The sequence below is a fragment of the Macaca nemestrina genome, chromosome 11 (assembly GCF_043159975.1).
Source record: "Macaca nemestrina isolate mMacNem1 chromosome 11, mMacNem.hap1, whole genome shotgun sequence".
Classification (NCBI taxonomy): Eukaryota; Metazoa; Chordata; class Mammalia; order Primates; family Cercopithecidae; genus Macaca; species Macaca nemestrina.
The window spans coordinates 59,217,510-60,370,942 of NC_092135.1; the positions used below are offsets into that span (position 1 = coordinate 59,217,510).

Consider the following 1,153,433-nt stretch of genomic DNA (forward strand, 5'->3'; position numbering starts at 1 on the left):
TGATTCCTATGGTACAGTAAAAAACTACGGGCACAAGTAAGAGGCTTTTTTTTTTTTAATGATTTCCACTATCCTTATTTGTAAAATGAAATTATAATTAATCTTTCAAATACCTTCCAGACTTAAACGCCATGGGTTTTGTGGACTTCTGACTGCCTATGCAGTTTGAGTTCAAATGTTCTGAGCTAGGGTAGAACTACCTCTAGAGCAGTGGCTTTCAAAATTTTTAAACTGGGACTCACAGTAATAAACGTACGTACATGCCCACAAACAAAAGTTTCACAAAATAATGTTTACCCTGTGTCACATTTATACTCTGATATTTTTCTTTTGTGTTTAATTTCCTTGAAAAGAAAATTCTGGTTATGACCTAGTAAATTTATTTCATGATTTTCTAATATATAGAGACTTGAAGTTTGAAAAACATTGCTGTAATGATACTGTTAATTTAACTAGCCTAGAATGTTCTGTTGCCTTGTAGGTCTCTACACACACATTTTGATATTGCATTTCTAGAATGGTAAACTATACATGTTAGCAACCGTGGGAATCACTTTTTATGTAATAACACACTTAAGTGTATGGCATACAGTGTGATTGGGAGTAAAGATGGAGAAACTGTTCTTTACAATATTCCATGATGATCTGCAGGGGTTTTTTGCTTGTTTTTTAAAATCATTAAGGCATTTCTCTTTAAGATTGCTTTATTTTATTTAGGACTTTATCTTATCTTTATGTTTCTTTTTTTCGCATTTCATATTTTTCTCCCCTTTCTCTTTCTCTCCCTGCCTCCCACCATGCGCACGCGCACACACACACACACATACACACACATACTTCCTCCAAACATACTGATTTATTGAAAATCAAGGTGACTTCTGGTCTTGGAGATAAGCAAGCCCACACTTGTTGGTGTGGTTCTTTGCATGAACTACCTCCTTCCCTTTCCTGACACTAAGGCACAGCTGAGTGGAGGGAAGACAATAGCAGTGAATTCTCCTATCCTCTAGGTCATTGGCTTCACATTAGAAGCACCAGGGGAGTTTTAAAAATTATCATTCCCAGATTCACACCCCATCCCAAATAAATCAGTATGTGAATATCTTGTGTTGAAATACACGTATCTGTATTTTTTAAAGATTCTTAAGTGATTCCAGTGTGCTGCAAAGTCTGCGATGCAAAGTCTGGGAGACACTCTAGGTTTTTTGTTTGTTTTTATAATGAAACAGTAGTGTGTGTGTGTGTGTGTGTGTGTGTGTGTTTAAAGTTTAACAGCTATTAATGGTGGCATAGTACCCTGCAGGTAGTTTTTCAATCCTCACCCTCCTTCTAACCTCTCCCCTCAAGTAGGCCCCTGTGTCTATTGTTCCCCTTCTTCTATCCATGTGTACTCAATGTTTACTTCCCAGTTATTAGTGGAAACGTGATATTTGATTTTCTGTTCCTGCATTAATTTGCTTAGGATAATTGCGTCCAGCTGCATCCATGTTGTGCAATGGACATGATTTTTTTTAATGGCTATATAGAATCCCATGATGTGTATGTACTGCATTTACTTTATCCAGTCTACCATTGGTGGGTATATAGGTTGATTCCATGTCTTTGCTAATATGAATGGTGCTGTGATGAACATACAAATACATGTGTCTTTTTGGTAGAACGATTTACATTCCTGTGGGTGTATACCCAGTAGTGGGATTGCTGGGTTGAATAGTAGTTCTGTTTTAAGTTCCTTGAGAAATCTCCAAATTGATTTCCACAGTGGCTGAACTAATTTACATTCCCACCAGCGGCGTATAAGTTTTTCTCTGTAACCTTGCCAACAGGTTATTTTCTGACTTTTTAATAATAGCCATCCTGACTGGTGTGAGATGGTATCTCATTGTGGTTTTGATTTGTATTCCTCTAATAATTTGTCATGCTGAGCATTTTTTAATATGCTTGTTGGCTACTTGTGTGTCTTCTTTTGAGAAGTGTCTGTTCATGTCCTTTGCTCATTTTTTAATGGGGTTGTTTGCTTTTTGTTGTTGAGTTTTGTTTAAATTCTTTATAGATTTTGGATATTAGAATTTTGTCAGATGAATAGTTTGCAAATATTTTCACCCATTCTGTAGGTTGTTTGTTTACTCTGTTGATAGTTTATTTTGCTGTGCAGGAGCTCTTTAGTTTCATTAGGTCCCATTTGTGTATTTTTGGTTTTGTTGCATTTGCTTTTGGAGACGTTGTCATGAACTCTTTGCCAAGGTCTATGTCCAGAATGGTATTTCCTAGGTTTTCTTCTAGGGTTGTTGTAGTTTTAGGTCTTACATTGAAGTTTTTAAACCGTATTGAGTTGGTTTTTGTATATGGTATAAGAAAGGGTCCAGCTTCAATCTTCTGCATATGGCTAGCCAGTTATCCCAGCACCATTTATTGAACAGGGAGTCCTTTCTGTGCTGCTTGTTATTGTCGACTTTGTCAAGTATCAGATGGCTGTAGGTGTGCAGCTTTATTTTTGGGTTCTGTAACCTGTACCATTGGTTTATGTGTCTGTTTTTTTATTAGTACCCTGCTGTTTTGGCTACTGTAGCCTTGTAGTATAGTTTGAAGTCAGGTAGCCTGATGCCTCTGGCTTTATTCTTTTTGCTTAGGATTGCACTGGCTTTGGGGGCTTTTTTTGATTCCATATGAATTTTAGAATATTTTTTCTAATTCTGTGAAAAAATGATGTTGGTAGTTTGATAGGAGTAGCATGGTCACCTTTTAGAACTGGCAGTTTATCTCCTTGACTATAAGAGAAAAGTGACCTGAAGTACATTGTCTTCTCACTTTCTGTATAGAAGAAGCATTTGCACTTTTGCAATGATGTGATGATGATTAAACATGATGATTGCTGCTGTATCTGGAAACTCTGCAATCATCCATAAAGTAGCCTTTATCTAGATAGACTGAAATTGGAAGGTTGTCTGTAAATAATGTGTGTTTGACATCTGATGTCATTCTTAAAAGAATAAATGCCAGAGCATCAAGAATGGTCCCAATCCATGGAACAATACAGAATTCTAATGGTGGGAAGTCTGTACAAGCAATGCCATCCATATACCATATTTTAATTCTGTTACAGAGGGATTACCTCTAAATATGTCAGATGGAAAAATTTCTTCCTCTCAATATAGGCCAGATACAAGCAGCTTACTTACTCACATAGCTTCATAGTCTGTGGCAGCCTCCCAAGTCATTCATTTTTAAGTAGTTGCATCTATTTGAGTCATGATGTGAACATTACCCAGCAAACTGAGTCACAAATTAATTTACATATTTGAGAAGTTGTTGTATTTGGTATATTGCAATAGAAATATCATAGAAGCTTTTTATTCTTGTTTCATTCAGATTCAGAATTCACTAAAGTATGAAGAGTTATTATTGCTATTATTATCCCTAGGAATAAGTGAATATTAATTGATTGCATTTGTGTTTTACGTGATATTTATATGTGGGAACATTATACCATAACTAGAAGATAGAATGCAATGAGAAACATAATTGTATAATGTGAAAATTCACCAGTTGTAGGATTCAAAATCGTTAAAATTCAAAAAGATAAAAGGAAAATGCTTGGTTAAATATACTGGGATTTTCTAAGCTTGCAGTATTAGAAAAGCCATATAGTTTTTGTTATGTACAAATAATTCAGCTTATACAATCTTTAGAAAGCTTCGGGTTCTGGTATTTAAAAACAAAAGGGAACCAACCAGAAGAAAAGTTAAAGTTATTGATTCTACTTAGTTTTTATACCACATAGTACCCACCTCTCCAAATGTAATATTTCACGTAAGCTGGAATTAAGTATTTATTAATGTTCAAGAAACTAGGCAGTCATATGATCGTGGCTTATTATAGCTTACTCCTAAATTTAGAAGTGTTCCCAGATTGAAAAATGGTAAAATGATTAGAGAACAAATGCACAGTTTGTAGTTTATTCTTTGTTTTAGATTTAATGTATTTTTTGAAACTAGGTTTTATTTTCCTAATCATACCGTATTGAACCTTTTAAGAGAATAAAATAAGATTGTGTTAGAATTTTTTGAGATCCCCAAGATTTATTTGTATAATTATGCTTCTTTTGTTTGTTCAATTGACATTCTTTCTATAAATGAAATGTCAAAGTTTTATTATTTAGGCATTTCCTGTTTCTGAATTATCTGTGTACATTACTTCTCACTTGTCTCCATCTGTGAAGCTTTTGGTTACTTTTACTTCTTATTTTTACTAGACAACAAAAAGATAAGTGTATGGTAAAAATGAAATCTGTATATCAGTAAATGCAATTTGGCAAGAAGGAGGATACAAATATTTCTAAACTGAAATCTTTGGACTAATACATTTTATTTATTCTTGCTTTTTTTGCTGGTTTGAACTATGATTAAACAAAAAGGTCCTAGTTTATTTATTTGCAAACTCCAAGCAACATTACAATAGTTCATTTCATAGAAATCCTAGTGAATATGTACTTACCAAGGTGAACTAAGATAGAAATACCTGAACAAAAGCTCAGGACTTCTCTGCTGTTAGTTCAATAGACCTCCAAGCTAATATCTGACCATTCCTCTTTTTTCCTGTGGCTTGCCAATTGAGAGAAGAGCAATAATGGACAGTGTTACACTCCCATTTCATGTTTTTGTTTAGGGTTATTGTGGTTTAGATTAATTTCCTTTCTCTCTTTCTACCTCCTTTGCTCTCACAACTTTGAGAAATGAAAGTAGCTTCCCTTCATAGAAAGATTTGGGATCCTTTATCTGATCATATAAACTGATATAATAAATACTTTTTATATGGATTTGATTATTTTGATTAGCAAGCCTCTGTTAATTGCTGACTATGATTGAGGCATTATATAAGGCATCTTGGGGATTGTAAGATGAATTAAATATGGATTCGCTATAATTTGTGAAAACACTATTACAAGATAAAAAGTGGTGAGAGTAGTGGGTTCTAGAATAGAAGCATAGGAAAAATCCTTTAGAAGCACAAGGGAGGGTGTGGTTATGTCTACCTGAGAGAACTATGAAAACCTTTATGGCTGTGATACTTGTTGAGGTTGTACTTGCAGATTTCCTGGGGTGGAAAGGCATTCTGGACAGAAAAAAGGTCATAAGCAAAGTCTATGAGGTAGGGAAGCAGAGACCTATTTCAGAAACAGGTTTTCATGCCTGGGAAACAGAGTGAGTAGAAGAGATAAAAGGAAGGTAAGACTAGAAAAGCTGGGTGCCGGACCGGGCGCGGTGGCTCACGCCTGTAATCACAGCACTTTGGGAGGCCAAGGCGGGCGGATCACGAGGTCAGGAGATCGAGACCATCCTGGCAAACACGGTGAAACCCCGTCTCTATTAAAAATACAAAAAATTAGCTGGGCGTGGTGGCGGGCGCCTGTAGTCTGAGTTACTGGGGAGGCTGAGGCAGGAGAATGGCGTGAACCCGGGAGGCGGACCTTGCAGTGAGCCGGGATTATGTCACTGCACTCTAGCCTGGGAGAAAGAGTGAGACTCCGTCTCAAAAAAAAAAAAAAAAAAAAAAAGAAAAGCTGGGTGCCATATAATGGAACACTTTGAGTGTTAGGTTAAGACAAATTGGGCCTCTGATCAAATGGAAATAAGAGTTTGATTAAACTTAATTCACTTTTATTATGAATTCCAGTAGAAGGAACCATGTGAACTGTTGTGCAACTTATATTTGATCACATTGATAAGATTAAAAACTGGCATCTAAAATAGGAAGACATTCATTAACTAGGGAACATATAATGCTGAGAGATGTGTAGTCTTGGAATGGGATGATATAAGAGAAAACGCACAGGAATAATATGACATACCTTTCTAGATTGTTAATTCGACTTAAGGATTTGGGAGGAGTGCATGTTAATTTCATTTTAAAACAAGTTGAAAAATACAAAGGTAAACTTTATGTTATTTCTTTTTTTATTAATAAAAGGAACATTTATTCTATTTCACTATTAAATAATATATCTGACAGCACTTTGCATATTGGGAACTACTATAAAAATCTCTTTCACTACTGAACCAAACCGTCAATATATAAGAAAAAGGAATGACAAATTGTTTATTTATTTAAATGTTTCGATAGAGTTGCCACATATGCAAATCAATGACAAATTGTTTATTTATTTAAATGTTTCGATAGAGTTGCCACATATGCAAATCAGAAGGTATCATAGGGTAGTTAACACCTGCTTCTCTTTTTTCTTTTCACGTTGTAAACTTTTACATTGCTTTAAATAACTTCATTGTAATATGTGTTTGTTAACATGTTTTGCTTTTAATGAAAAAGCCATTTCTTACAGTTGCAGGCATTAGTTTTTTTTCTGTCACCATATAGTTTACAACTCTCTTAACTGGCAGATGAACTGAAGGAAACAGGCTAAAAGTACTTAGCAGAATCCCAGAAAACAGGACTCTAATTTCTCAGCAAAATTCCATCAACATCAATAAAATATTTTTTGTCTATTATTTTTGCCATAATTACTTACACATTTCTCATATACTCAGTTCTAATTCAAACTTATTTAAATTCAAGTTTAAGATAACACATTAGGGCGAGGTGCAGTGGCTCACACCTGTAATCCCAGCACTTTAGGAAGCTGAGGCTGGTGGATTGCTTGAGCCCAAGAGTCTGAGACCAGCCTTAGCTGGGCGGGGCGCCTGTAGTCCCAGCTACTTGGGAGGCTGAGGTGGGATGACCACTTGAGCCAGGGAGGCTGAGGTTGCAGTGAGCTCAGATTGTGCCACTGCACTCCAGCCTGGGCGACAGAGAACCTGTCTTAAACAAAACAAAAACAAAACAAAACAAAAAGAGATAACGCATTCAAAATAAAGAAGCACTAAAAAAAGATTTTGAATTTTCTGTCTATGTTTACCAGGGAGGATGGTGGTCAACAGAACTGTTTATCAAAATGCGTTGATATGCATAATATAAAACATGTAAATGTAGAGCTGTTCTGTTGAAGCAAGGTGAGGTCCCTGGACTTCTGGTCACTGGGCCTTTCTTGCTCAATTCATCCAGTGACTCCTAACATGCCTCCAACAATATCTAGGTTATTGGGAACACAGTGCAGGAAAAATGCTCTTCTAAGCGATTCTGATGCCCCTGCTTTTCAGGAGACACTAGAGAAAAGCCCTAGTTGCTCAATGGATTAATCCGTAGTCTATTCTAGGAAGACAATAAGTCCTGAATTTAATATATGAAAAGCTAAAAGCCCAAGGTTTTAGCTTCCAGGTTTCTTGGTGAAAGCAGACAGGTCTTTGAACTTCACTTTGTTTATTGATTTCCATGAGCTGAGCAAACATAATAATAAGTTACCTCTGTGACCCTTGAGGAACTTTTCTATTGTGATTCATTGATCCTTTCTTTATGGATTTATTTTAAAACGTGAGACTTGAAGGGAATTTTACAGCTGGACTAGATGCTTTGGGCTGTGCTCCTGATTTATAGGATCTCCTAAGCCAAAATAGTAACTCTGGTGGAAAAGCTAAAAAAGAACTCATTTTAAAAATAATGATCATGTGTTTCTGAGATAAGTTAAGCTTTGGTGATTGGCTTATTGATTCATTTTAAAGGTAGCTTTATTCCAGGAATTCTGCCTTAAATATTCTGTTATAAGAATACCGCTTTTTAATGATCATGTTACAGATAAATCTGGCCACATAGACAGAGAGCAATGAAATGTGACAGATAGACTAAGCCACTAATGCCAACTCTGTGCATTGAAACTTGTGATTAAATCCAAAAGGAGACTAGAAGTGCCATAAAGTGCTCCTACTGATCTTCAAAAATTATGAACCGAGATCAAATTGAAAAGGCTTTATAAATTTAAACTTTACAGAGCTTTAATGTTTTTGTTTTTTGGTCAACATTCTTTAGGACTTTAAATTATTGTAGTAGTTGTTAATAAGCAGAGGACTCTAACCTGGAATGTTCTGGATAATCCTCAATATAAAAGTGCGCATGTCCATCAAATTAGTGTCCTTGTTTAATGCCACATCTTACAAAGGTATTAAGTAAACTATATTTACTTATGGATTTAATTAGAATTTTTACAATGTTCTTTTTACCTTCAACTAATGAATGGATGAGAGAATTGGTTACTCTGCATTTTCTAAAGTTCATAGCTTCTTCTTTCTTTATTTATTTAATATGAGACAGAGTCTTACTCTGTAGCCCAGGCTGGAGTGCAGTGGCAGATCTTGGCTCACTACAACCTCAGCCTTCCAGGTTCAAGCGATTCTCCTGCCTCAGTCTCCCAAGTAGCTGGGATTATAGGCCCCTGCCACAATGCCCAGCTAATTTTTTGTATTTTTAGTAGAGATGGGGTTTTACCATGTTGGCCAGGCTGGTCTTGAACTCCTGGCTTCAAGTGATCCACCCACCTCATCTCCCAAAGTGATGGGATTACAGGTGTGAGCCACTGCGCCTGGCCCTCATAGCTTCTTTAGTTCTGGTCAGCAGTATATGAATTCTCTGACCATTTAAGTAATTTTCTTAAAGAAAATATTTATGAAACGCTGATAAACTATTAAGTGAACAAGTAATACAATATGTGATAATTTTTACACCCTACAGTGTGTAAAATTTTAATACAAACTTGGTGTATACTTGATAACAATTTACATGTTTATTTTACCATCTGGTAAATGTGTGTAAACGATATTTTGAGAAGCACATTTCATATTCACTTTGACAACTTATCCTTGACAATATGTGCCCTATCTTATGTATCAACTGGAAGAATCTTGGAAATTTTTGAAAAAGATGAATCCAGGAAAAAAAAATTCATGTCCTAGTTTGTTTGTTTTAAAAATATTATGGAGATTTGAGGCTTAGATTTTTTGTACTTAACTGAGGAATTTTGTTGTTTGCTGACTTTTACCAGACATCCTGCTAATTAGGGTAGAATAATCAGAGCAGCTTCCAAACATTATATCATGTACATCAAATCAAGTTTCCTGCTAACACTATAGGCCACATAGGTAGTAATAATAAAATGAATATGGTTCTGTGTGTTGTTGTATAACAGTATCACATCTTTTACAGAGTATTTGGTTTGCTATCACTTATGTCTAAATTCGGGATGATCATTTTTTCCAATGTGTTGTAGTGAACCTCAAGTGAATAGCTTCTATCGAATAACAGCATTTATGACACTTTGGCCTTCTGCCTTTTTTCTTTCATTCTCTCTGCTTATTGGTCTCACTGGAATAAATCTCAGGAACTTACACAAAATAAGCAAGCAGATAATTTCCATATTTAGTTTTAATGCACTATTTCTTAGCTGGTAATGATGTAAGAACCTTTGTAGGATATCATGAACTACATCTACGTACTAATTACTCTCTTTTCTAAAGTAAAGTGGTTTGATAAGCAAATTACAAATTTTGGCTTGACAAATTTATCTCTTATTACAAAGTATTTAAATTGAAGTAAAAATAAAAACTCAAAGCTACATTTTAATCTCTTAGATTTAGAAATCAAAGTACAGTGGTATCTTAAAAATATTTGTTTAAATGAATCATACCATCAATTACTTTTGTATTCTAGATAGCCATTTGAAACTTTTCAGTGTAGTTATTATCATTTGCTTCCTCATAGAATAAACATCTTACTGTTGAAATGATCATATAGTATAATTTTGAGAAATATTTTCTGTTTATATCTTTATCTGCAGGTATGGTATTGAACTACATTATTCCTGATGCTGTATAAAGCTTATAACCTACTCTCTGCAACAACCTTGCAGGATGAACACCAACTTCATTTTATAGATAAGGAGATTGAGGCACAGAAAGTTTAGGCTATGTAAACTTTCCCATGGTTTATACAAGGAGCAAATGTTAAAGCAAGAATTTAACTCCAGATTTGTTTTGCCCGAAACCATGTTCTCTTCACTATACTATTGTCTCAAATATTTAGTCAGGCGGACATGAAACCTTAAGTATTTAAAAGCTCAACATCATGTCATTTAGTCTTGGAAGCATGAAGCTGCTTGATATAGGTGTGAGATGGTAAAGGTGAAGTTCGGGCTGAAAGAGAAGAAATAGGGCTGACCTACTAGAATCCCTGTAGCATTTTGATTTTATGTCTTTTTTTGTTGTTCTGGTTGAGACGGTCCCGCTCATGGTCACCCAGGCTGGAGTGCAGTGGCATGATCTTGGCTCACTGCAATCTCTGCCTCCTGCCTGAGTAGCTGAAACTACAGGTGTGTGCTGCCATGCCCGGCTAATTTTTGTATTTTTAGTAGAGATGGGGTTTCACTATGTTGACCAGGTTGGTCTCAAACTCCTGACCTCAAGTGATCCATCCGCCTCAGCCTTCCAAAGTGCTGGGATTATACAAGCTGATTTTACAATTTAAAAATCTGCCTCTGTTCAAACTCTTATCATGTATCCAACTCATCTCAGACCAATGCACAGGGTTTAGTTTGTCATAAAATGGATTTGAAATTCAAACCAAGCATCTAAGAATCAACTACTCAGATTTTTTTAAAAACCAAGCAAACATAGTATCTCAGACACCATGGCAACTAAAAATTTTTTTTTGAAATACCTAAAGTATTATAGTGATAATATTTTTTTTTTTTTTTTGAGACGGAGTCTCGCTCTGTCCCCCAGGCTGGAGTGCAGTGGCCGGATCTCAGCTCACTGCAAGCTCCACCTCCCGGGTTCACGCCATTCTCCTGCCTCAGCCTCCCGAGTAGCTGGGACTACAGGTGCCCGCCACCGCTCCCGGCTAATTTTTGTATTTTTTTAGTAGAGACGGGGTTTCACGTGTTAGCCAGGATGGTCTCGATCTCCTGACCTCGTGATCCACCCACCTCGGCCTCCCAAAGTGCTGGGATTACAGGCTTGAGCCACCGCGCCCGGCCTATAGTGATAATATTAATGATACTTAGTGAATGCGTCCTTCGTGACACTGTTCTTCTACATATATAACCAATCCTCACAACAATTATATGAGATCAATGCAATTATTATTTCCATTTTGCAGTTGAAGAAATTGAAGTATAGAAAGGTTAAGTGATTTGCCTAAGGGCACAGTAAATAATAATTGAGCCAGAATTCGAACTCTGGCAATCTGGTATTAGAGTTGTGACTATTAGTAGCAGTAGTATTAAGATCAATGGGATGGTAGATGATTTCTCTTTCAGGGTGATTACTACAAGAAGTATGAAGAAAAATAATGGATCGAATGGAAGCTAAGAACTTGAAGAAGAAAGCTAATCTGCAATATTTTACATTTGTGCGAAAGCAATTGCGATTTTTGCCATTAAAAACAACAGCAAAATCAATTGCAAAAACTCGCAATTACTTTTGCACCAATGTAATATTATTTAGAACCTTAGTTTATTTAATGATGTAAATATGAACAAAACAAATGGATAATTTGCTTTTCATTTTACTTTTCTTTCTTTCTTTTTTTTTTTTTGAGTCTCACTCTGTTGCCCAGGCTGGAGTGCAATGGCATGATCTCCGCTCACTGCAAACTCTGCCTCCCAGGTTCAAGTGATTCTCCCTGCCTCAGCCTCCCCAGTAGCTGGGATTATAGGCGCCTGTGACCAAGCCCGGCTATTTTTTGTATTTTTAGTAGAGACCGGGTTTCGCCATGTTAGCCAAGCTGATTTCAAACTCCTGACCTCAGGTGATCCACCTGCCTTGGCCTTCAAAGTGCTGGAATTACAGGTGTGAGCCACCGTGCCCGACCTGCTTTTTATTTTTCAAAAAAGAATTAGGTTTTTATTTTAGTTATACAGTATTTATTGTTTCTTCCAAATGGAATAATGATTCCTCTTTATTGGTCTCTCATGGTTCTTTATAGTTTACAATAAGTGGGACTATTTAAGAATTTTTAAAAGTTTAAGCTATGTAACCTTTTTTTAAAAAAAATAAATAATGAAGAGAAACTTTTCAACTTTTGCTCAAAATTATCAGTGCCTCAGTGATATTTTTGTTGTACAACTTCCTTTGTACAAAAAAATAAAATATACCTTGGTAAAATAGTTATAATTTTGAATTAGAAAAGTTATTTTTACCAGTAGCATTGCACATTTTAAAAGAGTTAATCAGAATCTTGTAAAATTCATGTGGAATAATCTAGTTCCTTATTTGGCCAATAACGATGGTCAGAACCTCTGAAAGAGATTGCTAAAAGGAAAAGTTTTAATAGTGTTTTGAATGTTTTATTGAACACAAGGTCAGTTAAAATGCTTATGTGGAACATATGGTAGGCTGGTAGGCCTAATCATCAGGTATTTAAGCTTAGAGATCAAGCTTTTTTGCAACAGTTTTCATTCTAAAGTTGACTATTTTATGCACTTTATGATTTTTCTGTTTGTTTGTTTGAGATGGAGTTTCCCCCTCCTGGGATTTTCCAGCCTCAGCTTCCCGAGTAGCTGGGATTACAGGCATGCGCCACCATGCCTGTAATTTTTGTAGTTTCAGTAGAGACGGGGTTTCACCATGTTGGCCAGGCTAGTCTCAAACTCCCGACCTCAGGGGATCTGTCCGCTGGCCTCGCAAGTACTTGGGATTACAGGTGTGAGCCATCGCACCCAGCCATTTCATGCGCTTTATATTTATTGTTAATTTCAAAATGTAAATATGCGTTTCTTTTTCTTAAAAAGAGGAGCAATTGCAACAAAAAGGAAAGCAAATAGGACATGTGAAAAAAGAAATAGTAAGAATTTATTTTTTATTTATGTGGCTTATTTTACAGATTCAATAAAATATATATGTCAAATTGAGAAAAATTTCCTCCCATATTTTAAAAATGTTTATGTTTTATGAACAGTGTTTTACTTTGTGGTTTCAGCTTTCAAATAAGGCTGTAAAAGAGAGTAAATACTTCTGCGCTAGTAACTATCTTTTTTTTTTTTTTTTTGAGGCGGAGTCTCGCTCTGTCCCCCAGGCTGGAGTGCAGTGGCCAGATCTCAGCTCACTGCAAGCTTCGCCTCCCGGGTTTATGCCATTCTCCTGCCTCAGCCTCCCAAGTAGCTGGGACTACAGGCGCCCGCCACCTCGCCCGGCTAGTTTTTTGTATTTTTTAGTAGAGACGGGGTTTCACCGTGTTAGCCAGGATGGTCTCGATCTCCTGACCTCGTGATCCGCCCGTCTCGGCCTCCCAAAGTGCTGGGATTACAGGCTTGAGCCACCGCGCCCGGCCAGTAACTATCTTTAATAGTTTATTTTTACACTTTTCTTTTGGCAGTAGCACTGCCCTATGCCTCCCATTCCAATACTGTCCCAAGGAGCAAGTTGTAGGTTTACATTGTTGGCCAAGGCAAAATTAAAACTCTTGCTTTTGACTGCCCTAGCCTCCTGTGTCTGTCTGTCTCTATTTTGTATACTGACTGTTTCTCCAGTCTTTTTTCAGTGACTACATATCCTTTTGCTTTCTCTTGTACTTATTCAAATTTGCTTGAATATCTTACTGGTAGTTCTTAACGATGGCTGCTCATTATAATCACCTATCATGCTACAAAAGAAAACAAACAAAAATAAAACAAAACAAAAAACCAAATGCCCAGGCTAAATAAGAATCTTTGGGACTGAAGCTAGGGCATTGATATTTTTAAGAAATGCCTGATAATTACAATATTTAGCCAGGGTTGAGGACCACTGAGCTAAAAGGATGAAATGCGAATTCTTGCTTCGGGAATCAGCAGATAGGATAGAAAGAAGATATTTTGGGCCTGAAGGCTTTCTGATATCCTAGGCTCACATTACATAGTGCCTCCTTAGTTTATGGTTAGCCATGGTGTTGCCAGTAACCCAGTGAGGAGTGGCTGTGTAGCAGTTTGTAACGATAGTCTATGGAATTCGCTTCATTTGTGTTTATTATCCCCAAGAAGCTGACATTAAGAAAACAAGAGGTCAGATTTATCTGTTCCCACCTCCGACAGCCTACATTGTCAGTTCTCCTAATATTTGGTATTTGGGATAAGACAAATTATTCTGACTGAGTCTATTCCTACTTTGTGTTTGCAAAAATTTCAATACATTATATAATGGGAATTGATGCTGGTCTTGGCAGCTCATCCATTATTCAAATACCTTTGTTGAAAAAAATAAAAACAACCCCCTTTTTTTGGGTAAGTCAATAAATAATAGCCAGAGCTTGATTACATCTGGTCACAAGCCCTGGCATTTAGATTAGGTGTTATCTGAAACTTACATGGATTAATCTATTATTTTCTTTTAAAGATCTTACACTGAGATGCACCAGAGTGGATCAAATACTTTTAATTAACTCAAATGAAAGCAATATCCAGCACCTACCTATAGTTTCAGAAAATGTTTTGCTGTTTGGTTGAACTAAGATTGTTCAGACTACTTGATAGAACTTGTTCAAACCGGCTCAAAAAATTAAGCTTATTTGAGGAGACTTTAAAGCCTAAATTACTTTGGAGTAAGTAGCATTTCTGTAGAAAATTTTTAAAGAAATAAAATATGGCACTGGGAGTGACTTTTGAGTTCTGTAAGTCATTTAATTTTGTTGAGCCACTATTTCTCCACCAACGATTTGGGTATAATGATGCTTGCCCTGCACATATTAATATTTTAGAGGGATTTGGAGAAGGAAGATCTTCCTATAAATAAAATATTGTTGAGCCTTCGGTAAAGCTTGGTTGACATCTTTTAATGTCAACCTTATAAAGATAGTAGAGCAATAAAAATTGCTAATATTATTGAGAAACTAAGAGTCACAAGTGGCATAATGTGATGTTTCCCTATAGTGCTTTGTGTTACCTTTCCTGTATCATGTAGACAATGTTAAAATATTTGTTTTTTTAGAGACTGGGTCTCCCTGTTTCCCAGGCTGGTCTCAAACTCCTGGGCTCAAGCAATCCTCCCACCTTCCAAGTAGCTGGGACTACACTGTGTGCAGCTTGAGACTTTTAATGAATTGCTTATATCTATTTCTTCTACTAGTGAGCAGACTTTCTTACTAGACTTTCATCTTACTGGGCTGTTCTTGAAAGCAGGGTGTCTATTTGTCTTCGTATAGAGTCTGGTGTAGGCCTTGGTACACAATAGATTGAATAAATATTTTCTCAGTGAATGCCTTTTTTGCATTTTGGATAAAAATATTAGCCATTTACAAAAACTATTATATCACTTTTTTTCTTTTTGGGGGAGGTATACTGTTAGAAAATATAATTATACTGTGTTGTAGGTATGTACGCATAAATTTATGAAGAGATTCAGTGCTTTTGAAAATGCACATTGGATTGGAAAGTGCATAACATTAAGTCAAAGTGACCTGGTGGAGGATGGAGTTTGCTATTTTACAGTAGTAGGTAAGGTGTCAAGGCAAGATCATGGACTTTGGAGCTATGCTGACCTGGATTTGAATTAACAACTTTGAAGTGTGTGATCCTGAGCAAATTTCTTAATGTCTTAGTTTCAATTTCTTTATCTGTGAAATAGGGATAATACTATTTATTTCATAGATAGTTGTAATGATTAAGTAGAGAGCTTGGTAAAACATCTGATACAATGTCTGGACATATTAGAGACTATGATAGCTGTTGTTATTAAATTAAATTATTGAATTAGGAAAAGGATTATTTTTAGGTAGAAAATGATTTAAAGTGTACTTCTATTTTCCAAAGACAGTCTTTTCAATTGGATAGCAATCTCTGTCTTTTGTCTTCTTCTTTTACTTTAGTTAGCTGGAAGTTAATTTCCAAATGTTTCCAAATTAGACGTTATAAGATTGTATAGAGTTTATTTTGCTCTTTGCTGATAAGGGATCTTGTACTACCAGAGGATTACAAGGTGAAGCTAAGCTGGTGGTTTTCATTCTAGCCCCTGTTAGTCCCTGTCACCAAACTACCACACAATTTGGAGCATTTGCCAGAGTTGGCTCAAGAGAGGCCAATCGAGACACTAATAGATGCATTTTCTCCATGAATACACCCTTGGATCACACATAGAATTCCTATTAACAGCAATGAGAGTTAAACTTGTAAATCCCTTATGCATTGATGGGAGAATAGACCTTTTAGTTTACTTAGCCATCTTCCAGTTATTTGGCACTTTCCCCATCCCTTGTGAGTTCTCCAACATTTTCATTAAAGGCTTTTCTATTTTCTATTCTGCTTCATTCAGTTTGGGTAGTAATTCATGTTGGCCTGATGCCTTGGCAGCAATGAATGATTCTAATTGCCTCACTATCTATCTAGTCTGGCCTACCCATAAAGCCTTTCAACTTTTCATTCAAGCTTCCTGCAGTATCAACTTCATGGGTCACGAACTTCCCACTCATGTCCTTTCATTGCATTTTAGCTGCTTACCTCTTGTGTATTTAAGAAACTTGAGAGAGTTTATCATTATCTCACTGCTTTTCTGTTACACCACCTTATCCTTTTTGTAAAATTAAAGCAGCATTGCAGAAACCTAAGGATGCAAGGAGGACTTTTCTCTAGACATTGTATCAGAAGAGCTAGATACCCGAGTTCACATTTACTTAAGTTAGCTAATAGTAAATGGTTAGAAAATAGAAAATTTTAAGTATCCTTCTATATCTACTCTGTTATCCCTTTCATTATTGTCCATTCTACTTTCTTGCTCACTCACTGAAATACACATTTTTCTCTTCTGATTCTGAGTATGGATGTAGCATGTGGATCATAACAATAAATGGAAAACAAAGGTCTTGCTTTGAACTTGTGATTTTCTGGCAGACAGGGAGGCTGCTTCTGTACTTTGTATAGTATGGGTGTTCTGCTTTGATTCTATGTGGCAGTGCTTATTTTGGAGGTTTTACAGGAAGCTTTCTCATATGATAAAAAAAAGTAGAGTAAATAAACAGCCCTAGAATATTTAAAAGGAAAGAATTACATGCTAATAGATTATGAGATATTTTATTCTTTGCCTGCTTTTTAAATAAAATAGTCTCTTTTTTTGACAGAGTCTTGCTCTGTTGCCAGGCTGGAGTACAGTGGTGCGATCTTGGCTCACAGCAAACTCTGCCTCTCGCGTTCAAGTGATTCTTCTGCTTCAGCCTCCCAAGTAGCTGGGACTACAGGCATGTGCCACCACACCTGGCCAATTTTTGTATTTTTTAGTAGAGGTGGGATTTCGCCATATTGGCCAGGTTGGTCTCGAACTCTTGACCTGGTATTCCACCTGCCTCGGCCTCCCAAAGTGCTGGGATTACAGGTGTGAGCCACTGTGCCCGGCCTAAAGTATTCTTAAATTTAAAAAAGGTTTTTAATTTAGAAAATTTTAAGTATTGCATAATAATATAAGAAACTCTCATTTATCCATCGATAGATCTATGAGCCTTATCAGAATCAGGTTGGATTTTTGTGGCAAAACTACTTCATACATGATATTTTGTACTTCTGTAATGTCTGATTGTCTTTTTTTTTTTTTTACAGCCAAAATGGATGTCTTTTTTGTCTATCAGCTGAGATGATTATTGTCAAAACCAATAATTCATTTGATTTTTGCATAATGAGCTTTAAAAATTCTATCATTTCTTCATTTATTACCTAGAATACTTATAAAAAGTACTACCCTCTCTATTTGGTTACAACAAAGTAAATTAATTCATTCTCTTTGTCAGTTTTCAAAATAATTACTTGGCTTCTAATATTTTCCAAAGGTGAACAATGAGGTATTTTCTTCTATCATCATGAATTCATGAATTTAAACATATTTGATGTGTTTGCATCCATCGTAGTAATCATCAGATCATTGCGTCTTTGGCCTGTGATGGCCTACTCATTGTAACTCTTGACTCCTTTTGACAGGACTCCACTAATCATTGATAGCATCTTTTCCTTTCTTGTATAGCAAGATTTTAGCTTCATCTTGAATTCTAAATAGTTCATCTAGATTTAGTTTCTTTAAAAAAAAAAAAAAAACAGGATCTCCCTCCTTCCCTCTGGCTTGAGTGCAGTGGCATGATCTTGGCTCACTGCAACCTCCACCTCCCAGGCTCAAGAGAGCCTCCTGCCTCAGCCTCCTAAGTAGCTAGGACTACAGGCGTGAGCCACCACACCCAACTAATTTTTGTAGTTTTGTAGAGACAGGGTTTTCCATGTTGCCCAGACTGGTTTTGAACTCCTGAGCTCAAGTGATCTGCCCACCTTGGCCTCCCAAAGTGCTGGGATTACATGTATGAGCCCCTGTGCCAGTCTCGTTTCTCACCTTTAACATATTCTCTAGGGAGCTCTACTTAATTTTTGTGGAAATAGAAATGAAAAACAATCTGGATGCTACAGGTGCTCATTGCTACTGGATTGATCCTTTCAGGGGATTGTGCTAGGGAATTTTACGCACACATATAAGATTATAAAATAAAATACATCCTGGGTTGAACATACCAATATTTCTACTCCCAATGTAGGACTCTAGAGTTTTTATTTAACCATCTCTATAATCTTAAATTTTTATCTCTTTCCTCTCATGCTGAAATTCCTATTCCCTACCTTAGTGATCTAATTACTTATTTGCATTTTGACCACAGTACACTCACAATAACAATACCAACAGTACTACCAATAACATGACCACGGAAAACAGTTTAAGATTTTTTGTTTTTGTTTTTGTTTTTTAGATGGAGTCTCGCTCTGTTGCCCAGGCTGGAGGGCAGTGGCACAATATTGGCTCACTGCAACCTCCACCTCCTGGGTTCAAGCAATTCTCTTGCTTCAGCATCCAGAGTAGCTGAGACCACAGGTGTGCGCCACCATGCCTGGCTAATTTTTGTATTTTTAGTAGAGATGGGGTTTTACCATGTTGGCCAGGCTGGTCTCAAACTCCTGGCCTCAAGCGATCTGCCTGTCTCAGCCTCCCAAAGTTCTGAGATTACAGGCTTGAGCTACTGCCCCTGGCCTGATTTCTTTATAGTTCTTTTCATGCCTAGGATATATCCCATTAAGTAGGTATAGTCAAATCACTGTCTTTTAAAGGAATGTGGGATATTCCTTTCTTTGGGGTTGTGCCATCAACTGATGGGGTAGGCAGAATAATGGCTTCCTTAAAATGTCCATGTCTTAATCCCCGAATCCTGTGAATATGTTTCCTTACATGAAAAAAGAGATTTCCTGCACTAAATGATTAAGTTAAGGACTGGAGATGGAGAATTTCCTGGATTATCCAGGTAGGCCCAATGTGATCACAAGGATCCTTAAAAGTACAAGAAGGAGGCAGAGTAGAATAATGTGATGTGAGGATTAAACCCACCATTGCTGGCTTTGAAGATAGAAGGGGACCATTGACAATGTATGGTACTGTATTTCCATCACTAGATTACCCAGGCCTGGTAATGAAAGCAAGGTGAGCCTTGTGCTTATTGCAATTACACATAATAATCTATCTGCAAAATTTTTACTAACAGTGCTTATAATCCTAGGTAGTTTGGTAGTAAGGGAATTGTTCATCAGAAGCAGGAATATAGCTCTTCACTTTTAGCAAGGTTAATTGGGCATTAAAAAATATTGATAATTTTGAGTAGTAACTAATGGGCACTGAATCTTCCCCTTAGTTTTATGTTTCCATCAGACTAGCATCAGGTTCCATGTGTGGCTTCAAACATTTTTCTCCTCTATTCCTCAGATATTTCCACTGTGTGAGCTGTAGGACACATTCATCATGCAATGTGACCTCTGCTTCTGCGCCTTCATTGGGTGAGTCAGTACAGTGCGGGGTAGAAGTATTTCTGAAAGCCATTTCTATAGTGGGATGGCTAGAAATAACTTGTGGAGATGACCACATATATATCCAACAAAACCAAAACTGAGTATGTCCCTGACTCAACTTTCCTGTGGCAGAATCCCCAAAATGCCTGAAGCCACTTCAGCACCACCCAACGTGAGGAAAGTGGTGAAGAAGCTGGAGTGAAAAGAGACAATGGTTTTAACTGATGGTGGCTAAAATATATTACTTTTGTGAATGTTACAAAATATTACCATGGGAGCCCATTGCAGAAACCCTTTCCAGGAGTTTGGAAGGGTATTAATTTCCTACTGCTGTGGTAATAAATCATCACAAACTTGGTTGCTTAAACTAACACAAATTTATTACCTTACACAGTTCTGGAGGTCAGAAGTCTGAAATGTATTTTGCTAGGCTAGAATCAAGGTGTCAACAGCATTGTGATTCTTCCGCAGGTATGGGAGAATCCATTTCTTTCCCCTTTTCAGTTTCTAGGGGCTGTTTGTGGTCCTTGCTTCGTGGTTCTCACCTCGTGGTCCTCCTCTCTCTTCAAAGCCACCAGATAGCGTCTTCAAATCATTCTCTCTGACTCTGATCCTCCTGTGTCCCTTCTATTAAAGGTCTTTGTGATTACAGATAGGCCACAGGCTAATCCCTCATCTCAGGATCCTTAAATTATATTTGTAAATTTGCAAGCCCCTTTTACCATGTAAGGTAACATATCCACCGGTTCTGGATACTAGAACATGGACATCTTTGGGGGGCCATTATTCAGCCTACCACAGGACAAATGCAGGACCCTGAAACTAATGAAGCTTTTTTTTTAAGTTTCACAGTAAATCTGCCTCTGCCCTTCAGTAAGATTTAAAAAGTTTAAAAATATAGGTACTATATGGTCCTTGTTAAATATGCTTTTAAATACTTGGTTTATATTGTTCCAGTTATGAAAAGCCTTTCCCATTTCCATTTCTAGATGGTTATGGTGATAAAGAGAAGTTACTACTTTTTATATGTTCCTTCTGTATTAAAAAGACATAGTACATTTCATTATTAATTCTAGTGTTTTTTACTAGAATCAAACATTTTCTGGCTATATAATTATATCATTAACAAAAATATTGTTCTATTTTCCCTTACCAATTGTTTTATTTATTTTTTCTTATTGCATTCACAGTCTGCACTCAATGCCCAGGTTTTACTGAAATATTTTATTACTTTAGTTCCAGATTATTATTAGATTTTTAAATAGCAGCATGTCTCATCTATTTCAAGAATTCTTATTTAGCACTTACATTACAAACTTTTGTCAATCTGTTATTATCTAAATGAATAATTATAAACTATTTCAGTGGTTCTTAACTTGGGTTGATTTTGTCCCCTAGGGAACATCTGGCAATATCTGGAGACATTTCAGATTTTCACAACTGGGAAGGGGAGATGCCACTGGAATCTAGTGAATAGAAGGCAGAGATGCGGCTAAACACCCCACAATAGACAGCCCACTCCTCCTCTTCCCTAAGAAGTAATTATCTGATCCATTATGCCAAGGTTAAGAAACACCTAAGTGTATTACGAGGCTTATTGCTTACCTGTGTCCCTCTCCTCATCATTTTCTCATATCTTCAGGTTGTCATTCTGATGTATGTGCTGTTTTTTTAAGTGTACTATCTTTAATATTTTTCCTTATGTGTCTTATGTTGATAATATGTTCTCTGTATTCTTATATCTATGCAAACCATCTTTATTATAGTTGACAAGTGAATGATACAATTTTTCCATTGTAAATAACTAGAGATTTGAAGATATCTTGGCTAAGTATAGGACTTTTGAATTATATTACTTCTCAGTATTCTGTCAATGTTGTATTCTTTCTGTTTTCCAGTGTTGCTGGTATCAATCTGACTTTTTCCTTTTCTTTATTAAAAATTTGCTTTTTAGCTCCTTAGTTGATTATATATTTCCTTTTATCCTTGAAACTTGAGACTTTTATTAGCATATGCTTAGCTATATTTCTTTCCTTCCTTCCTTCAATTCTTTCCTTCTTCCCTCCATCCCTCCCATTCTTTCTATCAGTGAAGTCTTTTAAGTGCAGACTTGAATGTTTTCTTGTTTCAGGGAGAGTTTCTTCTTTTATTTCTTGAATTATCGCCCCTCTTCTATACTTCAGTTTTTTGATTATTCACATTTTAGGCCTCCTCAATCTCTTCTCCAAGTTTCTAAACTTTCCCCTCATGATTTCTTTTTATATTTTTTCCTTGGAGCCAAACAAACCCTTTGAACTTTAAAACATTGAGATATTATTTACATATAGTGAAATGTACAGATTTTAAGTGTACAGATTTGTAAGTTTTGACAAATGGATACACTCAATGTAACCCACACTCTGAGACGATACAGAACATTCTTATCATACCAGAAAGATTCCTCATGTTTCTTCCCAGACATTTTAAAGCCACCCACCAGACAACCACTCTTCTGATTTCCTTCACCTTAGATTAGTTTTACCTGTACTAGAATTACATATAAATAGAATCACATTTAATTTAATTTAATCACATATAATTTAATCACATAACTCTTTTCTATCTTTTTTTTCTGGGTGTTATATTTGTTGAAGTTTATTCATGGATGTTGCATGTATCAGGAGATTGTTCCTTTCTATTGTTGAATAGTTCCATTGTTTGGATATATCATGATTTATCATTTCTCCCTATGTGGAATATGAGTTTTTTTCCATTTACGTACTATCACAAATTTTCTATGATCGTCATTGTGCAAGACTTTTTGTGTACATATGCTTTTATTACTCTTGAGTAAATATATGGAAGTAGAATTGTTAGGTCACAGGTTAAGCACATATTTAACTTTATAAAAAAACAGCTAGACCAATTTCCGAAGCGGTTAGGGAGAATATCAGATGTACAACCATTAATCTATTTCTCTATTTTTACATCAGTTTCATACTGTTGTGATTACTGTAGCTTTATAATAAGTCTCTAAAACAGGAATATTCTTTTTCAAGGTTGTTTAGCTATTCTAGGTTTTTTACATTTCTATATGAATTTTAGAACCAGGTTGTCAATTTCTATAGAAAAACTTGCTGTAAATCTGTAGATTAATATAATAATATTGAGCCTGTTAATCCATGATTGATTATCGTATATCATATTTATTGGCCTCTTGTAATTTTTATTACCAGTGTTTTATAGGTTTCAAAGAAATCTTATACATATTTAGTTAAATTTGGCCTTATGCAAATTTTCTTTTGTAAATAGTCTTGATTTTAAAATTTTATTTTCTGATCATTTATTTCTAGTAGATTAAAAAAACTATGGCCACTGACCTTCTACTTTGCAGTCTTGCTAAATTCACTTATTAGGTTTAGTAGATTTTTTTTAAAATAATGACTTAGGATTTTCTATGTACATGATAATTTAAATGGCAAAAACCATATTTTTACTTCTTGTTTTATAATCTGTATATCTTTTACTTCTTTTTCTTGTCTTATTGCACTTGCAAGGATCTCAGTAGTATACCCTCCCCACTCCACCAACCAAGAAAAAGAAGTAGTGAGAGCAGATGCCTTGCTTTATGCTTGATCTTAGGGGGAAAACATCTAGTATTTCACCATTAAATATGATGTAAGCCATAGACTTTTGTAGATGCTCTTTATTAGACAGATGAGGAAGTTTTCTTCTCCTAGCTTACTGAGATTAAAAAAATCATGATTGGGTGCTGAAATTCAACAAATACTTTTTCTGCATCTATTGAGGTTGTCATGTAATACCTTCTGCTAATGTGATGGATTCATTTATTTATTTTCAAGTATTGAACTAATCTTGCATCTCGGGATAAACTCTACGTAATCATGCCATATTATCCTTACTTCATATTCCTGAGTTCGATTTTCAAATATTTTGCTAAGGTATTCTTGTGTCTAGTAAATGATATTCATTTGTAGTTTTCTTTCCTTGTTAAGGTTTTTTTTTATCATGGATTAAAAAACATAACATTATATTTTATGTATGCAATATAATACATAATATGTATTGTATTTATTTACTTATTATACTTTAAGTTCTAGGATACATATTTTGAAAAGTGTCTGTTCATAGCCTTCACCCACTTTTTGATGGAGTTGGTTTTTTTTTGTAAATTTGTTGAAGTTCCTTGTAGATTCTAGATATTAGCCATTTGTCAGATGGATAGATTACAAAAATTTTCTCCCATTCTGTAGGTTGCCTCTTCACTCTGATGATGCTTTCTTTGCTGTGCAGAAGCTCTTTAGTTTAATTAGATCCCATTTGACAATTTTGGGTATTGTTGCAGTTGCTTTTGGTGTTTTAATCATGAAGTCTTTGCCCATGCCTATGTCCTGAATGGTATTTTCTAGGTTTTCTTTTAGGGTTTATATATATATAGTTTTAGGTCTTATGTTCAAATCTTTAATCCACCTTGAGTTAATTTTTATGTAAGGTATAAGGAAGTGGTCCAGTTTCAGTTTTCTGCATATGGCTAGCCAGTTTTCCCAACACTGTTTATTAAATAGGGAATCATTTCCCCATTGCTTGTTTTTGTCTGATTTGTCAAAGATCAGATGGTTGTAGATGTGTGATGTTATTTCTGAGGCCTCTGTTCTGTTCCATTGGTCTATATATCTGTTTTGGTACCAGTACCATGCTGTTTTGGTTACTGTAGCCTTGTAGTATAATTTGAAGTCAGGTAGCATGATGCCTCCAGCTTTGTTCTTTTTGTTTATGATTGTCTTGGCTACATGGGATCTTTTTGGCTTCCATATGAAATTTAATGTAGTTTTTTTTTTTTAATTCTGTGAAGAAAGTCAATGGTAGCTTGATAAGAAGAGCATTGAATCTATAAATTACTTTGGGCAGTATGGCCATTTTCACGATATTGTTTCTTCCTATCCATGAGCGTGGAATGTTTTTCCATTTCTTTGTGTCCTCTCTTATTTCACTGAGCAGTGGTTTCTAGTTCTCCTTGAAGAGGTCCTTCACATCCCTTGTAAGTTGTATTCCTAGGTATTTTATTCTCTTTGTAGCAATTGTGAATGGGAGTTCACTCATGATTTGGCTCTCTGTTTGTCTATTATTGGTGTATACGAATGCTTGTGATTTTTGCACATTGATTTTGTATCCTGAGACTTTGCTGAAGTTGCTTATCAGCTTAAGGAGATTTTGGACTGAGATGATGGGGTTTTCTAAATATACAAGCATGTCATATGCAGAGATAATTTGACTTCCTCCCTTCCTATTTGAATACTTTCTTTCTCTTGCCTGATTGCCCTGGCCAGAACTTCCAACACTATGTTCCATAGGAGTGCTGAGAGAGGGCATCCTTGTCTTGTGCCAGTTTTCAAAGGGAATGCTTCTAGCTTTTGCCCATTCAGTATGATATTGACTGTGGGTTTGTCATAAAAAGCTCTTATTATTTTGAGATATGTTCCATCACTACCTAGTTTATTGAGTGTTTTTAGCATGAAGGGGTGTTGAATTTTATCAAAGGCCTTTTCTGCATCTATTGAGATAATCATATGGTTTTTGTCACTGGTTCAATTTATGTGATAGATTACGTTTATTGATTTGCATATGTTGTGCCAGCTTTGTGTCCTAAGGATGAAGCTGACTTGATTGTGGTGAATAAGATTTTAAATGTGCTGCTGGGTTTGGTTTGCTGGTATTTTATTGAGGATTTTCACATCGATGTTTATCAGGGATATTGGCCTGAAATTTTCTTCTTTTGTTGTGTCTCTGCTAGGTTTTGTTATCAGGATGATGTTGGCCTCATAAAATGAGTTAGGGAGGATTCCCTCTTTTTCTATTGTTTGGAATGGTTTTAGAAGGAATGGTACCAGCTCCTCTTTGTACCTCTGGTAGAATTTAGCTGTGAGTCTGTCTGGTCCTTGGGCTTTTTTTGGTTGGTAGGCTAGTAATTACTGCCTCAATTTCAGAACTTGTTATTGGCCTATTCAGGGCTTTGGCTTCTTCCCGGTTTAGTCTTGGGAGCGTGTATGTGTCCAGGAATTTATCTGCTTCTAGATTTTCTAGTTTATTTGCACAGAGGTGTTTATAGTATTCTCTGATGGTAGTTTGTATTTCTGTGGGTTCAATGGTGATATCCCCTTTATCATTTTTTATTGTGTATATTTGATTCTTCTCTCTTTTCTTCTTTATTAGTTTGGTTAGCAGTCTATCTATTTTGTTAATCTCTTCAAAAAACCACCTCCTGGATTTTTTGATTTATTGAAGGGTTTTTTGTGTCTCTATGTCCTTCAGTTTTGCTCTGATCCTAGTTATTTCTTGTCTTCTGCTAGCTTTTGAATTTGTTTGCTCTTGCTTCTCTTGTTCTTTAATTGTGATGTTAGGGTGTCATTTTTAGATATTTCCTGCTTTCTCCTGTGGGCATTTAGTGCAATAAATTTCCCTCTAAACACTGCTTTAGTTGTGTCCCAGAGAATCTGGTATGTTGTGTCTTTGTTCTCATTGGTTTCAAAAACTTATTTATTTCTGCCTTCATTTTGTTATTGACCCAGTAGTCATTCAGGAACAAGGTGTTCCATTTCCATGTAGTTGTGCAATTTTGAGGGAGTTTTTAAATCCTGAGTTCTAATTTGATTGGACTGTGGTCTGAGAAACTGTTAGTTATGATTTCCACTCTTTTGCATGTGCTGAGGAATGTTTTACTTCCAATTATGTGTTCAATTTCAGAACAAGTGCAACCTGGTGCTGAGAAGAATGTATATTCTATTGATTTGGGGTGGAGAAGTTCTGTAGATATCTATCAGTTCCACTTGGTCCCACTATTATTGTGTGGGAGTCTAAGTCTCTTTGTAGGTCTCTAAGAACTTGCTTTACGAATCTGGGTGCTCCTGTATTATGTGCATATACATTTAGGATAGTTAACTCTTCTTGTTGCATCAATCCCTTTACCATTATGTAATGCCCTTCTTTGTCTTTTTTGATCTTTGTTGGTTTAAAGTCTGTTTTATCAGAGACTAGGATTGCAACCCCTGCTTTATTTTGCTTTATTTGCTTTGTAAATGTTCCTCCATCCCTTTATTTTGAGCCTATATGTGTCTTTTCACATGAGATGGGTCTCTTGAATACAGCACACCAATGGGTCTTGACTCTTTATTCAATTTGCCAGTCTGTGTCTTTTAATTGGGCATTAGCCCATTTACATTTAAGGTTAATATTGTTATGTGTGAATTTGATCTTGTCATTATGATGCTAGCATATTAGTTGATAATATTTTGCATATTAATTGACACAGTTTATTCATAGTGTTGAGAACATTTACATTTTGGTATGTTTTTGCAGTGGCTGGTACCAGTTTTTCTTTTCCATATTTAGTGCTTCCTCCAGGAGCTCTTGTATGGCAGGCCTGGTGGTGACAAAATCTCTCAGCATTCGCTTGTCTGTAAAGGGTTTTATTTCTCCTTAACTTATGGAGCTTAGCATGGCTGAATATGAAATTCTGGGTTGAAAATTCTTTTCTGTAAGAATGTTGAATATTGGCCTCCACCCTCTTCTGGCTTGTAGGGTTTCTGCAGATAGATTAGCTATTAGTCTCGTGGACTTCCCTTTGTGGGTAACCTGACCTTTCTCTCTGGCTGCCCTTAACATTTTTTTCCTTCATTTGAACCTTGGTCAATCTGATGATTATGTATCTTGGGGTTGAGTTTCTTGAGGAGCATCTTTGTGGTGTTCTCTGTATTTCCTGAATTTGAATGTTGGCCTGTCTTGCTAGGTTGGGGAAGTTCTCCTGGGTAATTCCCTGAAGTGTATTTTCCAACTTGATACCATTCTCCCCATCACTTTCAGATACACCAATCAAACATAGGTTTGGTCTTTTCACATAGCCCCATATTTCTTTCTTTCTTTTTGTTAAAAAATACTTTAAGTTCTAGGGTACATGTGCACAATGTGCTGGTTTGTTACATATGTATACATGTGCCATGTTGGTGTGCTGTACCCATTAACTCGTCATTTACATTAGGTATATCTCCTAATGCTATCCCTCCCTTCTCCCCCCACCTCCACAACAGGTTTCGGTGTGTGATGTTCCCCTTCCTATGTCCAAGTGTTCTCATTATTCAATTCCCACCTATAAGTGAGAACATGCCTTGTTTGTTTTTTTGTCCTTGCATTAGTTTGCTGAGAATGATGGTTTCCAGCTGCATCCATGTCCCTACAAAAGACGTGAACTCATCCTTTTTTATGGCTGCATAGTATTCCATGGTGTATATGTGCCACATTTTCTTAATCTAGTCTATCATTGATAGACATTTGGGTTGGTTCCAAGTCTTTGCTATTGTGGATAGTGCTGCAATAACCATACGTGTACATGTGTCTTTATAGCAGCATGATTTATAATCCTTTGGGTATACACCCAGTAATGGGATGGCTGGGTCGAATGGTATTTCTAGTTCTAGATCCTTGAGGAATCGCCACACTGTCTTCCACAATGGTTGAACTACTTTACAGTCCCACCAACAGTATAAAAGTGTTCCTATTTCTCCATATCCTCTCCAGCACCTGTTGTTTCCTGACTTTTTAATGATCGCCATTCTAACTGGTATGAGATGGTATCTTGTTGTGGTTTTGATTTGCATTTCTCTGATGGCTAGTGATGATGAGCATTTTTTTCATGTGTCTGTTGGCTGCATAAATGTCTTCTTTTGAGAAATGTCTGTTCATATCTTTTGTCCACTTTTTGATGGGGTCGTTTGATTTTTTCTTGTAAATTTGTTTGATACTGGATATTAGCCCTTTGTCAGATGAGTAGATTGCAAAAATTTTCTCCCATTCTGTGGGTTGCCCGTTCACTCTGATGGTAGTTTCTTTTGCTGTGCCGAAGCTCTTTTGTTTAAGTAGATTCCATTTGTCAATTTTGGCTTTTGTTGCCATTGCTTTTGGTGTTTTTGACATGAAGTCCTTGCCCATGCCTGTGTCTTGAATGACATAGTCCCTTATTTCTTGGAGGCTTTGTTCATTCCTTTTCGTTCTGCTTTTGCTAATCTTGTCTTCATGTTTTATTTCATTAAGCTGATCTTCAATCTCTGATATCTTTTCTTCCAATTGATTGATTCAGCTATTGATACTTTTGTATGCTTCATGAAGTTCTTGTGCTGTGTTTTTTAGCTCCATCACATCAGTTATATTCTTCTCTAAACTGGTTATTCTAGTTATCAGTTCCTGTAACCTTTTATCAAGGTTCTTGACTTCTTTGCTTGGGTTAGAACATGCTCCTTTAGCTCGGAGGAGTTTGTTATTACTCACCTTTTGAAGCCTACTTCTATCAGTTCATCAAACTCATTCTCCGTCCAGTTTTGTTCCCTTGCTGGCGAGGAGTTGTAATTCTTTGTAGAAGAAGAGGCATTCTGGTTTTTGGAATGTTCAGACTTTTTGCATGGGTTTTTCCTCATCTTCGTGGATTTATCTACCTTTAGTCTTTGATGTTGATGGCCTTGGGATAGGTTTTTGCATGGTTGTCCTTTTTGTTAATATTGATGCTATTCCTTTCTGTTTGTTAGTTTTCCTTATAATGGTCAGGCATCTCTTCTGCAGGTCTGCTGGAGTTTGCTGGAGGTGCACTCCAGACACTGCTTGCCTGGGTATCACCAGTAGAGGCTGCAGAACAGCAAAGATAGCCGCCTGCTGCTTCTTGTGGAAGCTTTGTCCCAGAGGGTACCCACCAGATGCCAGCCCAACCTCTCCCGTATGAGGTGTCCGTTGACCACTGCTGGGAGGTGTCTCCCAGTCAGGAGGCATGGGTTTCAGGGACCCACTTGAGGAGGCAGTCTGTCCCTTAGCAGAGCTTGAGCACTGTGATGGGAGATCCGCTGCTCTATTCAGAGTTGGCAGGTAAGAATGTTTAAGTCTGCTGAAGCTGCTCCCATAGCCTCTCCTTCCCCCAGGTGCTCTGTCCCAGGGAGATGGGAGTTTTATCTATAAGTCCCTGACTGGGGCTGATACTTTCTCTCAGAGATGCCCTGCCCAGAGAGGAGGAATCTGGAGAGGCAGTCTGGCTACCATGGCTTCAAGGTGCTGCAGTGGGCTCAGCCCAGTCCGAACTTCCCGGCAGCTTTGTTTACACTGTGAGGGGAAAACCACTCACTCAAGCCTCAGTAATGGCAGTTGCCTCTCCCTCCACCAAGCTCAAGCGTCCCAGATCGACTTTAGATGGCTGTGCTGGCAGCCAGAATTTCAAGCCTTTCAAGCCAGTGGAGCTTAGCTTGCTGGCCTTCTTGGGAGTGGGATCTGCTGAGCAAGACCACTTGACTCCCTGGCTTCAGCCCCCTTTCCAGGGGTGTGAAAAGTGCTGTCTTGCTGGCATTCCAGACAACACTGGGGTAGGAAAAAAATCTGCAGCTAGCTTGGTATATGCCCAAACGGCCGCTCAGTTTTGTGTTTGAAACCCAGGTGTAGGCACTCAAGGGAATCTCTTGGTCTGGGGGTTGCGAAGACTGTAGGAAAAGTGTAGTATCTGGGCAAGATAGCACCATCCCTCATGGCACAATCCCTCACAGCTTTCCTTGGCTAAGGGAGGGGGTTCCCCAACCCCTTGTACTTCTCGGGTGAGGCGATGCCCCACCCTGCTTCTGCTAGCCCTCTGTGGGCTGCACTCGCTGTTTAATCAGTCCCAGTGAGATGAACTGGGTACCTCAGTTGGAAATGCAGAAATCGCCTGCCTTCTGCATTGGTCTTGCTGGGAGCTGCAGACCTGAGCTGTCCCTGTTCGGCCGTCTTGCCCAGGAATTTGTTTTATTTTTAATCTGGTTTGGTATTGGTGGAATGCTGACCTCATAAAATGACTTGAAAATGGTTTTTTCTCTAATTTCTGGCTGAGTTTGTGTACAATTGGTATATTTTTTCTCTCAAATGGTTCATAGCATTTATTGATGAAGCCACATGGACCTGGAATTATCTTCGAGGGGAAGTGTTTAGTAATAAATTTCTTAAGAGTACAGGGCTTTTCAGAGTTTTAAATTTACTCTTGTGTCAGTTTTAGTAATTTCTACCTTTCAAAGGATATGTCCTTTTCAATTAATTTTTGAATTTACTATCATAAAATTATTTGTGATATTTCATTATTATTCTTTTAATGTCTGTAGTATTTATAGTAACGTCCCTATTTTATTTATAATATTGGTAATTTGGGTTTTTTCCTTCTCTCTTTTTGTCTTGCCACTGATTTATTAATTTTGTTGCTCTTTCAAAATACCAGCATTTGGTTTAATTATATTTTATATTATTTGTTTTCTATTTCACTACACTATTATTTCCTTTTTTATACTGAAAGTTTTATTTTCTAGGTACTGAGTTCTTGGTTGACCCTTTTAAAAAAGCACATACAAAATATAATTCCATTGTTTTTTAGCCAAAGTTTCTGACAAGAGGTCTCTTTTCCTTATCTTGGTATCTCTGTAAGCAATGTATTTTTTTTATGGATGTTTTTAAGCTTTTATTATTATTAATATTATTAATTAATTAATTTTTTTGAGGTAGGGTCTCACCCTGTTGCCTAGGCTGGAGTGCAGTTGTGCAGTCTCAGCTCACTGCAGCCTCAATCTCCTGGGCTTAAGCAATCCTCCCACCTCGACCTTCCAAGTAGCTGGGATCATAGACATGTGTCACCATGCGTGTTAGTTTTTGTTTATTTTTTTGTAGAGATGAGGTCTTACTGTATTGCCCAGCTTGTCTTGAACTCCTGTGCTCAAGCCATCCTCCCTCCTCAGCCTCCCAAAGTGCTGGGATTACAGGCATGAACCACTGCACCTGGCTTAAGGGTTTTTTTCTCTCTTTATCACTGGTTTTCAACAATTTGATCATGATGTACTCAGTGGTTTTCTTTGTGTTTATTCTGCTTAGGGTTCACTAAGCTTCTGGGGTCTCAATGAGTTTATATTTTTCATAATTAAGAAACATTTTGGCCGTATTTCCTTAATTTAATATTTATTTATTTATTTATGTATTTATTTTGCCAGAGTCTTTTCTGTTGCTCAGGCTGGGAGGCTGGATTGGAGTGGCATGATCCTAGCTCATTGCAACCTTGAACTTCTGGGCTCAAGTGATCTTCTCCCTCAACCTTCTATGTAGCTGGGACCACTGGCATGCATCACTACGCCCAGCTAATTTTTTCATTTTTTGTGGAGATGAGGTCTTGCCATATTTCCCAAGCTGGTCTCAGTCTTCTGGACTCAAGTGATCCTCCTCCCTCAGCTTCCCAAAGTGTTGGGATTATAGGCATGAGGCACTGCACTTGTCCCCTTAATTTATTTTTCTTTACGTCTCTCTTCCTTGGACTTTAATTACGTATGTTTTAGACATTGACATACTGCTTGACATTGTCTCACAGGTTATTGCATTATTTTACAATCTTTTTTCTTTATGAGCTTCATTTCTGGATAATTTCTGTCCATATATCTTCAAGTTTATTGGTCATTTATTTTCCCATTATCTGATCTGCTATTAATCCTTTCCAGTGAATTCATTATTTTTAATAATATATTTTTAATCCCTAAAAATTATATTTTGTTCTTTTTTACTTCTTTTTTTTTCTCTTCTCATGATATTGATGTCTTTCTTCTCTCTCTCTCTCTCTCTCTCTCTTTCTTCTGTCTTTGAGTTGTGCTCTGTCGCCTAGGCTGGAGTGCAGTGGTGTGATCTTGGCTCATTGCAAGCTCTGTCTCCTGGGTTCCCGCCATTCTCTTGCCTCAGCCTCCTGACTAGCTAGGACTACAGGCGCCTGCCACCATGCCCGGCTAATTTTTTGTATTTTCAGTAGAGACAGGGTTTCACCGTGTTAGGCAGGATGGTCTGGATCTCCTGACCTCATGATCCACCCACCTCAGCCTCCCAAAGTGCAGGGATTACAGGCGTGAGCCACCCCGCCCGGCCGATGTTTTTCTTTAAATATTTGAGCAAGTTATAATAGCTGTTTTAACATTCATGTCTACAATTCTATTACCTCTGTTATTTCTGTGTCTGTATTATTTTTCTCTAGTTATGAGTCACATTTTCTTATTTGAAGGCCTAATTTATTTTCTTCTGATTTGTTGGGTTTTATTTGCTCTTCTTTGATTTATAGTTCTTAGTGTGTATACTAATGTCATTGATTTAGGACATTTAAATTTGTCTCCAAGTACTTCTTAGCTGCATCCGCAAATTTTGATATGTTGACATGTTTCACTTTATTCAATTCAAAATATTTTATAATTTCCCTTGTGGCTTCTTTTTTTACATAATAATTTGGGGTGTGTTTTTTAATTTGCAAATATTTAGGAATTTCCTATTTGTCTTTCATTATTGACCTCTAGGTTAATACTGTTATGGTTAGAGATCATATTTTGTATGATTCTAATTATTTAAATTTTTTTGAAGAGGGTTTGTTTTCTGATTCAGAATATGATCTATATTGGCAAATGTTCCATTTACACTTTTGAAAGGAATGTGTGTCTGCGTTTGTTGAGTAGAGTTTTGTGAATTTCAGTTAGGGTAAGTTAGTTGATAATGTTGCTCAGGTCTTCTAACTGTTATTTTCTGTCTACTTTTTCTATGATTTTGGATTTGTTTATTTTTCTTTTGAGTTCTGTCAGTTTTTGCTTCATATATCTTGAAGTTCTGTTGTTGGTACATACACATTTAGGATTGTTATGCCTTGATGAATTGATGCTTTTAACATTATATTTGACGCTATTTGTTCTTGCTAATATTTCTTCTTTTGAAGTCTACTTTGTATGATTTTAAATGGCCACTCTATTTTTTGATTAGTGTTAGCACTGTACATCTTTTTCTGCCATTTTACTTTTAATCTATCTACATTTAAAGTGGATTTATTTTCAATAGCATATAGCTGGGTCTTGTTTTTTTCAGTATAATATGATGATCTGCATCTTTTAAATGATGTTTCTATTATTTATATTTAATGAAACTATTGGTATTTTTGGATTTAGGCTTACCATTTTATTATGTGTTTTCAGTTTGCTTCCTCTTTTTTGTTCCTCTGTTCCCTTTCTCTATCATCCTTTCAATTATTTAAATATTTTTTAGTTTTTTATTTTAATTCATCTGTTGACTTTTTCATTATATTTGTTTTGTTAATATTTTAGTGCTTCTTTGGATCACAGTATACATATATAATATTTTATAGTCTATTTAGTATTGTACCATTTCATGCAAAATGTACATGTCTTTTAGATTTTCCCAGATATTTATCATTTTATTATTTATCCCTTATTCCTGAAATTCAGATTTCCTGCTGGAATCATTTCCCTTCAGTCAGAAGAACTTTTCCTTCATCTCAGAATGTCTTTACTTGACCTTCAGTCCTGAAGGGTATTTTTGCTGGCTATAGAATTTTGAGTTAACAGTAATTTTGTTTCATCACTTTAAATACATGATTCTACTGTCTCCTGACTTTTGTGGTTTCTGATGAGAAATTTAGGTAATTCAATTATTGTTCTCCTATATGTGCAGCCCTGTACAACTTCTGTGGACCATAGTTCCAATCCAAGTTCAATTTTCAAAGGTCTTGATGTGTTGATTTAGTCTGTCTTGCATATGAACCATTATGGGTGATATTTAAAGCTTAGAACAGTTTCTAAAGCCTTTGCTACACTACCTTTGGTTCTCTTCCATACACACACATCCTCAAAAGTGAGCCCATGATTTTGTGGGTTTGTATACAGAATGTGAGAATCCCTTTATCCAGCTCTATCTTATCTGAAATCTCCTCACAGTTTCTGGCCTAGAGGGATTTCTGTTCCTTGTATTTCTGGTCAGAAAGATAGGACTTATTTTGGAATTGTAAGTAGGAAGCTTACCCTCTTGCAGGTTGCTTGTCCCAGTTTGAATCACTTTTTATAATCAGTCATTTTCTAAAAAATTATTTAACAGTAGAAAATTTTTAATTGTGGTAAAATATGTATTACATAAAATTTATCATTTTAACCACTTCGAAACATACAGTTCAGTGGTATTAAGTATGCTCACATTCTTGTGCAACCTATCACCAGACAGACACCAGAGCCTTTTCTTTTTCTTTCTTTTTTTTTTTTTTTTTTCAGATAGAGTTTCACTCTTGTTGCCCAGGCTGGAGTGCAATGGCGTGATCTCACCTCACTGCAACCTCTGCCTCCCGGGTTCAAGTGATTCTCCTGCCTCAGCTTCCCGAGTATCTGGGATTACAGGTGCCCACCACCATGTCCTGCTAATTTTTTGTATTGTTAGCAGAGACGGGGTTTCACCTTGTTGGTTAGGCTGGTCTCAAACTCCTGACCTCAGGTGATCCACCCACCTCGGCCTCCCAAAGTGCTGGGACTACAGGCGTGAATCACCATGCCTGCCCAACACCAGAGCCTTTTCATCTTGCACAATTCTATACCCATTAAGCAACAATTTTCCATTTTTCCCTCCCCAACCCCTTGGCAACCACCATTCTGCTTTTGCTATGAATTTGACTGCTCTAGCTACCTCATAGAAGTGAAATCATACAGTATTTGTCTTATTTTGTGACTGGATTATTTGACTTAGATGAATGTCTTCAACATTCATCCATGTTGTACCATGTGTCAGAATTTCATGCCTTTTTAAAAGCTGAATAATATTCCTTTGTATATATATGTGATGTATGTGCCACATTTTGTTTATTCATTCGTCAGTTGATAGACACTTGGATTGCTTCTACATCTTGGATATTGTGAATAGTGCTTCTGTGAACGTGGGTGTGCAAATGTCTCTTCAAGATCCTGCTTTTAATTATTTTGGATATATAGCCAGAAGTGGAAATTGCTGGATCATATGTTAATTCTATTTTAAAATTTTTGAGGAGCCACTATACTATTTTCTATAGCAGCTACCACCATTTTTCATTTTCACAATAGTGCACAAGAATTCCAGTTTCTTCATGGCCTCACAAACACTTGTTATTTTCTGTTTTCTATTTTTTTTTGTAATAGTCATCCTAATGAGTGTGAGGTAAAATCTCACTGTGGTTTTGATTTGCATTGCCCTAATGACAACCTAATTACTTTTGTTCACTTATCATGGTTAACAGATTTTTGCCTTTTTTTTTTTTTTTTTGGTATTTTGCCTAGTTTTAAAAAATTGTAATCAGTGGGAGAGATAAGCTTTGGGAAGCTAATCTTGCCATAACAGTACCAGAACTCTAGTAATTTTTAATTGACTGTCTGACATTGTGAATTTTATGTTTTAAGTGATAGGTCTTTGTGTGTGTGTGTGTGTGTGTGTGTGTGTGTGTGTGTTGGACTTTGTTCCAGAAGGCAGTTAGATGTTTTGGGTAGTAGCTTGATGTTAGAGGACTTGTTTTTAAATCATTATAGGGTTACTATTGAGTAGCCTTTACTCTAGGGCTAGTTTATTTAGCCTTAGTACTAAAGAATACCCATCCAGCATCTCTACTGACTACCTCATATTTTCAGCAAGATCTCTTCAATCTGGTTGGTGGGAACTTGAAAAGTTCCCAGTCCTAAGTGAACTTGGAAATTATTCAGTGTGCAGTTTCCTGGAAATTGTTCTTTTCTTGGCAGCTTTTTACCTGGCATTGTGGAATTTCACACTCTGGGCACACAAATTAGTATTCAGTCAGAAACTCAAAGACCTTATATAAGTTTTTAGAGCTCTTTGTGCAGCTTCCTCCTATGTGGTATTACCCCGTAACTTCTATTCTTCTTAGTTTACTTGAATTCCAATTTCTGCCTCCAACTCAGTGGCACTGATGGACTCTGTTTTGGTTCTACTCCTTGCACCACAGGCATTCCTGTAGGGATTTTCTTGTTTGTTTCCCTTCTCTTAGGGATCATGGTCCTGCACTGCCTGTTGTCTATTTGAAATTAGCTGTTTTACATATTTTGTCCTTTCTTACAGTTGTTTATAGCAGAAAGATAAGTCCCAGAGCAGTTACATTTTTGTGGATAGAAGCAGAATTCCATCTCTTTGTAGTTTTGCTTTGTGTTTTGAGCTGTTTCTTCCACTTACGCTTCTTATTTGATTTTCATCAGTGATAATACTTCTTTTCAATTCAGCTATGGAATTTTGGAATCAGAAAATCATACTTAATTCTAAAAAGTTATTTTTGTGTTATAGTTGAATCTCATGTATTCTTTTTATCTTTGTGTTAAAGTTTTTTAGTTGTTTATCCTTTTTTTTTTGTTTGTTTTTAGCATTTCTCTTTCATTAGTGGCTTCTTGATCTTTTTCTTGAGTTGTTTGGATTACATTAAGCACACTGTTAGTTTTTAAAAATCTTACTTATATTCACTCTCGGGGTATACAGCTTTTGGAGGTACCTGGAGTATTAGTAGCAAACTCCTGAATAGAAGGAAGGAAAATGGTTTCCTCCTATGGGTTGTTGATGTGTCAGTTAAAAATCTGTAAGACTTTTGTTCTGTCAAAATAAAGTCCAACATTTTTAGCATGGTAGATAATGTCCCTGTCATTCCACTGACATCTCTTGCCATCTTTTTAAATGCATCCTGTGTTAAGATATTCTAATTGGGATTCCACATACAACCCATTTTCTTATCCTTTTGTACTTTTGTAACCACAATATCTTCTGCCTGGTATACTTTTCTCCACTCTTGTCCTTCCAGGATATTCTTTCTTATTGATACTTTTAGATTCAGTTGGGCAGGACTTTCGCTTCAAGAGTGGCAGGGCATGGCTCAACAGGCTGATCAGTGATGAGGGAGGATCAGAGAAAAGAACACCCACTGGGCAGGTTATTCTGAAGTAGAGAGCCAAATAGTTTCTGTGCTATGTACGTGCAGTACATTAATCATATTCAGAAGAGAAGTAGGTACCATAGGGTATAAGTCTTCTATCATATTTCCAGAAAATCATTAAGGAGAGGTGGTGAAATGACAGAATCTTATTCCCCAATACTTCTGAGAGGCTAGGGGCTTCATTTCATGGGCCAAGGCAGGAACACTGAAGAGAAAGAGAAAATGGTTCTTCTTACAGTCCTGATTTTCCTCCTCACACACAACTCATGATTTTGTCACTGGGCTCAGAGTCTTCTCTGTATTCCAATTCTTGTGATCCTGGAAACTGCAGTTTCAAAGACCCATTCAAACATTCTCAACTTCAGTGATGTTCATCTGCCCTCCAGACAAAAAAACATTTCCTTTGTCCATACCTGAGATTTGAACTGCCCAGATTTGAAATTTTAATCTTCAAATTTTATTTTTTACTAACTTAAAAAAATTAGACTAGTTCTTACACATCTATACACAGTATACTTTTTTTTGGGTACATGTTGATACTTTGAGTCCTTGAAGCTCTATCTCCTTTCAAAGTATCAGCACCCTTCTAGTTGTATTATTATCCAGCATAGACACCAGGGTACATAAATTCAATTACTCTCTGGTCAGTATTCTCAACGTTCCTACAGTTTGTCATTTCACTGTATATAGCTTCACAATCACAAATAAAAAACAATGCAATCTTGGGATTTCCCCCATATAGGAAGGGTATTTGGAAGCTGTGCTGCCAAAAATAGCAAGGGGAGTAGGGATTGTCTTCTTTATTTCAACATATGGGTTTCTGGAAAAAAATAACAACCACAAATATTAGTATTAAACATAATAGAAATGTGTTATCGTTAATAATACATATATATTTACATATAAAATGTAAAGCCAACCAATTCCTTATGGAAATCCAAGTCTTCATGGTACTATGCCTAGACAAAGATTGGTCCCAAAGTTCACATAGAGAGAATAACATGTTGTTTTGAAAATATAAAAAAAAATAATGAGAATGTTAGAGTTGTATCACAACATACCATCGTGGTATCACGTGAAAGTTTACCTGACTAAAGACAATTTTAGGAGGTCTGCATTATATGATTAGGGTAGTTAATTTACCTAATTTAATCCATGAAAAAATATCTTAAACACTCAGTATTCTCAATTGCAAACAAAATAAAACCAACTCTGTCTAAATTAGAAGCAAAAAGAGATTTTTTTTTGAAAGATATCACACAGAATAGTTCATAAAAAGTTTGGAGAACAAACCTTGAAAAATGGGCGGGAATCAAGGGAGGAAAGGCAGAGAAAAGATCCTATCATAAAAATAATCTACAAAGGACATTTATTGTACTGTTGCAGATAAACTTACTCCCATTCTGTTGATTCTTCCTTCTGTTGCCACTACTAAAGAAAATCATGATACAAAGCCCCAATTATGTTTCCTACCAGGAGCCAAAAAGAAACAAAACAAAACAACAGAGTCCCAGTAGATTAAGCCTCCATCCAACCTATCAAGCCTTGATCACATGTATACCTCTAGCTTCTAGGGAATGGGGAGAGGGAATATTTGTTCTTTGGTGTTTGCAGAGGGAAGCAAGGTCCTGCTTCTCCATATCTTGGGATTCTCCCAATACAGGAAGGATATTTAGATGTTTAGCTGCCAAAAACAGCAAGTGTCCACTCTATCCTTCAAATAACCCTTTCTAAGTATTATTTATCTCAGCCAAGATTTTGATCTATATCGGACAGTATGAGTTCAAGATTGTATTTACTGACAACTACCTGGAGTGCTGCCAGTCAGTGTTGCCAATTAAATAACAGACAGTTGAATTGCTTTAACAGAGAGTTGAATTGGGTGTAGGATTAATAGCCTATTGTAAAAGTTAAGTTTTCTGAAGTAGACACAGGCCTGACTAGAAGGCCACCACTGGTGCAAAGCAAGTTGTGGGGGCATCCATTGGCATGGCCAAGAGTCCATTTTAAAAATGTTTATGAACTTCAAAAAATGATCATGAGGCTGGGCGCAGTGGCTCACGCCTGAATCCCAGCACTTTGGGAGGCTTAGGTGGGTGGACCATGAAGTCAGGAGATTGAGACCATCCTGGCTATCACGATGAAACCCCGTTTCTACTAAAAATACAAACAACTAGCTGGGCATGGTGGTGGGCACCTGGAGTTCCAGGTACTTGGGAGGCTGAGGCAGGTGAATGGCGTGAACCCGGGAGGCAGAGCTTGCAGTGAGCCAAGATCATGCCACTGCACTCCAGCCTGGGCGACAGAGCAAGACTCTGTCTCAAAAAAAAAAGAAAGTTCATGAATTTGCTCTAATATACAGACAGAGGAACATTTATGTCTCATTTATCAAAACCATAATAATATTAGCCTAGAAAAATTCAAGACAGGGATAATTGATGCCTCCTTAGCCATCAAAAAAAATCAGTAAAGGTCCCATAGAACAGCAGTCCCCAAGCTTTTTTGGTATCAGGAGGGTCCAGTTTCATGGAAGATAGTTTTTCCATAGATGGGAGTGGTGGGGTAGAGGTTGAGGGGGTGATGGTTTCAGAATGAAACTGTTTCACCTCAGATCATCAGATTTAGATCATCAGATTTAGATCATTAGGTTTTCATAGGGAATATGCAACCTAGACCCCTCACATGTGCAGTTTACAATAGGGCTTACACTCTTATGAGAATCTAATGACATTGATGATCTGACAGGAGGCGGAGCTCAACTGGTAATGCTTGCTCACCTGCCTGCTGCTAACCTCCTGCTGTGTGGCTCGGTTCCTAAAAGGCCATGGACCAGTACTAGTCCATGGCCCAGGAGTTGGGGACCCCTGCCATAGAATACAATGCCTAGCTTTGAAAGTTGCTACTGAGTATTGCTACTATTTGGTATATTTTTTAAAAAGGTGATTGAGAAACATACTCCAAAGCAACTGAAAGATGAAAGTTTCATGAGATTTTTTCTTTTGATAAAAATGGATGTGGAAAAAAATTTATGTTAAAATTGTATTTTGTATAGATAATGTGGTTACATGGCTAAAATAGTACTGAGTGCAAAATTTCCTCACATCCCACCTGCCCAGTGCTTTCCCCACCATAGTTAACTACTTATTGATTTTTATAATCCTTCCAGTCACTTTTATGCAAATTTAAGGAAATATATACATATAGTTTTGTTTACCCAGTTTATTTATTCATTTATTTTATATACTTATTTTAAATTTATTTATTTTTAATTTTCATGGTTACATAGTAGGTGCATATGACACCTTTAGAAAAACACAAAAGTATCATACCATATTCACTTCTTTCCACCTTGCTATTTTTTAAAACTTACATATTAGAGGAACGTGCAAATTTTCTCACTCTTTTTCCTTTAAATAACAAGCCATTGCATGCACATACCATAATATTAAAAAATTGAGTCCTCTATTGAAGGAGATTTGAGTTGATTCCTCCCATACAAGAACACAGTTTGTTTTAGCATTTGACATCAAGTGTTCTTTGGTGTCTTTGAGTAGTGTGTTCAAGTTTTCTTTTTATTGGTCTTGACCACTTCTTGTCAAGTTTATTACGCATATTTTGGGAAAGGGTATTGAAAATGAAACCCTCCCACAATTTATATTTTCTACCAGTTGTTTTTATATATAAACCATAGTGATTTATAGATAATGATTTTGCATTATACTAATGTATTGAATTATTTTGCTATTTTTGGTAGTTTTGCAGTTAATTCTTTTGGGTTTTCCAAATATTTCATTACCTGCATTTTTGTGATTGTATTGGCTAGCACTTTCAGTCCATGTTAAACAACAGTGATGACAATGACCCATTTTACTGTATTAAAGAAGTATCTTTCTATTTCTATTTTATTCCGTTTATTTTTGTTTTAAATAAAAAATGGTTGTTGGATTCTTTCCTTTTTATTTTCCTTTCCTTTCCTTTTCGTTCTCTCTCTCTCTCTCTCTTTTTTTTTTTTTTTTTTTTAGATACAGTCTGACTTCCATTGCCCAGGCTGGAGTGCAGTGGCACAATCTTGGCTCTATGCAGCCATGACTCCCCAGGCTGAGGTGAGTGTCCCATCTCAGACTCCAGAGTAGCTGGGACTACAGTTGTGCACCACCATGCCTGGCTAATTGTTGTATTTTTTTGTAGAGACGGGGTTTTGCCATGTTGCCTAGGTTGGTCTCCAGCTCCTGGACTCAAGTGATCCACCTGCCTCAGCCTCCCAAAGTGCTGGGATTACAGGCATGCGCCTGGCCAAATATGCTTATGTTTAAATTGTGATGTGTTATCCTAAAAAGTTATCCTTTGAATCTCAATTGTTATAGGTGAGGTAATCAGTGAACATACTGTTTCTGCCAACTTCCTATACTTCTCCGTGGAACTTAATTCCTTTTGGAATTATTTTTAGTGTCTTTCATTTTATCTCAAAAAGCTGTTCATTTTTTCCCTCTGTGCTTTGAATCCATGCTTCTTACCTTCTTACTGAGATCCTAATTCATCATCTTCTATTCTTTACCTTCAGTATTTTCTTTTCTATAGGCATTTTTCTTTCATTGTATGCACATTCTTAAGTCTTTATCATCTTACAAAATAACTGGGGGCTGTGTGCAGTGGCTCATGCCTGTAAATCCCAGCATTTTGGGAAGCTAATGTGAGAGGACTTTTTTTTTTTTTACAAAATGTAAAAAATATTAGCCGAGCATGGTGGTGTGCACCTCTAGTCCCAGCTACTTCAGAGGCCCAGATGGGAGGATCACTTGAGCCTAAGAGTCTGAGGCTGCAGTGAACTTTGATCATGCCACTTCACTCCAGCTGGGGTGACAGACTGAGATCCTGTCTCTAAAAAAACCAAACAAATAAATAAGCAACTGTCAACAAAGTCTCAGGATACAAAATCAATGTGCAAAAATCACAAGCATTCCTCTATACCAAGAACAGACAAGCAGAGAGCCAAATCATGAATGAACTTCCAATCACAGTTGCTACAAAGAGAATAAAATACCTAGGAATACAGCTAACAAGGGAAGTGAAGGACCTCTTCAAGGAGAACTGCAAACTACTGCTCAAACAAATGGAAAAACATTCCAGGGTCATGCATAGGAAGAATCAATATCATGAAAATGTCCATACTGCCCAAAGTAATTTATAGGTTCAATGCTATTCCCATCAAACTACCATGGACATTCTTCACAGAATTAGAAAAATCTACTTGAAATTTCATATGGAACAAAAAAAAATTGCCCGTGTAGCCCAGACTAAGCAAAAAGAACAAAGCTGGAGGCATCACACTCCCTTACTTCAAACTATACTACAAGGCTACAGTAACCAAAACAGCATGGTATGAGTACAAAAACAGACACATAGACCAATGGAACAGAATAGAGAACTCAGAAATAAAAGCACACACCTATGACCATCTGATCTTTGACAAACTGACAAAAGTAAGCAGTGGAGAAAGGATTCCCTATTTAATAAATGGTGCTGGAAGAACTGCCTAGCCATATGCAGAAAATTGAAACTGAACCCCTTCCTTACGTGTTATACAAAAGTTAACTCACGATTGATTAAAGACTGAAATGTACAACCCAAAGCCATAAAAACCCTAGAAGAAAACCCAGGCAATACCTTTCAGGACATAGGCATGGGCAAAGATTTTATGACGAAAACATCAAAAACAATTGCAACAAAAGCAAAAATTGACAGATGGGATCTAATTAAACTAAAGAACTTCTGCACAACAAAATAAACTATCACTAGAGTCAACAGACAACCTACAGAATGGAAGAAAATTTTTGCAACCTATCCATCTGACAAAAGTCTAACTTTGAGAGTCTACAAGGAACATAAATTTACAAGAACAAAACAAATAACCCCATTAAAAAGTGGGCAAAGGACATGAACAGACACTTCTCAAAAGAAGACATTTATGAGGCCAACAAACATAAGAAAAAAATTTCAGCATCACTGATCATTAGAGAAATGTAAATTAAAACCACAATGAGATACCATCTCATGTCAGTCAGAATGGTGATTATTAAAAAGTCAAGAAACAGCAGATGTTGGCAAGGCTGCGGAGAGATAGGAACAGTTTCACACTGTTGGTGGGAATGCAAATTAGTTCAACCACTGTGGAAGACAGTGTGGTAATTCCTCAAAGACCTAGAACCAGAAATACCATTTGATCCAGCAATCCCAATGGGAACGAACTCATTTACATTCCCACCAACAGAGTAAAATTGTTCCTATCTCTCCGCAGCCTCACCAGCATCTGTTGTTTCTTCATTTTTTACCTAAAGGAACATAAATTATTATATTGTAAAGATACATGCATGCGTATGTTAATTGCAGCACTATTCACAATAGCAAAGACATGGAATCAACCCAAATGCCCATCAGTGATAGACTGGATAAAGAAAATGTGGTACATACACACCATGGAACACTGTGCAGCCATAAAAAGGAATGAGATCATATCCTTTGCAGGGATATGGATGGAGCTGGAAGCCATCATCCTGAGCAAACTAACACAGGAACAGAAAATCAAACATTGCCTATTCTCACTCTTAAGTGGGAGCTGAACAATGAGAACAACAGGGACACTGGGCGGGGAGCAACACAGACTGGGTCCTGTCGGTAGGGGTTGCTGGCAGAGGGAGAGTGTCGGGAAAAATAACTAATGCATGCTAGGCTTAATACTTAGGTGATAGGTTGATAGGTGCAGCAAACCACCGTGGCACACGTTTACCTATGTAACAATCCTGCACATTCTGCACATACACCCTGGAACTTAAAATAAAATAAAAGAAAATAATTGAAAAAATTCTCTCTTAATCAGCATATACTATTAATTTGATAAGGAGGAAATTTCTTATCAAATGAGTGGTATATGCTTCCACATCAGTTATTCACTCATGAACCACTACAATGTGGCTGTCACCTCAGTCATGCTATTGAGAGCATTCTTATCATGACCATTAGTAAATTCTTGCTTATGATTTTCAGCTAATCTTTCATGACCTCTCTGTACCATTTGGCAATATTGACCACTGTTTCCTTCTTGACTGTCAAGATAGTGTATCTTCTCACTACTATGACTTCTGAATTTTCTTCATGGATTTCTATCTCTTTGTACCTGTTCTGCAGGAATAAAAAATTATGTATTTAGTTATCTTCTTTCCTTTTGTAATCTTGGAAGAGCTCACCTATTCTTACAACTTTCAGTTCCACCTTAAAATAGTTCAAGACCTGGCTGGGGACAGTGGCTCACACCTGTAATCCCAGCACTTTGGGAGGCCGAGGCTGGTGGATAACCTGAGGTCAGGAGTTTGAGACAAGCCTGGCCAACATGGCAAAACCCCGTCTCTACTAAAAATATAAAAATTAGCTGGGCGTGAGGCTTACGTCTGTAATCCCAGCTACTTGGGAGGCTGAGGCAGGAGAATGGCTTGAACCTGGAAGGTGAAGGTTGCAGTGAGCCGAGATCGTGCCATTGCACTGCAGCCTGGGCAACAAGAGTGAAGCTCCGTCTCAAAAAAAAAAAAAAAAAAAAAAAGTTCAAGACCTTTGGTCTTCACAGATTTATGAAAAATCTATAGTTTTAGCATAGCATAAAATATTTGAAATCTCTTGTCTGTGTTTTCTTTCATTATTGCTTTTGAAAAATTATATATATTCACTGTAAATAATTCAAAAAATGTAGAAAGGTACAAAAATTAAAGAAAATAGTCTAAGTTCCACTATTCAGAAATTACCATTACTAACATTAGGTAAATATTCCGTATATCTTTTAATGCTAATGTGTAAAGTTGGCCCTTCATATTCTGTGTTCTGCATTTGTGTGTTCAGCCAAGTGCAGATCAAAAATACCGTATTTGTGGGATGTGGAACCTGTGGACACAGAGAATCCCCTTTTCCTATTTCAAATTCTGTAGGGCCTACTGCGGGACTTTACCATCAGCAGATTTTAGAATGCTTGGGGGTCCTGGAACCAATAGCCTGTGGACACCAAGGGATGACTGTGTCTATATCTATATATATGTGTGTGTGTGTGTGTGTGTGTGTGTGTGCATGCATGTGTGTATAGGCAGAAATGTGACATTAAAAATAGTTTAGGTTGGAAGATATAAAAATAATTTTTTAAAAGTGGATCATATTATTCTATTTTAAATAAAATAATAAATTTAATTTTATGTAAATTTCATAGATGGAAAAGAGACTGCAGTTAATAAAGCAATGTTGACCTTTAAGCCTATTCACCAAATTATTTATTTATTTTGAAATTATTTTTATGGTTAAATAGTATTATTAAAAAACCCAAGAAGTTGAAGCATGATGTTTTATTTAATGAATGTTCAATTTCAGACAGTATTGCTTGATACGCTGGTATGGAAAATAAGAATATTAGCACTCTTATACATCCTCTTGGCTTAACACCTTCAGCTTGTATAAGTTACATTGTTTTATTGTCTATGTTTATGATATTTACAGTCTATTTATTACTGTAATTCTTGCAGTTGTTTCATTGTTCTTTATTTGTAGTATATGTGAATTTACTGTTTACCATCAATCTTATTATTTTTTCACTATGGCTTCTTTATTCCTGAATTTTTTAGTTTGATTCATCTTTTAATTGTCTGATTCATTGGTAAGAAGGAGTTATGGTTTTGTAATCTCTGTGTTTTTTAATATTTTGTGATGTCTGCCTCTTGTCTTTGTATATGAATAACATCTTGACTCTTAACATGTTCCCTGGTGAAAGTGTACCCACTTTAGGGAGCAGGACCCCTAGCTTTACCCAGCCCAGAGCTGCAATGATGAGAAATGAAGTCCTCCAATAGGTCATTGGTAGTAACAGTGAGGCCACTCCTGCTTCTACCTTTTAGTTCCAGACCACATATTCTTTCTGTTGTGACACTGCTTCATATAAAAGTCTTCGATACAGGAAGTGTTGTACTTGGGGTTCACACTCCATTCTTGAAAAGTATTGTTGAAGAGACTTGGAGCAAGATGGCTGATTACAGACACCTGATGCTTGTCTCGCCAACAAAAAAGGACCAAGACAATGAATAAACAGATAAAATTTGATTGAAGCTTCAAAGGGAGAGTGCTGAAGTGCAGTTGGGGAGTAGAGATAACACCTGTGGTGATTAGGAGTCCAAGAGGGCAGAGTGGAGGCAGCTGGCCTCGGCAGCCCCATCTTTCCTGCTTGGATTGAATCTGCCTGGAGTCAGGAGAGACTTCCCATTTCAGGGAAAAGGTAAGCAGAAGATAAGCCCCAATTTCCATCACAAACACCTACAATTCTTACTACAGGAGAACCCCCACAGTCCTCGCAAACCCTGAGTCCAGTTTGGAGAGCTGCTGGGAATTTACATAGCTGTATTGCCCTGATTAGGAGCACAAGGTGGGCACTCCCCACCCTCCACTTACCTGCTGTAAGCCAAGATACTTGGCAGCTTGGTACAGGCATGGGATTATCTTGAGATCAGAGCAACCTCTGGAGTGTGCCCTCTTCGAGGGTTAGTAGCCACTGCACTTCTCCAGCACTGTGGCTACATCTTCATTCCACCAAACCCACATTGGTGGCTGAACACTGCAACCCCAGCAGTGGGGAGCATGGGCCTAGACTGGCTTATCCTGCACAGCAGGGAAACTAACTCCCACTGCCTTCACTTCCAGCTGAAGGAAAAGCCTGGCAGTCCCACCCAAGATGAACCCACTCTACAGCTGCCCAAGCTGTTGCATGCCTCCCCCAGGTAGGAGAGGCCCTCAAACCTTTGAGTAGTTGACATGGTCCTAACTGGCAGGACAGTTATGTACCCATACCCAGGGTCTGATGAAGAGCCCTGTGGTGCTTCACCCCCTGCAGACAAGCCCTTGGCCAGCCCAATGGCCTTGCGCCTGTAGTCAGAGACTTAGAAACAGCTTTGGGAGCTGCTCCTGGCAGAGGTGCCCCAGGTTCAGCTGAGCAGCTATGTGCCTGCCGCCTAGGCCTGAGAAGCAGCCCCACAGGCTGCCACTGGCAGACACATCCCCAGGCCAGCCAGCTGAGCAGCCATGTAGCTGCATCTTGGGCCTAAGAAATAGCCTCCTGGGCCATGTGCATGCCCCTAGGCCAGCTGAGCAGCCATGGGCCTGTGTCTGGGACCTGAGAAAGAGCCCTGTGGGATCCCCCAGCAGACGTTCCCCCAGGTTGGTCAAATAGCCTTGTGCTTACATCCCAGGTCTAAGAAACAGTCCTGTGGGCTGCTCCTGGCAGGCACACTCCCAGGCTGGCCAAGCAGCTTTGCATTCTAGGCCTGAGAGAGAGCCTTATGGGGCACCCACCCTCAGAAGACACACATGCAGGCCAGCTGAGAAGCTGTGTGACCACATCCTGGAAATGAGAAACAGCCCTACATCCTGTCCCTGGAAAATACACCTCTAGGCTGACAGAGTGACTCTGTGCACATGCTCCTGACCAGAATAACAGCCCCATATCCCCAAGTTGGCTTACCCACTGTGGCATGCCTGTTCTCCTAACCTGAGAAACAGCCCAGTGTATCCACTCCCAACAAAGCTGTGCCACTGCTGCCACAAACTCTCTCAGCCTAGGCCACTGAGACACTTGCAAACATTACTATTATAGCAGGGAGTAGTTGAAGAAATACTACACTATTGCATCCACTTACAGCCAAAACCAATGCACTCCACTGAATTGACACTTTAAGACCCATTAATATGAATAAATCTTTCCATATGAAACCTACTCCATAAAATTGGAAGAGATGACTTTTCCACCAGATATGTAGAAATCAATGTAGGAACACAAACATGGAAAAGTAAGAAAATATAACACTTCCAAAGGGACAGACTAATTCTCCAGTAACAGACGCCAACCATAATGAATATATTAAATGCCAGAAGAAGAATTCAAATAAAAAATCTGAAGGAAACTCAGTAAAATATAAGAGAATACAGACAGACAATTCAATGAAATCAGGTAAACAATTCATGATTGAGAAATTCAGTGAAGAGATAGATGTTACAAAAAAGAACCAAACAGAAAGTGTACACCTGAAGAATTCACTGAATGAAATAAAAAAAGTCATTGAGAGCTTTAATAGCAAACCAGACATACTTAAAGACTTGACATTTGAAGTAACACAGATAAAAATTTTTAAAAAAAATAACAGAAAAGAAGATGGCTGAATAGGAACAGCTCCAGGCTACAACTCCCAGTGTGAGCAACACAGAAGACGTGTGATTTCTGCATTTCCAACTGAGGTACCGAGTTCACCTCACTGAGGTGTGTCGGACAGTGGGTGCAGAACAGTGGGTGCAGCCCACCGAGCAAGAGCTGAAGCAGGGCAAGGCATTGCCTCAACCAGGAAGCACAAGAGGTAAGGGAATTCCCTTTCCTAGCCAAGGGAAACCGAGACACACAGCACCTGGAAAATTGGGTCACTCCCACCCTAATAGTGCACTTTTCCAAGGGTCTTAGCAAACGGCACACCAGGAGATTATATCCTGCATCTGGCTTGCAGGGTCCCATGCCCATGGGGCCTCCCTCATTGCTAGCACAGCAGTCTGAGATCTAACTGCAAGGCGGCAGCGAGGCTGGGGGAGGGGCACCCACCATTGCTGAGGCTTGAGTAGGTAAACAAGGTGGCTGTGAAGCTTGAACTGGCTGGAGCCCACTGCAGCTCAAGGAGGCCTGCATGCCTCTGTAGACTCCACCTCTGGGGACAGGGCATAGCCAAACAAAAGGCAGCAGAAACCTCTGCAGATTCAAATGTCCCTGTCTGACAGCATTGAAGAGAGTAGTGGTTCTCCCAAAACGGAGTTTGAGATCTGAGAACAGACAGACTGCTTCCTCAAGTGGGTCCCTGAACCCTGAGTAGCCTAACCAGGAGGCACCCCCCAGTAGAGGCAGACTGACACCTCACACGGCCGGGTACCCCTCTGAAATGAAGCTTCCAGAGGAACGATCAAGCAGCAACATTTACTGTTCAGCAATATTCACTCTTCTGCAGCCTCTGCTGCTGATACCCAGGCAAACAGGGTCTGGAGTGGACATCAAGCAAACTCCAACCGACCTGCAGCTGAGGGTCCTGACTGTTAGAAGGAAAACTAACAAAGAGAAAGGACATCCACACCAAAACCCCATCTGTACGTCACCATCATCAAAGACCACATGTAGATAGAACCACAAAGATGGGGAAAAAACAGAGCAGAAAAGCTGAAAATTCTAAAACTCAGAGCACCTCTCCCCCTCCAAAGGGACGCAGCTCCTTGCCAGCAATGGAACAAAGCTGGACGGAGAATGACTTTGACGAGTTGAGAGAAGAAGGCTTCAGATGATCAAACTTCTCCGAGCTAAAGGAGGAAGTTTTAACCCATCGCAAAGAAGCTAAAAACCTTGAGAAAAGATTAGACGAATGGCTAACTAGAATAACCAATATAGAGAAGTCCTTAAATGACCTGACAGAGCGGAAAACCATGGCATGAGAACTGCATGACAAATGCACAAGCATCAGTAACCTATTCGATCAACTGGAAGAAAGGGTATCAGTGATTGAAGATCAAATGAATGAAATGAAGTGAGAAGAGAAGTTTAGAGAAAAAAGAATAAAAAGAAACGAACAAAATCTCCAAGAAATATGGGACGACATGAAAAGACCAAATCTACGTCTGATTGGTGTATCTGAAAGTGATGGGGAAAATGGAACCAAGTTGGAAAACACTCTGCAGGATATCATCCAGGAGAACTTCCCCAACATAGCAAGGCAGACCAACATTCAAATAGAAATATAGAGAGTGCCACAAAGACACTCCTCGAGAAGAGCAACTCCAAGACACATAATTGTCAGATTCACCAAAGCTGAAATGAAGGAAAAACTGTTAAGGGCAGCCAGAGAGAAAAGTCAGGTTACCCACAAAGGGAAGCGCATCAGACTAACAGCAGATCTCTTGGCAGAAACTCTACAAGCCAGAAGAGAGTGGGGGCCAATATTCAACATTCTTAAAGAAAAGAATTTTCAACCCAGAATTTCATATCCAGCCATGCTAAGCTCCATAAGTTAAGGAGAAATAAAGCCCTTTACAGACAAGCAAATGCTGAGAGATTTTGTCACTACCAGGCCTGCCCTACAAGAGCTCCTGAAGGAAGCACTAAACATGGAAAGGAACAACTGGTACCAGCCACTGCAAAAACATGCCAAAATGTAAAGACCATTGATGCTAGGAAGAAACTGCATCAACTAACGAGCAAAATAACCAGCTAACATCATAATGACAGGATCAAATTCACACATAATAATATTAACCTTAAATGTAAATGGGCTAATGCCCAATTAAAAGACACAGACTGGCAAATTGAAAAATGAGTCAAGACCCATTGGTGTGCTATACTCAGGAGACCCATCTCACATGCAGAGACACACATAGGTTCAAAATAAAGGGATGGAGGAAGATCTAACAAGCAAATGGAAAACAAAAAAAGGCAGGGGTTGCAATCCTAGTCTCTGATAAAACAGATTTTAAACCAACAAAGATCAAAAGAGACAAAGAAGGTCATTACATAATGGTAAAGGGATCAATTCAACAAGAAGAGCTAACTATCCTAAATATATATGCACCCAATACAGGAGAACCCAGACTCATAAAGCAAGTCCTTAGAGACCTACAAAGAGACTTAGACTCCCACACAATAATAGTGGGAAACTTTAACACCCTACTATCAACATTAGACAGATCAACGACACAGAAAATTAACAAAGATATCCAGGAATTGAACTCAGTTCTGCACCAAGTGGACCTAACAGATATCTACAGAACTCTCCACCCCAAATCAACAGAATATACATTCTTCTCAGCACCACATCACGCTTATTCCAAAATTGACCACATAGTTGGAAGTAAAGCACTCCTCAGCAAATGTACAAGAACGGAAATTGTAACAAACTGTCTCTCAGACCACAGTGCAATCAAACTAGAACTCAGGACTAAGAAACTCAATCAAAACCACTCAACTACATGGAAACTGAACAACCTGCTCCTGAATGACTACTGGGTACATAACGAAATGAAGGCAGAAATAAGATGTTCTTTGAAACCAGTGAGAACAAAGATACAACATACCAGAATCTCTGGGACACATTTAAAGCAGTGTGTAGAGGGAAATTTATAGCACTAAATGCCCACAAGAGAAAGCAGGAAAGATCTAAAACTGACACTCTAACATCACAATTAAAAGAACTAGAGAAGCAAGAGCAAACATATTCAAAAGCTAGCAGAAGGCAAGAAATAACAGATCAGAGCAGAACTGAAGGGAATAGAGACACAAAAAACCCTTCAAAAAAGCAATGAATCCAGGAGCTGTTTTTTGAAAAGATCAGCACAATTGATAGACTGCTAGCAAGACTAATAAAGAAGAAAAGAGAGAAGAATCAAATAGATGCAATAAAAAATGATAAAGGGGATATCACCACCGACCCCACAGAAATACAAACTACCATCAGAGAATACTATACACACCTCTACCCAAATAAACTAGAAAACCTAGAGGAAATGGATAAATTCCTGGACACATACAATCTCCCAAGACTAAACCAGGAAGAAGTTGAATCCCTGAATAGACCAAAAACAAGCTCTGAAATTGAGGCAATAATTAATAGCCTACCAACCAAAAAAAGTCCAGGACCAGACGGATTCACAGCCGATTTCTACCAGAGGTACAAGGAGGAGCTGGTACCATTCCTTCTGAAACTATTCCAATTAACAGAAAAAGAGGGAATCCTCTCTAACTCATTTTATGAGGCCAACATCATCCTGATACCAAAGCCTGGCAGAGACACAACAAAAAAAGAGAATTTTAGACCAATATCCCTGATGAACATCGGTGCAAAAATCCTTGGTAAAATACTGGCAAACTGAATCCAGCAGCATATTAAAAAGCTTATCCATCATGATCAACAACCATCTGATCTTCGAGAAACGTGACAAAAACAAGAATTGAGGAAGGGATTCACTATTTAATAAATGGTGCTGGGAAAACTGGCTAGCCATATGTAGAAAGCTGAAACTGGATCCCTTCCTTACACCTTATATGAAAATTAATTCAAGATGGATTAGAGACTTAAATGTTAGACCTACTACCATAAAAACCCTAGAAGAAAACCAAGGCAATGCCATTCAGGACATAGGCTTGGACAAAGATTTCATGTCTAAATCACCAAAAGCAATGACAATAAAAGCCAAAATTGACAATGGGATCTAATTTAACTAAGGAACTTCTGCACAGCAAAAGAAACTACCATCAGAGTGAAGAGGCAATCCACAGAATGGGAGAAAATTTTTGCAATCTACTCATCTGACAAAGAGCTAATATCCAGAACCTACAAAGAACTCAAACAAATTTTCAAGAAAAAAACAACCCCATCAAAAAGTGGGCAAAGGATATGAACAGACCCTTCTCAAAAGAAGACATTTATGCAGCCAACAGACACATGAAAAAATGCTCATCATCACTCACCATCAGAGACATGCAAATCAAAACCACAATGAGATACCATCTCACACCAGTTAGAATGGCGATCATTGAAAAGACAGGAAACAACAGGTGCTGGAGAGGATGTGGAGAAATAGGAACACTTTTACACAACTTGGTGGGATTGTAAACTAGTTCAAACATTGTGGAAGACAGTGTGGTGATTCCTCAAGGATCTAGAACTAGAAATACCATTCGAGCTAGCCATCCCATTACTGGGTATATACCCAAAGGATTATAAATCATGCTGCTATAAAGACACATGCACACGCATGTTTATTGCGGCACTATTCACAATAGCAAAGACTGGTAACCAACCCAAATGTCTATCCGTGACAGACTGGATTAAGAAAATTTGGCACATATACACCATGGAATACTATGCAGCCATTAAAAAAGGATGAGTTCATGTCCTTTGTAGGGACATGGATGCAGCTGGAAACCATCATTCTCAGCAAACTATTGCAAGAACAGAAAACCAAACACCACATGTTCTCACTCATAGGTGGGAACTGAATAATGAGAACACTTGGACACAGGAAGGGGAACATCACACACCGGAGCCTGTTGTGGAGTTGGGGGAGAGGAGAGGGATAGCATTAGGAGATATACCTAATGTAAATGACGAGTTAATGGGTGCAGCACACCAACATGGCACATGTATACAGATGTAACACACCTGCACATTGTGCACATGTACCCTGGAAATTAAAGTATAATAAAAAATTTAAAAAAAAAGAATTACTCTCCCAGGAACCATTTAGATGAACTTTGCAAAAGGTATAAAAATATATTTAGGTTCGATCTCTTTGTGCTTTGTTAAAATTTTTAATAATATGAAAATTTGCTCTTTTTAAATAATAACTGGTTTATAAATAAAGATGGATGGAGAAGCAGTTTATGTAGTGGGGGGTTGTAAGCTGGTATTTCTTTCTGAATTATGTTTTAATATTCTATTAAGCTTTCACTTATTATGTATATGAAAAGAAAATGGGTTGTGAGTTATTGCATGATATCCAGGTTTTAGAAATCCTTACTTAATACTTTTACATATATACCATCGATACGTGTAAGATCTAGCTCAAATACAAAAAGGCAATAAAAATGTACAATGAATAGCTGAAGAAAAATAAGAGAAAAGAATAAAAAAATGTAGAACAAAACCTACAGGATATATTGGACACCATTAAGTGAACATTATGAGCATTCCAGAAGGAGAAGAGAAGAGAAAAGGTGAGGAAAACATATTGAATGAAATCATAGCAGAAAAGTTCCAAAGTCTTGGGAGATAAATGGACATTCAGGTTTAGGAAACTTGAAGAATGCCAAATAGATTCAACCCAAACAGGTCTTCTTGGAGGTACATTATAGTCAAGTTGCCAATGTCAAAGATAATGAATTCTAAAAGAGAAAGAGAAAAGCATCAGGTCACATATAAAGGAATCCTTATTAGACTACAGTGGATTTTTCAGCAGAAAGCTTATGAGCCAGGAGAATGGAATGATATAGTCAAAGTGCTGAAAGAAAAAAAAAAGAATATTATATCCAGATAAACTATCCCTCAGAAATGAAAGAGAAATAAAATCTTTCACAGACAAGCAAAAACTAAGGGCGCTAATTACCACTAGACTGGCCTTACAAAAAGATGCTCAAAGGAGCTTTACATCTGTAAGTGAAAAGACTACAATCATCATCATGAAAATATTTGAAACTGTAAAACTCACTGATGGCTGGGTGTGATGGCACATGTCTGTAATCCCAGCACTTTGGGAGGCCAAGGCAGACAGACTGCTTGGGCCCAGGAGTTCGAGACCAGCCTGGGCAACATGGCAAAACCCCATCTCTACAAAAAAATGCAAAAATTAGCCAGATGTGGTGGTGCATGCCTGTAGTCCCAGCTACTTGGGAGGCTGAGGTGGGAGTATCACTTGAGCCCAGGAGGTCAAGGCTGCAGTGAGCCAAGATTATGCCGCTGCACTCCAGCCTGGGTGACAGAGTAAGATCCTGCCTCAAAAAACAAAAAACAACCAAAACCCAACCAAAAAAACCTCAACAGCAACAGAAAGCAACTCATTCATAGAGCTGATACACAAAGGAGAAAGAGAAAGGAATCAAACTGTATCAGTGCAGAAAGCTACCCAACCCACGAAAATAAGCGAGTAGAGAGGAAGCAAGGAGGAAAGGATATACAAAACCACCAGAAAACAATAAATAAGATGACAGGAGTAAATCCTCACCTATCAACAATAACCCTGAATGTAAATTGATTAAATTTCCTATTTAAAAGATATAGTCTAGACCAGGTTCAGTGACTCATGCCTGTAATCCCAGTGCTTTGGTAGGCTGAAGTGAGAGGATTGCCTGAGCCCAGGAATTTGACACCAACCTGAGCAACATAGTGAGATCTTGTTGCTACAAAAAATAAAAATAAAATAAAAAATTAGTGTTTGGTGACATGTGCTGTGGTCCCAGTTACTTGGGAGGCTGAAGTGGGAGGACTGCTTGAACTCAGGAGATTGAGGCTGCAGTATAGACTGGCTGAATAGATTAAAAAACCCAACAAAACCTAACTATGTGCTGCCCATGAGAAACTCACCTCTAATGACACACATAGGCTGAAAGTGAAAGGATGGAAAAGGATGTTTTATGCAAGTGGAAAACAAAAGCAAGCACGAGTAGCTTTGTTTATATCAACAAAATAGGCTTCAAGTCAAAAGCTGTAAAGGGAGGCAAAGGACATTATATGATAAAAAAGGGAATAATTCAGCAAGAGACTATAACAATTGTTAACATATATGCATCCAATACTGGGACACCCAGATATATAAAGTAAATATTTTTAGGTTTTAAAAGAGAGATAGAGCCCAATACAATAATAGTTGGGGACTTTAACAAAACTCGAGTATCAGCATTGGACAGTTCACATAGACAGAAAATCAATAAAATTGGATTTAAACTGCACCATAAACCAAATGGACTAACATACATTTGTAGAACATTTCACTCAATAGCTGCAGAATACAATTCTTTTCATTAACACATGGAACATTCTCTAGGACTGATTGTATGTTAGGACACAAAACTAATCTCAACAAATTTTTAAAAACTGAAATCATACCAAATATCTAACCACGATGGAATAAAATGGAAATCAACAGTAGAGACATTTGAAAGTATATAAATAGGTGAAAATTAAACAACATGTTCCTGAACAAACTCATGGGTGAAGTAGCAAATTAAGAAAAAATTTAAAAATTCCTTGTAACAAATGAAAACAAACACAACATACAAAAACCTATGAAACACAGCAAAGCAGTATCAAGAAGCAAATTTATAGTAATAAATTCCTACATCAAAAAAACAAGAAAGATTTCAAATAAATAAGTTAACAATGCATCTCAAAGAGCTAGAAAAGAAAGACAAGACATACCCCAAATTAGTAGAAGGAAAGAAATAATAAAGATCAAAGCGGAAATAAATGAAATTGAGACAAAAATATAAAAGATCAACAAAAGTTATTTAAAAAGATAAATAAAACAGACAAAACATTAGCTAGACTAAGAAAAAAAGAATCTAAATAAATAAAATCATACACGAAAAAGGAGACATAACAAGGTACCACAGAAAGGAAATGATCTTTTTTGGTTAGTTATTGTTATTATTATTTTTTTAGACAGGGTCTTGCTCTGTCACCCAGGCTTGAGTGCAGCGACCTGAACATGGCTCACTGCAGCCTTGATTTCTTGGGCTTAAGTGATTCTCCTGCCTGAGCTTTCCATGTAGCTGGGATCACAGGTGCATGTCACTGTGCCTGGCTATTTTTTTTTTTTTGAGTTTTTATAGAGATGGTGATTCACTGTGTTGCCCAGGTTGACCTTGAACTCCTGGGCTCAAGTGATCTTCCCATCTCAGCCTCCTAAAATGTTGACATTATGGGCATGAGCCATTGTGTGTGACTAATGATATTTAAGACTACTATGAATAGCTATCTGCCAATAAACTCGTAAACCTAGAGGAAATGGATGGACACATACACCTACCAACATTGAACCAAGGAGAAACAGCAAACCTGAACAGAAAATAGCAAGTAGTATGATTTAATCGGTAATAAAAAGCCCTCCAACAAAGAGAAGTCCAGGACCAGATGGCTTTACTACTGAATTCTACCAAATCTTTTAAAGAGAAATTAATACCTACTTTTCTCAAACTATTCCAAAAAATCAAAGCAGAGGAAATTTTTCCTAACTTACTTTATGAGTCTAGCATAACCCTGATATCAAAACCAGACAATGACACAGTAAAAAAAGAAAACTACAGGCAAATATCCCTTATGCACATAGATGCACAAATCTTCAATAATACTAGCAAACCTATCCAGCAACACATCAATAAGATAATACCACCATGATCAAATGGGATTTATCCAAGGAATGCAAGGATGTTTCAACATATGCAAATCAATAAATGTGATACATTACATTGACAGGATGAAGGACAAAAACGATATCATCATCTCAATAGATGCAGAAAAAGCATTTCATAAAATTCAACATTTGATGAAAACTCTCAATAAATCAGTTATAGAAGGAAGGCACCGCGACACAACGAAGGCCATATCTGACAAACTGCATCATACTAAATGGGGAAAAGCTGGAAAGTTGTCCTGTAAGAACTGGAAAAAGGCAAGGATGCCCACACTTACCACTCTTATTCAACATAGTACTGGAAGTCCTAGCCAGAGGAACTAGTCAAGAGAAATAAAGGATATTTGAATTGCAAAGGAGAAAGTAAAATTGACTCTGTGTGCAAATGACATGATATTACATAGAAAAACCTGAAGATCCTATCAAAAATACTTAGAACTGATAAATTCAGTAAAGTTGCAGGGTACAAAATCAACATACCAAAATAAATAGCATTTCTATACATAGACAACAAACTAGCTGAAAAAGAATTCACAAAGATAATCCCATTAACAATAGCTACACACACATAAAAGAAAACTCTAGGAATAAATTTAACTGAGAAGGTTAAAGACCTCTACAAGGAAAACTACAAAATGCTGATGAAAGAAATGGAAGATAATTGAATGCAAACAAATGGAAAAACATCCTATGCTTAGGCTCATCAGTTGGAAGAATTAATATTGTTAAAATGGCCATACTGCCCAAAGCAATCTACAGATTCAATGTAATCCCCATAAAAATACGAATGACATTCTTTACAGAAATAGAAAAAAATCTTAAAATTTGTACAGAACCACGAAAGACTCCAAATAGCCAAAGGAAACCTAAGCAAAATAACAAAGCTGGAGGCATCATACTACCACACTTTAAAATATACTACAAATTTATACAAACCAAAATAGATGGTACTGGCATAAAAACAAACACAGAACAATTGAACAGAATAGAGAATCCAGAAATCAATTCATATCCAAAGCCAACTGATTTTTGACAAAAGTGCCAAGAACATACACTGGGGAAAGGGCAGTCTATTCAATAAATGGTGCTGGGAAAACTGGTTATTCCTATGCAGAAGAAGAAACTAGACTCCCACCTCTCACCCTATACAAAAATCATTCAAAATAGATCAAAGACCTAAATGTAAGACCTGAAACGATGAAACTACTGGAATCAAACACAGGGGAAAATGCTTCAGGACTGGGAAAATGCTTAGTCTGGGAAAAGATTTTATGAATAGGACCTCAAAATCATAGGCAACAAAAGCAGAAACTAATAAATATGATAATATCAAACTAAAAAGCTTCCACACAGTAAAGGAAACAGTCAACAGAGGGAAACAACAGCATGCAGAATGGGAGAAAATATTGGCAAACTATTTATCTGGCAGGGGATTAATATCTAGAATATAAAAGGAACTCAAATATCTCAATATCAAACCCCCAGATAATCCTATTTTAAAAAGGGCAAATGATGTGAATAGTCATTTCTCTATTCAGAAGTCATACAAATGGCCAAAAATATATTTTAAAATGCCAACATCACTAGTCATCAGGGAAATGTAAATAGCAACCACAGTTAGGTATCATTTCACCCTAGTTAGGATGGGTACCAAAAAGACAAAAAATAACTCATGTTGACAAGGATGCAGAGAAAAGGGAACTCTTACACACTGTTGGTGGGAATATTAACTAGTACAACCACTATGGAAAACAATATGGAGATTCCTTGAAAAACTCCAATAGAACCACCATATGATCCAGCAATCCAACTACTGGACATTCATCCAAAGGAAAGAAAATCAGTGTATCAAAGAGATATCTGCACCCTCTTGCTTATTGCAGCACTATTCACAATAGCCAAGATAAAGAATGAACCTAAGTATCCAACAACAGATCAATGGATGAAGAAAATGTGGTTTATATACATTGCAGAATACTATTCATCCATAAAAAAAGATGAGATCCTGTCATTCATGACAACATAGATGAAACTGGAGGACATTTTGGTAAGTGTAATAAACCAGGAAGAGACAACACTGCATGTTCTCACTCATATGTAGAAGCTAAAAAGGTTTTGATCTCATTGAAGTAGAAAGTAGAACAGACCATACTAGAAGCTGGGAAGGGTCTTCCTCACTAGTTCTTAAACCAAGGACCAATATGGAGGTTAGAGCAACAGCCAAATATATCAATCTTAATTATACATTTGAAGACCAGGGACATATATACTGGCTGGGTCTGCAGATCTAGTGGATCCACTGTATGCTGGATCTTGCTCAGGATTGCATTTATTACTTAATTCATATTTTTCTAATGAGAAAAACACGATGATGTTTCAGGTCTTTAGGTATTTATGAAGTTCGCACTCTGTGTCCACTAGTCCTCAAAGTGTTTGAGTATGCCTCTTTTCTCAGTGTGTAGTTTCCCAAGTAAATGTCCCTAGGCCCTTACGGAGAAGGACTGAGGAAGTTATTACCATGTATAACTTCTCGTGTTGTTACAGGGTCCTTTCTTCTGCAGACCTAGCCACTTTTTCAATCATTGGGGTTTAGCTCTGAAAATTGGTTCAGATCCCAAAACCAGGTTAGGAGTTGTTAATTTTTGTGTGTGTGCATGATCATTCTCAGTCTCTATCTACATTTAATTGATTCTGGTACAATATGAGTCATACCCTTCCCCCGCCCCCCAACCCTGTTACCCAGTCTGGAGTGCGGTGGTGCGATCTCGGCTCACTGCAAGCTCCGACTCCCAGGTTCACGCCATTCTCCTGCCTCAGCCTCGCAAGTAGCTGGGGCTACAGGTGCCCACCACCACGCCCAGCTAATTGTTTGTATTTTTAGTAGAGACGGGGTTTCACCGTGTTAGCCAGGGTGGTCTTGATCCACTGACCTCGTGATCCGCCCGCCTCTGCCTCCCAAAGTGCTGGGATTACAGGCGAAAGCCACCGTGCCTGGCCGAGTAGTACCCTACTTAATTGCCCATCTAATTTTCCTCTAGATAAATGTTCTATTAACCATCTCCATAACCCTCTACACATCAGGACCCCCTTGGCTGCCATTCTTGCCCTTTTGGTCGTTACGACAATTACGACTCCCCTGGCTTCTGGCCGTAAAGTGTCATCACCTGACTCTTAACTTTCCCATTGCTATTTCTGAAGCAAGTTCTCCTACTGCCGTCCCTGGCCAACAGAGGAGAGTCATCACTACATATTTTAGTAATGCTGGTGCTCCTCTTACCAGTATATTTCGTATGGCCTTGGTAAGTTAAATGGTGTGTCTTCTTGGCCTTCCAGTGGAACATAATCAGCTGGTGGTCTTTTAGCTATACATCAGTTTCAGTGTGCATACTTCTCTGAGCCGTTTAATCCTATCTTCCACTGTTTTCTATGGCCGTTATGGCATTTCAACTTCACTTAGTGTGTACCATCACTTTTTAAAATGTTTCTAAGAGCCATCCTAGTAATGAGTTTACATTATCTCCTAGGAGTCCTAGCCAGGGTGTTAAATTCTGCATCTTGGGAGAATTTTCCTAGGTGACTAAACTATTCCTGATACAATTTATGTTCTGGTGCCTTAATTAAACACCTTCAGAATCGGGTCCCACATGTACTCCTGAGGTTCTTGTTGGTATATACCGCCTAGATTTTGCACTTGTTTCAAGTATAATTTCCTTCCCTCCTTCCCTCCTTCCCTCCCTCCCTCCCTCCCTCCCTCCCTCCCTCCTTCCCTCCTTCTTTCCTTCCTTCCTTCCTTCCTTCCTTCCTTCCTTCCTTCCTTCCTTCCTTCCTTCCTTCCTTCCTTCCTTCCTTCCTTCCTTCCTTCCTTCCTTCCTTCTTTTCTCCTTCTTTTTTTTTTTTTGACAGAGTTTTGTTCTGTAGCCCAGGCTGGATTCTTTTTCTTTTATAGGGCTACAATTTCCTCGGTTGGATTGGGCTGGAACTTAATTCTAATTATGGGTCTCATAGCTCAGAGGAGAGCCAGGGCTAGGTACTAAAGAGGCATATATTGTCTTGCAGGGCAGAGGCCTCTGAATTATCTTCTACCACATGGGGTGGTGGTGGGTGGGGAGGTATGGCGATGCATGGGAGCTGGATGGAGGATGGAGGTCAGCTGTACTAGCTCTCAATGAGGAGAAGTCTATTTTTAAAGTCTCAGTAGGTTAAGAGGAGTCTAAGGAGTCAAAATCTTTGGGAATATCCACCAAGATGTCCACATTTCATGTGCTCCAGGTACGTTTTTTCAACCAAGTTCTTGGCCTTTCTACACAGACCTGATTTGGTTGCATATATAATTGTCTTTGAAGTTCAGCCACTCTGACAATTAAGTCCTGAGCTTAGTTCTTGCTTTCTGTGCCCTCCCACTGTGGGAAATGATAGTATACAATTGAAGAGGTCTGCTGGCTTTCACATCTGGCTTTCAATTGCCTGTTACTCTTATTCGTTTGGTATCTACTATTGGGCATCAATGGGGCTTGGAAATAGTAATCTAAATTTATTACCCTTGTAGTTACTGTTTCCTCCATGCTAGTGTATTGCCTTCTATCAGTACATGCTCCCAATTTGTTACCAGGGAATGTTTCAATAACTGGATGCCACTTGACTGTCTGTGCTCTACCTACCAATCACTGATGGAATCTTCATTGTCATTTCATGCTCCATAGTTTCACCTTACTGCTCATTTTGAGACCCAGGGCCAATTTTCATAGGCTGGGTTCTCTGGAAGTCAGCATTGAGATGGAATTTGGGGTGCAAGATGTCTGTTAGGGATCAACTCCTATTAAAGGCAAGGGCAGGGGAAAGTGGTATTGTGAAGAAGAAGAAACTGAACTGTGAAGTGGGCCTGACAAAGTCTTATCCAACTCAACAGGGAGCTCTAGAGTTGCAACATGTCAGGCCAAAATTGCTCTCATATTAGGTGATTCATTAGACCTAAAGTAATTGTAAAGAGTAAAACCAACATAGGTACTGAAATTACATGGTAGTATATAATGTATTCTTTGAGATAGTCTTGCTCTGTCACCCAGGCTGGAGTGCAGTGGCCTGATCACAGCTTACTGTAGCCTTGAACTCCTGGGCTCAAGCGATTTTTCTCACCTCAGCCTCCCTATAGCTAGGACTACAGGGACGTGCCACCACCCCTGGTTAATTTTTTTATTTTTATTTTTTGTAGAGATGAGGTTTCCCTGTGTTGTCCAGGCTGGTCTTGAACACCTGGACTCAAGCAATCCTCCCACCTCAGCCTCCCAAAGTGCTGGGACCATGCCCGACAAATTATATGGTAATATTATTGGAAGGCAAGCATTCAAATGATAAGTAAAGTGGTGATAATAATTTCTAAAAATTAACATGTAAATTAGAATATACAAAACAAAATCACGGTCCGGTGCAGTGGCTCACGCCTGTCATCCCAGCACTTTGGGAGGCCCAGGCCGCAGATCGCTTGAGCCCGGGAGTTCCAGATCAGCCTGGGCAACATGGCAAAACCCCATCTCTACTAAAAAATACAAAAATTAGCCAGCCATGTTGGCTCACACCTGTAGTCCTAGCTATTTGGGAGGCTGAGGTGGGAAGTTCGCTTGAGCCCAGGAGGCAGAGATTGCAGTAAGCCATGATCACACCACAGCACTCCAGTCTGGGTGACAGAGTGAGACCCTCTCTCTCTCTCTCTCTCTCTCTCTCAGTCTCTCTCTCTCTCTCTCTCTCTCACACACACACACACACACACACACACACACACACACACACAGAGAGAGAAAATCCCACAGAAAATACATGTTGAGACTCCCTGGGACCATAAACCCATTGTGAGACACATTCATTTCCATAGCTTCAGCCTGGCATAATATCTAAATCATAGTCAATGCTCTGTAGATATGAAGGAATATATTCCTTCATGGTGCCCTTTATTAACACTGACTGCTGAATTCCTTGGCAAACTGCTTATTTTCTGTCAGTTGATTTTGGACTCTGAGGGTTTTCAAGTGTTCCTTCTTTTCACTATTTAGACATAGCAGATATTTACCCCTCAAGTGAAGAATTTTAGAGAATTTTTCACCTTCAAGCCTTTTCCACCCTCTGGAACAAATGTGGATTTAATTGTTACCAGGTGGAATGGAAAGAAGCATCAGGAAAAAGATTCAGTCTCATAATTTCCAACCCATTGGTCTTTCCACTAGACTATGCTACAGATCTATTCTATGAAGCTAGATTTGTCCCATCACCTTAAACAAGGATCTATGGATAGGAATGCTATGCAAACTAATTATACTTATATCGTTAATATTGCATAAGAATTATATGCACATGATATACTGTCCTAAGCATGTGGAGTTGATACTACTGATTTACTATCACTAGGACATGCCTGTGAATGAACTGCTTTTCAAATATAGTGTGATACTATTTGGTAATCTATATACTTTGATGACCTCCTCTAATACTGGTGAAATGGTGGGCCTTTTACCAACCCTTGAGATATAGTCTGGGATCCTGAAGAATAATTTTGCGTTTTTTTTCCTAGCTAATTGGTTATTATAGCCCTTGAGCTCACACCCTTGGCTTAATTAGTATAAGGTTTCACAACTGAGTAAAGTGGCTTAGATATTTGATCTTTGAAATGTCATTGCAGAAGATAAAAATGTGGATATAATGTCTGTGAACATGAGGATATTAGAATGTTATAAATGTGTTCAATATGTCTAAGAGTCAAACAACACATAGAAATCATTTTTTAGGATAGTAGAGATACAGAGTTTATCAATGTCATCCCACTGATGGCAGGAGAAGAAAGGTCATATATACAGTCTGCTCGTTGAAATTAAAGGCATCACCAGGATGGGAAAATTCGTTGAAAATGATGGTGTGCGAGATGAAATAATCATTTCCTTTTGACAATTATGAAGTTAGGATAGAGAGTGTGGGAGGTGTAAGGGTTACAAAGAGGATTAGGTGTAAGAATAAGAAGGCAGAGTGGGAGGATAGCATTTAGTGCAGATGGTAATTAATGTATTGTGGCTATATTGTTGGGCTTACTAAAACTGGTTAAAGAGACGATGTTAAAGCTGGTGAAGATGAACATTTTTCAAATTTTTACAAAGAACAGGTGTTAACTTTTTATCAAAATTAGGAATGGTTGATCCATTTATGAAATGAAACATATTTTGATCATATTAACAATAAAATGGGTGTCATGGGGGTTTATGGAAGTCTCAGTGAAGTGTTTGTACCTATTCTGATGAAATCTCTATAAATGATATATGCTGGGCCGGGCGCGGTGGCTCAAGCCTGTAATCCCAGCACTTTGGGAGGCCGAGACGGGCGGATCACGAGGTCAGGAGATCGAGACCATCCTGGCTAACACAGTGAAACCCCGTCTTTACTAAAAAATACAAAAAACTAGCCGGGCGAGGTGGGGCGCCTGTAGTCCCAGCTACTCGGGAGGCTGAGGCAGGAGAATGGCGTAAACCTGGGAGGCGGAGCTTGCAGTGAGCTGAGATTCAGCCACTGCACTCCAGCCCGGGCGACAGAGCAAGACTCCGTCTCAAAAAAAAAAAAAAAAAAAAAAAAAAAAAAAAAAAAAAAAAAGGTATATGCTGAAGCATGGTACTACTCTCTTTTAGTAAATATTGCTTTGGACAGTTGTGGCCTAAAAATGGTGTAAAATAGCTTGTTGAACAAGTTGGGTGGAGTATACCGTGAATTTAACTTTCTTAACTAAACTCGCAGTGACACTATAGCTCATAGATTTATACATTAGAAAAGTTCCCTTATAAATTTTATAATTTCATAACATCTGTACTGCCTACAGTAAATCTGCAAACAAGTGTTCCATAGTAAAGAAGTCTGAGTAATCCACAATGGTTGTTGCTCATAAAAAATGCTTCAGAAATGTATTTATTCTCAGAAACACCTAATAACACAATATTAGGAGGGATAACTTTCTGTTGAAATGAAAGCCTGCTCTTCTGTGGGCAATATATTTGTGATCCAAGAACACTTCATGGTCCCTTGCTGATAGTAGGCACTCAATGATGTTTATTGAATGGCTGTTAATGAATGACAGTTGCATGCAGTAGGGGTAGTATCATAAATAGTCTGGCAATAGTCATTAAGTGATGTCATTTGAGGGATTTTAGAAAGGCTGTCCTGCTCCAATTCATAATCCCTAAGATCATATTGCCTAAAATGGAATATCAGAGGTTTTTGCTGTTGAATTAAGGTATTGCTTTCTACAGGATTCCTTATAAAATGAGAAAAAATGTTTAGAAAAAGGTAACAAATTACCTACAGCACAGCATAGCATATGGATTTATAGGTTAGAAAATTTCTCCCATAAAACTGAGAAGTAATGAATCTGAGGTTAGGAGTTTGATTAGAGGTAGACAGAAAGCATGACCATTGTGATGAGGAGAAGAAGGGAATTTCTTAGGATCTCTGGCCTTATTTGTTGCCTTATGTAACTGGTTTGAAAATCTGTAGCCCTTAATGGGAAGAGGAGTGAAAGAAAATAATCAAAGAGGAAGATCTACTTTGTTATTTTTATATTGGAGAAGAGTTCAAGAATCTAAGTGCCTATTATGTTATTATACAAACTCTACCTGAGGAAAATAGCCACAGGTGACTCACTGAATATAAGATTTCATGATTTATGCCATGTGACTCTGGTATTCTGCTAATAGAGACTGAAGACAAGATACTGCTGCTGTAGCCAAGCCACCTATCTGGCTACTTGTTGGGTGACCTGACCTGAATAGACACTCACGATTAGATGGTAATTAACTCATGAAACGAGCGTCTGTCTTGAGAGTTTTGAGTTCAAGATAAATGGAGGCAGACTAGTAGAGAGAAAGGCAGAGAGACATAGGAAATAATTAGTTTTTTAAACAAATATTGAATGTCTGCTATGTGCTGGGTTCTATGATGCTCAAGATGCAATAGTAAACAAAAGTTTGCCTTCATGGGCTTAATTCTAGCTGGGGAGACTGACTACTATATAAAGAACAATTATAGGCCTGGTGTGGTGGCTTATGCTTGTAATCCCAGCACTTTGGGAAGCTGAGGTGGGAGGATCACTTAAGCCCTGTTCAAGAGCAGTCTGGCCAACATGTTGAGACCCTGTCTCTACAAAAAAAAAATAAAAAATGCCAAGTGTGGTGGCATGTACCTGTGGTCCCACTTACTGGGGAGGCTGAGACAGGAGGATCACTTGAGGCTGGGAGGTCGAGGCTGCAGTGAGCTGTGATCACTGCCACTGCACTCCAGTCTGGGTGACAGAATGAGATTGTGTCCTCCCCCCAAAAAAGAACAATTTTATAATATTATTTCAGGTAGTGATAAGTCCTGGAAGAATGATAAATTGGAGAAGGGACTAGAGTCATTTTTTAGTTTAGGTGGCCAGGGAAGGCCCCTTTTAGAAGTTAGAGAGACACTTGGATAACATAAGGAGGAAGCCATGAGACTATCTGGGAAAAGAGTATTTCTAGGTAGAGAAAATAGTATGTGGAAAAGCCTCGAGGCAAGAGTATGCTTGTCATATTTGAGGAACAGCCAGAAGAAGGCTACTATTAGAAGAAGAAGGCTTATTCTAATGGGATTGACAGCTAATGAGACTGGGTTGTTTCTAGGGATCAGATTATATACAGCTTTACAAACCATAGCAAGAAACTTTTGTTTTATTTTAATGTAATGATAAGTCACTGGAGGGTTTTGAACAGGAAAGTGACATGGTATGATATGCATTTTAACAAGATTATTTGAGCTACTGTGGGGAGAGCTGACTGAGTTACAGTGGAAATAGAAAGATGGGCTAGTAGGGAATTGTGGTAGTCCAGGAAAGATGATGGTGGTTTGGAATAGGGTATTAGCTGTGGGTCATGAAAGTGGTTGAATTCAGAATATATTTTGAAGCTAGAACAGACAGGATTTCTTTCTTTCTTTCTTTCTTTCTTTCTTTCTTTCTTTCTTTCTTTCTTTCTTTCTTTCTTTCTTTCTTTCTTTCTTTCTTTCTTTCTTTCTTTTTCTTTTCTTTCTTTCTTTTTTTTTTGTGGTGTGTGAGGGAAAGAGAGGGCTGAATTCCAAAAATGGCAGAATTACCGTAAGACAGGCAACATATACTTGAGACAGAGGAGATCAGTATATAAGCAAGTTTTCAGGGCTCCTAGTTGGTTCCTAGAGTTGGGCTTTAAAACCACCGTTGTATCCAGAACAACAAGGAGCTGATTTTATACTTCTCCATGTTGTTTGAGTGTTGTTTGCTGATTCAGTTTCCTGAGTTTTCTTTCTTCCTCGTGTATTTGTATAGTAAATCTGTTTCACTTCAGCGTACCTATATTCCCTGCAGTGCAAAAGACCCTAATTAATATAGTTTTGCTGAGTACTTCCCAAGTTTGCATAAATATTTTTGATGTTATAATGTTAATCCAAAGTCTTGGCAGAATTGTCAAGCATTAGGCTTTAATCTCTAAAATCTCTGGTAGCTCTGTTTAATCTTAATGTCTCAGGTCTTAATAATACTTTTACAAAGCAAATTTAAAAACGTTTGGAATTAAAAAAAATACCTTAATGGAGGCATGTCATGACCCTTTAAAATTATTTAGTTATTTGAATAGTAATATGATTTAATACCCTGACAACAGGATAACCTCCTTCAGAATAGGAAATGTGTTTGTTCTCAGATGTATCATTAGTGCCTTGCTTGTTATCTGACAAGCAGTAGATTTTTAATAGATCTTAAGGAATGAATAAATTGATGCATGCTAACACTTTATATATACTTTTTATATAGAAAGCCTATCACCTTTTTTCCTTGGGTACCCTGACAGGTTTAGTGGCCTGGCACAGAACTCCTTACATTTAATGTAGTCATTGAATTAAAGGAGATATAACCACAGAAGGTAGATTTCAACTTGTAGGAATTGAGCCAGAAATTTATTTGGGTTTAAAATGTAGATGTCATTTGTTTACTTAAAAAAAGTCCCAATTTTGTGTGTTACATAAAAATAAGCACAACTAGAATAACAAGAGGTTAGGTTTTATAACATCTTTGTACAAATTATTATTAGCATTGCTAATCCAGGGTCTTAATCACTGGCATGATACCTGTATCACCACCAGATGCAAGCTTTCTGAACCTAATGGTAAATCAATGATTTAGAATAACTTTAGTATAATTTTTAAATGAAACAAAAATGTAAACGTTTTTTCCCCAAAGCTAGCTCAGTGATCCAAAGCTAGCCCATTTATAAATGAATATTTTAAAAATGTTCCATTGTGTTTCTGAATTTCAGTTTTCCTTTCATATAAAACAAAAATAGACATCCATGAATAGTAGTTGTTATGAAAACAGAATTTTAGTGGCTGTACTAACATAATTAGAAAAAAATACAGAAAGATTTTCAAACAAACTCATTCCTCAAGACAAGGAATTAACTTTTGTTAAAAATGGAAACCTACCACCAGCCACATCTGTCAATGAAATGTTTTGTAGACAGGCTTGGAATAAAATATTTTAGTGGCAAAAACCATAATTTACTTTTGCAGCAACCTAATAGGTCTGAAGACTCAAATGGACTTATATACATATAGTGAATTAAGAATAAAGAAACTACTATGTGGAGTTGGTCCACAGTTTTTCTGACCCAATATTTAGTCTACTAGTTAGAACCAAGGAGCATATTGAAGGAGGCAAACATTTCTCTCCCTCATATCAATCAAACTAAATCATTGTAAATTTCCTTAAGACTTTATGATTCTATCATATTTCACTTTAAATAATTTTGAAGATATTTGTATAATTAGTTTGTACATTCTTCTAAGTAATGAATCCCATGTATTCACTACTTCTTACTATTGTAATTCTCTTTCTTTAAAAAAATTATTCATTGTTGCCATGAAAGACAGGGTCCAGACTGTCTTATACTTTGCCCTCTCTTCAAGTCTTGGCAGTAAGTTTATTTTAATTTTTAATTTTTTAATAGACAGGGTCTTGGTCTGCTGCCCAGGCTGGAGTGCAGTAGCACAGTCATGCTCACTGCAGCCTGGAACTCCTGGGCTCAAGTGATCCTCCTGCCTCGGCCTCCTGGCTAAGTAAAAAAAATTAAAAACATTTTTTTTTAGAAATGGGGTCTTACTATGTTGACCAGGCTAGTCTTGAAGTCCTGATTTCAAGCAATCCTCTCACCTCAACCTCCCAAAGTGTTGGGATTACAGGTGTGAGCTACCACATCAAGCCTTGACAATAAGTTTAATACTTTGTATTAACTTTGAAAACCTTTGTAAAACTGATTACCAATTTCCTTACTTACTTATGAGGAAAGTTGGTATTACTAATTTGTTACCATTTGAACATGATCATTGAATGAATATATATATAGTGGCCAAATACGTATAACATAAAAGTCACCATTTTAATAATTTTAAAGTACCCAATTCAGTTACATTTAGTACATTCACAATGTTGTGCAACCATCTCTAAGGTCCAGAACATTTTCATTACTCCCAAAGGAAACCCCAGACCTGTTAAGTATTAACTCCTCATTTCCCTCTCTCCACAAACCCTGGCAACCATTAGCCTGCTCTCTGTATCTGTGGATTTGCCTATTCTGGATCTTTCATGTAAATGATATTATATAATACATGGCCTTTTGTGTCTGGCTTCTTTCATTTAGCAAATTGTTTTCAGGTTCATTCATGTTGTAGCATGTGTCAGCATTTCATTCCTTTTTATGGCTGAGTAATATTGCATTGTATGGATGTATCACATTTTATTTATCCATTCTTTTGTTGATGGACATTTGGGTTGTTGCCACCTTTTGGCTATTGTGAATACTGCTGCTACAAACATTTGTGTATGAGATTTTTTTTGAACACCTGTTTCGGTTTATTTGGGCATATATCTAGGAGTGAAATTATGGAGTTCATATGGTAATTCTATGTTTAACTTTTTGAGGAACCACACGGAATTGTTTTCCACAGTGTGGACACCACTTTACATTTTTACAGCAATGCAGGAGGTTTCCACTTTCACCACATCCTTGTCAACACTTATATTCTTTTTCTTTAAAATCTTTTTTGTAGCCATCCTAACGTATTTGAAGTATTATCTCACTGCAGCTTTGATTTACATTTCTCTAATGACTAAGGGGGTTGAGCATCTTCTCATGTGTTTGCCAGTCATTTGTATATCTTCCTTGAAGAAATGTCTATACAAGTCCTTTGCCCATTTTGTAACTGAGTTTTGTGTCTTATTGTTGTTAGGTTGTAAGAGTTCTTTAAATATTCTGGGTGTTAGACCCTTATCGGATATATGATTTTCAAATATTTTCTCCCATTCTGTGAGTTGTCTTTCCACTCTGTTGATAATGTCCTTTAATATACACACATTTAAAATTTTTATAAAGTCCAATTTATCTATTATTTCTTTAGTTTCTTGTGTTTTTGGTGTCATATCTAAGAATCTATTGCCAAATTCAAGACCATGAAGATTTGTCCTTATGTTTTTTTCTAAGAGTTTGTAGTTTTAGCTCCTGTATTTAGGTCTTTGATCCATTTTGAGTTAATTTTTGTATATGGTGTGAGGTTAGGGTCCAACGTTGTTCTTTTGCACATGGGTATCTAATTGTCCCAGCACCATTTGTTGAAGACACTACACTTTCCCCATTGAGTGGTTCTGGTACCCTTGTCAAAAATAAGTTGACCATAGATACATGGGTTTATCTACGTACCCATCAATTCAATTCCATTAATGTGTATGTCTGTTTTCCTACCTGTACCACTGTTTTGATTATGGCAATTTCATGGTTTTGAAATCAGGAAACTTGAGTCCTCCAACTTTGTTTTTCTTTTTCAAGATTGTTTTGGCTGTTTGGGGTTCCTTGGGATTTCATATAAATTTGGGAAGAGCTTTTCCATTTCTGCAGAAAATGTTGTTGGGATTTTGATAGGGATCACATTGAATCTGTAGATTGTTTTAGGGGAGTATTGTCATCTTAATAATATTAAATCTTCCAATTCACAAACACAGAATGCCTTTTCTTTTCTTTCTTTCTTTTTTTTTTTTTTTGAGATGGAGTTTTGCACTTGTCACCCAGGCTGGAGTGCAATGGTGCGATCTTGGCTCACTGCAACCTCCGCTTCCTGGGTTCAAGTGATTTTCCTGCCTCAGCCTCCCGAGTAGCTGGGATTACAGATGCCCGCCACCACACTCAGCTAATTTTTGTATTTTTAGTAGAGATGGGGTTTCACCATGTTGGCCAGGCTGGTCTCGAACTCCTGACCTCAGGTGATCCACTCAGCTTGGCCTCCCAAAGTGCTGGGATTGCAGGTGTGAGCACAGAATGCCTTTTATTCTGCTTTATGGATGTATAATTAACAAATAAAAATAGTATATATCCAAGATGTACAGTGTGATGTTTTGGTGTGGGTATACATTGTGAAATGTTTACCACAATTAAACTAATTAACATCTTTATTTCACATAGTTGTCCTCTTTTTTTGTGAGACTAAAGGTCTACTTTCTTAGCAAACTTCAAGTGTGCAATACATGATTTTTTTTTTTATTATACTTTAAGTTCTAGGGTACATGTGCACAACGTGCAGGTTTGTTACATATGTATACATGTGCCATGTTGGTGTGCTGCACCCATTAACTCATCATTTACATTAGGTATATCTCCTAATGCTATCCCTCTCCCCTACCCCCTCCCCACAATAGGACCCAGTGTGTGATGCTCCCCTTCCTGTGTCCAAGTGATCCCATTGTTCAATTCCCACCTATGAGTGAGAACATGCGGTATTTGGTTTTCTGTTCCTGCGATAGTTTGCTGAAAATGATGGTTTCCAGTTGCATCCATGTCCAAACAAAGGACACGAACTCATCCCTTTTTATGGCTGCATAGTATTCCATGGTGTATATGTGCTGCATTTTCTTAATCCAGTCTGTCACTGATGGACATTTGGGTTGATTCCAAGTCTTTGCTATTGTGAATAGTGCTGCAATAAACATACGTGTGCATGTGTCTTTATAGCAGTTTGATTTATAATCCTTTGGATATATCCCCAATAGTGGGATGGCTGGGTCAAATGGTATTTCTAGTTCTAGATCCTTGAGGAATCGCCACACTGTTTTCCATAATGGTTGAATTAGTTTACAGTCCCACCAAGAGTGTAAAAGTGTTCCTATTTCTCCACATCCTCTCCAGCACCTGTTGTTTCCTGACTTTTTAATGATTGCCATTCTAACTGGTGTGAGATGGTATCTCATTGTGGTTTTGATTTGCATTTCTCTGATGGCCAGTGATGATGAGCATTTTTTCATGTGTCTGTTGGCTGTATGAATGTCTTCTTTTGAGAAATGTCTGTTCATATCCTTTGCCCACTTTTTGATGGGGTTGTTTGTTTTTTTCTTGTAAATTTGATTGAGTTCTTTATAGGTTCTGGATATTAGCCCTTTGTCAGATGAGTAGATTGCAAAAATTTTCTCCCATTCTGTAGGTTATCTGTTCACTCTGATGGTAGTTTCTTTTGCTGTGCAGAAGCTCTTTAGTTTAATTAGATCCCATTTGTCAATTTTGGCTTTAGTTACCATTGCTTTTGGTGTTTTAGACATGAAGTCCTTGCCCATGCCTATGTCCTGAATGGTATTAACTAGATTTTTTTCTAGGGTTTTTATGGTAGTAGGTCTAACATTTAAGTCTCTAATCCATCTTGAATTAATTTTCATATAAAGAGTAAGGAAAGGATCCAGTTTCAGCTTTCTACTTGTGGCTAGCCAATTTTCCCAGCACCATTTATTGAATAGTGAATCCTTTCCCCATTTCTTGTTTTTGTCAGGTTTGTCAAAAGATCAGATGCTGTAGATGTGTGGTATTATTTCTGAGGACTCTGTTCTGTTTCATTGGTCTATATCTCTGTTTTGGTACCAGGACCATGCTGTTTTGGTTACTGTAGCCTTATAGTATAGTTTGAAGTCAGGTAACATGATGCCTCCAGCTTTGTTCTTTTGGCTTAGGATTGTCTTGGCAATGCGGGGTCTTTTTTGGTTCCATATGAACTTTAAAGTAGTTTTTTCCAATTCTGTGAGGAAAGTCATTGGTAGCTTGATGGGGATGGCATTGAATCTATAAATTACTTTGGTCAGTATGACCATTTTCACAATATTGATTCTTCCTATGCATGAGCATGGTATGTTCTTCCATTTGTTTGTGTCCTCTTTTATTTCACTGAGCAGTGGTTTGTAGTTTTCCTTGAAGAGGTCCTTTACATCCCTTGTAAGTTGGATTCCTAGGTATTTTGTTCTCTTTGAAGCGATTGTGAATGGGAGTTCATTCATGATTTGGCTCTCTGTTTGTCTGTTTCTAGTGTATAAGAATGCTTGTGATTTTTGCACATTGATTTTGTATCCTGAGACTTTGCTGAAGTTGCTTATCAGCTTAAGGAGATTTTGGGCTGAGACAATGGGGATTATTAACCATGGTCAGCATGCCATACATTAGATTCTAGAACTTATTCATCCTGTCTAACTGAAACTTAGTACCCCTTGACCAACATCTTCCCATTTCTCCCACCCTTCATGGCAACCACAATTCCACTCTCTGCTTCCATAAGTTTGACATTTTTAGATTCCACATATATGTGAGCTCATGCAGTGTCTGTTTTTCTGTACTTAGCTTATTTTATTTAGCATAATATCCTACAGGTTCATGATACAAATGACAGAATTCCCTTCTTTTCAAAGGCTGAATGATATTCCATTAAATATCTGTGTATCACATTTTCTTTATTTTATTTTATTTTTTGAGACAGTGTCTTGCTCTGTCACCCAGACTGGAGTGCAGTGGTGTGATTTTGTCTGTCTGCAACCACCACCTCCCAGGTTCAAAACAATTCTTCTGCCTTTGCCACCTGAGTAGCTGGAATTACAGGCATGCACCACCATGCCCAGCTAATTTTTAAAATTTTTAGTAGAGACAGGGTTTTGCCACATTGGCCAGGCTGGTCTCAAACTCCTGGCCTCAAGGGACCTACCTGCCTTGGCCTCCGAAAGTGCTGGGATTACAGGCATGAGCCACCACTCCCAGCCTACATTTTCTTTATTCATTCATTCAGCAACACTTTGTTTCTATGTCTTGGCTATTGCGAATAATGTTACAATGAACATGGGAGTGCAAATATCTCTTTGGGATACTGATTTAATTCTTTTGGATATATACCCAGAAGTAGGATTGCTTGATTGTGTGATAGTTCTTTTTTATTTTTTATCTTTGTGAGAAACCTCCATACTGTTTTCCATACTGGTTGTATTAGTCTATATTTCCACCAACAATATATATGGGTTCTTTTTTTATTTTTTTCTCCACATTCTGGACAGTACTTATTTTTTGACTTTTTGATACATAAATAGTTATTCTAACCCTTGTGAGGTGATATATTATTATGGTTTTGATTTGCATTTCTCTGATGACTAGTGATGCTGGGCACCTTTTCATATACCTATTGGCCATTTATGTCTTCTTTGAAACAATGTCTATTCAAGTTCTTTGTCTATTCAAAATATTGAGTTATTTGTTTTCTTGCAATTGAGTTGTATGAGTTCCTTACATATTTTGGATATTAACCCCTTATCAGATATTTGGTTTGTGAATAGTTTCTCTTATTATGTAGGTTACCTTTTCATTTTGTTGATTATTTCCTTTGCTGTGGAAAAACTTTTTCTTTTGATGTAGCTGCACTTGCTTATTTTTGCTTTCATTACCTGTGTTTTTGGTGCGATATCCAAAAACTCATTGCCAATACCAATGTCGTGGAGCTTCCCACCATATTTTCTCCTAGTAGTTTTACAGTTTCAGGTCTTACAGTTAAATCTGTAATCTATTTTGGGTTGATTTTTGTGTATGGTGTAAGATAAAGATCCAATTTCTTTCTTTCTTTTTTTTTTTTTTTTTTTGCATGTGAATAACCAATTTTCCAAACATAATGAATTGAACAGATTATCCTTTTCCCATTGTTTATTATTGCTGCCTCTATAGAAGAATATTTGAGTGTATATGCATGGGTTTATTTCTGGGCTTTCTATTCTGTTCCATTAGTGTATGTGTCTGCTTTTATACCAAGACCACACATAGTGTTTTCATTACTATAGCTTTGTAATGTAATTTGAAATCAGCAAGTGCGATGCCTTCAGCTTTGTTCTTTTTGCTCAAGATTGCTTTGACTGTTGGAGTGTTTTATGTTTCTATATGAATTCCAGGTTTGTTTTTATATTTCTGTGAAAAATTACATTGGAATTTTGATTAAATCTGTAGATTATTTTGGGTAGTACGGACTTTTTGATGGTATTGGTTCTTATGGTCATAGATATTTTTCCTTATTTGTGTCTTCAATTTCTTTCATCAATGTTTTGTAGTTTTCAGTGTATCAGTCTTTGACTTCTTTTGTAGAATTTTGTTCTCAGTATTTTATTCTTTTTAATGCTATTGTAAATGAGATGGCTTTCTTAATTTATTCTTCAGATATTTTGTTGTTAATATTAGAAACACAACTAATTTTTGTATGTTGATTTTGTATTCTGAAACTTTATTGTATTTGTTTGTTAGTTCCAGCAGTTTTTTGGTGGAGTCCTTAAAATCTACTGTCTATGCAATTATGTCATTTGCAAAAAGAGGCAATTTTACCTCATCCTTTCCAATTTTGATTTTTATTTTCTTTTTCTTTTTTTTTCTTTCTTTTTTTTTTTTTTTGACAAATTGCTCTGCCTAACACTTCCAGTACTATGTTAAGTAGAAGTGGCAAGAATAGGTATCCTTGTCTTGTTCCTGATCTTTGAGAAAAATCTTTCAACTATTCACTGCTTAGTACATATGATGTTAGCTGTGGGTATGTGATATATGGCCTTTATTGTGTTGAGGTACATTTTTTATATCTAATTGTTGACGTTTTATCATAAAATGATGTTGAATTTTGTCAAGTGCCTTTCTGCATCTATTGAGATGACAATACGATTTTTATCCTTCATTCTGATAATGTAGTGTAACACATTTATTGATTTACGTATGTTCAACCATCCTTTCACTTCAGGGGACTTATCCAATTTGTTGGTGTTCATTGTAGTCTCTTATGATGCTTTGTATTTATGTGGTGTTGGCTGTAATGTCTCATCTTTATTTCTGATTTTATTTATTTGCATCTTCTCTCTTTCGCTCTTGGATAGTCTAGCTAAAGATTTTTCAATTTTGTTCATCTTTTAAAAAATCAACTCTCAGTGTTCTTTTCTATTTTTTGGGGGGGAGTCTTTATTTCATTTTTTTTCTCTTATTTTTGTTATTTCTTTCCTTCTTCTAACTTTGGGCTTAGTTTATTCTTATTTTTCTGCTTCACTGAGGTGTAATATTAGGATAGTTTTTCTGATATCTTTGTTCTTTTTAAATGTAGATGTTTATTTCTACAGACTTTCTGTTTAGAACGGCTTTTCATGCATTGCACATGAACATAAACAAGAACTATCTTTTCTATTAATTTAGGGGTTCTTTAATTTAATTCAGCACTGTTTTGTAGTTATCAAAGTCTTGCACCTTCTTGGTGGGCTTTATTTCTAAATATTTTGTTCTTTTTGCTGCTATTGTCTATGAAATTATTTCTTAATTTTCTTTTTGGATTGTTTCCTGCTAGTGTACAGAAGTACAATTGAGTTTTGAGTGTTGGTTTTGTATCAGGCAATTTTGCTGAAATTGTGTATTAGCTTTTTGTGCATTCTTTAGGATTTTATATGCAAAATCATATTGTCTACAAATAAGGGTTTTTTTAAACTTCTTTTCTATTTGGATAATTTCTTTCATTTATTTGCCTAATTACTCTGGCTAGAACTTCCAATATAATGTTGAATAGAAATGGTGAAATTGGGCCAATGTCCTTCATTAACATAGATGCAAAAGTCCTCAACACAATACTAGCCAAGCAAATCCAGTAGCACATCAAAAAGCTAATCCACCATGATCAAATAGCCTTCATCCCTGGGATGTAAGGTTGGTTCAACATACAAAAATCAATAAATGTGATTTATCACATACACAGAACTAAAACCAAAATCCACATGATTATCTTAACAGATGCAGAAATGGCTTTTGATAAAATTTAATATCCATTCATGTTAAAAACTCTCAATAAACTAGGCAGTGAAGGAACATACTTCAAAATAAGAGCCGTCTATGACAGACCCACAGCGAACATCATATTGAATGGGCAAAAGCTGGAAACATTCCCCTTGAAAACTGGACTAAGACAAGGAAGCCCTCTCTTTCCACTCCTATTTGACATAGTACTGGTAGTCCTAGCCAGAGCAATCAGGCAAGAGAGAAATAAAAGGCATAGAAATAGGAAGAGAGGAAGTCAAACTATCCCTGTTTGTGGATGATATGATTCTGTACCTAGAAAACACCATAGTCTGTGTCTAAAAGCTCCTTGATGTGATAAACAACTGCAGCAAAGTTTCAGGATACAAAATCATGTACAAAAATTAGTAGCATTCCTAAACATTAAGAACATCCAAGCTGAGAGCGAAAGCACAAATGCAATCCCATTCTCAGTAGCCACAAAGAGAATAACATACCTAGGAATGAAGTGAACCAGGTAGGTGAAACATCTCTAAAATGAGAGTTACAAAACACTGCTCAAAGAAATCAGAGATGATACAAGCAAATGAAAAAACATTCCATGCTCATGTATTGGAAGAATCAGTATCATTAAAATGGCCATACTGACCAAAGCAATTTACAGATTCAATCATATTCCTATCAAACTACCAAGCACACTATTCGTAGAACTAGAAAAAACTATTTTAAAATCATATGGAAGCAAAGAAAGAGCCTGAATAGCCAAGACAATCCTTAACAAAAGAACAAAGATGGGGGCATCATGCTACCTGACTTCAAACTATACTATAAGGCTACAGTAACCAAAACAGTTAAAAAAACAGACATAGACAAATGGAACAGAATAGAGGGTCCAGACATAATGCCACATATCTACAACCATTTGATTATTGACAAAGTTGACATAAACAAGCAATGGGGAGAGGACTCCCTATTCAATAAATGGTGCTGGGATAGCTGGCTAGCCATATACAGAAGATTGAAACTGGACCCCTTTCTTACACCATATACAAAAAATAACTCAAGCTGGATTAAAGACTTAAATGTAAAACCTAAAACTATGAGAACTCTGAAAGATAACCTAGAAAATACCATTCTGGACATAGGACCTGGCACAGATTTCATGACAAAGACATCAAAAGCAATTGCAACAAAAACAAAAATTGACAAATGGGAACTAAATAAACTGAAGAGCTTCTGCACAGCAAAAGAAACTATCAACAGAGTGAACAGACAACCTACAGATTGGCAGAAAATATTTGCAAACTATATAACTGACAAAGGTCTAATATCCAGAATCTATAAGGTATTAAACAAATTTGCAAGCAAAACCAAACAACCCTGTTAAAAAAATGGGCAAAGGACATGAACATGCACATTTCAAAAGAAGACATATTTATGGCTGATGGCTGGCAAGATGGCCGAATAGAAACAGCTCCGGTCTGCAGCTCCCAGTGAGATCAATGGAGAAGGTGGGTGATTTTTGCATTTCCAACTGAGGTACCCATCTCATCTCACTGGGACTGGTTAGACAGTGCCTCACCCAGGAAGAGCAAGGTGTCAGGGAACTCTCTCCCCTAGCCAAGGGAAGCCATGAGGAACTGTGCCATGAGGAATGATGCATCCCAGCCCAGGTACTATGCTTTTCCCATAGTCTTTGAAACCCACAGACCAGAAGATTCCCTCAAATGCCTATACCACCAGGGCCCTGGGTTTTAAGCACAAAACTGGGCGACTGTTTGGGCAGACACTGAGCTAGCGGCAGGAGTTTTTTTTTGTATTCCAGTGACACCTGGAAAGCCAGCGAGACAGAGTCGTTCACTCCCCTGGAAAAAGGGCTGAAGCCAGGGGACCAAGTGGTCTAGCTCAGCAGATCCTACCCCGGGGAGCCCAGCAAGCTAAGATCTACTGGTTTGAAATTCTTGCTGCCAGCACAGCAGTCTGAAGTCAACCTGGGACACTCAAGCTCGGTGTGGGGAGAGGCATCGGCCATTACTAAGGCTTGAGTAGGAGTAACACTGTGAGTTTACACTGTGAGTTTCCCCTCACAGTGTAAACAAAGCTCCTGGGAAGTTTGAACTGGGCAGAGAACACCACAGTGCCACAAAACCACTGTAGCCAGACTGCCTCTCTAGATTCCTCCTCTCTGAGCAGGGCATCTCTGAAAGAAAGGCATCAGCCTCAGTCAGGGGATTATAGATAAAACTCCCATCTCCCTGGGACAGAGCACCTGGGGGTAGCAGCAGCTGTGGGTGCAGCTTCAGCAGACTTAAACATTCCTGCCTGCTGGCTCTGAGAAGAGCAGTGGATCTCCCAGCACAGTGCCTGAGCTCTGCTAAGGGACAGACTGCCCCCTCAAGGAGGATCAGGGACCCCTGATCTCATACAGGAGAGCTCTCTCATACAGGAGCGCTTCAGCTGGTATCTGGTGGGTGCCCCTCTGGGATGAAGCTTCCAGAGGAGGGAACAGGCAGCAATCTTTGCTGTTTTGTAGTCTCCGCTGGTGATACCCAGGCAAACAGGATCTGGAGTGTACCTCCAGCAAACTCCAGCAGACTTGCAGAAGAAGAACCTGACTGTTAGAAGGAAAACTAACAAATAGAAAGGAATAGCATCAACATCAACAAAAAGGACATCCTCACAAACACCCCATCCGAAGGACACCAACATCAAAGGCCAAAGGTAGATAAATCCATGAAGATGAGGAAAAACCCATGCAAAAAGGCTGAACATTCCAAAAACCAGAACGCCTCTTCTCCTCCAAAGGATCACAACTCCTCACCAGCACGGGAACAAAACTGGATGGAGAGTGAGTTTGAGGAATTGACAGAAGTAGGCTTCAGAAGGTGGGGTAATAACAAACTCCTCCAAGCTAAAGGAGCATGTTCTAACACAATACGAGGAAACTAAGAACCTTGATAAAAGGTTACAGGGACTGCTAACTAGAATAACCATTTTGAAGAAGAATATAAATGACCTGATGAAGCTGAAAAACAGAGCACAAGAACTTCGTGAAGCATACACAACTATCAATAGCCGAATTAATCAAGTGAAAGAAAAGATATCAGAGATTGAAGATCAACTTAATAAAATAAAGCATGAAGACAAGATTAGATAAAAAAGAGTGAAAAGGAATGAACAAAGCCTCCAAGAAATGTGGTACTATATGAAAAGACCAAACTTACATTTGATTGGGGTACCTGAAAGTGACAGGGAGAACGGAACCAAGTTGGAAAACACTCTTCAGGATATTTTCCAGGAGAACTTCCCCAACCTCGCAGGACAGGCTGACATTCAAATACTGGAAATACAGAGAACATCACAAAGGTAAGAGCACAAAGAGAAGAGCAACCCCAAGACACATAATCGTCAGATTCAGCAAGGTTGAAATGAAGGTAAAATTGTTAAGGGCAGGCAGAGAAAAAGGTCGGGTTACCCACAAAGGGAAGCCCTTCAGACTCACAGCAGATCTCTCTGCAAAAACCCTGAAAGCTAGAAGAGAGTGGGGGCCAATATTCAACATTCTTAAAGAAAAGAATTTTCAACCCAGAATTTCATATCCAGTCAAACTAAGCTTCATAAGAAAAGGAGAAATAAAATCCTTTACAGACAAGTAAAAGCTGAGAGATTTGGTTACCACCAGGCCTGCTGTACAAGAGCTCCTGAAGGAAGCACTAAACGTGGAAAGGAAAAATTGGTACCAGCCACTGTAAAAACATACCAAATTGTAAAGGCTATTGACACTATGAAGAAACTGCATCAATGAGCAAAATAACTAGCTAGCATCATAATGACAGGATCAAATTCACACATAACAATATTAACCTTAAATGTAAATGGGCTAATGCCCCAATTAAAAGACAAAGACTGGCAAATTGGGTAGAGTCAAGATCCATTGGTGTGCTGTGTTCAGGAGATTCATCTCACATGCAAAGAGACACATAGGCTCAAAATAAAGGGATGGGGAAATATTTGCCAAGCAAATGGAAAGCAAAATAAAGCAGGGGTTGCAATCCTAGTCCCCAATAAAACAGGCTTTAAGCCAACAAAAATTAAAAAAAGACAAAGGGCATTACATAATGAATAGTAAAGGAATCAATGCAACAAGAAGGGCTACCTATTCTAAATCTGTATGCATCCAATACAGGATCACCCAGATTCATAAAGCAAGTTCTTAGAGATGTACAAAGAGACTTAGACTCCCACACAATAATAGTGGGAAACTATAACACTGCACTGTCAATATTAGACAGATAAATGAGACAGAAAATTAACAAGGAAATTCAGGACTTGAACTCAGCTCTGGACCAAGCAGACCTAATAGACATCTACAGAACTATCCACACCAAATCAACAGAATATACATTCTTTTCAGCACTACACCACACTTCTTCTAAAATTGACCATGTACTGGGAAGTAAAACACTCCTCAGCAAATGCAAAAAAATGGAAATCATAAAAACAGTCTCTCAGACCACAGTGAACTCAAATTAGAACTCAGGATTAAGAAACTCACTCAAAACCACACAACTACATGGAAACTGAACAACTTGCTCCTGAATGGCTACTGGGTAAATAACAAAATTAAGGCAGAAATAAATAAGTTATTTGAAACCAATGAGAACAAAGATACAACATACCAGAATCTCTGGGACACAGCTAAACCAGTGTTTAGAGGGAAATTTATAGCACTAAATGCCCACAGGAGAAAGAGGGAAATATCTAAAACTGACACCCTAACATAACAATTAGAAGAACTAGAGAAGCAAGAGCAAACAAATTCAAAAGCTAGCAGAAGACAAGGAATAACTAAGATCAGAGAAGATCTGAAGGAGCTAGAGACAAGAAAAAAACCTTCAAAAAATCTGTGTATTCAGAAGCTGTTTTTTTGAAAAGATTAAAAACTAGATAGATTGCTAGCCAAACTAATAAAGAAGAAAAGAGAGAAGAATCAAATAGACACAATAAAAAATGATAAAGGGGATGTCTCCACTGATCCCACAGAAATACAAACTCCCATCAGAGAATGCTGTAAACACCTCTGTGCAAATAAACTAGAAAGTCTAGAAGAAATGGATAAATTCCTGGACACATACACGCCCCAAAACTAAAGCAGGAAGAAGTTGAATCCCTGGAAAGACAAATAAAAAGTTCTGAAATTAAGGCAGTAATTACTAGCCTACCAACCAATAAAAGCCCAGGACCAGACGGACTCACAGCTAAATTCTACCAGAGGTACAAAGAGGAGCTGGTACTATTCCTTCTGTACCTATTTCAAACAATAGAAAAAGAGGGACTCCTCCCTAACTCATTTTATGAGGCCAGCATCATCCTCATACCAAAACTTGCAGAGACACAGCAAAAGAAGAAAATTTCAGGCCAGTATCCCTGATGAACATCAATGTGAAAATCCTGAATAAAATACTGGCAAACAGAATCCAGAAGCACATCAAAAAGCTTATCCACCATCATCAAGTCCGCTTCATCCCTGGGATACAAGGCTGGTTCAACATTCGCAAGTCAATAAACGTAATCCATCACATAAACAGAACCAATGACAAAAACCACATGATTATCTCAATAGATGCAGAAAGGCCTGTGATAAAATTCACCAACGCTTCATGCTAAAGGCTCTCAGTAAACTAGGTATTGATGGAACATGTCTCAAAATATTAAGAGCTATTTATTATCAGGTTCCAAGATGGCCAAATAGGAACAGCTCCAGGCTACAGCTCCCAGCATGAGCGACACAGAAGACAGGTGATTTCTGCTTTCCAGCTGAGGTACCAGGTTCATCTCACTGGGGCATGTCAGACAGTGGGTGCAGGACAGTGGGTGCAGCCCACCGAACGAGAGCTGAAGCAGGGCGAGGAATCGCCTCACCTGGGAAGTGCAAGGGGTAAGGGAATTCCCTTTCCTAGCCAAGAGAAACCATGACACGGAGCACCTGGAAAATAGGGTAACTCCTACACCAATACTGCACTTTTCCAAGGATCTTAGCAAATGGCACACCAGGAGATTATATCCCATGCCTGGCTCAGAGGGTCCCACGCCCACGGGGCCTCACTCATTTCTAGCACAGCAGTCTGAGATCTAACTGCAAGGCAGTAGCAAGGCTTGTGGAGGGGCGCCCACCATTGCTGAGGCTTGAGTAGGTAAACAAGACAGCCAGGAAGCTCAAACTGGGTGGAGCCCACCACAGCTCAAGGAGGCCTACCTGCCTCTGTGGACTCCACCTCTGGGGACAGGGCATAGCCAAATGAAAGGCAACAGAAACCTCTGCAGATTTAAATGTCCCTGTCTGACAGATTTGAAAAGAGTAGTGGTTCTCCCAGCACAGAGTTTGAGATCTGAGAACGGACAGACTGCCTCTTCAAGTGGGTCCCTGAACCCTGAGTAGCCTAACCGGGAGGCACCCCTCCAGTAGGGGTAGACTGACACTTCACATGGCCGGGTACCCCTCTGAGATGAAGCTTCCAGAGGAATGATCAGGCAGCAACATTTGCTGTTCAGCAATATTCACTCTTCTGCAGCCTCTGCTGCTGATACCCAGGCAAACAGGGTCTGGAGTGGACCTCGAGCAAACTCCAACAGACCTGCAGCTGAGAGTCCTGACGGTTAGAAGGAAAAGTAACAAACAGAAAAGACATCCACACCAAAACACATCTGTACGTCACCATCATCAAAGACCAAAGGTAGATATAACCACAAAGATGGGGCAAAAACAGAGCAGAAAAGCTGAAAATTCTATAACTCAGAGTGCCTCTCCCCTTCCAAAGGAACGCAGCTCCTCATCAGCAATGGAACAAAGCTGGACGGAGAATGACTTTGATGAGCTGAGAGAAGAAGGCTTCAGACAAACTTCTCCGAGCTAAAGGAGGAAGTTCGAACCCATCGCAAAGAAGCTAAAAACCTTGAAAAAAGATTAAACGAATGGCTAAATAGAATAACCAATGTAGAGAAGTCCTTAAATGACCTGATAGAGCTGAAAACCATGGCACGAGAACTGTGTGACAAATGCAAATGCTTCAGTAACCGATTCGATCAACTGGAAGAAAGGGTATCAATGATTGAAGATCAAATGAATGAAATGAAGCAAGAAGAGAAGTTTAGAGAAAGAAGAGTAAAAAGAAATGAACAAAGCCTCCAAGAAATATGGGACTATGTGAAAAGACCAAATCTACATCTGATTGGCGTACCTGAAAGTGACGGGGAAAATGGAACCAAGTTGGAAAACACTCTGCAGGATATTATCCAGGAGAACTTCCCCAACCTAGCAAGGGAGACCAACATGCAAACTCAGGAAATACAGAGAACACCACAAAGATACTCCTTGAGAAGAGCAACTCCAAGACACATAATTGTCAGATTCACTAAAGTTGAAATGAAGGAAAAACTGTTAATGGCAGCCAGAGAGGAAGGTTGGATTACCCACAAAGGGAAACCCAGGACCAGACGGACTCACAGCTAAATTCTACCAGAGGTACAAAGAGGAGCTGGTACTATTCCTTCTGTAACTATTTCAAACAATAGAAAAAGAGGGCCTCCTCCCTAACTCATTTTATGAGGCCAGCATCATCCTCATACCAAAACTTGCAGAGACATAACGAAAGAAGATTTCAGGCCAGTATCCCTGATGAACATCAATGTGAAAATCCTGAATAAAATACTGGCAAACCGAATCCAGAAGCACATCAAAAAGCTTATCCACCATCATCAAGTCCGCTTCATCCCTGGGATGCAAGCTGGTTCAACATTCACAAATCATTAAATGTAATCCATCACATAAACAGCAGATCTCTCGACAGAAGCTCTACAAGCCGGAGGAGAGTGGGGCCAAAATTCAACATTCTTAAAGAAAAGAATTTTCAAGCCAGAATTTCATATCCAGCCAAACTAAGTTTCATAAGTGATGGAGAAATAAAATCCTTTACAGACAAGCAAATGTTGAGAGATTTTGTCACCACCAGGCCTGCCTTACAAGAACTCCGGAAGGAAGCACTAAATATGGAAAGGAACAACCGGTACAACCACTGCAAAAACATACCAAAATGTAAAGACCATCGATGCTAGGAAGAAACTGCATCAACTAACGAGCAAAATAACCAGCTAACGTCATCATGACAGGATCAAATTCACACATAACAATATTAACCTTAAATGCAAATCAGGTAAATTCTCCAATTAAAAGACACAGACTGGCAAATTGGATAGAGTCAAGACCCATTGGTGTGCTGTATTTAGGAGACCCATCTCACATGCAGAGACACACATACGCTTAAAATAAAGGGATGGAGGAGGATCTACGAAGCAAATGGAAAACAAAAAAAGGCAGGGGTTGCAATCCTAGTCTCTGATAAAACAGACTTTAAACCAACAAAGATCAAAAGAGACAAAGAAGGCCATTACATAATGGTAAAGGGATGAATTCAACAAGAAGAGCTAACTATCCTAAATATATATGCACCCAGATTCATAAAGCAAGTCCTTAGACACTTACAAAGAGACTTAGACTCCCACACAATAATAATGGGAGACTTTAACACCCCACTGTCAACATTAGACAGATCAGTGAGACACAAAGTTAACAATGATATCCAGGAATTGAACTCAGCTCTGCACCAAGCGGACCTAATAGACATCTACAGAACTCTCCACCCCAAATCAACAGAATATACATTCTTCTCAGCACCACACTGCAGTTATTCAAAAATTGACCACATAGTTGGAAGTAAAGCACTCCTCAGCAAATGTAAAAGAATGGAAATTATAACAAACTGTCTCTCAGACCACAGTGCAATCAAACTAGAACTCAGGATTAAGAAACTCACTCAAAATCACTCAGCTACGTGGAAACTGAACAACCTGTTCCTGAATGACCACTGAGTATATAACGAAATGAAGGTAGAAATAAAGATGTTCTTTGAAACCAATGAGAACAAGGATACACCATACCAGAATCTCAGGGACACATTTAAAGCAGTGTGTAGAGGGAAATTTATAGCACTAAATGCCCACAAGAGAAAGCAGGAAACATCTAAAATTGACACCCTAACATCACAATTAAAAGAACTAGAGAAGCAAGAGCAAACACATTCAAAAGCTAGCAGAAGGCAAGAAATAACAGATCAGAGCAGAACTGAAGGGGATAGAGACACAAAAAACCCTTCAAAAAAGCAATGAATCCAGGAGCTGTTTTTTTGAAAAGATCAGCACAATTGATAGACTGCTAGCAAGACTAATAACGAAGAAAAGAGAGAAGAATCAAATAGATGCAATAAAAAATGATAAAGGGGATATCACCACCGACCCCACAGAAATACAAACTACCATCAGAGAATACTATACACACCTCTACCCAAATAAACTAGAAAACCTAGAAGAAATGGATAAATTCCTGGACACATACACTCTCCCAAGACTAAACCAGGAAGAAGTTGAATCCCTGAATAGACCAATAACAAGCTCTGAAATTGAGGCAATAATTAATAGCCTACCAACCAAAAAAAGTCCAGGACCAGACGGATTCACAGCCGATTTCTACCAAAGGTACAAGGAGGAGCTGGTACCATTCCTTCTGAAACTATTCCAACTATAGAAAAAGAGGGAATCCTCCCTAACTCATTTTATAACATTTTCCTGATACCAAAGCCTGGGAGAGACACAACAAAAAAACCAGAATTTTGCAATAACATCCCTGATGAACATCAGTACAAAAATCCTTGGTAAAATACTGGCAAACCGAATCCAGCAGCATATTAAAAAGCTTATCCATCATGATCAAGTTGGCTTCATCCCTGGGATGCAAGGCTGGTTCAACATACACAAATCAATAAACATAATCCAGCATATAAACAGAACCAAAGAGAAAAACCACGTGATTATCTCAATAGATGCAGAAAAGGCCTTTGACACAATTCAACAGCCCTTCATGCTAAAAACTCTCAATAAATTCAATATTGATAGAACATATCTCAAAATAATAAGAGCTATTTATGACAAAGCCACAGCCAATATCGTACTGAATGGGCAAAAACTGGAAAAATTCCCTTTGAAAACTGGCAAAAGACAGGGATGCCCTCTCTCACCACTCCTATTCAACATAGTGTTGGAAGTTCTGGCCAGGGCAATCAGGCAGAACAAAGAAATAAAGGGTATTTGATTAGGAAAAGAGGAAGTCAAATTGTCCCTGTTTGCAGGTGACATGATTGTAGATTTAGAAAATCCCATCGTCTCAGCCCAAAATCTCCTTAAGCTGATAGGCAACTTCAGCAAAGTCTCAGGATACAAAATCAATGTGCAAAAATCACAGGCATTCTTATACACCAATAACAGACAAACAGAGAGCCAAATCATGAGTGAACTCCCATTCACAATTGCTTCAAAGAGAATAAAATAGGAATCCAACTTACAAGAGATGTGAAGGACCTCTTCAAGGAGAACTACAAACCACTGCTCAATGAAATAAAAGAGGACACAAACAAATGGAAGAACATTCCATGCTCATGGATAGGAAGAATCAATATCGTGAAAATGGCCAAACTACCCAAGGTAATTTATAGATTCAATGCCATCCCCATCAAGCTACCAATGACTTTCTTCACAGAATTGGAAAAAACTATTTTAAAGTTCATATGGAACCAAAAAGAGCCCTCGTTGCCAAGACAATCCTAAGCCAAAAGAACAAAGCTGGAGGCATCATGCTACCTGACTTCAAACTACACTATAAGGCTACAGTAACCAAAACAGCATGGTCCTGGTACCAAAACAGAGATATAGACCAATGGAACAGAATGGAGCCCTCAGAAATAATACCACACATCTACAACCATCTGATCTTTGACAAACCTGACAAAAACAAGAAATGGGGAAAGGATTCGCTATTTCATAAATGGTGCTGGGAAAACTGGCTAGCCATATGTAGAAAGCTGAAACTGGATCCCTTCCTTACACCTTATATGCAAATTAACTCAAGATGATTTAGAGTCTTGAATGTTAGACCTAAACCCATAAAAACCCTAGAAGAAAACCAAGGCAATACCATTCAGGACATAGGCATGGGCAAGGACTTCATGTCTAAAACACCAAAAGAAATGGCAACAAAAGCCAAAATTGACAAATGGGATCTAATTAAGCTGGTAGCAAAAGAAACTACCATCAGAGTGAGCAGGCAACCCACAGAATGGGAGAAAATTTTTGCAATCTACTCATCTGACAAAGGGCTAATATCTAGAACCTAGAAAGAACTCAAATAAATTTACAAGAAAAAATAACCCCATCAAAAAATGGGCGAAGGATATGAACAGACCCTTCTCAAAAGAAGACATTTATGCAGCTAATAGACACATGAAGAAATGTTCATCATCACTCACCATCAGAGAAATGCAAATCAAAACTACAATGAGATACCATCTCACACCAGTTAGAATGGCGATCATTAAAAAGTCAGGAAACAACAGGTGCTGGATAGGATGTGGAGAAATAGGAACACTTTTACACTGTTGGTGGGACTGTAAATTAGTTCAACCATTGTGGAAGACAGTGTGGTGATTCCTCAAGGATCTAGAACTAGAAATACCATTCGACCCAGCCATCCCATTACTGGATATATACCCAAAGGATTATATATCATGCTGCTATAAAGACACATGCACATGTATGTTTATTGTGGCACTATTCACTATAGCAGAGACTTGGAACCAACCCAATTGTTCGTCAATGACAGACTGGATTAAGAAAATGTGGCACATATACACCATGGAATACTATGCATCCATAAAAAAGGATGAGTTGTAGGGACATGGATGCAGGTGGAAACCATCATTCTCAGCAAACTATCACAAGAACAGAAAACCCAACACCACATGTTCTCACTCATTGCTGGGAATTGAACCTTGAGAACACTTGGACACAAGAAAGGGAACATCACACACTGGGGCCTGTTGTGGGGTGTGGGAGCGGGAGCAAGCCTACAGTAACCAAAACAGCACAGTAGTGGTACCAAAACAGATATATAGACCAATGGAACTGATCAGAGTCCTCAGAAATAATGTGACACCTCTATCACCATCTGATCTTTGACAAACCTGACAAAAACAAGCAATGGGAAAAGGATTCCCTATTTAATAAATGGTGTTGGAAAACTGGCTAACCATATGTGGAAAACTGAAACTGGACCCCTTCCTTACACTTTATACAAAAATTAACTCATGTTGGATTAAATACTTAAACATAAGACCTAAAATCGTGAAAACCCTAGAAGAAAACCTAGGCAGTACCATTCAGGACGTAGACATCGGCAAAGACTTTATGACAAAAACACCAAAAGCAATGGCAACACAAGCCAAAATTGAGAAATAAGATCGAATTAAACTAAAGAGCTTCTGCACAGCAAAAGAAACTATCTTCAGAGTGAAGAGGCAAGCTACAGAATGGGAGAAAAAATTGCAATCTATCCATCTGACAAAGGGCTAATATCCAGAATCTACAAGAAACTTCAACAAATTTACCAGAAGAAAACGAACAACCCCAGCAAAAAGTGGGCAAAGGATATGAACAGAAACTTCTCAAAAGAAGACATTCATGAGGTCAACAAGTATGAAAAAAAGCTCATCATCACTGATCACAACCACTAAAATGTAAGATCTAAAACCATAAAAACTCTGGAAGAAAACCCAGGCAATACCATTCAAGACATAGGCAAGGGCAAAGACCTCATGACTAAAACAACAAAAGCAATGGCAACAAAAGCCAACATTGACAAATGGGATCTGATTAAACTAAAGAGCTTCTCCACAGCAAAAGAAACTATCATCAGAGTGAACAGGTAACCTACAGAATAGGAGAAAATTTTTGCAATCTGTCCATCTGACAAACGGCTAATATCCAGAATCTACAAATAAACAAATTTACAAGAAAAAAAACCAACCCCATTAAAAAGAGGGTGAAGGATATGAACAGACACTTCTCAAAAGAAGACATGTATGCAGCCAACAAACATAAGAAAAAAAAGCTCATCATCGCAGGTCATCAGAGAAATGCAAATCAAAACTACAATGAGATACCACCTCATGCCAGTTAGAATGGCAATCGTGAAAAAGTCAGGAAACAACAGATGCTGGAGAGTATGTGGAGAAATAGGAACACTTTTGCAAGATATTGTGGTGATTCCTCAAGGATCTAGAACTAGAAATACCATTTGACCCAGCAATCCCATTATTGGGTTTATACCCAAAGGATTATAAATCATTCCACTATAAAGACACATGCACATGTATGTTTATTGCAGCACTATTCACAATAGCAAAGACTTGGAACCAACCCAAATGCCCATCAATGATATACTGGATAAATAAAATATGGCACATATACATCATGGAATACTATGAGGCAATGAAAAGGATGAGTTCATGTCCTTGGCAGGGACATAGATGAAGCTGGAAACCATCATTCTCAGCAAACTAACACAGGATTAGAAAAACAAACACATCACATGTTGTCACTCATAGGTGGGTGTTGAACAATGAGAACACATGGACACGGGGAGGGGAACATCACACATGGGGGCCTGTAGTGGAGCGGGGGACTAGGGGAAGGATAGCATTAGGAGAAATACCTAATGTAGATGATGGGTTGATGGGTGCAACAAACCACTATGGTACGTGTATACCTATGTAACAAACCTGCACATTCTGCACATGTATCCCAGAACTTAAAGTATAAAAAACAAACAAACAAATAAATGAAATGTTTCCAAAAAAAAAAAAAAAAAGAAGACATGCATACGGCCAACAATCATATGAAAAAATGCTCAACATCACTTATTATTAGAGAAATGCAAATCAAAACAACAATGAGATACCATCTCACACCAGTCAGAATGGCTATTACTAAAAACGTGAATAAATAACATGTTGCTGAGGTTGCGGAGAAAAGGGAGTGCTTATTCACTGCTGGTGGGAATGTAAATTTGTTCAGCCATTGTGGAAAGCCGTGTGACGATTCCTGAAAGAACTTAAAACAGAAATACCATTCAACCCATCAATCCCATTTCACTTAGCATAATGTCCTCAAGGTTCTTCCATGTTGTAGCATATGCCAGAATTTTCTTCCTTTTTAGGTTAAATAATACTCCATTATTACTTGTTACATTTACTCCATTATTACATTATTATTGCCTTCCTTTTTAAGGCAAATAATACTCCAGGCGTATCTTGCATTTTGCCTATCCATTCAGCTGTTGATGGACACTTAGCCTGCTTCCGCATTTTGGCTATTGTGAATAATGCTGATATGAACATGAGTGTACAAATATTTCTAAGAAACCCTGCCTTTAGGCTGGGCATGGTGGCTCATGCCTGTAATCCCAGCATTTTGGGAGGCCAAGGCGTCCCTTTGGATCATGAGGTCAGGAGTTCAAGACCAGCCTGGCCAAGATGGTGAAACCCCGTCTGTACTAAAAATACAAAAATTAGCTGGGCACGGTGGCGGGCACCTGTAATCCCAGCTACTTGGGAGGCTGAGGCAGGATAATCACTTGAATCCATGAGACAGAGGTTGCAGTGAGCTGAGATCATGCTACCTCACTCTAACCTGGGGTGACAGAGTGAAACTCCATCTCAAAAAATAATAATAAATTAGCCAGGCATGGTGGCATATGCCTGTAATCCCAGCTACTTGGGAGGCTGAGACCTGAGAATTGTTTGAACCCGGGAGGTGGAGGTTGAGGTGAGCTGAGATCGCACCATTGTACTCCAGTCTGGGCAACAAGAGCAAAACTCTGTCCTCCGCCGCCCAAAAAAAAAATTAAAAAGAAAAAAAAATAAACCTTGCTTTTAATTCTTTTGGATACATACCCAAAAGTAGAATTACTGGTTGATATGGTAATACTATTTACAATTTTTGAGGCTGTACTAAACTGTGTTCTATAGTGGCTGTTGCAGTTTACATATCCACCATTAGTGCACAAAGCTCTAATTTCTCCACATCATGTCTTTGCCATCAATAGTATCACTTGTTATTTTCTGTTTGTTTTTTAAGAAAATAGTAACTATCTTAATGGCTGTGAGATGGTATCTCATTGTAGTTTTGATTTGCATGTTTATAATGATTAATGATGTTGAGCATCTTTCCATGTGGTTATTGGTCATTTGTCTATCTTCTTTAAATAAATGTCTGTTCAAGTCAAATTCCCAATTTTACACCAGGTTTTTTTGTTGTTGTTGAGGTTTAGAAGTTCACTATATAGTGTGTATATTAATTACTTAAAAGATATATAATTTGCAAACATTTTATCCTATTTCCTGGGTTGCCTTTTTACTTTGTTAATATTGTCTCATTTGGTGCTCAAAATTTAATTTTTTTCACTTTTTCTTGTCGACATTCATTTATTTATTTTATTTAAATAGGTTTTTGGTGGGGAACAGGTGGTGTTTGGTTACATGAATAAGTTCTTTAGTGGTAATTTCTGAGATTTTGGTACACCCATCACCTGAGCAGTGAACACTGTATCCAATGTGTAGTCTTTTATCCCTCACCCCCTCCCAGTCTTTTCTCCGAATCTCCAAAGTCTATTGTATCATTCTTATGCCTTTGTGTCCTTAGAGCTTAGCTCCCACTTATGACACTTATGAGCGAGAACATTAAACTTTATTAAGTCCAATTTATTTTTTCTTTTGTTCCTTGTGACATATTCTCTTTTTTTCTTAGCATATCATTTGTTCTTTTCAACTTTTTTAGTGTTTGCCCTAAAGTTTTCAATATACATTTACAACAAATTCAAGTCCACATTATTTATTTATTTATTTAGTTAGTTATAGACAGGGTCTTGCTTTATCACCCAAGCTGGAGTGTAGTGGTGCAAACATGACACACTGCAGCCTTGACCTCCTGAGCTCAGGTAATCCTCCCGCTTCAGGCCCCCGCCAAGTACCTGGGCTACAGGCCCATGCCACCATGCTTGGCTAATTTTTGTATTTTTTTCTAGAGATGGAGTTTCGCCACATTGCCCAGGCTGGTCTAGAACTCCCAAGCTCAGGCAATCCGCTCACCTCAGCCTCCCAGTGGGCTGGAATAACAGGTGTGAGCCATTGCTCCTGGCCCCAAGTGCACTCTTAAATAACACTATACCACTTGATGGGTAGTATGAATTATTATAGTAACAAAATAATCCTAATACTTCCCTTCCATCCTTTGTGTCATTGCTGTCAGTTATACATAAACATGTATGTATACATATATCCCCATATATATATATTCATAACATACACAACCAAAAACATTATTACCATTATTATTTTGAACAAACTGTTATTTGTTAGATCAATACAAATAAAAAATTTTTTATTTTATCATCACTGGTCCCTTTTCTCATGCTCCTCTTACGTATATTTGGGTTTCTGATGTATGTCATTTTTCTTCTCTCTAAAGAATTTCTTCTAACATTTCTTGCAAGGCAAGTTTACTGGCAACAAATTCCCTCATTTGTTTATCTTTCACTTTTGAAGCATAATTTCACAGTGTACAGAATTCTACATTAGTGTTTTTCCCTATTAACACTTCAAATATTTTACTTTACACTCTTCTTGCTTGCATGGTTTCTGAAAAGAAGTCTGGTATAATTCTTTTCTTTACTTCCCTATAGGTAAGGTATCTTTTTTCCTGCCTTTTTTGAAGACTTTTTTTTTAATCTTTGATTTTTTTTTGTAGTTTGAAAATGATATGCCTAGGTATCATTTTATTTTTTTATTTTTAAAAAAGTTTGTCTTTCTTGATGTCCTTTTAGCTTCCTGAGTCTGTTATTAGGTTTCTGACATTAATTTGGGAGAAATTGTCAGTCATTGTTTCAGATATTTCTTCTGCTCTTTTTGCTTTTTCTTCTCCTTCTGGTATTTCCATTATGTGTATGTTACACCCTTTGTAGTTGTCCCCACAGTTTTTGAATATTATGTTCTTGTATTCTTTTCAATTTAAAAATATTTACTTTTTAATTTTGGAGGTTCTTATCAATACATCCTCAAGCTCTGAGATTCTTTCCTCAGCAGTGTCTACTCTACTAATAAGCCTATAAAAGGCATTTTTAATTTCATTAACAGAATTTTTAATCTCTAGCATTTTTTCATTTTTTCTTATAATTTTCATCTCTCTGCTTATATTCTGCTCATTATCAGTACAATGTTAAATAGCAGTGGTACAAATATGCATTCTTGTCTTGTTCCTGATCTTAGGAGAACAGCCTTCAGTTTTTTTTTTTACCATTGAGTATGATGTTAGTTGAGGGTTTTTCATAAATGCTGTTTATCATATTGAGATAGTTCTCTTCTATCCCTAGTTTGCTGATAATTTTTGTTATGAAAGTGTGTTAAATTTTGTCCGATGCTTTTTTCTGTGTTGATTGAAATGAACATGTGTTCTTTTTTCTATGTTTTATTAATGTTGCATTACATTGGTTAACTTTCTTATTTTGAGCTACTTTTGCATTCCTGGGACAAATCTTAGTTGGTTACAATGTATAATTTTTTAATGTGCTGCTGAATTTGGTTTGCTAGTATTTTGTCAAGGATTTTTCATTTATATTCATAAAGGGTATTGTTCTATACTTTTCTTTTCTCATGATATATTCTTCTGGCTTTGGTAATGCTGGCATCCCAGAATGTGTTGGAAAGTGTTGCTATCTCTTCTGTTTTTTGTTTCAATAGTATTGGTGTTAATTCTTTAAATGTTTAGTAGAGTTCCCCAGAGAAGCCATCTGGTCCAGGTTCTCATTTGGGGATTTTTAATTATTCATTCAATCTCTTTATTTATTATACGTCTGTTCAGATTTTTCTCTTTCTTCTTGAGATACTTTTGGTAGTTTGTGTTTTTAAGATAATTTGTCCCTTCCCTTCAGGTTACCTAATTTGTTGATACACAATTGTTCATATAATTCTTTTGTAATTCTTTAATTTATGTAATCCTGTAGTGAAGTCTACACTTTTATGTCTGATTGTAGTTATTTGTGTCTTCTTTCTCTTGATCTTAGTTAAGAGAACCAACTTCGGTTCCATCGATTCTTTGTACTACTTTTCTATTTCTGCCCTTTTATTGCTTCTTCCTTCTACTAGTTTGGAGTTTGGTTTGCCATTTTTACTAGTTTTTTAAGTTAAGTTAGGTTGTTAATTTGAAATCTTTTCTTTTTAAAAAAAATATATGCTATAAATATACCCCTGAACACTGCTTTCACTGTGTTCTGTAAGTTTTTGTACATTGGGTTTTTGTTTTTATTAATCTTATTTTCTTATTTCCCTAGTGAGTTATTTGACCCATTGGTTGTTTAAATGTGTTGTTTAATTTCCATGCATTTGCAGATTTTTCAGGTTTGCTTCTGTTATTGACTTCTAGTTTTGTTCCATTATGGCCTGAGAAGATACTTTATATGATTTAAATCTTTTTAAATTTATTGAGGATCTAAAAGAGTGCATCCTGGAGAATGTTTCATGTGTACTTGAGAAGAATGCATATTGTGTTGTTGGAAGGAGTGTTCTGTATCTCTTTTTGAGGTATAGTTTATGGTGTTCAAATTCTCTATTTCCATATTGATCTTCTCTTTAGATGTTACATTCAATACTGAAAGTAGGGTATTGAAGTTTCCAAGTAATATTGTAGAACTGCCCATTTCTCCCTTCATTTCTGACAGTTTTTGCTTGCATATATTTTGAGGCTGTATGCAATGTGTGTATGTTTATAATTGTAATACCTCCTTGATGAATTGATTTTTTAAATCAAGATAAAATGTCTTTGTTTTTCAAATAATTTTTATCTTAAATTATATTTTGTCAGATATTGGCATAGCCATTTCAGTTTACTTTTGGTATTATTTGCATGGAATATCTTTTTTCATCCCTCCACTTTCAGTCTGTTTAAATTGTGTCTCTTTTAGGTAGCATAGACTTCGGTCATATTTTATAAAAATTCAACCTATTTGTGCCTTTAGATTTAAATTGTGTTTCATTTAGGTAGCATAGAGTTGGATCATATTTTATAAAAATTCATTCTGCCAATCTCTGCCTTTTAATTGTAATTGAATTAATTTACATTTGAAGTAATAATGATAAAGGAAGGTCTTGACTCTGACATTTTGCTATTTGCTTTCTATGTGTCATATCTTTTTTGTTTCTCAATTCCTCTATTACTGCCTTCTTTTGTGTTTAATCAATCTTTTTCTAGTATACTGTTTTGATTGCCTTTCCTCCTGCTCCTCCTCTTCTTTTTCGTGGAGTATTTTTTAGTTATTTTCTTAGCTGTACTTGAGGATTACAGTCAACATTTAAAATTCATCACAGTCTAGTTTGAATTAATAGCAACTTCTTTTCTTTCCTTTTTTTTTTTTTTTTGAGACAGGGTCTTACTCTGTCGTATGAACTGGAGTGCAGTGGCATGATCTTGGCTTACCGCAACCTCAGCTTCCTGGGCTCCAGCGGTTCTCCCACCTCAGCCTCCCAAGTAGCTGGGACTAAAGGTGCACACCACCATGCTCAGCTGACTTTTATAATTTTTTGTAAAGATGGTGTTTCGCCAAGTTGCCCAGGCTAGTCTTGAACTCCTGAGCTCCAGCAATCCACCTTGCCTATAAGTGCTGAGATTACAGACATGAGCCACCATGCCTGGCCCTTATTTTTAATGGTACACAAAAACTCTTCTATTAATAATTTCATTTCCTTTTATATTTGCATTGTCACAAATTACCACGTTATATATTATGTGCTTATTAACATAGATTTATAATTATATTTATGTATTTGCATTTTAAATTACACAGAAAACAAAAAGAAGAGTTACCAACCAAAAGTACAATAATACTAGCTTTTATATTTACTTACTTAGCTACTTTTACCAGTTTTAAATTTCTTCATATGGCTTTGAGTTACTATCTCATGTCCTTTTTTTTTTTTTTTTTTCTGAGACAAAGTCTCGCCCTGTCACCCAGGCTGGAGTTCAATGGCATGATCTTGGCTCAGTGCAACCTCTGCCTCCTGGGTTCAAGTGATTCTTCTGCTTCAGCCTCCTGAGTAGCTGGGAATACAGGTGCACGCCACCACACCCAGTTAATTTTTGTATTTTTAGTAGAGATAGGGGTTTGCCATGTTGGCCAGGCTGGTCTCAGACTCCTGACCTCAGGTGATCCACCTGCCTTGGCCTCCCAAAGTGGTGGGATTACAGGTGTGAACCACTGTGCCCAGCCACCCCCCTCTTTTTTTTTAATTTTAAGGACTGCCTTTTGTCATTTCCAGAGAAGGCCTAGTGGTAATGAAGTTCCACAGTTTTGGTTTATCTGGGAATGTGTTAATTTCTCCTTCATTTTTTAAAGGATATTTTGCTGGATATAGAATTCATTATTAACAGTTATTTTTTTCCCTTGCAGCACTTTAATTAGATTATTTCACTGCTTCCTGGCCTCCACAGTTTTTGATGAGAAATTGGTTGTTAACCTTGTTGAGATTCCCTTGTGTATAACAAGTTGCTTGGTTTTGCTGTTTTCAAGATTCTGTTTTTGTCATTTGACAGTTTGCTCATAATGTGTCTCAGTATGGATCCCTTTGTGTTTTTCTTATTTAGCATTTTTTTAGCTTCTTGGATATGCAGGTTCAGTATCATCTGGTTTGTCATGTTATTGACATTATTACTTAAAATATTCTTTATCTCTCATCTTCTTCTGGCATCCTATCTTGCAATTTTTTTTTGTTTATGAGACATGGTCTCACTGCATCACACAGACTGGAGGGCAGTGGTGTGATCATGGCTCACTGTGGCCTCAACCTTTTGGGCTAAAGTGATCTTCCCACCTCAGCTTCCTGAAGCTGAGACTAAAGGCACACACCAGCACACCCAGCTAATTTTTGTATTTTTTGTAGAGACAGGGTCTCACTATGTTGCCTGTGCTGGCCTTGAACTTCTGGGCTCAGCCAGTCCTCCTGCCTCAGCCTCCCAAAGTGCTGGGATTAAAGGTATGAGCAACCATGCCCTGCCTTGCATATGTTGTTATGCTTGTTGGTACCCCACAGGTCCCTTATGCTCTGTTTTTTTTTTTTTTTTTTTTTGAGATAAGAGTTTCACTCTGTTGCCCAGGCTGGAGTGCAGTGGCAGGATCTTGGCTCACTGCAACCTCCCCCTCCTGGGTTCAAGCGATTCTCCTGCGTCAACCTCCTGAGTAGCTGGGATTATAGGTGCCCACCACCACGTCTGGCTAATTTTGGTTGTTTTTTTCTTTTTTAGTAGAGAAGGAGTTTCATCATGTTGGCCAGGCTGGTCTCAATCTCCTAACCTCAAGTGATCCACCCACATTGGCCTCCCAAAGCATTGGGATTACAGGCGTGAGCCACAACGCCTGGCCTGCCCTGTTCATTTTTCTTTACTTTTTACATCTTTGCCCCTCAGATTGTACAATTTCCATTGGACCATTTTCAAGTTCTTTAAGTCTTCCTTTTACCTACTCAAATTTGCTGTTGAATGCCTCTAGTGAATTTTTTACTGTAGTTAGTGTACTTTTCAGCTCCAGAATTTTTATTTGTTTTCTGTTTATAACTTCTATTTTTAAAAAACTGATATTCACTACTTGATCATATATCATTCTTTTGATATCCTTTAGTTTTTTATACAGAGTTCCTTAGCTCTTCAACATATTTAAGACAATTTAAAGCTTTTTTTCTAGCAAGCACCATGCCATGTCACTGTTTCCTCAAGGATTTTTTTCTTTAAATTTTATTTTATTTTTTCTGTGAGTGAGCCATGTGTTCCTATTTATTTATATGCTTTGCAAAGAGGACACTGTAAATATTGTAATGTGTCTACTCTGGAAGCTGGAAGTTCCCCCTTCCCAGAGAATGCTGTTGTTGTCTTGTGAGGCTGCAGTTATTTGTTTATTTAGTGAATTTTCCATATTATTTTTACAAAGCTATATTCTTTGTCCTGTATGATCTGGAAGTCGGTGTTCTGGTAACTTCATGGTCAGCCAATGATCAAGCAGAGATGTCTTTAGATGTCTGATCTAGTAAGAAAATAAAAGAAATAAAAAGGTTTTCTGTCCTTAAATTTTTTTGACAGAGACTTCCTGGGAAACTGCTTCAGATTAATGAGGTTTAAACAATGTCCAGCCCCTGTACCAGTCCCTCAGTGTGTTGCCAGGCAGATAAAAACACATACCCTGATTTTTGGAGGGTAATGTTATTATTGCCCATTTTGGCAACATTCAGTTGCACCAAGAAAACAGGCTGCGGTCCCCATGGCTGCCTGCTGTGTGCTTGGAAGATGGGGAATAGTGGGTGATGGTAGGTGCTATGCAAAACACTGAAATTTATCAAAGTTTACCAGCCTTTCTTCACGAAGCACTCACTTGGATGCTGCCATTGTGTGACTAGACTGCAGTTTTGAAATAGTGGAATTTGAGGTTTTTAGCTCCATAGGGAGATTCCTATTGTGCTATTCTCTGTAACTTCACTCCGAGCTATGTTTTCAAATGCATTATGCTAATTGTATTTTTAAATTTGTGTATTTATGTCATTTACCTGTAATTTAATTATTGATGGGTCTTTTATTTTATTATTTGTTCTTCTGCTTTTCATTTCTTTATTTCACTTTTCTTGTCGTCCTGTTGGTTACTTGAAATTATTTAGCATTCCATTTTGGCTTATCTTTTGAGTTTATAAATGTATTTCTTTTTACTAGTGGTTTTCTATGTATTAAATTATATATACATAACTTATCATAGTCTTTACTGATGTCAGTGTTTTACCAGTTCATGTACAGTGTAGATACCTTACTTCCACTTGAGACCTTTTTTATGCCCCCTTTATGATATAGTTGTTCTAAATACTTAGTATATATACATTGAGAACTATATCAAACATTATAATTTTTACTTTAATTAACTAACATAATTTAGAAAACTCAAGAGGAGAAGGGTAATCTATTTTATCTATCCATATTTTTTACTCTTTCCATCATTCTTTATTCATTCTCAGTATTCCAAATTTTCTTCTTTCATCATTTCTTTTCTGTTTGGACAGCTTCTTTTAGCCCTTTTTTGTTGTTGTTGTTGTTGTTGTTGTTGAGTAGGTCTGCTAGTAACAAGTTCTTTTGTTATTTTTTTTTTAGTCTAAGGATGTCTTGATTTTTCCTCTATTACTGAAGAATAGTCTTACTATGTCTATAATTCTTAGTTGACAGTTTTTTTGTTCTCTTTATCCCCCAGCACTTGAAAAATGTGCCATTTCCTTTTGGCTCTCATGGCTTCTGATTTAAAAAAAAAATTCATTTCAATCATTCTTCTTCTATAGTTATTATATTATTTCTCCCTTAATTGCTTTCAATATTTTTTCTTTGTCTTTAGATTTTTAAAATTTGAATATGATGTGTCCTTGCACAAATGTGTATGGGTTTAGTCACTTGTGATTGCCTTAGCTTCTTGAATATGTAAGGTTGCATATATATATATATATATATATATTTTTTTTTTATTTTTTATTTTTGCTAGATTTGGGAATTTTTTAAGCCACTATTTTTTTTTATTATTATTATACTTTAAATTCTAGGGTACATGTGCATAACGTGCAGGTTTGTTACATATGTATACTTGTGCCATGTTGGTGTGCTGCACCCATCAACTCGTCAGCACCCATCAACTCGTCATTTACATCAGGTATAACTCCCAATGCAATCCCTCCCCTGCCCCCTCCCCATGATAGGCCCCGGTGTGTGATGTTCCCCTTCCCGAGTCCAAGTGATCTCATTGTTCAGTTCCCACCTATGAGTGAGAACATGCGGTGTTTGGTTTTCTGTTCTTGTGATAGTTTGCTAAGAATGATGGTTTCCAGCTGCATCCATGTCCCTACAAAGGACACAAACTCATCCTTTTTTATGGCTGCATAGTATTCCATAGTGTATATGTGCCACATTTTCTTAATCCAGTCTGTCACTGATGGACATTTGGGTTGATTCCAAGTCTTTGCTATTGTGAATAGTGCCGCAATAAACATACATGTGCATGTGTCTTTATAGCAGCATGATTTATAATCCTTTGGGTATATACCCAGTAATGGGATGGCTGGGTCAAATGGTACATCTAGTTCTAGATCTTTGAGGAATCGCCATACTGTTTTCCATAATGGTTGAACTAGTTTACAATCCCACCAATAGTGTAAAAGTGTTTCTATTTCTCCACATCCTCTCCAGCACCTGTTGTTTCCTGACTTTTTAATGATCGCCATTCTAACTGGTGTGAGATGGTATCTCATTGTGATTTTGATTTGCATTTCTCTGATGGCCAGTGATGATGAGCATTTTTTCATGTGTCTGTTGGCTGTATGAATGTCTTCTTTTGAGAAATGTCTGTTCATATCCTTTGCCCACTTTTTGATGGGGTTGTTTGTTTTTTTCTTGTAAATGTGTTTGAGTTCTTTGTAGGTTCTGGATATTAGCCCTTTGTCAGATGAGTAGATTGCAAAAATTTTCTCCCATTCTGTAGGTTGCCTGTTCACTCTGATGGTAGTTTCTTTTGCTGTGCAGAAGCTCTTTAGTTTAATTAGATCCCATTTGTCAATTTTGCCTTTGCTGCCATTGCTTTTGGTGTTTTAGACATGAAGTCTTTGCCCATGCCTATGTCCTGAATGGTACTACCTAGGTTTTCCTCTAGGATTTTTATGGTATTAGGTCTAACATTTAAGTCTCTAATCCATCTTGAATTAATTTTCGTATAAGGAGTAAGGAAAGGATCCAGTTTCAGCTTTCTACTTATGGCTAGCCAATTTTCCCAGCACCATTTATTAAATAGGGAATCCTTTCCCCATTTCTTGTTTCTCTCAGGTTTGTCAAAGATCAGATGGCTGTAGATGTGTGGTATTATTTCTGAGGACTCTGTTCTGTTCCATTGGTCTATATCTCTGTTTTGGTACCAGTACCATGCTGTTTTGGTTACTGTAGCCTTATAGTATAATTTGAAGTCAGGTAGCGTGATGCCTCCAGCTTTGTTCTTTTGACTTAGGATTGTCTTGGCAATGCGGGCTCTTTTTTGGTTCCATATGAACTTTAAAGCAGTTTTTTCCAATTCTATGAAGAAACTCATTGGTAGCTTGATGGGGATGGCATTGAATCTATAAATAACCTTGGGCAGTATGGCCGTTTTCACGATATTGATTCTTCCTATCCATGAGCATGGTATATTCTTCCATTTGTTTGTGTCCTCTTTTATTTCACTGAGCAGTGGTTTGTAGTTCTCCTTGAAGAGGTCCTTCACATCCCTTGTACGTTGGATTCCTAGGTATTTTATTCTCTTTAAAGCGATTGTGAATGGAAGTTCATTCATGATTTGGCTCTCTGTTTGTCTGTTACTGGTGTGTAAGAATGCTTGTGATTTTTGCACATTAATTTTGTATCGTGAGACTTTGCTGAAGTTTCTTATCAGCTTAAGGAGATTTTGGACTGAGACAATGGGGTTTTCTAAATATACAATCATGTCATCTGCAAAGAGGGACAATTTGACTTCTTCTTTTCCTAACTGAATACCCTTGATTTCTTTCTCTTGCCTGATTGCCCTAGCCAGAACTTCCAACACTATGTTGAATAGGAGTGGTGAGAGAGGGCATCTCTGTCTTGTGCCAGTTTTCAAAGGGAATTTTTCCAGTTTTTGCCCATTCAGTATGATATTGGCTGTAGGTTTATCATAAATAGCTCTTATTATTTTGAGGTACATTCCATCAATACCGAATTTATTGAGCGTTTTTAGCATGAAGGGCTGTTGAATTTTTTCTAAAGCCTTTTCTGCGTCTATTGAGATAATCATGTGGTTCTTGTCTTTGGTTCTGTTTATATGCTGGATTATGTTTATTGATTTGTGTATGTTGAACCAGCCTTGCATCCCAGGGATGAAGCCCACTTGATCATGGTGGATAAGCTTTTCGATGTGCTCCTGAATCTGGTTTGCCAGTATTTTATTGAGGACTTTTGCATCGATGTTCATCAGGGATATTGGTCTAAAATTCTCTTTTTTTCGTTGTGTCTCTGCCAGCCTTTGGTATCAGGATGATGTTGGCCTCATAAAATGAGTTAGGGAGGATTCCCTCTTTTTCTATTGATTGGAATAGTTTCAGAAGGAATGGTAAGAGCTCCTCCTTGTACCTCTGGTGAATTCAGCTGTGAATCCCTCTGGTCCTGAACTTTTTTTGGTTGGTAGGCTATTAATTATTGCCTCAATTTCAGAGCCTGCTATTGGTCTATTCAGGGATTCAACTTCTTCCTGGTTTAGTCTTGGGAGAGTGTAAGTGTCCAGGAAATTATCCATTTCTTCTAGATTTCCTTGTTTATTTGCATAGAGATGATTATAGTATTCTCTGATGGTAGTTTGTATTTCTGTGGGGTCGGTGGTGATATCCCCTTTATCATTTTGTATTGTGTCTATTTGATTCTTCTCTCTTTTCTTCGTTATTAGTCTTGCTAGCGGTCTGTCAATTTTGTTGATCTTTTCAAAAAACCAACTCCTGGATTCATTGATTTTTTTGGAGAGTTTTTTGTGTCTCTATCTCCTTCAGTTCTGCTCTGATCTTAGTTATTTCTTGCCTTCTGCTAGCTTTTGAATGTGTTTGCTCTTGCTTCTCTAGTTCTTTTAATTGTGATGTTAGAGTGTCAATTTTAGATGTTTCCTGCTTTCTCTTGTGGGCATTTAGTGCTATAAATTTCCCTCTACACACTGCTTTAAATGTGTCCCAGAGATTCTGGTATGTTGTATCTTTGTTCTCATTGGTTTCAAAGAACATCTTTATTTCTGCCTTCCTTTCGTTATGTACCCAGTAGTCATTCAGGAGCCGGTTGTTCAGTTTCCATGTAGTTGAGCGGTTTTGATTGAGTTTCTTAGTCCTGAGTTCTAGTTTGATTGCACTGTGGTCTGAGAGACAGTTTGTTATAATTTCTGTTCTTGTACATTTGCTGAGGAGTGCTTTACTTCCAATTATGTGGTCAATTTTGGAATAAGTGCGATGTGGTGCTGAGAAGAATGTATATTCTGTTGATTTGGGGTGGAGAGTTCTATAGATGTCTATTAGGTCTGCTTGCTGCAGAGATGAGTTCAATTCCTGGATATCCTTGTTAACTTTCTGTCTCGTTGATGTGTCTAATGTTGACAGTGGAATGTTGAAGTCTCCCATTATTATTGTATGGCAGTCTAAGTCTCTTTGTAAGTCTCTAAGGACTTGCTTTATGAATCTGGGTGCTCCTGTATTGGGTGCATATATATTTAGGATAGTTAGCTCTTCCTGTTGAATTGATCCCTTTACCATTATGTAATGGCCTTCTTTGTCTCTTTTGATCTTTGATGGTTTAAAGTCTGTTTTATCAGAGACTAGTATTGCAACCCCTGCTTTTTTTTGTTCTCCATTTGTTTGTTAGATCTTCCTCCATCCTTTATTTCGAACCTATGTATGTCTCTGCATGTGAGATGGGTCTCCTGAATACAGCAGACTGATGGGTCTTGACTCTTTATCCAGTTTGCCAGTCTGTGTCTTTTAATTGGAGCATTCAGTCCATTTACATTTAAGGTTAATATTGTTATGTGTGAACTTGATCCTGCCATTATGATATTAACTGGTTATTTTGCTCGTTAGTTGATGCAGTTTCTTCCTAGCCTCGATGGTCTTTACATTTTGGCATGTTTTTGCAATGGCTGGTATCGGTTGTTCCTTTCCATGTTTAGTGCTTCCTTCAGGGTCTCTTGTTAGGCAGGCCTAGTGGTGACAAAATCTCCAGGCATTGCTTATCTGTAAAGGATTTTATTTCTCCTTCACTTATAAAACTTAGTTTGGCTGGATATGAAATTCTGGGTTGAAAATTCTTTTCTTTAAGAATGTTGAATATTGGCCCCCACTCTCTTCTGGCTTGTAGAGTTTCTGCTGAGAGATCTGCTGTTAGTCTGATGGCTTCCCTTTGTGGGTAACCCGACCTTTCTCTCTGGCTGCCCTTAAGATTTTTTCCTTCATTTCAACTTTGGTGAATCTGGCAATTATGTGTCTTGGACTTGCTCTTCTCGAGGAGTATCTTTGTGGCGTTCTCTGTGTTTCCTGGATTTGAATGTTGGCCTGCCCTATTAGGTTGGGGAAGTTCTCCTGGATGATATCCTGAAGAGTGTTTTCCAATTTGGTTCCATTTTCCCCCTCACTTTCAGGCACCCCAATCAGACGTTGATTTGTCCTTTTTACATAATCCCATACTTCTTGCAGGCTTTGTTCATTTCTTTTTCTTCTTTTTTCTTTTGGTTTCTCTTCTCGCTTCATTTCATTCATTTGATCCTCAATCGCTGATACTCTTTCTTCCAGTTGATCAAGTCGGTTACTGAAGCTTGTGCATTTGTCACGTATTTCTCGTGTCATGGTTTTCATCTCTTTCATTTCGTTTATGACCTTCTCTGCATTAATTACTCTAGCTATCAATTCTTCTACCTTTTTTTCAAGATTTTTAGTTTCTTTGCGCTGGGTACATAATTCCTCCTTTAGCTCTGAGAAGTTTGATTGACTGAAGCCTTCTTCTCTCATCTCATCAAAGTGATTCTCCGTCCAGCTTTGATCTGTTGCTGGCGATGAGGTGAGTTCCTTTGGAGGGGGAGATGTGCTCTTATTTTTTGAATTTCCAGCTTTTCTGCCCTGCTTTTTCCCCATCTTTGTGGTTTTATCTGCCTCTGGTCTTTGATGATGGTGACATACTGATGGGGTTTTGGTGTAGGTGTCCTTCCTGTTTGATAGTTTTCCTTCTAACAGTCAGGACCCTCAGCTGTAGGTCTGTTGGAGATTGCTTGAGGTCCACTCCAGACCCTGTTTGCCTGGGTATCAACAGCAGAGGCTGCAGACGATAGAATATTGCTGAACAGCTAGTGTACCTGTCTGATTCTTGCTTTGGAAGCTTCCTCTCAGGGGTGTACTCCACCCTGTGAGGTGTGGAGTGTCAGACTGCCCCTAGTGGGGGATGTCTCCCAGTTAGGCTACTCAGGGGTCAGGGACTCACTTGAGCAGGCAGTCTGTCCCTTCTCAGATCTCAACCTCCGTGTTGGGAGATCCACTGCTCTCTTCAAAGCTGTCAGACAGAGTCGTTTGCGTCTGCAGAGGTTTCTGCTGCTTTTGTTATTGTTTAGTTGTGCCCTGTCCCCAGAGGTGGAGTCTACAGAGACAGGCAGGTTTCCTTGAGCTGCTGTGAGCTCCACCCAGTTCGAGCTTCCCAGCGGCTTTGTTTACCTACTTAAGCCCCAGCAATGGCGGGCGCCCTTCCCCCAGCCTTGCTGCTGCCTTGCGGTTACATTGCAGACTGCTGTGCTAGCAATGAGGGAGGCTCCGTGGGCGTGGGACCCTCCGGGCCAGGTGTGGGATACAATTTCCTGGTGTGCCCGTTTGCTTAAAGTGCAGTATTGGGGTGGGAGTTACCCGATTTTCCAGGTGTTGTGTGTCTCAGTTCCCTTGGCTAGGAAAAGGGATTCCCTTCCCCCTTGCGCTTCCCAGGTGAGGCGATGCCTTGCCCTGCTTCAGCTCTTGCTGGTCGGGCTGCAGCAGCTGACCAGCACCAATTGTCCGGCACTCCCTAGTGAGATGAACCCAGTACCTCCGTTGAAAATGCGGAAATCACCGGTCTTCTGTGTCGCTCGCGCTGGGAGTTGGAGACTGGAGCTGTTCCTATTCAGCCATCTTGCTCCGCCTTAAGCCACTATTTTTAGGAATACCTTTTCAGTTTCAAACACTTTATCTTCTGTTTTTGAGACTCTGATGATATGAATAATAGATCTTTTATTATTTTCCTGCAAATCCTTTAAAGTCTGTTCAATTTTTCCTGATTTTTTCATTGTTCAGATTAGACAGGTTGTTTTTGTTCTTTTTATTTATTTCTTTTTTTGAGATGGGAGTCTCACTCTGCTGCCCAAGCTGGAGTACAGTGGCATCATCATAGCTCACTGCAGCTTTCAACTCCTAGGCTCAACCAATCCTCCCACTTCAGCTTTCCAAGGAGCTGGGATTACAGGTGCATGTGACTGTGCCCAGATAATTTTTAAATTTTTTTTTTTTTGTAGAGACAGGGTCTTGTTTTGTTGCCCAGGCTGGTCTCAAACTCATGGCTTTAAGTGATCCTCCCGCCTTGGCCTCCCAAAGTGTTGGGATTACAGGCATGAGCCACTGTAGCTAGCCAGTTTTTTGTCCTATCTTAAAGCTGACTAATTCTTTCCTCTGTCATATTTATTCTGCTATTGAGCCCACTCAATGAGACTTTTAGTTATTATATTTTTAGTTATTGTATTTTTTATTTCTAAAATTTGCATTTGGTTTTTTTCTTATATCTTCTATTATTTTTTCCTGAGGCTTTCTGTTTTTTTTAATTATTTGTTTCCAGCATGTCTGTAATTAGTTGTTGAAGTGTTTTTATGATGGCTACTTCAAAATCCTTGTCAGGTAATTCTAACATCTGCATTATCTCTGTTTTGATGATCTTTTCTCATTTAAGCTAAGATTTCCCTCGTTTATGGTATAATGAATTGTTGTTTTAGTGTATCCTGGATGATTTTGGGCATTATTTTGTAAGACTCAGCATCCTATTTTACAGACAGTCTTCATGTTTAGATGTAGTGTGTAGGTCCAGGGGCAAGTAGATATTCAGCTCCTCACTGAGTTCTGCTGACACAATCCTGGCAAAAGAAGAAAACTGCCTCACACTATCTTATTGCTGATAGGTGAGGGTGGAAGTTCGGTTTTCCACTTACCCCTGCTGACATCTCCCCAGCATAAGTGAAGTACCAGCTTTGAAAGTGTATCATGAAGCAGAAACAAAGAACTCAGAGAAGGGATTGCCACACAAGAAATGAAGTGTATTAGTTTTCTATTCCTACCGTGACAAATCACGACAAATTTAGTGGCTTAAAGCAACACAAAATTTTATTTTACATTTCTGTATGTCAGAAATCTAATTCAGATACCAAAAGGACTGAAACCAAGATGTTGTCAGGCTACATTCCTTTTTGGAGGCTGATATGGTTTGGCTATGTCCCCACCCAAATCTCCTCCTGAATTGTAAAAATCTCTATGAGTCAAGGGTAGGGCCAGGTAGAGATAATTGAATCATGGAGGTAGTTTCCCCCATAATGTTTTCGCGGTAGTGAATAAGTCTCATGAGATCTGATGGTTTTATAAATGGGAGTTCCCCTGCACAAGCTCACAAGCTGTCTTTCCTGCTGCCATCTAAGATGGGTCTCACTTCTCCTTTGCCTTCTACCATGATTGTGAGGCCTCCCCAGCCATGTGGAGCTGTGAGTCAATTAAACCTCTTTCCTTTATAAATTACTGAGTCTCAGTATGTCTTTATTAGCAGCGTGAGAACAGACTAATACAGAGACTGTAGGGGAGATTTCATTTCCTGCTTATTTGGATTATTAGAAGAATTCAAGATTATAGGATTGAGGTTCCCATTTTCTTACTATAAACTGAAGGCTGTTTCCACTTTCCAGGGGCTACTGCTTTGCTTGGTCTGTGGTTCCTATCCTTCGTTTTTAAAGGTTGGAACAACAGATCAAATTCTTCTTACATAGCATCTCTCTGACCCGCCCTTCTTCTGTATCCTATTTGTAAAGATTCATGCAGTTATATTGGGTCTATCAAGAAAATTCAAGATATCTCCATTTCAAGGTCTCTAACATTATTCACACCTGAAAAGTCCCTTTTGTCATGTAATGTGACATAGTCGCAGTTTCCAGTAGTTGGGATGTAGACATCTTTGGAGGGCCACCACTTTGTCTACTACAAGAAGTCTGAAGAAAGAAAGATGGGTCTTATTTTATAAAGGCATTAATTAGAGATAACTAGACAAAAATTACTAACCTTCCTAAATATCAGGAAAAGTGCAAAAATAAAAGAACAAAGAAAATTTTGCAATGTTTTTAAAAATATGATATTGGATTGAATCAAATAAGCCATAAATACATACATCCTAATTTCAGAGAAGTTCAAAGGGGAAAAAATGAACAAAAGTGATTGTAAAACATTAGTTGTAGTACACAAATCAAAATCAGGGATCTCAAAATGTGGAAAAAAACACATGTTTTTAAGAATAGATATACAATATACATAAATTAAGTCCAGACAAATTACAACAATAAATGTAAAATAGCTTACCTCAACTATAAAAAGAAAAATTGCAGATCTTACAAAGAAAAAAACCACCCCATGCTATGCATAAGATACACTTAAAGTGATTAAGAAAGGAGGAAAATTAAAAGTTGGGCATTAACATTAAAATTTTTAAATAAGTAAAAAATTAATATTAGCATTAACAAAGAAAACAGAAGTCAGAATTTTGATACCACAGAAAAATATTTCAAACCAAAAAATTATTAAATAAGACAGAGATGGACCCTCATAATGTTAAAGATTACAATTCACAATGAAGATATAACAGTTGTGAACATCTATGTGCCAAAAACCCAACAACAGATTACAGCATATACAAGAAAAAGCAGATAGAAGTACATTAAAAATAGGAGTGATTATCACACTTTCTCTTGTCTCAGGACTGATCTAGCAGTTAAAAATTAAAGACAGAAAACAAAAACAATATAACAAGAAAGTTATGTTTTACAGATATGTATGGAGCTTTCTGTCATGGCAATAGGAAATACATCTTTATTTTCAATGAAAGTTAATTATTAATATATGATAAGCCACAAATGAAACCTTAATAAAATACAAATATAGAAAGTTTACCAACATTATCTGATTATAGTACAATGATATTAGAAATTAATAACAAAATTAGAAAACCTAAAGGAACTTAACTGAAAAAATAAAACCAAGGTATAGAATAGAATATATAATGCTACACTTTTTGAAAGAAGATTAGAAGCATACACATTATTTGGGGCATGATGGCAGAATAGGAGGTCCCAGACTTTATTACCCCTCACAGAAAGTTTAACTAGCAACTATCCACAGATGAAAAGGCCTGAGTCATCTGCATGGCTAACAGAATGTAATAAAAACTGCATGGAAAGGGTAGTTTGACCACATCGCCCTTTCCCTCTCCCAAATTGGCAGAATGAGGAAAGAGATAGAGGAAAAAGAGAGCAAGAGATGGATATTCAGCCTTCCTAGCATTCCAAGACATTTCCCAGGAAGCCCACTTCAGTCTCACCTCATAGAGAATACAGGAGGAAATGTCATGGCTAGACCACCTGAAGTCAGGTAGAAACAAAGCAAGGCGGTAGAGTTCACAGCCCCAAACACACCTTAGACTCTGCCCAGGTTGGGAGACAACTGCTGCAGTGAATTACCACAAAGAATAAGGGGTAGATCTGCCCCTGCTGAGTTCAAGCAGTGCTCAGTTCAACCTCAAAGTCATCCCAAGGCCCCACCTAGGCAGGGAGGCAAACCTCAACTATATATTTCTACAGATCATAACAGCTGGTCTCATCCACTCAGTCAGCACTCCACTTAATCTCTGTGGCTCACTGTAACCCTGTCCAATTGCTGAACTCAAATAGTAGTACCATTTGACCAGGGAATACACCTTGTGGCTCAGCCTGATCAGAGGTGATTGTAGTGTCCATCCAGCACCTCAGCCTGATTGTACTGTTCAGCCAGTGCTTTTAATGAATAGCAGAGCCCAGCCAGCAGCCCCATCCAAAGTCAGAGCAAAGGCAGCTGCCCAGCCATCTAGAGAACCCAAAGCAAGCTCTGCCTGCCCAGAATTGTTACCAGTTGGCTCATCCAGAATCACAGACTAAACTAAACAGTGAAGATATAGCTATGACAGCCAGAAAAGGTGGCTGTCTCCTGAAGTTCACGGATACCAATGTGAAAAACACAGATATTACAAAGACTCAAGAAATCGTGATACAGTCAAAAGAAACTAACAAAGCCCCATCAATGGACCCTAATGAAAGAGAGATCTATGAAATGACAAGGAATTCAGGATAATCCTCTTAAAGAAGTTTAGTGAACTACGAGAATATGGTAGTTCACTCTTATCTGCAGAGGATATGTTTCAAGATACTCAGTGGATGCGTGAAACTGTGGCTAGTATTGCACCTTATATATCCTATGTTTTCTTTTATATGTACATACATACCTATGTAAAGTTTAATTTATAAATTGGGAACAGTGAGAGATTAACACAAACAACAAAATGAAATAAAACAATTATAACAATATAGTGGCATCTCTACTCTTGCACTTTGGGTCATTATTAAGTAAAATGAGAGTTAGTTGAACACAAGCACTGCAATACTGCCACAGTCAAGCTGATAATTGGGATAGCTACTGAGGGACTAATGAGCAGATAGCATATAGAGTATACTGCATTGGACAAAGGGATAATTCAGGTCCCAGGAAAGATGGAGTCATACCGTGCAAGATTTTATTATGCTACTCAGAATGGTGAATAATTTAAAACTTATGAGGTATTTATTCTGGAATTTTTTATTGAATATTTTTAGACCATAGTTGACCATTGGTAACTGAAACCATGAAAAGTGAAACTGCAGATAAGAGAGAAGTACTGTATATAAATAAAATATTAAATGAAATTTGGAAAACAATGCAGAAACAAAATGAATGGTTTAACAAAACATAGAAACAATTCAAAATAAACAAATATAACTACTAGAGATAAACCAAACTGAAAAATGTAATAGAAAGATTCAAAAGTAGGCTTGATCAAGTTGAAGAAATAATCAGTGAGCTCAAAGACAGAATATTTGAAGTTATCCAATCAGAGGAGTAGAAAGAATAAACGAATGAAAAAGACTGAAAAAGGCCTATGACAATTATGGGATAACATCATATAGAAGTTAAAAATGGAGAAGGAAGAGAAAAAGACCAGAAAGCATATTTAAAGAACAATGGCAGAATTATTCACAATAGCATAAACATGAAATCAACTTAGGTATCCATCAAATAACATAATTTCATTCTTTTTTTATGGCTAGGTACAAATTAAAGAAAAATGTGGTGCATATAAAACATGGAATACTACACAGCCATAAAAAGAACGAACTCACATTCTTTGCAGCAACACAGATGCAACTGGAGGCCATTATGCTAAGTGAATTAGCACAGGAACAGAAAACCCAATACTACATGTTCTTACTAGTGGGAGGTAAACATTGGGTACACATGGACATAAAGATGTGAAAAATAAACACTGGGGACTACTAGAGCAGGGAGGATGGAAGTGGGGCAAGGCTGAGGAAACTACCTATTGGATACTATGCTCACTACCTGGGTGACAGAATCATTCATACTCCAAACCTCAGTGTCACACAATCTACCTGTGTAACAAACCTGCACATGTACCCTTTGAATCTAAAATAAAAGTTGAAATTATTTAAAAAAAAAGGCTGAAAACTTCACTAATCTGCAAAAAGATACTAGCATCCAGGTATGGAAAGCAGAAAGATCTCAATGAAACTTAACTCAAAGGGAATTCACTAAGAGACATAATAATCAAACTATCAAACATCAAAAACAAAATATTCTAAGAGCCTCCAGGGATAAGAAACAGATCACATACAAAGGAGACCCAATACAGTCATTGATGAATTTCTCAGCAGAAACTCTGGAAGCCAGGAGACAGTGGGGTTATATAGTCAAAGTGCTGAAGGAGGAAGAAAAAAACCTCCTGCTAACTGAGAATATTTTACTCCGTACAGCTGTCTTTCTGAAGTGAGGGGGAAATAAAAACTTGCTCAGATGAAAAAAATGAAGGGAGCTTATCACCACCAGGCCTGCCTTATAGAAACTGCTAAAGGAAATTCTTTAAGCTTAAACAAGAGACCACTTATTAATAAAGTAAAACTTACAAAAGCACGTAACGCAATGGCAATACACGGACATATTCAGAATAGTCCAGGAAATGTAATGGTGGTGGGTGTTTAAAGCAATTTTATCCTTAGTATGAGGGTTAAAAGACAAAACTATTAATAATAATCATAGTTAAAATTAATTTCCAAGAAAACCATATTATGGAATGATATAAATTCTGATATCAAAAACATAAAATGTGGAAGGGGGAATAAAAGTGTCCAGTTATTTTATACTACCAAAGTTAAGTTGTTATTAGCTTGAAGTAGACTATTGTATTCTATTTAAGCCTTATGGTAACCACAAATCAAAAATCTACAGTAGCTGTGCAAGACAAAAATAGAAGGATTCAAAGCACATCACTACAGAAAACCATCAAACCATAGAGGAAGGCAGCAAGAGAGGAAGAAAGAAACAAAGTATCTATAAAACAACCGGAAAATGATTTAAAATGTCAGTAATAAGTGTTTTCTATCGATAATTGCCTTGAATCTAAATGGATTAAATTCTTTAATAAAAAGAATGCCTGAATGGAGAGAAAACAAGATCCAACTATATGCAGCCTATAAGAGACCCACTTTACTAGTAAGGACAGAGAGAAAGTGAAGGGGTAGAAGAAGATATTCCATGCAAATGGAAACAAAAGAGACTATACTTACATTAGACAAAACATACTTTAAGTCAAAAATGATTTTAAAAGACATTATATAATGATAAATGGGTCAATTTATTAAAAGGATATAAAATTGTAAATATATATGCACCCAACTTTGGAGCACTGAAATATGGAAAGTAAATATTAAGAGATCTGAAGAGACAGATTGAAGTACAATAATATTAAGGGATTTTAATACCTCACTTTCAATGATAGATTATCCAGACAGAAGATTAATAAGGAAACACTGGACTTAAATGGACCTAAAAGATGTATGCCAACAGAATACACATTCTTCTGAAGTGTATACAGAACATTCTGCAGAATAAGTCGTATTAGGCCCCAAGACAGAATGAACCCAAGTATAAACCATGGACTCCTGTTAATACTAATGTATCAATATTTATTCATCAATTATAACAAATACACTACACTAATGCAGTATGTTAACAGGCCGGGTGTAGTGGCTCATGCCTGTAATCCCAGCACTTTGAGAGGCTAGGGTGGGAGGATTACTTGAGGCCAGGAGTTCAAGACTGACCTGGGCAATATGGCAAGATCATCTCTACAAAAAAATAAAAAAATTAGCTGGGCCTTGTGGCACACATGTAGTTGTAGTTACTCTGGAAGATTATATGGTAAGATCCTTTGAACCTAGGAGTTTGAGGCTGCACTGAGCTATGATTGCACCACTGCACTCTAGGCTAGGTGACAGAGTAAGACCCTGTTCCTAAACAAAGAAACAAAAAGATGTTTATAACAGGGGACTGTGGGGCAGGGGAAGGAGTCGAGGTGGTAGTGTATGGGAGCTCCCTGTACTTTCTGTTCACTTTTTCTATAAAACTAAAACTGCACTAAAAGTGAAGTCTATTAATTTATTTTTTTAAAAAAGGACACAGGAGCCAGGTTGGAAGGACTCTATTGGCCAAAGTTGTGATGATTTGAACATCTAAAAGATTGTTATTCAGTCCCTGGCCAATCGTTCATTGTCTTTCCTCCCTGCTCTATTCTCATCCCTTGGAAACTGCTGAATGGCTTCATATTACTATAGATAACTTGCACTTTATAGAATTTATAAAAAAGGGAATCAAATTATAAGTATTCTGTTTTGTCTGGCTTACTTCATTCAGCTAGTTATTTTCAGATTAATCCATGTTTGTTGTGTGCAGCAATAGTTTGTTCTTTTTGAGTAATATTCCATCGTGTGGATATACCACAATTTGTTTATTCACCTCTTAATGACATTTAGACTGTTTTCATTTCTTGACTATTACAAATAAAGCTGCTATGAACACTCTTATAAAAATTATTATTTAATAATTATTGAGGCATTTTGAATCTGCAAAAAATCCATACATCCTTAATGATAAAATGATAATGCCATAAAACCAATTTATCTCTATGGGAGGCTATTATTAAGCCAAATAATTAATTTGAAAATTATTAACTTGAGGGAAATAATTAAGCATTTATATGTCTTTCCAATAGGAACTATATTTCAAGGTAACCAAATGAAAAGGGAAACTGTATGTTACACAGTGATGCCCCAGTTAAAGAAGAAAGCTACGGTTTTACAAAACAGTGGCATAGGTGTAGGGAAAAAGGCTAGAACCAGAAAATTACCATTTCACAATACCTATCAAAATTATTATAGTAGAACATGAGTATTCATTGGTGTTAAAACAAATAGGTGAATGGTTGAAAGTAAACTGGACATTTGATGCTAAAGTAATAACATGCAGATTCCTCACTGAACAAAAAAGAAACTGTATAATGGAGGTGTTGTGCTGTCACCACTAGCACAGTGATTAATGGTAGGAAACAATATTATGTATCTTCAGCCATGATGCAGTATGAACCATGTAACCTCACTTATGATGTATTTTAGCCAAAAAAAATTTTAATTTGAATCCAGGCAAATCTTTAAATCTAACTTCTAGTTGATTTTTTTCAGGAAATTCAAGGGATAGTTACTGAACTAACTAAACCACAAGGAAGCAACCAGATAAATCTGGAAAGGTGAGATTTTATGGGACAAATGCCCCTATAGCTTCAACCAGTTGGTGTCATGAAAAAGTGAAGGATTTAAAAGAGACTTAATGGCTGAACAACCAAATGCAATGTGTGGTTCTATTTTGGATGCAGTTTTGGAACACCAGCTGTAAGATATTTTGATAGAAATTGCAGAGGGGGGTGGGATTTTAATGAACTGGCTATTAGATGATACTAAGGAGTTTCTGTTATATTGGTGAAAATGTTGTCTTAGCTGTACAGAAATGTCTAATTGCATGAAGATAATGTGGCACAGAGATAGACAAATTGACTGATGGACTACAGAATCCAGAAACAGTTTGAGGCTTGATATAGTACTAACATGGCACTGCAGATCATTAACAGAAAAGTGGTCTATTTAATTAATGGTACTGAAATAAACTGATTCACCATAAAGAAAAAAATGAAATTGAATTTCTACTTTACACCATATATAAAAATCAATTACAGGTGCACAAAAGACATAAATGTGAAAGACATAAATTTAAGACTTATAAAATAGAACACAATCTCTTCATGATTTTGGTGTAAGAGATAATTTCCTAAATGTAACTAAAAATTTTTAACCATTTAAAGAGTAAAAGATCAATAAATTTGATTTCATTATAATCAAGAGCATGTAAAGAAAATAAAAACAAAAAAACAAATCATATACTGGGAGAAGATATTCACAAGACATAAAATTGGCATAATGTTGTTATCCAGAATATGTAAAGAATTTTTATAATTCCATAAGAACAAATAAGCAATTTGAAAATATAGACAGTGAGCATTTTAGTGGAATTATGGTTGCAAGTAAATCAATGAAAAGGATTCTAAACCTCACTAGTAATAGATGATTTATCATAATGAGATATTATTTTACACTCATTAGTTTGGTTAAATTAAGTCTGGCAATCAAAAATCTTGATATGTATATGGAGGAACAGGAACATTTATATATAGCTAGTAGGAGTGTAAGGTACATTCCTTGTGGAAAAAACTTTTAAATTCAAATTGTACACGTGGTCTATACCTAGCTATTTTGTGTAGGTATAGGTTTTAGATAAACTCTTAAGTACATCAGCATACATGAACAAAAATACTTGTAGTAACATTGTGATAGCAAAAAAACTGAAAATAAGTCAATCGTCATTTGACCGGAGAATGGATTAAGAAACTACATTGTCACACAGCAAGAATGAATATAACAGCTTCACATAATAATATAGATGGATCTTAGAAATAATGTTGAGTAAAGAAATCAAAACAGTTTGATATTTTTATAATGCTTTTAAAAAAGGGAAAACTAAAGATTACATGGCTTAGTGATCCATATATATGTGGAAAAAACTTTTTTTTGTAAGCAAGGGAATGGTACTATTCAGGATAGTTGTCACTGAGGGAGGCAGGGATGTGATCAAAGAGGTAACACAGTGTTAATGCTACGGGTAATGTTCTCATTCATAAAATAACCGGTGGGTTAGTATATTTTGGGTATGTATTAATTATTTTAAAATTGAAATTAAAATAGAATTTATGAAGGATTTCTGGCAAATGCTGGATTGCATTCTTCTGTATGAATATTTATTCACCAGTAAGGATGAAAAATAATATTCTTACCTTTAGAATATTTTGTTTGATGTTGAAAATAGTTTAATAGCTAAATAGTTGAGATGGTGCTTTTTTTTTTTTTTTTTTTTTTTTTTTTTTTTTTGAGATGGAGTCTTGTTCTGTCACACAGGCTGGAGTACAGTGAGGTGATCTCCACTCACTGCAATCTCCGCCCCGGGGTTCAAGCGATTCTCCTGCCTCAGCCACCCTAGTAGCTGGAATTACAGGGCCCGCTACCGTGCCTGGCTAATTCCCATGTTTAGTGGAGACAGGGGTTTCACAGTGTTGGCTAGGCTGGTGTCGATTTCCTGACCTCAAGTGATATGCCCGCCTGGGCCTCCCAAAGTGCTAGGATTACAGGAGTTAGTCACCGCACCCTGCCAAGATCGTGCTATTTTTACTAGATCTTTCCTAGGAGAAAAAATGGTGTTAACTCTGTTTCTTCATTTGGATAGCCTAATGTACATTTCCTAATTCCTTTTCCCCATGGCATCTAAAATGGCATAATCTCTGAGAGGATACACCTAATTGAAATATCTCAATGGTGTTGAAGTAAGCCTTGGTATAGATTTTATTTCATTTGATATAGTACCTTAGAATTCATTAGTATGAAATTTATTCTGGAAGTAAAGTGAGAGTAACTATATATTTTAGTGTTTTATTACTATTTTAAAATATTTACTAGTCTGTTTTCACATTACTATAACGAAACACCTGAGACTGGGTCATTTAAAAAGAAATACCTGAGACTAGGTAATTTATAAAGAAAAGAGGTTTAATTGGCTCACCATTCCCCAGGCTGTACAGGAAGCACGGCGGCTTCTGGGGAAGCCTCAGAAAACTTTTACTCATGACAGAAGGCAAAGCAGGAGCAGGCATCTTACATGGCAGGAACAGGACTGAAAGAGAGCGAGGTGGTGCCACACACTTTAAACCAACCAGATCTTGTGAGAACTCACTCACTATTGCGTCACAATACCAAGGGGGAAAATCTGCCCCCATGATCCAATTGCCTCCCACCAGGCCCCACCTCTAACAATGGGGACTATAATTCTTCAAGATATTTGGGTGGGGATACACATCCAAACCACATTGTTAGACTCAGCTGATCTTTTAGAAATGTGTAGTTTTACCAACTGTATGGAAATAATTCCAAGATAATGTGATGAATTTTGTTTCTTTTTCTATAGTACACGTTCTCAGCGGCATTACAAAAATATTCTTCAGAAACGACTTAGGCACTATATACAAGCTTTTAAAATCCTATTTGTCGATTTCATATAAGGCACAGTTCAGGGAAGCAGCCACCAAATTTTCGTATGGTGCTAGTTAATAACTAGATGTGGATAAAATACTATCACAAAATATGAGCCAAAACTGTTCCTAAGGATCTCTACCAGAGATAGTTTAGATTTCACAGTGGCTGCCAATTTATAACTGGGTGAGGGTACTGCCTTTAGGCAAAATTGCTAAGCAAGCAAAATATGTCTTCAGTGTTTCATGAGTCTTACCCCCACCCATCCATCTTTAAACTTTATTTACAATTTGTATTAGTTTCTTTTTTCTTTTCTTTCTTCTTCTTATTTTTCTTTCTTTCTTTTTTTTTTCTTTTTCTTTCTTCTTTTCTTTTTTTGAGACAGTGCCTCGCTCTGTTGCCCAGGCTGGAGTGCAGTGGTGTGATGTCAGCTCACTGCAGCCTCCTCCTCCTGGCTTCAAGCAATTCTCCTGCCTCAGCCTCTCAAGTAGCTGGGATTACAGGTGCAAGCCAGTGCACCTGGCTAATTTTTGTATTTTTAGTAAAGATGGGGTTTCACTATATTGGCCAGGCTGGTCTTGAACTCCTGACCTCAAGTGAAACACCCGCCTTAACCTCCCAAAGTGCTAGGATTACAGTCATGAGCCACAGGGCACGGCTGAGTTTCTGACTTTTCCTTCCAGGCTTTTTTTTTTTTTTTTCCAAGCTAGGCAAACACACATGTACACACAGACACATTCTTGCATCTCCTTTTTCACAAAAAGGGTAGCATGTTTTCTGTCTTGCTTTTTTCATAAAATAGATCCTGGAGTTCATCCCATGTTAGTATATAGAGGTCTTCCTCATTCTTTTCTGTAATTGGGTGTTATCTATACATTTTGTGGAAGTATCATAGTTCAGCTAACCTATCCCTATTAAATGATATATTTGAATTGTTTTCAGTTGTTCGGTATGACAATGCAACGGTGAATAACCTTGTTCATATGGTGTCTTGTATTTCTTGAAGTGGTTCTTCAGGGAAGGTTGCTAGAAGTAGGATTGCTGGTTCAAAGGTAAATATATATATCTGTATTTTTTTTTTTTTAAATATTACCAACTTCTCAGTAGGAATCACACAATTTTGTACTTCAGCCACAAATGTTTGAGAGTGCCTGTTACCCTACAGCCTTGACGATGGAGTGTGTTGTCAAACTTTTGGATTTTTGTTGATATGATTGGTTAAAAAAATGAATCTCAGTATAGTTTAATTTGCATTTCTGAGATAGGTAGAGTATATTTTAATTTGTTGATGGGTCATTAGCATTTCTTTTTGTGTAAACTGTTATTTTCCTATTATTCTGTTAGATTTTTGGTCATTTTCTTCTTAGGTTTTTAGATCTCTTGGTATATATCTGTGGCTACACACATAATACAGATGTATATACTTTTGTCATGCAAATTTATTTTGTATTTATAAAATCAAACATCATATTTGTTTTATGCCTTCTGGATTTTAAGTCATAGTTAGAAAGGCCTTCCCACTCCCAGGTTGAAAGGTATTCAGCCATTTTTTTCTTTGAGTACTTGCATAGTCATAATGTTCTCTGTTAAGCATTAATTAGAACAAGGGAATTAGATTAATTGAATCCAAGAATGTTATTTTCAGTGGGTTTGGTTTTGGCCCAAACAGATTCTCCTGTGTACAAGTGCTTGGATGAGCATTGCCAAAATACTGCTTCCTAAGCCTTGTTTTTCCATTTGCATTTGATTGGCCAATTCCCCTTTTGATTGACACATTTAATAAAGCATGGTAATATAATTAATCAAATAGCAGCCAAGGCTTTCAGGCCTGTCTTTCATTCATCTTTAAAGGTGACTTTGCTCTCTACTCTCATCCATTAGGCATTTAAAGTTTTACACTTATGAGGCATTCTTAACTTTCTAATTTCCAGGTTCTTGTGAGAAGCCTTACTGCTTACAAGTACTTAGAATACGTTGTATTAAATAATTGTGTTTAGGCATAATTTTAATGAGTTACTCAAGAACTATTTAGCTATCTCAATTGTTTAAAATACAGATAATATAGAGTGAGGGAGGGGAGAGATGGAGAAAGGTTATGAGATGTGTTCAATACAAAGAAAGCTTTTAATGGGTGTTAATATTCAGTAAAGTATTTCAGAAGTACACTGCTTTTCGTACATTTTTTGCTGCATGCTCTAGCTTTAGCCCTCAGACCTCCCATGCAGACAGCACATATGTTCAATGGGGCTGTGCTGTTACAGTTAGTATCTAATGATGTGTGCTCTTAGTCTGTGGTAATGTTCTCAGGGAAGCTGAATTAGGCTCAGGATGTTACCTAAAAAGGACTTCATTGCTTACTAAAGATGTATTTTTGTTTCTTTTCCCCACTTTATTTGATACTATGTTTCTAAGATTTTTCTTTCTATAAACCACCACATTTCTTAAATTCTATTCTACTCCACCCTGAAAATCAAAAGCTGACCCAATCACCACAATTTTATATAAATGCATACTGTTAAGCAACACTCAGTCTTCTGAAGCAATCTCTAGTTGAGGAGCTCTAAGCATTTATTAAGTACAGCTTTCTAGTCTTTTCATTTAATCAGAATTAGGGCTAAGGGGGCAGGGAAGATGGCAGATTTTGAATTTTCTTCAATTCTGTGATTCCTACATATGCAATAGGGGGCACATCATGAAGTGATTTTGTATAACTGGTTGTGGTGACAACTTTTTCAAAAGGAAAATTATTCCTTTGTATGAAACTGTTACAACTGGGGCAAATTCACATATATGGCTTTGGGACTTACTACTTCTTCCTTATAGAACTGGGGAGATTGACAAATCTTTTTTGTGACTAGAAAAATACCTTATATGGTTAGTAAGATAAAACCAAAAAGTTCTATTTAAAAAATTATTAATAGTTATTTCTGAGTTTTGGGGTGGGAGGTGATCAAGTGAAGGCGGTTGTATTTAAGAAGACTGTACTGGACTCGGATCATTTTTGTTATGTAGCAGAAGACTTGGTAATATTTCAAGAGGGAGATGAGAAAAAGAGATCCCAAAGTTATTCCTTGTGATTTGAAGTTAGAGAAAGCTTCCAGGAATGAACAAGGCATCTCTGAGAAGGGCAAGTTAGAAAGGGAATGGGCCTGGTTGACAGAATGAGACAGATGTGAGAGTGGGAGTGGGTGGTAACGGAGGTAGTTCTGAATCTTTGAGGCAGTGGATTCTAAAACTAATTCCAACATTTTTGGGGTCAGTTTTAATAATGGGAAGAGGTTGTATGTGTGAACCTGGATCTGGGCCCTAAGAACTGAAATATTTGGCACTTGGGCTTGTTAAAAATGATTTTGCCTTTATTGAGCATAACATGAGGGGTCACATTCAACTTTCAGAGAAGAGGACGCAGGCTCCAATTCTACATTCTGTTTCTATCCTTCAGGGGTAGTTTTTCAACCTCAGAAAACATTTTCTGAGTTTAGGATGTATTTTGCTTCCATGAAATTTGTTTTAGTTCAGGCATTTCTTAGAGAATTTTTGTTGTAACAGGATAGAGTTGGACTTTTCCTGCTAAGATCCTAATGATAAGGTTGAGCGTACAGGCAACCTTTTATGTTTTAAGGCATAAACGGGGGGCTAGACTCTGCACCTGCTTGGGGCTTATTAAGAAATAAAGAGACTCTGCTGTTCCTAATCATCCCATCAGCACCAACCTTGTCATTCTCTCTCCTCTCCTCCCTCTCAGAAGCAGATCAGAAGACTAGGGTGAAAAAAGCATTGGAGCTATGAGTCGTTAGCCTAGAGAGAAAGGGCTGTGGTTTTTATTTTCTTTTCTCGAGGGGAAGAAGAGGGATACTCAGCACCCCAAAGCCAAGCAAGGGGACAGTTATGTGTAATGGTTTTTGTGTTCTCCTGGTTTGAAGTTTGCTTATGCTGCTGACTTGGTGATCTGCCCGGTTCCCATTTGAACAGGAGGATAGATAATTGTAAAGAGAGTGCATAATGGGGTGAAGGGCAGTGGGGAGCAGCCTGCAGTCTCATGTTAGGCTTAGAAAGGATGTGTGAGTTTCTTGAGTCAAGTGGAAAGGTAGCTGGGCCTTAGCCATCTTGACAGAAGCCTACCCAAGACAGCTTGCCACCAGGCAAGTATATCTGGCAGGAAGAGGATGTAAAGTGAATTGTTCTCCAGGGTACACACTGAGGGAGCATTGGAAGAGGATAAACTGGAGACAGATTTACCACCTTATGAAACCACATTTGCCTAATGAAAGAACCAGCATTTTAATGCCTGCCACACAGAGTTCATAAATACCCAGCTTTGGCCAAGAAAGGATAACAACAGGGATCCAATAAGAAAAAGCCACTTGTCTCTTTTCAACTTCTTCCTCCTTACCACAACAAGCCAGGACCAAGGGGCCTGTAAATGGGGCTGGGGGAGGAAGAATGAAAGATCAGATTACTTTCTTTCTTACTCTTAAGTCTTTCAGGCTAAGGATTGGACAACACTTCAGGGGAAGGGATGAAGTGAGCTCTTAAGTTGGAAATTTCAAACTGGACTGGGCTGTTTTATATCTGAAAAATGATCCAGAAAGGTCTTCAGTCCTTCCAAGATGTCAGTTAGGAAATGACAGGGATGGGAAAAGGTAGAATGGAGCTAGTACAGCTGAAGGCAGCAATGGGAGAAATATGAAATCCTTCAATGCCTTGTATCCTGTCTCAACCTACAGCTGCCTAGCCCTTCATGTTCCATTAAAGGCCCTGTTTCATAAAACCCAAAACTTATCTTGATTCATGCCTATATGTTGACTGTCACCCGAACCTGACCCATGTTCACTTGTAGGACTGTGCAAAAGTGACTGAGGGAAGGAATGAAAGGAATTACAGGACCTAGTAGTCCCTGTTCAACTTGACTGCAAGTCCTCTTCCATGAGTAGAATAATAGGATGATATTCTGGAAGACTTACTACCACCAGTCCAAGGTATTGTCCAAGCACTCAGATTGTTATGGAAGTAGGAGTTCCTGCCTTAGATTCTGGGTTCAGTTTCTTCCTGCCAAGGCCAGCTTTTACCTAACAGTAATACTTTTTACAGCTTACAGTGGGGATAGACTGTTTCCTCAACTACCTTATTACTAATGGCCTAGACAAACAAACATTGCCCCTGGGATGATTTTTGCGCTCCAAATTATGGTTAAGTAATATTCTGTTTATGTATCATAACTTTTTTAATTTTTCCACATAATTTACATAGTCCACTTAAAATTCTGTTAGGAATATGTGTCATACTTTTCCCAATTTTGGACATTGAGGTGTTTTTTTCCTTTAGAGTTGTTGCTATAATTTTTGTGTACCTATTATTTTCTTTTTGTGAATTTTGAATTTCTTTATTTTAATTTTTGTGGATTATTTGTTCAACAGAAGAATTTACTGGTTGTAAACATTTAAACATTTTTAATACTCTTGAAATATGTCAACAATATATCTTTTTTTTTTTTTTTTGAGACGGAGTCTCGCTCTGCTGCCCAGGCTGGAGTGCAGTGGCGTGATCTCAGCTCACTGCAAGCCCCGCCTCCCAGGTTCACACCATTCTCCTGCCTCAGCCTCCCGAGTAACTGGGACTACAGGCGCCCGCCACTATGCCCGGCTAATTTTTTTTTTTGTAATTTTAGTAGAGACGGGGTTTCACTGTGTTAGCCAGGATGGTCTCGATCTCCTGACCTTGTGATCCACCCGCCTCGGCCTCCCAAAGTGCTGGGATTACAGGCGTGAGCCACCGCGCCCGGCCTCTACAATATATCTTTAAAAATATTTTAAAATTTTCATTTGCTGTTTTCAAACTTTCCTATACACCCCTATTAATCTTTTGAACACACTTTAAAAAAGTCATTCTTGTGTTAAAAAGTTTTAATGGTTCCCATCATCTCTTAGTTTGGATGAGTTAAAACGAATATTAATTTTTTATTCTGGTCTGGTTCCAAAAGTTCTTTTAATCCTTGTACCTACTACTTTCTAATGTGAAATCCTTGCTCGCTATCTTAAAATATACTACTTCAACATCTTTGCTATACTATTTCATCTACATAGAATGCCCTCTCTCCACTTTTAGGTCTCAGGAAATTCTATCTACTTATTAAGGTGTACTTTTCAGGAACATACTATTTTTATAAAGTTTTACTTGCCCATTCCTGCCCTGTACAAACACTTCTCTCAGCTGTGAACATTTAAAGTACTTACTTTTTTATGTTAACTTTTACCATCATTTCTTTTGCTGTCTTGTATTGTAACTATAAAAGATTGCCTGAGATAAAATGCTCCAGATTGGACAAACAGAACAAAAAACAAACCAAACCAAAAAGACCCCCAAACACACCCACTTTGATGAGAACAGTAGAAGCTACAAAAACTGTTATTTCAAAACGGATGCGCTCTGTCTTGCAAGAAGAGATAGAGATTTGAGCAATTCTAGGTGTAGGTTCTTTATTTTGGGGAAAAAATGGAAAGGGTTCTTTAGCTGAAGTGGAACTCCGGCAACAACATACATTTTAATCCTGTAATAGTATAGCGGCATAACCAGAAAAATATATGATGATATTGCTGTCTTGAGAAAACAAGACCATTACATATGGTGAGTAGAACGGCTAAAAATCTTACTCTCTAAAACTCTGAGTATGTATCTCTTGAATTATTTAACTAGAACCTGCAAGGGGTGGAGCATTATGCTGTTGTCTAAAATTTATGCATGTCTAGGAAATGTCTGTATCTTGTGAGCACCAGGGATATTCTTACATTAACCTAAATTTTTGTATGCAGGGTAGAGGGAAGCCTGCCTTACTTCCTCCCTCAAATGTTCAAGCCTGAATGGAACCTCTCTGGCACTGGCATTTCATGCAGTATCAGCTCAGCTTGAAACAATGAAAGTAGCATATCCGATCACAAGCAGTTGATCCCCAGACATGTTTATTGATGGCACTATGAAAGAAAACAGCATACTGACATACAATACAAAGATACTTGGCAGACTTTATAGTGGCAATTCAGTTTTGGCATTTATATTGGTAAAAACAGATTACAAGGCTTAGTGTAGCTCAAACCTTATTTAAGCTTGCAAAATGTCTGATATGATCAGTTGGCATTCCACTGAGAGCAACACCTCTATCTCTAGGAATTCCTCTTAAGCAGTTAACATTCATGTAGTGTCTGTGCTTTGCTTTAAGTGTGTTATGTAATCTAATCATTTTTATTTTTTCTGATTGACCCCATTCAAAAGATTCTGAGTCACCATGCCCATCAGCGTAGTTAAAAAAAAATTTAAATGAACAGTGACACTTAGTGGCTAGAAATATTCATTACAGTGCTCTTCTGTAAGAATCTCCATTAACACGTCCCATGGTAATAAAGTAAATGATACCAAAATTTAGTCTTCTTGGCAAAGTAATATACAGTATTTGAAGTGTGTTGGTTTTGCAGCAGCTGTCATTCCATACCAATTCATTTAGTTAAAAAGCAAACAGGTGGCTCACACATATTGTTTTTACTACATAAATTTTTAAATTTTCTTCAGTCCTACTGAAATAAATGGGGCATTTTTGCTGTTGATTTCAGTTCACTAGAAAAAATATATGACAATACAGTGGAGATATTATTAATAGCACTGTTCAAAGTGCATGCTTTCTTCTAAGCAGATATCTATTGACCCAAAATATGGACAAGTAACTTAAGTGAGACAAGTAAGTTACACGTATACTTGTGAGACTGAAACAAAACAAAACAAACAAACACAAGATTAATGTGTCCTAATTAATTCCTTTGTTTTGGTACTATGGCACACAAAAAGTAAAATTATAGTGAGGTTTTAAAAATATTTACTCCAAGATCAAGACTTTATTCCTTTAAGGTTTAGGTTAAGTTTTCCCTCAATTTTATTGCATTTATGGATTTATTTTTGACCTTTAAGGAAGGCTTTGTGACAATAATTAGTGTTTTACTTTCTTGCAAAATGAAAGCATGTTATCTTGCCTGAGGTTAATGTGTTTTTAAGTCTTTTGAGGTGATGCAGTTGGAAAGCAATTTAGAATATTGTCTTCTGCCAGCTTCACATACAACAGAGAGATGAGTGGAAAATATCTGATTAGTGGGTGTGACAAAATATGGCAAGACAGTTATGGAAATATATGTAAACCATGTTGTTTGACTTACATATTGGTTTTTTAAGAACCAAAACAAATACAATGAAAAACATTTTTGACAACTTAATTAGACAGTGGGAAGAGGGAGGTGATACAGTAGTCTTTTACAAGTGTAGCAGGAAGTCTCTTTTAAGTAAATTCAGTGTGTAAAAAGCTGACTTTACAAAATAGATAAGTTACAGTGTGATTATGAGGTTTATAGAAGCATTTACCAAAGCCTGGAAGTAAACCATGTATCACTTAAAACATCCAAAACAATTATTTAGTTTAGATACTTTCCCAGTTGAGTGAATCGAGTAATTCAATAGCTTAATTCTCCACTCACTGGTTACATTGCACTCTCACTCCTCCTTCTCTCAAATCCCTTTCCATTTGAATCCTCTCTCCCTGGTCAGTAGTGGATGATGCCTGTGCTCTCAGGGTAATATGGATTTACTCTTAATCCTTCATGTACTGTACTGTAATTGCCTCTAATTGTCATCTCTCACAGATGACAACCTCCTTGAGGATTGAGGTTGTATATCTTATTCACTGTCTAGCATGTAGCACAGTGCCTGGCATATAATAGGTGCTCATTAAATATTTAATATTTGTAAGTGCCAGAATGTTGGAATAGAGCTAGTGGGATGAGGCAAAGTGAAATTCCTTTCTAGTCCCTTGGGGACAAGGGGAACCCCCTACTTGTGGGGCTTTAATTTGTGCTTGCCCGAGTGGGATACATTTCCAGACTATTGATGTTTCTTTTTGCTATTGATAGCTTTGAGATATGGGTTTGGAGATCAGCCATCCTGTATAAAAGAAGCCATTCTGTTCCAGAGAGTGTGTAGTTGGAATTCAGCTTCAGATGGTATTCAGCTTCAGATGGTATACAGATTCTTAAATAATAATGCATATAAAGGAGGCTGTCTCTTCGTTTGGGAATGTGTAAAACAAAGTACTATGATAAAAAGAATGTTGTAAATCCTTTTGTAGTTCATGAGATGATGATTGGGTGTTCACACGCATGTGTGAAATGTGCCACCCTCAACCTTATTATGAGGTCGGCACATTACCCGTCTGACATGAAAGAAAGGAAAAACAAAGAAAAGTGTTGTATTGAGAAATGGGACATTAGGCCTTGTTTCACTACTAACTCTGTATTTAACCTTGAACTTATCATGTATCTCTTTTGTCTTAAATTTCTTCTTTTAATTATTTTTTATTTATTTTAAATTTTTAATAAATTTAAAGGGTTCAAGTGCAGATTTCTTACATGCATATATTGCATAGTGGTGAAGTCTGGGCTTTTAGTGTCCCCATCACCCAGATAGTGAACATTCTACCCAATAGGTAATTTTTCAGCCCTCATCCCCTCTCCCAGCCTCCCACCTTTTGTAGTCTGCAATGTCTATTATTTTACTCCGTATGTCCATGTGTCCCCATTGTTTCACTCTCACTTGTAAGTGAGAACATGTGGTATTTGACTTTCTGTTTTTGAGTTATTTCAGTTAGGATTCTGGCCTCTAGTCACATCCATGTTACCAAAAAAGACATGATTTCCTTCTTTTTTATAGCTGAGTAGTGTTCCTATATATATGTGTATATATATACACATACCACATTTTCTTTATTCAGTCCTCCATTGATAGACACTTAGGTTGATTCTGTATCTTTGCTATTGTGAATCGTTTTGAAAGAAGTGCAGGTATCTTTTTGGTATAATGAGTTCTTTCCATTGGGTATATACCCAGTAATGGGATTGCTGGATTGAATGATGATTCTATTTTTAGTTCTTTGAGAATTCTTCATACTGTTTCCCATAAAGGTTTTACTACTTTATAGTTCCACCAACAGTGTATAAGCATTCCCTTTTTTTTTTTCCTACAACCTTGTCAACATCTATTTTGCTTTTTTTTTTTTTTTTTTTGACTTTTTAATAATAGTCATTCTGACTGGTATGAGATGGTGGCTCATTGTGGTTTTTATTTGCATTTCTCTTATGATTAGTGATTTTAAGCACTTTTTCATATGTCTATTGGCCACTTGTATGTCTTCTTTTGAAAAATATTTGTTCATGTCCTTTGCTCACTTTTTAGTAGAGTTATTTGGCTTTTTTCATGTTGAGCTGTTTGAGTTTCTCATAGATTCTGGATATTAGCCCTTGTTGGATGCATAGTTTGCAAATATGTTTTCCAATTCTGTAGGTTTTGTGTTTACTCTGTTGATAGTTTCTTTTGCTGTGCAGAGGTTTTTTGGTTTAATTAAGTCTCATTTGTCAATTTTGGTTTATGTTAATTTGGATTTTGAAGACTTGATAACAAATTCTTTGAATAGGCCAATGTCCAGAAAAGTTTTTCCTAGGTTTTCTTCTAGGATTTTTATACTTACAGATATTACATTTAGTTCTTTAATTTAACTTGAATTAATTTTTTTATATGGTAAGAAGTATGAGTCCAGTTTTATTCTTCTGCATATGACTATCCAATTTTCCCGGCATCATATATTGAAAAGGGTTTCCTTTCCCGAGTGTATATACATATTTTTTACTTTGTAAAAGATCAGTTGGTTGTAGGTTCGTTGATTTATTTCTGGGTTCTCTATTCTGTTTCATTGACCTATGTGTCTATTTTTAGACCAGTACCATGCTGTTTTGGTTATCATGGCTGTGTAGTATGATTTGAAGTCAGGTACTGTCCGATTTTTCCAGCTTTGTTCTTTTTGCTTAGGATTGCTTTCACTCTTTGGGTACTTTTTTGGTTTCATGTGAATTTTAGGATTGTTTTTTTCTAATTCTGTGAAAAATAATGTTGGTAATTGATAGGGATTTCATTGAATCTATAAGTAACTTTGGGCGATGATATGGTTTGGCTCTGTGCTGCCACCCAAATTTCATCTTGGAGGTCCCATAATTCCCATATGTTGTGAGAGGGACCAGGTGGGAAATGATTGAATCATGGGGGTGGGTTTTTCCTGTGCTGTTCTTGTGATAGTGAATGGGTCTCATGAGATCTGATGGTTTCAAAAACAGGATTTTCTCTGCACAAGCTCTCTTTTTTGCCTGCTGCCCTCCACATAAAATGTGACGTGCTCCTTCTTGCCTTCCGCCATGATTGTGAGGCCTCCTCAGCCATGTGGAACTGTAAGTCCAATTAACCTCTTTCTTTTGTAAATTGCCGAGTCTTGGATATGTCTTTATCAGCAGCATGAAAATGGAGTAATATAGTAAATTGGTACTGGGAGTGGAGCGCTGCTGAAAAGATACCTGAAAATGTGGAAGTGGCTTTGCAACTGGGTAATAGGCAGAGGTTAGAAGAGATTGGAAGGCTCAAAAGGAGGCAGAAAAATGTGGGAAAGTTTGGAACTTCCTAAAGACATGTTGAATGGCTTTGACAAAAATTCTGATAGTGATATGAACAATAACGTCCAGGCTGAGATGGTCTCAGATGGAGATGAGGAACTTGTTGGGAACTGGAGCAAAGGTAACTCTTGTTACATTTTAGGAAACAGACTGGTGGCATTTTGTCCCTGCCCTAGAGATTTGTGGAACTTGAAACTTGAGAGAGATGGTTTAGGGTATCTGGCAGAAGAAATTTCTAAGCAGCAAAGCGTTCAAAAGGTGACTTGGGTGCTGTTAAAGGCATTCAGTTTTATAAAGGAAGCAGAGCATAAAAGTTTGGAAAATTTGCAACCTGACAATGAGATAGAAAAGAAAATCCCATTTCTGAGGAAAAATCCAAGCCAGTTGCAGAAATTTGCATAAGTAACAAGGAACTGAATGTTAATTCCCAAGACAATGGGGAAAATGTCTCCAGGGCATGTCAGAGGTCTTCATGGCAGCCCCTCCCATCAAAGGCCTGGAGGCCCTAGGAGGAAAATGTGGTTTCTTGGGCTGGGCCCAGGGTCCCTGCACTGTGTGCAACCTAGGGACTTGGGGCCCTATATCCTAGCCACTCCAGCCATGGCGGAAAGGGACAAATATATAACTCAGGCTGTGGCTTCAGAGGGTGCAAGCTTCAAGCCTTGGCAGCTTCCACATGGTGTTAAGCCTGTGAGTGCACAGAAGTCAAGAATCGGGGTTTGGGAACCTCCACCTCCTAGATTTCAGAAAATGTATGGAAACTGCTGGATGCCCAGGCAGAAGTTTGCTCTTGGGGTGGGGTCCTCATGAAGAAACTCTGCTAGGGCAGTGCAGAAGGAAAACATGGGGTGGGAGCCCCCACACAGAGTCCCTACTGGGTCACTGCCTAGTGGAGCTATGAGAAGAGGGCCACTGTCCTCCAGACCCCAGAATGGTAGATCCACTGACAGATTGCACCATGCACCTGGAAAAGCCACAGGCACTCAACACCACACCATGAAGGCAACCAGGAGAGAGGCTGTACCCTGCAAAGCCACAGAAGTGAAGCTGCCCAAGACTAGGGAACCTACCTCTTGCATCAGCATGACCTGGATGTGAGGCATGGAATCAAAGGAGATCATTTCAGAGCTTTAAGATTTGACTGCCCCACTGGATTTTAAACTTGCATGGGCCCTGTAGCCCCTTTTTTTTGGCCAATTACTCCCATTTGGAATGGCTGTATTTACCCAATGCGTGTACCCCCATTGTATCTAGGAAGTAACTAACTTGCTTTACCTTTTACAGGCTCATAAGTGGACGGAATTTGTCTTGTCTAATGAGACTTTGGACTGTGGACTTTTGAGTTAATGCTGAAATGAGTTGAGACTTGGGGGACTGTTGGGAAGGCATGATTAGTTTTGAAATATGAAGATATGAGATTTGGGAGGGGGCAGGGATGGAATAATATGGGTTGGCTCTGTGTCCCCACCCAAATCTCATATTGGAGATTCCATAATTCCCACATGTTGTGAGAGGGACCAGGTGGGAGATGATTAAATCATCGTGTGGGTTTTTCCTGTGCTGTTCTCATAATAGTGAATGGGTCTCATGAGATCTGATGATTTTAAACATGGGAGTGTCTCTGCACAGGCTCTCTTTTTTTTTGCCTGCTGCCATCCACATAAGATGTGACTTACTCCTCCTTGCCTTCTGCCAAGATTGTAAGGCCTCCCCAGCCACGTGGAACTGTAAGTCTAATAAACCTCTTTCTTTTGTAAATTGCCCAGTTTCGGGTATGTCTTTATCAGCAATGTGAAAACAGACTAATACAGGCAGTATGTCATTTTAAAAATATTGATTTTTCCAAATCATGACCAAGGGTTGGAAGCATGGTATGTTTTTCTGTTTGTGTCATTTTGATTTTTTATATCAGTACTTTGTTGTTTCCTTATAAGAATTTTTTACCTCCTTGATTAAATATATGCCCGGTATTTTATTATTATTATTTTTTGTAGCACTGTAAGTGGAATTGCCTTCTTGATTTGGTCCTCAGCTAGATTATTGTTGCTGTATAGAAATAGTACTGATTTTTGTATATTAATTTTTTATCCTGAAACTACTGAATTCATTTATCAAATCTAAGAGTTTTTTTGGTGGACTTTGTAGGTTTTCTGGATATAAGATGATATCATTAGCAAACAGTGATAATTTAACTTCCTTTTTTCTCATTTGGATGCCTTTTTTTTTTTTTTTTTTTTGCTCTTGTTTGATTGTGCTGGTGAGGACTTGTAGTACTACGTTAAATAAAAGTAGTGAAAGTAGACATCCTTGTCTCGTTCCAATTCTTAGAGGGAATGCTTTCAACCTTTCCCTGTTAAGTATGTTGTTGGCTGTAGGTTTGTCATATGTTGCCTTTATTATGTTGAAGTATGTTTTGTTCTATGCCTAGGTTGTTGAGGATTTTTATGATGAAAGGTCATTGAATTTTATCAATTGCTTTTTCCACTTTCATAGAGATGATCATACGGTTTTGTTCTTAATTCTGTTTATGTAATGTATCACATTTATTGATTTGGGAATGTCGAACCATCTTTGCATTCCTGGTATAAATCACTACTGATCATGGTATATTCTCTTTTTAATATGCTGTTGGATTCAACTTGCTTGTATTTTGTTGAAGATTTTTGAATCTGTGTTCATCAGAGATATGGGTCTGTACTTTTCTTTTTTTGTTGTGTCCTTGTCTGCTTTTGGTATCAGGGTGATCTTGGCCTTATGGAATGAGTGAGGGAGAATGCCCTCTTCAATTTTTTGGTGTAGTTTTGGGATAATTCCTCTTTGTTTTTCTTTGTGTGTTTGGTAGATTTTGGCTGTAAATTTATCTGATCCTGGGCTTTCTTTTGGCAGTTTTTTAAAATGACTTTGAAAATGCCATTTAATGTTTTTCTGGCCTGTAAGGTTTCTTCAGAAAAGTCCACTGTTAGTCTGTTGAGAGTTTCTTTTCTTTTTCTTTTTCTTTTTTTTAATAGATGACTAGGTGCTGTCCTCTAGCCAATTTAAAAATTCTTTCTTTCACTTTGACTTTAGACATTCTTAATATAATACGCTGTGCAAAGTCCTTTTTGTAATGTATTTGCTTAGGGATGGCTGGACCTTCTCTATCTGGATGTCAGCTCTTTTGATAGACTTGGAAAATTTTCACTGATTATTTTCTTAAGTAGATTTTCTGAACTTCTTGATCTCTCTTCTCCCTTGGGAATATTGATAATTCATATTTTGTCACTTTGTATAGTCCCAGATGTCTCAAAGGCTTTTTTAATTCTTTTGTTTTTTTCCTTATTTTTGTCTGACTGGAATAATTCAAAAGACCTGTTTTCAAATTTACAAGAATAAAACAACCCCATTAAAAAGTGGGCAAAGGACATGAGCAGACACTTCTCAAGAGATCACATTCATGTGGCCAACAAATAAATTTTAAAAAGCTCAACATCACTGATCATTACAGAAATGTGAATCAAACCCACAGTGAGATACCATTTCATGCCAGTCAGAATGGTGATTATTAAAAAGTCAAGAAAGCACAGATGCTGGTGAGACTGTGGAGAAAAAGGAACACTTTTTCACTGTTGGCGGGAATGTAAGTTATTGTAGAAGACAGTGTGGTGATTTCTCAAAGATCTAGAAGCAGAAATAGCATTTGACCCAGCAATCGCAATACTGGATATATACCCAAAGGATTATAAATCATTCTATTATAAAGATAAATGCATGCATGTGCTCATTGCAGCACTATTCACAATGCAAAGATATGGAATCAACCCACATGCTCATCAATAATAGACTAAATAAAGAAAATGTGGCACATATACACCATGGAATACTATGCAGCTATAAAAAAGGAATGAGATCATGTCCTTTGCAGGGATATATATGGAGCTGGAAGCCATTATCCTCAGCAAACTAACACAGAAACAGAAAATCAAATACCACATGTTCTCACTTATAAGCGGGAGCTGAAATGATAGCAACACGTGGACACATGGGGAGGAACAACACACACTGAGGCCTCTCAGAGTATAGGGGGTGGGAGGAGAGAGCATCAGGAAGAATAGCTAATGGATGCTGGGCTTAATACCTAGGTTATAGGTTGATCTGTGCAGCAAACCACCATGGCACACATTTACCTATGTAACAGACTACACATCCTGCACAGGTACCCTGGAGCGTAAAATCAAAATTGAAGGAAAAAAAAGATTTGTTTTCAATTTCTGAGTTTTGTTCTGCTTGATCTAGTCTATTATTGAAGCTTTCAAATGTATTTTGCATTTTCTTCAATGAATTTTTTACATCCACAGTATCTGCATTTTTTAAAAAGATACCTATTTCCTTGGTAAATTTCTCATCCATATTCTGAACTTTTTTGTACTGTTTTTCATATTTCTCTTGCACCTCATTGAGCTTTGTTAAAATCAATATTTTGGATTATTTATCTGGCATTTTGAGGCATTATTTTTTATTTGGATCTGTTGCCAGACAATTGTTGTGGTCCTTTGGTGGTGTCATAAATCCCTACTTTTTCATGTTTCCTATGTCCTTCCATTGATATCTGTGCTTCTGGTATAGCAGTCACCTTTTCATATTTCTTTGTCCACATTAATAAAAAATTTACTTTCTATATAATTGTTACAGATTTTAATAGTTTTATTCTTTTCACTCCCTCTTCTTGTTCTAAATGCCATTTTAAATTGTTAACTACGTATTGAAGTCAGCTCCACTATATGCCTCTTGTAGTTCCAAAGATTTCTTAAGTGATATCCAGGTCAACACTACTTACACCAGTACTGCAGCTTCAGATGCATGAAACCCCAGCTACCACAGAGGATGAAGTATCCTGTAAAGAGCATTGTGATACCACTGACTCCACTCTTCTTTATGGTGGTATTGCCCTTAGTCCAGCCTTTTTGTACAGCTCCCAAGAGCTTCATTAGAGAGAATTTGGAGATTGTAAGTCTGATTGGGGGTTTCAAACTTCTTATATCGTCAAATTTCTTTCCAACAAAGGAATTGTGAAAGTCTTCCCTTCTGGGGACTGATAAACTGTGGTTTCTGGGCCATTGCATTCCAACACTGAGGCTTTCCTGGGAACACCCCTAGTCCAAGATAGGCAGGAAACAACTCCAGCCCTATGGAGCTGGAAGGTCCTTTCTGTCAGTGGTTGTAGCATGATTGGTGAAGGGGCTCTGAGAAGTGTGATCCTGGGTTGAACCTAAAGGACCCTGTCACTAAATATGCAATGCTTGGAACTGAAGCCAGGTATGGGCTCCAGAGAGACTTGTTCTTTACTCTCCACTAATGCCTTTACATCTGAGACTCAATTATGACTGCAGTCTTTTACTTTCTCTTCTTGAATACATTTTGTAGACAGAGAGGCAAGACTTTGGCTGCTTGGTTGTGTTACAGAAAGAAACTCATTGTAAGTTATCGCCCTTGGAATGAACAAGCTTAAATGGAGTCTTCATCTTGAGATTTCTTCTCTGTGGCTGAATCATCAGTGTTGAAGTCCTCAGAGCCATGCTCATGGCAGTCCATTACTGCTTTTCTGTCCCAGACACACTTTTCTCCTGCATTTTCTCTACTCTGAGGCTAAGTTCTTATTCTTGGTTCCCCATGACTCAGATTTTGCCTAATGAGCTATTTTTAAGGCTTAATTAGTATTCTATGTTCTTTTCCCAAGTCTCAGTGTCTCTAATATCAGTGGAGACTCTTGAGGGGTGATCTCTACCTTTGGAATCTCTCTCATTGCTTGACAATGAGATTGTTACTGTTCTAACTCCATCAGTGAGATTCTTTGAACAGTGATAATCACCAGTAGGCATATCTAGTACTTTTACTAGATGCTGTTATCTTTGGGGATCATTTTTTTTCAATTTCAGATCAACAGAAACTGCTTACACATCATTAAGTATGGCTGAGGAATATTTTCTGTCTTGTTTTGACAAAGAAGTTTTCATTGAACTAACCAGTAAAGGTGCTTCAGTTTCTGAAGGATTACATCTACATTCCCCTGATTTAGGCAAATCTTTGTTAAGTTCTAGTTTAGGAACAATGTTCTCTGATGCATAAAATGGAGCCTTGGTTTCTCCTTGGAAAGTACTCTTTGGCTCAGTACTTTTTAACATTTTGAAGGAATTTGATTGTTGATGTCTTTGTCTGCTTTTGTAGTACTTGCTCTTTCCAAACCAAGGCTAGCAGTGGAAAGGACTTAATTGTCCATTCTGGTTTGCCCCTTATCAACTTAGTATTACTTACCTCACTCACTCTCCATTTCTAACTCTCTCCTTTTAGCTTTAATTAAATTTGTGTTTGTCACCACCCCCCCCCTTTTTTTTTTTTTTTAGCTTGTGGGAGTATAGCTTGCTTGAACTTTTTGATTAGCAGGTATGATTGGTGTGGTCATCTTACAATATGGCAAATGGAATTTTAATCATCTAAATGGCTTCATACAATAAAGACAGCCTTCTCTTTTGGATGGAATATCACTCATCCTCTTCTGGTGCTCCTTTAGGGGGATACTGATTTTGCAGTTGTTTCTCCCAGATCCCCATGTTTCCTAATCACCATTTCCGAGTTTGGCAGAGTTTGGCAGTTTTCATGTCAGTCTTGGAAGAGCTGAAAGCCCAGGAAACCCCCATGATGACCCCCACAGGGAAGCCCCATTCCAATTTTTTGAAAATTATTTTCATAGGGGAGAATTTTTTCCTAAAGATGTGTGTATATTGTTGGTTGAACAGGATATTTTAGCTTTGATTGTGGGTGCCTGTGATAGTGTGATCTTTGCGTTGACTTCTTCAACAGTACACAGGGTCAGTGGTATCTGTGATTTTCCTGATGGATTAGGGTACATTTATTATTACAGTTATTAGTTGAAGTAGTAGTGAAGTTTTGCTGGGGACTTGGATGTCTAACTGAGCAGGGCCTATGGTGGCAGCAGTGGGGCAACGTGCCTTTTTTTTTTTTTTCTGGACTCAGAACAGCTTATACCGACTCTGGTCTTTGCGGGTCCTGGAGGGCTGATTCTTGGGCATTCAGGTAGTTTTCTTAGAAGCTACAAGTGGCAGCAGCGGGCCAGGAGTGTGGGTGGGTTCTCAGGTCCCTCTGCTGTTGGTATTGTGTGGGTGATGGCAGTAGCAGTGGTGGAGCAACCTACTGGGACTTAAACAGTCTGTGTTGGTGTTCCTAGAAGCAGCAATGCATTCAGCAGTCTAGTCCCCAGTCTCACAGCTGCATGTAGCAGGGCAGTGGGTATTGTCTTTAGGAGAGCTTGGTTTCCCTGTCCCTCCTACTGCTGGGTGGTGGCTGCAACCACATCAACTCAAATTTGGCCCGAAGGTAGGACACAACTCACTGTTAAACTCTCAGAATGGTGCCAGCTGTGGGCTGGTGTCCAGAGTGGGTAGGCCCTCCCACCTCAGGCGAACAGCATGGGGAAGAAGCTATGAAGAGTGTAGTCTGCTCAAGTCTCAGTCTCATAGGAGCCTGTGGCAAGGCAGTGGATATTGTTCTAGGTATGTGTAAGAGAGCTTTGTTTCCTTGTCCCTCCTTGGCTAAGCGGTGGTTGCAACCACATCAACTTGAACTTGGCCCGAGGGTGGGGCCTAACTTAGCATTAAACTCTTAAAATGATACCTTGGGCTTGAGACCAGAGAGGGTGGTGCCCCTCCCAGGCAGGCAGTGTGGTCAGGAAGCTGTGGAGAGTACTGGCCACTCACATCTCGGTCTCAATAACATACTGCATCTGGGCAGTAGAGACCCTCCCAGAGGAGAAAGGGAGAACCTAGTCTCCCATTTCCCTGCTTGGAGCTGCGCAGTGGCAGCAGCCACATCTGTAGGTCCCCTGTAGCTAAGATCTCAAAGTGGCACCTTGCTGAGGCTGCTCTAGGCCTGGATGCCTGTGGGATTTCATGTGGGTTTCCTTTCTGGAGCAATGTCTCTGTGAAATCTTTAGGCAGCTCCGTACGTCAGGCTCAAGGGCCTAGTGGGTCAAGGGTCTCCCCTGTAGTCAAGGTCATAAAAGCTAAGCCCTTGGGGTTTCTCTCTTCCTGTTTCCCTGTGTTTAGAAGCCTCTCCCAGCTCTTAGTGAGTACCTGGCTGAGCAAGATGCCTCAGATCCTCTACTTACTTCTGATGCTTCCCATCTATTCTCTGTGAATCCCAGCATGCTCTCCTAGACCATCTCTTCAAAAGGTGAGTATCTACTTACTATTCTGATTCCTCTCTGTGGAAGAGGCACATACTACCTACATCTAGTCAGCCATCTTCCCTGAATTTCATAAAATCTGGTCACCCATCTTCCCTCAATTTTTTCTTCTGTAAAATGAAAAAGTTGAATTGGATGACCTCTAAGGTTCCTTGTGACCCTTTACACTAAACTTGCGTTGCCCATCATGACACAAAACAAGGATGTTGAGTTGGGTTTTAATTACCTACACGGTCAAGACAGGGCTATCCATCAGATGAAGCATAGACCAATAGGAATTGCCTAGTTGTTTAATCATTCTTCGATTTAACACTGTATTTAGGAAATGTATTTTGTTGACTATGGGATACTCACTATTGTTCCTTATTCTAGTTCTTTAAGAAAAATGATTTTTTTTTTTAAACTTAGAAATTGGATTTTATTGTACATTTATGTATACTTATAAGAAATAATACAGAGAGATCCTGTGTACCCTTACTCTTACAATATTGTGATATTATGCTATATAGTTTTACAAGATGTAACCATTGGGTAACATTGGGAGATTGATATTGATACAGTCATGATACAGAACATTTCCATCACCACAAGGGTCCCTCATGTTTCCCTTTTATACCCACACCCAATTTCTTCCTGCTCCCCACCCCTTCCTTAATCCCTAATAACCCTAGTATGTTCTCCACTTCTGTAATATTATCATTCAAGAATGTTATATAAATGGTACCATACAGTATGTATGAGTTTCTCTGCATTGTTACCAGCATTTGATTTTGTCACTATTTTTAATTTTAAACATTCTGATAGGTGTGCAGTTGTATCTCATGGTTTTAATTTGCTATGCCACTAATAACTGGTGATATTGAATATCTTTTTATGTGCTTCTTTGCCATCTGTGTGTCCTCTTTGGTGAAATGTTTTTTCATGCCCATTTTGCCCATTTTCTGTTTTTTGTTTTGTTTTGTTTTGTTTTGTTGAGATGGAGTCTCACCGTGTCACCCAGGCTGGAGTGCAACCTCTGCCTCTCAGGTTGAAGCAATTCTTTAGCCTCAGCATCTCCAGTAGCTGGGATTACAGTTGCCTGCCATCATGCCCAGCTATTTTTTTTTTTTTGTATTTTTAGTGGTCATGGGGTTTCACCATGCTGGCCACTCCTGACCTAAGTGGTCTGCCCGCCTCAGCCTCCCAAAGTGCTGAGATTACAGGTGTGAGCTACTGTGCCTGGCCCTTTTGCCCATTTTCTAATAGATTTTTTTAAGTGCTGAGTTTTTAAGAGTTCTTTTTATATTTAATGTATCATCATTTTTTTGATATGTGGTTTGCAAATGTTTTCTCACAGTCTATAGTTTGTGTTTTCGTCTTAGTAACAGAATCTTTCAAAGAGCAACGTTAAAAAAACTCAGAGTACAAGAATTTATTACACAATGTACATTAATTCTGATATGCCTCCAACTTTTATTTAGTTTTTGGAGTACATGTTCAGGTTTGTTACATGGGTAAATTGTGTGTCTCTTGGGTTTGGTGTACAAATTATTTCATCACCCAGGTAGTGAGCAAAGTACCTAATACATAGTTTCCCCCCCTCCATTCTCACTGTCCTCCCATCCTCCACTCTCAAGTAGGCTCCAATGTTTATTGTTCCCTTCTTTGTGTACATGTGCACTCAATGTGTAGCTTCTACTTATAGGTAAGAACATGTGGTATTTGGTTTTCTGTTCCTGCATTAATTTGTTTAGGATAATGGCCCCAAGCAGCATCCATGTTGCTGCAAAGAACATGATTTCATTCTTTTTTTTTTATGGTTGTGTAGTGTTCTATGGTGTATATATGCCATATTTTCTTTATCCAGCCCACCATTGCTGAGCATCTAGGTTGATTCCATGTCTTTACCATTGTGTGAATAGTGCTGTGATAAACATACAAGTGTATGTGTCTTTATAGTAGAACAACTGATATTCCTTTGGTTATATATTGCTTTCCACAGTGACTGAACTAGTTTACATTCTCACCAGCAGTATATAAGCATTCCCTTTTCTCTGCAACCCTGCCAGCATCTGTTGTTTTTTGACTTTTTAATAATGGCCATTCTGACTAGTGAGAGATGGTATCTCATTGTGGTTTTGATTTGCATTTCTCTAATGATTAGTGATGTTGAGCATTTTTTCATATGCTTGTTTGCTGTGTGTATGACTTCCTTTGAGAACTTTCAGTTCATGTACTTTGTCTATTTTTTAATGGGGTTGTTTTTTTACTTATTAATTTATTTAAGTTCCTTACAGATTCTGGGTACTTGACATTTGTTGGATGCATAGTTTGCAAATTTTTTCTCCCATTCTGTATGTCAAAGAGAAAAAGTTTTTAATTTGGAGGAAGTCCAGTTTGTCATTTTTTTCCTTTTATCGATTATGCTTTTGGTGTCAAATCTTAGAACCTTTTTGCCTAACCCTAGATCTTCATTTTTTCCTATGGTTTTTTTTCTAAAAGTTTTACTATTTTATACTTTATTTTAATGTATATAACTTATTTTGAGTTAATTTTTATACAAAGTGTGAGATTTAGGTTGAAGTTCATTTTATTGCCTATGGGTGTCCAATTGCTCCAACACAGTTTGTTGAAAAGTCTGTCTTTCGTCCCTGAATTGCTTTTGTACTACTGTCGAAAACCATTTGGGCATATTTATATGGCTCTATTTCTGTGTTCTCTGTTCTATTCCATTGATGTATGTATCTGTAGACCAATATCACTTAGTCTTGATTACTATTGTTATATAAATAGTTCTGAAATTAGGTATCTTGATTCTTCTTCATTCTTCTTTTAAAAAATTGTTTTAGCTCTTCTAGTTCTTTGATTATTCATATAAATAGTAAAATAGTCTTGTCTAAATATAAAAAAAATACCTACTGAGATTCTGATAAGAATTGCATTAAACCTATGCATCAATTTGGGGAGAATTAACATCTTTAATATATTATTTCAATGCATTAACATGGTAGTTTTTATTTTTTTTATTTTTGGTCCTATCTTTGGTTTTGGGCTAAGTGTAATACTATCTTCATAAAACGTATTGGAAAATGTTTCTTCCCTTTCTATTTTCTGCAAAACATTATGTAGAATTGGTGTTATTATTCTTCAAACATTTTGTGAAATTTTCCAGTGAACCCACCTAGGCCTGCAGATTTCTTTTTTTTTTTAGTTAAAAATTCAATTATTTTAGTAGTGATATGGATTTTCAAATTATGTATTTCATATTGGGTGAGTTATGGTGATTCGGGTTTGTTGGGGAATTGGTTCATTACATCTAAGTTGTCAAAATTATGTTTGTAGTGTTGTTCATAGTATTTCTTTATTATCGTTTTTGTGGCTGTAGGGTCTTTAGTGAAACTTCCTGTTTTATTCCTGATATTGGTGATTTGTGTCTTCTCTCTCTCTCTTTCTTTAGAGACAGAGTCTCACTCTGTTACCCAGGCTGGAGTGAGGTGTGATTATAGATCACTGCAGCCTCAAACTGCTCAAGTGATCAAGGGATTTAAGTGATCCTCCCCTCTCAGGCTCCCGAGTAGCTGGGACTATAAGCACATACCACCATGCTGGGCTAAGTTTGTTTTATATTTTTGGTAAAGATGGAGGTCTTGCTATATTGCCCAAGCTGATCTCAAACTCCTTGCCTCAAGCAATCCTCCTGCCTCAACCTCCTGAAAGCACTAGGATTACAGGAATGAACCACTACCCCTAGCCTGTATGTTTTTGTTGTTTTAAAATCTATTCATCCACTGTTTTTTTTGTTTTTTGATTTTTTTCATTAGTGATATGGGATAGGGAGCAGGGAAATGCTAGGAGGAGAAGGCTGGGGTCCCTGGCCAGCATTCCACCCCTGGGCCTGTGCCCATGGACCTATGTAAGGACAGGCATTTCTGTTTTCGTGCCCAAATGTTGAATTTTCCAAGACCACCTGGCCTGCTATGCCCCCATCCTGTTCCTGTAAAAACCCTGAGACCCTGGTGGGCAGAGATGCAAGTGGCTGGACGTCGAGAGGATCACACTGGTGGAAGAACACACAAATGGTTGAACGTTGGGAAGAACACATTGGCTGAAGAGCACACTGACAGGCACCAGCAGTTGCTGGTGGGCCATCAACTGGCAGAACAATGCAGACCTGAGGGGAATTTGGCTGGAGTGGTTGGAGGATAGTCTGGCTGCTGGGCACCCCAACTCCAGGGGAAAACCACCTTCCCACTCCATCCCCCTTCTGGGCCTCCCCATTCACCTTGATGAGAGCTACCACTACTCAATAAAAAACCTTGCAGTCATTCTCCAAGTCCATGTGTGATCCGATTTTTCTGGTACACTAAGGCAAGACCCTGGGATACAGAAAGCCCTCTGTCCTTGCGATAAGACAATTTGCACTGGTTAACACAAGCCGCTTTTGAACGGCTACACTGAAAGAGCACACTGTAACACATGCCCACTGGGGCCTCAGGAGCTGTAAACATTCACCCCTAGACCCTGCCATAGGGTAAGAGCCCACGTTCCACATGACCTACCCGTCTGCCTGCTATCCCTAGGGGTTTCGAGCAGCGGGTCATGAAGAAGCGAGCCACACGCCCGGCACATGAACTGTTCCTATTTCAACAGGACTTAAATTTACCCTATATTTTTTCTTTTATCTTTGTTCTCTTTTCTCAGCTCTCTGTTTTCTTCTTGTCTTCTAGTGGGTTGTTTGAACAAGTTTTAGTGTTCCATTTTGTTTTATTTATAGTGTTTTTGAGTGTATCTCTTTGTATAATTTTTTTTTAAAGTTTGCTCTAGGTGTTGCAACATATATAGTTTATCACAATCTACTGGCATCATTGTTTTACCAGTTTGTGTAAAGTATATGAATGCTACCTGCATCCTTTTCCTCTCCTTTGTTTATAATTGTCATATTTACTCTATATCTACATTTAGAACCATGTAATAGAGTCTTATAATTTTTGTTTCAATGGTCTATCATAATTTAGAAAACTCAGGAGGCAAAGGAAAGCCCATTTTATTTACTCATATTTCTGTTGCTGCATCCTTTTTTCATTTCTGATGTTCCAAGCTTCCTTCTTTTAACATTTGTGTTTAGAGAGCTTTTAAAAGCTGTTATTTTAGGGTAGGTCTACTTTTGAAAAACTATCCTAATTTTCCTTTACGTGAGAATGTACTGCTTTCTCCTTAATTCCTGAAGGGTAATTTCACTGGGTGTAAAGTTCTGGGTTGACAGTTCTTTTCACTTGAAAGATACTGTGCCACTTCTTTCTGGCCTCCATGGTTTCTCCAGGGAGAAACTCACTGTTATTCAAATTGTTTTCCCCTACATGTACAGTGTCATGGCTGCTTTCAACACTTTGTCTTTAGTTTTCATAATTTTAATTATGATGTGTCTTCCTGTGTATTATTTTGTTATCTTGTTTGGGGTTCACTCAACTTCATGAATTTGTAGTTTTATGTTTCTTGCTAAATGTGGGAAGTCTTCAGCCATTAGTTCTTTAAGTACTTTTTCATCCCTGCCCTCATTTTTCTCTCCTTCCAGGACTTCAGTGGCACAAATTTTACATTTAAAAAATGCTTCCAAAGGTTCCTGAAGCATGTTCACTTTTTTCAAGTCTTTTTTCTCTATGTTGTTTGTATTGAGTAATTTGTATTGTTCATTCTTTCTGTTCATGATTTCTTTCCTCTATTTCCTCCATTCTGCTGTTGAACTTATTCACTGAGCTTTTTAAAATTTCAGTTACTATATCTCTCAGTTCTAAACTTCAATTTGATTCTTCTTTATGTCTTTCATTTGTTTGTTGAGACATTCTTTTTCTTTGCTAAAGCTTTTTATTTTTTATTTGTTTCAAGCCAGTTTGTAATTACTCATTGAAACATGTTTATAATGGCTGCTTTAAAATATTTGTTAGGTAATTCTAGCACCTTTGTCATCGGTTGTTGGCATCTATTACTTTTTTTCATTCAGTGGAGACCTTTCTGGTTGTTAGTATGATGTGTGATTTTTGATTGAAATCTGGACATTTTCATATTATGTTATGAGACTCTAAATCTTATTTAAACCTTCCGTTTTGACTGGCCGTCTCTGACACCACTCTAGTAGTGGAAGGAGGGAGGTGCCACCTTATTAATATCATGCATAATGGAAGTCTAGTTTCTCCAATTGGCCTTGTTGACACTTGAATGGGAGGAACTACCTATTACTGCTGGGTGAGGGTGGGGATTCTGGCTCCATTGACACTGTGGTGGAGGTGGCCTCATTATTGCTGGGTGATGGTGAAAGTCTTGATTCTTTAGTAGGCCTCCTCTAACACTACCTCAGTGGGGTGAGGAGGGTGCCTCATTACTGCTTGATGGGGGCAGAAGTTCTGGCTCCTTGTGTGGTTTTTTACTCACACTGCAGGGAGGAGGAGATCATGTTATTGGCCAGAGGGATGAACGTCCTGGCACCCTACTTGGCTTTCTTTGATACCACTCTGGTGAGCGTGTTGGAGCACCTCATTACTGTCTCATGAGAGTGGAAATGTAGGCTCCCCACATGGTCTTCATTGGCATGGATGGGAGTGGAGCAACAGCTTTTTCTGTGGGGTTAGGCTGGAATAGAGTTCTTCTTGTCTAAAAATTTTCTGTCTGACTAGGCCACCCTTTTCCTGGCCTTCAGCTAGAGAGAACAAGCTTTTGTTCAGGCTATTTTGCCCATGCGTGTTGATATTTTCTTGTTTCTGGCTTCTTCAGCTGCAGGTCTCAGATATATTAGGCAAAAATGAATCCCAAGGAACACATGACCATGTTGTTCTTTGGGTTGTGATGTTCCTAGCAAGCAATCTTCTCTCCACCTTTCAGAGACTTCCTGTGTTTGCTTTACATATTATGTCCAGGGCTAATAGTTTTACCTAATAGGTGGAATAAGGAAAAGTACATTTATTTCATCTTCCTGGAATAATGTGTCTTATAGAAAAGATCTTTTATTTGCTGCTGAAGTTAGGAGTTTTAGTGGATGAGAATGGGGTAGTTGAGGGGAGGAGGAAGAGAAAGGAGAGGAAAGAAAAACAGATTCTACCACTCCTAAAAAACTCTGTGAGTCCTGATTGAATATTTGTTCATTCATCATTCAACAAATTTTTTTTTTATTATTATTATTGTTATACTTTAAGTTCTAGGGTACATGTGCATAACGTGCAGGTTTGTTACATATGTATACTTGTGCCATGTTGCTGTGCTGCACCCATCAACTCGTCAGCACCCATCAACTCGTCATTTACATCAGGTATAACTCCCAATGCAATCCCTCCCCCTGCCCCCTCCCCATGGTAGGCCCCGGTGTGTGATGTTCCCCTTCCCGAGTCCAAGTGATCTCATTGTTCAGTTCCCACCTATGAGTGAGAACATGCGGTGTTTGGTTTTCTGTTCTTGTGATAGTTTGCTAAGAATGATGGTTTCCAGCTGCATCCATGTCCCTACAAAGGACACAAACTCATCCTTTTTTATCGCTGCATAGTATTCCATGGTGTATATGTGCCACATTTTCTTAATTCAGTCTGTCACTGATGGACATTTGGGTTGATTCCAAGTCTTTGCTATTGTGAATAGTACCGCAATAAACATACGTGTGCATGTGTCTTTATAGCAGCATGATTTATAATCCTTTGGGTATATACCCAGTAATGGGATGGCTGGGTCATATGGTACATCTAGTTCTAGATCCTTGAGGAATCGCCATACTGTTCTCCATAATGGTTGAACTAGTTTACGGTCCCACCAACAGTGTAAAAGTGTTCCTATTTCTCCACATCCTCTCCAGCACCTGTTGTTTCCTGACTTTTTAATGATCGCCATTCTAACTGGTGTGAGATGGTATCTCATTGTGATTTTGATTTGCATTTCTCTGATGGCCAGTGATGATGAGCATTTTTTCATGTGTCTGTTGGCTATATGAATGTCTTCTTTTGAGAAGTGTCTGTTCATATCCTTTGCCCACTTTTCGATGGGGTTGTTTGTTTTTTTCTTGTAAATTTGTTTGAGTTCTTTGTAGGTTCTGGATATTAGCCCTTTGTCAGATGAGTAGATTACAAAAATTTTCTCCCATTCTGTAGGTTGCCTGTTCACTCTGATGGTAGTTTCTTTTGCTGTGCAGAAGCTCTTTAGTTTAATGAGATCCCATTTGTCAATTTTGGCTTTTGCTGCCGTTGCTTTTGGTGTTTTAGACATGAAGTCTTTGCCCATGCCTATGTCCTGAATGGTACTACCTAGGTTTTCTTCTAGGGTTTTTATGGTAGTAGGTCTAACATTTAAGTCTCTAATCCATCTTGAATTAATTTTCATATAAGGAGTAAGGAAAGGATCCAGTTTCAGCTTTCTACTTATGGCTAGCCAATTTTCCCAGCACCATTTATTAAATAGGGAATCCTTTCCCCATTTCTTGTTTCTCTCAGGTTTGTCAAAGATCAGATGGCTGTAGATGTGTGGTATTATTTCTGAGGACTCTGTTCTGTTCCGTTGGTCTATATCTCTGTTTTGGTACCAGTACCGTGCTGTTTTGGTTACTGTAGCCTTGTAGTATAGTTTGAAGTCAGGTAGCGTGATGCCTCCAGCTTTGTTCTTTTGACTTAGGATTGTCTTGGAAATGGGGGCTCTTTTTTGGTTCCATATGAACTTTAAAGCAGTTTTTTTCAAATTCTGTGAAGAAACTCATTGGTAGCTTGATGGGGATGGCATTGAATCTCTAAATAACCTTGGGCAGTATGGCCATTTTCACAATATTGATTCTTCCTATCCATGAGCATGGAATATTCTTCCATTTGTTTGTGTCCTCTTTTATTTCACTGAGCAGTGGTTTGTAGTTCTCCTTGAAGAGGTCCTTTACATCCCTTGTAAGTTGGATTCCTAGGTATTTTATTCTCTTTGAAGCAATTGTGAATGGAAGTTCATTCATGATTTGGCTCTCTGTTTGTCTGTTACTGGTGTATAAGAATGCTTGTGATTTTTGCACATTAATTTTGTATCCTGAGACTTTGCTGAAGTTGCTTATCACCTTAAGGAGATTTTGGGCTGAGATGATGGGGTTTTCTAAATATACAATCCTGTCATCTGCAAAGAGGGACAATTTGACTTCTTCTTTTCCTAACTGAATACCCTTGATTTCTTTCTCTTGCCTGATTGCCCTAGCCAAAACTTCCAACACTATGTTGAATAGGAGTGGTGAGAGAGGGCATCCCTGTCTTGTGCCAGTTTTCAAAGGGAATTTTTCCAGTTTTTGCCCATTCAGTATGATATTGGCTGTGGGTTTGTCATAAATAGCTCTTATTATTTTGAGGTACATTCCATCAATACCGAATTTATTGAGCATTTTTAGCATGAAGGGCTGTTGAATTTTGTTAAAAGCCTTTTCTGCATCTTTTGAGATAATCATGTGGTTCTTGTCTTTGGTTCTGTTTATATGCTGGATTACGTTTATTGATTTGTGAATGTTGAACCAGCCTTGCATCCCAGGGATGAAGCCCACTTGATCATGGTGGATAAGCTTTTTGATGTGCTGCTGGATCCGGTTTGCCAGTATTTTATTGAGAATTGTTGCATTGATGTTCATCAGGGATATTGGTCTAAAATTCTCTTTTTTTGTTGTGTCTCTACCAGGCTTTGGTATCAGGATGATGTTGGCCTCATAAAATGAGTTAGGGAGGATTCCCTCTTTTTCTATAGATTGGAATAGTTTCAGAAGGAATGGTACCAGCTCCTCCTTGTACCTCTGGTAGAATTCAGCTGTGAATCCATCTGGTCCTGGACTTTTTTTGGTTGGTAGGCTATTAATTATTGCCTCAATTTCAGAGCCTGCTATTGGTCTATTCAGGGATTCAACTTCTTCCTAGTTTAGTCTTGGAAGAGTGTAAGTGTCCAGGAAATTATCCATTTCCTCTAGATTTTCTAATTTATTTGCGTAGAGGTGTTTATAGTATTCTCTGATGGTAGTTTGTATTTCTGTGGGGTCGGTGGTGATATCCGCTTTATCATTTTGTATTGCGTCTATTTGATTCTTCTCTCTTTTCTTCTTTATTAGTCTTGCTAGCGGTCTGTCAATTTTGTTGATCTTTTCAAAAAACCAACTCCTGGATTCATTGATTTTTTGGAGGGTTTTTTGTGTCTCTATCTCCTTCAGTTCTTCTCTGATCTTAGTTATTTCTTGCCTTCTGCTAGCTTTTGAATGTGTTTGCTCTTGCTTCTCTAGTTCTTTTCATTGTGATGTTAGAGTGTCAATTTTAGATCTTTCCAGCTTTCTCTTGTGGGCATTTAGTGCTATAAATTTCCCTCTACACACTGCTTTAAATGTGTCCCAGAGATTCTGGTATGTTGTATCTTTGTTCTCATTGGTTTCAAAGAACATCTTTATTTCTGCCTTCCTTTCGTTATGTACCCAGTAGTCATTCAGGAGCAGGTTGTTCAGTTTCCATGTAGTTGAGTGGTTTTGATTGAGTTTCTTAGTCCTGAGTTCTAGTTTGATTGCACTGTGGTCTGAGAGACAGTTTGTTATAATGTCTGTTCTTGTACATTTGCTGAGGAGTGCTTTACTTCCAATTATGTGGTCAATTTTGGAATAAGTGTGATGTGGTGCTGAGAAGAATGTATATTCTGCTGATTTGGGGTGGAGAGTTCTATAGATATCTATTAGGTCTGCTTGCTGCAGAGATGAGTTCAATTCCTGGATATCCTTGTTAACTTTCTGTCTCGTTGATCTGTCTAATGTTGACAGTGGAGTGTTGAAGTCTCCCATTATTATTGTATGGGAGTCTAAGTCTCTTTGTAAGTCTCTAAGGACTTGCCTTATGAATCTGGGTGCTCCTGTATTGGGTGCATATATATTTAGGATAGTTAGCTCTTCCTGTTGAATTGATTCCTTTACCATTATGTAATGGCCTTCTTTGTGTCTTTTGATCTTTGATGGTTTAAAGTCTGTTGTATCAGAGACTAGTATTGCAACCCCTGCTTTTTTTTTGTTCTCCATTTGCTTGGTAGATCTTCCTCCATCCCTTTATTTTGAGCCTATATATGTCTCTGCATGTGAGATGGGTCTCCTGAATACAGCAAACTGATGGGTCTTGACTCTTTATCCAGTTTGCCAGTCTGTGTCTTTTAATTGGAGCATTCAGTCCATTTACATTTAAGGTTAATATTGTTATGTGTGTACTTGATCCTGCCATTATGATATTAACTAGTTATTTTGCTCGTTAGTTGATGCAGTTCCTTCCTAGCCTCGATGGTCTTTACATTTTGGCATGTTTTTGCAATGGCTGGTATCGGTTGTTCCTTTCCATGTTTAGTGCTCCCTTCAGGGTCTCTTGTAAGGCAGGCCTGGTGGTGACAGAATCTCTAACCATTTGCTTATCTGTAAAGGATTTTATTTCTCCTTCACTTATGAAACTTAGTTTGGCTGGATATGAAATTCTGGGTTGAAAATTCTTTTCTTTAAGAATGTTGAATATTGGCCCCCACTCTCTTCTGGCTTGGAGAGTTTCTGCCGAGAGATCTGCTGTTAGTCTGATGGGCTTCCCTTTGTGGGTAACCCGACCTTTCTCTCTGGCTGCCCTTAAGATTTTTTCCTTCATTTCAACTTTGGTGAATCTGGCAAGTATGTGTCTTGGAGTTGCTCTTCTCGAGGAGTATCTTTGTGGCGTTCTCTGTGTTTCCTGGATTTGAATGTTGGCCTGCCCTACTAGGTTGGGGAAGTTCTCCTGGATGATATCCTGAAGAGTGTTTTCCAACTTGGTTCCATTTTCCCCCTCACTTTCAGGCACCCCAATCAGACGTAGATTTGGTCTTTTTACATAATCCCATACTTCTTGCAGGCTTTGTTCATTTCTTTTTCTTCTTTTTTCTTTAGGTTTCTCTTCTCGCTTCATTTCATTCATTTGATCCTCAATCGCTGATAGTCTTTCTTCCAGTATATCGAGCCGGTTACTGAAGCTTGTGCATTTGTCACGTATTTCTCCTGTCATGGTTTTCATCTCTGTCATTTCGTTTATGACCTTCTCTGCATTAATTACTCTAGCTATCAATTCTTCCACTCTTTATTCAAGATTTTTAGTTTCTTTTCGCTGGGTACATAATTCCTCCTTTAGCTCTGAGAAGTTTGATGAACTGAAGCCTTCCTCTCTCATCTCGTCAAAGTCATTCTCCGTCCAGCTTTGATCCGTTGCTGGCGATGAGCTGCGCTCCTTTGCAGGGGAAGATGCGCTCTTATTTTTTGAATTTCCAGCTTTTCTGCCCTGCTTTTTCCCCATCTTTGTGGTTTTATCTGCCTCTGGTCTTTGATGATGGTGACGTACTGATGGGGTTTTGGTGTAGGTGTCCTTCCTGTTTGATAGTTTTCCTTCTAACAGTCAGGACCCTCAGCTGTAGGTCTGTTGGAGATTGCTTGAGGTCCACTCCAGACCCTGTTTGCCTCGGTATCAACAGCAGAGGCTGCAGACGATAGAATATTGCTGAACAGCTAGTGTACCTGTCTGATTCTTGCTTTGGAAGCTTCCTCTCAGGGGTGTACTCCACCCTGTGAGGTGTGGGGTGTCAGACTGCCCCTAGTGGGGGATGTCTCCCAGTTAGGCTACTCAGGGGTCAGGGACCCACTTGAGCAAGCAGTCTGTCCCTTCTCAGATCTCAACCTCCGTGTCGGGAGATGCACTGCTCTCTTCAAAGCTGTCAGACAGAGTCGTTTGCGTCTGCAGAGGTTTCTGCTGCTTTTTGTTGTTGTTGTTGTTTAGCTGTGCCCTGTCCCCAGAGGTGGAGTCTACAGAGACAGGCAGATTTCCTTGAGCTGCTGTGAGCTCCACCCAGTTCAAGCTTCCCAGCGGCTTTGTTTACCTACTTAAGCCTCAGCAATGGCCGGCGCCCCTCCCACAGCCTTGCTGCTGCCTTCTGGTTAGATCGCAGACTGCTGTGCTAGCAATGAGGGAGGCTCCGTGGGCGTGGGACCCTCCCGGCCAGGTGTGGGATATAATCTCCTGGTGTGCCTGTTTGCTTAAAGCGCAGTATTGGGGTGGGAGTTACCCGATTTTCCAGGTGTTGTGTGTCTCAGTTTCCCTGGCTAGGGAAAGGGATTCCCTTCCCCCTTGCGCTTCCCAGGTGAGGCGATGCCTTGCCCTGCTTCAGCTCTCGGTGGTCAGGCTGCAGCAGCTGACCAGCACCGATTGTCCGGCACTCCCTAGTGAGATGAACCCAGTACCTCAGTTGAAAATGCAGAAGTCACCGGTCTTTTGTGTCACTTGCACTGGGAGTTGGAGACTGGAGCTGTTCCTATTCGGCCATCTTTCAACAAATGTTTATAATTCAACACTGTATGCCTAGGAGTGTGATTGGTGCTAGGAACACAAGGATATGTAAGATTAATTTTTGCTTATTAGAAGCTTGAAATCTAGTCTTGTAGAGGGCAACACCCAAATAAGCAAATTATTACATGTTGTAATAAGTGAACTGTGTCCTGAAGTATGAGTAGAAGTTCTGTAAGTTGCAATTCCATGCAAACCATCCAACAGACCATGGCCTGCAGGACAGTGGATGGCAAAGTGGTGTCTGAGACCAACACCACCAAAGTTCTGAGGCACTGAGTCAGCAGAAACAGGGTACCCTTTGGGGAGCAGGAATCCAATAAAAAGTTTAGAGGTCAAAAAATAAAAGTAAATACAATAATGACTTCTTAATGTTTATATCTATGTCTACGCATATCTTTTAACATCCTTTTACATGTGTTGGATGTAAGACTTGCCACTCTGCCTTCATCTATCTTTTCCTTTCTACCTATTCCCGTATTACATCTGTGACTAGAAATAGGGGAGAGAGATGTTTGGTTAAACAACCAGAGTTACTAGATAGAAATGTGTAAATGTAACAGATGCACAAGTGGAGCTCAGGATGAAGCTATTGTTTTAAATCTGCTCTCACAGACAGTTCTGTTTTCACTAGTTGTGAGTGTGTGTGTTTAAATGTAGTAATATCCAGTTAATCCTCATAGTCACATCACAGTTCCTTCATCCCTTTACAGTCATTTCAGCCTACTTATCAACAATAGCTTTTCATAGAATCTACTAGAATTATACACTGATGGGACTATATTAATTTTAGGAAATGAAATACTCATATTTTACCCAGGAAACTGGTGTATTAGGCCATTCTTGCATTGCTATAAAAAATACCTAAGATTGGGTAAATATAAAGAAAAGAGATTTAACTGGCTTCTGGTTCTGCAGGCTGTACAAGAATCTTTGGCTTCTGGGGAGGCCTCAGGGAGCTTTTACTTGTGGCAGAAGGTGAAGTGGGAGCAGGCATGTCACATGGCCAGAGCAGGACAAGAGAGAGAAAGAGTTTGAGGTGCCATACACTTTTAAACAAACAGATCTCGTGTGGACTCACTCAGTGCCAAGGTGATGGCACCAAATACTTCATGAGGGATACACCCCCACAATCCAAACATCTCCCACTAGGCCCCACTCCAACACTGGAGATTACATTTCAACATGAGATTTGGCGGGGACACAGATCCAAACCATATCAATGAGAATATATGGTCTGGCTCATTATGTTAAAATAAATAAAATAATTTTTATCATGCAGAGTGTTATGCTAATTTTCATTGTTTTCTTACTCTCATTTGCATCTATGGTCATTATCTTTCCTTGCCTTCAGTATTAGTATCTGTAAACTTTCTCTCTTCTGGAATAGCATGTATTCAAACCTTATGATATCCCTAATGTATTGGTGTATTTTTAAAAAGCCCATATACAATAACACTTTATTTTTATGCTGTCTAAATCTTTTATTTAAAGACATCTGGTATGTTTGGCTCAGCGGACAAAATATGACAGTGCTGAAAAGTAGTATTAGCAATTCTTATGACTTTCTACATATTTTAAGATGTTTATGGCAGAAATTACATACTGTGGTGGATAGAGTAGCAGACTAAGAAAAATTTATCATTGACATGCTATTACTTACTTTTTTGTGACCCTGAGAAAACCAGTAGCCTTTTCTGTGATTCTGATTTTTAACCACAATTTTATAGCTATGAAAGAAGAAAACAATTGTTCCAAATATCTGCACAATAGGAATACTGAGATTTCAAGAATAATTCTTTGTGTGTTTTTTTAAAATGTAGCATAATCTATTGCTACTGTTAGTGTTTCCAAAGTGGCAAACTTGAATTCAATTTCTTGTAATAAGTAAAAACATGTCCTGTATATGGCCAGTGGTAACTATTTGGTTTGAACTGCTATATGAATTAGGAATAAAAATATCATGTTGGATTGAACTTCAACTTATCACAAAAATTGTTTAACTATTAAGATATTTTAGGCATTAAAATTCAAATAGTATTAATCTAAATTTGAAAAATTATTATAATATTTCAATTATGTTTAGCTGCTTATAGTTTTAATTCAGAGACATTAGTTGATTAAATACTGTCCCTGTAACTAGACCATGATAAATAATACTCTTGTGTGTGACATGGATAAGAATCAGGTCATTGTTTAGTATTTCAGCTTATAGTTTGGTATTTCAGCTTGTGTGCACTGTCCTTTGCTGGAAAGAAAACATCATCCAGGTTCAAATGATCAGTACATTGCTAATTTATTAGTGATTTATTTTCCTTAAACTTTGAAAGTCTTTTTGTTATATTTGCTGAGGGTAGGGTAAATCAATTTGTACTCACATGCCAGATTATATCAGATGTGATTGATTCTGGCTACTTCCTTGATTTATGGAATGATTAATTTCATTATAAATATTTCAGTCTTCTGGGAAATTGGTTAAAAAAAGAGGAACTTAATTTAATTTGCTATGGTATGTCTATATGTATATTTATATCCCTCTTATTTAAGGCAAAGATAAAGATCTAGGCCAACTAGGGAACTCAATAGGCCATGATCATTGGAAGTTGTATGTGTAGTGACTTGACATTGTGATTTCTGTGCATTTCTTTTTCAGACTGACGTTATTTAAAAATGGTGCTTGCTTAGTAGAGGTGCATAAGAAGAGGAATGTTGGATTTTTATCTTATTCACAATACACACGCCAGATATATTTTGCTTTCCTGAAAAAGTTGTACTATCTTTACTCCTTCTCTAAATCTGTTGCCTTTCTAAGCATGATACCAAAGGCAAATATCCTGAAGAAAAGAGTGATAGATTTTACTACAAAAAATTTAAAGCTGTCTGCCAAAATCTACTATAAACAAGATTGAAAGGCAACTGACAACTCGGAACAATGGGAGCAACACATATGGTGAACAAAGGGTGAAAATCCTTCTTATAAAGAGCTCTTAAAATATAAGAGCATATTGTACATACCAGATCATCTTTTCATCTGGAGAGCTAGGTACTGTTATTATCTTTATTTTATAGATAGATAAAGAAGTTAAGGCTTAAAGAGGTCTTAGAGTTAGTCATGAGTGAAAGATTAAAACCTGGGTTGTCTGACCCCAGAGTCTATGCTCTTAACCACTAAGCTACACTTCCCTCCATTCTTACAGATGGCCAGAGACAAGAAAAAGCAATTTACAAAGACACCCAGCAGCTAGTAAACATATAATATTTATTTTCTCTCTGGAAATAAAATAATGGAAATGAAAATAATTAGAGAACATTTTGTCTATCAAACTGACAAAAATTTTAAACAATGGTTATGTTCATTTTTGGCAAGATATGGAAAAACCAGACAATTGATAAATCCTTTCATTGGGAAAATTACCCACAAAATCCCTTAAAACCCAGTTATAGTTTTTAACCTTGCAATTTAATTTTTAGTTATTAATCCTGAGAAAATAACTGTGTATATATGAGATTTAGTTATGAAGATATTAACTCAATATTTGTTTATAATGGTAGAAACTGTAGACAACCAAAATGTTCAACAATAGAAGACTGATTAATTAGTATACATCTATAAAATGGAATGCCAGTAGTTGTTTAAAGTGGTATTTTAAAGAGTTGTTTGGGCAGGGTGCGGTGGCTCACACCTGTAATCCCAGCACTTTGGGAGGCCGAGGTGGGTGGATCACCTGAGGTCAGGACTTCAACACCAGCCTGGCCTGGTGAAACCCCGTCTCTACTAAAAATACAAAAATTAGCCAAGCGTGGTGGCACGTCCCTGTAGTCCTAGCTACTCAGGAAGCTGAGGTAGGAGAATCACTTGAACTTGGAGGTGGAGGTTGCAGTGAGCCAAGATCGTGCCACTGCACTCCAGCCTGGGTGACAGAGTGAGACTCTGCCTCAAAATAAATAAATAAATAAATAAAGAATTTTTGATGGCATTTTATGTGTTAAGGGAATAAATCAGATCATTAACTCATTAAGATTCCACTTAAAAGTTGTACATTATTGTATTGATAAAAGACTGAAAAGGTTTTTATAAAAATATTAACAGTGATTTTCTCTAGTTAGTGAGAATATGATGGGTCTTATTTTTAATTTTCCAAATTTTCTACAATAAAGAAATTTTATTTTTTTTTAAAATAAAAGTTACTGGCCAGGCATGGTGGCTCATGCCTGTAATCCCAGAACTTTGGGAGGCCGAGGTGGATGGATCACCTGAGGTCAGGAGTTTGAAACCAGCCTGACCAACATGATGAAACCCCGTCTTTACTAAAAATACAAAAACTAGCTGGGCGTGGCAGCGGGCACCTGTAATCCCAGCTACTCAGGAGGCTGAGGCAGGAGTATCACTTGAACCTGGGAGGCAGAGGCTGCAGTGAGCTGAGATCGCACCATTGCATTTCAGCCTGGGCAACAGAGAGGGAGACTCCATCTGGGGAAAAAAAAAAAAAAAAAAAGATTACCAGAAAATTTCTTTAATTTACTTCTTGTTGCATGTAAGATTTTAAAAAAGCATAATCACAGATTTGCAAGAGAAAAATTTTGATCTTTCCATACTTTTTAAATTTCTAATGAATAGTACATGGTGGATCTTTATTTTAGTCTTCTAATGGGTAGTTATCATAATGTTATTCCCAGGTAAACTTGAATGATGTTTTATTTATTATTTCCATGTGAATTTTTTTTGACTCATTTTTTGGCCATAGTTTTATCTTTATTTCTTTTCTTTAACTTCTTGCTGTTAATATTTTCCAATTTATATTCTTTCTAATATATTTCTTATATTGTTTTTTATTAGGAAAGCTTCTCCAATTTTTGAAAATTTTAAACAATAATTTTAACTTTTATTTTAGAGTCAGGGGCTACATGTGCCTCTTTGTTACATAAGTGTATTGTATGCTGCTAAGGTTGGGGCACAAATCATCTCATCCCTTGGGTAGTGAACATAGTTACCCAGTAGTTTTTTGGTTGTCCCCCTCCCTCCCTACTCTAGTAGTCCCCAGTGTCTATCGTTGGCATCTTTATGTCCGTGAGTATCCAGTGTTTAGCTTTGAAATTCATTGCTTGGTAATAAAATATACCAGTGTTCATCCTTCAAAATTTTCTTTTCTACAGAATAAAAATTTTGCAAAATTGTCACAAAATTTGTTGTGTGAAATGGAAGATGCCAGCTTGCTTATTTTACCTTATATTATTTAACAGAATTGAGATTACATAATCTAGTTCTCAATAACTGGTGGTATTTGTTCATAAACTTCTATTGATATGTTAATTTTTTGTTAATATGGGACTTATTAGTTAGGTCTCGTTCCTGAATTCGTGAAACCTCCCCTCCCCCAAACAAATGATGTCCCTCTCTCCTCTTCTTTCAGTAAGTCAATTTATATTTGGAGACGTGGCACAGTACTAGATGATTCAAGCTGAGAAAGAACAAAAAAAGATATCTGGCACTCATTCCTTGCTTTCGTATGAGCTAACTCCTGACAGGTATCTAGTATATGCTGAGTTTCCTATCTTTCTCATACATATCAGGCAGAGTAAAGCAGGTAGGAATCAGAAGTCTCAAATTAATGTCTGTAAATCCTGAGGAGATATTTTGAGGCTGCAGTAGACTAAACGATGCCAGATTTGGTTTGATTTGCTGTAATTCTATCATTTGAACACTAAGTGGCACTAAAGCCTAGGTCACAGATAATATATTGTCAATTCAAATTCTCAGATTTGGGGTCTATTGGTGGGTAAATGGCTTTGGAAAAGTGATAAAAGGATTAGTAAGAAAGTATTCTGAGCTTAGAGGAAGACAGAAAAAATAGTTTTACAATCAGTTATTTTTGGGAACTGGAAGTTTAACCAAACTCTCTTGCATTTATTTGCAAATTATTTAAAAGCAAGGAGTAAACCACTCTTAAAATGACCAAAGATGATTAATCTCACTCCATCTATCCTTGAATATTTTCCCTTTTTCTTTGAAAGGATGGAAAATCTATACTTAGAAAAAGGTTTTTAGATAGAAAGCACTCATATGCATGTTGAACCTTAAGCTCCTGTGTACCCATAGATGACAATACCCATAATAAACATTTTTTTTTCAACTCTGGTTTCTTTTGAGACTATTTACTTATACCTATAAATGTGTATTTTTACATTGGACCTAATTTGGGAAATGTCAGTATAATTTGAGTTAGAAAAAAATCAAAATTTGGTTATTCTGGAGGGGAAAGAAAATCATATGTTTTGTTACTTATCTGAACTTTAAAAAATTAAAATAATCTTTCCCAAGATTTATTGAGATATATAATTGACAAAAATATATGTGTTTAAGGTATAGAATGTAATGATTTAATATGCATATACATTGTGAAATTATTACTGCAATCAAGCTAATTAACACATACATAACCTCGCAGTTACCATTATTTATTTCCAGCTTTATTGAGGTACAATTGACAAAAATGTATATAATGTATATACATATGGTGTATGACGTGATATTTAGATGTATGTATACATTGTGAAATGATGACTACAGTCATCATTTAATATCCATCACCCCACATAGTTATCTTTTTGTGGGGAGAACATTTAAGATCTCACATAGTAAATTTCAAGTATGCAATACATTATTATTAACTATACTCACCATGTTGTACATTAGATCTCCAGAACTTGTTTATCCTGCGTAACTGAAACTTTGTATTGTTTGACCAACAGCTCCCCATTTCCCCAGCTTCCTAGCCCTGGGGCAACCACCATTCTACTCTCTGCCTCTATGAGTCTGACTTTTTTAGCTTCCTCAGACAATTGGAATCACGTAGAATTTAACTTCTATGACTGGCTTATTTCTCTTAGCATGGTGTCCTCCAGGTTCATTCATGTTGTTGCAAATGACAGAATTTCCTTCTTTTTCTAAGGCTGAATGGTATTCCATAGTACACGCTTGATATATGGAAAAAGAAGTATATACAAACATACACACACATATACACACAAACCCCACACTTTCTTTATCCATTCATCTGCTGTTGGACACTTAAGATTGATTCCATGCCATGCTTATTGTGAATAATGCTGCAATGAACATTGGAATATAGAAATCTCTTCAAGATACTGATTTTATTATCTTTGACTATATACCTAGAAGTGGGATTGCTGGAACATATATATTCCTGTTTTTAATTTTTTGAGGAGCTTCCATACCGTTTTTTCATAATGGCTGTATCATTTTACTGTCCCACCAACAGTGTACAAGGGATCCTTTTCACGTTCTCACCAACGTGTTATCTTTTGCCTTTTTGATAACAGCCATTTCAACAGAGGGGGCATCCTTATTTTGTTCCTGATCTTAGAGCTTTCAACTTTTCATCATTGAGTATGATGTTAGCTGTGGGACTGTCACATGTAGCTTTTATTATGTTGAAAAACTTATATACATAATTTGTTGAGAAGTTTTTTATCATAAAGGATACAGAGTTTTTTCAAATGCTTTTTCTGCATCTATTGTGATGACCATGTGATTTTTATACTTTTCTGTTAATGTAGTATATCATATTTATTGATTTGTGTATGTTGAATCATCCTTGCATCCCAGGGATAAATTCTAATGGTGTATGAGCCTTTTAATATGCTGTTAAGTCCTGTTTGCTTGTAACTTAAGATGTTTGCATCTATGTTCATCAGGGATATTGGTATGTAATTTTCTCTTCTTGTAGTGTCCTTGTCTGGCTTTGGTATCAAGGTTTAATTCTTGCTTTGTAAAATGAGTTTGGATTTGTTCTCTTCATTTCAGTTTTTTGAAAGAGTTTGAGTGAGGGATTGGCACTTATTCTTCATTAAATGTTTGATAAAATTAACCAGTGAAGCCATCAGGTCCTGAAATTTTCTTTGTTGGGAGATTATTGTAAAATTACTGACTCAATCTCTGTATTTGTTATTGGTCTGTTCAAATTTTCTGTTTCTACAGGATTCAATCTTGGTAGGTTGTATGTGTCTAGGAATTAATCAACTTCTTCTGGATTATCCAAATTGCCGGCATATAATTATTGAAGTAGTTTCTTATTATTCTTTGTATTTCTGTGGTATCAATTGTAATGCCCCCCCTTTATTTCTGATCTTACCTATTTATTTGAATTATCCCTCTTTTTTTCTTAGTCTACCTAAATGTTTGTCAATTTGGGTTATCTTTTCAAAAAACAAATTTTCAGTTTCTTCAGTCTTTTGTGTTGTTTTTCTAATCCCTATTTCATTTATTCCTGACCTTTTTTTATTGATTTCCTTCTTCTAACTTTGGATTTAGTTTTTTTCTAGTTCCTTGAGGCATAACATTAGATTTTTTATTTAAAATTGTTCCTCTTTTTTGATATAGGCATTTGTTCTTATAAATATCCCTCTTAGGATTGCTTTTTGCTGCATCCCATAAGTTCTGGTATGCTATGTTTCCATTTTCATTTGTCTCAAGGTAGTTTTTGATTTCCTTTTTGATTTCTTCTATGGCCCATTGGTTGTTTAGCAGCATGTTTAATTTTCAAATATTTGTGTAATTCTAACTTTTTTTCTATTATTAATTTCTAGTTTCATGCCACTGTCATCCAGAAAGGTACTTGACATGATTTCAGTCCTCTTGAATTTGTTAAGATTTGTTTTGTGGCTTAACATGTGGATCTGTCCACATGTTAATGTTCTGTGTGTACTTAAGAATAATATGTATTTAGCTGCCTTTGAATGAAATGTTCCATATATGTCTGTTAGTTTCATTTGGTCTAAAATGTAATTCAAGTCTGGTGTTTCCTTATTAACTTTCCATCTAGATGATCTGACCATTGTTGAAAGTCGAGTACTGAGGTGCCTACTATTACAGCTTTGCATCCTATTTCTCCCTTCAGATCGTTTAATTGTTACTTTATGAATTTAGGGGCTCTGATGTTAGATGCATATATATTTACAACTGTTACATGCTGATGGTGAATTAACCGATTACATACAGACCTTCTTTGTCTCTTTTTACAGTTTTCACTTAAAGTCTATTTTGTCCGATATAAGTTTAGCTATCTCTGATCTTTTTTGGATTCCATTTGCATGGAATATTTTTTCCATCCCTTTACTTTTACTTACTGTGTGTCCTTACAAGTAAAGTGAGTCTCTTGTAGGCAGTACATGGTTGGATCGTGTGTGTGTGTATGTGGGTGTCTGTTTAGAGACAGGGTCTTGCTATGTTGCCCAGGCTGGAGTGCAATGGTGTGATCATAGCTCACTGTAACCTCAAACTTCTGGACTCAAGCCATCCTCCTGCCTTAGCCTCCCAAGTAGCTAGGACTATAGTAACTACAGCCATGTACCACCATGCCCAGCTTTTTTTTTTTTTTTTTTAACTTTTTTGTAGAGACAGAATTTCACTATATTGCCCAGGCTGAGCCTGAAATTCTGACCTTAGGTGATCCTCCTTTGCTCTGGGATTATAGGCATGAGCCACCACAGCTGGCCTGGGTCTTGTTTTTTAAAAAATCTATTCAGCCACTCTTTTTTTTAATTGAAGAATTTAATACATTTAAGGTAATTATTGATAGGTAAGGACTTGCCATTGCAATTTTGTAATTTATTTTCTGATTGTTTTGCAGGTCCTTTGTGTCTTTCTTCCTCTCTCACTGTCTTCTTTTGTGGTTTCATGGTTTTCTGTGGTGTTTGATGGTTTTCTTTGGTGGCATGCTTTGAATCCTTTCTTTTTATCTTTTGTGCAACTACTATAGATTTTTGCTTTGTGATAACCACCACAAGGCTTGCATAAAATGTTTTATCCTTATAACGGGCTACTTTAAGCTGATAATAACTTGACTTTAATTGCATGCAATAACTATATGCATTCACTCCCCTCCATGTTTTATAATTTTAATGTCAGTATTTACATTTTTTGTAATTTGTATTCTTTAACCATTTATTATAGCTGTAATTTATTTTTTAAAAGTTTGGCTTTTAACTTTTGTAATGGGGATAAAATTGCTTTACATACCACTCTTACAAAATTAGAGAATTCTGAGTATGATCATGTATTACTCATAATTGAGTTTTTACTTTCATCTTTTTTTTTTCTTAAAAAACAAATTGCAGCCTTTATCTTTATTTTAGCTTAAATGATAGTCTTTAACAATTTCTATGAAGCAAGACTACTTGTGATGTACTCCTTTAGGTTTTGTTTGTCCGAGAAAGTTTTATTTCTTCCTCATTTCTGAGGCACATCTTTGCCAGATAACGTATTCTTGTTTGGCAGTTTTCTTCCTTCAGCACTTTGAATACATCATTTCACTCTCTTTTGGCCTGAGTGAGATACACACACACACACTCACACTCACACACACACTCACACTCACACACACACATATGTGCATGTGTATCTTGCTTTCAGTTTTCTCTTTTTTTGTCTCTGATTTTTAATAATTTGATTATGAGGTATCTTGGTGAACTCCTCTTTGAGTTGAAGTTCATTGGTGATCTCTGAGCTTCCTGTACCTAGATGTTGTCATCTTTCCCCAGATTTGACCATTTTTCAGTCATTAATTTCTTAAATATGCTTTCTAGGACTTTTTCCTTCTTCTTGTTCTGTAACTTCTATTATGTAAAAGTTAGTTTGTTTGATGGTGTCCCATAATTCCCATAGGCCTTTTTCATTTTTTAAAATTCCTTTTTGTTTTTGTTCCTCTGATTGGAAAATTTCAAATGTCCTACATTTCAGCTCACAGATTTTGTCTTCTGCTTGACCAAGTCTGCTGTTGAAGTGTTCTATTGAATTTTTCATTTATTATATTCTTTCTCTCTAGAATTTTTCTATTTTGTATTGTTTCTATTTCTTTGTCAAACTTCTCATTTTGTTTATGAATTGTTTCCCAAATTTTAATTTTCTGTCTGTATTTTCTTGGAATTTCCTGAACTTATTTAAAAGGATTATTCTGAACTTTTTGTGAGTCATTTCATAGATCTCCATTTCTTTTGGCCCCATTATGGAGCTTTATTAGTTTCTTTTGGTGGAGTCATATTTCCCTGATTTTTCATAATTTTTCCATTCTTATGTTGATGCCTGTATATTTGAGGAGATGGCCACCTCTTCTGGCCCCTGCAGGTATTCTTTGATGGTTGATAGACCTTCACTATTTAGTGTAGTCCAGGATTATGGATGAGCTGATTGGTAGTGACCCTGGGCAAGCAGACCTTGGTGTCAGGGTTCTCTAGTTGGGCTGGATTGCTTCCTGTGCTCTGAGGCCAAATGGTACTTCTGGCTGGGCTCTGTTGTCTAAAGAGACCACTGGATGGATTCTGCCATCAGGTAGAGCTGCTGACTGTGCTCTGCAATTGTCTCTGATTGGGCAGGGATGCAAGTTGTCTTCCCCGACTGGGCAGTACTATACTATTATTTATAAACTGCAGTTACAAGACAGGGTTGTGTGTTATGCTCTAAGGCTAAGTGAAGTGTCTGGAATTGCTGTTTGGCCATATGGGGTGGGCAGGGCGAGAGGCTGTAGTCCACAGATATGTGTGAATTTGGGCTTGGTTCCTTGCCGGTGGCAAGGAGCCCTGAAGCTTGGTAGAGTTGCTGCTCAGCAGGCAGGGTTGGATGGGGCCAGATGCTCCCTCCTTGAGGGATCACTGACCTGTCATTGCCTCCCAGCTTTGGGAAGACTTAATGTGTATTCCAGAGTTGTGTGGGGAAATTGGCTAGAGACTCAAGCCTGTTTGACTTGTGGACTATACTTTATGCAGCACAATGCTATTTGCTAGTCTCTCCGGTGTGATGTCTTTCTTGGCTGAAATGCAGAGCAATGACCAAGATTTGTTTGCTGGCAGCTGTGAATCCTAATCTTGTATTTCTAACTGTCCACTGGTGGTCTAGGCTCTGCTGGCACTCCCAATATTTCCATGGGACAACACAGGAATGAGCCTGCTGTGAAGGGTTCCAGAATGGTGGGGTAGCTGAATATTTGCCTCCAACTTACTTTTCCCACTGTGGAAACTGTAAGTCCAGGGGAATCTTCTCTGTGTGGCACTGTGTCACTTGAGGTATGGGCGGCCTAGTCAATGTGAACTGTTCCTCTTACCCTTCAAACTAGGCTTTTCTCAGTTCTGTACTCTAAGTAGGTGTCTCAGCCTCACTTTCAAGTTCTAGGATATTCATGAAAGTATTCTTGCCTGTGGGTAGTTGCTAACTGGATTTCTGTGGGTTAGGGGAGTAGAGCCAGAAAATTCCTATTTTGCCATCTTGCTCCATGCTACAAATTTTTAAAAAGACTAAAACTATTAAGAAACAGGGGTTGGAGTCATATTTTACAGTTGATAAAGTTTCATGCTTGTTTAAAATATTAGGACTTTTTCTTATCTCCCATACTTAAAGGACATAAAAGTCGTTGGCTACATCAGTTTTCATGGTTTGTGAAGAATAAAGTAAGAGTGAAGACAAAAGTTAATTTGTTAATCTGAATGTAAAAATAGGAATTTAAAAAGTTATTCTGAGCAGCCAGGTAGACAGTAGATGAAGAACTCATTTTGAGCTTGGATAATGGAGGAAATGAGAGAAGGACCTTGAGCAGGAAAATGTAGCCCATAAAAATAGTAGGCAAGTGTCCAAGGAAGAGGCAGAGTGTAATAAATTCCCTGTGGTTGGAAAGGATAAGGTATTATAAGAATCATACCAGTATTCAAGTTCAAGTTGTTTCTTGAACAAATATGTTGTGTTTTACTCAAAACATCAATATAAGCCTTTATGGCTGGATGTGGTGGCTCATGCCTGTAATCTCAGAATTTTGGGAGGCCGAGGCGGGTGGATCACTTGAAGTCAGGAGTTTGAAAGCAGTTTGGCCAACATGGTGAAACCCCATCTCTACTAAAAATACAAAAGTTAACTGGAAATGGCGGTGGGTGCCTGTAATCCCAGCTGCTCAGGAAGCTGAGGCAGGAGAATTGCTTGGACCCAGGAGGTGGAGGCTGCAGTGAGTCAGGATCGCACCACTGCACTCCAGCCTAGATGACAGAGCAAGACCCGAACTCAGGAAAAAAACAAACAAACAAACAAACAAAAATATATGTATATATGTGTGTGTGTGTGTGTGTGTATACATATACGTGTATGTGTGTATGTCTGTTACAATGGCTGGGTAACGCTTTTGGGATCAAAGGAGTTGTGGTTATATCCTTTCTTAGGGAAGATCAGGATGAAAAGAAAATTGCAGTTGTACGAGGTAGGAGGTAAGATGGTGAGAGATGATTGAGAACGTAGAAGTGGGAGTTCAGAGCAAAATGTGATTAAAGGTGGAAGTTAGGCTTTCTTAGTTTCCACTGGAACTATTTAAAAATATTCAGGGAAGGGTTGGGTACTAGACTTCCCATGGTTATATAGAATGGGAACTCGACTCATTTTATTTGGCTATTAAGGGAAAGGCCACAGAAAATAAAAGAATTTAGGGACAATCAAGTTCTAATAAATGAATGAGTCACCTACTGTGTAAGTCCATGAAAACTTGAATGGTTGCATGTCTATGGAGTGCTGTGGAGAAAGCACCTTGAACAACTCAAAGCAGTGGTGAATTCTAGCTGATTATGGGAATTATATCTATAGGTTTAACTTGGAACCTAGAGATAAAGGGGACAGGTTCTCTGCCTTTGGAAATATTTTTAGATATCTGCTTAGGAAATTATTTTGTTGAGGTCAGAGTATAACCTACTGGAAATTGATGGTTTCCTTAATGTGATTTTCTTCAGGCAAGTGTTAAATTTTTAAGCTTTTCTTCCCCCGTATAAATGTTTTATACATATTTGTATATTCAAATATATCAGTCATTTCCTTTATGGCTTTTATGGTTTCTGTTTTACTGAGAAATTATAAGGAAATGTATGCCTTATGTTTTTGTCTCCCACATACACATATGTATTTCTTCTAGAACATGTATTGATGTAAGAAATGAAATAATAATTTAGCTTTATTTTATTTTTAATGATAAAAATGGCTAGCCAGTTAACTCTTTATTAATTAGTGAATATACCTCTGTCATTTGAAATGATTACCTCTTTTTCATGTAGTAAATTCTTGCATGTTCCAGTGCTTCTCAAATTTTAGTGTGCATCAGAATCACCTGGAGGGCTTTTAAAAATAGAATTTGCTGAACATCACCTTTCTCTAACAAGTTCACAGATGATGTTACTGATGTAGGTTTAGGGAGTCACACTTTGAGAATAGCTGCCAAGTCTAATTTCATTACCATGGCTATTAATATCCATGATGAAATAGACATAAAAATTCTCAACAAAATCCACCAAACCAAATCCAATAGAACATCAAAAGTTAATTCACCACAATCAAGTAGGCTTGGGATGCAAGACTGGTTCATCATATGCAAATCAGTAAATGTGATTCATCACATAAACAATTCAAGACAAAACTCGTATGATCATCTCAACAGACACAGAAAATGCTTTTGAGAAAACTCAACATTGCTTCATGATAAAATCCCTAAACAGATTAGGCATCAAAGGAACATACCTCAGTGTAATAAGAGCCATATATTACAAATGCACAGCCATCATACTGAATGGGTAAAAGCTGGAACCATTCCCTTTGAGAGCTGGAATAAGACAAGGATGTCCACTCTCACTGCTCCTATTCAACATTGTGCTGGAGGTCCTAGTCAGAGCAATTAGCAAGAGGTCATCCAACTATCTCTCTTCATTGATGATGTGATTCTACACCTTGAACACCCTAAGGACTCCACCAAAAGGCTACTAGAACTGAAAAATGATTTTAATAAGGTTTCAGAATGCAAAACCAATGTACAAAAATCAGTAGCATTTCTATACATCAACAATATCCAGGTCGAGAGTCAAATAAAGAACATGATCCTATTTACAATAGTCACAACAAACACAAAAGACCTAGGAATACAGCTAACCCAGGAGGTGGAAGATCTCTACAAGGAGAACTACAAAACACTGCTGAAAGAAATCAGAGATTACACAAATAAATGATAAACATTCTATGCTCAAGAATTGGCAGAATCAATATCACTAAAATGCCATACTACCTAAAGCAGTTTACAGATTCAATGCTATTCCTCTCGAACTATTATATAAATGTCATACTTCACAGAATTAGAAAAAAATGTTCTAATGGAATCAAAAGAGAGCCCCAATAAGCAAAGCAATCCTAAGCAAAAGGAGCAAAGCTGGAAGAATAACACCATCTGACTTAAAACTATACTATAAGGCTACAGTAACCAAAACAATATAATGGTACAAAAAGACACATAGACCAGTGGAACAGAGTAGAAATAAAGCCACACACTTATACAACCATCTGATCGTCGACAGGGCTGACAAACACATGCAATGGGGAAAGGATTCCCTATTTAATAAATGGTGCTGGAATAACTGGCTAGCCTTATGCCGAAGAATGAAACTGGACCCTCACCTTTCACTGTATACAAAAATTAACTCAAGATGGATTAAAAATTTAAATGTAAGCCCTCAAATTATAAAAATCCCAGAAAAAAACCTAGGGAATACTCTTCCCCACGTTGGTCTTAGTAAAGAATTTTTGGCTAAGTTCGCAAAAACAATCGCAACAAAAACAAAAATTAACAAGTGGGACCTTATTAAATGAAAAAGATTCTCTACAGGAAAAAACAAAAACAAAAACAAAAAAACTATTAATAGAGTAAACAGAGCCTACATAATAGAAGAAAATATTTGCAAACTATGCATCTGATAAAGGTCTAATATCCAGAAGCAACAGGAATTTAAACAAATCAATAAGCAAAAACCAAATAACCCCATCAAAAATGGGCAAAGGACAAGAATAATCCCTTTTCAAAAGGAGACATACAAGCAGCCAAGAAACATATGAAAAAATGTTTGTCGCTAATCATCAGAGAAATTCAAATTAAAACCGCAATGAAATACCATCTCACACTAGTCAGAATGACTATTATTAAAAAGTCAAAAACAAAAACAAAACAAACAAGCAAAAAAACAGATGCTGGCGAGACTCCAGAGAAAAGGAACCACATATAGACTGCTGGTGGGAATATAAATTACTTCAGCCTCTCTGGAAAGCTGTTTGGAGATTTCTCAAAGAACTTAAAACAGAGCTGCCATTCAATCCAGCAATCCCATTACTTGGTATGTACCCAAAGAAAAATACATAATTATATTAAAAACATACATGTACTTGTATATTCACCACCAAACTATTCACAATAATAAAGAAATGGAATTGATCTGGATGCCCATCAATGGTGGATTGGGTAAAGAAAATGTGGTACATATACACCACGGAGTACTACACAGCCATAAAAAAAGAATGAAATCATGTTCTCCACAGCAACATAGAAGGAGCTGGAGGCCATAATCCTAAATGAATGCAGCAACAGAAAACCAAATACTGTGTGTTCACACTTATAAGTGGGAGTGAAACATTGAGCACACATGGACATAAACATGCGAGCAGCAGATACTTTGGAATACTAGAGAAGAGAGTACAGTAAAGAGGTGTGGACTGAGAAACTAAATATTGAGTACTATGCTCAGTACCTGGATGCAATATACCCATGTAGTAAACCTGCACATGTACCCACTGTATCCAAAATAAAAGTGGAATAAAAAAAAGAGTTCGGGCTTTGATTTAAATGATGACTCAACCAATTAATGCTTTGGGTATGTGTAATTCTCTCTATTCGTTTTTTTTTTTTTTCGTTTTAAAATGAAGATAGCAATTGTGTTATCTCATATAGTTGTGAGAATTAAATGAGATAATCTGTATAAAATTCTTCGAATATTACTTGGCAAATAATAATAGTTTCACTGCTACTTATCGTTATCATTTTCATTATAATTATTCCCATCTGTATCTTCTCTCAGTAGGCTTAAAGGTTATTTCCAGGTTTTTGCTACTATAAATTTTGCTGCCATGGACATTTTTGTACATTTCTACTGGCACACTTATAGGAAAGTTTCTGTAAGGCATATTCTTTTTTTTTTTTTATACTTTAAGTTCTAGGGTACATGTGCACAACGTACAGGTTGGTTACATATGTATACATGTGCCATATTGGTGTGCTGCACCCATCAACTCGTCAGCGCCCTTCAACTCGTCATTTACATCAGGTATAACTCCCAATGCCATCCTTCCCCATCCCCCTCCCCACAATAGGCCCCGATGTGTGATGTTCCCTTTCTTGTGTCCAAGTGATCTCAATGTTCAATTCCCACCTATGAGTGAGAACATGCGGTGTTTGGTTTTCTGTTCTTGCCATAGTTTGCTGAGAATGATGGTTTCCACCTGCATCCATGTCCATACAAAGGACACGAACTCATCTTTTTTCATGGCTGCATAGTATTCCATGGTGTATATGTGCCACATTTTCTTAATTCAGTCTGTCACTGATGGACATTTGGGTTGATTCCAAGTCTTTGCTATTGTGAATAGTACCGCAATAAACATACGTGTGCATGTGTCTTTATAGCAGCATGATTTATAATCCTTTGGGTATATATCCAGTAATGGGATGGCTAGGTCATATGGTATTTCTAGTTCTAGATCCTTGAGGAATCGCCATACTGTTTTCCACAATGGTTGAACTAGTTTACGGTCCCACCAACAGTGTAAAAGTGTTCCTATTTCTCCACATCCTCTCCAGCACCTGTTGTTTCCTGACTTTTTAATGATCGCCATTCTAACTGGTGTGAGATGGTATCTCATTGTGGTTTTGATTTGCATTTCTCTGATGGCCAGTGATGATGAGCATTTTTTCATGTGTCTGTTGGCTGTATGAATGTCTTCTTTTGAGAAATGTCTGTTCATATCCTTTGCCCACTTTTCGATGGGGTTGTTTGTTTTTTTCTTGTAAATTTGTTTGAGTTCTTTGTAGGTTCTGGATATTAGCCCTTTGTCAGATGATTAGATTGCAAAAATTTTCTCCCATTCTGTAGGTTATCTGTTCACTCTGATGGTAGTTTCTTTTGCTGTGCAGAAGCTCTTTAGTTTAATTAGATCCCATTTGTCAATTTTGGCTTTTGTTGCCATTGCTTTTGGTGTTTTAGACATGAAATCCTTGCCCATGCCTATGTCCTGAATGGTACTACCTAGGTTTTCTTCTAGGGTTTTTATGGTATTAGGTCTAACATTTAAGTCTCTAATCCATCTTGAATTAATTTTCGTATAAGGAGTAAGGAAGGGATCCAGTTTCAGCTTTCTGTTTATGGCTAGCCAATTTTCCCAGCACCATTTATTAAATAGGTATTATTTCTAAGGGCTCTGTTCTGCTCCATTGGTCTATATCTCTGTTTTGGTACCAGTACCATGCTGTTTTGGTTACTGTAGCCGTGTAGTATAGTTTGAAGTCAGGTAGTGTGATGCCTCCAGCTTTGTTCTTTTGACTTAGGATTGTCTTGGCAATGTGGGCTCTTTTTGGTTCCATATGAAATTTAAAATAGTTTTTTTCCAATTCTGTGAAGAAAGTCATTGGTAGCTCAATGGGAATGGCATTGAATCTATAAATTACCTTGGGCAGTATGGCCATTTTCACGATATTGATTCTTCCTATCCATGAGCATGGAATATTCTTCCATTTGTTTATGTCCTCTTTTATTTCATTGAGCAGTGGTTTGTAGTTCTCCTTGAAGAGGTCCTTTACATCCCTTGTAAGTTGGATTCCTAGGTATTTTATTCTCTTTGAAGCAATTGTGAATGGAAGTTCATTCATGATTTGGCTCTCTGTTTGTCTGTTACTGGTGTATAAGAATGCTTGTGATTTTTGCACATTAATTTTGTATCCTGAGACTTTGCTGAAGTTGCTTATCACCTTAAGGAGATTTTGGGCTGAGATGATGGGGTTTTCTAAATATACAATCATGTCATCTGCAAACAAGGACAATTTGACTTCTTCTTTTCCTAACTGAATACCCTTGATTTCTTTCTCTTGCCTGATTGCCCTGGCAAGAACTTCCAGCACTATGTTGAATAGGAGTGGTGAGAGAGGGCATCCCTGTCTTGTGCCAGTTTTTAAGGGAATGCTTCCATTTTTTGACCATTCAGCATGATATTGGCTGTGGTTTGTCATAAATAGCTCTTATTATTTTGAGATATATTCCATCAATACTGAATTTGTTGACAGTTTTTAGCATGAAGCACTGTTGAATTTTGTCAAAGGCCTTTCCTACATCTATTGAGATAATCATGTGGTTTTGTTTATATGCTGGATTACGTTTATTGATTTGCATATGTTGAACCAGTCTTGCATCCCAGGGATGAGGCCCACTTGATGATGATGGATAAGCTTTTTGATGTGCTGCTGGATTCGGTTTGCCAGTATTTTATTGAGGATTTTTGTATCGATGTTCATCAGGGATATTGGTCTAAAATTCTCTTTTTTTGTTGTGTCTCTGCCAGCCTTTGGTATCAGGATGATATTGGCCTCATGAAACGTGTTAGGGAGGATTCCCTCTTTTTCTATAGATTGGAATAGTTTCAGAAGGAATTGTACCAGCTCCTCCTTGTACCTCTGGTAGAACTCGGCTGTGAATCCGTCTGGTCCTGGACTTTTTTTCGTTGGTAGGCTATTAATTATTGCCTCAATTTCAGAACCTGCTATTGGTCTATTCAGGGATTCAACTTCTTCCTGGTTTAGTCTTGGGAGAATGTATGTGTCCAGGAATTTATCCATTTCTTCTAGGTTTCCTTGTTTATTTGCATAGAGGTGTGTATAGTATTCTCTGATGGTAGTTTGTATTTCTGTGGGGTTGGTGGTAATATCCCCTTTATCATTTTTTTATTGCATCTATTTGATTCTTCTATCTTTTCTTCTTTATTAGTGTTACTAGTGGTCTATCAATTTTGTTGATCTTTTCAAAAAATCAGCTCCTGGATTCATTGATTTTTTGAAGGGTTTTTTGTGTCTGTATCTCCTTCAGTTCTTCTCTGATCTTAGTTATTTCTTGCCTTCTGCTAGCTTTTGAATGTGTTTGCTCTTGCTTCTCTAGTTCTTTTCATTGTGAAGTTAGGGTATCAAATATAGATCTTTCCTCCTTTCTCTTATGGGCATTTAGTGCTATAAATTTCGCTCTACACACTGCTTTAAATGTGTCCCAGAGATTCTGGTATGTTGTATCTTTGTTCTCATTGGTTTCAAATAACATCTTTATTTCTGCCTTCATTTTGTTACATACCAAGTAGTCATTCAGGAGCAGGTTGTTCAGTTTCCATGTAGTTGAGTGGTTTTGATTTTCTTATTCCTGAGTTCTAGTTTGATTGCACTGTGGTCTGTGAGACAGTTTGTTATAATTTCCGTTCTTTTACATATGCTAAGGAGTGCTTTACTTCCAGCTATGTGGTCAATTTTGGAATAAGTGCAATGTGGTGCTGAGAAGAATGTATATTCTGCTGATTTGGGGTGGAGAGTTCTGTAGATGTCTATTAGGTCCGCTTAGTGCAGAGTTGAGTTCAATTCCTGGATATCCTTGTTAACTTTCTGTCTCGTTGATCTGTCTAATGTTGACAGTCGGGTGTTAAAGTCTCCCATTATTATTGTGTGGGAGTCTAAGTCTCTTTGTAAGTCTCTAAGGACTTGCTTTATGAATCTTGGTGCTCCTGTATTGGGTGCATATATATTTAGGATAGTTAGCTCTTCCTGTTGAATTGATCCCTTTACCATTATGTAATGGCCTTCTTTGTCTCTTTTGATCTCTGACGGTTTAAGGTCTGCTTTGTCAGAGACTAGGATTACAACCCTTGCCTTTTTTTTGTTTTCCATTAGCTTGTTAGATCTTCCTCCATCCCTTTATTTTGAGCCTATGTGTGTCTCTGCATGTGAGATGGGTCGCTTGAATACAGCAAACTGATGGGTCTTGACTCTTTATCCAATTTGCCAGTCTGTGTCTTTTAATTGGACCATTTAGTCCATTTACATTTAAGGTTATTATTGTTATCTGTGAACCTGATCCTGTCATTGTGATAATAGCTGGTTATTTTACTCGTTAGTTGATGCGGTTTCTTCCTAGCATTGATGGTCTTTACCTTTTGGCATGTTTTTCCAATGGCTGGTACTGGTTGTTCCTTTCCATGGTTAGTGCCTCCTTCAGGATCTCTTGTAGGGCAGGCCTGATAGTGACAAAATCTCTAAGCATTTGCTTGTCTGTAAAGGATTTTATTTCTCCTTCAATTATGAAACTTAGTTTGGCTGGATATGAAATTCTGGGTTGAAAATTCTTTTCTTTAATGATATTGAATATTGGCCCCCAGTCTCTTCTGACTTGTAGAGTTTCTGCCCAGAGATATGCTATTAGTCTGATGGGCTTCCCTTTGTGTGTAACCCGACCTTTCTCTCTGGCTGCCCTTAAGATTTTTTCCTTCATTTCAACTTTGATGAATCTGACAATTATGTATCTTGGAGTTGCTCTTCTTGAGGAGTATCTTTGTGGCATTCTCTGTATATCCTGAATTTGAATGTTGGCCTGTCTTACTAGGTTGGGGAAGTTCTCCTGAATGATATCCTGCAGAATGTTTTCCAACTTGGTTCCATTTTCCCCCCTCACTTTCAGGCACACCAATCAGATGTAGATTTGGTCTTTTCAAATAATCCCATATTTCTTGGAGGCTTTGTTCATTTCTTTTTCCTCTTTTTTCTCTAGACTTCTCTTCTCGCTTCATTTCATTCATTTTATCTTCAATCATTGATACATTTTCTTCCAGTTGATCAAGTCAGTTACTGAAGCTTGTGCATTTGTTACGTAATTCTTGTGTCATAGTTTTTATCTCTATCAGTTCATTTATGGCCTTCTCTGCATTGATTATTCTAATTATCCATTCTTCCATTCTTTTTCAAGATTTTTAGTTTCTTTGTGCTGGGTACGTAGTTCCTCCTTTAGCTCTGAGAAGTTTGATCGACTGAAGCCTTCTTCTCTCAACTCGTCAAAGTCATTCTCCGTCCAGCTTTGATCTGTTGCTGGCGATGAGGTGAGTTCCTTTGGAGGGGGAGATGCGCTCTGATTTTTTGAATTTCCAGCTTTTCTGCCCTGCTTTTTCCCCATCTTTGTGGTTTTATCTGCCTTTTGTCTTTGATGATGGTGACGTACTGATGGGGTTTTGGTGTGGGTGTCCTTTCTGTTTGTTAGTTTTCCTTCTAACAGTCAGGACTCTCAACTGCAGGTCTGTTGCAGTTTGCTTGAGGTCCACTCCAGACCCTGTTTGCCTGGGTATCAGCAGCTGAGGATGCAGAAGATAGCATATTGCTGAACAGCGAGTGTTGCTGTCTGATTCTTGCTCTGGAAATTTCGTTTCAGAGGTGTGCCCAACTATGTGAGGTGTGAGGTGTCGGTCTGCACCTAGTGGGGTATGTCTCCCAGTTAGGTTACTCAAGGATCAGGGACCCACTTGAGCATACAGTCTGTCTCTTCTCAGATCTCAACCTCCATGCTGGGAGACCCACTGCTCTCTTCAAAGCTGACAGACAGGGTCATTTACATCTGCAGAGGTTTCTGCTGCTTTTTGTTTAGCTATGCCCTGTCCCCAGAGGTGGAGTCTACAGAGGCAGGCAGGCCTCCTTGAACTGCGGTGGGCTCCACCCAGTTCGAGCTTCCTGGCAGCTTTGTTTACCCATTTAAGCCTCAGCTATGGCGGGCGCCCCTCCCCCAGCCTCGCTGCTGCCTTGCAGTTAGATCTCAGACTGCTGTGCTAGCAATGAGGGAGGCTCCGTGGATGTGGCACCCTCTGGTCCAGGTGTGGGATATAATCTCCTGGTGTGCCATTTGCTAAGACCCTTGGTAAAGCACAGTATTAGAGTAGGAGTTACCCAATTTTCCATATGTTGTATGTCTCAGTTTCCCTTGGCTAGGAAAAGGGATTCCCTTCCCCCTTGCGCTTCCCAGGTGAGGGGATGCCCTGCCCTGCTTCAGCTCTCGCTGGTCAGGCTGCAGCTGCTGAGCAGCACTGATTGTCTGGCACTCCCCAGTGAGATGAACCTGGTACCTCAGTTGAAAATGCAGAAATCACCTGTCTTCTGTGTCACTTGCGCTGGGAGCTGGAGGCTGGAGCTGTTCCTATTCCACCATCTTGCTCAGGATCCATAAGGCATATTCTTAACGATGGAATGTGGGATTATAAGATATTAAGAAGTTCAGTTTTACTAGGTAAAGCTACACTGTTTTCCAAAATGATTGTGTCAGTTTCCATAGTCAGCAGTAAAGAATGAAAATTCCTGTTGCTTCATATTCTTCCCAGCACTTGGTAATTTCCATTAAATCTTTTCTTGCCAATGTTGTGGATATGAAATTGTACCTTGTTTTATTTTGCATTCTCTTGATTACTAGCAAGGCTGAGCAGCTTTTCTTATATTTACAGGCCATTTGTGTTTCATTTTTGGAGAAATTCCTGGATTTTGCCAATTTTTTTTTTTTTTTTTTTTGAGACGGAGTCTTGCTCTGTGCCCCAGGCTGGAGTGCAGTGGCGCGATCTCGGCTCACTGCAAGCTCCGCCCCCCCGGGTTCACGCCATTCTCCTGCCTCAGCCTCCCGAGTAGCTGGGACTACAGGTGCCTGCCACCTCGCCCGGCTAATTTTCTTGTATTTTTAGTAGAGACGGGGTTTCACCGTGTTAGCCAGGATGGTCTCGATCTCCTGACCTCGTGATCCGCCCGTCTCGGCCTCCCAAAGTGCTAGGATTACAGGCTTGAGCCACCGCGCCCGGCCTTTTTTTTTTTTTTTTTTAAATAAATTGGGTTTTGCTCTTTTAGCAGTTCTTTTTTATTTTAGATTAGATACTAATTTTTTTTGTCAGTAGTGTGTTACAAATATGTTCATCAAGATCAATTGCAGTCATATATGTTGCTGGAGAGTGGGCAAGGAAGTATTAACAAAGAAGGCTTTTCTCTGGAGATGAAGCATTTTAAGGTCTTTCATTTTCGAGTGTGTACCTCTTTCCAAATCTTTGTCATGATTTGGAGCCACTTTCTCGGTTTCTGCTTTGGATCTCTCTCCAGCTGTTATATACAGATTAGGAGCCATGCCTTCTCCTTTCTTCCTGCCCCTACTAATCTGGTGGATCTCCACTTTGTTTAAAGAACTATCATAGCTTTATCACAGTGAAAATCGCCTTGTGTCACAAGAAGGGAGATGAGAAGAGTGTATCTTACTCAGCATGTATCAGACAGTCTTTAAATTTACTGTTGATTTGTCTAGTGGTTCTCAAATTGTGCTGCACTTTGGAATCACCTTGGGTCTTTAAAAAATACCTATGCCTGGTTCCTATCTTTCTATATTCTGATTTAAATGGTAATGCCTGTGACCCGCAAAGAGGAATTTTTTAAAAAGCTCCCCAGGTGATTTTAATGTGCACTGGATTTAATGTGCACTGGATTAGACTTAAAGTGTTATATGTGAACCAGTAGCATTCCTATCACATGGGAGGAACTTTTTAGGACTGCAGGATTTCAGGTCTCACCTCAGAATTTGTATTTTAGTAAGAACCATACTTAATAAGAAATAAGTGCATTGCGTTCATATTCAGGTTTGAGAAATGCTGGCTTGTCTACAGTCAGCTTTTGCTCGGATTGTTAACCCAGAATTTTTCTTGAAAATCTTTAAGGATGCTACCTTCTCAGTAGCTCTCAGCCATACCTACTTTGGTTGTGGTTTTTCTGTTCTGATTGCTCTCTTTTTCTGATCCTATTAGCTTTTAGCTTCCAGAAAATCCTCACATTTCTCATCCATTCTCACCCTCACATTTTCTCATCCATTCTCATTCATTCTTTCCTGTTTTGTAACATGGTTACAGATTTATTCTTTTTCTTATGTATTTTCTCTCATTTCAATGAAATACTTTTGAGCAAGACAATATTGTTACTATAGCAATACTTTCCAAAGTGATCTTTACAATTCATTGCAATCCCTATCAAAATTTCAATAGCCTTTTTTGCATTTATGGAAAGACTGATCCTCAAATTCATATAGAATTACAAGGAATTCTAAATATCCTAAACAGTCTTGAAAAAAACCAAGTTGGAGGACCCATACTTTCACATTTCAAATTTACTACAGAGCTACAGAAATCAAAACAATGTGGTACTAATATAAGAATAGACATATGTATATACAAATGTAATAAATTGGGAGTGTAGAAATAGACTCACTCATACGTATATGGCTATTTGACAAGATGACCAAGTGTGTCAAAATCATTCAATAGAGAAAGAATAGTCTTTTCAATAAATATGCTGGGGCAACCAGATAGCCACATATTTAACTCTTGAGAAATTTAATCCTCATGTATTACTGGTGGTAACTTAAACTGATGGAGCCAGTTTGAACAATAGTTTGACAGTTTCTCAAAAATTAAATGTAGACTTACCATATGACCCAGCAATTCTACTCTTAGATATACCCTCGCCAAAGGAAAATACATCTTTAGCTAAAAGCTTGTCTGCAAATTCTCATAACAGCATTATTCAAAACAGCCAAAAAGTGGAAACAACCGAAGTGTTCATTAATTGATTATTTAATATAATGTAGTATATCCATGTAATGCTATGTTATTCACTGATAAAAAGGAAATGAAATAGCTATACACTACAACATGGATGACCTTGAAAACATTATACTAAATAAAAGAAGCCAGACACAAGGCCATATATTGTATGATTCCATTTATATGGAATGTCCAGAATAGGCAAATCCACAGAGACAGAAACAAAATTAGAGATTAGTAGTTGCCAGTGATTAGGAGAGGGACTTCTTTTTGTGGTGATGGAATTTTCCAGAATTAGTGCTGTAGTTGCACAACAGTGTGAATATGCTAAAAACTATTTTAAAAGTTAAAAATGGTGAATTTTATGTTATATGAACATGATCTCAATAAAAATGTTTCTGATAAAAAGAATGATTGTTTGTTTGTTTGTTTTTTTGGTAGAGACAGGATTTCATCATGTTGCCCAGGCTGGTTTTGAACTCCTGGACTCAAGTGATCCACCCACCTTTGGCCTTCAAAAGGTCTGAGATTACAAGCATGAGCCACTGCACCCACCCAAAAGAATGAGTTTGACTCTTATTTCATACCATATACAAAATTAACTTAAAGTTAATCAAAGACCTAAAGGTAAGAGCTAAATTATACGACTCTTAGAGGAAAATATAGGAGTAAATGTCACGACCTAGTGTTTTGCTTTGGCTACTTAGATATCACAACAAAAACACAAGCAACACAAGGAAAAAACAAATTGGTCTTCATCAACATTAAGAAACTTTTGTTCATGAAAGGACACTATCAAGAAAGTAAAAGACAACCCACTGAATCAGAGATAATATTTGCAAATCCTCTATCAGATAAGGAACTAGTATACAGAATATGTTAAAACACTAACTACCCAACAACAAAATGACAACCCAGTTTTTAAAACGAGTAAAGTCATAAATAGACATTTCTTCCAAGAAGTTGTACAATGGGCCAGTCATCAGTCACTACAGAAATGTAAATCAAGACCACAGTGAGATGTCATTTTCCACTGCTAGGATGGCTATAATTTAAAAAATGGCAAATAACAAGTGTTGGTGCAGATGTGGAGAAATTGTAACCCTCATACATTGCTGGTGGGAATATAAAATCATGCAGTTTCTGTGGATAACAGTTTGGCAATTCCTCAAAAAGCCCTACTTATAGTTACCATATGATCCAGCAATTCCACTCCTTGGTAAACAATCATATGAAATGAAAACAGATGTTCAAACAAAATCTTATAAATGAATGTTCATAGCACTATTCACAATATCCAAAAAGTGGAAACAACTGCAATGTCTATCAAGAGATGGGTGGCTAAGCAAAATACAGTATATGTATTCAACACAATATCATTCAGGCATACGAAGGAATGAAGTACTAATTCATGCTACAACAAGAATGAAGCTTGAAAACTGCATGCTAACTGAAAGAAGCCAGTCACAAAAGGCCACATACGGTATGATTCCATTTGTAGGAAATATCCAGAATAGGCAGATTCGTAGAGGCAGAAAGGTTACTGGTTGCTAGGGCATGGGGTTTGGGGTGAATGAGGAGTGACTGACTGATGAATGGGCATGGGCTTTCTTTTGGGGCGGGGAAAATGTTCTGGAACTGGATATTGGTGGATGGTTGCACAACATTGTGAATGTTCTCAATGCCACTGAATATGCACTTTAAGATGACTAAAATGGTGTCTTTTATGTTATATGACTTTTACCTCAATAGAGTATTCTGATTGTAAGATGCCTGAACTTCTTATAAAATTTATTGGGATGAATTAGCCACTTTTTTCTCTTCATCCTAATCTTTAAATTGTGCTTTAAAAAATTGTGTTTTGTATAGTAAATAGTCTCTGGGTCTCACTAAATGAGATTAACAAATATGCTCTATAGTATTATATAAGCTGTAGCCAAATAAAAAAACTCTTATTATGCTGAATTATAAATATGATTATTTCATTAGGTCTGAGTTGCCTATTCATTTATTTTATGTTAAAGGGGAACGTACATTTAAAGTGTTATTCATAAAGCAATACTTGGGGTTATAACATTTAATTTCTCATAGTTTAGTAGTGTACTGATCCATATGCTTTCATATTAACTATTTGAGAGTTGCTTAATGAATATTGTACTTGCTAAATGAAAAATTAAAATAATATTTTTAATGTTTTTAACAGGAAGTGAACTTACTGTGTAAAATGCTGAACACTACACATAACATTCAAAGTATGGTTTATATATTATCACAAACTTGTGCTGAAAAGTAGAAATATGTAAACACTTAGAGTCACTAAATCTTACTGGAGCCCAAGTATTTCCCAGAGAGTTATTACATATTAAAGTATGTATGGCTTTTACATGTAAACCAAAAATAAAATCTTGTAATCAGATTAAAATATGTTTTCCAATTGATATTTTCCCTTAGCTTTTGTTAATTGACACACATAATAATTTCAAGAGATGATAGTATATATATAAGGTATACATGGCACATGCAGCAATCTGTACACTTCTCTAGCATATACTAATATATCCATTTGAGATCTAGCTAAAACAACTGAGATGAGTGCTAACAAAATTTGGGTTATTTAAACCAGGCTGTATGAGAGTACAGTTGGTTTTCAACTGTGTGTGACAGAAAATGATTGTTGACTCTAGCTCAGTGTTCTTGAATACTTGTTTCTAGTCTTAATATAAATGTAATTTGTATATAGATACATAATGCTAAACTGACTTCATTTCTTTATGGATTTTAGGGTACAAGTTTCAGAGTATTCATTTGGGCTTAAGCAGCAGGGAGCAGAACAGAATTGAGACTGGGATAGCTTAGCATTTGGGTATACTAGATAATGTGCCTAGAGGCAGATAATCGGAATTTTTGAGTCAGATATGAATTGAGACTCCAGGTGAAGAAGTGAATCTGAAACCAGGGAGGCAAACAGAATTCAGGTTTATAGATAAACCAATTGAACATTAGGGGAAAGCAGAAGACCAGAAACTAGGCAGACAAGTTAGCAGAACAAGATAATGAAGTACTATTAAGGCAGATACTTTAATCTAGACAGATAATTCATAGGAACCAAAAAGGCAATAGCTGACTTTCATTTTGAAGCATGCTTTTGATAAAAGGTGATGATTTTCATAAGCTTCCCATTAAACCAAATGCCAGTCTCAAGTTTTGGTTTTTATAATACTTGTTGGTATTAATAGAAGTGGAAAATAATGACAGTCTAGCAGGAATAGAGAAGGTGCCCACAGCATATAAGGCCACATTCTAAATACTACTGGGAATATATATTCCTTTGCTTTTTAATTTTTTTTGCCTGGTTGGATTTAAAAATTCATATTTCTGAAGTTTGTCTGAGACAGAAGTTAAAGATTTTTTGACAGTTCACAAAATCAATAATTCTTTCTTAATTATATATTTTATTATTTCATCCCAGAAAGGAGCCACATTCTTAAAAGATAACTCTCAGAAAACCATATGAGTGGCTTTCAAATTTGTATTTATCCGTAGGCCATTCTTCAAATCATTCAGCTGTCATTCGACATAATATTTATTACTCGTCTGCTATGTGCTGGGCATATTTTAGAATAAAAAAGCCGGGAATAAGGGAGGAAATTGTATGTAACAGATTAACAAAATACCTTATAATAAATGTGTAATTGATATGGAGGAGTATACCTAAACCACCTTGCTATTTTTTTTCTATTTGACCTATTCATTCCCTTTCTTTTTCCTGTATTCTTTTAGAGTGTGTAATTTTTATGATGACATTTTATGTTTTATTGACTGTTAAACTATGCTTTTTGTTTTGTTTTTAGTGTTTGCTTAAGCATTTACAGATTATATTTTAACATGCCTCAGTCTACTTTCTAATAATATTTTTTTCACTTGACGTATTGGATAAGAACCTACAATGAATGGTGTACTTCCATTTCCTTTTATTCTCTTTTGTGCTAGTTTTGTCATATATTTATTACTGCCTATGTTATAAACTCCATACGACACTGATAATATTTTTGCTTTAAACAGTTACCTGTTAAAAGTTTTAAAAAATAAGAAAAAGCTTGTTTTACACATACCACATATTGACCATTCCCAGTACTTTGATTCTTTGTGTAGATCTACTTTTCCATCTGATATTTTTCCTTCTTTTTGAGTAGTTCACTTTAAGTTAATTTCTTGTAGTGATGGTCATTTGATAACCTCCTTAAGGTTTTGTATTTTGTCAGATCTATTTTATATTTGTCTTTGCTTTTTATTGAAAGTTTTATTGGGGTATAATTTGCATCCATACATTTACCACTTTTAAGAATACAATTCAATGATTTTTAGTGTATTTAAAGGGCTGTGCAACCACCCCCACATTCTAACTTTAGAATGTTTCCATCACCCTGAAAAGAAACCTCATTTTTATTTGCGGTCATTCCCACCCTGTCTTAGGCAATCACTTATCTACTTTTTGTCTCTAGATTTGAATTTACTGGATGTTTTGTATAAGTAGAATCATACAGCATGTGGTCTTTTGTATGTGACTTCTTTCACTTAGCATAATGTTTCTGAGGTTCATTCATGTTGTACTGTGTATCAGTACTTCCTCATTTTTTATTATAAAAAAGTATTACGTTGTAATACCCCTTTTTGTTTATAATGTATCAGTTACTGTCTGGCATTTGTGTTGTTTCCACCCTTTGCCTACTATGAATTGTGCTACTATTAATATTTGGATACCATTCTTTTTGTGGATAGATGTTTTCACTTTGGGGGAAATACCTAATTGTCTTACCTAGGTTGGTAAAATTCTGGATGTATACCTTGGAGTGAAATTGAAATTGCTGGGTTATATAGTAAATTTATGTTTAACATTTTAAGAAATTGCCAGACTTTTTCAAGGTGCCTGCACCATTTTACAGTCCCAATAGCAATATAGGGTTCTCCAATTTCTCCATAGCCTTCCAACCCTTATTATCAGTCTTTCTGATTATAGCCATTCTAGAGGATGTGAACTGGTATGTCATTGTGGTTTTGATTTGTACTTTCCTAATGACTAGTGATGTTGAACATCTTTTAATGTGCTTACTGGCTGTTAGCATATCTTTTTTTGGAGGTAAATATATCGATTCAAATATTTTGTCCTTTCTTATTGAGTTTTAGGAGTTCTTTATGGATTATAGATGAGTCCCTTATAAGATCTATAATTTGCAAATGTTTTCTGTCTAGATCATGTCTTTTTATTTGCTTGATAGTGTCTTTTGAAACACAAAAAGTTTACATTTCTTTTTATTATTTTTTCTTTTGATGTCCTGTCTAAAAATTGTTGCTTAACCAAAAGTCATGAAGATTTACCCTTATGTTTTCTTCTAAGAAGTTTTGTAGTTTCAGTTCTTACACATAGGTCCATGATTTATTTTTCATTAATTTCTGCGTATGGCATAAGGCAAGGGTTCAAATTAGTCCTTTTGCATGTAGATAACTAATTGTTTTAGAATGATTTGTTGAAAACACCCTCTTTTCCCCATTGAACTGTCTTGCACCTTATAAGAAGTATGTGTTGTGTATAATGTGAAGGTTTACTTTACTCCTGGGCTTGTCTGTCTGTCTGTCTGTCTGTCTGTCTGTCTGTCTATCTATCTATCTATCTATCTATCTATCTATCTATCTATCTATCTATCTATCTATCTATCTATCTATCTTCTTATGCCAGTACCACATTATCTTGATTAGTGTAGCTTTAGAGTGAGCTTTAAGATTAAGATAAGATGTATTCATGCCCCAAACTACTTGTGTTATTTTAGATATTCTGTTTTAGATATTCTGTTTCCTTTGCATTTTCATATGAATTTTAGGTTTGCCTTGTCAATTTCTGCCAAAAAAGCCTCCTGGGAGTTTGATAGAAATTGCCTTAAAATTTCTGTCTAAAAGAAGTCAATTAGATTTATTGCCTTAGATTTATAAGATGTAACATTTGCCGTCTTAACAAGAAGACATCTTAACAAAGTCTTCTGATTCATGAACATGGAATGTCTCTTCCATTATTTGCATATTCTTTAATTTGTTTGTTTTAACTTTTATTTTAAGTTCAGAGGTACAAGTGCAGGTTTGTTACATAGGTAAACTTGTGTCATGGGGGTTTGTCATATAGATTATTTCATCACCCAGGTATTAAGCCAAGTACCCCCATTGCTTGTTTTTCCTGATCCTCTCCCTCTCTGCTCACCCTCCACCTTCTGAAAGGCCCCAGTTTGTGTTGTTCCCCTCCCTGTGTCCATGTGTTCTCATCATTGAGCTTCCACTTATAAATAAGAACATGCAGTATTTGGTTTTCTGTTCTTGCATTTGTTTGCTAAGGATAATGGCCTCCAGCTCCATCCATGTCCCTGCAAAGAACATGATCTCATTCTTTTTTATGGTTGCATAGTATTCCATGGTGTATATGTACCACATTTTCTTTATCCAGTCTACCATTGATGGACATTTATGTGGTTTACATGTTTTTGCTATTGTGACTAGTTCTGCAGTGAACATATGCATACAAGTGTCTTTGTAATAGAATGATTTCTATTCCTTCAGGTATATACTCAGTAATGGGATTGCTGGGTTGAATGGTATTTCTGTCTTTAGGTCTTTGAGGAGTCACCACACTGTATTCTACAATGGCTCAACTAATTTACACTCCCATGAACAGTGTATAAGTTTTCCTTTTTCTCCAAAACCTCACCAGTGCCTGTTTTCTTTTTTTTTTTTTTTTTTTTTTTTTTTTTTTACTTTTTAGTAATAGCCATTCTGACTGGTGTGAGATCCTATCTCGTTGTAGTTTTGGTTTACATTTCTATAATGATCAGTGATGTTGAACTTTTTGTCATATGATTGTTGGCCACATGTATGTCTTCTTTTGAGAAGTGTCTGTTCATGTCCTTTGCCCACTTTTTAATTTTTTTTTTTTTATTTAAGTGACTCATGGATGCTGAATACTAGACCTTTGTTAGATGCAGAGTTTGCAAAATTTTTCTCCCATTCTGTAGGTTGTCTTTTTACTCTGTTGATAGTTTCTTTTGCTGCACAGAAGCTCTTCAGTTTAATTAGACTCCATTTGCCATTTTTTGCTTTTGTTGCAATTGCTTTTGGTGTCTTTGTCATGAAATATTTGCCCGTTCCTATGTCCAGAATGATATTACCTAGGTTGTGTTCTATGGTTTTTATAGTTTTGAGTTTTATATTTAAGTTTTTAATCCATCTTGAGTTAACTTTTGTATATGATATAAGGGAGGGATCTAGTTTCAATCTTCTGCATATGGCTACAGCAACATTTATTTAACAGGGCATCCTTTCCCCCGTCTTTTTTTTTTTTTTTTCAGCTTTGTTGAAGATCAGATGGTTGTAGGGGGTGTGACCTTATTTCTGGGCTCTTTATTCTGTTCCATTGGTCTATGTGTTTGTTTTTATACTAGTACCATGCTGTTTTGGTTATTGTAGCCTTGTAGTAGAGTTTGAAGTCAGGTAGCGTGATGCTTCCAGCTTTTTTCTTTTTGCTTAGGATTGCCTTGGTTATTTGGGCTTTCTTTTTGTTCCAAATGAATTTTAGATTAGTTTTTTTCTAGTTTTGTGAAGAATGTAATTGGTTGTTTGATAGAGATAGCATTGAATCTATAAATTGCTTTAGGCAGTATGTATGCCAGATAAGTTTTTATTAGTTACTAGACTAATTGTGCATTGTACGCTATTGAGTACTGAAAATTCTTTTGTTCCTATAAATATTCCTGAGCTTGTTTCTTTTTTTTCATGATACTGTTAAGTTACTTGGAAGTAGCTTGATCTTTTCAAACATTGCCATTAGGCTTGGTTAGTTAGAAACAGAGAAGCCTTTAAACTAGGCCTCATTTTCCTTATTCCTGAGGCAATAAATTTCTGAGTAGTCTAGCCAATGTCCTGTGATTTGCAGGGTTTTCCACTGGACTGATGGGAACATTAGTATTCCTGGCGCTGCTTGAGTCCTGAGGATTATGATAATTCCTTTGCTTCCTTTGCTCTGTACAAGTGATTTCTTCTATGCCCCATCTCCACCCCAATTCAAGTAGTTTCTTCATATACCAGTATTAAGCATTACGGAGCTGAAGACTGGAGAGATCCTTTGCATATCTCTCTCTCTGTGCATCTCTCTCCTCTTTGGTATCTGCTTTGTTAAACCTGGGCCTGTCTGGACTCCCAGCTTCATCTCTTCAACTCAAGAAGAGCATCAAATTCTGTCTGGATTTCCTTTTCTTGTACTACAGGCACAGCAACTGGGGCACTCAGAGAGCTCAGTTTGTTTTTTGCATTCAGGGATTACTGTTATGCATTCCTTTATGTCAAATGTCCAAAAACCATTGTTTCATATATTTTGTCCAGGTGTTATGTATTAATAGTTTCATGCAGTAGGGTAAATTGGGTCACTGTTACTTCATAATGGCTGGAAGTGGAAGTGGAGCTTATATTTTTCTGGGAAGAAACAGATAGTAAATAAAAAAATGAGTAATGCAAATTCAGATTTGGGTTGTTTAGAGAGTGTTCAGAGAATACCTCTCTGAGGACTGACTTTCAGCTTGAGACCTGAGTGGTGAGAAGTAGCAAGCCATTCAAAGATCTGGAGGCAGAGGAATCTGGCATAGGGTAAAAATCTGGCATGCGTTAATTGCTTTATTTCCCAGAGGATCTACAACTTGGCTTGTCACAATGTAGCTTGTATACCAGCAGTATTGCCATTACCAGAGGTCTTTTGAGAAGTACAGATTCTCAGGTCCCATTTCACACCTACTAAACTAGAATCTACATTTAACAAGATTCCCAAGTGGCTCATAGGCACAGAGCACTGGTTTTGTTTATTTTTTATTTTTTGGGGAGAATAAATTGAGAAAGGTTTAGTGTTTTATCTTTGTGCAGAGTTATCACACTAAATAAGTATTTGAGGAATATGAAAAGAATAACTATTTGTTGAGAATAAAAAGCTTCCAGAATGAAAAACAAGTAATAAGTATTTATTAAAAAGCTTCCAGGTCAAGTATGATGTGTACTGCCAATCCTTTATTAGAAAATTACATTGAATAGAAACTTAATCAGTTTTGTAAGATTAGCCCATTTGCTAGATAATGTAGTTCTTCAAACTCCAAACCCATCAGTTGCAATATGTTTTATAAATATTCCAGAACTATCAAGATGCCCATACTACAGAATTTTTTTCATAGGGTAATAGTTAATGAAGGGGGATTGGCTTTGGAATCAGAATTGTTTGCTGGTCATTTTGACCGGGGGTTGGGGGGGGGGCAAGACACTTAAGTTCTTTGAGTTTCAGTTTTCCTATAAAAATGTAATCAGCATGTTTCTAGACCTTTCCAGTCTGTGGCAATAAAATGAAGTGACACTTTCCTTTAATGCCTCTGTTAGGCAGGATTCTTCTGATTGTAAGAGATGGATATCCAGTTTCCATTAGCTTAGGAAAAAGGATTATTGGCTTTGGTGATCAAACCACAGGAAGTGCTGGACTGTGTCTAGATCTCAGCAATAATTATTATTTGTCACTTATTACATTTCTTCTCAGTTATTTTCTGTGATTTAGATTCATTGTCCCTCAGGGATTTTTCTTCTAGTGAGAGACATGGTCTCCACCTGCTCTAAAACTTAAAATTTCCTCCATTAGAGAGGTTGGGAGACTATCTGTCTCATATCAAGTGGAAGAATGCAGGGAAAGAGCACTGATACTGATTGGTACACATGGGATCAGATGCCCATCCCTGACCCAGTAAGTCTGGCTGAATGAAAGGTTAGGTGTGACATTTTCTAGAAGGAAAGGACTGATCTTCATGATTGGCAAAACAATACATTTTAAGTATGAGATCCAAAATATGACTACAAATTTTCGTCCCATAGATAGGTTAGTTAAGTTTTTTTCTACTAGTTTCCTTCACCGAGTTAATGTGTGAGACTACCAAAGGAATTTTAATATGTTCCATTAATCTGTCTTATTGGCTCTTTATGAACCCTACCAGCTGTCCATACTCTCAATCATTGTTATTCCAGGGATGTAGTGATGAATAAAGACAGTCTCATAATTCTCCAAGCTATGTTTCCTCATATTAATTTGCTCCCATGTGGCATTACGTGTCAGGGCAAGCTCAGTTCCCACCAAAGAAAATCTATAGGAATCCCAGACCCAGAGTCCTAAGTCCTCAACTATTATTTCAAAGAAACTCCTTTTCATGCCCACTCCAAAGCCTGCCCCATGATGGCTGACAGAATTCTTTCAGAGGAATTCTCATCCACACCCACAGGTATGGTTGAATCTCCATTACTCAGACAAGAAGATGGAAATACTGAATATTATACTTCTAAAAGTCTGTGTTATTTATTCATAAATAACACTATGTGGTTAACATGAATGGATATGTAGGACATCTTTCTCTTGTTCTAGCAGGGCACAGTCAGGCTAAAGATGAATTCAGTTTACATTGTTTAAACATTACACATCTGAATCTTCAACACTAACATTCATATTTATCGTGACTTCACAGATTTCCTCATGATGATTCTCTCAAAATATGTCTTATTCTTAAGAACAGCAACTGATGGAACCCCCCATGCTAGTTTTATAAAATGAACAAGGCCAAATTAAGTTTTTCTTCACCAGGCATATCAATGAGGTCAGTAATAATATCTTCTTTGGATAAACAAAATAGATACCATATGGGTAGTCTTTAAAGTGTTCTATATTTGCGGTATGAATAAGTTGTGGTGGTTATTTATTATAGAAGCAATTTATCAGATGAGACTCTTGAGTATGCCTGTGATTTATCATCTATTATAGTTCCATAGAGTTAAGGTGGCATTCACTCATTTATTCATTTAACTGATTTTGCATGCTTTCATTCACTTATTGAGAAATTTTATTGAATTCCTATTATGCATTCAGCAGCATGATAGACCCTGGGAAAACAGGGAACAAGACAGATTTAGTCTATACAATCATAGAACATAGATGGTAGTGGAATCTTTTGAATGAAGTCCCAAATCACTATCTGTTTTCCCTCTTGGTGGAAAAACACACCTAAAAAATCTTCCATGCTTTCATGAAGAGAGCTGCATTGTTGTTATCCCTGATGTCCTGACCTGACTCTGGGAATTATACTTGGTTTACCATAATGGTTCGTTCATTCATTCAGCTGAATGGCATTCTTTGCTTCCTGTCTCCAGCAGATCTATGTCTACTGGACCACAGGAATTAAAATTTCATGATGAGAGAACTGATACCATGATACAGTTTAAAAATATTTGTGTCCTTCTTATGTAACCAGGCATTTTTAATAAAGGAAATAACTCTTATTTATTGCTGATTATACTACTAAACTCTTTTCCCAGTGGATGTTCTAGTGGAAAAAAAAAGATTTGCTGCTAAAAATGATTTGCTGCTAATTTTGTACTTGTTCTTGAAGTATTTTGAGACATTATTGTTACATTGTTGTAATTTGACTTGAACTAGTCCAATAGTAATTGTTATATTAACTTGCTATTCACAGGGAAGTAAAAAGAAACACAAATAGGATATGGTGAAACAACCTGAGAAAACAAGATAATCTACATATTTTCATTTTACTTGTGTAGATTGCAAAGTAAACAATAACTATTTTCTCTTTCTGAGCCCATTTCTCCCTCTGCCTCCTGCCCTAATTCTTTCTTTGTTCCTCTTTTCCAATCTTCTGGAGTACAGTTGTTGATACTCCAATTTCTCTCATCCTATTGTCTCTTAAATTGTCCTCTCTCACTCTGTTGAACAGCTCTTGTGAAAGTCCCCAACAACTTTTTTGTTTCTACATATAAGTTCTCAGTACTCATCTGTCTCAGGCAATGGAAATGCCATCCTTCAACTTTCTCAGGCCAAAAACCTTGGCATCATCCTTGATTTCTGGTTTTCTGACCCCAGAGTCAAGTGGAGCAGTGACATCTTGGGGTATGATAGCTGCTCACTTGTTAACTCAGCTGTTTCTCATTTTTCCTATATTATTCTTTGTCTCTTTTGCTGAATATTGCATTATATTTTTTGAGGGCTAGCATCCCTATCTTTGTGATCACCCCTGCTTTAGGCCTTAAAAGTATTGAATTTCTTGAGAAAGCTCTGTTGTTCTCTCTTAATATCTTTAAAGTGGAAAGGAAATATTACCAAGAGAAGCCCCTTTTGACAATTTAAGTGAATGAGGACCTTAAAGCTAAGAAGCAGACTATTAGATTAGAATGTAGGAGAATCCTGACTGAGATTGCGGCAAGCGGTGCCATCAGACAGATGCCAAAGGACAAGGACTCCTTCCAAACCCACTTTTTGTCACATTTTTTTTTTCTGGAGCTAACCTGCCAGTGAGTCCCAATAGCTCTTCAACAGGAGCCAAAATTGTACATGAAGATAGAAATCATGAATAGCTCCTCATAATATGTGGATGATATTTGTATCAGTAAAGAAGTGTTTTAGTACATATGGAGCCCTATTGAGTCTTGCTCTAAAGGATATGGTAGTTTTCTAGGAAAATTGAAATAGACGATTGTACATTAACACAGATTTATACAAATAAAAACCATAAGAATAGATTGTAAGAATACTTATAAAGGATTTGGACATTTGATTTATTGGAAAAAATATTTGTAGACTTACAAACTGTGACCCAACAATGGTTGAAACAAAAATTTAGGATAATTAGTGCATCAATACAAAGTCAGAAATCCTTTTAATGTTGGTGTTTCCATTCATTGTGTTATTCTAACTCTATATAACCTCTTAAAGAAACACCATCCATACTTAGAATTTCTCCTGGTCCCAAATCCATATTTCTAACTCTTTTCTGACAATCTGCATTTGGACATTCTCTAGCCTCCTCAAACTCAATTAAACAATGTTAATAGCCACAGTTTGTTGAGGGATTACCATTTTTTCTAGGCAGTATTCTAAATGCTTTATTTGATTAGTTGATTTAACCCTCAGAACAATTCTAAGTTGGTTCTTTTATTACCTTAGTTTTATAGAAAAAGAAACAGTCTTCAGGAGTCATTTAATATCCTTGTGACTTGCCCAAGGTCACATGGATATTAAGTGACATTTCTGAGTGCAAAGCCTATATTCACAACCACTGCGATTACTTTCAAAATACTATTCTTCAGGTGTTCTCTCAAATTGCTTCTTTTACTGTTTTTTATTTGTGTGTATTGTTTAACAGTACCACTATCCATCAAGCCAGAATCCTAGACATATTTCTCTTCCTCATTCACTGCATCTGAATAGTCAGCAATTCACATCTATTTTTCCTCCTATATCTCTTGGGACCATTTCCTTTTATCCATCATCACTACAGCTTCATAGCTCAGGCTCTTATCCTCTTTTATTAGCTTACTAACTAGTCTCCCTGCCACCAACCTTGCCCCAACATTTTTCATGTTATAACTTAAGTGATCTTTCTAACTGTTTAAGATCTTTAAAGAGCTTCTCTATCACCTATAAAATAAAGCCAATCTCCTGAGTATGGCAAATATGGAATTTTGTAATCTGGTCCTTGCCTCATGTTCATCCTTCTTTCCTGCTACATCCTTTGATATATCCAGCGTTTCAGTTATAGAAAACTTTTTATAGTTCTTGAACATGCTATTCTTCCTTTCTGGAATACTTCTATTCTTCCCTATAATCCATTTTACACCTTTATTACAGTAGTTATCATATGAACTATTAAATAAATGTTTGTCTTTCTCCACTTCCAAATACTATCTTTTACATTAAGTCAGAATTTATTGGAATTTTGTGAATTGTTATATCTGAAGGAGAGACAGTGGCAGACTTGGAGAAAGCAATGTTCTGTCTTATTTGGCCAAAGAAAGACTTAAACCACCTGGCTCAGGAGATTACCATTGTAGGATTTCTCACCCTGACACAGTAGTTATCAGCCCAATTATTTTCTGTCAAGAAATGGGATCCCATGCATCTTCCTCAGTGTTTTCTGAATGAACTGGAAGAAGCCTAAATATAAAGCAGCATTGGCATAAATCATTCTTGATAGAAATACTTTATTTTTGGCTTGACAAGTTTCATTCTTTTAAAACTGGCCATAGTAACAACACTGAGTTTGGATCTGGAGCTCTTATTCTTCTTTGTGGTAATTAGAATTGGAGCAAATATTTCACTGGCAACCTTTACAAGTTAGAGATCAGTTATAACATGATGCAGAAAGTAAGTGCCTTGGAGGCAGATAGCCTGGGTTGGGATTTCTGCTGCTTATAGCTGTATGAAGTTCAGCAAGTTATTTAACTTCACTCAGCTTTAGTTTCTTCATATATAAATGGAGGTAAAATGCATACTTCTCAGGGTGATACGAATGGTAAATTAAATAATTATATAAAAGATTTGGCACATACCTGACATGTAATAAACACTAAGTAAATGGTCGGTTTCATTTTTAAACAGCGGATGGCACATTGTCCTAATAATCCTAATATAGTGCTACATGTTGTCTTCTAAATAATTATAAATATTTAAGCCAAGTGTGTGTGTTTTTCTTTTAAGAGTTGTAGTTAGAGTAATGGAAAGTATGTATATCAAGTTTGGAATAGGTGATGCATAGGCACTTCTATCAGAATATCCTTTGAAAAATACAGAATCCTTATCCTCACCCCAATTTACTAGCTTAGGATCTTTGGATATGGAACCTAGGAATCAAAAATTTTCAGAAGCATCTGAGATTATTCTGAAGCACCTCAGGTTATTCTGACAAACTCTTTTGTATGTTTTAAAGTTGACCTCAGATATGATGTCCATTGGGAAGTCTTCTCTAATATCCCCTATAAAATAAAGCCAATCTCCTGAGTACGGCAAATATGGAATTTTGTAATCTGGTCCTTGCCCTCATGTTCATCTTTCTTTCCTGCCACATCCTTTGATATATCCAGTGTTTCAGTTATAGATAACTTTTTATAGTTCTTGAACATGCTATTCTTCCTTTCTAGAATACTTTTATTCTTTCCTATAATCCATTTTATACCTTTATACCTCCACCCCAGTCTGGAACAGGTGCCCCTTCTATTTCTGTAATATACCTGTCATATTGTCCTTGGACATGTCTGATTGTTTGTCTCCCTTCCAGACTGTCAGATCTCTGGGGCAGTGACTTTGCCTTTCTAGTGCTTTGCATAGTATTTAGCCCATAGAGGGTATTCAGTAAATATCTATTAAATGAATAAACAAGTTTTGTGCATCTTTCTGGATGTATGATGTTATGTTTCTGAAAAGTATCATTTAATTCAAACACATATCAAAATTAATTTTCTCACAAAAATAAAAGCAAATTTTAGTTATTTTGTTTTTTACTATTTTATTAATATTGAATTAAGATAATATTTTAAAAATCTTAATGAAGTTTCCCCCATACATTTATTTAAGTGCCTTGTTTTCTTCATTTAATCATTGGCATTTCATATTTCAGGATGGATAATGCAGCAGACAATCTGGCTTTAAGTTTCAGAAGTCTTAATCTAGTTGGACACAGGTTCCAAATAATAGCATTGTGAGAAAAGATGAAGAGCCAGGCTGTCCGTATCAAAAGATTCTCCAGAATGGAAGAGAGGAAGAATTGGAAGTAGTAAGAACTTCATCTGTCAATGTGTAACCTTAAGAAAAGGCTGTGTGCTTTTTCCACTAACTGAGCCCTGCTTTGGGTTTCGGAAGAGAGAAAATAACAGGTAATTCAGTTAGGTTTATAGAATTTTAAAGAAGAGACAACTTGTGTCCCATTCCCAGTTAGAGGATTTGAAAGTTTCCCTCATTCCTGAAGCAGGCTGGGAGAAGTAGGATAGACATATTCATATAGTAATAAAGGATCAAATCTAAGAAGTTATTTGGATATTACATTTTTCTAGTAAGAAGTTCCATTTCATATGTGCAACATAATTCCATTGCTTTAAATGTGATGGAAATAATAAATATAAAAGAATATCATTCCCCACTCCCAGAACTGGTAAAAGAAGTCTATAATGAAACATGCTGAAATGTTAACAGTGACTATCTCTGGTTGGTGGGATTATGAATGACTGTCATTTTCATCTTTATACTGCTCTGAATTTTGAAAAATTTCCATAATAAAAGGGCTTTTTCACTTTGGTTTGCCATTACTCATCCTTTAGTTTATGTTTCATCTCCCTGATTTACAAACTCATTAGTTGGGCATTATGTCCCTATTTGATACTCCTTTAATATTTTGGACAGCTCATTGTCTTATCTCCACAGTACACTGAAATAATCACCTGTTTCAGATTCTAGAGAGTCGGGGATCCTATCTTACTTATCTTTGTACCATCACAGAGTAAAAAATCTGTGCTTAATCTTTGTTAAATCAACTAATAAAAAAGGTCTACATAAGATTATTTTATGCTTTGCCCAAGGTACAGTTTCAGATAAGATTTTCTCTCTATTAGGAAAAAATCCCTTTACATAAATAATACGTAAACACATGTGAATTGTGGTACAATCTGAAAATTACAGCAAAATGAAAAAAAATTCAGATTCTTAGGTAATATAAGACCATGTAAAATGCATCTGAACACTCTTTGTTTACTAATAGTTCGGTTGCTTATGATGAAGGTGAGAAATTGCTATAGGTACATTTTGATTTTTTTTCTTATATTTTTCCCATATGACATTTGCCATCTTTCTTTGACAGGCAGAGTGCAAAGTCAATAATAAACACAAATATTTTTCTTGTTTGTCATCATTTGAGAATGTATACTAAAATTTACACATAGAACACTGTGAATAATGCTTATTTTAGTATAATTTTTCATAACTTGGGATAGAAAAGGACACATTAAGGATTAGTTACAAGATTAACTCTGTAAGTGTGATATTGATTATTTTCAAGTTAGGAATAGAAATGACACATTGTGGACCATTTAACAAAGACAGTGATAATTAGGCTTAAAGGCTGATAATTGGAGAAGTAATAAGTTGAGGCATGCATATATTTCTTGTTTATATAACAAGCAAAGGAAAATTAGATCTTTCCATAAAAACAAGTCCCCTAAGGATTTTAAATCTCTGTAGTAAAGGTGAGAAAAATGCTATTAAAAGTTAGTCATTTTGTTTTCTGGCCTACCTGTGATTTTGGCAGAATTTTTAAAAATTTAAATAGCACCTTGCTGAATGATGTGATCTTTGTTCTCTTCTAAATTATCTCTTGAGTCCAGGGGCTGTGTCTTATTATTTGTTTCTGTATAGTTGCTAGCACATGGTAGGTACTCAAATTTTTATTGAATTGAGTTAAATTAAATTAAGATGCTGCCATCTAGAACTAGAGAGTAGGCCTTCTATGAGTTTCCCTGTAGGAGGAAATTGGGACAAAAAGTGAAAATCAGGTCTTTGTTCCAATCTTCAGAAGTAGAAAAACCAGTCATGAACTAAGAGAAGTGGGACATTAGCCCAATGTTGGAATGGGGTCCCTAATTACTTATTTTATATATTCCTTTTCATAGTTGATGACCAGAGTCACTATCAGGTTGGAGTCCAAGAACATCTGTAAAAACGTAGTGTCATTTGACACCTTTAAATTTTAGTATTATATAAAGAAGTTCCTTATGATATGCCAGGTTTTAGAATGGGCATTCTTACCCTTTTTCTTAATGGTTAAGTGCCATCATTTTTAAGCTGTCAAGAAAGCATTTTTGGTATTTCTTGAGTTGGTCAAATTCAACAAAATGCTTTTATATTAATATACAGTTGACCCTTGAATAACAGAGGTTTGAGCTGCATGGGTCCACTTATATGTAGATTTTCTTCTACCTCTGCCACCCCTGAGATAGCAAGACCAATCTTCCTCTTCCTTCTCTTCCTCAGCCTACTCAAAGTGAAGACGAGGATGATGATCCACTTTCACTTAATGAACAGTAAGTATATTTTCTCTTCTTTATGATTTGCTTAACACTTTCTTTCTTCTAGCTTACTTTATTGTAAGTATATAAAACATATAACATAGAAAATATCTGTTAATTGACTTTCTGTTATTATTAAGGCTTCTGGTCAACAGTATTGTAGTTAAGTTTTGGGGTAGTCAAAAGTTATTATGCAGATTTTCAAATGCTCAGAGGCTTGGTGCCTCTAACCCCTACATCACTAAGAGTTTTAATACAAACTTTAGCCAACTGTATTTGGCAAGAGTCAACTGTATTTGACAAATCTTCAAAATAATGCTTTAAGTTGTTGAGAACATTTGTATAGGTCTCAAGGGATAAGAGATACAAAGGAATGAAACATAAATAAATGACATAAATAGTGCAGTGATGCATTTTCATATGTGAAAAATAGTAATATTTTCAAATGTTATTCTTGAACTGGTAAATTACCACTAACATAGTATTACTGTTCAGACTATATTTCTGAACCCATTGCAACCTAAAATTTAGTTATTTTATGTTAAAAAGGGCCAAAGCAAAGAACTTTCAGATCTAAGCGAGAAACTCAATACCACCAGGACTGAAAGTGTTTTCTGGAAATACCAGTGTTGGCAATACCTTTAGAATCCAGTGTTTTCTTCCAATACAATCAATAGTAGATGGTCTTTTCTCTAAGACAAACATTATGTTAATGTGCATATCTTAACACCAGGGGCTTAAAATAGCACAAGGGGGTAGGAACTGAAAGTACATGGAATCCACACTGACTTGCATACTTAAGGGATTAGTAAAATTTGAGGTCAGCAAGAGTCCCAAGATACAGGAAAGATCAAGGAAGGAAGCACACCATGGTGGCTGTATTCCTTTCCTACTGGTCACAACATGGGCAGCTGGACAGGAAGGTGGCTCTTCTGTTTAGTGCTTTCTGTTATTCCTCTGTCTGTATGGTTGGCTTGTGGCCGATCCCTACTTTTATTTCATTCTTCAGAGAGAAAAATTCCACTTTAATATTGCTGTGTATGACAGCAAGTAGCATAGTACCTCACACATAGTAGGACTGACTGAGTGAAAATCAGACTATTGTCTTATTCTAGTAGGATGTCTGGAACATTTAGTTCCTTGGACAAATTCAGTCTTGCATTACTTTAATGTGATGATTGAAATCATTGCTGTCAAATTGTACTAATAGAATCTCATTGGATTTCTAAATAGGAGCAGGCTAAACAGGAACCTATTTTTATCATCTCGGATCCAAGGAAACTTTACTGTAGTAGAAAGAGCTCCAGACTGGAAGAAATATAATATTTACCTGGGAATATTTTTCAAAAAGTATATCCTCACCTATTTCTTCTCCTCATCCCCACCAAGGATATAGCAGAATCTCCAAGGCAGATAATATGTAGTTGAGAAAAAGTTGTTCATGCAATTTGTATTTCCTGTTCCCATCTGTTTCTCTTCACTTTCTGAGTTTGAAAATCAATGGAGAAGTTGAGCTGTAAAATTCTATGATTTTGTTAGGAAAAATTTCACTACCTACTGATTGTTTTCCTGCTAGGAGTTATTAGTTTTATACATATCTTCTTCATTGGGACTTATTTAGTATGTGGATGCATTCTCTCAGGTCATGGGCATTAATTCTAATATATTCTATTAGATAGGCAGCAGATTAAATGAGGATCATTTTCTCTTTCTCCACTTTGTTGTGCTAGGCTGGTAGTTGACATCTTGGATCAGATAACTTTAGATCCATAGGCTTTCTTGATCTTTAGAAGTAGACTGTCTGCTGTTGCAACCCTGGCTAAGTCCTATTATATTGGCAGAAATAGTAGCTCTGTCATATCGTAAGCACTCAAGCAATGGTTGTTCCAGCAAAGTACCTTTGTCGTTTAATTATACACATTTAGGAAAATATTGATAAAAAGTAATTTTAAATACAATATTACTTTTATTTTGACTTTTGGAATTAAGGGCCAGACTTTTTCTTAGTTATATTTAAATTAATTTTGAAGAAATATAAGTGGGACAACATAGGCTTCTCAATGGGATAGAAACAATCTTTCTGAAGTGAAGTTACTATTTTTACTCTAACAAATTGTTTGTGATTGTTGATTATGGTCACTTGAATGGGAAGGTAGCTTTTATTCATCAGTCTGTGGTAGAAAATAAAATTGACCCCCATATCAGTAAATTCCCAGTCAGATATCTTGTTATGTAAACCCTTGGTATCAACTCAGTGTGCTATGCACAAAGTAGCCACTTAAATATATTAATCATTAGGGTTTTAAAAATAATTGTTTTCTTATAAAAATATTAGAAGCTTGTTTTAAAGAATTGTATTGAGAAGGAAAGCAGATAAAAGTTATCCATAATTCCACTTGCAATGAGCATTATGGGAAATTTTGGTGTATTGCTTAAAATTTATTCATTTCTGCTTATTAAAGGTTTTAGAATCTGGTAAAATTTTTCTTATTTAAGGTAAACTACGTTAATAGTTTTTAGTCAACCTCTTTCAATCCCTGAAAGTTCTTTATTACTCTTCATTTGTAACCTCCATACATTTAGTCTGGAGTTCAGTGATATATGGGCTTCATTACTTAAAATACTCTAGACCTATAATCACTTTTAGGAAATATGTGTAGTCACTTGATGATCCTCACAAACTACTTCTTCCTACGAAAGAGCGTATCTTTTCTTCTGTGGATTATTTAAATAATCCCTTACCCCTATTTTGTTTAAATTTTTAGGCAAAGGGATATATGCTTGGGCTGTTCTTTTCAGATTCATTGTCTTTTCAAAGTGCTTTAGTATCTTAATCATTCCTGCTATCAAAATATTTTCTTTCTCTGTCATTTTTGTTGGGAAATCATAGAAAAACAGATACTTTATTTTTAATAATGTGTGACTTACCTAAGTTTTTCACTTTTAAAATGCTGAAAATATCTGTCCAATCCTTATTGAGTCAACAGTGACTTAAATGCTTGATTTTGTTGTCGTTGGTGGTGAATACTTCAGCCTCAATAAGACTTGCTAATATTAAGGTCATCTTATCGGTTTTAAAAGCCCCCAGGTACTCAGAGCAGAACACCTAGTAAACCTTATTGACATCATCTTGCTTGAATTATGTCTCCTATGGGGTTCTGAGAATGAAGTGAGTTACTTCAAAGTGTCAAAATCAGACTGATTTGGTTGGAGGCCAACTTGGACTAGTATATATGAAAAGTGAGCATCTTAGGTGAGATTCTTAATGCCCATTAGACTTGTAGCATTGTCTGCTGTATTTTATGCTAGTAGCCAGGTGTGGGCAGAGATATAGGGCTTGGGGGATCTCTCTTACCGGCCCAGGGATCCAAGGCATTCAGTGCAAAACCTGGCCAGCAGCCCGAGTGAGTAGGAGCCATGTGACTCTGGTGAGTTGGAGTGTGCAATTGCCTCCTGCTTCAGAGCTACCTGATCCGAATACTAAGCAGAGCGAGTGCCGGGCTGAGTGTAAGACACTGAAGACACTGCAGAGCAAGGTGCTTATTCCAGAGGCGTTACAAAACATGGAGATTAAAGACCAGGGAGCCCAAATGGAGCCGCTGCTGCCTACGGTAAGAGACAACCTGCTATCACATAGATTAACCGTGTTTGCTGCAAAACCTGTTAGGCAAGTGGTCTGCTAGCTAGGTGAAGTGAGTGTACTTTTGGGGTGGTGGATAGCTCCTACGACATATGGACAGGGGTCTCCTCCCATCTTGGGAGACTGAAATGCATAAAGCAAAGCACACGATTCTCCCCCCCTTCTCAATATGGATGCACTACGGTGATGAAATGTCTCATGTTTGCTGCTGTTTGAAGAAATGGCTAGGTTTTAGCAGCAGAGGCAGTTATGTGTCTCTCTGCCTGCCTGTTACTGCTTATCTCTCTGTTTCTCAGACTGTGTACTGGTTTAAGCCCTTGCAAAGAAGCCCCCTTTTATCATGTTTAATCCCTGTCCAGTTTCCTCCCCCTGCCTCATCCCCAGGCAGTGAGGTGAGGGAATCTGCTGCTGTTGCAGCTCTAAAGATTTAGTCTCCACAGAAACCAGGGGAAAGAACAGGACGATCGTGTGTGTGTGTGTGTGTGTGTGTGTGTGTGTGCGCGCGCGCGCGCGCGTGTGCGTGTGTGTGTGTGTGTTCAGTCTCTTTCTCAAAGGGAAATGTGTAATGGTTTTTATACAAAGAAGGTATGCATTTTTGGGGGACAGACACACAATTCAGATTTGAATATCAGAAAGGTTTCTGAACTGTCATTTGGTAATAGCCTATCTGTTTATCTCTGGGTTCTTAAGCTGTTTCCCTAAATTTAATTTTTGAATAAGTGATTGATTTGCTTATCCTCTCCACAATCTCTCTGTCTGGCTCGCAGACTTTGGAGATCTTCAGGCAACATCTTTTTGAGTCTGGAGCAGCTGCTGTTGCTGTGTTTAAGGAAAAAAGAAAAAAAACCCAAAACAGTATTTTCTTGATGCAACAGAGATGACAGTCATAGCTTCCAGCCATCTATCAGTGCTACCACAGCACAAATCCCCTCCCTGCACCAAAGCAGACGGAGGGGCTGTTTCTCAGCTCCCTGTTACTAAGGTTGGTGACCCACCTTGCACGGAAGGGACCGGCGGTGAGCTGTCCATTTCCGAGTCCATTCCTAGGTTTTCAACAAAATGCTTCCGTAGGAGGAGTGGGCAAATTCTGGGCCACTGTATTTTCAGGGCCTTACCTCTCCTGCCGGGCTCACATGCTGCAAAAAGATTCCAGTTTGCATCCCCGGAATCAACTGTGGCGACTGAGCATGCCCAGTTCTCCTGCGGACGCCAGGTTTGAGCAGGGAGGGAGCAGAGTGATGGGAAGAATGCAAGGAGTTACCACAAGAATAGAGTCTCAGTAGAGGACAGGGGCAGCGTGGGGGTAGGGGGCCGGGAGAAAGGGAACGGGAGAAAGAAGTTTGTCAATTATCCTGCCTGCCTAAAAATAGAGATATTTCTTTGTGGCATCAAAGTGGAGTTATAAAAAAAAGTATAAAAGATTTGTCCATCTTCCCAAACTTGAACAAATACATAAATTAGGATTCTGTTAGTATTCAGAATAAATAGTGTTAAGAATATCAGGGAACTCTTGTTCCCTGGATGAGACAGGAACTATACACAGGAATCGTAGTATGGGAGTTAGGGAAGGTTTAGGGGAACCCCCAACTCTTTTTTTTTTTTTTGGCTGGCAGTGGGGGTGGGGTGGGGTGTTGAAACCTGTCCTAGAAAAGCAGGCTGAAGCCAGTTTGATGTGGCTTATGGATTGTCACTTGTGGGGAACAGTTAAAGGGTTTAGGACCAAATGAGGATTAACTAGAGGAATTTAAGAGGATGACATTACTGGGCTAGATGGGCAACCAATTTATAGCTTAAAAGAGCAGAGAAAAAAAAGTCTTTCCAGAAAAGGTCTACAATACATCTCAGGGAAATTTTTGAAAGCGAGAGTCAAAATTTGCATGCCATGGGGTTAATGGTCAGTACAAAATGGTGACAGTTTAATGGTAAAAGAGAATCATATTAGCAGATCATTACAAGAAAAACAAGCCCGATGGGCTAGAGAGGATGCTGAATTACTGGTCCAGTTTTATACTTGTATAGCAACTCCCCCAGTTGCTTTTATGAAAATCTTTTTTTGTTTAGTTTTCAAAACAAACATGTTATGTAAAGCAGATTTTATTATTTTCATTTTCAAGGTGAGAAATTGAGGTACAGGGAGTCTGAATAACATGTCTAAGATCACCCAGTGATGAAACCAGGACTAGAATTTAGGTCATCTAAAACTAGTTCAGAAATTTTAAAAAAAATTTAATATTTTTTACGTTACATTCTTAACCAGGCTTAACATGATCCGTTCCTGGACTGAAGTTTTTATGCTTGGAAGAGAGCTTTGGGCTTTGTTTTAGAAAATTAATCAGACGACTTTGCAAATAATTATGTGAGAGGCAATATGGCATAATATTTAGAACACAGTCAAGGCCCAACACTGCTATTTATTTGTTAAATGATATTGGGAAAGTTATAAGTCATAGTGTCTTCAACTGAAAAATGAAAAGGGAATGTTACTATATATCTCTTGAGTTTTGGAATGAGCAAGTTAAATAACTTATATGAAGTTTCTGACATTTAGTAAGTGTTCAATAAAACTTACTTGCTATTGTCATTGTCAATCTTGCTGTAAATGAATATGTTATGGTTATATTCATCTCAATATAGATACTGAGATGATGCATAGGTTTCAGGTTTTTACGAAAAGTGGCTTGTCAGTACTGTCTACCAAGAAGGAAAAGTGGAAAATGGAGAACTGGAAAAGACTCTTCATAGTGGAGGTGGGAGGTGGAATTTTTTAGTTATTATTATGAAAACTTTGCAATATGCTTGGAGAGCCAATTGGACAGGCATTAAAAGCCAATATTAGATATGGGACAGAAGCAGTCAGAGGTAGAAAGTTAGAGAAGTGAAAAAGAAAGAAAAATAAGAATAGATAAGAATGTCAGATGAGTGAATGTATTAATCCTGAGTCAAGTGAAATGGAGGAACAGATTCTCATTAAGCCTCCCAGGGTTTACCTCCATTTAGTATAGTATATATAAAGTACATTTGAAGGATATGGGCAGAGAAGGCCTAGACATGTTTCTCTTTTTTTCCCAGTGCTTCTTAGGAAGCTTCAGTGATAATTTCCTTTTGCTGGACAAGCCATCATTGCATTTTGTAGACTCTAATCACTCCAAGGGTTAGGGCGTTCACTCTTGTTGGCTAAGTGTATAGTCTGGTTTTGGTAGCAACTGACTGTTATGTCTGAAGTTATAGAAAAAGTGTACCAGAAAGATGCATTCTCTTAAGTGCCTACTGTTGGCCAGTCCCATTCTTGGTGCTGGAGATGCAGCAATAAATAAGGCAGGCAAACACCCTATATAAGTGAAACCTCACACTCCAGCTAGACTGGAAATAGGACTCGATTTACCTTTTTAAGAGACTGCTGCTTTCTCCTCAAATGTTTAATAATTGTTATAACCTTTTTGAGATGGATGTATATGGGGAATATATGTAACAGTAATAATGGTGATATCATTTTAGTAAGGATGGAATTAGCCTTTTAAAAGTACAAAGCCAAATATTTAGGATTACATTATGATTTCACATTTTCGTTTGATATTCAATGTTGAATTTGCTTTTAGGATTAACCTAACAATTTAAAAATTATCAGGCCATGGAAGAAGCTTCCAGGAGAATATATAACAAATATTTATATCTCATGACATTTAATCTTGGGTGATCTATAGTGAGTTCACTTTGGATCCCTTCTAAGATTCTGATGTCTGAAAAAGGACTTAAGTTGAGCTTACTCGTAACATTTCCCTAAGGTATAAAACTACAGTAAAGTTCACTTTTAAAATGTAATCTGATAATATAGGATAGATGATTGGATTTAGTACTTTTAGAAAGTGCTAATTCCATATTTCCAAGTGGCCCAGTTTATTGAATTGTTTTATTTGTGGAAAAAAGTTATAAAAAGTCTTTAATATTATTAAATCAGGGAAAGGAAAATGGGACTAAAATGTCAAAGTAACAAAAAGAGCACATGGATTGGCTAAGTAATATTGTTTTTTCTTTTCAATTTGAATTGAAATTTAAATTATAATCTGAGTTTAAAGAAAACATACTCATACACTTCATAGTCAGTAGGAGGCAAAATGCAGTATAAGAAATTAATCCCCATTTCTACTTTCATGATTTGAATTGTTACTCTAGCATGGTAAGTGACTATAGAAATAAAATATATGTATAGAATGCTAAGGTTGGGAATGAGTGGTAGAATCTGAAGGCTGTAGGAATTAAGTTTACTTCTTTATTAATATTATGTTTATGATAAAATATTGAGATCAGATTAGGAAGTAGGCTAGTTTATGATGAAGAGTTAGAAAATATCTGGGCCAGGGTCTGGAACTCAAATAGAGTCAGAGAGCATGGTCAGAATACAATGATACTGCCAGTGTATCATTTCTTTCTAACCTTGAATAATGCTTGCTTCAGAAGTCCAAACTGGGCATGAATAGATTGCAGTGTATTTTGATGTGCTGCAAGTAAGTGGAGAAATGTTGATGCCCCTCTCAGCCCTTCTGTGAGAGAGACTTCACCTCTTCCTTTCTGATATCACATAGGACACATGACAATGATCACTTGACTTTCTGTGAGGACACCATTGTCAATCTATATAGTAAATATTAGTTAAGTTTTATGCTTTATTTTTAGGTAAAATAAAATTAAAATGAAGTTTTAATATATTCTCGCACCACAAACAGTTGTCTCAGATACTATTTGGGGTGTACTGCTTTTTTGTTTTTTAGAAAAAGGGAATAATTTGGCATCTTTTATGGAATTACATATATATATATATATGTATGTCTTATTTTTTAGAGCAATATAGGTTCACAGCAATATTAAGCAGAAGGTACAGAGATTTCCCCTATATCCCCTGCCCTTTACACATACATAGCCTCCCCGATTAACAAGATCTCTCACCAGAGTGGTACATTTGTTACAGTTGATGAAACATTATCACCCAAAATCCACAGTTTGCATTAGGACTTGGTGTTGGGCATCCTATAGCTTTGGACAAATTTGTAATAACATGTATCCACTATTATAGTACTATACAGAGTCACTTCACTGCCCTAAAGATCCTCTGTGCTCTGCCTATTCATCCATCCCTTTCCACTAAACCCTGGCAACCACTGACTTTTTTTACTTTCTTCATAGTTTTGCATTTTTTAGAGTATTATATAGTTGGAATCACAGTACATAGCCTTTTCAGATTGGCTTCTTTCATTTAGTAATAGGTATTTAAATTTTCTCCATATATTTTCATGGTTTGATATCTAATTTCTGTTTATCACCGAATTATATTTCATTGTCTTGATGTACTACAGTTTATTTATCCATATACCCACTGAAAAATATCTGGGTTGCCTCCAAGTTTGGCAATTATGAGTAAATCTGGTATAAACATCCATGTGCAGATCTTTGTGTGGACATATTTTCAATTTCTTTGGGTAAATACTAAGAAATGTTATTACTGGATTGTATAAGAGTATTTAGTACTTTTAAAAACTGCCAAGCTGTTTTTAGTAGTGGCAGTACTACTTAGTATTCTCACCAGCAATGAATGAAACTTCCTCTTGCTCCACACGCTTACCAGCATTTGGTGTTGTCAGTTTTTTATACATTGTCGGATTTGATTTGGTAATATTTTGTAGAGAGTTTTGCATTCATGTTTATGAGGGATATTGGTTTGCAGTCTTTTCTTATAATATCTTTGTTTGATTTTGGTATTAGGGTGATGGCCTCACATACTGAGTTAGGGAGTATTCCTCCTTTCTATTTTCTGACATAGATTGTTTTGGGAGGTTATTCATTATTGACACTGTCATTTTTAATAGATAGCTTCATATATGTTTTGACCAGAGGACTGTATAGATCAACCGGAGTCTAGATTTTAGACTGGCTCCTTAATTTATGGATGATGGAGCTGGACATCAAAGATGTAAAGAGATATATTTAAGGGTATGCTACTTATGATTCTAGTTAGTGGCAGAACTCAGCCTAGAGTCCAAATCTCTTGATTATTCACTTATCATTCTTTCCACTATTATATAGTCTCTATTACTATCATAGCATCAACAGCTGAGTTCCAAATTAAAATGGAAATTAGGCAATGTTTGTAAAGTAATACTAGATATTGTCTCAGGCTCATGATAGGTACAAACATCTGTAATCCTCATGATAATCCTGAAAAGTTGCTAATGTTTTCCAGCTTTGCAGATGAGAAACTGAGGTCGAGAGAGTTGTATAAATTATCCAAGTTCACATAGCTAAGAAGTGCTAAGCTAGGATTTGAAAATATTTTATCTAGTTAATAGTAACTTGTCTTCCTTAAAGCTAATTAAACAATAAAAAAGAATTCCATTATGAAATGAGCTTTCACATCTTCCCCTCCAATAAAATATGAAAGTACTCTGCTACAAGGTGCTATAAAATGTCAGGTCTTTTTGGACACATATTTCATGATTCAGTTTATATGAAATATCTAGAATAGGCAAATCCTTAGAGATATAAAGTAGATTAGTGGTTGCCAGGACCTGGGATATAGGAGAGAGTTAGGAGTGACTGCTAATAGGTACAGAGTTTCTTTTTGTGGTGATGGAAATGTTCTGGAATTACGTGGTGGTGATGGTTACACAACACTCTGAATATACTAAAAACCAATGAATTGCACACTGTAAAATGGTGAATTTTATCTTATGCAAATTTTATTTCAAAAAATTATTTTAAAAGTAAGTTACTGTTTAGCATTATCATGAACAAGGAGAAGGCTGAGGATCTAAAATGCTTATAAGAAGAGGGCAAATAAAATATTCACAAAATAAAAATAACTTCCACCCCCCACAAGAAATTCTTTACTACAAATTTCCTTCTCTTTGTCAAGATGATGCTGAGATTGGTCAGGGTTTCAGGTTATTTGCAGACCTAGAGGTCTTGGAACATATCTTCAAAGCTGAGTTAAGAGAATATATGGTACATTCTATGTACCAGAGAGAGAGATAACTATTTCACTTGAGTCACACTGTATTTAGATATTTAATTTCTTATGGCAATATTTTGTAGTCTTGTCTTAGTGTAAATTTCTATGCAATATAGCAAGAATAACACAAAAAAATGCAGAAGTGCCATTTATATAATGGTTCCTACATTGAGCTTAAATACCAAATTCATGTTGAATTCCAAGTAGCTCAGAACTCGAGAGGTGTTCTCAGAAGATGAAAATGGAGATTAATATACAAACTCAGTTGGATAGAGTGAGGGTATATTATAGCCAAAGACTCTTGGTATAGCTTTGAATTAATGACAAAGTCCCTCTACCAACATCAGCACGACTTGCTCATTCATCATGAAAATTATGCTCTAAGGATCTAATAAGCAAGTTTTTAAGGCAGAATTTTCCCATTGCATATTGAATGTGCTAGGTTGCTGGAGTGCCTCCAACATTTATTTGTAACTCCACTTGTTCTTGCTAATTCTGGAAAACCAAAATTATTTAGAGAAGGCTATTTCTTTCTAGTGTCTTTTTTTCCCCCTTTTGAGTAATGAGGCTTTGATATCAAAGATGATGACCTAGTCAAATTTCAGAAAGCAAGTGACATGAAAAATAGGTATATAACAACTACCAGATGGGATCAAAACATAGCTCTGCTTAGGAAGCACATTTCATTATTGTTAGATCCACACTGCTTTTTTCATAAAGTGGTGAATTTCTGTTGATATTTAAGCTTTTCTGGGAATAAGCCTCTCCAAATGCTTCTGATTTTTTCAGATATATGAATGTGGTTTAAAAATGAAAAAAAAAAAAAAACAGCACATACGCACAACAAACCCAACACAGAGTCAGCAGCAATACACACCCTTAAGGTATAATATAATTTGTTATTTGAGTGTATAACCATGTACTTTGTAATATAACTTTATGATATAAATGTCTGTTAAAAACATGTGATATATAATTGACAGAGCACTTATAGTAAATATAAAAATTTGGTATTTTTTTCCTAAACAATGGGATTATTGAAAACCTTACTCTTGAGGACCACCTGCATCAGAATCGTCAGGAGGGCTAGTTAAAAATTCAAGTTCCAGACCTCATCTAAGCCCACAGTCTGAGAATGTTAAAGGGTAGTAGTAAGGACACCAGCATTTAAAAAAACTGCTAGGTGATTCTTATGTACATTAAATCTTGAGAATTTTTGCCGTAAATATCAACAAAATAGAAAGATCATCATATATTTATAAATTATTTTAACTGTAAGAATGCTGGGAGACTAAGTTTGCCACAAAACAGCCTTTTTACCAATAAATCATAATGGGCTAGAAAAATTAAGTGCTTATTTACTTATTAAGCATATTACCTATTGCTTTGCAATATTGTGTATATACATGTATATATATCCTGATGATTTCAATTTATGATTGGTTGCTTATGATTTTTCAACTTTACCATGGTACAAAATCTATGGACATTCAGTATACTCCTCAACTTTGCATGGTGTTACCTCTGGATAAACCCATTGTAAATGGAAAATGCCATATATGGAAGATGCACTTTTAACTTATGAAATTTTCAGTTTACAATGGATTTATCAGGGTATAACTCCATTGTAAATTGAGAAGCATCTGTATGTAAATTATTTTGCTTAAATGCAAATACATATAACTTGTTGCCTCAATCAGTAGCTAGATTCTTGAAAGCAGCTTATTTTAGATAATTTTTGTGCTGCTCTCACAGAGCCAAGTGCATGGAACTCCTTGTTAAATATATCATGGGTAATAGATTAAGCAACAACACTAGCAGGCATTAATTGTTAAGAGTTTGGACACTGAAGTTGGACAATTCTAAAGGTTTCGGTTAGGAGGTATGTCAACTTTGGCAAGTTATCTAGGTTTTCAAAGTCTTACTTTTCTTACCTATAAAATAGGAATGGTAATAATATATCTATCTCCCAGGTTTGTGAGAAGCAATGAAAAGATACATATTATATCATTTAGACTAAGGACTTAATAACAGTAGCTGTTATTCTTGACTTAATAGTTTTCCTTTTGAATGAAAATCATTATCTGATATGCACAATTAATTCAATCCTTGATTCAATAATGCTTACTCAATAACTTGATTTATCCATTTGGCAATAATATAGAAGTATGTCAATAATATAAATTGATAATTATAATACAATGCAATCCTTTTTCTAATTATAAAATTAATACTTGATTTTTTAAGATAGTTTAGAAGGCATCAAAAGTAAATATAAACTAATTTTGTCATGTTTTAACTATTTTTACTCACAGAATGCTTGCAAAAATAGTACAGAATTCTCATATACTTTTCATCCACCTTACCCTGTTAACATCTTACATAAGTATTATTAATGATAAGAACTAGAAAGTTAACATTGATACAATTATATTAACTAAACTACTATATTCGAATATCACCAGTGTTTTCACTAATGTCCATTTTCTGTTCTAGGATACAATTCAGAGTACCATATTGTGCTTAGATATCACATTTCTTTAATCTCCAGTTTGTGACAGTTACTGAGTCTTTTTCTTTCATGACCTTGCCACTCTTGAAGTGTACAGGTCAATTTTTTGGAGATTGTTACTCAATTTGTGTTTGAGGTTTTCATAGTTAGATTGAGGTTATGCATTGTTTGTCAATAATACTGTAGAAGTGATATTCCATTTTCCATTCATTATATCAGGATATACATATCTTACTTCTGGTGACATTAACTTTGATTACAGAGTTATCTTCTGTTTTTTTCCCATTGAAAAGTCAAGAAAGTTTCCCTTTGTAATAATATATATGGGGAGATATTTTGAGACTATGTGACTATCCTATTTCTCCTCAAACTTTTGCACACTAATTTTAGCACTCATTGGTAAATATTTCCTGTTTCACTTATGGAGGTGTCTGCCTCATGACTTTTTAAAACTTTTATTTGGTTTTTAATAGACACATAATAATTATACATATTTATTCTATAAATATGTATGATACGATGTTTTGACACAAGTATACATTGTATAATAATATAATAATCCAATAAGGGTAATTAACATATCCATCACCTCAAACACTTACTTCTTTATTATAAGAACATTCAAAATCCTTGATTTTAGCTATTTTGAAATATACAATACATAAGTGTTAACTATAGTCACTGTACTGTACAATAGAATACCAGAAATTATTCCCCCAATCTAACTGTAACTTTGTGCCCGTTCACCAACTTTTCCCCATCATTCCCTTCTCCCTACCTTCCCCAGCCTCTAGTAACTACTATTCTATTCTCTACTTCTATGGAAATAACTTTTTAAGATTCCACATATAACAAGACTTCAAAAGGTTTGTAGAAACATGTAATTAAGAGATAAAAATAAAATATAAACTTTATTTCTCAATATAAGCTCTATCAAGTTCAAGACACTTTTGTAAGTGATGATAACAGCCATTTAATTAATCCCTAAAGAACCGAGGGTCTTGGAATTTAACCATGTCAATGCAGTCTTTCTTTTACATTATTAACTGAAGAAAAATGGGTGCCCTTTATGGATTTTTTAAAAGATTTACACAAAAAAGAAATTAGAATGAGCCAAACCAGGACTTTAAGGTGGATCCCTAATAATTTCTCATTGAAACTCCCTCAAAATTGCCCTTGTTTGATGAGAGGGATGTGTAGGAACATTGTTGTGGTAGAGAAAGACTCTGGTGAAGATTTTCTGGGCACTTTTCTGCTAAAGCTTTGGCTACCTTGCTCAAAACATTCTCATACCAAGCAGATGTTGTCATTCCTTGGCCCTCCAGAAAGTCCTCAAGCAAAATGACTTCAGCATCCCAAAAAACCGATGCCATGACCTTTGTTATTAATCAGTCTGCTTTTGCTTTGACAAGACCACATCCTCCTCTTGGTAGCCATTGCTTTGATTGTGCTTTGTCTTCAGGATCATTCTGGTAAAGCCATGTTTCATCTCTTTTGCAGTTCATCAAAGAAATGCTTCAGGATCTGGATTCCATTTGTTTAAAATTTTAATTGAAAGTTCTGCTCTTGTCTGCAGATAATTTGGGTGCAATGATTTTGACACAGTTTTAGTTGAAAGTTTGCTAAACTTTAATTTTTCAGTCAAAATTGTGCAAGCTGAAGTATTGGTATGGCTATGGTGCTGGCTATCACTTGTGCTGTTAATCATTGGTCCTCTTCAATTAGGGCACAAACAAGATTATTTTCTCCCTTGAAAATTGATATAAATGATCTGCCACTGTGGGCTTCAACGTTGTTTCTTCCCTTCTTAAAATGAGTTATCTATTTGTGAACTGTTGACTTATTTCAGGCATTGTCTCCATAAAGCATCAATGATTTCAGCATTCTTCCACTCAGTCTTCACCATAAATTTGATGTTTGTTCTTGGTTCAATTTTAGCAGAATTTGTGTTACTTTGATATGGGCTATTTTCAAACTCATGTCTTATCTTTCTAGGTGCCTCTAGATACTCATCAGACATGTTATAACAAGTTAGTATGAGTTTATTTTGGTGCAATGTTTTTTGAAATTCATGCAAATTTCTTATAATACACATTTTCTGTGAACTTTTTGAAGACCCCTTGTAAAAGTGAGATCATGCAGTATTTGTCCTTCTGTGCCAAACTTATTTCACTTAACGTAATGTTCTGTAGGTTTATCTATGTTGTAAATGACAGGATTTCATTCTTTTTGTGGCTGAATAGTACTCTATTGTGTGTGTATATTACATTTTTATTTTTATTATTTATTATTTATTTACCTTTTTTGAGTCAGAGTTTCATTCTTGCTGCCCAGGCTGGAGTGCAGTGGCATGGTCTCAGCTCACTGCAACCTCCACCTCTTGGGTTCAAGCAATTCTCCTGCCTCAGCCTCCTGAGTAGCTGGGACTACAGGCACTCAGCCTTATCTTGCTGAGTAGCTGGGATTACAGGTGCCCACCACCAAACCTGGCTAACTTTTTTGTATTTTGAGTAGAGATGGGGTTTCACCATGTTGGCCAGGCTGGTCTGGAACTCCTGACTTTAGGTGTTCCACTCGCCTTGTCCTCCCAAAGTGCTGGAATTACAGGTGTGAGGCACCATGCCTGGCCTTTTTATTTTTTTAAGAGACAAGGTCTTGCTCTGTCACCCAGGCTGGAGTTTAGTGGTACAATCATAGTTCACTGCAGCCTCAAGGACCTGGGTTGAAGTAGTCCTCTCACCTCAGTCTCTTGAGTAGGTAGGACTACAAGTGTGCACCACCATGCCTGGCTAATTAATTTTTTTTTTTTTTTTAATGTAGAGACAGGATCTCACTATGTTGCTCAGCCTGGTCTTGAACTACTGGCCTCAGGCAATCCTCCTGTCTCTGCCTCCCAAAAGCACTGGGATTACAGGCATGCATCACTATATCTGGCCTACATTTTAATTTTTATTTTACATATATATATATATATATATATATTTTTTTTTTTTTTTTTTTTGAGACAGAGTCTCACTTTGTTGCCCAGGCTGGAGTGCAGTAGCGTGATCCTTGGCTCACTGCAACCTCTGCCTCCTGGGTTCAAGCAATTCTCCTGCCTCAGCCTCCTGAGTAGCTGGGACTACAGGCACCTGCCACCGTATCTGGTAAATTTTTTTGGATTTTTAGTAGAGACAGATTTTTACCATGTTGGCCAGGCTGGTCTCGAACTCCTGACCTTAGGTGATCCGCCCACCTTGGCTTCCCAAAGTGCTGGGATTACAGGTGTGAGCCACTGTGTCCAGCCTATCTGGCTTACATTTTTAAATCCACTCATTCATTGATGGACACTTAATTTGATTCCATGTCTTGGATATTGTGAATAGTGTTGCAGTAAACATGGGAGTACAAATATTTCTTCAACATACGGGTTTCATTTCCTTTAGATATATGGCCAGTAGTTGGATTGTTGGGTCATATAACAGTTCTATTTTTAACTTTTTGAGGATATTGTCCATAATGGCTGCATAAATTTACATTCTCACCAATTGTGAGAAAGTCTCCACATTCTTGCCAGCATTTGTTTGTTTGTTTTTCTCTTTTTGTAATAGCCACTCTAACTGGGGAGTGACATCTCATTGTGGTTTTGATTTGCATTTCCCTGATTCTTAGTGATGTTGAGCAGTTCTTCATATGCTAGTTAGGCACTTGTATGTCTTATTTTGATGAATGTCTAATCAGATATTTTGCCCATTTTTAAATTAGGTGATTTAATTTTTTGCTTTTTAATTGAGTTTCTGGTTTAATTTTTTGCTATTTAATTGTTTGAATTTTTTATAAATTCTGGATATTTACCTTTTGTCAGATGCAAGGTTTGCAAATATTTTGTCCAATTAAGTTGTCTTTTTGTTCTGCTTGTTGTTTCCTTTACTGAGCAGAAGCTTTTTAGCTTAATGTAATCCCATTTGTCTGTTTTTGCTTTTGTTGCCTGTGGTTTTGAGGTCTTATCCAGAAAATCCTTGCCCAGACCAATATCATGAAGCATTTCCTCTATGTGTTTTCTTCTAGTAGTTTTATAGTTTCAGGTCTTACATTTAAGTCTTTAATCCATTTTGAGTTGATTTTTTTATATGGTGATACATAGGGGTCTAGTTTCATTCTTGTACATGTGGCCATAGTTTTCCCAGCATCATTTATTGACAAGGCTTTTTTCAATGTGTGCTCTTGGTGCCTTTGTCAAAAATAATTTGGCTGTAAATACGTGGATTTGTTTCTGGGTTTTCTCTTCTGTTTCACTGATTTATGAGTCTGTTTTTATACCAGCACCATGATATTTTGGTTACTATTGTTTTGAAGTATATTTTGAAGTCAGGTAGTGTGATACCTCTAGCTTTCTTCTTTTTGCTCAGATATCTTTGGCTATTTAGGGTCTTTTGGGCTTCTGTAGAAAATTTAAGATATTTTTCTATTTTTGTGAAGAATGTCATTGGTATTTTGATAGGGATTACATTAATTCTGTATATTGCTTTGAGTAGTATGAGCATTTTAACAATATTAATTCTTCCAAATCATCATCATGGGATATCTCTTCATTTGTGTCTTCTTCAATTTCTTTCCTAAATGTTTTATAGTTTTTATTTTAGAGATATTTCATCTCCTTGGTTAAATTTATTTATAGGTATTTCTTTTTTTTAAGGTAATCAAATAGATAAATCTTGAGCTAGACCAATTAAGAAAAAAAGAAAGACAAATAAATACAATCAGAGATAAAAAAGTAGACATTTCAACTTATGGTCAAAGAAACACAAAGGATTATTATGAACAACTATACAACAAAAAAAATTGGAAAACCTAGAAGAAATGGATAAGTTCCTAGACACATACAACCTGCCAGGACTGAATCATGAAGAAGTGGAAAACCAGAACAGACCAATAACAAGTAATGAGATTGAATCAGTAATAAAAAGTCTCCCATCAAAGAAAAGCCCAGGTCCTAATGACTTTACTGCTGAATCCTTCCAAACACATAAAGAACAAATACCATTCTTCTCAAACTATCCCAGTAATTGAAGTGAGGGAAATTTTTCCTAACTCATTCTTTGAGGCCAGCAATACCCTGATACCAAAACCAGACAAGGACACAACAAAATAAGAAAACTACAGGCCAATATCCCTAATGAACATGTACATAAAAGTCCTGAACAAAATATTAGCAAAATGAACCCAGCACATCAGAAAGATCATTCACCACAATCAAGTGGGATTTATTTCAGGGATGCAAACATATGTAAATCAAAAAACATGATACACCACATTAACAGAAAGAAGAACAAAAACCATATGATCATCCCAATAGATGCAGAAAAAGCAATTGATAAAATTTAATACCCCTTTCTGATAAAAACCCTTCCAAATTAGATAGAGAAGGAACATACTTTAACACAATAAAGGCCATGTATGGCAAACCCACAGTTAACATCATACTTGAAAGGGGAAAAGTAGAAAGCTTTTCTTCGGAAATCTAAAACAAGATAAGGATGCCCACTTCGCCACTTTTATTCAACAGAATTCTGGAAGTCCTCGCCAGAGCAATTAGGCAAAAGAAAGAAAGAAAGGTCATTTAAATTGGAAATGAGAAGTCAAAAATTGTCCCTGTTTGCAGACTACATGATCTTATATATGAAAAACCCTACGCACTTCACCAAAATACTGTTAGGGCTAGAAAATAAATGCAGTAAAATTGCAGAATACAAAATACAAAATGCTAATTAGTAGCATTTTTATATGCCAACAGGAAACTATCTGAAAAATAAATCAAGAAAGCAGTTCTGTTTGTAATAGCTCATGGTGACTATTTCTCTTATTCTTTCTGCATTTAGATATTGGAAATCTGTAGAGAAGACCTGTTACTTCTCCATTTTTTAATTCAATTATTTATTTATTTCAGTATGGACTCAAAGGTATTTAGTTTACTTTCTGGGTCATAATCCAGTACTTTGTGGTTCAGATTGTTTAATCTGTGGACATTGAGAACTCTTTCTCAATGAATTCTGTCAATTGAGAGCTCTCATGTTTTTTTAACATGCTTCCATCCTTTTGTGAATACTTCCTTACAGTCTGGTACCACAGAGTTTTTCAGCATCATCTTGTATTTTCCCTGACTCCACTCTGGAATGAACCATGTCATTAAGGAGCTGCTGGGCTAATTTTCAAGGCTATTTATAAGTATTATTAAAATTATTTCCAGAAAGATTGTATACCAGTTTTCACTTTCACTAGAAGCCTCAATGGTATTTAACAAACTTTGTCAATTAACTCAGTAAACATTTTACTAAGTTTCTTTTGTATTCCATTTACAAGTTTTCTTTCTTTCTTTCTTTCTCTTTTCTCTTCCTTTCCTTTCCTTTCCTTTCTTTCCTTTCTTTCCTTCCTTCCTTTTGAGAAGGGGTCTTGCCATGTTGCTCTTGCTGGAGTGCAGTGGCTGTTTACAGGCATGATCATCACAGTGCACTGCAGCCTCCGAATCCTGGTCTCAAGCCAGCCTCCTACCTCAGCCTCCCAAGTAGCTGGAACTGCAGGTACACACCACCTCCCTGGCCTGCTTTTTCTTTTTTCTTTAAAAATAACAGCTCAAAAGAAACATTGAACTATTTGAAACATTATTTAATTTAGTTTACCAGTAAGGTGAATTTCATGAGTAACAAGGTATTACTGAAATACTTGTGTACTTGACTCCCTTGTACATTATAAGGTATAAGTTATAAGTCTCCAGCCTCATCATTACAGATCCTCACTAGATACCATTTTGGCCATGACAATTTTCAGTCTTTGAATAATGAATGCAATGGTTCCTTTCCTTCCTCAAAAATGGCATTCTTTTTGATTCTTTTTAATTTTTAAGAGCAAAGTTGAAAGAGATCCAATTAACAAGGTGTTTCAGTGTCTTATCCTTTTCCAGGCTTACTGTTTATTACAATATGATAGACTAGACAGAGACACTTGTTTTTATTTATTCTATTAAGATTATTTTACATACTTTCATTTATATCACTTCTTATGAAGATATTCTTATTTGAACTATCCAGTAGCTTTTGTATCATCAAAACCACGTTGAAGAACTGCCCTAAAGCCATAATATGTGACAAATTTGACAAAAGTAAAATTTCTAGGCCTCACCATATGTTGTTAATGAAATGAAGCATGATTATTTGAACCTTGCTCATAATGCTCTGATTTAATAATCCTGCTTTTTATCTTTAAGTGGTTTGAAAAAACAATTAGTTCTAAAGAGCTGAAATTAGGAGTAATCTATTTTAAATTGAGTAATCTTGTAACAGTTATACCGTAGTAATTGTTTCACATTCATTATGGTATTCTGAAAATAATAGTACTTTCTATTTAGATTTTTAACATATTCATTATAATTGGTTATCATGAAGACTAAACAACAACAATTTTCTAACATCAATCCTCTTAGCCTGATATTAGAAGTTGTTTAGATAGTAGTGCTAGTGTAATAAAGGGAGTTGTAATCTCTAGTAAAGACCATTTGTGTAATATAAGGTAATATAATATTTTTCTAAATCTTTATGAGGATAATGAAAAGGTGAACTTAATATCCACATTATCCATTAAAAACACATGAAGATGCCTCATAATTCAGGAACTTATAATTATACGATATTAATTTAGAAGGTATTGATTCAGCCTTGAATGCTGCTTTAAAAAATCAACTTTTCACAAAATTCCTTTTAGTATCTTATAATTCCATCTGTTTCCTTTTATAATTTCAAGATATTATTCCATCTCTTTTCACATAATTAATCTTCACTATCTCTTTTAGCAATATATTTCAGTATTCCTAACCTTTCACATCCATCTAAACACATTTCCCCCATCTTTTCAGATGGTAGCATGGCCTGGTATAGAACAAAAAGGATATGTTTATCTTTGATTCCGTAGTATAGTGATATATCCCAATGTAAAAATAGTTAACTAAGTAGCCATTTTGATTTCAAATAGACCAAATATTTTAGGTTGAATCCTAGAACCTAACTTTCATAGTTGTACTGAAACTTTTGACATTAGAATCAGCTTTTCTTGAAAAAATACATTTTTTTTCTGATGTTTTTCTTGGTTCAAAAAGTGAAGTATCTTGAATGGGAATGGAAAGGCTTTAAGTTTACTGAATCTCAGATTGTTCCATAAAAAAAGATTTGATGATTATGTTTCAATAATTTATCAATACACATTTACATTTCTCTTAAAAATGATCTGCATATTTAGAAAACAAGGCACAAGAATGTTTGGCAAAATGCAATTGAAATTTAGAACAGTGTTAAAATATGAGTGGTTCATATATTAATGAATCAAATTTTAGTTAATTCATTTACATTAACTTAATTTCTGTTAATGTTTTATTGAGTAAGAATGGAAGTGGTAATGAAGTGGCTTTCCTGTCTTGTAAGTAATGCAGTAGGAATTCAACTCATTTAGGCAGGTGAAATTCTAATCATAGGCATAAGAAAAATATTGCACTGCTTTGATCGTAATGTCTTTGTGCAGATGATCCATTATTCATGAAAAATAGGTTGGTACAAACAAATAAGACTCAATTAAATTTCTCATTTTAAGTCAATAGTTTCAGCCTCTGGTTTCTTAAACTTTTCACTAAGATTTTTGTAGAGAAGACAAAACTCATTTCGTTCGAGGTTTCTTTTCTCCAGTTTAGGTTATACTATTAATGCTTTTGAGCTATGAAATCTTCTAATGGAAATCTCATCCAAATTCTCATTTATTTTTGTGGATCTGTATTTCATATCAAACTCCTTTAATATTTTTAAGTATTCTAACTAGAAATAGTGAAAGGGAAACAACCTGAGGCCAAGGTAATATGTAATTCAATATAGATAACTTATGTCAATGCACCTGACTGTTTTATGAATTAAATCATGTTTCTTTGAAAATTTGATAGAAGCTTACATTTCCACTGAATTTAATAATGAGGAATGTGCTGCTGTGCTATTAAATGAATAGAAATCAGACTTGAGGAAGGCAAAGGCCAAAAGGGTTTTACTTTTTATTGCTGCAGTTTGGATATTAGCATTTGAGAAAGCATTACTTTACTGAATCTTTTTTTTTTTTTTTTTTTTTTTTTTTTTTTTTTTTTTTTGTTGAGACGGAGTCTCGCTGTGTCTCCCAGGCTGGAGTGCAGTGGCGCGATCTCGGCTCACTGCAAGCTCCACCCCCCGGGTTCACGCCATTCTCCCGCCTCAGCCTCCCAAGTAGCTGGGACTACAGGCGCCCGCTACCACCCCCGGCTAGTTTTTTGTATTTTTAGTAGAGACGGGGTTTCACCGTGTTAGCCAGGATAGTCTCGATCTCCTGACCTCGTGATCCACCCGCCTCGGCCTCCCAAAGTGCTGGGATTACAGGCTTGAGCCACCGCGCCCGGCCACTTTACTGAATCTTAATTCAAAATGAACATACATTCCCTTTAAATAGTTTGAATATAAGTTAATTTGAATTTTGAATTATGCATGCCAATAAGTGCTTAGTATTTTGGCTACTTTTAATTCAATTTTACTGGTAGTAATTTACTTATAATATGGCATATACACTTTTGATGAAAAACTACATCCAAATATGAGTTGATGTTTAAAAATGTTTTACATAGAAATGATATATATCTTACATATGACAAAAGAGATAGTTTTTTCATATACAGTTTAAAAGTTTATCAGGTTGACTTTACTAAGAGAGGGACTGGTAACTACATTTGGTTCTTATATTTGTGACTGACATGGTCTTGCATTAGAAGACTTGCATAAGGCAAGATATTTAAATATTTTCCATTATTTGTCCATTTCAAATATGTCCATGTTTTTATTATTTGCATGCTATTCTATCATGAAGTCACTTAAGGAAAACTTTTATTCATTGCAAGGTAAAATGAATTGATTCAAGTAGAACATCTACTTTTGAACCTAATAGCAATCTATTAGGTTCACAATAGGGGTGGAGTGGATTCAAAATAAGAGAGACGGTTCAAAATAAGATGGGATGATTCCAAATAAGAGGATTTAGGGTGGTATAATTCATGTTTGTGATGGCAGCACAATGTGTTTGCCTGTCTCTTTACCCTTCTTTTATGTCCTGGTTTATGTATGCTATACAAAGACACTCCTTTCCTTCTGGCCTCTGATCCTTTTTTTCTTTTTCTTAACAACACTTATTAGATACTTATTTGTGTATATGGAAAGTGGGTTAAATATCTTAAGAGGTTTTAGATACATGAAATATCAAAGACAGAATGGAAGATTATGTTCCATAGAAAACAATAACACGACTGGACATAGTTGCTCATGCCTCTATTCCTAGCACTTTGGGAGACCAAGGTGGGAAGATCGCTTGAGTTCAGGAGTTTAATACTAGCCTGGCAACACAGTGAGAACCCATCTCTACCAAAAGTTAAAAAATTAGCCAGGCGTGGTGGTGCATTGCTGTAGTCCCAGCTACACAGGAGGATGAAGAGAGAGGATTGCTTGTTAGAGGCTACACTGAGCTGTGATTGCCACTGCACTCCAGCTTGGGCAACAGAGTGAGACCCTGCCTCAAAAACAAAAACAAAAACAACCCAGTAAATTAATGAATTAAAATTGCTTCACATCGTGGTGAAGTCTTATAATTTATTTTAAGAAAATTCTGTTTTTAGATTGACTCTATGAATGGATTTGAATAACTGTAAGTATTTGATCATATACAACTTTTGACTTACAGCAAGGTTTCAGGCTCAGCCAACATTTTGGTGTGCTCACAGTAGTAACCAAACTATCCCTTATTTAAACTAAGACATTAATAACCTTTGAAATGGTGTTTATGATCTTACCAATTGTTCTAGAGATATCTTGGAGATACTCAGAATCTTCTGTCCTAAGCCAGAAGTTTTCATAAAAATTTTTATTTCTATCCACTATTTTTCAAATAAAAAACATACATACAAATGAAACAAAATAACATTTATTTATTAAAATATTTTGGAGCTTTTTTGGACTGCAGTTTGGAGTGATAATAAAGTTACAACAATACAAGAAGGACTGGATCTTAACCCATCTAATGCTTTATACAGTAAATGATGAGGCATGAGAGAGTTACAGACCATTTGATTTTCAGAAGTAATAATTTAATAAGCAGAAGCAATTGATAGTTGGAAGAGACTGTTTTTATTCCCAAAAGTAAAATGGTTATGCTATATTAACCTATAAGTTGTCCTTAAAAAGGAAATAGAAAAAAGTATGTGTCAGGCCAGGTATGAACATCCTACTTTATTTATTGACATCCACGTGTTGGAAGCAATTTGGGAATTTCCTATAATTTTTTTTCTCTCTTGGCTTTATATGTTCCCACGAAACTATGGGCTTCTATGGAAATCTTATTAAAAATTCCAAATATACTAGTAATATTTTTCATACTACAAGATTTCTTGTTATAATATTTGCTCATAGCTAATATAGTCAGGGCTACACTTATATATATGGATTATGACAAAACATTTAACAATATAACCACAAAGAGAAATGTACAGAAAATACAACATACAATTTTTGTTAGCCTCATCCTGATATTTTTCTCCAGTTTTAGTAATTAGTGAACTAGTAATTATGTCATATTAGTGTGACTTTCTAAATGCATATTCCTTTCTCTAAAGCTATTACAGCGATTTTATATTATGTGAATAAAGATGCAAAAGTTCACCTTTGGTTATTTTGGATAAAACCTGCAGTAGGAAACACACTGTATTGTTTGGACTTGGTTATATTTTCAAGAAGCTAAGATTTTTTAAAAATATAATATTCCCAAAGAATTTAAGTGTTGGCTGGACATTCAAATTGAAAACCAAGTAAAGTAATTTTACATAAATTTGAGAGCCAGTCAAAATAATGAGCAAAGAACATTTATTGAATGCCGAGGGATGTTTGGAAACTTCCTTTTAATTCTTGTTCACTTTTGAGAATCTGTATTATTTACAAAACTCCTTTTTAATATTAGTAAGCATTTACCCATGGGTGGGGAAAGAAAATAGTCTAAAAAGGTGATAATATACTTCAATCTATATAACTTCTAATAATGCACATGACTATGAATCAAATCATATTTTTAAAAAAGTTTGACAGAAGCTTAAATTCCCACTAATTTAATAGTGAACCATGTGCAAAATTTATCTATTACACCAAAAGTTTTCAGCTTCTAGTGCTAATAGCTTTTTTTGGAAAAGCGTATGTTATTTCATGATCTATTTATAATGCAGCTAAGCAGATAAATTGATTAAGTTTCCATAGGGTCAGATTCAGAATCAGGCTAGAGATGCATAAAAGTAAAGTATTTTTATGACTCATAGTGATAACTTAGAGTGCCCTCTGTTTAGATTCCTTGGTTTAATCCCATTAAAGACTAGGTATTTTTTGTGATGTTCTTCAGTTTTAGTAACTGAAATTTGCTTGATGATGCCTTTAAACCAACTATAAAGGGATGGTTACTAAAAATAAAGCAATGCAAAGTTTCTAACTGGTTTGAATTATGCATCATAAATAACTTGGAAATATTTTGAAGCTCTGAGACAGAAAACACCAGGCTAAATTAATAATTTCCACACTATTATTCCAGATAGTGTGAAAGTCTTTATACCTATACTTTAGAGCTCAAATTCATCCTTGTATAGCCCATTAAAATGTGAAAGTCCTATGTGTGAATCAGAAGAGATTTTAGGACATATTTTCAAACATCTAAATAAGTAAATATATATTTTGTAATCAGCACTGCTGATAATGCTCTAAAATTATAATTAGAAAATTATTTCTTCCTTTTAAATTAAATAAATTTCTTCAAAATTAGACATAACCAGTGTCATAGATATTTTTTATCCTTGATACAGTGACAAAAGTTTATGGAAAGCCTTGCTACTGTGATAGGAAAACATTTCACATTTGTTGAAATCCTCCCTTTCACCTGGTTTTCATATGTATTGTTTTGAAATTTTCATTATCTTAGTTAGCAAGAGTTTTATGAGAGCATAATTTCTAACTTTTCCTCATTTATTCACAGTTCTAAAATAGGTACTATTCTTGTAGCAGTGGCATATCTTTAGTGCTTAGAGATTTTAGAGTAGGCTTTTCAAAAAATCAACTTTTTCTTCTTCTGGAATGATTATACAGGATCTTTTTAATTGAAAACTATTAACGAAATCTGTTGTGGTTCCTCTTTCGTTTGGAGAAATCACACTGCCATGATTTAACATTGAAACTTAGTACTTCCTCGTATGTCCTTGTAATCTCATAGTTAACAACATTTACATGCTTATCATGTTTAATAGTATATTTCCTCAAGTAATTGAACAGATTAATTTCAGGCATTTCAGCCTGTCAGGGTGATTGTCAAGGAACATATTTATTTTCATGTCCAAATTAGAAGAGATTAAACTATGAAGAATTTGAAATATTAATTGATCAAGATGATATGTCCAAATAAATGTACGTCTCATTTTTCTGCTCACAACTATAATGATAAAAATATTTTTTTGATGTTGTGTTTGATCAATCTTAGATCATTTACTGTGAAATAGTTTATATATTAAAGTAGTGTAGATATACACCAAAATTTGAAATGAATTTTAAAGCCAACTTAGAATTTATATGTTTAAGAAAGAACTCCAGGAAAAAGATGGAAGCACAACATAGTAATGGAATGATTTTCTTATGTTCTTAGAGAAAAAAGGGAAAACTAGGTTGACTCAGCTAACCGTAAAAGTTTTAGCATGATATCATTGAAATGTATAGTAATTCTCTTTCAAACTGTTTTCTCTGTAGCTTCAGTTTCTTTAACACTTGAACATAGGTAATTTAGTGTTCTACATTTTATACGTTATAAATCTTCTCTCTGTCATCCAGATGTCACAAAGATAAGGCAAGTTGGATTAGATGACCAGGTCCAGTCTCATGTTCCACTTTTTACTACTACCACTCGCTGCAGGGCAATAATACCAACCCAAATAAATGGCATGATGGCTGGTTTTTAGAAGCTCTTCAAAAGTTCTTTTACTAGTAGTATAGTATTCATGCATTTTTCAAAATATTACTATGTCTATGACATCATTTCTGCCTCTGTCCTCTATATCTCTATGGAGTAATTAAGGCAGCAGCATTATTTTCCAGAAAAAAATGATATACACAATCAGGCTCAGTTGGGCTAATTTAACTGTGATGCAATAAGTCAATGGCAAAACCCAGACTAGAACTCAGATGTTTGTAATCTTAATTTGGTTAATTTTTTTTTCTGTTACTCTGTGAAATGGCAGCATTCTCTTATATTTTATTTATCTGAGGCTGCAACTGTACTTTTCAAAACAGATAATCTTATGTGGTTACTTACTCATTCACTTACCTCCATTTGAATATTTATTGAAAACATACGGTATATGCTATTGAGTGTTAAGGACTTGGCTCTGCTGACTTCAATTTCCTATCTAAGCTTAGTTCTTGTTTGGTAAGAACTTTGAAGTGCTTATTGCGATATTTATTGGAGTATTGTTCATCCTGAGACTATAATAATTGATAAATAGGACCAAATGTTCTTTAAAAATAATAAATTCCAAATATTTGAAACAATTAATATAATTTAGTTGTAAAAAATAGAGAGTTAAGGTTTCCATTGATCACCAACCCTTAGTCCTAGCCTCCTCCAATTTTCCCAGAATTAACCACTGTTTCAGTTTGGTGACTATGCTTCCAGACCTGGCATGTACATAATACATAACATTGTGGGTGTACCCCAATATGGTATACTATTGCTTTATAAATTGCTTTTTTATTTAAACAATATGTTTTGGAGATCTATGCATGTTGGTTGATTGATCTATCTCATTGTTTATCTGTTGCATATTCCATAGTCTATGTAACTATTTCTCTACTGATGGGCATTTAGGTCATTTAAAAATTTTTTTTTTCCTTTTATAAGTAATACCTCAGTGAAAAACTTATGTGTGTTCCTGATAGATATTGAGATCCCTAGTTGCATTAAAAATTATACTAGATTTTGAGAAAATTGTCCTCCAGATTGGCTGACCCAATTTTTATGCAGTCTTTGAGATTTTTAAACTTGCACTTTCTCCCAAATGTGATATTATTAAAAAATTGTGGGCCAGGAACAGTGGCTCACGCCTGTAATCCCAGCACTTTGGAGGCCAAGGTGGTGGATCCCTTCAACTCAAGAGTTTAAAACCAGCCTGGGCAACAAAGTGACGCCACCATTTCTACAAAATTAGCTAGGCATGTGCCTGTAGTCCCAGCTACTCAGGAAGCTGAAGTGGGAGGATGGCTTGAGCCTGGGAGGTAGCGGTTGCAGTGAGCCAAGTTGCAGAGTGCCACTGCACTCCAGCCTGGGCGACAGAACCAGACCCTGTCTCAAAAAAAAATTGTTTTTGCCAATCTAATGGTTGAAAAACAATATGTGTCTATTTTAAAAATTGGATTTCTTTAGAATATATTTCCAAATTCAGTGGCCATTTCTTTTTCTGTGAATTGCCTCTTCATAGTTTTATCCACTTAAAAACATAGACTACTTTTTCTTATAGACACTTAAGATTTCTTATAGATTCTGACATTTTGTTTATTAATTATATTTCACATCTTGTTTTCTAGGTTTATTTTATTTTTAAATCAATTTTATTTTATTTTGCCTGTATATTCGTGGTGCTTTTCTATAGAGGTTTTTCATAGGGTAGTTAAATTTATCAATCTTTTTCATTTGTCAATTTTTGCTTTTTGTATTTTAGTCAAGTTCAAAAATATATTCTCTCATATGTATTATATGTTTTAATACTTTTTTGGTCTTTAGGCATAAATAGACATTTTTTATAGTGCTTTAAGACAGGTATTTAACCTTATTAAACCAAATCTAATGCGCTTTAAAAAGCTAATCTTTTTATTTTGGAATACATTCAGATTTATAGAAAGGATACAAAGATAGAGGGCCCCCATATATTCTTTACCCAATTTCCTCTACTATTAGTGTCATGCATGGTAACTTTTTCCAAACTAAGGAATTAACATTGGTGTATTACTTTCAACTAAGCTATAGATTACATTCATATTTCACCAGTTTACCCACTAATGGCCTTTTTCTGTTCCAGGTTCTCATCAAGAATACAATATTGAACTTAGTAGTCATATCTCCTTAGTCTTCTCTGATTTGTGACAGTTTCACTCTTCCTTTGTTTTTCATGATCTTGATACTTTTGAAGAGTACTGGTCAGATATGTTGTAGAATGTTCCTTCATTTGGACTTGTATGATGTTTTCTGCATGATTAGACTGGGGTTATGTGATTTTTGGGAAGAACACCACAAAGGTGAAGTGTCTTTTCTCATTACATCATATCAGGTGGTGTGGTACGTGATAATGGTGACAGTAGTGGCCCGTCTGGAGCAGCTGCTGCAGCGGCGGAGGCCTGGCCAGGGCTGTGTGCTTGGTCATGGAGCCAGCAGGGACTGGGAGCGGGAAGGAGGCCCGCCCCCTACTGAGTTGACCGACTGGGGACCTCCGCGATTCTGCGTGCAGCTGCAGCCGCCTAGCTGTGGCTGTGGACGTGGGCATCCCTGCACTCTTGGGGGTCCTGGGAAGACCCCCTGCCCTGACAAGCTTGGAATTGTCAGCTCCTGTTCCTCCCGCCTGTTGACACCTGCTCTAATTTCGGAGCAAAAGTTGAGACCAAGCCCAGGGGCTGTTGCAACCTGGCTGGGTGTGCACCCACTGAAGGCGGCACTTACACACCAACCCCCTGCTGCCTTGGCCTCCTGTGGACTTTGGGTGCCAATGAGCACGGGAGGGAGGCTGAGTGGGGGCTGAGGGCAGCTAGGCATGGGCCTGCAGGTGTACCTCAGCAGGAACAGCCTGGGCGCCATGGACAGCATGTTGTTGGCGGCAAGAGGCAGACAGGCTCTTGGGCAGAAAGGGCAGGTCCCTGGAGAAGCCCCACCTTCGAGCCAGAGACGGCCTGAAGCCTGGGGGCTGAACTGTCAGTTCTGGGTGGAGTCTGCCACCTGGAGTGAAAACTTATGGTGCTTTTTCTAGGCCTTTCCATGATCACCCATGGATCAATCAGCATGCACTTCCTCCCTTCTGAGGCCATAACCCCACCCCCACTCCGGACTCAGCCAGACTCATACAGATGTTGGGACTACCAGCTGTAGGAAGGAGCTACCCTCTTTGGGACTCCTCGCCTGTTCAGGATAAACTGCCTGTGGAAAGGAGCTACCCACTGTGGGTCTCCTCTCTGCTGAGAGGACACTCATCTGGACAACTTGCCTGTGGAAAGGAGCTACCCACTGCTGGTCTCCTGAAAGCTGTTCTGTGGCTCAGTGAAGTTCCTGTCCACCTTGCTCACCCTCCAGTTGTCTGTGTACCTTATTCTTCCTGGATGCAGGACAAGAACTTGAGACCCACCCAATGACAGGACTGAAAGAACTGTAATATAAACAGGGCTGAAACATGCCCCCCTGCTTGCCACGTTGCAAGTGACAAGAGGAGACAAGAGCTTCAGCCTTTCAGGGAGCCCAGATCTATGGGCTCCCTGAGCCAGGGCTGTGACACCCTTTTTGGGGCTCTGTGGTTTCTGGCATCTTCAAACTTCTGGGCGCCACCAAATTCCCCAATTCCAGATGTGGGTGCCCACAGCAGAAGCCGCTAGTGGTACATCTGGTCCTGCTGCAGACTTGCATGGAGCCAGCACCTGTGCCGGCGCCTGGAGCTGCCTGCCCCACCACAGCAGCTGGCATGCCTGACTGTGTGCAGTGGCCAGACCCTGAGCTTGCTTACCTACACACCCCTCACTGCTCCGCACCTAGCTTGCCCTTGGCAGGTGTGGGATCCAGCACCTGCTGGGCTGAATGGGCGGAATGAGCCCAGTGGACCTGAGCAATACTCAGGCAGAAGGCGCCGCTGGCCACAGAGGTTTCTGGTTGGCAAAGTGACACCCCAAAGATCCTGTGACAATATCAACCTGACTTATCACTTGGTGATGTTAATCTTGATCACTTGGTTACAGTGATGTCTGCCAGTTTTCTCCACTGTAAAGTTACTATTCTATCCTTTTCACGCTTTACATTTTAGAATACACTCATTAAGTCCAGCCCACACTCAGGGGAGGGGAAGCTCCACCTCCAGGAAGGGAGGAGGTATCTATGTGCATTATTTGTTCTCATTCATTATTTGTACTTTTTGTTCTGTGAAGAAAGTTTATCCCTTATCTTCCATTTATCTGTATTCAATCATTTATTTATATCAGTATGGCTCATGCATATTTCTTTTACATGTTGAGGTATAAGTCAATACTATGTTATTTATTTTCTTGCTCAAATTGTTACAGCTTTGGGCATTGGAAGTTTTTTCTTGTTTTGAGGGATCATGTTGAATGAAAGAGAAAAGATATATATATATACACGAAGAATTTTAAAACTTCAGAAGTAATAACATATACAAATATATTTACGCTTCTAATATATTGACCTCTTCCTTTGAAAATACTTAGGGCTTAAAGTGATATAGGACATTTCAGTTTTCAGGGTTCTCTTTTAAAAAATTTTATTTTATTGTGGCAAGAAAATTAGCATGAGGTCTACCCTCAACAAAAGTTTAAATGTAAAATACGGTATTGTTCATTATAGGAACAACGTTGGGTAGCAGATGCCTAGAAAATTTTCAGTTTCCATAACTGAGATTTTATGATCGTTGATCAGCAACTTCCTATTTCCCCTTTACCCTGCCCCTCGAAAACTACCGTTTATTCTTTTTTTTTTTTGACCTAACTGACCTTTGTAGAACGCTTCATACAACTGCAGAATATACATTATTTTCTTTTTTTAAAAAAGTATACTTTAAGTTCTAGGATACATGTGCAGAACCTGCAGGTTTGTTACATAGGTATACACGTGCCATGGTGGTTTGCTGCACCCATCAACCCATCATCTACAATAGGTATTTCTCCTAATGCTATCCCTCCCCTATACCCCAATGCCCCGACAGGCCTCCGTGTGTGATGTTCCCCTCCCTGCGTCTATGTGTTCTCATTGTTCATCTCCCACTTATGAATGAGAACATGTGGTGTTTGGTTTTCTGTTCCTGTGTTAGTTTGCTGAGAATGATGGTTTCCCACTGCATCTATGTCCCCGCAAAGGACATGAACTCATTCTATTTTATGGCTGAATGGTATTGAATGGTGTATATGTGCCACATTTTCTTTATCCAGTCTATCATTGATGGGCATTTGGGTTGGTTCCAAGTCTTTGCTATTGCCAATAGTGCTGCAATAAACATAGTGTGCATGTATCTTTATAGTAGAATGATTTATAATCCTTTGGGTGTATACCCAGTAATGGGATTGCTGGGTCAAATGGTATTTCTAGTTCTAGATCCTTCAGGAATCACCACACTGTCTTCCACAATGGTTGAACTAATTTACACTCCCACCAACAGTGTAAAAGTGTTCCTATTTCTCCACATCCTCTCCAGCATCTGTTGTTTCCTGACTTTTTAATGATCGCCATTCTAACTGGAATGAGATGGTATTTCATTGAACCCCCATTTATTATGCTTTCTGTTTCTATGAGTTTGATTATTTAAAATACCTTACATAAGTGGAATAATGCAGTATTTGTCTTTTCAAGACTGGCTTATTTCACTTAGCATAATGTCCTCAGAGTTCATCTATGTTGTCAAATATGGCAGGATTTTCTTCTTTTTTAAAGGCTGAATATTTCATTGTATGTATATACCACATTTTCTTTATGCATTCGTCCATCAGTGGACATTTAGGTTGATTCCACATCATGGATACTGTGAATAATGCTGCAATTAATATGGGAATGCAGGCATGTAAATATCTCTTCAAAATGCTGATTTCATTTCCTTTGGATATATACCCAGAAATGGGATTGCTGGATTATATTCTATTTTTAATTTTTTTGAGGAATCTCTATACTTTTCTCCGTGACTACTATTTTGCATTCTCCTTTTGCATTCTTACTAACAGTGTATAAGTGTCCAATTTCTCTATATCCTAACACTTGTTATCTTTTGTTTTTTTGAAAATAGCCACCATCACGGGTGTGAAGTGATGTCTCACATAATTCAATTTGCATTTCTCTGATGATTAGTGACAATGACCATCTTTTCATATAATGCTGGTCATTTGTATGTCTTCTTTGGAGAAGTACCTCTTCAAGTCTTTAGCCCATTTTTAAATTGGGTTATTAGAGTTTTGCTACTGAGTTATAGGAGTTCTTTATATATTTTGGAAATTAAACCTTTGTTTGATATATGACTTACAAATATTTTCTCCCATTCTGTAAGTTGCCTTTTTACTCTGTTGATTATTTCCTTTGCTAGGCAGAAGATTTTTTGTTTGTTGTTGTCCCATTTGTATATTTTTGCTTTTGTTGCCTGTCTTTTGTTATTATAGTCATGAAATCATTGTCAAGACCAGTGTCATGAAACTTTTCCATGTTGTTTTTCTAGGAGCTTTAATTTCCAGTCTTATGTTTAAGTCTTACATCCATTTTGAGTGAATTTTTTGTAAATGGTATAAGGGACAACTTTCATTCTTTTGTATGTGAATATCCAGTTTTCCCATCACCGTTTGTTGAAGAGGCCGTTCTTTCCCTGTGTGTATTCTTGGCACCTTTGTCCAAGGTCAGTTGGCCATATAGGCATGGATTTATTTCTGGGCTCTCCATTCTGTTTCATTGGTCTGTATGTCTGTCTTTATTCCATTGCCATGCTATTTAAATTATTGTAGCTTTATGATGTATTTTGAAATCAGGGAGTGTGGTGCCTCCCGTTTTGTTCTTTTTTCTCAAGATTGATTTAGCTATTTGGGGTCCTTTGTGGTCTCATATGAATTGCAAAATTGTTTTTTCTATTTGTAACAAAATGCCATTGGGATTTTGATGGCGATTGAAATGAATCTGTGGGTGGTTTTTGGTAGTATGAATATTTAAACAATATTAAGTCTTTGAATTCATGAACACAGGATATCTTTCCATTTGTTTGTGTCTTTTAAAATTTTCTTCTTCAATCTTTTGTAAGTTTCAGTGTACAGGTTTTTCACCTCCTTGGTTAAATTTATTCCTAAGTATTTTATTTTTTCCATGCTATTGTCAATGAGATTGTTTTCTTAATTTCTTTTTTAGATAGCTAATTGTCAGTATAAATACAAATAATTTTTGTATGTTGATTTTATATCTTGCAATATTGAATTTGTTTATTCTAACAGTTTTTTGGTCGGATATTTAGGTTTTTCTATATATGTAAAATCATGTTCTCAGGAAATAGACAATTTTACTTCCGTTTTTGATTTGAATGTCTTTATTTCTTTTTTTGCCTTATTTCTTTGGCTAGGACTTCCCGTACTATTTTGAATAGAAGTGACAAGAACGGGCGTCCTTGCATTTTCCCTGATCTTCGACAAAAAGCTTTCAGTTTTTTCACATTGACCATGATGTTAGCTGTGAGATTTATATACATGACCTTTACTTTGTCAAGAAGATTAAATTAGTCACCAAAAACCTCCCAATGAAAAGCCCAGGATTAGGTGGCTTCACTGGTGAATTCTATCAAACAGTTAAGAAAGAATTCATGGCAATCATTTTTAAGCTTTCCCAAAGAACAGAAAAGGAGGAAATACATTTAAATTCATTTCATGAGGCTAACATTACCCTGCTACCAAAACCAGACAAATACATTATAAGAGAAAACTATAGGCCAATATTGCTGATGAAGTACATGGAAAAGCAAAATGCTACCAAACTGTAGTCAAGAGCACATTAAAAATTCTTTTTTTTTTTTTTTTGGAGACAGAGTCTCGCTCTGTCAGCCAGGCTGGAGTGCAGTGGCATGATCTCAGGTCATTGCAATCTCTGTCTCCCAGGTTCAAGCAATTCTCTTACCCCAGCCTCCTGAGTAGATGAGATTCGGGGTGTGTGCCACCATGCCTGGCTAATTTTTGTTATTTTTAGTAGAGACGGGGTTTCACCATGTTGGCCAGGCTGGTCTCAAACTCCTGACCTCGTGATCCACCCCCCTCGGCCTCCCAAAGTGCTGAGATTACAGCCAAAAATTCTTTTAATACATCATGACCGAGTGGGATTTATCCTTAGGATGCAAAGATGGTTCAATATTCACAAATCAATAAACGTGATACACCACATTAACAGAATGAGGGATAAAAATCACATGATCATCTCAATAGATACAGAAAAAACATTTGACAAAATTTGATACCTTTTCCTGATAAAAACTCTCAGGATTCTTTTGTCTTTTGAGATATCTTTCTTAAGCTGTTTCAACATATTACTGTCTATATTTTAGCGGCAGAGTATTAAGTAGTGAATGACTTGTTCACTGTATATAAAGATTGGCAATTTAAATTAAAAATATTCACACACAAGAACATAGAAAGTGACATCACTTATCTATTGTATAATTATTTATTTTTAAATAAATGAGGAGGTGTAGAATGTATTAAAACAAATGTGATCACTACTCAGTTATTACGTATTCTGAATATGGCTCAACTTTGAAACTGTATTCTAATAACATGTATAAAATACAAATATAACTCAATAATTGAATAATGTATTTTTGCATGAAAGTGATATCTTTGAATTAATGTTTGGTGCGTGAGTCACCAGTTGACCATTTAAAAATTTCTACATTGACTGGCATTCAAGCCAATAGAACTTAGGCCTGAGAATTGGAAATTCTATTATAAGAATTTTCTAAAAATGTGCTTTGTTTTATAAGTAGATAGCTATATTGTGAAATGTATATATGTTCTTGGTTAATATCGGTGTTTATTTCATTAGGATTTACATATTTCATTTGGTTCTCATAAAAAATTGAGAATATTATAAGCTTAAAAATGGTGTTGTGAACATGAAGTAAAAATATTATGTAGTCAAATTTGCAAAGATTTATAATTTGTTAGATTCTGAGATGTAATATTTCAATGATATTCAAGAGTTGTCTGATGATTTCTTTCTACTTCAGTGAATCTATTATTATTAAAATGTCTAATAATTGTAGGAAGCTTTAATAATAAACACAACAAATTTGCAGCATTTTAGAATAAATAATTTTCCCTTCTGAATATTTGTTTGTTATTACTTAATATATATGAATATTGGGAAGAAAGATAATGAGTTTTCAGTATTATCAAGCTTATTCTCTGAATTTCAGTTTATCTATCTGAAGAATAGAGATATAATACCTATTTTGCATGGTTTTTGTGGGGATCAATGAGATGACATATTAAAGTCCCCTAGGATAAAGCCTGTCACATAAAAATATATCCAAAAATGTTAATTATTTTATTTTCTACCACAGCAGGTAAAATTCATAAAATTAACGTGTTTCATAATATATTGATCTAAATTATTTCTAGATTTAAGTCATTAGTTGAGTAAAGTTATTATAACCTACTCGTCATATTTTATCCACTTACCTTGCTCTGAATACCCATGAAGAATAAATAAATATTTCATCAGGATTATTATTTTTTTTTAACAATGAAGCAAATGTTCATAATTGACCGGGAATATTTTTTATCAAGAAAATACACCAATTTTTAATTTTATATGATATGATGATGGGCCTTTATGATACATATGATAAATTTGTTAAAGCTGTTTCTGTTATTTCAAAATTGTTAACATAGGGAGAAAATAAAATCTTTTTATGAAATTAAAGAGATAGCTTAAAAAAACTAAAATGGGAAATTATAATACAACAATATGCAATTAAAATAATCTACAAAAAATACAGGAGTAGTAGAAAATATAGATGAATGATGAGAGGTTATAACTTATTTTGAGTTGGAGTTAAATTACAATATACCAAATTATAATAGACCAACATGCAATTATAATTACTTAATTAAATTATAATAGGACAATACACAATCTTCAGGGCAATGACTGTAAATGACAGAGTTAATAGCGTGGCTTTTTTCTTTTCTATTTATGATGTGCTCATGACACAATTTGTCACTTATTTTTTTCTTTTCCTGCAAGCAATGAGTAGTTTTTAGATGTTAACTGACTTGTTAATTTAGGAGATAGTCTTTTCAACATATGTTTACAGATTGATTTGCTGTCCTGAAAAGATCTAATGTTCTTAGTGTTTAGTCTTTCTTTTAATTTAAATTCTGTTTGGGCTTCTTGACTTTGTGACTTGGTGCTTTTTATTCGTTTTGAGAAATTTTTAGCAATTATATTTCAAATATTTCTTTCATTGTTATCTCCTGTCCTTCTGTAACTTCAACTTAATGTAAGTTAGGCCTCATCATATCATCTATATTTTCTGTATTTTCTTCTCCTCCTGTATTTTCTGCAGATTGTTTTTCTACCCTTTTTTCTATTTAATGAATAATTTCTTTTGACCTATCCCTCATCCACTGAGGTCTTAATTCATGGTAGATTTTAGTCCTATATTTCTAGTTGATTGTTTTATAAATCTGCTGTGCTACTTTTTATAGTTTTTAGTTATAGATCATTGCTGGAAATTTTAAGTTCAACTTTTATTTCCATCATCACAGTGAGCACAGGCTTCACATTTTTTTAAACATTTTGTTTCTGTGATAATTATTCTACTTGGACAACTGGTGGGTCTGTTTCTGTTGTTTATAATTTATGGTGGCCCTTATTCTTGTTATCATAGCTGGTTAGATTTTGACCGTGTGCTACATTATGTGTTTGTCGAATTACTCATAGAAGTAATTTAAGGTTTATGATAATAATCGCTCTGACATTTTTTTTTCTGCTGCTATTGCCAGGCATCCAGGGAACCAGCAATTCTGGATCATCTTTATCTGAATTCAATGTTTGTGATTTTCTGTGCTACCCAGATAATTCAGTGCATGACTGAAGTCAATGTGAAGGCTGTTTTCCTTATCATCCTTACATTTAGGGCACAGCCTTTTGATATCACATCACAGCCGCAAGCCCTCCAAATTTTGCTTTCTAATCTCAAGAGGCTGTCAGAAGTAGTGTTCAGTCTGTCAAACAGATAAGAAGTGCCCAGAATAGCAAGTGGCATCAAATGCTATACTCACCTGTTTGGTTTCCCCAGTAATTCCCTACTATCTGATTAGCTCTTCTGTGCTTGTAGAAACATGTTATAGTTCATCCATATTTTAGTTCTTATAAAGGATTTTAAAGTTATCATTGGGCATGTGGTCTGAGTTACCTGGCCCACTGTTACCAGAAGTGCAAGTCCCTTTATAGTAACTGTTTATGTAGATATTAAAATACATCTCTAAGCAGTTTTTTTGCAGGAAAACATAGACATATAAATCCAATTTTATTGTATATTGGAAATTAAAAACAAGTCCTGATGGCTATTTTATTAGTTTAAAATGGGATCTATTCTCAATATGTCTCAGAGTGAATTATTAATACTACATATAAATTCAGAACTTTATAGGTATCCATATTTGTTAAATAATTAACTTGTAAAGCAAAGTATTAATGAGTATATAGATAATAATGTTGTTCCATAAGAAATAAAATTTATAACACATGTTTAAAATTTGAAGTAGATATGAAACTTCTTTTGCTCTGAAATTTTTTTAAGGGGAAATTACATTAATTGTCAGAAAATAGCACTGCAATAATTCAGTTACATCTAGTAAGAAGATTAAAAATGTCAGTTCTTGTCTAAGGTATTCAATTTGACTTTTCATCTTCTGTTTGACAGCAATCATCCATGGGTCCCAACAACACTCAAAGGGAGGGGATTACACAAAGATGTGAATACCAGGGGCTGGGAAGCATGGGGGCTGCCTTGAAATTCTGCTTAGTACTGTACTGATATAATTTTGGTCTCCACTTGTAAATAATTTAACAAACAAGAACTTCTATGGCTTGAGAAGCTCTATTTTATGAGTGCCTTGAAATTTTGCATTAAAAACCTTTAGCATGAATCTTTACTGTTTAGATTCAACATAGAACCTCAACCCAGAAGCAGAAAAAAATTAATTTAAAGAAAAATCCAGATGAATTAAAACACTTGAGATAAAACAATTGATAGGATTTGCCTTGCTGTTTAATAGGTTCATGCCTTTTTGGTTTCATTGATAGAGAGTAGGAGAAAGCATTCTTTTTTTATATATACTTTAAGTTCTAGGGTACATGTGCACAATGTGCAGGTTTGTTGCATATGTATACATGTGCCATGTTGGTGTGCTGCACGCATTAACTTATCATTTACATTAGGTATATCTCCTAACGCTATCCCTCCCCTCAACCGCTCCCCACAGTAGGACCCGGTGTGTGATGTTCCCCTTCCGGTATCTAAGTGATCTCATTGTTCAATTCCCACCTATGAGTGAAAACATGCAGTGTTTGGTTTTCTGTTCTTGCGATAGTTTGCTGAGAATTATGGTTTCCAGCTGCATCCATGTCCCTACAAAGGACACAAACTCATCCTTTTTGATGGCTGCATAGTATTCCATGGTGTATATGTGCCACATTTTCTTAATCCAGTCTGTCACTAATGGACATTTGGGTTGATTCCAATCTTTGCTATTGTAAATAGTGCTGCAATAAACATACGTGTGCATGTGTCTTTAGCGCAGCATGACTTATAATCCTTTGGGTATATCCCCAGTAGTGGGATGGCTGGGTCAAATGGTATTTCTAGTTCTAGATCCTTGAGGAATCACCACACTGTTTTCCACAGTGGTTGAACTAGTTTACAGTCCCACTAACAGTGTAAAAGTGTTCCTATTTCTCCACATCCTCTCCAGCACCTGTTGTTTCCTGATTTTTTAATGACTGCCATTCTAACTGGTGAGAGATGGTATCTCATTGTGGTTTTGATTTGCATTTCTCTGATGGCGAGTGTTGATGAGCATTTTTTCATGTGTCTGTTGGTTGTATGAATGTCTTCTTTTGAGAAGTGTCTGTTCATATCCTTTGCCCACTTTTTGATGGGGTTGTTTGTTTTTTTCTTGTAAATTTGTTTGAGTTCTTTGTAGGTTCTGGATATTAGCCCTTTGTCAGATGAGTAGATTGCAAAAATGTTCTCCCATTCTGTAGGTTGCCTGTTCACTCTGATGGTAGTTTCTTTTGCTGTGCAGAAGCTCTTTAGTTTAATTAGATCCCATTTGTCAATTTTGGCTTTTGTTGCCATTGCTTTTGGTGTTTTAGACATGAAATCCTTGCCCATGCCTATGTCCTGAATGGTATTACCTAGGTTTTCTTCTAGGGTTTTTATGGTTTTAGGTCAAACATTTAAGTCTCCAATCCATCTTGAATTAATTTTCGTATAAGGAGTAAGGAAAGGATCCAGTTTCAGCTTTCTGCTTATGACTAGCCAATTTTCCCAGCAGCATTTATTAAACAGGGAATCCTTTCCCCATTTCTTGTTTCTCTCAGGTTTGTCAAAGATCAGATGGCTGTAGATGTATGGTATTATTTCTGAGGACTCTGTTCTGTTCCATTGGTCTATATCTCTGTTTTGGTACCAGTATCATACTGTTTTGGTTACTGTAGCCTTGTAGTATAGTTTGAAGTCAGGTAGCGTGATACCTCCAGCTTTATTCTTTTGGCTTAGGATTGTCTTGGAACTGTGGGGTCTTTTTTGGTTCCATATGAACTTTAAAGCAGTTTTTTCCAATTCTGTGAAGAAAGTCATTGGTAGCTTAATGGGGATGGCATTGAATCTATAAATTACCTTGGGCATTATGGCCATTTTCACAATATTGATTCTTCCTATCCATGAGCATGGTATGTTCTTCCATTTATTTTGTCCTCTTTTATTTCACTGAGTAGTGGTTTTTAGTTCTCCTTGAAGAAGTCCTTTACATCCCTTGTAAGTTGGATTCCTAGGTATTTTATTCTCTTTGAAGCAATTGTGAATGGGAGTTCATCCATGATTTGGCTCTCTGTTTGTCTGTTACTGGTGTATAAAAATGCTTGTGATTTTTGCACATTGATTTTATATCCTGAGACTTTGCTGAAGTTGCTTATCAGCTTAAGGAGATTTTGGGCTGAGACAATACAGTTTTCTAAATATACAATCATGTCATCTGCAAACAGGGACAATTTGACTTCTTCTTTTCCTAACTGAATACCCTTGATTTCTTTCTCTCGCCTGATTGTCCTAGCCAGAACTTCCAACACTATGTTGAATAGGAGTAGTGAGAGAGGGCATCTGTGTCTTGTGCCAGTTTTCAAAGGGAATGCTTCCAGTTTTTGCACATTCAGCATGATATTGGCTGTGGGTTTGTCATAAATAGCTCTTATTATTTTGAGATACATTCCATCAATACCGAATTTATTGAGAGTTTTTAGCATGAAGGGCTGTTGAATTTTGTCAAAGGCCTTTTCTGCATCTATTGAGATAATCATGTGGTTTTTGTCTTTGGTTCTGTTTATATGTTGGATTATGTTTATTGATTTGCATATGTTGAACCAGCCTTGCATCCCAGGGATGAAGCCCACTTGATCATGGTGGATAAGCTTTTTGATGTGTTGCTGGATTTGGTTTGCCAGTATTTTATTGAGGATTTTTGCATCGATGTTCATCAGGGATATTGGTCTAAAATTCTCTTTTTTTGTTGTATCTCTGTCAGGCTTTGGAATCAGGATGATCTTGGCCTCGTAAAATGAGTTAGGGAGGATTCCCTCTCTTTCTATTGATCGGAATAATTTCCGAAGGAATGGTACCAACTCCTTGTACCTCTGATAGAATTCGGCTGTGAATCCGTCTGGTCCTGTTTTTTTTTTTTTTTTTTGGTTGGTAGGCTATTAATTATTGCCTCAATTTCAGAGCCTGCTATGGGTCTATTCGAGGATTCAATTTCTTCCTGGTTTAGTCTTGGGAGAGTGTAAGTGTCCAGGAAATTATCCATTTCTTCTAGGTTTTCTAGTTTATTTGCATAAAGGTGTTTATAGTATTCTCTGATGGTAGTTTGTATTTCTGTGGGGTCGGTGGTGATATTCCCTTTATCACTTTTTATTGCGTCTATTTGATTCTTCTCTCTTTTCTTCTTTATTAGTCTTGCTAGCAGTCTATCAATTTTGTTGATCTTTTCAAAAAACCAACTCCTGGATTCATTGATTTTTTGGAGGGTTTTTTGTGTCTGTATCTCCTTCAGTTCTTCTCTGATCTTAGTTATTTCTTGCCTTCTGCTAGCTTTTGAATATGTTTGTTCTTGCTTCTCTAGTTCTTTTAATTGTGATGTTAGAGTGTCAATTTTCGATCTTTCCTGCTTTCTCTTGTGTACATTTAGTGCTATAAATTTCCCTCTACACATTGCTTTAAATGTGTCCCGAGATTCTGGTATGTTGTATCTTTGTTCTCATTGGTTTCAAAGAACATCTTTATTTCTGCCTTCATTTCGTTATGTACCCAGTAGTCATTCAGGAGCAGGTTGTTCAGTTTCCATGTAGTTGAGTAGTTTTGATTGAGTTTCTTAGTCCTGAGTTCTAGTTTGATTGCACTGTGGTCTGAGAGACAGTTTGTTATAATTTCTATTATTTTGCATTTGCTGAGGAGTGCTTTACTTCCAACTATGTGGTCAACTTTGGAATAAGTGTGATGTGTTGCTAAGGAGAATGTATATTCAGTTGATTTGGGATGGAGAGTTCTGTAAATGTCTATTAGGTCTGCTTGGTGCAGAGTTGAGTTCAATTCCTGGATATCCTTGTTAACTTTCTGTCTCGTTGATCTGTCTAATGTTGACAGTGGGGTGTTAAAGTCTCCCATTATTACTGTATGGGAGTCTAAGTCTCTTTGTAAGTCTGTGAAGGACCTGCTTTATGAATCTGGGTGCTCTTGTATTGGGTGCATATATATTTTGGATAGTTAGCTCTTCCTGATGAATTGATCCTTTACCATTATGTAATGGCCTTCTTTGTCTCTTTTAAAGTCTGTTTTATCAGAGACTGTGATTGCAACCCCTGCTTTTTTTGTTTTCCATTTGCTTGGTAGATCTTCCTCCATCCCTTTATTTTGAGCCTATATGTGTCTCTGCATGTGAGATGGGTCTCCTGAATACAGCAAACTGATGGGTCTTGACTCTTTATCCAATTTGCCAGTCTGTGTCTTTTAATTGTACCATTTAGTCCATGTACATTTAAGATTAATATTGTTATGTGTGAACTTGATCCTGTCATTATGATATTAGCAGGTTATTTCGCTCACTAGTTGATGCAGTTTCTTCCTAGCATCGATTGACTTTACATTTTGACATGTGTTTGCAATGACTGGTATCTGTTTTTCCTTTCCATGTTTAGTGCTTCCTTCAGGATCTCTTGTAGGGCAGGCCTGGTGGTGACAAAATCTCCAAGCATTTGCTTGTCTGTAAAGGATTTTATTTCTTCTTCACTTATGAAACTTAGTTTGGCTGGATATGAAATTCTGGGCTGATAATTCTTTTCTTTAAGAATGTTGTATATTGACCCCACTCTCTTCTGGCTTGGAGAGTTTCTGCCAAGAAATCTGCTGTTAGTCTGATGGGCTTCCCTTTGTGTGTAACCTGACCTTTCTCTCTGGCTGCCCTTAATATTTTTTCCTTTATTTCAACTTTGGTGAATCTGACAATTATGTGTCTTGGAGTTGCTCTTCTCGAGGAGTATCTTTGTGGCATTCTCTGTATTTCCTGAATTTGAATGTTGGTCTGCCTTACTAAGTTAGGGAAGTTCTCCTGGATAATATCCTGCAGAGTGTTTTCCAACTTGGTTCCATTTTCCCCCTCACTTTCAGGCACCCCAATCAGACGTAGATTTGGTCTTTTCACATAATCCCATACTTCTTGCAGGCTTTGTTCATTTCTTTTTCCTCTGTTTTCTCTAGACTTCTCTTCTCGCTTCATTTCATTCATTTGATCTTCAATCATTGATACTCTTTCTTCCAGTTGATCGAGTCAGTTACTGAAGCTTGTGCATTAGTTACGTAATTCTCATGTCATGGTTTTTATCTCTATCAGTTCGTTTATGACCTTCTCTGCATTGATTATTCTAGTTATCCATTCTTCCATTCTTTTTTTAAGATTTTAAGTTTCTTTGTGCTGGGTACGTAGTTCCTCCTTTAGCTCTGAGAAGTTTGATTGACTGAAGCCTTCTTCTCTCAACTCGTCAAAGTAATTCTCCGTCCAGCTTTGATCTGTTGCTGGCGATGAGGTGAGTTCCTTTGGAGGGGGAGATGCGCTCTTATTTTTTGAATTTCCAGCTTTTCTGCCCTGCTTTTTCCCCATCTTTGTGGTTTTGTCTGCCTTTGGTCTTTGATGATGGTAACGTACTGATGGGGTTTTGGTGTGGGTGTCCTTTCTGTTTGTTAGTTTTCCTTCTAACAGTCAGGACCCTCAGCTGTAGATCTTTTGGAATTTGCTTGAGGTTCACTCCAGACCATGTTTGCCTGGGTATCAGCAGCGGAGACTGCAGAAGATAGAATATTGCTAAACAGAGAGTGTTGCTCTCTCATTTTTGCTCTGGAAGCTTCATCTCAGGGGTGTACCCCGCCGTGTGAGGTGTGAGGTGGGAGGTGTTGGTCTTCACCTAGTGGGGTATGTCTCCCAGTTAGGCTACTCAGGGGTGGGACCCACTTGAGCAGGCAGTCTGTCTGTTCTCAGATCTCAACCTCCATGTGGGAGATCCACTGCTCTCTTCAAAGCTGTCAGACAGGGCCATTTACCTCTGCCGAGGTTTCTGCTGTTTTTTGTTTAGCTATCCCCTGTCCCCAAAGGTGGAGTCTACAGAGGCGGGCCGGCCTCCTTGAGCTGTGGTGGGCTCCACCCAATTCGAGCTTCCTGGCAGCTTTTTTTTTTTTTTTTACCAGTTAAGCCTCAGCAATGGCGGGCATCCCTCCCCCAGCCTCACTGCTACCTTGCAGTTAGATCTCAGACTACTGTGCTAGCAATGAGGGAGGCTCTGTGGGCATGGGACCCTCCAGTCCAGGTGTGGGATATAATCTCCTGGTGTACCGTTTGCTAAGACCCTTGGTAAAGTGCAGTATTAGGGTGGGAGTTACCCAATTTTCCAGGTGTTTGTGTCTCAATTTCCTTTGGTTAGGAAAAGGAATTCCCTTCCCCCTTGAGCTTCCCAGGTGAGGCGATGCCTCACCCTGCTTCAGCTCTTGCTGGTCTGGTCGGGCTGCACCTGCGGACCAGCGCCAACTGTCCGACATGCCCCAGTGAGATGAACCCAGTACCTCAGTTGAAAATGCAGAAATCACCCGTCTTCTGTGTCGCTCATGCTGGGAGCTGGAGGCTGGAGCTGTTCCTATTCAGCCGTCTTGGGCATGCCCCCAGCATTCTTGAAAAGTTCTTGGTTTTGTATCTGTTGAAACAAATCTGGTGTTCAGCTTAAGGGATAGTAATTTTGGCAGAACTCAGCAAAATCAGAGGGGAACTGGATTTGCATATAGTATGGTGAATTTTGCTTACATTTTATTTATGATTATGAACACCAACAAAAAGTATTGAGATAAGTATAAAATATTTTTACCGTGTGTTTAAGAAAATAGTTTCCTTTTTTTTTTTTAATGGAGTCTTGCTCTGTGGCCCAGGTTGGAGTGCAATGGTGCAGTCTCAGCTCACTGCAACCTCTGCATCTTGGGCTCAAGCAATTCTCCTCCTTCAGCCTCCCAAGTAACTGGCATTACAGGCACACACCACCACACCCAGATAATTTTTAGATTTTTAGTAGAGATGGGGTTTCACCTTGTTGGCCAGGCTGGTCTCAAACTCCTGACCTCAAGCAATCTGCCCACCTCAGCCTCCTAAAGTGCCAGGATTACAGGCATGAGCCACTGTGCCTGGCCAGTTTTTGTATTTATTTTTAAAATTAGTATTTAAAAATTTAATTGCCACTTGCATGCTGTTGGTAGAAATGTAGATTAATATAGCCTCTATGAAAAACAGTGTGGAGATTTCTCAAAGAATTAAAATTAGAATTACCATTCAGTCCAGCAATCCCACTACTGGGTATATATCCAAAGGAAAAAAAAAAATCATTATATAAAAAAGATACCTTCATTCCTATGTTTATTACATATGGATGTAATATGGAGCAAAGATATGGAATCAATCTGTGTGTCCATCTTCGGTTGATTGGATAAAGAAAAGATGGTATATATACATGATGGAATACTATTTAGCCATAAAAAAGAATGAGGTCTTATCTTTTGAAGCAACATGGATGGAATTGGAGGCCATTATCTTAAGTAAAGTCAAATACTGCATGTCCTCACTTATAATTGGGAACTAAATAATGTGTACACATGGACAGAGAGTGTGGAATGATAGACATTGGAGACTTGGAAAGGTGAAAGAGTAATGGGGAGTGAGTGACGAGAAATTAATTTATGGGTACAGTGTATATTTTTCAGGTGATGGATACACTGAAAGCCATTATGCAACGAAAGTAGGTAGGAGAGTAATGGGGAGTGGGTGAGGAGAAATTACTTTATGGGTACATGTGTATATTTTTCAGGTGATGGACACAGTGAAAGCTATTATGCAACATATCAATGGAACAAAATTGCACTTGTACCCCTTCAATTTATACCAAAATAAATAAATAAAAAATAAACAAAAAATGAATTGCAAAGGAAAACATATGTCCACAGAAATACCTGTAGAGGAATGTTCATAAGAACATTTATAATACACAAAAAGTGAAAAATCTCAAATGCCCGTCAACTGATGAATTGTTATATAAAATGCAGCATATTCATATAGTGGAATATTATTTAATATTGGAAAGGAATGAAGTACTGATATATGCTAAGATATGAGTAAACCTTAAAACATTATGTAAAGTGAAAGAAGCCAGTCACAAAAGACCACATATTGTGTGATTCAATTTATATGAAATGTCCAGATTAGGCAAATCCATAGAGACAGAAGTAGATTAGTGGTTGCCTGGGGTGAAGAGGGAATGAGGGTTGGAGGGGGAAGGAAAGCCACTGCTGATGGGCACAGAGTTCCTTTTGGGGGTGATGGAAATGTTCTAAAATTGATTATAGTGATGGTAATACAACTCTGTGAGCATACTAAGGACCATTGAATTGTGCACTTTAAATGGTTGGGTTGTATGGTATATGAATTACATCTTAATATAACTGCTAAAAATGAAGAATTGCATGGCATTCTAGCATTTGCTTTAAATCCACAGTAAAGGTTTATTTCGGCTCTAACAACTTCTAAGTTATATTCTAGCATTCTGCTGAAACCAAATTATTTACTGTTCTCCTTACTTCTTTTGACTTTGAATATTTTATTGTATGGCATGTTCCATCTGCTAAGGCATGAGTATCCAAAATTGAAAAATACAGTTATGTATTGATGCATTTTCAGTAAGAACCAGTGGGAGTATATGAGAGCATTATTGTTGTCCAGGACTTCTACCGTATTTGGCCAAAAAATCATGTATCCTTTTGGATGAAAAGTAAAAAACAAAAGTACATTAATAATTTGTGTATTCATTTTTCTTTTTTTCTTTTTCTTTTTTTTTTTTTTTAATGAGATGGAGTCTTGCTCTGTCACCCAGGCTGGAGTGCAATGGTGCGATCTCGGCTTACTGCCACCTCTGCCTCCCAGGTTCAAGCAATTCTGCCTCAGCCTTCCAAGTAGCTGGGACTACAGGTGCCCAACATCATGCCCGGCTATTTTCTTTTCTTTTTTTTTTGTATTTTTAGTAGAGATGGGGTTTCACCATACTAACCAGGATGGTCTCGATCTCCTGACCTAGTGATCCACCCACCTTGGCCTCCCAAAGTGCTGGGATTACAGGCGTGAGCCACCGCACCTGGCCATGTATTCATTTTTCTATTAAATTAGATTTATGAATAAGCTTTGATTACATGAGTAATATTTCAGGAGCACCCCAGATCACATATTGTCAGTTTAAAATTATAGCCTTAAGATTTTTAAATTTATATCATATAATTGCCTTTTCTCACTGCTGTTCTTTAGGGTCTTTCAATTTAATTTGTTTCTCTTCTACTGTAATATGAACATCATGAAAAGGCAAAACAAGAATAATGTTGGCCAGGCGCGGTGGTTCACTCCTGTAATCCCAGCACTTTCAGAGGCTGAGGTGGGCAGATCACAAGGTCAAGAGATCGAGACTATCCTGGCCAACATGGTGAAACCCCATCTCTACTAAAAATACAAAAATTAGCAGGACATGGTGGCGCATCCCTGTAGTCCCAGCTACTCGGGAGGCTGAGGCAGGAGAATCACTTGAACCGGGAGGCAGAGGTTGCAGTGAGCCGAGATCGTGCCACTGCACTCCAGCCTGGCAACAGAGCAGGACTGTGTCTAAACAACAACAAGAAGAAGAATAGTGTTTAATGACAGTATTGAAACAGAATGAGTGGAAGTCTTTCTTTTCATTAGACTGAGTTTGGAAATCTTCAGGATAGTCTAATACTTAGCTTTCTATTTGAAAGTGCTTTATGGAATTTTACTGTATGAGATTTTCCTAGAACGCCTGTGAAAATGTACTGCTTTGCCTTTTTGCATTGTTTGTTTATGGATCTCTGAGGAATTCACTAATACTTTTAGGCTTTCTATTTGTTGGTTTCATTCCCATTTTTCAAATTGAATTATTCAAACTGCATAGTTAACATAATTTGTACAATCTTAGTAAGAAGTAAAAGTGTTGAAACTTAAGATTTCAGCTATATGTATTTTATATATATATATTTTTTTCACTATAAATGAATATTTTCGTACTTTAGGATACCTTACTTCAGGCAATGGAATTTTAGTTAAACTTATAATATTCTCAAGCTAAGCATGGGATCTCATACCTTGTACTTTGAAAAGTGAAAGCAGTAGTTTCAAAAAATATGCTTTATGGAGATATTCTACTAATTAATAGTTATATTTAAAATGAATAGTATCCTGACTCTTTGGACTTTTTAATTTCTCCCTAATGCTGTAACCTAATATGAATGTTTGGGTAATATATATATTTTTTATATCATAAACAATTGCTAAAGAGACTAAGAGATCATCTAGGCTCTTTCCTTATTTCTGGTTAGATTATATCTAAATTGTTTTACAGCTTATTTTTTCTACAGTAAAAACAATATTGCTTAAGCATTCATTTTTTTAAAACTGTGTGCAGAACAACCAAACCTCTTTATTCATTGTTTTGAGGAGACAAATATGGAGTGGCTTGCAGTTTCCTTAAAATTGTAATTTATTATAATTAGTGTGTGTTTAAAAGAGTTTTCTCTTTAAGGAGATGCAAGATTTTTTTTAAAAAAACTTTATCTTCCAGTAATTTCTGTGACTGGAAACTATTCTACCCTATCAAAATAGGTAGCCTGTATTACAAAAATAATACAACAATAATAGCAGTAATAAAAACCAACAATTTTCCTCTTGTTTGTAATTCCCTTGTTTCCCTGAACTTTCCCTTCAGGCATCTTGACTCATGGTTAATCAGATTTCTATATGATTTACTAGCCATGAGAATGTCTGTATATTTAAGATTGAAATCGGTACATTTCAGCTTCACTCACAGCAGGATCTTTGAAAGTCATATGCATATATTTATAAATTTACTTCTAGGCCTTAATGCCTTCATATTCCGAAGCTTTTTGTTTTGTTGTGTTGTGTTTTACTCAGGAACTGCACTCAGTAACAGTTACCTATTGCTCTCTAAGCTGACCAACCATTGCTATATCTGTATGTCCTACATAAATCTTGGAAGTGTCCATTGTATTTTGAAGTGGATATTACTGCAAGAGTAGCTGGTTGATGAGGATGATTGATAGGTTGCCAATGCATTTGTTTTTAACTTCCAGTTGAGAGGAAAGATAGACGTGGACCTGGCAGTTTTGGTCATGTGTATTGTCCACGCCCACCACCCCACTTAATTTTGTGTCCTTATGGGACCCCGTTAGGTAATGTGGTAAATTGCTCTTGTAAATTAGATGAGGGACTGTAGTATCATGCTCTTGTTCACAGCACCTCACTTGCCTTTTAGATAATTTCTAAGAAATATTTTTATAACAGCCATATCCTGTTTCATTTCTGAAGGGTCTAAAACAATTTTTAAAATACTGGAACCAAGTTAGAAGAAAACAGCCATTTAACAAATCCATTTAAGGGAAATAAGAATACCAAACACATAAAAAATGAATTTAAAACCTGAAGTGACGAAGGTGTTTCTTTTTGCTTATTTTGTGTTTACACCCTTTCATCTTTTTCTTTGATGATTTGGGGCTGTATTTCCATTTTCTCTACACAATTATTTTTAAGTTTAGATTACCTACCTTTTCATTTTCTTTCTGAGTTTTCGCTTTACCTTTTAAAGGCCATATGTTAAGCTTTGGGTATGATATTGTGACTATTGCACCACATTGAAATGTAATGTTATTAAACACTCCCTTTTAACATACTTGAATCTAAACATGTTACTTATTAATGAAAGAAAGAATATATAAAGTGAAGGAAAATATAAATTATAAAACTATTTAATGGAGGTTGAGGCTAGGAAAGTGTGGGGTGGGGATGGGAATACAAAAGGGGAAGCAGGACACTCTGAAATATGATTACACATCTGTGTTGCAGGGTATTACAAAGTTGGAGTAGCAATATGAAATTTATTTTATCTGCATATTTTTTGTTTCAATTGGTTTCCAAAGATGTTGAAACAATATAATCTTGTCAAATTGTTGTTATAATATGAATTTTCTTGAACACCTGTTGGTTTGACCAAGAATTTTTGATGTTTCTGTAGCATTGGGGAGGTTGTATATTTCATAATTGCATACATTTTTTGTTAATAGATATTTATAACATTTGTTTTCCTCCTGCCAAGAAATTTCCTGAGACAAGGAAACATGATGTTGGGGAGCATTTCTCAGTAAGGTTTTCTTTAGTTTTGCTTTAGATTCACACTAGTGAAATGTTAGGCTTCATTTAGGGAATATTTTTAATAGTGGCTGTGGTCTACTGGACATGAAAAAAGTAGAAACAAGAAGCTCTGGGATTCTAACCCTGATTCTTTTTTTTTTTTTTTTTTCTGCATTGTAGTACTGTTTTCTTAGTAAAATGAATGAGAGTTTTGGTCATCTCTTTAACCATGTCATAAGAGTTATTATGAAGCAACAAACAAAATAGTTGAACCTTTTGTGCCATATTATCGTTGAACTCATAACTAAAAGTCACTTGAGCTAACAAACAATCAGGACAGTATTTGTATTTAAACCTTGGTGAATTGTACAATGTTGATACAAGATCAGATTGAATATGTAATATGTAATGAGTGAACCAATAAAAAATGGTTTTTAGAATTTGTAATCAAATATAATGACACATGCAGGAGCTATTATGCATTCTATTACAGTGGCTTCTTGTAAATAAAGTATTTTTAGTATATTTACAGGCTATGGCATCATTGCTAGACTATATTAGATCACTTAGATATTTAGTTCATATTTGAAAATAGACTTTTCCCATAATATTGCTCTCTTTTAAAACTGCTGTGAGAGGAATATTAGGACTTAGAATGAAAATATTTATGGAAAATATTGACTTATTGTCTAAGTTTAGGGATTTTTCTCTTTTTGTTTTTTTTCCAATTTTTGGGGTTTTGAGTTGATATAACATTAGAGAATTATATAGTACCCATATTTGCTTTTATGGGCAAAGCCAACTCCTTTAGCTTACTTGCATTTAATTTCATATACCTTATTTATATATACACATGGTTTCCTTAATGAACATAATTTTTTATGTGAGCTTTTGAAGCTTTGGCAAATAGTCTATGAAGCAGAGGCAACATCACAAAATTCTATTTAATATTTTTATTTAACTTTAATAAATGTGCTACAGTTAAAATTTAAAATATATTTCTAGAAAAATCTTGTATGACATTTAGTATGCAAGTTATTTCAGAGATTGAAGAATGTATTTCTCTAAGTAGAATTGCAGGAGTGTAACTGAAGCCATCCTATGAAAGATGGGTTCAATCCAAAAATAGCAGCTTTTGATCAATGCTACTTTGGTAAGTTGAAATAATCATGCTCTTTGACTTTTCAAAAGAGTTCATTTTATTTCATTCAATTCTGTGCATTTTCAAGATCATATATCTGAGAGGCTACGTAGTGTAATGATGACAAAGGTAAAATTGATATTTTAGTCTTGACTACAGCATGAATGGAATAATATTTTGATTGGAGCCCACTGTGATGTTCTGGATTACTAACTAAATATGACACTTTTGTTCTAATGTTGGTGGAATCATTTTGTTTATGTAGTTAAATTCTGTGTGAAGTGTTAATTTTTGCAAAGAAGAAGAGGAAATAGGAAAAAACAAGATAAGTGAAGTCCTGTGGGAAAAAAAAGCATATTTGAATATTGATTGATTTCACTATTCATGTTGGGCTCTGGGGATTTCAATTATGGGCTGAATATATAGTAGTAGACACAATTCTAAAAAATGGCCAAATCTTAAGCTATTTGACAGCTAGAAAGAAATGTTTATTTTTATTTTCAAAAATATACCTAATTTAAATATACAAATTATTTTGCACAAGCAAACTTCACATATAACACTGAGCCATAGAAATTGGCTTGTGTGATTTGAATGGCAATCTTGGAGGTAGCTAATAAAACTAGAAAGAGTCCAGAGGCCGTCTTTTCAGTACAATTTGTGTATTGGTTGTCACGAGCATCCAAATGTTTGCTCTTTCTATATTCAAATTCAGGTCTTTTTGTGGAAAATCCTATATATAGACTATATTATATATATATGTAAAATATATAAAGGCTATATTAATATAGTATTTGAAAAGCTTTCATTTCATAGGAAATTGTTTTATTGTAATGATGCTACTTGTTATTTCTTTTGCCTTACCTATAAATGAACACATATATTCTCGGGTATTTAAATTTTTAATGTTAAAAAATCCAAAATAATAAAAGAAGGACAGGTATCATGTATTTTTTATATAGGCCAATCTGAACTGAGATGAAAAAGCTGTACTAGTCAAACAGCAATTGCAAATAATGAACTGTTTTTGATAATATCCAAATTAACCTGTAGTTTTCTCATGACAGAATATTGTACCAAGTAAAATTTTAGAAGCTTTGAAATGATACTCTCTTTGTTAGAGTGCCAGTTCCTTTGGTATGTGTTTCTTTTTGTCACCTGGGGCAATTTTTCCAACACGTAACACATGTGATTTTTTTTTTTTCTGCGTTTGGAATAATCAGCTTTTCCCTGTGCTCATTAAGGGGGAAAAACTGCAGCCAAGGTATTAGCACAAAGCAAGGTATTAATAGGGCCCAATCTCTACCAAATACCAAGTTTCTTTGTCTACTACCTAATTAACATACTTTAATGAGTTCACTAAGTTTAATGAATACTTCATGTAAAACTCAGCACTTTCTACCTCTAGATAAATCTGACACCTGATGTAACAGAGCTGGCTGATATTATGAATAATTCATGAGCTAGTATTTCTCAGATAACAAATAATAAAGAGTATGAGACATTTAATATGGAAGGAGTTCTTAAAGATTTGCTATATACTTACTGGAACATACTATAATTCTTTCCAGAAGTCTATTGAAATGCATGTTCTAGTTAATAATAGCTTGAAAGAAACAATGTAATTTATGTAAATATATTTCTGCTCATGTTAATGATTTTTAAAATGCCATGAACCATTTAATAGTAACACTTACTGCTTATAAGTTATATTCTATTAATAGACTTGGTTACCTTGACACTATTGGGTTGGTATGCAGTCTTTTTTAGTTTTAAGATGTGAATGATAAACATTTCTAACGTTAAAAATTGACTTTTTGAACTGTTGAGATTGGAAGGAGTATCTATAATGAGATTGATCACTGTTATTGATATTGGGCTAATAAATGTAGACGTGCAGTTGGTGTATTCACCTCAATGTGAAGCCTTTCATTTGCATTATGTTGAGTGATATAATCGAGCTCAGAATTTTAAGCACCCTGCATCTGGGTTTGGGTTCTATTTCTACCTTGTTTTCTTCATCCTACTGAAAAATGAGGCAAGGAGAAATATGGATAAATTGTCTAATTTTATGATTTTATTTTAGCAAATATTACAAATATTTGCAAAAATTATTACTGTGTTCCAGATTCTGTTCTAGGAGCTGGTCAAACAGAAGTGAAAACTAATGTCTCTGCCTTCCAAGGGCTTAGACTCTAGTGGGGAAGATAAGTTAATTAATAATTGCAATAAAGTATGACAAGACCTTTGAAGAAGGTTATCAGATACAAACACTTAATCATTTATTATTCAGCAACAAGAAGTAAGCTTTAATTTGACATTGCACAGGGTGGGATGGGAAGATACTGTGACATCCATAACTTTTCAGCCATATGTCCAGTGTAATCTACAGCCATAAGCTAGTGTTGTGGACTTTTATAACATTGATAAAAATGTACCTATCACAATGAGTTGTAGCAGTTACTTTGAGAAAATATATTTATGTATTGAATATATATTTACATGTGTGTGTGTATATTGCAACTCTCAAGTAATACTGCCATCATTCAAACTACTTTTGCTCTTCTTTGGGACTTGTCTTCAGGTCCTATGATATACTGTTATGATTGTAGTAGCAGATTTTCATATTTTGAAGTTATATTTAGTTTCTTAAAAGAACCAAAAATCACTCAGAATAAAATATGTTGTATGAGGTAGCTAAACAGAGTAAATTCATTCTTGTTTAAAATAATAATAATAGAATAATAAAGACACAATCAAACAAAAGTATGGTATGAGACAGGATCTTTATTTTCTATACTTATAAACTCACTTTAAAGGTAGTTTCAGAAAAAGTATTATTATTCATAGCAGCAATGCTGGTACATGTTGCTTTGGTAACAGAAAAATTGTAGTTGCAGTATATATGTTAGTTGTCTAATAAACAACTCTGGCAACAAAACTTTGAAATACTCCACTGATTAAAGTATGGAATGTCAGATTGTCATGAGTTCTGTTCAGGTCTGACTATATCCCAGAATTTTGCAGTTAAGATAAATGCAGCTAAAGGGGAGAGGAAGAGGGGAAGAAACTTGAATATTCCTCTAAGGAATGGGTGAAGGCATCAAGAAAATTCAGCTGGGAGAAGAGAGAATGCCAAAAGGATATGATAGCTGTTTGAAATGATCTGGAGGACTTTCATGTAGAAGAATTAGGTTGACTCTGTTTGTGACAAGAGGACAAAACTAGAGCCAGAGAGTAGATTATACAGAGAAACAGTTTACCCCAAAGTGGAGCAGGCAGCCTCAGAAGTAGTGAGTTTCTCACTACTAGAAGTAATCAACTAGAGAACACGTGATCACTTTCGATTATTTTGAACAGGGACTTCAAATATTAGATGATAGTGTTTTATCAACCTTATGATTCTATGACATCTGGAGATTTTTCTTTCCAAAATATGTTTTACTGGTGCAGGGAATCCATAACTTTCGTTACATATATTTCAATTTTCATATGTTGGAATATATTTAAGTTATAATATAGTCTTTTGGAACACATTACTTGATTTTTTTTTATTCCCAGAGAATATGGATATGCAAAATTTCACCCTTTTTAGTGGAGTCTTTTATAGAAGATTTCTAAATGGATTAATTTATCTTTATTCCTGGTTCTCTACATTTAGTTTGTGCAGAGAGCTAAGGCTGCATTTTCACCTTTCAATTTATTTCACTTTGAATGTTCTAAAGAATGCCTTAATTCATTATTAAATGTGCATTGTGTCATGCTATCAAGTTCTAGCTTTTCAAGCTTTATGATAAGAATTTTGTGTAGAAGGTATTTTCCCTACTTTAAATGAATTATTTTATATCTGCCTCATGTTGAAGCTTGCCTTCTGTCAGTATTTGTGATAAATTAGCTTCTGAATATCATTTGAAATGCTAGACACAAACTGTATGACTATGTAACAATTTCAGTATATCAGATGAAACAATTTATTTTTAGCCCTCTAGTTTGACTGTCTTTTATTTTTATGAAGAAACAGCTAAATTCAATGTCTTTCCTACCAAATTGGGATTATGGGATCATGTAGGATTTATGGCCTTTGTAGGCAAACATTGCTTATGAGGAACAGTGAAGGATATATCCAAGTAAAAAGTCACTTGGTCTGTTTCATTTATTTAAGGATTTATATATATACACAGACGCACACACATAGAGATGTACATATAACACACAGACATGCACACATATATAACATAAATATGGATTAGTGTTTTATTGGACTGCCTCTTTTCAGGTTCAAGCAGAATAATTTGGTAATTAAATATGCCATAGTTACTTTTGGTACAATTAATTTGTCAGACAAATACTATTATATACATTGCTAATGTTAGTAACATACTTTGATGGAGAGATCATTTTATAGTGATGGACAACATTTTGTAATAGTAAATTGGTAATAAAATCATGTGGTATATAAACATAGGGCATAGTTGATATTTTAAAATATGATTAACCATCACTATTTATTTAGGGCAGGCAGAGGAAAATATGTTGCTCTTATTTTTGTTTTAAAGATGAGGCTTGTTGCTTCCACTGTATACAAAATAGTGAGTTGAATTATTTAGAATACCAATCCAGGCCTCCAATTGGGTGACACAGTGAAACTAAATAGACTTATTATGAAGCCATGGTTTGTTATATTCGGCAGTGGTTTGATATATTCTGCAAAGACTAAAGAAAACTATAACCTCTTTTTCAGGGTTATAAATCCAAGATCTGATGTTAAACTGTTAAAATCATGACTCCATTGCCTACTGTCTGTGTGTGTCTTGCTATTTCTCTGATCCTCAGTTTTTGTATCAATAAATTTGTGTAATAATTATACTCACTTGGTGGGTTGTGGTGAAGATCAGATGAATTAATACATGTAAAGTGCTTATAATAGTGTCTGGCCCACAGTAATGAATAATGTTATCTTTATTATTTTAGTGTTTAGGGTCTTTCCCAGTATCTAATTTTCTGAGAAGGCACCTTTTAAGTTGCTGCTATTCAGAGCTCTCTTGCCCTCCCTTTCTTTTTTTCTCTTCCTCCCTCTTTTCTTCTCTTCCTCCCTTTCATCTTCCTTGTTTTTTTTTTCATCCACAGGATTTATTGAGCATTTACTATGGTCTAGGCATTGGATATAAGGGGAGGCAATTTCTCTTTTCCCTTTTCATTAAATATGCAAACTCTGCTGGTCTAGATTTTGAGTTTTCCAGTCATTCCAGAATGAATGAGGCAAGGGTATTAGAATTTTTGATCCCTCACTTCTTCCTACATCTCAAGTTTTGAGTCCTTTCTGTGCTTGGCCAGGTTTTATCTTGTGGGTACATAATTTACTCCCTTAGTAATCTTTTTTATAAGTACTAACAAGGTATTTATTATGGGGTATTTATAATATAGGTTTATAAATACTAACAAGGTATTATTAGGTCATGAGGTTAACTCTGCAAGTGTTTTTATAGTTTGGTCCAACCCAGTTTCCGTTTCTTAGTTTTGCAAAAAAATAATCTTACTTCTCTTAAGCATGTCTCTCTCCATACTTTCATATTTTTCTCACATAATTCTCTCTACTTCAGTATGACATCTCCTGTAGTCAGGAAATTAAATTCTCCAGGGTCCAGATCAAACCTGCCTCTTCTATGTAGCTTTCTCAGACCACACTAAGTGTAAAGATATGGCTTCCTCCTCTAAGAGACTATTGTGTTCATCTGAGCCACGCGTATGCTCCTTGCTGAGTGTTCTTTTTGAATGCAGGTCCCATTTTAATATTTCTTTCTTTCTTTTTTTGACGGAGTCTCGCTCTGTCGCCCGGGCTGGAGTGCAGTGGCCGGATCTCAGCTCACTGCAAGCTCCGCCTCCCGGGTTCACGCCATTCTCCTGCCTCAGCCTCCCGAGTAGCTGGGAGTACAGGCGCCCGCTACCACGCCCGGCTAATTTTTTTTTTTTTTTTTGTATTTTTAGTAGAGACAGGTTTTCATCGTGTTAGCCAGGATGGTCTCGATCTCATGACCTCGTGATCCTCGTGATCCTCGTGATCTGCCTGCCTCGGCCTCCCAAAGTGGTGGCGTGAGCCACCGCGCCCGGCCGTTACTTCTTTGTATCTTTTCCCCAATAATTTGGTACTGAACAGCTACAATGATAACAGATCGTTGGTAAATATCAGTTCTATGGTCTGAATGTGTCTCCCAGAATTCGTATGTTGAAACTTAATTGCCAGCGTGATAGTATTGAAAGGTGGGTCCTTTAAAAGATGATTATGCCATGAGGGCAGAGCCCTCATGGATAGAATTAAGACCCTTATAAAAGGACTTGAGAGGTTCCTTCCCTTCCAATTCTTCCACCATGTGAGGACAGCTTCATCCCCTCTAGAGGATGAAACAACAAGGAGCCATATTGGAAGCAGAGAGGATGGGCTGTCAGCAGACACCAAACCTGCCAGCACCGTAATAACTTCCAGAACTGTGAGAAATAAATTTCTATTGTTCATAAATTGCCCAGTCTCAGGTATTTTGTTATAGCAACACTAATAGACTGAGACAATCAGTTGATTTGATTAGTTGACACGAGGAACAATTCTTTTACCTTTCTTGTGTTAAATATAATGTAAATTCAAAAATTATCTGACACTGGGGACTATTAGAAGGGAAGAGAGAGAGGGAGGGAGACAAGAGCTGGAAAACTACCTGTTGGGTATTATGCTCGCCACCTGGGTGACAGGATCATTCATACCCCAAACCTCAGCATCATGCAAAAAGCCTATGTGACAAGCCTGCGTATGTAACCCCTAAATCTAAAATAAAAAAGAAAACAGACAAAACATTGTCTGAAAATAATCCAACTCTGTTAAACGTTCTCATAGCATTTCAGAGTTTAGGAAATTTATAGCTTTTAAATTATAGTTATAGTGCTAGGTACTAGAGGTGACAGATAGATAGCTAAAAATTATCTCTGATATCAAGGAACTTGCATTTGAGAATGATCAAAAAACCCTATAAATCAAGCCAAAGGAAAACAGGTTCTTAAAGAATGGGAAGATAATGTGTTTTGGTGATGAGGGGAAAGGACTGTTTTATTTTGATTGTGTGAATTAGGGATTGCTTCATCAAGAAAGCTGCATTTGAGGTGAGCTTTGACTCTTAAAAGGAATTTGTGAAAAAGAGAACGGGGGGTGTGGACAAGCTTTCATGATAAGCATGTAGGGTACATGGTGGGATGTACTGAGAAGTGCAGTTGGGTGAAGTGGTTTGGGATCAGTTCATTAAAGACCTGATGGCTTTTGAGAGCAGAATGACATGGTCTAAACTGTTTAAGCATAACAGCCCTGGTGACCTCTTTAGAGATGAAATAAGATTTGAGTAATTTGAAAAGGAAACTTTAATATTATAATAATCAGTTTTTCTTCTTCATGCATTTTTACAAACCTGAGAAATATCTAAAGAGTGCCTTTCAAAATTTAATGTTTAAAAAAACAAAAAAAAAATTAATAAGGAATGAAGTGACCATGTACTCCTGCTTCCTGGCTTTTTCAAATTAGAGACCATATTGGGAGGCTGAGGTAGGAGGGTCACTTGAGGACAGGAGTTCAAGACCAGCCTGGGCAACATAACAAGACCCTGTCTAAATTTTTTTTTTTTTTAATTAGAGACCACAGTCTTTCTGATTGAATTATATCTTTGTCTTACTGATTTTCTTCATCAACTTTTACTTCGAGGGGTGATAGAAACATTTCATGCAGCATTACTTAGCTTTGTGCATATCAGCTTCTGTCCTTTCAAGATTATATATAAAACAGCAATTCACAATTTAGCAAAACGCGTCATAGGCATTAACCTCATGATTTAAATTATTAATCTAATTCTGAGTCAGTATTAAATCCCAATGCCAAATTATATCAAAGGGAATATCCAAATTTATACTTCTTTAAGTATAACTATGTGAATGGATTTTTGATCTTTTTCATTTAATTGTCCTTCTTTTGGCTATGTTAAAAATATGTATTCAGAAGTACAAGGTAAAAGAAAAACATTTTGGGATGGTACAGTTCTGGAAATGAGGACAGTTATTTGTAGGTCATCAAATAAAGGTCAAACCATTCTGGAGCTTTCTGAGTCTCAGGCTAATGCGTATATCATGTGCATATGTGAGTCCAGTATTACTGCACTAGGAAACTGCGCCATGGAGAGGGGGATTAACTGTTTACTTACTGATACACTAAATGTCCAGCTAACACTCTTGTTGAAGTAGTGGAATAGCTAACAACAGAATTCACTACAACATTCATGGATGAGTGTTGAAAGAGTCTGAGGTTGTATCTGGACTCTCCCTAACTCACCCTATGACCCTGGGATTTTAGTTTCCTTGTCTCTAAAATAAGTCACACAATGCATTCCCTTGATTCCAGTTGATGATGGATTTGTTGTGAGGGTCAGTTCCATAAGGTCAGGGTGTACTCTGAAATATTTGATAGAAATACCTGAGTGAAATTGTAATCATGGTTCCCAATGTAGGTAGTATTTTTAAAAAGAGAAGTTAGCATTATTTTAAAATAATTGACTGGAAGTATGTGAGGGAAGGGGAAGAATAAACACTTTTTCAAAATTCTATAAAAGGTACAATCTGGTAAGATTTTCCTAGCAGTGATGAATATCATCTACTTTGACAAATAGATTAAATAAACAATGTACCTTTGCTTCTCTATTTCATTAAAATGCCACTTAAAAATTAAAAAGCTTTCCTTGAAACACAAGAATCTTGGGTATAAAGTATTTAAGTATTTATACATTTTAAAAAATGAGAATTAGAAGTTCATTAACAATGACTGGTCATGGTGGCTCTCACCTGTAGTCCCAGCACTTTGGGAGGACAAGGTGGGCGGATCACTTGAGTTCAGGAGTTCAAGGCCAGCCTGGCTAACATAGTGAAACCTCCTCTCTACTAAAAATACAAAAATTAGCTGGGCGTGGTGGTGCACACCTGTAGTCTCAGCTACTCTGGAGGCTGAGGCAGGAGAATTGCTTGAACCCAGGAGGCAGAGGTTGCAGTGAGCTGAGATCACGCCACTATACTCCAGTCTGGGTGACACAGCAAGACTCCATCTCAAAACAAAGCAAAATGAAGTTCATTAACAAATATATTTGAAAAAATCCACATTTAAAAATAGGTAAGTTTTAATATAACAATCACATTTAATATCAGCTAAAATGATTAAAAACATGCTTGTAAGAATCATTAATTGGATATGTATTCATTTATCAACTCCTAAGAAGGCAGTGTGGTGCACTAAATTGATATGGAATGTGGCTTTATGCAGGTCTGAATTTGAAATATTCCTAGATGTATGACTTGAGAAAAATACCTTAACCTCTCTGAACTTCAGTGCCTCTATCTGTAAATGGGATAAAAATTTCTACCTCATAGCATTGTGAAGTAGCATTGGCATTGCATTTAATATTTAATTTTAATATGAAGTAGCATCGATAATGCTACTTGAGGGGACAACTCCTACCTGATCACTGACTTAATTGTGACCCTGAGGCCTTCTTGAAACCTCATGAGTTTCCTCCCACTCTGTTTTTGTATTTTATTCTCCAAAGATGCCATAGATGATCTTCATGAGGGTGATTATCTTTCTGATGGAGGGAGAATAGACCTGAAGCCTTGTCACATGGCATCTGCCCAGCTCAGATAGCACAGAAACGGCACCCCAGGTTTCCCAGGATCCATGTCTTGCCTTGGTAGCATTTTTCAAATAATAATTTTTCCAAGAATAAAAAAATCAGCTTCATTAATGTTTATTTTGGGAAACAGCTATAGGATTTAAAAAAATGAGATGTAAACGTAAAAAAACCACATATGCTCCTACTGTTAACCATGACTTTGTGCAAAGCTCTTGACTTCTATGGGTTGACTTTTTCCTTGTGCTGTAAAATAAGAGGACTACTAGATCTTTTTAAAGCTCCTTTTAAAACCTTAAAGAATTCTATACTTTTATAATTCCATGGACCTTTCTTTCTAATATTTTCTGTTAAATGATTTCTACATTTTGTTAAATATAAAATAGTTAATAGTTCATTTATAAATAGTTATTTTTCTTCACTTTTACTGAAAAATCATGAAAAACATGCACAGCATATGCTGTTTATTTTTAAAAGTCATTTCAATATAAACATCTTATATCAAGATGGCTTTGTTCCTCTATGCCTATTTTAAATTCTTCTCCCACAAGTATTTGAAGCCCTCAATGAAATCATATACTTTTTCCTTTTGGATTTTCATTTAAAATCAGAATTCTGTTTTTTAGTCAGCCGGGCTTGGAAAACATCATTTATGCTAAATTGCTACACTAGAACCTCAGGACCAAAGATCATGGGTGGATTTCAAGTGTTCCAGGAATCACTTGAAATTGTAGGTAAACACTTTGTGGGTATGCCTTGTATACTTATGTGGGCAGAAAGCTGTCATCAGATGATCAAAGGAGCCCATAATCCACCAAAAGTTAAGAACTACTTTCTGCATCAGACAGATCTGCAAAATAGTGTTACTTTGAGATTCTTGGTAGCCCTTACAATATAACATGGGATCAGGGAGAATGGGAATGACTAGTTTATATCCCTTCTGAAAAGACTGTGGGCTCTGTCATGGAATGCGGATGCGGATGTTGAAATGCCATTTAAAATAATCTGGTTATTTATTGCCTATTTTTTGCTAGACTTTTGCTGGTATTTGTATGTCAAACTTCTCATTTCTTTTTCTTACTTTCACATTTTATGGCAAATTTAGGTGGTATGGTAATATTTGGTTGTATTTTCTATTTAGGAAACTCACTTTGTAGCTGGGACAGATTTTTAAAACTATGTTATAAATTCAATGAAGTTCTTTATTCTAGAGGCTAAGGCATTTGAGTTTTAAGTACTCTATTGACATAAACTGAGAGTAATTATTACAAAATGGAATGAGCTGTCCCTTTACTTTGGAGCGTTTAATTTTTTATATATCGACATGTTGAAAAGAATTGATATGAGAAATTTACCTTAATTCAAAGTTTCTAAGAATTAGCTGTAACTTAAGTTGCTTCACAGAAAAATCTTCAGGTACATTTAGAAAATGCAGGGCTGCCATGCTCTGCACTCATGTTTGTAGTTCTATGTAAATGGAACCCTGCAGGGTGAGCTGTTTGGTGATTCTGGGTAAATGCTATAAATATATCACCTCTTAGCCTATTAAAGGCTCTACAGTAACAGTTTATTTGATTACACAATTTAAAATATGCATAATATTGCAATGGTTTTGATATGGTTTGTTTGGCCTTGCCAAATCTCACGTTGAAATTTGATCCCCAGTATTGAAAGTGGTGCTTGGTGGGTGATGTTTGGGTTGTTTGGGTTGATCCCTCATGAATGGCTTGGTACCATTCTCGTGGAAGTGAGTGAGTTCTCACTCTTAGTTTTCTTGAGAGCTGTTTGCTGAAAAGAGCCTGGTACCTCTTCCTCTCTCTCTCAGTCCCTCTCTCACTATGTGACCTCTGCATATGTTGCTCCCCTTGCATTCCACCATGAGTGAAAGCAGCCTGGATGCCTCAGTGGAAGCAGATATTGGTGCCATGCTTCTTGTACAGCCTGCAGAACCAGGAGCCAAATAAACCTCTTTTCTTTACAAATCACCCAGCCTCAGGCATTCTTTTATAGCCACACAGATGGACTAAGACAAATATCTATTAATATTTGATGAGGCTGGTGCTCTTCAGAACACCAGAAAACTATTACAAATATACTTAACAAGATATCTTATTCTTGAGATACAGAATATTTTTCAAGAACATACTGCTACAGAATGTTCCTTCGAAATATTCAGTTCAATATGAATTGGGAAGACACTCAGAGAGTTTTCCCAGAATTTCTATAAATTTTTGGACAAGTAGTGGGAGGTAGCATTTATCAAGCACTTATTATGTACAAATCTTTATCTTAGGGCTTTATATCAGTTATCTCATTTAATCTTCAAAATAAGTCATGTGATAGGTTCTGTTACTGCATTTGTTTTATATATGATAAAACTGATACATAGAGAACTAAGTGGCAGCAAGATTTGGCAAAGCTAGTGAATGACACAGTCAGAAATGAACTTGGACAGTTTCACAATGGCACATGGGACTTTTCTGTCTATGATTCTTACCGTGGCAGTACAATGTTACTTTAGGAAAACGTAATAGATCACAGGGAGGGCAAGAGTTATATCCTGAAATCACATTGTCCTTCCTTTCTTCATCTACCCTGCTCATGGGGTCTGTTAACTTCCAAAGGCTTAGATAAGAGGCCTTTTTTGCCCATTATTTTCACTCACATCATTTTCTTGCTTTTATCTTTTTTCACTGTGCATTTTAAATGCTAATTTTAGAGAGATACATCTTTCCTCATAACCTGACTTCCTTTAGGCCCAGATGAATTCCTCTGAGGACCCATATCTGTCCTAATCTGGATTATTGGCTTAGATCATGAATCTGGGAAGTTGGGACGTGACAAGGTACAAAACGAGAATAGCGCATTGTGTTTGAACTCAGAAGACTTCTGATATCTCCTAAGAGATAAATAAAATGCTTTGCCTCCTTAAAAACTTGGTCATTTTTGCTATTTATAGAGAGGAAGTACTGTATACATGAAGCTGAATGCTCATCAGTTCCCCTCAGAAATGGTTTTAAATAAGTATAGAAAAAATTGATTTTATTAATGCCAAAGTGAGAGAGGATACAGATATTTTTAAAACTTTTATTGATTTATAATATACATACAATAAGGTGCATTAATCTTATGCGTGTATTTGAATGTTCACAAATACGTATGTCTATGTAACCATCACTCTGATCAAGGCATACAACTTTTCCCACACCCAAAAGACTCCTCTATGCTTCTTTCTAGTCAATGACCTTCAACCACAGATAACCATTATTCCAATGTCTATCATCATAGATTAGTTTTACCTCTTCTTGAGTTTCATACACATTGAAATAATATATATGAACTCTAGTGTGTGACATCTTTTGCATATCATTATGTCTGTGAGATTCATCCATGTTCTTACACTGAATGGTTTACTATTTTTTCTATGTAGTATTTCATTATATGAATATACCACAATTTATGTATTTCTCTATTTTACTATTGATGGACATTGGATTTTTCCATTTTTGGCTGTTATGAATGAAACCAATATGAATATTTTCAAACATTTCTTTTTTTTTTTTAATTTATTTATTATTATTATACTTTAAGTTGTAGGGTACATGTGCATAACGTGCAGGTTTGTTACATATGTATACTTGTGCCATGTTGCTGTGCTGCACCCATCAACTCGTCATTTACATCAGGTATAACTCCCAATGCAATCCCTCCCCCCTCCCCCCTCCCCATGATAGGCCCCGGTGTGTGATGTTCCCCTTCCTGAGTCCAAGTGATCTCATTGTTCAGTTCCCACCTATGAGTGAGAACATGCGGTGTTTGGTTTTCTGTTCTTGTGATAGTTTGCTAAGAATGATGAATTCCAGCTGCATCCAAGTCCCTACAAAGGACTCAAACTCATCCTTTTTTATGGCTGCATAGTATTCCATGGTGTATATGTGCCACATTTTCTTAATCCAGTCTGTCACTGATGGACATTTGGGTTGATTCCAAGTCTTTGCTATTGTGAATAGTGCTGCAATAAACATACGTGTGCATGTGTCTTTATAGCAGCATGATTTATAATCCTTTGGGTATATACCCAGTAATGGGATGGCTGGGTCATATGGTACATCTAGTTCTAGATCCTTGAGGAATCGCCATACTGTTTTCCATAATGGTTGAACTAGTTTACAATCCCACCAACAGTGTAAAAGTGTTCCTATTTCTCCACATCCTCTCCAGCACCTGTTGTTTCCTGACTTTTTAATGATTGCCATTCTAACTGGTGTGAGATGGTATCTCATTGTGGTTTTGATTTGCATTTCTCTGATGGCCAGTGATGATGAGCATTTTTTCATGTGTCTGTTGGCTGTATGAATGTCTTCTTTGGAGAAATGTCTGTTCATATCCTTTGCCCACTTTTTGATGGGGTTGTTTGTTTTTTTCTTGTAAATGTGTTTGAGTTCTTTGTAGGTTCTGGATATTAGCCCTTTGTCAGCTGAGTCGATTGCAAAAATGTTCTCCCATTCTGTAGGTTGCCTGTTCACTCTGATGGTAGTTTCTTTTGCTGTGCAGAAGCTCTTTAGTTTAATGAGATCCCATTTGTCAATTTTGGCTTTTGCTGCCGTTGCTTTTGGTGTTTTAGACATGAAGTCTTTGTCCATGCCTATGTCCTGAATGGTACTACCTAGGTTTTCCTCTAGGATTTTTATGGTATTAGGTCTAACATTTAAGTCTCTAATCCATCTTGAATTAATTTTCATATAAGGAGTAAGGAAAGGATCCAGTTTCAGCTTTCTACTTATGGCTAGCCAATTTTCCCAGCACCATTTATTAAATAGGGAATCCTTTCCCCATTTCTTGTTTCTCTCAGGTTTGTCAAAGATCAGATGGCTGTAGATGTGTGGTATTATTTCTGAGGACTCTGTTCTGTTCCATTGGTCTACATCTCTGTTTTGGTACCAGTACCATGCTGTTTTGGTTACTGTAGCCTTGTAGTATAGTTTGAAGTCAGGTAGCATGATGCCTCCAGCTTTGTTCTTTTGACTTAGGATTGTCTTGGAGATGCGGGCTCTTTTTTGGTTCCATATGAACTTTAAAGCAGTTTTTTCCAATTCTGTGAAGAAACTCATTGGTAGCTTGATGGGGATGGCATTGAATCTATAAATTACCTTGGGCAGTATGGCCATTTTCACGATATTGATTCTTCCTATCCATGAGCATGGTATGTTCTTCCATTTGTTTGTGTCCTCTTTTATTTCACTGAGCAGTGGTTTGTAGTTCTCCTTGAAGAGGTCCTTTACATCCCTTGTAAGTTGGATTCCTAGGTATTTTATTCTCTTTGAAGCAATTGTGAATGGAAGTTCATTCCTGATTTGGCTCTCTGTTTGTCTGTTACTGGTGTATAAGAATGCTTGTGATTTTTGCACATTAATTTTGTATCCTGAGACTTTGCTGAAGTTGCTTATCAGCTTAAGGAGATTTTGGGCTGAGACAATGGGGTTTTCTAAATATACAATCATGTCATCTGCAAACAGGGACAATTTGACTTCTTCTTTTCCTAACTGAATACCCTTGATTTCTTTCTCTTGCCTGATTGCCCTAGCCAGAACTTCCAACACTATGTTGAATAGGAGTGGTGAGAGAGGGCATCCCTGTCTTGTGCCAGTTTTCAAAGGGAATTTTTCCAGTTTTTGCCCATTCAGTATGATATTGGCTGTGGGTTTGTCATAAATAGCTCTTATTATTTTGAGGTACGTTCCATCAATACCGAATTTATTGAGCGTTTTTAGCATGAAGGGCTGTTGAATTTTGTCAAAAGCCTTTTCTGCATCTATTGAGATAATCATGTGGTTCTTGTCTTTGGTTCTGTTTATATGCTGGATTATGTTTATTGATTTGCGAATGTTGAACCAGCCTTGCATCCCAGGGATGAAGCCCACTTGATCCTGGTGGATAAGCTTTTTGATGTGCTGCTGAATCTGGTTTGCCAGTATTTTATTGAGGATTTTTGCATCGATGTTCATCAGGGATATTGGTCTAAAATTCTCTTTTTTTGTTGTGTCTCTGCCAGGCTTTGGTATCAGGATGATGTTGGCCTCATAAAATGAGTTAGGGAGGAGTCCCTCTTTTTCTATTGATTGGAATAGTTTCAGAAGGAATGGTCAAACATTTCTTTTTAATAGACATGTGAAGCCTTTCTTTTGGGTATATTACTGGGAATGAAATTGTTAGGATGTGAATACATTTAGTTTAGTACCTATTACCCAAGTTTTCCAAAGTAGTTTTATCAATTTTTTCTCACCAGTAATCTATGAGAATTCCAGTTGCTCCACATACTTCGTAAACTTTGGAATTGTCTGTCTTATGTTTTAGTCATTCTGGTGTTTAGTGACTTGGATATTTTATGTACAAGGGAAATTTAAAGACTCATGTACTCTAGGTTGTTTTTCAGTTCAACAAATACTTATTTCAAGCTTATTGTGTTTAATGTGTGCAAATGCACTTATTGCTGACCCATAGTCTAAGGTAATAAATCATGTTTTGCTTAAGGAGCACAAATTCTTTTTAGTAAATATTTACTAACACTTGCTAAGTACTTAGTAGTGTACTTAGTAATGGGAAGGATATAAAAGGTAAAAATGAAAGGCTAGTCCTTGCCCTCAATGATTGTACAGTCTGTTTAGGGAGGTAAAAACAGTGTACATTAAATTAGCAATCCAAAATTACATGATGACATGTAAAATAGACTGTAAGTAGTGTAGGAAGAAAGAATTGAAATTAGTGTTCCTAAAGTTACCTTTAGAGATTCTTTTCCTCAGTTTCTCATGTTGAATCAATCACTATATGCAGTCATTTCTGCTTTCTAATTCTCTGGAATCTGCTTTTATTTTATTTTTTTACCTCAATTGTAGGTCAACATGTGTGTGTGTGTGTGTGTGTGTGTGTGTGTGTGTGTGTAGTATATCAAAAATGCCTTTCAAGTGGCTTCTCTGCTTTTATTTTGAGTCCTCTTTTATTTATTATTTTATCAGAATATTCTTCCTGAAAGCTAGGTCTTGTTACTTGTAGTCATTCTACTGCTTAAATTCTTCAATTTTTTCACATTGTTTTGGGGCAAAATCAAACTCTTCAGCATGTCACCTAGGACTTTATCATACTCTAGCCATGGCCTGTATTTCTAACCTTATACCTTGCCGCCTCTTCCAAGTGTACATGCAATTTTTTATATACCTTGAATTACTTCAGTTTTTCTGAATTCAGTATGCTATTTCATGCCCTTGCATGTGGTGTTTCCCTTTGTATTTCTTTTCCATAAAGACCTGGATGAAGGTTCACTTCATCTAGGAAACCATTTCTGATCCACCGTCTATGTCTGGTTTAAATGTTCCTTCTCTGTGCTCTCACAGAGAGCTCTGTTCACAGAGTGTTGTCGTTGTTGATTCACTTATTCATTTTCTCTACTGGACTGTGAACTTATTAAGGGCAAGGTTGCTGTCATTCACACTTAATAGTAAATAAATATTTAGATGAGCTAGAATTTAAGCCACATGCCAGGATATGTATGGGATTTTAGTAGATCAGCAGGGTGGGATAAAGCATTTCCAAGAGATAGAACATATAGCAAAACAATGGAGGTGGGAACTAACATTGTGTGTACAGGGAATAGGAGAGGGAAGTGGGGCAAGGGGTGTGGGAAAGATGGCCTGTGTTGGAAGTATTGGACTGGAATGGCTAGTTTATGTCAAAGAATATGGGAGTAAAGGCTGAAAATGTGGGATGAGGTCAGATTATGGAGGACCTTGAGGGTCTGATAGAGAGTTTTAAGCTTGATATCAATGGCAAGAGGGAGTCATTATAAGTTTGAATAAGGGAGTAATGTGAAGAAAGCAAGTTTTAAGAAACATTATTTGATTTATTATTTATTAATTTATTCTCCCAGCTTTAAGGTATAATTTACAGACAAAAATTGTACATATTAATGGTATATAATGTATTATTTATATATATATACACATTATGAAATGAATAAGGAATATTATTTTAATAGCAGTCTGCAGAATGAATTTTAGAGGAAAGGATAGAGTTAGTGAGATCACATAAGGCTTTCATGGTAACCCAGATGAGATGATGAGAACTCAGGCAATGGTAATTAACAGTGCAGTTACAGAGAAAGAGATAGATACAAGTAACATCTTGAAGGACAAATTAATATGACTTAGCAATAAGTGAGACATAACTTCAATTTAACTTTCCTAAGTTCAGTAAGAAGCCAGGAGGTACTGGCTTATCCAATGTAACTTAAAGAATATCAAATGGCAACCTTCTCTCTTTTTCACCTTGCTTGAAGTTGATGCCACTTACTTCAAATTCTCATTATCACTTACTATCCACCTGAACCCATTTATAACTAACATAGAGAACATAATGGACTCTCAATCTTCCTTTCCCTGCAGTTGGCTGCCAACATTCATGCTCATGACTCATAATTCCTCATTGTCACCATTTCGCATGGTGACAAATGCACTGCTAAAAACTTAATCATCATGTGGCATTTATCCAGCTAGAATCAGAGACTCACAGAATTTTGAAACGAGACAGGAATATACAGTTGATATTCATTTTGGAGGTGAGGATCTGAGGCCAGAAATATTAAATGACCAGCTAGTGAAACATGGCTAGTTAGTTCTAAGTCTTCTGAATTTTAATTCAGTATACATTTCATTAATATACATTTTCTAATCCTGAATTTCTATGTCCCAAAACATGGATAACCTTTTCTTAGGTCAAAAATTTAGTAACTTTGCCCTTGTATTACTATATTCACTGAACAAGTTCCTCCACTTTATAGGATTCCTGCCCTAAGGAGTTACTGTACTCAAATAAACACCTTCTGATCACATATAACTCCTTGTTTCACCTGCAGGACATTTAGAGCTATTTAAATACTCTCTTTATTAATATACTAAGCTTTCTCACATTTTAATCTTCTAATGTGTCACAGTGGCTCTTCCTTCCTCTTTTCAATTTCTGCATTTGCCTTCCTGGAATGCAAATCTAATTGAGGGAAAATGGGATCATGGAATTATGTTGACATAATCCTCTACAGTTTCATGCTGTTTGTTCTTAGTATTGTCATACCTATCCTTCTCTCTGCCTTGAGCTGATATTTCTATTTTTTGTCTACTTTTTTTTTAAAGTACAGTATACATTTTAATACATTTAAAAATGTGTTTTCACTTTGCTTTGACTTTTGAGAGAATGAAGACCTTCAGGGACAATCAGACTTGTCCTCTTTTTTCTTGACTTTAATATGTAATTCATCCTTACTTTGTCCATTTTCCAAATATGGCAGTCCCAAAATGTGTTTTATAAAATACCAGTCCCACCAAATACTTTTTGGGAAAAGGACTCCATGTCGAGTATGTTTGGGAAATATTGATTTTACATCCCTCTCTCGAATTTTAACAAGCTAAGTCTCAGAGAAATCTAGTAGTAAAGACATGTTTATAATTTCATTTAATCCACAGTTGTAAAAACTTGCTTGCCTATGGAATTATTTTGTTCTAGCATTTATTAATATCCTTTAGTTCTAGTATATTATCAAATCAGTGAGTATACATTATGTTTTTAAAGCTCTATGCTTATGAGAATCGTAAGTATTGCAGGTAAAGGGAAGTTAACTTTTTCAAGGTGGAACTTGAATGGTAAGGCAAATGAATTCAATTTTTAGGTGTTAAAATTGTAATGGTGACACAAAAATGGAATTTTACAGGATTTGAGTTCAGTGAGATGCTGTTTTGTTTATCTATTACTGCATGACACACTACCCTAAAATTAATGGCTTACAATCATTTTATTTGCTCATCATTTTGCAGTATAGGCTTGGTTCATCTGTATGCCTTTTGGCTGTTACTGTGGGTTCTCATGTGTGTGGCTGCAGGTGTCTGGAATTGGGTAGGGGCTGGGGTCAGCTGAAAAGCTGAATGGCTAGGTATTCTTTCTCTCTTTAGATGTAGCCTGAGAATCTCTCCCCCTCTGCGTGGTCTCTCCACATGGTGTCTCCCGTAGGGTAGACAGATCTTTTATATGGCAGTTCATGGCTCCCCATAGTACAAAAGTCATAGCTGCCGGGACTCCTAAAGGCATAAGCTCAGAGTTGGCCCTGCATAATTTGTAATGAATTTGTAATATATAAAATCATAAAATGTTATGCAATATATAATTGATATGACATTTATATATAACATAAACATAAATAATCTATAAATAAGTTTATAACAAAATACTGCATTTTTTGCTTAAAGCGAGTCACAGGCCTTGTTGAGATTCAGGTGAGGGGACTGACTACAGAAGAGTGTGAATACAGGGTGCATGGTTGATTGGGGGCCCCTATACAGCAGACTACCACAGATATCATGTGGCAAATAGAATAGAAAGTAGATCAGCTTGAGTAATAGTTTGAAAATTTCCTATTTAGTTGTCTATTTCTCATATTAGAATATTGAGGAACAAGGACTGCATTTGGTTTACTAGCCCTTAACACAGTACCAGGTACCTAAGAGGAATTCAATAAATGTTTGTTTAATAAATGAATATATAAAGGAGAAGAGCAGAGGGTTAAGTACTGAAACTTCTTTTAGAAATAATTTGCAGAGAGGGTATTTAGTGAACAGTGAGAGAACCAGCCAAAGGGACAGTTTCAAATGAAAGAATAGTGGATGGTTGTATTAATTGTAGAAGAAAAGTCAAGGAGAATGGGGTAAAGAAAAGCCTATAGGCTTTTATTAGCATTCCTTGAAGTTGCAGATGGCATTGCTTATTCTATTCTTTTGTTGGTTGGTTGAAATGTTTAGAGATTTCTTAGGTTTTAAAATCTCTAGTCAAATTTTTTGCTTTTAGGTACTTTATAGTGTAATGACTCCAGTAAATCTGTTTTATGGTAATTAAACTGAAAGAGGAATAATATTTGACTTATAAGCATTTTTGTAAAATGTTATCATTTTGTAACATCTTAAGCAATAGGTAGGGAAAACAAAAGTAAAACTAGTAAGATAAAGAAAGACAATAGACTCTAGAGTTACAGTTAGAAATGAAAACCACATTCAATTTTTTTTTTTTGTGGTAAAATGTACATTGGCTAAGATTTACCATTGTAAACATTTCTGAATGTTCAATTCTGTAGCTTTAAGTACATTCACATTGTTGTGCAATTGTTACCACCATTTACCTCCGGAACTTTTCCATCATCCTATACTCAAACTCCATGTGTATTAAACAATAACTCCCATTCCCTCCTTCCCTCAGGCCTGGACAACCAATGTTCTTCTTTCTTTCTTCATGAATTTGATGACTCTAAGTACTTCATATAAGTGGAATCATACAGTAATTGTCCTTTTTGTGTGTGACTCACTTGACCTTAGCATGATATTTTCAAGGTTTATTCATGTTGTAGCATGTATCAGAATTTCATTTCTTTTTAAGGCTGAATAACATTCCATTGTATGAATAGATTACATCTTGTTTATTCATTCATCTGTTGACAGAAATTTGGGTTGTTTCTGTCTTTTGATTATTATGACCATTTTTCTGCATTTTTTTTCTCCTTGAAGTCTATTTAAGTTTTTCATATTCCCTTTTCTAGTTGTGCTCATTTAGGAAAATTTCTGGAAAAGTGCCCTGGAGAGATCAGTGAAAGACATATTCCCAGCTATAGGTAGAAAACAAGGCCATTCTTTTTCGTAGTTGGAGAAGAGCTTGAGCAAGGACTTGAGAGAAAAAGAAAATATTTGTCTGGGGATAGGGTATTATAAAAGGAAAGAGAAAGAATGTCGTCACTTATGTAGCTATGTTACCTTGGGCAAGGTACTTGATATGATTTTGTCTCACTTTCCTCAACTCTAAAATATATAAATAATATCAATCTCACCAGTTTGTTGCAGGGATTAAATGTAAATGCTTGGCTCATAGTAGGTTAATAAATAAAATGAAGTTGTCTCACTTTCCTCAACCCTAAAATATAGAAATAATATCAATCTCACCAGTTTGTTGCAGGGATTAAATGAAAATGCTTGGCTCATAGTAGGTTAATAAATAAAATGAAGTTTCTTTGTGTGTGTGTTTTTGTTCTCACATCATGGAAAACATGGCTGGTGAATTTTCACAAATTTAAGTTGAATGCTTGGAATTACATAACTTAAAATACAGGTTGTGTCATACTCAGGGCACTGAAGGTGGTATAGCCAGAAATAGGCAGTTATCTTCCTGTGTTGCTGATTCTGCGGTACAAAAAGAGGCTGGTTAGGAGGTCAGATGATGTGTGCATATTAAGATGCTGTAGGAAGATAAGCAACAAGTTTGCATATGGACCCCATAGAGAGGCATAAAGCCAGTCTGCCTAACAGTAGGCATTGATTTGCATGATTTGTAGTTGATCTGCTTACTGCCTGAGCAACTCAATTTTGCTAGATTCAGGGTGATTACCAGCAGGGATTTATTTATTGAGTTATGGTTAATGATTCTCCTTAGCAATACTGGATAGGCCAGTTAAAAACTAATGATAGCTGCTATCATTTATTATTTAGTATGCTCTAGACCCTGGACTAAGTGCATTACATATGTCATCTCATATCCTGGCAGTCATTCTGTGAGGTATGTTGCCGTTACCATTCTCACTTTACAGATAGAGAAATTGGTGGCTCACCCCTGTAACCCTAGCCCTTTGGGAGGCCGAGGTGGGTGGATTATTAGAGGCCAGCAGTTGGAGACCAGCCTGGCCAACATGGCGAAACCCCATCTCTACTAAAAATACAAAAAAAAAAAATTAGCTGGGCATGGTGCTTGGAATTACATAACTTAAAATACAGGTTGTGTCATACACGCCTGTGATCCCAGCTACTTGGGAGGCTGAGGCATGAGAATTGCTTGAACCCAAGAGGCAGAGGTTGTAGTGAGCTGAAATCATACCACTGCACTCCAGCCTGGGTGACAGAGGGAAAGTCTGTCTCAAAAAAAATTAAAAAAGAAAAGAAAAGAAAGAAATTGAAGTTTAGTGAGATTAAACAATTTGTCCAATATTGTATACTGGTAAGTGGTGAAGTTGGTATTTCAGTTCAAGCACTTTGACTTAACTGTACTTTAACAGCTGCACAAAGATGAATTTTTCATTTGTTTTATGTCCTGATAACTGTATCATCCAAGGTTATTTGACTTAACTCCAATTACATTTACACAAAATTTGTTAACTAAAGGAAAAAATCCCTCTACTGGAGATTTTGTGCTATGAAGTTTGCAATATTAAGAAAGACACAGTCTCTGCCCTCAAGGAGGTCATAGTCTGGTGATGAAAATGGACCAGCAAGTGCTATAATAAAACACGAGATTCTGGGGCCAAAGGAGTTAGCCCCCAACAGGAAAGTGGAGCAAGGAAAATCAGAAGAGAGAGAAGCAGGTCAAAGCTAAGTTGCCTAAAGTTCAAGGGGAATTGATTGAAAATAGAACAAATAAAAACCAAATGACAAATTTGGAAAAAGATTTGTAGCATATATGATACTGAAAGGGTTGATATTTTTAGTATATAAACCACTTGTAGAAACAATCTTAAAATCAAATCCCTTAGGGATATGAAAGATGAAGTTTTAAAAGTACATTGTTAATGTTCTTATGGATAAAGAACAAGCAATTCTCAACGGAATTACAAATGGCTACAATAGTAATAAAAATTATAAATTTCTACAAAATTAAGATATGTTTTTTCAAATATCAATTTGTTAAATATTAAAAGTTTGATTATAACTAGTATTGATAAGGCAAGAATAAAGGGCAGAGCATTATCATTCACTTACAGGTACAGATTTTAATAGTTTCATTCTTCTTAAAGGACAGTTTGACGATATGTATGTGGAGCATCAATTTCTTATGTCAGATAAATTTTACTTCCAGTAATTCATTCAAAGGAAACAAATAATCAGAAGTCTGGACAAAATTATATATAGGAGTTATATTACAAACTTGGTTACAATAGAAAAATATTAGAAATCATGATGGTTAATTAATACGTATGCCTTTATAATAGATTGATGCCCTGCCTTTGGCACTAGGTTGTAGAAGACTTTTTTATTTTTTAAATTGTTTTATTTATTCATTTGCAAAGCAAAAACAAGTTTATTAAGGAAGTAAAGGTGTAAGAGAATGGCTACTCCATAGGCAGAGCAGCCCTGAGGGTTGGGTTGCCCATTTTTTTTGTTATTGATTGTTTCTTTTCTTTTCTTTTCTTTTGTTTTTTTTTTTAGATGGAGTTTTGCTCTGTCACCCAGACTGGAGTGCAGTGGCATAATCTTGACTCACTGCAACCTCTGCCTCCTGGGTTCAAGCGATTCTCCTGCCTCAGCCTCCCGAGTAGCTGGACTATAGGCAGCCTCCACCATGCCCAGCAAATTTTTTTATTTTTAGGAGAGACAGGGTTTTTATTTTATTTTAGGAGAGACAGGGTTTTGCCATGTTGGCCAGGCTGGTCTCGAACTCCTAACCTCAGCTGATGGGCTTCCCAAAGTGCTGGGATTACAAGCATGAGCCACCACCTCCAGCCTTAAGAAGACTTTTAAAACGATACCAGAACTTGTGCAGTATGAATTGCTAAGTGGAAAAAAGAGTTACAAATATATACATTATCATTATATATATAACACATTATGAATGTGTGTTAAAACTTCAGGTGAGATTTTCTTCTCTGTGCTCTTTTTGTTTTCTATGCTTTCTGTAATAAGCAAGTATTATTTTAGGAGTTAGAAAAATATATAATTTTAAAATGATGTCTTGGATTTATAAAAGAGAACAGTCATAGAGTAATTCAGCCAATGTTTTTCATTTTAATTGACATAATTAACTGAATTATAACAATTTAAAGCTTTAATATAGCCTTTCCTGATTTCACTGTTTTTTCTGTCTATTCTATACAGTTTCCAAAGAAAATGTCTTATGGACATTTGTTAAGCAATATTGATGTCGTTCGGCACTGTGTCCCCACCCAAATCTCACCTTGAATTGTAATAATTCCCACGTGTCAAGGCGGGGACCAGGTCGACGTTAAGTGAATCATGGAGGCAGTTTCCCCCATGCTGCTGTCATGATAATGAGTGAGTCTCACAAAATCTCATGATTTTACAAGTGTCTGGCATTATAACACAATAGTAAGTATTTGTGAATCCAAACTTATCTAATCATTTAAAAGGTACAGTAAAAATATGATATAAAAAATGGTACACCTGTATAGGGCACTTGCTGTGAATGGAGCCTGCAGGACTGGAAGTTGCTCTGGGTGAGTCAGTGAGTGATGACTGCTGGCACTCATTTCCCCTGCTGGCACTCATTCTCTCTCCTGCCACCTAGTGAAGAGGTGCCTTCTGCCACGATTGTAGGTTTCTTGAGACCTCTCCAGCCATGCGAAACTGTGAGTCAGTTAAACCTCTTTTGTTTATAAATTATCCAGTCTTGGGTATATCTTCACAGTAGTGTGAGAATGGACTAATACAAACACCTACACATTAAGACACATGGCAGGCAATGTTCTGCTTTCTACCAAAGTAATTATTTTTTATTGTTTATACATAAAAGACAATAGAAATGTGTTTTATTCAGTGATAAGAATAAAAGGAAATAGGCTTAAATTATAGTAAAAGAATTACTTAGAAAATTACTTAGACTTTTTAAATTTCAAAGAAAACACTAAAAGTGTTACCCAAGAAACACTCTTCATTCCCTATTATGTCTAAAAATAGGATAGAAAAATCATCTGTTTTAGAAGGTTTAGGTGTTAAATCTTTATTGAGACAGGATCATTTGACTTAATGACCTCTTGCCATCTCTTATAATGTTGTAATTTTATAACCTAGAATAAGTAATATTTTCTTGTTTTTTTGGTGTAGAATAATTAATATTTTTTGATGCAATGATTATAGTTATTGACCCAAATGGAGTCTAAATACATCTCTTGGATAAAGTATGCAATGCATCAGTACTCCCTGAGGTTTGATAGTTAAGACCACAACTATTACATTATTTCACGGGTTTGTTCTCTAAATTTGTTAGGTAAAACAATTTCATAATCAATACTATATTTTGAAGAGTTTTTAGAATTATTTCTTTAATGCAAAGAAATATCATTTTTATTGGATAGTAATTAAGTATCTCTTTTGGTGCCTTTATGTCCTTTCTTTAGTCTTTCATTTACAAGTGAAGAATAACTTCTATTCACAATGTAGCTAATGTAATTTAATAGTTGGCTTTCATTAGTGGGAAAATCATGAAAGTAAGGATAATGGTTGTCCTACCATAGATTTTCAATTTTCTATTATGGTCATGTGCCATATGAGAAATATTTTGGTCATTGAAGGACTGCATATACCATAGTGGTTCTATAAGATTATAATGGAGCTGAAAAGTTCCTGTTACCTAATGATATCTTGGTGATCCTGACCCTGTGTTGGCCTAGGCTAATGTGCGTGTTTGTGCCTTAGTTCTTAACAAAAAATATGTAAAAATTAAAAAAGAACAAAAAATTTTAAAAATAGAAAAAAGATGATAGGACAAGGATATAAAGATTGAAAATATATTGGTACAGCTGTACAATGTGTTTGTGTTTTAAGCTAAATGTTGTTACAAAAGAATCAAAAAGTTTAAAAAATTAAAATGTTTGTAAAGTAAAATTGTAAGCTAAGGTTAAGAAAGAAAGTGTTTTAAAAAATTTATTGTAGCCTAAGTGTATTGTACAGTGTTTATGAAATCTACAGCAGTATACAATTATGTCCTAGGCCTTCACATTCACCGCTCATCACTCACTGACTCACCCAGAGCAACTTCCAGTCCTGCAGGCTCCATTCACAGCAAGTGCCCTATACAGGTGTACCATTTTTTATATCATATTTTTACTGTACCTTTTAAATGATTAGATAAGTTTGGATTCACAAATACTTACCATTGTGTTACAATTGCATACACTATTCAGTACAGTAACATGCTGAACAGGTCTGTAGCTTAGGAGCAATAGGTTATACCAGATAGCATAGGTGTGTAGTAGGCTATCCCCTCCAGGTTTCAAGTACACTCTATGATGTTTGCATCATGACATAATTGCCTAAGAACACATTTCTCAGAACATGCCCCTGTCATTAAGTGAGGCTGTACTTAATATAATTAGTACTGTAATTAATATTTGGAAATCATAGTCTTTAAAGAAATAAGATCTTTCCAGATATTATATTTTCTATTAATGCTTTTGGGCACCAACATTTTTTACTATTAAATCAACACTTTAGTGGGCAAGACAACCATGCAATAAGCACAGCAGGCTCTTGGCAAAATCATGAAGCAAAAAATATATATCTTTTGAACTTTCACCTTTTCTTTTGGTGCATTTTCATTCAGATTCTTTATTCAGGTTCTCTTTTTGACATGCTCTGCCCTGAGCACACCAGGCTCCCAGACTCCTCAAAACTTTTCTGTTGTCTAAAGAATATAGTGGATTCATGGCCTATACTAGTGTTCGAAATGAATTCAAAAGTTTCACTGACAGAATAGGAAAAAAGTTTTGCAATCTATTCATCTGACAAAGGTCTAATATCCAGAATCTACAAGGAACTTAAACAAATTTACAAGGAAAAACAAACAACCCATTAAAAAGTGGGCAACGGACATGAACAGACACTTCTTAAAAGAAGACATTTATGCGACCAACAAACATATAAATAAAAGCTCAACATCACTGATAATTAGAGAATTGCAAATCAAAACCACAATGAGATACCATCTCACACCAGAATGGTGATTATTAAAACATCAAGAAACAACAGATGCCAATGAGGCTGTGGAGAAATAGGAACACTTTTATACTTTTGGTGGAATGTAAATTCGTTTAACCATTGTGGAAGACAGTGTGGTGATTCCTTAAAGACCTAGAACCAGATATACTATTTGACCCAGCAATCCCATTACTGGCTACATACCCAAAGGAATTGAAATCATTCTTTATAAAGATACATGAATGCATACGTTCATTGCAGCACTATTCACAATAGCAAAGACGTGGAATCAACCCAAATGCCCATCAGCAATAGACTGGATAAAGAAAATGCCCTGGAATACTATGTAGCCATAAAAAGGAATGAGATCATGCCCTTTGCAGGGACCTGGATGGAGCTGGAAGCCTCCTCATTAAACTAAAGCAGGAACAGAAAACCGAACACCACATGTTCTCACTTATAAGTAGGAGCTGAACAATGAGAACACATGGATACAGGGAGGGGAACAACACACACCGGGGCCTATGGCAAGGTGTTGGAAGAGGGAGAGCATCAGGAAAAATAGCTAATGCATGCTGGGTTTAATACCTAGGTGATGGGTTGATAGGTGAAGCAAACCACCGTGGCACACATTTACCTATATAACAAACACGCATGTCCTGCACATGTATCCCAGAACTTAAAGTAAAATAATATTAAATTCAAAAAAAAGAAATTTGAAAGTGGTGAAACCAAATTATGTCTCTAATTTGATTTCCATACACATATAGAGACTATATGTGTACATATAGATACATACATGTCTTTTAAATTGTGCTTTAATTTCTACAGTCCAATGTGATGCAGTGAGATACAAGTATAAACTTTCATTATACATCAAGAAAATCAAAAGCTCATTTACAGATTTAACCCAATAGTTGTATTCCCTAGAAAGTTTTGAATTTAATTTAGAAAATTAGACACTATGTTCCCATGGCTGTAAAATTTAATATTGCCTTGAACACGTGGAGATAGAGAGTAGAAGGATGGCTATCAGAGGCTGGGAAGGGTAGGTGCAGGGTGGGGTGGGGGTGGCGATGGTTAATGGGTGCAAAAAAAAAAATAGCAAGAATGAATAAGACCTAGTATTTGATAGCACAACAGAGTGACTATAGTCAAAATAATTTAAATATACCTTAAAAAATAACTAGAAGAGTATAATTCGGTTGTTTGTAACACATAGAATAAATGCTTGACGGGATGGATAGCCCATTTTCCATAATGTTATTATTATGTATTGTGTACCTATATCAAAACATCTCAGGTACCCCATGAATATATACAACTACTGTGTACCCCAAAATTAAAAATTAATATTGTCATTATTTTAAAAAGTAAATAAGTATTATTGAGCTCTTATATACTCAATTCTGTGATTTTCAAGAAACATAAAATATGGTTTCTGCCCTCAGGAGGGCAGAATCTCATAGAGGAGATAATCTTGTGTAGGAAACAAGTCTTCCATCCTTTGTTCATCAAACATTTGTTGAATGTTTATATATTCAAATTAGAAATCCATTCTTTTGAGGAATTTACAGGTTAAGAGACAAAACATACATAAACGTTATGAAACAAGTTTGTAAATGGTGAAAGGACATAATAGAAGTTCAAATAAAATATTATTCATTTGGAGGTCATGTACATAAAAAGAAAAGTGTCCATGTGAAATAATGTAGGCTACATGTCAAATAAATGAGGTTAATAACATGGAGCTTTAGAGGACATGTTAGTCATGTAGTTTGGGGGAAGTTGGGGAGGATTTTATTTAGGAGATAAGACAAATTCTTCTTAAACAAAGAAAAGAAAGGAAAAGAGCAGTGGAGTCTGTGGAAAGGACACTCCAGAAGGAGGGACTTGTAAGCATGTGGTTCCACATGTTAGAATCCTCTGCCTTTCGATATGATCCTCTGCCTTTTTATAAATTAGCACTTTTAAGGCTTAAAAATTTTTATGTAAATATATAGACAGATAATTATTCAAAGAAAAATATATAGGACTATTAAGTGTTATAATACATTTTTCTATGGGCTGAAATTTGGATTGTTGAGCATACTTGATTCCCTTTATTGTGAGAATAATATTCCTTGTCTGCATGATTATAGAATGTTGTTACGGTGAGTTGCACCCCAAATATTTGAATATAAAGTAGTGTTCCTTAGGAGAACTGAACTTTTAAGTCAGTACTTAACACGTAATATGAAATATTGTTTTAAAGAGACCAAATGACTCCAAGCCTAAAATAGTTTAATGAAGTCATTTTGAACGTTAACATTGCTAATGAAAGACTCTTCAATCAGGTGGAGGAATCGTCAGCAGCCAATATGGCATGGGTAAAGGCAGGTCGCAGGGGCAAATGATGGCAGTATTTATCAAGTCCAATGTAGGGCATTGAGCACTCGATCTAAAAACCTCCAATGACTTATCTAGATATAGATGGTATATTTTTACCTTATATAATCAGATGTTTAAATTTTAACGAACTCATCCAAGTTCGATGCTACATTTGCTAAAGCAATTTTCATTACAATTTGACTTTCCATGGTGGTGGACTGGAGAGGAGTTAGCAGCCTTAGCAGCCATGTATTGTAAATTAACAAATCTTGGTGAGCAAAAAAAATTGTATTGTTTTTAACAATGTAGAAAGGCAGTTATTTATTTTCAGGTTGCTTAAATTGAAATAAGCAGTGTTTCATAGATGATTGGCATGTTCCCTTTTATTCCAAAGGCAGATGAAAGAGTGATTCTCTCAGAACTGGAGAAAAAGGCAAGTTCGAGTAGCATCACTTTAAATTTTGTTACGATTTTTACACCTTAGATGGCCCCTAAATTACAAAACTTCTGTACAGTTTCGAAACTTTAAAGACAAAGGGAGCATCTTGGTGGTTTGCTGGCAGTATTGTTCTATACCGTTTGGGTAAGCCCTGGGCAAATGCATTGGTCAGAAATTCCAGAACTATTGTTTATTTTAAATAATTTAAACTTTTTGGATATTAACTTAAATCTTATCTCTAGCATTCACTCAAACAAAAATATCCTCAAAAATGACAAAATGAAAGTGACAGTTTAAAGTATGGATCTGAAATTTGAGGTGTAAACTGTTGTCTACTTCCTAGAAATCTGCGGGCCAACTGTGCTCGTAACAAGATCTCATCCAGCAAAGAGTTGCAGCAGTTTTCCTCTTTTGCTATATCTGGCTTTATTTTTTTCAGGTCTATTGAGTTTAATTAACAAATGAAAAATCAAAGTTTGTACCATTTGACCAACATCTCCTCATTTTCCCTACCCTTCAGCCCCTGGCAACCAGCATTCTACTCTATTTCTACAAATTCGACTTTTTTTTTTTTTTTTTTTTAAGATTCCACATATAAGTGATATGTATAGTATTTGTGTTTCTTTGGCTCATTTCACTTAGCAAAATGCCCTTCAGATTCAGGTTGTCCCAAATGGCAGGATTTCCTTCATTTTTATGGCTAAAAAAATATCCTGTTGTCTATATATACTACGTTTTCTCTATCTATTTGTATATCCATGGATGCATAGGTTGTTTCCATATTGTGGACATTATGAATAATGCTGTAACATTATTCTAAATGGGAGTGCAGATATCAACATTGTATTTCTTAGGGTGCAGGTTTAAGAGAAATACTTAAAACTTGGCACATTCACAAAAGTAATACCAATCATTGAGGTCTCTTGAGAGACAGCTGACTTTTCCAGATGTCATCCACTTTACCAGATGATAGCCCCTTTTCTTTTATTACTCACTTTACCTTTATGCTACAATAATTTTGTTGAAAACATGTGTGACTTTGAGACATATCATTTATTATTCATGACCTGATATCATAGTTGCTTAGTATAAATACATCAAAATTGTAAGGTCAGAGGAACAAATTATTTGAATTTAGGGATTAATGATGGAAGACCTCATTAATTAAGGCAAGGATTCAGACACCTTAACTCCCTTAAAACTTGCATGTACAACTCACATGTTGTGCTATTATTTGTGCATAGGTATTTTTTCCCCCAGACATACTTTATGCTGCTTAAGGCTAAGACCATATTTTACTTCCTTTAAACCTCACAATGTTAAAGCAGAAATACGATAAAATGTTTAATGAATGAAATTCAGAAACTACAGCAGATTGTTAAAAAAAAAAAAAACAGGAATAAAGCCATTCCGTTCCTATATATACTGTACATATTTAAAAAGAGGAATTTACTTTAGAAGTAACAGGAAAAAAAATCCTCTCACTTAGAAAGGATTAAGGCTTTAGTGGAGAAACATAAGGGCATAACAAACTATTATGTTTGAGGCTAATGGACAGAATAATTCAGATTCCTGTTTGATTTTATGTTCTTTGAAGAGTTGCTAGTTCACCTAATTAATTTAAAACAGGCTTTAAACCTTAACCCAATTTTAAATCGAAATGGTAACCATCAGTCAACAGAAGATAAAGTTGCAGAATTATCTTTGGAAGAAATGTTAACACATCCCCTTTGGTCATTATTATTTTAGTTTAAAATTACTGCTAGATGTTAATGATAGTGAGATAGATTATTTAAAAAATCTTATTATGTCGACACTGAATTTTTTGTATCTTTTTATCCCATAATCAAAGTTATTATGACCTTAAGCTAAATTTCAATATTCCATTTAATTCTCCAGGTATCTATAAACAAAAAAGACTGAATGTGAAATTGTAACTAAGCATAAATATTTGTATATGTGAATATGATATAGTAATTACTTCTTTTCCTAGAAAGATATTTGGAGTTCAACAAAATATAGACTGGATAAATATTATAACTTCACAATACAGAGAAATTAAGAATCCCTAGAGCCAACTGAGTAAAGGAGAAAATGGTTTTCGATTTTCCTTTATTCTGTATTTCTGAAGTTTTCTGTTCTGTGCCATGGACTGAAACTGATTTTTAGCACACCTATAATTAGCATTGATTTTAAATATTATTTACAAATCAACTCTTTTTGCTGATGTTTCATTCATACTACTTAATTTGCTCTTATATACCCAATACTAGTTGTTCTTGGAGGGAAATGAAGAATAATTTTAAAACTTCATTTTCTTTAACTTTTGCATACTGTTGCATTTTCATCCTTCAGGAGGTATGATTTTAGAGATAAATTCTCCTTGGTCATCCTCTCAATCTAAAATTACACTGGTATCAACTCTTAACTGTCATTTTTGAGGATTTTAACCTACATATGTATAATCATTTATGTTTAACAAAACATTTATTGATTAGCATTTAGAGGCTTCCCAATAGTGTGCTGTTACAAATTCTGTTGCTATAGTCATCATTGCACTTATATGTCTGTGCTGTCATTCCTTAGGCTATTTTTATAGAATGTCTTCTCAAGAGTAAGAATGTTTAAAATTATTATAGTTCTATTTACAGTCAGGCTTAAGAAGCACTCTTTCATTGCATTTAAGAGCTTCTTAATAGGCTAATTCCTGCATTCTACAACCATATACACTAAAGAGAACAATAATTCAATGGAACAAATGTTTAATGATAGCAGTTACATGGCCACCTCACATGTATTTATTTATTTATTTATTTATTTTATTATTCTTATTCTTATTTTTTGAGATGGAGTCTCAACCTATCACCCAGGCCACAGTGCAGTGGCACAATCTCAGCTCACTGCAAGCTCCTCCTCCCGGGTTCACGCCATTCTCCTGCCTCAGCCTCCCGAGTAGCTGGGACTACAGGCGCCTACCACCACACCTGGCTAATTTTTTGTATTTTTTTAGTAGAGACAGGGTTTCACCATGTTAGCCAGGATGGTCTCGATCTCCTGACCTCGTGATCTGCCCGCCTCAGCCTCCCAAAGTGCTGGGATTACAGGGGTGAGCCACCGCTCCTGGACGACATTTATTATCTTTCTCTTGTTTGAGTCACCTTTGAAATTGTTCTTTTATTTACCATAAGAGTAGCTTCAAAGGTGACTCAAACAAGAGAAGTATGTTTTGAGTTTTGAAATAGCCATCCCGGCACAGAAAGGTAATTTTAGTGGCCTGAAAAATGTCTTCATTTTGAATGATTCACAGCATAGTTTAAGGACATATTAAGTTCAAATGTTGCCAGTGTATTTATTAGGTGTGATGGAGGAATATGAAAGTGAATCATACAGATGATTTGTCTTAAGGATCTTAATAATTGTAAATGAAAGACAAGATTAAGCCCAAAAGAAAGTGAAAATATTTCAGAGTAGTCAGAAAGTTAAAATCGAGGATTAAAAGGCTTTGAGAAAGGGAGGTGGAACCAAAAACATGTAGTCAAGGAAGGTTTCATGGAAGATGTTCTTTGTTAAACTTTGATGGATAGATAGGATTTAAAACTATGGAGATGAAGGAGAGAGGCCTGCATTCTTACAACAACAACAAGAACTTTTGTTAAGTACTTCTTATTTCCTGGATTTGAGGCACTTTATGAATTAAGCACTTTATAATTTTAGTTAATCTAATTTTTCAACAAACACTATGTAGATAGATACTGTTACTATCTACACTATATTGATAGGGAAACTGAGGTCCACAGAAATTTTGTAACTGGTAAAATGTCCGAGGGTTATTAAATGGCAGCACTAAGATCTGAACCAAGGTCAGATGTAATAGCATGAACAAAACTTGAGGCCTTAAAACACAGAATGATTATTGGGAATGGTGAGCTATTGGGTTTAGGCAGAGTAACTGACAAATAAAGGCAAGTAGTGGTTGATGAGATTGGAAAGATCTCTCAGGATCAGTTATGAAGGTCATCAAATACTAGCTTAGGAAACCTGTAGAGAGTTTTTGACTAGCTAGTGACATAGTGGTTTTGGACAGGTTGAAAATAAGGCTAAAGAGTGGTTACTGGATTTTGTGACTAGGTAGTCATTCATATAGCCATCACATTTATTCAGTAATTTCTGTGTGCCAGGATTGTGAGGCAAATGTTGCCAATGTTGAGAATTAGGATAGAGAAATGGCCATTGGATGTGGAAAGAGGAAGGAACTGATCCTCCTCCGTTATGTACTTTCTCTCCTACATTTAGCTTATCAACTTTTTAAAGGATCCGTTGGATCTTCTCTTACTAGTGAAGATGATAACAATAATAAAAATAATATCATTTATTGAACTTATATTTGCTAGACTATGTTGATTACCTTATGTATATTGTCTTCTTTAACCTTCAAAATAACTTTATGAGGTAAAACAATATTAACTATATTTTACAGATGAGGAAACTTAAGGTTGGAAGCTCAACTTGCTCATGGTTACTAATTGGTGAATCCAAGATTTAGTCAGTATTTGACTCCAAAGTCATCAGAATATAAAAGCTATGTTATAGCACTGCATTTTTTAAAAAACAGGTTCTGCTCTATGAGCTCTGAAGGGACTTCACTCTTATTCTCAGATCTTGGAAACTACTGCTTAGCCATGTATTTTGTGTCTGATTCAGTCTGATTATTTCATAATTTTAGTTTATACAGTTTTTTCTTTTTTTAATACTATAAGAAGTCAATCTTTTTTAGAGTGATAGTAGCAAAAATATATTCAGTAATTACTCTATGACAGGCAGTGCACTACCTGCTTCACACATAATAATCACGTTTAATCCTTGCACAACAATTCCACTAGGGTTATCATCATTTTACATATGAGAAAACTGAGACAGAAAGCATATATACAGATACCAAGGTCAAAACCAGGATTTGAAACTGGTAGTCTGCCTCCATAGCCTGTGCTTCTAAGCACAGACATATGAGTCCTTTTGACAAATAAAGGATGAGTTTCGAGGGTTTTTAGTTTTTTCTTTTAGGTGTTTTTTGCTGTTAACAATCATATTTATTTATGATCTGTGAACCTATGTTAGATTTTAAAAAGACAAAACCTGTCTTTAGCTTTCATAACTGTCACTTTAAGTACAATTTTAGTGTTGCCAAAATTGCATTTTTCACTGCACACTAATTATTTATTTTCATTTAAAAATTTTAAAATAATATTAATTTAATATATAATAGTTGTACATAGTTAGGGATATATTTGATATTTTGATCCAAGCATACAACTGCAATGATCACATCAGGATAATTGCAGTATCTGTCACCTCAAACATTTATCTTTTCTTTTGTTGGGAACATTCCAATTCTTCTCTTCTAGCTATGTTGAAATATGCAGTAAGTTATTGTTGACTATAATCTCCCTACTATAACAGTGAATACTATAACTGATTCCTTCTATCTAATTTCATTTTTGTACCTATTAACCAATTTCTGTTTATCCCCCTGCCTTTTACCCTTCCTAGCTTCTCATAACCACCATTCTACTCTCTACCCCCATAAGATCCACATTTTTAGCTCCCAGATATGAATGTGAAATCATCAGAGATATGCCAGTCAAAACCACAATGAGATATCAGTTAAAATGGCTATTATCAAAAAGACAAAAAATAATGGATGCTGGCCAGGATGCAGAGAAAGGGGAATGTTGGTACACTGTAAGTAGAAACACAAAGTAGTACTGCCACTGTGGAAAATAGTGTGTGGAAGTTCCTCAAAAACTAAAAATAGAACTACCATATGACCCAATTCCACTGCTGAGTATCTATCCAAAAGAATGGAAATCAGTATATTGAAGAGATATATGCATTCCCATGTTTATTGCAGCATTTCACAACAGCTAGGATATGGAATCAACCTAAGTGTCCAACCACAGATGAATGGATAAAGAAAATGTGGTATACATACACAATGAAATATTATGTAGCCATAAAAAGAGCAAAATCCTGTCATTTGCAGCAACATGGATGAAACTGGAGGTCATTATGTTAAGTGAAATAAGCCAAGATTGCATTTTAATGATAGCTAAGTTTATCAAAAAATTTCACTTAAGGGATCATTATTTCATTGAATTTTGTAAACAATGAAAACTTTCAAAGATTGAATAAAATGCAGATTTTTATTTATATATTCCTATCATTTACTTAGCACTGGAATAGTGCTTGGAGAGAATAAGTTGACACATTAAAAAATATTGTCTTTACACATGGTATTTTGGAGACTTATTGGTGGCTTTTTGGTCCTCCCAAGTTATTCCTTGGCTGAAGGTATATTTGATAGTCATTTGGAAGGTTTCCTAAGGCTACAAAAATCTGTCTTTCTGTTTCAAAGAGTAAAATAGCTTGCCGTGGGAAAATGACTCTCTCTTTAGGTCCGCTCATTCTACAGATGTCACAGAGAAAAAATAAAGTCTATGTCTACATTTATCATTGCGCTGGTTTTCAATTAGTCTGCTTTGCCATCTTTTAGTAATTTCTATTCAAAGAGTTGTTTTGTCTTACAATCCTAGGTATGTTCTTTATGGATCAGCAGTGTATCTTTGTCTGTAAGCATAGAAACAAGGAAGCTTTATTTATCCTAAGTTTTTGTTACCTTTCCTTTCCCATTTTCATATTAACTATTTGAGACTATTATTCTATGTAGAGAGTGTGTGATGACACAGTTTTGGCCAGACAATGAGGAAACAAGGTATTTCTATTGCCGAATGTAAATAGATATAACCCTTCTGGAGGGAAATTCAGCAATTTTTACCCAAAGCCTCAAAAACATTTATATTATTTGATCCAGTAAGTTTACTTATTGGGGTTTATTGTAAGAAAATAGAGGATATGTGTAAGGCTATGCGCACAAATATGTTTATTACATTGTTATTTGTAATATTGAAAAATAGAAAAAATAGAAAAGTCTAAGAATAGGAGATTGGTTCAATAAAGTATGGTACCTCTATATTATAGAATACTAGTTAGCCATTAAACATTATGTTATAGAAAAATACTTACTGACATAAGGAAATGTTAATATAATACTTGGTAAAGATGAATAGTTTACTATCATTTTATGTGTATGTTATTTAAAATACTAAAACTAAAATATCAACAATGGTTATCTTTGTATAATGAAATTTTATGAGTGATTCTCCCCACCTTTTTGATCTTTATGTTTTCTTCTGTCTGTATAGATATGAAGCACTTTTATAACTGGTATAAAAAGTTAGCCAAATACAAAGTCAGTATTATCCAGAAAATTATTACGTCTCTTGTTTTCCTCTATTGTGTGATCTACTATACAGTTTTACTGATGATGATGAAATTAGAAATAAATCTATTAATAACTGCAGTAAAAAAAAAAGGTGTATTATTAAGGTTTGCTGCAGTCATTTGTATATTGAAAGGATACCATATCTTTACCTGTTTAGAAAAGCAAAGGTGTTTTATTTGAGGCACAAACACTTCATCTGAACTGACCCTATGTGTTGTGACACCCTACAACATCTACCCCAACAAGCGGTGTTGATTATTTGCCATAATAATTAGGATTTCAGTAGAAATGGCCAGCCTCCATCTATAAGGTGTTCTTTCCTAATAGCTTTGTTGTACACTATACATACGTGGTGACCTATGCCCCCAAGTTCAACCATATTCCTTGTAAATGTGAAAATATGGTAGTTTCATCACTTCTCAAAAAAAGAGAAATAGGTACTCTGCAGCACTCTCAGTGCTTTCCATTGTCCTGCTAGTAGTGAAAATCACTTAAGATAAAATCTAACTAACAATGATTAGTTAGACAAATAGTGTCAAAAAGTTATGCCATACAATTTTTCCAGTTTTTTCATATAGCACTAAAACTGTTGTGAGAGTGAATTTGTCAAAAACAGTCTGTACCAGCTTTAGCCCAGTATAAATAAAGTGTGAAAGTAAACAATCAATCACACACACACATAATAAATAATATGCGAGGCACATAAGGAATGATTTTTTTTTAAAGTTTAGATAGTCAATGAAAGTAGATTTGAATATTTTTATGAAATTAGACCGGAAATTTGAGTACAATATTAGAAAGACTGAAATCTGAAGCAAAATTTTTAGTGAAAAGAGGAAGCACGTGAGAAACAGGGGTATTTGTTGAACTGTTGAAATACTCCAAAGAAACTAGTTTCTATTTTTATGAAAAACAATGAAGTCTGTAGGTAAATATTTATAAGATAAGTCATATTGGGAGCCATCTTTACAAAATCAGACATTTTGTCTTTTTTTTCGGTGTATGTTTTACATAGTTGAGGTTGTACCCCACAAATATATTGATGTCTTATTTTCCATTTAATATGCTATTATGCTATATATTTTCCTTTGTCATTAACTACTTTGTTCTTAATATTCAGTGGTTACATGGCATTACAGCTTTGGTGTTCCATAATTTAATTAATCTTTTTCTTATTGTTTCTATATATATTTTTTTTACTTTTAAATAATGTAGCACTAAACATCTTGGAGCATATATCTTAATCTGCACTATTGCCTTCAGACAGGAAATACTAAGGTGAATGATTGAACATTTTTAAGACTCAATACATTTTGCCAAGTTATTTTGAGAAGATGAACTAATTTATACTTTTTAAAGCAATAGTATGTAAAACAAAATGAATTACTTGCATTTACTGAGGTATTTGAAGCAAGTCACTTTTGAATACAAATAAAAGGTAAATTCTTTATGATAAAAGTAAACTTTAATATAGAAACCTTTTGATTCTTATAGTTTTTTACTGTTTCTCAACTAAAAATATTAAAATGAATGTTATTCGAATGACTAAGATATAGTGTATTTATACAAAAATATAATTTCGGCCGGGCGTGGTGGCTCAAGCCTGTAATCCCAGCACTTTGGGAGGCTGAGACGGGCGGCTCACGAGGTCAGGAGATCGAGACCATCCTGGCTAACCCGGTGAAACCCCGTCTCTACTAAAAAGTATAAAAAACTAGCTGGGTGAGGTGGCGGGTGCCTGTAGTCCCAGCTACTCGGGAGGCTGAGGCAGGAGAATGGTGTGAACCCGGGAGGCAGAGCTTGCAGTGAGCTGAGATCTGGCCTCTGCACCACAGCCTGGGCGACAGAGAGAGACTCTGTCTTAAAAAAAAAAAAAAATATATATATATATATATATATATATATATATATATATATATGATTTCAAACAGTAGTAACTTCTATTGGGGAAAACCAGGAAACAGGAATTCTGAATTTTGACCTTGGCCCTCCTACTAACTGATCTTGGGTATGTACTTAGCTCCCCTGAAGTTTAGTTTTCCCCATCTGTAAAATAAGTGTATTGGATCACATGATCCCTAAGAGATGAAAAGCCAGAGCTAAATGAGTAGTAATTATTATAAAGAAGTTCTTGCTCTTTTTAAGATGCTAATCCTTTATTATTTGAGATGTTCTCATGTGCAGCAAGTCATTAAATAAATAGAGTTACCTTCAATGTGTGCTTTTTACCCTGCTGTGGTCTGACTGTTGTTGCACCTCCAAAGTTCGTGTGTTGACAATGGAATCACCAATATAATGGCATTAGGTGACACATTTGGGAGACGATTAGACCGTGAGGGCAGAGCCTTCATAAATCGAATTAGTGCCCTTATAAAAGAGCCCCCAGAGAGTTGCCTTGCCCCCTTTTCTGCCATGTGAGGTTAGAGTGAGACTTCTCAGCCTTGAGAGCTGTGAGAAATAAGTATTTGTTGTTGTGGTATTTTGTTACAGCAGCCCAAATGGACAAAGATACACTCTTTTGGCTCTCTCTTCTTTCAGTCCAAGGGTGTTCTGCTAGGTTTTGGCTTCTTTTCATTTCTTTTATCAAATATTTGTTAAGTCTTATTAGGGAAAGTCTAGAGGTATTCTGCTTTACTGGTATGACCATATCTTAATAACACTGGTATGAGTAACATACTGTATGAATAATTAATTTGTTTTAGAGCAATGGTTTTCTAAAAATGGGGTATCATAGTTTTTAGTAATTGTGTTAAATTACTATTAAGAGGGTCAAATAATAGATTTTAAGTAATTTTTTGTTTAAATAGATCTTGTCAACTAGATAATAGAGAGATTAAGAGCTGCTTTGCACTCAGGTTTCATGTTTTTATTGCAAAGATCAATTGTGCTTACAAGAAAACACTGAAGGAAATTAGATTATATATACTAATTAATAACATCCAGAGAATGATAAAAATATCATTGTTTGTATTCATGCTGTGAGAAAATACCTGAAGGAAAAGTTCAATTTTCTTATTTTTCATTATTGATTCATTTAATAGCTTTGATATGTAATCGTATAGGAGATTAGGAATGAACCTTGCTTGATGTTTCTCTTTTCCTCATTTCTCACATTCAATCCCTGAATTCTGCCTTTTTTCAGTAAGATGTGGATCTTTCAGTAAGATCTGGAATCTATTCATTTCTCTTCATTCCTACTGCCACTTCTTTGGTTCAGGTCGTCATCATCCCCTGATTGAAATTATGTAACATTCTTCTAATTTGTCTCCCGTCCTCCAGTTTTGTTTTACTCAATTGTCTATAGAGTAGCCAGGATATTTTAAACCTGATTATGCTGACGGTTTCTCATTTCCCTAAGGGTAAAGCTCACACTCTTTAAATGGCTCCTGAGACTCACCGTGACTGGGCCTCGCTTCTCATCTCTCCCCTCTGTTCTTACACTTTATGGTCTAACCTATTCTGTATTTGCCATTCCTTGAATGTGACTAGCTCAGAATCTTCTGTTTTAACAGTACTTCCCTAGGGAAATCCTCTCTGATCCCTAGATTAGGGTAGGATGCCTTGCTACTGCTTTCATATCAACTTTTAATTCTTCAGTTATAACAAAACATACTTGTTTGATTTATCTGCTTTCTGTGATGTCAGGTTTTGTGTTGTTTGTTATGGAGTCCCTAGCACCTATACGGTACCTGACACACAGAAGATGTTCAATATTTTCTACAGGAAAGAATGAATATAGAAAGAGAGATGATGTAGCTTAGGGAGGCTTTATTAAGAGGATAGGTCTTAAAGGATGAGTACCTATTTTGATTAAAAGAGGGTAAATACTACATAGATAGAAATATTTGTTTACATGTGATTTTTCATTCAGATGTATTATAGTACACATACAGCAGAATACCAAGCTCTGTGTCTCCAACCTGTGCAGTTAGAGGCAGTAGTTTTTCTAAAGGTATAATTTGGATCAGCCCGGTTTCTTAAGACTCATTGTGGCTAGTCTCCATCAAATGTTGTGTGTGAAAGAAGGGGAACTATTCACAGGTAAATAAAGAGTTCATAATCAAGAATTCAGACTGTTCATAATGTGAGGGCCGTTTCAGGATAATATGTTGTACTTGTACTTGGTGTCTTAATTTTGAATGTAGTTGAATTGAGTATAATCTTAGTCTTTTTTTTTTTTTTGGTTTGTGTTTTCTTTATTTCTAAAACACAACCTTTTGTCACATGGTAAAGAGAAAGCATTTCTAATTATAATTTTTGAGATATTGATTCTATTATTAGAACACTTTATCAATCTTAAAGTTTCCTGATTCTGCTATGTTGTGGTAAAAGAAAACAGTACTCAAACTTTGATAATTAAGACACAGTGAAAATACATAGTAAAAATGCCAATAACTTACATAGGTTTCATTACTTGACTTAACTATGCAGTTTTAGAATTTGGTAATACCACATTATCTTTTACATGTAAACTCTTTAGAAGATATTAAATAAAAAGATAAAATGTATGTTGGTCTGAAGAATCTGAAACATAAATGAAATCCCTGAAAATTAAAAGGGGAATATGTATTTGCCTATTTACTATTTACACAACTATCAAAGATTGCCAAAATAAAACTCCTGTGTAGGCACTCATCATTTTGATTTGTGGATAAGTGATGATACCCATAGTCTGGAGGGAAGATTCCTTCAAGACAGTACAATTTTGCTTGGCAAATCTTTTGCATGTTAAACTCTTTAGAAAAAGAAATTAAATAAAAATATAAAATGTATGTTCGTATGATGAATCTGAAACATAAATGAAATTCCTGAAAATTAAAAGGTGAATATGTATTTACCTATTTACTATTTACACAACTATCAAAGATTGCCAAAATAAAAATCCTTTTTAGGCACTCAGCATTTTGATGGGTGGATAAGTGATGATATTCAGAGTTTGGAGGGAAGATTCCTTTAAGAGAATATAATTTTGCTTGGTAAGTCATAAAGCCTAAAGCTTAGTCACGTATAGAGAAAGCTGCCTAATAATTAAGAGTTGACATTTTAACATGGTATTTGCAACAGACACATTGGATACTTAATTAAAAGGAGAACTGCTTATTTTTAAAGGACTGAAAAAATTTGACTCTCCTTGGCAAATGAAATCTTCATAGTATCAGAAATGGGAAATCTGAAGGATGTGGCTCATTCTCTGTTTGGATGATGCAGAATTGCTCTAAGCAGTAAGCTTACTGTTTTCAGACAGCATTAGCAGCATCAGCAAATACAACTGTGTCAGTCTCTCTTAGTATGGGGTGTTTGTAACTGCACAGGGAAGATGATAAATAGTATATGATTTGACATCTTGATGATGGCTTAAACAGATACTGATGGACAGATCTGCTGTTTGATATTTTTTTCACTAGCCCTGAAGATGCTGAGACATAGAGATCGCTGTGATTATCTTTTGTAAGACAGGAAATGCAGTCTTTAGGGGTTTCTGGAAATAGAAAGGTCATGCAGTCTGGAACCTGTGAGCCTTTTCAATCTCTAAGTCATCAGGTATGACCTCATGAATTATGATGATAATATTAGAATGTAGGGTGCTTGTTTTTTCTAGTTCTTACTCATTGAAAATATATTGACTAATGTAATTGTTTATTGTCAGACTTTCCTTAGGATATTTGAACAAGTAAGATTTACGGCAGCTGAACAATATGATTATTAGAAATGTGTGTGTATGTGTGTGCCTGTGCATGTGTATGTGTTTAAATTTGTGTTTACTTTAGCTTTTTGGGGGAGAGGGCGGTAAAGGAAGAGATTCTTTGAATGTGATTAAAAGCAAGGTTTGGGGCGCTTCAGATTTTTCCAGAGTAAGCCTGAATAGAGTCAATCTTTATATTTTACTTCAAGTGATAAAAATAGTATAAATTGATCAAACTGATAAGGATACATCATAGCTAGCTGCTTACAGATAGTGATATATTACAAATATTTTTATTATTTGGAATTTTTTTTAAGCATAGAAACTGATGCTGCTACCACTGTAGTATGCTATATAGCAATGAAAGTTTGGTGAATAGAATCGTCTTTGCAGCATCTGACCTATAAACTAATTTCCTGAAATTTATGTTGCATTATCTGAACCGTTTTAAAGACATTGGTTTTAATCATTTCTGAGATCTATTGAAATACTGATGCTCTTGGTGCTTTTAAGGTAGATATATACTAATGCATTGTTCATAGATGAAAGCAGACTATAAATCTGTTTTTCACAAAGAAAGCTTGTGACATTTAAGCTTGTTGAAGATTTTTTTACCCAGAGAGCTTCGTCCTTTGCTTACTTTCATTTTCAAACTGAAAATACTTGACTATATTAAACATGCAAATGATTTGGATTTCAATGTCCATTTTGTCCTGAAACTCTGCCATTTATTTTAAACTATTTTCACCCATCAAGTTATATATAATGCATTAACTTTGATTTGTTATAGCATATCCTCAGAATTATATACTTGGGTAAGAAACTACCTATATTTGACATTCAGATTTTGAAGGAAATATATTTCATTTTTAAAAATATTGCACATACTTCTGCCTCAATGTTAGAGAACTTTTCAGGTACTTTATATTAAATAAAATAATCAAAAAGAGATAAACATGTTGCAGCAGTTCTCAACAGCAAGATGGTTTTGTTTTCATGATTCTGTAGCCTGATTGTAATTTAATCCTTTATCAGGGTGAAATGACATAGATTAAAAAATGAATATATTTAAGGAAGTCTGAAACAATGAATTGATTCAGTTAAGGGGTAAGTTTCTCCTTTTTAATTAAAAACACATTCTGCCTACTGATATTAACTATAATTTATATGTTATTCAGGCTACTTAGCCAGCTTATATTCTTATTAGTAGGGAAGATTGGCATATTCTTAAGCTTGATTAATTTTGAAATGATTTGAATATACCTTTTAATTGCAACAAAACCTGTCTAATCTGTTAGAATTTATTTCCAGTATTTGCATGTATTAGTCATTATGAGTACATTCTGTTTCTTGGCATTGCTTTGGGATTCCTCTTGGTATTGGTTTCACAGCATTCTGCTATTTTTCACTATATTCCTGACCTTTCAAGAGAACCAAACTGTAAAGATTTTTGGTTACTTTCCTTTAGTAGCGTTTAAATGAGGATATCTTGATAATTTTGTAAGGTGGAAAAAAATTACTATTTTAGAATTGTCATTTCTGTAACAAATCAGAGAAATTTTTCTCTGTTACTATTTCAAAATACACTACAATAAAAAGCAAAGACTGGTTAGAATGTAGTTAAATGCAATGTCAATCTTTTTCTTGCATGGCAAGATAATCTTGCCCTTTGGAATGATAAAACTGATTGTAAACTTGCCCAGTAATGATTGGTCATCTTCCTTACAAAGGTTGCCTTCATTTATACTATTTTACATGCATTTCATGATATATCATAAAGGTTTCTAAAGGTAAGCTGCCAATAAAAAACTATTTGAGTAATTCTTCAATTCAGTAAACATAGTAAAGGCTGATCATTGCATGATACTGTATGTATTTGGTGTTAAGAGGAATGCAGAAAAGAAAAAGTCATTTCCTGATTTCAAGGAGATTAGAAAATGTATACAATAAACTGTGTTCCCATTTTGAATTGACTTTTGGTAGGCAGTATGCTACAGTCAGTTTTAACTTAATCTATAAGCTGATTAATCCTAGAAGGAGTTACATGTAACCTCTTTTTCCTCATGTAAATTTCTTGATATTAGATAAATGAAGGCTTAGGTCAAACTGTTTAATTATGCATCCCATAACTTTATTTAAAATTGCATTAAAGACTTTTAGAGTGCATGATTTCTTGTATAGGGCTTTATAAACTGTGAATCAGTAAAATAGCTTTGCATGTTGTATAAGCCATCATTGTCAGTTTGAGACTGAAGGTGGACCTAGTTCACTGGCAGGAGGCAGAAGTATCAGCTCAACATAGAGACTTGATCAATCCTGTCTAATTCCAGGCTCAGTATTATGGAAGGGGTTTTTACTGTATAGGGATAAAACTTGGAAATAAAGAGTAGCAAATATGGAAGTGTCTGTTACTAACTAGGTCATTTGGAGAGTCCTTTGAATAAAATGGGGGAATAGGATTTACTTCAGGCTCTGAGAAGGCAGATCAGGACCAACTAATTATGGAAGCGGACCTTAGCTGCTGCTTGGTGAAGAGTAAGGCCATTGCTCTCTTCTCTTTTATTCCAATATGCTTGCTGAAGTTGCAGGAAGGTGGGTAGAGAAGATGCAAAGCGCTTGTTTCCCCAGAATCCCAAACTGGAACACGCTTCCTGATAGTGCCTCCAAAGTGTCTGTTTCCTTGTATTAGAGCAATAGAAAGTTGATTTGCAAATTCTTCTGGTTTGTAACGGCTGGCTGCAGTAAGAGGCTAGTGCAATAGTTCAGTGTCTGGACTGCCATGTTCTCTGGGTTCAAATCTTAGCTATGCTGCTTACTAGCTGTATCATCTTGGCTTGTTTCCTGATATGTAATATAGGGATAATAATGGCACCTACCTCAGAGAGTTGTGGTAAACATTAAGTGAGTTAATGTATATGAAACACTTTTAAGAGTACCTGACATATAGCAAATATATTATTGTCAACATCCTTTGTCGACAGACTTTGTTATAGACATTCTAAGAGGTTGGATGGGCTATTGGCAGGACTTTGTAACAGTCATCATGCAGTTTAGTTTTGTTCCCTCTCCCTTACTCTCTTTATCAAATAAGAAATTATATATGCTACACTGAAATATAGTTATAAAAATGCAAACAAAGAACAACATGCTATATCCATTTCAATTCTAACATTTACTGACAATAAGAATTGTGACTTGATGAAAGATTTTGTGTTTAAACTTTGCATCTACCTACCAGGCTGATTCAAACTCTCTTAGAATTCTGTGTGCAGATTCTTTGCTTCTCTGTATTATACCAACTACTTTATTCATGACTGAAAGATTACTAGGACTTTGGGAAAATTTAATGGCAACTTAAGGTCTTTCTTGTTTATTGTTTAAGACTAAAATTAAGGGGTTAAAGAAAAAGCCTTTCTTTAAAGGCTTAAAGAAAATAATAGGGGCAAATTTACCTAGATTTAGTGATACTTAGTCATCAAAAGTGTCCAGGACAAAAAATTATTTGAAAGTCAAACACAACTTGTTTTTAATAATTTTATTTCTTGGCATTTTTATTCTAGATGAAACACTAAATGAAATATATTATAAATAGAATACTACATATATAAATAGAACAATTCAAGTTCCCATTTGATAGAGTATAATATTTTAAATTGCTGGTGATTATTTAATGTAAAAACATTAATCTGCTTAAAATTCTCAATAAACTTCAAAGACAAGTGAGTAATACGATATTTGGATTAAATTTACCTGCTTAAATATGGCATTTTGTTACATCTCTGAATTTCACTTCTCTTCTCTGAAGAAATTTCCTCAGTGTGCTGCTGTTTCCCCCAAATTGGCACAGAGTCAGTTGAATCTCAGAATAGTGCAATTTTTAAAAACAAATATACAAAACTCTACAATGTTCTAGAAAGAACTGTACTGGGCAAGGATATAAAAGTCTGTAGGTCTCTGCCTTCAGGAGGTCACAGGTAATGGGTTGTAACTACAAAATACAAGTAACTATGGCAGAATATGGAAAGTAGTGAATGCCATGAGGTAAGTCTTGAAGACTGGCCAACATAGAGAAAAGGTCATTTCAGGCAGAAGAAACATCATTAAAGGTAGGGAGGCAGAAAGCGAATAATAGAATAGTTCATTTTGGCTATAGCCTAGTGGGATAACTTAGACTTATCACAGAAAAGGTTTCTTGGGACCAGATAAGTATAGAATCTTGAATGCTAGATTATGATTTCTAAACTGAGAACATTTCTTTGCTGATGTACTTATTCCTGGAAAAAATAAAATATAAAACAAAAGAGCAGTACCTATATTTTGAAGTCATTTTCAGAGCTCTAACCCTCTTGAGACTTTGAGAATGAAAATTAAATTCCTGAGTAGATTTAGTAGTTAGTAGACAAGGTAGGGGGTAAAAACAAACTGAAGGATTTTAATAAAATTTTCTATCAAAATTGCACATGAGAGCATTTCTCAGTCTATCCACAAGCACTCAAAAGTCCTAGATTTCAGATCCTAAGAGACCTCCTGCTTGTCCGTGATGTAAACTCCATTTTATTGGTACGTAATCTGATTTAGCTTTGGCTTTGTTTTTGACATTTCCTAAAGCAAGGACAATCTAGTGGGATCATTTTAATACAATGAATACTCATGTTACTATGGTGAATAGTTGGATAAAAAGGACTTTGTCTTAGGGAAAATTGGAAATTAAAATTGCCATTTTGAATCACGGAAGTCACTGAATATTTTACCTTTGTTCTTTGTTCATTTAAAAATGATAAAGTAAACCATGTTTGCAAATACTTTTAATATCGCCTTCTTCTACTCCATACACCAGAGGCATTTTAGTATTGCCTGAGGTTAGTAAAAAAGCTGGATACCTTCCAAGAGCAGATTTCCTTTAGATATGACAGCTGGGATGTGATTTTTGGTATCAGATGCAGGAAGACGTCATTTGTACATGGTAATTGTGAAAAAATTGGAACCTATTACTCTCACTTAGTATAAATGATCCGTAAAAAGTATGTCAGAAGTAAAACTCCTGGAATTCTACAGGGAGAGTTAAAATAAAACCAGACACAGGTGCTCACCTGACTCTATTTTTAGAACAATAGGAGACTCATATAACGGAGAATACTCTGTACTTCCTGTATAAATCTACATTATTTGAAAGTCGTATTTTCTAGAAGTTCTTGTGAAGTTGTACTTATTAGTCTTTGCAATTTCACATTGCCTAGGAAAGAGCCATTCACCTGGTAGGAACCCAACAAATTTTCAGTACTTGTTTTAGAATCAGAGTCCCATTTCTGAAAGAAACCTTGGATATCATTGGGCTTCGAGTTGCTTTAAACGTTTAAACACGGTTTTTTTTCTCAAAAAGCAAATAAAAGGCATTTAGAGGAAAAGGACCCTTTCTTCATCTTAAGACTTTTAAAAATGGCAATACGGGAAGATTAATAACAAAATAAGTTAAAGGAGAATTCAGTATTCCTCCATGAAATTACTCTTTCTAAAAGGCAACAGAGACTGGTTCCAGTGAAGCATATTATGATGTGTGGCATGTAAATGTATACCATTATTTTTGTATACCAAATGTATACTACTCATTTTTTCCCCAAATTCAATTTAATCTCTTAAGATTTTATCGAGGCTACTGTATAACATGGGGGAAAGCTGTATACCACAGTAGCAAGGAGCTAGGGTTCCAGAGCGGGACTCCTGTGTTAGAATCCTGTATCTTCCACTTTACTGGCAATTTTTGACTCAGGAAAGTTACTTAATCTCTCTTTTCTTCAGTGTTTTCATCTGTGAAATGAGGACACTAATGTGTTAATCTCTAGAGTTGTAATGAAAATCAAATAAATTAATAAATTAATAATTCAAACAGTGCCTAGAGTGTTTGGTACAGTGCCTAACTTAATAAACATAGGTTATTATAATTATCCCCACTGAACTAGGTAGGAGCTACAAATATGTATGTGTATATTAAATATGCATATATATACACACACACACTATACATCCTATGTAAACACAATTTTAGTATGTATGTATATCTATACATACATTTACATTCTACCTTAAGCATATATAGTATACTGAAAAAGAAATGTAGTAGCTTGCCCAAGATCAAAATTGCCAGCAAAGTATAGGATGATTTAAGTTTCAAACCCAGAAAGTCTAGCTCTACAGCTGTTGGTCTTAACTACTGTTTCATACTGTTTAGAGTATAAACACCTGAATTAGATAGCTATGTATAAATTAGTATATTCTAAATGCCAAATTGAGACTGAAGACATGAAGGTAAACTGAAACTACTGTGAAAGACTTAATGGAAGAATTGTGACTTTTATTTTATTTTAAGTTCTGGGGTACATGTGCAGATACACAGGTCTGTTACATAGGTAAATGTGTGCCAAGGTAGTTTGCTGCACCTATCAATCCATACCTAGGTATTAAGCCCAGCATGCATTAGCTATTTTTCCTGATGCTCTCCCTCTTCTCTCACATGCCGCAGCAGACCCCAGTGTGTGTTTTTCCCCTCCCTGTGTCCATGTGTTCTCATCTTTCAGCTCCCAGTGAGAACTTGTGGTATTTGGTTTTCTGTTCCTGTGTTAGTTTTCAGATGATAATGGCTTCCAGCTCCATCCATATCCCTGTAAAAGACATGATCTCATTTCTTTCTATGGCCACATAGTGTTCCAGGTTGTGTATTATACCACATTTACTTTATCCAGTCTATCACTGATGGACATTTGGGTTGATTCTATGCCTTTGATATTGTGAGTAGTGCTGCAATGAACATATGCATGCATGTATCTTTATAATAGAATGATTTATATTCCTTTGGGTACATACCTAGTAATGCGATTACTGGGTCAAATGGTATTTCTGGTTCCAGGTCTTTGAGGAATTGCCACACTGTCTTCCACAATGTTTGAACTAATTTACATTCCCACCAAAAATGTAAAAGTGTTCCTATTTCCAGCATTTGTTGTTTCTTGACTTCTTAATAATCACCATTCTGACTGGTGTGGGATGATATCTTATTGTGGTTTTAATTTGCATTTCTCTAATAATCAGCAATATTAAGCTTTTTAAAATATGTTTTTTGGCTGCTTATATATCTTCTTTTGAGAAGTGTCTGTTCATGTCCTTTGCCCACTTTTTAATGGGGTTTTTTTTTCGTGTAAATTTGTTTAAGTTCCTTGTAGACTCTGGATACTAGGCCTGTGTCAGATGGATGGATTGCAAAAATCTTCTCCCATTCTATAGGTTGTCTGTTTTCTCAATAGTTTCTTTGGCTGTGCAGAAGTTCTTTAGTTTAATTAGATCCCATTTGTAAATTTTTGCTTTTGTTGCAATTGCTTTTGATATTTTTGTCATGAAATCTTTGCCTATGCCTATGTCCTGAATGATATTGCCTAGATTTTCTTCTAGGGTTTTTATAGTTTTGGGTTTTACATTTAAGTCTTTAATCCATCTTGAGTTAATTTTTGTATAAGATGTAAGGAAAAGGTCCATTTTCAATTTTCTGCACCATTTATTAAATAGGGAATACTTTCTCCATTGCTTGTTTTTGTCAGGTTCATTGAAGATCAGACAATTGTAGATGTATGGTCTTATTTCTGAGTTCTTTGTTCTGTTCCATTGGTCTATGTGTCTGTTTTTGTACCAATACCATGCTGTTTTGGTTATTGTAGCCTTGTAGTATAGTTTGAAGTTGGGTAAGGTGATGTTGCCAGCTTTATTATTTTTTGCTTAGGATTGCCTTTATTTTTTGCTTAGGATTGCCTTGACTATGCCAGTTCTTTTTTGGTTCCATATGAATTTTAAAATAGTTTTTGCTAATTCTGTGAAGAATATCAATGGTAGTTTAATCATTGAATCTATAAATTACTTTGGGCAGTATGGCTATTTTCATGATGTTGATTCTTCTTATCCATGAGCATGGATTGTTTTTCCATTTGTTTGAGTCCTCTCTGATTTCCTTGAGCAGTGGTTTGTAGTTCTCCTTGAAGAGGTCCTTCACATTCCTTGTTAGCTGTTTTCCTAGGTATTTTGTTTTCTTTGTAGCAATTGTGAATGGGAGTTCATTCATGATTTGACTTTATGCTTGTCTGTTGTTGGTGTATAGGAATGCCTATGATTTTTGCATGTTGATTTTGTATCCTGAGATTTTGCTGAAGTTGCGTATCTGCTTAAGAAACTTTTGGCCTGAGATGATGGGGTTTTCTGGGTATGAGATCATGTCATGGACAAACAAAGACAGTTTGATTTCTTCTCTTTCTATTTCAATATGCTTTATTTATTTATTTTTTGCCTGATTGCCCTGGCCAGAACTCCCAATGCTATTTGAATAGGAGTGGTGGAGAGCATCCTTGTCTTGTGCCAGTTTTCAAGGGGAATGCTTCCAGCTTTTGCCCATTCAGTATGATATTGGTTGTGGGTTTGTCATAAATGGCTTTTATTATTTTGAGGTATGTTCCTTCAAACCTAGTTTATTTAGAGCTTTTAACATGAAGGGATGTTGAACTTTATCAAATTCCTTTATCTGCATCTATTGAAATAATCATGTGGTTTTTGTCTTTAGTTCTGTTCATGTGATGAATTACGTTTATTGATTTGCATATGTTGAACCACTCCTGCATCTCAGGGATGAAGTAGACTTGATTATGGTGGATAAGCTTTATTATGTGCTGCTGGATTCAGTTTGCCAGCATTTTCTTAAAGATTTTTGCATTGATATTCATCAGGGATATTGGCCTGAAGTTTTCTTTATTTGTTGTCTCTCTTCCAGGTTTTGGTGTCAGGATGATGCTGGCATCATAAAATGGGTTAGAGAGGAGTCCCTCCTTTCCAATTGTTTGGAATAGTTTCAGAAGAAATGGTACCAACCCCTCTTTGTACCTCTGGTAGAATTCAGCTGTAAATTCATCTGGTCCTGGGCTGTTTTGGTTGGGAGGCTATTTATTACTGCCTCAATTTCAGAACTTGTTATTGGTCTCTTCACAGAATCAACTTCTTTGTAGGTCAGTGTGAGGAGGGTGTATGTGTCCAGGAATTTATCCATTTCTCCTGGATTTTCTAGTTTATTTGCATAGAGGTGTTTATAGTATTCTCTGATTGTTGTTTGTATTTCTGTGGTGTCAGTTGTGATATCGTCTTTATCATTTTTACTGTATCTATTTGATTTTTTCCCTCTTTTCCTCTCTATTAGTCTAACTAGTGTTCTATTTTATTAATTTTTTTAAAAAACTAACTCCTGGATTCATTGATTTTTTGAAGGGATTTTTTGTGTCTCTCCCTCCTTCAGTTCTGCTCTGATCTTGCTGATTTCTTGTCTTCTGCTAGCTTTGGGGTTTGTTTGCTCTTGATTCTCTGTAAGTAGTTCTTTTAGTTGTGGTGTTAGGATGTGGGTTTGAGATATTGCTAGCATTTTGATGGGAGCATTTAGTGCTATAAATTTCCCTCTTAACACTGCATTAGCTGTGTCCCAGAGATTCTGGTATGCTCTCTTTGTTCTCATTAGTTTCAAAGAACTTCTTGATTTCTGACTTAATTTTATTATTCAGCCAGAAGTCATTCAGGAGTGGGTTGTTCAATTTCTATGTAGACATGTAGTTTTGAGCGAATTTCTTAATCTTGAGTTCTAATTTGATTGTGCTGTGGTCTGAGAGACTGTTGTGATTTTATTTCATTTGCATTTGCTGAGGTGTGTTTTACTTCCACTTATGTGATCAATTTTAGAGTAAGCAGCATGTAGTGCTGAGAAGAATGTATATTCCGTTGTTTTGGGGTGGAAAGATCTGTAGATAACTGTCAAATTCACTTGATCCAGAGCTGACTTCAAGTCCTGAATATCTTTGTTGATTTTCTGTCTTGATGATCTGGCTAATATTGACAGCAGGGTGTTATTATCTCCCACTGTTATTGTATGGGAGTCTAAGTCTCTTCATAGGTCTCCAAGAATATGTTTTATGAATCTGGGTGCTCCTGTATTGGGGGCATATAGAATTAGGATAGTTAGCTCCTCTTGTTGAATTAAACCCTTTACCATTATATAATGCCCTTCTTTGTCTTTTTTGATCTTTGTTGGTTTAAAGTCTCTTTTGTCAGAAACTAGGATTTCAACTCCTGCTTTTTTCTGCTTTCCACTTGCTTGGCAAATTTTTCCTCCATGCCTTTATTTTGAGCCTATCTGTATCTTTGCATGTGAGATGGATCTCTTGAATACAGCACACCAATGGGTCTTGACTCTTTTTTGTTTGTTTGTTTGTTTTGATACAGAGTCTTGCTCTGTCACCCAGGCTGGAGTGCAGTGGCATGATTTTGGCTCACTGCAACCTCCATCCCCCAGGTTCAAGCCATTCTCCTGCCTCAGTCTCCCAAGTAGCTGGGATTACAGGCATGTGACACCACGCCCAGCCAATTTTTGTAGTTTTAGCAGAGATGGGGTTTCACCATGTTGATCAGGCTGGTCTTGAACTCCTGATTTCAGGTGATCCACCCACCTCAGCCTCCCAAAGTGCTAGGATTACAGGCATGAGCCAGGGTCTTGACTCTTTATCCAGATTGCCATTTTGTGTCTTTTGATTTGGGGATTTAGCCCATTTAATTTAAGAATAATATCATTATGTATGAATTTGTTCCTGTCATCTCGATGCTAGCTGGTTATTTTGCAGACTTGTTAGTGTAGTTGCTTCATAATGTCATTGGTCTGTGTACTTCAGTGTGTTTTTGTAGTGGCTGCTAATGGTTTTCCCTTCCATATTTATTGCTTTTTTCAGGAGCTCTTGCAAGGCAGGTAGGCCTGGTGGTGACAAATTCCCTCAGTATTTGTGTTTCTGAAAAGGGTTCTATTTCTCCCTCACTTATGAAGCGTGGTTTAGCCAGATATGAAATTCTGGGTTAGAAATTCTTTTCTTTAAGACTGTTGAATATTGGCCCCCAGTCTCTGCTGGCTTATAGGGTTTCCACTGAGAGGTTTGCTGTTAGTTTGATGGACTTCCCTTTGTAGGTGACCTGGCCTTTCTCTCTGGCTGCCCTTAACATTTTTTTTTCCTTCATTTCAACCTTGGACAATCTGATGACTATGTGTCTTGGGGTTGATCTACTCATGGATTATCTTACTGGGGTTCTCTGGATTTCCTGAATCTGAATGTTGGCCTATCTTGCTAGGTTGGGGAATTTCCCTTGGATGATATCCTGAAGTATGTTTTCCAGTTTGGTTCCATTCTTTCCATCTCTTTCAGGTACCACAATCAGTCATAGGTTTGGTCTTTTTATATAATCTTTATGGTCCTTGGAGGTTTTGTTTGTTCTTTTTCATTCTTCTTTCTCTAATCTTGTCTGCCTGTCTTACTTCAGCAAGATAGTCTTCAAGCTCTGAGATTCTTTTCTCCACTTGGTCAGCTATTGATACTTGTGGTTGCATTGTGAAGTTATTCTGTTGTGCTTTTCACCTCCACCAGGTCATTTATGTTCTTCTCTAAACTGTTTATTCTGGTTAACAGCTCCTGTAATGTTTTATTATGATTATTCACTTCTTTGCATTGGGTTAGAACATACTCCTTTAGCTTGGCGAAGTTTTTTATTACTCATCTTCTGAAGCCTACTTTTGTCAGTTTATCTATCTCACCCTCTGCCCGGTTCTATGTTCTTGCTGGAGAGGCGTTGTGATCATATGGAGGAGAGAGGCACTCTGGCTTTTTGAGTTTTCAGGATGTTTGCGTTGGTTCTTTCTCATCTTCATGAGCTTATCTACCTTTGACCTTTGGGGCTGCTGACCTTTGGATAGGGTTTTTGTGGGGTTCTTTTCTGTTGATGTTGCTGTTGTTGTTGCTTTCTGTTTGTTTACTTTCCTTTTAACAGTCAGGCCCCTCTTCCATAGGGCTGCTGTAGTTTGCTAGGAGTCCTCTCCAGATCCTATTTGCCTAAATCCCTTCCACACTTGGAGGTGTCACCAGTGGAGGCTACAGAACAGCAAAGATGGCTGCCTGCTCCTTCCTTTGGGAGCTCTGTTCCAGAGGAGCACTAACCTGATGCTGGCCAGAATGCTTCTGTATAAGGTGTCTTGAGACCCCTCTTGGGAGGGTCTCACCCAGTTAGGAGGCATGGGATCAGGGACTTGGTTAACAAAGCACTCTGGCTACCCCTTGGCAGAGCCGGTGCACTGCTCTGGGGAAAATCCCCTTTGTCTGGTCTGCCTGGACTCTTCAGAGTCAGCAGGCAGGAAAGACTAAGTCCACTGAAACCAAGGGACTGCATCCCCTCCTCCCTACAGGCCCTCCATCTCAGGGAGATCATATTTCTCTCTGTAAACCCCTGGATGGAGTTGCTGAAATTCCCAAAGGGATGTCCTGCATGGTGAGGAGGGATGGATCCAAATCCCACCTAAAGAAGCAATGTGGCCACAATCTGCCACAGCTGCTGGGCTGCACTGTGGGGAATTCCTCCAGGTCCAAACTACTCGGTATCCCTGGAACTGGTAGGGGAAAGCAAATGACTGGTGCTGCAGTGATGGTGGCTGTCCCTTCCCACTAGTTCGTCTTAGGCACTCTCCAGCCTGCTTCCCGTGGTCACAGCCTGAGCCTGCTGAAAGTCTGCACAGCCCTGTGCTTGGGTCCCAAGGCACTGGTGGCATGGGCTCATGAGCGGATCTCCTGATCTTCAGGTTTCACAGATCCATGGGAAAAGTGTGGTTTCCCAGGCAGGGTAGTACAATCACTCACCTCCTCCCTTGGCTGGGGGTGGGAGCTTCCCTTGCTCTGCGTGGCTCACGGGTCGGCTGTCGCTCCACCTTGCTTTTTCTCACTCTCCATGAGTCACGCCAACTGCCTAGTCAGTCTCAATGAGAGAGCCTGGATACTTCAGTTGAAGGTGCCGGATTCACTCGTTTTTATTCTCCGTGACTTGACTTTCATGGGTTTCATTGTGCTTCCTTCTGGTTTCCTTTCCACTAGAAATAATATGTGTAACATCATTAGCACAGTTCCTGGCATAGCTTCTCAATAAATTGCAGTTATTATTATCATAATCTTTCTGATAATTTTGTCTCAATCTTCCTCAATGTGTGCAACCTACTGTTTGGAAAAAACAAATCTGATCTATATCCATGATTTAAATGAACTGTTTGTTGGTGGTTCTTAATAGTGACTATGCATCAGAATCAAATGTGTAGGTTTTTAATAACATTGAATCCCCAAACTTATTTCAGAAGCACTAAATAAAATCTATGGAGATAGAATCCAGGCTTGAATATTTTCGAAAAACATTCCAAGTAAATATAATTAGCAGACAAGATTGAGAATTGCTGCTTTACATAGTGATGACTTCCATATCTTTAGCTGAAATCTGTACCTTAACCTCTGTTTAGTGTTGTAGACATTGCATCCTGGTAGACATCTCTGCTCACTTGTCTTATAAATATCTCAAACTTGATATGTATTAAACTAAATATACTATATTCTCTTCAAAATGTTTTTGTCTTTCATAGCATGACAACCTGACAATCATCCTCAACTTCCTTATCCCAACCTCAGAACCAATTAATCAGCAAGTTAGGTAGATTCTTTCTCTGAAGGAGTTCAAAATCTTCCCGTTCTTTTCTTTCTCTTCACCTGGACTATTGTAACCATTTCTTAACTGGACTTTTTCTTCCCCTTACTTCAACCATGCAAAAACCAATTCACTCACCCCTGAGCTGCCAGAGTACTCTCTATAACGTATAAACCAGGATCAGGGCTTTGCCTGCTTAAACTCATTGAAAGGCTTACTATTACCTTTAAGACAATTTTTAGAGTTATTTTCATGGCATAAAGGCACTTAGTGCTTATTGGTCATCTCCTGCCACATCCCAAATACACCCTTCAACCACTTCATCTATATTGAGGCATTGGTAGCTTCCTCACATGTTTATTCACCACTTATTCATTTGCTACACAAGTACTTTGTGAACATCTATTATTTCTCAAATGCTGTGGGAGCAGTGTGAACAAGATAGATACAGTCTTTAGTGAAGCATGCTGTGGGAATCTGAAACAGGCAATTTACCAAATCTGGGGATTGTCAAGAAAAGCTTCTCTGAAGTAGTGGTTTTTAAACAGTCATCTTAAGTTTTGTCTTAAATTCTACTGTTTAGATAGAAAGAGGCAGACTCTCTCAAGCCTCTTAAAATGTGGTCCCTTCTGTCTTTAATGCCATTGCCCCCTCATTTATGTTTGTTTTTGTCTTACTGACCTTTTCTTATTCCTTAAGATTTATTTACGTTAAGCATCACCTCCTTTTGAAACATTCCCACATCCCTGAAACAACTAATTCTTAGTCGTTTTCTTCTCATGCTTTTTCTGGATTCCAGGATTTACCTTGGTTGAAGCACCATATATGCATTATTATAGTGATTGATTTTATTCTTTCTTAACTATGAACTGTTTAAGGGCAAAGGCATTAAATAGGCATCTTTTATTTCTTTAAAGCCATAACTTATACGGTGCTTGGCACATAGTTACTGCTTACTAAATTTTTTGTTGAATAAGAATGAAATGTTCATGAGCAATATGGCCTAAATCACTTTGAACACTAGTAGGAATTCATATTGTCTGAGGTATGTAAGTATGGCTGGACCAGACTCTGAGGTGCTTTAAAGTGAAATTGAGGAATTTCAGATTTTACACTTAACTAATATATTACCTTTGTAGTGTAGCACATTGGCTAGAAGCATTGACCTGTCTTCAAACTCTTTCCGCTTCTTGTAGCTGACTACTCCTGGGAAACTTTCTTCACTGCTTTAAGTCTCAGAATACTCATCTGTTTTAAACATTTTTAATGAGATAATGTATGCAAAGTTTTAGCATTTTTCCTGGCACATTGTAAGCTTTACAATGAATGTTAGTTATTACTCTAATTATATGCAACACTGAAAAAAATAAGACAGCTAAGGAACTAACAGTTTCAGAATGCAGAGTCAGAATAATTCAATGATTAACCACTCAGATAACAGTCAGAAAACCAAAATTTCAGTTCTAGTTCTAGCTCTCCTATTGGCTTGATTGTATCTTAATTTTCTCCTACAAAAAAATTACAGTAAAATTACTAGATTTATGCTTTTCTCACCTGGGTGGTGTAATCATTTGAGATGTCTAAAGAAAAAAACTCAAATTTTACAAAGTGAGGATTTATAACCTTTGAAATCAATTTTCCTAATGTATTGGCTTAATTGATAATGTTATGCTTTTGTCAAAGCTGTGTTATCTGTCTGGAATACCCTATTCACCCTGCTCCTGTTTGTCCTTTAATTGTTGGTTTTAGCATAAGTTAGTGGGATTAGGTGCTCACTTATATATCCCTTAGAATACTAAACCTACTTCTGGCGTAACATTTACCATGTATAGTATTTAAAAGCACATACTTGCATGTCTTCTCCCTTAGAATGTGAAGTCTTGGAAAGCAAGTGTGTCTTTTAATTCAGTATTCTCATTACCTAGTACAGATTGTGGCACATGTTAAATGATTATTAAGTATCATCTATTAATGGTATCTCAATAGATTATGTTTTATAGATTTAAGAATATTTAAAAATGCTTTCGGGTAACAAAAAGAAGATTTCTGAAGTTCATTGAGGGGTTGTTTACTGTGAAGTGCAGATTAGAAAAATAACAATTATAATAATAATAGTAACAGAGTAACTATTAGAACAGAATATTAAGTATCAAATAATAGCGATAAAAATATATTATTTTGGCTATTTACTCTGAAAACATAATAAAATTAAAAATGAAGTAAAATGAGGAGGCTTTAGGTAAAACTAGCTAATACAACATACACAGCTACTTTTCCTATCTCCAAAAGTCCTGTTAAAAAGACAACTAGGGTATTTTTTTAAACCGTTCCTCTCTCCCAAAACTAAATCAATGTGAGGAGAATGTTAGAGGGAAAAAATTGACACAATTTTATAAGCAGAAAGGAAGAATGAAAATGCTAAGTGTCTTGGCCCGCTGAGAAATCAGAATTATGAATTGGCAGTGGCAAAAGCTGAAATCCAATCCATTTTACACTGACACAACCTGAAAAGGCACCAGGTACCTCTGTAAGAGCGAATTGGCCGGGTGAGGTGGCTCACACCTGTAGTCCCAGCACTTTGGGAGGCCAAGGCAGGCAGATCATTTGCAGTCAGGAGTTGGAGACCAGCCTAGCCAACATGGTGAAACCCCAACTCTACTAAAAATGCAAAATTTAACTAGTGTCATGGCACATGACTGTAATCCCAGCTACTTGGGAAGCTGAGGCAGGAGAATCAATTGAACCTGGGAGGTGAGGACTCAGTGGGCCGAGACTGTGCCACTGCACTCTGGCCTGGGCAACAGAGCAAGACTTTGTCTCAAAATGCAAACAAACAAACAAAAAGAGACTCAAATTGTTTAAAAAAAAAAAAAGACTATTGATCTAAAAGTTAATCACATTTCCAGATACTAGCCAAGATTTTTCACTGGAGAATTCTATTAAAAATTAAAAATTAATGAAGAAATAATGTCAATTCTACATAATTTCTTCTAGAAAATAGAAGACAAAAAGACACTTCCCAAATCATTTTATGAAGCCAGAATTAATCACGATACCAAAAAGGCAATACAAGAAAATGTGCAAACTAATATCCCTCATGAGCATCAATGCAGATGTCTTCAACAAAATATTAGCAAATTAAGTCCACAAATCTATGAAAACACTAATATATTGTGACCAATTAGGTTTTATCTTGGGAATGAAAGGCTGGTTCAATATTTGCAGACCAAGCAAAGTAATCCACATTAACAGAATAAGCAAAACCATATGATCATTTTAATTGAGGCAGAAAATGCATTTGACAAAATTTCACAATTGTTCTAGAAAAAAAATCAGGAAACTATAAATAGAAAGAAACTTCTTCAACCTGAAAGGGCATCCCTCAAAACCTACAGCTAATGTAACACTTAATGGTAAAAGACTAAATGCTTTCCACATAAGATGAGGAATAAGATAAGGACGTCAAATATCACCACTCTTATTCAACATCATACTAAAACCTAGCAAAAGCAAAAGGCAAGGCAAGGCAAGGAAAGAAAAACCATGAAGTATGGAAAGAAATAAATAAAACCATCTATATCCACAAACAGCATAATTGTTTATGTAAAAAGTCCCAAGGAGTCTAAAAAACAAAGAACCCCCCCAACTCATAAAACTAGTTTAGCCAAGTTTCCAGATACAAGGTTAAACACAGATATCAACACACAAAAAAGTGTGTTCAGAAAGGTATAGCATAAAGGAATTTTTTGAGGTGATAGAACTAATCTGTATTTTGATTGTCATGGTAGTTATAGGAATCTATACATGTGATAAAACTTACGGAACTATACACAAAAGTTTTTAAAAAATTGTAGGAGAAGATTATACAATTTATAAGATGCACTATAATAGTAATGAATGCAAAAATTTTTGACTAAGTTTTAAAATAAAGGGATTTTTTTTTTTTTTTCACAGAGGAAGTACACCTCTCTATTCCTTAAGAATAGGATTGTATCTGAAAAATTGTGCTCAGATTTGGGTCCTACATTTTAAAAAGTTAGCAAACTAGAATTTCCAGAGAAGTTGATGCAAAGAGGGAAGATCTAAAATGTCAGATTAGGAACTTTTAGTAGGAAGCTGTTGTTGCCTTCTCACCACCTTTCACTAGGTCTTTTCCATAGGATGAGAAGTGACTTATTTGATTGGTGAGGCCATGTCAGTTTGGTTTTCACTGGTCCTCTTTTATTTGTAACACTGAGTTAATGTGGCTGCCCAAATCCATATTAGGCTTGCTGGAATATAAAGCAGGCCAAGATAAGGCTGCTTGGGTTACTGAATGCTCTGCAAACCCAAACAGGCTAACACGTAGATCCCAAGGCCTCAAATGAGAGGAAAGAGTGAAGAGAGCATTTTAGCCTCAGGTCTAAGCTGTATTTTACAGAACAATACATTAATAAATTAATAACAACTGATAATTTTATTACTGTCTTGTACTTTTATCTCAGTCTCAGAGAGGAGATGAACATAATTCATACTTTCTCATTAGAAACTTAAACATTTACTTGACAAAGGGAAGACTTAGGACTAACAGTATTATCTTCAAATATTTAAAACATCATCAAACCAGGAAGGACTAGAATTAGTTATACAACTTCAGAATGTGAAAAAAAATAAAACAAATGCATTGAAATAATAGGGAGATAGATTTTGGTTTCATTTGTCCATTCATTTGTTCACTCATAAAACAATCTATTATCTATCTATCATCTATCAATCATCATCATTATCTTCCTTGTTGTGATAAATCCTGAGAATGTAGGGTGGTCTTACATTCTAACAATATTTCTGAATATTATAATTTTCCAAAAATAGAGCAAACTTCCTTGTGTAGTAGTTAGGTCTCTGTCCTGAATTTTGTTCAAGCAAAGGTTAGTTAGGTATGTCGTAGTTGGATACGGTGAGACATTGGACTAGATGATCTCTAAGAGTACTTCCAGAAAGCATCAAAGTGTAATTTCCCATTGGAAAATAAGGGAAGAACTAGTGTCAGTGAAATAGAATCAGAACCACATCTCAAGGCACACTTTTGTTTTTCATAGACTATCTATTACACTATTGAACCTAATTTTAAACCATCTTATAACTGGTAAAGAGCTCTGAGGTTAACCATGTAAGAAGTAACTGATATTATTTTTATTTCTCTTTTGCAGGTTGACCTATAGTATTTACAGTTAGATAACAAAAATGATATCCTAATTCCAATAATAATTGATGAATCATGAAGATGTACATTTCTAGTCATTTAATAAATGCTATTTTGAATTGAAATTGTGTTAGTTTGCTTGTTTGAGCAATCCAACAACGACTTCAATGAAAGAAAAAGTATTGTTTTTCTTTTTTTTTTTTTTTTTACTATTATTATACTTTAAGTTCTAGGGTACATGTGCATAACGTGCAGGTTTGTTACATATGTATACTTGTGCCATGTTGCTGTGCTGCACCCATCAACTCGTCAGCACCCATCAACTCGTAATTTACATCAGGTATAACTCCCAATGCAATCCCTCCCCCCTCCCCCTACCCCCCTCCCCATGATAGGCCCCGGTGTGTGATGTTCCCCTTCCCGAGTCCAAGTGATCTCATTGTTCAGTTCCCACCTATGAATGAGAACATGCGGTGTTTGGTTTTCTGTTCTTGTGATAGTTTGCTAAGAATGATGGTTTCCAGCTGCATCCATGTCCCTACAAAGGACACAAACTCATCCTTTTTTATGGCTGCATAGTATTCCATGGTGTATATGTGCCACATTTTCTTAATCCAGTCTGTCACTGATGGACATTTGGGTTGATTCCAAGTCTTTGCTATTGTGAATAGTGCCGCAATAAACATACATGTGCATGTGTCTTTATAGCAGCATGATTTATAATCCTTTGGGTATATCCCCAGTAATGGGATGGCTGGGTCATATGGTACATCTAGTTCTAGATCCTTGAGGAATCGCCATACTGTTTTCCATAATGGTTGAACTAGTTTACAGTCTCACCAACAGTGTAAAAGTGTTCCTATTTCTCCACATCCTCTCCAGCACCTGTTGTTTCCTGACTTTTTAATGATTGCCATTCTAACTGGTGTGAGATGGTATCTCATTGCGGTTTTGATTTGCATTTCTCTGATGGCCAGTGATGATGAGCATTTTTTCATGTGTCTGTTGGCTGTATGAATGTCTTCTTTTGAGAAATTCACATCCTTTGCCCACTTTTTGATGGGGTTGTTTGTTTTTTTCTTGTAAATTTGTTTGAGTTCTTTGTAGGTTCTGGATATTAGCCCTTTGTCAGCTGAGTCGATTGCAAAAATTTTCTCCCATTCTGTAGGTTGCCTGTTCACTCTGATGGTAGTTTCTTTTGCTGTGCAGAAGCTCTTTAATGAGATCCCATTTGTCAATTTTGGCTTTTGCTGCCATTGCTTTTGGTGTTTTAGACATGAAGTCTTTGCCCATGCCTATGTCCTGAATGGTACTACCTAGGTTTTCCTCTAGGGTTTTTATGGTATTAGGTCTAACATTTAAGTCTCTAATCCATCTTGAATTAATTTTCATATAAGGAGTAAGGAAAGGATCCAGTTTCAGCTTTCTACTTATGGCTAGCCAATTTTCCCAGCACCATTTATTAAATAGGGAATCCTTTCCCATTTCTTGTTTCTCTCAGGTTTGTCAAAGATCAGATGGCTGTAGATGTGTGGTATTATTTCTGAGGACTCTGTTCTGTTCCATTGGTCTATATCTCTGTTTTGGTACCAGTACCATACTGTTTTGGTTACTGTAGCCTTGTAGTATAGTTTGAAGCCAGGTAGCGTGATGCCTCCAGCTTTGTTCTTTTGATTTAGGATTGTCTTGGAGATGCGGGCTCTTTTTTGGTTCCATATGAACTTTAAAGCAGTTTTTTCCAATTCTGTGAAGAAACTCGTTGGTAGCTTGATGGGGATGGCATTGAATCTCTAAATAACCTTGGGCAGTATGGCCATTTTCACGATATTGATTCTTCCTATCCATGAGCATGGTATGTTCTTCCATTTGTTTGTGTCCTCTTTTATTTCACTGAGCAGTGGTTTGTAGTTCTCCTTGAAGAGGTCCTTTACATCCCTTGTAAGTTGGATTCCTAGGTATTTCATTCTCTTTGAAGCAATTGTGAATGGAAGTTCATTCATGGTTTGGCTCTCTGTTTGTCTGTTACTGGTGTATAAGAATGCTTGTGATTTTTGCACATTAATTTTGTATCCTGAGACTTTGCTGAAGTTGCTTATCAGCTTAAGGAGATTTTGGGCTGAGACAATGGGATTTTCTAAATATACAATCATGTCATCTGCAAAGAGGGACAATTTGACTTCTTCTTTTCCTAACTGAATACCCTTTATTTCTTTCTCTTGCCTGATTGCCCTAGCCAGAACTTCCAACACTATGTTGAATAGGAGTGGTGAGAGAGGGCATCCCTGTCTTTTGCCAGTTTTCAAAGGGAATTTTTCCAGTTTTTGCCCATTCAGTATGATATTGGCTGTGGGTTTGTCATAAATAGCTCTTATTATTTTGAGGTACGTTCCATCAATACCGAATTTATTGAGCGTTTTTAGCATGAAGGGCTGTTGAATTTTGTCAAAAGCTTTTTCTGCATCTATTGAGATAATCATGTGGTTCTTGTCTTTGGTTCTGTTTATATGCTGGATTATGTTTATTGATTTGCGAATGTTGAACCAGCCTTGCATCCCAGGGATGAAGCCCACTTGATCATGGTGGATAAGCTTTTTGATGTGCTGCTGAATCTGGTTTGCCAGTATTTTATTGAGGATTTTTGCATCGATGTTCATCAAGGATATTGGTCTAAAATTCTCTTTTTTGTTGTGTCTCTACCAGGCTTTGGTATCAGAATGATGTTGGCCTCATAAAATGAGTTAGGGAGGATTCCCTCTTTTTCTATAGATTGGAATAGTTTCAGAAGGAATGGTACCAGCTCCTCCTTGTACCTCTGGTAGAATTCAGCTGTGAATCCATCTGGTCCTGGACTTTTTTTGGTTGGTAGGCTATTAATTATTACCTCAATTTCAGAGCATGCTATTGGTCTATTCAGGGATTCAACTTCTTCCTGGTTTAGTCTTGGAAGAGTGTAAGTGTCCAGGAAATTATCCATTTCTTCTAGATTTTCTAGTTTATTTGCGTAGAGGTGTTTATAGTATTCTCTGATGGTAGTTTGTATTTCTGTGGGGTCAGTGGTGATATCCCCTTTATCATTTTCTATTGCATCTATTTGATTCTTCTCTCTTTTCTTCTTTATTATTCTTGCTAGCGGTCTGTCAATTTTGTTGATCTTTTCAAAAAACCAACTCCTGGATTCATTGATTTTTTGGAGGGTTTTTTGTGTCTCTATCTCCTTCAGTTCTTCTCTGATCTTAGTTATTTCTTGCCTTCTGCTAGCTTTTGAATGCGTTTGCTCTTGCTTCTCTAGTTCTTTTAATTGTGATGTTAGAGTGTCAATTTTAGATCTTTCCTGCTTTCTCTTGTGGGCATTTAGTGCTATAAATTTCCCTCTACACACTGCTTTAAATGTGTCCCAGAGATTCTGGTATGTTGTATCTTTGTTCTCATTGGTTTCAAAGAACATCTTCATTTCTGCCTTCATTTCGTTATGTACCCAATAGTCATTCAGGAGCAGGTTGTTCAGTTTCCATGTAGTTGAGTGGTTTTGATTGAGTTTCTTAGTCCTGAGTTCTAGTTTGATTGCACTATGGTCTGAGAGACAGTTTGTTATGATTTCTGTTCTTGTACATTTACTGAGGAGTGCTTTACTTCCAATTATGTGGTCAATTTTGGAATAAGTGTGATGTGGTGCTGCGAAGAATGTATATTCTGTTGATTTGGGGTGGAGAGTTCTATAGATGTCTATTAGATCTGCTTGCTGCAGAGATGGTTCAATTCCTGGATATCCTTGTTAACTTTCTGTCTCGTTGATCTGTCTAATGTTGACAGTGGAGTGTTGAAGTCTCCCATTATTATTGTATGGGAGTCTAAGTCCCTTTGTAAGTCTCTAAGGACTTGCTTTATGAATCTGGGTGCTCCTGTATTGGGTGCATATATATTTAGGATAGTTAGCTCTTCCTGTTGAATTGATCCTTTTACCATTATGTAATGGCCTTCTTTGTCTCTTTTGATCTTTGATGGTTTAAAGTCTGTTTTATCAGAGACTAGTATTGCAACCCCTGCTTTTTTTTGTTCTCCATTTGCTTGGTAAATCTTCCTCCATCCCTTTATTTTGAGCCTATGTATGTCTCTGCGTGTGAGATGGGTCTCCTGAATACAGCAGACTGATGGATCTTGACTTTTTGTACAGTTTGCCAGTCTGTGTCTTTTAATTGGAGCATTTAGTCCATTTACATTTAAGGTTAATATTGTTATGTGTGAACTTGATCCTGCCATTATGATATTAACTGGTTGTTTTGCTTGTTAGTTGATGCAGTTTCTTCCTAGCCTAAATGGTCTTTACATTTTGGCATGTTTTTGCAATGGCTGGTACTGGTTGTTCCTTTCCATGTTTAGTGCTTCCTTCAGGGTCTCTTGTAAGGCAGGCCTGGTGGTGACAAAATCTCTAAGCATTTGCTTATCTGTAAAGGATTTTATTTCTCCTTCACTTATGAAACTTAGTTTGGCTGGATATGAAATTCTGGGTTTAAAATTCTTTTCTTTAAGAATGTTGAATATTGGTCTCCACTCTCTTCTGGCTTGTAGAGTTTCTGCTGAGAGATCTGCTGTTAGGCTGATGGGCTTCCCTTTGTGGGTAACCCGACCTTTCTCTCTGGCTGCCCTTAAGATTTTTTCCTTCATTTCAACTTTGGTGAATCTGGCATTTATGTGTCTTGGAGTTGCTCTTCTCGAGGAGTATCTTTGTGGCGTTCTCTGTATTTCCTGGATTTGAATGTTGGCCTGCCCTATTAGGTTGGGGAAGTTCTCCTGGATGATATCCTGAAGAGTGTTTTCCAACTTGGTTCCATTTTCCCCCTCACTTTCAGGCACCCCAATCAGACGTAGATTTGGTCTTTTTACATAATCCCATACTTCTTGCAGGCTTTGTTCATTTCTTTTTCTTCTTTTTTCTTTTGGTTTCTCTTCTCGCTTCATTTCGTTCATTTGATCCTCAATCGCTGATACCCTTTCTTCCAGTTGATCGAGTCGGTTACTGAAGCTTGTGCATTTGTCACGTATTTCTCGTGTCATGGTTTTCATCTCTTTCATTTCGTTTATGACCTTCTCTGCATTAGTTACTCTAGTCATCAATTCTTCCACTTTTTTTTCAAGATTTTTAGTTTCTTTGCGCTGGGTACGTAATTCCTCCTTTAGCTCTGAGAAGTTTGATGGATTGAAGCCTTCTTCTCTCATCTCATCAAAGTCATTCTCCGTCAAGCTTTGATCCATTGCTGGCGATGAGCTGCACTCCTTTGCCAGGGGAGATGTTCTCTTATTTTTTGAATTTCCAGCTTTTCTGCCCTGCTTTTTCCCCATCTTTGTGGTTTTATCTGCCTCTGGTCTTTGATGATGATGGTGACGTAATGATGGGGTTTTGGTATAGGTGTCCTTCCTGTTTGATAGTTTTCCTTCTAACAGTCAGGACCCTCAGATGTAAGTCTGTTGGAGATTGCTTGAGGTCCACTCCAGACCCTGTTTGCCTGGGTATCAGCAGCAGAGGCTGCAGAAGATAGAATATTGCTGAACAGCGAGTGTACCTGTCTGATTCTTGCTTTGGAGGCTTCCTCTCAGGGGTGTACTCCACCCTGTGAGGTGTGGGGTGTCAGACTGCCCCTAGTGGGGGATGTCTCCCAGTTAGGCTACTCAGGGGTCAGGGACCCACTTGAGCAGGCAGTCTGTCCGTTCTCAGATCTCAACCTCCGTGTTGGCAGATCCACTGCACTCTTCAAAGCTGTCAGACAGAGTCGTTTGCGTCTGCAGAGGTTTCTGCTGCTTTTGTTGTTTTCTGTGCCCTGTCCCCAGAGGTGGAGTCTACAGAGACAGGCAGTTTTCCTTGAGCTGCTGTGAGCTCCACCCAGTTCGAGCTTCCCAGGGGCTTTGTTTACCTACTTAAGCCTCAGCAATGGCGGGCGCCCCTCCCCCAGCCTCGCTGCTGCCTTGCCGCGAGATCACAGACTGCTGTGCTAGCAATGAGGGAGGCTTTGTGGGTGTGGGACCCTCCCGGCCAGGTGTGGGATATAATCTCCTGGTGTGCCTGTTTGCTTAAAGCGCAGTATTGGGGTGGGAGTTACCCGATTTTCCAGGTGTTGTGTGTCTCAGTTCCCCTGGCTAGGAAAAGGGATTCCCTTTCCCCTTGCGCTTCCCAGGTGAGGCGATGCCTCGCCCTGCTTCAGCTCTCCCTGGTCGGGCTGCAGCAGCTGACCAGCACCGATTGTCTGGCAGTCCCTAGTGAGATGAACCCAGTACCTCAGTTGAAAATGCAGAAATCACCGGTCTTCTGTGTCGCTCGCGCTGGGAGTTGGAGACTGGAGCTGTTCCTATTCGACCATCTTGCTCTGCCCTCCTGTTTTTCTCTTCATAAAATTACTGAATGCCTGGTATGTGGTAGGTATTCTGAGAGTAAATGTGAATGCATGAGTTCTCCATAGATTAAATGAGAATATCATTTAAAAAATATTTACGTAGTTGAATTTATCTGACTTCATGGTTTCAGTGTACCACTGGTCTTTTGAATATTTTCCTCTATTTTTTGTGATGCTTGTTAAAATGTTACATGTAGGGGGAAATCTTTTGTGATGCTGCTAAAACCATGCTTAGAGGAAAATTTATAGCTTAACGTCTATATATTCAAAAATAAATAACAACAAGTACATGTTGTTTAGTGCTCTTTAGTAAGGAAAATTTAAACATTAGATACAAGAATTGGAAGTAGTTACTTCTACGGAGGAAGAATTGTAGGGGCAGGTTTCTTCATAGCAACACTGTAAAACTATTTGACTTTTAACTTAACATACGTATATAACTTTGACAAAAATGAAGTTAGGAAAATAATGGATGTTTACAGCTTTATTTGAAATTAAATTCAGTTTAACTTATTACCCAGAAAGTAATTTAGATGAATAGGTGTCAAGAGATCTAATATGATGAATGGAATGAATCAGTCCTATAATTTCTTTCTTTCATTATAATCTCTGTTTTTTGATGGGTTACATGCTTAACCCATGGTTTAAAATTTGCATCTTATTTTTAAATTTTTTACTCTTTCTGGGCTGTTTTCCTGTCAAAATTCCCTGAATATAATTTAAAATGAGAATTAGACACATATCAAATCAGTAATGCAGACAATATTCAAAGGTTACCTATTTTCTGTGGTTTCTCATTAATTACTTAATCATTATGCATATTTAAGGTATATGACATGATTTTTGTATATTTACTAGTTTATTACAAAGGATATGGCAAAAGATACCAATGAAGAAATGCATAGGGCAACTCTTGGAAAGGAGTGCAGAGCTTTCATGCCCTCTCCAGATGCAGTGCTCTTCAGGAAGCTCCAAGTGTTCAGCTACTCAGAAACTCCCTTATCGCTGTTTCTTGGAGTTTTTATGGAAGCTTCATTACTAGCCATAATTGAGTAAATCATTGGCAATTTGTGATCAACTTAACCTTTAGCATCTGTTTACTCCCCAGAGGTTGGGGGGTGGAGCTGAAAGTCCCAACCCTCTAATTCTGCCTTGGTCTTTCCAGTGACCAGTGTCCATCCTGAAGCTACCTAGGGGCTGCCAGCCATTAGTTAGCTCATTAGCATACAAAAAGATTCACATTTTGGAGATTCCAAGTATTTCTGGAGTTGTATGCAAGAGTCAAAGAACGAATATGTATTTTACCATGTCACAATCTACCCCCTGGTTTTCAAACACAGATCCCTTACAGTGTAAAAATGTAAAACTTAAAAAATACTGACACATTGCTAGATTCCCATTCAGTCACTAATACTTAGAATGGTACATGATCATATTTTATGAGTATGTCTCCCAAAGAAAGGCCATTCAAGTTTGCAGGCTTCCATTGATCTTGTCACATCCCCAAAGCAGGAGTGATCTCTGAAAACATGTACCTTCACCATTTCAGGCAATTTTTATGCTCTGTTTCCCTTTTATTTTTTTTTATTTTTTATTTTTTTTTTTTAATTTTTATTTTTTTTTAAATTATTATTATTATACTTTAAGTTGTAGGGTACATGTGCATAACGTGCAGGTTTGTTACATATGTATACTTGTGCCTTGTTGGTGTGCTGCACCCATCAACTCGTCATTTACATCAGGTATAACTCCCAATGGAATCCCTCCCCCCTCCCCCCTCCCCCCTCCCCCCTCCCCATGATAGGCCCCGGTGTGTGATGTTCCCCTTCCTGAGTCCGAGTGATCTCATTGTTCAGTTCCCACCTATGAGTGAGAACATGCGGTGTTTGGTTTTCTGTTCTTGTGATAGTTTGCTAAGAATGATGGTTTCCAGCTGCATCCGTGTCCCTACAAAGGACACAAACTCATCCTTTTTGACGGCTGCATAGTATTCCATGGTGTATATGTGCCACATTTTCTTAATCCAATCTGTCACTGATGGACATTTGGGTTGATTCCAAGTCTTTGCTATTGTGAATAGTGCCGCAATAAACATACGTGTGCATGTGTCTTTATAGCAGCATAATTTATAATCCTTTGGGTATATACCCAGTAATGGGATGGCTGGGTCATATGGTACATCTAGTTCTAGATCCTTGAGGAATCGCCATACTGTTTTCCATAATGGTTGAACTAGTTTACAATCCCACCAACAGTGTAAAAGTGTTCCTATTTCTCCACATCCTCTCCAGCACCTGTTGTTTCCTGACTTTTTAATGATCGCCATTCTAACTGGTGTGAGATGGTATCTCATTGTGGTTTTGTTTTGCATTTCTCTGATGGCCAGTGATGATGAGCATTTTTTCATGTGTCTGTTGGCTGTATGAATGTCTTCTTTTGAGAAATCTCTGTTCATATCTTTTGCCCACTTTTTGATGGGGTCGTTTGTTTTTTTCTTGTAAATTTGTTTGAGTTCTTTGTAGGTTCTGGATATTAGCCCTTTGTCAGATGAGTAGATTGCAAAAATTTTCTCCCATTCTGTAGGTTGCCTGTTCACTCTGATGGTAGTTTCTTTTGCTGTGCAGAAGCTCTTTAGTTTAATGAGATCCCATTTGTCAATTTTGGCTTTTGCTGCGTTGCTTTTGGTGTTTTAGACATGAAGTCTTTGCCCATGCCTATGTCCTGAATGGTACTACCTAGGTTTTCCTCTAGGATTTTTATGGTATTAGGTCTAACATTTAAGTCTCTAATCCATCTTGAATTAATTTTCGTATAAGGAGTAAGGAAAGGATCCAGTTTCAGCTTTCTACTTACGGCTAGCCAATTTTCCCAGCACCATTTATTAAATAGGGAATCCTTTCCCCATTTCTTGTTTGTGTGAGGTTTGTCAAAGATCAGATGGCTGTAGATGTGTGGTATTATTTCTGAGGACTCTGTTCTGTTCCATTGGTCTATATCTCTGTTTTGGTACCAGTACCATGCTGTTTTTGTTACTGTAGCTTTGTAGTATAGTTTGAAGTCAGGTAGCGTGATGCCTCCAGCTTTGTTCTTTTGATTTAGGATTGTCTTGGAGATGCGGGCTCTTTTTTGGTTCCATATGAACTTTAAAGCAGTTTTTTCCAATTCTGTGAAGAAACTCGTTGGTAGCTTGATGGGGATGGCATTGAATCTCTAAATAACCTTGGGCAGTATGGCCATTTTCACGATATTGATTCTTCCTATCCATGAGCATGGTATGTTCTTCCATTTGTTTGTGTCCTCTTTTATTTCACTGAGCAGTGGTTTGTAGTTCTCCTTGAAGAGGTCCTTTACATCCCTTGTAAGTTGGATTCCTAGGTATTTTATTCTCTTTGAAGCAATTGTGAATGGAAGTTCATTCCTGATTTGGCTCTCTGTTTGTCTGTTACTGGTGTATAAGAATGCTTGTGATTTTTGCACATTAATTTTGTATCCTGAGACTTTGCTGAAATTGCTTATCAGCTTAAGGAGATTTTGGGCTGAGACAATGGGGTTTTCTAAATATACAATCATGTCATCTGCAAACAGGGACAATTTGACTTCTTCTTTTCCTAACTGAATACCCTTGATTTCTTTCTCTTGCCTAATTGCCCTAGCCAGAACTTCCAACACTATGTTGAATAGGAGTGGTGAGAGAGGGCATCCCTGTCTTGTGCCAGTTTTCAAAGGGAATTTTTCCAGTTTTTGCCCATTCAGTATGATATTGGCTGTGGGTTTGTCATAAATAGCTCTTATGATTTTGAGGTACGTTCCATCAATACCGAATTTATTGAGCGTTTTTAGCATGAAGGGCTGTTGAATTTTGTCAAAAGCCTTTTCTGCATCTATTGAGATAATCATGTGGTTCTTGTCTTTGGTTCTGTTTATATGCTGGATTATGTTTATTGATTTGCGAATGTTGAACCAGCCTTGCATCCCAGGGATGAAGCCCACTTGATCATGGTGGATAAGCTTTTTGATGTGTTGCTGAACCCGGTTTGCCAGTATTTTATTGAGGATTTTTCATCGATGTTCATCAGGGATATTGGTCTAAAATTCTCTTTTTTTGTTGTGTCTCTGCCAGGCTTTGGTATCAGAATGATGTTGGCCTCATAAAATGAGTTAGGGAGGATTCCCTCTTTTTCTATTGATTGGAATAGTTTCAGAAGGAATGGTACCAACTCCTCGTTGTACCTCTGGTAGAATTCAGCTGTGAATCCATCTGGTCCTGGACTTTTTTTGGTTGGTAGGCTATTAATTATTGCCTCAATTTCAGAGCCTACTATTGGTCTATTCAGGGATTCAACTTCTTCCTGGTTTAGTCTTGGAAGAGTGTAAGTGTCCAGGAAATTATCCATTTCTTCTAGATTTTCCAGTTTATTTGCGTAGAGGTGTTTATAGTATTCTCTGATGGTAGTTTGTATTTCTGTGGGGTCGGTGGTGATATCCCCTTTATCATTTTTAATTGCGTAGATTTGATTCTTCTCTCTTTTCTTCTTTATTAGTCTGGCTAGTGGTCTGTCAATTTTGTTGATCTTTTCAAAAAACCAACTCCTAGATTCATTGATTTTTTGGAGAGTTTTTTGTGTCTCTATCTCCTTCAGTTCTGCTCTGATCTTAGTTATTTCTTGCCTTCTGCTAGCTTTCGAATGTGTTTGCTCTTGCTTCTCTAACTCTTTTAATTGTGATGTTAGAGTGTCAATTTTAGATCTTTCCTGCTTTCTCTTGTGGGCATTTAGTGCTATAAATTTCCCTCTACACACTGCTTTAAATGTGTCCCAGAGATTCTGGTATGTTGTATCTTTTTTCTCATTGGTTTCAAAGAACATCTTTATTTCTGCCTTCATTTCGTTATGTACCCAGTAGTCATTCAGGAGCAAGTTGTTCAGTTTCCATGTAGTTGAGCAGTTTTGATTGAGTTTCTTAGTCCTGAGTTCTAGTTTGATTGCACTGTGGTCTGAGAGACAGTTTGTTATAATTTCTGTTCTTGTACATTTGCTGAGGAGTGCTTTACTTCCAATTACGTGGTCAATTTTGGAGTAAGTACGATGTGGTGCTGAGAAGAATGTATATTCTGTTGATTTGGGGTGGAGAGTTCTGTAGATGTCTATTAGGTCTGCTTGCTGCAGAGATGAGTTCAATTCCTGGATATCCTTGTTAACTTTCTGTCTCGTTGATCTGTCTAATGTTGACAGTGGAGTGTTGAAGTCTCCCATTATTATTGTATGGGAGTCTAAGTCTCTTTGTAAGTCTCTAAGGACTTGCTTTATGAATCTGGGTGCTCCTGTATTGGGTGCATATATATTTAGGATAGTTAGCTCTTCCTGTTGAATTGATCCCTTTACCATTATGTAATGGCCTTCTTTGTCTCTTTTGATCTTTGATGGTTTAAAGTCTGTTTTATCAGAGACTAGTATTGCAACCCCCGCTTTTTTTTGTTCTCCATTTGCTTGGTAAATCTTCCTCCATCCCTTTATTTTGAGCCTATGTATGTCTCTGCGTGTGAGATGGGTCTCCTGAATACAGCAGACTGATGGGTCTTGACTCTTAATCCAGTTTGCCAGTCTGTGTCTTTTGATTGGAGCATTTAGTCCATTTACATTTAAGGTTAAGATTGTTATGTGTGAACTTGTTCCTGCCATTATGATATTAACTGGTTATTTTGCTCGTTAGTTGATGCAGTTTCTTCCTAGCCTCGATGGTCTTTACATTTTGGCATGTTTTTGCAATGGCTGGTACCGGTTGTTCCTTTCCATGTTTAGTGCTTCCTTCAGGATCTCTTGTAAGGCAGGCCTAGTGGTGACAAAATCTCTAAGCATTTGCTTATCTGTAAAGGATTTTATTTCTCCTTCACTTATGAAACTTAGTTTGGCTGGATATGAAATTCTGGGTTTAAAATTCTTTTCTTTAAGAATGTTGAATATTGGCCCCCACTCTCTTCTGGCTTGGAGAGTTTCTGCCGAGAGATCTGCTGTTAGTCTGATGGGCTTCCCTTTGTGGGTAACCCGACCTTTCTCTCTGGCTGCCCTTAAGATTTTTTCCTTCATTTCAACTTTGGTGAATCTGGCAATTATGTGTCTTGGAGTTGCTCTTCTCGAGGATTATCTTTGTGGCATTCTCTGTATTTCCTGGATTTGAATGTTGGCCTGCCCTACTAGGTTGGGGAAGTTCTCCTGGATGATATCCTGAAGAGTGTTTTCCAACTTGGTTCCATTTTCCCCCTCACTTTCAGGCACCCCAATCAGACGTAGATTTGGTCTTTTTACATAATCCCATACTTCTTGCAGGCTTTGTTCATTTCTTTTTCTTCTTTTTTCTTTTGGTTTCTCTTCTTGCTTCATTTCATTCATTTGATCCTCAATCGCTGATACTCTTTCTTCCAGTTGATCGAGTCGGTTACTGAAGCTTGTGCATTTGTCACGTATTTCTCGTGTCATGGTTTTCATCTCTTTCATTTCGTTTAGGACCTTCTCTGCATTAATTACTCTAGCCATCAATTCTTCCACTTTTTTTTCAAGATTTTTAGTTTCTTTGCGCTGGGTACGTAATTCCTCCTTTAGCTCTGAGAAATTTGATGGACTGAAGCCTTCTTCTCTCATCTCGTCAAAGTCATTCTCCGTCCAGCTTTGATCCGTTGCTGGCGATGAGCTGCGCTCCTTTGCCGGGGGAGATGCGCTCTTATTTTTTGAATTTCCAGCTTTTCTGCCCTGCTTTTTCCCCATCTTTGTGGTTTTATCTGCCTCTGGTCTTTGATGATGGTGATGTACTGATGGGGTTTTGGTGTAGGTGTCCTTCCTGTTTGATAGTTTTCCTTCTAACAGTCAGGACCCTCAGCTGTAGGTCTGTTGGAGATTGCTTGAGGTCCACTCCAGACCCTGTTTGCCTGGGTATCAGCAGCAGAGGCTGCAGAAGATAGAATATTTCTGAACAGCGAGTGTACCTGTCTGATTCTTGCTTTGGAAGCTTCCTCTCAGGGGTGTACTCCACCCTGTGAGGTGTGGGGTATCAGACTGCCCCTAGTGGGGGATGTCTCCCAGTTAGGCTGCTCAGGGGTCAGGGACCCACTTGAGCAGGGAGTCTGTCCCTTCTCAGATCTCAACCTCCGTGTTGGGAGATCCACTGCTCTCTTCAAAGCTGTCAGACAGAGTCGTTTGCGTCTGCAGAGTTTTCTGCTGCTTTTGTTGTTGTATAGTTGTGCCCTGTCCCCAGAGGTGGAGTCTACAGAGACAGGCAGGTTTCCTTGAGCTGCTGTGAGCTCCACCCAGTTCGAGCTTCCCAGCGGCTATGTTTACCTACTTAAGCCTCAGCAATGGCGGGCACCCCTCCCCCAGCCTCGCTGCTGCCTTGCCGGTAGATCACAGACTGCTGTGCTAGCAATGAGGGAGGCTCCGTGGGTGTGGGACCCTCCCGGCCAGGCGTGGGATATGATCTCCTGGTGTGCCTGTTTGCTTAAAGCGCAGTATTGGGGTGGGAGTTACCCGATTTTCCAGGTGTTGTGTGTCTCAGTTCCCCTGGCTAGGAAAAGGGATTCCCTTCCCCCTTGCGCTTCCCAGGTGAGGCAATGCCTCGCCCTGCTTCAGCTCTCGCTGGTCGGGCTGCAGCAGCTGACCAGCACCGATCGTCCGGCACTCCCCAGTGAGATGAACCCAGTACCTCAGTCGAAAATGCAGAAATCACCGGTCTTCTGTGTCGCTCGCGCTGGGAGTTGGAGACTGGAGCTGTTCCTATTCGGCCATCTTGCTCCGCCCCCCTCTGTTTCCCTTTTAAATAGAAGTTGCAGTTTCTGATAATCTCTTTTTTTGCACATATGAGCATATACTTTTAGAAACAGCCAGGTCACATCTTCAATGCTTTGCTGCTTAGAAATTTCTTCTACCAGATACACTAAATCATCTCTCTCTCAAGTTCAAAGTTCCACAGATTTCTAGGGCAGGGGAATAATGCTGCCCATCTCTTTGCTAAAGCATAGAATGAATGATCTTTATTCCAGTTCCCAATAAGTTCCTTATCTCCATCTGAGACCCCCTCAGCCTGGACTTCATTGTCCACATCACCATGAGCATTGTGGTCAAAACCATTCAACAAGTCTCTAGGAAGTTCCAAACTTTCCCACATTCTCCTGTCTTCTTCTGAGCCCTCCAACTGTTCCAACCTCTGTCTGTTAACTAGTTGCAAAGTTGCTTCCACATTTTCAGGTGTCTTTATAGCAGTGCTGGTACCATTCGTCCATTCTCACACTGCCATAAAGAATTTTCTGAGACTGGTTAATTTAAGAACAAAAGAGGTTTAATTGACTCACAGTTCTGCAGACTTAACAGGAAGCATGACTGGGAGGTCCCAGGAAACTTACAATCATGGCCAAAGGGGAAGAGGAGGCAAAGAGATTCTTTACATGGTGGCAGAAGAGAGAGAGAGAGTATGTGGGGAAGTGCCACACACTTTTAAAACATCAGATCTCATGAGAACTCACTATCACAAGAACAGCAAGGGGGAAATTTGCCCCCATTATCCAATCACCTCCCACTAGGCCCCTCCTCCAATTTAACATGAGATTTGGGCGGAGACACAAATCCAAACCAAATAAAAGACTGTCCCGGCTCTCTATGAGTCTATGCTTAACATTGGATTTATATCCTTAAATACTAAATTTGTTTTCTAATTTAGGTTTATGGTATTGTTTATTATATGGGTTATCATAGGTAATTTGACTTGAACCATGGAATTTATTAAATTGCATATCTAAACAATTTTGTACTGGTTGATAAAAATCTAGCAAAGTAATTTTTTTGGTGTTTAATTAATTTTTGTCCTCTTTTGATTAGCAGTTTTATAAATCAGTTTATCTATTAGAGTTTTGGGAATTATTAACCAGTCTAAAGGATATGATCCTAAAGTCATGAGAAACCTGTTTTTTTTTTTTTTTTTTTTTTTTGAGATGAAGTTTTGTTCTTGTTGCCCAGGCTGGAATGCAATGGTGTGATCTCGGCTTACCTGCAACCTCTGCCTCCCGGGTTTAAGTGATTCTCCTGCCTCAGCCTCCTGAGTAGTTGGGATTACAGTCACCTGCTGCCACACCCAGCTAATTTTTGTATTTTTAGTGGAGATGGGGTTTCACCATGTTGATCAGGCCGGTCTTGAACTCCTGACCTCAGGTGATCCACCCACCTTGGCCTCCTAAAGTGCTGGGACTAGAGGTGTGAGCCACTGCGCCCGGCCAGAAATCTGTATTTAAGAGTACTTTTCCAGTTCCTTTTGATCCTTTCAATGAACTTTTTTGAAGACTCAACACTTTATTTTCTAGAGAAGAGTTTTTAGAAAATGTATCAGAATTAAGTAATTAACTGTGGAAAGACTTAATATAGTCAGGATTAAATATGCAATTGACAAGAAAATGTGGTTATTTCTGTGGCCTACAATAACTTAACATAATCATAATTATGACTGCTAACATATACTGACATATCAGAATTTTAAGAATCTTACAAAATTTTGGAACATATATTAATAGCATAGACATAAGTTTTCTGAGGCATTCCAAGCCATGAGAAACTGTAAGTCAATTAAATTTCTTTTCTTTTTAAATTACCCAGTCTCAGGGAGTATCTTTATAGCAGTATGAAAAATATATATATATATTATACATATATACAATATACATATATTAATTAAAATTTTAATTCTTAGTAACCTTACTTTTTAGTGAAAACATAGGAAGTAAGTAATTTCAAACTGTTTTATATTAGTATTTGTAGATGAAAACCATCTTGGAAGTTTTTAGAAAGACATGTTAAAAAATACTTTTTCATTAGCAAATCTAAATATATTTAGGTTTTTGTACCATATAAAATAAATGTCAAAGTACATAAACTTAAATTAATTTTAATAATTAATATTTTAATATTTTTACTTATAAATGATTCAGACATTTCATGATTATCTATTACTTAATTTAATATGACTTTAGGATTTTAAGTTACAGAAAATCATTTTGAAAATATGACACAAGTACCCTTCCTAATGCCTTCCCCAGTCATGCTGGGTCTTAAATAACTATATGGCCTCCAGGACAGCTATGAAGGGCAGGGCCAATCTGGGTCCTGAGTTTACATACCAGGTGTAGAACTCAGGACAGAAGACAGCTATGAAGATGATGTCTGAAGGATCCAATGCTTCGTAGAATGGCCTGGAAGCAAATCTAAGCCAGGGAAGAAGTGGCATATTGGGCTTGACTCTGTCCTGTAGCTGTTGATCAAAGCACTGAGGACATGTCCCCAGATCTTACCATGGCCAGCGATCAGACCCCAAAATCTAGAGGTTCAAAACTAAAAACATAAGCTTACAGTCAAATTAAGCATCAAAAATATTAAAGAAGCAGTAGTTTCATGGCTTTAAAACATGTGTCAGAGGTAGTATAAAATTCTCTGACCAGTATACGCCAACAAAATGTCTGAATTATATTTAACTGACAATTTTGAAGTCATTTGTGTTTTATCATAATAATAATTTAAAACTAGTTTTATTTACCAAGTATTCTGTACACATAATACATATAGACATAGACAAAACTAGATTTTATAGTTTTTGTAAAGAATTTTTATTAATTGGCTTTTAAATAGTTTTTTTCTGTTTAGATGACTAACCTTTTATTTATCTGTTTTATTGTCCTAAGTAATTGATAGGCAACAATTTGTCCTTTAAAGCAATGACTCTTACATGAAACAAGATAAAAAATCTGTACCTTGAAAGTACAGAGCTGAGACTTCAGGCTTAAATGTTGTACTATTATTTGTTCAAATCAAAAAGCTTTTATATAAAATCCCAATTAAGACAAGATGGCCAGGAAAAGCATATTAAACAAATGTAAGACTTTGTATTAGTCCATTCTCGTGCTGTTATGGAGAAATACCTGAGACTGGGTAATTTATAAAGGAAAGAGGCTTAATTGACTCACAGTTCTGCATGGCTGGGGAGGCCTCAGGAAACTTACAGTCATGGTTGAAGGGGAAACAAATGAGTCCTTCTTCACAAGGGGGCAGGAAAGAAAAGTGCTGAGCAAAGGGGGAAAAGTCCATTATAAAACCATCAGATCTTGTGAGAACTCATTCAAGATCATGAGAAAAGAATGGGGGTAAATGCCACCATGATTCAATTACCTCTCATTGGGTCTCTCCCATAACACATGGGGATCATGGGAACTAAAATTCAAGATGAGATTTGGGTGGGGAGACGGCCAAACCATATCAGACTTGTTGTGTAAATTTAAAACAATTGTTAAGAGTTTCTAGTCACTCAGTCATCTCTCTTAAACATCCTTATAAATGGAAGTATTATTATTATTATTATTATTGAGACAGGGGTCTCACTCTGTCACCCAGGTTGGAGACAGTGTGCAGTGGCACAATCATGGTTCACTACAGCCTTGACCTCATGGGCTCAAGTGATCCTCTCACCTCAGCCTCCAGAGTAGTTGGAATTACAGGTATGCACCACCATGCCCAGTGATTTTTTTTTTTTCCCATAGAGACAGGGTCTCACCGTGTTACCCAGGTTGGTCTTAAACTCCTATGCTTAAGAAATCCTCCCACCTCAGATTTCCAAAGTGCTTTGATCACAAGTGTGAGCCACCATGCCTGGCAAAATTTTCTCTATAAATGTAAATTTTTTTGCAAAAGGGTTTTCATATAGCCAGCTAAATGTTAGAAGGGTGTAATTTGAAGACTAATTTAGTTTAATAGGTGGTCTTTTTAACTTCGTTTTTGCCTTTTAGTTAAAATTACTGAGTTCAGGTTGGAGCTCATCAGGGAATAGGGTAAAGAAATGATTCTCTATGTCTGGACTCCGCATAAATAGCTCTGAAAAAGAAGAAAGGCTACTTTTTATAAATACTTTATCCAGAATAGCTTTTTTTTTTTTTTTTTTTTTTTGTCATGGAGTAGTAACAGCCAAATGTTTAGCAGATGTAGTTTTTCTTATTAATTAATCACTTGAGATTTTTAGTTGTCTTTTATAAAGAGTCTTTAAAAAAAAGAATAAAAATATTAAAATCTTTTTAGAAGCTTTTCTACATCAATAGGCATTCCTTCACAGACCTAGTTCAGGAGCCCTCATTTAAAAATGTACCTTTACAAGTACAGTGTTGTTCATGTGGAATGTTCTACTGTAATTTTAAATTAGTAAGCTTTTAAAAATTTCTATAAGCATTTGTTGCTTTTGAGGCCTAATACTTATGCATGGAAACATAGGTGTAGCTGGTAGGTAGAGTAGGTAGAGTTCTTAAGGATATTTGCTTTGGTTCTCAGATCCCCTTGATCTACTTAGTAAATGATTTTTTCCCCACTTAAGCATTCAAGGAAAAGAAACAAAGGGGATAGAACACGAAAAACACAAATTTCTGAAAGCCAGAGTTGGCACATTCTGCAGCATTTCTGTTTACTCTCAGTTTCTGCCTGACCTAGTCAGACATCTGAGGCCTCTAAGTGGATCCAGGTCAGTTAGTTTTCAGGTTTATTCTGATACTGGATCCAGACCAGTTTCTGTTGTGATGTCTGAACAAGTTTGGATTTAAAAACATTGTTCAAACAACCATGGACAGCCCAAAAGACAAATCTTTGGTGCTTCAGAATTTGAGAGAGAACTTATTTATGATCCCCAAGCGCTGTAAGAAAGCAATGGACAAAATGGCCTGGAAGGTACTTCTTTTTGTTACTTGATGATCTTGGGGGTCGCTAGAAGCTCTACTTGGGATCCCTCTTCTGACACTGACTGTTAAAAACTGTAGGCAAATTATATTTAACAGGGTTTAATTTAGCAAAGAACAGTTAACAAATTGGGCAGGCCTCTGAACCAGAGTAGATTTAGAGAGACTCCAGCACTGTCTCATGGTTGGAGAGGATTTATGGACAGAAAACAGAAAATGCTGCGCAGAAAATGGAAGTAAGGTAGAGAAACATCTGCATTAGTTATAGTTTGGTGGTGTTTGTCTTGTTTGAACAGTTATCTGCCTGTGATTGGCCAAAACTTTGTGATTTGTACAAGAACAGATTACATAGTTTGTTTACACGTCCAGTTAGGTTACAGTTCACTGTGTATGGAGAAATCTTTAGGCCAAATCTACAAGGAGGAAGCTTTAGGCTAAACCTAATTTAACAAGTGTTACTGTAATATTGGATTTCCCTCAATTCCTTACTTGTTTAGTCATTCCTTTACCCTCAGCTTCTATTCTTTTTTCTCTTCATTTGTACCCAAAGTTTTCTACCTTTGGAGAGGGCATTAGGTTTAGCCACTGTGCTTGTTTAGACTGCAAACAGCAATATCAGTCTAGCAAATGCCTCCCTCTTAGTCCACTCCCATTTAGATAGGGTAAGGTTATGTAAGTGCAGAACTATTGGGCCATCTTCACTATCAACCAATATATAGCTACATTCACTTTTAGCCCCAATTTTGCCAGATGGGGCGAAGATATAAACCCATCTCTATCAGGTCCTCAGGAATTCTAGCATAAGATTTAAAAACACAGTTACAGTTTCTTTTTTAGGAATAATTTATGTTTCCAGAAATTGTAGTTGATCCTTGGCCCTAGGACCACTGCATCGAGTGGGTGGGTGGGGGGAACATGATATGGGGAGGAAAGAAAAACAGTAACATCATTATACTAGCATCCTCCTTCCTTGCTAAGAATTGCATAGTCATACTTGCATCCTTCACTATCCTCTTTTACCCAGATTAACCAGAAAAATGGAGGAAAATCTAGTGGGAACACTCTTTTAATCCCACTCAGGTTGAGTGTGAGCATATACTTTTGAAGGCATGTAAGCAAGTCTTTCATGCTTTTCTCACCTCCTATTTTGGCCAACCAATGTTTTAATTTCCCATTTCACTTCTCTATCAAACTATTACTCTAGGAGGATATTTTCTTGCCCACTATGGGACATTATGGGCTGTACAGTGTGTTCCTTGGTCTAAAGACATACGGTTGGTCTTCCAAATTGTGTAGTATCTTCTGTGTTTTTTTATAGCACTCTGAACGTTTGCATCTTCTACCAGGTAAGCAAATCCCAGTCCAGAATCAGTGTTTACTCCTATCAAGATCCATTTTTAGCACCCCCATACTTATCAGCATCAATCTCACTTACCAACTATGTTTAGGGCTTCCCCAGTAGGAGTGTAGACCCATAGCCATCAGCAGTCTCTGTGTCTTTTGCTGGCAGACAGAACAGTTCTTATTGGCATTATGTGCCTGAGAAGTTGCAAAAGGAACATACTTGGATTCAGCCCATCTCTGCATTGTTGCAGTACCCCCATTTCACGGACCCAGGTGGCCACCTTTAATGAGCAACTGCTGATAGCTGCTGACCTTTTAATCCTGGAAGGGACTCTTTCAATGGACATACTCTGCTTTAATGAACCTCTCAAATTTCCATAGGGTCATGCCTTACATGGGCATCCCTTCAGTAGGCCAGGTTCCCAGCATCCTCTTGCCTGAGTGTATGACCAGGCCATTGGCTACTGCCCACAAGTCAGTAAAAAGCCAAAGACAGGCTTTTATCAGGCTTTTGATGTTCGATTCTTTCATCGCTGCTAGAAAACAGCATGCAATTCAGCCCACTGAGCTGATTTGTTTTTAACGTCTTTGATCAGTAGCATCCTTCCAAATAGTATGTTGTCTGTTCACCTTGGAACTCCTATCCACAAACCAAGCAGCTCTTGGTTGGTCAGTTGAAAGCTATTTATAGGGCACTGTAAAATCCACCAGCTCCTCACACAATTCCAGAGTCAGTCCTAGTACACAAGTCCAGAGTCAGTTCTAGCTCCCTGCTTGTATCACCTCTTTGCATTCCCCAGGTAGCATGAACCTATATAGACCATTTCTATTTTATTATGGAACTCTTCTGGGCACTGTCATTCCCATTAGAGTATTTCTCTGACATCACTCAAGACAGCATGGGTATTTCTGGTTTCAAGATTATTTTATGTACTTCAATCATAGGGGTAGCTCTAATTAATGTTTGATAGCAAGGTGGTACATGCCCCTCAAGTGGGAATTCTGTAGTCCAAAGTCCCAGGAGTTGTTACTGGGAGGTGCTCATAGGCTTTTGCTATAAGCTCAGGCCTAGGCTCCACATAGGCCTATTTATTGCACAGAGAATTTCCTCATTCTAGCACTCCAACTTTTATTCTTCACTATATGGGCTTGGAAATCTTACTCGTTCCCTTTTAGCATTTCCAATTAATATAGCTTGAAGGGCAGATTTACATGCTTTCTGTTCTATGATACTAGGTAGTGAGAACATTCCTTAGATACAATTTCTATATGTTTTAGGTGCACAGTTAGAGACAATATCTATATATGTTTAAGATATATTAAGATGTTTTAATATACACAGTGAAATGCTTGCTACAGTCAAGCAAATTAACATGTTCACGAATATCTCTCACTTCAAATAGTTACCTCTTTTATGTGTGTGGCAAAAGCACCTAAATGGCCAGGTATGGTGGCTCACGCCTGTAATCCTTGGCAGGCCAATGCAGGCAAATTGCTTGAGTCCAGGAGTTCAAGACCAGCCTGGACAACATGCTGAAACCCTGTGTCCACAAAAAATTAGCAAAGTGTTATAGTGGGCACCTGAAGTCACAGCTACTTGGGAGGCTGAAGTGGAAGGATTCCTGGAGCCTGGAGATGGAGGTATAGTGAACCGTGATCACACCACTGCACACTCCAGCCTAGGTAATGGAGTGTAACTCTCAAAAAAAAAAAAAAAAGAAAAAGAAAAAGAAAAGAAAAGCACCTAAACTCTACTGTTCGCAAAATTTCAGTGTACAATAAAATATTATTAACTTTAGTCATACTCTACATTAAATCTCTAGACTTATTATTCATCTTACATAACTGCAAGTTTGTACCATTTGACCTACATCTCCCCACTTCTTCCTGCCCATCCCCACTCCCATAACCACCATTCTATAGTGCTGTTTCTGTGAGTTTGATTTGTTTTTTAAAAAGATTCTACATTTAAGTGTAAAAATGCAGTATTTTGCTGTGTCTGGCATTTACCTAGCACAGTGTACTCCAGGTTCATCGGTGTTGTCACAAATAGCAGGATCTCCTTTAAATTATTTTTATTTTTAGTTTTTATGGGTACATAATAGGTGTATATATTTATGGGGTACATGAGGTATTTTGATTCAGTTATACAATATGTAATTAGCACATCAGGGTAAATGGAGTATCCATTGCCTCAAGCATTCATCATTTCTTTGTGTTATGAACATTCCAATTGTACTCTCTCATTATTCTAAAACGCACAACAAATTATTGCTGACTAGTCACCCTGTTGTGTTATCAAATACTAGGTCTTATTCATTGCATCTAACTACATTTTTATACCCATTCACCATCTTCATTCCTCCTCTCCCCTTACCTACTACCTTTCCCAGCCTCTGGTAACTATCATTCTCCTCTCTATCTCCATGAGTTCGGTGATTTTAATTTTTAGCTCCCATAAATGAGTGAGAACATGTGAGGTTTATTTTTCTATGCCTGGCTTATTTCACTTAACAGTGTTGTCAAGTTCCATCCATATTGCATCAATTCACAGGATCTCATTCTTTTTTATGGCTGAATAGTTCTCCATTGTGTATATATACCATGTTTTCTTTATCCAGTCATCTGCTGATGGACACAGATTGATTTGAAATCTTGTCTTTTGTGACTAGTGCTGGAATAAACAAGGGATTGCAGATACTTCTTCAATACACTGATTTCCTTTCTTTTAGGTTTATACCTAGCAGTGAGGTTGCTGCATCATATGGTAATTCTATTTTTAGTTTTCTGGGAAACCCGCGTACTGTTCTCCGTAGTGACTATACTGATTTACATTTCCCCTAACATTGTACTAGGGTTTTCCTTTCTTTTTTCTCTTTTTTCTTTTTTTTTTTCTTTTTGAGACTGAGTCTCGCGCTATTGCCCAGGCTGGAGTGCAGTCACTGGTCTCGGCTCACTGCATCCTCCACCTCCTGAGTTCAAGGGATTCTCCTGCCTCAGCCTCCTGGGTAGCTGAGATTAGAGGTATGTGCCACCACACCTGGCTAATTTTTGTATTTTTAGTAGAGACGGGGTTTCACCATGTTGGCCAGGCTGGTCTCAAACTCCTGACCTCAAGTGATCCTCCTGCCTCTGCCTCCCAAAGTGTTGGGATTACAGGCATGAACCACTGCGCCCAGCTGGGTTCTCCTTTCTATACATCCTTGCCAGCATTTGTTATTGCCTGTATTTTGGATAAAAGCCATTTTAACTGGAGTGACATGATATCTAATCATACTTTTGATTTGCATTTGCATTTTTCTGATGATCAGTGATGTTGAGTGCCTTTTTACATACCTGTTTGTCATTTGTGTCTTCTGTTGAGAAATGTCTACTTAGATCTTTTGCCCATTTTTAAACTTAGATTATTAGATTTTTTTTTCTATTGAGTTGTTTGCACTCTTTATATATTGTGGTTATTAATCCCTTGTCAGATGGATAGTTTGCAAATACTTTCTCCCATTCTGTGGGTTGTTCTCTTCACTTTGTTGATTGTTTTCTTTGCTGTGCAGAAGCTTTTAAACTTCATATGATCCCATTTGTCTATTACCTGTTTTGGTTGCCTGTGCTTTTTGGGTATCACTCAAGAAATATTTGCCCAGACTGATGTCCTGGAGAGTTTCCACAATGTTTTCTTTTAGTAGTTTCATAGTTTCATGTATTGTATTTAAGTCTTTAACCCATGTTGATTTGATTTTTGTATATGACAAGAGATAGGGGTCTAGTTCTGTTCTTCTACATAAGAATATCCAGTTTTCCCAGCACCATTTATTGAAGAGACTGTCCTTTCTCCAATGTATGTTCTTGGCACCTTTATCAAAAATGAGTTCACTGTAGATGTATGGATTTACATTTGGGTTGTCTATTCTGTGCCATTGCTCTATGTGGCTATTTTCATGTCAGTACCACACTGTTTTGGTTACTGTAGCTCTGTAATATAATTTGAAGTCAGGTAATGTGATACTTCCAGTTTTTTTTTTTTTTTTTTTTTTTTTTTCCTGTGGACAGCTCTGACCATTCTTGGTCTTTTATGGTTCTATATAAATTTTAGGATTTTTTTTTCTATTTCTGTGAAGAATGTCATTGGTATTTTGATAGGGATTGCATTGAATCTATAGATTGCTTTGGGTAGTATAGACATTTTAATAATACTGATTCTTCCAATACATGAACATGGAACATCTTTCCATTTTGTGTGTGTCCTCTTCAATTTCTTGCTTCAATGTTTCATCTTTTTAATTGTAGAAATCTTTTACCTCTTTGATTAAGTTTATTCCTTGATATTTTATTTGTAACTATTGTAAATGGGATTACTTTCTTGAATTTCAGATAATCTGTTGTTGGCATACAGAAAAACTACTGATATTGTATGTTGATTATGTCCTGCAACTTTCCTGAATTTTTTTTATCAGCTCTAGTAGGCTTTTTTTGTGGAGTCTTTACTTTATTTCCAAGTATAAAATTATCTAATCTGCAAAGAAGGATCATTCTATTTATTCCTTTCCAATTGTATGGACTTTATTTCTTTCTCTTGCCTGATTGCTCTAGCTAGGATTTCCAGTACTATGATGAATAACAGCAGTCAAAGTGGGCATCTTTGTCATGTTCCACATCTTAGAAAAAAGGCTTTCAATTTTTCCCCATGTAGTATGATACTAGATTTTGGTCTGTTATATATGGCTTTTATTATGTTGAGGTATGTTCCTTCTATACCCAGGTTTTTTGAGGGTTCTTAACATGAAGGGATGTTGAATTTTATCAAATTCTTTTTCAGTATCGATTGAAATGATCATATAGTTTTTGTCCTTCTCTCTGTTGATATGATGTATCACATTGATCGATTTACATTTGTTGAACTATTGCTACATCCCTGGGATAAATACCAATTGGTCATGATGGATTATTTTTATAATGTATTGTTGAATTTGATTTGCTAGTATTTTGGTGGTATGTTTTAATTTTTTGTTTTATATTTGTTTTTGTATCTGTTGTAGGATTTTTGATTTGAAGCTACTATGAGGCTTGTAAATAACATCTATAACCCATTATTTTCAATGGATGACAACTTAACTCTGATTGCAAACACAAAGAAACTAAAAAAGGAAACACAAAGAGAAAACTAATAAAAACTCCACACTTAAACTTCATCCTTCTTGTTTTTTAACTTTTTGTTGTTTCTATTAATTTCTTACTATGTCATCTATGTCTTAAAAAATGTTGTAGTTATTATTTTTGATACGTTCATCTTTTAGTCTTCCTACTCAAGATATAAGTAATTTATACACTCCAATTACAGTGTTGTAATATTCTGTATTTGTCTGTTACCAGTGAGTTTTGTACCTTTAGGTGATTTCTTGTTGCTCATTAACATCTTTTTCTTTCAGATTGGAGAATTCCCTTTAGCGATTTTTTGCATGACAAGTCTTGTGTTGACAAAAATCCCCCAACTTTTGTTTGTCTGGGAAAGTCTTTATTTCTCTTTTATTTGAATATTGATATTTTTCTCTACGTTTGGAAAGTTCTCTGTTATTATCTCTTTGAATATATTTTCTATGCCAGTCTCTCTCATTACCTTCTCTTTAAGGTCAATAACTCTTAGATTTGCCTTTTTGGGCTATTTTCTAGATCCACTAGGTGTGCTTCATTATTTTTTATTTTTTTATCTTCTGACTCCTCTGATTGTGTATTTACAAATAGGCTGTCTCAAGCTCACTAATTCTTTCTTCTTCTTGATCAGTTCTGGTGTTGAGAGACTCTCATGTGAAAGTCTCTCTTTAGTTTGTCACTTGAACTTTTCAGCTCCAGAATTTTTCCTTAATTCTTTTAAATTATTTTAATCTTTTTGTTACATTTATCTGTTAGGATTCTGAATTCCTTCTCTGTGTTACCTTGCATTTCATTGAGCTTCCTGAAAACAGCTCTTTTGAATTATCTGTCTGAAGAGTCATATACCTCTGTCACTCTGGAATTGGTCACTGGTGCCTTGTTTTGTTCTCTTGCTAAGGTCACGTTTTCCGGGATGGTCTTAATGCTTGGGATCTTTATTGATGTCTGGATGTCGAAGAGTTATGTGTTTATTCTAATCTTCCCAGTGTGGTCTTGTTTGTTCCCATTGTTTTTGAGAAGGCTTTCCAATTATTCAAAGTGAATTAAAGCTTGTAATCTAAGCCTTTGATTGCTGCAGCCATATCTGCATTAGGGGAAACCCCAAGCTCGGTAACACTGTGACTCTTGCAGATCAATAGAGGTACTGGCTTGGTGGTGTTGTGTAAAATCTCAAAAAATTACCCTGGATTACCAGGCAGAGTCTTTTGTTCTCTTTCCTTACTTTCCCACAAACAAATGGAGTTTCTCTCACAACTTTAGGCTAAGCTGCCTAAAGTTGGGGGAGAGGTGATTCAAGCACTCCCATGGCCCACTGCTGGAATCTTGTTGGGTCGCATCTGAAGCCAGCGCAGTACTGGGTCTCTCACCAAGCCCTGTGGTGACTATTTCCTGGCTACTGCTAATGTTTGTTCAAGGCTTAAGAGCTCTTTAGTAAGTGGGTGATAAATCTTCCCAGGACTGGGTCTTTCCTTTCAGTGTAGCATGTTCCCTTCTGACCCATGGTGGATCTAGAAATGCCATCCAGGAGTTAAGGCCTGGATTTGGAGGTTTAGGAATATCCCTGGTGATTTATTTTACTGGGACTGAGCTGGTACCCAGGCTGCAAGACAAAAGTCCTCTACTTTTCCCTCTCCTTTCCTCAAGCAGAAGGAGTCTCTTCCTGTGGTCACCACTACCCCAGGCCTGTGATGACTACTGCATGACTACTGCTGATGTTTATTCAAGGCCCAAAGACTATTTAGTCAACAGGTGGTAAATTCTGCCAGGCCTAGGTCTCTCAATTCAGGGCAGCAGTTTCCCTTCTGTCTGTGGCAGGTGTTGAAATGTCCTCTAGGAGCTGATTACCTGGAATCAGTGACTTTAGGAGTCAGCTTGGTGCTTTATTTTACTGTGGCTGAGCTGGTACCCAAGTTACCAAAGTCCCTTTTACTCTTCCTTCCCCTTTCCTCAGCAGAAGTATCTCCCTGTTGCCACCATAGCTGGGAATGTGCTGGATTACACCTGAAGCCAGCATGGTACTGGGTCTTGCCTAAGGCCTAAGGAAACTGCTGCCGGGCTTCTGCTGTTGTTTATCCCAGGCCCAAGCACTCTTTAGTCAGCAGGTGATGAATTCCAGGTCTGGGTCCTTGCTTTCAAGGCAATGGGTTTCCTTCTGGGTCAGAGTCAGTCTAGAAATGTTGTCTAGAAGCTATGGCCTGAAATGGGAGTTTCAGGACTCTGGTTAGTGTTTTATTTTACTGTGGCTGAGCTGATATCCCAGTTGCAAGCCGAGGTCCTCTTTACTCTTCCCTCTCCTCCCAGAGCTGCAAGCTGTGATGCCTGGATTTGGGGGAGGAGTGACACAAGCATTCCCTTGGCTGCCACAGCTGGTGTCTCAGTGGGTTACATGCACCCCAAGCCTACTGGCTCTGAGCCCAGCACAGCACCAGGACTTGCTTAGAAATTGCAGCCCTTGTGGCCTAGACTGCCTTTCCAGTTTATTTAGGAGCCCAAAGCACATTAGCCCATAGTGGTGGGGCTAGCCAGAATTCAGGTTCAGACTGCAGGGATGGACAATTCCCCTCTGGCTAGGGCTGGTCTAAATGTTCTCTCTGTGGGTGCTGGACAAATTCCGCCTTGTGTTGTTTTCTGCCGTGACAGGATAGCACTGTGTTCCAATGCAAAGTCCCACAATCACTTTTCCTCCTCCAAGCATATAGTTTCTCTCCAAAACACTGCACTGCCGGGGGTTGGAGGAGGAGTTTTGTCAGCAATTCAAGACTGCTTTCCTGTGCTGTTCATTGCCTCTTTTCTTGGTATGATGTTAAAATCAGGTACTGTGATTACTCACCTGATTTTTGGTTCTTATGAAGGTGCTTTATTGTGTGGGCAGTTGTTCAACTTGGTGTTCCTGTGAGTGGGATGATCATTGGAAGGTTCTGTTTGGCCATCTTGCTCTACCTCTGTCTCCTCCACCTTTTTTTCCCCAAAAGACTGGATGTTATTCTGTTATTCTATTTCTGTCACAAAACGCTTAAGTTGTTTCCATATCTTGGCTGTTGTGAATGCTGCAATGAATATAGGAGTGCAGATATCTGTTTGAGGTGTTGATTTTATTTTCTTTGAATGTATACCTGGAAGAGGGATTGATGGATCATATAGTAATTATATTTTAAATTTTTTGAGAAAAGCTCCATACTGTTTTCCATAATGGCAGTATCAATTTACATTTCTATCAATAATGTACAAGGCTTCTCTTTTCTTTGCACCCTCACCAATATTTGCCTTATGTCTTATGTCTACGGATTGATATCATATTGTGGTTTTGATTTGCATTTTTCTGATGATGAGCACCTTTTCATATATCTGCTCGCTGTTTTTATGTCCTCTTTGGAAAAAATGTATTTTCAAATTATTTGCTCATTTTAAAATTGAGTTATTTGGGGGGTTTTTGCTATTGAGTTGTATAAGTTCCTTATATATTTTGGAAACTAATCTCTTATGAGACATATGATTTTCAAATATTTTCCCCCGCCCTGTAGCCTGCCTTTTTTATTGTGTTGATTGTTTCCATTGCTCTGCAGAAGCTTCTTAGTTTAATGTAGGTCTACCTGTTCATTTTTGCTTTTCTTGCCTAAGCTTTTGGTTTGATATCCAAAAATATTATCACAAAGCCCAATGTCAAGGAGATTTTCCTCTTTGTATTCTTCCAAAAGTTTTGCAATTTTAAATCTTATGTCTATGTCTTAATCCATTTTGAGTGTGTGTGTGTGTATGTGTGTGTGTGTGTGTTTCGTGTAAGATATGGTTCCAGTTTTATTCCTTTGCATGTGGATATTCTACCATTTGTTGAAAAGACTGTTCTTTCCACATGGTATCATCTTGGTCGCTTTGTCAAAAATTGGTTGAATGTATATGTCTGGGCTTACTTCTGGACTTTCCACTCTGTTCCATTGACATGTGTCTGTTTTTATGCAAATACCGTACTGTTTTGATTACTGTAGTTTTGTAATATAACTTAAAACCAAGAATTGTGATGCCTCCAACTGTGTTTTTCTTTCTCAAGATTTCCTTGGCTATTTGTGGTCTCATGTGGTTCCATATGAATTTTAGAATTGTTTTTCTATGTGTATGAAAAATGCCATTGGAATTTTGATAGGGATTGTGTTGAATCTGTATATTGCTTTGGGTAGTATAGGCATTTTAACAATATTATTGTTTCCAATCCATGAACATGTGATATCTTTCCATTTAATTGTATCTTGTTCAATATTTTTTTAACATTTTATAGTTTTCAGTGTACAGATCTTTTAATTCTTTGATTAAATTTATTCCTAAGTATTTTATTTATTTTGATGCTATTGTAAATGAGGTTGTTTTATTGATTTTCTTCTCAGATAGTTTTTAATGTAAAGAAATGCAACTGATTTTTGTGTGTTGATTTTGTATTTTGCTACTTTTCTGACTTCATTTAGTTATTCTAATAGTTTCATGGTGTGGATTCTTTAGGGTTTTTACAGATAGAATTATGTCATCTATAGACAGGGATAAATTTTCATTGTTCTTCCAATGTGGATGCCTTCTATTTCTTGTCTAATTGCTCTTGCTACTATTTTCAGTATTACATTAAATAGAAGTGATGAGAATGGGTATCTTTTTCTTGTACCAGATCTTAGAAGAAAAGCTTTCAGTTTTCCCCAGTTGATTATGATGTTCATTGTGGACTTTTCACAAATGGCCTCTATTATGTTTAGGGAATTTATGTGAGAGTTTTTATCATAAAAAGGATGTTGATTTTGTCAATTTTTTTTTGGTATCTATTGAGATGATCATGTTTTTTTTTTTATTTTTTATTCTGCTAATGTGATATATCACATTGATTTATTTGCATTGGTTAAACCATCCTTGCATCCCCAGGATAAATCCCACTTGGTTGGTCATGGTGTATAAACTTTTTGATGTGTCACTGAGTTCCATTTTCTAGTATTTTATTGAGGATTCTGTATGTATATTTATCCAAGATAGTGGTCTGTAGTTGTTGTTTGTTTGTTCTTGTGGTTTCTTTGTCTGGCTTTAGTATCAGGGTAGTATTGCCTCATAAAATGCTTTTGGAAATGTTCACTCTCTTTCTACTTTTTGGATGAATTTGAGAAGGGTATATACTAGTATTTTGAATGATTGGAAGAATTCAGATGTGAAGCCATCTTATCTTGTTCATTGGGAGATTTTTGATTATTACTTTATTATCTTTATTATCTGTCTGTTCAAGCTTTCTGTTTCTTTTTGATTCAGTTTCAGTAGGCTTTATGTGTCTAAGAATTTGATTTCCTATAAGTTATCCAATTTGTTGATGTATAATTGTTTATAATAGTCACTCGTTATCCTTTTTATTTCTGAGATCTGTTATAATGTCTTCTCTTTCATTTCTCACTTTATTTATTTGACTCTTCTCTCTTTTTTTCTTAGTCTAGCAAGGGGTTTATCAATTTTCTATATTTTTCCAAGAAACCACTTTTAGTTTGATTATTTTTTCTATCATTTTTCTTTTCTCTATTGATATATTTCTTCTCTCATCTTTATTATTTCCTTCTCTCTGCTAACATTGGGTTTAGTCTATTCTTCCTTTTCTAGTCCTTGAGGTCTAGAGTTAGGTTCATTTGAGATCTTTCTTCTGTTTTAATGTAGGCATTTATTGTTATTAATTTCCCTCTTAGTACTGCTTTTGCTGCATCCCATAGGTTTTGCTTTATTTTCTGTTGCCTTGAGATATTTTTAAGATTACCTTTCAGTTTTCTTCTTTGTTTCAGTGATTATTCAAGGATATGTTATTTAGTTTCTATATATTTGTGGATTTTCTCATTTTATTCCTGTCACTGATTTCTGGTTTCATGACATCATGGTTGGAAGATACTTGGTATGATTTGTCTTCTTAAATGTCTTAAGACTTGTTTTGTGACCTAACATGTAATCTGTACTGGAGAATATTCTGTTTGTGCTTGAGAAGAATGTGTATTCTTCTACTGTTGGGTAAAAAGTTGTGTATATGTCTGTTGAGTTCATTTGGTGGTGTTAAGTTTGTTGTTTATTTTCTGGGTGTTCTATCTATTATTGAAAATGGGGTGCTGAAGTTCCATACTATTATTGTGTTGCTATCAGTTTCTTCTTTCAGACATGTTAGTATATGCTATATATACTTAATTGCACTGATAGTGGATCTATATATATTAATAATTGTTATATTTTCTTGTGTATTTACCTTTTATTATTATGATACAACTTTCTGTGTCCCTAGAGACAGTTTTTGACTTAACGCTTACTTTGCTCTGAAATAAGTATAGCTACTCCTGCTTTTCTTTGGCTACCATTTGCATGAAATACCTTTTTCCATTCTTTCAGTTTCTACTTCTACATGTCCTTGAATCTAAATTGAGTTTCTTGGAGACAGCATGCAGTTGGATCTTGCTTATTTATTTGTTTTTTTGTTTTCATTCAACTGCTCTGTATCTTTACCCTGGGGAGTTTAGTTCATTTACATTTAAATAATTATTGACAAGTAGTATGTACTGTTTTCCTTTTGATACTGGTTTTCTGTTTGTCTTGAGGTTCTTTTGTCCCTCTTTTATGCTGTCTTTGTTGTGTTTTGGTTTTTTTTTTTTTTTTTTTTTTTTGTATTGCTAGGTTTAATTACTTTCCTTTTTGTTTTTGTATAACTTCTTCAGGTATTTTGTTGTGGTTTCCATAGTACTTACATGAGATGTTTTATAGTTATAATAGTCTATTTTAAGCTGAGAAAAACTTAACTTTTCCTGCATGCAAGAACTCCCTTTATTCTCCCCTTGATTATATGCTACCAATGTCAAAATTCTCGGAGGGAATTGATCATATATAGATATTCATTGAGTATATTTGTGGGAGGAGTGAAAGTCATAGACCTCCTATAGTGCCATCTTGCTGACATCACCATCCTCCTTTTTTGGATCTTTATTTATTATTATTATTGCAAATTCCTTTTTAAATAATCTAATCCCTTTTGATTCTCTAGAAAAATGTCATTAAGTTATATAGGGTCCTTTTATCTTTTCTAAATGAAGACTTAAGTGTCATAGATTGGGTAAAAAAACATATCTTCCAAGTAGGAGTTTTCTTAATTAAATAAATGAAATTTTATTACATTAAATGCATACATGTTTACTCAGATACATCTTTATACAATCCTAACCTCCCTATGTCTCAGACCTTTTGTTAATAAACTGTATGAATTGATTAGTTTAGCTAGAGGCCTTAGTTAGTCATACATAAGATCAATTCAATTTTTCTTGCTCACCCATTAAAGTGGAAACCTTTTTTGCTGCTAAAGAAATGGAGGGTTGGGTTAGTATTTACCTTTTAAATATCTGATTCGAATTGTTTATCTTTCAAGAAATATTAGTTAATTTCCAAAAGGGAAGTACATCTTGTGTTAAGTGCTGACCTATCTCACTTGAGTAGGTTTTACATGCATCTTCCATAATTTACTGTTTTCTGGCTCCACTAAGGACCTATTTTATTTTGTTTATTATTATTATTTTTTTGCCTTATCTAATTAATCCTCTCTTGAAGAAGAGGTCAAGAGGATGAAGCACTTGTATTTCTTTCGGCCCACAAAGAGCTCAAATTTAAAAAGCCTTTCTATATTCTTCTTAAGGTGATGAATTGGTAGTTTAAAATCAGGTGGCCCTTCATCTCTGAACTAAATGCGTGGGCCTCTGTTTAAAGAATTTCTCATCATATGATCCAGCAATCCCACTTCTGGGTATATATCTGAAGGGTATGAAAGCGGTATGTCAAAGAGATATAAAATACACCTCTATGTTCCTTGCATTATTCATAATAGCCAGGTTATAAAATCAACAAATGTATTATAGACACACAATGAAATAATATTCAGCCATAAAAAGAAAAAAATCTTGTCATTTGCAACAACACAGATGAATCTGGAGGGCATTATGTTAAGTGAACTAAGCAAGGCACAGAAATACAAGTATTGCATGATCTCACCTATATGCAGAATCTAAAAAGTTGAACTCATTTAAGCAGAGAGTAGACTGGTGGTTACCAGAAACAGGAGGAATATCCTGGTGGACAGGAGGACATATCATGGTGACTTTATTTAATAACAATCTATTGTATACTTGAAAATTACTGAGCTGATTTAAGTGTTTTCACCACAAAAAATGACAGGTAAGGCAGTGTGTATGTTAATTAGCTTGATTTAGCCATTCCACAATATCTACATATAGGAAGATATGTTTTACACTATAAATATACACAATTATATTTGTCTCTTAAATAAATAAAATAAAATTAGCATCAAAAAAGAGGATGAGGGGGGCGCCAAGATGGCTGAATGGGAACAACTGCAGCCTCCAGCTCCCAGAATGAGTGACACAGAAGATGGATGATTTCTGCATTTCCAACTGAGGTACTGGGTTCATCTCACTGAGTCATGTCAGACAGTCAGTGCAGGACAGTGGGTGTAGCCCAACGAGTGAGAGCCAAAGCCGGGCCAAGGCATCGCCTCACCCGGGAAGTGCGAGAGGGGAGAGAATTTCTTTTCTTAGTCAAGGGAAACCGTGACACACAACACCTGGAAAATCGGGTCACTCACACTTTACTGCACTTTACCAAGGGTCTTAGCAAATGGCACACCAGGAGATTATATCCTGTGCCTGGCTTGGAGAGTCTCATGCCCACAGAGCCTCCCTCATTGCTAGCACAGCAGTCTGAGGTCTAACTGCAAGGCAGCAGCGAGGCTGGGGGAGGGGCGCCTGCCATTGCTGAGGCTTAAGTAGGTAAACGAAGTGGCGGGAAGCTCGAACTGGGTGGAGCTCACCGCAGCTCAAGGAGGCCTGCCTGCTTCTATAGACTCCACCTCTGGGGACAACTCGTAGCTAAACAGAAAGCAGCAGAAACCTCTGCAGATGTAAAAGTCCCTGTCTGACAGCTTTGAAGAGAGTAGTGATTCTCCTAGCACGGAGGTTGAGATCTGAGAACAGGCAGACTGCCCGCTCAAGTGGGTACCTGACCTCCAAGTAGCCTAACTGGGAGACATCCCCCACTAGGGGCAGACTGACACCTCACACCTCTCATGGCCGGGTACAACTCTGAGATGAAGCTTCCAGAGGAACAATAAAACAGCAACACTTGCTGTTCAGCAATATTCACTCTTCTGCAGCCTCTGCTGCTGATACCCAAGCAAACAGGGTCTGGAGTGGAGCTCAAGCAAACTCCAACAGACCTGCAGCTGAGGGTCCTGACTGTTAGAAGGAAAATTAACAAACAGAAAGGACATCCACACCAAAACCCCATCTGTATGTCACTATTTTCAAAGACCAAAGGTAGATAAAACTATAAAGATGGGGAAAAAGCAGGGCAGAAAAGCTGAAAATTCAAAAAATCAGAGCACCTCTCCCCCTCCAAAGGAACGCAGCTCCTTGCCAGCAACAGAACAAAGCTGGACAGAGAATGACTTTGACGAGCTGAGAGAAGAAGGCTTCAGTTGATCAAACTTCTCAGAGCTAAAGGCAGAACTACAAACCCAGCACAAAGAAACTAAAAACCGTGAAAAAAGATTTGATGAATGGATAACTAGAATAACCAATGCAGAGAAGTCCATAAACAACCTGATAGAGATGAAAACCATGACACGAGAACTGTGTGACAAATGCACAAGCTTCAGTAACTGACTTGATCAACTGAAAGAAGGAGTATCAGTGATTGAAGATCAAATGAATGAAATGAAGCAAGAAGAGAAGTGTAGAGAAAAAAGAGTAAAAAGAAATGAACAAAACCTCCAAGAAATATGGGATTATGTGAAAAGACCAAATCTACGTCTGATTGGTGTACCTGAAAGTGACGGGGAGAATGGAACCAAGTTGGAAAACACTCTGCAGGATATTATCCAGGAGAACTTCCCCAACCTAGCAAGGCAGGCCAACATTCAAATTCAGGAAATACAGAGAACGCCACAAAGATACTCCTCCAGAAGAGCAACTCCAAGACACATAATTCTCAGACTCACCAAAGTTGAAATGAAGGAAAAAAATGTTAAGGGCAACCAGAGAGAAAGGTCGGGTTACCCACAAAGGGAAGCCCATCAGACTAACAGCAGATCTCTTGGCAGAAACTCTACAAGCCAGAAGAGAGTGGGGGCCAATATTCAACATTCTTAAAGAAAAGAATTTTCAACCCAGAATTTCATATCCAGCCAAACTAAGTTTCATAAGTGAAGGAGAAATAAAATCCTTTACAGATAAGCAAATGCTTAGAGATTTTGTCACCACCAGGCCTGCCCTACAGGAGATCCTGAAGGAAGCACAAAACATGGAAAGGAACAACCAGTACCAGCCATTGCAAAAACATGCCAAAATGTAAAGACCATCGATGCTAAGAAGAAACTGCATAAACTAATGAGCAAAATAACCAGCTAACATCATAATGACAGGATCAAGTTCACACATAACAATATTAACCTTAAATGTAAATGGACTAAATGGTACAAGTAAAAGACACAGACTGGCAAATTGAATAAAGGGTCAAGACCCATCACTTTGCTGTATTCAGGAGACCCATCTTACATTCAGAGACACACATAGGCTCAAAATAAAGGGATGGGGGAAGATCTACCAAGCAAATGGAAAACAAAAAAAGGCAGGGGTTGCAATCTGAGTCTCTGATAAAACAGATTTTAAACCAGCAAAGATTAAAAGAGACAAAGAAGGTCATTACATAATGGTAAAGGGATCAATTCAACAAGAAGAGCTAACTATCCTAAATATATATGCACCCAATACAGGAGCACCAAGATTCATAAAGCAAGTCCTTAGAGACTTACAAAGAGACTTAGACTCCCATACAATAATAATGGGAGACTTTAACACCCCACTGTCAACATTAGACAGATCAACGAGACAGAAAGTTAACAAGGATATCCAGGAATTGAATTCAACTCTGCACTAAGCAGACCTAATAGACATCTACAGAACTCTCCACCCCAAATTAGCAGAATATACATTCTTCTCAGCACCACATCACACTTATTCCAAAATTGACCACATAGTTGGAAGTAAAGCACTCCTCAGCAGATGTAAAAGAACGGAAATTATAACAAACTGTCTCACAGACCACAGTGCAATCAAACTAGAACTCAGGACTAAGAAAATCAAAACCGCTCAACTACATGGAAACTGAACAACCTGCTCCTGAATGACTACTTGGTATGTAACAAAATGAAGGCAGAAATAAAGATGTTCTTTGAAACCAATGAGAACAAAGATACAACATACCAGAATCTCTGGGACACATTTAAAGCAGTGTGTATAGCAAAATTTATAGTACTAAATGCCCATAAGAGAAAGGAGGAAAGATCTATATTTGATACCCTAACTTCACAATGAAAAGAACTAGAGAAGCAAGAGCAAACACATTCAAAAGCTAGCAGAAGGCAAGAAATAACTAAGATCAGAGAAGAACTGAAGGGGATACAGACACAAAAAACCCTTCAAAAAATCAATGAATCCAGGAGCTGATTTTTTTAAAAGATCAACAAAATTGATAGGCCACTAGCAACACTAATAAAGAAGAAAAGATAGAAGGATCAAATAGACGCAATAAAAAATGATAAAGGGGATATCACCACCGACCCCACAGAAATACAAACTACCATCAGAGAATACTATACACACCTCTATGCAAATAAACAAGGAAACCTAGAAGAAATGGATAAATTCCTGGACACATACACTCTCCCAAGACTAAACCAGGAAGAAGTTGAATCCCTGAATAGACCAATAGCAGGTTCTGAAATTGAGGCAATAATTAATAGCCTACCAACCAAAAAAAGTCCAGGACCAGATGGATTCACAGCCGAGTTCTACCAGAGGTACAAGGAGGAGCTGGTACAATTCCTTCTGAAACTATTCCAATCTATAGAAAAAGAGGGAATCCTCCCTAACACGTATCATGAGGCCAATATCATCCTGATATCAAAGCCTGGCAGAGACACAACAAAAAAAGAGAATTTTAGACCAATATCCCTGATGAACATCGATGCAAAAATCCTCAATAAAATACTGGCAAACGAATCCAGCAGCACATCAAAAAGCTTATCCATCATCATCAAGTGGGCTTCATCCCTGGGATGCAAGACTGGTTCAACATATGGAAATCAATAAACGTAATCCAGCATATAAACAAAACCACATAATTATCTCAATAGATGTAGAAAAGGCCTTTGACAAAATTCAACAGTGCTTCATGCTAAAAACTGTCAACAAATTTGGTATTGATGGAACGTATCTCAAAATAATAAGAGCTATTTATGACAAACCCACAGCCAATATCATACTGAATGGGCAAAAAATGGAAGCATTCCCCTTAAAAACTGGCACAAGACAGGGATGCCCTCTCTCAGCACTCCTATTCGACATAGTGCTGGAAGTTCTTGCCAGGGCAATCAGGCAAGAGAAAGAAATCAAGGGTATTCAGTTAGGAAAAGAAGAAGTCAAATTGTCCCTGTTTGCAGATGACATGATTGTATATTTAGAAAACCCCATCATCTCAGCCCAAAATCTCTGTAAAGTCTCAGGATACAAAATTAATGAGCTTTCAGCAAAGTCTCAGGATACAAAATTAATGAGCAAAAATCACAAGCATTCTTATACACCAATAACAGACAAACAGCAAAATCATAAATGAACTCCCATTCACAGTTGCTTCAAAGGGAATAAAATATCTAAGAATCCAACTTACAAGGGATGTGAAGGACCTCTTCAAGGAGACCTACAAACCACTGCTCAATGAAATAAAAGAGGACACAAACAAATGGAAGAATATTTCATGCTCAATAATAGGAAGAATCAATATCATGAAAATGGCCATACTGCCCAAGGTAATTTATAGATTCAATGCCATCCCCATTAAGCTACCAATGACTTTCTTCACAGAATTTGAAAAAAACTACTTTAAATTTCATATGGAACCAAAAAGAGCCCACATTGCCAAGACAATCCTAAGTCAAAAGAACAAAGCTGGAGGCATCACACTACCTGACTTCAAACTATACTACAAGGCTACAGTAACCAAAACAGCATGGTACTGATACCAAAACAGAGATACAGACCAATGGAGTAGAACAGAGCCCTTAGAAATAATACCACACATCTACAACCATTTGATCTTTGACAAACCTGAGAAAAACAAGAAAGGGGGAAAGGATTCCCTATTGAATAAATGGTGCTGGGAAAACTGGCTAGCCATAAGTAGAAAGCTGAAACTGGATCCCTTCCTTACTCCTTGTACAAAAATTAATTCAAGATGGATTACAGACTTAAATGTTAGACCTAAAACCATAAAAACCCTAGAAGAAAACCTAAGCAATACGATTCAGGATATAGGCATTGGCAAGGACTTCATGTCTAAAACACCAAAAGCCATGGCAACAAAAGCCAAAATTGACAAATGGGATCTAATTAAACTAAAGAGCTTTGCACAGCAAAAGAAACTACCATCAGAGTGAACAGGCAACCTACAGAATGGGAGAACATTTTTGCAATCTACTCAGCTGACAAAGGGCTAATATCCAGAACCTACAAAGAACTCGAACAAATTTACAAGAAAAAAACAACCCCATCAGAAAGTGGGCAAAGGATATGAACAGACATTTCTCAAAAGAAGACATTTATGCAGCCAACAGACATATGAAAAAATGCTCATCTTCATTTGCCATCAGAGAAGTGCAAATCAAAACCACAATGAGATACCATCTCACACCAGTTAGAATGACAATCATTAAAAAGTCAGGAAACAACAGGTGCTAGAGAGGATGTGGAGAAATAGGAACACTTTTATACTGTTGGTGGGACTGTAAACTAGTTCAACCATTGGGGGAGACAGTGTGGTGATTCCTCAAGGATCTAGAACTAGAAATACCATTTGACCCAGCCATCCCATTACTGGGTAAATACCCAAAGGATTATAAATCATGCTGCTATAAAGACACATGCACACGTATGTTTATTGTGGCACTATTCACAATAGCAAAGACTGGAATCAACCCAAATGTCCATCAGTGACAGACTGGATTAAGAAAATGTGGCACATATACACCATGGAATACTATGCAGCCATAAAAAGGATGAGTTCGTGTCCTTTGTGGGGACATGGATGCAGCTGGAAACCATCATTCTCAGCAAACTATCGCAAGAACAGAAAAGCAAACACTGCATGTTCTCACTTACAGGTGGGAATTGAACAATGAAATCACTTGGACACAGGAAGGAGAACATCACACACCGGGGCCTATTGTGGGGACGGGGATGGGGGGAGGGATAGCTTTAGGAGATATACCTAATGTAAATGACGAGTTAATGGGTGCTGCACACCAACATGGCACCTGTATACATATATAACAAACCTGCACATTGTGCACATGTACCCTAGAACTTAAAGTGTAATAAAAAAAAAGAGGATAAAATGAAATATTTCTCCTATGCAGAGAAACAATTTATTTACAAAGTGTTAAATTATAAAACAATTCATAATCTTTGCTCATATGATATAAAATATGAGTCTCACCATGATTTTTATTATGTAGATATACTCTCTCTTTTCAGCTTCATTTTTATACTTTCAGTGGGCACCCTGAGCTCTAGTAATCATATCTATCATTTGGAGTTCCCCAATTAAGCAATTAAGCTAAACTTTTTCTGTGTCTTTATGTGTGTGCTGATCACACTGATTCATTTCCCATTCTTTCCACTATTTCAAAAACTTTATCTCTTTTTCAAAATAGGCTGACTCAATTTTTCTGAAGATTTAAATTTAGCCAAATAACATGGGTTTGGAGTTAGGCAGATCAACGTTCAAATTCTGCTTCTCCACTTATGAGTTCTATAATCTTGAGCAAGTTACTCAATCACTCTAAGCCTCAGTTTCCCGTTTGTAAAGTGGAGACAATATCCTATGGGGTTTAATGAGATGGAATTTGAAAAGCACCTAATATTATCATAGCTGTTAGTAGTAGTAGTGGTAGTAGTAGTAGTGATAGTCTTAACTTTTGATGAAAGAGTGACCAATGAAGAAATTATCAAACTTTACTGGTTATTTCACTTACCTTCTGTAAACTACATACATCTATAAATTGCAGGCACAGATTCTTACATAAAACTCTCAAGCTCTTAAAAAAGCAGCCCTTTCATGAAACTTCAAGGTACTTCCATCTTCAACAGTTCACTTTGCTGTTAAATAACACTTGAATTATTTATTTATTTGTTTTTGAGACGGAGCCTCACTCTATTGCCCAGGCTGGAGTGCAATGGCGCAATCTTGGCTCACTGCAACCTCTGCCTCCCAGGTTCAAGTGATTCTCCTGCCCAGCCTCCAGAGTAGCTGAGACTGTAGGCATGTGTCACCACACCCAGCTAATTTTTTGTATTTTTAGTATAGTCTGAGTTTCACTATGTGGCCCCGGGGTTTGGCCAGGCTGGTTTCAAATTCCTGGGCTTAAGTTATCTTCTCCTTGGCCTCCCAAAGTGCTGGGATTACAGCTGTAAACCACCAGGTCTTGCTGACCTCTTGAGTTGTATTGTCAACTTCTAAATAGTGCAACCTCTAGTTTAATCTCAGGGACTGTTAAATAGCCTGTAAATAGCCCGTAAACAGATTTAGATTCCGAGTGGGAGGGTGAACATAACACTTTTAAAAATTGCAATCGAATTTTTCTATAAAACAACTCTGTGACAAAATTAGGAACCATGAACAATAAAATTAATTTTTTTGGCTGCTAGGGTAAAGAGCTTTGGAAAAAACACTAAATATCAGACTCTGAGACATTGTTCTCATATGAATTATGGCTTTTTGCCCAAAATGTGTCTTCTTCAAGGCAGAAAGGCAATCAAAATTTCTTCTCATTTACTTGATAGGACAGTGGTGGCTAATTGCATCTGGCTGCTTGCCAATCATGTGATTGACTGAGTCACAGGGATGTAACATTTCTGTAGGATTTGAAGTCATATGTCTGTCTTTGTTTTTCCTATCCCCCTTTTCTCCACATGATTAGGAATAAATTAGATATATGTGCAATGCATTTTAAAGGATTATTTTTCAAGTTACTACTATGTAAGAAAATAAAATATATTCTTGTATATACTTTCATGTATGTACTTTTTTATGTTTTATCTATTAAAAGAGCTTTTATTCATTGGAAATAGCAAGTTCATAAGGAACAGGTTTTATTTTTCAATATTTCACATTTTTAATTACAAATGTAACTACTACTCGCTCAATGTTAAGGAATTTAGCATGTCAAAAGCAGGCAAGTTGGCATTTATCAGATGCAGGCAAAAACTTGAATCTAGACACCAAAATAATATAACTGACAAAATTTCCGTGTCTCCCTAACTTGTTCTTTTTAGTGTTCATTAGATATGAAAAATATCATTTTAAAGCAAAGAACTGACTCATATAAAAAAATAAATTGTACATCAGACTCATTGAATACAATTTTTGCTACAAGGAGTTTCGCTTAATCGGTATGCAGTTTTCCCCCTAAATTCTTTCCAGATCTTTCCTCTAATTCTTCTTTGTTGTCATTATGGGCTTCAGCGATTTTTTATTTGCCTCAATGAAAAAAACTTATATTCATGTCACATTAATTCATCATTTCATTTGGTATGTGTTTTCCAAACTGAGATTAATTTCTTTTACAAACTACAGAAGATGGAGGAATCTGAAAGGGAGAAGAAATAGAAGCTGTGTTGTGTGATTAGCTGAGATTTTTGGCTTAACCTTTGGGAAGCTGAGTTTTCTCATCTTTAAAATAAGGATCATAGATTAGGTGATTTCCAAGGGTTCTCCAGCAGCCATTTTCTAAGTCCATTAACCTAATAGTTCTATTTGTTAATTTAAGCCAACACCACCCTCTCTTTTCTCACATACTCACAAATATCCCTTGGGAGCATTGAGAGTTTTCATTCCTTTTCTTCCCATAATATTGACCCTGTCTTTTAGGCATTTTACATTTGTTTTTCTCATAATTCCAATATCTTCATCCCTTTAGAATACTTGCTCTCATTTAGCTATTTCTGTGCCAAATACTATTTTCTTTACTGTCTGTTGTCTTAACTCGTTCCTTAAATTTGTTTTGTTTTGTTTGAGACAGAGACTTGCCCTGTCGCCCAGGCTGGAGTGCAATGGCGCGATCTCGGCTCACTGCAACCTCCAACTCCCAGGTTCAAGCAATTCTCCTGCCTCAGCCTCCCAAGTAGCTGGGATTACAGGCCCGTGTCACCATGCTAATTTTTTGTATCTTTAGTAGAGACACGGTTTCACCATGTTGGCCAGGCTGGTCTCGACCTCCTGCTTGTGATCTGCCCCCCTCAGCCTCCCAAAGTGCTGGGATTACAGGCGCGAGTCACCGCACCCTGCCCCTTTAAAAAGTTTTTTAAATGTCATTTTAAAAGTATGCTGTACCATTTGATTGGATTTTGATGGAGTGCTTTTAATTAAGTACCCATTTGTGTTCACATATTGATGCAGTAGACACTAAAGATAATTTATTTATCTTCTACATGCTTTTGTTAAATTTTCCAGTGTTTAATCTCTACAAATATGGATATTGTAAAATTATTTATATTAATGAAAAATTACAAATCTAAGTTGTCAACACTAGAGGAATAATTAAACAAACTATATGATATTAACCTGATGAAATAGTATGCAGCAATTAGAAAGTATGATTTTGAGAAGTATGAATATGACAATGTTTGTTTTCTTATTAGTTAGGATCTACTAAGTTGTATTGCATAACAACTATAAATTATCAGTTGCTTAATGCAATAAACGTTAATTTCTTGCTCACATACATTTTTAGGATGAGTCAGGAGCACGATTATGGACTTCTGTTCCACACAGTCACTCAGAAATCCAGGGTTACATAGATTTTATAGCTACACCATTTGGGCCACGTAATCTCCTTGCCCACTGTACCTGGGAAGAGAGGAACATGGAGAAGTCAAACCTTTTGTCCTGTACTTTGGCCCAGATGTTACATATTACATCACTTTTGCTGATACCTTTTGGGTCATCACTATTTCTCTTCTTACAGTCCAGGAAGAGAAAGAAGACAGCATAGCATGATACCATGAGTATTAATAATATAAGCCACAATTACAGATTAAAAGAATCAAAATATATAACTGTATGTGCATATATATTCTTATAGACATGAATTAGGGAAAAATATGAAAGATTATAAGATTTCAGAAAGAGATCTGGAATGTTATTTTGTCTATTTAGAATTTTTATTATTGTTAATGTTATTTATGTGGTATGTAAACAAAAAAAATGGCTAAGCTTTTGAGAAAATGAGGCAGTATGTGCACAACAGAAAGAACATGAATTTTAAAGTCAGCTCACTTATCAGCGAAAGCTAAACATTGAGTACACATGGACATAAATATGGGAATAATAGACACTGCGGGCTACTAGAAGTTGGGGAGTTGGGTTTAAAAAAGCTACTTAGTACTGTGCTCCCTACCTGGGTGACAGGACTTCTACATCAAATCTCAGCATCACACAATATTCCCATGTAACAAAACTGCCCATGTACCCTGTATATCTAAAATAAAAGTTGACCTTAAATAAAGAATTTTGATTCAAATCCTAACATTGTTTCACATTAATTGGGCAAGTTATGCTGTAATACAAGTCATTTAACCTTTTTAAATTGAGCTCCTGATTCCTCATCTTTGAAGTGGGGATCAAAATATTTACATTCTAGGGCTCTTGAGAAGATTAAATAAGATAAAGTATGTTTATTTCACTAACACTAATATAGAACTCCCAGATAGCATTATAACCGTATTAGCAACTTGTAACTCATTTACTCTTCATAACCATAATATCCAAGTAAGTAACATAATCCCAATTTTGCACATAAGGAAATTGAGGCACAAAGAACTTGCTTAAAATCACATGGCTAAATAAATAAGTGTCAGAACTGGATGTGAACCTAGGCAGTGTGGTTTCAGAACCTTTCTTACTACCACTCTACTGCCTCTTATAAATCTAAGCTTAGTGCCAACTGACAGTATGAATTTAATACTTGGGAACTATTTCTAGCTACAATGCTAACTATAAATTAGTTTTAGCTGTTTCTGTCATATGCTAAGTAGAGGAGATCAGGTTAATGACGTATATTTCCAGTAACTGAAGTTCTTCTAAATAGAAAAAATTCTATCACCTCAATTACATACAAATTTAACACAAAGAATAAATAATTTTTGGTCTTATGAAGAGAATAAATAATGCAGGAAATTTAAGAAGTTATTAATCAAGAATCCTATGTATATATTTACTCATCCTTTTTTTTTTTTTTTTTTTTTTTTGAGACGGAGTCTCACTCTGTCGCCCAGGCTGGAGTGCAGTGGCCGGATCTCAGCTCACTGCAAGCTCCGCCTCCCGGGTTCCCGCCATTCTCCTGCCTCAGCCTCCCGAGTAGCTGGGACTACAGGCGCCCGCCACCTCGCCCGGCTAGTTTTTTGTATTTTTTAGTAGAGACGGGGTTTCACCGTGTTAGCCAGGATGGTCTCGATCTCCTGACCTCGTGATCCACCCGTCTCGGCCTCCCAAAGTGCTGGGATTACAGGCTTGAGCCACCGCGCCCGGCCTTACTCATCCTTTTTTATTCCCTCATGTCCCATTTCAAATCTGATTTTATTTTTTCTATGTTGAGTATTTTTATTTCCTCTTCTATATATTTTGAGTTTTGAGATATTTTTAGCATTTGTATCATTAAGAAAGTTGTTTTGCTTAAAATTGCAATGAAATGTAGTGTCATTATTTTAGTAAATTACATGTATACTAATAATTCTACTGCTTTTTAAGTTATATGATAAAACATATCACTAGTAAATAATCATTGGGTTTAAAGAACAATCCTGATTAGAGCTGTTACTTTGCTTTTAAAATTAATTACTTAAACACTACAGTTTTCATAACTTATACTCATACCTGAAATACAGTATTTTTTCCGCTGCTTGTTTTACTTATCATTGAAGTTTGTCTCCTCATGTTTTATTTATCTCCCTCCTTATATAAAAAAACTTGAAGTTTCTCAATTTACTGAATCAATAAGCCTTTCAAATATTATTTTATTATTTCTACTCTGCTTTGATTTGTTGGTTTTACTTGTACCAGGAAACTTCTTTCCAGCTTCATTTTGAAATTATTGACCGTTCAAATCTTATTTACCTGTAAATCATTAAAATAACAGACACTTTTGGCTTATTTCAGTATAAATAATTCACATCATTGACTTTTGTATATGTGGGCCAACTCAGAACTGTCCTAATTAATGATAAGAAGGCTGAACATTGTATAGTATTCTGATATTGTACATTATTACAAACTTACAAACAGCAACATTTTATTAATGATGGAGAAGGTAGAACTTGTTAATTGCATTTAAAAATATATACATCTATCCTCATCCCCTTCTTGCAATTGACACTTACATCTCCTACAAGTCCATAATATATAAACTTTGTCCGGGATGGTCAAGGATACTGATATTTGAGAGCATTACAAACGATATAATCTTAGATTGAAACAAAGATAGGTACTTGAATACAAACCAAAATATGACCCTTACTTTCATCTAGAAAACAACTTAATTTAAAATTTCAAGTATTTTACAAATAAAAAGGATCTAGCAATAATAAAATTGATTTTAAACTCATTTTATTTTATTTAGGTCCATCAGTTTATTGGCTCAGCATTTCATCTTCCACTTTAGATATCCCTTCTGGTATCACTTTATTTCTTCTTGAAGCGTATACTTAGAAATTCCTTTAACAAGGGTGTCTTGGTGGGAAATTTTCTCAGTTTCTGTTTATATTAAGTGTCTTTCCTCAACTTTATTGAAGTATAATTGACAAATAAAAACTGTATATATTCAAAGTGTACAGTGATGATTTGATATACATTTTATAATGATTACCGCGATCAAGTTAATCAACACATCCATCAGCATATATAGTTACATGTGTGTGTTGTGTGTGGTGCGAACACTTAAGATCTACTGTCTTAGCAAATTTCAAGTAAACAATACGATATTATTAACTATAGTCACCATGCTGTACATTAGGTCCCCAAAACTTATTCATCTTATAACTGAAAGTTAGTACCTTTTGACCAATATCTCCCCATTTCCCCATACTCCTCAGTCCCTGGCAACCAACCTTCTACCTTCTACTTATATGATTTTGACTATTATTTAAGATTCTACATGTAGGTATGATCATATAGTATTTGCTTTTCTGTGTCTGGCTTATTTTGCTTAGCATAATGTGTATCTGTTGATCATTTTTATGTCTTCTTTGGAAAAATGTTTACTCAGGTCCTATGCTCATTTTAAAATTAAGTTTTTAAAAAGTTGTTTTTGCTATTGGGTTGTATTAGTTGCTTATATTTTTTAGATACTAACCCCTTACCCCTTATCAGATACATGGTTTGCAAATATTTTTTCCCATCCTATAGGTTGCCTTTTCATTTTGCTGATTGTTTCCTTTGCTGTGCAGATTAAATGTCTTTCTTGAATGATAGCTTAGCTAGGCATATACTTCTAGAGTAACAAAAATTTTTCCTAGAGTAACAAAAAAAATACAGATATTATTTTATTGTCTTGTTTTTTCTGTTTTGATATTTTGTTGTTTCTTTGTAGGTGGCTTTTTTCCTGGATGCTTTAAAAATGTCTCATTCTGCTGTTTCATGTGGGCATGCATTTTCTTTCAGTTTTCTTCTTGTGATTCCTGAATCTGAGGATTCACGTCCTCTATCAATTCGGGAAAGTTCTTACCTATTATTTTAAAATAGTACTCCTTCACTCTCCATTCTTACCTTATACAATTTCAATTAGGTATGTGTTGGACTTTCTCATATTAACCTCCATCTCTTTAGTTGTTTCTCTTGAATTTTTTATATTTTTGTAATTCTATGCTATGTTCTGTGTACTTTCTTTAGATCTTTTCCCTGGTTCCCTTATTCTTATATCATCTTTTCAGTTAACTGTTTTGCCCATCCATGGAATTTGCAATTTTAAGAATTATATACAAATACATATGTACATATAATTTCTCAAAGTTCTATTTTTTTACATCAGTATTTTCAATCCTGTCCCAGGGTTTGAGAGAAGTTTTCTATCCAGGCATTGAGATTTTAAGGAGAACCAAATCACTAGCTTGGAAGTTTCGCAGCAAATCAGACTTGCTCTGGGTTCTGCTCATGTCTTTCCCCCTTTTTCAAATAACTCAGCTCTTGTTTTGATACTTATCACTAAACTATCACTTTTTCCCTTTGTCAGCCCAGCAAAGATTCATTTATCTTTTAAAAAACAGCTCAAATGTCTTTTTCAATGGAGCCTTTACTGACATTATCCAAAAAAACTAACAATCTTTATGATTGAGTGTTGCTTGTTGTATTTCCTTCATAATACCATTGTATTATTGCACTTACATCAAGTCTGTAATCTCTCTGAGGATGGAACCATGTCCTATTGGCTTTTGTGGCCCCAATAGTACATAAGAATATATCAATGGATAAGTGGATAAAAAAATGTGGTATATATATAAAATATACATATGTATATATCTATACACACACACCACACACACACCACATGTACACACACAGAGTCACATTCCTGAGCCATATAAAAGAAGGAAATCCTGCAATATACAAATAATATAAAAAACAATAATAACATTTATTGAAAACCTACTACATGCCAGGCAAATTCATACATTTTACATGTGTTAATAAGTCCCTCAAGACAGAGAGATTACATAAAATACACAAAGTTGCATAGCTAGAAATTTATTAAAACAAGACTTACATCTAGATGTTATGTGGCTGCACATACAAACTCTTAGTCTCTATACAGCACTGGCTTTCTGATGCCCTCCAGAATGGGAGAATAGCAGCAGAGAGATAGGATATGCTAGAAAGAATGAGGACTTGGGCATCAGTCTCAAGGAATATATGGCAGATGCTTAGGGAAGGACACAGCAGGACAAATAAATGAAAGCCTGCAAGACAGATGGAGCCTTGTGGTAAGGCATTTATGAGCAAGTTAACATGAAGAGAGTAAACACGGCATGGACAGGAATATCCTGTCCATGTTCCAATAAGAAAATCTAGCAGCAGTTAATATCAGGTTCTGGGTACAAAATTGGATTCATAGGCAGAATGAAGGTTCCAGAAGGACCCTCAAGAACAAGTCAGGAATCAAATCTAGAATTAAAAACGAGCAAACCAGGTAGGCAAAAATGCAGGTTTCGCTACCCTTTAAAATACTTTTGACTAATTAAAACTTTTCTTAACTTCTCAGATACCTTTTATCCTTTAATTAGTAGATGTTAGGCCCACTAGGAGAGACAGTATTCCTTAGGTCACAGCAACAGTCAGAAGTATAACACTATATGTTGTGATGAACTTAATCCTGAACTGGAAGGAGCTCCAGCAGTGGAGGACTTTCACCTCTGAAACTTTGAACCCTGAACCTGACCCTGGGTTATTTCGTTTCAACAGACCAGAGCCTCCCTGACCTAACTGTGTGGTCCCTCAACTGGTCTTTCCATTTTGGATTGGTGGAGTTTTCCAAGTAAATGAAACACTATTCTTACATTAGAGGATTTCACCCTCTAATTCTTATTCTCAGTTCTATTTTTTTTTTGTAGGTATAAAAATGAAACAACACATTCGCTTTGCATAAATAAATGAAACCTAATTTGGTTGGTTGGTATTCCAACACCCCAATTTAGAAAGGAACTTAAATGCTTCTTTAATAAAAACACATAAGACAGAGTGATTTATTGGACCACCTTAGAAGAAATATATTTTATATGATTTACTTAATACAGTAGATGAAACAGATTTAACTTGTATTATCATGAGATGGTATAGTCTATGTCATAGAATAAATATGAGTTTAAAAACCTAATTTCAAATAATATTCCAATAAATTTTATGGCACTATAATATATGAGGTGAAATTAAAAGTTAGGCTTGACTTATGCTTAGATTTCAGTTCAGTTAGTATTTAAATTCTTTTAACACAGCAATCTCTGAGCTGATGTTTGTATATATATTGCCCTATTTAAAGCAGTATGATACAATTAGACCTTAAGCAGTTGAGTCTTTTATATTTGTATTGCACTTTAACTTATATGGTAATGAGCAAAATGGAATGACTTTAGAGTAAATAATGGATGCATATGTTGAATTTTAGCATTGAATCTAAATGTTAATTTTCAATTTTCTTATTTTTAGAATTTAACATAAAAGTAATAAGATGAAAAGAAAACTAAGAAGTTAAATTCTTGTATCTGTTATTTAATGAAACAGTAGCAAAACATTATTAAATCTGAATGTGAAAGTAATATGGTACGTGAGATGTTACAAGTTTGGAAAATTCATGTTTTAACATAGTGAAATGAGTAAAATCAACCTTTGTTTTCTATGAAGTATTTTAACATTAATGAGAATTGCGAAGTCTGAAACCTTTGAAAATAAAAAACACTTAAAAAACTAGCTCTTAGGTCATGTTTATAAAATATATGTGTCCATATATTTTTACTGCTCCTTAAATTAATATTAGAAAATGTTTTATTTATATTAATGAAGATACTCACCCATAGATTGAGAGAGACCATGCATTCCTTGAGTTATGAGAAAACTTCTTTGAAAGTGTTCCATACTTGTATTTTATTAGTTATTCTTTTTCACTTCCTTTCACACATCCAGAAGTTTATTCTTATACTCTCTTTTTTATTTCCCTGCCATTTTCTACTCTACCCTTCATTCAGCAGTATTTTTTTGAAAGATTTTTCTTACTCAAAGTCATGTACATAGATTGCCATCTTAATTACATGTCCATTTTCACACAATTTGAATCCATGGAGTTTCAGTCATTAAAATAAACATGACACATATGTATAGGTCAGAGTCATAGCAAGAAACAGATGGTCACTCCAAAGGGGTGATAAAGCAAGTTTAATGAAAGGACTATTTGTAATGGTGTGGGCAAATAAGAAATAAAAAATACATATAAAGGTTTAGGCAGGATAAAGGGAAATCAGCTAGGGTTCATGAAAACTTGGAGACCTGCAACAACAGGAATCTAGTACTACCCCTAGGCCTAAAGGAATGAGGTGTGGGAGCAGTTAATAAAAATTGGCAAGAGCTATAGGTGTAAAGGAGTCATAGGGCAAGAGCTTTGGTCTATGATAGAGGAATGCAGCAATTTCCATACTATGGCCTAACAGGGGCTATGCCTCTCTTCTCCCATGGTCCAACCCTCTGACATGGTCTCCCCTTGGCTGAACTTAACCAGAAGGTGGAAGGCAAGGAATCTGGTGATGTAGTTTATAAAGAGAGAGCGTGGGGAAAAGAGTGCTAAGCAGATTTATAAGGGTTAATGGAGAATATATAGTACATCATACTGTCCTAATAGCGAATTAAAAGGCAGAAATGGTGGTTGCTTTTTAAAAATTGATATGATAAATAAAGCGGGGAGATACAACCTTACGAAGGGGAATTTGGACCATCTGGCAGAATGGCAGATTCATCTAATCTTTTGACATGGCAATCCACTTCTAGGAATCTATCTCAAAAAATAAACTGGCAAAAATATAAAGTGATATATGTACAAGGTTATCTATTGCCAATAATTGTAATAGCAAAAGACTGGTGGCTATTCAAATGCTTGTCAATAGGAGACTGGTTGACTGAATTATGGTGCATCCATACCATGGAGTATTATACAGCTATAAAATGAATAAGAAGGATCTCTACATACTGTAAAATAATTTTCAGGATATATTGTTAAGAAAGAAAAGCAAGGCACAAGAAAGTGTTTCTAGCATGCCATCTTTTTTTAAAGGAAGGATAATATATTAACTTATAAATATAATTGCTGAGATTATCAAGTGGTAATAGTGGAAGGCTAAATAAAAAATCAATGAAAATGGAGATTTATAGGCAGAGGAAAGGAACAGAGTAGAAGGACAGAGTTAGAAGTAGTTGAAGAAAGAATTCAGAATTGAAAATAAACTGCTTTGTCCTCTATTCATTCTAGAATGCAAAGAGAATTACTAAAAGGCTCACATAATGGATATAAAATATTTGAATTTTACAGCTCATGGCATTATTGTTAGTTTTATTTTGTAAAACTGGAAAAAACATATTTTTTTCAGACCATAGACAAGAGTTATAGTAAATCAGAATAATGTATTTTTAACATATTCATAAAGAGATTAATGATATTCACAAACAATTCCAGAAGAAATAGTTGATATTTTTATGTGAACATTGTAACAGTGAAATGCAGTGGCCCATATTAGCTGCTCTTCCATTAGGGAATGCACTGGTTCAGATGTGAAAGTTGAGCTAGCAATCTTTTTTTGCTATTGCTCTCTAATATTTGCTTAGTAAAATGTAACAACAAAAAATTCTTCTCTTCCTAAATTAACACAACTGACTCTTCTAAAATGGGAAAATATTAACTTGAAAAGTAATGTATTAGAGTTTGTTCATTTGATTAGAAGCCTGTGTAAATGGACTTAAGGTGTGATTTCTGTCGGATTAGTTACTGTTACTGTGTTCCAGGGCAATAGTCTTTACCAGAGCTTTTTAACTTGCAGGTAAAAATCTATTAATAAGTCTTGAAAAAAATTTAATGGATAGTGATGAGTATTTTTAAATGAAGTAGAATACCACAGAGTAGAAAATATCAGGGTGCATTGTTAATGGTAAGTATTGGTTTGTGAAATTTTTGTTTTGTTTACACATATATAAATATGTGACTATGTTGAGATATAAAATGTATTTCTCACTATGGGTCATGTCCAAAAAACTTTTAAAACACTGTCCTATACTACTTACTGGAATTGATTATCTTATAAATGTTTACCCAGTGGGGCTGGGCGTGGTGGCTCACATCTGTAATCTTAGCATTTGGAGGCTGAGGTAGGCGGATCACCTGAGGTCAGGAGTTCAAGACCAGGCTGGCCAATGTGGCGAAACCCCATTTCTACTAAAAATGGAAAAATTAGCTAGGCGTGGTGGCACGTGCCTCTAAGCCCAATTACTTGGGAGGCTGAGGCAGGAGAATTGGTTGAACCCAGGAGCCCAGGAGGCAGAGGTTGCAGTGAGCTGAGATCATGCCACTGCACTCCAGCCTGAGTGACAGAGCAAGACTCAAAAAAAAAAAAAAGTTTACCTGATGGTATAGCAAGGGTAGATTATACTAAGGGACAATGCAAAATGCAATATGTTTACATGTTTTCTTCCTTACACAGTGCTAAAGTCTACTCCTAAATGAGCAAATACATGTGGAAATTAGGATGCATTAATGTGTTTGATGTTCAATAAATCTAGAGAGTAACTCAGTACAAAATGAAATAAAAATTTATCTTACTATGTGTTTGGGGTAACCAAAAGGCTGGCACCCAGTGCTGTATGTCCCTCTGCATTCCCTTCATCATGTCCCATGTTTACTTGCTCTTGATAACAAGGAGGAAGGGAAGTGCTCTATTAAAAAGTTTTGAACAATATTGAAATGATCTTTCAAACTGTAACAAAAGTAGAGGACTTTTAGTACATGTATTAGTGTTAATTTGTATCTTGGGATTTTTTTTTTTTTTTTTTTTTTTTTTTGCCTAAAAGAGTATACATTTGATTTTTCTGTGAAGCATCCAACGAGTATTTAAAGGGGATACTGTATATGAAGCTTCAAAATGAGACACGTACATTGAATTACATTCATATTCTAGCTTCTGGTATTTTTCTTTCAAATAAATGTTACAATTAAGTCATTTTTCCTTGCAACTTGTACAGGAATTAAATAATCAACTATTTCGTATTTAGATTCTACTTCTACTTCTGCTGTAAAATTTCACTCTCAGTATCTTTCCAACTATTTAATGGAATTGTCTTTTGGTTGAGGATAGCATAGGTGCCTTATATAAATAAAGAGAGAAATCATTCATATAAGTTAAAAATTGATTCAGGTTCTTGAAATAAAAATTAAATGTTTCACTGCTTAGGGGAAAACATCTTCTGGCCTTTTACACAAAGGTTTACATTTTGCGGTTGTTTTTAAGAGACTGCCATCGCAAGATACAGTGAAATAGTGCTTGTTTTGACCTTTGAACATGGATACATGCCTTAGCTTTTGGCATTCTGCCTAACAACACGTCAGAGGGCAGAGATTCATTCTAATGTGACATATATTTGACTATGTCTTGCAAAAAAAATAATAAATTTGCTTTGTAAATATATCAGTAACAGAATCTTAATAGGCTTCAACTTGTATTTGTCTGGTTCGGGAAAATTATATAAACCCCATTTTTAGTTTTTTTCTATTGCTTTTATTGCTCAAACCAAGTCTTTTTAAAAAACTGCCCAAGAGCAAAGCAATGGCTATGAATCCTGTTTTATTTTCATTAAAAAAATTTTTTTTCCATTCATACATTTCTTTAACTCTGATTGCAAGCACTTAGCCCTGATCTGTCTCAGCATATGTTGTCACAAAGATACAAGACCACAGGCTAAAAAACATATCTTTCCATTATGTATTTTGCTATGTGTGATGCACAGGAGAGCTGACCTCCCTGGTTGAAATGTATCTATAATCCTTTACCTGAAAGTACTGATTTGTAAAACATGGAGGCAAAAATCTTTATCAAGATTATGTTGAAGAATTAAGAAGCATATCTCTATATATATTTTGTGTGTGTGTGTGTGTGTGTGTGTATTCAGGCTTTTTCACAGACATGAGCATTTTTAAACTTTATTTGGTATAAAACATAATGCCTGTTAGTTGTACTTATCCCTACTTCAGACACCTGACTATAACGTCTTGTGTTTTAACACTGCTATTTATGCCATCCTCATAAGTAGTAGGAAAACACTTAACCATATACCTCACACCTCATTTACCAGTTCAGTATCTAACTCCCTGAACTCTTTTCTAAGACAGTAGTAAACCAATCAGAAAAGCTAAGTGGAAGTGGAAACAGATTGTTAATGTCTAAGAATGGTGGAACTTGCTATACTCTGCTCTTACGGGGGTTTTAATTGTTTTTAATGTGTTATCCAAAGGAAGCAGAAAATATTGTGGTATTTTTCTCTTAGAATCCTTTGCCTTGGTCATCTGAAATTAAAACTGATGGGAATAGTTATCTGTTCTGAGTACCCATAAAAAGGCCCTGATAACATCAGCTAAAATATCATTCTCAAAAAGGATTTGGAATTTGTATTCTCAATGTCTCAGTTTCTTCATTTACTTGCTCTGTTACTGTTGGAAGATGATATCACCTCTCAGTTTGCCCCCAAAACAAGGCCACCTAGTAGAAGGTTCCTCACCTACCATTTTCTTTGTTCAGAATATCTCTGAATACATAACAACCCTTCCAATATTCTTTCCCCCAAACCTCAGAAAAAAAGAGTCCCTATCTTTAATGCTAATAGCTTACTCCTTAGATCAGAGTCATATTCTTTCTTAGCACCTGGGCTAGGGGTAATTTTTATTTACTTCTTTCCTAGCATCTTAGTTCTCTTCTATATTGACACCTTTCCTTTAGCCTTCAGATATGCAAAGGTCTAACTGACTTGAAAACAAAACAAATACTCTGATTTTGAAGACTTCTCAATTATAATCTATTTTTCTTTCAATTATTCATTCTTGAACTGAGGAAACAACCACAAGATGTGTTCAGAAACCCACTGGATCCACAGTGAGACAGATTTCAGCCAGAACTTCACTGACTACCTGACATCCATAAGTCCCTACTCTCGCTGGTGAGCCCAAGTGACATTTTCAGTCTGTTTGGAATAGTGTCAGTTCAGAGACAGCGTCCAGTTATTTCCTTCAAAGTCCGATTATTTCCTTTTCCCCAATGCACAGTCATCCTGGTAAAAGATGGTAGGTCTCTTTGGGGAAGGCTGTGAGAAAGACTACAAATTTTTGGCAGTGTAGCAAGATCCTTTCTCTAGTGGATCTGGCCTCTCCTTCATTCAAGAGGTTCTGGGTCTGTAAATTGGCTCAAGTATGGACATTGATTGAGAGACCATGACTCTTCTTATGATTCAAGTTAGACTTGTTTACTGACCTAGAACCTGACCCTTTGTGCTTCTGCAGATCATGTAAGAATTTAGTAGACTGCACATCTATTTCACTTCTAGTGACACCTTGATCAACTAACAAATACCATAGGTCTCTGAATCAGACTATTCTGATTACTGTTTTTACTACTGTTTATATGTTAACCACACCCATCTTTAGTGACTATGTGCTGTCTTTTGGCTCCTGTCCTGTCTCGGATCTAATTATCCAATTCCATTTTAGGATTCCAGTTTGATGACAGCAGTTTCCTTATAATTCCTGACCCACAGAGGAAAAAGACCATAGAGCTCTTCAAGGATGCTAGGGTTCCCATCACAAATTCGTTTCCCATAGTCCTGGTGAAAGATGTGTCTTCTGGACCCTCCTGGTATGGGCAAGCAGGCCTTAAATTATAAATCTACTCTAACATTTCAGTCTTCCTAAGCCTTTATATACTTTCCTCTACAGTGTAACAAAGCAGTTCTGGAATTTCAACTTCATTTAGCATAGCCCATTTTTTGGTTCATGTTTTAGCCAACTAACCAAACTGTTGGAGTCCTTTCTAACCCCTTGAGTGATGACATTAAATATAGGATCTCTGTTTAGTGGGTCCATATCAATAAAGTCAGCCTGAGCCAATGTTATATTCCTTCCATTATTACCTCAACACCCTTAATATCCATTCCCACATATGTTTCCTGTATTTCTGTCTGTATAGATTGGAAACATCTTGCAGTTATTTGGAATGTAGCTCAACTCCTTGTGGGTCACATTTTGTACCTCACCTTTCAAGGCCCACTGGAACTTAAGTCTAGTCAAAGGTCTAAAAGCAAAGACATGCAGTGGGGGGTAAGCTAATTGAGAATCAGCAGTGCTTTGCAAGGCAAGAACTGTATCCTCTTGCCCCATTTATTCATGATAGATCACCTCATTAGTTTTGCTTGATTAGATTTTGACTTTTGCATTTTCCTTATATGTTCCCCTCACAAAGTTACCAATGATCATGTAGTCCAAGTTCAACAACTTTGGAAAATAATTTTGCATCATTTAAAAAAATGTCTATATGTTGTTTGACATTATTGATTCTTCTTTCATTTCTCTTCTCCTTACTCTAATTTTTCATGTGCCTTATTTATAAGAATTCTCCAACATTGAGACATTGAAAATTTTTTTCCTCCCCCTCTCTGTTCTGTCCATACTCTTAAATTAACAGTAATTTATTTCTTTTCTGGATTCCCATGACTCTTGTATTCACTGCTACATATTATGGCACTCTGTCAAAGATTTCTTCCTTAATGGAAGAAAGGCAGGTCCCCAATGTCTGATGCTCTAATGTATTGATGGATAGAAGAAAAAAAAGTTTTTACATTTTAAATTTATTTTTTTTATTTTCTTTTCAGCATACTCTGGCTTTCAAAGAAGAAACAAAAACCTTTTTTCTACTAGTCATATACCAGAATAGACAGGAATAGATCTTGGAAGCTTCACTCACCTTTAGTCTATCTTTTTATTTCTCCTTTTGTGCTCAGTGTTCACTGTTAAGGTAATTTTTATAGAGGTGTGCACAACCAGATAAAAGTTGGAAATATAATAGTTTACATTTTATTTCTTTCAGAATTTTGTATTTTGTCTATTCCTGCATTGTCAAAATGGATTGATTATACTCAGCCCCCCTTCCATTATTTTTTGAGTACCAAATTAGTGACTATAGTATTTTGAGCATATGTTTAGTACTCAGAAGACATAGCCTCTATCCACTCATTCTAAATTGGCAAAAATATAGAGAGACACTAGAAGGTTTAGTGCACATGATCATAATTTACTATTTAGTTAGAATAAAATGCATTATACTGAAGCAAAGTAATTAGAATTGCCTTTTACCTAATAATTGCTACTAATTGCTTTCAAGAGATTAGATCCCCCAACCCCATTTTTAATGACAGTGGAATTATTTTACCTGCCATAGCATTAATGGTGTTAATACTATTGATTTTCATATTTTCCTTGCGTAGTTCGAAATGTCATCTTGTTAACAAGAATTCTTTATCAAGGATAAAAATGCATGTTACTAAATAGATAGGATAACTATTTTTTTTGTTGTTGTTTTTCATCTCACTAACAAATGGTGCCAACTGGAATGTTTGACTGCCTCCAATGTTATAAAAAACCAGATGATATTTCTTCAAATATGTGGTCAAATTTATTTTAGTCTTCTTTTTGAGCCAACACTTAATAATCAAATAGACTACTCATGAACAACTAGATTTAAGTGACTGAATTAAACTTTGAAATATCAGATTTTATCAAGGTTTGTTTTTTGAAATTAAGATAATATGTGTGTTATCATTTAATCTTCCTTATCCTCATTTAACAGAGAAATGATGAAGAAGCAGTTGTGGATAGAGGTGGAACTCGTTCTATTCTCAAAACACACTTTGAGAAAGAAGATTTAGAAGGTAAGACCTTTTTTCTTGGGATAGCTATTGGTATGCTTTCCAAAAGTATTTCAAAGATAAATGTAGTTTGTCACATTGTGAAGAATTGCAAAAGTTGATATCAGAGTAATGGTAGCTTATTGGGGAGGAGTACATCTGATTGTTTTGGTACAGTCTGGAATGTCAGTAGGCAGACCTGAAAACAATGAGAAGCATCAGTTCATCAAACAGACATTTATTGAACCCCTACTATATTCTAAGCACTGTACTCTGTGTCAATCTTTCAATAATCCCTGCTTCGTGTAATTACAATCAATTGAGACATGATGACAGATCAGCATATCAAGTGCTGTATGAGAGGTGAATGTGGGACAGGAGGGGCATCTAACTCAGCCTGTGTTGTCAGAGTAGGCTGTCACTGGAAGAGAGATAAGAACAATTGGAATTCTCATTTTACTCATATATATGTGTGTGTATGTGTGTATGTGTGTATATATATGTATACACCCACACACACATGTATAGGAAAGATATAGGCACCATTTTTGTGTGTTCTCTTTAATAGGAAGAAGGATGACTAATTCAACAGGGAGGTAGTATGGCCCAGTGGTTAACTGTAAAAGTTCTGAAACCAGACTGCAGTGGATTCAAATACCAGTGCTGCCCCTTATTTATCATAGGAACTTCAGCCGGTTAGTTACCTTTTCTGCACCTCAGTGTCCTTAACTGTTAAAGCAAGGATAATAATGGAATACATTTCCTAGTTTTTCTATGAGAATTAATGGAAAATTACTTAGAATAGTACCTGGCAAAAGAGTTGTATAAATATTGTCAATTATTGTTATACCAACATTTAATGTACATACAGGATTAGCTAATTGTCACTAATGAGAAATTGTTACTAATGAGATACAAGGTATAGTATTTGTCATCTTTTGATTGAAAAGTAAAAGCAAGGTGATCTTAAGTACAAGTCATCAGAGAGAGCTCCCAATAAACCACTGAGTTGAGAGGTAAGAGTTTTTTCATTTTAAGCCTTGTAATGTAACCATTTATAGTACAATTAAATTAATTCTTCTTGGATCTTATCTTTAGTCACAACACTGACATAACAGGAGACTTACTATAACCTTTAGAAACAACTCTCAACAACTATATCGACTCTTTGCCTGACATTTTTCTTGTTGCACAAAAATACTCAGATCTAAGAAGGTTATGCTTACTGGGTAGGCCTATTGATTTGCTATGTTATCCATATTCATTACGTAAATTTAAGGGAGCAAAACCTTAAAAAATCTAGACTGGTAATGGATAATATTTTAAAAATTATCTTTGGGTTTGAAATGCCATTACATTTTTTTAAACAACATATTTACCTTCCTATTTATGTCATGCTATGACAAGCTATCCCTATCTTTTTTATTTATTTATTTTTTTAATACTTTAAGTTCTAGGGTGCATGTGGATAACGTGCAGGTTTGTTACATATGTATACTTGTGCCATGTTGGCGTGCTGCACCCATCAACTCGTCATTTACATCAGGTATAACTCCCAGTGCAATCCCTCCCCCCTCCCCACTCCCTGTGATAGGCCCCGGTGTATGATGTTCCCCTTCCCGAGTCCAAGTGATCTCATTGTTCAATTCCCACCTATGAGTGAGAACATGCGGTGTTTGGTTTTCTGTTCTTGCGATAGTTTGCTGAGAATGATGGTTTCCAGCTGCATCCATGTCCCTACAAAGGACGCAAACTCATCCTTTTTTATGGCTGCATAGTATTCCATGGTGTATATGTGCCACATTTTCTTAATCCAGTCTGTCACTGATGGACATTTGGGTTGATTCCAAGTCTTTGCTATTGTGAATAGTGCTGCAATAAACATACGTGTGCATGGGTCTTTATAGCAGCATGATTTATAATCCTTTGGGTATATACCCAGTAATGGGATGACTAGGTCATATGGTACTTCTAGTTCTAGATCCTTGAGGAATCGCCATACTGTTTTCAACAATGGTTGAACTAGTTTAAAATCCCACCAACAGTGTAAAAGTGTTCCTATTTCTCCACATCCTCTCCAGCACCTGTTGTTTCCTGACTTTTTAATGATTGCCATTCTAACTGGTGTGAGATGGTATCTCATTGTGGTTTTGATGTGCATTTCTCTGATGGCCAGTGATGATGAGCATTTTTTCATGTGTCTGTTAGCTGTATGAATGTCTTCTTTTGAGAAATGTCTGTTCATATCCTTTGCCCACTTTTCGATGGGGTTGTTTGTTTTTTTCTTGTAAATTTGTTTGAGTTCTTTGTAGGTTCTGGATATTAGCCCTTTGTCAGCTGAGTCGATTGCAAAAATGTTCTCCCATTCTGTAGGTTGCCTGTTCACTCTGATGGTAGTTTCTTTTGCTGTGCAGAAGCTCTTTAGTTTAATGAGATCCCATTTGTCAATTTTGGCTTTTGTTGCTGTTGCTTTTGGTGTTTTAGACATGAAGTCCTTGCCCATGCCTATGTCCTGAATGGTATTACCTAGGTTTTCTTCTAGGGTTTTTATGGTATTAGGTCTAACAATTAAGTCTCTAATCCATCTTGAATTAATTTTCGTATAAGAAGTAAGGAAAGGATCCAGTTTCAGCTTTCTACTCATGGCTAGCCAATTTTCCCAGCATCATTTATTAAATAGGGAATCCTTTCCCCATTTCTTGTTTTTCTGAGGTTTGTCAAAGATCAGTTGGCTGTAGATGTGTGGTATTATTTCTGAGGACTCTGTTCTGTTCCATTGGTCTGTATCTCTGTTTTGGTACCAGTACCATGCTGTTTTGGTTACTGTAGCCTTGTAGTATAGTTTGAAGTCAGGTAGCGTGATGCCTCCAGCTTTGTTCTTTTGACTTAGGATTGTCTTGGCAATGGGGGCTCTTTTTTGCTTCCATATGAACTTTAAAGCAGTTTTTTCCAATTCTGTGAAGAAAGTCATTGGTAGCTTGATGGGGATGGCATTGAATCTCTAAATAACCTTGGGCAGTATGGCCATTTTCACGATATTGATTCTTCCTATCCATGAGCATGGTATGTTCTTCCATTTGTTTGTGTCCTCTTTTATTTCACTGAGCCGTGGTTTGTAGTTCTCCTTGAAGAGGTCCTTTACATCCCTTGTAAGTTGGATTCCTAGGTATTTCATTCTCTTTGAAGCAATTGTGAATGGAAGTTCATTCATGATTTGGCTCTCTGTTTGTCTGTTACTGGTGTATAAGAATGCTTGTGATTTTTGCACATTAATTTTGTATCCTGAGACTTTGCTGAAGTTGCTTATCACCTAAGGAGATTTTGGGCTGAGACAATGGGGTTTTCTAAATATACAATCATGTCATCTGTAAACAGGGACAATTTGACTTCCTCATTTCCTAACTGAATACCCTTGATTTCTTTCTCTTGCCTGATTGCCCTAGCCAGAACTTCCAACACTATGTTGAATAGGAGTGGTGAGAGAGGGCATCCCTGTCTTGTGCCAGTTTTCAAAGGGAATTTTTCCAGTTTTTGCCCATTCAGTATGATATTGGCTGTAGGTTTGTCATAAATAGCTCTTATTATTTTGAGATACGATCCATCAGTAGCAAATTTATTGAGCGTTTTTAGCATGAAGGGCTATTGAATTTTGTCGAAGGCCTTTTCTGCATCTATTGAGATAATCATGTGGTTCTTGTCTTTGGTTCTGTTTATATGCTGGATTACATTTATTGATTTGCATATGTTGAACCACCCTTGCATCCCAGGGATAAAGCCCACTTGATCATGGTGGATAAGCTTTTTGATGTGCTGCTGGATCCGGTTTGCCAGTATTTTATTGAGGATTTTTGCATCAATGTTCATCAGGGGTATTGGTCTAAAATTCTCTTTTTTTGTTGTGTCTCTACCAGGCTTTGGTATCAGGATGATGTTGGCCTCATAAAATGAGTTAGGGAGGATTCCCTCTTTTTCTATTGATTGGAATAGTTTCAGAAGGAATGGTAAGAGCTCCTCCTTGTACCTCTGGTGAATTCAGCTGTGAATCCCTCTTGTCCTGGACTTTTTTTGGTTGGTAGGCTATTAATTATTGCCTCAATTTCAGAGCCTGCTATTGGTCTATTCAGGGATTCAACTTCTTCCTGGTTTAGTCTTGGGAGAGTGTAAGTGTCCAGGAAATTATCCATTTCTTCTAGATTTCCTTGTTTATTTGCGTAGAGGTGATTATAGTATTCTCTGATGGTAGTTTGTATTTCTGTGGGGTTGGTGGTGATATCCCCTTTATCATTTCTTATTGTGTCTATTTGATTCTTCTCTCTTTTCTTCGTTATTAGTCTTGCTAGCGGTCTGTCAATTTTGTTGATCTTTTCAAAAAACCAACTCCTGGATTCATTGATTTTTTGGAGGGTTTTTTGTGTCTCTGTCTCCTTCAGTTCTGCTCTGATCTTAGTTATTTCTTGCCTTCTGCTAGCTTTTGAATGTGTTTGTTCTTGCTTCTCTAGTTCTTTTCATTGTGATGTTAGAGTGTCAATTTTAGATCTTTCCAGCTTTCTCTTGTGGGCATATAGTGCTATAAATTTCCCTCTACACATTGCTTTAAATGTGTTCCAGAGATTCTGGTATGTTGTATCTTTGTTCTCATTGGTTTCAAAGAACATCTTTATTTCTGCCTTCATTTCGTTATGTACCCAGTAGTCATTCAGGAGCAGGTTATTCAGTTTCCATGTAGTTAAGCGGTTTTGATTGAGTTTCTTAGTCCTGAGTTCTAGTTCGTTTGCACTGTGGTCTGAGAGACAGTTTGTTATGATTTCTGTTCTTGTACATTTGCTGAGGAGTGCTTTACTTCCAATTATGTGGTCAATTTTGGAATAAGTGTGATGTGGTGCTGGGAAGAATGTATATTCTCTCGATTTGGAGTGGAGAGTTCTATAGATGTCTATTAGGTCTGCTTGCTGCACAGATGAGTTCAATTCCTGGATATCCTTGTTAACTTTCTGTCTCGTTGATCTGTCTAATGTTGATAGTGGAGTGTTGAAGTCTCCCATTATTATTGTATGGGAGTCTAAGTCTCTTTGTAAGTCCCTAAGGACTTGCTTTATGAATCTGGGTGCTCCTGTATTGGGTGCATATATATTTAGGATAGTTAGCTCTTCCTGTTGAATTGATCCTTTTACCATTATGTAATGGCCTTCTTTGTCTCTTTTGATCTTTGATGGTTTAAAGTCTGTTTTTTCAGAGACTAGGATTGCAACCCCTGCTTTTTTTTGTTCTCCATTTGCTTGGTAGATCTTCCTCCATCCCTTTATTTTGAGTCTATGTATGTCTCTGCATGTGAGATGGGTCTCCTGAATACAGCAAACTGATGGGTCTTGACTCTATCCAGTTTGCCTGTCTGTGTCTTCTAATTGGAGCATTTAGTCCATTTACATTTAAGGTTAATATTGTTATGTGTGAACTTGATCCTGCCATTATGATATTAACTGATTATTTTGCTCGTTAGTTGATGCAGTTTCTTCCTAGCCTCGATGGTCTTTACATTTTGGCATGTTTTTGCAATGGCTGGTTATCGGTTGTTCCTTTCCATGTTTAGTGCTTCCTTCAGGGTCTCTTGTAAGGCAGGCCTGGTGGTGACAAAATCTCTAAGCATTTGCTTATCTGTAAAGGATTTTATTTCTCCTTCACTTATGAAACTTAGTTTGGCTGGATATGAAATTCTGGGTTGAAAATTCTCTTCTTTAAGAATGTTGAATATTGGCCCCCACTCTCTTCTGGCTTGTAGAGTTTCTGCCGAGAGATCTGCTGTTAGTCTGATGGGCTTCCCTTTGTGGGTAACCCGACCTTTCTCTCTGGCTGCCCTTAGGATTTTTTCCTTCATTTCAACTTTGGTGAATCTGGCAATTATGTGTCTTGGAGTTGCTCTTCTCGAGGAGTATCTTTGTGGCGTTCTCTGTATTTCCTGAATTTGAATGTTGGCCTGTCCTACTAGGTTGGGGAAGTTCTCCTGGATGATATCCTGAAGAGTGTTTTCCAACTTGGTTCCATTTTCCCCCTCACTTTCAGGCACCCCAATCAGACGTAGATTTGGTCTTTTTACATAATCCCATACTTCTTGCAGGCTTTGTTCATTTCTTTTTCTTCTTTTTTCTTTAGGTTTCTCTTCTCGCTTCATTTCATTCATTTGATCCTCAATCGCTGATAGTCTTTCTTCCAGTTGATCGAGTCGGTTACTGAGGCTTGTGCATTTGTCACGTATTTCTCGTGTCATGGTTTTCATCTCTGTCAATTCGTTTATGGCCTTCTCGGCATTAATTTTTCTAGTTATCAATTCTTCCACTCTTTTTTCAAGATTTTTAGTTTCTTTGCACTGGGTACGTAATTCCTCCTTTAGCTCTGAGAAGTTTGATGGACTGGAGCCTTCTTCTCTCATCTTGTCAAAGTCATTCTCCGTCCAGCTTTGATCCATTGCTGGCAATGAGCTGCGTTCCTTTGCAGGGGGCGATGTGCTCTTATTTTTTGAATTTCCAGCTTTTCTGCCCTGCTTTTTCCCCATCTTTGTGGTTTTATCTGCCTCTGGTCTTTGATGATGGTGATGTACTTATGGGGTTTTGGTGTGGGTGTCCTTCCTGTTTGTTAGTTTTCCTTTTAACAGTCAGGACCCTCAGCTGTAGGTCTGTTGGAGATTGCTTGAGGTCCACTCCAGACCCTGTTTGGCTGGGTATCAGCAGCAGAGGCTTCAGAAGATAGAATATTGCTGCACAGCGAGTGTACCTTTCTAATTCTTGCTTTGGAAGCTTCCTCTCAGGGGTGTACTCCACCGTTTGAGGTGTGGGGTGTTGGTCTGCCCCTAGTGGGGAATGTCTCCCAGTTAGGCTACTCAGGGGTCAAGGACCCACTTGAGCAGGCAGTCTGTCCGTTCTCAGATCTCACCCTCCGTGTTGGGAGATCCACTGCTCTCTTCAAAGCTGTCAGACAGAGTCGTTTGCATCTGCAGAGGTTTCAGCTGCTTTTTGTTGTTGTTGTTGTTTAGCTGTGCCCTGTCCCCAGAGGTGGAGTCTACAGAGACAGGCAGGACTCCTTGAGCTGCTGTGAGCTCCACCCAGCTCTAGCTTCCCAGGGGCTTTATCTACTTAAGCCTCAGCCATGGCGGGCGCCCCTCCCTCAGCCTCCCTGCTGCCTTGATCGCAGACTGCTGTGCTAGCAATGAGGGAGGCTCTGTGGGCGTGGGACCCTCCCGGCCAGGTGTGGGATATAGTCTCCTGGTGTGCCCGTTTGCTAAGATCCTTGGTAGAGCGCAGTATTGGGGTGGGAGTTACCTGATTTTCTAGGTGTTGTGTGTCTCAGTTCCCCTGGCTAGGAAAAGGGATTCCCTTCCCCCTTGCGCTTCCCAGGTGAGGCGATGCCTCACCCTGCTTCAGCTCTTGCTGGTCGGGCTGCAGCAGCTGACCAGCACCAATTGTCAGGCATGCCCTAGTGAGATAAACCCAGTACCTCAGTTGAAAATGCAGAAATCACCTGTCTTCTCTGTCGCTGGCACTGGGAGTTGAAGACTGGAGCTGTTCCTTTTCGGCCATCTTGCTCCGCCCCCAAAAAAGTCAGCTATCCCTATCTTTACTAAACACACACCAAGAAAACCTAACACCGCAAGATGGTAGCCTAGAAATATGCTCAGTTCCAAGAAAAAATCATCTTGAGTTTAAAGATGGTGAATGGTCCTTTTTGTTGGAAAATACTTAATTAAAAAATAGGGTTTACTAAGATCATTTTAATTGTTATACCTACATATATTACATATGCTTTGCTTGGCATAGTTAAGAAATATAGATAACAGTGTGCAATGCTTACTAAAAGAGATTTCTGATTGGTTTTGCACAATTGGATTAGCCAGATTTTGTTCTATTTACTGATTTCAATAATACATAATTGAATCCAAGAAGTGAATAACTGTGATTAAGTCACTGGTGATTAAAATTAACTATAGAATGCAAATTAACATTGAATTTTAGAATTTTGAAGGAAAACAGGAAAAAATCTGATTTATATTGACGTTCTAATATTTGTTTTACACACAGCCCATACTAAATAAACAGTCTAACATTTGAAGATGCTATGGAGGGTTCTCTTGTGATGCACACAAAAATTTAATAGATCTATTAGTTGTTCTGGATCGATTAGCCAGAGTCAGGAAATAGTGCAAGAGTGAGGTGATGGGTATCATGGTTCAGCAAGAATCAGCTGGCAGCAGAACATCACATGAGTAAGTGGGAGAGCACCAAGGAGAAAGGTAGCATTATTGAGATAATGGTGATAGTAATTCATCTTCTGTTTGGTGTTATGGTAATTCATCTTCTGTTTGGTGTTACTATAACAGAATGCCACAGACTGGATAATTTATAAAGAAAATAAATTTATATCTAACAGTTCCAGAGACTGAGAAGTCCAAGATTGGGAGGTCCATATCTGGTTAGGACCTTTGTGCTGTATCATCCCATGGTGGAAGGTGGAAGGATGAGAGCGGGGAGAGAGATTGAGCTTACAGTCTCAAGCCTTTTGATAATCCACATTAATCCATCCATTCCTGAGAGTGGAGCTCTCATGACCTAAACACTTCCCATTAAGCCCCACCTCACAAATTGTTGCACTGAGGATTAAATTTCCAACACATGCCTCTTGGGGACACATTCAAACTGTAGTGTCCTCCTTTTGTGCAATTTAAAGGAAAATAACAAAACTCCACTTTTAAGGAGCTTCTTTATTAAGGCAGTTAATACACAATAAATATTTTAAATAAAATGGATTTGGGAATTGCTATCATAAACACATTTTAAAAATATGTAAACTCTTAAAATTTTACATTTGAAAATGAGTGTTTCTCAGGAGTTATGTGTATATATTTATTTAATAAAATTACTGGTGTAATATAACATCCTGAGTACAGATTGTAGAAATGCCAGATGTTTAAAAATATCTGTAAAGTCTCAGGTGCAATATATTTAATGGGAAATGATCCCCTGTTCAATAACAACAGGTTGGTATATTAGTTAATTTCTTCATATGTATATTATACATTCTGCTAAATGATATATCAAGTGTATAATTTTCTCTCTCTAAGTCTGTTTCTTTATTTTATGTATATCTTGTACAATTTTATGTCTTTTCCTCCTATTAAAATAGAAAGAAAACAATCTTATTAGATTCTTCTATTAACCTCCTATTTTTGTAAATCATGTAGTCAGTCAGTACATTCTTTCAGTTCTATCTCAGTGGTGTCTCTACTCATCTCCTCTCCCTTCCATTCCCACTGCCACTGCTCTACTGCCCTCTCTCTCCTATGTACTTTGCACTGAGTCTTTCCCATTATACAGCCTCCTTAATACTGCCAGAGTGTTCTTTCTAAGCCTACTTCTATTTCCTGCAATAAAAACAGTGAAGGGTTTTTTGTATTGAATCCCTGTCATCAGATAACTTCAGGATTCTGAGTAGAGCAAAAATTGTTGAGGTTAAGCGATTTCTGTTTTTGGCCTCCCATGTCAATGTGAGATGAGTACTATCTAAGTATAAGATTACAAAATGGGAAATACATTAATACCCTTAAAATTCTTTCTTCTACTTGCCCTTTAACACATGTCAGATAAAACATAAGATACCCAGATACATTTGAATTTAAGGTAAATAATAAACAACTTTTTAGTATAGGTAACATCCCATGCAATGTTTTTATTTATTACTTTTTATTTGCTAAATCTGGAAAACTTAGTAGTGGATATTACAGTGAACCACCAATATTCCCCTTTAAGGACTGAGGTATTTATTTCCTTAGTTGCCAGAGGTGTTGCCTGCTTGATGGCTTATACTTACTTCCTCCCCAGGAATTACCTTCAGCTGAAAGGAGCTGCCTCTTGCCTATGGGAGCTGCCTTCCTTGTGGTTTACTGAATGAGTACAATTCAATGAGTACATGACCCTATAGTCAATGAAGGCTTACAAAAGTCTGGCCCCCTTGCCCCAATATGAGACAACTCTGAAGGGTTGTCCCAGCATCAGAGTTCCATTTGGAATCTATTGAGACCTCTACTGCAATTGCACCATAATTTCAAGCTCGCCCTGTACCAAAAAAATTCCCGTAATCCTTCAGTGTTGTTATTGCTGACAGTTCTCCTCAACAAACTCCCTGAACACATATCTCAGAATCTGTTTCCTAGGGAAGCCAGTCCTCCAATTGATCATTTCCCTGTTCCCTAAATAGTACCGATAGACGTACTTGATAGTTGGCAGGAGCACTATATTGATTATTTAGCTTGTGGAGTTAAGAACTATTGTAGTGGCTTAGGGGACTCTAAACTACTTGATTTGGCCATGATAGTAAATGAAAATCAGTGTTGCATCTGAGGGAGAATGGCAGAGTTTCTTCTCAAGTTTCTGCTGCTTTTAAAGGCCTAAAGTATGTGTCAGTGTGGCCACAACAGAAACTTGTCACATCCTGGAGGATGACAATGGACTACTTCAAATTCACCCAACTGGTAGCACCAATTGCAGCTGCTGTATCAGATGTGGGATCTTGGCTACAGCAGGTTAACATGGCCTCAGGAACATGGTATGCAGCTATTGATCTGGAAAATGCATTTTTCTCCCAATTACTATCGAAAAGGAGTACCAGGGGTAGTTACCATTCCTGTGGGAAGTACAACAGCGCATATTTATAGTCTTGTTCCAGGACTATGTTAACTCTCCTACCTTCTATCATAATAGAGTCCAAGGGGATTTGGATGAGTGAATGTCATACAGAACATCACATTGTTTCACCATATTAACCCAATGACCAGGAAGTGGCAAGTATGTTGGAGGTCTTGGTAAGAGAGACACATTTCGGTTTCTGTTTCTCAGTGAATCTGATTAAAAAACAACATGAAAGAGAATGCCACTCAATACTGAGCCTTCAACTCCAGGGTGAATGCATGGATAGGTGACGTGAGTTTCTATAGGAACTCAGTGAAAATAACCCAGTGCCCCTTCAGTTATTCTTATTCACCTCAGTTCTCTCTTCATTATTCACCTTTGTCCTGTCCAGTTTTTCTCAGAATGAATGATGGCACTTTTTAAAATTTAATGGATATTTTATTTTTTTCAGATATGAACATTGTTTTATCTTCTGCAGGCATAAGGGTAAATTTACCCAAATAGTATGATCTATTAACTACTTAAATGATCATAAAGAAAATTTAATAGCTAAAGGTGATGTGCTATAATTTCAGCCATTTTGAATGCAGTGATCAACTACCAATCAAAGAGATGCTATTAAAAAAATGGGACTGTTTTTCTTAATTATTTGAAAATATTTTTGTGTAGATCGTATAGGAATAGCATAAGATTTACTATCTTAAACGTTAGCTGAAATTGGTGCTACGAGTAAGTCGAGTTTGAAGTAGTCCAATCATCCTCTAGGATGTGACAAGTTTCTGTTGTGGCCACACTGATGCATACTTTAGGTCTTTAAAAGCAGCAGAACTTGAGAAGAAACTCTGCCATTCCCCCTCAGATGCATACTGATTTTCATCAGTATTGCAAGTGTACAGTTCAGTAATGTTAAGTGTATTCACATTGTTGTGCAACTAATATCCAGAACTTTTTTCATCTTGCAAAATTGAAACTTGCTATACAAACAATAACTCCCCTTTTCTTCTGCCCCCAGTTCCTGTCAACAACCATTCTACCTTCTGTTTCTATGAATTTAGCTACTTTAGATATTTCATGCAAATGGAATCATATACTATTTGTCTTTTCGTGACTGACATTTTATTTAGTATATAAAGTTCTCAAGTTTCAGTCACGTTGTAGCATGAGTCAGAATTTTCTCCCTTTTTAAAGTTGAATAACATCTCATTGCATGTACCACATTTCCCCTGTCCTTTCAACTGTAGAACTTTTGAGTTGCTTCACTATTGTGAATAATGTTGTTGTGAACATGGATGTGCAAATATCTCTCTGAGATCTTGTTTTCAATTCTTTTGAAGATACACCCAGAAGTGGGAATAGTGGATCATGTGATAATTCTATTTTTAATTTTTTGAGGAACTGCCATGCTGTTTTCCATAGTGGCTGCACCATTTTATATTCCCAACAAAAATGCACAAGGGGTCTCCACATCCTTGCCAACACTTATTTTCTGGTGTGTGTGTGTGTGTGTGTGTGTTTTGATAGTTATGGTAACGGATGTGAGGTGATATCCCACTGTAGTTTTGATTTGCATTTCCCTAATACTGATGTTTAGCATCTTTTCATGTACTTGTTGCTCACTTGTATATCAACTTTGAGAAATGTCCATTCTAGTCCTTTGTCGAATTTTTTAATAAGCGAGTGACTTGAATGGACATTTAACCCTATCAAATTTTTAACTTTTTTAAAAAATATTAAAATTAACTTTTTAATTTTAAAAAAATTTAATAGGGTCAAAAAATTTTTAATTACTTATTATTAGGTTAACATGGCTGTTTTATTGTTACTGAGTTGTAGGAGGTCTTCGTATATTCTAGACAGTAACCTCTTATCAGATATATGATTAGTCAATATTTTCTCCTATTCTGTATGTTGCCTTTTAAATCTATTGGTTGTGTCCTTTGATGCACAGACATTTTTTAGTTTGATACAGTTCATTTTGTATATTTTACTTTTATTGCCTATGCTTTCAATGTCATAGCCAGGAAATCTTTGCCAAATTCAATATAATGAAATGTTTTCCTATGTTTTTGTATTAGTCCATTTTCACGCTGCTGATAAAAACATACCTGAGATTGGGCAATTTACAAAAGAAAGTGGTTTAATGCACTTACAGTTCCATGTGGCTGGGAAGGCCTCACAATCACGGAAGGCAAGGAGGAGCAAGTCACATCTTACATGGATGGCAGCAGGCAAAAAGAGAGAGAGCTTGGGCAAAGAAACTCCCGTTTTTAAAACCATCAGATCTCCTGAGACCCATTTACTATCGTGAGAACAGCACAGGAAAGACCCACCCCCATGACTCACTCATCTTCTACTGGGTTCCTTTCATAGCATATGGGATTTATGGGGCTACAAGATGAGATTTGGGTGGGGACACAGAACCAAACCATACCAGTTTCCTTCTAAGAGCTTTATAGTTTTGGGTCTTGAAGTTTAAGTTTTTGATTCATTTTGAGTTAATTTTTGCATATGGTATAGGACCCCAACAGTTTTACTCATTGTATCTCTTTGTTTCTTAACATTATGCTTGTTACAACCTGCATTAGGTTTACACAGGTTGAATTTCTTTTCCAAATCATTGTTATATAGACAACCTACTTAGAGAGAGAGAATGTTATTTCCCATGTTTGAGCAAGTGCTTATAACATAATTTCTGCTACTTTCTACAGTCTGAGAACATAGAAGTAGTAAAACATTAGGAATATTATTACAGACTTTCTGTTAAAAAAGTTTCTATATTGTCCAATGCCAAATTAATGCCTTATCATATCCTTCATTTGCTAGTGTTTTCCTCTGCACAAAAATAGAATGCTCATTCTGCCCATCCATTAGTGTTAGCTTCTACGAGTTATCATCTTTCCCCGCATAATAAGAATTATCTTTCTCCTCTTAACCTCTCTTTATGAAAGTTTATGCCTTTTCTTATATGATTGTTTTACATATCTATACATCTTTGTTATTTGATTATAAACTCATTGAGGGACAAATTTTCATCTTTTACATTGTTGCATTCTCCCTGGGATCCAGCACTTTTACTGGATAGGTACTAAAAAATGTGTTGCATTGAGTGCCATTCATATATATTTCAATAATACGTTACTGATCATGTGATAACTTTAATTTATAATGTAATTAGATGCATAATTAATGTTCATCAGATATTCAAACATTTAACACATAAGTACAGAAGTTTCTAATAATGTTGCATATGCTAAGATAAGTACATCTGATTACATTTTAATCTGATATTCAGGAATTCATAAAAGTATAACTTTAATGAAAAAGTTAAAATAATAATAAATTCTTGGCCTGCAAATTAAATTTAAAGATACTTTAAAAAAACTATATTGCTTTTAGCAGATATTAATATCTTTTAAGTCAAAAGTTTAATAGAGGGCCAGGCGCGGTGGCTCACACCTGTAATCCCAGCACTTTGGGAGGCCGAGGCGGACGGATCACGAGGTCAGGAGATCGAGACCATCCTGGCTAACACGGTGAAACCCCTGTCTCTACTAAAAATACAAAAAATTAGCCGGGCATGGTGGCGGTTCCTGTAGTCCCAGCTACTTGGGAGGCTGAGGCAGGAGAATGGCGGGAACCCGGGAGGCAGAGCTTGCAGTGAGCCAAGATCGCGCCACTGCACTCTAGCCTGGGTGACAGAGCGAGACTCCGTCTCAAAAAAAAAAAAAGTTTAATAGAGAAAATAATGCCCCATCTTGATATTCTTTTGCTTATTGCATTTGGGCAAAAAGAATTGGCTTACTAGTTTATTTCCTTTTGGGGCCAAATAGTACACTATAGACCTTAGTTTGTTTTGTGTTGCTAAAACAGAATACCTGAGTAATTTATGAAGAAAAGAAGTTTATTTAGGTCATAGTCCTGTAGGCTGAGAAGTTCAAAAACTATGGCAACAGCATCTTCTTGGCTTCTGGTGAGGGCTATTGTGCTTCATCTTAACATGGTGGAAGGCCAAAATGGAAGTGGCCATGTGTGAAAGGGCAAAACTCAAGAAATATCCTTGCTTTATAACAACCTGCTCTTGAGGGAGATAATCCATTTTTATGAGAACTAATGCCATCTTGCAGGAGTGAAAACTCCCTCACTACCATGAGAAGGGCACCAAGCCATTCATAAGGGATCTGCCCTCATGAACTGAACACCTCCCACTAGGCTCCACCTCCCATCACTGCCACATCAAATTTTAACATGAGGTTTTGGTGGGGACAAACCATATCCAAACCATAGCAAGACCCAAAGTTCAAAGATAATATAAGTAAAGCACCTAGCACTGAGCTATTATACAACATAATTCTGTCAATGGCAGTATTCTCCTACTTTTCTCATTTCACCCAGTGCATTCTTGAGCTCTTAAAGATAACTAAAATTGTTTTCTAACTAGAACTATTGTAATTTCAAGTGTTTTAGACTAAAAAGCCAAGTATAGTAAGTGCATATCTCGTAATTATAATATTTTGCAACTAAAGTGAAAATTAGTTTTAAAAATAAAGAAAAAAAGTGAAAAATTAGGGCTGGGCCTCTACTTTCTAACATTTTGCCTCTAAAATCTTATGCCAAGGATATTGGCAAACAATAGCCTATTGGCCAAATTTTTTTTCTGCCACCTTTATCTGCATGGCCTTTGAGCTAAGAATAATTTTTACATTTAAAAGTGATAGGAAAGGATCAAAATAATATTTATGACATAAAATTACATGAAATTCAGACTTTAATGTTTCTTAATAAAGCTTTGTTGGAACATAGCCATGTTTTTAATTACATTTTGTCTATAACTGCTTTTGCACTACAATGGTAGAATTGTGTCGTTGTGACAAAGAATATATGTGTCTCCATTTTGGTTCACACTGCTACTCAGTGTACTACAAATCATAGTGAGTTTGAGTGCCATTCATATTACTGCATACAACATTGTATTTATTTTTATTACCAGTGCATATCCATCATGTAAGAACAAGAAAATAAGAGAAAAATGAACTTTGATTGTCTTGCTTTTATGGCACAGTGGAGTATGGATTATTTTATTTAAATAGATGACAAAATGCTTATTTATTATGTAATGACACTATAGCTATGCTAAAAGAAAAGAATATATCTCCACATAACCAGACTAACCACTCATCACAATATTCCTGACTCACAAGAAGACAACAGTCATAAATATTAGAAGGCTTAAAATGGAATTTCTCATTATAGCAGAGTTTTCTCACAAAACAAAAAGGACAGTGAGACTTCAACCAATGTACATTTCTGAATGGATCATTTGTTAGCCAAGTATGCCCTTACAAGACTGTGACACTCTAAGCAGGGCTATCAAAATGTCCACCCACACAATACCTGCCTTAATGAAAAGCTCAGTACCAGTTTCAGGCCATTTAAAAACCTTAGCCTTTATTATATTGAAATTAAGTAGCATTATTATTCTATTATGATCCCTTTTGAAATAAGCTTTTACACATTTCTAATGCTTTCCTCAGAGCAGCTCATATAAATTAATGATTTTTTAAAAAAATTCTTTCATTTCAAGTTAATCTATTAATACTTTAGATCTCATTCTCAGGAAAAAATTACTTTATTTCATGTACAGTAATTGCAAATAGAATATAGTTTACGATTTTCTTCCAAATGAAGCTTGAGCCTGGATAAAAATATTTTTAAGTGCCCAACAATATTTAGATATTATTTGCCATGTTTCTGTTTTCATAGGAAGAGATTACATGTTTAATAAAAAATGCATCTCTAAAAGGATAATCTGACTTTGTAAAATTATAAATTCTAATTTTCAGTCAAAACAACCCTGAACGTGAACTTATCGGAATCTTGTCTGAGTGACTACAACCCCCTCCCCCAACCTTAAAAAACACACCACCAGCCCCCCCTCGCCACCAGTATGGCCAAACCAAAGGAAACGAGAAGCAGGAACATAGCTACACAGGTCAGAGCCAAATATTAAGAGTAAAAATAGTATCTTGAGCTTTCAGAACCACAAATTTTCAAAGTGAGTCAGAGGACAGAGTAGCAGCTCCATTTTCAAACAGAAGTAACTACATTTTTCTAATCAACTGCCGTGTTATGGAGCATAAACTGCAGGAAATGATGGATTAATGTCATTTTATGTATCAGATAAGCAAGAGGAAGTATCAGTGGTGTGCTTTATTTGATGAGTCGATCTTGATAAACATATTCAATAAACATCTTCCACTTATGTCCTTTAATGCAGTACAATGCTTTTTAAAAAAATATTCAATTTGTGTGTACATCAACCAGAAAATGTTCTATATAAAAACTGTATTTTGCTTGGGTTTGGAGATGAATGTTTCATAAGATATCTATATATGTATTAAAATTATTTAAATATGAGGAAAAAGAACTTGTTTGCTGTTGGTGATGAAATCATGTTTAATTATAGTAGCTGAAAAAAATGTGCCAAGGGTAAACAAACTTGTTTAATGCTATTAGTCTTCAGGTGAGAACAGTTGCTTGAAGAGTTGGGGACACTGGGAGCAACATAGATGGTCAATGAAAAAATGACAGAAGATTAATGTCACCCATGTGTGGAGTAGGAAACCTTCCTCCTCACCACAAACACACCAATTCAGGAACAATTCACAGAAAAATTCCCTTTGTGGGAAATTCAGCAACTAATTGAAGGGCTCCTGCACCCTGGGTGAATGCAAAATCAGATCCATTGAAGCTGGTGAGGATATTCAGGACAGCTGTTTGCCAAAATTTCTACCCCCAACGCAACACCATACAATTGGGAAAAGAGTCCCAGCTCTCAGCTTCTCCCAGAGGAGGTTTGGGCATCCAATACCCCAACTTTGGTGAGGGCTACCCAAAGGACTGGCTTCTGTCTTCTCTGTCTTAAAGTGCTAATGGTGTGGAATTATCTAGCCACCCGGGGGAGAACAGAGATGGTGGCTTAGATTGATTGAACAGAGATGGTAGCCACTATAGCTTTTCCTCCCTAGCTCAGAGCATAGAGCTGGCAAACAAAATCCCTACCTTTCAGCTTCTCCCTGGGAATGGAAAGAGTTGGTACATACATTAAACTTTCCAGGGGTGTTCCAAAGGATGGGCTGAAATCCCAAAGAATTCAGTCTCACTCATCCTGGTGCACTCACAAGACCTGGCAAACCCTAGACACCTGGGGCTACAATAAATACACAAGCAAATGAGTTGAACAAGCAATAGGTTTAAGAGGCTTTAGAATCTCTGCCTGGACTTATTGGTGGGGATCTTCCATATGAGGCCAACTCTTTGTGAAGACTGAGAGAGAAGGCTGCTTTATCTGATGCAAAGACACCAATGCATAGAGTCAAGTAAGATGAAAAAAAAAACAGGAAAATATGTTCAAAACTAGATAACAGAAAAATCTGCAGAAATTGACTCTAATGAAACAAAGATACACAATTTACCTGGAAGAGAATTTAAAATAACTGTTATAAAGATGCTTACTGAGGATAGGAGAACACTGCATGAACAAAATAAGAATTTCAGCAAAGAGATAGAAAATATTTTAGAAGTACCAAACAGAAATCATGGAGTTGAAGAATAAAATAACTAAATTGAAAAATTCACTAGAGGGTTTCAACAACATACTAGATCAAGCTGAAGAAAGAATCGGTGAACTTATGGACAGGCCATTGGAACTTGCTGAGTCAGAAGAACAAAAATGACACCATAATGCAAACGAATAAAGAAAGCTTAAAGAACTTATGGGACACCATCAAATGGATCAATATATGCATTATGAGGATTCCAGAAGGAGAAGAGAGAGGGAAAGAACCAGAAGTCTTATTCAAAGAAATAATAGCTAAAAGCTCCCAATTCTGGAAAAGGAAATGTGCAATCCGAGGACCCCCAAAAAGGAAAACTTAAAGATATCAACACTAAGACACCTTGTAATCAAATTGTCAAAAGTCAATCACAAAGAGAAAAAGCAACAAGGGAAAAGTTACTTGTCAGGTACAAGGGAAATTTCGTAAGAGTATAAGTAGATTTTTCTTCAGAAACTTTGCAGATGAGAAGGAAATGAGATGATAGATTCACAATGCTGGAAAAAAAAAAAAAAAGCCAACCAGGAAAACTAGACCCAATGAAACTATCCTTCAATCATGAAAGAGAGATAAAGTCTTTTCCAGACAAACAAAAACTAAGGAAGTTCATCACCACCAGACCTCCCTACAAGAAATGCTAAGGGAACCTCCTCTACTTGAAATGAAAGGACACTAAACAAGAACAAGATATCATAAGAAAGTATAAAAAGTATTGGTAAAGGCAAATATATAGACAAATGCAGGACTGTAATACTGCAATAGTGGTAGGTAAACCACTTTTAATTCAAGTAAAGTTAAAAGACAAAGTAGCAAAATACTTTCAATAACTAAAATACTTTTAATAAGTAAAACTATGGTAATAGATACACAATATAAAGAAATGTTGACTGTGACAACAATAACAAAATGTGTATGGGAAGGAGAATAAAAAGTGGCATGTTTTTGTATGTCATTGAACTTAAGTTGTTATCAGAAAAAAATAGACTATCATTACTATAAGGTATTATATAAGCCCCATGGTATCTAATAGGAAAATACCTAAGAAAGGTATCAAAGATCCCAACAAAAAAATCAACAAAACATAAAAAATGACAGCAAGAGAGGAAAAAAATGCACAAAATAATTACAAGGCTAACAGAAAACAGTACATGACAATAATAAATCCTTCTCTATCAATAATTACTTTAAGATTAAATAAATTAAACTTCCCAATCAAAGACATAGGGTGGTTAAATGGATTAAATGTATAACCCAATTATGTGCTGTTAACAAGAGACTCCCTTTAGAATTTAGGACATACATAGGCTCAATGTGAAAGAATGGAAAAAAAATTGCATGAAAATGTTAAAGAAAAACGAGCAAGAGTGACTATACTTATATCAGATAAAATAGACTATAAGTCAAAACTATCTCAAAAGACTCAGAAAGACATAATGATAAAAGGATCAATTCACCAGGAATATATAACAATTGTAAGTAGTTATGCACCCAACAATTAAGCACCTAAACATATAAAGCAAACATTGACAAAAATGAAGAGAGAAATAGGCAGCAATACAATAATAGTAGGAGATTTCAGTACCTCACTTTCAATGATGGGTAAAACATATTACCCATTATCCATGGGCAAAACAGACCAAAAGGAAATAAAGGACTTGAACAACCTTATAGAAAAAAATGGGCCCAATAGACATGAACATTTCACTCAATGGCAGCATAATATGCATTCTTTTCAAGTGCAGCCAAATATTCTCCAGAATAGATCACATATTAAGCCAAAAAGTATATTTTAAAAATTTAAAGTGATCAAAATTATACCAACTATTATTTCTGACTACAATGGAATGTGAAACTAGAAATCTATAGCCATGGGAAAACTGAAAAATTTATAAATATGTGGACATTAAACAAAACACTCTTGAACAACTAATGGGTCAAAAAGAATTCAAAAGAGACATCAGAAAATATCTTGAGAGACATGAAGATGAAAACATAATATACCAAAACTTATGGGATACAGCCAAAGTAGTATTAAAAGATAAATTTATAATGATAAAAGTCTATATGAAAAAAGAGGAAAGATCTCAAATTTGCAACCTAATTATACACTTGAAGGGACTAGAAAAAAAAGAACACACTAGACCCAAAGTTAGCTGATAGAAAAAAATAGCAAAGATCAGAGCAGAAATAAAACAAAATAGATAATAGAAAACAATAGGAAAAATCAATGAAATTGAGTTTTTTTAAAAGATGAAATTGACAAACCTTTGGCTTGACTTAATAAGAAAAAAGAGAAGATTCAAATAAATATAAATCATATATGAAAGAGGAGATATTACAACTGATATCACGTAAGTTGAAAAGTTCATAAGTATCTATGATAAAAAATTATATGCTAAGAAACTCTATGACCTTAAAAATGGATAAATTCCTAGGAACATAAAATCTACCAAACATGAATCATGAAGATATAGAAAATCTGGACAGACCAATAATAAGCAAGAAAACTAAATCAGTAATAAAAGACCTCTAAATAAAGAAAATCCCAGGAACAGATTGCTTCACTGGTGAATTTTACCAAATATTTAAAGAAGATTTATGTCAAACTATTTTTATCTTGAAGAAGAGGAAATACCTCCAAACTCATTGTATGATGCCAGCATTACCCTGATACCAAAGCCAGACAGGGACACTGCAAGATAAGAAAATTACATAATAATATCTCTAATGAACATAGATGCGAAAAGTCTTAACAACAAAGAAAACCTAGCAAGCTGAATTCAACAGTACATTAAAAGGTCATATGACATTTATTAAAGGAAGCAATTGATTCATTCCTGGGCTGGGGTTCAATATATACAAATCAATAAATGTGATATGCCACATTCGCACAGTAAGGAACAAAAAATATATGATTATTTAACATCCTTTCATGATAAAAACTCTCAACAAATTAGCTATAGAAGGGATGTAGCTCAACACAATAAAGGCCATATATGACAAGTCCACAGTTTACATTATAATGATGAAAAGTTGGAAGCTTTCCTCTAAGATCAGGAACAAGGCAAGGATGCCTACTCTTGCTACTTCCATTCAACATAGTACTGGAAGTCCTAGGAAGAGCAATTAGGCAAGAAAATTTTTCATGTGCAGATGAGAAAAAATGTACATTCTGTGGTCATTGAATGGAATGGTCAGTAGATATCTATTAGGTCCATTTGGTCAAGAGTGCAGTTTAAGTTCAGAGTTTCTTTGTTAGTTTTCTGCTTCAGTGATCTGTCTAGTGCTGTCATTGGGATGTTGAAGTCCTCCACTGTTATTGTATATCCATCTCCCTCTTTTCTGAGGTCTAGTAGCATTTGCTTTATAAATCTGGGTGCTCAGGTATTGGGTATAAATATATTTAGGACAGTTAAATCTTCTTGTAGAATTGAACTCTGTCATTATATAATGCTATTCTTTCTTTCTTTTTTTTTTTTTTACTATTATTGGTATAAATTCTGTTTTATCTGATGTAAGAATAGCAACCCATGCTCTTTTTTGTTTTCCATTGTGTGATATTTCTTTCTCCACTCCTTTACTTTGAGCCTGTAGGTGTCCTTTCACATTAGATGGATCTCTTCTAGTCAGCAGATGTTGAGTCTTGTTTCTTAAATGTAATTTGCCAATCTATATCTTCATTTAGGTCATTTCTGTTCAAAGTCAATATTGACATGTGAAGTTTTGTTCCAATCATAGTATTGTTAGCTAGTTGTTTTGTAGTCTCAGTGGTATAATTGCTTTATAGGGTCTTTGAGTTTTGTACTTATATGAGCTTTTATGACAGGACAGTATTGTCATATATCATTTGATGACATAAAAGAGTATACTCTTTTCTGATCAAAGTTAACATTTTATGACATAAAAGAGTATACTAATTTCTGTTCAAGGTTAATATTGACATGTGAAGTTTTGTTCCAATCATAGTATTGTTAGCTAGTTGCTTTGTAGTCTCAGTAATATAATTGCTTTATAGGATCTTTGAATTTTGTATTTATATGAGCTTTTATGACTGGAGAGTATTGTCCTATATTCTTTTATGACATAAAAGAGTATACTCTTTTCTGTTCAAAGTGTATACTTTATGACATAAAGAGTATACTCATTTCTGTTCAAAGTTAATATTGACATGTGAAGTTTTGTTCCAATCATGGTATTATTAGCTAGTTGCTTTGTAGTCTCAGTGGTATAATTGCTTTATATGATCTTTGAATTTTGTACTGATATGAGCTTTTATGACAGGAGAGTATTGTCCTATATTCTTTTATGACATAAAAGAGTATACTGTTTTATGACAACGAGTATTGTCCTTTTCCCCCATGTTTACAACACCTTTGAACATTTCTTATAGCAACAGTCTCGTGGTGATGAATTTTCTTAATATTTGCTTGTTTGAGAACTACTTTATTTCTCCTTTGTTTATGAAGCTTAGTTAGGCAAGATATACAATTTGGGGCTATAATTTTTTTTTTCCTTAAGAAGGCTAAAAATAGGCCCCCTATCTCTTTTGGCTTATATAGTTTATGTTGAGAAATCCACTGCTAGTCTGATGGAATTTCCTTTATAGGTGACCTGACCCTTCTCTCTAACTCTCTTTAAGATTTTTTCTTTAGCACTGACCTTGGTTAGTCTGATGACTATATGCCTTGATGATATTTGTCTTATATAGTATCTTGCAGGTGTTCTCTGAATTTCTTTTATCTGGAAGTCTACCTCCCAGCAAAATCAGGGAAATTTTTCTGAATGATTCCTTTAAATGTGTTTTCCAAATTGCTTACTTTCCTTCTTTCTCAGGAATACCTATAAGCTATAGGTTTGGTCAATTTACATAATCCCATCTTTCTCAAAGCTTATTTTTCAAATGCTTTTCTATTTATTTTTGTCTGACTGGATTAATTTGAAAGAACAATGTTTTAGCTCTGAAATTCTTTCTTCTACTTGGTCTAGTCTTTTGTTAATGTTTTCAATTGTATTTGGAAATTACTTTTGTGAATTTTTTTATTTTCAGAAGTTCTATTTTTTTAAATATAGCTATGTTTTCTTTCATTTTCTGAGTTGTTCTTCTGGTTTCTTTTACTGGTTTTCAACATTCTCTTGGATATCATTGCACTTCTTTAGAATCCGTATCTTGAATTCTTTATCAGTAATTTTTTATTTTGTTTAGGATTCATTGCTAGAAAGGTAGCCAGATCCTTTGGAGATGTTAAAACACTCTGTCTTTTTGTACCACTGGAGTTCTTGCACTGATTCCTTCTCATGCGAAGGAGTTGTTGCTTCTAAGTTTTGAATTTGCTATTGTTTGAATGGGACTTTAGCATGTTTATTCTTTGTTCCCTTGAGGGTATGGCTGTGGTATATGTTGTGTGTGATTGTTTGGCTTCTTTTCTTGGGCTTTCACAGTGCCAAGACTCTGCATGGGCTCCTTGGTTATGGGTAGCCTTTATGTGGTGGCTTTCTCAAATGCTGCTTGTTGTAGACATGTATCAGGCATATGAGCCAACACACTATCTTCTGTGTAACTAGGAGAGCAGAGGTCTCAGGAAACTTATCTTGTACACTAGTGCTATACCCTTCTGACAGTAGGTTTTTTATTTGGTGTTGCAATTCAGTCTCCAGTCAAGTAGATGGTGCTTAAGAGTAAGAATCCACTCACACTCAGGCAGTCTAATGATGAATGAAGACACGGTCCTAATTGAGGTTAGTGTGGGGAGCTTGTGTTGGAGTGAACTGGTCTTGGTGGTAGAGGCAGGGGGCTGCATTAGCCCCTCATCCTGGGCAGGCAGGAATGTGGTCCGTTTTCCTATCACACATTTCTCTGTCACAGGGTTCATGATCTTCAGCACATAGACATTGTTCTTCGGCTCCCAGGCTAAAGTGTGACTGAGGTCTGCAGAATTGCCCCTCTGGCAGCTACCACCAAAATGGGCTCAGGGCAGAGACTCTTCCTACGGCCCAGAGCAAACAGTTCTTCAACTTGTCTGCCCTTCATTGCTGGGACACTGCCATTCCGTGTAGGGATGGGGAGACAGGTCCCACCCTTCATGCATGCCTGGGTGGCATTGGCTCACTTTCAGTGAGGTGTAGCTGTCACGAAGAGTGTTGGAAAGGCTGTCTCCAAGTGCACTCACATCAGCCCTCAGCAGGAAAAGCCTCTGCTGCATCCGCAACAGTGTATAAGGGGAGCAGGAGATGACTCGCTCTCCTCATCTGTTTCCAGCCACCACTGCCACCCCCTTCAGCCATTGGCTGTGTTTCCTTTTCCAAAGTGGGGCTTCGGCAGACTGTTCTCTGCCCTCCCATAGGAGCAGCCTGCACTGAGGGCTAGATTTCCATGGAACCTGCAGCTCCCCAGAGACCCGCCAGTCTCCTGTGGTTGCCAAAGTCAGAACAGGTTCTGAGGTATGTTTGCAGGGGATCTGGTAGTGTGGCAACACAAGGACTGAGGTTCCCTGGACAGGGCAGTGGCCCATAACGAGTGCACAACCAGTGTGGCACCTGCTCTGTCAGTTAGGGCCTGAGGGGAATGTGGGAACACCAGCACGAGCTGGCCACCTGAGGCTCCCACCCCAGAGAGTTCCTAAATTGCCACCAACTGCATTGCCTGGGATTTCAAGGGCAGAGGCGTTCTGTGACAATTTGTCAGCCAGCAGTTTGTCACAGGAGTGAGGGGCAGAGAAGCACCCCAACCTACCCTTTACATGGGACTCCGAGTTCCTCATGGGACAGTGTCTGCCAGACTTTTGCTACTTTCCTTGTCTGCACCCCAGTTTCTTCCTGTGGGCTCTCTGAAAGCTCATGGCTCTCTTCCTTCAGCTTTCCATTTGGATCATGACCATTCAACTGTAACTTTGATCTTTCTATAAACTGATGTCTGACATCCCAAGTCAGTTATCTTGGGAAAAAAAAAAAAGCTACACTAAGGTTATAAAAATAAAAGTAATTGCACTGTGACGTTACAAAGCCTACTATATCACTAGGTGACAAGAATTTTTCAGCCTCATTATAGTCTTATGGTGCCACTATTTTATATGTGATCCATCATTTGACTGAAACGTCATTATGTATGACTGTACATAACAAATTGCCAATATAATTAGAAAGTGGATTCTACTTCTGGAAATCAGTGTTGTCTTCACAGAGACAGAGGTGGGCTTTGAAGGATAAATAGGTGTTAAGAAGGCAAAGAAGGAAGGATCTGTTATATTCTGGAAATGGCAAATATGATGGGGCTAAAGCATTGGGATTGTGTCTCAGGGCATAAAATGTGACTGGATATAAAGTTTAAATCATTACATGAGGTAGGTCAAATTGTAGAGAATGAATTAATCCTTGAAGTCGCTCTATGAGATAAGGACATTATTATCTCCATTTGACAGATAAAGAAACTAAGGCACAAGGAAGACTTGTACATATTTATTGACTTTTTCATGACAATTTTTTAAAAGGTGAGAATATTCTATTATAAAGCAATAAGGAATTTGATATTTAGTACCCATATCACAATAGTTTTACAAATGTTTTCGCAAAAGTTTTAGAGTTAGAAAATTCCCATTGAACTAAGATTTATCCCCATAATTAGGAAAGCCACTCTCCCATTGGAGACTACTTTTATTATAGCCTCCTGTTCTCTTACTTTAAATTATCTTGTCTGCTGTACCACAAAATAAAAAGTCTTATAATTTCCTTATTTCAAATGTTTTTTCTTTGAAAAAGAAAGAACCATTTTTTCCTGATATTATTGGTTGATTAATTTTTGCGCAACTTAGTAGTGTTGATATAGGATCAATGTCAACTGGTGGAGCAATTCTAAGGATGTTTGCTCCATTAGTAATAACCAGTGGAGTTAATTAATTACACAGGGTTCATTTGAAATTGTAGGTTTTGCCTGTCAAACACTGGATATCTTAGGATGATAAATGTGGAGATGGACTAATACTGAATATTTCATTTCAGAAAATACAGCCAATAGTAAATTTCAGCCTTTTATTGAACTTTCTTTGACACATCTTATAATAAACTGTTCTATTTTTCAATGGGTATCCTAGGAATAAGAACTAAATAAGAGACAATTATTTTAAAGTCTTAAATAATAGAATTTACTTTTATGTGGGCAAAAGACACAAGTAGACACTTCTCAAAAGACATACAAGTGGCCAACATAGGAAAAACAAAAAGCTCAACATCACTAATCATTAGAGAAATGCAAATCAAAACTTCAATAAGATATCATCTCACACCAGTCAGAATGGCTATTATCAAAACGTCAAGAAACAACAGATGCTGGTGAGGTTGTGGAGAAAAAGGATTCCTTTACACTATTGGTAGAAGTGTAAATTAGTTCAACCATTGTGGAAGAGAGTGTGGCAATTCCTCAAAGACCTAGAGGCAGAAATACCATTTGACCCAACAATGCCATTATTGTGTATATACCCAAAGGAATATAAATCATTCTATTATAAAGATACATGCATGCATGTGTTCATTGTAGTGCTATTCACAATAGCAAAGACATGGCATCAACTTAAATACCCATCAGTGATAGACTGGCTAAAGAAAATGTGGCACATATATACCCTGGAATACTATGCAGCCATAAAAAGGAACAAGATCATGTCTTTTGCAGGGACCTGGATGGAACTGGAAGCCATTACCCTCAGCAAACTAAAGCAGTAACAGAAAACCAGATACCACATATTCTCACTTATAAGTGGGAGTTGAATGAGAACACATGAACACATGAGAGGAAACAACATACACTGAAGCCTGTTAGAGGGTAGGAGGTGGGAGGAGGGAGCACTTCAGGAAGAACAGCTGATGGATGCTGGGCTTAATACCTAGGTGATGGGTTGATATGTGCAGCAAACCACCATGGCACACATTTATCTATGCAACAAATCTGCACATCATGCCCTTGTACGTCTGAACTTCAAAATAAAAGTTGGAGATTAAAAAAAGAATTTACTTTTGTTCCAAAATTAACTCTCAGATGTTCCATGTTTCATCATTTTATTGTCTCACATAATTTGTGTATGTGACTCACATCAGTTCATTTTGATATATAATTTATTTTGACTTTTTTTTATTTGAAATGAGAGGTAACTGGGTAATTATCTACACTCTGCTTTACCATGTATTTTATTTCCAGGTAAATTTGAAAAATATAAAGTATTTTCCTATATTTGATCATGGCTTATTTGACAGTTTACAAGTACTTAAAGGCATGTGTTTGCATGTGGATAATAACAAATAGCTAAGAAATCTTACAAAAGTGTAGTTTCATAATTTGGGGGTCTTAGTTAAACATTTTACATCTCTAGGTTAGGAACTCATATTGTTAATCTCCCTTCATAGTTCCTTATAACTAAACTCTGTTTAGTACGATTTTCTGCTTCTCAAAGGCATAATAACTCACTATTTGGAATATTTGCTCTTTAATGTGACATATGACATGTTTTCTGTGGATAAGGAGAACTGTATATTTGTGTGCATATGTATATATAATGTTTTCAACCAATCACTATTTCAGAGAAAAAAATAGATGAAAAGAAACTTGTTTTCATTACATTAAATACAATCCTATACATATTAAGAGGAAGTTTTATAGCAAGAACTTGTTCCTTTAATCATTATTTTTCTTGAAAATTATTTAATACTTTTAAGACAAGCCACAAATGACCAAAGTCTCTTAATATTAACCACATAGATTTATATTAACACTATATTTTTGTTTTGAATTTTCTAGACATCTGAGACTTAAATATGTTCTTATTTAGTTAAAGAGTTTAATAGTATGGGAGTAGTACTGTGAAGGTGACATTGTGAAGGAGATCAACTTAGTTTACTTTTTGACTGAATTCTTAAATCTCTATTTCAGCTGTCTTCCTCCTAGAACTATAGCTTAAAACTCCTCAGCTGCATACAGTACATAGCCTTCACAGGTTATCTCCTTTCTATACAGTCCTCTCACAATATAAACAGGTGTAGCTACCAGTAAGTTAGGACATGTCTCAAGAAATTATTAGCACTCACCAATATTAATTCAGTGCTAATAGGGTACTGAGCCAAACACGGAGGGCACTGAGCCAAATTTCCATTTCACATTCTTCATTCTCCAAGGAGGTTTAGATACTGGTGCTGCCAATAGGGTGACGGAGCTCTAGAACCCATTGGGAAAAATAAATTACTGTGGCCACTTTGCACATAAATGTTTAAATTTAAAATAGCAATTGACATAAATTCTGATAATAATGAATAAATATTAAATAATAATTGAAAGTGATGATATTCTTGGTTTGGGGGATAATACCCATAATCTTAGCAGTACCAGAATCATTGCAACCCTAATAGGATTAATTAAATTTTGGAATATCAGTATTCTGAGATTACTATTTTGAGTGTTCTCTTTTATATTTTCTCCAAGTAAACTTTTTGCTTCCTCATTGTTTTTTAGAAATTATATTATTTGTTTAAATTGACAGATAAAATTTTATGTATTTATTGTATACAACATGATGCTTTGAAATATATATATATATATATATGCATTGTAGAATACTTAAATTTAGCTAATAAACATATGCCTTACCTCACATAGTTATTATTTTTGTAGTGAGAATACTTATCCACTCTCACTATTTTTCAGGAATACAATATGTTATTAACTATTGTCACTATGCTATACAATAGATCTCTTGAACTTATTTCTGCTGTCAAACTAGAATTTTATATCCTTTGACTAGCATTACCCCAGCCCCTTCCTCAGCCCCCCAAGTGCCCCAGCCCCTAGTGGCCATCATTCTACTCTCTAGTTCTACGTGTTTGCCTCCCCATTCTATCTTCCCTCTTCCTCACTACCTAGTCATTCCTAGTGCCCACAGTGTGTTACAACTGCTGAAAGCATGGTGAAAAATATGTTTTCTTCCCTTCTCTCTCTCTTCTTAATGCGTTTCAGGTGGGAAGATAATAAAAGAAACCAAAATGATTGAAATCATTATTAGCAGAAAGTAAAATTTTAATTTCCTGCTGGTACAATAAGCTTTTGTCTGGTCTCTGGGGCAGGAAGATTATGAATATTCTTTTTTGCCACTTTCAAACTGCTTCTAAATGCCTCAGGTACATTTGTAATACAAAAATATGACAGCCTTATTAGCAAAATGATTTCTAATTTTGAGCTAAATTATATAAGATTATGCCTGTTTTTCTGTTGCATAATTCAATTTGTTTCCTGTAATGATAATTGCCATGATTGACTTAGAGGACGATATAGCATTAAAAATATTTTATGACATCACAATGATTAATCCAAAACTATCAGCATCAATAAAGTTAATAATATTGTTCATGAAAACAAAGGTCATGTTTATGAAATTGAAACATTGTTTATATGTGAGTGGCCTATTTTTCTCATGCTACTGCACTGATTTTCTCTTAGGGTTTATAAATATGAATCCTAAATATTAAAGTAGTGCTATTTATTGCCAACTCTAGTGGTCTTCTGTCCTCAGCCTTTTTGAATTCACAAAATTCCTGTAAACTGTAGACTATTTTCCCCAACTTACAAATAAAGAAATTGAGGTTCAAAAAAGTAACTTGCCAATAAATAGGTTCTAGAGATCTACTATACAGCATAGTGCCTATAGCTAACAATACTGTATTGTATACTTAAAGTATTCCAAGAGGGTGAATCTTATGTTATATTCTTACCATGCACATACAATTAATAATAATAATAGTAAACGCATTAGGAAGCTTTGGGATGTGATAGATATATTTCCACGTATAAGTGCTATAAGAGTTCACATGGGTATAACTCAAGTGCCCCAGATATGTCCTGTGGCCCTTCTGTATTGAATATACATAAGGTAGACACACTGAAGAAGATGGATATATGAAAAAGTCTAATATGCTAGCCTAATTAAGGTAAATTGGGTATAGAACATTGTCAACAAGAAAAGGAATATTAGGTTGTTTCGTCTCTATGTTCACACCGGGCATGAGGCAGCAACGTTCTAATAATCCTCCTGCTCTTCCCCCTTGCCTCCTCAATAGCCTTAATTGTAGCATTTGCCAATATCTGTGGTTAAATATTTTCTCTATGGCCAATTTTATACCACAGAGGTGTTTTCACTGAACATAAAGTTAGGAAGAGATGCACGTAACTGGCACAGGTGAGCTGTGGTAAGCCAGCTCTAGCATACCACTGCTGCCAGGTTATCTATGGTAGAGTGTAAGCCATAGTTTTCATCAAAAGTGTCCTGTAAAAAAAACATTGAAAAATGAGAAATACAGTTTCAATTGTGTCAATATAAGTCAATTTTTATTGAAATGAACATTGAAGGAGGTACATTTTTTTTTAACTTCCTGACTAAAACAGATGAAGTATGTTAATATACGTCCCTGGGCCCTCTGTGTTCTTGTGCCTCCCTTCACAAAGCATGCTGTTTTTCTGTACCTGCCAATACATATCTTGTCTTCCTTACCGACTTCTCTCCTCTGTTTTTGACTATTTCTGCTTACTCCAGCTTAAAATGCTGTGGAAAAGGCTTTAGATTTGGTGTCATTCATTTATTTATTCAAAAAACACTTATTGAGCTGTTAATATGCCAGGTACTGAGAATGTAAACATAGTTAGACAGACCATGCTACAGTCTATCATAGGCACTATACACTTGGTTGTATAATGTTACTAAATTGAAATTTTGAAAAGTTTTATAAGGAAGCAAAATGTGTTAAGAATGTATACTGGCAGTTATAAGTGATAAATTTAGATTTGGTAGATCTGATTTTGAACTTTGATTCAGTCTCTGATTGTATGGCTTTGGGGGAATTGCTCTTTGTTTTTTAACTTGAGGGATGATTGACATGTAAAAATCTGTACATATTTAATGTATACAACTCAATGAGTTTGGAATATACACCCATGAGATCATTACTAGCCTCAAAGCCACAGATATATCTATCACCTCCCAAAACTTCCTAATGCCTTTGTTTTATTATTATTGTTGTTGTTATTTTTGTGTGTGTGTGTGTGTGTGTGTGTGTGTGTGTGTGTGTGTGGTAAGAATACAACATAAGATTCACCCTCTTGGAAGATTTTAAGTATACAATACAATATTGTTAGCTATAGGCACTATGCTGTATAGTAGATCTCTAGAACCTATCTATCGGCAAGTTACTTTTTTGAACCTCAATTTCATTATTTGTAAGTTGGGGAAAATCATCCACAGTTTGCAGGGATTTTGTGAAGATTAAATGAGAAAATATAAATAAAACAGATACCATAGTAGATGGTACATTGTAGATTTTCTATAAAGGCTAGTTTCTTTTTTTAAACTCTAAACTCTTATAGCTATCTTAAGTGCCAAATGAATCGGCATTTATTTATATTCTGCCTCGGGTTTTGTTTGCCTTCTCTAGTATCCTCAGCTTGTACCTTTACGCAGGTTCTTACACATAGTTTGTTGTTCCTACCAACATTGATCACAATATAGTATCAATACTTTTTGATTCCTGATTCTTAATTTGCCTGCCCATTGAGATATTGGTCATAAGTCAACATCTTCCCATTATTTTCCATTTTGAATCACTTTCCTGGTACTTTCAGTTTTGTATTTTATATCCTGTCCATCTGTCTTTTATAATTTTTAATTTTTTCTTCCAAATAAATTTTAGCACTCAGCTATTGCTGTGTCACAATCCATTTCCAAACTCAGTGGCTTCAAACAGCAACAATTTTATTTAGGTCATAACTCTGTAGGTTGTGAATTTGAGCTGGACTCAGCTAGTTAGTTCTTCTAATGTGAGTCAGCTGGCGCCTGCTTCTACAATCAGCTGATGATTTCACAACTGAGGCTGGCTGGTTTGTGAAGTCCTCAGCCGGATGACCGCCAGCTAGGGCTTCTCTCTCCATGGTCTCTGATCATCGAGCCGGCTAGGCTGAGCGTGTTTACATGGTGGTATAAGTTCCAGAAGCAACAGCGGGTAAGAAGCTATGCATGAGAACTCTTCAAACCTCTGTTTGTGTCACATTTGCTAATGCCCCATTGATCCAGATTCAAGGGTTGGAGGAATATATTCCAACTCTTGATGGAAGAAGCTGCTAAAATATTGTGGCCATTTAAAAATAATCTACCACATTATCTATGTATTTTTCATTTGTAAACATCTATACAGAAATGCCAAGTGTTTTTATCTTTGCTTTCAGATATTTTAATTGTTTCACAGTTGAATTTCATAAACTTTCCTCATGGAAATCTGTTTTTCTCCTCAGCAACTCCTCAGTTTTTCCAGGCAAGCCTTTCTGTTCTTAATTACTGTAATTTTCAGAATGAGCTACTTTCTACATGTGCACATGTCTTTTAAATTAATATAATACAAAACTAAATCTGGAAAATTTTAGTTTTACATTTTTTGTTCATTTCCTAACCTATTTCCCTGAAGCAAAGTGACAGGGCTGTTCAGAATTTATAATTTAATTAAGATGAGATTGGGGACGTAAGGAAGTACCACTTTCTCTTTTGCATTCATTTTTTAAGGATCTCAGGACATATGTTGATCTATTTTCTCTCTCTTCCTTGCAAATTAAAACAACAAAATGTTTTAAAATAAATGTTTTAAAATAATAGTGAAATTGCAAGCTTTGCTGATTATAAAAATGTATGCTCTATCTCATCTCGCCTTTTCTTCCCTGCTCTAATACGAATTTCACATTATCCCCTCAATTGCTCTTCTATTTTTGCTCACATTATCTCCTTTTTCTAAACTTTTCATTCCTCTGCTGATGTAAAACCTGTTTATTGTTTAAGAGCAACTCAAGTCCTACATCCTCCATGAAATTTTCACTGATTGCCCAGGTTATCCTTGATTTTACTCTATTGTGAACTCCCACAGCATTTAATGGCTAGTACCACACAGTAACATTTGCTTCATTACATGTTGGTATTGTTTAATGCTTTTAATGTGTATTTTTAATTTGTATTATTTGCTGCTGTTTTCATTGCTGGGCTTGATTCATTAGCCACTTTTTTTTTTTTTTTTTACTGATTTGCACTCCTGGCTCTCTAAGTGTGTAAATTTCCAGGATTAAGCTGTTTTATAATATACCAAAATTGGGAGTTCTCATGTCATTTTTTTTAAGAAAACACATATTAGGTTTCATTCACTTATTCAAGATACATTAAATGCTTATTATGTGTCAAGATTAAAAATGAACACTATCTCAAGATACCAAGTTAATTTAGTTGCTATATTTTGCTCAAGACAGTGTTATAAACTTGTAAGAAACAGTATTTTTGAAAATGTACCACAGTACCTTCTAAACTAGTAAATCTCAGTTAGTGGCCCTTTTGATGAGCAACTTTAGGACTTTCAAGATTTCTAATTTCTATCTAGAATAGTCATAGACATGAAGCCTTTTGTTTTATAATGATTACAAATACCTTCCCAGGGTCAAGTGACTATGACCAGCACTAGTTTAACACTGTCTTTTCTTTTAGCAAAACAACGCAAAGAACAATGTTGCAGTAGCCTAATAATACCTCTTTGCTATAAATGCACACTCATTCCCATCCTCTCAGTCTCTTTGTTTCTCTGTTACTCTCCCTTAGTAGAAATTTTCCATTGGACTTCAAGTGCTTTGATGTATTATGATCAATGATGACTTGTGTTTTCTGACTTTGTTAGAGTCTCCATGGAATTAAAGATTATATGCTTATTTAGCTTAATGTACTTGACCTTTCCGTATGATTGACACATCTAAATTTCTGTAGCAACTCAATCATTATGCAACAGCTGTGTTATATTCATTTCATGTAAAAAACAAAAACAAAAGACATACCATTCTCTTCAAGAGTAGATACCTTGACCCCTTCCCTCCCAGCTAAATGAAGGATAATAGTTTATCAACAACATTATTAATCAGTTTCCAAATGTATCTCTTTCCTCACTGCATTTTGTAAACATTCAGTATACTGTGACCATAGTCACATCAAGAATCATTTCAATACTGGTCTTTATTATATAATTAAAATATTCAATAATTCTGAGTCTGTTGAACATAATAATATACACACAACTGAAGTGTCAAACATCTGGGATTTGTTAGCAACATTTGTGCTCAGAAAATAATATATACAAACCTTTGATTTTCTTAATGATGAAACTCTATTTTGTCTGAATTGACATATGTATCTTTAAGGTAAAGAGAGAAAAGACCTTGACATTTTTCTGTGACTTTTCCATATCGATAGCTGTGTTCTACCTGCATTTATTTTTCTCAGAATTCATTATGAATTCTGTATAGGCCTTTGGAAGGCCTATACAGGCTTTCTAACAGAGATTCTATAGGAAAAAGTTTTGGTTAACTGTTTTGGTTAAGTGTTAGTTGAAGAAGGCATTCTAGATAAGGTTTTACAAGACAAAAGAAAAGAATCAACTTATTTTTAGTTCTGAGCCTGAATTATGGAAATGGTACTAACTGCAGATAAATTCTGAATAAATTCTAGCATTCTCTGCTTATCTAAAAAAATCTTATATTTTACTGATACTGTTCCATGCTCACTAATGTTTTCAAAACATATTCATATCTAAATGGTTTTGTATTTTTATTAAATTTTGGATTTTTAGCATTATATAAAGTTAATTTTGTTGACTATTTTATTAATTTAAGAAATGTCTTCCTTTAATTAAATTTTTGGGCTTTATTTATAAAATAAAAATTATTCTTTATATATTCTTGAAAAGTAAATCAGATTGGGATTAATAATTGTCAAGTCATTTTAGAACAATGATATCTATCATTAAATTTCTCGAATTTTTTGCCTTCTCAACTGATAGCTATCAGGGTAAAAAATTCAATTATGGATATTGGAAAAATTGATGGTAATATTAATCTGAAATGTTATTTCTGTACTATTCTTTATAGGACCTGAGGGGATTCTCTAGTTCTTTAGGCCAGTGTTATAATGTTAGGATTTAGAAAAGATGGTAATATAGAGAGAAACAGGAAGCAAATGAAATGGGACAGGAAAATATCATTCTGTCTTTTTTTTTTTTTTTTGAGATGGAGTCTCGCTCTGTCGCCCAGGCTGGAGTGCAGTGGCCGGATCTCAGCTCACTGCAAGCTCCGCCTCCCAGGTTTACGCCATTCTCCTGCCTCAGCCTCCCAAGTAGCTGGGACTACAGGCGCCCGCCACCTCGCCCGGCTAGTTTTTTGTATTTTTTAGTAGAGACGGGGTTTCACCGTGTTAGCCAGGATGGTCTCGATCTCCTGACCTCGTGATCCGCCCGTCTCGGCCTCCCAAAGTGCTGGGATTACAGGCTTGAGCCACCGCGCCAGGCCTCATTCTGTCTTCTTATTCCTTCCCCTAAGTCACTAGCATTGTGAAGGGAAAAGGGAACTAACATGTATTATTGTCTACCATGTAACAGGCATCGTCTTTCATATTTTATATTTATTATATTAGCTCATGTAATCTTTGTAGAAAATCTCCTAAATCTATTAGTAAGTCTTTAATATCTATGTTTATTTATTTTTTCCTGAAAGCAAATGAGATTTTTGGATCAAGACAGACAATTATTATTGCTTATAGCAATAACCACCTTGGAAAGAAGGCACACAGTTACGTACACAGGAGGGGAGCCCTGAAATTACGAATCTGGGAATTTACATAGGAATTACTATATAAACTCTTTATATAGGAATTGCTGTATAAACTCTTTATATAGTAAATGGTCTTCTCCTGTCTTCTTTTCTGGAAGAGAAAGAGAAACCTTATCTCCCTTATATAAAATAAGCAAATCTTCAGGGGAGAGAATGAGAAGGTCCCAGTTTAAACCCTTTGAAATGTAAACCAGTAGCTGTAGGATTTTGTTCTCCTTTGAAATGTGAACACAGAGCTGTAGAAAATAAATGTCTGCATATCTCTGAAGGTCTCTGTCTATTCAGTGCACATTTAATCCAGATTTCAGTCTGTCTTGCTTTATAAGTCCCTAACCATGCAGAAGCATGAAAACGTTTTCTCCATAGTTCCACAATCATGAATTTTAGCAGTTTTAGAGTACTCTTGCTATAAAATTGTGGCTATTAGCTTGTTTCCATTCCTTTCATAAAGTGTTTAGTAGCATAATGCATTATTAGGTCTACTATCTATCTATTATACTTGAAAATCATCCTCTCTATGTAAAAGACCTATTTATTCAATGGATATTTATTGAGCACCAAAAACTGTCAAGCATTGTTCTAGGTATTTGGGATATATCAGTGGACAAATCAAAGATACCTGCCTTGCTTATATGGAGGGGTTGTAATTATTGCCAATGAAAAGCCTAGGATGAAATATCATTGGAAGATTAAAGTTTAAGGAACTGAAAGGCCAGAATATCACAAGAATCATCTATATGTGTTTCAAAATCTTACGAATTAAGTCAGTACTAAAGAGAATGACAGTATACAAAGAACTCAAATGGTTGAGTGGGAATTACCTGGACCTTAGTGGATAACAGCAACCATGAGGCAAAGTGTGTAGTGAGTAATGTCGACCATGAGATTTAAATCTGAAGGATGTCAGGAAGGATATGGGGAAATGGTCTGAAAATGTCAGAATGGAGCAAAGAAATGCCACTTTGCTTATTCCACTCACCCAGCCGGAGGTCACAGGGACAAGACTGACACCTTTCCATCTTGCATAAGAACCGTGGGAGAGAAGCAGCCATCACTGAGAGATTGTAGGGGAGGCATTTTCCTCCAGAGAAAGACAGGTTTATGTTTGAGCTAGGAAAGTAAAGGGAACACTTAGAAAATTGATTTTTGGCTCACTAGAAGGATTTCAGCAGTTGGGAGAGAACAAAGGTAATTTTCACCAGCTTGTAACTTTACATGTATTAAATGTGTTACAAAACTAATGAAATGTACTGTCTTTTCTCTTGATTTATCTGATAATATAGAAATGGTGTCACCTGTAATCATTGTTACCATATTTCCTGAGGCCATTTTCTTATTCTCATATAATTTTCTACTTGTTTCTTCTTTATTTGTATTTTTTTTCCTTTTTTAATTTTTCTCTTTTTATCATTTCTGTCTCTTCATATCCTACTTACCTCTTCATCTTTTTTGCCCAGCTTCTCTCTTAATATTTTTTGTTCTTTACTATTTCTCTTATCATTCTATTTCAAAATTACACTGTCTGCTGTCTTCTCTAACCCCTGGCACCTCACTTTAGCTGTAGTTGGGACTGTGCAATATGCCATCACACAGGTAGTACTAATTTTGACAGGTAGCATCTCTACTTCAAACAAAGAAAGCTTTAACCAAAAAGGAATTACAGGAGAGAAGACAGTATTCTCCCCAGCTGATGCTAACATTGCCACCTACACTTTCGATACTTTCTTCAACAGTTAAGAGGTGGCAACTTATTACTTCCCCAAATTCTCTGTGCTCTGTTGATATGTTTTAAACTCGAAAGGAAGAGAAAGTAGTTTTGTTCATTAGCTGTGGGACTTAAAATGTGACTTAACTTTTTTGAACCTTTTGTTTCGTGAATGATAAAAAAAAACTTTCTGAATGATATAGCTACTAATATTTTCATTTTATAGATAAAATGAAAGATAAAGTACTTTTTTAAAAGGTTGCATAAATATAAGTGACACAGACTGGATATGAATGTAAGCATTTGACTCAATCTCAGAAATCATGCTTTTAATGAATATTGTTTCTCACATAATATAACTTAATATTGTGGTCAATAAAATAATAAATAGGACCAGACACATATATATACATTAATTCACTTCCCTTTATTTCCTTTTTCCAAAATTGAGCCTTATTGGTAAAGGGCTTTTTGTGCATTTTAATTGTCTATATTTACTCAAACCAATTATAATTTTTCACTTGCCGGCATGAATCCATAAAGGACAAAAACCTGAATATACAAACTATTTTTCAGCTTTCAGTTTGCCAGAGGATTGATCTATAATTATTTTTAGGATTATAAAAGATTTACATCCATTATTAAAATATATATAATATCGGATTTTTTTCCAACAATAGAGGAGTAACTAATTCTATAGTTTCATGCCAATCTCACCTCCAATCCTTCTAGAATTTGGAGGTAATTTAACCCTGTGTATAAAAAATAAATATTTTCTTTTTTGTGTTTTATTGAAAAAATCATGTAATTTAAGTACAAATATATCCACTAAAGTAGGCAAATTTATTTTAATAGAATTCAGTTATCCCTTTCAAAGAAACACTATCAGCCTAAGTGTTATACATTGAATATTTTAGAAATCTTACAATTTCAATTACATGTCTTCTGAAACTTATTATTGTAAGGCTTTGTTTTAGGCCTTCCTTGCTGTATTAGTTGACTGGGGCTGCCAGAAAAAAATACCACAGGCTGGGCAGCTTAAACTACAGAAATAAATTTTCTCACAGTTCTGGAGGCTAGGACACCTAAGATCAAGATGGCTAGCCAGGCATTTCTCATTCTGAAGATTTCTCTCTTGGCTTATAGGTGGTTACCATCTCCTTTCATCATTGTGTTACCTCTTTGTGTGCTTGGAGAGAGAGCAAGAGAGGTAGCTCTTTGGTGTTTCTTCTTTTAAGAACACTAATTGGATGGATCCAGCCCCACTCGTATGGCCTCATTTAACCTTAATTACCTCTATAAAGGCCCTATCTCTAAATACAGTCACATTTGGGGTTGGGACTTTAAAATATAAACGTCAGGGGGACATAAGCCTTCATCCACAGTATTGCCATTGTAATATTTTGTATACTTTGGCACTTAAGAAAGTAAGATTTTTTTTTTTAACCTAGTAATTTAATGTTTTCTTTAGAGGTTTTTTCCCTAATACGACACTCTCCTATATATAATCTACTTGGTGATACAAATATCCCTTTGTTTGCTTGTACTTTCGTTTCTTCATAAAGTAAATTTTTCTGTAGCTACTAGTGCTATGAATAGCTATGAATGTTAGCTTTCTTGGATAGGCTTTACCTTTTAGATCAATTTTAAGTTTATAAAAAAATTGCACAGACCGTTCAGACAGTTCCCATATATTTCCTCTCCCTGCTGCACACAATTTCTCCTCTTATTAACATTTTACATTAGATCAGTACATTTGTTACAATTGATAAACCAACATTAATAGGTTATTATCAACCAAAGTCCATGGTTTACATTAGGGTTCATTCTGTGTTATACAGTTCTATTGGTTTAGACAAATGTTTAATGATATGTATCTACCATCACAGTATCAAGGATGGTTTAACTTCCCTAAAAATGCCCTGTGCTCCACTTGTTCATCCCTATACCTTCTCCCTGATGCCCTGACCACTGCTGATATTTTTACTGTCTCTATAGTTTTAGCTTTTCCAGAATGTCATATAGTTGTAATAATATAGTATGTAGCTTTTAAAACTTCTTTCACTTAGCAATATGCATTAATCATTCTTTCATGTCTTTTTTTGTGGTTGATAGCTCATTTCTTTTTCCAGTAGTCCCACTTTATCTGTAGGGGATACATTCTAAGACCCCCAAAAGATGCCCGAAACCTCAGATAGTACTGAACCCTATGTATACTGTTTTTTTCCTACACATACATACCTGTGATAAAATTTAATTCATAAATTAGGCACAGTAAGAGATTAACGATAGATAATAATAAAATTGAACAATTATAACAATATGCCAGAGTCACAAGTCTTGTGCCTTGGGACTTTTATTAAGTATAATAAGTGGCCAATATCAAGTGTAACATATAGAAATAGAAGAACAGAAAAACCTCTGTGGGATTTGGCATTAACATAGACCTTAGTGAAACCTGTTTTATTAGAGATAGTGATTTTTTAAAAACACTTAATTGTGAAGGGAAGGGAATTGATGAGATAACACAATTGTCTGAAGGTAGAGAGAAGATGAAACAATTTTTTTGTTTCTAATGAGAAGAGTATAATTAAGGATGGGGAATAGATACACAGAGATTATAAAGACAGTGATGATTACAAAATATTTAACCAAATAATTAGTGTTATACATGTTTGTGATAGAGCTATGGTACACTTATTTAAGTAAAATGCCAAAAGACAGCACCAAGCTCCAAGCTTTATGTATCACAAACATCAAAAATGACTTGCTGAATTAAATTAAATTGAGTCTCCATTAACATGTAAATCATCATACTGTGCCCTGGAATAATTTAGAGTTTAATTTTTGTGTTTACTTCCATATGAAGGTCATCGAACACTATTTATTGGAGTACATGTGCCCTTGGGAGGAAGAAAAAGCCATCGACGTCACAGACATCGTGGTCATAAACACAGAAAGAGAGACAGAGAGAGAGATTCAGGATTAGAGGATGGAAGGGAGTCACCTTCTTTTGGTAAGAATCCTTCTCCTTGTTTTTATTAAATTAATTATTGTAATATACTTGCTGGTACAATTATCATTAGGAGTAATACCTTATACTCATAAAATTGTTTATACTTTTTTAAAGTATGTTGGGCAGGTTGGAGAGAAGTGGGAGAGATAAAGCTTGATCTTTGTTTTTCTCTTATATATTTGCTTTGAGAAGCTGAGTATTAATGAAGATTTATGATATAGGAAATACAACTGAGTAAAGCTCAAAAATTCTTGTTAATTTGTACAAGTAATCATCATTACTCAAAGTGGTTTGAAAATCCAGGGGAAAATGCCTTAATTTAGTTCCCATTTGCACTTTTACTGATGGTGCCCAACTTTCAGTCTTAGGATGTTATATTAGTTCATTTTCACACTGCTGATAAAGACATACCCAGACTAGACAATTTACAAAAAAAACCAAAAGAGGTTTAATTGGACTTACAGTACCACGTGGCTAGGGAAACCTCACAATCATGGTGGAAGGCAAGGAGAAGCAAGTCACATCTTACGTGGATGGCAGCAGGCAAAGAGAGCTTGTGCAGGAAAACTCTACCTTATAATAACTATCAGATCTCATGAGACTTACTCACTATCACAAGAACAGCACAGGAAAGACCTGCCCTCATTATTCAGTTAACTCCCGCTGGGTCCCTCCCACAACATGTGGAAATTCAAGATGAGATTTGAGTGAGGACACAGCCAAACCATATCATTCTACCCTTGGCCCTTCTCAAATATCATGTCCTCACATTTCAAAACCAATCATGCCTTCCCAACAGTCCTCCAAGGTCTTAACTTGTTTCAGCATTAACTCCTAAGTCCATAGTCCAAAGTATCATCTGAAATAAGGCAAGTCCCTTCCATCTGTGAGCCTGTAAAATCAAAAGCAAGCTAGTTACTTCCTAGATACAACTGAGGTAAAGGCATTGGATAAATACAAACATTCCAAATGGGAGATATTAGCAAAACAAAGGGGCTACAGGCCCCATGCAAGTCCAAAATCCAGCAAGGCAATCAAATCTTAAAGCTCCAGGATGATCTCCTTTGACTCCATGTCTCACATGCAGGTCACGATGATGAAAGAAGTGGGTCCTCATGGTCTTGGGCAGCTCCGCCCTCGTGGCTTTGCAGGATATAGCCCCCCCTCCTGGCTGCTTTCATGGGCTGATGTTGAGTGTCTGTCACTTTTCCAGGCCCACTATTCAAGCTGTCAGTGGATCTTCCATTCTGGAGTCTGGAGGACAGTGGCCCTTTTCTCACAGCTCCACTAGGTGGTGTCCCAGTAGGGACTCTGTGTGGGGGCTGTAACACCACATTTCCCTTCTGCACTGTCCTAGAAGAGATTCTCCATGAGAGCCCTGCCCCTGAAGCAAATTTCTGCCTGGGCATCCAGGCATTTCCATGCATCCTCTGAAATCTAGGTGGAGGTTCCCAAACCCCAGTTCTTGACTTCTGTGCACCCACAGGCTCAACACCATATGGAAGCTGCCAAGGCTTGAGGCTTGCACCCTCTGAAGCCACAGCAGGAGCTCTACATTTGTCCCTTTCAGCCATGGCTGGAACAGCTGAAATGCAGGACACCAAGTCCCTAGGCTGCACACAGCATGGGTACCCTGTGCCTGACTGAGAAAACCACTTATTCTTCCTGGGCCTCTGGGTCTGTGATGGGAGGGGCTGCCATAAAGACCTTTGACATGCCCTGGAGACATTTTCCTCCTTGTCTTGGGTATTAACATTTGAGTCCTCATTACTTATGCAAATTTCTGCATTTGGCTTGAATTTCTCCTCAGAAAATGGAATTTTCTTTTCTATTGCATTGTCAGGCTGCAAATTTTCTGAATTTTTAGCCTCTGCTTCCGTTATAAAACTGAATGCCTTTAACAGCACCCAAGTCACTTCTTGAATGCTTTGCTGCTTAGAAATTTCTTCTGCCAGATACCCTAAATCATCTCTCTCAAGTTCAAAGTTTCACAAATCTCTAGGGCAGGGGTAAAACACCACCAGTCTCTTTGCTAAAACATATAACAAGAGTCACCTTTGCTCCAGTTCCCAACAAGTTCCTCATCTTCATCTGAGACCACCTGAGACTGCCTCGACCTTATTGTTCATATCACTATCAAGCTTTTCATCAAAGCCAGTCAACAAGTCACTAAGAAGTTCCAAACTTTCCCACATTTTCCTGTCTTCTTCTGACCCCTCCAAACTGTTCCAACTTCTGCCTGTTATCCAGTTCCAAAGTCACTTCCACATTTTCAGGTATCTTTTCAGCAGCACCCCACTCTACTGGTATCAATTTACTATATTAATATGTTTTCAGGCTGCTGATAAAAACATACCTGAGACTAGGCAATTTACAACAGAAAGAGGTTAAATTGGACTTACAGTTCCACGTGGCTGGGGAAGCCTCACAATCATAGCAGAAAGCAAGAAGGAGCTCGTCACATCTTACGTGGATGGCAGCAGGTAAAGAGACCTTGTGCAGGAAAACTCCCCCTTATAATAACCATCAGATCTCATGAGACTTACTCACTATCATGAGAACAGCACAGGAAAGACCTGTCCCCATGATTCAATTACCTCCCACTAGGTCCCTCCCACAACACCTGGGAATTCAAGATGAGATTTGGGTGGGGACACAACCAAACCATATCAGATGTGAACCTTTTACTATTGTGAATGCTCTCTCTTTGGAAGTATATCCAGAATACCATAATAAGTGTTTTTGTAGTTGTTAAAAGGTTCTGAGTGCCATGAGAGCCCATGTACATGACATAACTGAGAACCTGGCTTTCAGTTCCTTGACCATCCCATCTCTTGTGACCTTCTTTGTCATTGCACTTAGTTCACCTTCTCATCCATATTCATTCCATCCCTGAAGTCATCAATTCATTTATCTTTCTTTCTGACCACAGCTTCACTCCTTTCTTGCTGTGCAGCTACTTAACCCCTCTACTTTTCTTCTATCCATAAGTTTGTCTTTATTTGTTTATCCTACTCTGATTGCATAGCATGCAGTTTTAGGAATACTTTAGCATTACTAGTATTCCATCAGTATTACTAGTAGTCTATTTAGTAATACTAGTATTTTAAATGTCTTAGGTTCTAAGTTTTAGTTTTATTCATGCCTTTACTGCCTCTTTTGTTTTCATTTTTAATAGGAAACAGCATTTTATTTAAAATATTTTTAATAGATTTCTTAAAGATGTAAATAATTGAATTAAACTTAGTTTATATTACTTGTATGAATTAATTTACATTTTGTTAACATTCATGAAAAATAGGTGGGAACTGAACAATGAGATCACTTGGACTCGGGAAGGGGAACATCACACACCGGGGCCTATCATGGGGAGGGGGGAAGGGGGAGGGGGGAGGGATTGCATTGGGAGTTATACCTGATGTAAATGACGAGTTGATGGGTGCTGACGAGTTGATGGGTGCAGCACAGCAACATGGCACAAGTATACATATGTAACAAACCTGCACGTTATGCACATGTACCCTAGAACTTAAAGTATAATAATAATAATAAATTAATTAAAAAAAAGAAAAGGAAATATATTCAGATAAAAACTGGAAAAAAAAAGAAAAATACCTGGACTCACATGTTTATCAAAGCAATATTCACAACAGCAAAGATATGGAATCAACCTACCTGTTCATCAACAGAGAACTGAATAAAGAAAACACAGTGAACATACAAAAGGGAAAACTATTCAGCCATAAAAAATGAAATCATGCCTTTTGCAACAACATGGATGGCAAAAGGAAGCCATTATCTTAAATGAAACAAGTCAGACACAGAAAGACAAATATCACATGGTCTCACCTACAAGTGGGAGCTAAATCATGTCCACACATGGATACAGAAAGTGGAATAACAGACAGTGGAGACTCAGACGGGTGATGATAGGAGGGGTGAAGGATGAGAAATTATTCAATGGGTACAATGTGCTTTATTTGGGTGATGGACATCCTAAAAGCTCTGACTTGACCATTAGGCCAACTATGCATGTAATGAAATTGCACTGTACCTCATAAATTTATATAAATAAAACTAATCATTTGACCCCCCAAAAAAAAAATTCATGAAAAATAATTTAGCTAGGTATGCAATTCCAAATTGACAGGTATTTTAACTCAGAACTTTGAACATAATATCTATTTATCAATTTCATGAAGCTGTTAAGAAAGGACGTAAAAATCTATTGTTGCACTATGGTTAATTTGGATTTTATATTTTTATGAGTTTAAATCATTTCCTTTATTTTGGTATTTAGCTTTACATTTATTATGATATTTTCAGGCACATATATATGCCTTTTATGCTTGTCTTGGTTGATATTTAATGAAAATGTGTATTAATAGTTCTTTAAAATGCTTAAACTTGTCCTATTTCTATTATTTTCTCTCCCATTTATTTAAATTTGTTTTTTCAAATATTCATTAGGCATATTCCTTTCAATTTCATTTTCAATTTATTTTGATCCATCTTTTATATTTTTTCCTTGTCCTGACATTGAAGTGTTTATTTTAGCTAATTCATTTATTCATATTTTAGCTCACAGTTTTTGCCTTGCTCATATCCCTCTACTTTCTTTAAACATTTTGACTACATATGTCTTTCATTTCTTTTACTTTGGATTTAGGGGGTACGTGTGCAGGTTTGTTACCTAAGTATGTTGTGTGATGCTGAGGTTTGGGATATGGATGGTCCTATCATCCAGGTAGTGAGCACAGAGTATACTTTTACAACCCTTGTTCCCCACCCTCCTTCCCAGCTCTGGTGATTCTCAGTGCCTATTGTTCCCATCTTAATGTCCATGAGTACCCAATGTGTAGCTCCTACTTATGAGTGAGAACATGCAGTATTTGGTTTTCTGTTCCTGAGTTAATTTTTTTAGGATAATGGCCTCCAGCTGCATTCATGTTACTGCAAAAGGATATGATGTCAATCTTTTTATGGCCACATAGTATTCCATGATATATATGTATCACATTTTCTTCATCCACTTTACCATAATGGAATCTAATTGATTCCATGTCTTTGCTATGGTGAATAGCACTGCAGTGAACATACAAGTGCATGCATCTTTTCGGTGGAATTATTCATTTTTCTTTGAGTATATTCCCAGTAATGGGATTGCTGGGTTGAATGGTAGTTCTGTTTTAAATTCTTTGAGATATCTCCAAACTGCTTTCCACAGTGGCTGAACCAATTTTTATTCCCACTGAGTGTGTAAGCATTCCGTTTTCTCTGCAGCCTTGTCAGCATCTGTTATTTTTTGACTTTTTAATATTCACCATTCTGACTGGTGTGACATGGTATCTCATTGTGGTTTTGACTTGCATTTCATTTTTTCACAGCTTGTATGTTTTCTTTTCTTTTCCTTCTTTTCTGTTCATGTCCTTTGCCCATTTTTAATAGAATTATTATTATTTTTTGCTTGTTGATTTGTTTAAATTTTGCTTGTGGATTCTGGGTATCAGACATTTTTTGAATGCATAGTTTGCAAATATTTTCTCCCATTCTGTAAGTTCTCTAAAATAGTTTAGACTATTGAGATTTGCTGTGCAGAGGCTCTTTAGTTTAATTAGGTCCCACTTGTCAATTTTTGTTTTTGTTGCAATTGCTTTTGGAGACTTAGCCGTAAATTCTTTGTCAAAGTTAATGTTGGGAAGGTTATTTCCTAAGCTTTCTTCTAGAATTACTATAACTTAAGGTCTTACATTTAACTCTTTAATCCAACTTGAGTTAATTTTTGTATATGGTGAAAAGTAGGGATCCAGTTTCGTTCTTTTGCGTATGGCTTGATAACTATCCCAGCACCATTTATTTAATAGGGAGTCCTTTCTCTATTAGTTATTTTTGCTGACTTTGTTGAAGATCAGATGGTTGTAGGTGTTTAACTTTCTTTCTGGGCTCTCTATTCTATTCCATTAGTGTATATGTCTGTTTTTGTACCAGTACAATGCTGCTTGGGTTAATGTAGCCGTAGAGTACAGTTTGAAGTCAGGTAATATGATGCCTCTGACTTTGTTCTTTTTGCTTAGAATTGCTTTGGCTATTTGGGTTCTTTTTCAATTCCATATTAATTTTAGAATAGTTTTTCTAATTCTGTGAAAAACAACATTGGTCTTTTGATAGAGATAGTATTGAATTCTGTAAATTGCTTTGGGCAGTATGGCCATTTTAATGATATTGATTCTTCCTATTCATGAGCGTGAAACATTTTTACATTTACTTGTGTTGTCTCTGATTTCTTTCAGCAGTGGTTTGTAGTTCTCCTTGTAGAGATCTTTCACTTCTTTGGTTAGATGTATTACATTTTTTTGTGTGCATTATAAATGGGATTGAGTTTTTAACTTGGCTCTCTGATACAATGTTATTGCTGTATAGAAATACTATTGACTTTTGTAAGTTGATTTTGTATCTTGAAACTTTACTGAAATTGTCAATTCTAGTAGCCTTTTGGTGGAGTCTTTAGGGTTTTCTATTTATAGAATTATGATCATCAGCAAAGAGAGATAGTTTGACTTCCTCTCTTCCTATTTGAATGCTCTGACTAGGTCTTCCCATGCTATGTTAAATAGGAGGGAAGAGTAGGCATCACTTTCTTGTTCTGATTCTCAAGGGGAATAGTTAAAGCTTTTACCCATTTGGTATGATTTTAGCTGTGTGTTTTTCATAGATGGCTCTTATTGTTTTGAGGTATGTTTCTTCAATGACTAGCCTGTTCAGGGCATTTTATCATGAAGGGATTTGAGATTCTCTTGAAGGCCTTTTCTATATCTATCGAGATAACCATATGGTTTTGATTTTGATTCTGTTTATGTGGTGAATCATATATATTGAATTGTGTATGTCAAACCAACCTTGCATCCCAGGAATGAAGCCTACTTTATCATAGTGAATTAGCTTTTTGATGTGCTGCTGAATTCAGTTTGCTAGTATTTTGTTGAGGATTTTGTGTCTATATTCATCAGGGATTTTAGCCTGAAGTTTTCTGTTTTTGTGTCTCCACCAGATTTTGGTAAAAAGATGATGTTGGCATTGTATAATATGTTAGTGAGAAGCATCCCCTCATCCTCAATTTTTAAGAAGAGTTTGAGTGGGATAGGTACCAGTTCTTCTTTGTACGTCTAGTAGAATTCAGCTGTGAATCCATCTGGTTCAGGGCTTTTTTTGGTTGGTATGTTTTTAAAAAATACTGATTCAATTTCAGAACTTGTTATTGGCTTATTCATGTTTTCACGGTACTCCTTGTTCAATCTGGATGGTTTTGTGTTTCCAGAAACCTATCCATTTCCTCTAGATTTTCTAATTTGTTTGCATAGAGGTGTTCATAATAGTCTCTGAATATCTTTTGTATTTCTGTGAGATTGGTTGTAATGTCATTTGTCATTTCTGATTGTGCTTATTCTCTTTTTTTGTTAATCTAACTAGTAGTCTATCAAGCTTGTTTATTCTTTCAAAAACAAACTCTTTTCATTGATCTTTTGTATGGACTTTTGCATCTCAGTTTCTTTCAGTTGTTCTCTGATTTTAGTAATTTCTTTTCTTTTGCTAGCTTTTAAAGCCATACTTATGTTGGGGTTCCTCCATTTTTCCATTTTCTCCTTGCCTCCACAAGCAGATATACTCTGCTGGAAATCATCATCCAACAAGGCAGATTGTAAGCATTATAAAGTTATGACTCAAGGAGACCTTCAACATCTCCTCCTAATTTCATTTTGTATCTCTGACATTTGAAATATTTATTTTTCAACTTTCTTTACCTTCTTCATCATTCTCCAATATCCTCTCTTTTCACCATTACTTAATAGTAATCTTGCTTTCTATTTCAGAGGGAAAATATATCATCAGAAAGAACTCACTTTACTTTCTTCCTATTAAAAAGTTATAGCTGCAAACTTTCTTCCTATTAAACAGTTAAAACTGCAAGAAAATAAGGACGTTTTATTTTTCTTTATGTTTATTTTCTATTCCCTCTCACCACTCTGGAAACTTATGCCATTTTTAATTTAATTGACCTCTTCCTCTTCAGATGAATTTTTCTTATCATCTTTTAAACATGATAGAGTCTCCACCATTTTAAGCAGTTCCCCAACCTCCTGCAAACCCACCTTTATTCATTCAGATATGTAAGTTAACTACATATAAATGTTTGGGGTAACAATTTTACTTTTAAATATCTCTCTATATTGCTTTATTTGCTTTATTCAATATCTGGCTTCAGTAACTATTGCAGATAAGTCTATAGTCTTTCTATTTTTATTTTATTTTTTGGGTTTATGTATTTTAATCCTGAATGTTTATAGACATTTTTTCTGTGTCCCTTAATGAAGAAATTTGCTAAGATTGACCTAATGGTAGGTGTATTAAAAAGCTTTTACATCCTGCATACACTAATAGTTTTCCACCTAAGAAACATTTTCCTATTATATTTTATTCTGTTCCATTTACTTTGATCTCTTTGTGAAGACTTTCTTTGCTCATATCCCTCTACTTTCTTCAAACATTTTAACTATATATATCTTTCTTTTTTTTAACTTTGAATTTGGGAGTACATGTGCAGGTTTGTTACATGAGTATGTTGCATGATGCTGAGGTTTGGGTATGGATGGTCCTGTCACCCAGGTCGTGAGCATAGAGTATAGTTAGTTTTACAACCCTTGTTCCCTACCCTCCTTCTCAGCTCTGGTGATTCCCAGTGCCTATTGTTCCCATCTTTATGTCCATGAGTACCCAATGTTTAGCTCCCATTTATGAGTGACAACATGCAGTATTTGGTTTTATGTTCCTGAGTTAATTTGCTTAGGATAATGGCCTCCAGCTGCATTCATGTTACTGCAAAAGGATATGATGCCATTCTTTTTATGGCTGCATAGCATTCCAAGGTGTATATGTACCACATTTTCTTTATCCACCTCACCTTAATGGCACTTAGTTGATTCCATGTATTTGTTATGGTGAATAGCACTAAGATGAACATACAGGTACATATTAGATTTCTGATTTCTGCTCTGTATACTTTTCCTCTGTAGTTTAATGTTAGTCTTTTATATTACCATTTGATTATTGGCAGTATAAATTCTGCATTTTCCTACTTTTATTATGAGTTTTGATTTTGCTGTTGCATTTTTAGTTTTCATGAATTTCTTTCTTATTTCATCCTGTTTTCCTTACATTTTAGCCTGTCCTTTCCTGAATACTTTTTACTTTTTTCTGCTTGGTAGAGTGTATTCCCAGTGATTTCTAGACATTTTCTTTTTATCCTAAAGTAGATAATTTTCAGAGCTATGATCTTTCTTTGGACTGTCAGATTATTTTTGCTCTCCATTGATTTTTAGTATTTTTTATGGACTCCTAGGTTTTTTCCTTTTTTTTTTCCATTTTTAAACAAGGCAAGGTAGATTCGTGCTATATCTACCCAGCTATATCCTAAGATTGCTTAATGAGGTTGATGTCAGTATGCTTCATGTTTCCAAGAGTATGTATAATAAACATCACACTTATCCAAATTCCCTGTACTTCTGCCAGGGGCAGCATGGTTGTTGGTGGCAGAGTGTGTAGAGAAAAGTACTCTAGGTATCCTGCATCACCATGATAGAAGGATGGTTGTCCATAAGAATGGGCAGATGGGCTGAGAGTGTAGGATGTACTAGGTATCTTCTGCATTTTCAAATGTTTTCTCTTTCATGAGGGGAAGTCTTAGAGTGTAAAAAATGTGACAATTTGGCATATTTTTCTCATTCAAGTTCCATCTGCTTATAGTTAGCAGAAATGCCCTCTTAGACTCTAGGAGTGGATTATCTGTTGGGCTATGATCTAATGATGAGTTTTCTTCATTTTCTAGTATTTGTAGAAATACATTTATATCATCTTACAAATATTTCATGAGCAAATAAAAATAAGCTGTATTTGTCATTTGTTTGTTCTCTGTGCCTCTTCTTATTTTTCCCTAACTGAATACATTATGCCAGTTTTTCTAGAACAGTGGTTTTGAGAGTTCTAAAACCGTACTAATGCTCAACCCCTACACCAACCAGAATCTCTGTGCCTGGGACCTAAGCATGGGTATTTTTTGAAAAGTACTCCCAGGTGATTCTTCTGTGGAGCTGTTGATAGCTCCACAGAAGGTTGATATCCACTGTTCTGGAAACTTTGCTATTTAAATTTGGTTCATCAAGGGTCTAATATCCAGAATCTATAAGGAACTTAAACAAGTCAACAAGCAAAAATCAACGTGATTAAAAAGTGGGTAAAGACATGAACAGACACTTCTTAAAAGAAGACATATAAGCAGCCAATAAACATAAGAAGAAATGCTCAATATCACGAATCATCAGAGAAATGCAAACCAAAACCACTATCTCTCACGAGTCAGAATGGTGATTATTAAAAAGTCAAAAAACAACAGATTCTGATAAGGCTGCAGAGAAAAGGGAATGCTTACACACTGTTGGTGGGAATATAAATTGGTTCAGCCACTATGGAAAGCAGTTTGGAGATTTCTCGAAGAACTTAGAACTACTATTGAACCAGCAATGTCATTATTGGGCATATACCCAAAGGAAAATGAATCATTCTATCAAAAGACACATGTGAGTGTTAATCACAGTGCTATTCACCGTGATAAAGACATGGAATCAACCTAGGTGCTCATCAACAGTGGATTGAATAAAGAAAATATACATGTACTGCATGGCATACATTGCAGCCCTAAAAAAGAGCAAACTCATGTCCTCTTTGCAGCAACATGTATACAACTGGAGGTAATTATCCTAAGTGAATTACTGCAGGAAAAGAAAACCAAATCCACATGTTTTCACTTATAAGTGGGAGCTAAACATTGGGTAGTTGTGAACATAAAGATGGCAACAATAGACACTGCAAACCACCAGAGAGGAGAGGGAGCGTGGGGAACTAGGGTTAAAAAAGTAACTATTAGGTACTATACTGCCCACTACTTGGGTGACAGGATCAATCATACCCCAAACCTCAGCATCATGCAATATGCCCATATAACAAGCCTGCACATGTACTCCCTGAATCTAAAATAAAAGTTGGAATTATTTTTAAAACTCACCAAACGTAAAGAAAGCTGTACTGCTAGCTTTTAAAAGTTATTTAATAAATAAACCTTTTATTTTATAACAAAAATAGTAAAAATAAATTTCTACTTCAAACAAAGTATAAAGCCAATAATATTAGCATTACATTTAAGCTTGCCAGAAATGCAGAATCTCAGGCCCCATCCAGACCTCTTGAGTCAGGACCTGTACATTAAAAATATATTTAGGTAACTGGTATGGTTTGGCTCTGTGTCCCCACCAAAATCTCATCTCCATTTGCAAACCCCATGTGTTGAGGGAGGGACCTGTAATCTCCATGTGTGGAAGGAGGAAGGTGATTGGATCTTGGGGGCGGTTTCCCCCATGCTGTTCTCGTGATGGCAAGTTCTCACGAGATCTGAGGGATTTATAAGGCAGTGGTCCCTGTTCTTTGCTCGCTCTCGCTTCTGCTGCGTTGTGAAGGAGGTGCCTGCTTCCCTTCTGCCATGATTGTAAGTTTCCTGAGGCCCCTCCAGGCATGCGGAGCTGTGAGACAATTAAACTTCTTTCTTGTATAAATTACCCAGCCTCAAGGAAATTCTTTATCTCAGTGTGAAACAAACTAATATAGTAACATATGAATTTTAAAATTTGACGACAAGCAACACTCTAGAACATTACTTATCAAACCTTCTGGCGCATTAGAATCACCTGAGGAGCTTTTAAAAAATTATTGATGCTAGGCTTCACCCTCAAGGATTTTCATTTAATTAATCTTGGGTGTTTCCCTAGGAACTGGTATTTTTTAAAAGTACCCCAAATTATTTAATAACCACTTAAATAATTGATCAAGAATCAGATTCTGAGAAGCTTCTGCCTCTCAATTTGGTAAACCGTGGAAATAAGTCCGGTGGCCCAGATTCTCACTCTTATATTTTAGCCGCTATTTTTGGATGCCACCTACCTTTTTCCTTCTTCAATCCTCTGAGTATCTTTACTGACATTTAGACCTGAATGTGGTTTATCAGTGACAAATGTTTGGCACTTGGTGGTTTCTAAGCAGTGGAACTTTGTAGATTTCACTTTTTTCAATTTCTCTAGTACTAATCATCTACCTTCATCCTTATTCCACACTCAGTTTCTTTGCTATAATAAGTACTCAGTCACACACAGAGACTTCAACCAAACCCTAAACACCATCCTATCGGATTTGGGTTTTGATATTCTGCATAGTGAAAATATATGATATTTCCATACTGAAGGCATTAAAGAAAATTTCTGCCTACTTAAGAAATAGTTATTTTACTTGGAAGCATTCCAAAAAAAATATTTTGAAGATATTTCTGCAGGTTCCTCAAAATTCTTTGGAATTCAACTTCCAAAGAAGTATAGGAGAGAGGAGAATTTAAGAGAGTATCAGGTCTCTCTGCTACAAAGCTAGATATATGTTGTAAATTAGAGTATGAATCTGTGAAGTCATGGAATAATTTGGGCCCAAATTATGAAGCAAGCATCAATTTAGCAAAACGATTTTTGGGAAAATGTTTGAATTTGGGCACTCTTAAAAATTTTTATTACTCCAATGTATAAGCAACATCAGCAGAATCCTACTTTATTATAAGACCCAATCATAAAATACAGTGTTGTTAAAACATCCTAGTTGCATTAGTGTTGCATTCAGGTAAAAGAATAGGCCTTTAATATAGCGGGAAGAGTTTATGCTTACGTCACAGGAAAACAATGACTGGTTCCAGCCTACTAGATGTCATGGTTGGGCTAGGATTCCCAGGTGAGTCTAAAGAGGGACTGTGTGTCCGACAAAGACCGGCTTTTGGTCTGTGTGGTAGTGCTGGTGGTGATGTTTGCTCATACAGAAAACTTTTAATGGCCACAAATAAGTTCAACCTGCTTTGGCTACTGTACTTAATAAATATATTAATTTATTTATATGAATGTGATGATGATTAATTAATTCTCCTTCCTATTGCAATCAACTCCCCAGTAACAGAAAACTGCTAAAATTTCACATTTTTTTTTTTTTGAGACAGAGTCTCACTCTGTTGGCCAGGCTGGAGTGCTGTGGCACAGTCTTGGCTCACAACAATCTCTGCCTCCTGGGTTCAAGCAATTCTCCTGCCTCAACCTCCTGAGCAGCTGGGATTACCGTCACCTGCCACCACACCCAGCTAATTTTTTGTATTTTTAGTAGAGATGGGGTTTCACCATGTTGGCCAAGCTGGTCTCGAACTCCTGACCTCGTGATCCACCTGCCTCAGCCTCCCAAAGTGCTGGGATTACAGCAGTGAGCCACTGCATCCAGCCCACATTTGTTATTTTTAATGTCATCTTCTATTCACTTTGTATAATTTGAAATTATATTTTCAACTGGGAACATGTATGAGCTGCTTTAAATTGGTGAGTTTGAAGCATAAGCTTGAAGTCAGTGAAAATATGAAAGATGATGGGGGAAATTTGTAACAATTTAACATTTATTTTTTTCCTCACCCTCCCAGAAAAGAATCTAATATGAAAGATGATAGGATTATGCCAATTACAATTAGCTAATCTATAAGAAGTGGAAATAAATATAAAAGATACAGACTATTAAACACATGTTTAAAATATGGTATGCAAAGATACTGAATAAATTAACACAGTCCTGGATTTATAATAGGATTTTGCCAGTCTTAGGTGGTAAGTTGTGCACACACTTTAGGAGAAATTAAGCAAATATAGAAAGCATGACTTCAAAGAGCTATTTTTTGATGGGCAATAGCTTAGATTTGTGACAATTTGAAAAAAACTCACAGATAAACTGCATAGCCTAGAAATATTAAAAAAGTTAGGAAAAAAGTATGTCATGAATGCATAACATATATGTAGATGCTAGTCTATTGTATCATATACTAATGTAAAATCTACCCAAATCTATTATAAAAGTTGAAATTTATCAGGCCTTATGTACACAAACACTTATAGACTGTGCATGGTGTCATTGGCAACTGAGAGAAATGTAAACAAATGCAAAAATGCAGTATTAAATCATAACTGCATACAATTTACTATTGTACTTACTGTACTACTGTAATAATGTAGCCACTTGCAGTTGCTATTGTGTGAGTCCAAGTGTTTCCAGTGTCCACTTAAAACACCTGGTGATGCTAATCATTTCTACCTGAGCAGTTCATCTCTCCAGTAAACAGCACATTGCCATAAAAAGAATGATCTCTCATGGTTCTCATGTATTTTTCATCATGTTTAGTATAATATTGTGAACCTTGAATAAAACCATGGAACCCATACAAAGTGCCACAGTGATGCTCAAAGTGCTCCCAAGAAGCAGAGAAAAATCATAACATTACAAGACAAAGTTGAATTGCTTGATATGTACTGCAGATTGAGGTTTGCAGCTATGGTTGCCCACCGTTTCAGGCAGATGATATAAAAAGATGCATAAACTTATCAACAAATATAGGACAGTAATGTAAGTGTGTTTTCTTTTATTTATGATTTTCGTACGAGAAAGGATATCTGCTTGAACAGGTTTTTTTGTTTTGTTTTGTTTTGTTTTGTTTTTTTATTTTTTAATTTATTTATTATTATTATACTTTAAGTTGTAGGGTACATGTGCATAACGTGCAGGTTTGTTACATATGTGTACTTGTGCCATGTTGGTGTGCTGCACCCATCAACTCGTCATTTACATCAGGTATAACTCCCAATGCAATCCCTCCACCCTCCACCCTCCCCATGATAGGCCCCGGTGTGTGATGTTCCCCTTCCTGGGTCCAAGTGATCTCATTGTTCAGTTCCCACCTATGAGTGAGAACATGCGGTGTTTGGTTTTCTGTTCTTGTGATAGTTTGCTAAGAATGATGGTTTCCAGCTGCATCCATGTCCCTACAAAGGACACAAACTCATCCTTTTTTATGGCTGCATAGTATTCCATGGTGTATATGTGCCACATTTTCTTAATCCAGTCTGAACAGGTTTTTAAAGCAGACAAAAGTGCCCAATTCTTGGGGGGAAATGCCACAAAGGAAGAGAGCATGAGTATTTAAAGCAGGAAGGAGTAGGCTAATTCCGCTGTTTTGTGCAAATGCCACCAGGTTTATGATTAAGACTGACCTTTTCTATAAAACTACTAACCCCAGATCCTTGAAAGGAAAAGATGAATACTACCTGCCAGTCTTTTGGTTGTACAAAAAGGCCTGGACAATGAGAACCCTTTTTCTAGTTTGGTTCTATCGATGCTTTGTCCCCGAAGTCAGGAAGTACCTTACCAGTAAGGAAATGCCTTTGAAAATCCTTTCAATATTGGACAATGCCTCTGGCCGTCTAGAAACCCAGGAGCTAATGCTCATGAAGGTGTTAAAGTGGTCTACTTGCCCCAAAACACAATACTTGTAATCAGCTTCTAGATCAGGTTTTGTAAGGACCTTTAAGGCTCATTACACACGGTACTGTATGGAAAGCATCATCAATGCTGTGAAAAAGAACCCCAATAGAGAAGATGTCATGAAACTCTAGAGGATTACACCATTGAAGATGCCTTCATTGCTACAGAAAAATCCATGAAAGCCATCAAGCTTGAAACCACAAACTCCTGTTGGAGAAAACTGTGTTCCGGTGTGCATGATTTCACAAGATTTACAACAGAGCCAATCAAGGAAATTATGAAAGAGATTGTGAATATGGCAAAAAAGGCGGGGGTAAAAGGTGTTAGGATGTAGATCTTGGAGAAACTAAAGAGCAAACAGATACCACGTCAGAGGAATTAATAGAAGATGACTCGATGAAGATGAGTACTTCTAAACCAGTGCCAGAAGATAAGGAAAAAGACATTGGAAAAGCAGTGCCAGAAAACGAATTCACATTAGACAATCTGGCAGAAGAGTTACAATTATTCAAGACTAGGTTCAACTGCTTTTACGACATGACCCTTCTATAATATGTGCACTGAAACTAAAGTAAATGGTGGAAGAAGGATCCTATCTCATGGAAACAGTTTTAGAGAAATGAAAAAGCAAAAAGGTCAGAAATTGCAATGTATTTCCATAAAGTTACATCAAGTGTGTCTGCTTCTCTTGCCTCCCCTTCTACCTTTTCTGCCTCTGCCACTCCTGAGATAGCAAGACCAACCCCTCCTCTTCCTCCTCCTCCTCCTCAGCCTACTCAACATGAAGACAATGAGGATCAAGACCTTTATATAATCCATTTTCACTTAATGAGTAGTAAATATATTTTCTCTTCTTTATGATTTTCTTATTTTTTTCTCCAGTTTATTGTAAAAATACAGTATATAATATACACATTATGTGTTAATTGACTATGTTATTATTAAGGCTCCTGGTCAGCAGTTGGCTATTAGTAGTTAAGTTTTGAGGGAGTCAAAAGTTATATACAGATTTTCAGCTGTGTGGGAAATCAGCACCTATAAGACCTGTGTTGCTCAAGGGTCAACTGTAGTTGCTTTTTTTTTTTTTTTTTTCTACCTTGAACATCTTCCTCTAGATGCTCCATCATCTCCCTAGCTCTAGTTTCTTATCTCTCTAATGGTTGTAAAGCAGGAAAGTTCTTACTTCACTGCTACTGTGGCAAGTTAATGTCACACTCTCTAGGCTTAGCAAGAGTTTGAGTTTACTCATTCTCTCCTGGAGGTTTTCTCACCTGCACTCTTCTCTGCCTTACTATTTATTCCTTTTCATCCCCTAGGCATTCAGTTATAGTGATAGAGTCTCTCTGCTGAAGTCTTCTCAGTGCTCTGTGGCAGACCAAGATGACTGTATATTTCACACCCTCTCACTCTCTTCTCCCCGCTCTCCTCTCATGTGTGTGGCTTATGTATGATTCACAGAAGACACACACACACTCTCAGATTGAGTGCTCTGATAAATCCTGAAAGTGTGTGTTACTGAATGCAGCAATATCAGCCATCAGCAGCTAGGCTGACTTTATGTTTCTCAGGCAGGAATCATACCCCTACTACCATCCCTTTTAAGGAGAATAAGGAAATGTCAGACTCATGTTACAGCTCTTTCTGAAGAACTCTAAAATGTGTCTGTTTCATCTCATGACCCTTTATAGCCTCTGTGTGGGTGAAAAATTAGAGTCACATAACTAGGCTTTTAGAGCATGGTTTGCAAATTCTGCATATAATCTTTTATCCCATATGGACATAAATATCTGTTTGTTCTTGGTGCTTCATCTGAAACATTCATTTTATCAATCTATTACCCTGTAATGAAATTACTAATTAGTATTGATAATATTATATTATTTCAATTATGTAAATGAATTAAAATATAGAAATTTCAATGAATAGATTGTGCATGACATTCAAATACTATGAACAAAATTTTAAAGTTCAACTAAAAATGGAAAATATTATTGAGCTTCAAGGAGACTGGAGACATAAATTTGGAACAGAACTACCAAACTTGTCATAATTTCATAAGATAGATTATCTGAATATGGATTCATCTGAAGTATAACAAGGATAAAGAGGAAGAAAAGTGTCTGTGATTCAGAAATGCACAATGGTAAGCATTTTGTGAATCTGTTCTCTTAAGCTAAGTGTCATAGTAACCAAGGCTTGTGTACATCATGACAGCAAGATCACATATTAAAATGGAAGTTTTTCAATTCACGTCTGTCATTGTACTTGTAATGCTGGCATGATAAATAAATATTCTCAACGTATTTGTAAAATATTGTCCAGAAAGGGTCTAAAAATAGAGTGCTTTTGGAGAAGGCCTGCAAAAGGAGAGTATTTTCACTGATTATTAGGAACAATCTCTTTAAGACCCTGGTTAATTAGTATGTGAGTTATTAAGGCAGTATGAGTAATATAGCTAATAATGCAAAGATAGAAGTTTGCTAAGGACTTTGCTTGTTTCCATTTATGATTCTACAAGGGCTTTCCTCAAATAGTATAATGATTTAAATTTGATTTTCTTAACTAATTATTTGTTGAAAATATAGTCCATATTCCAAATGGAAATACCTTATTTGTCTATTTCTGATTATAACAGTAATACATGTTCTTTGGAATTCCAGTGCTATTGAAAATTAGGCTATCCAGAACCTCTTTGTTTTACACAGGTCTTATTGACTACCCTACAACATTCGACATTATTAACTTCTTATTCTTTTTGAAATTCTTTTCTACTTTGTTCCTATTTATACTACTCTCTCCATGAGATGGATGTTCCATGAAGGCAGAGGCTTTTTTCTGTTTATATCTGTCATATTCACTATTAGAGTGGTATCTGACAAAAGGAAGGTGCTCATTAAATATTTGTGTAATGTAATAATCCTTTTACATATTTATTCCATTTCTGATTCTTTTGTTAACTTGTCTTCCTTCTGCCAAATCTTAAACCTTATTACTTTTCCAGCGTTGAGTCTTCTTCTCTCTCAAGACTTTCATTTTTGAGTCGTCATCATCATTGTAATTATGTGATATCTTTAGTTAAATGTTATATATATCTCCATCTCCAACACTGCTCTCTCTTCCAGCGTCAGATCTCAAATCTCCAACTGCCTTATGACCTTCTTCATATGATGGTCCTTAGTCACCTCAAAGTTAGCTATGCAAAAGTTATCTTTGGAGCACCCAACCTACAATGTTGGCTCTCATTCTGACAACTTTCTTTTAATTAATGGCATGATTATTCTACCTGCTTCAATTTGTAAAGCTCTCTATTTCTGGCAGGCAATTCTATATCATCATTATAACCATCACCTCTACCACTAATATCATCATCAGTAATATTTATGTGATTCTTTATCACTTGAAAAGTATTTTTACATCTATAATTTCCTCTTTTGGGGCTTGTTTCAATCTTCTGGGAGACTAATTCTGGCAGGTAGAATTATAAGAAGCCCAATATCAGTACATTGCTTATTCACCATTGCAAGCATCTTACTCCTGGGCTTCCTCTGACTTTGGTCCCCAGCTCTCCAGTGCTATTATTTCTTTGCTTCTTTCTGTTATCCATGTTCCTGTCTTGCAACCAAGTTTCCCTTTAATGAGATATTCTAATTCACTCCAGTTTTCCGCTGATGAAACCACTTTGCTAGGCAAAGCCTGCACATTTAGACTTGTGCTTATTACATGATACAAACTAGTGTGATAAACCTAGTTATTGTATTTTATTAGATTCTTACAAAACAGCATTCATGACTCACTTGTTCCTTTTCTTCTGGCTGCAGATCTGCTTTTTGGAATTTCATTTTTGTGCTACTGACCCTTGGATTTGCTTACAAAACTAAATTACTGTTTTTTTCTTGAGCTTTTGAATTCTTGGTATTGACTGCTTCCAGTTTGGTCCATACTAATTTCAACCAATCATTAATTATTAAAGGTATAATCCTCATTTAAAATGTTATATATTTCTATATATTTAAAATATGTAGTATAATTTTATATATATTTATTTTTATTTATATGTATAAATATATACATATTATTTACCATATATTATGTATACATGCATAGGAAAGGACTCTTTCTGGTTCCCTAGCATTGGAATTTTTGCTTTTCTTCTCTCTGGTATTTTTTCATCCTTGTTTGATTCATACAACCTGGCTATTGTTTTACTGCTTACCTGGGATCTTAATGCTTCAGGTTTGGCTGGATTCCAGCTTTTCCTTGGTTTTAATTCTAATTCATATATGTATATATCATATATATGACAATATGTATATATATATCATCATGCATATATATGATTATATATATAGATATATGCATCAAATTCCTCTCTAGAGCATGCAGTGGATTTCAGACCTGGGATTTCATCTTGAACTTCAGCTACTGAGGTGTTTTCTTGCATTATTCTATTTCTAAGTTATTCTGTATTATTGTATTTCTAAATCTGTTGCCTAAACCAAACCATTAATTTTGTCTCAGTAATCCTGGATCTTTTTCTTTTACCCTATAGTCAAAAATATTATGTTCATAATGCTGGTGTGGCCTGACTTAATCCCACCTCTTCTTGTGAAAACCTCCTTAACCATTGTAGCCTTCATTTATTTTTGCACGTCATTACCCTTACAGCACTAAGAACCAGACATGTTAGTGCTTAATTATTATTGCCTTACATTGTCTGTTACTATGTATTCATCTTATTTTTCAAACCAGATTATAAGCAATTTAAGAACAGTAAATATGGTATAGCATTTATAGATACTATCCTACAGTTAATGAATTGACCAAGCAACTAATCAAAGGACAGCTAGGCTGAAGACTGCAGTATGTTATTTTTTTTTAAAGATACTTTATTTGCTCGATAAATCTAGGAAGAAATCAGCCTCACATTTTTTTTTAAAATTTATTTATTATTATTATACTTTAAGTTGTAGGGTACATGTGCATAACGTGCAGGTTTGTTACATATGTATACTTGTGCCATGTTGGTGTGCTGCACCCATCAACTCGTCATTTACATCAGGTATAACTCCCAATGCAATCCCTCCCCCCTCCACCCTCCCCATGCTAGGCCCCAGTGTGTGATGTTCCCCTTCCTGAGTCCAAGTGATCTCATTGTTCAGTTCCCACCTATGAGTGAGAACATGCGGTGTTTGGTTTTCTGTTCTTGTGATAGTTTGCTAAGAATGATGGTTTCCAGCTGCATCCATGTCCCTACAAAGGACACAAACTCATCCTTTTTTATGGCTGCATAGTATTCCATGGTGTATATGTGCCACATTTTCTTAACCCAATCTGTCACTGATGGACATTTGGGTTGATTCCAAGTCTTTGCTATTGTGAATAGTGCTGCAATAAACATATGTGTGCATGTGTCTTTATAGCAGCATAATTTATAATCCTTTGGGTGTATACCCAGTAATGGGATGGCTGGGTCATATGGTACATCTAGTTCTAGATCCTTGAGGAATCGCCATACTGTTCTCCATAATGGTTGAACTAGTTTACAATCCCACCAACAGTGTAAAAGTGTTCCTATTTCTCCACATCCTCTCCAGCACCTGTTGTTTCCTGACTTTTTAATGATCGCCATTCTAACTGGTGTGAGATGGTATCTCATTGTGGTTTTGATTTGCATTTCTCTGATGGCCAGTGATGATGAGCATTTTTTCATGTGTCTGTTAGCTGTATGAATGTCTTCTTTTGAGAAATGTCTGTTCATATCCTTTGCCCACTTTTCGATGGGGTTGTTTGTTTTTTTCTTGTAAATTTGTTTGAGTTCTTTGTAGGTTCTGGATATTAGCCCTTTGTCAGATGAGTAGATTGCAAAAATTTTCTCCCATTCTGTAGGTTGCCTGTTCACTCTGATGGTAGTTTCTTTTGCTGTGCAGAAGCTCTTTAGTTTAATGAGATCCCATTTGTCAAATTTGGCTTTTGCTGCCGTTGCTTTTGGTGTTTTAGACATGAAGTCTTTGCCCATGCCTATGTCCTGAATGGTACTACCTAGGTTTTCCTCTAGGGTTTTTATGGTATTAGGTCTAACATTTAAGTCTCTAATCCATCTTGAATTAATTTTCGTATAAGGAGTAAGGAAAGGATCCAGTTTCAGCTTTCTACTTATGGCTAGCCAATTTTCCCAGCACCATTTATTAAATAGGGAATCCTTTCCCCATTTCTTGTTTCTCTCAGGTTTGTCAAAGATCAGATGGCTGTAGATGTGTGGTATTATTTCTGAGGACTCTGTTCTGTTCCATTGGTCTATATCTCTGTTTTGGTACCAGTACCATGCTGTTTTGGTTACTGTAGCCTTGTAGTATAGTTTGAAGTCAGGTAGCGTGATGCCTCCAGCTTTGTTCTTTTGACTTAGGATTGTCTTGGCAATGCGGGCTCTTTTTTGGTTCCATATGAACTTTAAAGCAGTTTTTTCCAATTCTATGAAGAAACTCATTAGTAGCTTGATGGGGATGGCATTGAATCTATAAATAACCTTGGGCAGTATGGCCATTTTCACGATATTGATTCTTCCTATCCATGAGCATGGTATATTCTTCCATTTGTTTGTGTCCTCTTTTATTTCACTGAGCAGTGGTTTGTAGTTCTCCTTGAAGAGGTCCTTCACATCCCTTGTACGTTGGATTCCTAGGTATTTTATTCTCTTTAAAGCGATTGTGAATGGAAGTTCATTCATGATTTGGCTCTCTGTTTGTCTGTTACTGGTGTATAAGAATGCTTGTGATTTTTGCACATTAATTTTGTATCCTGAGACTTTGCTGAAGTTGCTTATCAGCTTAAGGAGATTTTGGGCTGAGACAATGGGGTTTTCTAAATATACAATCATGTCATCTGCAAAGAGGGACAATTTGACTTCTTCTTTTCCTAACTGAATACCCTTGATTTCTTTCTCTTGCCTAATTGCCCTAGCCAGAACTTCCAACACTATGTTGAATAGGAGTGGTGAGAGAGGGCATCCCTGTCTTGTGCCAGTTTTCAAAGGGAATTTTTCCAGTTTTTGCCCATTCAGTATGATATTGGCTGTGGGTTTGTCATAAATAGCTGTTATTATTTTGAGGTACGTTCCATCAATACCGAATTTATTGAGCGTTTTTAGCATGAAGGGCTGTTGAATTTTGTCAAAAGCCTTTTCTGCATCTATTGAGATAATCATGTGGTTCTTGTCTTTGGTTCTGTTTATATGCTGGATTATGTTTATTGATTTGCGAATGTTGAACCAGCCTTGCATCCCAGGGATGAAGCCCACTTGATCCTGGTGGATAAGCTTTTTGATGTGTTGCTGAATCCGGTTTGCCAGTATTTTATTGAGGATTTTTGCATCGATGTTCATCAGGGATATTGGTCTAAAATTCTCTTTTTTTGTTGTGTCTTTGCCAGGCTTTGGTATCAGGATGATGTTGGCCTCATAAAATGAGTTAGGGAGGATTCCCTCTTTTTCTATTGATTGGAATAGTTTCAGAAGGAATGGTACCAACTCCTCCTTGTACCTCTGGTAGAATTCAGCTGTGAATCCATCTGGTCCTCCTGGACTTTTTTTGGTTGGTAGGCTATTAATTATTGCCTCAATTTCAGAGCCTGCTATTGGTCTATTCAGGGATTCAACTTCTTCCTGGTTTAGTCTTGGAAGAGTGTAAGTGTCCAGGAAATTATCCATTTCTTCTAGATTTTCCAGTTTATTTGCGTAGAGGTGTTTATAGTATTCTCTGATGGTAGTTTGTATTTCTGTGGGGTCGGTGGTGATATCCCCTTTATCATTTTTAAATGCGTCGATTTGATTCTTCTCTCTTTTCTTCTTTATTAGTCTTGCTAGTGGTCTGTCAATTTTGTTGATCTTTTCAAAAAACCAACTCCTGGATTCATTGATTTTTTGGCTTGCCGTCATTTAATTAGTTGCCAAGTTACAGGACCCTCTTGGCTAATAAGATAGCAAAATTGTCATGGATTCTCATGAATCTCAATATAATTGAACTTATAATTCCTCTAAGTTATTTCACTTTGTTTTTTATACTATTTTCTGTAATTTCATTCCACTTGAATAATAAGGGAATGTTTTTTCATGTTCTGTAAATATATTATTTGAGGATATTTTACTTTTTTTCTATATTTATGTATTAGTCTGTTTTCATGCTACTGATAAAGACGTATCTGAGACTGGGTAATTTACAAAGAAAAAGAGGTTTAATGGACTCATAGTTCCACATGGCTGAGGAGACCTCACAATCATGGCAGGAGGCAAACGGCACCTCTTACATGGCACAGACAAGACAGAATGAGAGCCAGGCAAAAGGGGTTTTGCCTTATAAAACCATCAGATCTCGTGAGATTTATTCACTACCACGAGAACAGTATGGGGGAAAATGTCCCCATGATTCAATTATCTCTCACTGGGTCTCTGCCACAACACATAGGAATTACGGGAGCTACAATTCTAGATGAGATTTGGGTGGGGACACAGCCCAACCATACCAATTTCTTTCTATAGAATATGCGTTTAAAAATTGACATAAGTGTGCTAAGTGCTCTGCACGTTTCAGCTCCCAAGGAATGTGTATTGTAGGAACTAAAGCAAACAAACAAACAAAATCAAAAACAGGGCAGTTTTATTGAGTTAGGTAAAGAATATTTTTCCCTATATTTTAATAACCACATTTATTCTTATCTGATTTACCTTAAGAATTTGTTTTCCTCTTTAGTGCAGTTAACTAATATTATTTCTTACACAATGGTGGTTTGAAATATCAATGCAAACATTTTTATTATTTTTCTATCCATTTTCATAACATGCCAGTGTTATATTTAGTTTAACAGGCTAAGGTTACCTTTCATACCGATGGATTTACTCTGAACTTATAGCTGCTCTTAAGGTAGATGTGAGGGGTTTTTTTTTCTGTTAATTGTAATTACAGTTACAGAATAAGACTAGAAACTTTGAGCAATCTTATTTTCTGTTAAAAAAAAAAAAAAAAACCAACCCAGAAACAAACAAGCTGAGATGTTGGTGAGATATATTTTGTTACCCTACTTTACCCAGAAAGCTATGTATAAAGTTCATGCAACAAGATAAAATTTATCTCAAAAAAAAAAAAAAAAAAGCTGAAAGTGTACAAAATACATCTTGGTTTCATCTTTTAAATAAATTAATACTTGTTAAACCTTTGATATTTACTGAGGATATAGCAGTGAATAAAACAAACATGGTTTCTGCCTTTATATTTCATCTATTCTAGCAAAGAGATAGATGTCAAGTCAATTACTGCACAATTAAGTATTAGTTGAAATTGAGATAAGTAGAACAAGAAATGTAGGGTGCTATGAGTTAGGATAGCAGGGGCCTGATTTGTTTGTATATGAATATGCTTAGACGTGGATATGTATGTGTTCATATGTCTGTTTTACAAGGATGATTAGGTAGGTGTGCCAAAGTATACTACACTTAAGCAGAGAGTAGATGTATAAGACAACTACAAGATTCTGAGGTGGGAAAAAACATGATTTTTTAAGAGTCTTAAAGAAGGCTAGACTGTAATAGCAAGGGAAAGACTGGCAGAAGATGAGGCTAATGAGTTAGGCAGGAGTTACCACAGATATTTATTTACACAACAGTATGACACTGTTTTATCATTGTGTGTTTATTTTTCACCTTTGCCCTCTGAAATCCTCTCACTTATGACTTAGTTGTAACCTAATTATTTCAATAACTTATTAATTGGTTCATTTTCATATACGAAATGATAAATATGGATTTCAGTAATTACTATATACTTGTTACTAATTTACTCATTCTTTTGTGTTTTAAAATGTTTAAAACATACCAGATGTTTTATGGACTAACATTGAATTCATGATTTTTTTTTTATTACTAAGCCTTCCCCATCAATATACCTTATGCATTTATTTGGATCTTCTTTTATATCATTCAATAAAGGTTTATTATTTTTATCACAAATGTACTACATAATTTTGCTGGATTTATTCCTAATCTTCTATTTTTCTTCTAAAGTAAATGAATTTTTTTCTGGCTAGACTAATAATTTTTGCTGCCATATGGAAATAGTATGGATTTTCTGTTTAAAACCTCATGAAGATTTCTAGGTAACAATCATATAATCTGTACAGAATATAATGAAAAAGGAAATAATGAAGGCAAAATCCCAAGAATTCTTTCTCCCCCCTCAAAGAATGCACTGAAGAATGGGAAAATAAAATTGGGAATATTTAGAGGTAGAAGGGTGGTGAAAAGGTTCACAAAGAAGTTTCAGTTTTAACAAAAAGCTTTTAATTCAAAGATTTTTCTTTCTTTTTCTGAGAGTGATCAGAACATGAAGATGGCTGTTGGAAGACAAATCTCCATGTATCTCTTATGTTCCCAAACATCTTTTGGGCAGAGGCACTAACTGACTTTGTGCCTGTCTATCTTTACAAGTATGTTTGTATCATGAACACACTAGGAAGATATAGATAGTGTCTCTCTTTGCAGCAAAGGGTAGGTTTGTTATCTTTATACAGTAGAGATAATGTCTCCTTATGGAGCAACAATCAGCGAGGATTGTTGTCCATTATGAAAGAGTTGAGTTCCCTACCTTGATTCTCCCCTGTCACACATCCCACTGCATGTGCAGCATCTCCTGGCCCTTTGCACACCCTTCTGTGGGAGTTGGGGCTCAGAATGCGACACAAATGATGATACTCTAGGTACTACTATTCTGTGCATAATAAACTGTCTTTTGTTTCTGACTCAAGAGTCTCATGGCTTTTGCTAGCATCCATAAAACTCGCAGGGCAAATGCTGATACCCTTCACAATTCTTGGCAGTTTTGGCAGTGAGGAAGGGATACTGACAGAGATGTGGCTTTTGGAGAAAGAAGGGTGATGGCCTCACAGTTAATTAATAGACTTTGAAAGAAGTCCATTGGTATTGGTAGCAAACTTGTGGACCAAATTGTCTAGTAAGCAGAGCAATAAATATTATTCTACTCTATTGCTCATTAATGAGGAGGATTTGGGGAGGTAGTTGAAAGCTGAGAACTAGGCAGTAGATATGGTTTAACTGTCCTTTAGGCAGGGAGATTACAGTCTGGCAGTAGTTTCAGGTTCACCCATTGTAACAATTAGTACTTAGATTCATTTGGGCTGTGGGGTGGGGAGAAAGGAACAAGTTTGCATTTTCTTTTATTTCTTTTCTTTTTTCATTGTGGTGTTGTTGTTGTTGTTTGTTTGTTTGTTTTGGTTTGGTTTTTTTTGAGACGGAGTCTTGCTCTGTTGCCCAGGCTGGAGTGCAGTGGCATGATCTCGGCTCACTGCAAGGTCCACCTCCCAGGTTCACGCCATTCTCCTGCCTCAGCCTCCCGAGTAGCTGGGACTACAGGTGCCTGCCACCATGCCCAGCTAATTTTTTGTGTTTTTAGTACAGACAGGGTTTCACTGTGTTAGCCAGGTTGGTCTTGATCTCCTGACCTCCTGATCTGCCTGCCTGGGTCTTCCAAAGTGCTGGGATTACAGGCTTCCAAAGTGCTGGGATTACGAGCCATAGCACCGGGCCGCATTTTCTTTCAAACAACAATTTTAGAGATACATACCTACAGTGAGCATGAGAGGAAAATTTATGACTATTATGTACAGAAACAAGGCAAATCATTAGAACTTTGACTGGTTTTCTTGGAAAATGAGTGAGGTGGGCCATGTAATGTTGGTAACAGAAGAATGGCCAAAACTGGGATATCTTTTTTGCTCAGACTCTCCTACCATCATGCCAAATTGTAATCCATCTGGAGATGACAGTAAAAAGTCTTGGAATTTTCTGTAACGGGTTCTATCTGCTGTAAAAGAACTTTGGCCCTTTTGTGGAGATTTCTCTGGAGGAGACAATCAAGGGGAAACTATAGATGAGGCATTAATTACACCCCAGATTGGTTTCATAATGCTGATATAAGAGACCCACTGGAGAATGAAAAGGTCAACAAAGAAATTCAGATGAATTCTTGTGGTCAGCCTGAAGTTCTAGAAAAGTTCTGTAACCCTTATGTTGGAACCAGGCAAGAACTTAATAAATGTTGTATTGATAGTAGGGCAGCAGACACATCTAGTCTGAGGATGTTGCTATTACAGCCAATTAGTTTATTCTAGACACACCATGTGACCCTTGAAACAAATCTATGTTATGTATTCAGATTTCTGAACCATTTGCAGTCAGAGAGTCATGCACTTTTTAATCCCCAAAGCCATGCAACAATTGGCTGATGGTCAAGGTATCTGACAGACCGTCCACATTTCCTATCATCCATGGGCATCTGGTATTGTTAAATGTTGGAAGGGTTTCTTCAAAAATTAAGAAAAGTTTCCACCTCTGCCTCTCTCACCTCCTCCTGGTGCACACATATAAGTAAAATGGTTTGGTCACTGAATGTGGCTTCTTCAGAAAGAGATCATCTCCTCTCAGCCTCTAAGCGGATAATAATCAGAACGAAAGGGTTAAGATTTTGTATAAACTTATATTGAAAAATTAGTATTCCACCATGACTATTTCTGGGCATGACACATTTTTCTTTCTTCTTACAGAAACTTCAGGCCAGCCTGATTGATATATCCTCCAAATGTTAGTCTAGCTAAAGGGAGGCCTCAGGAATTTGTACTTAATTCTTGTATAGCTAACTGGATATGCTTGTTGGCTTCATTTGGTCCTACATTCTAAGAGTAGTAACCATTTAGTTGAGTACACTTCCTGCCAAGACCCCCTACAATTGCCCAAATGCACCATTAATATAGGGGACATAACAAATCTCTGTAAATTTTATAAAAATGCCCTTTTCTCCCTTATTCTGACCCTTCCCAACAAAAGGTTTGGGTATGATAGAGGATGGTTAGAACAAAAAGTGAAATTGTAGCTACTGAAATGGAACACACTCTACGTTTCAGGTGCAGGAGTAAAATTAATGATCTTTCAGAACTTTCCCTGGAGACTCCCACATAAAGAAAAGTCCTTGGTGTGAGTCTGTCAAACTGTGGTAAATGCTTTAAATGTAATTGCCTGCTGGCTTAACATTCTTCATCAGATATCTCTGCCTGCATCTTGATCATCATCGCTTTTAACCTTGAGAAGTTTATTAGAAACAGCAGGGAAAGATCCTGTATCTCCTACACACACACATACACACACACACACACACACACACACACACACACACAACCTATTAACACCTTTGGGTGTCTTCTTTACACCTCTTTCTATAACCATCAATCACTCATTCCATGGGATGGATGAATGCCACGTAGTGGCTGGCATGGACAAATAGATCAGATTGGACTGCCTGTCCCCAAGCAGTTTCTCTCAAAAACAGGGATAATCTCAATTATCTGAACTGAACTGAGAACCCCAAGGCCAACTAGCTGGCCTGGAGGCCCTGTTGGAGACATTGCCAACCTGTGTCTTCTAACTGACATCAGTCCATTTTTGGGGACACAGTCATTGTAAATAACGTTCTTTATAGGGCCATTGTGTGAGCCCTTAAGACCATAAGTCTTTTTTTTTTTTTTTTTTTTTTTTGAGATGGAAAGTTGCTCTGTCGCCCAGGCTGGAGAGCAATAGCGCGATCTTGGCTCAGTGCAACCCCCGCCTGCCGGGTTCAGGCAATTCTTCTGCCTCAGCCTCCTGAGTATTTGAGACTACAGGCACGTGCCACCATGCCCAGCTAATTTTTTGTATTTTTAGTAGAGATGGGGTTTCACCATGCTGGCCAGATTGGTCTCAAACTCCTGACCTCGTGATCCATCCACCTTGGCCTCCCAAAGTGCTGGGATTACAGGCATGAGCCACTGTGCCCGGCCAAGACTGCATGTCTTATGTCCAAATCATGCGTTATTTTCCCTTCCTATCAAATAAAACACAGTGACTTGAACCACAGGGATGGTTGTAAGAGACCTTTGAAAGTTTAAGCATACACCACCAGTAGATTATGTAAGCTTTAGACGATTTTGGAGAGAACTCCAAAATCTACACTTGGCTATGAGGATGAGCTTCCTGGAGGGATAATTGACTTATTAGTTATGTGTGCCCTAGACAGTTATCCCTACAATGGTAATCATCAAATTAGAAAAATTGGTAAGAAATATGCCCCTGAATTTAATCTAAAAGATTAATGATACAATTGCAGTCTTCTTTAGCCTCAGTTCAGGGACTAAGGTTTTTATGGATGATAGAATTGCCCTCAGCTACCTCCTTGTGGTCCAAGGAAGAAACTCTGCAATTGCTCATACATCCTACTGTACCTGATCTAATGCCTCCAGCCACGTGGAAAGGTTAATATAGAAACTAAAGGAGAAAGTCACATGGCTTTGTAAGGGAAACCTTCATGGTTTGGGGGATTTATTCAGTTGGTTGTGTTCAGCAGCTGAATACATCGGCAGTGTGGTTGAGGTATATACTGTATATTGGTCCATCCTTCTGCTTTGAGTCTTGTTGATAGTAACCTTAAGTAAAGACATGTATGAGACAAAGTGGATGAGTTTGTTTCCAGCCTCTGTTGGTTAGATTTATTAAAGTGATTGATGGCGTATTTATGGGAAAATTAGAGAAAAGATTATGTCAAAACAAGCTGTGGCTATTGTTAATGACCATTCTCAGTGGATTCTGCTATCAGTATATCAGAAGCAAAAGAGAAAGAGTATGAAGCAAACAGATAAACAGAAAACTATGGAAGAAATAATTGCTGAAGAACAGGTGTGGTGGCTCATGCCTGTAATCCCAGCACTTTGGGAGGCCAAGGCGGGCAGATCACTGGAGGTCAGGAGTTTGATACCAGCCTGGCCAACATGGGGAAATTCCATCTCTACTAAAAATACAAAAATTAGCTGGATGTGGTGATGCATGCCTGTAATCCCAGCTACTTGGGAAGCTGAGGCAGGATAATCGTTTGAACTTGGGAGGCAGAGGTTGCAGTGAGCAGAGATCACACCACTGCACTCCAGCCTGGGTGACAGAGTGAGACTCAAAAAAAAAAAAAAAGAAAAAGAAAACAAGCAAGCAAGTGAGAAAGAAAGAAAGAAAGAAAGAGAGAGAGAGAGAGAGAGAGAGAGAGAAAGAAAGAAAGAAAGAAAGAAAGAAAGAAAGAAAGAAAGAAAGAAAGAAAGAAAGAAAGAAAGAAAAGAAAGAAAGAAAGAAAAGAAAGAAAGAAAGAAAAGAGAAGAGAAAGAAAGAAAGAATTAATTTCTGGAAAAAAACCCCATAAATTTACACATTCAAGAAGCTCAGGGTTCCCACAGGATAAATGCTAAAATAAACAAGGATAGATGCTAAAATAAACAAACACCAAAACAAAGCCCCAAATCCCAAAATTATTCAAAAGTATCATAACCAAGCTTCTGAAAACTAAAAACAAAAGATTCTAATAGTAGACAGAGAAAAATGGAACAATGATCTCAATGATTGCGGATTTCTCATTAAGAAACATGAAGGCTAAAAGGAAGTGGAATAGCATTTGAGAATGCTGAAAGAATATTTAGTCCAGGATTCTATATCCAGTGACTTATCCTTTAGGCATGAAGGTTAAATAAAGGCATTCTCAGATGAAGGGAAACTAACATCATACTTATTCATAAAAGGCTGTTTTCCCCCTGCCACCAGGAACAAAGTAAGCATGGCCACTCGCACCACTGCCACTTAATATTGTACTGTAATTCTATCTAGTACAATAAATAAACAAAGGGTTTGGAAAGGAAAAAATAAAACCGTTCATATTCACAGATGACATGATCGTCTACCTGGAAAATTCCATGGAATCTACAAAAAAAATTTTTTGAAATAATAAGTAAGTTTAATAGGGTTGAAGGATCCAAGGTCACATGAAAATAACATTTCTTTATACTAGCATTAAAAATTGGAAATAAATTAAAAAATATAATAACCTCAAGAAATGAAATATCTAGGTATAAATTTAACAAAGCAGGTATAAAATCTGTGTTCTGGAAATTATAAAACCTGATGAAATAAATGTTTTGAAATGAAAGAAGACCTAAATAAATAAAGATACATGTAGTTTCCATGGATTGGAAAAAATCATTACAGTTAAGATACTATTCTCCCTAAATTGATCCATAGATTTAATGCAATTTCAATCAAATTCCAAGCAGGAATTTTGTAGATACAGAAAAACTTGTTCTAAAATGTGTATAAAAAGGCAAAAAGATTAGAATAGCCAAACAGTTTTGAAAAAGAAGAGCAAATTTGGGAGACTCATACCATCTGACTTGAAGAATTACTCTAAAGTTATAGTAATCAAGAAAGTGTGGTATTGTCAAAGGAATAGACAAAGCAATGAACTAAATCTTTGTGTTCCCCCAAAACTCATATGTTGATATTCCAACCCCAATATGATGGTATTAGGAGATTGGGCATTTGAGGTGAAATTAGGTCATGAGGGTAAAGCCCTCATGATTGGGATTAGTGCCGTATAAAATGAACCTCAGAGAACTTTCTCAGCCTTTTCAACCATGTGATATTACAAGGAGAAAACAGCAGTTTGCAACCCAGAATAAGGCCTTCACTAGAACCTAATCACACTGGCACACTGATTTCAGACATCCAGCCTTCAGAAATGCAAGAAACAAATTTCTGTTGTTTATAAGCCACTCAATCTATGGTACTTTGTTATAGTATCCTGGACTGACTGAAATATAGGCCTAGATCAATGGAACATATTAGAATGTCCAGAAAAATAGTCCAAACAAATATAGCTAATTGATTTTCGAAAACAGCACAAAGCATGAAGAATACACTTTTTCTGTGTCTTTTATTTGGGTCTTTTCCATAAATGGTATGATATTGGAACAATTTAACATCCATATGCAAAAAATAAAAAAAACACCGTGAATTAAACCTCATATCTTATACCAAAATTAACTCAAAATGGACCATAGCTCCAAGATGTAAAATATAATATACAAAACTTTAGAAGAAAACATAAAAGAAAATCTTTGTGACCTTTAGGCAGAGAGTTTTCAAATTTAATACCAAAAGCATAATCTATAACACACACACACACAAATTAGAATTTATCAAAATTTAAAACTTTTCCTCAATGAAAGACACTGCGAAAAGAATATAAAGACAAACTATAAATGGGGAAAAAAGACAAATGTTGCAAATCATACGTTCAAAAAATGTCGTGTATCCAGAATGTATAAAGAAGTCTCAAAACTCAACAGTAAGGAACAAACAACCCAATAAAAATAAGCAAAATATTTTAATAAACACTTTGCCAGAGAATAAATATGGAAGTCAAATAAACTTAGGAAAAATTGTCAGCAATAGCCATTATAGAAATGTAAAGTAACACCACAATGAAATATCACTACATAGAATGGCTACAAAAGAACTGATAATACCAAGTGCTGGTGAAGATTCAGAACAACTGCAACTCTCTTGCATTGCTGCTGGGAATGCAAAATGGTACAGCCATTTTGGAAAGCAGTTTGGCAGTGTCTTATAAAGCTGAATGTACACTTTTCGTGTAACTAGCAATCTTCATTTTAGGTATTTACCCTAGATAAATAAAATTTATGTTTATACAAAAGCCTACACAAGAATACTTATAGCAGTTGTATTTATAATTGCCAAGCGCTAGAAATCCAAATGTCCTCCAGCAGGTGAATGCATAAGCCAAGAGTGGTACATTCCTACAATGGACTGTTACTCAGCTATGAAAAAGAATGAACTGCTAATACACACATTCACAGATAAATCTCAAAATCTCAAAGGCATTTGCTAAGTGAAGAAAGTCAGTCTCAAAAGGTTATATGCTGTGTTTCCACTTACATGACATTTTGCAAAGGCAAAGCTAGCAGAAGAGACCAGATTAGTGGTTGCTGGGGGCTACAAAAGGGAGATAGGAATGACTACAAAGGAGGATCACAAGGGAGTTTTTTTGGTGAATAACACTCTGCATAGTTTTAGTATAAATGAATTTTATCATAATCTACTCTCCTGAATATTACCCATAAAATATACCATATATGATGAGAGAAAATGAGTATATGTGTCTGAGAAATAGGAATAGCTTCCATGAGTGTTAAAAATAATCCAAAATAATCATTTATTTATTTATTATATGTATACATTAATATATACATTTTATATATTTATGCTCCCAAATTATACTGGACTTCATGTAATGATGAATTTGGTTTTAGTTCCTGAGTTTGTTTTGGATGAGTGTTGCAGTGGGGAGCAGGGGAGGTGTGAGCTTGGGGTGGTGGTGAAGGCAGTGACTGGGATATTTTAAGCTCAGGGTCATGGTAATACATGTTCATGGTAACACATGTCTCTGATTTTTTAGACACCCCATCACAGAGGGTACAGTTTATTCTTGGAACCGAGGATGATGACGAGGAACACATTCCTCATGACCTTTTCACAGAACTGGATGAGATTTGTTGGCGTGAAGGTGAGGATGCTGAGTGGCGAGAAACAGCCAGGTGAGGATTTTTGTTAAAGGGTGAAGGCATACTAAATAATTTTCATGTTACTAGAAAAAGAGTTTTCTAACACAACGATTTTGCAAACATCCACGATTGCTGCTGATTTTAGAAGTTGCTCATCTAGCCTGAGCATATCCTATAACGGGATATGGGTCAGAAAGAAATCTGAAGGCAGTAATTACAGTAAACGGTGATGCAGAGCCAGCAACAGCTGCAGTCTTAAAGATAAACAGTAACATAATTTGTGTGTCATCAACAAAACAAAAGAAATCTAAAAGTAGTTTATTTCTGTTTTTTCAGCTGCTGGCTTGCACCTAAATTTATGATATTATATGATAACTTGAAAGTGGGCTTTTTTTAAAAGAAGAAAGGGCAAATATCATAAGATGCTTTATGTATAGTCCTGGATTTCATGTGCTCTTTCATGAGAATAAAAATAATTTGTAATATATTTCTAGGATATGCATACATTTAAGTATAGTGGTTTTTAAAAATATCTTTTAAAATCACTTTTTCTGTCATTTCTAATTAAGATTTTTACATTGCTATATCATTGATAGAGTTCTGTAAAGGTGGAATTAAATTTTGTGTTTACTTTTCGTTCATTCTTTCTGATTTGCTCAGTTAACAAACATTTATAGAGTGTCCATAATGTGCCAGGTGCAATGGATATGGCACAACAACAAAAATCTTAGATCTTGCCTTTAGGGATCTTGCAGTCTAATTTAGACAAGAACACAAAATTGTAAATGCTGTATAATGAATGCTACGATGCAGGTATGCACAAGAAAATGTGGGCACACCCAGGGTTGTCATTTACCCACTGTTTCACAAATTTTAATGTGACTACAAATCACCTGGAGTGTTGTTTAAAATGTAGACTTAGTAGGCCTCAGGCATAGAGTCAGATCATGAGGATGTTGTGCAAAATGTTTTGGGTTTGAGAACCACACTTTGAGTAGCAGTTATCTAAACCACAAGGTGAGAGAGACGATCAGGGTAGCTTCCCTGGAGGAGGCGATGCTTGAGCTGGCTCTTGTGAGTTGGGTTGGAGTTAGCTAGGCGGAAAAGCAGAGGGGACAGTATTCTAGGCAGAGATAGCAGGATGTGCTTAAACACATCATTGACACCGGTTTAGTGGTTTTGTTTTTGTTTTTGTTTTTGTCTGAGACAGAGTCTCGCTCTGTCCCGAAGGCTGGAGTGCAGTGGTGAGATAGCGGCTCACTGTAACCTCCGCCTCCCTGGTTCACGCAATTCTCCTGCCCCAGCCTCCCTAGTAGCTGGGAACACAGGCGTCTGCCACCATGCCCAGCTAATTTTTGTATTTTTAGTAGAGATGGAGTTTCACCCTGTTGGCCAGGCTGGTCTCGAACTCCTGACCTCAAGTGATCTACTCACCTCAGCCTCTCAAAGTGCTGGGATTGCAGGTGTGAGCCACCATCCCCCTGCCAACACCGGTTGTATTGTTTTGTTAGGCTATCTTTTCCATCATAGGACAGCTTTATTGTTAGAAAATCTTTATCTTAAGCATATTTTTTAGTGGTCCTCGGATTGCAATTGCTGTCTGAAAACCACAGAAATTCCACTGGATCATGTTAAACTCGTAGTTGCATTTATTCATTGACTTTACTCAGACAGTATAGAATTCAATTCTCAATTATGAAAATGAATCTTGTGAATAACACTGGCCCAATTAATTCTTGTTTAATATATTTTCAGTGGTCTTTACAGCTCTCCTTTATTTAAAAAACACTAAAAACAAGACAATCAAAATGGCTACCACCTAGTTTATCCTTATTAACATTTTAAAATAAATAAAACTAATAACTGCCAGTATTTAAAATTCACAAGGTATAGCATGGCAGAAAAGTAAAAGTACTTCTCTACGCTTATTTGCAATATCTCTTTTCAAAAGTAATCACTGTTAATCTGTTTTGTGCATCTTTCCCTCCAAATTTAATGCCTAAACCTGCATGTAAATATATGCCCTTTTAAATTTACACAATAGGGATTATACAATATACAGTGTTCATATCTTATCTTTTCCACTTAATATATTTGGAACATTTTCCATACCAGCAATTCAAATTTACATTATCTATTTGATGATTGCATTGCATTCAATTATATGGATGAACTTTCCTTTATTTATTTATTAGCTAGTCTTGATAGACATTTAGGTTGTTTATATTTTCCCATAAAAACTGCTGCAATGATTGTTCATACAAATATTTTGTCATTATTTTGTAGATGTTTCTATAAAGTGAATTTCTAACAATGGGAACCTATGTAGCAAAGAGAGCAGACATTTTTTTACTTTGATAAATACTGTAAACTTACCTTCATAAAATGTTTTTGTAATTTACACTTATATCAACAGTGTATGAGAGTGCTTATTTTTTTCCTCCACATCCTTTCACAGTAAATTATCAAACTGCTTAAAATGTCTTTTCTAGTTTTATAAATAAAACATAAACCTCGTTTTAATTTGATTATTCAAATTATTAGTGAGGTTCAATATCTTTTCATATGTTTTTATTTTTTTCATGTGAACAGACAATTCATTTCCTTTATCCGTTTTGTATCAAATCATTCATTGTTTTCTTTATTTGCCTTTTTGAACACTTTAAATTGGTGGCATGTTATTCTGTATGAACTAATCTTTTTAATAAAAGAATTTACTTAAGTTTCCTCATAATGTTTTGTATTGTAATATTTTAAATATAGACTTAAATTTAAAATAGTTTTATATAACCTGGTACGTATTAAGATGAAGAGACTTCTACCTTACTTTTTGTTCCAACTGCATCAAAAACTACCTGGGAGTTTTTTTTTGTTTTGTTTTGTTTTTTTGTTTTTGTTTTGAGACGGAGTCTCGCTGTGTCTCCCAGGCTGGAGTGCAGTGGCGTGATCTCGGCTCACTGCAAGCTCCGCCTCCCGGGTTCACGCCATTCTCCCGCCTCAGCCTCCCAAGTAGCTGAGTCTACAGGCGCCCGCCACCACGCCCGGCTAGTTTTTTGTATTTTTAGTAGAGACGGGGTTTCACCATGTTAGCCAGGATAGTCTCGATCTCCTGACCTCGTGATCCACCCGCCTCGGCCTCCCAAAGTGCTGGGATTACAGGCTTGAGCCACCGCGCCCGGCCGAACCTGGGAGTTTTAGAAATATGTAATATATGTGCTCATCTTCTTGGTGAAAGAAAAGGAATGTATGATCATCTTTTCCACAAATTAGTGATATAACTTGCTCTTTTGTGATTTTGATAAGGAAGTTAAAGTGCCTCCCTCCCTGTTTAAGACCAGAAGCATCTGTCTACTACGAGTTACAAGGAACAGATGTTCCTGGGTGACTTGAAGGAAGGAGATCTGGTGATTGTGGTGACTAGATACTTCTAGTTAGTTAGAGTCTTTTTAATCAACTGCTAAGAAGTAATTTTTTGAAGCATTTCTTTTAGAGTTCCTTCTTTATCCTCATACTACATAATAGAGCTGAAAAGTAAGATTGGAATATATATTTTGGCAAGAGAAACTCCCTTATTCTTATAGTGGTTGGTGATTTTTCATCTTACAGATCAAATAGTGATCCATTCATTTTAACCAATAACTTCTTGTAACTTGCCCACTCTCATAAAGCTAGGAGATTGCAGAAGTGATACTAGAATGTAGCACTCTCACTTTGCTACAGTTGAGCAAGTAGGTTTTTGTTATAATCTAATGGATTAACTCAATAACATGTTTGTCGTAAACCACCAAAATATATTGCTGTTGATTTATAAAGAATAAAAAGATAATCCAGTTAATTATTCACATTCTCTAATATTATTAGATGGACCTATGTTCGTAGTCAAGCTTCTAGAATCTAATGCATGGTATAGCTGTTTGAGCTTCAGAGAGACATCTGGTGAGCAATGGAAATAATAACAGATATTGAAGGGGAGGGTAGATGAATTTTTAACTGAGACACAATGCCTCAGGGAAAGGCAGAATATATTTATTGAGGATTTCGAAAAGTAACAGGTTTTAAAGTGGCAGAAGTAATTTTGTTCTGATTGCCCTAGTTCATCTAAAAAAGCTAATTTTTGTTAATCCATGACTCCATCAGATTTTTCAAATGCAATTTAATTCTAGTAAATCATTAGAATCACCATTTAAGGCACTTCTTTCTTTTGATTAGTATTCCAGATGGGATTAATAATTTTCTACCCTCACGGCAGAAATAAAAAGGATATTTTATCAGCACGTTGCACCTGTCACATATCACATCTTGCATAATTTATGCCCACTGTCATTGCCAAGTAAAACTTAAGCAAAGTTTTAGATTTTGAAGCTAAATTTTTGAATCATAATTATTTAATAAATGTTTGTAAAAACCAGCTGTTCACTTTTAAAAACCCTAAAAGAAGCCATATGAAGAGACTAATGAAATCAACACAATTACAATGTCCTGCTTATAAATAACAAGTAATGTTATTAATAGAAAAGTGAGCAAAGTTACCACAGCTGTGCAATTGTGGTGACAACATGTTTGACTGACTGTAGTTGCCCTTTATAAAAGCTTCCCACAAATGAGCTCAGAAGAGGCAAAGCAGGGGGTAGCAGTTAGGCTTCTGGTACATACGTGGCAGCATAGAAAAGGATTATTACATCAAAACAATTTTATTGATGCTGTGAAGGCATTTGATATTCAAAATTAGTAATGGTTTAAGTCATCTGGATTTTTTAGTGGAAAATAATATGGATTAAGAACAGGTGTGAAAATAATATAGATTAAGAACAGTTAATGTCTATAAACACTAAGTTTGGATGTATTTCACTTCCCCTTAAGATGACTATAGGTATTCTTTGATTACATGTTATTCTCTAGCTCCACCCTAGCCATGTCCCCCAACTAACCTAAAAGAGGATGTTTTTTCTTGAGACATCCATTATTTCCCCGAAGGCTATAATTTTGGATGATGTTGTAACTCCTTTTGGATGATAGACTTACTCTTTTTTGTTTGGGTAGAATGAGAGAATTAAAAATCTTAGAAAAGTTAAACTGAGTTAGTGAGAATAGAACACCCAGAAAGAGTTAAATTCTCTAGAAAAAGCCTTCTCTAGAAGCACCTAATTGACAGAATAATTTTATTCTGTATATTTTAATATGAATATTATAGAGGAGATTATAATAAACTTAATCCTCAAAGAATTCGTGAAACATCTATTTAATGTTGCTTATTGGAAAGAGACTCCAATGTGCTAATCTTGGATGAAACAGATCCAGACATACTGAAGGAAATGAAAATAATCTCAGGGTTTAAATCCTCCCTTCTCCCCCCACAGAAGAGGTTGTGCAATTGGCCAACAGTTTTATTTATTTATTTTTTAGCATTATCCATCACATCTCATTCATGCTTTGAAACTCTTGTTTGCTTTGGTTTGCTATTCAAACAAATGTCAGCAGAGTTTATTTGAAAACTGGAACAAATTGCAGCACTTTAGGTCATTAATTGTAATCAGGCATTTTGCAACTGACAGTATATTCAGTGACTACAAATCTTGAAACGGTGTCTGGTGTGTTCCCAGATCTGTTCATGTCTATCTTTGAAGGATGAAATGGGATTTAAAAGAACAGAAAAGAGAGCTATAGTTACGTATTTATGTGTATGTATTATTTTTAATAGTCTCTTTAACAATATTCATTTAAATATCTCTTAAAGAATTGGCATCATTCTGGAGCTGGCATAAAGCACTGAATCTTGAAATGTTTAGTATCTTTAGTAACTTGATATTTGTAACATGTGGGCACCTTTTTATGGAAAGTACCTTCTGCCTCCTCCTATAATACTCATAAAACCTATGGGTACATCAAACCATCCATGCATATAACTTATATTTGGTCATCTTAACTAACAAACTGTTTGGAACTCCCTGAAGTTCCAAACTCCCTGAAAAGAACTCCATTCTTTTCTCATAGAATTAAGCCCTCAACTTGAAGAAAATTATTCTAAAGGAAGGAAGAATAATTGGATTTTTTAAAATGTCATTTCAGACACATAAATCACTGGAACAGAATAGAGAACTAAGAAATAGACCAGCACAAGTAAAGCTTACTGATTTTTGACAAAGCACAAAAACTATTAAATGAAGGAAGAATAATCTTTTCGAAAAATAATGTTGGAGCAATTAGACAATTTTTTGCAGGCAAAAAATTAGCCTCACCAATTCAAAATAGTTTATAAATTTAAATTTCAAACATAAAGCCATAAAATTCTTAGAAGAAAACATAAGAGAAAATCTTCAGGACCTAGGGCTAGGTGGCAAGTTTTTAGACATAACATCAAAAGCACAATTCGTAAAAGGAAATATTTATAGATTGAACTTTACCAAAATTAAAATGTTTGTGCTGTGAAAGATTCTGTTAAGTGGATGAAAAGGCAAGCTACAGACAGAAAGTATTTGCAAACCAGATATTCAACAAAAGTGTTATATGTAGAACATATAAAGAACTCTCAAAGTTCAACAGTATGAAAATAAATCAACTAGAAAAATGGGCAAAAGGCACAAACAGACATTTCACCAAAGAAGAGATACATATGGCAAATAGCACATGGAAAAATGTTCAATATCATTAGTCCTTAGAAAAACGCAAATTAGAGCTTCTCTGAGATATTACTGCATACCTAATAGAGTAATAAAAAAGTCATAATAACAAATGTTGGTGAGGATTTGAAAAAACTGGATCTTTCATACATTGCTGGTGTGAATGTAAAATGGTAGAGCCACTTATGGAAAACAGTTTGACAGTTTCTGATAAAACTAAACATGCATTTACTATATGATCCAGCGATTGGACTCTTGGGCATTTATCCCAGAGAAATGAAAACATGTTCAGACAAAGACCTCTGCGTGAGTGTTCACAGCAAATTTCTTTCTTTCTTTCTTTCTTTTTATTATGCTTTAAGTTCTAGGGTACATGTGCACAACGTGCAGGTTTGTTACATATGTATACATGTGCCATGTTGGTGTGCTGCACCCGTTAACTAGTCATTTATGTTAGGTATACCTCCTAATGCTATCCCTCTCCCCTCCCGCCTCCCCACAATAGGCCCTGGTGTGTGATGTTCCCCTCTCTGTGTCCAAGTGATCTCATTGTTCAATTCCCACCTGTGAGTGAGAACATGCGGTGTTTGGTTTTCTGTTCTTGCGATAGTTTGCTGAGAATGATGGTTTCCAGCTGCATGCATGTCCCTACAAAGGACACAAACTCATCGTTTTTTATGGCTGCATAGTATTCCATGGTGTATGTGCCACATTTTCTTAATTCAGTCTGTCACTGATGGACATTTCAGTTGATTCCAAGTCTTTGCTATTGTGAATAGTGCTGCAATAAACATATGTGTGCATGTGTCTTTATAGCAGCATGATTTATAATCCTTTGGGTATTTACCCAGTAATGGGATGGCTGGGTCAAATGGTATTTCTAATTCTAGATCCTTGAGGAATCGCCACACTGTTTTCCACAATGGTTGAACTAGTTTAAAATCCCACCAACAGTGTAAAAGTGTTCCTATTTCTCCACATCCTCTCCAGCACCTGTTGTTTCCTGACTTTTTAATGATTGCCATTCTAACTGGTGTGAGATGGTATCTCATTGTGGTTTTGATTTGCATTTCTCTAATGGCGAGTGATGATGAGCATTTTTTCGTGTGTCTGTTGGCTGTATGGCAAAACCTGCAAACAACCTGAATGTCCCCCATGGGTGACTGATTGAACAAACTGACACATTCATCTTTGTAATGGAATATTACTCTGTAATAAAAAAGGAACAAACTACTGATACAATAACTTTAATGTATATCAAGGGCATTATGCTTAGTAAAAAAGTGTCAGTCTCAAAAGGTTGCAAACTGTATGATTCCATTTAGATAACACCCTCAAAGTGACAAAGGTATAGTGATGAAGAATAGATTAGTGGTTTCCAGGAGACAGAAATAGAGTGAGGATTGAGAATATAAAGGTGCAGCACAAGAGATTTCTTTTGTGGTGATGGAACAGCTTCGTATGTTGATTGTGGTAGAGGTTACATCTATCTATACATGGGATAAAAATGCATAGAACAGAGGCCGGGCATGGTGGTTCATGCATGTAATCCCAGCATTTTGGGTGGTCAGCTAAGGCAGGAGGATTACTTGAGGCCAGGAGTTCAAGACCAGCCTGGGTAACTTAGTGAGACCCCCATCTCTATAAAAAAATATTTAAAAATAGCCAGACGTAGTACCTGGCTATATAGTCCCAGCTACTTGGGAGGCTGAGGTGGAAGGATCACCTGAGCCCGGGAGGTTGAGGCTGCATGAGCTGTGATTGCGCCACTGCACTCCAGTCTGGATGACAGAGCGAGACTGTATCTCAAAAAATTTTTTTAATGCATAGAACTACACACACACACACACACACACACACACAGAGCCCACATCTTATCAGTATTCTTTTTTCTTTCCAATTTTTATTTTAGATTCAAGGGGTATATGTGCAGGGTTGTTTCATGGGTAAATTGTGTGTTACTTACAGGTTTGCTGTGCAGATAATTTTGTCAGCTGATAGGTAGTTTTTCAATCCTCCCCCTCCTCCGCCTTACCTAATAGATATTTTTTGTCACCCAATAGGTAGTTTTCGATCCTCCCACTCTCTACCCTCAACTAGGCCTCAGTGTCTGTTGTTCCCTTCTTTGTGTCCATGTGTACGCAATGTTTAGCTCCCACTTATAAGAACGTGCAGTATTTGGTTTTCTGTTCCTGCATTATTTCACTTAGGATAATGGCCTGTAGCTCCATTCATGTTGCTGCAAAGGCCATTATCTCATTTTTTATAGCTATGTATTATTGCGTGGTGTATATGTACCACATTTCCTTTATACACTTCACCATTGGTAGCCACATAGGTTGATTCTATGTCTTTGCTATTGTGAATAATGCTGCAATGAACATACACGTGCATGTGTCTCTATGGTAGAACGATTTATATTCCATTGATTATATACTGAGTAATAGGATTGCTGGGACGAATGATAGTTCTGTTTTAAGTTATTTGAGAAATGTCTAGACCGCTTTCCACAGTGGCTGAACTAATTTACATTCTCACCAGCAATGTATAAGCGTTCCCCTTTCTCTGCAATCTTGCCAGCTTCTGTTATTTTTTGACTTTTTAGTAATAGGCATTCTGACTGATGTGTGATGGTATCTCATTGTCGTTTTGGTTTATATTTCCCTAATGATTAGTGATACTGAGCATTTTTTCATATGCTTGTTGGCTACTTGTATTAGTATGTCTTATTTTGAGAAATGTCTGTTAACGTCTTTTGCCCACTTTTGAAATAGGGTTGTTTTTTGCTTGTTGATTTATTTGCGTTCCTTAAAGATTCTGGATATTAGACCTTAGTCAGATGCATAGTTTGCAAACATTTTCTCCTACCCTGTAGGTTGTTTACTCTGTTGATAGTTTCTTTTGCTGTGCAAAAGCTCTTTAGGTCAATTAAATTCCACTTGTCAATTTTTGTTTTTGTTGCAATTGCTTTTGGCATCTTCATCACAAAGTCTTTTCCTTGGCTGATGTCCAGAATGGTATTTCCTGGATTTTCTTCTAGAGTTTTTATAGTTTTTGGTCTTACATTTAAGTCTTTAATTCATCTTGAGTTGATTTTTGTATATGGTGAAAGGTAGGGGTCCAGTTTCAATCTTCTGCATATGGCTAGCCAGTTATCCCAGCAGCATTTATTGAATAGGAAGTCCTTTCCTCATTGCTTATTTTTAATTGGCTTTTTTGAAGATCAGATGGTTATATATGTACAGCTCTATTTCTGGGTTCTTTAACCTGTTCCATTGGTCTATGTGTCTGTTTTTATAATGTTACCATGCTGTTTTGGTTACTGTAGCCTTGTAGTATAGTCTGAAGTCAGGTAGTGTGATGCCTCCAGCTTCATTCTTTTTGTTCAGGATCACTTTGGTTCTTTGGGATCTTTTTGGGTTCCATATGAATTTTAGATTTTTTTTCTAATTTTGTAAAAATGCATAAATTTTTTCTAATTTTGTAAAAATGTTATTGGTGGGTTGATGGGAATAGCATTGAATGTGTAAATTGCTTTGGGCAGTATAGCCATTTTAATTTTGATTTTTTTCCTATCTACGAGCATGTAATGTTTTTCCATTTGTTTGCGTCATCTCTGATTTATTTCAGCACTGTCTTGTAATTCTTGTTGCAGAGATCTTTCATCTCCCTGTTTAGTTGTATTCCTAGGTATTTTATGATTTTCATGACTATTGTGAATGGGATTGCATTCTTGATTTAACTCTCAGCTTGAATGTTGTTGGTGTATATAAATGTATACTATTTGCATATTGATTTTGTATCCTAAAACTTTGATGAATTTGTTTAGCAGATGTAGGAGCCTCAGGCAGAGATTATGTCTTTCCTAGGTATAGTATCATATCATTTGCGAAGAGAGATGGTTTGACTTCCTCTTTCTCTATCTGGATGCCTTTTATTTTTTGTTCTTTTCTGTTTCTCTGGTTAGGACTTCCAGGACTTATGTTGAATAAGAGTGGTGTGAGTGGGCATCCTTGTCTTGTATCAGTTTTCAAGGAAAATGTTTCCAGCTTTTGCCCATTCAGTATGATGTTGGCTGTAGGTTTGTTGTAGATAATGCTTACTATTTTGAGGTGTATACCTTCAATGCCTAGTTTTTTGAGGGTTTCAAACATGAAGGATGTTTAATTTTATCAAAAGTCTTTTCTGCATCTACTGAGATCATTATGTGGTTTTTGTTTTTAGTTTTGTTTATGTAATAAATAACATTTATTGATTTGTATATGTTGAACCAAACTTGCATCCCAGGAATAGAGCCTATTTGATCATGGTGGATTAGCTTTTTCATGTGCTGCTGGATTTGGTTTGCTAGTATTTTATGGAGGATTATTGCATCTATGTTCATCAGGGATGTTGGTCTGAAGATTTTTTTGTTGTGTATCTGCCTGGTTTTAGTATGAGAATGATGCTGGCCTCATAGAATGAATTGGAAAGGAACCCCTCTTCCTTGTTTTTTGGAAGAGTTTCAGTATCAGTTCTTCTTTATACATCTTGTAGAATTTGACTGTGACTCCATCTGATCCAAGGCTTTTTTTCTGGTTGTTTGCTTTTTTATTACGATTCAATTTTGGAACTCATTATTGGTGTGTTCATGGTTTCAATGTATTTCTGGTTAGGCCAGGTGCAATGGCTCACACCTCTGATTTCCAGCACTTTGGGAGGTTGAGGTGGGTGGATCACTTGAGCCCAGACATTTGAGACCAGCTTGGCCAAAATGACGAAACCCTGTCTCTACTAAAAATACGAAAAAATTAGCCAGACACGGTGGTGTGTGCCTTTAGTCCCAGCTACTTGTGATGTGAGGCAGGAGAATCACTTGAACGCAGGAGCAGAGGTTGCAGTGAGTCGAGATCGTGCCACTGCACTCCAGTCTGGGTGACAGAGAGAGACTCTGTCTGAAAAAAATAAATAAAATAAATAAACAAATAAATAAATAAATAATAAAAATAATTTATTTCTGGTTTAATCTTGGGCAGTTGTATATTCCTAGGAATTTATCCATTTCTTCTAGCTTTTCTAGTTTGTGAGCACAGAGGTGTTCATAATAGTCTCTGAGGGTTTTTGTATTTCTGTCGGGTTAGTAGTAATGTTTCCTTCGTTTTCTGATTGTGTTTATTTTTATCTTCTTCCTTTTTTAAAATTAATCTAGCTAGCAGTATATCAATGTTATTTATTCTTTCAAAGAGCCAGCTCTTGGTTTTGTTGATCTTTTGTGTGATTTTTTTTCATCTCCATTTTATTCTGTTCAGCTCTATTTTGGTTATTTCTTTTCTTCTGTTATATTTGGGATTGGTTGACTTTTGCTTTTCAAATTCCTTCAAGTGTAATGTTAAGTTGTTAACTTAAGATGTAAGTTGTTGTTTTTTTTTTTATGTCAGCATTTAGCAGTATAAACTTTCCTCTCAACACTACTTTTGCTGTGTCCCAGAGATTCTAGTATGTCTTATCTTTGTTTTCTTTTTTTTATTTTTATTTTTTATTTATTTTTTATTTTTTATTATTATACTTTAAGTTCTAGGGTACATGTACATAACGTGCAGGTTTGTTACATAAGTATACTTGTGCCATGTTGCTGTGCTGCACCCATCAACTCGTCAGCACCCATCAACTCGTCATTTACATCAGGTATAACTCCCAATGCAATCCCTCCCCCCTCCCCCCTCCCCATGATAGGCCCCGGTGTGTGATGTTCCCCTTCCCGAGTCCAAGTGATCTCATTGTTCAGTTCCCACCTATGAGTGAGAACATGTGGTGTTTGGTTTTCTGTTCTTGTGATAGTTTGCTAAGAATGATGGTTTCCAGCTGCATCCATGTCCCTACAAAGGACACAAACTCATCCTTTTTTATAGCTGCATAGTATTCCATGGTGTATATGTGCCACATTTTCTTAATCCAGTCTGTCACTGACGGACATTTGGGTTGATTCCAAGTCTTTGCTATTGTGAATAGTGCTGCAATAAACATACGTGTGCATGTGTCTTTATAGCAGCATGATTTATAATCCTTTGGGTATATCCCCAGTAATGGGATGGCTGGGTCATATGGTACATCTAGTTCTAGATCCTTGAGGAATCACCATACTGTTTTCCATAATGGTTGAACTAGTTTACAGTCCCACCAACAGTGTAAAAGTGTTCCTATTTCTCCACATCCTCTCCAGCACCTGTTGTTTCCTGACTTTTTAATTTATCTTTGTTTTCATTAGTTTCAAATAATTGCTTGGTTTCTACCTTTACTTCATTGTTTACTGAAATCATTAAGGAGCAGGTTGTTTAGTTGCCATACAATTGTATGGTTTTGAGATATCTTCTTTGTATTGATTTATATTTTTATTGTGTTGTGTTCTGAGATTATGTTTGGTATGATTTTGGGTTTTTTAAATTTGTTGAGAATTGCTTTATGGTTAAGTATGTGGTCAATTTTAGAATATGTGCCATGTACAGATGAAAAGAATGTATATTCTGTTTTTGTTGGGTGGAGTGTTCTGTAGATGTCTGTTAGGTTCATCTGGTCAAGTGTTAAGTTTAGGTCCCAAATATCTCTTGTTAGTATTCTGCCTCAGTGATCTGTCCCATATCATCAGTGGGGTGTTGGAAGTCTTCCACTCTTATTGTGTCATTATCTAAGTTTCTTCATAAGTCTCTAAGAACTTGTTTTATGAATCTAGGTATTCCAGTATTGGGTGCAGATATATTTAGGATAGTTAAGTCTTCTTGTTTGAACACTTTATTTTTATGTAATCCTATTCTTTTTACTTTTTGATTGTTTTTGGTTTAAAGTCATTTTTTTCCGAAATAAAAACAGGAACCCCTTTCCAGCATTCTTAAAATTTAAAATTTTACTTTCAAAGGAGTCAAGATGAAATGATTTAGATGCTTTGTCACTTATTTAGTCATCTTCACTGTTATCCAGTAGTAAATTTTAACTATAAATTTTATTATAAAAAAGGGTTTTATCATGGTATATAGACCAAGAGGCCCAGGAGTATTTTAAAAGTGAATTTGTTATTCATATTATTACAGCTTACAAACAATATTATTGTATGGGTAAGTTTCTAGAGTTACACTTAAGTAGTTGGGAAACAATATGATTTTTTAGTAATGTACAAAGGCTTTTCAGGATTTTGTACTTGAGTATAATTTTTGGAGATTACATTTAATTTAATTTATTTATTTGTTCTTTTGAGGCAGGATCTCACTCTGTCACCCAGGCTAGAGTGCAGTGGCATTGTCATGGCTCACTGCAGCCTCGATCTCCTGAGCTCAAGCAGTCCTGCCATCTCAGCCTCCTGAACAGCTGGGACTACAGGCATGCACCACCACACCTAGTTAACATTTTTAATTTATTGTAGAGACATCATCTCACTGTTAACCATCGTCTCACTGTTACAATATTTTAGAATCAATTTTATAAACAGGGATGACAGAAAGTACCATAGCTCTAGAAACCTTAACTGAGGACATTTTCCATAGAGGAAAACCTACATTTCCTTAAATAGTATTACACCCTTTTAAACCTCTAGGTTTCCTATACCACCAAATAGACTAGAAAGTAAATTTCCAACTTCACAAAGTTCTTCAGTCAAAATAACACCAGCATACGTGCTATTATATAGTCTCCCTTCCTTTTGCTCTTTTTATCTGAAATCCACAGCATATGTCAGTAGATTATAATTTAATTAGGAGATTTAATAAAAGTTGTATCCACTCCCCTGATGCCACTTCCTTATGGAAAGTTTCATTTTAGCCCGTCCACAGAATAGTATGTTTGAGTCTTATTCACAAAGGAAAACCATCTATTTTTATCTAGCATAGTAGATAATAAAGAAAACAAATTGGAATAATATGAAAGAAAAAGTGAAAACAAAGAATATTTTGCAACTTAAGATTGGCTCCAGACATGGATGAAAATTCAATGTTAAATCAGTTGTTTCTACTATGAGCATTAGCATAAGATCTTTGAGCTGAAAAGCACTATAAGTTCAATTCAAATTACTGTATTATGGTGGGAAATGGGCACAGACTCTGGAGAAAAACAAAATTTAAAAAAAAACAAAAAACTTAAGAGTTGGATCCTGGTTTGACAAGGTCACTGGCTAGGTGATCTCTGGAAAATTATTTAATGTGTTTAATTTGTCTCATCATTTTACCTGTGAGAAAAGTGACCCAGAGAAGTTAAAAGACTTTCCTTTTATTACAACGTGGTTTTGCTGTAGAGTATAGAAAAAATGTACATTTCTTTTTATTCTCAACTATTTGAAGACACTTTATATAATACTATAGCATTAAAATGTCTGCCAAGAGGTTGCTCCTTTGTGATACTGAAATAATAGTGTGACTATGGCCTTATTCTCATATCTGACAAGAAATAATAATTTATTATATTTATTAAAATCACATTTGCTTTCACCATTAATTCTGATTAGGATTTTTATGCTGATATGAATAACTAAAATGATGATCTAAGTCAGTTGGGATAGGCTAAATTATGCTATAAAAATATCCTGCAATCTCAGTGGCTTAAACCCATTTGTTTATGGCTCACAATTCATGTCCATCATGGATCATTGGGATTTTGCTCGTCTGTTCACTGTATTAAACAGTAACTTAGAAACCTCAGCTGATAGATCAGCCTTCATCTTGAACTTTTGCTTGTTGTATGTCAAGGAAAGGGTGAGCTCCAGAGGATATCCTCTTGACAATTAAATACTCCAGTCTGGAAGTGACACACACATAATTTCTGTTCCCATCCCATTTCCAGAATTAATCACAGACATGGACTCACCCAATTAAAAGGAAGCCAGGTAGTGATATTTTACTCTTTCCTAGGAAGAGAGGGAGAACAGTTACGACATGTTATTACCATCACATGATTTATGAGGTATTATGGCCCTGTTTAGTACTGAAAAACTTTAAGAATAACTAATATGAAAACTTTTTGTGTGGACAAAAATGTTCTATAAAATGCCCAGCCTTGAAGAGATACTGTTGGTGATTTGTGGCTTAAATGTACGCTTTTTCAATGTGGCATTGCTATTCTTACCTGACTGTAAGTTTTGGCAGGTATAAGTATTCTTTTCTATTGGTTTCCTCTTCACCGTCTGACATTTTTTTTTTTTCTTTTTGCTTCCTAAACACTAGAGACAGATCCATAGCTTTGCTGATCTCTCTTACTACTCTGGACATTAATCATTCTGACTGGCTCTTTTGGTTAGTTACTTTTGGCTAATCCACTTGATTCCCTAACTAGTTACTCCCACATATTTGTTCTGTGTTGAAGTTGTATCATTTTGTTACACAAAATAATAATATGATATCGTATAGAGGATTTGAATCGTATTGCTTGGAGAGAGAAATTGTGGTCAAAAATGACTAAGGAGAAAAGAAATGAGGGAAATGGTGAAGATGGAGGTAGGCAAGAATATTTAGGCTAAGGTTCATTAGAAATGGTGAAATTAAATTGGTCATCTATTAGGATTAGAGACCAAGTTCCTAAACAGATAAGAATAAAGTGGCTTTTGCCAGAGCGATAAAATCATTGGTTTCTCTTTATCTGTTCCATTTATCTTGCTTGCAGACAATCTAGGTATTACTATGCATTTCGGTCCAAGAAGACAATGGTCTCCTATTTGACATCATGACATCAAGGTTCTTCTCTGATTATCCATCCTGGCAGAAACACCCAGGGATGGGGTCTGAGCTTAATTCTTACATATTCAGTCCCTATGAAGTGACTGCTATCACTAGCTTTCATCCAAGCAAGCCTAACAAAGATTTTTCCTATACAACAGGCCCCAAATTATGCTAGCTTCCCTCAAGATCTTATAAGAAAATTACCAAGAGACTAAAATTTTCAGGTTTAAGACCTCCCACCAATGAAAAATAAGTATTCTTTCATTTTCTTTTTCAATTACCATTAACTTTCCATGAAGGATACACTCTTTATTAGTGCTACATAAGATTTTCTGTGACCACTGGTTAAACACTTATATTTAAATGTTTCTTCAGAGTTAGACAAGTTAACAAAATAACATGAGTTTTCCTTTATTTTCAATTATTTTTTTAATTACAGAAAGAATGTAAGCTAAATGGAATTAAAATGAAATAAGCCAAATGGCTTAGACTAGCTTTTATATACTTCCAAAACTTATGAACCAAGACACAATATGACTGCTTTTCTATTTCAGCCTTTTATTTTTGGGATAAAGGATCATTCACCTACAATATAATATAAACTGTGCTGATAATATTTATTTATATAGGTGGTTGAAGTTTGAAGAAGATGTGGAAGATGGAGGAGAAAGGTGGAGCAAGCCTTATGTAGCTACTCTTTCATTGCACAGCTTGTTTGAGTTGAGAAGTTGTATTCTGAATGGAACTGTGTTGCTGGACATGCATGCCAACACTTTAGAAGAAATTGCAGGTATATCTTTTCTCCCTTAGTCTATTTTATAGGTACAACTACATTTTTGTTATTCTCTTTTCCTTGTAATTCAATATATGCATGAACTTTGGAAAACTATTCTCATAATCACTGTATGAGGCCTTAAAAGTCATTTTCTTTTACCCTGTTATTCGAGATAAAAGAAGTTGAATCTCAGAGAAATATGCTCTAGGTTGGCAGTGCCAAGTCTAGGACAAGATCCTAGATATCTTGATTCCCATTCACCTTTCATTTTCATTATTAGACTCTCACCATTAGAAATTTAAAGGAAAAACCCTTAAAGCTACTTATTTTCAATATCCAAACACATGAAATCACCAAATGAAAAAATTTCAATAAACAGAAAAATGTTGGTTTAGAATGGACACAGAAGAGTATGGCCATTTATTTTAAACTTAATTAAAACCCTTGAATTCCAGAGGAAGCCAAGTGTTATAGTTAGAATTTGTTTTGTAATTCAATACTGCAACCTGATAAATGATTAGTATTAGAATTCAATGATGTCTTATAATATAGACAGCTATATTTAGGAAATGTTATTATTACAGAAATTGAGTCAAAGAACTCCTGTATCTTTTGACCAGAAGACAAACATATTTTAGTAAAGACAAAATAATACAAAAACACAGAAATAAGTTTTGAAAGTATATAAATGAAATAATTGATGGAGGTTTTAAAATACAAACAAAGAAAAGAGACAGTTTAAAAATTATTAGTTTGGGAAAAAATAAAATTTGTTCCATATGATATGTATTTGTGAAGTGGAAAAACTTAGTATCTTAATTATATTGTAGAAATGAAAAATAAATTATATGTGTGTTAATCATATATATAAGAGAATTATATATTAGAAAAATAACATATCTACTCTAATCTGCAGAACAGCCCCATGAAGTAGATGTCATTCTCATTTTCCAATCAGAAAATAGAAACTCTAAAATTGTCATGACCTAGATTTCACCCAGGGGCCCCTGACTTTAAGCCCGGTGTCTTTTCTGTTACACTACAACTGCTGTCTGAAGAAAAAGAGATGTCTTGAAGTGAATGTCACCCAAATTTTGATGGCACACTTATCACCTTAAAAATTATTGATTTAGTCATTGGTGCTGATAGGCATTGCAGTATATGTGAAAAGAACAGTAAGTACTAAAAGATACTTTGGCTTGATTTATTAAACTAAAATTCCAAAAAATCTAAAACACATACATGGGTGCGCGCGCGCGCGCGCACACACACACACACACACACACACACACACACACACACACACTCTGCCCCAAAGATAAGCAGTCCTCTTCTGTTTCATGTGACACCTGTAAAGAGATTATTCTTTAAATTACATAACTAGAGCCTAAAATACTTTATAAAGTTAAACATATATGTATAATTTTCAGAAGTATCCAGGCTACTGTAGCTGCAATAAATCAAGAAAAAATGGAGAAAATGATTAACTCGGAAATAAACAAACTCTCTAAGAATGCTGAAATAGGTAGCTATCCAGCTCAGTTTCTTAGCTTTACATTATATGGTCTTGCTAATACCCATTAAACATTTTTATATTTTAATTAGGAATGAAACAGCCGGGCTTTTCACAGTACTTTGAAGTATGGGGAGCTCTTAAGTTTGTAATTATCTTTTTCATACTCAAACCTGGTTCTTAGTGTTATTATTGTTTTCCTTATTTAATAAAGAAAGAAACTAAGATTTAAAAGGTTAGAGGCCTTGTGCTAAGGGATTTATTTTCGCTGCTTGAATTGATGATGACGCTACCTTTGAAAATAGATTAATCCAAATACATTTTGAAATGGGAAGTGAAACCGTCACATTCTACCACCTGGCAAAATTAGCCTCAGAACACACCCTTTACACTTTTACCAGTCTTCACATTTCTTAAGTTATGTAATTTCTAATGCTTTCCTCAGAAAGTTATTCTTATGAAGAAATTTTCTCCCAGTAATTTGACTAAAACACTGTCTATTTTATCACCTTAGTTCACTTTCATTGTCTAAAATTATGCAACTTTTTCCTAACTCTGTCCCTTTCCCAAGCTCAATTCTGTAGAATATGTGAAGGTTAACTGGGTTAAATCTAGCCTTTTCAAGCAAATTACATTCTCTAAGTCTATCCTTACAGTGAAAGTAGTTCAGTTGACGTCTTGATACCCTAAATAGCTTTTTAGTATTCTTTCTGCTCTTCTAATTAGTGTGTATCTTTCTGACTTTGAAGTAGCCCAACCTGAATGTCCCATTTTTCAGTGCAGAGCAGCCTGTAAAATGACATTTAGAATATGTCAGTGGTTTAATGCTAACATCACAAAGAAAAATATGATTACAAATATCTCTGTTGATCATTATTACCTTAGATTCCTTTACAATCATTACTGAGAAGAGATTTCCTCTCATTGATAACTATAATTTGACTAAATTTAAAAGTTACTTATGTATCCCCTCAATATAATCTCATTAAAATATTTTCTCTCCATAGTTTGTAATTATATTCTTATTTTTTACTTACTCCTATTTTCATTTTATAAAAATTGAGCTGTGTTACTAAGTTTGTAATAAATAAGCATGCTTTCCGTTTTTAAGACTTCTAACTTTGCAAAGTATTTTCACATAATTATGTTTTATTATCAAAGCAACTTATAAAGTAGGAAAGAAATTATTTCACCGTAAACAGATAAATAGAAAGTTCTTTATCAAAGATGACCTTTGCAGAAATGGAAATAATTTTTTTTATTAACCTATAATCATAATTTTTGGGGTATGGGGGTCTCACTATGTTGCCCAGGCTGGTCTTGAATTCCTGGGTTCAATCAGTCCACCTGCTTCAGCTTCCCAAAGTGCTAGGATTACAGACATGAGTCACTGTGCCAAACCATAATTTCTGTTTTATTCTGTTTCATGATCATTTGTGGCCACAGTGATTAACAGTCAGCTCTGAAACTTTTTCCTCAACTCTTATTTATCATGATTTTTCTCTGTTAGCCATAATTCACATACATTAGTCACTCATTTCAGTTTTACAAAAGCTAAGTGTCACAGTTTACCTTTAAGATTTCTAATCCCTAGTACTTTGTGAATGCACAGGCTTTGCAGTATTGATGTTTTTCAGACATTTCCTACTAGATGAATGTGACCCAGATATTGTTTTGTAACGATCAAGGATTTTTATATCAATGTTCTGATATGTTTTTAACAGACTCAGATAATTCCTTAAGATATTTTCGTAGACTTAGTAGCAGAAAATCCCATTTGTATCTGGCAAGTCTGTCAAAAATTTCTGGTATAATTAAAGTAGGATTTTCTTTTGGCTAAAGTTAATTTAAAATGTATCTATTTCCCAATGTTTCAGGAAACTCAATAAATTTAAACTTTATCCTTCAAAATATTACTTAACCTTTTCAAATCCAAAATTCTCCGGATATATCTTCTTACCACAATTTACTCTGATATGGAGATTAATTATATTGAATATGCTTCTGAATTATATTCATATAAATTACAGGGAATTTTATGGTCTATGTTAATCTCTTTGAAATTAAGCATTTTAAAGATTAATGATGGAAATATCCTCTCTTCAGTGTGTGTATACTTTAACCTAATTCTGTCAATGAGAGTTAGGAAGAAATTAAAACCAAACCAAAGTTAGTACCATGGACAGATTATCAATCATAGCTCCCAACTCATTTAAACAACCTTTGTTGTTTAAAATCTTTCATTGAAGGAAGAATCTGCAGTTTGCTCCACTGAATGTAATCTGTAGATATGGGAGTATAGGAATAACCATATATTTTTTAACATGCCTATACTGTGACAATCCTTGGTCTGAAAAGTAAATATTCTATTACAGTTTACACCTTTAGCACACACATCCCTGTTAGTGCTGGCAACCAAACCACAGAATTTAGGAATTTCATATCATATTCCCCCCCACCTCCCCCAATATATTTTACAGTTAAGACAATGGGTTTTCAAAGCATTGATATGATGATCTTCAAAAAGACAGAGATTTATATAGAATCTGCAATATGTCATAGCCTCTAGGGGCTTTCATTCAAGATACGTTATGATAAAATAGTTACTTGATAGGATGAAAAACAATTTTTCATTTTTCTGAGGCCGTTTTCCACAAGTGCTACTAGTTTTTCTTTTTTTCTTTTTCTTTTTTGAGACGAAGTCTCGCTCTGTCGTCGGGCTGGAGTGCAGTGGCGCGATCTCAGGTCACTGCAACCTCCGCCTCCCGGGCTCAAGCGATTCTCCTGCCTCAGTCTCCCAAGTACCGGGGACTACAGGCGTGCGCCACCATGCCCAGCTAATTTTTTGTATTTTTAGTAGAGACGGGAACTCACCATGTTGGGCAGGATGGTCTCAAAGTGCTACTATTTTTCTAGAACCTGCTTAGTGTTAGCAGAGTGTGAGAGTGTGACCTATTTGTCCTTTTTTTTCTTGCTTTTTGGCTTTTCATCCAGATCCTGGGGCAGAATAGACTGTATTATGTAGGCATCATAGCGTGCTGAGATTGCAGGACTTCACTCTGGACCAAAAGTCATTATGGTCCATTATTCTTTCACACTTTTCAAGTTAATACTGATATATATTGTAGTGGGGAAAAGAACAATGTGAGTGATTACTAATTCAGATTCCTTTTGGTACCTAAATGTCACCCTAATATGTTATATTCTTAAGCAAAATGAGTAATTTTTTTCCAGACAAGTAAGATATAATTTGATACAGTTATACTTTGGAGAAGTTTGCTGTGTATTTCTCTGTAACTAATGAACAGATGAGTGTGTTTTTTAATATTTACTTTTCCTTACGTAACTGTTTCAAATAAAAATCTTATCTTTGAAAAACTGTGAAGATAGTGACCTATGGGTTTTATAGTGTTTGAGCCTGGAAACATTGTGCTTTAATAGAAATTAAAAATCATAAACATATGCAGGGTTTATTATGTGATTACTTTTGATTCTGACTAGAATATTGAACTGGGAATTCATATCATGGCTTATATTTGGAACTGCCTTACAATAATATCATATTGGTATTCTAATAACCTACTTTACAACTTCCATTATGAAGCATATGCATATTTTGTATACATTTTTCCATCTTAGCAAGGTTTCAGTGTAATGTCATATATGTTGACAATTTATTATTTCCTTTATTTCAGATTAACCCAGGGGTATTATAACTACTGATCTCCAAAGAACTGAAAAATAGATTTAAATATTATTCTATAGTATAATACATTTTCAGAATTGGAAGGGACCTTTGAGGTAATTATAGTGACTGACTTTCAAACATTCCAGGTATATATTATGGGTGACTTCCAAATATTCATTCTACCTCTTTCCATTGTAAACACAAAAACGATACAGCACACTATATCCCATGTGCCAAATATGGCCGACTGCCTGATTTCATAGGGCATTTGAGCTAAGAATGGGGATTATATTTAAAATGGTTGAAAAATAATAAAAAAGAAGTTAATATGTTTTGATGTGAATGTTATATGAAATTTGAGTTTCAGCATCCATAAAGAAGTTGCACTGGAGCATAACCAGGTTTATTTGTGTACATGTTGCCTGTGGCTGCTTTCCTGCTACAAAGGCAAAATTCAGTATTTGTGACAGAGATCAGATGGCCTACAATGCCTAAAATATTTGTTATCTGGCTCAGGACAAAAAGAGCTTGTCTATCTCTGGTTTAGAGAATTAACTCTAGATTGAAGTGCAGTTCTTGATTAGCCTGTCAGTAATATGAATACCATCTCCTTTGCCAGTGATTGGGTTCAAGATGGGCAGGGCTATGTCAGTAAGACTTAGGATAATTTTTCCTGGCCAGGTGAAAAATAACTCATCTAAGAGAAAGTCACAAAAAATATATTTCTCACTGCATATGAACAAAAATATATATTTCTTTGTTGTGGCTGGAAGCCATCTTATGACCATAAGGAAAATCAGCCTGAGGTTAAAGCTTACCCTAGAGGAGGGGGAAGTTAACAAAATCACAGAGAAGCAGAATTAGAGCCAACCTAACTTTGATCTTTCTATTATGTGAGCCAATAAAATTGTTTTAGGTAGTTTAATTTAGGTTTTCTGCTATTGATAAGCCCAGCTTTGTCTCTAATTGATAAACTGTTATAAAATATGAATATATTGAAACCACCACAAATTTCAAACCAGGAACCCATAATCTATGTAATGAAAATTGCAAAGAAAATCCTGTTCTGGGAAATATTTACTGATAGCCTCAATATTCCAATCAGTGCATCAGGTGCCTTATGCCAGTCTTGGCACCAACATGTGATATAGATATTATTATCTCCATTTTATAAATAAGGACACTGAGGTTATTCAACTTTGCAAAGTCATCTAGCTAGAATGTCATAAAGTGGCCCAAATCTGTCCCCTAGTTCATTTCGGCTTCACACTGAAGGGAAATACTGTTGGTAAGGCAGCATTCTGCTAATTTTGAAACCTTTATTGTACTCAAAAAGGCAGTGGAAGGCAGCTCATTGCGATCTGCTTTACATAAGATGTTAAATGCCTTAAAAACAATTAGAGTTAATATTTGATAATCAGAAAGCAAACTGATTACACAGACATTCACTGATGTGATCTTTATATCACTAAGAGACTTAAAATACCTTTGCTTATCTACTTTATTGACATTTTTGATACTATGTATGGTAAATAATCTGCTTAATTATCGACTTCTGAAATCTCACCTTCCAGTCTTTGTTTTGCAGGTATAGAATATCTTTTTAATCTAACATTCTCAAGGGAGTATGTTTCCAGGAAAGTTTGAGAAAGGGCTGATTTTCTATCCATATGAAACAGAATTGTTTACTCTCCAAATTCAGTAACTATATCACTTCATAGGCCTCTTTGCATCAGATTTTCACAGATAGACTTCTGTTCACTTAACGAGGAAACAAGGAAATTAGTCTGTACTAGAAAATGGGAAAAATATTAAAATATAAGTATAAAACCAATTTCCAAATTCAAACACATTGTGAATTGTGAATTCAAACACATTATGAATTTTCATATCATCTCTACAGCTATTCCATCCATCAGTGTGAATAATGAAGAAATAAAGAACTTTCTTCTCAATGCAACTATTCCCCTTTGAAAAATAATACTTCATAAGAATTATATATTTAAAATAGAATGATTTATAATGAAAATTTGCCCAAATCTTTCTTGTCCAACATTTCTACAATGGAACATAAATTTCCATTTATAACACCATGCTTAGGAATTTTTTTAAAGAAGTTATTTCTATTTCAAGATGACTAATATTGTTTAGGGCTTGCATATTTGGACTCAGTGATTCATGGCTGGCACATGTTCTAGAGGAAAGCTGTATTCATCTTCTTCCGGCCTCTTCTCTTCAGATATGGTTCTTGACCAACAAGTGAGCTCAGGTCAGCTGAATGAAGATGTACGCCACAGGGTCCATGAGGCATTGATGAAACAACATCATCATCAGAATCAGAAAAAACTCACCAACAGGATTCCCATTGTTCGTTCCTTTGCTGATATTGGCAAGAAACAGTCAGAACCAAATTCCATGGACAAAAATGGTAAATGTTTGTTTATTGTGCTCTTTATGTCTACTATAGGTCTCTGACATATCAAAGTGCTTCTAAATCTTTTAAAATTTGTTTTATTTGAAAATGATTTTTTGAAATTCAGATTATTGTAGAATTCTTTTTACATGAGGATATAGTCTTATTATCAAGCATCAAATTGTAAAACTTTTAGAAAAGAACTTAAGTTTCCTGAAAGGCTCAGGAAAAAATACAAAAAAAACCTAATATTTAATAAAAAAAAAAACTTTTAGATTTGCTGCAGAAAATATAAACAGAGCATCTGTGGCATAACAAATAAGGTCCTAGTCTCTGTCCTGTAGCTTAAAAATGTAATGCGGGGCTTTGACTTATGCCATAGATGGTGTTTTCATTTAAAGGAATCATGATCGTCATCTAGTGTTTGTGGAAAAAAGATATTGGTTTCATGTTGCTCATAGTTAACAAATTCCATTAGAGAAAATGATTGAAAAGACCAGCCAGTGCATTGCTTGTGACTTTACCTACATTATGGCTGATTCCGGTTCAAGGGCTCATTGCTGTTTGTAATGTGGCATCTTCAACATCCATGGAGCCACCCCACTGACCATTTTCATACACCAATATAGATGACCACCATTGTTTCCTAGCAATCTTGACTTTCTATGATTTATGCTTCGGACTCTTTTATCTTTCCTGTATTTTTGTTCTCTCCTTGCATTTATTTAACCCCTGATCATTTGCACTAAGGAAGTTGCTTAGGAATCTCCTATTGTCATCCATCCTTTCTATTAGTCTCATGAAAGAAAATGAAGTTACCATGAAGATGGTATGAATTTGTTAAACTTCTATCAGCTTTAAAGTTTCCAGTTCTAAAAGATAAAAATTAATGAAAAGTATTTTCAAATGCTTTACTGGAAAGACTGATTTCCACAAATGGATGAAAGCACATGTAGTGACAGCATGAAATATCATGTAATCTCACCCTATTTTCAAAAGCTTCAGAGATGCCTTAAATAAAATGTATGAAAATTAGTTTTCTCCAGATTTGCTTCATATTAATCAGTTTCCATACTACTGAATCAAATATACATAAAAAAGGTAGAATAAATGCTTTATTAAATAGATAAAGATGATTAGATGTAATTTTGTCTCAGAGCATAGAACCAGTTCTTAATGACAAAATCATTTTTGAAATACTCATTTGATTTTTGGGACTTTTCAGTGACTGAATATAAGTCATTTTTGTTACATAAAAGAGTCTATAGTTGTGCACACATTAAGTTCAATAAAATTATTATGAATACTTTATAGTAAATATCAACTTATGTTTGTAGAGTCCACTGAACATTCTGAGGAGGTATAACTTGCTTTGAATCAAATCATATATTTAAAACATATTTTATTCTAAATCACAATTTGCTTTAAAATAAGTGATATATAAGATAACAAAACTTGAGGCTTTTATATTCTAAGAGATGTATTACAAATGCTGTGCTTTTGTTATGCTTATAATGCTAGTATTTATTTGGTATGGCAATGTTAAAACAGAGTCAGTTATTTACAATTTTGGCTATGGGCTTATGTCTACATGACTCCAAAAACTTTATTAAAATATTCCCAAGAATTAATTTCTAAGAATGCATGCAGATTTTATAAAAATGGACTTTTGCCTTCATAACTTTTGCTAGAAATCAGATAATAAGATATATGTCTTTAAGAAAGAGGTATGTTTCTTCAAAGAGGCAAGGATCTTGCATTTTGAACTAGTTAAAATTTATACCTTAAATTTCACTGGAGATAATGTTTACTCTAACAATAATTTCATGACTTTTCTTTTGAAGTAAGATGCTATAGAATTTATTGGATCAATGATTTATTGTAATATGCAGATCTAGGCACACTGTTTGTTACTGCTTTAAACTTCTATTAAACATAAGAGGAGATGGTAGAATTATAACTGTGAATTACAAATCTACATATAGTCACAAGGTTTTCTGAGAGCCTGCTTTTTGTCTTATTTAAGAAACGGTTTAGTTTTCCCGAAAACTAGAATCTGAGTGATTCTGAAGTGATTCTGTCACCATCTGTACAATCAGCCTTTATCTGAACACATACAAATCTTTTTGAGGCATACGTAAGGGCAATAAAAACTTGGAAACATTTCTAATAAGATTCATATACCCAATTAAGTATTGTTGTAGAGTATGCTGTCAGAAGTGGTTTTCTAAGCCTAAGCTTATAACACCTCCTTATGACTCTGTTTTGCTTCCTCACACACTTTGCATAATTATGTGTGTTGAGAATTCTGAAAATATGTATAGACTTCACCAATTTAGAAATAAATCTCCTACCCAAAAATGAAAAAAGTACGAAAGACCTTTACTACTGAGGTTCTCAATCTACTTAGGAACTCTAAGGCCTGACAAACTCTAGATATATAAACAAATTGAAATTAATAGCCATAAATATGAATTGGACCTTATGTTCTAAATATGCAATCTAGATTTAAAATTTTGTGCAATAGTTCAGAGAGACGCAAAAGGATTTCAAAACATCAAAAAAGTAAAGGTAATACTATTAATTTTTTAAAATCCTTAGTAAAATCCATTATGCAAAAAGATGGACTTTTTTAAAAAAGATTATAGAATAGAAATTAAATAGGGCAAAGATTTTTCCAGAAACTTTAAAACAGAATACATTTTCCTCCCTAAGCATAGTGGTAGAAATAAGTCCCCGTTTCTTGTTTAATGTGCTGAAATTGTCTCAAAAACAAACGGAAGCTTATGTAGATAAGCCTGAAAGAGTCGTACAGAATAAAGTTTCTACTTCCTTAATTGACTTGTGTCTTGAGCATGTTACCTTGTTAGTACTCTCTGGGGTTAAACATTCAGACACTGTATTTCAAATGGGGTCTTCACTGTTTTATAGATTAGATTAATAAAATAGTGCATTTCCTTGCTCTTCTCCTTCCCAAGTCTACCATTCTTTGTCCATTCCTTTTTTAGTGATTTGTGATAATTTGTCAGTCTCATCTCAAAACACACTAGTTAACTTTTCTTGGTATTCTGCATTCTCTTCAGGGCTAATGTGAAGGATGCTATGGATTCACCATGCATTTTTAATGCCACCATGCTGTGTTTAACTTTCACTTTTCATTAAGCATCAAAACTGTGAGAATTAAATATCTGATTCTGATATTTCAATAAAAAGTGACAGTTACATTTGGCAAAACAACAGCAAAAATAATAGAAAAATAATATCTACTTTGACATTAGCACCCTGAAAAGGGTATGGATGGTAAAACACTCCAGATAAATATATTGAAAATATTAAAATAATTATTTGGACTAGGAAGATTTTCTAAAACTAAAAATAAGACTTTTGTGTTAAGTGATCTAGAAGGCAAAATTTATCAGTATCTGTATTTATCATTTAGGTCATGTATTCAATTACCTTTTGAGACATTGGGATTATAAATCTATTATAAAATATTATTATCCTTATGATAACTTTTATATTTTTGAAGATAATTTGGGATTATTAGTTTTGTTAAGTATAGGGTGTCTTTATTCTCCTCTGTCCTTTACTAATAATTTCTAACTCTGTTTGTTTTCCTTCACATATCTTTTGTCTCTCATAATCTGAATACTTTCCAGTTGTACCTTTTATTTAGGATCTCAAAAGGAGTTACAGTGCAGAAAGTCTCTAACTACTGTTCAATGCCATAGTTTACTGAAAAACAGTTAGACTTGGGAGGATGGGACATGAAGTTCACTCTTTAGGCCTGGGTAGATTTCAGACCTTAAAGCAATGTACACATATGTATTGTGCATAATATTTATTTATACTTTTGGAAATCAGATCTATTGCATTATAGTTACTTCTTTTACAAATGCTGTACTTTTAATTTTCAGATGCATGTTGTCTTTACGTATTTAGATATTATGTATTTTGTATTAGATATTAAAAAATGCTTTCTTGCTTTTTTAATACAATGGTCTCATAAATAAGATATCCAAGGTGTAAAATTTATCCCTCATAATGTTCTACCTTTGAAGAAAAAATAAAGCTAGAATAATAATTCTTAAGATTGCTTGAGAGAAACTTATTAAAACATTTGTGTATATTAAATAATTAAACATTGTTTAATAAGTATGATATTTTCTACTCTTCCAAGAAAATCAAGATGACATTGTTGACACAACTGATGGGCCTGCCCAGAGGCTATATTGTCATTACAGTTTTGGAATGTCAAGACTAGATCTTAAGAGCGAACATAATTCTAGTATGATGTGTTTGGATTTGTTATTTCTTATATTGCATTAATGATTTTCAGGCACACTAATTTTTCTCCAAGTTTAATTGTTTGCATACTTTTCATGTTTTTGAAGTGTAGCTCACCTAATCAGCATTTTCTAAATATTTAGCCCTTCTTTCTTTATGTTTTCTATTCCCATGAATAAATGTATTGTTACACATGTATGTAACTTTGTCATTCATCTTTATATTTCTTTATTTTGCTCTGTCTTATGTCTGTCTCTAACAGGCTCATCTCATCTCTGTACTCCCTCATCTCCTACCCTTTGGGTACTCTAAATGCGTTGAAGGTTTCTGAGGTAGTGTAAACCAGCTTGGTCTCTAGGTTAATAGTAATGTACCTCCATGTCTTCATCCCAGTTTCCTTCTAGTGCACGTAATTTACAGTGGATTAAGCAGTAGAAAATAATGATACATTTATGCAATATATTCTATTGATATGAATTTGGCCAAATATAAATTTAAAAGTTGCTAAGCTGCTGTTTTATAATACATATGTGCATACTTTACTTAAAGAAGAGAACTATAGCTAAAGACAAATGAGTTAATATAATACTCAACAGGGTTTTTGAGAATATACCTTTCTTTCCCAATAATGAGGTGCTTTAATAATACTGCTATTACTTAAAGTCATAAAATAGTACTTTTGATGTAATCTCATGTTCCTTCCCTACAACTTTATGATAAAGAAAATGACTTTGCCAGTCTCATAATACACTTAGTGAAAAATGTATGGTGTAACAAGCAGAAAAACAGCTTCATTTTTCTAGTTAGTATTTACTCAAAATATTCTCAGTTTTCTCCTATGCTAGCCCCATATCTATTATAATTTGCCCTAGAAAAATACATAGTCTATAATAATTTTTATCTGACACGTGTGATCTCTCCATGAAGGCTCAGAGGAAAAAAATGAATTCATAACTCAAAGAAAAGTAATTCAAACAGGTGCTAATATGAATACTATATAATATATATCTTAATTGATAAGATGTCAAACAAATATTAGAAATTTTGATTTAAGGTGAAGAGCTCTTGAGCTTAACAGGTCAGAAATATGTGTTTAATAAATAGCAAAGAAGATATTAGGTTTCTCAAATGTTTCCATTTACATTTAAATAGTCACAGATACTAGTTAACTTTAGTGATATCCACTTTTCATCAGTTTTTAAATAACTTACCCTGAATATAATAAGACTACTCAATTAGTGTCTTTTTTCATAGTCATCCTCATGCCTCAAAATTATGTATGTATTATAAAAACAGAAATAATTAAACATTGCAGTGACATTCATTTATAGGAAATAATATGGGCAGTGATTAGTGGACAAAGGTAATGTAAAGAAACAGGTAAAAAGCATTTGTTTGTAAGTACTGTGGCATAGCACTTTAAAAAAATTACTGTATACAATTAGCATTCATAAAGCTTTCACACATATTTGAGTGCTAAATCCTAACCTTATACTAATTTTTTCCATGAGGGGAAAATATCCTAGCAAATTCTTTGTTATTCTATTAGGAAAATATTCACTTCTGGCTGAAGATAAAATTCTGTACATGAAAATTATCATTCTGTGAACCACTATTGCCTTAGACATCAGCAAGAAAATAAGAGATGCCCTTCCAAAATCTGAATTTATTGATTCTTCTTGTGTAATAGCATTTCAGTTAATGAAATTAATTTTGAAATTTAATCCATCATCTTCTTCTGAAAGGTGGTAATAATTGGCATAAACTAATTGGCATAAAGAAAAATATATTTAAACAATGATTACAATTGATAATAGAACTATAAAATTATTTTTAATTTATGAGGTTTCAATTCATTCTATATACTATAATTCATGCATGAATATTAGTTTTATATATACAGCAAATAAAATGTTAAACTTTTTAAAAGACTTCTATTTTTTCAAAATAACCCAAATCAAACCTGTTAGGTTAATTTTTAAATAGTATCTCTTCATTGTTCTATATACTACCAAGTTGTGAAAACTGCCTTGAGGATATACACATTTAAAGTGTATTGTTTCAACTTTAGCAAATTAACTTACATTTTTGGAAATAACAGACAAGAAATAATAACAAGATTTGAAATGCTATTTAAACTTTGCAGGACTTTTGATGTCATTAAGTATATTTAACTATGAATATTAACTCCTATTATTTAACTACTGCTCTGAAATATAAAAGATATACAATTTTTGGTCTTTTTGTCTGTCATAGGCTAGTTTTCGTGACTTTCTATATTAGCATACATTCTATAGACATATCTAAAATCTAGGACTAGCAAGAAGTTTACTGTCATCTGATGTGTCTCCTGCTAGTTAAACTCTCAACTAGGTCATTATCAACATCACTTAAAATATTTATAAAAAATAGTTTCTAAATCCCTTGTTCATTATCAACCTTATAAAGTAATATTTTATAAAATTGTTCTTATTTTAGAACAAGAATAGCATACAACAATAAATCTCAAAATATATTACTTATTATAATTATTACATAAATATTAGTTATTAATTACTGTAATTATTTACAAGGAGAAATACAAGTGTTAATATTTTAAACATACTGCCTGAGCTGAAGGTAATTTGTGAAATGCTCTACTTAAAGTATACAAATGAATACATAACGTATTCAAATTTGTTCAAATTTTAAGTTCCACATATTTTCTATCCAATTCAAAATTTAATCTCTTCAAAGTTAATGACTTTGCACTGGGTTGACTTTTGTTTTGTATGTGTTTGGTGATATAACTAAATAATTGTTCTTCTGTGTAGATTTATACCACATGAAATGATTTATTATAAGAAAGCAGGTATATGTGTATTTAATTTATCCATGACTTGAATTTCACCACTCAATTTTACAGAGCATTCAATAAATTTAACTTTAAATATATCTAATGTTCTAACTCTTTAAAATATGGAGAAATGATGTGAAACTGGTGATTGAAGACATCCGTTAGTAGCACAAATGCATTATATAAAAGGTTTTTTTAAAACTATAGTTATTATTTTGAGAATGGTAAATTGAATGGCTGCTAATGAACAGTTCACAGTCATAGCTGCACATTGCGGTTAGAAATGGGAGAATGAAAATAATTTATGTAGCTTGTATGACATTTATCTGAAGTTTACATATTTCCCTAGAATATGCTATAATCAGAATTTGTGAACATGGTTTGAGGTGAACTTATTTAAAAAAGTCATTTTATTTTCATCTTCTCCAAATATATTATTTTACATTTTTTAATGAAAGTAGTGAAATCCTCAAGTTCTAGAATAATATTAGAATAATATTAAGCCTGACTTTCTGGCATTATAACAACTTTAAACCATACAATTATTCCTATTAATAAATGACCCCTGCTTGAGAGGCTTACTAGTCTAAAAAGCAAACTTATAGTAATTTTTGAAAGTAAATAATTAGTATTTTTAACCCCAGTTGTTAATTTCTAGGTAACAAAGAATAAGTGGACTTTCAGGAGAGAATTTAAAGGAAAGGGTTTTTGTGGGGGTTTTTTGCATTTACCCTGGGAGCTTAGAGAAGTTCAGACAGAGACCAAAGGGATTAGAGATGACACTAAAGGTGAATTTAGAATAAAGTTGGGATTTAGGTAAGTAGAGAGAAGAGCCAGGCAGAGAGAGTGTTTCTAACATCTACAACTGATGTGAATAAAAGCACTATTTTGAGTCATTGAGTTATTATGATAAATATGGGCAAGACTTCAAATTTGAATTGTCATTATTCATTTTACAGAAAAAAAGATGGGGAGATGTTTAATTTTCATTGCATTGCTAACTATGAACAAATTTAATATGATTTACTGCAAACAATGTTTCATATTTAGTGAATGATGAGATTTAACCCTTTCTAGACATTGCCACACTCCCAGTGCTACTATCCACTGAACTCTCATCATCTTCCCTATAATAGGGAAAAGAACTACAAGATAATTATGTTTTAGTTTAGTGTTAATGCAAAACTAATACAATTCAAGTTTTTATCTTTTCTCATATCACAGACTAATATCAGTATGCTTACATAATAGAATAATCAGAGGCATAAAATCATATCCGTAGTGTTCATACTATGTGAAATAAAGGTATTTCTAACCGAACCCCCTTACATAGACTGTAAGAGTTATGGCCAAAGAACTTTTTTTCATTGGTTTGGCTTTTTAGATGCAATAAAACCTAAAAGTATACTGTGTATTTTTCTGATAAATATCCGTCCTTTTTAATGCTTTACATTTTAAATTATTCAGGCTGAGCTTAAATCTTAACAGATGTCTATCTTGTCTTTTTATATATACCATTAGTTTTGGTTGAAATCTAGAAATCAATGATGCTTCAAAATCCTGGTAACATTTACATATTTTTGTATATAATCCTTATTGAAAATGATCTTTTAGAGTTTTTATCTGAAAATTGGTTTAATTTTTTACTGAATTCTCCCATTTCTACCTGTAACTAATAATAAGAATGTTTGTATTAATATAGATCTATTTATATTGACCCTTCATGCTTACATCATAAATTCATTAAGAAACCTGTTAGTCTAGTTTAATTGAAGTGCCTATTTCACTCAGTATGTCTACAACTATGTAAGTAATTGTTTGTATTCTGTCACAACAATCTCTTTTAGCAGGTCAGGTTGTTTCTCCTCAGTCTGCTCCAGCCTGTGTTGAAAATAAAAATGATGTTAGCAGAGAAAACAGCACTGTTGACTTTAGCAAGGTGAGCTTTTCTCCCTCTCATCTAAATAAGTTGCTAAATTACTACTAGAAATTACTACCCATTTTAAGAGGTGTTGACACAATATTTTGCATGCACTTTTTTTTGTTTCTTGTCAAAGCTTGATATTGTTACAGATAATGTTAGCATTAAGTCCACATGTAACATTTTGCCTATTCAAAAAAAATAAAAAATAAAAAACCTGAACCTGTGAGTTTTATGCATAGTATTCATGTTTCAGCCACTTGGTGTAATGTTCTCTCTTCCAATAAAAGGAATAACTGGGCTTCACAGGGAATTTAACAAAAGTTTAATCTATTTTTGTTTGTTTGTTTTTGTTGTTCTTTGTTTGAGACAGTCTCGCTCTGTCACCGAGGCTGGAGTGCAATGGCATAATCTCCACTCACTGCAACCTCTGCCTCCTGGGTTCAAGCGATTCTCATGCCTCAGCCTCCCGAGTAGCTGGGATTACAGGCGTGTGCCACTGCGTCTGGCTAATTTTTGTATTTTTAGTAGAGACGGGGTTTCACCATCTTGGCCAGGCTGGTCTCGAACTCCTGACCTCAGGTGATCCATCTGCCTCAGCCTCTCAAAGTGCTGGGATTACAGGCATGAGCCACCACACCTGGCCAAGTTTAATCTATTGTTTAAAAACTTTGGCTAGTATGTGTTCAAAATGTGTTCAAAATCACTTTTCCTCTATTTGTGGGAAAGCAAATCACAATATAAAACTGAATTGTTAATGTAATCAAGGAAAAGTCATTACTGTAAGGAAATCCTAGAAGGACATAGTAAAACTGAGCAGAATTTTAAATAAAAACATATTAAGAACTGACTGTGTTGAGGGATACATCTAATTGGAGACAACTGAAATGAAATCATTAACCTGAATGTATTCTTAGAAAATGAGTCAATGATGATAATGTGATTTTAATTAGCAAATTTCTGACATTGTATATGTGCCATTGCAAGCTATGGCAAAGTAACAGTTGAGTAGAAAAGAAGAGTTTTTAGCTGGGTGTGGTGGTACGTGCCTGTGGTTCCAGCCACTTGGGAGGCTGAGGTGGGAGGATTGCTTGAGCCCAGGAGGCAGAGGCTGCAGTGAACTGAGGTCATGTCACTGCACTCCAGCCTGGGTGATGGAGTGAGACTCCATCTCAAAATAAATAAATAAATAAATAAATAAATAAATAAATACAGACAATGCAAAAGAGGAGTTTCAATACTTGGTGAAAATATGGCAGGTTAACAATTCTCTTTATCTGAGTGGCTGAAATAGAAGTAACTCAGAGTAATATTTTAATAAAGCCCTTAGCACTGGCAATAATTGTAGTAGTGGGAGGAAGTGGGAATGGGTGAAAGCAGTAGAGAAAGTAGCCTGAACCAAGGTTCTGAAAAGATTAATAGTGATCAGCTCCTTGGACCTGTTTCAGAATCCCTCTGACAATGCCTAAATAATCTAGATCTAGTTATGTGCATGCTCTCCCTCTGGTGCCTGGCGGAGTCTCCGTGGGAGCATGGTGTACCAGCTTAAGTCTGTTAATTATGCGTGCAGGGACTGGGAGGCCAACAAAAGGGGCATACTAGTCCATGTGGGATGAAACAAAGGCATGAAAAAGGACCTCCACACCAGCAAGAGAGAGAGGTGAGGGCATACTTGGGCTCTATTTCTACAGTGGTTCAAAGCTCATTTCACTGTATGGAGACATGTGATTCAAACATTAAGCCAGTTCAAATGTATTCCATCTGCCACTCTAAGAGCTATCTTTTCAAAGCATTGCATCTTCATTCATCTGCAAGTTGGAAAAAGTTGTCACAAACTGCCATACATTTAATTTCTGATATTCTTAATTTGAAATGATCTTAAAAGCAATAATATAACAAGCTGCATATTTATGTATAAACACATTAACAGCATAAAGAAGGCATATTTAACATCCTCAGGAACAATCATTATAAACCACATAGCTCCTCCTTTCAAATAAATTGTGATTTAACTTTTTAAAAATAATATAACCTTTATACACTGATTGTATATCTCCATATCATTTTGCTTTTGGTTGTGTGACCTGTCTTTGCAGCCTTCAAGAATTCTTCATCACATATGAAAGAAAATGAAGATTGCCAGTTGTAGGCAGGAGTCTCATCTTCTGGTCCCCCCAAACAGTTAAAACTATGGAAGAGTCAAAAACCGATTTCCTTTCTTTTAATCCTTTTCTTTCTCACCACATTTGTGATCACTGGCCCGTTTCATCTTTTAATAGGCAAGTTAAATTTCTAGAGCCCTCTACTTAGTGTCAACTGCCTTTAGGCCTCAGTCTCTTGTTCATAGCATGGCACACTGGAAAGAATGTGGCTTTTGAGAAAGAGTGTGAGATCTTGAATCCCAACTCTGGCATTATAAACTCTCTGATCTTGGAGAAGTTCTCTAAAGTTCAGCCTTCTCATTTGCAAAGTAGGAAAACTATTTACAATTTCATTGTGAAGATTTAATCAAATAATATATAGAGAGATCCTGGGACAGTGCTCGACTTATAGCAGGTGTTTAATAAAAGGTGGTTACACTTATTATTGTGGCTATTAGTAGTAGTAGAAATAGTAGTGTCAGAAATAAAACACCAGATCATAATTTAATGTTTTGGTCTCCACTGGGTCTTTAGTGCCTTAAATAGTATTTGGTATGTATTTGTTGAATGAATCCTTCAAGAGCCAAAGTAATGTAAGCCTGATTTTGAAATTTAAAAAAGACTGAGTAAGATTTTTTACTTTAAAGCCTGAGAAGGCAGAAAAGTAGAGTTTGAAAAGAGCAGTTGTGATCTATCACTATGGAAACAAATTTTAGTGCCAGATTTTGCAGGTGCATGAGTTGATTTTTTTTAGCCTTATGATTTTAGTTTTAGTAGTGAATTTATCAAAATTCACCTAGTTTCCTGGTTAGTTTTCTATTTTAATATTTTAAGTCTTAATATGCAGATTCCAAAACCTCAGCATCTTAATATGCAGATTCCAAACATTTTGAGGTGTTAAGAAAAACAAGGTCTTTATTCCTCTCATATGATTTGATCATATTTATTCCATCTACATTCAACCTACATATTTGTAATCCTTCCAATGTATAGACCTGTCACACTTACTTACTTAAGTAATGATTTAGAAAATAACTGAAATTATCAGGTTTTAGCTTCCCATAATACATTTAAAAAGCAGATGTTTCAAAACACTATTTGTTTTTGTTTTTCAAGCTGACAGTAGAACGTAGCTATTTTATGTTGATGGTGTTTTCTTTTACTTCAAATGACCCAGAGATGGCTTCACATAATTTTCTACATAGAAATAACTTTCTTCTGCATCTAGCTTTAGTGTATGAAGCATAGTACAAAGAGTTGTATTATTTAATCCTAGAACTGTAGGAAACCTTAGACATCTCCTCATTTAGTCAGCAAGAAAGCTGAATTATAGAGTGATTAAGAGAGCTGTTCAAGATCACTGGCGAGTTAGTGTCAAGACACCATTTCTCCCCAGAGAATCCCTGTGATGTTTCTTGTACTTTCTATAATGGGCTGAAGGCTTAAACTTTCTCCTTAAATTTCCATCTGTTTTTCCTTTAATTCTTAGTGTGTAGTTTGCCCAGACACTTCCAATTTCACCTTGATCTTGTATCTAATTTCATTCCCTGTTCCCTAGAAATGTAACTGTTTCTCATCCACAGCTTAAGTATCAAAGGCCCAGAAAGAAATCTTTCTGTTATTAACATAAAGATGAGGTCTGGAGAGCCCAGAAGCATGAGTGTAAATACAGACCCAGAAGAGTATAGCTTGATTTCTTCAAGATCCTATCCAGAGGACCAGAAACTTCCAGGATTTCCTTCTTGTCCATTCCAAGTGTTTGTGTTCCACTTGACAATTGTCTTAGGGATGTAGTTCAACCTAGATTCTCTAGACCTGCTTTACGTATTTATAATTTCATAAGAGGTCACAGTCAGGTCTTTAAACATAATATTTTGTTATATTAAAAGTTGCTTAGGGGGCCAAGGGCATGGTGGCTCACACCTGTAATCCCAGCATTTTGGGAGGCCAAGGCAGGAGGATCACTTTAGCTCAAGAGTTCGAGATCAAGCTAGGCAACATAGTGAGACCTCATCTCTACAAAATCTAGAAAAAAATCAGCCAGGCATGGTGGCACACCTGTAGTCCCAGCTACTCAGAAGGCTGAACTGGAAGGATCAGGATGGCTTGAGTCAGGAAGTTCAAGGCTGCAGTGAGCTGGGATCGCACCACTGCACTCCACTCTGGATGACAAAATGAGACCCTGTCTCAAAAACTTAACCAAACAAAAAAAGATAGTTTGTTTGTCAAATAAGTTTCTTCATGAAGTATATAGTACACAAACACAAAATATAGGGTTGCCCCATAAATAATATAATATATAATTTTACCTAATATAGAATAATATAATTAGATAATACATAATCAATTACTTCCCAAAATATATGATTACTCCAAGAATAATGTAATGAGTATAATACAATGGCTGCCTCAGATATGTGCTATAGAACTATAACTTATTCCATTTGAAGTCAAAAGATGAATTTGCTTATCCTGAAATTAAATTCTGTGTATTTTAATGTTTTCTCTAAATAACAGGTATCAATGACATATTAGCTATTTTGTAAGCTTAAAGATCATGTGTAATGACCATATATTTTATTTTACAAAATTCAACTATTTTAACATACTATGTACTTATTGATTTAATTAAATTTCATCTTTAAACAGTTATTTCTATAATCACCACCTCCCTGAGGCACAGACTTTAGTAGTTAAGACAATGGCATTTGTCAAGCAATAAATGAGTTTATAGAATTTTCAAAGTGGAATTTAAATTTCAGGCATTATCAATATAATTTATATTATCAATTACTAGATTTTTTTTTTTTTTTTTTGAGACAGAATCTTGCTCTGTCGCCCAGGCTGGAGTGCAGTGGCCGGATCTCAGCTCACTGCAAGCTCCGCCTCCCAGGTTTACACCATTCTCCTGCCTCAGCCTCCCAAGTAGCTGGGACTACAGGTGCCCGCCACCTCGCCCGGCTAGTTTTTTGTATTTTTTAGTAGAGACGGAGTTTCACGGTATCAGCCAGGATGGTCTCGATCTCCTGACCTTGTGATCTGCCTGCCTCCCAAAGAATTACTAGATTTTTTAAAAAGATGTTTTCTCATTTTAAATTTTATTTCAGTATATTTATATTGTATCATTGTTCTTTCCATTGAGAGAGAAAACTGTTTATTCTTTTAGTAATAGAAAGGATTATGAAATTTATTATGTTTTCCTCACAGAGCTAACAGTCTATGGGAAATCTTCTATTCCCTCCTTGGGAATTTTTGCATTACAATGAAAATGTAAAGCATTACTAATTTAAAGCATCTTAAATCTGTACATTTCTCCTAGCTAGATAAATACCTACAAAAATACCACAACAAATCGCATGAAATTTAACCTTACTTATTATAGTAAATAAATACTTTTGCTATCTATACATTAAAAGATCAGGTCCACAAAAGCAAAAATATTTGCTATATAATCCAGTGTACATGAATTATGAATTTACAAATGTATATTTGGGAGTACATTTGTAGCTTAAAAACTTTGGATGTATAATATTATACATTTTTATAGGCAGTTTTGCTTTGTTAAATCATTCTTCCTTTCCTTTAAAATAAAATAATGATTCTATTTAATATTTTTGATGGAGTACTGTAGGATATTTTTATATTTAATCCTTGTGAAAGAATACATGCTTCATATACTAGGTTATATATTTTGTGGTATCCTTATTCTTTGGAAAGATTAATTAGTTGTAAAACTTCCAAATAGTTGTACTATGATCTTGATTTCAGAAAGAAACATATTTAATGTAGTCACTAAAGTATTACCATGGATTTTTTCATTTTAAATTTTTGAGAAAAATATTCTCAAATCATTAAACCTGCAGAAGAACTATCTAGGCTAAAAAAATCTTCTCAGCCTCCTCATATTTGCCAGAGCTCATTCCTCTCTCTCTCGGCTATTCTCACTTTGATCTTTGGCCCTCATTTCATTAATATCAGAGCATAAGATCAATTACTAGAGCTGATAAATTCTTATTCCCCTAAAAACAGAGCTTCATAAAAAGTAACTCAAGTGAATTAGAAACAAGACATAGATCTTGTACAATTTACATTAAAGTCACTGCTTGTCTTTCACTGAGGCCCTGTACATAAAATTGATACTTATTGTTAAGGATATTTTGCATTCATTTTTTAGACTTCAGCCTTTATTTTTAGCATTTCTTCTTGTTAATGATCACTTTTGCTTTGTGTACATTCATTTCAATCACAAACATCTCATATCAGAAATTCAACTATAGCTCTTCAGTAACTCCAAATGTTAATATTTTATTCTGATTTTTTCTATTGTGTCATATCTAAATTCTCAGATGAAAAACCAATATTGAAGAATTACCAGGCCAAATATAGAATGTGAAGAATATAGAACAACTAGAAAACAGAAGAAGGTTAAAGTCATAATTTATACTGTAAAGAGAAACATGATTATATTTCTTTTGACATAAGCATATTTGAGTATTAATTAAAATGTATTATGTACAAAAATTAGGTAATGTAGTATAGAAATATTAAATCTGTTGGCAAATGCTAATTAAATTACGGTTAAAGAATAGTTATTTAACTGAACTCACATACTTTTCCCTGTCTAAAATTTCAAGATTGTTGAGACTGGAGAAACTTTGTTTAAAAATAATAAGTAGAAGAACTAGAGTGCTCATCTTATTGATGACAAGTTAAAATAATCCACAAGTAAAGAAAAAAGGTTATGATAGAAAAAGGGCAAATGAGATGTTTAACTGTGTGTATTTATTTAAACTATATTTATTCATGGATTACTATATGTGAAGCACTGTGCAAGAATATGATTTACCAGATTTTTCCAATTTTGATTTATCATATTTACCTGGTGATGCTTGCAGGTTGATCTGCACTTTATGAAAAAGATTCCTCCAGGTGCTGAAGCATCAAACATCTTAGTGGGAGAACTGGAGTTCTTGGATCGAACTGTAGTTGCGTTTGTCAGGTTGTCTCCAGCTGTATTGCTTCAAGGACTGGCTGAAGTCCCAATCCCAACCAGGTAAAAAGTATAAAAGCGTCTTTTGTATTTTTCTTAAACTATCTTTTTGTGGAAAGAAAATGAGGATTCAAGGTAATTTTCTGTTAGAGTTTTGACTAGAAACTAATGTGAAATCCACAAAACTACTATTAATTTTTGTTTGTGGAGGAGGGGAAAAGTGCTTTAAAAATTATTCTATTATTTCCTCCCTTCTCTCAAGCTTCTGTTTCATTTTAGGCATATTCCTCATCTCAAGGTACCTTGAAGCCATATGAATTCTTTTTTTTTTTTTTTTTACGTTTTTGGTAAAAGAAGTGGTAACATGTTAGCTTTTTCTCAAAGGTTGCATTAAATTGTCTGCTAAAGAAAGAAAGGATCCTGTGTATGAGTGTGGTCAAATTCAGAAATAGCAAAGTTACTAAGGTTTGCTTACACTTGAATAAGAAGGCCTTCAAAATACATGTAAGTGCCATCGTTAGGATAGCATCAAATATATGTTTCAATCCTAGGCATAGTGGGCTTCCCACACACAGGGTCTGTAGAATCACTGGTAGAAGTATTATCGCAGTGTGGTTGAATCAGAGTTAAAAGTACAAATTTAATTTGATGATCGGAACTTGTTTCTCATTTAAAAATAAAATAACAACTTAGGGATAATACAAACTGAATTATGCTGTTTCTCATTTTTTAGAATAAGGCTATCCATTACTAAAACTGTAAAAAAAGAAAAAAAGAAAGGAAGGAAAAACAGAATATCGACTTTAGCACATTAGGTTCCAAGCAATTTACCCAGGAACCTTGTTTTCTTCCATACTCCTACCATCAGTGTGATTCCAAAATGCAGATAGCCTTTTACTCTAGTCCTTTCCTGCAGCAAAACATGTCTATTTAGGGCCCTGTTCCCATATGGCTGGTGCCCTTTGTTTGATGCTACAGCTATCTCAAAAGCTGTTAGTATGCCTCCTCTTCCAAACATTGAATGCCTTAGCCAAGTTACTTGATGAAAAGTTCAAGTACTGTATCAACTGTAGAATATATGTCCTCTATGGATCTTTGGCCTTAACTCAAAATATAGCAGAGTACATAACTCCCTGCTTTGATTATGGATAAAATATTCTACAACTATGGAATACACAGCCAGGAGAGGCCTCATTTTGTAAGAACTCAGCTGACTGGAATGGGATTCAGTGTTTAAGTACCTATGTCTGACTATGGTTTGGGGGAGGAATCTAGTTACTGTTCAGATTATAGAAAGAAGTCTATATTTATCCTGTTTGAGGGTTATTGAGATTTCTGATACACATCAACTTTTATGTACAAAGGGAAAGGATGAACTGAGCACATTAAAGTGCATCTGACTATGTGATTCAGGTTATATATTTTCTATGGACAACCTGTAACCTATCCAAGGTTTCTGGGAGTCTGAGATTCATATGTAAGATGTTAAACTTGTTAATTGTAGAGTTACTATTATAGCAGTTGAAAATTTCTTTTCAGTCTGCCAAGCAGTGCCTTTGTGTTCCACCACTTAGGAAGGTGTCTGGTGAACTATGAGCAAATGATGGCTATTTATGACAATGATAGTTCTTGTATTTAAAAAGAAGGAAAAGAAAAATTCCCACAAGTAGAAAAAAGCCGTGATGGGGTTATATACCCTTATTTGAAAACTGTCGGGTTTAAGTGACCTTATTTCACACTGAGATAGCAAAATATGTGTAGAGAACAATGGAGAAAAAAATTAGGGCCACTGTAGAGCAACTGTATGAGAAGAGATTTAAAGACAAGACTATTTAGTTAGGGAAGGTGAAAAATAGAAGAAGATTAGTTGGACAAACAGAATAAAGAAAGCCATTCAGGGTTTCTAATTATCCTTTTTTGGGGAGGACAAAAGGGCATCCTGTTAATACAATGGCAACACACAGTAGAAATGTCAGAAAATAATCTTTTAGAACTTTAAAAATAGCCCATGGAATGGAAACCTGAAAAATAGCAAGATGTACATAGGTTAGGAAGTTTCTTAAAAAACTATTATAGTTGATAAAGCACCTGCCACCAAATTAAACCATTCCTGTTTTTAATGTCAACTGGACATTTCTACATAGTAGAAATTGGCTTGGGTTCAGTTGTCACTGACACACACACAAAAATATTGTCACATCCTCTAAAATTGTGTAATATTTGCCTCATGTAAAAACATGTACAATCTCTAAAGATTATACCTATATGAGGAGTAGAATTATAGTAACTATTTTAGTACACTTTGTAAAGCCATTAGTCTTCGTACTTAATAGCATAAACCATTTAACAAATTAACACCATAGAATGATATGGCAGAATATAGGGCATTCTTTAATTTTCACTATATCCCAGAAGGATTGACCTTCTCAGAGACAGAACAATCACCAGTCTGCTAAAGTTAGAGTATCTATTGATTTCTTTAAAAGCACCACTTGTGATGATGAATTTGCCAAATGTTCGACCTAATTTAGATGGAATATTATAGTGCAGACACTATTTTTATTCCTCAGCATTACAAATAATAGATCATTAACTCCCCATTTTCTTCTACCTGGCTGATCTTTGATTCCTGACAATAATTTTTTATAATGAAAATTGCACATACACCCACTGTTTTTTGACTCTATATTTTCTCTGTTTTGCTACTGTGTTACCTTTGCCCCCTTTGAACTGTTCGCCATTTTGCATACAAGTGAGTTTTCTTCCTTCCTATTTAGAAAGGTCTAATCAGATTTTACTTTTCACACTTTCCTTCTTTAAGGATCGTAGAATCCTTAAAATTCCCAATAGCAACTGCACATACTGTACAGATAACTAAACGGAGAAACACTGTGATTAAAAATCAATCAAAAAAACAGAAAACCATGCATTCCCATTGCTTGAGGATCTTAAGCATAAGAGTCAATCATGGTAAAATTTTTGAAAATAATAATGAACTATGAAAAACTATGAAAGTATTTGACATCATAATCTCCATTTTCAGTAATTCCTTTGAGATGAGTGATTCTGTATTACTAACATTATTTTTATATTTCGGCCTTAAAACATTTTTTTCTTCTTAATTACAGATTTTTGTTCATTCTTCTGGGACCCCTGGGAAAGGGTCAACAGTACCATGAGATTGGCAGATCAATTGCAACCCTAATGACAGATGAGGTATTTATTCAAGTTCATTGGGAACATTTTCCCCCACTAGGTATACCTAAAACTTTTGGAGGTCCTCTTTTCAAGACAGTTTGTTGTGAATCAGATTTCTCTGTATTGAATCCCATTCTCCCATGTCTCCGCTATAAAATCTCCTTTAGAAAAATGTTTTCCAAAGGGATAATAAATTAACACCCATGAATATAATATTTTAAAACTTCATAGTGTAAAGAAATTTTTTCAGTGACACTTAGAGTATATTATTAATATTCCCTTTATGGTATATGTGCTGCCAAAGTAAGCACCATTGTTAATATCCTTGGAAATCTTGTTTTGAGTAAATAATTTCAAAGTCTAAAGAAAGAACAATAGCAGTTTATCTGAATGGTATACATGACCCCAAAATGCATGCAACATCTGTCAACTCTCTACAGTTGCCTAAATATAGATGTTTTTAACCTGGGAGTTTGGGAACTATTAGAGAAGCTGTAGATAGATTTCAAGGGGTTTGTGATTTCTGTGATAGAGCATGTAAATTTTTCTATGTAAAAAATTTGTCTGTAGATTTTTGGGACTGGAAAAAGCTTTCATCAGCTTTTCAAACAGGTGTATGTCTCAAAAGTAGAAGATCTTTAAAGTAAGAACATAAAAGATGCATCATACCACTATTTTCCTTGACTTAGATTCTCCAACCTATTATGGAAATTTGTTGTTATTGTTAACAGGAAGAGCAGATGCAGTAGATCACAGAAGGGGCATTAAATCAAAATTCAGTTGTAAATGAACAAATGGGATTATATACATCTAGATTTCATCTAAATAATGTAATAATGTTTTCATTGAAATACATGGCTGCAGATATTTGAAAATTCTGTAAAAAGAGCCAATTAGTATTATATATTACTTTTTCTATGTTTACAATAGCTAAAATTTGAACTTGTTTAGGGGGTTCAATATTATAAATTCTTCAATCTGTCCAAATTATGTTTTACAGTGTTATATGAATTAGTTTTTGATATTTACACATAGGAAAGCAAAAGCTAGAAGAAAAACATTTTGTTCCCTCAGTTTTTAAAAGGAACCAACTTAATGAGTGTATTAGTTTACAATGACTGCCATAAGAAACTACCACAAATTGGGTGGCTTAAAATGACAGTAGTTTGTTTTCTCATATTTTTGAGGCTAGAAGTCTGAAGTCAAGGTGTCAGCAGAGCCACACTCCCTTCGAAGTCTCTAGGGGAGGATCCTTCCTTGTCTCTTCCATATTCTGGTGGCTCTTGGTCTTCCCTGGCTTGTGGCAACAGACCTTTGTTCTCTGTCTCCATCTTCACATGGCTTTCTCCCAGTTATCTCTGTGTGTCTTCTTATTTTCTGTTATGAAGATAGACATTTATTTGTCATTTGATTTCGGGCCCATCCTAAATACATCCAAATCGTTGAATTTAGGGCCCATCCTAATTCAGGATAATTTCATCTTGAGATACTTACCTTAATTACATCTCCAAAATCTTTATTTCAAATAAGGCCACATTCTGAGGCTCCAGGTTGATGTATATTTTGGGAGGAAATTATCCAATCCACTATAATGAATAACATATTCTATTTAGGAAATTTGCAAAAAGACAGGAGAATGAAAAAAATAGGTTAATGAGGGCCATACACCTGATTTAACAGAACTCTCTCTGAGAAAACACTCACAGTATAAAAGCTCTTAGTATTTCCATATTGATTTGTATTAGTATTCTACAATTTAAGTATTATCACTTTCACATACATTTGTTTAATATTTTATTATATTTCAGACAAAAAATGTTTCCCCATCTAAGAAATTAGGGCATTATTTTAAGATATCTGTGGGGCATGAGACGTGATAATGTGAGAGAGGATCCTACTGTGTCATGGAATGTACATGTACATCAGTGTATCTCTCTCCTCTTCATCCTCTACTTCCCCAATTGGGAATCAGCACTTTTCTCAACAGAAAGATGTCAGTTCTAAAGATTTCTTGACTAATCAAGTGAACACAGAACAGGGAAATATCCATGTTCTATAAATTTCAGATTTAGGATGAGAACAGAGAAGGGGCTTCCATCTATTTATTTGATTAGTGAGAGCTACCTAATTTGAGAATAAGCATCAGTCATATAATAAAGACTGAAATTTGAGCATAAGCATCAGTCACCTGATTTAAAAAATACATTTTTTCAATTATTTACCCTTGAAAGTTTTAGAGCATGGCCTTAGGTAATCTTTGTAGATTATAGGATACAGAAGCAGAAACTCAACCAGAAAGCTACTCTAAAAGATAAGAGCTGTTAGTTTTAATAGGACATGGTAATTACAACAGGACATTGATTGAATATCAAAGACTGTTTAAATATTTTTTAAAAAAGAAAACAGATTGTATTGTTCAAAGCCCAGGTAAAGCAAGTATTCTGCTTATCTAATTGCTTTGAAGGCTATGGAATAATTGTACTAGGCCAGGTGTAATGGCTCACAGCTGTAATCCCAGCACTTTGGGATCGCCAAGGTGGATGGATCACCTGAAGTCAGGAATTTGAGATCAACCTGGCCAACATGGTGAAACCCCGTCTCTACTAAAAATACAAAAATTAGCTGGGTATGGTGGCGTATGCCTGTAGTCCCAGTTACTTGAGAGGCTGAGAGGGGAGAATCACTTGAACCTGGGAAGTGGAAATGGCAGTGAGCCACGATTGCATCACTGCACTCCAGCCTGGGTGACGAAGCGAGACTCTGTCTCAAAAAAAGAAAGAAAAGAAAAAGGAAAAGAACAATTGTACTCATTAAGAATAGAATTTAATATGTTGATTCATTATTTACTTTGGTTAAAAAATAGTTTATTGGATTGCATTATCAAACATAAATTCCATGAGAACAGTTACCATTTTAGCATTCAGTATTCACTTTTGTGCCCTGATTTTGCCAGGTGCTCAAATAAATATTCGTTGAGCTAAGTTCTATTTTTTTCCCCTCTCTGTACTTTGAACACTTAGTAGGTAGACTGTCTTCCTTTTGTATTTTTAGATGTATCACAGTGTCTGACCCTCAGTCAGGGTTCAATAAATTTTTAAAACATGAATCAGATACTGAATATTGTAGTCATCATACCAATATTCTATCTTGAATCAAGCCAATAATTTATTTTCTTCATTTCTGTTGAGCTTTACTAGAAATAAATCATATGATTATGCTTACCAACACTGCTACCAATGTGTTGATCCCTTCACATTCTCAAAAATTATTAAGCACCCCAGAGCTTTTGTGTACATAGATATGTTGATATTTACCATAGGAGAACTTAAAACAGAGAAATTTTTAAAATATGTGTTTATGAATTCATTTAAAAACAGCAATAGGGCAGGTTCAGTGGCCCACACCTGTAATCCCAGCACTTTCAGAACCTAAGGCGAGTGGATCACTTGATGTCACAAGTTTGAGACCAGCCTGGGCAGCATGGTGAAACCCTGTCTCTACAAAAAAACTCAAAAAAATATTAGCTGCATATAATCCCAGCTGCTCAGCTATTTGGGAGGCTGAGGTGGGAGGATGGCTTGAGCCAGGGAGGCAGAGGTTGTAGTGAGCTGAGATGGCACCACTGCTCTCCAGCCTGGGCAATAGAGCCAGACGTTGTCTCAAAATAAATATATAAATAACAATAGTAAAACCATTACATGTTAGCATAAATAATACATTTTAATGAAAACAAAAACAAATGAAATACTAAGAGAGGCTTGTTTTTCTTTTTCTGGATATTTGAGCTAACAGTTTCCTCTCTCTTCTAGATCTTAAGTGAACCCTGACAGCAAACCTGCAGAACACATAGTAGCTACTTGGAAGAAATACACATGAAATGAGGTCTAGGTTTACCCCATCCTTTAAAAAAAATTCTTTACTACTTAGAACAGCATATACTTTTGAAGCACATACTTTTGAAGAAGTGTTGGTTCAATCTGAATCTTGAGAGTTTTGAAGGAGTAGTCTCTACTTGATTCTGAATATTTTTAGATTCATTCATTTCTTATCATATTGTAGTCTGACTTTGGCACTGCCATTCTACTTGAACTGCTCTCAATAAAATTATCATTGACTAAGAATGTTATTACATGTTCAGTATGACATTATTGAACATCGCATTTTTCTTTTTTCCCATAAGAACTGCTAAATTGTGTTGTGTGCTTTGTTTTGACACTAAATCTCTGAAATCTTTTTTAATTGAAAGAATTTATTTTTATACAATTTTTAGTGTCATTTAGGATAAAATCAGGAAGAAAAAAATTGTTTGGTTGCTGTCTCAACCCCCAAATCATCATCAATCTTAATTTTTTTCTTTGAATTTTTTAATATACTTTAAGTTCTAGAATACATGTGCAGAACGTGCAGGTTTGTTACATAGTGTTACATAGGTATACACATGCCATGGTGGTTTGCTGCACCCATCAACACGTCATCTACATTAGGTGTTTCTCCTAATGCTATCCCTCCCCTAGACTCCCACCCCCGAACAGGCCCCAGTGTGTGATGTTCCCCTTCCTGTGTCTGTGTGTTCTCGTTGTTCAGCTCCCATTTATAAGTGAGAACATGTGGTGTTTGGTTTTCTTTTCCTTTGTTAGTTTGCTGAGAATGATGGTTTCCACCTTCATCCATGTCCCTGCAAAGGACATGAATTCATTCTTTTTTATGGCTGCATGCTATTCCATGGTGTATATATGCCATATTTTCTTTATTCAGTCTGTCACTGATAAGCATTTGGTTTGGTTCCAAGTCTTTGCTATTGTGAATATTGCTGAAATAAACATACATAGTAGTATGTTTATATCTTTATAGTAGAATGTATCTTTATAGTATAGTATCTTTATAGTAGAATGATTTATGATCATTTTGGTATATACCCAGTAATGGGGTTGCTGGGTCAGATGATATTTCTGGTTCTAGATCCTTGAGGAATCGCCACACTGTCTTTCACAGTGGTTGAACTAATTTACACCCCCACCAACAGTGTAAAAGTGTTCCTATTTCTCCACATCCTCTCCAGCATCTGTTGTTTCCTGACTTTTTAATGATTGCCATTATAACTGGCATGAGATGGTATCTCATTGTGGTTTTGATTTGCATTTCTCTAATGACCAGTGATGATGAGCTTTTTTTCTTGTTTTTTAGCCACACAAATGTCTTCTTTTGAGAAATTTCTGTTCATATCCTTTGCCCACTTTTTGCTGGGGTTGTTTTCTCTTGTAAATTTGTTGAAGTTCTTGTAAATTCTGGACATTAGCCCTTTGTCAGATGGATAGATTACAAAATTTTTTTCCCATTCTGTAGGTTGCCTGTTCATTCTGTTGATATTTCTTTTGCTGTGCAGAGTTCTTTAGTGTTATTAGCTCCCATTTATCAATTTTGGCTTTTGTTGCCGTTGCTTTTGGTGTTTTAGTCATGAAGTCTTTGCCCATGCCTGTGTCCTGAATGGTATTGCCTAGATTTTCTTCTAGGGTTTTTATGACTTTCGGTCTTATATTTAAGTCTTTAATTCATTTTGAGTTAATTTTTGTATAAGGTGTAAGGAAGGAGTCCAGTTTCAGTTTTCTGCATATGGCTAGCTAGTTTTCCCATCACCATTTATTAAATAGGAATCATTCCTCATTTCTTGTATTTGTCAGGTTTGTCAAAGATCAGATGGTTTTAGATGAGTGGCATTATTTCTGAGGTCTCTATTCTGTTCCATTGGTCTACGTATCGGTTTTGATACAAGTGCCGTGTGGTTTTTCCACATAGTATAGTTTGAAGTCAGGTACTGTGATGCCTCCAGCTTTGTTCTTTTTGCTTAGGATTGTCATGGCTATACGGGCTCTATTTTTGGTTCCATATGAAATTTAAAGTAGTTTTTTCTAAATGTGTGAAGAAAGTCAATGGTAGCTTGATGGGGATAGCATTGAATCTATAAACTACTTTGGGCAATATGGCCATTTTCACGATATTGATTCTTACTATTCATGAGCATGGAATATTTTTCCATTTGTTTGTGTCCTCTCTTATTTCCTCGAGCAGTGGTTTGTAGTTCTCCTTGAAGAGGTCCTTCACGTCCCTTGTAAGCTGGATTCCTAGGTATTTTATTCTCTTTGTAGCAATTGTGAATGGGAGTTCACTCATGATTTGGCTCTCTGTCTGTTATTGGTGTATATGAATGTTTGTGATTTTTGCACATTGATTTTTTATCCTGAGACTTTGCTGAAGTTGCTTATCAGCTTAAGGAGATTTTGGACTGAGACTGTGGGGTTTTCTAAATATACAATCATGTCATCTGCGAACAGAGGCAATTTGACTTCCTCTCTTCCTATTTGAATACCCTTTATTTCCTTCTCTTGCCTGATTGCCCCGGCCAGAACTTCCAATACTATGTTGAATAGGAGTGGTAAGAGAGGGCATCCTTGTCTTGTGCCAGTTTTCAAAGGGAATGCTTCCAGCATATTCAGTATGATATTGGCTGTGGGTTTCTCATAAATAACTTATTATTTTGAGATCTGTTCCACCAATACCTAGTTTATTGAGAGTTTTTAGCATGAAAGGGTGTTGGTTTTTATTGAAGGTCTTTTCTGCATCTATTGGATAATCATGTGGTTTTTGTCATTGGTTCAATTTATGTGATGGATTACATTTATTTATTTCTGTGTGTTGAACCAGCCTTGCATCCCAGGGATGAACTGGACTTGATTGTGGTGGATAAGTTTTTTGATGTGCTGCCGGATTTGGTTTGCCAGTATTTTATTGAGGATTTTTGCATCGATGTTCATCAGGGATATTGGCCTGAAATTTTCTTTTTTTGTTGTGTCTCTGCCACATTTTGGTGTCAAGATGATGCTGGCCTCATGAAATGAGTTAGGGAGGAGTCCCTCTTTTTCTATTGTTTGATATAGTTTCAGAAGGAATAGTACCAGCTCCTCTTTGTACCTCTGGTAGAATTCGGCTATGAATCCATCTGGTCCTGGGCTTTTTCTGGTTGGTAGGCTATTAATTACTACCTCAGTTTCAGAACTTGTTATAGGCCTTTTCCAGGATTCAACTTCTTCCTGCTTTAGTCTTGGGAGGGTGTATGTGTCCAGGAATTTATCCATTTCTTCTAGATTTTCTAGTTTATTTGTGTAGAGGTGTTTATAGTGTTCTCTAATGGTAATTTGTATTTCTGTGGGATCAGTGATGATCCCACATTTTTTATTGTGTCTATTTGATTTTTCTCTCTTTTCTTCTTTATTGTCTGGCTGGCAGTCTATCTATTTTGTTCATCTTTTCAAAAAACCAACTCTTGAAATCATTGATATTTTGAAGGGTTTTTTGTGTCTGTATCTTCTTTAGCTCTGCTCTGATCTTAGTTATTTCTTGTCTTCTGCTAGCTTTTGAATTTGTTTGCTCTTGCTTCTCTAGTTCTTTTAACTGTGATGTTAGGGTGTCAATTTTAGATCTTTCCTGCTTTCTCCTGTGGGCGTTTGGTGCTATAAATTTCCCTCTAAACACTGCTTCTGCTGTGTCCCAGAGATTCTGGTATGTTGTGTCTTTGTTCTCATTGGTTTCAAAGAACTTATTTATTTCTGCCTCAATTTTGCTATTTACCCAGTAGTATTTCAGGAGCCGGTTGTTCAGTTTCCATGTAGTTATGTGGTTTTGAGTGAGTTTCTTAATCCTGAGTTCTAATTTGATTGCACTGTGGTCTGAGAGACTGTTTGTTAGGATTTGTGTTCTTTTGCATTTGCTGAGGAGGGTTTTACTTCCAATTATGTGGTCAATTTTAGAATAAGTGTGATGTAGTGCTAAGAAGAATGTATATTCTGTTGATTTGGGGTGGAGAGTTCTATAGATGTCTATTAGGTCTGCTTGATCCAGAGCTGAGTTCCAGTCCTGAATATTCTTGTTGATTTTCTTTTTTTTTTTTTTTTTTTTTTTTTTTTTTTTTTTGAGAGGGAGTCTCGCTCTGTCGCCCAGGCTGGAGTGCAGTGGCGCTATCTCGGCTCACTGCAAGCTCTGCCTCCCGGGTTTACGCCATTCTCCTGCCTCAGCCTCCCGAGTAGCTGGGACTACAGGCGCCCGCCACCTCGCCCGGCTAATTTTTTTGTATTTTTAGTAGAGACGGGGTTTCATTGTGTTAGCCAGGATGGTCTCGATCTCCTGACCTCGTGATCCGCCCGTCTCGGCCTCCCAAAGTGCTGGGATTACAGGCTTGAGCCACCGCGCCCGGCCTCTTGTTGATTTTCTGTCTCGTTGATCTGTCTAGTATTGAGAGTGGGGTGTTAAAGTCTCCCACTATTATTGTGTGGGAGTCTAAATTACTCTTTGTAGTTCTTTAAGAACTTGCTTTATGAATCTGGGTGCTCCTGTATTGGGTGCATATATATTTAGGATAGTTAGCTCTTCTTGTTGTATTGATCCCTTTACCATTAAGTAATGTCCTTCTTTGTCTTTTTTGATCTTTGTCAGTTTAAAGCCTGTTTTATTGGAGACTAGGATTGCAACCCCTGTTTGTTTTTTGCTTTCCATTTGCTTGGTAAATGTTCCTCCATCCCTTTATTTTGAGCCTGTGTGTGTCTTTGCCCATGAGATGGGTCTCCTGAATACAGAAACTGATGGATCTTGACTCTTTATCCAATTTGCCAGTCTGTGTCCTTTAATTGGGGCATTTAGCCCATTTATATTTAAGGTTAATATTGTTATATGTGAATTTGATCCTGTCATTATGATGCTAGCTGGTTATTTTGCCCATTAATTGATTACCCGCAGTTTCTTCATAGTGTCAATGGTCTTTACAATTTGTTGTATTTTTCAGTGGAAGATACCAGTTTTTCCTTTCCATATTTAGGACTTCCTTCAGGAGCTCTTATAAGGCAGGCCTGGTGGTGACAAAATCTCTCAGCATTTGCTTGTCTGTAAAGGATTTTATTTCTCCTTCGCTTATGAACTTAGTTTGGCTGGATATGAAAGTCTGGGCTGAAATTTCTTCTCTTTAAGAATGTTGAATATTGGCCCCCACTCTTTTCTGTCATGTAGGGTTTCTACAGAGAGATCCACTGTTAGTCTGATGGGTTTCCCTTTGTTGTTAACCCAACCTTTCTCTCTGGCTGCCCTTAATATTTTTCCCTTCTTTTCAACCTTGGTGAATCTGATGATTTTGTGTCTTGGGGTTGTTCTTCTCGAGGAGTATCTTTGTAGTGTTCTCTGTATTTCCTGAATTTGAATATTGGCCTGCCTTGCTCAGTTGGGGAAGTTCTCCTGGATAATATCTTGAAGAATGTTTTCCAACTTGGTCCTAGTCTCCCCACCACTTTTAGGTACACCAGTCAAATGTAGGTTTGGTCTTTTCACATGGTCCCATATTTCTTAGAGGCATTGTTCTTTCCTTTTCATTATTTTTTCTCTAACCTTGTCTTCATGCTTTATTTTATTAAATAGATCTTCACTCTCTAATATCCTTTGTTCTGCTTGCTTGATTCAGCTATTGATACTTGTGTATGCTTCACAAAGTTCTTGTGTTGTGGTTTTCAGCTCCATCAGGTCATTTATGTTCTTCTCTAGCTGGTTATTTTAGTTAGCAATTCCTCTAACCTTTCTTCAAGGTTCTTAGCTTCCTTGCCTTGGGTTAGAAAATGCTGCTTTAGCTTGAAGAAGCCTTCAGAAGGCTTCACCTTCTGAAGCCTTCTTCTGTCAATTCATCAAACTCATTCTCCATCCAATTTTGTTCCCTTGCTGGCAAGGAGTTGTGATCCTTTGGAGGAGAAGAGGCATTCTGGTTTTTGGAATTTTCAGCCTTTTTGCACTGAAAAATGTTCTTTTTTAAATTAAACCAATAGTCTAGTGAAAAGACAGACTAACATATAAAAAGTAAAAATATGGCCTTTGGTGATAAGTGCTGTGAAGAAAATAATCGTGAAAGCAGAAAAGGGAGGTAGAGGTGGGCTGGGGAGAGTTATAAGTTAAAATAAAGTGGTCAGAGAAGATTTTACTGAGGAGGTATTTTACAAAGATCCTAAAGGAAGAAAGAGAGCGACCTATGTAGTTACCTGAAGGGAGAGCTTTCCAAGCAAAAGGATAAACAAGGGCAAGGGCTTTGGGACAGGAGTGTGCCTGGAACATCTGGGGAACAAGGAGGACAACATGGCTGGACAGAAGTGAGAAACGGAGGGAGCAGTAGGGGATGAGGTCAGAGAGGTTGTTGGATGGGGGTCAGTCTGTACCGGGTATTTGTAGGTCATCTAAGGACATTGAGTGAGTTGGGAAGCAAACAGAAGATTTTTATTAGAGTTGACATGATTTGTCTTACATTTAACAATGTCGGCTGGGCGCGGTGGCTCATGCCTGTAATCCCAGCACTTTGGGAGGCTGAGGTGGGCAGATCGCCCAAGGTCGGGAGTTAAGAGACCAGCCTGACCAACATGGAGAAACCCCGTCTCTACTAAAAATACAAAATTAGCCGGACGTGGTGGCACATGCCTGCAATCCCAGTTTCTCAGGAGACTGAGACAGGAAAATCACTTGAACCTGTAAGGTGGAGGTTGTGGTGAGTCGAAATTGCACCACTGCACTCCAGCCTGGGCAACAAGAGTGAAACTCCATCCAAAAAAAAAAAAGAAAAATTGTCACTTGGCTGCTGTGTTCAGAATAGACCATGGAGGAGCACGGATGAAAGTAGAGAGACCACTTCAGAGGTGATTGCCACAGTGTAGGCAAGCAGTGCTGGTGAGAGAGAAATCAGTGCAATTCCAATCCAAATTCCAACAAGATTTACTGAGGAGCTTGAAAAGCTTATTCTAATATCTGAAAGAACTATCAGAAATATCTGAAAATCCAAGAATAGTAAAAACATTCTTGAAAGAAAATGAAATAAAACCTCATATGCTGGAATTTCTTCCTAATTCCTTGTTGAGAACTTTTCTCCTTAATTTTTCATTCTGGTTTCTTCATCACAAGTTTTTTCCTCCTTCCTATATCATTTCTATCTGTTCACAAGGATGATGTAGAATCTCCTATCTTATAAGAAGAAGCAAATGAAAGGAAGCAAGGAAGAGGAGGAGAGGAATGGAAACGGAGGGAAGAAGGAAAGGCATTTCTTGGTGGTATGAATTTGGACAAGTTAAATAAACTGAACTCTCTCTGCCTCAGTTTCCTCATCCTTAAACCGGGAATGATAATAATTGTACTTATTTCATGTTTTTTTGTGATTAGTATATACTTATTGCCTACTATATATTAGAGATAAGGTGGTAGAAATTAAAGACATGGTCACTGGCCTCATAGAACAACCCTGAAATAATCCTTGACTGCTTTAGTTCTTTCACATCCCAAATCCAATCTATCAGCAAATCTTCCTGGGTTAACTTTCACAATAGATCCAGAATCTTACCACTGCAGTTCTCATTTTCTGCACTGTTACCCCCTGGCTTCCACTGTCATCACTGGGTTCATGTCACCATTATTATTCTATTATTGCAATAGCCTCTTTTTTTTTTTCTGCCCTTACCCCACTTCATCCTATTCTCAACACAACAGCTAGAGCAATCCCTCTTCTGCTGAAGACTTTCTAATGGCTTCCTAGCTCATTCAGAGTAAAAGTCTAAGTTCTTATGATGACCTACAAAGTCCTACAAGATGTCCTTCCACCTCCTCCACCTTGCTTCTTAGATGTCATCTGCTACTTTCCCTCTTGCCACTTCTTAAAGCATGCTCCCACCTTGCCTCTTAGACGTCATCTGCTACTTTAAAGCATGCTCCCACCTTGCCTCTTAGACGTCATCTGCTACTTTCCCTCTTGCCGCTTCTCAAAGCATACTCCACACTGGTAATTCTGTCTGCCTGGAAAGCTCTTGTTCCTGATAATGACAGGGCAAGCATCCTTACCTTCTTCAGGTCCTTGCTGAAATGTCTACTCATTAAGACCTTCCTTAATCACCTTATTTAAAATTGCAACAGTCCCCAGTCATACCCTTATTCCCCTTTTCTGCTTCATTTTTCTCCATAACACTTTCCATCGTCTACCAAAATATACACTCATTTATATTGTTTATTTTCCATCTCATCCCTCCCCTTAGAATGTAAGCCCCATGAGGGGGTGAATTTTTCTTGGTTTTGTTCACTGCTCTATCACTAGCACTTAAATAGTTTGATAAATATTTACTGAGTGAACGTTCAAAGCTCATGTTTTATCAGAGAAAACAGGCATTGAACAACTAATTATATAATTAATAATTAATTATAATGAATAATTATAATTACAGTGAAAGCTATCAAGAAGGAGATGATGTTAAGATTATTAACAAAGCATATCATCTTGTTTGAGAAGGGGATCAGGGAAGTCAGGGGGTCAACTGAAATCAGACTGTTAGGTTAGCTAGACAAAGAAAAGGTAGAAGAGGAATGTAAAATAATTAGGTTATTGATAAAATTGGTGATAGGGAAACAATAGTAAGTACTATGTATGATTTAAAATTATACGAATTATGGCATCTATACCTTTAGGGAGCTTTAAAATAATAGGAAATCTGTTGTCCTGGATGAATTTGGATATTTGTCTACCTAAAACAGGGTATAGGATCATGCGATCTTTCAAAGCAGTTTTCTAATTAAATGTGATCAAATTAAGAAAGATTTCAAGAGAGTTGTTACTAACAGGAAAATAGTAGAGTTGCTAAACTCTCATTGAGGACTAAGAACTTTTGCAATTCTTAAGTGTTCCAGTTAGGTCTCAGGGCCATGTAACCATCTCTAGAAGAGGCCTGTGGCATGGAAATCTGTATTTTTAATATTTGAAAAATCTCCTTCTCAAAATACAACTAAACCATTAATAGATCTTTGATATTTTTGCATTATCCTAAGCAAAGTCTGTTTATCAGACCAATAATGTTTTGTGAAGTGTTCTTAGTTGGAAAGTCAAGAAAAAGCTTTCTAAAATGATCATTATTACTTAGCAGTTTATATTGAGTATCAAACCAGAAATGGAAATAAATGGTCTGAAAGTAGAATAGAATATTTGAAAGCAGGATTTTCCTGGCAATTTGGGGACATTTGGTCACTGTAATTTAGGCCAGCATAAAGAACACTATAGGAGTCCCTAGTCTCAAATACTTGTATCATTTCATCCCAAGTGAAATTTAAAGTTCCAGAAATATTTACATTATGTTCAGTGTAAATCAATTTTTTCTCTTTATCTTTTATTTTCCACACTTACTATATTAAGTACATAATTCCTGTATATGTTAAGATAAATTAGGTTAGGCTACAGGAATAACCAACTAAAATATTAATGGCTTAAAACAATAAGGGTTTATTTCTATCATGCTAAATGTTCATCAAGATCTAGGAGAGAGACTCTGCTCATTATAATCACTTAGGCTCCCTGCACTTATAGAAGCTCTATCTGTACCTGTGTTTTCTCAGTCACTAAACCAGAAAAAAAGCAATGTGATAAATCACACATTGGTACTCATAACTTCCATTCAAAAGTGACATATGTACACCCAAGTAGAATATACCTAATCCAAATATCAAAGAAGGCAAAGAAGTACAATCTTACCACGTGGTCTAGAAGAAAACCTAGAATATCTGTGAACACCCTAAATGACTAACACAGCACATGTGTGTGGAGGGGAGGTGGAGGGAATAAGTATGAAATGTAACTCATACTTTGTGTGGAAATACACTTTCTGTACTGCAAAGATATAATATGTAGTTGGCCCTCTGTATCTTCAGGGTCTGCACTCTTGAACTTAACTAACTGCAAATCAAAAATATTTGAAAAGTCAGGGTACAGTAGCTCACACCTATAATCCCAGCACTTTGGGAGGTCAAGGCGGAGGATGGTTTGGGACCAGGAGTTCAAGACCAGCCCAGGCAACATAGCAAGACCCTGTCTGTACAATAATTTTTTTAAAAAATTAGCCAGGTTTTGTGGTACACACCTGTAGTCCCAGCTACTCAGAAGCTAGGAGCTTAAGCAGGAGCTTAAGCCTAGGAGTTCAAGGCTGCAGTGAGCTATGACTGTGCCACTGCATTCCAGCCTGCATGACAGAGCGAGACCCTGCCTCTAAAAACAAAAATCAAACATATTCCAGGGGGGACAATAAAAAATAACAACGTTACAATAAAAACCATATGCATAAAAATTATACAGTATAACAACTATTTATATAGCATATACACTGTGTAGATATTATAATAATCTAGAAATGATTTAAAGTACAGATGCTTCTCAACTTTCAATGGGGGGTTATGTCCCCCCATTGAAAATATCGTAAGTGGAAACTATGTTTTTGACTTACGATGTTTTCAACTTGTGATAGATTTATCCAGACTTAACCCCATTGAAAGTTGAGGAGCCTACTCAATGCATGTCACTTTTGCACCATCATAAAATCAAAAGATTGTAAGAGAAACTATAGAAAGTTGGGGACCCTCTAAATACAGGAGGATATGCATAGGGTATGTGCAAATACTGCTCCATTTTATATAAGGAACTCAAGTATCCATAGATTTTTTGTATCTGCAGGGAATCCTGGAACCAGTCCCCCAAAGATACTGAGGAATGACTATATATCCAGAAAATACTAATTTATAACCTTAGTATTATTTTCAAAATTGAAATAAAATTAACCCTTTAAATTAATTAATTTATGCCAGGTATAAATACTGCTGAAATTTCCAACACATTTTACAAATTTTTATTTCTATTTTTAAGCAAACGCTTCCTCCAGGAACTGATTTTCCCATACATAAATAACTTTTGCCTAATTCTAGTTTAATGAGCTTCCTTTCATCCTCCTTTTTCTTTCCCTTCCTCCTTCCCTCTAGAAATTTCAACATTCATCTGACATCTTAAGAAAAATAGTTACCTATATGGATCCATAAAATAAATTATAATATTTTACATTATAAACTTCTTTAGAGTCAGAGCTGTCTGTTTCTTCAAATTGTTATAATCACATGTGAGATAACTGTGTTGAAAACACTGAACACATTAATATTTTATAATTATTTTTAAACTATAAATAATATTTCTATTTCTTCTAAAGGTATTTCATGATGTGGCTTATAAAGCTAAAGATCGTAATGACTTGGTATCAGGAATTGATGAGTTTCTGGATCAGGTTACTGTTCTCCCTCCTGGAGAATGGGATCCAAGCATCCGGATAGAGCCTCCCAAAAATGTACCTTCCCAGGTATGTATATTTGAAGACATTCTTTGAAATTGAATATTTTTTGTCTTTTAAATGCATGTTTCAAAATAGCATAATCCATCAAGAAGATTCAAATGATTTAAATGATAGCCTCGAAGGCAGAAGGGGCATGAAGTTACAAGATATTTCTTAATACTCTCCAACACACATTACTGAGAAACTTGGCAGTTTGATGACAACCTACTAATCAAACAGTGCCATATACCTGGAAAGATTTTAGCTCCTACTTAACATGTATTATACAAGAGGAAGATTAAAATTGTAATAACAATATAAAATATGGCCTGAGAGAAAGCCCATTACTGTCCTTCTATGTTTTGATACATCACTTTGAAATTGGCAAGCATTAGGAAAGTTCAAAGACATGACTTAATCATATTATGTAGAAAACTCCACATTTATTACTGCTAATCACAGTAAATATTGGGAAGATTTTAAAATTGTAATTCTTATATTTGTGTTGCTTTTGTGTGGATGTGTGATATAAAGAATTTTTAATTTTGCTTATGAACATGTAATGGATATTTTACCCATCATACAATCCAGAAAGATAGAAATATAAAGCATTGCTATTTTCTAGGGTCACTTTTTAAATTGCAGTCATGACTATTAAGAATGATGACCAAATGTTTGTTAAGCTCACTCCTCACACTGCCACCTCTATGCCTACTGAATCTGCCTCCCACAGCCCTCCCAAGTTGTTACGTACTTAGTCTTGCCTTTGGCCTTTGCCCTGCAGAGTTCAGCCTGGTCTGACTCTGCTGCCCTATTGGAAGCGACAGATGGTCTAATTGACCCAGCTCTGGAATTAGAAATTTTCCTGCTTTGCCAGAGGTGGGCAAATGAGCAGTTGTACCACTCAACCATGAGTACTTAAAAAGGGTGTCTCAATTTCACTGTCAGTTTAAAGAAACTCTATGGATACCTCATTTTTATATTTTCATTTTGCAGTCATTTCATAATTATTAAAGACTGTTTCCTTTTCTCAAAACTTAACCATTTTGTGATTCTGTAACTGCTACCACATATTTCAGTTGATCTATTACTAAAATAAAAACAGTTACCTAATAATTAATTATAGGGGTTATAGATTGTCTCATTCCTGTACTTGTAGAATACATCTTTATACTAATGATATTATAAAAGGCAATATAATGCTTCCTGAATATGTAGAAACTCCTTAATTAATATTATTTGGAGAAATTCAGCAAAATATTAACACATTCAGAATGAGGCTTTAAAATTCACTATAACACCAATTAGCTATTGAAACATTAAAGATGAAGTTAAGTGTTTTTGAAAACAGCTTTGTGAACAATAATGTTTTTGAGGCAAGTTGAGTGACGGGAGGCCAATATTGTTTATGATTTTATGACACCCTTTAAAATCAGAATTAATTATTGGATTCTGGGTATTGAGAGGCAGTCTTAAAAAGAACATCGAATTAAGAATCAGGGCATCTGGGTTCTGCAATTGTCTATATATGTATGACCTTGAACAAATGTTTTAACCTCTCTGTTGATGCTCTATATCAGCACTGTCCAACAGTCTTCTGCAATAATGAAAATATTCTATATCTATGCTGTCTAGTAATCAGGCCACTAGTAAGCATTAGAAATGTTGTTACTGTGACTAAAGAACAGAATTTTTCATTTTAATTACCATAAATGTAAATAGACATATGCAGTTTGTGGTTATCATATTAGACAGCATAGTTCTATACAACAAATTTGAATTTCAGATATGCTTTATGCTTCTTTTCAACATTCATGTTTTAAAAATGCATGTTGTAATTGAGTAATAGATAGCATGAGGCTATGTTTTCTATTAGATGGAGTGAAATGAGTTAATATGTATTAAACATTCTGACCTCATACTCATTCAAATATTTTTTTTTTTTTTTTTTTTTGAGATGGAGTCTTGCTTTGTCGCCCAGGCTGGAGTGCAGTGGCGCCATCTCGGCTCACTGCAAGCTCCACCTCCCGGGTTCATGCCATTCTCCTGCCTCAGCCTCAGAGTAGCTTGGACTACAGGCGCCCACCACCGCGCCCGGCTAAGTTTTTGTATTTTTAGTAGAGAACGGGGTTTCACCGTGTTAGCCAGGATGGTCTTGATCTCCTGACCTCGTGATCTGCCCACCTCAGCCTCCCAAAGTGCTGGGATTACAGGCGTGAGCCACCGCGCCTGGCCCAAATATTTTTACCATTGGGATAATTTCCATCTTTTTTATTCATTTGAAATGTGCAAATCCCAGCATTTTAAATACTTTTTTTCCTTTCAGTTAAGAGAAGATTAACCTGTCACCTCCAGGGATAACTGTGAAAATATTCATTAGAACTTTGTGTCAGTCATTAAAATCACTCCCTTTTGTGTACCCTCAACTTATTTGCTCTTCTCTTATATCATGTACTTGCTTATCAAAACCATAACCCTGTGAGAATTCCAACACTTCACTCTGTACCACATTGATGAAGCTGAAGCGGAAGGAAAACATGTAACTACACTGACTGGTCTCACATAAATTCATGACCGCATACCTTAAGTGAGCCCTTCGTGTCGCAGGTTCATCATACTACACTTCCCTAGTCCAATCATTCTCACTTGATAACTAATTCACACTTATTCTTCTCTCCTCAAGCCTTCAGCACATCCTTTCTGACCCTCACTCTCATATGCTGATGTGCCTTTTACTTCCCTAAGAAATTTGAAACAATCAAAAAAGAACTCCTATAGATTGCTACCATCATACCTACCCACCGGCCAGCATCTGCATGCACATACTCTGCCTTCCTGTTCATTACTATTGATGAACTAGCCAAAGTCAGCCTTCTACTTGTGCACTAGAAAGAGCCTATCTCTTCACATCTACTCAAGAGCGCAACTCTACCAATTCTCCTCTTTCTCTTCTATATCATCAAATCCTTTTTTCTGTATTTTATCACTTTTATTAGCATACAACATACTATTAAATTTACCAATCTTAAATAAAAGAACTCTCTTGATACCACTACCCAGCCTGCCACTCTTATTCATTCCCTTTTGCAACAAAATGCCACAGAAGAGTTCTCTACACTACTTGCCTCCAGTTACTCTCCTCTAATTCTCTTTTAACACTCACTCCAAGAGGCTTTTGCCCCTACCACTTCACTAAAATAAGTACGCGAACAATGATCTCCACAATGCTAAGTCCCATGGTCACTTCTCAACCTGCATTTTATCTAACCTATCAATGAACAGCATTTAAGAGTTGATGACTCCCTTTTCCTTAATATACATTCCTTGCTTGGCTCCCAAAACATCACCTTCTGTTAGTTTTGTCATTGTAAAATAGAGTTAATTTATCTAGTCAGTAGTGTTCTCCCAGAAGACCACATAATAATACTTGCTTTCTGAGACTTGTGAAAGCTATGAATTGTTTTCCTGGGTGATTGGGAAGTAGGTACTGAGGATAACTCTTAAATCCCTTTATTAATGTATCCTATTTACCTGTAAAGACAGTTCCTTCATCAGTTAACAGATGCTTCTCTTTTATCTTTGAACTTTAGTCTTATTGCGTCCATCTATTTACCTGGGGAAATTGTTAAATATTAAGCAATAAACTTTCTTATATTGTGTATTTTTCAAAACCTTTTTTATATGTTAAACCTCTATCATTCTACCTAGATGTCTCCTGGTAAGTGAGATCAGTTTATGAGTCACTTTTGTTTTTCATGTTTATACTAATTCTATTTTGGAATGGTGGTCAAGTAAAAATTGTAATTTCACCACTTAAGATTTTTCCTATTATCCTTTGAAGTGCTTTTGAACACATTGGTGTGCTCTAAGATCACCATAGGTAGGATTTTAGGTAGAAATTTCTGATTTTTAAAAAAATCATATTCACCAACAAAAGTGGATGGAATAGACCTTTGGGAAAACAATACTTACCTGAATCTCCACTAATTTGTCATTGGTTAAATTAGACGCCTCCTTTTACAATCGTCTTTGACACTCTATGAGTTAAAGAGACCCATATCGTAAACTATTTTCTGGGTAGAAAGATACTAGCTGGAATCACACAGGGAAATATACTTTAAAAATAGTGATGATGGTTACTGTTCTTTGAACAATTAAACTATGCCAGGCATATAACACCACCATACTTAACACCTCCTCACGCCAACCTACCCGCATCCTGATCTCTCTCTTTCCCCTTCCCTTACTTCATTTTTCTTCATAGCTCCCATCTGTACCTGATATCTTAAGGTTATTGTCTCTTTTCACTAACAGGATGCTTTTTCTTGCCCACCTTTGCAGCTCTAGCATTCATTACAATGAATGGCACACACTAGGCACTCAGTATTAGTTGAAAGAATAAATAAGTGTCCATCACCTCATTTAATTCTCTTAGCCACACTATAAGATAGATACTGATGTTACCCCCAGTAAACAGAGGAAGAAACTAACACTTTAAAAGGCTAAATAACTTCCCAGAGGTCAAGCAACAAATAAGTACAGAGCCTAGGTTCTCAGCTATTGTGCATATTGCTTCAAGGAAAATGAACTGTTATTGTTATTTACAATTAACACCTGAAATTAAAATAAAACAAAACACACGAACAAAGAAACTCTCCACAGGAGAAGAGGAAGATTCCTGCTGTACCAAATGGAACAGCAGCTCATGGGGAAGCAGAGCCCCACGGAGGGCATAGTGGACCTGAACTCCAGAGAACTGGAAGGTTAGTGAAAATCACTTCTATGGGACTTCAACGACCAAATGACATACCATTCTTCTCTGTTAGGAATTGCTATTTTGAGATCTAATTTATTTTATACTTTTAATAGCTGCTTTTTGAGGGTGAAAATGCCATTTAGTTTGATTTCTCTGTAGTTGCTAATGATTGTCATTACTGTTAAACTAAAACAGTGGAGACACCCTTCCATTATACTTTACCTAGTCTTTCATTTTACTGTGCATAAAATGCATTCCCAGATTCTTAGAATGAAAAGGAAAACCGTCAATTGACCCTTCCAAAAGAACCCATTGAAAGCTTCAAGTTCAAGATAGAAATAAAACTAAATACCAACAACTCAGTCTTGTAGGCCCTATCTCATTCAATGCAAGTAGGAGGTATATAATGGTATTTTTTATTTTTACGGCTGTGATTTGAAAGAGCTATATGATTTATTTTCTAATCACACATCTTTGAAGAGATGAAAGCTTCAATTTATTTCTTAAAATGGTGCTTTATGGTTTTTTTTGACAGCTTGTCTCTCTCTAAGCAATGTGTGAGCAGAAAATCAGAAACCCTTGGGTGGGTCTCTCTTTAGGGAATATGTGTATAGCCTCCATTGTAATTAAAGGCAGATGCAAAGACTTTGCAGGATTGGTGCTCCCCTCCCCTCAAGGCCATTTTCTGTACTGCTTGCAATGTGTCCTCTAAGCTGACTTTCCAGTTCCTGAGCACTCTGCATTTTAATTCTGTGTTCTTTCCATTTATCTATGTGTTGTCTCTGAAGAAATGTCCTTTAATGTCTTCCTCAGGCTTGATACCTAATTTGAGATGGTTCAAACAATTTTTTCCTTTTCCCTTCACTGGAACCTTTGTTACTCATTCTGTTTGCTTTCATACTTTTGAATGCTGTCTTTTTATTTTTGTTGGTATTTTTTTCTCTTTCTCAGGTGTAACATGCCACATAGCTTAGATTTTTTTCGAAGTTCACTTTTCCTTACTGCTTCCTAAATCCTCCCAGGTCACCAATATCCGGTATCTTCGCTTCTCCAGAGTTCTTCCACAGATTCTGTTGCTGACATGACTTGAAGTATCCATTACTCATCTGCTCTCCTGGAGTTGCTGGTGTACATCTGGGCTGCTCTTGCACTGTTCTCTGTAATGAACTCCCACTTCCGGATTTAGATTTTTACTGCTAAAAGCACATTTATACACAGTACTATAACAACTATTCAGACTAATGTATGCTCTAATAAGTAATTGATTAGAATCAATGGTCTAATATAAAGTGCTATCAAAACTATAAATATTAATTACTAATTAATAGCTCATAACCACCTCAAATTCTTTTTGGGATTAGGTGGGATATAAATCATAAATGAATGCCTAAATAGACTGGTAGAGTAAATCTGTTTTGAATTGTGACTTTGATAAGTTAACAAATTATTCAGAAATGATCCCCAAAATAAAAAAATATATATGTGTATGTTTTACTAAACATGGGTAGAGAAGCCTAAGGTGATCTTTATGTGTACAAATATTTCACAGGTTCTCTGCAAGCTTCTCTGAGTTTCAAATGTCCTTTTATTCAATTGAAGTTTCATTCTTCTCAACCCTCTCCTACTCCATAGCTCTCTGATGGAACCAATCATAGGAAAATATAGTGATCTTATACCTGCGTAATAGTAGAATAGTTATTATTATGTAACGATTACAGATAAATCAGATCAGAGAAATTACATGGTAAAATATTTTAATTATTCATAATATGTACATCTTTTATTTCAAATTCTAACCAGAATTTTTTTCTAAAAAGAACAATCCTTTCTGAAGTGATTCTAGGACTGCCAAATGAATATTCCTATATATAAAATAAATAAGAAAAATGTAACAGTTTTGTGTGATCCAAGTATACTCAGCACGCTGGCAGTTTATTGGAGCATAAGTTTTTTTCACCATTAACATTAACCTTCACGTAGGAACTTACTCATAGTCTAATTCATTTTGCTATCACATCATTATTCCACGGAACAAAACAACTTACAGTAGACAAATGTTAAGTCTGCATATTGTTATTAGATGTTCATAAAATGAGAATACCTACTTATTAATGGTCTCATTTCTAATAGATTTTTTTTAAAAGCTCTCAAATTTAAAGCACCATTTCACAGTTTAATACTTTTCCCCCAAAAAAATTCTCTTTCAAGTGTTTCAATATGGTTTTGGATATATTTGGAGTAAATGAATTTATACCAAGTAAGGTCACTATTGTCTTGTGAATCACAGATGTTGGGATGTGTTAACGTAAGAGTGGATCAAAATTACATTTATCTAGTTTGATTATTATTAAGGACTCCCTCCTAGTTTTCTAAAAATGAAAACAGCTCCGGAACCTATCTGTCTCTACTAAGTATTGCTGCCATCCAAAAGGACATTTAGATGTCGTCCTGCAACAATATCTAGTGAGGGATTTTTGTTTGTTTGTTTGTTTGGCTGAGAGAGTAGGTAACTGGAGCTATGGTTAAACATTGCTTTTTCTCTCTAGGGTGATGCTCACTACTGGAGTATAGAAAAGCCAGCTAACCCTCCCTCCCTCCCTCCCTGCTATGCTAAATGGAATTAAACATTTAGAAATACTGCCAATAATTGAGGGTGGTAGGCCTGAGTTTAGGAGGAGTAGGTTGACGTAGAAATGGCACAGAGATTAGAGTAATCCTTGAATCTCATTATTTGAATTATGATTGGTGAACAGCTCTGAACCTTGTTTAAGAGAACCTGGGATTTTTGGTGGTTGACACGATATTGGGTTAGGAATTGAGTAACATAGTTGTGCAGTGCCTCCCTGTAGATTATTATAATACAATGCAGCAGGTTATGTGGGTCTCACCTCTGCTGATGGAAAACATATACTGTGACCTGGCAACAAAGCAAATGAGCATTTTGACTTGTGTGTTTTTTTATATTTGGGTTTCACTATTGTGTTTTCCCCCCCTGTCTTAGGATTTTTGGGGGACTTATTTTAGATATCAAAAGAAAAGCTCCATACTTCTGGAGTGACTTCAGAGATGCTTTCAGCTTGCAGTGCTTAGCATCTTTTCTGTTTCTCTACTGCGCGTGTATGTCTCCTGTCATCACATTTGGAGGACTGCTGGGAGAAGCAACTGAAGGGCGTATAGTATGTATCATGCTTTTCTCTGAACTTTGAAACATAATCCATTTTTAAGATTCAGTTAGATAAGTAAGCATTTAATTTTGGAGAGATTTGATATATGGTCTGCTAGATAAACCTTATATGAATTTCCTGGATGGCTAGCGGAACTTGTAATCTGGGGGTGGAATGTCTCAGAATGACTAGTTCTGAGTCTTACAAAAGGTTCTCATCTGATGCCTTGCCCTCAGCCCCCCAATCCTAAGCTAGGTTTAGGCTCAGTTCTTGTCTCACAAGAGGTCCATTTGCTATATACCTGGGCCATGTTTCTGTCCAGATGCTAATCCTGAATACATTTAAACCTTTTGTAAGGCAACAGAGATGTGAGATAAGAAAGTGAAAAGAACACCTCCACCTTTGCTACTATGCATTTTCTTCTTACTGTCAGCCCCTTTAGTCATCATCCTACCCCACATGTTGCCCAGGATTGCTAGGCTTTTCATGGTGAAGGAGAAAGCACATATCCGTGTATTTTAAATGTCTTCTCCTTAGCTACAATGGCTTCCTGTACAGCTTAGGTAATTGAACCATTTATATCTCTACACAGAGTGCAATTGAATCTCTCTTTGGAGCATCCATGACTGGGATAGCCTATTCTCTCTTTGGTGGACAGCCTCTTACCATATTAGGCAGTACAGGACCAGTTTTGGTGTTTGAAAAGATTTTGTTTAAATTTTGCAAGTAAGTGTTATGTACTTTTCAGCCCTTAGCCTCTTCCTTTTCTCTTTACTATATTTATACTTCTCCCAACATCACTTTTGGAGGTCTGTTAATAGAGACAGAATTGCCTGGTTTGATTCAGTTTATCATTTTTGCTTCATCATGGGAACAGAGGAAAAGCAAAAGATTTATGTATGTTGTTATGTAATATTTTTAAAGAGTAAGACTCAGTTATAAGCGCTGAGAAATCCCTCTTAATTTTGTCCCTTTAGATGTTCCCTTTAGACCACTGGTCCCTAACCATTTTGGTGCCAGGGACTGGTTTCATGGAAGACAATTTTTCCATAAATTGGGTGGGGGAGATTGTTTTGGAATGAAGCTATTCTACCTCAGATCATCAGGCATTAGATTCTCATAAGGAGTACACAACCTAGATCCCTCACATGCACAGTTCACAATAGGGCTTGTGCTCCTATGAGAATCTAATGTCGCCACTGATCTGACAGGAGGCGGAGCTCAGGCTGTAATGCTTACTCGCCTGCCACTCACCTCCTGCTGTGCAACCCCGTTCCTAACAGGCCACAGACAGAGGGTTGAGGACCCCTGCTTTAAACAAGACTTTAGACAAAGTCTTGAATTTAGATACTCATAGGATGTGAAGCTTATTTACTTTCACTTCCTGAATGAGGTTTATTTTCATTTGCTTAAAATGATAGCAAGCTGTTGAATGACCTTCTTTTCACTGTTCTTTCCTTTTCCTCCTCCCAGAGAATATGGGCTGTCATACCTATCTTTAAGAGCTAGCATTGGACTTTGGACAGCAACTCTGTGTATCATACTTGTGGCCACTGATGCTAGTTCCCTTGTCTGCTACATCACTCGGTTTACTGAAGAAGCTTTTGCTTCCCTGATTTGCATCATTTTCATTTATGAGGCCCTGGAGAAGTTGTTTGAACTCAGTGAAGCTTATCCAATCAACATGCATAATGATCTGGAACTGCTGACACAATACTCGTAAGTACCATTTCCCCTGCTGGCTTTGAGGCTTTTCTTTTTACAAATATTGCTATTGTTACAAGAAATATGAGGAAATTACTCAGCAGAGAATGTGCCTTAAGTTGATTCATGACCTAAATCCTGACTCTCAGAGTTGAACAGGATTTTAAAAGTTATTTAATCAGCCACTCATCTGATACTTGCATTATCATTATACCATCTCTGCCAAGAGTATCTTTTTAAAGTTCTATTTGTCTAGTGTTCTCTAAAATAAGTAGATAAGGAACCAAGTCCATCTTAATATACACCAATTTTACTTTAGCAAAATATATGCTATTTGGTGTTATTTCAGGGTCTTTTTAATTTACAGTAATTCGAAGAAACATAGTAATGAAAATATAAGGTTTCAAATTTAGAGCAATAAGGTAAAATAAACTTATTGGGTCTAAATCTTACTAGATGTTTGAAAGTGTGGTAAGAACATAAATCACTGAATGAAAAATTTAATTTTGGTTTTGGCACGTGTGACATTTGTGATGGAAATACTCAGGTATTACTTGTTGAAAGTGATGTTACAGTCCAGGATTAAAGATGTGATTGGATCTGTTGCTCCTTCTAGTTTTGGTATATCAACAGTCTGGAATGTCTCTCAAGCTTTGTCTGCAGACTATATGTGGCCATTAAATGGCCCCATTATTTAATCGTATAATTTTTTGTTGTGTTTATATACAGTTTTTTATACTGCAAATATCTGAAGCAATATGTTCTTTAGGAGACAGTTATCATCTCTGCATCAACCACCAATGATTTCCATATAAACTGCATAGATATGGCCTTGAACCCTTTTAATATTTTTTAATCTTTATTTACTACAAGAAGTTTAAATTGTTGAAGTCAGACCAAAATCGTGCAATGTTATAATTTTGTTAAGAATGATGTAATGATATAATGTTGAAAATAATGTGAGTTTTAGTACTTTCACTTTTATTTTATATTTAGAGATAACTTTAAACAACTGACCCCCATTTTTGAATAAGAAAAATCAAAGTGGAAATATAAAATAACTTTCCCAATAAAAGCAAATAGTGAGAATGTTGTAAATAGGGCTAAGAAGGTACTGAGCATAGTTGTCAAGGAAATGGGAAGGATAGTTTGATCAAAACCAGGGATAACATTGATACATGTCTTTTCATTTATCCTTATCTGAAAGAGAATCTCACTGAATTTGGATATCCTTGCTGAGATATGTAATTATCTCTGGTTGGATTTTCAGATCTACTACATGCCAGGCATTATACTAGGTGCTAGGAAAACCATGGTGATTAATATTCTGTCCTCAGTGAACTTCCAGTTGAGTAGGGAATGTAGACAAATAGACAGCATGAGGAAATGAGTGCCAGATTAAAATGTTGGTACAAAATGCTATAGCACCACATCAGGAGACCACCTAACCCAGTTTTGAGGTTCAGAGAAGCCTTCCTGGAGGAAATAACGTAGAATAAAAAATGCAGTAGAAGTTAGGAAGGTGCTAAGGAATAGGGCAGAAAAGTAGTTCAGACAAAGGGCATTCACAGGACTAGATGCAAGAGATGCATTCATGCTTTAAAATATTTGTGTAAAGTTATATAGATAGTGGTAAAACAAGAAATGAAATCCAGGTTTTATTACTGATATAATTTTCAGTACACTGATGAATACAAATAAACTCTCCAAAAGAAACCAAGTAAAACAAATAAAACAGGTAAAATCAGAACTATTCTGTTTCAAGTGGTAGGAAGGCACCCATTGCCTACCCTGTCAGCTGTTCTTTGAACCTTAGTGATAGCTTCTCAGGTACTTCAGACTGAGGAACATACTTTAAAATCCCTTGGTCTAGAAAGGAAAAGATTGCAAAAGCAAGGTCTGAGCCCTGAACAATTTTCACAGCTTAAAAGTAGAATGAGAAAAATGCAACCAATAGGCAAAAAATAAATAAATAAACAAACAAATAAATAAATAAAAATAAGAAAGAAGCATCAGAGGAAACTATGGATAATGTCAGGTCACAGAAGGCAAGGAACAAGAAATGTATCACAAAGTCTTTAGAGAGGACAGCCGGTTGGATATCAAACAGAACAAGGAAAAGCATTTGAAAAGAGATACTTGGTAACTTTAAAAACTGGTATTGGTGTGGGAGAGGAGGCAGAATGGGAGGTCAGTTTGCAAAAACTAACAAGGAAGTGGGTGGTAAGGAAATGGAGAAAGCTGCATAGGCCAGTTGGTGTCAAAGAAAGTGGGAAACAGAATGCCTTTTGAAGAGGGCAATGAAATAATAAGATTGATAATTTGCGACAGAGAAGAACTATGCATGTTTAAAAATGGGAGAATAGAAACTGAGGAAAGGGAGACAGCAAAAATGGAGAAAGAGTAGATAAACACGGGATTGCAACCTCCCAGGAGTCAAAAAAAATGATGAGATCAAGGGGTTAAGTAAGACAAATGCTCAGAGGGTAATTTGAAAGCTAAAATAGCTTTATGTGGCCATGATCCCCGCCTGTCATGGTGATCAAAAGAGGAGTGACAGAGGTCCTGACTTTCTCCACATTTCCATCTCTGCTTTTTAAAAAGTGATCCTGCATGTTTAGGTTTTACTTCGATCAGTGTGGGCATCTAAAACCTAATTCTTCCAAGGCTGAACATGAATGTGTGCTGATGACTGTGTTCCATTGCCCAAGTGCCCTTCTCAACCCAATTTAGGGAGATAGAAGGGATGGAAAGACTGGTTCATCCTGATGGGCATGAGGTTTTAGTGCCACCTGGCACCTGAAATGGGTGTGTGTGACGGAAACAATGACAGTCTCATGGGAAACGGGATCTGACGAGATATCCTCATTGCACTGGTTCTTCACTCCAGTTGTTAAGCCTTGATTGTCTGGCTTCCAGTACCACTTACACTGTGTACATGAATCTGATCAGGTATTTCCATCACTTGCTCCTTGGAGTAGCAAAATTGATCTTTTTTTGCTATGCATAGAATGCATATATTTATTAGTGTACTTTTAGTTATGTTCATTAAAGAAAATAATACATTATTGTTAATTACTGCTATTTTAATGTATTTTGTAATCTCATACTTTTGCACAAAACATTTACTTTGTCTCATGAAGTCCAGATGACACTTTTAGTGGCTTTCTTGTTACTGTGACCTTTTCACATTTAATCAGTGTCATTTATAACAATGTCCACCTAAAGTTTTCTACTTTAGATGTGGCTGGCCTCATATTTGTTATAAGATACTATGCAGGTTCATTAGAAAAATTCCTAGAAAATGTTATAGCTAGAACATAATATATCTGAGATTGCAACCTTTGCAAGCAATATGCCTATAATGTACATATTTGTTTGGGTATAAGATATTTTTTAAAAAGTCATCATGTTTAGGATCTGTATTTCAGTTTTTTTTTAATACTTAGCCTCCTACAATCAGATTTTCTTAAATTCATAGTTTATCAACCAAATAACAAGATGTCTTTGACTTTTTGAAGACATATCCTGCTCCTCTGTCATCCTAACCTTATAATATGGTAATATACAGACCTTATATTTGAAAATATAAGCTTTTCTTTCATTGTGCCAAGATCAAGTGTCAAGATCATCTATTTATCTTTGAGAATACATACATTGCACCAGACGATTAAGCTGAATATGCCAAGTTAGCAATAAAAAACAAGTTTATGAGAATAATCTTTCCATGGTTGCTTTGATTTTAAGAAATGGCAAAAATAGAATGAAGTGTTGTGCTTTCATAAGATGAAGTGTTTCTTTCAGGTTTGGGAATAATAAACTTTTGAAAGACAACTAGCTAAAGAAAAATTGGGAATGTATTTATTAATGTTTTGTAATCAATTGGGTCAAAGCAGTATGTAGGGTCTGATTATCTCTCTCGTTTCTGATATATATGTAGACTAGAGTGAAATAAAATATAATGATTAACAAGCTGTTGAAGGAGTGTTCTCACTAGCAGGTTATGAGAATTTTTTTTTGTTTTCTTTTCCTCTTTTTTGTTTCTCCAACACCCAGCCCTTTACATAACCCAAGATAGTGACCTGTTTTAAATAAATGTTATTTACTGACTGACATACAGAAGAATATCCTCTTTCTTATCTTCTCAACTAGATTTGAACCTCCTTTAAAGTAGAAAACATGTAACAATGAGAATTTCATTCTCACTGTCCCTAATTTTATCTCCCACAGTCCCAGCATAATATTGTAAATACGGTTAAGTGATACTTAATATATACTGATTAATGGAACATATTGCAAAATAATTGACATTATTTTGCCAATCTTGTTCTCTAAGTAAAGAAAATAGTGCTTGTTTCCATTATCTTTAACAGCACTCTTAAAGATTTTAGCTAGAAGTTTGGGATAAATTTGACACATTATGAAATTCTTAATATGCAATAAAGGTATATAAATTTGAATTGATAAAACTAATGATGACTGAAAATTTAGACAGGGTGCCAACATTGTGGAGAAATCATCTGAAAAAAAAAGGCAAGAGAAACAGGAGTGCAATTTACAGCAGAACTCCCAAGGGTGATAGATGTGGGGAGAAAGAAGATGAAACAGAGTAATCATACTGCATGAACCTTTTTAGTACTCACCAGTCAAAAAATAGAGAATAAAACAGATTTAGAGAAATATCTGTTTCAACCTTTTTAAGTTACATTTTTTGCTTGTATACACTTGACTGGATTTATCCAGAATTGCTTGCAACATAACATGATAATTATATTTTTAGGTGTTTATTTGTGTACCTCCACTAGATTTATCTTTATAATGATAGATCATGGCTATTAGGCAGATCTATGTACCTACTATATCTAGCAAAGTGCTTGGCACATATTATATGAACATGTCTATTCATATTTTTACATTTCTGAAAATGCTTCTCACAACTGATGGGCACATTTCATATATTGCTTCCCCCAAAAAAGCTAGATTGTTTGACATCTTAGATTCAAATAAATATAATAGTAGGCACTCAGTAAATTATGATTCAATAAACTTTTAGCAACTTCTCACCTCATTCTTGATTCTTGATCCAAACACTTGCTATCCTTGTTTTCTGTTCCTGCTTTTAAAGTAAATTATTTTAATGATAAAGTCTCATTTCTAGTAGCAGTAGTATCCAATATAATAGTTCATTATTTACTTGTTTTATTCTCACTGTCCCTAATGAATTATGAGCCTTTTTGAACAGAATTTGTGTTTCTGTATCTTTCTACCTACAGAAAGCTAAGGGATTGGTAGATAGTAGTAAAGCTTTATTAAGTATCTTTCAAGTAAGTTACTCTTCGTGTCTACTTTCAGATCTTAAATGGAATTATATTTCACACTTTCTTGTCAAATAGGTATTAAAAGGCAGCTATTTACATGAGAACTCAATATCAGAGGGCGAGTACTAAACAGGTAACAGTGATTTCTTGGTTTCTTTCTTTAAAGAAGTTTAAATAGTTATGTGGCCATGTTTTGGTGAGATGTGATGAGTGTTCTCGAGGAGTTCACAATCTTTGAAGTACTGACCCCATTTCTCTTGGCTTCCTGAATTGATCTAGATTCAAGCATATATTCTGAAATATTTTAAGTGGAATGTAGTAATGTTTTAACTTACATTAAAATACCTCAGCACAGACACTGTGGTAATATATCAGGGGAAAACCCACCACTGATATTCAACGTGAGTCCTTTTCTATTTTCCCTAAGTGTTGGCTGGTCTGAGAAATAAAGGGAAAGAGTACAAAAGAGAAATTTTAAAGCTGGGTGTCCAGGGGAGACATCACATGTTGTGGGGTTCCGTGAGGCCCCCTGAGCCATAAAACCAGCAAGTTTTTATTAGCAATTTTCAAAGGGGAGGGAGTGCATGAATAGGGTATGGGTCACAGAGAGCACATGCTTCAAGGGTGACCAAAGATCACAAGGCAGGAGGTCATGGCAAGATCACAAGGTCAGGGCAAAACTAGAATCATGAATGAACTTCCATGTCCAGCTATGCATGCATTGTCATTGATAAACAAGGTTCAAGAGCAGAGAACCGGTCTGACTAGAATTTGCCAGGCTGGAATTTCCTAATCCTAGCAAGCCTGGGGGCACTGTAGGAGACTAGGGCATGTTTCATCCTTATCTACATCTGCATAAAGGCAGACACTCCCAGGGCGGCCATTTTATAGGCCCCGCCATAGGAATACATTCTTTTCCCAGGGCTGTTAATTATTAATATTCCTTACTGGGGAAAGAATTCAGCGATATTTATCTTACCCGTTTTTGGTAATAAGAGAAATATGGCTCTGTCCTGCCCACCCACAAGCAGCCAGATTTTAAGATTATCTCCCTTGTTCCCTGAGAATTGCTGTTATCCTGTTCTTAGGGTGCCAGATTTCCTACTGTTCAAATACACATGCTCTACAAGCAATTTGTGCAGTTAACACAATCATCACAGGGTCCTGAGGCAACATTCATCCTCAGTTTATGAAGATGATGGGATTAAGAGATTAAAGTAAAGACAGGCATAGGAAATCACAAGAGTATTGATTGAGGAAGGGATAAATGTCCATGAAATCTTCACAATTTATGTTCTTCTGCTGTGACTTCAGCTGGTCCCTCCGTTCGGGGTCCCTGACTTCCTGCAACAGTAATATGTGTATGTTAGGTCAAGTTACAACCATGGTCAGCTAGTATTCTGATCAGGAGTCCAAACTCTAGAAGTGGTCAGCTAGCATTAAAGCAAAGAGACTACACTCCAGAAAAGGCTACTACAAACCCCGAGACTATTTTCCATATCTCAGTCAACACTGATGCTTTGCCAGATGTCAGAAATGGATTTTCATTGGCAATATCACTGACTTGTTAATCAGTATACTATGCATTGGTAAAAATTAAATGTACTCAGGATATGTGGATTGACTGTGACCTCTCTAGTTTTGCCAGAAGAGGATATGAGAATCCAGCAGGTGAATCACATAGTCTCAACTCCTAGAGATATTCTCAAGGCTTAATTCATAACTGATCCTATGTCCACCTATTTTTGGTGCCTGTTGTCGCTAAAACAATACCAGAATCCTGCTTATGAAATACTGTCATATCATCTTTGAGTAAATCTTTCATGCAAGATGAAGTCAAAGTATCAAAAACAGAAGAGTTGGAACTTCAGTAAAGTAATGAAACAGATTATAGGAAGTACTTTGCCCATATTTCCCAATAAATGTTTACTATATATGTCTGTCTATGTAACTGAAAAAATAGTATACCTCATCTTTGCCTTTCCAAGACACACTGGAGTATAATTTACCTGTAGTCTGTGACATCATCCAGCTTCTTAATATTTCTTTCAAGTGCTGGAACTTTAAAATGTCTTTTAAGCACTGTTTCTCAACCACTAATACACATACCATCATTGAAAAGCAGAATTTTAAAGAGTTTAAAGGGATGTTTTTCATAGTAAAAAGTTCTTCCAAAAATTTCACTGGCTTTTTATATCCTTAATAACCATTCTAAATGAAAAATGTAATAAATAATAAAGTCACTTGACAGAATATACAGAAATACAATAGCTATGAAAAGTTGTGAACCTTTGCTCTTGTAACTCTGTTGCAATTTCAATTTCTAAAACATCAATTAAAAATAGTTCATACTTCACCAAAGTTTTAACTCCACAGAAAGTAGCACATTTTCTTTTCAAAGTCCCTCTGAATATTCCTCTTTACATTTACTAAAATCTTCTGGGACAGATAAGATCTATTTTATTGAACAAGTTATGACTTATGACCTACCAGTAATCAGATGAATTATAGTGAAGAGTAGAACCCTTTTTTTGTCTTCAATGTAATGCTTTTCTAAGTAGATGGTATGATCTCTTTCTTCCACTCAACTTGTTCTCACCCGTTGTTCATATTGTAGCAGGACGAGCAGCATACAACACTCCTCAGACACCGAGTTAAAGAAGGAAGGGGTTTATTCGGCCGGGGGCATCACCAAGACTCCTGTCTCAAGAGCCCAGCTCCCCGAGTGAGCAATTCCTGTCCCTTTTAAGGGCCCACAACTCTAAGAGGGTGCATGTGAGGGGGTCATGATTGATTGAGCAAACAGGGGCTACGTGACTGAGGGCTGCATGCACCGGTAATTAGATCGGAACAAAACAAGACAGGGATTTTCACAGTGCATTTCTATACAATGTCTATAATCTATAGATAACAGAACCAATTAGGTCAGGGGTCCGTCTTTAACTACCAGGCCCAGGGTGCGGCGCCGGGCTGTCTGCCTGTGGATTTCATTTCTGTCTTTTAGTTTTTACTTCTTCTTTCTTTGGAGGCAGAAATTGGGCATAAGATGATATGAGGGGTGGTCTCCTCCCTTATTCCCCCCTTTTGGGACTCTCACTCATTTTATTAGTGGGAGTTCTCACATTTTCACTACCCGTATCTTCTCGCAAGACAGATCAATAGTGATTCATGTAGTATACTTGTGCTGAAGCATTTTGGTGAACTAAGGTAACGATGAAGCTTTTTATCATTTGAAGAAGTGCAGGTATCAAACAAGGGAGCAGTAGGCAGGTTCCTATTACTATTATAACTCTTATTATAAGAGTTTTAAATCCTCCTAGCACTGGGAACCATTTTCTAAACATGGCCCTAGGATTAAATCCATGCCACACTTGCATGGGCACATGTGCCAGTTTTGTCATATCTCTAACCATGTCTTCAACTACTTGCCCTTGCTTATCTATGTGTAGACAGCAATTAGTAAGGTTAAATTTCCTACAGGCCTCTCCTTCAGCTGCTAGCAAGTAGTCGAGAGCTAATCTATTTTGATAGATAGCATTTCTCATCTGAGTTTCTTGCTGGGCCAGAATAGTCAAGGCTCTACTGTTTTTATTAGTGATTATTTTTAAGACAGCTTGTAACTGTATGATTCGGTTGATCATGTAAATGGGGGCCCAGTATCCCCATGAGCCGTCTTGTGCCTAAGTAGCAGGCCTGTAATATTGTATGATTCTCTCAGGGAGCCATTTATCATTTTTTCAATTTCTTATAGCTATGCTTCTCTTTTCACAGGAAGCATAGACAAGGAAGCCCAGGAGTTCGCCTGTTTTTATGGGCAGTAGGAAGAAAGATGGTTTAATAGTGCCAATAACACAACTGACCTGCCCACTGGTCTGGTAATTTGGCATGAGCTCTGTGCCCACATACCCAGTATAATCCAGTGGGGACTGTCCTGTCCTGGTGGGACTCCAGGTGGGTCCACACAGTTTGCAACTTTGGAAATTTACTAAATGGATTTCTCTCTGTGTGATTTGAACTCCACCAAGTGACTGTTTTTGTCATACCATTATACAGTTTCTGTCTCAGACAACTAAGTCACCTATGGGGTGAGCAAATTCTTTTCCTTCTCTAGCTATGCAATATTGTCCAATAATTGAGGCTTTTAGGACCCAGAAATTATCAGGGTGATTCTTTTGAGCCAGGAATTCATCAGGAACTGGGTCTGTAGGTACTAATTATCAGGCTTCTCATGGCCATTGATCTCCTATTACAGTTCCTCCACATGCATAACATGAAGTGACATTGAGAGACTGGGCTACATGCTCGGCTAATTGCAAAAACAAATTTTTTTGTTTTTCCTGGAATTTCTGGTACTGGCACTTTTAGTTTATCATAGAAGGTTTGAAATACTGGCTCAGGAGAGCATTTATAAACTTTTTCTCAAACCATGATATTTACTTAAAGATCCAGTCTAACTCCATCAATTTTTAGGGTTACACGTTCCCCCTTTTTTTCCAGTGAGGATCAAGGGGATTGGTTATTACTAACTCTAAGGGGTTACATTGTCCCTTAGTACAGGAAGGGCCATTTTTTCCTTTCTGAAGGTGGACTGGATCCTTTTCTTTTTTTTTATACAAGTGGCCTAAATGACACAAGGCCAGTATTTACATTTATTTCCACATAGTCCTAATTTGTGACAGATGTAGTTATTTCCTGCCATATAGCCTCTTTTCTAATTAAGAGAACTACACTTTATTCCTAACTTATTACTATTAATGACAGCACAGGCATCAAATTTTAAGGTGACTTATTTGGGCACCCTTTTTTTTCTGTTTTGGCTAACACTTTACTCGTATTGCTTATGAGTCCCTACCAGTCTTCAGTTCTTAATCTTATTTTAAAAACTGTGGTCATGGGAGGCTCAGATGGCTCATAACACACATCAGGTTGGTCATTTGCTGGGCTACATACCTTGCATAGAATAACATTATACAAACAAGTTCATTCTAGAGTTCCAGTACACTTATAATAACCATAAAATAATAGGACCATAGCAACCTTTTGTTCTACCTCAGTGACTTGATGTGTACATTGGGAACAGCCCTCAGTATGAGGAAGGTCAGTTGAAGTCCTTACTGTGCAAGTCCAGATTTTAAGGAAAATGAGTTCTGCGATGAGTTTCCTCATGCTTCGGCTCCGAGACCAACCTTAAACATCAGTAGACTATAAGCAGTGCATGGACCAGTTAGCTTCTGGGTGTGACTGGAGCAGGGCTTGTCATCTTCTTCAGAGTCACTTTGCAGGGGTTGGCGAAGTTGCTCCTGTCCACATACTGCTTATAGTCTACTGATGTTTAAGGATGGTCTCAGAGGTTGGGCCTGCTAGAATAGACTAAGTCCAACACCTCTACACAGTTATGTTCAACTGGGCACTCTGATACTGGGAGCAAGGTGGTGGGGTTTAGGATGTTGCAAATTTCAGTGGTTATGTGGGAATTTTCACATAGCAAGCTTTGGTACTTGGTTAATCTAGCATTTGCTAACCAATGATGTCCTTTGATATTTATTAAAGTTACCACAGCATAGGGGGCCTTTGTATTCAGGTTTTGCCTAAGGGTTAGTTTATCTGCTTCTTGTGCTAACAGGGCCTTTGCTGCTAGGGCCCTTAGACCTGGGGGCCAGCCTTTGGAAACCTTGTCTAGTTGTTTTGAGAGATAGGCCACTGGCCTTGGCCAGGGCCCCACAATCTGGGTTAAAACTCCAACATACATTTTTTCTCTTTCTGACACATAGAACGTAAAGAGTTTTGTCAGGTCAGATAGCCTCAGGGCTCAGGCCGACAGGAGTTTTGCTTTTAACTCATGAAAAGCTCGTTGCTGTTGGTTGTAATAGATGTAGTTTATCTAATCTACATTTTTATTAACTATCACCTACTAAAATGTTGACTCAAATCCTGCAGCTATTTGATTTCAAACTTTAAATTGATCTGGTATTCCTCGTGGCTCCAATTGCGTCTAAATAGACATGAGAGTTGAAAGACCCATAAGGGGCTTCTCTTGCTTTATGATGTCTTATTATTTTTTTCCTTCTGGTTGATGAAATGCCAGGGTGAAAGGGATAGCCAATTGGACTAAAGTACAAGTACCCCTCCAGTTATTCAGCAGAGTGTCCAGTAAAGGTCCACCACAATACCACCACATATCCGCTCAGGGATGAACAAGGGCTGACTGATTGATAAGCTCTTGAAAATTCTTAAGCTCACTGCATCCTTTCAAGTCTCCAAGAAATTCTAAGTTTCCCCCCTGTCGTGAGAGACATGAAGCGAACTTAGTGTTGGGAGACGGAAGCTGTATGGCCCTTGAGGGCTGAACCACAGGGTGCCGGACTTTGGGATATAGCAGAGAGAGAGCTTGGCACAACATATTACTCCAGGCTGTAGAATCCTGTAAAAGAGCTACCATGCAGCCTACGCCTTGTCGACAATCTGGGCCTCTGGCCTGCCACGTGCACAAGCATAACAATTGCTTTTGTTTAACGGGCAGATGGAATATTTGATCCATTTTAACCAGGCATTTGCATCTTGGTATCCTGTCTTAATTGCTAAAGTTTGTTTTAAGTCTTTAACTTCTATGATCCTCTAGTAAAATGAATGTATGGTTTTAGGGAAATTACAAAAACTGGACCGGTTGGGGCAATCCATCCTTACTCTTTAGTGGTCCACAGAATGTTGGACCAACTATGGCATGAAAGCCCTACATCGGGGGGCAACACTCCTGGTTGGCACTGGGATCTTTATCAAAATCTCCCTGGATTAAATGGTCCTAGTTTACTAATGCCTAGTCTGAGGAGAGTCAGGAGGCACAGAAGTACTTTTCTGAAGTAGAAAGCTGTCTTTGACTTGGCAAGTCCTCACGGGGTATAACAAGGCAAGCATTAAATGCAATAGTTTGAGGTGAAATTGACTTGGTTATATTAATAACTAGATGGTCAGCAATAGAACAAGGAAAGAAGAAAGAGTAATAGAATAGATTAAAAGAGTTAAATTTTTCTTAGCTTTAGTTTGGTAGGGTTTTCCCCTGGGACTATGGCCCACAACTCTGGAGGGGGTGGCGCTTTCTTGTCTTAGGTGTGACGAGTCCATCCTTTTTTTTTGCTCTATGAACAGCAGTCTTGGTGGTAAGCAGCACAAGGTAGGGTCCTTCCCAGGCTGGCTCGAGTGTTTCTTCTTTCCACTTTTCGACGAGAACGTGATCTTCAGGCTGGTGCTGGTTTACCAGAAATTCTAGGGGTGGTACATGTGCTGAAGAGACTCCTAGTTTTTTGTTTGTTTGTTTGTTGTTTTGTTTTGTTTTTGCGAGAAAGGAAAGTGGAAGATAAACCAAGTATACGATTTTTAAGAAATTGACCTTTTGTTTTAAATGTGGGGACCTTGGCAGTGGACTTTATAGTCCTTAGTTCCTTTAGCACCTATTTTTATTAGTTTTTAAAACAAAGAAAGCCAAATACCATTTTACATTTAACAATGCTTCTCTTATGATTTTTACACCAGATAAGTTAAATTTTATCTTTATATTAGTGTGTTATTAATGTTAAACCTAATTTTAATAAAACCTTGTAGACATATTTATCTAATTTTTAATGTTTGATGATAAGGTAAAATTTTATAGACTCTTTTTAACCTTTTATAATTTTTGCTAAAGAGCAGGTTGGTGCTTTAAGAAAAACCTGTTATGCTTTTACTTTAACGTCTAGTTCACAGAGAAACTGGATGATACTTCTTTAACTTTAGCTAATATGTTTACACACAGAATTTGCTTTAAAATTAACGTTTTAAAACTTGCTTAAACCCGCAAAACAATAATTTTTTTTAACTTTTTAATGTAGGTAAAAATGTACATTCTTATGCCTCCTTATAATCCTTTTACCAAAGGTATATTTTACTTTTCTTATACATCTTGCACATAAACTGTTTTTTTTTTTTCCCAATAGTTTTACATTCAGGAGGCCTAGTTACTTATAAATTATTCAACTTTTTTTTGCACAAAATCTTTTTTTAATACTTTTTTTATAACCTTTTTTTTTCTTTCATGACTTTTACAGGCAATTTTTCAACATGCCTTAACTTTCTGACTTATTACAAACATTTCTTTAAACAACCAATTAATTTATTTCAGGACAAGAATTTACCATATAACACTCTTTTTATATAAATTCCGTCCCCCCCCTTTTTTTTTTTTGAAGATGATAACCATTATTTTCCAAAGCGAACCTTTTTTTTATGTCTGTGGACTAGACTGTCTAAGGCCACAAGATTAGAAGTTACTATTATACATATTACACTGTTAACTTTTAGCAAACTTTACTTTTGTTGAAAACCTTGTAAGTTTGGGATTTTAATTATCTTTTGCTATTAATAAGACCTTGTTTTGTCCAAATTAGAATGGGTATGATGGCTTTTAAAGGAATAGGGTACACTTTTTTTTTTTCTTAACTACTTGTACTCTCTTTCTTTCTTTCTCTCTTTGACTTTGTCTCTCTCTCTTTGACTTTCCTTTTGCCTCTGTCTCTTCCTCTCTCTCTCTGCCTCTGTCTTTCTCTCTCTCCTTGACTCCCTCTTTGTCTATCTCTTCCTCTCTCTCTTTGCCTCTTTTCCTCTCTGTCTCTTTCCCTTCTCTCGCTCTGCTGGTCTTTCCTTGCCTCTGCCAGCTGCTTATGCTGTTGTTCTCTCGACCACTGTGTGAAGTACCACAGTACTTCAGAATGTGGCTCTTGAGACAGGAGTCTTGCCGATGCCCCCGGCCGAATAAACCCTTTCGTTCTTTAACTCGGTGTCTGAGGAGTTTTCTCTGCCACTCCTCCTGCTACATTTCTTGGTTCCCTGACCGAGAAGCAAGGTGAATGGCGGATGGTTGAGGCAGCTCCTTAGGTGGCTTAAGCCTGCCCTGTGGAACATCCCTGCGGGGGACTCCGACCAGCCCGAGCAACACAGATCCTGAGAGCGTTCAGCTTATGCATTTTACATTTATTATTTAACGTGTGGGAAAATATCAAGTGAAGAAGTGTAAATACAACTCTGAAAAAGAAAAGTTTAATTTATGAAAACATTCTGTGGTCATAGCTCTCAGTTTTAGGCAAGGCAGTTTTTATATAACACCCCCCAAAAGAAAAACTATCATTATTAATTCTCTGTCGACAAGACTGTTTAAATATTATGAGAAGGGTCACGAAATATGTTCTGTAAAGCAATACTCATGGCCGTGCTCAAAGAGGTTTGCGTCCAGGCCAGTCCTTCTGCTTCAACTCCCCCTACTATAATATATCACTTCTCTCTTCATTACAAATGTGGCTGGTATCTTCACCATCTATAAAACTTGTTCTAAAGATGATCAGTAGGAGGCTAATTTTATCTCCTCCCCAAATTTTGCATTTTAATATCTAAACGAATGAAGTACTCATGGTAGTTTTTTGTTTTTTATTTTTTTCAATTATAAAAGCAGGTTTTGGGGAGCTAGCAGGAATATTTCTCCTCATTCTGAAATGATATTACTCAATGTTATAGGCTGAATTGTGCCCCTCCCAAATTTCTGTGTTGAGGCTCTAACCCTCAGCACCTCAGAATGTGACTGTATTTGGAGACAGGACTTTTAATAAGATGATTAAGATTTAATGAAGTCATATTGATAGTAACAGGAAGCAGAGAAATTCTAGGCAGACAGGAGTGAGTCCCTGGCAAACTCCACCTTCGAGCCAAAAAGCCTGAAACCCACAGCCCAAAGTGGGAACTTCCATCCATGTGTGCCTCTCTCTCCTGATTGGTTCGTTCTGAATAATATCTTTTTTACCAAATGTTGCCTTTTCCAAAACTACCTATGACGCACCCCACACCTTATCCTGTGCCTATAAACACCCCAGACTCAGCCAGTAGAGAGGATAAGTGGCTAGACATCAAGGAGAGGCAACTTGACTTCAGAGACAGTGGCTGGATGTTGGAAAGAGGCAACTTGACTTCAGAGGAGAGAGACAGAGAGGCACCTTGACTTCAAGGGAGAGCAGCCTACCTTTCCTGTTCCCTTTCCATCTCCCTGTCTGCTAAAAGCCTCTTTCAGTGCTCAATAAAATTATTTGCATTCGCTATCCTTCCATTTGTCCATGTTACCTCATTCCTCTTGGGCACCAGACAAGAATTCATGACATGCCAAGTGAATTACAAGACTTGACCTGAGTTTTGAATGAAACTTTTCAAAACTTTTGTACCTGATAATTCAAAATGTTGGTACTCAAAGAGGCCATCACACTAGCCCACTGCTCTCACTGATAGAGAGCAGCCTCCCCATACAAAGAGGCAAAGGACACACTAGCTGATAACACACTGCTGCCTGTGAATGGTGGAGATAAGAGACCATTGTAACATGCCCTCTGGGGCCTTGGGGTCACAGGCATCCCCACCTGGACGCTGCCACAGAGCATACACAGAGTTTCTTCCAGCAGGCACTAAAGCAACCAGCCGGTTCCTGCACTTGCTTGCTCTGGTTCCCACACTCATTCACTCATGCACTCCTTCCTGCAAGGGTTGAGCTGGGTGGGCTGTGCAAATGAGGCACCTGTGTCACAAGTCCTGTGAAGGGGTCAAGAAAATATCCTGCTTCAATTGGAGAGAGGGGTCCTAATCTAATCTTTTTGGTGTCATTATAAGAAGAGAAAATTTGGACACACAAAGAGACACTAGGAATGTACATTTAATTATAGTTGACCTAAGTGCTATTGTATAAAGGAATAGGATGCCAAGAGAGAGAGAAATATTTCCAAACTTATAGAAGAGACCATGGGAGGACACAGCAAGGGGGTGGCCATCTGTAAGCTAAGTAGAGAGGCCTCAGAGGAAACCAACCCTGTTGGCACCTTGATCTTGGACTTCCAATTTCCAGAACTGTGAGAAAATAAATTTTGGTTTTTAGGCCAGCCAGTCTGTGGTATTTTGTTGTGGCAGGCATAGCAAACTAATACATTGAATAAATGCTTATATTTTAGTCCTGTTTATGTTTAAAGTTATGAGCAAACTCGTGCAACTGTTTCCTCCTCAGTAAATGACAATCACATCCTTTCAGCTGCTCAGACTAAAACATCATGGATTTATTCTTGTCTATTCCCTTTCTCACACATCCAGATTTTCTAGCAAATTCTCTATATAGAATACAAACACTTTTCTTTACCCTCTCTACTTCTATAATCTCTTGTCTAGATTATTGCAATTGTCTTCTAACTGGTGTCTTTAATTTTATGCATACTCTTCCACAGACTGTTCTCTATGACGCAGCAAGAATTATTCCTTCAAAACTCAAGTCAGGTCATGTCACTCTGCTTCTCAAAGCCCACTGATGGCTTCTTGTGACCTTTAAGGTGTTGCTTCATCTGTTCCCCAGTGCCTCTCTGCTCTCTCCTCCTGCTGCTTTGCCCTTCTGCTCCAGCCACACCAATATGATCTCCTGGCCCTTCTGTAAACACATTTGACATGTTTCTGCCTCTAGCCCTTCACACTGTCTTTTTAAAAATGGTTTTTGGCCTAGAATTCCTCTCCCAGATATTTATGTGGCTTCTTTTACTTCCTTCAAAATCACCTACTTGAGAACTTTCTATGAAATGTTCAACTCCCTTCTCTCTCTCTCTCACCTACCATATATAATTTACTTATCTTTTTAAAGTAAAAATTATTAAAGGATCATTTATATACAATAATATTCACCCCTTTGAAGTATGCCCTTAAATGAGTTTTGGCAAATAAATATCATCATAATCAATGTATAGTACATTTCCCAAAAATGTTTCCTTGTGCCCCTTTGCAGTCAATCTTTCATCCCCACCTCCTGGCAACCACTGATATGACTTACATCTCTAAAGTTTTCCCTTTCCTAGAATTTTACATAAATGGAACCACAAAGTATGCCTGCCTTCTTTCACTTACCATAATGCTTTTGAGATTCACTGATTCTGTTGCATGTATCAATTTATTCCTTTTTATTTCCAGGTAGTATTCTACTATATGGATGTTCCACAATTCGTTTGTCCAATCACAAATGAATGGACATCTGGGTTACTTCTGGCTGGGGGCTATCTTGCTTCACATGCAGGTCTTTATTTGGACTGTTTTAACTTTCTCTTGGGTAAATACCTAGAAACAAGATTGCTGAGTTATATAAAAAGTGTATGTTTAACTTTATAGAAACTGCCTTGAACCCCTGAGGTGGAGGCTGCAGTGAGCTGTGATTGCATGCACCACTGTACTCCAGCCTGGACAAAAGAGGGAGACCCTGTCTAAAAAAAAAAAAGAAAGAAAGAGAAAAGAAAATGAAACTGCCAATGTGGTTGTAGCATTTTGTATTTGTAACGTCAGTATATGAAATCATATTCCAATTTTTCTTCATCCTCACTATCACATAGTATTGTGTTTATATGTAGTGATATTTTTATTTATCAATCTAATTTATTGTCTCTCTCTTCTCTAGAGTGAAGGGATCATTAGAGTAGGGAATTTAGCATGTTTTCATTACTGCTTTCACAGTGCCCAGATCAATTCCTGGTACAAAGTAGGTGTTCAATAAATATTTCTTAAACAAATGAAAGAATTTTGAATGATTATCCCCTCAGAGTTAAAAACCGAACTGAGATTCAGAAGGTTTTATTGCTTGCCCAAATGAAAGAGCTAAGGTAAACCCCAAGACATCTAACGCTTTGTCAAACACTTTCAACACTGCACTGCCTTGTAGGTCACTGGTTTGTACAAATTCATTCTATGATTAATACTTAGATTATAGGAGAGTTTGCATATATTATTATTTTACTTAGGTCACTTAAATATCTTCAAGAAGTTTTTTTGTTGTTGTTGTTTGTTTTGTTTTGATTTGTTTTGTTTGAGACAGAGTCTGTCTCTGTCACCCAGGCTGAAGTGCAGTAGTGCAATCTCAGCTCACTGCAAGCTCTGCCTCCTGGGCTCAAGTGATTCTCCTGTCTTAGTCTCCTGAGTACCTGGGATGACAGGCGTGCACCACCATGCCCAGCTAATTTTTGTATTTTTAGTAGAGACAGGGTTTTACCATATTAGCCAGGCTGGTCTCAAACCCCTGACCTCAAGTGATTTACCTACCTTGGCCTCCCAAAGTTCTGGAATTACAGTTGTGAGCCACCACACCTGGCCTAGAAGTTTTAAATTTCAAACAGGAAATAAAAATATAGGAATAGAAGGATTTAAAACATAATTAAAATAATATGTATATGAAGTTACATAGTCTCTTATTTTAGAGCTTATTAGAACATAATAGTGCTTATTTTGATTATAAAAATTCACCTCTTATAGGTATGTGACAAGGAGGGCAAAATACCTTGGCTGGAGATGAGTTTTTCTGCATCACACTGAAGCTCCACTTCACCTTGTTCCTTTGAGAAACTTGGTAGTGATGGCAGCAGTGGCCCATCTGAAGTGGCTGCTGCAAAGATGCCAGCTGCAGCAGGGGAGGCACGGCTGGGGCTGCATACTCTGTGGCGCAGGTGGGACCCAGGAAAAGGTGGAAGCCCCGCCCTCTTCTGAGTTGGTGGAGCGGGAGCCCTGTGCTCCCCAGTGCAACTGCAGCTGCCCAGCCATTGCTGCAGACCCAGTTATCCCTGTGCTCTCAGGGACCAGGAAGCCCCCTGCCCCCGCAGGTTTGGAAGCACTTGCTCCTGCTATCTGACTTCTCCTCCCACCGGTGGCTCCTCTGATTTTGGAGAAAAGTTGTAGCCGAGCCCGGGTGCTGTTGCAACCTGGCCAGGTTTGCACACACTTGGGGTAGTACTGACACCTGCCACCTCAGCCCCCTCTGGACTTTGTGCACTGACAAGCATGGGAGGGAGGCCAAGGTGGGGCTGAAAGTGGCTCGGTGCAGGCCTGTGGGCACCACTGAGCACAAACAGCCTGGGCACCATGAATGGCAGCAGGAGGCAGACAATCTCCTGGGCACAAAGGGGCTGGTCCCCAGTGAAACTCCACCTTCAAGCCAGGGACAGCCTAAAGTCTGGGGGCCAGGCTGCCAGTTCTGTAGACTGGAGTGAGAAATATGGTGCTTTTTCTGCTCATCCATGGCCACCCATGGACCAATCAGCACACACTTCTACCCCTCTGGAGCCCATAAAAACCCCAGACTCAGCCAGACTCAGACAGACGAGGGGACTGCCTGCCTGCCTGCAGAAAGGAGTTACCCTCGCTGGTCTCCTCTTGGCTGAGAGCTGCACACTTGATGGGATGACTTGTCTATGGATAGGAGCTAGCCACTTTGGGCCTCCTGAGAGCTATACTGTCACTCAATAAAGCACCTCTTCATCTTGCTCACCCTCTAGTTGTCTGTATATCCCATTCTTCCTGGATGCAGGACAAGAACTTGGGACTCACCAAGTAGTGGCACTGAAAGAGCTATAACACAAACGGGGCTGAAACACACTCCTGGTTCACCATGTTGCAGGTGAGGAGGAGAGAAGACAGAAGGAGGGAAGAGTTGCAGCCCTTCAGGAAGCCCAGACCTAGGAGTTCCATGAGCCATGGCTGTGACACCCTCTATGGGGCTCTGCAGTTCCTGGCATCTCCAAGCTTCTGGGTGCTACTGCATTCCCCAGAGCCTGCAATGTAAGCCGCTTGCAGTATGCCTGGTCCAGCCACAGCCTTGCATAGAGCTGGCTCTTGTGCCAGTGTCTGGAACTGCCTGCCCCACCATAGCAGCTAGCATGCCTGGCTGTGCATAGTGGCCAGACCATATGCTTGCTCAGTCATGTACCCCTTGCCTCTGTGCCCTTGGCAGGCCTGGGATCCAGGCTGTTAGCACAAGCTGAGCACAACCTGCCAGGCCTAGTGGGCAGAATGAGCCCAGAGGGCCCAAGTAAAACTCAGGCAAAGGCACCACTGGCCACAGAGGCTTCTGGCTAGAAGAGTAACACCCCAGGGACCTCATGACAGTGATAACTTGGCTTAAAAGCCTGGGATAGGGATCTATGACATTAACCCAATTAGTGGCCTTGGGTAAGCCCCTAAGAACAACCTCTAGAGACAATGTCCTAACTCAAGAAAAAAAATAGGAAGAATATGGGAAATACATAGGGAATAAGAAGTCTGGAAGTATTGTATTAATACCAAACTTACAGTACTTAAAGGACAAAACAAAGGGTTGCAAAAGAGTTCACCTTGTTGGTGAAGGAAGCCTTGTGCTTCTTATTCTCTGCATATTTTGAATTGTTCAGCTTGCATTGTATGCATGCATTATTTTGTCATTTCTTTCTAAAGATGAATTTTGTGTTGGGAAATTCAAGTCCTGTGACAAACCATAGGATGAGCTAATTTGAGCGAGGTGGTGCTCTTCAAATTAGTTTCCACATAACAAAATTTATTTTCAAATTCAGGAAAAGAGCAACCTACAAAACTCAGAAGTAGAATAGGGCAAAATGCTCAAGGAATAGTAAATAGGTTTACTGTTCTGTTCACACATGTGCTTACTCATTCACTCACTTAGCTCATTCCTTCAACATCCATTGATCTTCCTTGTGTGTGTCAGTGCTGATGGTATAAATGAATGCAATATGGTCCCTACTCTCAAAGACCTTAGTGATTATCAGACAGTGTCTGGAGATGTCCTTTGGACATGATATCCACTCAAATAGTATTTGTTGAATTAATAAATGAGGCGGGAGGCTAGAGGATACACAGTTAAATAATTGTAACAAGTACTATACAAGATGTCTGTATAAAGACCTAAGAGAAGAAGTAATAGACCGCCCTGGGGAGCTCAGAAACATTCACAGAAAAAGGAAACCTGAACTTATCCCTCCATTTCTGTTGTACCTGCCACAAGAGTTTATTGTATGTGGCATACCTATGTTTCTTCCCCTCTGTCTTCCTTGCACCTGTAAATTCCCATGTTCAGATCATCACTAGAGCTGAGAGTAGTTACGCAGAGTAGAATGGACCTCTGGAGACCAATTGGCAGAGAGCCTTAAAAGTTCTAATAAGTTTTATCTGGTACAAAGGCCATCAGGGATCATGACAAGGCTCTGGGAAGATTTATGTGACATTTGGTTAGAAGGTGATCCCAGGAAGCAGAGCAAGGAGCAATAAATAGCCTAGGCATAGAATGGTTAAGTCCTGACTACTGGCTGAGACAATGGTAATGGGAAGAAAGCAAAAAAACAAAAAATGGAAAAAAACGAAAAGCAAAAATTATCAAGGATTTATTCACTTATTCAACAAGTAATTATGGAATAATCTCTAATTTCTAGGAGCTATTATGAAAACTTTGCCTATATGACTTCATTTGAACCTCACAAGAATCTTATGGGACAAGTATTATCCCTGCTTTACAATCAATCCAAGGCTCCAACAAGTTAAATAATATTCTCAATATCACATATACAATGAATGGTAAACGGGGTTAAACCCAGGATCATTTTGTCTTAAAGCTCATAAACTTTCTGACATATTAAAGTAAAAATAATAGCGAACAATTGCAATGATTATGACTCCTTAAAGGTAGGGACTGTGATATATGTCTATGTATCTCCAGTAGGACTTAGCACAGTAATCTGTATAAAATAATTTTAAATTGTTAAATCAGTCAATTGTCAGACAAGGCTGCCTGCTATGTGCCAGGTGCTTGATTTAAAAAAAAATGACCACATAGACAGGATTCCTTCATGGAACTTATAGTCTGTTGAAAGAGTCAGACATTAAATATTACACAAAATTACATTACACAAATGACATGAGTTTTATCATATAAAAGTATAGGATGCCAAGAGAGTGAGAAATATTTCCAAACTTACATATTTAAAGGCTATGGGGAGGATATGTCTATTTGAATGAAGATAAATTTCAGATGAGAAAAAGTTTAGGAATTTAATGGAGAGAGTATTTATATTTTTAGTGTTAGCTAATGGTGGTGGTATTTTACAAAGCTATGATGCATATTTTGAAAAGCTATTTTCCTCATGATATATTATGGTTATATACTTAAGTGATATCTTAGAAAAGTATAAGTACTAAGCACATCTCTTCAAAGAATAAGCTCAAAATATGGAAACAGGTGTATTCATAAAACTATAGTCCCTATATTATTTAAATAGTCATCTTAATAGTAACAATTTAATTAAATGATTAATAATACAAGAATAAGTAAACTATGTTGTATCCCTTACAAATAATGGCTCTGAAGGGTAATGTAGCAATAGGAAAATGCTTGCATTATAGTGCTATGTAAAAAAAGAATAAAAATATTGTATGCTCATAAAAATATGTTGAAAATATTCATAAGAACTACTGAAAGAAGTATACCAAAAATTTGTAACAACTATGGTAGAAAGACTATGAGAGATACCTTTTTCTTTTTTATTTTTATAAACATTCTGTAGTGTGGTTTTATTATTGCAATTAAAAATACGTTCTGAAATAGAAAAAGAATAATCATAAAAACACATTTGGCTCCTATGGATAGATCCTGATTCTCTGATTGTATGTTTTGTATTAATACCTGACTTGGTATATAGCACTCTGGGAGATAATCAAGTCATTAAAGAGAACTGAAAAAAATGAATCACAAGCCATAACTGTTTACTGCACACAGGAAGGTACTATTAATAACTACAGAGGCAAAAGGAGAGCATCTGCAACCTAAAGACTAAAATTAGTAATAACGTTGAAGGGAGTTCTACCAAATTATGTTTTCCAGAAGACAGCCGCAGGCCCTTCTTGTGTAACAAGACAGATTACTTCCATTAGCCTTGAAACAAAAGCAAAGACTTCTGGATGAGGGCATTTAATTATAATGTTTATGTAATCACTCTGTAGCCATTTATATAAACAAGATCGCTTAGAGCACTGCTTTTCTGTGGGCAGTAAAGGGTAGTAAAGGATGTATTTTGTATAAAGTGTATTTTAAGCCAAATAATTCAGCACCACGAGTGAAAATTATTGGCGTATTATACTGGTATTTTTAAACATGTAGAGAAGTGCAGATACAACCCTTTTTCTGCTTTATGATTGTTGGACTTTTCAGTCTATGAGCTTGTGATAGTAACAATAATAACCAAAATGAAATACCTAACAATTAATCTCTATTTACTTATGTCAGGGCCCCATTCTAGAGGCTTTTATGTATATTAATTCATTTAGTTTTATAATAACCCCATGAGGTTGATTATTGTCATTATCTTCACTTTATACACAAGGAAACTAAAACACAGAGTGTTTAAATGACTTGTCCAAGGTTGCTCAGCTAAATGCTTGGATTTGAACGAACATAGGAAATCTGGCTGAAGACCTCAGTGTTCTAAGCACACACTATGCTATGCATCTAAAGAAATTTTTTGCATTAATACTCCATCTTATTGCCAGAGTCACTAGAAATTATTTTCAATGAGAATAACAAAAAAGCTTGTTCCAAACTCATTTTCTATCTCCTCACAGTGCTATTTCCATTTTTCTTTTCTCTTTCTTTCCTTTTTTTTTTCTTTTTCATTTCTCTTCTTTGACTTTTTGTAGTTTTATAAATAAGTTCATCAATACAGAGGAAAGACAGGATAACGGGATTTTTTTCTCACGTTTTTCTTAATTGATTTATTTAGCATATCTATTTTTGATGTTTAAGAACATAAGAAGTAAGTAGTCAGAAGTCTTCTTTGAGCCACCAAGAGTTGGGACAGAGATGTCAAACGTCGTTACACAATTGGGCAGCCTCTGAGAACTGTTTGCTGAGATTTTAGATGTCAGAGGTGGAGACTCAAGAAAGAACAATAATTTGCTTGGGTATACGTGATATCTGTGATTTTATACATATATAGATGCAAACATATCTTTAACTTATTTATTTTTAAATTTGAATTCATTTATTTATGACATATATAAAACTTGTATATTAAAATGTATTTTCCACTTTGGAATTGATTTATAGGTGAGTAATGTCATAACCTAGAGATAGCTTTGACAGGGAGGCATGTAGGTAACTAACATCCACTTGTAGACTCAACTCTCCAAAAAATGTCTCTCCTATGACATTTGTACATCAAATTTCTAACTTAGCATTTTCAAAAAGTCACTGTTAAAATGTAAGCACACTACCAGGAATGGAGTAACACATGCCGTTGTACTCACTAACACAGTATAACCACTTTGGAAAGCAGAGACCATGTTCTTGAGGGAGTGGTAAAGCAAAGTGAATGGAGAAGTCATATCATCAGGTTTCGATGGGGTTATAGGAAACTGGACAGTGGGGCTGAGGAAAATGGGGATGGTGTAGTTTTCATGATAGGAGGGCAGAGCTGCAGGTGTTTTGGAAGAATATCTTATAGAAGAGAGGTCTTGAAAGTGGAAGCTAGCAGAACTACATGGTGAAATGTAGATTACTTCATTTGTTCTGGAGTCATCTCACTTTTCTGGCTATCTTGATAGAAATGGCACGAACTCACATATTGAGGCAGCATGTAATACCTAAAAGAGTAGGTGTTTCAGGTTGGGACAGACCTGGATTCAAGTCTGCTTCTATCAGTGTAGCCTTGGATAAGTTATCAAACATTTAGTTCCTCCCATCTATAAAATGTAGCAATTAAACTATTAGACTAGAAAATCTACTATATTCCATGCATATAGTGAATGTATGCATACCATATCTATATGCATAGATATACAGTAGCTATAGAAAACATATATGTGTGTATATACACATATACATTTGTACATGGAGGTATTCACATTATCTACTATAGTGCTATCTTTCTCCCTCGTTATGTTACTTCTGCAAGAAACTTGCCATATTTTCTTTATTTTATATTTTAGTTTCTTATATATGTATTTACTTTTAACAAATTTTCAAAATATGCAAATAACTTTCCGTTAAACTATAGTACTAGCCCTTTTATTTCTGAGGTAAACTAACTGACCATCTTAGGGAATTCTTTTTTGTTAGCTACCAAAAAAAATAGGATGTTTGCCACTTAATAAACAGATTCAGACAATACATTACTAATTTACTTCAATGAGAAAGAGAGTCTTGCTCCTGGTGAATGATATTACACAATTTGTTTTGTTTTGTTGATAGCACTACTGTGCAATGGTCACCTGTGATACAATTATTTGAATTCATGACAATGATGGGTTAGGAACTGAGGCAGATCCACTGTGCTTCTTTATGTTCAGATGTTTTGAATCAGAATTCTAGGACTATATCTATGTGCCTAGGCAAATATATAAAATAATTATTCCATTATTCCACTAACAGCTTAAACACGTGTTATAATTCTAACAGACTTTAGAGAGCATATGGCAGTTTCAACAAGTCCAACATATTTTTACGTGCACCTAAGCTAGGGACCCCTGACTAATGAGTTGAACATCATCTATCAGGATGCTCCTGATACATGACAGATCTTCAACCAGCTAGCTCTCCAGGCCATTTCTGCTTCCTCAATTCCACATGTGTAATTAGTTGGGATTCCCAGTCGGGAGGCAAAGGCAGGTAGCATTTTGGGCCCTCCCTTTACTGTGCTCAGTTCAGTTTGTTCATGGAAACATCTCCAAGGATCTTAAAACTTTAAGAAAATGGAAAATATCTCCTCCTCACAAAGTTGGAGGCCCTGAACCTGAGCCTTAAGAGATTTATTTTTACATTTGTTTTCAAATTCTCACAATTTATACAGAAAAAAAAATCAGAGTATCCATCCTGGGTTTTAACTTTTTTATTTATTGCCATAGTATTATATATCAATAATATTTATAAGAAGGAAGTCGTTAATACATATTTGTTATCTAAGTATAATTTGAGACACTACATAAATCTTTTAGTTTGTGGGTTAGTTCTGTACCCTGTCATCTCCTAAGCTACCTGGTCTTCTTGGAATAATAAATATACATACCTGATGGGACCAAGATCTATAGTTTCACAATATTCATAGCCATCTGGTTCTGCTACAGGGTAAATTTAGACTGGAAAAAAGACAATAAATTAAGTAAGAGAACCTTCCTTTGTTTAACCTACCTCCCAAAGGCTCCATTTGTAAAGAGTACAGTCCAGAAATCACATGCCCTACTGGATTCTTTCCATGGGAAAAACCTGTGCTGAGCTTTAGTTTCTTCATTTTTTAAACAGAACAAAAATCTCTCCTACCACTCATAGGAGTGATCTGCAGATTTAATGCAATTATGTCAAAGTAGTTTTTAACCTATAAAACACAAAGTTGTATGATTGTTAGTTTGTATTGAACATCCATGAAACTCTAGGAATAGTACTAGAAGCTTTATATACCATTATATATAGAATGGTGTCTCTTTTAATTCTCAACAAATCCTGCCCAGTTGTTATAATTATACTTACTGAATAAATTATATTAATTTATATTATAATTATATTAGTTATATAATGAATTCATAGAAACTCAGGGGTTGGGTGATTTGCTAAGATCAATAGCTAGAAAGGGGCAGAATCAGTATTCAACTCAATATTACCTCCTAATGAAAGTAATTCAGTGTTACTGAGTATTACTAATTATAGAAGTAATACTTTTCCTTTCTACTCAGAGCTAACACAACAGCATTATCTAATGTTGTTAAATGGTAGGTGGAATTAAAAATGGTAGGTAAGATTAAGAAAGGAGGGAAATCACTGAATAACCTGCCCTTCCAGCAAAGTTGACGAAGTAGGTAAGATCTCTGGTAAGATCTAATCTTCATCTCATTCTGCCACATGTTTTTGTTTTGTTTTTTAAGATGTATCTCGCTCTGTCGCCTAAGCTGGAGTGCAGTGGCACAATCTTGGCCCACTGCAACCTCTGCTTCCTGGTTCAAGCAATTCTTCTGCCTCAGCCTCCTGAGTAGCTGGGATTACAAGTGTGCACCACCACTCCTGGCTAATTTTTGTATTTTCAGTAGAAAGGGGATTTCACCATATTGGCCAGGCTGGTCTCCACATGTTTTTAATCGAAGCCCCTGTGTTCTCAGTATCCTGAGATGATTGGCTGATTGGCTCTTGCCACAGCCATTGGCTTCAGCTGCTGTTCTGGCCTGGATATCATCTTGTGCATGTTGAAGACAGGATTCTGGCCTAGTTTCTTTCAGGGACTTTCTACCACAGAATGACCAAAGGTGATGTTAGGAACAAAATACCTATACATTTCATCCAGTTGCAAATAATCAGCTCCAGCATCTGGAGTTACTTGGTACCTAAATTGACCAGGTTGCTGTTGAGGATGAATGGGCCAGTCTTACAGCTGAACACCATGATACTGGTTCCCAGGAGCCAAGCATCACCCCAATCCATCCTTTTTTATTTATTTTAAAAATGTGTTAATACTTTTAAAATCTTTAAGCAATGACTAATTTTCTTTTAAATGAAGATTGTTTTCCCCCAGGATACATCAGAGTAAAAGCATAAGATGGTGCTTTAAAAAAATTAATTTAGAATCAGTTATGTCTTCAGTTTACTAATCCACTATTCAAATGAATAGAACTTACAATTTGCTCTGGTTTTGTTACTTGGGCGGGTAAGATAACTTAGAAGAACTGACAGTGATTTTGCTAAAATATAAAAATGGGATAGTTTTAAATCTCTATAGATGTGACTCTTGGTAGTAATATAAAGGAGATCAAAGGACTAATGTGTTTGTTCCCAACCTATCTTCAAATAAAATTGTTTTATAGATGTTATAAAAGTACATATACATATACTTTATGTACACACACATGCATTTCATGTATATATCCACTATAATGCTAGTTCTCTCTTATTATGATACTCCTGCCAGAAATTTGCCATATTTTCCCTATTTTGCATTTTAGTTTCCTTTTTATCATTAATAAATATACTTACACTAGGTTTTCAGAGTATGAAATTGTTTTCCCATCAAACTCTTATGGTGTTGGGCCTTTTTTTCTGAGAAAAAAGTAACAGAGAAATCAATTTGGGAGAGTCTTCCCATTAAGGGAATATACTACTAGTGAACTGGCTTACAGACTGAGGTTGGTAGGTTCAGATATGTATGAGAAGAACAGTTGCAAGACATTTGAGGACCTATGATCCTTGCTTGTTCACCTAATGCCTTTTACCTAACACTGCCACTACTGTAAAACCAAAGCAAGACATTCAGAACAAGACATTGCAGACCCAGTTGACACTTTGAGGGAGGCTGCTGCCATGGTTATAATCTATAAGCCTCCATTTGGAGCAGGATTCAAGATCAATATGGAGACATTAGATTCTACTTTTTAAAATAAGCACTCATCTCATTTCAGACTATGGACATGCTACTGAGCTTTACTATCCTTAGTTCTTAGTCTAGTACCGGGGTATCTTTATTAAGTATGAAAGGTTATTTCCATTAGGACTTGCCTCTGAGTCCCAAACTGGCACTCACTATCGGGATCATGGAGGAAAATGCAACTTTTACATGGATGATGACATGGATTAGGCATCTGTGGTGGTTCTAGAAGTTCAGGATTCACCTGATCTGCCTCCTACTTCTCTTTGGAAAAATGCAAAGTATAGGATCTTTCTACCACAATTCTTTACTACCGTAAGGAGTTTGGTCCACTGACTCTGCAAAAGACCTCTCAGTGTTGAAGTGCTTTTCTTTAATGCCATTTCTTGAGAGTTGGAGCTACAGTTGCTCTAGATGTGTCTAGGTCTGATCTTTTCTTCCCCTACTCCTTGAGCCCCTGATAACCACCATTCTACTTTCTATTTCCATGAGTTCAATCTTTTTAGATTCCCCATATTCGTGAGATCACAAGGTATTGGTCTTTCTGTGCCTGGCTTATTCCACTTAACATAATGTCCTTGAAATTCATCCAAATTGTCAAAATGACAGAATTTTGTTCCTTTTTAAGCCTGAAAAGTATTCCACAATGTATATATGTGACTTATCTCTCTTTCTCTTTCTTTCTTTCCTGCCTGTTTTTCTTTTTTCCTTTCTTTCTTTCTTTCTTTCTTTGTTTTTCTTTCTTGCTTGCTTGCTTGCTTGCTTGCTTGCTTTCTTGCTTGCTTGCTTGCTTGCTTTCTCACTTCCTTTCCTTTCCTTTCCTTTCCTTTCATTTTCCTTCCTTCCTTCCTTCCAGTTGTCCCAACACCATTTATTGAAGAGACTGTCCTTTCCCCACTGTATGCTGTCAACATCTTTGTTGAAAATCATTTGACCTTAAATACATAGATTTATTTCTGGGTTATCTATTCTGTTCACTGGTCTCTGTCTATTTTTATGCCAGTACCATGCTGCCTTGTTTACTACAGCTTTGTGGTATATTTTGAAGTTCGATATTGTGATACCTCCAGGTTTGTTCTTTTCACTCGAGATTTATTTGGCTATTTAGAGGTTTTTGTGGTTATACAAAGTTTAGGATTGCTTTTTTCTATTTTTGTAAAAAATGTCATTGGCATTTTGACAGGGATTATATTAAATCTATTGATAGTTTTGGTTAGTATGGACATTTTAAATATCAGTTCTTCCAATCCATAAACAGAGGATATTTTTCCTTTTATTTGTGTCCTCGACAATTATTTGATCAATGTTTTATAGTTTTCAGTGTACAGGTCTTTCACCTCCTTTGGATTAAATTTATTCCTATGTATTTTAAATTTATTTTGGTAACTATTGCAAATAGGATTGTTTTCTTGATTTTCTTTTTCAGATAGTTTGTTGTTAGGGTATTAAAGTGCTACTGATTGTTATGTGCAAATAGGGATAATTTTATTTCTTTTTTTCCAATTTGGATGCCCTTTATTTCTTTCTTTTGCCTAATGGCTATGACTAGAACTTCCAGTACAATGTTGACTAAAATTGGCAAGAGTAGACATTCTTGTTTTATTCCTGATCTTGGAGGAAAACCTTTCAACTTTTCAGCATTGAGTAAGATATTAGCTGTGGGTTTATCACATGTGGTCTTTATTGTGTTGGGGTACTTTCCTTCTATATTTAATTTTTGAGAGTTTCTATCATGAAAGAATGTTGAATTTTGTCAAATGCTTTTTCTGTGTCTGTAGAGATGATCATATGGTTTTTTTTCTTTATTCTGTTAATGTAGTGTATCACATTTATAGATTTGTAAATGCTGAATCATCCTTGCATCACTGGGATAAATCTCACTTGATCATAATGAATTATTCTTTTACTGTGTTGTTGCATTTAATTTGCTAGTATATTTTGAAGGTTTTTGCATTTATGTTCACCAAGGATATTGACCTATAATATTTTCTTGTAGTGTTCTTGTCTGGCTTTTGTATCATTGTAATGCTTTCCTCATAAAATGAGTTTGGATGTACTTCTCTTCTTCAATTTTTTGAAAGAGTTTCAGAGGAACTGGTGTTAGTTCTTCATTAAATGGTTGATGATTTCAGCACTGAAGCCATCAGGTCATGGGCTTTTCTTTCTTGGGAGAGGCTTTTGGTAATTGATTCAATCTCCTTACTTATTGGTCTGTTCAGATCTTCTGTTTCTTCCTGATTCAACCTTAGTAGATTGTATGTGTCTAGGAATTTATCCATTTTGTCTAGGTTATTCAATATGTTGGATCTATAATCCTTTGCATTTCTGTAGTGTGTTTTAATGTCTCCTCTTTCATTCCTGATTTTATTTATTTGACTCTTCTCTCCTTTATTCTTGGTCTAGCTCAAGATTTGTTGATTTTGTTATTATTTCAAAACACCAACCTTTAGCTGAGCTGTTCTACTGTTAGATAGAATAGAATAGAACGTTCTATTTCAACAATAGAATGTTGAACAGTTCTATTGTTTTTCTACTTTGTATTTTACTTATTTCTGCTCTGATTATTATTTTCCTCCTTTTAATAACTCTGTACTTAGTTTCTCCTTATTTTGTGTGTCTGAAGGTACAATGTTATAGGTTGTTTGAGATCTTTCTCCCTTTTTGATGTAAGTGTTTATTGCCATGAGCTTTCCTCTTAGAACTCTTATTGCTGCAACCCACAAAAGTATTTGTTTTTGGCAAGTCGTGTTTCCATTTTCATTTGTCTCAATACATTGTCAAATTTATCTTTTAACTTCTTCATTGTCCCACTGGTTGTTGAGGAGTATGTTGCTTAATTTCCATATATTTCTGCATGTTCTAAAATTCTTCCTGTTATTGATTTCTAGTCTCATACCATTGTGTTAAAAAGAAAAAAAAAAAGATACTCAATATGATTTAAACTATCATTTCAGTTAATGATCTGGACCTTAAATGACGGCAGCATAATCAATGTTAATCACAAACCAAAGGCTATTTAGTGTTATTATTTTAATATGCAGTATATTTACCAGGGCCCCCAGCACTCATTCTGCACAGTCTGGGCCCTGCCTGTCTCAGATCCATACCCCATCTCTTCCTCCACCCCTTCTGTTTCAGCCACATTAACGCTGTTTGCTCTCTCTAGTTCCCCACCCTCACTGCCATGCCCACACTATGCCTTACCAAATTCTGTTTCTCTTTTAGATCTGTTTTCCTTGAACACCCAGACTCAAGGTGTGGATGCCTATTTGTTTATCTTTTTAGTAGCCCAGACTTCTTTATAGTACATTTTACAGATGTATTCAAATAATTGTGTAATTGGCTACTTAATATTTTTCTCCTGCATTTAAAGAAAGACCCAAGATTATATCTGTCTTATCCAACACTACACTTAGCATGGTATATTGCATGACAATCATTAACTTTTTATTGAGTTAATTAAGCATTGTGCATAATGCCTAGATGCCTAAGCTTTCAATGTTACCAAACACGTGGAACAAAACTTACTGCAATCTAGGTTCCCCTGAAAGCACAGCCTGAAGTGGAGGCTTACTTGAAGGTTACTCTGTCTTAAGGAGGAGAAGTAAAGAACAGGGAGTTATTGTTATAGACTGAATTTTTCTCCATACCCCACCCAAATTCATATGTTGAAGCCCTGTTAACTAAAGAAAAAAAAAAATCAAGCTTTTAAAGTTTCAGGCCAGGTACATTGGCTCATGCCTGTAATCCCAGCACTTTGGGAGGCTGAAGCAGGCAGATTGCTTGAGGCCAGGAGTTGGAGACCAGCTGGCAACATGACAAAACCCCATCCTGTACTAAAAATACAAAAATTACCCAGGCATGGTGGCGATCATCTGCAGTCCTAGCTATTCGGGAAGCTGAGGCACGAGAATCGCTTGAACCTGGGAGGAGGAGGTTGAAGTGAACTGAGATCATGCCACTGCACTCCAGACTGGGAGACAGAGAGAGACCCTGTCTCCAAAATTAATTAATTACATTTTTAAAAGTTAGCTTTATTTGGAAGTCTGAGGACTACGGACCAAGGCCTATTGCCTGGGGTCAGTTCTGTCAGACTGTTCCAATGCAGCAATTGAGTTCACAGTTTATATACAAATGGTGAAGATTCATTACATGCAAAATCGCATCAGAGTTTGTGTATAATAGTTGATATTTATAGATTATTATTATTATAGATTATCATTATAGATTATAGACTATTATCTATAATAGTATTTATTATATAATAAATATAAGAATTATTATTACATAATTTATATTATTATCGATAATAATAATCTATAACCTATAACATGCTAGGCTGCCTTCTGCTGTTGAAAATAATCCAAATATCTTGGGCATATAATTCTCATTGAGGAGGGCATGGTATGTACAAAAGAAATATTCAACTGGCTTTCCCATGATTGCAAACCTTTCAAACTTTTAGAAGAGAAAAAAAGAGACAAAGCAAATATAAGAGAGATTTTGAGATAATTTGTACACTCTGAAATGAGAAAACAAACTTAGAGCTGACACAAGAAGAACTAATTATTTTTTTCAAGTACATTTTATTGTTATCAAAATAGTCCATACACATCCTGGGGGAAAAAACCCCCACAAATAGTACAGGAAGATTATAATTAAAAGCACCAGTTCACTCAAAGGCAACATTTTTAATAAAGTTTTTTAAAAAGTTATTTTTAGTGATGCCTCTAAATTTCTAAATAATATGCTTATATTTTTATTTCTTGTTTTACCAATGTTAAGTGTGACAAATTTACTTTTTGCTCTTATAAATATAGATTTAGCTAATTTTTATTTTGTTTTGTTTTATTTTATTTTATTTTATTTTATTTTATTTTATTTTATTTTATTTTATTTTGAGACCGGTCTCGCTCTGTCGCCAGGGAGAGTGTGCAGTGGCGCAGTCTCTGCTCACTGCAACCTCTGCCTCCCGCGTTCAAGTGCTTCTCCCACCTCAGCCTCCTGAGTAGCTGGGAGTACAGGCACTTGCCACCACACTCCATTAATTTTTGTATTTTTAGTAGAGACAGGATTTCACCATGTTGGCCAGGATGGTCTCTATCTCTTGACCTTGTGATCCGCCTGCCTCTGCCTCCCAAAGTGCTGGGATTACAGGCTCGAGCCACTGCACCTGACCGGATTTAGCTAATTTTCTACACTCATCCCCAGCCTGCCTCTTCACTCTACCTCCCTTTTCAATATGATAATATCACATCTTAAGTTCCATTATCCCTGTAACCTCTGTAGCTATAAGTAAATAGCCACAAATAACATATGTAGATTTCCATTTCTGATTCTATCAGCCATAGGTAACTCTCTTTACAATCTACTTTGTAAGAGGAGATGAATAATTCTCACTTTTCCTCCCAATATTCTCTTCGCCTTCTACATCCCCACCCCCGGCTCTATTGTAATGGCTATTAACATATGTTATTTTGTAACCATGGGTAAGTGTTAAGTAATTTGCCTAAAGATTGATTCTAAAAAATTTAAAAATGTAGAAATCTTTATGTAATTATAATTATGTAAGTATTATTTACTGTAGAACCAAGTTAATGTGCAGTGCTTCCCTCTCCATGGCTCCAGTGTCATGACTTCTGTAGCACTTTACGAATAATGTTATGAGTATATACTTCCAGAATGGTGGTATAAGAAGCTCGGCAGACCCTCTCCCCAGTGAAACAACTGTACTGGTTAAAGTAATTTTAAAAGGCAATCATGAAAAGTCTGGAAATTTTCTTAAGGGTATACAGCAAATGAAGAAACGTTTATTCCAAAAAGTGTACTAAATCTTGGTAAGAACAATGAGTCCCAGGCACTTGAGTCACAACCCACTTCCCTTCCTCTCCTCCCAGCTCAGCATGACAGAAGCTTAACTCTGGGCAACTTTGGCCAAGAACACAGGGCTTCCTCAGCTTCCAGTTGAGGCCAACTGTATGTTCCCAAGAGGAGAAGGCTGACAGCATTTCTTGTCTCTCTTCACCCTTCCCCTCCAGAAGCTAAATTCTGGCTAGATGAATCCAAGAGATTGGGGCTTCCTTCTCTCACCCAGCTCCTACCCGTAGGGTGGCGGTTCAACCTCAGGCCTGGGACACTGAGAATAGTATGGGTTCTCAATTATTAATGAGGCTCTGATTATTGCCCATGCTCAGCTCCCTGCTTCTAAAGCAGGGGAGTCACTTACAGAGGAACACAATGCTGTCCCCATCCCTAGTTCTGAAGCCATGCATCCGAGATTTTCCCCAGTGGAAACACTGAAGCTCTTTGCAAAGGAACTAACTTTATTTGAAGCAGAGTAAAAGGAAGTTCAAGATAAAGGTATTCTCACAAATAATGTAAGTTCTGGTGGAAAGCAATTAAGAGGAGGTTGGTAGCTTCATGAAAGAAAAGCTAAACCAGATCAGCTAGTGTATGAGAGAGAATCAGGAAAAGAGATAGCTAAGAAGAACCCTCCTGGGTCAGAACAAACCTCAAGCACTGACCACAGCAGGCAGGGCACCGTGGCTTACACCTGTAATCCCAGCACTTTGGGAGGCTGAGGTGGGAGGATTACTTGAGCGCAGGAGTTTGAGATTAGGCTGGGTAACATAACAAGACCCTGTCTATATTTTAAAAATAAAAAACAAAAGGCTACTGCAGCAAACAGGCTGGAATTTAATTGGAGCAGACCCCCAGAGCAATTTATGTCCCAGGACATTGTAAAAAACAACAGAACAATCTAGAACAGAATAGCTGGATATATGTGATAAGCCTTAGAGCAACCACTAAGAAAATAACTCGAAAAATACATAGTGAAGGAAAGAAAACAACAATGTTCCTAACTTCACAATCAAATGAATTCTCCTTTTCAACATTTCACCAGTGGCTCAAAATCATTCCACTTTTAATTTTTTTTTCTTTTTATAATGTCTACTGAAAAAGTAGCAAAATCTACGGAGGAGAGCTTTATTTCTGAAAGGGGGTATCACAACCTGCAAGTGGGAAATGGAGCCTCTGGTTAAAACTGAAAAGCAGGTGCTTCGAAAGAGGAAAAATGAAACAAGAATTCATACTGAATGGATTGGTTTAGCATACATATTCAATCGACTATAGGAGGAGCTATGAATATTCATGAAGGGGCACACGTGTAGTAAGCTAACATGTCTGTTACATATGTCCCATGTTCACTTCGTGGTGGAAACAACATTTAAATGTACTAAAATTAAGCTCTATATGTCAAAAGGTGAAGCAGAGGACATGAAGGGACTCAGCATGCAGTCTCCGTAAACTGGCCAGAACCACTCCATGTTCAGTGGTCTCTTATCAGGAAGGAATGCTAGCCAGTTGCTGTGTTGAAACTACAAAAAGCAAGGGGCAGTGTAACATGGTTGGTTGAAATCAGCCATGGAGCAAGTCTTTCAGAAGAGCTTGTTTCTGTTTAACCCTTAGGAATGAAAGCCTACTGGTGGTTAGCAAGGTAGGGGGTGTAACTGGGTGTGGCTGACCTACTGTTCCGTCATGGACAGGAGCTCAGTTTTTAAGGTTTCTCTGGGGTCTCCAAGTGAGCCTCCCTGGGGAATCCTCCAATTTCCCTAGTGAGAGAAAGAACCATATCTGTCTGTACTGCCCAATTCAGGTTTGTTTGTTTGTTTGCTGTAATAGACAATAACTATTTAAAGAATGAATAAGTGGTGGTAAAGTGAAACAGACTAAGTTCCTGATGTAGAAGGCAGAAGACTGTTGCTTAGGCAGACCAAGTAGAAACTATATGATATTTTTCTATAGTAATAACCTTAGAAATGGCAATTCGGTTCTATAGTACAATTAATATCACTAAAAGAACGGTCCAATGAACTTACAAGTTATGTGGTGTATGTGGGTTAATCTGGGAGACCAACCACCATTTATTAAATTCTTCTATACAAAAATGCTTTCTGAAGGGCAAATAGCAAGTTTACAAATGAATTTTTGGAAAACAAATTGTAAATTAAAGTTCACTTCTAAGGCTATTAATTTGTGGGTATCTTTGTCTATATCTTCTTCTCATTGATATATCCTCAGGTACCTAGAGTTCTCCCTTCAGCCAACCTTAATTTTGAATTATATGCCAGTTATAAATGATCTTCAGAATATGAATTAAATACCCCCTTTAATTTTAATTGATACGATTTTACAATATTAACTACATAGTGACAGTAGATTTGGATATTTATCATTTTTCTATTTGACTTATAATTTAGGGCCAAATGGGTATCATAAGGAGCTCTCATTCCAGGAAACACTGTAGAGTAGTCTAGTATCCTAACAGTCCATCCTTCTTGATTTTTGAAAATAGTCTGTTGTGGAGTAGTTTAGGATAACCTAACTACTTGTCTGTCAAATAGAGGAATGCTGTGACTGGAGAAAATGGAGCCATTATACATTATTCTTTGGTACAGTCACAAAAAGCTACTTATTTCACAAAAGACACTATTTTGCCTTTTCAGCTGTAACTGTGTGGAACCGCATAATCCCAGCAATGATACATTGAAGGAATGGAGGGAATCCAATATTTCTGCCTCTGACATAATATGGGAGAATCTAACTGTGTCAGTAAGTAAAACATTGAAAATTAAGTCATACCTAAGAGCTTTTGTTGACATTGTGACTCAATTATTGCCATTACAGTAAAATTTGTTTGAATGCATAATATTATAAAACTAATAGTTGTGTTTGAATTTTAATTTCATCATTTCAGATGCTCATCAGTAAACTGCGGTTATCTTTCATTATTAAGGTTGTTCTAGTAGAAGACCAGAATTGCTCAAAAAGCTCATTTATACAGAGTTATGTGACTGAGATGGACTGAAAGCACATTAAATATGAGTGGTGTTGACCTAAATGAAGCCATATGGCAGAACTAAGTCTGCCTTCTGTGTAAAGAACTCAGAATGCTCTTACTTTACTCTGTAATGCTGCTCCAGCTGTTCCGGATCTGCTGGGGGGAAGGGGATGTTTCTAATATTCTAGTGTCAATACTAAAGTCTTTGGGAGGAACAAATATCACTTTTCTTCACAAAATTCTGGCACCTCCCTCAACAAGATATTTCTTTTTTCCATTTTGTTGTTATCTCCCACTCAAGAAACGGCATGGCAACATATTTTTCACCTATAACAGTTAAATCCTGTGCCATTGTCTTATTTCCTTTGGCATTTCTCTGCTTTGTAATTTCTTTCTTTTCATACCTGCATTTCTCTATTTTTCTGAATCTATTATAATTTCTGTGCCTCTTTACCTATCAATATTTGCATTCTATACTTCTGGTTCAATAAAATCTTGTAATTTGAAAATGTATTCTGCTTTTAATAAGTATTAAAATCTGAGTAGCCCTACTTTCTTTTCTACTCTTCCCAGTTATAAACATTACAGGTTCAAACCTTCTGCCACTTTACCTACCCATATAGGCTCAAATTTTATTATGACTATCAGCAAAAAACTATATGAGTTCTAGTTCATTTGATCAAATGCATACTATTTTAGTAAATGGTCCAGTTAGGGAACATAGAAATCTTTTTTGTTGTACAGATATTATAAAACTCTAAACATGATTCTTGTAAAGAGCATATGATCTATTGACTATTTTCTTGATTTTCTCTATTGAACATGTTCTTTCAAAATTGAAATCAAATTACTTACTCTTTATTTAAAATTCTATCTTGTCCTATATTTTACTACTTCTATTCTTACCCTAATTGTATTCTGTAGAATAAGCCTTCAGTTACTCTTGTTGTTTTGTTATTGTTAACATTTATTCAGTTCCACCTATTTTTTCCTAGAAAAATAACATCGCCAGGCTGCTTCCACTCAAAGAGCCATTTTAACTGAACAATAAAAGAGTTGATGAGCTGATCAAGAAAAAAAATGCTATAGTTATTCAGAATTTAGACATGGGGTCATGATTAATGAAATCAGTAGTGGGTCTTCTGTCTACATTTTCTTTGGTAGACTATATTATGTTTACAGAGCCTCTTGATGTCTTCTTCAATATGAAAACCCAAATGATCCCATCTCTAAGTTATATAACATGATAGTTTATTCTATATGTATTTTGTATTATGTGAATAATTTAATACTAAATAATAATATTCATTCTATGTATTAGAAACTTCTGAATTTTTAGAGTTCTAAGAAGCAGACATACAGCACAGTTATCAGGCTAGCTGTGAGTTAGATACCGTAAGTTTTAAGGTCAAGTAGAATAGTGAAAAATATTTTACAATTGAAGCAAACACAGCATTGTGGGGTTGTTGGTTTTTTTATCTTTTTTTGTCATTTTAAAAAGTTTTGTACTAGGTGCTAACATTCAGGCAGAAATTTTCATATTATTTTTCATTAGTTAAAAGCAGTTTTTGCAATGGATAATTGCTAATCTTGACCAGAAACAGTCTTTATCACCAGAGGGAATACTATATAAGGAAAACAATCTTGTAATGTTTAAGTAAAAAAAAAGACCATTAAAATTTTTGTCTAATTTTTATGCTGACTTTTTCCTCAATATGTTCATACTGTCATCAAAAATATTTTATTAATAAAGCACTGAACTAGTGGCTTTTATAACTAATTTTGTTAAAATAGTGATATAACATTTAATTTACATATTATTTATTTGGCAGGTCCTGTAATGTTTCATTGAGTTGTTACATATCTCATGAATTATAATTTATACCTTGCCAACTCAGCAAGGGCAAAGAACTTTAGCTTTCTTTGATTCTCCCAAACTGCTCTATGCATAGTAAGTGTTAATCATTTGATAAAAGTACTTAATGTCTGTTTTGAAACAGTTTCATCTTACTATTTAATGCAAATATTTATGGCAAGCTAGAGTACTTAAGTGTGTATATATATGATCTCAAAAATCAGCCTTTATAAGAAATCCTTAGGCACGATTTAAAATATTCATAAGCAGTTAACCAGCGTTTGGTGTTTTGTTGCCTGAATTACATATTTAGCTTGTACATATATAAGGGGCAGGACACTAATGCCAACTTTAATTTCTTATTTTATCTAACTTAATTTTTGCCAACTTATAGAATTGCTGAAACTTAGAATGTGTTTGAAGAGTAATTAGTAGAAATCAGTTTGTCAACAAGCATTTTTTGAGTACCCATTGTAACTGAAACCATATGTTAGACTCAAAAGAAGAGAGCAGGATTTGGATTTGGTTTTCATTTCTAAATTTCAGGACTTACTCTGTGTGTATGTGTGCATGTATGTATGTGTGCATGTGTGCGTGCCTCTGTGTGTGTGTTTGGGATACAATTCGTATAAAACTGAAAATAAATGTTGAATTTAGCAGGTCACAATTTTTCTTTTTTAAAGTTAGCATTTTGTTTACTCCTAAAGAGAAAATAAATAACATTTTCAAATATGCTTTAAATTAATGTAACTAGGCAGGCCATTGGCAAATTATAGAGTGTAAGACAGCTAAGGGATCCTTTAAATGTCATCTATGTTCTTAAGAATTGAGAACAAGATCCCGCCAAATGACTTTTATACCTGTAGAAATGACAAAAGATGCTCACAAATTTATAGATAATGTGTTTATCATGGAACTTTTAGCTCCTTTTTCTATGTAACCATTTTGCTACCCATTATATTGCTTAATAATTGCTCTGCTAGCATTTCTGGACAGGTGCAGAAGAGGAAGAAAAACACAAGGATTCATTTTTGCCACCTTATCTATTTTTACGGCATTTTGAAAGAAGGAAAATTAAAACTTTAATTAAGGCCTGGGGGATTTTTCTGTGGTTTTTCAATTAGCCAAGTTGCTGTGCTCTGCATTAGCTTAACATGAATAACTGGAATTTAACTTTGCCTATCAAGGAAGATGTTTGCAGTTAAATTAGAAAAGGGGACAGATTCTTTAAGACAATGATAAGGTATATTAACTATATTTCTTAAGACTCTCAGGCTTAGGGTAACTAGCAACTCCAAGTAGATTTTCCTAGTTGTTTGTTTTCAGATGACAGGGTAGCTATTTGTGATTTATTCTACAGTCTTTGGAATGTATTTACTTTTTGCTCTACAAGGATTTCTGAAGTTAGGCAGACTCTGTGTTTGTGGTCAATCTATGAGTTCATATTTTTCTCCAAGATCTCTCTGCAATTCAATTTATGTTCAGGGCAAGAATATCTCAAGGACTAATGAGATCACTGGATCGTTTAAACTATTATTTCCTGTTTTGAAATGTAAAAATACTTTAGTAATCTAATTTTTAGAAAGATAAACCAAAGTAAGTTTAAAATAATTTTTTTTCTTTCAAAATATTTGTTTGAAATGCTGTTTTTCCTGGAGAAAAAAAATTTTTTTGACTTTGCTGCCACCTCATGGCTAAGGCAGTAATTAGAAATAATTCTTCAGGCTCTTACAGAACTACAGTTGCAGAAGAAAAAATAACCCATGGAGAAGTCATAGTAAATATGAGCTTTGCCTTGCTCATGTAGTAATTTTATCTCATTTGTTCTTTAATCCAAGTTCGATAGTCCCATCTTTGACTTACAATTTCATTTCAGTCATTGTATGTCATAGTTTTCTTGTTGCCTTTCTCATCTTTCTTGGCAGCTTTTGGACTAGATAATTCTACAAAACATTGTTGTCCGTCAATAAGCAATAATAATCTCACTGCAGAAGTCGTGTTTGTATCACAGCTCTGCGGCTGCCCACCAGTGGTGAGGCCACAACAAATTATTTAACCCCTCTATGCCTCAGTTTCCTCAGACATGGAATATAAATAATAACATGAACCTATTTTATGGGATTGTTGTGAAAAGTAATTTAAATGATGTATTTAAATAGCTGGGCATAGTGTCTGACCTTAGTAACCAATCACTATTACGTATGTCATATTTTCAATACATCTGGTGTTAGGAACTTAGTAGGTATTAGATTTAATGCACATTAATTAATTGGTAAATCAATTAGTCTTGTACATTTAAATTTAAAAAGTGGTTCATGTTCAAATTTTTCATAAACCTTTGATATTTCTCACCACCCATCCAAGTTGAACTTGAAAGTCGTAATGTAATGCCTGTTAAATCATTGCGAGAGCCATAAAGGAAAAGCCTCAGCATCTGAACTACAATTGATCAGAAGGTGTTAGTTTTCTGCAAGAAATGTGTCTGGTTTTTTCTTAGTAGCTCCATTTGTTTTACTTCCTCTGGCAGGAATGCAAATCATTGCATGGAGAGTATGTTGGACGGGCCTGTGGCCATGATCACCCATATGTTCCAGATGTTCTATTTTGGTCGGTGATCCTGTTCTTTTCCACAGTTACTCTGTCAGCCACCCTGAAGCAGTTCAAGACTAGCAGATATTTTCCAACCAAGGTACTTAGACTATAATTTTCTTGATCTAAGTGTAAAATAACATAGGACAAAAGAAAGAGTAATTGGTGTAATAAAGGGAGCCACTGAAAGGCTTTTGTGTGAGTGAGCTGCCAGGTTAGTTGTGGGGTGAGATGAGGGGCTGAAGAGAAAGAATTTTGTGATGCAGGTGCTGGGAGTGCATATGCAGGCTTCTCTCCTAACTGCAAACCCCGCGGATCAACTCCCACTTTCCTACTGACGTTTTTGGAAATTCACAGCACACACTGCATTACTGATTGTCACTTTTTTGCCCAGTGAACAGTGGGAACTATTCCAGCCTGACAGATACCTCAGAGGAGCCTATATTACATTCTCTAATTGGGGAAGCCCCCGCAAGACTCATTGGAACAATATTCTCTTTTTCAGTGTTTAAACCGTCAGTCCCTCCCCCTAACCCACTACGTTTGCATCTGCATATTTGGAAAGGAAAGTAAACAGAGAAACAGCTTAGTTCAATATTTAACACTGCAAAGTAACACCTATAATGTCTGATTCCGCCAAAAAAAATTTAAAAAAAAGGAAAAGAAACAAGGAAACAAGCTTCTTAGGGATGAGCTATAGATTATGATCAAAATTCCACTCTGGGAAAATATTTCAAGAACTGTTCCTTCCGAAAGGAGCTTCTTTTTTGTCACCACTTTCTTCCCTAAAGTGGAAGATTCATTTATTTCCCCAAAAAACTTACTCTGATTAATACAAAAACATTTTTATAAGCTGAAACAATAATCTTAAGCATTTTGTGTATGCTTGTGTGTATGTCATAAAGGCATCTTAAAATAGACTAGATCTGGATAATAATTGTATGTGAATATTTGCTCAGAATTGGCTTTATAAATGAGAAATGGCTTTAAAAATTGGCTCACATAGAATAAATTTTAAATTTGCCCACTCTGTTGTGTACATTCCCAACTGTCATGCTTATATTCTAGATAAACTAAAACATTATGTTTCTTTGATAAAAACAGATAATTTTATTTTATGATGCTTCAAGTTTATCATATTAAAATGTTACCTGTGTGAAAGAGATCCCTAAAACCCGCCAAATTCTGCCCATGCTACCTTATTCTGTGTTCTGAATATTCACATGCATGGGTTCATCATAAAGTTAGATTTTAAATAAACATTGAAAACAACTCAACCACGATGTAGCTATTCCATAATGCCTCATTCTGGAAAGGTTGAGTGTGTACCAATCTTAACGACAGTGATACATAAATATATATTCAGGTTCTGACAGAGCTAATGGTAATCTTATAGTATGCATAAAATATAATATTATGATATTATGTCATAAAGTGTTTATAAAGTGTGACTCTAGATTATGTTCCTGAGTATTCCTTGATATTTATAGCTACTTTAAGTGACAAGTGTTTTCATTATTTTTAGGTTCGATCCATAGTGAGTGACTTTGCTGTCTTTCTTACAATTCTGTGTATGGTTTTAATTGACTATGCCATTGGGATCCCATCTCCAAAACTACAAGTACCAAGTGTTTTCAAGGTGAATTTATCATAGCACTTACTATCTCTCTCCCTCTCCCCATCTCTCTCAGTCTAATCTTCATTTAGATGATACCTATAACCCTAGTACTTAGGATTTTCATGAAAATATAAAGAATTTAGATTAGAAGAGCAGTAAATGAAATGCACACAGCATGGCTAAAATTGGGGTCTAATGTTTAAAAAAATAAGAATTACAAAATATAAATAATTATAAATATAAAAATTGCTTGAAAAAATTTCCTGTCAATTCTGACAGTTGAAATATATATATATATATATATATATAACATTCTTAAAAGATAAGGAAGCATTTGAAACTAAGAGAAAAGGATTATCTTGGCAGAATTGTACAGTGAACAAGGCTTGAAAAACAGATAAAAATAGATTGGAAATAGAATTCTGACCGTGTTACTAATGAGGTACAGTTTGAACATTCCTTATCCAAAGTGCTTGGGATGAGAAGTGTTTCAGAGTTCTTTTTTTTTTTTTTTTTCAAATTTTGAAATATTTGCAAACACATAATGAGGTATGTTGGGGGTGGGACCCAAGTCTAAACACAAAATTTATTTTTGTTTCCTATATACCTTATACATATAACCTGAAAGTAATTTTATACACTATTCTTAATAATATATGTGACCTATCACATGAAGTGAGGTGTGAATTTTCCACTTGTGGCATCATGTGAGTGCTCAAAAGTTTCAGATTTTGGATCATTTCAGATTTCAGCTTTTCAGATTAGGAGTGCCCCTTTGTTTTCTCTGTCAAACAGGGCTGGGGACTTCTATAGAGGACTCTTGTCAGATGAAATTTTGAGAATCATCTCAGACAGCAGTCATGTTTGGAACCCTTCCCTGAGCCTCTGCTCTGACCAAGTATCTTTTTTTCCATTTTCACTCAATAGCCTCTGCACATCAAAAATAACAGTTACAATACCATAATGATGTATTCTGTTTAGATGTCTGTCTCTGATTCTAAACTGAAAGAAGCCTCTGATTTATCTTTGTATCTCAGTTCTAGCACAGTGTTCTATGTGTCAATGTGCTATTTGTAAATTTCAATACATTTTCCAATAGTTAATGGTAAATATTGATATTATTTTATTTAATACAGGTATTGATTAAGAACACAGATTTTTCAACAAGTCTGTCAGAGTTTAAATCCCATCTCTACCACGTACTAGCTTTGAGATCTTGGGCAAGTTACTGGATCTCTCTATGCCTCAATTTTCTTTTCTGTGTCATCTTTAGAGTGTTGTGAAGAAAAAAAATGAGTTAAAATATTTAAAGCACTTAAAATGGTTTTAAGTGCTTTATGAGTATTATTATTATTTATTGTAGCCCACTCAGCTCCTCTGTTTATAATTAGGGCTTTCCTGGTAGCATCTGTAAGACTTAATTTGATCAAGTATTCATTAATCCAGTTCATAACTATGCACATCCTTTACTTTATACAGCCCACCAGAGATGATCGTGGCTGGTTTGTTACACCTTTAGGTCCAAACCCATGGTGGACAGTAATAGCTGCTATAATTCCAGCTCTGCTTTGTACTATCCTAATTTTTATGGACCAACAGATTACAGCTGTCATCATCAACAGAAAAGAGCATAAGCTAAAGGTATATTTTAACATTCATTTTAATGTAAATCATTATGACTTAACTGATATTAACTGATGTTCATTTGACTTCTCCTGTATTCTTATTCATTTGTACAGTGAAATACATAAAATAACATTTTCAGATGTATAATTTTTATTGTCTTACAAGATACTTGGTCTTACAATGCTTTGAGAATTTACTTATTTGTAGCACTTGGCTGAGCTCAAGTCTGAGAACTCACCTCCAAGGCATAAAATAAAAAAACATTGTCAAAGTTCTAACTTTACCATATTTAGCATATTTTAGTGAAATAACAATCTGTTCTGGTGAAGTACAACCATACCAACTTGTCTTACATCTGAGATTCCTCTATTTAACCCTAAGTGTATCTATTACATTTAATTCATTATCAGAATAAATTACAACTTCAACTATTTCTTATTTTCTTTAATTATTTTTCTTTCTGCCTATAACAACAAAATCCAGACATAAACGTCACAGTTTGGAAGTGACATCTTTGAGTTTTATTGCAGATTTCACTGTCTCTTTTATAAAAAAGAATAAGTAAATATAGATGTGTCTTGGTTACCTTGCCATTTTGCAGTTGTGAATAATCAAAATTGTTCACTGGTATGCAATTTGCCTGAGATTTGTAATGTAAGCACTATCACTTACTTTCAGGAATATGTTAAATAAAGTCAATGAAATCATTAAATGGTTAAAAATAATCTGCATCAAACCTTGTAAAAACAGAACATGCACAATCTTGTTTTTGTTTTGGTATCATGGAGAAATTGCCAGCTATTTTCACATACCCTTTAAACTCTAGGAGAAAAAAATCATGGTCAGATTTCTATAAAGAAATCATGCTTTATAGGATTTCTTTTGTAAGAATGTTAGAAAGATGAAAAAAATCTCTGATTAAACTCTGATGCAATATATTACGTTAGTGCAAAAGTAATTGTGGTTTTTGCCATTGCTTTTAATAACAATAATAACATAAATGTAAGAAAGCACACTTATTTGCAATAAATCTTATGAAGAAGGAATTTTGAGTATATGATGGAGAGAATGTGTGTCTGAAAGCAAAGGACATTCTTCATTCTCTTTGTAGAATGTAACTTCAGAATTCTCACAACTTTATGTATTTTATTAAATGACACATTTTTAAAAATCAACTAAAAAACTGTTTTAGGGAGAAAGCAAGCCATGTAATTATTATTTACCTTTCAAAAAAGATTTTTTTAGCCTTCATAATTAGGCAGAAATTCTAGTGAGTCCACTGAAAAAATTATCCTTTGTAAGGGCCATCAGTTAAATGGATTCAGGCAGCATTTTTTTCTTGTTGTAAGTGGAATCATATTAAAACAAAGTGTGGAAGTGAAATGTGTGCTGAGATTGTTATTACCTTCCTGGCCATTCTGAATCTTTGCCCTTTCCTGGGCCCTCAACCTTATAAATCACATGGCACTTGCTCTTACTCCATGTTCTTCATGAGCCCTTGACATTCACAGCCTTTCCAAAGCTCCACATTGACAAATACACTAATTTCCCCCTTCACATACACTGTGGAATAACAAAAATGTAATAAAGCATTCTTCAAGTGGTCCTTTCAAGTACTTGCATTTATAGAATTAAATGCAGAACTAGAACTATTTTTGTCACTGAAATAAACCTAAGGCTACATTACTAAATCTGTTTTATTGTGCAAAGAAATGATTATGTAGTCAAAAGTTTCATATTTTTGCCCCTTACTACTCTGGATTTAGTAAGTGATATAGCAAATCTGGCTAATCATAAACTCTGCTATATGGCCACAGGCAGAAGAGTCAGCCCATTCTTGGCCACTGCGAATCGGAACTCTCCATCCTCCTCCTTAGATATGAATACTTTAAAAGCAAATTTCTTCCAGTGAAGATGTATTTTGTCTACATTGAATCCCTATTGGGCCTACAACTCTTATCTCCTTAAGCTTCTGTAGAGTGTGGTCTGATGCTACTGGGTTTCCCGTTAACAACAACAAAATCACCTTCTCAGAATGTTATTTACTCAGAGTAACGGTTTGTTCCATAGTACTTCTCCCCGCTTCACTGAAATGTTTGCAGTCTCCTGGCTTTGACTTGAACCACATTTTCACTAAAAGATGTGTTTCTTGAGTATATCACCAGACCACAAGCTAACCACTTGTGAAAGCATTTTCAGCTTTTACTAATTTTCTTTTCTCACTTTGAGAAACCCATTTTTGCCTTAGTTGGAGCATTCCCCGAAATTGTTTAATGAATCATGTTTTGTAGTTTGTGTATCAAACACTTGGTAGACTCCACATCATGTATCTAAGTCTACATACACCCAAATCAACTCAGAATTCCTCTTTTCATTCTTTATCTCTCCCAAACATATTTTAGATCTTTTTACTTTTTCTTCACCTCTATTGCCAGAACTAGTAGCTGGTTTTCTTTTAGACGATATTTCTCATGCTGATAAAAATGTTTTTATTGGCCAGGCACAGTGGTTCATGCCATAATCTCAGCACTTTGGGAGGTCGAGGCAGGCAGATCACGAGGTCAGGAGTTAAGAGACCAGCCTGGCCAACATGGTGAAACCCCATATCTACTAAAAATACAAACATTAGCTGGGCGTGGTGGTGGGCACCTGTAATCCCAGCTACTCGGGAGGCTGAGGCAGGAGGATCATTTGAATCCAGGAGACAGAGGTTGCAGTGAGTTGAGATTGCACCATTGCACTCCAGCCTGGGCGACAGGGTGAGACTCTGTCTCAAAAAAAAAAAAAACTGTTTTTATCATTTCATGAGTGTCACTATGTACACAATAAAGCTGTGTTGCACTGTATTGGTGACTTACTACTCCCAAAGAATGCGGGAGCTCAAAATTAGTAAAACTCGAACTCATTGCATTCTGTTATCCTTCGGATGGCTCCAGAGTGAAAGAAGAGGCAAATATAAAAATTTGAGAATGTGAAGTATCATGTATATTATACATAAATGTACATATAAATCCATACTCTCTCTAGCATTTGTTTGTTTGTTTGTTTGTTTGTTTGTTTGTTTCTCCCTTGGAGAAGTGGATTAGGCATAAGTTAACTGAATCCCTTTGAAAAGCATTAAAAATATCTACTTGGGTTTTTTAAAGCACATTCTCTAAATGTGAAAAGAGAGATATAATCTTATAAAAAAGAAAGTTTCTGTTAAGATACAACTGTGGGCTTTTCTACATGTTTCTGTAGACAGTTCAGGCTTCTTTTGACATCATTTTTAATAAACAGCAATACAATCCCGGATCACTTGAGTAAATGAATGCATTTGCAACATTCATTTGGCACCATATTCTCTTGATGATTATGGCATTTGATATGTTCTTTTTTGCCCTCTTTGTCAGCCTGGTTCTTCATGTCAATCTATAGTCTTTTATGTGGTTAACTTGACAGATGCAGGAAATTGCTGCCAAGCTTTGAAATGAATTTTTTCAGCAGTGGCATCTGGGTATCAGATGGTCCTCTTGGCTGGCCTCTTGTCTTGCTGCATGTTGGTTTTAGTGGGGTCTGGTGTAGCATCACCTGTTGCTATGCTCCCTTTTCCTCCCATATGTCCATTTCCTGTGATTCATGGATGAATGTGAGAATAAAAGCTCTAGCTCTGTCTTTATTTGAGAAAAAAAATCTACAGAAATATGTTAGAAGGTGTAGAGTTCTCTCTCTGACAAAGGGGTACTTCTCTTTGGCTGGCATGCCTATCAGCTAATAATTTTGTTACAAAGTCCAAGTTTTTAAAGACATTTTAAATGAAAGGCAAGAAGGATACTGGTTAGTTAGGGGAAGAGCAAGAAGTGCTTTATTTATTTCCTTTGGTTTACATTGAATCAAGATGCTCCCATTGTTGTACAGCATAATTAGGGGAAATTATATTTTTGTTTTTGTTATATATTTATACATTACAAAGCTAGCTTTATGAATTTAGAAAAGAAATTATTTCCTCTGAAAGAATTATTTTGCCCACTTCCTGCAATTCAGAATCCCACTGTTTACATTTGTATCATATTTTTTAAACATTCAATAAGAGCTATTGGAAATCACTATCATGACGAAGGTCTCCCTCATATTATTGATCTGTAGTGAATGTGGACTCTGAGAAAGTCCAGGTGTGCTAAAAAGTACAAGCCTGACTCTCAAGGCCCCCTGTCTTCTGCCCTCCTCTGATGTTCATCTCACAGCCACTAGCTCCTCTTACATCTTTCGTTTTCTCTTAGCAGTACCACAATTTTGCAAAACAACTCCAAGGGAGCAGCATTCACATTGTACTCCCTTAGAGGCAGAGGCTTAAGTATGAGGTCCTTCACTGTTCTACATCCTTCTCCCTCCAGAGTTGCTAGGACAAAACACTTCTCAAGCTGCTTAAGACGTTGTCCTTTAAAGGGACCAAAATCTGAGTTCTATTCTACGGAATTACACCTTCCAAAATGTTTTACAAAAGGCCAAGGTACAATATTACGGTCCTGGCAAAGCTTTTTTCTATGCTTTTTTGATTATGCTGACACCAGGCAGTTTCTCTTCCTACTCTTCAGCTCTTACTAATCAAATTCTTTCTTGAGTTACTTGCATAGAAAAGTTTCCAGAGTCATATTCATTCAGGAAATTGAGTTAGACATTTTGGTGAATTGTAGCATTGCCCCAGTAAGCTGAGCCAATGAAGGGTACCACTGCTTTGGTGCCAACATAGGAGGAACAGGTCCTTAGGTACATAACTCTCATTTTCTCCTCACTATCATCTCTTGCACTTTTATAATTTGGAAGGGATGAGCAGAAAGGAAAGAAAGTACAACTGAGTTTAAGAATCTTGTTACTAAGAAAACAAAATCACAGAGAAAGACTACCATGACAAATATGCAACAGTGTGTTTCACACTCCAGGCTATAAGAGCTTTCATATTAACTGCAAACTGCTTGAAGTTATATAAAACTACCGCTAAAAATCAGACTATTATTCTCCTAGAAGAATTGGTAATTTCTGCTCATGATCATAATAATAAATTTAACTGCTGTATTTATTTTAAAATTACACTTACTAAATTTGATTCTGAAAAGTTTGATGCATATTTTATTTTCAAAAACGTCAATTTGTAACTTTTATTGATTGCTTATTGTGTGCCAATGATTGTGCTAAAAACAAGAGGAAATGCTGAGAAGTTATGTAAGTTATCTGCTCTTAAGAAACATATTAATAGTTTTATTAAGGAGCCTTGAAACCTAATGAGTACAAAAGAAACATTTATTGCTTAACCATTAGAATATAATAGTACCTAACATTTTCTGGTCGCTTTCTATTCAACAGATATTATTCTAAATTATTTACAACATTAACTAATTTAGTTATCACAACGGTCCAGTGAGGTGCCTTCTACTGTCATCATCATCATCATTTTTCAGATAGGGAAAAAGAGACACAAGAGCTTAAGTGATTTATTGGTTGAGCTAGCATTTCATTCCAGGCAGTCTGACTCCAGAACTTATATTCTTAACCACTTTATTATACTGCCTCTCATGAAGCAGTCACTAAAAATTAAAAAGGAAAGGTGGAACATAAAGTAGGCCAAACCTTTGGCTGCTTCTGTGGCTCTACACTTTTGGTTCCTACAGGGTATGGAGGGAGTGCTCTTCCCGATCTTTGATTTCCCTCTTCCGAGAGCACCCTGTCTGTGCAAGAGGGCAGTTTCCACACACCCCACTGCACCTATTTTTCCTCCTTTACATTTCCTACCTGGGCCTAGGAAGCACTTAGTTTGCAACACCTGGAGGTTATTGACAGTGGAGTAGCATAACAGAGGAAATAGAAAACAAAAAACTGTGATTTCTAAGGAGGGGCTTAATTTGTCTAGTGTTGAAACTTAAACAATTTAGAACAAGATAGCACTATATTAAGGAAAAAAATGACTATACAGGGGAGCTTAGGCTCCATGATATTATTTTTTTCTAATAAAAGTCACCCAATGAGACAAAAGAGGGCAATTGGAAACTGAATGTTAGTTTAAGAGTTTACTCCAGGAGATCTGATATGAAGGGCTTGTTGAGTATCATCAGGAAGTGGTTTCTATTCGCAATCAGGCCATCCTTAGCCCTGTTGTTGACACAGTTTCTTTCTCTCTTTCTTTCTTTTTTAAACAGAAAGGTTGTGGGTACCATCTGGACCTATTAATGGTGGCTGTCATGCTCGGTGTATGCTCCATCATGGGCCTGCCATGGTTTGTGGCTGCCACAGTCCTCTCCATCACTCATGTCAATAGCCTAAAACTGGAATCAGAATGTTCAGCTCCAGGAGAACAACCCAAATTTCTCGGCATTCGGGAGCAAAGGGTTACAGGGCTTATGATTTTTATTCTTATGGGTTCATCAGTCTTTATGACCAGTATTCTGAAGGTAACGAAATCTGTCTTTATGAACTTGAGAGAAAGAAGAATATATTTATCATAATTTAATATTTTCATTTGAATCTGAGCCATAAATTTGCAAATATTGTGTGGCATGTGATGAAAGTGATGAATTTCTTAACCATGTTTATATAATTCTTCATAACCTAAGGGAGGGAAATTATGTCCTATATTTTAAAACCGTTAAATACATAAAAATTTAGTCTGGCAAAGTAAAATTTGATGAGTAAATTATTGTAACAATTTTGAAATGGTGATCAAGCTATGGGAAAAAGTCACTCATTGTTTCTGACTGACTTGTGACCTGAATTCATTACAGGCATTCATAAAGATTCTATTTTCTTGTCAATGGATAAATATATTAGCAGTTAATATTACTTACTATTAATAAAATATAGAGGTGAAGGAATGAGCCTGGTCCATTTTAAGTGCTCTATGAAACCACTGTCTGGACATCATCTTTGCATATACTGATTTTTTTCCCACAGAAAACTTGAAATCTATTTTAAAGGGGATTAACTAGTAATTATTTTGTCATGTAATTTTGCCAGATATTTCCAAGGTGTGTTAATTGTGCTATAAATTGCAACACATTTTATTTGCCAATAATTTGACATTTTAATTAAATTATTTAATCATTTACTAGTTTACTAATATTTGATCATTAACACAAGTACCTTTGCAAGAATTATGTAAGTAATTATGTTATGTAAGTAATTATCTTATAGACATAAGATGATGGTGAACTATTCCAATAAAAAGAGAAAATCTGAGTAATCCATATATTTACAAATACCTGGCATAATGCAGGAAACACATCTAAATGTTAGCTTCCTTCTTTACCTTTAATCCAAATATCTTATCTTTGTAAAACAAAATTCAAATTGTCTCTAAAGTGGCATAATAATAGTATTATTGTTCATTATATACTACATGGTTTTTAAAAACAGATTTTGACTTATTAAATAATTATAACAGCCCTATTGTTATCATCCCCTTTTAGATATTGGAAACTAAGGCACAGAGAGCTTAAGTAACTTCCCTAAGGTTACACAGCTAAACAGTGCTAGAGCTGGAACTTGAATCCATGTCTTCTGAATCTGTACTATACTGTTTCTACTCAAAAATGCCTTTTTTCTCCATTTTTTCTTTGATAAATGCAAAACCACAATATATTTGAAAATGATTTGTACCTTTTCTCCAATTGTTCTTTTACAGTTTATTCCCATGCCAGTGCTATATGGAGTGTTTCTTTATATGGGTGCTTCATCTCTAAAGGGAATTCAGGTAAATTACTTACAGTACTACAGGCATATCTGTGATGACTTATCTTAAGATCTACTGATAAGTCATGTGACAGCTAAGAAAATGATGCCACCTGAGGAACAGCTTTTAGACCACAATTAAATTTCTTCAAACTTGTTTTTCTTCAAAACTTGTTTGAAGAGTTACAAAAGTTAAAGAAGATACTCTCCAGCATCTAAGGTTCATAAACTTATGGTATTTTATTTATCGTAAGTATATTAAAACTGTAAGAGGCTTAGATTTTACAGCATTTTTAGAAAAATCATAGTAATATATTTCAATACATATCCAAATATTTATAATATTTGACACTTTAATCTTGTGTATGGACATCTGTTGGTAAGAATAGGAAAAATCTTTATGTACAAAGATGTTCATTTTAACACATACTGTTATAATATTGGAAACAACCCAATTCTCTAACAGCAATAAAATAATTAAGTAACCTATGGTATATTCACTGAAAATTGATAATTTTGTATCAGTTAAAGTTCCAATGTACTTTTAGGAATTACAAAAGTAACATGGCAAAAATGCTTATGACATAATACACAGTAAGAAACTACTGACCATAGGTTTATAAAGCCATGAGTTTGAGATGGGTTGTAAAGGAAGGTGTAGAAATAAAAACAATTTGTTGAGATAGTGATATCCTGGGGTTTTTACACCTTGTTTTGTTTGTTTTACTGTTATATTTATAGGATTATTTTAAAATTAGACTAAAATAAAGATATAGGCAGTTTCAAGTATAAGGGGAACTTTGTACATTATTTAAGTAAGTATTGGTTAAATAAATATTTTAGGCATGAATTTGGCAACAGATCAGCCAGATGGTTCTGGTTCAAGATGTCCCATGTGGTCACTGTCAGGGTGTGGACAAGGTCCACAGCATCTGAAGGTTTGATAGTGCTGGAGGATCTGCTTCCAAAATGTCTATTCCACAACTGTGGGCATGAGGGCATCAGTTCCTTTCTACCTGTTGGTAGGATGACTCAGTCTTTTGCCACAGTAGCCTCTCCATGGAATACTTAGTGTGTCTTCAAAACATGGAATGTAACTCCTTCAGACTGAGCAATTTGAAAGAGAGAGAGAAAGAAAGAAAGAGAGCGAGAAAGAGAGAGAGGAGAAAGAAGGAGAAGAGAATGAGAGAGACAGGATGAAAAGTGCTTTTTGATTTAGTCTTCAAAGTCATACATGGTCATTTCCACGTTTTCTATTTGTTAGAGGCTATCCACTAAGTCCAGCTTGCACCCAAGTGAAGGGAAAAGGGAGACTCTATCTCTTGAAGAGAAGAGTATCAAAGGATTTGTGGACACATTTTAGAACCTCCACAAGTGTATTCTAAATGTTTACAGAAGCTGTAGGCAAATTCTTCCCACATATTTCTTTTATGATACTGTTATTGGTTGAATAGTGAGTGTTTCCTGAAAATTTATGTCCACCTGGCGTCTCAAAATGTGACCTTATTTGGAAATAGACTATTTGCCTATGTAATTAGATACGGATTTGAAGATAAGATAATCATGGTTTTAGGGTGGGCCCTAAATCTAATGACTGTGGTCCTTATAAGAAGAGGAGAGGGGTTGGGTGTGGTATGGCTCATGCCTGTAATCCCAGCACTTTGGGAAGCCAAGATGGGCGGATCATGAGGTCAAGAGATCAAGACCATCCTGGCCAACCTGGTGAAACCCCATCTCTACTGGAAACATAAAAATTAGCTGGACGTGGTGGCAGATGCCTATAGTCCTAGCCACTCGGGAGGCTGAAGCAGGAAAATTGCTTAAACCCAGGAGGTGGAGGTTGCAGTGAGCGGAAATCACACCACTGCATTCCAGCCTGAGCAACAGAGCAAGACTCTGTCTCAAAAAAAAAAAAAAAAAAAAAAAGAAGAAGAAGAAGAGGAGAGGACACAGAGAGACACAGGGAAGAAGGCCATATGAAGATGTAGGAAGGCCAGGCATAGTTGGCTCACACTTCTAATCCCAGCACTTTGGGAGGCCAAAGTGGGTGGATCACCTGAGGTCAGGAGTTTGAGACCAGCCTGACCAACACAGCAAAACCTAGTCTCTACTAAAAATACAAAAATTATATGTGTGTGGTGGCGCATGCCTGCAATCCCAACTACTCAGGAGGTTGAGATAGGAGAATCACTTCAACCCAGCACGCTACTGCACTCCAGCCTAGATGACAGAGGGAGACTCTGTCTCACAAAAAAAAAAAAAAAAAAAAGGAGAAAGCGATTAGAGTTTTGCTGCCATTAATCAAGGGTGCCAGGAGCCACCTGGAGCTGGAAGGCGCAAGGAAGTTTTCTCCCCTAAGACCTTCAAAGGGAGTGTGGCCCTGCCAATATCTTGCTTTAGGCTTCTGGCCTCCACAAGTGTGAAAGAATATATTTCTATTGATTTAAGCCACCAAGTTGTGGTAATTTTTTAGGACGGTCCTAGCAAACTAATAGATTTCTACTTAAATTGTCCCTTGAATAATCTTGTTTTATAATTTAACATTATTTAGCCCAACGCTCCAATGTTCTTGAAAAAGAGACTAGAGGCTTATTTATCATATAGTATTTTGTCAACTGAAAAGCAAAAATAAATTGCGGCTTTTTCTGTGACACAGCTAGACTCACTGCTGTTCATAGCATGTAAGAGGATAGTTAACCTGCAGGACAGGCAGCACAGGATCTCTGTTCCTGAGCAAATAACTAACCAGCTTGTGACTTTGGAAGAAGCAGCAGCACTTAGGCCTTAAGACGGTACTGGGTGCCAGTCTGAGGCAAACTTAAGTTTGAAGTCATTGCAGGTCACGGAACACCCAAAATTGATAGTATGACTGACTCTTCATCCTGACACTGGGAAACAATTAACTGGGAGAGGGAGATGGTTGAGCCATGTTATGTGTTTTAATTTTACTCAAATTAGATTTAATTTGCTCATTTAAAATTTCATGTATGGAAAGTGTAGTTTGATAGAATTGGTTTTGTAAGGCATTAGAGAAGAATACTGAAGAGGTTTTGTTATATTTGTTTTTCTTTTTTCCTTTTTTTTTTTTTTTTTTTTGCCTTTGGCAAAAGTTCCATGAGTACTAATCTCATCTGTAAGTGAAAAGTATTTATTATTAGGCCCCAGGCTCACATAAATACAGCAGCAGAAGTTTAAGAAACAAAGTAAAATCATTTTGATGATAGGTTTCAACAGATTTTTCCCTCTAATTCCACATGATTTTATACCCATGAGGTTTAGAATTAAACAAGAATGTCAAGTTTTGGAGTTATTTGGGATGTGAATCTTTTAAATGAAAATTGAAGAAAACATTATGAAAGGCCCATGAGTTAAATATAATGAGTTTTAAAGAACACAAATGAAACAGCAAGCTGGGGCACATGTTGACGAACAGGGTCTCACACTGAGAAACAGGGTTTGTGAAAATGTAAGTGACCCCAAGCCCAGGAAGTTGAAATTCCTATTTGGAATTGTAGCTAACTGGGTGGGGAAATGTGATATTGATTCTAGGATATAATAAAAACCAAATGTAAAACTCAGAATACATTTGTCATGATGATGATTATTATTTAAACATATACTGAATATCAACAGTTCCAGGAGCATGTTACTCTCTTACCCTATTGAAGGAATCTATGTTACCTGCTTGTTTGGCAATATTAAGAAACTTATTATCTGAGCTTCTCACTGTGAAACATGGCAGAAAAAACAGATCACAGTGTTCTCATGAATGCTGTTTCTGTATTCAGATATATACCCACATCTATATTCATTCCAACACTTCAGGAATCCAAAGTAAAGCAAATGTGCCATTTAAACAATAACAATTGAAGCACCCACACACTGAAGTACACTTATGCAATAACATAGCTTCACAAATGGAGAAATGGTGGCTGGGAAAAACTAGTTCTACAGAAAAGGAAATATTCCATTGTAAGCCAGAAGATTTTATTTTACTTCTTTCCTATTCCTACCTCTACCATGCACCAAGTTTTTGTTTATTTAATGACTTTTAAGTTTAAATAATATTTAGGAAATAGAAATTTTAAAACCTAATGACACATACATGGACAGAATGGAGAGAGATTAGTCAGGAATGAGTTCAACACTTAGTAGTCTGCATATAATGTTTCAATAATGTTTTTGGAATATATAAATAAATATGAATAAATGAATGGTCGGGGACTGAACTAATGTATGTACGATTCTTATTTAGATAACTGAGGGAAGGAAGGCCGTGTCATGCCGTAAGACATAGAACACAGAAGGGAAGATAGGTTTATGTTGAGTTTGAGATTCTTACTATATATACAAGCAGGTCCTGGTAAAACAGGGTGTTTTGACTCTAACATTTTAACTCAATGGACAACTGTTCCTTTGCATATTAATTTGACATATTTGATGAGAATTGCCTACAGTTTTTAAAATAAATTAGTTAAAAAATAAAATCTAATATTACTTTTTGAAAATGTGTAATAGATATTACTGTAGAGATGGCATGAAATAAAACAGTGACTGACAGTGATTGAAACCATTATTTTCTAAATAATCGCCTCTAGTTGGAAACACTGAAAACTGCAAAACTTGGCCGAAGAACAATAAACCAAACAATCTACATAAAATAAAACTATCATGTAGTATGATTTGTTAATAAATAAAATGTGATTAAAGATTTAACCTTCCTGTGTGCATTTAATTTATAAAATTCAAATTGAGAAAAATTGGTTTGCTTGATTAAAAAAAGCCCTCAAAGTCAAAGCTGTAACATAATAGTATGCAGTACTATAACAATAGTTTTATGTAATACTATGTACTATCTTTATGGCAAGATTGAAACAGAAATAACATTGATTGAGATGAAAGTTATTTTAATAAAATACAACTGAAAATATACAAATGACAGTGCTGCATATAAAGTTAATCAAGAAAAAATAGAGTTAACAAAATTTGCTCTGGAACATACTTTATTAACAAAAATTTATTTAGGTTAAATCTTTATGGTTAAGATGTTTGTGTTCATAAAGACAGCATCTAAACTTTTGTTGGGGATTAAGCGGGCAAAGTCAAAACAGCAGAGTCAAAATAAGGAGGTTAAAATACCATACTTAGCAGCTGGTTAAGGGTCTAGAACCCAAGAGAGAGCTCAGGCAGAGATGTAGGTCTGTGAATCATTAGCAAGTATGTGAAGGTCAAAGCCATGGGTATGGATGAACTATTCCAGGAGAAAAGAAGACAGAGAATGCAAGTCCAGGAATCCCAATATTGAGGGGCAAATAAAGGAAGAGTTTGTGATGTGGCAAGGAAAAAGAAGATGGTAGTTATGTTTTGCTTCACAGGGCTCCACTCTTCAAGGTAGCAATATTTAACATTGGCTTTCTATTTTTAAACTCTTCTAAATTGTAACCCGTCTCCATATTCAAGAAAATGTTGGTCTATTATTAAACTGAAATTGTAGTGTTTCAGAGGGTAAGCGTAACAATCCCATTGTCCTGATGCCCAGGTATCAACTTAGTGTTATCCAGGTATGTCATTTAACCTAAAATTTTGAACCATATTAAACATCAACTTGTCCTACTTTTATTGTTGTCTTACACCTAAAAACAATTTAGTCTGTTTAATCTTTTAGTTCTTTGATAGGATAAAGCTCTTCTGGATGCCTGCAAAACATCAACCAGATTTTATATACCTAAGGCATGTACCACTTCGAAAAGTGCATCTCTTCACGATTATTCAGATGAGTTGCCTTGGCCTTTTGTGGATAATAAAAGTTTCAAGAGCTGCTATTGTCTTTCCCATGATGGTATGAAACTTCTGTCAACTCTTTTTCTCTTTCTCTGATTTGCTGATCTCTTTGGAAACAAACACATGAACTGAAATTGGAACAACTGAGTCATTTTGAACAATTATTGGAAAATATAACTTTTGGCACTAAAAATATTGACTAAGATAGGGTTTGAGAATGCCTATGAATTTCAGTGATTCTTATTTTTGTCTCTATCACTCTGAATGTTTGTGATTGTCTGAATTAATTGAAGCTGGATGGAAAAATGCATCCTTCCAAAATTTAACATTAAAGATACTAGCAAATGTGAAAAATTAGGAGGATTTTTAAAATAACGTTGTATTAAATGTTTCAGGCAAGTTTCAAATACTTCAAAAACTATAGTGAATTTGAATGACTAAATTTTGTAATTATTAATATAGATAAAAACGTTCTAGTGTTAATTTAATATAGTATAAACTATTAACTACATGTATTTAAGGAAACATAGTCAAATTCATGTTATATATATTTTTTAAATAGCTTATTTAATTGACTCTCATATTGGGTAAAATCATAGTCATTATTTTGGGGATGTAGTAAGAAAAGAAAATGAAGGAAGCAGAAGACTAGATAATGTTTTATACATATATATCTCTTTAATTTTTACTTTAATCTCAGGCCTAATAGAAATTGTTTCTACCAGAAACCATACCGGCAAATCTACACCACTCGCTTTAATTATTTTTCCACTTTAAACTAGTTTGTTATTTACTTCAGGTGTTAGCCCTGGTATTTGTAAGAAAGTTGATGGACTTGTTGTTCACGAAGCGGGAACTCAGCTGGTTGGATGATTTAATGCCCGAGAGTAAGAAAAAGAAACTGGAAGATGCTGAAAAAGAAGTAAGAGCAAAATCAATGTTTCGTAAAGAAAGAAAAAAGGAACATAGTAATATTTCTTTGCAAAACTAAATTATTGTTTTTATCTCTATACAGTTGTGTCTTTAGACAGTGATCACTAATAACCACAAGTAGACTAGTTTGGAAGTTTAATGTTTAAAATCATAAAGATGTGAACAGAGAGAGAAAGAAGATCTTACAGGAGGAAACCAAATCCTAATGAAATACAGAAATACCTTGTACTAACCCTCCAAATTGTAAGGCTCATTTTTCTGATTCCTCCCCCATGGATGGCAGAAACTTGCTGATACTTAACTATTTCCAAATTATGATCGTGCAGTCATTGTTTCGTTGTTACATATGTGAGAACAAAAAGAAGAGACATTATTACTGTTGGCATTTTCCTAGGGAACAGAGTTTTAATCAAAATATTCTAATGAAGAATTATTTATTCTTGAAATAGGTGAAATGTTTAATAGGAAAAATGTTGATCTGATTTGCTTTTGAAGTGATTTAAGATTGAGTAGATGTTGGAGAAACTTCTGGAATTTATTTTTACAGGCTACTTATTTATTTTATTCTATTTTATATGGTATAACAATGTATTTTAAGTTTGATGGCATATCTAAAGTTTATATCTAAGCCTGAGTCTATTTTGAAAGCTACTTAATCAACATTTTTTTAAGTGTATAAAAATTACAAAGAGTGTAAATGAGGGGAAAATAAGAGCCCATACAATGTAAAACACAACAAAATTTTCACATAAATAGAAATGAAATTGAAATAAAATATTCAATGAGAATTACGCTATTTTTCTCTATAAGTAGTCAGTAAATGTATCAACTTTCTATTTGCTCAAACCATAGATATATTTCCTATTTCCTTTGGGAAATTCATTTGCAGATGTTTCGGAGGTCTTAGTCATTTAGTGAGGTCAGATCAGGCCATAAATCAAATGAGGTTTTTTTCTCAGAAATTTCTACCAATATGGCTACATAATGTGTGATTGGTAATTCCCTTACTCTACATGGTGTTCTATCACTGACAATGGATTCCCACAGATAGATTCATCATCATCATGATGTGTCTTAATTCTGTAAGAATATTTCAATTTTTCCAAATATTGTAGACGGCAATACTTAGAATCATACTTCCAGTAATATTAATGTTAACACTAAAGATCATATTATACAATTGTTATTACTTGTCTCTATTTGATATATTCTTATTTAGATATTAGTGCTTTTAAAAAAAAATAATACTTTGAGTCAGGCGCGGTGGCTCATGCCTGTAATGCCAGCAGTTTGGGAGGCTGAGGCAGGCAGATCACGAGCTCAGGAGATAAGACCCAACATGGTGAAACCCCATGTCCACTAAAAATACGAAAATTAGCTGGGCATGGTGGCGCACACCTGTAGTCTCAGCTACTCAGGGGGCTGAGGCAGGAGAATCACTTGAACTGGAGGCAGAAGTAAGCCTGGTGACAGAGCGAGACTCCGTCTCAAAAAAAAGAACTTTGACTAGGATATTTTGATAGTCTCTATTTCTTTTTAGGGCTTTAGTAAATGTTTGCTTTCATCCTCAGATACTCTTCAAGAAAAATATAGTATAATTTGGCACAAGTTAAATTTAAATAAAATGGACACTAGAACACAGAAATACTAAAACCTTAAATTATCCGTATTTGATGTAAATAAAATTATTGACATCAAACACAATACCCAAGAAGGTTTAAATTAATTTAATTTTGATGAAAAAGCTCTTGGCTATGAGCTTCCCTTCCAGTCTTTTTGATAATGTCAGTACAGCAGACCCTTGAATAATACAGCATTTTTAATAATGTTGATGAAAAAAAAAATCCCTGGCCAGGGCCACTGTCTGTATGGAGTTTGCACATTCTCCTCATATCTGTGTGGGTTTTCTCTGGACACTTCAGTTTCCTCCCACATCCCCAAAATGTGCCCATTAGGTTCATTGGCGTGCCTACATTGGCTCAGTGTGAGTGAATGTGGGTGTGTGTGTGAGTGTGTGCTGCAAGGGAATAACGTCTTGGCCAGTCTTAGTTCTCATCTTGTACCCTGAGCTGCCAAGACAGGCTCCAGCCACCCTCGACCTTGAACTGGAATAAGTGAGTTGGAAAAGGAATGAATAAATGAATATAAATGACTGTAAAATAAAAATTCATCAAGTATACGAAAATCACACAAATGTACAAGAACAATTTGGTATGAAAATGCTCAGTGAACACAGCCATATTGCTATTGTTTTTGAAGTGCTTGGTGGTAGGTTGTGCTCCTTACAATTTTCACTTTGCAAACATTTATTCCTTGATTTGATCCATCCCCACTATGACCTCAGTCATTCACTGACTCACCAGAAATTTGTTAATTCAATATCTTACGTGCTTTTATTAATTTTTCTTACGTTTGTATAGCTCACATTTATTTCAATGTTTAATATTAAAAACATTTTGGGTCTTTAGTTAGAAGTTTGGTGATGTTTTTGTCACCAGAAATTGCCATAGGAATTTAACTCTTGTTTATATCAATCAGCCTATGGTAAAATTGATTTTATTTGTTCTTTACTTAATGTCACAGTCTCCAGGAAGCTATCAACAACTTTATGTGAGCACTTACTATACTATTAATTATACTCAAACAGTAACTTACAAATGTAATTTTGCTTCATTTTTCTGCTTTTTTTGTTAACTGTTTTTATTGCTTCTGGAAAAAAAAAAGAACACAGCCCCAGACATATAGTCATCTCTTTCACAGTATTCTCCTTAGATCATACTCATACCGTGAAATATTCTTGCCTTTTAGAAGTTCACAAAATGAAAAATGATATGTAATCTATTATGTAATGTTTAATATTTTTCTGATTGTAATTCAAAGAAAATTTCAGATTCTCCTTTTATTCTTCTGTGAAATAGGAGAGAACAAGCTTAATAATAATTGTGAATTTATTAGAATTTGCCATTCCCACTTCCCAGAACCACTCACATAGCTATGCATGTATGGTACTTATATGTGTGTGTGCCATATGCCCATTTTGGAATTTATGAATCTCATAGGGCAGAGAACATATGTAATCAGTGTCTAATGTTTTTATGTTATATACCCACTGTACTTTAATGGGCATTTACTGTTCTCTGATTATGAAGATAAAGATTTTAGAAGTAACTATATATTAGTAAATTTCCTAGAACTCATGCTTTCTGAAAAGACACAAAAATAGATTAAAGATTTACTGGGCAATTTTACTGCTAAATCCTTCATATCCAAGTTAGAGGGAAAAGCCTCATAGTACATTAACTAGGCAGGTTTATAGATCTTTAAAATCTCAAATGGATTAATATGATGATACTTTCATGTGATCCTCAGTACGTGGAAAGAAACAAGAAAACCAATAATACAGTCAATAAATAATCTATAATTGAACAATAAAATACAGCTCTGACTAGTGCAAAGACAGCTAATTCTTCATCGAACAGGAGAGAAAAAAGGAAGTTTAAAGAGGTTCACTTTCTAGCTTAGAATTAGTATTCAAAGAGTATGGTCAGTAAAGACAGTAGGAAGATTTAGGAAGAACTATACTAAAAGTTCAATTCCTGGTTGATTTTCTACTTGTTTGCCCAGATCTTGGTATTCTGTTTTCTTGAGGCTTACAGACTCGGTGGAAGGATGTGATCTTACCGTGGCATCTTATACTAAGGCCCAGTCTTCTAGGAGATTGTGTGTTAAGGTGGTAAATGGACAAGTTCTCCAGAAATGTTGCATTTCTGCAATTGCTCAAATTAATTGAGTAACTTTGATCATGAACTGGCAAGATGGTAAATAGCAGAAATGTCTCAGCTCCCTGAGACTTGAATTTAAAGTAGGCTCACCTCTTGTCCTTTTGATGATAGATACAAGCTTGTACCTTTAGCCTCCAGGGTTTTCCTATCAGTAGCCCATTTCTGGTCTTATGGCACTGAGAAAACATTCATTTGACCTTAAAATTCAATAATGAGTTAAGCAGAATAAATAGCTACACAGGCCAGTCCAAGGTCGCAGAGCTTCTGTTCCAAATTTTCATGTACTTCATGCATATGCATATGCATATGCTTCAGTTTTTAGAAAGAAAGGATTATAATCAGGGTAGAAATGAATATTGGAACCCTGACATTTTGCACATTGCTCTGTGTAAAGGGAAGACTGCAGAATCAAATTCTGGATGTCCAAATGTGCTCAGAGTACCAACATGCCTTCCTTCCTACTTAAATATTCTCTAGGCCATTGTACACATTTGACAAAAGGCTACTTACTGTTAAAGGCAGAAAATCCCAGCAGAATGTTTGCTCCTGGGTAGGAGGAAAGAGGGTTAGTGTTGGATAAATCCTAGAAATTCTACTCTGTGGAAGTGATCATGCTAGTGATACTTCTTGATTTACTGGGGGTTCACTCTAACATATACACTATAGGGGAAAACAAGAAGAGGGCAAATGGGAACCTGTGATCCCAATGCAGGATCATGAAAAAGGCCAAGAAAACATAAAAGCAATCAAAAACAAGTGCAACCAAACAAATTACAGAGGATGTCTTACTGCTAAGATAGATCAGAATTGGTTATGGATATGGAAAGCATGGCCAAATTATTACACAGAGAAATGCCATTTCTAATTGAATCTTAGGGTGGGGCAAGCATATTCTTCTTCCATAAGCAGTGGTTGCCCAAAGTGTGGTTCCAGAACCACTGTCACATCAGCCAACACCTGGCAACCTAGAATGCAAATTCTTGGGCGTTACTTCAGACCTATTGAATCAAAACTCTGGGGATGGGGCCAACCATCTCTGTTAATAAGACCTCCAGGTGATTCTGGTGCTAAAGTTTGAGATAAGTCCTTTCCTAAAACCACAGAATCAAATATAATCTTCTAAATACAAGAATACTCTATCAGAATTTTTTACTTAACAGTAATTTGCGTAATTACTTAGAGAGACAGGATCAAATATTCTGATGAAAAATATATGTCACATTTATGTATTGATATAAACTCTATATGGGCCCTCCATTTTTCCTTTTCCACTTTCATTGTTAGTCTTATGTATTGGCTCTTCTATCCATTGGAAATCATAAGTAATACCTGTTATAAAAATAATACTTGAGGTTTTCAAAGATTATATGTTTATGTAATGTTTGCAGCATTGTCTATTCTATTAGTAGCTGAGGAAGAAAATGGTTTGACACTTCTATGTTCTGTAGACTTTGTTTTACTCTTGGGCAAAATAAAAGGGTTGAGCTCAATTTCTGAAGAATCTTCCATTTCTTAGGATGTGAATTCTAAAATTGCTGAATATTTTCCCTCTCTAACACTCTAAGCATACTTGTGAATATTGGTCTCTGCTGCCATTGTTTGTACTTTAAAATATTTGAGGGCTCCTACATAGATACACACTGTGTCTGAAAATGGATGTAGCTGTAAATGTAACCTATTTCACTAAAGGTAATTAAAAGATAACTATCTTTGTTATTTGTTAGGTATCATGATATATGAATCATAATTTTAATGCTATCACTAAATACAATTCAAATTCATGATGTAATTCGATACATAACACCCTACTATCAGACCACACCAGGATTTGACTTCAATTTATCTCTTCCGCCTCTACTCAGCACAGACTTTTGGCTCCAACCAGGCTCATTGTTCACTGTCATGCAAACACATCTTATTTATTCCTCACTTTTAGGGTTGGCCTACATTGTTTCCTCCCACCTAGAGTTCCTTCCTTGCTACAACCTTTGGTACTGACTTTGGTACTTTTCATAATGATCCCTTAAATTTTCTGAGAGTCGAGTTTATAGCTTTCTTTTCATTGTTATACACCCAGTACCTAACAGACTACCTGCCCTTGAATGAATTAATAGCCCCTGGATGATTATTCTTGTTAACTATGTGCATAGCACATAATACATGCTCAATAAATATTTGACTGTTCTGGAGTAGACTTGTTTTTCTAAGCCTCAGTTTTCTTGCCCTGTACTGGATGTAGCATTAATTGTCCTTCACTTATTTTATATCTGAAAACTGCTTTGACTATCTTAATTAAAAGATGACATTTAAATCATAGCATAAACACCCCCCTAGTTAAATTGGTGAACTCTCTCAAAGGTTCTTGGGTAAACTTTCATCATCATCCCCTTAACATCTTCCCCATGTTGTAGCTTCACAGAGAACAATTAAGAGCTGAATGGAACTTGTTTTAAGGTACTTTTCTGACTTCTAAGCTGTCAACTACTCAGCTTTGTGCTCTCACTGTCTCTTTCTTTTCTGATCTGATTGAGATAACCTAGGTTGTGGCTGTCGTGACGGCTACTGCCTGATTTGACTGCTCCTCCTCAGAAAGCCTCAATTTTTGGCTTTCTCACAGTGCTGCCGGGATGCAGCCGGCCTTCCATCCCCGCGCTCCGGGGCCCACCCAGCTTCCTTCTGGCACTGAAGGCAGCGGCTGCTCTGCCACCCTTCTCTTCAGATAAGCATGGCTTGGAAAAGCTATCTTTAGAGGTGATGAGTTTTTGTTTGGATAGAATTATGACTAGTATAAAGCCCACACATGCTAACAAGCCACAGAGTGCAAAATAATTATTGAAAGCAATTTGAGAGAAAAGTGGAAAATCATCTGAAGAAAAACCAAAATTGTTCCCAAAGCTTTGGTCCAATTTTTTGCTGTTAGATTGAATCTTGAACATTTGTTTTCTGCTGCCAGGTAACCTAAGCACCAACAGCACTGTTCTTCTCTTCAGCTTTTTTTGCATTTTACTCTTTCTTAAACCATTCTACCTTGCTTCTTGACATTTTACTCTTGATGAGCCAGAAATGTTATCATATACCAGGCTTCACCTTTCAGTGGGCAACCAAGGAAAGAATTGCATCTTGTCTTTGCTTATGTAGCCTTTGGTATCACTGAGTGTCTACTTTTTATGTCCCTCCATGTATCTTAAGATAACCTTTGCTATAGATAAAGGAACCTTTTCTACCTGAAATGATACATATGCTCTGCCCATGACTGCCAGGATGTGCCTACAAGATATATTATGTATGTAATATATTTCATATATTATGACTAACTCAGTTGAAGGCAAGCCTCAATCTAGGCTGCAGATCAGCTCTGCTAAAATGCCTGAATGGATGATTTCAAACCAATGGTAATCTCCGTTCACCTTGACTTAGTTCTGATAGTGTGGCCAAATGACAAGGAGAATAGGCACAATATACAAGTAGAATACATTTGATAGGCCATAAAAGAAAACTTTCTCCTTGAAGAACAGCAAAGAGAGAAAATAAAATTAGTTACCAAAAAGGGTAATGCACATGCCATTAGCTTCACAGAGAACAAATACAACATAGGGTTTCTGGGGAAAGCTTCTAAGCATGGAAGTAGCAGAGCTCATGCAGTCTCTGGCATCTCCATTATCCCGAAGCATAGAGCGGGCATAGAGACTCCATATGCACCACAGTCAAAGTCCCAGGAGAGAGGGGCTTTCCTTGACCAGCATGGGAGAGTACTCCAAGAGAGAAATGAGATCTGCTCCCACATTGCATTGTATGTTCATAGGTTAGCTGAAGAGGCACTAGAAAACACTTGTTTCTTTAGGTAACAAGAAATATGGCATGGAATATTCAGACTATGGGATATCCGAGAGGGGATCAAGGTCTGATTACCAAGGACACTAGGAAAAGTCTTGCATGCCGGGAATAATAAAATCAGCCAAAGATCAAGGTGTCTCCGGAAGCTGGTTCAGGCCGGCTTAGCTCTGCTAAGCTACTGAAAGAGGAAATGAGCCTTTGGGGTCATCCCTATTTTCTTTCATCAGTTTCTATTTGGGCAGCGGGTCAACTCATTTTTTATGTTTATAGATCTTAAAATTCCATTTCTGGAGTTAGAACCAGTAGTTCTAACATTTTAAATGGCCTGAAGTAATTATCTGAACTGACCCATTTTTAAATAAATGTATTAAATAAAAGCTATAATCTATGAATAACTGTCTTTTTTTGGTTCATGGAAAAATTTTGATGATAACATTATTTGAAAACGAAACCAGAATTTTTTGGTATGGTAGCCGTAAGATTATCTTCATCCCAAAGATTTAGTTTTAAAATGCTATGTATGAAGAAATGCATGTATGAATATAAAAATCATTTCCACCCTTTGAGGAAAGATGGAATATTGTCATTATAAGAAGAAAGTTGAAGTGTGAAACAAAAGCCTAAAACACATCCAAGTGGAGTCAAACCTTCCATTTCCTCCTCTCTCAAGACACATCTGTGTTTTGATCCATACAGGAAGATATTAATATCTTTTACTGTCTCCTTCCAACTCTCTAGAGTAGTGGTTCTTTAAATATGGTCACCAGACCAGCATAATCAACATCACCTGGAAACTTGTTAGAACTAGAACTTCTTATGCCCTCTATACTCCAGACTTATGGAGTCAGATCTTCTGGGGAATATTGCTAACAAGCCCACCAGGGAATTCCGATGTAAACTGAAGTTTGAGAACCACTGTTCTGAGTACATCCGTCAACCCCTCCTCATAGAACATTCCAGGAATATAATTTCACCTTTATAACAATAAAACTGATTATATCACCCATACTTTTTTCTTATGAAAATTAGATTAATTTTTTAAAAGTATGCTTAGAAATTAACATGTTTTTTATTGAGTGACATGAAGGAGATTGTTGTTAGCATTTAAATTACTTTGTGTTATGAGACTCTCATTAATTACTTATGTTCTTGGTAGCTGATACTTTATTGAAAGGACCTATGCTAACATTAATAAATGCAAACAGAGTGGAAGGTCTTGAGGTTAATGAGATAATGAAACATTAATCTGTGTTTCTTCTTTAATGTGAAATGGAGTCTCATCAGGTTCACTTTATACACTTTACATTTGTCTTTTCAGGAAGAACAAAGTATGCTAGCTATGGAAGATGAGGGCACAGTACAACTCCCATTGGAAGGACACTATAGGTAAGACATAAATTTAAAAACACATCAGTTTAAGTAATGCATTGTTATATAATTTATTTAAGAATTTCATACTGTGTAGATCCTCAGAGAGGTTTCTTGAATTTGTATTAGAGTAGAAAGAACTAAGAGTTAGATAACCTGGGTGCTACTACTAAGTTTTGCCAATAATAGGTGTGTGACTATAATCAAATTGCATTACATGAAGTGAAGCAGGAAGCTGTTGTCTGAAGTCTTTCCTTCTCCTGTTTTATAATGTGTATGGAAGATCCCTTTCATATTCTCAGAAAGTAGCACCAGAAGACAGATCAAGGGTCATTTCTGGTATAAATGACCTAGGTATTCACTAAGTTGATCACAATTAAATGTTTTATCTCTGGGAATTTGCCCCTAAAAAAAGGAATTTCCAAAAAGATAATCTATTTCTTAAGTTAAATGATTCAGTCATATCAGTCATTTTAGGAAATATTTATGCAATTCTCCAAAATTTGCTCATCTTTATGTACAAAGACATAGCAAAAGAAAGCAAACTACTGAAGTTATAAAGAAAACATTTGCAAACATTTGGCCCAAAATTCTCCCCTCTCTCTCTCTTCTCTGTCTCCCTCTCAATATAGTTTAGTTTAAATAGTTTTCTTGTACAATTCTAAGTATCAATTAGTGCCGAATTTTACAGTCTCAAAGTCTTTATGAATAATTTCAGGTTATGCCAATAAAAATGCAGAGACTTTTTCTGAGAAGGGAATTTGTCATGGTGTTAAAAACCAAAATAGGAGAGAATTTTCTGGATCTTTAGGGTTTGACTCTAAAATCATATTCCCTAGAATTTAAAAAAAAATAATCATCTCCCACTTAAGAGGGAGCACAAGTATAAGATGTTTTACCTTTTTTTTTCTTTTTTACAACATTTAAATTTTAAAATCCTGTTGATTGTTTAGTTGAACCAGCATATTTCCAAGTGTATTCAATAGAAACCTAGTCTCATGTGGTACCACTCTCAAAAGGGCTGTGTGGTTAAATAAATTTGAAAAAAATGTTCCAAAATGCACTCCAGTTTGAAGATTCACAATGCATATTAGCATATGAAACAATCTAAGTAGTGCTGCATTTAAAAAAATTGTATAGCTGCCTTCAATCAAGTATTTTTAAAAATCTTTCGCTCAGAAGACTCTTCCTCACATAATATCATGAAAAATGTCTATTCCACTTGATGCTTTTTTTAAGAAAGTAGTCAATCTGATGCTTTGAATTACCAGGAAACTATCTTTCTATGAAGACCAAAACAGTTGGAGGGTTTAGAGGAACTGAAGAACACATTTCCAGATTGGGCAAGAGAGGGAGACCCAAGATTTTGCTCCTCTGAAAAGTTGCATTTGTTCCTCTCTTGTGACCTATCACCAATCAGGGTCATATGAAAAGGTGGCATTTGAACAAAGAAGGGGCAGAGTTGCTTCATGTGAAGGGACATGATGAGCAGAGGGAAGAGCAAGGACAAGGCCCCCAGGGAGCACCATGCCCATTGTGTTCCTAAACAGTCAGGAGGCTACTGCATTGGTGGTGGAAAGGAATGAGCAGGGGTGCAGTGGCAGGAGGTGAAATCAGAGTGAGGTGGGGACAGAGCCTTTAGGCCATTATAAGGACTTGGCATTGACTCTGAGTGACTGGGAGCCACTGCAAGGTCTGAGCAAAGGAGGGAAGTAATCTGGATTTTATGATGTTAGGGGCAAGAGTTTAAGCAATGGACATGTGGAACCCATTCTCTGTAATTTGAAATGAATTAAGAATACCACAGGCCAAATCAGTATCCATACAACTAGCATATTTTCTTTAGATTTTTTTATTTTTCACAGATTGTTTTCAATAATTAAGAGAAATATTCAATACTTCTTCATTTTTAATTATCAAAAATACTGTACAATAAACAAATTGGGGCATATACATACAATGGAACATTATCCAGGTTTAAAAAGGAGGAAATTCTGACATATGCTACAACACGGATGAACCTTGAGGATATTATACTAAATGAAATAAGCCAGTCACAAAAAGACACATACTGTATGATTCTGCTTATATGAGGCACTTAGAGAAGTCAGAAACCTAGAGACAGAAAGTGGAATGGTGGTTGCCAGGGACTGGAAGGAAGAGGAAATGGAGAGTTCTGGTTTTGTGGGTACGGAGTTCCAGTTTTATAGGATAAAAAGAGTTCTGGAGATGGACGGTGGTGATGGTTGCACAACATTATGAATGTATTTAATAACCCTGAAATGTACTTTTAAAAATAGTTAAGGTAGTACATTTTATGTTGTGTGTATTTTGCCACAATTTAAAAATTGGGAAAAATGCTCTTCATAGATACATGATTTTCTTATATTTAGTTTCTGTCACTGAAAAACTGCAGTTACTATGTAATGCTTATTATTTCATTTGGGGAAACTCCTGTCTAGAGATGATCCATCTGTGATCAATATATCTGATGAAATGTCAAAGACTGCCTTGTGGAGGAACCTTCTGATCACTGCCGATAACTCAAAAGATAAGGAGTCAAGCTTTCCTTCTAAAAGGTTTGGATTTTAAAATAATAAGAATTTATACTAATTCCAGTTGTTTTTTGACATAAACCATAAGCAAAAGAATAATATTGGTTTCCATCAAATTTAGATCTAAAATATTCCAGAAAATTCTTTCTGAAAGTGGATATAAATTGTAATTATTTCAAATGTTGGTATGTTTTTCAACATCTCCTTTTCAAATTAATAACTTACTCCAAAGCTATTACTGTGGTGGGGGAACTGTGCTAGAAATGAGTCACAGTGCATGACATTTTTGGACATTCATCTTGGCCTACTATTTTTCAGTATGATTTTATTTTATTCCCTCATCACTCACTTCCCCCAGGACCCCTTTAGATGTCTGGCCACATTTTGCACTCCCTTATTTTCCCTTTTTTAGACTGATATGCATTGTGTGTGTTTTTATATTTATATTTTATAAATATGCATAAATGTTTATATTTAGTGTAGCCCTAGTCCTGATTCCAACCCCCTGAAAAGTCTTCCCTAAACTTCTTATCCCAAAACTTTCAACTCCTAAAAGTTCTATCCATTCTTACTTCTCTGTGTGTAAACGTACAAACAACTCCTGCAGTTGTGGATGGTAGTTTTAAGTGCATGCTGGGGGAAGAGTGTGTCCCTAAATATCAACAGTCATCATAGGATTTCCAGCTGAGTTTTCCAGGATTTATAAATAAGAGTTCAAATCACCCAGTCTTCTTAGATGCTGATCTGAAGAAAAAGGAATTCGTATGTTTTGCTAATATCTCTTTTTGTTAGAGAGTGATTGAGGGATTTGGGGCAGTGTTTACTATAATTATTAAGTTCCTTTATTTTCGTAACCTTAAATTAACTTTTTCTACTTAATTTTTATATTACGTTTTTGTCATAAGCTCCCCTTCCTAATCACTCTAGAAGCTGATTCCCCAAAGGTAAGACCCTCTCCCTCAAACCTATTCCTTGGTTGCATTTCCTTATGTTAAATGGTGTCTTCTAGAAACCTGGTCAGTCTATGTCCTCTGTGTGAGTTTTGGGGAGGCAAAAGGCATGGAGAGTGTTGGGCTCAGGTCCAGTAGCAGACTAAGTTTGATGGTATTTCTGTAACGACTCAGCTCTTTAAGTTAGTCTGAAACTTGAATAAACTTTATTCCTTCCTTGATTTATACAGATGCATCATGTATAATCAAAAAGTTTCACAGAACTATAGTTAGTAATGGCATCAAATTTATGGATAGGGAAAATTAAATTTGTCCCTTTAAGAGATTGAAAAGCTCACTGGGTGCAGTGGCTCATGCCTGTAATCCCAGCATTTTGGGATGTCAAGGTGGGCGGATCACTTGAGGTCAGGAGTTCAAGACAAGCTTGGCCAACATGGTGAAATCTCCTCTGTACTAAAAATACAAAAAAAAAAAAAAAAAAAATAGCTAGGCATGGTGGCGGATGCCTGTAATCCCAGCTATTTGGGAGGCTGAGGCAGGAGGATCGCCTGAGCCCAGGAGGCAGAGGTTTCAGTGAGCTGAGACTGTGCCACTGACTCCAGTCTGGGCAATAGAGACTCTGTCAAAAAAAAAAAAAGAGAGAGAGAGAAATTACAAAGCTGAGAGCCTCCATTATGTACCACCATGCCTCCAAACTGACAAGCTGTATCTCACTTCATGAGACATCACTGGAAACAGGGGCAAGAGAAAGAGGCTACATTAGACTTGGAGAATATATCTCTTATTGCTGGTTTTTGTCACCCCAAAATGGCATGCTGCTTCAGTGTCATCTCTATACCAAACAGTATGAACAAGACAAGACAAACAGCAGGTGTATAGACTCTTCATCCCAGAAGCTGGGAATTAGTTCTCTCTCTCTCTGTCTCTCTCTCTCAACCACCTTTAATATTTACTACAAATGAAGATAATATATTAATAAATAACTCAATGGGCTCCCTCTCAAAGGCTTTTGGTTGGTGTTTTCTGTCTTAATAGGACTTTAAAACTTTCATGTATTTCTTTGCTTGGCTCAGGACAAAGTAACATTTTATTCTAAAACATGCTATAACTTCCTTTCTCAAAGATCCTTGCTACAGTTCTGATAAATATTTCTCATAGTAATTCTCTGTTTTGCTAGTACTTTTGAAGAAAATCAGAATTATGATAAGGGCAGTTTCTCAAGCCCATTGCAATGTGTACTTGTCACGTGAAAAATATGACATTTTTCTGATTTAAAAAAAAAAGGTTGCCGGGCGCGGTGGCTCACGCCTGTAATCCCAGCACTTTGGGAGGCCGAGGCGGGCGGATCACAAGGTCAGGAGATCGAGACCATGGTGAAACCCCGTCTCTACTAAAAATAGAAAAAAATTAGCCGGGTGCAGTGGCGGGCGCCTGTAGTCCCAGCTACTCGGGAGGCTGAGGCAGGAGAATGGCGTGAACCTGGGAGGCGGAGCTTGCAGTGAGCCGAGATTGCGCCACTGCACTCCAGCCTGGGTGACAGAGCGAGACTCCGTCTCAAAAAAAAAAAAAAAAAAAAAAAAAAAAAAGGTTAAATCCAGGCTTATGAGCTCAAAATAAAATGCCCTTGATGGTCAATATGTGGAAAATTTGAAACAATCAAACCTGTAAAATTTTTTCTTCCTGTATTAAATGGATTCAAAGTCCAAACTTTTCCTCTATTTTTCTTTGGTTCTAGCAAAAGTCTTGTGACATGATATTTTAACTACTCCTTAAAGTCAATTGATACTCTTCACCAGAAAAATCTTTTTGTTTTAAAAATATGTATCTAGATGACTTTATACAATGGGTTGACTCTAGTGAACAATATAATGTGCTTTAAAGGAGGTCCAATTTTCAATAGACTATCCTTTATCTTTAGATGGAACTACTTGTTTCTTATTATTTAAATGTATTTTCACTAATGTGAGATTCAAACTATTGTAGAATGAAAGTTTATCCAGCTTTCCTTACTTTTTGATGTGATCGCATTTGTGGTTTTCCATGTGAGAAACATCCTTGGTAGGTAGTTAATCTCTTTTATCCTCATTACAGTAGAAACTCTGGCAGAAAGTGTATGACTTACAGAATTCTAAAACCACTGATACTAATAAGGCTCCCAAAGCCACTTCCTTTTCATGGTATCTGTTAAAGGCTTTAAAACATCATGACCAGGAGCTGTGAAAATTTAGTAGAGTAAATTTTAGTAGAGTAACTGGTAGAGTATCCATTGGCAAAAAGAGGCCCAAAGAGCAGGTTACTAGGGTCTGTATCTCCTGAGTCCTGAGCTGGCATCCATGCAACCTTTGACACCCCCCGTTCTGAGTTATTTTCCATCCTGTGCTATAATATGTGTCAGAGAAGCCTAGAAACCTGTTTTCATGGAATTTTGAATCCAAGTTATATTTTCTCAATTATATCATTCACTTTTTGTTGTCAAAAATATTTTATCTAGTTTAACTGACAGTAGAATCTGAGAACTAACTGCAAATTCTGTCTTATCTGGAGGATGTCTAATTTTGATCGTGATGTCATACATATGTGTGACAAGAGCCTCTGCAGCGTATTCAATGGGCTGGTGAAAATAGGGCTCATTAATGACCACATTGCATCAGAACAGGTTAACAACTGATCCATTTGATAAAACCCATACCCAAGATCAGTGTGTCTGGAGAAGGTCCTTGGCAATGTGAGGAAAAGCAGCACTTAGCTTTGCCTTGGTGACAGAGGCTAGTCTCTGGGACTATCTGCTCTACCCCCCAACACCCACTCCTGCACTCCCCCACCACCTTTTTCTATCCCAGATTCTCTTTCTTTGCAATGATTGCCTAGGCTTGGGCTCTCTCATGACTTCTTGGAAATATTATTCATAAAAACGACTTTAGGCTGGGTGTGGTGGCTCACACCTATAATCTCAGCACTTTGGAAGGCCGAGGCTAGCGGATCACTTGAGCTCAGGAGTTGAAGACCAGCCTGACCAACATGGTGAAACCCCATCTCTACTAAAAATACAAAAATTAGTTGGGTATGGTGGTGCACACCTGTAATCCCACCTACTCAGGAGGCGAAGGCAGGAGAATCACTTGAATCTGTGAGGCGGAGGTTGCAGTGAGCCAAGATTGTGCCACTGCACTCCAACCTGGGCAACAGAGCAAAACTCTGTCTCAAAAACAAACAAATGAAACAAAAACAAACAAAAAAACACTATTTTAGTGACGTTAAAAAGTAATAGTTTCATAGTTTACTTAGCACCACATCACTTTTTGCCCTCTCTTAAAATATTACTTCCTTATATTTTAAATTTTAACTCCTCAAAGGCAGGGACACTCTTATCTATCTTGTATTCCTAGGTCATTGTGGAGTTCCTGGCATATAATAGATATGCAATGTATGTTTATTACGATGACAGATAACAGATGCATAATACATGCCTGTTACAATGAAAGCTTAAAATTGATTGACCTCCACAAAAGTGAATGTAACAAGTAATTCAGAACAATAGATCCTAGAGGTCTTGAGCTGGTTATAAAATTTCTGCTTCATAGTTTGTGAAATCTAATCTGATACCAAAACTATGGTTATGATGAAGAGGGAAAAAAAAAACCCCAGTCTTTTAATAGGTTATCGTTTTGTAACCAAACCACCAAAGCAAGGAATCAGGAGGAAGCACATCTGTGGATCAAATTGATATTATGAATATTTTTATTTACGGCTTGGTGACTAATAGTGCCACTTGGAACACATTCATTTATCAAAAGGTTGTGGAACACCTCCTACGTTTCAAAGTATTGTGCACACAATAATTGCACATGTATAGAGACCAGTATGTTTCTGTCCTATAATCTCCTACAGATAGGATCTGTTATTCTATCTTTCAAAAAAAAAATAAGAGTTCATTGGAATTGGGAATACCAGCTCAGAATTCTGGAATTCACACTACAAGAGAACCTAGAAGCCATCTAGTCCAAAACCAGTTTTACAGATGAAGAAACCAAGTCTCAGAGAGATTAAAAAACTAGTCCAAGGTCATGCAGCTCATTCTGAGCTTCTGAAAACTGAACCTAGATCTTCCAACACCCAGCCCAGTGCTGCCCTTTTTCATTGACTTTGTTTGGCAGAAGAGACTGGAAGACAGGTAGAGCTTAAGGAAAAGTTAATTTGGAAAGCAGGAGAGCAGACACTTGTCATATAAAAGGAACTTAAAGTAGAAGAAAGTGAGTCATACAGATAGAGGAGTTAAAAATACGAGTTAAGGCTCTCAACACATCATGTGCACACTGTCATCTTTTCTCATGGAAGGAGAAAAGAAAAGGGAGAAAAGTTGCTTTGCTCTGACCTGTAAGTAGTATGTGCTGAGAAGTGTGGCAGGCACAAACCCGGGCGCCATAGACACGCGCTCACACCAGCTCTCAGAGCTGGCAGCGTGCCACAGATGGCAGAAGCTCCGGCACTTCTTACCTGATGGTGCCGGGTGGTGGTGACAACTGAGAAGGGCTGTTTCTAGCTTGAATTGGAGGAAAAACAATTTAAAAAACATACTCTTAGAATGTGTCTAAGTTATTGACCACTTAGAAAGCTGCACAGGAGTCCCAATAGAAAAATGGAGTTTTATTACTTTATTACTTGGAGAAGAGTTATAAAACCAAGGGTGCGGCCCATCATCAAGTGTTTCATAAATTTATATTAAGGGCCGAAGTTAATAGTAAAAATGTATGGATTTGTCCAGCCCAGGGCCTTAGTAGCTGGCTATGGGCTGCCCTTTGTGTCAGCAGTGGGGAGGATCACATAGAAGCCTCAGATGAGGAAGGTTTTGCTGTGCGCTGCAAGTATCAGGGAGAAAGCATTTCTGCCCTCTCTGGAACATGGTGTGAACTTCATCCCTGTAATGACATTATTTGAATTTTCCATGAAAACTGTCAGCATGAGAGTAAGAAAACTATACAATGGAAAAACCAAATGGACAAATAGACAAATAGACAAAAATGGTAGAGTCACATGACCAGTTTGCTCATTGGTAAAGTTAATGAGAGGGTGAGATTAAACAGAAGCCATTTGGGAATGAGTTTATCTGAGAATGAATGAGTTTTATGAGAAGCATCATTCCTCTGATGTACAGGGTAAAGGTTTGTCTGTAAAAAGATAGCACAGGTGTCTGGAGAGCAGCGTGCATGGTACCCTGTCCTCCAGGCCAGTGGAGCTGTCTGTCTAACCTGGTCAAGGTACAGTCTTCATCAAAGGTCAAGATCCAGTCCATGCACAAGAGAGGAGCCATTTGCAGCAGAGCCCAGAAATGCCTCCTGCGACATCTTGTTTGTGTCATTTACTAGAGCTGGCGCTGTCTTAAGTTGGGGGCATGGCTGACATTTCCAACCATCATCAGTGAGTCACTTGCCCAAATGAGGACCATGGTATTAATCTTGCATGTTTCTGGAACTGTTTAAAAAATGTCTGATTTTTGTTGTTTATTGTCTGTTTTTGAATATCCCCTTCTCTGCAGTTCTTGGTTTCTATCTCACTGAGTGCAGAGGATTTTAATTGTTGCTGTCTATCTGTGCTTCGCAGCATGAGAGAGCAATGCCTAAGGGCTCTTGTGGTGCTTTGGGGTTGACGGGTTTTAAGTCTGAGCAAGCAGATCTCATTGTAGCCATGCTGGATTGCAGTAATAAATGTCTCCTTTTTTTCCTTCTGTAGCATTGAAAGCCGAAAAGAGAAGAAAGCTGACTCAGGGAAAGGTGTTGACAGGGAGACTTGTCTATGACTCGATCTTCAATTTATTTTTTACATATATATGAGAAGAGTGTCACAATTATTAATAAAACTGCTTTGATCATGTAGTGTAAATTCTGTCCCTCAACCCAAATCCACCTTCACACTGTAAGTAGTGCAATACTTGTTTCATTTCTGTGTTTAAACTTCTGAGCAGTGAGACACCCCTGCGAGCAGATACAATAGCCAAGGCAAGAATCTGTGTGTTCCTTGCTGTACCTTAGACATTTGTAAACTGGATTCTGATTGTCAGTTTTATGAGAGCAATAGCTTCCTTAAAGAGATAAGTCATATTTACCTAGTTTGTATTTTCCTACTTTAGTGACCTGAAGATGCCTGATAATTTCATTCAGAAGAATTTTTGAAAGGTTGTCTTACTTCTTTTTAGTTTTTATAGCTTAGTGTTAGTGACTTATTTCAAAAGACCCAAATCAAAAAGTTAGTTTGAAAGCATTTTTTAATAATTGTATTTATGCATTTCCTTGATTTAATATGATACATTTAATACTTAACAATTTGTATGTAACTAAAACTTAAAGTCACTTGAAAAACTATATGGAAACCTATTTACAACTTGTTAAGGAGAATCAGACATAATGCAGAGTTAAGTAGTATTTGCTTAAAATTCAAGTTGTGACTAGTGATCAAATACTAGGCTTGTACGAAATGCTTTAGAAAAACTTTGTAACGGTTTTGTGGGATTTTTCAATATAAACCTTTATCAGAAATATGCTAAGTTTGTCTCCCACTGACAACAGATGTTTTCCAAATAAACATATACTTGTGGAATGCCACATGGTGAATCATTGTATGTGAAATTCCACTCCTGTACAGTTACTCTGCGGCTAATGGTCATGCACTGCTTAATGCTGATCCTGAATCATGTTCTCATGTTAGACCAACAGGTGTCCAATTGTCATTTTTTTCTGCAGTTTTTTTTCCACTTTTAAATTAAATGCATGTTGTGGAAAAACAGTCTTTTAAAAGAAAATTTCAGATTCTATTTGAGAAGGTTCTGTAGATATTTCAGTCCATATAAAATAATACATCTTTACTAAACTTATATAAGGGGAGAGAAAGTTAAGTTTTGGACATTACTAAAAATACAGTATTTCATTTCACTTTCAATGAATGTGAAGTTAATAAAACTAAATCTCATAATGCTCTTGCTTCCTAAGAATGAGCAGTAATCATCAACTTTATAATACTCCAATATTCCGTTACAATAATTCAGAGCCCTGTGGCTTTTACAGACTGTTAATTATGTACTCTGCTTGGAAGTGCACATGAAAAGTGAGGAAAAGTTCCTCTTGTGATTAAACTAATGAGAGGAAATAAAATCAACAAAGCCTCCATTAAGTTCTACATTTTGATACCTTTTAAAAATTCCCCTCACAATTCTTTAAGGAGCCCCCCTTTTTATGGAACATGAGCCTAAAATTTATAGAAAGAAGAATTTTAAGTTAATGAAGTTCATATTTATAAGTGCTGAAAAAATACAGAAACTTTCTGTTCCAAATGTGTTGCCTTTGTGTATTTTATAATACAGATACATTGTAAACATTTTCATTGTTTTATGATTTAGCCAGTGATTCCCCAAAGCAGTCTCTTAGTGTTTTAATATATTAATAACTGTTCTGTTGAAAATGATCATAGTGAATTTAAATCTTCACATGATCACCTATTTGAATAAGCAATCATATCCAATGAAATTCTGTATTTCTGAGTATTTTTATAGTCAATTTGTTCTTGTGTGAATTTTAAAGCTATCCCTATGTTAATCCTAATATTTTGAAATCATATAAAATATAAGAAAAATGTAGTATTATATATTTACTTCTAATTTCAGATTCCTGGTTAAAATTACTGAATATCTTGAATGTAATTTAGCGAAAAGTTTAAGTAATGTGTAAATGTGACTAGGATATTGTGTTTTTCACAATTAAGAAATGTTATGTGGAAATAAATATTTATCCTAACTAATTTCCTTGCACATTTTAAATTGTGATACAAAGTGTCTTGTCTTTTTTCTTTGTTTTAATTAGTAAATCAGTGTAAAACATTTTGATTGTTTGAATAAAATATTTAAATTTAGACACCCCCAAAGCTAAGAACTCTTGGTGATATAAACAATTTAAGAGTGTGTTTCAAGAGTAAACAATTTGAACTTTATGAACAGAAGATTATGAGAACTATATAAGGATATATTTACTCATTTTTCCAGAAATGGGTGCAGATGACATTGTTTCTTATGTTAGGAAAAACCTCCAAGGTCGTTAGTAGTATTCCTCATTATTAGAACTCTATTTAGACTTCTGTTTTTAACTTCCATGGGGAAAGCATTTCCTAAAATTTGTCTCCTCCCTGTTTCTTACAAAAGTCAGATGGGACCATTATTCTTTTGGAGCCATCTGGCAGTGTGTTGTGGAGATAATTGCATTCAGAATTCTATCTAACCTACTGCTTGGTATTTTTCTCTTGACTACTGAGTTTACTTTGTAATTGCTCCTGTTTCACAGCCTACAATATTGGGAAGTTTTTTCCTGTATAATGTAATATAGAAACATATAATCTGAATGTCTCCTTGATATAGTTTAAACCCAGAGTTTGATAGAAACTCTCCACTAATGATCCAAAAGCAACTTGTATTTCAACATGATTGCTAGATCTTTTAGGATTTTCGACTTTTAAAATTGTGACTTATTCTGTTTTCTATGGCACTGACCTACCTCTGTTTTGGTTTAACTTTAGCCTATTTGCTCCTGGGCACTTGTCTATTTTACTATCATTGCAAGATTGCGTTCTAATTTTTCTAATATATTAGTATCTATCTCATATATTCACATAATGAAATGAGATTACAGGCATTTGAAAGTTTTATGAGAGTCATTTGGATAATATGATGGTTCTCTAAATGTCTACATTGAGAGGTTAATTATAGTTAGTCCCCTTGAAGAGGCCTAATAATCAAAGATTACTGGTAATACTTTTACTTTAGAGATCTCCTTTAATGTTCTCTGTGGAAAGCTGTGGCTAACTGATACAACTGTCACACCAGTTCAGTTCCTGTTGGTGTACTGGATACTATCCTTTCTGCTGGTACTTTGAAATAGGACTACGATCCTTGCTTCTAAGGACAGGGTGGATACATAGCTATAAATAATGTGACATGTGCTGAGTTGGTCATATGAGTAAAGCCATTTTTTGAATAGGGCAGACTTTGAGGAAAACATTATAGAAGAGGTAGCACATGAATTAGAATGGAAATGGGGAAGGAAATATACTCCAGATATTGAAGGAACCCCTGCCCACTAGGCCTCTGGTCTAATGAAGTATGACCAGAATGATTCCATCTTGAAGTGAAGAGCTAGAATGCTCTTAAGGCACCTATAAGGTTAATGTTTATGGTCTGAAAACAGCCACTTTCCAAGCTGGCTACAACCTATTATTACAGAATACTTATGACCATACAGAGCATCTCCCACCATGCCTGCAGAATGTCCCAATGTCCTAAGAATTCAGCCCTCTTTACTTAGAGGTAACATTAATGAGCAAGCTTAGGTTAAAAGATTAAGTGTCATGTAATATCAGTCGCACCGAAGGCCCCTGCCTTCAGTGAGCATGTAGGCATATTCCAAGTTTCATTGTAGCTCTTTGTAACTCCTTATAAAAGTGGAGGCACTGACAAAGGACAGGGCATTCCTCCTTTTGCTTCCTGAGGATACCCCACACTGTAACGAAGCAGTTTCTGAAAAACTTGCTTCTTCCACTATGCCGTGGCTTTCCTTGAATTCTTTCCTTTGCAAGATCCAAGGACCCATTTTTGGGGTCTGGATCAGGACCCCTTTTCCAGCAACACCGGAACTGCAAAGATTCTCAAACCTATGTCAGTATTGAAATAAAGATGAAATTTAAAAGTAAAGCTATATGGCATAACTAGAGCCTGGCATATTTTATGTATGGCATATTTGGAACCCAGCAAACAGCCCAATATGGTGGAGTGTTAGAAGGGTAGTGAAGACTTGTAGGAAAAGATAGAAACACAAGTCAGAGACATTACAAATGATGTTAAGTTCTATCCTAGAATTGTTGGAATTTTACCCATTAAGAGTTTTGAGTAATGAATTTTGAAATGATTAATAGAGCAGCACAGTAGAGAATATAGTGGGGAAACAGTGGAATCGTCTCCTTAGGAATTTCCCTTCCAGGATGACTCTCAGATGACAAAACTAAGTTTTCATGAGTGATGTATAAATTTGTATTAGGGTAGAAATGAAACAGGCTCAAGTATACTCCTTAGGCACCTAACAAGTAACTCCAGACACAATAGCTTTATTGTAATTACTTTTATGTAGTGCATCCCCTTATATATGGAGACTATATATATATATTACACATATTTGTGTATATAGTTGTAGTTGAAAAAAAACAAAGTGTTCTGAAAAGCGCAGTGTCCACAGCAAGCCTGAGACTTAAACCTAAGCATGGTACACAGTTCAGACAATGACTGCTTCATAATAATCCAGAAACCACCTTCTCTATGCTCACCCTTGAATCCTACCCTACATTCTCACCCTGGACTCAGCTTTCTGTCTGGATCCTCTTGCCTTCTGGTGTGTGTAGAGTTACATATTTTTTTCATGTGACTTCTTTTTTCCATTTATTTATAAGCCCCTTGAAGGTAGAGATGGTGTTTGGTGTTTTGTCCCTCTTTTGTAACTCTCCAGAGCCCAGATCTGTGCTCTGCTGTTTACCCAGCCAGCAAAGGCTCTTGATGTAATAAGTGAAATATACCAGGAGATTCTGCTGCTCAGTTTATTAAGAGTGATTACAAATCCAAAAGGAATTGTCACTGACATGTCAATATTGGAACACAGCAAATATTTAATGAGTACCTTCAAGTGCCCAGCACCCGAGGACACAGAAGACCAAGGCGAGAATCTGTGTAATCTATGGAGCCATGAAGAAGCAGCAGCTAAATGGTTATTACTAGGAGGAGGGAAAAGGTGAAAGGAAGGTGTCAGGCATTGTATCTATGTAAATCTTCATAGCAATGCTACAGTTCTGTAAGGTAGGTCTTTTTGTACTTTTTACAAATGAAGACACTGGAGTTCAAAGAGGCTAAGTATTGTTCTTTAAATGTTTCCCACTAGTGAGTAGTGGTACTGAGACTCTAACCCAGGTCCATCTGACCTCAGCTGCAGTGCACTGTGTCTCCAGCAGGAGGTGAGATGTGACCGCTTTCCTCCTTATCAGGTTATTCATTCTGGCTCATGGAACCAGAATCAGGTTATGATGATTAATATTTCTGCTTAATGTGTTACATTTTCTTTGCCACCAATCTTTCTGTTATTAACATTGGAAACCAAACTTACCCAATGCAACACCTTTTTTGCTCGTGAGTCACAAATATCAGGACTTTGGATAGAAGAAGCTTAAACAATAAATAAGGGTTTTGATTGTTGGATGGTCACACTTCACTCCATAATCACACATGCTTTTTAAATAATTGAAAGAGTTGGTTCAGATCAAAGGCTATATAGAATAAGAATTTATCGAGTTTGTTGAGGCTTAAAGCCTGCAAACAAACAAAAAAAAATGTTATTCTCTCAAGTAAGGAAGTTATCTATTAATTCAAATTCTTGGGTGTAAATGTTAATATTGTAACAGAAAGAAGACCGTGCAGAAAGATGATACATTTCTACAGAGCATAACATTGGTTCATTCATACCATGCTGTGAGCTTTCCTCATGAGATAGTGATGTTATACTTTATTTATTTATTTATTTATTTATTTATTTATTTATTTATTTTGAGATGGAGTCTCTCTCTATCTCCCAGGCTGGAGTACAATGGTGTGATCTCGGCTAACTGCAACTTCTGCCTCCTGGGTTCAAGTGATTCTCCTGTCTCAGACTCCCGAGTAGCTGGGATTACAGGAGCACACTGCCATGCCCAACTGCTTTTTTGTATTTCAGTAGAGACAGGGTTTCACCATATTGCCCAAGTTGGTCTCGAACTCCTGATATCAGGCAATCCACTCACCTCGGCCTCCCAAAGTGCTGTGAGTACAGGCGTGAGCCACCACTGCACCCAGCTGTGATGTTATACTTTATAACCCCCACTTGTCTGTCATTCTCAATCATCTGTATCCCTCAGACATCCTGAATACACACTCTAGGTCACTCAGGATGTACACTAGAGGGTTCCTGGACACCACTGAAATAACTGCCACAGAGTGCACCAACAAAATCCTCTTACCTTATGGAAAAAAAGCCATGCTTGCGTTTTGGTATGTTTTTTATTTAGAGTTTATTGAATCGTAAATATTGTGCAAATCTAGTAGTCTTACAAATCAGTATTCTCACATCAACTTTGAGCAAAAGTAACAAATGCCAAGAAGTGGAACCGGTAGCCTCAGTGACTACCTGCGAATAAGAAAAGAAACAAAGTATGCAGAATGACACAAAGCCCAATACGTTCATTAACTTATATGGTAGTGGCTCTGAGTTATCAAGGATGCATTGAATTATATTCTGTGCCTGATATTTAAGAAAGTATGAAGGTATGTAATCATATTTAGCAAAATTTCCAACAAAACATGTTAAAATAATTCCTAGTGATTTTCTAAAAATCTTGATAGAAACTTAAAAAACAAACCCTGTACCCATAGAAGAGATGTAAGCCATTTCTCCCTTCTTTTCGGGTATGTGCCTCTGGGCCCTGGTGTACTCTCACAGGTTGTTTATGAAAGGAGTCTTAGCCATTCCTGTGTCTGCAGAGGCTGCAGCTATGAATATCAAGACAAGTCTGCACATCTTAGTGATATGACTGGTTCCTGTATGTTTTAAACTTATTCTCAGATTATCTCTAATTTATTTGTCCATTTTCTTCTTTTTCCATAAGCTAATTTAAAACTCTCATTGGAAAAGAAAACTTGTCCTATGAGGGTCAAATGAAAACTACTTTGACTTTACTCACATCATTACCTTTTGCAGCCTTCAATGCCTGAAAAATATGTGCTGGGATTACCTCGCTCCAGAGAAAATACTCATGCTTAGAAACTAAAGGAATATTAATCTATATTATTTTGATATTGTACAAATATTAAATAGTATCTGACTTAGATATTATGATTATAATATCTGGCTTGTATAATATCTGATGTTGTACAATATCTGACAATGTACAATGTCTGGCTTCAATTAAGATAAAAGAAGAATATCTATTTAATTTGCTAATATGCTTTGCTAGGCCAAATTCAGCATTTAAAGTTTATGCTTTCAGTCGGATATGGTGGCTCACGCCTGTAATCCCAGCACTTTGAAAGGCCAAGGCGGGCGGATCACCTGAGGTCAAAAGTCAACATAGCAGCCTAGTCAACATTAATGCTGCCCAGGATGTGAACATATATTACTACTGCTGCTTGATATACAATTCTGCAAATATTGGTCCAGCTACTCACAATGATTGAACTGTATTAAGGAGCAGAATTTTGACAAGAGCCCTACAGACTGGAAGGTCAGTTTGTGGTTCCAGTGGAGGAGTGGGAGTTGAGATTTAATTAAGGTGAAGCTACTCAATGGCACACTCTGAAGCTGTAGTTGAAGATGGATTTCACAATCCACTGTCCATGCCTATGCATGACTCATCAGTCTTATGTTGAATTGATAGATTTCTTTTTTCCATTTCTTCCATTTTTAGGTTTTTATGCTGTAGCTCACCCTGTCTGGGAAAACTTTGTCTAGCAAATGGTCTGAAGCTAAGTTTAAACTCACAAAGTCAAATTTTTTAAAATGAGGCTGTTTTGCAAATAATTGGAAAAAAAATGACGTTTTCTGTTATCTAGACATTGCTTTGCTAGGCCAAATTCAGCATTTAAAGTTTATGCTTTCAGTCGGATATGGTGGCTCACGCCTGTAATCCCAGCACTTTGAAAGGCCAAGGCGGGCGGATCACCTGAGGTCAAAAGTCAACATAGCAGCCTAGTCAACATGGTAAAAACCCGTCTCTACTAAAAATACAAAAATTAGCCAGATGTGGTGGCATGCACCTGTAATCCCAGCTACTTGGGAGGCTGAGACAGAAGAATCATTTGAACCCAGGAGGTGGACGTTGCAGTGAGCTGAGATCATGCCACTACACTTCAGCCTGAGCAATAGAGCAAGACTCCGTCTCAAAAAAAAAAAAATTATGCTTTTATTTTTATACTAATGTCAACCACAAATAGTCAATCACTTAAGTAATTGACTTGACTACTTCTCCTGAGCCATAAGAACTGCCAGAATGATATTTCTGATCGTATTTGTTCTTATATGAGCCTCATCATAGTTCCCTGCAATAAAATTATAAATTGTGTATGATATAAATAACTAAAATATTTGATTTCTCAAAAGCTATATGTATTTATGATAAGAGAATTGCATATTATTAGGCAAAAACCTATGAACTATTTAGCTTAACACATTTTTATGTATCTAATTTTTTACCAAAGCTGGACTATTTCCATGTTTACAAGGGATTACTAACAAAATAAACAAGAGTCTTTCTAGATAAATGTGTCCATATGCCAGTGTGGTTTAGGTCTGATTCAAGACACAAGTCATTACTTCTGAAAAAATGAAGGCACATTTATTAAATGACCAGGAGAAATTCCATAGTATGTAGAATGGGAATAATAATACATAACATTCTATTTTATGTTCCATTTTTTAAAATGAGTCCAAGGAAGTTAAAGTATTCTTTTAATGAAGACACTCAAAGAAATGAAATAAGAAAAATTGAGGCAAGGACTCCTTCAAGTTAAGATTTGCAATACAAATATTTTCATCTTTTAACAGGGCAAGCTGATGTGTTCACATCTCAGTTTCAAGCTGCCTCTTTCACTAGGAACATCAGTATGTTTTTTTTTAAAGCACATTTACAATGCTTTCCCATCACCCTTGCTGTGTTTTTGTAGCACCTATAGCCATAACTGGCACCTGGGGGCCTGCATTGCTGGCAGTTTCCCTTACATTTCTTTGGAGTCTTTTCAACTGCTGTGGTTTTACTTAGAAGTCAGTGCTTTGCATATTTGATTTCCTGAGACTGTTTGAATAGTCTTTCTCAGAAAACTGTGCCAGTCTGGCTGTGAACAGATCTTCTCCGAGGGGAGCTGACAGTAGCCTGCTCGTGTTGGTATGCTTGGACTTGGGTTCCCAGCCATGCCCTGCTATCTTCTCTCCCTAATCCCTCTTATCCTGTCCCTGCCCTAGTGACATCACTGCCCACATCTTGCCATCCTTTTAAAGAAGAGAACAACATTTGAACCAGTCCAGTTAGAAAAAGATTAAAATCCTGCTCAGGGAATCTATGCAAAGCTTCCATAAAAACAATTCCTATTTGTTGTTTCAGCAGCTGATGCGGAAATGATTTTAAACAATAAAACTCGACCGGATAATTCAAACTTCTGTAAGGTAATAATCTGTTGTGAAGACAGAAGTCCCTACTTAAGATGATAGGTATGAAATTTGGGAACAAAGGTAACCTTAAGTTTCTTGATTTGAGTGTATATTTTTAAGATCATCATCTTGACAGTGCAGTTTTGAGATAATGAAAACAAAAATGACTTTTAATAAGCTTTAAATGGCATGGTGTTTTGAGGTGCTAAGGTAAAGAGAAACATTGTTTTATGAAGTGGCTCATGTGGGTGTATATGTGTTGGTGTGCTGTGCTGCTAGCGATTCCATGGTCTTCATCAGTATACCACTAGAGAGAGAAAGAAAAAAAGTTAGAATTAGGAAGTTAGTTGTCTTCTTTAAAAAAAAAAAAAAAAAAACGTAAATTCAAATGAGTTCTCACGAGCATACATGGTATAAAACAGAGTGTTAGTGTTTTAATTCCTGAAGCAGTTTATGAACTGAAACAGGGTCAAGGAGGGTGTCTAATTTTCCCCCAGAGCTTTTCCAGGGCATGTTGTTCTGTCCTGCAAAGTCTCTGATCCTCTTTTGCAGGTGCTGAGAGAACTCACTGTGAATTTGGCTTTATTGAATAGTGCTTTAAAGATATGTAAATTTTAATTAAAACACCCAATCCATTTCCAAATTTGACTCAAAGGTCACTTAGAAATACACCATGCATAGGAAGGAATGCTTATCCCATTAAGCCCACTTGTTTTAATTAGAGTGTTATCAAGTGTTAAATTTCTGTATACTCTAGTAAGATAAACTGTATTAAAATAAATGATTTTTAAAAGCAATGTTGCCTAATATATAGCACCAAGAAACTAGAAAAAAATCTATTTCAATATTACATATGTGTGTTTAATAGAAGTGAAGTCAAAAGTCAGATGTATTATTTGCAAACACTTAGATTTTAAACTGGTATTTTAAAAATCTGTATATTTGACATTTATATAAAAGGAATTTATGATCTGGGGCAAAAATTTATCAATTCATACCTTATTAAATAATTGGGAAGTCATTACTGGGCAAACATAAATTACGGAGACATAAGTTAACTTAAAAAAAAAAAAGCTTAATTTAAGTAGCATGTGTTTTTCCTTTTAATAGTAGAAAAATAAACTTCAAACTGTTATAAAGCACTGACCCAAAAGATAGCCAGTTTTTCTCAGTATCAAGTAACTGTCCCACTCCTATGCATTGGGCACCATTTGAACTGAGCACATAGCAGATCACGTGCGTTAGAGGACACATAAATACATATACATACATACATACATACATACATAAAAATACGTATTTTTTCCTTCATCTGAAAATCTCTAATGCAGAAAATGAATTTGACATAATAACCAGAAATATCCTCTGCATAGACAACAACAGCTCTAGCCATTTCTGACTTTATAAAACAATCCTAATTGTTTAATAAATAAACTGTGGTTATTTAACAAAAGATCACCTTGCAATTGCAAAAACTGAAGCATGCTGATTATTAAGATCCCACTGTTGTTCAAATGGCTAGTAATACGTACCAGACAGAAATGGATTTTCATATTTGAGCTGAGCTATTATCATGCTGGTTTCACTTTAGAATTACTCTGCCACACATTTACTGAATAAGTGATTACTTCTGAATCAAAATAGGGAGAGACTGAACAATCACATGAACAGGAGAGCAGTGTCTTGATACTCCCAGGATATGCAATATTGTGCTTCTTAACCACAAACTCACTAATATTATTGAACATCACTCTGTGCATGGCTCAAGGATACCACTCTTCTGACTTCACGTTGAAAAAAAAAAATTGTTTTAATGTTTTTATTCTGTCCTGTCTCTGGCACTGCTAAGAGAATTGGCCCAGAAAGAGGAAACTATACCCCACCAGCAACTTCCCTCCCCTTGCACAAAGTTTTTCTATACCATTGCCTGGAAATCCACTCCAGCATCGACCAGGGCTTTGGAGATCTGAGCTGACTGCTGAAAGTGAACGTTATCTGCAGGGAGAGAAAGGAAACATAAAGTAGCTAATAGCCGCTCCAGTTTTCTGGTACCAAGGGGTGGGAAAGGCACAAGAAGAAAGGGACCGTTTGAAGTTCTAGGACTCAGCATCCCATTTAGCCCAAGACAAGTGACTTGTGGAAAGCAACACTGTTTTATTGAAGTAAATGTAACAGTCTTGCCCCTCATGCTTTTGTTTTGTCAGTAGTGAAATTGCAAACCTGTCTGTGATACTAAAAAGTCTAATTAACTGAAACTCACCATCTGCTGTTCCATGAATAAGGAGGTACTCAACTTGTTTAAAATTTTCAGCTCTGCTCATGACTGTTGAATTCTGGAATTGGGAAAAAGAATGTCATTATTCAAAAAAGGATCTGCCATAAACTGATTTTTCACTTCAGTTTACAAAATAAAATGTTTTCAGCTGGGGCCCCCTTTGATACAAAATATAGCAAACCGATATTCAAGCAAATGCTGTCTCCATGCATGGCAGAATGCACAGCATGCCCTGTGCCTAGGAGACAGGACTGGAAGGGAGGATGCCACATCTTCCCTGAACATGCAGGAAGAGGGCACCTGCCACCCAGCCTGCATGCAAAACCCCTTGAGTCCCAGATCCCAGATTGGCTGTGTCCTATGCATTAGCACAGGGCAGAGTCTCATATTAGCAATGTATGTTCCATGGGCTTCTGCTGTAGTTCAGCCAAAAAGTGTATTGCCATGGCAACCATGTGTCACATGGTGCCATACATGCTACATTTCAAAGAGCCTGTACATAGCATTTGCAACTAAACATACTCTGCAATATGTCATGTGAACTTTGGTCCACATTGCTAAGCTCTGAATGAAAAGCAAATATTACCTCTTTGGGAACAGATGTTAAAAACCTAGGCAAATGTAACATATGGGAGGGGAAGAGGGTAAAAAAGATCAAAAATGGCCTTAGAAAATCAGTGGGTTGTTGTTGTCTGCCTCATTCTGTGTATTAGAGGAGATACTATTAGATCAAGTCATACCCAAATTAGTCAAGGAAATAGGATTAAAAAAAAATTGGGAACTCAGCTTTTTGAGACTGCTATGTGGCCTGAGCCAGGGCTCCTATAATGAGGGTCAGGAGTTTTGAATGAAAAAGCCATTGAAAGCATCTAGAGCTGGTCATCCAATTTTGAGGATATTTACCAAAGTTGGGATGAAGGTAAAAATGCCACAAAATACTGTAGTGCCTTTGGGAGGGGGTGAGCTAGAGTCCACTTTGATGGTCCTGTTATGGATTGGGCAGGAAAGGGGCAGCAGCATCTCCATGGGTTTAAAAGCAGCCAGCTGGTCCTGCAGCACCTTGGTGAATCAAATTCAACTTTATGAAAGCCAAGGTTTATATTTCACAGATATCTCTGTAGCTCATATCAGCTTATATTTTTGATGGGAAACTTGGTGGCCTGGCAGGAAGGGAATGGGGCTAAAGTAACTGTGTTTGTATTCAAGTTCCAGTTTCAATATCAGTGAGCTATGCAACTGGAGATATGCTGCTCTTTGAGCTTTGATTTCAATAAAATTGGAATTGAGTAGTCCCCCCTTATTGGCAGTTTTGCTTTCTATGGTTTCAGTTACCTGCAGTATAGTACAATAAGATATTTTGAGAAATAGAGACTATACTCAATTAACTTTTATTACAGTTTATCATTATAATTGTTCTATTTTATTATTAACTATTGTTAATCTCTTATAATGCCTAATTTATAAACTTTATCATAGGTATGTATATATGTAGAGGAAAAAAACCATAATGTATAGAGGGCTCGGTACTATCTACAGTTTTGGCATCCACTGGGGGTCTTGGAATGTATTCACCTTAAATAAGGGTGGGCTCCTGTAACTCCTCTTACTCTGTCACAATTATAGGAACCAAGAGGCATGGCAAAAGCATTTTTGGGGGTTAAATTTCTGATGCTGATGTGAGAATTCTTTAACAGTGTTTCTGGAAAAAAGACATTTTATCTATGACTTTCAGGACAGAGCCACCCAAAATGTTTCAGTTGACTGAATGTCCCAAGGTCATCCTGGCCTGGTAGGCTTAAAACAAATGCGCTTCCTCTTCTGTGCAGGCTAGTTCCTACTTGTTCTGACCATATTCCATTTCTCACCCAAACTGAGAATTTTACTCATGAACTCTCAGAATAAAAACCTGAGTGAGACTCCTTTTATTTTTGAGAAACTTTTTTGTCTGGTAAGATGTCTCAGATAAATACATCTAAATATAAATCCATCGGTCCATCCACCCCAACATCACCATTCATCCCTCCATTCATTTTTCATCTAGTCAATCAACATTTACTTATTATGTACTCCACTAAATGATAAGATCCATAAGAAAAAAGATTTGTCTATATTGTGCATTACTCTTAACAACTAAGAGAATGCTAAATATTTATCAATTAAATGAGTAAATGAAATAAATTATCAAGCACTTGCAGTGTCCACTATATTTGGTCCTAGTTTTGCAGAATCAAGTGTTATCAGCTGTGGTAGGCAGAATAAAATATGCTTATTCTGAAATGTATTGAGATATGTTTTGCCCACTTTCAATCCATACACCATGCCATTCATGATAATAGCTAACACTCAATTGAGCATTTACTCTGTGCCTGTCACTGTGTTAAGCATCACATATAAATAAGGGTTTATAAAAGCACTGTTATATCTAATCCTTGCAATATTCGCTTAAAATAGGTCTAGACCAATTCTGCTTTCTAGATGGAGGCACCGAGACTCAGAAGGTGAGTAACCTGCACCACGTCACAACTACAGCAAGTGTCAGAGCTGGACAAAGTCTGACAGCAAGTCCTTTTTACTTCCTACATTGCGCTGCGTCTCTACTAAAATTCCAAGCTGTTTATGATGTGATCTTCTGGCAAAGAAACAGTGTGAAATAAAATGTTAATTAACAGTCCTGGAATCTGAAGTGCACAATAATAGTGGGTATCCTTTGAGATCCTCCTAAGACCCCATGCCTTCTCAGATTGCGCTAATCAGAAGAGAGATTGCTCTGCACAGCCCTGGGTGATTTGGGAGGCATATTCTGTGACTACGCAAGTGACGTATAGCCTAATGGGGCAATAGAACTCTGAGCAATTCTCTGTCCTTCAGAGAGGAATAGGTCAAAATAAATCTCCCTAAAAGACAGTTTTGTGCAGCATTCAAAGCTGGAGACAAGAAAGGCTGAGGCTTGAGTACTGATTGTGAACATTAATCGCCTGAATTGCAGGTCCAGGTGCCCTCGTGTGAGTCCTCTTTGGTGATCCTTTCCGTTAGCCATGCTCTCAGCCTGCACTGACTTCCTGCCTCCTTGTTTCTCTCCAAATTAAATTTAGCTCTTTGCTCGCAGAAGACAGTCAACTTTAACACTCAGACCTGACCCAAATATACAACTGTGCCACCTCACCTCACCTCCAAAAGCCTCATCGGCCTGCCTTGCTTGGCAGCTTGAAAAGCAAAAGCTGCTCCTACAACCTCCCCGAGCCATGAAACTGAGAAATGTCATTGAAACATAGAGTAATAGTTAGGAGACATATAAATACGCAGGACAGTTAGCAAGGAATGTGATAACTACTGGAGTTTGGACCAAAACAGTTTCTGGCTGCCTTTTTTTTTCTTAAATGGAGTGAATACAGGCTGAAAGAAGACAATTTTTATAAACAAGTAAAACCCTGAGCCTAAGATAAATGTTGTGATGTACACACTGTAGCTGTGATGAACTAGACATGGTGAGAAATGCAACATACTGAGAAAAAGACGAAAACTGTGATAAAAGTGTCATGATGCAAATTGTTTTACATTAACAATATTACACTACAAAGAAAGAAAGACAAATACTTTAATGCAGCAAGAGAAAAATAAAACAAAAGCTTCCCCTGCAACTGCAAGATAAGTGTGCCATTTCAAATGCGCACTTCCCCTGCTCACTGGGAGAAGCCTCCAGAGGGACCTCTCTGTGAGAGGGAGAGAGGCAGCCGAGAGACATACACCCACTTTAAGGCTCTGAGGCTACACAGAACATTTTTCCCCCAGAAAAAGGCAGCTGTGTCACCTTGCCTCTGGAACCATTGATCATTCCCTACTCAACTGTGCACCCTGGCTTCTCAATTAACACCCTTTACAGTCCACTGTATGGCACACTTGAAGCTGTAAAGGTAACACACAAAGCCAGAAAAGGAAATACCGGCATGAATTTAAGGTATGATTAATGATTAGAAAAAAATTAATTGTGCTATTTTAACCTACCAAAAGAGGATAATCCCTCTTTGCCTATCCATGGAAACAGAAATAAAAAAGGAAATGGATGACTAAGTTAGAAGCCGAATAGTCTATCACCAACTACTAAAAAGGAAACTCAGAGTGATAAATGGGCAAGGATGCAATGGTGGTGCAGTTGGCACTCTCCTGAGGCTAGAAACTTCCGGAGAGCCCCGCTGCCAGCAACAGCCTGGCAAGGAGAAGTGGGAAGGATCGGTCCAGTGGCAGTGCCGACTCCACAGCATCTCTGGGGAGCTTTTCCTTCAGTCCCCAAGAAGAACCATCTGTAGCTGCTCGTTGGATCATGCTGGTTCTTCAGTTACCTTCCAACAAATAAATCTTTGTATTTTTGAATTAAAAGAGAGAGCTGATAAGAGGAGGAGAGTACTATGAGAAACAGAAGGTATAACAATTTTTAAACTACCCCTAGTGCCATCTAGGAACCATAAGGACATTTTGCTTCCTGGAGATAATAGTGGTGGCAGCTGCCATGTTTTGAAAGCTTCCTTCATGGCAGGCACAGGCATCTCATTTAATGATTTCAATAACCCTGTGAGGTAGGTCTGATTATCCCATTATCCAGATGAGGAAACTGAGATTCAGCGAGGTTAAGTAGCCTCCTCAAGCTCATACTGCTGGTAAGTGGTTGACACAGAAATTGAGGACATGTTGGCCTAATCCCAAAAGCCCATGTCCCTTACTGTCATATTCTATTGGCACTTGACATCACAACCAAACAACTCCTCCCATTTATAAGATCTTATAGAAAGAGCACACAGTCATTGGGTCTAATGGACAGCAACCCAGCACTTCAGTAAGATATGACCTTGGGTTTAGCGGCTTGCTCTGTGCATTCTCCTACTCGTAACCAAAGCTCCATAATTAATATTAAATGATGCCATTTGGGGAAGCACCATTAATGCCACAACAGGGGCCACAGAAAATGTTTAAGAAAAGAATGAACTCAACTCACTAAATCAGATGTTTTACTTGTTTACATCTATCAAACAACTGTACTCATGGGATGCCAAGGAGAGCTCCCATCAACCCCAGACAGGGGGCTCTACCTCAGGCCTCACCAAGCAACACTGGCTTCTTTAAAGATCACACAGCAGTCAACATTTTATCAGCACTCAACAAACAAGTTAAGGTTTGGCTTAAATCTGAAGGTCTCTCTCCCTTTGGCATATTCTGGGATAATAGAACAAATGTCAAATCAGTACAAGATGGCATATTTACAAAATTGCACCCTGTTTTGCATAACCTAACGATGCAGCAGTTCTTAAGGATTGAACATTTCAAATCTGCTAGCAGAAGACTGCCAAATCTATGACTGTTTCATACACTTGCCAAAAGCCTATCAAATTTTGAGCAAAATGCAAAATAAATCTCCTCTACAAGTTAAATCAGTCCCTTCTGTGTGTTCCAGGCTGCCCTCTTCTCTTGGCAACAAGGCTCAGGACTTGGGTCCTATTTCCCTTGCCCTTGATCTGATACTTCTGTGTGTATTCATAAATCCATCCCCTCCCCAGGCTTATGTCCTGCCTTCTTGGCCAGCATTTGGCTTGCTCTTCTCAGAGCCCTTCTTCTGTTATCCCTCAGTTCATTGGACCTGCTTCACACATCACCAGAAAACCACTCTTCCTGCTATTCATTTGTCTACTGTGCTGATCTGCCTCCCCCCAATGTGTAACCTATTGAGAACATCATGCTCATCCTCCCCATCTTCTGCAATCTTTCTCTAATGATTCAGATTAGTGCCCTCTCTCCCTTTTCTAACCCTCAATATCAATATGTTGCATAACATCTTTGTGCCTCAGTTTCTGTGTCAGTAAAATAGAAACACAGTACTTACCTCGGAGGATCGGGAGGAAAATTAAACCTGATAACCCATGTAAAGAGCTTACAATGATGACTTGCCATAGAAGCACTTAATAAATGAATGAAAACATGAATGAAATAAGTGAAACTAGATCCCCTCTGGCTAGGGAGTGGAGAAGGGGAAACCCTAACTTCTCGGCTACTCCCCTTCCCCTTCCTACATGCTCCTAAGGTATAGAATTCCTGGGGCTTCATAGTCACAACTGGAAAACCACAAGTCTTTTTCATACATATTGGCTACTTTGTCATATTCAAATTCATCTTTTATTTCCTACTGTCTTTTATTTCTCTCCCAAAATACTGTTTTCTCTAACTGACAAGGAATAAACTTCTGAATGATTAAAACGCCAGGCACCTTGAATGGGTGAATGAAAGTCTACCACATGTTAACATTTTTTACAAGTTTGACTAAAAGACCTGTGACTGACCACATGAGAGACCATTCCTCACTGTTAGGAGGCCACTCCGCAAGGTGTGGCTACAGCTGCTGTCTGCTGATTGACATTGGTTGTGAGGGTTGCCTCTTTGGATCTGGTTCCTTTGCTCAAACCTGTCACCATATCTGTCTGCTGTGGACTGAGACACATTGCAGAAAAGATGTTTCCATAGAGCTATACTGCCCTTTAGCTCAGATTTGTCACCCCTCCACTTTAGCTGCCCATTTAGAGCTTCTGGTATCAGCTCCTTGAGATAAGGGGGGATGAACATCTCCTTTCCTCTTTGAGGTCTGGATATCCTTTGAAAGTGCTTCTCCCTTGCCTCTTGCCAGTAGGTGGATGATTATCTCCAAAAAGAGTCTTATGGAGTCACTGTTTGTGTCACTGCATTGGGTCTAAGCCTTAGTCTCAGGGTCCCCTAATCCACATGGCAGCTTTGAAAGAATAGGAAAGGGTGCTCCATCTGGTTTGACACAGCCTTGGAGGTGTGTGCCTTAGAAAATGGAGTGTGGTCTGGCTTTCAGCAGGGCACAGGCTGAACAACTGCACATGGCATCCCCGCCTGTTCCGTTCATGTATGCAAATGGCTCTTCTAATTCCCTTTCCTCAATGGTGAGAGGGACTTTGATTTCACGTGATGTGCTTCTCTTGGTGATGTGGATTTCTCTAAATTCTTCCAAATCCAGACCAACAATCACCTAATAATAAATCCTTTTCTTATTTGAGTTTTATTAAAAACTGCATTTTCTTCCAGAGGCTATAATTCTGGCTACCGTATCAGTGGCTATTTAGCTGAAAACGTGGACAAAGATCAAGGCCTTACTTGTTACACACTTTGGTCATTCCTAATCCTCAGTGTACTGAAAAGAGTCACTGATCCAGACTAAATGTGAACCGCTTTAAAAATATTTCCTTCTGATCCACTGAAATGCACAGGGTGGTGAAATCCTCTAAGGAATTGTCTCCTTTGTCTTTTCAAAAAGGATGGGAGGAGGACAGAAAGGGAGAGAAGGAGAGAGAGGGAGAGAGAGAGAGAGTGAGTGAGAGAGAGAGGAGAAAAGAAAAACAACCTGGGAAAGAAAAGTAAAAGATGGGGTCCAGAGGGGCAGCTGGGGCCTTGGAGGAAAATAGAATCTTTGAATGTATTCCTGCCAGAGACAAAAGCACAGGCTCATTTAAAAAACAAAGGAGGGCAGCTTTATTCTAAAGCCTGCTGTGCACCAAAAATAGGCACTTAGATTCAGTTCTCCACATAGATTCAGTTCTCCACATTTCGGAGGAAGCAACTTACCACGGTGGAGACAATTCAGTTAGTGCATTTGCCTCACTTGTATCCTGCCCACCTTAACTATCGCCCTCCCAAATAATTCCTCTTAGTAACACATTGAGAACCTTTAGCTCCCTGGTACTGGCAGTTTTAATGTGTCCATTGCCAGCAATGAATTTTGTGCCAAGAAAACCCGACTCCTGGCGTGGAAGGATTAAACAGTCCTCGGGTGCCATCTGTGCAGTGAAGTGAAAGAGTGACTTTGTGCACCCAGTGTGCGTGTGTTGCCATTGGCAGGAGGAAGTGACTTCTATTTACATAACTACCTCATGCAGCGAACACCTAAAGGGGGAGATGGAAATGGCCACCGCAGTGGGGGGTAGAGCTGGAGAAGAGGGGGATCTATGTGGGAACGAGGAGTCTATAGGAAAGACTGGAAATGTATGCAGGTTGAAATGGCAGACTACAGCCAATTATCCTACCTCATTATATAGGGAGGGCTGGTTGAAGGGGAAATACCCCATTGGCTGATGTTCTTTGAGGAAGTAGGGTAGGTGCCATGAACCTCCTTAGATGTGAGGGTTAGGGCTTGATCCTGTGCTTCCAGCCTCCACTTTTTAGAATATAACTTTTTAAAAGAACGTTTTGGATTCATCATCCACCATGTTCAAGTGAGGGATTGGGATCCGAGGCAGTTACACCTCTAATGTTTCAGGAACTTTCAGTATTTTCTAGGAGAAAACTCTTTGACAATCAAATTTAAGTAGTCTGGTTGGGTCGTTAACAAGAAAATTTGAACTGGAAAATGAAAGCGGCAATGGAGAAATTCTTGTATAACAATGTTTCCCTTCAAAAAGTGTTTAAATTAAATCAGGAAAGGTTTGGGGATTTATACTCCCTAAAGGGGAAGGCAAAGAATACAATGTTGAATAGCTTGTACACCTTGAAGAGCTAACAGTACTGAAGAGGGGAAAATTCAGTACAAGATACCTATCAGTTCAAGGTGGAATAAAATTGAGGATTCAGAGATATACAAGGAAACTATCAAAAGGGGATTCAAAAGACAATGCTACTCCACTGAGAGGGCTGTATACGTTTCTGAGTGGGTGGAGATGGAGGGGAAATGACACTCCAGGTGGAAGGAGCAGAGGGCAAAGGCACAAAAGGGAGAGCCACGGAAACATTCAGAGAACAGCAAGCATTCCAGACAAAGTGGGCTACTGTAGGAAGGGCGCCGAACACCTGGTAAAGAGTGAGGACTGGGCTTAGTCGAGTACACAAGAAGGAACCATGAACATGTTGTGGGTGGAAGTCAATCTCCCAGCTCTGTGCGCAGTAGACTGGAGTGTGAGAAGACAGGATAAGGGGAGACAAATCGGGTTATTGTTATAAAAGGAGACAGGTTATATGACAATAGCAATGTGGTTACAAAGAAGGAAATGAGTGTCTAAAGCAGCTTATGGTAGGTGGAGGAGAAAGAATGGGAAGAATTGAGCCCTAAGTATTAAATGCGACCCTTAGCAGAAATGGGGACAATGTAATTATGGGACTTTTTTGTAGGGGTAGATGATCTGTGCATGTCACTTTGCAGATTGTTACTTTTCTATCTTAACTGATAAACAGACAGGAAAACCGTCATATAGCCACTAACACAAAAACATTGCTATCACAGCTCCCTGCACACACGCACACACACACAGACACACACACACATACACACCCCTTACTCATTAAGCTGAAAGTAATTGGTAAAACTAAATTGTCTATACTTGTCTTGCAAAACTAGAAACTTTTGAGTTTTACTGTGTTTTGATCAGATGACTTCAGCATCCATAGTAATAGTGATGACATCTTACAAAAACATAAGGATATTGCTCAGAGCAATGTATTAATATGAAGTCATGACACAGATGAGAAGAAATTGTGTTCTTAAGTTATTCTTACTGTTTTTCTTTCTCTTTAATTCACTGTCTTGGAAAAAATTGTGAACATTCTTTGGAAAATGTAAACATCATAGATGATTTACCTTGTCAGCTGTAAGTTTCAGGGTTTTAAAACAATTTTTTTCCAACCTAACATGACAAACAGAATCAGCAAAGTTTTGGAATGATCAAAGTGCCAGAAGGGTCCCTAGTACTTATGCTAGCACTTCCAGCTGCATCAATGTGGCACCAAAGACAATGCTCTGGCTTTGCCGTGGCATCTACACTAGCACATGGGGGCTGTCAATGATAGTTGCACCCACACCATATTTTAAATGCTATAGCCCATCTGCAGAGCAACCTGCCCACTGGTTCTCCCATCAGGCAACCAGCCTGTTGGATGCTATTCAGTGATTTAGGTTTAGGGCTTTTTAAGGGTACTGCCCAACTGTACCTACCTCTCACCTGCTTTACTTAAATCTTGTGTGAACAAAACCGTACATAATTGGCTATGAGTAAGAAAATTATAGTCTCATATATACATCTTATGATAATACTGTAAGAAATTTCAATATATAGCTAAAGGTTTAGACAGTCTTCTGGGCTCTAAAGGAATACGTTGAATTTCTAATAGGTTTTCTAAACTGAAATTTTATAATTAAAGTAATTATCTGATGTTGCTTTGTATTTCTAAATGAATGCATATTGTGACCTATATAGCATACGATAAAGACTGTAATTATGCAGAATATAGTAGGGGAAGCTATTGGAGTATCTCTAAACCACCTGTGTTATTTCTTTTTAACAAGAATTTTGTTGGAAATAAAAATATATATTTTCTAGAATAGATACACGTAAGAAGGTTCTTAAACCACTTATAAATAGGTTATAAAATAGGCATAGGTCCTCATCTCTTACCCTGTAATGGTCAAGGTTGTCTTCTGGAGTTGGGAGACCCATGTAACGTTCTGTGTACACTGAATCTGTGAAAGAAAAAAAAAGTTTAATTCATACAATAACAACTTTTCTTGCTTTTAATGGGCCACTTCAGTGTTTCCATATGTCTTCACTCATGTATAGGAATATAGAGTTACTCTCAGAAGTATCTCTGTGTGGTTATGAACAAGGAAAAGGGTGGCTAAAGCAGCTTATGGGAGGTAATTTTTTACTTGCCTTGCTCATATAGCCAGAGATGCTAATTCCCAGCTCCCTGCATACTCATACCTTTCCACACTCAGCCCTAACCCATTCTCACTTTCCCCTTAGAGTGGGGCAAAGGGAGGCCGGGCGCGGTGGCTCAAGCCTGTAATCCCAGCACTTTGGGAGGCCGAGACGGGCGGATCACTAGGTCAGGAGATCGAGACCATCCTGGTTAACACGGTGAAACCCCGTCTCTACTAAAAAATACAAAAAACTAGCCGGCCAAGGTGGCGGACGCCTGTAGTCCCAGCTACTCGGGAGGTGGGGGCAGGAGAATGGCGTGAACCCGGGAGGCGGAGCTTGCAGTGAGCTGAGATCCGGCCACTGCACTCCAGCCTGGGTGACAGCGCGAGACTCCGTCTCAAAAACAAAAAAAAAAAAAAAAAAAAAAGAGTGGGGCAAAGGGAGATCAAACCAGATGATCTAAAATCCAATCAATAATCCACCTACAGGAAAGTAAAATGTGAAGTGCTAAGGGGTAAGGGATCTTAACATTATCATATGACCCTCTCAAAGAATTTTAGTTAGGAAGTCACTTAATGCCTCAATTGTGTTGAAATTTTTTGGTTATAATACAAGTATGTGCCCTGATTTATGATCATCTATTTCCTTTTGGAGACCCCTAATAATGTTCAATTACTAGTTGCTGATTTAAATCATATTTTATTTTGGGGGTCAGGCTGGAATTCACTATAATAAAAAGAAATAATTCAGTTATCATTTATTTGCTATATATCCTCACATTGGCTCAGCTACTCCATCATAATGCAAGTTAAACATTTGTTTTCTCTCATTTTGTGGTGAAGCCTCAATTTTTGTGGTATAACAGTTGAGCATTGTGAAACAGATTACATTAATATCTGTCTGCTGAAATGACATAAGCTCTTTTATCTATAAATATGGTTGAAAAACAGGTTGCATAATTGGTTTGGTTATTTTGGATAGTTAAACATATTTTGCCTGATTTAAAAAAAATTAAATGATACATTATATATATTTGGCCTAAAATATCAGTAAAAAAAAAAATTATTGAGACCAAATCGCAATAAACTTTAAAAACCTGACATAACTGCTTTGAAAACTGCCTCCTTAAGTGACCAGATTACAGCTAAAAAGTCTAAGAATTTTATCTTGCCATTGTGCTGTATAGGTTAGTGGCTTGAATTTCACTATAATTTACAAGTATTTCAAAGCCAATTCCATTAATTTTAAAAGTGGGTATATTATCTAAATTCAACATTCTAACACTTTTTGAATGACTGGTATTGTAGATTAGAAACTACACTAATGAGTGTTAGTTGCTCCATATGTATACTTTATGCCATTTCTATGAAAGTCAAAATATTTTCCTCCAAAATTACTAACAGTGATATTTTATCATTTTGATTAACATGAAAACCGACTATATGTAATTTTATGTACTTAAAGGACACTAATATAAAAATAGAATATTTTTAAAGATACTTTGAAATATAAGATCTTCGTGAAATGCTCGTATCTTTTTTAACTTTAGTATTTAAATATTAATATCTCAGGCTGTATGTTAGATGGGGGAAAATGACCTTAAAGGGCAAAACACATTTTCCTCCAGGTAGCTGCAGACTTTAATTCTGCTTGTCATAGAACACAATACTCCTTTCTTATTTATGCTAACAAGGTTTACGTGTATAAGTAGATCTGAAATTTTAAAAATAACATTTAAAAAATACTGCACAATGCAATTGTAAACTTTTTTAAAATATGCCTTAAAATACCATTTACGTATTCCTTTTGTCCCATCTTTGAATAAAATTGTTTAAATTTACACACATGTAAGAACTCTAGACAATTCCTATGTATTATGTTGGTCTATATACATTAAATGAAGTTTTCTTCTCATTTCATATTTTTAAACTTACAAAGATTTACTCCATTATTTTATTGACCACTAGAGGTCTCCAAAAACAAGCCATCCAACAGAACAATTAATATCAAGCAGAGAAATATTATGAAAACAAATTCATTGTGTGTAGATCAAATTATAACTATGCCCTCCAATTTTCTTAACAGAAAGATAGAAATATATTTCTACATTGGTTTATCTTGACTGGGAGAGACTTTAAGAGTCTTTCCTCTGGGTACTACCATATTTCTGGATATAAAATATTTAATGAGCTATTCATCATCAACCATTCTTTTCTTACACTAGACAGAAGACTTCAGATGGGGTCAGAAGAGGTGCAGGAAAATCATTCATCTCCTTACCACCCCTGACTCTTCCCTCCTCCCTCATCTTCCATCGCTTACTCCCTCCCCTTTGAGAATTGCAGTCTTAGAGGTGTACGATGCCTTGCAAAATAATAGTCTCTTAATGACCAAGAGCGTATTCTAGAGTAGCTTTCACCTATTAAGAGATAGTGAAAAAAAGAAACCAACCCTCCGATAGGTATTTCCACTGTTTCTCCTCTCCTCTTCCCATCCAAAGCCCTACTTATATTTGACATTTAATTGAAGGGAAAGAGATACACACTTCTCTCACTCTGCTAATATGTGAAACCCAAGAATCAAATTAGAGTAAAGATAAGGAACGATTTATCTGTAGAAATGTAGCATTGGGGCTGTTTTGAAATTTGGAAAACAGAATTTGTTGATAAAAAACCAAATGTGTAATAAAATATACCACCCAGCTTTGCACAATAGCAGAATAAATGAGATCATCTTATTATAGGTATCCAAAAAGAACCTCTAAGATGAATCAGCCTATTATTCGCTGTAAAAACACTGAAACTCAGAAAGGAATGGCTTTGTTACTGGCATTTTGAGGTCAACACTCCGTATCTCTTTGTACCTGGCAGCAATTACATACCATAGTACTCCCACCGGGATACAGGCGCCACGGCTATTCCACACTTGAACACGCCGCTTCCCGATCCCAGGACCATTGAGGTTACGTACCCTCCATATGACTAAGGAATGGAAACAGTTATTTTTATGGAGGTAAAAGAATAAGGACATATGGTAAGCGAATCGCAGTTTCCACATTTCTCACATCTTTATATACTGTGCCTCTTTAGAGATAAAAAGCATGGTATAGGAGGCTTAAATTGGCCTTAATTGGACAGTATCTTTAAAGACTACACTTTCAGAGCCCTGATCCCTTTCTTGGTAGGTATACGGGGGAAAATATGGAAAATTTGCTGACCCTAGTGACTGGGTGGTACCAATTATAGAATATTTAAAAACAATAACACGAAATCTTTACTGACTGATGCATAAGAAAAAGTCTCCCTCCTTTTTTCCCTTCCCTCTTCCCTCCCTTTCACTCCTTCCTTCTTGCTCTTTCTACCTCACCTCCCTCGCTCATCATAATAAACAAAGGTGTAAGCCTGACTCAGTGGAGATTCTGTAGGGTTACTGCCCAGAGACCTAAGACTTGATACATGTGATTTTCACCTCCAAATATGTATATACGAAAGATAAATTAACCTACTCTGAGTGATATTCACTAACGAATGCATACAGATTCATCAGTCAACTACTCACCCAGCCCCAAATTGCAATTCGTTTGTTGTCCACAAATCCCATTTTTGAAAATTGTCTAAAACACATGGAAAAAGTCCACAGATCAGTACTGCATTGTGTATAGAAAACTTAGATAAGGCACAAATGTGAAACCCTGCCATTTGTTCTCTGCTTCATTCTATTTGAGACTAAAAATTGCTGCCAGTAATCAAATAAACACCCAAGATAAATATCTATCATTTTAACCTAAGATCCAGATGAACATGGTTTACTTTCGTTGTTCATAAAAATTGTGTGTGTGTGTGTGTGTGTGTGTGTGTGTGTGTGTGTGTGTGTGTGTACGATTCACAGAAAACAAATCCTGGCAGTTTTTTTCACAGCTTTATACAAAAATTTGCAGCCCAGATGCCCTTTTCTTTACATAATTGAATGTAAATCTCTCCAGATGTTTTTCAGTTTGGGAGAGTCTGCCCCTGCAATGGAGAAAGATAAGGGCATGAAAAACTTCTGAGTAGGGCTTAGAAATGTCTCTGGGCCCCCTACCTGAGAACTGAAACACCATTCTCTAAATAAATCCCTTCTTATGCTGGGTGTTGATTAGTTAGCTCAGCACCATGCACTCAATAAAAATAAATTTTTCCTTGATGGATTAAGAAGTCTTCTTTGCCACTAAACTGTGTTCAGAATTGGAATCCAGGTAAAGAAATAAGAAAAATGTTTTATGCACCTATTTCTTAATATTAGCCTGACATCAAAAGAAAATTTTTTTTTTTTTACTTAAAAATACCTGATAAATGAAACTCAAATTTTTAGCATTGTGGATGGTTGCAGACCTTTGCATTAACCTATCTTGATTTTGAGAGTCTTTGTGTTTTCACATAATGATATATGTCCTAGGTTGCCCTAAGTTAAGCAGTGTTAGAAAAAAAATTAAAACCATTTCCAACTCATCTTTTCCATGTAAACTTTGTAAAATTGAAGGAGGCAGACATACAGCAACGTGCACCAGATCATTCGTGTATAAATTGATCAACCTTTACAAAGTGAACGTATCCTTGAAATCATGGCCTGTGCATGTTATCAGAAGCCTCTAAGGCATTTCTCTCTTTGCAAAGGGACAAAAGGAAACGTTTTTCTTTTATTGAATTCCATAAAAATTTCACTGAACTTTTTTGCCTGGTTTTTATCTTTATGTAAATTGGATCTTGTAATCATTCAACAGTATATGCGATTCATCCATGTTGTTATATGCTTAACTCTTTTTAGTTGCTGCAATAGTGTGTTCCACTGTATAAACACACTACTTCTCATTACTTATTTAACTGGGGTTGTATATAGTAGATCCTCAATTTTGTAATTTTAGGACTTTCGTTAGTCAGATTTGAGAGGCCCTGGAAACTATGCCCTCTCTCACAGGGGAGCAATCTGGATAGATACATGTCTATTTTTAAAATATCAAAGCCTCACTCTTGAACAAACGTATCCCATTTATTCTAAATCTCTATTTTTTAATTGTTAAGGAAAATAGCTAATCATTAACTTTAGTGAAAGAGAATTTCTTTCACTCAGGAATCCCTAATAAATTGTCATCTGCTCTCTCCATCTACTTAATCATTCATGGATCCTTCTGCATTTCCTAGTCTATGATTTCATAACATCATTTTCAACCACCCTCCCAATTATGCTTCCCCAGACATCCATGCTGTTGGTTATAGAAACTCAAAGTTACATTTCCCACATACCAGTTGAATGTAATTAAATAAAAGATTTGGAATGAGACTGGCTTCAAATCCTGATTCACCTTAGCAAGGTACCTAACCTAATAGTCTCCATTTATTTAATTAAAATATGGGGTAAGAAAACCCACCTTTCAGGGCTTCAGCGACAATGCCTGTAGGTAAAGCACTTCCCATGTAACATGCATATTATGAGTAACCATCATTCATTGTTAACATCTCTTGAGTCAGATCACATCTGTTTATAGTCCCATAAGTGAAGAGCACAAGAATGAGATGTGGTTCATACTTATCAGAGCCCTTATACATAGGACCGATGATGGCTATGCTCCACAATTTTCCCAAAATAGCAGAGTCACCCTCATCCAGACTGTAGGAGCTACTCCTAGGACTTCATAGTTGTCACTGCCTGTGATGTAAATGTACACTGAAGTCCTCTCTTTATTCTTGACTGTGAAGGAATGGGCTTGGCTTGTTTAGTCAGATGTTTACTAGGGTACATTTATCCCTCAGTTTGTCCCCGAGTCTGATGAATTTTGAGTTTCTGTTCTTAGAAGGTGGTAGGACATATGCCAACTCCCTTTCTAGAGTCTCATACAGAGATGAATTTAGGAAATGCTTTTTTTTTTTAACTTCATATAAATCTATAATGTAATATATTTTTATCTAAACATAACATCTTCACTAAAACCTACCGTAAAGATAAAAGATTACAAATTCATCCCAGAACACTTTAAATTATTTACACTTTACAGCTTTAAAATGTAAATTTTAAAGGGGAAAAAAAATCAGATGACCTTTGACTTCATCTCCTAGTCACTCACCTGGCTGCTTCAATTTGATCTTCAACTTCAAATGTTCCCAGTCTTCTGTTGATTGCATGCATGATCTTATCTCCTTGGTAACCACTTCCTCTGCCATCAAAGCTAGCTACTATAATGTTTTCTGTGCTTGCAAGGTAAGTGGCCCAGTTGAGTCTGAAGACAGCGTCTGCTTTTTGACTACACGGGCCTGCATACCTATGAAAAATACCAAATTGTTAGCTTTCATGGTTTTCCTGAATCAAATGAGGAATGCTTACATTTCTCTTCCCCGTGAACAAGAAATGTGCATTCTTCCCAATCGTGAGCCTGAAACTGTGCCAGCCTATGGGGTGTCCAGAATGAGTCCTCTAAAGCTTAGCAATACAACTACCATGGTTGTGTATTTCCTTCAAAGATACTTGTCAGTTTTGTCTTTGAAGATAGTTATCAAACACAGACTTCATAGGCCAATATTTAAAAAGTAAACATAATCTTGGAAATTAAAGAAATAATTTCTCTAATAGTTAAGAAAGGGGAGTTGTGTTATAAAAAAAAAATGATGATGACAACAATAAATGCAGCTTTGGATATCTTTCCATCTCAGCTTACAAATACTCCTGGACTACAAGTTTATTTCCTTCTTTTAGGACTTGACTTCTGCATCATATACTTTGCATTTCCCATCCCATAGCACCCAGCACAGTCTTGCTCACAATGACTGTAAATCATTGTGGAATGGATTGCAGTAAGAATGAATGCTAATATTTAAAACTTCAGAGGAAGAAACAGGTTGCATTGGAAAACGGGCATGTCATTGGGCATTCTATTTACTAGCAAGTTTAACTCCCTTGTATCTGCCATCTTCACAGGTTACAACTACCCTACACAGAGCTGTGTGCACAATCTCTGTAAAGCTCGTAAAGTGCTCTCTTTTCTGCTTGTTAATCAAGAGGAGCTCCTTATAGCTCATTTCAATTCATTTAAATATGTCATCTTTGCACCATCTACACGACTCCTGGACATGGATACTCTCCAATAGCTTATTCCCTCCCCAGCCCATCTCTCCACTCATCTGCTCCCTGTCCCCCACACAGGATAGGACAAGTCCTGCTTACATACCTTTGCTAGTGTTTTCCTTCTACTTAGAGATGTCAGTCAAAAGAACTTTAGTTTTAAACAAAATACTATAACATTCTAACTTTAAACAGGAAAATGCATTCATGCATTTCTTGAGCAAGCAAACATTTTTTCACAACATGTGAAATGTCTTGCTCCTCTCAATTATATTAAATTTGGTAGATTAAGAGTTTGCCTTAATATTAGGTATATATCAAATTCCCTAACCCCAAGATTAAACAAGATTATTTTTTAAAGTAGAAAAAAATATATAGACCTTAAAAGAGGAAAAGGAAAATAACTGAAAAGAAATATGTATTAAAGTTAGCATTTTTAAAAACCTTTTCTAATGGAGATCAAATCATTACTTACTAGGAAGTCAAAGAAGATAAAAATATCACTCTAAAGGACGCTTTTTTAGCATTGGAGCTGAAGCCTAAAACAAATTAGTGTCACGAATGAACTGACTTTATTTGCTACAATTATTTTACTTGAAAAAAAATCAGATAGTGCAACTGGAATTTTAAAATACCTGTCTTTTCCTTTCTTTATGTTTGGTTTTCATGCAACTGTGAATATAGTGCATCAAAGCTGTGTCTGATACTAGTATCTGTGTCCTCCCTTCCTCTCCCCACTTTTTTTTTCTTACTAGTAACAACAGAGACATTATGTCCCTGAGCTTCAATGTCTTTTCCGTATAATGGAACAACAGAACTTACTACATGGGCTTGTTGTGTGAATAAGGCAAATGATGCCAAGCACCTGGCATTCAGCAGTTCCCTGCACAAGCGTTGTTTCATTTTGTTTTTGATATAGGAAATGATGCAAGCCAGGACAGGAAGAGTCTGACATTATGGCATCATGGGTGACCGTAGGGCAATTTTAGAAAAATTAAAGTAGGGTGTATTCCTAATGATTATAAAAAATATTTTACAAAGCTGTCATATTTGGAATTCATATGAGTTCACATTCACTGTTCAAAGACTTGTGACTTCATAACTTTCTCACAGACTTAAAGTTTTTATAATGAACATTCTCCTCTATCACTTCTCTTCACCAAAAAAAGGAATAGAAAATAGCCGGCAGTAATATTTCAGGAACTAAAGGAAGAGAAACATGAGGCAGCCAGTGGGAGCTGGGGTAAGGGAACTGTAAAGACTGTTAATGGCCATCTCTTGCTTGTTAAAATGTCCACGAGGTTAAGGATGAAAATGCAGACTTAAGAAATCCTTTGAAATTCCCTTGGAGTTCAGAGAAGCAAAACAAAAGAAAATCTATATGCCATTATGACAGAAAAGGAGTCTCTCTCTTCTGTATTAAGAAGATGTGAGAAAACACAGGTGGAGTTTTGTGGCTGTACAATGAAAGGAGGAAATAGTAAACAGTGATTCAGGAAGAGGGAAAGGATGCATTTGGCTCCATTTTTCAGTAAGCTGCACTGAGAAAAATATATATGACTCAATATTTCTAAGTTACTCCCTTCTCTTGAATACTTACACATCTAATAGTAGAGGATATTTCTTGGATTTATCAAAATGGGGAGGCAAGATCATCTGATACCAAAATTCTAAACAAACAGAAAGATTAATTAGTGAGGTAAGAAAAATTATTAGTACAGGATTTTGTTCCTCATCTCCCTCAGTAGCAAGTCATTTCTAGAGTTTGACAATTTGTTAAATGAGAGTAGAAAAGGAAAATGAACTGCTTGGATTCAGCACATTTTTAAGATATTACAACATTTTCTTTCGGGTTAAAATACTAGTTAATGTTAAAACATAAAGTTGTTTCTAATGTATCTATTAAATACATTGGTGCCTAGTAAAATAAAAGTGCATCTTAGAATTTCTAATGTTTTGTTTTTATGATTCTGTTCTTTGGCATCCGATCTACTGATCTAGTTTGTTTATGGCTTATGTTCTAAGTTTTCCTCCAAAATGTTTTCCTCTTCTTGAATTTCCTTGAAGCTGTTTAGGATTTTTAGTTGGCCCCAACTCTATTTTAGAATTCTGATTTAATAACATTTTTGTAATTCTTATTGCCATCCCAGACCGCAAATCTGAGTTCCCATTTTCAGCTCTGCGTTTCACAGAATGAGATCGGGTTTATATGGAGCAAACTGTTGCGTACGTTCTGTATGATCTCCCACGGGTCTGTTTCATTCTCTGTGCTTGATTTAACATCAGTTTAATAAAATTTGTCCCTAAATAATGAGTCAGTTTCCTTTGCTCCCAAATAAAAGATGAGTTATAAAAGTGTTTTTCCACATTTAAATAAAATTATTCCAGATTCAGGAGATTTAAACTGTAGGCAAAAAATTCTTATCTCTAGAGCTATTTTTATCTAACATTTATCTTCCTTTTTGTTTATGTTTGTTACAATTATTTTACTTGAAAAGAAAAAAAGATTTGGGAGTAAAATACATAGATAGATTTATCTTCAATTTATATTTTGCTGACTATTGTCATGCCTTCTGATTAAATGTGCTTAAAAGAGCAAAATTTAAGTCTCTATTATAATTGCAGTAGAACACCAAACTATCAGTTGACCATGATACTTTTAATGAATATGCAAAATACATCATTTGATCTCTGCTTTGTTTGAATTGGCATTAGTTGATGGGAAGGTGTTTTAGTCCCACTTTTTTGGAGATGTACACTCTTTAGTTTGGGGGGTTCTTTCTATTCAGAGTCACGCCTTCCCAGCTCCCTCCTCCCTGACCTACCTTTCATCCTTCCTTTCTGTTCTTTGAATGGCTATAACCACCTCCCAATGGGACATCCCCATCCCCACAGCTCCATCCTACATCCTGTCTCAAGTCATCCGTCCACTAATGTGGCTTCCCTGACCTGAAAACCTGCAGGGGTTCCCCAGTGTTCATGACTGAAATAGAATGTCACATCTCAGTATTCAGTGCCTTCTGTACCAGGCTGTCAATGTTAGCTCTGGAAAACTCTAAGCTCTTGCCCCTCACATGTGGCTCAAGGGTCAGTAGCACTAGCATCACCTAGAAGCTTATTACAAATGCAGAATCCTGGACCTTCCTTAACCCGCTGGGTCAGAATGTCCTTGTTAACAAGGTCCCAGGTGACTCACATGCACATTCAGTTTGAGTGGCACTGCTCTAAACTGTTCTTCATGAGGATGCTATACTTTCCTGTGCTTTTCCTGATATTTAAAATTAGATGTGTTGAATCTTTTCTAGTATCCTAAATTTTTTTAAAGCCTAAAATGAATCAATCCTAATATAACTGATTCCTCCTTCTCATATAAGCTGTTAGCCTTGAGTGGAAAAAATAAAAAAAAAACAAACAATAAATAACAAGATTTTCTACTCAAAGAACCTCATTGTTCTTACTGGTCTCTGAATATAATCCATGATTACACAACCAGGCCGGGGACCACACTATGGGAGGTCAGGAGGGTTTGGAAAAATTCAAAATTTCTCTTCTGAGACTGAAGTTTCAATATTTTATAGCAAACACGAATTGTTTTATACAACCATCTCAGATATCCTTGATCTCTTTGGGTTAAAGGTGAAATACGTTAGGATGTCATTAAGTTAAACATACAATTAATACTAGTAGAATAATAGAGTCGCTAATGGGATAAAAGTGAACTAACGATAGAGTATGTTCTCCAAATCATTTCCCTTTTGACAGAATAAGTTTTATGTAGAATGGTATTGTATTTTAAGACAAAAGGATATAAAACTAGTATTTCTTTTGACAAGACATTTCATGGAGAAATAACCTTCTAAATTAGATTTATATATAACAAAATACATACTTTCAGATCAAATTACTATAGTTAGAGTGCATTGGTGTTTCCATGAAAAGTACTGTTCCAAAGGAATTTAACTTACTTGTTTCATTCAAAATAATGAAGTCCAGTGTTTTGGAGGGCATCTGGACATTCTGCAGCATTTTATCCAAAGCTGAATTATCTTCCAGGACTCTTGGCCCTAAAGAAACACAGGAGACAGCAGTCATTCATTACAATGTGAAAAAAGTGGATTATACAGTGCAATAATGAGCAAACATGAAATTCACTGACGGACTACACATACTTCAGGTTATAAGGTTTGTGTTCAACTCACTGTCAAGACACAAAGCCAAAGAAAATCACACAATGCTAAGTACGTGATGGTCTTATTGAACACATTTTCTTAAAAACGAATGAAGAGTAAAGTATGAAAAAATACCTTTATCATTCACACTGCTGTGTAGAGTATAGAGGGGCAGACCAGGACCTGTTAACACAATCAGGAGAAAAATGTTTTGGATGAATACTTCTTTGGAAAAGATAGTATACATGACTTTTCAAAAATATCATTTGTTACCATTTGACTTTGATGGAACATATAAATATTACAATGGATAAGAAGTTTAATACATATTAGCTGTTTCTCCTCCCTCCCTCTTTAAAATAGTTGCAATTTGAGAGTAAGAAGTATTACTGGAAAGGCACAGGGCTCAGTAGAATGAAGTAGGAAATGAATCTGTGCCCTGCTAGGCAACTTGGGCACATTATCATCTCCGAACTTAATATATTCATCCGCAAAGTAAAATGTGAGCTGACGTCCTTCCCCACTGTAAATCCGTGATCTCTCAGGGTTTTTCAGGCTCTGCCCAGGTGGGCTGCAGAGCCCTGGAGCCAGCCTCCCTAGTGAGGGATGGGTTTCCCCCCGCTGCCCCCACTCCCACGGAGTCCCAGAGCCAGGCGGCACATCTGCACAGTGCCTGACTTGGATAAGCGATTCCTTTCTGGCATGCAAAAGTGTTTTTCTCACAAGCCCATATCGTCACTATTTATCCCAACTGTGGTAGTTGCAGAGTGGAAGGTAATGTATAGAAAAGCTACTTTGTGAGCTCTTTAATTTTATGCGTTTGGATGATAATATTAATTTTTATACTGGGTTAGAAACACAGTGAAGGTACTTTCCATACCTGGGGATGAATCCTGGCTCACTGGCTCTGTGACTTAGGACAGCAGAGCTGTGCTTTGATTTCCTCATATGAGGAAATGAGGATAATAATATCTACTTGATAGAGATTTCTTAAAGATTAAACAAGATCTTGAATATAAAGCTTTTAGCACAGTGCTTAGAATAAAGTGCATGCCCAAGAAATAATTGCTAAAAACAGTCATAGTAAAGAACCATAAAGAAAAGCATAATAATAAAATATACTAGTGAGGGAAGACTCAGATAACTGGTTTGAAAACATTTATTTATTTTTGTGCTATGGACAGTTCTTTTCAGAATATCCAGATCCTTTCTCTCATTTTGAGAAGTAACCGGGCATACTGTTTAAAAGGAAGTGCTAGGGAGGCAGAGGCCTGTTTTGAATCCTGCTGTGCCTGTAACTCGCTGTGTGACCACCTGCATAAGTCACTTGGCCACTCCTTGCCTGGGTTTCTTCATTTGTAATTAATAATAGCAACAGCAACAGAAGATGGAGCAGTGAGCATGTTGAGTGACATGCACCAGCCACATATATTTTCTCACTGAAAGGGACGAGTGCATAAAATAATCATCTAAAACCCCACAATATGTATGTGTTTAAGACTGAAGTGCTTCTGTTATACACAAGGGTGTGTGTGCATGTGTGTGTGTGTGTTCGGTCTAAAGCGAGCTACGCAAGTCTCTCAGTGATAAGGCGAAGAAAAGATTGTTTATGCTCACTACTTAAATGTGAGTGGAGAGAAGGGGACTTAGGTGATTTCAAGAGCTCCTCAGATTCAAAAGGAACAGAGGGAGCTGCTTGGAAGTGAGTAACAGCGGCGACTGCCCTCCCTCCCAGGGAGCTCAGACTTACCGGAACATCTCAGCTGATAATACTTCGCCTCTTTACTGAATGACACAGAATAGTACTGACACCTTTCCGGATTCAGCTCACAACTAAGGCATGTCACTTTTGTATAGTCACTAAGTTGGATTCTGTAAAACCAACGATGGAAATTAAGTGCTTGAAGAAAAGATAAGTGAAAAGAAGGAACTGAATAAAGCCATATTCTAGTTTCAAAGACAGCAGAATGCCAATGCAATCTTCAGGACTCTTTTTTTTTTTTTTTTTTTTTTTTTAACTTGAAATAAATACATGAATTAATAGTAACCTCAAACCTCCCATTGTTTGGAAATATCGCAAAACATTGAATAAAGCCATTCTCTTTTGTGGACATGTAGATTGACTTATGAAGGAATAAAAAGTGCTCAATAGCATTACCAGGTTAATATTAGTTAGGACAAGGCAAAAAATAAAAATGGAGTTCAGAAATTGTTCGTCAGCTAAAATGACTCAAGTCAAGCTCTTACTTATAAAGATTCCTTCCTCCTGGCATTCCTTTATATTCATTACTAATGTAGTATCTGGGAAGAGAAAAAAATGAAATATATATTAATTATGTTTTATAAGAAGTCAGAGGCAATCCACCACACTCAGACCCCAAGCCTAAGTGTGCACCGAGCACGCGCACGGGTGCCCGCCGCCCTCCGCCATTGCTTCCCCGGCCCCCACCCCCCAGAAGCCATTTTTCTCCGTCATCTCTACACGGAAAGGTCTTGTTCTTAAGAGACTAAAATATGTAAAACCAGGGATTTCTTCCTTAATTAGAGTGACAAGTAAAAATTCAAAAGAAGGCTTCTGTCAAAAAATAGGACTGGACAGTTAACCTGAAATTGAGACCCCGCTCATTGATCCCGATTGCTTTATTTTCTGTCTTATAACATAAGCTACTAGACAGCAGGAGCCCCACGTTCCTGAGAGGCAGAGCCACTGCTGAAGAAGGCCTTCAAAAGCTACTTCGGGCGGCGGCCAAATTCCTCCGCGATTAGACCAATAAAGAATCATAAAAGGGCCTAAGATTCTAATGAAAAATAACACCCCCTTTTCTACCAACTCATATATAGCAGTTGACAGCCTCTGCAAAGCTTTTCATTTTGCAGAGAGTAAGGCCGGGACATGGACAGATAAAATTGCCTTTCCAAGGCTTCCAAAAAATCACTGCCAGTTGAAATTTAACAAAACGCCCCTGACTGCTAGTTCAGCGTTCCACGACGTTCAAGTAAAAGAGGATACAGCTCTTGTAATGTAAAGCAGGTAAGAGCAAGAGGTAGAGCTGCCTGGTGGCATGGTATCAAATCTGCTAAGCATATGTGAAAATCATTAAGGCTTCCGTATGTTAAAAAGAAAAAAAGTATTGAACACATTCCAAAAAGACTACTCTTTATTTGTAGGAGATTTTTTTCCTACTTCTGGGCAAAGAGGGCACGATTATGACAAGTAGGTTTATACCCTGTCAATTGTTACAATACTCACAGATAATCGCTGGTTAGAGCTTCTATCCCGATGACTTCCCAGGCTCCTTTTGTAATAAATGTGCAGTTCTAATGTGTTTGTTTTTTTTTTGAAAAAAAAAAAAAAAGATTGATTCGACACTCTCTCTGTTCAAAGTGGAGGATTAAATCATTTATATCAGGAATTCAAATAACCTTGGATTTTCTTGTTGGGTTTCCCCACCTCGTTCCACATTACACAATACATCACTGAGGAGTTTAAATTAATCTGATTTTTATACACATTGATCCGCCTTACCAAAAGATTTCCACATCAAATTGGTTTCCAAAAAAAAAAAAAAAAAAAAACCAGAGGTCAACATGAAATAAAAATTATGTAAGAATACTCACTTTTTTATTTATTTGAAAATAACAAATGTGTCTGTAACCTTCTTCATTGCTGATGATCTTGTAGAAGCTATTACCATCAGAGGTAAAATGAGGTTCCGAAGGCCTAAACTAGAAAATAATAGAAAACAAAAGAACATTAAAGCACAGGTCTCATCTCAGTACCAACTTTAGTTTTAGAAAGTCCTCTCCAATACCTATGCTGAAAAATCCATGCTCCATTTATACGCCAAATTAAAATTAAATTAAAGTGCCTCAAAAAGAAAATTCTCTTTCTATAAAATGTGAACAAAAACACCATACTCATAGATAATTTTTGTGAGCAGTAAATGAGAGAATGCATATAAAGAGGCTTGTAGAAAACAATAAATAGAAGTTGTTGCTGATTTGGAGACATCTTTTCTCTATGGATGATAACTATGACTTCTGGTTGCAAGCACCTGGAAAATAGCATTAACCTTTCAGTTTGGAGCAGTAAATTTCCTCAATGTCACAAATGTGCTCTCTTGAAACAGACATATTATTTTTTATTGTTTCAGGTTGGGGGTGGTTTGTAATTTGGGGATATTTTTCTTTCCTGTTTTTACACATATTTCTTTTCGAAAGTCAGACTTAGTATTTAACCATTTCTGGACTACATACTATAAGGAATGTCTGTTGTATATTTCATAGGAAAAAATTCGTATATTTTTATTATAAGCCTTTTCATTTTGTTAAATATGATCAACAATTTACAAAAAATATTTGTATAGAAATATAGAACAAATTTCCGTTTTTTTACAGTTCAATAAAATACAGTACTCAGAACATAATGCAGTTTAAGTAGAAGAGAGTCTATCCCAGCCTGAAAGGAATATGTTGGTTTACAATTTTGATTTCCTAGCTACATTTGAGAGCAGGTAGGAGATGGTCTTTTAAAATTGTTGGTTCACTTCGCCCTCGATGTTTCCTCTCTCATCAGCTCCCATTTTGGGAAGGAAGAAAATTGATTCCCTCTTCTATTTAGTGATTCAAAGCGAATTCATTTATGGAGCAAGCTGAGGCGTGCGGTACACTTGGTGTTCTCATTACAGAGCTTTGAAACACATTCCCCTCTCTAGACCTGTGTTCACAGCCTTATCTTTTTAATACATTTCCCTGTTTCCCCTGGATGGAGTTGTGCCTAGTAGAAATGTGTGAAAAGTGGCATCTGTCTGGTTAAATACAGAGAGGAAAAAACATATTTTTTTCAAAGAGTCGTGAGGAAGTGTAGCGTGTCTCTTGCCATGGAGGAAACCACTTTTCATGTTGGCAAACCTCTCCCCTCTGCCCAATCAATGCCTGAAGAAAAAGGACGTGTGAATGCTGCCGGAGCTCCAAGCCCAGCTGGAAGGGGTTGTCTTCTTGGACTGGGGACCTCACCTCTACGATCCAAGAGGTGTAAAATCTTTACATTTTGGGGGTCACTTTATTTCCCTCTTAAAGGGGGCTTAATCGAAGTGATCATAAAAATTAAGTGAGATTCATTCCTCATCTACTATGCAAGGCGACATGATGAATGGAGTTCCTTCATCAACTCATTATATTCCATGGTCATCGCAATCTGGGTGGTAATTCTGTACAAGGAGTATATAACTCAGTGGGACTGAGAAGCATGACAAGTCCCTAAGGGTCACCACACTTTCCTGGATAAAGCTCTGCATCTGGATGCCTAATAAAGCATAAGCCCACGAGTATTATTTCCTCCAAAGAGAGGTGCTTAGTGGGCAGTGTGTGGTTGCTGCTGAATTTTTTTGCTGGTTGTAGTCACCTCTCCTTAGGCATCTGTGCACGATGGGGACAGAACGTATGTTTTCTGTCTTTAAAGCACATAACTTCAAATGTGAGGTCAACGACCACATTGGACACCTTGGCCGACTTTCAGCCATGGTTACCCTTTAACTCACTGGGAGCTACAATTTGCCGGGAGTGCGTTACGTTTTGTCTGCTCTGATTTTGATTTTTCACTTGTCCCCTTACTTTTTCCAACTGTGTGTGTTATATATTCTCTACAAAAAGATATCTTTATAGGGAGCATTTACAAATTTTGAGAAGTAAGTTAACTAATATTGCTATTAATAACGTATCACTTAGAGCCCTAGTTTTGAATAACTGCATATCAAATAGCTGAGTAGCTGACTCATCCATAAAACCCCACAACTTATAATACTTACTCTTCCAACCCAGCCAGTAGTACTCGTTTCAATGTGTTGCCGTGCCTAGGAAGGGAAAGACACAATGACAGTGTTTCAAAGAGAAATAAGATGAAATCTATAGCCATAATTTGTGGTAATATAAATAGAACTGTACTTATAATAATTGAAAACTATATCCATTCATATATTTCTATTTATGTTAGTATTTTTCAAGTCTTTACATTAGATCATTTGCCTCTCTTGCCAAAAGTTATATCCTGGGTCCCTCTGGAAGCTCCGCTGGTGCTTTAAATCCAGAATGCACAGAACTAAAGAGAATTTCATTTGTTTTCCTCTGTCCCACCAACCTGTTCTACTCCTTCATTCTTCTTCTAGTTAGTGGCACCTATTCACCCAAGCTGGAGACCCGGGGGTCATTCTAGATTCTTGCCCTCCTCATAGTCACCTCCTTCAGCCCCTGTCACCTAGTTCTTTGACTTCACTGTCCTTCTCTACAGCTAAGGACTTTGTTCATGTCCTCAGCAGGTTGCCTGGGGTCTGTTGCCAGAATCTCCTTGTTGGAGATCCTGCTGCTCTTCTCTGCTACATTAGTTAGCAATAGATAGGCCTGTCCCATTGTGATACTCTTTTGTTTAAAACCTTGAAACAGCTCCCCATTTCTTACGAGATAAGTCCAAACTCCCAGAATGGCACCTTAGCCTTTGCCTATATCTCTAGCCTCAGTGCTCCCCACTATGCCTCTCCCCCAGTCCTTAGTTCCTGCATCATCCAAGCTATTCACATTGGATGCCTTTGCACAGCCCTCTGCTCATACGGCCTTCTGTCCTTATCTCCTCAGCACATGGCAACTTATCCCAGGCTACTCTATAGCTCTCCCACATCATCTCCTTCCCCACCCCGCCTGCCCTCAGTAGAGCTGATCATCTTCTTTTGCCCTCTATTCCTTCTGTGGTACTTGGTTGAACCCTTTTTATGGTACAACCTTGGTATTATGAGGATTTCACTGGCAGCAAGCAGAGAGCTTGGGTTTTGCAGTTTGAATTCTGACTGTGTCCTGTGACCTGAGCCAGCTCCTCAAACATTGATCCTCAGCTTCCACAATGCCTGGTATACTGTAAGTGGCAGTTTTTATTATTTATTTTGATAATATTCCCAACTAGAACAGAAACTTTTTGGGGGCAGGCATGCTAACTAATTCACTTTAGAAAAAAATCCATAGCTTAGCACAGAGCTTGGAACATAACAGGAATTCTATGTTTGTTACATAAATAAATAAGTGAATCAAGTTATGTGGGGCTCCAGTTCTGGGAGGTGAGAATATGCCCTGAGCCTAGCCAGGATGGCAGTAGGAAGGGTAGGTGTGTAGGCACAGGGTCTGTGACTAGATAAGGGGGATTGGGGAGGTGTCCTTGGCATATGCCAGCAAACCTCTTCCAGGATCCACCCCTCCGAGCCTGTGGGCTCCCAGAGGGACTTTAACTTTGACCATCATCTTAATTGGACCTCGTGGTCTCCTGGCTAGAAGCCTCCCAGCACCTCAAGGTTGGATGAACAGAGTTGGCCTCAGGATTGCCACCCTCTCAGACTGGCAGTTATTTATTTGCATTCTAAAGCTGTTTCCTGCTTAAAGACAGTGACAGTATGGTAATGGGTTTGTGGCCTCATGTATTTGTTTTGTTTCACACACACTCAGCCAATTATTCCCCATTCCCTATATTATCTTTATTAAAACACACTTTGTTGAGCTTGCAGCTGCTGGCCCTCTTTGGTTTTTAAAATATTGACATCAGATTCTATCTTGTGGCCAGTCACCCCCTCTCCCTTCCCGAGTGATAGTGTCCATAACTAAAACATATGACTAGTCAGTGTAGGAGAAATAGAAGCACCCCAGGATGGCAGGTTATCTAGGAGTTTTATTTAAGATTTTATTACCTCAGGATCAGACAGAGTCAGAAAGAAGAGAAACTCAAACCTAATTTCCTGAGTCCCAGCCTTCACTCTCCCCGACTGCACAGACCCTCTGATCACATGTTGCTTTAGAAGCCGAACATCCCCATTCAGTCTCACCACTAAGCAGTTCCATCTTCCACTGGACTCATCATAATCACAAATATCCATGACCGAATAGTTCTGAATCCTCCTGAGCCACTGCAAAGAAATTCTTTCTTGTGTTGCCCATGTCACATCACACAAGTAGTGATCCCTGGGAGGAAGAAAGAAAGGAAGAACAGAGCGAGAGAATGAATATGACTATTGCCAGACCTTGGTACAAATAGATATTTTATTCAGTGAAAAGAAATCAATCTTAATGGGAAGTAGAATTATAAATGGTTAATGAAACCATTTAATATAATATTTCACCTTTTCTTAAAGCTTAAAGTGCCATTTAATTTGGGATGAAAATTAAAATATATCCAACAGGAAAAGCAGCAACAATATTCTACAGTGGCTTAACACGCGTGACTCAAACCGCGAGCTCAGGATTTATCAAGTCCTCAACTTGGCCGCTGGTGGTGCCAGGGACTCAAGGGTGGTGTTTTTGCATCTCCTTTCTGCTGTCTTGAGGGAAGTGAGGCCATGGACACTGGCTAAGATTTGAGTATTTCTGGCATTTTACGTGCTTCTCCAGAAAATTCTTTCTATTAGGGTGAAACTACAGCTGACCCTTTTCTCAACTTCATTTTCAAAGGGGAAAAAATTGACTCACACCTCCACAAACTTTGAAAATCAAAGTATACTGTAAAAAGACATTTCTCAAAAGTCAAACCATGAACCCTGAAAAGAAATGAAAGAACCCTGCGGTATGTTCACATAAATTTATGTAAACAGAGGTATCTCTAGCAGTACATCCTCCCCAACACATACTGAAAAAAAATTTTTGGAACCACCTTCTGATTTATAGTGAAGTGCATGGAATTCATCATTTACTTTTCTGCTGGCCTCCCTCACATTATTGGCAATGGATGCTTTATGTGTTTTGCTCCCTCCTCCTCCCCCAGTGTGGTTTTGGATGACTATTCACAAATCCCTGCTCTCAAGTGTCTGATCGCAGCTTTGCTCTTTTTTGTCAGAGGGTTCCAAATGAGTGTGTTCATCCCCCTCTTCCTGCCTGGTCTGGTGGCCGCATCTCGTCCCCATCCCAGATGCTCTCACAAGATCCACTTGCTCTCTCCTTTACAGACTGGGCCTGCCCTTCTCCTTGCTTGACTGCAAGTTCTTTACAGGGTGTCCCCAGGGCCTAGCAGAATGCCTGACTCAAAACAGGGACTAATTATATGTCCATGGAATGCAGCACTGAAGAAAGGAAAGCCCTCTGCTGACCTGTGGGAACTGTCATATTGTCATACTGAAGGACTATAGCTTTGTCCTTCCTCGGAATTCATAGATCAATTCCCATCTCCACTCCCTTCGCAGACACCTAATCACACAACAAACATTTACTGGGCACTTGGGATGGGTCAGGTGCTGGGTAAAGCCCTTTAAGCCCCTCACAGCTTCATCATCCCCATTTTACAGCTGGGAACACTTAATGTGCGAATGTGCCTAGTGATAACGGGCTTCCATGCTACCCTGCTGCAAGCCGCAGGTACTGAAACAAGACCGAACCCCTTCACTCAGCAGCAGAGCACCGCATTTCCGTAAATAGGGGTCCCTTTTCATTTCAGTCTGTTTTCTTGCTTCTGGAGAACCTATATACTACCGAGTCTGGGTGGCTAGTATTCTCACAACACACCATGAGGTTCCCCAGTTGCTCCCTCTTTGTTCAGTCTTGCTCTTCAGCCTGAAGTGGCTGCCAAGCTCTAACTTCCTTAGGTCTTGGCCTAAATGTCCCCTCATTCACGATGTCTTCTTGGAAACCTCCTTCTCCCACACCACTCTCCCAGGTCTCACTGCACTCATCACAAACCGCCAGGCTGCAGGGGCTGCGAGTGCAACTGCCTCTTTCCATGCTGGGGAATACAGACATCTCATCCAGTCTGATGCTTCTGCGTCTGCCCAAGGCAGGGGAGCTAAATGAGAACACGGAAGGGCGAATACACTTTACCCAAGACAGGCAATAAATCCGTGAAAAGAGAATGGAAGTATGAAAAGCACAACAGAAAACGAAGCTTTCTGAAATTAGTTTTTTAGACCAGAGGTTGGAAAACTTTTTCAGTTAAGAGTCAGAGAGTGAATATTTTAAGCTCTGTGGTCCACATCTTCTCTGTCACTACTCCACTCTGCCTTTGTAGCACAAATGCACCCAGAGACCATAATTAAATGAATGAGTTCATTTAATGTTCCACTGAAAAGCTAAAATTTGAATTTCATTAAATTTTCACATATCACGAAATATTATTACTCTTTTGATTTTTGTTCCCAGCCACTTAAAAATGTAAAACCTGGGCAGATCACCTGAGGTCAGGAGTTCAAGGCCAGCCTGGCCAACATGGCGAAACCTTGCCTGTACTAAAAATACAAAAATTAGCCAGGCGTGGTGGCACACACCTGTAACCTCAGCTACTCAGGAGGCTGAGGCAGGAGAATTGCTTGAACCCAGGAGACAGAGGTTGTGGTGAGCCAACATCGAGCCATTGCACTCTAGCCTGGGCAAGAGTGAGACTCTGTCTCAAAAAAAAAAAAAAAAAAAGTAAAAACCATTTTTACTTGTGGACCACACAGAAATAGGCAGTGGACTGCATTTGGCCCATAAACCCTGGTGTGCTAACCCCTGTCCCATATCAGTAGTTCTTATCTTTTCAGGCCAAAAACCCTTTGGACAATCTGATGAAACTGATGTACCTCCCTCTAGGTGGGAAAAGCCTCTCCACCGTTATATATACAACATCTGAAAATTCCATGGGCATAGATGAGGAATTTAGGCTCCAGAAATATTCTTCTTTTTTTAAAGTGTTCTGGTTAAGCGAAGTGTTAGGTGATGGGGGGAAAAAACTTTTAACAATAATTAGTGGATCACCCAGTACTAAATAGTTTTATCTACTAAAAGTCATAAGTTAAATGTCACGTTCAGAAATCAGCAATATAAAAACAACTTTTCCCCATTTGAAAACATTGAGTAATGGAATTTGGGAAGTCAGCCAGGAAACTCACGTGCATCAATCATCCTCCCTGCCCATTTTCAGATCAAAGGTTCATGGTCCTGGACCCTGCATGGCCTGGGTTACTCTCCATGACCCCAGGTGTACTCTGCACCCTGTGCATGCTCAGCAAGGCAGTTCACCCCTGGCGCAGACAGGAATTTTTGAATTTTCTTATAAACATACTTTTCTTCAGTGGCAGCCCTGAGCCAAGATTATGCCAGTCTGAGATGTCAAAGAATCATTTAAAAAAAAAAAAAAACCTGCCGGGCATAGTGACTCATGCCTGTAACAGCAGCACTTAGGGAGGCCAACGCAGGTGGATCATTTGAGGTCAGGAGTTCGAGACTAGCCTGGCCAACATGGTGATCCCCTGTGTCTACTAAAAATACAAAAATTAGTCAGGCGTGGTAGGGCGCATCTGTAATCACACAGCCACTCAGGAGGCTGAGGCAGGAGAACTAATTGAACCTGGGAGACAGAGGTTGCATTGAGCTGAGATCATGCCATTGCACCCCAGCCTGGGCGACACAGCAAGACCCGGTCTCAAAATAAATAGATAAATAAATAAATAAAGCCAATGGCTCAATTGTCCTTTTTACTGAAAAGTTTAAGTCCCACTTAAAACCAGAAAAATCCAGCCAGCAGTATTATCATCTATGTTTGCACACTGCATGCTGCTTTTATTCTGCAAAAACAGGCCAGTATTGAGTAGTTTTCTTATGTAATGATTTTGGTGGGGTGGAAGAGGGACCGCCCCTGCAGTCCAGGCCTTCCTCAGAGCCTGGACAACTTACCAAGGTTAGACATATGAGCCAGCAAGCTCTTCTACCTTCTGCAGCTGGATTAGTCCAACGGGAATACGGTTGATTTTAATACTAAAATGATGGAGTAATTTTTGGATGTAAAATAATGAGTCCACACCCATGTGGAGTCTACTATGTGCCAGGAACAGTTCTAAGTGCTTGACATAAGCTCATGACCACCCTATAAGGTGAGTATTGCAGTTCATTGTCTGCAGACAAGGAAATATAACAGCAGAGGATTTAAGGAACTTCCCCACTATCACCCAACTGGGAAGTGTTGGAGCCGGGATTCAATTCAAGCTGTTGGCTTCAGATTCCCTGTTCATACTCGTTCCCTCTATGAAACCTCCACCCATCCATTTGGGAAATGTTGCTAGCTAGCTTCACCTTCTTGCTTCTTTTCAGCATAAAGTTCCTCACTTAAAGAAATCTATTCCTAGAGAGCTGTGTGTAAACTAAATTCTATAAGGCAAATTATATGTGAATGCACTGAGAAAGACTTGTTAAAAATCACACAACAGAGAATCCCCTTGTAAAGTGACCACCTGTCCCAGCATAATTCTTTGCAAACAGTAGGCATTTAATAAATGTCTGTTAGGTACTATTAATTCCCTTAATTTGTGTAAATGTTTCTTTTGGTGCATTAAGGATACTTAAAATAAGGGATTTATTACCAACTGGAAATAATACTGGAGGGAAAAATGCTACCAAGAGCAACTGCGACCGTGGAATGATTAATTCAGTGAATCACCCGAAGAAGCGGGCGTACTGCCAGTGCTGGCCGCAGGCTCCATGCCACCCTCTGCTCTGATGGGGATGCCAACCCTCCCAGGTTCACTGACAAATCCCTCAAGAGAGGAATGGGTGGGATGAGATGAAGCAGATCTGAGTGCTGCAGCACCCGTACACCCGCACATTCGTAGCATGCCAGTCCTAATGTGCCTCTTGCAGGTGTCACTAGCTTCCAGTTTCTTTTTCTCCTGTGTGACAATCTGAGGCTTTGATGTTGCAGCTTTATAGGCCAGGGTCATAACAGTTCAGAGAAGGCATAGCAAGACTTTATATCTATTGTGTCATTCAGGAGCAGAGAGAGAAGGGACGGGGTATGTCATGAGCTGCGTGTGATGAGGCCGAGAGCCATTCAACAGATGTTGGGTGGGGTTACCGCAGTAGAACATGCCCTCTCCAATCGTCTAGATTCAGGTCACAACATTTTGCAGAGAGGAGATAAAAAGGAGGGATTTCTATGCAAGGTCATTTTGAAGTCTATCCATGGTGCTGGCAGCGTGAACCAGTATTATACACACACACAGTCACCTAGATAACTTACTCATCCATTCATCCATCCACCCATCCATCCATCCTCTGCTTATCTATTATTCTACAAATATTGGTTGGGCATGTGCTATGTCGCAGGCACCCTGCTACACACTGGATTGTAAGATTGGCCTCTACCGCATAGAACCTGTCTTACTTCAGTCAACAATGAATGTACTGCTCTAGATAAAAGTTAGGAGATTTATGATTTTACATTATGTGCTGTTTTCCTTCAACTTTTTGAGCTTTCCAGTTCTCATTATGAACAATGAACACATATTAGCAGCATAACAAATCTAAAGCGTAGCAAATCTAAACTTTAGCACTTAATCAATGCAGGTAGCAGGGAGACTCACCCTGGTTCAAGTTCAGGCCTTGGTTGTTGGAAACGCAGCCTGTCTGCCCTTCTCACTTGTTATCAGAGAAGCAGGGCTTCCACCCATTTCTGCTAATTCCTAACAAAATCACAAACCAGCCTCATACTCCTGTGGATATCACTTGCTGCAGGCTCTGTGGTGAAGACATACAGCCTAACAGGAAAACTAATGAGGGAAACATGGGCAGAGAAAGGAGGAGAGGCACTGATCCTGGCCAGGCTTCCCACTCCAGGAACTAGTAAATCACCGGGTAACAGGCTGGGCAGGTTACTAAGAGGCATAACTCACCTGGATTTACTTGGCCCTGCTGGATCTTTGCATGAGGCCAGAAAACGGTGCATCATCATGTACTAGCACATTTTTTCCAGAGAGCATCTAGAGTCTAGTTCTAGAAAAACCACAACCTTACCAGTGTTAACGGAGACCAGAGCTATATTTTAAATTCCCTAAAAAACACGTTCCTGTGGCATTTCCAAAAAACAATATTCTCTGGTAATATACATTCCACACAAAATCTCCATAGTGAGGCTTAAGTGTGACTTAAAGAACTACTGAGAACAAGAACTTATTGACGAATTCACATAAGGCCAAAAATCCGTCCTGAGAATTGCTTGTTTCTTGAGCCCAGCACTTCACACAGCTGTGCCTTGGAAAGGGATCTCTAAGTGGGAAAGACTTCGTCTCTTTGGAGAATAAATGAAACAGCAAGAGCAGAGCACTGAGCACAGTCCCAGCCCATGAGAAGGACTCAATACATTTTTAACTAAATTATTCAAATATTTTGGTCCAGCAGGCATAGGCCTCGGTCCTTTTCCCAGCTTCCACACTCATTTGCTGTGTGACCTTGAGCAAATGACTTTACCTCTCTCGGTAAAGTGGGAGGTTCTCTCACCTGTGCCTCACAATGGTGTTGTGACTGTGTCCTGGAACCACTCCAGATTCTATCTAAGCTCCCAGGACTGTTGGGCGAAGGAGGGAGGACAAGGACTAGGCCTGCCAAAACTGAGAAGCAATCTCCCATTTGCTTTCTGGCCATACATTTCTGTATTATATCTCACTTGAACAAAGGGTTCCAGGTCCTTAAAAAGTTTGTAAACCATTGATAAGGTCTAAAGCCCCTTCCAGATGGAATCTTTTTCAGAGCAGGTGCTCATGGCTCATCCTCCCTACAGGCAGATATTGGTGACAGACCAAAAGGCAACACCAGGCTCTACTGGTCTTCTCTTGGGAAGCCCTGACTTTTCCATGCTCTGTTTTTTCCACCTCAGTGTCCTTCCTCCTCACTGCGCCCTGCTGGAAGCCAGCCTGCTCAATCGGCACATTCTCCAGGGGGCATTCTTTGGTCCTGGCGTCATGAAAAGCCCATGTTCTTCTCCTCAGAATGCCTCCATTCTATTGCTCATACGTCTCCTATCACTCCTGGGGGCATTTATCTGAATGTTTTCTATCATCTACTGATGATAAGTGCTACAAGGGCACAGGCTTTCTATGGACATTTGGCAGTAGAAACAGAGGCTGCCCATCAATGATGATTAAAGAGGTGACTGGATGGAACCAAAAGGCAAACTGTGAAACCTTTGGGTAAAATTTTACTCCATTGGACAAACCCAGAAAATTTTTAAAAAACTTACTAATTGATTTTCCCCCAAATGAATGGGTTACTATAGATATTTCTAACCAAAATAATGCATTACTAACCACAGAGCACAGCCCACAGCCTTCCTGATGTAGTTAATGCAACCCCAGAGAAAATGGATGCTTCCACCCTGCTGTGACGGTGCCTTCGGGAATCTTAGGGCACCAGCCGTAATCACCCAGAGAGAGACACGAAGCAGTGTCTGATAGCTTGTTCTTTCAAGCCAGAAAGTCAGGTTTGAATACAGATTCCTACTTCGTCATTTTCTTAATCTGTAGGCCTCATTTTCTTATCTGTGAACAGGCACACGATGATAGTTGTTGGAAAGACAGAGTGACTTTGAAGAGTCCTAAGATAAAGCATGTGATAATCCCTGTGTCTGGCACATGGTGAGTACTCAATGTATGCTAGTTGTTATTTAAAAACAGCAACAGGCCGGGCACGGTGGCTCTTGCCTGTAATCCCAGCACTTTGGGAGGCCAAGGCAGGTGGATCATGAGGTCAGGAGTTCAAGACTAGCCTGACCAACGTGGTGAAACCTCGTCTCTACTAAAAATACAGAAATTAGCCAGGCACATACCTATAATCCCAGCTGTACTCAGGAGGCTGAGGCAGGAGAATCACTTGAACCCGGGAGGCGGAGGTTGCAGTGAGCCGAGATGGCACCACTACACTCCAGCCTGGGCAACAGAGCGAGACTCCGTCTCAAAAACAACAACAACAACAACAAAAAAAAACAGCAACAAGACCAAATAAATAACAGAAATGAGTGAATATGGAGCTATCAGCCAGCCATAAATTGTACCCAGTACATTGGTTCCTTTACAGGAAAATAAACAAGGGGCTGAAGGTGCTCCCTGGTGGAATTTCAAACCACTGACATAATTCCAGCAAGTGAAGTCTTGGAGCACAAAATGACCTTGGAGCTCCCTAAACTTAACCCACAGATTTCCTGTATTTTCTCTAGGCCTTACAAGGCTCTGTGGGACCTGACCTTGTCCGCTCCACTCTCTTGTTCACTGAAAAGGCTCCAGTCACCCCAGCCTCCTTGCAGTTCCTCCAACACCCCAAGCACATCTCCTCTGCACTTGCTCTTCCTCTGCCCCCTGCTATCAGTGGGGATGGAGCCCTCCTGCTCTTCACATCACTGCCACAGGTCATTTTATCCATGAGGCTTCCCTGACCCCTCATCAGCCCCATCCGTTTTGCTCTGCTCAGGTTTTCTTCACCACATTTATCACTACTGGCATTTTACACTGTTCTTTGTTTATCTGGTTTTTGTCTGTCTCCCTCAATTTGAATGTAGGCTACATGACACCAGGGACCGGCTGCTCTGTCCATTGTCATCCTCATCTCTAGAGTTGTTCCCAGCCTGAGGACGTGAAGATGCTCAAGAAAGAGTCGCTGAAGGGAAGAATGAATGACTGTCAGTGGGCATGACACAGCTGTGATCCACTCTGCCATTCACTTTTGAAAAGTTCTCCCTAGAAAGTGTAAAACTGTTTACAAGCCAAGCATTCAGGACAAGAGTCTTACCCTATCAACATAGAAGCAGGCGCAGTGATTTGTATGGAAGTTGCATTGGTGGCTGAGCTGAGAGAGTCTGTATTTACAACAAAGAACTTTACAGTTGGATTCACAGCTCCTGCCTAGGAAAAAACAATCACAGAATTGGTATTGACAAAAAAAAAAAAAAAAGTAACATCATTGCACACATTTTAAAACAGCACAAAATGTCTGCATTATGGCCATAAAATTATCACAATCAGACACATTCCAACAATTTAATATAAATAAAATGAACATAAGGGAGAGTCATGAAATGCAACCTTTTCATGGTCAGGCAGAAACAGAATACGTGTATATATATATACACACACAATACACACACACACACCGAGTATATATATAAAACCGGAAGGTCCAAAGCACTTCTGTTTAAATAATGAATGCTTATACCTTTATAATTTATCACTTTGAGAAAGCAAAGATAAACCTCTTAAAATCAACTCTATTATTTGCAAATATACCCTGTCTCCCTGAGACCAAAAGTCTTTGACGCCTGTCAGTATGAAGAACACCTTGGGTTCTGCCAAAGACACCATCCACCAGAAAAATCAGTTTACCTGAGCCAACGATGTCAATTAGGAAGCCATCATTTCCACTCTAAATTCAGGTTCACTATGATGGAGCTTTACAATCAATATTATGACTGAAACCTATAAAACCTTTTTAAATATACACATAGATCTTCGATTGACAGATTAGTTAGAAATAATATGATATTTTTAGTGAGAACACTTTATGGAGTTTTTTTGTGTGTGCCAGTTTCGCTCATCAAAAAATAACATTCCACTGAAAACACATCTCCATATTTAGTCTCTGATCTTTTTTTTTCTTTTAACTTCCTCTGTCTTCCTAAAATGGCAGCTCTTCATAAAGCAAATTGAGTGAGTTGGTAAAAATAAAAATCCCCTTTTCCAAATTTCTTACAGAAAAAACACTTTACTATTAGATTTTCCGGCAGACAATACTGTAGCCATTATTATTACAGTACTAGTGAAGAATCCCTGGTTCCCTTCTAAACTCCATCTTCCCTGGCTTACACTGCTTAACAAGGCTCTTCAATTTTAGTAAACACGCAACCCTGAGGGGGAGAACAGCTTTGAAAACCAAGACGTGACACTATTATTCCAAATGTAGGACATGAAAAATTTACATTAGTGCCAAATCTATAATAGAACCACTAAAACTAGTCATGTATCCCGTTAATTAGTAATACAATCTGATATATAACCGAGCTTTGCAACTTCGTCTAGGGCACAATCCAACTTCTACAAATGAGATGAGCTTCTGATTCAATTATAGCCTCTCTTTTCCTCCATTCAAACATTTTCATTCCCCTTATCTCTTTCAAAAGCATTTTCCCCATTTTTTCTGCTTGTCATTCCTCAAAGTTTTTGGAGAAATTACAAAACCTTAAATCACACTCTTTCCTGGGATAATAAAAATACTTTAAAATTGCCAGATGCTGTTGACTTCAGCAAGAGTAATCACAGCAAGCTGTTGAAGAGAGACTGACAATATTTTCATTAGCAGGAAGGGATTAAATGAAACCATTCTCTTCCCATCAAATCATGGAACCACTGTACGAACGGGAGCACAGACCTTTGGATATGGAACCTGTACAGTCTTTGGGTACTGCAGTGACTCATCAGAGTAGAAGGAGTATTCAATAAGTGGGACTTCTGTGTCGTTAAATTGGGCATATGCTAAAAAAGTGCCGTTTGGAGACCACCACAGAGCAGAGTAGGCACTGAAGACTTCCTCTGAAAAAAGACATAAATTGTTCTGTTACAAGAAGTAGCTGATAAATTGGCTTTGGCATTCAAAATATTGTTCTCATTAGCTTTAGTAATTACAGTAGAGTTCAACTAATGAACCACTTTGCATTTGCTGGGCTTCCAAAATCAGAGTAATACAAATGAATAAAAATAAAATCTTCAAGGATATATCTGGATTGTAAAAATAAGTAACCCGTTGGACCATTTTAGAATATTTTAGCATGCAATATTTAATATAAGCTCTACATTTTTTTCTTTATCTTATAATCCTCTAAATTTATGCCTCAAAACATACTAAAAGTAAATTTCACACAGGAGGCTGATTCTCCTTTCTAATTTTCAAACAGTCAACATGCCAGCATACTCTCCCCAACTGGGCTCAGTTTGTACTGAGCCCGCAGGGTACTGGTGGGTGGTGTGTAGCTCCAGGCTATCAAACCAATATGGTGCCCAGAGTTTACTACTCTTGGCACAAACAAGGTGTGGGAAGGATGGATTTAGAACGGCAAGGAGCTCCATTGAGACCCCTACTGAGAAACATCTCCTTGCCCAGCCCAGAAACTGAAAACTCCCTTAGATTAACACACTGCTCTGGTGTATAAGAGAAGAAGGTCTTATACATGATGGGTAAGAGAAGAGGATCAAAGAGGGAGGCAAATAAACGACAGGATCTTGCTTTCCAGTACATTGTTGGGCTTCTTCTCAATCTCTGGGAAAGATAGCTCGTCCCTATGATTATTATGGCATCTACACATGGGACATTTAATCACTGGCTCTTAATATGTTGAAAACTCCTTTACCAACCGGGAAGGGAGGAGTTAAGTAGACTGAGTGGAGACTCCTATATATTCCACAAGTCTCATGTAAGTGTAAATGTAAAAGCAAAAGCATAGAAACTAGAATCTTAGGGTTGGAAAATCATGCATTCTAATCAGTTTTCAGATGCCTGATACTTCCTTACAAGTTATTTCCAAATGCTTTTTTTCAACAACAAGAATAATAGCAAAAATAATTACTGTAATAAAATGTAATAATAATTATTGTGATGAGCAGCTAACATTCAATGAGTGCTAACTATGCACCAGGTATTGATAAGCAATTGACATCTATCACCTCAGTTAAGGCTCACAATAACCCACTGTATTGATAAAGTGAGACAAGCTTGAAGAGGATCAGAAATTTGTCTAGGATCACATGGCTAAGAATTGGTAGAATCAAAAATCAACCAAAATCTCCTTTGACTCATGCTTTTCATCTCCGTGCTATATTGCCCTTTCCTGCCTCTATTTTAGTATTTCCAGTAACAGAAAACCTACTACCAGGTAAAGCAGCCTATTCTTCCTTTGACTGTCTCATATCTGTATCATTGATCTATACACGCTTATGTAGCAATTTAGAATTTACAAAACATATCACATTTAGTCTCCACAAAGATCTCTGAGTGATGATTCATAGCTCATTGCACAGAGAAGGAAACTGAGGCATGGAGTGATCCAGTGAATTGCCTGAGACAAGAACTAGAACCCAGCCCTTATGACTCCAAGTCATGGTTGCTATTATACTAAGAACTTGTTCATACTGAGTTGACTTATCGTTCTTTGTAACTTTTACCCATTGACTGCGGTCTATAACACAGCTGCAGTTACATAAAATCAATATAATCAGACCAAGATTTTGGTTTTTAGAATTACTTGTAAGTGTAAGTAGCAGGTAATGATCTTTGTCTTGAATTAGTGGTTATTTGGAATGCAGGACATATTTTTCTGTGTTGACAATATAGTAATTTCCTTCTAGGAACTGAAGCTATTAGAGAGGCCCAAGTTGGAACTGTGAAGCTGTTCTGCATGAGAATGGCCTCGTCATGAACATGCAAAAGTCTCCCTCCAGTGATCATCTACTTTAGAAAGAATGAAAGTGTTAGCTGCCCTCTTATCTTCCACAGGGCCAGCTGTTTCTGAGGGAGGGTCAGAGCTTTGGAAAGAGGCCACTCTTGTCAATGATCCTGGAGACTGGTTTGTGCTGTCCAAGGGTTAAAGAATCTCTAAGTAGCTAGTGTTAGTAAATTTCACTGTAAGTTTTAGTCAAGGACTTATTTCTAGGACATGAAAATTTATCTTTCTTTCAGTGTGATTTGTTGTTGCTGTTATAATGAGTCAATTAAACTTGACTTGGACTTGGTAAGAACTACAATTAAGTCATGAAGAAAAACTATTTTTTTAAACTACAAAGAAGAAAAAAATATTACGATGAAATATAGATGAGTCTTTCTAATAAGTATGAGGAAACCTTGTGAACAGTTTGGAACAGCCCCAGAATGCCTTTTATCTTGGCAAATACAGACATAAAAAATGTTTTTCTAATATTTTCTAAGTTTCTAAAATGTGTTCCTAATAGTTTCTACAACTCTGTGTCCTGAAAGGGAGAATATTCCTTTTTAACTTTTTTAGTTTTATTAGTCACTTTTTCCTAAGCCTTTCTAATTGCTTTTTCATTCTTAAAAACAGGAAATCATAATTTGTCCAAGTTCAAATAAATACAAATCCTCTATGAAATAGGCATTTTCTCTCCAACCTGCAGATATTATTTTATCATCTTCTCAATGTGATGGGATTATTTAGCTTTCCTTAGTAACTTCTGGGTTAGATAGGCCTAGTTAGCGAAATATCTGATGTTATTCTGGAGGCTTTTATGTTCCAGTAAAGGCAGAAAAGGTCTATCTACACAGAAAAGCCCTTTGTATCAATAAACCAGAGACAAAAGGAGTATTGTCAGGCAACGAGGACAGAGGAGTGCTAGGAATAGTTAAGTTCTTGGTCTTGGAGACACCTGGTGCTGTGAGTTCTAAGAGAAGTTTGATGCTGTTTTAAACAATGCAACTTATTTTGAATCTCATTTAAATTTTCCCATTGCAAAAGAAACACTTAACTATTTTAAAAGCTTATAGATTTTCTGATTTGAAAAAGCTTTAAAGTTTCTACCTTCATAAACCCAGTCAGTTATTCCATTATATATCATATCTTCTTTCCCAGTCGATGTGATTCTGTGACTTGGTAAATTTGGTTCAATTTTAACATAAATGTCATTGTTCCAAACATATGCCTAGAAGGAAAAAAACAAGCATTGATATCTATAATAACATGTTATATTTTTATCCTGGAGTTTTAGAAACACTTATCTATTGCAAATGTAAGGATTACCATAGTCAAATATTCCATTCAAACAGGAAGAGTCATTTACTCCTTCCCTCTCTTTCTTAAATTACAAGTGTACAGCCTATAAACCCAAAATAATCCTAAAACTATTAATAATGTGTTAAAAATAAGAAGCACACAACCATCACTATTTGAATGCTAAAGTATATGCGAAGACCGAGAAGGCTGACCACTTCTACAGGATGATATATGCTTGTATATTTCTTTATTGGGAGAGTGAGTAGAGGGAAGGCAGTTGCATTCTGGAAGAGAGAAGTTCAACTGCAGACAAACATTAGATCCTCTTGTTAAGATTCTTTTGGACTTCTGACATTCTCCTAGCACTATAGAACCTAAAGGTATATCTATAGTAACACAGAAGAACACAGAACTAGCAGAAAGCAGGTGTGACTCAGAAAATATCTAAGTACAATAGATAACTAGAACTTAAGAGTTCAATATGCATTTTCCCATGAATAAATATTCCCAATGGATACTTTCAGGAATTATATTTATTTTGTTAAGCTAGTAAAATATTATCTTGGGCAATAACACTATATTCTAGAGTGAAGTATTGACTTCCTAAGATGACTGCTTTGTATCAGGGTTAGTAACTTCTGCCTATGAAAAATTTAGCCAATATTTTTCTGACAACTGGAGAGACTCACTAACCAATTTATGACCCACTGGTGACCATGTGACCCACTGTGTGTTGTTTGGAATCCTCTCTTCTGTAATCAGCTGCCTGGAAAGAAGATGAAAGGAAACATTACCAAAAAGAATAACTCACATTGGGGTTTCCTTAAAAATATGACAGTAGAAAAGCCTAATAGATTTTATTGGGAAGTCACTGACCTTTTATTTAAATCATAAATGTCATATGAAGCTGTGTAGGAATGCCTCCATTGCTATGAAAGAAAACAGACATTTCAGGCTTCTGTGATTCTTGATAATTTGGCAACTCACTATAGGAGACCAAAACGATAGATTTGGCAATATATGATTGTATAATTCTCACATGTTTTCATATCTTATCATTTCTTCTGAGAATTTTGGGACTCAAAAGTATCCTGGAGATCATCTCATACAAACTCCTCTGGAGTTCATCTACAACCTAGCTCTGGCACCACCTCCTCCAAGGAGCCTTCCCAGTACCACAGTGCACCAAAAATGTCATTTTGTACAAACATTATCCCTAGCACTCACCATAGTATGTTAAGATTGCCTACTTAGAAAAATGTAAATTTTCACTTTTCACCTATCTTATCAGCAAAAGATTTCAAAGATATATGATGCTATTGCTGATGGTGATGTGAAGAAATGTTTAACTTCATACGCTGATGATGAAATGTAAAGTGTTATAAATTTTTTGAAAGCCCCCTGGCAAGACATATTAAAATTAAAATACATGTATCATCAATATTTTAACAACCATCTCAAAAAGCTAGAGATGAAAGTCAAACTTTCAGTGACTGCAGAAGCATAGGGAAATAAAATTTTTTTAAAAAAGGAAATCAAACTAAATCCAAAGTAATTAGAAGAAATGAAATAATAAAGGTAAAAGCATTGATAAAGTAGAAAACAAACAATAGAAAAAATCAACAAAGCCAAAACTCAAGTCATTGAGAAGACTAGTAAAATTGCAAATGTGGTAAAACTTAGGGGTAAAACAGCACAAATGACTGGTATCAGGAAGGAAAAATGGGACATTACAACAGACTCCACAGACATTAAAAGATCATAAGAGACTATTATAAACATTTTTTTGCCAATACATTTTAAAAATTAGAGAAAAAGAAAAAATTTCTTAAAAAATAATTTCTCAAAAGTGAGAAAAATTCTGAATAGTCTTATATTTAATAAACAAATTGAATCCAGATATAAGAAGCTTTACATAGAGAAAACTCCAAGGCAAAATACCTTTACCAGCAAACTCCTAGTTATTTGTTCAAATGAGTTGAGAATTTATGCCCACACAAAAATCTACACACAAATGTTTATAGCAGCTTTATTTATAATTGCCAAAACTGGGAAGCAACTAAGATGTCATTCAACAGGTGAGTGAATAAACAAGCTGTAGTAGATCCAAACAATGGAACCTCATTTAGAGATAAGAAGAATGAGCTATTAAGCCACAAAAAGACATGGAGGAGTCTCAAACACATATTGCTAAGTGAAATAAGCCAACGTGGAAAGGTTACATATTGTACGATTCCAACAATATGAGTTTCTGGAAAAGGTAAAACTATGGAGAGAGTAAAGAAATTAGTGGTTGCTTGGAGTCTGGGGGAAGGAAGAGATGAATAGGGGAATCACAGGTGATTTTTAGCATAGTCAAAGTCATCTGTATGATACTATAATGGTGATACATGTCATTATACGTTTGTTAAGAGCCATAGGTTTGTCAGAATCCACCACTATAATGGTAGATACATGACATATGTTTGTCAAAACCCACAAAGAGTCAAGCCTAATGTAAACTATGGACTTAAATTGATAATGATATATTAATATTGGCTCATCAGTTGTAACAAATGGACCACACTCATGCAAGACATTAATAATAGGGGCAAGTGGGGGAGGGAGGATAAGGGAGTATGTGGGAACTCTGCTTATTTTCTATAAACCTAAAGCTGTTCTGAAAAATAAAGTGATATTAATTTTTAAAAAATGAATCAGAGCTAACCAGATGACTTGGAAGGAGTTTCACATGGTATCATTGAGTGAGAAATGCAATTTACAAAAAAGTATAGGATTTTATTTTTATAGACCAAGCAATAACTAAAAACATCCTATATATTTTCATAGAGTTATATGAACAAGAAGAAAAATATAAAAATATGTAGAGATATATATTAGACTTTAGAGAGCCAAGTGAAAAAGGGAAAAAATAAGACCGAAGATAAAAATGTATATGATCACATATTTGCATTTATGAAAAATTATGTCTGAATATAGATGCATATATAAATTAAAGATTTATATAAGGTACTTGTCAAATAAGGTACTTGTCTGTATGTCTGCCCTCTCTACCATACTCCTAGAGGTAAGAAATTGTATCTTATTTATCTTTGGATGCTTGGAATCTATTCTAGTTCAAGTCACATAGTGAGTGTTCAAGAAATACACCAAATTACAGGAAAATTCAAATTGTACCAATGAGGACGAGATGGATGAAACAGGTATCCCAAGGACACCCAGCTATATAACAGCAGAGCTGAGACACAAAGTCAGAGTTCCTAACCTTCACTGTTTATCACTTCTCACCCTCCTATCCTCTCATGTCAACAAATATTTATTAAGTTCTACTTTTTGCTAGTCATACATTCCTTTCCTGAATCCTGGATTATTTTGACACACCCCATGCTTGTTTCTGGGCAACCTCAAGCAAAATATTCACTAAAGCCAAAAGGTGTGGTACCAGCTAAAAATATTAAGATGGACTGAGATCATTGAGCATGACAAACCATCACGGGTTGTAAAAGAAAAGCCATGATGTTCGGTATGTTCACTTCATCTTTTGAAACAGATTCATTATTCTATTTAGTCTATAAACACTGGCAGCTATCATCTATCAGACATTACTGAATAACACAGGGTCCCTCCCGTGGAGGAGCTTATAGTGGAATGGAGGATATGAAATAGTAAATGACAATAAAAGAATCACGATAGGATGTGCCAAGAGATATCATGGAGGTGGGTGGGAGACGCAGGAATCATAAATTAGGCCTTGGAGAGGCAGAGAGGATTATGGAAAAGAGATTCTTTGGCTGAGGTTAGTGACAGAGGGTGGCTGGGAAAGAGTAAAAGAGCATCATAGCAAAGAGAAGCTGAATGCAAAGATAGAAAAGATCACATTTAAGAGCACAAGCTTTGGAGTCTTCTAACCTGGATTCAAGGTTTCACTGTGTAATGTGAAGCAAGCTTCTCTCTAAGCTTCAATTTTCTTTTTAGACAAATGAGGATAATGCCAGCAACAATCTCAGATGCATGAGAATTCATGGGAAGCACTTAGCAGGGTTGTGGAACATTGTCAACATGGAATCGATGACAACTATTATCAGGATTTTCAGAGCACTAGGTAATGAGCAGAGATGCTAGGAGAGCATTCATACCAGACTGTGGGGGTACTTATCCACTCACTCACTCACTTGCTTGTTTATTTATTTGTAGCCACAACTTAGAAGCGATAGCACTAACTCAGTCATGGAGAAGTCACATAGTAGGATCTAAAAAACACTAAAAGGTAGACCTCCAAGGAAATGTAATCAAATTAGACTTTTATTTTTTCTAGATACGTTTCATAAGAGTCACTTAGTCAAAATATATATGCTGTACAGAAAATTCTATTGGACCCTCTTGAAAAAAAAAGGAAAAAATGTTGAAGATATAGATCCCTACTTTCAATAGCTTTATCATTTAGCACTTTGCAATAAAACATGTATTCATTTATCAATGATCTTCAGCAACTGCTTTGGGGCCCTGTCCTAGGCACAGAGGTGTGGCAGTGAATAAATCACAGGGAAAATGGCACCAAATAAGGCAGGCAACAAATAAGCAAATAAATCAATGACAAAATATCACAAAATGTTGTGATGAAACTAAAATGAGTTAACGTGACAGAGACTGATTAGTGGGGTGTGGCTGGAAGAGCGTGGCAGCGGGCAATGTTTGACAAAGTGACCCAACAAATATGGACCTGAGTTAATAAAGAGAGAGAAGCATAAGATGATGGAGAAGCTTCCATGAGGAAGCAATAGCAAGTGCTTTGGCCCTTAGATGGGAATGAGGGTGATGCTTGAGAAAAAGAAAGAGCTGTGCACTTACAGGTTCTCAACTCAGCACCATGGAATCTCCAGAGGCCCACAGCTATGCTGATTTAGTTGCTTTAGGGTAGGCCACAGATATGTTTTTTCAAAAGCTCCTCAAGTGTTCCTCAGGTGAAGGTGAGGCGAGAAGCACTGGCCAAGCATGCAGAGTGCAGGAGAAGCGGGTAGGAGATGTGCTCAGTCAGGCAGACTGTGTTCAATCACACAGGACTCAGGATGCCAGGGTTAGAGCTGGTGTTTTATTTTGAGTGTGATGGGAAGCCACTGTAAGTGGCATAGGTGTGGCATAAACTAATTTAGAATTTAAAAGTAGTACTTTGGATACTGTCTGAAGTACAGATGGCAGGGGGAAGGGGACAGAGTGTAAAAAGCAAAAGCCAGTTAAATACATGGGTAAATTCCAGTGACACAACAAATACAAATCTCCAACCCTGGCTGGCCAACTAAGGGCCACCAGGGGAATACACGCATTAGTGCACATCAAATGGCTTTTGCTGAACTGGGCTATATAGTAAGATGAGCTGGAATTATCTTTCTCTTTCTACCTTACCTTCATATGTTAGTCTTTAACATGGACAACTGTTATTCAGTGGTTCTCAACCCTGGTTGCCATTACAATCACCTATGACAGTTGAAAATATACTGATGCTCACCAGGCACAGTGGCTCATGCCTGTAATCCTAGCACTTGGGGAAACTGAGGTGGGAGAATCGTTTGAGGACAGGAGTTTGAGACCAGCCTGGGGAACATAGTGAGACCCTATCTCTAAAAAAAAAAAAAAATTGAAAATTAGCAGGGCACAGCAGGGCATGGTGGTGCACAACTGTAGTCTGAGTTACTCAGGAGGCTGAGGTAGGAGGATTAGTCAAGCCCAAAATGTTGAGGCTACAGTGATCCATGATCATACCACTGCACTCTAGCCTGAGTGACAGAACGAGACCTTGTCTCAAAAAAAGAAAAAAGTACTGATTCTGGCATTACCCCAGAAACTTCTGTTTACTGATCTGGGGATTGAACCTGGACACTGGGAAGTTTTAAAAGTTTCTCAAGTAGATTAAGTGATGTATTCTATAGATAGTAATAAGAAGCACTTCATTAAACAAACAATAATCCATTAATTGGCAACAGATGTGTTAAAGTTGGTACAAGATTCTGATTCACTTACAGTTAAGTTTAACTGAACATAGAGTCTTCATGTCCAGGAAAGGGAGCCCCGCCCAGCAAATCCAGGGTAAATGTTATGATTGAGAGTCACCATCCTGAGATGGTCAATGCAGTAGGGAATGGTTTGCTTGGCCTGAGCACAGCAGAGTTGGTGTGTGAGTGTTGGTGTGTCCTCAATATAATTTATCCTGGAAAAGAAAGGTCAAGGGTGGGAATCCCCAGCTTTGTATTTTGCTTGCAATACAGGGTATCTCTACAAATTTTTAATCTTCACTATATGTCTCAAAACTTCCTATACTTGAACAACTGTTGTCAAATCCATGAGTAACCAAAAAGCTGCCATTAAAGTTATGGCAATCCACATCCATCCTAAACATGAAGAGGATGTATGATTAAGTTGTAACCTTTCCTGAACGTGTTAGGATGTGGAGTGGGGCTGGGTGACTGGGGGAAGCTGAGTGCTCATGGTGGAATCTTTATGATCTGTGGTGAGGCTCTCCTCCTTAGAATAGTTTGCATATGGTGGGGCCGAAGGTTAGGAGATGGTCTGGGCCATCTTGTGGAATCTTTTCTGGAGGATGGAAAGTTTAATTCTTTCTTTTTCTTTTTTTTTTTTTTAGACGGGATCTCACTCTGTCTCCTAGACTGTTATGCAGTGGCACAGTATAGCTAACTGTAGCTTCCAACTCGTGGGCTCAAGCAATCCTCCTGCTTCAGCTTCCCCTTCTAAGTAGGGGACTACAGGTGCATGCCACCATGCCCAACTTTAACTCTTTTAAAAACACATATTTATAGAGGATCTTACTACACATAAAGCTGTGACAAAGGAAATAAAGGGTTCTGCCATTAGGTGTACAAATCAGACATGTAAACTTACTTTAAAATATGTGTATAAGGAAAAATTTGTATTGACTTATGTTATTAGTATATATAAGTACAATACAATATTAACTGTGCTTTTTAGTATTTGAAAGCACTAAAAATGAATTTCTTTTAAAATATTGGACTTGTCTTTAAGAATGAGAATGACTCTGATTCTGAATTAATGAGTTTTAGTGCCCATTACATTACTTAGATGTTAATTTTAAGTATCCATACACTTGAAATTGGTTATAACATAGCATACTCTTGGATTATTTAAATGTTACAGTAAGAAAGCATTTCTTTTACCTTCACATAGTTGTATTCTAAGAGAATAAACTGCCCATCAGGAGATATTGAATAATCATTTATAGAATGTCCAAACTCATCCTGTCAAACAAGAAGAACAAAGAAAAATTGAACAATTCCATTTCACTGCCATCACTGTGCACTTACTTCATAGGGGGTATTGTTCTAGACATGTGGCTTTTGCCTTGGGAGTTCCTAATCTAGCAGAGGTGGCATATTCACCCACACAAATGATCGTGATGCCAGGTGGGTGGTGATCAGTGTTAGAAAGCCAGAAAGGGAAGGATTAATCCGAAGAGGAAAGATGCCTGCGAGAGTTAGGATGAGGAAAAGAGAACTTTCTCAACAGTGGGAAGAGCAAATGCCAGGCATGGGAAAGGACATCATGTTTAGAGACTCCTTAAGGGTCATGTGTAACCTGAATATAGTTTGTGGGGGCGCTGGTGTCAGACAGTGGAAGGTGAGAGGACAACAAATTAGAAAAAGAGTTGGGACCTAAATATAAGATGTGGAACTAGACCTATGTTTTTGCAAGTGATAGAATCATATCTATCTTTTACAAAGATACTCTGGTGACACAGTGGCTGAAATGAGAGGGAAGGACGGAGGGCTGATATCAGCCTGGATGTGGGGAGTGCAGAATGCGATAGGGACACAAGTTAGAACACTCACTACCACAAGATTAAACGAGGGTTTCAGCAAGGACTGTCCAGTGGAAATGGAAACTGCGATATACCTGATGTGCAGATGGAGAATTGACAGGGTCTGTTGTCACCTACTGTGGGGGATGACATGAGTCAATGATGATTCTGAGATTTCTAGCTTAAGTGGCTTGGAGGAGAATTAAGTAACTTTTACCAATACTGGGAACTCACGAAAAAGAATAAGATGCTTTCAGTGTGCTAGGACAGCTGAGGAAAGATAACCAGTTTAGCTTGGGATTTTGAGTTTGAAATCCACATGTAGGAGCCAGCAGTCTATTAGAAATTAAAGTTGAGATCTGGGAGAAGGTTAGTGTTAAGTGAGTGTATATGAGAGTCAAGCCAGAGAGGAGGGCAGTAATGCTGTGGGGTTGCATGAAATTCACCAAAGGAGAGCATGCAAAGTGAAGAGGGAGGCAAATGAAGACAGAGCCCCAAGGAACACTTACATTTAAAAATATGGGCAGAGGAAGAGGAATCGTCAAAGGAGACTAAAAAGTAGTCAAGGCAGGGAGCATTTCAAGAAGGAGAGAAAGATCCACTTTGCCATATGCTGTAGAAATAGTCCAACAGGTTGAGAAATGACAGTACTCGTGATTTCAAAGGTAATGAAAAAAATCCCCAGAATTCTATGCGTGAATTAATTATGTGATTAAACATACAAATGTACTGTTCTCCAAGAAAACCGAGCTGTTTCCATATTCAGCATTGAATACCAAGATATTATTTTCTTGTTTGTAGAGATATTCATGATCTAAAGAGAGAAAACAACCAGATCAAAATTTCAAGTTGTTACTAAACATCTTCATAAGCTGAAAATTATAGAATACAATTTAAGTTCACAAATACCAAATAGGCATTTCTAAGGTGAGAAAACATGAATGATATTATACTAACATTCATTCATTTTTTCATCATTACTGTCAAGGTTTCAATTCACATTTAATTTTTTATTGTACATGTCAAAGAAATACTTGGGTTTCTTTCAGTCTTTCTCTCTTTGCACTTCAAGTAGAAAACAAAAAACAAAAATCAAAAACTCTCCATAGACTTTTTAAAAACAAAGATTACCTCTTCTGAGTGCCATAAAAGCACCCTACATCTCAACCTAACTAGAATGAACGTAAGCATAAAATCTGCCCTACCCAAAAAATTCTTACCTGAAATCCATCGTAAGGAGTACAACTTCAGTCTATAAGTATTTTTTAAGTAATCAGTTAGAGTGTAAGTTTTGCGACTGTCAGCTGTAGCATCATCTGCTGGTTGAGAAAAAGAGCCAAATGTTCAGTAAGATGGAATAACCTAAGTTTTGGATAAAATAAACAAATGGATCACTACAATAAACCCTGCTCACAAAATTCAGAAATACCCTCACAAAATGCAAGACACATTTTAAAAGACTTCAGACTGAATAGATAGAGTAAAAATCATTGAACCATGAAGTGTGTGTGTGTGTTTGTTTCACTGTGCTGTATTGTGCTATACTAGTGCGCTTTACTGTGAAGGTCTAGATCAGCAATGTCCTATAGAAATACAATGTAAGTATATTTTCTAGTAGCTATATAAGAAACACAATCTTAAGGTAAAATTAATTTTAGTAGCATATTTTATTTAGCGCAATACATCCAAAATATCATTTTGCCATGTAACGAATATTTAAATGTTATGAGAACTTTCGTGTTCTTTTTTTCATTCTAACTCTCAAATCTGGTATGTAGTTTATACTTACAGCATATCTCAATCTGACTAGGTACATTTTAAGTTAATAGTTACATGTGACCACATGTTCAACGACTACTGTGGTGGATGGCCTGGAGCTAGATCATCCTTTTCGGACACTTTGGGGCCCAGTTTCAGGCCCTCCTGCTTCTCAGAGACCCTTAGGACCTGCTGATCACCCAATTCAGGGATCTTCATCAATATCATCACTTTTCTTTGAACTTAACAGAATTTGTGTGGTTCTGTATTCTACTACTGGTGACCCAAATTCAAAGTCTGAAAATCATTTTTGATACCTGTCTGTTTTTCCACCATGCCCATCTAACTGACCTTCTTGATTATTCCTGGAAACTTTTTTTTCAGGTATCCCTGCCATTAGATTCTCCCAATTCTATCCATTCTCTGCACCAGCACTAGAATAATTTTTCTAAACCACTACTTTCATTCTGGCGATCCCTTCTCCAAAACTTTTCAAGGTTTCCTCATTGCCTACAGGAAGAAGATTAACACTCCTTAGCCTGACACGGCCCTCCACAATTGACACAAGAGTGTCTTATGTCACTCTCTCCTTGCAGGGACCATCTCATTCACTCTTATGACCGACACACTGAACCCAGAAGATCTTCTTGGGCTTCTCCACCTCTGCTCCTTTTTCTAAACCACTTCTCTGCAGTGTCTTCCCTGCTTTCCTGGTTGTCAGAATCACTACCCTCCAATCCCCATCTCTTTCATGAAGACTTTAGTTCTGCCCCCTCTGACTTTTGCCCCAACGCTACTAATTTGGCTCTTGTCATTTAATGACAAAATAGTTGACAGCTCTTTTGCTCTGTCTACCCATGTGGTGTCCTCAGTTAGGCCATGTAGTCTTTGAAGACAAGGCCTTGTTGCTTGTTCGTTTTAATTTTTACATCAACCTTTAGCAGCTAACACAGTTCAATTCCACAGTAGGCACATACTCAGAGAGGTTTTATTGGTTGATGTAAGATATCATCCTAGAAGCATAATCAAGCCAATGTGATTCCTCTTCTCCAATCCCAGAGTCTGTCCACCGATGAAAGAGCTTAAAGTATTTTTTCTCAAATCCTCTACTTTTTCCACATATACACAAACATACACTCACATAATCAGCCACCATTATAAAATTCCTATAGCTGCAGTTCTTACAATTTGTGGGACTAGGAAGCCAGCAGCCCTGTCTCTTGTTAATTTTCTTGCAGGAAATGCCTCCCTTGTAATTTTCTTACAGAAAATGCTCTTTCAAACAATGTTCTTAAAATTTTATTTCTTCAAATCTGGTACACATACACCATGGAATACTATGCAGCCATAAAAAGGAAAAAGATTGTGTCCTTTCAGGGACGTGAATGAATCTGGAAGTCATTATTCTCAGCAAAGTAACACAGGAACAGAAAACCAAATGCTACGTGTTCTCACTTATAAGTAGGAGGTGAACAATGAGAACACATGGACACAGGGTGAGGAACAACCAACACTGGGGCCTGTTGGGGGTGGGGGTGGGGTAGGGAGAGGGAGAGCATCAGGAAGACTAGCTAACGGACTCTGGGCTTAATACGAAGGCGATGGGTTGATCTGTGTTGCAAACCACCATGGCACATGTTTACCTATACAACAAACCTGTACATCCTGCACATGTACCCTGGAACTTAAAATAAAAGTTGAAAGAAAAAAAGAAAAAAGATAAGAAGACTTCTGAGGTGGGCCATTCCCTCGGTTAAAAATGACAAAGCTTTCCGTTTTCATCATTATAAGTAAAGATAATAAAGAAAATACAGGTCAAGTTGAAGGTTAAAAAAAGATTTTATTTCTTCAGATCTTATCTGATAATAACTTTGTGTCTGCCTAAAACAACCTTGTTTCAAGAAATAAAAATGCTACATTTCACTTTATTACTTTATTGATTTTATTTAAACCTTCTTAAGTTTATAAGTTAAAGAGAGCTTTAAAAAAGCAAACTATTTTTTTTTTGGTCAATTTATTCCTGCATTTCATCCCTAAAAGTTAGTAGAAGATTCGTGTTTGCTAGTAGAAATATAGCAAGCAGGTAAAATCAGTCCTTGAATTTGCCAACCTTCAAACAAGAAGTAAAGCCTTATGCTACAGAAAATATTTGAAACTCATATTGGGAATAGGAACTGGATTTGTTCACAAAATGCTCTCAATTGCTTGTATTCATCCGACCTTTCATGCATCAAATAGTTAAAAAGTGAGTACTATTTGAAAAATACTATTAAGGAGTTATACTCTGTTATCAAGAGGTATTAGTTTAAAATGTACATAAACACACCCCAAATTAGTGTAATTTGAAATACAGATGATTATTGACATCCACAATCCTGATAGTCTGCTGATGTAGATATCTAGACAGATCTGCACACACACATATATGTATATATAAAAAAAAAGATATATCAACATGGAACATCTATCATTAATTCTTGATTTTGTAAGAAAGGAATTAACTTAATACCTATAAAAGATCACATATAGTATTATCTCATTTAAATGCATCTCACTTAAAGGTATTTACCCAGGTTTTTCAGGTAACACAGTTACATTGGGAATGTTGAAATAATTGAGGCAAAATTCCTTTGACAGCACCTGCTGCCCAGGGTGCTTCATCTTGAATTCATGATGTGCTCCTCTCTGTGCACTTAACTTGCCTGCCCTCCTCAGACCTTGCTGGGTTCGATCTCTCAGAAGTCCAGTTCATTCTCTCACAACTCCATAGCTTTTTTTTTTTTTTGACAGGATCTCGCTCATGTTGTACAAGGTGGAGTGCGGTGGCACAATCACGGCTCACTACAGCCTCGACCTGCCAGTCCCAAGTGAGTCTCCCACCTCAGCCTCCTGAATAGCTGGGACTACAGGCACACACCAGGCTAATTTTTGTATTATTAGTAGAGACAGGTTGTTGCCATGTTGCCCAGGCTGGTCTCCATTTCCTGGGCTCAAGCAATCCTCCCACCTTGGCCTCCCAAAATGCTGGGATTACAGGCGTGAGCCGCTGCACCTGGCCTAGTCCACAGTTTGAAAACCCATCATCTCTATCACATTCAGGTTCCCTTCTGCTCATGATGGCTTCCTGTGAGTTGGATCCATAGGCATATTTTCCAGATATCAACTCTGATGGCACACTTACTAGAGCTTAGGACATTCCTGCAAGCCCTAGGCTTACCCTGGTCTGTGTCAGTCTCACTCAGCTGCTTTAGAATAACCCTGCAACCCAGTTTCCACATATTAGCTGCCAGTCCAAGAGCAGTGCGGCTAAATTGGAGCAAGCAGAGCAACACAAATGTTCCTTGTTTTTCGCCTTGCTGTTTGATAAGCAGGGCACATTGGAAGACGGTTTTGAAACATCAAGATACGCGAGTTCTGTGAGACAAGAGTGCCAACTCCAGGTTTTGACCTTTAGCAAGTTCATAGTTTGCTGCCAAGTTACAACCTATTTTGTCAAACTCTTATAAGACATGCTCATGATTCGTCTTCCTTGTCTACTTGCTCACTGACAGGGCACTGCTGCGGCAGCAGATGAAGGTCTTTGGCTGCTTGCATGGTTTTCTTCTTAGTTCGGCCTGGGACATGTTCATTTGACTTATCAGTTCAAAGCATTGTGCAGCCAAGTAAAGCACTTAATCATATGTTACCCATCAGTTTATACAGAAACTCGAGTTTCAAATCTTTAATTTAAAAATAAAAATATAGATTTATAATTTTATACTTTTCTTCTTTAGCTAAAGCACCTATTAACTTGAACCATATGAAAATACCATTTTTGTTAGTTAAAAAGGTAGAATAGCGGCATTTAAAATGGCTCAATCTAATAATAAATTCTTATCAAAGTGTTAAGGTATCTTAATGAATCCTTGCTGTAGTGTCAAAATTATTTCTGAAAAACAATAATTCCAGAATGATAAAATCCAAATAAGAGAGTGGTACAGTTCCATGGGATATCCTTGCTTTGATCAATTGCTTCTGTATGATTACAAGATATTTTGAATATTGTCATCCATTCATACTAAACTTTTTTGTCTATATTAAATTAACATATAATGTTTCCACTCCACAAAAATAAACTGTTTTGGTAAATAAATGGCTAATGAAATACATCTAAAAAGAAATGTGCTTGTTACGGCGCATAACTGTGTAAAGTTGTTAAAAACAGGCAAAAGAGATATCTGGTTATAAAGTTCCTGTGTTCCATATGGTAATCAGCTAACATTCCATACTGATGCTTGTATCCATGATGGGTATAAAGAAATAAAACGAGTGGTTACTTCAAAATTTGCTCTAGCAAATTAACAGCCTTGACACAGGGGTGGTAGAAGAAAAATCAAGGAGGTAAAAGAAGAAACTGACTGAATGTCCCCTCATCCTGTGGCTATATCCTCCAGCAGCACATGCAGGCTGCCACCCATCTCCATAGATTCAACACACACCAGTCAATGGGTTCAGCAGCTGGTTGCTTTGAATCAGAGAGCCTGGATTTGAAACCAGGTCCATTTCTTGCCTTGGGGCCTTGGGAAAATTATTGAATCTTTGCTATGATTTGAAAGATGGTGTCCCTTCCAAAACTCACGTTGAAACTTAATCTCCATTGTGGTAATGTTAAGAGGTGGAGCCTCTTTGGGAAGTGATTAGTGCTTCATAAAAGGGCTGAAGGGAGGCCAGGTGCTGCAGTTCACGCCCCTAATCCTAGCACTTGGGAGGCCGAGGTGGGCAAATAACCTGAGGTTAGAAGTTCCAGACCAGACTGACCAACATGGAGAAACCCTGTCTCTACTAACAATACAAAATTGGCAGGGTGTGGTGGCACATATCTGTAATCCCAGCTACTCAGGAGGCTGAGGCAGGAAGATTGCTTGAACCCGGGAGGCGGAGTATTGGTGAGCCGAGATAGCGCCGTTGCACTCCAGCCTGGGCAATAAGAGCGAAACTCCGTCTCAAAAAAAAAAAAAAAAAAAAAAGTTGGGGGCGGGGGCTCTGGAGGGAACTCGCTGCTGCCTTTGTGGCCCTCTACCTTTCACCATGTAGGGATGCTGCCTCGAGAGACAATGCCATCGATGGGGTGGGACCTCACCAGACACTGACCTGCCTGCACTTTATTCTCTGACTTCTCAGCCTCCAGAACTGTGAGAAATACATTTCTGTTCTTTAAAGGTTACCCATTCTTAGGTATTTTGTTATAACAAGACAAATGGACCTAGAAAGAAACTGGTACCAGAGAAATGGAGTGTTGCTGTTACAGATACCTAAAAATGTGGAAGTGGCTTGGAACTGGGTAATGGGTGAGGCTGGAATAGTTTTGAAGAGCAGGCCAGAAAAGGCCTAGATTACATCTACAGAGTGTTAAACACAATTCTGGCGAGGGCTCAGAAGAGGAGAGCTGTGGATAGAGCCTCGGTCTTCTTAGAAATTATCTAAGTGATTGTGATCAGAATGCTGGTAGAAATACGGCAGTAAAGGACCCTTTTGATGAGATCTCAGACAGAAATAAAGATCTCATTAGAACTGGAGAAATGGTCATTCATGCCAGAAAGTGGTACTTGGCTGCATTGTGTCTGTGCCTTTCTGGAAGGCAGAATTAGAGGATAAACAAGGATGTCTGGCAGAAGAAAAAAACACGTTCAGGGTGCTGAATGGTTTCTCCTGACATCCTATAGGAAAACGTGAGAAGAGAGAAACAAATTAAAGACAAAATTCATAATCATAAGGGAAGATTTGGAAAAGTCTCAGCCTGGCCTGATCCTGCTCAGGTTGGAAAGACAAAAACCGCAAGTTCAGAGAGAATACCAAGGGTGTGGCCAAGCAATGTTTAAGTTTAATAAGGAGATTAGTATGGAGAATAGGAAGCCAGATGCTATTCATCAGGACAATGGAACAATGACCCTGAAGGCAGTTTGGAGATTATTGCTACTGCCCCTCCCATCACAGGCCCAGAGTGCCACGGCCTAGGGCAGGGGTGTCCAATATTTTGGTTTCCCTGGGCCACAAGGGATTGTGGCCACACATAAAATTGTCTTGGGCCACACATAAAATACACGAACACTAATGATACCTGAATAACTTAAAAAAAGAAAATCACAAAAATAACTCAGAATGTTTTAAGAAAGTTTACAAATTTGTGTTGGGCTGCATTCAAAGCTGTCCGGCCACATGCCACCCGTAGGCCACAGGTTGGACAAGCTTGGCCTAGGGGAAAGAACTATGTCAAGAAAAGGAGCCTTGGGCACCCATGGACCCCATCATTGACTCCCCTGCACCTCCTTGTCTCTGCTCTCAGCTTTCTGGTGCAGCACTCTTCAGCTGCCACATATGTGACTCAAGCAGGCTCAGCTGCCGCTCTAGCATGTACAGGCTATAAACCTTGGCAGCACCCATGTGGTGCTAATTTTGCAGGATCATAGAGTACACAAGCATGGGGGCATGGCGACCTCCTCCTAAATTTCAAAAGATTCCTCTGAAAGGCTAGTGGCCCACGCAGAGAACTGCCACAGGAGCTACTGCAGAGTCCTAACTAGGGCAATGCTTAATGGAGCTGCTGGGCAAGGCCACCCTTGAGGCCCCAGAACTGTAGTCACCAGCATGCAATGTCAGCCTGGGGGAGCCACAGGCACAAGACTTCAATCCATGAGAGCTACACCATGGGCCGTGCCCAGCAAAGCCGTACTGGGGCCGTGGGTGGTCCTCTGAGGCCTTGGGAACCCAGTCCCCACCCTAGTATGTCTGAAACATAGGACATGGAGTCAAAGATTATTTTTAAACCTCAAGATGTAATGTTGTTTACCCTGTTGGGCTTTAGATTTATTTGGAACTTGTTAACCGTTTCTTGTTATTTCTCCCATTTGGAATGGAAATATCTATCCTATGCCTACCCCACTGTTGTATTTTGGAAGCACACAACTTGTTTGATTTCACAGATTCACAGCTGGAGAGCAATTTGCCTCAGGGTGAAGCTTACCTTGGGTTTCACCTAATTTAGGTGAAAACTAATTTAGATGAGACTCTGGCCTCTAGCCTTCTGAGTTGATGCTACAAAAAGTTAAGAGTTGGGAGGCTATTAGGATGGAACGAATGCATTTTGCATATGAAAAGGACATGAAGTTTGGGATTCAAGGGCGAATGCTATGGTCGAGTGTACCCCAAAATTCAAGTCTTGAAGCTAAATCTCTGTTGTGATATTAACAGTTGGGACCATTTGAAGTGATTAAGTCGTGAGGGCTCCCCACTCATGAATGGTTAGGTGCCTTATAAAAGGGGTGGAGGGAACTAGCCTAAGCCTTTTTGCCTTTCTACTCTTCTGCCGTGTGAGAATGCAGCAAGAAGGCCCTCACCAGACACCAAATGCCAATGCCTTGATATTAAACCTCCCATCTCCAGAACTGTGAGAAAATAAATTTCTGTTGCTTATAAATTACCTAGCCTGTGGTATTTTGTTACACCAGCACAAACTAAGACATCTTTTAAAGTTTCATTTTAAAAATCTATAACACGAGACTAATAGCCCATGGAGATTTTCAATGATTAAATGAGATAACGTATGTTATATGCTTAGCTCAGGACTTAGAACTTAGGAAGCACCTGTAGGTATTTACACTATGCATTACTGTTTTGTTCCAAGCATATGCTAGGCAACCAGAATACAAAAAAGAATATAAAAGAGTCTTTCCTCTGGAGCACCTAAGAGTGAGATTAAGAATTTAACCACAGTAAAATAAGAGCCAGTTAGGTTTCACTATGTTCATAATGAAAACTGATCCTAATAAAAAAGCATGAGATAATTACATTGAGAAAAATATTTAGGATAAGTGCAATCTAATTATTTCCTAAGGGCCAACGCATATCACTTTCTCCCTTCTATTAATACATGCCTAACACCATCCATAGCATCCATATTGGAAGTCAGCAGTTTTGAGTATGAAGGGAAAACATTGGAGCTAATGGAATTAGAGGATGTCTGAAGACTGATATTTCTCTCATTACATAAGAGACATTAGAATACAATCACAATAGCAGATTTACCTTCTCAACAAAAGACACTGTGGTACAGCTGGGTGCAGCGGCTCATGCCTGTAATCCTAGCACTTTGGGAGGCTGAGATGGGTGGATTGCCTGAGCTTAGGAGTTCGAGACCAGCCTGGGCAACATGGTGAAACCCCGTCTCCACTAAAATACAAAAATAAAAGTCATCCAGGCATGGTGGCGGGCACCTGTAATCCCAGCTACGCAGGAGACTGAAGCACGAGAGGTTGCAGTGAGCCGAGACTATGCCACTGCACTCCAGCCTGGGCAACAAAGTGAAACTCTGTCTCAAAAAAAAAAAAAAAAAAAAAAAAAGAACATCATGGTACATCCAGGGGCATATGATAAATGCATTGCCATCTAGCTGGAGGCTGTAGAATGTTGGGACTGTCAGGTGACCATACTTTGGTTAGGGACATAATCACGTTCCAATGTGTTCACCTGAAATAGTACAATGCACATTTCCCCAAATAGCAACACTTTGAAAAAAATAAAACATTTTAATGGGTTTTAGCACCCCTCCTCCTCCATCTCCTCCTCCTTTACCTCCTCCTCCTCCACCTCCTCCTCCTCCTCTTTTGCCTTTCCACTTCATCCACACTGGCCACCCAGTGGCCAGACACACCAGGCTCATGCCTGCCTCAGGGACTTTGCACTTGCTATATGCTCTTCCTGTAATGTTCTGCCCCCAGATATGGCCAGGGCTTGCTTCCTCACCTCCTTCAGGTGTTTATTCAAATGCTGCACTCCTTCCCTGGACTGGCACTGCAGCCTTCTCCCCCAGGGTATTCTCTACTACTCTTTCCAGCATTAGTCATTTTTTCCTTAGCAATGATACCATCTAACTTATTATACATTTTACTTTTTTATATTGTTCACTCTCTGCATCCCTTAATTGGAGGTAAGCTCCATGAGGGCACTGATTTTATTTTGTTTCATTCTGTTTACTATTATATTACTGCAGCCTAGAACAGTGCCTGGTGCACAGTAAGCACTCAATAGTTGTTGAATGAAAACATAAAAGTCAGACAATCTGAAAATAAGAACCAACAGCTCCAAACACAATATGTGAACTCCAAGTGGCTGTAGTGTAGGAAGAGGAGTAATCTTAGCCAGACAGGACTAGACACATTGAGCACAGGAGCCTCTGAAACAGCCTTTTCAAAAATTATGACAGTGAGAGAAATCTAAACTAATTGACTCCATCTTGCTTCTAACCTCACAAGCTAACTACCTTTGCTATTACCAGGTGTAGGCCACGCAAACTATGGAAGAAATTTAGTTTATAGTTTAACTTTGAAGCAAGGATGATAATAGTCCCTCCCCCAACTGGCCCACTCTGAGGACTGAGATTGCCTTTCTAAGACTAAGAAAAAGCCACAACTGAGGATTACAGGAAGGGCCTGAATTCTGCCAAGATGTAGGCTAGTAGTTAAATGATAACCAGCCATCATTCCAGAGGTCAGAAGATTTGTAACTTTCCCAACTACTCTTATAGATAACATCACTATTGTCAAGTTGTCAAGACCTAAGATTGGTCTTTGAGATATTTTTCAGACTTTTGCATTCAGGTGGACCTGCTGACTCCACCTGGACCTGTGACTCATACCAAGGAACTAAATCCAGCAGTCTTGTGACCCTCACCCAGAAAATGACTTAGTGCACAAAGACCATTTTGGACACTCCTATGATTTCATCCCCAAACAATCAACAGCACCCATTCCCTAGCCTCCTGCCTACAAAATCATCCTTAAAAACCCTAGCCTCCCAGCTTTGAGGGAGGCAACTTGAGAACTGTCTCCTGTCCTTTCACTTGGCTGGTCCTGTGATTATGAAATTCTCTATTGCAATATCACTGTCACAGTGAATTGGTTTTATCTGTGCAGCAGGCAGGAAGAATCTGTCAGGCTATTACAACTCAGGTTCTAGACCACTACTAGCTACTGTTAGGTCAGCACACTTCTGTAAGCCTAAGCCAGTCACCTACTGGCTTTCACCTCCAAATATACATATCCTTCCTTGCTCAGTAATTCTGGGGAAGGGTTTTAAAGCTGTATTTCCACGAAGCCTCATCTGCAGGATTCTTGCTAGATTCTGTTAATAGGGGAAAAGAGAGAAAAAATTAGATGGCAATTAGAGGAGGGGCTCCTCCTTTCCTCTTTCTTGCTGACAGCATGCACCCAGCAGTAGCACCTGCTCTAGCCTTTAACTTCCTTTGTAATATCCAGAATCTGCTTCATCATGCCTCTCAGAGGTACCAGTAGCAGCTGGGGGGGTTATGAACTTTAGAGCTTTGATCTGAGATCTTCTGTGATCCTCTTCTTCCTCTTTGTTCCCAAGCCCTAGAGGTGACTCCTTCCTGCAGTTACTCTTTCTCAGTTACCTCAGAGTTCCTCTTTTGCTCTTTTATCTGTGTAACGAATTTTCATATTAAATCTGTCTGCTGAAATATCTAGTGGGATTTCTTTTTTTTTTTTTTTGAGACAGAGTCTCACTCTGTCACCCAGGCTGGAGTGCAGTGGTGCAATCTCGGCTCACTGCAACTGCTGCCTTCCTGATTCAAGTGATTTTCCCGTTTCAGTCTCCCAAGTAGCTGCAACTTCAGGCGTGTGCCACCACATTTGGCTAATTTTTGTATTTTTAGTAGGGATGGGGTTTCACCATGTTGGGCAGGCTGGTCTTGAACTCTTGGCCTCAGATGATCTGCCTGCCTCAGCCTCCCAAAGTGCTGGGATTACAGGCCTGAGCCACCATGCCTGACCTCTAGTGTGATTTCCCTAACTGACATAAGAACTTATTCATCTTACCTATTGTGATGAAATTAAATAGAACTTAAAGCTGTTGGAACTTTAGGTTATTTTGAGCCTTGAGAGGTATGTGGCCTGAGTCACATATCATGTAGCTGTAACTTCTGCTTTTTCCCGTAAATGACCAGAAAAGACCTTGTGGTGCCAGAGGTAGGAACCCCTCAGATCATCACCCCTGCTCATGGAAAGTTAAAGGAATTTTAGTTGGAATATACCAATCTGTCACCAATAAAATCACTATAATATACATACTGACCTTGTATGGAAAATGTTGCAACCCTGCTAACTGCCTATATGAGTGAAACTTTCAATTCCTCACTTTGTAATGCTAACCCCATTTGTCTGGAGTATGTTTTCTGAGAGGTCATCCTCAAGCTTTGCACTTGAATAAACTCTACACTTAATCATTTTTCTGAATCTCGTTATTTAAGTTAGACATTATAAAGAAAGTATTTTTAAGTGGTAAGAATACAACATCTAGACCTGGAGTTGGCAAACATTTTCTTAAATGGCTGGTTGGTCAATAGTGTAGGCTTTGTGGGCCTTACAGTCTTTAGTCTCTGTTGTAGTTACTCAAGTCTGCCATTGTAACTCGCAAGCAGCCACAGCCAGTCTGTGAGTGAGTGGGCACAGCTGTGTTCCCATCAAACTTTACTTTTACAACATCAGGTGGCCAGTCCTGACTATAGTTTGACAACCTCATCTAGACATTCCTCAAAATTGTGAGTGACATTAAAACAAAAACAAAAACTTCTCACAGGACTGGATTTGAAAGACAGATGTTGAGATTGAAACTCCAGTTACCCTGAAACAATATCAGTATACAAGTCCAATATATGTAGCAGAAAAGTGAAAGTGGGCAGAATATTTATGCCTCAGTATTCAAGCATCAGATATCTATTTTCATCTTAACCCAAATATGAACATGTTGGTAAAGAAATGCAAAGCTAAGACTGAACTAAGCCCGATTACATTGCCTGGTTCCCTCTGCTATCACAGCAGGGTCAGGAAGCTCTACACACACAGGCAGCCAGCACTAAGCGAGGTGGCAGGACTGCTTTATCCCTTTGTGGAATGAAATTGTTTTTTTTTTTTTTCTGATTATAGTCACTCCCTCTTTTCTTGATAGAACTTTTCTGGGAATAAACAAGACTGATACAATAATGGCCCAAACTATTATGTACAGGGCTTTTATGCCCCATGAAGTTGACTGGCATTAGGCTGTGTAATCCGAGGTGATGATAAACACTTAAAAGGTGCAAAGTTCTTAAGTGTATGACTAAATGACCCACAGGCCCATGAAACATGCAACTATTTTAGCAAAGGGCTAGTTTCTCTTGACATATACATAAAAGCAGTTGTAGTGGGACTTCAGTGGAGGGTATTAGAGTGCAAACTAAGAAAGATCAGATCATGTTTGAAAGAAAATTGAGTAAAGGAAATCTGTATTTATGGAAACTGAAAGCTCTAACACTGACTCATTGAAGTCTCCCGAAGATTTATAAGTGTAATCAACAAGGCTATTCTTTGTGACAAGCATTTGTCATCCCCGATATAAGAAAAAACAATCACTGGAAAACAAAACTGCGACAGGAATTGCTCCATTCCCAGTATTTGCCAGGCAAAACATTCAGGAGCTGTTAAAACAAACAAACAAAAAATGTTATAAATATATAAAGAATAATAATTACACATTCTTACGGTGTTCTTCTAGTTTGCTGGGTTGTTCTAGGCAATGCAGACTTTCAACTCATTTATTCTTCTTATGCTCATTCCCATTTTACAAATAAGGAGACTGAGGCACAGACAGGCACAGCCAGTAACTAGACTAAAATCCTGTGATTTGTATGCACCAAAGCCACATTTGGACCAGGCAATATGGCGCCAAAGCCTGTGGTTACAATCACTCTTCCAAACCTCTCTAAATCTTTGGGACAGTGATTGCATGTGGTAAATGCTTTCTTGGCATTTTTTGTGAATTGGTGGAGATGAATTAGGCTTTATGGAATGTTTAAATTCAGTGTTTGCAACTATTTAAGCAGTTGCAATAAAGTAATAAAATAAAAAAAATAAGCAGGTTGGTAGTATCATGAGGACTTGGGTCAGCTGAAACTTAATTTGTTCTGCTTCAAAGTCAAAAGAGTGCAAATTCTCTCAGAAAACTCTAGAATGTTTGCTCTGGACAGTAAGAAGGATGGCAACACTATGGCTTCCTAGAAAGGAAGTTATACCATCTCTATTCTCTTTTCCATGGGAACACCTAATAACTTTTATCATCTTTTTCTGAACTCATAAAAAAGTAGTCATGTAAGCTTTAAAACAGGGTTCTTTTCTTCCCTTTTTTTCATGTTTCCTAGATTTTAAATATTATACAACGTTGAACAACTCAGGTCCTGCAGTATACATTTTGAAAAAATTATAAAATTCGCCAACAAAAAAATTCAATGATTCCTCCTTTACAGCAAAAGCTACCATAAGAAGCTTATTTTCTACCAAGCTCATCAGTTCTCTGGTATCTGTCCCTCCTGCCATTGTTTAACTCTTTCCTTAGAACTCTGAAGGAGAGGTGAGCTTCCTTCTCGATCCTTCCACACCCCAATCTGTGACTCAGATGCTTATCTTCTTGTTCCCAAGGGATTTTTTTAATCTTACCTTTTCCCTCTAAAACACCCTTCCTTCCTCCCTCCCTCCCTCCCTCCCTTCCTTCCTTCCTTCCTTCCTTCCTTCCTTCCTTCCTTCCTTCCTTCCTTCCTTCCTTCCTTCTTTTCCCTCCCTCTCTCCCTCCCTAGCTTCCTTCCTTCCTAGAGTTCTTCTTTCCTAGCTTCCTTCTTTCCTTCCCTCCCTCCCTCCCTCCCTCCCTCCCTCCCTTCCTTCCTTCCTTCCTTCCTTCCTTCCTTCCTTCCTTCCTTCCTTCCTTCCTTCCTTCTTTCCTCCTTTCCTTCCTTCCTTCATCTCTCTCTCTCTTTCTTACTTGAGACAGGGTCTCACTCTGTCACCCAGGCTAGAGTGCAGTGGCACTATCATGGCTCACTAAAGCCTTGAACGAACTCCTGGGCCTCCCAAAGACCTAGGATTACATGTGTGAGCCACTGTGCCCAGCTGCATCTTCAGTTTCTTTCCACTGCTCACTTCTGCTCTATGGTTAAGCATGCAGGGTGTGTACCGATCTTAAAGAAATACTTACCTGATCTTGCTGCATCCTCAAGCCATCTGAACAAACTTCTCAACCAAACAATCTACATTCATGGCCTTCATTTTCCTACTATTCCTCTGCATTCTCTCTCCTCATCTTATTTTCTGTACCACATATTTTGCCAATTAATCAAGTAATTTTATATCTATTTAGGTACTTACTTTAACAGTTTTTTCTTAACTAAACTATTAATAAGCCATGAGCCATGAACGTATTGTATCTTTTTTCAAACAGTTGCTAGCACTTACAAATTGTAGGTATATACAATTTAGTACTGAGTGGTTTATAAATATAAGAATTTTAATCAGAATTACAGCAACATTAATAAATATTCATTAAAAATTTTTTTCTTGCCTGAGCTCCAAGATAACTTCTTTAATTCACCAAACATTTACTTAGCACTTACTGTGTTATTCAGTGTTCTGGGCATTAGAGACATCACAGTGAATAAAGCATGAAAAACTCCTGCCCTTATGAAGCTTATATTTTAACTGGGGGAGACATATGAACAGACAATGAGTAAGCAATGCCATATGTTAGGTGGTAACAAGTGCCATGGAGCCTTCACAATGGAAAGCCAATGACCGGGGTTAAGCAGAGAAGGACATGATTTGACTTATGTTTAAATACAATCACCAGCCTAGGCACGGTGGCTTACACCTATAATCCCAGCACTTTGGGAGGCTAAGACAGGTGGATCACCTGAGGTCAGGAGGATGAGACCAGCCTGGCCAACATGGCAAAACCCCATCTCTACTAAAAATACAAAAAAAAAAAAAAAAAAATTAGCCGGTGTGGTGGTGCATGCCTATAGTACCAGCTATTCGGGAGGCTGAGGCAGGAGAATCACTTGAACCCGGGAGGTGGTGGTTGCAATGAGCCAAGACTGCATCAATGCAGTCCAGCCTGGGTGACAGAGCAAGACTCTGTCTCAAAATAAATAAATAAATAATAAATTAAATAAATAATAAATTAAAACAATTTGATCACTATATTATTAATAGTTTTCTATTGCTATGTAACAAATCACTACAAACTTAGTGACTTAATACAGCACACATGTATCAGTTCAGGGTTCTATAAGTCAGCAGTCCAGCCCATTTTGCTGAGTTCTCTGTCCAAAGTATTGTGAGGTTAAAATCCAAGTTTTGGCTGGAATGAGTTGTCAGCTGGAGGCTCTGGGGAAAAATTACCTGCTTCCAGGCTCACACAGGTTGTTGGCAAAATTCAGTTCATTGAGGTTGTGAGAGTGAAGTTCTCATTTACTTGTTGACTACAAGCCAGGCTGTTCTCACCTCCTAGAGATGACCCACATTCCTGGCCATATGGCCCCTCCATCTTCCAAGTCAGCAATGGCATGTCAAATCCTTCTCATGCCTGGGATTCCTGACTGCCTGTTCTGTGACGCGTCAGAGAAACTCTGCTTTTATTTTTTATTTTTATTTATTTTTTTTTTGAGGCGGAGTCTCGCTCTGTCGCCCAGGCTGGAGTGCAGTGGCGCGATCTCGGCTCACTGCAAGCTCCGCCTCCCGGGTTCACGCCATTCTCCTGCCTCAGCCTCCCGAGTAGCTGGGACTACAGGCGCCGCCACCACGCCCGGCTAATTTTTTTTTTTTTTTTTTTTTTTTTTTTTGAGACGGAGTCTCGCCCTGTCGCCCAGGCTGGAGTGCAGTGACCGGATCTCACCTCACTGCAAGCTCCGCCTCCCGGGTTTACGCCATTCTCCTGCCTCAGCCTCCCGAGTAGTTGGGACTACAGGTGCCCGCCACCTCGCCCGGCTAGTTTTTTGTATTTTTTAGTAGAGACGGGGTTTCACCGTGTTAGCCAGGCTGGTCTCGATCTCCTGACCTCGTGATCCGCCCGTCTCGGCCTCCCAAAGTGCTGGGATTACAGGCTTGAGCCACCGCGCCCGGCCAATTTTTTTGTATTTTTAGTGGAGACGGGGTTTCATTGTGTTAGCCAGGATGGTCTCGATCTCCTGACCTCGTGATCCGCCCGTCTCGGCCTCCCAAAGTGCTGGGATTACAGGCTTGAGCCACCGCGCCCGGCCGAAACTCTGCTTTTAAACGGTTCATGTGATTCAGTCAGGCCCAAGCAGGTAATCTCCCCTTCTTAAAGCTGACTGTGCATTATAACGAAACTTAACTACAGGAAGAAAATCCATCATATCCACAATCTCAGAGATTAGTACACAGGAGGGGAGGTGGGGGTTCCTGGGGGTCATCTTAGAATTCTGCCTACCACAATCACCTTATCTGTTGTGTTGAGAATACACCACAGGGGGAAGTAAGAAAAAGAAAGAGAGATGTTGGCAATCATTTAGGGGAAGGACAATTGTGTCTTTGACCAGGGTAGTAGGAGATGAGGTGGTGAGATATGGTCAAACTCTGAGAGAATATGAAGATACAGATGATAAAACTGCTGACACATTGGATGTGACTTGTGAATGACAGAGAGGGGTTGGGGAGAACTTGCGTGGATATTGGCCTCAGTAGCTACAAAATGGAATTGCCACTTGCTGAGATAAAATGTACTAAGGGAAGACAAAGAGTTTTGGAAGATGTCAGTACGAGATGCCAGTATCACCTCCGAATGGAGATGTCCAGTAAGCAGTTGTATACTGCACCTAGAGCTCAGTAAAAGGTCTGGTTTGCAGATAAAATTGGAAAGTTGCCAAGGGAGCCCCAGAGTAGTCCAAGGTGAGAAGTTGAAGATATCAGGAAGAGTACCTAAGAAGGCTGGGAAGGACTGCACAGTGAGGTAGAAGGACAACCAGGAGAGAGTGAGAGCCCCGAGGGGAGGTGGAGAAGAAGGATGACTAATTGACAGGCACATGAGACGCAGACTGAGAAGCAACTCCAGATCGGCAACACAGAGATTAGGGACCTTGACAAGAACTGAGCTGTTTTAGTGGTGTGGTGGGGATAACCCTTATTCCACGGGGCTTAAGAGGAAAAAAAAAAAAATAGAAGAGGGGTAACAGATGGTGATAATAGAAACTCTTTAAGAAGTTTTGTGGTAAAGAGAGCAGAGAAAGGAAGTGGTAGGTTGGCAGGGATGAGGGTTGAAAAAGATACTTGCCTTCTTATTTTTTTTGTAAGAATATGAGACACTATTGCCTGTTCATGATCAAATAGGGATGGAAAAAATGATGATGCCACATGCAAAGGGATAGCTAGAGTCTAATCTTTCAGTAAGCAAAAGGGATGGGACCCAGGACACAAACAGAGGGCTTGGTCTTGGATAGGAGCCTGAGCATTCATTCCCCTAACTTAGGAGGGGAGCCCATGCAGGTGAATGCATTGATGAGCCGGTGAGAATTGAAGTTCTCTTCTAATGGTTTCAGTTTTCTTATCAAACCAGGAAGCCAGGTCTTTAGCTATGAATTTGCATAGGGTGGAGATGTTGGAAATTTGAGAGGAGAGGAGATACCTGGAATAGTTCACCAGAAGAGCAAGTGAGTGAGCAGACAGGGAGAATAGGTCCGGATTGCCAGGAAGAAATAAAGGTCCACTGGCTGCTGGGTTCTTGGTTCTCCTTTCAGTACAGCCAAACCCTTCTCATTTTAAGAAAATCATTACCATGCAGAGTAATTTTTTCCCTGGAAATTTTAAAACAAAGATTTGAGTCATCAAGTAGATTTTTTTTTGCCCTTGTTAGATTAAATTATAGCTTTTAGACCTTGTGAGGTTATTTTGTTTGCTTCTGTTATTTATTTATTTATTTATTTATTTATTTTTATGGTTATTAATTATTTTAAGTCCTACTTTCCTGGGTTGACTTTCGCAGATCTAAGTTTTAGCATTTTTTAAAAACTTTGCCCATCTTATTTTATGTTGACTATTTCTGCCACTTTCTGCTATTACGAACTGGATTAAATATGACAGTTTATGTGGATTTTCTAGGGGTAAATTGTGAGTAATTCCCCTCAGATATTTCTGACCTGCTCTATTGTCTCAGATTTATATTTTAATATTGCAATTCAATTACTTCCTCCTCTTGGTCACTTTGGATGCCAAGAGAAAGAAAGGGCTGAGGTCAAAATGTCCTTGAGATCAGAAAGGCAGCAACAAAGCACACTGGTTTGCAATAAACCCAGTTAGGAAAGAAAGTGAGGAGAAGGAAAGGAGAGAATTGCCGCTCCAGATTTTTGGAGATCAGAGCTGGCTTGATATCTGTCCTCTTTTGTTGAAAAATTAAATCTTTCTAATGTAATGAAAAGAGAGTAATAACCAAATACATAATATGCCTACATAGGCCGTCCCCCCAATTTCTGTCTTTCAGAATTTTCAATTCAGCTTAGGTATTTGCCCTTCTCCTTCCATGTGCTAGCAAAGGAAGATACTCTCCAGTCCTAGAAAGGTGAGTCTTGATTAGTCTAGTTCAATCACGGCAATTCTTTCTCCTTGCCAGTGATTGGTTTAGATATGGACAAGTGACACAAATGTAGCCAGTAAGACCTGAAAGTTTGTGTCCAGTCAGAGGACTTATGGAAACGGCTTTCCTCCCTGATACAGAACATGAATGAGGAAGAGCATCCTCTTTTGCCCTGTGAAAGGGCTGTATGAGCAAGTGCTGGGCTGAGCTGCAGAAGCCATGCTCCACCATGAGATGACATACTGGAGGTCAAAAGACAAAACTCCAAGGATGGCAGAGCTGAAAGGTGGAAAGACCCCGTGTTCTTGATGTGTTCAGGCCATTACATTAACAAACTCAAGAACCACTTTACTTCTGCACTTCCAATTTTAAAAGATGCTAATGACAACACAATAATAAAACGCTATCATTCAAATAATTTTTGGCCAGGTATTGGGTTCCTTGAAGCCCAAAACATCCTGATACAATCCTCTTACAGCATCAGGGGACTGTAAGTCAGTGAGGACCGACATGGAGGTGCACTGCATGCCTCAGAGCCAGTTTGGTGGCTGAAGGATTGGAAGGATTGTATTAAGACCCACTAATTATTAACGCTTTATGCTCGGTTGGTTATGTAGAAACTTCCCAGGGCAGCATTTATCATTTGGTCACTAGTGCTTCCATAGCACTTTGATCATTTACTAGAAGGGCACTTAGCTCTTTTGATTATAGTTAATGTTTATGCGTCCTTTAATGCTGTCAATAATTTGAGGACAAAGGCCATATCTATTGTCTTTCTATCCCTAACGACCCACAAAGTACCTGGCATGTAGAAAATCCTTAATAAATATTTGCCAAGTTGGAGAATTACCTTCTGTCAACAAGTCTGTGCTGGGTTAGTATGAAGTAAGATGTGTTCCTGAGCACATCCTTGAAAGGGCAAGCCTGATCCCATAGGAAAGGGGAGTTAAACCAGAGGAACCTCTGCAGACAAGCTCTTACAAAAAGGAAACAGCCAGGAGGCAAGAGAAATTCTTCACTTAAGCTATCTAGCCAGCTGTCCAAGGAGCCATCCTTACCTTCTCTCCTTCCCTCACTCTTCGCATGCCTGCCCACTGTCTTACTCCAAAATACATCCTACATTTCTTTAAAAAAAAAAACAAAAAAACTTAATTTCACCTGCAGTGCTATCATCCTTGTCCAAGCCACCATCATCGATCACCTGGACAAACCACACCAACCCCAAACTACTGTCCACACAAGAGTCAGAGCATATTCTTGAAATGTGAAAAGATCATGTCACACTCATGTTGAAATCCTCCAGGAGCTCAAAATCATGCTTGGAATAAGAGAGAAACTCCTTTCTGTGTCTGTCAGTCCTCTCTATCCCACTTTATTTTTGTCATAGCATTTGTTACCATCTGAAATTATTTTTGCACTTGCCTATAATTTGCCTGCTCTATGGATTGTAAAGGTCCAGTGGAACAGGGACATTATCTATACTGCTTAGGGCCAGATCTTAGCTCATTTTGTGTTGCTATAAAGGAATATCTGAAGCTAGTAGTTTATTTTTTTTGAAAGGATTATTTGGATCATGATTCTGGTGGCTGGAAAGTTCAAGATTGGGCATTTGCATCTAATGATGGTCTCACGCTGCTTCTACTCATAGCAGAAGTTAAAGGGGAAGCTGGCATGTGCTGAGATCACATGATGAGAAAGAAAGCAAGAAAGAGGGAGGTGCCAGGCTATTTTTAATAATCAGCTGTTATGGAAACTAATAGAACAAGAACTCACTCACCCCTGTGAGAGGGCTCTGATCCCATTATGCAAATACCTCCCATTAGGCCTCACCTCCAACACTGGAAATCAAATTTCAACATGACATTTGGAAGGGACAAATATGCAGTCATAGCAGGCCATATCCCCCATACCTTCAATAACACTTGACATGCAGTAAGCCTTCAATAGCCATATCCCCCTACTCCCATACCTTCAGTAACACTTCACATGCAGTAAGCATTCAACATATGTTTTTGAATTGAAAAATATTGTCTCTGGCCACTGTAGGACCTTGGCCCTGAAGAGGTTTTAAATCTCATACTAAAAGAGTTTTATGCCTGTAATCAAATAATGGAAGAATATAATAGAGAAATAAGAGTCATCAATGACACTTATGGAGATGAGTTTGAGCAGGGTGGGCTTTAGAACAACTGAGGAAAACAAGAAAAGAGGGTTCCACAGAAATGGCATTAGGGCCCCAGGGGCCACTAAGCTCAGTTTTGGGGTCCCCAGTTTTAAGAAGTCAGGGAAAGGGTGGATGATAAGACCTGCTTGATACTCACCTCTCCTACTCCCTCTACCTCAATTATATATCCTGACCCACCATGGCTCCTGAGTGCCATTAATAAAATATCTGGTGGCTTTGGCTCTGTCTTACCTTACCTCCTCTTCTAGGGCCTTAGATGTTGAATTATGTAACTTGAACTCATAGGTCTACTTGCTTCCTCACTGAACCAAATAATTAAGAAATGTGCACATTAATGCCCCCAGTTGAAGAAAGCACATAGTTTATCTTCAAAATTTAAAAGCTTCCTAGGAAGTTACAATTTTGAGAAACAATATAAAACAATACAATGTTCGGCAAATAATAAAACAGTTTACTCAGAAGTTCTAATTTCATGGTTTCAGGTTACTCTCAAATTGAGAGACACACCCTCTTTTGGAGGTCATAATGGAGCTGTGAAGACTAAAGGTAAAAATATTTACAAGATATTGATTTACAGCAATGAAAGGATCAGCATCCAACCATAAAGTAATGATTAAACATTAACTCCGAAAAACTCTCACCAAGGCATTTCTATAAATTAGCCATTCATGGGAACCAGCAGGCTCAGGGAAGGTTGGTAGCCAAAAAGTTTGGATTCCCAAGATCCAGTACTTACTTGCAAACCCCTAAACTTTCACATGTAAAAAGTCAGGATATTAATATATCTCTCTAACATGAACTTCTCTGTGAAGATCAAATGAAATAATTTAACTTACATCAGAAGCAAAGCAAGTGTAATTTAGTGTAAGTAGGTAAATCTGAATCTATTATTACCACTAATACTAAAAATCAAAACCATTCAAAAGCTTGAGATGTCAGTCATTGCCTATATACATACAGCTTTATATGAGAATGAAGACAGCAGAGGTAGGCTCTTCCTCAGGATACTGAACACATAGAGATTATGAAGGGGTGGCCTGCCCCTCCACACCTGTGGGCGTTTCTTGTTAGGTGGAACCAGAGACTTGAGAAAAGAAGTGAGACACAGAGACAAAGTATAGAGAAAGAAAAAGTGGGCCCAGGGGACCGGCGCTCAGCATACAGCGGACCCACACCGGCACCGGTCTCTGAGTTCCCTCAGTATTTATTGATCATTATCTTTACCATCAAAGAAAAAGGGAAGTGGCAGGATAATAGGATCATCGTAGGGAGAAGGTCAGCAGTAAGACATATGAATAAAGATCTCTGTGACATAAGTTTAAGTGCTGTGCCTTGATATGCATATGCAAATATCTCCATAAACCTTTTTAGTGCATGAAGAGCAGCATTGTGCTAGCACGTCCCACCTTTCGCCCTAAGGCGGTTTTCTCCTTTCTCAGTAAATAGAACATACAATCGGGTTTTACACCGAGATGTTCCATTGCCCAGGGACGGGCAGGAGACAGATGCTTTTCTCTATCTCAACTGCCAAGAGGCTTATTTCCTCTTATACTAGTCCTCCTGAGCACAGACCCTTCACGGGTGTCAGGCTGGGGGATGATCAGGTCTTTCCCTTCCCACGAGGCCATATTTCAGACTATCACATGGGGAGAAACCTTGGACAATACCTAGCTTCCCTAGGCAGAGGTCCCTGTGACCTTTGGCAGTGTACGTGTCCCTGGGTACTTGAGATTAAGAGAATGGTGATGACTTTTCACAAGCATACTGGCTTCAGGCACTTGTTTAACAAAGCACACCCTGCACAGCCCAAAATCCATTAAACTTTGAGTCACCACAGCACATGTCTCTTGCAAGGACAAGGTTGGGGGTAGGGTCACAGATTAACAGCATCTCAAATACAGAACAAAATGGAGTCTCTTATGTCTCCTTCTTTCTATATAGACACAGTAACAGTCTGATCTTTCTTTTCCCCACAGATTAGAAGCCATGAAATGATAATATAGCTATGCAAATGAGAAGTTATAACAATTGTGCCAATATGGCCAAGTTGATTTTATACTTGATTACAAGCTGACAGAATGATATGCAGTTGAACAGTACTGAGTATCAGCTGTAAAGTCACATTGCCTGAGTATGAATCCCAACTTTGTGGAACTTTAAGCAAGTTCCTTAACTTCTTTGATAGTCATTGGAGCCAGCCTCCATCATGGTTCCCAACGATCTCCACCTCCTGGTATTTATACACTTGTGTAGTGCCCTCCCACATTGTATCAGGGTTGGTCTGTGTGACCAATAGTACACAGCAGAAGGAATGGTATACCTGCCACTTCTGAGGCTAGATCATAAAAGGCAACTCAGCCTCCTGCTTAGTTCCTCTCTTGGATCCTTCATTCTAAGGGAAAGTAGCTACCATATTATCCTAAGTATAATTTCGTGTAAGTAAGTAAATCTGGACCTATTATTACTACTAATACTACTAAACAGAACCATTCAAAAGCTTGAGATGTCAGTCATTGCCTATATGCAGCTTTATATAGGAATGAAGGCATCAGCAGTAGGCTCTTCTTCAGAACATTTAGCACACAGACATTAGAAGTCATGAAATTATAATATAATTCCCACATGGTGGGGAACTGGGGCCCATACACTAGGGAACTGAAGCCTCTAGCTAACAGCCACATGAGTGAACTTGGAAGGGGATCCTTCAGCTGCAGTCAGGTTTAGGCTTTCAGATAACATCTTGATTACAACCTCATGAGAGACCCTGCGGCAAAACCACCCAACTAAGCCACTCCAAAATTCCTTATACACAGAAACTATGAGATAACAAATATTTATTGTTTTAAGTTCTGAGGTGATTCATTATGCAATTATAGATAACTAAAGTACCCTCTCGAAGTTCTGATAAATCTTCTGTATGAATGGAGAGGGTAATAGTACCTTTCATTCAAAGAGTTGTTCTTCGGATTAAACGAAAAATACATTGAAAGCCCTCAGCCCCAAATTTAACACTTAGTAAAAGTAAATGCATATTCGCTATTATTGTATGCTTGCATGCCTTCTCTTCCTCAAATAAGGCACTCCTGTGTGTTATTTACAGCCATGTTCTCCATGGGCCTCAGTACTTTCTTAAGTCATAAAATTTGAAAGACGCGATCCAGCTCCACTCTTTTTATATTATCTTTCTCTGACCATCAACTGGATAAATAGTCTTCATTTTCTCTCTCTTTCTGATCCCCTTTGAAAAGATAGGCAGATATTTCTAAGAGAGAGAAACTTAAGGCATATGTTATGGCTAGAGAAAAGCCAAAATAACTGGCCTGAAAAAGACTAACCTGCTGACCTCATGAGCATTCCGAAAAGGTTGACAATAGTTAACTGAGCAAGCTGGAGTCAACTCCAGTTTTTATAGAGCATACTGTTTAGAAATTGTCCCCTGAAATGTACAAAGCTTTCATTCAGGCTCGTTTCTGTGCTTTTAAACCTGGAAGAGATCCTGGACTTTCTCAGGCAAACCTCATAGATGCTATCTTTTCTCTCTGATTATTCCTGTCTCCTTCACATTTGGGTTTTCTCTTATTACTGAAGGATACTGATGGGTGAGCAGTCAAATTTCCTTTCCACCAAAAGAAGGTGTAGAGGAAATTTACTACTAAAGCAGTGAAAAGAGCAAAAGAAGAGATATAATTCTATTCCATAATAAAATTCAATAATAATAAAATTATTTGACAGATAACCAAATATTTCCAATTTCAGCATATAATATAATGTAAAAGAAAAAATAAAGAAATCATAAATGCTGCGTGAGAACTTTATTACCACTAAGCCATGAAGAGTTCTACAATTCCATACAAGTATTTTTATATATTTCTCACTGATTCTTGAAGAAACTGAATGCTTACATATGCAATATCCTCCTGTAGTAGGAGGATTGAGAAAATTTTAAAACATACAATCATTTATTATATACACAGAAGAGAGTGAACTTTTAATTGTGCTTGGTGAAATGAATAATCTGAATTCAAGGAGTTTTTATTCTTAAATATATGGCAATAGTCCAGTATTAAGCCTCTCTCTCTCTCTGTCTCTCTCTCTTTCGCTCTCTCTCTCTCTCTTTCTGGCTCCCCACTCACTAGCCCCCCTCCTGTTCTGGGTGTGTCTAGTTTTGCTGAAGTATGCGTTTCATATGGAAACACTTGACCTCTTAAATCAACCTCTCAGGAGATGAACTTGGGTTTGCTTCCTCCTTCCTTTTGGCTGTTTAATTCTTTAGTTTTCCCGTAATTTAGGTATTTGCTTTGTTTTTCTATCAAATTCCTATCCTTCTTTCCTTCTTTCTTTCCTTTCCCTTCATATTTCCTTTCTCCCTACTTCCTTCCTTTCTTCCTTCTCTGTATTTGTTTACTTGAAAGCTTGATTGACAACACAGAGGGCATTTCTTGGGTGATGACTTTGAGTTTTTTGTAAGGAATGCTGACCTTTATTGTGGCACAGCCCAGGAAAGGTATTGCTGATTTAGTGAAAATGCTGCATTCTTGAGCTTTTATCTTTATTCCTATGATAAGGCAGAAGTGTTAACAAGATGACTTCCCTTTTTTCCTTAAACACACATACCTACAAATTAAGAAATACAGACAAGAAATAACTAGAGTGGTAAATAAACAAAGCCACCATGAAACAACATCTCCACCTGATTGTCCAAGAGATATCCTTAGCTACACTCTCCTTCACCTCCCTCTGTTTAACCAGTTACTGAAGTTCAGTCATTCACATTTCTGAGTAGCTCTGGAGCCTCCATATTCTGATCTGTACTGTAAGTGCCCTGGGCCATTTCCCTCACTTCCCCCTTCAGTGTTGCTCCATTGCAACTCACCTTCCCACTGTCATGGCCAACAGTTCAGGCGTGCTCAAAACCTCATTCACTGCATCATCTCTAGCTTAGAATCAAACTCTTTTGCCTGTTTCCCACCCTCCTCTGGGGCTCTGGATCCTTTCATAACCCCTAACACGGGATGTTATCTCAATGCAAGACATTCACATTTTCTGGAATATCCTATCTTCAGAAACTGATGTTATCCAGAAACTGATGTTATCCAGAAACTGATGTTAACTATTCAAGCTTCTCCACAAAAGAAACCTCTTATAAGAAGTCTCTCGGCTGGGTGCAGTGGCTTACACCTGTAATTCCAGCACTTTGGGAGGCCAAGGTGGACGGATCATGAGGTCAGGAGATAGAGACCATCCTGGCCAACATGGTAAAACCCCATCTCTACTAAAATACAAAAAATAAGCCGGGCATGGTGGTGCGTGCCTGTAGTCCCAGCTACTCAGGAGGCTGAGGCAGGAACCCGGGAGGCGGAGACTTTCCCAGAAGTGTTCCTTCTAACCTCCAGAGCAGTTTGCTCAAGCACCTCTAAGTTATCCTTTTGAGTCATAAGAGTAGTTATATGGAAACAAGTGAGTGTCTCAGGAAGTCCTCCTCAAGAGACCATTCTTGAAATGTGTTCAAATTTCATTTGGAGAAGACAGCAGGTGCTGTTTAGCAGAAATGGCAAAACAGCTCTCCCTGGCCTGTATACCCTACCTAGCAAAACAAAATCCTCAGAGTTAACTGCAGCAAGCCTCAGTCAGATCCCTAGGGCATTTCACTGGCCATCTCAAGTGGCTAATCAAAATACAGTATTCCTTTCAACTTGCTTTAACGGAAGTTCTGATAATTACAGTTTTACCCAAACTTCCAGCAATGCTGTGATGCCTCAGTTATGTTTTGGAGACAAACAGGCTATACAGATTATTTCTATTTATATATATGTGTGTATCCACACATACACATACATACATATATACATAAAACAAGTCGTATTTGTTTGCATATTCCCACCAGCTTATACAGTTCTTGAGGTCATGGGCCTTTATATTTATATTTACAAAATTTAATCTTTGTATCTGCAGCAACTAACACAGTGCCTGGAACATAATGTAAGCCTGTAAGCCCTATATTTATCGATTGTACGACTAGCACATTCTTCTCCCACGAGGCTTTGCATGTATGGTTTATACAAAGTGTTGCTTTATGAAAATAATTATATTTTAACAGTCCACAAAAAAGAGTCAAGCTTAAGTGGACTGTCATTTAATGGTATAAAATAGTAGCAACCACTGGTTTCTTCAAATTTCACCAGCAGTAGGTCAACCCATTCAGTTATTTAACCTTTGGCACCTTTGCCCTGGCCTTGAATTGCACAGCAAGTATGGTTTTCATAGCTCCACAAACTAATTCTGAACTGTCATCCTGAAATCTAGATAAGATACCGTGAGTATGCAAGCACAGACTCTACATTCCTCAGTTGGCTAAACCATCCAGAGAGAATCCTTTAACTGGCTAATTTATTGTGTGTAATCCTGAAATGAAAGCAAGTGTTTAAAAGGAAAGTAAGGCCAGGGGAGACTGAAACTAGTAATTCTCACTTGCTTGCATCCTACAGTGAGTATTCCATTATCTGAGTGTTATATATTTAGGCAAGCTAAAAAGACATGAAAGTCTTTAAGTAAAAGAATCCACCAAAACATCACTGATTCCAGCCCCTTCTGAAATATTATCATGTATACCAGCTTTATGATTTAGCTCTGCAATACCACTAAATTGGTCAAATAATTACTTCCCTGCCTCCCCACCCTCCAACTCAATTCTCACCACCCTGAGGGAAAACAATCTGGGTTCCCCGTGCAACGACTTTTCTCTAAACTGTATTTTGGGGCTTGCTTTCTCATTTTTCCTATCCACTTCAGATATCCTTACTGCTGTCTTTGGGTTCTTTAAACACTGCCTTTTTTCCTTTGCAGATCACACCCAAAAACTTTTCTTAAAAATTATATGTAAATCTAAAACTTTACAAAGTAAATTTAAAATTGAAATTTTTAAAATCCCGACTCTCCCTAATTTCAGGAAGCATGCATTTATCATACATAACAAGACGTGAAAGCGGCAAGAGTTGCAGCCTAAACACTGAAGACCCCGCGAAGTGAATCCAGCTGCCGCTCTGCAAGCAGCAACAACGCCTGGGAAGCCTTCTCAGCTACATCTCGGGGCACTGGTCCAACCTCCCGCAAAATCCCTCGTTTCCCTTCGCATGGTAAGACGGAGGCTGACCTGAGCTCCAACTGTCCTATCTGTTTCAAATGTTTCAAACTTACTGCCTTTGTTCAGCAGAACCACGGGCACGGTGATGATGGTGACAAGCGCAGCAGCACCCAGCAGTCCCAGGAGAACCTTCCACGCTGTCTGCAAGCCGGGCAGATCAAGTCCAATTAGAGGGAAGCGTGTGGCCCCAGTTTCCGTAGGAGGGTCGGAGCTGCTCCAGAGGCAGCAGGATTTGCAGGTGGGAGTGCGTTAGAAGAGGGACACTGTGGACTGGGGGTGGGGGTGGCGTCTGGAGTGCGCCAGTCGGAGTTCTCTAAGGCGGGTGCCCTTGAACTTGTGCCTTCAGAGCACATTAGTGTTGGTTTCTCTACCCCTGCCCGAGTTTAGGCGTGCGATCTGTGGGTGGCTTTCCGGGACATTTAAAGCTCGACGCCAGGGTCCTAGCAGAAACCAAAGTCCGAGAGCTAAGAGACAGCTCTGGGACGTCCCTTCACCTGTCAGAGGGTAGCCTTGGGGCTTCCGCCTAAGGGGAGTCCCTGCTCCGGTTTCGCCAGCTTTGGGGCCATTTGGGGAGTTTGGAGAAGAGGTCCCCACAGCTCGCCCCGTGGGCTGGGGAAGTGCATGGCGTGGAACTCACCTTCATCGTCGGCGTCTCCTCGGAAGTGTGCGTTCAGTGAAGGAGCGCAGGCAGAAGTCACAGCCGGCGGCGGAGAGGCGCGTCCTGCTCCACTGCTCCGGGCGGTGGAGTCACTCGCCGCTGGCAAGTTTCGGCCCAGAGTTAAACATTAGTGAGCGCCCAGCCCGCAGGGTATAAAGGCGCCGCGGGTAGGCTGCTGGACAGGCGGCGCCGGAGCAGGCGCGCGGGGCGCGGGGCGCGGGGCACGGGCATTCCGGCCGGGGGGAGCCCGCGAGGGCCCCCTGAGGGCGGTGCGGGGCGCTGGGCGGCAGCCGGGGCGCTGGGTGCGAGGCCCAGAGGAGCCGTGGGGGAGGGGAAAGGGCGCGCGGCCTCAGATGCGCAGACCCTGGGTCGGCGACGCGAGGACCCTGCTCCCTCTTAGCTGAAAAGGACGTCAGCGTTCAGCTCCTCCAACCTCGCGTGGACAGGCGAGGGACCGAGGCCCAGAGAGGGCAGAGGGCTTTGGTAAACTCACACAGCTCACCGCTGGCAACTGAAACTAAAACCCAGGCCTCTGTCTCTTGCCAGTGAAAGTTATGTTAGGAGGCAGTCAGGTGTCTAAAGCTGTATGAAAGGCAAAGAGAAAAGGTGATTGTTCCCTCATGAATGGCCCTTGGAAGCTGAGTATCTGGATTCACCCTCCCCAGAGAATTTCCCGATTGTCTTGCAGGCTTACACACTCATCAAAAGGCCAAAAATAATGACAGTAACACTTATGTGGAACTTGACTTTTTCCCAGGTGCTGCTCTAAGCATTTACTGTGTTTGTTTTACAGGAAGGAAGCCTGTGCACAGAGAATAAATAACTTGGCCAAGCTATTCAGCTAGGAAGTTGTAGATCCTCAATTAGGAGTTCAAGGTCTTAATGGCTAGTCTATGCGGCCTCTCCTCGTTCAGTCTTTTCAAGGGTTTTGGAGAAGAATAAAAGATCAGGTATGGCTTCTCCCTCCCCCAGCTCCCTGTTATTCCCTGAAGGGTTATTCATTCGTTCATTCATTCCTGCATCCTCCCATTTATTCCACTCATCCACAGATGTTTGAGAGGTTACAATGTGCCAGCCTCTCTTCCAGGTACTGGAGATCAAGTGGGACAAGAGAGGTGAGGTCTGGACCCTTGGCACTTTCACCATAAAATATACAGGTAAACATTTGCCTTTAGGGCCCCTCCTTGATTACTTCTACTCTTGCAGATAAGAGGATCAGGCCTCTTCAGCTTGTTCGCTGCAGGTGAAAAGCAAAGCCTCTCTGTCAGTAGAGGTAAAAGATTAAGAATGCAGAGTCCTATGGGGCATTACCACGTGATTATGAATTAATGCAATTTTCCATCTTTTATTTCCAATCCAGACATAGCTTTTGAACTCAGTCATCTTTTCCCCCTTGCCCACTAGTTGCTTGTGGTACATCCGCATCCTCACCCACCCCCAACTCCAGAGGCTGAAACTGACTCTCCTCCTCCCTTTTCCAACTGCTGATGAAGGTGAGTCAATGGTGTTACTGGACCTGTGAGCCGATGCTGTGAAGAGAGGCCATCTAACACGGACTACAGGGAATGGTGCCACAGGGGCCTCAGTGCTGCCCTTTGCTCTCAGCATTTTGCTCACTCAGCATTGGTGGTAGCCACATCAGCCTCGGTGAAGGAAGTCCGGAGAGTTGAGCCTGTGCTTCACCTCCATGCCAGCACCATGGCACTCACTGTACATTCAGCAAGCTCCAAGGAAGCTGACAGGAGGCTGGCTGACATCTATGGGACAGGTCAATTTGTTCTCTGGAGGGCACTCCATGAGACGCAAATATCTTCACACCCTGTGCCCATTTCAAGAGACTCTTTCACATGCCTCCCCCACCTTGACCTCTGTGTCACCACTCTTTCAATCTTGTTTATTCCAAATCCTTAAGGTAGCAGCTGGCCAACACATTAGCCACCGCTGATGAGTCAGTGTAGATCTTACATCAGGCCATCTCTTTTTCCTTGCAAAATAGAAAAGCAGGTGTTCTGCTCAGAATTCTGTTTGTTAGTAAGATTTCCCCTTCTGCTGTGTTTCAGGACATCCCTGGGAGGGACTCTGATGCAGCAGCCATCTACTTACTGCTAGTGCCAGCTTACTTTGCGTAACGTTGACTCCTTTCCCTCATCTGTTGCCTGGTTACAGGAACTTCCTTGTGAAGCTATAGGTGTGCACTGAGAGACATTGAGGCAGTGGGTGAAGGCATCATAGAGTCTAAGTTTTCTGCTAGTCTGAGTTTCTTGTGTCTTGTGGACCTGGTGGGCTTATCTCCTTTATCATGTAGATACCATTTTCACTTAGTAATAGAATGCTCCTGCAAATGCCCAATTTTATCATGTGGTGTGTTAGGCGACACTCAGTTCATCAGGGTAGCTAGGTTGTGCAGTTACTTTGGTGTTATGGTGTTATGGATTGAATTGTGACTCCCCAGAAGATATATTAGAATCCTAACCTTTAGGACTTCAGAGTGTGACATTATTTGAATATAGGGTTTTTACAGAGTTAATCAATTTAAAATGAAGTCACTAGGGTGGGCCCCAATCCAATATGACTGATAATCTTATAAAAAGGAGAGATTTGGATACAGAGAGAGACAGAGTGAAGACGATGTGAAGAAACACAGGAAAACATGGCAGCTATAAGCCAAGGAGAAGCTTGCAGTATGTATTCATCTGTTCTCATGCTGCTAATAAAGACATACCTGAGACTGGGTAATTTATAAAAGAAAGAGTTAATTGACTCACACTTCCGCATGCTGGGGAGTCACAATCATGGCTGAAGGCGAATGAGGAGCAAAGTCGTGTCTTACATGATGGCAGGCAAGAGAGCTTGTGTAGGGGAACTCCCCTTTATAAAATCCTCAGATCTTATGAGACTTATTCACTATCACAAGAACAGCACAGGAAAGACCTACTCTCATAATTCATTTACCTCCTACTAGGTCCCTCCCACAATACATGGGAATCATGGGAGCTACAATTCAAGATGAGATTTGGGTGAGGACACCGCCAAACCATATCATTCCACCCCTGGTCCCTCCCAAATCTCATGTCCTCACATTTCAAAACCAATCATGCCATGCTAACAGTCCCCCAAGTCTTAACTCATTTCAGCATTGACTCAAAAGTCCACAGTCCAAAGTTTCATCTGAGACAAGGCAAGTTCCTTCCGCCTATGACTCTGTAAAATCAAAAGCAAGTTAGTTACTTCCTAGATATAATGGGATTATAGGCATTGGGTAAATACAACCATTCCAAATTGGAGAAACTGGTCAAAATGAAGGGGCTACAGGTGCCATGCAAATCCAAAATCCAGCGAGGCAGTCAAATCTTAAAGCTCCAAAATGATCTCCTTTGACTTCATGTCTCACATCCAAGTCATGCTGATGCAAGAAGTGGGTTCCCATTGTCTTGGGCAGCTCTGCTCCTGTGGTTTTGCAGGGTTCAGGCCCCCTCCTGGCTGCTTTCACAGGCTGGCATTGAGTATATGTGGCTTTTCCAGGTACATGGAACAAGCTGTTCCTGGATCTACCTTTCTGGGTCTGGAGGACGGTGGCCCTCTTCTCACAGCTCCATTAGGCAGTGACCCAGAGGGGACTCTGTGTGGGGGCTCATATCCCACATTTCCCTTCTGCACTGCCCTAGTAGAGGTTCTCTGTGATGGTTCTGCTCCTACAGTACACCTCTGCATGGGCATCTGGGAGTTTACATTCATCCTCTGAAATCTAGGCATAGGTTCCCAAACCTCAATTCTTGACTTCTGTGTACCCACATGCCCAACACTACATGTAAGCTGCTAAGGCATGGGGCTTGCTTCTCTGAAGCAATGGCTTGAGCTCTACATTGGCCCCTTTTAACCACAGCTGGGACACAGGGCACCAAGTCCCAAGGCTGCACAAAGCAGCAAGGCCCTGGGCCTAGCCCATGAAACCGTTTTTGTTTCCTAGGCCTCCTGGCTCATGATGGGAGGGGCTGTGTGAAGACCTGACTTGCCATGGAGACATTTTTCCCATTGTTTTAGCGATTAACATTTGGCTCCTCGTTTCTGCAGGCAGCTTGAATTTCTCCTCAGAAAATGGGGTTTTCATTTTAATTGCATCATCAGGCTGTGAATTTTCCAAACTTTTATTCTCTGCTTCGCTTTTAAACATAAGTTCCAATTCCACACCATATCTTTGTGAATGCATAAAACTGAATGCTTTTAACTGTACCCAAGTCACCTTTTGAATGCTTTGCTGCTTAGAAATTTTTGCCAGATGCCGTAAATAATCTCTCTCTAGTTCAAAGTTCCACAAATCTCTAGGGCAGAGGCAAAATGCCACCAGTCTCTTTGCTAAAACATAGCAAGAGTCGCCACTGCTCCTGTTCTTAACAAGTTCCTCACCTGCATGAGACCACCTCAGCCTGGACTTTATTGTCCATATCACTAACAGCATTTTGGCCAAAGCCATTTGACAAGTTTCTAGGAAGTTACAAACTTTCCCACATCTTCCTGTCTTCTTCTGAGCCCTTCAAACTGTTCCAACCTTTGCCTGTTACCTGGTTCCAAAGTCTCTTCCACATTTTTGGGTATCTTTACAGTAGAACCCCACTCCTGGTACCAGTTTACTGTATGAGTCTGTTCTCAACACTGCTAATAAAGACATAACCAAGACTGGGTAATCTATAAAGGAAAGAGGCTTAATTGACTCACAGTTCCACATGTCTCGGGAGGTCTCACAATCCTGGCTGAAGGCAAATGAGGGGCAAAGTCATGCCTTACGTGGTGGTAGGCAAGAGAGCTTGTGTAGGGGAACTCCCCTTTATAAAACCATCAGATCTCGTGAGACTTATTCACCATCATGAGAACAACATGGGAAAGACCTGTCCCCCATGATTCAATTACCTCCCACTGGGTCACTCCCACAACATGTGGGAATTATGGGAGCTACAATTCAAGATGAGATTTGGGTGAGGACAAATCTCAGCCAAACCATATCACAGTGAATCTTTCTTTGTCTCATAGTCCTCAAAAGGAACCAATCCTGTGATCTATCGATTTTGAATTTATAGCTCCTAGAAGTGAGAGATAACAAATTTCTGTTGTTTAAGCCACCCAGTTTGTGGCACTTTGTTATAGCAGTCCTAGTGAACGAATGAATATACTAGATCCATGATCATGTAGTCTCTACAGGAGCCCAGTAGCAAGAGAGTTGCTGCTTTTTAAGTAGTGAATTGTCGTTGGTTATTGTAGGCAGCCTCCAAGATGGCCCCTAAAGTTTTGGAAGTAATTTGTTATGCAACAATAGGTAGCTAATAAATTGTCAAAGAGTATATGACTTTGCTCTAAGAGTCATATATCTTCTGTGATTCTCCCACTGGGGCTTGCCAGAGGCTTCATACAGTATCTCCGACTGCCACATACATTTTAAATAAGTATTGTGCTTGTTAGGTCATAAGATCCAAGTACAACTTGCACTATAGCTTAAACATGCAGAGCCCTTTTTTTGCTCCAGGATCCATTCAAAAGAGACAGCCTCACAAGTTGCTGAGTAAATGATTGGAGAAGTATAACCAAGCATAGTATATGGTGTCTCCAAAATACAAAGAGTTCTGGCAAATAGTGCTCCTCTTCACAGTGGATGTACAAGGTGTAGTGACTTGTCTTTCACATTAGAAAGGATACCTTGACATGTTCTAGACCACTGAAGCTGTTGAAACTTCGCAAATTTTCCATGGATTTTATTCTCTACCCTCTGTCCACATTTGTCTTACTAAAGAATGTAAGGAACTTGCTACTTCTTGTTCCTCAGGTCCATGTAGCATAGTCATCAATGTAGTGGACTAATGTGGGTCTGTGGGATGGCAAGATGATCAAGGTCTTTGGAGATTTTAATATGACAGAAAGCAAGAGTTGTCACAGCCCTGGAATAAGATGGTGAAAATACACTGCTCTTCCTCCCAGGTAAAGGCAAATTATTTTAAATACTTCTTACTTATTTGACTCAAGGAAAAAAGTGTTTGCAGCTGAACAGCTCAGATGTCCATGTTGTTTGATTCAGCAAAGTTACTCATCTGAAATGACAACTGAGTTATTTTCCATAATCCATCCTAGTTTTGCACAAGCTAAATGTGAAAGTTAATTAAGTATGGGATGGGGGAAACAGCACCTCTGCATCTTTCAGATTTTTACATAGTGGCACTAATTTCTGCACTTAGGGATGCAGTATTACTTTTAGTTTTCCACATTGTTGTGCAGGGGCAGTACCAGGGTCTTCCACTTGGTCTTTCCTACCTTAATGTCCCTTCTTGGGTCAGGGGATAAATGAGCAAAGAAAAGTAGGAAGGCTCTAAGAGCTGGAAAAAGCAAATAAATAGATTCTCCCCTCGAGCCTGCAGAAGGAACAGAGCCTTGGTGATGCCTTGATTTTAGCCCAGGAAGACCTATTTCACACTCTGACTCCTAGAGCTGTAAGTTAATAGATTTATATTATTGTAAGCCACTCAGTTTACGGTAACTTGTTACCGCAGCAATTGGAAACCTAACATAAAGAAGGACAACAGTGATGTTTTTAACTCCAAAAAAACTGGCATAAACCCAGGGCTCATATTTAAAAACTCCAGGGAGGTCTGAGAATGTCCCTTTTCATGGGGCATTTTCAAACTTGGCTATAAGTCATATGTCAGGTGTATACTGTGACAGCATTTCAGAGTCCCTCCTGAAAAAGATCTGACCTCCATTTCAAACAAGGCTTTCTGGGTCTATTAACTGGTTTGAGTCTGAGAACTTGGTGAGAGGCCGTTTATTACTACTGTGAAAACTTAAGTCAAATTTCTGCCCATCACACCTAGAATTATTTTGATTATTTAAATCAAGCTATAATTTAGAATGCTACCTACTGACTTCATTCTTAAGTATCTCATGATAAATGAGCCACCACCGTAGAAGTCAAGTGCCCTGATTACCATATTGTTCCTGCCACCGTTTATGGCAATATCCCCTTTTGAGAACCTGAGTCTTGGAGTTGGGGTTACCTAGGGTGAACTGTAGCCTTGGAGGGATACAGCCACTGCCAGATTGCAGCACAACAAAGCAGATAAAAAGCTTAAGGAGTAAATACCTCAGTCTCTTTCTCTTCTCTCCTTTCAGTATCTTGCTGGTGCTTCCCATCTGTTGAGCCCAATAAAGACAGAGGGCTAAGGAGCCTGGCTAATAGAGAATGTATATTCAGGGATCAACCCTGCAAGGCTGTGCAATGCAGGGAAGAGAAGGGTGGAGAGTGGATAGAGGGAGGGGGAACTTGAAAAAGAGCCACATAACCAGGCAACTCCATATAGTACTTATTATTTGCTAAACTGTCTCCTTATGGGGACTGGAAATGTTCCCTTTATTCCTTTGTCTTCTCATCCATCATTCTCTCCAGTGCCTAATAAAGTGCCTGAAATATATTAGTGGTCAGTAACTGTTGGTTAAATAAATTAAAAAATGAAATGATAACCGAAGAAAAGTTAAGATCAAATCCTTCTCTGTGTTCTTGGGGGCTGGAACTAGAAGACAGAAAGAAATAGGATCTCATATGTGGAGAGATGGCAGGGTGGAGGGTGGGGAGGTGAGGTGTGGTGGGGAACAGGGAGGGAAAGGAACAGATTTACTTCTTGCCCTCAGCTCTGAAGGATTAGTAAAGGACAATACAAAGGTACTTAATTAATTGTTCCTTTGATCAGTGAATATTTGCCCTCCACCTAATCAGAGAACGCTGCTCTACCTGTGTGGGAATGACTTCCTGAAGCCTTAGTGCCAAACCCCACATTTCAGCTCCTTTGGACTGAAGATCAAGTCTCACATCTTCCATGTTATCTTCACCATCTGTTTTTGTTTTATTTTCTCTACCAACCATACTCGGGAAGATTACGCTGCTTGTGTTCCAGGTTGAAGCAACCTTTAACAAAATTTATTTCTACCAAGAGATATGTATTAATAGATGGCAACTAGCTAGCTAGATCATTCTATGGATTTTGATAGATGAAAGGAAGTTTCAGGCCCAAGGGATAACACAAATAAGGGCTTGAGTAAGAAAGCTGGAAGATTTTTAGGGAATATGTATTACTTTCATTTTGCCAGGATATAGAGTATTCAAAAAAGTATTGGGAAATGAAAGTTGGTCATGGACATATTCTTGTCTTAAGTTCAATATTCACTATGTACCAAGGAGCCACTGAATTTTTTTTCTTTTCTTTTCTTTTCTTTTCTTTTCTTTTTTTTTTTCAGACAGTCTCGCTCTGTCGCCCAGGCTGGAGTGTAGTGGCGCGATCTCGGCTCCCTGCAAGCTCCGCCTCCCGGGTTCTCGCCATTCTCCTGCCTCAGCCTCCTGAGTAGGTGGGACTACAGGCGCCCACCATCTCGCCCAGCTAATTTTTTTGTATTTTTAGTAGAGACGGAGTTTCACCGTGTTAGCCAGGATGGTCTTGGTCTCCTGACCTCGTGATCCGCCCGCCTCGGCCTCCCAAAGTGCTGGGATTACAGGCGTGAGCCACTGCGCCCGGCCGTCACTGAAGCTTTACCTGGAAAAGAAACCCAATGAGACTTATACTTTAGATAAAAGCAAGCAAACAAACAAACAAACAAACAAACCAGGCAATAGTGTCTGTTGAATGGAATGAGAAAGGGAAGAACTTAAATTGGGGTGAGAATCAGTATAAACTCTTGGTGTTAGAAAATTAATTGGGTAAGTGCCTCTCTGCAAAGTTTGTTGTACAAGCATGTAAACCATGCTTATTTATTCTTGTTGAAATATGACTCTAAAAGCTGTTTCTCAGCTATGGTCATGGTGTTTTCCTTGCCCCAATTATCCGTAATACCAAATGAGGGGTTCTTCTAACAGCACTCCATAAAGAAGTGCTTTTTCTACCTTTTAGACTAGAACGCAGTCAAGGGGTAAGGGCACTTTGTGCTCCTCTTTGGATGGTATCCTTTGGATAGTCTGTGGGTTTTGTAATTTGAAGAATTTGCTTATATTAGCCCCTGACTTATGGAAAAAAATATGACTTAATGAAGAGAACGTGTTTAAAACCCGTGGAGCCTGATTCCACAAAGTGTCTGTAGCTCTAATGATGTCTCCTCCTTAGTGTTCTCCAAACTGTGAACATGGGCTAGATGTGGTGGCAGGATAGGGGAGCCAGAGATCACCTCCAACCCCCCTGTAGCTCTTACGTTGCTCTTCTAGATTCAGCCATAGAACTGAATCTAGAAACCAAACTGATATCAGGCAGATTAACAAGAGAAAAGCAAACAGGTGTTATTGGTTTTTCATGTACATGGGGATCTTCACAAGAGATTGAAGTCTGAAGTGGCCAAAGCAAGATACTTTCGTACTTTTTAGACAAAGAATAACAAATCTGAGAAGAAATCACAGGACAAAGGGAATCTGACTAAGAGCAGTACATTTCTAGGGGAGTCACTAGGAGATACATGAGGGGAGGATGTAAACCTACTGGAAGATAAGGGCTACTTCATTAAGTATATTTATTCAGGTTCATTGCAGCCTCCGATCCCCAGTCTCTGTTGACAAGGGTTATTTTCTTGCTCCAGTAAGAAAATATTCCTAACACACTGTAAGAAATATTTCTGTTTTCTTGCTCCAGCAAGAAATATTCCTTCCAGAGGAATCTACGGCTTGCCACAAGCAGGAAAAGACAGGTCAACTAGCCCTTTCTGATGCTACAATTCTCCCAATGCTTTCAACTTGAAATAATCAATATACCAATTTGACATACTTTGGGATGACATATCCTTCACTCCTCCATTTCCCCTGTCTGAAACTTCACTAGACGTTTCCAACATTAAAAGCTGAGGTGATGGTTGTGGAAAGAAATGATAAGTTAGTAACTGTGTCATAAGGATTTCAAAACCAGAAATCAACCAATCTAAGCATTGTTCCCCACACTCCATTAAACCAGCCTCCTAATCCTGGGAAAAGTTCTATCCAATAAAATGGTTTAGCCTTATTTATTTGATGAAGAGTATTTGTCTTGTCTTTTAAATGATACAGATTAGGCTCTATTTGTCCCCAGGGATTTACATAGAAGCAGTGTTCTTCTCCAGTGTTCGTCAATGCATCAAGGACATGGGGAAATATAGCAATGGCTAAATATCAGCTTCTGACTGGAGTGCTTTCAATGCTTGCATAGAAATACTGAGCTCTGATTCTATAACTATGGAAAGATTTAGAATTGGTTTTTTAATCTCATAAACTCCAGTGCTTGGGAAAGAAGCTCTCAATATTGAAAAGAACTTAGAATTGTGACATAAAAGTGAGTTTTGAGTAGTACATCTAGTACATTTGTGTGGTACCACTTTATAAACAAAAGAGCCCAAGTTTGAAATTTGGCTAGCATTTAAAGTAGGGTACCTGGAGACAGAGGTGTTAAATATATGAGTCCACATTGCCTGGACCATCTAGGTGGGAATCCTTCATATACCTTGTTACCATACAAGAAAAAAGACCAGTATTGTTCACAAATAAGGTCAGAGTGGAATATGTGACACCACAGGTTGGGGTTTATTGCACCTTGTTTTCTAGCATATTGACATCTGCTCATGTCTATCCTCCATGAATTCTGTCAGTCCATAGGAATGCAAAAGGTTGTGAAATATCTGATATAGAAGGCTGTTAGTTCAGTTTTGGCAGCTATAAGGCTTAATTTTATTAAGCCAAGTCCGTCTAGAATTTTGATCAATTTATTTGTAATCTTTGGTGTCTGCTAGCCTAATGAGTTTCCCCAAGTTACACAGGGCTGACTTTGGAAGTTTTTATAACATCTGGTGATTTGGCAAGTGTTTGCATCATAAGAGTCAGTGTCAGAGCTGCTTATGACCTTCATGAAAGGCTGAAGGGTGCCATGGGCGGAATCAAATCACAGGCTTTGACTGCCATGCCTCATTGGTATGTTACTTAAGGAAAGTCCAGCATTATCCCTGCTTATATTGCAGAGGAAAAAATTCCTTTCTAATGACTTTATTAGAGCAAGGACAGTCTTTGAGCTCTTACAGAGATTCCTGTGTGTCCAACTGACTCACTGAAAGGAAAAATAATGTGTTGTTGTTGTTTAGGTGGTGAATGCCATACCTTGACATACATTCATTCTCCAAACTTGATCCACTGGACACTTGCATTGTCAGGAACAAAAATAAGTTCAGGGTTTTTCTCCGCATAATCTAGATGTTGACATAATCAATAGTCAGACTGATTAGTTATCGTAGCCAGTGTTTGGAAGACTGGTACAATGAGCTGTTGCATCTATGCCTGGCCTATTGGAAAAATAGTGAGGGCTAATGAGAGCGAGACAGAGTTTGAAGAAAGGTGGTAGTGGAGGAGCAGAGGGAGGATAGGTAGAGGGAGACAGTTTTCAGTCAGCTTTTGAAGTAGGCTGTCGATAAATGGGGGTGGGAAGCATTTGTCACTAAAGAAGAGATTTTTGTATGTTTGCTTGTTTGTTTTAAGGAAGAGTATTAGGGAGACTTAAAAGGGGGGAGAAAATAGGTGGGAGTAAAATTTCTTCATCCCTGGTCTTGGGAAAAGCTGTCTACTTCAAAAAAGTGCCATCTGCTTCTGGGGCCTGAGAATTAGCCCTTGAAATCCTTACTTTAAGGTCACCTGTAGCGGTGATCTTTCAATTGACTTGGATGTGCTGATCAGGATCTAGCTTGGGGTCACTTGTTTCGTGAACTCAGGAGGGTTTTTCTTTTAATGGCAGCATGGATAGTCAGCTGTACCTCATAAGGGCCTTCCCAGTGAAATGACAGTGTGTGCTTTTCTCTAAAAATGTTGATGGACTCTCAGTCTCCTGGTTGAAAAGAATAGCAAGGCCTGTCATTTGGCAGAGGCCACATCCTTTTTACCTGATGGTGATATGCTCCAAGTATATCAGTGAGTGCCTGTACATAGCTAGACATAACATCACATTGTTTACTTAAATCCACATACAGTCTATTCAGTCTAGGAATGGAAGGTTTAGAGATGCCAGTAGGCATAGGTTAGCCAAACACTATTTCAAAAGGGGTTAATCCATATTTTCTATTTGGAGTATTTTGCCTTTTTATAAGGGCCAGAGGTAATGCTTCTGGCAATTTAAGTCCAATTTCTCTAAAATCTTTTTCTAAAGTCCATTTAATGTCTAGATTTGCCTTCAGGATTGGGGATAGTATGGGGTATGAAATTTTAGTGAATACCCCAGAGTTTTTGCAAGCAAGTGGTTTATCTCTGCTATAAAATGAGTTCCTTAAAATCCATAAAATGATGTGAAAGCAAGGAATAATCTGTTACTCATTTCTTCACCATTGTTGTGGTGTTAGCATGTCTAGTCCAATGGCATGCAGTCCGCCCACTACACATACAGACAATAACCAAACCGTGAGAAAAGCCTAAAGCTGGAAGTGAATCTATAAAGTCTATCTGGAGTTCTGCACGGGAAGTGTGCGCCTTGGAGAACTTGCTCAGGAATGTTGGTTTCTTCCAGAGATGTGGCGAGAGTTACAAGTAATGCACTAGAAAGTAATTTGGTCAGAAATTTTGTAGTTCCCAGGGCAATTATAGATCCCAATTACCTTTTAGAACCTAAATCATCATATATATATATATATACACACATATATATATATATATCTCCCATCTGAAGATCATTAATATCAGCCAAAGATGAAGGCAAGTTTACAAACTGGGTGGAAAAAGAATCAGGGGGCCTGTTTTTGGCTGCACAGTTAACAGCCTTGTCTGCCCTATCATCTCCTTAAGATACACTATCAGTCTCCTTAGTGTGGGCTGGACAATGAACATTGGCCATTTTAGCAGGAAGATGAATAGCCTGTCATAAGGCAGCAAGTGTATGTTCACCGGCAATAGGTGCACCAGCATAGGTTAGCAGTTCACAGAGTGGCCAGGTTGTGCCAACAGCATGGCAGACTCTGAGAGCATATGTGGAGTCTGTGTGGATACTGGCATTGTTCCTTTTGCCAGTGTGCACATCCTTCACTCGTTCAGTAGCATGTGTTTGTAAGACAGGGATTGGGATCAGGGTGGAGTGGTGGAGCTGCACTGTAGTTGCCATGATTTAGGGAAAGAAGTTGCAAGGACCAGTAGCAAGGACCAGAACAGGGCTGGGGGCAGGCCTCAAACTATACTAAAAAGAGACAGCTAATTTGCCAAGCCAGGGAACACTTATTCTTTCTTGAGTGGTGGATCACATAATCAGAAAACCGTATATAAGAGGGCCTCCTAATTTTTATGTGTGCTGATTTGTGAATAACAATAATCAAGGAATGAGAGTTCGTGCTTATTATTGGATTAGAGTGAAAAATGTCTGTCATCCATTTCTTTTTAAAAAAAATTAGTGGTGAAATACACATAACATTTACCATCTTAACCGTTTTACAGTGTACAGTTTTTTTTTAATGAGAGCAATCTAAAGCTTATAATGTAATTTTAGTGAATTAAACATAGAGCTTAAAATTATTCATCTAGGACTCCCCTTTTTCTTGGCAAGATGGCAGAGTATGACTTAACTACTCACATCATATCTCTTTTGAACTGGCATCTTGTTTCTGCTGCTTGAGTTGCTCTTTATAAAGGAAATATAAGAGGGAAAATGATAAATACATGGGAAGTTGGGTCTTCCTAGTGACACCGCATAGTAGCTTTTCTACAGTGTATGCAAATACCTTTATTCTGGTGAGATTCCTCATGTTTTGAGAGGAGAAATGACAATAGTTGTAGTCTTTCAAATAGAAACAGTACCAATTGGAAAGATGTTTGGAGAGCCAGAAATTACAAGGCAAATGCAGTCCAATGGGAATGGTCAGATGCTGTTTGGCTCCCCAGCTGAAAACTACAGTTTTGGGTGGAAGTATTTACTTAGGTTCTGCAGACTGTTTCTCAGTGTTTTTTTCTTTTTCTTTTTTTTTTTTTTTTTTTTTGAGACGGAGTCTTGCTTTGTCCAGCTGGAGTGCAGTGGCGCATCTCGGCTCACTGCAAGCTCTGCCTCCAGGGTTCACGCCATTCTCCTGCCTCAGCCTGCCAGTAGCTGGGACTACAGGCGCGCACCACCACACCCGGCTAATTTTTTATATTTTTACTAGAGACGGGGTTTCACCGTGTTAGCCAGGATGGTCTCGATCTCCTGACCTCGTGATCCGCCCGCCTCGGCCTCCCAAAGTGCTGGGATTACAGGAGTGAGCCACCGCGCCCGCGTTTCAGTGTTTTTTTTTTTTGCTTGTTTGGTTGGTTGGTTTTGTTTCGTTTGTTTGTTTGTTTTGTTTTTAATTTAGTCTCTACACTAACCTCCCTGACCCAAGCATTTTTGTTTTTTATTTTTTTGAGACAGAGTCTCGCTCTGTCACCCAGGCTGGAGTGCAGCGGTGCGATCTCGGCTCACTGCAACCTCTGCCACCGGGTTCACACCATTCTCCTGCCTCAGCCTCCCAAGTAGCTGGGACTACAGGCGCCTGCCAACACACCCAGCTAATTTTTTATATTTTTAGTAGAGACAGGGTTTCACCATTTTAGCCAGGATGGTCTTGATCTCCTGACCTCGTGATCCACCCACCTCGGCCTCCCAAAGTGCTGGGATTACAGACCCAAGCATTTTTTAGACTTTTTTTTTCTCCTGCTCATCCTCCATGAAATTTTAATAGCACAGATATGCTCTATTGTATTTATGTTTATGCACTATCTGGAATACATATATATATACACACACACACACACATACATATATACATATATATTTATATTTATTCTGTGCTTCACTTATAGGGAGAGTGATGCTTTTGCCCTCAATAACCAATTTTCATTCCTTGGGGGCAATGTTGCCCTCATTCAGAATGCATGCTCTGGAGACACATGCGCTTCCAGCACGAACGTGTCAGTGACTCAGGATCAGCTGAGTATCACTGCTGCTTCCAGCACATGATAGAAATACTGAATTCATTCTGGGAAAGCTCATCTCTGAAACCTTTTTTGGTTTGTTCGCTTGTTTGTTTGAGATGGAGTTTCTCTCTGCTGCCCAGGCTGGAGTGCAGTGGTGTGACCTTGGCTGATTGCAACCTCCACCTCCCAGGTTCAAGTGATTCTTATGCCTCTGCCTCCCGAGTAACTAGGATTACAGGCATCTGCCACCACACCCAGCTAATTTTTATATATTTAGTAGAGACAGGGTTTCACCGTGTTGACCAGGCTGGTCTCGAATTCTTGACCTCAAGTGATCCACCCGCCTTGGCCTCCGAAAGTGCTGGGATTAAAGGCACGAGCCACCACACCTGGCCTCATCTCTGAAATCTTAATGCTGAGAGACTGAATATGCAAAGAGTCAGTGGTCAGACTGTACCTGACAACTGGACTCTGCCCCACAACCTCTATTGCAATCAGCCCAGAATAGTCAGGATTATAAACTTTGCTTCTAACTCAGGACTAACCAGAAAAAGATTTCTATGCTCCCCACATTCTAACTCAGGACCAACCAGAAAAAGATTTCTATGCTCCCCACACCAATCTCGTCAGATGTCCTGTTTTTAGTTAGCCTACCTCCTGTTTCTTATGCCAACAGGCTTTGATCAGCGCACACCTGAACCCTTTCCTGTTTTCTCTATAAATCTTTCCCCCTGCCCTTCCTGCCTTTGCATCTCTGCCACCTGCTAAGTGATGGTGACTGACTCCCTTGCTACAGTAAACATTGAAAAAGTAACCCTGTTTGTTCTCATTTGGGTGGTTTTCATTTATTTCCACAATGCAAAATGGGGATGCAGCCATGCAAGGTCTCACACATTTAAGACACCATTGATAATAATTGTTACACTCCAGTGTTTTGGCAACAAACATGTCTCATTCGTTGGTCTCCGTTGTTTTCAACCACCCCTACTGTGTTACCATTATTTATCTCACCCTTTTCAGCCACAGTATTTTAATAATTCAGATGATGTGTCTCTGCTATTTGACTACAGTAGCCGTAATAGTCAAAGGTGCTTGGAAATGCAGGAAGTTGGTAAAAGACCTAGTCAAAGTCTTTCAAAAGAAATCCTACACATAAAAACCCTACTACTGAGCTGGTTGAATACTTTACTTTGATGGTGACCAGAGAAAACACCCATGCTCAAATGTCTACTTTTTGAGGATTTCATTAGAAATATTTGTATATTTATATTTAAGACTTTCTGATATATCCACCAGAGTATTAGGATTAGTATGTTGGCAGATAAACTAAAAGTGGTCTCAGGAGAAGCCGAAGGATGACTCATACTTATTGAGAAATTACTGTGCCAGGAAATGTCTTGGGAATGTTAAGCTGAACAAATCAGGAGCATCTCCAGGATTACAGTTTACAAACCAGTTTACAGTTGTTAATCCATCTGAGCTTGCTAGCAAAACAACACAAAACTAAGTCCGAGATAACTAGGCTTTACTGCCCCCAACCCCAACCCCACATAAGCATTTTTCAGAGGAAGCGGAGGGAGGAGATTAGAATTCCTGGAGGCCACATTAATCCACTGGGCTATGGATCTGATGTTCAGAGTGAAGTGGTCCTCCTGGCTCCATCCTGTAAGTGCCCTGTTTCCCTCCTAGGTCCTGCCATCTCTTTTTCAATGTCTCTTTTATGCCAAGAATCCCCTTCTGTAGTATTTCCTTCCAACCAGTCCCCCTCCAAAGGCCCAACCTCTTCCTCCCTTTCTCTGCTATCAAACTTCATATTCTAACCTATTTCATTTTTTAAAGATTTCATATATAAATGACAGCATGCAAAATATAGAGATAGAGACTAAAACAGTGGTGACCAGGGTTGGGGATGGGGAGAAAATGGGGAGATGTAGGTCAAAGGATATAAAGTAGCAAATGTAGGATGAACAAGTTGAAAGATTTCATATACAACATAAGACCGCTAGTTAATACTGGTGTATTGCATTCAGGATTTTTGCTGAAGGATTAGATATAGCTGCTCTTGCCATGATGGGGATTGGTAACTATGTAAGATGAAAGGATATGTTAATTTGTTCCACTATAGTAACCATTTTACTATATGTATATATCTTATATTGTATACCTTTTATATACATAATAAAATTTATTAAAAAAGAAAACCATCTATTCTGATATACAGACTTGATGGAGGTTGATAGGATTGACATATGCATTTTATCAGGACTTTTGAGACTGAGAGGCCCTTCCCCGATTCTCAAAAGTTGTCCCAAATGTGTGCCCTGCTCACATCTCCTTCACTGCCTTGAGCATATTTTATTAAAATGATCTGTTAAATTTCTGTCTTTCTGACCTTGCTTTGAGTGTGGCAGCCATGCTCTATTGTTTGTATTTCTAGAAACTACACCAGTGCTGGGCTAGAGTAAACTTAGCCATGTGCCAAAGCTGGCAACACAGAAACAGCTGCTCCTAGGAGTCACTCACCAGGCCACCTGCAAGGCCGTGGGGAGAAGAGAAACGAGCGAGGACTTCATGGTTAGACAAGCCTGGGTCTGCAATCCAATTATATGCCCTTGGCGGTTTTTAAAAATCCTTTATGTGCCCTTGACTGTCTTTTAAAAAGCTTCTTCCCAGAGTTGCAGAGATTTAATGAGATAAGAACTTAGTCATCTCAGTTACTCCCAAGCCTTCAAATATATCTCTATGCTGATGGTTTCTGCTTGTATTTCTCTAGCTGGGATCTCTCTTCTGGAGTCTGAGCCTCCGGAAGTTCCCCACCTGGATGACTCATAGGCCTATTAATCTAATTTAGCCAAAGAGGGTTAATAATTACCAACACTACTCCCCTACCCACTAGTCACCAAATTAGGTCCTTCTCCATCATGCTCTCCCTCCATGAGAGTATCACCACCACATGGCCCAAGCCAGAAATCCAGGAGTCCTCCTTGATGCCTGCTCACTCCTTATCCCACACGCAGACCTCTCTAATTTCCCTTCTCTTTGTCCACATCTCTCTATGGTCTCTCTTGCACCTCTGCTCAGGCCTTCCTCTCTTCCAGATCAATTCATTGCCCAGCCCATCTAACTGGCTCTCCTTTTGTCATTTCTCTCCATGGCAGCCTTTATTACTTTCCTGCTTAAAACTAGTGGCTTCCCCTGCTGCAGGATCAAATCCAAATCCCTTATCCTGTTCTGGTCTCTGCTTAGCCTTCCTTCTCATGGCTCCTCCCCAACGTCCCGCCATCTACACACTAAGCTACATGCATTCATTTCTAAGAATTGAAATGCAATCTCTGTTTTGCTCTCTCTTTTGCTTTTGGAACTTCAAACACAACGTTCCCTCCACCTGGAGTTCATTCCCTTTGTTTTTCATGTGGCTAAGGTCCTAGTCAATGACTGCAACTCCAGTGCCATCTCATCCAAGAAGCTTTGCCCACCCACTGCCCTAGCAAGGTACATGGCTTCTGTGCTCTCCAACAGCCTTGTGCCTCACTGCTTTTTAACAAAGCACTCATCACTCTGTAATGCAATTATCTAATGTAATAATTGCTAAGATTCAGGACTCCATGCTAGGTGCTGAATATTCCCGTAAGCTCTTTACTTGTAATAGTTCATTTAATCCTCATAACAGCCCCATGCAATAGGTATCTTTATCATCCCTGCTTTGCAGATGAGGAAATTGAGGAGCAGAGAGGTACATCCTCTTCTCAGTATTACACAGCAAGTATTTGAACCCATGAGGCCTGACTCCAGAGCTGTATAATTATCTACTATTATCTAGTAATATTCAAGGATTTTGTCTCTATTGTTCACTGATGGACTCCTAGAGCCTAGAATAATGTCTGGCATAATAATAATTGCTTATTAAGTGTTTACTGACTCACTGAGTGAACAAATGCTGACTCAATGTGTCATTTCCTTCCTGATGGGCAGAGATTAGACTTTATTCCATTTATTTCTAGCAGCTAGCTTGAATCCTGGACATATGAAAATTGTTAAGTTTGTCTGTCTGCATAGGGTCTTTGCTGCTCTGTGAGATCCATGATTCTGTTTTGCCTTTGTGCTCTTCTGAGACCCCGTATTCACCCTCCCACACCACAGCACACTTTGCTGTGTGTCAATTTTTAGTGCGTAGAAAAAAATCTGGTCAGCTGCTGCTTGACAGCTGGAAAAATAGAGCTGTACCTGAGCCAGTTTTGTACCTCAGAAAAGCAAGGGGGAGAGTCTCCTGCCTCACGCGGTGTGTGGGTGGAGGGCTGAATCATCAAGTTCTTTGAGTTCCTTGGGAAAAGATAACTCAAAGGAATATTACACAACATGGAGAAATAGGAGGAAAATAAGCAGAGACACAAAAAATGACTCAAGTGTTGAAAAATATGATCCACACAACTAAAAATATATTGCAATTGAGTTTGAAGAGGAAAAGACTGGGTGTCAACACTCCAGTGGCCCAAATGGCTGTGCATGAATGGGCTTTGGTTCGAAGGATGGTGAGCCAATGGTCACCGGCCTCACAGAGAAGAGGGATGTGCAACAGGGCCTAGAGGCCCTCTGAGGATCTGAGACAAGGGGAAGAGGACAACTTTACCAGGAACAAGACAGTCTGAGCTTCAGCAAAACATTATAAAAGAGTATCCTCGGTTCCATATGACCCAGGCAGAGGGAGGAGTGATGGTAAATCTTGGGGGATTGGTGTATTGTGCATTTTTCTTTTCTAAATGAGCACTTACAATTCCCTGTAGATTAAACAATTTTGTTGTAGATTTTTTTCTAGAAACTGAAAACTTTGGGTGGGAAGGGTGGGTCAGGCTTTCATGGATATGCAAACAATTCTCATGTTCCATTCTCTGGCTTCTCTAGCAATTGGCATTTGAGAGATACGTTGGTGTAGTAGATGGAACATGGACTTGAGGCCCCTACTGTTCTGTAACCTAGGGAAGTTGCTGCTTCAGGCTCTACTTCAGTGTCTTTTTTGAGCAACACTTTGCAAATAGCTTTGTAAATACTAAAGAGGTATAGAGAATATCTAAAACACTACCTCAAGGGCACATGATATGCTTAATGAACGAGAATGAAGTTGTCATTAGTATAATTTTTTAGCAGCTTTATTTTCTTAATTTCTGAAGTATTGCCCTATCATAGAAAGATTTAAGTAGATCCCAAAATTAGAAGAGTTCTTGATTAGAATGAAGGACCTGAATTGTTTTTCCAGATGGACTCACTTGTTAAAAGGGGATTGTGACAAGTATTTATTCAACAGTTTGTTCCACAGCCGGTGTTTGGGCTATTGGAAAGGAGGTGCTATATAAGTGTATTGTAATAATGAATGCCCTTAGGGAAGAGGGGAATTGTGTAAGGAGATGTATTCTGTAATTCTTTCATGTATATTCATCTTTTCTGTCCAAGTAGAATATACACCCTTTATGGGCAAGGACTACCTCGTCTAATTTGTATTTATAAACTTTCTTTTTTCTTTCTCAGGGCTTTCAAGGACTGAGAATGCACATATGGATAGAACAAATCTAGAAATTCAAGCTACTTCTATTGCTAAACAAGTATAGAGTTTCATATAAATATAATTCATAAAAGGTATAAACGGCAAGAGTTTCTACCGAAAGATTTTGTGAAACACCTGGTATTCTGGCTACAGTGGCAAATTATGGCATCCCTTAGCCCTTCAGAGACCTCTGTTCTCAGCAGATGTGACTGCTTTCTTGGATCTCAGCAGTGCAAGGGTCCAGTGTGCCAGCATATCTACCTCTGAGGTCCTGTTGTCCTCTCCAGGCCTTCCAGCTGCTTTGAGAGAGAAGTGACCAAAGTATTCTCACTTTTGGGGGTAGTGAAATAAAACCTGGACAAACCAGGTTCTCAAATTAAAATTCATGGATCTTCCTATTTTCCCAAGAAGAGCCTTTTTTTTTTTTTTCTTTTTCGTATACTCCATTGAAGGCATTGCTGGTGGACAATTTTCAGTAGCATTTTCTTCTATTTGTTTTGAAAGGCATTGATTAGTAACTAGGACATTTCTGTTCAGCAATTGCCCTTTGAGATTTTATTCAAACACAGAATTTACTGTAAAACAGACCAGTCTTTATTATTTTAGTGAAAATCATAAACTCTTAACTCAAGCATATACACAATCATATTTCTGGACCTCGAATCTACCCAGGCACCCCTGTGTGAAGTTAATTCTTAGGGATTGGTGAACTACTTTTAACGAGAGTTAAAAAATGATATTGGGGTTAACATATGGGATGTATTACTATACGGATGTTACTTGCTTTAGTTATTTTACTTAATGATTATCAGGCAGTGGTTCCTGATAATGGAAAGGGATTTTAAAAATGCATGGAAATATTAGATTTGAGCCATACAAAACTGGTGATCCTTGACCTTTTTTGACCTACAAAAATAAATATTTAATGTAATACAACCTAATATGTTAAGGTTTGTTCATAAAACAATACAGTCTATATTATGTCAAGTATAAAATTGACATTGGAATAGTGGCATAGTACACTTAAGAAGATAAGCTCGAAACTGTTTTAAATACAGCTATAAAACGCCATAATAAACCAGTCATTGATGACAAAATTATGGCTTTTTGTACCCAGTAATTAAATAGAAGCCTTATAATTATGGTAACTGATATAAATGAATGTATTTATATTAGTTTACCATAAGCCTTGGAGTCAATAACATTTTATGAAACAACTCTTAACTGTGTTCTACGAGGTTTAGGAACTCTTCCTTTATCTCCCCGGAGACTATACATTTGTCTTAGTCAGTTCAGGCTGCTACAGCAAAGTACCATGTACCAGGTGGCTTATAAACTACAGAAATTTATTTCTCACAGTTCTGGAAGCTGGAAATCTGAAGTCAGGGTGCCCACATGCTTCAGCTCTGATGACAGTCCTCTTTAAAACTGCAGGCTAGGACTCTTTGTATCATCATGTGGCAGTCATGGAGTAGGTTAGCTCTCTGGCTTCTTCTTGGAAGGGCACTAATCCCATTCATGAGTCTCCCCCTTCATGACCTATTCTCCTCCTAACTGTTCCATCTCCAAATACCAGCACATTGAGATGAGAGTCTCAACATAAATTTTGGGGAACACAGACATTTAGTCCACTGTAATATTTCAATGAGAAATACTGTAAGAAAATTAAAACTACCCTGCACATGAATAAAATGTACTAACATGTAAAATTAATGAAATATGGCTGATAATAATTTGGGTTGACTGTTATAATAAGAACTCCAAGCAATATATGAAACATTTTTGTTTTGAAAAGGTTCTGGCTAATGTCCAAAAGTAATCCCTCCCCTGTTTATATTTTGGTCCCAGGTACAGTAATAATTTACAACTCTGAATTATCCAAAACAATGAATGCTCTTCTTCAGTCTGTGTGCATCTCATAGACAGTCTTATTAATAAAGGAACTAATTAGTAGCTGATGGCATGGTGCAGCATAAACATAAGGAGACACCTAACAGGCTCACTAATCTAGGGGTAAATCGCATCCTGTGGGAGGCAAGAAAATGCAAAATCATAGAATGACTGCATCTTCATCCGAGAGAAAAAATGGATTTCCCCTCTGTCAATCCCAGGGTGCCAGATTGAAACTCCCCAATCCCTTCAAAGATAAATATCTTAAAACACTTGATTACTTCATTACTAGAGATTTTCCCTCTGGATGCTGCAGTTTTTGTTTTTATTTTTTCAATGGAAGAGTTATACTTTAGCACTTATGAGAAATCTTTACTTTAATCACTGGGGAGTGGTCATTTAGAATTGTTTCCATGGCTGGGCGGGGTGACTCACACCTGTAATCCTAGCACTTTGGGAGGCCAAGGTGGGCAGATCACTTAAGGTCAGGAGTTCAAGACCAGCCTGGCCAACATGGTGAAACCCCGTCTCTACTAAAAATACAAAAATTAGCCAGGTTTGGTGATGTACACTTGTAATCCCAGCTACTCGAGAGGCTGAGGCAGGAGAATCGCTTGAACCTGGGAGACGGACGTTGCAGCGAACTGAGATCACACCACTGTATTCCAGCCTGGGTGACAGAGGGAGACTCCATCTCAAGAAAAAAACAAAACAGAATTGTTTCCATGTGGAGTTCTGTGTGATGGGATTTGAGCTGTATCAGTTGTCTCAGTGTTTTCCCTGCAATATTTCTGAGGAACGCAACCAACCTTCCTAGTAGCCTACAGTGTGTTCTCCCTCCATCACATCCAGTCGCCAGACTCGGCCTTCCCACATCCCAGTCCCTAGTGCCACTTAGGACTGCAGGTTACCAGCACTTCTCTTAGCTGGCCTGCTGACTCCAGGATTCTTGCCCACCTCATTTCCTACTGCTCCATCAATTCTCTCTACTCTGCTCCGTGAGACTGTCCTCAAATGCAAGTGGGATCCTATTGTTTCCAATCCCTTAAACATGTCTGTAAATTCCTCTGCAATATCGCCTCCACTCCCTGCCACCTTCTTTTTCCTGACCTTTCCTTCATCCCAGGCATTTGCTTATTCAGGATCCTCTTTCAGGAACGCTATCCCTGAGAGCACTCCCAGTTGCCTGCACCTGTATAGTCCCTGTTTGTTTGTAAAGCTTCTGCTTGGGTGCTGCTTCCTCCAAGTTGCCTTCCTGGATCTGGAAAATCTGAGTGTCCCTGGTACCTTTAGCTCCTTCCTCCTAGAGCACTAACTGCACTGTATTTTATTGTCTTTTTGCTTTTCTGCAATCCTCTGCAGTCTGCAAATATCACTATTGTATTCCGAGGGCCTAGCACAGTGCCTAGCTCACAGTAGTCACTGAATGCAGGCTTGTTGAATGAGCAAATGAATGAATGAATGAATGAATAAGGACAGGCCTAGAAAATACACAATAGTGCTTTGAGCAGAGCTTCTAGTTTTGAAGAGATTACAGTCTGCTTTACTTTCTGTATATTGGATGATTATGTGGAATAATAAAAAGAATAACTTTTTAATTAGACCTGGCTTTATAATTTGCCAGTCCTGTCAATTTGAGTAATTTATCCAAATCTTCCTGAATCTCAAAATATAAATCAGTGCAGGGATAAAAGATGTCCTCCTGTGGGGTTCTTGTGAGCACTAAAGTAAGCACTGTTAAACGTGTGCCATAATAGGCGCTCAAAGATGCTGGCTCCTCCCCTCTCCAATGCCCAGCTCTGCTTCCACTTAACTCACATCCTTGCTCACCATGTCAGTGAACTTGAGATGCTCCTCCATCATTTATGTGACCACGAGCCTACGTAATTTTAAAAATCATACTGAAGAAAAAATTAAGATAATTTATATTTATTAAAAACAATATTCATACCCGTAATACATTAAAATTACATGCATAGATCAATAACTTATAAATGTTTAAAGCATTGTGTGTCAAATGTCATACCCTGCTGAACAGGATAAGTAAACTTAAAATCAGATTTCAAGTCCGGGTGCGGTGGCTCATGCCTGTAATCTCAGTAATTTGGAAGGTCAAGGCGGGCGGACCACCTGAGGTCAGGAGTTCAAGACCTGCCTGGCTAACGTGGTGAAACCACGTCTCTACTGAAATTATAAAAATTAGCCGGGCATGGTGGCACACGCCTGTAATCCCAGCTACTCGAGAAATTGAGGCAGGAGAATCGCTTGAACCTGGGGGGTGGAGGTTGCAGTGAGCTGAGATTATGTCATTGCACTCCAGCCTGGGCAACAGAGTAAGACTCAGTCCCTGCCTGCCCTCCCCCCATCAAAAAAAATATATTTCAATACGCAGAGCTCAGTTCTATGATGTAGGGTCAAATTTTAGGCTGCTACTTAATTTTACAGTGCATTATTTTAAATATCATTGTAACTAAAAAATAGCCTTACAATTTTATATTTTCAATGGAAATAAAATATATAAATTGGAGTTGTCTTTTTAAACATGGTAACTAATGATATAAATTTTAGACTACATTTTTTCTCTAAATAATGGTAGTAACTATTTGCTTTATTTCACTATGTAATGAATTAAGAGACACACAGAAAAAAGATAGAACTTCTTCATTACTATTATTTTCCCAGTGAAAGTATATACCCTAAACCAGGACACAACAGAGTGTACTGAGATAGCTTTATTTCCACAAAATTTACAACCCAATGGCTAGTTTTGCATGCTTTTCTCACCGGCTGGATTGTGGCTAATCATGGCCAAGTGTTTTGATGCTGTTGGTTTGGCTCTTAAATGAAACTGGATCCTGACAACAAAGTTCAAGAATTATTGTCGGCTTCTCTGCATAACTTAGAAGCATCTCCAAAGGCATATGTACTATTGCCCTGGCAGACATATATACACGAGTGCAGTGTAACACCTCTATTCTCCATGCTTGGCAAGTTAATGTGGATGTTCATTTTTATAGCCGCTAACTTATTAGCTGTGGATTACGTTGTCACTTTGTGTGTTACATTTCCAAGCATAAGAAGTGTGAGTGAGTTCTAAGACATGTGAAATGAAGGATCAGCTCGCAAAAGCTGGTCTTGAAGGCATCAGAGAGTAGGGATAAAGACTTCATCATGCAGTTCATAGAGCCTGCCAATTTCTTGATTGACAGCTCTCTGTATGGCAAGTCTTGAGGGATTGGGTATTTAAATCTTAATTACAAAAAAGTGTTACAGAATACTAAAAATCATTCAAGGAAACTGGAAAGCTTATAATGTAGCATTCCTCTATTAATCTCTTATACAGAGTAGATTTGATTGACAAGATCCATACAAATAGTGTAAAGGAATTTAGAAAATCAGTACAAAACTGAAGGGAAAATTTAAAACTATGTGCCATAAACGTGTCCTATCTTATAAATTAAATTGCTCCACAATCATGTATGCAAAAATAAAACAGATTAAAACAAACTTTGTTTTAAGATGTGATTCTAGCTGGCCTAATAACTAAAATCTCATTAACAAGATTTAAACAAATAAAATTACAGTATAAACAACTGCTTTGCTTAGAAAAAATATCACAAGAACTTAATACAGAAAAAAAAAGAATTTGATTTCAACAGAAATAAACCAACTATAAGGAAAAGTCATTATAATAAAAATTGAGCAACATTCAAGGACATGTCTTTGCATATCCATGTCATTCTCTTGCTAATTCATTAACTTAATTCGTTAACTCAACAAACACTAATTAAGAGACCTTAATTTAGGAGACCTAAATTAAAAGTCCAAACCCATTGCCAAGTGCAGAGAATAGGGAGATAACAATGTCAGGGTCATGGTCCAGTGGAAAAATACTCATGAAAACAGGTCATAGCAATAGAATGTCATTGAAATATGAGTTAAAAGTCTGGATACTTTTTTTCTCTCACATCCCTATATCCACTCTCTATCCTTCTTATCTTTGCGCTTTTCCTTGGGGAGGCTGATTTATATGACTGTATCAGTGGGTTCTTGTGTTAGTCAGAGTTCTTTAGAAAAACAGAACCGACAGGATATGCAGTTGACCCCTGAATGCAGGGCTTAGGGGCACTGACCCTCTGCACAGTCAAAAATCCATGTATAACTTTTGACTCCCCAAAACCTTAACTAATAGCCTGCTGTTGACTGGAAGACTTCACACAACAGAAACAGTCAATTTACACATGTTGTGTGTTATATGTATTATATACTGTATTCTCATGATAAAGTAAGCCAGAGAAATTGAAGTGTTATTAAGAAAATCATAAGGAAGAAAAAACGTACTTACTATTCATTAAGTGGAAGTGGATCATCATGAAGGTCTTCATCCTTGTTGCCTTCAGGTTGAGTTGGCTGAGGAGGAAGAGGAAGAAGAAGAGCTGGTCTTGCTGTCTCAGAGGTGGCAGAGGCAGAAGAAGAGGTGGAGGAGGTAGAAGAAAAGGCGGGAAGGCAGACAAACTCAGCGTAACTTTTATGGAAAAAACCAATGTATAATCTCTCTCTCTCTCTTTCATACACACACACACACACACACACACACACACACACACACACACACACACACATATACACATATATACACGAAGGCCCGAGAACTCTGAGAGTAAGTCCTAGTCCAAGTTCTGAAGGCCTAAGACCAGGAGTGCAATGTCCAAGGGCAAGAGAAGATGCAAGTCCCAGCTCAAGCAGAAAGCAAATTCTTTCTTCCTCTGCTTTTTTGTTCTATTGTGGCCTTCAACAGGTTAGATGATGCCCGGCTGCACTGGTGAAGGTGACCTTTTCTATTCAGTTTACTGATTCAAATACTCATCTCTTCCAGAAACATTCTTATTCTGTTTCTGGTAAAACAGTGAGAAATAATGTTTTACCAGCTATGTGGGCCTCCCTTAGCCCAGTCAAGTTGACACATAAAATTAACCATCACAATTTCTTTGCCCTTTGGCTGCTAGTTGGGTTCAGCCAATGGGGACCCTGGTAGCAGATAAAAGGAAAGGAAAAGTGTGAGGTGGGTTACTGAGTGTGTCCTTAGCTTCTTCCACAACCTATATCTGTTTCTCAGAAGTCACAATGCCTTTCTAGTAATGTCCTTCAATTACTCATTGGAATGTGCCATGTGTTTCCTGCAAGGCCCTGACTGATACTGATACTAATAAATCCTGCAGGAATTCCAGAAAGACTTCACAGAGGAAGCAGCACTTGAGCTGGGTCTTTATGGAGGAGTAGGAGTTCCTGAGGGCACAGGGGAGAAGCTCCAGGGACTTGAGCAGAGGGCAGGTACATGAAAGAAAGAAAAAAACTAAGATGATTTTGGGTGTGGATTGGAAGGACTGTTTAGACTTAATATAAAGAATATATGCAATAGGGTATTTTGGTGAATTTTTAAGCAGAAGGTAACTGATAATAGTAAAAAGTGGTGTTTCTCAAATATAATTATTATGTTAATCCTTTCAATGAAAATATTTTCGTGGACATTTTCAGGATTGACTTACATTGTTTTTATTGTAATGTGTATCCTGTATGTGTCGGTTTTAACTAGTTATATATAAATTCATTTTCCTTATAATTTTTACACAGCTGAAGAACCAAAATCAACTTACATGAAAGATAAAAACAAAACCATATAAACTCTAAAATCCAAGTTAATGTTAACTTCATGCAAAGGATGATGTTTTGCTGAAATAACTGTGTGAAAAAATGATTGAGTTCATTATTCGTGAAGGAGTTTAATGTGCCTGTAATATCTTGTGTTTTAGGATGATTCACTTCTTCTATCCAGTCTTTTCACTGCTGCAACTTTTGTGTGTCTTCCATCTGTACAATGTGCTGTGATGTCATTTGACCTTCATTTAATTTATTGTCTCCCTCAAAAGTTAGCTGCTTAGGCCGGGCGCGGTGGCTCAAGCCTGTAATCCCAGCACTTTGGGAGGCTGAGACGGGCGGATCACGAGGTCAGGAGATCGAGACCATCCTGGCTAACACGGTGAAACCCCGTCTCTACTAAAAAATACAAAAAACTAGCCGGGCGAAGTGGCGGGTGCCTGTAGTCCCAGCTACTCGGGAGGCTGAGGCAGGAGAATGGCGTAAACCTGGGAGGCAGAGCTTGCAGTGAGCTGAGATCCGGCCACTGCACTCCAGCCTGGACCACAAAGTGAGACTCCGTCTCAAAAAAAAAAAAAAAAAAAAAAAAGTTAGCTGCTTAAACAACGACTATATGATGCTTATGGATTCTGTGAGTCAGGAATTCAGACTGAGAGCAGTGGGAATGGCTTGTCTTTGCTCCATGATACCTGGGGTTTAGCTGGGAAGACAGGTGCTTTGATCTTGACTGTCACCAGGGACCTCAGCTGCAACTGTTGCAGAAGCCTGTACACTTGCCTTTCCATGAAGCACCACCTTCCTCAGCATCATACCCTCAGGGTAGCCAGACTTGGCTTCCAAATGTCGCAGTTCACAAAGTAGAAGTCTCCTCATGTCTTCCATTCTTGCTTCAGAAGTCACAGGATGTTACTTCCGCTGTATTCTACTGGTTACAGCAAGCCACAACTACCCAGATTTAGAGTGAGGGGGCACTGACCACCTCTCAGTTTCTTGATGAGAAAATGGTCAAAGGCTTTTTTGCTACTTTATAAAACTATCACAGTCTGTGATAATTGATCTTGTTAGACACCAATACAGATTTAGGACACTTAAAAAGCATATTTTTTGTTTTGTTTTGTTTTGTTGGTAATGTGGTGACCATCTGAATGACCCAGATGCTTATACTCATTAACAGTATCATAGTTGGGAATTTTTCCTTAAACTTTAAAAATGGTCATTAAGACCGAAAGCTGAGGACAAATGTGGTGGTAAGTATTTCCCACTTTAAAGGGCTCATCATTAGGCATTAAGTACACCATTTAGGACATAAGAAGTAGCAAAATGACAGTTTTCTCCTTTCTCATGGAAAAGAGAGTACAATGAGGTCTGCATGGAGAAACATATAGTGCTTGCTATTCTGCAAACCACACTGCATGGTCACGTGACCAAGGTGGCACTCTGCCATCTGTACATCAATCTCCTTCACCAGCCAGTTGCAAACCACTCATTCTGGCCAAGGGCCGATACTGAACAGCACTTGCGAATCACTTCAAATCCCCTCAGTCTACCTCTTCAGCCACTGTTGTGGTGAACAGTTCCACGCAGACTTAGTAGCTTCCCTCAGGTACCACCAGACAGCAGCTTTCCTTGAGACAGCTTTCCTCCCATGTGCCTCTTGCTTCCTGCCCCACACTTCTCAGGTGCCATGGCTTTGGGTTCCAGTGAGGACCAGCTTGGCACTCATGCATGCACAGCCTGGAGGTGTGCGGAAATGAACGCCTACAAAGCCATGTCTGATGCAGGAGCTGGAAACTGACGAATCAATGCTTTCCCTTTTTATTGCGTGGCAGCATTCTAAGATACATTTCAGAAGAAGCCCCAGAAGGACCTGTGGATTGAACATCAGTCACCCATAATGGCAGCCAGTTTGTAAACACACCCTTTGATTGATTTTCCCTTTCTCTTGTTTCACTCTCCCAGGTTCTAACCCCTGCACTCCGGACTCATTTCCCAGATAAACTACCCACATGCAAGCCTTTATTTCAGGGTCTTCTTTCTGAGATCCAGACTATGCTAAAGTCCATGGAGCTGGAGCTGCAGCTGCAGGTGGGAATTCATATTATAGGTGCTCAAGGAACATTGCTCCAACTCAAGACCAGCAGTGAGGGGAAAGAGAGGGTGCCAGGAGAGCTAGGCTGGGGCTCCTGTGACCTTAAGGCCCCAGTCTCTGTCTTCACCTGTACTGCATATCTGTCCATTTCTGGCTGATGTGCTCATTAGTGGCATGGAAACTAGACAAGGTGGCTATTCTGTAAGGCATAAATGTATTCTGTAAACTAGAACTTCAATATGATTTAAAATAATTAATATGTGTGGTAATTTCCTTCCAAGGTGGACTCTAATGGTTCTTGTCTCCTCAAAGTCATGCCCTACAGTCCCCTTCCACAGTGGATAAGGCTCACTGACTAATCAGTAGGATATTGCGGAAACAACATCAAGTGTTCTATTCAAGACTAGGTCATGAAGAATACTGTAGCCTCCACCTTGCTCTCTCGAATCCCTTGCTCTGGAAAAACCAGCTGCTAAGTCATGAGAACATTCAAGAAGCCCTGTGGATATGTCCATGTGGCAAAAAACCAAGGCCTCCTGCCCACAGCCAGCAACAACCTACCAGCTGTGTTAGTTTTCTATTGCTACTATAATGAATTACACAAACTCAGTGGCTTAAAACAACACAGATTTATTATCTTACAGTTTTGGGGATCAGAAGTCTAAAATCAGTCTTACAAGGCTAGTGAAGGGGTTGGCAGGGCTTCTGGAGACTCTTAGGGGAGAATGTGTTTTCTTGCCTTTCTCAGTTTTTTGAGGCTACCTTCATTCCATGGCTCATGAATCTTCCCTTGTATCACTCCAACTTCTTGCTTCTGTCTTCACATCTTCTACTACTCACCCTACTCCTCTTGCTTCTCTCTTAAAAGGATCCCTATGATTACATTGGGCCCACATGGATAGTTCAGTATAATCTTCCACCTCAAGATCTTAATATAATCACACCTCAAGATCTTAATATAATCACACCTGCAAAAACCCTTTTAACGTATTAACAAATTTTTGGGGATTAGGACAGGGACATCTTTGATGTGGCCGTTATTCAGTCTACCACACCAACTATGAGAGTGAACCACCTTGGAGGCAGACCTACCGTCACCACCCAAGCCTTCAGATGATTTGCAGCCTCTGCTGACAACTGGACTGCAAAAATGCCCAGCTAAGCCATTCCTAAAATCCTGATCCACAGAAACTTTGTGAGATGATACAAAGTTTGTATTCTTTTGTTGTTTGTTATATTGGTTTGTTTTATTATTTTGTTTTTTATGATTGTTGTAAGCCATTAAATTGTGGGATGACTTGTTACCCAGCAATAGATAATACAAAATGGAAAAGTTTATTAATATTTAAAAGTCTATTTACATTTTCATAGGAAATTTTAATACTAGATTTATTAAGGAAGAAATGACTTTTAGATTCTTTAGATTCTCAGATTCTATATTATAATTTTAGCTGTCAGAAATATTTGATGAGTTGTAAATAAATGAATTTACGTTTTTACCTACTTAGAAGAATAAAGTTTTTATTGATGCCAAATTCCAAAAAATATAAAGAGAGATTGTAAAATCTTATTCTGGGCCTGGCATAGTGGTTTACACCTGCAATACTAGTGCTTTGGGATGGTAAAGAGGGAGAATCCCTTAAGGCCAGGAGTTCAAGACCAGTCTAGGAAACATAATGAGACCCCATCCCCACACAAAAAATTTTTGTTTAAAGTTAGCTAGGCTAGGCATGGTGGTACATGCCTGTAGTCCTAGCTATTCACAAGGCTGAGGTGGGAGGATTACTTGAGCTGGGGAGTTCAAGGCTGTAGTGAGCTATGAGTGCACTGTTGCTCTCTAGCCTGGGCAACTGAGTGAGACTCTGTCTTAGAAAAAAAATAAAAATCTTATTCTAGGCTGATGGAGGGCAGTGAGGGAGAACAGGGAGTGAGTGCCAATGAGTGTGGGTTTTCTTTTGGCGATGGTGAAAATGCCTTAAAATTAGATTGTGGTTAGGGCTACATAACCCTGTGATATCAAACTTATATTAAAAACCACTGAATTACACAACTTAAATGGACAAATTATATATCATATGAATGATATCTCAATAAAGCTGTTAAAAAATCTTATTCAGGCATAAGTAATCTGAAGTTAGAAGTCAGGAAAATGGTTTCCCTGTGGAGGGGAGAAGTGACTAAGGAAGCACCAAGTGGGCTCTGATGAGAGTTTTATTTTATTTTATTTATTTTATTTTTGAGACAGACTCCCTCTCTGTCACACAGGCTGGAGGCTGGGGTGCAGTGAGTGGCATGATCTCAGCTCCCTGGGACCTCCGCCTCCTGGGTTCAAGCGATTCTCGTTCCTCAGTCTTCCAAGTAGCTGGGATTACAGGCACATACCTCCATGCCCAGCTAGAGAGTTTTATAAAATATCTGGCTGCTGGCAACATGGATGTATTCATTCTGGGAAAATTATTAGGTACTTACAATTTACCTCCTCTTCTGTATGATTATTATACTTCAATAAGTTTTACCTTTAAAAAATACACAAAAAAGCCAAAATGGCATTATGCAAATCCTAGTTCTCAGTGATGTGTATAGGAGTACATAAAAGTCATGGTTCTATCAAACAATGAAGGATATGCATAGAAACGAAAATTGTGACAGGAACGATGACCTTCAGAGTAGGTTTACTCACCGTTCCTGTATGCACATTATTCTTTCATAACAAAATAATTTATTTTAAAACATTAGTATATTAATGTGGCATGTATAGAAACTTATCATTCTAATAGTTATTACTAGAAAAGCCATGTTTAGAAAGTACATGGAGGCACTTCATTTCAAAAATCTGGTATAAAGATTCTGTTCAAAGAAGCAAACTCCCTTCACTTCTTACTGAATATTTTGAAAAAATTTCATTTGGAAGATTTACAAAAATTCAATATTTAGTATCCTCTCTCATGTATTGTATTGTGTTTTATCATAATATAATGGTATAATATAAAAATAATGTAATACATTTTGCACCAGTCCCCAGAAAACCTTCAGGTTCATTCATGCCCACAACTAATATCATTTTATATGTTTATGAGATATTGAAAAATCTCTAGGACACGGTTTTCAAAACGTAGATGTCAAGAACTATGAAGTATCTGAGATTTAATCTTACTTCAAGCTAGTAGGTCAGCCTGGCACAGTCACAGATGCTGGCAGAAGCCATGAGATTCCTGTATCAGAGACAACAGTCTATTATTCACAACCATAGCAGTAGCCAGAGTACCATCAGTTTTGCACTAAGTTCATGAAAGCCCATTTCCAACATAGCAACATGAAAAGTATCAGGTGATATCTCCACATGCAATGGACCGTGTTTTAAGAGAGGAACTCCAAGCTGTGGGAAACAAAATCTTTTATAACGGGTATTAGTCTTTTTTTAAATAAACTTTGTCACAGAGGGAGACATTATCTTTATTTTTATTTGACAGTAAACAAACCTGCCCTTTGCTCTGGAGGTAAATATTGTCTATATTCCCAAGATTGTTCACTATATAAACATCCTTGAAAAGATAGTCTCCATCAAAAACAGTTGGCGCCTATGCTGAAAGGCACACAGAAACATGAGAGATTAATGGAGAATTATATCCCAACAGTTGATGGGGAGCTCTAAAGGTCCAGGAGACCTTTACATGGGGACCCTATTAGGCCAAAACTTTTATAATTATGCTAAAATATTATTTTCAGTTTTCACTTTCATTCTCTCATGAATTTACAGTGGAGATTTTTAGAGGCTTACATGAAATGAGATGATGGCTATGTTTTTAAAGTTTCTGTTTTAATTGCTAATACAGTAGATCTCAATAGACATGGTCCACATAAACAAACACTCTTTGAGATCTTCAGTATTTCTTAGGATGGCAAAGAAGTCCTGAGACCAAAGAGTTTGAGAACTGCTGCCTCGAGACAATCAAGAGAGAGAGAAGACCTTGGAGTGCTGCTTGTATGAGACTCTCTCTCTGAGTGGGAGGGGCCTCTGAGACAATTGCTTCCAGAGATTGAGGGTACTCTAAAGGGAAGAAGAAGGGGAGGCAATATTTCTTTCCTGAGCACATGCCTGCTTATGTAGTTGATTGCTGAACTGCTACTATGCTAATCCGAGCAGAAAGAGCAGAAATTCGAAGAGAAATTACAGGGTGGTGTGAAGAGCCAACAATGCAATTGTGGGCACTCCTGTTCATTGATGTGGGAAGGGTGCATGGTTTTCCTGAGCCACTTAAATGCTTTATGCAATAATCAAGCTTCAGTCATCTTGCCAGCACCCCTTTCCCAAAGGGCTGTCCTCTGGATGAAGCTGCAAGAGACTGTGGGGTAGGTCACTCGGGAAAGGAGGTGAAAGCCATGGACATTCCAGTAAGTGCTAGTATATGTTTGACTTTCCAAGAGAAAAAAGAAAGTAGACTAGAGTTGTAATTTTTGCTGATTTCTGTAGTGTAAATTTTCTCACCGTGGTCGATTTCAAGCTACCAATGGATTAACAACCAGCTCACAAAATTCCTGAAAATTTAACAATTGGCTGATAGGAGCCAACTTTAGTGTATAACTGGATAAAGAGATTGGAATAAGTGGAATCAGGACAGCTATCCTATACCCAAAACAATGAGGTGAGTGGGTTCTCCCACAAGAACACACTGTGCCCCAAAGTGAATTTGCACTGTGTCCCCCCAAAGAGCTAGTGTCTGGACTTCTACCACATCAAGAAAGTGTAGCCCAGAGAGAACCATATGACAGCATTTATTAAGCAGGACTCAATTATCCCTTTACATAACTCCTATTCCTCCACCCACCCAGTCACCTAGACAGTGGGGACACCAAAAGAAAGTAAGGACCACACCTTTTATGTCCTTCAGGTTTCAGGCCATGGGTCAAGCAGCATGAGCTCTGGGCAGAGGAGGGAACTCTATGAGAATAATGATTTAACTGGATTAAAATAAATTAGGCTGGAAGTAACCTAAAAGTACCTGATAAGGAAGGTTTATCCTAGCACAATTGAATGCAGCAAATTGGAGGAGAAAAAAAAAAACAACTGTTTTAGGTTTGAATGCTTCCAGTTAAGACTGCTTGATAAACTAATTATGTGCATATTTTACTGATTTGAAGTTCAGCATTAAGATAAACACCAAACAAAAACAATCTCCTAGATAACAGCGAGAAAGACACTCTAAATACACTGAAATGGAGAGGTGAGTTGTAGAAAAGAACTGTGGGACTGGCTGAGGCACAAGAGGCAGGTTCCTACTGTGTCCTGGGGTCAGGTGCTGTGGGGACAAATTTTCAGGCATGGCCATCAAAGTTTTGGTTCTTTGGAATCAGAGAATCCCACTTTTCTAAGATAGGCAATAAGTAACGTGAAGAGGCCAGCACAGAGCAAAGGTTGAATGTACGGTCTTCAGGGGCTTAATTGTTCCACTTAAGTTTCTAATATTTATCTGTAGTCAGCTGTGTATAGCTGTAGTTCACTCATTTCCCTGATGTGTCTTCTATTGGGTGAATATATCTGTTCTTCTTCTTCTTCTTCTTTTTTTTTTTTTTGGACAGAGTTTTACTCTTGTTGCCCAGGCTGGAGTGCAATGGCACGATCTCAGCTCACTGCAACTTCTGCCTCCCAGGTTCAAGCGATTCTCCTGCCTCAGCATCTCGAGTAGCTGGGATTACAGGCATGTGCCACCACGCCCGGCTAATTTTGTATTTTTAGTAGAGACGGAGTTTCTCCATGTTGGTCAGGCTGGTCTCGAACTCCTAATCTCAGGTGATCCACCCACCTTGGCCTCCCAAAGTGCTGGGATTACAGGCATGACCACTGCCCCAGCCCTGACTATTCTTTAGTTGATGGATATTTGTATTGGTTTCAGTTTTGTGTTATAATTGTGCATATCATTGTGAATATTGTCATGGTATATATGTCAGGGATGCTATGAGGAAGAGGACAGGTATTTAAAATCTTTTAATTCTGAAGTTGGTGGTGGACTTCATAAGGGTTTATTTTATTGGTATTCTTTATAGTTTTTATATATAAACTCCTATGGTCAGGAGTTTGAGAGCAGCCTGACCAATATGGTGAAACCTCGTCTCTACTAAAAATATAAAAATTAGCTGGGCTTGGTGGCGGGCACCTGTAGTCCCAGGTACTAGGGAGGCTGAGGCAGGAGAATCGCTTGAACCCAGGAGGCAGAGCTTGCAGTGAGCTGAGATCATGCCACTGCCCTCCAGCCTGGTGACAGGGCGAGACTCCATCTCAAAAGAAAAAAAAATGTTATTTTGTAGGTATCAAATATTACATTTTAAAAGATAATAAAATAGTGCTATGGAGAAAATAAGTAGAAAGGCAGAAAACAAAATGAGATATTATGATATTATTTATATAAAGCTCTAAAGCAAGCAAAACAATGTTATTATCACTAACTTAGTACATTTCACATGCTAAAACATATTCATCAGCTTTAACTTAGTTTAGTGTCCAGATAGGACTCTTCCAACTTCAGCACCAATGTAAATTATGTCTTCTAAATTGAGGACAAGCAGCTAGAATCTACAGTCTACCTTAAAGTCTCAATTTTTACCAAGTATCATACTAGGATTCCATGCTTATTTGACATCTTCCTATGGTAGAGTTTTGGACAGCTTAAGTTCCAGAAATAGGTATAAAGATTAACTCTTCACTTTCCTTTTTTCTCAGGATGTTAGTTATATGATATACCATAATTTTTGTTATAAAAGCAATACATGTTCATTACAGTAAATTTGGAAAAACATAAGGAAGGAAAAATCACCCACATCCCAACCATCTTAACTATGTTCATGGGATTCTTTCTAGTCTTGTTTCTGTGAGTGTATTTATATATGTACCTGTGTGTGTATAGGCATGTGTATTTTAACAAAGATTGAGGATGCTCTACATACACTGGTTACGTGGTCTGCTGTTTACTTAACTCGAATACTTTCCATTTACAAAGATTCTTTGAAAGCATAGTTTTCTTTTTTGTTTTTTAGTTTTGTTTTTGTTGTTGATTGTTTTTTAGGTACATGGTCTCACTATTTTGCTCAGGCTGGTCTCGAACTCTTGAGCTCAAATGTCCCTCTTTTCTTGGCCTCCCAAAGTGCTAGGCTTACAGGTGTGAGTCACCATGACTGGCTGAAAGCATAGTTTTTAATTGCTGCCAAGTACTTAGTTGTACACAACATTTATAAATCCTTTTGTTATTTTATTTTTAAATGCGTAATCACTTTGACAATCACATGGCGAAGCCTAAGCTAGTAGTCAGGACTACAGCTCTGAATCCAATGTTTATTTAACTATTATAAATACTTGAGGCTAGATATGATGCTTGTTTGTCCTGGTTACTCATTAAAGACGGTCCCTTAACTAACCACACTTACATTCATAGCCTTGGGTCATCTTCTCCCACAGTGAATCTGGGCTTGTCCTGGATAGTCGATAGAATTCAGTGGAAGGGAGGCTGCATGACTTTGGGCTAGGTTGTAAGAAGCCTTACAGCTTCTGGCTTGGTCTCTGTGCTCCAGAAAAACTTGGAAGACATCTGACTACCTGAGGTTGCCTTGCTTAAGGAAGCCCACGTTGGCCAGGTGCATAGGCCATATGCACAGAGAGAGAGAGAGAGAGAGAGAGAGGGAGGGAGAGAAGAAGGGGGGGGAGAGAGAGAGAAAGAGATAGAGAGACAGAGAGAGAGAGAGAGAGAGAGAGAGAGAGAGAGAGAATGGTCTAGACAGCTCCAGATGTTTCTAGCCATCTCAGCTGCGGGCACACAAAACAACTTGGATGTCCAGACCAGTCAAGCCTTCATATGCCTCCAGCCCCAACCACTATATCTTTGTCACTACATGAGCAATGCCAAGTGGGAACTGTCCAGCTGAGTCTAGTGAATTCACTGAAAGAGCATAATGAATTGTAGTTTTAAGGCATTGAGTTCTGAGGCGGTTTGTTACACAGAAACAGAAAATCAAAACACTGCTTCACTTCTATGTCTTCAGCACCTGGCATGAGGCTGGTGTACTTGGTGTATTGTAAATACTTCAAAAACATTTGTTACATGAGTAAATAAGCTTACAAGATTACTTGCACACACAAATAATATGTGTATAATTATGAAATTTCCTTATAATTAAAGGCTAAGAAAATAACTCACTTTCTATTTTGTTATTTCTTGTTTTTCTCAGTTTCATTTTCCACTGGACTGACTGGGTCAATAAACATTGAGTTGGTGTTTGTACAAACACAGTAGAGCCAAATGTCATAAATGGCTGAAATTTTTCCTTTCTTCAGAGTCCCACTTCTTTGATGAGATAGGCAATGTGTTACAGGATGGCCCAGTGCAGAGCAAAGGCTCAGCGAGTATTACCATTTCTTGTTGTTCAGACTCCTGGTTGCAGAAGCCTCAGTGTTCGCACAACCACACTGCACAACTTCCAGCGAGACTTCTGCACATCTGAAGCATCACCTAAAATAAAGAACATTCTATGCCACTCAATATCAAAGTCTCTTTAGATGTTAGCGCAGGCCCTGAGATGGGCTCTGGCATGTATGAGAGGGCACCCCTTCCACTCTGAACTTGTACCATCTTGCCCCAACCATTGAGAAATGTGGCAAGCATAAGCAAACCTTAGAACTCCCACAAACAATTCCCATAAACACGAATCTCATTCCGAGGGAAAATTTTAGTAGAAATTACAAGCACCAACTTGAGACTTCTATGAAAACGACATGAAACACATTGGGAAAGGTGGGCCTACCTAGGTTTCTGCCAAATTTCTAATTCACAAAGTTTTGCACTCTTCTCAGGGTTGTTATGGAGTCCTGGCCACTTGCTGTGTACAATGGGAGATGCCTGGAGAGGCTCCTTCTCACTTTAACTTTTTTTCTAACTAATCTAATTCTGATTTCAGCTTTCAACATTTCAGTGCTCAGATTATTCACTTTAAACGGGCAACCCATGGGCTTTCTTCTCTGTTCTCCCAGAAACTGTGGAAGCTGAGTGGCTTTCCATAATATGCGCTACTTGGTCTCACCCTGAAGCGGAGAAGACTTTGCCTTGTACAACTTCAAAAGGCCCTTTGATAAGTTGTTTTGGCTTCTTACTTAAATATAGAGCAATCCAGCTTATTATCACTTCCAGTTTGTTTTTAAAATAAATTCTTCCTTTATCACACCTTCAAATCCATCTAAAGAAAGTTTAAGTTCTCTTTAAACAATTAAGAAAAGTCACCCAAGGTATTAGCTGCAGCAAGGGTGAGACTTGTGGTGTGATGCAATGTCTTTCAGGGTCCCCTCTGCTCCAGAGTCTTGTCCCTTAGTCTTAAAATGCAGAATATTCAGTTAACTGGCCACCTACGGAGTCTTACTGCATTCAGTAATTCACATTTCCTCGTAACATACTTTTATTACTACTTTGTAATACTATAGCAGTATGAACGTCCTGTAGGGAGCCTGAACTGTGAGTATTTTGATAACCTTTCTTTATGGTCATGCTTGGTTTAATTTGGACATGATTCAGGAAAAAGAAAAGAGAGAAAAAAAAGGGCCAGATCATGACAGGCTAGTTCTGAATGGTCAAACCCAGCAGGCCCCTTGGTGGAACAGTGGGCCAACCTGAATCATTTGCAATGAATGACGAACCAGGTCAAAGCCCAGAGCAACTGCTGCTAATAGGCATACTCTATCATCCATAGAATATTTATTGTTATTAAGCCTCATATTAGTGTTCCTTCATGTGTAGTTTGAGAAGTGTTGATTTAGACAAAATGGATTGAAACAATATCTTTAGTCTCCGCTTTAAAGATTCAGCTGAGTGTCAGTTGCTCCAGGGAGCCTTATCTGACCCAGAGCAGTTTATCTCTATTATACCACTATTGTGCAATGCAGTGCTGTGGTTAGATGTCTGTTCCCCCACTGCATTTCTTTCTCCTGTTCTCCTTGAATACACTAATCACAAGTTTGGCTTTGAAGAGTTCATGAATGGATGGATGGATGAATGAATGAATGAGTGAATGTGGTGTCAGATGTGTAATATTGGAAGAGCAATGACCACAATAGTAGCTGTAGAACTCCAGAACTTCTCCTGAGTAGTAGTGATAGTATTATCCTTTTTGCAAGGTTGTTGAGGAGTAAAACAATGAGATAATCTGTATTATTTTATTTAGCAAATGTACAATTGAGTGTCTACTTGGAGGCAAATACTGTACAAATATTCCAAAGCGCTTTAAAAATGATATCGTTTCTCTTTATTTTATAATAGAATTTGGTTGGCCAATTTCTCTAACTGTACATACACCACTAGGCAGGGTGGCTTTCCATTGTTCTCTAACATCCTGTTTTTAGATTTTCCAGCTAGGAATTCACATTTCCTCATAACATACTTATATTACTACTTTGTAATACTATAGCACTATGAACAGTCCTGTAGGGAGCCTGAACTGTGAGTATTTTGATAACCTTTCTTTATGGTCAGCTTGGTTTAATTTGGACATGATTCAGGAAAAAGAAAAGAGAAAAAAAAAAAACAGAAAAAGCAACACTGCAGATTTTTTTTTTTAATAATTCAACATAATCCTTTAAGGATGCAATGCTATTTTATTTTAATTTTTTATTTTAGTTTTTATTATGCTTGGTGTGTTTAATTAGAGTGGTTTTGGATACAGAAAACAAGTTTGATAGAAATTTGAATTTAACTTTGTTTGGCAATTGGATACCAAAGACAAATGTAAGAAATATTTTCAAAATTTGAGAACATTTTGGTTCTTAAAAAGTATGTATTATGTAAGTTAATGTTTACATGGCTTTGAAATGGTACAGGCACTAATGTATGACTGAAAGGAAAACTTAGAGAAAAAGGCATCTTCACTTAGGAACAGCTGAATTTGGGAACTAACAAGAGCAAAGCAAATAATTCAGTTAGTTGTTGCATGGAATAAATTTACTATGGTAAAAACACCATTTACTTTGAGAACATTCCTATATTTTTCAAAATAACTCATAACATCATTTTGTATAATGGATGAGTTTCTTTTAGTGGTCATGGTTTCATAATTTGTAAAACCTAAAAAATGTCTAACCTTCTAGTTAGTTTTTATTTTTGTACTTCTTTTAGAAGTACAAAATTCTATGCTATGACATATTAATTTGCTATGGATTGAGTGTTTTAAATTCCAACAGATATGGCTTCCAAGGGCACTCAAATAAGCAGGCAGAAAGGACAGAGTCATTGAATCCCAACAGTTATTTAAGTCAAATGGAGCATATGTGATCACAGCTTGGATTGTGGTTCTGAACCAAGGCAAAGGTTGAGTTTCAAAACTACGAAGTTAGAGTCTCAGACTCATTTTCATAGAAACCCTGATGTAAATGACACGTAAATTCCCAATTTAATGGGTATGGTTGCTGGAAGGGTAACCCCAAATCTGAAGTTGGGGACTTGTCTCATTGGTGATGACTGTACTTGAAGGGTTGTTTGTAGTATTGAGTGAGTGGTCTCCATGGTCCTCATGTCCTGAGGCTGAAGCCCTGTGAAGGGAGCTGCACAGCCTCGTGTGGAGGACCATGAAGGTTCGATTCTGGAAAAGGTGTCAAAGGCAGCAGCTGCTTCAGGCAGCAGACGGCTGCAGAGGGACAGTTTTGGGTTCTGTTGCTAGGGTGTTGTGGTAGTTGTAGTCCAGAGACTTGGAGCAACACTGGGGAAGACTCGGATGGTATTAGAATTCTGACATGCTTGTGGGAGATGCTGCCATGTCAGAGACAGGGCAGGTGTGACTGGGCTGCATATCCTTCATAAGTCCTGTCTCTAAGTCATGCTATTCTGGTTACTCGGCTGAGTAACAAATGACCCCAAATCTAGAGGTGGAAAACAAACTTTTATCATGTTCATGGATTCTTTGGACAGGGGACTGCGAGGGCAGTTTTTTTCTATGAGGCCAGGAGCCATATCCAGAAGACTCAAAGGCTGGGGCTGGAGTCATCTGAATGCTTGCTCACTCACATGTCTGGGGGGTGCTTCTGGCTGTTGCTGAGGGTATTTCTAGGACTATTGCTGTGGACTAAATGTTCGTGTCTCCCACAGATGTGTATGTTCAAATCTAATCCACAGTGGGATGACATTTGGAGGTGGAGCCCCTGGCATGTCATTAGGTCAGGAGCAAGGAAAACTCATTAATGGAGTTAGTGCCCTTATAAGAAGAGGCCAGAGAGCCAGCTCGTTCTCCTTCCACCATCTGAGGACATAGCCAAACGTGGCTGTCTGTAAACCAATAAGAGATCCCTCATTAGAACCTGACCCTGCTAGCACCATGATCTTGGAATTTCAGCCTCCAGAACTGTAGGAATAAATGTTTGTTGTTTGAAACACCCAGTTTATGGTATTTAGAGCCGTCCAAGTTGACTAAGCAGCTGTCAAGTGGAATGGCTACACATAACTCCTCCATTTGGGATGGGCTTCCTGTCAACATGGTGGCTGGTTTTCAAAGATAAGCATCTTAAACAGGGATGGCTTCATGGGTTTGTGTCCTGTGTAGTTACACAAGGCTAACACACAGAAGAGGGCTCTGTGCTTGCCACTCTTTTGGAAGTCTTAATTTTGAATAAGAGGCTGCTCATTTTCATTTTCTCCTGGGTTCCACAAATTTCATCACTGGTCCAGATTAAGACAGACAGAGAGAGAGAGAGAGAGAGAGGAGAAAAATAGAAGGGGGCGGGGAGAGGAACTAGTCAAAAGCTATATTGCCTTCTTTTACTTCGTCTAGGAAGTCAGGCAGCATCATGTCTACTACATTGTATTTGTTAGAAGCAAGTCATTGAGGTGTCCCATATTCAAAGGGGAGATAATAGATTCCACTGCTTGATGGAAGGATGTCAAGGTTCTGGGAGAGTATGTGGGAACATAAATATTGCTATGGCCATTTTTGGAAAATACAATCTGCCACAAATGCTCTGCATATATTTCTGCAGGTGCCACCTACTGGGGTAGTTTTTATTTTGTTTCTTGTGTAATAGAGTGTTAAAATTAAAGTTAGAGACTGAGACACCAAGATAGAATTGATGTGATATTCCAAAGCCAGATCACAGTATGTGAAATTTACATTCCATGACTTGAATCCCCTCAACCACTTTCAGAATGGAAAGAGTTGACGTGGAGGAGAATTTTGAAATGACTTATTTGGAAAGATCAGTTGCTCCATTCAGGTTTACCCCATGTTTAGTAACGGAGACCTCCAGGAGTTCATTTGGAAAGTTCTGAATCACCTTCCTTAAAGCTAGAAGCAACTTAAGCTGTAAAAAGCCAAAAAGGGTAAAGGCAAGAGGATAAGGCATTATCTTTATTTTTTATTAAAAATCTTGTATGTTATTAAAAGTTTGTATTTTTTTTCATTTAAATTCACAGCTTTATTTTATTAAAATTAGCATTTTTTTCTTTCTTTCTTTATTTTTTGAGACAGAGTTTTTGCTCTGTTGTCCAGCTTCGAGTGCAGTGGCACGATCTTGGCTCCCTGCAACTTCCTTCTCTGGGAAGTGATTGATTCTCCTGCCTCAGCCTCCTGAATAGCTGGAATTACAAGTGAGCACCACTACGCCCAGCTAATTTTTTTTTTTTTGTATTTTTAGTAAAGACGAGGTTGTCACCATGTTGGCCAGGCTGGTCTCGAACTCCTGACCTCAAGTGATCTGCCCACCTTGGCTTCCCAAATCGCTGGGATTACAGGTATGAGCCACTGTGCCCAGCTTAAAATCAGTGTTTTTAAAAGGTGATTTAATCAGTAAGGTATTTATTATCACCATATAAAACAGACCCAGATAGGGGCCTCCATGGTTAGGGAAGGTAATTTGTAGGCTCAGCTGATACAACATAAGGGTGATAGCAGATTTGACCACATCTACAAAAAAATAACTCATCTTTCCAAGAAGTCCAGACTAGGCACCCCTTGAGGTCCCTAAGCCATTGCCAAGCCTTCTCAGAGGTGATGGGAAGGAATCTGTTCTAATGGGCCCAGGACAATCCTGAATCCTCTCCAGAAAAGTGGAAGGGCGGCCAGGGAGCTGCTTTGCCTATGCACATGGAGATGACCTTCACAAACTTTGAATCCAGGCAGAATGGAGAGCTTATACCTTCAGATTCCAAAGGGTAAAGGAATATTTTCTGTGGACTAGCTCTGTGTGGGGTGATTGGGCAAGTGAGACAGTGTGGGTTTTTAATGAATTTGTCCAAGGGCCCTAGATGGTTGAAGGGCCAGAAGCCAGAAGTTGAAGTTAATATCAGATAATTGAGGGCTGCAGAAGGACTCATGAGTAACCCCTGACTAACCATTCTGGTTTGCCCAGATCTCAGAAGTTTCACAAGATGTGGGACCTTTAGGCTAGAATGGGAATATTCCTGGACAAGCTGGGATGGATGGTCACCCTACCTACCTTGGACCACCCATAATAAGATGCATTAGCCCAGGACAGGACTGCAGGGCAGGGGCCCACCAGGGACCCTACAGGATGCCCGTGAAAGTGCCCATGAAAGAAAGACTCATCTGCAAACGTTTGCCAGGCCTGGAAAGCCCAAAGCCAGCACAAGAAGGACATTTCCTGGCCCTTTACCATGTCTCTCTTCTGGCTCTGGCATTAACCCAGAAACTGGCTAGCAAGCTGCGGGAGGGCATCAGAAGGGAGGAGGGAAAGCACTAGGTGGAGAATAAAGCATAAGCCATCCACAGTGGAGCAGCTGAGGTACAGGGACAGGAAAAGGTTTAGTGCTAAATCAGTTTCAGTTTCTGGTTATGTAAGATGTTCTGATTACTGAATTCCACTCACTTGTTACTAAAGGGATTGTAGGATGTTCTTGTCCTCATATACACATCCAAGAGTATCTAGAAAAGTCCTGGGATGCACCTGAATGTTCAAGTAGGGGCAAGGGAAGCTTAACTCTACTGAACACATGAAGGGGAGTGCTGTGATTTCACGATGGGCTGTCCTCGTTCAACATACTTCTTATACTTGAAATTTCAAAAATCCTGCTCCAATGTGAAGTGACAAATGACAGGTCAAGGAAATAACTTGTTTGTTCCTCTACTTTGTAAAGATTATGCACTTTCCATGGACTGTTTAAAATTCCTCAAATAATGAATTTAAGTTAAAGAGGGAAAAAAATCCATCTTTCCCATCTCTCGCTCAGTCTCCAACAGCTATCAAACATCAAATATTTTCTTCTTCCCTAGGCTGGAGGCCTAACAACTCCAGGAACTAAATATCAGATTTTCCACAGAGAATTGTGGGATCATTTATTCTTTGGGATGACTGTCAGATATTACTTGTTTTCCTCTACCTCCACCGTACCCCCTCAATCAGGTGAACCCACCTGCTGCAGCTACCTGTTTCAGCTCAGCTCAGCTCATCTGCTTCTACTGTGGTCCTGACCCTCATAAAGTGCCCCTTTCACAGATGCTGGCTTGTCAGTGTTGCTACTTATTTTCACCCAGCCCTGTGCCATCCATATCTGGCATACAGTCTCAAGATCTGATGCTGATTCTCTGATCTCTCTCGACCAAGCCATCAGGTGCTTCTGACTCAGTTGCCCAGGATTTCTGTGTTAGAAAGGAACTGCCTGGGAACTGCTTCTTGATTTTTCTGGATCAGGCTTCTAGTCCCAACTCTGTTAAAATTCCAGTATAATCTTAGACAGTTGTTTTAACCTCTGCAAGCCTCAGTTTCTTCATCTATACAATTAAGATAAAAATAGTTGTATTGCTTAGGGATACTGTGAAGAAATCAATAGATGTGAAAACACTTTGTAAAAGTTAGACAGTAAATATATGCATGGTAGTACATATGTATGCATTAGTACAATCTGGTTACCACACTGGAGTTGGGATTTTTGATATTATTACCCTTATCTTTACCCTTCCCTGTCATTACTGCATCTCTTGGCTTTTTGCTTAGATCCTTGATCTTCAGGACCTGATGTGCTGAATGTCAATATCCATCCGTTCACTGAGATGATCTTACCAGGCTCAATGTCTTCTTATGGCTTCATGCAAAGGTCATTTTCTCACTCTCTTTCAGTCCCAGGTGAGCCACCTGAGCCTTCTCTCTTCAACTACTTTTCTTTTTTTTTTTTTTTTTTGAGACGGAGTCTCGCTCTGTCGCCCAGGCTGGAGTGCAGTGGCCGGATCTCAGCTCACTGCAAGCTCCGCCTCCCGGGTTCACGCCATTCTCCTGCCTCAGCCTCCCGAGTAGCTGGGACTACAGGCGCCCGCCACCTCGCCCGGCTAGTTTTTTGTATTTTTTAGTAGAGACGGGGTTTCACCGTGTTAGCCAGGATAGTCTCCATCTCCTGACCTCGTGATCCACCCGTCTCGGCCTCCCAAAGTGCTGGGATTACAGGCTTGAGCCACCGCGCCCGGCCAACTACTTTTCTTTCTGACCTAATGTCCTAATGAATATGGAGATCTGTGCAATTCCAGTTCAACCAACACTCTGCTCTTTTCTTCCTTCATAGCTGTCACACAGAGAAAACCCAAGACAGCAACATGTTCTGGAAGCCAGGTGAGGAGAGATTTTTAAGAGGGAGAGAGTGAAAAATTCTGTCGAATGTCAAATTCTTTTCAAGGAAGGTGAAGCCTGAGAATTGAGCATTGAATTTAGCAATGTGGAAGTTACTGGTGAGCTTGATAGGAGCAAATTGGGGGAAAAAATGAAATAAATTTCAATTAGAGTAGATTCAACAGAGAGCAGGAAGAACTAAATTAGAGGCAATGATAAACAGCTCTTTCAAAGAACTGTGTTTTGTTTTGTTACTTTTTTTCTTAAGATAAGGAAAAGAATGGGCAATAGCTGGAAAGACAATAGGATGATGAAAGGTTTTACCAGACAATACAGACAAAAAAGAGGGATACATTGATAAGACAGGAGAGAAGAAAATTGCTGGAACAATGACTTGAGTAGGTTAGAGCCATACTGGAGGGGCTGGCCTTCTGAAATGCAGATGGCTCAACTATATCACAGGAAGAGAGCTGGAACATGTGTACACACATGCATCAGGGGAGGACATGGAGGGTGTCTTCTGATGGCTTCAGTTTTCTTAATTACACAGGAAGCAAAGCCATCAGCTGGGAATGAGGATGGAGGAGGAGGTGTTGGAATCTGAGAAGAGGGAAGGTAAGAAATAACCACATAGGAGAGTAGAACAGTAAATTATCTAGGGATATACAGTACAATTGCTAGGCAGTGTTAATCATTCTCGTAATGTTAATGATCATTAATCTATATTGATGTCATTAGTGGATTTTACTCTAGATATGTTCATTTGTGTGAGTGTAGTCACAGTGTAGGCAGAATGTCAAATTTAACTAGGGTTTGGCTTTATCCAAGAGAGTTTGATGAACAAGAGTAAGGTAGAGAAATTGGGGGCAAATTTAAGGGAGTGATTATAACGACAGACCATGAAATGTAAGCAAGATAATGAGGAAGTGAGGGAGGCTGCAAGGAAAACCAACAGGATCAATAGACAGAAGATGGCAGGATGGATTTAGCCAAGTGACTAATCAGGGAAGAGAGCTCCAGGCAGATTGTAGATGTTTGTGAGGCTGGCCGACTATTGGAATTGGGGTTCAGGAAATGTGTTGAAAAAATAGCAGTTATTGACCAGAATAGTAAGCTGCTCATAATTGATATTATGGAGGGTTTGCAGTTATGGTAAAAGCACAAGAGTTTATCCATGGGAATCAGTGGCCAAGGTAAAGAGGAGAACAAGATCTCTAGAAGTGGGGAGGCCAAGGAACTGAGAGAACAGACATTGGAAATGATCATCTATAGGGATATTGAGCTCACTAATAAGTAGAAGAGAATTAGAGGAAGACAGAATGAATCATAAGTTAATTATCTCCAAAGACTAACAAGGAGTAACCAGGAAGTGCTGGTGATAATGGCGGCATGAGGTTAGGGATGACCTCAACAAACCCAGTCACTTCCAGAATGCATACAGATCTGGCTTAAAAAGTTCTGGTCAGGTCAGGTGCCGTGGCTCACACCTGTAATCCCAGCACTTGGGGAGGCTGAGGCCAGCGGATCACGAGGTCAGGAGATCGAGACCATCCTGGCTAACGCAGTGAAATCTCGTCTCTACTAAAAATACAAAAAATTAGCCAGGCATGGTGGCGGGCACCTGTAGTCCCAGCTACTCGGGAGGCTGAGGCAGGACAATGGCGTGAACCCGGGAGGCGGATCTTGCAGTGAGCCGAGATCGCGCCACTACACTCCAGCCTGGGTGACAGGGCGAAACTCCGTCTAAAAAAAAAAATGTTCTGGTCATTCCACACAAGCAAGTGGGTAATGAGGGGCCATTGTTTCATGCTAGTGTCCTTATTCTCGCCATTATTCTTTTTTCAGTTTTAACTGAGCTCGTGAATCTCCTGAATAATAGAGAAGAAAGAAAAAAGGAAAGAATGTGGAGTGATGATAATTCAGTTAGTTTAATCCAGCTCAGTAATTAATTTCAAAGTGTGATTTGGGAACTCCTGGGGTTCCCTAAGACCTTTTTTCGGATCATAACTATTCTCCTAATGAAACTAAGATGTCATTTGCTGGTTTTGCTTTTTTTGTCTTGGGAGTGTACAGTGAAGTTTTCCAGAGGCTAGATAACATATGATAGCAAAATATGATAAAAACTGAGTACAGAAGCAAACATGAAAATCTACCTGTCTTCTATTAAGTCAGCAATTAGAGATTTCAAAAAATGTAAAACGATGCCATTTTTCTTGATATTTTTTCTGTTTTGGAAAACACAATCTTTTTCATAAAAATTATTATTTATGTTAACTTGTAATGGAACTATTCTTTTAACTTAAATGAATAAAATGAATATTTAGGACTTTCTGTTTAATTTTGGATATGTTAAATGTTAATAGATATAACCTGAATAGACAAAAGTCCTTTGGGGATAGCCGATTTTTAAAAGGGGCCTGAGACCAGAGAGTTTAAGAAACTCTGATTTTTGTCACTTACTAGAAGGCAAAGACTGGGAAGGCTGAGAGGTTGGACGTATCTAGAGAAATGGAGGTGAAGAGTCCTGCATGAGCACTTCTAACCACTGTGACCTGCAACATGTTATAACATCACCTCCCTGAGGCTCTAGCAGGGGACATGCACAAGTCATAAAGTGTCTCTCCTAGCTATGGAAGTTCTCCTTACTTTGAATACCATTAGACATATTTAATGAATTAGTAATTGTTATGAAAAATTGAGCAATAAATCAATCTGTATAAGACAATGGTATATCTTTGAAATTTCAATAAAGCTCAATTGTTTTAAAGGTTTAGAAGTTTGCTTTTCTTTTTTGATTATGAAAGCAATACAAGTCACTGTCTAAAATGTAGAAAATTCTGAAAAGCATTAAGAGAATAGGAGTTAGTTATAATTTTACCTCCCAGAGAGAATGAGTTAGCTTACTACCTGTTTTCTTCTGTCTCTCTTTTTTAAACAAATATGTTATCATGCTGTATATATAATTTGAAATCATTATGTTTAATGGAGCAAAATATCCCATTTGAATTATATAATAACAAATTTAGTCAATCTACCTATAGTTAGTTAGATGTGAAAAGGTTCCCCTCCATTTTTTTCATCTGTTATAATGTATGCTTGAATATGCTTCTCTCTATATCTCTATATATTACTTTATTCTGCACATGTACACACACACACACACACACACACACACACACACACACACGCCAAAAACTATGTATATGCAGTTGTCTACATCACTGGTTCAAAGCATTCATTTTGCTGAAGGAAATAAATACTGCAAAGTTGGAACTTCCTTCCAAACTGACTTATATTTATTGTTATTGCTATTGTTAAATTTACTAGCAATTCCAGTACAAGTGCCATTGTAGATTTTTTTAAAAAAACTGATTAAATAAACCTAAATTTCATTTGGATAAATTAATGGATTAAAAAATATTTTGAAAACGAAGACATAATTGAAAATGAATAGTGGTGACAGCAGGTTTTAGAAGGTATTGTAAAACAAAAATAATTAAAACAGCATGGTTTTATAGTAAGGATTGACAGATAAAGGAAGGAAATTCCTAGGAAATATTGTCTAGCATATTTAAAAATTTAGTATATGATTAAAGGCAGTATCACAAATAAGTAGTGACACTAATGAATATTCAATAACTAGTGCGAAAATATCATTAACTCTGTGGAAAGCAATAAACAAAAACAAAAACGCAAATCCCGTTTGACTGACTGAGATAATTAGAATAAAAGATGTATGGTGCCATCTAGTGGTTAAACATGTAATTGCATACATATTGTTCTATGTGGAGTCTAATGGCAGAAATTTAAACCTGATGGAGACTTGAAGGGAGGTAAATTATTCATTAATAAAAAGGTTTACATCTCACACTTCAGCACTAATTTAAGAAAACATTTTTAAATACTGACTGTTTCTGAGAATATTATAAACGGTAGCCTATATAGTGATCCCGCATGAACATACAAGAAATTGCAGTTCCAGACATTCACATAAACAAGCATGCCAACCTGTCAGACTTTTTTTAGTAACACAATGAAACAAAAGAACAATTTGAGTAAAAGCATGCTGACTGGAAATTCATACATGAGAGCAGAGCCTTCCAGCAGTTATAGTTTTGAATAAAGAACACCAGGGGAGCAACCTATCCTCTGGCCCATGGGGACGAATGGAGGGCCAGAGCTTGCCCTGGGCCAGTGGCCAGTACGGTTGGGTAGTTCTGGCGTCAGTGGAGACCGCACATCTCCCTTTTGGCCTTAGGCACAAGCTGTACACACGCAACCATCTCTACACTGGTTCTATGCCTCCAGTCTTCCCATCCGTCAATCCATGGAGGCTGCTGCAAGGACACATGGCTCATCTAGAAAGCAGCCCTGCCTTCCATCGCTGGGAACGCACTCTCCTTCCCATTCAGTGGCTGCAGCACCAGCTGCCCTGTTGGAATGCACAGAGCTTCCTGGCCCCAGCTCCTTGGTCCAGAGATGAGCTCCTAGACTAAAGCTGGGCCTATAAGTCCTCTTCCTTGGAGTTTTGAATTTGGAAACAAGAGAATTGGGCCAGTCTATCTCTGGATTGTCAAGCCTGGGAGCTTAAAACCCAGAAGCTTTGGGTGTCCATTAGTGTAAGCTGGAGAAACAGAAAGAGCAAGTGGAGAGGATGAAGCCCAAAGCAGCAGCAGCGGGCGATGAACGAGGCAGCACCACTGTGCTCCCCCTCCCCAGCTCTGTTGCTTCGCTCCTTTTGGATGCTCAGTTTCTCCTTGGATTCCTTGGATTCCCAGTATTCCTCAGATAAGCCTTTCCATTTTCTGAAGCAAATGTAAACGATTTTTTTCTTGCCTCTACATTCAAAAGTGTGCTAATAAATCTTTTGAAAGGACAAATCTGATCTGTATCATTCAACAGCTGCTCATTACCTGCACATCAAGTGCAAGTTCTTTAGCATGGCCTTTGAGGCCTCTCATGACCTCTGAAGCCTCATCTCTGACTTGCCCTTGCTTTCTCCCTTCTCCCAGCCCCACTCTCTCCTCCCTGTCCGTTCTCCATGCTCCAGCCATACCCCGATGCCTCTCACCTCCCATACTGCTGCATTCTGCCAGCTTCTCACCACACTGTTCCCTCTCCATGAAATACTTTTCCACCACTCCTGCTCCCCCAGAAGCACTGATTCGTCCTTCAGATCCCAGCTTAGGCATTATTTCCTCCCAAATCTTCTTAGGTCCCCGAAAACGGGGTTGGTTGCTCATCATATGTTATCCCGTAGCACCTTGTTCGTGACTGTGTTATAGTTTTTATTGCTTGGCATCAAAATGGCCTGTTTATTTGGAGGAGACACTAAGTTCTGTAAGGGAAGGACAGTATTTGCCTCATTATTGAATCCCCCACCCCCGCTGCAATGCTCTGTACTTTACCTAGAATACAGTTTGCGCCCAAATATTTGTTCAATAAACAAACAAATATATACAGAGAACCATGTCTGCTATCTAAGTGAGAACAACTGAGGCCCAAGTGTGCTGTAAACTTTTTTTCAGGGAAGTGTCCAATCAGCCTCATTTCTGCTTAGACTAGGGTCTGTAAATCTCTGATAACATTTTTGAGGGCTGCTCTCTCAGGCTTCACAACCAGACAAATGCTTTTAATGTATGCAACTTTCTCTTATGCAAAATCAGAGTGAAATGCACATGAATCGATATAAGGATTATCTGCATTTTGTGGACATGGGTGGTCCAGACACCCACAAGGAGATAAATAAATGTTTGAGGTGGGTCCTTCAATGATTTTTACAACGGATGCCAATTTGGCAAGCTTGACTGGGCCCTACCAGTGTGAGGAACCATGATTTTGGTATGATGTTGGGGAATTTGTGGCTTCCATCTGCTGGTTATCTCACAAAATGTAGAGCTGAGAAAAATCACATACTGATTAAATCATAGAATCCCACACTTGGAAGGGACTTCATGAGATGATCTGGGCCCGCCTCCTGAAGGTCAATGCATAAATCATCTTGTGCAGATGGCTGTTTATACTATTTTTAAAGCTCTTTAGGGATGGAGATTACACAGCTTCCCTTGGTAGTCTGATCTTCATGGTCAAGAACTTCCTTTTTTAAAAGCCCAGCTCCTCACTGCAGTTTGGCTCATTTCCTCTTTTTTTTAGCTCTCTGTGAACATGGAGAACACATGACCAATCTTTCCTGCTAATTGCCTCTGGCCCACACCTGTACCCTTGCAATTAATTATTAGGATTTGTGCTATTTTCCCCCTCCCAAGCTACACAGTTGCAATTCCTTAATTTTTTCACAAGACTTATTTTTTCCTCCTCAATTACTTTTGTAATTTATACTTTTTCTCCTTAGAGTCTGTCCCATAGCTCATTATATAAAACTAGTAATACCAGCTCTCCTCAAGTCCTAATCAGCTGTAAATAAACAGCAAAGCTTGCGTCTTACTTACTGTAGTATCATATTTGCTGTTTAGATCACAGCACTTCCTTTTTGTTTGTGGTGTAGATTAGGTTCCACAATAAACCTCGAGCCTTTTACTGTCAAACTGCTACTTTCTACATGCCATATCTGCGTCATTTGCCTTTGTTTTCTTGATAGACTGAGTAATGCTTCCCCACCCCAAAGATGTCTGTGTCCTGGTCCCCAGGACTGTGAATATGTTACCTTGCCTGCCAAAAGGGACTTCGCAGATGTGAGTAAGGACCTTGAGATGGGGAGAGTATCCGGAATTATTCAGGTGGGCCCAGTGTAATCACAGGGGTCCTTATCAAGTGGAGGCCAGGAGGATCTGAGTAGGAGAGAAAAGATGGCGGCAGAGATGAGCGTGATGGGCTTTGAGGATGGAGGAAGGTGACACAAGCCAAGCAATGCAGCTGCAGGAGCTGGAAAAGGCAAGGAAATGGACTTTCCCCTGGAACTTCCATGGAGAAGCATGGCCCTGACTTGCCCACACCTTGATCGCGGCCCATTGAAACCTGTTTGGGTTTCTGATTTGCGAAGCTGTAAAGCAATACATTCGTGTTGTCTTAAGCAGCTAAGTTTGTGGTGATTTGTTAAAACAGCAATAAGAAACATACAATTAACTAATGTAATGATCTGTGCTTGTCTTGAACTTCATGGTCTTACTCAACAGAGCATTTTTTGATTTATAGAGGTTTTCTTGATACTGTGTTCTCATCATCCAAAACCACATCAAAATGAGTGGGTATTTACTAGACTATTGATAACCTGAACTTCTTATCAACTGTTTTAAAGTAATTTATGTACTAGATGATTCCATTTATTGAACAGGTTCTATGTACCACGTATTTGAGCTTGGAATGTGCTATCTCACTTAAGCGTGACAACAAAACCACGAGGCAGAGATTATTATCCGAGCCCCGTTCTCCTGGGGCGTGGAGCGGTGCAGCAGAGCAGCTAGTTGCTGACGAGCTGATGGTCAAGCTCCAGTCTGTTGATTTTAAAGTCTATCTTCTCTCTACCATGATGACCTGCCACTGTGCTGTGCTCACTTTCTCTAGTGGAGTGTAAAATTGTGAAGAATCTGAAGCGTTGAATTTTCAAGGAAGATGTGTTACTATATGTAATTTTCTTGGGGGAAAAAAAACTGGTTTCCTAGAAACGCTATGTAATTATTCCAGATGTCAGATTGAAATGATTTCAAACACCAAAACCAAAATTATAATTGTTGAAAAGTGAGAGGGATCACTCAAAAACATTAGTGGGGAAAGCAAAAGCTCTCTCTGTCTTGGCAGGAATCTATACTTTCCCTGGGGAAATATCATTTCTAAGGAGCAAAACTTCTGAATTAGTTTTCAGCAAAGTATGCTTTAAATCTTCTGTCCTATGAAAGTTTCTGACATCGTGTTATTCTTCAGTTGAATTTTGTTGCCTACATAATTTGACATGTGAGACAAGGAGGGATGCTATTTTGCTTCCATGATCCTCTTCCTTTTCTCGGTTCTCTCTGTTTGGGAGCGAGGAGAGTGCAACTTTATTTTTAATACTAACCTTTTCCAACGACGCTTTCCATGTGGTCTGCTGAGGCTGGGAGCATATATACATTTGTTTTCAAGTCATCTTATTTTAAACTGACCAGCAAATATTTAATCAGCCAACAACCTCCCCTTGGTTCTGCTAATTATCCCTCTCCCTCTCCCTTTTTACTGACCAATTAGTACATTTTCTTAATATCATAGTAAACACTATGCAGATACAGCTTCAATTTCGGCCTCTCTTCCAACCACACTGCTGCACCTATGTCCCTGATACATAAATCTGACAGCTTCCCTCCCTCTTGTACCTCCTGGCAAATCTTAAAAGACCACAATGATCTATACTGTTATCTGCATCCCTTACTTCCTTGTCTCTTCTTACTGTACTGTAATTCACTCTGCCCCATGATTCCTTTGTGAGACCATGAAACTTGTCTCACAAAAACTTGGGTTCTTGTGGGTGGCAGTGGGAGTAGATGTCAACTTGGTATCTTTTATGTGTCCCAAGCTAAACCTCTTGTTTCCCCTTCAGCCTCTAAAACTCACTCTTTGACCTGTTTTTACCTTTCAGTGAATGACACAATTTTGAAGTCAAGCCAGAAATCTAGGATGTAACCCTATACTGCTTTCTTTTATCTATGTCATCTTCATTACCTTAAAAGAAGTGATTCTAGGTCAGGCACAGGGGCTTATACCTGTAATCCCAGCACTTTGGGAGGCTGAGATGGGAGGATCGCTTGAGCCCAGGAGTTCAAGAACAGCCTGTGCAACATAGTGAGACCTCGTCTCTACATTAAATAGAAAAATTAGCTGGGCATGGTGGCATGCACCCATATTCCCAGCTACTTGGGAGACTGAGGTTGGGGATGGCTTGAGCCTGGGAGGTGGAGGTTGCAGTGAGCCAAGATTGTGCCATTGTACTCCAGCCTGGGCAACAGCAGAGCGAGACCCTGTCTCAAAAAAAAAAAAAAAAAGTAATTTCACTTACCTCCTTCTGCTCACTCTTGGTTTTTTAATTCAACCCTTCATCTTTAAAAAAAAAATTAGTTTTGTGGGTACATTATAGGTGTGTATATTTATGGGGTACATGAGATATTTTGAAACACATTAGGATAAATGAGATATCTGTCACCTCATTTATCCTTTGAACTGCAAGCAATTCAATTATACTCTTCTGGCTATTTTTAAATGTGCAGTTAAATTATTTTTGACTATAGTAACTCTGTTTCACTCTCAATTACTAGGCCTTATTCATTCTTTCTATTTTTTTGGTACCCATTAACCCACTTCCCCTCTCTTTCCTCCACTGCCCTTCCCAGCCTCTGATAACCTTCCTTTTACTCTCTATCTCCATAAGTTCAATTGTTTCAATTTTTAGCACACAAAAATAAGTGAGAACATGTGAAGTTTGTCTTTCTGTGTCTGGTTCATTTCTCTTAACATAATGACCTCCAGTTCTATCCATATTGTTGCAAATGACAGGATCTCATTCGTTTTTACAGGTGAATAGTACTCTGTGTATATGTACCACATTTCCTTTATCCATTCATCTGTTGATGGACGCTTAGGTTGCTTCCAAATCTTGGCTATTATGAACAATGCTGCATTAAACATGGGAGTGCAGAATCTCTTTGATATACTCATTTCCTTTCTTTTGAGTATGTACCCATCAGTGGGATTGCTGGATCATATGGTAGCTCTATTTTTAGTTTTTTGAGGAACCTCCAAACTGTTCTCCATAGTGCTTGTACTAATTTACATTTCCACCACCAGTGTACAAGGGTCTCTTTTCTCTATATCCTCTCTAGCATTTGTTATTGCCTGTCTTTTGGTTAAAAGCCATTTTAGGCCGGGCACGGTGGCTCAAGCCTGTAATCCCAGCACTTTGGGAGGCCGAGGCGGGTGGATCACGAGGTCAGGAGATCGAGACTATCCTGGCTAACATGGTGAAACCCCGTCTCTACTAAAAATACAAAAAACTAGCTGGGCGAGGTGGCGGGCGCCTGTAGTCCCAGCTACTTGGGAGGCTGAGGCAGGAGAATGGCGTAAACCTGGGAGGCGGAGCTTGCAGTGAGCCGAGATCGCGCCACTGCACTCCAGCCTGGGTGACAGAGCGAGACTCCGTCTCAAAAAAAAAAAAAAAAAAAAAAAAAAAAAAGCCATTTTAACTGGGGTGAAATGATATCTCTTTGTAGTTTTGATCTGCATTTCTCTGATGATCAGTGATGTTGGGCACCTTTTTATACACCTGTTTGCCATTTTCGTGTCTTCTTTTGAGAAATGTCTATTCAGATCTTTTGCCTCTTTAAAAATCAGATTACTAGACTTTTTTACTAGATAATTGTTTGGGCTCCTCATATATTTTGGTTATTAATCCCTTGACAGATGGGATTAATATTTACAAATATCTTCTCCTATTCTGTGGGTTATCGCTAAACCTTGTTGATTGTTTCCTTTGCTGTGAAGAAGCTTTTTAACTCGATGTGATCTCATTTGTCCATTTTTGCTTTGGTTGCCTGTGCTTGTGGAGTATTACTCAGAAAATCATTGCCCAGACCAATGTTTTGAAGAGTTTCCCCAATGTTTTCTTTTAGTATTTTCATAGTTTCTGGTCTTAGATTTAAGTTCTTAATGCATTTTGATTTCGTTTTTGTACTTGGTGGGATATAGACATCTAGTTTCATTCTTTTGCATACAGATGTACAGTTTTCCCAGCACCATTTATTGAAAAGACTATCTTTTCCCAAATGTATGTTCTTGGCACCCTTGCTAAAAATGAGTTCACTGTAGATGTTTGGATTTGTTTCTGGATTCTCTTTTCTGTTCCACTGGTTTATGTGTCTATTTTTAAGCCAATACCATGCTGTTTTGGTTACTACAGCTCTGTAGTATAATTTGAAGTCAGATAACATGATTTTTCCAGTTTTGCTCTTTTTGCTTATTATAGCTTTGGCTATTCTGGGTCTTTTGCAGTTCCATATAAATTTTAGATTTTTTTCTATTTCTGTGAAGGATGTCTTTGGTATTTTGAGAGATTACATTGAATTTGTAGATTGGTTTGGGTAGTATGGAAATTTTAACAATATTTATTCTTCCAATCCATAAACATGGAATATCTTTCCACTTTTTGGTGTCCTCTTCAATAGTCTTTATCATTTTTCAGCTAAATTACTGAAACACTCCCCAAACTGCTACTTTCCTTTAATTTTTAAGTTTTGTTGTTGTTATTGTTGTTGCTGTTGTTGTTTTTATGAAACCAATGGGAACTTCTTAGGTGGAGGTGACTAGATATATATGTTCAAAGCAAAAGGCACCTATGCTATTAAGATGGCCAAAGGAAGAATTTTATTACTACACTTATTATTATTATTTTGAGATGGAGTTTCACTCTTGTTGCCCAGGCTGGAGTGCAATGGTGTGATCTTGGCTCACTGCAACCTCTGCCCCCAGGTTCAAGCAATTCTCCTGCTTCAGCCTTCTGAGTAGCTGGGATTACAGGCGCCCGCCACAATGCCCAGCTAATGTTTTGTATTTTTAGTAGAGACAGGGTTTCATCATGTTGGCCAGGCTGGTCTCGAACTTTCAACCTCAGGTGATCCACCCGCCTCGGCCTCCCAAAGTGCTAGGATTACAGGTGTGAGCCACTGCGTCCAGCCAAGAATTTTATTTTTAATGGTCAGAGAAATTGAAATGAGACTGAAGACATGGAAATGTAGGGGACAGCTTTGAAACATATGTGGCCTAGTGGGCTCCTAAACACTCACCTCTCAGAATATTATGCTATAATTGAACACTGGTAGATAAAATGTAGTCTATGTGAGCATATATTATTCCATGAATGCTTGTGGTGGTGAGAAGAGCTGAGTTTTTAGAATTGTAACTGGAATCACCAGCTATGGCTTCAAAATAATGAGTTATTATTACTCAATATTATCATTATTTTGTCTTCATGGGTATTTTATTACTAACTTGGAACATGATAGCTTTTTTACTTTTTCTCTTTATTTTTATTTCATTTGTAATTTATTATGATACACTTATGACACTCAAAAATATATAAAGAATTATTAAGCCAGGCACGGTGCTCATGCCTGTAATCCCAGCACTTTGGGAGGTCAAAGCAGGCAGGTCACTTGAGGTCAGGAGTTCAAGACCAGCCTGGACAACATGGTGAAATCTCATCTCTGCGAAAAAATAGAAAAATTAGCTGGGCATGGTGGTGCATGCCTGTAGTCCCAGTTACCAGGGAGGCTGAGGTGGGAGAATCGCTTGAACCTCGGAGGTGGAGGTTGCAGTGAGCTGAGACCATGCCACTGTATTCCAGCCTGGGCATCAGAGTACCAGGGTGAGACCCTCTCTCAAAAAATTAAATAAATAAAGATAAAGAATGATTAAGTGAACACCCATTTACTTACCACCAACCTTAAAATATAAAATTCCAAATACAGTAATGATTGGAGCACCTGTGCCCAGTGCCCCTTTCTCCCCTGCACTCCCCCGATTCTGAAATTTGACTTCTTTCTCCTTCTCATGTATATTTACTTTTAATGCCCCTATTTACAAGGGCTCTCACTTACCTAATGTAGGATCTCAGCTACTGTACCCATCCGTTGAAAGCAGAAACTTAGGCCTAATTCTTGTTTAATCACTTTTTTTTTTAATCCTTGGGTGTGTTGGCACTGAGCTTGCCTACTGAGGAGAGGCAGTTGTGCACATCTCTTCCCAAATCCACGTTCAGTTTGAGATCACCATGGTGGGAGTAGTTACATCATGGAAATTGACAAATACTACAAATCAGGGATCTTCCTTGACCCTCCCAGGAGAAAGGTCTTACCTGCACAGTACTGCCCACTGCTCGTCTTCCACATCCAATTAGTTCTGTTGGTTATCTCCCTGATTGTATTTCAATTCTGCCCATTGATCTCAAATCTATTGCTACATCCTTGGCCAAACCATTATTAGCTTTTTCTTTTTTGTTTTTCTTAAATTAAGAAGTTTCAAATACAGACAAAAATAGAGAGGATAGCATAATAAACTCCTGTACATCCATTACCCAACTTCAATAATTACCAACATTTTGCCAGTATTGTTTTATTTATTCTCCACTCCCTGCTTTTTTTTTGTTACTAGAGGGAAAGGAGCTGGAGTAATTGAAAAAAATTTCTATATTATTTCGCTCAAATTCTTAATATTCATCTCTAAATTAAGTCTATATCAGGAGATTATTACTCATTAAGAAATTAATGGTTATTCCATAATATTATTTAACACCCAAATTATTTTCAAATTTCCCAAATTTTAACACAGTGCCTTTCTACAGCCTTTGTTTGCTATATTTTTACCGTCTCTTGTTTCTGTAACAGATTCTTTCCTTTTTTCTTTTTTTTACAATTATTTGATAAACTCAATAATGTGTCCTGTAGAGTATTACACATTTTGCATTTAGTTCACAGCTTCCTCGATATTCTTTATTAACTGATATTTAGATTAAGAGTTTCCATTAGATTCAAGTTTAAGTCTTTAGGCAGCACTAGCTCAGGGTGGTGTGTTCTATCACATCACATCGTAATTAGTAGGTTCACATATGGCTAGCTTGATCCATGCACTACCCAGTTCCACATCAGTTTTTCACCTAATAGTTTTAGTATCTTCTCATGATCTGGATTCAGTTTTTTTTTTTTTTTTTTGAGATTGCAAAATGGTATTTATGGTATTTTTCTAATTCTATAATTTTATTTTCTATTTTTTAGCTGCATTTCTATACAAAAATCTTTCTCTCGCCAACTTTTTAGTTACTCTGAATAATAACTGGTGCAGAAAAAGTATAACAAATTCCTCTCTCTTTTCCTATATCTATAATTTTTTAGAGTAATGAGTTGGTATCTCAGCAATCATTAATGGTAATAAATAGTTTTTAAAAGAGCTTTTATAGGCCAGTCATGGTGGCTCACACCTGTAATCCCAGCATGTTGGGAGGCCCAGGTGGGTGGATCACCTGAGCTCAGGAGTTCCAAAGCCTGACCAATGTGGCGAAACCCCATCTCCATTAAAAATACAAAAATTAGCTGGGGGTGGTGGTGGGTGCCTGTAAACCCAGCTACTCAGGAGGCTGAGGCAGGAGAATCACTTGAACTCAGGAGGCGATGGTTGCAGTGAGCCAAGATCGCACCATTGCACTCGAGCCTGGGCGACAAGAGTGAAACTTCGTCTCAATAAATAAATAAATAAATAAATACAAATATAAAAGTTTTTATAGAAAAAAATTAAACCTGAAGAAAAGTTGAAAGAATAGTATAATGAACATTTATATGCTATTCACATTCCAGGTACACCAATTAGTAGCATTGTCACATTAATACCTCTTCCTCCATTGGCCTTTGAGTGCTTCCATGTTTTCTGGCACCACAAGATATTCCAAACTCACCTTGCACTTTACATATCTTGGAGGATTCAAGCATTTCTTTAAGGAGCCTTGGATTTTTTAGAGGGTTTTGAAACCAGAATTAGTGTGTGTGTACTCGTGTGTACGTGTGTATACACATATGTACATATACACTTACATATTTATTCATACACACACATCTACAGACATATATTCGTGTATATGTATGTACACAAATACACATATATTCATGAATATACATTTATATTAATATCACCAATTCAAATCCACATAGCACTTACTCTCACCTTTTTTATTCCATTTATGTTTCTCTCTTCTCCCTTCCTAACAAACTCAATATATTTACTCATTTGTTCTCTCATCCACCACACATGAAGGAGGAGTTTCAGAATTAGTGTATCAATAACACTAGTAAAAACCAAACCTATCTTTATGAACTGATACTCATCCTTTTTTTTTTAATGGTTACATAGTTCCCCATTTTGTGAACATATCTTGATTCATTCAATTAGTATCCTATGGATGGCAATTTTGATGGTTTCTCAGTTTTCACAATGAATGATCAATACCCACAAAGAATAACCTTGTGCATATGTAGTTTTGAATGTTTGGATGTGCATCTTTAGGGTGAATTTCTAGAACTGAGGCTGCTGGGTAGTTTTGGCAGACACAGTCAAATTCCCCTCCCTGAGCAATGATTACATTTTGCATGGTAGTCTTCACTGTTTGGAAGGCTCTGTGTACTCACAGACTTGTCAACAGAAAGTATTGTCAGGTTTTCGAATTAGAAATACTATCTCATTGTAGTTTTATTTCATTTTATTTATATAGGGTTTGCGTATTTAAATTTATTTATTAAGGCATAGTTTAGTTATCGATTGTGAAATGCACAGGTCTTAAGCATTAATTTTGTTGCCTTTTGATAAATGTATGGGGTTGCCCAGGTTATCCACACCCCAATCAAGAAATAGAACATTTCCATCACTCCAGAAAACTCTTTTATTCTCATTTCTACTCAGTTCCACACTTCCTTCTCCCAGAGGCAACCATTAAACTATTCTACCACCATTGCTTAGTCTGTCCTGTTCTTAAACTTTATATGTACAATCTTTTCTACCCATTCTTCTATTGATGGACATTTGGGTTGTTTCTAATTTTTTGGCTGTTATGAAGGCCACTGAGAACATTCTTATTCAAATCATTTAATGACTATGTATTCCTCAATTTTGTTGATGTAACTTGATTTATTCAACCAGTATCTATCTTACAGATGGCAATTTAGGATGTTTATATATTTCTATTTGTTTATATATACAAGATAGGTGTATGTTTAACTGTATAAGAAATTGTCAATTTTCCTAAGCAGTTGTCCAATTTTATACCATCACCAGGAGTATATGACACTTCCAGTTATTCTACATTCTTGACACCATTTAGTCTGGTGCCTTATGCAGATTTGATATAAGTATATAATGCATTAATTCTGTTTACTGACACTTTAATGAGGAATAGGTGTTGATTTTTGTCAGAGGTCTATGCAGTACGTGTGAAGTTCATGATAAAAATTTCTGTTTAGATCTCTTAATATGATAGATTACATTAATAGATTTTCTAATATTGAGATACCCTTGACAATTTTAGAATACATTACATTTGGTCATAGTGGATTATTAAAAATTTTAATATGCCATTAAATTCTTTTTTTCTGAATTTTAAAAGATTTAAAAATCAATATTCATAAGTGAAATTAATCCATTTTTCTTTATCAAGTTTAGGCATCAATGTTATACTCATTTTATAAAAAGAGTTACGACTTTTTTTTTGTTCTGGCCTCTGGAACAATTTATATAGCATAATTATCCATTCTTTATGAGTTCGGTAGAGGTTACATGGGAAACTATCTGGACCTAGTGCCTATTTATGAGATAGCTCTTTGGTTCTTTTCTCCATTTCTTCTATGTAAATTGGTTTACTTTTCACTTTCCACTGGTATCAATTTTTTTTTTTTTTTTTTTTTTTTTTTGAGACAGTCTCGCTCTGTTGCCCAGGCTGGAGTGCAGTGGCGCGATCTCGGCTCACTGCAAGCTCCGCCTCCCAGGTTCATGCCGTTCTGCCTCAGCTTCCCGAGTAGCTGGGACTACAGGCACCTGCCACCACGACCGGCTAATTTTTTTGTATTTTTTTAAGTAGAGACGGGGTTTCACCATGTTAGCCAGGATGGTCTCGATCTCCTGACCTTGTGATCCGCCCGTCTCGGCCTCCCAAAGTGCTGGGATTACAGGCTTGAGCCAACGCGCCCGGCCCCAAAGTTCAATTTTCAAAAATTACATTTTGTAAAATATTTTACCTATTTCTTCCAGATTTTCAAGTACATTTGTTCAACATTTTTAATAGTCCATTTGTTTTGATTTTTTCTGTTTCAATGGTTGTTTCTCAATTCATTTTATTTTAAGTATTGTTGGTTTCTTTTTTCCTTGCTTAGGTTGACTAGTAATTTTCTCTTTTATTGTTTCTCTTCAGAGAATTATCTTGATTTATTAGCACTATTGTTTTTGTTTTGTTTTCAACCTATTTTTTTACTTTTATTATTTCCTTCTGAGAGTTTTAAAAATCATAAATAGGTTTTGAATTTCAACAAATCTGTTTACTTCACTTATTAAGACAATCATATAATTTTATCATTTCTATTTCCGTTAATTACATCAATTGCTTTGCAAATTACAAATCAGCCCAGAATTTCTGGAATATACCTTGTTTGTCTTTACTGTATTATTTCTTTTATATATTGCTGGATTTGATTCTTTGATGTTTATATAGGATTTTTCATTTATTCTCATGAGTTAGATTGGTCTGTTGTTTTTCTTTCTTGTAAAATCTGTCAGATTTTTGTATTAAGGTTATCCTGGTTTTATAAGCTGAGAAGTATTCCCTTTCTTCCTCCCATGCCTTGAAGAGTTTATGTAATATTGGTATTTTTTTTTCCAAAATGTTTAGAAGAATTCACCTGGAAAGCCATCTGGCCTTGGAGCTCCTTTTGCAGAGATATTTTTTAAATAACAGATACTATTTCCATAATAGATAGAGGACTATTAAAATTTTTCTATTTTTTAATCTGTTTCAGTAACATTGTTAAAATAATTTTTTCATTTCATCTAACTGTCAAATTTATCAGGCATATGATTGGTATGTAATATATTTTTATTGCCCTTTTATTGTCCATAAGATTTTTAGAGATGCCACCTTTATTACGTAGTGACATTTTTCTTCTTTTTTTTTTCTTTACTAGTCTTGCTAGGAACTTATTAATTTTGTTAATCTATTCAAAGAACTAACTTACAGTTTTTTATTTTTATGATAGATTTTCCCTACTTTATTTTCTCCTCTTTTTTTATTTTCTTTGTTTTACTTTCTGAGATTTTCTGTCCCTTTTTTTTCCAAAATTTTGAGATAGAAGTTTTGCTATTGATTTTCAAAATTTTTTCTTTCTTACCATTGCATGTAAAGCAATACTTTTCCCTTAAAAATTGCATTAGTTGCATTTCAAGTTTGAATTTTATTGCATCTTCATTAGCAGACAGTACAGAAGTATTTTTTAACATTTTCTTTATGAGTTCTTCTTTGACCCATGGGTTATTTAGAAGTGATTGTCTAATTTTAAGCAGTTGCGAATTTTAAGATATCTTGTTATTGATTTCTAGCTTAATCCCATGGTGGTTAGAGAGCATAGTCTGAGTGATTTCAGTCTTTGAAATTCGTTGAAATTTTAAAATCCAGCATAAAGTCAATCTTGGTAAACATTATTTGTGCACATTGAAAAAAATGTTTGTTTTGTTGTTATTGGGTATGATATTTATAAATATTGTTTACCTTGTTGATTGTGTTATTGAATCTTACAGACTTTTCTGTTTCTCTGTCAGCTATTAAACAAGTTGTTTAAGTCTTCCACTATAATTACAGATTCGTCAGCTTTAAACAATTCAGCCATTTTAAACCTCATCTATTTTTAAAACTATGTTATTTGTTGCATAAATATTTAGAATGATTATTTATTACTGGTGAATTGATTCTTCTATCATTTTTAAATTCTCCTCTTTATCTGTAGAATGCTAGTTTTTAAAAAGTCTACTTTCTGATATTAATATATCCACATACACTTTCTTGTGTTAGTATTTGCATGTTATAAATTTTAAAACCTTTTTATTTTAATGAATTGATTTTAATAAAAATCCTTTTATGTTTTTGTATATATATAATATATTTCTTTTAATTGTTGGTTGAATGTTTGTACTCAGTTGATGACCTTTGTCTTCAACTTGAGTATTTAATCCTCTTATATTTAGTTTACAACAAAGTATGTTTAGTTTTATTGTATTTTGGATTATATCTGCCACCTTGCTCTGGTTTCTGTTTGAACTGCAGTTGATTCTCATTATTTACAGACACCATATTTGCAAACTCACCTACTCTCTAAAATTTATTCGTAACCCCCAATCAATACTCAGAGCACTTTCATGTTTACTCACAGGCATGTACACAGTGGTGAAAACTTAAGTCCCTCCATGCACACAATCCCAGCTGAATTAGAAAAAAGGTGACACTCTGCCTTATTGTTTCAGCTCTCAGGCAATAAACAAGTGTCCTTTGAGCAGTCAGTTCAGTACCACTTTTTCACATTTTTGTACTTTCTTTGGTGATTTCTGTGTTTAAAAATGGCTCCTGGCTGGTTGCTGTGGCTTTCGCCTGTAATCCCAGCACTTTGGAAGGTTGAGGCAGGCAGATCACTTGAATCCAGGAGTTTGAGACGAGCCAGGGCAACATGGCGAAATACAAAAACTACACAAGTTAGCTGGGCATGGTAGTGCACACCTGTAGTCCCAGCTACTTGAGAGGCTAGGGTGGGAGGATTGCTTGGGCCCAGAAAGTTAAGGCTGCAGTGAGCCATGATTATGCCACTGCACTCCAGCCTGGGTAACAGAGCAAGACCCTGTCTCAAGAAAAAAAATAAAAAGGCTCCCAAATGTAGTGCTGAAGTGCCGTCTAGTGTCTGTAACTGCAAGAAGGAGCTGAATTTGTGGATTCATAAAATGACTGCTAATTTATAAAATCATAATGGACAGCACTGCTGTAAGGTTGAAAGCTAAAGAATTGTGTAGTCACATTACCCAACGTCAAGAAAATGTTAAATCCTTTTTTTTTTTTTTTTTTTTTTTTTTTTTGGGACGGAGTCTCACTCTGTTGCCCAGGCTGGAGTGCAGTGGCACGATCTCGGCTTACTGCAAGCTCCATCTCCTGGATTCACTCCATTCTTCTGCCTCAGCCTCCCAAGTAGCTGGGTCTACAAGCGCCCGCCACCGCGCCTGGCTAATTTTTTGTATTCTTAGTAGAGACGGAGTTTCACCGTGTTAACCAGGATGGTCTGGATCTCCTGACCTCGTGATCCGCCCGCCTTGGCCTCCCAAAGTGCTGGGATTACAGGCGTGAGCGACGGCGCCCGGCGTTAAATGCTTTTTAGGTAGTCCTGGCTTGTATATTTCAAAAGATGATACAGCATGAAAAGTGTTAAACTTGCAGGTGAATGAGGGAGCTTCTGCATATCAGGAGGCTGCAGAAGAATTTTTAAAATACCTGTTAAGTGTTACGTGGGGAAAGATTATGTGGAAAAGCAGATTTTCTTTTCTTTTTTTAGCGAAAAATCTCTAATTCTTTATTTGAAACAATGCAATCAAAAGAATAAAAACACTCAGATTCTAGAACATAAAAGCAAAAAACTTGCAAAATTTGCAATAGAGAAAGTAAAAGCGTGACAAACCAGCAAATACTGTATACTCAGTCTCAGCAGAAAGGGAATAATTGCAATTTAAAACTCTTGAGTATTCCTAATTTGACCTGTCAAATAATATTATTTTTTTCATGTGATTATGAGAAATAATCCAAGGATGCTGACCAACAGCCTGCAATGAGCAGGTCACCCCACAGCACAAAAACTATGTAGCAAAAATGTTAACACTGGGGAGGTTGAGAGGCTATTCTGTCCAGAATATGTCCAACCTCAACGCGTATATGATTCAACTGGGGATCTTGTTCAAATGTAGATTCTGATATGGGGCTTCTAGGATGGGTCCAGACATTCTGCATTTTGTAACTGTTTCCCTGTGGATATTGATGTATCTGACCTGCTGTGTGGTCCACTCTTTGAGGATCAAGGCTGTGGTCTCATATTAAACTCACATGGAAATACTTTGAGGACATCTCCAGCAAGAATCCTATGACATTTTATATTCAAAAATATATTTTGAATATTTTTGAATGTATCTACCTCCTCATTTTCTATTAACAAAATATTATATGTTCATTCAACTTGATTCATTTACTCCTTCATGCTCATTATTTAATCTGCCTATAATTAAGGATATAAAATGCTGTAAAAGTTTTATGCTGAATATTCTTCAATAATTTGTTTTGTTTTGTTTTGTTTTGTTTTTTGAGACAGAGTTTCTCTCCTGTCACCCAGGCTGGAGGAGTTCAATGGGGTGATCTCAGCTCACTGCAACCTCCGCCTCCCAGGTTCAAGCGATGCTCCTGCCTCAGTCTCCTGAGTAGCTGGGATTACAGGTGCCCACCATCACGCCCAGCTAATTTTTGTATTTTCAGTAGAGACAGTGTTTCACCATGTTGGCCAGGCTGTTCTTGAACTCCTGACCTCAAATGATCCACCCACCTCCACCTCCTAAAGTGCTGGGATTACAGGCGTGAGCCACCACGCCCCGCCTCTTCAATAATTCTTTGTTGGATGCTTTACTTTTATTCCATTCTGAGGGAGTCCAAGGTTCTGGAAACCTGCTTGAACTTAAATCAGGCCAACACATCCCCACACTACAAACATGACAGTAAAGTGAGCCCTGGGTATTTCAACTCTGACTGTGGAAATATGCCCTTTAATTTTAATTGTCTGTATAATATTTATTCTTTCCCTTGTTCTTACAATAGAATCCTGAATTTTCTATGGGATCCAATATATCCAGCTGAGGGACATTTCCCAGCCTCCCTTGTAGCCAGGATGGGTCATGGGACACATTTTTGGCCAACAAGACATAATTGAAAATCTGTTGGGTATTTTTTGGGAGTGTTTTGCTTTCTCTAAATTGGTACATCACCATCCTGATTATCAATTCTCCTTGCCTACATTTCTTCTCTTTTTTGTCTTTATCTTCTTCCTCTTTCTCCTTCTTCTCCTTCTCCTTTTCCTTTTGTGTCTTCCGTGGAAAGTAGATAAGAGCTGAAGATGGAGCAGCCACATTTCAATCTGGAGCTACCATGGGAGGAAAGCCGTTTGTTAGAGATGGCAGAGCAGAAAGAAAAAGACCACAAGCTATCCCTGACATGTTTACCTTTGATCTTCTTGCCTCTGGGCTTCTGATTTTGCGAAACATATAACCCTTTTATCAGTTTAGTCTCTGTGGCTAGATTTATGTTACACACAGTCAAACATAACACCTAACTGATATATTTCACTTAATTTCTACACTTGAATGACTCCTCACTCACTTCCTTAGCTTCCTTTTTCAATGACATCCCTTCGTTTGCCTCTTGAACTTCAGGACAGACTTATCTTTTCTATTTTTGACCCTTGGCACTCTTTTGGGCTTGACTCACACTCACTATCTTATGGTCTCCCTTCCATTTACCTCTACTACATGCCAGTTTTCTTTGTGGACTACCTCCTCTCCTTTGTGTGAGTCTTTTTCTGAAGGATGATGCCTCACTGCGTGTGTCCTAAGGTGTTCTCAAGATTTTGACTTTGGTTTCATGAAAACACACACATACACACATGCATGCATGCATACACGCACACAGAGGTATATATTCAGTTTCCAAATCAAATTTTAGTTATAAATGGGACATCTTAGGTCACCTGTGGATAATTGGTGTAGGGGTGGTAAATATAACACTTTGCATAAAAGAAAACATAGTGAACATCTGAAAGTTGCCTTGAGCTCCTTCAGTGAGAACTGTGAAAAATATACTATACTTTGATCTTACCAATTGAATACTTTAACAATCAACATAGCCATCTTCTACCTAAAAAATAAGAAAATGAACAAACAAAAACCCTATGTGTGAATATGCTTTTGTAGCCTGTGAGCCTCCCTCATTGAGGTGTTTTGGAGGAAGATATGATGGTTTGGGTTCTGGAGAAGCTGACAGACATAATTTTGACACATACAGTGGTAACTTCTGCCCTGATCTGCTCCATGACCACCATTTTAGGATGAATACTTCAGGATGCTATTTTTACTGAAACCTCATTGTAAGGCAAAAAATCAGTTATAATCGAAGACTTCTTTAAGAAATGATGGTGATTGGACAATTTTAACTTTATATTTTCACATGAGGAACTTAGTTCCAGAGAGTTTATGTGACTTGCTCAGGATCCTACAGCTAGCAGTAGCCTTAATTAGACAATTCTGGTCTTAAGATTTCTATCCATTTTGGGAAAAGCTCATCACTATGTCAACAAATAAGAGTGATCATTACAGGTATTAGTTCAAATTCACTACTGCTGATCAAAATATATAAGTAATTTGTAAACGTTAGAATCTTATTGGTGGGTAAGTCTACCCTGTGGGAGCACTATAGAGATAGAGAAAGAGAGTTGGCAATGCTAAATACAGCAAAGAAAAGTCTCAGGCTTGGCAATCACTGTCAGACTGTCCCAAGATATTGGCCATTGCAGGACAAGGAGAACTGGGTACAAGGCATGACGGGAAAACTCAAATGCCTGCAAGTGCAGTATGCAAGTGAAGTGGGCCAGAGGTAAGTTCCTTGATGTCTCCATTATGTAGGTGAGGTGTGGGAGCATGCATGGGCAGGTGCTGGGGACCTACACAAGCCGGGGAGCACCTGATCCTTTAGTAAGAGGCAGCTGCTACTTAGTTACAGGATAGACTTGCCTTTTGGGTCTAATATTGCCTGATGACCTACATTTTCAGGAGATGCTACAAATCAATAGTTTTCCATGAAAGACCCTGATTTTTCAATGTTGGCTCAAAATGTTAAAAGTTCTGTGCAGCCATTTGAAGCATGAAGTCATGCCTGTGCACCAGATTTGACTTGTGGACTGCAGCTTAGAAAACAGGGGTGCTTGGAAGGAGTGGGGCATGAAAAAGGGGGACATAAAAAGCAAACAGACAATGATAAAGAAGCTTGAAAATTTTATTTAATTGTATCTTTGATACATTGAAAGCTGATTTTTTTTAAGACAAAGGTTTCAAGAAGAAAGTTATCTTTCCAGTTTCACCACTGTGGCTACCAGTTCTTCTCTTCTCCTATTATTATAATGCAGATATGTCATGATTGGAATAATTTACATTTATAAATTATATCATAGAAAAATAATTTTATCACTAAATGTAAACAGGTTGGGGTACTTCATCCAAAATAAGAAGAAAATAACAGAATCTAGCACTTTCATATTTTATAGCTGATATTTTAGCAATATTTTCACAAAACTTTATTCCATTTACAATTTTTGGCTACACAACACTAAAAGAAAATTTATTTATTGGCATGCAAAGCAATATGGCCTCAGAATACACCTCTTAAATTTACAGGACTTAACGTTTCAAACATCCCACGTGACTGGCAGGTGATGTTGTGAAGATGATCTTGAATAGTGATATAGTTATTTCCTAGAGATTAAAAAAAGAAAATGATTTAACATAATTACAATGAGAAGATGATATGGTTAACTTATCCAGAAAGTATTTCAATGATTTATTTTGATAAAAGTTGTTTATTAATCCCTTTGCCTGTAAATCTCTCCATCCTTTGGACTCTTAAAATATTTCCATTTAAAGATTATTTATCGCCGGGCGCGGTGGCTCAAGCCTGTAATCCCAGCACTTTGGGAGGCCGAGGCGGGCGGATCACAAGGTCAGGAGATCGAGACCACGGTGAAACCCCGTCTCTACTAAAAATACAAAAAATTAGCCGGGCGTGGTGGCGGGCGCCTGTAGTCCCAGCTACTCAGGAGGCTGAGGCAGGAGAATGGCGGGAACCCAGGAGGCGGAGCTTGCAGTGAGCCGAGATCGCGCCACTGCACTCCAGCCTGGGCAACAGCGTGAGACTCCGTCTCAAAAAAAAAAAAAAAAAAAAAAAAAAAAAAAAAAAATAAAGATTATTTATCCTAAAATCTGCCCATCAAAGCTATCAAACAATTATTAATAATTATTAAAAAATAAAAATTCATCAAGATAAGTATTTTTTGGTGTCCAGTTCTCACTACTCTTCTTATTAAGCATGTAATATTGTATATGCTGCATTTCACCATTGTGCTAAAATTTCAGCATACATAGCAATTTTCAATGCGACAATATGTGAATGATGTAATATTTCCAATGTTTCATTTCTATCTGTGTTTCTAGTTTCTTGACTCTAATAGACACTCAGTAAATGTTTCTGGAATAAATGAATAAATGTATACAAACTGTAATGATACAAAACAAACATAACGATGTACTCTTATATGACTTAAACGCGCATAATTATTTCTTATATAACGAGAGATTACAGACTTTCCCCCTACATGGGGAATAGCTTGTAGCAGTATGGCAATCAGTACTTATGAAAGTTTGATGGTTTTCAGAATTAACTAAAAAGCAATCACCTGTCAGTGATTTTGGTCTGAATCAACCAGTTTATAAAGTCCCTGGTGGCAAGATTATCAAGAACCGTGTTCATCTCATCAGAGAAAGAACCATCAGCATGTCTGCGGCCAAGTTCTTCAACAATGGCGACCTCTTCTGGGAAACTAAGAAAATAAGGGTTAAAATTAGCGTTTGATTAGACATTTTAAATAAATGATCATAGATTGTCTACCACTGGTAACATGCACAAGTGTCTTGAGGAAACAGGAAAGGATTCTGTTTTTAAAGGGCATATTATGAAACACCTGATAAAAACTCACGTAGACCGGTAACTGCCTGAAAGAGAAAGTAGTAGAGCTGAGATCTAATACCAAGCCTGCATAATTTCATGCCCCTTTCAATCTTCCAGGTTGTTTTGAAGATTTTAGTATATTGACAATACAGGAACTATTGTTGAGATTATTAATTTGTCTGTAGTTCAACAAAATATAGCATATCCTATAAAATCAGAGATTGCTGAAACAGCCTTACAAAATGCAGTATTAAGAGGTTAAAGCTTCATCTATATTAGATTTTTCTCTTTCACTGGTTTACAATTGCAGAATTTTTGCTATCCCTTTAAAACACTACAAAATACCGTCAAGAGTAAGAAACTATGTTACCACTGGTTTTATAAGTTTAATTATTAATGTTTTAAAAACCAACCATTATGCTAGTTCTCTTTCATCTTGAGATCTCTTTAAATTTCAGTAAGCTTGTTTTAAATCTAATTTAAAAATCAGAGTTGAACATATATTCTCTGTCTCTCATAGTTCATCTCTCCAAAAAAATCAGGAGAAAATGAGATGGTTCACGGGTCTGTTTGGTTGTGTTAAGATCCAAGCAAGTAATGAATGGTCTTGGTTGTTTTTCAACTTCGATTGTTTAATAGATATCTATATGACAGCCCCATACAAAATTGGATATGTAGTTAAATATATGGATGTTTTTACCTGTTTGTACTTTGAATATCATTTTATCAACATTTTATGTTTGGTCACTTTCAGTCTTCATCAAATTTTTATCTGAATGTTTATTAACATATAAATATATGTTGATCACATATGTAAATATTTAAAGTTAAGCTTTAAATATTACATGTTTTCTTTAAACATTGGAAGTTTTCAGCACCATTTCTTCTTTTTCCTTATCTCTAGCTCCCCTGGAACAGTCCTAGTTTCAACTTGTCTCAGTGTAGTTATTAAAAACACCCTATTTACTCTCAGAGGTGGCCTGGTTTGGCCAAAGATTTAATACCTAATTATAATGTAACTACAAGGGGGATAAAAATGTAACTTGTTTGGCTCTATTATTAATACTTAGTACCAAAAACAAAATGGACTCAACTTTTGTATACTGTTTCTCATCAATAGGAATTATTTCCTTACTTTGCAAGACTACTAATTGCTTCTGTAATCCAGATCCCTATATAGATAACTGTAGTCTTAAATTTTCTGCATCAAGGCAAAAAATGTCAAATAAGAATGTACAGACTTACTCTCGCCTTCCTCGGCCTTTCACCAGCCAAGCAATGAATTCCTTGGCAGCTTGGCCTTCCAAATAAGAACTTACATCACTGGTAAAGGTCCCTTCAGCATGTCTCTCAAATTCATCGTGACGTTTGGCAATGTTATTCCTGAAAGAAATGTGAAAGTTAAATTGAAGATCTGTCTCTTTGGCAATATGGTTCTCACCTATAAGCAGTGGCAACTTTGGGTTCAGGATTCTATGTAGAAGGGGCTTAGGGAGTTTAGGCGATGAGGGTTGCTAGGGGATTTGTCGTGAAGCTACGTTAATGTTCTGGATTGAAACTGGTGGAAGAGGGCTACTAACAATCGGTGGGCTAAAGCTCCCCCTCCCTTCCCAGCATACCCATCTGCAATCCCCTGCTTGTGTATGCCATTGGTTATTAAAGCTGCCTTACCTTTGACGTTAGCCTCAATGAATACAGGCTATCCACTGTGCTATGTGACTTGCAAGCAAGGCAGCTGTTTATTATTAGTAAGTATGGGGTCAGAGTTAGTTAATTGATTTGAGGGAAAGCAAAGGACCATCTTGAATTGTCACCAAAAGGACCACTTGATAATGGATTAAAGAAAATGTGTGATCTGCTAGCAACAAGGAAAGCAAAGAAGATGACCCCATATCAACATCAAGTATGTGCAGAGCACCGTGGATGTGAGCCGTCAGCTGCTGTCAGTCTCCCTGGCACATATTATGCCATATCACCTCATCTTAAACATGTAGCCAACCCTGCTTGAGTGTGAGGATTGCTTTACATCAATTTACCAAGTTGTGGCATTCCCATTCTACAAAATGAGGACAGTTGTTTGCATTTTTATAAATTTGTGATTTCTCACCTTTCACTGTAGTCCTTAACAGGGACCTCTCCCAGTGTCTGCTCTGACCATGATAGCCATCTTCCTGTGGTTGTACCCTCTATTTTAAGAACCTTTGGTTAGCAACTCTATTTCTCCTATTCCTCCTGCTTGCTTGTTCTCTCTCCCTCTCTCTCTGTCTCTCTCTCTCCCTTTCTTACTCTCTCTCTCTCTCTTCTCCATTCTATCCAGACAAATCTATGTCCTTTTCCTGATTTTTTTTGATTTCTTCAGCTACTTTCTATGCATAACTCCCTTCCCCTTGTGGGCCACTCTCCAAAAAAATTGTGAAATTCCACCATCTCTGTGAAACCCTTGCGGATAATTTCCTCCAGTAGCCTAGATGCAGCAAAAAACCCAACACTCGTCAAAGAAAATCCAACATTAAAATGTATGCCTTCCGATAGGCTTGTGTTCTTATTTGCTGCCTTCTCTCTCTATGCTGTGCAGCTAGGCTGTAATTTTAAATGCATGTCTTGGATTTTATTCTACAAGAAAAAGAATGCATCTGTTTCCATTCCTTACCCTTGGCTGGGGGATAATTTTAATGTTGGGTTTGAACCCCACAAAAGAATGTTACATTTGCTCTATCTTTCGGTAGAAATTAGATTGGTAACCTCGTAGGTCCACAAAAGTAAATTTTCACTTTAAGGGAAAGTGAGTAAGCAAGTAAATATTGCTAGGACTACCACTGGGAAAATAATTTAAAGTCTATGTCACACTGGAGGTTGGGTAAGTGGTTTAGAGGGGTGCGGGTTAAGACATTCGGAGGCATAATACAAAGGAGAGCATCCACAACCCTAAATATCTTCAAAATGATCAGAGCTTATGGGCACTATTTGACGAGCATAAGAACTTAATAATGTCAATAGAAATTTTAGACCTATTTAATACATTTATGTGCAAGTTTGAACCAGGTTTAGACTCTTACCTGTTCCTCTTGGTATTCATCAACCACTGCACAAAATCTTGGGCACGCCTGGAGTCCAGATACTTGCTGTAGTCACTGGTGAATGTGCCCTGTGAATGGCGCTTGTCCTCATTCATCTGATCAGGATCACCGAGTGGGTCTGTCTGGGAAGCTGAGACTGATCTGTGAAGAACAGTGATTGGTACAACATAAATCTCTCTTCAAGAGTAGACTCACTTGAGAAGCATCTTCACTACAAAAATACAAGACCATATAAAACAGTAAGGCAGGCATCTAGAGTATTTCAATAGGTAGTTTAGAGAGATCTTCCTCAGCTTGTCATGAGATCCCATTGTTTTAGTATAGTTGCATACGCTATTATTCTGAATTCTAGTAACATGTTTCTCAACTGACCTCTTTTTTCCTGAAATAGGATTAAACAAATCTTTTTCTACTAATTAATCTACCCATGATTATGCTAATAGTGACAGAAGAGAGTATTGACTTGAATGTTTTAAAAGAGTGAAGCATCCCAAATCATTTCTTTGAGCAGCAGATTTATGTTCCCAGTTTTGTTTTGCATATATTAATAGGAAAACAGCACAATTATCTAGTTATATGGTGGCTAATAGTGGAAAGAAGACAATTAAAAGTTCAAAGAAAGGCAAGAAAAAGGACACTTTCTAATTTGAAACTGTATCATGAATAATCCATATGCCACTAATCAACAGTTGGTTGGCATGGTAAATACACGGAGAAATAGTCAATGTAATTAATACTCAGAAATGAGATACTATTTTTACCTATGAAATTAGCAAACATTGAATGCTGAGGAGGATATTATGAGGAGTATTTCTACACTGCTGATGAGAGTGTGCATGTATATGAACTTTCTGGAAAGCAAGTTGGCAAGATATTATAAAAGGTTTAAACTCATTCAGACCCTTTGATACAGTATTTTTACAACTATAAACCTATGTACAAAAAATAGTAAGAAATGTAGGAAAGTGTGTATATAAAATGTTGTTTGCAACATTCTTCATGGAAGAAATCTGAAGACCTCTTAAGCTTCCCAAATAAATAGCTAAACAAATATTGTACATTTATGGGATGACATAGTATGCAGCCATTAAATATCATATGTTTAATAGATATTTTTAATAATACAGTAAAATTATATAATAATACTACATTAAGATATCAAGCATGATACAAAGCCATATAATGAGCCAAGAGATATTTATGTACGGTTTACATAAAACACAGGAAAGTAATACACCAAATTTGTTTACTTTGAACAGCTTTCTTTGGACAGTGGAATTTTGAGTACTTAGTATTTTTTGCATACTTTTCATACTTTCCATCATGAACATGTATGGCTTTTACATTTAGGAAGAAATAATGTTATTTTTTAAAGGAGGAAAAAAGAGAAAAGGGTTGGTGTGAATAATTGAAATAATCTATTATGCAGTGTGTGAGTAATGAATTGACAGAATCATCTGTAGATTTCAAAGAGCTATAATTTCCCATGTAACATGTTTTTCAACATTTCTCTCTCCTTTGATTATAAAAAACACATACTCTGATCTACACTCCAACAAAGTCTGCTTTTATCACAAGGATACTTTAAACATTTGATCATTGTGCAGAACATTTACTCTAAATTACTGAGACCCTATTCACTAATCATAGTTTTCACAGGCTTTATTCCAACCATATTGATACGTTAGTTCAAGACTATGGATTTAATACCTGGATTTCTCCTCTGTGTCTTGAAGGGAACGTTGCCAGCTGCCTTGTACCAGCATTACAAACAATCCAGCCACAAAGTAAATGCTTTTCATTTCTGCTGTCTGTCAGAACACAGAATGGGGGTAGGGTAAGGGGGGCAGGCAAGCATTTTTAAACACGTTAGGCTAAATTAGTTAGATTTGACTAGATAAATATCGTAAGTAGAAAGAAAAAGCTAGTGTTATCAGTTTTATTCTGATTATATTTTCAGCTTAATTTTAAATAGTGGATTATGTTTTTCCCCCAGATTTTTTGGAGGCAAAAAAGGACACAAAAGATGTGTTCCACCATTAAGCTTTTTCATTAATGTAGGGACACTTCTGTTTAATAATTAGAAGGCTCATTTCCAGACTGGAAATTAAAATGTCCACAATCAACATTTAAAATACCCACTGTAGATGATATGCTACATATGGTTAGCCTGAATGGCACCTTATCCATCATGCCACCCCCCTCACTATCAGTCTGGCTTTCAATTAATAGTCCTTCACTTCCAAGCATTTACATTATACTGCATTTCAACTATCTTAAAGCAGCCTCAGGCTACAACTTGGCATACCAGCTGTCGGTTCAGATGTATTATTCATTTATATTTTAAATAGTGTAACTTGGTCTAGACTTTGTAATTATAAAGCGGCCAACAGATTTGAGGTATTTTAGGGTGCTTTGACCTGTTCTAAATTAAAGGGAAAAAATCATTTTAAAGACAAGCAATTTGCAGCAAGAACTAATGCTTCTGGCAACGTGAACAATCACAACTAAAAAACTAAGAGATTACTATCTAAAAGAAAATTAGAGCTTACTTCTAAAGTCATAAAAGTCCCCAGGTTGTTTTCTAATTGGACTTAGATGAGGACATGTCATTCACTGCTAGTGACACCATAGACTTGGTTATAGGATACACCTAATTTCTTGTCCTTGTGTCACAAGCGGATGCCCTGTGAAGCCATAGTATGTTAAGGACATGATGATGCAGTGTGGATGGGGACTGGGACCAACATGAATGTGGGACAGAGTGTCCCCACAGAGCAAGCTCTTCAATTTTCTGAATGGGGACATCAAGTCCAGTATTTGTTATGGATCTCTGCTACTTTGAAACCCAATGGTGTTTCCTTTGAGAAGTGGGCATTTCAATCCAAGTTTGACTATGCTTATCCACAAATAATTTGAATGAGTATTTTTAGCAAATGACATTTGTTTGGAATAAGGATTTCACAAATATTATCATTTTTAAACTATCAATCTTTTCCTTAACATCTTAGCTGTATTTGCTATCACTGGCAATAAAAGATAGACACTGTAATACCTGCAGCAGTAACTTTTTTCTTTGAAATATTAAGTTTTTTTGTAGACTGAATGGACGATTAGACAAAGGAACATAGTAGGAATGATATATTCACCCTTCTTCATTCATCAACATCAAATTACCATTTGACATTTTGCTATGTTTCAGTTTCACCAGTTGGCAGACGTTGGAAACCTTGCCATATATTTAGGTAGTGTCTTCTGATTATAACTCTCAATTGTTATATCCATGCTTTCAGGAATATTTAAATATTAAAGTAAGCACTTCTTTTTACAATTATACCACTGTTGGAAAGTTTCTTGTAAAAGCTTTTAGTCTTTCACAAGACTGAAAAAATACTCATTCCACCCAAAGTCCTAAGCATTTTGCAACATCTCCTATTATGTTCCATTGAGGCAGATTTAGAGCAGAAGGTATCCTGCCACTTCAGGAACCGATGGAAGAAAGAACAACCATAAACAACATAAAGAAGTGAGCGTTCTGTATCTTATAATATTACCAACATTAAATGGCTTCTTCTGAAGAAAGACCTGGCTTTAGAAATCTCACTTATTTGTTTGTGAAAGTCTACCAAATTGTGGGAAAAAATAAGAATAGAGTTAATTGTTTGAATACAATTGCTGAGAAAGTAAATATTTATGTTATTTTAGTATCAAAATCTTATTCGATAAGAAAATAATTTCCAAATTTCCCCCTCTTTAGGTAGTCTAAAGAGAGGCTACAGTTTTGTAAGAACTACAAATTTCCACTTAAATTTAAAGGAAAGTGTGGTAACAATAATAAGTAGGAAGTCTTAGAGAAAGATTAATCTTAGACCTAAAAAAGAAGACATTATATTCTATCCCCGAATATATTGGCATTGTAGTCCACATAAATCCTTTTTTAAACTGGTTAGCTCATTTTATGTAATAGGTCTTCAGTATGTATGGAAAAATACACCACTTAATCATTTACTCCACTGAAGATCTTTGTAAATTTGTGTTTTGTCTTTAGGAGCTTAATCTAAAAAGACAAATTAAAATTTTATTCCAGAGGGTAGCTATTTTAGATTTTATTACTATTTGTCCTCAATACATAGTAAATAGTTATTAATCTATGACTTCACTCAGATCCATCCAAAGAAAACCCCCAAATAGATACTTGTTCTCCGCACCAAGTATGCTATGTTTTATTTACAAAGAGTAGATTTCACGGACTTTGACTTTCTGATAGATGTCTGAAATTTGAATATTTGAAAGATGATATTTAATTTGCTCTTTTGGAAAACTAGAGATTTTAATTGGTAAAAAGCAATTTCTGTTATAGGCTCCCTAATGGACACATTTCTGCTTACTTTAAAAGGCGCCTTCTGTTCAAAGTAGTGTACACATCTATCAAGTCCAAGAAAAATATTTATTCTTCAAAATGTTACCAATTATTTTAAAATACAATTCTTATAACAGTTAAGTATTATAACAAGTGCATTGATTTGAATCTTTTTTTTTCTTTCTATTTTATATTTTTGCGTGGAATTATTTTTCCAACTCGCTTTGCAACTTCGCTATATTAAAGTACACGTAAATGCATTTGATATAACCTTTTCATCTCCGTTCCTCTCTGTCTGCTATTAGTAATAAAGTCTAAGATGAAAGAACAACATTTTAATTTATAATACTTTGATCCTTTAAAAACACTTAACTGTCCCCCAAACAGGATTTACAATTTTATAATCATCTTACCTTCCGGTAGTGTGCTGTAGAACAGAGCAGGTGAAGAGAGAGCAAGCCCTCTTTGGGAACTTTTGATGTGCTCTGTGTCCTAAGCTCTGCACTTCTGCACCAAGGCGCACTGCTTTTATATACTCTCCAGCTCTGTTTAGCCTCACAGATATTACGCTGACAATATAAATTTCTCATCTGTAAATAATGAGTTTTTGTTACAAATGACTTCCCTCGCCCACTCACTTTGCTCATCTGCATTCTACGCTTACATTGGGTGACAAACCTCAGAGACCTGGAAACTTTTTATGCACTCTTGTGTCTTTTTTTTTTTTTTTATTTTGGTTGGGAATGGGAAGAGCAGCTTGGAAATTCACCTTCCACTTTCAGTCACGCATGAAAACCACTTAAGTTCTCTAAAGTGAATTTTGATGTTGAAGACAAAAGACCTTGAAATTACATAGCCCATGGCCAGCCCTGTTTTGTGCATGGCCTCATTTGAGGTTCTTGTAAGTCTTTTGGTTTGCTACCTAGCCATGATGAATTTACCTGAATGTAACAATCACTTCAGTCATTCTTCTATCCAAAAAATGATCATTCATTCAACAGGTAAGTATTAAAAATCCTCTCCCTCACTACATGGAGTTTATTTATGTTGTGTTTATGGAAAATTTAAGGATATTGATTAAATCCCAATGTGTCCTGTTTTAATAAATGGAATTCAGGCAGAAAGGATGGAGCCAAATGAAGATTAAACATCCAAGATAGCTGATGCTAATAGGAAATTATCTGGCATTTTTTCCCTTCTAATGTACATTTAAAATCTAATTTTACTGATAAGAGAGTGGGGTACTAAGTTACAGAAGAATGAGATGAGGAAAACTGTTGAGATGAGATGCATGTTGTCATGTTTCCTGAGTTTTGTGACCGACCACATAGGCCTTTAATGATCTGTAAGATTTAGCAGAAATTGTTCTGGTCACTGTAGAGAAATAGAAAAATGGTAAACAGTCTGGACAGAGAGCATAAGAAGTAGTGTCAGCATAATTCGATTTTAGTTTTCCTGTTATTGACCAGCTGTGTGACCTTGGTCAAGTCACACATTCTCTTTGTGTCTCTCCCTCCTTATTTGTAAAATGAGAGGGGTTGGCAAATGTCTTTTCTAAAATAAAAAAGTTTATTCCATATTGCAAACTCATCACAATGTTTCCTAACTAGATTCCAATATTCTAATATAACCAACCGCATGATGTAACTGATGACTTGCATGGAGGTAAATCATTGAGGCAACTGGAGAAATATTGCAAATGAACTTAACTGTTCAATTTGTGCATGAGACCAACGTTGGAATGTAGAGCTACTTAAAGGCCATAGAGATCAGTTTCAAGTCAGACTGGAAGACCTCATTGAGGGGTTTTTGTGCTGGTGATTATTGATGCTAGAAAGCCTTACTTTGCAAAGTGTGGTCCAAGGACTAGCATCATTTGGGAGCTTGCTAGTCATGCAGAATCTCATGCCCATCAGAATCTGTATTTTAACAAAATCCTAAGGAAATCTGTGTTCGTATTAAAATTTGAGAAGCACAGCTATATAAAATATCCTTCTCACTTTATCTCCTCGTTGGTACTGCTGGTGTCTTGATCTGAGACCGGTTTCTTGGCACTACCAGCAGAGGGGGTGAAAGAGCAGAGAAAGGTGTCACGCCCCAGGTCAGTCTAGAGAGTAACACTTATAAATACGGTAATAGTTTGAAAGAGTGGATTGATTTAATGCATGATTAGCTTGTCTTTCTGTTTGGCTAAAATCTTCACACAGCTATTAGCTATAGTTTTAATTGTTTTGGCAGATTCAGTTCTATTTTTCCTGTTGTCTATTTGTCTATTTAAGTAAATGTTTCTTTCTGTCTCTGTCTCTGTCTCCCGCTTTCCTTTTCAGACTGTACTTGTTTATGGAGCAGCCCTAAGAAAGAAGATCTGCAGATCATGTATATAAAACTTTCAAGAAAGCACTGGTCTTGCAGTAACTATCCTTTTCCGGTATTTAACTACCAAACATTTTTCTTTTCCTCCACTCTACTTGCTTCCATTATTCTAGAAGTGACTATCCCTAGTTGTTTCAGAAAATTTCCTGTGACTTTATCTCCAGCCCACTGACATTGCTTCTTGGGGCTCCCAGTGTCATAAGGGTAAGCATTCTGAAGATGTATAAGCAATAAGAACCCCACTGCACTGTGCCCTGCTCTCCTCTCTAGGAGGGGTAATCAGGCTTCTTCATGGACACCGCACTGTCAGAAATTAAGACAGAACCCAAGTGCAATTTGGACTTGCAGATCTTCTTTCAATGACTGTTCTAGCATGAGCCTCTACTTGGCCTATTCCCATCAATACAGTTATTCATTGATTTAGATGTGAGGCAAGGAAAGTGGCAGCCCTGTATTTCTATGACTAGTGTCGTATATGATTTCTTTATGATGTTTAGTCCTAAGGACAATTTCCACAGATTTGCAATCTGTCCAGTTGCATGAGGCTGCATGCAGGACCTCATGCTTGCCTTAATGCTTTTACCATCTTGAAATTCTTAATAATTTACACAAAACCATGCCTTGTGGGGTTATTGTATGTTTATTTTCTGTAGCTGCTCAGAATACTTAGGAATATTTGAGTATGGTAGAGATTCAGGTTCACAGTGAGCTGTGGTGGGAAGTCTATGGTCAGGGAGAACTCTCAGACGTTGCTGATTGGAGTACAAAATATTAACTCCTTTGAAAGGCAGTTTGGTAATACTTATCAAAGTGACAAATACCTATAGTTCTTGGCCCAGTAAAGCTAAAGCACTATTCTGAACATTTATCCCATACATATTGCTATGTAGATATGTAATGATTAGGTACAAGGTTGAGTACAATAGTAACAGGTGGGAACTAATCCAAGGGGTCAGCAATAGAGCACTGTTTAGAAAAAAAATGAGGATGCTGTCTATTTACCAATATGGAAAGACTCCAAGATATGCTGTTAGTTGAAAACAGGAAAGTGCAGAAGGGGTATGTAGTAGGCTACCTTTTGTTTTAGAAGGTAGAGGGGCAGAAATAGATGTTTATTTTTCGTAATTGCGTCAAAAAATTAGAATAAACAAGAAGCTGATGAAAGTGCTTACCTGTAGGGGGCGGTGTGGATAAGTGAGGTGCATGTGGACAGGGACAGGATGCAAAGAATACTTCTTTATATATACCTGCTATGTGGTTTGGATTGTTTGACCATTTGATTGAATTATCCATTCAAAACAAACCAACAAAATGTAATTTAAAAAGGAGTGACAGTACAACTACTTTGGAAAAAGGTAAAACTTTAGAGCTAAATGTACAATTACGCTTTGACCTAGCAATCCACTCCTGGGTATTTTATCCAAGAGAAATAAAGCATATGTCCACAAAATGACTTGTAAAAAAGTGTTCAAATAAGCTTTATTTACAATACTTAAAAACTGGAAACAACTGAACTATCCATCAACAAGAGAAAGAATAAACAAATTGTGATACGGAATTCATACGGCAACAAAAGTTAAGCAACAGCTGACTCAGGCAGCAATGTGGAAGAATTTTGCAGACGTTATGCTGCATAAAAGAAGATGGACATGAACAACTATATACTGTATGAATCCATTTATAGAAGTTCAAGAACAGGCAAAACTGAAGTTAAAAAAACTCAGAACTGTGGTTGTTTCTTGGAAGAGGATGGGAGAGGATTGCCTAAGAGAGAACTTTCTGGGAGATGGAAATATTCTATATTATGGGTATGTGTTACCAGGTTTATCCGATTATCAAAATAGTACAGCTAAGATTCGTGATTTTTAATTTATGTAAATTTTACCTAAAAGGAAAAAAAAAGAATAGTTACAAAAAGAAGAAGTCTGAGGTGTGGGTGGAGGTACAGATGACACAACCATGGCAAAATACTGATAATTGTTGAAGCTGGCTGATGGATAAACAGGGTTCATTGTGCGATTCTGCTTACTTTATGTTTGAAATTTCCCATATTAAAAAGTTAAAGCCATAATAGAATGATTGTGGGGATGGAGCATTAGTACTAATTGGTCATTTATCACTTTGGAAGTCAAAGAGTTAGACTTTTCAGTGACTAAGGATTAGCTAGGTAAAATAAGTGAACTTCACAGACACATGGTGGCAACAGAGCCTGGATGGAAAACAGTAGCATAGGACAGGGCGAAGGTAATGGAAAAACAACTGCAATGAAGGCAGAGAGAGGAAGATACCACTCAGAGGTAATGGAATCAAAATCACTGCTCCCTTCTTCTCAATGTTATTCAACACCCATCCCTAGGATTTGCCCAGCTCTGTTTGATAAAACTGTAGTAGCGACCAGTCAAGCTTTCCTGATATGCTTGAGGTTTGTTTTTGATTCTTGGACAGTATTTTAATACCCTGTGCTCTAACCTAGGAAGAGCACAACGCATTTAGATACCATCCAAGGGTCCATAACAAGGGTCTTCTGAAAATAGGTGTGAACCTTCAAAAGATCAAAGAAAAATTATGTATAGCATTTGAGGAAAAAATTTTATTGATTAGTTTTAACTGTGAAGATAAAAGGATCAAGAGCCACTTAACAAGTGCATTTGAAAAGCTAAAAATTAAGTACATACAATATAATAATCAGATGTCCTTCACATCTCTATGGGTGACTTAATAGGCTCAGGGATCCAGGGGTAATAAAAGAAGAACTTTCAGGGGAAGTTCTGAGTTTGCCAGAGGATGTGAGAAATACCCTTCCTGAGAGATATTTAAAAATCAGTTCATGACCCATCCATCTGGAAGGATTCTGAGGAAGCCTGCTGGGGTGGAGGGAAGATTCAGTAATAAGATCAACGGACAGTCTTCCTGCCCTGAGGCTCTGAGACCCTGCAGACAGCCCGCTCACAAGTCTGTGTAGGGGACTTTGTGGCATCATGGCTTTGCATTCGTTGATTTTATCTTTTGCAAGATCTCTGGTATAATGAGATGTTTAAAATTGTTCTAAGTTTCAGTTGTTATTTTTATTCCTAAAGGGAACAAGAAAGAGAAAGAAAACAAAATCATATTTGTACAAAAGAATCTTATCTCATAATTTACAAGCAGAATATATATTTATATGTATAAATACATATATATCATTGAATACATGTGTTATGCTACTATTTTTCGCATATTGTAGCTATAAAAAACAAACCATATGTCATTACATTTATCCAACCTCTTGCTCATCTGGAAAGACTTTTTTTCTTCAAGCTTCTAAGAGTCTTTAATGTGAACCAATTAAAACATTGCAATTTTTTAAAGTCTTCTGTAAAAGGAAGTAACTTCAGCCATTAGAAAATTTAAAATTTGAAGTCTGTATAGTAAGAAAATGCAGAGAATGCAAACCTAAGTTATAAAGACTTTTTCTTGTTCATTATACCTTGTAGTAAGATTTGCCCCCTGCCTGAAACCTACTCAGTATTGCCAATTTGTATTTTATCACATGTATTATCAAGATATGCCCAGTTTTCTGGTGAAATTGAAATGATATAATCATAGAAGGGAGGAAAATTCTTAAAGCCATCTAGGCTATTACCCTATTTTAAAGCAGAGCTTTATTTAATTTATTACAATTCATTGTTTGGCTATTTTATTCTTCAAACCTGGAGAATAAATTTCTACATTTCCATTTTGCAAGAAATGACCAAAATAATTTATTTCTGCAGTTAGAAACATTTCTATGGCCAAAAGTATTTCATATCTGTGTTCTAGTCCTGGCTCTTACTGAAAGGTAAATCATTTCTTTGTTGCCATGTTGTCAGAAGATGTAAAAGCTGACTTTTCACGTCCGTTTTAATAAAAATTCTTTTCTCCTCATAAAGCACAGTCGACTAACCACAAGTCCTTTCTAAGGCTGAAGAAAGAATCTCCCTTTGTTTCTTATATGTCTAGTCCATGATTGCCAGCATTCTCCTCCATAAATACTTATGAACAAAACTCTAGAGGTTGAAGACCATGGCTTTTATACCTTTGTTTGCATTCTTTTCTTTTTCTTTCTTTTTTTTTTTTTTTTTTTTTTTTTTTGAGACGGAGTCTCGCTCTGTTGCCCAGGCTGGAGTGCAGGGGCACGATCTCAGCTCACTGCAAGCTCCACCTCCCGAGTTCACGCCATTCTCCTCCCTCAGCCTCCGGAGTAGCTGGGACTACAGGCACCTGCCACCATGCCCGGCTAAATTTTTTTTGTATTTTTAGTAGAGGCGGGGTTTCACCATGTTAGCCAGGACGGTCTCCATCTCCTGACCTGGTGATCCGCCCGCCTCGGCCTCCCAATTTGTTTGCATTCTTTCCCCAGAAATAATAGGCAAAACTCATAGTGGAAAAAAAGGTGATGCAAATAATATCTTAAAAAATTATTTGATTTATTAAACATCGATTTGCATCTAATGTTTTTATGGACACTTGTCCTAATAAATGTATTGTTGAAGACTGTTGACATTGATGCAAAGAATCAAGTAAAAATTATAAATTCAGAGATACATTTGACTATTTGACTAAACACCAGGGGTAAAGTGTAATAGTCATTCCTTCCATTGGTTAGCACATAACTTCAACCAGCTGATTAGCTTATTACTTTTTTGATTTCTCATCTGGAATTTATATGGAGATTTAACTGTAAGCAACAGATTTAAAAAGAATAATATGAGCACCAGTATTTTTTACAATTGAGAAATGAGGATCAAGCCCTCTAAGAATAGAAGTAACTACCATTTCCTGAATATGTACTAAAGGCAAAGCTGAGTATATTATTGTCTAATACTCGAAATACATAACGAGTTTAATATTTTTGGCTTCATTTTACAAATAACAGGACAAGGGCTTAGAACAGGCAACCAAATTGCTTAAAGCCATATCTGGGTCCGAATACAGGACCCCACTACTTTGTAACCTTTCTAGAGTAAGGCTTTGCAAAGTAGTCCTGGAAGCACATGCAAAATCTCCTCAAATCAGAGTTGACTGCTGTCTAAATCTATTCAGAACTTCCAGATAGCTAAGATAGCAAGACACCTAAATGCTAAACAATTGGTGATTGAGGTATTTTTGGGCTTAGTTTTTTTTGTTTTTTTTTTTTTTTTTTTTTTTGAGACGGAGTCTCGCGCTGTCACCCAGGCTGGAGTGCAGTGGCCGGATCTCAGCTCACTGCAAGCTCCGCCTCCCGGGTTTACGCCATTCTCCTGCCTCAGCCTCCCGAGTAGCTGGGACTACAGGCGCCCGCCACCTCACCCGGCTAATTTTTTGTATTTTTTAGTAGAGACGGGGTTTCACCGTGTTAACCAGCATGGTCTCGATCTCCTGACCTCGTGATCCGCCCGTCTCGGCCTCCCAAAGTGCTGGGATTACAGGCTTGAGCCACCGCACCCGGCCGGGCTTAGTTTTTTAAAAATGTATGATTCAATAGTTTTTAGTATGTTCAGAATGCTGTGTCACCATTACTATTATCTAATTTCAGAACTTTTCATCACCCATAAAAGAAACCCCATACTCATCAGCAGTCACTCCCCCTTGCCCTCTTTTCCAGCTCTTGACTACTGATCTACTTTTTCTGTATACACATTTGCCTGTTCTGTGTATTTTATATAAATGGAATCACTCAACATATAATCTTTTTTGTCTGATGTCTTTTATTTAGCATAATATTCTCAAGGTTCATCCATGTTGTAGAAGGAATCAGTACTTCATTCCTTTTTATGATTGAAATGATTCCATTGTATGTATTTACCACATCTAGTTTACCCATCTATCAGTAATGGACATCTGGATGGTTTCCACTTTGGGGCTATTATGCATAATGCTGCTGTGAACATTCATGCACAAATTTTTGTCTGGGCTATGTTTTTAATTCTCTTGGGTAAATACCTAGGAGTAGAATCGCTGGCTTATATGCTAACTCTATGTTTAACTTTTTGAGGAACTGCCAACTGCTTTCCAAAGCGACAGTGGAGATTCTGTTTTTTAAGAATCAGATCCACGAATTTTGGATATGTCAAACGATGGACTTTTTCGTCCTTTTCAACAGCTACAGATTTCAATGAGGACAATAAAGGAGCATAAGATCGAGAGGTCAGTGGTGGGGCAGGTCTTGGTAAGGAGGAGAGACTTTGCTTTTTGTTTCCTCTAGACTGAATTGGAGCGTCAATGAGAAGGAGGCAAGATGAGGCTGGATGTTGGAAAAAGTCTCCTTGGAAGAGCTGCTCTGCTGAGTGCAGTTAAGCAGAAAACTGAAAGATGAAAATGTAGGGGTCGGAAAAGGGATTTTCTTATATGATAGGTTTAAGCATTTTGAGTGCTCATGGGCTGTAAAATGTAGATCTGGAATAAGTGGCAGGGGTGGGGTAAATCCTGTGGTTTCCTCTGTGCTTTGTACAGAGACATAGTGGTGTGAGTGGCAACTGGGTAAAACAAGTGTAACTGAAATTTTAATTTTTTTCTTTCATTGAGAATAAAAATATTCCTGTTATTGGCAACAACAATGGATCACAATAGATTTTTCTAAAGCACCTAAGAGCCTAATTTCCTGGACTAGTCTATTCTCTTATAACAGAAGCTTTAGTCTATGATCCAGGAATAATGCAATAATTATTATAGATTACTTATACTGAAAATTATTATAAATAAAATTTTTAAAAGAAGTTTTAAAAAAATTATTGAGGTGACATTTACATAACAAAATAAATCCTTTTAAAGTGAACAATTAAGTGACATTTAGTACATTCATAATGTGTGCAACCGCCACTTCTATTAGGTACCAAAACAATTCCATAATTTCAAAATAAAAACCCATATTCAATAAGAAGTTTCTCCTTACATCTCTCTCCCCACATCCAGTGGCAGCCACCACATTGAATTCTGTCATTATGGGTTTACGTATTCTGAACATGTCGGATAAATTGAATCATACAATAGCTTTTTGTGTCAATGCATTAGAGATTCATCCATGTGGTAGTATATGTCAGTACTTCATTACATGCGTGGTGCAATAATATTCTGCTGTATGTATATACTACCATTTGTTCATCCATTCACCCATTGATGGACATTTGGGCTATTTCCGCTCTTTGAATATGGTGAATAATACTGCTGTGAACATGTTTGTACATGCATTTGTTTGAGTACCTCTTTTCAATTCTTTTGGGTATATATATATATATATATATGTGTATATATATATATGTAGGAGTGGAATTGCTGAGTTATATGGTAATTCTATGTTTAACTTTTTAAGGAGCTGCTAAAGTGTTTCCCACAGTGGCTGAAGTATTTTACATTCCCACCTGCGATGCGCAAGAGTTCCAGTTTCTCCACATTCTTGCCAATATTTATTTTTTGTTTTTTTCTGGAATAGTTATAGCCTTTTTTGTTGGCATAAATATACCTCACTGTGGTTTTGATTGGTATTATTCTCATGACCAAGGATGCTGAGCATCTTTTCATGTGCTTGTTGGACATTTGTATGTTTTGTTTGGGGAGATGTCTCCTCAAATCCTTTGCCCATGTTAAAATTGTGCTGTCTCTTTTCTTATTGTTGAATTGTATGTGTTTTTAATATATTCTGGATACTGAACCCTACAAATAAAGTTATATTTGTATATATGTAAATATGTAAGTATATATAGCTATGAGACATACATACAAATATATATATAATGTATAAGTTCTTCATAAAAAATGAATAAAATTTTAATGATAAAAATTATACATTTTTAATAATTACATTCATAGTTTCCATGACTTTACTTACTTTCTGGAAAATATGACACAAAGATGATTTGAATATTGAGTTGCTATTTATAAAGTTTATTATAAAATTGTAATACTTTGATAGTGATAGATTCCTAATTTTTGTTAAGAGAAAAACACATGCAGAAGGCTCTAAGTTTACATCAAGAAACTGATAGGATTTCCTCTAGCAGGTTTCACTGAGCACGGCTTTTTCATCAAAGAAGATTATGTCAACAATATTTTATGACTCCTGATACTGTAACTTGAAAAAGTAAATAGCAAAAGTACTCCGGATATGTTGGGAGTACTTTTGCAACCTGGAGGTACGTGTGTGACCCTTTGAAATCATAAATTGATAGCCACTAACTAAAAATGGCAGGGAGACATAAAAGGCTTTTTTTTTTTTTTTTTTTTTTTTTTTTGAGACGGAATCTCGCTCTGTGGCCCAGGCTGGAGTGCAATGGAGTGATCTCAGCTTACTACAACCTCCGCCTCCCGGGTTCAAGCGATTCTTCTGCCTCAGTCTCCCGAGTAGCTGGGATTACAGGCATGTGCCACCATGCCCGGCTAATTTTTGTATTTTTAGTAGAGATGGGGTTTCGCCATGTTGTCCAGGCTGGTCTTGAACTCCTGACCTCAAGTGATCCACCTGCCTTGGCCTCCCAAAGTGCTGGGATTACAGGCATGAGCCACCGTGCCTGGCCATAAAAGACATTTTACCTGTAATCTTCTAAATTGTACCTTTTTGTTCTTCTAAAAACTTAATCTAGAGGAATAAAGCCTCAGGTTTATACACGCATTGTTCCTTATTTCTGGAGCCTCTGCTTTGGCGGCCTGGGTGCAGTTGGCATGACACACTCAATGCCAATTTGGGGACCATCCCTGGGTGATATCTTGCAAGTGTCCCCCACCACCCTGACCCATCTATAGTTCCACAGTCATGGTGTGGAAGTTGGCAGGAGAGCAAGTGTGGGAAGACACAGTGCAGAGGTGACATTGGTGAGAAGACATCAAGAAGCAGCAGCAACGCGTGGAGGAGAGGCCATGGGAAGACTGGAAAGCCAACGCCATTTAGAGTTCAGTCATGAATTGGATTTGCATATTGATTGACTTGTTTGGACATACACACAATTTTGCTGAGGCCAGAAACAAGATGTAGACCCTGTAGAAGTTATTAAGTTATAGATGGAGGCACAAAACTTCAGTTTCAAAAGCAACCTTCAAATGTTTGTTTAGCAGTCACTTAATGGTGATTTCATTATGTGTGCTTAAATTCTAATAATGGCTTATAAGGGCCTGCTATGAGGGTCGTGTTTATTGATACTCCATTATATATTCATTATTTGAATAATGACATTAATAGGCAAAAAAGCTATCTGAAAAGGCATTCCACATATTTCTTCTAGAATACCTAAGAAGAGACACTGCCACTGTGGTACAGAAACTGTATGCCAATTCAATTGGCATACAGGGAGTAATTGAATTGACCTGGATCTATGGAATCTTAGGTGAGTACTATAACTTACACCTTATTTTCCTAGTCAGAAATACATATATTTTAATTTCTAATTTACAGAGTTTCAAAAATTAAATGGAAGAATATATACGGAGCACCGGTATACAATTCACATCCAAAAGAAAGCAATCAAATTATTCCTTAAAATAGAAATTGATACCCAAAGCCCAAATCTGGCACGCAGATGAGTTTCCTTTACTCATAAATTAGTTGTCAAGGGTTCAAAATTGAGAGGGAATTTACATTTAAAACTCCAGTTTTCCGGTTTCTCTCGACAAAAATCACAATGTCTGGCAACACCATATTTCCAATGGCAGCAGTTTGAGTCAGTAGTTGTTATCCCTTTAGTGCAGTCACCAGCTCATTAGAGTCCCAGCCTTATTTTACCAGGAACCTCCTTGACCCCTTTCTTGGTTTGCTTCATTTGTTCTGATCACCTGCCTGAACTCAGTAGTTCTTGAGATTGGAAACTCTGCTCCAAGACTCCTGTTACATTTATCCAATACAAGATTTTCAGCTATCAACTTAACTCATATAAAATAAGTTTTATGAAATAAGATGTTGGATGGTGATGGTGATGGCAATCCCTTTGAAAATGTTATTGCCAGGCATGGTGGCTCACTCCTGTAATCCCAGCACTTTGGAGGCTGAGGCAGGTGGCTCATTTGAGGTCAGGAGATCAAAACCATCCTGGCCAACGTGGTGAAACCCCGTCTCTACTAAAAATACAAAAATTAGCTTGCCGTGGTGGTGGGTGCCTGTAATCCCAGCTACTTTGGAGGCTGAGGCAGGAGAATTGCTTGAACCTGGGAGGCGGAGGTTGCAGTGCGCCGAGATTGTGCCATTTCACTCCAGCCTGGGTGATGAGAGCAAAACTCTGTCTCAAAAATAAAATAAAATAAAATAAAATAAAATAAAATAAAATAAAATTTTATCATATGACCATCAAACAAGATGCCATGGTGGGTCCCTGCCCTCACTTTTACTGCCTAAGTAGTTAGAGACCACACTCCAACCTCAGTGTTTCTAAGGGATCTATGGTTGCCATCCAACCAAATATTTCCCACTCCAACCCCATAAATATGGCCTAAAAAGAGACCCATGAGACCTCCATATTGAGAGAAACCACTGTAATCCCAGTGGATGTTGAGATTCAGGAGAGAAAATAGTAAATGAAAACACAGGACTGACTCCTATTATTTAACTGACAGGCTTCCAGTTGTGGAAGATGATTTAGGGATCAGGAATTGTTTTGCAGTATGCCCTAAAGGGACAGAGAAGAATTCTTAGGGCTTGCAAAATGTGATTTGAAAGCCATAGATCTAGCCCAGTATCTGTGGTATACAGGGAGTAATTGAATCTCAGGAAGAGAAGGAGCTTGCCCGAATTACAAGAATTAGAACTCAGTTCTCTTGAATCTGTTTGGCAACTTTGCAGGCACACAGGACTACATTCAGTTGCATCAATGGGATACTAGGAAATTCAGTTCACCCATGTTGAATGATCAACTAAAAAATATGATCTAAATTGCACAACCTTTACAAGAGACATTTCACTGATTTATTTTTCATGACTCCAAGTTTACAATCTGAATTTAAAAGAACCAACTTTTCAAACCAACCAGACTTTCAGGGTTTGAACATATAATTTGATCATGAGACAGAAACAGAATAAGCATGGGTATCCTTGTTTTATAATGTAAAAAAAATCACTAGTACTTGAAACTTACTTATTAAGTAAAATATATTTTTAAAAACTAGTGCTGTTTTTTAAATAAAAGCTGCTAGAGTAATCAATCACATTCCAGATATTTATTTGTCATTTTCCAGCCTGAACATTTGTGCCAAACTTCCTCAGCCTGCAGTGTCCCGGTGGTGATTCATCTAGAGGCAGCAAGTATCTAAGTTAGGACAGTGAAGTAGGCTGTGTTTCCATTTCCTAATCCAAATTATTTTTGTTTCAAAGACTAACTTCTTTTAGATCTCTGGCTAAAATTCATGTCCTCCCTAACCTTATTCTCCTGACCGGGACACCTGCTGCTCAGGGATTTTTCTTTCTCTTTGCTTTGAGGAGGACAACAGCAAGTTCCTATTATATACTAAGTTCCAGAAAGGGCATGATCTGTACCCACTGTCAGATTGCACATCAGGATTCCAGTTTCATGGGCTCTCTCATCCACAGAATGTGAGGATACATTCAGCAAATACTGACTTAGGTCCTCCTATGTTATTCCAGGTACTGTCTAGGAGACAGAGAGGTGAAAAAAAAATAGACAAGCTCTCTGCTCAGAGGGGGCTTGTACATGAATGGAGAATCGGAACAACCAGCATAAACATAAATCAAAGAATTTCTGATGCTTCTAAGTGCTGTCAAGGAAACAAGATTAAATAATGTGATTGGAAGTCTCTGACTGTGGCAGAAGCAATATGAAATCCGATGATCAGGGAAATTCCCTCTGAGACAATGACACCTGAGCTGAAACCAAATGAGAAGGAGACAGCCAAGTGAAAAACTGAGAAAAGATGTTCTAGACCCTGGCACAGAAATAAGTTTGGTCCACACAAAATCCACAGAGGAGACCAGGGTGACTGGAGTTTTGTAGGTGATGAGAGAGCAGTGGAGACAGGGCCAGAGAGGACGGCCACTGTGGTGCTTTGCAGTCTTCACAGGAAGGTGGGTAAATTTACTGCCCATGTCCTTCAACTACACATTACCCTGGCTGTTTGTCTTTCTCAAAGGTGTTTCAATCACTGCTATCAAATATCAGACTCCTTAGACAGGTGTTGAGTGAGATACAAGGATGAACAACTCATTTAAGATAAGTACCAAGGAAGATGAGCTTCCTTGGATATGCACGACTTCAATATTGGTTATTCCTAAAAGGCCACCTTGTTTTAGAAATAAAGACTCATAAAAAACATAAAATAAAGATTCATGTATAAATGATCAAGGACACTTATACTACATTCTCTGGTATGGGAAAGAAACTATTGGCTTCTGACTGAGGCTATTAATTTCTTGAGAATTAGTTCATTGAAAATAACCATTAAAAAGTAGTTCATTTTATGCATCTAACAAACACCTACAAAAGACCTACTATGTGTCAGATACTGCTCTACAAATGATAACTATTTGAAAACAACAATCAATTCCATGGGGTAAGAACTGTTATTATCTCAATTTTACATATGAGGAAACTGAAACAGAGAGAACTTATGAAAATTTATCAAAGTTGCATAGCTTATGTATTACTGAACTGGGATTCAAACCAGATAGATTCACTTTAACCTCCATTCCCTTACCCACTACAGTGCTGTCCCTAAAATGCGCTGTCGTGAACATGTTCTGTTTACAAGATTGACAAGTGTGCTATGTTGTGTTTCATTTGAAAGAAAGAGATTCATAACATTGCAAAGTATTGCCTTAATCTTCCGAAGGAAATTAGAGAGCAGCATTGTTTCCTGTGGGTGTACAAAGCACTTGTATATATGTTAAAGCATCTTCACTTTTTAATGATCATTTCTAAAATTTGGAAATTTCGTGTAGTACCAGTGGGGTATAAGGAAATTTCATCACATATCTATAATGTTCTGTTGTGTTCCTGGATATCTAAAAGGATGTTTCAATAAGAAGCCTAATTTTCCAAATGGGTAGTAGTTTTTTAACATACAAATCACTTCTTAATATTCTACTGTTTCATTATGACACTTATTTCAAAAATTCACCTTCTGTAGCATTGACAAAAGTTCCTGGCCCTAAAAATTAATGGCTAGCAAAGATGTTCCTATCTTTGTTTGTCAACAGATAGTAAATATGAAAGAAGGAAGATGAGTTGTCAAGCCATTGTGGCATGACCTTACCTTGATTGTACCTCTCTCTTGTTCACACAATACTGATTCTCTATAACCACAGAGCAAAGGATGGAGTGCTATACCAACGAGTATCTGTTAAAACATATACTGTCAATACAATGTTTTAAGTAAGTAAAAAATGGAGTATTAATTAGAAACCAATGGAATAAAATCAGACTGCTCTAGCTTGCCAAAGATGTTACCTGCGTGTCAAAAGAAGTGTTTATGACCAGCATGTTAGTATTGCATGCCAGTAATCTGAGCAGGTGGTCATTAGAGGCTTATGCTAGAAGCCAGATCGTTTTCCCCATGAATAGCTTGGTAAGGTCTAAGCACTTATTTCTTCCTGAATTAAAAATTATTCCACTTCAAATTGCCAAGGTACCTGTCCATAATGCCAAGGAAGTGTTTTAGCAGTTCCCCTTCACAGACTGAGAATGATTTACTGTGTTCAGAATTTTTCAATCTGTTTTATTGGACAAACTCAAAATATCTGCTTTATTGGATAAATTCAAAATCTCTGTTAGGTGCCTTCTTTCTTCTTTACAAACAGCATAATTGAAAGCATTGTTTTGGTAGAATCTTCTCAGAAGACCACATTATCACCATTTAAATTAGCCCCAATTCATTTTACATTTGCTTATTTTACTGTTAACTTTCCCAGAACTATTTTTTTTTTTACAATTAGAACATCTGAATTTTAATTACATTACCATCAAGAAGCTCATTAAAGTCACTTAATTGGCAACATTTCCAAAAAAACCTTAGCTGGGTTTAATATATTTTAAAGAGTTACTGTCAAAGTATAATTTCACCATTACAAACAGCTTGGCAACAACATTTGCATAAAGATCTGTCAGTTTCTGAAAAATGCTCAAATGTTGGGAAAATCAGATTCGTTAAGTCGCCTTTACTGAAACAGTCTAGAAATGGAGAAACTGTCATATATATTCATCTTTGTAACCCCTGAAGTACCCAGAATACTACTGTGCACAGCACAGGTAGTCAATAAATGCTTTCTTAAGGAAATAAGTAATGCATCTTATAAATAAGGGAAGGTTTTTTTTTTTTTTTAAAAAAAAAAAAACATTTAAAACTCCAATAAAAGTTCTCTCATTTGTGTTAAATTTAACCAAATACTCAATTGCTTGCTCCTTTTTATCTTATTTACTCTAAGAAATATTAGATGCTCATCTAGAATTTTGAAACCTTTAAAAATAGCCCTCAGGCCAGCCTTATGGGACTAAAAAATGAAATAATGTTTAGAAATTAATTGTTTTATGACTTCCCTCTTGCACTAGATTTTTTTTGGGGGAGAGTTCTTACCTACAGTACCTAAAATAGTGGCCTGCAATTGCAGTCACTGAATGAATGAATGAATGAATGAATGAAAATCTTGTTTGTCGAATGTGAAGGATGATTATACTTTGCAGCTTTAATTAGGTTATTGGGATACCCCCTTTCCCATGTGTCATATCCAAGAATAAAATGTGGTAAATGATAATTATTATTATACTCCAGCCTCTTATAGACAGAAAAGGCAAGATATTTTTAAATCTTTCTTTTAGTTTGGCATTTTCTACTTAAAATCTCTCCCTTTTGTACTTCATGTACCTTTTATCTTTCTAGCCAAAATAAGAATCTAATAAAGCTGCATGAAAGATGAACACTTAAAAGATTGCCATGCAAGTTGCTGCCTTGCTCTTACTACATCCTCAAAGTCTTGCACAGTGTTTGATATACAGTCAGACTCAGTAAATGTTTGTTGAATGAATGAATGAATAAATAACTGAAAACATATTTAGAGTTTTGAGGAAGACCTGGGAGATTCTACCTGAGGGGGTCAGGGAAGGCTTCATCAACAGTAAGTAGAAAACCTGAATCATCCATGAACACAAAGTCTTTCATTAATTCAACAATTGGTGACTTTCTGTGATATGCCACATTTCAAGACAAGGGCGGTGAAGATTTCTCCAGGGTAGCATTAGGAAGATTTTCTCTAAGGTAGCACTAAGGTGTTCAGCAGCACTTTCTGTGATGATGAAAATGTTCTACATTGACATTGTCCAGTATAGTGCTGACTAACCATGTGGCTACTGAGCAGGGAAATGTGGCAGGTGGGACTGAAGAGATGAACTGTAGTTTTATCTAATTTTAATCTAACAGTCTATAGAAGCTGGTGTCAGGAGAAGGGTTTGGAAAACATGCATGGGGACAGATTGTCAAGGGCTCTCTCTGTCACGCTGATTTTGAATATTGTTTTGTAGACAATGGAGAATCACCAAAGGGTTCTAAGTGGGAAAATGGCACTATTAATTTTGTCTCAGCAGTTCCCTCTGTGGCAGTGGGAGCAAAGGCCTGAGACTGGAGACCACTTACTGCACATTGATATTAGAATCCAGTTTTGCAAAGTTCACAAAGGCAGAAAATAAGTTGGAGAAATAGGATTTTTGTTCTTTCTATTTGCAATGACCGTGTGGTATCCCTAGATAGAGTATTAGACAATGACTGGTTGTTTTTCTCTCCCTAGATGGAGAGAGTGAATGATGAGAAAACTATGAGAAAATCTCTTGGGCTTGCTTCAGAGGCTGCTCTGTGCAGAACAGAGAGGGAGGTGGTAGCTTACTCTGATCCTGAGGGCAACAGCCATTGCATGGAGGAAGAAAAGAGGGGCTGTGGCCAGTCGTGAACCTGGGAAGGTGTTGTCCAGAATTCCTGACCACCACAAAACGTCCCTTCCTGATGTGTGAGGTGGAGCTATGTGGCCTGAGTTGGGGGCAATGGTTTCAGAAAGCTGAAGTGGAAAGAATGCTAGATTGGGAAAAGTCAGAAAACTCTAGAGAAGACTGTTTGTGCTCTTTGTGGTCTTCCTGCTGCAATGTTCCAGGCCAAGATTGATTCTTCTGGCTATAAGCCATGAGGGGATTCAACCTGCAACTGGAAAGAAAGTATCAAGCTAGGGATGGGGAGAAATTACCCAGGGCAATCCAGTGCTGGGGATCACACAATGAAAAGTCCCTTAGACAGCAGTGTGGTGGATACTTCCAACATTCATTCAATAAATATCTTCTGGTGACCTGGTATGGATCTTTTAATTCTGAGGCAGTCACAGAGATGGCAGGTCACTGGCAGTTTCTAAATGTAGGTGGTAGTAACTGGCAATGCGTTGCTTTAGGACTGTAGGCATTACAGCTATTTTTTTTCAATATGAACTTTATAATGTAGAACTAAAACCCCAGAAAAACCTCATAGATATAAAATTTTCCTCTCTAGCCATTGATGTCCATTTTATTGATTGATTGATTGATTTTTGTTTGGTTTGATTTGGTTATGGGTTAGCAATCTGAAAGCAGTTACCATTACTAATTCTAAAAATGGATTCAAAATAGGAACACTTCCAAATTAGAAGCATTTTTTTAAAAGGAGCCTGAATTCAAAAGTCTGACTTTATCTTTATCAAATGCTTTTGGCAATGTTGAAGAAATCTTCTGGGAGAAATGAAATAAACATTTCTTGGAGGGACAGCATAGAGTGCAAACATCTCAAACGTGATTCACTTGCATTTTCTGAACAATGCTTTTGCCTACTCTGAGCTGTTGGTTCCAGTATTTGGAGTTCTCATGACAGAAATCCCAAACTGCTTCTAGATTCTTCTCCTCCACGACCACCCTAATATTCATGCCCTTGCTTTGCACAAACACTTCTTTCTGTGATAGAACCTGGAACCTGAAATCAGTGAATACAGACAGCACAATAGCCCTTGAACTTCTGACTTTATTATTTTTCTTTAAATGAACAGGTGATAAAACACTGTGTCCAAAGCAAAATGCATGACTCCCTTTTCTCTTCTTTCACAGAGTACCAGAAAATGTAAACAATATTTATAATGAACTTCTTAGTCCTCATCATTTTTTTACCAGCCTTCAGAACAGCATTCATTTGTTTATACCAGCATTTTACAACATGAAAAATAAAACAAGCAAATCGTCTGAGGGATTTATATAAAGTTTTCAGATTCTGATACAGGCTTGCATCTGCATCGTTTTTAGTCCGACAAAGAAAAACACTGCTTTAGAAAGTGGGTCATGTGGGTGTATAAGTGGTTCGTGGACAGGCCGGATAAGCCGTGGTTCTGGTCAGAGTACCACTGAAACACAAAGAAAGAATCTTGTTTTATTCTTGCAGTCACAAAATGCATTTAGCTTGGACTTTTTTGTGTTCTTAGGACCTGATAATCTTTCTATTATGGGGAAATTCTATCTAAGAACACTCGAATAAATAAAATAGCTTACATGTAAATATTTACAGCAGGAAGAGCTTTCGTTAACCTCCACTACTGTTTCACATGCTTTAAACATATTTTAGATCTCAGTGGCTGAGATCTCACATCATCCAGCATCCTGGAAGATCAGGATCAGGAATCAGAGTTACCAGAAGTGATGCACTGAGTCTGTTACTTTGCTTCTTTGGAGTTTGGTTTCTTCATTTGAAAAACAAAGGGGTTGGAGCTGATTTTCCCTAAGATTCCTTGTAGCTCAAAAATTCCATGAGGCTTTCAACTTGTGAATCTAATTCGTCTCTGTTGCAGAAAATCCACAATATAATGTATTCACATATAGCCATAAATACCCTTTATAGGAGTTAAAAATAGCATTTTAAAAAGTGAAAGATAGTATTATAACTTTAAACTTCACTCTTGGAGAGATGCCACTAACATTATTGCTTTCACTGAATAAAGGTAGCAGTGGTCACCATGTAATAACATATATATTTACTAAGTTGAATTTACTTTGGGGATCACAATAAAAAAGGTCAGAAAAAACTCACCTCACTCTTTGTATATTTTTAAACATTTGATATATAATAGTTGTATTATCTTTTGGGTGTACAGTGATATTTTGATAGCTGAATACAATGTGTAATGATCAAATCAAGATAACTGAAATACCCATCACCTCAAACAAATTTTGTTTATATTGGGAAAATTATAATTCTTCTCTTCCAGCTATTTTGAATTATACAATCAATTATCATTGACCATAATTTCCCTACTGTACTTTCAAATACTAGAACTTATTTTTTTCTATCTAACTGTCTTTTGTACCCCTCAACCGCCTTCTCCTTATACCCCCTCCCCCATTTCCTTCCTAGCCAGTACATTTTTTTAAACAAATGTTGAAAAGATGGGGGTTTCCTTTTCGGGGTTCTTGTTCAACTCAAGCAACTGAGGGAGCATTTGTGAGAGGAAAAGGTAGCTACCAAGAATGCCCCCTCCCCCAACTTTGGCTTTCACCTTATTTTCTTTTCTGGTTCCATTTTTCATTCCTCATGAAACCTGGATTTTACATTTAGCTCATTCATTCATTCACTCAGTAAGAAGCTGAGCATCTGTGATAGGCCAGGTGTATGCCAGGGGATGAGAATACATAGGTGAAAAGTCCTCTAACCCCAAATGGAGCCATATGATTTCAGGGAGCCTTGTAGGTTTGTGATGACATTCTGCAGCTGCTTCTTCCTGAACAAACAGCATCTTTTAGCTGCTTAAGGATGCTCAGGTTTTGCAGGGACTCTAAACATATAGCTGCTTATTCACATAGGATTTCAGAACTACTGAATGTTTGAACTAGAAGATCATTTAATCTTGTGAACTCCTTTATTTTACATGACTCAACTGGGAACACGAGAGGTGATCTGGTTTGCCTTGGGTCCTTCAGGAGTTAAAGAAAGATCCAAGATTCATTTGCTAATGTTCTGCCTACTCTATCCTGCAGTCTCTTTGTCAGATTTTACTTTAAAAGTTAAAAAAAATAAAAATATGAACCCCTCCTTTTAGCTTGAGGGTCTAAGGCCATGAACATGAGTAAAACAAAATTATGTACCATTGCCTGGAAATCCACTTGTGCATTAACCAGAGCTTTAGCAATCTGTGCTGAGTTTTGAAAGTGCACATTATCTGCAACAAAGAGAGAGAGTTAAAGTGCGGCTAAATACCAGAAAGCATAGAGTGACAATGTACTGCCTGGAAATGAACACCAACAATTATCTAGTCATGCATTTGACATTGTCAGCAGTGAGGAATCACACTCAGATATGGAAATGTCCCTGACTCTTAGGTACTGACCCTGAGCATAGGCATAGGAGGATGCTTAATGTTTCTTAAACAAAGTGATGCTGGCTCAGTATTTTTATGTGTAAGAGTCTTGCTTAAACCTCACCATCTGCTGTTCCGTGGATGAGAAGATAGTCTACATTTCTGAAATATTCTGCTCTTGCCATCACAGTTGAATTCTGGAAAAGAGAAAAAAATTAACATTTTAGTTGCTGCAAGTTCTAATAGAAAACTAGCTAAATCATTGTGCAATGGACTTAGCACCAATACTGAAATTATGTATTGCTTTGCTTGATAAATATTTAAGAGTCAGAGCAACACATTTTCATCATCATTTGCATTACTTCCATCTGATTCTTAGTTTGAAAAACTGAAAGTTTATGTGTCATATGTTACATATGAGTGAGACCTTAGGCATAAATGATGCCCGCTCAAGCTGTGTAGGGGTTGGGGGTGGGGAGGAAGATTGAGAAAAGAGAGGTTAGGGAAGGGAGGATGGGAAAAGCAAGAACAGAATCCAAAAGGAGTAAAACCCTTTCTAATGAAGCGTTTTGCAATTAACAAAAGATTATATTTGCTTGGGGACCCAGAATTAAAACTCTAAACTCTGAACTACGGCTTTTAAATTATTTAGCATATTAGAAATTAATTAATAACCTAAATAAAATGGAAACACTTACTTTGTAGTGCTCAAGATTATCATCCTTTGTGGGAAGACCCATGAATCTTTCTGTGTAGACAGATGCTATAAAATATATAAGAATATACATTGTTTGCATGTGATGCATGTCATTTCATTAACCAACAAGACCTTCTAGTTTAATAACTGTTTCTCAATTTTCCCATCCTGAGCTCTTGAGGTACATTCTTGCTTTACTTGGCTGTAATGGTTGGTCTCAAAGAATATGTATAATCTCTGCAATTTGCCTCAACAGAGCTGGAGAAGTACGAAGGAAGAGATTATGGAAACAGGAGCATCTAAATATTTTCTTTCTATGACTAGTCTTAATATTTTTCACTTCTATCCTCCTAGGGAAGAATGTTGAAGTAGGAATGACCTGTAGAATGGTCTCAATATATTTTAAAGGAAATCACAAAACAAGCCATCTTTAGGACTTTTACTGGTGTCTTATTTCATCTGGAATGAAAATATATTCCCCAAATCCATTCCCCCTATACACATAGATAGATGCACACACTTTTTTTCTTAATCAAGATCCCCTACAAGTCACAATTGTTTTATATCTACCCCAATACAGAGGAGAGAATCCGATGAAGCTAATTTTTGTATAATTATTAGAGTTCCTTCCAAATAATCATCCTGCATTGATGTAATGATAAAAATAGGAGCACACAGGAGTATTTCTCCAACAAACTTTTTGTTTCTTTGATTTCTGGGGCAACAGAGCTGGCAATTGCTAACTGTGGCATGGAGGTGAATTGCTTGGCCTCTGGCCTGACTGTGCAGAAGATGTGCTTAAAAGTCAATTATGCTGTAGCTGTGTGCCTGCAAAAACAGAGTTAGCTCTGATTTTAAAGATTTGGTTCGGCAGGGGCTCAAGGTTTCTGGGAGAAAATAAGATATAGTGGATTATGGAAGAAGAGCCTTTCCTCACTCTTGAGGTTTCTTCAATTGTTACAGTATGTTTATATAAATGATATAAACAACTTTGTTTATAAATTATATTTTCCCCAGTGATGCTGGGGTGAATTTTACTGCATAACCCATTTTTCTAGCAACATCAAATGTACAGTAATTACGTGTTAAATGCTTTCACGGTAACATTCATGAATGTTTCCATACCGTAATATTCCCAGCTGGAGACTGGAGCCACTGCTATCCCACATTTGAAAAGACCAGTTCCAGATGCAAGGGCCAGTGATGAAACATATCCTCCATAGGACTGTAGAGACATTGTTATGAGTCAGACTCAGATTTACTTTCATAAGCTTTCCTCCATGTGTTTATAGCAACTCTACTCACAATCCGGACTGAAGGAAGCTGGAGAATGTGGCTAAGGGTGGATTACACATCTATCTTGCATCCTCAGTAGCAAGCTCCAGATAAATGACCAGACATAATGATCGTTTCATCCCTAATGCATTAGAAATACTTGGTGTGCTGATCAGAACAGACCCTCTTAAAACATGGTAGGAGCAGTTTAAGAGATAGAATTTCAATTTTTTTTTTTTTGCAAAAAACTTCTTTTTTTCTCTATATCTTTCCAACTAGGACTGTGCTGGAACAAAAACAGGATTTTACTTGAAAGAGATGACTTGAAAGAGATGCACAGAAAAAAAAATTACCAAAATTTAAATGTAAGATACGTCCTTGCAGTTTGCAAAAGTCCTGTGAGGCAGAACATGTATCTATGTATTTACTTATTTATTTTCACAACAGAATACCAAAGGAAGGCCATAAGAACTTTTTGGATAATTTAAGACATGGCCATAGTTTGTGTATGACGTAGTGGTACATATTCTGTTTTAAGGATTTCTGACACAGCAGCTCAAAGGAGGAAAAGTCATCGGTGTCTTTAAAAACCTTATACTTCTTCCTGCAAATTTAAGGAAAAGGAAATAAATACAAAGCAGGATGCAATTTGCAGAGTCAGGAGTAGGTTTAGCTCTCATAGATTTCCTTCTCCAAGGAATCAAGAGGTGATTCAGAAATGGGATCCTGTTAAGAGAAAGAGATCTCTGACCATGTCATTTGGAAATTTGAACATTTTCTTAAATATGAAGAAATGAACAGGGCATCCAAATAAAGTTGCATTGCCTCGTGAGAAGCAAATTTGGTCTGTACAAACATGCTGTGAGAGAGGTGCTTCTCCTGGGAACGTGGACTAAGCAGTTGTCTGGGACATGGACCAAAAAAAAATGTGTGCACTAGATGAGGAAGTGATTCTCTGTGTTTATTCTTGCCCTGATGCAAGAACGTCTCTAAAAATCATAAGGGGACAGCGTGACTCTCCAGCTAAAGCCAAACCGCGTTTTTAGGACCTTATGACCACAGATTTCTGGGAATCACTTCCCTCAGATCAGGACAGATCATATCATCTTTACCAGAGAAAGTCATTCTTTAGATAGGGAGAATGAGTGAGTGTGTGTGTGTGAGAGAGAGAGATGTAGACAGACATGGTGCTGGTAATAGGTCAGTGGTAGGGGTCTATTTTTGATTCATGAAATGCATGGAATGGGAGAATCAGCTAAACAATCTTGCTGAATCTAACAGTTAAATGAAGAATTCTCAAACTAATTTACAGTTTTATGTTTTTAGCTCTGGGGAATTTTATTGAAGACCTTTAGCTACAAAACACAGAATAAAAGAGGGAGCTCCGATTGTACCATGGCCTCTTTTCATTATACTTGGAGGAGAATTGAACCATGTTTTAACAGGGAAAAAGTATATTTTAAAAACAGAAGATACATTTGGGTTTGAAAATCCTTATTGCAAGTGAAAATTCTCTGTCTGGTTTAAACTTTCACTTATAATTTTAAAAATGACTTGTTTTGATTAGCAGGTTTGGAGCAACTCCTGCTGAAATGGGAGGGCTTTCCTTCCTTCTTAATTTCAAGGTCAAATGAGAGCAGAGTAAGCCAGAGACCTTTAGAAAAAAAGTATTATCATTTATGGTTTTATTGGCAAAGTGTGTTTACTGCAAATGAAAATACTGGTTCCTGCTTCTCCTTTCCTATGCCCCAGAGCAGGAAATAAAGTGAGACCTGAGATTAAAATAAAAGCCTTTGCATATCATGAAAAGGTTTTTGAATATTTCTGTTGAAAATCTTAGGAATTATTAATCTGTATCTATTCAGTGATTGGGTGAGAGTGTTGTATTTAAACAAAACTTTCCTGTTTTCAGAATGAATACAAATTTTCTCTGGGAATTTGTAAGAGCAAAAGCGACTGTATCAGCAGCACAACAAAAGAAGGTGTACTTTAAATTCTCGGGCAGCTTGGAAAAGCTATTCCTATTGTAGAAAGGAAGAGGGGGAAAAAAGAAAACCCGAGTTGACTTTTTCCTGCCCCCCCTCCATGAGTGGGGCTCCCAGGCAGAGTGGGTGGCTGTTGCAAGAAAAGAACCCACAGAGCAGATTGGCCATGAGAATTCTGGAATTTTGTCCTTTGCACTTAGACGCCTTGCCATTTTGTTTAAATGAAGGATATCTTTAAAAACATTCTTAGAAGGGCACAGGATTTTGAAGGAAGGTTTACGAAATACTCTTATTTGAGGCATAATGCACACTGGAACATTTTACCTATAGGCAATAATAATAACTCGCTAACATTTATGTGGTCAGGGTTATTGCAATGGCCTTTATGGTCTCACACAATCTGTCTCCCTTCTCCCACCTCATTTCTCCCCTTCCTTTCCCTTCCCCTTGCTCACTGGCTCTCTTGATGTTCTTTGAACTCTCCAAGCATGATCTGGCCTCAGGACGTTTGCAAATGCTGTGACCTTCTGCCTGGAATGTTCTTTCCACAGACACTGGCATGCCTCACTTCCTCTCCTCTTCAAAGTCAAATGTCACCTCAAATGAGCCTTCTTTGCCGTTTTGATTTAAAATTGTACCAACTTGCACCATTCCTCTTTCTTGTTTTGTCTTTTTCCATAGCGCTTAATGCCATTAAACACTCTCTATATTTTACATATTTACCTTGTTTATTGTCTTACTCCCCAACCATTCCCAACTCTGTAAGGGTAGATATTTTTGTCTGTCTTGTCAATGAATGTATGCTTGGCACTGAAAATATAGCCTGACACACAATAGGAATGGAATAAATATTTGTTGAGTATATGACTTTGCTATTACTATGTCTAATCCTCACAGTGTCTTGGTGAGGAAATTACTGCTGCATTTCACAATGAGGAAACTGAGGCTCAGAGTAAACTTATAGTGGCTATGGAGTCAGTAAGCAGCAGAGCTGGGACTCAAACCCAGGACACTTGACTCACCAACCCATGCCCCTTCCTCTGTATCCCTATACTTAGGGCAACCTCTTTTGGGGAAACTGTAAGTTCAGAGTCTAATATAGTCTCATTAGAGGTGCATTTGTCCTACTTTTACATCGTTGATCACACATAGCAATTCAAATTACTTATAATTAGTCACTGGGAGAGAAAGGAACTAAGATTAAATCATGAACTAATGCTTATTCAACACCACCTGGCTAGGCCTATATTAACAAAGCGAAGCCCAGAAATGAGGCTGTTATTCTAATAATTTAGGCAAAACCCTCGCTGCTCTTCAATTGTCAGAATAATTGTGTTGAGTTTTCACTGCATATCAGGGTTTTGCAACTCTGACACTATTGACAGTTTGGGATGGATAATTCTTTGTTATAGGGGGCTGTCCTGTGTATTGTGGGATGTTTAACAGCATCCCTGGCCTCTACCCACTAGATACCAGTAGCACTCCCCCCGCGTGACAATTAAAAATGCCTCCAGACGTTGTCAAATGTCCCAAGGAGCAAAATCGTCCTGGTTAACAACCACTGTCATAAACTGATACTTCTTAGGCACTGTGGTGGGCACATAGTGAATATTTATCAAGAAGCTAAAACCAGGGCTAGTGGGCTTTGTTTTATGTGAGCCAGAAAATGAAAGGGAAAGATAAAAAGGTTTCTTCCCCATTTCTTGAACTCGATAATGGAGAGTAATGTGGGATTTGGAGCTTATTGATCAATCGACTTCAAAAAATATTGTTGGATATGACGTATTTCCCAAACCACTATACTGTCTAATACTTCACAGAAACACATATATTCTTCCCTAATACAAAACGCAGTAAGAGCTAAGTAACCCTTACTGTAGTTTTCAATGTCTTTCTCCTTTCCATCTCCAATTTGCCATAGGTCCCTGCTTATTATATTGTATAAGAGCACACAGAGATATAACCTCTTCCAACTGCTACTTCACTGACTAATTTAGGCCTTTAATACCTGTCCCTGGTATTACTGCCCTTCTAGCCCCTTGGCCCATCCTCTTCCCACATCTCAGATTATCCTCCACTTTGCAGCCAAGGTTATCTTTCTAAGGCACCAATACCTCGCCCTATTGACTTCAAGAGCACTTAAAAAGTTGATGTCCGTAGAAAACATTGTCAATATGTGTTCTGGGATGGTGGAGGAATAAGGAATTATGGAATCAAATACTTTTTGGTAATACTGTGTTAAACAAAACTTGACAGTATTTTTTACTAGTTTTTCTAGAGCCTATATACACTGTTACATAGAATTCATGATTTGCCAAAGTATTAGACTATAGAACATTTTCCTGAAAAATCTCCTGGTACTAGTGGGATACATTCGAGGGGAGACATTGATTTATAGGATTAAAGTCAGTTTAAACAACATCATAGATGCTTGATGTGGCCAGGCATTGTGCTAAACAAGCACAATTCTAACTCTGCGCTCAGAAACAAAGCAAAAATGAGACACAGTCCATTCCTTTGATGAACTTACATTCTTATGGGAGAAACGAACAGACAGACAAGATACAACATAGTAATTCCTGTAAGAGAAATACAAAGAGCTTCTGGAACACAAAGAAAATAATATCTGACTTGAATCTTAAAGAGCAAGTGTGAGTTATCCATTTGGGAGTGAGGAAAACGTGGGGAATGGAAGACAAGAATGGACACTACAGATGCGAGAAACAGCATGTACAAAATGTGGGAACGAGGAAGCACGGATATAATTTTTCTTTTTTTTTTTTGAAATGGAGTCGTGCTCTGTTGCCCAGGCTGGAGTGCAATGGTACGATCTCGGCTCACTGCAACCTCTACCTCCTGGGTTCAAGTAATTCTCCTGCCTCAGCCTCCTGAGTAGCTGGGATTACAGGTGCATGCTACCACAACTGACTAATTTTTGTATTTTTAGTAGAGACGAGGTTTCACCATGTTTGTCAGGCTGGTCTCGAACTCCTGATCTCGTGATCCGCCTGCCTCGGCCTCACAAAGTGCTGGGATTACAGGCATGAGCCACCGCTCCCAGCCATAATTTAAATTACTTAAGGTACAGGGAAAAGCAGCACGAGATGAGATTGGAAGATAAGCTGGAGTCAGATTGCCAAAGGCCTTGCATGCCATGAAAGGTATCTGGGCTTTGTGTTGCAGGCAATGCAGAGTCCTATAAAATACATAAGCAGAAAAGCCACACAGTAAAAATTATTTTGGAATGATAACTTCATTAACCACATTGGAGCTTGTGAGGCCAAAGCAGGAGGACAGGTAAGAAGCAATTAGAATAGTTAAATTGAAGCATGCAACCTGTGCTCCATGGACCCAAACATCAGCATCACCTGGGGTCTTGCTGGAAACGCAGACTCTCGGACCCCACCCCAGAAGCACAGACTCAGAATCTCTAGTGTCTTAACAAGCTCTCCAGGTGATGTTTGTGCAAGCTAACGTTTGAGAATTTCTGGCTTAAATTACAAATGAAGAAACTCAAACTAAGGCAGTGTCAGTAGGGATGATGAGAACAGACTTTGATGTTTAAAGGTAGAATTGACAGAACTTATTAATCAACGGAATGTTGAAGTCAGGAACAGGGGGAGGTTGAAAACAGCTCTGAGGTTTCTAATTTGGGTGAATAAGTGTGTGGAGAAGCCTTAATGAAGATTAAGACTTGTTTTAAAATAGACCTTAACAAGTTTACCTTAGGCATAAGTTGAGGACCATATGAGACATGTGGGAGAGATAATCAGCAGGCATTTGAAACACGGAGCACAGAAGAGAGGTGTGTGCTGGTGCCAGGGATCTGGAAGTCGTCATCATCTTTGACACCACAAGCGTTTGCAGAAGGAAACGAAGACTAATGAGGGTCAAGGTGAGATCCAGACCCAGAAAAACACCAATATTTAAATAATAAATGGAGGCTGGTGCCATAGCTCATGCCTGTAATCAAAGCATTTTGGGAGGCCAAGGTGGGTGAATTGCTTGAGCCTAGGGATTTAAGACCAGCCTGGGCAACATGACAAAACCTTGTCTCAAAAACGAAAAAAGGAGTATCAGCCGGGTGTGGTGGCATGTGCCTGTAATCCCAGCTACTCGGGAGGCTGAGGCAGGAGAATCGCTTGAACCTGGGAGGCAGAGGTTGCAGTGAGCCGAGATCGCACCACTGCACTCCAGCCTGGACAACAGAGAGCAATTCCGTCTCAAAAACGAAAAAAGGAAAAAAAAAAAAAAAGGTATAACAACCATAGAGGCACAGAAGAACAAAGAGAAAGGTGTCACAGGCATGCACAAAGCCCCCTCTCCTTTAGGTGGCCTAAGAGACTGTGTATTGTCTGTGTACTTACTTATTCAGACTCATTTCCCGTAATTTCCTCAAGATACTTTAGACTTTCAAAGTTTCAGGCATCCCTGGCCAGCTCAGTCTCCCCGTGTGCACCATGCTCTTTAACTCAGGTCCTGGGCAATGTGGTTTTCACTCTGCCTGGAATGCTCCGTTCCTCAGCTATCTTCACCAATCTCAAATGCTAACTTATTTTGGAATCCTCCCTTAGCTCCCACAGCCATAATTATCCACTCTTGTCCCCCTGTACTCCACAGCAAGTTGCATCTCTCTTAACACTTGGAACATTGCTGAGCCATTGCTTATTTTGTTGTCTGTTTCCCCCACAAGAGGGCCAGGACTATGACTTACTCATCTTTTCATCCCTTAAGGAACCTAGTAGAAGACCTTGTAAAAAATGTACTATGTAGATGAAAGAATGAACAAGTCAGTGATTAGACAGATGGATTAATAAACATGTCTTAAACCTGAACAGCTGATTTTAAAACCCAGTATAGTATTAATGTCTTTATCCACACACTAGTTCCTTCTGCTCAGATGTTATATCACGTGGCAGCCCATTTCTTACTTTCTTTGCTCAGACTTGCTCTCAGAGTCGACCTTATAGTCATCACCATGTTGGAAAGTAAGCAATTGAGGGGTGGGGGTTTTAATGTACTATTTCAGTGGCATTTGCCCAACTAGATGCAGTGAGAATCTATTATTGAAGAATTTCAGGCTGATAGGGATATATTTTTGGGTGATGAGTGGGTTTTTAGAAAATCATCCCACGTAGATGGTTTTCTACCAAACTAATACCTAGAATGTTCTATAAATAAAATAAAAAGTTCTACTTTATGGTTATTTCAAAGCCTGCAGCAAAAGCAAAGTCCAACTCTAAGAGAAATGTTAATGATTATATGTACATGTTCAACTTAAAATTAGAATCTTTCAAGGATTTGCTTTAGGAAACCATTTATAAAAATGGATGATGGGGAAGGTATTATCTGGAATATTTCACTATAGAAATATTTCATTTATTTCTACTCATTTGAATTTCATTCTGTTTAGATATTTAACATTTGATAGTTTTAAGAAGGACCAAATGGCTTGAAGTAACAACTTTCTTCAAATTCCTAACAGCTCTTCATCTGGTCACTGAGCTGAGTGGAGCTGAATCCTGCAGATTCCCTTCAATATTGGGTTTCATTCCCTTCTTCTCGTGCAGGCCGCTCTCAGAGAAAACAGCCAAGAAAAACAACCCAGGCACAAATGGCTGCAAATTGACTTGCAAATGTACAAATTCAGACCAAAAAGTGAAACAGGAAATCTTCTTTGAAGGGTAATTATCATAATTTATAATGGGCAAATTTAAACTCTTTCCAATATTTCTCTAAACTTTCCAGTGACTTCATTGCCCGTAAGTGATAAGTTTTGCCACTTCCTTGAAATGTGTATTTTCAAAATATGTACAGCTCCTCAAATGTGAAAAGTTATCTTCATGACCTATAATTAAGAAACTAAATAGTACTTTTCTCCAGTTAGTACAAATGAGCATTCGGTCTAGTAAAATAATTTGATTGCCAAATAAAAAGAAACAAAATTAAACAGCTAAGATATGACTGCTAGGCTAGGTACTAAGGAATTTATATTCTGAAAGTCCCTGTGATTTCAAATTGTAGCTCCGATTTTTATAAAATAGAAATATAAAATAAAAGATATATATTTAACTTTAAAATAACGAAGGAAATTCACCCTCTGATGGATATGGTTCAGTTCAGTATGCTGTAATCTAGTAACAAAGACTTAAGTAAAAATATGTTAATTATGAGTTAACTTACTGTACAGAAAGAAAAGGAACAAACACTTAAAACCACCATTTTGAAGCCCAGATTATCCAAACTGACTGTTTCCATTGACAGATTAAATTATGTTGCAACATTAACATTTCATGAGAAACCTTCTAAACGAACACTTTAGAAAATGATGATTGCTGAACTGAATAACAGGCATAAAAAAATATAAAACAACTCACCCAGCCCCATATGGCTATTCTTTTTTCATCAATGAAACCCATTTCTATGAATTTTCTAAAGTAAAAGAAACAAATTTTTAGAATGTTAAGTGTGTACACATGACATTTACTTCATTACACAAGCATATTTAATCCAAAGATTTAATAGAAACGCTACATTTTCTTTGTTTAAACACATGCATAATAAGGCTGCATTTACAAATAATTAAAATAATATTATCATGTTTTCTGCTAAGAGATAAAAGGATTCTCTTACACTCTATCGTACAGTTATTGAGTGGTAATCTCAGAGCGATAAGGCCTTGTATTCTAATCGTGGGGGCATACCTGAGACTCAGAGAGGCCAAGATACGGGGCCATAGTGACACAAGAAGTAGCAGTACCATCGAGCAGGACCAAATTTCCAAATCCCCAGCCATCGGAAAGAAGGATTTTGTTCTTGCTGCTTTAAATTATATTAATTTCTTATCATATTGTTTGTTGAGTTGTTACTGATAATCACCACTTCATTTTGAGTGACATTTGAGAGAAATACACAACTCTCTTCCATTTCATATTTAGGCATCCTCAATTCATCTTGCATGGGGTCATTACATGTGTCTTTTAGAATATGGAAATAATTCCTTTTTAGCTCCATCCCAGAAGAACATTCATTTGAAAACTATTTTGATAATAACTCTTTCCTTAGGAGCAAGGGGCTACACTGAAGGACAACCTTTAAAAAGTCATGGGAAACCCTCAAAATTGAGGGTTTCAAGCTAATTTCTAACATGCTCCCCTGAGGGCTAGTGTTCTAGAGCAATTGTGATTTATCTGCGGATTGATTTCATAAAAACTCAAGAAAATCTCAGAGAAACAGAAGCCGGAGTGGAATGTAGCAAACTGTATCAGCCATTGCAGTAAACACTGTATGCAACAGTAACAGGAAGGAGGGGAGAAGACCAAAGGGAGACATACAGTCCCAGAAAAATACTATCTTCTTGTTCCATTCAATTACTGTTAATGACCTTCCTCATCAGTTCTTCTCTGGAAGTAGAACTGAGTGATTTTCATTACTTGAATAATGTAGTTTCTTAAAGGGATTTCACAGCAACCATTTCGCTCTTGCATTGATTCAACATGCACGTTTCCGATGCACAGAGGAGTTGGGCAAATGCCCGGGACAAACAGATGGGAAGAGGCCCCGTTAGTCACAGCTTACCCGACACTGATTCTGAAGGACACTGAGGAGTCTACAGAGAAGAAATGCAGTAGCAAATGGAAAGTTGCTACCTGTGTGGATGCTGCTCATGGTATAGAAGAGAAAATGTGCAGCAAATTGTGACACTTGAGCAATTCTTGCACAAACTTCAAAAACCAAATGAAAGAAGAGAAGGTTCACTTTCTCGTTAAAAAAAAAAAAATCTTGCTACTAGGGCTTGAAGACAGTTCTGAGAAATAAAGTCAATTGTGATTTTATGATCTCCCAGAAGCTAGCAATCATACCGCCTTACATCTGGGGTAAAAAGCAAATAACAGGTGATACATGGGAACAGGAAACTCTTAACAGCTCTCTTCCTAGGTTTATTCTGAAAGGATGACATTTACAGGAAAGGGTAGTGCAATAGTTAACATGGAAATGAAACATTAACACCGAATGTGGCAGGACTAGGTTAAAGGTTAGCTAGATAATCTCAGCACTTCCAGACCAATGAGGCACTATAAAATTCATCTTCAAATTATGAAGAGTTTCCCAGAGGGTTGTAAATACTGTTGATAATGTGGTTATATCAACAAAATGTCAGTAACAAATGAAAAGGATGTTTTTCTAATTTTGGAGGCTGGATGACCTTTATAACTTTTCTCTCATAAAGATGGCCCGAGGCCAAGGTAAACTTGGAGTCCTAGTGATCAATTATTATCCTATTTTATAAATACTCTTATTCATACCATCTATAAAGCATGATAGAAAATTTCATCTCATGTAATTCTTCCCCACCACTAACCCTCAAGCTATATCAAATTTTAAAGTTGTGGGAGTATCAAAAACGCCAAATATACTCCAAATGAGCAAAGTTGCCCTTATAACCACCAAAGTTTTAAGGGTCTCACATATGTACTATTTGAAGAGAAACCTAAAGAAAGCAGGTTCCAGTCTCCCTTATGTCTGTAGCTTCACAAGCATCTCTTCTGAAGCATTTTCTTTCATATAGACAGAAGTTATAAGATGATATGACTTCTTTTTTTCCCCTACTTTGCTTTGTTTAAATCTATTTGCTGCCCTTGAGTAGTATCTACTGTTGTTTCCAAATATGTACGTACGATTTTCTTTTGGTATGTCAAAAGCTTAGCCAGACTGCATTTTATAAAAGATTCAGGGGACAAATTTTATTCTCTGAGAGACAATTTAAGGGCTACAGTAGAAGGATTGTAATCTCAATTTCCCAGGTCAGGCATTTGGTGTCTGATTCCTGAAACACTTCCTTAGGAGGTATATTGAATCATCCCCAGGATTATTATTCTAAATCAATCCTATTTTGCTTTTGTTTTCTCAAAGCATTGGATTATAAGGCTTCCTTTTCACAGTTGCATAAGAATGATTTCAAGCAAAAACCAAGGCCAGCTCTGGCTGTCATCTCCACTGTTGTTTATAGGCTTTGCATGGGTCCACGCAGCTGCCCATATTCTCTGGGGTGTTTACTAAAAGTTTGATCTAACGACAATGTTGTCCCTTCAGAGTGTAGGTGGCTTATTTACTTTTACCAGATTGTAAGCACATTGAAAACAGAGATTGCAAATTGCACAATTTTATACAAAATGTACTTCAATGGCATGTATTAACATTAATATTTGATATGTTGTTAAATGGCTGAGTATATGGGTGAACATATGTTTTCCCTACAGCAGGAAGACTTTCTTCAGATTCCATCCTAAAAATGGCTCAGAGAAAGTAAAGGTATCCAATTACCACCTCTAGTCCGTCTTCAATTCTAAATGCCAAAGACAAATTGGTATTACTGCGAAAATCAGTAGAAGGTAGAATTTATGGCTTTGTGTCCTTTGTGTTGAACATCATGGCTCAGGTTTAAAATTTCATTTCATCCAAGGAAAATATTAAGAAGTTATTTCTTCTTAGGTTCAAATGGTGCATTTGTGGTGGTAAATAAATGCATAAAAGTATAATGACATATTTTGTTGTTACTGATGGGTTGTGATGATAATGATGATGAAGACAATGATTTTTTAACCAATGCCAAAATAAACCACTTTTTAGCTCTTTTAGCTTTGGAAAAGATCTAAACAAATTATAGATGAGGCATATTTTTATCTCTGTTTTCATGTAGTACCAGGATTACATGTCCTTGATGTTTATTGCATGGTTTAAATGCAAATAGATGTAAGCCATGGTGCTAAAAATAAGTCCCTCATGGAATTAGGCTATAATTCTGAGGATGGCGTTAATATTCTCATTAAGGCACACTACAGTCTTTATATGAGAAACTGATACCTCAGTGGGGTTTTTCTTTGAACTATCTCCTCCAAACAAGTGAATAGTTGAAAGGCCAAAGTCTGAATCCGTAAGAAAGAGGGAGCTTCCAGAAATTGAGTGATAGCTACAGATTTTAGTGTTAGTAACCTACTTACTAATTTGTTATATCGTACTCAGATAGACTTTGTTTTTTATTGAGCATTTTGTGTGTTCCCAGAATGAAAGAAGCACTTGAAAATGTATGGGTTATGGACACCTTTCTATTTTTAAAAATAATTACTTGTGAGTCTAAACTCTTCTGCTTTGATTAGAGACAAAATTACAAAAAAGTGTTGTCTAGGCCTGGCTCCTGGCTGTTAAATACAATCTTTGTTCTGCATGTTGCAGTGAACTCATTAAGTATTAAGGACATTAAGGAGATAAAAAATGTACTAAAGAAATTTCTAAATTGCTCTTTGCCTGTGAAACAGTGTTTGACCTTTAGATCCGCACATGCGTATATATTCATGACTGAGAGTGCAAGTAGCCTGCTACCTTTTAGATTTACGAACTATTATTCTCTAGCTTCACCTACTCATAACATAATAACAGAAATTCAACAACTATAGAGACATTGCAAGAATTATTTGCACAGTGTTTCTAAAAAAGCCACAATTTTGGTGCCTATGTAGTCCTGTTTCAGGAAAAGATGATTGAACCATAAATCATGGTTGAAAATATATGTAGTTGAGAAGAAGAAATCAGATTATGAATCTGTCTTTCCCCTAAATGTTTTCATAATATAATTTCTGTGTGTAAAATGACTTTGTTTTTGTCAAATGAAAATAGGCAAACACTTTCATGCTACAATGGCTGACTGATAGCAAGTTTAACCCCAAATGAATGCCTGACATCTAAAAGCATGTAGTGCTGATAAAATCTTGAGCTATTTCTAAACTTATGAGGTAGAATCCACAATGCTTGAGCAAATTCAGATATTTGTTTCCCTGAAGATCATCATTAGAGTTCAAAGTTTTTCTATCAATTGTAAGAAATGGAACTAAATTAAAAGATATTAGAATGAATGACAACACTTCAAAAGAGGGTATTTGTGATTTAGCGCTTGAAATCATTTTTCTACACATTTATCAGCGCTCTTCCATGAATACTTTTTTTTTTCACATTTGGCAAAAATACCCCTGTAAGATTAGTAATAATTTTAGACTAAGTTAGAAAAAGAAAAAAAAAAAAAGAATTAAGTCATGAAGAATGGAGAAACACAATAGTGATTGCATGACTTTTGTTGCATGTTGACATCTGCTTGAATGAGAAGGTGCTCACCTGACAGCTGTAATCTGGTCTTCAACTTCATAAACACCCAGCTTTCGATACACTGCATACAGGAGTTTGTCACCTTGGAAAGCTGTTCCTCGACCATCCACCAAGGCAATGACCATCCCTTCCTTACTTGCAAGATAAGATATCCAATTAACAGCAAATACAGACCTTACACTCTGACTGCAGGGACCACCATACCTAAAGGAAAAAAAAAAAAGAATCTTTGATTTCTTTGTAAAACTCTATTTCCCATCCTGGCCAAGCATTGCTTCTAGTAATTCCAGTACAATTATGTGATAAAATAACAATGGCGTTAGAACTGGCTCAAAATCAAGAGGAGTCCAGGCTTTTCCCAGAGGTTTGCTACAAGGAAGTTGTTTTGGGACACAGCCTCTCCTATTCCCCAAAACGGATACATCTAGGGTTGGCATTTCAAGGAATATGTGTGGGTTTTTCGTCATTTCTGCCACCTGCCACTTGCTAAAAGCAGACATAAGATATACTAAAAAAAATGCATGGTGTTTTAAGCAAATTGTGTGTAGGTCAGCACTGATTTTGGGTGTGATTCCACTAAATGTATTCTATTCCTTTATTTCATTTCTAACTCAATTACATAAGATGTGAAGATGATTTACAATATTTTTTTGGCTGCAATTTCTCTATCTCAAAGGTATTCTGACACATTCGGCAAATTGCCATACAAAGGAAATTTAACACAGCCAATGCAAGCAAGTCCAGCTAAAATCTCAAAACTTCCTCAATCTATTTTAAATAGCCATATTTTATTTACTCTGATTAGTTGAAGAATATATAAAAACAGCATCAATAGGAACTGTTACCAAGGAGAATGGTTCATTCTATTTCATAAATGTGTATTTCATCTAACATATTTTCAGTAAATAGTTTTTACACCAAAGAAAATATTACATACACTTGAATTAGCAAGGGATACTTCTTTGATCTGTCAAATTGAGGAGGAAGAATCATCTTGTACCATAAAGCTTTGAGGAAAAAAAAAGGAGAAAAATCTTCATTCCACAGTACTCATAGCATCATTTATTATCTTTAATAGCAATATATGCCATAAAATCAATTTTCAACTACTAAATTGTTAAGAATTGAGGATATATTAAAAGTAACTTTTATTAAATTTTTGTGTTAAATGTATAAATGACTAGAAATCTTGAATTACTATTTGTTCTAGAAGGACACATTTTAAAATTAAAATTAGATAAGCTCTTTTTGAAAAATGTCAATGTGGAAAGGAAGCTATTGAAAATGTATAAGATCAACCATGTTTACAAACATATTAAAGATATTTAGTAAAACTAAAAATTGTTACCATAACATTATTTTAAATGAAATCCTGTAATATTAATAGATCACAGAATTTGCACTGTAACGTTCACCCTACGCTTTTTTAAAAGCAAGAAAATTGCTCAGCTTCATATCTATAAACGAGAAGTTTTTAAAAGATCTTACTAATTTCATCTACTTCAAGTTTCTTAATTTCCTCTTTAGGCAGCTGGATATTTTTCAAAGCATTTTCCAATTCCTTGTTTTCTTCCAGGATTTTAATTTCTGAAAAAAAGTTAAATGTTCATTTTTAATCAATAGTATTTCCATAAACAATTTTTTCCCTTAAATTCCTTTGACTTCAATATGGGTGAAACTGCAACTGTGAAAAGCTTGCTTAAGAAGTGACGTTTCATATTGACAAATGTATTTATAATCAGCCTTTAGACCATAATCAGCCTTTCGGAAGGACATCACATTTTAATCACTGTGTCTTTAACTAATTCTAACAGCATCAAAACACATTTTGAGCAAGATCACAGGAGCAACAATGTTTATTCAATCACGTTTTCCCATCTAAAACTGTTTTGTTTTTAAGTTTAAAGCCATGACCTACCTAAGCAGGTGATATTTATTTTATCATATACTAAAAAAAATGTAGTGGAAATACAATCTGGATTACTGGGGCCTCAAATTTAAAATAATTAATTGTGTAATTTCAAAATTTGTTTTTTAATTTTTAATGTGTAAAGTTGAATATTATTTCTGTGATTTTTAAAATCTTTCTTTCTTACACTTTCCTGTTGTACTTGATTAATATAGGACATTCTCCTTTTTTTGGAAATTGAATTATTGTGTATGCTATTCTTTCAGATCCTTTCTCTCAAGGTAGTGATATATCTGAGTAAGACAACAATATATATTGTGTATACACACACACACTATGCTCTTTCTCTGTCTTAAATCTTTAAAAAATCTAAAACCTGCTATTTATACTTCAGCTCAGTTATATTTCACACTTTAATATTTGAAAAGGAAGAAATCCATTGATCTCTTGAATCTGTAGATTGGTAATACATGCAAATAGGTTTCTAGCAATAGAGGGCTTTTTATAGACTTTATTTTGAACTTGGGATTGACATCAGCATTTTCTAGGGAAAAGTTAGTCTTTCAAATAGTATGTGGAGTTTTAGCTTTATATTTTAAAAGAGGGGCTGGATGACTTGTGAGGTATATTTATTGCTACAAAAGATGTCCATGGACTTCTTGTTTTTATGCCTTTTTGAAAGAGTGGTCTCTGAAGAGAGAGAGCTGGAGGAGTGCTTGTAACTATACTAAGTTTGCCAAACCACTTCTCTTGTAACTCTCAGTTTTCATATACTCATGGCATTTTGCTCCAACATGTTATATTTAATCTTAGCACAAGTATAGATGTTTTGGGTATGATTTGTATAAGATACATAATGAATTTCACATTAACTTTGGGTAATCCATCAGGGAAGAGATACTTGTGACACCTTAAAAGTTAAAACCAAAAAAGTAAAATGAATACACAATTCTAAGTACAGTAGAGCCAACCCTTCATTCTTGCGTGGATTCTATGTGTGGAGCTGCCATGGATAAATAGACTCCTGTGTGGATCAAGCGCACAGAGTGGCTGATTGATTGACTGATTACTATTTGTATTATTTTACCACAAGCACTGGAAGTGGGAGACAGTATCCGGGTGTTGTCACGTGCTTATGGCTTTGACTCTTTCTCTGTTCTGTTCTTAGCTCCTGAACTTTTCTGATACATGGCTTAATGAAATGCCAAATTTAATCTAAATGCTTTTAGGGTCCAGAGTTGCATTTTTATGGATAGTGAGTGGGCAATTTTTCCACCTCTTGGAGCACAAACAGAATCTCACAGGGGGCAGTGGGGAGAGTGAGAGTTGACAGGTGGGCTTCTCAGTAAGGCTGTGCATTAAAAACCTATAACCTAGCAAGGGGAGTACAGGTCAGACTATACCTTTTACTTTCTTTCATCCATCACTGTATACTCAGTACCAAGCACACACAGCACCTAGTATCTGGCATGTAGTATCTGCTCCACATGTATTTGTAGGCTCTTCATTGTGATGAAATTGAGTTATAACAGCGATGGACCTTATACTTGATTTCTGTTTGAATCATTTTAAAATGCCACATTGCTCATTAATTTAATTATGGGAAGAATCCATGGAAAGGCTGATTAATAAGGGCCTGTCATGAATTAGTTAATTTTAATGAGCATTTTCTGTGCCGAAAGCAACTAAGCTTTAACTGGGCCCTCCCTGTCAATTCCATCTCTTCTGGATTCCCACAGAATCTGGTTCAAGTACTACCCGCTATGTTCAAATAACCCTCCCCCTCTTTGCAGGGAAAAGGAAGCCATTTCACTGTGTTCCAACTTTCATACAATTATACCAACAATTTCTTTATTCTCTCCCATCACATCACAAGAGATTAATCCTCTTATCTGTCTCTGATCTTCATCCTTTCTCAACTTCTTAGGGACCTCCCTCCTCTATGTTTTCATTCCATTTTCTCTCCTGATTTCCTCTATCAACATTCACTCATAATCAAATGTTTATCCTCTTTCAAAACCAAAATTAAACCTACATCAACTTTTTATAGCCATCATCCCACCGATCCCCTCTTCTCATCACACTCAGGCCAACTGGAAATACTGCTTTTTTTTTTTTTTTTTAACTTACTTATGCAGACCTAATTTTGCTTTAATCTGGCTTCCACCTCCACTGCTCCACTGAAATGGCTCTGACCAAGCTAATGTCAATCTCCCTCTTGCTAAGTCCATTAATTTAGAGCAAGTCTTCCTTCACTCTCTGCAGCATCTGGCACGGATGATTATTTCCTCCTCCTTGAGTTCTTCTCCTCCCCTGCTTTCCACAATACCATACTCTCAAGTTTATTCCCCTCCTTCTGTTCCTTCTTGGTCTCCTCTCCAGGCTCATTTTTCTCCTTCCATTTCTCAAGTGTTGATGTTCCACACAGTTTTGTTGTAGGCTCACTCCCCGCTAACCCTATCCACTCTTGTATTGTCACTCTGCTCATGCCATCCACTTCCAAGGCCTTGGTTACCACATGCTCCATAAACTAATGAGTTTCATCAGTATCTTCAGTCCAAACTGATCTTCTGACATCCAGATCCAAAATGATGTCATTACAGAGCAGCTCCACTTAGACATCCCATCAGTGCCTCAAGCTCAACATTTAAAACAAAATTCATCATCCTCCCAAAACCTGATCTCCACAGTGAATCCTCTATCTCAGTAAAAAACCATTATCAAGCCAATCATCCAAACAGCATCAACACCTACTTCATATTCATAAGTCTTGGGCTTGTGGTAGCTATCATTAGTAAACATTTCCTAATCCCCCAAACTCAGATGAGCTGCTCTTCCTGTGGGCTTCCAGGCTTTCTGTAGTTCCCCTATCTTAGAACTTACCCCACTGTATTGTAACTGCTCATTTCCATGTTCATATTCCCTACTCATCTATAACCTCCTTGAGGACAAGGACATCATCTAACCCAGTATCTCTTTATTTTATAGATAGATCCAGGACCTAGCACAGTGCCTGGCTTAGTGTGGTAGAAGTTCCATACATATTTTTAAATGAGATTGCTGACACCAAATGCGATGTAAACAAGAGACACAGCATCTGCTCCAAAACAGCAGTTGAACATTTACTATCAAAAATACAAACTTCCAAGCATAACTTAAGATATACCATATTAAAATCTTTGGGGAAGGCCTAGGAATCTGTATTTATAATGAACATAGGAGAATAATTTCACATTAGGTAAGTTGTGGAACTGTGCTCTGAAAGAATTTGAATTCTATTTTTTCAGTTAGCACTTATTTAATTACATCTGACATATCTGAGGATGTATCTATTTTGTAAATAGTAGGTGAAATAAAGGAACTTCAAAATCAGTACAGAGATCTGCCAGGAATCTAAGAAGGATCTCAAGAAAGTAGAAATCCATGCTATGGAAAAAGAAAGGCTGGCTATTATTTTGAGTCTTGATAAAATGGGAATTATACACTGATGGTGATTTCTATTAAAACAAAACGTTGTCGACTTGAAATCCATTTCACTGACTGAGATGGTCAAATTAAGAAACATAATCGTTATTCTTACAAGTATTTCCTTATTAGACACAAGGTTTAAAAAAAATCTTAAAATGAAACTAAATTCACAGTCCCACTATCACAATGCCTGTCCTGTCCAGAGTTCCCAAATTGATTCTGGTTTTTTTTCTCATTATTTTCACCTATACTTGAGCCATTGAGCTGACAGCCAAACTAATCCCAAGGCAGTCTCCTGACTTGTCACCAAAGCTGTCCAGGAGCAATCGCAGGCATGAGTGCTGAAGAAAGTGGCATCTGCCTCATTGTCCCTGGCCTCCAACAACTCCAACCCTATAATGTTGTTTAATAGTAAATCGAAAGATAATGGAGAGCCAGCAGGAGAGTATCAGAGCAATTAGACACTCGGACAACTCTGTTGAGAGCAAAACCAGTCGTCTTTGAGATGTGAACTATTTTGAACCAATATCACAAATACAGGATAGAGGAGGACTGTCTTGATAGCAGTTGAAAATGGAAAGAGCCTCCAAATTTCAGGGCGTTCATACGTGGCAACAATGTGATGTAGCTGTTAAAACAAAAAAAGCTGGCGTGACAGTCACCCTCTGCTCTGAACTGAAGAAGTTACACGTAGAATTTGTTTCCGGTTTGGGATGTTACCACACACACACACACACACACACACACACACACACACACACAAACAACCCCTTACCCCCAACCCCCTGAGCAAAAAAAAAAAAAAAAACTAGAAATTCTATTTTGGAAGGAAGATCGTACTGAATGTGCTAAGTTTTTTCCCAATTCTAATCTGTGCTTTTTATAAGGCTGATTGGAGAAGATAGAATTAAACCCTCTGATATAACTCATCTGTGTTATGCCAGGTTCTCACTGCAAAGAATTATTAAATTTCATAGGATCTTGTTTGACCCAAATAATATCCAAATCTGTGCAATAATAAGTGGTGTGATAACAGGATTCCACCGCAGTTCCCTTGGTGGTGTGGAGAAACTGTCCTGCTTTCTCTTGCGGAGCATCGCAGAGAGTTCAGGATTACTTGAGACAAGATAAATAGCATGCAAGAGAGAGTACCTTGATCAGTGCGTCCGTCATGAAGGGTGGAAATGGGGATGCCTGGGCCTGTGTGCAGGATGAAAACAAAATCATGGCTTAGTGTTAAAATAACACTTTGTTTTCAAGACGGGCTGCTGGTAGTATTTGTGATTAGTGTCAAGTGCCAGTACATCTTTTAATTCTGCAGCTATTTTTTTCCCCATAGAGAAGAAAACATCACTTTTAAGTTACATTTAAACAATACATGAGATCAAAGCCCACTCAAAGAACAGCTGTGAGAGAGGCCTCGCCTGTGCACTTTTCCAAGACTAATCCTGAATCGTTAATATCTAATTACACAAATGCACCCCAGAAGCTGCAGTGACAAATGGCCTTCTGGGAAGATGTCATGCTGTATTGGGCCAGTTTTGGCTGTGTCTTTATTATCAAACAACCTTCACCAGTACCCAGATTGTATTTTCAATCTGGTTTCTTGGTTCAATGTTCAGCTTATTGAGATGGGTAAAATCTAGTATTTCTTCCATGTGGTAATACATGCAGAAATCTATATGAGATACACTTCCTTTTAAAATATGCTGTGGCAGGTCCCTGGGAAGCAGTCCTGGAAGGAGGTTTGTGGGGGTGGTATTGGGATGCACACTTGTGGGGGAAGAGGAGGAAGAATGGGGCAGGGGAGGAAGGTAGATGTCACTGCTGTCACATAGAGACTCCTAGATGGCTTGTAGAATTGTCTCCAATGTGGCAACAAGGCCGGCCTTTACCCCCTAGCATGGAGCAGTCATTGGATGTGGCCTGGGAGAAGAGAAAACTCCAGTGTGTTGGGGAGAGTTAGGGTTAGGGGGCTGTTCAGCTGTAAGCTGTCAGCCACTAGCACTCTCATAGCTGAAGAAATGACTGAGTCAGTCCTGAAGATAGGGATGAAGGGATCTGGCTGGCACACCAGTGTCCACTACATATTCCAACATGCATTCAGCTTCTCTATGCAGAAACTGGCCATTTTTAGCAAGATATACAAATAATTAAAAACGAATTATTCCTTACTTGAAATACAGGATCAAATAATGTCTGGAAATAAATCTTTTAAGCATAAATTTGCTCTGTCAGTAGGTTAAAAGCAACAAATGTGGAGGTTGGAGGTACATGTTCATTTGCCCCCCCCCAAGATAGGGTGAGGATGCTACCTTCTATGTGGAGGGAACCCATTAGAGTAGCATGCTTGGCCCATGCAAAGCAGAGGAGAAATGAATTTTTTGTAGAGTTCTGAGAAGACTTGGGTATGAGTAGCTCCTTCTGTCTTGCTTCTGGCATCTTTCTGCCTGCAGAGAACATGCTTTTGATCTGTTTCTTGGTGCTGTACCTGTGCCAGTGCCAAGCCCCATGGAGGAAGATGGTGGCTGCCCTATCATACCCGTATTTGTGTAAATATAATTCTGGGATGCAATATTGGGAAACCACACAGCTTTACCACATTTTCCAACTAGCCTTTACAAGTAATAAAGATAATATTTTGGTTTCCTGCTTGAATCCTAGTCTAATTTGGAAATGAGGAAAAAGGATAGTATTTATTAGGCTCCCTCAAGACCCAAAAGTTCCTGTGTGGAATCTCAGAATTTTATAGAATGTTATTGCAGAGATTTTCATTTTGGCCAGTTTTTCATCAAAGTTATGAAAAAGGACAAACACACATATTATATTTTCAGCCAGAGTGCAAAGAAATGAGACATGAATATAAATTACTAGAGTCTAATCAACCAGCATCTACCCTGTGGAATTTTCGTGGGTGTGTAGTTTCAATAACGGAAACTTGCACATCTTTTTTTTTTTTTTTTTTTTTTTTTGCCTAAAAAATGAGATAAATAAATGACTGACTGCATTTGACACTGGACGGAAGGTGTGATCCTAGTGGCCTAAACATCAATCCTTGAGAAGCCTACCTTGCATGCTTTTGTTCCATCAGCATCATCGATATGATTTTACCTGTTTTGATCCTATCATCTGGGACTTACTAACCATCCCTCGGGAGAGTTTGAAGTTACATAATGAGGCTTTACTCTTAGTCCCGAAGGGAAAGATTTCAAGGTTTTTCCTATGATGGCGCAGTGACTCATTTTACTGGAGCTTCAAAAACACCAGACGATGTGATGCTTCCCACACAGTATATTTTTTGCTAAATGGGAAATTACCATACTGCCGAGGAAGAGTGAGTGGTGGAAAAGTCAGGCGATTCAAGTTCTAGAAAGGACTCTTCCACCAACTTTTGATGAGAGCTTAGGCTTTTATTCTTCATCTCTTCAGTGGGCACACAGGCTCAAGTATATATTAGGAAGACAAACTAATATAAAATGTGAGATAGTGCCTTCCAAAAACATTAAAGCATTATAGAAATGCAGAATGCATACACATATAAATGCATGGATGTAAATGTAGTGTCACTGATGCATTCATCAGCAAATACATCAGTATAAAACCAGTTTTTTGGTAGACTTTGCAAGGGACGGCAATATTACCTCATATCTATGTTAATTCCACAAGCATTGAATGTCTATTATGTATTAGACATTCTTCTTGGTCTTAGAAATACAAAGATTAAAAGAAAGTAGCCCCTGCCTTCCAGAAGAAAAAGATAGATAAACAGATGACTTAGTATGGTTAGCTCAATGATACTATGTGCCTGGCATGTAAGTTTTCAATCTATGTTGCATAAATACATAGCTTAGGTTGAAAAATGTTGCATAGAACTTGAGAGGGACGTTTAATGCATACCTTTAAATGTCAGTAACCACAATCAGCACATATGGTCATGAACAACAATCTCTTGACATTTCAAAGATGCCACTGACCAAACATTTTATGAAAGTGTTATTTCAAACTGACATCTTTGTGCTATCTTGAAGGGAGCATTTGGGTTAAAATGCTTATTCATGTCCACATAGTCAAATGAGCTGCAGCTCAGGTTCAGGGGCCAGGTGGCTGGACTGAGGGAAGTGGCATGTTAGGGTAGCCTTCACTCTGGTTCCCTTTATGGGATCTTCAGGGCCTCTGCAACTGAACCGGGATATCAAGCAGCCAAAGATTCCATTTGTTCTTTAAGCCACATACCCCCACCAGGGGAGCTGATACTAAAATAGGAGGGTAGTATACATTTTGTAATACCTTTTTCCAAGTACTCTAACTCCCAGCTCCAAATTAGGAATAAGCTGGGGGAGGTGACAGAGATTGGAGAATTAGAGATTCCCAAGTCAGTTTTCCAAATCTCCATAATGACTTAGACACCAATATATTTCATTGATCTATATTGGCCTCTTAACCTAACCTGTTTTATTGTTTGCCACATGCTCAAGATATAGATAAAAGGTTGTGCATAAAATAAAATTGTATGGGTAGAAATTATTCATTAAATGTACGTATGTCCTAAACAATCAGGAAATGTTTCGTAGATTTTCTTACTTATGGCTTGTTATATTTGAATGTATTACTCACAATGTTTTCCAAATTTAGAAAGGACATCTTGAGTGACAAAGGTTCATTTTCTATCCCCATTGAAATTACAGTTTGAGGAATGATTGACCTCCGAGGTGGGGATCTCAGGTTTCTAAGCCTTTGTCCATTCCCCCGGCTATGAGAGTTTGATATTTCTCTGGGAGAAGGGGGCTGAGAGTCCAGCAACCATTTTATCAGAGAACATTTCTTTTATTGCTATTGCTCAAATCCTGTGAAGCCTAGCTGATAGGTTGCCTCTGCATGCAATCTTAGTGCTGTGGAATGCGGTGGTTGAGAGCATGGGACTTAGAGGCAACAGACCCTTGCTTCAATCCTGGCTGATGCTTAGCCGCAGTGTGGACCTTTGGCAAGTTACTCTATTTCCCCAAGCTCTGTTTCCTCAGCTGCAAAAAAGTGAAGATAATAATACCCTCCTATCCTCCTTTCATTTCTTTTTCTATAAACACAAGATAAGATTCTTACATATAACAAGTGCTCATTAACTGTAGCTAAGAATTGATCAGATAGAGGTGAGGCGGATGACAACAATGCCCTTGGGGATGGTGTGCTTGTGTGAGGTCCGTTACCTACCATAGCAGACAAGTGCATAGTACTTGGCATAGTCGCTGAAACTTGCTGTGTAATATTGGCACCTTTCTTTCCTTAGATGGCAAGTAACACACTTCTTGCTTGGAGGATAGCTTCCAATGCTAATTCTAGAGGGAAATGAAAATAAAACTAAGCTGAAATTTTGAGATTGTATTTATCAAAATGTACTACTCCATGTAAAGTGACTAATTTACATATTGACATCAAACCCACTCTATTTTTCTGTTGCCAATATCATTTAAAGTAAAGGGGAATCACAGTATTTTGATGTAGCTTGATTTTTGATCCATCTTTGCCTTAATAGGCACAAACCTTGAGGAAGAAGCCCTATGTGGTTTCCCTGGAGTGGGAGAAATATCTAACACCTCAAATGGCAGTGAGGTAGTCATTTCCCATAACCATTCATCTTTTACACTTTACAAAGTGCTTGGGAATGCATAGTTCTTCATCTTCCTATCTCTCTGTTTCCACCCCATGGCAAAACATAGAAGGAAAATCTGGCAGTATTACCAAGAAAGAGTCCCTGTTCTTACCGTATATCAGGAAGGGTAAATTAATAATAGGCAAATTAGAAATAAGAAATGACAATTCTAAGTGCCTCCTGTGCCTTCATTCCTTTCAGCAGGAAATTTGGGCTCGTGGAAGCTCAGGCTAGGAATGCCCCCTCCACACAGTCTACACAAGCCAATCTGTCCTGCCCACATTGCCCCCACACTCACTCTGCAGAGTCATCTGTGTGGTTCCTGAACAGAGTGATTGGCTTCAATACACAAACTCAGGGACCTTATCCTACACCCTCAGAATCAGAATTCCATGTGGAGGAGTTTAGATGATGTCATGCCAGGGTCTGGACAGGTCAGGACCCCATGGTGGCTGTCAGGGTCTCCTGTGCCACCTCTGAGTTTCTTCTGCTGCTGTCCCTGACTTTGCCTTGGGCATGGCAGAGAGTGGCCAGGCCAGAGACATTGCTGGACCCAGAGAGTGATTCTTCTTCACGCATAAAGTAAGATCACGATCCAGGAGGGAACAGAGAAATATGACAGAGGGCAAATTTATTTCCTCTGTTAGGGTTAGTATGTTAGCGTATGTCCCTATTTGGGCGTGACCTTGGAAACATTATGCAGGCAGTTAACAGCAAGGGCTCAGAGATCAGCATGCCCAGGTACAAATCCTGGCTCCAACAACATTACCTGCCTCATAGTGCTGTAGGAATTAAATGAAATTACATATGTCAGTCAGATTAAAAGGTGCCTGGCATATAATAGACTACTGGCATGTAGTAACTATCGCTTTCCTTTCCACATCCAGAAAGGGCTGTCGAGGGCACCATTTCAGTCATCAAGGGGACAACTGGACTGAATTTAAGCACTAATATAGGGACAGGGACGGGTGGTGCCAAAGTGAGCCAGAGTGAAGGAAATCACATATTATCAGAATAAAAACAATGCCTGGTTCATACTGGGTATTCAGCAAATGTGTGTTAAATAAAGAAATGTCCTCAATTTAACTATATGTAGTTAAAGTGTTTAGTACCAAAATAGTATTTAGTATTTATATGAGCATTAGAATTTCTTGTTTTTTCCTTTTGAAAACAAATACTTTGAATTGGCTAACATTTTGAGAGTGTGTGTGTTTTATACTGATGTAGTATACAACATTCTCCAAATGTTTTCTCTCAATTCATAAATAATTTTTATTACGTGCCACAATTTAAAAATATTTTCCATCTCCTGGAGATGATGACTTTTTATATTAAAATGTCAATATACAGAAATAACAGAATGAATGGACACAAATTACCTGTAGATGTTTCTTCTTCCAGGGTAATCTTCAAATTCATTGCTAGAATAAAACCTGAAAATATATTCAGAAATTATTAAGTATTGATAAATAAGTGATAATAGAATTGTTAGTATTAATACTAATATAGTATCAATATAGGTAAGCATTCATCTAATGAAACTATTTATTAATTGGTGCTTAGGTACACAAATAACTGCTGTTAATAACCTGAACTTTGCGTGTTTATTCTGACCTACAAATCATCAGAGGAAGATTCAATTATGCTGAATACTGTTTTTATTACAGGTATATTATATTCTGATTCATTATGAGCCATGCAAATTAACTAGGAAATTGTATTAATATCATACTTTGCCTTTTCCATGATTAAGAACAGTTTACCTGTTTCTCTGTACTATGTTATTTAATTTTATCTGTGATTCTGAACATACCTTGAATTTATTTTATAGAAACCCTGCCAATAGATAGGTTTGCTACAGATTGAGGATATCACACTGGGTACCACACACAGGGCATGTAAATTTAGCCAAATGTAAAACAAGTCAGAAGAGAACATGCGTGTTACTTAAGTATCCAGGTTCTGATTCTAACCTGTCTTAAAATAGCCATGAAGTGGGAAATTCAGTTTCGTGACGTGGTTTTCACTCTGCTGTATGTTCATCTGAGTATCAGAAACTGTCATTATTCTCCCCCCACGAATGTGAAAAGTTTGGGATAACTGAAATTTGATTGAATTCTCAGGACAATTAGGCAGTCCAGTTCTCACTCTGTCCTAGGTATCTTGAAAATCTTATTAGCACCAAGTAGAAGAAAAAAGCAATGGAATACAACTTGTTTATAGCACCAAATTTATCTCCCAAACTAACACCTTTCTATGCATCTTTAGTAACTTTGCGTGACTCCCATCATCCCTTTCCCTTGCCCTCCCCACATAATCTCAAACAATCTGTGAATAAAGGACTCAGGATCTTTCCCCAGCAGCCCCCTGCCGCTTCCTTGTTATGTGGAAGCTTCCCTGATTGTCTCCCTCTCTAACCTTTGCAGCTGGGTCCAGTTTGTCTCTTTTCTCTCTCTTTTCCCAGACAGTCTCCCTTCGCCAGTCCTGTTTAGCCTCCATCTGTCTTTACTGTCTATTCTGCTCTCTCTTCCATTTAGATAATGTGTGTTGAACTCCTCTGTGTCAGGCGCTGTGCTAAGTGCTAAGGACGCAAACAAAGAAGGAGGTGCAGTTTTGTCCTCAGTGCATCTACTGCATTGCCACTATTCTAGTCCAAGTGTCTTATGACCAGAGCTAGGGCTCTCCGCCTTCAGTTTTTCCCCACCTCCTCAACACATCATGTCTGAAATGAATCTCCCACCAGTTTTGAGCATGTCCCTTCCCTTTACTCTAGTGATTTTAATGGCTGCTCCAAAGAAAGTCCAAACACCTTTACCCTCCTTTCAAAGAATTCCAAAGATTGATAATAGATTTCTGACAGGCTTTTATTCCACGAGCCTGGACTAATGGTCCTCACCTTTTTGCTCCTAGAATTTCAGCTAATAGCGGGCAGATTTTCAGCACTAAGAGAGGATCCCTAGATGCAGATTGTATTAGAAATTATAGAAAGAAAGTATACTTTTGTGATTAGAGCAGTTTTATCATAAATGATTATTTGAAGATGGTTTATTTAAATAGTAAGCAGAATGGACTGAAGAGGAAAGAACTGTAAGAAAGCAGTCCTATGTTCAGGTTAACAATAACAGCCTTAGATTTAATGCTTTAGGATTGAATCTTAGTCTGCTACTAACTAACTGTGGCCTTTGGCCAAGTTAATTAAATTTTATGAGTATCCCTTTTCTCATCTGCAAACTTAGGATAACCATTTCTACTTTACAGTATCTGGTACACAGTAATTGCTCCATAAATGATAGCTGTTATAAATAATAATGTTCAACTTATATAACAATGAATCACTACAAAAGATGCTCCATATCTATGGGCTGCCCTCCAGGGAATTTTGAAACTTGCTCATTGCTTCAAGTGCTGAAGGGTAAAATTTGCCTTTAGAACCAGTTATTATCTTAAAATTTGTATACTTTTTATATAATTACCTACCAAATATCAGAAGAGAAATTATCACCTACTGAAGACTTTTTTCCAAAAGAAAATCATTTTGACTAGTTATTTAAAATGTACAATTGTAAATGAACTCACAACTGTCTGAATTATAGAGTAACAAAAATCTTCTTAACTAAGAGAGTTGGTACAGTATCATTTACGTCCATCGGTGCCAATTAAAACCTGAATGGTGCATCGCGCTTCGTGCAATACTTACAGTGAATCCTGTGTTACTCTGAATATATTTATGGCCTCCCACTTGCCACTTGTAATTTGAATAGCATTTTCCTATAAAAAGACAAACATTATGTTGTGTGAAACCGAGCGTTATTTGAGCAACCTCAAGTGAATGATCTTTGAGGAGATAAATCTTGGAAGGAACGTACCACAGTGTCTTTGATATAGTGAATATGTTTGTAGCCATCCTTGTCACTAAATATTTTGTAGTATGAAATGGCATCATAGCTGAAAACTGGTGTTGAAACAAAGAACTGAAAAAAATTAACAGAGGTTATGTTCAAAAGACAAACCAAACTAAAACCATAGATTTTGTTTTAATATATAAAAGCGATGTATGGTCATAGTTAGAGGAATCAGAATGTCTTGCCTCCTCTGTCTTCCGTCATTCACATCTGGAATCTCATTCTTTCAGATAAACAGCTTATGTAGTGATTCTAACAGGCACTTGAACATCCCAACCACTGCTTGGCTGCTACTGCATACCCCTGGATTCATGATGCTTAATTTGATTAAATTTCTAAGTCGAAGGTTATGTGGTTTGAAACGGAGTTGGAAGAATCACAAACGAATGTTGATATTTAACCAAACCAAACTTCAAATGAGGTATTTGACCACAGTCTGATGCTCGTTAAGACTTATACCTCTTTTAATTCTTGATTTGTCTGATGCCAAGCACCCAATACCAATCATTCAATGAAGACATTTTGAAGATGAAAAGATCATGACTTGCCAGCCACAGTTTTTAATGGTGAGGAGGGGCTTCTGGACTTGAGAGAAAAAGGTTGCCTACGTTGGGAGAGGTTTACTCCTTGAGCACAAGAAGCAGACTGCAGACTGTCCTCAATGCCCTAGTTTGACCTCTAACAGGTAACCCCACGCAGAACTTGCTGGGAACCACTTAACTACCTAAGGCACGCTAGGCTCTTTAGTGTGCCTTGAAACAGAACAAGTCACACTTCAACATTCTAAATGATAGAGATAACTGAAATTCTGCAAATGTTCTTACACTAAATTTTTGAAAATAGTTTCATACATTTCCCATTAAAAAATTAATTGGCTTGTCTTACATTTGCTGACTTTTCTTTCTCCATTGGTCATTGTTTGGTGAAATGATGGCAAATCATTAAAAGAATTACATGAGGAAAGAGCTACTCTACATCATGCAGAGCAAATTTAAAGCCAGCTCGCTCTAGTTGGTATCCCTCCACATGAGAACTGCATCAAGCAACAGCAACAAAAAGCTACCAGTATCTTTTAGCTAAAATACCTATCCTGGTGAGACCTAACGTGAGACCTATTGTGGAGCAAGAAGAGAGCGGGGGAAGTCACTGTAGGCTCCTTTAATGATGATCCCATATTTGATGCCTTTTTGATACAACTGATCATTATTTCTCATGAAATAATTATAATCATGTGACATTAAAATACAACTTATTTGATGTGATGTCTGTAATGGACTAAGTTCCCCCAAAATTCATGTCCACGTGGAGCCACAGAATGTGACCATTTTGGAAATGGGGTCTTTGCAGATGTGATCAAGGTAGAAATTGAAGATGTGCTCATACTGGATTAAAGTGGGCCCTAACTCTAACGACTGGTGTCCTCATAGGAGGGGAAGACACAAAGAGACACTGAGAGATACAGGGAAGAAGGCTATGTGAAGACAGAAGTAGGGATTAAAGTGACACAGCTGTGAACCAAAGAATGCCCAGGGATTTCTAGGAGCCATGAGAAGCCAGAAGAGACAGGGAGGATTCTTCTCTTGAGCCTTCCTAGGGAGCATGGCTCTGCTGACACCATGATTTCTGACTTCCAGCTTTCAGAATGACGAGAGAATAAATTTCTGTTGTTTTAAGCCACAAAGTTTGCCATAACTTATAGCAGCCCTAGGAAACAAATACAGTACCCTAAGTCTTACCACATTTACCTAGAATCAATAAATCAGTTAAATCAAATAAGCAAAAGGCCATTAACCTGAGGCTGTCTCTATAATTTGAGTTCCTATATAATGAAACACAACCTTAGTACGTATACAATCCAAAACCTAACTACAAGTCCAGCAAAAGGGTTTCAGCCAATCATAGGCAGCCATCATATCACACCACATCCAAATAAGGTAGATGCCTCATGGCTCTATGACCCAATAAGGCTGATTCCTAGTGTAGCCAACCAGTGATTTATCTACCTTGCTTCTGTGTTTGGCCTATAAAAGGTGGCAGCTCACATTGCTGGACAGAACTCTCAGAACCTCTTCTGGTTCTGAGTGCTGCCTGATTTATGAATTGTTTGTGTTCAAATAAACTCTACTACTTTTAACTTGTCTAAAGTTTTTCTTTAAAATGAAAAAATGCAATAACGAGAAACAGCTGCCTCCTTACATGATTCCTGCGTTAGTTTCATTAATAATAAGACCAACCTTGGTAGGCTTTTGCATATTGAGACTAATGCTTCCAAGTGAAATTTATAACCAAGAGGCCCAGGAATAGAAAACTCTGATTAGCAATTTTGTGGGTAGAATTTTATTACTATAAGTGTTTGACAAAATCCTTCTTTCATTTCAGAATGAAATTTCACCCTCTTATCTAAATGATAATATACATACTAGTAACCTCTTTCAATGTCTCCTCTGTTTTTTTTAATGGAGTTTCATTCTTGTTGCCCAGGCTGGAGTGCAAAGAGCATGGTCTTGGCTCATCACAATCTCCATCTTGCGGGTGCAAGTGATTCTCCTGCCTCAGCCTCCCAAGTAGCTAGGATTACAGGCATGCACCACCATGCCCAGCTAATTTATAGTTGGTCAGGCTGACCTCAGGTGATCCACCCACCTTGGCCTCCCAAAGTGCTGGGATTACAGGTGTGAGCCACTGCACCCAGCCTATGTCTCCTTCTTATTCCTCGTTGTGAAACACAAAATTTGGTTCTACATTGCCTTAATTACTAAAATGAAACCTGAGTCACAACATTTTTTAAGGTACCACAGTAAAAAGAAAAATTGTCTGCAAGCCTGCAGTCAGTTAGTAAAGGACTTTTGAAGGAGCTTTGTTCTAGATTAAAACTTAACATCTCATTTTTATTGAAAATAAAAAAAAAAAAACAGGGCAGAGCATTATGTTTTAAGATATTAGAATCAGGCAAACAGGAAGAATATTTCTGATAAGCAAGGACTGTTATCTTCTCCCCTTTCATTGCACACATTGAAGACAGCTGCTTTAGATGAACAGGTAACTTGGGTGAGGTAAAGAGAGTGTGAAATATGTCCACATTCATTTTGCTAGAGCTAGGCCCATAAAGTGTTTCGAGTTAAGTGCTTCTTGCAAGTCATACCTGGACCCTAGATAAGCACCCACATTAAGTTGTCCTCAGTTTTAATGAGGCCCTTACACTGGTTTCTTTATCATGCTTAGATTTTTTGATAGATTACTCATCTCTATATGAAGTGCAAAGCCATTTAAAATATTTTACCTGGAAGGTGAGATTATTTACTGCCATGTAATATCTTGCCATAGCTGTTAAATGACCTAAAGCGGATGCCCTAAACTGAGTGCACATTCAATCAAAAGCACAAGCTTTCAAGCATCAAGAAGAAAATTCATTTTTTTTGAACCAAGGGATTTTGCCAGCTGCCTAAAGAAGGTGTAGTGTGTTGCTTAAATTATTTTAAAATAATTGGTGTGACTTTGCAGTCTAAGCATAATGCCTTCAGTGCTTGTTCTCCAAATTTAAGGAACTAAGCACTAGGTTCCTTTGATTAACTCTTCACTTTTCTGTCTGTTCTCTACAGAGCAACAAAACAAAACAAAACAAAACAAAAAATGTTTCAAAAGCAAGTTTGTTGTTATTTTTCCTGATTAAATACCAAAAAAGAAGTTAGGTTTTTAATCCTAAATTAAGAGACTGGATGTGCCAGTGCTGGAGGGAAAAAGTGGTAAGTAAAGTTCTCAGCAAACCTATTTGCTAGTTCTGTGCCTGCAACTAACAGACCAGTTACTTTTAACTAGACATTTAATCTCCCTTTTCTAATTCATTAGGTGATTTCTGAGAGTCTTCTTCCATTTTAAATATCTCTGACAAGTTCAAAAGAAACCACATATCAAAAATAGCTTTTAAAATTTATATTAATATGACTAGCATGTATACTTTATCTAAAGACCCTATAAATGTTACTTGAACGAATGTCTGAAATACATACACATTTCTAGTTTTTTTCTGGTTAATTTTATTAAGCCACTAGTTTCATTATAGGTCAAAGGAAGCTATTAAATATACAATATATTATTACATATGAGTTATGGCTATACAAAATTGTGGCCAGACTTTTTCAAAAGGCATGTCAGAACTTACAAAAGCTAATTAATAATCTATTTAAAGCAGGTGTCTTGGGAGAGTGTAAACTTAAACTCTTGAAAACAATCACTGCAAATAATTTTTGATAATTTGTCTTCTGGAATTTAGAAGTTTTACTGACTACTGAATACATGTGAAGAGATTGAGATTAGTATATAAAAATAAGTTGCTCCCAATAGAATTATAAAACTATGAATATTAAAAAGATCTGGCACAAAAATCACAAGTCCCAGATAAGTAACTCATTTACTCTCTAGATTTAGTTGGGAATGACTTTTGATTTAATACGAGGACCTCATCTTCTCCCAAAGGAGAGGTATGCGCCCGCACTGAGGGTATTTTTTTAAAAAAGTTCTTCAGCTGGACTGGGCACGGTGGCTCATGCCATTTAGTTGGGAATGACTTTTGATTTAGTGTAAGGACCTCATCTTCTCTCAAAGGAGGCATATGTGCCTCCACTGAGGGTATTTTGTTTGTTTGTTTGTTTGATTGATTTTGAGATGGAGTCTCGCTCTGTCGCCCAGGCTGGAGTGCAGTGGCGCAATCTGGGCTCACTGCAAGCTCCGCCTCCCGGGTTCACGCCATTCTCCTGCCTCAGCCTCCAGAGTAGTGGGACTACAGGCGCCCATCACCATGCCCGACTATTTCTTTTGTATTTTTAGTAGAGACTGGGTTTCACCGTGTTAGCCAGGACGGTCTCGATCTCCTGACACTGAGGGTATTTTTTTAAAAAGTTCTACAGCTGGGCTGGGGGCGGTGGCTTATGCCTGTAATCCCAACACTTTGGAAGGCCGAGGCGGGCGGATCACGAGGTCAAGAGATTGAAACCATCCTGGCTAACACGGTGAAACCCCGTCTCTACTAAAAATACAAAAATTAGCTGGGCGTGGTGGCGGGCGCCTGCAATCCCGGTTACTCGGGAGGCTGAGGCAGGAGAATCGCTTGAACCCGGGAGGCGGAGCTTGCAGTGAGCGGAGATCACGCCCCTGCACTCCAGCCTGGCGACAGAGTGAGACTCCGTTGCGGGAGGGAAAAAAAAAGTTTTAGGCCGGGCGCGGTGGCTCAAGCCTGTAATCCCAGCACTTTGGGAGGCCGAGACGGGCGGATCACGAGGTCAGGAGTTCGAGACCATCCTGGCTAACACAGTGAAACCCCGTCTCTACTAAAAAATACAAAAAACTAGCCGGGCGAGGTGGCAGGCGCCTGTAGTCCCGGCTACTCGGGAGGCTGAGGCCGGAGAATGGCGTAAAAACCCGGGAGGCAGAGCTTGCAGTGAGCTGAGATCCGGCCACTGCACTCCAGCCTGGGCGACACAGCGAGACTCCGTTTCAAAAAAAAAAAAAAAAAAAAAAAAAGTTTTAAAGCTTTGCAGGCAATTCATTCATTCATTCAGCTCAATTTGATGAGAATGCAAGGTTAGTGCAATACAGATTTTTAAATATAAGATGCTGAAGATGCTTATAAATATGAGCTTTCAAAAGATGCATTCTAAAGTGTTTCAGAGTGTTTTGAACACTGCAGCATTTTCAAAATAAATGTGTATAGATGCTCAAGATAATGTCTTTGAAAGGGTTGTTGGTATCATTGCTGATATAATTATAAAATTACATTATTCATATAACTGTATAGTAAATCTAGTTATATTATCATCTTGGAGAACACGACTAAAGAATATTTTCAAGCATTATTTCTTCTCTTCATTCTTTACTAGAAATATTTGTAATGGGAATGGATTGGTAGATTAACTTTTTTTCCTCAAAATTTCAAATACCGATCTAAGAATTACCTTTCTGAAAGGTGAGAGTCAGAGATTCAGATTGATTAAGAATCCATAAAATTGAGAGACTACTTTTCTTTCACTGAATACTACTCTTTTTTCCTGTGATATTTAGCACAGTAGAAAAAGTGAGTTCAAATAGGAGTGGGTTTTTTTTCTGAATTACATACTTATCTTTATTATCTTTTTACCACAGAATGTAATTTACATTTACTGTATATAGTAAATAAAGTAACTATTCCCTAGTTAATGAATAAAACTGCAGTATCTTTAATTAAACACAGAGTATAAATTAAACAGCATGTAAGCCAAAATCAACTGTATCCAGAAAAGTGTACAATTAAGAGTTTTTAATATTTGAAGATTATCACTTTATAATTTATCTTTTTCCCAGCCAATTTAAGTTTAAATTTTTATATAATTTATCCTCTTATAATTGATTTCCGACCTTTTTTTTGTCCTTGGATCATGAGCTAATGTGTTAAACCAGGTCTTAAGAGTTTCCTTTTTCATTGCATAATGCGTCCAAATCTTAGAGAAGTAGCCTTTCGTCTTCAAATACTAATTGAATTGAATTTCGTGTTTGTGGTAAGTGGCAGCATCTACTAACCTTCACTTATTCTCTTGTCTTAATTTTTATTCTTCATATATGATATAAAATACAATTGGTATTTACCTCAAGCATCATTTTTACCTTAAAAATCCTCATCAATTATTGAATAAATCTATCCTAAACTTCCAAATATAAATGATCACAAAAAACAAAACACACGTTTTCCTGTTTGTTACCAAATCATTAAATACTGGAAGGAGTATACATATATGAAATTTAGTACATGTTATATGAAATTTAATAAGAGGTAGATTGTCTTTAAATTACAAGGATACCCAATGTATTTATTTTTTTTAGATTCAGATGGCTAGTAATTATTAAGATTATTTTAACAGATCAGGGATTTTGTTTACTTTTGAAAAATGATCTATATTGTATTTGTTTAAAAAGTAATATTAGTTCTAGATATCAAGGATTCAGTTGACAAACTTAAAATTGGAACATGAGGAGTATGAGTTATTTTCAATAGAATTCTAAAAAGATGGACATTGAAATTGTCTGGCACAAAATCACTCAAGAGATCACTACCTATATGTTTTATACCTTGCTATTTTTTCTATGAAAATAAGTAGTGCCAGTTTGGGTACATTGCAAATAGTCCTTTGATAGCTGAGAATCTGTCAAATTTCATTTGAAATTTACATAAGAAAAAGATAGCAAAATCATACTCCACCAGCCCATCCAGTTCTGCTTTCTTCTATATGCTCCTGGGTCTAAAAGACAAAAGATCACATCGAACACAGTATTAGGAGAACATTTTTTTCCTAAATATAATCTGGACATTTGGAAACAGTTAAGCTGCCTGATCAGAGTGTACCATTACTAGTCAACTAACTTATTTGAGTTTAAAAGGACAATATTAAAACTCTCATATAACAGCACTGTTGTATATACATGGGTAATTTTATTGCAGATCCTTAATAATTATGCCTAAACCTTCCATGAGGCAGTGACTTGGAATTATCACAACATCTATGGAGGCCCAGCACAATCCACTTGATGTGGTGTAGGTAAAACAGTGGAGTTTAGGTTAAATTCTTTCTTTTCTGGGTCCCATGAAGTAGCTAAAATTTTAAAATTTGCACTGAATCTTATTTTGGGTTATATTTTAACATAATGTAATTGATTATTTACTGAACAAACATTTAGTAATCCTAAAAGAATGACTAGACTTTTCTAGACAAATAATTAGAAAAAGAAGAACATTCTAGGTAAAATAAATAGCATAGAGACCAGACCAGCTTAGTCACCCAACAGATGGTTCAGTATGGCTGAGTGGAGAGTGACTACAGGAAAGAGTTAGAAGATGAAGGAGAATGCATGTTTATGAGCAAGATCTTGGAGAAACTTTATGGCACCCTAAAAAGTTTCAATTTCTCCTGTTTGGTAAATCTTTTGAAGGTCTTCCAATTCACAATTTGGAAAATAAAATTATGAACATGATGCAGAAGATAAACTAAAAGTGGGTAAGAGGGAAGGAGGTAGAGAGACCAACTGGAAGGCTATTGTAATGTTTGGGAAAAGAATGATAAAGACTCTAATCAAGCTCAAGGCAGTGAGAATGGAACAGAGAAAATGAAGCCATGCATATTGAAAAGTTCAAATCCTCAGAAATAAGTCTGAGAGTTATTGGCAAGTATACAAAAAAACTCTGGTATAGATTAAAATTACCCAAAGTGAATAAGTACAGAGTTGAGACAGACAGGAGGATAATCAGCAGACCATTTCCTCTTTTTGCTAGGGATATGGGTAGGAAATGTATTTCTCAGCCTTCCTTCAGTTGACTGTGGTTATTTGATAAGTTCTAGTCAATGGTGTGTGAACAGAAATGGGTTGCTTTTGGGCCTAACCCATAAAAGCCTCTCTTACATTATCCTTCATTCTTTTCTCCATCCCACAACTGGATGTTGATGCTCATGTTTGACCAACTTTGGAATAGTGTTGGAAGCCAGTTAGCAGAAATGCCATCACCTGGGTTCCTGAATGACTATATGGAGCAGAGTACACCATTCCCCAACCCCCACCATACCCCACTTACCTGGACTCACTATTGGATGGTTACATGAATGTGCAATAAATTTCTACTGTATTAACCAACTGAATGATTGGAGGTTTTTATTGTTGTTGTTACAGCAGTTAGCCTACCTTGCAAATACATTAACTTGGAGAATAATAAGATTTCTAGAGAAGTCAGAAGAAGAGCTGGAAAGGAAAAGAACAGTCAATGAAGCAGAAGGAGAACCATGAGAGGGTGTACTGTCATAAAAGGCAGGGGAATAACAAATTTTAAGAACACAGTCTGGATTTTCTCTTATAGGGATAGGCCAATGCCTCAGAGAGAACAAGTAAGATAAGACTTGGAAAAAATAGTGAAACTTTTTGGATTTATTATTTTTAGCCATAAAAGTAAAATTAGTTTTAATTCCCTTTTCAGAGGAGGAAGCATAATATAAAAGATGTTTCTTCCCCTAACTACAAACTTCTTAATAAATCTCACTATTAGAATTTATTACAAGTCATTGTTATCAGTTTTCTTTGCCTCTTTGTTTTGGGCGTGACTCTCAGCATGAATAAAACGTTGCTGGGTCACTTAACCTTAAATATTGTTTTCATAGTGCGTGCACACACACACACACAGACACACACATACACACACATCAGTCATGAGGATGGTTTCTGGGAAATTCAACACTGTTGTTCTCAAATCTCAAAATGTGTTGCATGTATTTATCAAACTATTTTGAAACAGAGGTGTTTAGAAATTCTAAGGTTATTCAAACATGATATTCTAAATTTAAGCACTGTTTTCTGGCTGCAAAACTAAAGTTTATATTCCAGGGACTTCCACACCTCATTGAATGAGCATCTTAAATGTTCTGTCAGTTTGGATTAAAGTTGTCTCAGATTTTGATAAATTAGAATTTCAGATTTCAAAGCAATCACAGTTTTAAAATTCCTAGTTTTAGAAGCTAAAAATTGTGTCTAAATTATAAATCTCATCATGTTCAAACTAATAAAATTAAAGCAATAGTCCCTAATACCTAGATTCATTGAAAAGTTTAAAGATATAGTCACCCAAAGCTGACTAATCAGACCAATTGTTTCTAATTAACTAGCATAATCAAGATTAGTCTATCCTTTCTTTGCCTATGATACTGCATTAAAGCCAAAATCTTCCTGCTTTGTATATCAAAATATATATAAGATAAAAATACGCTTCTAGCATATTCCATCAAAATTAGTCAAGCCTCTCACAGACACAGTAGTGATTTAAAAAAATATTTTTAGCCTGAGTAATGTTGACTATTATAGTCCTGATATATTTCCAAACAGACTCATATGACTTTTTTCTTGCAAAACATAATGTCCTAATTTCTAGATGAAATTTAGTGATTTACTTTGATTGTTCTGTGCTTTTCTTTTTACTTTATAAAATATGATTATTCTATATTTGTTTTAATGAAACATTTCTTCATAATTAGAAGCCTCATAAAATGTACCCATCAAATATCCTATTTAAAGAAAACATTTTGTATCTCTTAGACTCTAATGTGAGTAATTAAGAACAGACTTATTTTAAAGTTTATACATTGGTTAAGCAGTTTTTCTGACTCATTAATTCAACAGATTATGTTTGAATTTGAGCAATAGAAACAATTAAAACTCAACAATAAATCTGTGCTTAGTTTTCAAGGCTTTTCTTGCCCAAAATTAGTAGATATCGGGTACTGTCCTAAGATAACCTGATAACAGAATAATTTGGTCTAATATCTTATGTCACATTCTCAGTAATTCTCATTTGATTTTAAAATCAAAATATTTGGGTGGGGTGTGGTGGCCCACACCTGTAATCCCACTACTTTGGGAGGCTGAGGTGGGCGGATCATGAGGTCAAGAGATTGAGACCATCCTGGCCAACATGGTGAAGCCCCATGTCTACTAAAAATTAAAAAATTAGCTGGGCGTGGTGGTGCATGCTTGTAGTCCCAGCTACTCAGGAGGCTGAGGCAGGAGAATCACTTGAACCTGGAAGATGGAGGTTGCAGTGAGGCCAGATCGCCCACTACACTCCAGCCTGGCGACAGAGTGAGACTCCATCTCAAAAAAAAAAAAAAAAAAAAAAAAAAAAAAAAAAAGAAATCAGAATATCTGGATTTCCTTTGATAATATCCATTTCCTTTATAATTTTTCATTTTTAATATTGAATAGAACATGCATGCCCCATTTGCATTTCTTCTCTGGTTCTTTTGTTTAAAACATATATATTTACCTAGTAGACCCATGTTATGGTTTCATCTGCATTATTTTGCTGTTTATTGGACTGCCAATGTTATAATGTCAAAAGGCTGGTTTACCATCATAATTGAGAACCAGATATCTGATTTTCCCAATGTCATGTTGTCCCATTTTTAATTTTTGGCTATTCAATTTCAAGGTTTAAGTCATTCAAGAAAATAAAAGGCATCCTATTTATTTAATAAAAAGATGGACCCGTGAATACTGAGTGCTTTTTTGCAAAGCAGTTGATAGTTGAATGCAGTAATCCTGGCTTTACAACATAAAATGTTAGCTGTAGATGAATCCCCACTATTGTGCCTTGATCTTCAGAAATATGTATCTGTGATCTTAATATACCGTACCTTTGGACAATCCCATGTCTGCCAGTCTTCCCTGAAATCACATATAGACAAGACCGAAACATTCTGGACTCTTTTTAGCCACTGCAAACATACTCGTTCATCAGTAACCCACGTGAGCCAACTGAAATAATAATCACTGCAAATAAAATAGAAACAGGGAGTCACAACCATAAACCACTTTCACACAAACAATAATTTCTTAATTTTTGTTTTCTGAAGAATATATGTCATTAAGATACAATACTTATTTAATAGCTAAGGAAGAAAAAACATTCCTTTCTCTGGAGAGAAAGTTTAAATAGCTCTACTTAAAAAATTTCTATGAGAGTTTCTTCATCTAATGAAATCATTTCATATGTGAGTTTTCTCCCCGTTTCTGGATTTTAACATCTTAGAAAAGAATTTAAAACATAATGCCAAAGCTACTGATCAATCTAGAGGGGAAAAAAAGCATTAAACTGGCATTTTGCACAAGTAAACTCAATTTTTCACCTTATAATTAGTTGAGAGAGAGAGAAGTGTGATAAAAGGATAATCTTTGTCTCCTGGCGGATTCATGTTGGAAGCTGTTTTAGCTGTGACTATGGTCAGGTATTGAAATTCAGGCTTGTGGAATAAATCACAGATGATGTATGCGAAACAACTCAAATAGTGTTTGGCACATACTAGATGTCAGTGAATGGCAGCAATGATTCCATGACTCTGAGGATGAACTAGTAGGCAGAGAACATCAACATAAAATGAATCACAAACTTCTGGAAAATTGATGTAAAGGAAATCATAGAGCTGCAAGGGGCCTCAGGCTCAAATCTGGGCTTTGTGTCCTAATAGTTATATACCTTTAGGCCAGTTACTTAACTATTCTATTTTTATATAACATCAGAATAATAATATTACCTGTTTTAAAGATTGCTGTAAAGATTAGCTGACAGGGCTTAAACCACTTAAGAACTATGTCTGCTACATGATGAGTGTTCAGAATATGTTTGCTACTACTATTTTATTGTTAGTATTTTACAGCTGTTCAAACAAGCCTCTGGAATCCTTGTATTTTGCTCATTTGCCACCTATGGAGAATGACACTTTTAAAAAAATGATGTATTGAGTTAAGTTTTTATCCATTCGATCAGGGTGGGGAAGAGCAGATAATTAAAAAATGTAAAGTCACGTTTGATTATACATGAGTGGACTCAGCAAGGCCCAGTGGAAGCCTCTCATGGGGTTCTTTTAAACCCTATTAATGATCAGTCACTTGATCTTGGCTATTCTTCATAAGGCAGAAGGAGAAGACCCAAGCTTGGCCCGCTAGGCATTGGGAAGTGTTAAGAAAGCCCAACAGGCAGGGCCTGGGCACCTCTTCCCCTTAGCCACTTCAACCAGAAAGACCACAGAGGACTGACTGAAGTTTGCTGTAATCTGGACTAATCAGACAATGAGACATAGGGCATCATGCTAGGGAAGTGAGAACTCTTCACGTCTCTGCCTGCCTACAGTTCATCTCTAGACAACTCTAAAACCAGATAAATGAGAATATCCTGCTTCATAGCGAAAAATGCTAATTTTTGGAGAGGGTCAGCTTATCTTCTCTTATTTACAGTACACATGTGATCCACATAGATCCCCAAATCCTGGCTTGAGATAAAGTCAGCCAAACTTGAAAGAAGCCAGGGTAAGGGCATGCATAATTTTACTATCTGCTTGCTTGTCCCAAGTTCACATCTGTACATCTGAGGAAGGTTTCACTTAGATTGATCACTGAGGTCACATTTATATGTGTAAAAGGGCTAATTTTGAAAAACCAATTAAGGAAACTTATTTGTCACCTTTAATTTTGTATGTCTTTAGCTTTGTGTGCAACTCTTATTTACTTATTTGTTTTTGCTTCTAGCATGCACAGCATAAACTCACTAGAATGTAGGATAGAAAGATGGGAGGGATCTGAGATGAATTACCTTGAGGCTATCATTGCTGGAACAGGCACTTCCTGGGGACCTACATACGCAGGGTAAGTGGTATCGATAATAAATATCCGAACAAAAGGATTCTTAGCTCCGGCCTGCCAAAACAATTGAGATATATAACCTCCTAAAATTCCAATTATCACCAACATTTTAAATAAATTGTAGGAATTTAGACACATTTTTCTAAGTGAATAATCTTATGTATATCACTGTGGAATACATTCTATTTATAACATGACAAGAATTTCATTTCAATTTTACCTGCAGGGCAATTACAAATGTTGCGTCAACCAGAGTGAAAATAGGTGTTTTAAATGCCTAATGAGAGAGCTTTAATTTATAGGGAAAATCATTTTGGATATGAAAGTGCAGTTCTGTGAACCATATTCTCTTTTCTGATTTCCAAGACAGAGCTCTCTCATTTTTATTGTTGGGATAATTATAATAATAATCATATCTCTGTATACCAAGGAGAGTTCAGAGGGGGATTAATTTGAGAGGAGAACAGAAAGAAAAAATAAATGAAAGACATTTTTTGCTTTTGCCATATGATTTGGTCTAGGACAATCACCAAATGCTCAGTCTCCTACCTGCTTGTATTATTACTGCCACCATCTCCAAAAGATTAGGGAAATTTCACCTCCAAATGAAGTATCCATGAGATTTACACTTTTCTTGTTTTGTGTGCTTTCTATACTACTGCATACTTAAAATTTACATGACAGTATAGCTCATACCTAGACAGTTTCTTAGAGTTTCTCTGTTATTTTACCGTAGAAAGAGAGAATCTTGCAGTTGTAATAAAACTTAAATTTATGAAATGTAGGTACACAGTATTTAATGACTCAGTGCTGTTTGAATTCATCCAAAGAACCATTCAATCTCCCTTAAGACCTCCCTGTTTCACTCCCAAGTTTATCAGGGGCTCCCTTAGTTTTTTGGAATTGTCCCACATCTCCACCTAATGCCAGATGTTTTAGCAACTTTAAGCCTCAAGGAAATATGAGAATGTGGGTCCCAACTTCCCAATCAGTGCCAGTCACTTTTCGGTTCTGGGTTCCCCAACTCTTCCTGCTCCCTTAGGTCCTCCCAAAGATCTGAGTTCTTTTACATTTTGGGTCCCCCCAAAATGCTAGGCCTCTCCCAAACATCTCCAGCTTTTAGCGTTTTTACACAGCTTTTAGACTTTTAACATAAATATTAGACTGTCTGCAATTCTATTTCTTTCTCTATGGCCACTTTGGCTTGCTTAGAATTCATTTGTGTGTATGCCACATCCATCCATCTTTGTCACACAGGGACCCACTGTGTCCAGCCATGACAATGTTCCTCTTGGCGAGTAAAAGGAATAGGATCCAAAGAACAAAGAAGTAATTCTAAAATCGCATCCGATTCCTTGTGCAAGAGGTGAATTTGTACTTTGATTCCATTTTTTCTGATACCATTTTTACATTGAAATTAGGATATAATGCTTCTTCACTGAGACATAACCCATTCTCCTACTGCACACTGAGGTCTCCTCCCTCCAGACGTAAGACTGGATAAAAAGAATGTATAACAACTCTACAATGTTAAATATTCAAAAAACTATGGGCTCACACCATATCTAATTCCTTCAAGGGAGAAATTGAGACTTGCAAATTTAACCTATCTTGTATATCCTGAAAAGATCATAACCCATGCCTGCTTCTACCTGACAGAAACATCAAATTCAACATTTGTATTTCTTATTCTAGTTTGCATTTACATGAGAATTCAAGAGAGAATTGCAAAACAGAACTTTACCCTGAATTTGGAGCATGAAATATGAAAAAAAATTAAAATTAAGTTAAGCTTGTTTTTCCTCCATGATCAAGACCATATGTTTTTCAAAGATTCTGCAATAGATTTTGCAAAGACTACTTCATCCAGCACAACCAGATGTCCAAAGCAACAGATGTCCACATAAATAATAGAGCACAGTACAATGTTTGCCTTACAATGCACAAGGATAAGAAGCTCTCCAAACTTGTTGATCCCACCTTCACTCATGGTAAATCATTGCTCATTTTGATACCAGGAAAATGAAAGCATCTGCTGAAAGTATTCAACATACCTTTGGGTATGGAATGTTTATTGTTCTGGGATATTGTTCATCGCCATAATAGGAATAGGCAATAACTGGTATATCTGTATCATTAAATTCTGCATATGCCAAAAATTTTCCATTAGGAGACCACCAGAGAGCATATTTTGTAGCAAGCATTTCCTCTGAAAAATAAGTACTAGGATATTAACTATAATTACATCTTACTCTTAAAATCATTGTAAATACTTCTGAATAGCTATTTATCAACTGAAATAATTTATTTAATGTAGATGTGACATATGTCATACTTTGGTTATTAAAAAAATTACATAATCTGAGTTAAGAGGAATAGTTTAACCTTTTACTCTATGTCAAACATCAATTAGCCTTGTTAGAAAATGACATTAATCAGAAATGTAATTTTTTAAATGAATAATAAACACATCGGCAATAATTAATTTTTTCTTTCAGGGCAGCTTCAGGTTTTTTAGTCACCTAAAACAGCCAAAACAGAAAGAACTGTAATTGTACTAGAGAGTGGCATAAACATTGAAAGTTACATTTCCCTCCTAGGAATTAAAAAAAAAGCAAAAAAACAGAGTTAGTTTAGATAAATAGATAGATAGATAGATAGATAGATAGATAGATAGATAGATAGAGACTAGAAGTCTTTTTAAAGTCCAGTTAATTCCTGAATTCTACATTACCAAGAATGAGAACAAAATCAACAGAGTATCAGAAAGTAAAAATATTTTCCCATAAGATAATATAGATAGTTGTTTAGTTTTGAAAAAAAAATTGTTTTTCTAAAGAAAAAGTAAACATGAGAAAATGTACTAATGCAGCACCTGAGGACCATATACGTTTTTGGATTATAAATCATTACTACTACTTCATAGTAATGTTAATGAAAATCAATTCTACCAGTCTTCTGATAACCACAATTTGTTCTTTTAAAATACGTATGCCCTATTTGTAACCTACAGACAATTTTCAGCAATGCTACCCTTCATGGAAATAAGATACTACTCATCTAAATCTTACTAAATATATGAAATTATTTTAAACTAAAAGCCTAGAGCATTAAGAGTAGAAAAGGAATACAGCTTACCTTCATAAACCCAGTCTGGGATTCCATTAAATATTTTATTTTCTCTTCCATTAAATGTTATTTGAAAAGGTGGATCTCCTGGTCTTTGTTTCAAATAGATATTGTTTTGATAGACATATGCCTAGAAGTGGTGGTAAGGGGAAATTCCCCAACAAATTAAATGAAGGCTGTTTATTTGTTTTAGTTATTCCTCTAATACCTTTAAACAGAGTGGTAATAAAGATACGAAAAAGATTCACAACTAAAATATCATTTTAATAGGTAAAAAAATCCAACCACCTTACATTAACATCAATTATAAATTTTAAAGTCTGAATGAAATAAAAAGTAAAGCCTATTATTTTCTTACTTGTTTCATTACCCCCAAATAAATAATTATGTATATTGACAGAAAGTCAAATAAATCTCTGAATATTAATAGCTAGCCAGATCTAATCTTTATTTAGAGTCCTTAAATAAGAGCTTGGACCAAATTTCATGTTGTCTGAAGCTAGTCTGGGAAACTTGTGAAAACCATATTTTTCCTGAGCTTTCTGGCACAACGCATTCTGGCTGAGTATAAGGATAAAGTTTTTGACTGCTATATTTAAAGAAGTCTATCCATGAGCTTGAGATTTTGCGGAATTCTCAGATGGGTTTCAATTTATCAAAACTCTTCCCGTTTTTAACCACTAAAATAGTCATGAATGTATTTTTTTTTTTCTTTCAGGCAGGGAAATTTAACAAAGGCCAAAATCAAATGGCTCCTCTTTTATTTACATGATTAAACACTTCAAAAATTTAAACACTTACTAATTTACTCCCAACAGGCGACCAGCATAAATACTGAATTGGACGAGGAAGCTCATTTCCTCTTACAAATTCTCTAGAAGGAAAGAAAGAAAGAAAGAAAAACAACAAATCTTGCTGTTTAATGCAAAAAAATTAATAATCTGTATAAACAGAAAAAATAAACAAACAATTAAAATTAAGGCTCATTCCCTCTGCACCTACAAACCTAATGAAAAGAATACAGGAATGAAGAACTGGAGACATAGGTGTTGATTTCTGTTCTTCCAGTAGTTACTTAAGAGTCACTTAACTTTTCTGGGTGTCAGTTTTCTGACCTTTATCGTGAGGTGAATGGATTAAATACTTACAGACTGTCAAAGTGGAGAACATCTCTAGAAATTATCTAATACAATCCTTTCATTTTATAGAAAGTAAATATGAGGCTTAGAGAGCTGATAGAACTTTTTCAGACCACATTGCTAGTTCTTGGCAGACCTTGAAATAAACTCAAGTCCTTTTAACCCCTGGGATTGTAAAATTTGCACACACTAGACTGAAATGGTCACTGAAGTGCCTTCCAGCTCTGAAATTCTATAATTGTGCTGAAGTTTAGTATGTGCTCTTCTACATTCTCATTCACAACCCCCATCTCTGTGAATGCATATGCATTTCAAATTTTTGAAAATAAGATGCCATTTGACAATCTCCCCAGGGATCTGACTTGAAATCAGAAAAGGAAAGGAACATCTGATCTCAAGCTAAACTGAAAAACGGATTGTATACTGGGCAGTATGCCTTAAGCTTGTAAAGTCCTCCACCCATGGGGAAATTTCAAATAGTCTATTGGCCAAAACTCTCACTTTGATGCTTAGAGTCACTCTGCAAGTATTCAGTTAAGTGACTTGCATTGTGGAGCTTTTGTAGTTCTTCAGCAAGAATGCATTCAGATTTTTATAACTGTTACAGAGTCATAGGATGTCATGCTTACTTTTTGATTTTTGTCATCTTGAAGATTGGATTAACAGTTTCATCAAGACTGCCTTCATGGGAAAGCAAAGCAAGACCTGCCGCCCAAGCACAATTTGAAGAGCTTCAAAAAAGACCCAACCTCTCCAAAAAAAAAAGAGACTCAAAAAACCCCAACCTCTCCAAAAAAAGCTCTCCAACCTGGACCTAATATGTGCCTGACATTTCTGCCTTTCCCATTCTTTTAATGTTTGGACAATTGTGAAGATCTGTAACACACACTGCCTTGATGTAACTTTTTAGGTGCTTGCATGAGACCTAGCAAGTAGCAAGGGAACATGGCATAGTTTTGAGTGGGGAAAGTGATTCCCGTGGAAAGTGACCATTGGCTCTGCAATGAGAGTCTTGGCCGCCAGAGGGCAGTACATGAGCACCAGGCACCTGGGTGATCGGGAATACGTTGAAAGGGATGCGAGAGCCGGGTTAAAAGATTGACCCAGGCCTGGCCCGCTCGCTCACGCCAGTAATCCCAGCACTTTGGGCGGCGGATTACTTAAGGCCAGAAGTTCGAGACCAGTCTGGCCAATATGGAGAAACCCCGTACCTACAAAAACACAAAAATTAGCAGTGGTGGCACAAGCCTGTAATCCCAGCTACTTAGGAGGCTGAGGCAGGAGAATTGCTTAACCTCGGGAGGAGGACGTTGTGGTAAGCCGAGATCACACCACTGCACTCCAGCCTGGGCGACAGAGTGAGACCCTGTCTCAAACAAAAGAAGAAGACGTTCTTCACCTGGTTCACAATTTGTTCTCAAGCTCCTGTTACCTTTGATACTGTAACATTGTCTCAGTTTTCTGCATGCAGTGGAATCATCTATGCAATCACACAGGCAGCACTAAGCTAAAAATCTCAGCGCATGTCTCAAGCCACCACAGCTGCCATTTTCTGTTTTCTAAGTCAGTAAAGGTATGAGAAAAGGCGAGGGAGGATGCTTTACAAAGGCGTTAATCTCCTCAGTTTTGCCTACCTAGCTTGAAACCAGTACTGTCTTATTTTCTCTATGCTAGATTTTTATAGAGTCTTCAAAGGCATAAAAAAGACTTGAAATTAGTGGTATTCAGGGAGGCCTGGAATCTCAAACAAGTTTGCCATCCATCCTTCACTTCCTAAGTTATGCTGTATTTACCTGACCGCCCTCTCCCCAAATCTGAAATACTAGATAGTTGTGCAGAAAACAAAGAAACAAACAAACAAAAATAGTGATTTGATTAAATTCACTGCAGAGAAACTAAATATTTAATGCGATTTTAGGCCATAAAGCTTATCTAATCCATGATTAAAATATTAAGATTATCATTTTTTTGAATGCTGTTCAACTTGGTGAGCCTCAACAAAAGAATTTCAAAATGATTAAAAGAAAAACAAAGACATGATGAGAGCCTTGAGAAACTGGACTGAAAGACTAAGATTCCCCACTCACTAATAGAAAGAGATCTTAAGAGTAGGTAGGGCTGGTGCCCCAAGCTCATTTGCATCTCATTGTTATATGTGTTTCACATAGAAAGGGCTCAATAAATATTTTTAAAATTTGGTGATGATATGGATTCAGAGGCAAGAAGGACTCGGAATGCATTAGATGGATTTGAGATTCTACTTTAAGAAGCAGTTGCTATTTCTTAATTTGACAGTTTAAGTAGATCAGAGTAATTCTCTGAACATTTGAAAGAAGCAGATAGATAATTTTTTTTAAAAAAAATTGTGCTCTTGCTAGACAAAAGGGGAAATAGACCAGAAGTTTTTTTTCAATACCTCTTCAAGCCATATAATTATTTCCCCTTTTATATAACAGCAAAGAGGATATCACATTAAGGTGAGTAGCTAAGGCAATTCATTGTCCAAACTTAGCCAGGGTGATTTTTCTAAAGTGCAAATCTGATCATGTCATTTTCCATTTAAAACCCTTGAATGAATCCTTATTGTCATCAGAAAGAAAGATCTAAACTCATTTTAATGATTTCCTCATTATTATTTGGCCTATGCTTCCTGGCTTGGCTGTTCCCCAACCTTACACCACCTCCTACTAGTCAGCAGGCCCCTCCCTCAATTTCAAACAAATTGACCTACTTTGCATTTCCCAAACGCACAATGCTCTCCCTCCCCCTTTTAGGCCTTTACATATTCTTCTTGCTGCCAGAAATTCTCTTCGTCAATCCTTCGCCTATCTGCACATCCATTTAATTTTTTCTTTTAAAGGGTAAATGCTTCAAACAGTTAACATATATATATATATATATATATATATATATATATATATATATATGGAAACATATATATATGTTTTCATATATATATATATATGGAAAATGGTATTTGACAATTTATCTACCAACTAAATTAATTCAAAAGAACATTTAGTAGTTTACATGTCAAATATCTTTCCATTTTAAAAATAATTTTAACATTTTGTCATTTTTATAATAATTAATTTTAAAACAATTAATGGAGTATGTGTTCAGACACAACTAATGCTGCATCTCTCTCCCTCCCTTCCTCCTCCCATCAGTGAAATAGCCGCTCTCCTAAAAATAGTGTCTCATTCCCAAGAATGTTTTTGTGCTTTCCTATATATGTTTTTTTCATAAATAGCACATGTTTAATTTGATCTTCAAAAACAGAAAATCCAAAACAATATTGTGAAGAAAAATACAAAATATTAGTCAAATAAAGAGGTGAGTATCCCATATAAGTATTTTCTTGAATTTTGTAAGCTTTATGGGTACATATATACTGTATTACTAAAAAGTAAGAAACAATGATCAGTAAGAAGATAAAGTCTTCTTAACACCAAATCAGAGTTTGGAATGAAAACATTCTAGGTATTAGATTTAAGTAGTATTGATAAACAGAGGTGATTTACCCATTGCTAAGGTCATAGATGTAATATGTTGCTGTGTAAGAGTATCTCCAAAGCTGTCAGAAAGAAGAAAGACAAAAAAAACAAATTGCAATTGTTAGAAAGCTTACATCAATAATGTATAATCATATATCATCCAATTCAAAGTTCAGAATTATAAAAGGACTACTTTCACAAGGCACAAGGAAGAATATGTTTCAATTCCAAATGAGTCTTCATTTAAAGAGTCTTACTGTGGACTTTTGTGCCGTTTGTGCAAGTTCCAGAACTAATCTCAGCAGTGATTCAACCCTCACTCCATAAAAAGCATACCCAAAGAAATTTCCTAACATAAAAAGCTTATCTTTGCATACTCTATCCCAGAAATTTTCCCTTCATGTTTTACCTGTATTGAAGTAAAACCACAATGATTTCCACAGTCCATAAGGAATACCCTGCACCTGGGTAATTCATTCTAATTATACCCCTTAAAATTGGGTAAAGAGAATTTCATTCAACATGTATTTTTGCTGCAAAATGCTTGCCTTTCTTTGAGTATAGTTTTAAAAATAATAATTGAAACAAATGAATAAGAATATTTGGCTTATAATTCTTCGTGAACAAAGCTCTTCATTTTCTTGTTAAGTATGTTTGTGCTGTTGTTAATGAATGATGCAAGTATTATTTTGGACTCTGTTCCTTAAAGCGCTTTCACACTTAAACAAGCTCCATAAGATTGAAACGTGTCTTGCTGAAGATTATTGGTGACCATTTAGAGGTAAAGACAGACTCTTGCTTTCTCTCACTTTTTTAAAGCACCTTGTGGATTAGTAGGAGATATAATTGGATATAATCAAATTAAATAGTTGATACCTTTGAATAATCACTTTCTAGATATACAAATTGCCGATCAGGTGATAAGCCATAATTTGAAGCATTCACACTTTTCTGAAATAATGAAGAGGTTGATTAGAATACAGAAAAGATAACAAAGAGCCATGTAAATTTGTAGTTTTAAAAGAATATTATATTATTAACATACTCCTACATACATAGGCTTTCAATGCAATTGAAAAAAATATTTTGTGGAACTAAACTATAATTCAAAGAAATTTGCTAGATACTGTGGGAGAAGGATGCAAGAGATAATATATACTTTGTGATTTCAAGAAACTTATGAACTTGTTAAGGAGTATCATACTACAAATTAAAATGTCCTATAAAAGATTCAATATAGCATTGCAAAATTATTAAGAAAGAAATGATTAAACTCAAATCAGAGGATTATTGATTGCAAAGAGAAAGAGAGTATGATCTAAACTTGGTTTTAAAAGATTAGTAGGTTTTTCAGAGTGGAGAAAGTTGGAGGACTGGCAGCCCGAGGGACAGAACAGTTAAGTGCCCATACTTTATAGCTACCACTTATTAAGCACTTATTCTATGTTAGGCACTGCCCTACGCACTTGCAAATGTTATTTCATTTAATTCTTTTATTAAACAAAAGAGGCATTATTATTCCCACTTTACCAAGGAAAACACTGAGGCATAATAAGATTGGTGTAGTAAAACCCTTTACCCAAGGTTTCACGACCAGTAAGGGACTGAGCCAGGATTTGAACCTCAATTGGCCTGACACTAAGGACTGAGTTCTTAACTCCTATCTTATGCTATACTATATTCAAAAAGGAGGAAAGATGTTAGGTGATTTAGAAGAAGCCAAAGACAGTAGTCTAATGGGATTAGCAGACAGAACTGGAAGACTCTAGTGGAGTATGGAGCTGGGAAGGCAAGTTGTGTCCAGATCAGGTGCTAAGACTTTGAACTCTGTTTCTTGGTCAATGAAGAGCTGGCAAAGGTTTCTGAGGGGGAAGATGATGTTGGATACATACCATGGTTCTGTTACTCAAAATGGTATATGATTGTCCTGTTTCAATATTATAAAGTACTATATTGTTATCTGCAGATTGATGAAGATATTCTTGTCCTTTAAACAAGAAAGAAAACAAAATTTAAATGATCTCTCTTAACAGGAAATGCATTCCTAACAAAAGAAACCTCTCCTATTTCACAGACCTACTTTGTTTTTCCTCTCTGTCCAGTACACATTGCTTTGTGAGATGTAAAATCGTAGGTTGGTGGTAGAAGGAAGAAGGTAGAATGCTTTCTTCTACTTCACACGAAGATGCCACATTTGCAAACAGCAGCCCTATTTTAGCTGATTCAGGGTGCTTAGGAACACAATTTTGTTTTCTCTGGGTTACAAAGGGGATAAACTAGTTTGAAATGTGTATTTCTTTTGCAATAATAAACATAAATTACATTTAGATTGTGTTTGGTTCAACTTAAAACTCACTTTGCATTAGTTTTATTTTCTTAAGAGAAAAAATTAAAATATTCCATTTTGTTCAGTAACACTTAAGATATGCAACTAAAACTTCATAGACTATTTAGTTGATCTCACTATTTATTTGATTAGATTTGTTTTATAACATCCTATTTTGAAAAGCTATATGAAAATACCGATTTCATGACCCTTAAAGGGTTCATTGTCAGATTGAGATTTGCCTGTTCTCCAGATTATCCAGATTAATAATGGAATTTCTCTTTTGGTAAAATTGTTGTGACTTCTCCTAAATAAAAATATATCTACCATTCTGAAAAGTGATTACAGACGTTCAAATTATTTCAACAATACTTTTTCAACTTTTCTTTTTCTATTTAAAACTCTATTGACCTCATTACTATGGGGCAAATCCAGTATGAATGGTTTCGTCAAAAGCGCTTTTTTGAGCACTTGAACCATTCAGATAATTGTTCTTTTGTACATTTCAACTGATACGGCTTCAGTTACTATAGAGATGCATTGGCACTGAAATAAAAACCAAACAAAATACATTTTAAAAAACCCCTAAAGATAAATAATGCACTTACCTGAAATCCAGTTTGGAAAAAATGTTTTATAAGAAAATGTCCCATTTAAAATATCCTTCAGTGTGAGTGCTCTCATTGTATTTTCTTCAGAGTTATGAACTTTGGGGGAAGAGCAAACACATCCTTATTAAAAAGAAGGTTAACAACTCAAATAAATGCTAAGCCTGGACTTCATCTGTTCTTTCTAATATAATAATATCTGCTATTTGCTAAGTGATTGTTGAACTCCTTTCATAATAACTATTAATTATTAATAATAGTATCTCCTTTTTTGTAGATAGGATAAGTAAGAATTAGGGAGGTAGTTTCACTGCCTGGAAGGGAAAACTGGCTGGAAACTATAGGGGAAGATGAAGATTACAAAGGAAGGCCATGCAGAGCATGGTTCTTCAGGCAGTGAAGAGTTGTCAAGGTTTTCCAGAAGGAAGATGAGATGAGGTTCCAACAACTGTAGTCTTTGCAGAGCTGGGGTTACAGACCAGGTAGGTTTGGCTAAAATCTCACTCTCTTATGCAATTCACTGTACTTCCTCACATAGGTTTGGTTCAGATTTCAACTGATTTATCAGTGATGTATTTTAGCATCCCAGTTGGTCAAATGAGATTGGCCAGAACCCTTGCCTTCAGAAATCTCAAGAGAGGTATTATGAATATAGGCTATTTTCTCATACTATGGACTTTGAGGAAAAGGAAAGCAGACAGAAAGGAAAGAAAACCCCTTGATCTATACAAAATATCTTAGAAGTCCCAAGAGTAGAGGGTTTTCTGTAGAAAAGCTAATCTAATGTAGCTCACAAACCACAAACAAATTCAATCTATATTTGAATCCTTCAAAACCATTGTGTTTTTCAAACATGATCTTATTCTCAGAACAAATATTCATTACAGAGCCCTGAAGCAGTCAGATACACCAGGCAGATAATAAGGCAACCAAATCCCAATGCCCTTTTATATCCATATTACCATTCTCCATCTCTCCCACCTTACCCCTTCCACAGGCCACTAAAACTTACAGGAAGATCCTATACCTTGAATGCCATTTATGAATCTGGCATTTGCCCAGGTGAAAACAAAACTGTCAAAGATGGGAGCTGTAACTTTATCCTGCTATAAAACTCTTTCGTAGCCCTCCATGACTCTTCCAGTAAAGATCACAAATGATGATCTGGATGGACTACAGGCACTTGCTGGTGTGGGGCAGTCTACCCTGTCAGCTCTTCTCACTCCTCTCTCATTACTTTCTAGACACTAACAAGCCAGGCTTTCTTTTCCTCAAATACTCTTTCTGTAAGGTGTCTACAGCCTTTTCTAGTCTCTCACCTTTACTACTCAGTCCAAAAGCTATATACGTCCTCTGAGAAGCCCTTTCTGACCCCCTGGTTTAGATCAGGTTTCCTTTTACACATTCCCATATACCATGTTCCTTGCTTTTAGAACACTTGTCTTGGTTTGTAATCGTGTGTATATTTGATTGATTATTTGATTAATGTTTTCCCACAGTTACCATAAGGCCAGGAATCATGTTTTGTTTTTCTCATAGTACACCGCAAATGTCTAGCACATACAGTTATCTAATAAATAGTTGTTGAACGAATGAATGCATGAAATGAAGACTGGCTGGATGGCTGGATGGCTGGATGGCTGATTGGTTGGCTGGCTGGATGAGATGTGTGCCTTTTCTGAATTCCCTGCATGGTTTTTGGTAAGAAGATCTCTGGTGCTTTGGCTTGCTCACCAGTATTACGAGGTACTGGACTAGAAGGTGTTGGCAATCTCTTTCAGCTATGCCATGCTAGATTTTGAAATCTGAAACTCAACCTGCTCTATTAACCTTGTAGTTACATTAATGTTCTGCTATGTATGTAGTAAGATCAAAATAATAAAGTGGAATAATAATATCTTCTGTTGTTTTAACTGATTTATACTGATGCATGTATGCGCCACACATTTGATTAGGACCATGAGTTTATTTCTTTCCTTAATTTGCGGCAACTTATTCCATGGCTGTAAAAATAGTGGCTGGTGAACCCCTTTGCAACTAGACACTGAATACTTAATAGAATTGTTATTCTATTTTTTAAATAATTATCTTTCTGTATTATCTGTGCATCCTAAACAAGGTTGTGTACACTATACATTTATTTGTAATGAAATATCTTCTGTTTAATGAAATGGTCTTATGTAGAATTCGTACCATTGATTTTTAAATTCTCATTCAGTGAATAAAAGACCGTTTACTACAATAGCATTAGAATAATTGCCAAGTATTGTATTTAATGCAATTTTATTTAATTTTCCTAAGAACAAGTTGCAATCCATTTCTAATGTAATAAAGGGAAAATTATAACACTATTTATAGTGGAACTTATTTTCCATTTGAAATACACTTAGTTTGTGCCTACACAATCCTTAATATCTAGATGGAAAATTTAAAAATGTATTAAGTCGTTTTACTGTGAATACCAAGATCACCATTTTTTTCAAAGAATGTTTCTGATATTAATTCAATAAATGAATATAACTTTAGTTATTTTTTAGAAAGTATAAACAATGCTTCAGTTATGGCTGGTGACATAGTTTTCCCTATTGAAGCATCTTTGCATATAATTTTCCTTACTTGTATTATGCTTAATTGAGACATTTATAGCTGTAATTAATCTTCGTTTTCATAGAAGGCTAAATTAAGTGAGATAATTCAACTAAAACATCTAGCTCTATGTGTGGCACATGGTAGCAGTCAATACATGTTACTTTTTAGCATTATTGTAACTCATCAGTATTTTTCAAATAAATATTTTAGATCAGTGTTTCCCAAACAGATTTTTCCACTGGGAATTTTTGCTTCTGAATATCTACTAAAACCACAGTTTGAGAAACACAGTTCCAGACAAAGGTATTAGTATATACAATTAAGCTTTACTTTTATTTTAGTTTAACGAAATTCATCAGTTATGCTTGAACATTTTGTCTATTGCCTAGCTCCATAACTGAACTGTTACAATTAAAATCATAAGTGTAATTAGTACTAATATTGTACAATGAATAAATAAAACATAAAAAACAAGAGTTTCAAATTGCTTTTTAAATACCTACTCATTTTCCTTTTCGTATCATTAAAAAGCATTTTGATCTTATCAGATTTCTCAAAAAGATTCTAAGAATTAATTATTTATTCCTTTAAACCTCTAATTTTGTTTATCCAGGAAGGTTGGACTTGATACTATATTTTATATTACTTCCTAGTTAGCAATTAATTTTATATGATTGCACAGTAGCTATAAATGGCAACAATCAATATAGATAACTTAGCATATGACTCAAAATATCTGTAAAGCAATTTTAAACATGTACTAATTGTACTACTGATTGCCATAATGATAATAATCCTCACCATCCCCCAGGAAGTGATGAGTGGATATATGAATAACATATCCAGATGAGCCAGCTACATGTATGTGGGGATGGATTTCAGGCACAGATTGGGCTGGGATGATTACTTCTAACCTCATGTTAGCTTTGTAAACCATATCATATGTCATGTATCCAGGGCTTAGAAAGTGTAATTATGTTGATGTCAGGCTGGGTACATTAAGTTCATTCCCCAATATAATCAGAGAAATTTAATTAGGCATTCTTCCTGCTAAACATGACCACGTGTTCATAAACACAGTGCAGTAATGTGTCACATGTTAGAATAAGAATAAAACATAAAGATTACTTAGAATTTTCAATCCAAACTTTGATTCTTTGTACATATGGGATTTTGCTTTCTCAACATTTATTCAAATTCATTGAACATGAATTTTTTTTCATCTCTGTGTGGCAAAGAATTGTATAAGACATAGGTCTCCACCCATAAAAGTAGAAGCAGTGATTGATTTTTCTCACTATTATATGTTCAGCTGCTAGGACAGTCCTTGACATAGCACGGGGGCTCAATAAATATTTGCTGAATAAAAAAATAAACCAACTTGACAGATTTTGTGTTCACTCGTTTTGGATAATTCCTCCGAGAATATATCTGCCCTTACTTTCTACCCTCTATTACAAGTTGTAAATTTCATGTGTAGACTCTTTTGCCTTCATTTAAATATTTATAAAAACTTGGTCCTTGGAGCCCCTTGGAGTGTGCTTATATAAAAAACAGATTCCTAGTACTTATCTCAAACCTACTGAATCCAGATCTCTGGGGGTGGGATCCTGGTAGTTTTAGTTTTTACCCAACCTCTTTGATGATTCTTCTGCAAAGGTTCAGAATCTCAGTTTAATGATTTCACTGAATCTATTTTGCTCAATGCACTCCTGTGCCTATCAATAGGAATCATTCCTTGACTACAAACTCATTGTAGGTGGGTGAGGCTGGCCTGTGAAGCAATCCACATGTCATGGAGAAGAGATTCCACATAACTGAGTGTTGACCATGGCTTTCAAGGAATGTAAATGGCCTACTTTAATGTTTGTTCCCCTGTTCAATGACCTTGCTCATTGCCTTCAAATGTTCTCCTTTTTAAGTATATTCCCTTTCCCAGACCTGGAAAAGTGGACAAAAGGCAAGGGGACTGATTCTGCCCTAGACTAGACTTAAGTAAGATTATAGAAAAAGCATTGGGGTCATTATTTTCTAATGTTTGGAATGTGTGTATGTGTGTGTCTGTGTGTAAATCAGAATAAAATATATCTCCATAGCACCAAATACACTAAATGTTCTAGTCACCCAGAAAATATTCCATTAATAATTATTGGATGAATAAATGAATTTTCATGTCCCCTTCCAAATAATGTTTTAATATTAAATGTAATTATTTGATGATTTTGGAAGGTTAGCTTTGACATCTATAATTTTTAAGTTCTAATTATTGAACAAAAGTAAACATGAATTCTGAAAGCATATCTCTCCTCTGTATATGTTAACACTTACTTGATTAGCTCTTAAGTTTTGCCAGTGCTCTTAACTTCGTTTTGGCCCATCTTTAGCATAGTTACTCATACATTGCTTAAACACTCTAATTAACTATACTTTAATTATTTGCATTTTCAACTTATTAAAGCAAAGCTGAAAATTATTTCAATTATGAATCCAAGAAATTACAATTCACAGAAATGATTCACAAGCAAGTAATGATTTACTATTCTCTTAATTCTTTCTTAAAATGTTGTGCTTCTATTAGGTTTCTGTGTCTGTTTCTGCCATGTGATTTTCTAGTACTGAAAAATTAGGAATGGGTGTCAGAGCAGAGACATTGGATGTTAGTTCTAACGTTCAGCATAAACCAAATGAGAAAATTAAGTGGGCATACAAATGGCTGGCAGGTCCTTTTGTTCTCACTTTTGCACTTGATTTGTAATTGATGCATATGAGGTCATACCAAGGAAAGGAACTAGGGCTCCCAGGGAAAACACATCCTGATGGCTCTGCAGAGGTGCTACCTATGGGGAGGTATCATCTCCAATCATCACACTGGGTTTTGTTTGTTTCTGGAGTGCGTACCACAGGGGCAAGGACAGTAAATATTAGGGCAGGAAAGATACTATTTACAAGCTAATATGATCAAATTGGAACAAGACTGACAACTTTGAAAAACAAGTACATGAGGAGGCTTTAGAGGAGTAATAGAAAGTGTTATAATTTATAAGTTATTGTACGTACCAAGCACTCTACATGCATAGTCCTGTTAAATCCTCACAGCAACCATCTGAGGTAAATACTTTTGTGGACACCATTTTACAGATTAGGAAATGAAAATTAGCAAGGTGAGCTAACTTGCCTAATACAGAGAAAAGCTGGGGTTTAAATTCAGTTGTATCTGGTTTTAGATACTTTGCCACTGTACTATAATTAAAATGTAAGTGTACACATACAACAACATACAACAAACACAAAAATAGGCAAGAACCAAGCAACAAACAAAGGAGTAGAATAATTACACCTCAAAACTTAGGTTAAGAGAAAGTGAGGCAATTTGAGCTTTTTCAAAGCAAATAGGTTGCTAGCTATTATAAAGCTACTTACTGCTACTATTATTACTGTCTACTTGAAGAATGTCTCAGCTCTAATAGCAATTTTCCATGGTTTTCTCTATGAACAACACTGAATAACATAAGTTATTCAAAGGATTTGCCGGGCTTTTAAAAATAGCCCATTTGTGTGTTATTTTACTGTTGTGTTACATTATTTTAATTAGGGTTCATTTATTTTTCAGGATAACTAAGGCTTTCAAAGATCCTAAGATATAATCAACATAATGTGTAAGAACATGAATGGTAAATGACCCTCTGGTGACCCTGAAGATGAAAGCAAGCCTTGTTTATTTTTGAAGACCTCAGTCTCCTTTGCCAGCTCATTTTCCTCTAATCTCTATTTGACATTTTGTCATGGCTGTTTCTGCTGCTACATGGGGCTGGAGAAAGAGCAACTTTCCCAGGTCATTTCATTCTCCCAGGGTTTCTACTACATACCCCTGGGCTGAACCACCCCCTGACCCCACTACCACACCTGACTTTCACTGGATTGTCTTTTTATCTCCAGACATGTCTATTACACTTCCTCTTTAAAATCCCCACTATATATCTCACAAGCACTTCAAAATCAATATGTTTAATGCTAAGAAAAAAATTCCATGCTCCTCTTCCAAATTTATCCAAGTAAATGACACCACCTACCATTCATGTAGTTTCTCAATACGAATATTTTGGTGTGATCCTTGACCTTCCTCTTCCTTAACCAGCTCCCAGGCCTGCCAACCCTATCTACTGCTTGTCTCTATTTCTACTGCACCCCCAGGGACAAGCCATTTCACAATCGGTAGGCTTTAATGGATGCCTAATTGCTCCTCTGCAATTTCATTCCTGGCATTTTGTTGTGGTTTTGTTTTGCATTTTGCAATGTCTAATGGCATTGTGCATCATTCATGTGCTTATTAGTCATTTGTGTATCTTCTTTAGCAAAATGTCTGTCCTTTGTCCATTTTTTAATGGAGTTATCTATTGGATATATATTTGCAAATATTTTTTCTCATTTTGTAGGTAGTTTTTTCACTCTTTAAATGGTATTCTTGGCCATCCTAAAATGTTAAATTTTGATGAAGTCCAATTTATGTATGTTTTCTTTTGTTTCTTGCATTTTTTGTCATATCTTAGAAAATTTACCTAACTCAAAAACATAAAAATGTATACATATGTTTTAAGAGTTTTATAGTTTTTAGCTCTTACATTTAAGTCTTTGATCCATTTTGAGTTAATTTTTGTGTGTGGTGTGAGGAATTGGGTCCAACATCTTTTTTTTTTTTTTGCACATAGATATCCAATTGTTACACCATCATTTGTTGAAAAGACTTTTTCTGTTGAATTGTCTTGGCATCCTCATCACAAATCAATTAACTAAGTATAAGGCTTTATTTCTGGACACTCAATTCTATTCCATTGATCTATATATCTATCCTTATGCCAGTAACACACTGTCTTGATTACGGAGCTTTGTAGTAAGTTTTAAAATAAGTTTTAAAATAAGGAAGTGTGATTCCTCCAAGTTTATTATTCTTTTTCAATATTGTTTTAGCTATTTTGGGTGCCTTGCATTTTTGTATGAATTTTAGGATCAGCTCATCACTTCCTGCAAAAAAAGAAAACTATACAGGATTTGGATAGAGATTACATTTAATCTGTTGATAAATTTAGGCAGTATTGCCATCATAAAAATATTGAGTTTTATGATCCATAAACATGGGATGTCTTTCCACTTATTTAGATCTTTTTGGATTGCTCATTGGGAGTGTATAGAAATACTATTGGTCTTTATACGTGGATCTTGTATCCTGCAACCCTGCTGAACTTTATTGTTAGTTCTAATAGCTTTTTAGTGAATTCCTTAGGATTTCTACAAACAAGATTGTGTTATCTGTTAGTACAAAGAGTTTTACTTCTTCCTTTCAAATCTGGGTACTTTATATATTTTTTTCTTGCCTAATTGCCTTGGCTAGAACCACTGATAAATGTTGAATGTGATGAGAGAGGACATCAAGTCCTGTTAATGATCTTAGCAGGAAAACAGTGTGACATTAGCTTTCATCTGTAAGTGTGATATTAGCTATGTTTTTTTATTTTTTTTTTTGTAGGTGTCTCTGATAAGGTTGAGGAATTCCTCCTACTCCTAATCTATTAAGTGATTTTATCATGAAAGGGTGGCATTTCATCAAATCCTTTTTCTGTATCTATTATAATGACTATGAGATTTGTGTCCTTTTTTCTATTAATGAAATTTATTGTATTAATTGATTTTCAAACGATAAACCAACCTTGTGTTCTCGAACTAAATCCTAATTTGTCATGGTGTGTAATCCTTTTTATATATTGCTGGATTTGGCATGCTAGTATTTTGTGGAAAATTTTTGCATCTATATTCATAAGAGATATTGATTTATAATTTTCTCTTCTTGTGACATCTTTGGTTTTGGCATTATAGTAATGTGGGTAATACTGGCCTTATAGAATGAGTGGGGAAATATTTTCTTTCATTTTTTGAAAACATTTGTGAAGAATTTGTAATAATTCTTCTTTAAGTGTTTGGTAGAATTTGTCAGTGAAGCCATTTGAGCTTAGGAAGTTTTTTTTTTTTGGTTGGAAGTTTTAAAATTACTAATTCAATCTTTTTTGGTGTTATAGCACCATTCATGTTTTCTGTTTCTTCTTAAGTATTGGTAGTTAGTATCTTTCTATGTGTCTATTTCTATCTGCTTATTTCATTTGTTATCTGATTTTGTTTTGTTTTTGGTGGGGGGTGGGGAGACAGAGTCTTGCTCTGTTGCCCAGGCTGGAGTGCAATGGCACGATCTCAGCTCACTGTAACCTCTGTCTCGCAGGTTCAAGCAATTCTGCCTCAGCCTCCTGAGTAGCAGAGATTACAGGTGTCTGCTACCACTGCTAATTTTTGTGTTTTTGTAGGGAGGGAGTTTCTCCATGTTGGCTAGGCTGGTCTTGAACTCCTGGCCTCAAGTGATCCTTCGTCTTGGCCTCCCAAAGTGCTGCGATTACCACTACGCCTGGCCTGTTATCTGATGTTTTCTTTTTTAACATACAATTGTTATGTCCTGTTCCTTAAAAAGTCCTAACATATCTGTTTTACCACCAAGTATAAATCATAACCTGTATTCAAAATTTTAATTTAGATACTAAGTAATACTATTTTTATTATTAATGGGAATAAATATTAATAAATATTATACGTTATTCTGTTCTTACTGCATAATATTAGTCAATTAAGAAGGATACTGGAAATGAAAAATAAGTTCTTGGTTCTCTATACATGAGAAATAAATTAAAAAGAGACTAAAGAGACTGATTGGGGGAGGGGGGAGGGATGGCATTGGGAGTTATACCTGATGTAAATGATCAGTTGATGGGTGCTGACGAGTTGATAAGTGCAGCACACCAACACGGCACAAGTGTACATATGTAACAAACCTGCATGTTGTGCACATGTACCCTAGAACTTAAAGTATAATAATAATGATAAAACAAAATTTAAAAAAAGAGACTGATTAGTATTTGATTAACTGTTCTATGAGAAGATCATTTTATTACATGCCTACTGTATTAATTATTGCTTTTTTAAAAATTATTATACTTCAAGTTCTAGGATACATTTGCAGAACATGCAGGTTTGTTACATAGGTATTATATGTGCCATGGTGGTTTGCTGCACCCATCAACCCGTCATCTACACTAGGTATTTCTCCTAATGCTATCCCTCCCCTAGTCCCCCCAACCCCCAACATGCCCCTGTGTGTGATGTCCCCCTCTCTGTGTCCATATGTTCTCATTGTTCAACTCCCACTTATGAGTGAGAACATGCAGTGTTCGGTTTTCTGTTTCTGTGTTAGTTTGCTGAGAATGATGGTTTCCAGCTTCATCCATGTCCCTGCAAAGGACATGAACTCATCCTTTTTTTATGACTGCATAGTATTCCATGGTGTATATGGGGCACATTTTCTTTATCCAGTCTATCATTGATGGGCATTTGGATTGGTTCCAAGTATTTGCTATTGTGAACAGTGCTGCAATAAACATACATATGCATGTGTCTTTATAGTAGAATGATTTATAATCCTTTGGGTATATACCCAGTAATGGGATTGCTGGGTCAAATGGTATTTCTGGTTCTGGATCCTTGAGGAATCACCACTCTGTCTTCCACAATGGTTAAACTAATTTATACTCCCACCAACAGTGTGAAAGCATTCCTATTTCTCCACATTCTCTCCAGCATCTGTTGTTTCCTGACTTTTTAATGACCGCCATTCTAACTGGTGTGAGATGGTATCTCATTGTGGTTTTGATTTGCATTTCTCTAATGACCAGTGATGATGAGCTTTTTTTCATATGTTTGTTGGTCGCATAAATGTCTTCCTTTGAGAAGTGTCTGTTCATGTCCTTTGCCCACTTTTTGATGGGATTGTTGTTTATTTTTTTTTTCCTTGTAAATTTGTTTAAGTTCTTTGTAGATTCTGGATATTAGCCCTTTGTCAGGTGGAGAGATTGGAAAAATTTTTCTCCCATTCTGTTGGTTGCCTGTTCACTCTAATGCTAGTTTCTTTTGCTGTGCAGAAGCTCTTTAGTTAAATTAGATTGCATTTGTCAATTATTGCTGTATTTTATGGCTCAGTTTGACTGTCTCTGGTTCTTAAGTCCTGACTCCACACCTCTGGCTCAAACTTTTGAATCTGGTTTTCAAGGTATATCTATGACTGGATGTTCTCGTCGAAGTTGTAACTCAGTTTGCTTTGGAAATCTCAGACAGGTAAACGCCTCTCCATTATGAGAATCATACAAAGATTTGGATTTCTTTTTAAATTATTTAGAATTTGGCAAAACTCAAACGGAGTTTGCCAAGATTCATCTGTGATTTTAAAATTCACGTGCAAATTAGAGAATTATAAACTGCAAACTTGATTTCTTTATCTTGACTTAAAAACTCTTTTATATTCATAAACTTTCTGAAACTTCTCCTTAACCTTTTAGACTTTCCCATGTTTTCTCCAGAAGAATAGTGAAAAAATAAACTTAAAACTCTTAAGATGTTTGAGGGAATCTGTTTCACAGACTGAATGTTGGTCCTGGGAAAATATTTTAACCTTACAACTTACATATTTATATCTCCTTTGAAGATGATTTTATCTCACTTATATCTTATTTTACCAAAGGTGATTGTTGAAGTTATAGTAGTAACAGAATAGTAATGGTAATAATAACAACAACAATGAATTTCTGACTAAAATTCAGACTTCCCAAATGATATTTCTTCTTAAAAAATATTGATCTCTGTTCTATCCAAATTGTCTGTGGCCGTCACATATTTTCTTCAATGCATTATAAAAGGCGGGACTCAGCTAAATAATTACTACATATTGTATATATATGTGTGTATGTATGTAGAATCACAATTACATATGCATATACATATTCTCTTTGTTCATTTGTTTAAATAATTTTGGCCTCATGCTCTATCAGTTTCCTTTTGGTTTCCTGAACTTCCCAAACACTTTTCTGATATGCAGCCTCCTAAATAGCTGGGACTACAGGTGCATGCCACCACGCCCAGCCAATTTTTGTATTTTTTTTTAAATAGAGAAAGGGTTTCACCATGTTGCCCAGCCTGTTCTTAAACTCCTGGGCTCAAGGAATCCTCCCATCTTGGCCTGCTGAAGTGCTGGGATTACAGCCATAAGCCAACACAGCCACCCACCCTTTCCTTTTTTACTCTCACTTAGCCTTATTCTCCATTCCTCCACCCTTCAACTTCTTATATCTTTCTTCTTTCCTTTTGTTTTGCTTTTGCCCTAGAGCCATCAATGTTCTGTATGAGTTCTTCAGACACAAAAGTTTCTGAAACATTTGTTGTTTTTGGTTAAAAAAAAAAAAAGTTGGGGATAGGAACGGGGATGATATTCTGGGATAAAGGCTCTCTACTCTCAGAATTAAGACATTTTTGAAATTGAAATACATCACACAGAATGGAATAGTTGCTATTGTTGAGTGTATAAGTATATATTCTCAACATGGAGAACACAGACACAAATGCTAGCTATCATTTACTACATGTTAGAAATTTTAGAAAACTAGTAACTAACATTTGAGTATTTGTTCATCACCATGTGGGGAACTCTATACTGAAAATAATCTCAAACGAGGTCAAATAGCTCCTACAATTTCTTTCTGTAAGCCATGGAGGAATGGTCCAGGTATTCAGAAAATATAAATCATGAATCAAGTTTGTGTGGAATTTACCTGCAAAATTCCGCAACCTCTGTAACTTTTCACTTCCAGTTTTTTGCTTTTGTAACATCTGTTAAATCTCTTGAAACAAGAAAGTATGTATGTTTGTCTTTGGGGTGAACAAAAATAAGGGGAGCCTTAGTTTCCACTCTCAGCCTTGTTGCATATTCACACAGGAAGAGGAGTGATGCTTGTGAAGAAGAACCTCAAAAGAAAAAGTGATTGGAGGTAAGAGAGAGAGGAAAGGAGTCAGTTGAAGGGGTGTAAGCTGAAGACAAGGACAACCTGGGAATAAGGGGTAGAAACTCATGTGTTTTTCACACTTTGGCAAAACCAAAAAGGGAATATTTTACAAGTTTCGAAGAAAGTTTTTCCTTATAGTTAATATTTTGTAAGTGAGCTAAATGGATTTTCTCATTTCACTACTACATTTCAGATTTGTTCCTACAATCCAGTTGAATTATTCCTAAATGCTTTTAATCCTGAGGCTGGTTCTCCTGGGATGGAAGAGCCTTTCTCTTTTTTTTTCCTTTAGACCTGGTGTGAACTAACAGAAATCCTTCTCAGGTATCTGTGGTGTTGACCATGCATCTTTGGGTGCAGAAAGCACTGGATTCTTACTCCCCAACTTGCAGAGGAAATTCTAGACTGCTGCACCTCCATATCCTCAGCAACTGGCATGATGATGGGCAGGGAGTTAGTAGGACTAATACACTAATATGTAAATGAGTGAATGAATGTTTCCTGAGTGTGGCTTTAAGTTTCTCAGAAGACTGTTCATACACTGGTTCATGAAATTCTGGGCTGAGGATACGAGGGCACCTAAGGCAAATCTGAGGTAATGGGATTTCTGATGAAGTGTGAGAAGGAGGCTAAGTAGGAGTTCACTTGGCTTTGAATTCTCTGTTCTTTTTACCCCTTCCTCCTTCCCTTTCCTGCCTTGCCATCTCAGATCCTATTCTCATAGGCACTGGGCAGATGTGAGAGTGAGGACTGGACCTGGCACTCCAGATGGGAGATGATTGACGAGTGAGATGTGAGAAGAAAGGAGGAAAGTCAGGAGGAGGCCACCACGCCTAACTTCAGGGCTGCCCGTGGCACTGACTTGCCCGGGTCCTGCTCAGGAAAGTAGGGAAATGACTGGTGCCATTCACAAGCTGTTTAGCTGACATTCTAAGAAGTTATTAAGCAAATTTAGAACAGAAGGAGAATGATGTAGTGGATCAAAAAACAGCAGTTCTCACCTTAGTTATGATTTTTCTATTTCTGAATGAGTACTCAAATTTCATTGAGTACTTGAGTTTAATTTGATTATTTCACCCTATCAAGAAATCACTTTATTCTTAGAATTTTCCTATTAGTTGAAAACAGAGAATTGTATTATAAATTACATAGGACTTTTATACTGTATATAGTATACAACATATATTTATATGTAAGCTATACATAACTAAACTTGGAAAGAGGGTAGGATTGAGATTATATGTGATCACACAAATATCTGTGTATGTGTATCTCTATACATCATTTGTAAATATGTAAATATAACGTATTTCTTATTAGAAATTATAGCTTGAATTCCATAGTGAAATTCGTCCTTCCCTGTGGACATGGAGGCAAGTGCCCTATAAAATTAACAAACTTTTGTTCCAAGAACATTTATTTCTGAGAGTGCAGAGTATCAATTTCAAGATTGAGTTTCTTTTAAAATCAGGAGCTAATTTTTAATGAATTAACATTCAAAGGATCTATATGACCTAATCCACTACCTGATAACTGCTGGTATGAGGGAAATGTGGCCCCAAGACCACTGAGTTGAGAGACGGGTCTGAAAATAATTTTAACATGAAAATTTATGAAAGATATGTACACGCACAACATACCTCTCAACTGCCTAAGAAGAATCTTGTGCTGGCAGAGAACAGAAACAAAGACTGAAATGAACACTGAAGATATAAGCTGACTTCATCTTATGGATTCACCTATTCTATTTTGTAATTCTGTGAAAATCTCATGATTATTTTCAATTTTCCAAAACATTTTTCTATGTTCTTTTTAATAGCAATAGTCGTTCAGGACTCATACATTCTTTAGCTGAAGTTATTTTATTGATCTTCCTTTACTATCAGTTAACTTTTAACCAAGATATTTCCCACATTTGTTATCATAAACTTTTAGTATTTATTAGTACAAATTTTTCCCCTTTTCCTAGACACAAAGACATAAGATCTGTTATTACTGGATTATTTTTTTCTATTTTAGAAGCTTGAGTTTCTCTTCATAAATATTTTCATAAAAAGCTATTCCCCTAATATCACTGGATTATCTATCAACATAGTCCTACTTTATATTTAAACTAGCTCTGATATCAGCCCATAGTACCTTCCAATTTTTAGTGAAGTGAGATCAATGTCAATCTAAGCCTTTTTTGTAAAAGGATACAATTTATGACTGATCATAATGCTTGCTTAACAATGTTTAGTTTTCTAATTTGATGTGCAGTGCTACTACATCTAAAACAACAACTTCGCTTTTTCTATACAGCTATTCCTGAGATCTGTATTCTCAACTTCCTCCCTAAATTTTTGGAAAGACTATTTAGTAATAAAAAAAGTCCATAGATTCTGTTTTAACTTTTCCATTCTTACTCATTTTTACTTTCCACGAGACAAACCTAATAATGAAAAGCAATGTTAGTTAAAAATGTTGTCTCTAAAGGCCTGTCAAAGCTTGTATTTAGCATATATTTTTGGGGGTTGTGGGGGTGATGCAGCATAGTTCTTAGGTTTTTCTATTGCTGAAATAACACTGTAAATCTCTTCCTACCCATGCCTTAAATTCCTCAGTATTTCTGGTCTTGCACAACAACATATCTGTGAGCTTATATGTCTTCTTAGAAATAACAGACTTACTTTGGAACATAAGCACTTAGGAAATGTTCAGCCACTTGTGATCTTGCATTAGTACATTTTCCAAGCTATTCTAGGCAGATAGAGCAAATCAGAGAAAGTTCTTACCTCTTGAAGGGCGTAAGACAATGCACATCACCAATAAGGCAAGCACAGCAGAGGTGGCAACTCCAAATACGATTTTTACCCAAGTCTACATAAAATAAAGAGAATTAGGCATACACATAGTTTCTGCTAAATAGTAGAAATGGCAAGAATTTGTTTACACCTAAATCCTATTTCTCTCGCCCCACGAAGCTTTTGATTGTCTTCCACTGATCCGGCTATAATTGCTGGAATTCTTCCAGCTCTGCAAGGACAAATGTTTCTACAGTATATTTGAACAATTTTCCAATCCCAACCCATTCAGGAAGTAAATACTTATGTACAAATCCTCACCTTTTAAACAATAGAAAACTCTGATCACGTTCAATCCAGCCAACCTTAATTTTTTTAACGATACTTGAGGTTGCTTATACTAACCTTCATTTTTCCAGATGTTTTTGAAAGTTAGCTAATTCTGCTTCAGACCGTGGGTCACTGGATCTGTGAAAACCGTTGAAAAGGACCAAGTCTGTCTTTGTAGTTGGAAGCTGAAGCCAGGACAAGGTTTTTTTCTTTCCACGGACTTTTGAATACCGTGCCAAGTTTCAAAAGATTTCTGTAAAATTAGAAACAGATTTTGGGGGCGTTCTTGGCCCTCAAATGAACTGTGAGTGACTCAGGGGAGGTTTTATAGCCTTCTCATCCTTGTAAATTCTACACCAACATCTGCTTACGTTGACATACAGAGGTTTTTATTTTTTCTTTTTTACAAGTACAGGTTTATGTTGCATTTTCTTCTAGAATTCACTGAGAGATCGCTTTAGCAAGTCATTGAGTTTCGTATAACATTTTTATTTGCCACTAAAAGATGAATTTAAAATAATGAAACTTGCAGGTCTGTACATTAAACATATATCTACTTTTTAACAGAGGAAGAACATTGAAGCCACATAAGATTTTGTGAGAAATGCACCATATAACTGCACTTTTTTTTCCTCTGGAAGATTCTGAGGTATTGCAGACAGAAATGTTTTTCTTTCAGCACAATTTCTTTGTCCATATAGCACCATATGCACTTTCAGTAAATACAGAAGTTTAAAAATTCAACTGTCTAAACCCACGGCTGCTTTACTTTAAAGAAATAAAATGCCATCTGGTGAAATTTAGTATGGGTTAGGTGTGTATGCACAGGCTAGAAAGATGGAAAGATCAGTAAGAATAATTTACCAGCAGACCTTTGGAAGAATGGAAATGGCTTTACAAGAGTGGTATTTTTGCTTTCCTCTCAGAATATCTTCTGAGAGAGAGAACATTTAGTAATTATAAAGATTTAAAAATAAATAAAAAAGCATCTGAAAAGAGAAGTAAATCTTATGTACAATTTCATTTGGGCTAAATCTACATAATTCCAAAGAAATTGGTCATCTTGACAGATTAGTAAAATGGTTGACTGAATTAAAAAAAATACACATACAACAGTTTCTTGGAGTGTTCTGTCTGTTTTAATGCAATTCACTTGGATAGATTTTGTGGTTCCACGTAAACACAGTTGTTAAATCTACTGTGTCCTTAATTTTTCCACTAATGGTTTTCTTTTTTGGAAGTTTATAATGTTCCCAACCTGATTAAAACACTTCATGGCAACCTTTCTTGGATTGTACATGAAAGGTAATGGGGAAATGTTACCAAAACATGTTGCTGTTTACCTTCGTCAACTTGTCTGGCTACCATGGGACAGTTTCTCCAGCAAAGAGCAGGACAGTGGCTTGTGAACTTCCTTTCAGACATTCTCCAGACATCCCTCCCTGAATTCCAGCCTTATGAAGCTTCTGTTGAGGAAAATGAGTCATTAGGCACTTACTGGCAGAGAACTGTGTTCCTCGTGGCTTGGGGCTGGGCCCTCTCCTTTGCTGTTGGTGGAGTCACCTCTTTACAAACTGAAGTAATCATTAAGAGTAATATCCAAGGTGTGCTATACACTTGTAGGTATCTCCAAGTGATTGTGAAATCCTCAGATCTGAGATAAAAGCCAGCAGCCGGGTCCTGAATGAAGTGTTTCTCTGTAAGTCCTCTCAGATTATCTTCTCTGGAACACACCGTGTTCTCAGAAGTTCTGTCCTAGCCTGCCAAAGCCCCAGAGTACACAGGTACTTTTTAGTGGGTGATTTCCAAGACTTTACATTGTAGAAAGAAACTATAATAAATTATTAGGGTGTAATTAACAGACCATGCTGAGAGCATATTAGCTGTAGCAATTAAGAATGCACTGACATGTGACTGGTCTGAGCACCACTTAGGATTCTATGACTGTGTGTGGGGGTCCACAGGATACTTATTTAACAGGCACTATGAAGAAGTTGGAGTGCTTTAAGACACATTTAAGTTGCAACTATTAGTAAGGGGGGAAAATGATGAGAGTGAAACAATGTCTGTTTAAGTTTTTTTGTTTTTTCCTTGGAAGGTTGGGTGAGTCAAGCTGTAACTTCTGGAAAATTCTTACTAGTTTGAACTGTTTTAAGAAAAATGAGACTGACTGCAGAAATAAAGATGTCGAGTTTTTCCATCTGATTTCATGCTTTAGGGAGGTATTGTTTTTATAGAGTTACACATGTTCGTTCGTTTGAGACAATGTGAATGTGTTCTAATTTTCATCCAGACAAGAACTCCCATAAAATTTGGATTTTTAAAATATTATAACATCTTTATTAGCTTTTTTAAAATTTTGGAGTCAAAGTGAAAATGCTTTTGTTAACTTTTTAAAAACATTTAGGAAACTGACTCTTATTCCTACTTTATACAATTAGTTAACACCCAATCAACATTTTTGTTGAGAAAACAAAAAGGAATCAGACACAGTATGTGCCCTTAAGGAACTTACATTCTAGTACAAATATGGCAGGTCCGTTCTTACATACTTGCTTCCTTTTGCTTCCTAAAGCTCTTGTTCAGAAATAGCCTGAAGCTGAGTTTGTGTTTTGTAGAAGGAGTGTTCTCACTGGTTGGTGATTTCTGCATGGACCTGGGAAGAGGACTGGAAAGGACACATATCACATGCATGTAATCCTCAGTTCAAGTGTAACCTTTGTTAGGACTGAGACTTTTCTCAGAAAGCAATTCTGGGTCTATAAAAATGCTACAAAAGCAGAAAGGATGATGATTTGGCATGTACAAAGGTAAGGCCAGCAATTAGGAGAGTAGAGGCTCATCAATTGAGTTCTTTCCAGAGAGGGACCTTGTAAGACTGACTTTGGAATATGACTGCATTCTGGTAAGCCTGCTGGATAAATGAGCTATAACATAAATCCTTAGGTTATAAGGAGGAGAGCTTACTAGAACAGTTTATTAATAGCCAATGTATGTCTGCCAAAAATGATTTTAATTTATATGTTTTCCCAGAAAACACATTCAGCTGTGTATTTCTAGAGTCTGAAGGTAAGACCATGCTGAGAGCATAAGGATGTTATCTTTTTATTTTATGGTGGGGAGATGAAAGAGAGATGTGTTTATTAACCAAAAGCCATGACAAATTATTTTAAAGACAAGTTACAAGTAAGGGGAATAATGATAGAAGTGCAGTAAACATAAGCCTGATTTTATACTCTAAAGTAAAAATTTGCTTCTAGAAAACCTAAAAGCTCCTAACATCCTACCCATTTGATTCCTCAGATTCAATGAACATTTACTGTTTACTGTTATCTACAAAGTGATTTAATGCATTATTTCATTTGATCCATACCAAAACTCATTTTGCTGATTAGGAAACAGCCTAGAAAAACTGGATAACTTGCCGAAGATTTTAACAGGATCCAGTGTTGCTATCTTACATTGCTTCTTTGTGATACTTCCTAAAATTTTATTCCAAAGTGATAAACATATATGTTTTAAAATTATAATTGACATTTCACCAATTTGCTATTGGGGGACACCTTAAGGTTGTGAGGGTAAAATAATTAAGGCTAAAATATTAATGATCTTCACATCCTGAAAGTACCTTGTTACATATGTCTCAAAAGAACACAATTTCACTCTACAAGGACTGTGTTCAAAATATTAATTTGTTTAGAGTTTTCTTTAAATTGGGGTCTAGTAATCAGATAATTATTTATACAGTGCCTGGGTTAAAAGCTCTTCCTCCAGGGACTTGCTTAAATCAAAGGATTGATCAAAATACCCATCAACAAAGAGATTTTTGAGTTCCAAGCTAGAAAGAGTCCTGAGGTCTTCAAAGCTCAAAATAACTATTACATAGTTATAGATCTGGAAGAAATGGCATAATATAGCATCAGTGGGAAATGATATAGCTCAAACTATTTTTTGAATCTGATCTCTTTTCTAAAACCACAAGTGTTACATAAGGAAGAATATAAAGCCACATGACTCCCAGTTTGTAATTGATATCTGCTACCTTCATAAAAGTTGTAATTAGATGTCAGTGTTTCATTATCCTATCATAATTAGGGCAAGGGCTCCTTGGAGACCCAAAGGATTAACTATCAAAATGGGATTAGAAAAGAAACAGAACAGAGACACAACCCATTTTTTTGAGTGCTGAGGGTACAAAGACTCAGAAGAGAAATCAGTGCTTCATTGTCATTTAAACAGGGAAATACTACATCTCTTTAGAAGTGGTTAACTTACAAGAAGACTGTTTAAACAGTATAAATAGAATGTTTAAGCACCTATAGACTTTAACATAACTTATTAACACATATTGCTTTTTCACTAGCATTTTCAGGTTAAAGAATATTACTACTACTAGTTAATGTCTATTGAATACTTTTATTGATCATGACGTTTCTTCTCAGCACTTTGCATGTGCTATCTCCTTTCATCCCCAGAACATTCATACTATTATTATCCTCATTTTACAGATGAGGACACGGATGCACAGAAAATCTAAATAACTTCCCCGAAGTCCCACAACTTATGAGTGGTAGGGATGGGATAAACCCAGATAGTCTCACATTATAACACAATTGGATTGACCCATGCTTAGGGCTCTCAGAGGAGGGTATATATTGGTACAGTGATTGGGATGTATGATCCAGCTGGAACTAGGAAGAGATGAAGATGGAAGGAAAAAATACATGGGCTAAAAAACTGGACATTTTGATGAGTTCAAAGTATGAGTCCTAGTAGTAACTAGCAGTAGGATAGGAAATAAAAGAGATTTTTTACCAGATAGCTGCAGGTTGTATTTAAGATTTCAGTTCAAGTTACAACGAGACCTAAGGTATGGTCACAGAAGTAAGTAGCTGAGATAGAAGAAAGAAGTGAAGGTCCTTAGAGATACAGTTGGCAAAGCAGTGAGAGGCTAAGGTATCCTTTGGGATGTTCATCTGGGAACTTAATTCACCTCAAATTATGTCGATAATTAAGGGCAGCAGAGAAATGCCCTGAGTTATATCCCCAATTCTGTATAAAATGGATGGAGAGATTTCCAGTTTAAGATGCCATATTGAACATATACATTGATCTCTTTGCCTTTGGAAACTCCATTAAGCTGATTGTAAAGGACGAAAAGGATACTGACATGACAATGAAGAGACTGAAGAAGTATCATCAATGGATAAAGCAAAACAGAAATAGCAGCTGCCTGGACCACGCCTAGAAAGGAATCCTTTTGCCTGGCAGAAGCATGAAACAGTTCCATATTTGAGATGGCATTTACCACTGAGGGTAAGAAAGGGAGATGGGGGCTGAAAAAAGAGGACTGTTTGGAAATCCATACATGGACTCTTCACCTCTGGGTGAAAAAAAAAAAATCTGCAGCTAAGCATTTATCCTAGGAGCATGTATAGGAGTCAGTGCACCAAAGTCAATCCAGTCCTCCAGTTTAATGGCTTTCTGACCTTTATCCTTAAACCCACCAATTGTATACCAGGATCTCTCCAGTCTCACCTCATTCTTAATCTGCAACAAAAATAAGAATCAGTAGACAAGAATAATATTTTTAAAAAAGAAAAAAGAAAAAGAATCAAAACCCCAAAACATGAAAGAAAAAACAATTTTTTAAGCAAGATGAATAAATTTTGAAAATGACCATAGAGATAATTCTGGGAACAGAGGTCTTTTAAAATGTTTGAATTAGCATTCTCAGTGAGATTCAACAAGATATTGCCACAATTTAGAGACCAAGTTTAAAAAATGTAACATTCGAAAAAACTTCGTATGATAGATAAGTTTATGTGTCAACTTACTGGGATAATAGATAAGTTTATGTGTCAACTTGCCAGGATAAGGAATGCCCAGATAGCAGGTAAAACATTATTTCTGAGTTTATCTTTGAGGGTGTTCCTCGAAGAAATTAGCATTTGAATCAGTATCGAGAAAAGAAGATCAGTCCTTAACAGTGTGGGTGGAAATCTCCCAATCTACTGAAGGTCTAGATTGAACAAAAGGGCAAAGGAAAGATGATTCTCTCTCTGTTCTTGAGCTGGAACATCAATCTTGTCCTGCTCTAAGATCCTGGTTCTCAGACCTTCTGACTCTGAAACTTACACCAGGGCCTTTCCCCACTTTTAACCTCTATAATTGCATAAGGCTACCCATAATAAGTCTCCTCTTATCTACCTATCTAACATCTATCTATCATGTATCTATCTATCTATCTATCTATCTATCTATCTATCTATCTATCTATCTCCAATTAGTTCATTTCTCTGAAGAATCTTGATGAATATGCTCTAAGGTATTGAAAATATGATCACCAAAGTTTATTTAAATCAAAATAGGTTTTGTGAAATAAAATCGAGGAAGCCCCTCAGAACAGAAAGGCAAAGTTGGATAATATAATGGAAAGTTAAGAGACATAAAATATAAACTCAGGAAGTTTGAGGAATAAAGGGCAAAGAAGGCAGAGGGGAAGAGGTTATTACAGGATGAATGCAAGGGAATTTCCCCAAACTGTAGAAGAAAATATGTTTTTCAGGGCCCACAAAATATCCAGCACAAAATATGATAAAAGACTTATACCTAAACACATAATTGTGAAATTCTATGATATTGATTATAAAGATAAAATTTTATATTCTTCCTTAGAAAAAAAAATAAGTATCATGTGAAAGAATCAAGAATTGGACTGACCACACACTTGTCACTGCCAGTCAGATTCTGCAAAACAATGGATCTATTTTTTCAAAGTTCTGAAATAAAATACTAATCAAACTAGAATCTACTTAACTAAGACACTGTTAAACATGAGGACAAAATAAAAGATTTTCAGATGTGTGATAAATCAGAGTTTATACTCCGAGCATTCTTTTGTAGAAAGGAACTCAAGGGTGTATTTCAGCAAAATAAAGAAGTAAAGTACTAGAGCCATCACTCAGAGAGCAAATGACGAGACCAGATGCTAACAACAAACATTGTGTGACTTCCTATCTCCAGCCACTTCTGAAGTCAGATCTACTTTCTTGAGTAAGTAATTTTTTTCTAAGTTTGTGTTGTTTTTCATACCATTTGGAACCAAGAGTCCTGGTAGTCACAATAATGTTTGGAGATACTAGATGGACTGTAAAAGCAGAATCTCTAAGTACCTTCTTCGCTGAAGAGCATGGGAATTGGTGCCACAGAGAAAGAAATGTGATCCTACCAAACCAGTTAGCTCAAGAGCAATGCTTAAGTAGTCATAGTAATTTAAACTGTTTATTGATTTAAAATTTTTAGAAGTCACTGAGACCTTTATAGTCAGAGAAATTGTCAATCTTAAGAAGTATAAAAGTAAATGTACGTGTAACCAAAGTTGGGAAGTGAAAGAGAGTGAAGAAAGGTAGGTAAGGAAGACAGAGGGCAGGAAAGCCCATGTCCTCATCTCCCAAAGCAGATAGTGAAGAGATCTCACCTGTGAAGACCAGAATAAGAATTGGAGGCACACATAACAGTCCCTGCCATGATATCACCAAATGGTGTTGAGAACACATTGTAGGAAGGGAAATACATTCATAGAAATACAGAAGCCACAAGATTTTTAAATGTAATTTCAGAACTTCAAAAATAAGTCTACAAACTCATGTGATGGATATTAGGTCTATTCCTAACTAGTCTTATACTATAGATGAAATTTGTGCTTGGCGTCTTTTTCCCTTTTTAGGAACATTTGCTCCACAGTGCAGTAAAAAAAAAAAAAATAATAAAAATGGGTAAAGGACCAAAGCAGGCAGTTCATGCAGGCAAATCCACACATTCACAAAAGGTGAAAATATAAAATTAAAAATGTTAAATATTTCAAAATAGGATCATTTTAATTTGGATTATCAGAGATTAAAAAGACTAGAGAACCCTACTGGTAGCAAGGCTGTAGAGAAGCTGGCACTTTCATACTCAGCTGGTGGTAGAAGAAGGACTGAAAACTTTCTGGAGGGAAATTTAGGAGTAAACGTCAAAATTACACATATTTTTTGGTATAGCAAACCTAACTCTAGGAATGTGCTTTAAGGTTAACATGGATAAGTGTACAAAGATGCAAATTCAAGAATATTTTTTGAAACTCTGTTTACAGTATCCAGAAATTAAAACTATTTGAGAATTCATCCAGACAAAATTAGAGAAATAAATTATGTAACACATAAAAATGAAGGATACAGGTCTAAATTGGTTGACATGGAAAATGTCTAAAATCTGTTGCTTAGTATATACAATATGACTTTATTTTTGTGGAGGGGAAGAAGGAAATATTTATGTATCTGTGTACATAGTGGAAACTCTAGAAATACATGTCTCAGAGCCATGAGGACCAAGGTGGGGCTTGGTGCCATGGTGTGTCCTGGAAGCAGATAAGAAAAGCGGTGCAATGCCTACGGTATATTTATAAATAGTAGTAAATATCACTAAAAGTTGGTCTTCTGTTTATTATCACTATGTCCAGAAATTCTAAACTATTTCCAAGATAGAACACTTTTTCCTGCTGAGGCAGATGACTCTGCTCCTACTGTACCCTTCCTTGGTGTGCTAATCTATCAGAGGTCAAAAATATGTATCCTAGTGAGAAAATACAATTAGGTAAGAGGGCGAGCTGATCAAGAAAGTTATAGAACATATTTCTTTGTGTAAGTAAAAAATACCAGGTCAAGTTTAGGACCTTCCAGTCCTTGCCTGGTCTGCCATGTGGACTTCCTGGACTCCCTGTCCTCCAGTTTGGCCCCTGGCCCATCAGAGGGAGCCTGGGGTCCACTCTCCACAAACCTGCCGGCCATGCCACAAATGCAGCCTTTTTCTTTCATGAGCTTGAATGATTTTTTTAAAAGTCTTATTCCCATGGCAAGTTTGAATTTTAAAAGAGAATCACTAAAAATGCCATGCTTTAATCTCAAGTAATGAATATCTTAACAGTGGTGAATTCAGGCAGCATGGCTGGCTGATGGGAAAGTTATGTAACTATTTCAGGAAGTAGATTTTAAGGCAGTAAAGAGTCTGGGAAAGGAGGAGACAGAAATTTGTGTAGCACATCTTACATCATATCATCATATCATACAGTTACCATGAGTAAGGCCAGGCCTCAGGTTTTCCAGATATAATTGAGATACTATCATAAAAAAATTAACTGGCCCTGACTCAAGGTCTGTGTAGTTTTAAGCCCATACATACATAATGTTTCTTATGTGTCTGGTAGAAGGCCCTGGGAAAGAAAAAGAGAATGATAGGAACATAATATTTATGGATGAAAAAATAATAAAGACATTACCAAAATGGGCTAAGTCCATGCTCAAATGTTACCTTCTAAATTAGGCCCAATTCCCCATTTAAAATCAGCTCCCCTTAGCTTCCCATTTTTCTGATCTTACTTTTTTCCCCCCAATAGATCTTACTACCATCCAACATCTTATAACATTTATTATTTTTATTGCTTATTGCCTCTTTTCCCTGCATGGAGCTCCATGAGGGCAAGTACTTTTGTTTGTTTTGCTCATATATCCCAAGAGCTGAGGAACAATGCTTGGCATAAAATAAGTATTTAATCAGTATTGTTGCCTGAATGAATGAATGAATGAATGAATGTAGGACAGAGAGGATACGGAGCTGTCCTGTGGCCCTCTGTGGCCCAAGCTAGATGACACCAAGAGGGAGCACTTCCAAGTGTGACCAGGAAAGGGTCAAGCTCCTTTTTTTTATTAAACGATTAGATGTTAACCATTATTATCTAAAAATGGTCATTTAATCCTTGTGCTACTGCTTCAGGGTGCCTTTCAAGATAAATTGCAGGTTTTAAAAAAATTGTAGTGTGGAGAACTAGTAATAGGAGAATTTACTGCAGCTATTCAGTTATTTTTCCTGAGAACTGAGGAAAAATTACCAGCTATTTATGAGAAGTATCTGTTTCATGGATTAGTAAAGTGAGAATTAGTTGAACTCCATGTCTACTTCCTTTTGACATTTTAATTAGTGAAATTTGAATTAATGTATAATCGAATAATACTGAGATCCAATGTGATTCTTTTCAGCAATTGGTAGTTTATATAAAAATATACGGTAGTACTAGAATACTATAATTAATTATAATAACAATCATTTGATTAAATTCTGGAAATGCTAGAAATCTCAAAAAATCCTTGTCAGGTTCATGTGCCAAAACTGTGGAACTCTTTTTTTAACAAGTGATTTACCATGCTCTTGGGGGATGACTTGGTATAACATCAATTTTAGTAGCAATGCTAAGCTAATGTAGACAAGGAGTTGTCTGGGGGCCTCTGAGCTCTGCAAAGCCTATGGGGCCATCTGGACCATCAGGCTGCTGAGGGATTGAGCTTTCCCTCCAATTGGCACAAACTCTGATGCAGCAAGTTCTCCCTTTCATGCTGCCTCCTCCTCCAGACTCATCCTCTGGAAGAAAGCGTCACAGGGGAGGGAGTTGTGAAGAAGGATGGAGGAAGCAGTAGGCAGGAGAAAGGAAAGCCGGGGAAGGTGGACTCTCTGGAACGGCACAATCTGTTCAGGCATTAATTTACTGTCCTATTATGTGACTGCCACTACCAAGGGCAGGACTTTGTGTAGCAGACAAGCCCAAGTTTTAAGACAAAGAGGATTTGATCTCCCTACACCCCATCTTTTAAAGTGTTAAAAGACTACCAGACAGGACTAGACTACCAGTCTAAGGCAGTGAAGAGAGTGTTTTGGGAAAGCAGGGACCCACAGACACCAGCATGGGGTCATAAATATAAAGGCTAGAAGGGTGGAATTTCCCTGAGGAAGAAGAAAGAAAATGAAGGCAATGATTGCATTAAAAGATGAAGCTACTAATGTCAATGGCAGAACTGCTCTGCATCTCTACCCATGCAGATCAACCCTGGAGAGTCAGGAAAAGTAAAGACAAGACAGTACTCTGGTGGTGTCAATACATGTATGGGCTACCATATTGTGCCATTGATATCTTTTTCATTTGGGGATATACTTCTCATGCTTTGACCCAATGCTGTTGCTGAAACTCAATTTTGACCATGCCCTTTACTCAGTTGTCACTTTGATCTTTGGGAAAAATATAGGGAAAGAAAGGCAATGGGAGTGAGCAGACATGAAGAGCCAGAGGGTCAGAGTATGTCCTAGCCTTGTTCGCATGTGGGGAAGTATAAGACATAAAAATGAATCAGAGCCTTGTTCTGCTTTTCCTCCCCTACCTCAAACACTGCTAATGATCTTGCCTTGGTAAAAAAGAGACTACTTTATATTCTCTTTTAAACTGAGTTTCCTGGAAACAGATTTTGAGATGAAGAGATGCAAACAGAGTTAGTTTATTTTTTTGGAAGGGGTAAGGGGGAGTTGCTCTTACAAGAGACACCTGTAGGAAAGTGAAGGAAACAGGATGGGGCAGAATGAAATGCTGAACTGCAGTACAGTGGCAAAGGAGGCCTCCGTCAACCCTTTAGAGACTTCAGGATTTGGACTGTCCCTTCAGAGTTGTCTCAAGTGGAGTAAATGAAACAGACTTATGCCCCTCATCAGTCATTATCTGGCTTCAGGCTACCCTCCAGAGGGCATAGCCTGAGGGAAAGTAGTTCCCCACAGCCTAGGACAATACCCATCAAGAGAGGCAGCTGTGAACTGTCAGCAGCCATATTCATAGCCCCAGGAAGGTGAGTACCTTGACCCTGAAGAGAGAATCTTCACAAAAAATCTGTCTTGGTCCATTCCTCTGCTATAACAAAATACCTGAGACTGGGTAATTTATAAACAATAGCAATTTATTTCTCACAGTTCTAAATGATGCAAAGCCCAAGATTAAAGCATTGACATTTGGGTGTCTGGTGAGGGCCTTCTTGCCGTGTCTTCATATGACAAAGAGTGGAAGGGCAAAAGGAGCCTAATAGCTCACTCCCATAAGCCTTTTTATAAGGGCATTAATTCCACTCATAAGGACAGAGCCCTCATAGTCTGATCACCTCCTACAGACCCTTCTTAATACTATCACATTGGGTCTTAGGTTCCAACATGTAAATCTTTAGGGGACACACACTTTCAAACCATAGCAGGACCACAGTGTCCATTATGTAGTCTTACGATTAATTGTTTTATGATATAAAGATGGGCGCAACCAGAAAGAGAAGACTTCAAGGAGTTAGGAGAAAAATAAGGGACTTTAAAGCCGGCTAATAACCCTCAAGAAGAAAACTAGGACTTCATATTTAAACAAACTGTGTCTATGTCTTTCTTAAAAAAATGAAATGTCTAGAACTGCACTATCTGGTACAGTAGCCACTAGCCACATGTATCTATTGAACACTTGAAATGTGGCATGTACAAATTGAGATGTGCTATAAGTGTAAAATAGCACATCACAACAATTTTTAAAGACTTAGTAGGAACAAAAGTGAACTATCTTTTTAATAATTTTTATATTGGTAACATGTCTATAATATTTTGACTATATTGAATTAAATGAGTTATTAAATTTAATTTTACCTACTTCTTGTGACTTTTTAAAATGTAGCTATTAAAAAATTTAAATTGGTTATGTGTATCCCACCATAGTTTTATTGGACAGAGCTTGTCCAGGATAATCTTAAAGTCTGATAAAGTTGTTATCTCAGACCACAGACTATAGCAGAGTAAAAATGGAAAAAGCAACATAATGGACATTCTCGTTACACAACATTCTCAGTAACACATTTCCCTGGCCTTTCTAAATTGGTAACCTTTTGGGCTCCTCATTTGGCTATTGAGAGGCTGTATTAGCTTAAGCTGCCATGCAAAATGCCAAAGACTGGGTGGCCTGAACAACAGAAATTAATTTTCTCCTCACAGTTCTGGAGACTGTAAGTCTAAGATCAGGGTGTCAGCATGGTCAGGTTCTGGTGAGGGCTCTCTTCCTGGCCTGCAGATAGCCACCTTCCTACTATATAATCACAAGGCAGAAGGATGGGGGAGCAGGAGGAGCTCTCTGGTTTCTTCTTTTGCAAGGGCACTAATCCCAACATAAGGGCCACACCTCATTACCTCATCTAAACCTAATTAACTCTCAAAGGACCCATCTCCAAATACCATCACAGTGGGAATCAAGACTTCAGTATATGAATTTGGAGTTCATAAAAAAAATTCAGTTCAAAACAGAGACCAAGATAGCACCTAGGTCATGCCACTAGTTTGCCCCCATTGATAGAGCGGCAGTGAACATAGTAAGTACTCAAGACTCATTATGTCACTCTTCTAGGGAACCAGAATCTCTGGGAAGTAAAAAGGTTTGCTCTATTCCTATTCAAAAGAGATTCTGACTTGCTTTAAACATTTTCCTCAGGACAAGAGAATTATATCTGCCATGGCTCAGTGTGGATAGACTATGAAACAGCTGGAGCCCAGTGAGCAAGTTTTTGGGTACAATAAAATAGTTATTCCATATGCCAGGAATATGACTACATTTGGCACTAGTTGATGACCAAGCAGAACTATGAGTCATATTTAGGGCAAAAATAAGGTGATGCAAATAAATTACTTGCATTTGTTTCTATCACCAACTGTGCTATACTTTCATATTTATTTTATTTATTGCCATCAATGTCATGCTAGCCTCCTTTCCCCAGCTCATGATTTTATTTGAACGTCATCCAGAACCACTCATTCCTCCCATTCCCCCTCCCACTGCCAATGACCAAATCCAGATTTTTGTTAACCTCAGCTAGAATGACTGCAACCAGATTTTTCCTTGATCTTTTTCCTTCCACTTTTTTTCTTCAATCTTTGATTTAGCCTGTTAACTCCTTGTAGGTCATCTTTTCTAAAACATGCCATTTTCCTGCTCAACAATAACTTCATATTGGTTACCAATCAAACCCAGATACAGTACAGCATTCTAGTACACAAGCAAAAATGTGTTAGGCTTTCTTCTTCTTTCTTGTTCTTTCTCTTTTTGGAAAACACTTCTTACTCCTTTCCTATCTTTAAATTATATTAAATATGGATCTAACACCTCATCATTTGAATTATTTATTTATTCTAATTCAGAATCTTTTCTAAAATAATCTAGAACTTCTCTTGATTGATCCCTGACTTTTATAAACTCTACAGTGCCTATAATTTGTATACCATGTTGTTGTTGTATGCCTATATTTTTTCTAATAATTTTATACCTGTAATCATTGGACTCTCAACCAATTTGTTAACTCTCCCAGGTCAGAGATTACATTTTATATCTCAAATCAGAAAAGGAAATTAATATTTGTTGAATGCCTCCTCTGTGCCAGTAACTGTAAAACGTTCAACATTTGTTATTCAGAATTCTCTGAGTCCACGTTTTTGTGTGTGTGCATGCTCTCCCTTCATCATTTCCACATTGCCCTGCCAGACAGCCCTGACTACTCATGCCAAATAACACCAAACCAAGTAAGTAGCAAGTTTACTAGTGTTTTAGGACAATGATGCTGGAATTTCCACTAGTTATTTCTTCTACTTGGGTTCCAGACTCCTGCCTGTTCCAAGGACTTTGTCTTTTTTCAACATTTTCTTGCTTCCTTTCTATCTCCTTCTAAATGATCCTGTTTTGTGCAAAACAGGTAAGCTATTTCTTTGATTCATTCACAGTAGAGTCACAACAAGGTCTCATCTTAAAAAATAAATTCACCTGTTAGGGGGTTTCTAAAGCAAAGACAGTTTCTCTTTCTGTCTCTCTCTTTCTCTCTCTAAAACAAAGGCAGTTCAGTTTTTTTCAAGCTATAATTTTTTTTATTTACTATGCAAACATTTTCTCATTTAATCCTCCCAACAATCCGTTTCACAGCAGCTAGTGATACACATTTAATGCTTACTATGCACCAGGCACTGTTCTAAGTGCATTATTCATATTATTTCATTTAACCTGCACTATAAACACAAGACACAGGTATTGTTATTATTCACATTTTACAGATTTTGAGAGAAGATAAGCACTTTGTCTAAGAGTAAGCGAAAGAGCTGGAATAAAAACCTAGGCAGTCTGATTCCAGAGCCCAAACCCTTGATGTTGCTGTCCCGGCCCACAGAGAAGGAAGCAGACATAAGAGATTAAGTGATCTTCTGTGGTCACTCGGATGGTGACTAATGTTACTGAAGTCCTTGCTCTGGCTGCCAGGGTCTCGTGTTCCATTCTTTGCTTTATTAGGGAAAGCATTATTGTCCTTCCCTTGTCGCCCTCACTTGGCTTCCCCAACAGGTACTTAATGTAACTTAATTGTGTATATTAAATTCATGGAGATCTGAAGGGGAGGTCAGTACTTTTATAAGACTTACCCTCAATTTCTCCTTTTGTTTGATTTCCTCATATCCTGTCTATCAACAAATTTGCCACCAGTATGCCTCTTTTCTAGTCCATTCCATCACTATCACCCTATTCCACACAATAGACTTGCCTAGTACCATCTAACTGCTCTCTTGGCTTCTATTTTGTCCCTTTCAACCAATTTGTCAGAGTAACTGGAGTGTATATCAGTTCTTGTCACTCTCTGGATGAAAATCTCCACCGGCTTCTGATTATCCTCAGACTGAAATCCAGCTCTAGACAGTGGCCAACGGGGCCCTGTGTGAGCTGGCTCTGCCCTTTTTTCCAACCTCATTTTAGGTCATTCTCGTTACTCATCACTCTTCAACCACCCTGGCCCTGTTGCAGTTCCTTGAACATTCCAGGTTTTCTTCACGTGGGACTCAGCCTATGCAGTTGTTTTTGTCTGGGAAACATCTTCCCTCCACCCTTTAAGGTGGTCTTTTTCTTGTTTTCCTCTTCTTGTTTTCCAAGTCACCCTCTAAAATGTCACCTCCATTCCGAGTCCTCCCTTAACCTTTATATTCGTTACATGCCATCTCTGTTTCTTGTGTAATAGATGGATAAATAAATGGTGAGTAGATCCACTGGAGAATGAGTATATAAAATAGATGATATTGAACAGATAAATAAGTGCAATGACTACTAGATCCATTGGAGACATAAAGCAAAAGTACATACAATGACTAGAAAACAAGTCTAAGGTAATATGTAAAAAATGTTTGTCAGTGTGTACAGTTTAAAAGCATGATGTGTGAGGGAAGCTAAAATAAAAGAGAGAAGATTAACATGGGGCTTACTCAGAGATGATTTATTGGAGGTTGGGAGACTTTGTTGTGAAATACTGCATGGTTTTGGACTGGAGGAAATTTTTATGCATAGAGGGAAACTGTAAGAAATCTAACTTGATAGGATCAGAGAGGTTATGCTGGAAGGTAATAATAATAACAATGTGGGGTCAATTTTTGATGGACACAAAAAGTGACATGTTCATATAGCAATTGTAAATTTTTGTTAGTAATTGATTTTTTTTTTTTTTTTGACGGAGTCTCTCCCTGTCACCAGGTTGGAGTGCAGTGGCACGATCTCGGCTCACTGCAACCTCCATCTCCCAGGTTCAAGTGATTCTCCTGCCTCAGCTTCCCGAGTAGCTGGGACTACAGGCATGGACCACCATGCCCAGCTAATTTTTGTATTTTTAGTAGAGACGGAGTTTCACCATGTTGGCCAGGATGGTCTCTGTCTCTCGACCTCGTGATCTGCCTGCCTCAGCCTCCCAAAGTGCTGGGATTATAGCCGTGAGCCACCACGTCCGGCCTAGTGATTGATTTTTTTTTAAAGTGTGGTAGAAATTTCGCAGTCTAATACTGTCATTGTTGCTCAAAAGATTTTTGAATATTTCCTATGAAATGGCCCAGAGAGTATGATACGCATTTTTTTCTTCAATTTTTTTCTCATTTATTTCCTCTAGCAAATTTCTGCTCTTTTGCATTAATGTCATTTTTGAAAATAGACAAAAGTTATGTAGAGCCAAACCCAGTGAATGAAATGGTGATATGCTATTACTCATATCTAGGGTCAAATGTAATACCTCACTCTAATTATATCTTTATCTATATCTAGCTAGTTTTCCATCTATCTGCCTTTGTATCTAGCTATCTATTCAATATGTTAATCTATTTAATATGTCAATAGTGTGCTCAGAAGGGCTTACAACTGAAGACATTCCAAGACTTAGTGAGGAAGTTCAGCATAACTGGAATTTGAATACACCTCCCAAGGGGGAAAAAATTTCATTTACAAATATGGGTTCTGGTGCTTTCTTAAAAAATAAAAATTAAAAAAAACCTCTTCCTGCTTTTTTTAAGCTCCATTTTTTACTTAGCTCATAAGATTCTAAACACCTGTATTGCATGTAAATAGGCAGATTTTATAAAAAGAAAAGTGTCATTTTAAAGAATTGGCTACATTGGTCAAGTCAGAGCTCCCTAAGGGATTTCTGTCCTCAAAGTCACAATACAGTGATTCTTTTTAAGAGACGCAATGCTTGCTTTGGGATTCTAAAGGGAACATTAATATGTCTCGTAAAAATAAGGAATCCTTAAATGAATAATTTGTGTACAACACTACAGATAGTGCCTGGCACATATGGTATATTTAGTAAAAATTGGTTCCTTTTCCACTAATCATGGTTTGAGAATTCAATATCCTCTATAGTTTTATTTTACCTTTATCAGTGGTAACCTGCATGTTTTGAACAGGAGCAGGTACAGAAGTTTGGTAACAGGGGGGCCAGGGGAGGGAGAGCGTCCAGGTAAGTGGCTAATACCTGGCCTGAGAGGTGCCAGCAGAGTTGCTGGGCTTAATACCTAGGTGATGGGTTGACAGGTGCAGCAGACCACCATGGCACACGTTTACCTATGTAACAAACCTGCACATCCCACACATGTATCCTGGAACTTAAAAAAAAAATTAAATACAATTTTTAAAAAACAAGAAGTTCAGTAACATTGTCTTTTATAGGAGATGGAAATTTTTGTTTCCATTACTAGTATTGCAAAAGGGGTGTTTGGATTGAGAAAATTAAACTATCTTGTTATAAAATCCATTCTGTGATGTTTCTAAATTATTCGGTTAGAGAATTGGTCAGATGTGCTTGAGTCATTTCCTGTGTGAAATTGAATGCTCATACATAAGAGCAATTGGCTCTTTGGAAATTATAACTTCTTATGAAGTAATTCTCATATTTCGTTAGTTATGATTGAATCAGTCTGAGTCCAGTCTGAAGGGAGAAACCACATAGTAATGTGAACAGATAAAGTTTGATATAAATAATTATGAACTATATCAGTATTGAAGTAACAGAGGATTACCTAATAAGAAGTAAAAATAATTATAAAGGACATAGAAATAGCAGATATATGAAGCAGCCACCACTGTTAGACCTAAGAGAGAGCATGCAAGGCTGAAATCAAGGCGTTACTGGAGAAGGCAGTTATGGGTGTGGGTCACTGAATGGTGGAGAAGTTGCTGTGGTGCCAATGGAACTTGCTGGAAATGTTCCCCCTAGGGTGCTAGGGAAAGCTGTTCATAAGAGGTGTCACTTGAGGCACTCAACACAAAACTGCCTGAGAGGTGCCAGCAGAGTTGCTGGCCACTGAACACTGTTGGCTGCAGTGCACTGTAAGACCTTGCTGCTGGAGAAAGCCACATAGACTACAGGAACTGGATGCTAGAGAAGCCACCCACACTGCAGGAGCTGGCTAAGCAAGCACACAAGAAGCAGGAAGCAAAACCCAACCCTTTTTCCTGCAATGTCTCTCCAGTCCCTCCCACTTGCAAAGCCTAATATCTTGCCAGGAGGCAAAGAAAAAATATTTAAAGGGCCCAGATGCATTTTCAGAGACGTGACACAAAAGTTGAATTTGGAGATAAAAGTCAACAAATTGATAACTGGCACTGTTGTTTTCTGATATTGTAGGGACTAAAAATATTAATATGAATATTCACAGAAATTCCCCCTCCCCCATTCCCATTTCTAAGATATAAAAACCATTTGTGGTTCAGGCATCCATCAAGTCTGGGACACTGAACAGAGTGAGGCAAAGAAATAAACATAGTAAAACCATATTGATTTACATTATGAAGGAAGCAATCAGGGAGACTTTGGGAGAAGGGGCCAGGGAGATAAACAGCTACACATGATGATTTTAGGAACATAATTTTAAGGAGAAGTACACTAAGAAGTAGTGTTCATGCTATACTAAATGGTTCTTTGGGAAATATAGAGTTAAAATAATTTTTTAAAATATTGTATAATATATAATTTTTCTTTGGAACTTTTTCATTTGCATATCAGGAATAAACCTTTAAGTTGTTTTTATATTAATTTAGACACTGTTGTTGAGTTTCTTCTAAATACAACTCCCTGCTGAGAGAAACCACGAAGAGGCCCAGCTTCAATTGGGTTACACTGATCACAACATTTTAAAGCATTGCAGATCTACTTGAAGATGAGATTGGAAAGTGCTGAGCCTTATTTATTAATTCATAACTTTTAAATCCAAGTTAAAGCCCAGATGGTAGATGGGGCTATGGGAAGAAGACTATTTTTGGAAAGTAACACTTATGTGTATATATTGATGATATGTATCTTTTTGTTATGTCCATAGAAGATCTGGACATTAAATTGTCCCCCGGCTACACTGAATAGCATATTCATAGCAACGATGTTTCATTACAGATACTACTTACTTTTTTGGGATGAGTCTTTTGAGCTAACCATTGATGAAAGGGAGAGGGCTCCAATCTTGTTTATATCCTACTTAAATGTTAAACATAGATCTAAAATTCACTATTAGTATGCTATACCGTTACCCTATCCACACAGTAGACTTGCCTAGTGTCATCTAACTGCTCTTTTTGCTTCTATTTTGTACTACTGCAACTTATGTAGACTGTTTTTGAGGTGTCAACAAATATCAGGTTTTTTCATCTATGTTTTTCATAGTAGTAGCTGAGGCTACTACAATTGCTGGTATTCTTCGGGCAACTCCTGCTCCTATATTCTATACATTAATTCCTATGAGGTGACAACAACTAAACATGCTCCATGAAATATCCAAATTTTCATTAGAGTCCCTCAAGGTTGATATTATTATAGTTCCCTATGGTCTCAGAGAGATTAAGTGGCTTGCCCAATCACAAAGCCAGTGAGGATCCAAACCCAAGTTTGTCTCACTCTGTGCTGTCCCTATAAAAAGGCTGTCCCTATAAAATATATAAAATCATCTATCTAGTAAGACTAAGTAGAAATGCACAAACTGAAGAATGCAGAAGAAATTTCAAATAAACTTCATAAGTCTTAGAAGGAAAAAACTAATTTTCTTATTTCTTTATTGTTATGACTCACATAATTGTTAGCCAGATTTTGGGAGTGAGCGTTTTATCATGCTCAGGAGGAGGGAGAGATACCTTCCATACATTTCTCTCCATTCCAGTTTAGAAAATGTGAACGTGCTAGATTCTGGGAAGTGACATTTGGGTTTTGTGTTTGAAGACCATAAAGGGTATCTGCTGAAGAGTTGGCAAAGAACAACTTCTAACCACGTGCAGAGGCACTCATTTGAGAAAGGATAAGGGAGACCAGAAAAGACTATAGCAAGAGCATTTGGTAGAATGTATCAATAATACCCAATAAGCAATTTATTTTGGAGTTGGACAATGCTAATATTTTATCACTCTCTATTATTCTTCCCCATTGGCACATATGTGTGTTTGAGTCTCTTAAATCTTAAAAGCAACAATGATAAGAGAAACTCCAACCCTCTTTGGCTTTATGGTCAACTGAATTGAAAACACCAGAATTCTTTTCTCTAAGGCATACCACTCTGCTATAGGGACTATTAGACTGCAGAGAGGAATCTATAGCATTATGCACTTTCACAATTACTTGTGACATGCACTAATTAATCATCCTTTGGAAAATCGTATCTTATTTATGTTTGTGTTGCCATAATCAATGCCTTACATTCAAGATATTTACATAAACTCTAAGTTGCTGTATTTTAATTTCATGTGGTCTGAAATATTATGCTTTATATTTCTTATCAACCAGGTCTGTCAATAATCTGTTGGTTTGAAAATACTTGTTCTATAATTTCCTGGCACTTGTGGGCCTTTCGAAACTGCCCTAAGACACGTGACTCCAGACAGGGTACCTGTTCTGTGAGATCCTTACAATGCCTTGTAACATACATGAGCTACATTTCAATATGTATTATACTGAGCAGGTATTTAGCCTCGGTTGATATTACTACAAGTAATATCAAGGTCTTAATGAATGGACAAGGTCTTAAACTGAAAGCAGGAAGTGAGCCAGAAGCATGGAACTATGAGGATGCTATAGTTGTAAGGGTCCTTTGATATTATCTAATCCAATCTCTCATTTTCCAGGGGAGAGAATACTGTGAACTAAGGTTGTTCAAAGTTACCCACCGGTTGAAGGTGGTCTTTTTTTTTGTTTTATTTTGTGAGGCAGAGTCTCCCTCTTTCGCCCAGGCTGGAGTGCGGTGGCACGATCTTGGCTCACCACCATCTCCGCCTCCTAGGTTCAAGCGATTCTCCTGCCTCAGCCTCCTGATTAGCTGGGTTTACAGGTGCCTGCTACCACTAATTTTTGTATTTTAGTAGAGATGGCTTTTCACCATGTTGGCCAGCTGATGTTGAACTCCCAACTTCAAGTGATCCATTGTCTCGGCCTCCCCAAGTGTTGGGATTCTAGGCGAGAGCCTCTGGGCCTGGCCGAAAGTCTTATGGAAACTAAAACTCAGGCATTCTCACAGGCTGATGTCTAACATATTCTGTAAGTGACCCTAAAATATCACGAGTATTGAACTGTTCAGTGACAATCAGCTGAAATGCTACAATAATCATCATTATTTTTTGAATGAAACATATGCACCATAGTTCAAGTTTTCAGGTACCATCACATATTAAGTTTCACACTATTTGAAACATGTATTTTAAAACTTTGAAGTAGAAATAACACTTTTTTAATTGAAAAAAGTTACTGAAAAACATAGATGAAAAAACCTGATATTTGTTGACACCTCAAAAACAGTCTACATATGTTACAGTAGTACATTTAGCTATTTTATGCATTTGGTTTCTTGCATAGTTTCCAAAACATTCTAGAAGACAGCAATACTTTAAATGGAGTCAGCTGGAGTTTTAAAAAGTATTTTAAGAAAACTATCAATTATGTGTGTCTTCTTTTGTCCTCCTGTATACCCAAGAGATCTCATTGGTTAATATTGATCTCTGCTTAGGCATTATCAAGGAAAGATTCAAAACTACTGTAATATCAACTCAATTAATCCATCAAAGCTTCAGAAGAATGTTCTTTTCACACCCTCCAACATTTTGTTTCTCCTTAGTCACAGGAGGTAACTGTTCCCTTGGAGCAAGCCATCTGTGAGACTTGCTAAGTTTTGGTTAAAATGGTCAATTGTGGCTTCTGTCTGAATCATGCGGCTCTTCCTTGTCAAAAGAGGCTGATTTTCTACTGGGAGAATTGTCCGCAGTGTTCTGGGAGGGGCAGAGGCAGACATTTTTCTCTTTATTCTCTAATAACACTCAGCATCTACTCCCTGCTAACTCCAGTGTGAATCCTAGAGTGGGAGGTGAATGGCTGTCCAGGGACACGAGTAATCTTGTTGGCATTAATGGTCAGCCTGAATTTAGCCACTACTCTGTCGTTAGGTAGTTCTGCAGCACAGTGCTATGTTCGTGGAAGGGAAGATCTAGGAAGGAAGCCTTAAGCTACTTGATGCTGCTTCTTAACCGGTCTTTGATGGTATTTCATAGTTTTTAAAGTGCTTTCCTATGATATCATTTAGTTGCAAAGACTGGGCAAGTGATGTAGGAGGCAAAGCTCTAAGATGGTCTCCACGATTTCCACTGGCTGGGGTGACTCCCTGAATAATCCCCTTGCGGTGAGTGTAAGCAGAACCTACAGATATGATGAGACAGTCACTTCTATGTTTACAGTTAACCTATCTAAGACTCTATCTGAGCAGACTTGAAAGAGAGATTCTTCTTCTGACCCTGAAGAAGCAAATATCTGTGCTGGGAAAGAGCCTTGAGCATGCTGTGTGGTAGGGGCATTGCTAGAGCTGAGAGCGATCCCCAATGGACAGACAGCAAAACAGCCATCCTAGTCAGACAGCTGCAAGGAAACAAACTCTGCCAAAACTCTGAATGAACTTGGAAGTGGATTCTTTCCCCAGTGCCTCCAGATGAGAACACAGTCTGGCTGACACCTCAATTTCAATTTTGTGAGACCCTGAGCAGAGAACCCTGCCCTTCTGACCAATAGGATATGTGTTATAATTAATGAGTGTTGTTTTAAGCCACTACATTTGTGGCAACTGGTTATAAAGCAATACAAAATTAATAAAAAGCAAAACCACGGAATGTTATGACCATTTCATCAATAAGGAGACTGGTTCCGAAAGATGAACTGATTTTCCTAATTGTATTCTGAAAATTAGTGACAGACCTGAGACTGATACCTTGAATTTTCATTTGTACTTCAGCATTCTTTCCACAGGACCGTAATGCTCTACACTAATGAGAATTATTGGGAGATTTTCCTTACCCCTGCCCACCAACAAGATGGATCATGCATAATATATTGTGTTCTTAAAAAGTTCAATGCAGAGTAAAACAATCATTTTATTGATTCTTATGTCAGTTCTGTAGCATAATGAATACATTAATCATAATCTTATTAAATGTTTAACTGATAGTATTTTAAAAGAATCTTGAGTCAAGTGTTAATCCTCATCACTAAATAAACAGCATTCCGAATAGTCAAGATTGGGAAATGTGATAGGTAATTCAACCCACTTTTTGTATTGTTTCTTTGTTGAATTATTTTTGAAAACCACTACAAAATTCCTTATTTTGAGACAAGGCAAATCTAAGCCTTTGTGCACCATCATTGTTCCCCAAGCCTGAAAAACAAAAGAGAGAGCAAGAGGAAAATTAAATGCACATGCAATTAAACATTCCTTTTGGCTAAAGTAAAATCAGGCCCACAGCAATTTACTCACCTGGCCACATTTGCAGATGATTTCACCGTTTGTTTGATAGTCAGCACACTTCTTTTGCAGGGCTTTATTTTCTCTTACAATGTAAAGTTCCCTGTAAGTATCAAAGGGAAAGAATCATCACAGAGAACTGACAAAATACCAATGTGTAGTTCATGGGTTTTTGGACCTGGAGCTCAACCACATGCCTGCAGTATACATGGCATTCCTTCCTTCCCTCCTGCCTGCCAGGCTTGTTATGGCAACTAAGGCAATGCTTCTCTTCTACACATACCTCTCAAGGGGCATGTTGCCTTTTGTAACTTCTTTCAAGTCTGTTGGTTATATTAACTTGACTTTAGTTGTTCAAAAATTTGAGAACAAATGATGAGCATACAAAAATACATGCCTTGGATCAAAATGGCTTTGGTTCTTACACTTCTCTTTTCCTGCACCAGTGCAGTTTATTTAAAACATAGACATTTAAAATAGGAATATAATTGAGAGGCTAAAGGAGAGGAAGTTGTAAAATAAATTATTCTCATTTGCACTATTTTGAAAGAACATTTACAATGCAACCTGCCTCACCCCTTGTGGAAAAATTTAAAGATAGGTCTTTCTGGACTCACTTGAATTCTGGGGTCATATTGACATGATGCATTTTCTCAATTACATGGATATCTTCCCCAGAACAGGCTAGCACGCTGCAGTTTTTGCAAAGGAAAGTTATTAGTGATGGGTTATTCTTGTAATGCTTGGCAATACTTCTCTTGGTTTTCATTTTCTTTTCCATTATACTTTGCATCTGTAATTCCAAAATCTGGACAGAGAAAGGAATAGTTAGTGGTTTCAGGTTTGTTTTCTTTTCTCAGTTTCATAGAAGTAAGTCTCCTGAAATTTGGAGGTCTTAGTTGTGAAAATATACAGTTAGCTCATGGTCTAGGAAATGAAAATAATGAGGTAATAACCCTCCCCGCAAAGAACTTGGTACATAATCATCTCCTGTAACCATGAAAATATGCAATCTTTAGGTATTCAAAAAGTAGCCCATTCCATTTCAGAAAAGTTCTATTGTGAGAAAGTCCTTAGCAATATTCAACAAAAATTCTCTGTCTAGCCTACCCATTTGTTTTATTTATTTGTTTGTTTATTTATTTATTTATTTATTTATTTATTTATTTAGATGGAGTCTTGCTCTGCTGCCCAGGCTGGATTGTGGTGGTACTATCTTGGGTCACTGCAACCTCCATCTCCTGGGTTCAAGCGATTCTTCTGCCTTAGCCTCCCGAGTAGCTTGGATTCCAGGCACCTGCCACCATGCTCAGCTAATTTTTGTATTTTTAGTAGAGATGGAGTTTTGCCATGTTGCCCAGGCTGGTCTCAAACTCTTGATCTCAGTGATCCACCTGCCTCAGCCTCCCAAAGTGCTGGGATTACAGGCGTGAGCCACTGCGCCAGCCTACCCATTTGCTTTAATTCTGTTCCATAAAATAGGTCTAAACTTCCTCCCACATGGAATCTCTTTACTAAACACTGTTATTACATTACCAACGTCTTCTCTAATCTATGCTAAGCACCTAAATTCCTTTAATCTTTTTTCATCCTTTACAATTTTCAGACCCTTCACCATCTTAATCAGTCTACTGTTTACACATTTGTGGCAGAAACTGCTAGTTTTGCCCTCAGTGTCCATTTTCCCTAACAGAGTCATAATTTTATTCTGGGTGGAAATACGCTAGCTAAATGACTACATTTCCAAACCAGCAGTCAATGACATGTAAAAAGCTGTTGAGTGGAATTTTCAGAAAATCTTCTCAAAAAGTAGATAGCTGGCATGTGTACCTTTTGCTCTTTCCATTTTCTTCTTACATCCTGCCTAGAATGAGGATGTGGCAGCTGAAATTCTAAAAGCCATCTTCGACCATGAGAATGAAAGCCCAATGCTATAATGGCATAAAAGAGAGAGAAAAGGCCTGGATTCCTCATAACATCATGGAGCCAATACTGCCTAGATTCCTTATGTGAGAGAATATGCCCATAAACATCTTTATTCTAGGCTCTGTGACTAGCAGCAGCACTTATTTTATAACAGAAATAATCTAGTTTATGTAACATATGAAAGTTGACATAGGGACTGACCAGTGTTTATACAAACACAACTTCATGGTAGAAAAATCTGGTTCTTGAATAATTTACCTCCAAACTGACCTCTCATAGATGAAATATTTATATTAAATTATGGAGGAAGTAATTGTTTTCTTTAAGACCGAGGGGAAATTTTCAGTAGAAGTAAGTCATCAGTGCAGATGAACAAAGGCCATCTCTTTGGCTCCTAACTCTACATTTTAGATCTCCCTTCAAGGCAGCCACATATAGCATAGAAAAGAGAATAAAACCTTGCAAGCAAGCTCAGAGGCTATATAATAGGTTAACCAGAAAAGTACCAAGATGAATTTCCTATGTAAATATAGAAAAATACATTGAAATATTTTTCCCTAAAAGTTAAAATAGGTTACTTTTATAAGACATTTACAGTTCAGTGAGCTGATAACGTAATTATAGGATCACATACATGTGGGAATTAAATGTGTATGAATGAGTCTGAAAAAAAATAAAGCCAAGGTAAGTGTATGGATTTGTAATCAGGACATCAGAAGCTAAAAGACTAACTCTAAAACAGCAAAGGAATTTGAAGTAACTAGAGGGGCAAACAAACAAACAAACAAAATAACTCATAATAAATATACAGGAGGCACAGCTACAATCAGCCTAAGTCCAAATAGAGTGTAATAATGTAGCAAAAATTGAATCAATGCTAGAGAAAAACATTTATGATGATCAACTTGCTCCTAGAAGTCTGATTTAATTTTAAGAAGCTCTGTTATGTATAAACTGTATTTATGACATGGAAAAAAGATTTCATCTTATCTGTCAATTCTCATTATTCATTAGTGGTTGCCTGAAGATTGTGTTGAGAAGGATGCTCAAATTAGAAGAAAGTAAACATCTTCCCAGTAGCAATGTTTTCTACAGGCTTTGAACAGGTTACTGGTGGCGTGTACCCCTCCTTCCCCATTGCCACTCCCACTTTCAGTTCATCTACCCAAAGTTGTTTTAGGAGGGCAGGTTTCTTGGCCAAAGGAGACCTAAAAATATAGTCCATTCTGGGACCTCCAAAGGGACAGGGTCTTATTCTAAAGAATGTCTGGAAGAGTTTGACCCTTAAACTCCAGAGATTGTCCTAGTGTTGACCCCCAAAAAACTACTCTTAAAATATCAGTCTTTGTAAATATCTACTTGATTAATTCTCTTAGGATATTAACTGGGAAGCAGTAACTTTCCAGTAGCATAATTTGGTGACAAAAGTTTGATTTGATACTCTAAAATGTTTGCTTTGCCTTGTATTTAAAGCAGTTTTAAAATAAAGGTTTGTGCAGAAACCTGGTCAGGAAACCTTGGAGTTGGTAATAGCAATGCACACCAATTTGAAAGCATTCCTTTAGTGAAACTCTATTTAAGGTAGAGCCAATTCCAATGTTAAGAAACTAACATTCACACCCATATGCAAGGGTGTGAATTTTCTTCTAAATGGATTGTTTGCTATTATAGTAGTTACAGTCTTTAATTCAGTGGTATGGGGGATTTCCTGAAATACTATAGAAATACATTCTTTCTTCACTGCATTCCTTTGCACAACTCAAATAACTGTGCGTTAGTAAATTGAGATGTAGCTATATGACATATTCTGTATTTTCTTATCATTCAGATGCAGCTTCAGTGTCACTCCTTCTAAGAGACCTTCCTCAACCACCCAGTTGAAAGTATCCATCTAGTCTATGCAGCCATAAAAAAGGATGAATTCATGTCCTTTGTAGGGAAATGGATGAAACTGAAAACCATCATTCTGAGCAAACTGTCGCAAGGACAGAAAACCAAACACTGCATGTTCTCACTCATAGGTGGGAATTGAACAACGAGAACACTTGGACACAGGAAAGGGCAAATCACACACCAAGGCCTGTCATGGGGTCGGGGGAGAGGGGAGATATAGCATTAGGAGATATACCTACCGTAAATGACGAGTTAATGGGTGCAGCACACCAACATGGCACATGTATACATAGGTAACAAACCTGCACGTTGTGCACATGTACCCAGAACATAAAACATAATTAAAAAAAAAAGAATTTCAAAAACTACAAAAAAAGAGAAAGTATCCATCTAGTCAGTTGTTTCATATCATCCTATTCTAATTCTCTTTACTTATCTTGATATATTATATTTCTTCTTTTTTAATGTTTGTTTACTGTTTCTGTCCTCCAAATCTCACCAGGCTCACACTAGAAATATAAACTTCATGCAGCAGGAGTCTTATGTGTTTTGTTTGCCTCTGTTGGTTATTCCTATAATGTTACCTGGTACACAGTAAGCATTTCATCTACATTTCTGAAATTAAAAAATGGTGCCTTTACAAACAAATTGGGTCAAACCAAAATTACCATGTTGGATTGAATCAGTGAGTTGCAGCAGTCTTTCTGGAACAAGGCAGCGTAAATTTATATTATCAAAATTTATGGTTGGTTTCATTGGGAGGAGCAATGGCTCCCCGATAATTTCCTGCCCACTATGGATCTCGATTCTCTGCACGTGAATCCGGATTAAGCACAGTTCACTAAACAGAAACTTATAATTCAGCACAATTTTTTTCTGGAGAATGAGCCACAGAGATAATCAATGGCAACCACATGTGGCCATTTTTAAATGAAAATCAAATTCAGAGGTAGCCAACAATACCTTATGAGCATACTCCTCTGGTTTCATATTTTGAACACAGTGTATAGCTTTATACATCATCTTCTCTCGGAAATCATTAACTGTCTCACGTTCGATAACTCCTGAACCGCTGTGAGCAACCAGGACATAGGTGCTCTCATCAGCTCTGGCTCGACCACGGGCCTGAAAACACAAATAAATCAAGTAAATGAAAGGGTACGCTGTGATACAAATCTTCCTGGTTTTTTCTGGGAATGATATTCATTGCTCAGAATGAAATGATATTGGGTTGTTCAGCATGCCAGTCTTTAAATGGGTAAAGTTAGTTATTAATCCATCCTTGTAAGTCAGCTCTTTGAAACTTAAAATAGGCTTTAATACAGAAACAGTATTCTAGAGTGATGATGATTAGGCCTCAATGACATAATATCATCCTGTCCAGCCTTTTTGCTCTCAGAAATTCTCTCTCAAACTATGAGAACCATGATCAATGATGTGGACTGAGGAGTTGTCTTTCTTGGTAGGAAGCTGGGAGGAATGAATGGAGAGAAGGGTCATCTCTGACTTTGACACCAGGGCTGGTAAGAAGGCAGGTCAGTTTCTGGCATCCTACGTTACATTCTTAGCACATTTTCCCATGGGAATATATTTAACATGGTGATAACTTTCTTGATATTCAGCTATATTTTGACTAATAAAAACTTCTGTGGCCTGGCCCAGGAGCCTATCAACTATAAAATTATTCTCAAGGAAAAATGTATTCTAAGTTTTATTACTAAGTTTATCACTGACTTACAAATAAACTCCTGAAATAAAATTATTTGCTAATTTGATGGCAGTCTGGTTATCTTAGTCTTCTATGACTTGCCTTTTATTCAAGGATGCAATTTAAATTATTTTGAAAACCCTTCAGTTAATTTTATAGGAAGAATAGTATATTAATCAGCATAAACCTATGCCTACTCAACAGAAGGTTACAATAATTCCATTAATACAGGTGAGTAAGAGATAATGTGAAATCTGAATGAAAACAGAACACCTCACTCTTTTATTTATTTTTGCATTTATAAGTCTGCCCCCAACCAACATTTTATCATGAAAACTTCTAAACATACAGAAAATTGGAAAGGATAAGGGAGTAAAATGCAGAAACAGGAGGGCTCCCTCAGGTTTGGGCATGTTACTTCATCAGACAATTGTGGGACAGCGTACTTTAGATTCCCGGTCCAGCCGGGGGCTCGCAGACATCCTAGGAATGAGGAGGCTGCTTTTGACTCTTACAAATGGGGCTGGTGTCATGGTCCTGGAAAGCCTTAGGGTACAGAAATAGCCAAAGAGGAGTTGTTGTTTAAACATACAACAGGTATCTGGTTATCATATGAATTGACAGCAATATGAAAGGCAACAGTGCACAGCATTTAAAAAATGCTCTTTTAACAGGAAAAGGGCTTTGTTTTAAAAACTAAAAAGATGTTTTGTGCTGTTTAACTAAAAGAAAGCAATTAAAATAGGAACACACAAATAAAAATTAACATAGTAAGTAAAGGTATTTGAATGTACCTGGACCATGGCTATTTCATTGGTGACAAGACCATAACGGATAACAATGTTACATTCTTTAATATCCAGACCTTCTTCTGCCACTGTGGTAGCGATAAGCAGATTTATTTTTCCAGTGCGAAATTTACTAATGACTTCTTTTTGTTCATTCTGTAGAAACATTTTAATAAATTAAATTTTGTGATGCTAAACACATTAAAATCTTCTAATTAGAGGAAGAAATAATAAATTGCAACTGGTCAGTGTAAATCAAAGGATTAGATCATACATGGATTTGTTGCCATCTGTTTTTGGCATTGAACAAAGACATAATGGTGAGACAACATTTGATTTCCAATCTGGGATTAACACACAATAACAAAAATATTTCCATCATCCAGTCTGGAGGTGGGAAGACCATATTTTATGCCAAGGAAATAAACTGATGGGTGACTCCAGAGGAAGAAAGGAGGAGCTGTCGGTTGAGAAGAGGATATGACAATCAGAAACTAAAATGGGCTTTTCCCCCACTACATTAACTTCAGAATCTTTAATATTTAGAGGATAAGATGCAGAGATGCTTTGATATATTGTTTTCAGTCACAGAGAAAATGCACACTGTATATGCGTTTGGTCACTTTAAGAACCATTTGAGTGAGAAGCTATGGAATATTCCTAAAAGGACACAAGAGAAACTGAAAACATTGGCTGCATCTGGGGAGGGGAGCTGGAAGACTAGAAGTCAGTGGTATGCCTTGTGCTTTATTAATTTTGAATGAGGTAAATATATTCTTGATTCAAAGGGATAATATAAATAAAAATAAAAGAAGAGGTTATACAACTGTAATTAAAACTATTTTCAAATGAAAAATCTCTGAATTTTGAAAGTCAATATAAATAAATTAAAATATGCCCTCTTATCCTTACGTGGGAGAAATGAGTGAGCACAAACCTAGCTTGATATGGACAATGTGGTTTTATTTTCATAACCACTCTCATCAAAGCTGTTGGTCCAGTGGGCATTTGGTGCACATCCACACTGTGTTTTGTCCCCATACATTAAACAAAAATAAAGCTGCCAGACCAAAACTATGTTCTTCCATCCCCTTCCCTTTCTTCTCAGAGGAGCGTGAGTCCTTATTTGACTCCTAACTGTTGGAGAACCCTGTAGAAAGGCCTCTTTTGAGTCTTCTCTGAAAATTTCTCCCTCCTGCCCTCACATCTCCCGATAAAAACTTACATGTCCTTGGGTTTTAGTAGAAGATGCCTGTGTCTTAATTTGAAGGAGTAACTTTAATAACAAAAATTCCAGACAGTGTCAGATCTTCAAGTCACATCACGTAGATGCCTAACACCATTGCTAAGGAGTTTATCCACCCCAGTTTACAAGGTGAGGATGCAAGGAGTGGGGAAAGAAGGGAATATGTTCTGAATTTTGGCATACAGCCCCTAGGTTTGAAATGAATAAGGAGCAGAAAGTAGCTTGAACTAGGCTTTTCATTCGCACTCTACCTCTTTTTAAAGAGAAGCTTAGCCGTCTTACAATGAAAGTCAGAATGCTAAAGCTAATATAAAAGAAATTTAAAAACAGGACTCATAAGAATCAACACAGACGCTGTGAGACTGAACTTGAATTTTGCCTGCGCTAAGGCAAAAAGAAAAACATATTAAGCAAACTACATCTCATCAAAAAGAAGGAAGCAAACTTGTTACCCAAGGAAAACAGTACTTTCTCTGGCATTAATTTTATTGGCAGCGCTCACAAGAGTGCACGTAGAGGGTATATAAAGAGTTATAGTGAACCATTTCAAGAATTTTTCCCCAGCAAACACTGAAACAGAATTAATTTGCTCCATTGGCTTGAATAGTGATAACTGTAATAGAAAGGAAATATCCATTTGTCCAGAAAGACTCAGGGTCAATATGACCTTATCCCTCCGAAGAATATTTTACTCTAACAAGACATCATTGCTTTATGCATGCTTGTTATGTCTATAAGTGCCTTTTTTTCTTACCCAAGTGTTTTTTACTATGCTCACAGTAAGCAGCATGTAAACAAAATAAAACAAAACACCTTAAAAAGGAACAGAAAACCTACTTATCAGAATCCCAAATCTCTAATGTATCAAATTCTTTAATTTTTCCAAGTTTCCCTATAGGTCTCATTCTATGTAAACATATTTTGCATAGTTCTAGTTATAACGCACACATTTTTGTGGGAGTTTGAATTTTCCACTTGATACTATATTGCAATCATTTCTGAACTTTGTTATTAAGTTTACCTGTCACTCATTTTTGCAAGGGAAACTTAGAAAGTTCTTCCAATTACTATGTGGGAAAAATGACTCCTAAAACAACACGTAACCTCTCAAAAACCACAGATTTGGTTGCTATTAGACTTAGATTTTATTTCAAGAACACATGTTTTATCCTGTAAATGTATTTGTGGATAGTGAGAGGATTGGTAGGAAAAGACTAAAAACAATTTGAGAAGAGTAATAACAGCATAAGAAAAGAAGTTCAGGCTGAGCGCAGTGGCTTATGCCTATAATCCCAATACGTTGGAATGCAGAGGCAGAAGGATGGCTTGAGCCCAGGAGTTTAAGACAAGCCAGGGCAAGATAGTGGGACCCCTTTTTTACAAAAAAGATAAAAAAATTCGTTGGGTGTGGTGGTGCACACCTAGAGTCCCAGCTGTTTGGGAGGCTGGGGCTGGAGGATTGTTTGAGCCTAGGAGGTCAAGGGTGCAGTGAGTCTTGATTATGCCACTGCTCCTCAGCCTGAGTGACAGAGGGAGACCTCGTCTGAAAGAAAAGAAGAAGAGGAGAAGAGAAGAGGATAAGAGAAGAGAAGAGAAGAAGAAAAGAAGAGAAAGAAAAGAAAAGAAGTCCAAAAGGATATTTATACCTGTGTCATGGGTTTGAACTCACTGCTGTGTCCAGCTCCTATCAGATGGTGGGCTTTGACTCCTACTTCAGCAAATTTTTCATTTTCAGTAATCCACTGGGAAAGTGCATATGCACTCTGCCGTGTTTTTGTAAAGATTATTCCTCGTGCTGATTCCTCAGTCCTAGTATATTGCTCCATTATGGTATTTCTTAATTTGGTCAGCTTTTCATTTTCATATTCTGGGTTTTCAGCCAGTTTTTTCAACATTTTATTGTTTTCTTGAAGAAATAATTACAGTTGATATGTTAACAAGCTTTATTTAGCCATTCCACAAGGTATAGATATATCAAACATTTTGTACACCAAAAAATATTCAGTTTTGTTGATTAAAAATTAATTAATTTTAAAACTACTTGAAAGAAAAGTTTAGTAAAGCATACAACAAATTATACTAGAAGGTTTCATGAATTGTGGCTCATCTCCAATCTTGCACTATATCTAATAATTAGGATGGTTTAATAAATAAATTCATTACAATTGTTTTGACAATAAAACTGAATGACCAAATGACTGACTGTGATCATATAACTGGTAGTTAATCTGGTCATATAATTAGAAATAGTTCCAATCTGAGTGGGATTTCTTCTTTCAAAACATATTTCTCTTTTTGGAGAGCTTATGAGAAGCAGTAACTTCATGTTGAAAAGGTAAATGAATGAGACCAGTATATGCTACTTTGAATCTTACCAAAAAATAAAGTCATGAGAAATCTATCTGTTTCATCCAGTTTCAAAGGTTTCTTTAAATCATCCTCATCTTCATCACCATCACAATACTCATCATCACCACCCTCATCACTATCATCTTCTATGACTGCAAACTTCTTATCTTTCTCTTCATTATAGAAAGTTTCAAGATGATTATATGCATCTATCATTCGAATTGTGTCATTAATTTGTAAGGCCTCATTGTACTTCCTCAAATGTTCTGCACAAACACGGTCTTTGCGATTTCCTTCTTTTGCAGCTGTGAAAAAATATATTATGTAAGTGAAATAATAAGCATATAAACCCCCTAAAATTGTGCCATGGACTTAAATATATTTATGTTACTAACTCCAAAACTGGCTTGGTTTTAAAATGGGCAAGTTAAGGCTCAAAATGTGTCCTGAGCTCTGAAACAGGGCAAGTTTTCCAACTCCTAGACTTGCTGCTTGAGTTCTGCCTGAGCAAAAACATGTAGCTGATGCACAGAGGAATGGCATGAAAATATATTAGTTGAGTTTGCCTTTGGAGACAGAGCTATTAATATTTATCTCAATACTTTAAATATACAATAAATATAAGACTGGAGACAAAGAGAAAATTGGATAGTATTGGAATCTCTTTTCTTAGAAAAGGAATTAGAACATGTTTATTATACTTGTCCTACACAGAACACAGAAATTCTATTTGGAGCTACTTTTGCTTTTAATTTCTTGGGGGAATCTGTGATATAGTCATCTGAAATCTTGGCATAAACATGGGATAAACTAAGTGTTAGGTCCAAACCTAAATTACCTTTTTTTTCCATTTGAATGGCCCATTGTTCATAGGGTTGAGTTCCAAAATCTGACATTGGACTCATTTGACAATAAGTTTGAATCCTTGTCATTATTTCTAGAAGTTTCTCTTTAAATGGATCCTAAAAATAAAGTACACACTTATTCTTACGTATTCTTATTGTTAAAAGAATAACATTACTTTTGTTAAAATAATTTCTAGGTTATAAGAAATCTGATTTGGAATCTTTGTTTAGACAAAGTAACAGGTTAGTGTCCCATCACTTGTCTGTACATTTATTTTTGTCAGCTTCTCTTTTAAGTCTGCCATCAAGCCACACCCACACCAACACCCTGTTACCTCTGCCATAATCTCCAACTTAAAAAGTTAATGAAAGTAAAGTTAATGAATGATATAAACCTTGTATGTTAAAGGTAACTTAGAAAACACATATTGCATTAATGCCACAATTATTTAGAAAGCTTACAATGTAATTTAAGAAACATTCCCCTTTTGTAAAACTGGTTTCAGTATTATTTCGACCAAAATAAAAAGTTGAAGTACAGTCTGAATAAAAGCCAGAAATAAAGGAGTGCATGTTATATGATTCCATTTATATAAAGTTCAGAATCAGTGAAAACTCATTTTTGTTTGAGAAGTCAAGATAGTAGTGATTCCTGGGGCATGGTGACTGGAAGGGGGAACCAGGAGCTTTTGGGGTACTGGCAATGTGCCATCTCTTGATGTGGATTTTGTTTACATATGTGTATTCAGTTTACAAAAATTCAGCCATCAGTACACATATGAATTTGTACTTTTCTGTATGTATGTTATGCTTCAAAGTATATACAAAATTAAAGTAAGTTTAAAAAATGGCAAATTCTTTTAAAAATGTACCTGAGAAATGTAGTTTTGAAAATCTTAATGAGTAGAACTATGCATTTAAAATTATCAAGTAAAACCAAATAAGTAACAAAAAAGGGAAAGTGAATAAAATATATTCAACTGTAATAGTACAGCTGGAGTAGATAGCAGTCTTTTTCAGAATTAAAAAAAAAAGAGATATACGGAGGCTAGTTACTAACATTGGTTTAGTGCCTACTATATTTCAATCTTTGTTTTATCTACTATTCATATATCATATCATTTGATCCCAACATTCTTATTTTCAATGATATTATCAAGTACATATGGCCAGAATTTGTAACGCTTTCTAAATTTTACAAAACAAAGTATTGACATAATTTACTGGCCATAATGTCCAAATTGACTCTCAGTTTATTTTTATAGTTCCTGAAAAATTCATCAGAAAGGCATCATTACAGTAAATATTTCACTTGTTTACCACTGCACTGTTTTCCTAAGAAAGTAAATATGCAAGTATGCAAATTAGGTAGGATTCCCATTATCATTGCCAAATGTAATTTGATAGCAACAAAATGGCTCTGTGGCATATCAGAAAATCAATCCCGGAATTCACCAAGAAAATTAAAAAGGCTAAAACGAACTGTCATAACCCCTCCAGCTTAGTTATACATCCCCCTGGTCATTGCCCCCCACTGTCCCTCATAACTCATATGTAGCAAACAATGAATGAGCTATTCCTCATGTAAACTAGAAAACTAAAAGAGGACTAGAGGGGAGAATTCTATGTAGTGCTTCACTGCCTAACATCAATTAAAAAAAAAAAACCTGAAACTTGTTTGCTTAAATTTTTAAACAATATTGTTCAGATGGTCAGTATAAAATAGTCTTTGCCATCTTTCAACTGAATGTGGTATTGCCAATCAAATAGATATAAAACGTTAAGCACATACTTCTCTGGTGTCATCTGCAATTGCAAACTTCTTGCATGGCTCCTGTATTTGGTTTTTCAGTTGATCAAGGTTTTCTTTAACAGTTTTAATAGTAAATGCATCAAGATTGGCACATAGCTGGAAAAGAGACATTTTTAAATATTTATGCAATTATTTTTCCCGTTCACTTTATTCAGTGTAGAATTATTTTTCATGTAAAAAATATGTAGCATTAAATTGTAGTATAAATATGTAGTATAAAATTTCATGCAAGTAATATGTAGCATTGCTTGCTAAATATAGCATTTTAACATTGTTTTATTATGGATCTCACTAACCAACCATCAGTAACATTTGTCCTAATATAGGAAATAGGAGCTTCCAAATCAAGTTGGTGGATAATCCCAGAGAAAAAGGTGTATTGATATTCAGTTCTTAAATTCCATTTTCCAGGTGGAAAACTGACATGGAAAGAGTATAACAATTTACCATCATTGACAGAGAATGATTTTGAGATAACCATGTTACATGAGGCATGTCGAAAGTCATCTTGACATCCATGAATCATACTACCACCTTCTTCTACACATAAAGCAGGCGATGCAAAGCTGGGAGCATCCTTAGCCATGTTCCTGGATTATTAGACTGGAATTAGTCCTTAATCCCAGTAATAAATTATATTTTGGAGTCTATAATTGCATCTCTGAATATTGTGTCTACTCTACATAATTTGTATTGAATTCAACTTGAAGTAAGGGACTTAAAATTCAAATGCAATTGCCTTGGTACCAAAATACTTCTTGGGCTACTATGATTTATGTAACACTCAAGCTTAACAGTAGCACTGTATGCGGTGTTACCATTTTGGGGCCGCTGACAAGCTCATCTTTAAAGATCTTCATATCCCTATTTCCCTTTGATTTGAATTACCTCTGTTCCTAGAATCACATAAGAAACACAGAAAACATGTAGTTTTGAAACTCTTGGAGCAAGACTTTATCATGTGTGACAACGAGAAACTTTCACAGTTTATGCATATTTCTATATCAAGTAGATCATTAAGTTTAACTATAAGAGTAGATGCAAAGAAGGCATTCTATTTGTCTCAACTTTGCATTAATTATATCACTCTCCATCATTTTTATGATATTGTTTTGTGTTATTGATATTTATTAAGGCATATTCGTATTTTATAGAAGACTGAGTATATTTATTGTACTAAAGCAAACAGATTTCACTTAACTGATGATCACAACACTTGAACTCAACCTTATTGAACAAGACCAAGAAGTCCTGGCGTTTGTTTTAGCTTTGCTTTCATTGGTTATACATAAAATTATGACTTACTTTTAAAATGTGTTCTTCGGCTTTAGCTTGCTTTGTGGCCCCTCCAACACCAGGTGAAGCTGTTAGTCCCAGCATCTGAGGAAGAGGAATCACTGGCTTGTTTTCTTTCTTGAGTCTATTGTTTTTCAACTTCTGCATCAAATAACGCCTCATGATGTTATTATACACTGCTTCTTTGTTGGTGTGATGACATTCATCAATGATAATGAGGGAAAAGTCTTCAAAGAAAATTCAAAGAGTTCATTTCTCCATACCAGCACACTACAGTGAGAAAATAACTTTAGACCAGTAATTGAGCTGCCTTGGGGATGGCTTCTCTTGGGCAGGACACAAGAGCAATCCACTTCCAGTTTTCAGGAGGGAGATCCAACTACACTAGCACCTGTACACATACAAGTTCATATATACTAATCATGAAACTCCCTGTTAGGCATTCTCCTTCTTTAATAGATAAGATTCAGAAAGTTTGCAGAGCTAAAAAGCACTAGATGTGGAATTCACATCCTGGCTTATTATAAAACAAATCTCAGGATTATACTTTTGTTCTTTAATAAAATATTTAATTTTAGGTTAGTGAATTTTATTTTTATTACATCAAGTGAAAACCACACTATTTAAAGAGGGAAAATTTTGCCTTGTTTTAACATTGCATTTAGTTACTATAAATTATTTTTACTTTTTTCCCATTCTTTATCCTACGTTCTCATCCTATACCCCACAAAACACAAGATTTGTATTTTTATTCTAGGTTTCCGGGAAGCAGATCTAACAACATTCACTAGCAAAAAAAGGAACTTGTCAGAATAAATGGAAAATCCAGCAAGTGCTTGCCTTAATAATGGTATTCTTATGCAGAATAAAGTGGTCTAATTAAAAACTTACTTTTTTTGTTTCCTCCAGGAAGTAGAAGGATTTTAATAAAACCATAAGCAATAAAAAACAATTTAAACCAAAGTTAATTTTTATAAACATTTAAAAAATTAACAAATATAGACTTGTTATCATTAATATTACTATTAATTTTTTTTAAAAAATAAACACTTGAACTGACCTGACAATTGAACACCAGCATCTTCTCCATTTTCCAAGTTTAAGAGGGAATTTTCAAGGATTTGAGCTGTACTGATAATAATATCACACGACTTGACAACTTCTGGAAATGATATTTTCAGTTGGGTATCACCACTTAATCCAATAACACGATACCATTTCTTCAAAAATGGTTTGAACTCCTTGTGGAAGAGCTGTTCAACTAACAGTACCTTAAAAAAAAGTGCGAAGATTTTTTTAAAAGAGAGAAAGTTAGTCAAAGCCAAAGGAGTGTTGATCAGAGGCCTGTTTGGCGTCCAGCAATAAAAGAGGTATTTACATCACCGGTGAATCAGGCATAACAACTTTCTCATCATTCCTTTCATTCATCTGTCAATAAGTATTTATTATACCCTTGTTAGGTATAGGCATTTATGTCTGGGACATAAAGATGTTTAAGATATGGTTGACAACTTTGAGGAACTCTGTCTAGCTGAGCATACAGACCAAGACTAGACAAAGCAAGACAAATTATTACAACACGAGGTAATAATGCACCCCTAGAAACACACACAAAGTGACAGTTAAGAGAAGAAGCAACTGACCACTCAAAAACGGGGAATTTGAAGGAATTTGAATCTAGTAAGCCATGATTCAAGTAAGTGAAAAGATAAACTGAAGCTAAGGTTGAATAAGAAATACATTTTTAAATTTGTAGAGCAGGTCCAGGTTATAAAGGGCTGCAAACATCAAGCAGAGTATTTTACATGTAGTATAGCAGTTTACAGGATCCCTACAAGTTGTACTGTTGAAGTGATTTATTCCTGTTGTTTGTTTTGGATTAGACCAGAAGCAACAGGCCCACAGGACTGGAAGAATCAGGGAACCACAAGTGAGGAATTAGGGCATTGACTAGGAGAACAGATGTGAAGTGAAGAAATGAGCTGCTGAAATAGCTGTGGTGGCTGAGCAAGAACAAACCCACAAGTAGACTTGGCAAAAGAAGTGGAAACTTCTGGTCCTTTTCAGCTGATTCCGTATATTGTAGCATCTGCTAAAGGTAGCTGGGTTGATACCTCAATGCTACACATTACTAGTCACTCAAAATACCTTCTGGATTAGGGGAAAAAATACAAGGCCATCTTGAAGGTAATATCCTAGAAAGATTTATGCAATGGAAGCCCAGCAGCGTACAATATGGCAAACGGAGAGTTGGCAGGAAGAGTTTCAAGGGCAAGCTTTGAAGAATGCCCATTATATTCTTCACTCTCCATATTTCTACTGGAAATGCAATCAGTGGTTACCTTTCTCCTAGTCTGTAGGGTTTGTGTTATTCATCTTTTTACTTGAGGTAAGCCCCACTTCGGTGTTAAATAAGGAATGGTTGATCCCCCTGGCTCAGGGGAACACCTTATAAAGAACACTGGTTTACATTGTTATTTAGTGGAAATGATGGAGGCTTCCAAAAGTAGATGTCTGGGGGGCTACAAGAAGGGGTGGGGAAGAGTTAAAATGAAATCCATAAATTCTAATGAAGCAAAGTGGACTTAAAATCAGTAATTAAGTTGGTGAGTGGAAAAGAACATTACCTAACCACAAGGTGGAAAGGGCAGAAAGAGTAAGAAGAAAAACTTTCACTTCGTTCATTTCTTTCTTTCTTTTTTTTTTTTTTTCCAAAGTAAAGTCTCTCTGACCTACCTGTTACAAAAACACTTGAGAAGTTTGGAAAATGCTGACTCCTAAGTCCCACTAAAGAATTACTGAATCTAGGGACCATCTATGGGGACAGAGGCTTGAAACCTTCACTTTAATGACTTTTAAGCCTTTAAAATTTGAGAGCCATGGTTCTGCTCTTCTCTCTCTCTTCCACAAAGCCATTCCTGAATCATTTTCTGGAAGTATTCTTTCCATTCCACTTACACAAGACAGAAGACTTCTGAGGAAAAGAATGGAAATTAAGTTTAGTGGAAAGAGGTAGCATGATGCAGAAGGAAGAAAGCCCTGAAAACAGCTACTCTAGCCACTTACTTCTTGTATACCTTGGACAAGGTCTGAATCATCTCAATGCTCTCATTTTCCAGATTAATAAAATGAGGATAATGTTAACCTATTATAGGGTTGTGAAAATTAAATGAAATAGAGGGTGCCATATTGTCAGTACTAAAATTTCCCTGATATTTCACCCATCCTTTTATTCTAGAAGGAGGGTGCAGTGGCAAAGGAAGACCAGTCGACTCAGAAGATAAAAGTTCATATCTCATTTCTGCTGTTTCTTGGCTGGATGATCCCTGAATTGCCAATTAAAGTCTTGGAACTTCAGTTTTCTGATAGGAAAAAATGAGAATAATAAAGACTACCTTATGGGGTCGCTGTGTAGATTTAATAAGATAATATATTTGAGAGTGCTTTATAAAGTACAATAAAATATTAATTATCATATTATCAACATATATCTCTCATCTCTCTTCTAGACTATATTCCTTGAGGACAAGATCTGCATTTGATTTGTCTTTAAATACACTCATGCTGAATGATTTAATTAAGAATCTCTGTATTATGGAGTGACATCGCACCACAAAATTCTGCCCAGAAAAGGTAAGTCAAAAATCTTCAAAAGAAGCAGCACCTTCTGATGTACAGAACAAAAATAAGTTGTCACAGGAGATAGCAGGTGCTGGAAATCCTGATACTTGCTCTGGGTGGTGTTGACTTCCTACTGAAGGACACAGAGAAAGCCAGATGCAAGTCTGACATGGCTAATTGGGAGGTGTGTGGTCCTCTTGGAGCCTTTTCCTGAGATGTGACAGAGTGCCTGCCAAGACTAATCAAACCCAACTGCTACCCACTTCTGCTGAATCATATGGGGCTGCATTGCAGCATCTGAAGGAACCTGGGATTTATCTCTCATGATGTTGAAGCCCTAGATAGGAAATGGAAAGTCTGGGAACACAGGTGGTGTTTTCATTTCTCCCTGCATTTGAAGGCTATAACTTTGGAAAGGACGGAGGAAGGGAGATGAAAGTAAATGGTTTTAAAGAAAAGGATTTCTCTTTTCTAGATCAAGGGTAACAATATCTTGTTGTTGGGGCAAACACAGGATTCAGGTTACGTAGACTTATTGGGCCAGAGGTGTTCTGACTCAATCAAAAAGAATTAAAACTGAAATTAATTTAAAATTCAAAAAGATGGTATAGTAAACAATTATGACATAGATGGAAGAATTAGTGGAGGGATTTCTAGTAATTCTAAGGAGAAAAACAATAGAAAAGCGATAAGGAATTAGAGTCAAGTCCCCAGGTGTCCACACAACAATGCAGTGAATGTGAATAATTAATGAGGATCAATTAACATTTACACATAGCCATAAATGTGCATTCCTAAGAATCACCTAGATCCAATGCAATGAAAGATTCCTGGCTAGAATATAGCATTGAGAGGAGAAGGGAATATTATAGAAGGAAAGATGCATTAGACACATACAAAAATATGAGACTTGAAAAGATCAATAGTTAAAGAAATAAACCTAAGTATTTGAATTTAGGCTCAAAAACTGACTGCACAAAAATAAATTAAGAATGTTCTACTTTAAGAGATTTTCAAATAAAAAAGAACTGCAGATTTTGAATTTATGACAAGGTCCAGATAAGTCTGTGGATGCCAGAGGCAAACACGGTCATAAGCTGAGTGTCACATCTCATCTGTCCTACGCTCTGTACTGGTAAGATCTTATCTGTAGTATTTTGTGCAACTCTGGACACCGCATTTAAGAGTGTCCTAGAAAAATGTCTGAAGGAGTATGAGCACTAGGAATGATGACAGGTTTAGAAACCATGTTATATGGAAAATAGTTAAAGGAACTGTGGACATTTATTCCAAGGGACAACAACAACAAAAAAAATGTAACTTAGGAGCCACATGATACTGCCTTCTCGATGTGAAGGGCTGTCATTAGGCTGGAAAATTAAGACTTCGTGTGGTTGCAGAGGAAGGAACTCTAACCGGTGATTGTGGGATTCCAGAGAAACAGATTTGGATGAATACAAATAGGGCTTTCTAACAGTGTCAGTTGTTCAAAGAATGGCTGTCTTGTTAGAAGGCGGACCTCCGTGATATTAGGAAGTTACCCTGTAGAAGTGAGAGAACCATTCTGCAAAGGAAGAAAACTGAATCTCGAAGCCCCTTTTCAACTCTAGTAGCCTATGACCCCGTGACCAAATAAGGGAAATAAAGGAAGTAGTTGAATTAAAACTAACTCCTAGGTGTGGGGGCTGCATGCTTTGGAGGAGGTGGTATTACTAACAAAGAGACAGGTAAATGGGGAAGAAGAGCCTTTGGGAGGGTAGATGGTGAGGCTGAGTTTGAGAAAATGGCAGATGCTCAAATGGTTTCAAAATTATCAGTTTAAGTAGCTTTGAATCCAGTTAACGTGGTTCTTTTCTCTGGACTTGGCATTTAAGAGCCTCTCTGATTATGTTACTCAGTTTCATGAGTTATGAAGGTGAAGAGAAAGGAGCAGGAGAAAGCTAGTATTTCAGAGTGAAAGAAAGAGTCATTACTAGGCCATATATAATCCAACTGAAATTTCAGAGCAGGGTAGTTATTATTTCGTTCATTTTACAGATTAAGAAATTAAAGTTAGAGAAGTCACTAATTTGTCTAATTCAAACTACCGGTAGGTAGAAATAGGATTCAAACCTATTTCATTAAAAAAAAAATCCTGTACAAAGGGAATATATGCAAGGCTATTGGCAAACAAATTTGAATGTGTCACCATTACTAGCAAAAGAAATAAAAGTGTTTTAATAGTGAGTATACAAGTATAAAGGAGAGCTCTTTGGACTTAGCAGATGCACACAAAATGCATTTGGAACTACATGATAGAAATCATTCAAATCATGGATTCTAAGTACTGAAAAACAGGATGTAACTAAAACTTTTGGCATAATAGAAATAAAAAATAGAATATTTTACAGTCTACTGCTTTTTTTTATAAAGGAATAGATAAGAATGAAAAAAAGACTTTCTGATGGCGGAAAAGTATACTCATTTTTGTTCCATAAAATAGTAAATATTCATATCCCCAGTTCATATATTTATAAATTAATAAACTCATTTATCTGAATAAAGCTCAAATAACTAGATTTTGTTTTACAGGGAAGCAGACATATTTACTTAGGAAGATGGCCTTCAAATACCCTAAGATATAAATTATTGAAGGAAAACTTCAGTTACATTTAATGTAATATGTGTGTGTATATATATGTATATACGTGTGTGTGTGTGTATATATATATATATATACTTCTTGAGCATTTTAAAATCTATTTAACTTGATTTAGACATCAAACATTCACTTAATTTTATCTCCAAACCGCATTATATGTATTCTGGATAAAGAGGACTTGCCATCTTTGATTAAGGGTCAACAGCTAAAGAGAAAGTAAAAAACAATATTTGATCCTTGATTCCAGTGATATTTTGGGGTCATTCATGTTCATTTGCAATGATAAATTAGCCAGTTAACCTTAAAGTATATCTGGGTTAATATAACCTGTGACCAGATAAGGGAAATAAAGGAAGCAGATGAATCAAAACTAACTCCCAGGTTTTGGGGCTACATAAGTTATAGTTATTTGGTATAATGTCCTAGTTTTATTGGAAAATTTCTATGTTTAGGTTCATCACTTAGATATTACATATGCCTAAAAAAGGATTAAAAATAAAATAAAGAGCTTATTTTGACATTACTTTTAAGTAAACTGAACATGTGTGAGTCAATGCCAAAAATGCCATCATAGAAAAGTTTCAGAATAATACAATGAAAATGAACAACTAATGTTATATGTTCTTTGAATACCTTATTGACAAGAACTATAACTTTTCCAGGCTCAGATGCTTTTTTCTTCTTGTCTAAGTGATCCTTGGCAATGTAAACGGCCACTCTGGTTTTTCCACTCCCTGTAGGAAGGCAGATGATGATATTCTTCCCTTCCAAGGCTGGTTGGGCAACTTCCATTTGGTAAGGCCTGAGCTGGAGTTCTGGCTCTGGGGATGCTCTTGCTGCCACATTCTCTTCATCTGAAGAAGATCGAAAAGAAAAATAAGAGAAGGGACAACAAAATAACAGAGCTTAGGAAGCCTGAAACTGAACGTAGGCTTCTTCTGCTTTAAACTCCTTTTCACGTGTGGTCCAAACCAATTCATTTTCTCTTTTCTATACCAATGAATGTCTGCTCTCTACATTTGCAGAATACAACCCAGGATCCCTCTCACAGAAGGAGTCGGGGGGTGTGGGGGTGCAAAGGGAGTCAACTGATTAGAGGACTGGGAAGGAGCAACATGGGGGAGTGTTTTTGCAGAGTGGGTGAAGCCAAGGCAAATCTGTAGAAAGGGCTGTGGTGCGGGATTGGCAGGTATGGTTGTTAAGGCATCAGGCTTCCCATTTCTTTGTGGAGCCATTATGCCCTGCTTGTTTCACCTAGCCCTTCCACCTACAAAATCAAGAGGAGCTGAGAAAGTAGGAATCATTAGTCCTCCCAGTTCCTTATTTCCCCTTATTTTTTATTGCAAAGAAGGTATTACGGCTGATACTACTTTCTTTCATTTGTCAGAAACTTTATCTGACAATCAAATACCAAAAAGCACACATACACACACACACACACACACACACACACACACACACACAGACACCCTATCTATCTCAAGTTCCTTTTTCCATCTGAGGCAACTACGTTGTACAGAAGTGATATTTAGAGAGTAGGGGAAAAAACTCTTCCTATGCTAGCCTTTAATTGGTAGGTTTCCCTTAAAAGGTAAAATATAATTTTGTTGGTTTAAACTAAATTATGACTAATTTTGCCATTTAGTTGTGAATTGTGATCTTTATTACTTCCTTATGTTTATGGCTCCAGATATTCCTACTTTTTCTAAAATCCAAAGTATAATATATTGAAAATATTTTAAATTAACATGGATTTTAAATTTAAAATACTGATAAAGTAAGTTCTAACATAAACTTTATGAATATTAAAATAAAATTATTATAATGTATCTTGTTTTAGCTAGAATATATTTTATTTAGAAGTGACCATATTTAACCTATATTACCAAGGGAAAAAGATCTAAAAATGCATAGCTTATAATGTGAAATGAAGTAAAATAAATATTACACCAATTTAAAAGCCCATCTTATGCCTTATATAATCACAAGAAAAAATGAATAACAGTATTTACCAGTATTTCATCACACATGAAATAACTTCTTTTTCTTATCAATGATTGCAATGAAACTAAACTAACATAGTCCCATTAACTTCAAAAAAACTTGCTGATGGCTCCATTTCAGCCCCTGGATAATTCTATTTGAGTGGGTTTTAACTTGTTGTGATAGTACTATCTGAACAGGTAGGAAAATTCACACCAAATTCCACTTAGGATCATCTACTAATCTGGCAGGAAATTTGCCTTCTGTATGGATGAGTAAAAGCAGATGCAATACATTTAAGCTATCATTAGATCATCTGCTGATTCATTCAATATGATTTTTATGAAAAACTCATTTAAAATCACCAGCATTTAAAATATACTTTTATAAGTTTGCATGCTTGTTTTGAACTCTACATTATTTACAATAAGTCATCTTGTATTATATTTATGTAAGGCTCTGATTTATTTAAGAACAATGTTACCCCTCTGTAGCTTTTATAGATTATCAAAACCCTGATATTTCACCTCTATTAAGATCATTTATCACCTAACTTTTCCAAAAGAGCCAGTATATTTGCAAAGGAAGATGCACTATAAAGTGTCTAAACAAAGACTCAGAAATTTACTACCGCTAAATTTTTATTTGATCTAGGAAGTTTGTTAAATATATCAATAAATCCTCTTTGTTTAATTTCATCTAAGGTACATTTTTGCATAGATTTTAAGAATACTAATAAAATGATGCTTCCTTCATAATAGTTGCAGAGTAAACTATTAAAAGAGTACATTTTAATAATGATTTCCCCCATTTTTCATGCTTACGACTATATCCTTGGATAAGAAATATTAACAAGAGAAACATATAGTGATTTCCTAAGTCTCTTTCCCGAGAATATAGAACCAAATCAAATGAGTAAAATATTAATATTACTCATGCATTCTAAACATTTATTATGCTGATACATTTAAGAAGAGTTAGAATGTTAAAAGGACTATTGTGTTTACAATTTAACTTCAGAACCGAAGTCATGGGGTTTTACTGCTACTTAAGTAGGCATGTACCACAAATTTATTCTTCAGTCAACATTGACTGGACACCTATTATGTGCCAGGGACTCCCAATAATATAGTTGTTGTCTTGAAGGACTTCAGAGTGTGGGGCACTATACCGCTGTTACATATATAAAAATACCTGGTTAGACAGATAGCTCAATAATCTTCCATATTTTTGATTTAAGACTAGGAGATTTGATAGGTGGCCCTAAGTTTAAAAAGAAGCACAGTGTGGATACAGAAAAAATTAGAGTTGGATTCAATGTGAGACTAGCATCCAAAGAATAAAAGCTGGGCGAGTGCTAAATATTCAGCCTGATTCTTGCCTTATCACATCCTCTGACATAGGGATGGAAGAATTTATCCACAGAAGCAATGCAAAGAGAGTTTTCTCTTCTCTGTCACCAGAAGGAGAGAACTGGGCTGGTATCAATGAGCCAGGAGCCAATTTCCTTTATAAAATAAATGTTTGGGTTTTTGTTTGTTTGTTGTTTGTTTGTTTTTGGCTTTCTCTGAAAAGCATAATCAATTAAATGAAAATAGCATTTAAAATATGCACAAGCTTGAATAACACTGTGCCCTCCCTCTACAACAAGTATTGATTAAAGACTTAAAATTATATTATACCATATAAATGGTCAAAAAAGAAAATCAAATAAGGCTTAAATAATAATATTCTATTGGAACTACACCATGTGGCAAATTTCATTCTCACATTGATTTTGACAGCTGAGTTATTCTTGGAGAGAAAAGGTCTGTCACTGCATGTGTTTGAAATCTACAAAGTATTCCTTTACCTATAGTATGTAACCACAGAAAAATACACCATTCCAGCTGGACAAATATTAATAGGCATTATCTTGAAATAGTAAGGAAACACTTTCTACATATCAGGCCAATGTGTATTGCCAAAAATATTGCCACTTTTTGAGAGGCAGTATATCTTTCTGAAAATGGGAAACAGAAAAAAAAACCTTTCATAATATAATTAGAAAATTTGTACTTTAAAAGTACCGGTAATTATGTTTACTATGGCATAACACTTCCACAAAGGAATAGAACGTGATTGCTTTAGGTCACACCTTATGGCCCATATATGACCTCTGGAGGAGGAGGAAGGACATATAGAATAAAGTCCCTTTTGATGTCAGCTTCAAAGATTAAAGCACAGTTGCAGATTCTGTAATATTTTTCAGTGCCTCAATATGTGTTTAACAGTTCACCAATTTATCCAAACCTCCTTTTGAATTGATTCCTACTTTAGCTTATACCAGGCACTTGTGGGCAAGGAATTTCATAATTTTACCATTTCAGAGATTGACTACCCACTAGGCAAAGTAATTCTTTGCTCCTAAGTACTGATCCATCTAGAACTTCAAGTGGTGTTCTTTCAAATGTGTTTGTCTTCAAAAATGTATTTGCCTTGGAAATGTATTTGCTTTTCAAAAGTAGATTGCGTTCAGATTTATCATGTGTTTCATGCCACATTGAGGACTAAAAATCAGCAAATACATTTGTTAACAGCTCTAAATAGGCAAGATGCCCTGCACATAGAAGGTACACATTAAATATTTATTGAATGAATGGACATTGTTGAAAAGCCCTTACTTAGACGAATGAAAATTAGCATGATCTCCAAAAACTTTAAACAACCTATAAAGATGTTAAATATTAGCTAGAGTATCTATTTTGAGTTCTAGCATAGCATGTAATAGAAATGTTAATTATTAAATTGAACAATTTTATGACAAGGATAGAAAAAACAAATATAATCCAAAGAAATAAGCACATGGCAAGAACTCAATAAACACTGACTGAATTGAACAGAAAATGAATTCACCCTTTTAAATGAAGATTAAAGTTGTGAATGACATTTGATGAATTGGGTTTCCTCAAACTAATTCGTTCTAAGGGATTCGGGAGTGTCATTGTGATAAAAGGATATATGAAAAAAGAGGTGCTACAATCTAATTTGGAAAACATTTAGGATTGATGACCATCTTTCTATAAACTATTTTGCCGCCTTAGGCCTCTTGTGGATATCAATTTTTATAATTCTTCTGACAATGCAGGATAATCTGAATTATATAATATATTCTTAGGGGAAACAACTCAATCACAAATGAAGAATAAAGTAATCTGTTTCTTAATTTATCATTTTTCCAATGCTTCTTAGCTGGCCCCTTGCAAAGCGTTTTCTTTTTGTTTGTGATTTGTTCGTTTTAATTGTGAAATACTTCAAACACTTAGACAAATATAGAAAGGTATATAATAGACACCCACTAACCCATCGCTACATTTAATAATGTTAACATTTTAGCTTAGTAGTCATCATGAAAATACACACTCAAAGAAAAGAAAGAAACAATTTGAAATCTATCAGACTAACAAATCAGGAAAACTGATAACAGAAAGTACTAATGAAGGTGTGGGGAATTAGGAAGAGGCGCACTCATTTATTGCTGGTAGAATATACAACTAATATGGAGAGTAATTTGGGAAAAACCTGGTAAAATTTTCATTTGGTGACCGAAATATTTTGCCTAATATCAAAAGATATTTATATAAATTTGACTTCTTTTACTTATATATGTAATTTCTAGTTAGTCATACTTCTCATATCGATAGTATCAATTTTTTATTAAAAATGCACTTTAATTTAAAAAGTAGAGTTTGGAAGTAAATAAATGTACCAAATTGAATACAGTCTATTTAAATGCAGTCAAATTAATTGGAACAGATCTCATAAATAAAATAGATGACATGACTCTATGGAATGTGGCATATGCCAGATCAAAAAGATACGTACTGGATCAAAATTAGAGAGTTTGGTTCTAAGACTTTTGTAAGTTACACTTTTAAAGAAAGTGAATGGCAAAGTTCCAAAACTATTTCACTGTAGAAAAGAATTGCTTTAATTGCATAAATACATTAGGGAGGGTATGAACAGCCCCCATGCTTCCACTATATGGCGTCTTATTTCACACTTTTTAAGGTTTACACAACAGTTAGGCAGTACCTGAATCACTTCCCATGGTGCCTGAATCACTGCCCATGTTGCTGTTATGTCCAAGACTTTCATCTAAGCAGCTGACACTTCCTTCTGCCAAACTTGTGTCTGATTCTGCAAAGGAAAACATTTTAAAATATTTTTAAAATATTTCTGAGAATAAACGTATTTTAACTGCACACCTCTACAGCACACAGTACATACAGTTCAATTCAAGTGGGGAAGGCACACCCAGACAATTATGAATAAAAGGTAAGCGCTTCTGGCAGGCTACATTAAAAAAAATCCACTATGGATGAGCAGCTGCTGGGTAGTGATTCAAATACATATTACCTACTTAAAGTACTACACATCCAATATGAGAGCTAAAGCAAATTCCTAAGGGTTTATAACTTTTGTTGTCCTGCTACATGTAAATGTTGCCCAAGAAAACAATATTTAGGTTTGATATGTCTTCTAAACAAAAGTAATACATAGAAACCTTTGAGCTCTTTTGATTCAAAATGATAGGGAATTAATGAAGTACAAAAAAGTAATAAAGTACCTGGATCTACTGATCAGTTATGAAAATGATTGTTTGGCAATAAACATAAATGTAAAATCTTAAAGAGAATTTGTTCAAAAAGAATATCACTAAAGTCTGGCATCACAGTTGTACTAGAAGCTCATGTGAGGTTGGAAATAACTGTTTTTCTTTACTATAATTAGACTAAGCCTCTATCAAAGAGTTATGGTTAATATGGATGGATGGCAGTGCACATCCTTCATTTATGAATCCCGACATTCTGTTTTCAGAACTCAGGATCAATTCTTTTTGAAAACCTTCTTTCCCTCAAGGGAAGAATTCTTTTCTTACAGTTTATTTCCAAACACTTAACACAATCTCATTCTCAAGCACCAGAACTACCATTAAACTGGTAAAAATAAAGCAATGGTGGTTACTAATATCGGCTTTGGAATCAGAAGGACTTGCAAAATTTGCTATCCACTTTGTTCTGAATCTAACAAGTTCCCCTTATTTTAAAATGAGGCTAATCCCACTTACTTCACAGCCCTTGATAACCTTTGAGTAATATTAGGTACAATAAGCTCTTGGCACAGGACTTTAATTTCTGGTGATTAGAAAATGAAATAAAAATCAAGAAATGATATATTCCTAGGATAGGAGTTCCATTAATGTTCTTCTTATAATTAAAAATATTTTATAATATTTATGCTTAGATAATATTTCATCCTAAAGCCCCTTAACAGACCAATGAGGTAGCTCTTAGCTATTTAAAACTAGTTTAAGTGTCATATTTAGGGCTGGAAATAAAAATGGATGAAAAAATAGACACATAGTGTGTTTTAATAAACTTCTCTGAAAAGAGATAATATAATACTCAAAACTGCAAATATTTCCTTTTTCCTTAACTAGTTAATTTTTTCAAGTCAGCCATATTAAGGTATAATTTACTTACTAGAAAGAGTACTCTTTTTATGTTTATAGTTTGAGAAGTTTGACAAATGTATACAGTTTTGCAACTTTAAAGAGTTTGACATATGTATACAGTTATGCAACTACCATCATAATTAAGATATTTCCAGCACCCCAAAAGTCTCCTCAAGCCTTTTTGTAGTAAATCCCTCTGGTTATCTGATCTGGTTTCTGTTCCAATAGTTTTTCCTTTTCCAGAATGTCATATGAATGGATTCACGCAATGTGTAGCCTTTATGTCTGTCTTTTTAAACTTAGTTTATAATAATTGTGATTCATCTATGTTGTTGTGTGTATTACTAATTTGTTCCTTTTTATTGCTGACTAGTATTCCACTGAGAATCTGTGACATTTACATCTCCCATCCAATTTGGATGAGCCTATTTAGTTTAAGAGCTATAACAGAATTATAGCCAATGCCAATCAAATATGTAAGATATCTTTCTTAAAAATTAAAAGTAAGCTGATAAGAAATTTGTAGAAAAATTCTCAATGGACACACATACTGTTTAAGTATATTAGCACAACATAAATATACTAATGTGAAAATACTGTGCTTATCAGTTGTCACAGATTAGTTCTAAAACTCAGATTTGAGGAATCCCTTATGATCACACGGGAAAACCTGCATATCTCACTGAGAGATTTAAAATATGGCACTTTGCAATTCCCAGAGGTATGTCTTGTTAGAAGCTCAGAGGCGAGTGTAGGATAGAACTGTCAAGTAGAAGAGCGTTTTGGGCAGATATACTGATGAAAAGAGAGTATGATTTGTAAGCAAAAGGCAAGGTGTAAAATGAGATGGGGAAAATGTCATCATAAGAATAATTCTAGATCTAGAAATATAGGCTAAGATTTTTGAGGCAAAAAAGTGAATTTTGACATGCTTTTCATTTGCTGTTTTAAATGTAATATTGAGAACTGAAGAGAATATAAAAATTACTGAAAAAATACTAACAATTATCTAAAATCTAAGACTGTATCATTAAATTTTCCAAGTATAATAGAAATAAAAATTATATTTGATTTCCGCTTCATTTTCTAATCGCTATCAGTTAAACTTTAATCTTAAACCTACTTCATCTACATGTAGAGTCAAGATTTCTCCCAAGCTTTGTTTTAACATCCATAAGTTTTGGGAAGGAGCTATTTATGCAATGTGCACGAATAATTGATGAATTGTTTTAAAAGTTGCTACCCAAAATAGGGTATTATTAATAAAGTCTATTATCTGGATTATTTTGATCTAACAAACCAATCAGCAATGTGTCAGGAAGACACTGAACTCAGATATTTCACAGATGTAATGTAAATTTCATTTTAATCTCTCAACATTCTATGTGGTAGATACCCATTATCTCCTGTTTCATAGGTGAGAAACCAAGGCTCTGAGAGGTTAAGTGGTATATCCAGATCACACAGCTACAGTGGGGCAGAATCCTTATTTCTGCATCTAAGTCCAGTGTTCCAGTGCTTTTTCCCCTAACACTAAGCATGGCTGATGATTTGGGTGAAGTTTTGTCAACACAGTGTTAAGAGCTGTGGTGTTGTTGTTTTTTAACAGCAAGAGACATTTTCATTGTATTGTCACATTTTCTATCCATCTTGAAACAGAGCTTATCTTTCCAAGAAAAGAACTTAGAGAGACGATTTTACTTTGCTAACATTTCTGGTTTCGTTGATAGATTTTCACTAACTTTACATTTAAGCGTCCACACTTCTTTTTAAACTTTTTTCTGCACTCAAATAAAAAGAACACCTCTGTTCTTGTTACATAAAATTAATTGCAGTAATCCTGTAGAGATTATTATGAAAATGAAAGCGAATATATAGAGCTCGATTTCTTTGTCATTTTAAGGGTATATAAATCTTCAGTTTCTCCACATAAAAATAATATTTTTTCCTAGGCAGCAAATTCTTATGCATTTTGATATGTTTTTGCTTTCATAGAAATGTAAGTAAAATTTAATAATAAAAGAAAATATAATGTATTTCTTACAATAGGGAGAACGCCTTCCCCAGAGATCTTCCTCCTGCATTCACTTTTAAAAATATATTACACACAAACATACACGCACTCCCAAAAAAGCAAGATCAAGAAAGTGCTTGCGTGAAGCCAAAATTAAACCAACCTATTGAGTTTAAATGCCAAGAATTTCTGAAATTGATTTATTTAGGTTTATCTTGTTTTGTTCTTTGTATTTTTCAAACTGTGTCAGTCTGGATTTAACTCCTAATGAATAAAGTCCTGCGTTTATGATTTTACAAGTAGATCGTATGGAGTCAATTGGAGGCAGGCCTTGCCGTGAAAAGAATTTGTGCTTTGGAGTCCAACAGATCAGTCTCCAGATCTGAACTTAGCCACTACTTACAAGCGAATTAACCTCCTGTTTTAAAAAATATATATAGAGAGGTAGTAGTCTCTATTTTCTCACTTATTGTGAGAATGATTCGGTTAGACCAAAAAAAATGAAACTTGAAGAGAAACAAATTTTAAATTCTCATTAGAGGAGCTTTGAATATTGAAGTTATATTGTATAATAAGTTTAGTTAAGTTTTATGTAGGTGTCATTTCCTCTAGGGAAAATATCAAAGCTAGCTATGAAACAGATTAGAAGATGATAGTAATTGAACTGTTAAGGAAAAGCAGTTATTCATATCAAAAGCTATTGGAATGAACGAAAATTATAACTATCTAGTTAAGAGACAGGATTTTCTTTAGCAATTTTGTAAACAACACAAAGAAGAACAGCTTTGCCTACAATGACAGAAAGTGCCTAAGACCAGCCCAAAAGCCATGGAAAAAAAAAAAACGCCTTATTTTGCAATCACATCTTGAGTATTTTGCTAATAAGGCAGAAATATTAACTGAAATCCAAGAAATTTCTTATTTAACATACTCTAGACCTTAAATACTTTAAAATGTTTTAAAATAATTTAGAAACCAAAAATATTGAAGTTAAAAAAAATTCAAACCAAAAAAAAAAAAAAAAGAAAAACCAAGAGGTTGAAGGCCTTTTTAGATCTATTTCAATGTAAAGTCTGCCCTCTGCTGGAGAAAGCTAACATAGCAAGTAGTGGACAAGTAGGTATTCTTTACTCAACGAGCTAAGCTTCATTAGGTAAAATTCAAATTGATTCTTGCTTCTATTCCTACCAGGTAGTGCCTCTCCTACTTTTGGCCTAGAGGCATTTATCACCCCACAGAATATCTTTCCTTTCTTTCCCGTGGCCTCAGTCAGTCACACACTATTTTTCCCGAAAAGTGGTTTTGCATTACAGCAGGAAACGTGAGGGGAAACGGCCTCTGTGCATATTGAGAAAGAACAGCACCAACTGCTCCTGTTCTCCTGCGAGTCAGTGGTGACAAGGTCTTTAGTCCACTTTCACTTTTCATGATAATTTCATGTTCATTCTATTTCTGACCTTGTGATGCATTTTAGCTTCACCTTTGCAGCTATCCCCACCTTCCCTCCAGTTTCATAATCCTCATGCCTGGAAGGTCCAAGCTACCCTGAAAGCTTGAAACATGTGAGCACGTTTGGGCATACACACACAAAGACTGCATGGGCTTCTCAAGTGGGCTTACACTCATACTGCTAATAATATATATTTCCTTTTCTTTTGAAATAACTTAATCTTTTTTGAGAGGAAATAGATCACTTTTATTTTCAGCTCTATGTATATGGATCTACACACACACGCACGCGCGCACACACACACACACACTCACATTTTGGTCTGTCAGATTTTCCTCTCCGTGCCAGGGAACATGTGTTCCCGCAGAATGGAGAGAAGCCACCTCCACCCACCTTGCATATTCTCTCCTGGATCCAAGCTTCTAGGAAATGAGTTCCCCAAAGAGAAAAATCACTCTCCTAGAGCCACAGGCCCACATGGCTATCCATGGAGCTCCTCTGCTCCTGTTTATAGAATTTCTACTGCTGAAATGTTTCTAACAGAATTAAATTTGAATTGTGTGTAATGAGGTTGGCTTAGATTGTATCATTGATGCCCTTTAGCCTTTGCACTTAGGTTCTAATAAAGAAAGGTAGTTTTTAAAGCACAGGTTTCAAGGATAACAACCCCCACCAGAATGACCCATTCATTCACTGCCAGTCAGTAATGGAGGCAGAAAGTCCTAGAGTAGAGTCAGTTAAGAGTGAGGAGCCAGATAACCACATGGGAAGTAAATCTTGGCAATAACAAGGTTTGGAGACGGCAAGGTAGAATGTGAATTAGAAACCTCTTTGGCTGGTAAGCACCTTTCAGGAAAGGCTATAGGAGTTAAGCAAATTTAAGTAGACATGAAAGGATGGAGGGAGATATGATTACATTAAGGGTGCCCAGGTAAATGTTCAACAACTGGCTCTTTGGTGGAGGGAGATATGATTTTTAAAAGGTTTGTCAATTTCCATGGTGTAAATATTCGCACTGTGGCCAGTTTCCAGCATGATATCCTGAGTGGAGCTGGAAAGAGATGTGCATGCTGGGCTCTTACAAGCCAGTAAGATCCAGTTCCAGCATTCTGCTAGATATATTCCTCTACCTAAGGACTTCCCTACAATCATCATCTAAGATGATGCTTGTACACACATACATTGTGCTGGTATTTTATAATTATCCAAATGATTAATGGTATACTTTTAAAAGTGTGTGTGTGAGGAAAAGTATTGTAAAAATTGCTGAGAAATTCACTAACTTCCAGTGATCTTAGAAGTCGTAAATCCTACTGCCCTCTCCACAAATGCTCTCTCTCATCAAACTGTTCCTCTGAACACATTTTGAGCTTTCTTGTGCCTGTGCTTTTGCTCATGATGTTTCTGAAACCTGAAATGTTGCCTGCTGCCTCTGTTTACAAATCCAGCATAGTGCTCTCAAGGCTCAGATGAAATATCTGATATTCCTCATCTGGTAAGCTTTCTCATCAGTCTTCCTTCTTTCACAGATCTTGTCTCTTCATCCTGTAATACAGATCTTGCATCTCTTTTACCATGGCTAGATTACGGTTTCTTTGTGGAGGCATGTCACTTGCTTTCCTGAATTAGAGTATAAACTTTTTGAGCAATTCCTCAGTGCTTGGTTCTCTCAATGAGACTATATTATCTGACCAACTCACCTCCTTCTTCCTATTTCTCTGGCTTCTGACTTAATTCGCATCCTAAAATTGTGAAGGGAAGATCTGATGGTCTAAATTAAAATCACTGCTTTTGTTAAAACTCTGCTAAAAAAAAAGCTTAACGTTTGTAGTCATAAACGGGTATCATGAAAATAAATCCAACACGTATTAACTGCACACTAGGGAGATTTCTTTCTGTCTTTCTGTCATAATATCTATGTCCCCATTCCTGAGGTATGAATGGTAATCCTCCTAGAACTATTATGCAACTGTAAGCCATATAACTGACCCAGATACCTCATGCTAGGTTGCAAATAAAACACAAACTTACATAATCCTTTAACAAGTACCAATATCAGTATCAGCATCAGCATCCCTCTCTTTCTCTCAGCTCAAATTAATATCTGTCTTTTGGATTGCCTCAGTAGTACTGCTAGTTCTCAATAATCAATGATAACTAAATTTAGAATAATAAAAAAGTAAAGGAGTGTGCTATCTTACTTCAAACCAGTTCTGATATAGCATGAGTGATTCTGAAACAGTCTTATTGTAAACTACTGTATCAATTATTTTTTTCCACTTAGGTTTCAAATGCTATGGTTTTATTTCTAGAGATTCTAAAAATCTCTAGATTTCTAGAGGTTAGTGCTACAGAACATTATTCTGGTCCTCAAGTGCAAGGATAAATTTTGTGGCACTTTTACAGAAATTAGTATAGACCAAATCTAAGATTGGACTTCGGTCTATAAAAAGGCAAAACAAAACAACAACAAAAAAAAGTGCTATAACAGATTGGGCCAGGGAGAAGAAGGCTGTTTTATAAAGGTCAATTTTTAAACCCCTCCTACAGAACATGATCTATGCAAAATATATCCACAATATATTCCAAAGCATAATGTCACCGGATAAACCTAAGGAGTGGAACATATGGGGAAATATGAGAAAGAAGGTATTAAAGTCTGAAAACAAGCAGGTTGGTAAGCTCATTAGCTGGGGTGGAATTTTAAAATCTTCACGTGAACGAATATATAAATCAAAATACACACATGCAATCACAGTCATGCGCACTGTATATTCACACATGGCACACTCTACAGTTACATTATAATCTTTCACGCTGAAACAGTGAAATTCCATTGGCTTTATAAATGTAAAGGCGCCCTCTGCTGACCAATCTGAGGCATTTGCATTTTCTAGTTTTCACAATAGGGCAGCTCTAACACAATGATTAAAGAAGTTGCCGGGCGCGGTGGCTCACACCTGTAATCCCAGCACTTTGGGAGGCCAAGGCGGGCGGATCACAAGGTCAGGAGATCGAGACCACGGTGAAACCCCGTCTCTACTAAAAATACAAAAAATTAGCCGGGCGCGGTTGTGGGGGCCTGTAGTCCCAGCTACTCGGGAGGCTGAGGCAGGAGAATGGCGTGAACCCGGGAGGCGGAGCTTGCAATGAGCCGAGATCGCGCCACTGCACTCCAGCCTGGGCGACAGAGCGAGACTCCGTCTCAAAAAAAAAAAAAAAAAAAAGAAGTTTAGGGGGATTTTCTGCTCCACTCTGCATAAAAGTTTATATCAAATGCAATAAAGTTAATTTAGTTTTAAATGTCACTTAATTTTCTTTGATTTTATTGTAATGCATTAATTCCTAAAATAGTATAATGAAAAAAGGTTAATGTGAAGTAACTACTCACTTGTTTTGACAAAGCAACAGTAGCAGACAATTAAAGACTGATTGCACAACTAATTTTACTGTAAACTTATAGAGGTCAAATAATCCAGTCAATTATTTGCTATAATTAAAATGCTTTTAATAGAAAATGAAAGCAGGCTTTGTGTCCCTCTGATGTTTCCTAGGGAAATCTGGTCTAGAGAAACACCAAAGTTTTGCAGTTATCTTCTTGTTATAAGACGACCAGTGACTTCAGAAAGCAGAACTATAGCATCCAGCATTAAATTCCCATTAATAGTCTGAGAACTGTTCAAATGTTGTTTAGAAATTTTGTTAATTTGGAAAAGGGCAAATAAAAAAATTGATATATCTTAATTACTAACCACTTTTGTAATGAGAAGCAATTGATTGTAAACAGAGGTGGGAGGAGGAAAAAGGACACATATCAACCCCCAAGTTTGGAGATATGACGAAATCACTCTCTAGAACAATCCACTAGAGAACTCTGATATGACCTCTAGTGCCAAAGAGATATGTGTTTAAAATTAGTTTCAAGGTGGACCACTGTTACTGATGGTGGTGTGTCTTATCCATCAGATGTGTTACACACACACACACACACATAATCTTTGCGTTAAAGCTATAAATAATTAACAACATTTGCATAGCACTAAGACTACTATGCACTGAGAAAATATTTGAGAAACTGGTTCAGAAATAATAATTATAAATATCTTAATTTAAAATTACAAATAATTTGAGTCTTTTTACACATATAAAAATCATATTTACAGACTGTGTGCAGCTTAAGGGACAAGTTTTTTTCAATGCTATCTTGGAAACTATTTGAAACTTGAACCTAATACAATGGAATTCAAAATAAAGACTAAACATTATCAATATCAAGAAGATACACAAAACAAAACTGCACAAATGCCTATTAGAAGCTATGGAGTACCTCCACATTTACCTCGATTGTTACTTCTGTCAGAAAATGCTTATGCAGGCAAAACCCTTCCATAGTAAATTCTGCAAGAAAAACTTCAATCAAAAGAACTCCAATAATTTCTCTGGACTAATGGTACTTTATAAGTTATTAATATCAGTAATTCTTAGTCCTGAAGATAACAAGGAAACAAACAGACACTTGGAATGCCAGCAGCGGTCTCTAAAGCAAAGGTCTGAAGCAAAGTGCTACATTTTCATAAATAAGTGACCCTTTGCTAGTGCTCTGGAAAGGGCCAGAATGGATTAAACTAACCTGCTCTCAAATCCACATGCGAAATCCATATACCATAAGGAATCTAAGGACTAGAAGACCGTTAAGATGTTTGTGAATTGGATGGTTCCTCGGATTACTGTGCGGTTTACTGTATACTCTTACATGCTCTCAGACTATTATATATTTTAATACCCTGTACTATTCTTTCATGGCACATACTGCAAGTGTAGTTATACAGTTACTATTGCTGGGCCAACACCTCCCTCAGTGGAAAGTTCCATGGGGGCTGAAGCCATTTCTTTTCTTTTTTTTTTTTTTTTGAGACAGTTTTTTTGCTCTTGTTGCTCAGGCTGGAGTGCAATGACGCAATCTCAGCTCACTGCAACCTCTGCCTCCTGGGTTCAAGCAATTCTCTTGCCTCAACCTCCCGAGTAGCTGGGATTACAGGCACCTGCCATCATGCCCAACTAAGTTTTTGTATTTTTAGTAGAGATGGGGCTTCACCATGTTGGTCAGGCTGGTCTTGAACTCCTGACCTCAGGTGATCCACCCACCTCGTCCTCCCAAAGTGCTGGGGTTACAGGTGTGAACCACCACGCCTGGCCTGACTCATTTACTCTTAATTATCTCTTACCATCACAATCTCCAGATAAAGTCATATTAGGCTCCATGGCCATGAAGCCATTTCTATTATGTTCCTGAGTTCACAGTACACAACAAGGTGCCTGGCACATGACAGGAGATTGGAAAATAGTTGCTAAATTAAAGAAGTGAAAGGAAGAGAGGGAAGGAAGTTAGAGTGAAACTTCTAAAATAATAAACTTCCTTCTGAAAGGAAGGAGGGAGATAGAGAGAAAGGAACCCAAGAGGAAAAAGTAAAAATAAAAACCTTTTCTGTCATATATATTCTGATATAATGTCTAATATCATTATTAAGTTTTTTTTCACAAGATGCATCTTTAAGTTTTATACTAAGAAGTAAAAATTTAAAAAATTTTAAAACTTTTGCCTTTAATTTTGTTCACTCAAAATTCAGAGTAGATTAACTACAAGCTAATGCAATGCATTAGTCTGGTAATCTTTGATGATAAACCCTCATTTAAGATGCAGCGTCATCTCTCAGCATTAGCTCCATCTTCACTTCTTTCTAGTGTGGATTTACGGAAAATGGCCAGTAACTCATAGAGATGTCGGGTAGCCTGTAAAGGACATTTATTAAAACATGAAAACTCCACACTCAGATAGTGGATTTTGGCATTCCTATAGAATCATGATTTTTAAAGGCAAGTGCAGCTGTTCAAATGAAAAGCAAAACAACAACAGCAGCAACAAGAACAACAAGAACAACAACAACAAAACTATCCTGTATAAGCTTTGCTATTAGCAGCAGCAGCATCACCAGAGTTTCTGAGAAAGGTGGAATCGCATTACATTAAAAAACAAACAGCAGCTCAAGTCTATAATCCCAGCACGTTGGGAGGCCAAGGCAGAAGGATTCCTTGAGCCTAGGAATTTCCAGACAAGCCTGGACAATATAGTGAAACCCCATTCTCCATAAAAAATACAAAAATTAGCCGGTTATGGTGGCACATGCCTGTGATGCCAGCTGCTTGGGAGACTGAGGTGGGAGGATTATTTGAGTCTGGGAGGTCAAGGCTTCAGTGAGCTGTGTTCGTGCCACTGTACTCCAGCCTGGGCGACAGAGAGACAGCAAGACCCTGTCCCTGCCCGGCCCCCTCCCCCGCAAAAAAAAGAAAAAGAGAAAAATCCACAATCAGGCTAAAAAGCAAGCCAACCGTGAAAACAATTGGTGCTATTTATGACAATGAATTGATATCTTGCATACTTAGGAAGCTCATATAAGCCAACAAAAAGAAGATGAATACTCCAATAGAAAAATGAATTTTAAAAGTATTGATAATTAACGAAACAAAGAGAATGAAGTTCTGAAATTCTTTTTCAGCAGAAATCAGAAAATGTAAATTCAAATAACAAAATACCATTTTTAATAGTGGCCAAATTGAAAAAGATTGAACATGATAATATTATTCGTTCTCGTAGAAGAGAATTCAGGGAAATAAGCACTCGGATCCCATACTGTTGGAGAACATGTAAATTGGTACAAGTTCCTGGAGTGAGATTTGACATTAAGTATCAAATGTGTTAAAATTGTATAAATCATTTGACCCAGAAATTCCAATTATATAATATGTTTTTAAGAAGCAAACTGTGACATAAGTACAAAGAGAGCTATCGAGGCATTATTTAAATGTTCAACAATTGGTCAATTAATTATACTGCATCCAAATGGTGGGACCATTATTTAGTCATTAAAAATCAGGCTGTAGAAGAATATTTAATGAACATAAGAGAAATGACACTATATATACACGTTCAGGTATTTTAAAAGCCCAGAAGCACACATAACCAAATGTTAAGTGTAATATCCATACTCTGGGAATATTGGTGACTTCTTTGTGTGTTTCTGTGTATTACAGATTTCTTGCAATGCATGCATATTACTTATCTAAGTACAAAATAACAAGGCCAGGCGCAGTGGCTCATACCTGTAATCCCAGCACTTTGGGAGGCCAAGTGGGCGGATCACCTGAGGTCAGGAGTTCGAGACCATCCTGGCCAACATGGTGAAACCCTGTCTCTACTAAAAATACAAAAATTAGCCAGGCATGGTGGCAGGTGCCTGTAATCCCAGTTACTTGGGAGGCTGAGGCAGGAGAATCGCTTGAACCCGGGAGGTGGAGGATGCAGTGAGCCAAGATCATGCCACTGCACTCCAGCCTGGGTGACAGAGTGAGACTCCAACTCCAAAAACAAAATAAGATATAAAAATAATAAACTTTGCAGTGGTGTGCTAGAGTTAGTGTATACGGGCTCACAGGAGCTAACTGGTAACTTTTCAGGAATTTTCTGAGTTTTTAACCATAGCCATTACAAAAATTAAATTATATTACATTATATAAACTTACGATTAAAGAAATTATTTCCAAGCAAAGGTAATAAGGTATTTAAAACTCATCACTTAATCATTTAACTGTCATCTTTGATCTGGAGGCTATCTCCGTCTTTTGCATCTGTATGGTGGGAAAGCTGTACAATGCTGTGCCACTGCACAGCTCTTCCCAGCTTTGTTTTCAGTGAGCTTATGTTGGAAGCTTGAAATAAACCTGAACGAGAACATTCAAACCACAGAGACTGGCAAATGCTACAAACTAGGGCTTTTTCTTTTCCCCAGAGAGCTACGTGTTACATTTACTAGCACACCACAGGCTTTAAGCAACTATTTCTTGTGAAAACAGAATAAGGCCTTTTGGCAGTGAAGGGGAGAGGTGGATTATCCTATTAAGAGCAGATTAGAAAGGGAAAAAATAATTAAGTAATTTATTTCTACCAGGGCTGTTTCAGTATCAAAAAGGTGGACATGGTGGTCTTCAGTCCTCATTGATTAGTTAAGGCAATTCAAGCCAAACCCTAGTTCAGCATCTGTTCATCTTCCTTTTTATAGCTTTGATTTTAATTTTTACAACCCAGTTGAATCTCTCTGAGCCATCCCAGTTTAAACCAGAGAAAAAAAGTAATGGCTCTGTTTTATTTTCAGGGTTTTGGGTGAATTAAATTGACTGATCTATTTGAAAGTACTTTGAAACCCATGAAATATAGGGCATTCTTATGATATTTATCTTACAATGACTATGGATTTCTTATAAATTAAAATTAGATGCAGTTGTGTTCATATTTATACCACATTGATATTGGATTAGTTTTAGAAAGCATTTTGGCCAAGAATTATTTTATTTTAATCTCCTCTAAAAATATTATTTTAATATAAAAGTTTACTAACCTTAGTGCCCACATTTTCTCCCTCTGATTAATAGGTTCTGCCCAGTTGGTTTTTCTGGAAGTAGTAATTACTGTATTAAAGTATGTATGTGTTTCAAGTACCTGAAACTACAGAAGAATCTGCAAAAGATGATTCTGATGAGTTATTCTCCATGCCCCAGACCTCCTTCTCCAGATTTGGCTGAACTGTGGTTGAAAGAAGTTGCTCTTCCACTTGAGGACCATCATCTTGTGATAAATTCTCAATCTCTGTGAATAACAATATTAGAATGCAAATCATAGGGCAACACAAGTTTTTGTAGAGCATACATAACTGTTATTGTTATTTTGAAAACAAACCGGAGGTTCCTAATAGAGGTTGCCTGAATATATTTAAATACTTTGAAGTTCTAAATAGAATGTAAATTGTATTACAATGGAAGATTTTATACAATATAAATAGCTGTTATTGTTATTTTGAAAACAAAATGGAGAGCCCCCAATAGAGATTTGCTTTAATATATTGTAATATGTTGATATTTCGAAAGGCTTTGAACGTGCTTCTGTTATGGTACAGTATTTTTAATTGTAATATGAACACGATGAGTAGTTCTTTGTAATGATTAGACTGTAGCTAAGAAAAAAAGATAACGATTATGCTAATGACAAGAAAAGTGATTTCCTGTCTGACCATCACGTTTAGGAAGTAAGTTACTTATTCAGTGACACAAAGTTACATTTAAGGCTGAATTAATGAAAATGCAAATTTGGTAGTTTTCTTTAGCTTTGCTCTTGCCATTTTGTTTCCTCACTGTGTGTTCTGCACGAGACGTACATCTGCTTTAATGTCAGCCTATATTCATGTATTCTGAATTTCTGGGGATTTTTAAAACTTAATGAAATATTCTGTGTCCTTCCTTTCTTCTTTCCTCCATTCCTCCCTTCCAGCTTTTCCTACTTCAACTGTATGTAATGGGTATTTTATTAAGGGCTTATGTGGGTTAAAAAGAAAATCAAGAGTTTTTGCCTTTATGAAGTTGCAATCTGTCAAAGACTGATGCCATAAGGAAAAATTTCTAACGTATCATTTTTTTATTATCTCATCCTAAAGAACACAGAGAAAATGTGCCCCACTTTGTATGGAAAATTTCCTAAAGAAAACTGTTGTGACTTTGGACAAGAAGAAAACTTGGCAATGTTTGCAGTTAGATATTAAGTATGTTAGGGACTATTATATTAGTTAATTATTTTGAACTCACCATATAAACATTTTACATATATTAAGTTATTTAATTCTCAAAATAAACCTACATGGTAAGTAATATTATTGTCTGCATTTTACTGAGGTGATAAGTAATATTATCTTCATTTTATTGAGGAGTAAACTGAGGCACAGAGAAGTCAAGAACCTGGCCAAAGGTCACACATTCAAGGAAGGAGCCAGGATTTGATAAGCATCAGGATCCGGTATGTATCAGGACCCAGAGTCTAAGCTCCTACATTAGTCTGTTTGTGCTGCCATAACAACAGGACCCAGAGTCTGAGCTCCTATTAGTCTGTTTGTGCTGCCATAACAAAACACCATCAACTGAGTGGCTTAAACAACAGACACTTCTTTTCTCACAGTTCTGGGCACTGGAAGTCCAAGATCAAAGTGACAGCAGGGTCAATGTCTGATGAGGGCTCTCTCCTTGATTTGCAGATGGACATATTCTCCCTGCGTCCTCACATGGTTAAGAGAGAGAGAGAAAGAGACAGATGTTTCTCTTTTTCCCTCTTCTTAAAAGGCCACAATTCTATCAGATTAAGGTCCTGTTCTTATATTCTTATGACTCATTTAAATTTTTTTTTTTTTGAGACAGAGTCTTGCTCTGACACCCAGGCCAGAGTGCAGTGGCACAATCTTGGCTCACTGCAACCTCCCCATCCTGGGTTGAGCGATTCTTTTGCCTCAGCCTCCCGAGCAGCGGGATTACAGCTGCATGCCACCATGCCTGGCTAATTTTTGTATTTTTAGTAGAGATGCAGTTTCGCCAGGTTGGCCAGGCTGGTCTCAAACTCCTGACCTCAGGTGATCCGCCCACTTGGCCTCCCAAAGTGTTGGGATTACAGGTGTGAGCCACCATGCCTGATCTGGCTCATTTAATCTTAATTATCTCCTACTATCACTATCTCTAGATAGAGTCATATTAGGCTCCAACATATGAATAACGGGAGGACAAAATTCCATCCATAGCATTTTACCATTGGCTTCCCAAAATTCATATCTTTACTACATGCAAAATACATTCATCTCTTCTCATCAGCCCAAGTGCCTTAACTCACTGCAGCATGAACTCTAAGTTTAAAGCCAAAGTCTCACCTAAACATTGTCTAAATCAGACATGGATGAGACTGGAGATGTGATTCATGATGAGGCAAATACATCACCAGCTGTGAACCCGTGAAACCAGAGGAGCTACATGTTTCTTTTCCATAATACAATGGTGGGACAGGCATAGGATGGACATCCTATTCCAGAAAGGAGATATAGGAAAGAAAGAAAGGGTGATGGGTCCCAAGCAAATCCAAAACTTACTAAGGTAAATTCCATCGTATCTTAAGACTTATAAGGCTTGAGAAAAGCTCTGTTTGGTTTGATGCACTGCCTTCCAGGTCCATGGAAATGGCAGGTTCACTTCTAGGGCTCTGCAAGACAGCCTGCTCTCTCTAAGGGCTCCATCCACACAGCTTTCTGTGATGATAGCTCTGCTTCTAAGACACTGGGCAGGGTCATCCTGCCCACTGGGCAGGGCTCACTAAAACCTGAGAGACAGGCTTGCCCTTTGAAACCAAAAAGGAAACTGCCTTGGCCCCTGGGCCTGTGGTGGAAGTAGCAACCCTGATGACTTCTGAATCACTTTTTGGGGCATTCTTTCCTTTCCTTGAAGAACAGCACACATTCACAGCCAAATAGCTCTACGGTCTGGTTCTGTAGAATCCAGAAAGTCCAGTATCCTTTTCTCATTCTTCCCTGCCTTCTCTGTCTCCTTCAGTTCAAACTGAAAGTGTATTTGCTGGTATAATGTATCTCTATTCCTACCTTCTGCTGAAATGACTGATTAAGTCCATGAGTGGCACCCATGATCTTGTTATCAATTGGTTGTTCAGCCACACCCTTGGTGTTCTCTTTATAACACAGTTTCTCATTTTTTGCAATATGAATAGGCTGAGGATTTTCCAGATATTTAAATTTTGGTTCCTTTTTGCGTAACAACTCCTTCAATTAACTTCTCTTCTTTTGCATTTTACTATAAGCAGTCAGGAGAAACCAAGATGCTCCTTAAACATTTTACTAAGAAATTTTCTCAGCCAAATATCCAAATCCATCACTTGTGAGATCAAGTTTTATGCCATTTTATAAAAGGATCACCTTTCTTCCAGTTTCCAATGACATTTTTCTCATTTCTTTCTGTGACCTCACCAGAATCACCCTTAACACCCATATTTCTACCATTTACCAAAAACTCTTAAAGTCTCTATCAATTACCCAGTTCCAAAGCCACTTCTACATGTTTAGGTATTTGTTACAGCAGCACCCCACTTTTTATACCAAAGTTTTCATTAGTTTGGGTCACCAGAACAAAACTGCAATGATTATAATTAATTAATAGTTAACTTTCAATTTGTCTTTCATATGATATTTTTGGAAACATAGGATGCATACTACGAAAAGAAAAATAAGATAGCAGTTTAAGTGAGGTTTACAAATAATGTATGAGAAGGAGCTATAAAATGTTATGTTATTACCGTCGTTGAATGCTTTTTAAAATCTCACATTAGGTAATGTTGAGATATATTGACAAAACAATCCTTTTATCAAATGCTTAATACATTGCTTAAAAATGTATAAAATGTTCAGAATAATATGCAGCAGATTTTTTATAACCACTAAAATACTTTCTTCCAAGGTATTTGTGTATATTCAATGTTAAATAATCTTGATAAAAATTTCTGGTAGTCATATCATTTCTAAAATAAGGTAGTAGAAAGAGTGTTGGTTGAACTAAAAATGGTCTTTGATCAGTTGATTTTTTCCCAGGCATCAATTTCCTCATTTGTAAAGGTGATAAAATAGATCACCTTTACAATGATGATATATCACATATGTTCCACTCTTAAAATTTTGATTCTAAAAATCTTGGTGTTTAGCATTGTGTCTGTCTGCTTTATTGAACTCTCAATCACTAGGCAGAATTGGAAAAATCTTCCTAGGTAAAATTACCTGCATTGCTTTCTGAGCAATCAGTGCCTGTTAACTCTTGGACAAGTTCATCGTTTCCTGTTTGACGAAGAACATCCAGAAATGCAGAGAACCAGTTTTCTTTCTGCACAATCCTTTTTAGTAGTTCTCTTACACCTGATTCATTTCCGTTGTTTTCTGCAGCAGCAATCTGTTGTAAGAGAAAATTAGAATTAAGTAAGATCAAACATCTTCTGAATAACCTTAAACAGGAAATACCATTTAGAAAAACTGAGCAATTAAGCATAAGTATAAATAAAGGCTTATATTGAAACATTGAAGAAAATAGCTATGTTACCTGTAGCAATTCTGAAGTTGGCAGGGAAAAAAAAAAGTCTCTGGACAAAAAAAAAAAAAAAAAAAAAATATTCTCTGGACCAAGTGTCCTTTTAAATATGAACCATTTTTTTAACGCTATTGAATTATTCAAACCTGACACCTACAAAATAAATTTTACCTCAGCCATTCCCGAATAAAGGGTAGAAGAGAAAGTATCTTTAGTTTGTAGCCATGTTATATCTGTTTTCACCAATTTCTTTCTGTATATCTAGGACTGGCTATATTTTTTCAATCTATGGAGTCTGTAAATAGGAAATCAAACATTTCTTATGTAATTCTTCTTTCTTCATGATTATCATTATGAAATAAGTAATTGCTACTGCAGATTTATGTTCTTTCCTATTCAATATTTGCACAGTTGATTATTACTATAATCAATTTTTCTCAAATTTGTGTTTATTTAATGTTATGGGAAATTTGTTTTTATATCTTTTTTTGGAAATATGGGGCAGAATTATTTTTATATCCATTCATTAGAGTCTTTAGACTTCATTTATTTTCTCTTTTAGGTTAATCTAGTAAATTCTTTTTAAATGTGGATCATTTGTGTAATCATTGTTACAGCGCATCTCCTTAGGTCATAATACAGCAATAAGGATTTGGAGGAAAGATGAACTCAAGCCATGTTTAGACATGAAAGAAGTTAGGCAGGACATCGTTAGCTTTCTGTGGCATTTAGCAATTTACTTCATCTTCCTAGACCTCGATTACAATATGTGGAAAACAAGGCAGCTGAAAAGAAATTTCGGAGTTTCTATATCTTAGCTGCACATTAGAAACAATCATAGAGCTTTAAAAAATACTGATGCCTAGGAAACACCCCTAAAAGATACTGATTTATTTTATCTATGTTAGGAACTCAGATATTAAAGAAAAATTAAAGCATCTTATGTGATTCTATCAACCTCCCAGATAAGAAATATTGCCTTTGATATTATCAAAGGTCCTTCTCAACATTTGCCAATCTTCCACATGTAAAATTTGGATTGTTTAGTTCTTTCCTACAAATTTATGTATTTTCTAGTCCTATAAATATATTCCATAACCTTTTATGTCAGCAATTTGTTAATGTTTTTGGAACAATGTCTGGCACTAATTCAGTGTTAGAATTATTATGGATGACTGGGAAGAGTCATTGTTACAAACACCTCACCTGCACAAGCACATGCTGCATGGTCTCTACCCAAGGGATATTTCCGTCTTAACATCTAGTAGTTAAGAATGCTGTTCTAGGGGACTTGTATTAATCCAGCAGCCCAGAAGTAGGTACCAATATTAACTCATTTACAGATCAGAAATCCAAGGCACAGAGATGTTTAGTTATCTCTCTGAGGTCACAAAGCCAGTAAGTGGCAGAATTAGAATTCGATCCCAGGCAATTGAATTTAGAGGTTGAATCCTGCCTTCTTGAACTATAATTATAGCTTATAATTTTCTCCAATTTTAGTTCATTTTCTGGCAAGAAGTGGTTAAAAATAACTATTTGAACTCAGTAAATTTCAAGTGAATTCAGTCCATGTCATCCACAACATTTTCTAAGCAGATTTTTGCTCATTTTTTACCATTTTTTTTCTAACTCTCTTAGTCTCCTAGTGGAAATTCTTTGGCTTCCCTGGTGTTGTAACATCTTTATTATCATCTGCTAATTTAACAAGTAATTGCTATAGATGTAAATAAGACTAGTTTCAGTGCCTTCTTTTAACTCAGCCATTCTCATATTTTATTACCCCATCCTTTAATCAGCTTTAAATACATTTGAAAGAAGCAATCAGGAAGGATTTCCTTAAAAAGAACCAGTGAGGCACTGTAACAAATACTGTTATTAAAAAATCCCTAAGCATATTCTATCCACAAAAGTTTCTTCAACTACTAATCTATTAAGTCAACTTTTACTGTGGAATCATATTTGTCAAGCTTTCTTTGCCTTTATTGAGTCCAAGCATGTAAGGATCATGATGTCATTATTTCCTAAACATATTCTTACAATTTGAATGTGGAACTACATATATCTGTGCAATTTTAGCAGCCTCATCAAGATGCTGAATTTTTAAGAAATCTTCTCAGTTTTGGTGCTGGAAAGTACATCAACTCCCTTTGACGCAATTATGTAATTTTAAAAATTTAATCTGTTCTCCTAAAACATTGTAAAGATATTAGATCCCAATATGTAAACACAATTACAGAAATTCGTGGAAGGCAAATATTTAGATTTGAGACTGCAACAAGTCATAAAACGATTGTCACCCATGCCCCTACTCCACTTGAAGTTTTCTCTATGAAGTTAAAAATGGATGGATGTTATCATGACTATGTAGTCTATTAACACATTGTTAACTAAATTATGAAATATAAAACAAAATTAATTTGGGGATAATACAATTCAATGCTTTCATATTCTAAATTATTTGATATGTTTTTTCTTTCCAACAGAAATCAGTGAAGAAACCAATGACATTTCCATAAAGCACTGGCTTGCCAACACAATTGTACAGTTTAATGCAAATGTTTTCTTCCTTTTATAATAATCTTAGATAGCTATTTAAATATGATGGTGATTTTTTTAACCCAGCAGAGTTCAACTCTCAGATAAAAGTAAATCAAGAAGCAAAACCTGTATGTTAAAAATAAAGAATTTTAAAGAACCAGTTTCCCACAAAAAGTTAATATCTTAACCCAATGAATATTTATTGTCACATTGACATAGCTAATTTCTTAGTCATACTTTTTTTTTTTTTCAAATGAAATTCTTATCCTTCCTAATTTGCCAGACAATACAATATTCTTGGGGAGATTGACTTGGGTACTCAACTTGATGTTGGGAGAACTGGACTGTTTTCAGCTGGACTAGTCATGGCATCTCTGGTTCTCCTGTGTAAAAGAAAGGGGTGTGGAGTCTCCAGGACTACAGATGCTTTGTGTTCTGAACTGGCCAGGGATGAAACACGCACCTCTCTTTAGCTGTTCAGCTTGATTATTAAGACACTATGGAAATGTTTATATGATCACTTCAGTTCCCAGAGTTCATGACTGCCTAAGTTGATGGGTGTGCCAAGTTGTAACAATGCCAAGTTGTAACTTAGCATCCTAAAAGAGGAGCAAGGCGGTACAAGGATTGCTTTATTATAATGATTGATAAAATGGCATATATATTACTGCTGAATCTCTGGTATTTAGAATAGTCCCTTGTATACAGTAGACATTCTTCTTTCCTTCCTTCCCTCCCTCCCTCCCTCCCTCCCTCCCTCCCTCCCTCCCTCCCTCCCTCCCTTCCTTCCTTCCTTCCTTCCTTCCTTCCTTCCTTCCTTCCTTCCTTCCTTCCTTCCTTCCTTTCATTCTTTCTTTCCTTCTTTCCTTCTTTCTTTCTTTCTGACAGAGTCTTGCTCTGTCGCCCAGGCTGGAGTGGAGTGGTGCGATCTTGGCTCACTGCAAGCTCTGCCTCCCAGGTTCACACCATTCTCCTGCCTCAGCCTCCTGAGTAGCTGGGACTACAGGCTCCCACCACCAAGCCTGGCTAATTTTTTTGTATTTTTAGTAGAGACTGAGTTTTACTGTGTTAGCCCGGATGGTCTGGATCTCCTGACCTCGTGGTCCGCCCTCCTCGGCCTCTCAAGGTGCTGGGATTACAGGTGTGAGCCACCGTGCCCGGCCTACAGTAGACATTCTTTCATCAACACTGATGAACACTATAACACAACTTCAAGAAAGGACAAAACAGTCTCTGTGTTTTTCTCCTGTCTTTTCACCACTAGCATGGCATCTGGCACAAAGATGCCACTCAATAAATTCAAACTGAATGAATGAATGAATGAATGAATAAGTTTTTGGGTACTTGCTGGACACAAACCTATGTCTAAAGTCATTTTCAGAAGGCCTGCTGGAATCAGGGGCAGGGGCTAGGAAATGGGGTGGGAATCCTAAACTGAAATAATAGATCAAGTAGAAAATGTCTATGGTAAAACAGAAAAAGAACAAAAATACCAGACCATTTTATGGAAGTCTTGATTACTTATTTTAAACCATCAAAAAAGCAAATTTGGAAATCTTATTTTCATCATTCATCCATTCTTTAATGCCTAGCAACACAATTCAATACATCATGTGTTTTCAATACTTATTCCAGACACTTTCAGAAATAAATTCAATCAGTCTATCAATCAAGTAATCAATGCTTATTAAACACCAACCCTATACCTAATCCTGGTTAGGTTCTGGGATGAAAGAGGTAATTTCTTTTTCAAATCAGTATAATCTAGGGACTTTAAGAAGTATGTCTCAATTGCAACATGGGGAATTTACCTAAATCTCTCAAACTTAAATTTACAAGGAAATGTAATCAGATGAATAGTAATAAAAGTCAACACCATTATCATATCAAATAGCTCTGATTTATAAGCTTTTTCATAAACACTATTTCTGATTTGATGTTGAATAAAATACTGTGAGAAATTTTATGATGTCCATTTTCACAGGTAAATGTAGCATCAGGGAACTTAAATAATTTGGCCCGAAGTAACACATACAGTAAGAAGCCAAGATAGACCTCAGATCCATGTGTTCCCCTTCTACAGTCTTATCACACTTTGCTGCTGTAAGATAAACCTTCATCAATGACCACCACCTCAATATAGATTATTCTTCCAAACATAATGCTTGCTTCTCATTGTCCACCATAGCTTATTTTTGGAACTGATAATACATGTAAAATGATGCACACAACAATTATTCCAGACTCTCACAGAGATACTGTTACTTCCTAGAGAGCCTCAAATGTATAGCTGCTTAGTCTTTCGGGGCCTCCTTTGAAATGTGAATCAGAGGGAGAATTTGGGTTGCTTTGGCCTTAACTGCTACTAGTACAAGAAAGTCCCTTTACTCTATATCTTCTTTGTGTCAAATCCCTTGCATTACTGCTAGCTGCCTCCAAGCTTGCCAGAATCAAGAACTTGGATAAAATCTAGCTGGCGGAAATTCAATCCAGGCAAGACAAAAGTGATGCTGATAGGCAGAAGTATTTAGAGTAAATAGGGAGAAGTGCTGTTTCGCTGGCAATCGGGACATCATACCCACCAAACATAAACAGCTTTGTGGTGTTACTGGACTCTGTTGCTTCTGGACTTCTAACAGCTACTGTGGCTGGAAATGCCATCTTCCATCTCCAGCTGGCTTGAAGGCTGCATACTTTCTTCCAAATTAAGATTCTGCCACAGTGATGTACACATTTGTCATATCCAGCTGGACTACTATAATGCGTTCTAGCTTGTTCTCAATACACAAAACGACATAAACATTACAGACAACAGTGCAAAGTAATTTACTTGTTGGGAAAACTGGCCATCAAAATTAGATGCATGTTTGGGTCTTTGGACAGGCCCTGTGTCTGTCAAGTCTACAAAAGATCACTAACTTTATTCACTAAAGACTAAATTACATCATAGGCTATAGCCAATCAATCAAATGCCCAGAAGTTAGTAATGAATACACAAACAATGGATGAACCAAAAAGAGAGGAAAAAAATGTGAAAATCATACAGTGGTGTAGACAAAGCCTTTGACTTTTAGTCATGGCTTTATTCGTCTACATGTCTTCCAAAACAAGACTTTTGACTTACGAGCCTGAGTAAGTCAGATGCAAACAGGTCAGCATTTATACACACCTCAGTACATCTTCACTTATCAAAAAACAATTCATATCACATTTAATGTAAAGTCATCAGTAAAATTCGCCCTGTCAAAATGCCACCTTAAGAAAAATCCAGTTTCTTCACTAATATGAAAAACTGAAATTAGCAACACATTCTTTCAATGAATTGTTTTTAAATTTTGATTCTCAGAAAATGTAGAAACTTTGATTAAAGAAAGAGAAAAGGGTGTGTGTGTGTGTGTGTGTGTGTGTGTGTGTGTGTGATTGCAATTTACCCATTTGGGCTAAGAATAAATGGCACAATATGTAATGTGGGGCAAAGATTGGAAAACTTTTTCTCTAAAATGCCAGATAATACATATTTTCGGCTTTAAGGGCACATAGTTTCCATCCAATTGCCTTTGGAGTAGAAAGGCAGCCACAAACAATATGTAAACAAACGAACATGACTGTGTTCCAATAAAACTTTATGAACACTGAAAATTAAAAATTGAAAAATCTAGAGACCGTCCTTAGCCTGTGGGCCTGAAAAAAACAGTAGCAGGCTGGATTTAGCCCGTGGGCCGTAGTTTGCTGACCCCTGCTCCGTGCAACTACATTAAATAAGAAAAACATTCAACACTTTGGGCAAATTATTTAATCTGCCTCAGGTTTTCTCATCTGCAAAATGGAGTTAATAACATTAGGAGCCTCAGTGGGTTACTCTGAACATGAACTGTAGTAATACATTTTGAAAATGATACCAAGTGCACATAGTAAGTGTTCAATACATGTTACCTGTTAATATACATTACAATTCTAAAGTTAACTCCTTTTTAGTTCAGTGAAAAGATTAGAAAAGTAGTTCTTTTGTGTTTAAATTTTCAACATTGTCTTAAAGTGCCTAGATGTTGTCTTCTCAAAGGAAGAAACTAGATGTGCCCAAAGATGTCATGCACATTTGGAAAGGGGCAAACGCACAAGGAAACCTGCTTTGCAAAATCTGCCTAAAAGGCTAGCTCCGTCTGAACAGACACCTACCCGGTTTCTGTCTTCAATTGTCAACAGTTCCTCCTCCATGCACTTATCCAAGACGTCTCTAACTAGAAGCTTGTCCACCAGAGTGGGCTGAAGGAGGTTCAGCAGTTGGAGACATTCATCATGAGCGTTCTCAAACGATGGAGAGGGCAAGTCAGTGAGCTCAGGGTTCATGTAGCGGGCGGCCAGAGGGCTGCCCGCTCTTCGGAGGGCCTCCACGAATTCCCGAGTCCAACCAAGGTGCCAGACTCCCTTCTCCAAGGTGCTCAGGAGCAGTTCAACTGCCTGCATGTTCCCGGAGGTGGCGACCGTCCTCTGAATCTGCTCCTTCACTTCTGCAGGCAGAAAGGTCAGGTAGTCCAGCACAGGCTCCACCTGGATGTACATTTTCACCCTGGCCCTGAAGCACGAGATGAGATAGCGGAAATTCTCGTCTGTGGAATACCCATTCGACATCTTTCTTTCTCAGAGAAGGGAGAGGGTTCTCCCAAGCAGATGGTGCTGTTCTTTGCGGGACAGGTGAGATGTGCGTGCCGCTGTCCGCTGCCCACTTGGAGGAGAAGGGTCTACCTCTCTGTGCCTGACAACGACCAGGTTGCCCGCAGAGCCCTCCGGCCGGCGCGCGGGGCTGCGGTCGCACCTGGGCAGGTGGGCAGGTGGGCAGCGGGGAGGCGCGCGGGGCCGCGGGCGCGGCACTTTGGACTCTGCGGTGTGCACCCCGGGTCCCGAACCGGGTCGATCCGGCTGCACAGACGGGTAGGAGCTTCGAGTCTAGCTTTCTGTCAGGCAGTTTTTAAAGAGTTTCCCAGACTTTGGTTTCTGTTTCGATTCTCTTTTCAGGACTTTGCAAACGTAATCGGCCTAGAGGGGAGGGAGTTTCCTCAGGGAGGCGCCACCTTTTGGTCGGGGCGGGTGAAGACGGGAGGCCTTTGGTCAAGGACACCGCGGGAAACAGAAAAGGAAAGCGAATTCTCTCTGGCACCAAGACCAACACTCTAGCAAAGCTCCTCCTGCGGTTATTTTGTTTTCCCAGCGGGGTTCTGCCTTAACAATCAGGTCCTTTGTAGGTCAAAACGTGCAGTGCATAAAAGCCTGTGATTTGGGACTTTCCAATGGGGAAGTGAACAGAAACTGCCACAGACCCGGCCGTGAACAGGGAGTTACCCACGGCTGGTGAATACAGCAAGGCAGGCCTGGCTGAGGTTGGTGAGACTGCGAGGGACAGGTGAGAGATGAAGCTCAGAAGACATCTTTGCAGAGATGTGGAGAAGCCAGGAGGAAGTCACCTCTGTGCCCTCCCTAAAATAAACCTGACCTCCCGTGGGTTCCCAGACACTAACTTGTTTCCCTGGGAATTTGCAGGTGGGTACGAAAAAGTGAGTAACAATAAACAGTTAACTTTACTGCCTCATATTTAGATTGCTGGTATTTATGCAGCTTTGACCAGAACCTGGTAACAGATGTGGATGGCCTTGAACCACCAACTCAGCTTATACGGAAGTCAAGACTGAAGGCTTCCTAGATTCCAGCTTGTAAGTTCCCTATATTCTTTAATATACAACTTTCCTTTAATAAAACAAAACAAAAAAATCCCCCAACGACTTATTTTTGATATAGCTGCCATTCTTTTCTTGGATTCAATACAGCAAGTTTTGGCTGGAGCAGCTAGGAACTTAATTAGCAACTAATGTACCAACTTGTAGTAAACATCAACATTTGTCTATGTCATGAGAGAAAAAAAACATATTCACACTGAAAAATGGCAGCTTCATTTTGGTACAGAAGCCACATGAATGTGAGTCCTTAAGGTTACTTCTCATTTAGGAGGCATTCTGTAGTCACGTGTGACTGTGGGTGGTAGGCACATACACACCATAACTAGAACCTCGTGGTCCAGAATTATATAAAGGATGGAGAGATCATTCAGGTTATCAAAGAGACATGTTTAGGAAAAATAATCTGTTAGCACAGTACATTCAATAAAGTCTGTGTAGACCAGGAAAACCTGATAGTGCTTTGAACTGGATAATAGAAGTACAGAGTCTTGGTGAGTGTTGACTAAGGGCATACAAAATATCCAAATGAGCACTTTATGGCAAGGTGTCCTATTTTATTCTCTAATTATCTTATGTAGCAAGACTTTTTCTACCCCTGAAGGATTGTAAGCTGCTTGAAGAAGGGATATATTTACACAGTAACTAGTACACTACTCACAGGTAGTGGGACCTTGATGATATCTCTCCTGGGAGTTGTATTTGAGTTGACCCCAGTGGCTGGCATAATGTCAAATACACTGAAAGTTGAAGTAAATGAAACCTTGGACTTGCAGGTAGGCCTGATTTATACTGTTCTTTTCTGTTTCTTCACAGAACCCTACTCCTTTTTCACTTAATTTTGGGAGTTGACCTTGTGCCCAGATAGAGGATAATCCAATTAGATATTTCTACAAAAGTACTCAAATTATTAATTTTAAGTATTGGGTCTATGAAAATATCTTTTAGGGCTATTGCAAAAACATACTCCTATCCTCCAGCTGCCAGTGGGTTTTATTCAACATGTTAAAGCACAAACTAACCAACCAAAAAACATCCTTTTTCCTGGCACTTATCCTTCCGTTTCTTGGTTTCAAACATGGGGGAATGAGAAGGGGTTGCTGACTGAATACGGGGAACCAGTTAATGTTATTTTCTTCATACCACTTAATTGTTGCTCTGGAAGAGAAAGGATCAAATGTTTGGTATTTGACCCTTTCACAAACACCAAACATTTAAACCAAAGATATTTAAATATTTGGCATTCAAATTATGTCATTCATTATATCATCCAGTCATTTAAAATATGTTTATTAAGTATCTATTACATGACCAGCACTGATCTAGGTGCAGTTAATAAAATTAACAAAGTTCCTACTTTTATGGAGTTCACATTCTAATGGGAGTGGGAAGATAGATGATTAGTAATGGCTAAAAAATACACAATGTGCTATGTGAGGATAAATGCCATGAAGACCATAGTAAATCTAGATAATAATGTATATTACAATTTCACAGGTTGATTTCCCTAATAGTCATCCTCATCTAACCCTATGAGCATCACATAGTACCCAACAATAGCAATTCATATTTTCTCACAAGTAGGAGTCACTCTGCTGGATGAGGTCTGAGTGATGAGGATTAGGCGTGGGTGGGAGGGACTTCTTTTTTAGGAATCTCCCATGGTCTTGATAGGACCCTTTTTGGAGAAAGGAGGTTAAGGAAACAAAAGCCAAGACACAGTCTCTCACAATGTATCCTTTTTTCATCTATATTTTTTGCATCATGATTTAGTTTATTTTCTGTTTTTCACTTGAGTAATTAATTGTTTTCCTCTGTCAAGTTTCTTCTAAGAGGTTTCATTTTAATCCTCTTGACCAGTTTCCAAATGTAAGTTTCTTTTTCCTTTCTCTTTTGAGGTAGGAGATCCTGCTGAACTATGTATTTTCCCATTGTTATGCAACTTTTCATTTGAGGTTTTAAAAAGTAGTAACAATAATAGCTGCTACTACAATTTAATGACCATGCGTAGCAGTAATGTCTTTTTCAAAGAAAATGACAATAATTTAAGTTTAGTGAGAAACCCTGGAATTGTTGTTCTGTTCCTTTACTTGTTTGCTCATTTGTATCAATAATGAGCTTGCTTTGTGTAATTTGAAGTGTTAGATTCTCTTAACCTGGCAGTGTGGGGTATGGTTAAGCACAGAGACTCTGAGTTCAGGCTGTCTGGGTTCACATCTCAATACTATTTCTTAATTGCTGTGCTTCGAAAAATCACCTCAAATACATCAGTTGTAAAATGGAAAGATTCCAGTACCATGTCATAACAATTGGTGCTAGCGTGTTACAGTAGCACCAGTCTGGCATGTTTATGTGCCCAATATGTGACTCCAACACACTATGCTTATATAAAAAACAAAGAAGAGATGGTGCGGTGCTAGTCTTCAAAGAATGCACAATATATAAAGGAAAGAATTTAGTTACATATATAATATATATACATGTACATATTAACACTATATAGTAGCTAGTCATTTAACTGAGACTTTAAGCAAGACTTTCAGCCATTTAACTGAAACTGATAGGCTGATTTAGCAGGAAAGTTATTAAAAGGATACTGCCATAGCTTTTTATTTCAAAAATAGTAGTAATCCTAAAATAGAAAAAATTTCTGGCTAAGTTCACTTAATCTTGATAATAATTTCCTAATCACTTTCCCTAATTCAATTAAAATTCTGGTTTTAAGCTTTTACATATAAAAAGTTTTCTACATAGTAGTTTTGGCAAAAAATGGAAGTCACATATCAATAGATAAGTTTTGGAACATTCATTTTTCAAGTACTCCTTCCATAGCTTAAAGTCTTTTCAAAAACAGTTAACTGCAAATGTTTTTGTTAAAATAGTACTTTTACCTCAAAGGCTAGATTGTAATTGTTTTATTTTAAAATAAATGCTTAAGAGCAAACTACAGTCAAATGTAACTAGACTACCATTGTCTTTATCTTGCAATCATGATTGACATTTAGCTAGTAGTGAGGTTTGGGTTAGATGTCCCAGTCTGTGTCCATTTTGAGTTGGGAGCGGCTATTCTAATTGCTTAATATCCATCCCATAGAAATTGTTAAATATTTTTATATCACCTCTGCTCATATTGAAATGAGTGAAGTTCCCTTGTCTCCCTGTCAGGTTGTGTGATGGGGCAGTGGCTCGCTTCTTCAGTGCTGCACTGCTCAAACCTCTAGGGGAGCATGCAGATGGGCAGGCTGTGGGGCTCCGACCCATGGCAGAGTCTAGGGGTGGATGTTTATAGCTTCCGAAGCCTCAGTGGGCATGTGTTACAGGGTGATCTTTTAGTTTTGCCGTCTATAGGTGGCCTGTCTTAACAAGCTCAATTAGACCCTCTACATTGTCACAGGACAGAGGGTTTTCTGTATCCCAGGTTCTTGCCTTGGTGTACTGGAAGAATCGGATCACACCTGGGCTTGGAGAATGAGTGCAAGCTTTTATTGAGTGGAGGTAGCTCAGGGGAAGTCAGAAGGGGATGAGTGGGAAGGTTTTCCCCTGGAGTCAGACCACTCAGCGGCCTGGGCTCCCCTCAACTGCCCCAACCAAACGCTGCGACGTTCTACTTCTGCCAGAGAGTGGCCTGCCAGCGTGCTGGTGCCTTTTGGTGTGTTCCTCTCGATGTCCAGCCGCCTATGTGTTCTACTGATGTGCTCCTCTCGAGTCCAACTGCTGCCTCTGTATCTGTCTGCTGGGGTCTTGGAGGTTTTTATAGGCACAGGTTTGGGGCATGACAGGCTACGGTGGTCTTGGGAAATGCAACATTTGGCAGGCAATGCTTGTCCTCACCTAGGTCCATGAGGGTAAAACCCTAGCTCTCGATCACACCCTCCTTTACCCAGCACTTCCGTTTCCCCTTTCTGTATCGTTTAAAGGGACCATGCTCTTCCCTTTCCAGCACTTCCGTATCATTTATCCCCTCTGAAGAGGTACAACTAACTGCCTTTAGAATATGGACAATGACTGGTTTTAACTGCTTCCTACTGACAGGGAGCATCGTTTTGGTAAAAATGGCGGTCAGACTCCTCCCAGAGGTCTATCTAAGGGTTCCTAGCAAAGGAGAGCCATCGTCCGAGGCTCCGGTTGCCTGATTGTTTGGAATTTGATGGCTTTTAGGCGTGGGACAGAAAAAAAAAACAAGTTCTGTAAGATTAAGTATGCATGGGTTAAACATGTGTATTACACAGGGAAAGAATTTAGTGCCAAAGACTACAGAGGTAAGAAATGAAATATACTAACAACAACAACAACAACAACAACAACAACAACAACATTGTACCCTGAGCTGTTTCAGCCTGGTGAAGGAAATTAAACCTTGTATGGGAGCAGTTAAATTTTAGAAGGGTGATAACTGTTGTTGCCGTATCCTTAGCAGTTAACAGGTGCACCCTGGGAATTCTGGGGTTTGTGAGCTTGCCTGGTGGCCACTAAAGCTTCTGTTTTTTTCCTGTATTTCCTCTCTCTTTCCTGGACCTCCCTGTCTCTATTTTAAAAGACCAAGGTGGCCATTTTCAGGAGGTCCTCTAATGTACTATCTGCTCCCAGGGCCCATTTCTTCAAGTTCCTCCTGATGTGAGGAGCTGCCTAAGTAATAAATTTATCCTTTAGGATTAGTTGCCCCCTGACTGAATCAGGAGATAGAGAGGTGTGCTTTACAAAGGCCTCTCCAGGAAGGCAGTGGGATTTTCATCAAATTCCTGTCCTACATAAGCACTCTATTATGCACACCTGAAAGTGTCTCCTCTTCCAGTTGCCCATCTCATCATTGGGATCCCATTTAGGGTCATCCATTGGTACTGCTTCTCTTCTAGTTGGATAATGTTTGCCCCCTTCCCTGACACTATATGTGATACAAAGCTTATCCCCGAATCTCTCTGCGCTTGCTGAACAGCGTGTTTCTCAGTGTCTGTCAGGGTCTGATTCAAAAGTAACATAACATCTCTCCAGGAGAAGTTCAAATATTTCGGTGAAATTCTGGAAAGCCTCTATATATCTCCCAGGGTCATCTGAAAACTTGCCTAGGTCCCCCTTCATTTGCTTTAAGTCCTGTAGGGAGAAGGCGACCTGGACCTTGCTGGGCCCAAATTCACTGGGCATCAATTGGAGAGGCAAGAGTAAGACTGGGGTTTGTTTAGGGTGAGGATTTCTAGGAGGGGGCAAGTGAGAGGCTGAAGCTGGATAGGGAGGTCGGGGTGGACCCAGAAGAGCAGAGCTTGAGGGAATTGGCTCCTCTGCTGTGGGTGCCTCTGGGACTCGTATCTTTAATTTGCTGGGCTTGCCCCTTGCAGCCTTCCTGAGACAGGAAACAGAAGGGCTGAAGCAATCCTACATTGTCGGCAAAGGTCTGGATTACCTTGCAAGGTATAGAAAGTTTGCACATATGGGGCCTCAGACCATCTGTCCTCAAGTCTACAGAAAAGTTCAAATTGCCAGATGATATTTAAATGAATGGTCCCTTCCTGAGGCCAAGCCAGTCCTTCCTGTAAATCATAATTTGCATAAACCTTTGTGCAGAGGGCTATGAGGCATTTTTCCTCCAGATTCTGAGGGTCAAAGTAGTCCCAGTGGCTTAGGATACACTCCAGAGGAGTATAAGTTGGGGGTAGTGAAGAGAACTGGTTGCCCATTCTGAAAGACAGGGAATAGAGGCATCCCTCATTTCCCTTCTATTTTTTCTTTTCTTCCTTTTTTTTTCTTTTTTCTTTTCTTTTTTTTTTTGAGATAGAGTTTTGCTCTGTCACCCAGGCCGGATTGCAATGGCATGATCTTGGTTCCCTGCAGCCTCCACCTCCTGTGTTCCAGCAATTCTCCTGCTTCCGCCTCCCAAGTAGCTGGGTCTACAGGCAAGCCCCACCATGCCCAACTAATTTTTTGTATTTTTAGTAGACATGGGGTTTCACCATGTTGGCCAGGCTGGTCTCAAACTCCTGACCTCAGGTGATCTGCCTGCCTCAGCCTCCCAAAATGCTGGGATTACAGGCGTGAGTCACCACACCCAGGCTTCCCTTCCTTCTTTCAGTGAAAAACTCAGGGCGTGTTGGAGAGAGAAAGCGAGCATCCTCCCTCCACTCTCCACCCCTTATCCCTGAGCTCCAGAGACCTTGGCAGGTGCCAGCCGTAAGTACCAATGAGGTATGTACCCATGAGGCAGGAAAAACATAGAGAATAGGAATTAACTGCCCTCACCTATGCCTCCCTTTCTCCCTGCTATTGGCAAACTTTTGAGTTCCCTGGGCCTGTTTATTCCATGATCCATGGCCTCCTTCCGTGGGGTGGGTTTTAGTTGGCGGGAATTGGTTCTGCCCATTTACACTGTGTCTGTCACCTGGCTTTGGATTCCTCAGGCCCAGTTTTTCTTTCTTGGGCCTCAGTCCGAAGCTTAAATGGAGTTTGGGACCAAAAAGGTATTTTAGAGGCTGTTTGTATCTGTTTAGAGTATCTCCTATGTGCCCTGCTGAATTTGCAGTTATCAGCCAGCAAGGGTCGCTCCTCTGTTAACTTCCCTATCAGAAATATGTGGGGGGCATGGGGAGCCCTCTCACTTGGAAAAGGAAAAAAAGAGGAAAATGGTAAAAGGGGCAAAAAAAGGGGGATACTGGGAGAAGAACCCCTTGCTTAGTGCAAGTGGGCTCTTAATCCTTATAACTTTCCCATCCTTCCCCCAGTTCAGACCAGGTTGAATTCCCTGGCAAGGGGAGGTTCTGTTGGCATGGCAGGCAAGAAGCATCCTGTAGGGTCCTGGCTATCACCTGTTTTCTCCTGCCTCCCCCACCCCCCCCACCCCCCGGGGCTGTTGGACTCAGTCTTTGCCTGCTGCAGGCATGCCTAGGCACCCGCGCTGAGAGGGGAAAGGGTAAGGAGAGGTGCCCTGAGCCATGCATGACTGTGGCTGTCAAGGTGGAGGCATACCTGGCACCTCTAGGAACAGTTGGTCTGATTTGCACCTTTGGTGGCTGGGCCAAATACTCATTTTACTTAGTAACATTGACACAGCCTGTAGCAAAACACTTAACATTGTAAAGAAAGAGATGAGAGCCATTTCAAACTGTGTGTGAGAGAAAAAGTGACAAAAAGACAACAGAGGCTTGCCGGGTGTGGTGGCTCCACCTGTAATCCCAGCACTTTGGGAGGCTGAGGTGGGTGGATCACCTGAGGTCCGGAGTTTGAGATCAGCCTGACCAACATGGCGAAACCCTGTCTCTACCAAAAAAAAAAAAAAAAAAAAAAAAATTAGCCGAGAATGAGGGTGTGTGCCTGTAAACCCAGCTACTTGGAAGACTGAGGCAGGAGAAGTCCTCGAACCTGGGAGGGGAAGCAGTGAGCCAAGAGGAGCACTCCAGCCTGGGTGACAGAGTAGGATCCTGTCTCAAAAAAGAAAAGAAAAAAAGAAAAGACAAGAGAAGAGAAGAGAAGAGAAAAGAAAAGAAAAGAGAGCCTCCTACTCATAGGAAAGAGAGAGACGTGGCAGGGTTTCGGAAGAAAGGCAAACCCGACAGTTTTGCATTCACTCACACTCACCTTCTGAGATCCTGGATGCGTCCCCAGTTGAGATGGGAAAAGTTGCCCCGCTGCTTAAACCTCTAGGGGAGCATTCAGATGGGCAGGCTATGGGGCTCTGACCTCATGGCAGTATCTAGGGGTGAATATTTACAGCTCCTAAAGCCCCAGTGGGAGTGTATTACAGGGTACTCTTTCAGTTTTGCTCTTTTAGTTTTGCCATCTATAGATGGCTTATGTTACCCAGCTCAGTTAAATCCTCTACCTTGGTGCAAGGACAGAGGGCTTTCTGTATGCTGGGTTCTTGCCTTGGTGTACTGGAAAAATCGGAATCACACCCGGGCTTGGAGAATGAGTGCAAGGTTTTATTGAGTGGAGGTAGCTTGGGGGAAGTCAGAAGGGGATTGAATAGGAAGGCTTACCCCTGGAGTTGGGACTCTCAGTGGCCTAGGCTCTCCACTGACTATCCCAGCCAAACTCTGCATCATTCTGCTTCTGCTAGTCAGTGGCCTGACAGCATTCTGGTGCCTGTCAGTGCGTTCCTCTCCACATCCAGCTGCCTGTGTATTCTTCTGCTGATGTGCTCCTCTCAATGTCCAGCTCCTTCTATGTCTGCCTGCTAGGGTCTCAGGGTCTTTTTTATAGGCACAGGATGGGGGTGTGGCAGGCCAGGGTGGTCTTGGGAAATGCAACATTTGGGCAAGAAATGCCTGTCCTCACCTAGGTTCATGGGGATGGAGCCCTAGCTAAGGATCATGCCCTCCTCTACTTAGCGCTTCCCTTCCCCACTTCCATATCATTTAAAGGGACCACATTTTTCCCTTCCCAGTACTTCTGTATCCATATTATAGTTGACAAAGTCTTAAAGTAACATTAGGAAGGCTGTAGAATTAATTAGTGAAATATTGAGATAAATTGAATCAAATTTTTGAACTGCTAAATCATGAAAGGTTGAACTATGATTTTAAAATATAAGCATTATCAACTACAAATTTTTTTATTATCAATGCACTGAATTATATAAATTACATTTTAAAATCTTTTTATTCTTATTTTTATTTTTATTTTTATTTTTTTGAGATGGAGTCTCGCTCTGTCACTCAGGCTGGAGTACAGTGGCCGGATCTCAGCTCACTGCAAGCTCCGCCTCCCGGGTTCATGCCATTCTCCTGCCTCAGCCTCCCGAGTAGCTGGGACTACAGGCACCCGCCACCTCGCCTGGCTAGTTTTTTGTATTTTTTGGTAGAGACGGGGTTTTACCGTGTTAGCCAGGATGGTCTCGATCTCCTGACCTCATGATCCACCCGTCTTGGCCTCCCAAAGTGCTGGGATTACACATTTTAAAATCTTAATTATTTCATCTCATTCCTTACTTTTTAGTTTTTGTTGTATTTTATGATAAATTATTATAGTTGTACATGCAAAGATTTTCTAAATGAATGCACATATATTTACTGGGGTCCACGTTCAAATGTTTTTAAAGACAGTGATCAAAAATTTGTATTTTTATTTTATTATAATAATAATTATCATTATTTTTAACTTTTAAGTTCAGGGGTACATGTGCAGGTTTATTACATAGGTAAACTTGTGTCATGGTGGTTTGTTGTTGTAGGGAGACCCTTTGAAACTATTGCTACATAATAAAAGATGAAATGCTCCTGATTATTGTAAATACAAAATTGCACGCAGGATTGTGTAAAGACAATACCAGGTGGGACTGCCAGAATGAGCCAATAGTCAGGGAGGTTTCACATCACCAAGATTCCTATCCCAGAAAAGCAGATGTTCATAGCTCTGGGAATGGAATGCGACCCTTGTGGAGAGCCTATAAACGGATGCATGAGGGGCACCTGTTCATATGGATAAGATAGGGTTATAAATGCCCGCATCTTGCCATGGCTCTTCTAGGCCTCTTTAGGGTTAAGGCATATTCCTTTCTGAGAATTTCTGATCTAATCGGTTGTCTAGCTTCACATCCTGTTTCTATTGATTGATTGTAACAAGCTTTTGCTGCAACTGTTACTGCTGATTAATATCTTGCTAATCATAAGTTATAGAAAGACTGTGTTTCTGTTTAAACACTCTGAGAAATTACTGATGCACATACTATACTGTAAATTATTCTCTCTGTATACTGTACTTCTGCATACAGATGTTATGTTAAAGAATTACTTCATCCCCATGTGACCATCTCACCTCATAATCAAACAACCCTAAATCCCTCACTAACCTACCCCTGCCCTCACTAAACTTAATAATAAATGCTGGTATATCCAGTGCATTGGTGGCATTGCAGGACCAGAAGGCGGTGACCCCCCTGAACCCAGCTTTCACTATCTTGTGTGTGTCTATTATTTCTCGACCTGCTGATCCTCCTGGGAACAAAGAAAGAGCCCCGTTGCATTGAGGGCTGCTGACCAGATCCCACAATAGTTGTACAGATTATTTCATCACCCACATATTAAGCCTAGTATCCCTTAGTTATTTTTCATGATATTTTCCCTCCTTGCACCCTTCACTCTCCAACAGGCCACAGCATGTGTTGTTCCCCCACGTGTTCTCATCATTTAGCTCCCACTTATAAGTGAGAACATGTGGTATTTGGTTTTTTGTTCCTGTGTTAGTTTGCTAAGAATAATGGCCTCTAGCTCCATCCATGTCCCTGCAAAGGACATGATCTAATTCTTTTTTACAGCTGCATAGTTTTCAATGGTATATATGTACCATATTTTCTTTATCCAGTCTATCGCTGATGGGCATTTAGGTTGATTCCATGTCTTTGCTATTGTGAACAGTGCTGCAACGAATGCATGCACACAGGTGTCTTTACAATAGAACAATTTCTATTCCTCTGGGTATATACCCAGTAATGGGATTGCTGGGTTGAATGTTATTTCTGTCTTTAGGTCTTTGAAGAATCACCACACTGTTTTCCACAATGGCTGAACTAATTTATACTCCCCCTAACAGTGTGTAAGCATTCCTTTTTCTCCTTAACCTTGCCAGCATGTGTTATTTTTTGACTTTTTAATAATAGCCAATAATTTTGATTTTTAACAGTAAGGCAATGCTACAGTAGGTCAAACCATTTTGTATGAATATTAAAATAAAAGAATGGCTCAAAGAATGCTACAAACTTGCTTTCCAGTTGTTTTATGTACCTAAATACACATATTGGCCTTGAAGAATATCTCCAATAGGAAGTGCTGACACGGCCCATTCAGTCCCTTTTTGTGGTGGCAAAGTGAGCCAAATGACCACTTAGGAAGTTGTTATCAGCCTATGTTCAGATTAGACTTACATGGAAACCTGTATAAAGTTATCCATTGCCTCACAGTCTCCATGGTTAGAACTTTAGAGTCAGTTATTTTTCTTTTCAAATCCATTTGTAATTTCATTCTTCCGTCAGAGGTGAGAACTAGGGATTAGGGCTTCTGTTAGCCTGGGGTCAACTGAGGATACCATTGATTCTCATTTTTGATGGTAGTTATATTCTATAAAGTCACTATAAGCACTGAATTTGTGAATACTGAGCTATTGCTTCTAGAGAAAACACACGGTTAGGTTCCTGTGAGCCCCAGTCACATTTTTGTCTACTGATCAATACATAACCTTGTTTTGTGTGTATTTCTGTTTATAGACATTTTACTTAGTATATATTGTTGATTCATTAACATTGAATTCACAACCAGTTGCACTATGACTCATATGTGAACAAAGCTTACCTAACATACTTATTTTCGTTTGTGTTCAGAAGTATTAGATTACACTTCAGCATTGTGCTTGGAGGCCATTTTAAAAAGTGAAATCACTAACAAAGAGCACAAAAATGTGAAAAATTGGCACTAAATATACTACGAAAAGGATACTTAGAGTACAAGAGCTGAAACAAGAAGGCAGAGCACTGCCTTGTTTGACCTCAGTTAGGAATCTGAGAGTCAGGTGATTCAAATGTTTCATTGTTCTGCACATGTTTGCAAATGACTGTGAAAGGGCCACAACTATTGATTATTTGGGGGTTACAAATAAGTATTAGCAAGTAGCTGAATTCACACATATGAAACCCATGAATAGTATCAACTCTTTTGTGGTTTGAATTATTATGTCCCCTTCAAAATTTATGTTGAAATATCGTACCCAATGCAACAGTGTTAAGAGGTGGGGCCTTCAGGAGATTAGACCATGAGGGCTGTGGCCTAGTGGGCAGGATTAGCACCCTTTTAAAAGTGAGTGAGTTCAGCACATTTTGTCCTTCTGATCCACCATGTCAAGAAATAGCATTCATGGCATCATCTTGGAAGCAGAGGCTGGGGACCTCACCAGATGCTGAATCTATCTGTGCCCTTGATCTGGACTTCCCATCCTTCAGAACTGAGGAAATAAATTTCTGTTCTTTATAATTACCCAGTCTCAGGTATTTTGTTGTAGCAGAACTAACAGACTGAGACAAACTGTATATATATAGCTTGCTGGCCTAAGCAGGAGAATTTGGAAACTGGATTATGTTTTTTAGATATCTTCCTGAATCATTCATAATTCATTTTGGCTAAAGCTGTGATATAAGTGAACACATATTTTCAGCAATTTATGAAAGGACATGTAGTCTGGAACATTTGTCTGCTAAATTCATTGGCCTAGGCATTGTCACATATTTGCTTAGAACAAATAAAACCTATTATGCATTATATAAAATATGCAACTTCGGCTGGGTGTGGTGGCTCACGCCTGCAATCCCAGCACTTTGGGAGGCCGAGGCAGGTGGATCACGAGGTCAGAAGATCGAGACCATCCTGGCTAACACTGTGAAACCCCGACTCTACTAAAAATACAAAAAGTTAGCTGAGTGTGGTTGCGGGCGCCTGTAGTCCCAGCTACTTGGTAGGCTGAGGCAGAGGCAGGAGAATGGCATGAACCCTGAGCTTGCAATGAGCCGAGATTGTACCACTGCACTCCAGCCTGGGCGACAGCAAGACTCTGTCTCAAAAAAAAACAAAAAACAAAAAACAAAAAAAAACTGTATATATAATATACAATATTACTTATATATATTATATATCTATAACCTCATGGCAGTAGGCCCCTGGGCACTTTAGAGCATAAATCCTTAGCTAATATTTGGAAGAATCAAATTACATATGAATTCAACAGAAAAGTCCACAATGTCTTTAAACTGGAGACAAAGTAACAAGTGCAGGAAATCTGAATCAGAATTACTTCGAAGGATTTTTGCTTAACTCATGCCTACTAACAAGGCCCATAGCAGTCCTTCAACTTGTGGTTCAGGAAAGAGATTGAGGGACTGAAGGAGGAAGTCCTAGATCATTGAAAAACTCTCTTGCTTATAGTTACTGGAGTTTCTTATACTTTTACCAAAAATGAGGAGGGAAGTTATAGAGACTATAAGGAAATTCAACTTCCACACAAAAATAATGCACAATCACTTTTATTGCAAGTTTATCATGGCCTAGGTGATTAATATTTAAACCGAGAAGATTTAATGTGACTTAGTTATACATCCCTAAGATGGCAATGGAGAGAGTCTCAATGGGTGGATCACTGGGCCCCATCTGTACTCCAAAAAGAGTACACTTTTTTAAAAAAGTTCATATTTTGGGATTATGCATTTTTGGAAAGGCGTTTGAAAGTCTGCTGGGGGATCAAAACATGACGTACAAAGAATTCTCACAAATATAGAAATATGGTATCAGTGCTTTCTTAGACTGCCTCACATTTATATACACCCAACAAGTAGCAAGATTAATTCAGAGCCGGCAGCTGCCTTTATCAACAGTTTTTCATTGAATCAAATGCTAAAAAAGTTGAGCAAGCTCTGGAACCTGTATACCATTTTGTTGAAGGTGGGAAAGGGACTTCAATTATATTATGCTACTACTGTTATAAATGAAAGAATGGATGAGTAAAGCCAGTAAATGAATGAAGAGATGAGACACCTATTTATTAAGATCACAAATTATACCATATTTTATAATGTAAATGTATACTGCATATTAAAATATATTTTCTGATTATTCCTAAAATAATTAACTTTTTTTCCCTCTGAATTCCCAATAAATAAGCTGTGTGTTTCATTTATCTGAGTATTTGTGTTGAGGTTATATAGATTTAACAGCTTTGGGGAGCTTGCATAGTCCCTCCTCATCCTTAAAACTCATTCAAAATTTTAGAACTTATTTGGCATAGATTATTTCATTTCATTCATCCTTTCTCCCTGAAAGGCAGTAAGAGTCTCGAGGGACATACTTATAGTATGTGAGAGATTTTTAAATTATAAAGTGATCCAAATTATTTTGTTACTACAAATAATCTATTTAAAAATACTTCGATGAAGGATTTATGATTTTTAATAGACAAAAATAAATAAGGCAGCATGCATGGACTATGAGTGATCCCTGATAAACATCTCAGAAATGCTTCATTCATTTCAGGAACAGACTGCTTATGTGCTCACAAATGTGCTGCATGCTGTTAATTACCAATTAAGCATAATGTTAACATTTAATAATTGTGGAACACCCACAGGGAACCCTAGAGAAAACCTGAAACTTATCTTGAAAAAGGAATTCTGGAGGCTGACCAAAGTTCTCAGATGAGGCCAATTACTGCCTAAGGCTCATCTTACTCCCTGGAACCTTGATGACACGGTGTCTCCTTTGAAGAGGTGGCAGGCACAAAGCAGCCCAGGCTAAATCCTAGACATCGTCTTATCCATGCTTTTCTCAGAAAGGTGTAAGTGGGAAAGCCTTCCCTTGCTTCCTTCCTGAGGCTTCTCCACACTGCGACTCACAGATGATGTTTCCTCTGCCGCCACCTAGTGGGGCTTTAACTATGAGATCTCAACTGCATTGGAACAAATTAAGCTGATTCAGTTAAACAAAACTGTAACTATGTATAATTATAGATTTTTTTGCCAGTTAACAGAAAAGGGAGATAACCTATATTTCCTACTATGAAGGTAAAATCATGGCTATAATTTAAACTTAAAATACATGTTATAAAGGCAGAGAAGATAACCTTTCTACTTCATTACCTCTACTGCTAGTGTTCTCTCCAATCTTCAGAAAAAAATCATTTAAAAATTAAGTTGATCAGGGCCCAAGATACTTCTGCCACAGATTCAGGGGATAAGGGTTTAAATAGCTATAGATGAGGGAGAAGGTAACATGTATTGAGGATGTTTACAGGGATTGTTTTCATGACTATGCCTATGTTACACCTCCGTGCACCTTTCTTTTGTGATTCGATGGCATCCTGAGCTTACATCTAGCCACAGCACTCATCTCACTTTGTTACAATTGCATTTTGACTTATCTGCCATTCCTAGTAAGCTATAAGCTTCACAAGGACAGGCGACATGTCATGTCTTCATTATTTTTGAATCCTTAATAGTAGTTTAGAGCTTGGCACACAGGAGGTACTTAGTGCATATTTAGTGAATAAATGAACATCAAATGCCTACCATGTGCTAGGAGATGTGAGGAAAACAAAGATCTATACCTATGCTTTTCCTGCGCTTTCTATATGTTACTACATTTAATCTTCACAACTCCATGAGTTTATGAGTGGGCCTGTTGTTTTCTCTTGCTCAGTATTCATTCCTTCTGTTTTTGGTAAAACTGCCCCTAGATTTTCTTCTGGAGAAACCACCATTTCCTCATCCTCAAACTATCTTTGGGTAGGATTGACCCCTTTCCCAGCTATTGAGCTGGAGCCTGATTAGTTTAACCTATTCAACATATCCCACTCCCTAGCTATAGTGATTAAGTGTGAACATGGAACCCAATTAAAACCAGAGAAATCCTAGCACTTTGGGAGGCCAAGGTGGTGGATCACTTGAGGTCAGGAGTTCAAGACCACCCTGGCCAACATGGTGAAACCTCGCCTCTACTAAAAATACAAAAAAAAAAAAAAATTAGCCAGACATGGTGTCAGGCACCTGTGATCTCAGCTACTGGGGAGGCTGAGGCAGGAGAATCGCTTGAACTCGGGAGATGAAGGTTGCAGTGAGTCAAGATCATACCACTGTGCTCCAGCCTGGATGACAGAGTGAGACTCTGTCTCAAAAAAAAAAAAAAAAAAAAAAAAAAAAAAAAAAAAAAAAGGACCAGAGAAACAAAAGTGGAGATTCCTTGCTATTTTTAACAGTGGGTTATGGTTGTGCCTAGGGGGCCTCCCTCTATGTTCTAAGAATGGAGGCAGAACGGACAGCTAGAGAAATATGGGTCCTTGGAGAAACTGTCTATATACCAGATGAAACTTAAAGATGCCCAAGAGTTTGAGTTACATGAGCCAATACATTCTCTTGTTTAAATATATTGAGTTGGATTTTCTGTCATAATATTAAGAGGACTTACTGATCTTCTAATAGGGAGTATCGCCATTTTGCAAAGGAGGAACTCAGATTTAAAGAAGTTGCATTATATATTCCAATGTCATACTGTGAACAAATGAACTTGGAGTCAATTGTCAACCCCTTCGTTATTTATTGCACAGTTTCTTCTAGAGTTAGTATGGACGATAATGACTGGAACCAATTAACCTAGTCTCTTAAAAACAGAATGTGTGTGTGAATTAATGAAATCAGTATTAACAAAGTTAAAAAAGTAAAATGTTTAAATAAAGAGAAATTGTCCCAACTCTGACATTGGTATTACTTTATTATTTTCATAATGTGCTCAGCTGATAGGTAGTTTCCTACATGGATGTTTCCTAAATATTAATGAGGGGAAATATCAAAATTCAAGATCTGAATATCAGCTGATATTATACATAATGTTTTTCATTATTGTAACACTATGGTAGACTCATAGCCTGAAGATACATGTTTTGCTTAGTTAACAGTTGAAAGTTGAGTTTAATAATAATTTAATTTTTCAAATTTATACATGAAAAGCTATATTTTAGGCAATGCTTTCCAACAGAAATTAGTTTTGTTTGCTTCTAAACATGTATTTATTGATGTGTAGATTTATTTAAAATAATGTACAGAAAGATATTTCACATAGGATATCAAATACATAATTATTTGATATTTGTTATCTATATACTCAAATAGTTAAATGGTTTCTATGTCCCCAGACTTTTTTTTTGTATCTTCTTTTCATTTTATTTTTTTTGATATCAATAACTACAATTTTCTTAGACACTTTACGAGCAAACTCTAGCCTAAAGATTCTGTTGCTAGGTAACATCCTCCTCTTCCTCCCCCCCTTTCTTTTCTGCTGGTTACCATAGTGCCTCTCTTAATGCATGGCTCAAGCCCTGACTGTAATCCTGGAAGTTGAATAAAAACCTGAGTCTCTCTTTCTTTCTGTCTTCTGTATAACCTAGTTGCTCAGTGAAATATTTGGATTTAATTAAGTACCAGTTAATCATTCAGTGTAATTACTCTATAAATATCTACTTTGTGCAATTTATCTGGATTTTTGGTTTACCTTACAGAACAATTTCATGGGTTGAAACTCTTACTGAAGAGTTGTTTAATTTGGGTAGGGTTGGGAATTTAAGTTCTGGAATTTCATTTTGATTTAATTAAATACAGATTAATCATTCAGTATAATTACTCTATAAATATCTACTTTCTGCAATTTATCTGGATTTTTGGTTTACCTTACAGAACAATTTCATGGGTTGAAACACTGAGACTTAATTTGAGCAGAGTTCGGAATTTAAGTTCTGAAATTTCTTTTTCTTCAGTGTGCTTGACATTTTCCACCTGTCCATAAAGATCTATTTTTCACCCTTCTCTGCATTGCTCTGTGCCGGGGGAGGCTAACCTTTGTGGATTGCGTCAATGAGCTCCCTTTTCCTCTAGCTTCTGATCAGATTCAGCCAATGGAAGCACTAGCAGGAAAGCAGAGGTGGGGAGAAGAGTGAGGTTTTGGTATTTATTCCTTAGGCTAATCTTTATGCAGGTCATGGTGCATCCGTGTACTAAAAGTCATGTGTCAGGGGACCCTCTTCATACAATAATTCTATCCAGGTTTTGATAACTGCTTTCTTGCCTTGCACCTTCTGCCTAAGGGTGGTAATGGATCCTCAACGCTATTTGCACTGGGACACTATATCAGGCCTGATTGGTTTATCTTACCTATGTCAACACTTTTGTAAATAGTGACTTTATTACAATCCCTCAATTACTGTGTCTGAATGTGCCATCTGCTTTTTTCTGGTGGAGGTGGCAGCAGCAGCAACTGAGCTTTATGGCTAAAAGACAGGCAACAAGGAAAGTGTTGAAGGTAAGCTGAGCTGAGCAGAATCTTGGGTGGTGCATTAATTGGGCTCATTATACCCATCCATAACTGATTATGGGTCCTCATCTACATGAGTACCTATCACAGTTCTTACCCCTTTTTGTACCAGGAGAGTACTAAGTTTTTTTCTCTTTCTTTTACTTCAATTTCTAATTCTGGATAACTCAAGCAATGAAATGTTTTATAGCTTGATTCTTAGGTTTTAAGTAACATTAAAGGCTCTAAGAATGGGACTTCATTCTCTCACATTCATTCAAAACTATACACGCACTGGTGATTGTGTAGTGAAAGGTGACAGCACAGCAGTGAACATTATGACCAGGGTCTCCTGTTTTCAACTTTCAGATTTTGTGTGCTATTTCCTGAACATGAAAAATAATCAGTTCATGTTTTGCTTTAAAAATATTTTGCAACTGCTTTGAACTGTGTCTACATCCACAATGCAAGTTATTACTACGTTTCCTCTGAAGATGTAATTGGTGCTACTTATTTCACAAGATTGTTGTGAAAGTCAAATGTGATAATGTGCAAAACAGCTGTGAAAAATATCAAGTGCTATATATAGAATAAGTTGTAATTTTTAAATTGTTATTTCCAGGTTTTATTTCCACCAATAATTTTACAGAAATATGAAGGGGGGCACTCTTATTTTACACATACACAAAACACCTGAGGATTAATGTGGAAATGAGATGATCTCAGCTTTTAGTTGGTCAATAATATATTTAAGAATTGGGCCACTTTTATGTTTTTGATGAAACTATTTTAAATTTTTTGTAACAGGACTACTCTAACTTAACTGACACTATACAGAAGCGAGTTACTAACCAATGGGATAAGCACCAACATAAAAGAATTTAATTGACATATTTAATTTATATATTTCTAGACAGTCAGCTTTGTGGGTATATCATCCCATGTTATTACAGAAGCGACTTACTAACCAGTGGGATAAACACCAACATAACAGAATTTAATTGACATATTTAATTTATATGTTTCTAGAGAGACAGCTTTGTGGGTATATCATCCCATGTTATCTAGGTAGAATCTAAATGATATTCATAAGCATGCAACTTGGACTTAAAATTTAAGGTAGGTATTTTTCTGATCTTACCTGAAAAGTAGATGACTTTATTGAGGCTTTTAATCATACTGTTGCTGTTCTTATTCAGCATTAGTTGTGGACATATATTGTGATCAATATTATCTACATATATATAAAATTTCTTAAGAAGTTTTCATTGAATCCAAATTGCTTAATGGACTTAATAATCAAAGTGAGGATGTATATATGCAGAAAGTATACCAATTATCACCTTGTTGAAGAGCCTTGTTAACAATTTTATGCTAAAATGCACTATTATTAAATTGCTTCAGAGTTTGTACTCCTGCCAAAAGAGTACTAGTATTTTCAGAATTAGAAACAGAAAACTGTGTTATTGAGAGCTTAGCTGAAGAAAGGTCAGTTTGTCAAATGGCTGCTTGAGGTAATAAATGGTAAATAATATTTATTTTTGTCTTATTTGGCATGCTTATTATTTTTCTTCTGTCCTCACTGGTGGGCAGTAACCCTTAGAAAGATATTGAAAGGAACAACTTCAGACTTAAAATAAAATTATTACTGGATGGCTTCACTTGACACTGTCATATTTTTATGTCTTATGCAAATAACACATATATACCTTCATTATTCCATATTAAAAACACAATGAATAATTTCTGGAAAAGTATGATAATTATTGCATGTAGATCAATTAAGGAAATCTATGCTAAGGAATATTGGAAATTCAATTAAGGAATACATTTTAGCATAAAATAGATAAATACTAGGGTAGATCAAAGTGACAGCACAACAGTGAACATCATGATCAGGTGTCTCTTTTTTCAACTTTCAGATTTTGTGTGCTATGAACGAAATGCTTCCCTCCCCAAATTTGCATGCTGCAACCCCAGCCACCAATGGGATGATATTTGGAGATAGGTATTTAGGAGATAATTCAGTTTAGGTGAGGTCATTATGGTGGGGTCCTCATGATGGGAATCGTGCCCTTATAAAAAGAGACCCCAGAAAGTTTGCCCCCTCTCTTGCTATCCTCATGCACCAAGCAAAGGTCATGAGAGGACACAGGGAGAAGGCAGCCATCTGTAACCAAGGAGAGAGGCCTCACCAGGCACTGACCCTGTGGGCAGCTTGATCTTGGACTTCTAGTCTTCAGAACTGTAAGAAATACATTCCTTTTGTTTAAGCCACACAGCCTATGGTATTTTGTTATGGCAGCCTGAGCTAACAGACACTGTGTATGTACTTTCTTAAGTGTTATAGGGATTTAGAAGTTGTCAGAATTATTTTCCATATGTAATGGGCTATACCTGTAATCCTCTAAGTCATAAAACTATTTATATTATTAATTTTTATAATCAATGATGCCCAAAGAGGCCTTAATTTCTTAGGCCCCTTTTGCTTTCATTATCAGCATCAGCAATTTGTTAGGGCCATTTTGGAGGAATCCTCCCTCTCTAAAAATAAATTCTTTGCCACCTGTCAACAGTATATCACATGGAGAAAGGTCTGTTAAGATGCAAATGCTGAGTGGCTGGTAGGCACCCTCAACAGAAGTTGTTCACTCCAGGCAGCCTCTTAGATCAACAGCCTGACATAGTCACTTAGTATCACAGGCGTCTCAAATTTAACATCTCCAATATTAATTCTTGATTTAGCACTATCCCAAACTGCTCCTCCTCCAGTCTTCACCATGTCATTTAAGGGCAAATCCAAAACACCAGTAAACCCTGCTGGCTATACCTTAAAAACAGAATAATCATCTCACTACTTCTCACCATCTCAACTGCTATACCCTAGTAGGTCACCATCATCTCTAGATTACCAACAGATTGCTAACAGATCTTGTTTCTACACTAACCCCCTTCTATTGTCAACACAGCTGAAAGAGTGAGCCTTCCTAAATCGTATCATGTCCCACTTAGATTTCAAACCCTTCGGTGGCTCTGTAGCACACCCAGAGTATAAAAGAAAGTACTTAAAATGGTCTGTGAAGCCCGCATGATCTGCTCCAATGTCCCTGCTCTGCAACGACTCCTACTCTCCCTCTTGCTCAGTCTATTCTGGGCTCACCGGCCTCCTTGTTATTCTTCAAATAGGTCAGGCAGGGTTTTGCTTTAGGACCTTAACTCTAGTTCTTCATGTGGAAATTTCTTCCTACAGATACCTCCAGAATGTCTAACTCATTCATGACCTCTAAGTTTTTGCTCAAATCTTGCCTTTTCAATAAAGCTACCCAAGTACTCCATTTAGAGCTACAACCTACTCTGTCATCTCCCTACCCCTTAACCTTGACTTAGGTTTCCTTATTTTTCAATAGCATTTATCATCTTCTCACATGGTTTATAATTTACTTACTCATCATCCTTACTTAAACTATTGTCTGTTCTCCCTGCTAGAATGTAAGCTCCAAAAAAGCAAGGACATTCCTCCCCTCCTACTGATGTATGTTTTCCACATCTAAAATAATGTTATATTATATATGTTCAATAAATAATTGTTGAATAAATGAATTGTTCTATCTAAATGAAATTTCTTAGTGACATGAAATAAACTCCATGAATGTTGGTTTCCATTAGCTGGTATGTCTTATTATATATATGTATATTATTTATATGAGGGAAGTAGGCTCTGGGTTTGTCACTGAAATTTGCTGAGGAGCTGTAACTCTTTTCTCTCCCTCATTCATATAGTGGGAAAGAGAAAATGAGGTGGCAACAGATAGGAAAAAGAACTGCAATTAATTTATTGTTTATATTTTACTGGTAAATGTGCTGGTTAATTGAATATCTCAATTTATGATAAGACCAATGCCAACAAGATTCAGAAGAAATTCCATAGTTAGACACATAATCCTGTAAGCTTTATGGTCACCAGAAAGGAGGTATCCTGTGTAAGAGAAGTAATTAAATTGGCTAATCTTGGTCAAAACAATGCATTTCCTTAGCTATTTCTCTAGTTATATTTTCTACTGCCATTTAAAAACTTTTCAAGGCTTTTTTCTTTTATGGTGTAAATAATTTTATTATATTCTGAACTACAGCACTATGGTTGGGGATGGAGCGAAAAGGGGACATACAATGTTTAAGAAACCACATTCTGCAGCCAAACTCTCAGATTTGCTAGTCATTATGCAACTGCAGTTGTGGGTAGTGAAATACAATTCTCCACCTGACTTTTCACATTTATAAAATGGGAATAATAACACCTGATGGAGTTGTTTTGAGAAAGAATACTTCACAACACACAATGCCTGGTACGTCATATTCACTCTATAACCATTTTTATAAAATAAAGAAGGATTTTATTAAAAGAAAATATTTAAAAAGCGAAATTTTTAAATAAACATGACATTTTCATAAAATGCTATTGTTCATACAATATTAACTTGACTCATGGAGGCAAATTAACATTACTATTATTTTTAAAAAACTCTATGGCCTTATTTGAATTTTTATACTAGGATATTTATAATTTGAAACACCAGTTTTAGGGAGGGAGATGCTGTGTTGTTCAAAGTCCTCCTCTGCATCTTCATGGTAGGAACTTTCTTTGGTAGCCCTTTCTCTAAGTTAAGATATATGTTGGCAGGAACTATGAAGGATCTGATATTTTACTCTAGTTATAAGCAAACAAGTAGAGTGCCACAATTGCATAGAAATTGGCAGAATGTGTGAGATTCCTGAGTCAGAGACAAAGAACTTTATTACTCAAAGCACAACAGACAGCATGAGCTTCATACTTCCATAGATTCCCCTCATTCTGAAGTCCCACAGGGCGAAGAGGAGCTGCCAGATGGGTGCTGCACATGCATTGCGTTTGTTATCCAACTGGAAGAAGAACTCCAAGCTTAGGAAAGTCCTAAGAAGGCTGCTAGCAAATGTACCCAAACTTTACCCTGGCAGGAAATACTTTCTTTGAAATTAAATGTGCAGAAAGGCAAGAAACCCATGGGGACTTAACTCCCAACTACACAAATGCAGTTGCATCAATAAGGCTATTTTGATGAAAACAAGATGAACAAAAATTTTGACCACAGAATTAGCCTAACATTATAAATGTAAACACTCAATCCTTTCTAAGCAGTTCTTTGAATATGTAATCAGTTGGAATACAATTTTGCAATGGTTTGTTCTTTCTAGTGCTTTATCACTTGATACCTTCATAAGTCATGCATTTTTCGCTCTTATCACGTAGGTTTTACCTTTCCCCTCTATTTATTTATGCCAATAATTTAACCTTAGTGGCTTAAGTATTTCTTACAGCATTGAAGGAACTTACAGACACTTTCCCAAGAGTAGCTTCTACATCAGCAATCTTCCTTTCTCTCTGCCATTTCCTCTGAGAATTGTTTCACAAGGTCCAACATCCTCTTCTGTAGCATAGCTGAACAACAGATACTCAGCTCCGCAAGACTGATTTCTTTTGTGAATAGTTAACATTTTTTTGATAGCCTTATTTTTAAGAAACATGTTAGCCCTTCTCTTGTTCTTCAGAGATAACTCAAAATAATATCATTTGGTCTATTTGTTCATAAGCCAAAGCTACAGCTGCCCTGTCCTTTTAAACTCAGAGCTACAAAATTCATTTGAGTTCCAGAGATAAATCAGACTTGTCCATTGGTATTACTTAATAAGCCAAAATAATTGAACATTGAACAAGAGTTTGCCCAAAGGCTGAGTCAGATTATATACAGACACCGTCTACATTATCAGTGTACGAACAGTAAATAACTTTTTAGTATATGTTCATGTCCTGTGCAATATTTGGGACATACTTACACTAAAAAAAATTTATTTGGAAATCAAATTTAACTAGATATCCTGTTTATTTGCCAAATCTCACAATTCAGGTCCCCATTTATCTACCGAACAGAATCAATAACCTGTTTGTCCAATGTGGCCTCAAGTGGGTTTTGGCGCAGAAGCGCTCCTCTTGGATTACAGGTGTGGTCCTGGTTGCAAAGTTTTGATGTGACGTCAACACTATACAAAAGTAAATGTAACTGCAAATTTTGAAATTCACAGATGGGTCTTTGAAGTCCAGCTCAAAAGCGTGGAGGAGTAGGTTAAAATAAGTCACAGACTTGCCGGTTTGGGGTTTCTAGAAACAAAAGTAACTTGAGGAGTTGAAGGCTTGTGGAAGACCTTTCCAGAGAGGGTGGGAAGTTGCAGGAGAAAAGGCTTCTTCGGGATTTAGAAGGAGAGCGCGCGAGAACCTGAGCTACCAAGTAAGAGCCGAGCAGGGACTGGTGGGCTCCCGACGGGGTGTAGCCAATCAGGGCAGAGATGGGTGGGGCTAGGCTGCGGGAAGGGGCGGACTGCAGGAGAGTTGGCTCCAAAGTGTGGGACTCAGCCAATCGGAACCGGGCAGGCCGGGGCTGGACGGCGGAAGGGGGCGGGTTCGGAGGTGTGTACTGTACGGTGAGTCTTTTAGCCTCACCTGCAGCTTCGCCTCCCTGCACCTGCATCTGTGCTGTTCTCCCAGCACTGCGGACTCGACTCGAGGGTGACGCTTGCTTCGCTCGTCATGGCCTACCCGGGATACGGAGGCGGGGTGAGTCCCAGCCGCTGGGCCGTGTCCCTCTCCCTCGCGGGGTGTGGCGCCCCCTTGAGGGCGGTGCCAGCGTGCCGGGTCCGCACTTGGCTGCTGCTCCCTGCGTCCGCGCCTGGTACTCGGCGGCGCGGGACTCCGGGGGTGTTGGGAGCCGGGGGTGTTGGGAGCCAGGGCCGCAGCGAGCATTGAGCCCGGGCTGACTTGGAGCCGCAGGTGTGGAGCCGAGGGAGTGATGTGTGTTTGGAAATTTATTTCCTGGAATGGAGGAACAAGCCACCCTCTTCTTGTTCCAGTAATCTTTTGTGGTACATCCCTCCCCCGCCCCCCACTCAGTGTTGCTAGAGATCCTGTTTCTGAATTTCCTGACCACTTCTTGTTCTCTAAGTTCCTTATGAATAAATTAAGGTGTACGGTAAATAACTCCTAATCTTTACTGTTATACGAAGGGCAATCTGTTCTAGACTCCCCCCCACCTCCTCGCCCCCAGGCGGGGGGAAGTTACTCTTTCTTATAACTTTTAGCCTATATCACCTTTGGGAGTTGCAAGTTATAATCGTAGAGTCCTGGTGGCTAGCCCCTTCTTTTCAGAAAGGAACCCAAATCTTTAGTATTGATGTCAGTGATCTGCAAAGTGGGTTGAGCACGCTGTGTTAACAGAGTTAACATTAGCTTGATCCATTGCGGTGTGGGTAGAATATATTTTCTATTTTTATTTCTGTTTGTTTTTTGCCTAAACAGAGAAGCTGTGTTTTACTGATTTTAACATAGGACTTGACTTTGGGCTATGGTTGTGGTCTTCAAAAGAGTTACTCCTACCCCTGGGAGTTCATGGTAGTGGTGGTTGTTGTTCTTGTTCTTGTTTTAGGATATGAATTTCCAGGTCCTCAACTTCCACACATACTTGCTTCTAAAATTGATTTGCTTTCCTTAAGACTTGCCTCTATTCCCTGTGGCACCTTCCGCTTTGTAATGCATACTCCTCCTCAGTCCTTAAATTTAGGAAGGAAGTTTAAAGTGCCTAAGGAAAGGAAAGTCCCTTAAAGATTAGTCAAGATAGCATAAACCTGTGGGTCTTTAAAAACGTCCCTAGCGTAGACGTATTTTCATTTGGTTGAAGCTATCTGTTAGAAGTGTGATATATTTACTCCTCTTGGTATGCTCCTAATTCATATATGTATGTCAGAGTGAGGTGGCAAGAGTAATACATTTTCATTCAAATAATTTGGTGCTTCCTTACCCACTTTTGTCAGAGTACTTGAATTTGATGGAGAGTTCCACGACACGATAAAGAGAACATCTGTATATGTTTTGAACATTTAAATACCCTTTTCCATGAATTTAAAATAAACATCTCTTTTCAGCTGTTCTCATGCTCATTATTAATCGCTGGAAAGAGAAGTACCCTCAATAGCTGAAGCAATATAGATTACAGACGCTGATTTAAAAAAATGTAATTGAAATATTTTAAGATACATTGGATAACATTTTGGGATAAAACTTACATGATTTCTTTACTAGGAGAATATTAATAAGATAGTTGAGACGTTTATAAATCATGTTAAGTAAAGGAAACCCACACCTTATTAATGTTTCTTATATTCTTTTAACAAAATATAAAATGTCAGCTGCTAGACCTAATTGTTTTGATAGTATACTTTTATCTAATTAAGTGTATGATTTATCTCTGTAGGAGATGCATTTCCAATAGATTTTTACTTTCTTCTTTTAAGTATTGTTTATAAAAATTGTGTTTTCTTTTCTTTTTTTTTTTTTTACTAATTGTATATGAATAAAAATTATAACTCAATATAAAGGACGTTTTTTGTTTCTCATTTTGGTCACAGGAAATGAAACAATCTAAAACTTTGTTACATGTTTTTATTTGTACATGTATTATACAAGCTTCAGTGTTTTCAATAATAAAAATACATTTTAAGCACAGGAAACTTACACAGAATAGATTTTCACACAAGAAATAGCATACAAAATGAATTCAAAGATGAAGAATCTGTCTTTAGAAATCACTTTTAATCTGTTTTGCCTTCCCAATTTGCAGCATTAACTTTCCCCAATCTCATAATTTGAGAACCTGGTGGTCAGATTAATGATGGTTACAAATTCTTTACCGCTCCCCTTATCGAAAAGCACAGACTATTTCTCCACTTCCTTCAATCTGGGTTGGGCCTGTTTCACCTTCATCTGGTAGAATACAGTAGAAAAGGCACCATGGCGGTTCCAGACTTATTATTGTAAGAGGACTGGCAGCTTCTGTTTCTCTCTCTTAGAACCTGACTGCCATGCTGTGAAGAAGTGGAAGAGCCATGTGAAAGGGCCCATGTGGAGGAGAACTGGGGTCCCTGTCCAACAAGGTTCATCCCTAAACACGGTTTACATAAATTCATATTTCAAGTTGTCCTCTTGATAGTTTCAAATGAGTCAAAATTGATCATTGTCATTATTACTACATAATGTGGGTAAGGAAAGGCTTAGACAATATTTTCATGTCCAAGCCTTTCATGTTTCTGTGCATGTTTTTAATCTTTACCATTGCCATTTTGTGAGGGCTTTAGTTAAAACTAGATCACATGATCTATAACAGCAGAGAATACCACATATATAAACTGTAATAAGTCACAATAGGCTGGAAAGAAACAAGTGAGAGGCTAGCATATGGAATTCTCTCTCATCCCTCAGGATTCTACCACAACCACTGCAGTTTCTTTAAACATTTTGCTTCCTGCCCCTTAAAAGATTTTTGAAAAACTATATACCCTTTTCCCATATTTTATATTGACATATAAAGTTTTTATTTTAAGTTTAAATAGTTGTAAAGAATACAATACCCAATATATTGTAAATGTTGACACTTAACAAAGTTTCATTGTATTTACACATATATTCTTCTAAGTATGTGTCTTGAGGGTTACTTCTTAGTTTTACTTTAGGTAAAATCTTGCATTGTTTTACTTTTTGTTTACTTCAGTAATGTTGGTAAACATTTTTAAAAATTGTACATGTTCCTCTGTTAGATTAAGTTCTTAGAGGCTAGCAGCTTTCTTTTTTCTTTTACACTTCTTTTAATGCTGGGTAATATATGTTAACGAATTGAATTATGTCTTAATGTAGGACATCTGACATTTTGTAGTTAAAGTTTTTGTGATAGGATTAGAAGCTTTGGTAACTGTGTTTACTTTTTGATGGGCTTCTAATAATTTCTTTTGATCCAACTTTTATAGATAATAGGTAATATTTATATTACTAACCTTCTCCTGTTTCACTCTTATAGTTTGGAAATTTTAGCATTCAGGTGCCAGGAATACAGATGGGAGAGCCAGTGCCAGAAACAGGTCCAGCCGTACTCCTCGATGAATACTGTGGGTTCCCAGCATTTTCAGACGCTTATTCCTCAGCTGGTGACTCCGTGTATACTTACTTCAGTGCTGTTGCTGGACAGGTGAGATGCTAAATTTATTGCATAAATATGTCTTTGAAAATTATTGTCTAAGAGAAATGTCAGCTATTTTACTTAGAGTATCATTTTAAATGTATATAAAATTTATATTTTAAACTTATCTAGACTAATTTTTTTCCTGAGATCAGAGATGAGCATAGTCCTAATTATTTCATTTTAAAAGTCTGTTATTGTGATGCTTGATACATTGTTCATTTGACTAAAAGAGGAAACATTTTTTTTCATAGTGGGGAAATCTGATTCTTTCTTACTTAGTATGCTTGCCTTACTGAAATTCTTCTACAAGGGGCTTCTCTTACTAGTCACTAAACACTCCACCAAAACTTAGATATTATATCTTCTTATGAGTTATCATTTTTCTATCACTTAAATCTTTTTATTTCCTTCACTCTGTTTGACATTTAGGAGCATCAGACTCTTCCTGAGTGATAGATAACACAAAGCTAAGTAGGTTTAGCCTGCACATTCTTTTATAGCATGCAAAAATGAGTATTGGAAATTTGAGGAAAGTAGGAAGTATTTTAAAAAATTATAAGGAACAATATTTCTAACTTGGGCCTCACTCCCATTAAAAAAAAATCTCAGTTAAAACCTAAGTATGTCAAACAATATGATTGGAAATCACTTCAGCGTGTCATAAATTTATTCAAGTTGAGAAATTACATTTTTTCACAGGTAAAGTTTTTTCATTTATAGTAATTTTGATTTTATATGGCTAGTAAAATTTCCAGATTATCAAAATAATCATGTTGGGATTTGTTAAATAAAAATTAAAGGAGATAGTATGTTATGATGAGGTATGGTATTAGGATGTTATTTGTTTCCAGTAAATTTGAGCGATTATTTAAAAGATTGACTTTATTGTGATCAATAGGGAAGTGTGAAACTGCCAGTTCAAGTACATGAATTCTGTAGGTGAACTGTTACTGATGATAATGTGAATACTTTTGTCACGGGAAGCTTTTCTTTTACTCCTACATAACTGTAATGCTATACCACAGCTTATTCTTTTCTAAGTAATTTTATGTATATTTTTCATGTGAAATTTCAAGGAAAATTAAGCAAAGAGGATATGTATTATACCCCTTTGTATCAGTTATTAGTTGTATTTGACAGAAGTATTGAGTAAATATTCAAGATCGGAAGGAATACAATATTATAAGATGCCAGTGTCTTCCAAATTAATTAATAAATAATATAGTATTATTTGAGTCAAATTCCAAAAGGTTTATTTTTCTTTTTTCTTTTTGGCACTTGCTGCAATGATTCTAAAGTCTGTCTTGTATACTATGTTATTGAGAATAAATATTAAATTATAATATATAAATGTATTATAATTATTAATAATTGTGATAGTGTGGTCCTAATGTAAAAACAAACATATAATACTGAAAAGCCCAGAAGCTTACCTGTGAATTCAGTATGTGGTAAAGGTAGCATTTCGTATCAGTGGGGAAAGAATGATTCCTGAATTAACGATCCTGAAATAATTAACAATTTATCTAAAAGTAAATGTAAATCCTCAGCCCATACTATATAGTAGCATGAATTCCAGATATATTATTGAAAAGAAGTTGTATTGGTGTTTATCTCCTATTGTTGAAATAAATGAGCTTGTCTTTTTTTTTTTTTTTTTTGCTGCTTTAGTATGTATTGCAGCACCTGCTATATTTGCGTTTTTGTCTACCAAACTTCTTAGAATAGTCATGAACTAAAATAGTTGTGTGTGTTAATGAAACATTTGGGAACATCTTTTTAAGATGTGCGTTTTTTTTTCTTGATATGTTTCATTTACTTGTTTAACAATTTGGGGGGGAAATTGAAAGCTTTTCTGTGTTTATGGAATACAGTGGATTGGTGCATGGAAACTGGGGACCAGAGAGGATTTGGAAAAAGAGATCTACATGAAAATCATCTTGAGGGAGTTGGGGCAGTGTATCAAAGAGGAGATTTGTAAATTGTGGATGGTTGTGGGAGAGGCTCAATGATAAAACGGATTAGGAAAAGGTAAAGAAACTGGCAGAATGGAGGTGCCAATACCAGACTAATGGGCAGAAACAAATTCACTCTTGAGTCTTAGCTGCAGGCCTTACCTCTTTTCTTTTATAATGGTCAACAAAGATTTATTGATGTAGGTAGAATTTTATAGAACTTTAATAACATTTTATTCATTCCCTTGAGTGTTCACTAGGTCTAATATGCTTTTCTAGGAATAGACAGTATACATAGAATTAATAGAGATGGCAGACATTCTGTTTTGGCTACCCCAATTTCATTTACCATTTTATTTTTTATGGTAAATGTAAAAGGTAAAAGGCTAACCCTTTACCTTTTATTATGTATTAGAGGCTGGGGGACTATAATACTCACCATCCCAGATACCTTTGTACCTACTAAAGGCGGCCATGTGCTGTAGGACTGACCATTGACATGTAGGTGCAGTATCTTTGGAAAATCTTTTTAACCCAAATGAAAAAAGCCTTACTGGGAGCAGCCTTGGGTGTGGCTGTTTTTGCCCCTTCATTCTTCCTACCTGGAAATGGGACTTGAGGTATGGAGGTGCAGCAGCCATCTTGTGACCCTGAGACAACAGGCTTGAGATAAAGACCTATAGATAGGGAATGTGGAAAAATGTACAGATTGATGACAAGTCTAAGTTGCCATACAGTCCTGTTCTGCCTAGCCTCAAACCTGTTGTATGAAACAATAAACCCCTATTGGTTTAAGCATCTTCAATAATATTTTCTGCTGTTTGCACCTAAATGGTACCCTAACTATTCTACTCATTATACCATTGTCATTTTAAAGGATTATACTGGGAATAAGTATTATACTGAGAATAATTCTGTTATCTCTGTTTGACTATGTAATATATTCATCATATAAAATTACAACTTAAAGTATATGAACTGGACATATATTTGGAGACTTTTTTTGACTTCTGAACTATTTCAGCATTTTAATTGTTGGCAATAAATTTGCTATGTTTGAACTATTTGATCCTTTCCTTAAATTTCCCAGTCTTGTGCTTTTGAATAAACAAACTCCATGAAGACAGGGTTCTGGTCGTATTTTCCCTACTTGACAGATAGATATCAGGAATATATAAACATTTGATAAATGCTTTAAATGGATGCATTAACGATCCCATTTTCAATTTTTAGTTTTTTAGTCTAAATATTTAGTCTAAATACAGTCTAAATATTTAGACTAAAAATTGAAAATATTTTTAGTCTAAATATTTAGACTGTATTTTTTCTTATGTTGAGTTCTACCTAGCTTTGACTGATCAGGTGCAATATCTGACTTATGTATACTGCTCCTAGAACCCAACTACCGAACTCACATCTACAGCCATATCCTTTTTTGATGGACCTCATAATGATGCTCTATGAAAAACATCCAATTAAAGGTTTCCACAGTGTTCTTATTTATAGGATTAAGTATTCTAAACAGTAAGGATTAAATCATTGATTAATTCGGGGAAATTCTGGTTTCTGTTTTCATACATACACACACGTGCATCACAGTAATACCAACAACTTTAACTTTTGTATGCACACACTGCTTCTACTTTTCCACATAGCAACTGTGATGTGGGCATGACACATGTACCTTTGCATTATAGATAAGTAAGCAGAGACTCAAATTGAGTAACTGAACAAATAGGACTCGAAGTTGGATATTATTTTAAAATCTTGCTGCCTAACTAAAGGCAATTGATTTTTATTAATTATCTACCTGATACTCTTGTAATTTAATTAGGACATTCAGCTTTCTACCACTAATGCTACCTAATTCAGTTAAGGGTTTATATAGTTAGCCTGATTATCAGCTTCAACTGTAGGTAAAGAAATCCAAAAGTATCACTTGGATTTTATCCTTGTAGTTTAGGAAGACATTGCTTATTTGTGAGTTAGTCATTAAGATAACATATTTTCATAACATCTCTGAAGTGGTATACTAGAAGAATGCTTTCTGATGGCAATGAATAACTTCTAGCAAAGCTGTTACGGTTGTTTTTCTAACTTTAAAAATTCTGTAAAGAGCACATGTAAAGCAGAGTTCCATTCATTGTACAGATTTTTAAATGTAATCCACATTTGAGTGAGAAATTCCAATGTTTTTAACCTTTTGAAGTAGTAAATGAACATGGTCACAAACAGTCAGAAATGCCAGCAGTTTAGTGAAGAACCAGAGGTAGTTGTTTTCATTCTACCAACTAACCTTCTTTGTACTAGATACTCTGCTACAGCCTGGGAATACAAAGATGAAGGAAACTGAGACACTGACTCAGACGATCTCTATGTAGCCAGGGAGATACAGACAAGTAGAAAATGATAAGAATGTAGGGAAAGATGTGCTAGAGGTGAACAGGTGAAGATGATTGCAACACCAAGAGTTTGTACTTGTGCTGTTTGCCGAGAACAGCACTGCTCAAAGTAAATATAAGATGAGCCACAAATGCAAAGCACTTAGTTTTAATGTCTCACAGCATTATTTCAAAAAGTAAAAAGAAATGTGAAATTAATTTTAATGCTTTATTTAGCCCATTATATAAAAATCCTAACATTTCAACATTTAATAACATACAAATTATCAATTGTATTTTACATTTTTTTTTTACTAAATATATGAAATCTAGTGTGTATTTTATACGCACAGAACATTGTAATTCAAAATAGCCACATTTCAAGTGCTCAATGGAGCCTATAGCTAATGGCTGCTGTATAGAACAGCAGGAGCATAGAATACTCTTCCTTCAGATATCTGCATAGCTTGCTCCTGTGCCAAAAAGGCCTTCTGCCATCTTTTAATTTGAGGAAAAATTTTCTAACCTGTCCCCTGATCTAAAAATATGGCTAATTTTTAAAGGTATAAGTTTCTAACTACAGAATTTCAAATTTAGTAAGCAAGATTCCTAGAAAATACATGTGACAGAGAAAGGAGCACTTAGATACTCTTGACTAGGTAATGCCATACATGTGGTCCATTAAGAAGAATGCTGCTTAGTATTTTGTAATTTCTATTGGAACAACTGCAGTTTTGTAAGGGGTTCTTTTGCCAAAAATCCGTTAGAATATGAGTGCTAATAATATTTCTTAGAAGTAATTTAGAAAAGTTTTTTGTTTTGTTGTTTCTTGGATCTCTTATGAAGAGTATGTTTTAAATTTGCCTCCTTGATCCTTCATCATAGCTGACGTTTTGCATTTGTGCCAATGTATGTGATGGTTCCAAAGGAATTACTTATTTTTGTCAAAAACAGGATGAGGTACTGAATCATAATGAGAATATTCAACCTATTTCATTTCCATTGTGATTTCTTGTTTGCATTTTAAAACTTTATTTTCTGTAATAAGTTCAGGCAAGATATGTTTGGGCAGTAATCAGAAGAATAGCTGCAAGATACAGGGGGACTCTAGAATTTTGCTAGGGGTAATGGCGGGGGAAAATATATATTCCCCTTCCAGTTAAAGCTTCAGTATTATTTATAAATAATCTCTTCCCAAAACAGCATGAGTGGGGATGTTTTCAAGACTTTTCTGAACATATTTTAGGCATTTTTCTAACTGTTTAAAATAGAAGTAGAACAACTCTTATGAGATTATCTTGAACCATTATAGAACAGGGCAATTGTGCTGTAATTCAGAAGTAGAAGAAATTATTTATGTTGTATGATATTTTGTAATATGCCTTTGTTGTCAGTAATTACTTCTAGTATTTTGTAGTTAATTATAGAGTAATGTTTCAAAGAATGCATATGTCTTGATTGGCCTAAAACAGTCAATTAACATTTTAATATGCTTTTATACAATTGCACATTAAATTAGGTCATAATTATTTTTAAACAGGATGGTGAACTGGATGCTGAAGAACTTCAGAGATGTTTGACACAGTCTGGAATTAGTGGAACTTACTCTCGTGAGATCTTTTTTCCCCTTTTGTTGAAATTGTAATAGGAAATTTATTTTCTTACTTTTTTGTTCCTGTAATTAAAATGTTTAAAAAATTATCACAGTTATACATGCACATAGTTTAAGAAGTCAAATAACTGTAAAACTCGTTATGAAAATAACTGTTCATTGTGCATTCCTGTCTCCTCAACATTAACTGCTCATAGAGGAGACTTCTTTTAACTTTTAAAAATCTGATTCTTTTGAAATTTGCTTCCATATTTCAAGGTAGAATATTTTTTCACGATTGATTTTTGGATTTTATGATTGTCTATTGATACCCTGCTATGGAAGATGAGGATTTCACTTTATTTTAACCTTAAACTCTCCTCTGTCTCTGCACTCCACAGAGGAACATTTCCCATCCTCCTGTCCTTCTAATGTAGTTATAATATATAATAATTTTTGTTAGGTATGTTAGTCTTTATTTTTACTATCTGAATGCTGCTTATAGCTGTATCTTATGATAATGCATGATTACTTTTCCTTTTTATATAATGTTTTGCTTTTCTTGAAATCAGTAGTTGTCGGGCATTCTTTCTTTTTCATTATCCTAGAACTCTGGGATATGCTGTTTTTTATGCGTGGCTGTCATACTGGGATTCTTTCACCATTAATTCTGGAGCTGGTTTCCCCATTTCTCTTGAGTTAGATCTCCTTTTTACTCCATCTCTTGTTGTCTTCTTTTAAAAAATTCATTATGTTATTTTAGTGAAATATATAGTTAAGTAGCTTCTTAATAAAAAAGAAAAAATATGACCGGGCGCAGTGGCTTATGCCTGCAGTCCCAGCACTTTGGGAGGCCGAGGTGGGCGAATCATGAGGTCAAGAGATCGAGACCACCCTGGCCACCATGGTGAAATCCCGTCTCTACTAAAAATACAAAAATTAGCTGGGCGTGGTGGCACGCACCTGTAGTCCCATCTACTCGGGAGCCTGAGGCAGGAGAATTACTTGAACCCGGGAGGCAGAGGTTCCAGTGAGCTGAGATTGGGCCACTGCACTCCAGCCTGGTGACAGAGTGAGACATCGTCTCAAAAACAAACAAACAAAAGAATACATGGGAGATAAATTTTTGAGAGCTTATTTATCAAAAAATGCTTTCATTCTACCTTCAGAATTGATTGGCAAGGTATAGAATTCTAGGTTACAATAATTCTCATGTAGAATTTTGAAGGTATTGCTCCATTGTTTCTAGTGTCCCTTGTTGCTTTTTCTCCTTCCTGCCTGGAAGTGATGTGATTTGTTATTCCTCTCTGGAAACTTGTGAGATCTTTGTCTTTAGTATTCTGAGATTTGATGGTGAAGTGCCTAGTTGTGTTGTGTGGGGAACTCAGAGGGTATTCTCAGCCTAGAAACTCCTTTGCTTTAGATGTAGGACATTTTCTTCAATGATATTTTCTGTTTCTGGAATGCTTTTTGTTTTCACTGGGTTTTCTACTTTTACCATCTTTTCCCTCCTATCAATTTTTTTTTCTGAACTTTTTGGGAATTTTCCTCAACTTTATTTCCTAAACCTTCTATTGAGTCTTTAATTTCTGCTTTTCATTAAAATCCAAGAACTTCTATTCTATTTTCGTGAATGTGATACTGTCCCTTATCTCTCTGAGACTATTAATGTATTTTCAAAGTTTTTTCTTCCTATATAACCTTTGTTTTTTCCAGATTGTTTTTTCTCCTCATTGTGTTTGTTTTGGGTGGTCTTTCATGTTAGGTGCTTTTCTCAGTTATCTGATGATACTGTCGTGCTCATATTTTAACTAAAATACTGATGAGAAGCCCTGAAATCATGGTTAAGCATTAATTGTGGGCTTCAATGTATGGTGGTTTGGCTGGGCAGTTTTGTCTTGTAACTCTGGGTGTCGGTATCTTTAGGGATTCCCTTTTGGACTGGGTTTTCAGTTGACCTTCTGCCTGGAAAGGAGAGGTGGGCTCAGAAGGGTTCTCAAGTCTTTTGTAAATTGTCCTTTAATTGCCTTACCTTTAGAAGATAGCCCTGTCTCAGCTCTGCTATCTTGCATTTCAGAGACCTCTCCAGAGAATAAAATTCCAGACTTCTGCTGGGTTGGAAGTAGGTGTAGCATCCATCCAACTGAACTGAGGCAGGGAGGGGATATGAGGCTTAGAATGCTCCTTAGGTAGACTTTCAGCCAATTCTTCTGTTTTTGTCTCCACTTTCACACCCACTTTCAGAAGTACTGCCAATTCTTAGGCATTTGGGGTCTTTTCCAAGGGTTGCTTCTCAGCTTTTCTCATTACAAGTTCAGGAATCCATTTTCTCAAATCTAGGTTGGTTAACTCACATCCATCAACTCTTCAACTTGCAAAATTTTGTTCCTTTGTTTCCTGTCTAATTCTCTTTTTCTCTGGTTTTATGCCTTAAGTTAGTTTACTCTCCATTCTAATGGACTGTGGGGAGGAAGTGAAAAATCTGTCAACTTTCCTGAAAAGTCTGTCTCTTCACTCCTTGTCCTAAATATTTTTTCCTATACATACACATTCCTATTCTGATATTGAAGATCTGCTTGTTTGCTGATTCAGATTTAGCCATCTATTGTCATTAATTAAGATTCTCCCACTTTATGAATGTGTGCCAAGTTAATTGTAAAGCAAAATAGATATTATTTACTTGCCCAAAAGAGGAAATACCATTCCAGAATTTCTCATGTAATCCTCTCACTCTGATAGGTTTATAGCCTTAGCTTTATAAACTTGGGAAACTACCTTTCTGGGTCGCAGTTTCTTCCTTTTTAAAAACTGGAACTACTATACGTTTAGCATGTTTATGTGAAATCATGTAACATACACCACCTTACTCATATTAAGAACACATTGAGTATCTATTGAGTTGTCAATTTGAAAATACTACAACTAACAATTCTAACATCGATACTATATTAAACATTTAAAGAAAATCAGCAATTTTAACTTGTGGAATGTTTTATAATTTTTTCTTTGGTGGGTCTAAAATTTAGCGGAAATAATTTTCTTCTTTTATAAAATGTTAAAATGTTATGTATAAAATAAAATATTCATTCATTCATATTAACAAGCTGCTATTAAACACTTTGTAAGTTTAAACTGTACTAACATGATATTTTCTTTATCAGGGCATGAAATTAGTCTTGGGATATGTCAGCATATTAGTTGAATGTAATTGGATTAGAAAAATTAGAAAAGGATTAGAAAAATTGAATTTTATCAATAGGTCATCAGTTGTAGTTCTATAAATATGAAAGTGTTAATATTTCGAATTACCTCTGGTTTTAAGATAGCTTGTATTGATATTTTCTTCCTTTTTTCTCCCCCCAACCCCTGAGAACAACCAGCTGCTTCAATTCAGATGCTCATTTTTTTTTACTTGGTCTATTACAATAAACTACCAATGGACTTACCTATTTCCAGTATCATCTCACTTTATATTTTATTCATTGTAAACTAAAGTTTCTAAAATGGAAATTTTAGAATTTCCCTTTGCTTCTGAAACACTTCAGTGGCTTTCATGGGCCCAAACTTTTTGGGGTAGTATTCAAAAGTTTCATGATTTGGCCCTCATTTGCCTTTCTGATGTCATCATATGTCACTCTCTCCCATGTACTTTAACTCAAGTTTTGTGATCTCTGGGTACATGTCAAACTTCTACTTTAACTCCACTTGTCATTTGTGTTATAAAGACTGGAAGCCTTCCTCTTCCCCAGGCTTGGGTGAAGCCAAGTGCTTTACATACCTGGAGTGTCTTTGTCACAGTAATTTTCAGTTAGTTTATAATTGCTCATTTAATTACCTTAGTCCCCTCACTAGATGTGAGTACTTCGAAGGCAGTAATTTTTTTAAAAACAATGGGTACTTAACATTCAATAATAGCTTGTTGATTGTAGTGATGTTATATATTTTGGCAGTTTTTAAATGTTTTATTTTGAAACTAGAGATTGTCATAATTTTACATAGATAAAGTTGGGCATACTCTAATTTAAATATTGAATATGTTTTACAGCCTTCAGTTTGGAAACCTGCAGAATTATGATTGCCATGTTGGATGTATCCTTGAATAGAAATAGAAAATACTAGAATAAAGAGTAATTGCTTTTTGAATATCAAGCCAGTGGTTAGATTTCAGTGCCCATAGTAAACTAGTGAATTTAAAAATACTTTGTAAGATCCTGTTTAAATTCTAGGCTTTTTAGTTTTTATACGGAAATCTATTCATATAATGAGTTTGGCTAACTCTACAGAAGCATACTCATGTTTTAGTCAATGATTTAGAGTCAGATAAACTCAGGTATCAAAATTTATTTTTGTTAATAAAACTATCAGAGAGATTACACAGGAAAACTGGGATTTAGTGAATTCAAAGAGCTATGGGCAGCTCTTAATGCCTGGAAGCAAAACTTCATGACTGTTGATCAAGATGGAAGTGGCACAGTAGAACATCATGAGTTGCGTCAAGCCATCGGTCTTATGGGTAAGAACATTAACATTCTTTAGAATCTATAAAGCTCATCTTTGTTCTTTGATTAGATGAACTTAATTGCTTCAATTTACTAAGTAATAAAGGGATATATTTTTTCACCAGCAAGTTCCTTTGTTTGTTTTCAAAGTTGTAGGTAAATTCTGACCAAAGACCTCAACAAAACCATTTTAATTATGATTTTTTTTCAAAAGATGATCTTCCATACATGCATACATTTTGAATTTCTTCTGCTGTGTTTAAATTTATTTCTTTGTTAGTATTTACCACTTATATTGTATTCTTTTATAACTTGTCAGGGTCTCTAATTGGGAGCCAAAGCTTGCCTCCGTCAGTCAAAAGTCTGTACAAAATAGCTTTTCAGCAGTAAAAACTATGTTTTTGTTTGTCTTTGTTTCCTTACATAGTACAGAACACATAGCAGGTGCCAAAATACATCAAGTTGGAAAGGTTGCATTTTAGAGTAATTTAAAAGTATATAACTTTATTCTTATCATACCTCTCTCTGATAAGCTGATGTTCTTAGTGTACTTTCAAAATGGATAACATACAATGGTGTTTAATTTGCTTAAAGTTAATGCAGTTTTAAATAGCTTTATGAATTGTTTTTATGCTTGTGATTTACACTCTTTTCTAAACAAAATATATTTACATGAAAATTAATTTTTTGGAAGTTAAAATCTGAACCCAATGGAAGTGGACTTACCTCAAATTGCAATTTAAATAAGTCAAATTAGTGATTTGTTTGGTTTTGTTTTATAAATAGACATTTTAATTTAGTAGTAGGGACAGTCCAGCCCATGTAAACATACGTAGTTCAATTATAGATCCTTGATACCTAATGGATTAAACCTGGACCTTAATTCAGCCTAATGTTGGGAAAGTAATATAATCTTTGGCAGAAAAGAAAACCTCCAGAGTTCCAGTTAGGCAGTGGAATGTAAAAAGGGTTTTCTGGATTGTCCAAATTTAAGGTCTTCATATATATTTTAAAATATTCAAATTATTTTGCTGAGAATACTATGAGAAAATCTAGGAATTTTATAAGTACCGCATTTAGCTTGTAACTCTGTAATATGAAGTTCAAAATATATTTGCATATAATTACATTAGTTTGCATGTTTTACTGCTTCTTTCAATTTATACGTTTCCTGCATTACATTCTATTGTAGCTACATGTATAATTATCTCCTATTGCATTTATTTTGGTTGTTTTTACCTTTGAATGGGTGAGTGTCATTTGCTCAAGTCTACAAATCCGGTAATGTATGGGCAATAATAGTGGGCTACTATTCTTCTTAGTAAAATGTATACATCTCATTAAATGCATAGGGCCATCTAAAAGGGTACAGCAAGTAGAATATATTAATTTATGTTTTTATTCTTTTTTATTCTTTTTAAATTTTAGATTTTATGTATATTTTAAAATGGGAGTAATCAAACAATAATACATGTATAGAATTTAAAATAATTTAACACATACTGGGAGTGAATGATCAAAAACTTCTTTCTCATCGATATAAGTATACAGTCAAAAATTTTGGACATCACAGGACTACTAGAACAAAGAACCAAGGAAATCAGTGAAATAGTGAGAAAGCTGTTATAAGTGTTACAATGTATGAAGAAATACTCAGAATTCCAGGACAAAAAAGAATAATGTTTTTCTGTTTTTTCCCCTTTAATCATGTTGATCCTCAAATTTCCCTCACTTATAAAAGATACTTTCAAGCAATATGTTCAGTGGGAAATATCATTTGAATAACAAAGATCATTAGTACTCCTTGCCTTAATGTTTTTTAAGAACTATACAAAGTTACATAATTGAAATATTGAAGCATTAAAACCCATGAAATTAGACATTATTTCAAAATAACAATATATGATAAATTCATAAGAAGAGAATTATTTTCCTTAGCTTTGACTTTATTACAAAGTTAGAATTGTGATATTTATATACCGATTAACAGGATTAACAGTGAAGCCTTGGTCTGATCAATTTCAATATTAATGTGTTTTGTTTCTAATTACATTTTTGTGGAATGAATTTTGAAAGTTATTTTATGACTTGATTAATGAGAAGGCAATCTTGCAGTGTTCTTATGTTATTTACATTTAGAAGTTTTAATTTATCTCTTTTTTAGGTTATAGGTTGAGTCCTCAAACAATAACTACTATTGTTAAACGTTACAGCAAGAATGGCAGAATTTTCTTTGATGATTATGTTGCTTGCTGTGTGAAGCTTCGAGCATTGACAGGTATTGACTATTTAAAACTAGGTGTACAGTATTATGTAGCTATTTTTCTTGAATAATGTGTCTCGTTTCCTCCAGCAAGTTTATAATAATATGTGTTTTCCCCCTTTATTCATTGTTAAATCTAATTAGTTTTAAGGCTTTAAATATTAAGGAATATAAATGATAAAAACTTGTTATATGTTATTTTTGGAAGTTTTTCTTCATATCTCTGTTGCCTGGGCTATTCAATCACTTCTAAGATTTAATTGAATATGAAATTATTCTTTTTTTGTACCTGGGGGCACTAAATATTTGAAACTATGTATTTTAAATTACAATAAAAAAGTAATTTCTTTGTTTAAAGATTTCTTTAGGAAAAGAGACCACTTGCAACAAGGGTCTGTGAATTTCATGTATGATGATGTGAGTATCCTGCTTTTGATATTTATACTGCATTCTAGATGCATTCTTAGTTAGCAAAAAAATTTAAGTGATCCCAAGTACCGGTACTGGAAATAATATATTTTGTATGCCATATACTTTTCCATATTTTTCAGCTTAACACAAATATAAGATTAATATTGGCATAGATGCCAAACAATTTGACTTCATGTTAAATTGTAAATATACTTTTCAATTTTTATGACAGGTTTTTTGAATTTAAAAAAATGAATCACTTTTAAGGGCCAAAACCACTATTATTTTTAAAAAGGGTAGTTTACTGTAGTGATATTTTTTCTCAGGGAGGGAAAAATTTTAATCCATGACACATTATTGAAGCTGTTCATTTCTCATTTCAAATGGTTACTATTAACTTGATATTCAGGGTTTTTTAAAATTCAAGCTATAAGACAGTTATATTTTACCTGTGCTTTAATGTTTCAGGGTTTTTGTTTTGTTTTTCTTATACTTACTGATGAAAGTTATGTGGTCAACATTACTGGTGTTTATTGGCTTGAATTATAAGCCTTGGAAACAAACTTTTCTCTCTTAAGAAAATGCTCTTGTGGAATATAGTCAAAAACAATGAAAAACTATTTTATTCTTAATAGATAATAATTTTACTTATGTATTAGTTTTTGCAGGGCACTATGGCAATTTGAATGTTCAGAATTCTAAACCTGAAGAGACACTGTGAATTCTTTTGCTTGGAAGAAGTGAACTGGACTACTTTAAAACTTTTAAGCGTTTTCCATGTTCTTCCTACCCGTTAAGTCTCTCTTCACTTTCTGTGTGTTTTTATTTTAGCAGATAGTTCAAAACAATAAAAGATTTAAAAAAAATTTGGTGTATTACTGCTTTTGGATAAGTTATTTTACAAATATGTGCATATTGTCATAAAATATTGGTGTATGATTGATTTAAATAATGCTTAGCCTTAATTTTTAACAATGTAAATTTAGAGGAATGTACTTTAAAAGATAGATTGTATAAGAAGCCAGATGATGAAAGCCTAGAAAAAACTAATTTATACTTATCTGAAGGTTACAAATCAGACTTTAAATTTTGTTTGTAGTTGGTGGTGTTTGAGGGCCAGCTAGAAATGAAAGCCTGGATTTTGTGCTGTGTTCGTAATATAGTTTATTCCTTGATCAAATAATCAGAGAAAAAACACTTAAAGGTCTTTGTCCGTGAAGAAGAAAGTTATCTCCCCAGTCAAATCTGTGGTGGGATAAGACTACAGAAGGCATTATTTTTTCCTTTTTAATTTTTTGTTGTGTATATTTTTCTTCAATATGTTTTATTGTCTTCTCTAAGCAAAAAGTTCTTAATAAACAAAGTATTTCTCTCTGCACCCTATTTCATTAGTGAAGACATAGTTCCCCTAAAATGGCATCCTCCTCTAAATCTAGACTTTTTGGAAATGGTGTATATTTTTGATGATATGTCAACATTCAAAATTGTCCTAATTAAATTGTTGTTTAAATGTAATTTCAGCTGTTTATAAAGTTAAAAAAAAAGTAATTAACCACTCCAATTGCTCAGAAATTATACATTTGACTTATTTGACAATATTAACATTAGTGGTGGCTTTGCCGTTAAAAACCCAGTAAGTATATTGAGTGCATCCATGTGATGTGGTGTTTTGAGCATAGTAGGCACCACAGCAACTTTTCTGAGTGGTACTGAAACTGCCGAAAATGCAAAGTAGAATCACCAGATCTTTAGTGTGCAATATCCCTGGTATAAGATGTTATGATTAATGTGATTTCTTTCTTGGCAAACACCTCATGTCTATCTTAGTGAAGATTTAATAAACCACATATTTTTCTTACGCTTTAAATGCGTATCTTCCAGTCTAACAGTGAGTGACATAATTTTATGACTGCTGACCAAATTAATTTATAGATTTTATAAAATCCCATGTTTCTTAATGGATGAAGGATAGATGGCAATATCTTGAACAAAACCTTTTATAAACTTACAGAATTTTAAATCAGCTTTCACTTTAAAAAATCCTGGAAAGGAAGTAATGCACTTGACACTGATAATTTTATATAATTTGCTGTCAGATTCACTTGGTCAGTTTTATAAAAATATGTGAATAAGTAATCCACATAATTTTGTTCTCTGGCTTTTTTTTATGAACATATATTTGATAATGTGAGAGGACATTAACTGAGCTGGTAAATTAAAGAAACAGAATTCTAATTAGAAGTGTAGGAAAAAGCAAATGTAAAAACACTATGTGTCGTTCACGTTGAATGGTGATAATGTGACTCAGCAGCCTGTAATCTCAACATCCAGGTTATACAGATGGTTGTTACTGAACTATTCTGTGGTCGACTATGATTATCTCTCTTACTTGGAGGCTCACAGTTGAGGTAAAACTTTTGAAATGACAAATGGTATTATGCAAGTTTCTGCCAAATGACACTGTCTTAGAACTCTTCAACACAATTCTCATCTAAAAATGTTCCTATGACTTTTGGTCATAGAAGGTCTATGAAGGAGCTTCCGTGGCCAAACATATTTAGAAACTCTCGCTTTCTAAAGCTTGATAAGGTATATTAGCATCTGAAAGCCTAAGGTTAATAAAATCAGTCATGTTTAATTTTATTTGGCCCAGTTTTTTCCAAACTTTTTGACCACAGAACCCCTTTCTCTAGCAAAACTAACATTCTATGCTGATCCAACTTAATTGCCAGGCAACTCTTCTGCACTTTACATTAAACAGACAAACTTATATTCACAGAAACATTAGGCCTACAGAATATTTTACCAGAATTTTTATACTGAAATACAGTTCACTTTTTGATGCTTTAAAAATAACTGATAAAATATTTTTATGATGAACATGACTGCAATATGAATATAGTATAGTAGTTTGCACTGGTTAACTCACACCCCAGTTCTTTTATGATGATGTTAATTATTGAATAATGTACACTCTTAATGTATAAGTGCTTTTATTTATACAGTAAACATGTTTCCATGTCATTTTGAGAATTTTTTTAATAAACATTCAAATAGCTTGCTGTAAAGTTTTGTATCATACAAAATCTGTTACATATATATATATTATGAGATGCTTCAGTTCAAATAACAGTGCAGTAATTCACCTATATCTAAAAGACTGCCAAATGATTAAATGTCAGGTATTGCACTTCTATTTTGAGTGGCAGTTTACACATTTTAAATTACATCAAGGGTAAATCAATATTATGGAAATCTTAATTTGGTCCACTTTAAATGTAATTTCAAGGATTTCTCATTTGATCTATTTACGCATGCGTCCAGAAAAAAGTAACAAAAATGTAGTCAAGTTATGTTTATTTCCAAAAAAGGCATTTATCCTAGAAGAAAGTAGAATCTGTTAATATAGTTTAAAGTCTGTGGAGTTAAAAAAATAACAAAAAATCAGTTTGTGATTATTTCTTTAAGTAAAATATAAGACATCAAGTTTACTTGTAATCTTATGGCATTACTAAACTGGACAAAAACAAATACTCTTTGTCAAAAATGTGCTCTTCTTTGCCTTTTTACATTTGACAGACTCTTAAATGATATGTTTTCTTCTGCTTTTCTATAGTCTTCTGGGTAATGAATAGAAATAAATCTGTTAATATCTGGTGAATTAAATCCGATGAGTAAATTCCAAGACTTCTTTCAGGCAGGCATATTCTGTTCCCTAAGCTTTAAAATGCAACCATGGGTGTTTCATTACTTTGAAACTTGTGTTAGAAGATCCCATTTTTTTGGTCGCAATTCAATCATTTACATAATGAATTAAGCACATTTGAATAAATACATAATGTTAAAGTATCATCCAATAATATGTCTAGAGTTTATATATAATATTAGGTTAAATTAAAATATTTAGAACTGGTAAATATTTAGAAGTTATGAGTGCAGACAGGATTTTAAATGAATACTGCCCAGGTAATTTGAAGTCTAGAATGAGGTCATCATATAGTACATATATTAAACTTTCCCTGTAATTTAGAATTCTGAGCATAACACTACTTTCCAGCAAAACACTGGGAAACTTAGGAAAAATTGGTCTATCAGCTCATTATTTGAATGCTGGGAAATCTGTGCTTTTAATCATTTTTGCCATATCTTTCTACTTGTTTTTAAAAATACGTTTTTGTGGCTTATAAAGAAAGAGTCTTATATACTCAGCATTCCTTTTATCCAAGTAGCTTGGTAATATGCAGCTTTGTGTATTATTTTGCGAGTATTCAGGACTCAGGTGTGCTTCTATATATCTGAATAGTGAGTAGACATTGGCAACACTTCTACATCACTATGATGTGCTATACAGTAAGAGAAGGAGGAAGCTGGTTCCCTATGTGCTAATTATGTTTTCAGATGTGCCCCTTCTGTAACATCAGAGATGGTGGCAATTTGCAAAGCTTACAGGGAGTGAGAATTGGCCTAGATCATCATTTAATAGCAATATTCAGGGGCACTTATATTGGGAATGATTAGGTCCTAATTCTGACATATCGTGAGAGGTACCCCAGTGTTTTCCCTTAACCATAAAAATGTAAGTATGTACAGATACATGCATACAAATATTTGCATTCTAGTTGACTGTATTATTGAATCAAATTTCATTTTGCTGTAATTGTTGAATTTTCGAAGGATAACCCGAAGAGTGCTAGTATGAATATCCCAGAAACATATTTATTAAACATTCATTTTTTGAAAATTATAAGTCATTTTCAAATGATTTTAAGATTTTTCTGAACTTTTGGATGCACATTTAATTTCCCATAGCTATCTGTGGTACCCTCAGATTTATATTATGGCAAGAGATAATTTATCTTATGGTAAGTTCTAAAATATTTAGCTTCTTCATATTTAGATTCTCATTTTCTGATCAGCCTCAGTTGTAGATACCAATATAATTTTTTCTGCTATTTGTGTTTGGTTTTTCATTTATCAAAGGGAAATGTTCTCTTGGTGTTTTAAACCTTTAAGATGAAGGTTGGAAAATCTAAGCCATGAAACAGACTCAATAGTCCTTAGCTTACATGCCACATTATGGCCAACACGTTTTATTTACAAGTTTTCTTGAAGGTAGTTTGATGTTTTTTCCCCTTAAATAATAGAGAAGAAATGGGGAGGAATTAAGAAAGTATGAAACTCAGACAAAAGAAAATATCTGGATATTTTCATTCTTGGTTAAAAAATGAAGCAAACATATGTTATAAAAACTTATTTGCACATAAGTTAAAGCCTGTTTATCCATCAGAAATTTTAAGTAAACAATAAATGTTTTAGTCAATCATTGTTGTGGTCTTAACAGGCAATAATAGGTGAAATATTGTATTTCTTTAATTTTAGATTTAATGCTTTTTGCCACTCTATCTTACTAGTGTCCTGATGGAACTCAATAAAACTGTAGCACTGTTACATATGATTTCATGAAATAACATCAGCACCACCATGCCTATATCTAGTACTGTTCCTAGTAAAATGTTGGAAAAAGTTGGCTTCTCTAGTAAAAGTATCCTACTTAGCTAATGAGATTTACTTTCTTTTTCCCCAAAATAATTTCTTTTACAAATTCTTGAATTTTTCATGTATAAATAGATCAGAAATTATATGCTTCATTCTTAAATTATGTATATATACGCTATTTTCAATACAACTTGTACACTTCTTTTAGCTACCAAAAATTTGCAACCATTTTTTACAGGAAATGTACATATTTACAGTTATCTGTAGAAGCTTATTGCAAAACTAGTTGTGCAAGTAGATTACACTGTCAATACCACATACCAATCTTCGAAGAAAATATTTACTAAAAAATAAATATTTCTGCACAGAATATTTCAAAAGCGTTATGATTTCATGCTACATTATGTGCATAAAAACTAGGAAATAGTATGTGTTTTGGTAGGTTGTTTCATTTTGTTTAAAGCATTCCAAGGTACTTACTACTTAGCCAGATGTAAGTGAGCTGCTTTATATTAGATGACTGACATTTTCAAGTGATTATACACATTCTTTTTTGAAATGTATTATTCTGTAACTGGTATACATTCTGGTGTAATACATTTTCCCACCATCAAAATTATAAAATGCAAATTTCAGCTAAAAAGCGGTAATGAGCCTTTAATTGAAATCACTAGGTGGCTAGGAGATAAAAACTAGTGATTCCTCAATATTTCTAATCTTATATAACATTTGGAAGGAAGGTGCCATATCATTTCAGTGCTATTATAAATATAGGGGCATTTGAGGAGACTATGTGGAGGAGTTAATTATAAGATTACTGATCCTTTAATTTTACCCCTAAATAAGAATGATGAAAATGTTATGGAATTTCTTATATATCCAAACAATATATGTCAGTATAAATAATACAGTTGAAATGCTAACAGTTGTGATTACTTTCAATATAAAAACATTAAAATACACAAGAAGAAATACAAAGGATAGAGGTTCAACATAGTGCTTTAAAACCACAGGTATACCAAATTATTTTACATCTTTCAAAATATAAATTAATGGAAGTCACAGGTGTAGTGACTATAATTTAGGGGATTCATCTAATTTTTGACATTAGCTTTTCAAGAATAACGATGTTAATATTGCCACTTCTCATAATAAGTACTATTTTATTGGGAGTATTTCTGTAATGTTGCTATTCTCATTTAAAAGTTTGATCATGAATGGTAGAGCAATTAAATTTGTCAGTTGATTGTATGGTTGTGTTCTTAACATTGCATTTCTATAGATGTTTTGATGTATTCATAGTAATAACATGTTTTAAATAACTTCTTGTTAGTCATCTCAATCTCCACTTAATAGTTTATATATATAAGCCTCACGGTAATTTCTTTTCATGCTTTTGGTTATTAATAATTCATGTCTTTCTTTTAATTTTCTGTATTTGACATTTCACCAAAGTGTGTTTGTACCACAAATGCATGTGATGAATTATTCTACTCTTGGGCACTGATCAATCACAACACCTAATACTTTACATTTAAAACACGATCCTTTTAGTTTGTAAAGTGGTTTAACATCACATCATAAGTAGAACCACAAGAAAAAACTTTGAGAACATTTGAAGAATGAGGGAGAGGGGGATGAGCTATTGCAAAGCTAGAAAACAACTGCAATGCAAATAAGTTTATGAATGGTGGACAAAGGCAATATTTAACAAATATAAGGATGCTATCTACACTGGCGTTCTCCTGCTCTGAGCAACTAGATCTTTGGGAGGCATGTGAAAATGACTTTATAAGTTTTTGTTATACAGTATGAATGTGCATGTTGGGTAAAGGAAAGCAACAGAAAGTGTTTTAGAAGACCTTAAGTAGTGCGACTGCACTATCACCATATTCCACTATCTTTATGATGATGCACACATCACAAAATAATCTTGTAGATTTACTATAAGGAATAATGTGCTTTATGGTTTACAAAGCATTTCTACTTACTTATTTCAGAGGATCCTCAACACACCCCTTCAAGATATGTTAGATGCTACCACCATTTTTATAATTTTGGATACTGGGGCTTACTCTGGATTTGTCCCAAGAATAAATGGAGAAGGTATAATTTGAATTCAGGTTTACCACATTAAGTCCCTTGCCATTTCCATCGATCCACACAAGAGCTTAGCCAGTTTAGGACTGTGTAACATATCTGTGCAATGAGAGAGTGGTCTAGGGGTCTGAAAAGAACCATTGCAACTATAAAATTATATTTTCTGTAAAAATGGAAAATTATATACTTTCAAAATTGTATTTTGTAAATGTATTTTCAAATATCCATCTAAGGACTATATCGTAGATCTAAAGAAGGACTTCCACAGTGAGCCAGCCTTTAGAGAATACATTCTAGTAGTACTGATCGACAGATTACTTTCACATACTTGGCATGTAACATTGATTCAGAGTAGATATGTTTATAATAAGGAGATTGATACTCTCACTATTATTGTAAATAATATTACTTTAAAGCTATAAACCTAATAGTGCAAAATACAATTAAGAGAGATAAAACAATAGCTACATGTAGGTTTCTCTGAATCAAAAACTTTCATCTTGGCAATAGCAATGTTGTTGGAGACACTGCACATTGTGCAAAATCTAAATCTTGGGAAATTGTTCTCCTGATTGTTTTAATGCCATGTTTCTGGATGAGAAACAAGGAACTGAGCATTTTTTGAGCACCTAGTATATGCCAGGCCCTTTACTATATTTTATCTCATTTCTTTCTCAAGCTTCTGTGAGACAGGTATCATTGTCTTATTTTTAGAGATTCAAGAAAAAGACTCAGTGAGGTTAATTAACTTGCTCAAGGTCACACAGTTATTGATGAAAAAACTGGTATTGGAACCCAAGTTGGTCTGATGCAGAATCTATGCTTGCTCTTCTACATTGGTAAATTCTCAAATTGTTAGTGTGTGTAAGGATCACATGAGGGAGGGCGTGTTAAAAGATGATTGCTGGGTCCCACCCCTAAACTTTCTGATTTAGTAGATCTGGGGTGAGACCAAGACTGCATTTCTGCCAGGTCCCCAGGTGATGCTAGTAGTGTTGGTTGGAGGATGACTCTTTGAGGACCACTGTCCTGTATCATCCTGTCCTCAAGTGCCTCTTCGAACTCACATGACAGAAACATATTTGTTTTACTGTAAAAATATAACTTGATTTTTTGATAATTTATAAATTTTTGATTTTTATAGATAAATAATTTACATATATTTATCTATTTTTGGTTTTTGCCATAGATAAGCAATTTAAACACTCTGTTATGTCAATGTTGCTATTCATTTCTAATAACTGATCTACAGAATTTTTTTTAAATCATGAAAGTCATTTAGAGGAATGATACTGTTATTTAATAATAATAATGTTAGATATACCAATGGGTGATACATTTTATCCTTAGACAATATATGATGGGGTTTTAAAATGACATTTGGATAAGAACATTTTTTTCTAGTCATTTTGGAACCATTGCTAAAGTTCAACCTCCAAAAGGACCTTGTAAGCAATTCTTACACAAACATATTAAACCTGACCCCAAATGCCCTGACCTGCTTCCCATACTTCCTGACTAGAAGAGTAGGATAGTTGTGCTCTGATGACCAATATATTATAATGGACTTAAGAAACTATTCTGTCCCAAATCTGCCCCTGCCTTCCTGTGTTTGTTGACTGAGTGATTATTAATTTAAAAACGCCACGAGAACATTGCTTCATCATTTCTTATTCTTGGGTTGTCTCAACTAATTAAAGAATGTGACTCCCCTATTGGGGAGAATGATAAGTCTAAGTTTCAGCTCTTTGCCCAGCAATTAATAACAGCAGGAGATCATCTGACCCAAACAAACTTTAGATTTTAAATGACATTTTATTTAGGCCAGGGGACCAGGTAATATTATTTTTAGGAGGAGAGCAGAAGGTGTTACGTTAGTGCTTCTAATTACCTAGAAGGAAAGCATTTGCTACAGTGCAATTATGATTGGCTGCAGCAGTTCAACCTGGCCCTCAGCATGATCCCTAGATGGAGAGGTCACACTGTTTTTGCAATAGCCAACAGGGGGGATGATGGTACATTTAGGCATTAGATCTTTGGCTGGGGAAAGGGATGAATTTTGTACATCAAGATCATTGCTTTGGTCATCTGTAAGTCACTTTAGCCATTGAGTCTTCTGACATTTATGCCCAATTAATCACGTCTTTATATTGTCAGTCTCTTTTTAAGCTAATATCCTGTAGGAAGGGACCTTCCTAATCCTGTCCAACTCTCTGAGGGTTAAGATTTTAATATAAGCAATTATGTCAAGGAATTAAGAAAACGGTTTCTGTTGTGCTAGAATTTAAATAAACTGGATGCTTGCACACCATTCCCCATCTTCCTATTTCTTCATGCTCAGTTTTCATAAATATAAACAAGTTTTATGTGGGAGGTTGGATTTTATGCATGTCATACCAAATGTTGCAGCTGAGGCATTCACTATCAATCAGATTTCAATTCCTCACCTGCCAAATCCTCTCTCCCTACAAATGAACATTCTCTGGTGAATTCATTCTGACTGTTCCTGAACTTAGGCCGGCAATCCTTATGAAATTTGTTGCAGCTGCAAAAATGTGTCCCAATATGGAAATAAAAATCCCAAAATAGTCCTCTGAATCAGAGTTAGCCATTTATGGGACTTTCTCTTCCCTGCTAGGTGCCCATTGAATGTTTGTTGAGTGAGGAAGTGAAAGCATCAGTTAGCCCCTAAGTTTGTATCTGCATAACAACAAATGATTTGGGAAGCTGGTTATAATTATTACACTTTTGTATAATAGTTTATGTTCGAATTGACTGGTCATTTTGAATAATGCACTTGAACATTTGTGTTTTGGTTTTTCAAAAATTAAGCAGGAATAAGAACATGCTTTTGCTTATAGATTGCCTTCCACATGGATTACCAATTTATGTGACCATTTAATATTATATAGGGGGCAATCTAAGGTCACTTTAATCACATTTTTAAAATAGTGCAATAGTTTTAGTAAATTTAAATAGCTTGCATTTGAAGCTGATTAACAGATCAGTGTCAAAGTTTGAATATCCCGAAGGGATAGAAATTAACCCATTTAGTAATGTGCACTGATAAAATGTTCTTAATGGACTAAGAAACTTTCAATAAATTTCAATATTTTTGTTCAGCAAGAAAAGATATAATGGATCAGAGTTCATAATTGTAAAGTTGTAATTGAATTGAAAAATAACATTTCTTAACTATAACTTGACTGATCAGAATCTTAAATTGCAACTTTTTTCTTTACACCAATTTTATGAGCTACATATGCCCCCCACAAAAAATCTAACAGTTGAAGATATTTTAATTGAAAGATATATTTCATTGTATGTTCTGATATTCTGAGGTCAATATATATTAATTCCAATCCATGCATAACAGATTTTTATTTAATTTTCAATGGGCAAAGTGTTGGAATAACTAAACACAACTGAAATTTTACTGCTGGTATATGCATTTTCTTTCTAGGCCCATTGCTTTCCCACAGCTGGAATTAGACATGGAATAACATATACTTAATGGAAACTAGTTTTGCCATGCAAATGCACTGAAATTGCACATTCTTTGAAAACTGTGTTTACTATTTTTTGTTTTTTGAGATAGGGTCTTACTGTATTGTCAGGCAGGAGTGCAGTGGTGTGATCAAGGCCCACTGCACACTTGACCTCCCAAGCTCAACCCATCCTCCCACCTCAGCCTCTCAAGTAGCTGGGATTACAGGTGTGAATTACCACACCCTGCTAATTTTTAAACATTTTTTTGTGGAGATGGGGTTTTGCCATGTTTCTCAGGCTGTATGTGTACTATTTCGGTCAAATTCAGGATTGCTTTAAAATGTGAATCACAAGAAGCTGTTGATATCAGTTTGTGTTGATCACAGTTTAGCAGTTCTTAAGGAGACCACACCCTCCCCCCCACAAAAAAAAAAAAAAAAAAAAAAAAAAAAAGCAAAATGAGAGAAATTTGTTTTTAAGCCTTCTAGGAAATGTGCCAGTGGAAAATACTTTAGATGGTTTGTAAATGCAATTAGTGATATAATTTTAAATAGAAAGACCTTTGTTCTCATTAATGTTGCCCTACATTTAGTTTTTGGATATGGCTTCCTATACTGTCAGAGGTTTATAACTCAAATTTTGTATTTTCTCTTCCAGTGTGGAGGAATGAATGTAATTAACTTTAAACGTCTTGATACAGAAGGACCTGAATCTGTTTGTAAAAGTGACTAAGTTTCCTTTATCCCCCTGGAATTCCCATGAGTTGAGGATCATCTGAATCTGAGTTGCATCCATGAACAGTTTTATCCCTTGGTTTCTTATTTGCATGGAAGGCATTTTCATAACAAAGTACTGGTTTAGTAAAAGCAGTAAATAGGAGTCTCCATGCAAGAGAAATTGGAGTTTCCTAACATGCATGTGATTTAAAAAATAAAAATAAAAAATAAGGTGCCGTGAGATGCTGGCAGTTTTAACATTTGGAACCAAAAGTTCTTACATATATTTACATCCTAACTGCTCAATTTTACCTTACAAGCTTCAATTTAGGAAAATATACAGTACTTTTGCATATAATGGTACCTTGTTAGCCCCTGAGTCAAGTAGAGAGGATTTAAATAGAAAAAGGAAAACAGCCATTAAAAGCACTTACATTGTATGTGGAGTAAATAGTACAAAATGATTATTTCCCTGGAAGACCAGGATCAGAAACATGCCTATGAAGACCCAAGATTCCTACAGTGCTTAGGGATGAATCTGGCAAAGAAGGATGCCTAATTGGATGAAGGTAAGTTTTTCTTTGCCGCAGGTGAAGCTCTAAAGACAGATCACTGTCTTGTTTTAAAAGTGAAGTCAAGTTGTCTTCTGAAGCTGTGTTCAGATGCACCCCACTTGAAAGGGATTCTTTGGATTTAAGTTTAGATTTTTCAAGGTCTAGAAATTCAGGACACTGATGGAAAAAGAACAAAACAAGTTTTTATAATTCACATTGATAGTCATTGAAAATTACACTAAGAAAAACTGAAGCGTTTTTTTCTCACTAATCTGTATTTGATTAGTGATATTAGCCAACATTTCCCTCCCAAAAGGAGTCAAGACATTGGAGATTGGTTATCAGTATAGATAATCCTAACCAACCATTCCAAGAATTTTTATTTAACCCTGGAACCAGATTTTAAAAATCAAATTAAAAATGTATTACTTTACATTGAGTTTTCCAGATGAATTAAATTCAAAATTTAAGACAAAATTGAGATGAGGAAAGGCATCACTTGATGAATAAGAGGGTATAAGGAGGAAAGAAAAGATGGGAAATAAAATCAGTCATCCCTAGTCAGATAATATTACCTAAACCTACTGAAAACAAATAACAAAATAGATGGTTTTACATGTTTCCCGGTCATTCAAAACTAGTTAAATTGATTTCTACTTTCAGATTTTTAGAAGTATTGCATTATTTTCCTTCTGGCATACTACCTTCTTTTATTAGTGTAGTTTCATTTTCCAGAACATCTTAAATTAAATTCCCAAACATCTAAAAAAGTTTTACGAGATTGTTCTACAAATCTTTATTTAAATCATTGTTCTTAGGTCCATTTTCACCATAATGTTTAATTAAGACTAATTCCCAAGACAGAATTACAAGGAAAGCTAGACTACTCGTATTAACATAATTCAAAGACCCCCTTTGAGGGCTTCAGAAGTAGGATAAAGAACTTTAAATTGCTTTTCTTACCATGTTTATCATCCAAGTGAAAACAATTTAGAGATCTCTGGTGATGGGTGGAGTACAGAAGATATTACTAGTCTGATGGCATTTGAACCTCAGGTCTAATCTGGCCAGCCTACTATTTCTCCTCCCCTTCCTTCCTGAGACCTCGCCCAGCCTTTGGCACTGTAGAAAATTACGGATTTTTCTTTGAAGCTCTTTTTGGACCCAGATTTTTCTCTAAGCCCTTTTTGGAGCCAGGAAGACTATTCCTTAGACTGCAAAGCTCTACCACATATAAATTTAAGCAGGTTGATTCTGGAAGAAAGGTTTTCCTTTAAAAAAAATGCTAATGTTTAAAATCATTATTCTAGCTTCATTGTTCTCAAACTTTAAATGAACATAAAAATCAGCGTGGGCTTGTTTAAAATGCAGATTACAGGGCCCATTTCCAGAAATGCTAATTGCGTAGAAACGGAGCTAGGGACAGAAATCTCTCTTTTCCACAGCACCCCAAGTGATTCTGATTTAGGTGACCCCTGGAAACACACATTGAGAGACACACTTGGTTGGATGGTATCCACACTCACTTGTGAGGAAGGGCTGAAACTTCGGTCAGTTTTGATGGATGCTGCCGGTTGACTGGTTCTCATCAGCCGGATGATGGGTCTCTGATATTCTGCTCCTGCTGTTACCATACTGTAGGCTGGGGGGACCACAGTGGTTTGTTTCTGCAGCAACTGTAGGATGGTCTGGATGTCAGTGGTCATTTGGGATTCAAGCCTGCAGAACAGATAGAAGTAGGAAAAGACAGTCCTAAAATAGTCCAGAATTTCAAGAGCATTTAAAAAAATTTCAGCACTACCAACAAACAGAATTATGGCCTTGCTTTAAACAAGAAGGACAGGAGAGGGAGCACAGAATCTCTATTCTTTCCTGACGGATACTTTCTTGTGTATGTCTCACTAATGATTCTGATAAAGACTTAACTTTCCTGTTCATATTAAGAGTTAACAGAAAATCAGATGAACAAAATAGACTACATGTTTACTAACCTTCATTGATTTCAAAATGTAAAACACACTGATAATTTATTTTTAATCAGTAATTGTCTTTGCTTTTTAATTAGGTTTTACTCAGTTTCTTGTGAACATTTTATTTGCTCTTAAAAAATAGTTTCGTAGCACATTTCTTTCATAACTGTAGCATTCCAGGATAATTTCTCATGTGTTTTTATATTTATATTAATGCTTTTTAACCTTACCTCTTTCCTATTCATTTTAAGTATTGTATATTATTCATTGTATTCTTTCTTTAATGTTTAATGCTGCTTAATGTTAAATTCTTTTTCTCTCTAAATATGTCATGGCCTTTCATATGTAAGAAGTTGACCAAATTTGACTTCAGTTACTTCTAATTGACCCATCTGGCCTGCAAAATACCAGTCTATTTTTTCCCCAAAGCTCACAAGTAGCCAACTGGCCTGTTAATTTCATTCTCATTTTAAATTAAAATTTAAGGGAAAATAGCAAAATATAATTGGTCAGATTCTCTTCCTGTGCATGTGTTAGCAACAGCATTAAATACAAAGGAAATTTTGTGGACACAAGAACAGAAAATTTGGACCATACGCCTCTTTAGAAAATTCTTGTAACTCCACTTATTTATGCTGTTTTGACTCTGAATAAAGAATGGAAATAAAACAAAAAAATGTAAAATCATAGCATTAATTTTGCCCAATTAAATTCATGCTGTATTTGTAGAATTCAAAGTAGAAATTGGCTTTTGATTTGATAGAGAACCTGGAAAACATGAGAAAAAAAAAATATATATATATATATATTTTAGTTTTTGATATTAACACTCCAAATCTTCCTTCTAAGAATCACAATAATGCATTATTTTTACAGTTTTTCTATAGTTAGTAAATATAGCCATATAGCTTTGTGTCTTCTAAACCAATAGCTATGAATTATACATGACTTTGCAAATGTCATTTTTTCAAATGTCAAAACCACACACTGAAAAGGGGAAAAATTGAGTTACCAACTGGTTTATTTATCTACTTTTGATACCTGATGGTCTGATCTAGTTTGTATGCTTCCAACTAAACTAAGCAGACCCATTATTTCACTGTTATGTGTTATACACATTTCCTTAAGGAATATGTGTTATACACATTTCCTTAAGGAATATGTGTTATACACATTCTTTCATTTCACTTATCTGTACCCAAAAATCTTTCCTTATTTACCCCATTCAGAATTACTTTCTTCTCTGAGTCTTCAAAGCAAATTATACATTCAGATTCATCATAAATATTTCTGTACAAACGTATTCCATTACTAACAGCATTCAGTTGTGATTGGCTTACACAACGTTTGTTACATTGAATGTAAAAGGATTTGGGGGAAAGACTGGAAGAAGAACTGCATCAATAAGGGAGATTCAAGATCCAAAAGTGAGTCAAAAATTATGGTGATGTTTTTGTCATATAAATCCTTTGCCAAACAGCAGCTGTCTCTGAGAAATAAAATCTCTTTATCATGGATTCTACCTACTTGAATAGTGTCTATGAGGAAAAAATCTATTGGAAGGCGAGGCTTCAGCATCCATACGTCCAGTAATTGCAGCCCACTGCCATGAGTGGGACTCAGGCACATGACAGCTCATGTGCAGGTAAAGTGGCTGGTGCAGGGTGAGGACAGAGACTGTGTCAGTATAACTTAGAAAAGAGCATAGCCCACCTCTGTCAACGTGACATTGTTGTTTGTTCCAGGAAAACTTTGAGAAAAATAAGACTACACCAATAAATAACTTTGCTACTTCAGGAAATTTCTATAAATCACCTTATTAGAGACAGTATCGGTTCATCTCAACAAATACTTTTTTAATCAGACAAACTTTATCAAGACTTGCTTCAAGATCCTCAACTTACTGTGTCCATCAATCCTGAAGTATATCATAGACTTTACCCAATTCCAGTGAGCTCCCCACTTTGAAATACCCAGACTCCAAACTTCTATAAATGTTCTTCTTCTCAGCGGAATATTTCTGAGACATCACTGAGACTCTGGCCAGATGGCAGTCTTCCTTTCTGCAGTAATTCTGAATATTTAATTTTGTTTTATTAACTAGTTGTTAGATATCTTGGGTAGTCCAACAAAGGGCAGCAGTTTGCTGATAGGTTTTTTAATATGCATAGGGTTGTATTTCAGTGTTTTATGACAAGGGTCTGTTAACTTAATAAGAATGGACTCTTGGGCCAGGCACGATGGCTCATGCCTGTAATCCCAGCACTTTGAGATGCCAAGATGGGTGGATCACTTGACCTCAGGAGTTTGAGACCACCCTGGGAAGCATGGCAAAACCCTATCTCTACAAAAAAACTACAAAAATTAGCCAGGTGTGGTGGTGTGCACTTGTGGTCCCAGCTACTCAGGAGGCTGAGGTGGGAGGAAGGCTTGAGCCTGGGAGATCGCACCACTGCACTCTAGCCTGGGTGACAGAGGACAGAGCCAGACCCTATCTTAAAAAAAGAAAAAGAAAAAGTGGACTCTTATATGAGACTAAATAGCCTGCTTTACTCAGGAGGAATTACAAAGAATTTAAAATAAATCCAGCTTGGTATTTAAAACAGAAAATAACATAGTTTTAGAACTTTTTCTTCTGTCAGCATAGTTACAAAACTGTGTAAAGTGAATATTTTTATTCATTCACTCAGAGACCCACAATGTACCAGGTACAATGTTAGGTAGCAAGGTGAGGGAACAACATGATAATGAATAAATATGAAATCTGGTTTAACAGTGCTAACAGAAACTAAGTACTTAGGAAGGACAAATGAAGGAGGCGCATAAATAACCACAACGCTAGGCAAAGCAATTGCTCAATGCCATATTAGAGGCATGCAGATAAACTGCTCTGTGTGCAATGGAAGGAGTCATTATTAACAATTTTTACATTTTCTAGGGTTTCCCTACTCAAAGTGTGTGTGTGTGTGTGTGTGTGTGTGTGTGTGTGTGTGTGTGTGTGTGTGTTTTGGATGGAGTCTTGCTCTGTTGCCCAGCTGGAGTGCAGTAGTGTGATCTTGGCTCACTGCAACCTCTGCCTCCCAGGTTCAAGTAATTCTCTGCCTCAGCCTCCTGAGTAGCTGGGATTACAGGCACCTGCCACCATGGCCGGCTAATTTTTGTGTGTTTAGTAGAGATGGGGTTTCACCATCTTGGCCAGGCTGGTCTCAAACTCCTGACCTAGTGATCCACCCGCCTCGGCCTTTCAAAGTGCTGGGATTACATGTGTGAGCCACCGTGCCTGGCCAAAGTGTGGTCTTTATATCAGCAACACTGGACATTGCTGGGAGCTTGTTAGAATGTGGAATCTCTGCCAATTAGACCTATTAACTTGAATCTGCATTTTAATAAGACCTCCAAGTGATTCAAATACACATTGAAATTTGAGAAGCACTGGTCTAGGATCATGTCTTAATGATTTACTTAAATAGGTATATCTGCAGGCATAATATATACATATAGAATAACATTTCTTATGTAAACCTTTAACCCTATCGATAGGTTAATCAGTCATTAAAGCAGAAAAGAAGTGGTAGCAAGAACCACTCAAGACAGACCATTTTATTTGTTTTTATCGTCTTTTGTATTTAATATGTGTATTTGAATGAGACAAATGGTGTAGGAATCCACAGTTCTACATTTGAACAAATGCCGAAGCTAAACAGGGTAGACTCAGCTCTAGAAAGTGTCCTGGGATTCTCGCTCTGCAAAGTAGAAGTCTGAGTTGAGCTACCCCCTTCAAACATTTTGTATAAATTTAACTTCTAGAATAAAGTGGAGGTGAAAGGTTGTTAGAAATGGCAGTGGAGTAAAAATGTAATATTTTGGATTTTAAATCCCAAACAAGCAAAAAAAAAAAGTTTGTGAAAATATCAGAGGTAATTAGAAACAAATGTCAAAGGAGATGTAGTATTGGTGGTAGTGTCATCCTAAATAATGAACGGCGGCACTCTAAAAGGAAAAGATATTTATATGGGAATATGCAGCACAATGGGAATATCCATGCCATAGTAAAGTATGTGCTCATTCTGAGAAGTAAAGATGGAGATTTTTAAAGGAAAAATGAGGAGGACTACATAATTGTTTTGAAATGATTATCTTTGGCTACAAAGATCAATAACAAGGGTGACGCTGGTCCGAGATTGGACAGACAGCTGCTGGTCAGATGTCCTTGCAGAAGTATTTTTTGTGTTAGGTTGTAGTGGCCACTGTGCAAAGTTGTGGATCTTATAGATCTTATAGAGTCTTTGTGATAGTTTTTGTTATCAGGCATACACCCCTCTCTTCCTGGCCTTCCCCAGCTGTATTTGTCAGGGATTTTCTAACATTAATGACTCCGTTTTGATTTTGACTACTTTCACAGCAGCAATTCAAAGCATATCCAGGAAACACATACCGATATCGGGAACACGTTGAAAGAGATTTAATTGCATTTTGTGGAAAAGTTTTATACAGTAATAATAATATACTAATGTAATAAAATAGCAATAACAATTTTTATTGCTGCTGGGTGATTGCACACCAAATAGATCATAGATAAATGTGCCCTTAGAACAAATGTTTTAAGCAATCATTGACTTATCCTAGCAGCAATGATTGGCACCCATGACAGAGCAACCAGGTGACGCTAAAAATCTCAATTTTAGTTCTGATGAAAGGTCCAAGCCAGGAATTATATGTAGAGTAAGAGAATATACTCAAATGAACACCAATAATAGAAGTGAAGTTCCTTGCTAATCAAATTTTACCTATCTGCAAGTAAATCATCTTCCATTTTGTATAGTACATGTAGTTCCCATTTACATTATTTTAGTCCTTACAGTAGCATAACAGGTAGGTATAAGTCAAAGTAGGAAATGGAGAGAAATTTAAATGTTTTGACCCGGTAATCCTGTAAATCATTAAGTAGCAGACTTAAGACCTTTTCCTATGCTTACCAATTGCAAGTACAGTGATAGGATTGTGCTAAATAAATCACTGCTATTTCTGTCATTCATTCATTCACTTGTGTGTTCAACAATAAATGGCATGGACAAAATGCACAAAAAATTTTAAGCATAGATAGTGAATAAATCAGTAGTTTATGTGATATAGGCAAAACTCAGATATGTGTTAAGTACAGATGAGTAAGCAAGTAGCTTGCTAAACATGGCAGAATTCATAAGATATATTAAATAGCATGCTAGTAACCTGCCAGGCATATCAACGATAGAAATATGTAACAAACAAGAGTGTTGCTTATACATAGAGATGGAAAGAACAAATTATTCTCATGTCACCTCTAGGTAAACAACTGTCATCCCAAAATATGGTCACCCATTGGTGATACCAGTATCATTGCATTCTGACTCCACATGTGCTGTACCTACGAAAGGCTGATGAAACACATGACTGTTGAGCTGGCTAGTTGGAAAGCCCCGCTGAGGTCAGGTATACTATACCTTGTATCCTTGTTATGGAGCAAGTGTGTGCCACTGGCACAGGAGATTATTTTGGTCTGCAGGCCTGCAAACCTCAACTCTGGTCTTGGTAACTTCATTACACTATGGCAAATGCATGAACATTGTGTAAGTCAGAATTGGGGTAGTGCAATCCTTTTACCATGCTTGCGCGTATTCAAAATGTGTTAATTGCCCCATATGGTTTCCCTCTTCTATCACTTGTGTTTTAAATTGATTTAATAAATCTTGTGATTAGAGCATTTGAATTTAGTCAGTGCAGTTTTCTGTCTGAGACTACTGGAATATCTTGCCTGGTGGTGAGCTAAAAGGCTACTATTGGATCAAGACAAATTCCCAAATGAAACCCAATTAAAACAGCTGTGTCATACTCACTCATATATTCTTTTCAATCCTTTTGACCACTTTAATTTTAAGGAAACCATGCAGACTTGGGGAAGAGATTGCCTCCTCCCTAAACTAAGATTTATTTATCATGTTTAGTGATTTAGATCAAAGGTGAAGGAAACAAGAAACTCTGTGTGTGAGACTTTCAATTCAATTACATTTTTTGACAACCTGACTGAATAACTAAAAGTCTAAATGTCTTTGTTAGTATTTTTTAAATACCCTAACACATAACTAAGCTATCAGGAACATCCGAATAAGTGTAAAAGGAGGATTAAAAGAGAAAGGGTGTTAGTTAACAAATTAATTAGGAATTATTTTTTGGGGGGAGGGGGTTTTCTAAGGTAGCCAGTGCTGGTGAAATACTAACTGGATGACAAACAAAGAAAAAAATAGGATTTATGCTGCCAGAAGTATGAAGTGTTCTAAATAAATGCTCCTTTCGACACACATTATTCTGTCAACTTCTAGTCTTATTTTAAAGTAGTAAATGTATAAGGAAATTATGAGATCATGGCAAGGAAAATTTTCCATTTGTAAAGAGTAGAACTGGACCCACGTAAGGGTTTCGGTTATGTTCTCCTTTTACCCTGTCACTGCTTATACCTGTTAAGTTGTTCCTGGAGCAGATCTAATCTTTGTTCCACTTCCCCGTAGGTGAGGTCACTTTCGGTTTCAGAGATACCCCAGGCAGCTCGCTGAAGTGCGGATGGACTGGAGTCTTCAGGCTGGGGATGTGCATTTTCTCGTTCCCAGCTTCGCATGTCAGTGATGTCTGTGGAAAATAGTGAGATGGATGTCAACCCTCTTAGGTGCCCCTTTGCGTCAATAACACACAGATATCCACAAGACAAGCTGGAAAGGGATCGGAGTATAATCTGAGAGGCAGAGAACCAAAAGTATTCAGTGATGTGTCCAGGGGCCACGGCCAATTGGTAGCAGGGTCCCACTTTCACCCTGCTGGCGCTACCTCCCATATCCTTTTCCATGTGAACAAAAACATGTAGCAGGTACTGAGTATTGATTAGGATTTTTTTTTTTTTTTCTGTTTGTGCTAGGAGAAGATAAGCACAGCAGAACCAAAACTGATTAGAGAGCAATGAGTCTGTTTTGTTTGCACCAAATTATCTAGGGTTTAAGATTTTTAGGGCTCTTTCCCACAGGATAACTTGCATATGTTATGACTTAGAGTGGGCCCAAGAAGAGAGCCTTAGAGAAGTGCTGACCTTCAGGGTGATTCCCTTTGGCCAACCCAATTCAAATAGAGCCAAGAAGCCATAAGCCATGAAAACTGGGAAGAATCTTACACGTCCCCTCGTCGCCAGCTACTGTTTCATGTTTTTATGTTTTCTTGTAGCTGCTTCTGTGCTGCCCTTACCATAATTATATTGCTTTCTAGTATGTTTTCCTGTGGCTCTTTATTTTAAATATTGCTATGTTACTCTACTTTAAGATAAACTATTTGTTCAAGTCTACTATTTAAAATGTTCTAAGTATCTATTATGGGCCAGATAACTTGGTAAATATGGAGGAACTAAAGACAAAGGAGACCATAGACCCTGAACTTGAAGAATTCAGTCTAGCAGGGTTGTGATCACTTTTCATACAGAGATCCATTTTTCTGAACTTCTTTTAATTTCCTGTTTCTCCTACAATCTATATTTTAAGCTGTCAATATTTGGGGGCAAATATGTCCTTTCCCTCTTATTTTTGTCTATATTTTAGATGTTTTGCTGCTCTTTTAACCTCTAAGAATGATTAACAGTTTGGAAAATAAAACTTATGAAAAAATAGACTGGAGCTGGGAATTGACTTTGGAGATGAAGGAGAAACATTTTCTTCACTGGGAGGGCTAGTAGGAAGGAAGGACTATCTAAAGCTGGTATTCATTTTCGCATAGAAAGAGACTTGAATTACAGAAAGTGATTTTGGTTTGATAGAAAGACTGAAAAAAACTTGACAAGTATCTATGATTAAACACTGAGAAAAGTTATTATGTAAAGTTATGGAATTCTTGGCTATTAAAAAAATTGGATAGAAAGTAACTGAATTGGGCAGGATTAGCTATGATTTTAGAAATAGGAAACAAAACCATTGGACTTCTCAAAGCTCCTTCCTTTCTTGCAGTTTCTCTAAGGGTAGTTTAAATGTATCCCCTTTCTCCAAGTAGAAGACAGACATGTCTGTATTCTTTCTTCGTGGTTTTCCTCTCACTCATTATCTTTTATCATTGAATATACAGAAATTTCTCAAATGAGATGCCTATAATTTCTGCCTCAACAGTGTGAGGCTTGACAAAGGAATTAGCATATCCAAAGTCAACATTAGAAAAATATAGGATCAGAGTTCCTTCTTCTGCAGAAATGGCTAACAGACCTCAGAGGGCTTGCTATGAATTCCAGAAAGACTCTTCCTGACTACGGCTTTGTTACTACAGGGATCCTGGGTTCGTTGTTATTTAAAGTGGCAGTTTATCATTTCCTTTGATATTTTATGAAACATGGCAAAATATAAGTGAAACAAAAAAGATACTGCTGGGGTTTTAAGTCACTTATTGCAGATCTTCACTGAGAACTATGATTTGTTATTCACAGACATTTGAACCTATTTAAAATGCAAAACAATAATATCTTAGCAAACTGGATTTTGAAGATTGGGCCAGTAATGCTAAGCAAACTTCCAGAATACCTATATAAATGGTCTGGTGATGCTGATGCTTGTCTCTGTCTAGTCTGCTGCTAGCCAGTTAATGTAGGAATCTTCCTTTCGAGAAGGCAAGAATGATAAGACTGAAGTTACATGTTATGCTCACGAACGTTTTGAGCCAAGAAAGCTTACAGAATTTCTGCCTATGTTTAACAGCTCTCTTCTTTCCAAATCATATATAATAAATTGGTTTTTAAATGACAATGGTGAATCACATGCAATAAATTACGGAGGATTATATTTTTTCTTCAGGGCTCAAGAAAAAATAATTACCTTATCAGAAATGAATGAAATGTATATCTTAGAGGCTTTCTTGATTATAGTTTACTCTTTAATTAAAATCCGAAGATACGTAATTAGCTTGTTTTAACAGCAGTATAAAAAATGAGGAGTTCAAAGGGGAAATTCTGGTTAGTGGTCGTAATCAAATGAACATCCTTGTAGACACTTTCTAAATATAGCTTGGAAAGAATCTGCACTTGGTTGCCTTGGAAAATGTTGCTATAGTTGCAAGACACATTTCTGGAAATGGATGAACAGAAAGTAAACTTTCACTTTGCTCTGAGTAGACAATTTTCTTAGAGTCAACTTTTGGCCTCAATCTTAGTAGGAACAGAGTCCATTTAATTTGTTCTCTTTTCATTTTAGTTTTGCCTAAATGTGCTCCTCTGTTGGATACAGCATCACAAAAGTTAGGAATATGAGTGAGTGAAATTTCCTATTGATGGTGGAACTAAAATTTGCAGAGGTTTAGTAGTTTGAACTGCAGCAGCGACAAGTCACATGTTACGTATTAATGCAGTATGTCATCTTAAAAATCATTAGGGAATGAAATTTGCAGTGAATGAAGTTTTAGAATTCCCCATTGATTAAAGATATTAATTAGCCAGGCTAACCATGTGTCACACTGATTGAAACTATATGACATCAATTCAATTGACATGCATATTTAGCTATACATTTTCAAGATAATTATTTGAATAGGGATTGCCCCGTAAATTTTTAACAATTAGAATATGTAGATATTAAATTTGTTAGAATATTGTTTTTTGTGTATATGTCCAATTAAAGATAATTGGAAGGCGTAGCAAAGAAAAGTATATGAGGAAGGGCATGAGAATTCATTGTCAGTGAGAGTCATTATAAAGTCAGAAAATCCCCGAATTATATGTTTAATAATGTGCCACTTGAGACTCTAAAACTCAAGAGGAAAACAACAGGCATTTTTATTAGGTTTACATTATGTTGATCTTTGGAGATGGTAGAGATGGTTCAGCAAGCTCTTCAGAACTCGTGACTTCCATGATACAACTTGTATCTATTTTTAGCACTTCCCAGAATCCATTTTCATAAATAACTAAAATGGGACATTTGGTAATCACATTTAATATTCCATTCTTCCATTGTGATAAATGAGGTACTATTTTCACTCACTTCATCAAGATTTTAGATTGTCCAGAGAACACTTGCATATATTCTTAGCTTACTTCAGTGTGGGGTCATGAAAAAAGTGGATGTTACATGATAGGGATAGCAACTCTGGAAAAATATAAAGCCTAAGTATCCTAGATTTAATAAAAGCTTTGTGGCTGAATATGGTACTTTGGAATAATGATGATAAGTAATATTTACTTACTCTGTACTAATGTACTAATTTTGCTATCCTACCAGGCCTAGGACATCCTATTTTTCCTTTTTTTAATATTCTTTTGATGCTTTGTTATGCCTTCCTAAACTTTATATTTTTATACATCCAAGGATATACAAATTATTAAAACTTAAAAAATAAAACCTGTGAGAAAAGACTAACAGTTGAAGATTTTATTTCAGAAAAAGTAATTTACATGTTATCTTAATAACTATAACCTCGTTGGTTAGATAATATTATTCCTCTTTTAAAGATGCATAAGCTGAGTCTTGGTGGGTTTGGTCAAATCATTTACCCAAAGACATAAAGGGAGCAAGTGGCAGAGCTGCACTTGGAACCCAAGCAGTCATTACTGGTACGACTTACTAGCTAGATCTAAAGATCTCGCCTCTGATATGCTAAAATAGTTGTTCTTCCATGTAAGAGTTCTTTAAATTTTCCTGAATTTCTCATTTTTTAGCATGAAATCTGTATCTACTAATCAAGCATTATTACCCAAATCGTGCACATTTTCTATAACAAAATCTGTACATTTGGGTATTCCTTTTGGAAATAAAAATAAAAATAAAATAAAGATCAGAGTTTATTTCAGGGCATTTCTCCACTCTTTCTCATATTCTCTGTAAAATTAAATTTTGTTTGGCATGTATTATAGTGTGATTGCATTGGCCTTTCATACTATAATATTATAGGGTTGGGGGTGAGAATTGGGTACAGAAGATACATATAATGAACCAATTGATTAGCTGTCTTAAAATATTCATTGATCCTCTCTCCCCATTGAAATTACTACAAAAGACTTTCCCATAGTTTTCTACTTGACATTATATTAAGTCTGGTTGGTCACAAAAACCTCTCACGCTATAAGTGTTTGGGAATAATTACCGTTTGTTTTAGAATAGCGCAAACACTTCATAGATAATCTGAAATCTGAACGCTTCGTGAACATTTCATGAAGTTGAAAACGTTTCGATTAACATGTGTCAGTACAGTTCTTAATTTGTAAAAAGTCATCATTTTGTGATTAGCACTGAAGAGAGACCACCTGATGTCTAACTCTGAATTACCTTTGCAAGAGTGACTTCTTTTATCTATGTGCATTCTTCCTGAGGTGGGCACTGTTTCTTCAAAATCGAGCCCAGATGCTTTCCCTATTCCTGGAGAAGAATCTACTATTCCTGAGAAGAGCGGCTTTTGTTCATCATCAATGGAGGAGATGAAAGATGACGATCTGCTTTTTTTCTCTTCAAAGTGTCTCCTGGAACTCTGATAATGTCTTATGGTATCTGCAGAGTCTTCAGGATCATTTGTACTGTTTTCTTCACCAAAATATATCAAAGAAAAGTTATTTTATAGCAGATAATTAAATGTGAGACTGTATGCATATTACACTACCTAGCTATATATAAACTAGCTTTTTCCTATTGAAAATGTAGCTACTTGGATACTTAATGTTTTAAATTCAAGGGTTATTAGATTATCTTAGTGAAATAAAGTATTCATTTCAAAATTAAAAGAATATTTACAATAGTAATAATGTTTATGTCTCAGAGGAAAACTGTATGATAACTTACACAGTTTTTTATATGTTCAACAGTTATTTGTATTCTGAGAATCTGGTACAGTCTTTCTTTAGGGAAATGAAAAAGACAAGGGAAAATATGTCCCAATTTTAAAATATCACCACTATGCAACTTATTATTTGTTTATTTTTAACCTGCATGCCTTATTATCTGTTTTAGCTGCTCATGCATTGCAAAGGTCAAAATTGGAAGCCTCCTTCTAGTAAAAGACTGGCAGGCTGAATTTCAACCTTAGTCTGATTCATGTAATGGCCTTGGCATTCCAGGCAGTTTGGTTGTGTAGCATAATGCAAAGAATATAAAGCTTAAATACAGTAATTAAGGTAGGTTTTACCTAATTACATTAAAGCTGGTAGTGCATATTGGCTGTTTTATACTGAAATGTCAGGATAATTTCAGTCCTGAAGGTTGTGTTAGAACATATTTCAGCAGGAAAAACTCAAAGAGACAAATCCCAGAACTTGTTTCTATTAGTGTCCTGGGGAGACAGTATAATTCTCCATCTGGTTTCTGCTAATAACTAACCAACAAAACTCCAGAAGGTATATCGTTTTCTGGAGAAATGGTGAAGACGGTGTCTCCATCCGCTGTACGCCTCAGCGTGCTTACTTGGTTATTTATAGAAGGCCAAATGAACCGATGGAAGGCCACGCCAGAGAAACTTCCAACTGTTTTTAAAAATTCCCATATGGCAGAGAAATTCAACAAAGATTTTTTCCCTTTATTTTTTTAAATCATAATTTAAAATATGAAAAGTCAGAAAGCAGCCCAAGGTAAAAGCAGATAGAGTTTAAAAATCAGTTTTATGTGAAATTGTTATTGAGGAGTTCATGTTCTGTCAATTAAAATTAAGTCTAGCAAAAGCAGATTGCTTATTTTCTTTAAGATTTCATGCTTGCTCAGTGTCTTCATCATTACTGAGAAAGCCACAGACCTTTCCGATCTCCAACATTACAGACATCATTGATTACTTACTGTTACTTGTATATCCCCACTCAATCACTAATCTAATTGGTTGTAAATATTCAGATCAAATCTTCTTACGAAAAGCTTTTTCTCTTCAGTGTCATTGGCACAGACCTCCTTAAACCTCTAAAATTCCATCTTGCCATCTTCTTCCCAACTTTCTTGTTTTTAACTTCTCCTCTTCTCTAAAGCCCTCTGAAAATTTGATCAACATTCTCTACTTTTTGAACATATCATTTTATTCCTCAAAAAATAATAGTTATAAAGTTTAAGCTAGTAAATGTGAAAAAAAGGAACATTTCATTTTTTCTAAATTATCCTCATACCTGCTTAGTGAATTGCACCAATTTGCTCTTCCTAAGTAAACCTTTTAGTAGTCCCTGACTTGGGAACCAGAGATATTTGAATTAGCTCAGGCCTCCTATTGTTCTCAAAAATGATTTTAATTTCTACACTTTTGTGGAGTGTTTTCCCATCTGCATCAAATGCAAGCTGAATTAACTATTAATTCATCTGCCTCCATTCAAAGTCTGGATAATGCTAACATGGATATTTGTAATGAATGTACATCACAAATTAATAAACCATCTTGTATCTTTGGCTGGAGAGGTCTTGGGGAATCCTTACACATGGTAGAATGTTCTGTTCTACCTACCATGCTGGGCTTCAGTCTTAGTTTACTAACTCATGACTTCATTTTGGATGCTCGTGAACAAGATTCACCAGTTAACATACATTGTTAGTTGAATTATAACTTGCTGATTTCACCTTGGACATGTGTTTACAAAATGTGGTCAGTGAGGAATTACTATCATTTAGTTGTATAGTAAAATGGAGAAAATTACTTCGTATACATAGGACAGAATTCTTTAGCAAAAATTTCAGGTAAAAGCAGAATCAGGTAAAAGAAGAAGACAAAAATTTGATATCCTTGAATTTTCCCCATTGGTAAGGAGAAAAAAAAAAACCCACCTTTATTTCTGTATTCGTTGCTGCTGGACTATCACCCAAACCATATGAACAATTTCTTTGATACAACCCCACTGAAACAACATTTTTTCACTCCATACTAGATAAATTAAAGCTTCATTTTCTGTCACATGAAATGAAAGTTGAAATGACAATCTATTTGTAGGTTAAAAATGGAAACTGTTCAGGCTTTGGCTGGAAAATTGGCTGATGTAATATGTACATGAAATTGGGCAGCTGAAATGCATTATAATTAGCCTCCAGGTACTTCTAAATTTTCATGGGCTGTACTATTTTTGCCTTTTTCCAGTTAAACTGAATTATTTGATAGACATTAAATAGTATCAGGTACTATTTTTTTCTTAATTCTATTTATATTCTATGTAGAAATAATATTCTAAGGAAGGGCAGTTATCTGATTGCATAATCTTTCCTGTTACCATCATTTTATACAAAGAAAAAGCCATGTCTGTTTAATTAAACCACAAATTTGCCTCTGATTCAGAAGACGCAAAACCTTTTTTTTCTCCCTTGCTTCTCTAGGCGAACAGTTCATCTCCTCCTCTTTTTTCACAGAACACAATTCTAAAGCATTTGTGACTCGTCTTACGAGTGTCTCTCTGAGTTTAGAATGAATTCAAGAGCATAGAATAAGTGTCCTAATGGAATGGTTGACCCATTTATCTTAAGAATGATAATATAAAATCGTTCCTTTCAAAAAACCTGGAATAAACATTCGTGCTCACTCCGTCTTTTATGGAGTCTTCCTCTCAGTTTACCATTTTTATTTGTCAGACCCCACAGGGAGACCTAAGCTTTGGTCAAAGACAAGCATTTAAGGTACTCTCTCAGCATTTGAGTTTTAGATTTCCCACAGGTGACAATTTAGAAATAAGTTGAGCAATTCCCAGCCAAATGCCATGAAAAAAGCATTACATTGGAAAATTGGTGTCTAAAATAAGTATTTTTTCATTTAAGATCACACACTTTAGCCTTCCTATAGCTCTAAAGGATATTGAAAGGGGCCTAGATGAATATGTTTTATACAAATACAAAAATTAACAATTTTATAAATTAAAATAAAGAAAAGATGGATATTGGTTTAAAGGTAAAAAGTTTCAGACATGCAAAATGAATAAATTCTGGAGCATTATTCTACAGTATGGTAACTATAGTAAATGTATTATATACTTGAAAGTTGTTAAGAGATTAGATCTTAAATGTTCTCCCCCCCCACACACACACAGTTAACTATGTGAGTGATGAGTGTGTTAAATTAGCTTAAATATGGTAATCATTTCATAATGTATACAAATATGAAAAAAATCACTTTATATACCATAAATAGGTACAACTTTTACATGTTAATTATACCTCAATAAAACTTGAAAAGATCAAAAGATACTTTTATAGATCACTAAAATGGATTTAAAAAGTTAATCATTGTTATTGAAGAAGATATTTCAAAGACATACCAAAGTATAATACCAATATATTTAAATAATCTAATAAAACCAGAATAGAATTATCACTCTTCTATAGAAATAAGTTCATCACTGAATACATTAACCCCTTCAATAATTTTCATAGGATTATTTTATTTTGGAGAAACACTTTTAAAACTTATTGGCTTTTGGATGGCAATGGAAAATCACTAAACCAGTATTACAAAGTGATAGTGTTTATTGCTATCCTTTGAAATACAAAATGTAATGAGTTCAAGACACTTCTACTCTATTTTCTGGAACATTGGATTTTTCCTGTTGAGCATATATTGAAGAGATCATTTTAATAAAATTATATGGATAGGGAAATGAGTAAAGTTTTCTTCCCTACTCTTAGGATGTGCGTATCTCTTGAAAAGCGTTCTTGTTTGTCATCATGCATGCAGAACCATTTATGTCCAATCTTTCACCTTGATTTCCATCTCTTCGGTTGTTACAGGCACATCTTTAACACTGTTTGAATGTTTTACTCTTGTGGCTTTTTTTGTTTTGTTTTGTTTTTCATGTTTGGCAGTTTGTTCTTTACAATGGAGCATATTGCGATAATCTATTAGCAAAAGTAAGAGGATCTTTGGAGCTCTGATAATTGTTTCTTAGCTTTTGGAAATCAAGAGAGTAAGAATATTTCCAGGTTAGGAAGGACAAGCTCAGCATTCTTTAACCTCACAGGTCAATATCCCTTTTGCTAAGAAAAATTATTTTCTTTCTGACGCAATGATTTTTTTCAAGTCCTATATAATTGAGGCTACTTGCTAACTTTATTCTTAAACATTATCTTTATACTTTTGGAAAAGGAAGTAGGAAAAGGTATAGAGAAGGGATATTTGGAAGAGTGGGTTCAGATACTTCTGCAGAGTTCTGATGAGGAACGGGAAGCAAAAGAATAAATTCCAAATCTGTTGTTCTGGGAGAGGTGACCTCAGGTGACATCAATACTTTAGTTAAAATATATACCAATAGGATTTCTCTTAAAATGTATAACATCAGCAAGAACTAATTTTCACAATGTTTGAGGCGTTTCCACACAATAAAACCAATAGAGTAAAAAGTTTCCTCTTCCAGGTCCTCTTTTTTTCTACTCACTACTTGGTACAAAATAGTAAAAATAATTTCTTCAGAATTCTGTAGAAACACTTATTTTTTTCTGCTAAATTAACTAGAAAATATAATGAAGATTGAAGAGGGTAAGTATGCAGACGCTAACTACAATTCGAAGGAATATCTATTTGTCTTCTTGTTAGCCAATGAAGAATTTTCTGTAAAATGTTAAGACAAACTTTTGAGACTAAAGTAGAAATAAACATGAAAAAACTCAGGGCGCTTAGCACATAGTGGGTACTCAACGACAATGGACTCCAAATGAATGGGTGATTGTTTGCACCTAGTTACACTGCTGCCCTCATTGGATTATTCTCTGCCAAAAGGTCACCTCCTAATTAATCATTAGTAGCCACTTTGATACTGTATTTTCTGTTAACAGAAAGCATTGAGCAGAACACTGCAAATATTTGGTCTTATAAGCTCTGTAAGTAAACATACATAAATGTATGTGTGTAGTGTATAATGGCACATTATATATATATACACACACACATACACACATATTTATATATTTTATAATATATAAATTATGTATACACATATGTATATTTATATATCCTGTGCCATTATATATGCTATTTTTACAAATATACCCTGTATTTTATACAACGTACACAACACAAAATTTTAGAAGAATTATTACTTCTACGACCTAATGGATCTGGCTCACACTGGAGTAGGCACAGTTCAACTTTTAAGACCACGTAAATAGAGATGATTTTTCAGCATTTTTTTCATTTACTTCTCTTCTGCCCAGCCACCTTAACAATGCTCATGGCCACTGAGCAGGTCATTGAAGCATCATTTTTATTCTTCACTTTCTGTAATAATATTTTACTTCCATCTCAGGAGCTGTAGCACTTCTTCCTACAACGAACATTGTCATATTGGGGAGGTCCTGGGCACCTCCATGCCAGAATTTTAGGAAGAAAAGATAACTACTTGAAGATACCTTTAAAAATACAGGGTGCTCTCAAATTTCTACCTGCACTTATAAGTCTCTCCTGTAGGGAAGTGGGATTTTTCCTTAGAAAAAAATGTACAGCTCATGAGAACAAGCCACCCTCATCGACAAATTCATTATGTATTCAATATAAGTATATATTTTGTTTTTCAGCTTTCCAGAGGTTCTACATATTTCATTAAAAAATTACGTCTTATTCAATGTGAGCTCTTTAGAACCTTGTGAGAGGCAAGACTGGAAGTGAAGTGGCAGGCGGCAGGCAGCAGGTGTGGATTAAAGCCAGTCAAGTTGCATTGTTCCACTCAGTGGGTAGGGAGTGGCAATGCAGGACTCAACCTCTGTCTGCTGCTAGTGCCCAGAAACAGTCTTCTCTCTGATTCTTGATACCACTGCTGATTTACAGGCAACAGCACTCTTGAATGTCTGCCTTCAAGGTTTCCTTTCATACGAGTAATAAATTAACACTACAAAAATGAATGCATTTCAAGGGAAAATTTCAGTTTCTGTATCCACAAATGGTTCAGCATCAGTGATCCCCTGTACTCTGTTCTTTATATTATGTGTATTTTTCTCCTATATGTTGATGTTACATCAATAACTCTATGATGAATGCTCACCTTAAGAGAATTAGATTTGGATGACAGGGACTAAATTGCTTTCAGCAAATTTTATAATTGCCCGCAGCACCCTGGATTCCTAAAGACTTTGGAATAGGCTCTTGGGCTCTGGTTAACTGTGTTTTCACATTGACCAACTCATGGTTACTTACTGGCACAACCAGGAAACATCAAAGAGCTGTAGGCAGAAAATCCCTTAGCACTTACACTTTATATAAAATTGGTCTCATAGACTAAGCCTGTGATTAAAGGGACAGTATTCAAAATCAACAGAAATGTCTAGTTACATGAGAACAGTACAAATTGTGACATTGCTCTCAGGGCCTTATCAGGAGATAAAAACATTAGATAATTTAGCTTAAGAATGAGGAAACTGAGCGAGATTGAAAGGAGATTTAATAAATCTTTGACTATGTGGAGGACATTATTATATTGACCACATTGTTAACCTGTTTTTCATTTCCAGTGAGATAAATATAAGAGCTGAACTTCAGGATAAGGGATTTAGATGAACTCCGTGGAAGAACTGCTTAATAGTAGTGGTTCTGATTTTAGAAAGAGTCACCAAGAAAATAATTAAAGACCTTGCAGAACAAAATTATCAACTATCTATGAGTAATCTATTGTTCTACAGTCAGCCAGAAGAATCAATAATTAGTCCAATTCAACAAATATTTATCAACCATTGTTTGCTAAAGTAATCTACAGTTTGGCAAAGGCAAAGGAAAAATATATACCAGTAGCCATTGTACAGGGCATATTTTGACAATATTATAAGAAGCAAGTGCTTTGAGAATTCATAGAGAAACAGAAGGTTTACATTTGAGGAGATCAAGAAACGATTCACATTAAATATATCATGGGAGATTGACTTTGTTAAAAATTGAATTTTAGTGGATGAAACTGGTATGGTATGAATTTGTGTGTGTGTGTGTGTGTGTGTGTGTTTTGTTGAGGACAAGGAAGCAAATGAATTAAGGGAATATTATAACCAAAACCACAGAAACAGTGTACATGGTGGAGCGGGCAGTTTGTTTCAACTGAAATGTGGAGCAAGCTAAAGCTAGTAGATGCTCTCCTAGAAAGAGAATTCATTGAGGAGAAAAGAGAGTGAAAAAAAGAACTTGGCATAAGAAGGCAAGAAAAGGGAAAAGAATAAAAAGAAAGATGCTCAAATTCTATTTCATTTATTCTTTCCACAGATATTTGTTGAGCATCTGCTGTGCAGCAAGCACTAAAACTACAGGGGACCAAATATTTTCCACTTCCACAGAACTTATGATCTAGAGGCAGACAACATTGATTAAATAATGATGCAAATAAACCCAGAAGTACACCTGGAGTAAATGTTGCTGAAGAGATGAACTGATGGGGGAAGGAGTGGAGTGATGGGAGTAGTTAAGGGAAGGATATTAGGAGATAAGACTGAAGAGGTAAGTTAAGACCCACCCTAATAAGGATTAAGGGCATAGGATGTCCTTAGAGGGCTTTGAATATGTAGGTGACATAAACATAACTGCATTTAGAAAAAAAATCAACAGAAGTCCAGGGTGGAATAGATGAAAGAGGGGTAAGTTGCATGTGGGAAGGCAAGTTGGAAGGCTGTTTCAATATTCCAGGTGGCAGATTATGGTAGCTTGGTCCAGAGCTGTGGCTAAGTAGTTGGAGAGAAGTTAACCAAAAGGAGACCTAATTTGAAGACTAAATGGAGATTTATTGGAGGTAGCAATAATAGGACTTGTTGCCAGAGTTGCTGGAGAGGTTGTGAGAAGGTTGGCTCCAAGATATCTGGCTTGTACAATTGATTGAATAGAGTCACCATCTGTAGAGGCATGGGAATTGAAGAGGAGACAGGTTTCCAGGGTGCACCATGAGTTCAATTTAGGAAATGTTGAGTTAGAGCTGCCTTTGAGATTTCAGGTAGATGATTTTATAGGCGATTGGATATGTGGGACTGAAGCTCAGGTGGTCTGGGATTAACATGTAAATATGCACATCTCCTATGTGAGGATATAATTAAATGGTGGGCATAAATGGGATCACCCTGAGAAACAGTATGATATAGAATGAGAAGAAAAAGGAGCCTAGGACTATGCCTTAAAAGTCTAACAAATTAACACTGGTGTAGAAAATAATAATCTTGAAATTGTCTTCAGTGAGTTCATGAAGGTGGGAGGAAAATAGGAAGATTGAAGTATTACAGACACAAAGAAAAGAGTATGCAAGAAAAAGAAGGGAATTGGTTCATAGTGAAAGATGCACCTATGGGGCCAAATAAGGTAAAGACTAGAATGTTTGTTGGATCAGCATGAGGCAAGAGTGAAAGCTTCTTCAGGAAAACTTTCTCCCATCTGCCAAGAACAGTTAAATGTACACTCATCTGAGTTCCCATTGAGGAATACCTATTCCTGTTACAGAGCCTACTATTTGAGGGTGTGTCTATCTCCCTCTCTAGGGAAGATGAGGGATGTTCTGCACAACGTATTTCTCAGAACATTGAGTAACTGCTTGAAAATGTGAAATGGTAAATGAATATTTTTTGACTATATGAGCAAAGCATAAAGAATAGTCAGAGAGGCAGAAAAACCTGGAGAAAACAAGAAGTGACAAGTGCCACAGAGTCTGAAGATAAGAAGGACTAACTAATGTGGCCTTCATCCATGTCATGCATGCTTGTAGGGCATGTAAGAGGATTGAGCTCTTGGCCTGAAATGACAGCCCTCCTTCCAGAACACTGTGCTCAGAACGAATTGACTGTCTTTAAAAAATCAGTCCACTCTATTTCTTAATCTGTGATGTCCTTGTGAATATCAGATGGGTTTGTTGAATGATACCATTGAGAGCTATCAATCAGAAACTGGAAACCGGATCATTAGCTACTGAATAAAGCAAAGGATCTGCCCTTCTAAAGCCTGAGTAAAATTTATTCTTGAAATCAGAAGTATAATGAACATTTAAGTAAGAAGGCTAATTACCACATGCTCTACATTTAAACTTTAGGAATGGAATGAATTACCTTTCTCTCCTTCACTTTCAAATGACAATTTCCTTCTTCGTAGTTTACAGTTGTCTCCTTCCGAATCATTCATGGATTGTGATCGTAGGAGATCAGCCTTTGTTAATGAAACATGAAGATAAAATGAAAGATTACTCAATTAGAACATAATGTACTATCAGTAAACTATTTACTATTTCATATCGTTTCAACCATCTTGAGACTTAATTATTAGATTGCAGGCAAACAGCTACAATACCCTGCTCAATACTCGTCTCTTAAATATAAAATACACTGATAGAATAATTTTTAGTACTTTCAACATTTGCTGGGGAAATCATAGTGTAGAAGTTATTTATATGTGAAATGTTTAGGGATGATGTCAACATTTAAAGAAAAAATATTTCTTTATGTGGAATGTGTTTTATGCAACTTGGTAAAGTAAAAATAAGAACAATACAGTTGACCCTTGAACAATACAGGCTTCAACTGTGCAGGTTCACTGATACACGAATTTTCTTTTTCCTCTGCTACTCCTGAGACAGCAAGACCAACCATTCCTCTTCCTCTTCCTCCATAGCCTATTAAATATGAAGATGATGAGATGATGATCTTTATGATAATCTACTTCCACTTAATTAATGCTAAATATATTTTCTCATCCTTATGATTTTCTTAGTAAGATTTTCTTTTCCATAGCTTACTTTATTGTAAGAATACATTTTATAAAAATATATAAAATATGTGTTAATTGACTGATTACATTATTGGTAAGACTTCTAATAAATAGTAGGCTATCAGTAATTAAGTTTTTGTGGAGTCAAAAGTTATATGCAGATTTTCAACTATATGAGGGTTGGTGTTCTGAATTCCCATGTTGTTCAAAAGTCAATTGTAGTAATTTAAAGAACTTTGCATAAATTATAGTATGGCAAAGAAAAATGTATAAACTAGTTAAGATTAGCTATGATGTTTAAATGATGTGGTAATTATCATAAGGTTAAATTTCACAACAATAAATATAGGTTAAATTCCATAAACATTACACTTTGAACCCTTTATTATTTTGCTCCCAGATCCTCCTTCTTCCCTCTCTGGTTCACTCTGTCTAATATTGTCTGTCTTGTAAATAAAAATGGAAGCTCCTGTTTGAGTGCTGACTAAACTTTAATATAATGAAGTTATGAGAGGTAGACACTTGTTACTTTTCAAGGCAAAGTCAGAATGAGGTTGGTGACATAAAACTGAGATTGTGACAAATTACTGAATTAAAACCATTACAGAAACATATGTTCTTAATAACTAGAATCTTTTCCACCTCAATTAAAAAAGATCTTTTCGGTGTTTTAAAAAGAAATAACTATCTGAACTGGTGCATCAGGATATTAAATGGCATCTAGGGGCCCTTAAAATTCCTCTTTCTCTTTTAAGCCTCTCATGGTACTTAGGAATATCTATGACTACAGGAAGTATTAAGTCTACCCCCTCTTACCTAAGTATTGACTTTAGGGTTTTTTTTTCCCCCCCGAGAATATATTAGTTAGCATTTAAATACACTGGCAAGTATCAATCACTCAATATTTGATTTCTGATTTAAAAAAGCATTCAGAATTGGAGTGGAGTTGTGAAATTTTGGGGGGAAAGGGATAGAAAAGGAATAACCTAGTAATAAATTTTGGGTTACAACGTAAGTTTTATAGCCATAGAACAGTAATAGCTCATAAGGGCACATTTTCATAGTAGAAAAGAGTATGGCACATAAGAGCTACACTTGAAGTTCATTCTAGCTTAACTTGCATATACAATTATTTAACTATTATTTCTGTTAAACTACATATTCATTCTATACCATTAAAACCGACAATACTGTAAAACCTGACTAATTTGTACTTCTGTGATTTGGAAATTGTATTAAATAGGAAACTAAACTTGAATGAGGTTAATTTTTTCATTACTATTGTGAAGACACTGATTACCAATGTATAGTATAAATAATAGCTGAGAGACTATTCTAACCTCTGTATAAGATAAACTCGAGCAATTTTCAACAGCCTAAAATCACCCATTTCTAGCAAATAATTGGCACAGTATAAACAAAGGCTATTTTAACTCAAGTGTATCACCTAAGGGCTTCTACAAGGTCAAACCTAGTTGAACTACTTGAAATTATTCAACATATTTGAAAGCAATTAAGCTAAATTTCTTTTCTATAATTCAGAAATTTTAATATTCAGCTGGCCTTTCCTTCCAAATATTCAGAATTTGTAAAGTTTTGCTGCAATAATTTGCTTGATTTTTCAGAAGCATTTGTGCAATTCAAGAATAAACTAACAAGTCAGAAATGTAAACATAAACAAACAGTTAACATATACCTTTGCACTCTCATGCCTTAGGTTGAAAGTCAACTCTAGGTTTGTTAGAAAGTGATCGGAAAACTCAGGATACATATCCAAAACCTCTAACAAGTCTTCTCGCTGAATCTTATGCAAGTCACAGTATGTGAGTGCTCTTACATCTGCATTAGACTTTCCAGGTTTAGCATAAAGATGAACCATTTCTCCAAATATATCATTTTTTCCTAAGAAAATAAAAAGAAAAAGAGGCTGGGAAAGGGAATCCAAACTAATGTTTTCCTTCTAAAAGTAGAAGGGGGTCACTAAACAATTGATCAATCCCTGAAAACCAGACTTGGAGAGCAACGTTCCAGCACCTCAACTAAATGCACATCCTATGTTTGGTGAGTGGAAATTTATCTCTAAGGGTGATTGGTTCTTTTATTTCCTTGTTTTGGTTATTTGGCTAACCATCTAGAATGTAGCAAATATATCTTCAGTCCAGTATGCCCCACTTTGCTAGCAAAGGGTCTTGCCATATAGTATTTTAAAGATATTTTCAGGTAGTTGTACTCTGATTTTTTCAATCTGGGGATATGAGAAAGGCTGCAGTGAGTCAGATTCATGATCTTTCTGTCTCGGGATGGTCTCTGCAGGTGATGCTGAGCAAGGGGTTATGATGGAGCTGTTTCAACACTTAGTGGATTGGTGGAACAATTGGAATACACCTTGTTTCCTAAAAACCACATTTGAATTTGCCCTTATTAAATATGCCCAACTGCTTAATAAATCTAGTTATATTTTCTCAACATATATAGTCCTGCTTTTTGTTATATGGCCTTTGTTAGGGAAACTTGTCCTTGCTCTTCTGTAAAATCTAGGGTTATTTCAGTGTCTAGCTTCTAACGGGCCTTCCCCATCACCTCTGCCTAGCCACATACTACCTGCTTTTCAAGGTCTTATTCCCTGACAAGATAAGAACAACAGCAACAGTAACAAATATTTATTGAGGACCAGTAGGTGCCAGGCACTGTGTCAAATGCTTAGGTGCATTGCTTCAATTTATTCCTAAAATAACTTCATGAAGGAATTGCTAATAATTATCCACATTTTATGAATACAGAAAGAGCATTAAAGTGATAAACTGATTAGCCTAATGTCAACTTCTTAGTTGAATGAAGTGGAGAGAGGGAGAGAACAGCCAGAAGTAAATCCCACGCATCGTGACTCCAGAGTCAAAGTTATTGCACACCTGATACTGTGTATCTAATCTCCTTCCAATGACTTCCCTGAATGTCATGGCCACTTAGATTTTTCTATTTCTGACTATCAAAGTACTTAAAAATTGTACTTGTGGTATATATACTTAATACATACTGATATATTACTTGATTATATAACTTCTAAAGATAATCAATGGCAATGTAAAATAGTACTCTCTTGTATCTATCCTGAAGCTTCTTTTCATTTTTAGAAAAAACTCCTTGAGTATATTATTTTAGATTTTGATAGACAACTTCATGTATACCTTACTGTGGAAGCTCTCAAAGACTTTTAAGTAATAAGGTTCTAATTAGTCAAAAAATGCTGTAATATTCTTGTTTCACAAAAGAATTCAACAATGAGAAATCAAACACTGTATCTTAACTATGTAAGAAAAATTGACATTAGAAAGGATACACTAACCACAGTTTAAATAAATTTGTATCAGCCTTCCAAAAATAGGATAAACGATCATAATTTGTAAGGATTTTAGGGGCTTACATGAAAATAGGGACAGAAAAGGAGTAATTTCCTGACATTCTTTATAGTTTTGGTAGCTCAATATAGATATCATTGTTTTTAAAAAAGACCTGAACTAAATTAAGCCTGGACTTTGTATTTCAACTACCAACATGACTATAAATGAGCCAGGATCTAGCCAGTCCATGGATATGTCTTAGTAGCACTCTAAAATTACTACTTGATAAAGCAAGAAAGCTTTTTACCTTCTTGTAGAAGCTAGGACTGGCTGATTTGAAGATCGGAAACGCAACAAAGCATCCTCCTTCTCTGGCAACAGAGAAGGACAAACTGACCAGGACAAACTGTCTAGGCCAAATCTAGTGAAAACCTAACTTGATTGTGTGGCCTTAAAATGATTTAGAATATGTGTTTATTCTTTGTCAGCTTATTGGTTAGAAAACCAAATTTGGGAAATTTAAAAAAAAAACTAATATAATAAAATTATCAAAATAGATAAGAAAATCACTTGAACATCTTTATTCATGTATTTGAGTTCTGTGCCATGCCATACTCTGGTTCTACACAACAGCAGGGAAAACAGACAACATCCCTGTGCTATTGGCGATAACTATCATATATGAACATCAAAAGCTGAGTGACAGAAAGTCATTGAATTACATGTCCATTATTTAAGTGGAGCTGGATAATCTACAGGGGAAAAAATGCAAATTTTTACAGAAACTAAGGATAGGCGTTATCATAGGGAGAGTGAGGCTTAAACCTTCTGGCTGTATGGTAGGAGAAAAGAAGAATTGACTACACTTCTGCACTTTTCTCTGTTTCCTTTCTCTTCCCCAGTGTCCTAATATTATAAAGAAGTACTACAAGTTCACATGGCCTAAATTTATTTTTTCTTTTCTTTTCTTTTCTTTTCTTTTCTTTTTGAGACGGAGTCTCGCTCTGTTGCCCAGGCTGGAGTGCAGTGGCACGATCTTGGCTCACTGCAAGCTCCACCTCCCAGGTTCACACCATTCTCCTGCCTCAGCCTCCCGAATATCTGGGACTACAGGCACCCGCCACCACGCCTGGCTTATTTTTTGTATATTTAGTAGAGATAGGGTTTCACTGTGTTAGCCAGGATAGTCTCGATCTCCTGACCTCGTGATCCGCCTATCTCGGCCTCCCAAAGTGCTGGGATACAGGTGTGAGTGACTGCGCCTGGCCCCTAAATGTATTTTTAAAGAGGCAGATTAAACATGTGCTTTCTTTTGCACCCAAATCAGTTGAAGTTATGACTAATTTAATCCTTCATCACTTCTATCCCTGGTTGTTAGGTTCATAGGTCTATATTAATTACCTAGTTAAGGACTGTATGATTCCATTTAATCCGACACGGCAGGTAAAAGTGCACAGTGAATAAATGAAATTCATCAAAACATAAACCCAGTTCATGACAGGGCTTTGGCACATGCTAGCAAGTATTTCCTATAACACATATATTTTATTTTAAGGTGTTGAGGGATCAAGCATGAAGCTAAGATCTTCTAACATAAAAAAAGAATATGCTTACTATTTTCCTATATTTGGCCTCAAATGTCTAGGTAGCTGCCAAGAACTGAAGAGAATCATCGAAGCATTTACACATCGGAGAAAAAGTGAGACAGTTAAGAAAACATATTTTCTGCAAGGTTAATTTGGTTTGAACTGAATTTTAAATACAGTTTTCAAATTACCCACCACTCTTAAACTGTTCTTATAAATAAATACATCAGTCTTTTTTTCCTGATCATTTACACTATGCATTATAAGCTAATAACTGAATCTGTCACCATGCACTTCTAAAACACTCACCCAGAATAGCCACCACAATGTCATCTTTGAGAATTTCAATGGAGCCTCTGGATAAGAAATAAAGTGCAGTGAGGACGTCCCCACAGTGAACAAGGGTGTCTCCTGGAGGTGCATGGGTGGTCTTGAACTTCATTGCCAAAGCTCTAAGGCAACCTTTACTTGCCCCCCGAAAGGCTTTGCAGTTTTGCAGCAAGGTCTGGTTGAGATGTAGACAAATGTCTGCTTGTAAGCATTCTGGGAAGCCCTTTAGGACCTGAAGGAAAAAAGAAAGAGTTTCATACTACCAGCCTTCTGGGTGTCTCCGCCTGAAATACAGTCAATTTCTTGCTCACAGAACTGCAGGTGTAGTCATTGTCACGCAGGAGTTCCTACAACTCTTCTACCTCGCCTACCTCTTAATGAATACTTGGTTTGCTAAACATGTCAAAATTTTTAACTCAAATACTTGTTCTCTGAATTAACTGCAGGCATTCAGACTCAATACAAATGCTGTCTCATTAAAATATAATGCCTACAACTTTTCACACTGCTTCTCTTTCCCTGCATTATGTTATGTGGCATACTGTGCACAGATATAATGCAATGTGACAATTAATAAGACATAACTAATGAAAGGTGGTACAACTAGAAAGACAATCAACCTTTTGAAAGAATCTCAAGTCAATTTAGGTTGCCATTTCTGGTATACATCTAAGTTATAATTAGTAAAAATGTTGACCCTGAAATAGCCATGGTATTTGTAAATGTCATATACCATGGTGTGCTATTAGTTTACAGTATTTGAAATATTTATGTCTCATATGCACATTATTAATACTAAATATTTTGATAAGCACTGAAAATAGAGAAAAGCAAGGAGGACAGCAAAAACACTTTAAAAGTGTAGTCCAATATTCAGAAATGGAAATTGCACCAGAATTTGCAGTGCATACATAAGCTTCTAAAGTGCTACTGTTTTGACAACCTATTCAGGGGCTAATTTAAAACTTGTTGAACAGATTAAACAATATCTTGTGACAACTGCTACTCAATCTGAACTGAATAAAATTATTTGTTATTTTCATACAATTCTCAATATACAATGGTTCAAAGACATTCAACTCTTGCTTATCTGTGTCTTGCTATTTTGGGTGTCGTACATAGATTTTAATTTTTATATTAATGTTCTGCTACCAGTACAAGCAGACTCATTTAAATATGCTTTGAGGTGGAGGAATGGGACATTATATAGTGCAATTTATAGTGCAATGATGCAATTTGGGCATTTCCTGTCTTTTTGGATCAACCTTGGTATGCCCTCCAATATAGCTAAAAGTAGCCATGAATTGTTTGTAAGGCCAATGCATTTGGCTCACAGAGGAGCTTCAAATTAAATCATACGAGAAAAAACATACAATTATTACTATTGTTAAATATTCAGGTAAGCACAAGGCTCCTACTGTGTACAGGATCACTGTGTAATGCAAGTGGTCAGACTGATATGTTATAAAGAGGATCAGTAAGATACCTGAAGCATAATAGTCATGATTTTCTGCTCTTGTTTTCTTCACTGTGTGGAATCACTCACAGAAATGAATAGGGAGCATTTTAGATGAAAATTCATAGAACTGAATTCTGGTCATGGATTTGCCCCAGGTTGACTCTTGTACAAGTCACTTCATCAATCTGTGTTTCTCTACTGTAGAATGAGAATCTTTGCAATATTGAATTTAGCCATAATTTCAATAAACTACTCTTAAACAATGTGTCAATTGTTAGACACAGCCCATCCAGCTCAGTGTTGCTATAGGAAATCAGGTTTTCATCCTGAAGAGTCTGTATTTCCTTGCTCAGGTCCCAAAAAAATATGCCTCCTTTTGATAAGAGTTTCTGGGCACTCATCTGTAATCTCTCCCCTTAACTGTAGCTGTTGCGCTTGGTCTACATGACTGGACTCCTTCCAGGTTCCCTGCTTGATGGAAGACCTCTCCTACATGATAACTTGCCTAGTTTTTGCCTGTTTCTGCCTCCGGGTGCTGGAGGCCCTTCCTACTCTTTGTTGGAGTCTTATATCAACTCAGCTTTTCACATGGAACCAGTTGTCTGGGTCACTGATCCCTTCTACCATTTAAACCACTTCATTGGACTCTTTGGCAAGTGATGTAAAACTGGAGTTGAACTAAATTTGGACACAACGTGGTAAAATGCTGGCCACTTTGCTTGAGGGCCAGCATTTTAGAGTGTTGTGGCCAGATTTAGTTCAACTCCAGTTTGGGGGTTGTATAGAATAAAACACCCTAGTTTATACAGGCCTCTGCATATGAATTACTTCTCTTCTCTGACGGCCACTGCTGTGGTCTCTGAGTAATTCTAAGTAACCCCATGCAGATAAAGATGTATAAAGCATTACACCAAGTAACAAATCAAATATATCCATCTGTCTTTTAAGATTCACCTGTAATAAAGTACATAAAGTCATTTTATATTTCACATGAGGAAGATATTGCTATGATTATAGTAGTTAGCATAAGAATACTGAGCCACTGAGACTGTAGCTGCTGTTTCTGGCATTTTCCCTTAAGTATCCTTAAGTAAAACTTAGTATAGAAGAAAAATTGCGTGTGTGTGTGTGTGTCTGTGTGTGTGCATGCACACACGCTTACATGTGTATTCAGGCATGCTTTGAGTTGGAAGAGAGAGAAGAGATAGAGATGAGATTCTCCATTTCCCTGAATGTATTATTTGAGCTATGGAATCAGACAGGCTTGATCCAAAGTTCTAGCTCCATCATTTGCTAGTTTGACTTTGGTCAAATTACTTAACTTCTCTGAGAATCAGTTTCTTTTTTTGGGAAAATTAATTTAATAACATGTATTTCACAGAGTTGTGGCCACAATTTAAATAAGAAAGTGTGTAAACCCTTCGACGCACAAAAGATTTTTAATAGACAATGTACTTTGGACTTCCTCTGTGTTTTTGGTCAGAAATTTATTGTTCCTGAAAAAATTAGTGTATTATTTTTAGTTAGGAATAGAAAACCAAAAATCTACTGTGTTTTCTCTTTGGTCTGCCTGATAGGGTATTCTCCACTAAGTTTTGTGTTCTATTGCCTCAGCAGAGTTTAAATGTTTTGTGCATTATTGCATAACCACTTTAAGAATTCTTTCTCCTTGCATCTCACTATAATTCTTGTTTCCTGTTTCTGGCTTGTTATATGTCCTGCAATACTTGAACTTAGGTTGTCACTGTGAGTAGCCCTAAATCCCTTTTGAAATTAGGTAGTCACTAAAATCAATATGCAGATATGTTCTTGGAATTCCAATAGTTTTAGAATCATCCACAGAGCTTTCAGGATGATTCAGAAAGTTTTTTCTTATTAAATGTCCCCTGCCTCCAACATTCATTCTATTGGAAGTGACAGCCATTGGAAAGGATAACATCAAGTTGGAGGTGCCATAGAGCTGCTGTTGTTACGTGGAGAAGATACACAGATGTTGGCATGAACTTGCCTAGGTTAAGGACTTCTCATATGATGCTAGCCCTCAACAGATTTTCTTAATATTCTTAAGTTAGTCACATAGATCACTGAAGTAAAACTCAATAAAATTAAGAGTCAGTTGTTGAATGTCTTATTAGTTCTGTAGTTTTAACGTCCCAAGTAAGTTAGCAGCTCTAGTATCTGGGTTCTGTCTAAGTAAAGGGACTTTAAAAGGGAGAGTTAAGAGTGGGAGCAATAGTGAAATAGAGGTAGAAGTACATTGAAAAAAGTCTGAAATAAGAGGTAGGTTTAAGAAGATATTTATCCAGGGCACCCCTTTCCATTGGCCTCAGCTGTATTGCCTTCTTGGCTTCCAGTTCATTGTACGTTTTTGTTTGTTTATTTTTAGGGTTGGTTCCTTTGCTAAACTCTCTGACATAGGACCTCTTCATTTATGATTCAGACGCTGACATTTTACCAGGCCTAGCAGATCTGGCTACAAAGAGTTGCTATGTCAATTGCACAAGTACAAACCAGGATGCATGCTGATTTGGTGATTGTTATATCTATTTCCATTATACTATACACAGCTTTCTTGACTGTCCAGCCTTGAAGCTTTGAAGGTACATATCACCTTCCACTGTGCATTTGAAGCCATGGTTTTATTGAGGCAATCTAATTTTAAAGACCAAGAAACACCACCCAGAATCAGTTTCATGGCCTGCAGCTTGAAACAGAAGTTATCATTCTTTTAGCAAATATTTATTAAGTATCTGCTAGATATGGTTTGGATATTTGTCCCACCCATCTCAGGTTGAAATATTATCCGGAATGTCAGAGATGAAGTCTGCTGTGAGGTGTCTGGTCATGGGGGTGGATTCCTCATGGTTTGGTGCTGTCTTCACGATAGTGAGTGAGCTCTCATGAAATCTGGTTGTTTAAAAGTGTGCAGCACCTCCTTCCACTCTCTCTCTTGCTCCTGCTCCTGCCATGTAACATGTCTGCCCCCTTTTCAACTTCTGCCATGACCGTAAGTTCCTGAGGCCTCTGTAGGAGCTGAGCAGATGCTAGCACCATGCTTGTACAGCCTGCAGAAACATAAGCCAATTAAACTTTTCTTTATAAATTACCCAGTCTCAGGTATTTCTTTATAGCAATGCAAGAACAGCTGAATACACTGCTATATGCTAGGCACTATGCTAAGCATGGGAGCATAACAATGAATTAAACATGTCTGAAAATATATCTGGACTTCAAGCCTTTCTCTAAATGCCCAAATTAAAACAAAAAATTACAGTGATAATCTGAATTTCCCACACTCTACTTTCACATCAAATTTGGACATTTATACTGTACATTTACAATACTAATGATTGTTCAAAGAAATTCTCAAGGTAAGAATTAATTTAAGGCAAATAAAAAGTTCTAATTTCATTTTTCAAATACTGGTGATGGGGACAGATTTTAAACATTTCAAGTTCCAGAAAATTTTTTCAAGGCTGCTACAAATCCTTTATCTTTATTATGATATAAGGTCACTGGAATATTTCATAAATGAATTAACTTCCTTTGACTTGAATTTATATGAATACAGCTCTTTGGGACTTTCAAAATCACATCATGACTTACAAATGAGAATTTGATCTTTTAAATGAATATGAAATGCTTTCTGTGATTGTTAAATCAATCCTATAGTTAAGTACTCAAGGACCCCAAATTTAAAGCCATTCAAACACAAATAACCCAACAACAACAAAACAAAATACCGCTATTAAATCAGAGTAAAACTCATAAACGAGATATCACACAAAACAAAGAGAGAGCAAAAATGGAAGTAGTATTTCATACTAAATATCTACCAAATATGACCAGACATTAATTCAGAAGTATTCAAATTTATGTAAAACTTCTCTAAAATGTATATATGCTGACACACACTTAATGACATACAATTATAATATTGTTAATATTCATAATTAGGTAGTGAGTGAATTCAAATTTTCTTGAGCCGAGTAATGAATGCAAAAATCAATGTGTGCCAAAGTTAATATAAGCCTGAACTTCTGATCTGATGTATGTGCTTATCAAAATGACATGTCTTATTAACTTTTAATAAGTAATTCTTTAAATTTAAACTTCTAAATTTATACCAGTAAAATAATTGTAGTATCTATTTTATGTGTTGGAGTGCCAATGGCAAGGAAGTTTAGCTCAGGCCTGTGACAGATTATAATTAAAGAAATATTTCCTAGATTTCAGTCAGTGGAGTCAGAAGGGAGAAATATCCTAATAAATGAAGTTGTTTTTCCTATATTTATATGTCACTATTCTGTCACCTTTCACAGAGAAAAGATAGATATTCATCTTCTTAATCAAATTTTACCTGGCTGCTGATAAAGATAGCCAAATGGATTTAAATATTCATAATGTATTGACAATAAACTATTACTCTTTCCTCAAATTAAAAGTACAAGATTCAATATTTACTGTTTCTAAGGCCAAGTTCCAAAACACTTATGGTGGTTATACTTTCTCGATTCTGTTTGGATAAGTGTCAGTAATTGAGCTGGTTCCTTTTTTTTTTTACATGCCAAAACAAGTCTCTCCAGGCTCCTTCCATAGGATTGTAAACTCCTGTATTTGCTTCTGAAAAGAATCAAAATGTATTCTCTAACAGGTACCCATATCCAGATAGTATGAGAAAGTTTATCTATGTTGTAATGAATGGTTTTTGATTTATTTCACTTAGTATAGTTGCAGAGGGGAGCATTCCCAAAGGCAGGCTGAATAAGGCACATTTAGGAAGTCTGAGTGTAGCAAATGACTCCTCTAAATAGCACATTAATCATATGGATGACTTTGGCGGCTGTGATAACTGACATTAGGAAATTTTCTGGGGAAATTCTCTGGGTCATTAAATATACTTAAATGTTGACAAATTAGGATTAATTAAAACACAAATTAACACTCCCTATGAAACACTAAACCTCAAGCATGATTATCAAATAGATGAGTAATATATTAAAACCTTAAATCTCTGTCCTAGCGTAAAGCTTTAATACTTTATAGCATTTCCTGATTCTGGTAAAATTATTGTTTTCAGTGTGAGCATTCATCTTCCAAAAAATCTTTAGCACTTGTAAGATACTAAACCCTGCTTTTTGGTGTTTGTAGAAGCTAAAGTCCCAACTTAATGGATTCTGTAATTTCTAGGTCATTTTAGATCATTTTATTCCTATGGGTTAGCCATTGAGAAATAGGAAACATACATATTTCCTGTTTGGCAATTACATGTTAAATATTCCATTTTAACCACTGATCATGATAGGTGGACTCTTATAGTTGTTTTTAATCTTACAAATATGTGTTGCCTAGTTTGAAGCCCAAATTGTTTCATCATCTAATTTCTTATTTCACTTTCATGTGGTTGATGAAAAAATAAGGAAAGATTTTATTGTATAAAGCCATAACATAAGGCCAGATTGTTGTCAAAGCAGAGCATTATGGAATCCACAACTGCGGGAATATTTATAAGCATTGAGAGAATAAGCTAATTTTCTTCATGTGACTTTTCAACATTTGGCATATGATTTATATCTCTTAGGGAAAAAAATATGGGCAGAATAAAAACCTGTCACACACGGACAGAGATGACAATGTTGTAAATCCCAAACCAGTTTTGGTAATGGTAAAGAGTCCTTGAAAAATGAAACAGAATTATCCTTCCTATTTCTCCTGCCACTCCAGTTAACAGTGTGACTATGAGATGTTTTGTTGCTTTCAGAAGGAAACTTAAACTTTATCCTGATCGAAATTAAGTCAAGGATGGGTAGAAATGTGGGCCAAGGATGGGTAGAAGTGTGGGTGATGATGTGTGGGCAGAGGGGATTTATTGCTTTCATACACATGTCCTTGTTACCCAACCTCTGGAGTCCTTCTGTTAATTCTGCAGAAGGCTGACTTAAAAAGGGTGCCTCCGGATTTCTAAAATGAAGTCTCAGGGGAAAACTTGGAACCCATTAAGGTTTCTAAGGGCAACAGGAGGGATGTGCATCCTGAGGAGCAGTTTCAGGACCTCTCCTCCTTGCCCCTGCTCATTTATTTGAGAGAGGTAGTCGGGGAAGGGATGAACAGAATATAACCATAGTGGATTCTGTTGGATGCTCTACAAATAGTTCTTCCCAAATGGATTGATTGTAGGTGACCTTAGCTTGCCTACAAAATAAGGAAAAAGGAGGTACAATCTACCAGGTGATGAAAAGAATAATTTAAAAACCAACATGTACTTAAAATACCATCTTGGACTTGAATCAAGTTTTACGGTTTCAGAAACATTTATCATGTATCGTATTTTAGCATCAAATTTTTTATTGAATTGTCAACATTATGTGAGGGATATACATTGACAATCACCCCAGTTTTCAAATTTGAAAGCAGAGGCAATGCATTAGGAATTTTATTTGTAGAAAAACTAAGACTCTAAACTTAATCCAGGGCTTCTTCAATCATTTTGACTTGTCATTGCTGTCCATCAAATTGGATTTCTAAAGTTGATAACAGAATAGTGAGACATAAAATGTTTCCCATTCATCTAATTTTTTGGTTTTATAGAAAAGTAATAAAGGGTAGAAATCTAGCACAGATGATCTTTTCACTTTCTACCAGTTGGGTATTTGTTTCTCAGGAATTTTAAGACTGGACAACAATTGTTTTTGAGGGAAAGTGGATGGCTGTATTAGCAGTTATCTAACTTTTTGTAAAATATTGGAAGCTTTCAAAATAGTGGAAGTTCTCTTCCTCTACCTAACAAATTCCCCTCCTATAAAATGTATTGACTGTTACTTAGCACTCTGAATGTTCCAAATACCAATGTATCTACGTACATTTTTGCTTCTACCACTTGAGTCATAAAACAGCTGTGTGTGTTTCAAACCTATTTATGCCAGTTGAACTTGTTAGTGGAATTACATAATTCAATCATATAATACATAAAAGAATAAAATTTTGTCTAAAGAAAGAAAGCAGTGTCTCCTCCCCCTGCCTATCCCAACTATGAAAATAAAAGTGAATGCTTCAGAAATCTTTTATAAAGGTGGGTCATTAAGAAAAATGCAAACAGATTGATAGATTAGGTGTGGGATCTTAAATACCTGAAAAGTAGAAATTTTATAGTCACTAAACTCTGATTATAATCCAAGAAATCAGGAAAAACAATTAAAAAGTAACCATAAAAGAGGAGTACTTAGAAATTAAGAACAATATTCGATGATAACTTTTTGATAAAAAAAGAAACAATTTAGAAAACAATAAAAATGAGAATATTTCATTTTAATACCTGTAGAACCACTGAAAAACTTGTATTCAAAGAAATATGTACACTCTTTCTTTATTTTTGATACCTTCATTATCAAAAATAAAGGCTCAGACAACAAAATAATTTAATACAAACGTTAAGAATAATAAAGTTATCAAAAATAAGAAAGAGAAAATTAATGGAGGCAAATGCTGAAAATGAAAAGAATAGTAGCAAGCTAGCTTAAATACATCTAAGGGCTAATTCCTTGAATAAAATCAAATAGGATATATAAATCTTTCAAAGATCTGCTGAAGGAAAGAAGAGAGAGAGAAAAATATGCAAGTTCAGGAATAAGAAAAGCAGATGCATGCGCTGATTCAGAAAATATTAAATATCTTATAAGAGAAGCCTATGTGCAATTGTACAACTGTGGAAGCCTAGATAACATGCATGAACTCTTGATAAAATGCAAATTATTATATTGACTAAGGAAGAAGTAGAACAAATAATTTTACCAAGTAGAGTAGGAGAGGTGATTAAAGACCCACTATTACAACAACCAGACGATTTTACAACTGATTTCTTTCTAACACTTAAAGAGCATATAACCACTAATGAATATCATTATAAAATAGATGCAAAATACTAAACAACTGATTAACCAATAATATCAACAATGTATCAAAAAATCTATAACCAGAAGTCCTACCCAGAGGAATTAAGTAAGAAAGAGGAAAAAAAACGCATACAAATATTAAGTCAAACTATCTCTTTACAGACGATATGATTCTGTATCTAGAAAACGCTATACACTCCACCAGAAGACTTCCAGATTTAATAAACAAAGTTAGTAAACTTTCAGAATACAAAATCAATGTACTAAAATCAGTAACATTTCTATACACCAGTAACACCCAAGTTCGGAGACAAATTAAGAATGCAATCTCATTTGCCTTAGTCACATAAAGAATAAAATATCTAGGAATACAGCAGACCAAAGAGGTGAAAGTTGTCTGCAGTGAGAATTACAAAATACTACTGGAAGAAATGAGAGAGGACACAAAAAAAATTGAAAAAAATTTCATGCTTATGGATGGGAAGTATAAATATTGTTAAAATGACCATACAGTCCAAAGCAATGTACAGATTCAATGCCATTCCTGTAAATGTACCAAAGTCACTTTTCACAGAATTAGACAAAATTATTCTAAAATCATATGAAACCAGAAATATGCCTGAATTACCAAAGGAATTCGAGGCAAAAAGAACAAAGCTGGAGGCATCATACTACCCAACTTCAAACTATACTAGAAGGCTACAGTAACCAAACCAGTGTGGTACTGATAGAAAAACAAACACATACTAATGGAAGAGGATAGAGAAACCAGAAATAAAGCCACACACATACAGCCACCTGATTTTCAACAAAGTTGACAATAACAAACAACGAAGAAAGGATTCCTTATTCAATAAATGATGCTGGGATAACTGGGTAGCAATATGCAGAAGAATGAAACTGGACCCTTATGTTTCTCCATCAACAAAAATTAGCTCAAGATGGATTAAAGACTTAAATATAAGACCTAAAAACAATAAAAACTCTAGAAGAAAGCCTATGAAATGACATTCAGGGCCATATCATTACCAATACCTTTTCAACCTTGGCAAAAAATTTATGACTAAATCCCCCAAAGCAATTGCAACCAAAACCAAAATTGAAAAGTGGAACCTAATTAAATGAAAGACATTCTGCACAGCAAAAGAAACTATCAACAGAGTAAACAGACAACCTACAGAACGGGAGAAAATATTTGCACACTGTGCATCTGATAAAGATCCAATATCCAGAATCTATAAGGAACTTATTAAGCAAACCAACAAGCAAAAAACAAAGAACTCCAATAAAAAGTGGGCAAAGGACACGAACAGATACTTCTCAAAAAAAGGCATACAAGTGGCCAAGAAACATATGAAAAAAATGCTTATCATCGATAATTATCAGAGAAATGCAAATCGAAACTCCACTGAGATACCATCTCACAGCAGCCAGAATGGCTATTATTAAAAAATCTAAAACCAATAGATATTGGTGAGGTTGTGGAGAAAAGTGAACACTTGTACACTGCTGGTGGAAAATGTAAATTAGTTAAGTCACTATGGAAAGCAGTGTAGAGATTTTTCAAAGATCTTAAAAGAGAACTATTCCATTTAACCCAGCAGTCCCACTCTTGGGTAAATACTCAAAGGAAATTAAATTATTTTACCAAAAGGACACATGCACTTGTATGTTTATTGCAGAACTATTCAAAATAGCAAAGACATGAAACCAACCAATACAAGATGCCTATCAACAGTGGACTGGATACAGAAAATGTGGTACATATATGCAATGGAATACTATGCAACCATAAGAAAGAATGAAATTATGTCTTTTGCAGCAACAGGGATGCAGCTGGAAGCCATTATTCTAAACAAACTAACGCAGGAATAGGAAACCAAATACTACATGTTCTCGCTTATAAGTGGCAGCTAGACATTGAATACACATGGACATAAAGATGGGAACAATAGACATTGGGGACTGCTTGAGGAGGGAGGGTGAGAAGGAAGAGTGGTAAGAAAGGGTACCACTGGGCACTATGTTCACTACCTTGGGGTCATTTGTACATCAAGCCTCAGTGACACACAATTTACCTATGTAACAAATCTGCATAGGTACCCCCAAACCTAAAATAAAAGTGGAAGAAAGAAAAAATTTAAAAAATTTTTTAAAAACTATGCTCAAGTAGGATGCATTTCATGAGTGCAAGGATATTTTAGTCATATTAGTCTTAACATTTTTTAATTAAATCAATTATTAAGATTTTTATTAAAATAATAATTTTATTATTTTTAATTAAAAATTTAAAATTGAAATCAACTTTTTTTTCAAAATTATTTTGGAGATTCTAGAGAACCAAAAACACCCCAATAAGTGGTTGCTATTAAAAATAGAAAATGAATTTACCTCTTTTTGCTGCTGATATGATTGTATGCTTAGAACCTCCAATATTAAATCCTCAAGAGGACCACCCACCATTCAAACAAACCAGAACGAACCAAATTAAACCAAACTAAAAAGTACTATCAGAATGAGGTCAAATTGAACCAAACCAAAAATAAGTCCTTCAGAATTTGTTAAAGAAAAACAAATTGACCCAAAACTTGGTTACAGAGAAAATAAATTGAACCAAACAAAAAAAAAAATTCTGTCAGAATTTGCTAAAGTGGCTGGATAGAAGATAAATAGTTTGATTCTTTATTATCTATAAGCAAGTAAAAATGGAAATGTATAATATATTTTATTTGATTCACTATGCTATATAAAATTAATAAAGATATTTAACAATAAAGGTAAAAATTTTTAAGAAGAAAATGATAAAATCTTATTGAATTGGATTTTGTTTTTTAAGATATAAACCAGTGACTCCCAACCTTGTCTACATATTAGATTTATAAAAATACTGACACAGACTTTAAGCAATTCTGATTTAACTATTATAAAATATTTCAGATGATTTTAATGTGCAGCATGCGTGAGACTTACTATTTAAATACCAAAGTTATATTTAAATAAGAGTTAAAGTAGACCTACAATCCATTTTCTATATTTCCCAAGAAATAACAGGGAAGAAAAATGGCCAGCTACTGACAAACATTAGTGACCTGCTCCTGGCAAACACAGTAAGGGTATTTATTAGTGGAATAGTTCCCATTTATGGAGTATTTTTAGCAGGATGTATCTAAATAATCAACTATGATAGGCCAATCTTTCATTAGTAGATTTAATAGAATATGACTTTCTGGAAAATGTCATATAAGCTGTGTAATGTCCAGAATGTAAAATGTAAATGTTTAATGACCAAAAAAGATTCTGTTTAAGTGTCGTATAATAACATATATCATTTACAGTCCTACGTTAAATCTGAGCCAGAACTCATACTAACATGGCAAGGAAGATCTCTGTGCCTATGCTCATAATTCCTTAATCCTTGAAATTATTAGTAAATCTTGATAGTGGTTATGATTTCTCACTCTTGGGAGCCATATTTAACAATCTGATCTTTGGGTTAATTCAAAAACTTAACATGGAGTAAGTTGTAACTGAATTTAAAAAGTCATGTATTTTTTATGGAAGAATAAATGCTCTCAAGTAGCCAGGAGAAATAAGCAAAATAAGATTAGTAAGTGTCGACCTACCTTATCAGATATTAAAATATTATATAAAGCTGCTAAACACAAACCATTTTTTTGTTTGTTTGTTTGTTTAGACGGAGTCTTGCCCTTGTCCCCCAGGCTGGAATGCAATGGCACGATTTTGGCTCACTGCAACCTCCACCTCCTGGCTTCAAGATATTCTACTGCCTCAGCCTCCCGGGTAGCTGGGATTACAGGCGTCCCCCACCAACCATGGCCAGCTAATTTTTGTAGTTTTATTAGAGACGGGGTTTCACCATGTTGGCCAGGCTGGTCTCGAACTCCTGACCTCAGGTGATCCACCCTCCTTGGCCTCCCAAAGTGCTGGAATTACAGGCGTGAGCCCCTGTGCCCAGCCAAACCATTCTTATACTACGCTGAGTGGACAAATAGAGCAGCCTTTAGAGTCTAGATATGTATCCCAATTATACCCAGTGATGTAATGTGTAGCACAGGTGGTATTTTAATTAAATGAAAAAAAGAATGGCTTATTTAATAAATTCTACCATGACTATTTTCTATTCATGTGAAGAAAATAATTTACAAAAATAGATTTCAAACAAATTGTGGAGTTCTCTTTCTAAACATATACCAAATCTTATTTAAAAATTTAGGAAATTACTCATATAATCCAAAAGTTTAGTAGGGTCTTTTTAAAACAGGAAAGGATCTATGAGCTATATAATAAAAGTTGACTAATTAGACAATATTTAAAAAAAAACAAAACTTTTGTATCCAAAAGAGTCCTTAAATAAACCAACATATTGAAAAGATATTAGGATCAAATTACAATATGAAAAGCATTAATATTTACAAAGAGTTCTTATTAAATAAAATAATATAGAAAAGATACTTGAAAATATGCAAAAAAAAATGCTATGAATGGGCAAGTCATAGAATAAAAGCCAAATAAGGTGTGTGTATGTATATATGAATGAATGAGCATTTAACAGTAGCTCAGAAAATGTCATCAGGGTAAAAACAAACTTTCATATATCCATTAAACTGTCAAAAATTAAAAAGAACCATAACACCCAGTGCTAGTAAAGGGAAGGGGGAAAAGTACCAACATTGTTGATAGAAATGTAAATTGTTAAGCATTTTTGGAATGTAATCTTACAATAGCTATTAAAATTAAAATTACATATAATCTTTTACTCAAAAATCCCTTATCTGAGAATCTACCCATAAATATAAAAGTATAAGTAAGGAAAATACATGTAAGTGGGTTTATTGCAGTATTGTTTGAAGTGGCATGAAATTGGAAATCAAAAGAATGCCCAGCAATGTAGCCATTAGTATAAGAGAAGAAACTATTAGTATAAGTATAATATGTAGTTATATATTATTATATTATGTATTATATAGTTATAGTATATGAAATAAACTAGTATGGAATGTATGTGCCATTAAAAGGAATAAATTAGTTGTATTAGCCAACTTGGAGGTATTTTCACAAGCTATTAAGTGAGAAACATGGACTGCACATAATTAAATGTTTTTATAGATTAAATTATGCAACTATATGTGTGTGTAAATATGTATATATGTCTGTATACATGCAAATATAAGTATAATTATATTAGCATATAAAAAGGTATGGAAGTTTACACACATAGGTAATAGATAATGGGATGAGTAAAGTATAAAAATTGAAGTATAAGAAACCTTTAAAATGTTGCATTTAAAAAGTCTCTCATAAAAAAGTAGAGATGTTGCAATTTTATTTAAGTAAAATTTGTGTATATGAGAAGGCAAATAACTTTTTATCTAAGGAATGCAAGCCCCTTTAAATTATGAGGTCTATAGAGGCAATGACATGTGAGTGCAGTCACATCTTACTCCCCACCTTAAGCTAAGTAATCCAGCTGCTATCGGGACTCTAGACTGAGAGATCCACCAATTGATAGAAATTGACCTAACAACACTATATGCTGGATACCATAAATCATGCCCTATAGTTTAACAATGTATAGCAAATCACTAACCAGTGCTATTTCTGTAAACCAATGAGAGTTCCTGACAAACAACTTTTCTAATTGCCCACTCTCCTGATTTGTCCCTTAAAAAATAGAAAAATAACAACAACAACAACAACAACAAAACGAGCAAAACAAAACCAAAAAATCTTTGAGCCTGTCCTTTGTTCTCTGGAGCATTTCCCAGTGTTTCCCAGCTGCAAGTCCTCAACGTTGGTCTAAATAAACTCTCTATGTAAATTTTGCTTCAGTTTCTTTCTTTAGATTGACACATATCTATGAAATGTGCACCATCAGAGAAGATGCTTCCCAATTTAAAAACAAATTCTTATCAGGCTATGATAAGTCTGTAAGAGGAAAAATGGACGTATATGATATGTCACAAGTATGGTTGCAAGGTGATGTTACATCGGGGTGTTGTCTCTAAGTGAAAAGATATAAAGTACTTTTTAATTACTGTAAAACAAATTTTTGTACTGTTTGATAATTTACAATGATTCTGTACTTTAATTTGAAAAAAGTTAGGTCTTCCTAATGTTTCCTTTAACTTTGCTTCAGTGACTGGTTAAGATATTTTTTCTCTTTAAGAACTGCCAATATAAAAGCCATAAGCATATGAGAACCAATCATTAATGTTTAATAACGATTTTTTCAAAAAAATTTATAGATCTCAATTCTGTATGCTAAGATGGGTGAGAATGAAAGGAAAGGGAATAAAGCAAGGTGCAGATTTAAATTGCCATTGAATGTTATTCCCATATTTAGAAAGCATGGGATATAAATGTTATGTAACCTAGTACTTTTTTTCATTCTGACCACTGTTTACATGCTTCCACTCTGCTTTTACTCCAAGAATGTCTCTGTCTATGATTACTCTAGGCCAGCCTATATATTTTTGTTTGTCTTTTAGAAGTCTGGCGTGTAAAATTTTGCACCATGTAGCTGTTTTTCTGGCATTATACTCTCCTTTGTTCTTTAGATATCTAGTCAAAGGGAATTGCTTTATTATAATTCTCTGACCTCACTGTGGTGTTGCCTGCTATTAAATATTAAGAATAGCTCATACGCTGGGCACAGTGGCTCACGCCTGTAATCCTAGCACTTTGGGAGTCTGAGGAGTACAGATCACAAGGTCAGGAGTTCGAGACCAGCCTGGCCAATATAGTGAAACCCCATCTCTACTAAAAATACAAAAATTGGCCGGGCATGGTGGCGAGTGCCTGTAGTACCAGCTACTGGGGAGACTGAGACAGGAGAATCGCTTGAACCTGGGAGGTGGAGGTAGCAATGAGCTGAGATCTTACCACTGCACTCCAGCCTGGGCAACAGTGTGAGACTCCATCTTTTAAAAAAAGAATAGCTCATAGACAAAACAGATAAAATTATAGTTAGGCTCTGGGCTAAATCCGTATCTTGGAAAACACATTTTTCTATCACTCACACCTTTCTATTCACAGCACAGAATCAGATGATAGCTTGAGATTCACCTCTATGATCCAAGTAAAATAATTTAGCCTTTGTGGAGAGTGAGTCTTTGGCTTATTTTCCCACTATGGCCGGTTTTCCTAACCACAGACATGTTTTAGCTTTGTGTGGGTTGCACAGCATACTGATCTAAGAAGATTAACGGAAGAGAGGGCAGAATGAATGACAGTATATATGGAAATGATTCAGCATAGCTCTGGAGTGTTAAAAAATGCATCATCACAGGTGATGCCCCCCAACCCAATCCAATAAAGAAAGCTCTTATCAGATAGTCCCTAAGGTGAACGTAGAGTTCTACTGGGAGTGGCTCACCTGAATAATAGGAGCCCAAGATGCAAAGTAAAGGAGATTTCTTTTTAGGTATATCTGGCATAAAACATGTAATGATTATGTATTTTTTCCATCCACGCTCATCCACATGGATTGCAATATGTCTAAACTGAGAAAAACAATTAAAATATATCTAAATTTCTTGAGCTATTGCTGCTTTAAGGCTATATGATAATTTGGTCTAAGATGAATTACATCTGAATGTTTTCACTTTTAAAAAAATGATTATGAAATATGACATATTGGGTGGACCATTTTCATATCCATTTATAACATCAATCCCAGTCCACTGGGTATGTCTTCTACTAAAGAAAATATTGGGCTTTTATTTTGGAAAAAAAATTGTGGATGCCTTGATTCCATTAGGTTTAAGAAATGCTGAGTTATTCTAGTATTTGAATGAAAAGAGACTTAAAATCATATTTCCAAAGAATATGTTATAACTGAACTTTGATGATCTCTATTTTTTATTAGTGGCTTAACCTGTGTTGATTATCAAGTGATCTGAAACTGAATTGAGTTGAGTTATTCCTGTGCTCCTACCACTCCAAAGTTTTTTGAAACACATCATACCCTTCAGCATAAGAAATTCCACTCTACAGTTCTATTCAAATAGGAACATTATTTTAAGGATTTAAAAAACAATTTGAGACATCATTTCTACCTTCCAACTACTGTAAGAGTAAAATTATTAATAAACAGAGAAACTGAAGCATCAAAGTAGGTTCACCACCTCAGTGTAATGTTTCTGTAGACTTTTTATAATACGGAAAGCTCTAGGGCATACTGTCATTATTTTTCTTGACTTAAAATGGGCTAAAGGTCAGATCCTACCACTGAAGAACTCACTTTGCATAGAAGCAGCATGATTACAACTGTAAATAAGTCCTCCTTGTTGATGGTTGGAGACCAGGATGAAGTGACCATCATCACTTGTGAAAGATGAACATGTACCATTTGTGACCTGAAAACATTAGATGCCTGTCTTAAGCTTGACATTGCTCATGTCAGGGGGCTCCAGATGGTGTTTTCTTGTTCTTTGTGATATTTTGAAGCACTGTAGGGTAAGTAGCCTTGGTGTAAAATAGGAAAGGCAAGTGAACTTTGCCTTTTAAAAGCACCTGCTATTAAGGAGCTGGCTACAGTAGGTGATCATGAGTGATAAATTTGTGTGTTCATAGTTGTAGACTTCTTGCCAGTGTGAAATTTAAGTACATTCCCAGTTTCTGCAGAGCCAGGCAATTCCTGTCAACTAATCTACACGCAGATGACAACATCTTTTCAAGTGCATTGTGCAAAACTATTACTTTAATTCAACTCTTAAATGGTAACTAGGTATTTATTTATAGAAAACCAAAAGGTGTGCCAGTCCTGTGGGTCATTATCATTTAAATGTAGGTTTTGGTCAATCTTTATGCCCCCTTTTAAATGCATGAAGGATTATCTGGATATGAGGGCATCATATTTCTAAAATTTTATTACAGCTGTATGATACACGTATCAGTCTAGGTCATGGACTGTATATATCAACGTCAGTAGATTAAAAATCATTAGAAAAAAGTAAGGGAGAGGAAAGCAATACAGTGAAGGCAAGCCATGCTACTTTGCAAATTTTGCTTTTACATTTCTGATGGAGTATATTGTCACAAGGATTGTTTTCATCCGAGTTGCTGAATTGAACATAACTGAAAGAGTTCACCATTACACTTCACTATGGTGTATCAAAACACTCTGTGATCTAAATATAAAGGTCTGGCCCAGATGAAGTCTTTTAAATAAGTGTAGAGAATGATTGTAACACAGTTTTTGATGGAGTAGGGTTAGATTGTAGATGCAGAGATAAGCTCTGTGTTAGTAGTGGAGGCGACTCTGACAGATCACAGAGAAACTAAAAGTTGTGCAGGTAAAGAAAGTCAAATTTTTATTAAAATGTTCCTTGGAAATCACATCAGCTCCAAGCAATATAAATTTCTATTAAACAGTATATCATTTTTTAAAATTTTTTTGAGGCAGAGTCTCGCTCTGTCGCCCAGGCTGGAGTGCAGTGGCGCAATCTCGGCTCACTGCAAGCTCCGCTCCCCCAGGTTCACACCATTATCCTGCCTCAGCTTCCAGAGTAGTTGGAACTACAGGCGCCCGCCACCACGCCTGGCTAATTTTTTTTTTTTTTTGGATTTTTAGTAGAGACGGGGTTTCACCGTGTTAGCCAGGATGGTGTCAATCTCCTGACCTCGTGATCCGCTCGCCTCGGCCTCCCAAAGTGCTGGGATTACAGGCGTGAGCCACGGCGCCCGGCCTACATCATTTTTTTATTATTCTCTTTTCCACTTTTAACTGGCTTTGTTCATAGGGTCCATTACAGGTCTATGTTGTGTCACTCAAAATCTCACTATGATCCTAAGTTTTTTAAAGCCTATTAAGCTAACTCAAAAGCTCCAAAATCTCTCCCTGTCTTGAGCTACACTTCTATCTTGCACTTCCTCCTTTCTCAGGATTCATCTAGTCTCTGCTTGACCTAGGAAACTGAACAATGCAATGGAAGTACCATCAAGTTCCCTTCTCAACCTGCAAGCTAATACCTTCACCCTTTCTCTTTTCTTTCCTGCCTGTCTTTAAGAAAAACTTACCTATCCACCCAGATGAGAGTTTATACCTCTTCCTAGGCTCTTATTCCAACCACTTTCTATGTCTGTCTCTCAAAATTTCCTCCATTAATGTCCCAGGCTAAAAAAAAGGAACTATTCCCTTTTCTTATTAAAAGAAATGAAAACTGTTTCTGGATTACCTGAGTACCTGAGTTGGGGGATGGGAAGCAGATAGGTTAGAATTGCCATCCTCAAGCAGAAAAGCTCCCATAATAACGTTTTTGCACATTTAGCATATTCGAGTTCTGGTGCTTTCAAAATATTGGAAAACAACAAGTTTGATGAAATTGCAGAGAGGTTAAGTGACTTGTCCAAGAGTAGTGGCAGACTGAGAGTTAGTTTTTAGGTCTTCTGAATCTCTATTCTGCATTTTTTATATTATCTGGGCATTATTTGGTGGGGGCAGAGGTGCTATTTTCAGGTAAGGAGTAAATTCTCCATTAAATGCTCATACAGGCACTTCTTCCATGCAATTATAATATTAAATTTAGGAGTAGCCTCTGCCCTAAATAGTTTATTTCTCTTCATCCGGAAAAATATATGGACCATGGTCATTGGAGTACTTCTTTGTGTGTGTGTGTGTGTGTGTGTGTGTGTGTGTGTGTGTGTGTGTGATGTGAGGCCACTTGATTCTACAGTGACATGAAAGATGATTTTCATTACTGTGGTAGTGCTGTAACTAAAACAGTGTTAGGTAACCTCAGAAAGTTTCAGACTATATCAGAAGACAGCTTTGATTTGGAGAAATTCATTGAGATGCTATCAGTCCTACTCTGAAAAAAGTATCTCTTCACTCCTAATTAAAAATGTTGGAGGTAGAGGGAAGAGAGTTTTCCAGAATTAACTTCTGCACATCTTTCATATGATTTTTACTATTCCTAATATGAGATCACACTCAAAAGAACATGATCTAGGCCAGGCGTGGTGACTCTCGCCTATAATCCCAGCACTTTGGGATGTCAAGGTGGCAGATCACTTGAGATCAGGAGTTCGAGACCATCCTGGCCAACATGGTGAAAGCCTATCTCTACTAAAAATACAAAAATTAGCCAGGTGTGGTGGCATGTGCCTGTTATCCCAGCTACTCAGGAGGCTGAGGCAGGAGAATTGCTTGAACCCAGGAGGTAGAGGTTGCAGCGAGCCTAGACGGCACTGCTGCACTACAGCCTGGGCAATAGAGCAAGACTCTGCCTCAAAACAAAAGCAAAAACAAAACAAAACAAAACACTGTGATTCTTTCAGTGGCTTCATTATTCTGGCCCATTTCCTTTTGTACTCTGAACCATCTGGCTCAATTAAAAGGGAGTCCATACTTGTTCCCACAGTGCTTTAAGTTTTGAAACATTCTGGTAATAGCTTTTACACAAAAAGCAAAAGATGCAGGGATTAAAGGATATGGCCACACTTTTTAGGTCAATTATTTCTTATTTTTTTGGTCTATCAAACAATCAAATGGTTTTGTTCATAAAAATAATTTTAGGTCAATCAATACAGTGTGATTGAGTATCTTGTACTTCATTTGGACATGGTTGAACAGTGAAAATGACCTGAAATGTTTTATGAGAAATTATATTTAAGGTTATACTTAAAATATCAAGGAATGCTGATGCAAAATACAAGTTAAATGTGCTTTTATGTGTGATAATACATAAATTTGAATGATTTTAAACTGCGATTAAATTACAATTTAGTTGACAATACATAGGGATTTTAAGTGTGGTTTTGGAGGTAAAAAAAATCCATTTTGATTTTTTTTAACCTCTCAATAGTCTAAGAGTATAGTTGTTTTTTCTCTAATCAACTTTGTTTCATAAGTAGTGCTTAACAAGTAAGCATCTTCCATTTGCTGAGGGTTCAGAGTTATCTTGCAGTTCGCTTACTCACTTTGCAGTCACAAAATGAGAAATGTAGACACTGTACACAAACAAGAAGTCCGTGCAAAGTCAAGCTCTCAAAACCACATGCAAGACTCAGCAGCACATGGTTTAGAGCTCACACACTCCAGGACGATATAATACAGGCATGCAGATGAGAGGAAAGAAAAGCACCTACATCATGAAAATAGAAGATAATGAAAGAGAATGACATTTTATTTATGACAATTATCTAATGCAAACCGTATACCCATAGCCTTTACCAGAGTCGGGATAGGGGCAGAGAAGTGAATTTTTATGGGGACTGGGAAATTGTATATAAATATTGTTAGAGGTCAAGTCATTGTTAAAGTTAAGGATTTCTATTCTGTACTTGGCCTCTTCCAGGTTGTCTTCCCCAGTTTCTTGCTTTGTATTTCCTCAGCTACGTCATGCAAAAAAGATCAGAACTAACATTGGAAATCATTTAACAAGCTCTAAACCTGACAGATAACAAGGGTGTTCTCCACAATTTACACGAGAATCAAATTGGATATAAATACCTCCTGTTCTTACCGGTGGGTGTTGTGATTCCATTTATTAAGGTGTGAAGCAGACAGGAAAGAGATAAATCTTTCATAAGTACATTGTAAATAGGCAAGTGGTATATAAACCATATTCATAGGTAATAGAGTCAAACAATGAAAGGTAAATAGTTGTCACAAAATAGACTTTATCACAAAAAAATGGTCACAAAACTAGAGTTACATGGAGGGGGGTAAAATAATTGTTTTGCTACTGTTTTTGAAATAATCTGGCAGTATGGAACAACAAAAAATGAGTGATGTGTTTTGATTAAAAATTCTTGACACTGCTTCAGCCAACCCAGCAGCAGAGAGTCCCCAAAAGACTTTGAATGCTGACACCTTTGTTAAACAATAACAGTGATGGAAATATAGAAAAGTGATCAACATGTAGGTGCTCTTTCTTGTGAGATTAAAGTGTTCCTTTGGGGGATCAATTTACAAATGAATTTTTCACAAGGAACTTTGGGATGATTAGAAACGACTCAAGGGGTTTTGCGTGAAAAGTGCTCATTTGATTAGCTCTTCAAATTGTCATTTTTGTCATGGCATGTCCTTCTCAATCAAATACATCACACACAGGTATGATAAACTTATCCATATATAAATATTACTTTCAAATTGGGTAATATTTACAGTGCTTTCTGCACCATTCCTGTTAATTTTGAACCCTTCTTTCTTTATTAGACTATTACTGGTTAAACAGAAAGTACCATTTTAAATTGTACAGGCTCACTTACACAAAAATTGTTTCATGCAATTGACATAATTAAATGTGAGTGCTTTTATTTTCTGAGAAATTCTTAGAAACAGGGTTCTTGCCCAGTGGAGGAGTAGCCATATGGGAAGCCACCATATTTTTGTTCCTTTTTTTCTGGCGCTCTATGATACATCATCGAATTTGGATTTGCTGTATAATTTATTTAGAAACCAGCCTTTATAGCCAAATTGCAAGGTAAAAGAAAGTGGGCAATTCTCCTAATAATCAAAAGAGGTCTTTGGACCACATTAATATCATTAAAAGTGTTGATTTTTGAGCAGTGATACAGGAAGGGAGGTTATGACAGGTGATTGTTGATGTTGAATTTGCTTAAAAGGTGAAGGAAAAATATGAAGGGATCCACATTTCCCCCTTGAAAGGAAAGACGCATTAAACCAGGTACAGTAAAAGGGCACAGCGTAGATCATTTAAAATATAGAAAAAAACATTCTTAAAGTGTGAAACTTCCTATCATAAAATGCTTATGTATACTTAAGCTCCCTGACCTCTCCTATAAGTTTTCAATTTCCTGTCTTTTAAAGTGTGTTAACCTGAGATCTCTGTTTGGGGGCATCATAATTGTTACTGTTTACTTGCCAAACCTTATTGCAACTGGATCCAACTATTTTTGGGGGGTGTTGGCAATGAGGCCATGCAGTAAAAACCCAAGTCCCAGCTAAAGCAATGCTCTCTCTCACCAGAAGTGGGAACTCTACTACACACAGTTATATCAGTTTGCATCATGTTATAATGCCTTTGCCACACAGTGTAACTAGATATAGCACCATGCAATGCCATGAATTGAGAATGAGAGACTATCTCCAGGGGAGAAAATACACATCCGAGAGAAGAAAACAAAAGCAAGGGGTTCAAAGCTGGTGATTCTGGCTTTTATTCCATTTTGGCTATCACTATAATGCCTGTGGCACTTTCATTTTGGAAAACAGACATACATACCATGTTCATGTCAATGCCATTGGTGTAAGTCCATGCGTGCTGGAAATATTCTTCAAGACGTTGCCTCAGAGGGTTGGGGATTTGGTGAAAGCGAATGAATTCTTTTACTCGCAGCATCTGCATGTGGTACCTGGCAGTTCCCGAGTATAGTCTTTGGATAATTGCAGATACATTCCCAAAAATGCTTGCATACATTAGTGCTGGATTGGATAAAAAACAAAGTTATGGGGGAAACATAGGCAAGTTATATATTGTTAGAGTATCAAGCATGAGGATTTTGATTATCTCAGTCTAGTGAGGATTTACCATTGGATCATGGGGAAAAAAAGCAGTTAAACTAAAACTGCTTTACATTTCATAATTTTAGTGATAAAGCTGGAGAGGGAAAGTATCCAAATTCATCATGGATTCTAAATGAAAGTGAAAACTCACATTGTTTATAATATCAGCTTGTGGCTGGGAGCATTGACTAGGGAGAAATGCATTTGAAATAAACCCTTTCATTTGAAAAAGAAGGCATGTCATGGCTCACCAAAAATACATTTTCTTGAAAAAAATATGAGGCAAAAGTGTCTTTTAGGGATTTAAAAACCCTTTTTGAATTGGAGTTAACATATTAGTTTTAAATTGTGACTTATTTCTGCCTCTCAGCCTCAAATCTAACTTTGTAGAAGAAAAATCTATTATTAAATTTGAGATTATTTTGAATACATTAGGTTTGTTAAGGGATAACAAATTCTTTTAAGAAACTCAGTTTCTTTGGAGTGTTAATTTGTATACAGTTCTTAATCTATTCCAATTCATTTTCATAGTATTTTTGCATAAGAAACATATCTCTGGCTTAGAAAAATTCACATAGCTTCATTTTTATAGGGAAAAAATAGAACACATTTTTGTTCTTTCATCTATGGGAAGAAACTGCTATGAGATCCCTTGCTATATAATCAGCATTTAGGAAGAATATCTGTATTGGTGCTTCTTCCACTAAATCTTCATGATTTAAAATAAACTCTTTAAGCACTTTCTCTCTTTTTAATATTTGTATTCATTTCTAATAATCCTAAAAATAAACGCTATTCTCTGTACAGAAAGTCACATCACGATATAAAATCTGAATATTGATCTTTGGGCATCTATCAGAAACTGAGAGATATGGTAACATATGTTTAAGTCACTGGAATAGCTATATACCAGGGTGGGGAAAACAGCAACAACAAAAGAGTCTGAAGTGTTTAATTAAAGTAAATTCAAACAACACATTTTTTTCCTCAAACAAATTTTACAATTGCTTCTATAAGCCACTTAATCATTTCCAAAGTAGGCTTTGGCCAGATTCTGGCCATGTTTTAAACTAGTATGTTTTCCTGAGCACTTGCTTGCTTTTCCATCTCACCTTGTTCGCTTATCTTATCATGCTTGGTTATCAAGATCCTTATGTACCATAGATATCCCAAGTAAGAGAATGTCCCGGGAAAAGCAGTGACCCCTTGTTTTTATCTATTTAAGGGGACGAAAGTTGGGGAGATGTGGTGGTTAATTTTATATCAACTTGACTGGGCCACAGTGTGCCTGGATATTTGGTTACACAAATATTCTGGATGTGTCTGTGAGGGGTTTGCAGAGGAGATTAGCATTTGGGTCAGTAAACGAGTAAAGCAGTTTGTCCTCCCCACTGTGGGTGGGCTGCATCCAACTTATTGAAGTCCTGAATAGAAGAAAAAGGGGAAGTAAAGGAGAATGAACTCTCTGCTTGACTGTCTGAGCTGAATGTCAGTCTTCTCCAGCCTTTGGACTTGCACTCGGACTCAGACTGAAACCACATCATTGGCTCTCCCTGGTCTAGACACAGTTACTGAGTACAGATCTTGAGAATTTTCAGCCTCTATAACTGTGTGAGCCAATTTCTTCTAATAAATCTCTTTATATCTTTATCTATATTCAAATATATATGTCTTTCCAATATCTATCTTTTGGTTCTGCTTCTCTGGACATCCAGACTAACACAGGAGATCTCTAGTGAGGCTGAATTGGCATATATAAGAGACATTAATCCTCTGTAAGGTAGAGCAGATGTTTGAATTGTATCTTCTACATGAAGAAAAGGTGGGCCTAAATTGTTTTTGAGTAAATGAATCATTCTTTAAATAGAGAATTAACAATATTTGCCAGAAATTGATTCCTGTGATCCAAGGACATTCATGTGAAAAACACGCTTTACTTATCCCAAATGTAGTGGGGAAACAATCACATGTGATGTTACGTTTCCAAAATACCTATCAAGTGCTCAGGAAGTAGATTTAATCAGAGGGCATGAAATCAATGCTATTTTTTTTAACCTAAACCACACATGATCAAGAAACACGTGTTTTATCTAAACCATTACATGATCAAGAAAGATCAGGAAAAAATCTTATTTATTAAATAGATTTTAGTAAATTAGATGTTATTTGAATGGTAGAGTTTTATCTCTACCATCAAAATTAACCAAAATGTTAAAGTCATAAACAAGCATTTCCCACTAGCTGTCAAGATGAAAAAAAATCTAGATTATAAGTACATAGTTGAACAGATAAGTGACTAATTCATGGTTGGGCACAGTGGCTCACGCCTATAATCCCAGAACTTTGGGAGGCCGAGGCAGGTGGATTACCTGAGCTGAGGGGTTCGAACCCAGTTTGGGCAACATGGCAAAACCCCATCCCCACAACAAATACAAACATTAGCTGGGTATCTTGCTGTGTGCCTGTAGTACCAGCTATTACGGAAGCTGAGGCACGAGAATCATTTGAACCAGGGAGGTGCAGGTTGCAGTGAGCTAAGATCATGCCACTGCACTCCAGCCTGGGTGACAGAGTGAGACCCTATCTCAAAAACAAACACACAAACAAACAAAAAAACAAAAAGTGACCTGAAATACTTATTTTTAGGAAATTCTGTGATTATGACTTTTTAAATTAATATAAAGACATTAATCTTTTTCCTATTTTTTAGGAAGGAAATGGAGCTAGAGATTGTAAGCTAGAGAGAAGAATAAAATACTTATATTCTGTACATATTATTTAGTTGATGCCCAACTGGCAAAAATATCAATCAAAAGCAAGTTGACAGACTATGGATATCTAGGCATCTCTCCTTAACTCAATAATTTTAGTTTTATAAAATAGGGAGTTCTTTTTCATCCAAATGGTTTGCTTTAGTTTAGGTATTATAGAAATAAAACAGGTGTATCTTAAAACTTCCTTCAGCACACCCCACCTTAATTTTGATATAGTAACCATACTAATACATTTGATTGGTCAGAAGATATTAGCTGAAACATGTTGACAAACAAATACACCTGCATTCTTACTACACAAATTTAAACAATTCTGTAACTTAATAAAATAAATTTTATTGATTTTTAATTTATATGTAAGATGTACCTATTTTAAGTGTATAATTCAATTAGTTTTGACAAATATATACACCCCTGTAAACACAATCATGATATAGAACATTTGCTTCACCCTAAAAGTCTCCTTGTGTTCCTTGGCTGCTTGCAATCACTCACTTCAGACCTTAGACAACCACTGAGCTCCTTTATGCCATTACAGATTAGTCTGAATTTTCTAGGATTTTATATAAGTGGAATCATAATGTACATATTCATTATGTACATTTGTGACTGACTTCTTTTGCTCAACATGTTTTTGAGAATCATTCTGTTGTGTGTATCAGTAATTTGTTTTTTTTTTTAATTGCTGAATTGATTTGCATCATATGGCTATACCACAGTTTGTTTATCTCTTCTCCTGTTGATGGAAACCTTGCTGTTTCTAGTTTTTGGCTATTACGAATAAAACTGCTATGAACATTTGTATACAAGACTTTGTGTGGGCATATATTTTCATTTCTTTTAAACACCTAAGAGTGGAATTGCTGAGTTGTGTGGTATGTTTAACTTCATAAGAAACTGCCAAACTGTTTTTCAAAGTTGTATCATTTTACATTCTCACCAGCAATGTATGAAAATACTAGTTGTTCCATATCCTCTCCAGCATTTGGTTTTGTCAGTCTTTAATTTTAACCATTGTAGTGTACATGTGTAATATCTCATTAGGGTTTTAATTTTCATTTTCCTGACAATTAATAACATTTTTTTCATGTCTTTATTAGTCATTCATGTATATTTCGTGAACTGTCTTTTCAAATACTTTAACCATTTTTAAATTGAGTTGTCTTCTTATTATGGATTTGTAAGAATTATTGATATATTCTGGATATAAGTCCTTTTTTGACCTCGGTATTGAAAATATTTTCTTCAAGTATACCATTTGTCCATTCCTTTTCTTAATGGTGTTTTTTGAAGTGTAGAAGTTATTAATTTTGATGAAATCCAATTTATCAATTTTTATTGTATGATTCAGGGTTATTTTTGTTTGTTTCAGTTTTGGTAATGTGTATAATTCAAATAATTTTATTATTTGATCTAAATTGTCAAGTTTATTGTTCTTTATAATGTTCTTTTCTTATCCTTTTAATGTCCATAAGATTTGTGTTATTATCTTTCTTTCATACAGGACAGTAACTTACGTTCTCTCTTTTAGTCTAGTTGGAGGCTTATCAGTTTTACTGATTTTAAAAATTACTTCCATTAACTTTCTCTCTTGTTTGTTTTCTATTTTTATTGACTTCTGCTCTTATATCTATTATTTCTTTTCTTCCAGTTGTATTAGGTTTTAATTTGCTTGCCTTTTACTAGCTTCTTAAAATACAAGCTTAGATTTTTGATTTTAGATCTCCTTTTTAAATAAAAACACTTAAAGCTATAGATTTATCTCTAAAAAATGCCTTAGGTGCCCTATACAAGTTTTGATACATTTTGTTTCCATTTTCATTAAGTTAAAAATAGTTTGTAATTTTCCATGTGATTTCTTCTTTGAACTGTGAGTTATTTGGAACTTATTTCTAAACATCTGGGGACTTTCTAAATATCTATCAGTTTTTTCTCCTACTCCTTGTCTCCTTGTCCTCTTCCTCCTTCTCCTCATCTTCTTCCTCCTTTTCCTCTTCCTTCTTTTATTGTTGATTTCTGGTTTCTCTATCATCAGACAAATACTTTGTATGATTTTAGCATTTCCAAATTTATTGAGACTTGTTTTGTAGCCCAGCATGTGGCTTGTCTACTGGTAAATGTTCCATATATGCTAGAAAATAACATGTATTCTGCTGGTATTTTATAATTGTCAATATACCAAGTTTAGCTGATAGTATTCTTTAAGTTTTCTATATTTTTATTCATTTGGTCTGTTTATTCTATAAAACACTGAAAGAGCAGTGTTAACATTGCAAACTATAATTATGAATTTGTCTTGTGAATTTGTCAATTTTTCCTTTCAGTTACATCAGTTTTTCCTTCATGTAATTTAAAGTTCTGTAGTTGAGTGCCTACACATTTAGGATTGCTATATTTATCTATTTTATCTTTGGCAATAGTACTTGTCCTAAAGTTAATATCACTACATTGTCTGAAGTTAATACTGTTCCTCAGATTTTCTTATGATTAGGATTTGTATGAACATTGTTTTTCTTTTTTTTTTTTACTCTTTATAAGTATGTTTTCTTTAGACAGCATATGGTTGAGCCTTATTTTTTAAAATACTCTCTGATAATTTCTCCATTTCAACAAAAGCATTTAAATCATTTACATTTAATGCAATTATTGATATATTTGGGTTTAAATATACTATCTTGCTATTTGTTTTTGGCATTTCCCTTTTTTACTTATTTCCTACAATATTTTACATGTGTTATTTTGTTATTATTCCATTTTGTCTTTCCTGTTGGCTTGTTAGCTATAGTTGTAGGATTTATTTTTTTTATTTTTATTTATTTATTTATTTTTTTTGAGACGGAGTCTTGCTCTGTCACCCAGGCTGGAGTGCAGTGGCCGGATCTCAGCTCACTGCAAGCTCCGCCTCCCGGGTTTACGCCGTTCTCCTGCCTCAGCCTCCCGAGTAGCTGGGACTACAGGCGCCCGCCACCTCGCCCGGCTAGTTTTTTTGTATTTTTTAGTAGAGACGGGCTTTCACCGTGTTAGCCGGGATCGTCTCTCGATTTCCTGGCCTCGTGATCCGCCCGTCTCGGCCTCCCAAAGTGCTGGGATTACAGGCTTGAGCCACCGCGCCCGGCCTAGTTGTAGGATTTATAACATGCATTTTAAATTGGTCAACATCTACTTTAAATAGCATAATACCATGTCATGAATGATGTAGGAATCTTACAACAACATATATTTCTATTTCTTCTTCCCACTTTTTGGTACTATCATTGTCATAATTTCTCCTTCTACATATGTTATAAAACCTCCACATTCATTGACATTAGTTTTTGCTTTAAGGAGTCAATTATTTTTGAAGACATTTAGAAATACGGAAAAAGTATTTTTTTTTTTTTTTTTTAACTCACACATTTACCACTTCTAGTTTTTCATTCTTTTGTGTTGATCAAATTTTCATCTGGTATAATTTTCCTTTCACTTAAAGAACTTTATCATTTCTTGTAGTCTGCTCATGAAGAATTATGTCAGGTTTTGTCATTTTTGAAGAGTAGTTTAATTAAACATAGATTCCTATGTTGACAGATTTTAGTTTTCTTTCAGCAATATAAGGATTTTGTTCCATTTTCTTTGGCTTTCATCATTTCTAATAAGAAATCTATCAACATTATCTTTTTCCTTTGTATATGATGTGTCTTTTTTTCTCCAGCAGCATTTGATATTTGACTATGATGTGCACCAGTGTGTTTTACATATATTTAACCTGTTTGGGATTCACTGGACTTCTTGGATATGTGGTTTATAGTTTTCATCAATTTTGGAAAAAATTCTACCATTATTTTTAAATTAAAAAATTTCTGCTACTATTTAAAAAAAAAGAATTTTTTTTTTTGCTTGTCTTCATCATCTTTGTAAATTCTGGTTCCATTTTACTTGATTTTTTTTTTCCTATTAAGAATTACATTTTTCTGTTTCTTATAATATCTCTTAAATTTTAAATAGATATTGGGCACTATAAATTTAACCTTCTTCAATGCTTGTAACTTTTTTTGTCTTAAAAAGAAGTTAGATGTTCTTGCAGGAGTTAAACCACTTGGAGATCAGCGTGTGCCTTTTGAAGCTTGCTGTTTAAGCTTATTTTTGGGACAGATTAGCCCTGGTACTACAGCACTATTTTTTTTTTTTTTTTTTCTGAGATTTCTACCAAATACCCTGGATGTTCAATAAAGGTTTTCCATTCTGTTGGCTGAAATTTGAAAATCTCCCACATCTATGTGAGCTCTGGAAATTGTTTAGCTTATAGTATTTCTGGTATTTCTTTGCTGGATTTTAGGGAGTTTTACCCCATGCATTTGTGACTTAGTATTCATCAGAAGACTCAAAAGGATACCTATGTAGGTTTCTGGGGCTTTTCTTTTCCATAACTACTTCTCCACTTGTCTGTCTTGCAAATTGCAGTACCTTAGCCTCCATGACCTCTGATCTTGTTTTCTTAACTCTGTAAGACTGCTGGGGTCTGCTTAGGTTATTTCTCCCTTCTCTGTTCACTGTGGTCCAGAAAGTGCCTCCAGACAAAAAGTCAAGAAAACATGTGGCCCATATTGTTTGCTTTCCTTCTTTCAGGGATCAAACTTCCCTGTTAATTTTCCAGTGCCTGAAAACAATTGTCTTATATATTTTGATCAGTTTTCTGTTTGTTTTTAATAGAAGGAGAGTAAGGTTTTAGTAACTCCATCATAACTGGAAGCAGAACTCTAGTAACTTTTTTTTTACTTGCTACAAAAATAAGAAATTCTTCCAATCAAGATGTTTGTCAAGCAGGTCAGAAATGGAGTACATTTGCCTTTATTTTTCTGGCTTATGTGTTTTTTAAAGTTAAATATATACATGTTATTTATAATATTTAAAATATAAAATTATGCTATATGTTATAAAACAGGTGTAAACATATGAGCATGACTTACATTTACAATTATTTAATGACTTCACAGTCTTCCTTTTTTATTTTGAATTATACACACTTTTAAAACATATTATCTGGTTACTGTAGTCTGTACAAGGTCAGCAGTACAAAAACTGTCTTTGCAAACAGCAGCTTTACAAAATGCATGTAACAATCTATATGCATTAGATATTTACTATTTGTATTTAATGTTTTATTTTTAGTTTCCTTAAATTATATTGCTATAAGATAGAGGGTTGATTGCCTTGTTTTCTACGACTTGGCTTCAAATTTTTCTTTTAGAATAAAGATTAGAGTTAAACTCAGGATGCTGAGAAAGTTCAACCTGATAACCACAATAGTTGTAATTAGCACATATACATTTTTTAATCACATTTTTTGTTATTTTATTTTTTCAGGCTGAAATAAGGCCACTAAAAGGTCTGAGGAGTATGGGCATAGATAAAACCATATCATTTTAGAATATAGTTAGATTGAGAATATCGTGTGCAGATACACCTATATACATCAAATGGGTACATAAATTTCAGTATTCTTATTATTGCCAAATTTCAAGTCTTAATTTTACTCTTTTCTTTATTTATGACATAATAGGTCATGGTGCGGTTCTCCAGGAGTACCTATAAAGTATTTCCTGCGTGACATAAAGCTTTACATAATCCCATTTGGATTAAGGTGTATAGAACCAAGTCTTATATTCAAATAAATGACGGTATGTGGAATGTGGGTGTATCCTACTATAACCAATTTGATTAGAGTGCTTTCTTTTTTCTTAAAAGATACAATTCATCTGCAGAAAACATGTATTATTCTTAACATATTAACAGAAATAGTCTAGTGCTATATTAAAAAAGAAAAAAAGGAAGTGAAGAAGAAAGGAAGGAAAGAAAGACAAAGGAAGAAAACTGACTAAAATTCCCTGATTGAGGGAATGGAGATTAGGTGCAGAGCAAGTAAAGAACTGAGCTATCTTCAATTTAAAAAAATTCACATGATAAAGAGCACTACGTATTTTACTTAATCCTTACAAGTGGTGTGGATTACTAAGTGGTGAAGTCGCTAAACAAGTGCATTTTTAAAAGTCTTTCTTAAAAATTCTAAGTTTCAAAATACAGGTTCTATTTTCTTAAAAAGATATTTCTGCTACATACGTGTTTAATTAAGACCAAGTTTTTCCTTGTTTGATACCTATGCCACTAAAGCAGATGAACCCTATAAAGTGTTTACTAGTAGTTGTAATCACAAAATGGTTGGAACTGTGCTTGCTCTGTGTTCAGTCTCTCTGGAATACATATTTCTACTTTATTCTAGGAGATCCAACTTCCATTTCTTTCTGGGTACAATGCTACTTCTGTGTTTGCAGCCTAGACTTGGACTGAATTTGTAGAATGTCTTAATAGTTACTGAAATGTAATGTTGTTTGCTTACACAAATGCTACTAAAATAAAAACTTACGAAAAGCACATTGGATATAAAGTAGACAATAAACTTGGTGAATTTATTTACATTTCATTAATAGGGATTTATCTAAGCACATTTTATTATCATGTTGACATTTAAAAATCAACTATCAGGATCTATTTTCAACTTTCTATGCATTCTAAGGATGATGTTCTTCTTGAATCTTTAGAAATAAACCATGCTTAAAATCCAAAATTTTCCTGATTAAAAACCCTCAACAAACTAGGCATTGAAAGATCATACTTCAAAATAATAAAAACAATGTATTGTAAACCCACAGCCAATATCATGAATGGGAAAAAGCTGGAAGCATTCCCATTAAGCAGGAGCAACACAAGGATGCCCACTCTCACCACTCCTATTCAACATAGCACTAGAAGTCCTAGCTAGAACAAGCAGGCAAGATAAAGAAATAAAAGGCCTCCAAAGAGGAAAAGAAAAAGTCAAATTATCTCTCTTTGCTGATAATATTATTCTATTCCTATAAACAACCAAAAAGATCCTAGAAATGATAAATGTCTTCAGTAAAGTTTCAAGATACAGAATCAATGTACAAAAATTAGTAGCATTTCCATGCACCAATAATGTTCCAAATCAAGAATGCAATCACATTTACAATAGTCAAAAAATAAAATAACTAGGAATACATCTAACCAAGGAGGTGAAAGATGTCTACAAGGAGACCTACAAAACGCTGCTGAAAGAAACCATAGATGACACAAACAAATGGACAAACATTTCATGCCCATGAATTGAAAGAGGCAATATTATTAAAATGGCCATACTCCTCAAAGCAATTTACAGATTCAATGCTATTCCTATCAAACTACCAATGTCATTTTCCACAGAATTAGAAAAAAGAACTATTATGAAATTTATAGAAAGTGAAACAGAGCCTGAATAGCCAAAGCAATCCTAAACAAAAAGCACAAAGCTGGAAGCATCACATTACCCAACTTCAAACTATACTATAAGGCCACAGTAACCAAAACAGCATGGTACTGGTGCAAAAACAGACACATAGACCAATGGAATGGAATAGAAAACCCAGAAATAAAACTGCACACCTACAGCCATCTGATCTTCAACAAAGTTGACAAAAATAAGCAATGTATAAAGAAAGCCCTATTCAATAAATGGTGCTGAGACAGCTGGCTAGCCATATGCAGAAGTGTTGAACTGGACCCCTATCTTTCACCATCTACAAATGTTAAATCAAGATGGATTTAAGATTGGAATGTAAGACCTCAAACCGTAAGAATCCTAGAAGAAAACCTAGGAAATACGATTTGGATAACAGATGATGGCGAGGCTGTGGAGAAAATGGAATGCTTATATTAGGGGATATAAGCATTTATTATTGCTTGAGGGAAATATAGATTAGTCCAGCAACTGTGGAATGCAGTTTGGAGGTTTCTCAAACAACTTAAAACAGAATTATCATTCGACCTGTCAGTTCCATTACTGGGTATACGCCTGAAGAAAAATAAAACATTCTACCAAAAAGACACATGTGCTTATATGTTCATTGCAGCCATATTCACATTGAAGAAGACATGGAATCAACCTAGATGCCCATCAACAGTAAACTGGATAAATAAAACGTAGTATGTATACAATATGAACTAATATACAGCCATAAAAAAGAAAAAAAAAGTATGTCCTTTGCAGCAACATGGATGCAGCTGTAGGCCATTATCCTAAGTGAATTAATATAGGAACAGAAAACCAGATACCACATGTTCTGACTTCGAAGTGGACGCTAAGCATTATGTACACATGGACATAAAGATGAGAACAATACACATGTGGGACTAGTAGAGTGAGATAAAGGGACGGGGGCAACGACTGAAAAACTACCTATTGGGTACTATGATCATGATCTGGGTGATGGGAATCACTCATACCCCAAACTTCAGCATCACACAATATACCCATGTAACAAACCTGCACACATACTCCCTGAATCTAAAAGTTGAAATTATTTTTAAAAATATGGTAAAAAAAATGAAAATAAAAATCCATCATGCTTTTATGCTTTTCCTAATTGCTGCCTGGAAACAGCAAGTTCACCTTCAGTGGTTCCACGGTGTTATTAAAATATACATTAATATTAAAACATCTTTTAACAAACTTTGTTAATTCCAAAGAATATCTGTTACGAATGATGCTCATGACATTAACCAATCACTTAGATCTTGACATAATGTCACAGGAAAAGAAATTTTTAGTCAATAACAGGGGAAAATTACATGTATATTATGTATAAACAGGTATGTGTATGTTGCATGTATATATATAATATATAATATATAATATATTATGTATTATATATGTTACATATAATATATATTATATAGGTATATATAATATATGTCTATAATATATGCTATATATTATATGTATAGATAATATATGTATATATAATATGTGTATATATAATATATTATATATTTATATAATATATAATATATGTGTATATATAATATATATAATATGTTATATATTATATATTATATATACACATACACATGTATATGAAAGATTAGTTTACAGAATAATTGTTGTGATGATATATATGGTTAACATTTTTTATACCTATCTATCTATCTACCTATCACGTAGTGTAAATGAGAATTTCCCATTCTAATCTAGCCCCAGCTTGAAATAGAAAATAACCATTGGTAATAAATTACAGATACTCTTTTCATAGCAGTAACACTGGACTGCAAGTTTCAATTCCTGAAACCATGTTGCTCCAATTTTATGCCCATAGTTCCCTAAGGTTCAGAAAGACCTTTTTGGTGTCTCCACTTCACAGAGAGAATCAGATTTGATGGAATACAGTCCCCATATATGTAATCCCATTATCTCCTCAATTTTCTGTAATTTTTTCTTTGCCTGACTCTAAATACTTTAGAAATATTAATTTCAAGGTATTATTCTATCCTAATAGACAACAGAAGAGAAAGCTACTTACAGCCAATCAACATGACACAAATTGAAAAGATTTTCTCCGAATTCGTGTTAGGAGACACATTCCCGAATCCTACACTGGTTAAACTGCTGAAGGTAAAATAAAGTGCTGTGACGTATTTGTCTTTAATGGATGGTCCAGAACTTGAGTCACTGTCATTGTAACGTTTCCCAATTTGTTGTCCTAAGGAATCCAACCATCCGATTTTGTCAGTCAGATAAGGCCTTTCTACATTCCCAATCGCATACCAAATGCAAGCCAGCCAGTGAGCAATCAGGGCAAAGATGCACATTAAGAGCATTAGAACAGCAGCTCCGTATTCTGAATATCGATCCAGTTTCCTGGCCACGCGCACAAGACGGAGGAGCCGGGCAGTCTTCAAAAGACCAATTAATGTTGTTGTCTGTAGAAATAAATGTACACAGTCAGAAACAGTTGGTAAACAATTCAAAGTACATTCATGTGAAGCGAAGTGGACAAGAACAGGTTAAGACAGTATGGTAGCATTAAGCTTGACTGTCTATTTAAACTCAGTATTAAACTTAGTTCTTTTTTTTTTTTTTTTTTTAAATATGATACCCGCTTTGGAAAATACTTTGAAAGTGCATGACACAGTAATTCAGTATTGTGGCATGCAAGACCCACGCGGCAGAGAATCTGTCTTGTTTTATGTTCTAAGTGCCTTGCATAAGTCCTCAGTGACTCATTTATTCACCAACATAAATTCTAGTGTGTTACTGTGTGCCTACTAAGGCCACACACTGGGATTATAGTGTCAAACAAACAGACATGGTTACTTTCCTAATAGAGACAGTTATTTAATAGACAACGTGTCTAATCTAATGAAGAGAAAACAAGATCGTACTCTACTGAGGAGAGAGAGATTTTTAAAAAATAATTAATTAATTTCAGAGAGAGAAAAGTGACATGATGACAGTAAGCACAGAAATATGACAGAGGGTATTTGGAGGTGTAGATTGGGGTAGATATGGCCTTAAAAATGAAGACCAAGAAGGGCCTTGCTGAGGAGCTGACATTTGAGTTGTAAAAGATCTGGATAATGAGAAGGAGCCAGCCAGTCAAGCCCCTTCTTCCCATAACTGTGGGAACACTTATTGGATGATTGCATGCATGAATTAGGCACTACATTTAAATGCATGTTTTTATTCCTAAACGTGCTAAATTGAGAAATTATTTCTTGATGTCCCAGTGATATTATAATTGCATTTTGCTTTTGGCTATGGCATGTGCAACTAATTGGGTGATTATTACTGACCAGGTATCTAATGATAGGATACTTCGATATAATAACAGGATACTTAACTGGTTGTTTGGACTTCAAATCTGATAAGTACAAATTACAAGCTCATTTCTTAGGTTTCCTAAATAACGTCAACTATAAGTACTGTATAATTCACAGGGCATGTAATTATTCCATAGTTACATGGTGTTTACCAATCAATTATTGAGTCATTTTGTCTGTTCATTGTTGCTGCTTATTTCCCAAAGCACATCCAACTATGTAAAGAGCACTTATATCTTAATGGAAGAAATAGCACATGGAATAACTACCACACCCTATGTATTAATATTGATGATAACAAAGGAGCACTAAATATTAAAAACACTTTTTCATTAAAATGTTCTGGCTGGGTGTGGTGGCTTGTGCCTATAATCCCAGTACTTTGGCAGGCTGAAGCAGTAGGATTGCTTGAGCCCAGGTGTTTGAGACCAGCCTGGGCAATATAGTGAGACTCGGCCTCTACAAAAAATTAAAATAAAATAAAATAAATTAGCTGGGTATGGTGGCGGGTGCCTGTAGTCCCAGCTACTCTAGAGGCTGAGGTGGAGGATCACTTGAGCCCAGGAATTTGAGATTGCAGTGAGCTATTATTGTGCCATTGCACTCTAGCCTGGGCAACAGAGCAAGACCCTGTCTTTAAAAAAAATGTTCTAATAAGTGTCTACAGTTTCTTGTGATCACAAGGGAAAGGGGATCACTTAGTCTCTCCTGAATTATTCTCTGTTAGTATTGGAACTCTTTAAAGGTGAGAGGAGCTTGTGTAGTCGACATGTATTTATCATAACTGGACTCTGGTCTCTGCTCATTTGGGGATGTTTAGAGAGGTGAGTCTTCTCTGTCTCCAATACTGAGTTGTTTTTCAGAGTGGAATGAAGATGCTTGCTTTTTTTCTTCTTTATAGTTTCAAAAGTATATTCCTTCCCTATGAATGAATATAGGCTTTAAATTATTATTGGCTGGATCCCTGAGAGAAAAGCAAACTTTCTCATATATGTATTATTAATATTTAGCTTAGCAGTTATGTGCTAGGACTTTGGAACAGACAAACTTATGTTTGAATTCTGCCTCCATACCAGTGTGTCCACTTGGACAAGTTATTCATTTAATCTTACACTTCAGTTTCTTCATCTGTGAATATAAATAATAAGGCCAACCTTACAAAGTTATAGATAACACCCAATAAACAGGAACTCTGTGTTTCTATTTAAACATCCTTTACATTTTTCTTTCCATATATAAGCAGGAACTCTATGTTGTGAAATGGGTTCAAAGAGCTTCCACCCTTTTTAAATGCAATACTTAGATATCTGGAATCACAAGTGGGGGCCTCTCCATACTGGCCCTGCAGCTCCCCCCGGGAAATGGCAGGGGCATTGAAAGACGGACTTCATGTAGGCAAACTGACTGCTCAGACTCTGGTAGGAGTCACCCTGGTTCAACATTTCGCCATTTCTACACAACTCAGCTTCCTATGTTTATTTTTCCTCTTAATTCTACGTTCTGTTTACTTATCCTGAGAAATCAGAAATATTTGAGAATTATTGTTAACATTTTCTTGTTTTTGGAGCAAAATTTCTCTCTGACCCTCAAAGTAAATGAAGTATAATAAAAATTCTCCAAATGTTGGTTAAATGAAGTGAAAAACTTTAAAATAAATGAGCTGTTTTTATAACATGTTGTGATAATAAGTACTAATGACTCTGCTGGTTGAAAAGATGGTAGAGTAAAAATGATGTTATGATAAGAAAAGCAATGAAATCTGCTGTGCATGCAAGCTGCCTTTTTGCCTTCTTTCCAAAGAAATCTCTGATGATTCTTCTAGCATTCTATCAAAATGAAGTTAAAATCTATATGACAATAAGTTCTCTAAGCAGATAAAACAATATAATGTACATGATAACATATAAGTGACATCATTTCTGGAGAAAGAAAGTTTAAGATAAATGGGACATGTTGAAATCTCAACATGTATGACAGTATTCATGCTAAATAATTGCAGAAGTAATGACAGAGACACAAAGGAGGGGGAAGGGGAAGAAATTACTAAGTAGTAATTATCTCTCTCAGTTGCATTGTAAGAACGAGTGAATATTGACTTCAAGAGTCAAAGCTATTCTCTTGTAATTTTGTAACATGTACCAGAATAACTACATATGCTGGCTTGACAATGTAACAGATGCCTTGCCTTACTTCTATTGTTATCAAATTGTGGCTAACACACCTGGGCATTCGTTGTGCATAGCTGGGCATAGCTACAGTTGTGTATAACACATCTTGTAGATGATGTTTAGTATTGTAATAACTCTTTCCTGCTTATTATTTTAATATTGCTTTAAAAACTTAAGATATCTTGCCCCAGATTGCAGAATAGAAAGAAGTGATTGCACTAAAATCTAAGAGAGAGTAGACTTAATAATTATCAATCTTCTGCCAATTTGTTCTAAACCCTTAGCCTCATTGTTTAGTTTAATGGGCCATCTTTATGTTACCTGCAAGTGAGAAACAGGACCAACAACTACCTTATTATATTTTGCTAAGATCAGAATCTCAGTATAATTGTTTTCAGATTGCATAATTATCTCCCAGCACATCTAATTTCATGTAATACCCAGACATTATGAAAATCTCAATTTTTTTAATTTTTGAAAATATAATAAATGCAACTATACATAAATCTATTCACAACAGTTGTAAAAACTAGAGATAAAAAACTGTCTCTTAGATGGTATTTCTTGAACTTTTCACTGGTATTAGAAAAATGTCTGTTTGTTAGTCTTGGAAGCAACCAAAAAGAGCATAAAAGCTCAGTAGATGGCAAAATGTGGTTATTGTTATAAAAAACAAACACATAATGAAAATAAGATATAAAAAGAGGTGAGTCATTTTGCAGTACATTGAAGCAAGGCACTTTGTTTTCTAGTCCTGTCACTAAGTATAGCAAAGGGGATATAATGGACTCTTAACAAGTCAAGTTTTCACCCACCAGCACCCATGCTATCTCAGAGCTCAACTCATTTATTGTGATTGAATAATTTTCCAACTCTTTTTTCCAAAATGTCACAGTAAAGTCGGTCTATGTAAGATTTTTATTTTTAATGTATCTTGACAACATTATTATTTTTAATCTAAAGTAACTCTTTTTCCAAAAATTCAATTATTCATTTTTCTGGGTGGCTGATTAATATCATTCAATTTCAAAACTTTAAAAACATATCCACATCCACTGTTTACTGAAGCCCTAGATAACTTCTTATATTGAGGTAGAAGTTAGTTTCCTTTATTATGTATATTAATTTTTAAACTAAACATTATTTAAATACATATATATATATTCTAAACAATTGACGTTTTGTATGTATGTTAGATACTAGGTCCAGACTCAAGAAGACTGTGTGTTTTCTTTTTTTGGTAGATATTTTACAATAAATCAGACAAAATTCTCTCTTCATGCCAGTGGAATTCTTTCTGAAGGCTTGAAATTAGAATAAGTAACTTCTTGTCTCAAGAATAAATTGTCTACAGTTAAACAAAGAGAGACTCACTAACAAGAAAAAAATCTTTTGTTCAGAAATATTTAAAAATTTTTGAAAAATAATTGTACCTTATTTTTTAGTAAACATTTTTAAGAATCCTGTATTTAAAATATATTATTTAAGAGATTTACTCTCTAAAACCTTTGCCTCTAAATAAGTGATACAATTATTCTTCCATAAATGAAAATATATAAGTAGGTGATCTTTGGTTTCATATGCAGGTTTGATAGAATGAATGATCACTGAAGTTTTCTACTTAATCCATCATTTGTCCTTTTTGTCAATAAATATTTGGCTGCAAGTGGGGAAATGTTAACACCAGACAAGTAATAAATGTCATTACTCCACACTCATATTTTGCTTTAGATTTCATTACAGCTAATTCCCTCGAAGTTCTGGTGTTTATATACAGCATTCAATTATTATTTGTTCAATAAATCTCAATAATATTGGAAACTAGTTTCTGGCCCTTTGTTCAGCTTAACTACATCATTGCAATATTTCTAAGAATGCATTCACTAATACAATCAAAGAGATATATTCTGAATGTGTCTAAAACATTGGGGAATTACCTAGATTGTCATTTATTTATATCACACCTCACAAATACTTCTAAAGTATCGCTTTTAAAGAGGACATTTTTACAGCTTTACTGGGAAACTCATTTCAATATTTAATAACCTTTATTTTTGAGACACTTATTTTTGTTTTGTTTTACAATTAGCATTTTATTTTTCTGCAGTTTGAACTCACTTTTGCTTTCTCTACAGTAACAGACAACTGACCATCAAGTGATTCTAAACAGTAGTATGCAAATGTTACAACAAATAAATAACTAGGGATGTCATATTTTTTAAATGATAATTAGACTTGTCCTGAGAAATATTTTACCAAGAGTTATACTTTATGCCATCTCTAGCAAAATGTAGACAATCAATCACATACAAATGAACAAATGATCCACTAAAAGCAAAATAATTTTTCCATTGAGGATCTCATATCTCTTATATGTCATGCCATACATTTTTACAGGCATGACCAATAGCTCCAAATATAAGCCAATAGAAACTTCTGTCCAAACTCCCAAAAACTATCTAAGGAGACTTAGCAACTTTATGTGTAGACATGTATATGTATATTTGTCTGCAAAATGTGATCTGTTCCTAAAAGTTGAACATGATTGTACTGGATGTTTAGAAGTAAACTAAAGATATCTATTATAAAAATCAAGTTCAGCTGTCAAAATGCTCAGAGATTGCATACAGATATCTGCGAAGATTTTCCTTGCATCCATTTCACAATTCATCTATCAGACTAATAAATCAAACATATTATTATGATCAGAATTCCTCTTTTCTATTGGAATTTTCCCTCAAAGAGCACAGTAGTTACGTAGGTTTCAAAGGCCTTTTTTGCTTGTATTCAGGATTCAGAAAAAATAACCATAAAGTGTGAAAGGAGAGGGGTCAATGAAGCAAATAATCAATTGCAAGAATCCTAATTTTCTGGGGAGTAAGAGGTTAATGAAGCATGTAATTGAGCAGAGTTTTGTAGATTTCAGCTGTTAATATCTCTGAAATTAAGATTTGTCACAGATGAGCTAAATATGGGAAAATATGAGGCAGATAATCAAAAGTTAACTTTCTAGAGACTGAGCCAATAACATTGTTCCTTTGAACCAATGATACAGATAAAATTTGCCAATGATTGATGTAATGGGTGGTATGATGTTTGCTGATGCAGAAATTAGGAAATAAAGAATCTTTTTATTGTCTCTCTGGATGGTATCATCATCAGGAAGATATTAATGACAAAGGCAAGCCCAGTTATTGCCAGTATTTATTTTCCTCAACATGTTTTTTTAACATTATAGAAGATCCTCTAGTTATTGTAGGTGATTTGTAATTATGTAAGAAAAAAATTAAATAGTTATTTAGAAAAATATGAACAATTGTGCCATGTCTTTTTTTTTTTTTTTTTTTTTTTTTTTTTTTTTTTTGAGACAGAGTCTCGCTCAGTTGCCCAGGCTGGAGTGCAGTGGCGCGATCTCGGCTCACTGCAAGCTCTGCCTCCTGGATTCACGCCATTCTCCTGCCTCAGCCTCCCGAGTAGCTGGGACTACAGGCGCCCTCCACTACGCCCGGCTAATTATTTTTGTATTTTTAATAGAGACGGGGTTTCACAGTGTTCGCCAGGATGGTGTTGATCTCCTGACCTCGTGATCCGCCCGCCTCGGCCTCCCAAAGTGCTGGGATTACGGGTGTGAGCCACCGCGCCCGGCCACGCCATGTCTTCTTTAGTAAAAATGTATATGCCAATATATCCTCTTAGCATTTATTAACACCTGTTACATAGATTAAATAATATAGATAAAAATTCGATTTTTTTCGAAGGGTTGAATGTAAAAAACATTAGCTTAACATTTAGGGAAATTGCCAATTGACATTGACAATATTACATTTTCTAAGCTCATCTATGATGCTTTGATGGATAGAAAACATTTTAGGGCCAGGCACACTGGCTCACACCTGTAATTCCAGCACTTTGGGAGGCTGAGGCCAGCGGATCACTTGAGCTTGGAGTTCGAGATCAGCCTGGGCAACATAGTGAACCCTCTCTACAAAAAATATGAAAATTAGCTGGGTATGGTGGCATCTGCCTGTGGTCCCAGATCCTCGGTAGACTGAGGCGGAGGATCACTTGAGCCTGGGAGGCAGAGGCTGCACTGAGCTGAGATCACAACACTGCACTCCAGCTTGGCTGACAGAATGAGACCCTGTCTTAAAATTCAGCAATTAAGAAATTATGACTGTTCTTAGAATTTGTTGAAAATCACTCTTAATTTGTTTATGTGTGTACTTATGCATTTATTTATGTACTTATGCATTTATTGTGTAGAAATATTCATCTATGAACATATGAAAGCCCTCTCCTGGGACTCCTCTTTATTCCAGATATGGCTACTGGATCTTGTATATCTAAACAACAAAATCATCCCTGACACTTAAAAAAGTGTAGGTTTTAAGGCTTTATTTTTGACCTGTCAAATAAGTGTCTCCAGACCCTTAACAGATCCACACAGAAAACTGACACATGGTTCTTATATACAAGCTGATCCAAACCAATCTTTGCCATGATTATATCTAATATTTAACTTAATGGATCTCATTTCTCTTCTTATACTCACATATTACTTTTCTAGGTGCTCATGGGGTACTTGACTCGCCTACATGTCACCTGTAGTTGAATTTCTTCCCCATGACACACTTTTTCCCCGTAAGGTTTTTCCATCTGAATAATGCATTACCATTTATAATTTTACTTCAGCAACCCTCCTGCCCTTCACCAAAGAAATGTTTCAATAAGAATAAACAAGCAACAAAAAATGTTTGCACCACCCTTAATTCTGCTTTTTCTCCTACTCTTCCATTCAATACTTAATCCATCAACAAGCCTTGGCAGCTCACCTCCAAAATATATCCCAAATTTATTTACTTTTCTTCATTTCTGTTGCAACCAAGCTGTTGTTTTGTCCTGCATCACCACATGTGGTCTGAACTAGTTCCCTGCTCCTAGCCTGACTCTCTAGTCTGCAGTCTTCAAAACGTCCATCAGATAATATCATTCCCTTTCCAAAGACTCCATTGCAGCCAGAATAAATAAGAAATCCCACGTATCTATGTGATTTGGTCCCTGTCTCTGCCTTCTTAAACCTTAGCATTCCACCTCTTACTGTGTGGTTCAGCCTGGCAGCCACCAGCCATCTTTCTGTTCCTCTACCATAACAAACTTGTGGCCCAAATGCCACTTTTTCACTAGTGTTTTCTTCTGTGTGAAATGCTCTCCACAGCGGTCTCCTGTGGATGGTTTCTTCCTGTCAAGTCTCAACTCAAATGGCCTCTCCTTATTGGCCTTTTGTAATTTCCAATTCAAATTAGCCATCCATCCAGGTCGTTCTCTATCACATTCACCTGCTTTGTTATCATCACAGCATTTACTCTTTCCTGAAACCATTCTGCACTGTGTTTGGTGGTTTGTTTATTAACTGTCTTGTGCCCTCTGCCATCCCCTACCCCTCTTCCTCAATCCTAGAATGTAAGTTTCTGGAGAACACAAACTTTGTTTGATTTACTTCTGAATCTCTAAACCTAGGACAGTGCCTGTCACTTTGAAGGGTACCCAACACAAATTTTTTTGAATGAATAAAGTATTATGTTAGTAACTAAGAGTAATGCAGAAAATAGGACGGAGTGCATCACTGAACAATTCTAGGTTTCAACAGTCTCATCTGTAAAATGGGAATAATAATACTTTAGCTTCCTAGGCAGAGGATTGAACTACATGATTACCTGTGGTTACTTCTAGTTCTAAGATCTACACTGGCAGCAGTACTAGATTTTAATTTGGGGGTAACACTAACATTATGTCCAGAATTTTCAGGGCATTTTAAAATCCAGACTTTACAATTTAAAAGACACAAGCTTCTTAAAACTTCTCCCATTATACTTCTAAGCTTATCTACAAAATCACTAGTGTTTGCTGTTGGTGAATATATTTTAACTTCTGAAAGAATGAGTTTTTATTTTATTGTTCATCAACATAAGTTGATATGATATGTGTAATGATATGAATCACCCATTATAAGAAACTCAAAGATATATATTAATAAAGAAGTATTTCACTCTCTTGTCTTTTAGTTAAAACCCAAAGTTAGGAGTAGCTAACAATAAAAGTTCAGCTAATTTAAGAACAGCTGACTTTTAAAAAGTATTTTGCTAAGTCACATGTATTATCTCATTAGAGCCTCAAATTAGAAAAAAAAAGCAAAGGGAGGAGGTAATATTATTATCATCCTTTTACAGACGAGGAAAGTCAGGTTGGGACTTTGTTTAAAATTGTAGAACCCAGGAAAAATGTATTGTTTCATTGCCCTGCTCTTAACTGACTCAGAGTTCTATCAGCATATTCTATAGGAGCGAGTTTATTTCTAACAAATAAATAGATTTAGAAATAAAATCTTTTGGTTCCCCTTGGTCGAGGAGGATTATCTTGTTCTAAAACCTTCATTAGCTAGGAAGCAACCATCTGCCAAGAGGAGTTGGCCTCCTCTTTGTGGGAGAAAGGAGGAAGTTGGTGCAGGGCAGGGTTCTTATGTAGAAAAATACACGATTTAAAAAAATCCAACATATTGAGGTTATCTTTTTCAACCTATTCCTTTGGAACTACTTTTAAGCATTCTGAAAATCTTTCCATTATAGAATCCAGAAAGTTTATAAATGGTAAAAATAATGGAAATTAGATGAAAGGAACTGTAGGAAAACTTAACTTCTTTTGGATCAAAGAATCTTTTGAGGAGCTGATTAAAGTTCTGGACCTTCTATCCAGAAAATGCACAATACATACACTTCTCATATTTTCTTAGTTTCCAATTTTATTAGGTAATGGGATACCAAAAAAGTACTTTCCAAGCTGAATATTATTTAAGAAAATGCATTTTTGAATAGGACATTCCAGAAGGTGCCCTCTTTGCATAATTTGAACAAAAACCAAATCTCTGCTGTCTCAAACCTTAATAATGAGTTAAGAAAAACAGAGACATACTTAATATTTGACAGTTTTACACCCATGAAGTTAGTAAATAGAGATTTTAAATCCTGGGAATGTGTGTGCTATGGACCACTTGTTTCCAAGTTTAATTTGGTAGATAAAGAATGGAGAATCTTTTACATCTCTTAGCAAAAAGAGAAAGAATTCGATTTGCAATGGCAAAATGGTTTCATTTCATTCTGTAGCATCCCCAATTGAAAATGAATTTTACCTGTGAGATACAAGAAGCTTGCAAAGCAACTATTCTTTTTGCAGTTAAAATAGATTCACTTTTATAATTGCAGTCTTTCAGAAAATAAGAATCTTAAGCAGTTCTTACCTCATCAGAACCTGATCCAAAAATCAGCAAGTCAAAAGGAATTGCTGCAACCATGTCAATCAGGAACCAGCCTTTGAAGTAGTGTATTGCTATTTTGGCGGGATCACTTACCACTTCTTCATTCTGATTTACATATGTTGTTCTGAAGTTTATTAAAATATCTATGATAAACATAATATCCACAATCAAGTCTACCACATTCAAAGGGCTACAAGAATAGCCACATTCTCGTCTTTTCTGTTCTTCTCTGTCATTGAGGAGGAAGGCTGCAGAGTAGGGAGTAAATATAGCGGTGTATATGACCAATAGCAGGATAAGCCAGTCCCAGACTGCCTTGAAAGGGCTGTAGTGCAATATCGTAAACTTGTTGATGCGTGGCGTCTGCAGTTTGTATTCAGGTAGGACATCTGCTCCTAAAGAGAGAACCTGAATGTGGAAAAGAAAATCATATACCACATAAATATGCCATTTTTAATCTGGTAAGCCTATAAAATATTAAGGGAACTAATTATACAGTAAAATTTATTAGAGAGAATTCATGTAATTTGGAAGTATTTATGAAACACACACATACATTAAATAAACCCATATAAACTTCTATTATACAGTGTATTTGGCTCAAGAAAAATCACACTGGCATTTCTTGATAAATATGGATTTCACTGAAAAGATAATAAATATTGCCACTGAGATACTGAGGAATGTTACTGTTTCCTTTGGAACATAGTACTTCTCAGATGTAAAAATACATGGCTGTTTTTAGAAAATCGCGAAGTTGGTTTTGATATATTAGTAATGCAGTTTTCAAATCTAGGAAAGGATTAGTTGTAATGAATAGAAGCAGTCTACTTGGATCCATGGTCACATTTAATTTACATGTATTTAATTTATAATTAAACCTTGATAAATTAAACCCAACTCATTCAAATTTTAATTAAGCAGAATTTCCCACCTGCAATCTGTTTTTAACATTAGGGGAAAAAAGGCAAATGAGATTAAAATGAATACAAAAGAGGCTTTTCCTTAAAAGGTTGAGAGAGTATTTGATATTTTGGGACAAATACACTTTCATTCCAACTCTTCCATCTCATTTAGAGAATTACAAAAAGAAAATGCTACAAGGAGATGTTCAGAATATTGACCTGGAAATGCTGCAAGATGTTTAGACACCAAGTGGTACTTCACCTCCAAGATCTATTCTCCTTATAAGGCATCAGATAAACTAAAGCAGTTCACCTTTTAGAGTTTTAGTTTACCTGAAAAAAGTGAAAGCTAAAGTACAGTTTTGTCTCTACCAAGTAGAAAAGTCCATGATTTAGTGAGTTAAGACTAAGTTTTAGCAACAAAAGTCAAAACAAAAAGGTTACCTAGCTACCCAATAAATGTAATTTATTGGGTAAAATGTAAGCCTTAATATATGGGTTTTAAAAAGCTGAAATTTTGTAATGGCTCCACAAATGGCATATAAAGTCATTTAAGTCCGGCCACAGTGACTCACGCCTGTAATCCCAGTACTTTGGGAGGCCGAGGTGTGTGGATCACCTGAAGTCAGGAGTTCAAGACCCACCTGGGCAATGTGGTGAAATCCCGTCTCTATTAAAATACAAAAAAATTAGCTGGGCATGGTGACATGTGTCTATAATCCCAGCTACTTGGGAAGCTGAGGCAGGAGAATCGCTTGAGCCTGGGAGGTGGAGGTTGTAGTGAGCCGAGATTGTGCCATTGCACTCCAGCCTGGGTGACAGAGCAAGACTTCGTCTCAAAAAAAAAAAAAAAAAAAAAAAAGAGTCATTTAAAAAGGGAAATGTGGGTTCTAATTTAATGCTATGAATATCTCATACATATACAATGGTTCTATTTCAAAGTTAACTTCACTGAATACATTTCCATAGACTAGATTATTCTAAACACAATTAATACATTGTCAGCTTTGCAGCATGGATCTCAGGTAATCTCCCATTGGTTAGTGAGAGCGTGTTATTTCTGTGTTTTTGGCAATTCTATTTATGTTGGTTTAATTTGACTGTAATAATGAATTACATCAGGTGCACTTGAAATTTAAATCTTATATTTATTGTCATATCTCATAACTTTTTATCCCCACATATTTAGTTATCATCCCTATTTTTAAAAGGACTTTAAAAGTTAAATAACCCCAAATGAGATACAATATAACTTTTAAATATAACAAAAGATTCAGCTAAAATAGGCAAAGCTGCTTTTTGATAACTGCTAAACTGCTTTAACTAGTTTTCAAAAAAATAATAAAGAATCTGACCTGACCACTTAATCAGTCCAGTGTAAATTTGAACCAGCCAGTTTATAGAGAGAGCAGGGTTTTATTTTAAGCTATTATGAGAAATGATGGTGGCTAATTATTAGCAAAAGAGCAATCTGGAAAATAAAGTGATTTTATTATCTGTGAAATATTAAAAGTCCAGGATACACACATATATAAATATATGACTTTCAAAATCCAAATGGGAGTAATTAAATTATCTGTCATTTTAGAAGTACAGATTAATAGAACTCTGATCCCATTATGCTTAGTATAGAGAACCAGTGTGTGACATTTTGGTCTGTACAAAATTAATTATGTCATGCTCCTTTCTAAAAAAACAGAACTACTCAGTATATAGAAAGCAAAATATACAGCCTTATTTTGGCTTTCAAAGTCATTAAAGTCATTTAAAATATGGACCCATTCTATCTTTCTAGTCCTTTCTTCCATTAGATTCCTGTGTATCCAGGGCACTCCAGCAAAACAAAACTAAAATTTTTGAGCTGCTGAGATCTTTCCATATCTCTAAATTCACAAATCTCTTTTATAGAAAAGGTATGCAGTCAATCAAAGAGGAAAAATAAGTCACTTTTAATGACAGGTATATTTGTGTGAATTTGCTCACTGCTTAGGTGACAAACTTCTGATACTAACCTCCCACATGGGACAATTGCAATACCTCTTTCAGCAGAAGTATAAATTAGAATGCAAGCAGCAATCTTGGAACTATGGCTGAAACTCTTTCCATCCCACATACGAACACCTTCATTTAACATTGAGATGACCACTGTGCTAAGAGCTGGAGATTGAAACATGGGGAAGACACTGTCCCTGAGATCTTGGAATTTATAGTCTGTTGGGAGACAGATGTGTGGGAAAATGGGAGTCCCCTTGAGGTCCACTTCACTCAGGGCCTGGGATTGGTGATGGTGCTGATGGAGGAGGTGGGTGGTCTTCACAGAGGATTTTTGGGAAAAGATGGCAGTTGAACTGAGACTGAATAGGAGTCAGAAAAGGACACAGCTAAGGGATGAGGAAGTTGGGAAGGGAAGGACATTACAAGCAGAGGGGACAGAATGAACAAGGGGAAGAAAGCATAAAATCATGTATTGTGTGTTGGGGAATTGTAAGCAGACTTATATTTTGTTAAAGAATAAAATGCCAGGGAAGTAAGGTGGAGGATGGCCATGGAGAGGGCCAGTCCCAGGTTGCTGAAGGTCTAATGTGACAGGATAGGGATCTCAGGCTCTGTACTTTAGGTCAACCTTCTCATACAGGAATAATATACAGGCTCTTTTTGAAAAGGAAAGACAATTATTGCAGGATTTATATTATTCTTATTTACAATGTTAGATAAATATATTCAAAAATAAAACCAGATTAGAACTTATGCTTGTACCTTTAATATGACTTGTGGGTTAAATTGTGTACCCTAAAATAATACGTTGAAGTCATAATTCCCAGTACTTATGAATGTGACTTTATTTGGAAAGAGGGTTTTTGTAGATATAAATCAAGTTAACATGTGGTCACAGTGGTTTGGGGTTGGCCTTAATCCAATAACTGATATCCCTATAAGAAGAGAGAAGTCTGGATACAGAGACACAAAGACACACAAGGAGAATGCCATGTGTTACGGGAGCAGATACAGTTGAAGCCAAGGAATGCTATGGATTGTCCGTAGCCACCAGAACCTCAAAAAGAGTCAGGCACAGGATATGTTTTCCCTCAGAACCTCCAGAAGGAAACAACCTTGCCAACATCTTGATTTGAGACTTCTAGACCCCAAAATTGTGCGAAAATAAACTTCTGTTGTCTTAAGTCCCTCAGCTTGTGGTAGTTTATTATGGTAGCCCTGAAAAAACTAATGCAATGGCAAAAAATGAAAACACTTGAAAATAAAATATCTATAAAACCAGTGAATTCAAACTCTCATTACTAACTCAATATTTTACATTTTTGTAGATCAAAAATGATTGAAATTTGGCTATGGTGTATGGTTTAATCCAATAGACAAAATATTTTTCTCTACTCTAATCTTAATGTCTTTTTCGAAAAAATATGTTGTCAGAATAGTATTACCAACTTCAAAGATTTAATTGTCTTATCAAGATAATCTAACCTAATTCTTAATGTGAACTCTGTTCCTATTACGCTTCCAAAGCCAATTTAAATGGTGTTACTTGAAAATTATACAAACGTTTTTCTTTACTTAAGTTCAGATTTAGGGCATTATTGAGTTCTACATTAAGTGATTATCTAAACACATTATCTCTTAGTACTGGGAGTTCATTTGTTATATTCCAGTATGCCCATTGATACAGAACCACTGCAATTTGGTATGTTTAACATGGAGTGTGTTTTGACAATGCATTTGTAGAAACCGGTATGGTATCAAATGTTATGGTCCAGGTTCTTTTGACTTCTGCATCATTATGCATATTTTATGTGATTGCTTAATTGTCTTATGACTTTTAATAGCCAAACAATTTCAAAAAGCTTTATTTATATAGCAAGCATTAGCATCGTGAGGTAAATGCAGATGCAGTCATCGTTACTGTAGTCAGGTAGATGGCAGTACTTTGTTATTAGGTAATCATCTTAATGATTCAAAAGATTCTTGTATTTATTGTTTTACATTTTCACCAAGATATAGGAATTTTAAAGATTTTCCAGGAGAACTCGTGGCCTTCTGAGAACATTTCCTTCTATGGATATCAGTTTGAGAATTATTAAATATTATTAGGCAGAGGAATCAAGATGGCCAAGTTTGGTTTTAGACAGATGCATCTGGCAATGGAATGGAGGAAAAATGAAAGAGGATCAAGACCAGATACTTAGAGATCAATTAGGACTTTGGTATTCCAGGAGGGAAATAATGGAAGCCTACACTAGGAACCACGTGGCAGAGATTGAGAGGAGGGGATATATTTCAGAAATAAATACATCTCAGAGTATAAGGATGAAGAGTGGAGAAATACTTGTTTCTTTATGGTTCCAATAATAGCAAATCTTATTAGACCCAATCAGGTAATACAAATCTTTGAAGGCTCAACCATGTTTGGAATAAAGGAAAGAGCACTAGACCTTAAATGCTACTATCTGGATTTGAAGTCCAGATATAATTGTTCTGATATGCCATTTAATCTCTAGATCTAGTTCTTTTTTTAAAAGAAATCTGTGTAATGTAGATAGTAATCTTTGCAAAAACCACCTATCTATGCAGAGTTACCATAGTACATCAGATATTTTTTATAAAATTAGTTAATAAAATGGGAAATGTTTACAGATGCATAAAACATTTTCATTATTGTTTTGAGTTCTAGGGTTATCTGTTGAAATCCTGGTTCAAACAAACCAACTCCATCCAAAATATTTAAAAACTGATTGGATAAAGTTGAACATTGACTGAATATTGATAATGTTACAGAATTGTTTTAGTTACCTACTCCTTGTATCAAATCAAACGAAAACATAGTGACTTAATGATTTTGTTATTTATGATTCTATGGATCCAAAATTTAGGCAGGTCTTGGCTAGGCAATTTTTCTTCTCCACAGAATGTCAACTGGGGTAATTCAGTGATATTTAGTTGGTGGGGGAGCATGTGTGGAGAATCCAAGAAGGCTTCATTCACATGTCTAGTATTTCGATGAAGACAGTTGGAAGGCTGGGCTCACCCAAGATGCTGGAATGGCTGGGTCTCTCTCTCTATCTCTCTTTCTATATATGTAGATAGATAGTTTGATCAATCAACAAATAAATAGATATGTTCTCTCCTACGGTCTCTTTAGCAGGGTAGTAAGATGTGTTGACTCAGCACTCCCAAAAGAAGAGGAAACTTCCAGGCTTCTTCAGGTCAAGGTCTGGAACTTCTATAGCCTCGCTTATGCCATATTCTATTGGGAAAAGCAGAAGCAGGACATCCCAGATTCATGAAAGTAGAGGAATGGTCTCTACCTCTTGACAGGGAAATAATATGCATGTGGAAGGGAAGGAATCAATCAGTTATGGTCATCTTGGAGACAAACTATCACAGAAATTATTGACAATTATTGTTTGTAGACACAGAAATGATATTGTAGTCATGTGCTTTTAAAAATAGTTTTTACCTTTTCAGAATACAGTGTGAAATATTTATAAAGGAAATGTTATAATATTTGGGCTTTGCCTCAGAACAATCCAGAGTTGGGGGAGAGGAAGGAGAGTGAAGGTCTGAATGTTGGCTGTATATTGATTTTTATTGAAACTGGATGATGGATAGTTACTATTATCTCTATTTTCATAATAAACTTAAAATTTTCCAAAATAAACAGGTTAAGAATTCTAGAATCTTATTCAGAAATATCTAAAATAGTTAAGAATGGAATTTCCTGATTGAAAAAAAGAAAAAGGTCTACAAACATCACAGAGGCTTACCTCTGTAAGAATTGAGTTGGTTCCTGATTAGGCAAATTTAGATTCCTGTTTACACAGCAGAATGTTTACTTTGCCTTCTGTATATCTAGTTCATGTCATGTAGATCTGTGTTCAGCCATACAGCCTGCACACAACCTTAATTTTGCCCAATCTTGAACTCTTTGACACCAAGCTTCTGTTAGGTTGGTGGCTGGGAAAATCATGTTCCGAGATAGTCAGACATGCTAACTGCAGAGGTCCATTGCTTTGAGTATACATAGCTACATTGCTCATCAAGTTAGATTAAAATACAGCCACATTTCAGAGACTCATCACCTTAGGTCTCTTACTGAAATACTTTTACTTTGCTAGAGTTACATATTAAACCTTCAAGCTTTCATTCTGGATTGAATATATAAGAAGTAAATTTTTGCATTTTTCTCACAAAACTGCGACTAAATAAAATGTTTACATTGTTTAATGTCATTTTAATAAATATTTGCATTACATATTTCTTTTAATATTCATTTCCGGAAAATGGTTGGTCTCTCTTGAGGAATTTAAAAGTTCCCTCTCTCTCTCTTATTTTATTTCATTTTTATTTCACCTTGAATTCCAGGATACATGTATAGAATGTGCAGGTTTGTTACATAGGTATACATGTACCATGGTGGTTTGCTGCACCTATCAACCCATCATCTAGGTTTTAAGCCCCACATGCATTAGGTATTTGTCCTAATGCTCTCCCTCCCCTTGCCCCCCACCCCTCGACAGGCCCCTGTGTGGGTGTGTGTTGTTCCCCTCCCTGTGTCCGTGTGTTCTCATTTTTCAACTCCCACTTATAAGTGAGAACATGCAGTGTTTGGTTTTCTTTGTTCCTGTGTTAGTTTGCTGAGAATGATGGCTTCCAGCATCATCCATGTCCCTGCCAGGGATATGATCTCATTCTTTTTATGGCTGCATAGTATTCCATGGTGTGTATGTGCTACATTGCCTTTATCCAGTCTATCACGATGGGCATTTGGGTTGGTTCCAAGTCTTTGCTATTGTGAATAGTGCTGCAATAAACATACGTGTGCATGTGTCTTTATAGTAGAATGATTTCTAATCCTTTGGGGATATACCCAGTAATGGGATTGCAGGGTCAAATGGTATTTCTGGTCCTAGATTCTTGAGGAATTGCCACACTGTCTTTCACAGTGGTTGAACTAATTTACACTCCCAACAGTGTAAAAGCATTCCTATTTCTCCACAGTCTTGCCAGCATCTTGCTTCTTGATATTTTAATAATTATAATTCTGACTATCATGAGATGATATCTCACTGTGGTTTTAATTTTCATTTCTCTAATGATTGGTGATGATGAGATTTTTTTCATATATTTGTTGGCCACATAAATGTGTTCTTTTGAGAATGTCTGTTCATATCCTCACCAACTTTTTGATGGGGTTGCTTTTTTCTTGTAAATTTTAAGTTCCTTGTAGATTCTAGATATTAGATCTTTGTCAGATGGGTAGATTGGAGAAATTTTCTCCTATTCTGTAGGTTGCCTGTTCAGTCTGATGCTAGTTTCTTTTTCTGTGCAGAAGCTCTTTAGTTTAATTATATATATTTGTCAATTTTGGTTTTTGTTGTAATTGCTTCTGGTGCTTTAGTCATGAAGTCTGCCCAAGCCTATGTCCTAAATGGTATTGCCTAGGTTTTCTTCTAGAGTTTTTAATAGTGTTGGTTTTTACATTTAAGTCTTTAATCCATTTTGAGCTAATTTTTGTATAAGGTGTAAGGAAGGAGTCCAATTTCAGTTTTCTGCATATGGCTAGCCAGTTTTCCCAGCACTATTTATGAAATAGGGAATCCTTTCCTCATTGCTTTTGTCAGGTTTGTCGAATATCAGGTTGTATATGTGTGGTGATATATCTGAGGCCTCTGTTCTGTTCCATTGGTCTATACATCTGTTTTGGTACCAGTACCATGCTGTTTTGGTTACCATAGCCATGTAGCATAGTTTGAAGTCAGGTAGCATGATGCCTCCAGCTTTGTTATTTTTCCTTAGGATTGTCTTGGCTATACCAGCTCTTTTTTGGTTCCATATGAAATTTAAAGTAGATTTTTCTGTTTCTGTGAAGAAAGTCAATGGTAGCTTGATGGCAATAGCATTGAATCTATAAATTACTTTGGACAGTATGGCCATTTTCATGATATTGATTCTTCCCATTCATGAACATAGAATGTTTTTCCATTTGTTTGTGTCCTCTCTTATTTCCTTGAGCAGTAGTTCTCCTTGAAGAAGTCCTTCACACCCCTTGTAAGTTGCATTCCTAGGTATTTTATTCTCTTCATAGCAATTGTGAATGGAAGTTCATTCATGATTTGGCCCTCTGCTTGTCTATTGTTGGTGTATCAGAATGCTTGTGATTTTTGCACATTGATTTTGTATCCTGAGACTTTGCTGAAGTTGCTTATCAGCTTAAGAAGTGTTTGGGCTGAGAAGATGGGGTTTTTAAATATAGAATCATGTCATCTGCCAACAGAGACAATCTGACTTCCTCTCTTTCTATTTCTTTCTCTTGCCTGATTGCCCTGGCCAGAACTTCCAATACTATATTAAATAGGAGTGGTGAGAGAGGGCATTCTTGTCTTGTGTCAGTTTCAAAAGGGAATGTTTCCCGCATTTGCCTATTCAGTATGATATTGGCTATGGGTTTGTCATAAATAGTTCTTATTATTTTGAGATATGTTCCATCAATGTCTAGTTTATTGATAGTTTTTAACATGAAGGGATGTTGAATTTTATCAAGGGCCTTTCCTGCATCTACTGAGATAATGATGTGATTTTTGTCATTGGTTCTGTTTATGTGATGGATTATGTTTATTGATTTGGATATGTTGAACCAGACTTGCGTCCCAGGGATGAAGCTGACTTGATCATGGTGGATAAACTTTTTGATGCGCTGCTGGATTTGGTTTGCCAGTATTTTATAGAGGACTTCCATGTTGATGTTCATTAGGGATATTGGTCTGAAGTTTTCTCTTTTTTGTGTGTGTGTCTCTGCTGGGTTTTGGTATCGGGATGATTCTGGCCTCATAAAATGAGTTAGGGAGGAGTCCCTCTTTTTTTTGTTGTTTGGAATAGTTTTAGAAGGAATGGTACCAGCTCCTCTTTGTACCTCTGGTAGAATTCAGCTATAAATCCATCTGGTCCTGGGCTTTTTTTGGTTGGTAGGCTATTAATTACTGCCTCAATTTCAGAACTTGTTATTAGTTTATTCAGTGATTTGATTTCTTACTGGTTTAGTCTTGGGAGGGTGTATGTGTGTAGGAAATTATCCATTTCTTCAAGATTTTCTAGTTTATCTGCATAGAGGTGTTTATAGTATTCTCTGATGGTGGTTTGTATTTCTGTAGGGTCAGTGGTGACATCCCCTTTATCATTTTTTTATTGTGTCTATTTGACTCTTCTCTTTTCTTCTTTATTAGTCTAGCTAGTGGTCTATCTATTTTGTTAATCTTTTCAAAAAGCCGGCTCTTGAATTCATTGCTTTTTTGAGGGGTTTTTCATGTCTCTATCTCCTTCAGTTCTGTTCTTACTGTAGTTATTTGTCTTCTGCTAGCTTTTGAATTTGTTTGCTCTTGCTTCTCTAGTTCTTTCAATTGTGATGTTAGGGTGTTGATTTGAGATCTTCCCAGCTTTCTGATGTGGGCATTTAGTGCTATAAATTTCCCTCTTAACACTGTTTTAGCTATGTCCCAGAGGTTCTGGTATGTTTTTTCTTTGTTTTCATTGGTTTCAAAGAACTTCTTGATTTCTGCCTTAATTTCTTTATTTACGCAGGAGTCATTCAGGAGCAGGTTGCTGAATTTCCATGTAGTTGTGTGGTTTTGAGTAATTTCTTAATCCTGAGTTCTAATTTGATTGGACTGTGGTTATATTTTATAATAATTTCCATAATACATAATGGAAATTATAATGTATACATTATACAAATTATAATTTATACATTATTTATATAATTTCCATTCTTTTGCATTTGCTGAGGAGTGTTTTACTTGTAATTATGTGGTTGATTTTAGAAAAAGTGCAATGTGGTGTTGAGAAGAATGTATATTCTACTGATTTGGGGTGGAGAGTTCTGCAGACATCTATTATGTCCCCTGATCCAGAGCTGAGTTCAGGTCCTGAATATCCTTGTTAATTTTTCTGTCTTGATCTGTCTAATATTGAGAGTGGGGTGTTAAAGTCTCCCACTATTATCACGAGGGAGTCTAAGTCTCCTTGTAGGTCTTTAAGAACTTGTTTTATGAATCTGGGTGCTCCTGTATTGGGTGCATATATATTTAGGATAGTTAGCTCTTCTTGTTGCATTGATCCCTTTACCATTATGTAATGCCCTTCTTTGTCTTTTCTGATCTTTGTTGGTTTAAAGTCTGTTTCATCAGAGACTAGGATTGTAAACCTCTGCTTTTTTTTCCCTTCCATTTGCTTGTTAAATATGCCTCCATCCTCTCTCTCTTTCCTTTTTAAATAAGACAATAGGTTATCTAATTACTTGTCTCTTTTTTTTCTTCTTGCAGAAAACTGACTTTAGAACTACAGAATTATTATTTCTTTCCTTTAAATTGTTTGAATTGGTCAATTTCAATTTTAATGACCTAAATGCAAATGTATTTTTATAAGGACAACTCTATCTCTTTGAAAGTCACAAATAAGTTAAAATGAATCAAGACAGTTCTTTGGAGCCACCCTTTCTGAAAATGAAGCATTAACGAAGTAAATGTTTTAACAGCATGAATAGGATTCTAAGAAGCCAATGACTAAAAAGGAAAAAGCTGCTACACAGTGTTACATTTCCTTAAGAAAGTCAACTTCTCCCACATATTTGATAAATAACATACTTTATGAAGATAAAACATGATTAATTGAACTATTACAAGGATTTTCTTCTAAGAGAGAGAGAGAAAAAATAAGGAATAAAAAAGGAATAAAAAAAGGGAAACTCCATGGCCTCCAGAAAGATTTATATTTTCTCTTTTCTCAAAGCACTAATTAATAGGCTGTAGAGTTTAATACAGCCTAAAATATAGTTTTCTTTACCAAATACAATTTTTCTTCATGCTAGTACACTGCTATTTGTTTAACCTCTAACAGTTAAGTGTTACATAAAACCAAAACCTTTATATGAAACAGCACTATTTATTCAATGAAGATCTCCTGTGAAAATTTTGTGCGAACACCAGGATTAATAACTACTCTTCACTTTCAAAAAGTGCAATAGGGAACGATTAAGCTTTCCAAAAGATTATACAGTACTTTTGGCAGCTGTTAAACGCCATGCTGAGGTGTTGGTTGAAGCTGCTCATCTGTTATTTATCCTTTACTCGGGACTTACACTTAACTAATAGGCTAGCTGTATTTTTATCTATCACAAAGAGCACTCAGTAACAAAATGAATCAGATAGATTATATAGCATCGGGAAGGACTTAAACTCCCCAGGCTTTTCAGCATATGATTTGTGAAAAACAGTCAGACCTGAGTAATTATCACTGAAACCAGCAATCTCACTGATGATCACCTAGATATTCAAATTATAAGATGAAAAAGAATCACACAATAAATCAAAGATGTCACATAGGAAGTCATTTTTTAATTGAATAAAATATTAAAATCAGGTAGTAGAATCACTGCAGCGTTCGGTATTTAAATGATTTTTCAAGGCTTAGATTAAAATAGATATTTGGCTGTGTGCGTGCGTGCGTGCGTGTGGGTGCGTGTGTATGTGTTGGGTGCAGTAGGGATGATTCTATAATTAGAGTCATTTAGATTCAAGTTCAGCTAAATGTTTAGTGTTTTCTTTTGTATATTAGCTATATACGTTAATATGAAAAATATCAGCTTCATAAAATATGTATGAGTCTCAGAATGTGAGAGAAATAGGTTGAATATCTTAAACACTTATAATATTTACAAATTACTTCAAATATATGCATGTTAAAAAATATAGTTTCTTCCAGAGCCATAAACTCAACTCCAAGCTACCCACCAGCAACATAATGCCCCTTAGTTTTGTGTCCCAGCTACTTGTGGCCCCACCGTGCAGGTGATACCAGGTAGTCTCTAGTCTAATTCTTGTTTCCTTGCCTCCCTTCCCCTCTTACCTGTCTCTTGGAAACTCCATATGGATTCTTCCCTCCATTTTCTTTATCTTTGTCTTAGTTTCTTTCATTTAGAAAAAAAGTAGAATTCAAGAGAAGGAATACTTAGCGTACTAGTTTACAAATGTTTCTCAAAAGCACAGATGACAGAAGAACCAGGTTAGAAATGGGAGAGGGAATTAGATGTTTGGCTGGGACGATGTGAAGTAGAGACATAGATGCCAACAGGAGGAGGTTTTTGGCAGGCAGTTAGAAGGTCTGAGCCTGGGCAACATAGTGAGACCTTGTTTCTACAAAAAATTCAAAACAATTAGTTGGGCGTGATGGCATGTGCCTGTGGTCTCAGGTACTCCAAAGTCTGAGCTGTGAGGATTGCTTGAGCCCAAGGAGGTAGAGGCTTCCCTGAGCCAAGATTGCACCCTGCATTCCAGTCTGGGTGACAAATGAGATACTGTTTCAACATAAAAATAATAATAATAATAATGAAAAGGAGGTCTGGGATTGAGCTCTTATGCTGTTAGAGCTAGAAATTTTATCTTGCAGAAGCAATGGCTGGAGATCTGGAAAGTGGATTAATTTTCCAAAAGAGTACAGAAAGAGATAGTGTACATGAAGAAATAACTAAAATGTGGGAAGCAGAAAAAAGGCATAACCAGTATTCCCAGGGCTTAGCACAGTACCTGGTATAGACATGTAATGTATACAGTAAGCATCCCAAATTCTTGAACATGTTTGCAGCTTAAAGAGAAAGAGGCGTCCGGGAGCAGTGACTCACGCCTGTAATCCCAGCACTTTGGGGGGCCGAGGCGGGTGGATCACGAGGTCAGGAGATAGAGACCATCCTGGCTGACACAGTGAAACCCCGTCTCTACTAAAAATACAAAAAAAAAAAAAAAAAAAAAAAAAGCAGCCGGGCGTGGTGGCGGGCGCCTGTAGTCCCAGCTACTCGGGAGGCTGAGGCAGGAGAATGGCGTGAACCCGGGAGGCGGAGCTTGTAGTGACCCAAGATCGTGCCACAGAGCTCTAGCCTGGGCGACAGAGCGAGACTCCATTTCAAAACAAAACAAAACAAAACAAAAAACAAACAAAAAAACCCAGACTATCCAAATAGAAGTATAGGAAATTCACTAGAGAAAAGATTATGATATAGACAGCTGTTGTGCACCAAAATTTGTTGTTCTCCATTCCTAAAGTAGAGTTATTGCTAGAACGTGTCTGTCTCGTGGAGAACTACAGTTCCCAGCTCCACTGGCAATTAGGTACGGCCACAGGTCTGATTAGTAGCACATCCTGGCCAAAGTTTATGACAAGCAGGTGGATCTTTTCTTGCTCTCCCTTCTTCCTTCTACCTCATGAAGTCAGAAGCTTCCGAAGACTTAGGTCTTTAAGTCTAATGGGATAGTGGAACCTCCAAATGTAGGAAAGCTGGGTCACCAAATTGAGAACTGATGTTAACAATGAATAGCATTGTCAATGTGCAAAAGACCAATAAAGCCACATCTATATCCTGCAAAATCATGTGAACCAGATCACAGGTTAGTTTGGTGGCCTTTGCAAGGAAGGGTGGGGTGAATAGCAGTAAAGAAATGCAAAGAGGCCGGGCGTGGTGGCTCACTCCTGTAATCCTAGCACTTTGGGGGGCCGAGGCAGGCAGATTACAAGGTCAAGAGATTGAGACCATCCTGGCCAACATGGTGAAACCCCGTCTCTACTAAAAATACAAAAATTAGCTGGGCATGGTGGTGCATGCCTGTAGTCCCAGCTACTTGGAAGGCTGAGGCAAGAGAATCGCTTGAACCCAGGAGGTGGAGGTTGCAGTGAGCTGAGATGGTATGCCACAGCACTGCAGCCTGGGTGACAGACTAAGACATTGTCTTAAAAAAAAAAAAAAAAAAAAAGCAAAGAAACAGATATGCTAAGGCACACTTTGCTCAGCCAGGCTCCTTTTGCCTAGGTGGGTGTCCTCAGAATCATTGCCACTAAACCAAAGGGGAATGGGAGGGATGCTTCTGTGGGGAATGACATGCTTTCTCCAACACCTCCTTCCTTCGAGAGAAAAAGACCCAACTCACTCTGCAGCAGCCACAACTGATGTCTAGGAAGATGCTGAGATGCCGTATGGTGCCTTATGTCAGCTTACTTTAGTTCTACCTTTAAATGAAAACATTGAGGATAGATGACACTTTAGTCCTTGCTTTAAAAAAAATAAGGATGATGACTTTTTTTATATAGAGGATGGAATTAGAATTCCAGCTTAGTTCATCAATGCCTTCTCTTTTAGAAGAGAAGAAATACAGAGACAGAAACGCAGGAAGAATGCTTTGTGATGCTGGAGGCAGAAATTGGAGTGATGTGTCCACAAACCAAAGAACACCAAGATTTCCAACAACATCAGAAGCTCAGAGACCATCATAAAACACATTCTCCCCTAGAACCTTCAGAGAGACAGTATGGCTCTGCTGACACCTTGACGTTGAATTTTTATCCTCTAGAACTGCTAGAGATGAAATATTTTGTTTCAAGCCACCTAGTTCATGGTAGTTTGTTACGGAAGCCCTAGGAAAATGATGCAGTGCTATTGTTTCTTTCACTTTACAGATGTGAAAATAGCCTGTGTCCTTAAACAACAGCATACCAGTATGTAACTCATTTCTTTGTGGGGATAAATCCTCTGTTTTCCTAGTATACATACTCTTTCCAGGAGAAAAAGAAAATATTTTAAAAGGTATGTGTGGATGTTTTCAAAATGCTTTTAATAAAGTCTTCATCACTTGTGGCAAATGGAGAATAGAGAATTATGTAGAACTACCTTTTTTTCTAGAGCCTAAATGCAGCTTGTTTGGATGGACACTAATGTGAAGAACATAGGAAGGAACAAAACAGCAATGCTAGATAGCCATGGATGGGCATCAACAAAATAAAAACGAAGACAATGTACAAAAATTAGAAAGTCAGAGTAGGTCAAATATTACTGAAGAAACCAGGCTCTGGGATATATAACAGGCTCTGGGCCCTGTTAGATATCCCAGCTCTGACTTGGCCATTTAAAAATCTCCCTGAGTGTCAATTTTCTTACTAGCAAAAAGAGGACAACAATATCCAATTCATAGGCAACAGTGAACTATGTAAGATAACAAATGTATAAAGTTCCACATATAGTCCCTATCTTACCATAAATACCTAATAAGTGATGATTACTATCATAATAATCAAGTTTTAGAGACATTTAACAAGAATAGCTCAAAATTAAATTACAAATAACGTTCAATGCTAATTATAGTTATTGAATGAACCCAGCTCTCTGGTGTGACCTTGGAGCTAGTCAATTATGCAAAGATAGATAATGCAAAAGGCAGATGGTTAGGCCAGTTGGCCATGTGTGTTTGCTAGTAAGATAACAATGTTTCATTGTTTGTGTACATCTCAGTTACATCTATTGGTTTTGGGGCCCATGCAAAGTGGTATTTTAGGAAACCAAGTGTTTTTTAAAAGCCCTCAAACACTTTCAAAGGACCCCATTTAAGCAAGTGATAGCATATGTCCTCATAAAAGCAACGATCGTGGAACTAGGGAACATTTAGTTGGTCTGGTTGGAATACCTATCATAAAGGAAATGGTACATCTGATGGGTGGTTGGAGGACAGAGATTGCATGACTTTCTCTATTTCCCTGCAAGTGATGAAATGGTATTTCTTTAAAATAAAGTCAGTATTTATGGAGTCTCTGTCAGTTTTAAAATTTGAGTATACTTTCCAGGGGTCCTATAGAAATGATGTATGTGGCAAAATAAGATTCATATAGGAGATCTCTGAGATTCTACAATTATTTTATTTTTATTAACTCACATTGTTTAAACAATTGCACTGAATTAGTATGATCTTACTATGTTTGCACCATTTACAGGTCAAGGATTAATGTGTGTTAAGGAAAGAAATCAGAAACACCACCCATGGGAATTTCAGGATAATGAGGAAAAATAAAAGTGTGTGTATGTATGTGAGCAAGCACATAATACTCGACCATGGTGTATTGTCCTGGGGTGTATTGGTGGACTTGAACTCCACAAATTATTTAAAGTAATTTAGAGTGTTTGGTTGCTGTTTATTTCCAAAGGAATATGTGTTTATGTCCTTTATCGAATTTTCAGTCATCTATCACCTACAAGAAGTTAAAAACCCTGACTTAGGACTTGGATTTCTATGGATCTCTGAATGCTTGTGTATGATCACAAACACATTTAGAATCATCAGGAGAGTGACAGCAAGAGAGAGAGAGAACAAGAGAGAGAGAGTCAAAAGAGGAAGATTAGGAAATAGAAAATAAAGTATAAAGCAATGCAGGTGGCACTAGTAGGGAATATATTTAAAGTCACAATGGTCACAATAAAGTCAAGGATGGCAACTTGCCTGAAGCACAGTTAGATGATTCTTCATTATTGACAGGGGTTTTCTGCGTATTTGCAAGGTGTATGGTCTGCAAATTCTCAGGCCTGTGTTTTGCTTTTTAATAGGTTGGCTAGGTGATGGATGTGTTAATTAGCCTGATTTGGTCATTCCACAATGTTTACATATTTCAAAACATCACACTGTATTCCATAAATATATATAATTATTATTTGTGACTTTAAAATAAAATTAAATTTAAACAAAAGGAATGCTAGTTTCTCATTCCTGCTAAATTTTCCTATCAGAGATTGAGTAAATTCAGTTACTAAGTAGTCTTAGCAAATGTGATATCTCCATCAAATTAGTAGTTGATGAATCTTACTTGGTCGGGCCAGGTCTGATGGTTAAATCAATTAAGAGTCTGTAAAACCTGACTTTAACCACAGGAATCTACTCAAGTCATTCACTTTAGTAACAGGTTCTTGGAAGGCTGTCATTTGCCTTCTGAACTTGTTCTTTTTGGAGATCTGACAAGCTTCATTAGGGACTCAGAAGCGCAAGGAATAGAAAGTGCCAGAATAGCTATAGGCCAATTCCACAGAGCCATAAGAAGTAAAACAAGCTGTCTTCCACACAGTCAGGTGTTAAATCATTTATTTTTTTTCTCCTTTCCTCTCTCCTTTTCCTCCTTTCTTCCCTCCCTTTCTTCCATTTTTTTTTTTCCTTCCACAATAAAAAAGTTTTAACAGAAGTCAGGCTTCTGCTTTATTGTTTCATCTGTATGAAAAGAGGAATTATAAATTAAGTTGTAGAGTTGTTTACTAGATTCTAAACTCCCTGATGGCCTTAACCATGTTTAACATATTTTCTGTACTTTAAACCACCCCACATGCATTGCTGCCCATATAGTAAATAGTCAATATATATTTTTTCTCACTAGATGGCTAAAATGTGACCCACATGGTCAAAAACATGTAAGGAGGATGAAGTTGGTTATTTGAAAAATTAATTTCTATTGTTTTAAATTTAAAAGATCCTTTGAAAAACATCTTTCTAGGACTCAGAAATGCAGTACTCCCTAATATTGTAGGCAAATTGATTACTAAGAATCTCTCTTCCATGTTCAAATAATAATAAAAAAACCCCAAACAACTATAACAAAAAAGTAAAAATAAAAAAGCATTCCTCTTTTTAAAAAGTTACCAAACAAACCTGCACAGAAACAATTTGAAAAATATTATATTTTAATTATGATATGTTTCTCCAAGGGAGAAAACAAATCATGTATTCTACTGAAAGCCATTATGAATCTTAAAATAAAGTCTGAAACTGATTCTATCATAGTCAAGAAAGAGCTATATCTAAATGTTGGCCAGAAGTACTAATGATATAACTTCCTTCTTTTGTTAAGCAACTATCAACCAAAGTCTTTTAGTAGCTAATCTTATAAGTAATTTTAAACCAATGGGTACATTGAATCATCTGAAATAAATAAAAAGAAATAAATACGGCATTCTTGCTTATTTAAGAGACTTGATGTAGAAGCATAATTTTGTACCAGAGATTCATTAGCTTCCTATTTTTGTGCATCATCTCACAGGGATAACTTCCTAGGAGGTAATTTCTCTTGATTCTAAATGTTCCTGAATTCCATTTTGGCTGATATTATACTATATATCTCATGAGAAATTTTTTTAGCTTTGACATTTTTAGATTAAAAACTACAAAGATTTTTTATGTCTATCCATGTCTCCTAGGGGGAGGCATGAATCTGATATGTAACTGAAACAAAAGTATTATGCAAGTTACAAAGAACAAATAGAAATCAAACCAGTTTATGCCTCCTGATGGCAACTATCACTTTCTTTCTAACCTCTAGCCTAATGATTGTGTAATAATATAACTATATCCATGCTCCAGGCTCCTTGATTTCTTTATTCTTACAGCATTTTACATCTTACTGTTAGATAAAATATGCCAGTTTTTTTTTTAAATACAACTAAAACTGCTGCATTTACTTTCTTGTCAGACACATATGAATAACAAAAGGCATGTATTACTCCCTTTGTGACCATTCATCAAATTTTACATGGTAAACAGAAGCAATGTCTTTTAACATAACTAATTTCATAAATAATCCTCTTTACTAATTTTGCCTTACTGATAAATGTGTTTAAACCTCTCATACACAGATAAATCAATGGACTCTGTTCTATATTGACATCTAAAATCGTGGTTCCTCAACCTTGGATTTCAAAGTTTTGTAAAATTAAAAAAGAAATAAGACATATTATAGGGTTGCCAACTTTTTACTTAACCAATTATGAATGTTAGGAAATGCAACTATTTTCCTCTTCCATGATCATTTCATAAAAGAATATGGAGATAAAACATCAAAAAGGGGAACATCTAGGAATAAAAAGCAATAATTTTAAGTAAGCAAATTCAGCTTTACCAAGACTTTATTATATTGTTTCATCTCTATCATTTTGTTGTGGACAGTATTATCTGTGTTACCAGGAAGCACTGCTCTGAGATCAGCATATGGAAGAACTGTGAAACAAATTATCTCAAGTAGAAACTAACTGGGTTGAGCTAAACAATCTCTAATATCCCTTTCAGCCTTCATATACTCTGATATTCCAATTGTTACTGCACTATTTATGCCATAAGTTATTCCACTAGTCAAGAGTAATCATTGCGTTGGTGACATTAAATGCAAGCTCTATGATCAAAGAAAATTTCCTATTAAAAGAGTTTAAATTTTATTCAGATTTCCAATATAGAAATGTATTTTTAAAAGCATTCATGTGTCCTATACACTAATTAGACAGGCAATTGCTGTAGCAGTACAGGACTTAATAATGGCAGGTTTCTGCATACAAAATTTCCACCTGAGTGTCTTTTGTGTTTAATTTAACTGTGCTAGAGTGAAAGCTGCCTCACATCAATCACTTTCGTTGCAAGGATATTGTTTTGTATAGGGACAATTCAGTGAGTCATGCTGAGTAATGGTGTGCATTGAACTCTTGTTGAGGTTATAAGCAGAATCTGACTGTAGTTAACTGTGCACATCAATATAATACATTTACAAAAAATCCACTAAGTATCATGTAAATGTGCATCCTGTTGTGCAGTCATGCATTCTCTTATCCAATTTTTATTTTTTCTCTATGAATTTTTAAGCAGCTATGGATCCAAAGGAGGCATCTATTTTCCCAAATGACAGACTGCCCACCATTAATTACTTTTCAACTCCATCATCAATATTCCATTTTATAGCATGTTGCTTTGAACTAAACTCGACCAGTGAAGATATTCAGAATTTACCCAATATTGCATGTAATCAGACTTAACATCTCATCTGTGTATTGCCTTATCTCTCTTTGTTTAATTGACCACATCTACTTCCTTGCCACTATAAACAGTGGCAGGGTATAAGATTTATAACTGTGTTGCAAATAAATATATAAACTTAATACACATATTTATGCTAGTATGCTATGCTAGCTAGAGTCTAAAAATGGCACGAGAGACACTATATATTAAATATGCTAGGGAACTCTTGCCTGACACTATTGTATTATGAAAGAAATCTTAAAAGGTACTGTATTAGTTCATTCTCATGCTGCTATAAAGAACTGCCCAAGACAGGGTAATTTATAAAGAGAAGAGGTTTAATTCACTCACAGTTCTATACAGCTAGGGAGGCCTCAGAAAACTTACAATCAGGATGTAAGGGGAAGTAAACATGCCCTTCTACACATGGCGGCAGGACAGAGAAGTGCCAATCAAAGGGGGAAACGTCCCTTATAAAACCATCAGATTTCATGAGAACTCACCCACTATCATGAGGACAGCATGAGGTTAATCATGTAGGGATTATGGGAACAACAATTCAAGATGAGATTTGGGTGGGAACATAATCAAACCATATCAGGTACCAGAAACACATTTCTGTGATTTGTTGTATTTGCCATAGATGCAGAATGATGATTTCTTGAGTAAAATGAGTGCCACCTGAGGCTGCCATTTTATGTAGTGTTACTTCACTGGTAACTTGTTTGGTTGCTTATTTCATTTGAGGACAGGTAATGGGCTTTAAGTGACTGCCACTCAGCTAAAAATACTCAAAATTTTCTAATTGTCAGTAAATTTAAGAACAATTTGACTGGACACTAACTTTATAAATAAGATGTGAAATGAAGAGAGGTGACTCACATGTATTAAATGTAAAATAGAAAAGGAAATGAGTAAAAGAGAAAGGCTCACTTACAAATGAAGAGAGGCATCAATGTAGTCAACCTTTGCTTGTATCTGTTCTTGAGGGAATGAGTAGATTGCTATAACCAGCATGTCATTTCCAAATAATTCTGTTTGACTTCAGGATGGATTTTAGTTCTTTCCTACGACAGTGGGAGGCTTTGTTCTGGGAATTCACAAGACATTAAAAGAAAAACCATACAGCCTGAAGGATTTCACACTGTCTGAGGCTTAGAAAACTGTGTGAATTGCTTGTCTTTAGGAAAGAGTTCAGTCAGCAGAAGTTATCTTGTCACTGAGAAGGTGAAGTGATTCTTTCACCTAAGACTGTGAAATCAATATGTCAACTGAGTTCTAAATGTAATTCACCATGCTTGCTATAGTTTGGATATATGATCCTCCAAATTTCTTGTTGAAATTTGATCCCCAACATTGGAGCTGAAGCCTAATAGGAGGTGTTTGGGTCATGGAGTAGATCCCAATGAACGGCCTTGCACTGTCTCACAGAAATGAGTGAGTTATTGTTCCATTAGTTCCCTGAGGGCTGGTTGTTCAAGAAGCTGGCACTTCCCTCCTTTCTCTCCTGCCTCCTCTCTTGCATTGTAGTCTGCACAAATTGACTCCCTTTTGCCTTCCACCATGAGTGGAAGCAGCCTGAACACCCTTTAGAAGCAAGTGCTGGCACCATGCTTCTTGCACAACCTGTAAACTGTGAAGCAGGTAAACCTTTATACTTTATAAATTAACTATGCTCAGACATTACTTTATAGCAACACAAACAGACTAAGACAATGCTCAATCAGCTGGCAAAATCTTACATTTATGTGCTGGGAGCTTAGTCCTTTTGGGCTGCCATAACAAAATGCCCTAGACTGGATTGCTTATAAACCATGGGAATTTATTTCTCACGGTTGTGGAATCAGAGAAGTCCAAGATCAAGGCAACAGCTGATTCTGTATCTGGTGAGGACCTGGTTTCTGATTCACAGATGGCACCTTCTTGTTATATCCTCAGGTAGTGGAAGGGGAAAGGCATTAATATTGTTCATGAAGACTCTTACCCCCATGACCTAATCACCTCCCACAGGCTGTATTTCTTAATAACATCACACCGGGATGTAGGGCTCATCATAGGAATGTAGAAGAGATGCAAACATTTGGACCACAGAACTGACTCTGTCAGAGTGTTCAGGTTTTTTTGATGCCCACTTCTCTTTGTCCTCTCCATCTGGGAGTAGTCATCCTGGCACTGGTGGGTTCAGCAGTGGCTCCACTTTTATGTGTTTGGCATCTGTTTATGTTAACATGGAGGAGTCTGATTACCGGGCATCTGACACTCTCAAAGTTCCAATCAGAGAAGAAAAACTCTGCAGCATTTTCAAAACATTAAAATAATTGAGATACCAAGATCTAAATAAAAATCTCAATACAATCTGACCTTACGTCTTCATACTAAAGAATATAAAGTTATCAAGAAAACACAAATGAAATTTGCATATGGTCTAATTTCCAGGTTGTTACCTCAAATTATGCAAGATTATCAACAAAATATCTTGGCAGAATAATTTAGTTTTCTTTTACTATTTCTATATCTTGGGCAAGCTATTTATTCTTTTCCTTCTTTTTTTTTTTTTTTTCCTGAGACAGAGTCTCGCTCTGTTGCCCAGGCTGGAGTGCAGTAGTGTGATCTCGGCTCACTGCAACCTCCACCTCCCAAGTTCAAGCGATTCTCCTGCCTCAGCCTTCCGAGTAGCTGGGACTATAGGTGCATGCTACCACGCCTGACTAATTTTTTGTATTTTTGGTAGAGACAGCGTTTCATCGTGTTAGCCAGGATGGTCTCAATCTCTTGACCTCATGATGTGCCCGCCTCGGCCTCCCAAAGTGCTGGGATTACAGGCGTGAGCCACCGCACCTAGCCTCTTTCCTTTTTTTTGAGAGGAACTTGCTCTGTTGACCAGGCTGGAGTGCAGTGGCATGATCACAATTTACTGTAACCTCGAACTCCCAGGCTCCAGTGACCCTCCCTACTCAGTTTCCCAAGGAGCTAGGACTATAGGTGCACACCATGACATCTGCTTAATTTTTAATTTTTATTTTGTAGAGGCAGGAGTCTTGCTATGTTGTACAGGCTGGTCTCAAACAATTCTCCTGCTTTAGCCTCCCAAAGTTGTGGGATTATAGGTGTGAGCAACTGTGCTTTGCCTTCATTCTTTGTTATAGTGTATTTGAAAAGTTAAGGTGGCATGTGATAGTTAAACACTGTTATGAAATTTTATGCTATAATAAAAAGTAAAGTCTTGTCAATTCATATAAACCAACACATTTGAGAGCAAAATCATATATTAGTACCATAGCTAACACTTCAGTAAACACCAATTGAACAACTATGGTTTTGACCCTGTACCAGAAGTACTGCCAGAGATGTCCCTGAACTCAAGATGCTCTTGGGCTGACCTGGGTAGTTTGCATGCAAACCAATAATATTCACCGTATGACAAGGGCCAGGCAAGCAGGAGGAACTGACTACTGTGGGCCATCTAGGGATCTTTGACAAGGGTACTGGTTGACTGAATCTTGAAGGATATGTGTTTTTTTGTTTTTGTTTGTTTTCAGTTGGAAATAATATGCTTTTCAGAAGAGTACATTCCACTATCAAAGTTTGGTGGGATGAGAGCTATGGTCCTCAAGCCTTTTTTATGCATAAGGACTACCTAGGAAGCCTATCAAAAGGTAGATTTCCTGCTTTTTCCCCTCTGAGACTAGGTGAAGCCCAGGAATCTGAATTTTAACAAGCATTTAAAGTGACTCCAATGTACTTTTTCTCCTGTGTATACATTTACATGTTTGTATATGTGTACATTTGTGTGTATGTATGCTTGTGCTTGTGTATGTATGCATGTGTTTGAGAGCAGTCAATGAGAAAGAGCCCAAATAACAGAAAATCAGGGAAAGAAATATTGACCTTAATTTAATTTGTGTCTTTAGAACTGCATATGAGGAGAAACATGTTCTTTGATCTAAACAACTTGTTTGGGCAGCTTTCTCTTCAAAGCAATAGTTGAAACATCCTTATTCAATCAGGACCTGAGGTGAAGGAATGAGTAAGTGAGTGTCAGAAATAGGATCAAGAAATGAAGAAGGAGACTGCATCAAAAGTCTCCCAAATCATTTATTTATTAGCTCATTCTGTCCACATTCATTAAGGACACATTTATTATATGTCAGGCACTGGGCTAGGCCCTGTGGATACAGAAATAAAAGACTCCTTAGAAGAGGTTATATTCTAATAGGGACCATAGAGAAATAACAAATGGCAATACAGTGTGATCAGCACCACGATAGGGTTACACATAGGAGCTGAGGGAGTACAAAGAAAACCACTTGGTCCAAAATTGTATGCATAAATGTGTGCATTTGTGTGTGTATAAAGTCTTTCTGTAGGAAAACTTAACTCTCTGAATTGAGTTTTTATGAATAAATGGAAGTTCTTCAGATAAAGACAGTTTTGTAAGAGGTCAGAATTGACTCAGCACTGTAGGTTGCTGTGGTTGCACAATATGGTGTGAAATGGCTCAGATAAAATGGGGAATTATAATAACAACCTACCCTTCTTAAGGTCTTTCTATGTCCTAGACACTGTGCCAAGAGCTGCATGAGAATTATCTCACTGAATTTTCACAATAATCCTATCAAGTAGCTCTTATTACCATTTCAGGTTTCAATGAAGAAATTAAAGTCCCATGAGGTTAGCAAACTTTCCCAGGGGCATAAAAGTGATACACGGCAGAACCAGGATTAGAAGCCAGGCAACTTGGCTTTAGCGCCTAAGACTTTAAATACCACTTAATACTGTCCTTATGCACTGCATATAAAGGGTCATAATAAGAAGATTAGACATTCTCTTGAGTACAGTTACCAGTTAAATGACATGATCAGATTAGCAGTTTTTAAAGACCACTTTGTCATAGCAAAAATAGTTTCACTGGAGTAGATCGAAACTGGAGGTTCTGAAACTAATTAGAGGTAGCTGTTATAATTCCAGAGAGAAAGGCTGATGCCTTGAATTAAGATTTCCGCCTCCTGGTATTCGTGTCTTTATGTAATCCCTTCCTCTTGAGTGTAGGCTGGACTTGCTGACTTGCTTCAGATGGATACAATATATCAGAGGTGAAAAGATCTCATTACTCTGTTAAGTTACAAAAAGGCTGTGGCTTCTGTCTGTGTGCACTCTCACACTCTCCCTTAGACTGTTGCTCTGGAGGAAACCAGCTGCCATGGTTGCTCTGGAGGAAACCAGGCTTGCTAGAAGGCTCACATAAGTGAGCTCAGAGGAGAGAGCTCAACTTCTTCCAGCCTCATGGAAGACCTGGAGTGAGAACACCTAGCTAAGCTTCTCTTCAATTCTCGATCCACAAAAACTGTGGGGTAACAAACGCTTGCTGTTTTCAGACACTAAGATTTAGGTTAATTTGTCACTGAACAATAGATAACTAATTCATCAAGAACTCTTACTTTATTATTTTATATACTACAAGGCCCCTGGAGACATGTGGTATACATGTGGCGAATGACACTGTTTAAAGATGCCATTTATGTACAGAATATTACTTAAAAGAATTTTTCCAGGAGGACATTACCATGTCTAATTGACAGTAAAGCCCTAATAAATTCAAGTTTCCTCACAATAATAATTGGTTGTCTCACAAAATATATTTTGGGTATTTCTAGAATAATTTTGGAAGATCTGATATTGAACCCTATGCCAAATAGCACGGCATGAAGCCAGAGAACAGTGCTTGCCTTCCCCGTCTCCACCCAAATTGTCCCTTGCTCTGGATATTATGCCAGCTCCATATTTGGGTGTATATAAGAAACCACAAATCTTACAATATAGTTGTTATTATAGCACATACAGTACAGCCAAGTGACTGTTCAGATACATACATACATGCTTTTTGATAAAGATGAGGTTATTATGCCCGCCTATAGCTGATTGTCACGATAAAGGATATTTTTACCCCTTAAATAACTGCCTTTCACTATGTATTATCCCCCAAATAGTTGACAAAGAAGAGGGCAAATTTAACATGGAGTCCTTGAAGGCCCCCACCCACCCACCAGCAGTGTGTACTTTCTCAGCCTCATGAGTCATGGGCTGTGTGCATACAGTTGGCTCAGATGAGCTGGCACCCTTGAAACAGTAGCAGCTGCGCTAAACAATTACCTTGCTCTAACTGAGAAAATTTCCCATGGGGGACAAAGAGCCAGATGGGCATTGCTGGTGCTTATCTGGTGGACGTTTGTTAGTTTGTATGAACACTGAAATTCCCAGGGCAGCAATCAGTGGGTGAGATAATTCAACCTGGAATACATTAACTCAGAAAACTGCAACTGGAGAAGCCCCTTTTGTTGGGGGCACTCTGTGCCTTCAGCAAAGCAAATTGGCAAGCCTTGTCCAGAACACTTAGAACTCACAGGAAGCCTCCCAAAGCCTGCCATCTCATTAAAGGAGTCTGGCGCCCAGTAATGAAATTCATTTTACCAGTCCTCAGCTTTCTTGGTGAAACTCACTGAAATAATGCCCTTCAACTTTCTGGTCAAAATTACACTGAAACTTTATATACTGCAAACTTTTATAGAGCAAACTTCTAGTGTTAATATTACAAGACATATTCATTATACCAGAGGCTGTATCAAAATATTAATATTTGCCTGGCATTACTAATGGATAAGAATACCTCGAGAGCATCTTAATACATTCAGTAATTCAGCAAAACTCATTATCTTGAAACTATCATTTAACTTCTTATGAAGACAGATGCTCAAACTAGATGATTTTTACAGCAGATATTATATTTTAATGTAACATATTTAAAATAAAGGTTATGAATCTTAAACTAATGAAGTTTTCTTAGCAGTTCATTTTAAATTACTTCCATTTTACTAAGCTATATGTCATTTGCTCTGTATCCTTAATATTATAGGTTCATTAGTATGCTTTAGTAAATGTATTTTAAAAGATCTTTAAATACAACTAATCTTGAGATCATTGATAAAACAGAGGTCAATCCCGTACTATCTTTAGTAAATAAGAATGGCAGAAAACATCATGTGTCATTACCTAACGAACTGAAGAATGGAGGCCTTTCCAGAGAATAATTGCAAATTTGAAGCTTCGAAAACTAAGATTCCATTGTTACCTCCAGTGGAAACACAGCTTCTCAGATGTTAAAAAGTGGTTATGCATATGATTAAGTCTCATATTTGCAATACAAGCTTTTATGTAATAACAATTAAAAATGCATTAGTTGTAGAAGTTGTAGCCTTGGGTACCAGATTTATTTATGTCTTAGTTACCTCAGGAATTAGGAACTAGGGCATCTAAGGCTTAGGCTAGGCATATAAATGTTGTCATTCAGGCCACTTATTAAAACTGATTTTTAAAGATAGATTTCCTAACTGCAGTAAGAACAAGAGTGAAAGAGAAGTATAAAATTCTTGCCTAGCAGTAAATAATGATTAAAGACAGTATCTTGAAAGCCTTATGATCATTCTTGACATTCTGCAGATTTTCCCGTCATGGTATCTTTTCACTTACTAACATGGACTCACCCCAGAGGAGATTAAGGCCCTGAATGCATGCATCACCAGTCCTCAGAGCTTACATGCCAAGGGGCAGGGAGCACAAGAGTCAAAGCCAAGACCTAAGGCTTCTGGAGCACGAAGCTGCCTGGCAGCTTCACCAGCCGCCTTCTTCCTTTGGGCTCTCTTTCCAGTTCCTAGGCAAGACTGCTTGAGAAAAAAAGTCAACAGGGTCTTTCCTGCAGCCTTCAGAGATAGAATAGAGAAGGAGGGACTTTATATGAGGGAAGTTTTATTTATTTATTTTCCAGCAGTCAGACCCTAAAAAAAGCAGGCTGTCATTTCTGTGTTCACAGGGAATAGTACTGAAACACACAAGAAGCCAACATATTTAAATTCTACAAAAATGTTTTCTTCTAATACTTATTGTTTTCAATAATTTCTATTACTGGATGAAATACTATTCACCTCTTAAAAGCCAAATACCATAATTTATTTAGGAGGGGATGTGTTAGATGTCTGACTTTACCTTACCTCTTCAAATGAATGCCTACATTTTCTATGTAGACTTCTGCCCACACATTTATCCATCCGTCCGTCCGTCCATCCATCCATCCATCCATCCATCCATCCATCCATCCATCCATCCATTCGCCCACTCGCCCAACTTTTATTGAGCAGACACTGGGAAAACTATGAGAAACAAAAAAGACACAGCCCCTCTCCTCATGGAACTTAGTCACTAGTGGGGCAAAATGGGTATGACACAAATAAGTACACAAATAAAGATTTCACCTCAATTGTGAAATGTGTGATAGAAGATAAAAGGAAGGCACCATGAACATGTGTGACTGGGTGAATTTAACTCAGGTTAAGGAAGGCACCCTTGAGGAAATGGGCTAGGTACAGTGGTAGAACATAGAGGTCAGACTAGACACAGGGAGGGCTCATTAGACAGGGCCTTGGAAAGGTCTTCACACACGTGGATTAACTGCTCAAGGCTCCCAATGACCTGGGTATCTATTGCAAGAAGCTATGTCCCTTTTCCGTTGGCAATTCCAAGTACTCCACCTCTTCTCAGTTAATTGTTCATTATAGTACCATAGACTGTTACAGGTGGAGGTGGGCAGCAAATATTTGTGATCTGCTTGAGGTAAGGGGGCACCATGTATTACCTCAGTGATGAGCATCTCATAGATTTAATCTACTTGTTTGGAATAAAATGTTGTAAGTGTAATAAGAACAATTTTAATTACAATATTTACTCTGTGATTCTTCTAATGTTATTCTGGAAAGTATTTTGTTTGTCTATAATCTTATAGGCTAGATATTTCCCTTATTCATTTCACAAATTCTCTCCTCCACATAACCTCAACCCACTTGAGGGACTGCACAAAATGATTTCAAACCAAGTCCTCATCTGAATTAATGCAAATTCAAAGTTACGAAGTCCAAATCAATGAGGTTTCGAAGGCCTTATGACACACTGCATTTTCTCACCTTTCAGTCTAATATAAAGCCATAGAATCACGATTCATTGATGTTTCTGGCACTAATTTAATTTCAAACCACCTGCTTGCCTTCCATGTAAGGTAGGCCCTCAGGCAGTTAAAGCTTCTGACCTACTTCAGACTTTTATGCTCTGGAATGCATCCCGTTTTAGAGAGCAGGTTAAACTCCAGAACATGTCCTTAATCATTGTGACTCCCTGGGCTTTCCTGGTGCTTTTTAGAAGGAAGCAGAACGGATCCAAATAAAACATATGGGCAATTTTTATTTTAAAGCTTCAGATCTGTTCACAGAAATCACGAGGGAGGGGAGAGAGGTACAGTACTGCACTCTAAATTTAGGTCAGTGGGAATGACTCAGTTATTGAAAAATTCTACCTCTGACTGATAGAATGAGGCCCTGCAATGAGAATGGAAAAAAAAAAAAATGTAAAAGTCTTCTTTTTTTAAAAAAAAAAAAAGTCAATACCTTGAATATATCTTATATTCATTGATAAGTTGAATACAACTTATTTATCTTAAAAAATAATGCTAATTATTTATTTGCCAAAGGATACCCTGAGGATTGATGAAAGGTTTTATTTTTGTCACAGAAATATCAGCTTTTAGATTTCTGGTGAAATGAAAGGCTTGTGAACTTTATGTATTCTTACAGATTTCAAGCAAGCATGTTTATTTGTTGATGAGAGCAAATGATCAGTACCCAAATCACAATTCAAAACTTAACTGAATGAGCAACTGGCTTTGACAATTTAAGCATAAATCATATTTGTCCTAAATATATATTTTGCTCCTTGTTTATTTCATTTTTATAGATTAGAAATGAAATTTATATGCATACTCATAAGATGAAAAGGAAACAATAAATGATGTCTCCGAAGATAGAGGCAGCTAAATTCAACTTGAGATACATTAAGAAATTTGTGTGTATGTGTGTGTGTGTGTGTTTTGAGATGACTGTATGATTGAAGTACAGAGTGAAATCAGATATCAAAAGCTGAAGAGAAATAATATTTTTACCTACCCAAGGATGCCTTTGGAGAAGCATTGCCAAGAATCCCTCCTAATGCCCTTTTTTAGTTCATTAATCCCTGCCTTTTACTCTTTCTTAGAATGGAAAATAAATGCAGGCTGAATCTCAAGATAACAGACGGAATTTATTTTAATTTCTACTTCATGACAATGTCATCTTAGATTTCATTTGAAGGTATTGCAAATGTAACCTGATATTCCATGAAGCATGATTTTGTCAAGAAGAACATCATTTCTTAAGAGTTTAATGAAGCTATTTTAAGACATTAGGAGAGGAAAGAAAATCTCTAGTTGAAATCAAGCACTAGATTATGCTATAAAAAATGGAGTTCAGGTTAGTTACTATAAGAATTCTGTTTTTTTTTTTTTTTTTTTTTAATTTAAGCCTTACTGAAATACTGCTATTTTAAATAGACATTTGTGGTATATGCATCTTGTGTGTGTGTGTGTGTGTATGGTTTTCCATTACAATGATTACTACATTGTAAATGATTCAGTCTACAGTAAACACAGGAAGCTCCTCACGATTATACATTCATTCTCCTCCTTCAGCAGAAGGCTGTTTGAGCCCCTAACTCCTTCGGAAGGTGAAAAAAGGGAAATGACTATAGCAAAGGCATTGGGAGGGTACCTAAGGAAGGTGAACTTGTAGGAAATTTGGGAGGATGTCAACCAGAGGGCCTGAATCTAAAATATATCTTTCCTTTCTCCTGCCATCCCTCACCTTCCTCCTGCATGTTTCCATCAATAAAAGATTCATTTGAGTTAATGAATTTCTCATTCAAGATGCAAATATATCCCAGTGAGAACAAAACTCTCAGTTTGTCATGCAGCTTTTTACATGAGATACTCTCATCAAATTGGTGGCATTCAGAAAACATGGATTTTTATTATGATGGGACCTGAGGGGATTTATTTTTAAACAAACTCTATTTATAATTTTGTATGTTACTTGAGAACATTGGACCAGTTTATCAGTCATCCATGATATGAAGGGAACATTTTGGAATGGAAAACTGGCCTGGGAGAATGGTCTAGCTTATAGAGAGCAAGAAGTTACAAAAGTGAGGGGGTTAAGGAAAAAGAGGTGTGAAAAAGGAGGATGGTAAAGAGATCGGAGCTGTCTCATGCTACTCTTCCCACAGCTGCCTCTGGGACTTTGCCTCCCCTAGTCACTGGGCTTGAAAATCCCTGTGCTGCTTTTGGTGACTGCCTTGCACACTCACTGATTGAGTCTCCACCCAACTGACATCCTTCTGGCTTCCTTCATGTTTTAATGTCGACATTGCTTCTTTTGGCTCCTCCAGACTGGGTTACGTGCCCCCTTTCTGCTCACAGATGGTCCTGTTTATTACAGTATAAACTTTGTCACACTCCGATTTTTCTCTTATTCTTTCTATCTTTTCCCACTCAACTAGATGGCAGGGATGTGTCAACTACCGTAACCAGAGTTTGTAAAACAGCATCCTTTTCAGATTAGACACTCCATATACATCTGGAGAACAAAAAAAAAAAAATTATTTGCAGTTTTTCCTTGGAAACGACACTAAACTTTTATTGAATGTCTACAACAAAGAAGATATTATGCCTACTTTACAAATTAGGAATCCAAGACAAGGTAGAATCAAACAATGCAGTCAAGAACATTGTCAGTATTAAATGATAGGGGTGGGAATTTGAATACAAATGACATTTTCTTATCTTCCCATTTGGAAGCTAATTGAAGAAGAGAGTCTCAACCTTTTACAATTCAGTTCAGGATGGTCTTATCTAAAACGTTCTATCCAGCACAGTGTCTCCCCATCATTTCCGGACTCTTTCCTCAAAAGGAGAGAGCAAGGGCGGAGTATATAAAAGGAGGAGAAGAATTAACTTTTATGTATCTTATTTGGCTCAGCTGGAACTCAATAAATGTTACATGAATGAATACATGAGGTTGCCACTCCCTCTCATCAAGGAAGTATTATCAGACATCAGAACCTTCTCTTATGAATGCAGAGAATGCACTGTATGCATTAAATAAAATGTGCACTTTATTTAGCTCAATTACCAATTGATGAGTTAGTCTGTTAGGTACTTTGAGAGATATTTTAAGAAGATATTATGATCCTACCTCTCAAGGCATAGTTAAGAAAACGAAATAAACTATACGGACACATATATACACGAGTTATCTATCTATCTATCTATCTATCTATCTATCTATCATCTGTCATCTATCTATTATCAATCTATTATCATCTTCTCTTTCTTCTTTTTCATCATCATCATTATCACCATCTAGTTATCTAGCAAGAAACACAAAGCAATACAGAAATAAATCGCTTAGTTGTGTAAAAATAAACTAAGTGCTCTTTGAGTTTAAGGATGGGATAGGCCAGTGCAAGCTCGGAAGCCTATTAAATTTACCTGGGGATGATTTGAATCTCAGAAATGAGAAGGCTTTGATATATAGAGAAGAGGATGGCAATATGTCTAGTCTAGGAATTGCTGCAAGCGAATTTCCAACGCTTGTCATGAGTAGGACAAGGGGAGTTAAAAGAAGACTGACCAGAGCAGATGTGATGTGCTGATGAGGAGTGAGAATACAGTGATAGGGAAGAGGGAAAGCACAAGTAGTGAAAGAGCACTTTGGGGTGAGGAGGAAATACCAAAATGTCTTCTGTGGGGTTTGCGTGTGTGTGTGTGTATGTGTGTTTGTGCTTGTTTTCCAGGAAGATAAACAGTGGATTCCAAAGGATATATTAAAGCGAATTCACGGGGGTGACAGTGCAATAAAAGAATTAACCTATTACAATATAAAAGTTTTCTCTCTGAGACTTGGGAATAGCTGTTGCAAACAATGCCAGTACTTTAAAACAGCTATATTAAGTTTACTGGTTCAACCACAGTCAAGGTATGTGTCAGGTCACTCAGGTTAAGCATTAAGCCAAAGCAAGAGAAGAAAATGATATTATTCATGTCTGCTGCTTCCTACAGCTATAGAACCTTGGGAAATTGAAAATGTTCCAGAAGCAGGTTCTTCAAATCTTCATAGATTAATCAAAATCTTTCCATCTTTTTCTGGATAGCTATACCAAGAAAAAAAGGTTCATATAAAACTGAAAGTGTATTCTTAATATTTTCTGGAGCATAAACTGAATGTCAACTGAATATAATTATATGGCAGCTATTAGCAACCTACTTTTTACCTGCTGTAACTGAAAATTCTTGGAACTATTATGCACCAGTAATTACGTTCTGGATTTATTCTCAAAAAGGAGAATGGGAATGAAGAAGGACCCCTATTAATAAGGAATTAACTCCTCATAAGCTAAAGAAATAAAAGTGGAATGCAGGTTAAACAGCAAAGTATATCCCCAATTTTAACATACTCTAAAACTTCATTTTTGAATTTCATAAATTTCTAAATAGGTAATTTAATATTCCACATGGTTGGGAAACAGAGGCGCATATATTAAAATAATGCAAAGGAAATACTTTTAAAATCTTACCTTAGACCAATTATTCCAGTATTTATCATTATAATCCCTTCAGGATCATGTAGAATGAAGTGGGTTAATAATGGGCTATACTAACAAAATCAAGTTTCAGGCCATTTCCTCCATCCATGGGACATGTATTTTCATATTTTGCTACATGGTCTTTTGAAACAGATTTCAATTTCACATAGAATGGAAGAGGGATTCTGCAGTGTGGAATTACCATTATTGGCAACATTTAGAAATCCTAATTTTCAATGATAAAAATAATTTCCTAAGTAACAGAAGTTCACTGTATTCTTTATTTTTTTAAATATTCTTGAATATTGTGTTTCTTCTTGACAATATCAATTCTACATTTGAACCTGTTGGCACAAAAGTAGCATCAGATTCTTTTTTTGCTGGGGATATTTTCAGAACTAATGAGTAATAACCCTCTAAATTTTCATTACTGTGTTAAAAAATTATTTGCTTTCCTATGACGTTAATTTTCTTGAGTCAGGTAGTTTAATTTTCATCTTCCAAAAATATCTTGTTCAACTACTTGGTTTTAACTAGTTATGAAAACTCACGTCTGCTAGCAACGCTGTATTTCTTAAAGCATTTATCTTGTAAAGAAGAGGATTGAGACTAGGAGTCACGCTACAAAGCTGTTGAAATTTCAGCAGTCAGCCACCTTAGGTGAAAAAACAGAGGATACGGGGATTAAAATGGCCTCGCTTTCAAATGGAAGTGCCGAGTGGAAAGAGCACTGGAGTCAGAGTCCAGAAATTAGGTGTGCAGTTTACTATTTATAGGACTCTGGAAAGTTCACTTAACTCAAAATTACTATGAAAATAAAAACTTGGATGACTATAATCAGTGAAAATATATAAGCAGTTTTCATATTGGGAAGCTCAGAATAAATAGTAGAACTAGACCAAATTTATTGAGAGTGCCTGACCTAAACAAATCGAGTCTTTCAACACACGCACACACACACACACACACACACACACACACACACACACACACACACAGTCTTAACAGAAAGCCAATACATAAAGCGATGTAGAATGAAGCAGGTCCTGTTGAATCTGGGGAAGTGTATAGCTCTTGATGCTCTGTCTCCTTGGTCCCCATTCTTCTTTCCAGCATCCTATATGCTAAGGAGCACAAGTTTCAAAGCTATTCAAACAATTGCTTTAAAACAGTTTCATATGCTGTTGAGGAAGTTTCCTCCAAAGTTGCTACAATAATAATGTGGTGAAGAAACTGCAACTGTCAGGATGCATCCTAACTTATTCATACAATGTGCAATAATTCATTTTTGGCAGTTAAACATGTACGGGAGATCATTACAGTGTGCTATAGTTTGGATATTTGTCCCCCTAAAACTCATTTTGAAATCTGATCCCCAGTGTTAATGGGAGGTGTCTGCGTCATGGGGGCAGATCCCTCATGAATGGCTTGGTGCCAACCTCCTGGTAATGAGTGGATTATTGCTCTATTCGTTCCCATGAGAGCTGATTGTTAAAAAGATCCTGGCATCTCCCCTGTGTCTCTCTTGCTTCCTCTCTCACCATGTGATCTCTGTGCATGCTGGCTCCTCTTTGCCTTCCATCACGAGTGGAAGCAGCCTGAGGCCCTCACCAGATGCAGATGCCCAATCTTGAACTTTCCAGCCATCCAGAATCATGAGTGAATAAATTTTTTTAAATAAATTACCCAGCCTCAGTATTCCTTTAGAGCAACACAAAACAGATTAAGACACATGAAAAGAAAACAGGAACTAAGGAATCTATGTCTCTGTTGTTTTCTTTGATTTTAAACAAACAAATAAAGAAACAAAAAAGTTTAAATATTTAGAATGGAACAAAATTACCTCAAAGGTGAGATTCCTTCAACTTTTCTTCATGCCAATTTTTTCCCCTCTCTACCTTAGTGATCTATAGTAGTTTGCTTTCAAAATGCAAACAAATGTGGGGGAAACTACATGAGAAACATATTCAAAATCTTAAAATTACTAATCAGAAGTCCAAGCTGAGGGGTTATTTTAATTCCTTATTGATATCTAAATATAAAAATGTGATAATAATCTTTCTCTTTTTAATATTCGTTAGATTTATGTCTTAGTTTTTACTTGCTTTCAAGTAATAGGTTATGTAAAGTGGAAAGAAGTAATACTCGTTTTTTAAAAAATACTTTTGCTTCAGGTAACTTTATACTGAACTCTCATACTTGCAGTGTCCAGTTGCTAAAATTAAAGGAAACTCTACGCATGAGAAACTCTTCATTCATTTCTATAGAAGGAAATATAGGAAGGGAAGAGAAGTCTTTCTTTATTGAAAACACAAAGTGAGTTGATAGAATCTGAAGGTGGTAAGAAAAAGGGAGAGAGAATGTATGAGAACTAATACAGCAATCAATTTTAGCAGTAATGTAGGTGCCTGCAGGTAGGAAAATTTAAGGGCCTGAAATCATTATTTTCTAATACAAACCCATGAATAATGGATATAGCTATGGGCATAATTTACAAATGACAGCTTATCACCCCGAAACAGGATTGTACAACTCAACTGACAGCTGCCAGTCAACCAGGAAAGAGCAGTATAGAGCAATATTTTTCTCTATTACATCCTTTTTTTCCCTTTTGACTCAACTCACTCAATCTCACTGAACTTTATTTCCTTGACCTGAAAATTAAGACTGTGTTCCTGATAATGGCATGGAAATTTGTCAGCTTGACTCTTCACTTCAAAAGTAAAAAGGGTCAATAGGAAGCAGGAAGTAGACCTGGTTGCAGACCATTTTGTGATATTTTTCCTGCCACATCAGAAAAGAACTGGAAGAGCAACAGAAAAGAGAGGAGCCAAGAAAGTGTGAAAAAGACCATGGTTATATCCTGGTTCTCCTCACACCATAGGCCACTTCACCTCTGCTTAGGCCATTAAAGTGACATCCTTACTACCAACAACCTCCGCTCATTAGGATGAGGGGGTAGAAAAGGAAGGCTCTCCATTTTCAATTCTTTGGACTATAAATGTGGTAGGGGATCAGCTTTAACTACAGTCCCTCCCAGCAGGGAGATTTGGGTTCTTTAATTCTTTTCTCCATTACTCTGCAGCCCACACGTTTCCCTTTCTAGCTAAATGATTTTTAAAAGATAGGCTTCAAAACACAGGTGGACTTGGAACAGGTATATTTAAAGTAGAAAAAGAAATATACGTGGTATTTCTTTAGTTCCTCTAAGCTAAGTTCTATATTTGGGACATGGTTGAAAAAGAAACCTATGTGGGCTTCATTAAAACAAGGAGAAAAAAAATGTATTCCTATTATGCACTTATTCCTAATCCAGTCACTATTACACCATGCCTATCTCAAGCTTTTCTTTTAAAGAGTTTTTAAATTTCTAACATATTCATGTTTGAGTTGCCATATAGCCCACAGTTATCTATAAAAATGTATATTCTAAAAAAATCATCTGCATATTAATTTCTCAGGATATCAATGGATGTTTAATATCAACAAACAAACATAATTAAAAATGGGTTCTGTCATGAAAAAAGTTTGAGAAATATTGGTAAATCAATTTTTTATGGATTTATTTAACTAAGGACTTTTTAAAACCGTAAACATGCTAATTTTTCACTTTAATTTCTGGAAGGGATACTATTTGAACTAAGAAAACGTTTCTTCTGGGACATCCTTGGGAGACCCATATTCTGCAGGGAAGATAGTTTAGAGGACTCTAGCCTAGGTAAGTTCTCTTAAAGGGAGCTTCTTTCTTAAAGAACTTTTACAATCATTCAATATGACAGCAGCTGCCCTCTGGTCTCAGTCTCAAGCTTACAGTCCAATGAAAGTAAGCTTGTTTCTCCAGTATGACCGTGTCAATACGAATTCATATGCCTTCACTTTTAACACAAATCTTGTGATTAAAATATCACAAAAACATACATCTAAACTAGTTAATCATTAAGAAATCTACAGAAAGAGCTATAACTTGCGATAACAATCAAAGAAATATAAAACACAAGTCTCTGCTGAATTATCTTTTGAGCTTCTTCAACTACAGAATGAAAAGGTTGTGCTATATTTACATTTCCCAAGTTTGCCTGATCTTAACAGTGTGGCAGAAGAGGTCACAAATGGAATGCAGTTTTTAAAAAATTCAAGATTCTCAGGCTCTACTGATATATTTAATTTTGGTGGGGGGTGAGTGGGGAGGAGGGAGAGGGAGAGTGTGTTCCAGATGATGCCATTGATCAGGAAATCTTGAGAAAACCTGGGGAAGATGATATCTAAGGTTCCTTCGAATTTTAAAATCCTGTGAAGATGAACTGCTTTTTAATGAACTCTTTAGAAACAATTGAGTTTTAGAGGGTTTATTATCTAACTGCATATTTTTCCATTATAAATGCGATCTGCAAAATACAGAGAAATAGAGCTAGAGGGGGAAAATGTATTACCCACAATCTCACCACCCAGATAATCAATGAGACCCTTTATGTTATTTTACCTTTTTATATGGGATTTCTTTCTAAATAAGTTCCCAAGTTGGAATTCACTTCCTAACTCAGGAAATAGCTGTAGTCAATGAAACTTACAAGGCCTTGGGCTGCTTGGATGTGTGAAAATGCCACCTCTACTATGGAATTTTTCCTTGATAAGTGTCTTTTGCCTAATTCTTGCTCTGTGATATATGGAATATATACTGCTTTAGCTCACTCTCATTAGCCAACCCACCTTGAACTATGTGTTTGTCCCAACCCTCAGGCCAGGAGGGCAAAGGAGCAGAGAAACTCTCTCCCTGTGCTTTTCTGTCACTGGGTCTGACTTTTATCTGAAGGCTCACAACAACTGGGGAAGAAAGACCTGAGCTATCTTGACAACAGGTATCAACAATCTTTCCAGGGTCTCAGTTGCCAAAGCAACCAGGTTATTACCGTGTACTCAAACCAAGTTAAATTTTACCTCTTCTGACCATTTGTATTTTACTTCTTTACTTTGAGCAGCTACTTTCAACCTGATTTTTTGTCCAACAGAACTTTTAAAGGAGATGATATTTTTTTCTTCCCTTAGCTTTAAAATTTGTGATGTGAGGTGAGCAAAAATCACCTGGTGATCATTGAACAGGGCTTGGATACAAAAATTCCTTATTTGAGGAATTTAGAAAGGAGCAAAGACCACCATCAAACAGGCCATACTGAGGCAAAACTCCTTATCTGGGGAAAATTAGAAGTAATTAGACTTTCCTATTATCAAAAGCAGGCGTCTTATTCCAGATTTCTTTCCCTCCTAAAAGCTTACAAGTAACAAAAATTTCTATATATCTCTGGAATGCCATGCTGAAACTCATTTTACAATCCTATGCTCCCACCATAAAGTCCATAAATATCCCTAAAGAAAAATCAGCACTCAGTCCACTCACTGCACTGTTTTGCAGTGTTCTTCCTTTGTAATAAACTTTCCTTTTTCAAACTTATACTATTGCCAGTAATTCTTTTTGCCAACCGATGAGTCGACCACTTCCCAGTGCCAGGGCTCTGACACCTTGCCTGGCATAAGGAACATATAAAACCAAATAGGTACTTATTAACAGAATTACACATAAATACTTCCCCTTCAAGTTATGGTGTTTAGTCAGTTGGCTACCAGGATTTTCATATAGATATATTTATTCATCATCTAGAATACAGAGAAGTATGATTTTTCACACTTAATTACCTAGCTAATTTGGTATTTTAAACTGAAATAACATTTTAATTTAGAATATATGTCATTATGTGATTGTATTGATATGCGTACAGCATTTAGTAAAAATAGAAAACTAATTTGTTGCTTAATTTAAAATTCCACGCTTCTCTTTTCAAGAAACACACACTCTTATTTTATATTTATTATCTACATAGCATATGACATGCTTGCAGTAGTCAATAGCCCATAAAATGTTTTTATTTTTCCTCATCATTGACCAGAATCAGGGGTGTCCAATCTTTGGCTTCTCTAGGCCACATTGAAAGAAGAATAATTGTCTTGGGCCACACACTATATACACTAACACTAATGATAGCTGATGAGCTAAAAAAAAAAATGCAAAAAAAATCTCATAATGTTCCAAGAAAGTTTACAAATTTGTTTGGGTCACATTCAAAGCCATTGTGACCCACATGCAGCCCACTGGTTGCATGGACTTGATAATAGAATATGTTTATTCGACCAGAGAAGATTAGAAAACATAATCTAAGATCTCAAAACTCAAAGTCTGTATTTAATCAAAGGCCTTTGAAGACAATGATCTTACTTACATGTTTTTATATCAGCCATAGTACATAATATTTGACTTATATTTAGCAAACAATGACAAATATTGAATAGTTTATAGAATAAACTCAGAATACGGGAAAAACATTGGATAGGAATTTCTGTTTTGCTGAACCAAGCTTGCTGGTATTCTATAAATAACAACAAGATAATGGAAATAAAATTAATGTTATATTAAATTGGAATTGTTCGGAAGCAATTTTGTACTCCTGCATTACATCCCAAACTTAATCTGGAATTTTGTGATTACCACTATTTGGCAATTCAAGATGAATTCAATACAGTTTTATTGAGGTTTATATGATATATAAGTTGGTTTAGATACAAAATGAAGTTTAGGAGAACACGTTAATCACACTCTAGAGGTATGGAAAGAAGTTAGCCAGTTTGCTTTAGGCAGACAGTAAGGGGAGGGTCCCTGGAGAACCTCCAACCCACCCCACAAGTTCTTAGACCAGATGTTTTCTGCAGATAAGGGAATTTGCACAGGAAGCTTGCCCAAACATGCCCTCAGTGGCCTAAGGGACCACATGTGCACTAGGGGGATTAGGTGGAGCCACCAGTAATTAGTGCCTTATGCAAACAGGGAACCCAGCCCCATCACCTTAGATATATAGAAGCCCTTGTATTCAACTGAAAAGGAAAGCAACCAGGAACCTACTTTCAGGACTTCTCTTTTTGCTAAGAGCTTTCCTTTCACTTAATAAATTCTACTCCACTCACTCTTCAAGCTTCAACATGCCTACTTCTTCCTGGTTGTAAGAGAAGAAGCCAGACCTAACTGAGCTAAGGAGCAAAAAATCCTGTGTCATTTTGGGGGCTCGCCCAGGATACCTGGAGGGTGAGTAAATGAGACCCAAAACCTTTCACTTCCACTTCTGAGACTTCTAGTCCTCAGACTTTTTCTGAAGGCTGATGCAGCACCAAATCTCTGGTGTGCCAATTAAGAATAAATGGCTACAGAGGACAGGATGCTAGATAGGACCCCAACAACACCCCTGCCTATCACTCTCAGGGCTTGGGAATGTTGGCATCATTCCAATTCAGTCTTTTCTATTGCATTTTCTTTCTTTTTTTCAGGGCTGTCATGGTACCTCTTTTTAAATAATGTTAAGGGTGTTGCTGCAAACTGCAGAGATATTACTATGTAGAATGAGCATTTGGCCAAGCCATAAGATATACAATTCAGGACAATGTGATTTCTGTCTGTTCTTAGAGGCACGCCCCAGCCCCACCCAATGGCCACAGGTACTTGCTCCCCGCTCCAACCTCCCCTCCCAGCTGGGGTGCATGGCCATGTCTGCCATACACACATGCTGCATCCAGTGACCACGCAGGGCAGGAATAAGCTGCAGTTGCTTCCTAGGTACCAAGGCAATCTCTGGGGCCAAGGCCCTCATGCAGCCTGTTGGCCAGCGTTTTCCACCCTCCGACCCGTCCTGCCATGAACCTGTGGAGCCTTTCCTCCTCTGGCTGAGCCAAGTGGGTGCAAAGATTAAGAGTTTCTCTCCCTGGTGGAGAAACACATTTGCATAGAGCTAAAGGTTTTTCAACCAGGCATTGTCCCCACCCTGCACTTAAACTGCTTGTTTTTCTTTTTTCCCATGGTGCCAGGAGTTAACCCACCCCTGTGGATACAGGCAGCTTTTCTATGCAAGAGGTTTTTTTTTTTTTCCTTTGAAAGACATTTTACTAGCCCAGGACCCCAATTCACAGGACTCCCTTTCCTCTCCCTTGTTTGAGGGGGACCCAGCTCCACAGCTTTACCTTAGTATGACTGATTCCTGCCAATTAGGCCCCTTTCCATTTCATAGATAGAAGTCATGCTAGTATCCATGACATAGACAAGGTCAAGGGAACTCAAAGGTTGCCAACAGCAGGAAGGAGTCTGCATGTGGATAAATGTGGATAATTCCCACCCACTAGGCCTCCCTATTAACATGGGTGAAAAGCTGCACTGGCATTCATGGGTGGCACCCTGCCAAGGTTGCCAGGACTCGGGGATATAAGGACAGAAGAAAGAATGGGACACCATTATTTCTCTCCCTCACGTAACCCAGGTATTTGCTAGGAAGAGAAAGGAACTAGGGACGCCTTGTTCCCCTCTTTCTAGATAGGTAGCCGTTCATCTTCAGTCTGTACTTCTCTCAAATGCCTCCTGAATCACCGGGATTCCTTTGGGGGAAGAAAAGCCTTCTTTTTCCTCGAACTCTGTCCTCTGTTAGTGGATGGGTAATTGTGTCCTGTACCACAGGACACTTCCCTTAGATGCATTCCCAAACTGGGAAAAGTTAATTTCCCCAAACCTTAAACTGCTTAGCTTAAATGAGTTCAGGGGAAGGGAATCCAGAAGCCTGACATGCCCCGAAAAAGGTAAAAGTTCTTACCAGTCAGACTTCTGGTCTCCCTTTCCCTGTACAAACCAGTTGAATGAATGATAAAATTACTGCTTATATCCTCTGTAAAGTTTTGATTAATGGAAAAAAGGATTTGTGCCTTGTCTTAAGCTGTAGCCAGTCTGGTGTGCTTTGTGTAGTGTGTCTTTCTGTATGGTTCTGTCATACATTCTGGGGTACTTTAGGCTAGAACGTGGGCCTAGGATCCCATAAGACTGCTGTTAAAGCCAACTTGGCAAATTGGTCAGTAACAAACTTTGCTACAGGGCTCCGTCTTGTTTTATGTCCTTGGGAGCTTGACCCTGTAACCATGTGGCAGTACTCTTTTGGTCTCTGCCATTTTAATGGCCACCTGGTCTCAATCCTGGCTTAGGGAATGAGTACTTTCTGGTTAATACCTTTGTGACTTTTACCATTTGCTGATTCTCTTGCCCTCCATGAACAACTTCTAGCTTCCTTTCTTAAATCTTCCTTTCCCTGAGCTACCTATAAACACTCGAGATTTTGTAAAAACTGTTTTCCACCTCTGAAAATACCTTGAACACTCGTGGTTAAGTCATAACCTTAGTTGAGGCTTATTGGTTTCACCTGTGAGGTTACTTTTGGCAAAGCTCAAAAGCCAGAAATATTGGCCACTTTGCATGTCTAAAGACAGGTAATAAGGAATTTAAAAGGATTTTCTTAAAGTGCACTCAGTTTAATTAAAAACAGATCTCCAAGCTACTATAGGTATATCTAAAAGGACTCTATGTTTTTCTCTTTTTGGATTTTTTTGGAAAAGGTTTTATTTTTCTCAGTCAACTGAATTACTTTTCTCCATTTTGTCTTGCCACTCTTAATGCACACGTCAGAGGTCCTAAGATAACTTCTGATGGCCTGGGAAGCCTGGGGAAAAACAGAGAAGGTGCCCCGGACTCCATTTTGGGAAAAAAAAATATTTGTTTTCCTCATGGAACCCCAGGAATTAAAAGCAAATAGATCCCTCTCAAAATTTGTTTTTGTCTTCCAGGTAAGCCTGTTTTACTGGCCCTAGAAACCACATGTTTTCCTAGCCCTTCTTCTTGGAGAGCTATACCCCAAGGCCAATAATCCAATTAGGAGATAGGCAAATGAAAAATCTTACAACAATTGGATCTTCTTCTGTCTGTATAATCATGTATGTGTTAGATGTGTGATGGTTACATAAAAATAGAGCTCTGATTAATTGACTTAAAGAAAAATAAGCACTTATATAAAATATTTTTTGAAGGAAAAACAAAAGCTATAATGCCTTTTAGTTCATGTGACTTTAATCTTTGAGAAATAAAAGTCTTAAAGATTATCGGTAAAATACAAATGTCTTCAAAATGTAAATATGTGGTCTAAAATATGCAGGTCAGATACTAGGTTTGCTAAATGTTTTAAGGTTATAAGCTGCTTCTTTGGCCTTTGAAAACTGCTCAACTGCTTTACAATTTTTTAAGGCCTAGGGACACACGGAATTAACCACACCCCTAACTATGCCGGAGTCAGACCTTATCTGTGCCTGGTACATAATTAAAATAACTTACCAGGTTTTACACTAAAATTAAAAATTGCTAGGAGTTGCCATCATAACATGTTGTTGAGACTACTGAAAATAGATTTATATGCAAGCTGTGTAAGGAAAGTAAAATGTGTTTTTAGTAAAAGATTATAAGAAGGCATGAGAATGTAAATTTTTGCTTAGGCTTACAGAATAGTTTTGAAATAGAAAAGATAAAGCTCAAGGTTTAAACAAATGGTGGAAGATTTGTAAAAAATAATCGTGCAAAAGAAATTCTGTGTATGAACGTATTAACTAACTTCAAAAAGGTATTATATTGTTTTTCCATAAATTGGGCATTGAAATAAAAGCACAACAAAGTTTTCTTAAGGTATTGATCTGTTCTTTAACAAAGATTTGTAAAGGGTTATAAAAGGTTTACAAGAATCTCACCTCATGGTCAAACTGGTTAAGATGAGATAAAATTATGTTTAAGGTTTCATTTAAAAATTGGGGTTGATATTAATAGCAGACTAATGCAAGTGTAAAATTTGGCTTTCTCTCTCTTGAACAAGATTTTCACGTAATAGTAAAGGACAATGAAATGTTTTTGGCCTTTCCTAAAATTTTTGAGTCGTCATTTTAGGTAAACAAATAACTTAGGGTAATCTGGAATTTTATTTCATAATATTAAGTGGTTTAAACCTTTACCCTGTTTGTTAGGCTTCACAAAATCAAACTTCAGTTTCAAGGTTGTCTTTCCTGACCCCTAACTTTTAGATGCTAGAGAGGGCCCCTGGAGCATCCAAAAGAGAGGTAAACAGGATTATTTGACATTTTTAGTTATTTCCAAAGTGATGTTTAATCTTCTTTAGGTTATATTTTAGTGAACAATAAGTGTATTTGTTCCAAAATTGTGTGGGATATCTAAAATTCTAATGTCTGAGTATATGCTATCAATCATAATAAAGGCTATTATGTTAACCTATCATAAACTACAGAAATACCCAAATTTCTTTGTCAATCATATTTTTGACTGTTACTATCCTGGATATTTTGTCATTTACAGACAATCGTCTTGCTTGATCCTTTCTAAAAAATGGTTAAGATGAGATAGAATTATGTTTAAGGTTTCATTTAAAAATTGGGGTTGATATTAATATTAAAGCCAATTTAAAAGCCTATGTGAAATATAACAATTCTTGCTGTACTTTATGCAGATAATCAAGTCAAGTATAAGACTTAAGTTTATTTTACAAAGAACTCAATCCTATCATGATTTATTTTGACAAAAATGAGGACTGGAGAGAGAAAAATTATGTTTCAAAACTTATCATACACTTGTGATTCAATTCTAATCTCATCAGTTGTTTTCAAGTTTTTGCCAACATTTTAGACTAATTCTGTTTCTTCCTGTTGAACCAACCAGTGATATCCAGTTGCAGCTCAGAAGAAACAAAAGGGATGGGTAATGTAAAAATATGGATCAATATTTTAATTCTGGGGAATTATTTTGCAAATCCTACCCAGGGATAGTAATAAATAGAGTGCCCATTACCTGGAGGTTTTTTTGTTTGGGAAAATAAGACCAAGGGAGTCAACCAAAGTCAAGTCCCATGCACCCAAATCTTAGCAGGGTTAACTATAGCCACCAGTTTATCTGGGCATGTCTGCAATCTCGGGATTGGGGAGCTGTCCTTACCCTCTCGTTTCATTTTGATATATGTCTTCTGATAACCCAAACTGCTTCTTCTCACTAAAAGGCCATTAAACTTCAAATGGCGATGCAAATGAAACCATGCATGGATGTGTCATTCTTCCACGGACCCTTAAACAGACCTCAGGAGGAGCCCTAACTGCCACTTTCCCAAAACAGAACTCCCTGTCAGCAGGAAGCAGTTTAGAATGATGATTGTCTACTTTCCCCAACAGCTGTTGGGGGTCTCCACTCCTGAAGAAGGGAATAAAAGGAGTCAGCTTTCTTTAGGCAGACAGGGAAGTGTCCCCAGAGAACCTCTGACCAGCCCCACAAGTGCTTACACCAAATGTTTTGTGCAGATAAGAGAACTTACACAGTGTGCTTGCTTAAGCATGCCTACAGTGGACTAAGGGCCTGCATGCACACTGTGGGGATGGGGGAAGCCACCTGGAATTCACGCCTTATACAAATATGGAACGCAGCCCTGTCAGCTTAAATATATAGAATCCTTTGTATTCAACTAAAAAGGGGGGAAACCAGAAACCCGCTTTCAGAACCCCTCTCTCTTTGCTGAGAGCTCCCCTTTTGCTTAAAAAATTCTACTCCACTCATTCTTTGAGTATCTGTGTGCCTACTTCTTCCTGGTCATGAGACAAGAACCCAGACCTAGCTGAGCTAAGAAGCAAAAAATCCTGCATCAGTATTGTGAATTTTGTTTTTAGTAATTTCAAGAGTGAAGAATCAATGAGTCTTTATACAAATAATTGTTGAAAATTTGCCTTTTTGGGGCCGGGCGCGGTGGCTCAAGCCTGTAATCCCAGCACTTTGGGAGGCCGAGACGGACGGATCACGAGGTCAGGAGATTCAGACCATCCTGGCTAACACGGTGAAATCCCGTCTCTACTAAAAAAAATTAAAATAAATAAATAAATAAATAAATAATAAAACAGAAAAACACTAGCCGGGCAAGGTGGCAGGCGCCTGTAGTCCCAGCTACTCGGGAGGCTGAGGCAGGAGAATGGTGTAAACCCGGGAGGCGGAGCTTGCAGTGAGCTGAGATCCGGCCACTGCACTCCAGCCTGGGCGACAGAGCGAGACTCCGTCTGGGGGGGGGGGGGGGGGGGGAATTGCCTTTTTAAGTATAATTTTAAAACCATGAAATTATTATTGAAAAGTAGTGCTATATATAAAACCACTTTTAGTTTGTTGTTGTATCTGAAAGACTTTTCAAATCCTATCATTGAAGAAATTTAGAACTAAATTTATCCAATTTGAAGGAAACTACAGAACATGTTAAGACATTTTGTACTAATATCTATGGCCATACCACCCTGAATACATGTGATCTGATCTGATCTCAGAAATGCAACAAGGTTGGTCCTGGTTAGTACTTGGATGGGAGAAACTTTGTACTCTTAAGCCTGAGATGATAAATAATTTTAAACATTAGCTAATAAGATAAAGTCAATGTTATTTCTTCATTAAAATTTCTTCATTACAAATCAGCCTGCATTCCTAAAGAAGTACTAAATCATAAACACTTGTTTTGGATTTATGTCAAAAAATAAGTATAAATTGAGAGACACTGAGTCACAATGAGAGATAATGAACCTGTTCATAACGAACAAAGTTCAATATAAGTAAAAGGCCATAATCCTTCAGCTCTTCTTTAAGTCAGTAACATCAGGGTGGTTTTGCTTTTTCTGTAACTGTGCAGCATACGACCAACAAAACCCCCCATCCCACTATTCTAATCTGAAACCAGCATAAAGTAGATGGTACATAAATTTAAACAAGAGACTGCTGGAAATGAACCTCCATGGCAATGATAGCTTTGTAGGCTTTTTGAAGAGTTAACTAACCATTCAGATTAGGACATTTGGTGTCACAGTCAAATGTTACAAGTATGTCCAACTGCCACTGTAACTCCTGAGGAGATTTAGGGGACAAATGGGGAAACAGAACAGAATCATAAAAAGGATATATTTTAGAGAATGAGAACTTCACTTCTGGAATCAGATTACCTCGGTTTGAAGACTCCGTCCATCATTTACTATGTGACCCAAGCAAGTTGCTTCCTCTCTCTAAGCTTAATTTCTCCTCTATGAAATGCAGATGATAATAATAGCATGATTTCACAGTGCTGTCATATAGATTAAAATTGATAATCCACTAAACCATTTACAACTGAGCCTGGCACATATTAAATGCTCAATCAATGTCAGAAATCATTAAAGTTACCATAATTCTATTTTCATGCCAATAATATACTTACATGAATCCTGCATATTGGGAATCTATTATGGCTCTAAAGTTCTACATAGACTTAAAGATTATATGGCCTTTTTAATATTCAGAAATTTCTTTCTTGTGACCTAAGTTATTTTGTGATTAAATCACAAAATAATTTTCTTGAGTACTTTCCTTGGTAAAGCTACAGGAAAATTATACTTGTGGACTAATAGTAAATTTTTTCTCATCTTCTGTTCCACAGATCAATACCTTCTGGCTTATTAAGGTCCCTTCATACATCTTATTTCCTGATTATCTCAAAATGGGTTTCCACTGAATTCACCAGACATTCCTCTTAAGTAATAAAGGCCAAGTTATAGAACTATTTGGTCATAGTTCGACCAATACTAAGTTTAAAAGAAATGTAAACGATCGTTACTTTCATAATATGGCCTTGTAGCATTATTAAATTAGCATGTGTAAATGCTATATACTGTTATGTAGTGTTTCTCCAAGTAATTTGTAATATCTTGAGTATCTATACTAGGTTTTATTACCCACTGCCCAATGTGGACTCTGTGGTGGTGGGGGGGGGGGGTGGTGAGGGTGTGCACCTGTGTGTGGTTAATGCTGTTAATTTGAATCCTATTTTCATCTCTGCAATGGGCCACTGCTGTTTGATTCTCCTGCTTTACAGGCTTGCTTCTCCCACTGCATTTTTCTAGGTGACTGTCAATCAAGGGGCTATACTTTTTCCTTCACAAGGATGAACACAGGGTCCAAGATGGTCAATAAGAGTCTTCTTTCTCTGGGAATAATATGGACACTGGAAGAAAGAAGGTCCTTCTCCCCAAATTACTAACTGTGAGCATCAGGTGAGACAGGAGAGTCTGAGGAACTTTCTGCTATTAGGTAGGGAGTGCAGTCAACACAGAAGCAAGGGAGAGAATGTCACCAGTTACACAAAAATGTATATAGCCGACCCCAAAGCAGATCTTTCTCTGTACCTTTCAGTAATATGGACCAATAAACTACCCTTCTTCCTTTCATTTTTTGCTTAAAGTGGTTTGAGTTGGATTTCTGTTACTTGCATTCTGTCACAGTGTTGACTGATACAGTGGCCAGTAAAGATTTGAAATCCATGGTTCCATCTTCTTAAACTATTGGGATACACTTATACTTCTCCAGGGGGAGTGGTCTAATACAAAACTTGTCAAAGCTGAACATGGCAACAAAATAATACATTTCATCCTAAAAACTGGCACAACATTTGAACTAAACTATCCTCAGGAATAACAAAATCATAGAAGAGTGTAAAAGTGTGGTTCACTTTTATTTAAAAGGGGGCAAATATAGCCAATAATTTGATCTTCAATTGAGAATTGCAATTGCTTGGTAAAAGGAGACCTTACCTTTGTTCTCCACCCAACTTTTCTTACAATTCATTGTTTACTCTCCACCACTCCATTGGAATTTGGTAGAAATGGCCAGCCAAGGGCTTGCCTCCCTGAGATGTACACTACTGCACATAAACCTTTACTGGCTGGACTGTAGTGAAGGAAAAAGAAAAACACATATCTTCTGAGAATTATTTTCTCTTTTCTCCAAATACCTAAAGAAGGTCAGATGAAATATGGCATAATGAAATATGACATGATGCATTCCAGAATACCAATAAGGCCAAAAGAGGTCTATGGATCCAAAATAACAGCAAGAACTGGAGCCTTGCCTAACAAAAGATTTCAGAAGGAAGGCATTTTCTTTGGAGATTTTTGACTGCAGACTTACTCTTGCTTAGTTCCACCCAATACCCTCAGTGGTTCATTTTTGAATCTTTTAAAATGCTACTATGTGTCATGTAATTATATCAGGCACTGGTCATACAAACACCTCATGCTGCATTCATTCTTTGGTACATAGAGATTCCCACATGTGTTTCACTCCAGATTTTTATTCCTTATTTTGGAAACTTCTCACCTTCAAAACACACTTAAGAGTTTATATTCCCCAAACATTATCCCAAACTCCCAATGTAGGTAAGGTTTCCTCTCTCAACACCATCTGCACACACTATGTTTACCCACAGAAAAATACTTTACATTGTACTGTAATGCCAATGAACTGTACTTGTCTGCCTCCTTCAAGACTCAAAGGCAGAGGTTTGCCTTTTAATTCTGAATCCCCAGCACCTAGCACTGTGTGTATTTATACATTATATATGGATATACATTATACATTATATATAATATATAGACATACATTATATGTTATATACAACACATATAATATATATGTATATTATATACACACATACTATGTTATATATGTATTATATATAGCACATATAATACATAACATGTATATTATATATACACATAATATATATTATATATACACATAATATGTAATACCTAATATATAATATATATTATATGTTATATATAATACATATCAATAAATGCTTTTGAATGAATAAACAAATACATGAATGACCAAGGAGTGAATGAATGAATGACCACATAGTCCCTATGGTGAAGAAGGTACTGTAGCTGAGGAGGCAAAAAACTAATTGCCTAATTCTAATTTAACATGTAATAGAGATAAGATCCAAGTGGTGAGACAGAACAACAGGAGCAACGATTATTCTTTTCATCTATGCCTTTTTCTCTTGATGACTGCTCTATTGTTTGTGCACTGTAGAGTGTTTAAAATTTATTGTTGAATAATCTATAAGCAAAATCTTGACTTCTTATGAAGAAAGAAATTCCATACCAATCTATTATGTGAATAAAATAAGAAAGAACATTTGATTAAGAACATACTGCTGGCTGCCTAGAGCAAACATGTTGAAAATTTCCTGACAAAGAGAATTTCCATGCAGGCCTAAAAGAAAACAAAAAGACAAGTAAAGTCTTTTGGTTATTACCAAGTTGTTTTTGGTGAGGAGAGGACAACTGATGCTAAAAGTAGTGAATATGGAAATTTCAAAGATAGCTTCAATTAGGAAAGTTCACAAACACAAAATGAAGTATATAATCCTATAAATGAGTTATTGAGGAGCTCTGCTTTCAAGTGCTTGAATAAAATTCCCAGAGGCTATGCCTGCAGGAGGAATTTCTTGATATTTGATCTCTACATTGTTTGGTTTGACACGTGGACAATTGGAAGGTTTGTCACTAAGAGCTAAAGGGGTCCCCTACAAAGAAGATAAAGCATTCTTACTGATGCCTTTTTTCCCAGTTTCTAGTCTCAGCTTTTATTCAATCCCTTATTTCTAGCAAGGACCATAGCAACTTAAGTATTTTACCTGACTCCAGAATTTCCTTCCATTCATTGTATTTTTTACACTGTAAAAAATAAAGAACTTTTATAAAATATGATCAAATTCTGATCTTCCAGCAGTTTGCCTCTCCAATTGGGGTACTTTGGAGACTGGGATGGGGGGCACTCCACAATTTGTGGGAAGCATAAGAAGCTTTAGGAAAACTCTGGGGTCTTTCTGTGGGCCTCAGATTCACTCAGTGGTAAGTAGTCATCTTAGTCCATTTGGGTTGCTAAAATAAAATGCTCATCAACTGGGTAGCTCACAAACAAGAGAAATGTATTGTCCACAGTTATGGAGGCTGTGAAGTCCAAGATCAAGTTGCCAGCCCATTTAGTTCCCGGTGAAGGCCTGCTTCCTTTTTCATAAATAATCTCCATCTTTTCGCTGTAACCTCACATTGCAGAACGGGGCCAAAGAGCTCTCTGGGGCCTCTTTTATAAGGACACTAATCCCATTTATGAGAGCTCCACACTCATGACCTTTTCTCATAGGTCCCACCTCCAAATGCCATCATGCTGGTGATTATGTTTCAACATAGAAATTTTGGTGGGGACACAAACATTGGGTCTATAGCAATATTTTAAAACATTTTAAAATGTTAAAACAAATATTGTTATATAACAAAGTTAAATGTGAAAGTCACAGGGCTTTTAAAGATAAAGTGTGAGACCAAAAAAATGCAAAGCTTCTGATGGAAACTGTTGCATTTTACTCAGACCCCCATGGCACTTAGGTGAAAAGGTAGAAAAGTGTTATTTTGAAGGTAAATTGTCCAGACTAGCCTCTCACCAGCTCAGAAAACCACTTGTTCTAAAAAGTCATATGGACATTAATGCCTTCATAACTTTGTTCTTGTGTTTTTTTTTCTACCTGGAATTCTTATCCCTTCTCTTGGCTAACTCTTCCATTCATTTATGCACTCATTTATTCAGCAAACATTTGATGAATTGCATTCTGCCAGATGTTCTACTAGGCCCTCGTGATGTAGGGATAAAGAGATCCTGCAGAGATGGTGAGGAGAGTTGGGGGATCATAGAAGAAAATTAGTAAACATATTAATGGCCTGACATTGCTTTTATGTACTTAGTACTAGGATGGACACTTTCCACATTTCTATTTAATTCTTATATCAACTCTGAGAAGTAAGTTTTACCAGTCCTGAAATTTGCCTTAATGACACACAATAAATGCCACTTGCATTCATGGCCTACAATAAATGGCTAAAATAAAACACAATCCAGTTTGACTCTGATTTATGCTCTTAAAACTTACTGACTACACAGTTTGATGTGATCTTCTAGATCTGGCTTAAGTGTTTAATCCTATCTCTTTTTCTTCCCTGCAAATTCTTCCCTTACGGTACAATAACTTTCTCCCTAATATTCTTTATTACCCTGCATTTCATTATTGATATTTGTATATATGTTTCCTGTGCCACTATCTGAGAAAGCCCCCAGAGCAGGTGCTTCTCAGATCTCTGTGTGTATCACGTACTCCTGGCACAGTGGATCTGCTGAACATGGCAGCATAGGATGGCCTCTGTGGTGGACCAAGCACATGAAAGACTTGCTGAGATCACACATGGCTACACACAGGCCTTAAGATGTGTTTTGTTCAGCCTAAAAAAAGAGTTCAAAGCATTTTTTAGTTTGTCAACTTTAAGAAATAAAGAGGTTATCTTAAATTCTGCATTTCCAGCTTCTCTTTTAAAATGGAAAGATTTGCAAGCATTCATTAGTTGGTCAAGCATTTCTGCCTAACCACAGTTAGCCAGAGCTGCATATCAGCTGTCTGCTTTAGAGGGGGCCTGCACTCCACAGTTCGCCACAGTCCCTACTGCCATGCTGTGCTTCTTTGAATTTTATTTCCTTATGCACTTGCAGGGACCTGACCCTAGTATTTCCAACTTTTCTTCTGTATCCTCTTAAGTCTCTTGATTCCTATATATTCATAGAATGGTAGGAATCTATAAATAATAAAACTTTTAAAGTAAAAACAATTGAAAGGAAAATACAAAGCTATCAAAATGATGTCAATACAATGTGCATAACAGTAAACTGTTCATTTACCCATTTTACTAAATATAAGTTAAGTGAAATTCTTAGAACAGAAAGCCTCTTTACTACATAAATATTAAAATATATAGGAGGGGCGGAGCAAGATGGCCGAATAGGAACAGCTCCAGTCTCCAACTCCCAGCGCGAGCGACACAGAAGACTGGTGATTTCTGCATTTTCAACTGAGGTACTGGGTTCATCTCACTGGGGAGTGCCGGATGATCAGTGCTGGTGCTGGTCAGCTGCTGCAGCCCGACCAGCCAGAGCTGAAGTAGGGCGAGGCATTGCCTCACCTGGGAAGCACAAGGGGGAAGGGAATCCCTTTTCCTAGCCAGGGGAACTGAGACACACAACACCTGGAAAATCGGGTAACTCCCACCCCAATACTGCGCCTTAAGCAAACAGGCACACCAGGAGATCATATCCCACACCTGGCCGGGAGGGTCCCACACCCACAGAGCCTCCCTCATTGCTAGCACAGCAGTCTGTGATCTACCGGCAAGGCAGCAATGAGGCTGGGGGAGGGGCGCCCGCCATTGCTGAGGCTTAAGTAGGTAAACAAAGCCGCTGGGAAGCTCGAACTGGGTGGAGCTCACAGCAGCTCAAGGAAACCTGCCTGTCTCTGTAGACTCCACCTCTGGGGACAGGGCACAGTAAACTATAACAAACGCAGCAGAAAACTCTGCAGACGCAAACGACTCTGTCTGACAGCTTTGAAGAAAGCAGTGGATCTCCCAACATGGAGGCTGAGATCTGAGAAGGGACAGACTGCCTGCTCAAGTGGGTCCCTGACCCCTGAGCAGCCTAACTGGGAGACATCCCCCACTAGGGGCAGTCTGACATCCCACACCTCACAGGGTGGAGTACACCCCTGAGAGGAAGCTTCCAAAGCAAGAATCAGACAGGTACACTCGCTGTTCAGAAATATTCTATCTTCTGCAGCCTCTGCTGCTGATACCCAGGCAAACAGGGTCTGGAGTGGACCTCAAGCAATCTCCAACAGACCTACAGCTGAGGGTCCTGACTGTTAGAAGGAAAACTATCAAACAGGAAGGACACCTACACCAAAACCCCATCAGTACATCACCATCATCAAAGACCAGAGGCAGATAAAACCACAAAGATGGGGAAAAAGCAGGGCAGAAAAGCTGGAAATTTAAAAAATAAGAGCACATCTCCCCCGGCAAAGGAGCGCAGCTCATCGCCAGCAACGGATCAAAGCTGGACGGAGAATGACTTTGACGAGATGAGAGAAGAAGGCTTCAGTCCATCAAATTTCTCAGAGCTAAAGGAGGAATTACGTACCCAGCGCAAAGAAACTAAAAATCTTGAAAAAAAAGTGGAAGAATTGATGGCTAGAGTAATTAATGCAGAGAAGGTCATAAACGAAATGAAAGAGATGAAAACCATGACACGATAAATACGTGACAAATGCACAAGCTTCAGTAACCGACTTGATCAACTGGAAGAAAGAGTATCAGCGATTGAGGATCAAATGAATGAAATGAAGCGAGAAGAGAAACCAAAAGAAAAAAGAAGAAAAAGAAATGAACAAAGCCTGCAAGAAGTATGGGATTATGTAAAAAGACCAAATCTACGTCTGATTGGGGTGCCTGAAAGTGAGGGGGAAGATGGAACCAAGTTGGAAAACACTCTTCAGGATATCATCCAGGAGAACTTCCCCAACCTAGTAGGGCAGGCCAACATTCAAATCCAGGAAATACAGAGAACGCCACAAAGATACTCCTCGAGAAGAGCAACTCCAAGACACATAATTGCCAGATTCACCAAAGTTTAAATGAAGGAAAAAATCTTAAGGGCAGCCAGAGAGAAAGGTCGGGTTACCCACAAAGGGAAGCCCATCAGACTAACAGCAGATCTCTCGGCAGAAACTCTCCAAGCCAGAAGAGAGTGGGGGCCAATATTCAACATTCTTAAAGAAAAGAATTTTAAACCCAGAATTTCATATCCAGCCAAACTAAGTTTCATAAGTGAAGGAGAAATAAAATCCTTTACAGATAAGCAAATGCTTAGAGATTTTGTCACCACTAGGCCTGCCTTACAAGAGATCCTGAAGGAAGCACTAAACATGGAAAGGAACAACCAGTACCAGCCATTGCAAAAACATGCCAAAATGTAAAGACCATCGAGGCTAGGAAGAAACTGCATCAACTAACGAGCAAAATAACCAGTTAATATCATAATGGCAGGATCAAGTTCACACATAACAATATTAACCTTAAATGTAAATGGACTAAATGCTCCAATTAAAAGACACAGACTGGCAAACTGGATAAAGAGTCAAGACCCATCAGTCTGCTGTATTCAGGAGACCCATCTCACACGCAGAGACATACATAGGCTCAAAATAAAGGGATGGAGGAAGATTTACCAAGCAAATGGAGAACCAAAAAAAGCGGGGGTTGCAATACTAGTCTCTGATAAAACAGACTTTAAACCATCAAAGTTCAAAAGAGACAAAGAAGGCTATTACATAATGGTAAAGGGATCAATTCAACAGGAAGAGCTAACTATCCTAAATATATATGCACCCAATACAGGAGCACCCAGATTCATAAAGCAAGTCCTTAGAGACTTACAAAGAGACTTAGACTCCCATACAATAATAATGGGAGACTTCAACACTCCACTGTCAACATTAGACAGATCAACGAGACAGAAAGTTAACAAGGATATCCAGGAATTGAACTCATCTCTGCAGCAAGCAGACCTAATAGACATCTATAGAACTCTCCACCCCAAATCAACAGAATATACATTCTTCTCAGCACCACATCGTACTTACTCCAAAATTGACCACGTAATTGGAAGTAAAGCACTCCTCAGCAAATGTACAAGAACAGAAATTATAACAACCTGTCTCTCAGACCACAGTGCAATCAAACTAGAACTCAGGACTAAGAAACTCAATCAAAACCGCTCAACTACATGGAAACTGAACAACCTGCTCCTGAATGACTACTGGGTACATAACGAAATGAAGGCAGAAATAAAGATGTTCTTTGAAACCAATGAGAACAAAGATACAACATACCAGAATCTCTGGGACACATTTAAAGCAGTGTGTAGAGGGAAATTTATAGCACTAAATGCCCACAAGAGAAAGCAGGAAAGATCTAAAATTGACACTCTAACATCGCAATTAAAAGAACTAGAGAAGCAAGAGCAAACACATTCAAAAGCTAGCAGAAGGCAAGAAATAACTAAGATCAGAGCAGAACTGAAGGAGATAGAAACACAAAAAACCCTCCAAAAAATCAATGAATCCAGGAGTTGGTTTTTTGAAAAGATCAACAAAATTGACAGACCACTAGCAAGACTAATAAAGAAGAAAAGAGAGAAGAATCAAATCGACGCAATTAAAAATGATAAAGGGGATATCACCACCGACCCCACAGAAATACAAACTACCATCAGAGAATACTATAAACACCTCTACGCAAATAAACTGGAAAATCTAGAAGAAATGGATACTTTCCTGGACACTTACACTCTTCCAAGACTAAACCAGGAAGAAGTTGAATCCCTGAATAGACCAATAGCAGGCTCTGAAATTGAGGCAATAATTAATAGCCTACCAACGAAAAAAAGTCCAGGACCAGATGTATTCACAGCTGAATTCTACCAGAGGTACAAGGAGGAGTTGGTACCATTCCTTCTGAAACTATTCCAATCAATAGAAAAAGAGGGAATCCTCCCTAACTCATTTTATGAGGCCAACATCATCCTGATACCAAAGCCTGGCAGAGACACAACAAAAAAAGAGAATTTTAGACCAATATCCCTGATGAACATCGATGCAAAAATCCTCAATAAAATACTGGCAAACCGGATTCAGCAACACATCAAAAAGCTTATCCACCATGATCAAGTGGGCTTCATCCCTGGGATGCAAGGCTGGTTCAACATTCGCAAATCAATAAACATAATCCAGCATATAAACAGAACCAAAGACAAGAACCACATGATTATCTCAATAGATGCAGAAAATGGTTTTGACAAAATTCAACAGCCCTTCATGCTAAAAACGCTCAATAAATTCGGTATTGATGGAACGTACCTCAAAATAATAAGAGCTATCTATGACAAACCCACAGCCAATATCATACTGAATGGGCAAAAACTGGAAAAATTCCCTTTGAAAACTGGCACAAGACAGGGATGCCCTCTCTCACCACTCCTATTCAACATAGTGTTGGAAGTTCTGGCTAGGGCAATCAGGCAAGAGAAAGAAATCAAGGGTATTCAGTTAGGAAAAGAAGAAGTCAAATTGTCCCTGTTTGCAGATGACATGATTTTATATTTAGAAAACCCCATTGTCTCAGCCCAAAATCTCCTTAAGCTGATAAGCAACTTCAGCAAAGTCTCAGGATACAAAATTAATGTGCAAAAATCACAAGCATTCTTATACACCAGTAACAGACAAACAGAGAGCCAAATCAGGAATGAACTTCCATTCACAATTGCTTCAAAGAGAATAAAATACCTAGGAATCCAACTTACAAGGGATGTAAAGGACCTCTTCAAGGAGAACTACAAACCACTGCTCAGTGAAATAAAAGAGGACACAAACAAATGGAAGAACATACCATGCTCATGGATAGGAAGAATCAATATCGTGAAAATGGCCATACTGCCCAAGGTAATTTATAGATTCAATGCCATCCCCATCAAGCTACCAATGAGTTTCTTCACAGAATTGGAAAAAACTGCTTTAAAGTTCATATGGAACCAAAAAAGAGCCCGCATCTCCAAGACAATCCTAAGTCAAAAGAACAAAGCTGGAGGCATCACGCTACCTGACTTCAAACTATACTACAAGGCTACAGTAACCAAAACAGCATGGTACTGGTACCAAAACAGAGATATAGACCAATGGAACAGAACAGAGTCCTCAGAAATAATACCACACATCTACAGCCATCTGATCTTTGACAAACCTGAGAGAAACAAGAAATGGGGAAAGGATTCCCTATTTAATAAATGGTGCTGGGAAAATTGGCTAGCCGTAAGTAGAAAGCTGAAACTGGATCCTTTCCTTACTCCTTATACGAAAATTAATTCAAGATGGATTAGAGACTTAAATGTTAGACCTAATACCATAAAAACCCTAGAGGAAAACCTAGGTAGTACCATTCAGGACATAGGCATGGGCAAAGACTTCATGTCTAAAACACCAAAAGCAACAGCAGCAAAAGCCAAAATTGACAAATGGGATCTCATTAAACTAAAGAGCTTCTGCACAGCAAAAGAAACTACCATCAGAGTGAACAGGCAACCTACAGAATGGGAGAAAATTTTTGCAATCTACTCATCTGACAAAGGGCTAATATCCAGAACCTACAAAGAACTCAAACAAATTTACAAGAAAAAAACAAACAACCCCATCAAAAAGTGGGCAAAGGATATGAACAGACATTTCTCAAAAGAAGACATTCATACAGCCAACAGACACATGAAAAAATGCTCATCATCACTGGCCATCAGAGAAATGCAAATCAAAACCACAATGAGATACCATCTCACACCAGTTAGAATGGCGATCATTAAAAAGTCAGGAAACAACAGGTGCCAGAGAGGATGTGGAGAAATAGGAACACTTTTACACTGTTGGTGGGATTGTAAACTAGTTCAACCATTATGGAAAACAGTATGGCGATTCCTCAAGGATCTAGAACTAGATGTACCATATGACCCAGCCATCCCATTACTGGGTATATATCAAAAGGATTATAAATTATGCTGCTATAAAGACACATGCACACGTATGTTTATTGCGGCACTATTCACAATAGCAAAGTCTTGGAATCAACCCAAATGTCCATCAGTGACAGATTGGATTAAGAAAATGTGGCACATATACACCATGGAATACTATGCAGTGATAAAAAAGGATGAGTTTGTGTCCTTTGTAGGGACATGGATGCAGCTGGAAGCCATCATTCTTAGCAAACTATCACAAGAACAGAAAACCAAACACCGCATGTTCTCACTCATAGGTGGGAACTGAACAATGAGATCACTTGGACTCAGGAAGGGGAACATCACACACCGGGGCCTATCATGGGGAGGGGGGAGGGGGGAGGGGGGAGGGGGGAGGGATTGCATTGGGAGTTATACCTGATGTAAATGACGAGTTGATGGGTGCAGCACACCAACAAGGCACAAGTATACATATGTAACAAACCTGCACGTTATGCACATGTACCCTACAACTTAAAGTATAATAATAATAAATAAATTTTAAATAAATAAATAAATAAATAAATATATTTAAAAAAATAAAATAAAATATATAGGAAAGATGCTCTCAAGAATGGCAAGTATAATTTCACCTCTCAAATAAATATAGACTGCACAGGTCTATTTATAACTTGCTCATGGTCTTTTCATAGCTATTTCAGATCACACATAAGAGGTTATCTGGAAACAGTACTATAGTGTGGTTTGTAGTGATTACAATCACAGAAGAACTTCATTAATTCAAAAACTTCAACGCTTGGGATAGAGAATGGGGGCAAGCTTGGCTTTATATTATAGAGAGTTTATGCAAAGATTTGCTAAGCAAATATACTGAGTAAATTTTTCGTAAAAGAACCGCTTGCTTGACAAATTTTAGAGTCATGAATTCTCAACAATGTAAGTGCATTGTAAGCAAAAGCTAGGTACTGCTTAGTTGGTATGTTGATATAATAAGTAGAAATCATTTTTATCTACTCTGTGAAGCAGTACGCCTGCTAGCTTTTTACCCTAGTTCAAGCTGCAGTATTTATTTGAAAACAATAAGATATTGTTCCAATAAAATGTGTTGTTTCACTGACTTTTCATCGTCTCAGACAGCTCTTTTCCCCAAGTTAACTGAACTAGATCCGACTCTATTTAGTAAAGTGCAAAAAGGATACCAGAGTTCACAGCAAATCCTAATTAGTCCCCTAAAGCTTCAATAGACACATCCATTATATTAAAAAACCACGTTTTAATAATGTGAGAGTTGGCAGCCAAATAATAAGTGTCCAAACATGATGAATAGCAGGTTAACCACCTCTACGAAAGTAGGAGCTACCATGCCATGTTAGTCCATTTTTGCTTAGTCTTGTAATATATAAAATCCTAATATACAGCTTTATGAATCTGTTATATTAGAGAGTTGCCCAACATCTCAAGATAAATAGGAGTACAGATAAATGTCTTACCTCTACTGGTAGTCATTTATAAGAAAAAGAATATGTTTTAAGGTGTAGAAACAAACCTCTAAAACAGTTGAAATTGATAAGAACACTGTGTCCTACCTGGGTCACTTTCTCTGTCACATTGTGTGTTCGATCTTTAACCTTGGGTGCAATAATGGTTTTGTCTGAAGAAGGAGGAGATGAATTCTTTTTCTCAGTTTTGGCCTCTGAAAAATTCAGAGTGAGCTGTGGAATCTTGTTAATGGTGCTGTATTTGTTGAGGTTTGAATCTGATGTGGATCCCAGGAGGCTTGACTTGATATGATTGAAAGGCCCTAAAAAATAAAAAAGGAAAGTATTTGAAAGAGTAATATAAGAAGATATAGAAGAAAGAGACAGTTCTGAATACCTTGCTAATGATTCATGACCAGTATGATCCTGATTTGACTGTGACTAAATGCAGCTAGCTTATACCTTGACACAGGGATTGGGTCACCTTGGGCCACATGGAATGGCATGTGAGTATCTGAGAATAAGACTGGGTTCTAGGTGTGCACTCAGAGAGCAAATGGCAGATTTAGCTGTTCATTAGTTTCTTTCATTAAAAGCTACAATAAAAGAAAAAACTACACTCTCTGTTATTGGTCAAATTCTACCTTTAAAATTTCTTATAAATTTCATTTTGTAATTTGAGGATTATTTAAGAAGGACTTACCTATGATTAAAGTCATATTGGCCATGAAATTTCCAAATGGATTGTTTGCCCTGCTCCAATTTGTGTTACTCCCCTCTGTGTCACTGAGGAGTGACAAGCCATCTAGGCTCTTCATATGTTTCCACTACCTATATGAGATGCTCCATAGAACTTCTAAAATAGTTAAACCCAGATGAAGGAATTACAGATAAAGCTTCAGAGGGTGAAGGGCCATTTTTGTGTGAATGTGTGTACTCTAATGAAAACTCCAGGATCATATGTGGGATTTTTAGATCCTTTTTTTCCTTTCACTTATGTTTAAGTCTTGACCACTTTCTGAGAAAAAAAAAAAAAAAAAAGGTGCTATAAAAACCACACAAGCAGAATGCTCTGGCAAACATAACTTACAATAGAAGTGCCACAGCTAGGTAATAGGGCATGTCTGGGGTTGATAGTACCTAGTCACTTCTCGCAATCTTTCCTACAAAGATAACTTGGCAAGGTGGCAAGACTCCTGGTTTCCTTGTTGAGGGAGTAGATTGACCAGCTATATCTTCCTTCGGGATGAATCTGTTATCTGTTGCTTATGGAGAATCAGGAAATTCTCTGAGAAGTATCTTGTGTAATGAGCAATATTACCTACACTGTCATTTAGGTCTTAAAAATTAACAACAGAATTTTATAAAAATCGTGAACTCCCTATTTTTGTGCCCCGGAAAGTGGTTAAAACATACAAATTGCATCAATAAACTTGTTAGGCAGCATAGTTGCCTTCTGTTATTTCTTTATCTGTTCAAAATGAAGTGAACCCATTTTTGGGATCAAAATGTACTTTAAGCATCAAGCAAGGTATAAACACTTTAGAATTAGAGTTAAAGATTTTGCATTTGGGACAACAATCAATCAACTCGGGTCAGATATAATACTAAGAAATCAATGCTCATCATTTTGTTCATAGTCACTATGGAGGAAATCACGCTATACTTGTTCATAAAAGTTCAGACTTGTTTATTATAAAAGTGTGAAGTAATCTTAATAAATTTTCATGTATTTAACAAATACTGTGTTTCTTGAGTTGCATTTGTGTTGACTCCCTGATTCTTATCTGTGACAATGACCAAGTCCATCTAGAAGAAAAATGTCATGAGCTCTCCAGGAATTTATTGCCTCGTATGTTCTCATTTGCATATAGAACCTAACTCTCTTTTCTATTTATACAAAGATAGAAATAAGAGTAAATAGTGGCAACAAATTCATCTAGCCTTCAGATAGTTCTCTGACAGAAACTCCATTCTTCAGGTCTTTTTGGAAGTCTCCAGCCCACATCACTATTTTATTGTAATGCATACCAGGATAGTGTTTTCCTTTCTGTAGCATTCTGTAGTTGAGTTCTAGGTTTTATATCTTAATATTTACAATTTGTAAATTATGCCAGGATTTCAGGTTTCTTAGATACTGTCTTTTCCCCAACTCTAATGTCATATTTTCACTCCTTAGTTTATTTAACTAACAAGGATACTATTAAGAGATTACAGATAACAGAACTCAAATATATAGTTAAATTGTATTCAAAACCCGTAAGCTCATCTTTCCACTCTCTTTTTGTGTCATCCTTCTCTATGCTGCATTTTTGTAGCAAACTGTCCACAGAGTTGTTTAAAATTTGGCTAAATTCACGGATCATCGATGTCATCACAGATTCTACAATGTTAATAGAGAGAAAGACACTGTTGATCTACTTTAATTGCCCTTGTGACCAGTTCCAATAAACTCCACTGAACTGGCTACACTTATATAAGCAGGTGATTTCAACTATGGTAGTATTTCACTCTAGGGGAGATTTTGTGGCAGCATTTTTTGTCGTCACAATTATGAAAGAATTTCAATGTCACAATTCTCCTTGCCTTAAAGAATTACCTTACCTGCCTCAAGGGCATTCATGCAGGTGAAAAGCCTGTTTATTCATGAATTGAGCCTTAAAACTAACTGTTTCACATATAAACACTGCAATGTGCTTTTTACATGATTTTAATATAAATTGAAATTTCCAGAGCTACAATTTCCATGTAGAGGTAAGAATATATATTGTTTTATTCAGAACTTTGTCAGAAATCGCTCATCATTTTGGATAATTACGCCACTTAGAGCTACACTCCTTGTGGCACTTGAGTGGCCAATAGAAAATTTTAGAGTTTAGATTACAATCTGTGTTTGGATCTGTCATTTGCAAATATGTAAGATAAGAGACTTGAGTGTTCTTTATCAGTGTTGCAACCAAATATTGTTAAATTTTCAGAGAATTACCAAAATCACACTAATAAAAGTTCCTTCAAAAATATTTTATATAAATATCCTCCTATATATTTAAAATGATATGATACTATGAAAAGGAACCTATGTCTTAAAAATGAATCACTTGTAATTATTTATTTGTCTTTGGGTTGCCTGTTGGTTTTCAGTCTCATTCTCAAAACTCCCTGCAGATCTACCACAACTTCTCTATAATGTCTCAATTGCCATTTCATTTTCCATTCCATCTTCGGTTTCTCCTTACATAACAAAGCGTGTTTGCAGGGTCTTTTTTTATGTATTAGAGGATGAATGTATGTCCTGACATCTAGTGGGATTTCTTTCTTCTGTGTAATTCACTACTATTGCATTATATCACGGAAAGTATCATTTTGACACTACCATTAAAAGCAAGAGCTAGATCCTTTCTGAGACTACCATACTTCCTTATTTTCCCTTCAGCTTGTATTGATATATCAATCATAATTAAATTTTAGTTACTTCCCATTTTAAAAATTCATGTATAAATAAGTCTGATATAATTCTTGACTCCAATGGTGGTTTTGATTATGCTACCCATCCATACTCCTGCTGACCATTTTATCTGGTACCTGTATGGAATATTTTCTCATGTACTTAATGCTTTTAAAACCAAATTTTCTTCATGTGTCTAATTATTGCATTATGTTTTCTAGTGCAGTTATATTTGAACACTAACATTTTGAAATAAATATTTTATTGTAAAGTGCTGTTCTTTTATTTCTCCTGTGTATTCCAGTTAGGGAATCACATTGATATTTTAGAAATAGGTTAAATTATCTCCGAGATCAATTTCAGGATAGCAAAATGAGTATAACGAAGTATTTATTGAGACAAGGAGACATAGGATCTGATATGATTGAGAAACTGGTTGATAAAATGTCATACTCAAATTTAGCCTCAGAATTTGCAACTTCATTGCATTCACTATTTTAGCTTCTCTTATTTGCAGGTGGAAAAACCCTCTAAACTCTTACTCTCTTCCAGGTTTGTTTTTTTTTCTCTTAGTCTTAAAGAGTTAATCCACATTTTCTTTTAATCTATATTTTAATTAATTCAGTAAAACTTAAAATATTACTTAAAATAACTTGTGAAAGCTACTTAGATAAGGCATTTAAAATTTATTTCATGCTGTATAAAAAAGATAATTATGCTTCTTTCTAGTGATTTTAAAGCAGATGTTTAAATGCAGAAGACTTCTAGAGTCTTCAAGATGATCAATGTTGACTTAGGTTCCTCTAAGCCCATCAAAATGCAAATGAAAAAGATTTCAACATTTTAACTAAGGTAGGTATTAACAATATCCTTATTTCACCAATTGTAAACCTAAGCGGACAGAATATGAGGCCAGAAAAGAATAAGAATAAAGGACCAGAATACAGGGTTTCCTACCTCCTACGTCTATATTCAGAGAGGCCTTGGTTGAGGATTTAAAGGTGAAAGGCAGCCTCACTGAGAGTGATCATGAACAGATGGGATTTAGGATTCTAATGAAAGAAAGGAGAATAACCTGAAAAACAAAGTAAATAAATTTAAAGGAAATGAATGGGCAGAAATAGGGGGAAATAAGAGATTCAATAGAAAGTCATGTAAAACTCAAAAGCATAGAGGAGTACTTGATGTTCTTCAGAGAAGCATTTGCAAGATGGATGACCAGGTTACATTTTTCAATATATTAAGAGAAGGTGGAAAACAGGTGACCAAGTAGACTAAACCAACAGCTGGAGAGTGCTTTAATATATTTCAAGTGTCTGATTAAACATAAAGTAGGCCAATTTCCAGCTGCAAAGGAATACCTACATTTAGACAAGAAGCTAGAGGCTAAAGCAACAACTGGGAAGAATTTTAGATTAAAGATATTTAAAATTTGTATGATGAGGCTATTTAAATTATCATGAGATATGAGATGCTAAAGGAGAATATATTTTTCTTTTAGATGGTGCTGGAAACATAGCTAAGGGCATCTGATAGATTAAAAGAAAATAATACTACTTTAAAAAATCGTTTTGGAGGGAAAAATATGATAGGAAAGAAGGAAACCAGACAGAAAAAGGTTGTTTTTAAATCATCAGGTATTTGTACAACATATCTTAGGGCACTGAGTTTATTTAGCTAAAGTTTAATAAAACCCAAATTGCTGAAGTGACTTAACATGAGAGAAGATGCAAATGCAGTGTTTAATAATTAAACTTTGTAAAAGAACACTGTCAATAAGTATAAGGCCACCAGTTTAGCACTTAGAAAGATGCATAAGAAGTAATCATCAAATTATTTTTCTTCATATTGTCTGTTCCAGTGAATGACATATTATTGCAGGAGTAAACTGTTATCATTGAAAATCAATTTGCAAATCCTCATCAGATGACAAGATACTGGGTAATGGCCAATGCATCCTATGAGAAACAAGTTGTATTAGATTAATTTATTTCATTTGTGAGCCATATAGGCTAGACAGGAAGTAAAAGCTGTAACAAACCTGTGAAGTAGTTTTACTTCAGAGTCATAGGACAGATTCATAGACAAATTGGCAATGGAACACACCAATGTCAGAGGGAAGCAGGGTTACTTGGGATAACAAGGAGGCAGAAGCATTAAAGGGGCAAAATTGTGTTATGACTTATTTACGAAATAGAGAAAGTGAGGTAGATTTTTATTGATGACTTGTAAAGCAAAATAGACAGAAAAGCCACCAAGTTTGAGGTAAAAATTAGTATATGAGTGATGGATGTAGGATTAGGTCCTCTCACGTATTAGAGAAGTTGTTAAATTATCATATATACATATAGCAGGATGTGCAATTTATTTGAAATAACTTTTCCACTCTTTGACAATGGTTTACACTTTTAAAAAGAACTTTGAAGTGTGAGCTTAAGGAGTCAGAATGCTAAGAAAATTTATTAAAGGGAAATGAAATAGATCCTAAGAATGAAGATTAAGTGGAAATTAGTTTTAGAAAAAAGACTGAGTATCAATTTGCTGTCTTTTTACTGTGATATTGCATCATGATTAGCAGTAGTCAGCTAGTATCTCTGTCTAGTAGAGATAGATGAAGGGGAAAAAATTCATATCAGAAAGAAGGATTTAGGTTAGCTCTTTGTGTAACAGGCACTAACACAGACTTCCCGAGAAAGCTAAAGAATGGCATCCTCTGGAGATAAATGTACCACCTGTACAAGGTATTTAGCCAATACCTCACCTGACATAAATAAACCAGATGCTCTTGAAGACATTACCAACACATTCCTAAATTATTTATTTAATTCTGATAAATAAATGTTTTTTTGGTTGAATTAAATATTGAAATAATTAATTATAATTATGAATTTTGTACACAAAGCAGGGTGGAAACCTGCATGTTTTTAGTCTTTTATTTAGATCTGGTATAGAAGCAAAGCCAAACAAACTTAAAATGCACACTTAATGTATGGTCCTGTACCTAATTAACAAGGTTAATGGCTTTGTGAAAAATCTTAGAGGCAGACACTTAAACATTGTTAATAGTTTTCAAAACCAGAGCTTGAAAAAAGTAATGAAGGCTTTGCAGTGAAAATTTACATTAAATTTCATTACGTTTGCAAATGCTTTCTCCAATTTGGGGATAGAACTTCTTAATTATTAATATGTGAAAACTTTCTACAATAGTTTAGAGATTTGTAATGCAAAATTCTGACTTTGATGATTCTACCATATACTTTAAATTGTGATTGTAAAATTGATGTCAATCTGAAATGTATGTAATAAATAAAGAATATCTGTATTCAAAGACTACTCCTATTAAAAATGAGAGAGTTGAGAAAAAAGGTTGGAGAGTAAATGAATTATTTTATGACACTAAAATAAAATAGCTGTACTTTGACATATATGCGAACTAGTAGTTTGAAAGTTAAACAAGTCCAATTCTCTATTTGTTGAGAAAAATTAGGTTCATTTATCACTACATTTAAAAATCACTAGAAAATTAATTAATGCCTACTAATTTACTGACAATTGTTAAATTCTAAAGCTAGTTGGCAAGAACTATCTGTATCGTGCTTCTTGAGGTTGCGTTCTGAATTATGTCAATGCAAACCACTGCACACAGTTGACACTATTCTCTCCCTTTTAGAAATCACAGTGGACAGGCCAAAAAAAAAAAAAAAAAAAAAAGAATAATGATGTAGGTGAAATCCCGCCCCACTATTTGGGTCAACCTGCATAGACCCTTTTTAAAGTGCTTACAAAATAAAATTGGGTTGGGTTTGGGGGGATACTGCCATAATTTCCCTGATTTTCAAATTTCCCTAGGTTGCTGACCAAGCATTTTTGGTCCCTAGTCTATTAATTCATAACCATCATCAGTTCTGAATTATTTTAGGGAAGCAAGTGAGAAATCAATATACAAAATTGCACAGTGGTCAGTGTACCAGTGACATTTAAGAGAGAGTGGTCAAAACAGTGAATTCTAAGTAATGACGGTTACTGGTGGAGACGTGTTCATGCAACACACATGTACAAAATAAGTCACGATCACCATTTGCACACCCACAGCAGCATGCACGGCCTATGTTGAAAGACCAGGCCCCAATGGTTTTCAATTTGATGATAATAATATGGTTATTATATTTTGTGATCCTTGTATCTACTATGATACAGTAGAAAACAGAAGTGAATTTCAAATTTTTAGCCCAATCCAAATTTATCCAGACTATTTCCAGTTAAACGTAACCCTCTGGGAGTTGTAGGTCATGCCAGTGATTTCAGGCTAATATAGAACACAATTAAAATGATTAAAATATAATAGAGAAAAATAGAAAACGACTATCATGCATATATAGTTTACTACTACAGTAAGCTGAAAACCATACCCCCTGCCATCCAGGAACGTGAAACTAGTTTTGAGGAAACAAAAGAGGAACAAGTGAAGTGATGCTGTCATGTAGCACTTTGCTTATTTTATTTAATCTTGCACTCAAAATTGTTGTTTTCCTGAAATAGGCTTTTGTGCCTCTGTCACATCAGAATATATTTAGCTTGAGGTTTGTGTTTTTCCAAATAATTTAAATATTTAGGAAGTATTCATTGTCAACCTAGGCTTATAGTTCTTGCAGGCAAAAGGAGCTCATAATCATTTTGGTGACGCAGCAGAGAAATAACAATGTCTCTAGCAAAATCAAGCCATGATGTCTCCACCAGGCACCCCGAATAGCTAAAGGCAGCATGAAGATGTTGCATTGAACAGGGCATACAGCAGGCAAGTTAACATGCCGAGTAAAGGGGCACGTTGAGCATCAGATGGTGAAATTTGAGTTTGTACATTACCTTTGACATTGCGACCATTGTCTGTTTTGAGCACATAAGGATAAAAAAAGAGAAATATAAAAAGAAGACTAAAATTATATTATATACACTGAATCACCTGTATAAAAACAATCAGAGAAATCAGAATATGATGGAAAATTTCTCTTTAATTGAAATTAACATTGTGTACTATTCCACCAAGTAACATGCATATACTAAAAATAGTATCTGTCATAATATACATTCTTATTTAAATATGTGAAGCATTTATCTCAATTTCAATGGATTCCAAAGTACAGATTTTATAATTATGACAGTTTAGAAACAGATTTCCCCAGATGCTGCAGTTGTGACAAAACTTTCAACCTTGTCAACAGCCAATTTTAGTGTCTCCTCAACTGTCACTGAGAATATACTCAAAGGAAGACTCCACGTTTTGCATGTTAAGTAATATTTTGCATATAATTTAACCCAGTATGTTAATAAGGAAAATGTTTCTAAGATAACAGTTCCTTCCCTCCCTCCCTCCCTCTCTCCCTCCCTTTCTTTCCTTCAGGACAAGGTCTGGCTATATCTCTCTGGATGGACTTGAACTCCTAGGCTCAAGAATCCTCGTGCCTTAGCCTCCTTAGTAGCTGTGACTACAACCACACCACTCTGCCTGGCTCCACTGTGCCTGGCTCCAACTTACATTACTAAACACAATTTTATTAACTGCCCTCCTCCAAATGTTCTTCAATATATATTTTAAAAATAGCAAATATAACTCAAAGAGTCATTCTTAGACAAAAATAATTGTTAGATGTAAATGAAAGATTAGATTGTTTTAAAAAATGTTAACATATTAATGTCACAATGAATTCAGTGTAATTACTAGAATATTGAAAAATTTTATTTGTAATAAAATGGGCTTTTTTAAAATCTGAGTTAAATATTTTCAGATTTATTTTGAGATCAACAATCTAAATGTTGCATACTTGCCACTAACAAAATATGCATTACTAGCTATGAAACACACAAGCTTAAAATAAATGTCTCTGTCGTATCAAAACCATTCAAATATATCCAAGATTTGAAAAATCTGTTCAGCATTTTGTTGATATCTGTGCTAACACTGTGCCCATTTAAAATCTTGGAATATATCATAATAATTTCAAAGCTTACAACTGAAATAATTCTAAGAGTGTGGTATAATGAATTGCTCGTAGACATTGCATTGGACAAAGACATACAAATAAAACTGTGGCCTTAGATAACAACTCCCTTTCCACTTGGAGAGAATCACATAAAACAAATAGAGATAGTGGAAGAGATCTTGATTACCCAGAATAAATGTGTCTACCAGAAGCTGGGTCCAAAAACCATTAGTAAAGTAACAACTGCTTGCAAGTAGTTATAAATTACAACTGTACTTATTAAACCTAAAAATTATATATAAAGATTTACCAATTCCAAGAAAACTAACAAAACATTACATTATGTAGTTATTACAGCTTTGACCTTCCAAGGCAGAGTATGGCTTGTGCACTGGTCTTAGCTGAGATCTGCTTGTTATCCTTCCATGACAATGTAAGTACAGAAATTGGAGTAAATATTTAGAAACTTTTGTAGCAGTTTGGCAGAGTAATTTCATGTCTGATTAATAATAAAACAACTGGGGTTTATATTTTGTGTCTATTTTTTACATTTCATTATTCTAGTAGTACATTTTTATTGAATTCACAAATGTATTGGTCAGTGATGAATTAGAAAATAAAATTCTAGTTCTTCATCAAAGATGGTTTGAAAAGTATGGTTCTAAGGTACTTGATAATGTGGATTAAATGAGAGGATAAAGTAAAATATTATTCATTAATGTATCTGCAAAATATTTAAAGTTCTGTGAAGATAGCCTGTACAGGAGAATGTTTTTATTTATTTGAATGAGGAGACAACAATCAGACTTTGAAATCTTGTGCATTATTTCACCTGTTAGTCAGTTACATGAATTCATAAAACTAAAATCACGTCTAAAAGTTTTCCATCTTTCCTTATCAATGGCTCTATTTGTAAAATATACCGAATTACAAAGTCTTAGGAAATATAGTTTCTTTTTTGCTAATCGTGATTTTGTAGCTAAAATTGCTCTAAAGATGAAGGATAAAATACCCTCTGAATTTATCAATCTGTAGTCACATGTCGTCTATAGCATAATCTATAAGAAAGTAATACTTTTTTTGAAAACAGCTTACTTTGGGTGAGGGAGAAAAATCGAGGATGATCTAGCACCAAATGTTTATTGTACCTGTACTGAGAAATCCAAAAATATTAAATCATTCTTTCTCATAATTGTATCAGTAACTGTGCACTAAATGGAGATCATATAAATTAAAACAATGAAGTTAAATCAAGAAATCTAATCTAAACTACTTAGCACCACTGTCCAAACACAGGCTAAGTCAGTACAATGCACTGATTACATATCAGTTTGATTTTCAAATTTATTGTTTTTGAATTTTACTATACTACTGTTATAGAAGTCAGGATTTCTCTAGGGAATCACTGAAAGGTCAACTTCTGAAAAGTCAGTATGATTGCTAAAAGTGACTACACTAACTAAACTAGCTAAAACATATGCTGGCCATTTGAATTACCATATTGAATTTACCAGTCATGTTTAGCCACAGGACTCACTGATCAAAGATCAAATTCTAGTGGTTTCATTCTGTCAGGAAATAGTGAGTCTGCCATTACTAAATGGGCTAGGACCTTAGATGATTATCCAATTTGGGAATTGGCCTTGTATTTTCTTTTTTCCTTTTGACCCTCTTTGGCCCACAGATTAAAAGGATGTGTTAATTGTTCTTGTATCTTTTTCTGAGCTATCAATTTATCTTTCTTTGAACTTTTTCCTGCCAACTCTTCCTTTCACCTCTTCTGCCTTCTCCACTTCATGGTGTCCTTTAGATAAAGATCCTCTATACGATTTACTCTTAAGACTTCAGTTTAACTTCAGAGTATGATGGAGCAGATAACTCATTATTTTCTGATCTGCATGATTTTGAAACAGAACTCACAAGCACAGTCCTCTCAACATCACATGGTCTTCTCAATGTCACACCAATATTTATCAAGTATCTGCCATGAAGTAGACAATTGTGCTAGATACTAAGGGTGCAGAGCTCACTATGCCAGAGTGCCTATCCTGGAGGAGCTCACAGCAACATAATTGTTTGTTTACATATCTGACAAGAATGACAGACATATAATACACAATAAATATAAAATGCAATCCATGCTACACTATATGTAAATATTGGTTTGTAAACTTGAGTGTGAAATGATTTAATTCTTCTGGTTTGGGAAGGGGGAAATGGGTCCCTGACGCTGAGTGGTAGTATAAGGAGGGACAAAGTGGGGAAGAGTATTCTAGGCATAACAAAGTAATGAAGCAAGAAAACACATGTTACATTTTTGGGAAAAGGCAAATTATATCCGTGCAGGTGTAGAATAGAGTATGTAGTAGGGAAAAGAGTCTTGCTGGGGCTAGAAATTAGGCTGGAAAAATAAGCGTGATCAGCTGACAAAGTGCTTAACACCTCACACTAAGAATTAATGTTTTAAAGACAAAACCAGCAACAGCTTGGACAGCCAGTATCTCAAGAACCCAAATCTATGGGAATCTGAAAAGTGGGTCTGCTGTACCCGTGCCGAGAACTTTGATTCTCAGACTCCCTGGGGAAAGTCAAGAGATTCAACAGACTCCTCCTATGGCAAGGTTTCATGGAGGAGCAGGAGTGAGGGAAGAAAAATATTGCATGAATTTGATTGTAGACTATGGAGACAGGCAGTCCTGAGTTTGAAGCCAGGCTCTGACACTGACTAGCTCTGTAACCTTAGTCTAGTTATTTATTTAACGTATCTAAGCCTCTGTTTCCTCACTTATTAAATAGGGCTTAAAAATGATTCCTAATTTGGGTTTGTTATGAGAGTAAAATGAGACTTAATGTGTGTCAAGCACTTACATTGCCTCAGACATAGTAAGTACTTAACCAATGTTATCAATTACTGTGTTCATGATGAATTGTTTCTGCCATTGCTTTTTAAGTATTGTTAATTTCACTACTGGCTAATATAAGAATGTGAACATAAAGAGGTCAGGGAGAAATAAATTCTGATTTGCTTTTCCAGTTGATTTTGGTTGAGATCAGGACTTTCAGGATTTTTTTTCCCTTTACATTTTTTCCCCTTCTTCCTACCTACCTTGCACCCCTGTCAGCTTACAGCTTTCTGATCACTCAGTACATCACGGTTCCTATGCTGCTCCCTTTGGAAAGAGTCGGTCAATGAACTAGCCCTCTGATGGCACAAATTCTTTCTTCCAGGGCATGATCATTTGCTAAATGCAGCAAAATTAATTATGCTTGAGATGATAGTGTTCATCACCTAAGCACATGTTATAATAAGCATTAATTAATTAACACTCCATGTGGTAGGCAGATAATGGTTATCATACTATTTCAGAAATACAGATAAAGAAGCCAGAAGAAACTAAATTACTCATTAGGGTTCAAAGAGGAAATCAGTAACAACTCTGAGTGTAGGACTCAGATTTTTAATAGCCTTTAATCACATTTCTTTCCCCAATGCATAGGGATTATTGTTGAAATTTAAAACGATATGCAAATAATCATTTATTACCCGTGAATATATGTTTCCATTTTTAAAAAAATCAAACATACCTTCGCTGGCATGTCGGTCTCTAAATATGTTCTTGGGATGGACGCTGAATCCTTCTATATCATGAACTGAAGATGCTCTCCGTATACTACATAAGCTTTCCCTTGATCTGGAATGGGACAGCTGGGAACTTGACTGCAGCATGTCAGGGTAGAGTCGGTCCCATTGTCTTTTGGGAGAGGAATGGTCAAGAGGTCCGGATATATTCACCAAGGGAGAACATTTGCTGGGCTGTATCAAAGCTTTTGTGTCATCTGCTTCAGAAGGGCTGCAGCTTTCTTTTGTAGGAGACTTAAAGTGCTTCATGGCTACCGAATCATCGCTGTGTTTAGATGAATCGATGACTACCACATCGGGGTCTTCTTGTGGTAAGGACTGCTTTCTGTAAGTGAGAACTCGCAGACCAGGGAACTTGAACCCGAAAAATTTCCCTATAAATGGAGACAGGAGAGAGCATTATTATAAGGTAAATGATATATCTTGTAACAAAAACAAACATTGTTGACTCATTTAAACACCATATAAAAATAATTACGAATCAATGGTTATAGTTGGAATAAGGGATATTGTAGAAAACTTCTCTGAGACCAATGTGAAGCATCATATAAGTAATAAGAAAACAGCAAATAATTTTATCATGTTTCTGATGATTAGATCCACATCAGTGACATAAAATTATATGGATGACAGGAGACTTTTAGTTTTAATAAAATAAAAACATGCATCCACTATACATCCACTTTTCTAGGGAAATTGAAGGATGAACAGAGTTTTAAGGAAATATGATCTAGGGCATCATAAGTCCAGGGATAGACACAGGAGTGAGTACAGCCTATGTACATGTGTGGGTGATGGAGGGCTAATGTGTTGGAGCAGGCAGGACGGAAGTGAGGTGAGGTAAAGAATAGACCTTGTATATTTAGAAGATTTGTACTGAATAATATTGTGAGTCAAGTTTGGGTGGAAAAAGTGGGGTCAACTGTGTATGAGAGGTTTATCATTCCATCTGGAATTCTTAAGGACTTTTGGTTTTAAAGAGAAATGCACCATACTGGTAAAGATTTCTTTTTCCTGTTTTCTTTTCTTTTTTTTGGCTCCAAAATTGGATAGTATGGCATATAATGTTATGTCTGTCTCAGAGTGGTTGATTCACAGAAGGACAACTAAATATAAACTTTAAAGAGCAGATGTTAAAAGTTAAAATCTTAACTATAAATATAACATTAAAATATTAAACTTTAATTGTTAGGTATATAAACTCACTAGTAGTAAAAACTGCAAAGCAAAACAAGAGGATATAATTTTTATAGTCTTCAATTTTGCAGTAAATGAAAGAAAGCATAACATCTAGTGCTGGCAAAGAATACTGGGGAGCATTCTGACATTTTGGTGGTGGGATTGCAGATTACTACAAACTCTTTGGAAAGTCTTCAGACAATATCTATTAAAATGAAAAAACATACACTTTTATTTTGACTCAGTTATCCACATGTGGGATATTGCAAAGGCATAAAAATGAGAAACAATTGGATTATCCATTAGAAGGAGAATTACTGAATAAATTATGGCATTTTTATTATTTGGAATCCTACGATATTCTTTAAAAGGTTGCTCAAATATAATGTTAAGTAAAAAAAAGCAAGTTTAAATTCCACGTGTTCACATAATTTTCATCAAAATAAAACAACAGCTTATATTTGTTCATATATTTGTATTGAAAGTTTCAAACTTTTAATGTTGACTAGCTCAGTGGGTGGGTTTGGAAGTAGGGAGGTATAGTGTATTGCATTCTTCTTTATATATCTTTTTTTATGTCAAGCATGCATTCGTTTATAAACAAAAAACTAATAAAGTAAAACTTTCACTCCTCAAATAACATAAAAACAGAGGACAAAGTATCCAAACAATAATCTGTCATTTTTATTGTCCCCACAGTAGTCTAGGTCCACATTACCCATGGCTTTACAATTACACACTGACCTTAAGTCAGTCAACTTAAATCTTTGAGTTGCAATATTAACTACCTTCTTATATTATTTAAATGTCATAGACACCATTATCTTTAATAGATTTACTATGAACTTTTCCTCAATGCATTGAAGATGCTTCTAAAACATGGAAGAACACTCTCAAAACTCACAAACATTTCTCCATGTTGAGTATACTCTCCCAGTGGATGGTTTTTTTCTATATCCACATATTCAATTCTGTCTTCAGTCCAATGACTCCTAAATATATATCTCCAGCCCAGACCTCTCCTCTGCGTTCCAAAACTGTATATCTAATAGACTCATCAACATCTCCACTTGAAAGACACCTTACAATCTTATAACAAGTCCAGTTTCATAATCTGACCCTTCAAGCCCAGGCTTTTGTTTTTCTTCTTCTTTTTTTTTTTTTTTTTTGTGAATGGAATCCATCCAGTCATATAAACCTGAGATTTAAGGACCATTCTAGATACTGTTCTCTCTCTCCCACTCATCCCCAATATTCCATTAATATCAATCCCTTAATTGTGTTCATTTCGCCTCCTGAATGTCTATTTTCATTTCTCTCATCTTCACTGCTCCTACATCTTTCCAAGATACTATACTGGTTCACAAGATTTCCTGCAAAAGAATCCCAATCACTCTTCACATTTGTACCTTTATTGTCCACCCTTAAAACTAATAATTTTTATCTTTAAATAATAAATAAATTTTATCTTTTAAAAAGTTTAGAGGATGGGCACATTGGTTTATGCCTGTAATGCCAGCACTTTGTGAAGAAAAGGCGTAATGCTCTCTAGAGGTCAGCCGTTTGAGACAAATCTGGGGAACAGAGCAAGACCCCCCATCTCTACAAAAAAAAAAAATAGCTAGGTATGGTGGTATATGGCTGTAGTCCTAGCCACTCAGGAGGCTGTGGTGGGAGGACAGATTGAGCCTATGAGTTTGAGGCTACAGTGAGCTATGATTGAGCCACTGCATCCCAGCCTAAGTGACAGAGAGAGACCCTATCTCTAAAGAAAGAAAAATTAATATATGATTATGTAAACTATTGCACAATTCCACCCTTCCCCTGTCCTCTCTTGCTACCAATAACTTTCTCTTTGGGGACGGAAGACAAAACTATCTCCATCTTGCAGCTTCTTACTCTCTAGAACCCAGTCATACGGAATTTTAATTCCCCTGGAGGCCTCTGCTTCTTTCAGATTCATGGCTTCTTTCTGTTTGATCCTTTTTACTTCACCTACTGAGCTCATCCTTTAGATTTCAGCACCAAAGTGATTTCATGGAGAAGCTTTTCCTTCCTTCTGAACAGGTTACCACCCCTTTCATAGCTTTCACCACAGTTAATAACTATGCACTTGTTGATTTTCTGTTTAAAATTTTTTTCCATGACTGGACCATAGGCCTCAGAAGGGCAGGACCCCAGGCTATTTTCCTCACCATTGAGTCCCAGCTCTGACCGAATGACTTGGCATGGTAAATGAATTCTCACAAACAGATTCTAAAATGAACTCAGAATGTGCTCAATTTTGACTGTAGGAAAACTAGACTATTTAATTGCTCTGATCACTATCATTAGAGAATTTTAACCTCCTGGAATTGTACTGACTGACATTTAACAAAAAATATTGATTGAGTAGAACTCAACAGTTCATGGAAAAGGGCGAACTCTGTACCATGTCCTCTCTATTTGATTTAACTCATCTATGAAGTTTATGTAAAATACCTGTTACAGAAAATTTGAGAATTTAAGAAGGCCAATTTATTATTATAAGCTTTCATTTGTGGTCTAGCAGTTAATAATGATACAAATCATTGAAATAGAATTAAACATTTTTATTATTATTATTATGGACATATAGTTGTACACATTTATGAAGTACACATGATATTTTGATACAATAATACATTGTGTAATGATCAAATCAGTGTAATTGGGATATCCATCATCTCAAGCATGTATCATTTTTCGTGTCAGAAACATTCCTCTTCTACTCTTTTAGTTATTTTGAAATATTTGATAAATTATTGTTAACTATTGTTGCTCTAAAGTGCTACCAAACACCAGATCTAATTCCTTCTATCTAACTGTATTTTGGTGCCCATTACTTATCCCCACTTTATCCACCACACCCTACCCTAGTACCCTTCCTATCCTCTGGTAACCATCATTCTACTACTTATCTCTGTGGTAGAAGACATGACAATATACAGACAAACCACAAGTACAATCAACATTAAACTCTGGATTAATAAGACAAAGACAAGAGTAACCAATCTGCGCAAATAAGATTAAGTAACAGTTCATCGTGATAACTGTTTTGCAAACATTCTTACATATCTCTACTGATAACTTTTATATTCTCAAGTAAATTGCTAAGTTGAAAATCAGTGAACTGCATCCAAGTCATTTGATTAGTCTTTAATGCACATGAAATTGAGTTTTAAAGCAGTTTACAAATCAATTCTGCAAGCTTATTACAATGCATTGAAAGTCAATGACTACTTTTGTTAATTTTTCATCATTTACTTCACACTCCTCCTTTAAAAAACAATTCACTGGCTTTCTTAAATTAATGACCACATAGGCATTTAGTTCATTCCTATAGTTTAGTCATATCCAGTGTGGTACAGATGGTCTTTTCTGCATCACTAGGTTAATAGGACCATGTTATATTGCATTACAGATTTAGTTGTCTAACTGTAGTTCATGCGGAAAGAATGCACATTGAGAATTTTGCTCAATGCTAGCACTTTCAGGCATGAAATATAAAACGTAGATGAGTGTAATCCTGTTATGGATCTTAACACTGAAAAACATCCGTGCAAGTTAAGTCTTCAGATTTTATTATATTTGATTTCTAATTTGAATAATTAAAATAGATACTATTTAACCTATTTACTATAACGCTCAATAAATGTGAAATAAGAGAAACAGAAAAAGGTTTTGCACACATTTTTACACATTTCCAGAAAGAATTACAAGTACTGGTAAATGACTTACATGAGTATAATTTTGTTTAAACACATCCTTTTCATCTAAGAAGGCATACAGTTGTTAATATACATGAATATAATTATAGTAGTTACAATTAACTACTAGTATAATGTATTTCTCAGGACATGTCATTTTTGTGAAGATGCTGAATATAAATTTGGAGGGCGCATCTTCATCAATCCTGTCATATATAACTGACAACTTTGTAGTTCTCAACCAAGAAAACATAGATATTCCCATCATCTTTCTCTGTGAAAAGTCTATAATTATAACTTTAATGTACACATGCAAAAATGTTAAATATTTTGCCAAATTCATACAGAAAATTCATGTCAGGTTAGCATAAAACAGCAGTTTCCTTGATTTAATTTTAGTTTTACCCAAGGTTTGGTGTTTTCTTGGGTCATAAATAGCCACATGAGAATCTAATGAAAATCCTGATTTCTCTTTGAAATAAATGTAGATAAATGCATACACACAATTTTGCTTATGATTTCAGAAGTTGAATAACTAACTCCCCTTCTCCAACTAAAGCCCTTCAACATTGACCTCCCCTAAGATCCCCAGGATTCGTTGATTCTTTATATTCCTTTTAGTTTTAAATTTATTTGCTGACATATTTGTGCTAGTCACATTTCTCATAAAATTATAATGATCACAACTACACTTATAACCTATCTCCTGTGGTAATGGGGTTTTAGAAATTGGCTTTACTAAACTTTTCCAATTTGAGAAGACCGCATCAATCCGCTGGTATTATTCTCTCCCTCTCCCTCTTTCTTTCTCTCTCTCCCCACTTCTTTCCTGTGTGAATTGATTCTCATCTATTACAGTTTGGAAGTAAACTATTACACCCATTTTTGACTTCAAGCAATTCTTCTAACTTAAGACTACATTTAGGGATATTAGAAACAATAATTTTCTTGTGGAAAAACAAAAAATATCTGCAGAATTCTCCATCTATTTTCAATCATTGATTTTTCTCACAACACAATGGCAAGTTTCCAATCATTTCCTTCATTCAATTTTTCATCATTTCTATAAATTCTTAGAACCTTGATTATGTCATATTTTTACTGCAAAAACCCAATTAAATATAATTAGAAGCAGTTTATTCCTGCTTGGTTCTGCTAGGTTGAAGTATGGACTGAAAAGTAGAGAGAAACTTAAGTTCAAGTAGTCAAGCAAATTAGAGACCATGGTGAAACAGGAGAGGATCTGTGTGGGGAGTAAAGTGAGGTTTGTTGTAAAGGCCATAAGCAGAGATCTGTCCCCTCACAAAGGGTTGGGGTGGTGGGAGGGTATCTTAAATTGGATTCCTGAGAGTAGATTGTGAAAAGGCTTGTTGAGGGAGTACTCTCATGTCTATTATGTTATGTCTATTAAAAAGGCAGGATTAAGAAGAGAAAGTTAAACTGCTTTTCATATGCAGCTGAAGCTTCGGCCAATCCTCCTGGAGCTCAAATGCAGGGATATGCCCTTCAGAGTTCTGCCAAATTGAAGTCAGAGTACCTGGCCTTTGCTTCCCTGTATCTACCAGTCACTGGTAAAGCCACACCATGGGAAAGGCCATAATGCTGGGTAAGGTAGTTTCCTGCCTTAGACCACAATTTCTAGGGAGGCGTAGCAGTGTATCTGGAACAGCTGATATTTCCAGCAGCTGGGCTGTCTCAGCCCTAAGGAAGATGTCTGGGCTTAGGGCCACAGCGTCCAGTACAGAGAGAGAAATGTAGCCATCTTTTGGCCTGAAAAAATATGATCTGAATTAAGCCTACAGTCCCCTATTATCACACAAAATAAGGATGTGTGAATTGGTATCTGTGTACCTTTCTAATGTCAGAGTACTTACAAGCCTGACATTAAATCTGAAGCCTTAAAATCAGTGTGAGAATTTTCTCCAACCACGTAACCCTGGATTTGCAGAGAAACACGACTTTAACTCCTGAATCAGAGAGAGAAGAAAATCAAATTTGGTGGGATAAACAGAGATAATGACTAACATAGCTGCCTTTTTCTTTTTTGGAAGAAAATTTTCATAGAGGGATCCTGCAAGGACATGAGTCTCTCCTACTCCTACATATGTAGGAAGGTATATAACATTGCCTATGAGCTGGTAGAACAACTCAGAATATTGTCAAAGAAGGATGTAGATAGCAGCTAGACTGGGAAAGATTATCATTCAATGTGAACTCAATTTTAGCCAAGTGGCTACCCTGATTAGTGGGTGACAAATGTTCCACTGTAGCCAGAGCAGGCCTAGTGTCAGCGATAACAAAAGATCACCAGGGAGTCTACTGACCTAATAAACTTGAAGCTAGATACAAGGTTCTCTAAAGGAGCAGATCAGATCGGTAATGCCATGAAAGGCTAAGAATCCTGTGACATTTCCTAGGGTATTAGATACCAGAGAAAAAAGCAAGATCTTACAGTGAGCAGTAAGGATGAGGTCTAATTGGAATCTGTAAGTTATGTGAGTTAAAGGCAGTAAGTGGAGGTTGGAGGAGTCAGTGCTGTAGCAAGGCATGAGAACAATTACAGGAGCTGCAGCAGCAACAGAGCACTCCCGTAAACATGTTCACAAATGTTGACGATATCTGAGGGACACAGCTTGTGATCTGGCTGGGTCATCACGAGAGCAAAGAAGCAAGAAACATGAATTTGGATAAGGGGGATAGGGCAGAAGACAGGACAAAGTGGTGGACTGCTTTCAGCCTCTTAGGGTTAAAATCTCTCAGTGAGAGGGGATTGGGAATGAAAGCAAACACAGCAGCATAATATACACCTAATTAAGTTTCTATGCGCTTAAAATAACAGCTTAGTAAATCAATGCATGCAATACCCATACTTTCTTTTTGATAGATTCCTTCTGTTTGTAAATGTCAAATTAAAAAGTCCATTCAAGTCCTGTGAAAGTGATAATGTCTTAACCAAAATTGAGCATGGATGATCATGTAGTCATCACATAAACAGATACTCTCTTGATGGACTTTTCCAAACACAAATGGTACAGACACCAGTTACCCAAATGCTGTATGAATAGGGACTGCCCCTGATTGGGTGTTGCTAGGTAACAAAATTTTCCAAATTATACTCACATGGGGGCTCTCTGATGTGGATATACCAATTTGGGCATTCATTAACATCCATTGTTAATGAGGAAATAATGTATTTTTTTCAACTACTAGCAATTTTCTTGACCTTAGAAATAGACACTTTGTTCAAATCCCGGGGGCTGGGAAAGGCACATGACATAAAATTTATTGCAACTATGACTAAACTTTCCTCAGATTTGTTTTTTGCAACCATGTCATGTTTCCTTTTACATCAAATTTAATCTTTAAAAAGAGGAAACTTCAAAATACAGGAGAATAGTAAACATTAGTTACAGTGTAAAACCTTTAATTAAATTCATCTGAATAACAGATTGTTTCTATAGTAATGCTTACTGAATGGGAAACTCTATATTACTATTGCAGCTCTTCATCTTCAAATTAAAGAATGACTTTCAGCTCCAGTGGAGAATAGTAAAAACACTGTAAAAGCACTTTTATAAACCAGCTCTATGGAAAATTTCTTTGTTCCTTAGCTTGAGGTCTAAAAACTGAGATACAAATTTGTGGGAGTAATGTAGCTATTGAGGCAAATGTGTATTTTATGTGTCAATTATCCAGAGTATTGAGTCCAAAGCATATGAATAAAATTTTAGTGGCTTAAATTAGCTAGATAATTGCCTAAATTATCAATTATATTTTGTGTGGATAGGTTTAGCTTCAGTTGAAGCTTTTAGAATAATTCAAAATTTTAGCAAGTGTAAAAGTAAAATTATCTTTGATTTGGAAAGTGTAATTTTAATCTTTTCAAAAATAATGGATGTCCTTTATAGTACTTTAATAAGATTAAATGAAAAAGTACACTGTAAAAAAATACTATAAGATGCTTCAGAAATTTCAGGGTTTTTTTTTTTACATTTATTTTCACTTAAAATTATTTTTATAGTTCTATCTAAACATTCGTTAACCTAGACCATGGTTTTCAAACTTTCTTGGGCATCAGAATGACTTGAAGTGTTTGTTAAAACACAGCTTGGTGAATTTCTGAGTTTCTGAATCAGTTGTTCTGGTGTAGGGCCCAAGAACTTGCATTTCAAACACATTGCAAGGTGACGTTGATGGTCTCACACTTGAAGAACCACTGATAGGCAATCTGAGTAATGCCCATTCAGTAGGAAAAAAGTAGCTTAATTATTAAATGAAAAAAAAACTTTTTATGTCTTCTACAAATATGTACTGGATACTTACTATTTGCAAAATATTAAGTCTATATGAAAGAAAATAAAATGTCCCTGCTATGAAGTAGAGCTGTAGGGTTACGGGCCACTTCGAATAAGATAAAGATGTTCTCCAGTTTTCCAGTCCTCACTTCTCTATTTTTTTACTCCTGGCCTTCTTCATTCATGTTACTTGTTTACTAAGCAAACAGATGTGACCAATGTGGTAGTGGAGACAGGTATGAGGTATTATGATGTCACAGGGGCAGGAACATGTGGACCCATGTGGGCGAATTAAGCATCTGCCACAGATGAAGAGTCCTTTGGAATAGGTATGCTAGAAGGAGGAAAGCATTTTAGTAGAGGGGACACCACATGATACAAATTAGGTGGCATAAAGTGAATGGTAGTTTCAAGGAATCCCCATTAAAATATGGGATGTGATGGGAAATTAGACTGAAGAAGTATCAGAAGCTATATCATGCTAGATTGATTGTATTATGCATGCACAGGGCTTTGGAGTCTTATATTTTAGGCAATAGAGGACAATTGTAAAAGACATAGACAGTGGAGGATTATGATGTGATGTACAGCAATATAACACGTAATCCTGAAGAAAAGAAGCTTAAAGCAGGAATACCTATTATGAGACTATTATATCAGTCCAAGAAACATGTGTTGAGGGTCTGAGTAGGACAATTATAGCGGGCTATGTGAGAGAGATAGTTAAGAGATGTGTTTCATAGACTTTGGCTAACCTTTGGTTGGGAAAATAGAGGATTAGATAGAAGGAGAAGTTTAGTATCATGCCCAGGTTTCTGGCTTGGGAGCTTTGGATAATGATTCTATTCATAATTTATGAAAAGGAACAGTTTTTTGTTGGGATGAAATGGATGGTAGCTGAGGATGGAAAGGCAGTTCTTAGCTTGAAATGCTAAATCGCCCAGAAATACTAAAATCTAAATGATATGTCTAGTGGGATATATGAGGTTGTAAGTAAGGCTAAAGAAAGATAATGAGCTGGAGATACTGATTTGTGAGAAGGTCTTTATCCTGTAAGTAAAGGATGAGGTTGCCCAAGCAGGGTATATAGAGATGACTAAGAAGGAAGGAATATTAAAAGCAGCTCCCAGGGGAGAAACAAACAGCTTTTAAGAGTAGAGTAAGAGAAACAAGCAAGTGGTACTGAAATAGCTGTTACAGACGTGGAAAGACTCAAGGGAATGTGGTGACATGGAATGTAAAAGAAGGGAATCCAACTTAAGTACCACTTTTTGTTTAATTTAGGTTCCCCCAATCCCTTCAAGAAATGTTTAGAAAATTAAAAAGTGTGCATGTATCTGTGTGTGAATCAGAGTATGATACTAGATTAATGCTACAGAAGACATATGAAATTCAAATGTAGTTTTCAATAATTTAAAATGAAACAAAAATAATTTATCTAAAACAGTAAAAGTGAAAACCTCTTATACTTGATGACAGTTAACTCAGGCATTAATCACGTAAACAAGAACACATAATTTGTTTCTCCTCCATTTTTCACAAGTATTCGACATCATCAAATATTACGGCTGAAAAGAAGAGAGCACACTTTTCCATTACTATTGGCTCCTTTAAATGTGGCCCCTTATGCTTGGAAAGGAATACACAATTTTCTCTTTCACTCTGTATTATTTCTATTTATTAGATTGCAAACTTTTTACAGAAGACTTCGGTGAGAAAGTGTTCAATTTCATCTTTTATTTGGTATTTATATCTATTGTGTAGCAATTAATTGGCTCAAATTATTCAGTACTTATCAAAATTTGATAAGATTTATCAACATAACACTTTCTTCTGTATTTGCTTCATTTCAGGGGACATAAGTCATCTAATTGTGGCTAATTCCATGTCTTCTACAGATAATAAGTTTGTGAAAAATTAGGTCTTCTCAGAGAAAACTGCTCACTTTTTTTGCGTAGAGTTCCTGGCTCTGAAACTAGGTATTTGCATGAGAAATGATCCACCACTTAATTCAATATAAAATAAGTCTCTCAGTTTTCAGAATATATGGAGCCCAATGTATCATAATGCCTTTTTATAATCCAAATTTTCTACTGTGTATTTACCTCCTTTTCTTTTACTTAATCTTCATAATTTAATACCTCCCTTTTTTTGAAGCTATGCTTCTTGTGTAGTCATGTCACATCTTTTCCTTTATTTTGCCTCTATTTCAATAGAGGTATTTAAATTTTCAGAAAGTCATATCTTCCCAAACACACAACAACATTTTTCTTATTACTCTCACTGAAATCCTACCACTCTGAGACACGCACGTGCACACACACACACACACACACACAATCACAAACACTTTGGTAAGAGAGTAAGCATTGGTTAAAGGGAAATGCCAGTTTAAAATTTGCCTTTGTGAATACCACTGTATACTTCTTTGTAACCACATTTTTATTTAAGATCATTTCAAGTGATACAGAAGCTGGTAGTTACAGTGTAGGTTTTGAAGTAATAATATTACAATTTTGAAGGTAAGACGTGTCTGCTAAAATAGGTGCATCAGAGTTTTTTATTCTTTATTTTTTTAAAAGTGGCTATCACTGGGGAACAACAGTGTTTGAAATAGCCAATATCATTATTTTACACTGGTAGTAACATTATACTTCAAAGAAAAAATATCAGCAGGGGTTTGCCAAAGATGAGAAAAAATATGAAGTAGAAATTGGATAGTATCAGAAGGTACAAAGCATAATTTGTCTCTCTCTAACTTTTCTGCTTGATTTAACAATCCATTCTTCAAACACTGACACCAAGTAAAAGGAAATCTAGGTCATATAATGACGGAAGGGTGTAATCAAAACCGATATACAGGTGGTAAATAATGGGCCTTTGTAATGCTCTGGAATAATTTTATCTGCATATTTGTACTCTCTCCAATGATTCCCTGTATGAGTGACGGCTAAAGCATAGGGAAACCACTTAGGTTCACAAAATAAGAAGCAGAATCTCTATTGCATTTGTTATAACTTGTACATAAGACTTTATTTTAATCACAATATAAAGTTGCATAAATTGTGTATGATATCCCAGAGGCTACTGTAAAGACTATCTTCCATGTAGGAAATCAAGGTTTCAATTCTCCATTTACATTTCAGTTTTAAATAGACACATTATCTTTTTTAAAAGTCCCCTTCTCTGCCATGTTGCTGATGTACCCTTCTTTTTTCACTTCCATCCAATTTGATGGACCATGAAATACAACTATTCTGTGGGAAAATATAAGAATTTGAGAAGACAGTGAAGAAACTAAACTAGGTATCTACCATCTAAACAAATTACATTATTGGTATTCATGACAGAAATAGAGGTTGACATTAGAAGTGTACTCCCAGGAATCATTCATTAATGATTGCATTTGTTCGTGGAAAGTATAAGAAAATCAAAACAGTCATCAACTTTGGGATCAAGACTTTGGGGGTAAGAATAGTATTTTACGGTAGCTCAATTTTTTTCTAAATACGTCATCTGGAAGACTGATGAATTAGCGATTCTGATAGAGTTTTCTCCAAGTGTAATACTGTTCAGGGTAAAACATTTAGAATACTAGAATCACATTACATTAATATATTTGTGCCAATATTGCTTTAAAAGAATATTGTACTGTCATTTAGACATACATAAGGAAAAATTGCTATTATGAAAAATTATCAGCTGAGGTATGTTTGATTTGGTATTATACTTAGGTTTACAAAATAGGTTTTTGGGAACATGTTTTTCATTATATGCATATTTTTCTATCTTAATTTATACACAGCGTAACAATTTCCTTTCTCAAATATTAAAGTTTTGTGATAAGGCTTCCAGCTTCCCATAGATAATGACAGATACCTAAATTACCAAATCCTCATGGACCCCGATATAAACCTTTGAGATTTAATAAAGGAGGAGTCAAATAAAAGTACCCATAAACCATGCCTATGGAGTAACTAGAGAAAGACAACTTATAGACTTTTATTTACACGTAGGTGGGGGATTTGCTAATACCAGCAAAATTGGCTCAGAAGAGCACACTGCAATAGAGAGTCAAGGTGAAACTAAATGAAGAAAAGAGGAGTACAGAAGTCTCCCTGGAGTGAGGGAACACTTATTAAACAGAGTTCACCTTCAGCAGAAGAGGGCCTCACACTGAGTATGAAATCTCAAGATCAGGTCTGTAACATGAGCACCAGTTCCTGGAGAGACAATAGAAGGGGCTTAAAAAGTGCACAAGACCCGGATGCCCGAGTCACTTACAATGGACAGTCAAGCAGGTTGGCATCAGACTGTTTGTCAGCAACAGTTGATGTAAGAAAAGAATGAAACAATATCTACCAGAGTCAGAAGGCATAGAATATGGACCAAATACTATGTCATATCTACCTAGGCTCTCCTTCAAATGTCAAAGTGATATAAAAACATGTTAAACACGACAGAACTCTGAAAATATTTTACCCCCACACGTTTCCCAAAGGGGATATACTTCATCTAAGAAGCTGTGTTTGGGGAATCTCTGACAAAACGACAGTCATGAATACATTTCACTAGAAATTTGAGGCCAAAAGAAATGTAGGAAGTATATACACATTACCTACTTGACAAGCTAGAAATATCATATCCCAACAAAATGGGAGGCAGAGGAGAAGAAAATAGACAAGCTCACTGAGGGCCTTCCTGGTAACAGATGAGAGTCAAGTGATGTTGTTTTAAACTGACACACTGAATGGCAGGAGACTAAGGATACTCAGGAGCACAAAGATGAGCCTTAAGAAATAGAATATTGTTGATGAAAACTGCATGGTAGGAAGAAGAAGAAAAGGATTATAAGCTAGTACGTTGGTGCAAGAGTAATTGAGGTTTTTGCCATAATAATTTTATTTCTGCTCAAAGTAGGGAACCAAAATATACTGACTGAGGAAAACAGGAAAGAGTTAAGGAGAATATATAACATTTTCTTATAAAGATAACTATTGGAAAACAATACAAATTTTCCCAAATACCAAAAAATCACCAAAACCAGAATAAAACCACAACAAAAACCAGTTTTTAAAAGGGCAAAGAAAAGATAACATAATGAAATACTTCAAGAGAGTATATTTAACATAGAATATGTTAGTACCAAGAAAACAAACATATCAATTGCATCAATAAATGTAAATACCTATTGTAGTTATAATCATTTAAAGTATGAGTTTTATTTTCTTATAAGCAATAAAGAAAAGCTTCACACTGCATAAAAACCGCACACTGTATAAAAAAGACACAACCAAAACAAAGGGAAATGACTAAAAGATGACTTTAAAATACAGCAAGGAAATGGAAAAAAGAAAAGACTCAAGTGTCATGATTTAAGATACAGTAGAATTTAGGTGGAACATTAGTAAACAAAAAATAAGATACTTTGTAATGCTAAATTCTAATTTATACTAATAACGTAAGATATGTGGCCATCTATGAAATAAACAAGAGCAGCAATATTCATAAAACAGAAATTGCAAGAGACAGAATGACAAATACCAAGAAATATCCTAACAGTAGAAGACTTTAATACACTTTCTTAAATCCAAGACATATCTGGAGGACAGGAAATAAGTAAGGATATAGAAGACAGCATAATAATAAGGCAGAGTTTTATAAAGTAGATATCAACTTTTGTAGCTTGATATTTTGCAATATCACTTTCTTTTCAAACAAATAATAAACCACAGGCAAATTTTAGACAATTACAAAAAGAGAAATAATACAAACAGGATTTTATGACTGTAAGACAATGAAACCAGAAGTTTTTAACAAAAAATAATACTTTAAAAATACCTTTCTGACTGGAAAACTAAAAACTATCTATATTAAACAACTCAAGTTAAAACCTAGGAAAACAAAAGTTGCATTTTTTCTAGGAAAAATAATATTACATTTCTAAATTCGTGGGGTATAGCTTACACAGTGCTTAGATAAAAATATATAGCCTAAAAATCATATGCCAAAAACTGAGTGAAAATAAATCAATGTAATAAAAAAGAGGCAACAAAGTAAGCTGATAAAAACTGATTTAAGAAACATAAAAGCAAAATTTTGTGAGTTTGAAAACTAATAGAATTAAAAAACCAATAAAAAATTAGGTCTTTGGGGAAAAAGCTACTGACTAATCAATTTTAAATGGAAAAAACAATAATAAAATAAATGAGAAATTTCAAGAAAAAAAACTATAGGAACAGAGGATTTTAAAAAATCATAAAATACTACTTTGCATAATTCTATTAAAACAAAATTTACATATTTACATGAAATAATTTCTAGGGAAATAATGTCTAGCAAAACTGAACCTAGTTAAGATTGATAATTTGAGTAGACCATTATTAAAGAAGAAAAATAAATTTGTCAAGGAGCTACTTCACAAACAAGTACCACAAATAAGTACCTCGATGACTTTACAGGGGAGTCACACCGAACTTTTAAAGTCTAGATAATCCTTAAGCTATTTAAATGCTTCAATAGCATACAAAAAGGGGAAGAAACTCGCAATTATTTTTTGAAGGAATTATAATATTGATACCAACACCTCAGAAAATTGCACATATGCAGGCAAAAATTATAGATCACTCTGCCTATTGGATATTGACACAAACCAAAAAATTAATTTGAGTTAAGAAAACCCAACAATGTATTACAAAATGAAATATAACATGTCCAAATGTGACTTCTTCCAGGGATGCAAGAATGGTTTATATCAGTAACTTCATTTATAAAATGTATTAAAAAATAAGGAAAAAAATAATACACTCATTTCCACAGAGGCTAAAAAAGGCATTATACAAATTTCAGCACCCATTCTGAAAAAATTAAGTCAGTGGAAACTTTCTTAAAATTATAAAGCACACACAACTCAACTCACATGTCATTATTTCAATTAATGAGGAATGTTTGAATTAAAGGCATTCGCACAACAACCAGAGCCAGGCGTAGTGTTCACTGTTGATTTCTTTTTAATGATACCTTGGAGGTAATAGCCAGCACATTTTAACAAGAGAAAACTATGAGATGTACAAGAATTGGAAAGGAAATATAAAACAATTTATATTTTATGTGATAGAATATTTGAAAAATTCATAAAAGTCAAAGTATAAGTCACTGTAAAATAAGAATTAACTAAGATAGTTGGATGTAAATTTAATGTATTCAGAAAGAAAAGTTACTTTTATAAGAAAATACAATGGGGAAAAAAAGTCCCATTCATAATAGCAGCAACAACAAAAGTTAAATGCCAAAGAGCAAAGTAAACAAGTGAGGAGAATTTTAAGAAATTCCTGAAAGACACAAAAATTAGACTTAGAAAATAAAAATACGTACTATATATTTTTGAATAGAATGACAATATTACAGAGACATCAGTTATCTTCAAGTTAACTTATACAATTAATGTGAATCCAATAAAAATATTACATTTTTTTTCTAGCTGTAGAAAACTTTTTTCTAAAGTTCACGTGGAAAATTAATCAAAAAATAACCTCAACTTTCTGAAAATTAATATCAAATAATAAGGAATCATGCTATATTAGTTATTTATTATATATATAAACTGTATGATTCTGAGGGAGAGATAAACCAACAGAACAGAATAGAAAATCCAGGAGTAGATTCAAGCACATATGGAAGTTTAGTGTATAATAAAGGTGGCATCTTAAATTACTGTTGAACAGATAGACTTTTTAATAAATAATGTTAGAACAATGAATGAGCCATTGAGAAAAAGATAAATTAACTGTATACCCTGCACTATACACCAAAATAAGCTTACAATGCATCAGAGATCCTAAAAAATGAAATCATACAAGTTCCGGGGAAAGGAAGTGATTTATTTAGAACCTTGGAGTGGTTAAAGCTTTTCTAATTATATCTCAAAAATTCAGATGCAACAAAGGAAAGAGTTATAAATTTAGACACATTACCAAAAATCCCTTTAAATAAAAATTATGAAAAAGATAAAAGACACACTATTTTCTAGGTGAGCTATTTGCAGCTTACTTTACAAATTGACAAGATAGAGAAAAAAACAACCAAAATGTATAAAAGAAATGAACAGTTGATAAAGAAATGTCCTTTGTGCTTAAATATATGAACCTTACTCATAGAATAAATATAAACTAAAACGAATTGAGGTGCTAGTTCTCACTTATGATGATGACAATTGTTGAGAAAACTGATTCTGACTCTCTTTGTCGGCATAGTTTTGGGGAAAAATGCTAATTCATGGCTGCTGGTAGTGTAAAATGGTTTAAAGCACATGGAGGAGAATTTGACAATACCTGAAAAGATTATATATGCATCACCCTTGACCCAGGAACCCCACTTAAAGGACCCTGAAGATACATTTGTCCAATAATATACACATGAAAATACATAAGCAGAATTTATTCTGGCATTATTTGTAATAGACAAAGTCTGAAAACAACCTAAATGTCCATCAGGTGTCAGGGGACTGGTTAAATACATTATATTGTATCCAAGTTAAATGGCTTCCAGAGCAGCCAATAAATTCTGGAAGGCAAAAGGGAACATGAGCTAATGGCTTACTCATGTAAAATTATTTTACTTCAAATATAAAGATATTTTGAGAACTGAACTGATATGAAGACTGTTAAAGTGACTACAGTAGCAGAATTATCAACAGCATTGAGTACACATTGCCTTTTACTTACGGTTTACAGTTTTGACTGGTAATATTGGGTTTACCCTCTCTGGGGTGGCAGCATTTTCATCCGTCACATATTCAAAATTAATGATGAACATCATAGCCACGCCCTCTTGGTTTTTCACTGGAATTATGTGAGTGTTACAAATAAAAGTGGACCCTAAGGAGATTAAAAATGAATGTTAGTTAAAAATATGCCTTCGTTTTGAACTATCAAGTAACATTAAAATTGAAATATACTCCTAAGGAAATTTGTATCTTAAATGATCCCTGATATTAAAAAATAATTTGATCTTTTTTACTGCGTATTTTATTGCATACCATATTCATTTAAAATATATATGTTTTTCCAGAAAAACATTATAAATAAATTCAGTTACTACATTGTGGAAAAACAGAAATATCAAATTCTATTTGCTTTCACACCCATCCCTATAATAGTTAATTTTTAAAAAGATATATTCTTTAACTTTCTAGAAATAATTCTTATCATTTTCTTATACATTTTGATTAAATCTGAATCTCTATAAAATATAGCTGTATAAAAAATGAAAGTAACTCATGTCATCTTGATTTTAACAACAAGCAACTTATGTGCTTTTCTAATTTATTAGACATAAAATAGCAAATTATTGACTCTATCTTATATACAGTAATTCTTATATTATCTTATATTACAGTATATAAGATATACTTAATACTATCTTATATTAAAGTAATTCTTTTCTGTGCAAAATTCACAACGTCTAAATTACAATGGTTTTGTCTGTTTTTTATTCTGTTAGAAAATAAGAACAAAGTTTTGTCTATATTATTGCGTTAGTAATCTTCATGAGATGATATTCTTCAAGATGATATTCTTCTAAAAGCAAAATTACAGGGCTAGTAAGATACCTTTCATTAGAATTATCTGGAAATGAAATAAACAAAGGTATGACTCAGTTTGCAATCAACCACCACCATCCATCTTCCAACAGAAACCCATAGGTCCAAGATACAGAGCATATACTTGAAAAGCAGACTTCTTTTAAATCAGCTGACTGCAGACTGACTCCTTGCAGCTAACTTCTAAAATTCCTCAAAGCAGTTTCGTCACACTTTTACCCTCTGAATATGCTCTTTAGTCAAGGTAATGGAAATTTCACAGGCTTGAAATTTGTTTCAGTTCCAGCTATTTAAGTTACAAATAAAGTGTTTTTAAAATGCCAAAACTTCAGAAAGTGTTCTTAAGCATTTACAAGCTTGTCCAACCCCGTGGCCTGCGGGCTACATGTGACCCAGGATGGCTTTGAATGTGGTCCGACACAAAGTTGTAAACTTTCTTAAAACGTTGAGTTTATTTTATTTATTTATTTTGGCTCATCAGCTATCGTTACCATTAGTGTATTTTACGTATGGCCCAAGACAATTCTTCTTTTTCCAATGTGGCCCAGGGAAACCAAAAGATCGGAACCCCCTGATTTAGGAAATGCATCCATTTTGACTGCTGTTGTTTTTCACAACTAACTCTGCCACCTTGAATCTTGTGGAGAATGATGGTTCAATGTAGAGGCGGGGGCAGGTTGAGAGCAAGATTAGTCTGGCATGAAACATCAGAGAGAAATGTGAGCAAGTGCCAGGACCCCTGGAGGCTGGCGATTGGGGCCGGGCAAACAGCTGAAGGATGTATTTGGGAGCCCTAACATCTGCAAAGGCCAGTAGATGAGAGTATTCCCAAATGGTGACCTATGTAAGCTCTAATAAAGTCAGCATAAGAAAACTCCTTTCTTTTTATCCTGCATCTTGGCTCCTGCTGCTAGAGCTGAGAACAAAAGCTATTATGGATATTGCTATAGATCGAGGACTTCAGAGGGAAGGGATTTTGAGGGTAGGCCTGGAGATCTAACAATTATTTGTAAAATTGTTTCTATGGGTAAATATGTTCTAATTTCCAAGGAATTGATCGACAAATATACTTTTAGACAGACTCTTTGTAAGTTAGGAATGCCTATGTGCTCCTTATAATTCAGATGTGCTAGTTATAATACAAATGTGGACAGCTTCCCAAATTTGAAATGTGGATAACTTTATTTATAACTAATTTCATATTTTCTATAAATGTGGCAATGGCTTTACAGATGTTGGAAAATATGCCTTAGGAACGGCAAGCTGCACCTTCAGTCTTCAGCTTCTTCAGCTATGTCTCCAATTCATTTAATAAAATAGTTAGCTAGAGCACTTGTCATAGTTTCCATGGTAACAAACGGGATGACTTTAGTAAACAGAAAATAAGCAATTTAAGACTGTTCTAATAGAACTAAAAATAGAAGTGCTTCAGGCCAGGCATCACAGTACACACTGGTTAAACAGTCTGAGGAGATGCTAGAAATAGTCATTATGTACTTTCCTAATGAACCAAAATACATATTGATTTTACCATTTAAAATGACATTTCCTGGATCATTTAGAATATCATTGTGAATTCGCACATTTGTTATTTAAGCAGTTTCAAATTTTCCAACACTTGGAGTGTACCGTTGACTATAAAAAACATAAAAAATGCTTGAGAAATCCGGAAATAAAATGTGTGGGGATAGGGATCTAATAGGTTTGTAATAGAGCAATTTTGCTTTTGGTAATATGGGACAAAATCATGTTTTTCAATACAAGTGTTTGTAAATGTACTGTCTAGTCCTAAAAATCATAAAATTATAGTGCTTCGTATAAAAGTTCAGCTATCTGCATTGGCTCTAAAGCATATTAAATAAATGTAATTAATCTGGGATTTACTGCCCACTATCATTGTTTCCTGTACATTCCTATTAAGCAATATATTTCCTCTAAAGTCAACTGAAAACTCACATTCACATGCTTTTCTGTTTTAGTTTGGGGATTTAATATCTCCATCAATCTTGCATAGCCTCCTGGAAGGCAGACAATGAAAGGAGATACATGGAATTTAGAGGAAGAGAAGAATAGAATACATTTTATAGAACAAAAATATTTAGCTTGGATGATTCTACAAACTCCAACTAAGTTCTGTCAAGATACTACTTTGGTCAGGTGACATTGCCATAAGAAGTCATCACTCTGTGCTCCTAAATATTTCTCTTGAATGTAACATTGGGAACAAGAGCAATGGAAACCTAATCCAGCAAACATTAGCCAAGCAACAACAACAACAAATAATAATAATAATAATGTGGAAATAAGACTTCTAAACAAAATTAGAAAAATTTCAGACCTTGTTAAATGAATCATATATTCAAATGAAATTAATAGTGTTTGTTAAGAACCAGATTATTTACAATAAT

General features: G+C 36.7%; 7 protein-coding genes, 3 long non-coding RNA genes and 1 other non-coding gene across 47 annotated transcripts in view; 5 read left to right on the top strand and 6 right to left on the bottom strand.

The window, feature by feature from the left end:
• Positions 1-67,726: 67,726 nt before the first annotated feature.
• On the bottom strand, positions 67,727-118,697 carry LOC139357132 (uncharacterized). Of its 2 annotated transcripts, none has more exons than XR_011609816.1 (3): positions 118,576-118,697; positions 109,338-109,439; positions 67,727-67,842 (listed from the first exon to the last, which is right to left on the bottom strand). It is a non-coding gene; the product is annotated as an uncharacterized lncRNA (long non-coding RNA). The 2 variants fall into 2 exon arrangements; XR_011609815.1 differs by lacking the exon at positions 67,727-67,842 and adding an exon at positions 99,531-99,671.
• Positions 118,698-128,187: 9,490 nt separating this feature from the next.
• Positions 128,188-128,289, top strand: LOC112426984 (small nucleolar RNA U13). Its single transcript, XR_003018390.2, has one exon. It is a non-coding gene; the product is annotated as a small nucleolar RNA U13 (small nucleolar RNA).
• A 10,389-nt stretch (positions 128,290-138,678) lies between these two features.
• On the top strand, positions 138,679-591,340 carry LOC105483348 (solute carrier family 4 member 10). Of its 20 annotated transcripts, XM_011744188.2 has the most exons (30): positions 138,679-138,787; positions 188,213-188,341; positions 193,148-193,403; positions 195,550-195,599; positions 290,810-290,945; positions 367,990-368,071; positions 408,603-408,749; positions 442,601-442,739; positions 459,624-459,784; positions 467,210-467,398; positions 476,354-476,445; positions 477,998-478,087; positions 483,464-483,621; positions 486,687-486,774; positions 501,819-501,965; positions 506,601-506,701; positions 509,696-509,870; positions 510,451-510,584; positions 511,332-511,577; positions 548,613-548,718; positions 553,330-553,491; positions 554,917-555,030; positions 556,489-556,650; positions 562,806-563,057; positions 564,287-564,355; positions 569,999-570,172; positions 570,914-571,036; positions 579,982-580,049; positions 582,494-582,610; positions 589,264-591,340. In XM_011744188.2, exons 5-30 carry the CDS (start codon positions 290,865-290,867, stop codon positions 589,328-589,330), a joined length of 3,444 nt encoding a protein of 1,147 aa, XP_011742490.1. In that variant the 5' UTR covers positions 138,679-138,787; positions 188,213-188,341; positions 193,148-193,403; positions 195,550-195,599; positions 290,810-290,864; the 3' UTR covers positions 589,331-591,340. The 20 variants fall into 20 exon arrangements, with proteins under 20 accessions (XP_011742490.1, XP_024649050.1, XP_011742491.1 ...); XM_024793282.2 differs by lacking the exon at positions 477,998-478,087 and having other exon boundaries at positions 476,357-476,445; XM_011744189.3 differs by lacking the exon at positions 477,998-478,087 and having other exon boundaries at positions 138,680-138,787.
• Positions 591,341-597,947: 6,607 nt separating this feature from the next.
• Positions 597,948-682,594, bottom strand: LOC105483346 (dipeptidyl peptidase 4). 2 transcript variants are annotated; one of them, XM_011744180.3, is made up of 26 exons: positions 682,498-682,594; positions 681,914-682,001; positions 653,559-653,654; positions 653,061-653,152; positions 651,698-651,778; positions 645,390-645,442; positions 645,207-645,279; positions 644,322-644,442; positions 641,168-641,328; positions 639,536-639,648; positions 630,853-630,988; positions 628,804-628,848; positions 626,615-626,722; positions 626,247-626,314; positions 625,244-625,297; positions 624,747-624,868; positions 623,132-623,179; positions 622,793-622,891; positions 620,428-620,497; positions 617,836-618,030; positions 615,297-615,351; positions 614,620-614,719; positions 611,493-611,557; positions 601,039-601,111; positions 600,700-600,773; positions 597,948-599,085 (listed from the first exon to the last, which is right to left on the bottom strand). In XM_011744180.3, exons 1-26 carry the CDS (start codon positions 682,501-682,503, stop codon positions 598,984-598,986), a joined length of 2,298 nt encoding a protein of 765 aa, XP_011742482.1. In that variant the 5' UTR covers positions 682,504-682,594; the 3' UTR covers positions 597,948-598,983. The 2 variants fall into 2 exon arrangements, with proteins under 2 accessions (XP_011742482.1, XP_011742481.1); XM_011744179.2 differs by having other exon boundaries at positions 653,559-653,657.
• LOC112426963 (uncharacterized) lies at positions 665,005-704,645 on the top strand. 8 transcript variants are annotated; one of them, XR_011609818.1, is made up of 6 exons: positions 665,005-665,114; positions 672,442-672,519; positions 675,202-675,265; positions 681,666-681,852; positions 681,927-682,685; positions 683,312-690,790. It is a non-coding gene; the product is annotated as an uncharacterized lncRNA (long non-coding RNA). The 8 variants fall into 8 exon arrangements; XR_011609819.1 differs by lacking the exon at positions 672,442-672,519 and adding an exon at positions 702,959-704,645 and having other exon boundaries at positions 665,038-665,114; positions 683,312-691,201; XR_011609821.1 differs by lacking the exon at positions 672,442-672,519 and having other exon boundaries at positions 665,038-665,114; positions 681,927-682,098; positions 682,415-682,685.
• Positions 704,646-728,404: 23,759 nt separating this feature from the next.
• On the top strand, positions 728,405-731,369 carry LOC105483345 (uncharacterized). Its single transcript, XR_988209.3, has 3 exons — positions 728,405-728,698; positions 729,129-729,175; positions 731,018-731,369. It is a non-coding gene; the product is annotated as an uncharacterized lncRNA (long non-coding RNA).
• Positions 731,370-752,765: 21,396 nt separating this feature from the next.
• Positions 752,766-762,450, bottom strand: LOC105483344 (glucagon). Its single transcript, XM_011744176.2, has 6 exons — positions 762,359-762,450; positions 759,296-759,396; positions 757,565-757,726; positions 755,754-755,891; positions 754,237-754,380; positions 752,766-753,259 (listed from the first exon to the last, which is right to left on the bottom strand). The coding sequence occupies exons 2-6, from the start codon at positions 759,385-759,387 to the stop codon at positions 753,253-753,255; spliced, it is 543 nt and encodes a 180-aa protein (XP_011742478.2). The 5' UTR covers positions 759,388-759,396; positions 762,359-762,450; the 3' UTR covers positions 752,766-753,252.
• A 16,153-nt stretch (positions 762,451-778,603) lies between these two features.
• Positions 778,604-853,416, bottom strand: FA (fibroblast activation protein alpha). 2 transcript variants are annotated; one of them, XM_011744173.2, is made up of 26 exons: positions 853,207-853,416; positions 852,793-852,877; positions 837,510-837,608; positions 836,468-836,562; positions 835,452-835,526; positions 834,603-834,655; positions 830,741-830,813; positions 829,949-830,069; positions 828,865-829,019; positions 826,761-826,864; positions 824,809-824,944; positions 820,837-820,881; positions 813,581-813,685; positions 813,412-813,482; positions 811,094-811,147; positions 809,276-809,400; positions 805,223-805,270; positions 800,182-800,280; positions 799,631-799,700; positions 798,703-798,897; positions 793,914-793,968; positions 785,402-785,501; positions 784,278-784,342; positions 783,704-783,776; positions 783,368-783,441; positions 778,604-781,635 (listed from the first exon to the last, which is right to left on the bottom strand). In XM_011744173.2, the coding sequence occupies exons 1-26, from the start codon at positions 853,210-853,212 to the stop codon at positions 781,534-781,536; spliced, it is 2,283 nt and encodes a 760-aa protein (XP_011742475.1). In that variant the 5' UTR covers positions 853,213-853,416; the 3' UTR covers positions 778,604-781,533. The 2 variants fall into 2 exon arrangements, with proteins under 2 accessions (XP_011742475.1, XP_011742477.1); XM_011744175.2 differs by lacking the exon at positions 820,837-820,881.
• Positions 853,417-876,668: 23,252 nt separating this feature from the next.
• Positions 876,669-928,671, bottom strand: LOC105483341 (interferon induced with helicase C domain 1). The gene is made up of 16 exons (XM_011744168.3): positions 927,870-928,671; positions 920,852-921,020; positions 916,711-916,857; positions 903,273-903,377; positions 897,849-898,069; positions 892,014-892,224; positions 890,963-891,180; positions 889,637-889,753; positions 887,838-887,961; positions 887,026-887,304; positions 886,297-886,556; positions 883,411-883,560; positions 881,872-882,033; positions 877,707-877,897; positions 877,102-877,192; positions 876,669-877,002 (listed from the first exon to the last, which is right to left on the bottom strand). The coding sequence occupies exons 1-16, from the start codon at positions 928,320-928,322 to the stop codon at positions 876,823-876,825; spliced, it is 3,078 nt and encodes a 1,025-aa protein (XP_011742470.2). The 5' UTR covers positions 928,323-928,671; the 3' UTR covers positions 876,669-876,822.
• A 25,002-nt stretch (positions 928,672-953,673) lies between these two features.
• Positions 953,674-971,777, top strand: LOC105483342 (grancalcin). Of its 2 annotated transcripts, XM_011744171.3 has the most exons (9): positions 953,676-953,851; positions 956,137-956,220; positions 957,138-957,305; positions 963,176-963,245; positions 967,272-967,315; positions 967,592-967,739; positions 969,890-970,003; positions 970,347-970,405; positions 971,059-971,777. In XM_011744171.3, the coding sequence occupies exons 3-9, from the start codon at positions 957,174-957,176 to the stop codon at positions 971,083-971,085; spliced, it is 594 nt and encodes a 197-aa protein (XP_011742473.1). In that variant the 5' UTR covers positions 953,676-953,851; positions 956,137-956,220; positions 957,138-957,173; the 3' UTR covers positions 971,086-971,777. The 2 variants fall into 2 exon arrangements, with proteins under 2 accessions (XP_011742471.1, XP_011742473.1); XM_011744169.3 differs by lacking the exon at positions 956,137-956,220 and having other exon boundaries at positions 953,674-953,851.
• A 1,598-nt stretch (positions 971,778-973,375) lies between these two features.
• Positions 973,376-1,153,433, bottom strand: part of LOC105483334 (potassium voltage-gated channel subfamily H member 7) — a 473,655-nt gene continuing 293,597 nt past the window's right edge. For 2 of the 7 annotated variants that reach the window (XM_011744161.3, XM_071072861.1), the window contains 14 exons: positions 1,150,148-1,150,300; positions 1,132,168-1,132,596; positions 1,127,468-1,127,488; positions 1,119,268-1,119,482; positions 1,058,355-1,058,780; positions 1,047,596-1,047,995; positions 1,035,155-1,035,354; positions 1,011,573-1,011,825; positions 1,008,036-1,008,241; positions 1,005,685-1,005,781; positions 996,031-996,282; positions 991,216-991,384; positions 984,281-984,473; positions 973,376-982,931 (listed from right to left, as the gene is read on the bottom strand). In XM_011744161.3, coding sequence (XP_011742463.2) covers positions 982,665-982,931; positions 984,281-984,473; positions 991,216-991,384; positions 996,031-996,282; positions 1,005,685-1,005,781; positions 1,008,036-1,008,241; positions 1,011,573-1,011,825; positions 1,035,155-1,035,354; positions 1,047,596-1,047,995; positions 1,058,355-1,058,780; positions 1,119,268-1,119,482; positions 1,127,468-1,127,488; positions 1,132,168-1,132,596; positions 1,150,148-1,150,300 — 3,281 coding nt within the window. In that variant the 3' untranslated portion in view covers positions 973,376-982,664. Of the gene's footprint in view, positions 982,932-984,280; positions 984,474-991,215; positions 991,385-996,030; positions 996,283-1,005,684; positions 1,005,782-1,008,035; positions 1,008,242-1,011,572; positions 1,011,826-1,032,616; positions 1,035,355-1,047,595; positions 1,047,996-1,058,354; positions 1,058,781-1,119,267; positions 1,119,483-1,127,467; positions 1,127,489-1,132,167; positions 1,132,597-1,141,452; positions 1,141,632-1,150,147; positions 1,150,301-1,153,433 lie in introns of those variants that run through there. The other 5 variants (XM_011744162.3, XM_071072862.1, XM_071072859.1 and 2 more) reach the window with 5 other exon arrangements.

What these genes read in the sequence shown, in the direction of transcription:
- LOC105483348 (XM_011744188.2), top strand. Translation starts at nt 290,865, where the DNA reads ATGCAGTCTTTAGGGGTTTCTGGAAATAGAAAGGTCATGCAGTCTGGA. An exon ending in CCAAAAATGTACCTTCCCAG is followed by an intron (nt 501,966 to 506,600) that starts GTATGTATATTT and finishes AACTCTCCACAG; the next exon opens with GAGAAGAGGAAGATTCCTGC. An exon ending in CATCTCTAAAGGGAATTCAG is followed by an intron (nt 564,356 to 569,998) that starts GTAAATTACTTA and finishes TTAATCTTTTAG; the next exon opens with TTCTTTGATAGGATAAAGCT.
- LOC105483346 (XM_011744179.2), bottom strand. An exon ending in TACAGGTTCCATATCCAAAG is followed by an intron (nt 639,649 to 641,167) that starts GTCTGTGCTCCC and finishes GTTTTTTCCTAG; the next exon opens with GCAGGAGCTGTGAATCCAAC. An exon ending in GAAGATGGAACTGCTTAGTG is followed by an intron (nt 628,849 to 630,852) that starts GTGAGACTGAAT and finishes TTCCCTTCCTAG; the next exon opens with GCACGGCAACACATTGAAAC.
- LOC105483344 (XM_011744176.2), bottom strand. Translation starts at nt 759,387, where the DNA reads ATGAAAAGCATTTACTTTGTGGCTGGATTGTTTGTAATGCTGGTACAA. An exon ending in GACACAGAGGAGAAATCCAG is followed by an intron (nt 757,727 to 759,295) that starts GTATTAAATCCA and finishes TGTTCTTCACAG; the next exon opens with ATCAGTCTCAGCTTCCCAGA. An exon ending in ATGAATACCAAGAGGAACAG is followed by an intron (nt 755,892 to 757,564) that starts GTAAGAGTCTAA and finishes CATTTCTTTCAG; the next exon opens with GAATAACATTGCCAAACGTC.
- FA (XM_011744173.2), bottom strand. An exon ending in ATCTATGACCTTAGCAATGG is followed by an intron (nt 830,814 to 834,602) that starts GTAAATCACCTC and finishes CTTTCCTTCTAG; the next exon opens with AGAATTTGTAAGAGGAAATG. An exon ending in AGAGTAACACAGGATTCACT is followed by an intron (nt 811,148 to 813,411) that starts GTAAGTATTGCA and finishes ATATATTTTCAG; the next exon opens with GTTTTATTCTAGCAATGAAT.
- LOC105483341 (XM_011744168.3), bottom strand. Translation starts at nt 928,322, where the DNA reads ATGTCGAATGGGTATTCCACAGACGAGAATTTCCGCTATCTCATCTCG. An exon ending in TCTCATGACTTTATTTTTTG is followed by an intron (nt 886,557 to 887,025) that starts GTAAGATTCAAA and finishes TATTTCTTCAAG; the next exon opens with AAAACAATAAAATGTTGAAA. An exon ending in AGTTCAAACCCATGACACAG is followed by an intron (nt 883,561 to 886,296) that starts GTATAAATATCC and finishes ATGTTTCTACAG; the next exon opens with AATGAACAAAAAGAAGTCAT.
- LOC105483342 (XM_011744169.3), top strand. Translation starts at nt 953,825, where the DNA reads ATGGCCTACCCGGGATACGGAGGCGGG. An exon ending in ACCCGGGATACGGAGGCGGG is followed by an intron (nt 953,852 to 957,137) that starts GTGAGTCCCAGC and finishes TCACTCTTATAG; the next exon opens with TTTGGAAATTTTAGCATTCA. An exon ending in TCAAGCCATCGGTCTTATGG is followed by an intron (nt 967,740 to 969,889) that starts GTAAGAACATTA and finishes TCTCTTTTTTAG; the next exon opens with GTTATAGGTTGAGTCCTCAA.